This window comes from Pseudophryne corroboree, chromosome 7 (genome assembly GCF_028390025.1).
Source record: "Pseudophryne corroboree isolate aPseCor3 chromosome 7, aPseCor3.hap2, whole genome shotgun sequence".
NCBI classification, from domain to species: Eukaryota; Metazoa; Chordata; class Amphibia; order Anura; family Myobatrachidae; genus Pseudophryne; species Pseudophryne corroboree.
In genome coordinates this window covers 94,556,418-95,610,344 of record NC_086450.1, presented here as the reverse complement: position 1 = coordinate 95,610,344, position 1,053,927 = coordinate 94,556,418, and the positions used below count along the sequence as shown (strand labels likewise).

Genomic DNA, 1,053,927 nt, shown 5'->3' with positions numbered 1-1,053,927 from the left:
TATTTTTGGTATGTACAATATAATATTATGGATGCACATTCACCTAAATACAATAGTAGGCGCTGTTAAACCTCTTTATCATTACACATACACAGTATAACTAGAATGTCAAGGTTCATTTGCCTTTAGAGAAAAAGGATGTAGATGAAGATTACATACAAATATTTTCACACATAGCATTGAATGTGAAAAATTGGTTCCTCAACCTGTGTGGAATCGCTTTATTCAAGAGGATTCCTGGTGTTAAACTTTGGAGATCATTTTCTGGGTTTATTTTCATTGTGTGAAAGTACAGTATGGGAAGAATTGTGGATTTTTCTACTAAATATACCCAGATTTCACTATATGGGATGCAGTAAAAATCCCGGTAGACCCACAGCATAATCCCAACAGACAGAATCCCTTCAGATTAAGTAATGGGGCTAGGGGTTAAGCACTAAGGAAGGGTTAAGAGTAGGCTGCGGGGGGGGGGGTTAGGGTTAAGCTGTTGTGGGAGGGGTGGATAGGATTAGGCTGCGGGAGCTGTGGAAGAGGGAGTTTAGGGTTAAGGATAGGCATAGGCGTGCGCAGGACATTTTATTAGGGGGTGCACGATTAGAAGGGCGTGTTTAGCACCACCTAATGGGCGTGTCTAGTACCACCTATCAGGCGTGTCTACCACCACATATTGGCAGTCAATGCAAACTAAATAATATAGAGAATTGATGCACAGATTGAATTTGAACTTGTCCTCCTCCAAGAGTAACGATGTATTCTGTGGCGTTGGCACAGGATGAGGAGAGAGAAAGCGTGGGTGGGAGCATGAGCGGTCATGCACGCGGCATGACATCATCACGACACATCCCACAGGTTAGAGGAACTGGGAGTAGGATTACATCAGTGATACTGCATCATACAAATGAATGAAAGCCAGACTGAGCGGAGGGAGTGGCGGGCGCAATGGGCGGGAGGACAGAAATGAGCACACTCAGCGATCGCCGATACTGCAGCAGCAGGTGTGTTTGAGGGGGTTTCAGACATTAGGGGGTGCCTGTGCGCACCAGGCACCCCCCCCCCTGCGCACGCCTATGGGGATAGGTTACAATATTTACCGGGATCCATCAGCATTCTGTCTGTTGAGTTTCCAGTGCCTGTCTTCTGACTGTCGGGATCCCAAGTGCGGGAGGTTGGACCCAACCCCACAATATAATGCTCATAAAATATAAATACATTGAAAAAAATCACCCTATAGTACAAATCAATAAATTAAAAATTCCCATATTTTCTTTTAAACTGTATATTGCTGCCAGAGCCGGCCCTAGGCATAGGCAAACTAGGCAAATACATAGGGCATTTGGTATGCCTAGGGGCACAAGCAGCTTCTGCTGATTAAAATGATATGCGGCATGCCTATATTCAGTGTGTAGCATTTCGTATGCAGATAAAGCCACAGTCTCACACAGTATATAGGCATGCCGCATATCCTTTTAATCAGCAGAAACTGCTTGTGTATCCTAGCCACATAGCAATGCAAATAATACACATTTTCATCAAAAAAAGGTGCCTGACATTAGCAGAGCTGCCAGCTGACTCACAGCAGGCATCTCCTGCTGCATGACGCATTGAGGCAAGATGTATGAGGATACATCTGTATTCAAGCAGAGGCAGAGGTCACAGTGTCAGTGGCTGTGTGAGTGCTGTGTGTGAGTGGGTTGGCTGTGCAATAGTGTTCGGCATATATGTAAGGGGCATTATGCGTGTCATGTGTATAAATGCATTAATAATGTGCAGCAAATGTGTAAGGGACATTATGTGTGTCATTATGTGTATAAGGGCATTAATAATGTGTGGCATTATGTGTATAAGGTGTTTTACTGTGTGGCGTAACTTATAGAAAGGGCACTACTGTGTGGTCTAATATGACTAAAGAGCAATATGGTGTGGTGTAATGTGAATAAGGAGCAATTCAGCGGGATGTAAGGTGTATATAAGGGGCACTACTGTGAGGAGTAATGTATATAAGGTAAAGTGGTCCTACTATGTGATGTAACGTGAATTAGGGACACTATCGCATGCCAAAATGTGAATAAAGTTGCAGTACTATGTTGCATAATTTGAATTGGGGGTACTATTGTGTGGCCATGCCCCTTGCCAGCATAAACACGCCCCTTTTTGGGCTGTGTGCACTGTTCCTATTTAAAATGTAAGGGGTATGAACACCAAAATAAGGACTGCTATGGGTAAGGGTTGCTGGTGCTGGGAAAGGGGTGTAGGGCCAGAGGCGGAACTAGCGTGGTACTAGGGGGCACCAGCCAAAATCTTGCCTAGGGCATCATATTGGTTAGGGTCGGCTCTGGTTGCTGCATGTGAGCAGCCACAAGCCACAGCTTGCCTTACAGTTGCATCATACCACCTGGTCTCAGGTCACTTCACTGTGCACACTGGTCCTCCCATGGGCCTATACCAAACCCTAACATGCCGCCAAGGCTTTCACACCTTGCCTCTCCTACATCACTGAGCATATGCCAAACTTGCACATCACCATTCGGGTTATACCACCTCAAGGGGGTACGCTTGCCCACACATCACATTGGGGAACAGTGCTACGTACATGCATGCTTCAGTGTTGACATTACACAAAAATTATACTGATTCGCTATGGGCGTGGCCTGGCTGGTGACCTGACTGGACGTGCTGCTGGGGAGCTCCTGCCGATCCCGTTTATTATTTCAATTATGCCCCGTTGGTTTTAACTTTATGAGTCCCTGAACGCTACATCCAGCACCCTGCATTGAGGTGGACAGAGTCACGGAGCCGGGGGACACGTCTCCTTGTCCCTGCGGGTTGTGGCCTTCCAACCCTTCCAAGCCAGGACCTCGATTAGCTGACCCCTCCCTGCGACACCGGGGGCGTCTTGAGAGTCAGTGTGAGCCTTCCTACCTGGTGCTCATACTCTCCGGACTGTGCGGTCCCGTCCGTGTACCTTCCCTGTACCCACGGACCTCCGTGCAGCGCGCCGAGGGGTGCCGATCGGCCATGCTGTGACGGCGCCTTGCTGGTGCTGCGGGAGCCGGCAGCCATCTTTGGCGGACTGGGGAGCTGCGGCCTGATTACACGCTCCAGCCGGAGAACAACACTATTGGCCGGCCGCAAACTTCTCCCGCGTTCCGGACTCGGACACCCGGATTCTGCATCTGCCCCTTCCTACATAGCCTTCTGCCTTCGCCCCGCTGCTCCGTCCGGGTGAACCTGCCAGCCACTGGTTTAGCCTGGTGAAGTGCAGTGCCTGCAGGCCTCCTGGGAGTCCACCAGCAACAGCTCGGAGCGGAAGGCCATCATCGTTGTCTCTCAGGTACATCTGGCCCCTCCATACACTTTTACACACCCTATAAAGCTTGGACACATACTCTATCAAACGGTCTCCTCTGCTTCAATATCCCGCAGGGAGGTCAGAGGTTCGGGTGCCTGCCTGCCTGGCCCGGAAGACCCTGCACTACCACGGGTCTGTCCTTACTCTGCAGACAGGGAACAGCTGTCTGCTTCCACCCCACTGGTGCTACCTGAAATGTTTTTATTTTTTTTTATATTTTTTTTTAAACTATCCTATACACCTGTTTGGCGCCTACTGCTTGTATCTACTACCTTTTTGCTTATATGTGTGCCAACTACACCATATCTGTGAGTTGTTTTTGACCAGCACATCCTACACTAGCTGGGGCTCCCTCATCCTCCTCCTACAACGGTTGCTCCCTTGTTTAGCAGCTTGGCCGTGCTACTGTAATATTTCTCAGGAGCCCCCCCCGCAGCCACGTTAATCTGATGTGATTTCAGCCGCATATTGAAGTGGGGAGTCACCCCACGACATGGCCCTCTACCACCCAATTTCTTATGTGAGGTCCACATGATTGCTACGCCTTGCCACTGATGGGGGGATATGTTCCCCGATCCCTCCTATGAGTTTTGGTGATGAATAACGACATGAACCTACCCTCTACGCTGTTCTAATGGGAAGAGGCAGAAGGAGCTCGCAAGGGAAGAGTTCACGACCTAAACGAGTTGTTTCCTCCAGAGTTACCCTCCGCTCATTTCTCTCTGTTCCGCAACGCCCGGATTCTTCCCCTCCCTCCACTCAGAAGATTGACTCTCCTCCCTCGTCCAGAATGGCCCACTCTCCTCTTCCTGGTGACACTCTCCTCTTCCTGGTGATTTCCAAGCCCAAATGCCTCAACTACGCAGTGAAATTGGTGAAATTTTAACGCATGTTCGTTCCCTACCCACCAAACAAGATATGCAGGAGCTTGAATCTCGCTTGCAGGTCTCGATTCAGACCCAGATCGCCTCGGTACAATCAGAGATTAAGCACCTGGGGTCTAGAGTGGTGTTATTAGAAGAGGAGAACGAGTCCGGAGATGACCAAATAGCACATCTCCACGGAGTCATCTCTCAGCAGGCTTCAGATATGGTGGTCATCCAAAATAAACTGGAAGATTTAGACAACAGAGGAGGTCGTAAATAACATCAGGGGCTGCGGCCTCCCTGATACGATCCCCCAGACGGGCCTCATTGATGCGCTCAACAAAATATTTGGATAACTTTTGAGTCTTGATCCTAACGATCCTATCACTTTCAACCGTGCTCACAGATCGCTTCGGCCAAAAGGATCTACCTCTGACTTGCCAAGAGACGTCATCTGTAGACTTCACTACTTCTCGCAAAGGGAGGCGATCCTACGCAAGGTTCGGGAATTGGAGGGAGTCAAGTTCAATGGAGTCCGAATACAGATATTTCAAGACCTTTCGTGGAGAACTCTCCAACAGAGGAGGCTGGTGAAACCTCTAACGGAAGCATTACGCAAGGCAAATTTGAAGTATAGATGGGGCTTTCCATTCTCTGTTCAAGTCACTCATGCTGGCAAGTTCCTATCTCTCCAGTCCCCTGCTGACCTCCCCGCCTTTTGCTCAACGCTGGGACTGGAAGCCCTCGCCCTTCCTGATTGGCAAGCGTTCCACTTGCTCGACCTGGCCCCTCCTGCCTCTGCTGCTAATAAATCAAGATGGCAAAAAGTCCCGCGCTCTAAGAAGAAACCCAACACAGATGAATCCACGCGGGCCCGCGACCACACTTGAAAGACTTCGACTTGCCTCCACTATTCCCTTACTCTCCTACATGGGCTTAAGTGCCCTTTCCGGGACTTCACCGTATGTACTTTTACATTGCACACTTCGGCTAGGGTGTCATCTTTAGTCTTCTACGAATTGCCCCTACCTATGTACCTGTTTTTAGGTGTCCCTAATAATGCTTATTTTCTATATATTTCTCTATTAATTACTGTAGAGTATGCGTAGACGGCGACTCTATTTCTCATGGTTTTCTGCACAATGTTATTTCTGGTCTATAAAAAGTTATTTTGCCTAGTGGATTGGGTAGGTCCTCTCATGCACCCAACCGCTTACTAGGATTATTTTTCCCTTTTTTTCTTTCTTTTCTTAAGGGTTTGCTGGAACAGCGATTGTTTTTGAATGTTCATTGTCGTTATTCATAAATTGCATATGTTTATCTTTATTTTTTATTTTCTATGTTAACTGCATAACCACGATTTCTATGTTGGGGTCGGGGCTCATGTACCCCCTAGTGCGCCCCCTACCGGCCACCTTTTTTTCTTGATCTCCGAGACATGGGATTCTTCGTGATCCCTGTTTGGTCCGGAGGCGTTTTTTTCTTCGCATTACTTCCAAGGCTTAACTGTTACTTTCTTGGTTCTGATTTTCTGTGTTTCCTTTCTCTCTCTTGCTTATTTTCTATATGTTTCTCTCTTAATTACTGTAGAGTCTGCGTAGACGGCGACTCTATTTCTCATGGTTTTCTGCACAATGTTATTTCTGGTCTATAAAAAGATATTTTGCCTAGTGGATTGGGTAGGTCCTCTCATGCACCCAACCGCTTACTAGGATTTTTTTTCCCTTTTTTTCTTTCTTTTCTTAAGGGTTTGCTGGAACAGCGATTGTTTTTGAATGTTCATTGTCGTTATTCATAAATTGCATATGTTTATCTTTATTTTTTATTTTCTATGTTAACTGCATAACCACGATTTCTATGTTGGGGTCGGGGCTCATGTACCCCCTAGTGCGCCCCCTACCGCCCACCTTTTTTTCTTGATCTCCGAGACATGGGATTCTTCGTGATCCCTGTTTGGTCCGGAGGCGTTTTTTTCTTCGCCTTACTTCCAAGGCTTAACTGTTACTTTCTTGGTTCTGATTTTCTGTGTTTCCTTTCTCTCTCTTGCTGTCTTCTTCTCTTCTCTCTCTCGACCTCTTACTCCTCTTCTCCTCCCTGTCCCCCTGATCCGCTGCCTCTCTCTGCTTGAACTTACTAATACGTTGCCCTGATGGCCCCTACTCTTCGTTTAGTTTCACTTAATGCGAGGGGTCTCAACATCCCAGAAAAACGGTCCCAAGCCCTCCGTTCCTTTCGAGCCGACAAGGCTGATATAGTTCTCGTCCAAGAGACACACTTCCGCCACACTACCCACTCCCCTCAACTTAAGAATAGATTTTTCTCCTCCGCCTATTACAGTAACTACCCACTTTCAAAGTCTAAGGGGGTGGCGACTCTGTTCGCTACTCACTTACCCGTATCTGTTAGTGCAGTTCACCGTCTGGAGACAGGGAGGTGCCTGGTATTGATTTGTACCATATTTGACACTATTTTTACCATTGTCAACATATATGCCCCTAACCTGGGACAATTGCCGTTTCTGAAAAAAACTTTGATAAAATTGACTCGCTAAAACAGGGCGTTTTAATTGTGGGGGGAGATTTTAACTGGGCACTTGACCCTCAGCTTGACGTCTCCTCTGGTTCCTCCTCCATTTCGACTCGTATGTCGAGACGATTGAGGCGCCTGTTGCACACTCACCAGCTGTCTGATGTTTGGAGAATACTCCATCCCAGCGATCGTGATTTCACACACTACTCTGTCCCTCACCGTTCCTATTCGAGAATTGATTATATGCTTATTGACCATAGCTATCTTCAATTAGTGCATGACGCATCCATTGGCCCGACAACTTGGTCGGACCATGCCCCAGTCTGACTAGACCTGGCACTGGGCACCTTCTCTCCTACCTTTCGCTCTTGGCGATTCAACTAATCACTCCTCTATGACCCCTACTGCAAATCCCAATTAGACGACGCCTTAGATCTGTATATTGCAACCAACGTCTCCCCTGAGATGTCGAGCCTTACCACTTGGGAAGCCCATAAGTGCGTGATACATGGTAAATGTTTTCAACTAGGGTTTTATCTTAAGAAACAGAGACAGGGTCAGATCGATTAACTTTTACGGACAATCATATCTTTGGAATCCTCTCACAAAACTTCTATCTCATCTGATATATATGCTGATCTTGTTTCGGCCCGGTCGTCACTTAATAAATTACTTCTGGACAAAGTCAAATTCTCCTTTAGGAAGTGTCGCAACAGATATTACCATTGGGGGAACAAACCTGGTAAGATGCTGGCCAGGACTTTGCGCTCTCAGAGAGCACTTTCCTATATTTCATCCATTAAGAATGAACCGGGTTCGACCCTCCATAGTACTGCCGAGATAGCTGCGACGTTTTGTTCCTACTACTCTTCATTGTACAACCTGCCCTCCCCTGTAGACTTCACGGATGTTGACGAGAAAAAGAAGGCCATTCACTCCTACCTTACGAAAATCGGATTTCCCAAGCTTGATGCCGCTTCTAACGAAGAACTTGAGAAACTCTTTTCCTCTCTGGAACTTGAGGAGGCTCTCAAATCGACCCCCTCCAGGAAGAGTCCAGGCCCTGATGGCTTCACAATTACTTACTATAAAGCCTTTAGGCACAGGCTACTCCCCTTGTTTCTGGATGCCTGCAATTCTGTTTCGGATAATGTGCCTATTTTTCTGCAGTCTCTGGAAGCTCACATAACGGTTATCCCCAAACCCGGCAAGGACCCCTCCCTGTGCCCCAGCTACCGGCCTATCTCTCTCCTCAACACTGACATAAAGCTCTTTGCAAAACTCCTTGCGAACAGATTAAAACACCTTTTGCCGTCCCTCATACATACTGACCAAGTGGGCTTTGTCCCTGGCCGAGAGGTTAGGGACAACACCACCAAGATAATTGCTCTTATTCACTATCTTTCGACCTCAGACTCCCCCACTATCTTGCTCTCTACCGACGCCCCAAAAAGGCCTTTGATAGGGTTGATTGGGGTTTTATGGCTGGTTTGCTGGGTCACATGGGACTGGGTCCCTCATGCCTGCAACGTATCCTAGCTTTATACACTTCCCCAACGGCTAGAATTAAGATTAATGGCTCCTTATCGGGCTCTTTCGATATTCATAGTGGAACCCGGCAGGGATGCCCACTATCTTCCTTAATATTTGTTCTTTGTATGGAGGCTTTAGCGACGGCAATCCGACTTAATTCTAATATCACTGGGGTCAAGTTAGGAGGTGCCGAGTATAAACTCGCCCTCTTTGCCGATGATCTGTTAGCCTCTTTTACGAATCCCGTTACTTCCCTACCAAACTTGATGGAAGATTTTAAAACTTTCGGAGACCTCTAAAACTTCAAAATCAATTATTCTAAGTCAGTAGCCTTGAATAATACGACTCCTTCTAGGATGATGGCAGGGCTTCAAACAGCATTTTCTTTCTCCTGGGACAAGTCTCAACTTAAATATCTAGGGGTTACTCTTACCAGAGATCTTTCACGCCTTTTTGACTCCAATTTTGCCCCATTATTAGTTAAGTTACGGTCTGATCTTCAGACTTGGAAGTCGAAACCGTTCTCTTGGTTTGGGAGATTGGGCATACTTAAAATGAATTCCCTTCCTAAAATTCTCTAATTATTGCAAGCCCTTCCCATTAAAATCCCCCTGAATTGGATTCAAGATATCCAAATTTTATTTAGAGACTTTCTCTGTGGAGGTAAACACCCGCGCTTGAGGCTCAGTCTGATGTTCTGACGTAAAGATAGAGGCGGGATTGGCCTACCGAATGTCCAGGAGTACTACCAGGCATGCCACTTGAGCAGTATCATGGAATGGTCCAGGCCGGACTCATCTAAACAGTGGGCCCAGATGGAAAACTGTTCCCTGTCGATCCCTCTGGGTATAGCCCCATGGCTCCCTACCCTTCCCAGCCCCCCCCCCCATCCTACCGCTGGTCCAACTCTGTTATGCTGGAAGAAAGTCAGGAGACTGCCGTCAGACTTCCGGTGGGCGGAGCATCGTGATGGCCGCATTTTACTGAGATCTCCGTCTCCCTGGATAGAATCTGCTTCCATCACACAGCAAATTTCACACAATCAAAACAAAACCCAGTAAAGATTGTGTAGGAGGTTTAGAGCTGCCTAACGATCTGACTATTGGGGAGCTCGGAGCAAACATCCACTGGAAGTCTGCCTGCTAATCCTGAGGCCTCCCTGTTTCCCGGCGGCGTGGTCCGGCGCCTTTACTGCCCGGGTGCCTACCTGGAGCGGGGCTTGATTTCCCTTCCTGGACCCAACACTGAAAGCTCACCGAGAATCTCTGCCGAGGATCCTGTGTGCTGGGGAGAGACGTCGGGTGGACTGTGTCCCGTTTGTACTGCTCCGAGCGCTTTGACTAGACCTTGCGGGGCGCGTGACTGCGCCGGGTACGGAGCCCGCCGTATAGACTGTGACTCGCCCACACCACCCTGTCCGGACCTATACTACTGGCTGCCCCAGGTGCCGACTCATAGGGTCCCGTGGATCCAAGCGTGTGAGGCCTGTTGGGGCTGGCGCGCCAAGTGTGAAATACGGCGGAGCGGAGGAGCGGCGGAGCAGGGCGCGTGCTGAGAGGCGACATCGGTCCTGCTACAACCACCAGGGTTGCCCACCATCCCACCCAGCCAAACTGACGGAGATCCGGGACGGCCGAGAAGGTCACCGCACCTCCGAACATCCAGGCTGGTCTCCCGCGTAACTCAGACGTTTCAGCCTACTTAACCTGTACGTGCAGCGCAGTGCTGGGGGACCTGCTATCAAGGAGATCTAACCACAGAAGTGGAGTGGCCGGGACGGCGGAGATCGGTTCCATCAGAGAGTGTGAGAAAGAGGACTTTGCTACCCAGCACCTGTCAGACGGCATAATTGACTGGGACTCAATCCCATGCAGGTAGTGTCGGTGAACACACAGACGGAAAAGTCCCATTGTAGGAGCATCAAGACTCTCCTTATACTAGTCTTATATTACCTACATTGTTCCCACTTCTCTCTACATCTCTCCCTTTTTATTTGTTTTTCATTTTCTGAACACTACCATATTCCCTCGTACATCTAGCACCGGAATGCTTGAACCCTCCTGTTTCCTTTTCTCTACATAAGTTTGTCTGTCTGGTAATATGTTACATGCCTGCCATCTAGTGGCGCCCGAGGTATAGCACAACTAGCTTCAATACTGCTGATATACCCAAGTACCCAGGGCAGTTTTAAAATCAGCAAGGCCATAGCACAACTAGGGTCATTACTCCAGCTTTACTTTGTTACACCTAATTGCATTGTGCATTATAAGGTACCTGGTTAGACGTGCCTCTTCCCTTGCCCCGCTGCAACTCCCTGTGTCATAAATGTAGGATATCGGGCGCTGTAAATTCTAATAGGGAAAAGCAGCGGTGCCATTGGACGGTACAAGATTATAACAGCTCAATCCCCACAGGAAGGTATTGTCAACTACCGTATTTTTCATTTGACCTCAATTCTGCACGTAATAGTACTGTTGGGGGGCTGGGGGGAGGGAGGGGGTTGGCTCCCCTTTTTCGTTTTCTTTCCCTTTTTTTTTTTTTCTCCTCTTTCTTTTTCTTGCCTGATATCAGTGGTGTTACCAATCACAGAACATAGTTCTCTGAGAGACCTCCATCACGTTAGAATTTGCTGAATGCCTGACACGCCATTCAGCGCAATAATGTGATTCAAAAATTACATGGTTCGCTTGCCTAACCATTATATTATGTGATATTCTGTTTTCAGTTTTCCCTTATTAGGGGGCACACCCAATTTCTGGTCAAAGACAACCATCCATAGCATGGACAGATTTCTAGACAGGTCTCAATTGTCAAACATGAAAAATAGGAACAAGGGTAAGAATACCCAACCCTCGAGCTCCACCACACGTGGTTCGGTTAACTCTTCCCCATCCATCACACCTCCAGAAAGCCCCCCCTTGGGAGGCACAGATGGCCCCTCTAGTTTGCTGAATCCAACACAAACAACACAAATTGAACAAAAATTGGATGCCATTCAGGCCTCTATTAACACTATTCTAACACACTTGGAAACAAACACTAAACGCTTAGTAGAGGTAGAACAACGTACCAGTACCAATGAAGACGCCATTTCTGAACTCAAACAATTTGCTGAGGCACAAGTCCAACTCAACATCAAACTAGAATCTAAACTAGAAGATTTAGAAAACAGAACCAGACGGAGTAACCTGAGGTTCCTAGGCATCCCCGAATCCATTAAGGGATCAGACCTAATGGACCTCCTTAGCACTGACATCATATCCGTACTGAATATTCCCACCCCATCAGGTACAGTTATGATCGAAAGAGCACATCGCATAGGGCCCGAAAGAGAAAACCGAGATGCGCGGCCAAGGCCGGTCATAGCTAAATTCCTGAACTATAGGGATAAAGAAAACGTCTTAATGGCCTACCGCAGACGACGTACTCTCCTAGTCCGTGACTTCCAAATCCTGATATTTCAGGACTTTTCTAATGCGGTTACTCAGAAACGTAGAGAATTCACACCTATCTGTAAACATCTCTTTGAAAACAACATCAAATTTGCCCTACTATATCCTGCCAAACTCAGAGTAACCACTGATGGCAAAACCCACATGTTTGATGACCCTACTCAGGCCAGAAGTTGTCTTAAACTCACTACACCCACCTCAGCTACCAACCCGCCCCCGAATGGGTGATGGCTGGGACTATTACAAGTTAGCAAGGCTAGCGATACCATACTAATGTCGCATTCCTGGTATAACCCCAGGAACCTCGCCCATCAACAATGGGCGATAGACAGGAACCAAATGTACTACTGTTATTGTTGATGTTAATTTACTTGTTCTTTTCTCTTCTTTCTTTCCCCCCTGCTTTACCCCTCTTTCCCAGGCCATGCGCGTCCGAGTCTCATTCTCAATCTGGTAAGTCGTCCCACATGTGCTCTGCTAGCTGGGACAGGGCAGATGTACCGTATTCCTCAATTAACACACACACGAACCTGGTTAGAATTGGCATAGGATGACACAAACACAATCCCTTAAAACGCAGTTTCCGCAGGTCACCTCTAATTCTTTCAGATTTTTATCATGGAATGTAGCAGGCTTGAATTCAGCTATCAAACGACGTAGAGTGCTAACACACTTAAAACGAGCTCACCCAGACATAATATTCTTACAAGAAACCCACTGGCTGAAAAACTCAAACCCTACTTTAAGAAGCCCCTGGCTAGGGGATTGCATTTCGGCTTCTTATTGCAAGAAAAAAAGAGGGGTAGCAATCCTATTTGTCAGGAACCTCAATTATGAAGTGACCAAAACTATTGCTGATCCAGAAGGCAGATTCCTCATGTTAAATATAACACTACATGGCGAACAGTTTACACTTCTCAACATATACGCACCGAACTCACCTAATTTTTCATTCTTTCAGACAATATCTAACTTGCTAATGCAACATGCCACACCTAACTTAATCATCGGAGGTGACATGAACTCATTGCATGACACCACCCTAGATCATTCAAAATCTCCGGTGAACACGTCTCCTCACAATAAAGAAGGCATCTCCCTTTTGTGCTCTCAGCATTCTCTGTTGGATGTATGGAGGCTCCAAAATGGTTTCAGCAGAGAGTACACATATCACTCACGAGTACATGACACCTTTACAAGACTAGACTATATTCTCCTAGAAGAATCCCTGTTTACGCGAGTTATCCGCACATCCATAGATAACATCATAATTTCAGACCATGCTCCGATATTGTGTGATATAGAAAGGAGAAACCCCCTACACACCTCTAAACTGTGGCGCTTCCCGACATATCTATCACAAAATGAAGATTTCCAAAAATATCTCAAAACTAATTGGCAATCTTATGTAGATGACAACATACAACATTGGGATGATATAGTTCTATTTTGGGAAGCCTCCAAAGCAGTAATGCGAGGACACATAATATCATATGTAGCTAAACGTAATAAAGATAGGAGGGAACAATTAAATTCTTTAACTAATAGGCTACGACACTCGCACCAGCAATATATACTTTCTGCTACAGAGGAAAATAAATCCATATATCTACAGGAGAAGGGGTTATTGGAAGCCTTTCTCTTACAAGAAGCAAAACTTAAGACCGAATATTTGAAAAATCAATATCATAGATGGGGGGGCAAGTCTGGACGACTTCTGGCATTTATGGCAAAACAACAAAAGAAAAAATGCTATATCACGAAACTGCTAGATCAGGGCTCCGGAGTAACTGTCACCTCCCACCCAGATATTCTAAACTTACTGGAATCCTATTTCGCCGACATGTATAAATCCAGCGAACCCAATCAACAGACCATAGATGCCTTCTTAGAGAACGTGGGTTTGCCTAAACTAACATCAGATCAAATGGAGGGCCTTAATAGTCCAATCACAGAACAAGAAATCCTTGTAACCATTGAGTCTCTGAAATCAAACAAAGCACCAGGACCAGATGGCTTAAATGCCAATTACTACAAAATTATAAAGCCTGAAATAATCCCAACGCTTTCCACTTTGTTCCAGCAGATTTACAACAATAAGGTCCCATACCCGTCATTTAACGAAGCCGTAACATTACTACTACCTAAAGCAGGCAAAGATGCCTCTCTTATGGAATCTTACAGGCCAATTGCATTGTTAAATCAAGACTACAAAATCCTGGCCAGAATACTATCTACTAGACTACAAAACTTAATGCCATCTCTTCTTACTCCACATCAATTGGGCTTCACAACGGGGCGACACTCTGTCCTAGGGATCCGCTCTGCGATAGCGGTATTAGCTTCCTCGCCAGCAAACAAGGCCTCATCAAATGTAATACTGAGTTTGGACGCCGAGAAGGCCTTTGACAAGGTCTTATGGGAATATCTGTTCAAGGTGTTAGATCATAGGGGATTTGGAACCCTCTTCGTGGAGATGATCAAATATTTCTACTTAAAACCCAATACCAGGCTGTTGATCAATGGCCTCCTCGGCAAGCCATTTCAGATGCATCGAGGAACACGCCAGGGTTGTCCATTATCACCTCTATTGTTCAACCTGGCATTGGACCCCCTATTGCGCCATTTACAACAATGGCCGACCCTTCAAGGGGCAAAAATTGGAAACCAGGAATTAAAACTGCAAGCCTTTGCCGATGACTTAATGCTGTTTATCTCTAACCCCGAGGAGAGCTTGGACCCATTGTTCCATACCCTCAATCACTTTGGCTCGTTCTCGGGATTTCGGATTAACCTATCCAAGTCAAAGGCAATGGCTCTAGGCAATCGCCCCTACACTCCACATAATTCCTTTGGAGGATTGCAGTGGACCTCTTCCCAGATACAATATTTGGGGATCAATCTAACCAAAAATATCCACAATCTGTATTACACAAACATAACCCCACTTATTGAAAAAATGGAAACTGAACTTTAGGGCTGGCAACATCTACAATTGTCATATCTGGGAAGAGCCAACTTAATCAAACTTATCACCTTTCCAAAGTTGTTATATCCATTACAAGTTCTTCCACTCACACTTACTCTGTCTGACGAAAAAAAAATCGTAGAATCATTCCGAAAATTTATCTGGGCCAAGAAGAGACCAAGAATTAGTCTAAAGATACTACAAAAGACTAGAGAAGAGGGTGGGATAAATTTCCCTAACGTTAAACTGTACAACCAAGCAGCCACCTGTAGATATATTAAGGATTGGCTCCATGGCTTAGACCAGTATGCAAACTACACACTAGAAAAGCAATTTCTTTCTAACCTAGACTTGACCTGTTTCTTACACTTACCCAAACATGAGATTCCCCCACACATACTAGACAATCCCCTGCTCATGTCAACATGGTCAACATGGCACACAATACGCAACAAAGCTAAATTACACACACTCTATTCTTTACATCTCCCCTTTATGAGCAACATCAACTTCCAACATGGCTTGGCGAATCAACCATTCAGATCGTGGCATGAGCAGGGACTGCGCACAGTTAGACACCTTACAAACTTAGACACAAAAAACCCTCTTACCTATACACAAGCGTACTCTAGATACGACTTTTTGATAACGTGTAATCTGGCCTTCCTTCAGGCGCAACATTACACTAGTAAAGTACTAAAGTTTTTAAACGTAGATGACTGGCGCAATCCGCTAGATGACGCCTTTCTAGCTGTGAACTACTCGGCAAAGGCCATATCTTACTTTTACAAAATATTACGGTTGCCTTATCACAATGGCCAATATCAAACGGGCATCACAAAATGGCAAACACACTTTCCCAATTTGAGGGAAGAGGATATTTTGAAAGGTCTATTGTATTCTGTAAAAACAATTTCAGCCACTTCCTACAAGGACATGTTTTTCAAGATATTCTATAGAGGTTACCTATCCCCCCACCGGTGTAACTTAATTGGTATAAGTACCTCACCCGTGTGTCACAAATGCACCAGCCCTGTAGCAACCTTATACCATTGTTTGTGGGAATGTCCCATGATTCAGCGTTTCTGGTTGGCGGTGAGAGGATTTGCAATCAACCATCTGGTGAACTTTCTAATATTGACCCCGGCTTGGGCGGTCTTCGGACTCTTACCAAACTCTCCGAAAATTTCAGTCTGTTGCAAAAAATTGTTGCTGTTTGTCTCATCGGTAGCCAGAAAATGCATACTGCAGCATTGGATCTCTCCCACACCTCCGTCCCTTGCCATGTTCAAAGACAAGCTATTTCAATTGTTTAAACTGGAATGGACTGAAACCACACTTCATAAAGACTCTCAGATTGAGAACTTCTTTTCAGTTTGGGAAAGCTATATAGACACTTTAACCATTGAAACTAGAAGGCAAATACACAACTGCTTTCGTATGAACGTCTGGTATGAGACTAGATTGTTCGCACAGGACCCTCCAGTTGACTTGAGTTAAGATGGGTTGGATGATTCGGACGCGCATGGCTTCACACCCCCGCGCCCCCCCCCCCCCCCCCCTCCTCCGCTTCTTCCCCCTCTTCCTCTTTCTATGTTATCTCTAATTTCTCTTAATCAGATGTTAAACTACTTTTATCATATGTACAAAGAAAAGTCATGACAAAAAGCACTAAAGTGATTGCAATGGTAAATTTATTGAATACCAATGTCAGTAACGCAATCTTACAACGTGAATTTCACTATACATTTCCACATTGTTATATCAAGAGTCAGAAAATGTCAGAAAAAGTTTGCAATGCATAACATGACTACATTTGTTACTATGTCTGTTCAATCTGCAATAAAAACATTTTTGAAAGGAGACTGCCGTCAGTCTCTTCCTCGAAGTCCTCGTATCTTTCTTTCTTGCTCAACCCTCATTTCCCTCCGGGCTTGAATTTAGCGGCTTTCCACTCTTGGTACGTTAGAGGCCTTTTTTGCATTGGACAGCTGGTGAGTGGGGACAGCATTGTCTCCTTCTCAGACCTACAGACTAAATGGGGATTGTCACAGAGGGACTTTTGGCGCTATCTACAGGTTCGCCACTTTCTACAATCGTTCGGTCCATTACGGTCCTGGTATTCGGTTTTGACAACCTTCGAAAGAATTTGTGCTAGTTCGGAAAGTCCCACACATTCTATCTCTAAGATCTATAACATCCTACTCGCTGATTCGAGTGTGCCCCTCCCTCCCTTTATCCAAGTATGGAATAAAGAGATGGGAGTAGACCTAGATGATAACCAGTGGGATAACATTTTCAAATTAACCCATTCCTGTTCTGCGAGCACGCTAGTTGTCGAGACCCAATATAAACTAATTTCCAGATGGTATAGATGCCTCGATACCCTCTCCAAAATGGGGCTGGGTGTCCCCAACGTCTGCTGGCGATGCTCTACTGACGTAGGTAACCCATTCCACATTTGGTGGCTATGTCCCGCTATTCAACCATTCTGGAGGGAAGTCCTTTCCCTATCTGCTAAAATAACCGGAGGGGAAGTCCCTACTGACCCGCTGTTCTGGCTTTCCACTTCTCACCTAGTCCCCCCCATGTTATAAACAGTCATTGTTGTGCTATCTAAACAATGCAGCGAAGGCGATTATTCCTGTTTACTGGCGCTCACCCTCCCCTCCGATGGTGATGGACTGGTTCCGTAGGATTGATCATTACATGGAAATAGACGACATCATGTCCTCTGTAGATAATGGTTACACACGTTTCAGGGATACCTGGCTTAGCTGCATAACATTTAAAGATTCCTCTGTTTATCGGGAGATCCTCACTAATAACCATCACCAACCCCCTTAGGCTTCCCTGGCTGGGCACTTTATGTATTAGTTTTGCCTACATAGGGGGTCATTCCGAGTTGTTCGCTCGCTGCCGATTTTCACAACGGAGCGATTAAGGCAAAAATGCGCATGCGCATGGTTCGCAGTTGCGCATGCGCTAAGCATTTTAGCACAAAACTTAGTAGATTTACTCACGTCCAAACGAAGAATTTTCATCGTTGCAGTGATCGGAGTGTGATTGACAGGAAGTGGGTGTTTCTGGGCGGAAACTGACCGTTTTCTGGGAGTGTGCGGAAAAACGCAGGCGTGCCAGGATAAAACGCGGGAGTGTCTGGAGAAACGGGGGAGTGGCTGGCCGAACGCAGGGCGTGTTTGTGACGTCAAACCAGGAACGAAACGGGCTGAGCTGATCGCAGTGTAGGAGTAAGTCTCGAGCTACTCAGAAACTGCTAAGAAATTTTGTATTCGCAATTCTGCTAATCTTTCGTTCGCTATTCTGCTAAGCTAAGATACACTCCCAGAGGGCGGCGGCCTAGCGTGTGCAATGCTGGTAAAATCTGCTAGCGAGCTAACAACTCGGAATGACCCCCATGATTCTCACTCTTTCTCTTAATCTCAGGTTTCGTATCAGGCCCTTTTTTTTTTTTTTTCACTTCCCTCCTCTCCTCTGTATCTATTCTTCATCTCCCCTTGTTGTTCTGTCTGTACTTTGGTCTCTGCACTCTTCTTTTTTCTCTCTTTTTCTTTCTCCTGTTTTACAGATGTAGTTCAAAGTCTTAGGTTTTTATTACATTTTTCACAATCAGGCCTGTCTATATTACTGTTCTGACCATGGGTCAGGATTTTTTTTTTTTTTTTTTTTTTTACTGTTTAATTGATGGACCGTCCTAGTATGCTATCTGTTGGTACCCATAATATTAAGTATGACTTCGGCCTATTTGAGACTATTTACCGCTATTACTATGTCCTGCTGTTATATGTGTTCTTTTTTGTTCTGCAATAAAAACTTAATTTGCACTAAAAATTATACTGATTCTAATATGCTAAGTCATAGGTACTCAAACTCGGTCCTCAGGACCCCAAACAGTTTCTTGTTTTCCTGGTATCCTCACAAAATCACAAGTGAAATAATGAGCTCCACCTGTGGATCTTTTAAAATGTGTCAGTGAATAATGGTTACACAAGTGCACCTGTGAGGCGAGCTGGAAATCTTGAACTATGTGGGGTCCTAAGGACCAAGATTGAGAACCACTGTACTAAGAAATGAAATCCCAGTTTATACTTAATAAAATTAGATTGGGTACACTAAAGATAAAAAAAAAGACAAAAAAAAAAAAGACTGACATTCCAAATACTGTGTGTGAAAATGGTCCATGCAGAACAAATTAACTCAGATTAATAAGGAGTTAAAGCAGTGGTTCTCAAACTGTGTGCCCTGGCACCCTGGGGTGCCTCGGGGCACTTGCAGGGGGACCTTGGATTGGTGGTCGAGGACTGATTTAAATTATTTATGGTCAATATGATAGGCAAAATCAGCGCTGATGGCTGCCAATCATAAAATATATGGACAAACAGAAGCAAATCCTGTCCCTCACCACATAACTGTGCACCTATTTAAACAATTTACTTAATTTAATATTTCTTACAAAGTTTCTCAACAAAAAAACTTTTTGCATAGGGGTGCTATTAAAAAAAATTCTGATACTTAGGGCGCCGTAATTCAAAAAAGTTTGGAAACCACTGAGTTAAGGGCTCATTCAGACAATCGAGAGAGCTCAGGTGCTATGATCTACAATAACAAATCGGAAATACTGCAAGAACATATACATTTTTTGTATTTGGAAAGAAACTGATTGCTAATTGGCAGAACTCACCTGGACAAACCGCAACGTTGAGGTGTTTTTAAAGTATTTTCTATACTGATACAAATTCAAGAAAAACTGAAGATTAGACCAAAAGTCTCTGTCCTTGGCTGCACAACTAACTGAAACAAAATAGAGTTACAGTAGCTCAAGTTTAAAAACACCAGCACCAACTGAACCGAACAGTGTAGATAAGGGTGTCGGGTGAAAGTGGAAGGCATGACAGAATTGCATCTGTGAATACAACCTTAAAATACTTCGTTTGTATCTGATATAGAATATACTCAACATCATTCCAAATAGTCTTTCTCCAAACAACATTTTTGTCTCAAACTTTTTTTATATCAAATTCTAAAACTGAAGAAAGAGCTAAATGGTTATGTTTAAAATTTTCTAAAAATATGAGCAGGACTTTAATATATTCCAGAGAAAGACATGAAACACATTAGATGTAACAAGTACATTCATTACAAGACTTCAAATGGAAATAGCCTTATGCATTCCCCGCATACAATAAATAATGTCTTCTGCATCATATTTTGTGCTCTTCAGTTAAGATATACAACATAAACAATAGTAAGTGATTTGGTAATTATTTTTTTTTCTAACCGTTTGTATAATGCAGTAATTAAATTGAATATTTAAGCGTAAGGTACACTGCGCACTGGCTATGGTAAGAAATGTAGACATTCCACAATAATATATTAGCATCCTGTAGTGTAGAAGATGATTTATTTATCCTACTTATCCTTAAATATGGATGGATTAGGCTTTAGAATGTGCTGATGCATGCTGCCATATTACCGTGGAAATCTGACCCACCTTCAAAGTCTCTGCTAGCGTCAATCAATACATTGTCCTATTAACAGCAGTTTATGATATTGAAGGCACAAGATGGTTCTTTAAGGCATACATACCGCAAGAGTGTGTTTCTGTGACATGAGCAAATTGATCTGAAAATAATTAAGGCATTGGGATCACTTATCCTAGTTTATAATTACCTCTGCTGTAGGTGGTGGTGGTGATGGTGAGGAAGCAGTAATATAAACTGTAGAACAGCCCCAAATTCCAAGAAACCATGCATGCATAACTAAATGGTTTTTCCACTTTAAATAATTTCTAGTTAACCCTCTCCCTTTATATTATTCCTTGGATGAGGTCCCTCTCTTGCATATGATGACTCCATCATCCCACTGAAACTAGGTAGGTATGCAGGTGCTATTTGGCAGTGCACCTACCTCCTGCACCTGGTTCCCCTTGCCTAACTCAGGTTCTTCACACCTCTGTACTCTGTGAGAAGATAATATGAAAAGGGCTCTTTGAAAACCAGTGAAATATCTGTAACTCTCCGTAACATATCACGATTAAGCATTTGTGCTTTCCATTAAGAGCGGAAGAAGATAGGGGCAGATCATGTATTAACCTGGAGAAGGAATAAGGAAGTGATAAACCAGTGATAAGTGCAAGGTGATAAATGCATCAGCCAGTCAGCTCCTAACTGTTAATTTACATATTGGAGCACCTATCTTTGGGCAGTTTCGCTCTTTCCTCTTTGCAGCACCTCTCAAGCTCCATCAGGTTGGATGGGAAACGTCAGTGCACGGCCATTTTCAGATCTCTCCAGAGATGTTCAATCAGACTCAAGTCAGAGCTCTGGCTGGGCCACTGAAGGACATTCACAGAGCTGTCCTGAAGCCTCTGCTTTGATATCTTGGCTGTGTGCTTAGGGTCATTGTCCTGCTGAAAGATGAACCGTCGCCCCAGTCTGAGGTCAAGAGCGCTCTGGAGCAGGTTTTCATCCAGGATATCTCTGTACATTGCTGCATTAATCTTTCCTTCTATCCTGACTAGTCTCCCAGTTCCTGACGCTGAAAAACATCCCCACAGCATGATGCTGCCACCACCATGGTTCACTGTAAGGATAGTATTGGCCTGGTGATGAGCAGTGCCTGGTGTCCTCCAAACATGATGCCTGGCATTCATGCCAAAGAGTTCAATCTTTGTCTCATCAGACCAGAGAATTTTGTTTTTCATGGTCTGAGAGTCCTTCAGGTGCATTTTGGCAAACTCCAGACGGGCTGCCATGTGCTTTTTTACTAAGGAGTGGCTTCCGTCTGGCCACTTACCATACAGGCCTGATTGGTGGATTGCTGCAGAGATGGTTGTCCTTCTGGAAGGTTCTCCTCTCCCCACAGAGGAATGCTGTAGCTCTGACAGAGTGACCATCAGGTTCTTAGTCACCTACCTGACTAGGGTCCTTCTCCCCCTATTGCTCAGTTTAGACGGCCGGCCAGCTCTAGGAAGAGTCCTGATGGTTCCGAACTTCTTCCATTTATGAATGATGGAGGCCACTGTGCTCATTAGGACCTTCAAAGCAGCAAATATTATTCTGTACCCTTCCCCAGATTTGTACCTTGAGACAATCCTGTCTCAGAGGTCTACAGACAATTACTTTGACTTCATGCTTGGTTTGTGCTCAGACATGCACTGTCAATTGTGGGTCCTTATATAGACAGGTGTGTGCTTTTCCAAATCATGTCCAATCAACTGAATTTACCACAGGTGGACTCCAATTAAGCTGTAGGAACATCTCACGGATGATCAGTGGAACAGGATGCACCTGAGCTCAATTTTGAGCTTTATGGTAAAGGCTGCGAATACTTATGCACATGTGATTTCTTAGTTTTTTATGTTTAATAAATTAGCAAAAATCACAAAAAATTTTTTTTTCACATTGTCATTATGAGGTATTGTGTGTAGAATTTTGAGGGGGAAAATTAATTTAGGGAGCAGATCGATCATTCGATATCTGAGACTGGAAAGGGAATGATTCATGGCTACAAAATGACGTGCCACCGGCTGGTCGCTTAAGCCCATATTTAATGCACTGCATATTGCCTAGCAATGTGCTGTCATTCTTTCTTTAAACGTTTGTTCGATTGCCCCAATATAGGAAAGCCACCAGGGTACAAAATCTGATACACCACATAGCTCGCATTACAGTCCAATAAATGATGGATTTTAATTATTTTACCTGTCTGCGGATGAAGAAACTAATCCCCAGGAATCATGAATTGGCAGGTGACACAGGGACATCTAATGCACCCAATTTACTACTTTGTGTGAATACAGATCTAGGGGTTGCTGATTTTTTGTTATGTTGGTCTTGACTAAATAATCTCATAGATTTCGGCCTTGTAAGTAACAGGGCATCACATTGGTATCTGTCAAAAATAATTTGTCATCGGTCTTTATAAGTGGACAATGTTTTTTGGTGGTCTTATTTATAGAGGGTGATATGATATTATATTTATTTACCCAAGGGAATTTAAAGTATTAGATGGATCCGTCTGTTTTCTAGATAGAAGGGACTCTCTATTTAGTCCCAAAACCTTGACCTTAGAGTCAAGAAGTGACTTAAGTGAGTAGCCTCGATACATGACATACAATTCATCTATTTGTTCTGGGGTCACTATTGATCCTCCAGATTCTTACCAATTGAGAATAAGGTAACCCCCTAATAAGTTTCTTTGGATGACAACTTTGTGCCTGCAAAAGGTTGTTCCTATCGTTAGGTTTAGAATAAACTGTAGTTACCAACTGATTATTATTGGTAGAAACCTTCACATCCCAAAAATTAATTTCACGAGGACTACTTGCATAGGTGAATTTTATCGGGCCTTCCCGCTGATTATGTTCTTCAATGGTATTCCTGAAAGCAGTTTCCGTGCCTTTCTATATGACAAACAAGACATCAATGAAGCGGTGAATAATACGATATTCTCGCTTACTTGGGGATTGGAAAATAATAATTCCTCCTCTATGGCGTACATTACGATATTTGCAATGGCTGGAGCTGCGCTCAATACCATCATACAGTCCCTTGTTTGTAAAAAGAGCTGCCCATCATAGAGGAAGAAGTTTTGAACAAGGGTCAATGACACTATAATCTCCACTATGGTAGAAACATATCCGCTTTTAATCAGGAACTTTGTTACCAACGAAAAACCTAACTCATGAGGGATAGATGTATAGAGGCTGACCACATCAGTACTTGCTAAACAGCAATAATCAGAAACTCTACCAACAGCCCTAAGTTTGTTCAAAAAAGTTGTTGTGTCTTGCAAAAAGATGAGCTCCTTCTGAATTAGAGGTTGTAGTAGTGCACCCAAAAAGACTGCAGTAGGCTGGAGCAAAGAGCTTCGGACTGAAACTATTGGACGTGTTTGTTCACATGTGCTCTGATCTGAAACGGTTAAAAAGAACTGAAACGTTATTTGCCAAATCAGCGTCATGTACTTTTGTTGAACTAGTTATAGATAGATAGATAGATAGATAGATAGATAGATAGATAGATAGATAGATAGATTGATTAATGCTCTGGTGTCATTCCAAGGCACTACATATACCGGTACTGCCACATGTAAGCTCACCAGTAGCCACCAGCAGCTGGACAGAGGGGTCTGGGCATGGCATGTGCGGAGTACAGTTATCTGCCTCCTCTTTACCCGCATCAGGTGTCGCCCCAGCACAGACCCCTTTCTCTACACAGGGTCTCACCACTTCCTGCCAGATTGATTCACCTTCTCCCCCAACCGGTAAGTGGCCACACGTGTTCCCGGTGCCTCTGCTCTGAGCACTGCAGGACCATCACAGAGGTGAGGAGCAGGCGTAGACTTTTATATATAGAGATATTTAACCAATAATTTGATTATTGTAAAAAAGTAAGAATTCAAAACTTTATTCCATTGACCAGTGAATTCCCCATCATTCCAAACTGGTTACATCTTTGACCAATATATTTACGAATAGTTAACATATCCCACCAATTACACACACACATTGCCGTAGCAGGGCACAAGTGTGTCCTGTGCCGGCCCCACCCCCTGAACGCCTGATATCATGATGTCACACACATGATGTTATTATGTTGTTTCAACTGGCTAGACTGCAGGGTGCCTGCCTGGAGTGTCCAAAGGATGCTGTTCCATGTACCCTGCTAGACAGAAGCAAGGGCCACAGAGACAGCAACTGTGCCGCCTACAGGGCCCTGTGCTCTTGTGTTGCAGCACTAGTCGCACACCCCTAGTTAGGGATGGCCATCAGTCCATCGATGATCGGGACCTAGTGTCCGATGATTTAACATTGATGATGAACGTTGGTAAAGGGCTGTGGAGCCGCTGCCTGCGGTACAGATTACAGTTTTGTTCCTTCCTTCACTTTAGAGTCACGTCAGTGAGGAGCAGATGTATTAAGCCTGGAGAAGTGATAAAGCTGTAATAAAGCAGTGATAAGTACTAGGTGATAACGCACCAGCCAATCAGCTCCCAACTGCCAATTTACATATTGGAGCTGATTGGCTGATGTTTTATCACCTTGCACTTATCACTGCTTTATCACTTCTCCAGGCTTAATACATCTGCTCCTGAGTGTGTTAAGTGAGTGTCAGTTAAACTACTCACCTGCATGCTGACCAATCAGTGATGATGTGTGCCAGAATAGGTGGAGCATGGGCTGTTCCACTTCACTGACTGAGCAGCCTGAGCTCAGCTATCAGACAACACCCACTCAGCACAGTCCAGCCTCTGACTAAAGTGGAGTGAGTCTGAGCCATAATATACAGATAGCTACAGCTGCTGCAGCAACACAGAAAATTATCTGATGGTCTCTCCTTTCAGTAAAACAGGGGTAGATGGCCAGACAGACCTGCCCACAACATTTTGTGTTCTAGAATTCAGACATCTAGCCAATAGTGCTGAGACCTGTCGCTACACGCATGCGCAAGCAGTCACAGCTGCTGAAGGTGAGCCGAGGTCCTCGCTATGCAGAGGACAGCAGCAGTCAGCCGTCGGTGGTGCAATGATCCGCATAAGCAGAGGAAAATTTTGCTTGTTTACTTTCTACAGCAAAACCTCTTCTGCGCATGTGGCGGTTATTTGAGAGCGGGAACCATCAATGGTAGATGGATGCATAGTTTTTAACCATCGATGGTCCCAGATAAGCAAATCATTGATGGCAACCATCAATGGGAAGGGTACTGATAGCCATCCCTGCCCCTAGTTATGCCCCCCCCCCCCCCACACACACACACACACACACACACACACACACACACACACACACACACACACCATATCACACATTACATGGCTTTGATGTTACATTTTCTACAATAAGGATTTATAGTGTAGATCATTGACGCATACTAGCTATACACATTCTATATTAATATTATTATTATCCTTTATTTATATGGCACCACAAGGGTTCCCCAGCGCCCAATTACAGAGTACATAAACAAATAATCAAAACAGGAAAACTGCAACTTACAGTTGACGACAATATAGGACAAGTACGGGGTACATAAACATAGCTACATCAGCAGATGACACTGGAATAAGTATCAGGTGGCAGAAGACTGTTGGATTTGGTGCAGTTGAAGACTATTAAAGTAAGAAAAAGGATAAGCACATGAGGGAAGAGGGCCCTACTCATAAGAGCTTACATTCTAAAGGGGAGGGGTAGACAGACAGGGGTGACACAAACGGGGTACATAGAGAGTGTGGAACAGAGGGTTAGGATGAGATTTGGCTGGGTTTGGTGAAGAAGTGGGTCTTGAGAGCCCGTTTGAAGTTTTGTAAAGAGGTGGAGAGTCTGAGGGGGAGAGGTAGGGAATTCCAGAGAAATGGAGCAGCACGTGAAAAATCTTGGAGGTAGAAGTGGGAGGAAGTAATCCGTAGGCAGGAGAGTTGGCGTGCATTAGCAGAGCGAAGAGGATGGGTGGGAGAATAAAGGGAGATAAGGTCAGAGATGTAGATGGGAGAGGAGTGGGTGAGGACTTTGTAAGTGAGTGTGAGAAGCTTGAAATGGATTCTGAAAGGGAAGGGGAGCCAGTGAAGGTCTAGTAAGAGAAGAGAGGTGGACATAGTGCGTTTGGTGAGGAAAATGAGCAGGGCAGCAGCATTGAGGATAGATTGGAGTGGAGAGATATATTTGTCAGGAATGCCAGTCAGGAGGAGATTACAGTAGTCCAGTCTGGAGATGACCAGTGAGTGGATAAGAGTCTTATACCCCTTTCACACCAGAAATGCAGGGACAAAACCCAGGAATTCTGCCACGGGCTCATGCAGGGACATTCCCGGGTTGGCACCTTTCACACCAGCATTTTTTGCCGGGACATCCCGGGTCTGCACCTTTCATACTGAACCCGGGATGGCCCTGCATTTTCTGAAAATGGGCGTCTCAGAAAAGACACAAGACCAGGAAGTGCCCTGAATAGCCAATCAGCATCAGTATAGGTAACCCGGGAAGGTGGGACATGTCCCTGCACCATTCACACTGTCCAGGTTCCAGGGAACATCCCGGGACCAACCCTGGTCGATTGCAGGGTTGAAATGCGGGGACAGAAAACCCGGGTCTTTGTCCCTGTACCCTTTCATACCAAGAAATTTCCCGGGTTGATGCGCGTTCCTGTGTTTTAACCCGGGAAATTTATGGCTGTGTGAAAGGGGTATAAGAGGGGTATCCGGACTCCAGGTCGACAACAAAAAGGTCGACACACCGTAGGTCGACGCCAATTGGTCGACACACCTTAGGTCGACATGGACAAAAGGTCGACATGGAAAAATGTCGACATGAGTTTTTCACAATTTTTTTCTTTTTTGGTACTTTTTCATACTTAACGATCCATGTGGACTACGATTGGAACGGTAATCTGTGCCGAGCGAAGCGGAGCGGAGCGAAGGCACCATGCCCGAAGCATGGCAAGCGAAGCGAGCCATGCGAGGGGACGCGGTGCACTAATTGGGGTTCCCTGCCACTCTACAAAGAAAACGTCACAAAAAACCATAAAAAAACTCATGTCGACCTTTTCCCATGTCGACCTTGTTCCTGTCGACCTTTTGTCCATGTCTACCTAAGGTGTGTCGACCAATTGGCCTTCGACCTAAGGTGTGTCGACCTTTTTGTTGTCGACCTGGAGTCCCAGACCCATTAGAGGAGCGCCCATGTAATTCGGGCAGCTTGAAGCAGGGGAGTGAGACTATATTATCTGCAAACAGACCTGCCTCCACACAAGATGGATAACTATAGGCTACCAATATTGGTGTTCCCGGCACATCGGAGTACGGCTGCATCTCCAGGCAGGTTAGCACATGTTTATCAGCATGGGTCATGTGCCGAACACTATTTTTTATAACTTAGAATTGTATGATATATTTACTGAATACTACTTTAAAGCTGAAGGATTTATATCTCTGTCTTGACTTGTATTTCTTGTGCCTTTATCTTATCATGCTAGTTGGCAGCTGTGCATTATTGATTGAATAGTTAAGTGTCTCACAGAGAGTTCATTGTCATACAGAAGACTAATTATTGAGTCATTCTCCTCATGCGTTTGGAATATGAGTTAAGATGGGGACTGGAATATTTGTACATTTTTAATTGTTTTTGTTTTTAATCAGTGTTATTGGCTGGTAAGTTATCTCTCTCCACTTTATTTCTCTCCGAAGCTTAGTAAATAGACCCCTAAATCTAAACTGTAGCAACTTTAAGCCGTAGAGATACCACCCCATCTGTGTTGTAGTCAAAGGGTCAACAAATAACAATGTCGACACAACAATGTCGACAGTTATGATGTCAAGATGATACATGTCACATTGTCAAAATGTCGTCTGGTGAAATGTTGACATTGTCAGAATGTCGACAAAATGTTGACATTCTTTCATGTTGACATTTCAACACTGTCTACAACATGATGAACGTCGGCATTATGTGTTGACATTTTGCACCCAACCCCTCTCACCTGGTTACTCACATTCTTTCCATTGAAATATCAGTGAAGGCATGGTAACACTATTTAACAAATAACAGATTTTGGCAGATAGGCAAAGCAGTTTTAAAGTAACACTTGGAATACACCTCACTAATACCCCTTTCAGGCTGCCAGCATGTAATCCGGGTTATTGCACATGAGCGCGCAGTAATCCAGGTTGCTGTGCAGTCTGAAAGGGATCAGGGAAATTATCCAGAATCGAGCGACCCTGTATTTTAACCCTGGTAGCGACCAAGGTTGAAAACGGCTTCAACCCGGGTCGCTGTGCAGTGTGAACGGGTTACCGGGTTGATGCAACTTGTATCCCATTCACACTATATGGATGGGCGTCGCTTGTAGATCATCTGATCTCCAAGTGCCGCCTCCGCGCGTGTCACCGCTGACGTCACCAACCTGCCAATGTGCCGTGCTGGAGATGCCAGTGTGAAAGGGGCCTCAGCGGGTCGCACTCGTGAAGCACCTGTGTACGGCTCACCTGTGTGCGACCCGTGATATGCAATATGAAAGGGGTTTTAGAGGCAATGGGGCAGATGTATTAACCTTGAGACAGCATAAGGAAGTGATAAACCAGTGAGAAATGGCAGGTGATAAACACACCAGCCAATCAGCTCCAATATGTAAATTAACAGTTAGGAGCCCCATTGTTTCTTAATATTTGTTTCACTAAAGTAATGTGAAAATGGGGGTTCTACGCCTTTTTTCACATTATTTGAAATGTATGAATGGACTGTTGGTGGAAAATTCTGAAATATTCTCCTTCAAGCCCTTACATTTGCATTATTTATTTTAGCAGATTGCATTGCCCATATTTGTAATTGGAAATGTGATCTGCCCAAAATTACTAATGTTAAAATGTAAAAAAAACATTAAAATAATACTGGAGGTAGCCTTGCAATAATAACTCCATATTCAGAGAAAACAAAAAGTTACAAAACAAAATAAATAAAATAAATCTTACCTGATTCCAGGGATCAGTGGTCAATAAGCTCTTTCTCTGTGACCCGGTCAGCTGATCTGTGTGATCAGCTGAGGTGCCGGCCGGGACTTTCACTGCACCACAGCTGAATGGTATCCAGTCTCTAGGTGGACAATGTCTAGGTCGACCAATATAGGTCGACAGTAAGTAGGTCGACATGGTTTCTAGGTTGACAGGGACTCTAGGTTGACATGTTCTAAGTCAACATGACAAAAGGTCGACATGAGTTTTTCACTTTTTAAAATTTGGACTACAAAAACGTGGACTACAATTGGGAACGGTGACCTATGCCGCGCACAGCGGTAGTGGAGTTAGGCACCTTGCCCGAAGCATGGCAAGCGAAGCGAACCATGCGAGGAGACACGGTGCACTAATTGGGGTTCCTGGTCAATTTATGGAGAAAACGACACCCCCAAAAAGTGAAAAAACTCATGTCGACCTTCTGCCGTGTCGACTTAGTACATGTTGACCTAGAAACCATGTCGACCTACTTACTGTCAACCAATAGTGGTCGACCTAGACACTGTTGACCTAAGTGTGGTCGACACTACATACCACACCCGAGGAGGTAGGGAGCCAGGCAGCAGCATAGGGGATAACCAGGGGACCGGGACAGACTGGCATGGCAGGAGCAAAGCAGGAGCACCCCCTGTAGCCAGTGCATGCGAAGACAAATTCTCAGGGTATTTTTTGCAAAAAATACTTGAGAAGAGTGGGGAGATGATTCGCTGGGACAGAGCTGTCCTAGCATGCAAATTTTAATACATTCATGCAAAATTTTCAAATACAGGTCGAGTATCCCTTATCCAAAATGCTTGGGACCAGAGGTATTTTGGATATCTGATTTTTCCGTATTTTGGAATAATTGCATACCATAATGAGATTTCAAGGTGATGGGACCCAAGTCTAAGCACAGAATGCATTTATGTCTCATATACACCTTATACACACAGCCTGAAGGTCATTTTAGCCAATATTTTTAATAACTGTGCATTAAACAAAGTGTGTGTACATTCACACAATTCATGTATGTTTCATATACACCTTATACACACAGCCTGAAGGTCATTTAATACAATATTTTTAATAACTTTGTGTTTTAAACAAAGTTTGAGTACATTGAGCCACAGAAAACAAAGATTTCACTATGTCACTCTCACTCAAAAAAGTCCGTATTTCGGAATATTCCGTATTTCGGAATATTTGGATATGGGATACTCAACCTGTATAGCAATGTGAATGTAGGCAAATTTATCGCATCACAATGACTGAGATGCGGATTGCGATAAATATGCCCCTTAATATCCCACATGGAAGAAACTGAATCATATAAGAATTTGAAAAATAACTTTCCTTCTAAAAATAAATACGTTTAGAAAACAAAAGAAATAGAACTTGATATAATGGTTTCCTAAGTGTAATTTAAGTCCTAAAATATTGAACTTCTTGAATTGTCAGTTTTATAGACATACTAGAGTTTGTTTCTCTAAAGGGGCCTACACATTGCGCTATCCGCCGCCGAGCTGCCCGACGGCGGATACGGCAGACGGGTGACCCGGAGGCGTGGGGGCAGTGACGGGGGTAGTGAAGTTTCTTCACTCCCCCCGTCACCCGGCTTCATAGCACTGCAGGCAAATATGGATGAGATCGTCCATATTGGCCTGCATGCACAAGCGATGGGGCACCAGCGATGAACGAGCGCGGGGCCGCGCATCGTTCATCGCTGGTGCCTCCACACTCAAAGATATGAACGGTATCTCATTTATTAATGAACGAGATCGTTCATATCTTTGCGTATTATCGCCAAGTGTGTAGGGCCCATAACTTTCATCCTGTCACTCTCATTTCTCCTCCCTCTTTTCTTCACTCCTCCCTCTACTCCCTCGTCTGTCTATTTCTCTTATAATTACTTGTTTTTATTATTGTGATTATCCCTAACATTCTTTTCATCTTTACTATGTTTTGGGGACAACCTCACCTTTTCTACTCTACAGAGTGTTTTTTTTTCCGTTATGTATGTTTCCTGTGCCTCCCTCTCTGCCCTATCCATTCTTCTGTACTCATTTTTGATTGTGTATTCATTTTTGATTGTGTGATGTTGCTATTGCTTGAGTGTCTTTGTTATCATCATTAGGTGGCATGTGACGAGTAGGTATGAGAAATGAGAGTGTTTGGAGACTGTAGATCTGTGTAATGCCAGAACTCTCTGAAAATAACGTTGCTGACACTGGTTTGAGGGGTCAGAGTTCAGACCAACAGTTATTAAATACTAACATGATGACATCATTTTTATCACTACTTATGGTGGTAGATTACAGCAGGTGAAAACATTAGGTAGCCTCGGACTTAACAATTGTACTCCCGCCCCTATAGCCTAAACACCCATTAAAGTAGCTTGTTAATGGACGTTAACACACAGAATCCGTGAAAAGTTCACGGATGTGTGTGTTAACAAGGTCGTGGCATCCTTTAATCCCCGAGTTATCAGGCTAAGGACAGTGAACGATAGATAGATAGATAGATAGATAGATAGATAGATAGATAGATAGATAGATAGATAGATAGATAACCCAGGATGGCTGCTTTCCAACTTAATAGAAGAGTGAACACATTCCAATAATGTGGCTTTTAGTAACAAACATGGTCGATACAGGGGTAAAGATATAATACATATCTTTAATCCTATAACTAAATCTGAAATATAACTATGATTTTTTTTTATATAAAATCAGCAAAATAAAAGTATGTCTTTGGAACTTGGAAAATTTCCACAAATTTTGCCAGCAGCAATCACAGTGTCCATCCTCATTCCTATTGAAGGCATGGTCATGGTTATTCAGTCATTTAACGGTTTTAAACCTCTTGGACAAAATTGCTTTACTATTGAAGATCTTATAGAATCATATTGCAGAACACTTACAAGCTTATTTTAGTTATTTTTTAGATTCTTTAGACTCAAGAAGTTGCTGGATCACTTTAATCCAGCTTTTATAAAAGGTCACAAACATCAGGCTTATTAAAGGTTATTATTGCTATTAGCAGTTAAATATAAGATGCTTACAAATAAACTTGCTGAAAGGCTCAAATTAATTTTCAAATTCTATTATCAACAGGTATAAAAACAGGTTTATTTGGGGAACAAATTCAGTTTCAGATACCAGATATTCAGATAGAACCAGGTTTCTACATCATTTTAATAATACCATTACAGCAGACCTTAACACAATTTTATCCTCAGATGCAGAAAATGCCTTTTTTTTATAACATGGAATTAACTTTTTGATTCCATTTATAAATTTGGTTTCCAGATGAATTTGTATAAAATGTCAAATTTACACATGGACAAGAGAAGGATGAGCAACCACCCCAGTTCTTTTTGGTCTTACATTCGACTTGCTGGTGTCTGGTCTATGAGCTATTGATAGTTCTTAGAATATTAGAATAAGTTATCAAGAATGCAAATTAGGCGTATTTGCATAGGATATGTTATTTCACCAGAAAAATGTATCCCAGAAAGGTCTGATTACTAAATATGTTTAATTCATTTCTAGTTATGAATTCAACATTAATAATTTTAGAGGCTTCCTCACTTATCTGGGCATTACTGGCAAAACAAAAAACAAAAGACAAAACTGGAATTGCACTAACAAATTTAAATAATTAAACTGATGATTCGGAATGAATATCACATCAAGATATGACCATCTATATGAATGCAGTGGAATTGGTGCAATATTATGGCAATGTGTATGTGGAAAATATAGATGGGATAAACAAAAATTAAGACGTGAATCCAGAATTATATGTTTAAGATACAAATAGCACACAAGTAGTAAATACTGAGAATAATATTGAAAGTGAGGAGGTGGAAAAAATATTTCAATAGTGTGTAAAAAGAAAATAAAAAAGTATAAATATAACTAAATAACATATAAATAAACATGTAAAAAGGAGTAATCAAAATATGTTATACGTTAAACGCGTTTCACCACTGCTGTGTTGCTTACTTGTTTGCTTTTCTGTAAGAAACACTGAAAATCCTGGACTGAACGGAGGATCTATATATAGACTCTGCAGAACCAATTTTCCATCAGTTTTGTTCTAAAATTAAATTTTCATATGTTTATACTTTTAAATTTTTACAAGTCAGATATTTTTTTTTTTATTCTTTTTTATTTCAATTGAAGCATAACAAAGATTCACATCAAAGTACAGTGAAGTATACAATCAATAAGATCTATAGCATGAACACTGGTCTATCAAACAATAAAGACAAAGTAGCATTGTGATCCAATATGAGGATCAGTATACATATATAAGTCACGACAAAGTGTCTTTCAAGTATTGAAAACAAACAGAATGAGCCCGGATCCATACCCGCATCAATATCTACATCCATTCTCTCCCAGAGCAAGACATTATGTTCCCCCCTAAATTAAGCGTAGCAAGAAACTAACCAGCCACAAATGAAATTGGGGGGTCCTGTTCATAAACTCTAGTTTCGTACCACAAAGTGTTGTGGAAACATTTCCACACCTGTTCCTTCAATGGGTGGGACAGGGTTTCCATATAGCTTTCCTATGTTTTGAAAAATGTTATAGTAAACCTTTCCTTTTGTAAAGAGGCCTCCAGCCATTCCATTCTGAAAATATGAAAGATCTTCCCTAGGAAAAGTGATATTGGCGGGGCAGAGGGCTGTATCCACATCTGTAAAATACATTTTTTAGCAGCTGCAGAAATTATCATCAACAATTTTTTAACGCCCTGTGCCACCCTAGTACCTTCCGGCATCATACCAAAAATTGCCCATTCAGGGGTAAGCGGTAAATAATTAACTAGGTGTTGAGTAACATATCTCCATATCTGGACCCAGAATCTCCGGATTATAGGGCACCCTCATAGGCAGTGAAACAGCTCAGCCCATTGTATACCATATCTAGGGCATGAAGAGTCTTCTAACAAACCCATTAGGTGTCTACGGTGTGGCGACAGATATGTTCTATGCCACACGTTCAAAAAGAGTTCGGTGTAGGACGCAGCAGGTATCAGCTTAATGGATAATTCAAAATACTTCAACAATTTCGTCATAGTAAGGGACGGAAAATGGTCTTTCCATTGCGCCAATCCCGTCGTCATGTCAGCATATTGTAAGGGCGTGTGTAAGAATGAGTAATGAGTAGAGATTGCCTTGGAAGAGGGGTTCCCAGCCAGTAATAATTTATCTAACGGGTTGTCATAGTCCTGCGGGGACAATAATCTAGAAACAGCAGCCACGTAATGTTGAGCTTGTAGGTATGCTAAGGGGAACCTATTCAGTATTGGAAAGAGTGCCAGCGTGAGTGGTTTTCGCGACTCACTACTTGTAATTTGTCGTATAGAAGTAATGCCATACCTTTCCCAGAGAGTGAAAGGATGACTCGCGTTTCTGTCCTGAAAACGGTTATTGCAGACTAGGGGGAGGAAAAGGGACGCATGCGGGTTCAAGGAGCATTTACGTCGTAGGATGTGCCAGACTCTCCGAGTGGACATCAATAGCGGATTCGCGCGAACCGAAGTAGGTATCTCTTCCTCGTGTAAATGCAAGAAGGAGATAATACTACCACCACCTAAGAAGGCAGACTCTAAGACCGTATTGGAGTACATATTCCCCCCGTGTAGCCAATAGGCATGACTATATTCCAACACATTAGGAAGATTCACACCTCCATTGTGTCTACGTTGCTGCAATTTCACCAAACTAATTCGTGCCCGCCTACCATTCCAAATAAATGTACGTATTATTTTGTTAATTTCTGTCGTGGCATTCCTAGACAATAAAATAGGGAGGGATTGCAATGGGTATAAAAGCCTAGGAAATAGAATCATTTTCACCAAGTTCACTCTGCCTAAATATGATATTTTAAGATGTCTCCAACGTTCAGTATCTTCCCTTATACTACGCACGATTTGTTTCAGATTAAGACTGTACAAGTTGTTCAAATTTTTCGGGATCTGTACCCCTAGATAAGTAATCGCTTTAGTTGTCCATCCAACTGTGGCCTCCCGAAACCAAGCCGGGCGCACGTAGCCTGGCTTTAAATACAGGGCCGTGGATTTTTCAAAGTTGACCTCGAACCCCGATACCCGTCCAAATTCTCTAACACGTTCCATCAGCGGCCCCAGGGCCCTCCTTGGTTCCGACAGGAACAAGAGGACATCGTCGGCAAACGCCGATATCTTTACCTCCTCCACCCCAATACAAATGCCTCTGAATTGAGACCAATTCTGTAGTACCCGCAGCATAGGATCCAATGCCAAGTTGAAAAGCAGGGGCGAAAGGGGGCAACCCTGGTAAGCTCAATATTATCCCCCTTTGTCCCATTAATCAGTAATGAGGTGTATGGTTGGGTATAGAAAAATGTTATTAAGGATTGGAATGTTAGTCCAAAACCCCTCCTCTCTAGTATATCGTATAGATAGGGCCAAGAGACCATATCAAATGCTTTAGTCGCATCTAGGCTTAAAAGCATATTCGGAGTATCAGTCTGGAGATTCGCCGCCCTCACCGCAGCTATGGCAGTACGAATTCCTTTCACTGAGTGTCTGCCCTTGGTAAAGCCCAGTTGATGGTCCGTGAGCATGGACGCTAAAAAGGATTGGAGCCTGTCTGCCATTATCTTAGCTAAGATTTTGAAGTCAACATTCAGAAGTGTGATGGGCCGGTAAGAAGATAGTAGGGAATGATCTTTATTGGGTTTTGGTAGAAGAGTTGTAAAAGCCTGATTGAAAGTGGGGTATATAGGAGACTTTGATTGAATATGTCTATATAAGGCATGTATTGGTGGGATAGCATCATGATGCAGGAGTTTGTAATATTCTATAGAATAGCCATCCGGTCCCGGCGCTTTGTTTAGATGCATAGAGGAGATTGCTTTAGCAATCTCCTCCTCTGTAATCGCTCTCTCGAGGTCCTCCCTCTGTAAGGGTGTTATACAAGGGAGATTCACCTCATCTAGTAGTTTAGCCGACAAAACCGGATCATGTGGGGTCGGTGTGTAAAGCTGACGAAAATAGTCCTGGAATGTCCGTACGATGTCCGCAGTTTTAGTGTGTAACGTATCAGTGCGACTGTCAAGTATAATAGAAATGTGTCCACGCCGCTTAAAGCTTTTAGTCATGTTTGCCAGCAAAGTCCCCGTTTTGTTTCCCCAGCGAAAATATTTTTGTTTAGTGTAGTCCAATTTTTGCTGAGCTTGTGCTACCAAGAAACTATCATACAGTCGGCGGGACTCAACATAGGCATTGTGAGTAAGGGAATTAGGGTCTGAGATGTACGCTGCCAGGTGCGCCTGCATAGTATGTAGCTAGTCATCATGTTGTGCCTTGTTTACCCGATTTCTATTCGCTATATATGACATAATGTGCCCCCTCATCACCACCTTGGACGTTTCCCAAAATAAGACAGGGTTGTCCCAGTGTTCCAGATTATCATCCGAGAACTCCGCCCATTTCAACTTGAGAAACCTTTTGAACTGTTCTGAGTGGAAAAGGTAAGAGGGGAATCGCCAGAAGAGAGGGCGTGAACCCATGGAACGAGCACTGAGCGTAACTGACACCGGTGCGTGGTCGGAGAAAGCAATATCCCCTATCTGGGCATCCGTAGTGTCAGAGAGCAAAGGCGTGGACAGCAGTATATAATCTATGCGGGAGAAGGACCCATGGACCACCGAGTGAAACGTTTAAGACCTATCCGTGGGATTAAACATCCTCCACGGATCAATTAAAGAATGATCCACTAGCAATCGAGAAATCTGACACCATTGAGGGGCCATCCGGTTCATCGGGGTCGGGCATTTATCAACTGAAGGGTCCGAAATTGTGTTGAAATCACCGCCTATTATGACTTCGTGATTGCTTCTACTATGGAGGAGTTGCGAGATACATTGGTAAAAAGCTGGCTGATCAACGTTAGGAGCATACAGATTGAGCAGAGTGAACTTAGTATCATATATCTGAACATCCATAAGAATATAGCGACCCTCCGGATCTAGGTCCGTATTCAAGATAGTATAGGGAAGGTGTCGTGCCAAAACTATTGCTACTCCGCGTGATTTGGTACGGTAAGGCGCAGAGAAGCAATCACCTATCCACCCATCGCGTAGTGTAGAATCCTCCCCCCTCTTCCAATGCGTCTCTTGAATATAGACAATATCAGGCTTAAGTTTTTTAAGGGCGGAGGCCACTTTTTTGCGTTTTATTAGGGTGTTGAGACCCCCCACATTCCATGAGGTAATTTTGATGGAACAGGGCAGTCGTTGGAGAGAGTTGTGTGGCCTAGGACGAGGAGTCGTCATCCTATACCTGTCAAGGGATGCATGCAGATACGAGTACAACTATCGGACGTGAGGTCACCCCTGTCCCAGCAAGCAGGGTAAACCCCAAGGGTGCATAATAGGCATGGATCCGGGCCCAAAATAGAACATAAAACCATACACAATGGGTACAACCATAAAAAAGTCAGCTTCAAAAGAAAATTTTCAAACTTTTTCCCATCCAAACAAACACCACGCCAGCCCCTGAAGCGCATTTCAGTGGGTGGCAAGCATAGACATAAACAAAACCAAACATAGAAAATAAACATCATAACAGCTGAAAGCATAACATATAAGTGGTAAAACCAAAAGTATCGATTATCACAAAGTCAGGAGAGCGTATCATCTCAATTCCAGAAAGCCATAAAGGCTCATTAATGAGGGGAGGAACCTAAGTGCGATCGGGCAGGCGAGCCCCCAGATTGGCGAGTCGGTTGTAAGTGGGCCCGGGCTTCAGTTGGATTATCAAAAATAAATGTCTGCCCATTCTCGGTGATTTTTAATTTAGCCGGGTACAACAATGCGAAGCGCTTGTTGTTATCAACCAGGAACTTACAAAGCGGGGAGAACTCTTTACGTTTCTGGGCCACCGCGACGGAGAAGTCCTGGAAAATGAGGACACGATGATCCTCAACGACCAGGTCACGATTCCGTTTAAAAGCAGCTAAAATCCTCTCTTTGTCACGGTAGTCCAGAAATTTGGCAATTACTGGGCGGGGCCTCCTATCAGGACCATCACGCTCTGGGCCCAACCTATGGGCTCGCTCAATGCGAGGGGCGTCCATGTCACTACGGAGGTTGAGCGCCCTGACCAGCTGTATACCTATAAAATCTATCAGGGCCGACCCTCTAACCTGTTCGGGGATACCCACAAAGCGGAGGTTATTTCGCATGTGTCGATTTTCTAAGTCGTCCACCTTGTCGACAAGCGCTTGGTAGGAGGCCATAGTAGATGTGTTGGACGACTGTATGGCAAGTAAGTCATCCTCAACGTCACTAACCCTTTGTTCCAGTGCGCCCAGCCTATTAGTGTGGTCAGTCAAGGAGGTTAAAGCTGAATCTAAGGACATTTGTAATTTGTCTAACCTTTTATCAATTTTAGGCATAAGTTGATCAAATTTAGCCTCAAATCTGGGGAGGAAATTCTGAAGTTTTTCGTCTATCATAGGCATGAGTAGTTCAAATTTCTCCTCTATTTTTGACATTAACACATTAAGTAATGACGATGCCACGTCCGAAGACGGTGCATGAGGTCCTCCTCTCTCCCCCGCTGAATGTACGGGAGAGGAGCCACCTTTCGGTGAAGGTGGGGAGGGGCCAGGCTTCGCTTGCATTTTTTGGGGATTAACCATAGTACGAGTAGTTCTGGGCGGGAGTGAGGACAGGGACTTGTTAAGAAACTTGTCCATACACCAGGCTAAAAGACAATTAACCCAAACTCCAAAGTATCAATGGATAAAGCAGTTCCAACCCGGAATTGATATAACAAAATAGAAAAGAGACCGCTCCCCTGGGAGTCAGCGAGGTCACATCCCAAAAATCAAACAGTAAATACTAGAATAAAAATTACCCTAAGCGTAATGTAACAGTGAGTGTGCTTAGGTAGTTGTACAATATTCTGAGTAGTAGTTGAAGCACAAACATTGAGACCCAAAAAATATTACATACAATGGCAACAAGGAAGTCGCATATCAAGATAAATAGGTAAACAGCGTCGCAGAAGTTTTCCACTGCAAAAGATCTTAAATATTTCTCTCCAGTGGTATAACACAGCACTGTGGATCCTATAACAAGTATTTTCAAACCAGCCACCAGGTGGCAATATATTCACATGAAAGAACATCGATATCTCAGCGTGCAGATTGTACACATATATATATATACAGGCGGACAATCAGTGTTAAGGTGAGAGAAGAAGAGAAAGAAAGAAAAAAAAATAATAAAAAAAATAATAATAATAATTATAACAGTCCTGCATTTCAAGAGGACAGATATGTGTCCCTTCAGTATACAGGACAGTTCACACCTTCAGTTAAATGTGAGAAACAGTTGGAGCCTGGTTAAGAACAGTCCACAGAACGGCTAATATTAACACAGAAAAGCAGTTATTATATTGAAAAAAATACTAAAAAATAAATAAATAAATAAAAATAGAAATCCTCAACAGAATATATGAAAACAAACACTGGGAAGGCTAGTGAAATAATAGTTTCAGTTCCTGAGGAAGAAATATTAAATAGGGATTTTTACAGTCCTAGGAGAAATAGAACAGTCCAGCTCACAAGTGAGAGTTCAAAGTACAGTATGCCCCAAGTCCAGCAGCAAAATGAGGTGCACCAAAAGTCAAGGATGACAAGGAGCAGTTCTACTACAGAGGCTTACAATGGGCACTGGCAATGTGCGTTGACAGGCTGCTTTCAGAGGTGTGAGGAGCGGTATATGCAGCCACTGGCACCAGGGTCCACAGCACATGGACAGCCACAGGAGGACTCAAGGCCTAGGTGGCAAGCGCACCGATGACAGGCGATCATCCGCGCCAGTGCCCCGATGCAGAGAGCAAGCCAGTAGGGGGTCAGCGGGAGGGGGGGGGGGAGGGGTCCGATGATCAAGCTGCCAAGCGTACGGTGGAGACCGACGTCCGCTCTTCCCCGGCAGTCAACGGAGCAGAGACACGGGCATCCCCACAGTCTAGCAGAGGGTCAGGACAGCAACTGATCCGCCGGTAGTCCACAGAGGGTCCCCGACAGCAGCAGGTCTCACACACCCGGACAGCAGTTCCCAGCCATCAGGGGTTTCCAGCCATAGGTCTCTGGCCAGGAGTAGCAGGAGGAGGTGCAGGGTGATGGCCTCCGCAGCACTGGGGTTAAGGTAGCTGGAGGGGTGACAGCTTTCCAGGAACGGCCTCAAGAAGATCTCACCTCAGGAAAGACAGGCAGGCGAGAGGGCCTCGGCAGCGGCTGACATCCGAGAATGGTAAGAGATTAGGGAGAGGGTCCCTTGCAGCAGGAGAGGCTTCCAGATTCTCCTGATTTGTCGCGCCCAAGATGGTGGGCGGGCGGTCATACATGCACGTAAATATACATTTACCTTACAGAGTCTTTTTTAAAAGGTAAAACGGGAAAAAATGGCTGTCCACACTCCTCCTGTCGACGCGTTTCGGTCTATGTTTGGACCTTTATCAAGACTCTGTAAGGTAAAAAATCGTGTTTTTAATTTTTCATGTTTTTTATGTAGAAGAAAATTCCAACTTTTTTCTGCCTTCATACCTTTGTATGTACTGTACTGTTCTGGACATTGTTGTTTTTATCCACTCTCATATGGCGAGTGGCGTGGAATAAAATATAAGAATTTTTTTATCTTCACGTGGATTTTTAAATTTATGGAATTGCATGCGTTTGGCTGGAAGTTTTCCAGAAGAACTGTATGAGAGAGGATATAAAGAAACCCTGATGTGCATGGCAAGAACCAGCTAGACTGTGAGTGGGGTACGCTTGCTGGAACCTCTTCTCTTCCTCTATATAAAGAAACCGTTATATGTATATCACTTCCCCCACTTTGTGTAAGTGGGGTACGTTCACTATAAATTTATATCACTTGACACCATTGGGGTGTATTTTATAAAAAAATTATATACACTAGAAAGAAATAAGAATAATTTTTTGTGTGAGGATCACTATACTTTTAGATACACACATATATATACCTTTACATACAGGTATATTTTTTATGGTAGATTCCTCTTAAAATAGGAGAAATTTTTCTTTACACATTTTTTGCACTAATTCACTGGTTCAGTCTACACGTTGGTCTTTTAAATTTTTTTCCCACATACTTGACATCGAGAGAGACTGTGGAGAAGCATAAAGCTGCTGCCAGTGGAAAACCAAAGGGGAAAAGAAACCTTGATACGCTTGTGGTCATCTTTAAACCCTGTAAGTAGGGTACGCATCTGAAGACAAAGATACCTTTTTGTGTTTTCTAAACCATACAAACCTAGTGAGTGGGGTACGCCAATTTAGAAACACAGTAAAATTGGTGATCTGGTGGTGGAAAGAAGGAAAGAAAAGATACCTTTATACATACAGTTTTACGTTGAATAGTGTGAGTTGGGGCACGCCTAGACCACGCCTCTGATCATCTATTTAAAGGACTTGTTACACAGTGTGTTGTATGGAGATATAGACTGTTCTACACATGTACTATTTTTGTTTTTTACATATTACTCACATCATTGGAATATAATATTGGATGAATATAAGAAGAGGATAAGAGAAGAAAAATCCGGAGGATCTACTGAAAGGGACGTATTGTGTAATTGTTGATACATGTACACTTATACCCCTTTCACATAGTACTAAAAACCCGGTATCGACACGGCATATTGCCGTGTCGAAACGGGTCCGTGTGCGATGTGAAAGGTCCTTTGGTGAATTAGCGGGTCGCCTGACCCGGTAATTCAACCCGGTAAAAAAAAAAGGTTATTACCGGGTTGATTACCGGGTCAGGCGCAGTGTGAATGGGAGCCGTTCCGATGCGACACGGCTCCCATTCACAGCATAGGCAGAGGCGGCGCAGGAGAAGAGCTCATCTCCCGGCGCCGCCTCCACCCCCGCCCCTGCTGCTGCTGCGCCCTCCGTTGCTATGGCAACCGACCCAGTATATTGCCGGGTCGGAAAGCCAGCAACGGAGCGCAAATGCCGGATCCCACCCGGTAAGTACACGTTTCTCTTACCGGGTAGGATCCGGCATTTGCGATCTGAATGCAGCATTAGAGTGTTACAGTATAGCGCCAAGGATTGTATCCCTTCTATTTCTTGTATTTACCGTTTGTGTGGGAGTGTGGTGATACTCCAAGAGGGGACGCAGCTCAGGGCAGCTTGTAGGCGCCGTTTTGATAGGAGTTTCCATTTTTTATTTCTCACTGACTGACAGGGATGCGCAGCTCCTCCGGGGAGACTCCAGATTACCTCAGCGGTATCAGGGGGTCATAGCAGGGGGGAGGGATCGACTATTAGTGTACTAATTCCCCTATCAGGGTACTTAGTCTGCGACCCGGCTAAGCTTGGCATTAGCGATAAGGACGCGGTGGGGGCTGGCTCTAAATAACTCTGTGTCTCCCTGAAGGGCTCTTTGTGGGTTAATTGTGCTTAACCTTTGTGTGTGTGTGTGTGTGTGTGTGTGTGTGTGTGTGTGTGTGTGCTTTTACATTTACATTATGTCAGGCAAAGAGTGTGTTTCTTGTACAGCGGAGAGTTCCTCTTCACCAGGGGGCTCACTACTGGGTACTCAGGGCAGTGCACCTTCCCAGAATAGCGGGGCTGAACCGGAGTGGGTAAATTCCATTAAGGAAATTATCTCATATATTTCTACAAAGCTATCCCACAATGAGAACGAGACATAATACTTAAGACAGACTGTAGATGAGTTTATGAATAGAGACTCAGTCCCCAAACCAGCGTCTCAGTCCCCTCCCATTTGTCCGCAAAAGCGATCTCTGGCCTGCAGTCTGACTCTGACGCTGACAGGTCAAACATGGAGGAGGGTGAGGTGGATTTGGAGGGGGGGGGGGGGTGCTACTCTGTCACAGGGAATAAAGGCTCTTATAGAGGCTATCAGAGATGTTCTGCATATTCCTGATAAGGTGTCAGAGGAGTGTGAGGAATCTTATTTTAATGTAAAAAAGAAGTCCACAGTCACTTTTCCTGCGTCAAAGGAATTGAATACCCTATTTGAAGAACCGTGGTTTAATCCTGATAAGAAATTTCAAATCCCTAAAAGGTTGTTCTCATCTTTTCCTTTTCCTCTAGGGCAGGGGTGGGCAATTATTTCAGCTGGGGGGCCGCTTAACACTTCCAGTGAATAGTCGAGGGCCACACACCAAATATCTTGTAAAATCGGGTCTGTACTGTGCAGGCGCGTCGGTATGCAAAGTGCAGACGCGTCGGGCAGCGACGGGATGGTACGAACAAAGCGATCGCACAGTGATTGACAGGAAGAGGACATTTGTGGGTGGCAATTGGCCGTTTTAGAGGAGTGTCCGGAAAAATGAAGGAGGGACCAAGCGTTTGGAGGGAGGGTTTCTGACGTCAGCTCCGGTCCTGATCATCGCACTGGAAGAGTAAGTCCTGGGCTGTGCAGTTCTCTGCAGATGCGATCGCACCCCTGCACAGCGATTACCCCGTCCTCCTGTAGGCGGCGACTACCTGATCGCAGCAGTGCAAAAATTGCCTGCTAGCGATCAGGTCTGAATTAGGCCCATAGTTATGTATATAACTATAAAAACATAGTGTATATATATATATATATATATATATATATATATATATAAAACATACACCACAATATACATTACATACATAGTTTTTTAGGGTGTAGTACGGGGGACCGACTGTCTCCTGACCGCCGGCAGCATATCCCGGCAGGGAGGGGCGAGTGCAGCAAGCCCTTTGCGGGCTCGGTGACGACCTGTGGTCGCCACAGGTTCTATTCCCACTCTATGGGTGTCGTGGACACCCACGAGTGGAAATAGTCCCTGTTGGTCGGCATGCCGACCATCGGGATAGTGAGCCGTCGGGCTCACCGAGGAGGTCATGTGACTGTCGGTCAGCTGACCGGCGGTCACATGAAGACCACCCAGTTTTTTACAGGCAAATACAAAATGTCTAAAAAACACATATTAGAAATAAATAAATAAATAAATAAAAAACAGTGCTGAAAACAAACAGCATCCTGTGTAATGCTGGTATTCACAGCTCTGTCTCTCCCTGGGCACAGTTACTAGCTCCCCCCCCCCCAGACCCATGTAGCAGTCTCTACTCCCCCCCCCCCCGACCCATATAGAAGTCCGTCCCCTCTTCACCCCCCTCCCCTAAACCCGTATAGCAGTCCCTAATCTCCTCCCCCCCCCCCCCCCCCGAACCAATAAAGCAGTCTTTTAAATTTGGCCACAGATGGGATCCCTTTACCTTTTTTACACAGTGGCAGATCCGCTGCCGAGATGATCCGCTGCTCGCTGCCTGCTGCCAGATTCCCGCTGCCCGCACCGAGTCGCTGCAGATATGGATTCTGCCCACTCCCGCCATGGCCCCGCCCCCCGTGCCGCCCAGCGACTGACATCACAGTGGAAATCCCGGTCAGCAGACCCTGTGACGTGACCGGGATTTCCTCTGCGGCGCCGCGTCTGGGAGTTATGTAGCGCAATGACAAGCGGCTCATCCAGTCGGGCCGCTTGTCATTGCACACTGGTGTGAGACAGCGGGGCCAGGCAGAATCGGTTCGCGGGCCGCATCCGGCCCGCGGGCCGCACGTTGCCCACCCCTACTCTAGGGGATAGGAAAAAATGGGAAAATCCACTGATAGTGGACAAATCAGCCTCTAGGCTGTCACGTAAAATTGTATTGCCTGTCCCTTGTGCAGCCTCCCTAAAAGATACGGTTGATTGTAAAATTGAGACTACACTTAAATCATTGTACACAGCTGCTGGGGTAGCCCAAAGACCCACTACTGCATGTGCGTGGACCACTAAAGCCATTGCTAAATGGTCAGGAAACCTAATTGAGGTGTTAGATTCCTTGTTTAGAGGGGATGTTGTTTTACTCCTGCAGCATATACAGGACTCTGCAAACTTTATGGTGGAAGCCATAAAAGAGATTGGTTTGCTTAATGCACGCACCACTGCTACGGCAGTGTCATCACGCAGGGGCTTATGGCTACGCCAGTGGACTGCTGATGCGGACTCCAGGAAGGGCGTGGAAGGCCTGCTATTCACAGGAGAGGCCTTGTTTGGAGACAAACTAGACAAATGGATCTCCAAAGTTACTGCGAATAAGTCTATATATCTTCCTTCCGCTGCTCCCCAGCCAGGAAAGCTTACTCAGCTTCAAATGTACAGTCCTTTCGGACAGCCATGTTTAAAGGAAAATCCAGAGGTGCTTATACGTCTTCCAGAGGTGCATGAGGTAAACCAAGCAAACCAGCAACTACAGGTGCTCAGGAACAGAGCTCAGGCTCTGCTTCCTCAAAGCCTTCAGCATGACGGTGGACCGCGATGCCTGGATGGCTGTCAGGTGGTAGCCCAACTAAAACTCTTCAGTCACATCTGGTCAAGTTCATGTCGGGATCCCTGGGTCATAGATCTTATTTCCCCAGGGCTACAGACTGGAGTTCCAAGACCTCCCTCCTCACAGATTCTTCAAATCAGGCTTAACAGCTTCACAAGAGGCAAGTATAACTTTACAGCAGGCCATCCAAAAACTGGTACAGACTCAAGTCATTGTTCCAGTTCCATCTCATCTGCACAACAGGGGGTACTATTTCAACTTGTTTGTAGTACCGAAACCGGACGGATCGGTAAGACCAATTCTGAACCTCAAGTCCTTGAACCCATTCTTAAGAGTGTTCAAGTTCAAGATGGAGTCTCTGAGAGCGGTGATCTCAGGTCTGGAGGAAGGGGAATTCCTTGTGTCTCTGAATATCAAGGATGCGTACCTTCACATTCCGATTTGGCTGCCTCATCAGGCTTATCTACAGTTTGCACTGCAGGACTGTCACTATCAGTTCCAGGCCCTGCCATATGGTCTCTCCACGGCACCGAGGGTATTCATCAAAGTGATGGCAGAGATGATGTTTCTCCTTCGCAAGCAGGGAGTGAACATAATTCCGTACCTGGACGATCTTCTGATAAAGGCACCGTCCAGGGAGAGGTTGCTGGACAGCATTGACCTCTCAACCAAACTTCTCCAGGATCATGGGTGGATTCTGAACCTTCCGAAATCTCACCTAGAGCCAACACGGAGGCTCTCATTCCAGGGAATGATACTGGACATGGAGTCGCAGAAAGTGTTCCTTCCATTGGAAAAGGCATTGGTAATCCAGTCGATGGTTTGGGATGTCCTGAAGCCAACCCAGATATCGGTGCATCTATGCATTCGCCTTCTGGGGAAAATGGTGGCCTCTTACGAGTCGCTTCAATATTGAAGGTTTCACGCAAGACCCTTCCAACTCGATTTGTTGGACAAATGGTCCGGATCGCATCTTCACATGCACCAGAGGATCCGTCTGTCGCCAAAAGCCAGGCTCTCCCTTCTGTGGCGGCTACAGATTTCTCACCTCATCGAAGGTCGGAGGTTCGGAATTCAGAACTGGATCCTGTTAACCATGGACGCAAGCCTCAGAGGTTGGGGAGCAGTCACCCAGGGGGTGCAATTTTAATGAAGAGGGTCAAGTCAGGAAGTCACCCTTCCAATCAACATTCTGGAACTCAGGGCTATATACAGTGCCCTTCTGCAGGCTCTTCTTCACGATCGGGCCATTCAGGTCCAGTGTGACAATGTGACAGCAGTCACGGACATAAACCGACAGGGTGGAATGAAAAGCAAAGCAGCAATGTCAGAGGTGTCCAGAATTCTCCTCTGGGCAGAAAAAAACACTGTGGCATTGTCAGCGGCCTTCATTCCGGGAGTAGACAACTGCGAAGCAGACTTCCTCAGCAGACATGACCTGCACTCGGGGGAGTGGGGTCTTCACCCGGAAGTGTTCAGGTGCTTGACACGTCAGTGGGGATATCCACAGATCGACATGATGGCCTCTGGTCTCAACAAGAAGCCCAAGCGGTATTGTTCCAGGTCGAGAGACCCACAGGCAGTGGCGGTAGACGCTCTGACGACTCCATGGGTCTATCAGATGGTGTACATGTTTCCTCCACTTCCTCTGACCACAAGAATTCTCAAAAGAATAAAAAGGGAAAAGGTTCAAGCAATACTTATTGCTCCGGACTGGCCAAAAAGGGCCTGGTACGCGGACCTTCTGGAGATGCTCCCCGAAAATCCGTGGCCTCTACCTCTTCGCAAGGATCTTCTGCAACAGGGCCCATTCGTCTATTAGGACTTACCATGGCTACGTTTGACGGCATGGAAGTTGAATGGCTGATTCTAGCCAGAAGAGGGATCTCTAACAAAGTTATCCCGACTATGATCCAAGCCAGGAAGGGGGTAACGTCTGAACATTACCACCGTATTTGGAAGAAATACGTCTCTTGGTGTGAGAGCAGACAATATTCTGCGCTGGAATTTCACATGGGACATTTCCTGCTTTTTCTGCAGTCAGGTGTGGATATAGGCCTAAGTCTGGGCTCCATTAAAGTCCAAATTTCGTCCTTGTCCATTTTCTTTCAGAAACAATTGGCTTCTCTCCCTGAGGTCCAGATGTTCTTGAAAGGGGTTCTACGCATCCAACCTCTCTTTGTTTCTCCCACGGCACCTTGGGATCTCATTTTGGAACTGCAGTTCCTCCTATCGGACTGGTTTGAACCATCACACGAGGTGGACGTAAAATATCTTTTGTGGAAAACCGTCACACTGTTGGCCTTGGCTTCAGCAAGACGTGTGTCGGAACTGGGGGCTTTGTCTCACAAGAGACCCTATTTAATTTTCCATGAAGACAGAGCTGAACTCGCTGTTCATTCTATATGATCCCAATAACATTGGATGTCCTGCTTCAAAGCAGACAATTGCACGCTGGATCAGGCTCACTATCCAGCATGCTTATTCCACGGCAGGTTTGCCGGTTCCAAAATCTGTACAAGCCCACTCTACTAGGTCGGTGGGTTCTTCTTGGGCGGCTACCCGGGGTGTTTCGGCTTTACAGCTCTGCCGAGCAGCTACTTGGTCAGGTTCGAACACGTTTGCTAAGTTTTACAAGTTTGATACTTTGGTCTCTTAGGACCTTCAGTTTGGTCAATCAATTCTGCAGGAACCTCAGCATTCTCCCGTTTGGGAGCTTTGGTACATCCCTATGGTACTAAATGGAACTCCAGTATCCTCTAGGACGTAAGAGAAAATAGGATTTTAATTACCTACCGGTAAATCCTTTTCTCATAGTCCGTAGAGGATACTGGGTGCCCGCCCGGTGCTTCATTCTTCCTGCACTGTTACTTGGTTAAGTATTGTTGGTTCAGCTGTTGCTGTTTCTGTTTAAAGTTGGGTTAGCATATCTTTCCTCTGTTTTGTGTGTGCTTGTTCGGAATCTCACCACTATATTTATCTATCCTTCTCTCAAAGTATGTCCGTCTCCTCGGGCACAATTTCCTAGACTGAGTCTGGTAGGAGGGGCAGAGAGGGAGGAGTCAGCCCACACTATTAAATTCTTAAAGTGCCCATGGCTCCCAGTGGACCCGTCTATACCCATGGTACTAAATGGAACCCCAGTATCCTCTACGGACTACGAGAAAAGGATTTACCAGTAGGTAATTAAAAGGTAATTTAAAAGTTTTTTTAGTGCAGCAGTAAAACAATAGAAATATGCTGTTAATATGAAAGTATCTTTTAAACTAAAAATTAAAGTTGGTTTATAGCAATCAACTTTCTACACAATTTATAACACACTGATTTTTTTTTATGTAAAAAAAATAATAATTTAAAAGGTCAGTGCTCCTGTGATGCTGGTTTGTATTACTGTGCCAGTGCCACCATAGTCTTCTGTTTGCGCTCACGCCTCAGACAATCCCACCCTCACCTCTGGCCTGACATTCCCCAGATTCCCCTGTCAGACCTCTGGCCACAGATCTCTCAATCAGCCTGCGGGACTTTTGCTTTTCCCATCTGCTGAATCTTATCTACTGAAGGTCCCAAGACATATTGCTCTTGTTTGGTGGTTCATGAACTTCCAAAATTGCCACAGGGCAAAAGTACACTATTCATGGGCTACGAAAGAGTTCATCTGCACTGCAACTTTTCTCAAGCAACTTAACATTGTATAGATACAATAATGGTGCAGATTTATCAAAGCTTGAAGAGAGATAAAACGGAGAGAGATAAAGAGCCTGATTTCAATTTGTTAGCACATGATTACGCCACTGCAAATTTGCAGGCTTTGGACTTGCTAATCATCAGAAGTGAAGCAGCCGCCCAGGAAAGAATATAGACGCCCACTGGAACCATCGCAAAGACCTCAGCAACTGCGTACACACAGTAGCGGCTCTTGCCACGGGCAAGCAGGACTTTTGCCCGGGACGCCGCCTTCCGGAGGGCGCAGGGCGCCATCTGGAGGGCGCCGCACCAGGGCAAGATCCGCTGCTGCTGTGTGCCCCCCGCTGCCCGCTGCCCCCCTGCTGCCGCTGACCGCTGCCGCTGTGAAGGGAAACTAGACGCGTACGTGTCTAGTTTCCCTTCGTGGAGAGGTCTGTTACTGTGCGGTGCGCGATGACGTCATTGCGCACTGAACAGCAAAGGTCCTCTTCACGAAGGGAACTAGACGCTACGCGTCTAGTTTCCCTTCGTGGAGAGGACCTTTGCTGTGCGGTGCGCAATGACGTCATCGCGCACCGCACATCATTTCAGTCTGTACAGGGGGAGTAAATGACCACGCCCCCTGTACGAAGCCACGCCCCTATTGCCGCCCAGGGCGCACAGAGCGCCAGAACCGGCCCTGCGTACACATACACAGCACCAGCACAGAAATGAGGAACACAGACTGGCCGCTGCAGTAACGACGGTGGCGCCATGTTTCTCTACGAACATGATTGCAGCTGAAGGCAGATACACGGCTGAGTTTTTGCTGCCACACAACGTTATCTCCCCCAAACTGTCCCTTTCTGTCAATCACTCTGCAAATAAATCCTCACTGAGGTGCCAGTTTTTTTAGAACTGATGATGTTGCTCATAGCAACCAATCAGTTTCTACTTAACATTTATTTAGCTGCTTCTAGAAGATCATAGAATCTGATTGATTGCTATGGGCAACATTACCAGTTTAAAAAAAATCTCCCACCTTAGTAAATCTACCCCTGATGGCAGTGCGTTCATGGTGCATGCGCAGTCTACCGATAATCGCTCAATTGCCAACCAATCAGCTCCTGTCATTTTTCAAACACAGGGTTCTATGTATTAAGCCTTTGAGAGAGATAAAGTAGACTGAGAGAAAAGTACCAGCCAATCAGCTCCTGTCATGTTACAGGCTGTGTTTGAAATTGACAGAAACTGATTGGTTGGTACTTTTCTCTCTCTCCACTTTATTTCTCTTCAACCTTTAATAACTCTCCCCCAATATGGTAATGAGGTTTAGAGTCATACATTTTGTCATAACACCATACTTGCCTACTCTACTGGAACAGTCAGGCTCCACAAAATCAGGCGACTCTCCTGGTAGGGTGGGCAAGCCTCCTGTCTGGACACCCCCACCCACAATTTTCGAAAATGGACAACCCCGATGACACAATTAGCATACTACAGGACACTAGCGATATTGTCAGGTTTGATGATGCAGCACATCAAACATGATGACATCGCTAGTGACAGCTGACAACCGCATATTGGGTATTCACACTGGCCGATATGATCGGACAACATATCGCTCAGTGTGTACCCAGCTTAAGTCCCACCTCTTTAACAGATCAAGAATGAGTACAAGGAGTCGCACATAGGTCTGAATGAAAGGGGGCGTGTCCCCTCAGCGCTGCTATATAACTCTACGGGACTACAGAGTTGCTGAACCCGGGACAAAGCCCCTTTTTGGCAGTTACAGGTACAGACCATAAAAAAACGGTACTGTACCGACCAAAAAGGTATAGTTGGGGGGTATATGTATGCTCACTGTATATTTAGTAGTATGGTGTGTGTGTGTGTGTGTGTATGTGTATATATATATATATATATATATATATATACATACATACATACATATACTACTGTATATTCACACACAGGGAGGATGATGACCGCAGGGCTGTCTTAACAGCAGTGTAGGCCCCTGGGCACAGCAATGCACTGGGCCCCCTACCCATCCTCCAGTGGTAGGGGTGGGGGGTGCTATCAGTGGCAGCTTTGAAGTACCGCGGGTGGTAGGGGGTGTTCTATCTTCCGCTAAGCATGTAGGACCTGGAGCAGTCATTTCTGCTAATTACTCCTTTACTGTACAAATGGGGCTAAACTGTAGAAGGGGGCATTGGGCTGAATGAAGAAGCCCTGGTACATGACTTTTAGGGTGGTAAACTTGTGGTAGGGGGTGTTTAATACGTAGGGGAGGGGTGGATAGTGGAGTGGGCTTAATATTTATAATTTTCTGGTGGGAGGGCAGCTTGCTTGACTGCAGATATCTCAAGTTCCTGAAAATATATTTCTTAGATTTGAACGGGATAAAAAACTAGAGAGTCCCACTTTTCACAAGGTAATGGGGAATTAGGGCTCAGAGTTCAGGTGCCAGAGCAATTCACCAATGAAAACCTAAAACTGCATATTAGGCGTGTGGAGCTGAAGCAGGGACCAGCTGCTTGAAGGCTGATATTTCTGGTTCTGGGCATAGTAGAGACAAGCTGCCAGTGTCCACCAAAAGGAGAGAGTCGCAGCTTTTGGATTATACCCTCAGAAAACCTCTAAGTCAGACAGAACCCGAGATATCTGGCTGGGAACAGCAATTAACAGGCTTGGATGGGGACCACTACTTTGAGGTCGGATATCTCCGGTTCCCCATGGCCGATTTTAAAAAATCTGGTACCCCTGGAAAGAGGGGACCCTCAGCTATCAGCCTAGGGCCCTTATACTCCTGGGGCCCTTGGGCAAGAGCCCATTGAGCCCATACGGAAAGACGGCCCTGGATGACCGGCATTTACTGCTACATATGTGTGTATGTGTGTGTGTGTGTGTGTGTGTGTGTGTATATATATATATATATATATACGCACACACAAAAACACAGATCCCCTCTCCCCCTAAAACTCCTGCATTTGCCCCTGATCTGGATAACCTTATGATCACGCAGAATGTCCACGGGAACTGAGACAAGATCGCAGATAAAGGTTGGGGCATGCGAAAAGTCTGTGTTTTTGCACCTACTCCCTGTAACCGCCCCAAATGCTCTCTGACTGTCAGTCACTTTGCAAATAAATCCTCTCTGCGATTGATTTTGCAAAAGTACCTTAGCACATGTGCAGTGAGACCGCGACGCAAGCACAGGCGATTATAGCTCAACTCGGTAAATATCGGCACTGCATACATCTTTGAATCAGGTCTTAAATGTGAGTCAATGGGTGGAATTCAATTGTTTGAAAAGTCGGTTGGGTGTCTGTTTTTTCCTATTAGATAGGAAAAAACAGACACCCAACTGACTTTTCAAACAATTGAATACCCCCCCCCCCCCCCCCCCCCCCCAATGTGTTCATGAATTAGTATTTTCTCTAAACCTGACCATGAGAAAGTTGCCCATTTATCGCTGGGGATACAAATGTGGAAAATCTTAAAATCTTGAAAATGCTAAAAATGCAAATGACTTTGCATTGTGTATAATTTCTCTTTAAATCATAGAAATTGTGTTTGGTTTTAGAAAAAAAAAATTCTCACCCCTCTAAGTAATTTTAGGCGCGGATCATCAAGAAAGCATCTGCAAAGCCACAAAGAGGTTCTCTTGTAATATTTACTGTGCTTTTAAAAAAATGGTTTAGAAAATGTTCTCTCCCCCATGAATACATCATATTTCCCTAAACTTTTCTGTTGAGCATTTTGTAAAGAGGATAATGAAATACAAATTTAGTGCCAGTGTGTGCAACTTAATAACACTTTCTTGTGTGCTGTTGTATAGATCCACAATTACATCAAATTGTGCACAAATAAACAGCTGGCGGTTTGTATTTAGAAGGAACATCTTGCGCATTATCCCTGCTGCATGAGGTTGTCTATTAAGGAGAGCCTAGCTATTTCTTCATTAAAGCAGAATACAATTCCATCACAATTTTATTGTCTCTAAATAGAAACCTAAAAAGGTTCTTTGGGATTACTTATACATGCAGTTGAAATTAAGTGTTCTTCCATTGTTTGACGGTAACCACTAAATGATAAAATGGTGCCCTCTCTGCACATATTCATTTCCTATAATAACTAAAATAGCTGCAAAACGAATTCATGGTCCTATATCCATATGTCACTTATCAGGAACAAATGTTACATTTAAAAGACTTTGGGGGTCATTCCGAGTTGATCATAGCTGTGCTACAGCTACGATCAGGCACACTGACATGCGGGGGGACACCCAGCACAGGGATAGCCCGCCCCGCATGTAAGTCACTGCCCCGTTGCTGAAGTACAAAAGTATCGCACAGCGGCGATGCTTTTGTACTTCAGGAGTAGCTCCCGGCCAGTGTAGCTTTTGCGTGCTAGCCGGGAGCTACTCGTCGCTGCCCGGCTCGCAGCGGCTGCGTGTGATGTCAAGCAGCTGCTACGGCCCCCCCCCCTCGCACGGTCCAGCCACGCCTGCATTGACCGGACCGCACCCACAAAACGGCGGCCAGACACCGCCGTGCCGCCCCCTCCCGCCCAGCGACCGCCTCTGCCTGTCAATCAGGCAGAGGCGATCGCTAGCCAACGACAGCCGTTCTGACCTGAACGCTGCGCTGCGAATAACTGCAGCAAGCATTCAGGTCAGAGTGATCCCCTTTGTTCAATAGTTAATGCCCCGGCAGAATGTAAACATGCTCCTAAGCGGTACGTAGTCATTATGTTGCCATTCAGAATGTCAGCGTCCAGAATGGCGACATGCACGTTATGTCGACAATGATCGCATCAACATTTGCAACAAATCAGTGTGCAGTCAGACAGACCTCTGTGTATGCACACAACGTAGGACCTCATTCAGTAAGGATTGTCAGTTCTGCTAAACAGCAGAATGCACAATCCTTTTCTTTGCATGCTGGGGGCCGCCCATCGCAGGGCAAGGCCACCCAACATGCAGCCCACCTACTGCCATCATGGTGTAATTGCAATCGCGCCGCATTTACAGCATGATCGCAAAAATTATGGAAGCCTCCTGCCGGTGCAGCTTGGCTGCGATGGCAGGAGACCCGTCGCCATTTTTTTAGTTCAGAGCCCCTGCAATGCTCCGCCTCCGCCATGGAAACGGAGCATTTCTGCCCTGCGAACCCCTTTGCCTGTCAATTAAAAATTAAATGCGGGCGCATGCACAGGATGGGACCTGCGCATGCCCAGGGAGGGCCTATTGTAAAAAATGCACTTGCATCGTGATTGCGATGCGAGCTGAATAACCCCCATAGCCTGCAATTCATACCATTGGCTCCTGACATGCCTTCACAAACATTGATAGAAAGGGCCGGCACAATTCTCATTCTTACCTAGTCTGGAGCCATGTCCCCACTTTCCTCCAATCTGCCCCCCTGTTCTCTGTCTCTTCAGACTTTCCACTCCTTGCTTGCATCTAGCGGTCAGTGCAGGTAATTCAGACTGCACTGCTGCAGAGGCAGCGATCGCAGTCTGAATTACTATGCACAGTGCGCAGGCGCGGCGGGCGCACTGCGCATGTGCAGCCAGTGAGATGTGAAAACCTGATTGACAGGCAGGGGCGGGAGGGGCCATGCCAATGATGTTAGAACGCCGTTGGTGGGGCGCGGTCCGGACATTGGAGTCGTGTCTGGACCGTTAGGGTGGTGGGCCATGGTGGCTGTGTGAAGTCACATGCAGCCGCTGCGACCCGGGACGCGTGGGTTAGCCCCCTGCCAGCGCACAGGAGCTGCGCTAGCAGGGAGCTACTTGTCAGGTACAAAAACATCACCGCGGTGTGATGATTTTGTACCTGTGCGGGAGGTAGGGCCTGACATGCGTGGCGGACTAGCCCTGTACTGGGCATCCCCCCGCATGTCAGAGAAACTGGTCATAGATGTGCTAAATGTAGCACATCTACGATCAGGTCTGAGTCACCCCCTGTGTCCTCTCTCTCACTGCTCTATAGCAATGTGTGGTTGTCATCCTTGGAGTCTTGTAATTACGGACACTTCAGGCGTCGACAGTCAGTAGATCAACAGTCAATATGCTGATACCATATGGTCGGCACTCGGCAGGTTCAAAAGGCCGACTCAGTCGACATGAAAAAAGGTAGATAGTACAAAAGGTCGACAGGGTGAAAAAGTTTGTATTTTTGGGTGTAATTTTGTATGTTTACCCATATATGACCCAAATTAGTAGAAATGTGTACTCTCGTGGGCTCACTTTGTTCGCCACGCTTCGGCCAAAGTTGGCTTGCTCCACTTCGCTCGCCACAAGGTTACTAAAGGTAATAGATGGATAGTAAATTAAGCAAAACTTTAAAAAACATGTTTAAACCATATGTGTCGACCATTGTCATGTCAACCTTTTGAACCTATCGATCTATTGTACCTGTTGACCTTTTGTACTTTCTTTGTGTAATCATTATATTTTAATCATGATAATTACACACATGATAAGTCTGTATGATTAGACATGGTGTTTAATATATAATTCCTTATAAATTCATACACCATTGTCAGCAGACATTGGGACTCGTATATATACCAAAAGGATCTGTACACTAGACGTGATATATGTTTGTCTTCTTTGTAATTAATACCAACGTGAATTGTCAGCGAGATATTTAATAAGATACTTGATATCATTGTCAGCGGGTCATAAGGCCCATATAGACGGGCCGATGCGGGAGAGATGTGTGCTGAGTGAACCGCTCAGCACACATCTCTCCCGCCGCTCAGCACAGCGCAATCTGTGCTGAGCGTGCGGGGGGAGACGGGGGGGGGGGGGGGCTGCTCATTTCACCCAGCGGGTGAAATGAGCGACCCGCTAGATTGGCCTGCACGGTAGGCCAATCTAGCACCAGCAATAGCGATGCGCGGGGCTGCACATCGCTATAGCTGTAGGGGGTACACACGGAGCGATCATGCTCAAATTCTAAGCAATCTAGTGAGATTGCTTAGAATATCGCTCCGTGAGTACCCCCCTATACACAACAGAGTCCTAATAAGGACATAAAGCAGGACTATACTGTGGACTGTACATGAACATACCCTTAATAAAGGTACACAGGTAGTACCCACTACCTGCTATGTCCAAACATCATTTTTTGCAGATGACGGATTGTATAACTCGAACCTTTGTCTGAATAATAGACGTGGTATGGAGGAGTGATTAACACCATAGTTAGCAGACTTTATCCTCGTGTGGAATAAGATAATAATATTCTCTGCTTTTCCACAATTAATTCACCTACGTGATAAATCTAGCAGATATTGTGCGTATTTGGGATATCCAAAAGGATTATATACATAACTACAGACCCCTTGCATGGAATTTATTGATGACTCAGTAATCACATATATAGTTACCAATAATATAGGAATAACAACACAGTGACCCCGGAAGATATTTTAATTATCACCTTTATTAATTTTTCACGTATGTATGTTTATATTTCATCAAACAGGATATTTTAGTCAACATAATAAAAGTTAAGACCAAAACAAAATAGGATCAGTAATTTCATTAAGCGCATAAAGGAAAATTGTGAGAATATTCCATCACTTTCCTACTAAAAAATGGTACTCTTATGTTTTGCGTACCCCCACTCACGCTGTTAAGGGGTATGTGAAACACATCAAGGTATCTTTACTCTTCTAAACACAAAGTCTGGATATTCGCAGTCTCAATATCAGAAAGAAGAACCTGGGTATCGTACCCAACTCACACGGCTGTGTAGATATGAACTCCTATCAAGGTTTCTTTTCCCTGTTGTTTCGAGATGTAATTTCTGGTGTGTATTTCTAGCCCTGGATAACCTCATATGAATCGGAAAATAAAGAAGAAAAACAACCAATGTGTAGTATCCTCTTTACCTTATTGGAATTTTTGTCTATAAAAACTGTTTCTGTGTCTAAAAACGCACCCAGATCAGTTCTAACATGTGTTAGATCATTAATAGTGCACCATCACATAAAGACCCTCCACCGATCTTTAGAACAAGTATGCGTACCCCCAACTCACACAGTGATCAATGGGGTAACTCCCGTAAGGGTATCTTTAAAGTGACTCAACGTATCTTATGGGCATACCCCAACTCACAAGTAGGTCAGCAGCATAAATCCCATCAAGGTATCTTTACTGAATCCCTCCGTGAAACAAGTTTTCTAGCCGACAGCCAAAACCAAAGAGCTTGCAGTCTCCAGAAAAGTTATAGCAATTTATTAGTTCTCAAGAGAACATATAAACAATACCAGCAACATAAAAAATATATGCAGATATGGTGGTAAAAACAATTTCATAAAAATCAGATGTTTAAAAAATTTAAAAAATGATATCAAACACGAATGTTGGGGTACGATACCCATGTTGTTCTTTCTGATATTGAGACTGCGAATATCCAGACTTTGTGTTTAGAAGAGTAAAGATACCTTGATGTGTTTCACATACCCCTTAACAGCGTGAGTGGGGGTACGCAAAACATAAGAGTACCATTTTTTAATAGGAAAGTGATTGAATATTGTCACAATTTTCCTTTATGTGCTTAATGAAATTACTGATCCTATTCTGTTTTGGTCTTGTGTTTACATTTTGGATTAGGGGTGTTATACAATTGGATCAAGTTTTTCTAAAAGCAGCATTTCCTCTGCGCCAATTTGTGTGGTCTGCAAAAAACATTTTTTTCACATAATAAAAGTTGTCTTATAGAAAATGACCACTATATTAATACATAAATTTCTTCTCTAAGTGCGCCAACAAAAAGACAATTCTGTCCTTTCGTTTTTTTGTCTTCCATAGTTGAGATGTGGCTGAGCTATGTGCAACATTGCCAGTAGATGCATACACGGCCATGTAGAAGACGCCTTGCAAAAAATCGCAATATAGATCAACAAAATGGAATTACATGCAACTCTTAATCGACGAATAATGTTTAATCTAAAAGCAGCGTTTTCCTGACAAGGGGTCAAGCACCTGTAAAAGAAACTCTCTTTTAAGCACTTATCAATCTGTTTAGTTGTCTGGCTAAGTTGCATTTAGAAGAACATGCGTGTTGCACAGTGGTTTAAGAGAGAAGGGGGGCGTTTTCAGGCTCCATCCGCTCTCAAGTACAGGAGACTGGCATTGTCCCTGGCAGCCAGTTGGAGACTATTCAAATATAGGCTGCAAGTTGGAGAAGTGGCACAAAAAATAATTTTTGTTGATATATATACTAAGGGAAGGACCTGGCACACTGATGTTATTGATATGTGGATTACGGATAGCGAAAAACGTATGTCAGTGAATATAAGTTTGCTGTTAGAGACACCAACAAGAAAATCACATTTTTAGGATAAGAATCATCTGGCAACATGGCGGCACAGTGGTTAGCTTGTTGAGTAACAGCACAGAAGTCCTGGGGTGATCCTCCAACACAAATGGTATAGAGTAATTTAATTAATACATTATTTAATGTTTTTAAAGCTGGATTTTAAATGGTCTTTGGGGCACTCTGCCTGCGTCAGAGCCACACTCAGTGCCGGTGTTGACTGATCTGCTTTGCTACTGCGCATGTGTGAGAACCCCTAGCAATGTCGGACTGGGGCATGTAGGGCCCACCGGGAAAATGCAGTGGTAGGGGCCCATGTTAGGGGTGTGGCCAGTCTGCAGAGAGGGTGTGGCCTGCCACCTCATTGGTTTGACTAACCATTAGAGAGTGCAAAGTCTGGGCCCCTTCATAAATATATACAGTAAATTAAGCTGCTGCATGCATGATAATGTACCAGATTAATAACAGCAATGCACTGTAGAAAATACACCTTAGTCCAGTATAAGGTAACATATGTATAATGTATAATTCAAGTGCACAGACTGGAACCTGATCCTTGGAGCAGGAGGTGGGACCACTAGGCAGTGGGGCCCACCGGTGGTTTCGCCTGTACCCCTGTGGGTACATCGCGCACCGCATCGGTCATCGCGCACCGCACAGCAAAGGTCCTCTCCACGAAGGAAAACTAGATGCTAAGCGTCAAGTTCCCTTCGTGGAGAGGACCTTTACTGTGCGGTGCGCGATGACGTCAACGCGCACCGCACATCATTACAGTAAAGGTCCTCTCCACGAAGGGAAACTAGACGCATAGCATCTAGTTTCCCTTCACAACGGGCAGCCGACGAAGGGAAACTAGACGCGTAGCGTCTAGTTTCCCTTCACAGCGGACAGCGGGCAGCGGGGGGCACAGCAGCGGATCTTGCCATGGTGCGGCGCCCTCCGGATGGCGCCGGTGCCCTCCGGATGGCGCCGGTGCCCTCCGGAAGGCGGCGCCCCGGGCAAAAGTCCTGCTTGCCCGTGGCAAGATCCGCTACTGGGTCCATCATATGGACGTGGTATGGGAGTGTAGTGTTATGGGAGAACGCTTAATCGTTCACTTTGAAAGCCATACGCAGACGGAAAATCTGCACCTGCCATAGGATTGGCACATGCTTCCATGGTGCGACAGTGGCGTCTCAAGGTAATATTACAGCGTCTACAAATGCTGACAGCGGTCGCCCCAGTCCCTGCACATTCATACGCACGGATGTACACTGAGAAAGGGCCTTCCAGCAGCATTTGCATAAAGTTGTAGACGAACTACCACCAAAAGACACACACAGCCACGTCTGCTTCCACCACGGAATCATGCACATTGTGTTACACGGCACTAATCTGCCAACGTCACCGGCACCCCCTGTGACAGTCACCTTTGGGAGTTTCTCGTACATACAACCTGTGTAACAGGCTGATAATAGCGACCTGTGGAGTATTCCATTAAATCCATGTGAATATTGATCCGCATAATAATTCCCTGTTTACATAGTTCGTATTTCAATTGAGGGAACCAGAATTAGTATTTTACATGCTATAGGGGTGTTACCAGTCAAACATTGTGATGGTATTATAGTAACTGAATAACAAATAAAGCTCTACTGCTACTCCACCCCAATACCCCACAAAGAAAGGCATTGAAAGACTTGACAAGAAACAACAAAGAAAACCCTTTCTCCAATAGTGTTTCTAGGGAAATAACACTAGGATTAACATAACACACTGGGGGTGATTCCGAGTTGTTCGCTCGCTAGCTGCTTTTAGCAGCATTGCACACGCTAAGCCGCCGCCCTCTGGGAGTGAATCTTAGCTTAGCAGAAGTGCGAACAAAAGATTAGCAGAATTGCGAATAGAAATTTCTTAGCAGTTTCTGAGTAGCTCCAGACTTACTCTGCCATTGCGACCAGCTCAGTCCTTTTCGTTCCTGGTTTGACGTCACAAACACACCCAGCGTTTGCCCAACCACTCCCCCGTTTCTCCAGCCACTCCTGCGTTTTGCAACTCGAACGCCTGCGTTTTTCTGCACACTCCCACAAAACGGCCAGTTTCCGCCCAGAAACACCCACTTCCTGTCAGTCACACTACGATCAGCACAGCGATGAAAAAGCTTCGTTATGCCGTGAGTAAAATACCTAACTTTTGTGTAAAATAACTAAGCGCATGCGCTCTGCGAACCTTGCGCATGCGCAGTAAGCGACTAATCGCAGTATAGCGAAAATCGGCAACGAGCGAACAACTCGGAATGACCCCCACTGTGTGTACCTTTAATAAGTAATATTTTCTATCATTTAGTCTCTCTTGTAAGATTAAATACACTTGTAAAGCTGAACAACAGTAGGGTAAAATGGTCTTAGCATAAGTTTCAAGTACTGCAGACATTAAAAAGAAAGTATGTGAAAATGCATTATTGTATAACTCACTAATAGAAGTAAATACAAAACTCACTGTAAGTCGCTAGTTCCTTGTTTTGCTCATTTGTTTATGTAGTAGGGATGACCATCGACCATCGATGATTCAAAATCATTGATGATTTATGGCCGATGTAGAGTACTTTTGCCATCGATGGGGGAGAACCAGATGGTTTCCCTCCATTGATTGAAAGGTATAACCAAATATATATATATATATATATTTTTTAAATGTGGTGCCGGGACACGGAGCATAGCTCCGCCCTGATATACGCGAAGCCCTGCCCCTGTATTCTGATTGGCTCATGGGCCAGGCAGTGAAAAACCAGGGATGACCATCAATTGTGGGAACCATCGATGGTTATCCACGGAATACTTGACAGCCATTGATGGTTACTTACCATATCATCATCGATGGTAACCATCGATGGCAACCACACCGATGGCCATCACTATTATGTACTTTGTTAGGTGCTGCAGAACCATTTCAGCACCATATAAGAATAATAATACATTTCTTTAACTTACAATGACATTATATAAACATTTTGGGTGGTATTCAAATGATATATCACGCCCAATCTTCTATCTAAAGTGATCCCTGTTCTCGCGCATATTGCACCCATAGTATTCAGGTTTAGCAGTGTAAAAGGTTGGGAGTCCTCGCTACTCCGGGGCTAACGAGCTGAAATGATTATACCACGCCCGTCAGCAGAAACAGAACGGGTGTGGAAGGGGGTGAAAATAATTGAATACCGCCCTTTGTGTTGAAAATTCCAGTTTAAAAAGTTTTCTTTACTGATGGAAACAGCTCTGAAATTAACAAACGCAATGTGATCAGTTTGTATGACTTGCTTGGACTGCACATTCACAACAGATCTATAATTTCCTCTTTTATTATTCTTCTCTTTTACATGGTTCTCACAATATTAATGTAACTTATCATGAATGTAAATTCTTCATTTTTTGTGCATGCACAAACTTTCACAGTGAGATCACATCCCTGAAGGATGCAATCGCTCCCTGATTGACAGCGGCGGCTGGTGGTGATGCAGCATTATGGGAGAGTGGTCCAGACAACATTTTCGAGGCAGCTGTGTGACGTGCGGGAAAAAACATGACGGCGGTGCACCTGCCTTCGCAACCAGGCTGCGCAGGCAGGGGTCAACCCTAGTTGCTGCGATCGTGATCTAATTGCAATGTGACTGCAATTAGATTGCAATCGCAGCGCTGGGCGACGCTTCTCATGCTGGGTGGCCTTGCTCTGTGCTAGGTGGCCCCCAGTATGAGATTTTTTGTTGCAAAATCTGCTACTGATACTGAATTAGACCCTTAGCCCAGTTATATAGTGAAGTGGACGGTCCTGAAGCTTGATGAATTGATTTGCAACAAATTGCATTATCTTGGCCCCGCCCCCTGCTGTCCAATGGTGCAATGTAGTTTTTGGCACCATGATACCCGAATCTCCAGCTGGACCAGAAGAGAATAAAAAAATAAAAACAGGTATGGCATTAGTTTTGTTTTTTTCACATTGCAGGGGCTATGATCCAGCATTGCTAGGCCATCTTTAACTCCAGGCACTGGCCTATAGCACCAAAAGAAAAACGCGAGGAAGAGATGGCGCAACTCGTCACTTCTATAGACACACAAAGATGCTTACACAATATATTCTCATAAACGGAGAAAATAGGTGAATTGGAGTTCACCTTCCACAAATATGAATTCTAAGGATATAATAAAAGAACACAAAAACATAGTGTATTCCAAATTGATTGATTGATGGATCTTTATTACTTCTTGGTCTCACTCACATGATAGAATTGTTTAATTCGTATGTAGAAATCCATAAGCGTGATGAATCAACTTCATAAATATGCACAAAGCATAAAATCCAATTGGCACTTAGAAAAGAGAAATAAAAAATAGTGCAATCCTGTCTGTGTGTATTTAAAAGGATAATTTAATAAAAACCACTCACAAACACAGACTTGATAATAGCATAAAACAAGGAAGAAATTGCATGGACATCAGGGCAAGAGGAAAGCAGCCACCAGCAGCGAGGGATTATAGTCACCTCAAGTCCCGGTTCACTCGAGGTGTCCCCACGCTGTCAGGTCCGTTCTCCAAAGTTCCAGTCAGTCCAGCACACAAGAGTCCCCAGCTTAAACGCTTTCGGATGATATATCCTTCTTCAGAAACTATGTTTTTGTGTTCTTTTATTATATCCTTAGAATTCATATTTGTGGAAGGTGAACTCCAATTCACCTATTTTCTCCGTTTATGAGAATATATTGTGTAAGCATCTTTGTGTGTCTATAGAAGTGACGAGTTGCGCCATCTCTTCCTCACGTTTTTCTTTTGGTGTATATTCTTGAGGTGAAACCACGGTGAAGGTTTCTTTGTGTGGGACGAGAGGCTGACACTTGTTAAAAGCGCAAGAAAGATCTCTTTTCCTTTTCTACTGGCCTATAGCAGCCACCCATCACTGGGGGGCCATTCCGAGTTGATCGCTCGCTAGAAACTTTTTGCAGCGCTGCGATCAGATAGTCGCCGACTATAGGGGAGTGTATTTTCGCTTTGCAAGTGTGCCAACGCCTGTGCAGCCGAGCTCTGCAAAAACATTTTGTGCAGTTTCTGAGTAGGTCTGAACTTACTCATCCCTTGCGATCACTTCAGCCTGTCCGGTCCCGGAATTGACGTCAGACACCCGCCCTGCAAATGCTTGGACACGCCTGCGTTTTCCCAAACACTCCCAGAAAATGGTCAGTTGACCCCCATAAACGCCTTCTTCCTGTCAATCTCCTTGCGATCGGCTGTGCGAATGGATTCTTCCTTAAATCTATCGCTCAGCAACGATCCGCTTTGTACCCGTACGACGCGCTTTCGCATTGCGGTGCATACGCATGCGCAGTAGTGACCTGATCGCTGCGCTGCAAAAAACGGCAGCGTGCGAACAGGTCGGAATGACCCCCACTGTCCGTACAATTAGATTTTCTTGTGTGCACATACATAGTAGCATTCTTCAGAATTCTGCCTGTTCAGTTTCTTTAAATTTACACATCCAAACACATTGGAAAGCCTGCAGGTAATATAAACCCAAATCAAATGCATTTTTGACATTTACAGTACAAAGTTATATGTGCTTAAATACCAGGTTTCTGTTGCACTACTATGAACTCTGGTGGTGATTCAGAGCTGATCGTAGATGTGCTAAAAATGGCATATCTGCAATCACAATCTCTGACATGCGGGGGTGGGGGGGGGACACCTAGCACTGGGCTGGTCTGTACCACATGTCAGGCCTTACCCCCCATTCAGAGGTGCGACGTCACACAGCCGCTGGGGCCTGCCCCAGCAACGGTCCAGACACGCCTGCGTTGTCCAAACCACGCCCCCCCCAACAGCGTTCAAATGCCGCTGACATGCTCCCTCGACCGCCTTTGCCTATCAATCAGGCAGAAGCGATAGTACCAGAGAGATGCTTTCGCATTTCACTGTGTGCGCATGCGCAGTGCGGACGCTTTGCATGTGCACAACACAATGCACTTCAGGGTGTGATCGCTGCCGTTGAAGCGATCAGCTCTGAATTAGGCCCTTTGTCCTGTCTAAGCTTCCCATACATCATACACAAGCCAATGTTTTCCACACACACTGGTTGAACTGAGTAAGACTCTTGTGAAGGGCATAGTGGGATTGCTTCTAAGTTATGGAGCTCATTGCCACTGCCGCAGTAAAGGTAATCATATCTGTTTCTCATACGTCCTAGAGGATGCTGGGGACCACATCAAGACCATGGGGTATAGGCGGTTCCGCAGGAGCCATGGGCACTCTTAAGACATTTCAATGGGTGTGAACTGGCCCCTCCTCCCAGAGCCGGCCTTAGGCATAGGCAAACTAGGCAAATGCCTGGGGCATTTGGTATGCTTAGGGGCACCAGCAGCTTCTGCTGATTAAAATGATATGCGGCATGCCTATATTCTGTGTGTGACTGCGGCTGTATCTGCATACGAAATGCTACGTTGGAGTGTATTCCTGGATATCACTGTAATGTAGCATTTCGTATGCAGATACAGCCATAGTCACACACAGAATATAGGCATGCTGCATATCATTTTAATCAGCAGAAGCTGCTTGTGCATCCTAGCCACATAGTGATGCAAATAAGATGCATTTTCATAACCAAATGGCGCCCGACGTTAGCAGAGCTGCCAGCTGACTCATTCCAGGCATCTCCTGCAGAGGGTGCTAGGGGGCACCAGCCAAAATCTTGCCTAGGGCATCATATTGATTAGGGCCGGCTCTGCCTCCTCCTATGCCCCTCCTCAAGACCACAGTTTTAGAAATGTACCCAGGCAGACTGGATGCACTCTGAGGAGCTCTACTGAGTTTCTCTGAAAAGACTTATGTTAGGTTTTTTATTTTCAGGGAGATCTGCTGGCATCAGACTCCCTGCTTCGTGGGACTGAGGGGGCAGGAGCAGAACCAACTTCCTAAAGAGTTTCATGGCTCTGGTTCTGGCTGACAGGACACCATTAGCTCCTGAAGGGTACTGAACGCTAGCCGTGTCTAGATGCTCACTCCCACAGCACGCCGTCACCCCCCTCGCAGAGCCAGAAGTCAGAAGACAGGTGAGTATGAGAAGAATGAACTTCTATCAAGTAAGTGACGGCTGAGGTCCGGCGCGGCTGGCGGGAGCCCAGCGCGCCATTGCTGCCCACACACACAGGCACTGCAGGGTGCAGGGCACGGGGGGGGCGCCCTGGGCAGCAAAAATATACCTCAAAGCTGGCTAAAAGGGGGCATAAGGTGCCGCTGGCACAGCCCTACCCACGCCAGAATAAATATTACTGTGATTACTGAGTGTAAGGATGCGTCATTGCGGGGGCGGAGCTTCTTCCTCAGGCAGCCAGCACACTGCTCAGATCCATTTTCTCTCTCTCCTCAGGCTGCAGAGAACACGCTGGTCCTCTCCTCCACTTCTGACAAGTACAGGGTGATATTTGGGGGGGGGCACAGGGCGTTGTGGTGCAATTTTATAGTGTGATTAACTGTATAAAAGCGCTATTTGGCTGTGAGCATTCTGTGTTCACACTAATTACTGGCACTGGGATTGTGAACTGGCTGCTCCTATACTGTGTTCCTCTGACAGACTTTACTATGGGTCTGTCCCCAAATAAGTCCCAGTGTGTCTATGAGTGTGCTGTACACGTGTGAGGCATGTCTGAGGCAGGGATTTCCTCCCCGGAGGAAGCCATTTTAGGGACACAGACTTGTAATGTGGTGGTGCTGCCGGCACACCAAGAGCCTGCATGGGTGAAAGAGATACGTGACAGTATGCATCTGATTAACCAAAGATTAGATAAGTCTGAATCTAAGGCTGCATGCTGGAGAAAATCTGTGGAAGATGTGATTTTTCAGGATGCTGTTATTCCTTATGCAGGCGGCCCCTCTGGGTCACATAAGAAACCATTTGCGAATGTTGTAAACATTGATACCGACACGGACTCTGATTCTTGTGTCGACGATAGTGACTCCAGAGAGATAGATCATAAATTGGCGAAAAGTATACAATATATGATTGTGGCTATAAGGGACGTGTTGGAGGTTACAGAAACCACTTCTGTACCTCAGCAGTAGAAGGCTTATTTTTATAAGGAAAAGAAATCCAAAGTCACGTTCCCTCCTTCACACGAACTAAATGCTTTCTTTGAAGGGATGTGGGTGAATCCTGATAAGAAATTTCGTATTCCAAAAAGGATTCAGATAGCTTCCCGGCTGAGGACAGGAAAAAATGGGAATCACCCCCGGTGTTAGATAGTGCACTTTCCAGGTGGACAAAGAAGGTAATTCTCCCTGCACGGCTTCACTTAAGGAGCCGGCAGACCGTAAAATGGAAACAACATTGAAATTCATTTATGTAGCCAATGGTACACTGATCAGGCCCACTATTGCCTGCACGTGGGTGAGTCGCGCTATTGAAAAATGGTCAGAAAGCATGTCATCAGAAATTGACACACTTGATAAAGATGAGATACTCCTTAAGTTAGGGAATATCAAGGACGCTGCCGCCTACATGCTGGAAGCAATGAAAGATATTGGAGTCTTGTGTTCACAAGCCGCTACCATGGCAGTGTCGGCTAGGCGGGCGATGTGGATTCGCCAGTGGAACGCGGATGCAGATTCCAAAAGAAACATGGAGGCTCTCCCATATAAAGGTGAGGTCTTATTTGGCGATGGCCTGGATGTGTTAGTCTCAACGGCTACCGCAGGTAAGTCGACATTTTTGCCCTTTGCGCCTGCACCGGCAAAGAAGACCTATCACCCGCACATGCAGTCCTTTCGGCCCTATAAATACAGAAAGACGAGAGGTTCCCCCTTCTTTGCAGGCAGGGGGAGGGGAAAGGGAAAGAAGTCCGCAGCGGCTCCGGGTTCCCAAGGGCAGAAGTCTACCCCTACTCCTGCCAAATCCTCAGCATGACGCTGGAACTCCCTTGAGGGAGGCCGCTCGGGTGGGGGCATGTCTCAAACTGTTCAGCCAAGGTTGGATTCTGTCTGGCCTGGATCCCTGGGTGTTGCAAATAGTATCCCAGGGATACAAGCTGGCATTTCAAGACGTTCCCCCATGCCGATTTTTCAAATCGACCTTGCCAGTTTCTCCGCCAGAGAGAGAAGCAGTAACAGCGGCAATCCAAAAATTATGTCAGGACCAGGTCATAGTCCTGGTACCGTTGTCACAACATTATTATTACTATTCAAGCCTCTCTGTTGTTCCGAAGCCGTACGGCTCGGTCAGACCGATCCTAAACCTAAAAGATCTGAATTGCTACCTGAAAAAGTTCAAGTTCAAGATGGAATCACTTCGGGCGGTGATTTCCAGTCTGGGGGAGGGGGACTACTTGGTGTCGGTGGACATAAAGGATGCTTACCTGCATGTTCCCATTTATCCTCCTCACCAGGCGTAGCTGAGATTCGCGGTTCAGGATTGCCATTACCAATTCCAGACGTTACCTTTTGGCCTCTCCATAGCGCCAAGGGTATTCATCAAGGTGATGGCGGAGATGATGGTCCTCCTTCGTCAGAAAGGAGCCAATATAATTCCTTATCTGGACGATCTCCTGATAAAGGCGAGATCCAGGGAGCAGTTGTTACAAAACATCTCGCTCTCTCTATCGATACTCCAACAACACGGGTGGATCATAAATTATCCAAAGTCACAGTTGGAACCAACGACAAGGTTGTCTTTCCTCGGGATGATTCTAGACACAGAAGTTCAGAGGGTATTTTTGCCGTTAGAAAAGGCTGTGGAAATATAGAAAATGGTAAAACAGATACTGAAACCATCCTGTGTGTCGACACATCAGTGCATTCGGTTGTTGGGGAAGATGGTGGCGGCCTACGAGGCCATACAGTTTGGCAGGTTCCATGCCAGAGTATTCCAGTGGGACCTGTTGGACAAGTGGTCGGGGTCACACCTGCACATGCACTGAAAGATAATCCTGTCGTCAAAAACCAGGATTTCGCTCCTGTGGTGGTTACACAGCTCTCACCTACTAGAGGGACGCAGGTTCGGGATTCAGGACTGGGTCCTGGTAACCACGGATGCAAGTCTCCGAGACTGGGGAGCTGTCACTTAGGGAGAAAACTTCCAAGGACGTTGGTCACATCAGGAAGCCTGCCTTCACATAAACGTGCTGGAGCTGAGAGCCATTTATAACGGCCTTCAACAAGCGGTACATCTTCTTCAAGACCGTCCTGTGCAGATCCAGGCAGACAATGTAACAGCAGTCGCGTACATAAACAGGCATGGCGGAACGAAAAGCAGAGCGGCAATGGCAGAGGCGACAAAAATCCTCCGCTGGGCAGAAAAACATCTACAAGCTCTGTCGGCAATATTCATTCCGGGAGTAGACAACTGGGAAGCAGACTTCCTCAGCAGACACGATCTCCATCCTGGAGAGTGGGGCCTCCACCAAGAAGTCTTCGCAGAGGTGACAAGTCTTTGGGGAGTTCCTCATGTAGACATGATGGTATCTCGCCTCAACAAGAAGCTTCAGAGATATTGTTCCAGGTCGAGAGACCCTCAAGCAGTAGCAGTGGATGCACTAGTGATCCAGTGGGTTTTCCCGTCAGTGTATGTCTTCCCTCCACTTCCGCTGATCCCAAAGGTACTCAGGATCATAAGAAAAACAAGGGTTCAAGCAATCTTCATTGCCCCAGACTGGCCAAGGAGGGCTTGGTACCCAGATCTTCAGGATTTGCTCATAGAAGATCCTCTGCCTCTTCCTCTTCGCGAGGACCTGCTGCAGCAGGGGTCGTGCGTGTATCAAGACTTAACGCGGCTACGTTTGACGGCATGGCTGTTGAGTGCCGGATCCTAGCAAGGAAGGGTATTCCCAAGGAAGTCATCCCCACTCTTATTCAGGCCAGGAAAGGGGTAACGTCGAAACATTACCACCGTATTTGGAGAAAATATGTGTCTTGGTGTGAATCCAAGAAGGCTCCTACAGAAGAGTTTCACTTAGGATGTTTCCTCCATTTTCTACAGGCTGGTGTGGAAGCAGGCCACCGATTGGGATCAAGGTTCAGATTTCGGCCTTGTCAGTGTTCTTCCAAAAACACATGGCCTCTCTTCCAAAGGTTCAGACCTTCGTGAAAGGGGTTCTGCCCATCCAGCCTCCATTTGTGCCTCAGTGGCACCATGGGACCTTAACGTGGTGTTGCAGTTCCTTCAATCAGATTGGTTTGAGTCTCTACAAGAGATAGAGTTGAAGTTTCTCACTTGGAAAGTGGTGATGCTTTTGGCATTGGCATCCGCGCGGCGGGTGTCTGAATTGGGGGCCTTGTCTCACAAGAGCCCTTACCTGATCTTCCATGAAGATAGGGCAGAGTTAAGGACTCGTCAACATTTTCTTCCGAAGGTGGTTTCATCTTTCCACATAAACCAACCTATTGTAGTGCCACTAGTTACTTACACATTCACTGAATCAAAGTCTCTAGATGTGGTTAGAGCTTTGAAAATCTATGTGGCTAGAACGGCTCGTATACAGAAAACAGAGGCCTATTTGTCCTGTATGCTCACAACAAAATTGGGTATCCTGCTTCCAAGCAGACTATTGCACATTGGATCAGAAATACGATTCAGCAAGCTCATACTACGGCTGGATTGCCATTACCGACATCGGTAAAGGCCCACTCCACTGGAAAGGTGGGCTCATCCTGGGCGGCTGCCCGGGGGGTCTCGGCATTACAACTGTGCCGAGCAGCTACTTGGTCAGGGTCAAACACATTTGCAAAGTTCTACAAGTTTGACACCTTGGCCGATGAGGACCTAAAGTTTGGTCAATCGGTGCTGCAGGGTCATCCGCACTCTCCCGCCCGTACTGGAGCTTTGGTATAAACCCCATGGTCTTGATGTGGTCCCCAGCATCCTCTAGGACGTATGAGAAAACAGGATTTTGATACCTACCGGTAAATCCTTTTCTCCTAGTCCGTAGAGGATGCTGGGCGCCCGTCCCAGTGCGTACTTTACCTGCAGTTTTAGTTATTAGAGTTACACAAGTTGTGTTATATTAGTTCAGCATGTTGCTGCAATTAATTCATGCCTGTTGGCGTGTGTTATGTTAAATGCCATGTGTGCGGCATGGTTGAGGGTTTGAGTTGGTATGTATCTCACCACTAGTATTAAAGTAAGTCCTTCCCTCAAAATGTCTGTCTCCCTGGACACAGTTCCTATAACTGAGGTCTGGAGGAGGGGCATAGGGGGAGGAGCCAGTTCACACCCATTGAAAAGTCTTAAGAGTGCCCATGGCTCCTGCGGAACCGCCTATACCCCATGGTCTTGATGTGGCCCCTAGCATCCTCTACGGACTAGGAGAAAAGGATTTACCGGTAGGTATCAAAATCCTGTTTTTGTACATATGTGCTTAACAAGATCAAGTCATTTATTAGGCTGTCCGTAGTAATAGCATAATCTGACTGTATTTTTTATTGCAATACAGTAAGGGGCTTACACACGGTGCGATTCTGCCTAAACACCGATTTTGACTTTGCGAGTTCCCTTGAACTCCCTGGAGACCAGAACCACCGATATTGACTATATACATGGTGCAATTTTGGCTATGTACAATTTTGACTAGACTAGAAATTAGATTGTACACTTTCTAGTCAAAATTGACCTGTCTGCTCAGTCTTTTTTTCTTGCGATATTGACCCAGCGGGAGCGTGCATCGGCAATCTGTATACACACGGTGCGATATGTACTATGTTTTCTACCAATATTGACTAGGGCCTTAATTCCGAGTCGTTCGCTCTGTAATTTTCTTCGCATCGCAGCGTTTTTCTGCTTAGTACGCATGCGCAATGTTCGCACTGCGACTGCGCCAAGTAATTTTGCTATGAAGATAGTTTTTTTACTCACGGCTTTTTCTTCGCTCCGGCGATCGTAATGTGATTGACAGGAAATGGGTGTTACTGGGCGGAAACACGGCGTTTTATGGGCGTGTGGATAAAAACGCTACCGTTTCCGGAAAAAACGCGGGAGTGGCTGGAGAAACGGAGGAGTGTCTGGGCGAACGCTGGGTGTGTTTATGACGTCAAACCAGGAACGACAAGCAGTGAACTGATCGCAGATGCCGAGTAAGTCTGAAGCTACTCTGAAACTGCTAAGTAGTTTGTAATCGCAATATTGCGAATACATCGTTCGCAATTTTAAGAAGCTAAGATTCACTCCCAGTAGGCGGCGGCTTAGCGTGTGTAACTCTGCTAAAATCGCCTTGCAAGCGAACAACTCGGAATGAGGGCCTATATAATAGAGATGAGCGGGTTCGGTTCCTCGGAATCCGAACCCGCCCGAACTTCATGTTTTTTTTCACGGGTCCGAGCGACTCGGATCTTCCCGCCTTGCTCGGTTAACCCGAGCGCGCCCGAACGTCATCATGACGCTGTCGGATTCTCGCGAGGCTCGGATTCTATCGCGAGACTCGGATTCTATATAAGGAGCCGCGCGTCGCCGCCATTTTCACACGTGCATTGAGATTGATAGGGAGAGGACGTGGCTGGCGTCCTCTCCATTTAGATTAGAAGAGAGAGAGTGAGATTGATTTGAGACAGAGACACTTGATTTACTGGAGCTTAGGAGTACTGTAGAGAGTGCAGAGTTTAGTAGTGACTGACCACAGTGACCACCAGACAGTGCAGTTTTATTTAATATAATCCGTTCTCTGCCTGAAAAAAACGATACACAGTGACTCAGTCACATACCATATCTGTGTGCACTGCTCAGCCCAGTGTGCTGCATCATCTATGTATATATCTGACTGTGCTCACACAGCTTATAATTGTGGGGGAGACTGGGGAGCAGTGCCAGTTATAGGTTATAGCAGGAGCCAGGAGTACATATTATTAAAATTAAACAGTGCACACTTTTGCTGCAGGAGTGCCACTGCCAGTGTGACTGACCAGTGACCTGACCACACTGACCACCAGTATAGTTAGTAGTATACTATATTGTGATTGCCTGAAAAAGTTAAACACTCGTCGTGTGACTTGTGTGGTGTTTTTTTTTTTATTCTATAAAAAACTCATTCTGCTGACAGACAGTGTCCAGCAGGTCCGTCATTATATAATATATACCTGTCCGGCTGCAGTAGTGATATATATATATTTTTTATATCATTATTTATCATCCAGTTGCAGCAGACACTGTACGGTAGTTCACGGCTGTAGCTACCTCTGTGTCGGCACTCGGCAGTCCATCCATAATTGTATACCACCTACCCGTGGTTTTTTTTTCTTTCTTCTTTATACATACATACTACATCTCATTATCAACCAGTCTATATTAGCAGCAGACACAGTACAGTAGTCCACGGCTGTAGCTACCTCTGTGTCGGCACTCGGCAGTCCGTCCATAATTGTATACCACCTACCCGTGGTTTTTTTTTCTTTCTTCTTTATACATACATACTACATCTCTTTATCAACCAGTCTATATTAGCAGCAGACACAGTACAGTAGTCCACGGCTGTAGCTACCTCTGTGTCGGCACTCGGCAGTCCATCCATAATTGTATACCACCTACCCGTGGTTTTTTTTTCTTTCTTCTTTATACATACATACTACATCTCATTATCAACCAGTCTATATTAGCAGCAGACACAGTACAGTACGGTAGTCCACGGCTGTAGCTACCTCTGTGTCGGCACTCGGCAGTCCGTCCATAATTGTATACCACCTACCCGTGTTTTTTTTTTCTTTCTTCTTTATACATACATACTACATCTCTTTATCAACCAGTCTATATTAGCAGCAGACACAGTACAGTAGTCCACGGCTGTAGCTACCTCTGTGTCGGCACTCGGCAGTCCATCCATAATTGTATACCACCTACCCGTGGTTTTTTTTTCTTTCTTCTTTATACATACATACTACATCTCTTTATCAACCAGTCTATATTAGCAGCAGACACAGTACAGTAGTCCACGGCTGTAGCTACCTCTGTGTCGGCACTCGGCAGTCCATCCATAATTGTATACCACCTACCCGTGGTTTTTTTTTCTTTCTTCTTTATACATACATACTACATCTCTTTATCAACCAGTCTATATTAGCAGCAGACACAGTACAGTAGTCCACGGCTGTAGCTACCTCTGTGTCGGCACTCGGCAGTCCATCCATAATTGTATACCACCTACCCGTGGTTTTTTTTTCTTTCTTCTTTATACATACATACTACATCTCTTTATCAACCAGTCTATATTAGCAGCAGACACAGTACAGTACGGTAGTCCACGGCTGTAGCTACCTCTGTGTCGGCACTCGGCAGTCCGTCCATAATTGTATACCACCTACCCGTGGTTTTTTTTTCTTTCTTCTTTATACATACATACTACATCTCTTTATCAACCAGTCTATATTAGCAGCAGACACAGTACAGTAGTCCACGGCTGTAGCTACCTCTGTGTCGGCACTCGGCAGTCCATCCATAATTGTATACCACCTACCCGTGGTTTTTTTTCTTTCTTCTTTATACATACATACTACATCTCTTTATCAACCAGTCTATATTAGCAGCAGACACAGTACAGTACGGTAGTCCACGGCTGTAGCTACCTCTGTGTTGGCACTCGGCAGTTCGTCCATAATTGTATACCACCTACCCGTGGTTTTTTTTTCTTTCTTCTTTATACATACATACTACATCTCTTTATCAACCAGTCTATATTAGCAGCAGACACAGTACAGTACGGTAGTCCACGGCTGTAGCTACCTCTGTGTCGGCACTCGGCAGTCCGTCCATAATTGTATACCACCTACCCGTGGTTTTTTTTTCTTTCTTCTTTATACATACATACTACATCTCTTTATTAACCAGTCTATATTAGCAGCAGACACAGTACAGTAGTCCACGGCTGTAGCTACCTCTGTGTCGGCACTCGGCAGTCCATCCATAATTGTATACTAGTATCCATCCATCTCCATTGTTTACCTGAGGTGCCTTTTAGTTGTGCCTATTAAAATATGGAGAACAAAAATGTTGAGGTTCCAAAATTAGGGAAAGAGCAAGATCCACTTCCACCTCGTGCTGAAGCTGCTGCCACTAGTCATGGCCGAGACGATGAAATGCCAGCAACGTCGTCTGCCAAGGCCGATGCCCAATGTCATAGTACAGAGCATGTCAAATCCAAAACACCAAATATCAGTAAAAAAAGGACTCCAAAACCTAAAATAAAATTGTCGGAGGAGAAGCGTAAACTTGCCAATATGCCATTTACCACACGGAGTGGCAAGGAACGGCTGAGGCCCTGGCCTATGTTCATGGCTAGTGGTTCAGCTTCACATGAGGATGGAAGCACTCAGCCTCTCGCTAGAAAAATGAAAAGACTCAAGCTGGCAAAAGCAGTAGCACCGCAAAGAACTGTGCGTTCTTCGAAATCCCAAATCCACAAGGAGAGTCCGACTCCAATTGTGTCGGTTGCGATGCCTGACCTTCCCAACACTGGACGTGAAGAGCATGCGCCTTCCACCATTTGCACGCCCCCTGCAAGTGATGGAAGGAGCACCCGCAGTCCAGTTCCTGATAGTCAGATTGAAGATGTCAGTGTTGAAGTACACCAGGATGAGGAGGATATGGGTGTTGCTGGCGCTGGGGAGGAAATTGACCAGGAGGATTCTGATGGTGAGGTGGTTTGTTTAAGTCAGGCACCCGAGGAGACACCTGTTGTCCGTGGGAGGAATATGGCCGTTGACATGCCTGGTGAAAATACCAAAAAAATCAGCTCTTCGGTGTGGAAGTATTTCACCAGAAATGCGGACAACAGGTGTCAAGCCATGTGTTCCCTTTGTCAAGCTGTAATAAGTAGGGGTAAGGACGTTAACCACCTCGGAACATCCTCCCTTATACGTCACCTGCAGCGCATTCATAATAAGTCAGTGACAAGTTCAAAAACTTGGGCCGACAGCGGAAGCAGTCCACTGACCAGTAAATCCCTTCCTCTTGTAACCAAGCTCACGCAAACCACCCCACCAACTCCCTCAGTGTCAATTTCCTCCTTCCCCTGGAATGCCAATACTCCTGCAGGCCATGTCACTGGCAATTCTGATGATTCCTCTCCTGCCTGGGATTCCTCCGATGCATCCTTGCGTGTAACGCCTACTGCTGCTGGCGCTGCTGTTGTTGCTGCTGGGAGTCGATGGTCATCCCAGAGGGGAAGTCGTAAGACCACTTGTACTACTTCCACCAAGCAATTGACTGTCCAACAGTCCTTTGCGAGGAAGATGAAATATCACAGCAGTCATCCTACTGCAAAGCGGATAACTGAGGCCTTGACATCCTGGGTGGTGAGAAACGTGGTTCCGGTATCCATCATTACTGCAGAGCCAACTAGAGACTTGTTGGAGGTACTGTGTCCCCGGTACCAAATACCATCTAGGTTCCATTTCTCTAGGCAGGCGATACCGAAAATGTACACAGACCTCAGAAAAAGAGTCACCAGTGTCCTAAAAAATGCAGCTGTACCCAATGTCCACTTAACCACGGACATGTGGACAAGTGGAGCAGGGCAGGGTCAGGACTATATGACTGTGACAGCCCACTGGGTAGATGTATGGACTCCCGCCGCAACAACAGCAGCGGCGGCACCAGTAGCAGCATCTCGCAAATGCCAACTCTTTCCTAGGCAGGCTACGCTTTGTATCACCGGTTTCCAGAATACGCACACAGCTGAAAACCTCTTACGGCAACTGAGGAAGATCATCGCGGAATGGCTTACCCCAATTGGACTCTCCTGTGGATTTGTGGCATCGGACAACGCCAGCAATATTGTGTGTGCATTAAATCTGGGCAAATTCCAGCACGTCCCATGTTTTGCACATACCTTGAATTTGGTGGTGCAGAATTTTTAAAAAAACGACAGGGGCGTGCAAGAGATGCTGTCGGTGGCCAGAAGAATTGCGGGACACTTTCGGCGTACAGGCACCACGTACAGAAAACTGGAGCACCACCAAAAACTACTGAACCTGCCCTGCCATCATCTGAAGCAAGAAGTGGTAACGAGGTGGAATTCAACCCTCTATATGCTTCAGAGGTTGGAGGAGCAGCAAAAGGCCATTCAAGCCTATACAATTGAGCACGATATAGGAGGTGGAATGCACCTGTCTCAAGCGCAGTGGAGAATGATTTCAACGTTGTGCAAGGTTCTGATGCCCTTTGAACTTGCCACACGTGAAGTCAGTTCAGACACTGCCAGCCTGAGTCAGGTCATTCCCCTCATCAGGCTTTTGCAGAAGAAGCTGGAGACATTGAAGGAGGAGCTAACACGGAGCGATTCCGCTAGGCATGTGGGACTTGTGGATGGAGCCCTTAATTCGCTTAACAAGGATTCACGGGTGGTCAATCTGTTGAAATCAGAGCACTACATTTTGGCCACCGTGCTCGATCCTAGATTTAAAGCCTACCTTGGATCTCTCTTTCCGGCAGACACAAGTCTGCTGGGGTTGAAAGACCTGCTGGTGAGAAAATTGTCAAGTCAAGCGGAACGCGACCTGTCAACAACATCTCCTCCTTCACATTCTCCCACAACTGGGGGTGCGAGGAAAAGGCTCAGAATTCCGAGCCCACCCGCTGGCGGTGATGCAGGGCAGTCTGGAGCGACTGCTGATGCTGACATCTGGTCCGGACTGAAGGACCTGACAACGATTACGGACATGTCGTCTACTGTCACTGCATATGATTCTCTCACCATTGAAAGAATGGTGGAGGATTATATGAGTGACCGCATCCAAGTAGGCACGTCACACAGTCCGTACTTATACTGGCAGGAAAAAGAGGCAATTTGGAGGCCCTTGCACAAACTGGCTTTATTCTACCTAAGTTGCCCTCCCACAAGTGTGTACTCCGAAAGAGTGTTTAGTGCCGCCGCTCACCTTGTCAGCAATCGGCGTACGAGGTTACATCCAGAAAATGTGGAGAAGATGATGTTCATTAAAATGAATTATAATCAATTCCTCCGTGGAGACATTCACCAGCAGCAATTGCCTCCACAAAGTACACAGGGTGCTGAGATGGTGGATTCCAGTGGGGACGAATTGATAATCTGTGAGGAGGGGGATGTACACGGTGATATATCGGAGGATGATGATGAGGTGGACATCTTGCCTCTGTAGAGCCAGTTTGTGCAAGGAGAGATTAATTGCTTCTTTTTTGGGGGGGGTCCAAACCAACCCGTCATATCAGTCACAGTCGTGTGGCAGACCCTGTCACTGAAATGATGGGTTGGTTAAAGTGTGCATGTCCTGTTTAAACAACATAAGGGTGGGTGGGAGGGCCCAAGGACAATTCCATCTTGCACCTCTTTTTTCTTTTCTTTTTCTTTGCGTCATGTGCTGTTTGGGTAGGGTTTTTTGGAAGGGCCATCCTGCGTGACACTGCAGTGCCACTCCTAGATGGGCCCGGTGTTTGTGTCGGCCACTAGGGTCGCTTATCTTACTGACACAGTCAGCTACCTCATTGCGCCTCTTTTTTTCTTTGCGTCATGTGCTGTTTGGGGAGGGTTTTTTGGAAGGGACATCCTGCGTGACACTGCAGTGCCACTCCTAGATGGGCCCGGTGTTTGTGTCGGCCACTAGGGTCGCTTATCTTACTCACACAGTCAGCTACCTCATTGCGCCTCTTTTTTTCTTTGCGTCATGTGCTGTTTGGGGAGGGTTTTTTGGAAGGGACATCCTGCGTGACACTGCAGTGCCACTCCTAGATGGGCCCGGTGTTTGTGTCGGCCACTAGGGTCGCTTATCTTACTCACACAGTCAGCTACCTCATTGCGCCTCTTTTTTTCTTTGCGTCATGTGCTGTTTGGGGAGGGTTTTTTGGAAGGGACATCCTGCGTGACACTGCAGTGCCACTCCTAGATGGGCCCGGTGTTTGTGTCGGCCACTAGGGTCGCTTATCTTACTCACACAGCGACCTCGGTGCAAATTTTAGGACTAAAAATAATATTGTGAGGTGTGAGGTATTCAGAATAGACTGAAAATGAGTGTAAATTATGGTTTTTGAGGTTAATAATACTTTGGGATCAAAATGACCCCCAAATTCTATGATTTAAGCTGTTTTTTAGGGTTTTTTGAAAAAAAACACCCGAATCCAAAACACACCCGAATCCGACAAAAAAAATTCGGTGAGGTTTTGCCAAAACGCGGTCGAACCCAAAACACGGCCGCGGAACCGAACCCAAAACCAAAACACAAAACCCGAAAAATTTCAGGCGCTCATCTCTACTATATAATCCATATCAGTACGTAGTTCATATTGCACCGTGTGTATGCGGCTGTAGGCTTTTAAAGTATATTTCAAAATAATAATTCACTATTTGTCTGCAGATCTTTTTTTTAAAGAGAAAAATAGAAAAATGATTCTTGCATAAGTATTCAACCCCTGGGCTGTGGAAGTTTACACAAATAAACCATATTGCTCTAACAACTGGCTTTCAATTAGCCTTTACACGTGACTCATTTAAAAAAGGTCCCAGGTCTGACCCAGGATTTGTAACCCACTGTTCCAAACCAGGTCAGACCCCTTTCTATTGTATCAGCGCCTTTTACAAAGCACATGGGTACAGTCATGCCAGCGCTTGGTGATGACATCTCCTTGTGCTGGGAAAGCGGCTCTCCACATGCTGTGAATGGGTCCCGGCTCCACATTGAGAATAATGTAATCTGCAGAGCTACTTTGCATTTTGCAGATTTCTGTGACATATTGGACCTTATTCAAGTTAGATCGCTACTGAGACAGAATTAACGATTTTCTCTATCCTGCTAATGCTAAAAATTGCATGTGTAGAGCTGCCCAGAAAGGGAAAAGATGCCCACTGATGCATTCGCAAAATTGCATACGCAGTCGCAAAACTGCGACTGCATACGCAGAAATCGAGTACCATTGTAAGTTGAAGATGACCAAGGGCTAAAGAGAATGCAGTCACACTGGCGCCATGTTTTTAATAGCAGCTGACGTCAGACGCACACTCTGAAAACAGTAATGACACGTCTGCATTTTCCCAACTACTACCCACAAACACCATGCGTTTGGCCATGAACGCCCGCCGCCTGTCAATAAAAACGCAATCATATACCGGAAAGATTTGATTGTATAAGAATCACAAACCACAGATGGTGTATGCACAATGCGCTCGCAGCGCTTGCGCAGAAGTTCGATAATCAGGTGTTTTGCGGCTTAGCAATGTTTGCCACTGAAGCAGAATAAGCCTCATAGTTCCAAAAAATAAGATTTTAAACCTACCGGTAAATCTTTTTCTCCTAGTCCGTAGAGGATGCTGGGGACTCCATAAGGACCATGGGGTATAGACGGGCACCGCAAGAGACATGGGCACTCTAAAGACTTTAGAATGGGTGTGCACTGGCTCCTCTCTCTATGCCCCTCCTCCAGACCTCAGTTAGAGAAACTGTGCCCAGAGGAGACAGACAGTACGAGGAAAGGATTTTTGTTAATCCAAGGGCAAGATTCATACCAGCCCACACCATACACACCGTACAACATGGAATATACGAACCAGTTAACAGTATGAAACAAAACAGCATCAGCTCGAGACTGATCAAAACTGTAACATAACCCTTATGTAAGCAAAAACTATATACAAGTCTTGCAGAATTTAGTCCGCACAGGGATGGGTGCCCAGCATCCTCTACGGAGTAGGAGAAAAAGATTTACCGGTAGGTTTCAAATCTTATTTTCTCTTACGTCCTAGAGGATGCTGGGGACTCCGTAAGGACCATGGGGATTATACCAAAGCTCCAGACCGGGCGGGAGAGTGCGGATGACTCTGCAGCACCGATTGAGCAAACATGAAGTCCTCCTCAGCCAAGGTATCAAACTTGAAGAATTTAGCAAAAGTGTTTGAACCCGACCAAGTAGCCGCTCGGCAAAGTTGCAATGCCGAGACACCTCGGGCAGCCGCCCAAGAAGAGCCCACCTTCCTAGTGGAATGGGCCTTTACCGAATTTGGTACCGGCAATCCTGCCGTAGAATGAGCCTGCTGAATCGTGTTACAGATCCAGCGGGCAATAGTCTGTTTAGAAGCAGGGGCGCCAACCTTGTTGGCTGCATACAGGACAAACAGTGCCTCTGTTTTCCTAATCCGAGCCGTTCTGGCTACATAAACTTTTAAGGCCCTGACTACATCAAGAGACTTGGAATCCTCCAAGTCCCCCGTAGCCACAGGCACCACAATAGGTTGGTTCATATGAAACGATGAAACCACCTTAGGCAGAAATTGAGGACAAGTCCTCAACTCTGCTCTATATCACATGGAAAATCAGATAGGGGCTCTTGTGAGACAAAGTCGCCAATTCGGACACCCGCCTCGCAGATGCCAAGGCTAACAACATGACCACTTTCCAAGTGAGAAATTTCAACTCCACTGTTTGAAGAGGTTCAAACCAGTGTGACTTAAGGAACTGTAACACCACATTAAGGTCCCAAGGTGCCACTGGGGGCACAAAAGGAGGCTGGATGTGCAGCACTCCCTTTACAAAAGTCTGGACTTCTGGGAGAGAAGCCAATTCCTTCTGAAAGAATATAGATAGGGCCAAAATCTGTACCTTAATGGAGCCTAACTTCAGGCCCATATCCACTCCAGTCTGTAAAAAGTGGAGAAAGCGGCCCAGGTAGAAATCTTCCGTAGGAGCATTCTTGGCTTCACACCAAGAAACATACTTCCTCCAGATATGGTGATAATGTTTCGCCGTCACCTCCTTCCTAGCCCTTATCAGAGTAGGGATGACTTCTTCCGAAAAACCTTTTCCAGCTAAGATTCGGTGTTCAAACGCCATGCCGTCAAACATAACCGCGGTAAGTCTTGGAACACGCAGGGCCCCTGCTGCAACAGGTCCTCCCTGAGAGGAAGAGGCCATGGATCTTCTGTGAGCATCTCCTGAAGATCTGAATACCAGGTCCTTCGAGGCCAATCTGGAACAATGAGTATTGTCTGCACTCTTTTTCTTCTTATGATAATCAATATTTTGGAGATGAGAGGAAGAGGAGGGAATACATAGACCGACTGAAACACCCATGGTGTCACCAGGGCGTCTACCGCTACTGCCTGAGGGTCCATTGACCTGGCACAATACCTCCAAAGCTTCTTGTTGAGGCGTGACGCCATCATGTCTATTTGAGGAAGTCCCAAAAGACTTGTTAACTCTACAAAAACTTCTTGATGAAGTCCCCACTCTCCTGGATGGAGATCGTGTCTGCTGAGGAAGTCTGCTTCCCAGTTGTCCACTCCTGGAATGAAGACTGCTGACAGAGCGCTTACGTGATTTTCCGCCCAGCGCAGAATCCATGTGGCTTCCGCCATTGCCACTCTGCTCTTTGTCCCGCCTTGGCGGTTTACATGAGCCACGGCTGTGACGTTGTCTGATTGAATCAGAACCGGTAGTTCGCGAAGAAGATTCTCCGCTTGTCGTAGGCCGTTGTATATGGCCCTTAATTCCAGTATGTTGATGTGCAGACAAGCCTCCTGGTTTGACCATGTTCCCTGAAAATTTCTTCCTTGTGTGACTGCTCCCCATCCTCGGAGGCTCGCGTCCATGGTCACCAGAACCCAGTCTTGAATGCCGAACCTGCGACCCTCTAGAAGATGAGCTCTCTGCAGCCACCACAGGTGAGACACCCTGGCCCTGGGGGACAGGCTTATTTTCTGATGTATTTGTAGATGGGACCCCTACCACTTGTCCAGAAGGTCCCACTGAAATGTCCTTGCATGGAACCTGCCGAAGGGGATGGCCTCGTAGGCCGCCACCATCTTTCCCAGTACTCGAGTGCATTGATGAACTGACACTCTTTTTGGCTTTAACAGGTCTCTGACCATGTTCTGGAGTTTCTGGGCTTTTTCCATCAGGAGAAAAACCTTCTTTTGTTCCGTGTCCAGAATTATGCCTAAGAAAGATAGCCGAGTCGTTGGAACCAACTGCGACTTTCGTAGATTTAGAATCCAGCCATGGTGCTGCAGCACTCTCAGGGAGACCGACACGCTTTTCAGCAACTGATCTCTTGATCTCGCTTTTATCAGGAGATCGTCCAAGTATGGGATAATTGTGACTCCCTGCCTGCGCAGGAGCACCATCATTTCCGCCATTACCTTGGTGAAAATCCTCGGGGCCGTGGAAAGCACAAACGGCAACGTCTGAAACTGGTAATGACAGTCCTGTACAGCGAATCTCAGGTACGCCTGATGAGGGGGAAATATGGGGACATGAAGGTATGCATCCTTTATGTCTAGTGACACCATAAAATCCCCCCCTTCCAGGCTGGAGATAACTGCCCGGAGCGATTCCATCTTGAATTTGAACTTTTTCAAGTACAGGTTTAGGGATTTTAAATTTAGAATGGGTTTGATCGAGCCATCCGGTTTCGGAACCACAAATAGGGTTGAATAGTACCCCTTCCCCTGTTGAACTAGGGGAACCTCGACAACCACTTGTTGTTGACACAGTTTTTCGATTGCAGCTAAAACTATCTCCCTTTCTGGGGAAGAAGCTGGTAAAGCCGATTTGAAAAAACGGCGAGGACGCACGTCTTCGAATTCCAGCTTGTAGCCTTGGGATACAATTTCCATTGCCCAAGGATCCACGTCTGACTGAACCCAGACGTGGCTGAAGAGTCGAAGACATGCCCCCACCAGCGCGGACTCCCTCAGAGGAGCCCCAGCGTCATGCGGTGGATTTAGTAGAAGCCGGGGAGGACTTCTGCGCCTGGGAACTAGCCGTAGCAGGCATTCTCTTCCCTCTACCCTTACCTCTGGCGAGGAAGGAAGAGCCCCGACCTCTTTTAGACTTATGCGACCGAAAGGACTGCATCTGATATTGTGGTGTTTTCTTTTGCTGTGGGGGAACATAAGGTAAAAAAGTCGATTTACCCGCGGTAGCTGTGGAAACCAGGTCCGCGAGACCTTCCCCAAATAAAACCTCACCCTTGTAAGGCAAAACTTCCATATGCCTCTTTGAATCGGCATCACCCGTCCATTGGCGGGTCCACAGGGCTCGCCTAGCAGAAATCGCCATGGTGTTGGCTCTCGAACCCAGCAGCCCAACGTCTCTCTGAGCGTCTCTCATATATAAGACTGCGTCTCTAATGTGAGCTAAGGTCAATAAAATGGTATCCCTATCTAGGGTATAAATGTCAGCTGACAGGGTATCCACCCAAGCTACTACAGCGCTACAAACCCAAGCCGACGCTATTGCCGGTCTGAGCAAGGCACCCGTATGTGTATAAATTGATTTTAAGGTAGTCTCCTGCCTGCGATCAGCAGGATCCTTGAGGGCTGCCGTGTCTAGGGATGGTAACGCCACCTTTTTGGACAAGCGCGTTAAAGCCTTGTCCACCTTGGGTGACGATTCCCACCGTAACCTGTCCTGTGCCGGGAAAGGATACGCCATAAGAAGTCTCTTGGGAATCTGCAGTTTCTTGTCTGGAGTTTCCCAAGCTTTTTCAAATAACTAATTCAGCTCATGAGATGGGGGAAATGTTACCTCAGGTTTCATTTCCTTAAACATGCATACCCTCGTGTCAGGGACAGAGGGGTCTTCTGTGATATGCAAAACATCTTTTATTGCAATAATTATATAATGAATACTTTTGGCCACCCTTGGGTGTAACCTCGCATCATCGTAGTCGACACTGGAGTCAGAATCCATGTCGGTATCAGTGTCTGCTACTTGGGACAGTGGACGTTTCTGAGACCCAGAAGGGCCCTGTGACACAGTCAAAGCCATGGATTGACTCTCTGTTTCATCCCTGGACTCTGCTTTGTCCAATCTCTTATGTAATAAAGACACATTTGCATTTAAAACATTCCACATATCCAACCAATCAGGTGTCGGCGTTGCCGACGGAGACACCACAATCATCTGCTCCACCTCCTCCCTAGATGAGCCTTCCGCTTCAGACATGCCGACACACGCGTACCGACACCCCCACACACTCAGGGATATATCTATATGGAGACAGTCCCCCAATAAGGCCCTTTGGAGAGAGAGAGAGAGAGAGAGTATGCCAGCACACACCCAGCGCCACCAGACACTGGAATAAAATCCCAGCTAGTACAGCGCTTTTATAGAAATATATATACAATTACACTCACTGCGCCAATTAATGTGCCCCCCCCCCCCCCCCCTCTGTTTTGCCCTCTGTAACAGTGTTCAGCAGGGGAGAGTCCGGGGAGCCAGCTTCTCTGCCGTGTGCTGTGGAGAAAATGGCGCTGATTAGTGCTGGAGGATCAAGCCCCGCCCCCTCAGCGGCGGGCTTCGGTCCCGCTCAAATTATTTATACTGGCGGCTTTTTTTTAATATACCGCCTCCCAGTGCCGTAACTAGGCATTTTAGCGCTGTGTGCAAGAACTGACATTGGCGCCCCCCCGTACAAGAGAGGCGCAGTGCGCGCCGTAGGCGCGCGAAAAATATATAGGGGCGTGGCTTCACGGGAAGGGGCGTGGCAACAAAATAATAGCAATTCACACTACGGTGCACAGTAGTCTCCATTATTCAAATTACGCTGCACAGTAGCGCCACTACACCAGGTAGAGCCCCTTTTATACATTACAGCAGACAGCGTCCCCCTTTTTACACATTGCGGCAGCCAGTCCCCCTTTTTACACATTGCGGCAGCCAGTCCCCCTTTTTACACATTGCGGCAGCCAGGACCCCTTTTTACACATTACGGCAGCCAGTCCCCCTTTTTACACATTGCGGCAGCCAGTCCCACTTTTTACACATTGCGGCAGCCAGGACCCCTTTTTACACATTACGGCAGCCAGGCCCCCTTTTTACACATTGCGGCAGCCAGGCCCCCTTTTTACACATTGCGGCAGCCAGGACCCCTTTTTACACATTGCGGCAGCCAGACCCCTTTTTACACATTGCGGCAGCCAGGACCACTTTTTACACATTGCGGCAGCCAGGACCACTTTTTACACATTGCGGCAGCCAGGACCCCATTTTACACATTGCGGCAGCCAGGACCACTTTTTACACATTGCGGCAGCCGGGACCACTTTTTACACATTGCGGCAGCCAGGACCACTTTTTACACATTGCGGCAGACGGGACCCCTTTTTACACATTGCGGCAGATGGGACCCCTTTTTACACATTGCGGCAGACGGGACCCCTTTTTACACATTGCGGCAGATGGGACCCCTTTTTACACATTGCAGCAGATGGGACCCCTTTTTACACATTGCAGCAGATGGGACCCCTTTTTACACATTGCAGGAGAGAAAGAGAGAGAGAGAGACATACTTACCTTCTCCCCGCTGACAGGCTCCTCGTGCAGCTTCCTCTCCGTGCAGTGTGAAGTCAGTTGAGAAGGAGGAGGAGGGAGGGGGAGCAGAGAGCCGCAGCAGCGCTATTTGATTGGTAGTAAGCGCTGCTGCAGCATCCCCCTCTCCTTCTGTATTGGCTGCCTGGCGCTGCTGTGGATGCTGGGATGCATCCACAGCAGCGCCAGGCAGCCAATACAGAAGGAGAGGGGGATGCTGCAGCAGCGCTTACTACCAATCAAATAGCGCTGCTGCGGCTCTCTGCTCCCCCTCCCTCCTCCTCCGCTGCCCGGCGCTCCTGTCTTCTCTCCTCCAGCGCGGCGCACGGCGCAGTCACAGAGGCGGCATGTAATGAGTCAATTTGACTCATTACATGCCGCTGGCCGTGCGCCCCCAGGGCAACTGCGCTGTGTGCCAAGCCCCCTTTGCACACACGTAGTTACGGCCCTGCCGCCTCCGCAGTATATAATCCAAATGCCAGTGTCCCTTGAGGCTTATATTGCTGCCCAGGGCGCCCCCCCTGCGCCCTGCACCCTTACAGTGCCCGCTGTGTGTGTGTATGTGTGGGAGCAATGGCGCGCAGCGTTACCGCTGCGCGTTACCTCAGTGAAGATCTGATGTCTTCTGCCGCCTTTGAAAGTCTTCTTTTCTTCTCAATACTCACACGGCCTCAATCCTCTGGCTCTGTGAGGAGGACGGCGGCGCGGCTCCGGGACGAACGGCGAGGGTGAGACCTGCGTTCCGACCCTCTGGAGCTAATGGTGTCCAGTAGCCTAAGAAGCAGAGCCTATCATTTAAGTAGGTCTGCTTCTCTCCCCTCAGTCCCACGATGCAGGGAGCCTGTTGCCAGCAGTGCTCCCCGAAAATAAAAAACCTAACAAATAGTATTTTTCAGAGAAACTCAGTAGAGCTCCCCTGCAGTGCACCCAGTCTCCTCTGGGCACAGGATCTAACTGAGGTCTGGAGGAGGGGTATAGAGGGAGGAGCCAGTGCACACCCATTCTAAAGTGCCCATGTCTCCTGCAGAGCCCGTCTATACCCCATGGTCCTTACGGAGTCCCCAGCATCCTCTAGGACGTATGAGAAAACAGTTTGTGGTTTATATAGGAATATCTGCCTACAGACAGCTTTAGGGGTGGTCTTCAGTATGCCGACTGACGGGATCCCGGCGCACAGTATACCGGCGCCGTGATCCCGACAGCCGGCATACCGACACTTATTCTCCCTCGTGGGGGTCCACGACCCCCCTGGAGGGAGAATAAAATAGCGTGGCGAGCGTAACGCGCGTAGCGCCAGAGGCGGATTGACCATAGGGCTTACAGGGAAGATTCCCGGTGGGCCGACGCACCCGTGGGGCCTGTTTTGTTTGAGGACATGTGGTCCTTTTTATAGACATAATGAATAAGATGCAAAATAATTTGTATATATGAAAATGACTTTGCCACTTAGCCTGTGATTGCAGATGATCTAGTGCAGGGGTGTCAAACTCAAATTCATCGGGGGCCGCATCAGCAGTTTGGTCCCCATCAAAGGGCCGGTTGTATCTGTAGGTCTATCCAAAATTTACCGCTCCACCTGCCTTATATGTGCCCAGCCATCTGCCCCCTTTTAAAGTGCCCAGCCATGTGCCCCCTTTTATAGTGCCCAGCCATGTGCCCCCTTTTATAGTGCACAGGTCCCCATTTTACACATTGTGGCAGGCACAGGTCCCCATTTTACACATTGTGGCAGGCACAGGTCCCCATTTTACACATTGTGGCAGGCACAGGTCCCCATTTTACACATTGTGGCAGGCACAGGTCCCCATTTTACACATAGCGGCAGGTACAGGTCCCCATTTTACACATTGTGGCAGGCACAGGTCCCCATTTTACACATTGTGGCAGGCACAGGTCCCCATTTTACACATAGCGGCAGGTACAGGTCCCCATTTTACACATTGTGGCAGGCACAGGTCCCCATTTTACACATTGTGGCAGGCACAGGTCCCCATTTTACACATAGCGGCAGGTACAGGTCCCCATTTTACACATTGTGGCAGGCACAGGTCCCCATTTTACACATTGTGGCAGGCACAGGTCCCCATTTTACACATAGCGGCAGGTACAGGTCCCCATTTTACACATTGTGGCAGGCACAGGTCCCCATTTTACACATTGTGGCAGGCACAGGTCCCCATTTTACACATAGCGGCAGGTACAGGTCCCCATTTTACACATTGCGGCAGGTGGTGGAAGGAGGGAGAGAGAGAGAAAGAGAGGAAGGGAGAGGGGCTGACTTACATTTGAAGCGGTTCTCGCCGCTCTTCAGCCGCCTCTCCCTCCTCGTCTGCGCGGCTACCTTCTCCCTCCTCCGACGGGGTTTCGTTGAATGACGCGTTTGCGCCGTGACGTCACGACGCAATCGCGTCATTCCGCGAAACCCCGCCCCCCCCGAGCTGGGCACTCGGGAGAAGGGGGTTTCATGGCGGCGGCACCGCGGGCCATCAGACGAGGTCTGGCGGGCCGGATTTGGCCCGCGGGCCTTGTCTTTGACACCCCTGATCTAGTGTATGCTCTGTCTGCCTGCTTGGCTGACATATAAGATTGAGTGAATAGTGATTGGGATACGGTTGGTGTAATAAGCAAGAAAATATATCTTTCTAAAGAATGATATAGTTTCCTAAATTCTGAAGGTGTATCATATAATGTGCTCATAATATTTAATTTTATTTCTTTTTAACTTCCCCCTTGATGCTGGACATGCCCACTATCTGGAAAGTCTTGGGGGGAGGGTGCTGCTGCCATGGCTAGACCTTACACCTCTGGTGCTGCCCATGTGGGGCCACTAGTACAAATTTTTCCAGGGCCGCTTTTTGTTCCCAATCCGCCCCTGCGTAGCGCACCACCGTGCCAGTAGCGTGGCGAGTGCAGCGAGCCCGCAAAGGGCTCATTTGCGCTCGCCACGCTGTCGGTATGCCGGCGGTCGGGCTCCCGGCGCCGGTATTGCTGCTCGCCGGGAGCCCGACCGCCAGCATATCGTAGTGAACCCAGCTCTAGCTATAACATAAGTTTGTTGTTAGCTATCTGTAACCTCAGCCACAGCAGAGGGTACAGGCTGCAGCGCTTGGGGCAAAAAGCTCTGTCAGAAATACTGATTTTTATTATGTGCACCTGATACTATCATAGCATGTAACCAGGCACAGTGTAAGAGGCCGCAGCTGCTGCACCTGGCCGCTACATAAGAGGCGCTCAGCCACCACAGCGCGGATAAACCCAGCTATACACAGTGCATGTGCGCATTGTGCGGTAATGGCCGCTGTGTATACACACAGTATATGGGAGAGGCACAGTACAGAGTGACTGGGGTGGGTGTGCTATCAGCCAGGGCTGGGATGATGGGAGGGAGTTACATATCACACTGCTAAGGGGTAACCCGTGGAGTAGCAGCAGAAGCTCCGCCCCCCGCCCACTACAAACTTTTCGCGGTAAAACTTTCGCGGGAAATCATTGAGTCTGTGAGCGTCCCCGGAGCACGTGTGTGTGTTTGTGTGTGCAGCGTCTCAGCCCCAGCCCCAGCCCCAGCCAGCAGCATGGACCCTTTCAGGCTACAGGTGAGTGCTCAGGGCGGCAGTGGCGCCCTGTCTCCTGCCCGTGCAGTGTCCAGCACTCCGAGCCGAGTGTGACAGTGAGCGCCGGGCGGGACTCTGTGTGGTAGCGCCCGGGGCTTGTCCCAGTGTAATGTCTTGTTCCCCCATTTGGGAAGGTTGAGTGTCCTCCCGCTACGTGTCTCCGGGGGGTGAGGGGGGTGTAACATGTAAGCATGTGCCAGTGTCTTCAGAGGGGGTTGCATGCATGTGTATGCCACTGTGCCAGCGTCTTAGGTGGTTGCATGCATGTGTGTGTGCGCGCCAGGGTCTTAAGAGGGGGTTGCATGTGTGTGCGCCAGTGTCTTAGGTGGTTGCATGTGTGTGCGCCAGTGTCTTAGGGGGTTGCATGTGTGTGCGCCAGTGCCTTAGGGGGTTGCATGTGTGTGTGTGTGCCAGTGTCTTAGGGGGTTGCATGTGTGTGTGTGCCAGTGTCTTAGGGGGTTGCATGTGTGTGTGTGCCAGTGTCTTAGGGGGTTGCATGTGTGTGTGTGCCAGTGTCTTAGGGGGTTGCATGTGTGTGTGTGCCAGTGTCTTAGGGGGTTGCATGTGTGTGTGTGCCAGTGTCTTAGGGGGTTGCATGTGTGTGTGTGCCAGTGTCTTAGGGGGTTGCATGTGTGTGTGTGCCAGTGTCTTAGGGGGTTGCATGTGTGTGTGTGCCAGTGTCTTAGGGGGTTGCATGTGTGTGTGTGCCAGTGTCTTTGGGGGTTGCATGTGTGTGTGTGCCAGTGTCTTTGGGGGTTGCATGTGTGTGTGTGTGCCAGTGTCTTTGGGGGTTGCATGTGTGTGTGTGTGCCAGTGTCTTTGGGGGTTGCATGTGTGTGTGTGCCAGTGTCTTTGGGGGTTGCATGTGTGTGTGTGCCAGTGTCTTTGGGGGTTGCATGTGTGTGTGTGCCAGTGTCTTTGGGGGTTGCGTGTGTGTGCCAGTGTCTTTGGGGGTTGCATGTGTGTGCGTGCCAGTGTCTTTGGGGGTTGCATGTGTGTGCGTGCCAGTGTCTTTTGGGGTTGCATGTGTGTGCGCGCCAGTGTCTTTGGGGGTTGCATGTGTGTGCGCGCCAGTGTCTTTGGGGGTTGCATGTGTGTGCGCGCCAGTGTCTTTGGGGGTTGCATGTGTGTGCGCGCCAGTGTCTTTGGGGGTTGCATGTGTGTGTGCGCCAGTGTCTTAGGGGGTTGCATGTGTGTGTGCGCCAGTGTCTTAGGGGGTTGCATGTGTGTGTGCGCCAGTGTCTTAGGGGGTTGCATGTGTGTGTGCGCCAGTGTCTTAGGGGGTTGCATGTGTGTGTGCGCCAGTGTCTTAGGGGGTTGCATGTGTGTGTGCGCCAGTGTCTTAGGGGGTTGCATGTGTGTGTGCGCCAGTGTCTTAGGGGGTTGCATGTGTGTGTGCGCCAGTGTCTTAGGGGGTTGCATGTGTGCCAGCGTCTTGGGGGTTGTGTGTGTGTGTACCAGTGTCTGGGGGGGGGGGTTGCATGCTTGTGCCAGTGTCTTGGGGGGTGGGGGGGGGGGTTTGCATGTGTGGGTGCCAGTGTCTCCAGAGGGGGTTGCGTGTATGTGTACGTGTGTGCCAGTGTCTTCAGGGGGTTGCATGTGTGTGTGCCTGTGGTTTCAGAGGGGGTTGCATGTGTGCCAGTGTCATAAGAGGGGGTTTCATGCATGTGTGCCAGTGTCTTTAGATGGGGTTGCGTCTGTGCCAGTGTCTTCAGAGGCAGTTGCATGTATGTGTGCATGCATGCCAGTGTCTTTGGGTGAGGTTTTACATGGACGTGTGCCAGTATCTTGGGGGGTTGTTGCGTATGTGCCAGTGTCTAGAGTACTATTACTTGTGCCAGTGTCCACTTATATCATGGTGTATATATCTCAGCTTGTACACAAGTCGCTGTATGTCCATTTATCATGAATACATGTGTAAGACCTGTATACATAGTTAATGAGTGTATCCGCTTTGGGTCCCATGTGTTCTTGCCATGGGTGCTATCTGCTACATCAATGTCACCCTTGCAGCTCAGAGTCTGATGCGGTCATTGCTGACCTTTTTTACTCGTTGTTAAGGGCGTGGGTATAAATGTTTTAAAACAAAGGGAAGTAAGCAGCTATGTATCCTGTGGTGTTACAGCGGGTTCAGTTCGCTATAATTTGCGCTTCTAGAGTTGGGTGTAAAGCTGTTTAGTTTTTTTTGCACTTCTAAAACATAGTCTTGGTGGTAGTGTTACAATGGTAATGAGCTAATTGTTGCCTCCGCAGGGCTGCAACTGGGGGGGGGGGGGCGTTGGCTAAGGGAAATGTGCCCCAGGTGCAGGATTTGAGGGGGCGCAGAGGCTCTTGAAGCAGTGTCTTAGACCCACCTGTCTGCCCGCAGCTGGCTCCTACGCTGTGCGGGTGAGCTCCAGTACCTGGGATTTCTACTATGCCGGCTACTGTCTTAAAGTCTCTTCTTTGCCATGCAGTGCAGCGACTAGAGTGCTGTGCACATTACGAACTGTTGGTGCTGTATTTTTCAGCAGGCTATGATCCCGGCTGCCTGCCCAGCACCAACCGATAAGCTGCAGGCTACACACCATTGAGAGGACATGCTGCCACAGGCGCTTGCTTGTTAACTGGTGGTCACCAATGTTGCAGAAATACTGCCTTGCCCCGGGTGACTAAAATCCTATTTTCGGCCCTGGCCTCAGGCAGTAAGATTTGCCCTCGGCTCTGAATTCTTGCACCAGCATTCTCCTCTAATGCTGCAATGAATGACAGAAAATTATTGGGAGGGGGGAACATGTACTGTAGATGAATGGGAACACAAGCTAGGGATGGCCCATCAATGTGTAAAAACAAACAATGGTGAAGATTGTTTCCTGTTTATTTTATTTTCCCCTGTCATCGATGGTAGTTATGGGGTTGGGGTTTTTTTTTTTACACTCTTACCCTGCAGCACATAGCTACTAAGCTTTCATCCAGAAGCCCTGTGCACCCAGTGCCAGGAGCCGTTGTATGCCATGCTTAACACAAACCCACCTGAGAGACTGATCATGGTGCCGACATCTGCGTGCAGCTTTATAGTTGATGCCCTCCCAAAAGACACTGAAGGGGGGTACACAGCGATTTTTGCTTAATTTCTAAGCAATCTGGCTAGATTGCTTAGAAGTTATGAACACTTCGTGCGGGTTACGGTCGTTAAATCGGCACTCATTAGGTTGGCGTGAGTTTTTCAAATCTTTTTCATTTTTTGGATTTTTTCCATACTTAATGATCCACGTGGACTACGATTGGAACGGTAATCTGTGCCAAGCGAAGCGAGCCATGCGAGGGGACATGGTGCACTAATTTGGGTACCCCGTCACTTTATGGAGAAAACGACGCCAAAAAGTAAACCTCATGTCGACATTTTGACCTGACAACCTAACGTGCATGTCGACCTAATGGCAATGTCGACCATCAGTGGTCGACCTAATGAGTGTCGACCCAACGACCCATACCCCTTCGCGCTGAGCCCGAATCTCTTAAGAGCCACCACTTTGGTTATCGCCCTAGTCCTCCAGCAGAAAGTCAGCGCAGAACTTTGGCTTTGTTTTCCCACGTCAGCTGAAGAACATCATACATAATTGACTGTTGTGACTTCAGCAAAAAATATGGCATGCCATGCTGTTGTGCACACAGGTGAAGGAAAAGTGGAAGCTGAAGATTGCATCTCTGGAATTTTGCTCCACTGCTAAATGGCCTGTACCACCACAAAGATTCTACTTGTGCAAAATGTAATTAACTACACACAGACCTCATTACAGAACTAGAAGCCAATGTATTAACTTTTTTGTTTTACTAAAATCTGAGCAGGGAGAGTATACAAAGACAAGCAGCCCTTAAATCATCTGTCTCTGGATATGGGGATTATGAGCAACTAGGAAGGGGGTACACAGTGATGTTGGCAGCGCATGCACAATAAACATGAGAATACACAGAAAAGGTCGCGGAGCGGTATCGCAGGGACAGAGCTTTCTTGCAAACTCTGTGCCTGCATGCAATAATTGATACATCCATGCAATGTAATCAGTTATTGTATAGCGGATTGGGCTGACTTTGTCAGGACATTTGCATGCTCGGATGCAGTTTGAGCTAAATCAGCCCTTTAACCACATACTGTTAGGGCCCTGCTTTGGATGCACCACTGAGAGGTTAGTTTACCGTTGCTTTAATTCCTTTTGCTTGAAACAATCCCCCTTCCTCTCTGAACAAATTGTTATGCTTTTGCTGGCCGTCACTGTTTCTTAAGGCAAATAATGGTTATTTTAAACACCCCTACATAAATGAACTTGCTGTTCTGGTTTGATATCCGGTCCCTCTCCCAAACACACATTTATCCCCAAACCGAAAGACTTGTGACCAGAGAGGTTGCCTTGCCTGCCCAGTTCAAGCAATCTGGGTGCACTTCTGTTTCCTGCATGTTGGGCTGTTGTGTATAGGAAGTGCCTTCTACTTTACCTAATGGCAGGTCATAAATACTGGTCTGTATATCAAAATGGTACAGCGTTTTACAAATATGTGCCATGGAGCTTTTTTTATTGTCTTAATTTCAAAATGTGGAACGGTTTGACAGGCAGCGGTTTCTGGGCACCTATTAGGGGGTGGGGATATAATTGAGGACACCCATGCAGATGATATTCATCCTCTCTTACCATAAGAGTTCCTTTGAGACTTTTTACATTTCTTCTTATGGCTATGTTAAATGTGCTACTGCTTTATCCATTTCAGCAAACCGAAAAAAAAAAGAATTTCCAGAAATTTCGGAATGTGAACTTAATTCCCATGGAGACCTCGTCATCCTCCGATGACAGTTGTGACAGTTTTGGCTCTGATAATTTAGCAAACACAGTAAGTGTGGCAGAAGCATGCCTGGGAACTGTGCCTTTCCGTGCTGGAAATGCTAGTAATGTGTTGTGCTTGATTGGAACCTGCATGCATCTAATATTTCTATAGAGCGCTTATGAATATACGCAGTCTCCTGTAATTTCATTTTAGTTTTTTTGCTGGCGGTTCTAGGTGGTAATTGTTAGAAGTAGAGAGTTCTGCTTATTTTCCCCTTTGAAATGTCACCTGACCCTAAGATGCTTGATGATTGCCACAACGCCTCTGAAATGGTTATTAAACCTCGACCATTTTCTTAGTAACAAAAGCTATTATTCTATAGTGCACTTGTAAATGTGATTTGCGTTCTTGGCATTTTGTGGGAAGTGACGGCTAAAAATGTTTCTCCCTCCTTTTTTTTTCTTCAGAAAAACAAATTTAGAAAAGGTACAACTAAAGAACTAGCCAGAATATTTTCTGAGGATTCAGATACAGAATCGTTTTGTGGATTTTCAGATGACAAGGTTAATGCAATGGTGAGTTTGGGGGCTCCGTTATTTACCATAATCTTCTGACGAGGAATCTATTCAATGATCACATTGTAGTGATGTGGGAAGTCTTCTGCTGGGTACACTAGTGCGACCAGCAATCATGCCAATATGCAGGGCAATTATCCTTTCACTGAAGGGCAATTAATATTCACTGCATCGCATGCAAGGTCGTGTAAATCACACAACCTTGCATGCGACTCACGGGAGAGCGCAATTGGCTGTACATACGGCTTATTTGTCGTTCCGATTCGCCGGATCAAACAAATTGGCACGATATTGTGCTGGTGTGTACCCAGCTTAAGCACTGCAATGTATTAAAGTTCCTGGAATGATGCTACAGAAATACGCGCCTCCCGTCATCTTTACCTGCCTGTATAGCATCAGCATAGTGTGCAAGAGTGTGAACAGTAAAAAGCAGAATCTTGTTGCTGCCTAGTACATACAGTATACCACATAATGTCTGTGTTCTGTTTGTGTATCAGACACGAACTGAGTCTTGTTTTTATTTTGTAGAAAATTGAATCTGATTCTGAGGAAGTGGAGCCTGTAAGAACTAGAAGGTCCACAAGAGGTCAAGCCAAAAAGAATGAGTCTCTGAAAGTAGCTCTAAAGTTCCCACCAAAAAGGAGTCCAAGAATGAACTCCGCTAAGAAGGAAGTAAAGTCTGAAGGTTCTGATGTGTCGGATAGTGAGAGTGGCCCCGACTTCCTAAAGAAACGCGCCTTAAACATTAAACAGAACAAAGAGATGGTGCGTGAAATGCCCCTATTTCTTGGCAAAATGGCACCCTGTGCACGGTTATGAACTGTTTACATTAAAACAAAGTATTGTATAGAGAGATTCAAAGGATGGTTGTGTAAAGTAATATTTGGTACACCTGTATGCTTGGTAAGACGACTTTGAGTAATTAAGTAAAATGTGAATGAAAAAATATCATGGCTTTTTTTGTCATTGCAGCTTGCAAAGCTAATGGCAGAACTGAAAAACCTACCTGATTTCCTGTCAAGTAAAAGTCCGTTCTCTCCAACTCCGGTAAGTAACCTGCTCTGCATTTCCTGGCGATTTCTATATGTAAATCTGTTACTCTTCTATAGTCCAGATTTGGGGGTGTGGTGTTTATGTAATTTGGTTTGCGGTCCTGTTGCCCAAATGTATCTTCGTACAGTGAAAACATTGGCTAATCAAAGGTCATTATTTTTTAATTTTTTTGATATGCAGAAAATAAAGCGCACTCCTAGGACACCACAGTCTACAGGATACGTAAGGAGGAATCCAGAAAGAACCTCTCGCCCTCATACAAGGTCACGGTCGATGGTTGATTGCCCACCCAGCCCCTCTCTGGAGGATGAGGAAGATGATGACCGCTACTACTTGGTTAGGAAAAGAAAGATGATGGATGAATATGATGTAAGTTTGTCAGGTCTTCCAACATGACCTGTGTACAGAGACCATAAAACTGTTGAATGCAAATGGGGATTCACTCTACCATAATGAGTCTTAATATTACAATATTTAATATTCTCACACACTTATAGAACTGTATTTCCATGTGGCCTTTCTGTTTTGTTTTGTTTTATGCTCTTGCCAGCTTCCCCAATCTCTTTAGTGTATGAGGTTTTATTAAAAATAGGCTTTTTATATTTATCTCAAAGTGTTTTGGTGCATATGTAGTTATAAACATGTTATCAATTGCAGGAAGACTATTATGTGCCCAGAGTCCGTCGCCAGAGTTCCATGACTTTGCCCCATATCATCCGTCCAGTTGAAGACATTACAGAAGAAGAGCTGGATGCCATCTGTGTCATTGGTAGCGATAAAGTCTACAACAGAGCAACTGTAAGTGTCATGATGTGATACTTTCAGAAAGGTGTGCTATTACTAGCCACTCTTAGGGCAGTTGTAGGATATGGCCTTGTGCAGCTTTGGCCAAAAAGCCAGTTTAAAAATTAAAATCTACAAACGTCAATAAAATTAACTTTTCTCTGAACATTCCAGTGTAAGCAAAATATCTACAGCAGCTTAGTGTTCCCTGATTTTAAGTAAAAGCAGTCTTCACAAGCCTGGCAGCACTCCTAAAACTATTTCGATTTGCTTATTTTAAATACAGCAGTTTAAACCTCCCTTTTTTTCTTTTCTTTCAATTTAGGGTACAACCTGTCATCAGTGCCGTCAAAAGACTATTGACACAAAAACTAATTGCCGGAACCCTGAGTGTATGGGAGTGAGGGGCCAGTTCTGTGGTCCGTGCCTAAAGAACAGATATGGAGAGGAAGTGAGGACTGCACTACTTGATCCGGTAAGTCTGCTTTAGCTGCACAACACTAGTTCTCAAAGTCACATTCATTGGCTGCTACTGCCTGTTTAACATAGGTGGTCTTGAAAATGCATTAAAACAACGTGGGCTGCTCTTATTTTGAACGTATGTTCTAATGGACATTGTATGTTAATGCAGATTTTTCTTTCCAGGAGTGGCAGTGCCCCCCATGCAGAGGGATCTGTAACTGTAGTTTCTGTAGGCAGCGCAATGGCAGGTGTGCCACTGGTGTGCTGGTTTACCTGGCCAAGTACCATGGCTATGACAACGTTCATGCATATCTAAACAGGTACTGTATTAGTCTGGCATTACATCGGCCTCACAACTCACTCGCACTGCTTCATCTCTGGTTAAATTCTGTTCTTTCTTCACAGCTTGAAGAGGGAACTTGAAATGGAAGACTGAAAATGATACGCTATTACTTCACCGATGCTTTTGGTCGCTAGACTATAATCCTCACCGTTAATTTGATATTAACCATGCCATGTTAATGTTTTTTGAATAATTGGTGTGGAGTCAGAAATGATCCATTTTTTAGCTAGGCCAAGGGTGTTTATGGAAGAAGAAAATGCCAAACAATGTTAGCACATTGTGTTCTCTCTGCTGAATTGTTTCTAAACTCCGTTTTCTTAAATCTATATGCCTAACTGAATAGATTGAACTCTGAATTACAAAATCTAACAAAACATGACCTGTTTGGGGGGTTCTTGATAGCTATGGTTGGAAACACTGACACTGTAATTAGTAGCTAACACAAACAAACTTATTGCATGTGGTAGCGTTTTAGTTATTGTCTACCTTGCCTAGAGTTGATTTTGTTTTGTTCTAACTTTTTATAGTTTGAATCCATTCCTCTGGGATAACCCTTTTGTCTTCCAGGTCTCATCACTGAATCACAAGTAAGAGAATTAGTACACTTGTGGATCTTTTCAAATATGTCTGCAAATAACAAATACACATATCCCTGAGGGCTGTATTTGGTAAATGCTGCTTTATAGAACATTCCATAGTTGTATGTACAAGAAGCTTATAAATATATACTTTTGTCATATGCTTATAGCTAACAAAGTTCTCAGGCTTCACTAAAATAAGCAACCGTTCCAGTGAACCAACTTTTAGACACCTTTTGCAGGATAATGTGTCCAGGGATTGATTTTTTTCTTTTTTTTTTTCTTTAAGAAGTCTTGTCTGAAACTTTTGTGCAAGAGTGCATAGCTTGGTTTATAATAGACGTTGCACATCATTTTAAATTAACGTTCAGGTTAGTATAACTTTTAAAAGACATACTTAAATACTTTTAATGGCTAAAAATCCTATGTAAATTGTATATAGACCGTTCCATTTTTACTTTGTATAATCCTTCTGTACCCTATATGCACCACAGAATAGATAAAACGGAATTCTTTACATTAGACTATTTTGCACTGCAAATTGAAGCTCTATTCTGTAGTTGGATTACCTTTCAGAGAAATAAAAATGCCCATTTTGGGGAGTACTTGCCACAGCATGGATGTATATTAGGGCAGTTTGAAACTGTACAGTATATACTATGTCACTTGGTCCTGTGACACCCTGCATAAGCCCATACACTTACTGAGCATCTTATACAGGAGGGTGGATCTGATGGTGTAGGAGACAAAAGGATTATATCAGTTACTGTGTTAAAAGCTTGTTTATATAGATTTTAATTGATAGAATGACTGCTGGATCTGTCTGCGTGTGGCTCAAAAAATTGCTAAGCTAGTTATTGGAGTATGAATAGAATACTATGCTGTCTTAGATGCACTGTTGAATTGAACCTTTTAATTCAAGGTCCATTCTAAACATTTCACTGTGAAAATTTTTTATGAACCCACAGCCATATTATGAATGTAAATATTTGCAGTCCACTGCATTGCTTGTGCCTGCTACTGTAGGAAAATTATATTCTCTAAAGCACATTACTTTAAAATTAACATGTAGCAAATTGCAAATATAGGCTCTTTTCATGAAAAAAAACTAAAGGGGGAGTCAGTTTTTATTGCGGCTTTAATAGGCAATGAGGTTCTTTTTGGGTACCTGTTCGTTATTGTGTTTATTGCACCCAGAAGCACTAGGTGTAGCTGTATAAAGTGGCTAAATCGGTCTCAAGTCCTGTTTGGAGTGCCCAAACCACTATTCAGCGCATGGTGGTATTTTTTTTTTTTTTTCTGCTCGCAGCTTCAGGAGGCTGCAAGCAGAAATTTGGGCCCCCATGACATTCACACCCAATCAAAACAACTATTGAATTGCTCCAGTGGGCACCCATTAGTTAAAGCTGCAATAAAATGATTGAATTACCCCCAGAGCCTTCTAAATGGGAATCCTGGATACTAACTTTCCTTTTATGTTAATATGTAGAGAAAAGGTTTTGGACATGAACGCTGTAAGCTTGTCATCCAGCTTTTCAGTTCATTTTCAATAAAAGTTTCTTTTTTACTACTTCATATGACCGTCTCATTTATTGCACTGATCCTTTTTAAAGAGATTCCTTTTTGGTGAAGTACAGTGGTGCAAATATGCGGGTACTTGGGTACAGAGTACCCATAAGAATTTGGCAGAGGGTATGCAGTACCACCTGCCACACACTTTGCACCCGTGACTGCCATTACCATAATTATAATGTGCCACAAAGCAAAAAGGATGGTGCTTGGCAGCATGACGGCGCCTCCCACTTTGTCAGGGTTACTGGGAGCCAATGGGGACATAATGTACATCACGCTTCTTCCTCTGGTGGCTGTGGCTGGCGTGAAGAGGAGCCTGACTGCACTTTCGCCAAGGGTCCCTTGCTGGGAGCAGCAGTGTAAAGGTTTCCATTCACTCGGCTCATGTGACACATTGTCACTGAGCGGCTTTTGTTCTTCACAGGCTGGGCTGCTGGGTATGTCTCTGGCTTCACTGTGGGGGGTAATTTTATCAGGACTCCCCTACCAGTAGTCAAAAAGAGTGGTTTTTTTTTTTACGTATATTGAGGCAATAACAAGACAAATTGATCAGTCATCAGACAGTTATATAAGATGTCAACGAAAGGCCATCAAGCAGTTGTAATATGAGTGCACTGCAAGGGAGCTAAGGATTCCACCAGGGGCCCCAATTTCTTATAGAAGTGGGTTACTTTGGTACCTAAATCTGGCAAGGTGGATTGCCTCTCAAAGTATAAATTATCAGAGGATTTCAAAACTTCCAACCTTGGGGGAGACTCACAGATCCATTAAGTTTAAAATCAGTTTCTTCCCAACTGTAAGAATCACCCATAATAGGGGAATAAAATTTGAGTGACAGCGAGGTAAGTTCCAGGTCGAAACAAACATGCCCAGAAAGGAATCAGGAGGATGTTAATACCAAAAGTGTGGCTTATGTACCATTGTACCAAAACTTTGTTATCTTGGGGCATTGCCAGAAATTATGCTTAAAGGAGGCATCTGGTGCCTTACACTTGGGGCACCTGCCTGATTACGCAGGAACCATATGTTTCCGCCTTCCCGGCGATATATAGGCTTTGTAAAAACTTGTAATGAGTTTCCTGCAGTTGGGAAGAGTGTAACACTTTAAATACATTTGGTACAAGCTCCATCCCGGGAAAAATCGACACCACCTCAGTGACCAAGGTAACCACAGCTTTAACTTATTACCTGTAGGTAGTAGGTCCCAGTAAATCCATTGTCTTAAAACCTTGTTTGTTGGTCCTAGTGACCAAAGCTACCAGGGGATCAGGCCAATCCTCGGACTTCCACACAGGCGGTAAGGACTGGACATAGTGGCGAAGTTGGAGATACATAAAGTCTGAGTAATGAAGTCCAAACTTCTCCACTAGGTCCTGAGAGGAGTACAGAGCACCTCCTGGATCAAAAACATCTCACCGCTGCTATACCTTTTCTGTTTCCAATTTTGAAACCTGATTTTTTTCCAAAGCTGGTGTAAAACCAGGCTTGCCCAAAAGTGGAATAAATCTAGATTGCCCAGGATGTCTAAGGCAAAATATATGGTCCCCCAAGCTTGGTAAGTATCCCAAAATAGTAGATTGTTCTTGACACTTAAGGGTAACATATTTTTGGGGGTATGTATCAGTGCACGCAGATCATACGATGCCACAAGGGCTTGTTCAATATCTTAGTTGGCATAGGTGGAAGACTCTTAATAGCCAATCTGAAAGGTATCTAAAAGAAACTGCCCTGGAGAATGCTGCTAAATATGGTACCGCTAGACCCCCATTGGGTTTCTTAAGCTTGAGTTTGGATAGGGCTATGTGGGATCGTTTTCCACTCCATAAAATTTTTATGAATAGTCTCATAAGCAAGAAGAAAAGTCTTGTTAAGTTGAATAGGTAATAATTGAAGAGCATAAGAAATCTTAGGGAATATGATACTTTTTAGTACAGCTACTCTACCTAGTAAGGAGATAGGGAGTGTAGACCAAGAAAATAAAGATTGTGACACTTTAGTCAGGATAGGAGATAAATTAACTGAATAAAGATTTGAAAGCTCTATAGGGAAGTATTTAAGTGTGGAAGTGTTAAATAAATTGTGACAGGAGAGGAGGCCATGTGTAGCGGGGTGGGGGGGGGGGGGGGGGGGTTTAAGTGGTTAAAGTTTGGATTTAGACATGTTAATTCTATATCCAGCAAAGGAGCCAAACTTGAATAGCAAGGACATTATGGCTGGAATCGTTTAGTGGGAGTCTGTAATAAACAATAACATGTCGTCAGCAAAAAGGCTTAATTTAAATTCTTGATGACCGATAGAAATTCCAGAAAACTGCGGGAGTTCTCTCAAAGCTACAGCCAGAGGCTCTATAGCTAGGGCGAACAGTAATGGGGACGGGATAGCCCTGTCGGGTATCTCTATGCCATTGCACTGGTTCAGAGAGAGCGCCATTGCAGAGTATACGTGAGCTCGAGGAGGCGTACAGGGTCTGCAGCACACTGGAGAGGCCCAGCGGAAAACTACAACTGACTAAATCAAAAGCTTTCTCAGCATCTATAGACAATATAAAGTGTGGGTTCTGGTCGCCACTGAGCCCCACCCAGTGCGCTGCATCCAGCACTTTTCGAATATTGTTAGAGGAGTGCCGCCCAGTTATAAATCCAGTCTGGTCTATATGAACTAAAGAGCGTAAAAGGGGTTTCTCTGACGTCCTAGTGGATGCTGGGGGACTCCGTAAGGACCATGGGGAATAGCGGCTCCGCAGGAGACTGGGCACAGCTAAGAAAGATTTAGGACTACCTGGTGTGCACTGGCTCCTCCCACTATGACCCTCCTCCAGACTTCAGTTAGAATCCTGTGCCCGGCTGAGCTGGATGCACACTAGGGGCTCTCCTGAGCTCCTAGAGAGAAAGTATATTTTAGGTTTTTTATTTTACAGTGAGATCTGCTGGCAACAGACTCACTGCAGCGAGGGACTAAGGGGAGAAGAAGCGAACCTACCTAACTGGTGGTAGCTTGGGCTTCTTAGGCTACTGGACACCATTAGCTCCAGAGGGATCGACCGCATGGAACCGGCCATTGGTGTTCGGTCCCGGAGCCGCGCTGCCGGCCCCCTTACAGAGCCAGAAGCAAGAAGAATCCGGAAAATCGGCGGCAGAAGACATCAGTCTTCACCAAGTTTGCGCACAGCACTGCAGCTGTGCGCCATTGCTCCTCATACACACTTCACACTCTGGTCACTGAGGGTGCAGGGCGCTGGGGGGGCGCCCTGAGAAGCAATAAATACACCTTGGCTGGCAAATATATCACAATATATAGCCCCAGAGGCTATATATGTGATAAATACCCCTGCCAGAATCCATAAAAAAAGCGGGAGAAAAGTCTGCTGAAAAAGGGGCGGAGCTATCTCCCTCAGCACACTGGCGCCATTTCTCCCTCACAGCTCCGCTGGAAGGATGCTCCCTGGCTCTCCCCTGCAGTCTACACTACAGAAAAGGGTAAAAAAGAGAGGGGGGCACTAAATTTAGGCGCAATAAACATATAGCAGCTATAAGGGGATATAATTTAGTTAATCCCTGATTTATATAGCGCTCTGGTGTGTGCTGGCATACTCTCTGTCTCCCCAAAGGGCTTTGTGGGGTCCTGTCTTCTGTCAGAGCATTCCCTGTGTGTGTGCGGTGTGTCGGTACGGCTGTGTCGACATGTTTGATGAGGAGACTTATGTGGAGGAGGAGCAGGTGCCTATAAATGTGTTGTCACCCCCTGCGGGGCAGACACCGGAGTGGATGGACTTGTGGACGGAATTACGCGAAAGTGTCGACTCCTTACATAAAAAATTTGACGACATGCCAAATGCGGGGCAGCCGGCTTCTCAGCCCGTGCCTGCCCAGACGTCTCAAAAGTCATCAGGGGCTCTAAAACACCCGCTACCTCAGATGGCAGACACAGATGTCGACACGGATACTGATACCAGTGTCGACGACGAAGAGACTAATGTAATGTCCAATAGGGCCACTCGTTATATGATTGAGGCAATGAAAAATGTTTTACACATTTCTGAGGTGACCCCAGGTACCACAAAAAAGGGTATTATGTTTGGGGAGAAAAAACTACCAGTAGTTTTTCCCCCTTCTGAAGAATTGAATGAAGTGTGTGAACTAGCGTGGGCTTCCCCCAATAAAAAATTGGTAATTTCAAAAAAATTATTAACGGCGGACCCTTTCCCGCCAGAGGATAGGTCACGTTGGGAAACACCCCCTAGGGTGGATAAAGCACTTACGCGCTTATCAAAAAAAGGTGGCACTGCTGTCCCAGGATACGGCCGCCCTAAAGGAACCTGCTGACAGAAAGCAGGAGGCTCTCCAGAAAGCTATATATACACACACTGGTATTATACTGAGACCAGCTATTGCCTCAGCATGGATGTGCAGTGCTGCAGCTGCATGGTCAGACTCCCTGTCAGAAAACATTGACACCCTAGTCAGGGACACTATATTGCTAAACGTAGAGCATATTAAAGACGCTGTCTTTTACATAAGAGATGCACAGAGGGATATTTGCCGGCTGGCATCAAAAATAAGTGCACTGTCCATTTGTGCCAGGAGAGGGTTATGGACCCGGCAGTGGACAGGTGATGCAGATTCTAAAAGGCACATGGAAGTTTTGCCTTATAAGGGTGAGTTGTTGTTCGGGGATGGTCTTTCAGACTTAGTGTCCACAGCAACAGCTGGGAAGTCAGCATTTTTGCCACATGTCCCCTCACAACCAAAGAGAGCACCGTATTATCAGGTGCAGTCCTTTCGCCCCCAAAAGAGCAGACGGGGTAGAGGCGCGTCCTTTCTGCCCAGAGGCAGAGGAAAAAAAGCTGCAGCATACAGCCACTTCCCAGGAACAAAAGTCCTCCCCCGCTTCTTCTGCTAAGTCCGCCGCATGACGCTGGGGCTCAGCAGGCGGAGCCAGGTACGGTGGGGGGCCGTCTCAAAAACTTCAGCAATCAGTGGGCTCGCTCACAGGTAGATCCCTGGATCCTTCAAGTGGTATCTCGGGTACAGGCTGGAATTCGAGACATCCCCCCCGCCGTTTCCTCAAATCTGCCTTACCAACGACTCCTTCAGAAAGGGAGGCTGTGTTAGAGGCAATTCACAAGCTGTATTCCCAGCAGGTGATAGTCAAGGTGCCCCTACTTCAACAAGGACGGGGTTACTATTCCACAATGTTTGTGGTACCGAAACCGGATGGTTCGGTGAGACCCATTTTAAATTTGAAATCCTTGAACACATATTTAAGAAAATTCAAGTTCAAGATGGAATCGCTCAGGGCGGTTATTGCAAGCCTGGAAGAGGGGGATTACATGGTATCTCTGGACATCAAGGATGCTTACCTGCATGTACCCATTTACCATCCTCACCAGGAGTACCTCAGATTTGTGGTACAGGATTGTCATTACCAATTCCAGACGTTGCCGTTCGGCCTGTCCACGGGACCGAGGGTATTTACCAAGGTAATGGCCGAAATGATGATACTCCTTCGGAAAAAGGGAGTTTTAATTATCCCATACTTGGATGATCTCCTGATAAAGGCGTGGTCCAGAGAGCAGTTGTTGGTCGGCGTAGCATTATCTCAGGAGGTGCTACACCAGCACGGTTGGATTCTGAATATTCCAAAGTCACAGCTGGTTCCGGCGACACGTCTACTGTTCCTGGGGATGATTCTGGACACAGTCCAGAAAAAAGTGTTTCTCCCAGAGGAGAAAGCCAAGGAGCTGTCATCTCTAGTCGGAGGCCTCCTGAAACCAAAACAGGTGTCGGTGCATCATTGCACGCGAGTCCTGGGAAAGATGGTAGCTTCCTACGAAGCAATTCCATTCGGCAGGTTCCATGCCAGAACCTTTCAGTGGGACCTGTTGGACCAATGGTCCGGATCGCATCTTCAAATGCATCGGTTGATAACCCTGTCTCCAAGGACCAGGGTGTCTCTGCTGTGGTGGCTGCAGAGTGCTCATCTCAGAGAGGGCCGCAGTTTCGGCATACAGGACTGGGTCCTGGTGACCACGGATGCCAGCCTTCGGGGCTGGGGTGCAGTCACACGGGGAAGAAACCTCCAAGGACTTTGGTCAAGTCAGGAGACTTCCCTACACATAAATGTTCTGGAACTGAGGGCCATTTACAATGCCCTAAGTCAGGCATGTCCAAACTGCGGCCCTCCAGCTGTTGTGAAACTACATATCCCAGCATGCCCTGACACAGATTTGATGTCAGAGAATGCTAAAGCTGTGTCAGGGCATGCTGGGATGTGTAGTTTCTCAACAGCTGGAGGGCCGCAGTTTGGACATGCCTGCCCTAAGTCAAGCAAAGCCCCTGCTACAAAACCAGCCGGTTCTGATCCAGTCAGACAACAACACGGCAGTCACCCATGTAAATCGACAGGGCGGCACAAGAAGCAGGACGGCGATGGCAGAAGCCACAAGGATTCTCCGATGGGCGGAAAATCACGTGTTAGCACTGTCAGCAGTGTTCATTCCGGGAGTGGACAACTGGGAAGCAGACTTCCTCAGCAGGCACGACCTCCACCCGGGAGAGTGGGGACTTCATCCAGAAGTCTTCCAACTGATTGTAAACCGTTGGGAAAAGCCACAGGTGGACATGATGGTGTCCCGCTTAAACAAAAAGCTAGAAAAATATTGCGCCAGGTCAAGAGACCCTCAGGCGATAGCTGTGGACGCTCTAGTGACACCGTGGGTGTACCGGTCGGTTTATGTGTTCCCTCCTCTTCCTCTCATACCCAAGGTACTGAGGATAATAAAGAAAAGAGGAGTAAGAACTATTCTCATTGTTCCAGATTGGCCAAGAAGGTCTTGGTACCCGGAACTTCAAGAATTAATCTCAGAGGACCCATGGCCTCTGCCGCTCAGACAGGACCTGCTGCTGCAGGGGCCCTGTCTGTTCCAAGACTTACCGCGGCTGCGTTTAACGGCATGGCGGTTGAACACCGGATCCTAAAAGAAAAGGGTATTCCGGAGGAAGTCATTCCTACGCTTATTAAAGCTAGAAAAGATGTAACCGTACAACATTATCACCGCATATGGCGAAAATATGTTGCGTGGTGTGAGGCCAGGAAGGCCCCAACGGAGGAATTCCAGCTAGGTCGATTTCTGCACTTCCTACAGTCAGGGGTGACTATGGGCCTAAAACTGGGTTCCATTAAGGTCCAGATTTCGGCTCTGTCGATTTTCTTCCAAAAAGAACTGGCTTCACTGCCTGAAGTTCAGACATTTGTCAAGGGAGTGCTGCATATTCAGCCTCCTTTTGTGCCTCCAGTGGCACCGTGGGACCTCAACGTGGTGTTGGGTTTCCTAAAGTCACATTGGTTTGAGCCACTCAAAACCGTGGATTTGAAATATCTCACGTGGAAAGTGGTCATGCTTTTGGCCTTGGCTTCGGCAAGGCGTGTGTCAGAATTGGTGGCTTTGTCATGTAAAAGCCCCTATTTGATTTTCCATATGGATAGGGCAGAATTGAGGACTCGTCCCCAGTTTCTTCCTAAGGTGGTATCAGCTTTTCACTTGAACCAACCTATCGTGGTGCCTGCGGCTACTAGGGACTTGGAGGACTCCAAGTTACTGGACGTAGTCAGGGCATTGAAAATTTATGTTTCCAGGACGGCTGGAGTCGGGAAGACTGACTCGCTATTTATCCTGTATGCACCAAACAAGATGGGTGCTCCTGCTTCAAAGCAGACTATTGCTCGCTGGATTTGTAGCACAATTCAGCTTGCGCATTCGGTGGCTGGCCTGCCGCAGCCTAAATCTGTAAAAGCCCATTCCACGAGGAAAGTGGGCTCTTCTTGGGCGGCTGCCCGAGGGGTCTCGGCTTTACAACTTTGCCGAGCTGCTACTTGGTCAGGGGCAAACACGTTTGCAAAATTCTACAAATTTAATACCCTGGCTGAGGAGGACCTTGAGTTCTCTCATTCGATGCTGCAGAGTCATCCGCACTCTCCCGCCCGTTTGGGAGCTTTGGTATAATCCCCATGGTCCTTACGGAGTCCCCAGCATCCACTAGGACGTCAGAGAAAATAAGATTTTACTCACCGGTAAATCTATTTCTCGTAGTCCGTAGTGGATGCTGGGCGCCCGTCCCAAGTGCGGACTGTCTGCAATACTTGTATATAGTTATTGTTAACTACAAGGGTTATTGTTGAGCCATCCTTTGAGAGGCTCTGTTGTGTTCATACTGTTAACTGGGTATATTATCACGAGTTATACGGTGTGATTGGTGTGGCTGGTATGAGTCTTACCCGGGATTCAAAATCCTTCCTTATTGTGTCAGCTCTTCCGGGCACAGTATCCTAACTGAGGTCTGGAGGAGGGTCATAGTGGGAGGAGCCAGTGCACACCAGGTAGTCCTAAATCTTTTTTAGCTGTGCCCAGTCTCCTGCGGAGCCGCTATTCCCCATGGTCCTTATGGAGTCCCCAGCATCCACTACGGACTACGAGAAATAGATTTACCGGTGAGTAAAATCTTATTTTTAATCTGCTAAAATTTTTGTAAATAATTTGTCATCTACATTAAGTAGTGAGATGGACCTATAGGTGCCCGGGAGATTAAGGTCTTGCCCTGATTTAGGGAGAAGACGAATCATGCCATCATTAAAGTATCGTGGGATTTTATGGGAACACAAAATAACGTTGAACACGTCCGTCAGGATTGTCGCTATGCGAGAATGTAGGATTTTCTAAAATTCCCCTGAAAAACCATCGGGACCTGGAGTATTAACTTGCTTCAGAGACCTTATTACTTTCTCAACTTCTGGAAGAGTAATTGGAGCACAGCTGCCATTAGCCAGAGAAGAATCAAGAACCGGTAACTGCAGAGACTGCCAAAAAGAAGATTTAGAATCTAAATCAATCTGGGGGGTTGCATATATATCAGAGTAAAAACCGTAAAGCACAGCCGCTATATCTAGATTCTGTAGCAAGGGAGGCATCAGGGCATTTAAGCGAGTCTGGGGAAACTCCCTTTAATAAATTTGATAAGTCGTCGTGTTTTATTTCCAAAACGGTGAAACATCTGATTTTTATGGAAGGCATGTCTATCTCCTAAGGTTTTTAAAGTGGCCTCAAAGTAGGTCTTAGCTGCAAGGTAGAGACGTCAGGAGGATAAAATGTGGGTTTCGTCTTAAAAGTAGTATAAGTCTCAGTCAATGTCTGTTGGGCTAATTTAAAAGTGGCAGCAAACTGCTTTTTAAGGCGAGATACAAATTCTGTTATACGACCTCGAAGAATAGCTTTTGCAGCCTGCCAAAAAAGTTGAGGGTCAGTTTGAGCCATGTCAGCATTTTCCTTTTGAAAGTCCACCCAAAACACTATCAATTGTTCCCTAAAGGAAACAGAGGAGGCAAAATCAGTAGGAAATCGCCACCTCCTAAAAGCACCCACATCCAGAGAAGTAGAAAATTCAACCCAAACCAAAGAATGATCAGAGATGGCCATAGGTTCTATACTAGCCTGCACCGAACTGGGGATCAAAGAATCAGACAATAGGAGGAAGTCTATACGTGACCATGTATGATGAGCGGCAGAGAGGCATGTAAAGTCCTTGTCCGTAGGGTGAAAGAATCTCCACACATCAGTATTCTTCAATTGTTGCATTATATATGGAATACCAAGCCTTGGGGGGGGGGGGGGTGATGTCGAGTGTCTGGGAGAATTAGTATCCAGCATTTTCGAGGATATCATATTGAAATCTCCGCCTATAATTAACGGCATAGATGAATACGGGAGAAGTTTTAAAATGAGTAGGTGGATAAATTGTTTAGAGTACTTATTGGGGGCATAAACGGCACAGAAAACATATCTCATTATAAACATCAATTTCCAGTACTATAAACCGGCCTTCTGGGTCTGGGACAGATGTTATCTGGATCGGGAGTCGGGATCTGGCTAGAATCATAACACCTCTAGCTTTTGTGGAATAGGTGGCATCAGCAAGAACACGCCAGCCTAAAGTACCCAATTTTTGGGCTTCGGGGGAGAGGAGATGTGTTTCCTGCAAGAGTACAAAATCTAGCTTCAATTTATTCAGGTACATAAGACATTTTTTTCTTTTGATCCGTGAGTGTATACCACAGACGTTCCAGGTCGCTACTTTAAGAGTAGCCATAAATCCGTCTTATATTGAGAAAGACAGACAGACAATATATAAAACTGTGATAATAATATCAATTTGTTAACAGAAAAGTAAGGAAATCCTGGGGGGGGGGGGGGGATGGGGGGTGGACGTGGACAAGACAACCAGACATACCCAGCCACACCAAAACAACACAAACATATTAACAGTAAAACAAAAAACACAGTTTCAGAGAATTCCTTGCTTGGAAAACTCTGAATTCTCTCTTCAAGAGACTTCACAGCAGGCAAGGAAAGCCTTGCACTATGCAGCATGGAGGTACTCACTCCTAGCCGCCACCACCACCTATCATAATCTAAAGGAGTACTGGTTACCCAAACAAATATATGACCACACGAAAGGAGAGAACAGTACGGAGACTGCCCCTGTCCGAAGACATGTCCAAAGTCAGACAAGGTGTACATGACTGCAAGACCACATCCAAAACATTAGGGAAAAATAAAATGACAAGGGCACTGCAGAAACAATCGGCTATCACGTGTAAATTGGAAAATTACACATTATCCATGAAATTCCTGGGTCAACATAGTCAGCCTCATTCTTGGAACGATTTGCTTCGGAGATATATGCCTCTGCATCCTCAGGAACTGTGAAATCTTTAAACGAGGCACCTTCAAATACCCGCAAACTCACCGGGTATAGCAAGGCGAACTTACGCCCCGCTTGGGCCAATTTAGAACAGGTAGGAGAAAAAGCTTTACGCAGCCTGGTAAGCCCAGGGGAATAATCTTGGAACACTAAGAGCCGAGATTCTTCCCAAATAAGATCCTTCTTGCGTGATGCAGACCACAGGGCTTCTTTGTGTAAGAAGTTGAGTCATCGAAACAGCATCGGTCTAGCAGAGGCAGAGGAAGACATACGCGCAGGACCCGTCCTGTGGGCCCTTTCCACAACTAAATCGGAACAAATGTCAGGTATTCCCAATAAATCAGGCAGGGTATTATACAGAAAGTCATACAACGCGGGTCCTTTGATGGCTTCCGGAAGGCCAATCAGACTGAGGTTGTTTCACCTCGATCTGTTCTCGAGATCGTCCACCTTTGCCCTCACCATTGCATCAGAATCATGTAACTTGATCATTCCCTCCTTCAGGTAAGCTATAGCTTGGAAATTTTCCCCAGCAGTGTGTTCAACATGAGAGATACGTTTAGCAAGTTGTTTACACTGTCTCTTTATATCAGTAACTGCTTGTTGCAATGCTGCAGCATGTGTTTGTGCTTGTTCCTGGAGCAGGGGTTGCACTGTCTCTCTCGCTGCTTTAACTATATCTTGGTAGGACAGAGGGAGGTCAGGGGGCTGCTCAGCGTTGGGAGGCTGTTTACCTGACCTTTTTGAAGCAGGTCCGTCAGCCTGTGGTCCAGAGGCAGTGTCCCCGGCATCAGGCTGAGTGGCAGGCGCCATTTTGGATGCAGACCCGCGATCAGGATCGGGCCGCGAACGGGCTGATTTCCCCGGCATCCCGGCTAGGAAGCGATCCATACACAGGGGGGGCAACCTGAGGCAGGTATGGGGTGCTGTAAGGGGTGTTTAGATGCTTGGAAATGGCGTGTAGCAGGGTAGATAGGCGGCTGGCACTGGAGCTGGCTCAGGGAGCTGCTACTCCATGCAGCACTAAACAGGAAGTCCCCTTACTATATATTTCTATTATACTGGGGGTATCACTATATATTATACTGGAGGTAGTACTATATATTTTTAGCCTTGCCTCCAGAGTGCAAAGAAATGGGGCTGTCATGTAGCCACTTCCACTAGTGGCATTTGGCCATGCCCCCTCACAATACATGACCACACCATTTTGGGCACTCTGTACCACTAAGAAAATATTTCTACTTGCACCACTGGTGAAGTCCTTTATCTTGGGAGTATCTCTGGCAAAATCTACATGCAAACTGTGTTCTGTGGCTTTTTTTTTTATTTGTTCAGAATAAATCTGTAAAATGGAGGCTATTGTTAAAGCTGGTTATGATGTATTATAGTGTTCTATAAAATGTATAATATACAAGTGTAGATAATCACTGTTCCTGCAGTTACTGAATCTTGGCGGTTGATGCGTGTGTCTGATTTACATTTTTGTCTAAAATGTCTGGTATTATAGTAAACCCTATATATTTTACTGATTGCCTCTTCCCACCCAGTGATAGGAAGGTGTAAACCTTAATGCAGATCAACAAATATAAAGTTTATTTGAATTTGTATGTATTTCCTCTTACGTCCTAGAGGATGCTGGGGTCCACATTAGAACCATGGAGTATAGACTGGTTTACTAGGAGCCACTGGCACTTTAAAAGTTTAATAGTGTGGGCTGGCTCCTCCATCTATGCCCCTCCTACCAGACTCAGTTTAGAAAACATTATCATCCTTGGCCTATTTTATTTCATTAATAATATTGTAATATATAAATAAATAGCACCAATATAGTCAAACAGAATATATATATGTATGTATATATATATATATATATATATATACACAATAAGAACACTCATTAAATAATCCATTAAAATAAATTCACGATGTTATAAAACGTTGTGGATTATTTAATGAGTATTTTTAATGTGTGTGTATATATATATATATATATATATATATAGATATTTTTTCTTTGTGACTATATTGGTGCTATTTATTTATATATTACGATATTATTAATGAAATAAAATAGGCCAAGGATGATAATGTTATAATAAGAGATATATATAGACTTAAACTGATATGTATGAATTTGTGTTTCTTTGAGTCTTAGATAGAAGATAATAACTGAAATTGAGGTACTATTATAGGTTGCTATGACAACAAGAACACTATGTATAAGGAAGTATAAGATGTGTAATGTGTTCATCCTATTGGCTTAGGACTGATCACATGGGTTGCGGACTGACGATCACGTGATCGGAGATAAATAACATTTTCACAGGCTGCGTTTATGTAAGTGATTGACCTAACACTGATCACGTGAGCTGCGGACTCGCAAAACCACGTGATCGAGAGATAGATGCCATTATTGTATGGGGGGAATGTACGGGTCATGTGGTTGGTGACGCGCATATCACGTGACCGCGATTGCTGGCCCGGGTTGATGATGCGTACGTCACATGACCACGATTGTGCGGTCAGTATTAAATAACGTAATTAAGGAAGGCTGTAGACTACAGTTATATGTCTAAAAAGTCACATGACCGGATCACATTGGATTTGAAATGAATACCAATCATGTGACTCGTGATGAGTGTGTCACATGACCGGATTTTCTCTAGCCACTGGAGTGAGAAATGTTCTGAGGACAAAGAAGCCCATTGAATTTGGAGATATTATGCCATCTAGTGTTTGAGTGAAATATCATGTGACTACTAATTATTAGGAAGTCTTTTTAATCTTAAGTATTTTGCATACTCGTTTTTTAAGATAAATAATTTAGAAATAAATCGTTTTGCCTCATATAGCTATATTGGCTGAAAATATTGTATTTTAATGAAATTGTATATATATGAAATTTCTATGATTGCAGACAGGTGTGATGATTATGTGTAATTAACATCCCTATAAAAAGGGGAACTATGGAGCTAGGAGCTATACCTTTGATAAAGCTGCCCCTTGTGACAGCGAAACGCGTCAGGAATGATATCTAGGACCATTAAAAGGACTTCATTTGGGACATCCAGAACATCGGACAGTGGACCTCTTAGCCTGGGACTTATTTCATGGTGTGCCATCCTGCTGGTTATCCACTTCTTCAATCCCTTCACTTCTTGCGTTGGAGTCTGTGCCATCTGAACCACCGCTAAGGGAACAATCCATCTTTAAGAGTGGTAAATATTGTGGAAAATTCCATCCCACTTAAAAGGCTAAACACCTTCCAGGTCCACCTACCACTGGATAACATTATTTAGTCCTCATATGTCCTAATTTACCAGAGACTGGTTGTTATCTATTTCTATGAATAGCTCCATTTTTAATGTTTTAGTTGTTTTATTTAGAAATATTGAACATATATTTAAATAAATTTCTTTATATATCATCTACACCTGTCTGCTTATACCATTTATAGCGCTGTATACTTTTTGTATATCTATGTTTGTGGTTGGATTGACTATCCATTTGTTTATATAGCTGCTGAGAGAACCTACTCACATCAAGCGCGTGGCAACCCACTATGACAGTGAGGTTACTTTCTATTTTTCTAGGGAGTGAACATAATTCCATATCTGGACGATTTGCTGATAATGGCATCGTCCAGGGAGAAGTTGTTGCAGTCCATTGCTCTCACGACTCATCTGCTCAGGGAACATGGTTGGATCCTGAACCTTCCAAAGTCACATTTAGAGCCGACAAGGAGATTGTCTTTCCTGGGGATGATCCTAGACACGGAAGTACAGAGGGTGTTTCTACTGGTGGAAAAAGTGTTGGTGATACAATCAATGGTCCGGGATGTCTTAAAGCCTACCCAGGTATCTGTTCATCAGTGCATTCGCTTTCTGGGGAAGATGGTTGCCTCCTACGAGGCTATACAATTCGGAAGATTTCATGCTCTGTCTTTCCGACTGGATCTTCTAGACAAGTGGTCGGGATCTTGCCTACACATGCACCAGCGGATACGTCTGTCGCCGAAAGCAAGGATTTCACTCCTCTGGTGGCTGCAAATGCCTTACCTTCTGGAGGGCCGAAGGCTCGGGGTTCAGAACTGGATTCTTCTAACCGCAGATGCAAGTCTCAGGGGTTGGGGCGCAATCGCTCAAGGGGAAACCTTCCAAGGAAGGTGGTCAAGTCTGGAATCCACTCTTCAATTAAACATTCTGGAACTGAGAGCCGTATACAACGGTCTTCTCCAAGCAGCACATCTTCTGCAAAATCAGGCCATTCAAGTGCAGTCGGACAATGTGACGATGGTGGCCTACTTAAACAGACAGGGAGGAACAAAGAGCAGAACTGCTATGTCAGAAGTAACAATCCTCCTCTGGGCAGAAAAGCACGCAGTGGCGCTGTCAGCAATCTTCCTTCCAGGAGTGGACAACTGGGAAGCAGACTTCCTCAGCAGGCACGATCTCCGTACAGGAGAATGGGGCCTCTATCAGGAGGTGTTCACAGAGGTGACCAGTCTTTGGGGTGTACCTCAAATAGACATGATGGCCTCACGTCTCAACAAGATACTTCGGAGGTACTGTTCCAGGTCGAGTGACTCACAAGCAGTGGCGGTGGATGCCCTGGTTACACCGTGGGTGTTCAAGTCAGTGTATGTGTTCCCTCCACTTCCTCTCATTCCAAGAGTTCTAAAACTCATAAAGAGAACAAGGGTTCAGACAATTCTCATTGCTCCGGACTGGCCAAGGAGAGCTTGATACGCGGATCTTCTGGACTTTCTGCCGGAAGATCCGAGGCCTCTCCCTCATCGCGAGGAACTTCTGCAACAGGGGCCGTTCGCTTAGCAAGACTTACCGCGGCTAAGTTTGACGGCATGGAGGCTGAACGCCTGATCTTAACCCGGAAGGGTATTCCGAACAAGGTTATTCCTACCCTGATACAGGCTAGGAAAGGAGTAATGTCTAAACATTACCATCGCATTTGGAAAAAATGTGTCTTGGTGTGAATCCAGGAGGTTTTCTATGGTGGAGTTCCAACTGGGACTGTTTCTCCTCTTCCTGCAAGCAGGTGTGGATATGGGCCTGAGGTTGGGATCCGTAAAGGTCCAGATTTTGGCCTTATCCATTTTCTTCCAGAAACAGCTGGCTTCCCTCCCTGAGGTTCAGACTTTTTTGAAAAGGGTTCTGCTCATCCAGCCTCCCTTTGTGCCGCCTACGGCACCCTGGGATCTTAACGTGGTTCCTCCAATCGGATTGGTTCGAACCTCTACAGGAGGTAGAGGTCAAGTTTCTCACGTGGAAGGCTGTCACTCCGTTGGCCTTAGCTTCTGCTAGACGTGTGTCGGAATTGGGGGCTTTTTCCTGTAAAAGCCCCTACCTAATCTTCCATGAAGATAGAGCTGAGCTCAGGACACGTCAGCAGTTCCTTCCAAAGGTTGTGTCGGCTTTTCATATCAACCAACCTATTGTGCCAGTAGCTACTGACTCCTCAATTACCTGTCAAAGTCAGAAAAATATCACGATGCACACTGCCATATTTGCACCTCATATGTGTCCCTGCTGCGCATGCGTGCGCTCTCCCGTGCGTGCGCATACTCGCTGTTGCGGGCACCCACAGGCGCACGGTATGCGCATTTACGGTAGAGATTGTATGCGTCTAGCGGGCGACTCTTTTGTTACATATTTTCACCATATAATGTATTTTGTAGATTATGGTCCCTTTGATAGAATCTGAAAGTTTGGTTAATGTAGAATGTTCATGGACGGAGAAATCCCTCTTTGTTTGATACGAAGGGTCAGACAGGAGTAATACAGTGGTGTTTAGTATCCATCGGAAGAGTATTTAATTAGCAATATTCCGATGTTGGTTTGAAGCGAATTAATCGCTCGTGCGAATAGTTATGGACATAAGAAGTTTATGTCCATTTACTATTATTTGCACTTACTTATCCATGCGGCGGGAAACCTAGTTTCCCACCCACCTGAGCAGTTGGAAATTGTCACAGCCCACCTGTATGAATCAACCTATGACCTTTTGTTATAATGCAGGGAGGAATTCCTGTGTCCAATGAACAATGAGATTGTAGGGACCATTGAATTGTATTGTGTGTGGGGCATAAATAGACAAGCCGATCACATCCAGCTCTCACTCTTCAACGGTTCTCATTGCTGATAATCGGGAGCTGGATGTCCAGAGGCGCATGCGATCGTTCCCCTTTGTGCGTAAGTTTTCTCCGCAATCATACTGTATTTCTTGTTATTGTGGGCCATATCTCTCTCTCTCTCTTCTCTTTCTCTCTCGTTTCTCTTATATAGTTATTGTACTGATATTGTATTTCACGTGTAGTTTTCTGGTTAGGTAGTCTGTTATATTGTAGTGTATGACTTGTACTGTATTAATCATTTTCAAGTATAACATTCATATAAGGCGTTAGACCCTAAGCCCGGTAGTTGTGTATTTCTTATAGTGTTAAGTATTCTCAGAGCGTCGGTGACGCTCGAACAGCTTTAAAGTTAATAAGGTTACACTGTGTTGCATCGACACCCTATCTCTACACTAAGGTTTTACTGCATATTACATTGTTTATGGTTTAGATATAAAGGTTTAACATTGTGAGCGTCTGCGCCGCTGGTGATCTCCTCGTGGTCCCGAGCGTCCGCTACGCTATAGCGAACCATTACGTTAGTCAAAGCAGCCAATAGCGTGCCTGCCTGTGATCTCTTGGCCGTGAGCGAACGTGACGCTTGAGCGTCTCGACCACGGCTAAGCGATTGTTACGCAATGTGCGTACCCTTACGGTACTCCATACGTCAATAGCGTACAGTGTTCTTAGGCCTCTTAAAGGGTTTTAAATAAGATAAATATTTAGCTTTATCAATTGGCGGCTCGTCCGTCCTTCACATATCTCTGCTAGGTAATTTCAGCAGACATTATCCATCAGCAAAGGGCGGGAGATCATATTCTTCGCAGTGCTGACGGGATAAGCGTCTGCTTCGCTTAGTAAAGGGTGCTGAGGGAATCCGGAACTGGAGGTAAGAACAACACGCTAGTGTCTTTTAAAACTTTATTTCTGTCTTGCGTACGCACGCACATATCTGCATTTCTTTTTCATTCGTGTATTTTCATATATCACTCTCCTGTTTGCCATTTTATAATTGATAAAACGTGCTAAGAGAGATTTGTCGCTATTTCATAGTAAGTGTAAAAGTAATATATTAAGGGATAAAGTGTAAAGCACACACGCAGCTCTACCTAAAGGTACAAGGAGAGATTGGTGTGGGGTTCAGTAGATCAGGCCTGGCCAACCTGTGGCTCTCCAGATGTTGTGAAACTACACATCCCAGCATGCCCTGCCACAGTTTTAGCATTCCTTAATCACAAAACTGTGGCAAAGCATGATGGGACTTGTAGTTTTACAACAGCTGGAGAGCCACAGGTTGGCCAGGCCTGCAGTAGATGATCGAGGATCATCTACATTGATAAACGTGTTAGTTGTGTTACGGTGGACATAGGTTTTGTGTACACGTGTCTCTAACAAAGGGCTGAGACTCGCGTACGCAAAGGCCGACGCACGCAGAGTAAATTACGCAACGGAGCGTCTGGGTACGCCCACGTAACTCAAGTCACACGATAGTGTTGATTTTCAACAGGCGATAAATAGCGCAACAGGCGATAAATAGCGCAACAGGCGATAAATAGCGCAAGTTTATTTTAGTGTCCGAAATTTAGACTAACAGATCCTTCTCCAAATTTACAACACATCTGGTTTAAAGAAAATTTCTGCGCAGAAATAGAAATAGAAACAAAAGTGTACATGTGGTGAGTGAGTGTTTGCAATTATATAAGTTTTTACAATTTTGGGGATTGAACCACAGAAATCATCTCGTGAAGTACATACGTGTAAGTGACATACATGGTGGCTAGGGAGGCATCCCTTGTTAAACATATAAAGAGCATTAGAGTGTAGCAGACCAGGAGGTCATACTGTAACAGACCAGGAGGTCAGACCAGGAGGTCGCATAACAGACCAGGAGGTCCAGGTACATCAGACAAGGAAGTCCGCTAAAGAGTCAAGTAGCCCAACACCAAGAAGGGTTGGAGCAGAACCCATATAGGCCATAAAGCTCAGGCTGAAGGAATTCGCAGCTGCTGAATGTCGATTCCACTGGTCGCTCCGTACATAAGATTAGTTGCTTATGTACTGAACGATTGTACCGCACGTAATTGTGTGCATTAGTTAGTCTGACCAGTACCATTTGTGTACGAACCCGGTCATAAACACTATTTGTACATTCTGACGTGATTTGTGTAATTTTTTATTTTTAAAAGGGAAGTTCGCTGGTCACTCAGGAATTATCCAACAACCCCACAGTTACTGGAAAGGGTTAATGCTCTGCGGATCACACCCACATGTTCCAGTAAACAAAGGTTCATAGGGGCCCTAGGTCGAGTACGCCAGCGCTAAAGCAGTGTGTGGGCGTATTGGTCGGCGTGGGCGAGTAAGTGGGGTACTCGGTAAACCACCACCGTCAACCTATCTTTGAATATTTTGGTTTTTTGTAAGGGTTCGCTGAAGACCCTGATATAAAGGTCAGAGGTAGAGCAAGCAACACCTGCAAATTATGGGGGCCAGTTGTTCAGGAAGGGGGCGATCAACCTCGGTTCGGGTTGATTTAGTGAACCGACCAATCGGGTCGGCAAGGTACGTAATGTGTGAAAAATACGGCTCACACACAGAAGTTTTATGTGATGAATGGGAAAGAATGACAATGCATGACGGGGAGAAATTCCCAAGAGTAGGTAGCTTCAGCCCAGAAGTGTTAATGAATTTAAGGAAAAGGATATGTCTCATTAAATCAACAAAGAGACGAATCCAACATTATGATTATTTGCAGCTATGGCAACAGGAGGGTGAAATACAGAGAGGATTGGCTCTGGCGGCGGGATCTAATCCTATCAGGAAACTGGTAGCCACGGCCCCGCCGCCACCATACATATCAGGAGAGAAATTGGTTGCGGAGAATGACGCATCATGGGGTAACAAACAGGCACTTATTAACATTATCCTTAACATTTATACAGTTGCTAAGTTAACCAATGCAAGTATTAACCCGTGCAAGTTGTACCCTGTTTTGAACTTTCCCCAGGAGTGTGATCAAGAGGACGAATCGACAACAATATCGGCGCTCTCTCTAGCAGCCACTATATCAGAAACAACAGTAGGCACGGCCCAACCCATAAGATTAGTAACAAAGCCCCCTAGCGGAGGGACAGGTGAGGTCGTATCAACGGGTAAGTACGGCACCATACACTATGCTGAAACCATTTCACCACAGACTGTAGAATCTACACAGAATGATGTTGTTAAACTTGCTCCCGTGAGGGTAATAGCAGTCCCAAATGGGAAAACGGACACTACAGGAGTCACTCCTATCAGGAACATTGCCATGTACAGCCCGTTTTCCCGAATGGAATTAAGAACCATAGTGTCTGAATTCCCTGATCCTAGAAAAGACTTAGTTGCTAGCCAGAAATACATCAGAGACCTAGGGAACACTTTAGAACCCAATAACAAAGACTGGCAGGTATTGCTGAGGGCATGTTTGCCCTCCAATGTCGACGCAGCTCAATTTTTAGCTGACTGTGGACTGGATCAGGATGTACCTCTTACAGATGTGTACAACAAAGACAATGTAAAAAGAATAAATTTACAGTTAAAGGAGTATTTCCCAGCTGTAGCCAAATGGAATAGAATTTTTTCCATTAAACAAAAAGAGTCAGAAACAGCTGCTGATTATTTTCACCGGGCATTATTAGAAATGGCAAAATACACTGGCATAGAGGACATTAGGACCAATGCAAATCATCAAGAAGTAGCAGTATCTGTGCTAATGGATGGTTTAAAAGAAGCATTAAAGACAAGGGTACAGACCACGCAACCATGTTGGCGAGGTCTGTCGGTGGCTACTTTGAGAGAGGCTGCTATTGATCACGACCGGAATATCACCAGACACAGGGAGTCACAAGGTGATAAGTTAATGGCCGTAAGTATACAGGCCCTGACCACAAAGCAACCTTTGTATAGATCACCAAACCCTGTGGGTAAGTCAAATGTGGTAACATGTTATTTTTGTCATAAACAGGGACACATAGCACGAGACTGTAGAGCGAAAAATTCACAAAGATCATACCAACCCCCTAGACAACGACATGACACACGAGATTGGGATCAGGGTCCACAGAGACGGAGTTATGAGCCACATACAGGGGAAACAAAAAGATATCCCCCAAAAGGAGACTGGCAAACTTCTGGCAGTTCCCATTTAACCCCTTCACAAGTAGTTGCTGCCAGCGGGATTCAGGGAGGTCACCATACCCAATAGGGGTGTGGCCATACCTGTAATCTGCAGCCAGTAAAATTGATTGCAAATCTTGGAAGTGAACCCGAAATTGCAATAAATGTAGCTGGTAAATCATTAAACTTTCTTGTAGATACGGGGGCGGCCAAATCAGTGATAAATTCGACAGTGGGCATGAGAACCACTGGTAAGACAATTCCAGCCATAGGAGTAACAGGAGTAGTCCAGCACTACCCTGTTAGCAAACCAGCCGAGATTACAATAGGGCCTTTACATACCAAGCATTCCTTTTTGATGGCTGCATCGGCACCGACTAATCTCCTGGGAAGAGACTTATTGTGTAAAATGGGGTGCGTCATTTATTGTACTCCTGAAGGTGTATTCTTGGACATACCTGAGAATCACGCTCAGGAAGTGCGAGACATGTTAGACTCCCCATCAAAATTAATGTCACATACCATTATGACAAATAGGACTCCATCCCAAGTAGAAGAAATGACATCTCAGATACCAGAGTCACTTTGGACTAAAGATGGACAGGACACTGGATTAATGGCAAACGTAGCTCCGGTAGTTGTACAAGTAAAAGATGGTAGGATAGCTCCAAAAATCCCACAATACCCTCTGAAGCCAGAGGTGGAGTTAGGAGTGTATCCCGTAATAGAGCGCTTGCTACAACAGGGCATTCTGGTAAGAACGTCCAGCACTGCCAATAGTCCCATCTTCCCTGTGAAAAAGAGTGGGGGGAGGGGTTACCGGCTAGTGCAGGATCTAAGGGGGATTAACAAAATAGTTGAGTCAGTTCCCCGTAGTGCCAAATCCAGCTGTCATCCTTATGCAAATCCCTCCCACTGCGAAATTTTTCACTGTTATTGACCTCTGCTCCGCTTTCTTTTCGGTACCTCTGCACCCTGACAGCCAATACTTGTTTGCATTCACATACAGAGGAGTCCAATACACATGGACTCGATTACCACAAGGTTTCATAGACAGTCCAAGTATATTTTCCCAGGCTTTGCATGATTGTTTACAGTCTTTCCAACCAGAGAGTGGATCAGTATTAATACAGTACGTGGATGATCTACTACTGTGTTCTGATTCAGTGGAAGCATCCCTGAAGGATACGAAACAGCTCCTGTTTCATCTTTCAGACACAGGACACAAGGTTTCCAAAGACAAGTTACAATTATGCCAAACTAAAGTAAAATACTTGGGACACTGTCTAACACAAGGACTGAGACACCTGACCGCTGATAGAATTCAAGCAATTAGAGACATGACTCTGCCACAAACCCAGCAACAGATCAGAACATTTTTAGGAATGTGTGGATATTGCCGTAACTGGATCCCAGGGTTTTCCCTTCTAGCGTTACCTTTGCAGGAGATGGTCTCCTCAAACAAACCTGATCGGATTTCGCATACAGACGAGTCCGAGATGGCATTTGAGAGACTTAAACAGTGCCTAACGCAGGCACCAGCATTAGGTATGCCAGACTATGGGAAACCCTTTGAGCTGTACGGAACAGAAAGTGCTGGTTGCGCAGCAGGCGTCTTAACCCAAAAGCACGGTGATGCCAGCAGGCCAGTAGCATACTACAGCGCTCAGCTAGATACGGTAGCGCGATCCCTCCCCACATGCTTGCGAAGCGTTGCTGCGATAGCATTGCTAGTAACGAAAAGCGAAGATGTAGTGCTAGGTCACAACCTCACAATTCATACACCACATGCAGTGTCAGCCTTGCTAAATTCTGCCCAAACCAGGCACGTCTCATCAGCGCGGTTTACAAGATGGGAATTGGCACTAATGGCCCCCGTAAACATCACCATAAGGAGATGCAGTGCATTAAATCCTGCAACATATCTCCCAGGTGTGCCTGGACAGGCACAAAGGGTGGAGGATGAGAGTGGTGGGGAAGGAGAATTTAATACAAAGGAGGACACACATGATTGTATGGAATATTTGACCCAAAATTTTACCGCAAGGCCTGACATCAGTGACAACCTACTGGAAGATGTAGATCTAACTTTCTACACGGACGGTAGTTGTCACAGACAGTCAGACTCGGGAGACTTGTGTACTGGATACGCAGTCGTAGATGACCAAGGCACCATAGAAGCAGAACCGGTAGGCCCACCTCACTCAGCCCAGGTTGCTGAACTGGTCGCCCTAACCAGAGCATGTGAATTGGCTAAGGGCAAATCAGCCAATATCTACACCGACTCTAGATACGCATTCGGGGTAGTCCATGATTTCGGAGCCCTATGGCGCCTCAGAAATTTCATGACGGCAGCTGGTACACCGGTAGCGCATGCAGCTCACATCAAAAGGCTTCTAACAGCGATACAGGAACCCGACAGAGTGGCTGTTATCAAGTGTAAAGCACACACATATAGCCAAGACCCAGTATCACTTGGTAACAGCCGAGCAGACGAAGCAGCTAAGTTAGCAGCTGGTACCCCCAGACAGACAGACACCACACAATTGATGGTATTTAATACCATCAACACACAGAAGTTGTGTGAAATGCAAAATTTGTGTTCCACACAGGAAAAGGCAGTCTGGAAGGCAAAGGGATATGGCCAGGAGTCCTCAGGACTCAGGACGGATGGACAAGGTAAACCAGTGGCCCCCAGAGCATATCTTCCATGTTTAGCTGAGGCAGCTCACGGGCTGACTCATCTGGGCAAGGAGGGAATGTGCAAGTTGGTAAGAGCATATTGGTGCGCCCCAGGATTTTCATCTCATGCGAGTAAAAGAGCAATGTCATGCCTTACCTGTTTGAGAAAGAACATTGGAAAGGCAATACCAACAGAACCATCTCATATCCCACCTGCAGGCGGCCCTTTCCAGGTAATACAGATTGACTTCATTCAATTACCCCCTTGTCGAAATTTGAAATATGTACTTGTTTGTATAGATGTTTTTTCAAATTGGGTCGAAGCATTTCCTGCGGCCACAAATACCGCTATGTTTACTGCTAAGAAAATAGTGCAGGAATTTGTATGTAGATATGGTATCCCTAGAATAATTGAAAGTGATAGGGGTACCCATTTTACAGGTGATGTCTTCCAAGGAATGTGTAAGTTGATGGGAATTGATAGCAAGCTGCACACTCCATACCGTCCACAGGCGAGTGCGAAGGTGGAAAGAGTGAACAGCACTATTAAAAATAAACTGAGCAAAGTTATGGCAGAGACAGGATTGACATGGCCAGAAGCTTTACCCATTGTACTGTACAGCATCAGAACCACTCCCAGGTCCCCTCTTAATCTGTCTCCCTTTGAAATCTTGTTTGGTCGACAACCGCATGTTATGATTAACCCTCAGGATGATTTGAAGTGTAACAATGAAGTGACTGTAAAATACTTGATTAACATGAGTAAACAGTTAAGGAATCAAAATGATAATTTGAAGTTGGTGATTCCTGATTTACCAGATAGTAATTGTCATGACATTGAACCTGGGGATTATGTAATGATACGGAATTTTCTACGCTCAGGTTGCCTTATTGACAGATGGGAGGGACCATACCAAGTCTTATTGACTAGCACTACAGCATTGAAGGTTGCCGAGAGAGAGACTTGGGTTCATTCGTCCCACTGTAAGAAGGTTGCTGATCCAGAGAGGTCCCGTGATAAGGAACAGACGGTAGAGGAAGTTGTATCACTGGAGTGTCTGTTCCAGGAGGACTGAGGCGGCACCTGAGCATTGAAAATCACAAGATCAAAAGCAGTTGTCGATTCCCTGTTCCCTTTTATTGTTTTTCTCCACTTCCCATCCCCTCTCCCTCAAATTATTTTTTTCCCCCTTCTCATTCTTCTTCGTTTCCTCCTAAGATGGACTTGCCTCAAGAGACTGTGATCCGGATTTTCCTGTTGACCATGATGTTGACCAGAGCAGTCTGTTCCGGCGAGAGTACCATGGAGGTCGAGAGAGGTTCTGGAATGGGTTCTGATGACAGAGATGGAGGCGTAGTTTCCCAAGAACAACATAATCAACAAGCAAAGGCGAGTATCAGAAAACGATCCGATAGCATTGACCATAGAAGGAATTGTGAAGGATTGTTAGCTGAAGAAAACTGTATCTGTAGGCTCTGTGACAATGTGGTTGAGGATGGGTGCATCAAGAAATGCCAATCCAGTTTTAATATCCACATGGACCGGCATCCCTTGAGTGACTATCACTCCTTAGTGGGTAGTGTGTTAAATCAAACAGATTGTTGGGTATGCTCCCAAGTACCTCAAGGCCATAGTAAATCAGGCTTAGTACCATTTCCTTTAACGATAGGGGAGGTACTTGAGCTAAGTGGTGGGAGGCCGGTGGACAGGAGGTTTAAGATCTCCAGTCCTCCTAGTTTGAAGCTCCACCAATATCATGTGGATAGATCCCTAATATGTTTTCTCTATCGTCCTAAGTGGATGCTGGGGTTCCTGAAAGGACCATGGGGAATAGCGGCTCCGCAGGAGACAGGGCACAAAAGTAAAGCTTTTACAGGTCAGGTGGTGTGTACTGGCTCCTCCCCCCATGACCCTCCTCCAGACTCCAGTTAGATTTTTGTGCCCGGCCGAGAAGGGTGCAATTCTAGGTGGCTCTCATAAAGAGCTGCTTAGAGAGTTTAGCTTAGGTTTTTATTTTACAGTGATTCCTGCTGGCAACAGGATCACTGCAACGAGGGACAGAGGGGAGAAGAAGTGAACTCACCTGCGTGCAGGATGGATTGGCTTCTTGGCTACTGGACATGAAGCTCCAGAGGGACGATCACAGGTACAGCCTGGATGGTCACCGGAGCCACGCCGCCGGCCCCCTCACAGATGCTGAAGCAAGAAGAGGTCCAGAATCGGCGGCTGAAGACTCCTGCAGTCTTCTTAAGGTAGCGCACAGCACTGCAGCTGTGCGCCATTTTCCTCTCAGCACACTTCACACGGCAGTCACTGAGGGTGCAGGGCGCTGGGAGGGGGGCGCCCTGGGAGGCAAATGAAAACCTTTAAAAAGGCTAAAAATACCTCACATATAGCCCCAGAGGCTATATGGAGATATTTACCCCTGCCTAAATGTACTAAATAGCGGGAGACGAGCCCGCCGGAAAAGGGGCGGGGCCTATCTCCTCAGCACACGGCGCCATTTTCTGTCACAGCTCCGCTGGTCAGGAAGGCTCCCAGGTCTCTCCCCTGCACTGCACTACAGAAACAGGGTATAACAGAGAGGGGGGGCAAAATAAATGGCAATATATCAATATAAAAGCAGCTATAAGGGAGCACTTAATCATAAGGCTATCCCTGTCATATATAGCGCTTTTTGGTGTGTGCTGGCAGACTCTCCCTCTGTCTCCCCAAAGGGCTAGTGGGTCCTGTCTTCGTATAGAGCATTCCCTGTGTGTCTGCTGTGTGTCGGTACGTGTGTGTCGACATGTATGAGGACGTTATTGGTGTGGAGGCGGAGCAATTGCCAAATATGAGGATGTCACCTCCTAGGGGGTCGACACCAGAATGGATGCCTTTATTTGTGGAATTACGGGATAGCGTCAACTCGCTTAAGCAGTCGTTTGCCGACATGAGGCGGCCGGACACTCAATTAGTGCCTGTCCAGGCGCCTCAAACACCGTCAGGGGCTGTAAAACGCCCCTTGCCTCAGTCGGTCGACACAGACCCAGACACAGGCACTGATTCCGGTGGTGAAGGTGACGAATCAACCGTATTTTCCAGTAGGGCCACACGTTATATGATTTTGGCAATAAAGGAGATGTTACATTTAGCTGATACTACAGGTACCACTAAACAGGGTATTATGTGGGGTGTGAAAAAACTACCAGTAGTTTTTACCGAATCAGAAGAATTAAATGACGTGTGTGATGAAGCGTGGGGTGCCCCGATAAAAAACTGCTAATTTCAAAGAAGTTATTGGCTTTATACCCTTTCCCGCCAGAGGTTAGGGAGCGCTGGGAAACACCTCCTAGGGTGGACAAAGCGCTAACACGCTTATCAAAACAAGTGGCGTTACCCTCTCCTGAGACGGCCGCACTTAAAGATCCATCAGATAGGAGGATGGAAAATATCCAAAAAGGTATATACACACATGCAGGTGTTATACTACGACCAGCTATTGCGACTGCCTGGATGTGCAGTGCTGGGGTAGTTTGGTCAGAGTCCCTGATCAAAAATATTGATACCCTGGACGGGGACAATATTTTACTGTCGTTAGAACAAATAAAGGATGCATTTCTTTATATGCGTGATGCACAGAGAGATATCTGCACACTGGCATCACGGGTAAGTGCTATGTCCATTTCGGCCAGAAGAGCTTTATGGACACGACAGTGGACAGGCGATGCGTAGAGGAGTTATTTGGGGTCGGTCTATCGGATTTGGTGGCCACGGCTACGGCCGGGAAATCCACCTTTCTACCTCAAGTCACTCCCCAACAGAAAAAGGCACCGACTTTTCAACCGCAGCCTTTTCGTTCCTTTAAAAATAAGAGAGCAAAGGGCTATTCATATCTGCCACGAGGCAGAGGACGAGGGAAGAGACAGCAACAGGCAGCTCCTTCCCAGGAACAGAAGCCCTCCCCGGCTTCTACAAAAGCCTCAGCATGACGCTGGGGCTTCGCAAGCGGACTTGGGGGCGGTAGGCGGTCGTCTCAAAAATTACAGCGCGCAGTGGGCTCACTCGCAGGTAAATCCCTGGATCCTGCAGATAATATCTCAGGGGTACAGGTTGAAATTAGAGACAGAGCCACCTCGCCGTTTCCTGAAGTCGGCTTTACCAACGTCCCCCTCAGAAAGGGAGACGGTTTTGGAAGCCATTCACAAGCTGTATTCTCAGCAGGTGATAGTCAAGGTACCTCTTCTACAACAAGGGAAGGGGTATTATTCCACTCTTTTTGTGGTACCGAAGCCGGATGGCTCGGTAAGGCCTATTCTAAATCTGAAGTCCTTGAACCTGTACATAAAGAAGTTCAAGTTCAAGATGGAGTCACTCAGAGCAGTGATAGCGAACCTGGAAGAAGGGGACTTTATGGTATCCTTGGACATCAAGGATGCGTATCTCCACGTTCCAATTACCCCTCACACCAGGGGTACCTCAGGTTCGTTGTACAAAACTGTCACTATCAGTTTCAGACGCTGCCGTTTGGTTTGTCCACGGCACCTCGGGTCTTTACAAAGGTAATGGCCGAGATAATATTTCTTCTTCGAAGAAAAGGCGTATTAATTATCCCATATTTGGACGATCTCCTAATAAGGACAAGGTCCAGAGAACAGCTAGAGATGGGTTTAGCACTATCTCAAGAGGTGCTAAAGCAGCACGGATGGATTCTGAATATTCCAAAATCCCAATTAATGCCGACAACTCGTCTGCTGTTCCTGGGGATGATTCTGGACACAGTTCAGAAAAAGGTTTTTCTTCCCGAAGAAAAAGCCAAGGAGTTATCTGACCTGGTCAGGAACCTCCTAAAACCAGGAAAGGTGTCTGTACATCAATGCACAAGAGTCCTGGGAAAAAATGGTAGCTTCTTACGAAGCAATCCCTTTCGGCAGATTCCATGCAAAGGGATCTGTTGGACAAATGGTCAGGGTCGCATCTTCAGATGCACCTGCGGATAACCCTGTCGCCGAGGACAAGGGTATCCCTTCTGTGGTGGTTGCAGGAGGCTCATCTATTGGAGGGCCGCAGATTCGGCATGCAGGATTGGATCCTGGTGACCACGGATGCCAGCCTGAGAGGCTGGGGAGCAGTCACACAGGGAAGAAATTTCCAGGGAGTGTGGTCGAGCCTGAAAAAGTCTCTTCACATAAGCATTCTGGAACTAAGAGCAATCTACAATGCTCTAAGCCAGGCGGAACCTCTGCTTCAAGGAAGACCGGTGTTGATCCAGTCGGACAACATCACGGCAGTCGCCCATGTAAACAGACAGGGCGGCACAAGAAACAGAATGGCAGAAGCTGCCAGGATCCTTCGCTGGGCGGAGAATCACGTGATAGCACTGTCAGCAGTATTCATCCCGGGCGTGGACAACTGGGAAGCAGACTTCCTCAGCAGACACGACCTTCACCCGGGAGAGTGGGTACTTCATCCAGAAGTTTTCCACATGCTATTAAACCGTTGGGTAAAACCAATGGTGGACATGATGGCGTCTCGCCTCAACAAGACACTGGACAGTTATTGCGCCAGGTCAAGAGATCCGCAGGCAATAGCTGTGGACGCGTTGGTAACACCTTGGGTGTACCAGTCCGTATATGTGTTTCCTCCTCTGCCTCTCATACCAAAGGTATTGAGGATTATACGGCAAAGAGGAGTAAGACTAGTGGCTCCGGATTGGCCAAGAAGGACTTGGTACCCGGAACTTCAAGAGATGGTCACGGACGATCCGTGGCCTCTACTTCTGAGAAGGGACCTGCTTCAGCAGGGTCCTTGTCTTTTTCAAGACTTACCGCGGCTGCGTTTGACGGCATGGCGTTTGAATGCCAGATCCTAAAAGGAAAAGGCATTCCAGAAGAAGTCATTCCTACCTTGATAAAGGCAAGGAAGGAAGTCACCGCGAAGCATTATCGCCGTATTTGGCGAAAATATGTTGCGTGGTGCGAGCAGCGGAGTGCTCCGATGGAGGAAATTCAACTGGGTCGTTTTCCTACATTTCCTGCAATCAGGATTGTCTATGGGTCTCAAATTGGGATCTATTAAGGTTCAAATTTCGGCCCTATCAATATTCTTCCAAAAAGAATTGGCCTCAGTCCCTGAGGTCCAGATTTTTATCAAAGGAGTACTGCATATACAGCCTCCTGTGGTGCCTAAGGTGGCACCGTGGGATCTAAATTTTAGATTTCCTCAAATCCAATTGGTTTGAACCACTAAAGAATGTGGATTTGAAATATCTCACATGGAAAGTGACTATGTTACTGGCCCTGGCTTCGGCCGGGAGAGTATCTGAACTGGCGGCTTTGTTTTATAAAAGCCCTTATTTAATTTTCCATTCGACATAGGGCAGAGCTGCGGACGCGTCCGCATTTTCTCCCTAAGGTGGTATCAGCGTTTCACCTGAACCAGCCTATTGTAGTGCCTGCGGCTACAGACGACTTGAAGGACTCCAAGTTGTTGGACGTTGTCAGAGCCTTAAAAATATACATTTAAAGGACGGCTGGAGTCAGAAAATCTGACTCGCTGTTTATACTGTATGCACCCAACAAGTTGGGTGCACCTGCTTCTAAGCAGTCGATTGCTCGTTGGATTTGTAACAAAATTCAACTTGTACATTCTGTGGCAGGCCTGCCACAGCCTAAATCTGTTAAGGCCCATTCCGCAAGGAAGGTGGGCTCATCTTGGGCGGCTGCCCGAGGGGTCTCGGCATTACAACTGTGCCGAGCAGCTACGTGGTCAGGGGAGAACACGTTTGTAAATTTTTACAAATTTGATACCCTGGCAAAGGAGGACCTGGAGTTCTCTCATTCGGTGCTGCAGAGTCATCCGCACTCTCCCGCCCGTTTGGGAGCTTTGGTATAATCCCCATGGTCCTTTCAGGAACCCCAGCATCCACTTAGGACGATAGAGAAAATAAGAATTTACTTACCGATAATTCTATTTCTCGGAGTCCGTAGTGGATGCTGGGCGCCCATCCCAAGTGCGGATTATCTGCAATACTTGTACATAGTTATTGTTAACTAATTCGGGTTATTGTTTAGGAAGCCATCTTTCAGAGGCTCCTCTGTTATCATACTGTTAACTGGGTTTAGATCACAAGTTGTACGGTGTGATTGGTGTGGCTGGTATGAGTCTTACCCGGGATTCAAAATCCTCCCTTATTGTGTACGCTCGTCCGGGCACAGTACCTAACTGGAGTCTGGAGGAGGGTCATGGGGGGAGGAGCCAGTACACACCACCTGACCTGTAAAAGCTTTACTTTTGTGCCCTGTCTCCTGCGGAGCCGCTATTCCCCATGGTCCTTTCAGGAACCCCAGCATCCACTACGGACTCCGAGAAATAGAATTATCGGTAAGTAAATTCTTATTTTAACATTTCCAATCCCCGAAAGCCGGGAAATTGGGAAGTGTCATGGAGTAACCAAACCATGACCTTTTCATATAGAGCAGATAGAATGCCGACAGATACAGAGCTTATACGCCACATAGCCAGTAGAGGAAAATCTTTCCGATATAGGTATACCCTAGGAAATAGGATTACGAGAGTTGGAGAGGTATCACCAGGATACTGTGCACATATCATACAAGCGGATACGTGTACTAGACAGATGGGAGAATTAGGGTTAGGAGATTTCACATGGAAAATGTGTAATATGGTTATGTCCTACTCCGTCCCATATGTTCTCCCCGATGATGCATATTTCATATGCGGGAGGAAGGCGTATAAGTGGCTTGCCCCAAACTCTGAAGGATTGTGTTATATTGGAAAAGTACTGCCTGAAGTAATGACTGTATCACATGCCAAAATGAAAGATATACACCGTGTTGCCAAAGCTCCTTATACTCATACCCACTACGAGCACGTAGTTAAACGGCACCTGATAGAAAGAACAGAGCATCCGGCCTCTGACATGATCCATGAATCCACCGGGATTCAGTTTCTACTTGCGTTAGACATCACTCGCACCGCCAGAGGAGTGTTGAATTATAAATACATATCTGCGCTCGCAAATTTGTTAGACAATATCACAGAAATGTATGATGACACGTTTAGGTATACTGGAAGAGAACTTCAAGCTTATAAAACAGAACTGGTTCAGCATAGAATGGTTCTCAATTATCTCACGGCAGTAACAGGTGGATATTGTGTCACACTGGCAACGCAGTACGGCGTGAAATGCTGCACATATATAACGAATAGTACCGAGGACCCGGTCGAGGTCATAGACCAAAAGATGGACGATATTCTCCAATTGAAGTGGGAATTTCGCAGGAGACACAATCTCACCCTTGCTGCTGTGAGTAATGAGCTGACTAGTTGGGTGTCATGGTTGAACCCGCGAAATTGGTTCTCTGGTTTAGGAGAATGGGCTCAGGGAGTCATAATGGATGTAGGGAAGTTTCTCCTATGTATCTTAGGTGTTATCATAACGATTGGCTTGATATTTAGATGCGGTCAGGCTTTAACGAAGTGTAAACGAAGTACCAGGGTGATGAGTTTAAGGAGTGAGGAAACTGTAATTCCAATGGATTTGATTTATGACCCAACTGTAGAAACAATGATGTGATGAAAATGCGATTTCTACGGTCCGTTTCTTTCACCTGTTTTTCTGGTTTTTCCAAGGTAAAAAGACCCACTTTTGACGAGGAATTTGATGGTCCTGTATACAGACAACTGATGGATTAAAGAAGAAGTTTTGACAACCTAATACACAGATATTTGATGAACTATGCCATAGACCCCCAGTTTCCCTAGAAATTTTAAAATTACGCTAGCCCAACACTTTTGTAAGTCTATGGACATTGACCAAGCTTTTTGCCCACACGCCTTTTGGCAAAAGCACAAAGAAGACTGCATTCAACAGACACCGAACAAGACTTCAACCGACAAATGTTCATTAACCTGACATAGAATACCACTGCATTTACCGTAATTATGTCTTTTCTTCATCTCTACAACCTTCAGGTAATTACACACATAGTCGATAGGGAATACAGGCACAGATATCAGCAATCACATATTCCCCCATTCATGTATCATCAACTAAAATGTGCTCCCCATTTTGTTACAACCACAGCCGAAAAGAGCTCGGTAAAGTTTGACAGCCCATCCACAGACCCGTACCACGGGATAAGAAGGAATTCAAATGTATACTTCGCAATACCTCGAAGCTTGATTTAAAACACGTACGGCACGATGATACATGACCCCCCCAAACACGGATTCATACACACATGCTTCTGCTATCTCACTAGGTCATACCCTTTTTCCTACCTTCTCCTCTCCTCCCCTACCCAACCATGGAAATGTATTTACACTTGACATATATTTTTCTCTTTTTGAAATGTTTTAGGAAGTGGCAGTTATTGTTGACTGCCAAAGGGTGGACTGTCAAAGTCAGAAAAATATCACGATGCACACTGCCATATTTGCACCTCATATGTGTCCCTGCTGCGCATGCGTGCGCTCTCCTGTGCGTGCGCATACTCGCTGTTGCGGGCACCCGCAGGCGCACGGTATGCGCGTTTACGGTAGAGATTGTATGCGTCTAGCGGGCGACTCTTTTGTTACATATTTTCACCATATAATGTATTTTGTAGATTATGGTCCCTTTGATAGAATCTGAAAGTTTGGTTAATGTAGAATGTTCATGGACGGAGAAATCCCTCTTTGTTTGATACGAAGGGTCAGACAGGAGTAATACAGTGGTGTTTAGTATCCATCGGAAGAGTATTTAATTAGCAATATTCCGATGTTGGTTTGAAGCGAATTAATCGCTCGTGCGAATAGTTATGGACATAAGAAGTTTATGTCCATTTACTATTATTTGCACTTACTTATCCATGCGGCGGGAAACCTAGTTTCCCACCCACCTGAGCAGTTGGAAATTGTCACAGCCCACCTGTATGAATCAACCTATGACCTTTTGTTATAATGCAGGGAGGAATTCCTGTGTCCAATGAACAATGAGATTGTAGGGACCATTGAATTGTATTGTGTGTGGGGCATAAATAGACAAGCCGATCACATCCAGCTCTCACTCTTCAACGGTTCTCATTGCTGATAATCGGGAGCTGGATGTCCAGAGGCGCATGCGATCGTTCCCCTTTGTGCGTAAGTTTTCTCCGCAATCATACTGTATTTCTTGTTATTGTGGGCCATATCTCTCTCTCTCTCTTCTCTTTCTCTCTCGTTTCTCTTATATAGTTATTGTACTGATATTGTATTTCACGTGTAGTTTTCTGGTTAGGTAGTCTATGTTATATTGTAGTGTATGACTTGTACTGTATTAATCATTTTCAAGTATAACATTCATATAAGGCGTTAGACCCTAAGCCCGGTAGTTGTGTATTTCTTATAGTGTTAAGTATTCTCAGAGCGTCGGTGACGCTCGAACAGCTTTAAAGTTAATAAGGTTACACTGTGTTGCATCTACACCCTATCTCTACACTAAGGTTTTACTGCATATTACATTGTTTATGGTTTAGATATAAAGGTTTAACATTGTGAGCGTCTGCGCCGCTGGTGATCTCCTCGTGGTCCCGAGCGTCCGCTACGCTATAGCGAACCATTACGTTAGTCAAAGCAGCCAATAGCGTGCCTGCCTGTGATCTCTTGGCCGTGAGCGAACGTGACGCTTGAGCGTCTCGACCACGGCTAAGCGATTGTTACGCAATGTGCGTACCCTTACGGTACTCCATACGTCAATAGCGTACAGTGTTCTTAGGCCTCTTAAAGGGTTTTAAATAAGATAAATATTTAGCTTTATCATACCTCAAAGTCCTTATTGTGAGGGCTTTGTAGATCGATGTGAAGAGGACTGCTCGTCACAGAAAATCAGACTCTGTTTGTCCTGTATGATCGCAAGAAACTTTGGTGTCCTGCTTCTAAGCAGTCGATTTCTCGCTGGATCAGGTTCACTATTCAGCACGCATATTCTACAGCAGGATCGCCGTGCCCAAAATCTGTTAAGGCCCACTCTACTCGTAAGGTGGGTTCTTCCTGGGCAGCTGCCCAGGGTGTCTCGGCTTTACAACTTTGCCGAGCGGCTACTTGGTCTGGGTCGAACACGTTTGCTAAGTTCTACAAGTTTGATACTTTGACCAAACTTCAGGTCCTCAGAGGCCAATTAGTTCTGCAGGAGCCTCCGCGCTCTCCCTCCCGTTCTGGGAGCTTTGGTACATCCCCAGGGTACTAATGTGGACCCCAGCATCCTCTAGGACGTAGGAGTAAATAGGATTTTAATTACCTACCGGTAAATCCTTTTCTCGTAGTCCGTAGAGGATGGTGGGCGCCCGCCCAGCACTTCATGAACCTGCAGTGGTTACTTAGTTAAGGGCTACATAAGCGTGGGCTGCCTGATTTACTCTCAGATTTGGAGGGGGAGGAGTTAGATCCTACTATGAAGGATTCAACTTGGTTAAGTAATATTGTTCAGCCGTTGCTGAGTTTTCAAGCTGGTTAACTTGGTTTGCCTTGTATGTGTGAGCTGGTGTGAATCTTGCCACTATCTGTAAAATCCTTCTCTCGAAGTTGTCAGTCTCCTCGGGCACAGTTTCTAGACTGAGTCTGGTAGGAGGGGCATAGAGGGAGGAGCCAGCCCACACTCTCAAACTCTTAAAGTGCCAGTGGCTCCTAGTGGACCCGTTTATACCCCATGGTACTAATGTGGACCCCAGCATCCTCTATGGTCTACAAGAAAAGGATTTACCGGTAGGTAATTAAAATCCTATTTTTAGCTTTCCAAATTTTTAAAGGTAAAACCTTTTAGATATTACAAATGTGTGCTAGTTTTTAGTAGAGATGAGCGGGTTTGGTTTTACTCTGGTTTACTCGAATCTCCTTATTGGCTATCGGATGTCACGTGTTTTGGTTAGCCAATAAGAAAAATCCAGAAAATAAGAAATGGTGATAATTCTGTCGTAAAGAACCAAGTAAATCCAAACCCGCTCATCTCTAGGTGTTTAGCCAGCAGCATCGTGGCTGTAAAGCTACACCTTCTGACAATGACTCGATAGATGTAGAAAAGCAGATTAGAAAAAGCAATGTATGTTCACAATAACCTAACTTTCTGAGCAATGATTATGAATTATCTGTGCAGCCTGCCTTTTTTTTCTCTAAATATCCTGTAGGTATACAAGCCGGGTTACCTGCAGGTTGGTTTGACAAAGTGTGCTATACATGGTTAATATTTTTCTAATCTTGTAAGAGGCAAACAAAGTATTTTTTTTTCTCTAACATCCATAAGGGATGGGGCATAGATGCGGTCCAAAGGAGCTGGTGCACTTTAAATTTCTTCATTTGGGAGTGCTGGCTCCTCTCCTCTATGCCCCCTCCTACAGCCAGTTTAGAAAAATGTACCCTCAGGAGAGGATGCACACTCTGGAGCTTCTGAGGATTTTTCTATTCAGTTTATTTTAAACTTTATTTTCGGTATACTGTTTGGGCAACAGTATACCTGCACCGTGGGAGTTATAGGGGGGGGGGGGGGCAGTTATCAGTCTCTTAAAGCGTCAGAGCCGCTCCCCTGCTGCAAGGCCACCGTCCTGAGAGGTTGTTGGTTCCACAGGGCATTGCACCTTGGTGAATGCAATTGCAGCATGCCGCACACCCCTACCATAGCCTGGAGGTGAGAAGAGTGGTGAGTACAAACTGGGGGCCCTGCTAGGTTCTTGGTGCGGCGCAATTGCATTGGTGGCATACAGAACCCTCCCTGGGGGGAGCCACTATAGCCCCCCTGTGTACACTGGCAGTGGTGGTGAAAACTAGCATTTGTGTTGTTTTACACTAAATAGGAGACCTTACCAGTATAAATACCTACATAGCTCCGGTGCCATTACAGGGTGGTGGAGCTTCCTCAGAGCCAGAGCAGTGGCGTTTTGGCGCCTTCCTCTGCTTACAGCTGCAGCAGCAAGGACACAACTCCTCCAGACACTGAAGGATGAGGAGGAGAGGGGGAGGGTCAGGAGCCATCCTGGCTCGGTGCCATAAAAACTATGATGGTAGATATGTCATCACTGCTCATACTCAGAAGACACAACAGCTGCAGCAGGCTGTTGCAGACCTAGCTGCAAAGGCAGATGATAAACAACCCCCTCTCCCTAGTTCAGGGCCATATAAGCGTGGGCTGCCTGATTTACTCTCAGATTCGGAGGAAGAGGTACAGGAGGACGGGGAGGATTTAGATCCTACTACGGAGGATTCAACTTCTGCACACGATATTGAGCCCCTCATACTGGCTATCAGGGATATGTTAAAAATCCCTTAAGAAAACACTGCAGCACCGCAGTCGTTTTTCTTAGCACAGAAAAAACTCAGTGTCACTTTCCCATATTCTCTGGAACTAGATGACATGTTTAAGCAAGCCTGGAAAAATCCTGATGAAAAATATCAGGTGACAAAAAAGGTTTTTGCACACTTCCCAAGTTTTCCTACCTTCTGGGGCAAATTGGAAAGAACCCCCAGCCGTGGACGTATCAGTCTCCTGCCTATCTAAAAAGGTGGTGCTGCCAGCTCCGGGCTCCTTTACATTAAAGAACCCTGGGGATAGAAAAATAGAGTCTACACTAAAGTCTATTTACACAGCGGCTGGCGTATCACAAAGACCTGTGCTTGCGGGTTGCTGGATGACACATGCCATTCATACATGGGTGACTCAAATTCAAGAGGGTGTTGGGGGTGATGATATGCTACTACAGTGACCTTCATAAGACACATCCAAGACACAGCACGCGTCCTGTGTGATTCTCTCAAGGAAATAGGCGCTCTTAATGCTAGGACTACTGACAAGGAAAGCTCGGCACGCAGAGCCCTGTGGCTGTGTCAGTGGATAGCGGACGCAGATTCCAAGCGCAGTGTGGAGTCTCTTCCCTTCTCGGGGTTGAGTTGCATACGTGGACTTCTAAAGTTACTGCAGGGAAATCCACGTTTCTCTCCTCTGGGCCCCCCCATCTAGACGTTCCTTCCTACCCAGGGCCATCTACCCCGTCCTTTCGGACTACCAGATTTAGATCTAGGGCCAGAGGTGCCTCCAATGCAACGAGAGGCACCAGAGGTAAGACAAGAAAACCAGCAGCCGCGGGTTCTCAGGGACAGAGCACCAGTTCAGGTTCCACTAAGGCCTCAGTATAACGGTGCCCACTCACCCCGAGGGGATCTCGAGGTGAGAGCTCGACTGCGTCACTTCAGTCGCATCTAGGAAAGTTCCTGCCAGGATGCCTGGGTAAAGGACTTCATTTCTCAGGGCTACAAGCTGGAGTTTTGGAGGATACGCTGCAACAGGCCATCCTAAAGTTGGTCCAGTCCCAAGTCATTGTTCCAGTGCCACTACAACAACAACAACAGGGAAAGGGTTACTACTCCCACCTATTTGTGGTACCGAAACAGGACGGTTCGGTAAGGCCCATTCTGATTCTAAAATCCTTGAACCCTTACCTAAAGGTATTCAGGTTCAAGATGGAAACCTTGCGAGGAGTGATTGTGGGTCTGGAAGAACGGAAGTTCATGGTCTCGCTGGATATAAAGGACGCCTATCTCCATATCCCGATTTGGCCGCCTCACCAGGCTTACCTGCAGTTTGCCCTGCTGAACGAACGCTACCAATTCCAGGCGCTACGCTTCGGCCAGCTGTGAGGGTTTTCATGAAGGTGATGGCGGAGATGATGTTCCAGTTCAGGGGGTCAATATATATCTGGATGATCTCTTGATAAAAGTAAGATCCAGGGAGCTTTTATTGCTCCATATAGAGCACACTATTCAGCTTCTGTCACACCATGGGTGGATTCTCAATTTACAGAAGTCCCACCTGGAGCCTACTCTGCGGCTCCTGTTCCTGGGAATGTTTATGGATACGGTGGCTTTGAAGGTGTTCCTCCCAGAGGACAAAGCAAGAACACTCCAGGAGATGATCCAAATGGTTCTACGGCCTACTCTGTTATCCATCCATCTTTGCATAAGATTGTTGGGGAAAAATGGTGGCCTCATACGAGGCAATCCAGTACAGAAGGTTCCAGGCCAGAACATTTTAATTGGACCTTCTGAGCAAGTTCTCCGGCTCACATCTTCAGATGCACCGGATAATACGGCTGTCACCTCAGGCCAGGATTTCACTCCTGTGGTGGCTACAGTCCTCAAATCTACCGGATGGTCGAAGTTTCGTGATCCAGGATTGGATCCTCCTCACGCCAGATGTGAGTCTGAGAGGATGGGGAGCTGTCACCCAAGGGGCTCAGTTTCAGGGCAGGTGGTCAGCCCAAGAAACCCTGTTTCCAATCAACATTCTGGAACTTCGGGTGATCTACAATGCTCTGCTTCAGGCCTCTCCTCTGCTCAGGGATCATGCGATCCAGGTTCAGTCGGACAATGCCACGGCGGTGGCTTACATAAATCGGTAAGGAGGGACAAAAAGCTGAGCCTGCATGCGAGAAGTATCAAAGATACTCCTCTGGGAAGAAAGAAAGCAATATCCGCAATCTTCATTTCGGGAGTGGACAACGGGGAAGCGGACTGACTGAGTCGTCACGATCTCCACCCGGGAGAGTGGGGTCTCCAGCAACAGGTGTTTCAGCAGATCATCGACCTGTGAGGCTGCCCACAAATAGACATGATGGCTTCTCGACTCAACAAGAGGCTTCGCTGGTATTGCTCACGAACCAGGGACCCTCATGCGAGGGCAATAGATGCACTAACGTCGCCTTGGCCTTACCGGCTGGTCTACCTGTTTCCCCCGATTCCATTGCTCCCAAGGGTGCTAAAGGGAATCAGGAATCGGAGTCCAGGCAATTCTGATTGCCCCGGATTGGCCTCTGAGTGCGTGGTACGCGTATCTTCTGCACATGTCTGTCGAATACCCTTGGCCTCTGCCACTGAGAAGAGATCTTAAACAAGGACCGTTCGTCTACCAGGATTTACAGCGACTTTGTTTGACGGCATGGAGGTTGAGCGGGCCTTTCTACGAAGGTTATTGCTACCATGGTTCAGGCCAGGAAGCCTGTGATGTCAAAACACTATCATATCTGGAGATGATACATCTCTTGGTGCGAGGAACGCACGTATCCACCTGCAGAGTTCCACTTGGGACGTTTCTTAAGTTTCCTGGAGGCTGGTGTGGATAAGGGCTTACGTCTGGGTTCTATAAAAGTCCAGATTTCCACTATTTTCTTACAGAAGAAATTGACAGTGTTGCCTGAAGTTCAGACCTTCTTGCAAGGGGTACTTCACATACAACCTCCTTTTGTGCCGCCCACAGCACCTTGGGATTTGAATGTGGTGTTGGATTTTCTACAGTCCTCCTGGTTTGAACCTCTGATGACGGTAGAAGACAAGTACCTCATGTGGAAATGGTGATGTTACTGGCCCTAGCTTCTGCTAGACATGTTTCAGAATTGGGGGCCCTATCGTGTAAAAGTCCCTACTTGGTCTTTTACGAGGACAGAGTGGAGCTCTGGACTAGGCAGCAGTTCCTGCCGAAGGTTGCCTCTGCGTTCCACTTGAATCAACCAATTGTTGTCCCGTCAAGTTCTGGCACTTCTGCTCCTCCAGAGTCGTTGGATGCGGTGTGAGGCTTGAAGATTTATATCAAAAGGACGGCTCGGATAAGAAAGACGGATTCCTTGTTTGTGCTCTATAATGTGCAGAAAGAGGATTGCCCTGCTTCTAAGCAGTCCATTGCTCGTTGGCTTAGGCTTGTTGTATAGTCAACCTATGTGTCGGCAGCCTTACCTGTTCCACAGTCTCTGAAGGCCCACTCTACGAGATCAGTGGGGTCTTCCTGGGCGGCTGTCCGTGGAGTCTCTGCCTTGCAACTAAGCCGAACTGCTACCTGGTCGGGGAAGGACAACTTTGAAGTTCTACAGGTTTGATACCCTGGCCAAAGAGGATACCCAGTTTGGGCAGGCGGTGCTGCAGACGTCTCCGCACTTTCCCGCTCGTTCTGGAAGCTTTGGGACATCTCCATCGTATTAAGTGAACCCCAGTATCACTTATGGATGTTAGAGAAAATAGGATTTTAATGCCTACCAGTAAATCTTTTTCTCGTAGTCCATAAGGGCACCCGCCTCAGTGCATTGACGTGTCTGCAGGTTTTTTCTTTTCAAAAAGTTTACCTGTTCAGCTGTTGCGGTTTGTTGCCAGCCATTACTGGTCGTTTTATGATATTGGTGTGCTGGTGTATGAATCTCGCCACTCATTGTTTTGTTCCTTCCTCAAGTATGTCCATTCTCCTTCGGGCACAGTTTTACCTATACTGGCTGTAGAAGGGGGCATAAGGGAGGAGCCAGCACACCCAGCTGAAGAAATTTTAAGTGCACCGGCTCCTTTTGGACCCCATCTATACCCCATTGTATTAAGTGAACCCCAGTATCCCTTATGGACTACGAGAAAAGGATTTACCGGTAGGTATTTAAAATTCCTTTTCTTTTTTATTTATTTTTTATTTTTTTAAGATTTACAACTGGTGTTTCAGGTCCTCCTACACTTGTACAGTATACAAAAAAAAATCACTTACATTATGGCAAAATTTTGGTACATGATTGTTAAATATTTAATCTTAAGAAAATTAGATTTCTTCAGGGTCCATAATTCTCCACAGGGTTAACCTTGGGGTATGCTGGTGGAGACCAAGACATGCACCGAACAGCAAAGCTTTTCAAGCTCCCACGATGCACTGGACCCCTCATACCCTGCCCACAGCTCAGGCTCTTCAGTTTTTGTTTGGTACCAGCAGAAGCTGGTCACCGGATTACAGTGGGTCTGCATTTACAATACTTTTTACGAGTTTCTCTTTCACTGAGCAAGCAGCGCTAGGCAGTCCTTTGGATGCCAGCGCTGCTGCTCCATCAACCTCACAGTTGCCGCGATTTCTGTGGGATCCTGCAGCCTTCACTAGCAAGGGCACACAAGTGTATCGTGGACTGCAACCGGACACTGGGGAACATGTAAGGCGGGTTCCTGCTTGCAGGATTCGCGATCGCGGCAGTCCATACCTCCGGTCCTGGGAGATTGACTGGAGGTTGCTGATGTTGACCCAGACCCATTGTGAGCTTTGGGCTCACTAGACCACCAGGGCACATATATTACTGGCGCTGAGAGACATTTATAAGGCCAGGGAACCGGTGGTGGATGTCAGAGGAGGCAGCATTTACTCAGCGGACCCTCCCCTAACCCAGGGTGCTATTTTGCTGAGGTCTGTGCTGCTCCCTCTCCACCCTCCTGTAATGACCCTCCTTCCTCAGATGCGGGGCAGTCATTACAGGAGCTCTGCAGGTCTGTATACCGCTTTGAAGTCATGTTACACACTGCTCTAATTCGTATCAGCTCGAATAGCTGAGTAGTTGAATTTAGTGCCCACTACAGTTAAATTGTGATTTCTGCATTGTATGTAACTTAAGCGCCCTACAAACTGGGCGATGGTGACTGGCGATATGAACGATATCGCTCAGAAATTAACAGTATATTGTTCATATCGCTTGGTGGGTAGGCACCAACGATGAGTGTCCCCACGGTCGTTCATTGTTGGTTTCCTATCATTTTGCAATGCAAAACAATATGGACAATAACGATCATTTGGATCGTTCATCGTCCAAATTGCTGCCGTCGCCTAGTGTTTAGGGCGCTTTAGGGTTGGGGCTGTAATGCCGGTGGTCAGGACCCCGGGTGGTTAGCATCCCAGCAAATTGTGTGTGGGGGTGGGGGTGTTGGGCTGCAATGGAGTTGTGGACACCCATGAGTGAGAATAGACCCTTTTTGTTGGCTTTCCAGCTGCCGCTATTGTAAGCGATCGGGACTCCGACTGCTGGCAAAGCAGCTACATCTCGTAACTTATGCTAGATCTGCTGTCTGTTTTATAACTGTAAATTATATCCCTTTCCCTTCTTTAGTAATCCTTTAGATACTGGTGTGTACAGGGTTTACTGTTGCCCACATTACATTTTATTGTATTTGTGGAGGCTCATTGTCACATACTGTTTTCAGTTACATGCTGCACATTACCAAATTGTGTGAATACTCTCCATGCAGTTATGTCTAACAAGGCAAGGCAGCTAAATAGACTGGTGCCCCTAGTGTCATGTAGGACCTTTTCAGTGGAGTTATCACCTCCAGGATTTGTTAGACTGTCAATGCGCCTCTTGTTTTGTACCCCCGGGCTAGTCAGCGCTCCCTGTGCCAGCACAGGAGCCTCCTTGGGCCTCATTCTCTCATGTGCTGGCTAAAATTGATAACCATATTACAGACCCATCTGTGACTCCCGCTGTGGGTCTGCCTCAGCAATTTCAGCCTGTTTATCAGCCCATACGGGCCCCACCTGTCCCTCCCTGGTTGGACATGTTTTCTAACTCAGTACAGAGTCTTGCAGCTTCATCAGCTACATTCTATAATGTATTACAAGGCCAGGTACCAATACCCACACCTACTGCCACCAAGCATACTTTGCATCCTCAGTCTACACAACTCTCAGATTCTGAGGAATTTTCTGCTGCTGCAGATCTCTCTGATGTGGACTCTCTAGGGAGGAAGAGGTGCAATTTAAGATAAATGTGGCTGCTTTGGTTCTGGCAGTTAAATTCTCTCTCCAGCTCGATGGTGCTGAACCAGCGCCAAAATCAAAAGATACTTTGTGTAAACGCCAGAAAGTGGTAGTGGCGGAATTTCCACACCCAGACCACTTATCAGATGCCATGAGTGAGGCATGGAAAATTCCTAGCAAAAAATGTAATGTACCTAAAAGGCTCAGCTCCTTTTATCTGTTACCTTCTATTGATTGTGCAAAATGAAAAAATCCACTTACTGTGGATTCTCATGTGCCACGCTTGATAAAGAGTTCCACTCTCTCTATTCCTTCAGCGTTCTCACTTGACGTCTCTGATAGACAATTAGACATGTCTCAAGTCTTTATATTCACTGACAGGTGCCACTGCCAGACCTGCAATGGCTACAGCCTGGGTGGCTAAAGCTGTTGAAAACTGGGCTAATGCCCTTGAAAAGTTTTCCTTCTGAGGCTACCAAGGAACAACTGTCATTAATTGCAAACATCAGGGATGCCGCCTATTAAATTGGTGAGGCTGCTCTGGATACAGCCCTTCTGTCATCTACGGCTTCGGCTGCTTCCACATTGTTTGGCTAAGTTCCTGGAAGGCGGACTCTGACTCTAAGAACGCACTGGAAGCACTTCCGTATACAAGCAAATTTCTTTTTTGGACCAGAATTGGACAAAATAGTCACTAACCTGGCAGCCTCTAAAACAGCTGGTCTACCTTCGGGATCCTCTACGCGGCCTCGAACTTCGTACTTTCGCCTTCAAGCCAAGGCCAGAGGTCAGACCTTCCCTAGACTGTCCCATCCCACAAAGGCTTCTAAGCCCAAAACCAAACATGCCTGGGTGGATAGGCACCCAACTACCAAGTCAGAGTATAAACCCTCAGCCTGATGGGTGGGCCTGCCCCTGGGAAGCTGACTACTTCAGTTCGCCCATGCTTGACATCGGTTCACGAACGCCTGGGTTCACGAAGTGGTCTCCTATGGGTACGCTCTGTCCTTCCTGAAGCGTCATCCCAGACAATGTATTCCTACTAGTCCACCAGCAGACCTCAGCAAAGCCAAAGCCCTGAAGACTGTTATTCACGCCTTACTACAATCAGGTGTGATTATTACTGTTTCAGTGTCTCAACAGGGCCAGGGTTTCTATTCCACACTATTTTTGGTTCAGAAACCCAATGGGTCTCATCTACCCATTCTCAATCTAAAGTTACTGAACAACTATCTCTGGGTGCCCAGGTTTCATATGGAAACTCTGTTCTATTGTCCAGGTGATGCGACTTTGAGATTATATGGTCTCCCTGGATATACAAGATGTTTAACTACATGTCCATATAGCACCCTGTCATCAACAGTATCTCCTGGTTTGCTGTCTTATGTCAGCATTTCCAGTTTCAGGCGCTACCCTTCTGCCTTTTCACAGCCCCTCCAGGGTGTTCACCAAACTCATTGCAGTTATGGCTGCTAAGCTTCAGAGGCAGGGAATCCGGATACTCAATTACCTGGATGACTGCTTCCTTCTCAATAATCATCTCCAGGTGACCATGTTCTTCCTTCAGAATCACAGTTTGCTGATCAGTTGGGCCAAGTCCTTACTCATCCCGTTTCAGAGGATGCTCCATCTCGGGGCTCTTCTGAATGCTCAAGTACAACGCATCTTCCTTCCTCCGGACAAGATTACAAAACTACAAGTGCGCATCCACAACTTAATCTGCAGTCGCAGAGTCTCGATACGCTGCAATGCAGACCCTGGGTTCCATGGTATCCGCCTTCAACATGGTAAAATATGCTCAATTCCACTTCAAGTCTCTGCAATGCCTGATACTCACCAGCTAGAATGGTCTGCCCAAGCAAATCAAATCTCAGACAACATTTGCTGGAAGTTCGGACATCCCTCTCCTGGTGGCTCCATGTCTCCAACCTAGACAACGGTCGGCCATTCAGGATTCCACGCTGTGTACTTCTCACCATGGACACCAGCCTCCTGGAACTTTGGGCGGTTTACAGAGCCATACACTGGTTCAGGACCTTCTGCATGACTCTCCCGTTCAACTTCATGGCAGCGGCTTAGATCAATCGGCAAAGGGGGACTCGCAATGATGGAAGTAGCTCAGATTCTCTCATGGGCAGAACGTCATCTTCCAGCCATCTCTGCGGTCTTCATCCCGGGGGTGGTTAACTGGGAAGCAGACTTTCTTAGTCTCTAAGATGTGCGTGCCGGAAAGTGGTCCCTACACCCAGACGTTTTTCAGCTTCTGGTGAAAAAATGGAGTCTTCCGGAAGTCGACCTCCATGGCTTCCAGACACCACCACAAGGTGCCAGTGTACAGGTCCTTTATGAGGGATCCAGACTCAGCCTTCGTGGACGCCCTAAAGGTCCCATTGCCTTTCATCTGGCATATCGCTTTACTCAGTTATCTCCTTCCCAGAGTGCTACACAAATTTAAGGAAGTATGCGGCACGGTCATCCTCGTGGCTCCGGCCATTTCTACACGTATCTCCAGTGTCTTTCCATAGTCGTGCCGTTTCCACTTCCTCTTCGACCAGACCTCTTGTCACAAGGTGCTTGTCTTTGATGGCATGGCTCTTGAGTCTTCCATCCTGAGGGACAAAGGTTTCTCCAGTCCGGTTATTTAAACTATGCTTTGTGCTCGGAAAATAGCTTCAGCTCGCATCTATTGGCTCATATGGCATGCATACTTTCAGTGGTGTGCCCATCGACACTACGATCCTCTGGTGTTTCGGATTTCTGAGGCATTTCTGCAGGCTGGCCTCATCATGGGTCTCAGACTTGCTTCTCTTAAGGTTCAAGCCTCATCTCTGTCCGTCTGGTTCCAGAAAAGACTTGCTTCCTTACCAGATGTACGTGCCTTCCTACAGGGGGTACACTGGATTCAACTTCCCTTTGTCCATCCAGTGGCTCCTTGGTTCTTCCGGTCTTAACAACAGCATCCCTTTGACCCGTTAGATCTCAAATGGTTGACCGCAAAGACACTGTTCCTCATGGCCATCACCTCAGCCTGCAGAGTCTCAGACGTGTGCGCACTCTCAAGCCGGCCCCACTTTTTGATTTTTCATCATGACATGGCTGTCCTCCGGACTAAGCTGGGATACCTTCCCACGGTGGTATCTAGGTTCCATATCAATGAGGAATTGTGGTACTAGCCTTCCATACACCTGGCCTTTCACCTGAGGAAGCTTAGTTAGATGTGGCTCGTACCAGTTACATTACGAAAACAGATTCATTATCCTCTATGAATTCCACAAGCGTGGCTGGCCAGCTAATAAACAAACTTTGGCTCGCTGGCTTTGCTTCACCATCTCACAGGCCTACATGCAAGCTGATCTTCCAGTACCAGATACGGTCTTTGGTCACTCTACTTGCTCTGTGGGCCTTCGTGGGCAGCCCGCTGTGGCACATCAGCTGAACAACTATGCAAGGCCGCTGTGTGGTTTTCTGCCCACACTTTTCTTAGCTTCTATGCCTTCAATACATTTGCCTCTCAGGATACAACCTTTTGGCCGCAATGTTCTCCTTTCAACTTATCCCCAAGGTTAAGTTGAGACTATGGACACTGAAGAAGAAAATAAGAGTTATGGTAAAACGTACCTTTTGTTAACTCTTTTTCTTCGAGGTCCGTAGGATCTACAAGGCACCTACCCTGACACACACCTAGTTTCAATGGGTTATTCTTCTGTCACCTGTTCCCGTCTCCTGACTGTGAGAGTGTTTTCTATCTGTACCATTCTTCCTTCTCTCCTCTCCAGCTACTGCTTTGGGCTTGTTAACTAAGGGCCTAATTCAGAGCTGATCGCTCGCTAGCTATTTTTTTGCAGCGCTGCAATCAGTCGCCGCCTATAGGGGAGTGTATTTTCGCTTTGCAAGTGTGCGAACGCTTGTGCAGCCGCGTGGTACAAAAAAGTTTTGTGCAGTTTCTGAGTAGGCCAGAACTTACTCAGTCACTGCGATCACTTCAGCCTGTTCGTGCCCAAATTTGACGTTCGACACCTGCCCTGCAAACGCTTGGACATGCCTGCGTTTTTCCAACCACTCCAAGAAAACGGTCAGTTGCCACCCACAAACACCCTCTTCCTGTCAATCTCCTTGCGATCGGCTGTGCGAATGGATTCTTCATTAAATCAATCGCTCATTGCAGTGCATGCGCAGTTCTGACCTGATCGTAGTGTAGTGAAAAAAACCTAGCGTGCGATCAGGTCTGAATGACCCCCTAAAACTGAAGAGCCTGAGCTGTGGGCGGGTATGAGGGGAAAGGAGTTCAGTGCATCCTGGAAGCTTGAAAAGCTTTGCTGTTCGGTGCCTGGTCTCCACCAGCATACCCAAAGGTTAACCCTGTGGATCCTATGGACCTCGAAGAAAGAGTTAACAAAGGTAAGTTTTACCATAACTCTTATTTAAAGTAACTGAGTATTATGGTTTAAACATAGGTCTATCTAGATGGATAGCCTATTGCTGTAGGGTTTAGTTCAAAATAAAATTTGGGGGATGGTTAAAAATGAAGTACTAACAGCACCAGTACACAGGGCCGGTGCTAGGGTGTTCGGCGCCCCCCTGCAAACTATAAAATTGCGCCCTCCCATATTCCGTTGGCGTGCGCCGGGAAAAGGGGTGTGGTCTCACAAGTAAGGGGCATGGCCACACAATAGTACCCCCATTTAAAATTACGCCACAATGTAGCACAATTTTATTAATCTTATACGTAATGCCCCACCCGTAGTAGTAGCGTCCTTTTATGTAATGCACCCCAGTAGTAGTAGCACCCTTATACATAATGCACTCACAGTAGTAGTAGCATCCTTATACATAATGCCCCCAGTAGTAGTAGTAGCATCCGTATACGTAGTGCCCCCCCAGTAGTAGTAGCATCCTTATACATAACATAATGCACCCAGAGTAGTAGTAGCATCCTTATACGTAGTGCACCCCCAGTAGTAGATGCTTCCTTATATACGTAATGCCCCCCCCCCAGTAGTAGAAGCGTCCTTATACGTAGTGTACCCCCAGTAGTAGAAGCGTCCTTGTACGTAATTCCCCCCTAGTAGTAGTAGCGTCCTTATACGTAATGCCCCCCCACAGTACTAGTAGCGTCCTTATACGTAATGCCCCCCCCCCCAGTAGTAGCATCTTTAAATGTAATGCCCCCCCATAGTAGTAGCGTCCTTATGCATAATGCCCCCCCAGTAGTAGCATCCTTATACGTAATGCCCCCCCAGTAATAGTAGCGTCCTTATATATAATGCCCCCAAGTAGTAGTAGCGTTCTTATACATAATGCCCCCCCCAGCAGTAGTAGCGTCCTTATACGTAGTGCACCCCCAGTAGTAAAAGCGTCCTTATACGTAATTCCCCCTAATAGTAGTATCGTCCATATACGTAATGCCCCACAGTAGTAGTAGCGTCCTTATACATAATGCACCCCCAGTAGAAGCCTCCTTATATGTAATTCCCCCGTAGTAGTAGTAGCGTCCTTATAAGTAATGCCCCCCCCAGCAGTAGTAGCGTTGTTACGCGTAATGCCCCCCCTGTAGTAGCGTCCTTATACGTAATGCACCCTCCCAGTAGTAGTAGCGTCGTTACGCGTAAAGCCCCCCCTGTAGTAGTAGCAGCATCCTTATACGTAGTGCACCCACAGTAGTAGTAACATCCTTATACGTAATTCCCCCCTAGTAGTAGTATCGTCCTTATAAATAATGGCCACCCCAGTAGTAGCGTAGTTTCACGTAATGCCCCCCTGTAGTAGTAGCGTCCTTATACGTAATGCCCCCCCAGTAGTAGTATCGTCCTTGCATGTAATGGCCTCCCCCAGTAGTAGCGTCATTATACGTAATGCCCCCCCAATACTAGCAACCATAAAGTGCGCGTACGCAGACATACCTCACACACACAATTCACACATATATATACACACACATACACACCCACCCACCATATGCACACATACACACTCACCATATATATATATATATATATATATATATATATATATACACACACACACACACACACCACTTACCTAAGCCAGTCTCCCTCTGTACTGCAGCCTGGTCAGTGTAGCTCCGCCCCTTATGTCCCGTTTAGCCCCGCCCCCTTTCGGCCCGGTTAGCTCCGCCCCCTTCTGTCCCATACTCAGCCCGTCAGCCGCTGTCACACGGGGAGGGGAGGCAGGAGGTTTTTCATTCAGCAGGCGCTGCTGCCAGTGACTGTCATACCGTGACAGTCACAGCAGCAGCAGGGGGACAGGACGGCGCAGCAGTGAAGGGATTCAGAGCAGGGGGAGCGCCTCTCTGTCCCAGCGCCTCCCTGCACTGCATCCCTTCGCTGAGCGGGAAGCGCCGGGCCTGCCAGTACACTTTGTTTTTTTCATTTTGAATAGTTATGAATATTTTCAGATGTTACCAAATTAAGCCTTTTAGGACAGTAACAGGCTATTGAACTTTTTACCACCTCCGTTTTGATTTCTAGAATTGCTCCCAACAATCTTTCTACAAACTGTCTGCTGAAGTGTTAATACGGGGGAGATTCAAATGTTTGAAAAGTCAGTTGGGAGTTTGTTTTTTCCTATCTAATAGACAGGAAAAAACAGACACCCAACCGAGTTTTCAAACATTTGAATCTCCCCCTTTATCTTTGTATAATTTCAGGCAAATGGGTCATTGTTTTCAAACCAAATAAATTTGTTATAATGCTGAGTGGCACACTGCAGATAACGCATTTGTTATAAAATATTCCTTAACATTATTCCATTAAACAAATATTTTAGTAAAGATGTATGTATGTATGTATGTATGTATCTATCCAAAACCTGTTTTTCAAGTTTTTTTAAATCACCCCTATCCAGTTAGGTAGTGCAAAAAACACTTGTTTTTCATGAGAAAAGACAGGACCTCGGCTTTTCACGGGACCTATGTATTTTCGCGTCAAATATCACGGATTATGCTTTGCTTGCCTCCATAATCCCCAATTAGTGTCGGCATCAGGGATAAGCGCTGGCTTATTGGGGCTAATTGGATAGCCCCGGTGATACAATTACCTGTGGCAACTGACCGCGGGTAATTGGATACCACCCTAATACTTAGATATTCGATATATCTATCTCTGACTTTGCTGGAATCCAAACAGCCTAAATTAAACATACTTCGTGCCGATTTTACTAGGTACAGCTTTCCAGTCCTGGGTAAGGCCTTGGTATAGACTGCGTTCTGAATCCCCAATGGGCCGGGAACAGATCTGGGATTTTGGCCCATGATGACATCAGACAGCTGAGGTAGATTTGTTTGCTGTCAATCACATTTCACAAAATTATTGGATTGAGCTCGGGTGACTGGAGGCAGGGCCGGTTCTACACCTTGTGGCAGCCAGTGCGAAAGTTTCCACTGCCTCACCCCCCCCCCCCCCCCAAATAGTGCGCTGGGAAAAAATAGGATTTTAGTACCTACCAGTAAATCCTTTTCTCTTAGTCCGTAGAGGATGCTGGGGACTCCGTAAGGACCATGGGGTATAGACGGATCCGCAGCAGCTTGGGCACACTATAAAGACTTAAACTGGGTGTGAACTGGCTCCTCCCTCTATGCTCCTCCTCCAGACCTCAGTTAGAAAACTGTGCCCAGGAGAGATGGACAATTTCGAGGAAAGAATTTATTGTTATAAACACGGTAAGTGTCATACCAGCTCACACCTCAAACACACCGTAGAACGTGGCATTCAGTAGAATACCAGCTAACGGCATGAACAAAGCACAGCCACATGCTGAGAGAATATGTAACAACCTGTGTGTCCACATAAGCAAAAATAAGACCCCACATGCCATGCCATGAACAACGGTAGCAACCACCAGACAGAGAAGACACACCACCAGGGTGTAACCAAAAGCAATAACTGCAGACGCAGTACGCACTGGGACGGGCGCCCAGCATCCTCTACGGACCAAGAGAAAAGGATTTACCGGTAGGTACTAAAATCCTATTTTCTCATACGTCCTAGAGGATGCTGGGGACTCCGTAAGGACTATGGGGTTTATACCAAAACGGGCAGGAGAGTGCGGACGACTCTGCAGCACCGAATAAGCAAACATAAGATCCCCAATAAACAGGGTATCAAACTTGTAGAGCATAGCAAAAACGTTTCATCCCGACCAAGAATCCGCTCAGTTAAGTTGAACCGCCGAGACTCCTCGGGCATCCGCCCAAGAAAAGCCCATCTTCCCAAAAGAATGGACCTCCACCGACTTCGGTGACGGCAATTCAGCCGTAGAACGAACATGCCAAACCGCATCACAAATTCAGCGTGTAACAGACTGCATAACGCAGTCTCCCAAACCATGCTGGGAACCTACCAGACAAACAGAGCCTCTGTTTCTCCAAACTGAGCCAAATTGACGACCTACATACTCAAATCCCTGGCTAGATCGAGGGAATTTGAATCAGCTAACGCCTAAGTAACCACCAGCATCAAAATAGGCTGATTTCTGTGAAACCCAGAAACCACTCTTGGTAGAACTACCAACCTAATACTCAATTCCTCTCTATCCACCTGAAAGATCAAACAAGGCTCTTGTGAGACAAAACCACCACTTCTGACACCCGCCTTGCGGACGTCAAAGCCAATAGCATGACCACTTTCCAAGAGAGAAATTTTGTAAAGAAACTTATTAGGCTTGCCTCCACCCGGCTTGTAAAGTATGGATAAGCATGACCAAGTTGAAAGTCCTCCATAGGAGCCTTCCTGGATACCCACCGGGACACATAATTACTCCAACTACGGTGGTAACGCTTTGCCGTTAGTTCTTTCCTAGTCTGAAGAATTGAGGAAACGACTTCACTGGGAACACCCGTTCGGCTTAGGATATGGCATTCAACCGCCCCGCCGTCAGACGCAGCCGCGGTAAATCCTGATGCATGCCCTGATCTTGTTGTAACAGTACCTCTCGTAGAGGAAGACGGCAGTAATCTTCTATGAGTAAACCATGAAACTGGATAGCCAACCCTCGCTGGCTAGACCGGATTCAAGAGGATCACCGGAACCTTCAATTATCTTACGCTTACCACCGTCAGAAAAGTGAAAGCGGAGAGGCCACATAGACCGACTAAAAACACCCACGGAGTCACGAGGATGTCCACTGCTATATCTTGAGTGTCCCTTGACCTGGAACAATCTCCGTGAGGCCTCTCGTTGAGGCGAGACGCCAACATGTCCAATTGTGACAATCCTCAAGGACTTGTCACGTCTGGGAAAGCTTCTCGATGATGACTGAATTTTTCCCGGCTGGATATCGCGTCAGCAGAGGAAATCTATTTCTCCGTCGTTTACCTCCGGAACGAAGACTGCTGAAACAGCGTTTACTAGACTTCCCACTCAACTGCAAACTGTGCATCTTCTGCCATTGCCGCTTTGCTCCTTGTTCCACCATAGCGGCTTACTTACGCCACTGCTGACAAGTCGACTGGCAGAACTTAACACGGCAGAACACGAAGAATACGTTCGTCGAAAATAGCACTTAATTCCGGAAAGCTTACAGCAGACCAGTTTCCCAACTTGACCTTATCCTCTGGAAATACGTCCCTTTCAAAGGACTGCTCCCCAGCTTCGGAGATCTGTATGCACGGACACCAGGATCTAAATCTGGCTCCCGAACCTTCATTCCTCTAGAAGGAAAGAAGCGAGCAGACACCACAGGAGCGATGTCCTGGCCGTTTGGATTATATTCCGGTGCATGCGCCGGTGAGACCCGGACCACATTTCCAACTGGTCCCATGAAAACCACTCTGGTATTAGACCTGCTGACCGAAAAAAACCCTCTTAGGCCGCACCCCTCTGTCTTATTAACGGAACATAATGATGAGGTGTCACCTCAAAGCCGATTCAACTCTGGATCCATAGACCTCTTTCCACAGGAAAAACACCGAACCTTAACCGGTCAGTATCTACTCTGAAACACACTTTTGACATCTGCGTCGTTGGGAACAACAGCCAATCCCTGTGTCGAAGAACCGTCAGAGAGAATCAACGATTTGCACCTTTATACAGGGACAACCAGACAATGTCCTGAACCTGACGCACCTCTATATGGCGTTGCGTACTACCTCCCCTTCCAGACGGGAATGGCAAGATCTATTAGAAAAAACAGTAAGGGGAAACAACCGTAACTCAGAATGTCCCCCTTTGACTTCTATAAATAACTCACAGGTCCTAGTCTATTCCTGAACTAACTGAAAATTAGTAGATAAGTGGTCACCTGAGTGGGGACCAGCCAGATAGACTCAGCGACAAGTGGTGGATGTAGTGGAAACAGAAACGACATCCACTTCTGCGAACCTAACAAGGCTGCAGAACTCTTACCTTTACACCTTCCACTGTCTGCACAGAAAAAGGAAAAAAAGAACAGTATCGAAACAGTTAAAACGACTGCATCCCACAAAAGAATGCGTCACCAACCGTTGTGAAGGAGGCTAACTCACGCAGTTAGACTTACCAGTGGAATCCACCGAGATCGACTGAACAGAGGCCACACCAAACAGCTGTATACCTCCCACCAGCATCTCCCGGAGACATCCTCCGCATTTTCCGGTCACACCTCCTGCTGTCATGTGGCAGCCTGCTGTAATGTTATCATGTAGAATAAACATAGGCAAGCCTACCCACTCTGGGTAGGATAATTCTATCGGATGCCTACCCGAATACAACTCTCCCTCAAGTGCATACAGTGCAACTAAGGAGAAAGTATATAAATAAAATTTCACTTAGCTGCCTGTGTATGATCCTTTGCGACCGGGCTCTGCGTCGACCAGGAGTTGACTGTCATCATTTTCTCTCAGCGTTGTGAAGAGAATAATATTCGGACTCCTTGAGAGGATCGAAAACCAACTTGTCAGGGCCACTCTAGAGCTTAATCAACAGAGCGACCAGTACATGATAAGAATACCATTATTTCAGCATTCATGGATATACAGCATGTAATACACAATAGAACACCCATATCCTAACCATGCATATATAAGCCTATATCTACATATACACACATATAGATATAACCTATACGCAAGTGGATTGTCCAGACCTATCAGGTCCCTAGTGACAGTAATGTGTTGCGAATGTGTATGACCATGTACTGACGTGCCCCCGATGTGGATCTACCAGGAACGTTATGGTCGACAGAAACTGAGTAAATGTCGACAGCAAGGAATAGTAAGCGGGTAAAAAAAATCATAATAATCTTGAAACCCCGAGAGGTCTGAGGGAAGCATACATATACAATTTCAATAACACTCCCCCCACGTATACCTACAATTATATATATATACAAATACAGGTACAAGGCAATAACAGCCTGTTAATTCTTTTACCCCGGAAATACCGTTGATGCCGACAGGGCATCCACAAACAACTGTGTCTCCCCTAGCGTGATTACTTGTTTTTAAGTACACAAAACCAACCTGCTAATACTTAATTTTTTGAATCAAGTACCGCCATGTGTCGGCGAAGCCGACAGTTATCCCCACAGCAGCTTGTGACAAAGCCCTCACACCTGCCGACATATGTCGACTAACCGATAGTGGGTAAATAAGCAGGGAAACAGTGAATGTCTGTATCACAAGGATTATGCGTCCATTAGTAAACATAATGCTATATGACACCCATATAGCATGAAAAACACTGTGCCCCCCCTCCTTCTTACTATACAGTAAATCTTGGTGGAGACCTGAGGAAAAATAAGATTTTACTTACCGGTAAATCTATTTCTCGTAGTCCGTAGAGGATGCTGGGGACTCCGTAAGGACCATGGGGAGAGACGGGCTCCGCAGGAGACATGGGCACTTTAAGAAAGAATTTAGTTCCTGGTGTGCACTGGCTCCTCCCTCTCTGCCCCTCCTCCAGACCTCAGTTAGAGAACTGTGCCCAGAGGAGATGGACAGTACGAGGAAAGGATTTTTGTTAATCCAAGGGCAAGATTCATACCAGCCACACCAATCACACCGTATAACTTGTGATAACAATCCAGTAAACAGTATGACAATAACATAGCATTAGTTCACGCCCGATGCAACAATAACGTAACCCTTATTGAAGCAATAACTATATACAAGTATTGCAGAAGAAGTCCGCACTTGGGACGGGCGCCCAGCATCCTCTACAGACTACGAGAAATAGATTTACCGGTAAGTAAAATCTTATTTTCTGTAATGTCCTAGAGGATGCTGGGGACTCCGTAAGGACCATGGGGATTATACCAAAGCTCCCAAACGGGCGGGAGAGTGCGGATGACTCTGCAGCACCGATTGAGCAAACATGAGGTCCTCCTCAGCCAGGGTATCAAACTTATAGAATTTTGCAAAGGTGTTTGTACCCGACCAAGTAGCAGCTCGACACAGCTGTAGTGCCGAGACCCCTCGGGCAGCCGGCCAAGAAGAGCCCACTTTCCTAGTGGAATGGGCCTTGATCGATTTAGGTAACGGCAATCCTGCTGTAGAATGCGCCTGCTGAATCGTGATACAGATCCAGCGAGCAAGAGTCTGCTTTGAAGCAGGGCCGCCAAGCTTGTTGGCTGCATACAGAACAAACAGTGCTTCTGTTTTTCGGACTCTAACCGTCCTGGCTACATAAATTTTCAAAGCCCTGACCACATCAAGGGACTCGGAATCCTCTAAGTCCCTTGTAGCCACAGGCACCACAATAGGTTGGTTCATATGGAAGGATGAAACCACTTTTGGCAGGATCTGAGGACGTGTCCGCAATTCCGCTCTATCCATATGGAAAACCAGATAGGGGCTTTTATGTGATAAAGCCGCTAATTCCGACACTCGCCTAGCCGAAGCCAGGGCTAATAACATGACCACCTTCCAAGTGAGATATTTCAACTCCACCGTTTTCAGTGGTTCAAACCAGTGTGACTTTAGGAAGTCCAAGACCACATTAAGGTCCCAAGGCGCCACCGGAGGCACAAACGGAGGCTGAATATGCAGTACTCCCTTAACAAAAGTCTGAACTTCTGGGAGAGAAGCCAATTATTTTTGAAAGAAAATGGATAGGGCCGAAATCTGGACCTAAATGGAGCCTAATTTAAGGCCCAATTCCACTCCAGTTTGTAGGAAGTGAAGGAAACGGCCCAGATGGAATTTTTCCGTAGGAGCATTCCTGGCCTCACACCAAGAAACATATCTTCGCCATATACGGTGATAATGTTTTGCTGTTACTTCCTTCCTAGCCTTTATCAGCGTAGGAAAAACCTCAACCGGAATACCTTTTTCCGCTAGGATGTGGCGTTCAACCGCCATGCCGTCAAACGCTGCCGCGGTAAGTCTTGGAACAGACAGGGTCCCTGTTGCAACAGGTCCTGCCTTAGCGGAAGAGTCCACGGATCTTCCGTGAGCATTTCCTGCAGATCTGGATACCAGGTCCGTCGTGGCCAATCTGGAACAACGAGGATTGTTCTCACACCTTTTCTTCTTACTATTCTCAACACCTTGGGGTTTATTTACTAATATTCGTGTTTTGACCGTTTTGAAGGGTGTTTGAACTCGAATGGTATCGGGTGCATTTTACTGCAACTTTTTGAATCCTGATACGGTCATTCACTAAGCTGCCTAGTTTTGCAATATCGTTTTTTCCGATGACGATGTGATTCGTAACATCAGGCAGTGTTTTACGGGAGTGATGAGTAAAACACTGCTTGAAAAAACACAAGGAAACCCGGCCGGATCTGTGAGATCCGTGCTGGGCTTCATTGTGCACCTTTCGTAAAAAAAAAAACATTGTTAAAAATCCCCCCCAAAAAAAATGTGTGGGGTCCCTCCTCCTAAACAAAACCAGCCTCGGGCTCTTTGAGCCGGTCCTGGTTGAAAAAATATGGGTAAAAAAATGACAGGGGTTCCCCCATATTTAATCAACCAGCACCGGGCTCTGCGCCTGGTTCCAAAAATACGGGGGACAAAAAGCGTAGGTGTCCCCCGTGTTTTTTAAACCAGCACCGGGCTCCACTAGCCAGGTACATAATGCCACAGCCGGGGGACACTTTTATATTGGTCCCTGTGGCTCTGGCATTACATACCCAACTAGTCACCCCTGGCCGGGGTACCCTGGAGGAGTGGGAACCCCTTAAATCAAGGGGTCCCCCCCTCCAGCCACCCAAGGTCCAGGGGTGAAGCCCGAGGCTGTCCCCCCCCATCCAAGGGCGGCGGATGGGGGGCTGATAGCCTTTTTGTAAAAATGTGAATATTGTTTTTAGTAGCAATACTACAAGTCCCAGCAAGCCTCCCCCGCAAGCTGGTACTTGTAGAACCACAAGTACCAGCATGAGGTGGAAAACCGGGCCCGCTGGTACCTGTTGTACTACTACTAAAAAAATACCCCAATAAAAACAGGAGATACACACCTTGAAAGTATAAGTTTATTACATACATGCACACCTCCAAACATACATACTTACCTATGTTCACACGAGGGTCGGTCCTCTTCTCCATGTAGAATCCATGGGGTACCTGTGGCAAAAATTATACTCACATAATCCAGTGTAGATCGGTCCTCTTCTGTTCTTTGGATAATCCACGTACTTTGCAAAATAAAAAAACGGACACCCGACCACGCACTGAAAGGGGCCCCATGTTTTCAGATAGAACCCCTTTCCCGGACTGCCAGGACCCCCCCCCTGACTTCTGTCTAAGAGGGTTTCTTCAGCCAATCAGGGAGCGCCACGTCGTGGCACCCTCCTGATTGGCTGTGTGCTCCTGTAGTGTCTGTCAGGCAGCACACGGCAGAGATACAATGTAGCGCCTATGCGCTCCATTGTAACCAATGGTCGGAACTTTGCGGACAGCGGTTGACCGAAAGTAACCTCACCGCTGACCGCAGGTGACCAGGTCTGTCTCTTTGAGCATCTCTTATATAATGGACAGCGTCTTTAATATGCCCCAGGGTCAATAAAACAGTATCCCTATCTAGGGTATCAAACTCCTCTGATAAGGTATCAGTCCATGCCGCTATTGCACTACAGACCCAGGCCGACGCGATTGCCAGTCTGAGCAAGGTACCTGAATGTGTATAAATGGACTTCAGGGTACCCTCCTGTTTGCGATCAGCAGCATCCTTGAGGGTAGCCATATCCTGCGACGGCAGGGCTACCTTTTTGGATAAGCGTGTTAAAGCTTTGTCCACCCTAGGGGTGGATTCCCATCGTAACCTGTCCGTTGGCGCCATAAGAATCCGTTTGGAAATCTGCAGTTTTTTATCTGGAGATTCCCAAGCTTTTTCACATAACTCATTTAGCTCGTGTGAAGGGGGAAAGGTCACCACCTGCCTCTTTTCCCCATTCATATGAACCCTCTTGTCAGGGACTGGGGTTTCCTCTGTGATGTGCAAAACATCCTTAATTGCTATAATCATATATCAAAATGATTTAGCCAACTTTGGCTGTAACTTTGCATCATCGTAATCGACACTGGAGTCAGAATCCATGTCGGTATCTGTGTCAACAATTTGGGATAGTGGGCGCTTATGAGACCCCGACGGTCCCTGCGACATAGGATCAGGCACGGGTTGAGACCCTGCCTGTCCCAATGCATCAGCCTTGTCTAATCTTTTATGCAAGGAATTTACATTATCATTTAAAACCTTCCACATATCCATCCAATCAGGTGTCGGCGGAGACACCACATTCATTTGCTCCCGCTCCTCTCCCACATAGCCTTCCACATCAGACATGTCGACACAAGCGTACCGACACACCACACACACAGGGAATGTCCTTTCTGAAGACAGTTCCCCCACGAGGCCCTTTGGAGAGACAGAGAGAGAGTATGCCAGCACACCCCCCAGCGCTATAAACCCAGGAATAACACAGTAACTTAATGTTAACCCAGTAGCTGCTGTTTATATACTTTGTTGCGCCTAATTATGTGCCCCCCCTCTCTTTTCAACCCTCTTCTACCGTGTATCAGCAGGGGAGAGCCTGGGGAGCTTCCTCTCAGCGTGCTGTGGAGAAAAAATGGCGCTGGTGAGTGCTGAGGGAGAAGCCCCGCCCCCTCGTCCCGCTTAAATTTTATTTCTTTGGCGGGGGCTCCTACATATATACAGTGCCCAGCTGTATATATGTGTTCATTTGCCAGAATGAGGTCCCAAATGCTGTCCAGGGCGCCCCCCCCCTGCGCCCTGCACCCTAACAGTGACCGGAGTATGTGTAGGTGTGTGGAGCAATGGCGCACAGCTGCAGTGCTGTGCGTTACCTCCAGTGAAGATCACAAAGTCTTCTGCCGCCTGTGAAGTCTTCTTGCTTCTCATACTCACCCGGCTTCAGTCTTCCGTCTCTGCGAGGGGGACGGCGGCGCGGCTCTGGGACGGACGGCGAGGGTGAGATCCTGCGTACCGATCCCTCCGGAGCTAATGGTGTCTAGTAGCCTAAGAAGCAGGACCTAGCTTCAGAGAGTAGGGCTGCTTCTCTCCCCTCCCACGATGCAGGGAGTCTGTTGCCAGCAGAGCTCCCTGAAAATAAAAAACCTAACAAAAAACTTTCTATCAGCAAACTCAGGAGAGCTCACGGAAAAGCACCCAGCTCCTCTGGGCACAGAATCAAACTGAGGTCTGGAGGAGGGGCAGAGAGGGAGGAGCCAGTGCACACCAGGAACTAAATTCTTTCTTAAAGTGCCCATGTCTCCTACGGAGCCCGTCTCTCCCCATGGTCCTTACGGAGTCCCCAGCATCCTCTAGGACGTTAGAGAAATGGCGCTGACTCCTCTGTGAGGGCTAAGCTCCGCCCCTTCCCGGCGCGCTTAAGCCCGCTCAATTATATAAATATGTAATATACTAAAACCTTGCTGGGGACCCAATATACAGGGGGTAACCCCCTGTATAACTTGTTTAATGCCCCTACGCAGCCCAGGGCACCCCCCCTTGCGCCCTGCACCCACGGAAGCCGTTGGTGTGTAGGAGCTATGGACCGCAGGGTGCACGCTGCGGTCTCCCGGCGGGGCGTAGACACCTGGTGTCCGGGTATGTTCTCCAGCCCGGGATCCTTTCAGAAATGCCGCCCAGGGCGCTCCCCTCCAGCGCCCTGCCGGCTGATGGAGAGCGGGAGCAGAGAGCGCAGCGCTACCGCTGCTGCTCCCTCCCGTTCGCGGCGCACTGGCGGGGCGGGCACCGAAGCATGTCCCCCCGCCAGTGATTTCACCCGTTATACGCTGCCCAGGGCGCTCCCCCCCAGCGCCCTGCAGGCCCGGTGAAGTGCGGGAGCGCAGCGCTACCGCTGCTGCTCTCACCCGTTCTCGGCGCACTGGCGGGGGAGGGGGGCACCGAAGTATGTCCCCCCGCCAGTGATATTACAGATCTTATTATATGCTGCCCAGGGCGCTCCCCCTCCACAGCACCCTGCAGGTGATGGAAAGCACGGGAGCAGGGAGCGCAGCGCTACCGCTGTCTCTCCCCCCTGCGGCACCCTAGCGGGGTGAACAGACACTGTGCCCAGGCACCGAAATATGTCTCCCACCAGCCTTGTAGACCCTTTAGGAACATGCCCCCCAGGGCGCTCCCCCCCCAGCGCCCTGCACCCTGCCAGAAACGTTGGTGTGTGGGAGCCTGGAGCGCAGCACTACCGCTGCGGTTACCTCCGTTACTGAAGTCTTCTGCCATCACTGAAGTCTTCTTTTCTTCCAATACTCCGGCTTCTTTATTCTGGCTTCTGCGAGGGGGTGACGGCGCGGCTCCGGGAACAAGCAGCTAGGCGCACCAAGTGATCTAACCCTCTGGAGCTTATGGTGTCCAGTAGCCGAGAAGCAGAGCCTTTAAACTAAGAAGAAGTAGGTCCTGCTTCTCTCCCCTCAGTCCCACGATGCAGGGAGCCTGTAGCCAGCAGGTCTGCCTGAAAATAAAAAACCTAACATCAAGTCTTTCAGAGAAACTCTGTAGAGCTCCCCTAGTGTGTGACCCATCACTCCTGGGCACAAAGTCTAACTGAGGTCTGGAGGAGGGGCATAGAGGGAGGAGCCAGTTCACACCCAGTTTAAGTCTTTATAGTGTGCCCAAGCTCCTGTGGATCCGTCTATACCCCATGGTCCTTACGGAGTCCCCAGCATCCTCTAGGACGTATGAGAAATAGGGGCGTGGCTTCATAGGGGAGGGACGTGGCCACAGTTATGCTCCCAGTAGCTGTGCCCCCAGATTTGCCCCAAGTAGTTGTGCCCTCAGTAGATATGCCCCTGTAGCTGTGCCCCCAGTAGATATGCCCCCTGTAGCTATGCACCCTGTAGATATGCCCCCTGTAGCTGTGCACCCTGTAGATATGCCCCCTGTAGCTGTGCCCCCAGTAGATTTGCCCCAGTCATTGTGCCCCCTATAGCTATGCCCCAAGTATATCTGCCCCCAGTAGTTGTGCCCCGTTGCTGTGCCCCCAGTTGCTTTGCCCCCAGTAGTTGTGCCCCCTGTTGCTTTGCCCCCAGTAGTTGTGTCCCGTTGTTTTGCCCTCAGTAGTTGTGCCCCCTGTTGCTTTGCCCTCAGTAGTTGTGCCCCCTGTTGCTTTGCCCCCAGTAGTTGTGCCCCCTCTTTCTTTGCCCCCAGTAGTTGTGCCCCCTCTTTCTTTGCCCCCAGTAGTTGTGTCCCCTCTTTCTTTGCCCCCAGTAGTTGTGCCCCCTCTTTCTTTGCCCCCATTAGTTGTGCCCCCTCTTTCTTTGCCCCCAGTAGTTGTGCCCCCTCTTTCTTTGCCCCCAGTAGTTGTGCCACCTCTTTCATTGCCCCCAGTAGTTGTGTCCCCTCTTTCTTTGCCCCCAGTAGTTGTGCCCCCTCTTTCTTTGCCCCCAGTAGTTGTGCCCCCTCTTTCTTTGCCCCCAGTAGTTGTGCCCCCTCTTTTTTTGCCCCCAGTAGTTGTGCCCCCTCTTTCTTTGCCCAAGTAGTTGTGCCCAATTTCTTTGCCCCCAGTAGTTGTGCCCCCTCTTTCTTTGCCCCCAGTACTTGTGCCCCCTCTTTCTTTGCCCCCAGTAGTTGTGCCCCCTCTTTCTTTGCCCCCAGTAGTTGCGCCCCCAGTAGTTGCGCCCCCTCTTTCTTTGCCCCCAGTTGTGCCCCCTCTTTCTTTGCCCCCAGTAGTTGTGCCCCATTTCTTTGCCCCCAGTAGCTGTGCCCCCTCTTTCTTTGCCCCCAGTAGTTGTGCCCCCTGTCGCCGCTTACAAACACACACACACAAAAATAAATAAAAAAATACTTAACACTGCCCCGCTCCTGCTTCCCGACCGCTGCTGCTGCTGCTCCGTCTCTGGCCACCGGCTCCTCTCTATGGGAGAGACGTCATGACGTCTCTCTCATAGCAGCGCCGCACAGACACTAGAGGTCAATAATGACCTCTAGTGTCTGTCCCTGGAGCCGGCTGCAGCGGATGCCCACACAGCCCACGGCGTCTGCTGCAGCAGTGGAGCGGAGTGCGGGTAGGCGGCGGTAACCGCGGGGTGACTGTGGCCGCGACCCCAGACCGCAGCGCGCCGGGCGAAGGCCCTTCTTGCCCGCACCAAGAACCGCTCCTGACTGGAGGCCACAGGAGGACAATGAGCTGGTCATGCTTGTGGCGATGTGGTCTGCATGTTAGCCTGCTGAAGCTAGCCTGGACATAAAGGGATGCACATGGTCAGCAACAATTCTGTGGCATTAACTCCACTACCCCATTCCAAAAGGTAATAGGCTACATAATGAGTTTATTCATAGAGCACTTCTCCAATAGGACTTGATGCACTTTTCAATTGAGGTAGACTTACATACTACAATAAAGGTAACAAAGCCCACTGGGGTGGACTATAACAGTTATAGTGAGGAAATACAATATCTGCCCTATTTTATTCATAATGAGAGACCAAATCTAAACAATTTGTTTCCCAGTAATCTTCAGCGCACTATGGGTTATATTTAAAGTGTGGTTTTATGGAATTGGAGATGTTGCCCATAGCAACCCGATGCTAGCTATTCTAGAAGGCGTTAGATAAATGTTAAGTACAATCTGGTTTCTATAGGCAACATCTCCACTTCTACAAACCTCCACTTTAGCAAATATGGGCCTAATTCAGATGTGGTTGGAGTAGCTATCGCTGCTGCTTACATGGAAGCAGCAGTGATAGCACTAATATGGTAATGCAGCAAGGGGCGTCATGCCACCTGCTGCATTAGTGATTTTGTGTCTTAGGACGCGAGGGATGTGCAAAACCAGCTGCCGCAGAGCCAACAAAGAGGCCAGGAAATCTGTCTTCTAACTGAGATCCTGGCCTCATCACTCCCCCCACAATGGTGGAAACACGCCTCAGTTTTGGGAAACTGTAGCCATTGCCCCCAAACAGCAGCAGACTGTTAATCCTTGACAGTCTACTGCCAATCTGCATCCAGCGTCACAGACCTATACTGTACGTGTGCGGTGTTGGTCCGGCGCATGTGCTGAGTACCAAACATTTGTATTAATGTGGCATCTGCCGCACATCTGTACACCTCTGAATTAGGCCCAATGTGGTTCAAGCATCAGGATAAACAATACAAAACAGGATAAAAACAAAATCCACATCAAACAAACAGTAGCAATTGCTACTGAAGTGTTAAATTGAGAGGGAGGTGAAGCCAGAACTATAACAACTTTGCTCAAATTTGCACAATCTTTTTGTTTTACACACTTAACAGTAAAGCAACACCAGCAAGAATCCACTTTGAAGGCCTCTCCTTGGTCTTCAAGTGAAAAGCCCAAATATAAGTTGAACCTCTCAGTTTTGTTTTGTAAACTGGGCATTCGTACATGTTTCTTGTATCTTGTCTGTCATTGGGTATAGCTCGCACAAAGATGACCGGCATAATTGGATTTGGAGACTTCAGACGTGCTTCGGCAATGTGTCCTCCCTGTATATCCCACTGAGCTCCTGCAACACCATGATACACAACAGAGTGATACTAACTTCACAATGACAGTAGCAGGCAAACAAGCTGTTTTTTAGTTACCAACATAACTATAAGAATATCCCTGCATGACCATGTGGGTTTTGTTACTAATGTGCAAAACATCTATAATTTGAAATATATTTTAATAAACTATTTTGTGTGTGTGTGTGGGGGGGGGGGGGGAGTAAAAGACTTTAATTGAACAACACACATTAGTTCATGATAGGTTATGCACTAAAGGTATTAAGCGGTCTATTTAAAAAGCATAGTGAAGAGTGGTATATCAAAATTGCAGATTTTTGCTTTATAGTTATTTTATTTGTATTTTTGAAATGCGGGATTAGTGTTTGCAGCAAAGAGCTGTCCTGGCCAGGAAACTCTCATATTTCACATTTGCGAAAGGTACCTGCATGCACCAATCAGTGTTGGAGATATCAGACTGATGCTGATTGGAAGCTGGCTATGGGAAGTGTAAGCCAACTGGGGGAAATGTGAGTTGGGAAGAGAACAGGAGGAAGAGAATGACTCTCTCCTGCTTGTCTGCAGGTAAGACGACAGTGAGACTGCAGGACTAGAATGGAGAAATGAAAAGGTTGAGAAATCAGTGATTTACCAACAATTTTCACCTAAAAAGAGAATAAAAGTATGGCTTTCTCCAGCTAAAGTGCTGGAGAGCAGCCTTTTCTGTCATTTATTAAATAGAGCCCAGGTTTTAAGGATATCCATGCTTAAGTCCAGATGGTTACATCAAATTGACTGACCTGTGCTCAAACATGGATATTCTTAAAACTTGGACTGTACTGGGAAACTGCCTTAGAGTGAAGCTTGAAAACAGTTCCCACATTTCCTTTCACTACCATCATCTGCCTCGTTCTCAGTGTACATTTGGAAATGGATAAAACACAGACCATTGCACATTTCAGATTGCCTTAGGGAATGAGCAATAAAAAAAATCAACAACCACTAAGTGGAGTTTCTCCCCGATGCTGTCCCCTCTGTAGAAGTATGAGGGCACTCTATCCCTATCAGATGCTGCTTTCAAAGTTCAAACTGTTTGAGATTATTGCCTACAGCTCAGTAGGCAGTACGGGGCACACAGTGACTTCTAGGAGAAAGTGGCCCATGAATTGAACTCTTTCACACATCTGATGTGTCTGTCAGTTATTAACACAGAACACTGGACACAGAATTAGATAGGTTAGAGCAATGGTTTCCAAATGCGGGTACCGTAGCAGTACAGGTCTTAAGTACATCCATGCTTGGCCACACAGGAGGTGACTTAATTAGTACCTCAGTCTATTTGATTTAACCATCTGTGCTGAGTCATGGATATCTTTAAAAACTGGACCGTTACAGTGCCTTGACCAAGTTTGGGAGCCTCTGGGTCAGAGTGTCTTGCACTTGTCCTTACATCCCAGCACTACTGGAGGGTAATTTTCCTTGTTAGTGCGTATGCACATCTGTTAATTGGTGTCCTCTTTTTTTTTTTTTTTACTTGAAGTACCAATCACAAGTGTCATTAACAACATAATAGGTGCCCACCACCCCCTCACACTAAAGCTAGGTACACACTATACAATTATCTGGCAGATAAGCTGCCAGTTCTGGCTGGTTGGAATGAAGATCTGGTAATGGATGAGAGCAAATGACAATCGACCATCTGCTCCCAAACACTGGAAAACGAACATACCTGTAGTTCATACAAATTAGTTAAACACAAATTTAACCAACTTGGATGACTGACAGTTTTTGTCCGTTTTCCAGTGTTTGGGAGCAAATGGTCGATTGTCATTTGCTCTCATCCATTACCAGATCTTCATTCCAACCAGCTAGATCTGGCAGATTATCTGCCAGATAATTGTATAGTGCGTACCTATCTTAAGGGCCTAATTCAGACCTGATTGCAGCAGCAAATTTGTTAGCTAATGGGCAAAACCATTTGCAGTGTAGGGGAGGCAGATAAAGGATTTTAATTACCTACCGGCAAATCCTTTTCTCGTAGTCCGTAGGGGATAATGGGAATCGATTTAGTACCATAGGGTATAGACGGGTCCACTAGGAGCCATGGGCACTATAGAAGTTTGACTAGGTGTGCTGGCTCCTCCCTCTATGCCTTTCTTACCAGACTCAGTCTAGGAAACTGTGCCCGAGGAGACGGACATACTTTGAGAGAAAGATATAGAAAAAGGAAAGTGGTGAGATTTCGAGCCAGCACAACCAGAACAAGAGGAAAGCCATGCTAACCAAACATGTAAACAGGAACAGCAACAACTGAACCAAACAAGAATACTTAACCAAGTAACAGTGCAGGAAGAACGAAGCATCGGGTGGGCGCCCAGTATCCCCTACGGACTACGAGAAAAGGATTTACCGGTAGGTAATTAAAATCCTATTTTCTCTTACGTTCTAGGGGATACGGGGAATCCATTTTGTACCATGGGGAAGTACCAAAGCTCCCAAACCAGGTGGTAGAGTGCTGATGTTCCTGCAGAACCGATTGACCAAACTGAAGTTCCTCACAGGTCAAAGTTTCAAACTTGTAAAACTTAGCAAACGTGTTCGGACCTGACCAAGTAGCTGCTCGGCAGAGCTGTAAAGCCGAGACACCCCGGGCAGCTGCCCAAGAAGAACCCAAAGACATAGTAGAGTGGGCCTGTACAGATTTTGAAACCGACAAGCCTGCCATGGAATAAGCATGCTGGATAGTGAGCCTGATCCACATGCAATTGTCTGCTTTGAAGCAGGACACCCAATTTTATTGGGATCATAGAGAACGCACAGCGAGTCAGATTTCCTGTGACAAGCTATTCTCTTCACATAAATCTTCAAAGCTCTCACAACATCCAAATACTTTGAAGTAGCAGAGGTGTCCGGAACAACCAGAACCACAATAGGTTGGTTGATGTGAACCGTGGACACTACCTTAAGAAGATATTGCTGACGAGTCCTGAGTTCAGCTCTGTCCTCATAAAAAATTAAGTAGGGTCTCTTGTATGACAACGCCCCCAACTCCAACACATGTCTCACTGAAGCCAAGGCCAACAGTGTGACGGTCTTCCACGTAAGGTACTTTACATCTACCCCCTGTAACGATTCAAAGCAGTCCGATTGGAGGAACTGCAGCACCAAATTGAGATCCCAAGGTGCCGTGGGAGGCACAAAGGGAGGTTGAATGTGCAGAACACCTTTCAAGAATGTCTGGACCTCGGAGAGAAGCCTATTATTTCTGAAAGACTGAAATCGACCTTTATGGAGCCTAGACGTAGGGCAACATCCACACCGACTGAAGAAAAAGCATGAAACGTTCCATATGAAATTCCACGGCAGAATATTGTCTGCTCTCACACCAAGAGACATATTTCTTCCAGATACGGTGGTAATGTTTAGACGTTACCCCCTTCCTGGCTTGGATCATAGTCGGGATGACCTTGTCAGGAAACCCTCTCCTGGCTAGAATCATCCATTCAACTTCCATGCCGTTAAACGTAGTCGCGGTAAGTCTTGATAGACGAACGGTCCCTGTTGCAGAAGATCCTTGCGAAGAGGTAGAGGCCACGAATCTTTGAGCAGCATCTCGAGAAGATCCGCATACCAGGCCCTCCGTGGCCAGTCCGGAGCAATGAGGATTGCTTTAACCTTTTCCCTTTTTTATTCTTTTTAGAATTCTTGGGATCAGAGGAAGTGGAGGAAACACATACACCAGCTGGTAGACCCACGGGATTGTCAGGGCATCTACCGCCACTGCTTGGGGGTCTCTTGCCCTGGAACAATACCGCTTGAGCTTCTTGTTGAGTCGAGAGGCCATCTTGTCGATTTGTGGATATACCCACCGTCGCGTCAGCCACCGGAACACCTCTGGGTGAAGGCCCCATTCCCCCGGGTGCAGGTCATGTATGCTGAGGAAATCTGCTTCCCAGTTGTCTACTCCCAGAATGAAGACCGCCGACAATGCCACGGCGTGTTTTTCCACCCAGAGGAGAATTCTTGACACCACTGACATTGCGGCTCTGCTTTTCGTTCCGCCCTGCCGGTTTATGTATGTCACTGCCATCACATGGCCTGATTCTGAAGAAGAAATGAGGCCTGTCGAAGGGCGTTGTAGATAGCCCCGAGTTCCAGGATGTTTATTGGCAGGACAACTTGACCATCTTCCCTGAAACTGCACCCCCTGGGTGACTGCGCCCCAACCTCTGAGACTTGCGTTTCTGGTAAGCAAAATCCAATTCCGAACCCCGAACCTCGACTAGGTGAGAATTTTGTAACCACCACAGGAGGGAGCTCTGGCAATAGACGAATCCTCTGGTGCATGTGAAGATGCGATCTGGACCATTTGTCCAACAGATACAGCTGGAAGGGCCTCGCATGAAACCTTCCATACTGAATTGCCTCGTAAAGAGGCCACCATTTTCCCCAGAAGGTGTATGTAGAGATGCACCGAGATCCCGGCTGGCTTCAGGACAGCCCAAACCATCAATTGGATTACCATTGCCTTTTCCAAGGGAAGAAATACTGTCTAATACTCTGTGTCCAGTATCATTTCCAGGAAATGAAGCCTCTGCGTTGGTTCTAGGTGAGATTTTGGTAGGTTCAGAATCCACCCGTGATCCAGCAGTAGACTGGTTGAGAGACCAATGTTCTCCAACAACTGCTCCCTATAAGATCATCCAGGTACGGAATTATGTTCACTCCATGTTTGCAGAGAAGTAACATCTCTGCCATCACTTTGGTGAACACCCTCGGTGCCATGTAGAGACCAAATGACAGGGCCTGGAACTGGTAGTGACAGTCCTGCAGTGCAAACTGGAGAAAAGCCTGATGAGGCGGCCAGATCGGAATGTGAATGTACACAACCTTGATATCCAGAGATACTAGGAATTCCCCCTTCTCTAGACCTGAGATCACTGCTCTCAAAAGACTCCATCTTGAATTTGAACACTATTAAGTATGGGTTCAACAACCTGAGGTTCAGAATCGGTCTTACTGAACCGTCTGACTTCGGCACTACAAACAAGCTGGAATAGTACCCCTTGTTGACCTGGGTCTGTAACAGTTTCTGAATGGCGTCCTATAAGGTTATTCTTGACTTTTGTGAAACTGGTAAGCCTGATTTGAAGAATCTGTGAGGTAGGAGCTCCTGGAACTCCAGTCTGTAGCCCTGGGAGATAAGGTCTATGACCCAGGGATCCAGGCATGGTGTTGTCCAGATGTGTTGAAGAATTTTAGCCGGGCTCCCTCTTGCCAGTCCTCCAGGCATCGCAGTCCACTGTCATGCTGAAGGTTTTGAGGAAGCAGAGCCTGAGCCCTGTTCCTGTGAACCAGCAGTCGCTGGTTTGCGTGGTTTTCCTCTAGCATCTCTGGCGATGGTAGAAGAACCTCTGGCCTTGCCCCTAAACTTGGCAGTCCGAAAGGACTGTAAATTGGGTTCTGAGTAAGCCTTCCTAGCTGGGGGAGCTGCAGAAGGTAGGTATGTGGACTTACTCGCAGTAGCTTTGGAGATCCACTTGTCTAGTTCGTCTGTGAAAGGTAGGCCTTCCACACCTTTCCTGGAGTCCGCATCCGCAGTCCACTGGCATAGCCATAAGCCCCTGCACGCTGACATTGCCATAGCTCAGAGGTTCTCAAACTCGGTCCTCTGGGGCACACACAGTGCATGTTTTGCAGGTCTCCTCACAGAATCGCAAGTGAAATAATTAGCTCCACCTGTGGACCTTTTAAAATGTGTCAGTGAGTAATTAATACACCTGTGGATCTGCTGGGTTACCTGCAAAACATGCACTGTGTGTGCCCCCGAGGACCGAGTTTGAGAACCTCTGCCATAGCTGTAGTGTGTGCATTAAGCAAGCCTATCTCTTTTATGACTTCCACCATAAAGTGCTGTATGTGTTGCAGGGGCAAAACAATCTCCACTTGAGATAAAGTATCTATCCCCTCAGGTTACCTGACCATTTAGCAATGGCTTGCGTAATCCACCCAGATGCTATAGTGGGTCTTTGGGCCACCCCAGCAGCTGTATACAAAGATTTGAGCGTAGTCTCAATTTTGCGATCAGCCGCGTCTTTTAGGGATTTTACCAGGGTTTCACAACTGCGCCTGAATGATAATAGTGTTAATATTATGAAAATAAGGACAGTAAATGGGATATAAATGTTTAATCTACTATTATAAGTAATTCAAAGCCATAGTTTGCATACATGCAAACTGATGAAGAGAAATAAGTAAATAAAATAAAATAATAATACTACAGGTAAGTGCAAACAAAAAATAAATAATATATGATTATATGGTATAAGGTAGGTCAAATGAAAATTCTGAGTCCAAAGTCTAGTGCAAATAGAGTGTGGCGTCCCACCTCTTTGATTACACTTATGTAGTTCTGCACTAAGTGGAATAATACAACACAATCCCAATGGGAATGGAAGCTCTTATAATAAGTTGGAACTTGGGGTTAGGGAGTCCGTTATAGATGTTAAAAGTTCTCCTCTTTTTAGAGGCAGGTTCTGGTCCGGCCGCGGTAACAACACTAAGGGGTACCCCTGACTGGATAGCGGGGGGACAAGGTGACCAGGGGACAAGTTAACTATTTGCTCCGGAGTTACTGCTTGTCACCTCTGCCACGGTCGGCGGGAGGCGCCTGCATCCACAGACGTCCACCGCCCTCCGGGTCCGAGGGACGCAGTTGTGTCTCTGGGGGGAAGGTAGCGCTGGCTTAGGGACCCACAAAGAGACTGTCCGCCGCGCATATCCCCTCTTACGGAGCTTTTACCTTATCTCCTGTGCTTGAATCCCGACGTCCGCTTCCACTGCTTCGCTCGGTCTTCCTTGCGGCTGTTGATCGGTACTCTGCTCCCTGGTCTCGCACCTATCGGCCACATGACTTGATCTTCCTGCGTAGTACCTCCTATGTCTGTGGTGTGTTTCGTATAGAAGTTGTTATAGAGCTCCGCTGTCTTGTATATGTGGACACTGATTATAGAAGTGGAAGTTTTATGTTTTTCCTCCAACGCGTGTCGACCCGTCTGGGTCTTCCTCAGGGAGTCCTTGAATGACATCTTTGTTGAGGGCTATTTATGCCCATACTTGATTACATCATATAAGTGGGTGTGTACCATGGTTCTTCCCACGAACCACATGAATGGCTACACAATAAGTTAATAAAAAGGTTCTGGTCCGGCCGCTGTAACAACACTAAGGGGTACCCCTGACTGGATAGCGGGGGGACAAGGTAACCAGGGGACAAGTTAACTATTTGCTCCGGACTTACCGCTTGTCACCTCTGCCACGGATGGCGGGAGGCGCCTGCATCCACAGACGTCCACCGCCCGCCCGTTTCTTCAGACACTCCCGCGTTTTTCCCAGAAACGGCAGCGTTTTTTCACACACACCCATAAAACGGTCAGTTTCCGCCCAGAAACACCCACTTCCTGTCAATCACACTCCGATCACCAGAACAAAGAAAATTCCTCGTAATGCCGTGAGTAAAATACCTAACTGTTGAGTAAAATAACTAAGCGCATGCGCTCTGCGAACATTGCGCATGCGCAGTAAGCGACTAATCGCAAAATAGAGAAAATCGGCAACGAGCGAACAACTCGGAATGAGGGCCTTAGTGCAGAACTACATAAGTGTAATTAAAGAGGTGGGACGCCACACTCTATTTGCACTAGACTTTGGACTCAGAATTTTCATTTGACCTACCTTATACCATATAATCATATATTATTTATTTTTTGTTTGCACTTACCTGTAGTATTATTATTTTATTTTATTTACTTATTTCTCTTTCTTCATCAGTTTGCATGTATGCAAACTATGGCTTTGTATTACTTATAATAGTAGATCAAACATTTATATCCTATTTACTGTCCTTTTTTTCATAATATTAACACCATTATCATTCAGGCGCAGTTGTGAAACCCTGGTAACGTCATTTATTAATTTAACGTCAATTCACGTATTGCTGCCACCCTCCAAATATCTAGATAAGTAGAGCGCTGGTTACATTTGTATCTTACTAGCGTCTTTTAGGGAGGCTGCACCTGGGACAGGCAATACAATTTTTCCTGGAGACTGATGCATCCACTATCGGTGGATTCTCCCATTTTTTCCAACTGTTTTGGGATTTTAAATTTCATAAACTTCTGGATTAACCCACGGTTCTTCAAACTGGGTATTGAGTTCCTTTGACACAGGAAAAGAAGCAGAGGATTTCTTCTTTATATAAAAATAAGATTCCTCACTCTCCTCTGTCACCTTATCAGGGATATTCAGAACTTCTCTGATAGCATCTATGAGAGCCTCTATTCCATACTTGCCTACCTGACCCTCTCCATGAGGGAGAAAATGCTCTTTTCCTGGACTTTCCTGATAATGTATGATTGCCATCACCTGTGGTGAAACACTTTTCTTATCAATTAACTAGCTCACCACAGGTGATGGCAATCATACATTACCAGGAAAGTCCAGGAACAGAGCATTTTCTCCCTCATGGAGAGGGTAGGGTAGGCAAGTATGCTCTATTCCCTGCGACAGAGTACCCTCTCCCACCTCTGAGTCCACCTCACCCTCCTCCATTTCTGACCCCTCATCATCAGAGTCAGAGTGCAGGATATGTGCCAAAGTATGTTTTTGCGGAGAAATGGCAGGGGACTGAGACGCTGGTTTGGGTACTGAGTCTTTTTTCATAAACTCAGTTATAGATTGTCTTAATCACAGGTTCTCAATCTCGGTCCTCAGGACCCCACACAGTGCATGTTTTGCAGGTAGACTAGTAGGTGCAGAGGTGTATTAAATACTCACAGACACATTTTAAAAGGTCCACAGGTGGAGTCAATTATTTAACTTGTGATTCTGTGAGGAGACCTGCAAAACATGCACTGTGTGGGGTCCTGAGTACCGAGTTTGAGAACCTATGGTCTTAAGTATTGCGTCTCTTTCTCATTCCGAGATTCTGGCCCACTAGCCTGGGAAGGGATACTACACTGAGTACACACTAGTGAACCCCCCTGGGGAAGCGGAACACTGTCTTACATGAAACACACTTTTTGCCTGACATACTGTAACAGTGACAGCACACACACACAGAAAAAGGTTAAATGCACAATTAACCCACAAAGAACCCTTCCAGGGAAACACAGAGAGAATATGGAACCAGCACATGGCGCCCTTATCGCTAATGCCAAGCTTAGCCGGGTTGCAGACTAAGTACCTAGATTAGGGACTTAGTACACTACGAAAATCACTCCCCCCCTGCTATGACCCCCTGGTACCACTGAGGTAATCTGGAGTCTCTCCGGAGGAGCTGCGTTTCCCTGTTAGTCAGCATCTGTGTCTGCTGCAGTAGGGAATATGGCGCTTGTGAGCTGCTGGATCCGCTCATAGTGAAGGCCTGCCCCTTCAATGGCACGTGGTCTTCCCGCTCTTTTTTATACTGGCAGTATGAGTCTATGTGCATAAAATGTAGACAGACTCCTTTTATGGCTTTGGTGCCAGTCTGGGTACTGTGTACACTAATGTACACAGTCAGGAGACGCAGTCCACCCCGTTTAGAAGCCGTGCATCTCCGTACCCTAATGCTGCACTAATGGCCGGCGACTCGATAATCTTAGTACTAACCACTCTTCTTTCTTCTGGCTCTGTTTGGGGTGGGGGCGTGCTGTGGGAGTGTATGCTCGCCGTGGTGGGGCTTGCGAATAGTTCCCTCAGGAGCTAGTGTCCTGTCAGTGGGGAACGGGACCATTAACCCTGAGAGAGGTTGCTCCGTCCCCCCCCCCTAAGTCCCACGAAGCAGGCAGGCTGGTGCCATCCAGACCTGCCTGAAAATAACAAACGTATAAAATAAATGCAGAAAACTCTTCAGGAGCTTCCAGAGATGTGACCGGCTCATCCGGGCACATTTTCAAAACTGAATCTGGTAGGAGGGGCATAGAGAGAGGAGCCAGCACACCTAGTCAAACTTCTATAGTGCCCATGGTTCCTAGTGGACCCATCTATACCCCATGGTACTAAATGGATTTCCAGTATCCCTTATGATGTAAGAGAAATAACGTGCAGAGAGAGTTAGATTTGGGTGGGGTGTGTTCAAACTGAAATCTAAATTGCAGTGTAAAAATAAAGCAGCCAGTATTTACCCTGCACAGAAACAATATAATCCACCCAAATCTAACTCTCTCTGCATATGTTATATCTGCCCCTCCTGCAGTGCACAATGGCCCTCATTCCGTGTTGATCGCTCGCTAGCTACTTTTAACAGCATTGCAAACGCTAGGCCGCCGCCCTCTGGGAGTGTATCTTTGCTTAGCAGAATAGCGAACGAAAGATTAGCAGAATTGCTCGAAAAACTTTTCCTGCAGTTTCTGAGTAGCTCCAGACCTACTCCTAGATTGCGTTCACCTCAGTCCGTTTAGTTCCTGGTTTGACGTCACAAACACGCCCTGCGTTCAGCCAGCCACTCCTCCGTTTCTCCAGCCACTCCTCCGTTTCTCCAGCCACTCCTGCGTTTTTTCTTGGCACGCCTGCGTTTTTTAGCACACTCCCTGAAAACGCTGAGTTGCCGCCCAGAAACACCCACTTCCTGTCAATCACACTACAAACACTCGAGCGACTGAAAAGCGTCGCTCGAGCTTGTGTAAAAGTACAAAGTTTTGTGTGAAAGTACTTAGCGCATGCGCGCTAAGTACCATGCGCATGCGCAGAATTGCCGATTTTTCACCTGATCGCTGCGCTGCGAAAAACGGCAGCGAGTTATCAACTCGGAATGAGGGCCATGGTTTTGCCCATTAGCTAACAGATTTGCTGCTGCGATCAGGTCTGAATTAGGCCCTACGTCCAGGAGTGTGGACTATGGGGGTAATTCTGAGTTGATCGCAGCAGGAACTTTGTTAGCAGTTAGGCAAAACCATGTGCACTGCAGGGGAGGCAGATATAACATGTGCAGAGAGAGTAAGATTTGGGTGGGGTGTATTCAAACTGAAATCTAAATTGCAGTGTAAAAATAAAGCAGCCAGTATTTACAAGAGATGAGCGGGTTCGGTTTTACTCGGTTCTCAAAACGGCATCTTATTGGCTCACGGGTGTCACGTGTTTTGGATAGCCAATAGAAAAAATCCGGATAAAACCGAACTGGCGTACATTCTGGCGATAAATCCGAACCCGCTCATCTATAGTATTTACCCTGCACAAAAACAAAATAACCCACCCAAATCTAACTCTCTCTGCACATGTTATATCTGCCCCCCTGCAGTGCACATGGGGGGTCATTCCGAGTTGTTCGCTCGTTGCCGCAACGGAGCGATTAAGGCAAAAATTCACATGCGCATGGTTCGCAGTGCGCATGCGGTTAGTATTTTAACTCAAAACTTAGTAGATTTACTCACGCCCGCACGAAGATTTTTCATCGTTGAAGTGATCGGAGTGTGATTGACAGGAAGTGGGTGTTTCTGGGCGGAAACTGGCCGTTTTCTGGGAGTGTGCGGAAAAACGCAGGCGTGCCAGGGAAAAACGTGGGAGTGTCTGGAGAAACGGGGGAGTGGCTGGTCGGACGCTGGGCGTGTGTGTGACGTCAAACCAGGAACGAAACGGCCTGAGCTGATCGCTATTTGTGAGTAGGTCTGGAGCTACTCAGAAACTGCTAAGAAATTTCTTTTCGCTATTCTGCGAATCTTTCGTTCGCAATTCTGCTAAGCTAAGATACACTCCCAGAGGGCGGCGGCTTAGCGTGTGCAATGTTGCTAAAAGCAGCTAGCGAGCGAACAACTCGGAATCACCCCCCATGGTTTTGCCCAATTGCTAACAAACTTGCTGCTACGATCAACTCAGAATTACCCCCTATGTAGCTGTCCTTCTTTGCACCCATGTACCTGCTGTGTATTTATTTTGTATTTATTTTTTAACTCATTCCTTTTAGAAACCCATTGTAGTGGATAATGGAGAATTTGGAGAATGTATATAAAGCATTATAGCACTACAGGTATCGTAAAAAAATGTCTGTATGAGCATAGTGTAGTTTGTTTCTGTCAATATACACTTACAATACGTATTACCACCCCCTTTCCACTGCTCCGATCCCCGCTGCTCATCCCATCCCTTCACTCCAAATGGTCCATCCTGACCTGCCCACTCTGATCCATCCTGCCGCCCCCACTGTTCTGTTTCGCCCTTCCGCTACCATATTTATCCCATTCCTGGTGGCTGGCTGGACCCTCTTTTCCTGCGCAGCTAGGACTGTGCCATCTCCCTAGCAGTGGGAACCATCGGAGCACATGCATGTTGCAGACGGGACAGATTTTAGCAAACTATTATATAGATATAGAAGAGTATGTCTGCTTAGTGTATGTAAGAGTTTATCTCCTTAAAGGAATGAAAATAGTTAACTTAGCTCTGTAATTGGTGTTAACAGCAATGTATGTGAGCAAAAAAATAATAATGTTAGATTAGTTGGATAATAAAAGAATATATAATTTAATATTCTATCTGTTTTGTGTAATTGGAATAGGATGTACAGTATGAATGAATGTGTGTGAGTATAAAAGGTAATTACAAGACAAGGGGAAGCTAAACATTGGTTGTAGAGCCTTCTAAAGTGTGTTATGGAGCTGAGCAGGAGCAATGGGGTTTAGGGGGAAGTAAAAATGCTTTATGACTGACATGAGGTTACTCATTCCCCTCACTGAGGATTGGTGGCCATTGCCCAAATAAGGGACCTGCAAGTGGTTCTGTCACCTAGAGCGCAAGGCAACTGTTTCCACTCTGCGGGGATCCCCCACTATATAGAAAGGTACAAGTCACAGTCCTTAAAATGTGCCTGTGCCCATCTTCCTGCTCACAGTTCTTGTGTGATGTTATGGTGTCACCTGTGCCAGGGGCCAGGAGGCAGAGGTTGATGTTTACGACCAATGGTCACCACCATTGATGTTCTGGCATTGATACTGCACCATCTATGGTGGAACCCCACTTGCCATTGGTCATAAACCATCAAGTGTTGTGAACAATCGATAGTCGATGGGCATCCATACTTCTAGGGTTCCAATGGAAGGGAGAGCTTCTGGGACACTCCGTGGTCATGGGTCAGCCCTGGACTAAGTGATATCTAACTATACTTCGTGCAAACATAGGTGAACAGCACACTTCTCAACTGTCCCAATTTGTGGATCGTGATTTTACCCTTACCTTGGCAGGATGGAATGATAGGGATGGAATAAAAAGTGATGGACTAAGTAAGAAAAATCTCGCACACTCCTACCTTCCAAGTACAATCCGTAGATGTATGCTCCTTCCCTGGCTGGCTGTGAAAATTCCTCCTTGTATTTCTTCATTACATCAACAGTGAGATGCATCTTATCCAGGGGCCATTCATTTTTCCGAGCTAAACTTTGCATGACAGCTGCAAGAATTGTTTTTAGTTGAATAATATAATTCGCAAATTGGTTCTTTTTATAATCACTCAGCATCTGTAACCACCGAGCTAAACACCAGTTTGCAAGATATGATATTCCCATAAATGTATGTTTCATAGTTAGATAAATGGCATGAGTGAAATAAAGCAGTATAAGTAAGAGAGCTTATTTCCAACCGCCATACTCATTTCTCAGATCATTATGCAACTTCAATGTATTGGAAGCAGACAATTTCAATTTTATTCATTTACTTTGTTTCTTTTTATTTTTTACCAGGAGACAAAACATTTAAAGCGATAGTGGAACATACTGGGATTTGGAGATTGCCAAGTGTTACAAAGTGAGGTGGCCTCAGGGTTGGACTGGCCCACAGGGGTACAGGAGAAACCACCGGTGGGCCCTACTGCCTGGGGGCCCACCCATTCCTCTAGGGATCAGGTTTCAGACTGTACTGTTACTAATCTAGTACATTATCATGCATGCACTACAGTATTTACTGTATATACCCGGTGGGCCCTACATGCCCCAGTCCGACACTGGGTGGCCTGCTCCATAGAAAGCAGTAGCATCCAAAATACTTTCCAGCTGTTCTAGAACTACAATTCCCAGCATAGCCTCATCATCGACCCTATAGGGTGGTGCATTTTCTGAAAACTGTTCAAGTCTTCTTATAATATAAACATTTGAAATGTAAATATTTTAAGTAAGGCTGTTATGCTTATACCAAAGCTTGTCGTTGGGAAAATCATGTCGGACCAGCCATAACAATTACTAAAGGTGCATACACACTTGCCAAGAAAGTAAACGACGTCGCTCATTTTCATCCTTCCTGAGTGACGTCATTTTCTTTCTCAGCAAGTGTGTCTGCCGACGAGCGATGCGTGGCCACACGGGTCATTAACGACAATCACTGTCGCCCGTACATGCAGCTCAATTTGGACTGTCAACCAGAAGCTGCATGCACGGCTCGGCCGTGGCATGACGTCACTGAGCGAAATGGTCATCATATCGCTCAGTGTGTGCGCACTGCCACCGACCGCACCAGCCCGGGTGGGAAACACTAGGCGACGTCGCTCATCGAGCACATCGCCTAGTGTGTAACTGCCATAAGAGTGAGGTTATCCTGCTTGCTCTCACTGCTTATGCTTTCCTTTTCCCAGTGCATGGCTATGGGTATCATTTGGAAGCATGGATAAAACTTTAGTTTACTCCCGGAACTGCAAGTAGCTGAGCCAATGAACTTTAACTGTTTGTAGCATTCGCCATAAAAAAAAATCCAATATCCATAATTTCCTAAAATACAGTTAAAATTGTAATACTAGTTTACATGTTTGTAAAGCTTTTTGTATTTTTATTATTATTATTATTATTATTACTATTACTCAAGGCAACATTAGTTTCTGAAAGTCACATCGGGTGTGCATTAACTTACAGCATACACCACTATGCAGATTTTATATATGTGCATCAATTAATCAGTTCCATCACTTTAATGGACAAATCTAATACCCTGAAGTACAATAAAATATGTATACATCATTTAATAAAAATATTCTAAAATGGCAAACATGCATTGAATGATGATAAAGCATGGAGGAAAAAAATAATTGTTTATGGCACACAGTTAAGCAGTTCTGGTAATCATGTTGAAAAATACAATATTTATTCATTAGATCAAATTTAATGAGCCCTCCTGGCAGTAATTATAAAAATTACTGTAGCAGTAAATTACTAATGAGTTGTGATGTGCTCCCTACCTGTGAGGAAGGACTGGGGGTTGAAAAAGCCTGATATCCAGACGACACTTGGGAGACAAAGATCTTGAGTCCAGGAGTCTAGTTCCCGGCAGCGAAGGAGCAGGTCGCTATACCTAGAGAGCAAGGAAAAGGAAACCCTCAATTCAGCTGTAGTTCAGCAGCTGGAGACCTTCAGATTGTCTAGCCGTTCTTTTTTTTTAATAATGAAAATGACATAAAAAGAATAAAAAGCCTCTTACCCGGGTATCAATTAAATTCCTTTGTGAAGTTGAAATAATAATAATACTAATTACGTAAAGTATATTATTTGCACAAGTGCCATTATTATGGGTATATTTTAAATATATTATTCATTTATAAAGCATTTTAAAAGAAAGTAATACATTAAGAGCCGCCTCTCATTTTAACGTTTGTCCTCATCATTTACAAATTGTAACCTAGTATAGACAAAATACTGTACATTAAGCATTACACGTGTAACCAAGTTTATAGAACTTAGAAAAGTTTTGAAAGCTCTAGAACAAGTTAAGGGACTCATGGGGTGATTCAGACCTGATCGTAGCTGTGTTAAAAAATAAGAATTTACTCACCGGTAATTCTATTTCTCGTAGTCCGTAGTGGATGCTGGGAACTCCGTAAGGACCATGGGGAATAGCGGGCTCCGAAGGAGGCTGGGCACTGTAGAAAGATTTATGACTACCTGGTGTGCACTGGCTCCTCCCACTATGACCCTCCTCCAAGCCTCAGTTAGGACACTGTGCCCGGACGAGCAGACATAATAAGGAAGGATTTAGAATCCCGGGTAAGACTCTTACCAGCCACACCAATCACACCGTACAACTCGTGATACTATATCCAGTTTGACAGTATGAAAACAACTGAGCCTCTCAACAGATGGCTCAACAATAACCCTTTAGTTAACAATAACTATTTACAAGTATTGCAGACAATCCGCACTTGGGATGGGCGCCCAGCATCCACTACGGACTACGAGAAATAGAATTACCGGTGAGTAAATTCTTATTTTCTCTAACGTCCTAGTGGATGCTGGGAACTCCGTAAGGACCATGGGGATTATACCAAAGCTCCCAAACGGGCGGGAGAGTGCGGATGACTCTGTAGCACCGAATGAGAGAACTCCAGGTCCTCCTCAGCCAGGGTATCAAATTTGTAGAATTTTGCAAACGTGTTTGCCCCTGACCAAGTAGCTGCTCGGCAAAGTTGTAAAGCCGAGACCCCTCGGGCAGCCGCCCAAGATGAGCCCACCTTCCTTGTGGAATGGGCATTTACAGATTTTGGCTGTGGTATGCCTGCCACAGAATGTGCAAGCTGAATTGTACTACAAATCCAGCGAGCAATAGACTGCTTAGAAGCAGGAGCACCCAGCTTGTTGGGTGCATACAGGATAAACAGCGAGTCAGAGTTTCTGACTCCAGCCGTCCTGGAAACATATATTTTCAGGGCCCTGACAACGTCTAGCAACTTGGAGTCCTCCAATTCACTAGTAGCCGCCGGCACCACAATAGGCTGGTTCAGGTGAAACGCTGACACCACCTTAGGAAGAAATTGGGGACGAGTCCTCAATTCTGCCCTATCCATATGGAAAATCAGATAAGGGCTTTTACATGATAAAGCTGCCAATTCTGACACTCGCCTGGCTGAAGCCAAGGCCAATAACATGACCACTTTCCACGTGAGATATTTTAGATCCACGGTTTTTAGTGGCTCAAACCAATGTGATTTTAAGAAAACTCAACACCACGTTGAGATCCCAAGGTGCCACAGGGGGCACAAACGGGGGCTGAATATGCAGCACTCCTTTCACAATGCCTGAACTTCAGGTACTGAAGCTAATTCTTTTTGAAAGAAAATCGACAGAGCCGAAATCTGTACTTTAATGGAGCCTAGACTTAGGCCCATATTCACTCCTGCTTGCAGGAAATGTAGAAATCGACCTAGTGGAAATTCCTCTGTTGGGGCCTTTTTGGCCTCGCACCATGCAACATATTTCCGCCACATGCGGTGATAATGCTTTCCCGTAACATCTTTCCTGGCTTTAATAAGCGCAGGAATGACTTCTTCCGGAATACCCTTTTCCTTCAGGATCCGGTGCTCAATCGCCATGCCGTCAAACGCAGCCGCGGTAAGTCTTGGAACAGACAGGGCCCCTGCTGAAGCAGGTCCTGTCTGAGCGGCAGAGGCCATGGGTCCTCTGATATCATTTCCTGAAGTTCCGGGTACCAAGCCCTTCTTGGCCAATCCGGAACCACGAGTATCGTTCTTACTCCTCGCCATCTTATTATTCTCAGTACCTTTGGTATGAGAGGCAGAGTAGGGAACACATAAACCGACTGGTACACCCACGGTGTCACTAGAGCGTCCACAGCTATCGCCTGAGGGTCCCTTGACCTGGCGCAATATCTCTTTAGCTTTTTGTTGAGGCGGGACGCCATCATATCCACCTGTGGCCTTTCCCAACGGTTTACCAACAGCAGGAAGACTTCTGGATGAAGTCCCCACTCTCCCGGGTGTAGGTCGTGTCTGCTGAGGAAGTCTGCTGCCCAGTTGTCCACTCCCGGAATGAACACTGCTGACAGTGCTAGTACGTGATTTTCCGCCCATCGGAGAATCCTTGTGGCTTCTGCCATTGCCATCCTGCTTCTTGTGCCGCACTGTCGGGTCACATGGGCGACTGCCGTGATGTTGTCTGACTGTATCAGTACCGGCTGTTTTTGAAGCAGGGGTCTTGCCTGACTTAGGGCATTGTAAATGGCCCTCAGTTCCAGAATTTATATGTAGGGAAGTCTCCTGACTTGACCATAGGCCCTGGAAGTTTCTTCCCTGTGTGACTGCTCCCGAGCCTTGAAGGCTGGCATCCGTGGTCACCAGGACCCAGTCCTGTATGCCGAAACTGCGGTCCTCTAGAAGATGAGCACCCTGCATCCATCACAGTAGAGACACCCTGGTCCTTGGAGACAGGGTTATCATTTGATGCCTTTGAAGATGCGATCCCGACCACTTATCTAAGAGGTCTCACTGGAAGGTCCTCGCATGGAACCTGCCGAATGGAATTGCTTCGTATGAAGCCACCATTTTTCCCAGGACTCGTGTGCAACGATGCACCGATACCCTTTTTGGTTTTTGGAGGTCTCTGACTAGAGATGACAGCTCCTTGGCTTTCTCCTGCGGGAGAAACACTTTTTTCTGTTCTGTGTCCAAAATCATCCCCAGGAACAGTAAGCGAGTGGAAGGAACCAGCTGTGACTTTGGAATGTTCAGAATCCAGCCATGCTGTTGTAGCACCTTCTGAGATAGTGCTACTCCGACCAGTAACTGCTCCCTGGACCTTGCCTTTATAAGGAGATCGTCCAAGTATGGGATAAATAAAAACTCCCTTTTTTTTTTTTTTTTTTAAGGAGTATCATCATTTCTGCCAATTACCTTGGTAAACACCCTCGGTGCCGTGGACATTCCAAACGGTAGTGTCTGGAATTGGTAATGGCAATCCTGTACCACAATCTGAGGTACTCCTGGTGAGGAAGGTAAATAGGGACATGCAGGTAAGCATCCTTGATGTCCAGGGATACCATGTAATCCCCCTCGTCCAGGCTTGCAATAACCGCCCTGAGCGATTCCATCTTGAACTTTGTTATGTAAGTGTTCAAGGATTTCCATTTTAAAATGGGTCTCACCGAACCGGCTGGTTTCGGTACCACAAACAGTGTGGAATAGTAACCCCGTCCTTGTTGAAGTAGGGGCACCTTGACTATCACCTGCTGGGAATACAGCTTGTGAATTGCCTCTAGCACAGCCTCCCTGCCTGAGGGAGTTGTCGGCAGGGCAGATTTGAGTAAACGGCAGGGGGGAGACGCCTCGACTTCCAGCTTGTACCCCTGAGATACTACTTGAAGGATCCAGGGATCCACCTGTGAGCGAGCCCACTGATCGCTGAAATTTTTGAGGCGGCCCCCCACCGTACCTGGCTACGCCTGTGGAGCCCCCGCGTCATGCGGTGGACTCAGAGGAAGCAGGGGAAGAATTTTGATTCTGGGGACTGGCTGCTGGTGCAGCTTTTTCCCTCTTCCCTCGTTTGACCCGCCTGCTTTTTTTGAAGCCGAAAGGACTGTACCTGATAATACAGTGCGTTTCTTAGGCTGTGAGGAAACCTGAGGTAAAATATTTTCATCCCAGCTGTTGCTGTGGATACGAGGTCCCAGAGACCATCCCCAACCAATTCCTCACCCTTATAAGGCTCTATGTGCCTTTTAAAGTCAGCATCACCTGTCCAGTGTCGGGTCTCCAATACCCTCCTGACAGAATGGACATTGCAATAATTCAGGATGCCAGCCGGCAAAATATTCCTCTGTGCATCCCTCATATATAAGACGACGTCTTATGTTCGCAAAATAGTATCCCTGTTTGAAAGGGGTACAGACCACGCTGCAGCAGTCTGCAGGTCTCAGTCTAGTACCTGAGTGTGTAATTACAGACTTCAGGATAGCCTCCTGCTATTTATCAGCAGGTACCTTCAAAGTGGCCGTATCCTAAGACGGCAGTGCCACCTTGACAAACGTGTGAGCGCCTTATCCACCCTAGGGGATATCTCCCAGCGTAACTTATCCTCTGGCGGGAAAGGGTACGCCATCAGTAACTTGTTAGAAATGACCAGTTTCTTATCGGGGAAATCCACGCTTTTTCACACTTCATTCACTCATTTGATGGGGGAACAAAACACTGCCTGCTTTTTCTCCCCACACATAAAACCCTTTGTTTTTAGTGGTACTTGGGTTAATGTCAGAAATGTGTAACACATTTTATATTGCCGGGATCATGTAACGGATGTTCCTAGTGGATTGTGTATATGTCTCAACCTCGTCGACACTGGAGTCAGACTCCGTGTCGACATCTGTGTCTGCCATCCGAGGGAGCGTTGATGGCCTTTGAGACGTCTGGGCAGGCGCGGGCTGAGAAGCCGGCTGTCCCATAGCTGTTACGTCATCCAGCCTTTTATGTATGGAGTTGACACTGTCGGTTAATACCTTCCACCTATCCATCCACTCTGGTGTCGGCCCACAGGGGCGACATCTCATTTATCGGCATCTGCTCCGCCTCCACATAAGTCTCCTCATCAAACCTGTCGACACAGCCGTACCGACACACCGCACACACACAAGGAATGCTCCAATGAGGACAGGACCCACAAAAGCCCTTTGGGGGGACAGAGTGAGAGTATGCCAGCACACACCAGAGCACTATATAATGCAGGGACTAACTGAGTTATGTCCCCTATAGCTGCTTTTATATAATTTATACTGCGCCTAAATTTAGTGCCCCCCCTCTCTGTTTTAACCCTGTTCTGTAGTGTAGACTGCAGGGGAGAGCCAGGGAGCTTCCCTCCAACGGAGCTGTGAGGGAAAAATGGCGCCAGTGTGCTGAGGAGATAGGCTCCGCCCCTTTTTCGCAGCCTTTTCTCCCGCATTTTTATGGAATCTGGCAGGGGTTAATATACATCCATATAGCCCTGGGGGTTATATGTGAAGTATTTTTGCCAGCCAATGTGTTTATATTGCTGCTCAGGGCGCCCCCCCCCAGCGCCCTGCACCCTCAGTGACCGGAGTGTGTGGTGTGCATGAGGAGCAATGGCGCACAGCTGCAGTGCTGTGCGCTACCTTGGTGAAGACTGATGTCTTCTGCCGCCGTTTTTCCGGACCTCTTCTTGCTTCTGGCTCTGTAAGGGGGACGGCGGCGCGGCTCCGGGACCGAACACCAAGGACTGGGCCTGCGGTCGATCCCTCTGGAGCTAATGGTGTCCAGTAGCCTAAGAAGCCCAATCCGGCTGCAAGCAGGCGAGTTCGCTTCTTCTCCCCTTAGTCCCTCGCTGCAGTGAGCCTGTTGCCAGCAGGTCTCACTGAAAATAAAAAACCTAAATCTATACTTTCTTTCTAAGGGCTCAGGAGAGCCCCTAGTGTGCATCCAACCTCGGCCGGGCACAAGATCTAACTGAGGCTTGGAGGAGGGTCATAGTGGGAGGAGCCAGTGCACACCAGGTAGTCATAAATCTTTCTAGAGTGCCCAGCCTCCTTCGGAGCCCGCTATTCCCCATGGTCCTTACGGAGTTCCCAGCATCCACTAGGAAGTTAGAGAAAATGCACATCTACGATCATTTTCTCTGACATGCGGTGCAACGCCCGACACAGGGCAAGTCCGCCCCGCATGCCGGATACAGCCCCCACCGCAGACATGCGAAAGCATTGCACGGCAGCGATACTTTCGCATGGATCGAGTAGAACCCTGTCTACGCAGCCTGGCTGCGAAGGCAGGTGGCTACCCACCATGTTTTGGGTCGCAGTGGCGCAACTCGGCCCAACAATGGTCCGGCCATTTCTGCGTTGTCCGGACCGCAACCCCCCAACAATGCCATGCCGCCACCATGCCCCCTCCTGCCCTGCAACGCCTGTGCCTGTCAAATCAGGCAGAGGAGATAGCACAAGTGATATGCCGTCACATCTCACTGTGTGTGCACGCACAGTGCGGCTTCTGCACGTGCGCACACTTCACCGGGCATCAGACTGTGAGCCTGGCGTGTAAAGGCAGAGCACCTAGCATCTTTATTAGTACATAGGAACTACCAAAGCTTCTTTGAATAAAAGTGAGAGGATTAAGTCAAATTAATGTCTCAAGTAGAAATCCCTTTGTCACTTTCATAGGATCAATGGAAATGATCACTTAACTTGTGACTTTTTACGTTTTCACTGGTGCCGTACTACTGTACATGCCCTAACAGTTCTGATTCCGATAACAAAAAATTTAATCTTCTGGATTAGAGAAAGTGGTGTGGCAGATCGGGAGAGTTTTCTTCAAATTTTTTTCACCTGAAATATTAGAAAGTATTATGTGGCTCTACGACTATGGCTTGAGTCCCTGTTCTGCCCATCAGCAGACATCAATGATTGGCGATCCACCAGGGTATCCGCAAAAAACAACATGTAAAAATCCCAGACTCTCTGATCCTGATCATTTTTTGGTTGGGATCGGTATACCAAGGATTTCCAACATGTTCCCCGATCTAGGCATCGGCAGAATGTGCAATTGCACTAATAACTGCCTGATGTATGGTCCCCATTACTCTTCAGTACAAGTGTACAAACCAACATACTTTATGTAGAAGCTCAAAGGTCTAGTATCAGGAATATTGACCTTGTTTGTATAAAACACCTTGTGCTCTGAGCCCTTCTTATACCCAAATAAGGCATAAAGTGAATGAATTTCAGGTACCCTTAGTAGACTGTTGTGCATCCAATGGCAGGACAAGAACTGCCAACACTGGCTACATACATGATATATGCAGAGTTGTCAGTGTTTAATGTATGAAGATCTGGCATCTACGATAAGCCAATTACTGTACCTAAAAATAAGAGCTAAACAGCCAAAATAATGAATATTTATTAAGTTAAGGGTAGTTAGGAGACTTTTTTCCTCTACAAATGAAAACATCATCTCATTACAGAAAATCAATGATTCATTATATATCTACTGCTAGTGACCTCTGAAGCATGGTCACAGAGAGAGTGCTTGTTAATGGAATGTAAATGTCCGAGTGCTGCATATTCTAATAAAGAATTTTAAATAATTCCAAGAAATGTAGATGTTGCCAGAAGACATGAGTCAGTGCTCGGACAAGATCACGGCTTGCTATTACAGTGCTTTATTTGACGCACCAGAATGAGGTTGAACGTCTACTTTAAAATCCAAGCATAAAGACACAGAAGTGGCAGCCTCACAGCTGGCTGTTGGGAGCAAAGTTATCTTTGTATTTTCTTGTTTTTAAAAGAGTGCTTTATAAAAAAATAAAAAGACTGTTTTAGAGGTGGCCGTCTGCCAGAGGACACCTCATCAAAAAGTTCCTTGACAGTAGCAAAATATGCTGGATGCCAGATCAAGAAGATGTTTCACATTGATCTCTACTGTATGGAGAGCTGATGTTTTCAAATACACCACAAATTACAGATGTCAGGATTTTTTGTAAAAAAGTGATGGCAGAAATAATTTATCACAAGGGTAAACCAAAGGACTTTCATGGGTACTTTTTACAACAATATATATATATATATATATATGGAAGAGTATAACCAAATTGCGCTATTATAAACCGCCTTAGACACAGTAGTCCTTGGAGGAATCGGTCGCAAATCTCCAAAACAAGTCCTCTTGCCAGATGAGAACCGGTGGTTAAACAATGATAGTGGTAGTATGGAGAGCGCTCAAATAGATGTCTCTTTACAGTATCTCTAGGATGTTCCTTCAATTTTTGGATGTTCCTTCAATTTTTGGATTAACCACGGAGAGATGTAATTGTCTGAAAGAAACCCTCTCACCAAAAATCACCCAAACAATGGCGTCACTCGTTAATACGTAATTTCCAGATATTTATTAAAATAAAAATTTTAAAGATGTTAAAGATTTTTTTATAAATATCTGTAAATTACGGATTAACGAGTGACAACATTGTTTGGGTGACCCAACTAGGGGTAAAACTACCCTGGATCTAGTAATTACTAATAATGTGGACATTATATCAAACACTAAAGTTGGGGAGACTTTGGGTAACAGTGATCACAATATGATCACATTCAACATCAGTTTCAGGAAACATAGCTACAGGGGTTCCACCAAAACTTTTAACTTTAGGAAGGCTAATTTCAGTATGCTTAGATGTGCACTTAACGACATAGAGTGGGAGGTTCTGTTTAATAACAAGAACACTTCGGAAATGTGGGATTTTTAAATGGGTTGCTGGATAGCAATATTCATAACTTTGTTCCCATGGGCAGTAAACGCAGGAGTATTAAACTCAAACCGATGTAGCTTAACAAGAAGGTTAAGGCAGAAATGGATAAAAAAAAGCGGGCTTTCAAAGCATTTAAATCTAATGGAAAGGAGGAGTCTTTCAAGTATTACAAGGAGTGTAATAAAAATTGCAAAAAAGCTATAAGAGCAGCTAAAATGGAAAATGAAAAGCAAATCGCTATAGAGAGTAAAACCAGTCCTAAAAAGTTTTTTAAATACATAAACGGTAAAAGGTTAAAAAAGTTGAATATAGGTCCATTAAAAGATGAATTAGGAGAATTGATAAATGATGACGAAATAAAAGCGGAAATACTGAACAAATTATTTTCATCAGTATTCACCAGTGAAGAACTGATGGTGGGAGTAGAGCATAACAATTGTGACAGTAATGATTCATGGTTAGATACTTGTTTAAGCGAAGAACTAGTCCGGGAGAGACTAAGCAAAATTAGGATTAATAAATCTCCTGATGGATTTACCCGAGGGTTCTTATGGAGCTTAGTTCACAACTAGCACGACCCCTATACTTGATTTTCAATAGTTCAATTAGATCAGGCATGGTACCGAAGGATTGGCGTATAGCTGAGGTAGTTCCATTATTTAAAAAGGGATCCAAAAATCTTCCGGGAAACTACAGACCAGTTAGTTTAACATCTATAGTGGGTAAAATATTGAAAGGAATTCTAAGGGACATCATACAGGAGTATCTAAAGTCCACTAGGATTATTAGCAAGAACCAGCATGGGTTTGTGAGGGACAGGTCATGTCAGACTAACTTAATTAGCTTCTACGAGGAAGTGAGCAATAATCCTGATCAAGGAAAAGCAGTGGATGTGGTCTTCCTAGATTTTGCAAAAGCCTTCGATACAGTTCCTCACAGGAGACTGATGATCAAATTAAAGGAGACTGGCCTAGGAGAAGCTATTTGCACATGGATAAGCAGCTGGTTGGATAGCAGGGTACAGCGAGTAGTGGTCAACGGGAAGTCCTCAACCTGGCCCCAGTAGTCAGCGGAATACCACAAAGGTCCGTACTCAGACCACTACTGTTCAACATATTTATCAATGATCTAGAAATAGGCCTGGAAAGCAGTGTCAATCTTTGCTGATGATACTAAACTGTGTAAGGTAATTAATTCAGAATTGGATGTGGAGTCCTTGCAGAATGATCTATCTAAACTTGAACTCTGGGCGTCTAAATGGAAAATGAGTTTCAATACAGACAAATGCAAGGTTATGCATTTTGGGACTAAAAACAAACTTGCATCCTACATATTAAATGGGGAACGCCTAGGGGAAACAGAGTTGGAAAAAGATTTGGGGGTATTCATTGATAATAGGCTTAATAACCGTACACAATGTCAAAACGCAGTAAAGAAGGCAAGTAAGGTGCTAGCGTGCATAAAAAGGGGAATTGAGACAAGGGACTCAGATGTAATCATGCCGCTGTATAAGGCATTGGTACGTCCGCACCTGGAATATTGTGTTCAGTTTTGGGCATCATTGTATAAAAAAGACATCAGTGAACTCGAAAGTGTTCAAAGGCGAGCTACTAAATTGATTAAAGGCCAAGAAGGACTGGACTATAAGGAAAGACTTACTAGGCTGAATATGTATACACTAGAAAAGATGCGCCTAAGAGGAGATATTATTACATATCATATATGTAAAGGGACATCACAAAGAGTTATCAGAGGAATTATTTATTAAAAAAACTCAGTTTAGGACACGTGGGCACTCGCTGCGACTGGAGGAAAGTTCCGAAAGCAACGGAGGAAAGGGTTCTTCACTGTTAGGGCAATCAGGATGTGGAATTCCCTGCCAGGGAAGGTGGTAATGGCGGACTCTGTAATTGGATTTAAAAAAGGAATGGATAAATTTCTGAATGAAAAAGCTATCCAAGGTTATAATACTTAAAATATCAACGTGGTTAATCCGGGGGTAACATGAGTTATAGTAGCTAACTAGTCATAAAACATTATTTAGCAAGTATGTAGAATCATCACAACTTAAAACAGGTTGAACACGATGGGCAATTTGCCTCTATTCAACCTCAAATACTATGTTAATATGTTACTAAATAGCTACAAATTCGAAAAGGGGGCGTAGCCACTGGTAAAGTAGTATGGCCATGCCCCTTTTCCTATACTTTCAGTGGAACTTTGGAGAGCCAAAAATCGGTACAGACCATAAAAAAAAGGTCCTGTACCTGCCAAAAAGGTACAGTTGGAGGGTATGCCACTGCATCTGCAGCAAGTCTCTGCGCTGTAGATAGGGAAAACAAAAAATCATTTTACTGCAGCATCCTATGTCCTGCTGCCAGTCCGCCTGCCCCCTCTGGCATCAACAATCCCCACTCCCTAGCCACGGCACAGGTGGAACAAAAGCTGCTGCGGCCACTGGCATAGATGTGTATGAAAGCAGCGCAGCGGAAGGCTTTCATAGCCCTCACTGCGCCGCATACTCTCTGAGCCCTGGAGCCTCCTCTGCGCATTATGTCACAGAAGTGCCTCCCCGCCAGTCGCCCAGATCCCCAGAGGCCCTGACTCCGCAACATAGCACCTGGCCTGCCAGCCTGGAAATCCCGAGATGGATAATGTAACGGATAGAGTGGGTGATATCGCGGAGGGTAATGTCTGGACACTGAATCAATGGGGGTCATTCTGACCTGATCACACGCTGCCGTTCATCGCAGCACAGCGATCAGGTGAGAAGTGCGCATGCACTGGCGCCGCAGTGCGCCGGCGCATGGCTGACAGCCGATGGCTGTCGTTGCCTAGCGATCGCCTCTGCCTCACTGACACCCAGAGGCGTTCGCTGGGCGGGAGGCGGCGGCATGGCAGCGTTTGGCCACTGTTTTGTGGGCACGGTCTGGCCAACTCAGGCGTGTCTGGACCGTGCGGGGGGCGGGCCGCAGTGGCTTTGAGACATCACACACAGCCGCTGCGACCTGGGCAGTGACGAGCAGCTCCCGGCCAGCATGCAAAGCTGCACTGGCCGGGAGCTACTCCTGAAGTGCAAAAGCATCGCCGCTGTGCAACTAGCCCTGTGCTGGGCGTCCCTCCGCATGTCAGTGTGCCTGATCGTAGCCCTGCAAAATTTTGCAGGGCTACGATCAGGTCTGAATTAGGCCCAATGTAATAGGTGACAGTGCTGTGCAGTGCAGTGCCACTGACACTGCACAGCACTCTCACCTTTTACATTGATTCAGCAAGTCAGTCAGTTCTGCCAGCCAGTCACTATTGTTAGCGCCGATGTCCCAACGACCCGCATTAAAGGGAAGTAGATGCACTAAATAAACTACAGCTCCCAGCAGCCCTTAGCACCGAAGCATTCCGCCCCTTCGGGGTGCTGGGAGCTGTAGTTTTTCGAGTGCATCTTCTTCCCTGTAATGCGGCGCAATGGGACACTGGCGCTCACAATAGTGACTGACTGCTTGGCTGCTGTGCAAGTCTCCGGGAGAGCCAGTGCCAAAGGGCAGACAGTACATAAAGCCTCTGCTAGGTGATATATATATATATATATATATATATATATAAATAAAACAGGGGGGATAGGGATACCGGCGACTAATGTGGCTAAAAGGTCGTATTTAAAAAATGTGTTTGTTTGTTTTTTTAAAATTAAAACAAAAAAATATAAAAGCAAAAAGTTTTTAATACATGAGAGTAAAATCAGTTGTTTAAAAATGTTTGGAGTACAAGCAAAGATTTCATATAAAATAAAGTACAAAAATATATAAAAAGGATAAAGGATAGGAAATAAACTTAACTTGAAAACACTGGGTGGTCAGTACAGGTCCAACGCGTTTCGTCTCAACAGACTTCTTCAAGGGGTGACCCCTTGAAGAAGTCTGTTGAGACGAAACGCGTTGGTCCTGTACTGACCACCCAGTGTTTTCAAGTTAAGTTTATTTCCTATCCTTTATCCTTTTTATATATTTTTGTACTTTATTTTATATGAAATCTTTGCTTGTACTCCAAACATTTTTAAAAAACTGATTTTACTCTCATGTATTAAAAACTTTTTGCTTTTATATTTTTTGGTTTTCATTTTAAAAAAAACCCCATTTTTTAAATACGACCTTTTAGCCACATTAGTCGCCGGTATCCCTATCCCCCCTGTTTTATGCATTTTTAACAACACTATACCATTGTTGTATTTTTAGGGTTTGACTGACACCTTTTTATAAGTGAAAATGGGCTTTTAGTATTATTGTGTGGTGAAACCTTTTAACGTTTACATAGCCTTACTGAGTCTTTCATTTCACAAGTGGCGCTGTACTATCTTCTTGTACAAATATATATATATATATATATGTATGTGTGTGTGTAGTCAAATGGGCACTCTGCTATATATATGTAATAGTAATAAGCAGAACGCACTTCAATACATTGCTAGTCCATACTGTGATTACAGCAAATGTCTTCTAACGTTTCGGAATTTTATTCCTTAAGGTTTTCTGAAGAAGGAATAAGATGCAGAAATGTTAGAACACATTTGCTGTAATCACAGTATGGATTATTAATTTATTGAAGTCCGTTTAAATGCCGCCTCCCTACGAATTATCGCTGCTTCCAGGAGGAGAAGCAGGAGAAGCATTAACCGCCCCTCCCCCACTCACAGTACCTCCGGGCCCGCTCCCCCATCAATGGCACCCGACACCCGCCCCTCCCCCACCCCTGGCACCCACACACCTGCCCTCTTCCACCGACGCACCCGCCCCTCCCCCACCTGCAGCACCACCGCACCCGGCCCTCCCCCACCTGCAGCACCCCTGCAATCGCCCCTTCCCCACCCATGGCACCCCCGGACCCCCATCCGCGTCTCCCCTGCACCCGCCACTCAACTCAACCACAGCACCTACTATGTGATTCATCGGGCCCTGCGTGCGCTGTTCACCCCATCGCAAGGGGCTATGGCCCCTTAACCATCACACGCCCTTTGTCCGTGCAATATTTAACCACTCACATAATTATGATTGGAGGTGATACTCCATATAGTAAAAATATTGCACGTCAGAAGGGTGTGCAAGGGTTAAGGGGGCGTAGCCCCTTGCGACGGTGTGAAGAGAGCCCGTAGGGCGCGTTGAATCACCTAGTATATATATATATATATACACACACACACACACACACACACACACACACACACACACACACACACACAATACCCTTCCTCTGCGCTAAGTGAATTTATCTAATAAACTATAGAACATAGGCTGCCGTTCTCACTGAGTTCCCTGTTAGCCAGAGCCACACAAGAATTAACACACAACAATAGTGAGAAAGCGCCACCTTATTTGCAGGTATAGTTGATTTCCACCGCAATTTTATATTTCAAAGTTCAATAGAACTCCTTTACATATATTCAGATTGGAACATGTTTCTATTTCATACATTTATTAAAAGTCCATTTTTGCATGTTCTGATGACGGCAGGAGACACAGGAGGAACACGATCACCATTAGAAGGGGTGAAAAATCACTTTTTGGACTACTTTCTAACCAGTGTGATCTATGTTCTGGTATTTTTTCACTAATTAGTGGTCAGGATTCACTAATAGGAATAAGGAATCCCAGGTTTGACAGACCGGTCCTAAGTGCTTATAGCGCACATATGAGTTGATGTTATACCCCTGATGAAGTCTCACCGAGAGACGAAACGTGTTGGGTTTTTCTTATATGTGTGATCCCTGACCTTCCTAACAAGTTGGGAGAAGGAATTATCTGTCAAATTACGGACACTGTGATACCACATTTCCTATGTGTATGATTTTTTTTTAAAAATTGGACTTTTAATAAATGTATGAAATTGGAACATGTTTCTATCTGAATATATGTAAAGGAGTTACATTGAACTTTGAAATATAATATTGCGGTTGAAATCAAACTATACCCGCAATAAGGTGGCGCTGTCTCACTATTGTTTTGTATATATATATATATATATATACACTGCTCAAAAAAATAAAGGGAACACTAAAATAACACATCCTAGATCTGAATGAATTAAATATTCTTATTAAATACTTTGTTCTTTACATGGTTGAATGTGCTGACAACAAAATCACACAGAAATTATCAAGGGAAATCAAATTTATTAACCCATGGAGGTCTGGATTTGGAGTCTCACTCAAAATTAAAGTGGAAAAAACACACTACAGGCTGATGCAACTTTGATGTAATGTCCTTAAAACAAGTCAAAATGAGGCTCAGTAGTGTGTGTGGCCTCCACGTGCCTGTATGACCACCCTACAATGCCTGGGCATGCTCCTGATGAGGTGGCGGATGGTCTCCTGAGGGATCTCCTCCCAGAACTGGACTAAAGCATCCGCCAACTCCTGGACAGTCTGTATTGCAATGTGGCATTGGTGGATGGAGCGAGACATGATGTCCCAGATGTGCTCAATTGGATTCAGGTCTGGGGAATGGGCGGGCCAGTCCATAGCATCAATGCATTCGTCTTGCAGGAACTGCTGACACACTCCAGCCACATGAGGTCTAGCATTGAACCCAGGGCCAACCGCACCAGCATATGGTCTCACAAGGGGTCTGAGGATCTCATCTCAGTACCTAATGGCAGTCAGGCTACCTCTGTGCGGCCCCTCAAAGAAATGCCACCCCACACCATTACTGACCCACTGCCAAACCGGTCATGCTGGAGGATGTTGCAGGCAGCAGAACATTCTCCTTGGCGTCTCCAGAGTCTGTCACGTGCTCAGTGAGAACCTGCTTTCATCTGTGAAGAGCACAGGGCACCAGTGGCGAATTTGCCAATCTTGATGTTCTCCTGCACGGTGTTGGGCTGTAAGCACAACCCCCACCTGTGGACGTCGGGCCCTCATACCACCCTCATGGAGTCTGTTTCTGATCGTTTGAGTAGACACATGCACATTTGTGGCTTGCTGGAGGTCATTTTGTAGGGCTCTGGCAGTGCTCCTCCTGTTCCTCCTTGCACAAAGGCAGAGGTAGCGGTCCTGCTGCTGGGTTGTTGCCCTCCTACAGCCTCTTCCACGTCTCCTGATGTACTGGCCTGTCTCCTGTAGCACCTCCATGATCTGGACACTACGCTGACAGACACAGCAAACCTTCTTGCCACAGCTCGCATTGATGTGCCATCCTGGATGAGCTGCACTACCTGAGCCACTTGTGTGGGTTGTAGACTCCGTCTCATGCTACCACTAGAGTAAAAGCACCGCCAGCTTTCAAAAATGACCAAACCATCAGCCAGAAAGCATAGGAGCTGAGAAGTGGTCTGTGGTCACCACCTGCAGGTCAACTCCTTTATTGGGGTGTCTTGCTAATTGCCTATAATTCCCACCTGTTGTCTATTCCATTTGCACGTCAGCATGTGAAATTGATTGTCAATCAATGTTGCTTCCTAAGTGGACAGTTTGATATCACAGAAGTGTGATTGACTTGGAGTTACATTGTGTTGTTTAAGTGTTCCCTTTATTTTTTTGAGCAGTGTGAATATCTATCTATCAGTTATTCTGCTTCCATCTATGCTGTATGTTGGGTTCATGCTGACAAAGAAACACTCTGAAAACTGAATGTAAACCAGATAAACCCTGACTTTACTTCTGTGAAACAGATGCTTGATGTATTTTACTGTGTATTTTTATGATTAAATTATATTTAAACCGGATGTGAATTAGCGCCCTCAGATCTTTGTGGTTGTTATTTGTCTATTGAGCCTCGACTATCAGGAGGTGCTTCTGGAGGTTGCTGCTTTCTTCCTTCTCACTTAGCGCTGTTGGGTACTTTTTCCCTGTATGTATGTATGTATGTATGTATGTATGTATGTATGTATATATATATATATATATATATATATATATATACATACTGTACCAACAGCTGGCACTGCAACTCCCCTGTATATCAGCTCGCCGTGGTGCACAGCCCAAGTAATAAGTATAGATGCAGGAAACAGCGGCACTCATAAACGGACTTTCAATAAGGTGAGAATACCACATCTTAAAATCAAAGCACTGTCTATTATATATACTCTATCTATCTATCTATCTATCTATCTATCTATCTATCTATCTATCTATCTATCTATCTATCTATCTATCTATCTATCATTTCTGGAAGTGGTCGTATAGGGTACTATATATTTTTTATTCTTACAATTAAATGTTTTTAATAATCTATTTGAATGGTGCAATTCTTCCCACTTCAGCACACCAATGAGTTGTTCAACTGAGCACTTTAATAGCATGCTGGGAAAACTTAAAAGAGAAAAAGAAGTTAAGGATTGGAACTGTTGCTACTTTATACTGATCACTGTACAGTTGAATGGGGAGAGTGCATTGGAGTTATACAGTATGCGATTGCTTCTTTGATATTTTGTAGTGTTTTTGCATGTTTACGTCAATCTTTACTTACTGTTGCTTTGTTTTTGGTTATTCATTATTTGGGTGTCCTGTTAGTTAGCTGCAATATCGCCACTTTATTACAATAAAAATCTGTTTCGTCAGCTCACTGAGATGAGATACCAACTAGCTAATCACCGGCATTGTATTTTGCACTGGAGCTATGAATTCCTATTAACAAATACCCTACACCATAGACAACACTTACAGAAGTGCTGGGAGCACATCTAACCCTGTTCCGGCACTCTGATATGATGCCAAAGGGATTAGAAAACTACACTTTCCAAGCCCCAATCATGCTTTGATCAGTGACATCTTTGACCTGAAATATATTTTTTTAATATTTCCAGAAGTGGTGATAAGGCAGCACAGTACAACTGTGGCCTTCTTGCAAATAGGACCCGACCACCACAGCCTTTAAGCCCTGTCTCATAAGTTGCGAATCGTGCGGCGGCCCGGTAGTGCAGAGCAGCAGAAATCACGGGGCCATTTTCCCTGTGATTTCCACTTGCGCAGTAGAGAAGTCCCCAGTAGCAATACACTTGTGCCATGTTCCAGGAGATCTACACATGCGCAGAGTCTACTGCGCTGAGAGGTGGTGGCCCGATCAGCGCAGACTCTCTACTATGTTAAACCACACTTGACCAAGAGCATATGCAGATGGTGGGTCGCATCTCACATCCACCTCTCCATCAGCTCCAGAATTTGTATTTGTGCTGTGTGTATTCATGGATTGCAAACCAAAGCTATTGTTGGAAAACTCTCCAGATCTAGCGATCACAGCCGCTTACACACCACGCTGTGCAGGAATAGAGTCTTGAACTGAAATATTTACACCCAACCTTTGTTGACTTTTATGTACGTCTTATATCTTTCATATCTATAATACTGGTGGAAACACATAAAAAGTACAAATAACTGCTCATAAAGCAGATCTGACAAGCTAGTGCTGATTTTGCAAGACCATATTGTTCAATTGTTAATTCTCAACTTCAAAGCTTAAGAATAGAAAGGGCCTTATTGTTCTGCCACTGCACAGAACCGCTAACGGCTAGAGTACAGAGTACAAGTGTCAGGTGTGGGTGATAAGATCATAGACTGCGCAATCATATTGGTACTACTCTGTAACACCGCGCCCTGGCAGGCTGACACACAAGGTTGTTAGACTTTTTTTCCAGGGAGTGCAAGCAGTTGTGACAGGTTTTTCCCTTTAATGTGAAAGCAGAAGATGTGTGATGAATCAATAAGTCCAGGATGCCACTGGTTCTATTGGTTCTGATACAAGGAGACTCTTAATGCTGGCCCAACTGCCCGCATTCCGGCAGGGAAAGAAGACGCTGTAGGGATCCATACCAAACCCAAAAGTAAAAAAAACCAAAAACTATTTTATGAACGGTTTTGAAGGGAAAAATAGTTAACAAAATGTTGATCTAAATCTGAGAATAGAAGTTGCATTTCTGATTCTCGCCAGTACGATCACGTTGATCATGTAAATGCAGCTCTCTCTAGTTATTGGACTCCGCCGCCCTAGCCTAAGAGTTGGCGTATGCGCTTTTCTTCTAAACTTCTCTTTCTTTCAGGGGTGGATTCAGCTGCTCTAGCTCGAGAACTATGTGTGCGCATCTCTCCTAAGCGTCTTACTCTCTTTAAACTAGACTCAACAGTCCTAGACTGCGCCACTTGCCTAGCATATCTAGAAGTTTTTGTCAGGTTTGATTTTGCGTCAAAAAATAAGAATTTACTTACCGATAATTCTATTCCTCGTAGTCCGTAGTGGATGCTGGGGACTCCGTAAGGACCATGGGGAATAGCGGCTCCGCAGGAGACTGGGCACAAAAGTAAAGCTTTAGGACTACCTGGTGTGCACTGGCTCCTCCCCCTATGACCCCCCTCCAAGCCTCAGTTAGGATACTGTGCCCGGACGAGCGTACACAATAAGGAAGGATTTTGAATCCCGGGTAAGACTCATACCAGCCACACCAATCACACCGTATAACTTGTGATCTAAACCCAGTTAACAGCATGATAACAGAGGAGCCTCTAGAAAAGATGGCTCACTACAGCAATAACCCGATTTTTGGTAACAATAACTATGTACAAGTATTGCAGACAATCCGCACTTGGGATGGGCGCCCAGCATCCACTACGGACTACGAGAAATAGAATTATCGGTAAGTAAATTCTTATTTTCTCTGACGTCCTAGTGGATGCTGGGGACTCCGTAAGGACCATGGGGATTATACCAAAGCTCCCAAACGGGCGGGAGAGTGCGGATGACTCTGCAGCACCAAATGAGAGAACTCCAGGTCCTCCTCAGCCAGGGTATCAAATTTGTAGAATTTTACAAACGTATTTGCTCCTGACCAAGTATCTGCTCGGCAAAGTTGTAAAGCCGAGACCCCTCGGGCAGCCGCCCAAGATGAGCCCACCTTCCTTGTGGAGTGGGCATTTACAGATTTTTGGCTGTGGCAGGCCTGCCACAGAATGTGCAAGCTGAATTGTACTACAAATCCCACGAGCAATAGTCAGCTTAGAAGCAGGAGCACCCAGCTTGTTGGGTGCATACAGGATAAACAGCGAGTCAGATTTTCTGACTCCAGCCGTCCTGGAAATATATATTTTCAGGGCCCTGACAACGTCTAGCAACTTGGAGTCCTCCAAGTCCCTAGTAGCCGCAGGCACCACAATAGGTTGGTTCAGGTGAAACGCTGAAACCACCTTAGGGAGAAACTGAGGACGAGTCCTCAATTCCGCCCTGTCCGAATGGAAAATCAGATAAGGGCTTTTACAGGATAAAGCCGCCAATTCTGACACGCGCCTGGCCCAGGCCAGGGCCAACAGCATGACCACTTTCCATGTGAGATATTTTAACTCCACAGATTTAAGTGGTTCAAACCAATGTGACTTTTGGAACCCAAAAACTACATTGAGATCCCAAGGTGCCACTGGAGGCACAAAAGGAGGCTGTATATGCAGTACCCCTTTTACAAACGTCTGAACTTCAGGGACTGAAGCTAGTTCTTTTTGGAAGAAAATTGACAGGGCCGAAATTTGAACCTTAATGGACCCCAATTTCAGGCCCATAGACACTCCTGTTTGCAGGAAATGTAGGAATCGACCCAGTTGAATTTCCTCCGTCGGGCCTTACTGGCCTCGCACCACGCAACATATTTTCGCCAAATGCGGTGATAATGTTTTGCGGTTACATCCTTCCTGGCTTTGATCAGGATAGGGATGACTTCATCCGGAATGCCTTTTTCCTTCAGGATCCGGCGTTCAACCGCCATGCCGTCAAACGCAGCCGCGGTAAGTCTTGGAACAGACAGGGTCCTTGCTGGAGCAGGTCCCTTCTTAGAGGTAGAGGCCACGGATCCTCCGTGAGCATCTCTTGAAGTTCCGGTTACCAAGTCCTTCTTGGCCAATCCGGAGCCACGAATATAGTGCTTACTCCTCTCCATCTTATAATTCTCAGTACCTTGGGTATGAGAGGCAGAGGAGGGAACACATACACTGACTGGTACACCCACGGTGTTACCAGAGCGTCTACAGCTATTGCCTGAGGGTCCCTTGACCTGGCGCAATACCTGTTGAGTTTTTCCCAACGGTTTATAATCATGTGGAAGACTTCTGGGTGAAGTCCCCACTCTCCCGGGTGGAGGTCGTGTCTGCTGAGGAAGTCTGCTTCCCAGTTGTCCACTCCCGGAATGAATACTGCTGACAGTGCTATCACATGATTTTCCGCCCAGCGAAGAATCCTTGCAGCTTCTGCCATTGCCCTCCTGCTTCTTGTGCCACCCTGTCTGTTTACGTGGGTGACTGCCGTGATGTTGTCCGACTGGATCAACACCGGCTGACCTTGAAGCAGAGGCCTTGCTAAGCTTAGAGCATTGTAAATGGCCCTTAGCTTCAGGATATTTATGTGAAGTGATGTCTCCAGGCTTGACCATAAGCCCTGGAAATTCCTTCCCTGTGTGACTGCTCCCCAGCCTCGCAGGCTGGCATCCGTGGTCACCAGGACCCAGTCCTGAATGCCGAATCTGCGGCCCTCTAGAAGATGAGCACTCTGCAACCACCACAGGAGGGACACCCTTGTCCTTGGTGACAGGGTTATCCGCTGATGCATCTGAAGATGCGACCCGGACCATTTGTCCAGCAGGTCCCACTGGAAAGTTCTTGCGTGGAATCTGCCGAATGGGATTGCTTCGTAGGAAGCCACCATTTTTTCCCAGAACCCTTGTGCATTGATGCACTGAGACTTGGCTCGGTTTTAGGAGGTTCCTGACTAGCTCGGATAACTCCCTGGCTTTCTCCTCCGGGAGAAACACCTTTTTCTGGACTGTGTCCAGGATCATCCCTAGGAACAGAAGACGAGTCGTCGGAACCAGCTGCGATTTTGGAATATTGAGAATCCAACCGTGCTGCCGCAACACTACCTGAGATAGTGCTACACCGACCTCCAACTGTTCTCTGGATCTTACCCTTATCAGGAGATCGTCCAAGTAAGGGATAACTCAAACTCCCTTCCTTCGAAGGAGTATCATCATTTCGGCCATTACCTTGGTAAAGACCCGGGGTGCCGTGGACCATCCAAACGGCAGCGTCTGAACTGATAGTGACAGTTCTGTACCACAAACCTGAGGTACCCTTGGTGAGAAGGGTAAATTGGGACATGAAGGTAAGCATCCTTGATGTCCAGAGACACCATGTAGTCCCCTTCTTCCAGGTTCGCAATCACTGCTCTGAGTGACTCCATCTTGAATTTGAACTTCTGTATGTAAGTGTTCAAAGATTTTAGATTTAAAATCGGTCTCACCGAGCCGTCCGGCTTCGGTACCACAACAGTGTGGAATAATACCCCTTTCCCTGTTGCAGGAGGGGTACCTTGATTATCACCTGCTGGGAATACAGCTTGTGAATGGCTTCCAAAACTGCCTCCCTGTCGGAGGGAGACGTCGGTAAAGCCGACTTTAGGAAACGGCGAGGGGGAGACGTCTCGAATTCCAATTTGTACCCCTGAGATACCACCTGAAGGATCCAGGGGTCTACTTGCGAGTGAGCCCACTGCGCGCTGAAATTCTTGAGACGGGCCCCCACCGTGCCTGAGTCCGCTTGTAAAGCCCCAGCGTCATGCTGAGGGCTTGGCAGAGGCGGGAGAGGGCTTCTGTTCCTGGGAACTGGCTGATTTCTGCAGCCTTTTTCCTCTCCCTCTGTCACGGGGCAGAAATGAGGAACCTTTTGCCCGCTTGTCCTTATGGGAACGAAAGGACTGCGCCTGATAATACGGCGTCTTCTTATGTTGAGAGGCGACCTGGGGTAAAAACGTGGATTTTCCAGCTGTTGCAGTGGCCACCAGGTCTGAAAGACCGACCCCAAATAACTCCTCCCCTTTATAAGGCAATACTTCCATATGCCGTTTGGAATCCGCATCACCTGACCACTGTCGTGTCCATAACCCTCTTCTGGCAGAAATGGACAACGTACTTACTCTTGATGCCAGTCGGCAAATATTCCGCTGTGCATCACGCATATATAGAAATGCATCTTTTAAATGCTCTATAGGCAATAATATACTGTCCCTATCTAGGGTATCAATATTTTCAGTCAGGGAATCCGACCACGCCAACCCAGCACTGCACATCCAGGCTGAGGCGATTGCTGGTCGCAGTATAACACCAGTATGTGTGTAAATACATTTTAGGATACCCTCCTGCTTTCTATCAGCAGGATCCTTAAGGGCGGCCATCTCAGGAGAGGGTAGAGCCCTTGTTTTGACAAGCGTGTGAGCGCTTTATCCACCCTAGGGGGTGTTTCCCAACGCACCCTAACCTCTGGCGGGAAAGGATATAATGCCAATAACTTTTTAGAAATTATCAGTTTTTATCGGGGGAAACCCACGCTTCATCACACACCTCATTTAATGTCTCAGATTCAGGAAAACTACAGGTAGTTTTTCCTCACCGAACATAATACCCCTTTTGGTGGTACTCGTATTATCAGAAATGTGTAAAACATTTTTCATTGCCTCAATCATGTAACGTGTGGCCCTACTGGAAGTCACATTTGTCTCTTCACCGTCGACACTGGAGTTAGTATCCGTGTCGGCGTCTGTATCTGCCATCTGAGGTAACGGGCGCTGATGGTAACTGAGGTAACGGGCGCTGATGGCCTATGAGACGTCTGGACAGGCACAAGCTGAGTAGCCGGCTGTCTCATGTCAACCACTGTCTTTTGTAAAGAGCTGACACTGTTAATTCCTTCCAACAGTTCACCCACTCAGGTGTCGACCCCCTAGGGGGTGACATCCCTATTACAGGCAATTTGCTCCGCCTCCACATCATTTTCCTCCTCATACATGTCGACACAAATGTACCGACACACAGCACACACACAGGGAATGCTCTGATAGAGGACAGGACCCCACTAGCCCTTTGGGGAGACAGAGGGAGAGTTTGCCAGCACACACCAGAGCGCTATATATATACAGGGATAACCTTATATAAGTGTTTTTCCCCTTATAGCTGCTGTATTGTTAATACTGCGCCTAATTAGTGCCCCCCTCTCTTTTTTAACCCTTTCTGTAGTGTAGTGACTGCAAGGGAGAGCCAGGGGAGCTTCCCTCCAACGGAGCTGTGAGGGAAAATGGCGCCAGTGTGCTGAGGAGATAGGCTCCGCCCCTTTTTCGCTGACTTTTCTCCTGCTTTTTTATGGATTCTGGCAGGGGTTAAAATTCATCCATATAGCCCTGGGGGCTATATGTGATGTATTTTCGCCAGCCAAGGTGTTTTTATTGCTGCTCAGGGCGCCCCCCCCTAGCGCCCTGCACCCTCAGTGACCGAAGTGTGAAGTGTGCTGAGGAGCAATGGCGCACAGCTGCAATGCTGTGCGCTACATTGGTGAAGACAGGATGTCTTCTGCCGCTGATTTTCCGGACCTCTTCTTGCTTCTGGCTCTGTAAGGGGGCCGGCGGCGCGGCTCTGGGACCGGACTCCATGGCTGGGCCTGTGTTCGATCCCTCTGGAGCTAATGGTGTCCAGTAGCCTAAGAAGCCCAATCCACTCTGCACGCAGGTGAGTTCGCTTCTTCTCCCCTTAGTCCCTCGATGCAGTGAGCCTGTTGCCAGCAGGTCTCACTGAAAATAAAAAACCTAAAACTAAACTTTTCACTAAGCAGCTCAGGAGAGCCACCTTGTGTGCACCCTTCTCGTTCGGGCACAAAAATCTAACTGAGGCTTGGAGGGGGGTCATAGGGGGAGGAGCCAGTGCACACCAGGTAGTCCTAAAGCTTTACTTTTGTGCCCAGTCTCCTGCGGAGCCGCTATTCCCCATGGTCCTTACGGAGTCCCCAGCATCCACTAGGACGTCAGAGAAACTAAAGTATTATAACGCTCGCATGTACACGTACGATGCATAAGGATCCACCCCGCACAGTGCCCATGCGACTGAGAGTGCTATAGACGTGGACTTGAGTTTGTCTCACTTGCACATGTTTCGTCTTTATCAGGTGTCTGGTGGTAGCGATGTGGCAACAACGTACACATGCATAGGTGGATTCAGGGGGGGTGGGTGGTACCAAGGCCATACATGGGTAATGGGGGAGGGGGCAGAGGCACACATGGGTGGTGGGCCATACAATAATGGGGCGTCCCCTGTTATTTAGGACATTTTTTATTTTATTCAAGTACAGCAAAACAGTGTGCAAAGGCACGTGCCGGTTTGGCACCTGTCAGTGTCATGATGTGCAGTATGCTGTGAGGAACTAACACTATTTGGCATTGCATGCATGTCCCTGGCTGACAGGAGGCGGAGCCAGTCACAAACCTGAGCAGTCAGCCAGAAGCCAAAAGATGTCCGCTGCCCACCTGAGTTAGCAGCACTGCAGTCAGGGACATGCAGGGGACTGGCAAATGGTATTAGTTCTCTCAGCACACTGCACCCCACAACACTGACTGGTGCCCCCCCTCCTACTTCGTACCAATGTGCACTGTGTTGCTGCACTAAAATAAAATAAACATTTCCTTAATGACAGGAGGTGCCCCATTATTGTGCCCTACTACACAGGTGTGCCTCTCCCCCTCTGCCCCATTACCCATGTGTGGCTCTGACCCCAACACTACCTGCTCTGTGGCATAACAACAGAGGCGATTCGATGCCTTAATGATTTTGTTCACTAATAATTAGCCAATTAACATGATATCGAGATGATTCATAGCCTATGTTACTCGGAGGATCTCAGGAAACATTTCAGTGAAAACCTGATCAATATTGGTTCAGTAGTTCTTGAACATACTGTACATACAAATTAACAATTTTATTAATAGTATAGACAGATTGCAATATTATCTAAGCAAATGAACCGATTCACACACACACTTTAATACAAGCTTTTGTTTAGTCTTGCGGCAATTTCATAGTTACCTGCAAGAATATAGTAGAAGGTTTGTCTTCACTTTTACCCATACATATATACATCCATGGGCGGATAGGCTATAGGGCTCACCAGGAAGATTTCTGGTAGGCTGACATGTCTGTGGGGCCTGTTTTGTCAGGCAGCCCACCTCACTCATCACACTGCTTTGTCCCCATTCATTCTGTTATTCCATCTCTGCAGTACAGCAACTCAGCCATCCAGTGATGCTGCCATGGCTAAACGGTATATTATATTTCTTGTTCTGCCCATGTTGGGCCAATTCTACAAAATTTTACAGGGACACTTTAAATTCCCAATCCGCCCCTGGTCTCAGACACAACTGCAGCAAAAAACGCAAGGAAGGCCGCAATTGCCCTATGAGGAGGGATCCCACCCACTGATCAGACTGCACCCCCATGAGGGCTGCTTCCATAAATTTTCCGGCCTGTTTTTCCATCCCAATCCACCTCTGCACACATCTACCACAATGCCAAGGTTTAAATTTGCATCTATCACAATCTTTAACTAGGACTATTAATCCAGGCCATAATACTGTAAAACAGGGTTGTAAAATGTGATAAACCATTGCAAAGTATAACTAAAGGTGCCCTATCTCTGTGGGTAATGTGACTGCCCCTTGACAATGGGATAAAAGGAAATTGAAGCCTTTAAGGGAACAGTGCCACCTAGTGGCTAAATTATGATGAAAAATGGCATGGAAGACTGGTCTATCATAGAAACATATTTTCTGCAATATGGGATGAGAGCACATTTTTTCTACTCAGTGTGAAATATTGATTGATTATAAAAAAATGATTTTTTTTTTTTGCATAATGTCCCTTTAATCAGAGCGATCATCAAGCATGTGTTTGTGCATTCTTGTCTTCTTTCCTCCTCCTGCGTGATATCTTCCCTTTCTTTGAAGGATAGCGTGACAGGTGCCTGTTCATCTTAGTTAACCCACTATGTAAATGGATTCACGTTCAATTTATTATGAAGCGAAGCCATACTGAACACTATATAAAAACATGTAATTTGCTACCGCATACAGCTTTTCCCAGTGAGAACAACAAATTGGCACTTTTAAAATTTTCGGGCTGTACTTACATTTTCACTTCCACAAGAATTTGTTTTAAATCAGTATAATTTTCCACACAATTACAGTACAGATACTCTTTAATGCGTTTTAGTCAGATCCCTTTGAAGATATGGAATTCAATGAATCTCTTTTGAAAATATTGTATAAGACCAGAGTGCAGACAATGGGAAAGCAAGATAAATTCTGGATTATTTGAAAGTCATTATGTGCGATAAAAATAGTGCTAATTTAAAATCAATTTCAATAAAACATTAAGGACTGAAGTCTAAGTGTATGAAAAGAGGGAGAAACCAGCAAACAAATTGTAGGTAATGATTTTTTTGCAACTTATAAAGGGAAACGGCGCTTATTCAGTTGGCCACTGTGTCATACCACTTGACTAGCTGAAGATATATATACTGATTTCAATTACACTCACCCTCTTAGCTTCAGCAGACTCCACTTTTGATACAGTCATATCACTACTACACAAAAAATTACATTTCTGCACTCCTTTCTATTAGAAAATCAGCAGATATCAATATTTGTAAAATTAGAGAATATATTTTAGAATGCTAGAGAGACCAGGGGGTATATTTACTAAAATGGGAGTTCTATTTAAGATGGGATGTTGCCGATAGCAACCAATCAGATCCAGTTATTATCTTCTAGAAGGTGCTAAATAAATGATAAGCAAAATCTGGTGGGTTGCTATGGGCAACATCCATTTTAAATAGAACTCCCATCTTAGTAAATTTACCCCCAGGTGTCAACTGACTACAGGTTGAGTATCCCATATCCAAATATTCCAAAATACGGAATATTCCGAAATACGGACTTTTTTGAGTGAGAGTGAGATAGTGAAACCTTTGTTTTTTGATGGCTCAATGTACACAAACTTTGTTTAATACACAGAGTTATTAAAAATATTGTATTAAATTACCTTCAGGCTGTGTGTATAAGGTGTATATGAAACATAAATGAATTGTGTGAATGTAGATACACTTTGTTCAATGCACAAAGTTACAAAAAATATTGGCTAAAATTACCATCCGGCTGTGTGTATAAGGTGTATATGTAACATAAATGCATTCTGTGCTTAGACTTGGGTCCCATCACCATGATATCTCATTATGGTATGCAATTATTCCAAAATACGGAAAAATCCCATATCCAAAATACCTCTGATCCCAAGCATTTTGGATAAGGGATACTCAACCTGTATTACCCTCGTCCAATGATGCCTTATGGTGGAACACCATCCATTTGTGGAGCAGATGGCTGACAAATATTGATCAGCTTAAGGGGATATTACATCAATGATACTATCCCTATACTACTGCTAATAAATAAAACACTTCATTTATACACAGGGAGTTATACCGCTTTCATTTATGTACTTAGAAGTTGGAGTTGTACTGTAATAAATGACTCACATACCGCTGTACAAGTCTGGAGGTGTCTTAATAAAAATTGGAAAGCTATATTTATACGCTCGAACCCCCAAATCCCCCAACACATTAATGTCATTAAGGAAGAAAAATATAAAACTGCCCCTTAATTCTACTATATGGCAACTTCTGTATAATGCCACAATTTAGTGGCGCACACAGGGAGAGTCTTGTTCTCTGAGTACTTAGAAACCCCCACTGATGATCCGAATTGTTTTTTTTTTACAATTGTACAATGTATGGGGACATTGCAGTTGTGTTATATGTCAAGCGCTTGACTTAGATAACTAAAGATATCTACAGGCATTGTAACAAGCGACCTTCCACCAGACAAGACGCTGACACAGTTGTAGGGAAAAGCAATCCGTTTACTTTCACAGCACAGTAAACCGGTCTTTATCACAGAAAGTTTACCGGATATCTTAATCTGGCACTGGTCCACAAACAGCGTGTACACAAATCTCAGGCTCCCTGTCTCTAACCCACTGGCCCGCCCTCTATCGCCTGGCCACTTGTTGGCATCAGGAGCCCTGAGCCCTTGCCCTAACAAGTTTTATACAAGTGTGGCACAGGTGTGCCTGATCGCTGGGAGCGCTTGCTCCAATACCTGGACCGGACCTGCATGGATGGGATCTCATGTATGAAATTGCAGGGTATTTCTGTGTAGCAACAGCAATACAATACTATCATTTCCAACTGCCAGACAATCGTTGACACAATATTAAAGAGACAACCTGAATGTATCCAACACCCCACTGGGGCTTCCTCTTGGTCCAGTCCTAATCCCAGGTCGCTTTGGCCCAGGGCACCCAAACTATTGTGCCCTGACCTTCAAACACCTGGGGTGGCATCTGGACTGGACTGCCACACAGTGTTAACGTGCTCTACGGACGTCCAACAGTCATTGATCAACTACCAATGGTAGATGGCTTCTCCATCGATGGCGGACCCAATAGCTCTCAGCCATCGATGGTGAGTGATAAAGTAGGGATGACCATCATTGTGTGAAACCATCAATAGTTCTCCTGTCAATGGTACCATACCATCGGGGTTAGCCACCAATGGTACCATCAATGGTGACCATCAAGGGTTAACCGACTGATGGCCAACCCTACCATGCTCTTACCTATTGTTAGAGAGTCCGGAGTGCAAAGAGGAATCCATTGAGATCCCTCCATCATCTCCAGCAAGTGTTTGCCAAAAGCGGCCATTTTGTGGGAGGTAAAGGGGGGTGGCGGCAAAAAGGTGGGCATGTCAAGACTATTTCTGGGGCATGTATCAGCCGTCGACTGCAATCCTGTATGCAGGAATCACGTCTCCAGCGTGACTACTTGAGGAGTCAATGTATTCCGGATCTGCTTCAAAGCCGTGAAGATGTACGCAGTTGCGGGCAGCTGTGAAAGCTCCGGGGGGGCGTCTCTATAGAAATCCCGGCAGCTGTTCAATCAGCATATTTTTTCGCACATCCTCTGAGTCAAAAATCGTATCTGTGGCAGCATTAGTGGGCAGCTATGAATCAGGCCCGGTATTTGGGCATATGATGGCGTTTTAATAAACAGGCCTCATAACAAGACAAACCTCGATTTTCCCATGAGCTGGAGCAGCAGACTTACCACTGAGCCAGGCTGTATGTTGACGGATAAGCCAGCTTCATCCAAGTGTCAGGCACGTAATCATAAAAAAGGGCTGACTGCAGTTGCTCCATTTCGGAAGATATTGCCAACTCACCCTAACAAAAGAAAACATCAGTGAGCTATTTGCTTTTCACATCTCGGCTGTGATAAGATGACATGATAAATGGTAAAGAGCACGTCTTTCCCTCTCACAGGCTCACACAAGGTGCTGGAAGTTGATGCCTAAACAATGCAGAACGATCAGCATTCGCCAGACGAGTAACTAAATTTACTAAAAGGAATATTAAGTAGTGGCAATAACTAAAGTATCTCAGGTTAGGTGCCTCATGTGCTGGGGCTGCAAGAGTGCATAGACGTGTTTTCTGGCACAATTATGTCAGCAGAAAGTCTGCACTATGTAACCTCTAGGAAACAGACAATTATTAGAGATGAGTAAAGATCCTGAAGTGCAAGATCTTTGTAAAATAAGATGCTAGAAACATTTTGCATGACCTACAGAGGTAATTACAACGGGATGGTATCCCGGCTGACAGGATGTTGGCTGTCAGGATCCCAACCACGGCATCCTGCCAGCCATAATACCAGCAGCTGCGCTTTCCACACTTTGGGCCCGGTGGTGAGATTTGCTCGGCACGGGTTCTATTCTCCCGCAGCTGGTGGCGTGGACCCACCACCCAAGTGGGAATACTGGGGAGTGGTCAGTGTTCCAAAAGTGGGCATTTTACCGGCTGTCCGGATTCCGGCGTAAGGATCCTGAACACCAGGATCCTGAACACAGGGATCCCGACAGCCGGTATATTAACTACATCCCAATACAACAGCAGGTGCAAGGCACAATAAATAAATCCTAGGTTTTTCCTGAACTTTACAGTAGCATACTTGCCTACCTTTTACTTTATCCCTTTGGTACATCTCAGAGGGGAGAGGTCCAACTGGGAGGTGCAACGCATAATCACAACCCCATCCCCGCTGTACAATGACATAAGTCGTTCAGCAGTGGGGGCAGGGACATGACTACTCACTACTTCAGTAGTTTGTAAGGTTAGCCCCTCTCCTGGGTCTCCCAGGAGAGTTGCCTAAAATTTAGGAGTCTCCCTTTCATTCAGGGAGAATAGGAAACTATGATATGGACTTCAGCTGAGATCCATCCTCCCCACAGTTTCGGAAAAAAATCTTTTAGCCAGCTGCAGAACAGACGTCCCAGACTATATACTTCTGTTAGAATAAGTATAAATACAGGCCCTTGCCTGGATCAATGCCTTACATGTTATTTGCTTTGAGTGGAATATTGCAGAAATGTGCTTTTACGCAGCAATAGATTTTCCCAAGGGTAAGGTATTCTTGCTTTCTCTTATTCTCTCTATGTATTCTTGGAAAACACCAGTTCAAACAGCGGAGACGCAGCTTGAAGTGCAAGTCTCAACACTTGTCTATCAAAATGCCAGAAGAAGACACTGATCTTGCACGGACCACATCCCGAGCTGAGCGGCAAGTCTAGTCTCTATGGGACTCATTTAGGCATTGCTGGCTGTACAATCATTGCTGAGTATTTTCTCTCTGCAGAGTCAGGAACAGATAGCTTCACTTGGGAGCCAGTATCACATTCATTTAGAAATGATCCTGCATTGCGTAAAGCTGTGCCAAGTTTAACTATATCATGACTTGTAGAAATTTTGCTTTAATATTTCTCTCTGAAAGAAAGCGTCCTGCTATAACAGTAAACCATCGACACTTTGATATCTTTAAAGCCTTTAAAAAGGGTTGGGTACGAAATCCTGGCAGTTGGGATCAGAAGACTGGCAGTTGGGATCAGAAGACTGACGGCGGAATCCCAATGGACAGAATCCCGATGCATCCCAGTATACATTTTAACCTTATCCCTAAACCTAACCCAACCCTCCCGCAGCCGTGGGGCAGGGACCGCACGTCACTGCCGTGGGGGTAATTCAGAGTGCATCGCTGCAGCGACAGCGATCGCAGTCTGAATTACTATGCGCAGTGTGCCCGTGCGGCGGGTGCACTGCGCATGTGCTTCCAGTGAGATGCAAAAGCATCTCACTGGTGCGATCGCCTCTGCCTGATTGACAGGTCGCGGAGCGGGAGGGAGCATTAGAACACTGTTGGTGGGGCACGGTCCGGACAACGGAGGAATGTCTGGACCGTTTGGGGGGGGGGGGGGGGGGGGGGCGGCGGCGGCGGCTGCATGACGTCACACGCAGCCACTGCGACCCAGGACGTGGCTGTTAACCCCTTGCCAGCACGCAGTAGCTGTGCTGGCAGGGAGCTACTTGTCAGGTACAAAAGCATCGCCGCCGTAAGTAGCAGAGAGGGGTGTATACAAAGTACCAGGGCCTGTTTGGGTGCCTATAGGCCTGTCATAGAGGTGTCACCAATGTGATGTGGCTGTGCCTTCTTCAGTATCTACAGTGGAGGCTCAATATTCACAACATGGAGTGGGACATGGGGCCAATGTAATATCTTGTTATTGTGCCCACAAATGTTATTATGTATTAACCAATGCAATCATCAACACAATTGGGGTAGTGGTTAGCACTACTGCCTCACAGCACTGAGTTTATGAGCTCACTGAATTCCTGGTCATGGCCATTTTGTGTGCAGTTTGTATGTTCTCCATGTCTTTCTGTGGGTGTCCACTAGGGCTTCTGGTTTCCTCCCACACCCCAAAAAAACACTGGCAGGTTAGTTGACTTTTGAAAAAAAAATAAAAAAAAAATCTCTATTATGTATATGTGTGTACATGTAATAGGACATATAGGGATGAATTTACTTAGATGGGAGTTCTATTTAAGATTCCAGGTATTATCTTCTAGAAGGTGCTAGATAAATGAGAAGTAGAATCTGATTGGTTACTATGGGCAACATCCCATCTTAAATAGAACTCCCATCTTAGTAAATTTACCCCATAGATGGTAAGCTCCACTGGGTCAGGATTTTCTGTAAATGAATGAAGTATTCTCTGTAAAGTGCTGCCCTATATACATACAGATGGAGCCACGCTAATCGTGGCTCCGCCTCCACCGCAGCACGCCTACTGAGTCCCGCCTATTGCAGCGCCTGGGGCGCGTGTGCATGAGAGATCTGCACGTGCCTCTTTCACTGCAATGGGAGCATCTCTGTGCACTCCCGTAGTGTAGCTAGACGCCAGATCATCTAGCGGCGTCGGGAGTGCACGTTTACGATGGAGCCGCATTAGATGAGCGCGGCCCCATCTGTAACTGTTAATAAATAATAAATAAATAAACACTGACTATAAAAATAACACTTGAAATTAAGGCAATCTCGTGTGTCCCCTTATACATGAGTTATAATATATATATAAAAGACTGTCAAATAAGCAGCAGTTTGAGTGAAAAATAAAGAAAATGTCCAGTAGATGAAGTTGATGGGGACCAAGTATGTTAGTAGGCCGTATTTTCAGCTAGTGTCGTGACTTTGGAGAAATGAGCATTTCTGACATAGACCAAATATGTGCAAAGATTAACATAAAAAATTCCGGATTTAGAACATTAATGTAACAAAGTTAGTGCGTAGCACACAAGTAGATGCATAAGAGCATCCTAGGCAGCGTTCATACCTTAAGGCCAAGATCAAGCTCATTCAGCGAACGTCGGATTTCATGAATTAGTAGGTTCATCCTCTTACATTCCTGAAAGCAGACAAGGATGTATGGAGAGTGCTCGGCCGTCTTTGACGTTATATCTGACATGTTAAAGCCTTCGGGGAGCTTATCTAGAATGTCCTCCAAGAATGTTTTAACCTGAAAATAAAAACTGGGCTTCATTGTCTCATAGAATAATTTCACTACAGGAATCTAGAAGCTCTCACTGCAACTTTCTCATATTGGACCATATTCAGCTTGGATCGCTATTGAGAAAGAAAGTGTGGTTTTCTCAATCCTGCTTCTGCTACAAATCGCACGTGAAGAGCCGGCCAGAAAGGAAAAAGATGCCCACCGATGCAATCGCAAAATTATGTATGCAGTTGCAGAACTGTAATTGGATGCTGTGGAACCCTTGTGGTGCCATATAAATAAAGGATAATAATAATAATAATAACAAGTGATATGCACATGCAGAAATCGAGTACCATCGACAGTTGCAGATAACCCAGGGCTACTTAGAACATTGGGAATGCAGTCGCACTGGGCGCCATGTTTTAAGTCGAAGGAATCGCAGCTGACGTCAGATGCACGCCCTGAAAATGGCCACGACACGCATGCATTTTCCAAACCACTCCCCATGTTACCTCCCACTAACGGCCACTACCTAGTGATTGCATATTGCTTGGCGATCTCATATTGGGGGTGATTCAGACCTGAACGCAGATGTGCACAAAAACGCACATCTGCGATCAAAATCTTAGGCATGAGGGAGGACGCCCAGCACAGGGCTAGTCCGCCCCGCGTGCCAGGCCCTGCCCCGCCCCGCCCCCCGCAGATGTGTAAAAGCGTCGTACAGCGGCGATGCTTTCGCACCTGCCTAGTAGCTCCCTACAGATGGCTACACGCCGTGTTTTTGGCTGCAGCGGCTGCGTTTGACGTCACACAGCTGCCGTGGCCCACCCCGCACACAGGTCGGACACGTCTGCGTTGTCCGTACCACGCCCCCCCGTCCCTGCAACGCCGTCCCAATGCCGCTGACATGCCCCCGACCGCCCCGCGACCACCGCTGCCAGTCAATCAGGCAAAGGCAATCGCACAAGTGAGATGCCTTCGCATCTCACTGTGTGCTCACGTGCAGTGCGACTGGTGCGCGTGCGAACACCTCACTGGGCTTCAGCGTGCAAACACGCTGTAGCTGCAGCGTCCAGGTCTAAATTAGGCCCATTGCTGGGCCTGTGATCGCACTTGTGATGCAGACACAACACATGCGTAGTCAGCCGATAATCAGACAATTTGCGATTTGGCATTCCATGCTTAATAAGGCCCATAAACCAGAATCCAAGCTGTATTTCTAATGAGCGTTCTGGGATAAATGCTTCTAGTACATTAGAGCCACATTCCAGGCAGATCTGTTTTCTTGGCTAATAAAAATGACAATGGATTTTACTGGGTATGTAGCTTTGTATCCAATGAACCAATCTAACTTCACCCGAATTCTCTTCATCTTAAACTTGGCTGGTGGCAATTTCATTAAACTTAACTATAAGGTGAAGTTTAGCTTTGGGAGGAGTTCCATATGTTACACATTGATCAACAATATTACTAACCTAGAGCCCATCATTCTATCTGATGTACTGTGTCCCTCAATGTCTCTTGTGGTCCTCTAGCATTACAATTAAAAGATTCAAAGGAGAATCAAAACTGCATGTAGTCAGACATTACGGGACTACACTGATCAGGTGGAATGCTGGACTTCTTGTAAAGAAGATTTTCAGTCAATGATTAACATTGAATTCCACTTGAAACTGAAAATTGTAATTAGCCTTTAGACTGATTGTAGTATACTGTATTTATATTTCATTTCCTTAAAGGGGATTGATATCCCCATCTGAATTGCTCTATTTAATCAACTAGAGGCTCTGCAGCAGTGTAGCATACCAGGACAATTACTTAAAATAATCAGATCAGGCCGTGGGTATCCATCCTTTATAATACTGTACAGAGTACAGGAAGATGAAGCTCTGTTAACAATATCAGGGTTATTTAACAATGTGTCTTAAGTGCACATTTTATGCAAAGCTGTTTGCACCCACCGTTAAATTCCCATTTGATGTTTTTCAGGGGACCAGGATAAATTGGTGCGAAATTAGTGAAAGCTTTAAACAAAAAGCCAGATGTAATGTAAATTAAGGTAAAATACATTATACAAATTTCTGCTGACCCCTATATGCATAAGCATGTCAAATGTCAACACGAGGAATGTTACTGTATCTGTATCGTAAAATAAAATGTTAGCTTGAGAAAATAATATCCTTATATGGGCCAAAATACTGTATATTATATATCTATATACTACATGTAGGGGACAGGGGGCGCTAAATGAGGATCTATCTTGCCCCCCCCCCCCAGCCCATAAATGTTCTGACGCTCCAGGGGGAGAGTGTAGAGGAGAGTGGGTTAAGATGGGCAAAGTGGGGTAAGATGGGGACAGCAGGGTAAGATGAGCCAATTTGTACTTATGTTGTCCCCTAGGCAAGGAACATTGAGATAGAAGGAAAAGGAAAATATCTACCTTTATTTTAGGATGTCTCCTGTCAATCCAAATGATAAGAATGCATTTTCAGAAGAGCTGTCCTTTGCGATACTAATTGCATATGTTAGTACACATGCGATTAGTATCATTGCAGTGTTTGGCAGAATGTACTCCACACCCTTTCCCTCCACACATTCCGCACATGGGGGGTCATTCTGAGTTGATCGTAGCTATGCTAAATTTAGCACAGCTACGATCATCTTCCCTGACATGCGGGGGGACGCCCAGCACAGGGCTAGTCCACCCCGCATGTCAGTCCGGTCCCCCCCGCACAAATACAAAAGCGCCTTTGTATTTGAGGAGTTAATTGTCGCTGCCACTGGCCTCAGCGGCTGCGTAAGACGTCACGCAGACGCCGCGGCCCGCCCCCCACATCGGTCCAGCCACGCCTGCGTTGGCCGGACCGCTCCCACTAAACGGCGGCTTAATGTCTCAGAGGCGATCGCTAGGCAACGAAGGCTGCCATGCGTCAGCGCACTGCAGCGCCGGCGCATGCGCAGTTCCGACCCGATTGCTGCGCTGCGACAAACTGCAGCGATCGATCGGGTCGGAATGACCTCCATGATCTGTTCAGTATTTTATCAACTATTCAACATTCCACCCATCAACGCTACAGGGAAATATGCCTTTCCTCCAGCCTTTTGTGGTTGAGGTATCATCTTCAGCAAATCACTTTGGGGGAGACTTATCAAAACTTGGAGAGAAATAAAGTGGAGAGAGATAAAGTACTAACCAATGAGCTTCTGTCATTTTACATTCTGTGTATGAAAACTGACATGAGCTGATTGGTTGGTACTTTATCTCTCTCCATTTTCTCTCTCTCCAAGCTTTGATAACTCTCTCCCTTTGTGGGAAAAATGGCACTTAAGTTTCCATAAATGCAAAAATGGGTTTCTCTTTGCCTTTGCTCCCCCGTAATCTTCTGAGAAATCCTGCAGTCACTTTGTTGCCATAAATTTCAATCTTAAGCTAAATGGTCTTTATCTTTAGCTAAATGATTCACATGGTTTTGTACATTGGCAAATCACCAGCATGTATGATATATATTTTTAGACCTGGATAAATTTGCTTTGACATAACAGTTATTATAGCTGACATGCAGAAAATTTAATTTGACAAGCAAAAACCAGTTTCTTGTGAATAAAAAAAAATACCACTTTACCATGTGCATCTCTCCATCACAGCCAGATAGAATGACGGGGGCTTCCTGAATTTATACTCACATGACAACAAAAGTGTACAGTTGCCTAGATACAGGGGTGGGTCAGCTTACACACTGGCATATCGTACCCCACTCTCCCCTTTAGTATTTTCTGACTTCTGCAACATTATACATGCTTTCCATCAGGGAGTTAGGGATGGTATCCCGGCGGTCACATGACCAACACTGGCATTCCGACACTGAGAATACCGATGGCGGATGCGATAATTGTTTTATACTTTCCCTGTCCCCACCCTAACCTTCCTGACACAGGCGGTAGCAGCTAGGGTAAAGGCACAGGTGCGGCGGCTAGGGCTAGGGCTTGGGGGGGGGGGGGGGGGAAGCCCTAACGCTACAGTGACCCCGATACTTACCCTGGGGATGTCGGCGGTTGGTGTTGCATTGGCAGGATTCCGAGTGGGGTTGGGATTCCGGTGTCGGTCACATGACCGCCGGCATACGGACTGCCAGGATGCTAAACACATTCCGTATCAGGCACATGCAGAGCCGGATTAAGGGGGCCCCCGGGGGGTACGTACCCCGGGCCCCCTTTCCAAAAGGGCCCCCTGCCACACCACAGATCGGATCTCTCTTCCGATCCGATCTGCGGTGCTGTGCTCCCCGGCTCCCATCCTCACTGCAGCGGTGGCCGCACAGACAGGACAGCTGAGCTGAGCGACGGCTCAGCTGTCCAATAATATATGAATGAAGCAGCCCGCGTGGCCAGCCAATGACTGAGCGGCAGGCTGCTTCATTCATACATTATTGGACAGCTGAGCCGTCGCTCTGCTCAGCTGTCCTATCTATCTGGCCGCTGCTGCAGTGGAGACGGGAGTGCAGGGCAGGAAGTCCACCGTGTGATGCTTGGGGAGGCAAGTCTAATTAAACTGCTGCATATATATATATATATATATATATATATATTCATCTGCCTTCTCTTTATTAGGGGCCCCACTGTCTTAAGTGCCCCGGGTCCCCCATGGTCTTAATCCGGCTCTGGGCACATGTTTCCTGTGCAGGGAAAAGTAGTGTAAAATCAGGAGAATAGGTCCATGAATAGGTCTTATTGTGACCTAAATACACTAAAACATTAGGTGTTGTCTGAGCACAGTATAAAAGATAATACACACCACTGCTAATAACTAAAATAATAATAAAGTAAAATGTAGAAGAAGCAGGGCTCCTATACGTGCCCATGTACATTTTTTACATATTATATATGTGACTGGGTGAATGTATGTGTGGATGTAACTGCACGTCTCTCTCTTTCAGAATATATATTACTGTAGAGAATAGATAATGAGAGTCCTAGCAGTCTGGGGGTCATCCGGTGGTACAGAAAACGTTGACATATCAGGGAATTCTGGCGAAGTAATATGTGTATTAATGGATTCCCCAGTGGATGTCACACCCTCAGTGTTACACTGAACATTGAAAAAAGTGTATTTTTCATTTGGCTTACAAAGATTACACCCTTTATGGCCATATCAATAATAATCTGAAGCGTTAACGATGTTATCAACGCATGAGACACCACAAGTCAGTGGTAGCAGTGTCAATCAATAACATTAACTGGGAGCTCTACATTGAAAGCTAGCTAAAATAACCAGACACTTTCTAAACACTTTAATTAATCCCTCCACAGCAGTGACTCCTGCACAAGATCAGCCTCAGATCATGATGATGTTCTTCAATAAACTCTCCAGTCTAATGAGATCTCTTTCATAAGTCTGATATTGTTTTCCCTTGGGAGGCTAAATAAAAGGCTAAACTTCTTTCAATATCCAGCGTTTCTTCAAATGGCTGTAATAAGCAAACAGGAGACTAATAAAATATAGGGGTCAATTCAATTAGGCAAGACTTAGTTGTGAGCTTGTGACTGCAAGTAATTGCAGGTACTGTATATGCAGCACTTACGGTACAGTGGGACTCGCAGAGTTTTGATCGCAGCCCCGTAGCGCTGCATGCAAAGATCCACGAGTCCGTGGTACGATAGGGCTGCAAGGGTGGGGGGAGGGAGAAGGGCTTCACTCCAAATTGCATTAACCCCATAGTGTAATACCATCATGCACTCCAGTATAATAATACTTTAAAAAAAGTATAAATAGAAACATTGCAATTGATGGCAGGAAACAAACAAAAAAATTAATAATTGGTTATGTAATCATTATCTGCTAATTGTACTGCCCAGTACCATTATTCTATTTTGTCACTGTTACGTATTTGGATATATGATATTATTTATGTTTGATGTTTTTTATACAATAACATATAGGTGAAGGCTTTACAGGAATCAGCCAACAGTATGGTCTCCATTAAATCAGGTTCACCGTTACACACCATGGAGGCAGCCAATACTTGTCAACAATCCTGGAATGTCCATGAGACTCCCAAATATTTGAGGAGTTCCACAAACCGATGGAACAGTTGTCCAGCCTTCAGCATCCCATCCACTTCTTAGTAAAATGTGCTTGTCACGATTCTCTGCAAATTGCATTATCATAACCTCTGCCCCTGAATGTGATACTGCGATTTGCGACATAACAGTGCACGGGACAGGACCAAATGATGCAACTGGCTGACTCCTCCCCTCTCCCCAACTGCAGTGGCCACCTCCTCCTCCCCCCTGGAAAGTCTTCTGGAGGGGAATTTTGGAACATGAACAGATATATAACCATGAATATTGGTTCCGCTCATAAAATGGCCTCCTCCATTCATACCTACCTACTCTCCCAGAATGTCAGAGAGTCTCAAGAATTTTGGGAGGTTCTTCAGGACTCTGTGGAGAGTAGACCAGCCTTCCACAAACTATCTACTTCCCAAGTGAAGTAAGTGATCTGTGGGTTTGATGATGGGAGTCACATTAAATTGTGACATTATAGACTTGTCCCATACTTTAGAATGCTGCAAATTGTGGCTTTGTACAATGGGTGGGGACACCATGACATGATTAATGTGCCACACCCCGGCACATCTCACTTATCTGCACCTCACTAATAAGTGCAGTGTGTGCAGTGCACATAGGCCCCTGGGTCCAGAGGGGGCCCACACTGCACACACTGCACCTATTTTTTCTATACTAACCTTTCTGGATTTCCTCTGTGTCCGTGTGTGGGCCCCCTCCTCTCCCGTAGCCACCAGCGCCGCTGTTAGCGCTCTGAGCACTAGAGACTCCGGCACAGTGCCAGAGTCTACAGCGCATGCACAGGCCACCTAAAAAATGGTCGCCGCTCCATTTTTCCGAAGACCTGCGCATGCGCTGTAGACTCTGGCACTGTGCCAGAGTCTCTAGTGCTCAGAGCGCTAACAGCGGCGCTGCCGGTTATGGGAGAGGAGGAGGAGGCCCGCACATGGAGACTGCACACGGGTCCCCTTCTCTGTAGATACACCCCTGCTGAGTGGGGAGACGTATCAAAGCTTAGAGAGAGATAAAGCGGAGAAGATAAAGTAAAGTACCAACCAATCCATGTCTAAGAGGCATTTTTCAAACATAGCCTGTAACATAGCAGTTAAGAGCTGATTGATTGGTACTTTATCTCTCTTGAAGCTTTGATAAATCTCCCAATGAGAGTCAGCAAGTGTGCTATGTGTAGCAGATAGACACAATTACAATGATATATCTTGATTTTACTAGTTTCCTTTACATAAAACAGTCAAAACATGCTAATAACTATAATAAGCCATTACTGCTCAAACGTCTTGTACATAAGCAGAAACAAAATGTTATATTGCATATAAAGAAACCTGATATAGAATATTAGACTAACCTTTTCCTCCTCAGTCTGAGGGGCTCCTTCCCCGTTTATGCAGTCCCGTGACTGTAATTCTAACAACGTGCGGAACAGATTGTCTGAAGTCACGGTTAAGAATTCAATTTCGGCATTAGGGTGTAGGCCATAATGGACGGGGCTCTCGGGTGGCAACATCTCATCAATGTATCTGTGGTAGCCTTGGTAATCAAGGTTAGAGGGAATCATGAATCCAGGTGCTAAGGCGAGCTTCCTGTCAAACTGCAGCAAAAACAGAACAATGATTGTAATCATTATACCACATAAAAGTAATACTTTCCACTAAATCTATTCTGGATATTGGTAAAGAGCTCAAGACAATGACCATCGGTGACATTATGTGAAGGAAATAACCAAACTGGTATGGTAGAAACCTTAGAAAGTCATCATCTCTATAGGTTTAATTCTCCATGTTTTCTCCCCCCTTCAGATCACTAGGGACCCTCATATTTGTGTTTTAAAGGAGTTTCATTGAATATGACAGATAACAGAATTAATCCTTCTTGGCAGGGTGGCCCCAGATCCAAGTTTCCTGTGCTTTGAGCAGCGGGATCCCTGTCTTTAATTCTCTTGTCCCTACAATTCTTTACAGCCATTGTTACAAGAGATCAAGAGAATGTCTGGCTTCGAGCATGCTGGTTCCGCTGCTCTGTGCAGCAAGTCTGACTAACTTACAGCATGAATAATATTAAGGGTCAAGTATTTTAAGGCTTAAAATATGAGTCTGGAATCATATCATGCAACATAAGGGTGCAGTATACATGGCGTTCTAATCTCATCAAAGGAGAAAATAGGTCTGTAGGATGATCCTTGTTTTCAGTACAGATTAAATGAACTGAGAAGGGACACACATATGAGACTGCTTCATACTGTATAAAGACACACAGGCTGGTCATTTCTATTAAAGTACCCAGAGTACCTTCTGCTAGCCCCTGGTGCAGATCTAATTAACAGTAAGCAGTGCAAAACCAACTTTTGCAGCTCTATGATATGAAATAAAACTAGATCCAAATAAATACATCTCTCTCTCTCTCTCTCTCTCTCTCTCTCTCTCACTATATATATATATTTCTTTATTTTCTTCCCAGTGAATCAAGTATACTACACAAAATATATAATTGTACAATGTAGGTCTCCCTCGTGACGCCAAAACAGGTGTGACACATTGAGGCATGGACTCCACAAGACCTCTGAAGGTGTTCTGTAGTAATGTATTTGCCACCAAAACATTAGTAACAGACCCTTCAAGTCTTGTAAGTAGTGAGGAGGGGTCTCCGTGCTTGGGACTTGTTTTCCCAGCACATCTTACAGATGCTCAATCAGATTGAGATCTGGAGAATTTGTAGGCCAAGTCAACACCTTGAACTTTTTGTCATGTTATTCAAATAATTCCTGAACATTTTTTGCAGTTCGATGGAGTCCATTATCCTGCTAAAAGAGGGCACTGCCATTAGGGAATACCACTGCCATGAAGGGGAGTACTTGGTATGCAACAATGATTAGGTAGGTGGTGGATGTCACATGAATACCAGGGCCCAAGGTTTCCCAGCAGAACATTGCCCAGAGCATCACATTGCCTCCACAGGCTTGCCTTCTTATCCATAGTGTGTCCTGGTGCCATCTCTTCCAGGTAAATGATGCACACGGACCTGGCTCTCCACATGATTTCTCCATGGTCCAGTTCTGACACTCACGTACCCATTGTATACACTTTTGGCTGTGGACAGGAGTCAGCATGGGCACTCTGACTGGTCTGAAGCTACAGAACCCCATAAGCAGCAAACTGTGATGTACTGGAAGCTTTTTATCATAGCCAACATTAACCTAAGCAATTTGTGCTACAGTATCTCTTCTGTGGGATAGGACCAGGTGGTGTAGCCTTCGCTCCCCACATACATCAATGAGCCTTGGGTATCCATGATCCTGTCGCCGATTCACCAGTTATCCTTCCTTGGACCACTTTTGGCAGGTAGTGACCACTGCATACTGGAAACACCATACAAGACCTGCTGTTTTGGAGATGATCTGATGCAGTCACAATTTGGCCCTTGTCAAAGCCGCTCAGATCCTTACGATTGCCTATTTTTTTTGCTTCCAACACATCAACTTGCAGAACTGATTGTTCACGTACCACCAACACAGGGTTGCTATGTCATAGAGGGTGCTACTCACCACTTGGCAAGGTGAGTAGCCTATATCCCGGAGGGGGTTGGGGTACCATTGTGGCACCCCATGTGCCAGCTCCTGTGCATGCCTATGGGCACAGAACTACTGTACTTGTTTCTCTACTCATACTAAAGTAGGCGCATTTGTGGCACTACAGTGTGCGGGCATATGGGGCATTACAGTGTGTGGGTATATAAAATTTGAAGCACTGCTGTGGGGCATATTAACTCGGGAATTACTGAGGGGGCATATTATTCAGTAAGATACTATTGTGGGGGAATATTTTTAACAGGCAATACTGTGGGGTCATATAATTAACTGGAACTTCTATGTGGACATATTTTTAGCTGGGGTACTACTGTGGAGGCATATCACGAACAGGGACACTACGGTGGGGGCATTTTATTAGCTGTTGCACTACTTTAAAGGCATATCATTAACTGGGGCACTACTGTGGGGCGGGAGGGCATTTTATTACCTGTGGCATTACTGTATGGACATATTATTAACTGGCACTAGGGCACTACTGTGGGAGCATATAATTTCACTAGGGCACTACTGTGGGGGAAATTAATTAACGGAGGCAATACAGTGGGGAAATATTAACATGGAAACCAGGTCACTATTGTAGGGGAGTATTATACTATTAACGGGAGGGAGGGGGAACTCTAAAAACCTTTCACAGTTTACTAGAAGACCTAGAGCCAGCTTTTGAAAAGTGCCATTGTAACGAGATACTCATTGTTATTCACCTCAACTATCATAAGTTTTAGGGGCATATGTATCAAAGCTTGGTGAGAAATAAAGTGGAAAAAAGAAAGTGCTAACCAATCAGCTCCTAGCTGCCTGTAACATGGCAGTTAGTAGCTGATTGGCTGGTACTTTATCTCTACCCACTTTATGTCTCTCTCTCTCTCTCTGTGTATATATATATATATATATATATATTTATTAGAGATGAGCGGGTTTGGTTCCTCGGGATCCGAACCCCCCCGAACTTCACCCATTTTACACGGTTCCGAGGCAGCCTCGGATCTTCCCGCCTTGCTCGGTTAACCAGAACGCGCCCGAACGTCATCGTCCCGCTGTCAGATTCTCGCGAGATTCGTATTCTCTATAAGGAGCCGCGCGTCGCCGCCATTTTCACTTGTGCATTGGAGATTGAATGGAGAGGACGTGGCAGCGTTCTCTCCCTGAAAAGCTCCGTAATCTGTGCTCAGTGTGCTGCAAATATCTGTGCTCAGTGTGCTGCAAATAATCTGTGCTCAGTGTGCTTAAAATATCTACGTTCTCTGCCTGAAATGCTCCATATCTGTGCTCAGTGTGCTGCAAATATCTGATCAGTGTGCTGCATTGTGGGGACTGGGGACCACCAGTTTAAGTATATACATGATGTGGTAATTCACTGGTACCTGGTGACAGAATGTATACTGGATTCCCTCACAATGTAACTTTATATCTGTCACCTATATACATGATGTGGCCATTCACTGGTACCTGGTGACAGAACGTATACTGGATTCCCCCACAATGTAACTTTATACTGTATCTGTCACCTATATACATGATGTGGCCATTCACTGGTACCTGGTGACAGAACGTATACTGGATTCCACCACAATGTAACTTTTTATCTGTCACCTATATACATGATGTGGTCATTCACTGGTACCTGGTGACAGAACGTATACTGGATTCCCCCACAATGTAACTTTATATCTGTCACCTATATACATGATTTGGCCATTCACTGGTACCTGGTGACAGAACGTATACTGGATTCCCCCACAATGTAACTTTATATCTGTCATCTATATAATAATTATAGTAGTACAGTACAGTAGGCCATTGCTGTATCTTGCAGCTCTGTGTCACTGCAAGTATCCATTCCATATCTGTGCGGCATTTTTGTGAGCAGTATATATTGTATTACAGTGCAGCATTTTGGTGACTAACAGTATATAGTTGTACAGTAGGCCATTGCTGTATCTTGCAGCTCTGTGTCACTGCAAGTATCCATTCCATATCTGTGCGGCATTTTTGTGAGCAGTATATATAGTATTACAGTGCAGCATTTTGGTGACTAACAGTATATAGTTGTACAGTAGGCCATTGCTGTATCTTGCAGCTCTGTGTCACTGCAAGTATCCATTCCAAATCTGTGCGGCATTTTTGTGAGCAGTATATTATATAGTATTACAGTGCAGCATTTTGGTGACCCAACAGTATATAGTTGTGTACAGTAGGCCCAGGGGCGGAACTGTGGGAGGCAGTGGAGTCGGCTGCCGCCGGGCTCCTGGCCACAAGGGGGCGCATCTCCTCCACTGTCTCACGCAGCCTGAGGACTGCGCTGCTATTGCAGATGGAGGAGCTGTGTCAATGACACGGAAGCTGCCTCCTGTAGAGAGAGATGGCACTGGCTGCAGCTAGGGGGAGCTCCAGAGCACAGCTCCTCCCGGGCCCTTAGTAAGCCAGCCGAGGGAAGCTCAGAACTCTCTGCTCCTCCATGCTCTGGATGATAGCCAAAGGTAGGCACTGTGTGGGGGGTGGGGGAGAGGTGTATTTGGGGGGAAGTACTGTGTTTTGTGTGTGCTTGTTTTTAAGTGAGGTGTGTGTGTTTTTAAGGAAAGTTGTACATTCAAGTAAAAGAGGCATGTGTGTGTGTGATGTGTGTGAGAGTGGCATGTGTGTGAGAGGCATGTATGTGTATGTAAGTGGGAGGCATGTGTATGTAAGTGAGAGGCATGTGTGTGTGTGTGAGAGGCATGTGTATGTAAGGGGCCCTACACACTCGGCGATGCGCCGCCGAGGTGCCCGACGGCCGACGAGCGACCCAGCGGCGGGGGGGGCAGTGAAGGGGGGAGTGAAGTTTCTTCACTCCCCCCGTCACCCGGCTCCGTAGACTTGCAGGCAAATATGGACGATCTCGTCCATATTGGCCGGCATGCACAGCCGACATGGCCCCAGCGATGAACGAGCGCGGGGTCGCGCATCGTTCATCGCTGGGGACTCCACACTGCACGATATGAACGATATCTCGTTCATTAATGAACAAGATCGTTCATATCGTGCAGTGAAATCGCTATGTGTGTAGGGCCTATAAGTGAGAGGCATGTGTATGTAAGTGAGAGGCATGTGTATGTGAGAGGCATGTGTATGTGAGAGGCATGTGTATGTGAGAGGTGTGTGTAAGTGAGAGGCACGTGTGTGAGAGGTGTGTGTAAGTGAGAAGTGTATGTAAGTGAGAGGCGTGTGTGTTTAAGTGAGACGTGTGTTTAAGTGAATGAGGCGTTTGTCTTTTTTTTAATATATATCTAGTGTTCACGCTAGGTGTCTGCCCCTTTTTTAGACAGCTGAATCCCGCCCTGCCCGTTTTTGTGCGCCCTGCCGCCCCGCCGTTTGCTGCCTGCCGGACCCCGCCACGTCGCCGGATCCAGCCGTGCGCCGCCGGACCCGGTACGTACATGAGAGTCCCCCTGGGCTAAATTAACCTTGTAAGTATTTTGCAGCTGTAAACATTAATCTCAGTGCTTTCTACCTGGTGCAGTGTGCCTCAGTGCTCTCTACCTGGTGCAGTGTGCCTCAGTGCTCTACCTGGTGCAGTGTGCCTCAGTGCTCCCTACCTGGTGCAGTGTGCCATTAGTGCTCCCTACCTGGTGCAGTGTGCCATTAGTGCTCCCTACCTGGTGCAGTGTGCCTGAGTGCTCCCTACCTGGTGCAGTGTGCCTGAGTGCTCCCTACCTGGTGCAGTGTGCCTGAGTGCTCCCTACCTGGTGCAGTGTGCCTCAGTGCTCCCTACCTGGTGCAGTGTGCCTCAGTGCTCTCTACCTGGTGCAGTGTGCCTCAGTGCTCTCTAACTGGTGCAGTGTGCCTCAGTGCTCTCTACCTGGTGCAGTGTGCCTCAGTGCTCTCTACCTGGTGCAGTGTGCCTCAGTGCTCTCTACCTGGTGCAGTGTGCCTCAGTGCTCTCTACCTGGTGCAGTGTGCCTCAGTGCTCTCTACCTGGTGCAGTGTGCCTCAGTGCTCTCTACCTGGTGCAGTGTGCCTCAGTGCTCTCTACCTGGTGCAGTGTGCCTCAGTGCTCTCTACCTGGTGCAATGTGCCTCAGTGCTCCCTACCTGACGCAATGTGTATAATGTGCTCTATCTGGCGCAATGTGTATAATGTGCTCTATCTGGCGCAATGTGTATAATGTGCTCTATCTGGCGCAATGTGTATAATGTGCTCTATCTGGCGCAATGTGTATAATGTGCTCTATCTGGCGCAATATGTATAACGTGCTCTAGCCTCTACCTGGCGCAGTGTGTATAGGAGGTTCTAACTGGTGCAATGTGTATTAGGGGCACTACCGTGTGGTGTAATGTGAATTGACACTATTATGTGGCCACGCCCCTTCCCCACGAAACAACGCCCCTAGATTTTTGCTGCGCACCTTCGGTGCGCACTGTCCATGTTTTGCCCATAGGAATGGGAGCACCAAGCATTATAGTATGTACCTAAGTTTGCCCATTTAACTTAAAAATTTACCCTCACGAATGAAAAATGTGCCCTCCCCGTGATCAGCACCCTGCCCTAAAAAAAAAAATACTACAGTGAACACGAATTATATTGGCACACCGCTGCGCCAAAGCATCTCCATGGAGACCTGGTGGGTGAGGGAGCACTGTAGGTGTACTATAATGGTATGCTGGTGTCTGTTTTATTGTAATGACTGACTTGGAATGCGTCCACTTTCTATGTGTATCTATATTACTATTGGGAAAGGTACCTGAGCACCCTTCTACTGTTCACCCTGGGTGCGGGATAGCTACATATGGTATGTGTGTGTATGTGTAGGGGGGCACCAAAATGTATCATGCCTCCGGGCGACTGGGACGAACTTACGCCACTGAGTAGGCCATTGCTGTATCTTGCAGCTCTGTGTCACTGCAAGTATCCATCCATTTCATTTTCTTCCAGTGATTTGGACCAATAATACCATTGATTAGAACGAATAATTCCAGTGATTTTGTCATTTTCTTCCAGTGATTTGGACCAATAATACCATTGATTAGAACGAATAATTCCAGTGATTTTGTCATTTTCTTCCAGTGATTTGGACCAATAATACCATTGATTAGAACGAATAATTCCAGTAATTTTGTCATTTTCTTCCAGTGATTTGGACCAATAATACCATTGATTAGAACAAATAATTCCAGTGATTTTGTCATTTTCTTCCAGTGATTTGGACCAATAATACCATTGATTAGAACGAATAATTCCTGTGATATTGAGGTGTTTGTGTCGCTTAGCTTAGCTGTCCAGCGACCACAGTGCACCTCTTTTTCTCTTTTCTTTGCATCATGTGCTGTTTGGGGCCAATTTTTTTTAAGTGCCATCCTGTCTGACACTGCAGTGCCACTCCTAGATGGGTGTTTGTGCCGCCCTCTTGGGTCGCTTAGCTTAGTCATCCAGCGACCTCGGTGCCAATTTTAGGACTAAAAATAGTATTGTGAGGTGTTCAGAATAAACTGGAAATTAGTGGAAATTGTGGTTATTGAGGTTAATAATACTATAGGATCAAAATTACCCCCAAATTCTATGATTTAAGCTGTTTTTGAGGGGGTTTTGGAAAAAAAAACACCCGAATCCAAAACACACCCGAATCCGTCAAAAAATTTTCAGGGAGGTTTTGCCAAAACGCGTCCAAATCCACAACACGGCCTCGGAACCGAATCCAAAACCAAAACACAAAACCCGAAAAATGTCCGGTGCACATCTCTATATATATATACTGCGAATGGCACTCCTGGTTCAGGTAATACTGCATCAGACGCCGGGGTGCCCTCCTATTTTGAGCATACAACAACAGGGGTCCACATAGATGGACGAGGCGGCACTCTTCCAGACTTTAAATGCAGAGAGGAGGGGACCGTACAAAAAAGTTCTTACAGGCAGAAGCCAGGTGGATCTGTACCTTGGACACTGTACAGCCCAAGGGACTGAATGAGAAATTTTCCTGGCATGTGTTCCTGTAAGTGATGATAGGACCATCGTTCCTGTGTATTATAATTTGGACTCATAGAACAAGTAGGGATTTATAATCCAGACCATATATAGTTTAGGTGAATATCATTCTGTTATTTCTAAATATATATATATATGCTATACAGTAGCATATTTATTATTCATATATGCTCCAGCATACTATATTCATTGTATTTGTATTGCTACCACATTTTACATATTTTATATACCAGTGGTAGCCAAAGCATTGATCGCGATATACCGGCAGCTCATGGATGCCAGCCGCGACCTGCGATGTGAGGAGCCCGTGAGCCAGTTGGATCCATTTGGATCCAGTCAGTGGTGGCAGGAAGCGGGACTCAGGAGCAGGCACAGCGTGACAGCGGAGAGTCAGCCAGTCAGTGGGGAGCCAAAGTCTGAAGCAAGCAAGTCAGCGAGCCAGCGGGGAGCCTCTGATGAAAGCCAGTGAGCCAGCCAGAGGGGAGCCCCTGAAGCCGACCAGCGTTAGTTCTTCACAGGGGTCTGTTATCCACTGGGAGGGGAAGGGGAGTCTGCACCGGGGGGCATCTGCACAGGGGGGGTATGTTGCACAGAGGGCTGTTCTGCAATGAGAGTGGGAAGGGGGGTATTCTGCACATGGGTGTATCTGCACAAGGGAGGGGGGATGTTGCACGGCGAGCTGTTCTGCGCAGTGGGGGAGGGGGGGGGAGTATACTGCACAGGGGGAGGGTTACTGCACAGGGGGCTGTTCTGCAAACAATCATGATAAGATTGTGTTTATTAATATGAATATATTTTTTGTAATGGGCACACTACTATTGGTGCTGTTATTTAATGTTGTCATTACTAATGCTATTTTTAAACGTGCGCGTTCTTATTGGTGGTGTTATTTGATGGCGTCATTCTTAATGCTATTTTTTAATTTGTAATTATTGGTGTTATTTGATGGCGTCGTTATTAATGCTATTTTTAAATGTGTGCGTCAGTATTGGTGTTGTTATTAGGGGATACGGTCATTAGGTCGACAGCCATTAGGTCGACAACTATTGGTCGACATGCATTAGGTCGACATGGTCATTATGATGCCATGAACAAGGTCAACATAGAAAAAGGTCGACATGAGTTTTTCACATTTTTTTTAATTTATTTCACTTTTTCATACTTTACGATCGTGGATTACGATTGGGAATAGTAACCTGTGCCGAGCGCAGCGGTAGCGAAGTGAGGGGTCACGGTGCACTAACTGGGGCTCCCCGTCACTTTATGAAGAAAACGACACCAAAAAAAGTAAAAAACTCCGACCTTTTTCCATGTCGACCTAGTGACCATGTCGGCCACTTGCACGTCGACCAATAGTTGTCGACCTAATGACCCATACCCGTTATTTCAAGCTGGTAGATCACCGATAGGTAAGTGAACAAAGAGTAGATCGCAGATCCCAAAAGACCAGCCACCCCTGTTTTATATTTAAAACTGGGGCTCCCCGTCACTTTATGAAGAAAACGACACCAAAAAAAGTAAAAAACTCCGACCGTTTTCCATGTCGACCTAGTGACCATGTCGGCCACTTGCACGTCGACCAATCGTTGTCGACCTAATGACCCATACCCGTTATTTCAAGCCGGTAGATCACCGATAGGTAAGTAAACAAAGAGTAGATCGCAGATCCCAAAAGACCAGCCACCCCTGTTTTATGTTTGCAATGTATCATCCTGATTTTATGCATATTTTATGTATATTTTCACAGATTGTCACAACATCGTGTTGTCTCTCCTTCGGTCCCCACCTAGATGTCCATATCCTCCAACATGACCCATTCCATTAGGTACAAAATGCTCTGTTCCTGGATTTCCTTGCCAGTGGCAGTTACAGAGGTGAGGCTGCAGCACAGTCCAAAATTCAAATAGGGGAGCCACACCAACTGCTAAAAAGTCCCAGCAGGCAATGCTTAGCAGTTTGGGGTGGCAGTTGGTGTGGCTCCCCTGTCTGAATTTTGGACTATGCTGCAGCCCCACCTGTGGAGCCACCACTGGCAAGGAAATCCAAGAACAGAGCATTTGGTACCTAATGGAATGGATCATATTGGAGGGTATGGATGTCCGTTTTTTGTCCACACCATCGGTGACAGCGGTCGGTATGGTGACAGCGGTCGGCTGTTGTGCTTGGTCTTAATGGTGATGCATGGCCAGTGCGGCTCCTCTCAGTTTCCAGCACAGCCGGGCGTCTAGTGATGACGTCATTTGCCCGCGACTACAGGATGGCGGCGGGAGGCTGGAGGACATTGCACAGGGAGCGATCACTATTTATGTATGTTTGTATCACCATTTCTTATTCGTCACACCTTGATAAAACGGACGTTTGGGCCTTGAAACGTTGGTTTTAAGGAATAAATGTTCACCTGATTTAAAGTCTGGAAGAGTGCCGCCTCATCCATCTATGTGGACCCCTGGAACTTCTGTGGTGGTGCACCTCAACTGGGGTCCACTAGGCTACCTGTTGTTTGGTCTTGGGGTCGAAATCTCCCAGACATAGTTTGAACAACTGCCATCAAACTTGGCTTGCAGGTTGTGGCACCAAGTTACCCGAGCCCCCTTCTGCTCTCAGGTCAGCTGATGGGGCACCCAGCAGAAACATTGCTCAGGATAAGCTTTTCTGTGGAGTATCAAGTGGATGGATCCCGAAGAGATGCCTCCTTCTCTATCAGGGCCACGGTCACGCTGGCGTCCATCTCAACTATGGCCAGCACGGCAGCAACGTTGTCCTCAGTAATGGTGACACAGGTTGGCCGCAGTGCTCCTGGTCTTCCAGGAAACATCTCAAACTCCTGGGAATTCTGCAAACCACTCAAACACAGTGGTACGATGCTTCCTTTCCAAAAGCAGCTCGCAGTCGGTCAAAACTCTCCTACTGTTGCAGACCACTCTTGTAGTTGTAGAAGGTCATGGCTCTCTAGCGGCATCTGTTGAGCTCCATAACGAGTTCTTGAAGGAAGTGAACATGCTGACTTTGGTGTGCAGTGCTGCTTATATACAGTTCTGTGCCCTGACATTTCACAAGAACTTTATTCAGGAATTACAGCTCACAACCAGACAGTCAGATTGTGTCCACTCTACCTATGCACTGCACGTCTGGAAACTTATTGCTCACCCCTATATATATATATATATATATATATATATATATATACTGCTCAAAAAAATAAAGGGAACACTAAAATAACGCATCCTAGATCTGAATGAATGAAATATTCTTATTAAATGCTTTGTTCTTTACATAGTTGAATGTGCTGACAACAAAATCACACAAAAATTATCAATGGAAATCAAATTTATTAACCCATGGAGGTCTGGATTTGGAGTCACACTCAAAATTAAAGTGGAAAAACACACTACAGGCTGATCCAACTTTGATGTAATGTCCTTAAAATAAGTCAAAATGAGGCTCAGTAGTGTGTGTGGCCTCCACGTGCCTGTATGACCTCCCTACAACGCCTGGGCATGCTCCTGATGAGGTGGCGGAAGGTCTCCTGAGGGATCTCCTCCCTGACCTGGACTAAAGCATCCGCCAACTCCTGCAACGTGGCGTTGGTGGATGGAGCGAGACATGATGTCCCAGATGTGCTCAATTGGATTCAGGTCTGAGGAACGAGCGGGCCAGTCCATAGCATCAATGCCTTCGTCTTGCAGGAACTGCTGACACACTCCAGCCACATGAGGTCTAGCATTGTTTTGCATTAGGAGGAACCCAGGGCCAACCGCACCAGCATATGGTCTCACAAGGGGTCTGAGGATCTCATCTCGGTATCTAATGGCAGTATAGCTACCTCTGGCGAGCACATGGAGGGCTGGGCGGCCCCCCAAAGAAATGCCACCCCACACCATTACTGAACCACTGCCAAACTGGTCATGCTGGAGGATGTTGCAGGCAGCAGAACGTTCTCCTTGGCGTCTCCAGACTCTGTCACGTCTGTCACATGTGCTCAGTGAGAGCCTGCTTTCATCTGTGAAGAGCACAGGGCGCCAGTGGCGAATTTGCCAATCTTGGTGTTCTCTGGCAAATGCCAAACGTCCTGCACAGTGTTGGGCTGTAAGCACAGCCCCCACCTGTGGACGTCGGGCCCTCATACCACCCTCATGTGGCTTGCTAGAGGTCATTTTGCAGGGCTCTGGCAGTGCTCCTCCTGTTCCTCCTTGCACAAAGGTGGAGGCGGTCCTGCTGCTGGGTTGTTGCCCTCCTACGGCCTCCTTCACGTCTCCTGATGTACTGGCCTGTCTCCTGGTAGCGCCTCCATGCTCTACGCTGACAGACACAGCAAACCTTCTTGCCACAGCTCGCATTGATGTGCCATCCTGGATGAGCTGCACTACCTGAGCCACTTGTGTGGGTTGTAGACTACGTCTCATGCTACCACTAGAGTAAAAGCACCGCCAGCTTTCAAAAGTGACCAAAACATCAGCCAGAAAGCATAGGAGCTGAGAAGTGGTCTGTGGTCACCACCTGCAGAACAGCTCCTTTATTGGGGTGTCTTGCTAATTGCCTATAATTTCCACCTGTTGTCTATTCCATTTGCACAACAGCATGTGAAATTGATTGTCAATCAGTGTTGCTTCCTAAGTGGACAGTTTGATTTCACAGAAGTGTGATTGACTTGGAGTTACATTGTGTTGTTTAAGTGTTCCCTTTATTTTTTTGAGCAGTGTATATATATATATATTTATTATTATCTTTTATTTCTCCATTTCTGTTCATTGTTGGGTAATGGTACCCTGAAATGTTATCTTCACTTCTCAATTACACTATACCTGTCTATGGTGGAAGCACCTGCGTATGCGCACACTGCAGGAACTGTTTAACACAGTCGGTTAAGAAGAAACAACACTCACACAGCAACAGGTTTTGCAGGGAGGTTCCACAAGGAGAAACAGATTGTTAAATAGCGGCACAATGTAAATTTGTATTGCCATGAAACGTAGAGAAACAGATTTGCAGTTAGCACAGGCTATGCACATAGGGGGTCAGTCTGCAAATGTACTGGCCGCAGTGCGCATGTGCAACCCTTCGCCTTGCGGCTGCATCTTGGAAGGATGCAACCTCAAGGTGATTGACAGCGGTGGCCGTCGGGGGCGTCGACAATGCGTTTTGTGGACGAGGTCCGGATCATTTTCGGGGCGGCTGCAAGATGTCAGCTGCTCCGAGAAAAAGATGGCTGCGCAGGCAGGGATAGACCTTAAATTGATGAGTCGCAATTGAATTGTGGGGTGGCGCCACACACATTCCGGGTGGCCCTGCCCTGTGCTGGGCAGCCCCGGCATGTAAGTAGATCTGCGTCAATCTCTGAACACCCCCATAGACCCCTACACGTTCTGATGTTTCCCTGATATAGATTTGATTTTAATAACATGCCTTTACTTTTCTATTTATAATATAATATTAATAATGATAACTTCGGATTAGCCTTATAGCTGTTCTGTACTATTATAACAGTGTAAAAAGGTTCTGGTTGCGTTTGTGAAATGACTCTGACAATGTTTATTGCAATGAGAATCTCCTCTCCTGCGATGATTGCATGTGTACTGAGTGATTATCACTCCGAGATGTCACTGACACAACACTGAGCAGGAAGTGTCGGTAATGAGGGAGGTTAACACCACATCGTTTTTGCACCATCACGGATATATTTGCCTTACAATTAAACAAGCCACATAGAGCTATGATTGTCCCAGCAATATGATTGTCATTTAGTTTAATTGCTTTGTCGGCGCTGCTACAAGATCCTAAGTGAAATAGTTATTTACACTGTTCAGCTTTTCAACATCTCAGTTAAGTTTTACTCATTTCACAATAAACTTCCTTCAGTGCGCTGTAGTAGCAGGCCAGTCATCATTACAAGCTAGGGGGATTTTATATAAAAGGGTCTTGTTAATTTAGTTATTTTATTTGCAATGCCATACACACAGTTAATTAAATAAAAATAAGAATTTACTTACCGATAATTCTATTTCTCGGAGTCCGTAGTGGATGCTGGGGTTCCTGAAAGGACCATGGGGAATAGCGGCTCCGCAGGAGACAGGGCACAAAAGTAAAGCTTTTACAGGTCAGGTGGTGTGTACTGGCCCCTCCCCCTATGACCCTCCTCCAGACTCCAGTTAGGTACTGTGCCCGGACGAGCGTACACAATAAGGGAGGATTTTGAATCCCGGGTAAGACTCATACCAGCCACACCAATCACACCGTACAACTTGTGATCTAAACCCAGTTAACAGTATGATAACAGAGGAGCCTCTGAAAGATGGCTTCCTAAACAATAACCCGAATTAGTTAACAATAACTATGTACAAGTATTGCAGATAATCCGCACTTGGGATGGGCGCCCAGCATCCACTACGGACTCCGAGAAATAGAATTATCGGTAAGTAAATTCTTATTTTCTCTATCGTCCTAAGTGGATGCTGGGGTTCCTGAAAGGACCATGGGGATTATACCAAAGCTCCCAAACGGGCGGGAGAGTGCGGATGACTCTGCAGCACCGAATGAGAGAACTCCAGGTCCTCCTTTGCCAGGGTATCAAATTTATAAAAATTTACAAACGTGTTCTCCCCTGACCACGTAGCTGCTCGGCAGAGTTGTAATGCCGAGACCCCTCGGGCAGCCGCCCAAGATGAGCCCACCTTCCTTGCGGAATGGGCCTTAACAGATTTAGGCTGTGGCAGGCCTGCCACAGAATGTACAAGTTGAATTTTGTTACAAATCCAACGAGCAATCGACTGCTTAGAAGCAGGTGCACCCAACTTGTTGGGTGCATACAGTATAAACAGCGAGTCAGATTTTCTGACTCCAGCCGTCCTTTAAATGTATATTTTTAAGGCTCTGACAACGTCCAACAACTTGGAGTCCTTCAAGTCGTCTGTAGCCGCAGGCACTACAATAGGCTGGTTCAGGTGAAACGCTGATACCACCTTAGGGAGAAAATGCGGACGCGTCCGCAGCTCTGCCCTATGTCGAATGGAAAATTAAATAAGGGCTTTTATAAAACAAAGCCGCCAGTTCAGATACTCTCCCGGCCGAAGCCAGGGCCAGTAACATAGTCACTTTCCATGTGAGATATTTCAAATCCACATTCTTTAGTGGTTCAAACCAATTGGATTTGAGGAATCTAAAACTACATTTAGATCCCACGGTGCCACCTTAGGCACCACAGGAGGCTGTATATGCAGTACTCCTTTGATAAAAATCTGGACCTCAGGGACTGAGGCCAATTCTTTTTGGAAGAATATTGATAGGGCCGAAATTTGAACCTTAATAGATCCCAATTTGAGACCCATAGACAATCCTGATTGCAGGAAATGTAGGAAAACGACCCAGTTGAAATTCCTCCATCGGAGCACTCCGCTGCTCGCACCACGCAACATATTTTCGCCAAATACGGCGATAATGCTTCGCGGTGACTTCCTTCCTTGCCTTTATCAAGGTAGGAATGACTTCTTCTGGAATGCCTTTTCCTTTTAGGATCTGGCATTCAAACGCCATGCCGTCAAACGCAGCCGCGGTAATTCTTGAAAAAGACAAGTACCCTGCTGAAGCAGGTCCCTTCTCAGAAGTAGAGGCCACGGATCGTCCGTGACCATCTCTTGAAGTTCCGGGTACCAAGTCCTTCTTGGCCAATCCGGAGCCACTAGTCTTACTCCTCTTTGCCGTATAATCCTCAATACCTTTGGTATGAGAGGCAGAGGAGGAAACACATATACCGACTGGTACACCCAAGGTGTTACCAGCGCGTCCACAGCTATTGCCTGCGGATCTCTTGACCTGGCGCAATACCTGTCCAGTGTTTTGTTGAGGCGAGACGCCATCATGTCCACCATTGGTTTTACCCAACGGTTTAATAGCATGTGGAAAACTTCTGGATGAAGTCCCCACTCTCCCGGGTGAAGGTCGTGTCTGCTGAGGAAGTCTGCTTCCCAGTTGTCCACGCCCGGGATGAATACTGCTGACAGTGCTATCACGTGATTCTCCGCCCAGCGAAGGATCCTGGCAGCTTCTGCCATTGCCCTCCTGCTTCTTGTGCCGCCCTGTCTGTTTACATGGGCGACTGCCGTGATGTTGTCCGACTGGATCAACACCGGTCTTCCTTGAAGCAGAGGTTCCGCCTGGCTTAGAGCATTGTAGATTGCTCTTAGTTCCAGAATGCTTATGTGAAGAGACTTTTTCAGGCTCGACCACACTCCCTGGAAATTTCTTCCCTGTGTGACTGCTCCCCAGCCTCTCAGGCTGGCCTCCGTGGTCACCAGGATCCAATCCTGCATGCCGAATCTGCGGCCCTCCAATAGATGAGCCTCCTGCAACCACCACAGAAGGGATACCCTTGTCCTCGGCGACAGGGTTATCCGCAGGTGCATCTGAAGATGCGACCCTGACCCTTTGTCCAACAGATCCCTTTGCATGGAATCTGCCGAAAGGGATTGCTTCGTAAGAAGCTACCATTTTTTTTCCCAGGACTCTTGTGCATTGATGTACAGACACCTTTCCTGGTTTTAGGAGGTTCCTGACCAGGTCAGATAACTCCTTGGCTTTTTCTTCGGGAAGAAAAACCTTTTTCTGAACTGTGTCCAGAATCATCCCCAGGAACAGCAGACGAGTTGTCGGCATTAATTGGGATTTTGGAATATTCAGAATCCATCCGTGCTGCTTTAGCACCTCTTGAGATAGTGCTAAACCCATCTCTAGCTGTTCTCTGGACCTTGCCCTTATTAGGAGATCGTCCAAGTATGGGATAATTAATACGCCTTTTCTTCGAAGAAGAAATATTATCTCGGCCATTACCTTTGTAAAGACCCGAGGTGCCGTGGACAAACCAAACGGCAGCGTCTGAAACTGATAGTGACAGTTTTGTACAACGAACCTGAGGTACCCCTGGTGTGAGGGGTAATTGGAACGTGGAGATACGCATCCTTGATGTCCAAGGATACCATAAAGTCCCCTTCTTCCAGGTTCGCTATCACTGCTCTGAGTGACTCCATCTTGAACTTGGACTTCTTTATGTACAGGTTCAAGGACTTCAGATTTAGAATAGGCCTTACCGAGCCATCCGGCTTCGGTACCACAAAAAGAGTGGAATAATACCCCTTCCCTTGTTGTAGAAGAGGTACCTTGACTATCACCTGCTGAGAATACAGCTTGTGAATGGCTTCCAAAACCGTCTCCCTTTCTGAGGGGGACGTTGGTAAAGCAGACTTCAGGAAACGGCGAGGTGGCTCTGTCTCTAATTTCAACCTGTACCCCTGAGATATTATCTGCAGGATCCAGGGATTTACCTGCGAGTGAGCCCACTGCGCGCTGTAATTCTTGAGACGACCGCCTACCGCCCCCGAGTCCGCTTGCGAAGCCCCAGCGTCATGCTGAGGCTTTTGTAGAAGCCGGGGAGGGCTTCTGTTCCTGGGAAGGAGCTGCCTGTTGCTGTCTCTTCCCTCGTCCTCTGCCTCGTGGCAGATATGAATAGCCCTTTGCTCTCTTATTTTTAAAGGAACGAAAGGGCTGCGTTGAAAGGTCGGTGCCTTTTTCAGTTGGGGAGTGACTTGAGGTAGAAAAGTGGATTTCCCGGCCGTAGCCGTGGCCACCAAATCCGATAGACCGACCCCAAATAACTCCTCTACGCATCGCCTGTCCACTGTCGTGTCCATAAAGCTCTTCTGGCCGAAACGGACATAGCACTTACCCGTGATGCCAGTGTGCAGATATCTCTCTGTGCATCACGCATATAAAGAAATGCATCCTTTATTTGTTTTAACGACAGTAAAATATTGTCCCTGTCCAGGGTATCAATATTTTCGATCAGGGACTCTGACCAAACTACCCCAGCACTGCACATCCAGGCAGTCGCAATAGCTGGTCGTAGTATAACACCTGCATGTGTGTATATACCTTTTTGGATATTTTCCATCCTCCTATCTGATGGATCTTTAAGTGCGGCCGTCTCAGGAGAGGGTAACGCCACTTGTTTTGATGAGCGTGTTAGCGCTTTGTCCACCCTAGGAGGTGTTTCCCAGCGCTCCCTAACCTCTGGCGGGAAAGGGTATAAAGCCAATAACTTCTTTGAAATTAGCAGTTTTTTATCGGGGCACCCCACGCTTCATCACACACGTCATTTAATTCTTCTGATTCGGTAAAAACTACTGGTAGTTTTTTCACACCCCACATAATACCCTGTTTAGTGGTACCTGTAGTATCAGCTAAATGTAACATCTCCTTTATTGCCAAAATCATATAACGTGTGGCCCTAATGGAAAATACGGTTGATTCGTCACCTTCACCACCGGAATCAGTGCCTGTGTCTGGGTCTGTGTCGACCGACTGAGGCAAGGGGCGTTTTACAGCCCCTGACGGTGTTTGAGGCGCCTGGACAGGCACTAATTGAGTGTCCGGCCGCCTCATGTCGGCAAACGACTGCTTAAGCGAGTTGACGCTATCCCGTAATTCCACAAATAAAGGCATCCATTCTGGTGTCGACCCCCTAGAAGGTGACATCCTCATATTTGGCAATTGCTCCGCCTCCACACCAATAACGTCCTCATACATGTCGACACACACGTACCGACACACAGCAGACACACAGGGAATGCTCTATACGAAGACAGGACCCACTAGCCCTTTGGGGAGACAGAGGGAGAGTCTGCCAGCACACACCAAAAAGCGCTATATATGACAGGGATAGCCTTATGATTAAGTGCTCCCTTATAGCTGCTTTTATATTAATATATTGCCATTTATTTTGCCCCCCCTCTCTGTTATACCCTGTTTCTGTAGTGCAGTGCAGGGGAGAGACCTGGGAGCCTTCCTGACCAGCGGAGCTGTGACAGAAAATGGCGCCGTGTGCTGAGGAGATAGGCCCCGCCCCTTTTCCGGCGGGCTCGTCTCCCGCTATTTAGTACATTTAGGCAGGGGTAAATATCTCCATATAGCCTCTGGGGCTATATGTGAGGTATTTTTAGCCTTTTTAAAGGTTTTCATTTGCCTCCCAGGGCGCCCCCCCCCCAGCGCCCTGCACCCTCAGTGACTGCCGTGTGAAGTGTGCTGAGAGGAAAATGGCGCACAGCTGCAGTGCTGTGCGCTACCTTAAGAAGACTGCAGGAGTCTTCAGCCGCCGATTCTGGACCTCTTCTTGCTTCAGCATCTGTGAGGGGGCCGGCGGCGTGGCTCCGGTGACCATCCAGGCTGTACCTGTGATCGTCCCTCTGGAGCTTCATGTCCAGTAGCCAAGAAGCCAATCCATCCTGCACGCAGGTGAGTTCACTTCTTCTCCCCTCTGTCCCTCGTTGCAGTGATCCTGTTGCCAGCAGGAATCACTGTAAAACAAAAAACCTAAGCTAAACTCTCTAAGCAGCTCTTTATGAGAGCCACCTAGAATTGCACCCTTCTCGGCCGGGCACAAAAATCTAACTGGAGTCTGGAGGAGGGTCATAGGGGGAGGGGCCAGTACACACCACCTGACCTGTAAAAGCTTTACTTTTGTGCCCTGTCTCCTGCGGAGCCGCTATTCCCCATGGTCCTTTCAGGAACCCCAGCATCCACTTAGGACGATAGAGAAATGCAGATATCATGTGTGGAATAGCACAATGGTGGCAGCAAGATGTTTACTGTGATGACATAGGTTTCCTTGTAGATATTAGGCTGTATTTAGTATTTACTTGTATAGTCAATGCCTTAACATCAGTGGCGGATTTTACCTTTAGGCTGCAAACCCCCTTGGTAAAATCTGACACCCAGTTCGTGACTGCACTGGCTTCACTGTGCCTGGAAGTGACTTCCTATTGGACATCCTACCTGTCGTCACAGACACACAAGGCCGTCCCATTTGGAGGTGTTTCCTCCATCTGGGACTGCCAGACCGGGCTGCTATAGTCAGCTGGCTACCTGTAGGAAGCCACTCCCTGCTTTTCACACAGCCAAATCCGACTTCTATGGGCTCTATGTGCTCCGACTTCTTCCGGCAACTGCCGGGTCCATTGCGCAGGTGCCGGGACCTGGGGCTGGATGTCACCTCTCCTCTCTGGAGCCGCCACTGCTTAACATTGAATCTGAAGTGTTCTAAACTGAACATATCCCACTTTATTTCTGTATACCATTCTACCTGTTCAATGGTATTTAAACATATTCCCCAAAGTGGATCAAGTGGTTTTCAACAGTAGTTTGCCGAAATATATGACCTACAAATTTAGGGCGAGATTTACCAAAGCTTGGAAAGATAACGGGGAGAGAGATTATGGGATCTACTTACTAAGCCTTGGGTGCAGATAAAGTGGCAGCCAATCAGCTCTTAACTGCCATGTCACAGGCTGGGTTTGAAAAATGACAGTTAGGAGCTGATTGGCTGGTACTTTATATCTGTCCACTTTATCTCTGTCTGAGGCTTAGTAAATAGACCCCAAAATACCAACCAATCAGCTCCTACTGTAACTGTCATTTTTCAAAGACAAAATTACAGTAGCTACTTGATTGGTACTTTATCTCTCTCCAAGCTTTGATAAATCTTGCCCATAATTTGTCCAAGGGAATAAGGATTGGCACCTAGCAACAGCTGGTGGGCTTAGGCAACAAGCCTCCCAAATATCTGTAGATAGGGGTAAGTGAAAAAAAATGTTGGTCCCCTGCCTGCACCAACCGTGGGAGCTCAGAAGTGTCTTGTGTACACCCCAATAGATGGATTTTCCGCAGCTGACTAATTGTTAACAACATCAATAATTAAAAAAAAATTCAATCTCAAGGAGGAAATATAGATAATAAACCCTAAACCAGGGAACACAAATGATAAATGTGCTTTATAATCAATAGCAACTGTTTACATAGCTGTAAATAATGTACAGATGTCACTGGAAACAACTCTGACTGACGACTATTAAGACTATAAAGCAAACAATGTAACCGAGGAAACTAGTCAATAAATGTAAATCTCAGTATTGATGCTGAATTTGTAGTGTCAAATAAAGTTTACTTTGACTAATTAGGCCCAGTTGTCATTAGACCTCTTCTGGACCTTTACTTCTCCATGTGGGAATGACGACGAAGACAAATTATGATATCAGTCACCATGGGTGTAGGGTGCGCAGGGTGGGAGCTGTTGCTTCTATTCCCAAGAATAATTTATGTTTGCAATTCACTGTAGATCTCTGCAAACTACTATTTGTTCATGGGGAGGCTTGCTACCTAGCAACAGCTGTAGGGTAGACTACCACATACATGGTTGTTGCCGTGAGTAATCCATCTTTGTAGATTAGTTGGTCTTCAAAAGTTTTACCAGAGGTGCGAGTACGATACAAACATGCACACTTGCTAGTCAAATTATGCCTTCAGCTGCTACATTTGTGGTGGCTACAGATGGAGCCATGCTCATTGAGTCCCATTCGTTCCTGGAAGTGTGCCTCACCGAGTGCACTGAGTCACAGACGGAGCCACGATTAGTGGGGCTCCATTTGTACACTGTGCAATGAATGGCTCATTATCTATATCTGGATCTTTAGGATTAGGGGAAGAATACTCAATGGAACTGCCTCTCTTTCAGGTGTCTTTACCGGAACTGCTGCATACATGACCGCTAGCGCCGGGAGCAGGCAAGTCACAACCAGCAACCGTCAGCCGACATTCTATCAGCACTGTCTGCATGATTTAGTTTGACATGGTGAATGTCGCCCTTATATATCATGGCCCAGTGAGGTAATAATTATGATTCTAACGTATGGAATGCTCTCAACACAGGGGCATATTTATTAAAAACAGTATTTGCAGGGTGTTTTCAAGGGGTACCCAAAAACATAAAGGACACCCAGGATTTAACATGGAGGGACCGCAGCATCTCTGATATCTCTGATATCTGCCACGGTCTGTCCATTTCCGACCACAAAACTGAGGGCTGATATGCAGCAGGATTTACCAATCCCTGGAATGCTGACGGCTGCACATGCGCTCAGGGCCGGATTAACCCTTGGGGGTGCACGGGGCACTTAAGACGGCGGGGGGGGGGGGGGGGTCCAATAGACGGTGGGGGAAGTATATTAAATTGTGCATACCTCCCAACATGTCCCATTTCAGGAGGGACAAAATGCTCTCTGACTGGACTTCCCACTTAATATGGGATCCGGTCTGAAGATCGACACTGTCTAGGTCGACAATGTTTAGGTCGACCACTGTAGGTTGACAGTCACTAGGTCGACAGGGTTGGAAGGTCGACAGGGTTCTAGGTCGACAGGTGCTATGTCGACAGGTCAAAAGGTCGACATGAGTTTTTCACTTTTTTTCTTCTTTTTTTTTACTTTTTCATACTTAACAATCCACGCGGACTACGATTGGAATGGCGAAGCATGGTGCGCTTCCCGGTCACTGCATGCAGAAAACGACACCAAAAAACACACAACTCATGTCGAGCTTTTGACCTGTCGACCTAGCACATCAACCTTTTGACCTGTCAACCTTCCAATCCTGTCGACCTATAGTGGTCGACCTAAACATTATCGACCTAGACACAGTCGATCTAATGATCCACACCCCTTAATATATAATTGGCATCACCTGTGTTGAACTATATAATTGATATGAAAGGTACTTCAACATGGGTGATTGCAATCATATATTAAGAAGGAAGTCCAGGTAGAGAACATTTTGTCCCTCCTGGAATGGGTCATGGTGGGAGGTATAGATTTTATATATTAAATTTAAACCAATGGTGTATATTAGTTTTAACTTATAGTTTAATAATGTCTGGGTACTGTTTATAGCTCCACCTAATTTAAAGACAACTATTTTATAAACTTTTCTTGTAGTGGAACAAAGACAACTTAACCTTAAAATACACATAGAAAAATAAAATAATTTATCTTGTCACATGCAAAAATAGCAGCAGCCTCTGTACTACTTACATACTGGGACAGGACTCAGGAGGACTCTCTGTGTGTGTCTCTATCTCTAGACCCAAATGGTTTAGTTGCATAACAGTTTACACAGGACACAGACACCCAGGTGGGGAGGAGGAGAAGCTTGGATCCCTGTGTCACTTCCAGCTCTCTCCACCCTCCTATCTCTCCTCTGGTCAGAAAGCTCTGTCGGTAGCTCCTGAAACATGATATTCCTGTGTCTCTGTCTGCACTGCATACTGTCCTGCTCGCATTCTGGCTGCTCATTCTGCTGCTGCTTAAGATGACAGTGTGCTCTGGCTGATAGGAGCCCTGACAAAGGGGGGTCCGGGGTACAGTATGCCCTGCATCCCCCCCTTAACCTGGCTATGCATGCACTCACAGAAGATGTTCCAGGAAGCAGAGTGATAGCGTATGCCGGTGGTTCCCAAACTTTCTTGAATCACAGCACCCTAGAGCAGTGTTTTTCAACGGCTGTGCCGCAAGCAGTTGTCAGATATGCCGCCGCCCACCCACCCGTGATGCCTGCCACACCACTACCAACTGCAGCGGTAACTGCTATCAGGCTTGGGCAGCGCAGAGCTCCTCCACGGCCTGGCCTGTGACCTACTGTATAGTGACGCAGCATGACTCATAGGTCACCCGCGCCACGTGACATCGCCTGCCCGCCCAGCGCTTCTCTGTGGCGCTCTGCTCCTCACTGCTTCAATGCGATGCTGGGAGGGAATGCTTCGTGATGTTCCCCACTGCTACAATGCTGAGAGTTGAGCTTTATACTGAGGTTGGAGCTAGTTTTATTTATTTATTTATTTGATTGCTGTGGGGGGCCAATTTATAGAATTACTATGTGGGGACAGTGTGTGGAATTACTATGTGGGGACAGTGTGTGGAATTACTATGTGGGGACAGTGTGTGGAATTACTATGTGGGGACAATGTGTGGAATTACTATGTGGGGACAGTGTGTGGAATTACTATGTGGGGACAGTGTGTGGAATTACTATGTGGGGACAGTGTGTGGAATTACTATGTGGGGACAGTGTGTGGAATTACTATGTGGGGACAGTGTGTGCAATTACTATGTGGGGACAGTGTGTGCAATTACTATGTGGGGACAGTGTGTGCAATTACTATGTGGGGACAGTGTGTGGAATTACTATGTGGGGACAGTGTGTGGAATTACTATGTGGGGACAATGTGTGGAATTACTATGTGGGGACAGTGTGTGGAATTACTATGTGGGGACAGTGTCTGCTATTACTATGTGGGGACAGTGTGTACTATAACTGTGTTCAGACGGGTTCACTACGGCTGGCCGGCGGTCGGGCTCCCGGCGACCAGCATCCCGGCGCCGGGAGCCCGACCGCCGGCTTACCGACAGCTTGGCGAGCGCAAATGAGCCCCTTGCGGGCTCGCTGCGCTCGCCACGCTACGGGCACGGTGGCGCGCTACGCGCGCCACACTATTTTATTCTCCCTCTATGGGGGTCGTGGACCCCCACGAGGGAAAATAATTGTCGGTATTCCGGCTGTCGGGCTCCCGGCGCCGGTATACTGAGCGCCGGGAGCCCGACCGCCGGCAAACAGAAGACCACCCGTTCAGACAATGGGCCAAATGTAATAGAGTGACAGTTTCAGAAAGAGAGATTTGGTAAGGTTTTGCAATTTTTTTTTTTAAGTGGCAATCATTTACACAGCAAGATCAACCTGGTTTTGCAGTGTAAATGATTGCCACTTTAAAAAAAAACTGAAAAACCTTACCAAATCTCTCACTTTCTGAAACTCTCACTCTATTACATTTGGCCCAATGTGTGCTATTACTATGTGGGGACAGTGGAGATCATTCCGAGTTGTTCGCTCGCTGACGTTTTTCGCAGCATAGCGATCAGGCTAAAAATCGGCTGTTCTGCGCATGCGTATGGGCCGCAGGGCGCACGCGCCAAGTAATTTCACACAAAACTATGCAATTTTACACGGGCGAGCTGCGCTTTTCAGTCGCTCTGCTGATTGGTGAGTGATTGACAGGAAGTGGGTGTTTCTGGACAGAAACTGACCGATTTCCGGGAGTGTGCTAAAAAATGCAGGCGTGTCAGGCTAAAACGCAGGAGTGGCTGGAGAAATGGGGGAGTGGCTGGCCGAACGCAGGGCGTGTTTGTGACGTCAAACTAGGAACTAAACAGTCTGAGGTGATCGCAATCTAGGAGTAGGTCTGGAGCAACTCAGAAACTGCAGGTAAAAAGATTTTCGAACAATTCTGCTCATCTTTCGTTCGCACTTCTGCTAAGCTAATGTACACTCCTAGAGGGCGGCGGCTTAGCGTGTGCACTGCTGCTAAAAGCAGCTAGCGAGCGATCAACTTGGAATGAGGGCCAGTGTGTCTGATCAACTCGGAATGAGGGCCAGTGTGTGCAATTACTATGTGGGGACAGTATGTGGAATTACTATTACTATGTTTTATTTATACGGGAGTCAATGTATTGTATTACAGTGGGGATGAATGTATTTGTTTTATTACAGTGGGGGGCAAATTGTTTTATTACTGTTGATATTTGTTATATAATTACTGTATATTATATTTGATCAAAAAAGACAGACGATGTGCCTTGGCAATTTTAAAATGTTGTTTAGTGTGCCACGAGTTTAAAAAAGGTTGAAAATCACTGCCCTATAGCATAGGTTCTCAAACTCGGTCCTCAGGACCTCACACAGTGAATGTTTTGCAGGTCTCCTCACAAGTGAAATAATTAACTCCACCTGTGGACCTTTTAAAACGTGTCAGTGAGTAATTAATACACCTGTGTACCTGCTGGGTTACCTGCAAAACATGCACTGTGTGGGGTCCTGAGGACCGAGTTTGAGAACCTGTGCCCTAGAGCAGGCATTTTCAACCACGGCCCTCAAGGCACACCAACAATGCAGGTTTTAGTGATATCCAGGCTGCAGCACAGATGGTTAAATCAAAATAACTGAGCTACTAATTAAGTCCCCTGTGCTGGAGCCTGGATATCACTAAAACCTGCATTGTTGGTGTGCCTTGAGGACCGTGGTTGAGAATGCCTGCCCTAGAGTATCAGCATTTGTTCAAGGCACCTGTAAGACATACAGTAGTTGTGGTTCTAATTGTCCACATATGTTTTGATTGGCAGCCACCAGCACTGGTTTTGCCTATCACTTTGACCATAAATAATTTGTTTTGGCCCTGGACCACCAACCTGAGGCACCCCTGCAAGTGTCTCGTGGCACCTTAGGGAGCCACAGTACACAGTTTGAGAACCACTGGTGTATGCAATTGTGACTGCCGGTATGGGACGTAAGCTATCACTCCAGCTCTCTGCCGCTCTCCTGCTATTTTTGCATCCAGGGATCTTATCGGAGCCTATCTCCAGACAGGAGCTCAAAAATAATTTACAGTTTCCCGTTGCAAATTTAGGCAGAAAATATAGAAAAAATATTAAAGATTATCTCATAAAACCAGATCCCGAACTTATTAGAGGTAGATAAATTGGACATATTCTCCCTCCTTATATAGAACTAAAATCAGTGTAAGTTGTTGGGGGTATATATATACTAAAAGTCGATTTGGGTTGATTTTTTTGTAGATTTTTGATTGATTTTGTGTATCAGGGTCCAAATCACACATTTACTAAGAGGATTTTTGACGATGTTTAATAAAAAAAAATTTAAAAAATCATCTGCTAGTAAATGTGGAATTTAGACTCTGAAATACAAAATCGACCAAACATCGACTTTTAGTAAATATACCCTAAATCAAACATTTACTAACAGATGTTTTTTTGACATTTTTGTTAATAGAATGTCAAAAATCATCTGTTAGTAAAAGTGTGGTTTAGATCCTGAAACACAAAATCGATCAAAATCGACTTTTAGTAAATATACCCCATGGTGTACGAGTGTATTCTGTTGTAGGCTACACTGATTACATTAATGACATATAACACAATCCCCAATGCTACAGATGTACATTTTAACAAGAATAAACAATAATTGTTTTGCTGTCAATGTAAAAAAAAAAAGGGAAGAAAAAGAAAAAAGAAGAAGAAAAAAAAAAATAAAAAAAAAATGAGAATCTCTATGATTTAGAGCCCAGAAGAGGGAGCTCTAGCTCTGTATTTTAATGGGAATCACACAGTCACCTGATTGGGTTGCATGTACTCCTCTAAGTATGTTCGGCAGAGCCGTCTGTCCCAGTCGTCTGTGATGTGACCACCGTACATTATCTCTCCAAACAAGTAACGGAGATCTTCCCATGGGACCTGAGAACAAAACCTTTACATTTAGGGCATATCCAGGAGCTTGCTTCTGTCTTACAGACAGTCAGTGTGTACAGCTCATCAAAGAACATTTCTCTTTAATAAAATCATATATTTTATTATCAGTGTGCAATGTACATATGTAATGCATTTATTGCATGCTGGGAAGAGAATACTCATATCATGTACGGGGGTATAACACAGAATACAATACATTGCAACACAAATTCTTAATTGTAATCATCTGTACACTCCATTCTATCTGTATAATGGATTTATGGATACAATTGTGGCTGTTTAAATGAATAGTTTATCTTAAAGCTACCAAACATACATGCGTGTACAGTACACACACACAGTTGCACATATATGTATCTTTATATGCATACATGTATGTATGTATAGATCTTTATATGTATGTTTAAATTTTGTCTAGATATCTTTTTGATATTTAAATGATAAAAATAAATCAAATCAGTATATAAAATAAATTGCTAATATATAAATATATACTTCTATCCGTAGCAATTAAATGAAACATTATTAAAAGTATTTGCAAACAAATATATTGAAATCACTTTATAATTTCTACACCGTACTGTAAATAACTGCACACCGAATGACGTCTTTATTTATATGAGGAACTATACCTGTGAGTTAGCTTCCAGATAGTTGTACAGAACATTCACTGATATTGTGAGGTCTCCGATGTTAAAAGGATACTTTCTGTTCCACCCTTGGGGGCCAAATTTACGCCTCTCAGCAACGCAAGCGTGAAAATAGCACAACGAAAAAAAAATGCTTTTAAACTCTTGCTCACGGGTGCACTGGTCGAGGGTGTTCTGTAAAGAGAGCAATGAGCGCACGTTTTTACTAACCTGTCAATGACACATCAATTTTCACCTGCATAATATTGTCTGCATTCTACACAATCGTACATCTACCGTATCATTACGTGTTATTAACTGTTTGATTTTTCTGTGCGGTGATATCGCAGTGCCGTGCAGGTAAATCAATAACACAATCTCCTTGTGCTTACATAAAAGGTGGAAATCAATTTGCTAGCAACAAAGATTTAGATATTAATTGTAATGACAAGTAATATTATCAAGCACCCCAATTATGGAATAAGGCACACGTGCATACAATTTGAAGAGCACAAATCTTACAGCGAACAATCGGCTTCTCACAGAGGAAAGAAAGACAAAATATATTTTTAGTATGTATAGAAGATTACAATTTAAATGATCAAATTGCTTTCAAGACACTGGTATTCTCGGGTCACACATCCAGTCTTGGGGAAATCATTTAACTAGTGAATGTAAGGGGACATCGGAGAGCTCTTATTTTATACATTAAACTTTTTTAATTTCAGTCTGTTAAATACAATGGTTTGAGAGCAGAAATATACACGCTTTATAGTACACTTAGGTGGAGTAGCTGAAATCAGAGGAAAATAAATGGATAACACTACTTCTAAGATCCGTTAAAAAGTGGGTTCATTTGGGCAATTAAAATGCTTTTCTCCTGCTCAGAAACTGTGAATATCTTCCAACATGTTATCTCTACCCCATAAAGTATGTTTTTTGTATTTCTCTCACTGTATACTGGTACATACTTGCTAATATGTGCCTCAGGAAGAGATGGTCGCATATTGGGCTTCTAAAGAACAGCACGTAAACATAGTGCCTAAGACTTGTTTGTATATAAACCCGATGGTTTGCGTACAACTGCGATGTTTGGGGCTCTGCTCATGTCCAAAATGGGTCTTACATTGTTTCTTGCAGCATTTGGAGGGGGGGGGGGGGGGGGGCACCGTTCTTCAGTTTGTAGTCGTGACGGGTCCAGGGTCTGAGCCATTGGATGCACACTTCCTGTACCCTGGTGTCCAGATCCTATGGCCTACCTGAGTAAGTTTTAGAGGGCGTAGAGACCTATTCCGACCATATAGTCATCACCATGCTGCCATACTGATGGGACAATTGTTATGTAGAGTCCTGGAGCAGTAGTCCCATCCGTCCTATTGTTAATCTGGCCCTGCAGGCATATATGTGGTGCACCAATGTAGCAGGGGGTGTGCCGCCATGTCATATCCCAATGGCTTTTTTAGGTGTGTTGAACTGTCCCACCAGGTTCAAAAATGACACTGTTAATATTTTAGTGTTTAACAGTTCATAGATCATGTTTATATTTTTTTAATAACAGTTCTTGCTGGGCATTAATGGTATTATATACTATGACATACAGACACGATACAAAAGGTTAGATCCTGCGGCCCCTATATCTCATCAGTCTCACCCAATTGTAATACACTGGAAGTTGAGTAGGGTAACCATGAATGGTACAATTGCTGCATTACGTGTACAGTAAATGGTCATACCAATAGTCCTAACGCATAGTCCATCTGTATACACATAGACCTCTGCAGGATTATAAAGAGCGAGTTAGTGCAGGTTCCACGGACTCAGTGAATAGTGAGGTCACAGACCTGTAAAGGTGCATACACACTAGACAACGTGCTCTATGAGCGACGTCGTCTAGTGTTTCCCCCTCCTGGACCGGGCGGTCAGTGGTTGGGCATTCATGCCTACCAATATGACGACCATATCGCTCAGTGATGTTATGCTACAGCCGGGCCATGCAGGCAGCTCTTGGACGACAGTCCAGATTGAGCATGCATGCACGGCCAACAGCGAGGGTTGTTAACGATCTGCGGGGCCGCGCATCGGTCGTCGTCGCCAACATACACACTTGCCGAGAAAGTGAATGACATCGCTCAGGAAGGGTGAAGAGTGACGTTGTTCATTTTATCGGCAAGTGTGTATGCACCTTTAGTCAGCATTACAGTGTTTTAGTTTTGCAATTAACTTAAATTCCTCTTGCAATCAGTGGAGTAGATAAAGGTCTCAATTAAAGCCACGAGGAAAATAAATAACTGATTATAGACATTTTTGTATCTGCAGAAAAGAAAACGTTTAGGTGGAAACACTCTGTGATGTGTTTCTGAACAACGTAGCATTATCCTGACCTGATCAAAGTTATCCAAAGCAGCATGCAGATTTGCCAGCATTCCGGTTGGGGGTTCGTTTGTTATTTTGATAGCATTTTCCAGGATCCCTTGTGGGATAATGTGTTCCTTAAGTGTTGGGGCAGGTTCAGCACTCATAAATACACGGTAGTCCAGGTGGCTTCCATTGCTGTATTTTTCCAGTAATTTTTCTAGAGTGTTGAGCCACTTGGCTACTAGGTGAACATTCTGTGAACAGAAAAAAAATCATGGTTTCAACTTCACATGCATTTGGATATAGCGTAAATCTGTCAGGATGTCGGTGTTCACTGGGGAAACTTGTGCATTGCAAGGAATATTATGTCCCCCTGTGCAACCTGTTGTCGATATTAGAGTAGAGATGTGTGGGTTCGGATATACTCGGTTTTGAATGCCAAATTAGTGAAAGTTCGGATTTATCTGGATTTTTCTTATTGGCTATCCAAAACACGTGACAGCCGGGTAGCCAATAAGGTGCCGTTTTTAGATCTGAGTAAATCCGGGTAAATGTGAACCCGCACATCTAATTAAAAGTCACTATTGATCTTTGTGACCTGTATTACAGCACTATCTTGTAGACTCTTTCTGACTTTATAGGGTCATAGAGCTCCTCTGTCATTAATATAATTTACAATATGGAGTGCATACACCTGTGTATATGGCTACAAAGATTCCAGTTTCACAAAGCCTGTATTACCAATTATAACAAACAAATAAAACGGTTCCCAGTACAGTAATAATAAATATAACAATAATAATAATAATAATAATAATAATAATAATAATAAAAAAGGATACGAAGGCTAATAAATTACATTTTCTATGTAATCTATGTGTATAACGGACCATGTATAACTGAGTCACTGGAATCAGACTGAATGACTGAAGCTTAGTTTCTGCATTACTTTGCTGTTTTTATATTATTTATGCTTATCACCTGACTATTTTTAATTAGATGTTGAGTGATTATTTTTTTTTATAATTTCAGCATAACCAAGGTTGTTGTTTTGTGGTACCACTGTATATTTTATCAGTATATACATAATACATGTTAGCAGGGCCAGATTAACAATGGAGCGGATGGACCTACACTTCCTGGCTTCCGCATAAAAATAGGCCCATCATAATGGCAACATGATGATGACCAGAGCTGGCCACACAGTCAGCCATATATCATAAGTATTAAAATAGTTTTTCTAGTTTTCTCAGAAAATGATGCAGTTTTAATATTGTTATGTACTTAAGGTACAGTGAAGCTGATAGTGTAGGAGGTGTACACACCCACATGGCTGTCCACAGCTCCTCCGCAAATCACAGTAGGCCTTTGAACATTTTCAGCTCCAGGCCGAGGTGGCCCTTAATCAGGCTCTGCATGTTAGCATTTCTCTACAGTCTCCTAGCACATGTAATTCACCCTATATGCAATTATTCAAGGGGATCATTCCGAGTTGATCGCTAGCTGAGTTTGTTCACAGTGCAGTGATCAGGCTAAAAACCGGCAGTTCTACGCATGCGTATGCGGCGCAATGCGCAAGCGTGACGTACGGGCACAACGAACGATGTAGTTTTGCACAGGGTCTAGCGATGCATTTCAGTTGCACTGCTTGCCGCAGAGTGATTGACATGAAGAGGGCGTTTCTGGGTGGCAACCGACCGTTTTCAGGGAGTGTGCGGAAAAACGCAGGCGTACCAGGAAAAAACGCAGGCGTGGCTGGGCGAACGCTGGGCGGGTTTGTGACATCAAATCCGACACTGAATAGTCTGAAGTGATCGCAAGCGCTGAGTAGGTTTTGAGCTACTCTGAAACTACACAAATTTTGTTTGCAGGCGCTCTGCGGTACAACCGTGCGCCCTTCTGCTAAGCTAAAATACACTCCCAGTGGGCGGCGGCATAGCGTTTGCATGGCTGCTAAAACTAGCTAGCGAGCAATCAACTCGGAATGACCCCCCAAATACATAATTACTTTTATCAGTTTGCTCCAGTCTCTGCTCCCCAATCTGTATACTTTCTCATGGAGAATCGGAATAACTCCATAGATCGACCATGCTGCATTAAGTGCTGTCTAAGTATACCGAACACAGAACTGTTTCCTACTATACTACTTAATATTAATATTTATATATAACATATGAATCTTTTCTTGCTTATAGTTTGTAAGCAGACATAAGCACATACCATCTCAGATTGTCCTAAAACTCACCTAATTAGATAAACGCTGACAAAGCTAAGAATAATGCCAGTATTAAGGTGAATGCTATTTTACATATTGCAGCCAAACAGACATGATTGGAAGTCAGAGGATACATTTATCAATGCAGATCTGCAGTGCCAGATTACCAAGTACGCAGATTAGGCACTGGCCTATGGGCCCCGCGCCTTTTAAGGGCACTGCAACAACAGATCAAAATAATATTGATTTGATCTTGAAAGTAAATTACAATCAAGCTTTCTTCATTTGTTTTACAAAAGATAGAAAAATTGAATCAACTCAAAGAAATGAACACTTTACCTTATAGACTCTATAGAGAAAATCCTGTATTAATGTAATGTACCCATTAACAATTTAAAGCACTTAAACCATAGACATCAGATTCTCATTACAGCTTCCAGATCGTAGACTGTAGGTTGGTAAAAAAAAATAAAAAAAATAAGGAGATAATTTGGGAGGGGGCCCTGATATTTCGACTGTCTAGGGGTCTCCACAGGGTTAAATCTGGCACTCCAGATCTGTATATACCAGGGTAGGGCCACCAATGTATTTTTATATTGGTAAATATTCCGCCAAAAAGTGCAACTGGTACTTATTATACTATTCTCCTTCTAATCATAATAATAATAATAATAATAATAATAATAATAATAATAATAATAATATCCTTTGCTTATAGGTTGCCAGAAGGAGTCCACAGCACTGTACAAAGTATAAGATGAGACCCAATATTGAAAATTCAAAACCGGTGTAAAATTCCACTGTTTTTAAGGAGAGAAATTGGTTATGTGGTATTCAGTAAAGCAGTCCGTAATTCTACACCCCTTAGTTCTTTTTATCAGTCTCACACTGTATCTCATCAGATGCATGCACTGGTATACCTACTCTGTACTTAAAGCGCAACAGAATATGCTGCACTATATAAGAAACTGTTAATAAATAATAAATACTTAGCAAGGAAAGTTCTGTCTGTGGAAACAGGTTGGCAAAGTACTGGCTGAGCAAAACAGATTAACCGGGTCCGCAATGAGGGGTGAGTGACTGGTTCTGCCACCCATGGCAACAGGCCAATCAGTTGGCATGGTTGCCACCCTGACCACACCCCCACTATGAACTACTTTGTGGTTTGTCTGCAAGAAAAGCCCTCAGGGTGAGCCTAGGTGTATGATGTAATGACTCTGCAATGGTGCTGGTGGGGATGGGGGATGACACAGCAGGTTGCCTGTGTAGCCTGCTACAGCACTGAGATGAACGCTGTCTGTGTGACTCCATATGACTGTTACCATAACTATAGCATTGGCCCAAAGTGTTTGAATAACTTTTATCGTTTTTTATCTTAAAAAGGGCAGGATGGTCACACAATTTTCTGCAGGAATTGCTACCAATGTAGACACACAAATAAAGCATTTGTTTCCAGAAAGGATCCCTTGCTGTTGCCATCCAGACAATGCAACAGTGATAGGAGGACAGCTGGAACGTCTAGCACCTCAATGCTGGTTATGCTATGCGTGGAGAAGACTATACCAGAAGACTGAAAGCTGTCGCTGATACCACCTGGTGATAACTTTCACTAGTAGAAGAGCTTGATAGAGAAGTCCTAACGCTACCAAAAACACCCATTTCAACATATCTCCCTTGATAAATGCCACCATGATCTTATGGATACTTACATTACAGCTCTGCAGCAGGGCAATTCATATTACACAGAACAGCGCAGGACAACGGGGGTCATTCCGAGTTGATCGCTAGCTGTCGTTCGCAGCGCAGCGATCAGGCTAAAAATCGGCACTTCTGCGCATGCGGCGCAGTGCGCACGCGCGACGTACTTTCACAAAAGCCGTTGCAGTTTCCCACAAGGTCGAGCAACGCTCTTCAGTCGCACTGCTGATCGCTGAGTGATTGACAGGAATGGGGCGTTTCTGGGAGGTAACTGACCGTTTTCAGGGAGTGTGCTAAAAGCGCAGGCGTGTCAGATACAAACGCAGGCATGCCTGGGGAAACGCGGGCGTGGCTGGCCGAATGCAGGGCGTGTTTGTGACGTCAAAACAGGAACTAAATAGTCTGAAGTAATCGCAAGCTAGGAGTAGGTCTGGAGCTGCTCAGAACCTGCTCGAATTTTTTTTTGTAGCCGCGCTGCGATCCTTTTGTTCGCACTTCTGCTAAGCTAAGATACACTCCCAGAGGGCGGCGGCCTAGCCTTTGCACTGCTGCTAAAAGCAGCTAGCGAGCGATCAACTCGGAATGAGGGCCAACATGCAGTGCTGCAATTAGCATAGGCATAAATGAACACTGTGGAGCTGACCCAATACAACACTACATAACACCTAGTAGTAGCTATGGGCAGATTCCATGATGATTGTTCTGAAATGTTTTTGGCAAGATGCATTGATCACTGCTTTCATTGCAGACTACAGTATCCAAAGCGTTCATTACTCACGCTATCTATTTTGCCATTATGTTTACAAATGATAAATAGGTCACTGCACTGTGAGAATGTTTCAATTTCAAAGAAATACCAATGCACAATTTGTGATCAATTCTATCGTCTATGTAATAAATAAAAATCCTGTTTCCCATCAGCACAAAATAACTACAGTGTGTCATTTAAGGGAGAAAAAAAAAGCAGATTTGACCATCTATCCACTTTCATTCCACAAAAGCATTTTGCAGAGCAGATTATTTTTTGTAGAAGTGCAGTCTTACAGCTCAGCAATGAGCACTGCTATAACAGACTGAATCGGCTTACTTGAAGTATAACCCAGTGGCCTTCTTTTGATGCTTTTTCCATCGCTATTTCTGCAATCCCTTCCTGCCCTTGACCCAGAGAGATATTGTGAAGTTTTCCTGAGTCAATGGTAAATCCAAGTCTGTTACCTATGTGGAAATGGCAATAATATCATCCAGATAGAACAACAAAGATGTTTTAGCAAAGCATTAGAAGAGAAACACATACATCAGAAATCTTTGCAGGAAGACAATAAACAATATTAACTATAAAGCTGATTCATATGAGTTAGATGCATGCAGCATACAGGTGAAACTCAGAAAATTAGAATATCGTGCAAAAGTTCATTTATTTCAGTAATTCAACTTAATAGGTGAAACTAATATAATATATAGACTCATTACATGCAAAGTGAGATATTTCAAGCCTTTATTTGTTATAATTTTGATGATTGTGGCTTACAGCTTAAAATAACTCCAAATACAAAATCTCAGAAAATTAGAATATTACATAAAATCAATATAAAAAATGTTTTAAATATAGAAATGTCGGACCTCTGAAAAGTATAATCATGCATATGTATGTATGTATGTATGGATTCAGTACTTGGTTTGGGCCCCTTTTGCATGAATTACTGCCTCAATGCAGCATGGAATGGATTCTATCAGCCTGTGGCACTGAGGTGTTATGGAAGACCAGGATGCTTCAATAGCGGCCTTCAGCTCTTCTGCATTGTTCGGTCTCATGTCTCTCATCTTTTTCTTGATAATGCTCCATAGATTCTCTATGGGGTTCAGGTCAGGCGAGTTTGCTGGCCAATCCAGCACAGTAATCCCACGGTCATTGAACCAGGTTTTGGTACTTTTGGCAGTGTGGGCAGGTGCCAAGTCCTGCTGGAAAATGAAGTCAGCATCTCCATAAAGCTTGTCTGCTGAAGGAAGCATGAAGTGCTCTAAAATGTCCTGGTAGACGGCTGCGTTGACTCTGGACTTAATAAAGCACAGTGGACTAACACCAGCAGATGACATGGCTCCCCAAATCAACACAGACTGTGGAAACTTCACACTGGACTTCAAGCATCTTGGATTGTGTGTCTCTCCATTCTTCCTCCATACTCTGAGACCTTGGTTTCCAAATGAGATGCAAAATTTGCTCTCACCAGAAAAGAGGACTTTGGACCACTGAGCAACAGACCATTTCTTTTTCTCTTGTCAGGAAAAGGCCATTCAAAAGTGTAGGGGAGCTTCACAAGGAGTGGACTGAGGCTGGAGGTAGTGCATCAAGAGCCACCACACACAGACGGATCCTGGACATGAGCTTCAAAAGTCGTATTCCTCTTGTCAAGCCGCTCCTGAACAACAAACATGTCAGAAGTGTCTTACCTGGGCTAAAGAAAAAAGAGGGGCATTGCCAAGAGAAAGATGAGAGACATGAGACGGAACAATGCAGAAGAGCAGAAGCCGCTATTGAAGCATCCTGGTCTTCCATAACACCTCAGCAGTGCCGCAGGCTGATAGAATCCATGCCACGCCGCATTGAGGCAGTAATTCATGCAAAAGGGGCCCAAACCAAGTACTGGGTACATGCAGTATGCATGATTATACTTTTCAGAGGGCCGACATTTCTGTATTTAACATCCTTTTTGTTATTGATTATATGTAATAATCAAATTTTCTGAGATTTGAATTTGGGGTTTTCTTAAGCTGTAAGCCACAATCATCAAAATGATAACAAATAAAGGCTTGAAATATATCACTTTGCATGTAATGAGTCTAAATAATATATTAGTTTCACCTTTTAAGTTGAATTACTGAAATAAATGAACTTTTGCACGATATTCTAATTTTCTGAGTTTCACCTGTATGTAACATGGAATTACATGTGCACCAGACTGATAAATGGATAATGTGTACTGACATGTATAAGTGGGTTGGGACTGGGAGTCGGCATTTGGGATCCCGGAGGTCAGCATACGACCCTTGGATCCCGGCCGCTAGAATGCCGGCAGGGGATGAGAACAATGCAGACCCTTGCGGCTCGCTGCGCTTGCCATGCAGTTGGCTTGGTGGCTTGCTGCGAATAGAGCCTCGGGGTCGACATTCCGACTGCCGGCATTTTGAGCACTCGGAATTCCGGTGTCAGCATGGTAACTGCCGGGATCCCGAGCGCCGGTCACATGACCGCATCCTGTACAAGCTCTACAATACAAGTCTTTATTGGGAGACTCTAAAATTATATCGCACAGTATAAAGACAGTGATATAATGAACTAGTAACCACTTCTCCCAATAATCCCAATTTTAATATGACTGTCCCAATTTACAAAGCCCAGAAAGGTACAGCTTGCAGGGTCTGACTGGCTCACAGGAGTGTAAGGGAAAGCCCCGGTGCCCCTCCCCCCCCCCCAGGGATCAGGTTCCAGACTGTGTACTTGACTTGTACATTATATGCATGTTACATTATACTACACAGGACTATGGTGTATTTTCTACAGTGCATTGCTGTTATTAATTTGGTACATTATCATGCATGCACTAGCAGTATTTACTATATATATTTATCAAGGTGCCCAGACCATGCACTAATGGTTAGCCAAGCCTCTAAGCATGGGCCCCTACCACTGCATTCCCCCGCTAAGCCCTTCAAGCCTAAGTCCAACACTGACTGCTTGCCTGAAAGTGGGTGGGACATTGTTAAAATGTGTTTAGGGTTGTGTAAGTTGGAGGTTGGAATTTTGGAGGATCAGGGTATGTTTGGAGGTATGTAGGGCTATAGCACAGTTGTCATGTGCCCTGTCCTAGCCCTGCTCACAAACATGTGACATCATCATATCACAACGAGGGAGCCGGGCTGCTGGACCAGGGAGAAGTTTAAAGTGCCCTCAGCATCCTAAGAATACTCCAGGTGGCAGCTTTCTAGGCTGCAGGGTGCCGTTCCAGGACAGCAACACTGCCATAGGTGTGCGCAGGGGGGGTGCCTGGTGCGCACAGGCACCCCCTAATGTCTGTCACCTCCTCACACACACCTGCTGCTGCTGCAGTATCGGCGATCGCCGAGTGTGCTCATTTCTGTCCTCCCGCCCATTGCGCCCGCCATTCCCTCCGCTCAGTCTGGCTGTCATTCATTTGTATGGGTGTAGCATCACCGACGTAATCCTACTCCCAGTTCCTCTAACCTGTGGGATGTGTCGTGATGATATCATGCTGCGTGCATGCCCGCTCATGCTCCCACCCACACTCTCTCTCCTCATCATGTGCCAACGCCACAGAATACAGCGTTCCTCTTGGAGGAGGACAAGCTGAAATTCAATATCAATATATATCTCGAGAGATTAGGATATAATCTATGGTACACTGCCACCCCCTAGACCCTGCCCCTTGGGCAGCAGCACCCCTCACCCACCCCTAGTTACAGCCCTGGAGGTATACTATAACTAGCGGTGCCAAATGATGAATAAAGTACTTATGGCCTACAAAAATGATTCCACTGTATGTGGATGGAGGGTTTACTCTAAGGGGAAAGATTATTTATTTATTTTTATTTCATTTTTTTTTAAATCAATTCTCTTTCTCTTTTTGTGATTTATATGGCAATTTGCAATTCAGCTAAGCTACTAAAGGTATATTGCCGTGTAAACATCCACTTTAACCAAACTTCAAACAAAATAATACAGCAGGGTGAATGTAGTGCACAATTGCAATGGAAAGCTTCAAGAGGATCCTCACTGCTTCAGGCAGTCAAAACTGAAAAACAGGTTTCCCACTCATGTCAATGGAGTGGACAGTACCGGGGAAGGGTGTGTGTGTGTGTGTGTGTGTGTGGTGGGGTGTTATGGGGGCTTTAAAACGCAATATACAGTCCATTGTGCAAGGTTAACGGTGCTCTTTATTTTTGTTATATGACATATTTTTACATAGATGATTTTTACGGTCTCTTTCCTTTATTTGCATGTTAGCAGCAAACAGACATAGCAGTCATGGAAGAGAAATAAAAAGAATTAAGAAATGGAGAGCATTATGTATATATTGGTAGTTTCAAAGTTAGGGCCTAATTCAGACCTGATCGCTGTTGCGTGAATTCGCAAGGCGGCTGATTATCGATCAACTGTGCATGCGTACAGATCGTAGTGCGCACGCATGATGCCAAACTGCGAAAGAATTCAACATGTTTTTAGATCGCTAGGCGTATGCAAGTTGATTGACAGGAAGCGGATGTTTGTGGGTGGTAACTGGCCATTTTCTGAGAGGGTCAGGAAAGAAACAGGCGTTCCCAAGCGTTTTGAGGGAGGTAAAGAATATAGAGGTAATACCTCAAGTGCGCAAGCGTCAGCTAATTGAAAAGGTGGAAAAAGTGTCACCCACACTAGAAAGAGAGAGAACAAGCAAGAGAAATCCACCCCACAACAAGCGCACACAATACTTAGTATATAAAGTCCTTCACAGTCTTGAAGTACTCCAGCTGGATGGTGCGTCTCCCTGGTTCTGGGTATATTTGGACTCCTGACCCAGAACCAGGAAGACTGTTCCAGGGATGCCTGAGGTTTCTCCCGGTTCATGCTTTTTTGTCTACCTGCTGTAGACCATACCATCTGGTAGGAGCCCATTTACCTGCATTGCCATTGTGGATTTTGTTATTCCATGTGTTTATGTCTGTGTCTGACAGACCTATCTTATTGGTAGGAGTCTGTCCTGCTTCTGTATTTTAATAAATATCTGTATGGTGGTTTTCCGTTTTAGATTTGCATGGTCTTCTGAGTAATTATGGACTAAGGGAAGACAAGGAAGTGGCCTTCAGGCCCGGTGGAATAAAATGGCCTGACTCTGCTGCCATACTTACCTATTTTGTTTACCTAAACTGTAGACATAATCCTACGGTACGAATCCAACCTACTTAAGTCTGTGACTGTGATTTTTAATTATTGATAGTATTACAGTATGTCTATATTTTTATTATTTTTCATGGGGTTTTGAATACGCACCATCCAGCTGGAGTACTTCAAGACTGTGAAGGACTTTATATACTAAGTATCGTGTGCGCTTTTTGTGGGGTGGATTTCTCTTGCTTGTTTTGAGGCAGGGTGTATAACGTCAGCTCGGGCCCCGATCAGCCTGTTTCTATCGCATTGTTGGAGTAGCTCCTGGTGAGTCATACTTGCCTACCCTCCCGGAAAGGCCGGGAGACTCCGAAAATGTGGTTGCACTTCCGATCCCCCGGAAAGGTGGGCAAGTGTCCCGCTTTTTCTGGGATCCCCCGCACTCCCCCTCGGCTGCCCACAGCAGAGAACAAATGGGCAGTCCGAGGGAGATACAATGACGCGATTCGCGCTGTTTCGTGTCATCGTAACTCCACCCCCCACTGTACAGTGCCTGTTTTCTCCGCACTGTCTAGTGGGGGGTGGGGCCATGATGACGCAAATATGATGCCACGCCCCTGGACCGCTCACTTTCCCCATCGGCCACGCCCCCAGACCGCCCACATTGCCATTGGACATGCCCCCATTAGCCTACCACGCTGCAGCCTCCCGGAAGATGGTGCAGCAAGGTAGGCACCTATGTGGTGAGTGAGTTGCGAACAGATTTGCAGCTGATCTGCGTTTAAAAAGCTTCTTGCACACAGACTTGCACGGGGCGGGTATACACGGGTATTTGACTATCTGATTGCAAACCTCTGCAACCTCGCAGAGGAGTGACCAGGTCTGAATTAGGCCCCTAGTTACCATAAAATGAGAAAATCTAAGTGGCTTGTGTGGGAGCAAAGTTACTTTTTAATTTTTTTTTATTTTGTTTATTCCCAACCCGGCATCAGCTCTATAATGTCTAAGTTACGGCAGCAGAGTTGCTAGGACAGCGGATTTGTTTTGATGATTGTCGTCTGGATACCCTGCTGTTCATTCTTTATCCTTTGCATGGATTTAGGTCCTCAGTTTCAAGTGGGCAGGGATAGAACAACCTGTGGCTGATCACATCACCCAAAATGTTGACATCAGTACAGAGTATTTCAGGAGATTGGTGTGCTGATTTTGCTTTCCCATTGTGTGACAGTGTGAGGAGAGAACTGCATGTGACAGGGGGAGTGCTATGGTTTGAAATAGGGTGAAGTACATTATGGAGCTGTTGCTGTTTACAGTAACAAAAATAATGTTCTGGTTCTGTATTATAGGTCCAGCATGTCCTGGGGAAAGAAACAATCCTTACCCACACGCTCTAGTAAATGTATCAGCCTCGGGGCTCCAGCTGGCAGGGCATCCCCTGCACTATCATACTTTACTTTAGTGGGCGGCAGTGCCGCTTCAACAATTCTTATTCCAGTCGATGGCACAGAAGTTTTTAAATAAGCAACATTACTGCTTAGCTGTAGGCAGGGAAAACAGTGAACAGAATCAAAGCAGAGAATACACTTTTGCATCCTTTTTAAATAGGCCTTTATGTAGAATCTTATGGTGATGCATAGTGTCCTGCAGATAACAGCCGGTCACTGATTAGCTGCTCTCATGAACAATCCTAAGGGGATGCATTTAGCATCCCAGAAGTCAGGATGCCGGCCAGCGGCGTTACTTTCTAGAGAGGAGGGGACCCGTGTGCAGACTCTGTGTGCGGGCCCCCTCCTCTCCTGTAGCCATCACCGCCGCTGTTAGCGCTCTCAGCACTGAGACTCTGGCACAGTGCCAGAGTCTACAGCGCATGCGCAGGACTCCGAAAATGGCCACCGCGCCATCTTTTCGGAGTCCTGTGCATGCGCTGTAGACTCTGTCACTTTGCCAGAGTCTCTAGTGCTCAGTGCGCTAGCAGCGGCGGTGATGGCTACAGGGGAGGAGGGGGCCCGCACACAGTCTCCGATGGACGCCGGAAAGGTGAGTATAGAAGAAATGGGTGCAGTGTGTGCGGTGTGTGCCCCCTCTGGACTCAGGGGCCCGTGTGCACCGCACACACTGCACCCATTATAGATACGCCAGTGATGATGGCAGTCATTTGACTGATGTTGGAATCCTGACACTACTTGGAATATCGGCGCCGGAACACCGACCTCCGCCATACGGAAGGTAAGTATCAGGGTTACTGTTAGGGGAGGGATGGTGTTAGGTTTCGGCAGTAGATGGGGGGTGTTAGTTTAGCCAACTCCTGCTCATATGGCATTCCACTACTTCAGTCACGAAAATATATATTTTGAAAATGTATGTTATAAAAGCATTACATTTCCTACCAAGTGTCTCCACGTCTTTCAGCGGATCAACTCCCGGAGACAGGATAAAGAATATAGTGGTGGCCGGTCCACTCTCGTGAAAGGACTTGGCAAACTCTGTTTTACGTCTCTCCACGTACTTGGCTCCCAGTTTCTCTTCAACAAAGTTTCTGCATGTTCACAAATCATATTAAACATACAGTGAGTATATAAAGCGTATATTATAAGCAAATGTATATGTTTTCAAATTCAAAGTCACATAGATGCAATCATAGTTGTGCGCATGGGGCAGCCCCAAACTGCATCTAAAGCATCTTCTCCTCGCATTTCAGCCGGCTCCCAGGGAAGAGGCAGTCTCTTTATGAATCAAAGATGTCCAATATGAAAACACTATGGGGGTAATTCAGAGTTGATCGCAGCAGCAAATTTGTTAGCCATTGTCAAAAACCATGGTGGTCATTCCGAGTTGTTCGCTCGTTGACGATTTTTGCTATGCTGCGATTTGTTGCTAACTGCGCATGTGCATGGTACGCAGAGCGCATGTGCTAAGTTATTTAGCACTCAACTTAGTAGATTTGCTGGTGTTCGTGCAACGATTTTCAGTCGCACTGCTGATTGGTGAATGATTGACAGGAAAGGGGCGTTTCTGGGTAGTAACTGAACGTTTTCCGGGAGTGTGCTAAAAAACGCAGGCGTGTCAGGGAAAAACGTGGGAGTGTCTGGAGAAACGGGGAGTGGCTGGCCGAACGCAGTGCGTGTTTGTGACGTCAAACCAGGAACTAAACGGACCGAGCTGATCGCAATCTAGGAGTAGGTCTGGAGCTACTCAGAAACTGCAGCAAAATATTTAGTAGCAGTTCTGCTAATCTTTCGTTCGCTATTCTGCTAAGCTAAGATACACTCCCAGAGGGCGGCAGCCTAGCGTTTGCAATGCTGCTAAAAGCAGCTAGCGAGCGAACAACTCGGAATGAGGGCCCATGTGCACTGCAGGTGTGGCAGATATAACATGTGCAGAGAGAGTTAGATTTGGGTGGGTTATTTTGTTTCTGTGCAGGGTAAATACTGGCTGCTTTATTTTTACACTGCAATTTAGATTTCAGTTTTAACACACCCCACCCAAATCTAACTCTCTCTGCACATGTTATATCTGCCCCCCCCCCCCCCTGCAGTGCACATGGTTTTGCCCAACTGCTAACCAATTTGCTGCGTCGATCGACTCTGAATTAGGCCCTATATATGGATAGAGCAGTTTCATAATAGCCATCTTAGGTTCAAAACGAGGCTGCCTCTTCATTGGATGCCAGCTGAGATGTTTGATGGAGACATTAGCAGGGACTACAGCCGGGCTGCCCAGATGAATATTCTATGTCTCAGGGATGGGGCCCACCCCTTGCCTGGCTCCTGTGCATGCTCATGGCCACCATTCAAATAAAATATAAAACAAAAACAATTAATGACAGCTACCGCAAGGTGATAATTATCATAAAGACATCATAAACAAGGCTCAGGATGCACTCTATCCAGCAATATTTTCATGATGCCATAAAGTAGATATCTGCACCATTGCTTGTCTCCAATGGAGTTAGCAGAAAGGGTGCGGTTACTAGGATCAGCCACGGTAGCTGGTAGCTCAGTGATAACAGTGGCAGTAACCACTATGCAGTAAGAGGCCTTCTTCAGGCGAAGACCACTATCAAGTGACTTGGGAGGTCATTCAGATCTGATCGCTGCTGTGCGTTTTTGCACAGCGGGCGATCAGGTCCAAACAGGTGTATGCACCGCCATACGCAGGCGCGTTGGACAGCAAAAAAGGGCATCGCTGGTCAGCAACAGGATGGTGCGAAAAATCAGTTTGCATGTGCGTTCGCAAGGTGATTGACAGGAAGAGGCAGTTTGTGGGTGGTAACTGACCGTTTACTGGGAGGGTGTCTGATGTCAGTTCTGGCCCCGAACAGCCTGTTTCTATCACACTGGAAGAGTAAGGGGGTCATTCAGATCTGATTGCTGGGCTGCGTTTTTTTGCTGTCCTGCGATTAGATAGTCGCTGCCTACAGGGTAGTGTAAATTCACCATGCAAGTGTGCGATCGCATGTGTAGCTGAGCTGCAAAAATTCACTTCCAGTGCGATCAAATCAGGCTGATGGGGGCCGGAGCTGACGTCAGACTCCCTCCCTGAAAACGCTTGGGCACGCCTGCGTTTTGCCGAAAACACTCCCAGTAAACGGTCAGTTACCACCCACAAATGGCTTCCTCCTGTCAATCACCTTGCGAACGCCCGTGCAAACTGATTTTTCGCATCATCCCATCGCTGACCGGCTGGCGATGCCCTTTGTTGCTGTCCAATGCGCCTGTGCATTGCGGTGCATACGCATGCGCAGTTTGGACCTGATCGCCCGCTGTGCGAAAACGAACAGCAGTGATCAGATCTGAATTACCCCCTAAGTCCTGGGTTGCGCACAGACTGCACAAAGTGAATTTTTGCAGCTCTGCTACACATGCGATCGCACACTTGCACGGCGAATTTAGGTGGCGATTAGATCGCAGGACAGCAAAAAACGCAGCCCAGCGATCAGATCTGAATGACCCTCTTGGTAAATAACTCGTTTGATGATGGAAAGCAGCACACAAGCTGCCATATCACAGACATCTGCCTGACTCAGGCAGGATCCAGCTGGCTTTTATCAAGCAAACTTTACAAAGTGACTAGTTTGGGCTTTGCAGCACATCTCCCTTAGAAAGGATAAAATTGCTTTTGCTTATTTATTACAGCAGACTTGGCAGCCAGGAAAGGTTTTACTTTTACAAGGAAGGGGGCTTGGATGTATCACAGCTCACCCACGTGGGCACAATCTCAGGAAGAATCCTGGTCTACATGTCACCACTCGCACAGCTGCCCGATTAACGTCTACATTATGGGCTTGAAAGTCTTGCCTGCAAAGCAACAAAACTAACTCCAGTGCTAGCAATGAAGTTGCTTAACCTCAAATAAGATCAGTATAAAAATAAAAATCAGTATCTGTCCAAATCTCTATCCCCGAGTGACTTGTGCACTGAAATATATACGGTAGAACGCTCTACTATAGTCTATTAATTTTTTTACTTTAAACAATCACAAACTCTTATCTGCCCAATTCTACATTGCCAAAACTCATGGGCATTGATGTTGAGTTGAATATAAAGCTGTTTTTTGTTTTTACACAAATAGCTACTTCTCATGTCCACAAAAATAACCATATCCCATATGTGTATGCAGATTTGGTCAGATCTTAAACACTGGGAAACACGGCCTGGGCACAATACGGGCATCGTTACATAACTGTGGCTAATGCCGACTTGCACTGAGACGCAGATGCGCCTGTCAGTATCCCTGTCACTTGGAGCTATCTCTTAGTGCTGGTAAAAATACGTATTGATTATGAGGATGGTTGCAGCACTAGCTAGCCACTTCTGATTGGCTGATTGCGGATGACCTCTGGTGCTGATTGGTGCTCTATTTATTGTTCGTTCCCACATCATATAATTTTGCGGGTGTATTTTGCCATGAAATTCGTGCTACTTTCATTGTTATATAAGGGAGAAGATAATACATGTAATGATAATACATTAAACGTTAATACATTAAACGTTTGGTTTTTAGAACACACATAACAGCAAATGTGCTGTTATCAAAACAAAAGATATATATATATATATATATATATATATAGAAGAACATATGGTGGCACTCAGAAAAAACGACAGCAGAGGCAACGCTGATGCGGTCAACGTTTCAGGGATGGCTCCCTTTTATCGAGACACAACCAGCAACCTGTGATACAGGACATATATATACACAACACCGGTACCTTACAAGACTCCAATCGCGTGGCTCCGTCCGCCTCCCCCTGCCGCCGGGCGATGACGTCATCAGCGTAGGCCTGCGCCGAGATTCTACGTCGGGCGGGTAGGGGGCGCGGCTCCGCACACACGTCAGGGCATTGCTAGGCAACCGTAAACAACAGGAAGTTGTCTTCTAAGGCTGCTCGTATACTAGACCTGTGTAAGGCAATCCTCTCCTTGAACTGTCTGATACTTTTGCCGACCTATAGCAGCCCACAGGGGCATTTAATGTAATAAACAATAAATTTAAATTTACTGCTACATGTCAGTGTGTACTTAATGTTGAAGAGCTTGCCCGATCTAGGATGGTTAAAGGTGCTACCAGGTTCTAGACAACTACAGGTGGTGCACCCTGTACACCTATAGTTGCCCGGTTTGCGAGTCAAAAAATGTGGCAATCTTTCTTCATATAATTCTGTTTTCAGGATGGTTTTGCTGAAGCATAATTTATGTTGTGATGTATAGCTATTTATACACCAGCATATTAACTACATTGCCTGCCCTTACAATTATGTATTCTGCTGTATAAGAGCGCTGCCCGGTATTGACATACACATTTTCAGGTGGTTTTAATTGTTTGTTATTTTCATTTTTTGTATTAGTTATTCGTAGGAGCGATATCTCAGTGTGTCTGCACTTCCTGTTGTTTACGGTTGCCTAGCAATGCCCTGACGTGTGTGCGGAGCCGCGCCCCCTACCCGCCTGCCGTAGAATCTCGGCGCAGGCCTGCGCTGATGACGTCATCGCCCGGCGGCAGAGAGAGGCGGATGGAGCCACGCGATTGGAGTCTTGTAAGGTACCGGTGTTGTATATATATGTCTTGTATCACAGGTTGCTGGTTGTGTCTTGATAAAAGGGAGCCATCCCTGAAACGTTGACCGCATCAGCGTTGCCTCTGCTGTCGTTTTTTCTGAGTGCCACCATACGTTCTTCTACATGCTCATTCAGAGAGGTTAGGCACCGGACCCGTTGTTACTACTGCAAGCGTGAGTGCCGGACTTTTGTCTGTATATATATATATATATATATATATATATATATATATATATTTATTTTACAAATGGACCAGTCACAGTACTTTAGAGATGTGCGGCGGGCACTTTTCATGTTTTGTGTTTTGGTTCTGGTTCCATGCTCGTGTTTTGGATCTGGATTGGTTTTGCCAAAACCACCCTTTCGTGTTTTGGTTTTGGATCTGGAGGATTTTTGAAAAAAACATAAAAACAGCTAAAATCACAGAATTTGGGGGTAATTTTGATCCTACGGTATTATTAACCTCAATAACATTCATTTTGATCCTACGGTATTATTAACCACAATAACATTAATTTCCACTCTTTTCCAGTCTATTCTGAATACCTCACAATAGTGTTTTAGGCTATAAGGTTGCACCGAGGTGGCTGTATGACTAAGCTAAGCGACACAAGTGTGCGGCACAAACATTCGGCCCACCTAGGAGTGGCACTGCAGTTACAGACAGGATGGCACTTAAAAAACTAGGCCCCAAACAGCACATCATGCAAAGAAGTAAAAGAGGTGCAATGAGATAGCTGTATGACTAAGCTAAGCGACACAAGTGTGCGGCACAATCACCTGGCCCATCTAGGAGTGGCACTGCAGTTGCAGACAGGATGGCACTTAAAAAATTAGGCCCCAAACAGCACATCGTGCAAAGAAGTAAAAGAGGTGCAATTAGATAGCTGTATGACTAAGCTAAGCGACACAAGTGTGCGGCACAAATATTCGGCCCATCTAGGAGTGGCACTGCAGTTGCAGACAGGATGGCACTTAAAAAACTAGGCCCCAAACAGCACATCGTGCAAAGAAGTAAAAGAGGTGCAATTAGATAGCTGTATGACTAAGCTAAGCGACACAAGTGTGCGGCACAAACATTCGGCCCATCTAGGAGTGGCACTGCAGTTGCAGACAGGATGGCACTTAAAAAACTAGGCCCCAAACAGCACATCATGCAAAGAAGTAAAAGAGGTGCAATGAGATAGCTGTATGACTAAGCTAAGCGACACAAGTGTGCGGCACAATCACCTGGCCCATCTAGGAGTGGCACTGCAGTTGCAGACAGGATGGCACGTAAAAAACTAGGCCCCAAACAGCACATCGTACAAAGAAGTAAAAGAGGTGCAATTAGATAGCTGTATGACTAAGCTAAGCGACACAAGTGTGCGGCCCAATCACCTGGCCCATCTAGGAGTGGCACTGCAGTTGCAGACAGGATGGCACTTAAAAAACTAGGCCCCAAACAGCACATCATACAAAGAAGTAAAAGAGGTGCAATGAGATAGCTGTATGACTAAGCTAAGCGACACAAGTGTGCGGCACAAACATTCGGCCCATCTAGGAGTGGCACTGCAGTTGCAGACAGGATGGCACTTAAAAAAACTAGGCCTCAAACCTCAAATCATGCATAGAAGAAAAAAAGGGTGCAATGAGGTAGCTGTATGACTAAGCTAAGCGACACAAGTGTGTGGCACAAACAACTTGGGACGTGCTAGAATTTGCCCAGATGTAATACACACACAATATTGGTGGCACAGGAGAGCGCAGCGGCGTAACTAGGGCCCCGCAGCCACTGCGATCGCTTGGAGGCGCAGGGCTGCGGGGGCGCCGCCGCCACTGATTGTTTTGGGAAGGACACAGAGGGCACAGTGCGTGCCTCTCCTGTGTGTCCCTCCTGGGTCTCCGGCGGAAACGGCGTGTCTGTTAAATGAAGTGCTGGTTCGTGAGCTCTGATTGGCTCACGAACCGGCACTTCATTTGACTGACACGCCGCTGGAGACACAGGAGGGATACACAGGAGAGGTGCGCACTGTGTCCTCCGGCTCCTTCCAAAAGTGCACAGCAGAGGGGGGTGGGGGGGGATGGGGGTACCTGGCACTGGGGGGGGGGGCATATTTGGCACTGGGGGTATATGTATACCTGGCACTGGGGGGCAAATTTGGCACTGGGTGGGCATATTTGGGACTGGGGGGATATCTGTACCTGGCACTGGGGGGCATATTTGGCACTGGGGGCAGTATCACTGGACTTATACACCAGTACCCCTGGAATTATGTGGCAGTATCACTGGATTTATACGGCAGTACCGCTGGTCATATATGGCAGTATCACTGTACTGGATTTATACACCAGTGCCACTGGATTTATACGGCAGTACCACTGGACATATACGGCAGTATCACTGGAATTATATGGCAGTACCACTGGACATACACGGCAGTATCACTGGATTTATACGGCAGTACCACTGGACTGGATTTATATGCCAGTACCACTGGATTTATACCGCAGTACCACTGGACATATACGGCAGTATCACTGGATTTATATGGCAGTACCACTGGACATATACGGCAGTATCACTGGACTGGATTTATACACCAGTACCACTGGATTTATACGGCAGTACCACTGGACATATACGACAGTACCACTGGACATATACGGCAGTATCGCTGGATTTATACGGCAGTACTGCTGGACATATACGGCAGTATCACTGGATTTATACGCTAGTACCACTGGAATTATACGGCACTCTCACTGGAACTATACGGCAGTACCACTGGAATTATAAGGCAGTATCACTGGATTTATACGCCAGTACCACTGGAATTATACGGCAGTATCACTGGAATTATATGGCAGCACCACTGGACTGGATTTGTACAGTAGTATCACTGGAATTATACGGCAGTATCACTGGATTTTTACGGCAGTACCACTGGATTTATACGGCAGTTCAACTGGACTGGATTTATACGGCAGTATCACTGGATTTATACGCAAGTACCACTGGAATTATACGGCAGTACCACTGGACTGGATTTATACGGCAGTATCACTGGATATATATGCCAGTACCACTGGAATTATACGGCAGTATCACTGGAATTATACGGCAGTACCACTGGAATTCTACGGCAGTATCACTGGACTGGATTTATACGGCAGTATCACTGGATTTATATGGCAGTATCACTGGATTTATACGGCAGTACCGCTGGACATATACGCCAGTATCACTGGACTTATACGGCAGTACCACTGGACATATACGGCAGTACCACTGGACTGGATTTATACACCAGTGCCACTGGATTTATACGGCAGTACCGCTGGACATATACAGCAGTATCACTGGACTTATATGGAGTACCACTGGACTTATACAGCAGCACAGGGACACCACCACTGGAATGATGTAGGACAACAAAGCACCACTGCAATGGACTGGACAGCAACACTGGACCTATGGCAGCAGAGGACACCACCACTGTGACTGATGCAGCACAAGACACCACCACTGGACTGATGCAGCACAACACAGCACCACTGGACTGGACGTATACAGCAGCACTGGACATATGGCAGCAGAGGACACAGCCACTGTGACTGTACTGATGCAGCACAAGACACTACACTGGACTGAGCAGCACAAGACAGCACTGGAATCGCCACCCCACTTTCCCTCCCACACAGACACTAAGGACAGTGACACATCCTCTCTTTACACTCTCCCGGACTGGAGTGAAAATGGCGGCGACGCATCGCTCCTTATATGGAAACCAAAACCCGTGAGAATCCGACAGCAGGATGATGACGTTTTGCCTCATTTTGGTTTCCGAGTCAGGCAGGAAAACCCGAGCCGGGCTCGGATCCGGACTTAGGTGGTGAAGTTGGGGGGGATTCGGTTTTCAGGGAACCAAACCCGCTCATCTCTACTTTCAAGTGCACAAATGGACTGAGTTGTGTGTAAGGGTACCTTATGTACACATGACATAAACTAAGGGGGTCATTCCGAGTTGATCGCTCGCTAGCTACTTTTTGCAGCGCTGCGATCAGATAGTCGCCGACTATAGGGGAGTGTATTTTAGCTTTGCAAGTGTGCCAACGCATGTGCAGCCGAGCTCTGCAAAAACATTTTGTGCAGTTTCTGAGTAGGTCTGAACTTACTCAGCCCTTGCGATCACTTCAGCCTGTCCGGTCCCGGAATTGACGTCAGACACCCGCCCTGCAAACGCTTGGACACGCCTGCGTTTTTCCAAACACTACCAGAAAACGGGCAGTTGACACCCATAAACGCCTTCTTCCTGTCAATCTCCTTGCAATCGGCTGTGCGAATGGATTCTTCGTTAAATCCATCGCTCAGCAACAATACGCTTTGTAGCCGTACGACGCACCTGCGCATTGCGGTGCATACGCATGCGCAGAAGTGACCTGATCGCTGTGCTGCGAAAAACGTCAGCATGCGATCAGGTCGGAATGACCCCCTAGGTGCATATGCTACTAGTACTGTGATGGACATATGTTGCGATACTTCCTCTCTGATACAACATCAAATTATACTGTATTACTGATTAAGAATACCCCAAGAATACCCCAAATTTCCCTAAATGTAGCTCAAAGCAGTAACTTGACAACATGAACTAGTTACTAGTCTATAAATATACCTGATAGCGTAAGTCATCCGGTCAGGCCTCAGTGCGCGCATCATAATCATTTTCTGTAGGGAGCTCTTGTTCTTCCAATCTTGAGGAAGACGTTCTCTTTCTGGACATTCAGATTCAATCACCCTTTTCCAGCGCATAGGAGAACCTTCAATGTCTCTGTCTAGTCCTCGGAATTCATCCATAAAGCTCATTGTCTATACAATAAAAATAGAAAGGTTGGATATCTCCTGGATGTGATCTACAGTAGCAACATCTATTGGAGAGACTCTTTTATATATTCTATATCAGTGGTTCCCAAACTGAGTGCACCAAAGGTTGGTGGTCCAGGACCAAACTCTATTTTTTACAGTTCATGTGATAGGCAAATCCAGAGTTGGTGTCAGCCAATCATAAAACATATGGACAAACTGAAGCGCAACAATGTCCACACGAGATAACTGTATATAAGGATGACATATAGGTATAATTTACTAAATGTAATCATTTTTGATACGTTTCTCAATAAGAAACTTTTGGCACTAGCTAGGGGTGCTGCGAAAAAATGCTAATACTCTAAGGCGCCATGATTCAAGAAAGTTTGGGAACCATTGTTCTATATTATTAAAGAGTTTGCCAAGTTTTTCATTGGTATTACATTTCCTTGGGCATAAGCAGAAGAGGCAGCATTGTAAGGCCACAATCAGACTTGGAGACATTGGTTTAGTTTTATACACACGAATCTTCTCTTATATATTCTGTATTCTTATTATATAATATAGTCTGTGCCACATCTGCACTTGTCTATTCAGGGGCGTATCAAGAACTGGGGGAGCCATGTGCAGCGGGGTTCACCCAATATCAGAGAGCACCTCGATCTCCCCTGCCGATACCTGATGAGACATACCTCCCATGCGGTGCGCAGCTCCCTAGACTTCCCCCGTGATACCATCTGTCCGGTGATATATTCGGACAATGGGGCATGCATGGAACAGAGCAAAGACTTTGCTAGCCTCTGTGTGGCATCATCTTTTTTAATGCATCATTAAAAAAATGGGGCTGCAGGAGAAGCATAGGGAGCCGGAGCATGGGAGGCACAGTAGTTGGTCCTAGGTGCAGAGTGCGCAGTGCCGGGACTCCCAGTGCACAGGGCATCCGAGATGGGAGAAAGGTGTTTGTGAATACTACTTACCCAGGTCTGGCCCTGATGGAGGGGCAGGGCGGGGGGCCATGTCCACCGCCACTCCCTGGCCGTCCACACCCCCTCTACCTGGAGCTCTTTTACTCAGCCCAGCACATGTTTCTGTGAGCTAGGCTGCAGTGAGGAAAGAGAGGCTGCTGCTGGTGCCCGTGCAGGCAGGGCGCGGGGGAGAGTGGTGCAATCACACTGTCCCCCCCCCCCCCCTCCCCTTGATTTGCCCCTCACTGTGGAGCTTACAGCCCCTCTGCTCGTTTGGAACACTACAATAACTTTTTTTTCTTTCAATGGGGGCGTGGCCATGCCTCTCACGATTAGGCCATGCCCCAAATATGTTATCGGGGCCTGGTAGAACTGTCAGCAGCACTGGCAGTGCACTCACTGAACCCATTAAAGATACGCCCATGTGTCTATTGCCACCATAGCCGATACTCTCTCTTCATGTTGTGATGGTGTTGGGCACCAAAACACTTTAGTAAAATACCGCTCATCTGAATCATGTTAGAGGCATGTTTGTAACTAAATGATGGTTTATTAACCCTGCAATATTCCCATGAGAATCCCAGAATCTCTTTTCCACGGAACACTTGCATTGTGAGGACCTCCAGTGACCTTCAATGAACCTACCTTAATAGCGCTCCATGCTGAATTTGATAGAAAGTCCAATGGACTATTATAAATGTGGTCAATGTTAAAGCGAAGTAAAAAATCAAGTTCCTGAGCAGATATTTCTTTATTCATGATCAAAAGCTGAAAGAGTAAAATAAAGTATAGTTAGATATGTAACGTGTAAGGCCTGTCACATTACTGACGTGATTGAATGCATTAGAGAGCATCTCTTCTAAAATATGAGATCAGCTGGAGGGCGAGCAAAGAGTTTGTGAGCCAGGACAGTAGCGGTCACATAGATGAGATGTGAGGATGTAATGTATTCTCTATAGAAACTGCATACCTCCCAACATGACCCTCTCCAAGAGGGACACAATGCTCTGCTCCTGGACTTCCCTCTTAATGTATGATTGCCATCACCTGTGCTGTAACACCTTACTTATCCATTAACCTGCTCAAAACAGGTGATAGCAATAACAAATTAAGAGAAAAGTCCAGGAGCAGAGCATTTTGTCCCTCCTGGAGAGGGTCATGTGGGGAGATATGAAACTGCTTCAATACATGACACAAAACATTACTTTAGGTTGTAGCGTATGTTTAGATGGGGGTGGAATTAACCCACAAGCTTCATATTTAACAAGAGACATGCTATTCATCTAATCCTCACTTCCATCTAACTCTAAGAACTGCAAATCTTTTTCCAGCTTCTTTTGGGCTGAACTGAGAGAACTGATTACACACAAACCATAAATGCCAATGAGATGCCACCTTCTATGGCTCTCCGCTGTCTATAAACCTGTATCGCCAGTGTGTGTGCAACCTACAGTACTTGCTCACTGCTGCAACAATATTCAGCTACATTGAAGTCCTCTAAGATTACGTAGACTCAGACTTCAGCAGTAAGGGGGTGATTGTGAGTTGGTTGCATCTACAGCAGCTTTTCCGATCGGTCTTGGCAACCTTCTTACTACATTATGCTAACGTAAGTATATGCCCGTGTATGCTGAGGATCATTTTGCTTCCCTACGTGGAAGGTCGTGCCGCCCTCGGTTAGCAGCAGCCATTATTAGTATGCCCAAGACATTTCATGACACTCCAACAAGACGGATCAGTTCCATTAAATCTCACTGAAATAGTGATCAGTGATCCGTTGATGGATAGATGAAGCCAGCTACTCTTTCCATCTCAGTCAGCGTGCGTGAGCACAGTGCGGCACATGCACAGTCTGTGATCGCTTTCTGCAACGCAACCACAGTTCGCAGACTTCGGCAGCAACTGTCCGCATTTGTACTAGTCCAACTCCATGTTCCCGGAAATAGGGTTTAAAAAGTCAAGAAGGCCAATCACAATAATATTGAGGGTAATCACTGACCCGCGTTGTACATGTTTGGTTTTTGACAGATGCATGTCATACAGTGTTTATGTAGATCGGTATATATTTTACTAATAGGAACGAGAAATGAATGGAACACACATTAGAAATTAGTTATTGTTTCCATTTTAAATATGTCCGGTTGGTCGGCATTGAAAAATATGAACAGTTTCAGACTTAAGACGAATGTCAGTAGTGTTTGTGTATGGTAAAAAAGTCACCAGAATTGTTGTGTGTAGTATGTTGGCTGTCATGAATTCATAATACCGGAAGAAATTAAGTGTTTTGTTTCATATGGATAATAAAATGAGATTTTTTTGTTATGGCAACTTTGCTCATGCTGTCACGATTTCTGAGTCTTCCAATATCTCACAGTCAGGGTCGGATTGGTCTACAGGGGTGCGGGGAAGTCACCGGTGGAACCCAGTGCCCATGGAATCCACCCCATCCTCTAATGTCAAATTCCAGACTGTACACTCGTATTACACACACTAGGGCAGCTGTATTAAGCCTGGAGAAGGCATAAAGAAGTGATAAAGCGGTGATAAGTGCAAGGTGGTAACGCACCAGCCAATCAGCTCATAACTATCAATTTTAAGCCTGGAGAAGGCATAATGAAGTGACAAAGCAGTGATAATTACTAGAGATGAGCGGGTTCGGTTCCTCTGAATCCGAACCCGCCCGAACTTCAGGTTTTTTACACGGGTCCGAGCAGGCTCGGATCTTCCCGCCTTGCTCGGCTAACCCGAGCGCGCCCGAACGTCATCATCACGCTGTCGGATTCTCGCGAGGCTCGGATTCTATCGCGAGACTCGGATTCTATATAAGGAGCCGCGCGTCGCCGCCATTTTCACACGTGCATTGAGAGTCATAGGGAGAGGACGTGGCTGGCGTCCTCTCCGTTTAGAGAAGAGAGAGACACAGTATTTTGGGGAGCATTATTAGGAGGAGTACTACTATACTGTATACTACTATACTACTTGCTGAAGTGATATTTATACTAGATTAGATAATAGATAGTGTGACTGTAAGTGTATTATCTGACTTGTGGGGGAGACACTGACAGTGGGGAGCAGTTAGAGTCTGAGAGCAGGACTCAGGAGTACATATAACGTACAGTGCACACTTTTGCTGCCAGAGTCAGTGCCACACTGCCATTGTTGTGACCACACTGACCACCAGTATAATAATATATTTTGTGATTGTCTGCTTAGGCCTCGGAGTACTAGTTGCAAGATGCAACGTGACCTGAAGTGACCACCAGTTTTTTTTTTTAAAGTATAACATTTTTATTAAAACATTGCTTCACTGTTACAAATTCGATTGCATTGACATTGAGTAAATACATGTGAGTAGTGTCATAATATGATAAGAGAACATTAAAAGTTCATTAGCGGATCTTCTTTTATACATTACACAATCTCAAGAAGTTTTTTTTTTCTACAATCTCAAGAACATCATGTGAAAGAAATGCATATTAAGAGTTTGCGTTATAGACCTGCCATTCTAAACAAAGTAGAGATATGAGGAGGCTGAGGCCCCGCGACACCCCCAACCCCTAATCCATCAGTAATATGGGAGGGTCACCAACTGCCATTCTTGTTTCAAACCATTCAGTGTGTTTTAGTGAGGTTTGAATTCTGGTTTGGAAATCTATCGGAAGAGTAGCTACATAGCTTTCCCAGGATTCAAAAAATTGCTCTACTAGCTTGTCTTTTTGCAAAGATGTTTCTATCCAGTGCATCTGAAATATATGATGCAACTTTCCTTTGAATAATGACAGAGTAGGAGGATTCTTGTCTATCCAAGATTGTAGGATTGCTTTACGTGCCGCTGCACTAATTGCCAACAATAATCGTCTACCCCCCTTCGTCACTCTCTGCCCAGCCGGAATTATTCCAAACAGTGCCCACTCTGCTGTAAAAGGGATAAAGTTTACCAGGTGCTCCATAGCATATTGGCGTATTAGGAGCCAAAAGCGACGAAGAAGTGGGCACGACCAGAAACAATGCAATAGGTCTGCTTTGGGGGCACAACATTTCAGACAATTGTCCGAATCCGTCATACCCGCCTTATGTTGTTTATAAGGGCAGAAGTAAGCTCTGTGGGTTATATTATAAAACATCTCTTGGTATTGTGCTGAAGGCAAAAGTTTGCAGGAGTGTAGCAAGTTTTTTAGTAGTATGTCACATGTCAGGTTAGGAAAATCTAATATCCATTTGTGCATTCCCGAGCTCGAGTGAGAATAATCCAGCTGAGTGCTTAAACGTTTATAGTGAAGTGAGAGGGCTCTCTTCGTTGCTGGGGGTGTGCGCAGTAGGGCATCTAGTGTGTTATTCAAGTCCTCCTTTGACAGTGTCCTAAGAACCGAGCAGGTATAATGTTGCAACTGGAGAAAGGCCAATGGATAATCTCGTAGGAATGGGAACTTTTCCCGCGCTTGAGCAAACGTGAGAGGTTCTCCTGTGTCCGTGTTGACTAATTGTCCTATGTCTTGCAGACCCTCTTCGTGGAACATCCTAAAGGGGAACCCCGCCTCCCCATGCTGGAAATCAGGATTACCCAGAAACCGCAGAAACAAGGAGTTATGTCTCCCTAAGTTTCCGGATCTTCTCAAGGAGTGCCAAAGGCGATAAACCGACCATAGAAGGGGATTATCTTGTAGATCCCTATCACAATTCCCCTCCAGGCAATGGAGGAAGTTTGTTAAGTTTTTAGATTTTAGGAACTGTGTCTCAAGCTGTGTATTTGCATATGTGTCTGTGTCGTTTAACCAGTCTCTCAAAAACCTCAATAAAGATGCATGATTATAAAGTAAAATGTTGGGGAAGTTAATTCCGCCGTTAGATTTTGGTTGTTGTAACTTATGCATAGCAATACGAGCTCTTTTGCCTTTCCAAATAAACTGTCGGAACAATTTAGTTATGTGGGATAGGTCTGATCTACTAAGCAATATTGGGAGGGACTGTAAGATGTATAATAATCGTGGAAATGTACACATTTTTATCAAGGCAGCTCTCCCTAAATATGAAAGCATTAAATGGTTCCAACTTTCAAGTTCCTTCGTGATAAGAGTTATTGTCGTCTTAACATTCAGCCTATATAATTCCGAAGGATATTTCGGAAGGTTAATGCCTAGATATGTTATGGAGATGTTAGCCCATTTTATAGGGATCCGTTTTCCCCATCCCGGGCACCTTACCCCATTTTTCAAACATAGCCCTATGGATTTTGATAGATTAACCTGGTAGCCTGAAATTTGTCCAAAGTTGTCTAGTAAGGCTAAAATATTCTGTAAGGAATCCCTAGGGTTCCCAATATAAACCAATACATCATCCGCGAATGCCGACAGTTTAATTTCTTTATCCCCAATTGGAATACCTTGATAGGTCATAGAGTTCTGTAGTATTCGGAACAGGGGGTCTATTGATAAGTTAAATAAAAGGGGTGACAGGGGGCACCCCTGTCTTGTACCTCTTTGCATTGAAATCCTTGGACCCCGTTTGCCGTTAACCAGCAAAGAGGTCGTTGGAGCGGCATAGAGATATCTAATAATATTTACAAAATTCTCTGTAAACCCTCTGTAATGTAACACGGTAAACAGGTGATGCCATGACACAGTGTCGAAGGCCTTGTGTGTGTCCAGGCTTAAGAGCATGTAGTCCGAATCAGGGGCATTTCTAGATGCCACCGTCGCCGCAATGGCCGTACGAATTGCCTTGACTGATTGGCGGCCACGTACAAAACCATATTGGTGTTCTGTCAGCAAATCCGGTAGGATTATTTGCAATCTATTTGCTATGATCTTTGTGAAAATTTTGAAATCAGAGTTCAAAAGGGAAATGGGTCTATAGGAATCCGCTAACATTGGATCTTTGTCTGGTTTAAGAATAAGGGTAGTGTATGCCTGAGAGAATGTCGGATACACTGGGTGTTCCTTATAGATTTTGTTATATAGTTCCAATAGTGCCGGCATGAGTTCTTGCTGCAGTAGTTTGTAATAAGACCCAGTAAACCCATCTGGTCCCGGTGATTTGTTTGGTTGTAGTGTCTTTATAACCGTTTTAATTTCGTCTTCCCGAATGTCTCCCTCTAATGCTTCTTTCTGTTCTGAGCTAAGTGTCGGTAACTGTGCCTGAGCCAGCAAAGCCCTCTGCAGTTCCTCCCGTGGGGCGATAGGACTATATAATTCAGTGTAAAAGTCACTGAGGTGTGCCAGGATATCAGGAGTTTTAGTGTGGGTTACATTCCGAGTGTTATCTTTTAGGGCCGTAATAAAGGAGCGTTTCCTCCTAGCTTTTGACATAGTGGCCAGCAACTTTCCAGTTCTATTTCCCCATTTATAATAGTGAAACTTAGTAAAGTCTAGACGCTGTTGTGCCTGGGCTGTTAAGAAAGCATCCAATAATTTTCTATCCCGTAGATATATCTCTAAGAGAGTCTCAGAAGGGTTAGTTTTGTAGGTGGTAAAGCTGTGGGACATAGATGCATACAATGCATGATACTGTTTGGAACTTTCTTTCCTTTTTTTCGCCACGTAGCCTATTATATGACCTCGTAGCACCGCCTTTGACGTCTCCCAGAACAGCACAGAGTTGTCCCAGTGCTCTATATTATCATCCACAAAATTATTCCAAGAGTACAAGAGAAATTTCCTGAATTCATCTGAAGTGGACAAATAGTCGGGGAAACGCCAAATGCAGTCCACATCTGCTCGAGAACCAGCATACATTTCCAACCTCACCGGCGCATGATCCGAGATGACTATGTCATCCAAAGCAGTGCCTTTGATCTGATTTAAAAAATGGTCTGCCAGGTGAATATAGTCTATCCTTGACAGTGAACCGTGTACTCTGGATAAATGGCTATAGGATCTGTCTGTCTGATGTAACAGTCGCCACGGATCACTCAAGTGTAGAGCCTCCCTCATCTCCCGTATGTATTGCCAGCATGGGGAGGATGGTCTCGAGATGGGAGATGACTTATCCAACACAGGATCATCTACTGCATTAAAATCCCCACCCACCACTAGGGTAAAGTTAACCCTGCTAGCCAAGACCTGAGTGAGATGTCGTAGAAATTCTCCAGTTGCAACATTGGGTGCGTATAGGTTTACTAGTGTAAATTTGTTGCCCTCGATTAGTGTGTCTAGTATTAAGTAGCGGCCCTCAGGATCCTCTATGGAGTGTAGGATTTCATATCTTAGATGTTTGTGAAATACAATCGCCACCCCTCTGGATTTAGAAGAATAAGAGGCCTGTACACACTCCGCTATCCACGGGGCACGTAGCGTACATCCATCCCCCAATCTCCAATGTGTCTCCTGTAAGAAGGCTATAGAGGGGCGTTTCCTACAGAGGTGAGTAAGGATCTTTTTTCTTTTAATTGGGGTATTCAATCCTCCCACGTTCCAGGATAATATGGAACAATGAGAGCTATCCCTAGCATTAGGGATGTTAGATGTGTCATCCACCATTGGTAGCAAGTGGGGTAGAAAGATTGCTACGATCCAACCATCCTCCCGCTGTTGCAAGAAGAGGAAAAGAAAAACACCTCCCCACTCCCAAGGGGGGCATCGGGTAGCTCGAAGTGTCAGGGGGCACGGGTCCCAGCCTCCCCCCCTCCACCTCATATCTTTGAGTCATTAGTACAGAAAAAAAGACAGGTCAGCACAATTCTGCAATGAAAGTGAAGCAATGCATCAACTTTTTTTGTATAAACATCTGAAACTGGGTCAACCAACAGGCCCAGGTTAAACCACTGAGGATCCCCAACTCCATTGGAGGGGATGCTCCGGTTCGTCAATAACTTTAATACAAGTGAGAAAAACTGTGTCAACATATCTAGGACGTGACAAATAGCAACAAATTAGAGTGATAATGAAACGTAAAAACGAGTTAGAAAGCGTAAACATTCAAGGTCATATATTAAGATTTAGTTGTATGATAAGAATCAAGAATAGGGGTCTGAGGATTCATTAGGAAACCTCTCCGGGGCCCCTTTAGGGGGATATTAGGTCCCAATATACCCAGACCTCCATCAAGTAGTAACATATCCATATTATTATGGAAAGCCCATATAATCAGTTGTCCACACTAGCGTCAGAACGAGCTGGAGAGGGCGGGCCATCTCTGAAGAAGTGTGACTTCGCTTGTTGGGGGTCAGTGAACAGCCGAGTACGGCCGTCTTCAATAACCCTTAGTTTAGCTGGGTATAGTAAAGCGAATTTAATCTTTTTGTTCACTAAGAATTTGCAAACCTCCGAGAAGGCCTTGCGTTTTTGAGAGACCAGGGCTGAAAAGTCTTGGAACACTAAGATTTTTTTGCCTTCCACCCTAAGTTCAGAGGTCGCGCGATATGCCTGCAACAGTCGTTCCTTGTCCCTATAGTCGAGGAATTTAGCAATAGTCGGTCTGGGTTGTGTACCCCTGTCTCTGCGTTGTGCACCTAATCTGTGTGCTCTCTCCACCGGTATCGGAGGGTCCGTATCTGGAAACCCCAGCGCCACCGGGACGAGAGTGCTGATATAAGCCTGCAACTGTGCATCTGATACCGACTCAGGAATGCCTATAAAACGTAGGTTACATCTTCTATTTCTATTCTCTAAATCATCAAGCTTTTCCGTCAGAACGTATATAGCCTGAGATCTAGTGGCAAGTTCCTGTTGCAGAGCATGCATTGAGTCCTCTGTGTCACTGGTTCTCTGTTCCAGAGTGTCAATTCTAGCTGTGTTTGCTTCTATCTTAGCCAAAGAAGTGTCCAGTCTAGCATGTAAGTCTTCAAATTTTTTATCTATAAGGGGCATTAGCATATTAATAACCTCCTTAGCATTCTCAGCTGGTGATGGAAAGGTAATATTGTGGGGGTATGACTGAGAAATACTGTCCTCCCCCCCAGATACTGGAGAGGGAGGTGTAGGCATATGGGATGCATTTCCCTTCTGGGCATTTTGGCGTTTATAGGTTGATTTCGCATTAGACGCAGGCATGTCTGTTGATTTTTGATGTTTTTCTAGAAATTTGTCCATAACACTATGGGCCAAAACAAAGAAAAGTTGTAGGGCTATCCCACACTCACTGGTAGGCGGGGGAGCCCAGAGTAATGGGCTATAGTCTTATCAAAGTGTGCAGATTAGACCTTGTTAATTTACTCCACTACCTACATTTCACCTGAAGAAACAAATTAGCATTGAGCGGTATCTTCCTAGAAATGCATAGTAGAAAAGGAATCGCAACTTAATACATCAACAATTGTGGCACAATAAGATAAGAGTCATGTGAATACAAAACTGGAATATTGATAATTAGAAAGAAGAAATGAAAGGTGATATGTAAAATTCACAATCTGACCACAGGGTGGCAGCTGCAGTATCAATATAGAAAAATCTTATTTCCAAATAAGAAACACATGGACCTTTAGGTATAAATAAAATCACCCTGGGTAAAGGGCGTGCCGGGGTATGTGATTGAGAAAGCAGGAGTCCTCATATAAACAGTCTGTATAAAGTCCACGGACAGCTACAGTGCCGTTCTCTAAAAGCAGAGTGGAAATAGTTCAGGGGTAATTTCCTTAGTCTGGCTGCAACCAGCCAACCCACCTCCTCAAACCCCCTCAAACGTGACACACAGATATATGTAAATATGCGCAGACGTCCCGTTATATTCAAGTACAGTTGCCCAGAAAGGTGTTAGGAGGGAAGTAGCAGCAAAACAGAGGGGGAAATAAAATGGGTAGGGAGGAAGGGTGATGAGGGGGTAGGAGACACACTGGGGGAGAATGAATTTAAGAGAAAGGGATAGAATGGATATCAGAGACTGTTAGTAGAGGAAGAAGAAGGAGGGGGTTGACACACAGTGTTAGTACCTGGGGGAGAGAGTGTAAGCCGTCTTGTGCAGGCAAACAGCAGCTGTGTCGAAGTTACAGCAGAGGCTGCAGGACTCCCCGAATCAAGGTCACCGTCTCAGCAGCAGAGCCGATGTTATGAGAGTCAGCAGATTCCTCAAGGTCTACGGTATGCACCGCGAGGTGTATCAGGTTTGGAGAGCGAAGCGGTGCCGTAATGTATCGGGTCCTCCTCTCCGCGAACAGGCAGACGGGCGTTTAGGCAGTGCAGTGGCCGGAGAGTCCAGGCCAGGGTGTCCTCCCCCGCTGTAACCGCGCGTGGTCCGGCAGTAGCAGGTCTCCACAGCTGTGATTATAGTAGAGCGGGTAACTGGAGGTAGTTCGCACCCCGTCTCAGCAGTCCACAACGAGGGTCACAGGTAAGGACTGAAGCGTGTCCAAGCAGTCACACAGACACTGCGGGGGTCGTATCGTATCGGGTCCCCCGCTCAACATGTGGGCAGACGAGCGCCTAGGCAGCGCAGCAGCCGGGGAGGTGCAGCCCCGTCCCGCTCGACTCTCGGCCGTCACATACAGTCCGGGGTAGAGTGTCCTCCTTCGAGCCGGGGAGGTGGAACAGAGCGGGCGTCGAGCCGGGGTGTTGGAGTCCGTAGAAGCCTGGAGGCAGCCCGCACCCCGCTCCAGCAGCCCGCAGCAGGGGTCACAGGATAGGGCCGGTGATAATCCGAGTAGTCACAACCCCGCAGTGGTAAGGATCTCCGTAGCCCCACACCGATGGGAGCAGGCACAGGGTCCAGGAGCGATGAACTGCAAGTGAATGGCAGCGGCACCCCCCCAGCAGCAGCGGCCCACAGTGAGGGTTATAAGCAGAGACCAATTCGCGCCAACGCCATGTTGGCGGTCATGCTGACCATCAAATCCGATGGCCTGACTCCGGGGTAATCCACCACCTTCCTCCACAATATAGATATCCCTGCAGTCAGGGAAGTTCCAGCAGCAAGGGGATGCAGTTTTTATGGAAGTTGGATCCACCAAAAAGGAGGATTCAGAGGGATTCTCTCTGTAGTGTAGAGGAGCTATGTTAAAAAGCGGCCATACTAGCTGGCCACGCCCCCGGAAGTCAAGTGACCACCAGTTTAATAATCAATCACCACCAGTTTAATATATATATATATATAATTGTATATAATATATATATATATATAATATTGTATACCACCTACCCGTGGTTTTTTTTTTTTTCATTCTTCTTTATACATACTACTATAGTAGCTTACTGTAGCAGTCTGCGGTGCTGTGCTGACCTGACAGTGTCCAGCAGGTCCGTCATCAGTCATTACATAATAAATATATATAGTACCTGTCCGGCTGCAGTACTAGTGATATTATATTGATTTCATCTCATTATCAATAATTTATCATCCAGTCTAGACTCTATATTAGCAGCAGACACAGTACGTTAGTCCACGGCTGTAGCTACCTCTGTGTCGGCACTCGGCAGTCCATCCATAATTGTATACCACCTACCCGTGTTTTTTTTTTTTTTTTTCTTCTTTGTACATACTACTATAGAGTATAGTAGCTTACTGTAGCAGTCTGCGGTGCTGCTGAGCTGACAGTGTCCAGCAGGTCCGTCATCAGTCATCATTACCTAATAAATATATTATCTACCTGTCCGGCTGCAGTACTAGTGATATTATATATACATACATATATATATTGATTTCATCTCATTATCAATCATCCAGTCTATATTAGCAGCAGACACAGTACGTTAGTCCACGGCTGTAGCTACCTCTGTGTCGGCACTCGGCAGTCCATCCATAATTGTATACCACCTACCCGTGGTTTTTTTTTTCTTTCTTCTTTGTACATACTACTATAGTATAGTAGCTTACTGTAGCAGTCTGCGGTGCTGCTGAGCTGACAGTGTCCAGCAGGTCCGTCATCAGTCATCATTACCTAATAAATATATTATCTACCTGTCCGGCTGCAGTACTAGTGATATTATATATACATACATATATATATATTGATTTCATCTCATTATCAATCATCCAGTCTATATTAGCAGCAGACACAGTACGTTAGTCCACGGCTGTAGCTACCTCTGTGTCGGCACTCGGCAGTCCATCCATAATTGTATACCACCTACCCGTGGTTTTTTTTTTTCCTTTCTTCTTTGTACATACTACTATAGTATAGTAGCTTACTGTAGCAGTCTGCGGTGCTGCTGAGCTGACAGTGTCCAGCAGGTCCGTCATCAGTCATCATTACCTAATAAATATATTATCTACCTGTCCGGCTGCAGTACTAGTGATATTATATATACATACATATATATATATTGATTTAATCTCATTATCATCCAGTCTATATTAGCAGCAGACACAGTACGGTAGTCCACGGCTGTAGCTACCTCTGTGTCGGCACTCGGCAGTCCATCCATAATTGTATACCACCTACCCGTGGTTTTTTTTTCTTTCTTCTTTGTACATACTACTATAGAGTATAGTAGCTTACTGTAGCAGTCTGCGGTGCTGCTGAGCTGACAGTGTCCAGCAGGTCCGTCATCAGTCATCATTACCTAATAAATATATTATCTACCTGTCCGGCTGCAGTACTAGTGATATTATATATACATACATATATATATTGATTTCATCTCATTATCAATCATCCAGTCTATATTAGCAGCAGACACAGTACGTTAGTCCACGGCTGTAGCTACCTCTGTGTCGGCAGTCCATCCATAATTGTATACCACCTACCCGTGGTTTTTTTTTTTCTTTCTTCTTTGTACATACTACTATAGAGTATAGTAGCTTACTGTAGCAGTCTGCGGTGCTGCTGAGCTGACAGTGTCCAGCAGGTCCGTCATCAGTCATCATTACCTAATAAATATATTATCTACCTGTCCGGCTGCAGTACTAGTGATATTATATATACATACATATATATATATTGATTTCATCTCATTATCAATCATCCAGTCTATATTAGCAGCAGACACAGTACGTTAGTCCACGGCTGTAGCTACCTCTGTGTCGGCACTTGGCAGTCCATCCATAATTGTATACCACCTACCCGTGTTTTTTTTTTTCTTTCTTCTTTGTACATACTACTATAGTATAGTAGCTTACTGTAGCAGTCTGCGGTGCTGCTGAGCTGACAGTGTCCAGCAGGTCCGTCATCAGTCATCATTACCTAATAAATATATTATCTACCTGTCCGGCTGCAGTACTAGTGATATTATATATACATACATATATATATATATTGATTTCATCTCATTATCATCCAGTCTATATTAGCAGCAGACACAGTACGGTAGTCCACGGCTGTAGCTACCTCTGTGTCGGCACTCGGCAGTCCATCCATAAGTATACTAGTATCCATCCATCTCCATTGTTTACCTGAGGTGCCTTTTAGTTGTGCCTATTAAAATATGGAGAACAAAAATGTTGAGGTTCCAAAATTAGGGAAAGATCAAGATCCACTTCCACCTCGTGCTGAAGCTGCTGCCACTAGTCATGGCCGAGACGATGAAATGCCAGCAACGTCGTCTGCCAAGGCCGATGCCCAATGTCATAGTACAGAGCATGTCAAATCCAAAACACCAAATATCAGTAAAAAAAGGACTCCAAAACCTAAAATAAAATTGTCGTCGGAGAAGCGTAAACTTGCCAATATGCCATTTACCACACGGAGTGGCAAGGAACGGCTGAGGCCCTGGCCTATGTTCATGGCTAGTGGTTCAGCTTCACATGAGGATGGAAGCACTCAGCCTCTCACTAGAAAACTGAAAAGACTCAAGCTGGCAAAAGCACCGCAAAGAACTGTGCGTTCTTCGAAATCCCAAATCCACAAGGAGAGTCCAATTGTGTCGGTTGCGATGCCTGACCTTCCCAACACTGGACGTGAAGAGCATGCGCCTTCCACCATTTGCACGCCCCCTGCAAGTGCTGGAAGGAGCACCCGCAGTCCAGTTCCTGATAGTCAGATTGAAGATGTCAGTGTTGAAGTACACCAGGATGAGGAGGATATGGGTGTTGCTGGCGCTGGGGAGGAAATTGACCAGGAGGATTCTGATGGTGAGGTGGTTTGTTTAAGTCAGGCACCCGGGGAGACACCTGTTGTCCGTGGGAGGAATAGGGCCATTGACATGCCTGGTCAAAATACAAAAAAAATCAGCTCTTCGGTGTGGAAGTATTTCACCAGAAATGCGGACAACATTTGTCAAGCCGTGTGTTGCCTTTGTCAAGCTGTAATAAGTAGGGGTAAGGACGTTAACCACCTCGGAACATCCTCCCTTATACGTCACCTGCAGCGCATTCATAATAAGTCAGTGACAAGTTCAAAAACTTTGGGTGACAGCGGAAGCAGTCCACTGACCAGTAAATCCCTTCCTCTTGTAACCAAGCTCACGCAAACCACCCCACCAACTCCCTCAGTGTCAATTTCCTCCTTACCCAGGAATGCCAATAGTCCTGCAGGCCATGTCACTGGCAATTCTGACGAGTCCTCTCCTGCCTGGGATTCCTCCGATGCATCCTTGAGTGTAATGCCTACTGCTGCTGGCGCTGCTGTTGTTGCTGCTGGGAGTCGATCGTCATCCCAGAGGGGAAGTCGTAAGCCCACTTGTACTACTTCCAGTAAGCAATTGACTGTCCAACAGTCCTTTGCGAGGAAGATGAAATATCACAGCAGTCATCCTGCTGCAAAGCGGATAACTGAGGCCTTGACAACTATGTTGGTGTTAGACGTGCGTCCGGTATCCGCCGTTAGTTCACAGGGAACTAGACAATTTATTGAGGCAGTGTGCCCCCGTTACCAAATACCATCTAGGTTCCACTTCTCTAGACAGGCGATACCGAGAATGTACACGGACGTCAGAAAAAGACTCACCAGTGTCCTAAAAAATGCAGTTGTACCCAATGTCCACTTAACCACGGACATGTGGACAAGTGGAGCAGGGCAGGGTCAGGACTATATGACTGTGACAGCCCACTGGGTAGATGTATGGACTCCCGCCGCAAGAACAGCAGTGGCGGTACCAGTAGCAGCATCTCGCAAACGCCAACTCTTTCCTAGGCAGGCTACGCTTTGTATCACCGCTTTCCAGAATACGCACACAGCTGAAAACCTCTTACGGCAACTGAGGAAGATCATCGCGGAATGGCTTACCCCAATTGGACTCTACTGTGGATTTGTGGCATCGGACAACGCCAGCAATATTGTGTGTGCATTAAATATGGGCAAATTCCAGCACGTCCCATGTTTTGCACATACCTTGAATTTGGTGGTGCAGAATTTTTTAAAAAACGACAGGGGCGTGCAAGAGATGCTGTCGGTGGCCAGAAGAATTGCGGGACACTTTCGGCATACAGGCACCACGTACAGAAGACTGGAGCACCACCAAAAACTACTGAACCTGCCCTGCCATCATCTGAAGCAAGAAGTGGTAACGAGGTGGAATTCAACCCTCTATATGCTTCAGAGGTTGGAGGAGCAGCAAAAGGCCATTCAAGCCTATACAATTGAGCACGATATAGGAGGTGGAATGCACCTGTCTCAAGCGCAGTGGAGAATGATTTCAACGTTGTGCAAGGTTCTGATGCCCTTTGAACTTGCCACACGTGAAGTCAGTTCAGACACTGCCAGCCTGAGTCAGGTCATTCCCCTCATCAGGCTTTTGCAGAAGAAGCTGGAGACATTGAAGGAGGAGCTAACACGGAGCGATTCCGCTAGGCATGTGGGACTTGTGGATGGAGCCCTTAATTCGCTTAACAAGGATTCACGGGTGGTCAATCTGTTGAAATCAGAGCACTACATTTTGGCCACCGTGCTCGATCCTAGATTTAAAGCCTACCTTGGATCTCTCTTTCCGGCAGACACAAGTCTGCTGGGGTTCAAAGACCTGCTGGTGACAAAATTGTCAAGTCAAGCGGAACGCGACCTGTCAACATCTCCTCCTTCACATTCTCCCGCAACTGGGGGTGCGAGGAAAAGGCTCAGAATTCCGAGCCCACCCGCTGGCGGTGATGCAGGGCAGTCTGGAGCGACTGCTGATACTGACATCTGGTCCGGACTGAAGGACCTGACAACGATTACGGACATGTCGTCTACTGTCACTGCATATGATTCTCTCACCATTGAAAGAATGGTGGAGGATTATATGAGTGACCGCATCCAAGTAGGCACGTCACACAGTCCGTACTTATACTGGCAGGAAAAAGAGGCAATTTGGAGGCCCTTGCACAAACTGGCTTTATTCTACCTAAGTTGCCCTCCCACAAGTGTGTACTCCGAAAGAGTGTTTAGTGCCGCCGCTCACCTTGTCAGCAATCGGCGTACGAGGTTACATCCAGAAAATGTGGAGAAGATGATGTTCATTAAAATGAATTATAATCAATTCCTCCGTGGAGACATTGACCAGCAGCAATTGCCTCCACAAAGTACACAGGGAGCTGAGATGGTGGATTCCAGTGGGGACGAATTGATAATCTGTGAGGAGGGGGATGTACACGGTGATATATCGGAGGATGATGATGAGGTGGACATCTTGCCTCTGTAGAGCCAGTTTGTGCAAGGAGAGATTAATTGCTTCTTTTTTGGTGGGGGTCCAAACCAACCCGTCATTTCAGTCACAGTCGTGTGGCAGACCCTGTCACTGAAATGATGGGTTGGTTAAAGTGTGCATGTCCTGTTTATACAACATAAGGGTGGGTGGGAGGGCCCAAGGACAATTCCATCTTGCACCTCTTTTTTCTTTAATTTTTCTTTGCGTCATGTGCTGTTTGTGGAATGTTTTTTGGAAGGGCCATCCTGCGTGACACTGCAGTGCCACTCCTAGATGGGCCCGGTGTTTGTGTCGGCCACTAGGGTCGCTTATCTTACTCACACAGCTACCTCATTGCGCCTCTTTTTTTCTTTGCGTCATGTGCTGTTTGGGGAGGGTTTTTTGGAAGGGCCATCCTGCGTGACACTGCAATGCCACTCCTAGATGGGCCCGGTGTTTGTGTCGGCCACTAGGGTCGCTTATCTTACTCACACAGCTACCTCATTGCGCCTCTTTTTTTCTTTGCGTCATGTGCTGTTTGGGGAGGGTTTTTTGGAAGGGCCATCCTGCGTGACACTGCAGTGCCACTCCTAGATGGGCACGGTGTTTGTGTCGGCCACTAGGGTCGCTTATCTTACTCACACAGCTACCTCATTGCGCCTCTTTTTTTCTTTGCGTCATGTGCTGTTTGGGGAGGGTTTTTTGGAAGGGCCATCCTGCGTGACACTGCAGTGCCACTCCTAGATGGGCACGGTGTTTGTGTCGGCCACTAGGGTCGCTTATCTTACTCACACAGCTACCTCATTGCGCCTCTTTTTTTCTTTGCGTCATGTGCTGTTTGGGGAGGGTTTTTTGGAAGGGCCATCCTGCGTGACACTGCAGTGCCACTCCTAGATGGGCACGGTGTTTGTGTCGGCCACTAGGGTCGCTTATCTTACTCACACAGCTACCTCATTGCGCCTCTTTTTTTCTTTGCGTCATGTGCTGTTTGGGGAGGGTTTTTTGGAAGGGCCATCCTGCGTGACACTGCAGTGCCACTCCTAGATGGGCCCGGTGTTTGTGTCGGCCACTAGGGTCGCTTATCTTACTCACACAGCTACCTCATTGCGCCTCTTTTTTTCTTTGCGTCATGTGCTGTTTGGGGAGGGTTTTTTGGAAGGGCCATCCTGCGTGACACTGCAGTGCCACTCCTAGATGGGCACGGTGTTTGTGTCGGCCACTAGGGTCGCTTATCTTACTCACACAGCTACCTCATTGCGCCTCTTTTTTTCTTTGCGTCATGTGCTGTTTGGGGAGGGTTTTTTGGAAGGGCCATCCTGCGTGACACTGCAGTGCCACTCCTAGATGGGCCCGGTGTTTGTGTCGGCCACTAGGGTCGCTTATCTTACTCACACAGCTACCTCATTGCGCCTCTTTTTTTCTTTGCATCATGTGCTGTTTGGGGAGGGTTTTTTGGAAGGGCCATCCTGCGTGACACTGCAGTGCCACTCCTAGATGGGCACGGTGTTTGTGTCGGCCACTAGGGTCGCTTATCTTACTCACACAGCTACCTCATTGCGCCTCTTTTTTTCTTTGCGTCATGTGCTGTTTGGGGAGTGTTTTTTGGAAGGGCCATCCTGCGTGACACTGCAGTGCCACTCCTAGATGGGCCCGGTGTTTGTGTCGGCCACTAGGGTCGCTTATCTTACTCACACAGCTACCTCATTGCGCCTCTTTTTTTCTTTGCGTCATGTGCTGTTTGGGGAGGGTTTTTTGGAAGGGCCATCCTGCGTGACACTGCAGTGCCACTCCTAGATGGGCCCGGTGTTTGTGTCGGCCACTAGGGTCGCTTATCTTACTCACACAGCTACCTCATTGCGCCTCTTTTTTTCTTTGCGTCATGTGCTGTTTGGGGAGTGTTTTTTGGAAGGGCCATCCTGCGTGACACTGCAGTGCCACTCCTAGATGGGCACGGTGTTTGTGTCGGCCACTAGGGTCGCTTAGCTTAGTCATCCAGCGACCTAGGTGCAAATTTTAGGACTAAAAATAATATTGTGAGGTGTGAGGTATTCAGAATAGACTGAAAATGAGTGGAAATTATGGTTTTTGAGGTTAATAATACTTTGGGATCAAAATGACCCCCAAATTCTATGATTTAAGCAGTTTTTTAGTGTTTTTTAAAAAAAACACCCGAATCTAAAACACACCCGAATCCGACAAAAAAAATTCGGTGAGGTTTTGCCAAAACGCGGTCGAACCCAAAACACGGCCGCGGAACCGAACCCAAAACCAAAACACAAAACCCGAAAAATTTCAAGTGCACATCTCTAATAATTACAAGGTGATAACGCACCAGCCAATCAACTCATCAATATCAATTTACATATTGGAGCTGACTGGCTGGTGCGTTATCACCTTGCACTTATCACCGCTTTATCCTTTCTTTATGCCTTCTCCAGGCTTAATACATCTGCCCCAGAGTTACTTTATTAGAGGGTCAGTTACCAGGTGGAGCAGGAACACAGATGGACATGGGTGTCTAGTTTATTGCTATAGAAACGACAAGATTTGCTCTTCCGTCAATCAAAATTAGGGTTCTGTTTTTAGATCTAATATTTTTTTGTGTAAAAATATTTTTTTTTAATAGCATACTTCAAACTAAATAGACACCAACACATAAGTCATCCCAGTGGTAACCTAGATAACAGAACTGTTTATATTTTACAATGGCGTCTATTTTGCCTTCACTATACCTCATGCAGTCATTGGGCTCTAGTGCGATGTGTACGGGCATCCCCTATCATATGTAGAGTGCATAAATGTGGTATATAGACAGGATTACTATCATGTGCTGTATTATTATACATACAGATGTGTTCTTCCTCATCTAGCCTCCATACGTAATGTGTTGCGGCACACAGGGCGCATGAAAGCCGCCAGCACCAAGCATCTTTTTGTCCCAAAAAATGCATCTTCTTGACATTGCTATGCAAATAAGACACACAAGCATACTCTGCTGATTAAAATAATAAGTGGCATGACTACATTTTGTGGAAGAGATGCAAATAAGATGCATTTTTTGGGGAAAAATTCATAAAAAGACACTCAATGTTAGTAAACGCCCTCTCGACTAGGAAATGTGAGTCATGATTAATTTTAGTGCCGTTCTGCTTTCCAGCATGGCTGAGAGCATGTGACTAATCAACCAGAACAGCTGTGAAGACCTCCCTTTTAAAGGCAAGGTGGAAATGTCCTTTGCCTGTCAGTCAGGGAAGAAGGAGATGGCTTGTGACTAGGAAGTAGATCTCTGCTAGTCAGTGACAAGGACATAATGACATCCGACAACATAACGCCATAATGGAGAAGTCCAGAGTCAGTGTGTGCTTCTTTACACAACGTCTTTATCACATATATATATATATATATATATATACACACACATACATTGTAGTTATACTTGTAAATTCATTCCCATGGGCAGCAAATGAAGGAGTAATAATTCTAAACCAATGTGGCTTAACAAAAAGATTAAGGAACTAATGGCCAAAAAGAGGCGAGCTTTCAAAAAGTATAAATCAGACGGGAAGACGGAGTCATTCCAGTACCATAAGGATTGTAACAAAATCTGCAAAAAGGAAATCAGAGCATCTAAAATAGAAATGGAAAAGCTAATAGCAAAGGAAAGCAAATCAAACCCCAATTTTTTTTTTATATTTCAACAGCAAAAGATTAAAGAAATAAAGTATAGGCAATTGTCTGCAGCCACTGGGTGGGGAGGTTTTGCCATGCTGACCAATGAGCAATGATCGGCAGCACGGCAACACTGAGGGGAGGGTGCAGGGATGCCTCTGAGAGCAGCAGCAGAGGGAAATTTCTCTTTCCTGCCGCTGCTAACACTGTTTATTTGGCTGGTCGCATCCTGTGCGACCAGGTTGGATAAAACATTTGCTGGTGTGTTTGCATCTGATGCGACCATGCCAGGCAAGTGGTTAAGTGAGGAAGTAGTCTGTGACCAGTTAAAAAAAAAATAAGATTAATAAGTCACCTGCTCCGGACGGATTTCACCCAAGGGTTCTCATGGAGCTACGCTCCGAATTAGCAAGACCCCTATATTTGATTTTCAAAGACTCATTTACATCAGGCATGGTTCCCAAAGACTGGCGTATAGCGGAAGTAGTGCCGATATTTAAAAAGGGAAGTAAAATTGAACCGGGTAATTATAGACCAGTAAGTCTTACATCTATATTGGGGAAAGTACTGGAAGGTATTTTAAGGGATACAATATGGGAGCTCCTTGAAACTAATAATGCTATTAATAGGAACCAACATAGATTTGTGAAGCATAGATCATGTCAAACTAACTTAATAGGCTTTTATGAAACAGTGCGAACCTCGATCAGGGTAAAGAGGTGGATGTTATCTTTTTAGACTTTGCTAAAGCTTTCCATAGAGTACCTCACATGAGACGTATCTACAAATTAAGAGAACTTGGGATAGGGAGAACAATATGCACTTGGGTTAGAAATTTGTTGGATAAAAGGGAGCAGCGAGTGGTGGTAAATGGAACTTTTTCAAAATGGACTGAAGTACTAAGTGGTTTGCCACAAGGGTCTGTACTAATTCAGTAAGGATTGCAAATCCTGCTAATTAGCATAATTTGCAATCCTTTGGATCGCATGCCGGGGGCCGCCCAGCATGCTGACCGGTGCCTCCCCCAGTTTCACAAATTGCGAACGCATCAATATTTCTGCTTGTTATCAGAAACGAAGGATGGCAACTGCCGGTGCATCTTAGATGCACCCGCAGGAGTCACGCAGCCATGTTCTTGATCATGGCAGCTGCGTGTGACGTCATGCAGCAGACGTGATCACGCCCCCGTTTGGCCGCCCCACCCCCCATTTGCACCACACGGCCCCGCAGCGCTCTGTCTCCTCCCTGGAAACGGAGCGTTGCCCCCCTCCCCCTGCCCTGCGCCCGCCTCTGCCTGATTGACATTTTCAATATTTAAAGATTGTCATTTTTGAGAAAAAGATACGGGCGCATGTGCAGCACCCGCAATTTCTGCGGGAGGGCGCAGAAATTGCAGGCGCATGTGTTTTTGGTAAGATCATCAGAAAAAGTCACGTGGACACCAGCTTAGGTTAGAGGAGAGGAGATTTCACACACAGAGACGGAAAGGTTTCTTCACAGTAAGGACAACACGTATTTGGAATTCCCTGCCTGAGATAGTAGTAATGGCAGACTAGGTCATTACCTTTAAGAATGGGCTAGATAAATTCCTAATGGATAAGGATATACAGGGTTATGGTGGGTAAATCATTCACTATAGTAATAAAATAAAATAAATAAAAAGTAAAATAAAATAAAAAGCGTATTTGACATAACAGCTAAACATTCACCACAGTTAAAATTAGTCGTAAAAATATTACAGTGTCGGAGAGCACTAACAGCTTGAACTCAAAAGACAATTTTTTCAACTTCAGAAACTATGTTACTATGATATATATATATATATATATATATATATACACACACATACATACATACATACATACATACATACATACATACATTACATACATAACATAGTAACAGAAGGGGAATCACACACTACTCCATCCAATATACTGAGTGCTTGATCATTCACATTGCATATTCATAATTATCTTCAGCAGCAGTAAAGCCAGCAGGAAACAATAAGGATCCGCACATCCAATTCCATAAAGTTTAAACGTTTTACTCCATAAAGTGCATTATAACACCAAATGCTTAGGTTGCAGTATAGCAGCATACATTACATGCATGTGGTTTGGCATTCATAACAGCATGGGAGACATTCTTCCATATTCATTACCCTGACAGCCTGTTTTGGTGCTTTCGCACCTAGGGAGGCCAACCTTTTTTTCATGATCAATCCTGGAATTTCCGGGATACCCCCTTCGCGGACCCACCCAGCCCATAGAACTACACACCATCCTCAGAGTGCGGACGGGTTCACTTGCTGCAGGCTGTGGGCGGTGAGGTGCGGTCCGGGCAGCGCGGGTGGCTGGCGTCAGACTGTGCAGCATGACATCTGACTTCACGTCAGGCAGCGCAGTGCGCACAGCCGGTGGCAGGGGAAGCTGGGAGAAGGTAGCTGGGTATTGATTGTAAACTCCTCACATATTTCAATTGATGTGAGGAGTTTACAATCAGGTGATCACAATCAGAAACTTAAAGAGATATATCTCCAACCAGATGCTTGTGGTGAAGGCTTTATGAATCCGAAATCGCAAAACCCAACGCGTTTCGTCCGTTAGGACTTCATCAGGGGTTAACAATCCCTGATGAAGTCCTAACGGACGAAACGCGTTGTTTATATAAGATTGTTACATCATTTTACTGAAATTTTAGTAATTTGTACCTAAGACGAATGTTTAAGTTGTAAATGTCATATGTTTGTGTATTGTGACAAGAACACTGGGATAGTGTTTGAGGGCAGGTATATTTGTCCCAGGTTCTTGTCTTACATGTTTTAGAAAATGTTAACTTCTAGGAAAAATGCTTTTTGTTTTGTCTGAACCTTTTCAGTTTGCTGTAAAAGCTGGGAAAAGGCTCTGAGAGAGAGATAAGGCGAGTTCTAGACATTGGGCCCAGTTCGGGTCTTTGGCCTCACAGAGGGCTAATCAGGGTTTCAGCTGTGTAAGAGTGATATAGTGCTTCTAACCTGATTAGTAGGGGCAGACTGCCTGGGAAGGCTGCAGGATCAGTGTGTGAGAGACACGCTTTCTGATGCAAGTAAGCTATACAGTATGTACTGAAGAACTCTGTGTTTTGTTTAGTGACAGTTAGGAACATCTTATGTTTAGTTAGTGCCGGACAGGCAAGGTATTTTTATTTTGGGGTTTGTTTTATTTTCTGTTTCAATAAAACTGGCCGGGGTCAGTTGTACCAGAAACTGGACTTGTGTTGTTCCTCAGCTGCTGCGGGCTGCCATATTCCCCAGGAAAAGGCACCTTGCACCCCTACAGTGTTACAACTTGGTGGAGAATGCGAGCAGGCCGTTCTGCGCATAAGTGAAAGCAGCAGCTTTGTGAGGCCTGCAGAAAACGGTGGTTTATGCAGATACAGCCCAGTGTGAAGTTACTGAGACTCACCCCTGAGGGTTTGATATATGTCCTGGGTGAAAGCAGCTGCAAAGCCGCCTGGAAAATCTGTTGACATGGAGGATCTGCTTAAAGCCTTGCTGCAAGCTACAGCGGCTCAGCAGGAGGCCAACCGACAGCAGCAGGTGGCAATGGAGGAAAATTGGAGACTACAGCAGGTGGCAATGGAGGAAAATAAGAGACAACAGCAGGCAGTTGTTGATGAACTTTACAGGCAACAGCGTCAGGATAGAGAGGCCTTAACAGAAGTGGTGCAGAGACTTGCAGCTCGGGTTGGAGATGTGGCCGTCAGTGCTCCAACCAGCTCTAGTTCTATACGAGCCAGTCACTTCCTGCAGAAAATGACAGAGGCTGATGATGTGGAGGCCTATCTGACCACGTTTGAAAGGACTGCCGAGCGTGAGAACTGGCCGAAAGCACAGTGGGCCAGTCTGCTGGCACCTTTCCTGTCAGGTGAGCCCCAAAAAGCTTACTTTGATTTAAGCCCTGCTGAGGCTCGGGACTATGATTAACTAAAGACTGAGATCCTGACCCGCCTGGGAGTCACGCTGTCAGTACGAGCACAACGGGTGCACCGTTGGCTGTACGCCATGGAGAAGCCTCCGCGCTCCCAGATGCACGACCTTATTCAGCTAACAAAAAAATGGCTGCAGCCAGAGACATTAACTGGTCCCCAGATGGTGGAAAGAGTCGTCATGGACCGCTACTTGAGATCTTTGCCCATGGTCCTGCGCAAGTGGGTGAGCCATGGAAACCCGGGTACTGCTGACCAATTAGTGGACATGGTAGAGAGGTATTTGGCAGCAGAGGAACTACTGATGACCACCCAGCAACCCATAGGTCCTCGACAGCGCCCTTCAGTAAAGACTGGTAAGACTGTTCCGTGGGAAAACGTTGCTGGGCGGTTAAGAGAACGCAAGGCTGGAGAGACTGTAAACACTGGCCCTGGAAACAGGCCAATGGGGCTAGAACGGTCTATGCTGCCCAAATGGGTTGATAATCGTGTGGTTAAATGTTTTAGGTGTGGTATGCCAGGTCATGTTATTGCCAATTGCCCAGTCACGCAAGAACCCATGCAATGTGATGCTGCCTTTGAATGTCGCAGAATGTCTTTCTTTGCTAGGTTAGCCTGTACTGTGGTACCTTCACCTGAGCTGGAAAAACAAATGTGTGATGTGTTCTTAGAAGGTAACCGGGTAGAGGCCTTGCTAGATTCAGGAAGTTTAGTTACCCTCGTGAAAGCTGGGTTAGTGAACCCCTTAAAGGTCCAGCAAATACCTATTGGGGTAACTTGCATACATGGGGATACCCAATATTATGCCACTGCTGAGGTGAATATAGAAACTTGTTGTGGGTCAGCAAGGGTTAAAGTGGGACTGGTCCCTACCTTGGTGCATGAGGCCATAATAGGGAGGGATTTTCCTCATTTTTGGAAACTGTGGGAATCACGGTTATCAACAGATGTGGGAAGTAAAAAACCAGTTGATAATACCGGTGATTTTATGGATGTACGTGGGTCTTCGGAACTTTCTGTCCCTTTGCCTTTTGCTAGTTTGGCTGGGGAAGTGACAGATGGGGAGTCCAGTGAGGACCCTCTTGCCGGGAACAGAGACATAGTAGTTAGAACTGAAAGCGTGCCTGACCTGGAGGTAAAGAAGGATCTGTTTGCGTCTGAACAGTTAAAGGATCCTACCTTAATAAAGGCTAGAGAGAATGTTAAGATTGTTAATGGGGAACCTGTGGTACCAGGTGACAGGGTTACGTATCCCCACATGGCCATCTGTAATGAGCTCTTGTACCACATTGTCAAAAGGGGTGAGGATGTGGTGGAACAGCTGGTAGTTCCCCAGCCTTATCGGAGAACGGTACTAGATTTAGCTCATAGTCACGTTACCGCAGGACATTTAGGGGCAGAAAAAACCACTGAAAGAGTTTTACAAAGGTTCTTTTGGCCAGGGGTTTATAAAGAAGTGTCTGAATATTGTTCTTCCTGTCCTGAATGCCAGTATCATGCCCCTAGACCCCATTTCAGGAGCCCACTAGTTCCCATGCCTATTATAGAGGTCCCGTTTGACAGAATAGCCATGGATCTCGTGGGGCCCTTGTTAAAGTCTGCTCGGGGCCATCAGTATATCCTGGTAATTATGGACTATGCCACTCGATATCCTGAGGCTGTCCCTTTACGCACTATCACAACCAAGGCGATAGCTAGGGAGCTGGTGCAGGTATTTAGTAGAGTGGGAATACCAAAAGAAATTTTGACTGACCAAGGTACTCCATTTATGTCAAGGATCATGAAAGAATTGTGCAAGTTATTTAAGGTCACTCACCTCAGGACGTCCATCTACCATCCCCAAACTGACGGGTTGGTGGAAAGGTTTAATAAAACATTAAAAAGTATGTTAAAAAAGGTTGTTGAGAGAGATGGGAAAAACTGGGATTGTTTGTTGCCCTACTTGTTAATGGCCATCAGAGAAGTCCCTCAGTCCTCTACGGGGTTTTCTCCATTTGATTTGTTGTATGGTAGACACCCCAGAGGGCTGTTGGATATTGCCAAAGAGACGTGGGAAGGACAGCCCACTCCTTATAGAAGCGTTATTGAGCATGTAACACAAATGCAGGATAGGATTGCAGCCGTGGTACCTGTTGTCAGAGAGCACATGGAACAGGCCCAAAGTGCTCATCCCGAAGCCCGACGGTAGCATACGCTTCTGTAATGACTTTCGTAAGTTAAATGAGGTGTCCAAGTTTGACGCATACCCCATGCCCCGTGTGGATGAGCTTGTAGAAAGGCTGGGAACAGCCAGGTTTCTCACCACATTGGACCTGACCAAAGGTTACTGGCAAATACCTTTATCTGATAGCGCCAAAGAAAAAACAGCCTTTTCGGTTCCGGAGGGGCTGTACCAGTATAAGATGTTACCCTTTGGGTTGCATGGGGCTCCAGCAACCTTTCAACGGGCGATGGATAAAATTTTGAGGCCCCATAGAAAATATGCAGCTGCCTATTTGGATGATGTGGTAATTCACAGTACAGACTGGGGGTCCCATTTGGTTAAAGTACAAGCAGTACTGGACTCAATCAGAGAGGCAGGGTTAACTGCTAACCCAAAGAAGTGCTGCCTCGCAATGGAGGAGGTCAAATACTTGGGCTTCACCATAGGCAGAGGTCTGATTAGGCCCCAATTGAATAAAGTTGATGCTATTCAAAACTGGCCTCGTCCAGTGAATAAAAAACAGGTAAGGGCTTTTTTGGGAATTACTGGGTACTATAGACGGTTTATTCCTAATTTTGCGACCACAGCGGTGCCGTTGTCAGACCTTACCAAAGGGAAGCAGTCAAATGTGGTGAAATGGAACCCTGATGCAGAAAAGGCGTTCCAAGCATTAAAAGTGGCTTTGTGTTCACAACCGGTGTTGATAACACCAGATTTTTCAAAAGAATTTGTGGTACAGACAGATGCCTCAGAGGTAGGGATAGGTGCTGTGCTGTCCCAAACCAGAGATGGGGACGAACACCCTATCATTTATTTGAGTAGGAAACTCAATGAGCATGAAAAAAGGTATGCCATTGTGGAAAAGGAGGCTTTGGCCATTAAGTGGGCACTAGATACCTTGAGATATTACCTCTTGGGTAGACAATTCAGACTAGTGACAGACCATGCCCCTTTAAAATGGATGTATGTAAATAGAGGCAAGAATGCTCGTGTAACTAGATGGTTTCTAGCGTTGCAGGACTTTAAGTTTACTGTCGAACATAGACCGGGAACACAATTGGCCAACGCAGATGCATTGTCTCGCATCTTCTGTTTGGGGGCTACAAGTGTTCCGGCCCCTAGGTCGAAACAGGGGAGGGGGATATGTGACAAGAACACTGGGATAGTGTTTGAGGGCAGGTATATTTGTCCCAGGTTCTTGTCTTACATGTTTTAGAAAATGTTAACTTCTAGGAAAAATGCTTTTTGTTTTGTCTGAACCTTTTCAGTTTGCTGTAAAAGCTGGGAAAAGGCTCTGAGAGAGAGATAAGGCGAGTTCTAGACATTGGGCCCAGTTCGGGTCTTTGGCCTCACAGAGGGCTAATCAGGGTTTCAGCTGTGTAAGAGTGATATAGTGCTTCTAACCTGATTAGTAGGGGCAGACTGCCTGGGAAGGCTGCAGGATCTGTGTGTGAGAGACACGCTTTCTGATGCAAGTAAGCTATACAGTATGTACTGAAGAACTCTGTGTTTTGTTTAGTGACAGTTAGGAACATCTTATGTTTAGTTAGTGCCGGACAGGCAAGGTATTTTTATTTTGGGGTTTGTTTTATTTTCTGTTTCAATAAAACTGGCCGGGGTCAGTTGTACCAGAAACTGGACTTGTGTTGTTCCTCAGCTGCTGCGGGCTGCCATATTCCCCAGGAAAAGGCACCTTGCACCCCTACAGTGTTACAACTTGGTGGAGAATGCGAGCAGGCCGTTCTGCGCATAAGTGAAAGCAGCAGCTTTGTGAGGCCTGCAGAAAACGGTGGTTTATGCAGATACAGCCCAGTGTGAAGTTACTGAGACTCACCCCTGAGGGTTTGATATATGTCCTGGGTGAAAGCAGCTGCAAAGCCGCCTGGAAAATCTGTTGACATGGAGGATCTGCTTAAAGCCTTGCTGCAAGCTACAGCGGCTCAGCAGGAGGCCAACCGACAGCAGCAGGTGGCAATGGAGGAAAATTGGAGACTACAGCAGGTGGCAATGGAGGAAAATAAGAGACAACAGCAGGCAGTTGTTGATGAACTTTACAGGCAACAGCGTCAGGATAGAGAGGCCTTAACAGAAGTGGTGCAGAGACTTGCAGCTCGGGTTGGAGATGTGGCCGTCAGTGCTCCAACCAGCTCTAGTTCTATACGAGCCAGTCACTTCCTGCAGAAAATGACAGAGGCTGATGATGTGGAGGCCTATCTGACCACGTTTGAAAGGACTGCCGAGCGTGAGAACTGGCCGAAAGCACAGTGGGCCAGTCTGCTGGCACCTTTCCTGTCAGGTGAGCCCCAAAAAGCTTACTTTGATTTAAGCCCTGCTGAGGCTCGGGACTATGATTAACTAAAGACTGAGATCCTGACCCGCCTGGGAGTCACGCTGTCAGTACGAGCACAACGGGTGCACCGTTGGCTGTACGCCATGGAGAAGCCTCCGCGCTCCCAGATGCACGACCTTATTCAGCTAACAAAAAAATGGCTGCAGCCAGAGACATTAACTGGTCCCCAGATGGTGGAAAGAGTCGTCATGGACCGCTACTTGAGATCTTTGCCCATGGTCCTGCGCAAGTGGGTGAGCCATGGAAACCCGGGTACTGCTGACCAATTAGTGGACATGGTAGAGAGGTATTTGGCAGCAGAGGAACTACTGATGACCACCCAGCAACCCATAGGTCCTCGACAGCGCCCTTCAGTAAAGACTGGTAAGACTGTTCCGTGGGAAAACGTTGCTGGGCGGTTAAGAGAACGCAAGGCTGGAGAGACTGTAAACACTGGCCCTGGAAACAGGCCAATGGGGCTAGAACGGTCTATGCTGCCCAAATGGGTTGATAATCGTGTGGTTAAATGTTTTAGGTGTGGTATGCCAGGTCATGTTATTGCCAATTGCCCAGTCACGCAAGAACCCATGCAATGTGATGCTGCCTTTGAATGTCGCAGAATGTCTTTCTTTGCTAGGTTAGCCTGTACTGTGGTACCTTCACCTGAGCTGGAAAAACAAATGTGTGATGTGTTCTTAGAAGGTAACCGGGTAGAGGCCTTGCTAGATTCAGGAAGTTTAGTTACCCTCGTGAAAGCTGGGTTAGTGAACCCCTTAAAGGTCCAGCAAATACCTATTGGGGTAACTTGCATACATGGGGATACCCAATATTATGCCACTGCTGAGGTGAATATAGAAACTTGTTGTGGGTCAGCAAGGGTTAAAGTGGGACTGGTCCCTACCTTGGTGCATGAGGCCATAATAGGGAGGGATTTTCCTCATTTTTGGAAACTGTGGGAATCACGGTTATCAACAGATGTGGGAAGTAAAAAACCAGTTGATAATACCGGTGATTTTATGGATGTACGTGGGTCTTCGGAACTTTCTGTCCCTTTGCCTTTTGCTAGTTTGGCTGGGGAAGTGACAGATGGGGAGTCCAGTGAGGACCCTCTTGCCGGGAACAGAGACATAGTAGTTAGAACTGAAAGCGTGCCTGACCTGGAGGTAAAGAAGGATCTGTTTGCGTCTGAACAGTTAAAGGATCCTACCTTAATAAAGGCTAGAGAGAATGTTAAGATTGTTAATGGGGAACCTGTGGTACCAGGTGACAGGGTTACGTATCCCCACATGGCCATCTGTAATGAGCTCTTGTACCACATTGTCAAAAGGGGTGAGGATGTGGTGGAACAGCTGGTAGTTCCCCAGCCTTATCGGAGAACGGTACTAGATTTAGCTCATAGTCACGTTACCGCAGGACATTTAGGGGCAGAAAAAACCACTGAAAGAGTTTTACAAAGGTTCTTTTGGCCAGGGGTTTATAAAGAAGTGTCTGAATATTGTTCTTCCTGTCCTGAATGCCAGTATCATGCCCCTAGACCCCATTTCAGGAGCCCACTAGTTCCCATGCCTATTATAGAGGTCCCGTTTGACAGAATAGCCATGGATCTCGTGGGGCCCTTGTTAAAGTCTGCTCGGGGCCATCAGTATATCCTGGTAATTATGGACTATGCCACTCGATATCCTGAGGCTGTCCCTTTACGCACTATCACAACCAAGGCGATAGCTAGGGAGCTGGTGCAGGTATTTAGTAGAGTGGGAATACCAAAAGAAATTTTGACTGACCAAGGTACTCCATTTATGTCAAGGATCATGAAAGAATTGTGCAAGTTATTTAAGGTCACTCACCTCAGGACGTCCATCTACCATCCCCAAACTGACGGGTTGGTGGAAAGGTTTAATAAAACATTAAAAAGTATGTTAAAAAAGGTTGTTGAGAGAGATGGGAAAAACTGGGATTGTTTGTTGCCCTACTTGTTAATGGCCATCAGAGAAGTCCCTCAGTCCTCTACGGGGTTTTCTCCATTTGATTTGTTGTATGGTAGACACCCCAGAGGGCTGTTGGATATTGCCAAAGAGACGTGGGAAGGACAGCCCACTCCTTATAGAAGCGTTATTGAGCATGTAACACAAATGCAGGATAGGATTGCAGCCGTGGTACCTGTTGTCAGAGAGCACATGGAACAGGCCCAAAGTGCTCATCCCGAAGCCCGACGGTAGCATACGCTTCTGTAATGACTTTCGTAAGTTAAATGAGGTGTCCAAGTTTGACGCATACCCCATGCCCCGTGTGGATGAGCTTGTAGAAAGGCTGGGAACAGCCAGGTTTCTCACCACATTGGACCTGACCAAAGGTTACTGGCAAATACCTTTATCTGATAGCGCCAAAGAAAAAACAGCCTTTTCGGTTCCGGAGGGGCTGTACCAGTATAAGATGTTACCCTTTGGGTTGCATGGGGCTCCAGCAACCTTTCAACGGGCGATGGATAAAATTTTGAGGCCCCATAGAAAATATGCAGCTGCCTATTTGGATGATGTGGTAATTCACAGTACAGACTGGGGGTCCCATTTGGTTAAAGTACAAGCAGTACTGGACTCAATCAGAGAGGCAGGGTTAACTGCTAACCCAAAGAAGTGCTGCCTCGCAATGGAGGAGGTCAAATACTTGGGCTTCACCATAGGCAGAGGTCTGATTAGGCCCCAATTGAATAAAGTTGATGCTATTCAAAACTGGCCTCGTCCAGTGAATAAAAAACAGGTAAGGGCTTTTTTGGGAATTACTGGGTACTATAGACGGTTTATTCCTAATTTTGCGACCACAGCGGTGCCGTTGTCAGACCTTACCAAAGGGAAGCAGTCAAATGTGGTGAAATGGAACCCTGATGCAGAAAAGGCGTTCCAAGCATTAAAAGTGGCTTTGTGTTCACAACCGGTGTTGATAACACCAGATTTTTCAAAAGAATTTGTGGTACAGACAGATGCCTCAGAGGTAGGGATAGGTGCTGTGCTGTCCCAAACCAGAGATGGGGACGAACACCCTATCATTTATTTGAGTAGGAAACTCAATGAGCATGAAAAAAGGTATGCCATTGTGGAAAAGGAGGCTTTGGCCATTAAGTGGGCACTAGATACCTTGAGATATTACCTCTTGGGTAGACAATTCAGACTAGTGACAGACCATGCCCCTTTAAAATGGATGTATGTAAATAGAGGCAAGAATGCTCGTGTAACTAGATGGTTTCTAGCGTTGCAGGACTTTAAGTTTACTGTCGAACATAGACCGGGAACACAATTGGCCAACGCAGATGCATTGTCTCGCATCTTCTGTTTGGGGGCTACAAGTGTTCCGGCCCCTAGGTCGAAACAGGGGAGGGGGATATGTGACAAGAACACTGGGATAGTGTTTGAGGGCAGGTATATTTGTCCCAGGTTCTTGTCTTACATGTTTTAGAAAATGTTAACTTCTAGGAAAAATGCTTTTTGTTTTGTCTGAACCTTTTCAGTTTGCTGTAAAAGCTGGGAAAAGGCTCTGAGAGAGAGATAAGGCGAGTTCTAGACATTGGGCCCAGTTCGGGTCTTTGGCCTCACAGAGGGCTAATCAGGGTTTCAGCTGTGTAAGAGTGATATAGTGCTTCTAACCTGATTAGTAGGGGCAGACTGCCTGGGAAGGCTGCAGGATCTGTGTGTGAGAGACACGCTTTCTGATGCAAGTAAGCTATACAGTATGTACTGAAGAACTCTGTGTTTTGTTTAGTGACAGTTAGGAACATCTTATGTTTAGTTAGTGCCGGACAGGCAAGGTATTTTTATTTTGGGGTTTGTTTTATTTTCTGTTTCAATAAAACTGGCCGGGTCAGTTGTACCAGAAACTGGACTTGTGTTGTTCCTCAGCTGCTGCGGGCTGCCATATTCCCCAGGAAAAGGCACCTTGCACCCCTACAGTGTTACAGTATGAATAAAAGCTTTTAAACATAGTTATTCTAAAGGCGTATTGGCTCCCACTAGAACCTTTTTCCTTTTCATATCTACTCTTCATACCCCGTCTGATAGAGGGTATTTCTTAGTGGTTTGAGACTAGTGGTATAGCGCAGATAAAAGGTTATTTTTTGTTTTAAAATATATATATATATATATATATATATATATATAAAATGTGTAAAGGGACCCAGACATGCACTGTAGTATTCATGTTACCTGCAGTCCTCTCTCATAGTTGGCCAAGCCCCTGCGTTGGCTGGCCACCCCCCTTAGCATGGGCCCCTACCACTGCATTCCCCTGGTGGGCTTCTCATGCCACAGTCCCACACCATCATAAGGTCTTTTCTTATATGTATATGTTAAAAAAATGCCTGCTCACATTTAAATTTGTGCCATGTCCTTTGTCACTGTGGGGGGGTATCCAATTAGCCCCAATGCCGTTTTGCTCGATCAACAGCTGGATGGTCATTATCGCAGTATCCAATTAGAGGCCGTTTTGATCAGTCCAAAATTGGACCCACGATCACGTGAAAACACATGGAATTAGGGATAAATCCCCAATTCTATATATTATCGCAGCTCCGGCAGGCAACATATCGCCTGAGGCACCCGAAACATAACCCCTCCCATAAGTGCTGGCATTAGGGGAGCGCGCTGCATCAGGGCCAATTACATAGCCCCCAGCAATACAATTACCTGCTGTCATTGACCGCGCTTAATTGGATACCCCACTGTATGTAGAAGTACTTTACTATCTTATCTGGTTTTTATTTTTTAGGGAAGAAAGGCAGAGCGGTAAGAAGCTTCTGAGCTTCTAAGTGTAAACTACCTGCCTCCCACAGAAATTTACACAAAGAAAGAACATAAAGTCAGGCAAGATTTTCATATTTACATTTTTACAACCCAGAAAGAAGCATTTGAGGCTAATGTCCCTTTGAACCTTAGGTGCGTTTCATTAGAACTGGTACTGATAGAAATCCGGTGTTTAAGTCTGGAATATCCAACACTGATCTTTTTTTATATGTGGTAGTAAATGTAATGAGTCGTATTAAGATCATTGCATCCAGAGAACTGTAGAACGCTTTTTGGATGCATTTCGTGAGCTTTGATGTTTGAGAGAACCAGCATTGGAAAGTGTTCATCCAGAGTTTACAACAAGCCAAAAAACTTGTTTTAATCAAAAAAAATGATGTGTGACTTTGCATCAAAGACTGATGGACCAAGAATGGCTCCTGTCCATTTTTACTGCTATGCAAACGTTAATGGAAAGAAGATTTTGGATGTCTAACGTAACACAAGTTGGAGAACATTATTCTGCTAACTGGGTTCTGTTCTGGCCTGACATATGGATTTCACTATAAAGTTTTATTCAAATTGGCATTGGTCACCAATGCTATCTCGTTTGCAGTGAGTTTGCAGACTATTCTTTTTGAATGTCTTTTTAATACTTTGCCTAAAGTCTTAATCTAATAAAACAAAAATGAGGTATCGCTGGCAACAACAAAGAACAACAAATTAAAATCGAACAAACAAATATGCTGTCCTTTAATAGGAAACAGAAGATTGTAATTACATGGGTGGACATTCTGCGTCTGCTTTCATTAGATAGGTTGTTCTGTAGCCACAAAGCTTATTCTGAATAATTAGGAAAAGTGAGCTGAGTAAATGTATTTGATGTTAGATTTTCTTATTGATTTGAATGATTTCCCAGACTCACGTTGCTGAGACTGAATAGTTTTGCCAGAGGCTGTGCACGATCAGACTGATCTGCATAGGGCAGCAGAGGGCACACAGTTGTTGGCATTTTAAAATCATTTAAAAGGACATTTCGCTTCTGGGCAAGTGCTTCTCAATACATCATGGGCAGTTGTGTCTAGTGGGATCTCATTCATCATAATACCTCTATTGACAGATTAACTCAATGTGATTGTTAGGTAATGTTTTTGCCACTTCAATAAATATTGAAGTAGAATTCCCAGAGAAAATAGATTATGGAATGGTTAGAGAGAATCTATTATTATATAATGAGCTAAGGCTGTGTGCCTAATGCAGACTTAGCAATGATACAGTATATAGGGAGTCCCTGCCCCCTTCCTTCCCTCACAGCTCTCATTAGCTTCCCTGACACAGACTCTCCTCTCCCACAGCGGACTGGCAGTATGGGCGTGCGGCTTCTGTCTGCCACAGGGGAGTGTGTGGCTTCTGTCTGCCACAGGGAGTGTGTGGCTTCTGTCTGCCACAGGGGAGTGTGCGGCTTCTGCCTGCCACAGGGGAGTGTGCGGCTTCTGCCTGCCACAGGGGAGTGTGCGGCTTCTGCCTGCCACAGGGGAGTGTGCGGCTTCTGGCTGCCACAGGGGAGTGTGCGGCTTCTGGCTGCCACAGGGCAGTGTGCGGCTTCTGGCTGCCACGGGGCAATATGCGGCTTCTGGCTGCCACAGGGGAGTGTGCATCTTCTGGCTGCCACAGGGGAGTGTGCAGCTTCTGTCTGCCACAGTAGAGCATGTGGAATTTGTCTACCACAGAGGGGAGCGTGCGGATTCTGTCTGCCACAGGGGAGTGTGCAGCTTCTGTCTGCCACAGGGGAGTGTGCAGCTTCTGTCTGCCACAGAGGAGTGTGCAGCTTCTGTTTGCCACAGGGGAGTGTGCAGCTTCTGTTTGCCACAGGGGAGTGTGCAGCTTCTGTCTGCCACAGGGGAGTGTGCAGATTCTGTCTGCCACAGGGGAGTGTGTGGCTTATCTCTGACACAGGTGAGTTTGCAGCTTCCGTCTGCCACAGGGAAGTGTGCGGCTTCTGTCTGCCACAGTGGAGCATGCAACTTCTGTCTGCCACAGGAGAGTGTGCAGCTTCTCTCTGCCACAGATAAACAGTAAACATAAGCAGTACATTTTCCAAGACAGCCTTTCTGTGAATAAAATACAGCCACATGGGAACATAGATTGGCTGGTGTGTAGCTGGTGTGTGGGTGATGATAGACCCCACCGAACACATATGTGTAATATATATCTTATCTGTCCCTATGATCCTGCACCCGCCTAATGGTGAACCTGCACCAACACAATAATGTATTATACATGGTATCAACATGTTAAATGTCAACATTATGAACATGCTGACATTTTGACAATCTTTTTATTTTACATCTCAAGCTGACGTCCAAGTTGGCATTCTGTTGACATTCAGAGCCTGCTGACATTCTGCTGTCGACATTCTGAAGTCAATATTCTGACTGGAAACCCTTTCTTTTACATTATAGTAGTGTAGTTTCCTAGGGTGTACAAATTGCCATTTTATGTGAAGAACCTACTGTATGATATATCAGTTAGGCATATCCTCCCATTTCTGTGCTCTCAAAATTCAGTCACGCTTTTTCCAGTAAGTGGAACCATTTTAATTTAAAATAAGTCCAGATTTCTCTATCAACCCATTTGTCTATTGCCTACTATATTTATGGTGCGTTAGCGCTATGTATGAGACAAAAACGGACCTTAAAGGTGGAATGGGGCTTATTATGTTTGTGTCGGATTCTTCTTTACTGTTTATATTAAGATTAGCAAAAAAGTCTGCAATTGTAGTATTACAGATATTTTTGCAGACAAAAATGCCCCATTAGTTTGTGTAGAATAAAGGTTTGTTTTTTTCCCTCTAACAATTCTATTGACTTCAGAACTAATTAAAGAGAAGGCAATTTTAAAATCAATATTTTCTCTTGGTAAAATTTTTCATTTCAAATATTTTGATTTTTCAAATAATAATAAAGTTCGTAAAAACTAAATAGTACTGGTAAAAACATATTAGCTATTTTTAACTTGATTTTCCTGCGTTTTTGCACCTACTTCACTTTGGTAAGCCCCTTACCTTCTAGTGTTGGAGTCCATATAAACTAGTGTACAATTGAGCATACCTGGAAAGCTAACTGGGCTGTGAAGGTTATTTTATCTCTTTCAAACAGTCCTCTGCTGATGTATATAAACGTGGAGTATGTCACGCAGTCAATGAGGTAATTCACTCTCAATCGGACATCCTCAGATGGTTCTGCATGCTGCACAGCCTTGTGAAACACCATATTAAAAGCCTGCAAATGAGAAATGAATTCAGGTTAAGCCAATTAACAGTGAGGACCACATCAAGACAACTCTTAATTGTGCTACAATTAACTCTCCAGTGCCCACAGAAGTTCTCTGTAAGTACTTCTCAGCCCTCACGTTTTCCTAGTCACCAGGGATAATTACTGTAAATGTTGTGAAAGTGCAAAATGAGTGGAAAGCCAACTTACTCCCCAAATGTCAGAAGACATAAGATAAGAACACAATGGTATCTCCAGTAAAGACTGCGTAAGGAATATAATATGACAGCAGCAGCATAAACACACCGTCCGGGCTTGCGGAGCGCTGCTCGGTGCATCACTTTGGCCTGGAAGGGGTTAAGGTTTTTGCAGTGGGAGGAATGTAGATGGAGGAACCGGGAGGCTATTGGCTGGATGGTGGATAGGGGCTGTACTGCCATGGATATAGGTTGCTAATCCACCATTCCCTGCCTCTTTCAGTGTCTTCTCGTAAGGCTGCAAGTATTACCATTTCTTTCAGTAATTTACTGTTTCATTTTCCTTCTCTTTTTTGCATTTCTACCTTTCCTATATTCCTAATTCTACATCCTCTCTCCTATTCCTAACTCTTTTATTCCCTGCTGTGCCTCTCCTCTCCCCTGCGTATCCCCCTCAGCCCCCTCCCTCCCTGTATCATGACGGCCCGTTCCCGTCCTGCCCGCAGCGCTGGCCTCCCCGCCCGGCTTTTAGATACCTCTGATGTCCCACCGGGTCGGGGGAGCCCTGCTGCGGCTGCGGTAAGGGAGACGAGGGCTGTGCGCGGCTGTGCTCGGCCGCCCGCCCGCGCTCCCCCACGTGCGCCCTCTCCATCTCCTTCCCCGCTGCGACCAGCGGCGGTGGACGGAGCGCCGGGGAGCCAGGGATGTGTCAGGCGGCTTGCCAGTGACGGCGTTTTGCCGTCCCTGGCCCCGCCGCTTGTTACAGCGGATGGCCGCACAGAACAGGGTCACGTGGGGCGGGGGACGGAGCTCCCGCTCGGCGGCTCTCCCCAGTCCCCAGTGCTGGCCGCACGGGTCACGTGGGGCGGGGGACGGAGCTCCCGCCCGGCGGCTCTCCCCAGTCCCCAGTATAAATAAATCTTGCAGGGGGGCCAGTGGCCGGGTGGGGGGTCGCGCGGCTGCCAGACGCAGGCGGTCCGGCCAGCCAGCGCGTGCTGCAAATCTGCAACACAGCAGGGGGACCCAGATGAGGCATACCCCCTCTATGCCACTACCCCCTTACCCGTATCAATGCGGGCAGCGCCCGCCCGCGTTGGGGTGGGGCGTCGCCCCCGCTCCGCGCCAGCAAGGGGGACATTACCCGTTGCGGACAGTGCGCTGCCGGTCATACAGGGGCGGGCCGCGCCCGCACGCGGTGTGCCTGCCCACCCGACCTCACCTTCCGTGGTGGGGCCCGGGGCGTCTGGCCCTTCCAGGGCACCCGCCTTGGCGAGTAGTCCGACCGTCGCCCGTGGCCACGCGGCTCCTGGCGGACACCGGCCGGGGTCACGCCTGCCGGCAACTCACCCCACTAGGGGTCGACGTGCGCAGGCGGCTCACGAACCAGCACCTCCTCCCCGCATCCAATTGTCTCCTGCCGACGCTTCTGCGGTCAGCTCTCAGTCCGATGTCGCGCCCCCCCCCCCTTCTAGTGGTGACGACTCTCCGACTTCTCCTACTGTGGCCGACGCTCGGGTCGGTAGACGGACGAGGCGTCGGCGGTCTACCCGTGGTTTAGCGCAGCCAGACGGTTGTGCCATGATTCCTGAAAGTGAGGGATCCTCCGGGTCCTTGCTCCCGACAGGAAGTTTGCGTACCTCACGTCGGGCTCGTGACTCGTGGTGCGGGTCCTTTCTTACTTCGCCTGCCCCTGCAGCTGCACCCTTGGTGGACGCCACCGTCTTGTCCGCCATTTGTGCCGCTGTGGTGTCGGCGGTGGCTCCCTTGTTATCCTCCGTACTGAATCTTCCTCAGACCCCGACTGGTCCAAGGGGAGCGCGGTGACACCCCATAGCGGCTTGGGTACTCGCTCCAGCACCTCTAGCATAGGCAGCAGCGCGGGCAGGATTTCCGGCAAGCGTAGCAGGCGCAGGCGTCGGGGCAAAGATTCCTCCCTTGCCTCTACTTCCTCGGAGGGTCTGTCCTCCTTAGATGGTGGCTTGCACAGGGTCAAGCGTCGCAGACGACGTGACCGTCGGTATTCCGCCTCGTCCGCTTCCTAAGTATTGGTGGAATCGGACACCGTGCACTGCGCCAATACGGCGGTACTACGTGGACTCAGGCCCCGGGACCGTATCCGTAAGGGCCAAGGGTGGTCATTTCGAGTTGTTCGCTCTGTAATTTTCTTCGCATCGCAGCGATTTTCCGCTTAGTGCGCATGCGCAATGTTCGCACTGCGACTGCGCCAAGTAAATTTGCTATGCAGTTAGGTATTTTACTCACGGCTTTTTCTTCGCTCCGGCGAACGGAGTGTGATTGACAGGAAGTGGGTGTTTCTGGGCAGAAACAGGCGGTTTTATGGGCGTGTGGGAAAAAACGCTACCGTTTCTGGGACAAACGCGGGAGTGGCTGGAGAAACGGAGGAGTGTCTGGCCGAACGCTGGGTGTGTTTGTGACGTCAAACCAGGAACGACAAGCACTGAACTGATCGCACTGGCAGAGTAAGTCTCGAGCTACTCAGAAACTGCACAGAGATGTCTTTTCGCAATATTGCGAATCTTTCGTTCGCAATTTTACGATGCTAAGATTCACTCCCAGTAGGCGGCGGCTTATCGTGAGTAAATCTGCTAAAAGCGGCTAGCGAGCAACAACTCGGAATGAGGGCCAATATGTGAACATTTTTGCCCTTACCAGCGACGATCGCATAGCCTTGCTTTCGGCTACGAAAAAGGGGCAGGGTAGCGAGGACGCTTTGCGGTCCTATCAGAATTGGGTCCGCTGCATGTGGATCTTGGCGGCGTGTTACCTGGAGACGCGCCCGGATGAACACATGAACGTGGTGCGCTATCAATTTCTCATACACGTGTTGTACCATAAGTACAAAGGATCAGCCTGGCGGCGCTACGACGAGGATTTCCGACGCAAACAACGCGGGCGGCAGACCTTTAACTTTGGTAAAAAAGACGTGGAATTGTGCTCTGAACTGACACAGGGTTCGGCCGGCACGGCCAGACGATGGGCAAAAAGACCTGCCTCTCGTTCTGCCGGCTTTCGCAGAGGCGCAGGGCGCGCGGGGCATGGGAAATGCATCGCTTTTAATGAGGCACAATGCGACTTGGGGGGCCGGTGTCGTTTTTGCCACTCATGTATCAGATGTGGCGGGGGCCACAGGATTAAGGATTGCCCCAGTCCGGGGACCGGGAGTGCTTTTGGCTCGCAGCCCCGACAGAGTCGCGCTCCCGCGGCCACCGGCGCTGGTCACAGCTCCCACCCCGATTAGACTTCGGGTACTCATTCCCTGGCTGCGACGATACCCGCGGTCGGTGGACGTCCAGTTTTTACACTCGGGTTTCGTGTCGGGTTTCCCCTTGCCGATACATGGCCGGGTGGGTCCCGGGGCGGGTACGAACCTGCGTTCGGCTCGGGAGTTTCCGGACGTGCTCCGGCACAAGGTAGACACAGCGGTGGCGCTAGGGAGGATGATAGGCCCTTTCCGGGAAACCCCCTTGCCAGATTTGGTCTTGTCCCCCGTAGGCATAGTGCCCAAAAAGGCCGAGGGCAAATTTCGCCTCATCCAACACCTTTCCTGTCCTATGGGGTCCTCGGTTAATATGCTATCCCTGCTGACCAGTGTAGGGATACCTATCCTTTGATTCGGCCATAGACACCATACGGTCTTTTGGCCCTGGGGCAGTTATGTGTAAGTTGGACATCCAGTCTGCGTTTCGTCTCCTTCCGCTGCACCCTTCCGCCTTCAGGTTTATGGGTTTTAAGCTGGACGATGGCTACTACATAGATCGGTGCCTCCCTATGGGTTGTTCCATCTCTTGCGCCTACTTTGAGAGATTCAGTTCCTTCCTCCACTGGTGTCTCGTGCAGGCAACGGGCGAACGGGGAATTTCTCATTACTTGGACGATTTTCTTTTTATCGGCCCCTCAGACTCCCCTCGCTGCGTCAACTTGCTGCAAAGGGCTCTGGCCCTCTTTGCATGCTTTGGGGTTCCGGTTGCACCAGAAAAGACGGAGGGTCCCTCAGCCTCCTTGGTTTACCTCGGGATTCAGATCGATACGGTCGGTGGTCTCTGTAGGCTTCCTTCGGACAAGGTGTTGCGTTTACGTAACGGCATCCTATATGCGCTGTCCGCGGGCAAGCTCACTCTCAACCAGGCCCAATCCTTATTGGGCCTGTCTAACTTTGCTTGCAAAGTGATCCCCACGGGAAGGGTTTTCTGTAGAAAATTGGAACGGGCTACCGTGGGGGTTAGACGCCCGCATCATTTCCTCAGGTCGTCCCTCGAAATCCGTTGGGATTTAAGCATTTGGGACGTATTTCTCGTTCGTTTCAACGGCATCTGTATTTGGCAGGAGGCGGTCGTGTCTAGCCCGACCCTGGAGCTGTTCACGGACGCCTCCGGCGCTTTCGGGTTCGGCGCTTATTTCGCGGCCCGTTGGTGCACCTCTCCTTGGCCGCATGCCTGGCTTCGCAAGGGCCTCACTACGAACATGCTGTTGCTGGAAATTTTTCCTATTCTGGTCGCTTTGGAATTATGGCGCGATGCCCTGCGTAATAAACATGTTGTCTTCTGGTGCGACAATCTGGGCGTGGTTTTTGTCATCAACCGCCAAAAATCCACGTCCTTGCCGGTATTGCGGGTCATTGCGCAGATAGTCTTGTTATGTTTGGTGAACAACATTACGTTGCGAGCCAAGCATGTCCCTGGCGTGCGTAACGAAATTGCAGATGCCCTGTCACGCGGTGATTTGCAGCGATTTAGGCGCTTAGCTCCTGCAGCTCTCCGCCATGGGAAATTATGTCCTGCTTCTGTGTGGCGGGTCATCCACCCGGATTGGAGGCGTTAGCCCACAGGTCATTGGCCCCTGCAACTTTTGCGGCCTATCGTGCCGCCTGGGAGCGGTGGTGTCGCTTCCTCCTGGAGAGAGGCCAATGTGGTAAGACCTCTCATGTTTACTTTTAGACTACATCTGGGTTCTGTACTCCGACGGGATTTCGCGGGCGTCTGTGAACAGGGTTCTGGCAGGTATAACTGACTTTCTGCAGCTGCGGGGGGAAGCGGATTTTACGAAGTCCTTTTTCCTCCGGCGGGTGTTGAAAGGTTGGGCTCGGGCGACTCCGCCCCTCCCGTATACTCGCCAGCCGATCACCGGTGCTTTGCTGAGGCGGATTTTGGGATCCCTACAGAGCTTTTGCTTTTCGGGGATACGAGGTTCGCCTCTACCAGGCGGCCTTTACTATGGCCTTCCATGGTGCGTTCAGGGTGGGTGAGCTGGTGTTCGTCTTTCGGGCTTCTGTCTCGCCCATGCTGGAGGCCCACGTCGTCGTCCGCCCCGACGGTTTATGGTGCAGGATTCAGCGCTCCAAGACTGACGTAGCCGGCAGGGGGCAGTGGGATCGAATGGGTACGGCTCGCACACAGGGCATTTGTCCAGTTTCCGCGGCCCGGGCATATTCGTCCATACGGCCTCCAACACCCACCGGGTGGCTCGTCCATAGCGACGGCTCCCTGTTGACCAGATATCAATTCCGGTCGGTTTTGGGGCGTTGTATTTTGTACCTGGGTCTATCTCCGGCCGACTATGGGACTCACTCTTTCCGCATCGGCGCCGCTTCAGCTGCCGCTGCAGCGGGTTGGTCCGAGGTCGAAGTCCGGGCACTGGGTAGGTGGAGGTCTGGTGCAGTCAGACGCTATATCAGGCCTTTTCCTCCCAGTGCGCCCCTTTGAGGACTAGCCGCTCGTCGCAGTTGCACTTTGTGATTGCGGGGGCCTTGAGGAATTTTTGTTTTATCGTTGGTTTTAATTTCGGCTTTTGCCGGCCTACGAAGTTTTGTTTTCGCCTCAAGTCAAATTGGGCGGCCCCCCCCCAATCCCTCCCCGTTAGGGATGCAGTCAGGTTTCTCATTTACATACCTTATTTATTTCAATTTTAACCTTCGTCACGCCGGTCTGACAGGGTGCATTTGTCGCCGGCTGGCATGCTGATCTTCCTGGAAGACATTATTCACATTCGGTCCCTTTAGATAGTTTTTTCTTTTTTGATAGTCCATTGGGTTTTTCTTTCGTGCTTTCTTAGGTCTCTTTAGTTAGTTTTTCTGTTTTGTTGTGTGGGTTTTTTAGTTCGGTGGCGGTGGCAGGTTGGTAACCTGGCAGTTGGCCGGTTTTTCTGAACGGTTACTTAAATTTAATGATGAGTTCACAGTTAGTCAGTTTGGGTGTACTTAGAGGTAATTTTATATCTTTTAGAATTAGTTTACGGGCATCATTTTGACAAGTGGGTCCATATAATTAGTATAAAACATATGTGGATGGCGGGGCCGGTGGCCCAATTTTTTATCCCGTAGGGGCGGAGTGTACCTCCGTCCCTGCAACCGTTGGTGGACAGGGGTAGTGGCAGAAGGTCGACCCCTGTCCTTGGATTTTGATTTTCGATGTCTGGGATGGAGGCAGGAGGCCGATCCCGGAACATCTGGGGCAGGAGGCTCCCTCACACATATGTTTTTTATTGCTTGTTTTTATGTATTATAATGTTTATCACCCATGTTACGTTTATATTGCTTAACCGTTCTTCTCCCCGCCACCTTTAGTTAGAGAGGGAAGTCTGCATTTTAGTTTTAGTATTTAATAGGCCTCCCTCTCAGTCAGAAAATAAAAGCTGACCCCTTTCACGCCAACTACAGTTGTGGTGTCTTTATTTCATAAGATAAGTGTGCTTGAGTGGCGCGTGGAAGCATCTGACGTGTGAGGTTTAAGGAAAATGTCTACACACGGGGAACTTTCCATAGTGATGCAAAATGTAAACACATACTGTATGTGCAATATCTTGTACCTTTTCCATTACACAAATAGGAATCACTGTATTGACCTCTTGCAGGTAAACACCAACAATAGTACACCAGCAATATGACAGTACAAAAACTGTATCTGAGTAATTTTGTGGTTTAAAAAGTATTCAAATGCAGAGTAAAAGTGGGGGAAATGGCCCAATTAAATTATTATTCAACTGATAAAGCAGAAAGGAGGTGGATCCAGGGAAGTGAACACTGAAAAAGTAGATAAGTAGAATGAGAACCAGGATAGGACAGTGTACCATTTTTATGAGAAGAGAGTGGTCAGAGAGAGATCCAGGAGAATTAGAAGTGAGTAATGCCTTATAGACTTATTATGACTTGTTGTTAGGAATGAAAGACTGAAGCGAGTCCAGTGAGTTGTATGAGGCAAGAATGTGTGGGAGGCGGATATAGGCATGTCTATCAAGCAGCTTGGGGAGGGGCGAGGGAGCCGAGAGATGGGCCGGTAATCTGAGAGCAAGTGTGGGAATTAAGGGTGAGTACATAAAGCCAATATCTGCAAGATTTGCCGTATCGGAACAACAAATCATGCATATCATCTGATGTGTACTCTCAATTGCACGCTCCCGCAGGCAACATGTGATATCTTCTGGTTGGCCATGCTGGACGGCCAACCGGACATTATCGCATGCGGCTTTATGCAAATTAATACTGGATGAAACATTATATTATTCCATAATTTATTAAATGGTCTAATGTGTACAGCCAATCGAAGATGGGACGGGAGGACGAGGTGAAATCTTCCAAACCATTGGCGTGATTGGCCGTCATTCTGTACCAGCCCTACACTTCTGTGTAAAACTGAGAATGGATAATGTGGCTCTGACTGTAGATGTTAAACTGAATAAAAGCCTCAGATGCCTGAGCAGCTAAGCACACTTATACCCCTTTTCCACTACTGATGCGTGTCACAGCCGGGAGCCTGACATGGGAGCTACTCGGCTGCGACCCATATCAGAGCCCCCTTTCCCACTGCACTCACCCAACCCGACATATTGCCGGGTTGGTGACGCTTTGGTGACGTGGCAGGGGCGGCGCTGGGAGATCACATGATCTCCCAGAGCCGCCCTTCCATACAGTGTAAATGGGAGTCGTGTCACTTCCGTTTACACTACAACCCTACCCGGATCATTCCCGTGTCCTACCCAGGTAGCTACCCGGGTAGGATTCCCGGGTCACTTGATCCGGGTTTTTGCAGAGGGACCCTTTTCCACTAGCAAAAAACATGGGTAAATGCGCGCCCCCGTGCATTTACCCGTGTTTTTTTAGCTAGTGGAAAAGGGGTATTAGAAGTAGAAGACTTATGGGGAGATTTATCAAAGCTTTGAGAGAAGCACACCCTGTAAAATGACAGAAACAAATTGGTTGGTACTCCCTCTATTGTATCTCTTTCCAAGCTCTGATAAATATACCTCTTAACTTTTTTCTAAGTTCAAGGGGGAGATTTACCAAAGAGAGATAAGGTCATAGTGAATCTATCTGCCATGTTACATGTGTTTGAAAAATGAGGTATGAGCTGATTGAATAGTACTTTATCGCTCGCCAAACTTTGATAAATCTCCCCCCAAGTGTCGTACTCAGTGGTGCAGTGATAACTGACTGAGATCAGTACTGTTGGTTGTGGAATATATAAAGCCATAAATAATCTTGGTTACAACCTTAAGAGAGAACTGGTACATTGGGCTGATTTTCTTCAGGTCATTCATGATAAAGTAGAGGAGGGAGGCGCGGGATGCTACAGGGCGATAATGCTCCCTGGCCTCATTGGTCTTCACCTCATTGACTTTGGCTTCCAACACCTGCAGGCACAAAGAGATACATCCTCTTAAAAGAAGGTGAAGAAAGAAAAAACAAAACACAAAATCCATCATTTTGTGTGTAGATACAGGAGAATATGGTATAATGGTTAGGTCATGCATTCTGGGAAGTCTATTATATGCTAAGAGGAAGAGCCAATCAAACGCACACAGCTGCTGTATCATCACCAAAACAAAAACTAATCTTTTGCACCAAAAAATGACTACAGTAATAAAGCATGTAGAGTACTTTTACTATAAGAATACAGCACTAATATATCACCAAAGTCTCTTCTTACTAACAGGTGTTCCTACCTCTTCTTAATAAGTTGGAGAACTTATTGACCCTCATTTGCACTCACTGCACATCACACTCAGTGGTACTAGTCCAATCAGCACAGTGTAAGTAGATGTGTTCTCTGGCAGTGGTTTTATGGTGTATTGGGGCAGATGTATTAAGCCTGGAGAAGTGATAAAGCAGTGATAATTGGAAGGTGATAAAGCACCAGCCAATCAGCGTCTAACTGTCAATTTACATATTGGAGCTGATTGGCTGGTGCGTTATCACCTTGCACTTACCACTGCTTTATCACTTCTCCAGGCTTAATACATCTGCTCCATTGTAACGAGCTGAAGCGAGCAATCCTCTAATGGTGGAAACCCACTAGTGACCATCAGTAGACAGGGCAGTACACCATCCAGCCTCACCTCGAGATGGGGACAACTAAATGAAGAAACCCCTTACAGATCGTTTAAGTAATATAACGTTTTTCTATCAATAACGTTTTTGTGTATGTTTTAATATTTATTTACAGCTGATTTTCTGTATAGCTGGAGCTTACTAGTTTATGCTAATGCCTTTGTATAGTAAAAATCCATGCAGCTGTCATCATAAGAGCTGGGTGCAAAAGATCTGGCTGAAACAGACGTCCCATCTCCGCCCATCAGTATACTATGTTCGAGCAATAAAGTCGGCTTACTAGCCCACAAAACTGCCATGAGACAGAAGAGTTGCCACCCAGAAACACCTATTTCATGTAAAGTGCGGTCCGTCGGCGGATGGGAGATTTTGTACCCACCAGCGATCTGCATTCGTGGCAAACACCTGATCCGCCACATGAGCAGAAGCGGATTTTTTTCTTTGGTGAATGGGCAGTATGCTCAAATCTGTTGCACAATGCAACTTAGACTTAGGCTGAATTATGAGGAAAGACTAAAAAGGTTAGATTTGTTTACACTGGAAAAGAGGCGACTGAGTTATTAATATTTATAAATACATAAAGGGACAATTCAAGGATTTATCAGACGATCCGTTTATCAAAAACACGCTACACAGGACACGAGGACACCCCCTGAGGTTAGAAGAAAAAAAATGTCATACTCAATGGAGAAAAGGGTTCTTCACAGTAAAAGCAGTAAGGATTTGGAACTCTCTGCCAGAGAGGGTAGTAATGGTGGACTCAATCAATAAGTTTACAAATGGACTAGATAAATTTGAAATGAAATTGAAAGAAATATCCAAGGATACAACATTTAAATGATATAAAATTTTGTAATACAGGTTGACCTCGATGGACATTTGTTTTTTTTCAGCCTTCACAACTATGTAACTATGTGACTGTGGATTAGGGCTCATGGAGACTCCTAGACCAGTCTATATTGCTCCATGAACATGGCCACTCGCCTCGGCATCAGAGTGAATATACTAATGACTCATGAGAATTCTGGGAAACCTTATCAAAGCTGAAGATCTTCCAAGGGTTTCAGGGAAAGTGCAGTACCCCATGTGTTAGTGTACTATGGTTCTGATTCAGAGATGGACTCAAACTCGATTTTTTATGATTTTTTTTCACAGTTAAGTCGTTATCGTGATTCTGTGCAAGCGTACAAGTCGCACTGCGCATATGCCTCGTGTCCTGCAATGGTGGTCGCGGAGAGGTTTTATTTGCAAAGTGAGGGCATAGGCAAATGTGGGGTGAGGGGGGAGGGGGGGGGGAGTCCGGTAGCCCAGCTGCATCTTGGCAAGTGGCTCAAATTATGACAACAAAGTCAGTGGCAAATAAAACAATTACTAGAGCTGCCGCCACATCATGCAGTTTATGGAGCAGAGCAGAGCTGCTGCACATGCCCAGTGATAACAGCTTCTTCTACCAAGTTGGCTGTGTGTATGGAAATCTGATTCCTCAATCAGTGCACTGGACCAGAGAGTAGCTACCAGGAAGAAGAGAAAGGAGCCTTACCATGTGGTGGGAGAATGCTTAGAAAGTGCAGTACTGGTTCTATTATGTTTGTGTATTTATTTATTATTTATTTATTTATTACGGGATGTTTAACCTTTTGCTAATAATTTATTTAAATTATTTCAATGTTTGATACAGCCCATACTATAGACCATACACAGTATAGTGTAAAATATTAATATTGTATTCCTTAAAGTAAACAGTGTATAAAAAGACCAATGTTTAAATTAATACCCGGGTCATTACTGGGTTCTTCCACCACACCCCCAGACTCCTGCACTGGCTCCAATGTTCTGCAGAGTGGGAGATTGTGGACTGCATTTGGAAACCCCTCTCTAGAAATCCAGCGTTTGCCACTGGAGTGTCAGTCAGGGAAAGCTGGGGAGGAGAGGGGGGTTTTACGAGGAGTGGCGGCAAAAAGGCAGGCAAGTTGCAGCCATTTGGGGGCGTGTTTGAGACTGCAATTTTCAATAATTGACTGCTCTGCGACGAATGCTGCATCTTTGTATGTAACCACTGTAAAACGCAAAGTCGCCAGTGGGTGTCTCAATACAAATCCAGGTGGTTGCGGCATTAGCATATTTTCGCACAGTCGCTGCTTACAAATTCGCAGCTGCTAATGCATTACTTATAACTCTGAATCAAGCACTACAGTATATGTATGCTTTTTTTAAACTGTAAACCAGTGTCAAAACTTGTTTTCTTTTTTTTCTTTTTTTATTCTACTCTCTTGGGTCCACGGTACAGCATTTTCTCTGACAACAAACAGGCAGTCAGTTAGCATTCTCAGTTTCTTACCAGATTCAGGGTGAAGTCAGAAAAGTGTTTTGGTGGAAAAAGACAGAGGCCCTCATTCCGAGATGATCGCCCGCTAGCTACTTTTAGCAGCAGTGCAAACGCATAGTCACCGCCCACGGGGGAGTGTATTTTCGCTTTGCAAGTGTGCGAACGTCTTTGCAGCGGAGGTCTGCAAAAACATATTGTGCAGTTTCAGAGTAGGTCTGGAATTACTCAGCCCTTGAATTCACTTCAGTCTTTTTGTTCCCGGAATTGACGTCAGACACCCGCCCTGCAAACGCCCGGACACGCCTGCGTTTTGCCAAACACTCCCAGAAAACGGTCAGTTGACCCACACAAACGCCCTCTTTCTGTCAATCTCCTTGCGACCGGCTGTGCGAACGGAATCGTCGTATAAGCCATTGCTGGGTAACAAACCACTGTGTATTCGTACGACGCGCCTGCGCATTGCGGTGCATAGGCATGTGCAGATGAGCCCCGTTCTGCCATGATCGCTGTGCTGCGAAAATTCTTAGCGAGTGATCCACTCGGAATGACCCCCAGTGTTCTGTAGCTGGGACGGTAGCACAGATTAGCTTGCCTCTAAGTTTATGCTACCAATAAATTCACTTAAAGAGGAAATAAATCATTTTATAATGGAATGCTTTTTAGTGGAAAGTGAGTATCGATCCATGGCTCTATTTCCTCAAAAATAATTCAGAAGTTGCTCACAGCATGCACCCAGGGCAGTCGAGAGCCTGGCTGGGCCCAGGTACTTTTCAGGGGGTGTGGCCTAATCACAGGAGGTGTGGCCAGGCATCCTTAGAAAAATACAGAAAAAATAGTATTTTAACTGCCACTATTGCTACACTCCAGCCCAGCACACAGCAATGTGTGCTGGGCTGAGGAGAAAAGCAGCAGCTGCTGCTGCCAGGCAAGGGGAGGAAGCCCGGGGGCCCCCACTGGGCCCATCCATCAGACCTGGGCCCGTGTAATTTGTACTCTCCCCCCCCCTCTCTCGGCGCCACTGCATGCACCCATATTTTTTTTTTCAAAGTGTATCTCTCTTTTGTGCCCTAATCAATAAACTACTCTGCAGCATGTCCTGGAACAGAGCAAATTTACATTGTTTGTTTACATATTTAACTTCAAATAAAATAAATACAGTACAGCATAAAGGCCCATACAAACTAGGCGATTTCAGCCTTAAAAATACACGATAACGACATAAAAGTCTTTATCGTTTATTTTTAAGACTTATATAGTCCAGTGTGTACGGGGTATAATTGGTGACCGATGAACGATGTGCGTTCCCGCACACTGTCCAGTGATCACCAATATTGAGATGACATGCCGGCGGTGACGTCACTGAACATTATCGTTGAATGAAAACGTTCAGTGTGTATGCACTATATCGTTGAACACTATATTGTTCAACGATATAGGGTAGTGTGTACCCGTCTTACCCCTTGCCTTGTCATACAATTTCCTTTGCTTCCAGATTAAAAAGCAATATATTGCCCACTTTTAGGGTAAGAATTGTGACAGTCATCAGTCAGCTAAAGCTAATACTGCAGAATTTTATGTAAGCAGTATAAAATATGACTTTAATCACTGTCATACGTATCACTGAGTTTTTCAATTTCATTATTGTGTTTCTTGTTAGGAAACACTATAGGGAATGAGTGAGTCTTGTAAGCAATCTGAAATTAATGATGTCTGGAATGTCTTTAAACTGTACTGTGCAGGGTCTATATCTTGTTGAGCTGACCAGGACTCCATTCAATTCAATAGAGTACTCTTCAGCACATCAAAAATGCATGAGAAGAACTGTATTAATATTGACATCACTGATATATGTTTTTACTTTTTATGTGCTATTCTCACACTTAGGAGTTGTTGAGCAGGGCTCCAGTTATTAAAACAAATCTAATTCTGAAAGGGCTTTCCTCCATTTATAACCACACTCTTCCTTAATAGGCTTGTGTTTCATTCTTCTATATAATAAGGAACAACAAAGTATGTCCCCCGATTATCTAAGACAACTGTCTTGATTTGAGAACTCTATCCTGCCATCCTGCCCAGGCACATGCATGTCCCGCGGTGAGAAAGTCAGGAGGTATGTTCCATTTAGAGTAGCACAGTGGTGGTGCACCTACTACTGATGGCTAGGGAATAGTGTGGCCATTTAAGAAAGCTATACACATTCTGGAGGAATGGCCACACCCAGTATCAGACTAGGGCATGAAGGGCCCACCGGGGGAATGCACAGCAGTGGTAGGGACCCATGCTTAGGGGTGTGGTTAGCCATCACAGAGGTTTGGCTAGCCATTAGAGAGTGCACGGTCAGGGCCCCTTGATAAATATATATATATATATATATACTAGGTGCTTCATCGCACCCTACGGGCGCTCTTCACACCGTCGCACGGGGCTACACCTCCTTAACCCTCAATATTTGTATTATATGGAGTATTACCTGCATTCCTTTGTTAGTTATTAAATATTGCACGATGAAAGGGCGTGCGATGGTGAAGGAGGCGCAGCCCCTTGTGACGGTGTGAACAGCGCCTGCAGGGCACGATAAATGTAGCGGGTACGGGGGGGGGACTGTGAATGGGGGAGGGTGTCTGTAGATGCTGCGGGTGGAGGGGGCAGATGCGGGGGGGCCCCGGATGGGGAAGGGTCGGGAGGTGCTGCGGGTGGGGGAGGGGCAGAGGAGTGGGGGCTGCAGATGGAGGAGGGGTCCGGAGGCACTGCAAGTGGGGGAGGGGTGCCGTGGGTGGGGGAGGGGCAGGTGCAGGGATGTTGCGGATGGGTGAAGGGTTCCGGAGGTGCTGCGGGATGGGAAGGAACGGGGGTGCCGGGGATGGGGAAGGGAGTCCATAGGCGCTACAGGTGGTGGAGGGGCGGGTGGGGGGTCCCGTGGGTGGGGGAGGGGTGGGTGTGGGGTGGACCGCGGATGGGGGATGGTGTCTGCAGATGCTGCGGGTGGAGGGGGGGCAGGTGTGGGGGGAGACATATATGGGGGGGTGGATGATGGAGGGGGTCTGGAGGTGCTGTGGGTGGTGGAGGGGCAGGGGAGTGGGAGCCGTGGGTGGTGTAGGGGGTCTGGAGGCACAGGGTGTGGGGAGGGGTGCCACATGTGGTGGAGGGAAAGGTGCGGAGGTGTGGTGTATTGGGGAGGGGTCTGGAGGCGCTGCGGGTACTGTACCTGCCAAAAAGGTAGTTGAAGGGTATGCAGTAACAGGGACAGGACAGGGGTGACAGGGGTGACGGGGTCAGGACAGGGGCGACAGGGCCAGGACAGGGGCGACGGGGCCAGGACAGGGGCGATGGGGCCAGGACAGGGGCGATGGGGCCAGGACAGGGGCGACGGGGCCAGGACAGGGGCGACGGGGCCAGGACAGGGGCGACTGGGCCAGGACAGGGGCGACGGGGCCAGGACAGGGGTGACGGGGCCAGGACAGGGGTGACGGGGCCAGGACAGGGGTGACGGCCAGGATAAGGGTGACAGGGCCAGGATAAGGGTGAAAGGGCAAGGCCAGGGGTGACAGGGACATGACAGAACACAGGGCATGGGAGAGATTGGTATTAGGGACAAAACAGTGGTGACAGTGACAGACAGATGTGTCTTACCGGAGTCACTGCTGCTGGCTGCTGCTGTTCCACTCCAACCTGTTGGGATCTGCTGCTGGTGGAAACTTGGCATGGCTGACTCTTTCAGGCTGGAATCCTGCTTCCTCTGCCCGCCTGCATCCCTCCCCCACTCCTCAGTCACACACCGCGGACCACGCGCGGCTGTCGGGCACTGTGGTAAGGGGAGACTGGAAGTGACTGGTTAGCCCCCAGGAGATGCTGCAGCTAGAGGGAGGAGGGGGTCGGAACATGCACGCGGCGCGGACCTCGCGGCTGCCGGGCACTGTGGTAAGGGGAGACTGGGAGTCACTGGTTAGCCCCCAGGAGACGCTGCAGCTGGAGGGAGGAGGGGGTCGGAGCCTGCAAGCAGCGCGGACTTCTGCAGCGCTGTCCGCCGGCTAAAGTGTGAGAAGGAGCTGGGCGCACCTCACTGCGGGCGGCAACGCTGCAGCTAGTGGTGGGGTTGCCGGGGCTGGAGATAACAGGTGGTACGGAACCTGCACAGCGGCAGGTGCCCCACAAAACTGCAGCTAAGAAGCATGGAGTGTGCCAGAAAGTGATGCTACTCCGAGCAAGAGAGCCCCTGCTGAGTAAGCTGATGTGGGGGGTCAAGCACACAGTGAGCCGATGCCCGTCTGTCTGTACGGCATACCCCCTCACACCCCTGCCTGTGCCATGCCCGTACCATCTGCTTCTGCTCCTAGTCTTCTATAGATTTGCGCAGATCTGTGACTCATTTGACTAACTCCGCCCAGCGATGTGACTCCACCCAGCGTTAGCAAATGAGGCATAAAGTCACAGATCTGGGCTGATATATAGGATATATATATATATATATATATATATAAAATACTGCTAGAGCATGCATGATAATGTGTCAGATTAATAACAGCAATGCTGAGAGAATACACCTTATTCCTGTACAGTATATTGTAACATATGTATGATTCAAATGCACAGTCTGGAACCTGATCCCTAGAGAAGGGGGTGGGCCCTCAGGCAGTGGGGCCCACCAGGGGTTTCCTCTGTACAACTGTGGGCCAATCCAACCCTGGTCACACCAACATTATGGTGCACCCGTGTTCACTATCCTGATTCATGGGTCTGAAGTGTTGGGTGATATGATAATAAGGACACAAATCTTGTGTTGCCTTAAGGGCCCCATACACTTATGCGACCACATGTTGCAGGCGATCCGGCAGCCTCCCGGAGGGCAGGATCGCCCAAGATACATCGTATGCTGTCCTTTTGCATACAATGTATCTTGGGCGATCCTGGGCGATCCCAGCCATGCCCCCAGGTCGGACCTGACTGAATGTGCAGCACATTCAATCTGGACGTTCCGATCCGATGCTCACGCGCATCAGATCGGATCGGAAACACCTCCAAAATGCCCGATTTAATCCGATATATCGGGCCGAATACCTGTAATCGGATCATGAAATCGAGCATTATCGCTCTAGTGTATGGGGCCCTTTACAGTATAACACACAGGGGTGATGCAGAGTTGAATGCATGCCTATTTGGGAGGATATCTTGCGTGAATTTGTACTGTGCATGTTCCACAACTGGATGTACGCAAGTATAGGCGATAATATGCATATCAATCACATCTCCACTTGCAAGTTGCAACTAACGAGGTGTAATTGGTCTGAAATGGGGTGTTTTCACTAATGATGATAATGTAGCAAACCGAGCCTACAACTTGACATGCACACATTTATTTCCATACACACAATGCGTGAGAATCTTCATCAGGGCAATATTATATCCAGAAACAAAGGTGCATTAATAAGTGCAAGATTAAAATAAGTGTCACAAATCTGAGGCAAATGAGGGTCTCTGTGACAAAGAGCTTACAATCCAACACTACTCAGATAACTGAAATGATACAGAAATTATAATAAGGTTGTTGAACGATCACTTTCTCCAGCTAATTGCTGAAATACTGTATATTAAATGTAACACAACCGGACCACTCTTCACCCTTCCTATCCCTAGCCAGCGAGGGTGTGCTTTGTCTTCATCATTTTCTTTGAAGAACAAATATTTGAATATTGTGCCATGCTGTGCAGAACACTAACTTGTGTTCAAAAAGCCAGATAAAAATATTCATTGCAATGCTATGAATATTAGAAATCATATTTCATGCTCATAAGACTAGAGAAATGTGCATAATTGACTCCAGAAATATTCTGAAACAGTATAAATGGTGTTAATTTACCTCCTTCATCGCTCTGTAACCCCTGCAAATAAATGTGCTACGACTATTAACAGTGGAAGCAAGTGAAGGTCAAGCAGCAAATAGTAACTCTCAGAATAATAAAAAGCTTCCTTCAACCAACTTCAGGATGTTGTTAAATATGAAGATTCAAAGTGTACTGAGACAATAGTTGCCAACATTTGAAAATAATTTCCTGGACACTATGGGGGTGATTCAGATTTAATCGCTGCTGTGCATTTTTGCACAGCGGGCGAGCAGGTCAGAACTGCGCATGCGTATGCACCGCAATGTGCACACACGTCGGACAACAACAACGGGAATCGCTGGCCAGTGACGGGATGGTGCGATAAATCCAATCGCATGGGTGTTCGCAAGTTGATTGACAGGAAGAGGCCGATGGTGGGAGACAACTGAGCGTTTACAAGGAGTATCCGGAAAAAAAGAAAGGCGGGTCCAAGCGTTCTCAGGGAGGGTGTCTGACGTTAGCTTCGGCCCCGATCAGCAGGATTCAATCGCACTAGTAGAGGAAGAGCTGGGCTGCGCAGAGACTGAACAAACTGATTTTCAGCAGCTCTGCTAACACACAGGATCGCACACTTGCACGGCGAAAATACAGTAGGCGGCGACTATCTTATCACAGGACAGCAAAAAGCGCATCCCAGCGATCAGATCTGAATTACCCCCTATGTATGTTGTGCAATGCTATTTTAGATGGACCTTCCTGTACTACCCTGTACTACAAACCCAGTTATCACTGATCTTTGATATAATTCAGTTACTTTCAAGTTAAATATTTAACTTAATAAAAAAAAGCTTTATAAACCAGCAAAACTAAAAGACAAAAAAATTGCATCAAATATACAAAATAAGAATTTGACTGAGCATTTAGTCAATATAAAAATAGGCACAATTCCAGGGACAAATATTAAAACCCTGGGCTATGCCTAGCAATTATACATGTACACATTTGTTGCATTGTGCGGTTCACAAAGGCACTGGACGTAGTGCTACCCCATGTCTTGTACTGGGTAGGGGAAAGGTGGAGGGGCTTGGACTGCACACACTCATTTTAAATTTAATCATAATAAGAATTGGCACCACGCTGAGAATTGTAGTGCTAAGCATGAAAAAGAAGATGCTAAGCACTAAAAACACTTATGGTTAAAACAGATAGAATAAACTGCGAACAGTATGTAGTATAAGTGAGGTTTTTAGCGCATATTTGGCAAATGTAAGCCTAACCACCATGTCTTGTAAAAGTAAAGAAAGCAATGGACAATCAGAGAAAACTAAATGCGCTGGATATGGTAAAGACAGGTCTTCCTCTTGGGAGCTTGCTGTAGGGGAGTTGTCAATTTTGTGGGTTGGTAAAAGAAGAGTCCAAATTTTGGATTTTGTTAAGAGCAAAGCACTGCATAAAACAGATTAAAGCACAGCAGCGGTTTCCTTCTTTTCTTGTCCTTTATAAGATGTGATTCAGACTGAATGAACCATATTGTTATCTCTTCATACATGTAATGCATTGTACAGTAGTTATCTTTAATTCAAATAATAAACAAATTAAATGCCCCCACAAAGCTGTTTAATCAGTCATGCTTGCAGGTTGTTCCTCTGTACAACACAGCCTCATGCACAACTTGGTCAAATCCTCTTGGTCCCCAACTGCGTTATATATATCGACTCAGCAGTGTTCCAATACTAATATTAAGGCTGGACTATAGCTACAAGTAACATTGCCCCTCGAGTCTTAAGGCCCCCATACTCAGGTGGGATTTGGCCTGTTTTTATCCGATTCCGACGGATCGTTCCGATAAATCGGATGAAAACTGGCCAAATTGTGTTTGACATGAGGTCGGATCCGATACGCGTTCCCGAGCACATTGGATTGGACCCTAAAAATCCTATGTGCAGCACATAGGATAAATCGGATTTAGGGCCATCAGCGGCACATCACAGGTGCTTTTTAAGCACCTACGATATATCGGATGCGATTTATCACATGCATACTTGACTGGCATCCTGTGTGGGCCCACCCACGCAGGATCAGGAAGTGACGCTGCATCGGAGCCCGTCTGTGCAAAATTTTATTTCACTGTTTAGCCACCTCCACTAGCAATGAGGGCCAGCCCCAGTGTCGGACTGGGGCATGAAGGGCCCACCAGGGAAATGTAATCACAGGGGCCCACTAAAGGTGCTGCCATATGCTGGAAGGGGTGTGGCCACATGACCAGAGGAGACTGGCCAGCCATTAGAGGCGCCACCTAGCATAGTATATAAAGAAAAAGAGCTCTACCTCGCTGTCCACTTCAAGCTGCTGTGTATGTGCCTGGGTTACACTGGGAGAGAGCAGTAGTATACATGTGCCTGGGTTACACCGGGAGAGAGCAGTAGTATACATGTGCCTGGGTTACACCAGGAGAGAGCAGTAGTATACATGTGCCGGGTGGTCTTCAGGTTGCCGACTGTCGGGATCCCGGCGCACAGTATACAGGCGCCAGAATCCCGACAGCCGGCATACCGACTCTTTCTCCCTCATGGGGGTCCACGGCCCCCCCCTGGAGGGAGAATAAATAGCGTGGTGCACGTAGCGCGCCCCGTGCCCGCAGCGTGGCGAACCCGCAAGGGGCTCATTTGCACTCGCCGCGCTGTCCGTATGCCGGCGGTCGGGTTTCCGGCGCCGGTATGCTGGTCGCCGGGAGCCCAGCCGCCGGCATACCATACCACACCCCATGTGCCTGGGTTACACCGGGAGAGAGCAGTAGTATACATGTGCCTGGGTTACACCGGGAGAGAGCAGTAGTATACATGTGCCTGGGTTACACCGGGAGAGAGCAGTAGTATACATGTGCCTGGGTTACACCGGGAGAGAGCAGTAGTATACATGTGCCTGGGTTACACCGGGAGAGAGCAGTAGTATACATGTGCCTGGGTTACACCGGGAGAGAGCAGTAGTATACATGTGCCTGGGTTACACCGGGAGAGAGCAGTAGTATATGCACCTGAGTTAATCTGGGAGAGAACAGTAGATACACATAATGACTGGAGTATATTGCCAGATACACATACGCCCCCCGCAGTGCCAGATATACATACGCGCCCAGCAGTGCCAGTTACACATACGCCCCCAGCAGTGCCAGTTACACATACGCGCCCAGCAGTGCCAGTTACACATACGCGCCCACAGTGCCAGTTACACATATGCCCTGACGGTGCAGGATACACATATGTACCCCCAGTGCCAGTTACACAAATGCCCCCACACTACAGGATATACATATGTACCCCCAGTGCCAGTTACACAAATGCCCCCACAGTGCAGGATATACATATGTACCCACAGTGCCAGTTACACAAATGCCCCCACTGTGCAGTATATACACATGCCCCCCCTTCCCCCAGTGCCAGCTACACAAATGCCCCCCACAGTGCAGGATATACATATCCCCCCCACAGTGCCAGTTACACATACAGTGTCAATTTACGCGTTACTCACCACCGCCGCCCGGGCTCTGCTGCTGCTCCGTGTCTTTGGGCCGGGGAGGAGAGCGCAGCTTGCGCCTCTCCTGGCCCTCAGTCCTACTCTGCGTGGGATCTAATTTAACGCCGCCGCCCGGGCTCTGCTGCTGCTCCTGTGTCGGGGCGGGGAGGAGAGTGCAGCGTGCGCTTCTCCTTCCCCTCAACTGACTCTGCCGGCCAGTGTGTGCTACCGCTCTCTCTCCCAGGGCCACTGACGGCAGCATGTTACATGCACCACGCCGCTGCTCAACGTTATTACAGTAGGCCCCGCCCTCACATAAAAGAGGGTGTGGCCAAAAATCAGTGGGGCCTACCGCTGGTTTCACCGGCTCCCCGGCGGCCCAGTCCGACACTGGCCAGCCCATCAGATAAATCGCATGATGTGCCATTTTTTACATGCAATGTGCATCAGATAAATCACATCAGATTTATCACATCAGATAAATCTGATGAGATTTATCTGATGCAAATCGCATGTAAAAAAATGGCACATCAAGTGCCAAATCTGATGTAGCCCTCCAGGGCAGCTGCCGGGAAAATCAGGTCAGACTTGTTGCTCAGACAAGTCTGAGACAAGTCTGACCTGTGTATGGGGGTCTTTACATTTATACAGGGTCGGACTAGCCCACAGGGGTACAGAGGAAACCACCGGTGGGCCCCACTGCCTTGGGGCCCTCCTCCTCCTCTAGTGATCAGGTTCCAGACTGTGTTCTTGAATTATACATTATACATATGTTACCTTATACTGCACAAGACTATGATGTATTCTCTACAGTGCATTGCCAATATTTATGATACAAGAAGTTTCACAAGTGCGCCTGCTAAAAGTGTATGGTAAGTGACTGGTAATTGCTGCACTATGAACAAATGATGTTTTATAATGTGATGCTGGCAATATATAATCAATAACAATAAACAGTATATATTAGAAAAAATGCGTGTTTTATTTTCTGCAGTGATAAGGTCTTCATCTGCTGTATGCAGAGAGGGGGGGGAAAACTGGGAAGGGGATGGGAAATTTTTTTACTGCTTCGGATAAGACAGTAACCTTAAATTGTAAAAATTACACCCTCAGATGGGTGTACTAATGCTCCACTCCTATAGGTGGCGTCCCACCTAGGTAGTGGAATAATGTCCTAGATTGATATGTGGATAGTCCAGAGCCAATATAATGAAAATGTTGATAATTTGAAAGTCCTCTTAATGATGGAATCCAAGAGCTGAGGCGTGGGGTACCCCTAGGTGACCACTGGCAGTGCGGGGAGTGGGACAGAGTTAGTGCTCGAGGTAATAAGGACTCCGGACAAACCGTATCTCCTTTGTGTCCTGATCTGCCCCGATGTCGCTCTGGTGAGCGCACCGCGGTTCTCTAGACAACAGGGGATCGGTTATTTGTCTTGGAGAGAGAGAAGGGGAATGCTTCTAGCCCTAATAGGGCTATCCGCTTTGCCTTCTGCTCTCCTACAGAATCCCATACCTGCTCGCTTCTGTTCTGTCTTTTTTCCCCCTCCGCCAGCGGTCTTCTCCGATGTCTCTGCTTCAGCTGCGCCCGGCGTCCTCCCTCACTTCCGGGTTGTCCCGATCACGTGACCGCAGTGAGGTCTCGATGGTTCTCGGCTCTCTCCACGTACTTTCCACACTGGCCGATACGCGTTGGAGCATTACAATAAGCATCATAACAAGCCAAGAACTTTCATATCGTTTATATCAGAGCCAGATATCCAAGAATAAGAGGAGGAGGAAAGTACGTGGAGAGATCAGAGAACCATCGAGACCTCACTGCGGTCACATGATCGGGACAACCCGGAAGTGAGGGAGGACGCCGGGCGCAGCTGAAGCAGAGACATCGGAGAAGACCGCTGGCGGAGGGGGAAAAAAGACAGAACAGAAGCAAGCAGGTATGGGATTCTGTAGGAGAGCAGAAGGCAAAGCGGTTAGCCCTATTAGGGCTAGAAGCATTCCCCTTCTCTCTGTCCAAGACAAATAACCGATCCCCTGTTGTCTAGAGAACCGCGGTGCGCTCACCAGAGCGACATCGGGGCAGATCAGGACACAAAGGAGATACGGTTTGTCCGGAGTCCTTATTACCTCGAGCACTAACTCTGTCCCACTCCCCGCACTGCCAGTGGTCACCTAGGGGTACCCCACACCTCAGCTCTTGGATTCCATCATTAAGAGGACTTTCAAATTATTAACATTTTCATTATATTGGCTCTGGACTATCCACATATCAATCTAGGACATTATTCCACTACCTAGGTGGGACGCCACCTATAGGAGTGGAGCATTAGCACACCCATCTGACGGTGTCATTTTTACAATTTAAGGTTACTGCCTTATCCAAAGCAGTAAAAAAATTTCCCATCCCCTTCCCAGTTCCCCCCCCCCCCTCTCTGCATACAGCAGATGAAGACCTTATCACTGCAGAAAATAAAACACACATTTTTTCTAATATATACTGTTTATTGTTATTGATTATATATTGCCAGCATCACATTATAAAACATCATTTGTTCATAGTGCAGCAATTACCAGTCACTAACCATACACTTTTAGCAGGCGCACTTGTGAAACTTCTTGTATCATTGCTATTTATGTGGAGTCTCTAGAGGTACTCCGATAACAAGTTGCTGCCCAAACTTACCTGAATATCCATACGCACGAGCGCCAGATACTCCGATTGTCCATTGCCAATATTTATCTGGTACATTATCATGCACGCACTATCAGTATTAATATATCTGTCAAGGGGCCCAGCCCATGCACTCACTAATGGTTAGGCAATCCAATGCAGTGGCTGGCCACACCCCCTCTGGAGACTGACCCCACCCCTAAACATGGACCCCTCCCACTGTATTCCCCCGGTGGGCCCTTCATGCCCCACTCCGACACTGAATTTATATGTGTGACATAGAATGATGGTATATTCCTTATACTGTATAAAGTAGGGTGCACCAAGAACCTGGATCTTGAATACTGAACCACAGTGAGACAGGAGGCTGGCTACTTCTAGACTGTATTAATAAAGAGGTTTCAGGGAACCACATAAAAGTGCAAATTTTTGCTTTAGTTCCCATTAAAAGTTGAGTTCTCACACCAGAGGCCAAGATCTGAACTCTAGCGACAAACCTTGATCAGCTACGATTACATATCTGCTTTATAGCCAGCTGCTACATTCTACTTCCCTCTATATTCTCTAAGGCCTCCAAGCCTTTGTTCAGGCTACAAAGTAGAAAAAAGTAAAGCAAAAAAGGTAGAGAAGAATGTAAATAGCAGGAATATAAACAGTCTTTTTATATGTTCTGCAGCATAGTCGCTTTTGTGGGAAGGGCCTTTTTAAAGAGCAATTTCATATTTCATGTTGCAGATAAATACATCTCAACAGTTGTAGACATATAAAACCACATTTGTAGGTTAAATCAACATAATTATTGTAACTTGAAATTGTCAACAAGGTTTGTGGTGATTTAACATCATAACTAGGGGTACCCCAATGTATGATTTTAATCAGTGATGATTGTGCCTGTTTCTATGCCTCTTAATTTTTGATAATACATTTCTTTCAAGTTACATGTTACTTTTTCCTCGTGGTGAAGATTATTCTAATTAACCCGAGAATATAATTAGGCTCATGCATCAAAATTAGTCCTATTCGAGGTCCAAAAATAACGCTAATTTGTGTGTACGGTGCAGGATATGTGTCATCATGAGAAAAAAAATATCTTCTATATTTCCTGCAATGGATTAAGTGCACATGGGAAATGTGATACCTGTAATGCTAAATCTCAAATGCAAATGACTACTTTATAAAAGTTTGTGGGTACATGGATTACATATGGTTAGAAAGTCTTGCGTACTTTATAAAGAAAGTTCTGTTTCCATGTCAGATGTGTGCAAATGACTGGCAGATATATACAAGTTATTAAATGCACCCAGAGTCAAGTCATTTATTTTTCAGTCTATTGTTATATGATATTTATAACATTGTCATGTATATCGACTGACTAGGAGAACACAATTACCTGCCAGAGACCAGCCATCATAAGAATACTGGTCCTGTCATGGCTGGCTTCTTGCGTTATGTAAATGTGGGTGGAGGCAGCATGTGAGAGTATGGTTCTGGGATATTAAATGATAGCTTAGCGCCTCACTCCCATTCCATTGGGGTGGGAGTGGGGAAGTTGGCAGATTTACAGCTAAGAAGCTCACAGGTCCTGACCCTCCAAACCAGAGGTCAGTATGGAGCATTAGCCTGGAAACCTCTCCTCTGTCTTTGCAGGTGTAGGGGCCAAAGTACAAAATTTGTGGAAAATATTTCACTGTACAAAGCATATTGTTTCACTTCAGTGGCCCTTACATGGACAAATCCAGAAGGATATAAATACATTAGAGAGTGTACAAAGAAGGACAACTAAAATGGTGCATGGCCTATATCACAAAACTTACCCGGAAAGGCTAAAAGATCTTAACATGTATAGTTTGGAGGAGATAAGGGAAAGGGGGGACATGATAGAAACGTTCAAATATATCAAGGGTCTTAACAAAGTTCAGGAGGGAAACATTCTTCAAAGGAAGAGAAGTATTAGAACTCGAGGACATACACTGAGACTGGAGAGGGGGGGGGGGGGTTCAGGGGAAATTTAAGGAAAAATTACTTCACAGAAAGGGTAGTGGATAAGTGGAATAGCCTCCCATCAGAGGTGGTGGAGGCTAAGACTGTAGAGCAATTTAAACATGCTTGGGATAGGCATATGAATATCCTTACAAAGAAATAAAATTCAAAAAGGGTTGAGATTGCCTAAAGGATAAAAAAAAGGGGCAGACTAGATGGGCCAAGTGGTTCTTATCTGCCGTCAAATTCTGTGTTTCTATATTTCTAAATCTGTAATGGGTAAAGTGTGTACGGTACACATGGATCCAGAGGGCCTATACTGCTCATCCTCTACCCATAGACTATAATTTCCTCACTGCCGACACTGCAGTTATCACTGGGAAAATGGCCCCAGTGACATTTTCCTGGAGATATGCACATGTACGTAGAATCACACACTGCAGAGGGAAACTGCCAATGAGCCTCCTTCTTGCTTAAAACACTATTCAGCCCTTGGTGTGCAGGCAGAGCCGGCCTTAACCAATATGATGCCCTAGGCAAGATTTTGGCTGGTGCCCCCTTGCACAGATGCTAGTTCCGCCTCTGACCCTGTACCCCTTTCCCAGCACGATCACCCCTCACCCATAGCAGTCATCATTTTGGTGCTCCTACCCCCTATATTTTAAATAGGAACAGTGTGCACATTCGGTGCGCAGCGCAAAATGGGTTGTGTTCTTGCTGGGAAGGGGCATGGCCACACAATAATACCCCCAGTTGAAATTCCGCCACACAGTACTGCAACTTTATTCACATTATATCATGCAATAGTGTCTCTTATTCACGTTACATCACACAGTAGTACCACGTTACTTCTCACAGTAGTGCCCCTTATTCACATTACACCACACCATATTGCTCTTTATTCACATTAGACCACACAGTAGTGCCCTTTCTATATGTTATGCCACAAAGTACTGTAGTATACCTTATACACATAATGCCGTACATTAGTAATGCAGATAGAGCCGCAGTCACACACAGAATATAGGGGTACATTTACTAAGCAGTGATAAGAGTGGAGAAGTGGGCCAGTGGATACATTTCCCCATCAACCAATAAGCAGCTCTGTATCATTTTATAGTATGCAAATTATAGATGTTTCTTCAGTGCTGATTGGTTGATGGGGAAATTTCTCCACTGGCTCACTTCACCACTCTTATCACTGCTTAGTAAATGTACCCCATAGGCATGCTGCATATCATTTTAATCAGCAGTAGCTGCTTGTGTCCCTAGGCATTCCAAATGCCCTAGGCATTTGCCTAGTTTGCCTATGGCTAGGGCCGGCTCTGTGTGCAGGGTTTAGTAGAATGCTCCCATCGTTTGCATATTTTCTAAGAAAAAATGGAGATGTTTGCTTTAAGTATATAGCATAGCAATAGATATTGGTATTAATAGTCACATGCAACATATGGAACATGTGTTTACAGTTGTGGTGTGATACAGCTATGGCTCTGTGATGAGGTAAGGTGACAGTTGGAAGTAGTGCAGGTAAGTGGTTACACTGGGAAATAATGCACGGTCATGTCATGTGATCTAGTATGATCAATCATATTAGTGGGCTTTCTGTCATTATAACACACCTATGTGTGTGTGTATATATATATATATATATATATATATATATATATTTATTTATAGTTATTCCCTGCTCACAGCCGCTTGATGACTGATCGTGATGACACTTAGCCTAACACCTGTCTGGGAATTAGAGATGAGCGGGTTCGGTTTTACCCGGATTTACTCGGTTCTCAAAACGGCATCTTATTGGCTCACGGATGTCTCAGGGTTTCGAAGTTTAGCGCAATCAAACCAGCAACCAGACTTTATCATTTATAAAATGTACTAGCTGATGTACCAGGCTCCGCTCGGGTGCCCTTTTACCCACAGCATTGTCATGACCAAGTAAAGATTTTCTCTCAGACAGTGTGAAATCTTAACGAAAAAGAACAGAGGAGCAGCGCAGGGGACCCTCCCTTGCGGAGCTTTGACCACAGCCCCCTGAGGACTGATTGCGATATTTAGCCTAAAACCTGCCTAGGAAAAAAATACCCACAAAATGGTGAAAACCCCCATTGCAATCGGTTCAGTGGTTACGGAGTTTATCGCAATCAGACACACAATCAGAAGTTCTCATTTATAGGATATATATATATATATATATATATATATATATATATATATATATATATAAAATTGACAGCTCTGAAAAACTGCTGTTTCTGCTGAACAATACATTAACTTCCTCACAGCTTTGGTCAGTGACATCCTGTTATATATTTTCCAATAGACTATAGTCCATCACAATGCTTTACTTACCTTCATTTCTATTTCGGCTGCTGTGTGCTTTGTCGTTTCCAGTTTTTCCACAAGGAGCGTGTCCCCCAGGAAATGAGTTTCGGCTGCCGATAGGCGTGTCAGCAATTCATCCTCCAGCATTTTCAACTCAATTTTAAAATAATTCTGTTGCTTTGTGAGCTCAGACTGAAAAGAAAATGGTAAGTTTTAGACCTGTAATTCTATTTTAAACCTAAAATTGTAACAATGGGAATACACTTTGCAACCTTTTAATCTTTCTTATTATTCAAAATTTACAATACACTGTGGTTTTAAAACGTTCAAGGTCAGGGCTAATATCCAGAGAGGAAAAGGATTATAATTTGGGGCTTTTGCAGGCTCATTGAAATGACCATTTTGTTCCTTATTCGTTCCATTTACTCACAGAAAAATCACGGTAAATGTTCTTTTTGTTACTTCCTGTTTTTTTGTTTTTAAGTAAAGAAAAAGTGTACATCCTAGCTAAGGATACATTTAGAGACTGTTTCAGAGTCGCACCCGCAAGGCAGTGACATCTACGGGCACTTTCTGTGCATGAAACCAAATTCGCATCCCCGCCAGTGTTCCGCCCCTTCCTTCTAAAACCGCATCTGAGAGCAGACATTCGCACTGTCCCCTGTATTTGCATAGTATTGGACAGGGTAGGACATCGGGTCTGTAACCTATTACAGTAGATTGAGGCTGCTGAACCGAGTCAGTAGTCAAAACCTATACACAGAATAATGCGGAATGTCCTTGTGAAGGACAATGGATGTTAAATGTATTTATCCAGCAGGAAGACAGTACATTTGGATAGAGTGTGTAGGATGTTACGTGTGTTGCGCAGTTGTTTGTGCTGGTGGCTGTTATTCCACATGTGATACAGCTTAATTATGTCTTTAACGAGGTTGAACAACAAGTAGCATAAAGAGACAGGAATGAACAGGTATATTCACTATATAGTGCAGTCTGAAGTACAAGGGTATAGCTGGGTGTTTTAGTGCGCCAGGTGGTAAGATGACACATCCTGGTAGTTAGTGGCTTATAACCCCTTACTTAGTAAGTGGGAGTAGTAAATGGTACTAGCGGTGCCTGTATGGTTCTGTAGGGCTCTATGCAGGAATCTATTGCTCTTTCTTTGAACTTTTATATAATTTTTCTATCTTTGTATCTTTGTATTTTAGATAGCTTGTCGATCTGCCTGGAGCTGCAACATTATGTGTAGACTTACATTATAACTAATGTTAACAGGCCTAGTTAACAAGAGAAGATCTAAAATTCTATGGGCGGTATTCGATTCTTTTCACTCCCTCCCACACCCGTTCTGTTTCTTCTGACGGGCGTGGTATAATAATTTCAGTTTGCTACCCCCGGGGTAGCATGGGCACCCAACCCTTTATGCAGCTAAACCTGATTACTATGGGTGCATTATGAGCGATAACGGGGTTCCCTTTAGAAAGGAGATTGGGCATGATATATAATTTGAATATAGCCCTATATCTTTGATTTTTAAATAATCAAAGGGGATACACAGGTGAAGGGAAAGGGGATCAGGGAGGAAGGTGGCAACTCTTCATTATATCCAAGTGGCTAAAGTCCAGAGCTTCCAAACAGAACTATTGTTCTCCCTTACTTAAAATTGACTAAGACACAAGGAATATCATCATACAGAAATGTATTCTGAATAGTTAACATACTGGTGCCAACCAGTATGTTAACCATTCAGAAATGGAAGAAACGATTTTATTTGTAACAAGAAAGGGTTAGGGAAATAAATCTCTAGAAATTCAAGATAATTGTACCTTAAAATGTTCCAGATCGGGTCTCTCCAGATTCACCACATCAGCCAGGAGTTGATCTTCTAAACCATCTCGTGTAACGGTGAAATTGATTAAAGTTGTCTGAGCCTGTATTTCAGGTTTATAATGAGGATTGGCAAGTTTGGTGTGAAGAATAAGTCGAAATTTGGGATGGAATTTACATTCTTTATCCCCAATTCGGATGTATCTAACAAATCATGGAGATAAAAAAAAACCCATGAAACTCTGGCTTGGTCAGACTTCAAAAGGAAACTGAAAATAATAATTTGGGTCATTGTGACATTACAAATTAAAAGAGGTTACAGGTTGTGGTTGCCCATATACTTTGATACATTTTATTACCAACATCTAAAGTCATTATTAGACATGGCCAGGCATGAACCATATCTACCAGTAGTCCAAATAACTTGGTAAGTGTACTATTTGGCCACACTCACAGGCTACAGTGTTCCATACCGCAGGAGTACTCAGGTGACCACCCACACAGTCAAATAGTGGTTACTTTCCAATGGAATATTATTATTGGCAATGATATCTTTTCTACTGATAGTAATTAAATGTCACTAAAATTACTATAATATATGTATACAAGGAGTGAGGACGAGAAGGACCACAGTGAACATAAATTTTAAAAAAAAGGAGTCAAAACAACAAAATAATTTAGTGTCTTGAACTTTATTTTATAATCTGGTGAGTTTGAAACCACAATTGTTCCTCATCAGCTGGATAGAAGCCTCCATCACTCCTCTATTGTGGTGGTGACATTCTAAGGGGAAGATTTATCATAGCTAGTAGAGAGATTAACTAGAGACATAAAACAACAACAAATCAGCTCCTTTCTGTTATTTTCAAACACAGCCTGTAACATGACTGAAGCTGACCAGTTAGTATTTTATCTCTCTCTCCACTTTACCTCACTCCAAGCTTTTAAAAATCTCCACCTAATTCTCTCCTGATCATTCTTGTCATATGCATGGCCAGGTTTTAAATGTGAATGCAATAGGTACAAATATACTAAACACATCTAATAAGTCTTTCTTTTACACAGAATCTTCCTCAATCATACTTATTTCTTGTATAATATTAAGTAAAATATTAGTAATTCATTTTAACATTGTCATTTGCATTCAAATTTAAAATGACTTAATTAGGTCTAAAAAGAAATAAAAGGAAAAAAATGTATCACTATACTGTAAGTAATATTTCAAGTTTTTAAGATCTGTGCCCTCTCCATACTGGTCAAGTTTTCCTCTCACCTCTATCTACCAAAGTATTTGTTTTTAAGTCAACAGTCATTGAAATTCAGAATGACAACCAAAGTGATGTAAGTAGTAGTCATTTTCTGAGTCACAACACACTATGAAATCACTCCTTGAATCACATACCCCCAAGAGAGTGAGAAATTAAACATACCTTTCAGAGTAGTGCTGAACTGTGCAAGAGAGTTCAGCTGGATCAATACTCAGCATGGTGAGGACTCTGCTACAGTTATGAACCAGGGTTGTCTAATAGGGCATTTGTGCGCGGAAGCCAAATATTTTTGAAAGATTACAGACAACAACAAAAAAAGAAAAAATCTCAACAATACAAATCTGGTCCAGCTACTGGCACAAACATTCCCTGTATTAGCAGGTAATTGAGGGGATGGCTGCCTGGGATAGCTCTACTGTGCTTTCAAATATGAATGACTGTAATTGCAAAGTTTAATTAGAGATTGAAAATAATGAACTGACCCTAATCAACGATGGAATGCTAATTATTTGGAATAAAAATACCATGTATCTGTTAATAACTGTACCTAGGAAATATCAGATGATATCATTATTATTTAAAAAGGGCACATTTGCAATGATTGAGACAAAAAAAACTGCTGGTTAAGTGTATTAATGGGTGGTATTTTGTTTTATTATTATTATTATTAATAATAATAATAATAATAATAGTAGTATTATCATTATCATTGTTGTTATTGTATTATTACGGTTATATAGTGTTATGTTTTATTATTCTTATAATGTCAGTGCTGTATATCTACATATAATTATCTCTAAATACCAATACAACAGACATTGTACAATAAAATAAATAAATAAATAAAATAAGGGGAGATATGCTGATTAAATATTGTAGGAAAAATATTTGCATGATCTGTAGAAAGATATATATCTCAGAAGACAAATATTCTTATTAATCGTTAAGCTTAAATTTAGAAAATAGAAAAAAAGGAAAAAAGCTTACTTTATTTAAAATTTTGAATGATGAGAACTACACTGATTTGTGCACTTAATAATGATCTGTATAACAGAAAAAGGATTATTTAAAATTCATCTTGGAGGGGCCCTCTTGTGTCATGATATGTGTAATATAATTAATATAAAATATCACTTTTATTTACTTCGTTAAAAAAGCAAGCATTATAGAAATGAGTGAGTTGATAAATCATGTAAATCACACAGGATTAAAATAAGGGGGAACACAAAATATACATGGGAACAAAAAATATGATTTAGAACAAGACATCAGAGATCAGTTTCCCTTAACTCAGTGTTTCTCAAACTGTGTGCTGTGGCACTCTGGGGTACATCAGGACACTTGCAGGGGTGCCTTGGATTGGTGGTCCAGGGCCAATTCAAATTACTTATGGTCAATGTAATAGGCAAAACCAGTGCTGGTGGCTGCCAATCATAGAATATGTGGACAAACAGAAGTAAATACTGTCCCTCACCACATAACTGACCCTAAGGATGACATATAAACAAAATTTACTTAATTTAATATTTTTTTCTAAATTTCTCAATAAGAGACTTTTTGGCCTAGGGGTGCCGTGAAAAAAATTCTGATACTCTAGGGCGCCGTGATTCAAAAAAGTGTGGGAACTGTTTTGTTCATATGTTTGTAAATCCAGTCATCAGGACACAGAGACATGTGAGTTCACTGCTGTGCTGTTTTTATTCCATCACCAACTCCAGACACACTGCACACTGTACCACCCACTTCCCAGCATCCCCCTGGTCCCAGGGACCATCACTGAAGATTCAGGCTTACACATATTACTAAGGGAGTGTCTACAAATATTAAGCATTCTAATACACTAACATCACATCCTCTTTTCTTTAAAGATAAGCCCTGTACGCTTCAATGCAACAATTAACAACGTCATATTAAGAACATCATCTAACACGTTTCAATGAGTCTCTCAGGTCTGCGTATTTCCCTTTTGGGTCTTTCATACACAGTCTGTGTTTCATCGACCATGTTGGACCTTTCTAGAATCGTGGTTTGTTCACCATTATCAGGATCATCATGCATGTCAGATGAAGGGTATTCTTCAGTCATGTTGTCTTCATTATGGTTAGGTTGAGATCTTAAATCCACCCGATTTCTTCTTACTTCCGTTCCACGCTCTGTACGTATAGTATAAGATCTTGGTGCTACTTGTGCTTGCACAATACCTTTCTGCACCCAAATACCTTTCTCGTGATCTCCGAGACGGACTTGGTCACCCGATTTTAGATCAGATAAGCTTTTTGCTCGCCTGTCATGGAACAGTTTCTGTTTTGCCTGTTGACGTTCCTTACTCAGTCTGACCAATGCTGAGTTATGTGTATTAAGCAGTTCATCGTGTATCGGGAGATTTGCTCTAATCCTCCTTCCCATCAGCATTTGTGCAGGAGAAAGTCCATTATGTAAAGGTGTACTGCGGTAGATTAAAAGACTTTTGTAGAAATCTTCTTTACCTTCTTGAGCTTTATTCATGAGACTCTCTACAGTTTTTACTGAACTTTCCACCAACCCATTTGAGCGTGGATAGTGGGGACTTGACATAGTATGGACAAATTCCCACTCATCATCAAATTGTCTAAATTCAGCACTGGAAAACTGAGGACCATTGTCAGTGAACACTTCCATAGGAACACCATGCCTTGCAAAGATTGTCTTCATGCAATTGATTACGGCTATACTAGTAGTTGTATGTAGTGTCTTCACCTCATGGTAGTTAGAGTAATAATCAGTCACGACAATGTACGTTTTCCCATTACAATCAAACAAATCTGTGCCAACTTTCTGGTAGGTCTCCCTGGCACTGCGTGAGGACTCAGTGGCTCGACTTGTTGTTTCGGTCTAAACGTAAGACATAATTCACATGTAGCTGTAGTCTGTGCTATGTGTTGGTTCATTCTTGGCCAATACATAACTTCACGCGCTCTCCGCTTACATTTTTCTTCTCCTAAGTGGCCTTCATGTATCTTGCACAGCATAGTTTTTCTTAGTCGTGCAGGTATGACAAACCTATTGCCTTTGTAAATAAAACCATCGACAACTGTAAGGTCACTGCGGTACATCCAATAATCATGGATAGACAGCGGGCACGCATGTTTTTCTGCTGGCCAACCTTTCAGAATGATATCTTTCAACACTTTCATTGTGTCATCTGTCTCAGTTTATTTCCTAATCTGTTCTTGTCTTGCAAGAGACACTGGTAGAGAAGCTACGATCAAATTAACATAGGCTTCTATCTCTTCATCCATCAGACTTTTGGAACCTTCACTTTTGTCCACAGCACGAGAAAGTGTATCAGCAATGTACATGTATTTGCTGGGACAGTACAGCAAGTGTACATCATATTTCTGTAGTCTGATATGCATTCGTTGAATTCTCATGGGACAGTCATGTAATGATTTAGTCATGATAGCTACCAATAGCTTGCGGTCAGTTTCCACTGTAAATGTTTGACCATACACAAACTGATGAAATCGCTCACATGCATATGTGATCGCTAGAAGTTCTTTTTCTATCTGAGCATACCTTGTTTTAGCACTTGATGCATAGATTACTGGTTGCCATGTATCCTCATGTTCTTGTAACAGCACTGAGCCTAGGCCAAATTGCGAAGCATCTGCTGAAATTCTTATTCTTTTCGCAGGATCAAAGAATTTTAGCACTGGTTGCTCTGTAATGATCTGTTTCAAGTTTTGCCAACTTTCTTCTTGTTCATGTGACCACATCCACTCGTTATCTTTGTTCAACAACCATCTAAGAGAGGCTGTTCATTCAGAGAGTTGAGAAATAAACTTTCCTAAGTAAGTAATCATTCCTAGGAATCGTCTGACGTCGTCTTTGTTGTTAGGACGTTCCATGTTCACTATGGCTGATATTTTCATTGGGTCTGGTTTTACACCTTGATCCGATACCACGTCGCCCATAAAGGTAAGTGTATTCACGCCAAACTCACATTTGTACTTGTTTAGCTTTAGATTCACTTTCTTGACAAGTTCCATTACTTGTCTCAATCTAGAATCATGTTCTTCCTTTGTAGATCCCCAGACAATAATGTCATCCATCATTGTTTCAACACCTGGAATATGTTCAAAAATCATGTGTATCTTTTTGTGATATACTTCTGGAGCAGACAATATTCCATATGGTAGTTGAAGAAATCTGTATCGACCTTCTGGTGTAGTAAATGTACAAAGCTTTGAGCTGGCCTCATCTAGCTTCATTTGCCAGAATCCTGAAGATGCGTCCAATTTACTGAACCATTTTGCTCCCGCAAATTGCGACATGATTTCATCAATGGTTGGTAGTTTGAAATGTTCTCGTCTAATAGCTTTGTTTAAATCTCTGGGGTCTAGACATATTCTGAGTTGTCCATTTTTCTTTTCAACAATTACTAAGGAGCTTACCCATTCAGTAGGCTCATCAACTTTCTGTATCACACCCAAGGCTTCCATGTGATTTAACTCTTGTTTCAGTTTTTCTCTCAGCGCAAACTGCACTTTTCTACAGGGGTGTATCACTGAAGAAACTTGCATGTCTATATTTAGTTTATGCTCTCCAGGCAAACAACCTAGACCTTCAAACAAGTCACTGTATTATGTAAACATTGATTTGCAGTCATCTTCTACTTGTGATGTCACCATAAAAACTTTCTTTAGCAAGCTTAGTGTCTCACAGGAACTTAATCCTAGAGTCGGTTGCACATTTTTATCCACAATCAGTAGAGATGTTTTAAACTGTTGTCCCTTATATTTCAGTGTCACTAAGCATGTACCTTTCACAGGAATTTCCTCCCCAGTGTACCCTGTAACTTTCACTTTGGCTGGATGAATTTTAGGTTTTACTCTAAAAGTCGTATAGTCTTGAAACGATATTAAATTCACCTGCGCGCCAGTATCAAGCTTAAAGGGAATGACAATCTCGTTCACAGTTAAAGGGACAATCCATTCTTTCTTATCTGCACTGCAAAGTTCAATGCAATCCACAAAGAATTCCTCTGTTTGTTTAACAGCATGCACATTGGTTGTTTCACCTTTCATTTTACAGCATTTGGCAAAGTGATTAAGTCTACCACATTTCATGCAGGTTTTACCATAAGCCGGGCACATTTTAGGATTGTGAGCATTTCCACATCTACTACACATTTCCTTATTAGACTGTGGCTTAGACTGCTTCATTCTTAGAATGGAGGTTTGCTTGGCTCTGTTTTCTGCACTACATGTACATCAGCTTCCTTGTGTAACGTTTTCGCTTGAAATCTAGTTATTTCTGCAGATCTACACATAGTCACTGCCTTGTCTAGTGTTAGGTCTTGCTCTCTCAGCAGTCTCTCTCTGAGTCCATTATCAGGTATTCCACAGACAATACGATCTCTAATCAGTGAATCCTTTAAATCACCAAACTCACAGGTTTTACTGAGTGATTGCAGCTCTGTAACATACTGATCAAATCCATCTACAGACTTCTGATCACATGTGAAAAACGTATATCTTTCATATGTCACATTTTTCCTTGGCACAAAGTAATCTTCAAACTTTTGCATTATAAAGGTAGCACCATATTCTGGCCCTCAGCAAACTGAAAACTATTATAAATGTCCCAGTTTTCAGACAAGTTACCAGACATCAGCATGCCGGTTGGAGGAGCTAGTTTATCCATGGTTACTCACTGTTTGAAGAGAGGAGCACACGGCAGGCTTTGCAGACACTGAGTATCACAGCCTTACAGACTTCTGCAAGATTCTTTCACACTTTGAGAGCACTAGCAGTCCAAGTTAAACTTCTTCTGACACCATGTTTTGTTCATATGTTTGTAAATCCAGTCATCCGGACACAGAGACATGTGAGTTCACTGCTGTGCTGTTTTTATTCCATCACCAACTCCAGACACACTGCACACTGGACCACCCACTTCCCAGCATCCCCCTGGTCCCAGGGACCATCACTGAAGATTCAGGCTTACACATATTACTAAGGAAGTGTCTACAAATATTAAGCATTCTAATACACTAACATCACAGGAACCACTGCCTCAACTAAATAAGTCAGTTACCTCTGTAATAGTCAAAAAGAAAATAATTAAAGGATCTTTTTAATAATAATAATAGTAATATTAATCATAATAATAATAATAATAATAATAATTATTATTATTATTATTATTAGAGGTGACAAGCTGGATACAAAAATTTCAGCGGATAGGAGTAAAGAAAGTGGGTACAAGGTCACACTGTCTAAAGCTTGCAGGACATTGTGTACTCCTGCTACTCCTCCTTTTTTTCTCACTTATGTCCTCTCTTTGTGTGCTTTGGAGAATGTAGTAAGCACTCAAGTGTACCCAGAGTCTATCTGTATCTACAATAAGCAGGGGATTTCATTAATTCCAGTACGTTTAACTAAACAGTATGGGGGGTATTCAAGTAGATGCAGTAGAACATCAGGTGCGCAAAAACGGTATCCGGTCTTTAGGTCGACACTCATTAGGTCGACCACTATTGATCAACATGCATGTGGTCGACATGGTCACTAGGTCGACATGGCAAAGGTCAACACATGAAAAGGTCGACATTCGGTTTTCAATTTTTTTTCAATTTTTTAAACTTTTCATACTTTACAATCCACGTGGACTAAGACTGGGAATAGTAACCTGTGCTGAGCGCAGCGGTAGCAGAGCGAGGCACCTTGCTCGAAGCATGACGAGCAAAGAGAGCTATGTGAAGGGACACGGTGCACTACTTGTGGTTCCCGGTCACTTTACGAAGAAAACGACACCATTTAAAAAAAAACAAGAAACCTCATGTCGACCTAATGACTGTGTCGAACTATTTCAAGTGTCGACCTAGTCACTGTCGACCAATAGCGGTCGACCTAATGACTGTCGACCTAGCTACTGTCGATCCAGTGATCCACACTCGTGAAAAACATCCATTATTCGCACTTTTACACTGATATTTTTTTGCAGGCTTATCGATTAGATCACCCATAAAAAAATAAAAAATTGCTCATGCTAACACACAGGTTTAGTGAAACCTATGTGTTTTTCGCCAGCTGCAGACCTGTTTTCGCATGAAAACGGGGTTGCTTTTGGGGATTTGGTTTCGCCTGCCTGAGGTAGGTGAAACGAAATCCCAGATAAGCCGCTTCTCGCTCCAGCTTATCAGGGCTAATTTTATAGCCCCCGGCGAGACAATTACTGCAGTCAGTGACCACGGGTAATTGGATATTGCCCTATGTCTTTTGGTAGCTCTTGTATTTATATTGGTATGTATGATACATAAAAGTAATATGCTTTGCAATTCATTACATAGTTTTTAATTTGATATGTTATATATTAATATATGTGTAATTATAATTATATGTACATTTGATTAAATATGGGGTACCTGTGTATGTTATATTTTTAACAATGTATTAGCTGCATTTTTTAGTAAATATGGATATAGCTGCCCGTGTTAGCTGCAGATTGTATGAACTATAGATGTGTTTCCACTCGCTGCACTTTAGTCGCTGCTTACTGCTGTTTGGCACATAATTAGTGTTTCTATTTTCCCAGTGAAGAGTTTTATGTTTTTAAATGCTGTCTTTATTTTATATTTAAAAGAAAAATATTTGAATACTAGTATTTGCATTTTTGCAGAGAGGAGGGGGCCCGTGCGCTGGATCCATACACCCCCTCCCCCCCTCCCTCTCCCCCGCACCATACTCACTGATGCAATTGCAGAGTACACTGTGGATCTGTGCCAGAATCTACTGCTCATGCACAGGTTTCCGGAAACAGGGCGTCTGCACCATTTTCCTAGTGATGTCTGCAACGCCGGTGCTTTACAATGTATAGGTGAAGCGAGTGCAGTGTGGGTCCCACTAGACACTGCACATCCTGCACCCATTACAGATACACCACTGGACTTTTTATCTCCTGTTTCACACATCCTTCTTCAGGTAATGTTTATTGGGGAATTTTTTTTTTCTGTTTATATCTGTATATTATAGTTGTTGTGTTTGATGAGGTAACTATAATAATATTCTATGTTACGACTTGTGGAGCTGGGCATCAGGGTCGGACCGGCCCGCTGGGGTACAGTGTACTGTCCCCCCACCTCTCCCTCCAATGTGTCAGTGTACTGCCCCCCCCTCCAATGTCTCAGTGTACTGTTCCTCCCCCATCCCCCTCCCATGTGTCTTGCTGCTTTCTAGGTCCGGGAGCTGCGATGCGGCCCTCGCCACCTCCCAGCGCTCATCAGCCCCGACATCGCCTGCACACTTCCACCCGCTGGTCTCATCCTCTTGGTGTCCTTGTTCCGGCGACTGACTTTTGACCCGCAGTGTGCTGAGCTGCCGCTATGCTACCGGATGCTTGCTGGCCTGGAGACCCTGCGCTGCGGCCTAGCTCGATCCTCTGAGCTTCCGGAGACCCCTGCACTGCTGAGGAGATCTTTGGCACCATGGCCCATGCCACTGAGCGAGGACCAGAGGACCTGCCCATCAGGGTGAGTGGTACTGTGAGGGCGGAGATTGCAGGGACCACATGGCAGCTTCAATCTTGCTGCATGCACGCTTACCAGCTGTACCTCTGGGGGGTGGTTAGGGTCAGACACTAAGGGGTGATGTTAGATTTATCTTGCGGGGCTGGATCCGGGAACGGCTCCTGGATGCTGAGCAGGATTGAATAGCTTTAGAACAAGGTACCCCACAGAGGATACCACCCTGCCCTTCCTGTCTGATCTCATTCAATTCCTTCTATCAACTGTCACCCACTGTCTCCCTAGTCACCCACTGCAAGTCACCCACAGTACTGCCCCAGCTCCTGTCTGCTCTTACCCCTCACTACCCCCAGCACTGCCTGCCCTTACCCATAGCTCTTCCAACTTCTCCCTGACTCTCCCCCCATAATATGTGTCGGGACCCAGACTCAGTGGACTAGGACCCCAATTTTTTAAAGTAATGGGTCCCTGGGACCCACATTTTTTTTCCGCTCAGCGCCATCACTGTATATATACACACATACAGTACACACACACACACACACACATACATACATACATACATATTTACATATATATTTTGGATGAGACATACTGTTTCCTTTGACATAGTGAGTTGAATCCAATTGTTTCTTGCATGCCCATAAGTAATGGCAGCTCGACAGAGCTATTCAATTGTAATGCAAATGGAAGTGAGTTCCGCAGGCGCCTATTGCTTATCACTCAAAAGCACTTGGTTAAACTGTGTAAAGTGGCTAAACCAGTCTAAACTATTGGCCATGCTGCCAAAACAGCAGTTTGGGCGCTCCAACAGCCAATTGTTCACAGATTTCTGCTCACCACCTCAAGAGACTGCGAGCAGAAATCATGCAGTCATGGCAAAACAATTGAATAGTTCCGTTGGGCGCCCATTACTTATGGGCACCCCGAAAAATAAATTCCCCCTGTGACTCTCTCCTTTCTCTCTCTCTTGCTGGATAGATAAATAGATATATAGAGAAAGATATGTAGATAGAGTTTTGTATTTTTCAAACACGCATACACCCACGCATATATATATTTAAATACAGCACTGGTCACGCACCCATATCCATAGCCCCCATCACAGCCCCACATCCCCTGCGGAAGCACACAACAGGCCCTTCAAAAATTTCAGCTCCAGGCCCATTAAGACCTTAATCTGGCACTGGGTACAGGGCCCACCCGTTCCTCTAGGAGTCAGGTTCCAGACATGCACATGAATTATACAGTGGTACTCTATTAGAGGGTCAGTGGCCTGGTGGAGCAGGATCACTGATGAACACGGGTGCTTGGTTCGATAGAAAATACTCCCTCCTGCCAATCAGAGTGAGTGGTCACAACACAACCCTGTCCCTTCCTCTTGTTGTTTTTTTGTTTTTTACAATGGCATGTATTTTGCCATGACTATGCCTAATGCAGTTATCACTGAGTTTTATAAACTGGCTAGTCAGTACTGGGGTCCCCTATCACATGTACAGTGCATTAATTCTGTATATGCAGCAAGAATAACCATCACGTGACTAAGTATTATACATACGTCACATTACACTGCATTCACAGGCAGAGCCGTTACAAGGCTCAAATCCACCCTATATGGCAACGCCCACTGAGCGCGCAACATCATGACACTGCAAAAAGGGGGTGGAGCCAGCAGCATCGGTAAGTGCAGGGCTGTAAAGAGGCGTTATGAGGACATTCTGTTTGGCTGTACAGACTGCAGGGTGCTCGTTTGGAAGGTCTGCAGGTGGCATTACAGCAGTGATCCTGGCTGCAGGGTGCTGGCACCCTGCTAGCCAGAAGTAAGGGCTGCGGGGTGGTGACTGTGCCACTCACAGGGGGGAATTCAAATGTTTGCAAATTCGGTTGGGTATCTGTTTTTTCCTGTCTATTAGATAGGAAAAAACAGACACCCAATTGACTTTTCAAACAATTGAATATCCCCCACAGTGTATTGTAGTGTATTGTTGTTATAGACAATCTGGTACATTATCATGTATGCACTATCAATATATACTATAGAGATGCACTTGGCATCCCGGTTGTCGGGATGCCGGCGGTCATGTGACTGAAGCCGGAATCCCAACACTCCTCAGAAGACCAGTGTCGGGACACTGACAGTCAACATCCCGAAGGTGAGTATCGGGGTTGGAGTTAGGGCTCGCGGGGGGAGGGTTAATATTAGGCACTAGGGGAGATTAGGGTTAGGCACTGTGGGGAAGGGGGGGGTGAGGTGGAGTAGCCGTACCTGACATCCCCACAGGGTTAGCATAGCCAAGACCCCTGGAGCGTTAGGGGGGGTATCGGCATTCTCACTGTCGGGATGCTGCGGTCGGTCATGTGACTGCCGGCATCCCGACCACCAGCATACCCAACTGCTGCTATGGCTGACCACACCACTAAATCATGGGCTCAGTCTGACAATGCTGGACATTAATTTAATAAGAGGTACAAATTAAACTCCACATAAGCGCTGCACCGAGCATCATGGAACAGAAGAGGTAACACTTGAACACTGAGGGGGAGGATGTTTTTACACTATATCCAATTCATAATGTTTGTGCCTGATATCCAAACAAGGGTAGCTATAGCAAAGAAGAAACATTTTGTGCCCAAGCCTCTGGACCTTATCACGTGTATTAGCAATAAAGTACTACAGGTTGAGTATCCCATATATCCAAATGGGTGGTATTCATGTGACCGGCGGTCTGCTGACCGACAGTCACATGACCTCCTCCACCATCCCGCCGGCTCAGTATCCCGATGGTCGGCATGCCGACCAACAGGGACTATTTCCACTCGTGGGTGTCCACGACACCCACAGAGTGGGAATAGAACCAGTGGCGACCGCAGGTCGCCACCGAGCCCACAGCGTGGCGAGCGCAGCGAGCCCGCAAGGGGCTTGCTGCACACGCCCCTCCCCGCCGGGATCCCGGCGTCGGTATGCTGCCGGGATCCCGGCGTCGGTAAGCTGACCGGCGGTCAGGAGACCGCCGGTCATCCATACTACACCCATCCAAATATTCCGAAATACAGATTTTTTTGAGTGAGAGTGCGATAGTGAAACCTTTGTTTTCTGATGGCTCAAATTACACAAACTTTGTTTAATACATAAAGTTATTAAAAAATATTTTATTAAATGACCTTCAGGCTGTGTGTGTATAAGGTGTATATGAAACATAAATGCATTCTGTACTTAGACTTGGGTCCCATGGCCATGATATCTTATTATGGTATGCAATTAATCCAAAATACTTCTAGTCCCAAGCATTTTGGATATGGGATACTCAACCTGTAATACTGTCATGTGTAAAATTACATTTAAGGTAATACAAGTAATTTTTATTAGGTTTAAAAAAAAATTATATTTAAATGTGTTTTTTTAAATAAAGGTTTAACTGATTTAACCAGTAAGCTTTAGGGTGCTCTGGGCTGGAGTAACTTGCACTACACTGAAATAAAGAGTTCTACACTAAGGTCCGACCACACCTGGAGGTAAATTTACTATGCCATTCTTTTAAAAAACCGCCACCTCTTCGCAGTTTCAGCCATTGGGCTTAAAGGGACAAAAATATGAAATAAAAAACCAAGTGTGTTTCATATTTAAAATGATCAGTCCTTTAACTCCAGTGGGCAAAACCACCAAAGACGCTGCAGTTTTGATAAGCACCACATAGTGAGTATGACCCCTGGAGTAGACATTTGAGTCTCCTTTTAAACTGATACAGGAAGATTGTGGGCCTTCATGTATCCAAATCTTTGTACATTCCATTTGATAAGGTTGTATTCAGCCTCTTAAACACAGATATAATATCTACCTTCCTCTTTTAAGCGTATGCCTTCCAAGCAAGGGATCAAGAACAGGGTCAATAGATTCTTCTAAATTTTCTATTAGAACTGGATCTCCAGCAACAACGGCGTGCTCTATGACATCTACGTACCTGAATAACAAATGAAACAAACTTATTGTAATACAATCATTATTGCAATAAGATTAGATTGTTAAGAATCTTACAGTACCAATAACAATAACATAATAATGATTAGTGCTACACTGAACGTAGCCTTGAAAACACAGTGTCGTCGTTTTCTGATTCTGTATAAAGCGGAATTCCACAACTTATTATTATTCATTATACCGAACGATTCCTTACCCCTTCTGACCCAAGTGAATAACTTTTAATCTGGATCCATATCTACTTTTAATCCATTTGATTCCTTGAAGTTGGGGGTCAATCATGAGAGGCCATCGTTCGCAGTTTGATAGTATGGTGCCATTTTCAATAGACATTCTATCACTGGGTAATCCCTCGTTATTCCATTTTGCAATAGTTGCATCATCGGTCAGCATACATATAGGATCAAGCCCTTCTGTCATTGGAATAGGAAACTAAACAGACAAGTAAGCAATAATTAGTCAGTAACGCTCATTTACAACCCATAAAAGCACAGCCAAACAATTTGTTTCTATGTGCACAAGTTCTCCTACATTTCTATCTAGGGCATTTCAAGGTGCTCTCTGGTGCCTTAGAAACAACCCTGTAAACTTTAAAGCCAATCTGCTTAAAGATTTGTGGTTTGGCATATGCAAAATGCAGATGGTGAAGTCCGTGGTGTGGTCAGAATGTGGGACAGGGACAGTCGAAGACTCAGGTGTTCCATTGCATCTCAGGCTGTTTAGACTCTTTATTGTGTTTGCCCTGACTCATTCACTGACTTCATTGGTACTCATGTCTTAGACTTTGCTCATTATTGTTTTGAGGATTGGACTGAATGACTGATTAATTACTGGTGGGATTATAAGGCTATCAGTGACATATATACCTTGCCTAGGCATTTGTGCCCTGTTATCTGAAATGTGGCTTTTTATTTACACTGCTCCTTTTGACTACTTTTGCCTGTTGTGCACCTCGACCTCTGTCTGTTGTCGACTTTTCCTGTCTAGTCATTTCTACCAGTTACTGGCCGTTCTTGTATGTACCACCCATCTTGACCTCAGATTGTGACCTCACTATTCTGCTATCAACCTGTCTTGATGTAGGACTGTTCCTTGACATTTTGTATGCCTGTTGTTATTACATATAATATACTGTACACCGTTTTTCACCATTGTTAACTGCTCAGGGCATTTACTCTTCTATATATCTTTGGGGGTGATTCAGACCTGATCTCACACAGGCTATTTTTTGCACTGCAGTGATCAGGTAGTCGCCGCCTACAGAGGAGGGGGTAATCGCTGTGCAAAGATACGAACGCTTGTGTAGAGACCTGTGCTACAAATATATACCTGGCGCAGTCATTAATCCAAGTAAGAGCAGCTGTTCTCGAAGATTTGATCCCAAATACCTCAAAGAGCAAAAACTATACAAAAGTAATTAGACAGCGCTTTTTACCTTGATCTCAATTTTATCCAATGAACATTAAAACATATAAACATACACTCCAATATTGATACCGGCCAGTATCCCATATATTAGTTACATAAAACATTACAATCAAATGTTAAGATATAACTGTCACAATTGAGCCCTTTTTTCAAATATTTGCAGCCAGGTTACCACATAACTAAATCACATTTATTCCTGCATCTCTGAAAAAGTTGTGATAATCAATAACAGTCCCAATTAAAACTTTCCCACAAAGGGTATTTTGTCTTGGGTTAATCAAGTGAGTTAATTCAGCATGCAGCTTATTCCAAACAATAAGCAAAAAGCAATTTGTATTCACTTATTTTGCAAACTTGCAAAGCAGCATGGATGAGTCCAATAAGCACTCCAGAAAGGCACCTTTCATTAAGCAAATATATGCAGAAGCCCTTTATATTCACTTTGCCATCAACAGCACTATAGTTGCCTAATCTCCTCCACTCTCTTGGTGTTTTTCTTGACTCACCCCTTCCAATTACTCCCCACTTTCAAGCTTGTTTCCACCTTTGATATATTGCTAAAATGTGTTTTTTTCTTATACAAGATGCAACCAAAACTTGCAACTATAATCTGTTACCATGGCTACTGCAACCTCCTCCTACTCCTATATGTTCACCTTGCTATAAATTTCATTAAGAGACAGATGTTTATACAACTCAATCTGCTCTTCCCACATAGCTCCCCAATACTTCAATTCAGCGCTGATTAGGGTTCTCCCCAAACCGGGACGGGACTCACTGTTGCCTTCCTCCTATAGACCCATAGCGTTGCTTAACGTAGATTACAAAATCTTTACGAAACTTTTGTCGGAGAGAATGAAAAAATTACTCCCGGGTCTGATTCATGAAGACCAAACTGGCTATGGAGAAGGCACTCGGTGACCAACATCAAAAAGATTCTAACGGTTATGCAGGCCTTGGAGTCGTGTCGGACAGGTGGTCCTGCTTTCCTGTTGTCTTTAGATGCTGAGAAAGCCTTTGATCTGGTTACGTGGGACCACCTGTTCGAGACTCTCCGGAAATTTGGCTTTCCCTCACAGTTTATTTCCACGATACAGGCGTTATACCATAACCCCCTCACCCAAATCTTCACCAATAAATTCCTTTCGACCCCATTCCCTACTCAGAGAGGCACCCGACAGGGATGCCCACTCTCCCCTCTCTTGTTCGCGGTGGCCCTGGAACCTCTGGCTGTGGCTCTCCGACGACTTCCGACCTTCACGGGCATTGCTGTAGGTGGTATACAGCCTAAATTAAGCTTATTCGCAGATGACATGCTTTTGTTTGTGAGCAACCCACTGACTTCTAATCCGGCCATTTTTGACACCATAGCTAAATTTGGTTCATTTGCTGGGTATCGAGTGAATGCCACTAAATCAGATCTTCTCCCTATTGGACCCCAACTAGCTCCCACCGTCCTCTCGGGCCTTGTACCCCAACTTAAACTTAACACAAACACGCTAAAATATCTGGGAATACATATTCCATCGCAGACTTCTCAAGTTAACTTAGCTAATTACACTCCAATCCTTAAGAAACTAAAACTCCAGTTGGACAACTGGATGGATCTACCGCTTTCCATGCTTGGTAGGACTGTAGTCATAAAATCAGTGTCTTTCCCCAAACTGGCATACCTGCTTCAGATGCTTCCTGTAGTGATAACCAGGACTGACGCTTTATCTTGCTCTAGAATGTTCTCCAAATTTATATGGAAAAATGGAAAACCTCGAATGCCCAAGGCCCGCACATATCTTAGTAAACAGAAGGGGGGATTGAGTGTCCCAAATGTTCAATTATTCGCTAGGACGCCCTTATTCCGATACACCTCGGATTGGCTCTTGAACCAAGACTCTTACACTAACCCTTCCCTGGAAGAGGCGCTTTTCTATCCATACTCTCCGGCTACTCTCTTGCACATGCCTTTGAGAGATATCCCTAGGGATATCAGAACCAACATCTTATTTAACAACACCTACAACGCCTGGGTGGCGATCCATAAAAACTTTCATAGTAATCCCTATTTTACTATATTTCTATCTGGGGTAACCCTGGTTTCCAACCATCGTTGCACAAAAAAACGTTCTATACATGGAAACTGCAGGGAATTAATGCTATTGAGGACGTTTTCGACCCAGGTGGCCAACTACTTTCTTTCTCCCAATTACATGATAAATACTCCTTACCGCAGAAACAGTTTTTCATGTATCTTCAGCTTAGACACTACATCAATGCACTGGATGATCCCATGGGTTCGTCTTCTTTATCTAAAGTTTTGCATACTGTTTTAAAATTTTGCCGTACCCGCTCGTTTAGAATTAAACTCCTGTATACTAAACTGATAGATGCTAACATCCCTTCTTGGGACTCACTTTCTTCAGCCTGGAGGAAAGAGATCTCGAACCTCCCTGACATCTCAGATATCTTAACCAACACGAAACATGCTCTCCAACATTTGAAACCAGCCAAGTTACAGAAAATACATATTAGAACCATTAACAGAATGTATGTGTTCCCCTCACAGAAGAGACACTTTAACACCTCTGAATTGGGTTTGTGTGTTAAATGTTCTATATTGAATGCCACCCTCACCCATAACTTCTGGGCCTGTTGCAAAGTTAAACAATTTTGGCATAAACTTCATAATTATATTAATAAGATGTTTAATATGACACTACCATTAACTATTAGACCAATGTTATTCGCAGATTTCTCAGAATGGGTGGAGGCTCTGGATATAGGTTCCCTGATTCCAGCACTCACTGTCATGGTGACCATAGCAAAACAAATTATTCTATCTCACTGGATATATCCAACAGCCCCAACGATACAGGAGTGGGAAAATGCTCTGATTGAGGTCATTTATCATGAACGCCGCATGGCAACTTTGAATACAATTAATGGGGTTACTCTTTTTTATAAGAAATGGGGTACATCCCTACTCAATATGTCCCAGTTCACGCGGGAACGCATGCAGGAGGTGTTTGACCCGGTATCAGGTCGGAGGCGGTCCCCTCTCCGTCCCTCATAGATATTGTTAATTAAGGGATAACTATTGTTTAAGTGTGTCGTTTATCCACGTGGTGTTTCTACCAATGACAAAGTAGAATATTTGAACTCTATTACACGGTATCAATCAGGCTACTTCTCTGAGTAACTGTTCTTGCTGGGACACTGGTGGCAGCTGCTCAATTAAATGGGTTATTGGTGTCCCAAACTTAACACTGCTGGCCACTGTAATGTTTCTCCAAGCCACAATGAAAGACTAATTGAGGTGGACTCTGTTGGACCCCTGCTGGACTTAGACCCGTATCACGAACTGGCTGCAGCATTCTTCTGCCTGGAATTTGATTTCGAACAAAGAGGAGCCGCTGACCGGTGCCTGCAAACGGCACGTAGAGGTGGATACTCGTGGAGCATCGCGACTGAGCAGGTTAAATCACAGCGGGCGCCATTGCAGGTGCCGTTTTCCCCGCAGCCACAAGCCACTGCGGTGGTCGTCGGGATGCATTTGTGCTGATACCACTTGCTCACATCTCACGTAAAGATTCCGGTTACAAAAAGCTCCTATCCATTCCATTGTTATATGTTGGATCTTCACATCATAAAGATCTTTGATATAAAGTGACTATCCATTGGGAACAATTAACATATGGGTCTTACCAGCAGCCACACTTGATTCAAAACGTTTTTTGACCTCATTAAGCCATATAGCTATAGAGCTTGTTTTTTTACACGTCTGTGCACAGAGCATGCTTAAGTCCACCTCCATGTATTAGAAAGTATACACATTTGTTATTATTTTTTTAATGTTTTAAGACCGGTCTTGTTTTATTATATGATAATTTATATAATAGTAAATATATTTTGAATTTATCAGGAGTTTGTTATTCTTGTCAGCCATATCTTGTAATTATATAACTATAGCGCAAGAGTTTTTTCAAATTGGAGTTTTGTGGTTAATTGCACTTGGGTGGTCCAGTGTAATTTATTTGACCTGTTAACCCCAGGTCATTAACTTTTTGCAGCTGAGTTTTACTATATTCAAAATGTTTTTTAACAGAGAATACTATTAGCGCCCGATATAAAGAGGTTTTAATTGAGGGTGGAACCTTGCAAAAAAAAGAAACAATGTAAGGACTTCAGTTTGATAAAATTACCTTTAGGGTCTATGTAATTTCACTTGCCAAGGTAAAACAGTTTTGCATTCTTCAAGCGAGCACTGAATTTCACAGGCACAGTCTTCTGTTATGCCTAGCGGTTGCATGTGGCAGGGGCGGACAAAGGGGACATCAGTACTGGGCCCCGAGATTCCAAGGGGCCCCAGACCCTCAGGAATCTTGGGAGTTCAGTGTCCCCCCACCTTTGTTGCGCTGTGGTAATCAGAGAGGGAGCCTGTCCACCAGTAGACTCCAAAATAAAGTTTGTTTTTGTCTAATGCAGGAGCGTGACGTCATGATGCCATGACGCTGAATAATGGATGAGCTGAGTCTCCTGGGAAGACAGAGCAGGAATGTATACTACAGGAGGTAAATGTTGGCTGGGTAGACATGGGCTGAGGAAGCCTGAGAGACACAAGGGGAAGGACGGGAGACACAAGGGGAAGACTAGGAGACAAAGGGAAAGGCTGAGAGGCACAAATGGAAGGCTAAGATGCACAAGGGGAAGTCTGAAAGGCACATGGGGAAGTCTGAGAGACATGTGGAGAGGAAAAGAGGCACAAGGGGAAACCTAAGAGGCACAAGGGGAAGGCTTAGAGACCAGGGGGATTGGGAGACTGAGAGACACTGGGAGATGGGGAGGCTTAGAGACACTGGGGAATGAGAAGGCTGAGAGACACACTCTGAGAGGCACAATGAAGATGGGTGGATGACTAAAGATGGAGAGACATGGAGGATGAGACTGGTGACATGGTAGGTGCTGGGTAGACACAGACGAGGATGAGGCTGGAGCAATACAGATGATTAGTGAGGCCGGAGAGAGATGGGAGGATGGTGAGCCAATGGCCGACCAGCCTATACCTACTTGGTAGGGATAGTGGGCCACAAAAATATGAGTGTACCAAGTCCCAAGATTTCTGTTGGCGGGTCTGAGTGGTTGTCAAAGTTATTATAATACCATAGCACACTTGGCCACTCAATAAAAGTGTTTCCACCACTTGATTTATTTAGCAGTGAACGATTGGCTTTACAATATTCTTAATAGCTACTGTAGGTTAGTATCTTCACAGATACACATATTCTTCAGTGCATTAACAATTTTATTTTTCCTTATAACAAGCCTTACCTTCTGTGTTCTTAAGTATGGCATCCACAATTGTTCTACAAGTTCATGTCGATACTTTTTGGAGAATGAGCCAGCATAGGAGATAAATGAAGCTGTGAGCAGGACATCTCCACAAAGGGTTTGCTCTTGTTTACGGTACAATGCTACAGACTGAGCCCATCGGACATTCTCTGACTGCGATGTAAATAAAGAAAAAGATTTTAATTGTTCATGATATAACAACATCCCTGACAAAATTCCGTAAGTCAGTGTATTTACAGTGAAACGGGGACATTGCAGCATCATTGCCTCAATCTGCGGGAGCCTTGAGTTCAGATCTATCTGCAGTATGTTTGTGAGTTTCCTCTGGGATTTTTGCCCCACAGCCCAATGACATACTGTACTACTAGGTTTATAGGCTTCTGACTCAACTGCCACCATCATACAATATAGAATTAGGAATTAACATTGTAAATTCAGCTGGCTCAAGAATAAAGTTTTCAGCCAGTCCATAAAAACCATTTACCTTTGGTGCTAATTATAGTTAAACTGATTAAAAAAAATATATCCTGCCCACTACTAACATTTTTCTTGGTGTCTCACAAGTTTAAATCCTAGGAAAAGACCATTTTAAGTGACAAATACATGGGTATACTTTGATACAGCCAAAATTACTGATATTGTGTTCCAGATTTAGGGGGGAATCAACTGCCCGTGGTAATTTACAGCGGACTACTTGATCCTCTGGGGACTATCCAATTAGCCCCGAAGGTAGCCCAACGCCAGCACCCGCTGAGGTCCCCAAAAAAATCCCTGACAAGGGCCCTGTTTTCGCAATTGTGGCCGTGAAAACACATCAGGTGTACATTTTTTAAATAATTTTTTTACACCACAATAACAATTTACAATAACAATAACAATTTACAATAACAATTGTTGTTTTCAGTGCACAATACAGTAAATTAGTTATGATTCACGCACAAAGTCATCTGAGTAAGATGCAACTCTGCAATCAGAAAATCTGCCGATGAGGCCTAATATCTGAAAATATAGTTTTGACAACACTGAGCCTCACAAGCCCGGCTATGACTAATGAAAAGGTGGTCACAGCGACATAGGGGGTCATTCAGACCTGATTGCACGCTAGTTTTTTTTTTTCTGCGCTGCGTTCAGGTCAGAACTGCACATGCATGTGCACCGCAATGTGCAGGCGCGTCATACGGGTGAAAAGCGGATCGTTGCTGAGTGATGGATTTAACGAAGAATCCATTCGCACAGCCGATTGCAAGGAGATTGATAGGAAGAGGGCGTTTGTGGGTGTCAACTGACCATTTTCTGGGAGTGTCTGGAAAAACGCAGGTGTGTCCAAGCGTTTGCAGGGCGGGTGTCTGACGTCAATTCCGGGCAAGAACAGGCTGAGGTGATCGCAGCGGCTGAGTAAGTTCTGAGCTACTCAGAAACTGCACAAAACTTTTTTGTACCGCTCGGCTGCACATGCGTTCGCACACTTGCAAAGCAAACATACTTTCCCCTAAAGGCGGCGATTATCTGTTTGCAGCGCTGCAAAAAATAGCTAGCGAGCGATCAACTCAGAATGACCCCCACAGGCTTCTGCCGAGAGTGATGTATGCTAGGCCAGTGTACTATTCTAAAAAGCTCCCCTCTCCCAGGGTTAACCACCCTTCTTAGCACAGGACTCATCACCATTTTGGGTGCAGTCCACAGTGGCCTTGGATATGACAATGCTCAGATAGCCGGAGACTCCCATAGGCAGTGAACCATTGCAGCTTGCTGCCCACAGAACAATCAATGTTCCAAACAACCTTCTGGAGCAAAAGTGGGATTTCTTTGCCAGTTCCATAGATGCAGATATATTGAGTCTTGTAGCAGACTGGCTACAATGGAGGCCACAAATAAAAATAGAACATTTCATATTATCATAATATTGTATGATAACTCCCTGAGGGAGTTGTGATAAACCATCAGCAAATTACTCTAATTCCAATATTCTGGCCACTATAAATTATACTGCAAATTCTTATTGTACTTTATGTAGCATCAAGACACTACAGGGCCAAAATTAGTCAGTAGGCATGTATGAAAGCACCATATTATGGGCCTAATTCAGACTTGATCGCTGTGCTGCAAATCTGCAGAGGGCTGCAATCAGATAGTCGCTGCTCAGGGAGAGTGAAAACTGGCCCCGTGCAAGTGTGCGGGTGCATGTGTACGCCGTGCGAAAATTCCGCCAAACAGCGGACAGCTGCATATCCGTTCGCAACTTACTCACCATCAAATGATTTTCCAGTCTGTGCGTAGTCCAAGACCTACTCCTACAGTGCGATACAAACAGGCTGTTCGGGGCCGGAGCTGACATCACACACCCTCCCTGAAAATGCTTGGGAACGCCCATAAATGTCCTCTTCCTGTCAATCACTTTGCAAACGCCTTGTGATCAAAATTTTCGCACCATCCTATCGCTGTTTGGGGACACGCCTGCGCATTGCGGTGCATATCCATGCGCAGTCACTCGATAATCGCCCACTGTGCGAATTCGCACAACAGCGATTAGGTCTGTATCGGGCCTTATATACTGTATAAGGTGTAACACTGTAGGGGTGCAAGGTGCCTTTTCCTGGGGAATATGGCAGCACGCAGCAGCTGAGGGACAACACAAGTCCAGTTTCTGGTACAACTGACCCCGGCCAGTTTTATTGAAACAGAAAATAAAACAAACCCCAAAATAAAAATACCTTGCCTGTCCGGCACTAACTAAACATAAGATGTTCCTAACTGTCACTAAACAAAACACAGAGTTCTTCAGTACATACTGTATAGCTTACTTGCATCAGAAAGCGTGTCTCTCACACACAGATCCTGCAGCCTTCCCAGGCAGTCTGCCCATACTAATCAGGTTAGAAGCACTATATCACTCTTACACAGCTGAAACCCTGATTAGCCCTCTGTGAGGCCAAAGACCCGAACTGGGCCCAATGTCTAGAACTCGCCTTATCTCTCTCTCAGAGCCTTTACCCAGCTTTTACAGCAAACTGAAAAGGTTCAGACAAAACAAAAAGCATTTTTCCTAGAAGTTAACATTTTCTAAAACATGTAAGACAAGAACCTGGGACAAATATACCTGCCCTCAAACACTATCCCAGTGTTCTTGTCACATATCCCCCTCCCCTGTTTCGACCTAGGGGCCGGAACACTTGTAGCCCCCAAACAGAAGATGCGAGACAATGCATCTGCGTTGGCCAATTGTGTTCCCGGTCTATGTTCGACAGTAAACTTAAAGTCCTGCAACGCTAGAAACCATCTAGTTACACGAGCATTCTTGCCTCTATTTACATACATCCATTTTAAAGGGGCATGGTCTGTCACTAGTCTGAATTGTCTACCCAAGAGGTAATATCTCAAGGTATCTAGTGCCCACTTAATGGCCAAAGCCTCCTTTTCCACAATGGCATACCTTTTTTCATGCTCATTGAGTTTCCTACTCAAATAAATGATAGGGTGTTCGTCCCCATCTCTGGTTTGGGACAGCACAGCACCTATCCCTACCTCTGAGGCATCTGTCTGTACCACAAATTCTTTTGAAAAATCTGGTGTTATCAACACCGGTTGTGAACACAAAGCCACTTTTAACGCTTGGAACGCCTTTTCTGCATCAGGGTTCCATTTCACCACATTTGACTGCTTCCCTTTGGTAAGGTCTGACAACGGCACCGCTGTGGTCGCAAAATTAGGAATAAACCGTCTATAGTACCCAGTAATTCCCAAAAAAGCCCTTACCTGTTTTTTATTCACTGGACGAGGCCAGTTTTGAATAGCATCAACTTTATTCAATTGGGGCCTAATCAGACCTCTGCCTATGGTGAAGCCCAAGTATTTGACCTCCTCCATTGCGAGGCAGCACTTCTTTGGGTTAGCAGTTAACCCTGCCTCTCTGATTGAGTCCAGTACTGCTTGTACTTTAACCAAATGTGACCCCCAGTCTGTACTGTGAATTACCACATCATCCAAATAGGCAGCTGCATATTTTCTATGGGGCCTCAAAATTTTATCCATCGCCCGTTGAAAGGTTGCTGGAGCCCCATGCAACCCAAAGGGTAACATCTTATACTGGTACAGCCCCTCCGGAACCGAAAAGGCTGTTTTTTCTTTGGCGCTATCAGATAAAGGTATTTGCCAGTAACCTTTGGTCAGGTCCAATGTGGTGAGAAACCTGGCTGTTCCCAGCCTTTCTACAAGCTCATCCACACGGGGCATGGGGTATGCGTCAAACTTGGACACCTCATTTAACTTACGAAAGTCATTACAGAAGCGTATGCTACCGTCGGGCTTCGGGATGAGCACTATGGGACTGGACCACTCACTGTTAGACTCCTCTATGACTCCAAGTTCTAACATGGTTTTAACTTCCTTAGAAATAGCTTCTCGCTGAGCTTCAGGAATCCTATATGGCTTTAAATGAACCCTGACCCCTGGTTCTGTGACAATGTCATGTTTTATTATGGTCGTTCGGCCAGGCAGCTCTGAAAATACCTCCCTATTTTGGATGAGAAATTCTTTAACCTGATTGTTCTGATCAGCTGATAATGTCTCTGACACCTTCACTGCGGGAAGCAACCGGGGTGAAGACACCGAAGGGCAAGGCTCCGCTGACAGAGACAACCTATCTTTCCAGGGTTTGATTAAGTTAACATGGTAGATCTGTTCGGGTTTTCTCTTTCCCGGCTGGTATACTTTGTAATTAACCTCATTCACTTTTTCCCTAATCTCAAATGGACCCTGCCATTTAGCTAGGAATTTGCTTTCCACAGTGGGTACCAAAACAAGAACTCTATCTCCAGGAGCAAATTCCCGTATCTTGGCACTCCGGTTATAGACCCTCTGTTGAGCACTTTGGGCCTGTTCCATGTGCTCTCTGACAACAGGTACCACGGCTGCAATCCTATCCTGCATTTGTGTTACATGCTCAATAACGCTTCTATAAGGAGTGGGCTGTCCTTCCCACGTCTCTTTGGCAACATCCAACAGCCCTCTGGGGTGTCTACCATACAACAAATCAAATGGAGAAAACCCCGTAGAGGACTGAGGAACTTCTCTGATGGCCATTAACAAGTAGGGCAACAAACAATCCCAGTTTTTCCCATCTCTCTCAACAACCTTTTTTAACATACTTTTTAATGTTTTATTAAACCTTTCCACCAACCCGTCAGTTTGGGGATGGTAGATGGACGTCCTGAGGTAAGTGACCTTAAATAACTTGCACAATTCTTTCATGATCCTTGACATAAATGGAGTACCTTGGTCAGTCAAAATTTCTTTTGGTATTCCCACTCTACTAAATACCTGCACCAGCTCCCTAGCTATCGCCTTGGTTGTGATAGTGCGTAAAGGGACAGCCTCAGGATATCGAGTGGCATAGTCCATAATTACCAGGATATACTGATGGCCCCGAGCAGACTTTAACAAGGGCCCCACGAGATCCATGGCTATTCTGTCAAACGGGACCTCTATAATAGGCATGGGAACTAGTGGGCTCCTGAAATGGGGTCTAGGGGCATGATACTGGCATTCAGGACAGGAAGAACAATATTCAGACACTTCTTTATAAACCCCTGGCCAAAAGAACCTTTGTAAAACTCTTTCAGTGGTTTTTTCTGCCCCTAAATGTCCTGCGGTAACGTGACTATGAGCTAAATCTAGTACCGTTCTCCGATAAGGCTGGGGAACTACCAGCTGTTCCACCACATCCTCACCCCTTTTGACAATGTGGTACAAGAGCTCATTACAGATGGCCATGTGGGGATACGTAACCCTGTCACCTGGTACCACAGGTTCCCCATTAACAATCTTAACATTCTCTCTAGCCTTTATTAAGGTAGGATCCTTTAACTGTTCAGACGCAAACAGATCCTTCTTTACCTCCAGGTCAGGCACGCTTTCAGTTCTAACTACTATGTCTCTGTTCCCGGCAAGAGGGTCCTCACTGGACTCCCCATCTGTCACTTCCCCAGCCAAACTAGCAAAAGGCAAAGGGCCAGAAAGTTCCGAAGACCCACGTACATCCAAAAAATCACCGGTATTATCAACTGGCTTTTTACTTCTCACATCTGTTGATAACCGTGATTCCCACAGTTTCCAAAAATGAGGAAAATCCCTCCCTATTATGGCCTCATGCACCAGGGTAGGGACCAGTCCCACTTTAACCATTGCTGACCCACAACAAGTTTCTATATTCACCTCAGCAGTGGCATAATATTGGGTATCCCCATGTATGCAAGTTACCCCAATAGGTATTTGCTGGACCTTCAAGGGGTTCACTAACCCAGCTTTCACGAGGGTAACTAAACTTCCTGAATCTAGCAAGGCCTCTACCCGGTTACCTTCTAAGAACACATCACACATTTGTTTTTCCAGCTCAGGTGAAGGTACCACAGTACAGGCTAACCTAGCAAAGAAAGACATTCTGCGACATTCAAAGGCAGCATCACATTGCATGGGTTCTTGCGTGACTGGGCAATTGGCAATAACATGACCTGGCATACCACACCTAAAACATTTAACCACACGATTATCAACCCATTTGGGCAGCATAGACCGTTCTAGCCCCATTGGCCTGTTTCCAGGGCCAGTGTTTACAGTCTCTCCAGCCTTGCGTTCTCTTAACCGCCCAGCAACGTTTTCCCACGGAACAGTCTTACCAGTCTTTACTGAAGGGCGCTGTCGAGGATCTATGGGTTGCTGGGTGGTCATCAGTAGTTCCTCTGCTGCCAAATACCTCTCTACCATGTCCACTAATTGGTCAGCAGTACCCGGGTTTCCATGGCTCACCCACTTGCGCAGGACCATGGGCAAAGATCTCAAGTAGCGGTCCATGACGACTCTTTCCACCATCTGGGGACCAGTTAATGTCTCTGGCTGCAGCCATTTTTTTGTTAGCTGAATAAGGTCGTGCATCTGGGAGCGCGGAGGCTTCTCCATGGCGTACAGCCAACGGTGCACCCGTTGCGCTCGTACTGACAGCGTGACTCCCAGGCGGGTCAGGATCTCAGTCTTTAGTTTATCATAGTCCCGAGCCTCAGCAGGGCTTAAATCAAAGTAAGCTTTTTGGGGCTCACCTGACAGGAAAGGTGCCAGCAGACTGGCCCACTGTGCTTTCGGCCAGTTCTCACGCTCGGCAGTCCTTTCAAACGTGGTCAGATAGGCCTCCACATCATCAGCCTCTGTCATTTTCTGCAGGAAGTGACTGGCTCGTATAGAACTAGGGCTGGTTGGAGCACTGACGGCCACATCTCCAACCCGAGCTGCAAGTCTCTGCACCACTTCTGCTAAGGCCTCTCTATCCTGACGCTGTAGTCTCCAATTTTCCTCCATTGCCACCTGCTGCTGTCGGTTGGCCTCCTGCTGAGCCGCTGTAGCTTGCAGCAAGGCTTTAAGCAGATCCTCCATGTCAACAGATTTTTCAGGCGGCTTTGCAGCTGCTTTCACCCAGGACATATATCAAACCCTCAGGGGTGAGTCTCAGTAACTTCACACTGGGCTGTATCTGCATAAACCACCGTTTTCTGCAGGCCTCACAAAGCTGCTGCTTTCACTTATGCGCAGAACGGCCTGCTCGCATTCTCCACCAAGTTGTAACACTGTAGGGGTGCAAGGTGCCTTTTCCTGGGGAATATGGCAGCACGCAGCAGCTGAGGGACAACACAAGTCCAGTTTCTGGTACAACTGACCCCGGCCAGTTTTATTGAAACAGAAAATAAAACAAACCCCAAAATAAAAATACCTTGCCTGTCCGGCACTAACTAAACATAAGATGTTCCTAACTGTCACTAAACAAAACACAGAGTTCTTCAGTACATACTGTATAGCTTACTTGCATCAGAAAGCGTGTCTCTCACACACAGATCCTGCAGCCTTCCCAGGCAGTCTGCCCATACTAATCAGGTTAGAAGCACTATATCACTCTTACACAGCTGAAACCCTGATTAGCCCTCTGTGAGGCCAAAGACCCGAACTGGGCCCAATGTCTAGAACTCGCCTTATCTCTCTCTCAGAGCCTTTACCCAGCTTTTACAGCAAACTGAAAAGGTTCAGACAAAACAAAAAGCATTTTTCCTAGAAGTTAACATTTTCTAAAACATGTAAGACAAGAACCTGGGACAAATATACCTGCCCTCAAACACTATCCCAGTGTTCTTGTCACAAAGGTAATTGTATAATTACAAGTTAAGACTGTGTCACAACATTTTCTAATCAATGTGCTGGATTTATATTGAAAAGATACAAATAAAAACGTGAATATTAACATTAAATTAAGGAAACCTTGAAGCTGTTACATAGAATGCTACGAGAGTAATTCCTAATGCCATTTTCATCTGTACAGGAATAGAACCAATATTAGCTGCTTGGCTGTTGCCATTATATGTTGTCTGTTATTTTTTGTAAGGAGAGAGAACATATAGCACATCATTTTAGCATAACGAGGGAGCAATGAGCCAACAAATAACTAGTAGAATGTAACAGTGCTTCCTACCTGACACATCTATTATCAGGTTACTATGATCTATGGCCTGACAGTGATCACCTAGAAGGAACAGATTTGCCTTTGGAGGATGAAGTGTGACCTAGAGGTAACAACACATTTTGTACAGTATTCAAGTGTCGTACAGAGGTTTTAGAGTCGCTGACAATCAGTTTTTCATAGACAATAGAATCCTCATAGCAAAATCCTATTTTAAAATGGATTTTTATCAGTATAGAGACTGTGGAAGATACAAAATTAACTAGAAAAAACAGGATTTTAACATCTACCGGTAAATCCTTTTCTCCTAGTCCGTAGAGGATGCTGGGGTCCATTTCATGACCATGGGGTTTAGACGGTTCCGCGGTAGCCATGGCCACTTTAAGACTTTTCATTGGGTGTGAACTAGCTCCTCCCTCTATGCCCCTCCCCCAGAGTTATAGGAACTGTGCCCAGGGAGACGGACATTTCGAGGAAAGGATTTACATTTATACTAATGGTGAGATTCATACCAGCTCACACCTTAACCATGCCGCACAACATGGCATTCAACTTAACACACGCCAACAGGCATGAACCATTTACAGCAACATGCTGAAAACAAACGTAACTTGTGTAACTAACTGAACAAAACTGCAGGTAAAGTACACACTGGGTCGGGCGCCCATCATCCTCTACAGACTAGGAGAAAAGGATTTACCGGTAGGTATTAAAATCCTGTTTTCTCATACGTTCTAGAGGATGCTGGGGTCCATTTCATGACCATGGAGTTTATACCAAAGCTTCAGAACGGGCGGGAGAGTGCGGATGACCCTGCAGCACCGATTGACCAAACTTGAGGTCCTCATCGGCCAAAGTGTCAAATTTATCAAATTTAGCAAGTGTTTGACCCTGACCAAGTAGCTGCTCGGCAAAGTTGCAATGCCGAGACCCCCCGGGCAGCCGCCCAGGACGATCCCACCTTCCTAGTAGAATGGGCCTTCACCGACGTAGGTAATGGCAATCCAGCCGTAGAAAGAGCGTGCTGAATCGTACCTCTGATCCAGCGCGCAATAGTCTGCTTAGAAGCAGGACACCCAATCTTGCTGGGAGCATACAGGACAAACAGAGCCTCTGTTTTCCGTAACCAAGCTGTTCTTGCGACATAAATCTTCGAAGCTCTAACCACATCTAGAGACTGTGACTCAGTGAAAGTGTCAGTAGCTACTGGCACCACAATAGGTTGGTTTATGTGGAAGGACGAAACCACCTTTGGAAGAAATTGTTGACGAGTTCTTAACTCTGCCCTATCTTCATGGAAGATCAGGTAAGGGCTCTTGTGAGACAAGGCCCCCAACTCAGACACCCGCCTTGCGGATGCCAAGGCCAAAAGCATCACCACTTTCCAAGTGAGAAAACTTCAATTCTATCTCCTGCAGAGGTTCAACCAATTTGATTGAAGGATCTGCAACACCACATTAAGGTCCCATGGTGCCACTGGAGGCACAAATGGAGGCTGGATGTGCAGAACCCCTTTCACAAACGTCTGAACTTCTGGAAAGGAGGCCAATTGTTTTTGAAAGAAAACTGATAAGGCCGAAATCTGGACCTTGATTGACCCCAATCTAAGGCCGCATCCACACCAGCCTGCAGAAAATGGAGAAAACGTCCCAACTCAAACTCTTCCGTAGGAGCCTTCTTGGATTTACACCAAGACACATATTTTCTCCAAATACGGTGGTGATGTTTAGACGTTACTCCTTTCCTGGCCTGAATAAAAATGGGGATGACTTCCTTGGGAATACCCTTTCGGGCTAGGATCCGGTGCTCAACAGCAATGCCGTCAAACGTAGCCGCGGTAAGTCCTGATACACACACGGCCCCTGCTGTAGCAGGTCCTCTCGAGGAGGAAGAGGCCGAGGATCTTCTATGAGCAACTCCTGAAGATCTGGATACCAAGCCCTCCTTGGCCAGTCTGGGGCAATGAAGATTGCTCGAACTCTTGTTCTTCTTATTATTTTGAGAACTTTTGGAATCAGTGGAAGTGGAGGGAAAACATATATTCCGACCGAAACACCCACTGGGTCACCATTGCTTCCACTGCTATTGCTTGAGGGTCTCTCGACCTGGAACAATATCTCTGAAGCTTCTTGTTTAATCGAGATGCCATCATGTCTACTTGAGGAACTCTCCAAAGACTTGTCACATCTGCAAAGACTTCTTGGTGGAGGCCCCACTCTCCTGTATGGAGATCGTGTCTGCTGAGGAAGCCTGCTTCCCAGTTGTTCACTCCCGGAATGAAAATTGCTGACAGAGCTCTTACATGTCTTTCTGCCCAGAGGAGAATCCTTGTCACCTCTGCCATTGCCGCTCTGCTTTTCGTTCCGCCTTGCCTGTTTATGTACGCGACTGCTGTTACATTGTCCGACTGGATCTGCACGGGATGATCTTGAAGAAGATGTACCGCTTGTAGAAGGCCGTTGTAAATGGCTCTCAATTCCAGAACGTTTATGTGAAGGCAGGCTTCCTGACTTGACCATTTTCCTTGGAAGCTTTCCCCCTGTGTGACAGCTCCCCAGCCTCGGAGACTTGCATCCGTGGTTATTAGGACCCAGTCGTGAATCCCAAACCTGCGTCCCTCTAGTAGGTGAGAACTGTGTAGCCACCACAGGAGTGAAATCCTGGCTTTGGGGGACAGGATTATTCCTGTGCATGTGTAGGTGGGATCCAGACCACTTGTCCAACGGGTCTCACTGGAATACTCTGGCATGAAATCGTCCAAACTGTATGGCCTCGTAGGCCGCTACCATTTTCCCCAACAACCGAATACATTGATGGATCGACACGCTTGTTGGTTTCAATATTTGTTTGACCATTTTCTGGATTTCCAGAGCCTTTTCCACTGGAAGAAATACTCTCTGTACTTCTGTGTCCAGAATCATCCCTAAAAAGGACAATCTTGTCGTCGGTTCCAACTGCGACTTTGGAAAATTCATGATCCAACCATGTTGTTGGCGTATTGACAGGGAGAGTGCGATGTTCTGCACCAACTGTTCCCTGGATCTCGCTTTTATCAGGAGATCGTCCAGATAAGGATTACATTGACTCCTTTTTGACGAAGGAGGACCATCATCTCCTCCATCACCTTGGTGAATACCCTCGGTGCCGTGGAGAGTCCGAACGGTAACATCTGGAACTGGTAACGGCAATCCTGTACTGCGAATCTCAGATAAGCTTGGTGAGGAGGATAAATGGGAACATGCAAGTAAGCATCCTTTATGTCTACTGACACCATGAAGTCCCCCCCCCCCTCCAGACTGGAAATCACTACCCTCAGGGATTCCATCTTGAACTTGAACCTTTTCAGGTAGAGATTCAGATTTTTCAGGTTTAAAATCGGTCTGACCGTGCTGTCTGGCTTCAGAACTACGATGAGGCTTGAATAAAAACCTTCTCCTTGCTGTGACAAGGGTACCAGGACAATGACCTGATCCTGACATAATTTTTGAATTGCCGTTGTTACTGCCTCTCTTTCTGGAAGAGAAGCTGGCAAGGTCGATTTGAAAAATCGGCAAGGGGGGATGTCTTGAAACTCTAGTTTGTACCCATGGGACACTATTTGTAAGACCCATGGGTCCAAGCCAGATTGAATCCAGATTTGACTGAAAAGTTTCAGACGTGCTCCCACCCGAGCGGACTCCCGCAAGGGAGCCGTAGCGTCAGGCTGCAGATTTGACAGAAGCAGGGGTGGACTTCTGCTCCTGCGATCCGGGAGACGCTGCGGATTTCTTTCCTTTCCCCATTCCCCTACCTGCAAAAAAGGGGGAACCTTTGGCCTTTTTGTATTTGTTGGCCGAAAGGACTGCATGTGGGAGTAATGTGTCTTTTTCGCCGGTGTAGGAGCATAAGGCAAGAATGTTGACTTACCTGCGGTAGCCACCGAGACTAACGCATCCAGCCCATCACCTTTATACGGGAGAGCCTCCATATTTCTTTTGGAATCTGCATTAGCATTCCATTGGCGAATCCACAACGCCGTCCAAACCGATACTGCCATGGTAGCGGTTCTTGATCCCAAGAGACCAATATATTTCATGGTTTCTAGTACGTACGCAGCAGCATCTTTGATATGACCTAACGTTAGGAGTATCCCGTCTCCATCTATTGTGTCAATGTCTAATGACACGTTTTCTGACCACTTCTCAATAGCACTACTCACCCATGCACAGACAATGTTAGGCCTGAGTAGTGTCCCATTGGCCACATCAATAGATCACCTCACTCACTTGCGCCTGTCGGTTTCTTAAGTGAAGCCATTCCAGGCGCAGGGAGAAACACCTTTTCTCTTTAATGACAGGGCCCTGTCTAAAATGCGGGGTGACTCCCACCTTTTGGAAAAAGGTAAGCTGCCTGAATTCCTTTTGGGAATCTGAAATTTCTTTTCAGGTTAAATCAGACTCCCTCCAAGAGCCTGTTCCTGAGGTGGAAGGAAAATTACATTACTTCTTTACTAAAGTAAACCCTCTCCTTGTGGTAAAAGAGGGGCTTCATAACTTCTAACACCACCTTTATACCTAAAACATGTTTTGAATGCTTTTTTGCTAATTTAGGACCTATTTCCCTGGAATAACTAGTGTCGACACAGGAAACAGAGTCTGTGTCGGTATCAGTTCGTACTACTTGCAAATTTGTATGTGACCCAGAGGGGTCCCTGTGGATTAAAGGCAGAACTATTAAAAATCACATCTTCAACAGATTATATTCAGTTTTCAGTATGAGATTCCGTAGTGATTCACACTATCATGTAACCTTTCACCCAGTCAGGCTCTTGGTGTCATATTACACCTCTGTGTCTCTAACATGTCTTCCACAGAGGAAGAGATTCCCTGCCACAGACCCGTGCTCAACCACACCACAGACACTCCAGGACTTATAGGGGACAGACCCACAGTAAAATCTGTCAGAGGGACACAGATAGGATTTGCCAGTTCACAACCCAGCGCCAGTAACACAATGTCTGTGAACACAAAATGCCCACTGACCTGCAGCGCTTTTATAATGCTAATCACACAATTATATAGCACCAAATTCACTGTGCCTCCCCCTGTTTTGCACCCTGATACTTGTTCAGTAGTGAAGGAGGACCAGCGTTGTCTCTGCAGCCTGAGGAGAGAGAGAAAATGGCGCTGAGCAGTGTGCTGGCTGACTGAGGAGGAAGCTCCACTCTTCAATGGTGTGTTTCTCCTCAGCTTTTATGAGGAAATTTTTTATACTGGCGGGGGTAGGACTGTGCCTCAGCAACTTTTGCCTCTTATTTATGCCAGTTTCAATAGGTTTCATGCTGCCCAGGGTGCCCCCGCGCTCTGCACCCTGCAGTGCCTGTGTATGTGTGGGCAACATGGCGTGCTGCGCTCCCACTAGCCGCGCGGTACCTTTAGCTATCACGTTGATTGAAGATCCTTTCTTCTAACACTCACCTGTCTTCTGACTTCTGGCTCTGCAAGGGGGGTGACGGCGTGCTGTGGGAGTGAGCACATAGCCACAGCTAGCATTCAGTACCCTTTAGGAGCTAATGTTGTCCTGTCAGCCAGAAGCAGAGCCATGAAACTTTTCAGGAAGTTGGTTCCTACTTCTGCCCCCTAAGTCCCACGAAGCAGGGAGACTGTTGCCAGCAGTTCTCCCTGAAATAAAAAACCTAACATAAGTCTTTTCAGAAAAACTCAGTAGAGCTCCTCTGGAGTGCATCCAGTCCGCCTGGGCACATTTCTAAAACTGAGGTCTGGAGGAGGGGCATAGAGGGAGGAGCCAGTTCACACCCTTGAAAAGTCTTAAAGTGTCCATGGCTCCTGCTGAACCGTCTATACCCCATGGTCATGAAATGGACCCCAGCATCCTCTAGGACGTATGAGAAATATAGAAGTGCAATGCATATGTATGTGGTGCATATATGGCTGTTATATGCATACAGGGGTGGACTGGAACCCAGGTCAGATTGGCAATAGACAGTCTCACCCTCAGCATGTGACAGCCTTCCCCTCTCCCCTCCGTCAGTTTGGAAAACCTCCCTGTCCCTCCACTCAGTGTGACAGCCTACCCCTCCATCCCCTCTGTGTGACAGCCACCCCATTCCACCCGTCAGTGAGCGACAGCGTCCCCTCTCTTCTCTCAGTGTGTGACAGCCTACATCTCCCTCCCTTCTGTGTGTGACAGAATACCCCTCCCTCCCTCTGTGTGTCAGCCTACCCCTCCCACCCCTTTGTGTGACAGCTTCCCCTCTCTCTCAGTGTGTAACAGCCTATCCCTCCTTTCTGTGTGTGACAGCCTACCCCTCCCTCCCTTCTGTGTGTGACAGCCTACCCCTCCCTCCCTGTGTGTGACAGGCTACACCTCCATCCCTCCGCTCTGTGTGACAGCTTCCTCTCTTTCAGCCTACCTCTCCATAGCACAGTCGATGCATTGCAGCCTCTGCCTGTGTTAAATACACACTATTATACATACAGTACATCACTTACAATATAGCGCTCTCTTTTTAATATTTAAATCCTCCACTTATGTCACCCTCTCTCTGCATAGCACAGACTCCACTATCTCAGCAGTGCAAAGATTGCTTCATCATTGTACATGTGCAGAAAGCAAGTAATGTGGACAGATATGCCTGATTCTTTCAGCATACAGCCCAGGAGCCAGGAACGAAGAAGGTGAGTATATGATCTTAGTATAATGTGAATGGTTCTGGTGTGTCAGGGGTGGGCTATTAATTTAATGTTAATTTACTTGTGGTGGACATGCAATACATGGTGGCATGATTATGGTGATGAAGGATATTTATTTAATAGTTGGGTTGTAGGACTATTCGTTTACTTATGGGGTTCTTTGGAGGCTATTAACAGAAAGTGGAGTTGAGCTGGGAAGAAGAATGACTGCTTATTAATTGTGATTGCTACTGATTTAATGTTGGGGCTATTTGGGGAAATAGCCCTCTCTACTGAATGTGAATTCTATTAACAGAATTGCAAGGATAGTTGAGGCATAGTTAAATGTTATTGATTTTTGGGGGACTGATTGGGAAGGGGGTCTATATTTGAAATATGGGTGTAATTGATTTCCAAACAGAGCAAATCATTACGGGATTGGTCAAGCAGTGATTAAGTGTAAAGTACCAGCAGCAGTCAAGCCTGAGATTGTCATCAGAGTGCCCTCCACTGATGGCTGTCATCGATAGAAAATAATGGTGGAACCATTGATAGCATGAAATTATGCAATGGTGTACCAAGACTATGCAATGATGTGCCACTGATGATTCACTGGCGGTTCTGCAGTGCAGGGCTACTGGTAGACAGTCTAGCAGCTTTGCACTGCAGTCATCATCGATGGTTGATGGCCATTCCTAGTAAAAGCTGCAACACCACATAGGAGAAAACATCGAGGTCTGTCCCAATTCTGGCAGGACAGTCCTGATTTTAGACACCTTTGATTTTACAGGGATAGGGGTCGAAAAAACGTAACTTTCCGCCTGTTTGTAGGTCGAATTCACATTCACCCTATTCAAAGCCCGTTCCGCTTTTTCGACTTGTCGAAAAATCCGCCCGGGCGAAAACCACGTGGATCGGCAAATTCGCCACAGATTCACATGTTTTGTTGAATTTGCTGGCGTTTTTGACAGGTTTTTGGTCCGGTTTTTTGTCAATGCCGGTTTAACAAAAAAAAAAAAGGCATGGCGAAAACGGAGCAAAAACCTGTTGAAAACACCCACTCTTGCATACCCAACGGTCGAATTAGTGCCAGTTTTCAGACTGTCGGAAAACTCAGCACTAATTGAATATCCCCCATAGTCGGAATGTACAGCTAGGGAATATACCAGTGCCATGTTAATACCATAGTAACAGAAAGTAAATGTAAGGCAATATTTCAGTAACTGTGTATTACTCACAGCATCCACCAACAGTGCACTTTATTCCTAGTAAGAAATCAGGCCCATAGAAGAGCTTTCCTATAGCAATTGTGCCAATATAACAGAAAAGGCATAGTATTGAAAGCAATCTGATGACTGACAAATCACAGGACTAAACGGCAAAGCTCGGCTGCACACAAGTGTTCCTGTGTATGTCTCTGGAGTGCGAGGAGAAGCTAGCTATTAAAACTGGCAGAAACCAGTAAGGAAATCACAACTGCATCATACATTCAGCTGCCACCTGCTAAAATGTTTCTGCAGTGACATCATCAGCAGTACCCGCAGATTTATAAAGCTGGCACGCTGGCACTTGCTTCTGAGTCATTTTTATTTTTTCTGATCTTTGCTTACAGTTAATATTTTAAAACAAGACCAGAAAACTGTGCATCTTATGACCCAATATAGTAGGGAACAAGAATGTGTTCTAGTTTCTCTCCAGCAACGTAAAAGAACCTACACCTGTGAATATCAGCCTTGCAGTGTTGCTAATACTTGACAATAACTCTGCTACGGATTGTCTTTAACCAAACCCAAGGCCATAAATAAATCTCAGATAAATCTTATGGCACGGCGTTTATCTACCTTTGCCTTCCCATTTATTTGGCTATGCAATTGAAATTCAATCACATCCCGTTACAAAGGAATAACACGTTGAACGGCAGTCAAGCATAGAGGAAAATTCGCCAAATTAATCTTTAAATGGACATTGCTAGAATCTGAGTGATTTAGTGACTAGATTAGAATTGATGATGGAAACTGAATGAGACTGGCTGATCATCCCTTTTCGCAGCTACAAAGCACATACTTTCCCCCAGGAGCCATAGAATTAACCAGAACCGGTTACATAAATTTGTATTTATTTAACTCACCTGTTGCAAGAGCAGTTGACAACGCATTTCACAGAGACGTGTTTGGAGGGTAACTGACACATAAAGGGTTAAGTAACTGGCCCAGAGACAATATATTCACGGACAAACTAGCCCTTAAAAGCATCATTAACATTGTTTTATTGTTATTAGCACTCCATGCATTTTAATTAATCACATTTATGGTGGATACATAATACTTAATATTCCAAAATGTATCGCTCTTGATTTAAGTTCCTCTACAAAGAAGTGCTGGAAATGTACAAAGGTCATAAATGCATTTCTCCCATGAAAATAAATGCATGATAATGATATAATTCCTTTCAGCTCATCAGTTTCCCAGCTAAGTGCCTCTAGTATTGCCAGATCAGTAGTGTATAACAAAGAAGTACTTTCTGTAGGTTGCTTCATTAGCCTGCCCTGTAGGACCTCACCTCCAGACCTTTCACTAATCTGTTGGCCAGCTGAATAGTCTTGTTAGTTCTGTTCACTTCCTCTTGACAGCGGATTTTCTCCATGGTAGCTCGTTGGAATGACGCTGTTAACGCAGCCAGGTTGGTGTCTAATTCCTTTAAATGATAAAGAAGCAGTAATTTCTGATTTCAGAAAGTTTATAGACAAAAGAACTGAAAACAGTTTGCAATGTTGAATGCTAGCACAATCTAACATAAAATCTATACAAATCCGCCTAAATCAAGAAACAACAATTATACTAGATAAACAGCATTGTTTTACAGACTTGTCCTCAAAGCCAGCTGACAGACCTGGTTTTAAGGAGAGCCATGTACGAGCACGGGTGACTTAATTAGCACCTAAAACATTTCTATTTAACCATGTGTACACATTATATACAGTATATTTATTATATACTATGTAGACAAAAGTGATTGAACACCCCCGCACAAGCGAAATAGTGTGCTCCTGCAGCATTGCACACGAGTTCCAAATGGCCTGTAATCTGCCGATTTCAACAAGAACACCTTATAAGGAGGCCCATGCACTTGGATATTTTGGGCGAGCAACTGTTCTTTATCAGGATGACAATGCCACTTCTCAAGTTTCTAGCGGACGCTGGACTGGTATACTCAGAATTAGGTAACCCGGATGGACTGGTCAGCTCAGAGTCCAGATCTTAACCCCACTGTGAACCTCTGGAACGAATTGGTGCAAAGTGTGCATTCTAGGCCAACCTTCTTCAGTGTTGCAGTTGGCCACTGTACTTAATGTGGAATGGTAAAACATACCGCCTGCTGTTGTCCAGGAACTTGTGGCCAGTTTGCCAAGAAGGGTATCTGCAGTAATTACTGCACTTGGTTAACCTACAAAGTACTGACGTCAATAAAATTTGGTGGTCTATTTGCTGTCAGTGTCCAATTACTTTTGGCTACGGGATGCAATCACAAGACCACAATGCTGACGCCGGAATCCCAACAGACGGTGAAATGCCGCCATCGGAATACCAGCGCCACAGGCTTTTCTCCCCTTATGGGTGTCCACGACACCCATATAGGGAGAGTATAATCTGTGGCAAGTGTAGCAAGCCACCGTACCCGCAGCGTGGCACTAATGGAGTATTCAGCATATACAAGTTTACAACATAGTGCTGAGATCGGGTGTGAGGTACATGTCTTTTTGCAGATGTCCCATTAGGTTGTACACCTATAATTAACCCTCAGTGTATAACAATAACAGTTACAGTGTATGTTAGGTTTGGTGGGACTTTAAATGAGGAGTAAGAGGGAGAATGTGGGGAGACTGATTGACCGCTTGCAGACACACAAGTTACGGAAAAGAAGAGTGTGTAAATGACATGTATGCGTGAATAGAGGAGAATATACTGTATCACTCTTGGACATACGGTGACTCCAAATCAATCAAACATGATTTTATGGTTAGCATTGCTACCGATTCCCACCGTGACCCTAACTGTGTGGAGTTTGTATATTCTCCCCATGCTTGCATGGATTTCGTCTGGGTACTCCGGTTTCCTCCCACAATCTAAAAATATACGGGTAGGTTAATTGGCTTCCAACTAAATTACCTCTAGCATGTATGTGTCTGCGTGTACATGTGATAGGGAACATAGATTGTAAGCTCCACTTGGGCATGGACTGATGTGATGATTGGCTGTGGAATATGTGTGGGATATATATATATATATATATGTATGTATATATATATATATATATATATATATACTGTATATACTTTTACAATTGCTTGGAGTAATCCTTTATACAGTAGTAAGTAAATAGCAGCTAAAGAAATTGCAATTAGCATTGAGCAGTTTCTGACAAAGGAGAACAACTTTCAAGGGGTTTTTTTTATCTTAAATTTTTCCCTTACACTTTTTGCATATTAATGTGATTAAATTGCAGCAAACAATAAAGGAACTGTGCACAAATGTCTGTCATATTAATTTATTATTTTAAACTTTCCCCTTTCCTAAACAAGGGTAGGGCAACTCTCTGTTTTTTTCAGCTACTATGATCAAACAATGTCACATCGCTTTGGCAATTGCTGTCCATATCTGGAATACAGAACAACGTTAATTGTGCGACGTAGCATTGCTTGTGCATGTCAATCATACGCTCTGAATTGAGAAAAATTTGCTCGGTTCATTCTGTTAAATGATGTACCCAATTAAACCTGTTAGAATTCATGATCTTCAGTCAAGGTTAAATGAAAGTAGTTACTCCTGTCAGCTAGGTGATTAAATGCTGCCTACATCAGGCACATTTATGTGCAAAATTAAAATTTTGGTATAAAGCATGAATCTTTATGCATGCCCGTTAATTATCTCGCCGTTGTTCTAGTTATTAAATACCCACTACATATTTTTTATTCTTCATCGTGAGCTTTCTTTCAAAACTTATTTTGTACTTGTAAAACTGAAATTCAATATTTAAATAAATGGTAAATTGGGGGATTTGCCTTCTAATGTGTTTCTGAATTTCATAGTTCTTCAATAACTACTGAAATGCTAAATGTTAGGCAACATTTTTTCCTATGTGTTGTTATGTCTGTACCTTCATTTTTTAGATGCAGTTATTTTTTATCTTAATGGATTTGAAATTATAGGCTGCAAGTCAGGGGTTCCCAACCAAAAGGGCGCACTTCAAGGAACATTCAATGGTATTTAAAGGCATCCCGTGATTAAATCTGCCAGTAATTTTGCAGAATAGCAGATAAAGCAGAAAAGGAACAGGGTAGGAACAGTATAATCTGATAAGGGCACATTGGTTCCTACAGGGAGGCTGCATTCCCTAACCAAGATGGCCTCTGTACTTCTATGCATGTGCAATTCCATCTTGTCACTGTGATAGAGTGCCACAGTGAAAGACGGATGTCTTCCACTTAGCACAGGGAAGGCCCTGCGTCAACTGCTACTGAGACGCTGTAAATATCGCTATACAGAGCTTGGTACTGCTTGCATCTGCACCACTACCAGACACGGTCACTAGCAGGTGAGCAGTATGACACCCTGCTCCGCTCAAGCTTCGCTCCACATGGCCAGTGTGTACAATTGTAAGTAGAGCTATACTACATCTACCTTCAATAAACCCTCCACTGAATAAGCAATTGGACTGTTTGTAGGTTCAAGGCATCTGCAGGTGTGTACACTAACTCTACCACCATCACCTGCAGACACAGTCCAAGCAAAATCAACGTCCAGACTCATAGCACTTTTGGACCACTCGCTTTATTTGCGAAGTTGTTCTTTTAAATAATGTTCCAGTTACCATAATATATGTCATAAATGAATCTAGAGAAAGAAGGGACATCAGTATTATATAGGATATCTGTGCACGTTTGAATATTTTTTAATAAGAGCATCCAAAAATATGTCTCCCTGCAGAGGTGCACATATTAGAAGGTACATCCCATTGTGTGTGGACAATATAGCTGTGTGCCCTCCCACAAAGCAAGGAATGGTCCTGCAAATGCACCTTCACCTCAAGTTTATCATGTTTAAGTAACTATTAGGAGAGATGTATCAAACCTTCAAAACAGGACAGGTGGGCCACCTGGGTTACATCGCTGAAACAGCGGGTGGCCAGCCTGAACCCACAATTGGAGTCCCTCAGACATGTGCGTGGCCATGGCAGAGTTTGGTTGCTGTTCTACACTGTTTCTATCAACTAGAGGATATGCTACTGTGTATACCTACATATTGTGTGATGAGACCTTTCCAAACCATATAATACTATTTGCCTTTGGAGCTGTAACTATCCATCTTATTTTTCATTATTGCTCCATCCTGGACCACTTAGAGGGTCACTGAAATATACACTGCGGTGCCTGAGCTATAAGGCATTTAATGGGGCTGACCGCCGGGATCCGGACTGGATAGCAAAGAGAAGATGTACAGTGTGTGTAGTTATTCAGCAATATATTTTTGTTTTTTATGTCAGTAGAGGCCCTTAAAATAATACTTTTAAAAATCTCTGATCCTTTTACAATGGTCAGATCTGTCTACTTTCAATATATACCCAATAAATATGACACACTGCATTCCCTATTCTAATACTTAAGTAACTGACACCTAATTACTGCTACATATACAAACAACTTAATGTGCTATATTAAATCATTAAATCATTAGAACATTTGATATTGATGACACATACCTCAAGCTTCTTCCTAATGACATCAAGTTTCTCGGCTGCATAGATCAAGTCTGTAGTGGCTTGTGATAGTGATTGGCGCTTGTAATCCACTTCACAGAAAACCTAAAGTGATGGTATAGTTACCAAATGTCTTCATTTTAAAAGCTCACAATATCAACAAACAAAGCCGAGACATGAGCTTTATTCCTTTAGTCCTGTTGTTTTGTCACTAAATTGTGGAGTTAATGCACTTTTTGTCGCTAAAGTTGAACCATACTTGTCTATATTTGACTTGTTAGATATACAGTTAAAAGGTCGACATTCTATAGTACCATAGGGTAGACAGTCAAAAAAGTCAAAAGGTTGATAGGTACAAAAGGTCTAAATATAAAAAGTCGACAGTCAAAAGGTCGACATGAAAAAGGTCGGCAAAAAAAAAAAAGTCAACTTTTTTTTGTGGTTTTAAACATTTCACCCAAATTGGTTAAAATGCGCCCCCCATGCGCTCCCTGCACTCGCCAACTTTCGGGCTCGGAGGCTCGCTTCGCTTGGCTCGCCAAAAGGTTACTAAAGGTAATAGTTTGTGACATGGATAGTAAATGCAGCAAAAGTTATAAAAACATGAAAATCCCTAAAAAAAAATGTGTTGACCATATGTGTTGACCTTTTTCATGTCAAGCTTTTGACCCTGTCAACCTTTTGACCTTGTTGACCTTTTAACTGCCGACACATTGACTGTCGACTTTTTAACTGTCTATCTAACAATGACCTCCCATTTAACTCCGCTCCTCCAGTAGATGAGCAAGGGGAGGTCCTGGTGGGAGATGTAGGGGGGAAGGGGGGGGGGGGGTTCAAATCACATCATCACTGACCCCTCCCAGTTGATTGTAGCGATTTTCGCCATTAAGCAGAAGGCAACAGGGTCACAATGACCCAATTCACCATAAATCACGCCATCAAGCACCCATACTGCCCATTTATAAATATAATGCCCAAGTTTATGTTAAGCCACAAAATACTCAAGAGCCATTAAACTAATTTTACCCTGTTCTATCCACATGAATATGAATTTCGCAAGCCAGTAGGAATCTTGCCAGATTGATCACAATGCGAATATTATACATGTATTTAAACACAGCGATTTCATTAGAACTAATTCCAAGTTCATGTTATGTTATTGCATACTGTAATACTGTTTTACATGCTCCCCACTCCTGTCCCTATGGAATTCCTCTCTGGCTCTCATAGGAATAAATCATCATTAGTAAAGCAGTTGTCCATTTGCTGCTCAGATAATTAATTATTTGACAGCGGAATCACACATGTGAATGAACCCTCACATTCACCAAATCCTCGGCCCTTTATATAATCCTCAATATTTACTCTTTTCTCGCTATTTTTGTGATTTGGGCCATAGTAACGGGTAAGCCTTGGCTGAGAATATTACACATTCTGTATCACACAGTTTATGAGTTCCAAATCAGTAGCTGAGAATGAGGGAGAGCGGTAAGGCGAGATGAAGGATGAACGTGTCTCTCCACGGTTCTTCAGGTAACTTCACACAGGAATTTAATTGATTAGAATAAAATATGACTTTCACACTTCCTTTAAAAGTTCTTGCAGTTAACGAACAAAGTACTCTTATACAATAACGGTTCAGAAAATTCTCACGACTAATTGCGATTTGGAAATTAAATGTTTGTGATGGCAAGCACAAATGCTGGAGAGCGCATAACCCAGGATTGTTTGCGCGCTGGTAGTACACTTGTAAGCGCGATTATTGTACGGCTGGCACGCTTCAAGTGGCAATTCACAGTGTTGACCTAATGGTGCCTGCAATATGGGGTACATATTTTGCTTATTGGCAAGATGTATGTATCCCCAATATGTATATGAGGGTGTGGATCATAGGGTCGACAGTCATTAGGTTGACCACTATTGGTCGACAGTGACTAGGTTGACACCTGAAATAGGTCAACACGGTCATTAGGTCGACATGAGCTTCTAATATTTGTTGGGTGTCGTTTTCTTCGTAAAGTGACCGGGAACCCCAATTAGTGACCGTATCCTCTCGCATGGCTCGCTAAGCTCGCCATGCTTCGGGCAAGGTGCCTCGCTCTGCTACCGCTGTGCTTGGAACAGGATACTATTTCCAATCGTAATCCACGTGGATCGTACAGTGTGTGAAAACGTAAACAAAAATGGGATTTGTTAAAAAAAAACTCATGTCGACCTTTGCCATGTCGACGTAGTGACCATGTCAACCTAGTGATCATGGCGACCTAATGCATGTTGACCAATAGTGGTCGACCTTATGAGTGTCGACCTAAGTGCTATCGACCTAAAGATAGGATACCGTATATAAAAGGAATCAAACAGACAATGCAGGAGCAAAAAAGCAAACAGAGAAGTAAAACCAATAGAGCATTAGCACTGTCATAAAACAGAATCATTAATGAAGCACATCACAGAGTCATTAATGAAGCACATCACAAAGTCATTAATGAAGCACATCACAGAGTCATTAATGAAGCACATCACCTTGATAATTAAATTGAATAATGAAGGTCACACGAGCAGAGGGAGGGTTGCGGTAAAAACATGCAGTACTTAGGTTATCCACATATGCAACATTTATCTCATCATGCAATCAGATTGCTTACAATTGTCTCAGTTTGTGTGGTGCTCTTGTGAAAATAATTGTATCCCTGAGTGTGTGGGCATATTGTCTGAGCATGCTCATCAGTTTACCACATTTAAAACTTTTTGCATCTGCACAAACTATTTAGTGAAAATATTGTTTGTGAAAAAATCTTTCAGTGTAAAATCATGGAACTGCTGCGTGAGAGCCAATGTACTGGGCCTCAGGGCGCCTTCTAGGGTTACCATGGCCAGTGTCACTGTAGTCTCTGGTCAGGGATAATCCCCATTCTGGCTGCTCCATTTCCTCCCTCCCCACAACCCTTCTCCGCCTGCCTTCTGGGCCCACCTCCACTCCTGCACCATGCTCCGACCCCTACAGTGTGTGGCTAGTCCTTCCTGTGGGACCAGCCCTGCACCCCTCTTACCTCCCACTTTATATATTTCTTCCTCCCCTCAGCTCCCTCTTCGTTCCTTCTCTCTACCCACCTTGGAGCCAACCCCCCTCCCTTGTGGCACCCCTCGACCCCCACGTTGCACCTCCCACTCCCCGCCCCTTCACCCCCACCATTTTTCACCAGGTTCAGCTGAAAATATACCCTGTAAGTGGTAAGAGTCTCATTACCCACCATCGACATCCTCAGACATGGAGCTATGAATGGATACTCTAGATCCCTCCCAATAACAGCACACTACCTGTTGTGACCACTTAACTTTATACATCGCAGGGGTGGGTGCCTATCCCAAGATGTGACTTTTAAAATATATCCGGACAGAAATGTGTGTGGTTATCTAAAAGAACTATAATCAAATACAACACAAACCAGCCCCATATGGCTACAATTCAACGTAGAAACTATTCTCAAAAATTCTGTACAATTCAAAGAGCATTCTAATGGCCAATAAATGGCCAATAAACAATTCAGAATGATTTCCAGAAACATACTGTGTGTATAATAAAGAAATCTCCCTGTTGACCTATATGCAATACAAACAGCATTATGGGAACCACTATAAAGTACAGACCACATTCTTGTGACTGATATATAATACAAAGACTATCCTAGAAACCTATATACAATTCAGTGAGCACCCTAGTGACCAATACAGGGAGACAAATATTGACATATACAACATAAAGAGCCTTCTAGTGACCAATATACATAACCTGGGGCATCCTAGTGACCATTATACAATACACAGAGTAACCCAGTGACCAATAAACAATACAGGAGAGCAACTTAGTGACTGACATACAATATTGAGTGCATTCTAGTGATCACATTTCAATACAGAGAGCATTCTAGTGACTGACATACAAAAGAGAGCAATTCTAAAGGCCTCTATATAATACAGCGAGCATTCTAATGACTATAAACAAAACACAATGCATGCTATTGCTACTATGCAATGCCAACCCTGCTCTGGAAGCTATTAGAAAATGCAGTCCCCTAAATGGTAGTTTCACAATGCAGGCCCCCTATATATCTCCTGTTTTGTTTTTTTTGTTTTTTTACAGGTCTCCCATACAGTATCTTTGATGGTTCCACATTGCAGATACGTAAAATCTCCATATCACAAATGTAACCCATCCAATGTATCCTTTAAGAAAAATTCTGAAAAACTAAATATATAAGTTGAAATTCTGCAAAGAAATGCATATTATAGGCAAATACAATGTGAAACGCTAACATTCTCACACTTCATGCAATAATTTCCTGCACAAAACTCCAGTACTTACATACATCTTTTTGAAATATCCAGGAGGTGTGAGAGCAGATTGATAAATAACACAGGGAAAACAAAATATTCATCATGACAAATAGTGAAAAATTAAGGATTTCAAGCAGCATTAATTACGCTCCAATAAGATGAATAGGGCCTTTCACAATTAATGAGAACATACACCTTTGTCTAAGTTTTACTTCCACCTGTGATGAATGCTCTAGCGCTGACAAAATACATCATGCCAACCTTTGAATTAACAGCATGTTAATAGATTGAAATACGAGAGTTAAAAAAGCCTTTAATCATACACATTGTATCACTCCCAAGTTTGCTTTCCCACAATCAGGGAAAGTGGAATAGCTCATAGAAAGAGAATAACTTGTAACACTAGAAAAGAAAGAATATGTCCCAGCTTTGCCCTAGATCAGTGGCAGAATTCACACCACCGCAGTGGGTGGCTGTGTTCCACATAGATCCCAACACTGTTCGGAACCCCGGCGCCAGAACCCCCGACCACCTGCACCCAAAAGGTAAGTATTGGGATGAGGGTCAGGGTTAGGGCCCGAGGGGTGGGTTAGGGTTAGCCACTAGAGGGGGGAAGGGTTAGCTATAGCCACCCCCCTCTGAGTCTTAGCCCTAGCTGCCGCCCCCTGTGATTAGCTGTAGCCGACACCCACAATTTTATCCCTACCCCAGGCAGGTTAGGTTTAGGGTAGGGGTGGGTTTAATTAATAACCCCGTCCCCTGTCGGTATCCTAAAAATCGGGATCCCGTGGTCGGTCATGTGATCGCAGGCACAAGGATTGCCGGGATTTTACATAGACGGGGCTTGTACCCTCTTAGAACAGATATGGCATTGTGTATTATATGCAAAAATGATTGACATGAGCACTGCACTGTCACAATATATTATAAAATGTGCTCCCCTGCCTCCTGTGGTTCTTCAGCAGATGTGGCAGGTAATATAGGATGGGGGATCAGATTCCATCTTGACTCAAGGTCTATGGGCCAAAAAGTTTTTCACTATAGGCAGCGGACTATAGTTCTCACCATTAGCTCACCGATGAGTTACATTATGCAGTGGTAAATGTAACAGAGAACTGGGAGGAATACTGTTCCTGTAGGGAGTTGTGTGCCGCAATGGGGGAGGGGGCCACACCCAAGTGGATGCTTCTATAGGCACTCCGTGTGTTTCAGTATTCTTAGTACAATCTCCATAATGAATAATATACACTCACAATGTTTATGTTTCTATAATTCAGATGCCCGACACACCCAATCCAAAAGGATAATAGGGGATATCATCATATAACCTTACAATTTTATTTGCCCAAAGTAAGGTCACATGTGTGTCCTGCTTTTTTCTTTTCTTTCTTTCTTCATTGTCAAAATTACTGTGGTCTCAGGCTTATAATAAATAGAGATGTGCAGTTCGGATTTTCTAGGTTCTTAACTCCAAAATTAACGTGAGTTTGGATTTATCCATATTTTTTTTATTGGTTATCCAAAACATGTGACATCTGAGAGCCAATAAGATGCCGTGTTGAGATCTGGGTAAATCTGGGTGAATCCGAACCCGCACATCTCTAATAATAAATGGGTTATGGTAGTTATGGTAGTTGCTTTGCCCAGTCCTTTCCCAATCAAATTCACTTGTGCAATTAGCTTGACAAGAGATAGGATTGAGCTAGGAAGATTTTTCAGATATTTTTTGAAAAATACTTGGAGCACTAGCTTGCAGTATATCATACACTGCTGTGGGGGCTTATTCCCACCAAAACTGACATTAAAGAATTATCAGTGCCAGAATGGATCATGCATATAAAAAATACATGAAGGTGAGACCCCACGAGTTAAGCATTGCTCAGGATTTATGTGGGTTTTGATTTCCACCCATTTGTTTTGAACCATGTCCCCTAATTGACTAAATAATTTGTACACCAATGTTACTCATTTATCTGCTTACTTATGGTGGAAGTAAAGGACATTCGTAAATTGTTTTAACACACTTGTCTGGCAGAGAAGCTAATCTAGCATTTAGCCATCAGTGCTGTCCAGCAACAGGGCATATAGATTGCTGACATAGGAACGTCTTGTGCTGCAGAGACAGCAATACACATAGGTGTTTTGCAGCCATAAAAGCACAGAAATGAATATGTTTTGCAAATCATCTTAATATCAGTAGAAGGGCATGAATTAAAAAAAAAAATGGAGTAGTGATCCCTATTATGAAATTGACACCATTTTCCAAATCAAAAGCACATTCTTAACTGTAATTGGCCAATGGTTCAGCAATTCATGGCGCATACCTGACTGAAGAGGGCGCCACATGAGTGGATGTGAGCACACATTATTCTACCAAGTCACCTAACCTATTGTGCTAAACCACAGGTTCTCAAACTCGGTCCTCAGGACCCCACACGGTGCATGTTTTGCAGGTCTCCTCACAGAATCACAAGTGACATAATTAGCTCCACCTGTGGACCTTTTAAAATGTGTCCGTGAGTAATTAATACACCTGTGCACCTGCTGGGTTACCTGCAAAACATTCACTGTGTGGGGTCCTGAGGACCGAGTTTGAGAACCACTGTGCTAAACAATTCCAAACACCAAGGGATACACATCCCCTTTAAGGAAAAAGTCAAGATAAATGCAATTGTGAGGCTATCACTCATTTTATAACAGGAGATGCACAACATATTAATATGTATCTGTCAGTGAGAATGGAATACTGCTAAGTAGTTCTCTAGAGAGGTTAGTAGATAATTAGCTAGCAAATTATTAGCACAAAGTAAACATGACAGAAACTACGATGTTCATAATTGCTAGAGTAAATGGTATTATCTACTTGCTTGTCTATAATAACATTTTACCTCATGGAATTTAATGATATTGATAACCCAAGCACACAGGCCTGCCGCTGCGGACGACTTTGTGCGCACAAATTCTGGGTTAAACTCAGGATCCTTCAGATAGTCATCATTTAATGCCTTGACTGTTGCCTCTGGAATATGCTCTTTGTCAAAATTAATCAAATTCTGTAAAAATTCATCCACCTACAGGAAAATTAGCACATTATCAGTTTTAGACGATGTTTGTAATGTAAAATTCATAGAGTTGGTTTCTCCAATATCAGTAAATGGCAAAATGCCTTTATTTCTACATGCATTCTGAGATGGTGCAATCAGGCATTCACTTACCTTTACCACAGGACTACAATCGTTGTACTGGCTTATATATAACATGATGGTAGATGCTAGAAGCGAGGGTACTTTTCGGGTACCCTGTTCGCCCGTAGCTCCTCCCCCTGGTGACGTAGCTCCTCCCCTCACAACGTCACAAGGTCCCTTCAGCCCCTCCGATATAGAACCAACCATAACATGATGCCTATTGCACCGCCCTAGTCCATGGTGTAGAGCAGTTATTTCTTATACATTTTTATCTCTATAATTATGTCTTTGCTGACCATTAGAAAGAATCAAAGGAAAATATGTGAGTTTGTGTTCTAAAACATCTATCCATCTATCTATCTATCTATCTATCTATCTATCTATCTATCTATCTATCTATCTATCTATCTATCTATCTATCTATCTATTATATTTACTAAGGTGTGAGGTTTTTTTAAAGTGGAGATGTTGCCCACAGCAACCAAACAGAGTCCAGTTATTATCTTCTAGAAGCAGCTAGATATATGTTAAGTGGAATCTCATTGGTTGCTACGGGCAACATCTCCACTTCTAAAAAACTCACACCTTAGTAAATATACCCCTATCTATCTATCTATCTATCTATCTATCTATCTATCTATCTATCTATCTATCTATCTATCTATCTATTTACACAACAGCATACAGTATATATAGTTCCATTTTAACTGTCTTGTCTCATTTACGTAGTGTAGAGTACGCATGAAAGCTGACAAGAATATGTCTTATTAAATTGGCCTTAAAAGATAGGTAAATATGAATTGCAATTACCTGACCTTTACTGCAGGTGCACCCGTCATATAACACACTGTGCACCTAATGTATGGAGATAATTGTGGCATTAGATGTGGGGGAAGAGGCATTTCCATCTTATGCCATGTTACCACTGACTTCAATACACAATGCGTAGTATATGCTTCTCATCCGCTCACAATGTGACAAGTAGCAGCACCGGAAGTGTAGGAAGATTTGAGTAATGTTCAGAATTTATTTCTTCTATAAAAATAAATATCTCCAGACTAGGGAGATCAGGTTTCTTCACAAACAGGTAAACTGGTGTGATATACAGTATGTATATATATATATATATATATATATATATATATATATATACACGTTTTAAAAGCCATAAGTGTGGCAAGTAAGCTTTAAACCAGGTAAGCACATTTTTTCCTATGAAGCAGCAGTTGCCAGGTCTCTTTAAAATCTATGTGAAAGTCTATGGGATAGAGTAGGACTTGCAGTGAAATGGGGTCCTGTGGAGTGGGCTGCAAGCTTACATGCATTGTACAATTCATAAACCAAAACCCCATTATTTATCTAGATGTATATTAAAGCATTAAACTGCTAAGGAGAGTGCAGGGTTCTTTGTATACAGTATGTATATTTGAGTTAGGTGGTCACGGCCCACCGCACCCTAAACTAGGGGTGGGGGGTACAATAGTGCACCCCCCTCCTGGGAATGGCGAGTACAGTGGATTCCCGTGTGTGTATATATATATATATATATATATATATATATATACTAGAGATGAGCGGGTTCGGTTTCTCTGAATCCGAACCCGCACGAACTTCATGTTTTTTTTCACGGGTCCGAGCGACTCGGATCTTCCCGCCTTGCTCGGTTAACCCGAGCGCGCCCGAACGTCATCATGACGCTGTCGGATTCTCGCGAGACTCGGATTCTATATAAGGAGCCGCGCGTCGCCGCCATTTTCACACGTGCATTGAGATTGATAGGGAGAGGACGTGGCTGGCGTCCTCTCCATTTAGATTAGGAGAGAGAGAGAGAGATTGACCTGAGGCTGATACTGTAGAAGAGAGTGCAGAGTTTAGTGACTGACCACAGTGACCACCAGCAGTGCAGTTGTTTTATTTAATATATCCGTTCTCTGCCTGAAAAAAACGGTACACACAGTGACTCAGTCACATACCATATCTGTGTGCACTGCTCAGCCCAGTGTGCTGCATGCCTGCATCATCTATGTATATATTATATATCTGACTGTGCTCAGCTCACACAGCTTATAATTGTGGGGGAGACTGGGGAGCACTGCAGTGCCAGTTATAGGTTATAGCAGGAGCCAGGAGTACAAGACAGTCACATACCATATCTGTGTGCACTGCTCAGCCCAGTGTGCTGCATCATCTATGTATATATTATATATCTGACTGTGCTCAGCTCACACAGCTTATAATTGTGGGGGAGACTGGGGAGCACTGCAGTGCCAGTTATAGGTTATAGCAGGAGCCAGGAGTACATATTATATTAAAATTAAACAGTGCACACTTTTGCTGCAGGAGTGCCACTGCCAGTGTGACTGACCAGTGACCTGACCACACTGACCACCAGTATAGTTAGTAGTATACTATATTGTGATTGCCTGAAAAAGTTAAACACTCGTCGTGTGACTTCACTTGTGTGGTGTTTTTTTTTTTATTCTATAAAAAACTCATTCTGCTGACAGACAGTGTCCAGCAGGTCCGTCATTATATAATATATATACCTGTCCGGCTGCAGTAGTGATATATATATATTTTTTATATCATTATTTATCATCCAGTCGCAGCAGACACAGTACGGTAGTTCATGGCTGTAGCTACCTCTGTGTCGGCACTCGGCAGTCCATCCATAATTGTATACCACCTACCCGTGGTTTTTTTTTCTTTCTTCTTTATACATACATACTACTACATCTCTTTATCAACCAGTCTATATTAGCAGCAGACACAGTACAGTACGGTAGTTCACGGCTGTGGCTACCTCTGTGTCGGCACTCGGCAGTCCGTCCATAATTGTATACCACCTAACCGTGGTTTTTTTTTCTTTCTTCTTTATACATACATACTACGACATCTCTTTATCAACCAGTCTATATTAGCAGCAGACACAGTACAGTACGGTAGTTCACGGCTGTGGCTACCTCTGTGTCGGCACTCGGCAGTCCGTCCATAATTGTATACCACCTAACCGTGGTTTTTTTTTCTTTCTTCTTCATACATACATACTACGACATCTCTTTATCAACCAGTCTATATTAGCAGCAGACACAGTACAGTACGGTAGTTCACGGCTGTGGCTACCTCTGTGTCGGCACTCGGCAGTCCGTCCATAATTGTATACCACCTAACCGTGGTTTATTTTTCTTTCTTCTTTATACATACATACTACGACATCTCTTTATCAACCAGTCTATATTAGCAGCAGACACAGTACAGTACGGTAGTTCACGGCTGTGGCTACCTCTGTGTCGGCACTCGGCAGTCCGTCCATAATTGTATACCACCTAACCGTGGTTTTTTTTTCTTTCTTCTTCATACATACATACTACGACATCTCTTTATCAACCAGTCTATATTAGCAGCAGACACAGTACAGTACGGTAGTTCACGGCTGTGGCTACCTCTGTGTCGGCACTCGGCAGTCCGTCCATAATTGTATACCACCTACCCGTGGGTTTTTTTTCTTTCTTCTTTATACATACATACTACGACATCTCTTTATCAACCAGTCTATATTAGCAGCAGACACAGTACAGTACGGTAGTTCACGGCTGTGGCTACCTATGTGTCGGCACTCGGCAGTCCGTCCATAATTGTATACCACCTACCCGTGGTTTTTTTTTCTTTCTTCTTCATACATACATACTACGACATCTCTTTATCAACCAGTCTATATTAGCAGCAGACACAGTACAGTACGGTAGTTTACGGCTGTGGCTACCTCTGTGTCGGCACTCGGCAGTCCGTCCATAATTGTATACCACCTACCCGTGGTTTTTTTTTTCTTTCTTCTTCATACATACATACTACGACATCTCTTTATCAAGCAGTCTATATTAGCAGCAGACACAGTACGGTAGTTCACGGCTGTAGCTACCTCTGTGTCGGCACTCGGCAGTCCGTCCATAATTGTATACTAGTATCCATCCATCTCCATTGTTTACCTGAGGTGCCTTTTAGTTGTGCCTATTAAAATATGGAGAACAAAAATGTTGAGGTTCCAAAATTAGGGAAAGATCAAGATCCACTTCCACCTCGTGCTGAAGCTGCTGCCACTAGTCATGGCCGAGACGATGAAATGCCAGCAACGTCGTCTGCCAAGGCCGATGCCCAATGTCATAGTACAGAGCATGTCAAATCCAAAACACCAAATATCAGTAAAAAAAGGACTCCAAAACCTAAAATAAAATTGTCGGAGGAGAAGCGTAAACTTGCCAATATGCCATTTACCACACGGAGTGGCAAGGAACGGCTGAGGCCCTGGCCTATGTTCATGGCTAGTGGTTCAGCTTCACATGAGGATGGAGGCACTCAGCCTCTCGCTAGAAAAATGAAAAGACTCAAGCTGGCAAAAGCAGTAGCACCGCAAAGAACTGTGCGTTCTTCGAAATCCCAAATCCACAAGGAGAGTCCAATTGTGTCGGTTGCGATGCCTGACCTTCCCAACACTGGACGTGAAGAGCATGCGCCTTCCACCATTTGCACGCCCCCTGCAAGTGCTGGAAGGAGCACCCGCAGTCCAGTTCCTGATAGTCAGATTGAAGATGTCAGTGTTGAAGTACACCAGGATGAGGAGGATATGGGTGTTGCTGGCGCTGGGGAGGAAATTGACCAGGAGGATTCTGATGGTGAGGTGGTTTGTTTAAGTCAGGCACCCGGGGAGACACCTGTTGTCCGTGGGAGGAATATGGCCGTTGACATGCCTGGTGAAAATACCAAAAAAATCAGCTCTTCGGTGTGGAACTATTTCAACAGAAATGCGGACAACAGGTGTCAAGCCGTGTGTTCCCTTTGTCAAGCTGTAATAAGTAGGGGTAAGGACGTTAACCACCTCGGAACATCCTCCCTTATACGTCACCTGCAGCGCATTCATAATAAGTCAGTGACAAGTTCAAAAACTTTGGGTGACAGCGGAAGCAGTCCACTGACCAGTAAATCCCTTCCTCTTGTAACCAAGCTCACGCAAACCACCCCACCAACTCCCTCAGTGTCAATTTCCTCCTTCCCCAGGAATGCCAATAGTCCTGCAGGCAATGTCACTGGCAATTCTGACGAGTCCTCTCCTGCCTGGGATTCCTCCGATGCATCCTTGCGTGTAACGCCTACTGCTGCTGGCGCTGCTGTTGTTGCTGCTGGGAGTCGATGGTCATCCCAGAGGGGAAGTCGTAAGACCACTTTTACTACTTCCACCAAGCAATTGACTGTCCAACAGTCCTTTGCGAGGAAGATGAAATATCACAGCAGTCATCCTACTGCAAAGCGGATAACTGAGGCCTTGGCATCCTGGGTGGTGAGAACCGTGGTTCCGGTATCCATCATTACTGCAGAGCCAACTAGAGACTTGTTGGAGGTACTGTGTCCCCGGTACCAAATACCATCTAGGTTCCATTTCTCTAGGCAGGCGATACCGAAAATTTACACAGACCTCAGAAAAAGAGTCACCAGTGTCCTAAAAAATGCAGCTGTACCCAATGTCCACTTAACCACGGACATGTGGACAAGTGGAGCAGGGCAGGGTCAGGACTATATGACTGTGACAGCCCACTGGGTAGATGTATGGACTCCCGCCGCAAGAACAGCAGCGGCGGCACCAGTAGCAGCATCTCGCAAACGCCAACTCTTTCCTAGGCAGGCTACGCTTTGTATCACCGGTTTCCAGAATACGCACACAGCTGAAAACCTCTTACGGCAACTGAGGAAGATCATCGCGGAATGGCTTACCCCAATTGGACTCTCCTGTGGATTTGTGGCATCGGACAACGCCAGCAATATTGTGTGTGCATTAAATATGGGCAAATTCCAGCACGTCCCATGTTTTGCACATACCTTGAATTTGGTGGTGCAGAATTATTTAAAAAACGACAGGGGCGTGCAAGAGATGCTGTCGGTGGCCAGAAAAATTGCGGGACACTTTCGGCGTACAGGCACCACGTACAGAAGACTGGAGCACCACCAAAAACTACTGAACCTGCCCTGCCATCATCTGAAGCAAGAAGTGGTAACGAGGTGGAATTCAACCCTCTATATGCTTCAGAGGTTGGAGGAGCAGCAAAAGGCCATTCAAGCCTATACAATTGAGCACGATATAGGAGGTGGAATGCACCTGTCTCAAGCGCAGTGGAGAATGATTTCAACGTTGTGCAAGGTTCTGATGCCCTTTGAATTTGCCACACGTGAAGTCAGTTCAGACACTGCCAGCCTGAGTCAGGTCATTCCCCTCATCAGGCTTTTGCAGAAGAAGCTGGAGACATTGAAGGAGGAGCTAACACGGAGCGATTCCGCTAGGCATGTGGGACTTGTGGATGGAGCCCTTAATTCGCTTAACAAGGATTCACGGGTGGTCAATCTGTTGAAATCAGAGCACTACATTTTGGCCACCGTGCTCGATCCTAGATTTAAAGCCTACCTTGGATCTCTCTTTCCGGCAGACACAAGTCTGCTGGGGTTGAAAGACCTGCTGGTGAGAAAATTGTCAAGTCAAGCGGAACGCGACCTGTCAACATCTCCTCCTTCACATTCTCCCGCAACTGGGGGTGCGAGGAAAAGGCTCAGAATTCCGAGCCCACCCGCTGGCGGTGATGCAGGGCAGTCTGGAGCGACTGCTGATGCTGACATCTGGTCCGGACTGAAGGACCTGACAACGATTACGGACATGTCGTCTACTGTCACTGCATATGATTCTCTCACCATTGAAAGAATGGTGGAGGATTATATGAGTGACCGCATCCAAGTAGGCACGTCACACAGTCCATACTTATACTGGCAGGAAAAAGAGGCAATTTGGAGGCCATTGCACAAACTGGCTTTATTCTACCTAAGTTGCCCTCCCACAAGTGTGTACTCCGAAAGAGTGTTTAGTGCCGCCGCTCACCTTGTCAGCAATCGGCGTACGAGGTTACATCCAGAAAATGTGGAGAAGATGATGTTCATTAAAATGAATTATAATCAATTCCTCCGCGGAGACATTGACCAGCAGCAATTGCCTCCACAAAGTACACAGGGAGCTGAGATGGTGGATTCCAGTGGGGACGAATTGATAATCTGTGAGGAGGGGGATGTACACGGTGATATATCGGAGGGTGATGATGAGGTGGACATCTTGCCTCTGTAGAGCCAGTTTGTGCAAGGAGAGATTAATTGCTTCTTTTTTGGGGGGGGTCCAAACCAACCCGTCATATCAGTCACAGTCGTGTGGCAGACCCTGTCACTGAAATGATGGGTTGGTTAAAGTGTGCATGTCCTGTTTTGTTTATACAACATAAGGGTGGGTGGGAGGGCCCAATGACAATTCCATCTTGCACCTCTTTTTTCTTTTCTTTTTCTTTGCGTCATGTGCTGTTTGGGGAGGGTTTTTTGGAAGGGACATCCTGCGTGACACTGCAGTGCCACTCCTAAATGGGCCCGGTGTTTGTGTCGGCCACTAGGGTCGCTAATCTTACTCACACAGTCAGCTACCTCATTGCGCCTCTTTTTTTCTTTGCGTCATGTGCTGATTGGGGAGGGTTTTTTGGAAGGGACATCCTGCGTGACACTGCAGTGCCACTCCTAAATGGGCCCGGTGTTTGTGTCGGCCACTAGGGTCGCTAATCTTACTCACACAGTCAGCTACCTCATTGCGCCTCTTTTTTTCTTTGCGTCATGTGCTGATTGGGGAGGGTTTTTTGGAAGGGACATCCTGCGTGACACTGCAGTGCCACTCCTAAATGGGCCCGGTGTTTGTGTCGGCCACTAGGGTCGCTTATCTTACTCACACAGTCAGCTACCTCATTGCGCCTCTTTTTTTCTTTGCGTCATGTGCTGATTGGGGAGGGTTTTTTGGAAGGGACATCCTGCGTGACACTGCAGTGCCACTCCTAGATGGGCCAGGTGTTTGTGTCGGCCACTAGTGTCGCTTAGCTTAGTCATCCAGCGACCTTGGTGCAAATTTTAGGACTAAAAATAATATTGTGAGGTGTGAGGTATTCAGAATAGACTGAAAATGAGTGGAAATTATGGTTTTTGAGGTTAATAATAATATGGGATCAAAATGACCCCCAAATTCTATGATTTAAGCTGTTTTTTAGTGTTTTTAAAAAAAAACACCCGAATCCAAAACACACCCGAATCCGACAAAAAAAATTCGGTGAGGTTTTGCCAAAACGCGGTCGAACCCAAAACACGGCCGCGGAACCGAACCCAAAACCAAAACACAAAACCCGAAAAATTTCAGGCGCTCATCTCTATATATACACACACATATACCAACTCCTGGCACAAACCCTACTTGAGAGTGCAACCTAACATAGTACTTACTAAACACTGGCTTGGTTTGTACCCTTCTGCTAATGGTACTTCTCCTTTTGTAGTGAGTACATTTCGTCCAACTAACCTATGCTCTGCCCCTTTCTACCTTGTCTTACCCTTCCCCTAACAACCCCCGTCAACATCTTCATTATTCAAATTTTATGTGCATTTGATTCTATGTGCTGAATACTGTACAAACTATGTTACCTTATTTTGTAAAATTAATGTATTCCTGTTATACGTTCTATTAAAGCTTTTTCAACAGAAATTGATTGAATTAAAAAAAACACATATACAATTTCAGTTTGTGTTAGCAGGTAAGAACTGCATATATGTTTTTGTTACTTTGGGTAAAAAGTAGAGATGAGCGGGTTCGGATTTACTCGGTTCTTAACGCCAGAATTAACGCAAGTTCATATTTTCCAGATTTTTCTTATTGGCTAACCAAAACATGTGACATACGAGAGCCAATAAGGAGATCCGGGTAAATCCAAGTAAATCCGAACCCGCTCGTCTCTAGTAAAAAGTCTGCCTTTTTTATTGGTTCTCATTGGTTCTCATAGCAGCTCTGTTTATTTAGGAAATCCTGTGATCATTTGATGATTAATTGTCCATCACTATTTGTATCTGTTCTGTCATATCCATCCTAAATAAGTAGAGATGTACAGTTCGGTTCTGCAGAAGTCTTAATCCACCCAAATCTTCTGTATCCGAACCGCACCCGTGGAGATCCGAACAGAACCAAGTCTCAGTTCGAATCTTCCCACGGTTCGGTTTTAGATTGCAAAATTACACGATTTCAGATATTTTTATAGATTTATTTGTAGATTTGCATGAATTATTATACATATTTGTCATTTTGAATCCAAACAAAGTCCGAATCCGAACCAAAACACTTGAGGGTGGTTTTGCCAAAACCAAAACACGGTAGTCGCACACATCTTTAGAAATAAGCTCCTGACTTCTAATTAATATACAATGGTTATTTCCAAGACTTAAAGCTTCATTATCTGCTAATAAGTCTTGTTTATTTCTAGCACAATTTCAGACTCCCAGTTGTTTGTAAATAGCTTAAAATGCAACAGGAAATGTCTTTACTCCAAGCGTTTCGTATTTTTTTTTAGTCCTTTCCTCTAACCTAAAAACCTCATAATGGCAGCTCCCATTGGTCTAACCAATGACAGTAATTCTAGTAGCTACCGCTTAAAAAAATAATATGAACAGGAATGTCGCTTGTAGGAATTCTCACCACTAGAGGCTTACTGTTTCCAACGCTATTTCTTTCAGCTATCATTTTGCGTTTTGTTTTGGCTGGTGCACTTTGTGATTGCCGCCAAAAAAGTAACGAAAATCAAGGAGAGAGATCTTGGAAGATGTAAATATTTTATTCTGAACTACACGGAAATATAGTCGTTGACCTAAATGTTTCAATCAAAGCTATCTTCAGTTAGTTACCTGTCTGATCCAAGTGCCCTCTGAGCTAAGAATTAGAATGTCTGTCACTCTTTTTCTATAAACAGATCCATCTCACATCCTAGACATTCTCCAATGCTGGAGACAGGTGTGCAGCAACTGTTGCCTGTCACCCTGGGCCGCAGTGTCCTTGCTGTCACACTCTTTATAATTGGGAAGACTCAAACAAAGCAGTTTCCACTACCACCGGCATTAACCACATGTCGTAGCATATCTACCTTCCTCTGAGTACATTTCTAGGAGACGTAGTACATTGTAGGCCATTATTCATACATCCTTCAACATGCTGTGACCATAATACATTTCTGTAGTATTTCAGATAATCACATTGAATACATTTTAAATCATATAGTATACATAATAAGATCATATATTTCTAATTAAATCCATCACAATGGGCAAAAGAATTGGCACCGTGAGCAGGTAAAGTATGTCCATTTATATATAGAATATCAGAGGAGACATTGTATTACTGCTATTGTAACCTTTTCTTCCCCCATCCTGTTTCCCTCCGTAGACTGCTAGCTCAACTTTTTCTCATTCCTTCTTCATTCAAATATTAATAATTTCCCAGTTTTTAATTCCCATTTCTTATAACCAATGTATCTACATTTTTTAAAAGTAGAATATAAAGCCCTGTTTAGATTGGCTGCTGTTATTATTTAAAGACCTAAATCAATTTTAAAATAAACTAGTAACACGATGTTAACACAAGACATGAACAATAGTAGCTACTTCTGGAACGTATTCATAAATATTTTTAAGAATTCTTCAAACAGTAAGGGGGAATTCAATTAGCTGCGGTAACCCGTTTCCTTGTGGTAAAGATAGGGATTTGATAGGAACCCGCAATAAGGCCTTCATTCCGAGTTGTTCGCTGGTTAGCTGCTATTAGCAGCATTGCACACGCTAAGCCGCCGCCTACTGGGAGTGAATCTTAGCATAGCAGAATTGCGAACGCAAGATTAGCAGAATTGCAATTAGAAATCTCTTTGCAGTTTCTGAGTAGCTCCACACTTACTCGGCATCTGCGATCAGTTCAGTCAGTTTCGTTCCTGGTTTGACGTCACAAACACACCCAGCGTTCGCCCAGACACTCCCCCGTTTCTCCAGACACTCCCGCGTTTTTCCCAGAAACGGCTGCGTTTTTCCGCACACACCCATAAAACGGCTAGTTTCCGCCCAGAAACACTCACTTCCTGTCAATCACACTCCGATGACCAGCACGAAGAAATTTCTTTGTTAAGCCGTGACTAAAATACCACACTTTTTAGCAAATTTACTTGGTGCAGGCGCACTGCGAATAATCGCACCGATGCAAAGAAAAATAACGAGCGAACAACTCGGAATGAGGGCCTAAGTTCCTATTCAATTGTTCATAATAAATTACAGGCAATAAGTCTACATAGGCTTTACTGCGAATTTCACTTCACCACTTCTGAGCAGGTGATAAGCTTGAGGAGAATCCCTATTTTAAGGTACAAATGTCGGGATTTGGTTCAGAACCCCTGGGACAGCCCCTTGAATTACTAATTAGGCACCTAGATGTTTTTAATAATTTTTCATTGGCCAAGAATGACGTCATTGTTGGGGTAAAAAAATGCAAAGTGACAGAAATTGGAGTACAAGGTATGGGACAGGTTTATTGGGGAACTTTATGAGTGGGACAAGTGTTTTAGGCTTGCAGGTGGAGTAATCAGTTTTATTATTTTTTTTTTTAAAGTGGCATAAAATAACCCAAACATATACTTATTCCCATTTTTATGTACCCCCAATTTAATTTAAGCACTTTTGCTGAAAAACACTTGCTTTCTATAATTTTTCCACTTTTTAAAAAAAATGCGTATAACAGCCATTTGACCCAATTTAAGTACTCAAAATCTTTAAATTATTATTAACAGTTTCTTATATAGCGCAGCAAATTCCATTGCGCTTTACAACTGGACACAAGTAGAAGACAAAAGTGGGTAAAAAAACAAACAGTCACAGAGGTAGGAGGGCCCTGCTCGCAAGCTTACAATCTATGGGAAAATTATGATCAACAGTGGATTTTTCCATATGAGCTGCGGGACTACAGTCCCCCCAGGTAACAACCGCCACCCAGCTCAGTGTCAGTGAAGCAAGATGCAGTCCGTGACTGCACTGGCTTCACTGTTACTGGCAGTGACTTCCTATTGGAATTCCTACTTGTCAGTCACAGACACAAAAGGCAGTCCCATTGGGTGGTGTTTCGTTCCTCTGGGAGTGGCAGACTGGGCTGCGATAAGCAGAGAGCTGGCTTACTGTAGGAAGCCACTCCCTGCCTTTTGCACAGCCCAATCCGGCTTCTATGGGCTGCAGTCGGTGCAGTTCATTGAAGCTAGGGGTTTGTGCACATGCACCGGTTCTGGCACCTGTCGCAGGTGCCGGGACCCGAGGACTGGTTGTCTCCTCTCCTCTCCGGGCACAGGGGTAGCCGCAGCCGCCAAACTAAATGTAAGCAGGAGCCGCTGCTGATGACCACTAATAGACTTCTATACTGTTTTCCTATCTTTGTTTGGATTTATTGGAGCTACAGGCAGATGTCTCTATTTTCTCCTACACTTTTATCTGGTTTTGATGGCAAGAATTATCGCAAGAATCCAATTTTTGCAATAAGATGGGTCAAATCGAGGGAGCGCAAACCCATGATAAACCGCTTTTCACTGTAATTTTTGGTGATGTCTGCGAAAAGTCTGATCGCGGTACATTACTGCATTATCGCAGCTAACTGAGTCCCCCCCCAATAAGTGTTACAGAAGGATCATGCATAAATATGCGCTTATGGACATCATGTTATTAAGATAGGCTATAGCTACATTACTGCCATCAACCACTAAGCAACCCAGGATCTTTTCCAATAGATCCTCATGAGCGCTGTTTAAACAAAGTGATTTTTATGTTTTTTTATGTTCTCTGACCAATAGAGCAGAATGGGCCCAAATAAGTACCTTGTCAATGGCGCTTTGAGGGGGGAATTTAATTATCCGCAGTAATAAATGATTCCTGGGGGCTTATTCAATTAGCCTCGCTATCTGGCAGCATCAGGATTTTTTTCACCAGCCTGGAGGCAGGAGAAAATACCCTGTTAATTGACCCGTTTTCACGGGCGCGAAAAAATCTGTATCCCGTGTTTTTCGAGCAAAAATGGATTTGTTTTTGTGCAAAAAAATAAAAGGGCCATAACTGAATTGCCCGATAATACCATTAGGCAATATTTTGCTATACAGTCCTGTTTTGTAGCACAATTTATGAGTAATTGAATTCCTCCCTTGATGAGGCTCTAGTCTAGTCCATGCCCTAAATTCCATATCAAATCTACCCCAGGTCATTTGTCAGTTCATAGTATACCCTCAAATAGGTACCCCATTGATTACAATAAAGGGTCAATTAAATTATGAGTAAGCACAGCGAATTGGCGTTGCAATGGCGTGGAAACGCTGGTAACAGCCATTCAGCTTGCCCCATCTCATCTTGAACTAATGGAATTTAGTACCCAGCCCAATATTGCTGATTTCGGAGATAAAGTAAGTGCCACATACGGCTGCAGTTACTCGTGGGACAAGCCAGCTCGCTCCTAATTTAATTCACCCCAAAGTGAAGAGACGTCTCCTTGAGGATCTGACGGTATACTGTAACCACTATACTGTACATACAAAAGTCCAGGAAATTATTATTCCAAACGTGTGGTGGATTTCCAGTTCCTACTGATAGAAGTCTATTCCATAATAGATTAAATACAGGGGGGTATATTTACTAAGGTCCCGATTTTGTCCGAGATGGTGTTTTTTCTTCAAAGTGTCATCTCGGGAATTTACTAAACTCAAATCACGGCAGTTATAAGGGCATTCGTATTTTTTTGGAAGTCCAAGAAAAAAAAATACGAATGAATACACCATCGGTCAAATACGCCTGTAATTTGGTAGAACTCGGTCATTTACTAAAAAGTGCAATTCACAAACACTGCCGACAATAGCCCAACACTGCTGTGAAAAAATACAAATCGTAAAAAAGTGCTAAAATAAAACAGACCTGCTTTTTTTTACCGTGTTCTGATAGGCATGCACGGATCCATGAGATCCGTGCATGTTTATCAGTGGGAAGGGGTGGGAAAGTGTTAAATTTTTTAAAAAAAATCCGTAGGGTCCCCCCTCCTAAGCAAAACCAGCCTCGGGCTCTTTGAGCCGGTCCTGGTTGAAAAAATATGGGGAAAAAAGTGACCGGGGTTCCCCCATATTTAATCAACCAGCACCGGGCTCTGCGCCTGGTTCCAAAAATACGGGGGACAAAAAGCGTAGGGGTCCCCCGTATTTCTGAAACCAGCACCAGGCTCCACTAGCCAGATACATAATGCCACAGCCGGGGGACACTTTTATATTGGTCCCTGCGGCCCTGGCATTACATACCCAACTAGTCACCCCTGGCCGGGGTACCCTGGAGGAGTGGGGACCCCTTCAATCAGGGGGTCCCCCCCCTCCAGCCACCCAAGGGCCAGGGGTGAAGCCCGAGGCTGTCCCCCCCATCCAAGGGCGGCGGATGGGGGGCTGATAGCCTTTTTGACAAAATTTGAATATTGTTTTTAGTAGCAGTACTACAAGTCCCAGCAAGCCTCCCCGCAAGCTGGTACTTGGAGAACCACAAGTACCGCCAAAAAAGGGGCGTGGTTTTGTTGGAGTGGGCGTGGTTTTGCATAAAGGGGCGTGACATTGCAGGAAAAGACTACCTTATGCCCCAGTTTTGCAACCTGCACGCCCATACGTTGGCCACCACAGGAAAGAAAAATAATCCTGATTCATGCCCCTTACATTATTTGTCATTTTTCCTCCTTATAGTAATGCCCAGTATACATCATGCCACATACTGCAATGGCCCTTAGACATTATGCCGCACACAATAATGCACGACACAATATGCACACACTGTAATGCCCCCGACACATTATGCCACACACCGTAATGTCTGTGACACATTATGCCACACACCGTAATGCCTGTGACACATTATGACAGGAATCGCAATGCCCGTTATACATTATGCTACACACTGCAATGCCCCTGATACATTATAGCACATACAATGTCTGTGACACATTATGACACACACCGCAATGTCCGTGATACATTATGCCACACACTGCAATGCCCGATACATTATAGCACATACAATGCCTGTGACACATTATGCCACACACTGCAATGACCTTGAGACATTATACCACAATGCCCGTGATATAGTATACCATACACCGTAATGCCTGTGACACATACCGCAATGCCCTGCCCGTTATACCCTATGCCACACATCGCAATGCCCGTTATGTATTATGCCACACTGCAATGACCCTGAGACATTATACCACATACCACAATGCCCGTGATATAGTATACCACACACCGTAATGCCTGACACATTATGACACACACCGCAATGTCCGTGATACATTATGCCACACACTGCAATGACCCTGAGACATTATACCACATATCACAATGCCCGCGATATAGTATACCATACACCGTAATGCCTGTGACACATTATGACACACACCGCAATGTCCGTGATACATTATGCCACACACCGTAATGCCCATTACACATTAAGTCCTACAGTAAGGCTTCTAATTACTTTTCAATTACCTGCTCGTTGTCAGGGGTTTCATGCACTGGGTGTCATGCTCGTTGCCAGGGGTTTCATGCTCTTGGTTCCATGCACGGTGCCAGGGGTTTTCATGTTCAGGGTGTCATGCTCGTTGCCAGGGGTTTCATGCATTGGGTGTCATGCTCGTTGCCAGGTGTTTCATGCACTGGGTGTCATGCTCGTTGCCAGGTGTTTCATGCACTGGGTGTCATGCTCGTTGCTAGGAGGTAGTCCTTGTTGCTAGGGCTGTGCTCCCAGTGCCACATATGTCCCCAGTGCCAGATATTCCCCCACGGTGCCAGGTACTTACATGCCCCAGTGCCAAATATAGTCGTCGTCCCCATGTGCCAGGTACACATATACCCCCCCAGTGCCACATATGCCCCCAGTGCCAGATATTCCCCCCCAGTGCCACATATGCCCCCAGTGCCATATATTCCCCCCCAGTGCCAAATATGCCCCCAGTGCCATATATGCCCCCAGTGCCAGATATTCCCCCCCAGTGCCAGATATTCCCCCCGTGCCAGATATTCCCCCCCAGTGCCAGATATTCCCCCCGTGCCATATATGCCCCCAGTGCCAGATATCCCCCCCAGTGCCATATATGCCCCCAGTGCCAGATATTCCCCCCCAGTGGCATATATGCCCCCAGTGCCAGATATTCCCCCCCAGTGCCATATATGCCCCAGTGCCAGATATCCCCCCCCCAGTGCCAGATATTCCCCCCAGTGCCACATATGCCCCAGTGCCAGATATCCCCCCCCCAGTGCCAGATATTCCCCCCAGAGCCATATATGCCCCAGTGCCAGATATCCCCCCCCCAGTGCCATATATGCCCCCAGTGCCAGATATTCCCCCCAGTGCCATATATGCCCCCCGTGCCATATATGCCCCCAGTGCCAGATATCCCCCCCCCCAGTGCCATATATGCCCCCAGTGCCAGATATTCCCCCCCAGTGCCATATATGCCCCAGTGCCAGATATCCCCCCCCCCAGTGCCAGATATGCCCCCAGTGCCAGATATTCCCCCCAGTGCCAGAAATGCCCCAGTGCCAGATATTCCTCCCTCCCCCCCGTGCCATATATGCCCCCAGTGCCAGATATTTACCCCCCCCCCCCGTCGCTTTTTGGAGGGACACGGAGGGCACAGCTCGTCTCTCCTGTGTCCCTCCTGCTGCATCATCTCCGGCGGCCGCGGGTCCAATAGGGGGAAGTGCCGGTTCGTGAGCCAATTAGAGCTCACGGACGGCACTTCCCCCTATTAGACCCGCGGCCGCCGGAGATGATGCAGCAGGAGGGACACAGAGAGGCGCGCTGTGTGCCCTCCGTGTCCCTCCAAAAAGCGGCGGAGGGAAGGAGACTGCAGACTGACATGCGGACGCTCGTCCGCATGTCAGTCTGCTGTAAATCAGTGGCGCCCCCGCAGTCACTCGCCCCCAAGCCACCGCGAGGACTGCGGGGGCAGTAGTTACGCCACTGTGGTCGGGTGTCCGTTTTTTTTATTTTGCAAAGTACGTGGATTACAAATAGAACAGAAGAGGACCGATCTACACTGGATTATGTGAGTATAATTTTTCCAACAGGTACCCCATGGATTCTACATGGAGAAGAGGACCGACCCTCGTGTGAACATAGGTAAGTATGTATGTTTGGAGGTGTGGATGTATGAATTAAACTTTTACTTTCAAGGTGTGTGTCTTCTGTTTTTATTGGGGTATTTTTTTAGTAGTAGTACTACAGGTACCAGCGGGCCCGGTTTTCCACCGCATGCTGGTACTTGTGGTTCTCCAAGTACCAGCTTGCGGGGGAGGCTTGCTGGGACTTGTAGTACTGCTACTAAATACAATATTAAAATTTTGTCAAAAAGGCTATCAGCCCCCCATCCGCCGCCCTTGGATGGGGGGGACAGCCTCGGGCTTCACCCCTGGCCCTTGGGTGGCTGGAGGGGGGGGACCCCTTGATTGAAGGGGTCCCCACTCCTCCAGGGTACCCCGGCCAGGGGTGACTAGTTGGGTATGTAATGCCAGGGCCGCAGGGACCAATATAAAAGTGTCCCCCGGCTGTGGCATCATGTATCTGGCTAGTGGAGCCTGGTGCTGGTTTCAGAAATACGGGGGACCCCTACGCTTTTTGTCCCCCGTATTTTTGGAACCAGGACCAGGCGCAGAGCCCGGTGCTGGTTGATTAAATATGGGGGAACCCCGGTCACTTTTCCCCCCATATTTTTTCATCCAGGACCGGCTCAAAGAGCCCGAGGCTGGTTTTGCTTAGGAGGGGGGATCCCACGCAATTTTTTTTTAAATTTTAACAATGTTTTATTTTTTACGAAAGGTGCACAATGAAGCCCAGCACGGATCTCACAGATCCGGCCGAGATTCATTGTGTTAAAGTCGGCAGTGTTTTACAATTCACTCCCGTAAAACACTGCCAAAAAATACGAATGACATCGACATCGGTAAATACGAAAATGCAGAATACGACAGCTTAGTAAATTAGTCGTAATAAATTCAAAAAGTTGCAATTTTACACTTTCGATGTCATTCGTGATTGAACTTTAACCTCATTCGGAAAAATACGAATTTTAGTAAATATACCCCAGGGTGTCTGTAATTAAAATTAATCTATTCCAAACAGTCTACAGCAAAAACTACTTATCAGAATGTTGCCAAATTTTTAGTACATCTTAATGAGGCCATGGGAAGGAAATTCAGGGCAAAAAATTAAAAGTAAAAAAAAAAATGCCACTTGTAACGTATCAGATATGCAAATTTTCTTTAGCGCGTCATTCCTCTTATTACTATTTGCAGTAAACAACATCCTCACAACCTTTTTCGTTCTCATTTTGTCTTAAATTCAATATGACACTAAATTTACGAGAATGTGCGTTACTGGTGAAATTGTTTTACCAAAATGCAGATACATACCAGAAACTTTATGGAGATTTAGGTCCTTAGAATAACTAATATTTTTGCCATGAATTTCCTTCCCATGGCCTCATTAAGACATACTAAAAATTTGGCGACATTCTGTTTTTGCTGTAGACTGGTTGGAATAGATAAATTTTAATTATAGACACCATGTACATGATAACACTTACTGGCAGCGACGTCACAAGCCAAGTGCGGGGGGTGTGGCCCGCACCCGGGTGTCCCCCTCGGAAGGGGAGACACCAATGTGCCAGCTCTTCTGCAGTGACAGGAGCCGAGTGCTGCAGTGTGATATTCTCTTGCAGCACTTGGCTCCTGTCACACATGAGGAGCCGGCACTGCACTCAGCCCAGTCTCCAGGGGTAGCCAGCATTTCTGGGGATGCTGGACACACCCCTGGAGTAAAGAAACTGAAACCCTGTGAGGCCACACCTCCTTTGCTAGGCCACACCCCATTTTTGGACGCCCGCGGGGTAAATAGTGGAGAGTGTGCACCGGGTATTACCACACCTGGTGACGCCTCTGCTTACTGGTGCAAGGACAACGGCACAATTCCCTGCTGTTGTTTGGTGCAGTTACCTCACCTGTCAACACTTCTCTGCATTATTGCCCTGTTTCTGGGCCTTTACTTCATGACATAAAAAAAGTTACACAGCGGAAGTGAAAGAATTAATCTTTTGCATTTAAGTAAAATGAAAGAATTTTTTGTTTCAATAAAAGGGGACTTGACTATGATGCCTTGAATCTTGTGAACTGTCAACTGTATACTATATATACTGCTGCCTCCTAGTGCTTAACTACTGACAGATGCATATTTCTCTTCCATTAAATGTATATCACATTTTAAAACATTATGCCTAGATGTAAATACATTGTTCCAGGCAACATACCAATGCAGCTCTGGTAACCATTAATACACCCACCCAACAGATGGCTGCAGATCATCACACATGTTTAGAAGAGTGCCCTGGTGGGATCTTGCAATGTTAACTGTTGGTTTTACTTGTTTTTTTTTTTACAAACACAGGGGGAGATGTGTCAAAGATTGGAGAGAGATAAAGTAGAGAGAGATAAAGTACTACCCAATACGCTCCTGTCATTTTATAGGCTGTGTTCGAAAAATGAGTTAGGAGCTAATTGGTTGGTACTTTCTCTCTCTCTCCAAGCTTTGCTAAATCTTCCCCATAATATCATTTGATTTATTTACTTCTGCTTTACAACAGAATGTTGGTACCACCCTGGGCACAGGGATCTTACCTTGCTCATTACCACTTTTGCAGTCTTCCAGCTCCTGTCTTTAGGTATTTTGCCATTTGGAGATAAAAGAACAAGTACAGCAGCGGCTACATTGGTTACAGCAGCTGGTGGATTGGGAAATGTTCTTAGCTCTGTAAGGTTTAACTGGACATTGGAAGAACAAGTTACTTAAATCCTCTGTGCCACAATGAAACAAAAATGATAAAGAGCTTAGAAGGGGGGTATTTACCCGGTTTAGGGTGTTTAGAGCTGCATTTGCTGCTTGGAGAGCGGGTTCTGCCTTGGCCAAGTCATTTGCAGATTCTTGTTGTTGGCTGGTTATCTCTGCTTGGAGACCAGCTACCTATACATACAGAAACCCAAAAACACAGGAATGACAACTTATCTGGTAGAATAAACATAGGTAAACTGTAAGGGGGTACGGGGATGCAGTTACCTGCAGGCGCTGGCCAGCGGCAGAAATCATGATCACAATAGCAGCATTAATAATAGAATTTTGCTAGATATGCGGCCACGACATGCAGCATAAGGGACGGAAATGAGCTGCTGTGTATACCCAGTGGCAGCAGCTTCTTCTTCCAAGTCTGCTGTGTGCGTGGACCTAGCACCGGACCAGAGATCAGCTGCCTGCTAGAAGAGTCAGGTGCCTATGGGGCTTATTCATTAGCCTTAAAAAGGTAGGTGAAAATATTAATTTTCACCTAGTTTTGTAAAACCTAAGTACTGGCTCCATTCATTAAGCAGCTTACCTGTCATCCCCGAAGCGGAACGTTGTCCCCATACAATAATATGGGGATTTCCTTTTTTTCCCAATTCATCAAACTCCAAATATACATAATTTTCAGAATGTGATTGCGTTCCACTCTAGATGCCCTCCTCCTTATGGGAAAAAGTCTTGGGTTGAGAAGAGGGATCTGTTTGGATCCCTCCACCCCTATTCGACTCCCTCCGCTGCACATGGGGCTCTCTGTGCACATATATGAAGTTACGTTCCCGCATGTGCACTAGCGCTGTTGAGTCAGACTCGGACGTCCTAAATTTCACCTCTACAGAAGTAGCAGTGATAGGGATTGCTGGGACAACTCATCGTCAGCTCAGCTGTCCCCACCCCGGTTGCAATGTTGAATGTTTTAGTCTTCACTGCTACTACTCGCAGTAAATAGTGCCCCGTAACGTGAGGCGAGAGAATGTGCGGCTAAAAAGCTCAGGTCTGTCTCCTACTGGTTATATTACGCATTTATATTTATTATGGGATGTTTAACATTTTTCTGAGCGCTTATATTATTTATGAGATAAATATGTTTGATTCAGAAAGTTAGTTTTTACTATATCACAGACTATATGGGAGAGGAATCCTCCATATCCCACTCCGTCATCCGGATCCCACTCTGTCTGTCCACACTGATGCATGTACAGGCCGACAGCAGGACACGCGCAATACACATACCAGCGCCAAACACAGAAGTAGCATAAGTAGCCCATATTTGTATGTGCTTCTGTTTTATTTAGTGATTGTATAACAGATTGCTGTGACATCACCAGCTACAAGTCACGCAATCTTCTCCCTACCTGTTCTGTGTTCTTGAATGGAGGGGATACATACAGTATATCCAAAACTAAAGGCAAAGTAAATTTAGATTTATTCTGTACATTGCTACCATATCCTGCAGAGGTGTACAGTAGGGAAATATAGGCAATACACATATCAATAGACAAACATATACTGAGCTTAAGGTCAGAGGCCTGCGCTTGTCAGAGCATATCATCTATCAGAGAAGGAAGAAGAATGGTGCAATAGGCACAAATGCATGTTTTCAGTAAAGGACTGATGATCATTATAAAGGTTTAGAAGTCAATGTTAGGATGTACTCACTGAAGCCGCCACTCAGCTGGGATAAATGAATGACACACTGTCCGCTGACAGCTCCGGTTCCACAGGCTACACATTTAAAGGAGGAAAAACAATTTCCTCATGATAGATTTCCTGGCAATTCACACTACAAATGAGGATACTCTCCAGGGATTACTATTCACAACACCCTAAAGGCTTCAATTTAACAGGACGCTTGAAGTATGTCTAACTAAGCTTCTCTATTAAACAATTATCTCCAGGGATATGAGCTGTTAGACAAAACCACCAAAATATTCAACATCCCCCAAGCTGGTTGAGCATATTGAATCAAGAGTTCAATGCTATATAATAGGCTACACAATTGTTTTGCGTGAATAATACCAGTGTGGATAATAAATCACTATAACCATAGCGATGTAGCTAGTTGGCACAGTGGAAAGCAAGCAGAGAAATATGGTCTACACAGTACAGAATGCAGGGATCTTGTCGTTCAGGTGCTGCATTATGGACCTTGTTCAGTAAGTTTTGCAGATTCTGCTTTTTAGCAGAATCTGCAATCCTTTCCATCGTATGCTGGGGGCCACCCATCGCAGGGCAAGGCTGCCCAGCATGCTACCCAGCGCCCACCCACAGCGATCATGCTGTAATTGCGATCGCAACACAATTAGAGCATGGTTGCAGAAACTATGGTTGCCTCTTGCAGGTGCAGGAGTCCCGTCACCATATTTTCAATCGGACCGGCTGCGTGTGATGACATGCAGCTGCTCCGAAAATGCTGCCTGTTTTCCTGATACCGCGCCCCCCCCCCCCCCCCCCCCGAAAATGCTCGGTCGCCGCCCGCGAACGCCTCTGCCGGTCAGCCCGCATATTAACTGCGTGCACAGGATGGAACCTGCGCGTGCATGCTGGCCCCTGATCTCAAAAAATGCGGTTGCATCTCATTTCCAAGCGACCCGAATCAGGCCCTAAATGCCCACATTGCAGAACAACTCATGCCCGACTGCCCCTGCCCGCATCTCCAAAATGAATGTTAGCCCCCTATGTATGATGATCTGGGTTTGAGTGAATCTTTATAATACAGTTTCCGACATACTGTAGATTGTCTGAATGGTTTTCTCCAAAAGTGCATCTACTATTGCAGCCTTTCCATTTTCGAGCAACCAGTGACATCACCAAGGTACACTGTCTAGGTGGCAAGTGCGCTTTCAGCAGTTTCTACTATATATTATTAGACTATTTATGTTTTTATGCTTCCCACAATAATTTCTTCTTGGTCATTTTGACTGAGGTGATTGATGACATGTCAATCCAGGGTATGACTGTTTCCTTTGTACATATTCTTAACATATTCCTTAGCTCATAGACCCATATGCAGGGGAGGATTGGCCACAGGGCTCACAGGGAAGATTCCCGGTGGGCCGACGCACCCGTGGGGCCTGTTTTGTTTGAGGACATGTGGTCCTTTTTATAGACATAATGAATAAGATACAAATAATTTGCATATATGAAAATGACTTTGCCACTTAGCCTGTGATTGCAGATGATCTAGTGTATGCTCTGTCTGCCTGCGTGGCTGACATATAAGATTGAGTGAATAGTGATTGGGATACGGTTGGTGTAATAAGCAAGAAAATATATCTTTCTAAAGAATGATATAGTTTCCTAAATTCTGAAGGTGTATCATATAATGTGCTCATAATATTTAATTTTATTTCCTTTTAACTTCCCCCTTGATGCTGGACATGCCCACTATCTGGAAAGTCTTGGGGGGAGGGTGCTGCTGCCATGGCCCATGGCTAGACCTTAAACCTCTGGTGCTGCCCATGTGGGGCCACTAGTACAAATTTTTCCAGGGCCGCTTTTTGTTCCCAGTCTGCATCTGCCCATATGGAGCACATAATATCTTTCCTCCTCATGGTCAATGTACTCATATTTTCACAGTTCATCCTTCTCTAGCCTGACGTAGGGTCCATACTACTATGAGGCAGACCTAGGTTCTTACTTAGGATGCCAATAAGTAAGAGCTGCCTAAAAAACAGATTAAATGACATCATGTAATGTTACTCATCCAGTGTTTTAAATGCCCACATAGTCAGTTACTTCCAGTAACAGGAGGCGAGAATACTACTCTCACCTCCTGTTTGTTAAGGTAAGCAACAGGGGTGAGTAATGGGCAGGAAGATGCTGCCTTGGGTGTCAGCGGGGCTAGGTAGGTCCACCCTGCTCTGACTTCTCCTTAGGCCGGGTACACACCACGTCCCGGACCTTCGGAGATTGCCGGTACACACTGAGCAATTTAATAAATGACTGAGTGGTCACTCATTCTGTCCTTCATTGAACTGCACAAGGTCGCATATGATAACTGTGCAACCAGCAAATATCGCATGGGACCCGCGGGAGCGCGCAATCGTGCGTACACACTAAACGATACTCCCAATTTGGCGGTCCAATATGACAAATTGTTCCGATATCGTTTAGGTGTGTAACGGCCTGAGACCGTCCTTTGAGACCAATCAACTTCAGGCACAGGGCCAGATGTACTAAGCTTTGAAAAGTGATAAAATGCACGGTGATAAAGTGCCAACCAATTGACTCCTGTCATTTTTCAAATGCAGCCTGTAGCGTGGCAGTTAGGGACTGATTGGCTGGTACTTTATCTCCGTGAAATGTATCACTTTTCAAGACTTAGTACATCTCCCCCACAGTGTCATCTTTCCCAAAAGCCCATGCACACACATTGCGATATTCCCATATTCTGATAAATAATTAAAATTGAATTAAGGCTTATAAAGTATATATTGTCCTGGATTCTCTTTATATTGTACCTTGCGTTCCTCTGCATCTGCCACTGATTTCTCCTGGTTTAGTTTATCGGTTTCCTGCCTGATTTTATCTATAAGGGCTTCTGTGTCTCTGTTCCGCTGGTGAAGTTCTACCTCCTGGATGGCAAGTTTAGACTTCAGATCTTCAACCTGCATCATTACAACAGAGACTTGGTTAATTAAGTTTTAAAACAATATTTTCAATCATATTACGATCAATTTGCTTAAACAATAAACGTGGCCCCAGGCTTCATCATACACATGTATAATTACTTTGTTCCTCTAGAGGTTGTCTAATTATGTTTCTGTATTTAGCAAAATACTGGCTTGGAGGCAGTACAAATGATAGACTTTTTCCTAATGATTTCAGTAGTGTCATTCTTTTATTGTGACAATTCTTTAAAAGTAAAATAAATCTGCAAATATACCTACAGCGGTTAACTAACATTGTATTGCAATATCAATAGACAACATATAATTGGTTCCAAAAAATATATATAATGCACATTGAATGAAACATGAAATTATTCCAGGCAATGATTTTTTTTTCTTTTAGAAAAGACAGTTCTTTATATGAGTGGGTATAAAATGGTATAAAAATATTGTAATTCCAGTTATGTTTGTATGCATTGGTTGCTAAAGTGGACAGACTATGGGGTAAATTTTCTAAGATGGAAGTTCTATATAAGATGGGAAGTTGCCCACTGCAACCAATCAGATTCTACTTCTCATTTATCTTGCACCTTCTAGAAGATAATACCTGGAATCTGATTGGTTGCTATGGGCAACATCCCATCTTAAATAGAACTCCCATCTTAGTAAATTTACCCCTATGATTCAGAGATGTTTGTAAACTCGATGGTTTACAAACATCTCCAATGGTGTGGCACCTGTGCATGACTTGGACCCTTTCTGTGCACGTGCAGAACGGGTCCTGCGTGGTCGCACACAGTGTACCCTGAGCGGCATCCTGATTGACAGGCTGCAGCATTTGGGGGCAGGGAGTGGGTGGAGCTGGACAGAGTTCCCAAAAATGGGGACATGCCACCTCTGTTTTGTGGGAGTGGCAAGGCCAGGGTCTGCATCTTCAGACGCAGATTTCCTGGCTCCAGCAGTGCGTACAGCCCAGCCATTCTGTGTAAACTGAGGGTTACTTAGGTGGATGATGTTCATGCATGTGACCTGCATCTTCAGACGCAGCAGTGGATCACACAAGCTTGCAGGAGGCAACTCCCCTCCTGTTGCTTTTAACGAAAATTAAAAGCATGCAACCACACATCGGTGGATAGGGATATAATGCTTACATCATGGGTCACTAGTTACCCTCCCAGGTGTAATGGGGTCAGGAAAAAGCTGAAAGTCCCGGACACTTCCAAAACCAAGGTAGACGATGTCACCAGCAAGATACCAGCAAAGTCCCAGTAATCGTCACTTGCTTTTCATTTTATTGTGAGTGTTCTATGTAAATAAATCCTTCTTCTGTGTGAAAATATTGCACTATGGGGGATATCCAATTAGCCCTGGTAATTTACCAGGGCTAATTGTCCCACCGGGGGCTATCCTATTACCTCTTATAAGGCAGCACGAGCAGTGGCTTACTGGGGATTAACTGAAGCTGCACGGGGTGCCAACTCCTGACAGCTCCCGGTGCAGTGCTGCTCCTCCGGCTCCCTCGGTCACAAGGCTGCTCCCCCGTCATCTACCACTGCAGGGGGCGGAGGAGAAGGGGGATGCGGTCACAGCGCTTCCCCGGCTTCTCTACCGGGGGTCACTGCCCCGAGGACAGCTTCCTGGATTCCTGGATGCCTGCAGTCCCAGCCTGCTGCTTCTGCAAAGGGCGTGGGACGCTTCAGGTTGTCCCGGTCATCTGGGATTTTGTTTCGCCTGCCTCAGGCAGGTGAAACCAAATCCTCAGAATCAGCCCCGTTTCCGTGTGAAAACGGGGCTGTTTCTATCGAAAAACACACAGGATTCACTGAACCTGTGTGTTATCGGGAGAAAGGTCATTTTTTTTTTACAGGCGATCAATCTGGATAGCCTGTAAAACAAAAATCGGTGAAACATCGGGAAAAATCACAAAAAAACATACGTTTTTCACACCTGATGTTTTACCGGGCCTAACAGGATATCCCCCTATGATCCTTTTTCTTGATCAGAGATAAGAATTTCCTTGGATGGAATGCAAGAGTGGAAAAGGACACAGATATAAAGAATTGGGGACTCACAAATACCATTTTTTTTGTGTAAGGACTATTATTGCCTCTTTCTATGTCACACCAGTAATATCGCCTCTTTCTGGTTGTATAAATTTGCGCCACATTAGTAATATTTCTATCCTCATATACTCATAGTACAGTGTGCAGATAATACACACGGGGTGGCTGCTACGCCAGTGTCACCTGGAAGGCTGTCGTTTGCAGCTTCTGTAATCCATTTTCCAGTCTTTCCATTTTCTGAACCAGCTCATTTCTCTTCTTCTCCAGGAGATTCCAGTACAATTTAATAAGCTCCAGGAAGCTCTTTGGAGTCACGTAGTTGTAATGCTTCTCGTTCTGCTGATATTTTACGCTGACTTCATTGACACTTGTATGTGCAAATGTTATGAACTGACTGATGGATTTGTTTATATCAGGCTGTAATAATAATGGAGAAGTTACTTACTGTGCTACTATGCCTAGCTACAATCATAACAATGAGATTCATTTCACAATATGAATTATTAAGAGAACATTTTGAAAGCGCCATTAAAGTTGTTTAGTAGTTTTGATCCAAGTTATTGGACTAGATCTGACTATAGCCAGACCACATGGGGAGCCTATTATTATGGTAGGTAATGGTATATATCACTACATACGGACCTAAGGCTATAACACATATCTTCTAAAACATTATCCAACATACACAGCAATAATCTTTGAATTGTGCTCTGATTATTGCCAGGCTTTGCATTTCTTGTGGGGGGGGGGGACACACTGTGATGTCAGACTCTTTAGCTGATACTGTCCATGTGTAGCCAGCTTTACAGGACAATGGGCCTAATTCTGAGTTGATCGCAGCAGAAAATTTGTTAGCAGTTGGGCAAAACCATGTGCACTGCAGGGGGGACAAATATAACATGTGCAGAGAGAGTTATATTTGGGTAGGGTGTATTCAAACTGAAATCTAAATTGCAGTGTAAAAATAAAGCAGCCAGTATTTACCCTGCACAGAAACAAAATAACGCACCCAAATCTAACTCTCTCTACACATGTTATATCTCCCCCCACTGCAGTGCACATGGTTTTGCCCAATTGCTAACAAACTTGCTGCTGCGATCAACTCAGAATTACCCCCCTGGTTTTGCCCAATTGCTAACAAACTTGCTGCTGCGATCAACTCAGAATTACCCCCCTGGTTTTGCCCAATTGCTAACAAACTTGCTGCTGCAATCAACCCAGAATTACCCCCAATATGCATGACTTTCAATGTCTCATGTGAAAGCTGCAGGTTACAATCGCAGTCATCACTGTAGTACACTGCAAGTCGCCAGTGGGAGCCTAAAACAGCAGATAACACTAATGTTGTTTTTCTAAAACCTCCGTATATGAGTTCATTTTTCACCAAAGAAAGGCAATTGCAGACATTTTGGGGTTGATTTAATTGCGGGCAATGCTCACGATGTGCCATTGAAATGGCGTTGGAGCGCCAGTAACGACACACCAAATAATCACCAATTCACTACAAAATCACAGACATTTGGGGCTGCATTCAAAAATATGCAATCCCGGAGCTAATGTAAGTGCAGTAAGTGCACACTAGGCTATTATATAGCGCACACATATTCAGTAGCATTTTACAGAGAATATTTAGCCATTCACATCAGTCCCTGCCATAGGGGAGCTTACAATCTATGTTCCCTACCACATGCACACCCACCCATATACACACTAGGGTACATTTTTTTGTACTAACAGTATATTTTTGGATTGTGGGGGACACAGGAGTACCTGGAGAAAACCAATACAGGCAAGGGAAGAACATACAAACTCCACAGAGTTAGGGTCATGGTTCAAATCAAACCCAAGACCTCGGTGCTGTGAGGCGGTAATACCAACTATTACACCATACATGCTGCCCAGACTAGATCATGGGCATCGCCTGCAACTGAATCGACCCGTTCATCTTTCATATTGAGAAGTTTCATTTAACTTGAAATAAGTGCAAATCACTATAATAGCCCCCAAAAAGGTCAGTGGAGAAACGTTACAGGAATTTCCACTGTTAAGTGAGAATGGGCATCACTATCACACCCGTTAATAATCTATAGCAGTGGTTGCCAAACGCGTTCCTCAAGGCACCCCTACTATCTAGGTTTTAAGGCTATCCATGCTTAGGCACAGGTGACTTAATTAGTACCTCAGTCAGTTTAAATATACCATCTATGCACAAGCAGGGATGTCCCTAAAACCTGGACATTTGGGGGTTGACTTGAGGACCATGTTTGGGAACCACTGATCTATTGGCAAAAAAAAATAAAAAATGCTTGTACTGTACATTATAAAATAATAATATGATAACAAACTGGTTAAAAATGGATTTCTGTTTGGACGACAACATTTTGTGGGAAAACATAACAATAACTTTATCTAATAAATGTTTACCCAAGTCTGCCCTTATTGTCTTGTACCATTTGTATGTAATGATGAGTTCTAGATGTTCTCTAAGTTCAAACCTATTAATACAGTAGTACCGATTTTTATACAATCAGGACCAGAAATGTTTGAAAGCTGCCACATGCGCGCCATGTAAAACACCTCCTCTTAGATATTTATAACCAAATATTTTCTTTGCCCGCATTCCCCGTCGCTACTTGCGCAAGAGATGACAGATTTCTTGCATGTGGGCTTAATTCCGTCGTCGGCATTCCGGCCTGCTCCCCTGCTCTGCGTGGCGAATGTATTTTCACACTTGTCAGGATGATGGACAGGGAGAGAATGAGTGCAGGGATGATCTCTGCTTGTCGTTACATACAATAGCCCAGTAGAAACCATGATCTGTTGGGGAGACAAACAGTATCCGACCCTGGAACATATTAAGTTTGTCTCCAGGACACGCATGGCTACACTAGGGTGTCTAACCTCATTGATAATAGATGCTAATCTTCTCAGGGCTGAATGATGACAACACTTCCTGCCCTTCACGGAATCAGAGCTGGGTTTTATCAAAGGACTCAAACAGCCTGCTAATTAGACTAATTCCTTTTGTCATGAATTATTTATTTCCATTGGTAACTGATTACTGTGACATTAATGGGTTCTGCTCAACTTGGTTCTTCTGGTATAGCTAAAAGCATAATGTTTTATAAAAAAAAATAGAAAGTGTAGGTTATTTTGCTCCAGGTCACAGATATCTACATGGACCATTAGGGAAATTTATCATTGATCAGATAACCTTTCTTCTGCCGATTCATGGCAATAGTGAAACACTGTAATAACAGAAAGAACTGTGCGTAGGATTCAGCTGAAGGTTCCTCTCTGTAAATGCAGCACCTGGTAACTTGTTATACTGCGTATTTTATTTTTATTGCCGTGCTGTAAAGCAGCTGCGACCAGCTGGTACATTGTTCCTTTATACGTCTGAGTTTAGCAGCCGTTGGTGACAGTGGCATCTCGCTGCATTTCAATCTACTGCAATCAGCTATACAGGCAGCAGTGAGCCCAGTGTATAATAAAGACAAAGTAGATAGTGTGCCCACTAGCGGATATCTCGGGAACTCAATTCAGGTCTCCTGGCATTTTTCTGTATGTGCACCAATTCTCTCTGGCTAGCTGGTAGATGCTTCTACATTTGCTGGAACACATTCTCTCCTACCTGCCAGGACTATTAGATCCAGGTATAGGGGGACATGTAATAGGGTCCGAGTTTCACAGAGGTCTGGGATGCCGGACGTCTTGGACGTTTTTTTTGTTTAAAGACATGGTTTTGCCTTGTAAAGAATTGCCGCTTTAAAAACCCCTCAGAGATCAGATGGCATACTGCACCTCTGGCAAACTTGAACCATATTGCGGGCCCAATTCAAGGTTGAACGCAAATGCAAACGTATTTGCAGTTGCCAACAATTGATACACCACGCATGCGCAAAATTCGCACAGTGCATGTCAGCCGCTATATTTGCATTTGGAATAGAGGAAAAATTGCCTGCGCTGCAAACTTGCAAAGAAAAATAACCCCTCCACTAAACAATGTAAAAAAAGCGTGACGGAGGAGTGTCTGTGGGCAGTCTCCGCAAGTTTACAAATCTGGGCGTGTAACAGGGGCGCGTAGTGGGAGTATGTACCTGGGTCCTGGGCGGTGCATACGCATTTCTGCAGATAGACAAGCAAAATAAAGTACAGAAAAAGTCAATGCAGATTTTGGGCAGGTATAGAGCTACGCACACACTGCAAGTCACTATAATAGCAGCAATAACATCGATGGTTGGTGCGGTTGCTGCACAATTAGCGAATATTCGCACACAGCTGAAGTTATTTAGTAAAATCACACACAGCTTGTGTGCTGCCTCACTATTTTAGCTGCAGGTTTTTGACCCTTATGCATTTTGAATTTTAGGTTTATTCCTTTGTTTAGCTTATTTTGGTAAGTTCATCATTCCAACTGTGAATGCTTTACAATTTATGACATTAGTAACATATGCACATTACCCTATGTTTGTAGTTTAATTTACTGGAAACACTAAGGGAGAGGTTCTCTTAGTGCAAATGAACGCTAATCTGCAAAGAAACGGCAGTAGAGTTGCTTCTAACGCTAGTTTGCTTAGCTTTCAGAGTGACTCCTCTTTTGTGTATTTGGATTTTGTTTGTTAGTTTGCACTGTGGGCGTTTTTTGTATGTAGATTTGCGTTCACTTTGCAAATGTTTGCAAATTTGCTTTTGCATTTGAATTAGGCCCTACATACAGTATGCCCCAAAACATTAGTTTCAATTAAACTGAATCTGTGTGTTGGCAAAAAAGAGTGGAATCCCATTAAATGTATCAGTCACCTCTGGTTAAAATAAGGATTAAAATATATAATGGAAGCTGTTCAATCAAATTAGTAATACCCCTCAGGTGCTGAAAGGGATGGGTTCTTCTAAACTAGAAAGTTACACAAACAAATCTTGCCCGGCACACCAAGGGGCATTAGCAATAAAATTTAAAAAAACTACATGATAGTAGAAAATTCAGAGATCTTTGTTACATATATTTGCAAAAATATGGATAAGCCACCAGGCCAACGTCAAGGCTTCTCTTATACTGGAGGCCCCTAACACTGCATGATAACAGTACCCACTCTGGGCCATATAATTGCCTACTGTAGGGCTACATGATAATAGCACATACAAAAATATATCTAAATTGAGAGACAGCTTACCAGGAGTCACCCCTAGGTCCTCCAAATGGCACTACAGGAACCAGCATGCTCTCCAAAATAAAATGAAACAAAACAATTTTTCTTATTTTTTTTTGGGGGGGTGGGGGGGGGGTTAAATAAATAAACTGAAGCATAAAAATTAAAAACAACTCTGTGTGTAATACCACTTTCACACAGAAATGTCTAAAAATCCCAGCTTTTACCCAGCATTTCAGTGCCGGGTCATTTCGCTGTCCCTACCTGTCCCCCCTTTCACACAGACAAGTAAATTAACGGGTGTAGAATTTCTACCCGGATCAACTTAGGTATTTCGTCTATGTGAAAGGTTTAGCTCGGGTTGAAATTCCCGGGTCTCCGACCCTGATAAATTCTTGGATCGAAATCCTGGGAATTGCAACGCGGGTTGACCGTTTCACACAGAAAAAGGACCCGTGTTTATCGGCAAATTACCACCTAGAACGTCTTCAACCGGTAATTTCACTTTCTGTGTGAAAGGGTATTAGTGAATGGAGTTATATTTACTAAGCAATAAGTAAAATTTGGAAATTGTCTTTTTTTCCCCCTTAAATCTTTAGATCTTGTGGAAAAATATGTTAACTAAAAAATGTACTTTTATGCAGTAAATATATCTGTGCCTTGAAAAAAAAATACTATTTGCTTTGCTACACTTAAAAATAAAATAATAATAATAATAATAATAATAATAAAAAAAAATAATATAATAAAACTCAAATGGGGGGAGATCTGAAAATGCTGTAAAACTCTCCAGTAATGATATAGTTACAACCAGTAAATTGATGTTATATCTGTAAATATTCAGACATTTGAAGCATTTGAAAATATTTGACTTGATTTCTGAGCTATGAGTGTTTGTACAGGCTAGCAGAGAGAGAGAGAGGTTTTCAGCACTGGAGTTATTAAATCACATAATCTTCAGATTGATTCAAATGGATTGATTTGTCTAGGTTTTATTCAAGAAGTGGTTGAACTATCAGACACTTACAAAGGAACAGCACGCATGATTTTATTCACATTAATAACCCTTGATTGATTTAAAGCTTAAAACTCAAATATGCGCAAGCTCTCTCAGAGCAGATGGTGCACAGACAGTAAAGAAAAATGTATAGCAATGTATAATATCTAAACTGTCAAATTACGTGCAAAAATGTTGGGCTAACTGCTTTTCTATTCCTTGATTCAAATCGGTGCTGAAAATGTGTGCCTGACTTTCATGGAAAAATGGCAGCACTCAGCATCACACATTGAGCAAATTATGAATACGTTTTTGAATTAGGAGATTGTACTCTTCTTTACAACCTCTCAAATATTTATTGGACTTCCGTTCTGGCAATTTCAGTTGACATGTTCAAGTGACTTTTCATAGCAGTCTGAGAATCCTTTGCATAAGAATTTTAATTCTTTACAGTGTTTTAAAAACCAAAAAGTTGGTTTTATCTATCTACAAAAAGTATTCACCAGCTGCGTGACAGAACTAGTATGTTCCGTGACAGAAGGTAAAACAGATTTTTAGAACAAAATACACATATGTGTGGGTATAAGTTGTTACAGTAACTTGTTCTTGTACAGTAACGTACAGTGCTTCTTAGACAGTAAAAAACAGTATGTCCAAATGAAAATATGTAAAGTTTAAGACTAAAACTCTAGCGAGATTTGCCAAGCAAAGAAAGTACAAGAACTTAGAAGAAGTAAGTGCACTTTATGTTCAGGAAATGTTTGCAATTACTGTAAATATATTTGGCAGTAGGGGGGGGTTTCACAAAAAATAGGAATCAGAGTATATATTATACCAGCATGGTGTATGTTGAACCACAGGCAGCCTACAACTTGGAAAAAATACCCAGGAGGATTCTGTTCAGATTTGACTCCTAAATAACCATATAAAAGCTTGAATGAACTGAACACAAATAACACATTGAGCAGTAGCAGAAGTTATTCCTAAAGTAGCACATAATTGATGCCATTATTCAAAAGTAATTGGTAAAAAAAAAATCCTGTCTTAAATTTGGCAGTCAATAGAAAGTACGCAATGAAATGTTAATACAATACAAATATATTTTTAAAAGTGTCTTTAACGTAGCGGCCGTACGTTTAGTGCTATAGACAATTCTGAATTCATTTGAGCAGATGTTATTTAGCTGGAAAATGTACCGAACAGTTTAGATTTAAAATAAACACCCTATTTATTCCCTGGCGGTTTAGACACTGAATTGTGAATCGTTAATTTTGTAGACTTCGCTACATCAGGTGGAAGCACCAAGAACCTAGACAAAAATAAGATCTGTGATTTAAAATCTTAAATAAATAGTTCAATGGCACAAAAAAGGTGCATTTAACGTATGCATCCTGCTATCATCCGACAATATTCAACACTTTCGTAAATGTTCCATAAATTCCAGTTCTAGCTGCAAGCATAATTGTTTATAGGATTAATCATTACAATACGAGGATGGGATTTCTGCAATCTGCGAGCTGTGGTTATTTGAAGGCTGGCTCCAATTAACAGTATGAGGGTAGGAGCTTCAAGGATAAGTGGTGTGAAGGCTTCAGAGAAAATATAACTGAGAGTCCCTGGGAAAGGTATTTATTTTGGAAACATAAACAAAGAGACCTCAGTCCATTATACAGTGACCACTAGAGTGAAAACGTTCTACCTGCACGGGCATCAACCTTGTTACGGAGTCTCACAAGCTAAGGGAACAGCACATTTCAGACCAGCACTTGTAAGTTTTATACAGATATGGGGGCCCCTCTCCATGGAGGAACCTTTCCCTCTATATAGAGACTTCTTCCTTGTGATTAACATATTGGGGCTTGTTTTCATTATAGGATGAAGGCTCACGCTTGTGATCTCCCCCTTTTTAATGGAAGTTAGCCCATGTGGTTAGCTATGGGACTGAAAGGAAGGATTAAGATTTGCCATTAATGGTAAACAGTGAAGATTGCACTGCAAAGGCTACGTGATGCCAACAGAATCATGTTATAATATACTGTGATGCTTTGTGGTCTTTGTAGCTCAGCTCTATTCTAGACTTTCCTGAGTCTTGAAGCTGACATTACAGTATTTTAGCTAAATTATAGGAATAGAGCAGGGGAAAACGCAGGGTTTCTAAAGGGGGGGGCTTCCAAATGTAATCCACAATGCCAGAGTCTACTGCTCCACCGGAGAGGAAGGGGCACAGTCAATATCTTAGGTTCTTTGGTAACTCAAAAACACAGTACAGACTTGTGCATATACAGAAAGGGTATGGGAGTTAGGGTCGACACCAATTAGGTCAACGCCCATTAGTCGACAGTGGATAGGTCGACAGTCATTAGGTCGGCATGAAAAAAGGTTGACATGAGTTATTTATGTTTTTTTGGTGTCGTTTTCACCGTCAAGTGACCGGGAACCCCAATTAGTGCACCGTGCACCGTGTCCCCTCACATGGCTCGCTGCGCTCGGCACAGGTTACCTTCCCAATTGTAGTCCATGTGGATCGTAAAGTATGAAAAAGTCCCTAAAAATTGTGAAAAACTAATGTCGACTTTTTTCATGTCGACATAATGGCCATGTCAACCTATTTCTAGTGTCAACCTACCCACTGTTGACCAATGGGTGTCGACCTAATGGGTGTTGACCTAATTGGTGTCGACCCAGAGTCCGGATACCATATAGAAATTAGATACTTATAGAAGCATGTAAACCAGTGGTTCCCAAACTTTTTTGAATCATGGCGCCGTAGAGTATCAGAATCTTTTTCACAGCACCCCTAGGCCAAATGTTTCTTATTGAGAGATGTAGAAAGAAATATTACATTCATTTAAATTATGTTTTATATGTCATCCTTAGGTTCAGTTGTGTGGTGAGATACAAGATTTGCTTCTGTTTGTCCACATATTTTTTGTCTGGTAGCCACCACCACCACTGGTTTTGCCTATTACATTGACCATACATAATTTGAATTGGTCCTGGACCACCAATCCAAGGCACCCTTGCAAATGTCCCGAAGTACCCCAGGGTGCCACGGCACACAGTTTGAGAACCAGTGATGTAAACATGTCCTGCACCTGGAGTCTAGAAAGGCAGACCTTTAAGTTTGGTCTATGATATGTGCTCAGTTATGTGATGTTATTGAGGGGTGTATGTACTAAGCAGTGATAAAAGTGGAGAAGTGAGCCAGTTGAGAAATTTACCATGGCAACCAATCAGCTGCTCCGTACAATTGTATAGTATGCAAATTAGAAATGTTAAGTCAATGCTGATTGGTTGCCATGGGCTACTTCTCCACTGGCTCACTTCTCCACTTTTATCACTGCTTAGTACATGTCCCCCTTAGACTGTTTAGTCATGCACAATAACACACGTAGCAATTAACAGTGTCATACTGGGACATGAAGGGCCCATTGGGGGAATGCAGAGGTAGGGGCCCATGTTCAGGTGTGTGGCCCGTCTCCAGAGGGGTTGTGGCCATCCACCACATTGGTTTGCTTAACAATTAGAGATTGCATGCGCTGGGCCCTTTGATAAACTGCGCTGTAGAAAACAAGTGTATAATGTATAATTCAAGTGCACAGTCTGACCCTGATCCCTAGAGGAGGAGGTGGGGCCCAAGGCAGTGGGGCCCACCGGGGGTTTCCCCTGGCCCAGTACAATACTGGCAATTAACCATTTAACTACATATCAACAATCTACTTATATGTCATGGATACAGGCATCTATAGAACAAAATTGGTATAGTGCATAAAGCATCATCTTACTTACATCAGGTCCATCCAGCTTCTGAATGAAGCTGCTGCTCACTGACTGCAGGGCAACCGGCGGCCACGAGTGGAACCAGTCTATTGCGGTACAGTTCACCAAGGCTGGGAATTTCCGTGCTCTGGTTCTTAATGTGAAGCCCACAGGTGAAAAACACAATACAACCTGAAATTCATGATTATAAAAAATATTAAAGGTGAATTGATCTTGAATATACAGCTTCTAAACCCCAAAGTGCGAAATGTGCACGCCTAAAACATGATGACATGTAAACTGAGTTTGTACCAGAACACAAGAGAAATTGTATATGCAAAATAACCTATTGCTAAATAAGTCCATAGGAATTGCAGGATTTGGGGGCACAATGGTTCCATCTCCAGGCTGTGTTTCCAAGTGGAAGCTGAAAAAGTGTAATATCTTTGTACTACTGTATATTTCTACACAGCATGAATTCATTAAATGAACAGTTTCAGATACTGCATAAGCACATGATAATAGATTGATGTTTTACACCCCTCTGTTCTCTAAATGTAAAATTAGATATATTATGATCTTTACAGATTATTTTCTGAGCTGTAATATTGTTTTAGGTATTTTTCAGGCAGCTCTTAAATATTGAGTCTGTCTGTACCTGTATTACTATGTCCAAAACAATATACATTTTAATCTGCAAAAATGTAAACCTACAGCTACATATTATCATTATAAAACAGATGCTATATCCACATATTTTAACATAATTTTGAACAAAACTATATAAAGGGGATCTTTGAAATGTCTGTATATATATATATATATATATATATATATATATACATATATAACATAGAAAAGGTACACACTTCCAGTATGATGTTTTCTGGTCCCTATGAGCTAATGCTTTGTACAACATTTAGAGAACAGATGCTTATGGTGAGCAAAAGAAAACAAAACGTCATGCAAAATATCACATTTCAACTTCACCATTCAATACCAGCAAATCTCCAGTCGAACAAACTTACATCATGTTCCAATAAGAGTTAAACACGGTGAGACAGTAATCAGCTAATTGATGTGACATCACTTGCTGCGCATGAGTCCCGATTGTTGCCGCACGAGACGCAGAACAAATTTTGGTGCAGGGAGTGTGGGTTTTAGTGAAAGTACCTGGGAGGTAACAGGGGTTGGTTAGGCAGACGCAGGTGTGTCGCTGACAGTGGCTGCATCCAAAGCCGCAAAGCCGCCCACACAGGAGTCCATGTTCAGAGGGAGAAACTGCACCTGCTATAGAGTTGCTGCAAGTTCCGATGGTGCATCCGATGGTGTGTCCAATGGTGCATCTAAAGACGCACCAAGACGTATTTCCACAGACACAGGGTAGCTCGGTTTTACAAAACTGGTTGCAGCATTGGCATAAAACACAGCAAAAGACACAGCAACAGGATTCAGAATCAGGTCCTGTCTGCTCAGTTAGGGGCAGATTTAACATAATCCACACCTCAGATGTGGATGGGATGTGATAGAATCATCCCAATCCACAATGAGATAACTGAATACATTGCAGGGATGTATCAATTATTGCATGCATCACTTCACTGCACCGTGCATCACAGCAAGAGCACAGCGATCCAATGACCAGCTGCCCTCACCAGATCACCGATTACCAGTCCTGGCTGTATTTTTTTTGCAGTGATCAGCCAGTGTGTCCATCAGACACATATGGCTGATCACAGGGCCAGGTTCCAAGCACAGCTTTCACTGCCAGCATGCAGAGTAAGCTGTGCAGGAGTTGGGGAACCAGAGAGAAGTCCAGATAGCGCTATCTCAAGATAGCATTATTATCACAGGACTCCCTATTTTTCACAATTTTCTTTTAGGAAATTTTGGGCAGATCGCATTTTTTATTCTAAGTATGGGAAATGTGATCTGGAATGGGAATTAAGGGATTGGAGCAGAATTTTGCTAATTCTCCTCCAATTGCCCTTTAGTACTGTACATTCCAGTGATACTAAAATAATGTGAAAAGGGTGTTAAAACACTGTTTTTAACATTATTTTAATAAAAATAATATTGATAAATATACCCGTTAGAGAAGCACCATACTGCATCACTGGCAACCTTCTGCAGAGTGCTGAAAGACAACATGATGAACCTATTTACTATGTATTAATGTTTGATCATTTCCTATTTATCTGGCTTGTTTTGCCATCGTTTATACATTATACAAATCAATACTGTTAGATTACGTTTGTTCGTTCATTAAGGGTAATTTACAATCTACAAGATCCGCCACTGCGCATGGAAACTACTTTTTGTGTAAATCAGCGGACCTGTCTGCTACTTTAGGAATTGTTAAAATGTTCTGCACAAGATTTAGCTGGCTTGCTGGCCCAAGACAAATATCACTGCAGTAACCTGCATATTATAACTTTAGGACAATCTGATTAACGCATTTCCTTTTTTACTTAAAATATTGTCTTAATTATAAATTAAATCATAACAGAGACTGCCTTTATTATTATCATCAACCCCCCCCCCCTCCCACACACACTTCCCGCACACATACAAATGATGCTTTCCATTATTTGAACCTCATGTAAATGATCTCATCCTGAAAAATGAAATGAAATGTAAATCAAGAAACACAAATGTGCCAAGCTGACATTAGGCAAAGAATGCACTGAGTCGCCTAGCTGCACCCTTCAGATAATTCACAGTGTTGGACCCCCACAGATAACTCCATCTGGACATGCAGATATGTGACTTTCCTTAAAACGTAGGTGTATTTAACTATTTATACAAAAATCCAGGAAAGGCAATCAGCAATGCAGACTCAAATCTTTAGAACTTTTGCAAATGACCTGTGCTTGTTTATTGTGCATTATTGTTCCCTCTTTTAGAAATGGTGTATCATCCAAGATACTATCTGTAGCATTTACAGCCACCTTCATTTTGGTATAGCAATGTGCCCTTATTGCACATCTGCACTAGCTCTGTAAGCCTCTATACCTTCAGGGAACATTTCTATAGTTCTATAGTCCTCTAAAGTGTTCAGACCTACATTACGACATTATGTTAATAGTATTACATTGTGCACGTAACTAGGTATATTATTGCGGATGTCCTGTAGTCCACAAGTAAATCCTCAATCTTCCTATGACTGGTAAGGTAACAGGTCAACCCAACTGCTCATGCCATAGTGCAATCAGCACCTATTTACTTCAATAAGCCCTATTCCACTCTACAACCAGCACAATGGCACAAACATAAGACGTAAACTGTTTTTAAGGGATCCGGTCAGGATCCCGGCATTCGGGAATCCCGACGTCGGAATACCAACACTGCTCGGAATCCCAATGGCGGCATGCTGAGATGAATCGCAATACCGGCTCTGGAATCCCAAAAGCCGGGATCCCGAATTTAATTATTCTGGGCTGCTTAGGGTCAGGCTGCACGGGGGGGATAGGTTTAGGATGCAGTGGGGGGAGGGGGGGGGGGGGTGAGGTGGCTAGGGTTAGGCCCCACTTTGTAGGGTTAGGCTGTGGGGATGGGAGGTTTAGGTTTAGGCTGCGGGGAGGGGGGTTAGCTTTAGTCACCACCAGGGAGGGTTAGGGTTACCATCCCATAATAAACCATGCATTATTGTGCTGATGGTATATCACTGTTGTTTTTTATTTGCCTCTTGATATACCCTGGCCCTAGGCACACCTGCCTCCCACTTTGTTTTCTTTTACATGTGTGTGTTTTTTTCTTTTCTCTGTGTTTATTCTACTGTTTTATGTCTGTATATGTTTTGAGATGTGCATAACCTGCAATATAAGTCATTACAAATTAAATATTCATAATAAGAATGTAATATTGAGGGGAAAAAAGCATATGCACAAAAGAATGTCTAGAGTTTTGAGAAAATAAAAAATAAACAATATGAGTTGGATCCACTACAATAATGTTACTTTGCCCAGCAAATATAAAAATATTATATAGCAGAAACAGTGTACTATGGCCCTCATTCCGAGTTGTTCGCTCGCTAGCTGCTTTTAGCAGCATTGCACACGCTAAGCCGCCGCCTACTGGGAGTGAATCTTAGCTTAGCAGAATTGCGAACGAAAGATTCGCATAATTGCGAATAGAAATTTCGTTGCAGTTTCTGAGTAGCTCGGGACTTACTCTGCCACTGCGATCAGTTCAGTCAGTTTCGTTCCTGGTTTGACGTCACAAACACACCCAGCGTTCGCCCAGACAACACTCCCCCGTTTCTTCAGACACTCCCGCGTTTTTCCCAGAAACGCCAGCGTTTTTCCGCACACACCTATAAAACGGCCAGTTTCCGCCCAGAAACACCCACTTCCTGTCAATCACACTCAGATCACCAGACCGATGAAAAATCCTCGTTATGCCGTGAGTAAAATACCTAACTTTTGAGTAAAATAACTAACCGCATGCGCTCTGCGAACCTTGCGCATGCGCAGTAAGCGACTAATCGCAATATAGCGAAACTCGGCAACGAGCGAACAACTCGGAATGAGGGCCTACATACAGTAATTATGATTGTAATTACCACGACTCAGAACATCTTTGAAGTACAGCACTAAATATCCAGCACAACAGTGATACTGAAAAAGACAAAATTACAGATGCAAACAATGGCTCAGCGATTAGGAGCACAGACTAAGCAACAAGGACCCATGAATTTGATGGATACAACTATTTGTATCCAGTTCTTGTGACCTTAGACCAGTTGCTGTTTCCCCAGATTGTTAGTATGACTTAATAAATAAAAATGTGGTGTAAAATAATGTGTATAGTTTTCCATGAAACATTACAGTAAATATTATTAGGGTTATCGCAGCACCTCTGTTTTATATTCCGTTCACTTTCACAACATGATAGCTGTAATAGATTACCCACAGACTGCCCAGCAGAGGATGTGCCTACTTCTAAAAGACCTCAATCACTCGTTTTTCCTTATGTGATCAGCGGACTCTGTAAGCTGCACTTAAAAGCAGCCACAAGATAAAAACGCTGAAGGCAAGACTTGGGGAGGCTATTATGCTCGCGTCCCCTCCCCCAGATTTCACACACTTTCATGGCTGCATGTGAACTCTGCTCACTGAGAATGGATCAAGCTTCAATCCACAACTTATCAGTGGGGAAAAAAGTGCTAATAGGTGCCCAAGCCGCAAAAATAGGGTGCCCTGATTCTCTGTTACAAGAATGGAGACGGGGAATACAAGCTAACCGGACACTATAATAACAAACCACAGTATAGAGACTATGAACAGGAGCTAACTGGACACTATTTCTAATAACAAACCACAGCATACTGTAAAATAAATATTCAAATGACGCTCACCAGCTCTACGAATAGTGGTAGTTTATCAGTTTACGATATATACAGGTTGAGTATCCCTTATCCAAAATTTTAAATCCCACATTTGTGGGTCCCCTATTGAGATGACATATACTGTATTTTATATATATATGTATTATATTATATATATTATATGTAATATATTATATATTATATAGATCTATGCAGTGGCGGAACTAGTGAGCGGTGGGCCTAGGTGCGACAAAATGCTTTGCCCCCCCCCCCCCCATCCCACCCAAGTCCACCCCCTCACCGCTGGAGAGGATCTGGTGATGGGGACCTGCTCAGGGCCAGGGAAATGGATACCTAGCAACAGTGCCGTAATTAGACATTTTATCGCTGTTGGCATCGGAGCTCCCCCTCTATGTAAAACAGGGGCAGTGCACGCAGTAGGTGCGCACAAAAAATATAGGGGCGTGGCCACAAAATAATACCAATTCATATAACAGTGCACGGTAGTCTCCATTGTTCAAATTACGCTGCACAGTAGCACCACTACACCAGGTAGAGCCCCTTTTACACATTACGGCGGACAGATTCCCCTTTTTACACATTACGGCAGACAGCATCCCCTTTTTTACACATAACGGCAGAAAGCGTCCCCTTTTTACACATTACAACAGACAGTGTCCCCTTTTTACACATATCGGCAGACAGCATCCCCTTTTTATACATTACGACAGACAGCGTCCCCTTTTTACACATTACGACAGAAAGTGTCCCCTTTTTACACATTATGACAAACTGCGTCCCCTTTTTACACATAACGGCAGACAGCGTCCCCTTTTTACACATAACAGCAGACAGCGTCCCCTTTTTTACACATAATGGCAGACAGCATCTCCTTTTTACACATTTCGGCAGACAGCGTCCCCTTTTTACATATAATGGCAGACAGTGTCCCCTTTTTACAAATAATGGCAGACAGCGTCCCCTTTTTACACATTACGGCAGACAGCGTTCCCCTTTTTACACATTACGGCAGACAGATTCCCCTTTTTACACATTACGGCAGACAGCGTCCCCTTTTTACACATTACGGCAGACAGCATCCCCTTTTTACACATTATGACAGACAGCGTCCCCTTTTTACACATAATGGCAGACAGCGTCCCTTTTTACACATCATGACAGACAGCGTCCCCTTTTTATACATAACAGCAGACAGCGTCCCTTTTTACACATAACGGCAGACAGATTCCCCTTTTTACACATCGCGGCAGACAGCATCCCCTTTTTACACATTACGACAGACAGCATCCCCTTTTTACACATTATGACAGACTGCATCCCCTTTTTACACATAACGGCAGACAGCGTCCTCTTTTTACACATAACGGCAGACTGCGTCCCCTTTTTTACACATAATGGCAGACTGCGTCCCCTTTTTACACAGTAAGGCAGACAGCGTCCCCTTTTTACACATTACGACAAACAGCGTCCCCTTTTTACACATAACAGCAGACGGCGTCCTTTTTTACACATAACGGCAGACAGATTCCCCTTTTTACACATTGCGGCAGACAGCATCCCCTTTTTACACATAACGGCAGACAGGGTCCCTCTTTTTACACATAACAGCAGACAGCATCCCCCTTTTTACACATAATGGCAGACAGCATCCCCCTTTTTACACATAATGGCAGACAGCGTCCCTTTTTACACATTACGGCAGACAGCGTCCCTTTTTACACATTACGACAGACAGAGTCCCCTCTTTACACATTATTGCAGACAGCGCCCTCTTTTTTCAACATAACGGCAGACAGCGTCTCCTTTTTACACATTATGACAGCGTCCCCTTTTTACACATAATGGTAGACAGCTTCCCCTTTTTACACATTACAACAATGTCCCCTTTTTACACATAACGGCTGACAGCATCCCTTTTTACACATTACAGCAGAGAGATTCCCCTTTTTAAACATTACGGCAGATAGCGTCCCCTTTTTACACATTACGACAGACAGCGTCCCTTTTTACACATAACGGCAGACAGCGTCCCTTTTCACTCATTACGGCAGACAGCGTCCCCTTTTTACACATAACAGCAGACAGCGTCCCTTTTTACACATAATGGCAGACAGCATCTTCTTTTTACACATTTCGGCAGACAGCGTCCCCTTTTTACATATAATGGCAGACAGTGTCCCCTTTTTACACATCGCGGCAGACAGCATCCCCTTTTTACACATAACGGCAGACAGCGTCCCCTTTTTACACATAACGGCAGACAGCATCCCCCTTTTTACACATAATGGCAGACAGCGTCCCCTTTTTACACATTACGGCAGACAGCATCCCCTTTTTACACATTATGGCAGACAGCGCTCTCTTTTTTACACATAACGGCAGACAGCGTCTCCTTTTTACACATTATGACAGACAGCGTCCCCTTTTTACACATAATGGCAGACAGCATCCCCTTTTTACACATTACAACAGTGTCCCCTTTTTACACATAACGGCAGACAGCGTCCTCTTTTTACACATAACGGCAGACTGCGTCCCCTTTTTTACACATAATGGCAGACTGCGTCCCCTTTTTACACAGTAAGGCAGACAGCGTCCCCTTTTTACACATTACGACAAACAGCGTCCCCTTTTTACACATAACAGCAGACGGCGTCCTTTTTTACACATAACGGCAGACAGATTCCCCTTTTTACACATTGCGGCAGACAGCATCCCCTTTTTACACATAACGGCAGACAGGGTCCCTCTTTTTACACATAACAGCAGACAGCATCCCCCTTTTTACACATAATGGCAGACAGCATCCCCCTTTTTACACATAATGGCAGACAGCGTCCCTTTTTACACATTACGGCAGACAGCGTCCCTTTTTACACATTACGACAGACAGAGTCCCCTCTTTACACATTATTGCAGACAGCGCCCTCTTTTTTCAACATAACAGCAGACAGCGTCTCCTTTTTACACATTATGACAGCGTCCCCTTTTTACACATAATGGTAGACAGCTTCCCCTTTTTACACATTACAACAATGTCCCCTTTTTACACATAACGGCTGACAGCATCCCTTTTTACACATTACAGCAGAGAGATTCCCCTTTTTAAACATTACGGCAGATAGCGTCCCCTTTTTACACATTACGACAGACAGCGTCCCTTTTTACACATAACGGCAGACAGCGTCCCTTTTCACTCATTACGGCAGACAGCGTCCCCTTTTTACACATAACAGCAGACAGCGTCCCTTTTTACACATAATGGCAGACAGCATCTTCTTTTTACACATTTCGGCAGACAGCGTCCCCTTTTTACATATAATGGCAGACAGTGTCCCCTTTTTACACATCGCGGCAGACAGCATCCCCTTTTTACACATAACGGCAGACAGCGTCCCCTTTTTACACATAACGGCAGACAGCATCCCCCTTTTTACACATAATGGCAGACAGCGTCCCCTTTTTACACATTACGGCAGACAGCATCCCCTTTTTACACATTATGGCAGACAGCGCTCTCTTTTTTACACATAACGGCAGACAGCGTCTCCTTTTTACACATTATGACAGACAGCGTCCCCTTTTTACACATAATGGCAGACAGCATCCCCTTTTTACACATTACAACAGTGTCCCCTTTTTACACATAACGGCAGACAGCATCCCTTTTTACACATTACAGCAGAGAGATTCCCCTTTTTAAACATTACGGCAGATAGCGTCCCCTTTTTACACATAACGGCAGACAGCGTCCCCCTTTTTACACAGTACAGCAGACAGCGTCCCCCTTTTTACACATAATGGCAGAGAGCATCCCCTTTTTACACATTACGGCAGACAGTGTCCCTTTTTACACATTACGGCAGAGCATCCCCTTTTCACACATTACGCCAGACAGCGTCCCTTTTTACACATTACGGCAGATAGCTCCCCCTTTTTTTACACATAACGACAGACAGCGTCCCCTTTTTACACATAACGGCAGACAGTGTCCCCTTTTTACACATTACGACAGACAGCGACCCTTTTTACACATAACGGCAGACAGCGCAGCCCCTTTTTACACATTACGGCAGACAGCGCCCCCTTTTTTACACATAACGCCAGACAACGTCCCTTTTTACACATTATGACAGACAGCGTCCCCTTTTTACCAATTACGGCAGACAGCATCCCCCTTTTTACACATAATGGCAGACAGCATCCCCTTTTTACACATTACGCCATACAGCGTCCACTTTTTACACATTACGGCAGACAGCGTCCCCTTTTTACACATTACGGCACACAGCGTCCCCTTTTTACATATTACGGCAGACAGTGCCCCCTTTTTTACACATAACGGCAGACAGCGTCCACTTTTCCACATTATGACAGACAGCATCCCTTTTTACACATAACAGCAGACAGCGTCCCCTTTTTACACATTACGACAGACAGCGTCCCCTTTTTACACATTATGACAGACTGCGTCCCCTTTTTACACATAACGGCAGACAGCGTCCCCTTTTTTACACATAATGGCAGACAGCATTTCCTTTTTACACATTTCGGCAGACAGCGTCCCCTTTTTACATATAATGGCAGACAGTGTCCCCTTTTTACACATAATGCAGACAGCGTCCCCTTTTTACACATTACGGCAGACAGCGTTCCCCTTTTTACACATTACGGCAGACAGCGTCCCCCTTTTTACACATTACGGCAGACAGATTCCCCTTTTTACACATTACGGCAGACAGCGTCCCCTTTTTACACATTACGACAGACAGCGTCCCCTATTTACACATAACAGCAGACAGCTTCCCTTTTTACACATAACGGCAGACAGATTCCCCTTTTTACACATCGCGGCAGACAGCATCCCCTTTTTACACATAATGGCAGACAGCGTCCCTCTTTTTACACATAACGGCAGACAGCGTCCCTCTTTTTACACATAACGGCAGACAGCGTCCCCTTTTTACACATAACGGCAGACAGCATCCCCCTTTTTACATATAATGGCAGACAGCGTCCGCTTTTTACACATTACGGCAGACAGCGTCCCTTTTTACACATTACGGCAGACAGCGTCCCCTTTTTACACATTATGGCAGACAGCGCCCTCTTTTTTACACATAACGGCAGACAGCGTCTCCTTTTTACACATTATGATAGACAGCGTCCCCTTTTCACACATAATGGCAGACAGCGTCCCCTTTTCACACATAATGGCAGACAGCGTCCCCTTTTTACACATTATGACAGACAGCGTCCCCTTTTCACACATAATGGCAGACAGCGTCCCCTTTTTACACATTACAACAGTGTCCCCTTTTTACACATAACGGCAGACGGTTGATAGTCATGTGACCGCCGGTCGGCTGACCGACAGTCACATGACCTCCTCCGTGAGCCCGACGGCTCACTATCCCGATGGTCGGCATGCTGACCAACAGGGACTATTTTCACTCGTGGGTGTCCACGACACCCATAGAGAGGGAATAGAACCCGTGGCGACCGCAGGTCGCCACCGAGCCCTCTGCGTGGCAAGCGCAGCGAGCCCACAAGGGGCTTGCTGCACTCGCCCTTCCCCGCCGGGATCCCGGCGTCGGTATGCTGCCGGGATCCCGGCGTCGGTAAGGTGACCGGCGGTCAGGAGACCGCCGGTCACCCGTACTACACCCCGGCAGACAGCATCCCTTTTTACACATTACAGCAGAGATTCCCCTTTTTAAACATTACGGCAGATAGCGTCCCCTTTTTACACATAACGGCAGACAGCGTCCCCCTTTTTACACATTACAGCAGACAGCATCCCCCTTTTTACACATAATGGCAGAGAGCGTCCCATTTTTACACATTACGGCAGACAGTGTCCCTTTTAACACATTACGGCAGACAGCGTCCCCTTTTTACACATTACGGAAGATAGCGCCCCCTTTTTTTACACATAACGACAGACAGCATCCCCTTTTTACACATAACGGCAGACAGTGTCCCCTTTTTACACATTACGACAGACAGCGTCCCTTTTTACACATAACGGCAGACAGCGTCCCTTTTCACTCATTATGGCAGACAGCGCCCCCTTTTTACACATAACAGCAGACAGCGTCCCTTTATACACATAACGGCAGACAGCGTCCCCCTTTTGACACATAACGGCAGACAGCGTCCCTTTTTACATATTACGACAGACAGCGTCCCCTTTTTACACATAACGGCAGATAGCATCCACTTTTACACATTACGGCAGACAGCGTCCCCTTTTTACACATTACGGCAGATAGCGCCCCCTTTTTTACACATTACGACAGAAAGCGTCCCCTTTTTACACATAACGGCAGACAGTGTCCCCTTTTTACACATTACGACAGACAGCGTCCCTTTTTACACATTACGGCAGACAGCAGCCCCTTTTTACACATTATGACAGACAGCGTCCCCTTTTTACACATTACGGCAGACAGCAGCCCCTTTTTACACATTATGACAGACAGCATCCCCTTTTTACACATTACGGCAGACAGCATCCCCCTTTTTACACATAATGGCAGACAGCGTCCCCTTTTTACACATTACGGCATACAGCGTCCACTTTTTACACATTACGGCAGACAGCGTCCCCTTTTTACACATTACGGCAGACATCGTCCCCTTTTTACATATTACGGCAGACAGCGCCCCCTTTTTTTACACATAACGGCAGACAGCGCCCCCTTTTTTTACACATAACGGCAGACAGCGCCCCCTTTTTTTACACATAACGGCAGACAGCGTCAACTTTTACACATTATGACAGACAGCATCCCTTTTTACACATAACGGCAGATAGCGTCCCCTTTTTACACATTACGACAGACAGCGTCCCCTTTTTACACATAACGGCAGACAGATTCCCCTTTTTACACATTACAGCAGACAGCGTCCCCTTTTTACACATAACGGCAGACAGCATCCCCCTTTTTACACATAACGGCAGACAGCATCCCCCTTTTTACACATAACGGCAGACAGCATCCCCCTTTTTACACATTACGGCAGACAGCATCCCCCTTTTTATACATAATGGCAGACAGCGTCCCCCTTTTTACACATTACGGCAGATAGTGTCCCCTTTTTACACATTACAGCAGACAGCGTCCCCTTTTTACACATTACGGCAGACAGCGCCCCCTTTTTTACACATAACGACAGACAGCGTCCCCTTTTTACACATAACGGCAGACAGCGTCCACTTTTTACACATTACGACAGACAGCGTCCCCTTTTTACACATTACGGCAGACAGCGTCCCTTTTTACACATTACGGCAGACAGATTCCCCTTTTTACACATTACGGCAGACAGCGTCCCCTTTTTACACATTACGGCAGACGGGTTCACTACGATCTGCCGGCGGCCGGCCTCCCGGCAACCAGCATACCGGCGCCGGGAGGCCGGCCGCCGGCTTACCGACAGTGTGGCGAGCGCAAATGAGCCCCTTGCGGGCTTGCTGCGCTCGCCACGCTACTGGCACGGTGGCGCGATACGCGCGCCACACTATTTTATTCTCCCTCCAGGGGGCTCGTGGACCCCCACAGGGAGAATAAGTGTCGGTATGCTGGCTGTCGGGCTCTCGGCGCCGGTATGCTGGTCGCCAGGTGCCCAACCGCCGGCATACTGAAGACCACCCCGGCAGACAGCGTCCCCTTTTTACACATTACGGCAGACAGCGTCCACTTTTTACATATTACGACAGACAGCGTCCCCTTTTTACACATTACGGCAGACAGCGTCCCTTTTTACACATTACGGCAGACAGATTCCCCATTTTACACATTACGGCAGACAGCGTCCCCTATTTATACATTACGGCAGACAGCTTCCCCTTTTTTCCACATAACGGCAGACAGCGTCCCCTTTTTACACATTACAACAGACAGCATCCACTTTTTACACATAACGGAAGACAGCGTCCCCTTTTCACAGATTACGGCAGACAGATTCCCCTTTTTACACATTACGGCAGACAGCGTCCCCTTTTTACACATAACGGCAGAGAGCATCCCCTTTTTACACATTTCAGCAGACTGCGTCCCCTTTTTACACATAATGGCATACAGCGTCCCCCTTTTTACACATTACGGCAAACAGCGTCCCCTTTTTACACATTACGGCAGACAGCGTCCCCTTTTTACACATTCTAGCAGACAGACAGAATATATACATAGATAGATAGACAGACATAATGAATATATTATACTTACTGTCTCCACTGGCAGTCAGGCTCCTCATGCAGCATGATGGTGGATGATGATCCCGGGCAGGGGAGAAGCAGGAGGAGGGAGGTGGAGGAGGGAGCCGCAGCAGCGCAATGTAATTGGTGGAGGCGCTGCTGCAGCTGTCCCTCTTCTTCACCATAGGCTGCCCTCCGCCGCTGTAAATGCTGGGATGCGCTTCCCAGCATTCACATCGGCGGAGGGCAGCCTATGGTGAAGGAGAGGGACAGCAGCAGCAGCAACTCCACAAATTACACTGGAGTTTATATATATATAAACTCCAATTCAGGCATGACGACGGTTGAATAAACCGAAACGTTACTATACACATGTTGGAGTTTGTTTATATAAATGGAAGTTTATGGTTAAAGGCACCCGGAGAGCTGATACACTACCTGACCGTGGAGTGCTGAGCTGATGCTATTATTGTTTTATATGTATATATATATATATATATATATAGTACAGGCTTCCGCCACTAGGTGAATGTTTGCGGAACCCTTCTGAGCCAGTATTCCTGCTGATGTTGCGGGTGAGGGTAGTGTTTGACTGCAGTGATTTTTTTTTTCCTTTTACAATTAATTACTCACTCTTTGCCTATTTTTAGTGAAGTCAAATGTGAAAACAATGCTCATTTGTTTCTTTGATGTGAGAGGGATTGTGCACTCAGAATTTGTACCCCAGGGTCAGACTGTCAACCAAAGTTTTTATTTGGAAGTTTTGAAACGTCACAATTTGTGGCGAACAGGTGACTTGTTCTTCCATCATGACAACGCACCTACCCACACAGTGCTGAGTGTTAAGCAATTTTTAACCAAAAATTACATGACACCCATAGCCAGATTAAGGGGGGATGCAGGGCAGACAGAGCACACGGACATCACTTGCTTTCCCTCTTATGCAGCAGCAGAACCAGGCAGCAAGAATGCAAGCAGGACAGTACTGAGTACCGGCAGAGATAGAGCTAGGGGAGAGATAGGAGGGTGAAGAGAGCTGTAAGTGACACAGGGATCACATCTTTTCCCCCACCCACTGGGGTGTCTGGGTCCTGTGTAACCTGTTATCTAATAAGGGTCAAGAGCAAAGGTTCTCAATCCCGGTCCTCAAGGCACCCCAACAGGCAAGATTTTATGTATATCCATATCTCAGCACAAATGGTTAATTCAAATTGATTGAGGTGCTAATTAAGTCACCTGTGACCAAGCATGGATATACTTAAAACCTGGAATGGAATATTGTTGCCTTGAGGAGCAGTGGAAACATGTTCTGTTTATAGTGACGAATCACACTTCTCTGTTTGGCAGTAAGATGGGCGATTCTGGGTTTGGCGGATGCCGGGAGAACTTTACCTACCTGAGTGCATTATGCCAACTGTGAAGCCGGCCTTAGGCATAGGCAAATTAGGCAATTGCCTAGGGCATCTGGTATGCCTAGGGGCACAAGCTTCTTCTGCTGATTAAAATGATATGTGGCATGCCTATATTCTGTGTGTAGCATTTCACATGCAGATACAGCCACAGTCGCACACAGTATATAGGCATGCCGCATATCATTTTAATCAGCAGAAGCTGCTTGTGCATCCTAGCCACATAGCAATGCAAATAAGATGCATTTTAATAATAAATAGGCACCCGACTTTAGCAGAGCTGCCAGTTGACTCACGCCAGGAACTATATGTGTCATTATGTGTATAAGGGCATTAATAATGTTATTATGTGTATAAGGGCACAAAAAAATGTGCGGCATATATGTAAGGGACATTATGTGTGTCATTATGTGTATAAGGGCATTAACAATGTGCGCATATGTGTTAGGGAATTTATATGTATAAGGGCATTAATAAGGGTTGGCATAATGTGTTGGCGCATTATGTTTATAAGGACATTAATAATGGGTGTCATATGTGTAAGGGGCATTACTTTGTGGTATTATGTGTATAAATGTATTACCAATGTGTGGCATTATGTGTGGCATATAAGGTGCTATACTGTGTGGCATAATGTATAGAAAGGGCACTACTGTGTGGTCTAATGTGAATAAAGAGCAATATGGTGTGGTATAATGAAAATAAAGAGCAATATGGTGTGGTGTAATGTGAATAAGGAGCAATTCAGTATGATGTTATGTGAATAAGGGGCACTACTGTGAGGCGTAACGTATATAAGGTAAAGTGGTACTACTGTGTGATGTAATGTGAATAAGGGACACTATCGAATGATTAATTGTGAATAAAGTTGCACTACTGTGAGGCATAATTTGAATTGAGGGTACTATTGTGTGGGCATGCCCCTTGCCAGCAAAAACACATGCCTTTTTGGGCTGTGCGCCGAATGTGCACACTGTTCTTATTTAAATTACAGGGGGTAGGAAAAAAAATAAAAGGACTGCTATGGGTGGTGGGTGATGGTGCTGGGAAAGGGGTGCAGTCAGAGGCGGAACTAGCGTTGGTGCTAGGGGGCACCAGCCAAAATCTTGCCTAGGGCATCATAATGGTTAGGGCCAGCTCTGTTGGTGGAGGAGGGATAACGGTATAGAGCTGTTTTTCATGGTTTGGGCTAGGCCCCTTATCCCCAGTGAAGGGCATTTTTAATGTTTCAGCATATAAAGGCATTTTGAACAATGCTATGCTTCCAACTTTGTGGCAACAGTTTGGGGTAGGTCCTTTTCTCCAAGTTAAACTCTAGAGTTTATTACAATTGTTTTGATTATCAATATTCTTGGTGCTTAGAGTGTGCACCTGGATTTTCTTTCTTCCTGCCTGAAACCATAACCCTAATCGTTAGCCTAACATTAAATCTATTGTCAACATTCACCATGCTGACATTATGCCTTTGTAGACATTCAGAATGTATACCCATGAGACAAGGGCCAAATTTTACCAATATTCGTGTTTTAGCCGTTTTTAAGGGTGTTTGAACTCGAATGGTATCGGGTGCATTTTACTGCAACTTTTTGAATCCTGATACGGTCATTTACTAAGCTGCCGAGATTTCCTCATTCGTTTTTTCCGATGTCGATGTGATTCGTAATGTCAGGCAGTGTTTTACGGGAGTGATGAGTAAAACACTGCCTGACAAAACACAAGGAATCCCGGCCGGATCTGTGAGATCCGTGCAGGGCTTCATTGTGTACCTTAAAAAAAGAGTTTAAAGAGTTAAAAAACAGAATAAAATTGCGTGGGGTCCCCCCTCCTAAGCAAAACCAGCCTCGGGCTCTTTGAGCCGGTCCTGGTTGCAAAAATATGGGGGGGGGGGGGGAAATTACAGTGGTCCCCCCATATTTTAACAACTAGCACCGGGCTCTGCGCCTGGTCCTGGTGCCAAAAATACGGGGGACAAAAAGCGTAGGGGTCCCCCGTATTTTTGGAACCAGCACCGGGCTCCACTAGTCAAAGAGATAATGCCACAGCCGGGGGACACTTTTATATAGGTCCCTGCGGCCCTGGCATTAAATCACTAACTAGTCACCCCTGGCCGGGGTACCCCGGAGGAGTGGGAACCCCTTAAATCAAGGGGTCCCCCCCCTCCAGCCACCCAAGGGCCAGGGGTGAAGCCCGAGGCTGTCCCCCCCGTCCAAGGGCTGCGGATGGGGGGCTGATAGCCTTGTGAAAAAATGTGAATATTGTTTTTAGTAGCAGTACTACAAGTCCCAGCAAGCCTCCCCCGCAAGCTGGTACTTGGAGAACCACAAGTACCAGCATGCGGTGGAAGACCGGGCCCGCTGGTACCTGTAGTACTACTACTAAAAAAATACCCCCCAAAAAACAGGACACACACACAGTGAAAGTATAATTTTATTACATACATGCACACCTCCATACATACATACATACATACATACATACTTACCTATGTTCCCACGAGGCTCGGTCCTCTTCTCCATGTAGAATCCTTGGGGTACCTGTGAAAAAAATTATACTCACATAATCCAGTGTAGAATCAGACCTTTGTATAATCCACGTACTTGGCAAAATAATAAAACGGAAAACCCGACCACGCACTGAAAGGGGCCCCATGTTTACACATGGGACCCCTTTCCCCGACTGCCAGGACCCCCCCTGACTCCTGTCAAAGAGGGTCCCTTCAGCCAATCAGGGAGCGCCACGTCGTGGCACTCTCCTGATTGGCTGTGTGCTCCTGTAGTGTCTGTCAGGCAGCACACGGCACAGATACAATGTAGCGCCTATGCGCTCCATTGTAGCCAATGGTGGGAACTTTGCGGTCAGCGGTGAGGTTACTTTCGGTCAACCGCTGACCGCAAAGTTCCCACCATTGGCTACAATGGAGCGCATAGGCGCTACATTGTATCTGTGCCGTGTGCTGCCTGACAGACACTACAGGAGCACACAGCCAATCAGGAGAGTGCCACGACGTGGCGCTCCCTGATTGGCTGAAGGGACCCTCTTTGACAGGAGTCAGGGGGGGTCCTGGCAGTTGGGGAAAGGGGTCCCATGTGTAAACATGGGGCCCCTTTCAGTGCGTGGTCGGGTTTTCCGTTTTATTATTTTGCCAAGTACGTGGATTATACAAAGGTCTGATTCTACACTGGATTATGTGAGTATAATTTTTTTCACAGGTACCCCAAGGATTCTACATGGAGAAGAGGACCGAGCCTCGTGGGAACATAGGTAAGTATGTATGTATGTATGTATGGAGGTGTGCATGTATGTAATAAACTTATACTTTCACGGTGTGTGTGTCCTGTTTTTTTGGGGGGTATTTTTTTAGTAGTAGTACTACAGGTACCAGCGGGCCCGGTTTTCCACCGCATGCTGGTACTTGTGGTTCTCCAAGTACCAGCTTGCGGGGGAGGCTTGCTGGGACTTGTAGTACTGCTACTAAAAACAATATTCAAATTTTTTCACAAGGCTATCAGCCCCCCATCCGCCGCCCTTGGATGGGGGGGACAGCCTCGGGCTTCACCCCTGGCCCTTGGGTGGCTGGAGGGGGGGGACCCCTTGATTTAAGGGGTTCCCACTCCTCCAGGGTACCCCGGCCAGGGGTGACTAGTTGGGTATGTAATGCCAGGGCCGCAGGGACCAGTATAAAAGTGTCCCCCGGCTGTGGCATTATGTACCTGGCTAGTGGAGCCCGGTGCTGGTTTCAAAAATACGGGGGACCCCTACGGTTTTTGTCCCCCGTATTTTTGGAAACAGGACCAGGCGCAGAGCCCGGTGCTAGTTGATTAAATATGGGGGAACCCCTGTCATTTTTCTCCCCATATTTTTTCAACCAGGACCGGCTCAAAGAGCCCGAGGCTGGTTGTGCTTAGGAGGGGGGACCCCACGCAATTTTTTTTCCCAGTTTTTACACTAAACAGACCCTTTCCCATAGATAACCATGCACAGATCTCACTGATCCGTGCATGGTTATCCAAACTCGACTGGAAAAAGCAGGTCTATTTTTTTGCTGCTTTTTTTAACGAATCAAAAAAAAACAGACCCGCACTTGAGCACTCAGAAACTAACACCCAAATACAAATGAATAGTGAATGCCCGTATTCTATGAAATAACAGCCGCGTTTGACCGATGGTCTATTCATTCGTATTTGTGAACGTTGTCATTCAAACCATTACGAATAGTCCAAACACTGCCGAGATTGGTGCTTAGTGAATTCCCGGATTTGGACTTAGAAAAAAAAACACAAATCGGACAAACTCGGATTTTTAGTAAATACTGGCCAAGGTGTTGTGTGTGCTGTATAATACAAAAAATTGTTTTTTGTAGTTTAATTGATGCCTAAGCAGCCTATTAATCATTGAATATTTATGGGTGTTTCCAGGGGATACCCACAAATATTAAGCATCTCCCGATATCTTTGGTGGTCTCTCCATTTCTATGGGGACTGCAAAGCTGTCATATTTACCAAGTTTGCATTTCAGAGTCTGGCAACTAAACATCATCTGCAGATGGCAATGTTCCGCTGTAGTCTATGGGCTGCAGAATGTAGAAAACAAAGCTGAACATGTCCGGTCACCATACCTCACGTACGCAGAACAGCTCTCCAGCAAGCTAAAAAAGATACCTTGATAGTGCCAGCTATAATTTCTTATTGGGTAGCCCACCACGGCTAATTGAATTCCCTCTTAGAGTTTTCAGCTTTCCATTAAGTAGCATTTCACATTGATCTCTGCTAACAAAATAAAATGCGAAAACTACCAAAGAGGGTGAATATTTCTTACAGCCGCCACAAACCTCATGACAAATTCACTTTACCTCTGAATGTAAGCAAATTGCAAATAAGCAGACAGGAGAGTGACTGGGTACTTTGGACAAACACCGTGAGGACTGCATGTTTCGGGTACGCCTGGCTTTCCATTCTAATGCGCTAATTGTCTACTTATTTAGTAGACCGATTGAGCCGGTGAGAGTCCAATTTACCCTGTCTTGTTCATGTTTTATGTATATTATTTATTAAAACTTTTTTACACTATTTGGAGCCGTTTCCTATTTATTGGAGGTTATTGGTGAAAGAACAAGGAGAGAATGTCACAGTTCCGACTATACCCTGAGGAGATATATTGCTTTATTGTCTACTTACCTTTGTAGACCAACCTATCTGGTACGAATTTTGGTTGGAAGAGTAAACATTGTTAAAGTATTAGACTCATCACACAGTTTATGCTATGATGTTCTTTTTGAAAAAATGTTGAGGTTAAACACTATGGATGTTGAATAATCCCATTCCGAGAAACCTGCGCAAAGGGATTTGGTGATATATTTCTATTTCTAAATTGCAACTAAGGCTCAAGAAGATACATAGACAAAAAAATGTCAATTTAAAAAGGCAAGTTTTGTCTCAAAACTAATTTTGGAATTTTTTATCATGCCACAAAAAAATCCCACTAAACAATTCTCACTCTTACAAGGCTTGCAGTGGTTACATCCTAGGAGGACAAATATGTATAAATAATGACAGCATTATTGCTTAGATGCATATATGCAAACAGACGGATGGCCAGATATTTTTGTAGGGAACATTGTAACTTCTCAACACACAATACACATCTTCTTATCATTCAATAACAGCAGTCAAACCGACACAACATCAATAAATTCTGAAGCACAATGTGTCGTGTTTTTCTATAGAAAGCAAAAAAATAGCACACGTGGAAGGACATTCTTTTTTAGCCTGTGATAATGTTTCAAGTATAGTAAAAAAAAGTAATACAATTTATCATTAGGATATCAGAGTGAAGTGGATTACGGTGGGGACAATTTGTTTCCAGAAAGGTTGTGTGTTTTTCTTGAATTCTCATTTTGATTTCATTATTTTATACTCACCTTTAACTGTCGACGGATTCTGTCAATAAAGAACTGCCAGCAGTTTTCTCTGGAGTCCGGGAGGCCAAGAGCTCGGAGCTCCATCCGAGCAGAAGAGACAATACTGTCCATCTCCTCTTCACTAAAAAGATCGGGGATATCGCCTGCATGTAACCAAAACAGACAGCATGGGTGGGAAGTTATATATAAGGGAGTTAATATGCTTTCACTTTAACTTTTTTATAATTCTTATTCTTAATACCAAATATTACAAGCAACAAAAACAAGTAATGGGGCCCATGCATCGGCAATCACAAACATTTTATTCACCAATGCTGCTTATTTACCCCAGATTTAACGATTAAACAATCCACCAATATGCTCCCATACATATGTGTAACCTTATCTTATCTCTTGATATAAATCACCAGTGCCTCCACCCAAGCTAATTGTTATTTTGGCTTGCCTGGGAAAGCCCTGCTATTTAAATATGTGTGTTAATTAACCTATACACATTTACAAAACTAATCACCTTAGTATAATAACATGTATAATACCTGTACTTCTTTTCTTCTTTCTTAGGATCAGACAATCACCACAATAACTTTATGGTAAGTATAATTTTATATAAGATATATATATTTTTAGGTATACTCAAATTACATACATATATAATTACTAATTGACAATATTCCTCTATCTAAACAACAATGCATATAATACTCAATGACAAATATTTTGTTCTCTAATTGAGTTACCCGGGTACTCTTAGTCTTTAATTGCGCAGTTGGGGCCCAATGAGTGTAATTTATCCTGTTGGATAAGTGTCAGTAATTAATCCTCCTGCATTGCAAAGGATTGAAGATTACCAATACTTTGTATCCTGAAGCTTAAACTTGTTATTTAGTTATTTATAGTGGTCTATACAGTCTCCTCACTATAATAAATTCTTTCTGTAGAATATAATGCCTCTAATATCCTTGCTTTCCTTTTCTTGTATTCCCAGTGATGAATCTCTCTCTACTATGTAGCTAACAGATGGTAAGTATATTATTGTATACTTAATTGTTTATTATTGCTCGTCTGTAGATGAAGTCTCTTTACCAGTGTGAATATAAATATATACTATCAATATCTCCATTTCCAAAGTATGTTGTGTTTTAGTTAACTGGAACAAATAGTCTATTCTCTCCTGCAATTTCCTTTATCTGCTGTAGAGCTTATAACTCAACTGTAGTTAACTGTAAGTCGAACTAAGATTCCTTTACAATAAATACTTTGTTTTTCTTGCAGTAGTGTGTCTCCCTTTGCTGCTACTTTGTTTGTATTGCCACATATTTTGTAATTGTATCCATTCTGACTAGACTAGCTGGTTGCTTTTGAATGAATTATAAATCCTGTGCTGTCTGCAGTTAAATCATCTTCAGCAGCGTTATACAGTATGTCTCTAGGGCTAGTCAGTTATAGATTTGAGCTGAATACACTGAGATATATATATATTATACCGCTGTATGATTGTTAGAGTTCCTACTGGAAAGTGACTAAACTAGGCAGTATGCAAAGCTGATGGTAAATACATAGTCATTATAGCTGCCTGAACTGAAATATGTTCATATAGTAGTGTAACTGGTGAATAGGTGCACAGCAGGTATAATTTTTACAGACCTTAGATGCCTTCCGTAAGTGCCTCCTGACACTTACTATTATTCAGGTAGATAGCCTCACCCCAATGGCTTCTCATTGGTGGGCAGTGGATTCAGCTATCTTATCTTCACGGCTCTGACTAGCCGCACGTCTCCGCTTCTTCACGGCTCCTGATAGCCGCGCCGGTATCCGCTCCCCCGGCTCTCCTTGTCTTCACGGCTCTTGCTAGCCGCGCCGGTCTCTGCTCTCACCGGCTCTCCTTGTATTCACGGCTCTGGCTAGCCGCACGTCACCGCTTCTTCACGGCTCCTGATAGCCGCGCCGGTATCCGCTCCCCCGGCTCTCCTTGTCTTCACGGCTCTTGCTAGCCGCGCCGGTCTCTGCTCTCACCGGCTCTCCTTGTCTTCACGGCTCTGGCTAGCCGCACGTCACCGCTTCTTCACGGCTCCTGATAGCCGCGCCGGTATCCGCTCCCCCGGCTCTCCTATCTTCACAGCTCTTGCTAGCCGCGCCGGTCCCTGCTCTCACCGGCTCTCCTTGTCTGGCTGCGCTACCCTGACTTCCCGGCCGCCGCTGTAATGTTTACAGCTTGTTACAGCTCTTAGCGGCCACCGGAGAGACCTAGGTACCAGCACGGCAAGGGGGATCTGCAGACTGACTGACCGCCGGCGGGGAGCACCTTTATACACTACTTCTAGCAGCGCGTGGGGACCATTCCTTTGCACACGGCCTCCCTTACCTGCGCGAGGTGGCCACCACCTCTTTGCACACGGCCTCCTTTTTACCTGCGCGAGGTGACCCTTCTGCACACGGTACCATCTACCTGCACGAGGTGGGGAAACAAACCCCTCATACTTGACAGCTATATTATTTACCCTGCGCATCATTAGTGCTCAGCCCTGCAACTACAGCACACACAACAGTCTCCACTGTCTTTTATATTATATTGCTACACCTCTCACTCCCTTTAGTATACCCCGCACAATAAATATACTTGAGAAACCCCTTACTTTATATAAATTTATATATATATATACACATACTTCATTATGGTCAACATTAAATATATTTTATATTTCTTAAATAATGTTATACATATTACATATACATACATATATCCATACAAATGAAAATTAATTATAACCCTGTTACATTCTCCCCCTGGTAATCCATTAATTTTAATATAACCGGATTACCACCCTTAACTTTAGTTTTAATCTTAACAAGGATAGTAATATGCACAATATGGCCACACATCAATCATATTATGGTGCACTACCCTTGGTACAATACTAGGTACTCCCAGTTCATTATAAGTGAGCATGGATGGAGGTTGACATATTCTCCTAGGCCGTTCCATAACTTGCTCCCCTATGCTTTCATTATATACAGCAGAACTGTAATCAGATCCTTCTGATGGCATATTTAATTCCAATGCTCCCAGAGTATCATTACTATCTTGCCCAAATTGTCCAATATTATCTTCAAAGTTTTCTCCAGAGAGGAATCCAATGGGATCATTGGTATTCTGCTCCTGAATAAACTCCTTAGGGTCAACATCTCTAATACCTTCATCTTTAAAATAGCATCCTTGCCCTGTAAATTCATCCTCTGACCCTTCTGTATCATGAGCCTCAATATTTTGCTCATATCCATTCTCTATGGTCCCCATATCGGAACTTGTCTTAAGATCAATTCTATACTTATTTAAACGAACTTCACGTCCTATTGGGAGTAAGTGTTGTCTATGGAAAGTTAATACAATTTCATCTCCATTTTCTGGCTTAATCTTATATACAGGTAGCCCAGGAAACTTTTCTATTATTATGAAGGGATCTTCTCTCCATCTGTTACTTATTTTAAATTTTCTAGGAGTCCCAAGTTGTTTCAATAATACTCTATCCCCAGGAGCCAAGACCTGATCGCGTACTTTCCTATCATAATGACTTTTATTTTTTATTTCTAGTTTAGTAGTAGTTTCATTAGCTAAGTCATACGCTTCTTTTAAGTCTTTTCTTAGTTTCTTAATATATTTAAGATGAGAAATAGCGGGTTTGTCACTATAAGATATTCCCATACACACGTCTATGGGAAGTCTAGCCTCTCGCCCAAACATCAAAGCATATGGAGAATATCCTGTAGCCTCATTTCGTGTGCAGTTATAAGCATGTATTAAACGATCAATATGCCTTTTCCAATGGTTTTTATCAAATGGGTTTAGGGTCCCTAACATATTCAACAAGGTTCTGTTAAACCTTTCAGGCTGAGGATTTCCCTGAGGATGATAAGGGGTGGTTCGTGATTTAGTGATCCCACAAATCATACAGAGTTCCTTAATCAGCTTACTCTCAAACTCTCTCCCTTGATCAGAATGTAATCGGTTAGGTAAACCATAATGAACAAAATATTTGTCCCATAGAGTATTGGCTACAGTATAAGCTTTCTGATTTGGTGTAACGTATGCTTGGGCGTATCTGGTAAAGTGATCTGTAATTATTAATATGTGGCATTTCTTTCCGGGTTCTACTTCTAATGTTAAAAAATCCATACAGACTAAATCCATAGGACCATTACTCTTAAAGTTTACTAACGGGGCAGATTGACTACTTACAGTTTTTCGTACTATACAATTTCCACAATTTTGGCAATATTCTTCTACCTCTCTCCTCATGCCAGGCCAATAAAACCTATCATATATTAGATTTAAGGTCTTATCATTTCCTAAATGGCCATGGTCATCATGTAATGCTTTCATTACCACAGATCGATATATCTTTGGTAATACTAGTTGGTATTTTTTTTTTTTACTCCTTTCAATTACCCGGTATAACAATCCATTGATTATCAATAGATGTTTCCTTTGTTTTTCCAATAACCGTACTCCCTCAGAAGCATTAGACACTACAGGGTCACCATTTTTGTTACTTTTATTTCTTGTTATTTCAGATATGATAAATCCAATGTCTGGATCTTTCCTCTGATCTGCCTGTATCTGGGTCTTCCTAAGTTTTGGCAACCCTTCTAATTCTAAATGACTCAACCAACAGTATGATAAAGGCAGAGCTTTTTCAGTGGCACCCAATGAACTTAATGATTCTCCTGGGGTCATTTCTTTAATCTGAATATGATGGCACATCCCCCTCACTTCCCCAGCAGGTACTTCAATCCATTCATTAATAGCAACACAATTATTTTGATTAGGTATTCGGGATAATGAGTCAGCATCGATATTATTGACTCCGGGCCTATATCTTAAAGAAAAGTTATATAGAGCCAAAGCGGCAAGCCATCTGTGTCCTGTTGCATCTAATTTTGCAGTTGTAAGGATATATGTTAAAGGATTGTTATCTGTGTGAATCTCAAATGTTACTCCATATAAATATTCATGAAATTTTTCCACCACACACCACTTTAAAGCTAAAAATTCCAATTTGTGTGTGGGGTAATTTCTCTCACTAACAGATAACCCCCTACTAGTAAAGGACACAGGCCTTAACTCTTCTTGATGTTTTTGATACAGTACTCCCCCAATACCTTCTTGTGAAGCATCTATATGAAGTACATATGGGAGTGAAGGGTTTGCATAAGCTAAAACTGGAGCCCTAGTTAGCTTTGTTTTTAAAGTCTGAAATGCCATTTCACATTCCTGAGTCCACCGATTTCCAAAAGGTTCATTAGGTTTAAACCAACACTTAGGGGTTATTTTGGTTTCTTTTCCCCGATTATTAGGTGGATATCCTTTTGTCAAATCTGTAAGAGGTTTTGAAATCTTTGAATAATTTGGAATGAATCTGCGGTAGTACCCGCAAAAGCCTAAAAAAGATCTGAGTTCTTTTAACTTATTAGGCTTAGGCCAATTTACTACAGCTTCAACCTTTGCAGGGTCAGTGGCAATTCCCTCTCTATTTACAATGTGTCCTAAATATTTCACTGAGGATTGGCATAACTGACATTTGTCAATAGACAACTTCAATCCCCCTTCAATTAATCTATCTAAAACTTTAATAAGACGGGTATTATGCTCTTGAAGGGAACTCCCAAAAATAATGATGTCGTCTAAATAGACAATGACCTCTCTATAGTTCATATCCCCAATTACTTTATCCATTGTCCTCTGGAATGTAGCTGGGGCTCCCTTAATTCCCTGGGGCATTTTTAGGAATTCGAAAAAACCCAAAGGGCAAATAAATGCGGTTTTATCTCTATCTTCAGGGCGCATGGGGATCTGGTAGAATCCATTCCGTAAGTCTAATACCGAAAACCATACACTTCCTTGCAAGCAGTCAAATGCTTCTTCAATTTTAGGAACTGTGTACTGGTCTGGAATAGTTCTTGCATTAAGGGTCCTGTAATCTACGCACATACGAATTTTCCCATTTTTCTTTTTAGCAATTACAATTGGAGAAGCATAAGGACTACGGGATTCTATTATAATTTGATTCTCTAATAATCCTTTTAAATGTAATCGGACATCTTCAAAATCTGCAGGAGCTATCCTGCGAGATCTTTCACGAAAAGGACTGGTATCTGTGAGTTCTATTATATGTTCTACTCCTTTTGCCTCTCCTAAATCCCATTCATCAGATGAAAAAGCCTTCCTCCTAATACCCATACATTTTTTTAAGTTTGTTCCTCTCTGTATACACCAATTGTATAACTCTTCTTCTGAAATCCTCTCCATTATAGTGTCCTGAATATTCGTCCAGCAGTGCCTCCAAAATGTAACCTTATCTTATCTCTTGATATAAATCACCAGTGCCTCCACCCAAGCTAATTGTTATTTTGGCTTGCCTGGGAAAGCCCTGCTATTTAAATATGTGTGTTAATTAACCTATACACATTTACAAAACTAATCACCTTAGTATAATAACATGTATAATACCTGTACTTCTTTTCTTCTTTCTTAGGATCAGACAATCACCACAATAACTTTATGGTAAGTATAATTTTATATAAGATATATATATTTTTAGGTATACTCAAATTACATACATATATAATTACTAATTGACAATATTCCTCTATCTAAACAACAATGCATATAATACTCAATGACAAATATTTTGTTCTCTAATTGAGTTACCCGGGTACTCTTAGTCTTTAATTGCGCAGTTGGGGCCCAATGAGTGTAATTTATCCTGTTGGATAAGTGTCAGTAATTAATCCTCCTGCATTGCAAAGGATTGAAGATTACCAATACTTTGTATCCTGAAGCTTAAACTTGTTATTTAGTTATTTATAGTGGTCTATACAGTCTCCTCACTATAATAAATTCTTTCTGTAGAATATAATGCCTCTAATATCCTTGCTTTCCTTTTCTTGTATTCCCAGTGATGAATCTCTCTCTACTATGTAGCTAACAGATGGTAAGTATATTATTGTATACTTAATTGTTTATTATTGCTCGTCTGTAGATGAAGTCTCTTTACCAGTGTGAATATAAATATATACTATCAATATCTCCATTTCCAAAGTATGTTGTGTTTTAGTTAACTGGAACAAATAGTCTATTCTCTCCTGCAATTTCCTTTATCTGCTGTAGAGCTTATAACTCAACTGTAGTTAACTGTAAGTCGAACTAAGATTCCTTTACAATAAATACTTTGTTTTTCTTGCAGTAGTGTGTCTCCCTTTGCTGCTACTTTGTTTGTATTGCCACATATTTTGTAATTGTATCCATTCTGACTAGACTAGCTGGTTGCTTTTGAATGAATTATAAATCCTGTGCTGTCTGCAGTTAAATCATCTTCAGCAGCGTTATACAGTATGTCTCTAGGGCTAGTCAGTTATAGATTTGAGCTGAATACACTGAGATATATATATATTATACCGCTGTATGATTGTTAGAGTTCCTACTGGAAAGTGACTAAACTAGGCAGTATGCAAAGCTGATGGTAAATACATAGTCATTATAGCTGCCTGAACTGAAATATGTTCATATAGTAGTGTAACTGGTGAATAGGTGCACAGCAGGTATAATTTTTACAGACCTTAGATGCCTTCCGTAAGTGCCTCCTGACACTTACTATTATTCAGGTAGATAGCCTCACCCCAATGGCTTCTCATTGGTGGGCAGTGGATTCAGCTATCTTATCTTCACGGCTCTGACTAGCCGCACGTCTCCGCTTCTTCACGGCTCCTGATAGCCGCGCCGGTATCCGCTCCCCCGGCTCTCCTTGTCTTCACGGCTCTTGCTAGCCGCGCCGGTCTCTGCTCTCACCGGCTCTCCTTGTATTCACGGCTCTGGCTAGCCGCACGTCACCGCTTCTTCACGGCTCCTGATAGCCGCGCCGGTATCCGCTCCCCCGGCTCTCCTTGTCTTCACGGCTCTTGCTAGCCGCGCCGGTCTCTGCTCTCACCGGCTCTCCTTGTCTTCACGGCTCTGGCTAGCCGCACGTCACCGCTTCTTCACGGCTCCTGATAGCCGCGCCGGTATCCGCTCCCCCGGCTCTCCTATCTTCACAGCTCTTGCTAGCCGCGCCGGTCCCTGCTCTCACCGGCTCTCCTTGTCTGGCTGCGCTACCCTGACTTCCCGGCCGCCGCTGTAATGTTTACAGCTTGTTACAGCTCTTAGCGGCCACCGGAGAGACCTAGGTACCAGCACGGCAAGGGGGATCTGCAGACTGACTGACCGCCGGCGGGGAGCACCTTTATACACTACTTCTAGCAGCGCGTGGGGACCATTCCTTTGCACACGGCCTCCCTTACCTGCGCGAGGTGGCCACCACCTCTTTGCACACGGCCTCCTTTTTACCTGCGCGAGGTGACCCTTCTGCACACGGTACCATCTACCTGCACGAGGTGGGGAAACAAACCCCTCATACTTGACAGCTATATTATTTACCCTGCGCATCATTAGTGCTCAGCCCTGCAACTACAGCACACACAACAGTCTCCACTGTCTTTTATATTATATTGCTACACCTCTCACTCCCTTTAGTATACCCCGCACAATAAATATACTTGAGAAACCCCTTACTTTATATAAATTTATATATATATATACACATACTTCATTATGGTCAACATTAAATATATTTTATATTTCTTAAATAATGTTATACATATTACATATACATACATATATCCATACAAATGAAAATTAATTATAACCCTGTTACATATGTATATGTTTTGGATCCTGCTGTATATGGAATAAATACTTTTTGACATCCAGTGGACTCTAGTAGTTTCTCCCTTATATACAAGCATGGGACCCTATCCAGGTGGAATTTTGTGGCCTGCTAGAAAGATACCTTTATGTGAACGTTTAAACCTGAGTTCAAGTGAGCTCTTGTCTTTAAAGGTATAACACAGATCAAGGTTCTCTTTTCCGTCTGAGGGGTGTATCAGTATAAAAGGAGGGAGTCTAAAAAGAAAATAAGAATTTACTTACCGATAATTCTATTTCTCGTAGTCCGTAGTGGATGCTGGGGACTCCGTAAGGACCATGGGGAATAGCGGCTCCGCAGGAGACTGGGCACAAAAGTAAAGCTTTAGAACTACCTGGTGTGCACTGGCTCCTCCCCCTATGACCCTCCTCCAAGCCTCAGTTAGGATACTGTGCCCGGACGAGCGTACACAATAAGGAAGGATTTTGAATCCCGGGTAAGACTCATACCAGCCACACCAATCACACCATATAACTTGTGATCTAAACCCAGTTAACAGCATGATAACAGAGGAGCCTCTAGAAAAGATGGCTCACTACAGCAATAACCCGATTTTTTGGTAACAATAACTATGTACCAGTATTGCAGACAATCCGCACTTGGGATGGGCGCCCAGCATCCACTACGGACTCCGAGAAATAGAATTATCGGTAAGTAAATTCTTATTTTCTCTAACGTCCTAAGTGGATGCTGGGGACTCCGTAAGGACCATGGGGATTATACCAAAGCTCCCAAACGGGCGGGAGAGTGCGGATGACTCTGCAGCACCAAATGAGAGAACTCCCGGTCCTCCTCAGCCAGGGTATCAAATTTGTAGAATTTTACAAATGTATTTGCTCCTGACCAAGTAGCTGCTCGGCAAATTTGTAAAGCCGAGACCCCTCGGGCAGCCGCCCAAGATGAGCCCACCTTCCTTGTGGAATGGGCTTTTACAGATTTTGGCTGTGGCAGGCCTGCCACAGAATGTGCAAGCTGAATTGTACTACAAATCCAACGAGCAATAGTCTGCTTAGAAGCAGGAGCACCCAGCTTGTTGGGTGCATACAGAATAAACAACGAGTCAGATTTTCTGACTCCAGCCGTCCTGGAAACCTATATTTCCAGGGCTCTGACAACGTCTAGCAACTTGGAGTCCTCCAAGTCCCTAGTAGCCGCAGGCACCACAATAGGTTGATTCAGGTGAAATGCTGAAAACCACCTTAGGGAGAAACTGAGGACAAGTCCTCAATTCCGCCCTGTCCGAATGGAAAATCAGATGAGGGCTTTTACAGGATAAAGCCGCCAATTCTGACACGCACCTGGCCCAGGCCAGGGCCAACAGCATGACCACTTTCCATGTGAGATATTTTAACTCCACATATTTAAGTGGTTCAAACCAATGTGACTTTTGGAACCCAAAAATTACATTTAGATCCCAAGGTGCCACTGGAGGCACAAAAGGAGGCTGTATATACAGTACCCCTTTCACAAACGTCTGAACTTCAGGGACTGAAGCTAGTTCTTTTTGGAAGAAAATTGACAGGGCCGAAATTTTAACCTTAATGGACCCCCATTTCAGGCCCATAGACACTCCTGTTTGCAGGAAATGTAGGAATCGACCTAGTTGAAAATTCCTCCGTCGGGGCCTTACTGGCCTCGCACCACGCAACATATTTTCGCCAAATGCGGTGATAATGTTTTGCGGTTATATCTTTCCTGGCTTTGATCAGGATAGGGATGACTTCATCCGGAATGCCTTTTTCCTTCAGGATCCGGCGTTCAACCGCCCTGCCGTTAAACGCAGCCGCGGTAAGTCTTGGAACAGACAGGGTCCTTGCTGGAGCAGGTCCCTTCTTAGAGGTAGAGGCCACGGATCCTCCGTGAGCATCTCTTGAAGTTCCGGTTACCAAGTCCTTCTTGGCCAATCCGGAGCCACGAATATAGTGCTTACTCCTCTCCATCTTATAATTCTCAGTACCTTGGTTATGAGAGGCAGAGGAGGGAACACATACACTGACTGGTACACCCACTGTGTTACCAGAGCGTCTACAGCTATTGCCTGAGGGTCCCTTGACCTGGCGCAATACTTGTCGAGTTTTATAAACATGTGGAAGACTTCTGGGTGAAGTCCCCACTCTCCCGGGTGGAGGTCGTGTCTGCTGAGGAAGTCTGCTTCCCAGTTGTCCACTCCCGGAATGAATACTGCTGACAGTGCTATCACATGATTTTCCGCCCAGCGAAGAATCCTTGCAGCTTCTGCCATTGCCCTTCTGCTTCTTGTGTCACCCTGTCTGTTTACGTGGGTGACTGCCGTGATGTTGTCCGAATGGATCAACTCCGGGTGACCTTGAAGCAGAGGTCTTGCTGAGCTTAGAGCATTGTAAATGGCCCTTAGCTTCAGGATATTTATGTGAAGTGATGTCTCCAGGCTTGACCATAAGCTCTGGAAATTCCTTCCCTGTGTGACTGCTCCCCAGCCTCGCAGGCTGGCATCCGTGGTCACCAGGACCCAGTCCTGAATGTGCGGCCCTCTAGAAGATGAGCACTCTGCAACCACCACAGGAAAGACACCCTTGTGCTTGGTGACAGGGTTATCCGCTGATGCATCTGAAGATGCGACCCAGACCATTTGTCCAGCAGGTCCCACTGGAAAGTTCTTGCGTGGAATCTGCCGCATGGGATTGCTTCATAGGAAGCCACCATTTTTTCCAGAACCATCTCATTGATGTACTGAGACTTGGCTCGGTTATAGGAGGTTCCCGACTAGCTCGGATAACTCCCTGACTTTCTCCTCCGGGATAAACACCTTTTTCTGAACTGTGTCCAGGATCATCCCTAAGAACAGAAGACGAGTCGTCGGAATCAGCTGCGATTTTGGAATATTGAGAATCCAATCGTGCTGCCGCAACACTACCTGAGATAGTGCTACACCGACCTCCAACTGTTCCCTGGATCTTACCCTTATCAGGGAATCGTCCAAGTAAGGGATAACTAAAATTCCCTTCCTTCGAAGGAGTATCATCATTTCGGCCATTACCTTGGTAAAGACCCGGGGTGCCGTGGACCATCCATACGGCAGCGTCTGAAACTGATAGTGACAGTTCTGTACCATAAACCTGAGGTACCCTTGGTGAGAAGGGTAAATTGGGACATGAAGGTAAGCATCCTTGACGTACCGAGACATCATGTAGTCCTCTTCTTCCAGGTTCGCAATCACTGCTCTGAGTGACTCAATCTTGAATTTGAACCTCTGTATGTAAGTGTTCAAAGATTTTAGATTTAGAATCGGTCTCACCGAGCCGTCCGGCTTCGGTACCACAACAGTGTGGAATAATACCCCGTTCCCTGTTGCAGGAGGGGTACCTTGATTATCACCTGCTGGGAATACAGCTTGTGAATGGCTTCCAAAACTGTCTCCCTGTCAGAAGGAGACATCGGTAAAGCCGACTTTAGGAAACGGCGAGGGGGAGACGTCTCGAATTCCAATTTGTACCCCTGAGATATCACCTGAAGGATCCAGGGGTCTACTTGCGAGTGAGCCCACTGCGCGCTGAAATTCATTGAGACGGGCCCCCACCGTGCCTGATTCTGCTTGTAAAGCCCCAGCGTCATACTGAGGGCTTGACAGAGGCGGGAGAGGGTTTCTGTTCCTGGGAACTGGCTGATTTCTGCAGCCTTTTTCCTCTCCCTCTGTCACGGGGCAGAAATGAGGAACCTTTTGCCCGCGTGCCCACGAAAAGACTGCGCCTGATAATACAGCGTCTTCTCATGTTGAGAGGCGACCTGGGGTACAAACGTGGATTTCCCAGCTGTTGCCGTGGCCACCAGGTCTGAAAGACCGACCCCAAATAACTCCTCCCCTTAATAAGGCAATACTTCCAAATGCCGTTTGGAATCCGCATCACCTGACCACTGTCGTGTCCATAACCCTCTACTGGTAGAAATGGACAACGCACTTAGACTTGATGCCAGTCGGCAAATATTCCGCTGTGCATCACGCATATATAGAAATGCATCTTTTAAATGCTCTATAGGCAATAATATACTGTCCCTATCTAGGGTATCAATATTTTTAGTCAGGGAATCCGACCACGCCAACCCAGCACTGCACATCCAGGCTGAGGCGATTGCTGGTCGCAGTATAACACCAGTATGTGTGTTAAAACCTTTTAGGATGCCCTCCTGCTTTCTATCAGCAGGATCCTTAAGGGCGGCCATCTCAGGAGAGGGTAGAGCCCTTGTTCTTACAAGCGTGTGAGCGCTTTATCCACCCTAGGGGGTGTTTCCCAACGCACCCTAACCTCTGGCGGGAAAGGATATAATGCCAATAACATTTTAGAAATTATCAGTTGTTATCGGGGGAAAACCACGCATCATCACACACCTCATTTAATTTCTCAGATTCAGGAAAACTACAGGTAGTTTTTCCTCACCGAACATAATACCCCTTTTTGGTGGTACTCGTATTATCAGAAATGTGTAAAACATTTTTCATTGCCTCAATCATGTAACGTGTGGCCCTACTGGAAGTCACATTTGTCTCTTCACCGTCGACACTGGAGTCAGTATCCGTGTCGGCGTCTATATCTGCCATCTGAGGTAACGGGCGCTTTAGAGCCCCTGACGGCCTATGAGACGTCTGGACAGGCACAAGCTGAGTAGCCGGCTGTCTCATGTCAACCACTGTCTTTTATACAGAGCTGACACTGTTACGTAATTCCTTCCAACAGTTCATCCACTCAGGTGTCGACCCCCTAGGGGGTGACATCACTATTACAGGCAATCTGCTCCGTCTCCACATCATTTTTCTCCTCATACATGTCGACACAAACGTACCGACATACAGCACACACACAGGGAATGCTCTGATAGAGGACAGGACCCCACTAGCCCTTTGGGGAGACAGAGGGAGAGTTTGCCAGCACACACCAGAGCGCTATATATATACAGGGATAACCTTATATAAGTGTTTTTCCCCTTATAGCTGCTGTATCTTTAATACTGCGCGTAATTAGTGCCCCCCTTCTCTTTTTTAACCCTTTCTGTAGTGTAGTGACTGCAGGGGAGAGCCAGGGAGCTTCCCTCCAACGGAGCTGTGAGGGAAAATGGCGCCAGTGTGCTGAGGAGATAGGCTCCGCCCCCTTATCGGCGGCCTTATCTCCCGTTTTTCTATGTATTCTGGCAGGGGTTAAATTCATTCATATAGCCCAGGAGCTATATTTGATGCATTTTTTGCCATCCAAGGTGTTTTTATTGCGTCTCAGGGCGCCCCCCCCCAGCGCCCTGCACCCTCAGTGACCGGAGTGTGAAGTGTGCTGAGAGCAATGGCGCACAGCTGCAGTGCTGTGCGCTACCTTGTTGAAGACAGGACGTCTTCTGCCGCCGATTTTCCGGACCTCTTCTGTCTTCTGGCTCTGTAAGGGGGCCGGCGGCGCGGCTCTGGGACCCATCCATAGCTGGGCCTGTGATCGTCCCTCTGGAGCTAATGTCCAGTAGCCTAAGAAGCCCAATCCACTCTGCACGCAGGTGAGTTCGCTTCTTCTCCCCTTAGTCCCTCGATGCAGTGAGCCTGTTGCCAGCAGGTCTCACTGAAAATAAAAAACCTAAAACTAAACTTTTCACTAAGCAGCTCAGGAGAGCCACCTAGTGTGCACCCTTCTCGTTCGGGCACAAAAATCTAACTGAGGCTTGGAGGAGGGTCATAGGGGGAGGAGCCAGTGCACACCAGGTAGTTCTAAAGCTTTACTTTTGTGCCCAGTCTCCTGCGGAGCCGCTATTCCCCATGGTCCTTACGGAGTCCCCAGCATCCACTTAGGACGTTAGAGAAACCTTGATAGCATTATCTAAAGATTGCATTAAAGAGCAGGTGATCTTGTGTGTGACTGGAGGGATCTGCCCACACAGAGAAAAAAAATGGTGTGTGAACACATCTAGGGGCTGCCCTTTGTATATAGCCCAGGTGGGGCTGAGGCAGTGAAACAGGCCGGATGGCCAGGGTTCAGACCTGAAGGAAGAAACCTAAACCTCTGACACTGCACTTGTCAAGTTGTAGCAGCCAGCCAAGCCAAGCCCGAGCCTGTGATATTCTTACAAGTAGCAGGCAACACTGTGTGACTTTGTAATACTTTGCTGCAACTAGCTGCCCATATAGAGAGGGGTGAAGCAGTGAGGTAGTGCCCTACACAGGGTCTAGGCTGTTTATTATTTTCTGTCCTATTTATGCTGACAGTAAACCATTACTTAATTTACTCACTGGAAAAACGTATTGGATTCTACACTAATGTACTCATCTAACGAGTTAATTACCCCAGATCATCCATCACAATATATACAAGCAGATACTAATGGGTGGGCTTTTTGTGATAGCTATTCAAAGCTCCAGCACAGTACAAGATGTTAGTTGGAGAACGCCCAGGTTAGGAAGAAGTGGGTGGCTCCACTGCAACCTAAAATCTAAGAATATACATTTTTGTCTATTTGGAGGAATCCGTATTTTTAACATTCACAAATTAGCAAACTCTGCAAATTTGGAAGGCTACTTTAAAAGCAGGCTAAACATAGGTTTTGTTAATGTCAGCCAGATGTTGTATGTATATCATACTTTATTCAATCTATTATGCACTAAGATTCTATTTTGTTACTTTTATGTTTTTAGTTATGTTCCCCTTTGAGGGTAAGTACTTTCATCAGGTTAGAGGACCCTCTGGTAACCTTACCTCTAGTCCCACTTGTACATTTCCTGCTACTGCTCGTGCTCATATAGTCTATTTAGCCTGCTTGGGCTGTTGTCTTATTACAAGGAAAATAGAAGACGTCTGTATAATAACTTAAGGTACAATTGTTTATTCTTTTAGTTAAGGAGGAATATGCAATTAGAAAACGTGTATGTATACAGGAGAGCAGCAAATAAATCATAAATGTACATTATAGGGAAAAACAGGCATAAACATGATGAAATATACACTTTTGTTTACAAAACTAAAGAAATAAACCAATCTGCGTATCCCTAGAAATGGACCACAACATTTAATCACAAAGTTTTTCCAAATATCTGGAAACCAAATATGTGTACATTACTCAATAATTTACAGTTATATGGTCCTGAAACAAAGGTATACTTTATTTGACAATTTATTTTTACCATTTTGTATATGGCTCCACCCAAAAATGAAAAAATAAAATAAAAATGTAATAATAATAATAATAATAATTAAAAAAAAAATCTATCTATCTATATATCTATCTATCTGTGTGTAAAAATAAAAAATAAATGTTTATCCTGTAAGTGATGTTTGTCAGACTCACGGTGTACTGGTCCTATGCTCTGTTTTACAATCCTCATTAGTCTGATTCAATATTCATGTATCTCCCCAGTGAAGTTCTGATTAGAGTGGAATGGTGCACATGTACTGCTAGAGTGATGGGTTCAATGGGGGTAATTCCAAGTTGATAACAGCAGGAATTTTTTTAGCAGTTGGGCAAAACCATGGGGGTCATTCCGAGTTGTTCGCTCGCAAGCTGCTTTTAGCAGATTTACTCACGCTAAGCCGCTGCCTACTGGGAGTGAATCTTAGCATCTTAAAATTGCGAACGACGTATTCGCAATATTGCGATTACACCTCTCTTAGCAGTTTCTGAGTAGCTCCAGACTTACTCGGCATCTGCGATCAGTTCAGTGCTTGTCGTTCCTGGTTTGACGTCATAAACACACCCAGCGTTCGCCCAGACACTCCTCCGTTTCTCCAGCCACTCCCGCGTTTTTCCCAGAAACGGTAGCGTTTTTTCACACACTCCCATAAAACGGGCAGTTTCCGCCCAGAAACACCCACTTCCTGTCAATCACATTACGATCGCCTGAACGATGAAAAAGCCGTGAGTAAAATTCCTAACTTCATAGCAAATTTACTTGGCGCAGTCGCAGTGCGAACATTGCGCATGCGCACTAAGCGGAAAATCGCTGCGATGCGAAGAAATTTACCGAGCGAACAACTCGAAATGACCCCCCATGTGCACTGCAGGGGGAGCAGATATAACATTTGCTGAGAGAGTTACATTTGGGTGGGTTATTTTGTTTCTGTGCAGGGTAAATACTGGCTGCTTTATTTTTACACTGCAATTTAGATTGCAGATTGAACACACCACACCCAAATCTAACTCTCTCTGCCAGAGCTGGCCATAGGCATAGGCAAACTAGGCAATTGCCTAGGGCATTTGATATGCCTAGGGGCATCATCAGCTTCTGCTGATTAAAATGATATGCGGCATGCCTATATTCTGTATGTAGCATTTCATATGCAGATACAGCCACAGTCTCACACAGTATATAGGCATGCTGCATATCAGTTTAATCAGCAGAAGCTGCTTGTGCATCCTAGCCACATATCAATGCAAATAAGATGCATTTTCATTAAAAAAAGGTGCCCGACGTTAGCATTGATGAAAGATTTGTGAGGACACATCTGTATCCAAGCAGAGGCAGAGGTCACAGTGTTAGTGAGTGCTGTGTGCATGTGAGTGGGTTGGTTGTGCAGTAGTGTTCAGAATATGTGTAAGGAGCATTATGTGTGTCATGTAAAAATGCATTAATAATGTGCAACATATGTGTAAAGGTCCACTATGTGTGTCATTATGTGTATAAGGGCATTAATAATGTGCAGCAAATGTGTAACAGGGTACTACTGTATGTGTGTCATTATGTGTATAGGGGCACTAATAATGTGCAGCAAATGTGTAGGGGCACTATGTGTGTCATTATGTGTATAAGGGCATTAATAATGTGCGGCATATGTGTAAGGGACATTATGTGTAAAAGGGCATTAATAAAGGTTGTCATAATGTGTAAGGTGCATTATGTTTATAAGGACATTAATGTGTCTCGTATGTGTAAGGGGTATTACTGTGTGGAATTGTGTATAAATGCATTACTAATGTGTGGCATTATGTGTATAAGGTGCTCTACTATGTGGCGTTGCATATAGAAAGGGCACTACTGTGTCGTCTAATGTGAATAAAGAGCAATAAGGTGTGGTGTAATGTGAATAAGAAGCAATTCAGTGTGATGTAATGTGAATAAGGGGCTCTACTGTGAGGAGTAGCATTTATAAGGTAAAGTAATACTACTGTGGGATGTAATATGAATTATGGACACTATCGCAAGATAAAATGTGAATAAAGTTGCAGTACTGTGTGGCGTAATTGGAATTGGGGTTACTATTGTGTGGTCATGCCCCTTCCCAGCAAGAAGATGCCCCTTTTTGGGCTGTGCGTCAAATGTGAGAACTGTTCCTATTTAAAATATAGGGGGTACAAGGACTGCTATGGGTGAGGGGTGATGGTGCTGGGAAAGAGGTGCAAGGTCAGAGGCAGAACCAGCGGTGGTGCTAGGGGGCACCAGTCAAAATCTTGCCTAGGGCATCATATTGGTAAAGGCCGGCTCTGCTCTCTGCACATGTTAAATCTGCCTCCCCTGCAGTGCACATGGTTTTGCCCAACTGCTAAAAAATTTCCTGCTGCGATCAACTCAGAATTACCCCCAATATCCGCTGTATACAATTTGAATGGATTTTGTTTGTTTTCCTTGTGTTAGACTTGGGTTTCTCTGTGAGATTTTGCTTCCTCCCATGGCCCTAACACATCCTGGAAGGATAACTGACTACTGATTAAATTGCCATTGGATAGGGAAATTAGACTGCATGTTCCACTAATGTGAATAAATAAATATTCATTGCACAATATTGTGTAACATGTTTGTACTATATAAAATAGGATTTGAATACTTACCAGTAAATCCTTTTCTCATAGTCCATAAGGGATATTGGGGAAACGAGTACGATGGGGTATAGACGGGGTCCAATGGAGCCAGTGCACTTTAAATTTCTTCAACTGGGTGTGCTGGCTCCTCCTCTCTATGCCCCCTCCCACAGGCAGTTATAGGTAAAAATGTGCCCGAAGGAGAAAGGACATATATGAGAGAAGGAACATGATAACAGAAAGGGTGGTGAGATTTACACACCAGCACACCACTAACATACAACAACCAGCAACGGCTGGTAACAACAAAAGCAACAGCTGAACAGGTAACTATAGAACAAGAACCTGCAGAAAAGTCCACGCACTGAGGCGGGCGCCCAATATCCCTTATGGACTACGAGAAAAGGATTTACCGGTAGGTATTAAAATCCTATTTTCTCTAGTATCCATAAGGGATATTGGGGGAGACTAGTATGATGGGGACGTCCCAAAGCTTCCAGAACGGGCGGAGGCGGCTGCAGCACCGCCTGCCCAAACTGGGTATCCTCTTTGGTCAGGGTATCAAATTTGTAGAACTTCATAAAAGTGTTCTTCCCCGACCAGGTAGCTGCTCGGCATAGTTGCAAGGCCGAGACTCCACAGGCAGCCGCCCAGGAAGAGCCCACTGATCTTGTAGAGTGGGCCTTTAGAGACTTAGCAACAGGTAAGGCTGCCGACACATAGGCCTGTTGGATAGTAAGCCAGTAACATCACCGTCTTCCACGTGAGGTACTTGTCTTCTACCGTCATCAGAGGTTCACACCAGGAGGACTGTAGAAATTTCAACACTACATCCAAATCCCAGGGTGCCGTAGGCGGCACAAATGGTGGTTGTATGTGGAGTACCCCTTGCAGGAAGGTCTGAACTTCAGGCAACACTGCCAATTTCTTTTGGAAGAAAATGGAGAGGGCTGAGATCTGGACCTTAATGGAACCCAGACGTAAGCCCTTATCCACTCAGCCTGCAGGAAACGTAGGAAATGTCCCAAGTGAAACACTGCAGATTGATATGTGCGTTCTTTGCACCAAGAGACATATCTCCTCCAGATATGATGATAGTGTTTTGATGTCACAGGTTTCCTAGCCTGAACCATGGTAGCAATAACCTTTTTGGAAAGGCCCTTGTGAGCTAGGATGTTCCGCTCAACCTCCATGCCGTCAAACGAAGACGCCGTAAGTCCGGGTAGATGAACGGTCCTTGTTGAAGAAGATCTCTTCTTAGTGGTAGAGGCCAAGGGTCTTCAACTGACATGTCCAGAAGATCCGCGTACCATGCCCTCCGAGGCCAATCCGGGGCAATCAGAAATGCCTGGACACCCTGATGCCTCATTCGCTTGAGCACCCTTGGGAGCAATGGAATCGGAGGAAACAGGTAGACCAGCCGGTACGGCCAAGGCGACGCCTGTGCATCCACTGCCCTCGCCTGAGGGTCCCTGGTCCGTGAGCAGTACCAGGGAAGCTTCTTGTTGAGCCGAGAAGCCATCATGTCTATTTGTGAGCAACCCCACCAGTCAATGATCTGTTGGAACACCAGATGGTGGAGCCCCCAGGGTGGAGATCGTGATGACTCAGGAAGTCCGCCTCCCAGTTGTCCACACCTGGGATGAAGATTGCTGACATTGTTCTTGCATTTCTTTCCGCCCAGAGGAGTATTTTTGACCCTCTCGCATGCAGGCTCTGCTTTTTGTCCCTCCTTGACGATTGATATACGACACGGCTGTGGCGTTGTCCGATTGTACCTGGATCGCATGATCCCTGAGCAGAGGAGATACCTGAAGCAGAGCATTGTAGATCGCCCTGAGTTCCAGCATGTTGATCGGAAGAAGGGCCTCGTGGACTGACCACCTGACCTGGAACTGCGCCCCTTGGGTGACAGCTCCCCATCCCCATAGACTTGTATCCATCATGAGGAGGGTCCAATCCTGAATCCCGAAATTCCAGCCCTCCAGGAGATTGGAGGACTGTAGCCACCACAGGAGGGAATTCCTGACCTGAGGTGACAGCTGAATCATCCGGAGCATCTGGAGATGCGATCCGGACCACTTGCTCAGGAGATCCAATTGAAATGTTCTGGCATGGAACCTCCTGTACTGGATCGCCTCGTATGAGGCAACCATTTTTTCCCAGCAATCTTATGCAAAGATGGATGGATACTCGAATAGGCCGGAGCACCATGCGGACCATCTCCTGAAGTGTTTTCGCCTTGTACTTTGGCAGAAACACCTTCTGGGCCACAGTATCCAGCAACATCCCCAGGAACAGGAGCCTCTGAGTTGGCTCCAGGTGGGACTTGTGCACGTTGAGGATCCACCCACGGTCCAAAAGAAGATGGATGGTGCAGTCGATATGGAGCAATAAAAGCTCCCTGGATCATGCCTTTATCAGAAGATCGTCCAGATAAGGGACCACATTGACCCCCTGGACCTGGAGTTAGAACATCATCTCTGCCATCACCTTTGTGAATACCCTCGGGGCTGTGGACAGGCCGAAGGGTAGTGCCTGTAATTGGAAGTGATTGTTCAGGAGGGCAAACCGCAGGTACGCCTGATGAGGCGGCCAAATCGGAATATGGAGATAGGCATCCTTGATATCCAAGGAGACCATAAATTCCTGTTCCTCCAGGCACACAATCACTGCTCGCTGGGACTCCATCTTGAACTTGAACACGTTCAAGTAAGGATTCAAGGATTTGAGATTCAAAATGGGTCTTTCCGAACTGTCCAGTTTCGGCAACACAAAGAGGTTTGAATAAAATCCCCGTGCCGCGTTGTGGTAGTGGTACTGGAACAATGACATGGGACTGAACCAACTTTTGGATTGCCTGTTGCAACATAACTTGCATATCCTCCAAAGCTAGTAAGCTTGATTTGAAAAATCGTTGTGGGGGAGTACTGTTGAACTCCATCCTGTAGCCCTGAGAAACGAGATCTCTGACCCAGGCATCCTGGCAGGAGGTCTCCCAGACACAGCTGAAGTGGCGCAGTCGAGCTCCCACCTCAAGATCCCCTCGAGGTGGGTGGGCACTGTCATGCTGAGGCCTTAGTGGTAGCAGAACCGGTGGACTGTTCCTGAGAACTGGTGCTTGCAGGTTTTCTGGACTTACCTCTGGTGCCTCTAGCTGCATTGGAGGCACTTCTGGCCCTAGATAGAAATTTGTATGACCAAAGTACTGGAAGGACGGCCACGGATAGGAGCGTCTCGCCGGTGGGGCCCCAGAGGAGAGAAATGTGGATTTCCCAGCCGTAACTTTGGAAATCCAGGTATCCAATTCGACCCCAAAAAGCCATTCCTCCGAAAAGGGGAGGGATTCCACACTACGTTCCCCATCTCCTTGAGCGAATCACAGAGGACACGGGTAGTGTCCTGAATGTGCTTCAGGAGGGTTACCATAGTAACTAAGGGCATATCTCCCGAGAGGCCCCCCTGAATTGAGTGGCCCAAGAATGAATAGCATGGGTCATCCAGCAACCCGCAATGACCGGTCTTTGCGATATACCGGCTGCTGTCTATATAGATTTTAGGGTAGTCTTAATCTTCCTGTCCCCTGGATCCTTCATGGTAAAGGAGCCCGGGGCGGGTAGCACCACCTTTTTAGACAAGCGAGATACTGAGACATCCACCCCAGAGGGTTCCTCCCAAAATATTCTACCTTCAGGAACAAATGGGAAAGTGCGCAAAAACTTTTTGGACACTTGGAATTTTTTGTCTGGATTTTTCCAGGCCTGTTTGTATAAGTCATCTAACTCTGTAGAATCAGGGAAAGTGACAGCAGGCTTGTTTTGTACAAAGAAAAACGACTACTGTGATGCAACGTCCTCTATAGGGAACTGTAACACATCCCTTATAGCCAAAATGAGGGGTTCAATACCCTGAGCAGCATCGGGTCCAGGTCATCCCCATCATCCTGTACATCATCATCTGTATCAGATAGAATAGCAGGTAAACCACGCTTCTGGAGACCTGCATGAGAGAGGGGGGGGGGGGGGCTGTGCATCTGCCCTAGCAGCTAAATCTGCAACAGCTTGTTGTAGTAGCTGAGTTTTCTGCACATTAGCATTCAGCTGGGATGACATATCTGACATCATAGTTTTTATAGACCCTAGCCAGTGGGGCTCTGTACTCTCTCCCCCAGCCCCTTCACTGATTTGTGAAGACTGGCTGCATTGTTCACAGGAAACAGAGTCATTATATAAGGGAGAGAATCTAGTGTGACATACTGCACAGCTTGTGTTTACCCATCTTCACAGTAAGCACAACAACACAGTAATACACATACAGATAGTTATAATGCAAGCCTGCCCTACTGTATAAGAGAGGAGACACAGAGAAGAGAGGACACCAGCACACCCTGAGCTGCACAGCCCCAGTGAGACTGTCAGCTCTCTATTACACAGTAAATACTAACAATTATTGTCCTAAATAGGATCAGGATAGTGTACACAAGCGGCTCTCCCCCTTTGCTACACCCTGTACCACATTTCCAGCGTGTCTGAGGATCAGGAAGCGCTGTGTGTGCTGTCTGTGTTGCAGTAAGCAGAGGAAGGTGCCAAAACGACTCAGGTCCCGCTCTGAGGTAGCTCCGCCCCCTCCTATGGCGCAGGAGTTACATACATAGATTATACTGGCAAAAGTCTTCTTTTCAGCTTAAAACATCACACCAGTGCTAGTCAAGCCCTTTTGTGCCAATTCTACATGGGAGATCTTAGCGGGATCCCCCGGGAGGGTCCTGTACGCTGCGCCCGTGTCAGCCACACTTTGGACCGGGGACCCCTCTAGCAGAGCCCCCGGTTTGTACTCACCACCGATGTCACCTTCAGGCAGCACTAAGGGGGGGCGGCGTGTTGTGGCTGTGACAGCTAATTTGCAGTGCCCCGCTGAACAATAACCCCTCAGGACGGTGGTCCTGCAGCAGGGAAGTGGCTCTGCACCTCGTAAAGGCCGGTGACTGCCTTCCCCCCCTAACTCCCACAATGTATGTATGCTGTTGGCCAGACAGCATACTGAAAATAATAAAAGATTTAAAAGAAATTGAAGAAAATTCTCTGGAGCTGCAGAGTGTGCATCCTCCCCTGAGGGCACTTTTTTCTAAACTGCTTGTGCTAGGGGGCATAGAGGGGAGGAGCCAGCACATCCAGTTGAAGAAATTTAAAGTGCTCCGGCTCCTTTGGACCCCGTCTATACCCCATCGTACTAGTTTCCGCCAATATCCCTAATGGATGCTAGAGAAATAAAGGGTACTATTAATATTGACACTCATCAGTGCACATATACACCCTGGACCTAATATGCATTGTGCATGTCCTGATGAATTTGAATAAGAAAAAAAAGCCTATGCACACTCTACAACTCTACAACTACCCACTACACTCCCCTCCCCCTTCCAAAACAAGTACCTAATAACTACACTAGCATTCTGCAGATTTGCAAAACAAATTGGGCCTTATTCAGGTTTCTTAGCAAACCAAAAAGCAAGCAACTAGACAAAACCATGTTGCACTGCAGGTGGGGCAAATGTAAAATGTGCACAGAGATTTAGATTTGGGTGAGGTGTAGTCAAAATGAAATCAAAATTGCAGTGTAAAAATATAGCAGCCAGTATTTACCTTGCACAGAAACAATATAACCCACCCAAATCTAACTCTCTCTGTACATGTTGTATCTGCCGAACCTGTAGTGCAACATGGTTTTGCCCAGTTGCTTGTTTTTTGGGTTTGCTAATAAACCTGAAGAACCCCCATTGTACGTTAGGTCCTGTGTGCATGTGCACATCAATGTGGTTACATGCCATTGCCAATGTCTGGTCGGTATGACAACTGGATGAAGATAGGCCCGTCTAGGAGCAGTAACTGTGTAGTCTAAAAATAAGAGAGACAGAGGGGAAAAAGAGCAAGAAACAGAGGGGCAGGAGAGAAAAAAGGGAATAGAAAAACAGAAAATGGGTAGACAAAAAGGGGGAAATAGAGAAGGCAGGAGGGAAAGGTCAGGAATAGACAGAACATGAAGAGAGAGCTGGAGTGAGAGGAGGAGAGAGAGGAGAAGAAAAAGATGAGGTGGGAGCCCTGAAGAGAGAAACAGGAGGAGAGAAAAAAACAACACAGGCAGAGGCTATAATAGCTACTACAAGATAAGATGGCATTTGGGGAGAAGTTGCCCATAGCAATCAGTTTCTCTTATTTTATAGACTGTAGATAGATTTATATATAAATGATAGCTGGAAGCTGATTGGTTTTTATGGACAACTTCTCCACTTGATCTCTCCTGAAGGTTTGATACAGCTGTCCTTTTATATTTTTATTTTTTTCAGTTTAACTTCTTGAATGTCGCACAGCACTACTTTTTAGATATTATTGTATTTCAGTGAAAATCCTATTAAATTATAGGAAATTCTGATATATCTCTTAAAGTTTTTCAAACTATTTGATCAAGTGTTATATGGCTCTAAATGTGCTAGTAAACAATTATAATGTGACCTGTGTCTCCATTGCACTTAGGGGTATAATTACAGTGGAGATGTTGCCCATAGCAACCAATCAGATTCTACTTACCATTCATTTAACACATTCTAGAAGATAATAGATAAAATCTGATTGGTTGCTATGGGCAACATCTCTACTTTTAAAAAACTGCGCTTTAGTAAATATGCCCCTTAGTCTCATGAGATCACCATCTGAATTTCCCCCAGTCAATGTGGAAGACACCAGTAAACGGTCAGGAAGCACACTTCCCCAACTTTTTTATTCAAGAACTTTATTTATATTTACAACAAAACAATGTAATAACAACTGGCAGAGGCAAAGCAGATGGTGCCGTAATTATACAAATAGATAAACACGCCATGAAATTAACAAAGAAATGTTGGCTAGGACACCCATCAAGACGACATTCAGTAAATGGCAAAGGTGGAAGGGGGAGGGGGGGGGGGGAAGAACTATCGGTTGCACCTGTATTTTTAAGCATTAAAGGGAATCAGTTATAGGGGTTACTGTTCTGCTCCTGCAGCTGTTGTTCATTTGCTGTGTGTGTTGTAATGTTGTATATCGTATATCTTGCAGTAAGATGTATTATGCGCAGTAAATGGCAGAATCTTCCTGACATTATAAAATCTTTATGTAGTTTGTGTTAATCAGAGATTCCAGCACTCAGAGAAAATCCAAACACTACAGAAAGTACATCTGGTCTTCCATAAGCTCTGTCCAATGTGATTGTTAATGTTGTTGTTTCATTTGACATACATGAAACGTAAAGGCTGGGCAGTAAATTGTCTCTGCCACCTTCTATTCCTTGAGTATAATAGGAAACAGGGTAAGGAGAACATGGTTTCACCAGGGTCAGCTCTAACATTAGCAGCTTTAGGCAGCTGCCTAGGGTGCCGGGATCTGGGTGGGCACCACTGAGTCTGCCTATCACAAAAGTAAGTATGTCTATGAAGACACCACCTCCAAACGTTCACTTGATGGGCTGGAAAGTGGGTATTGGTGGCAGTTTTGGGGTTGGGAGGTGGGGCAGTACAGTAGGTTGAAGTTTTACCTTCAGTGCCGAGTAGCCTTACACTGGCCTTGGGTTTCTCAAGTTACTAAAATAAAAATGAACAGCCTATTAACCACTATGAAGTATTGCCTAAAGAAATGTTTCACAGAAATATATTGGCCTTATTGAATGGTTGGATATAAATGTGGATATTTGAGGTGGTCCCCTCTGTGCAAGATGCATGTGCAGTTGCCAGAAATAACAAGATCTGTCCACAGAGTGGAGTTGTGTGCAACTCTGAATCAGACCCATTGTGTGATACCCAGCAGCTGCTGCCAGGCTTCAGGGCCCTGCGGACATCGCCTGGTACTGCAGGGAAGAATGTTGGAGGCAGAAGGACCCAGCTGAGAGGGGGCATGCTGCTGCTACCGCTGCTGTGGGCCACGTGTGGAGCCAAAGCCACCCTTGAGAGTTGTGGACAGTGTTTGCAGGCCATGTGGAGCAAGGCTGCTGAGAGAGAACCATGTGTGCGGGGGCAGCTGAAAGAGAGAAAGCTGGGATGCTGAGAGCTAGTGATGTGACAGCAGGGACACGGAGATGCTAGGAGAGTCAGGCTGCAGTGGAGGAGACGCTAAGTAGAGCTGGGCAGAGCAGAGCAGCATCAAGCAATGTGTAAGAAGACATCTGCAGTGCATATTTACGCTTAGCTGACAAGCAGAAAGGGATTGTTGCTGCTATAGTTGAAAAGGACTATGTTTTTCTTAAGAGTGATTTACAAATAATAAATAATACCCTGGCATTTAACATAATTTCTACATCTTTTTGGCATAATACATGCAGTGCTAAGGCGCAAACAGCACACAAGTCAGTGATCTACAGTACTTCATTGTAGCAGAGACTCTCAGTCAACACTGAGCATCCTCAAATCGAATTACATTAATCCACTTTAATGTGCACCAACACAAGAGCTGGCCAGTGAAGAGTAATAGGTTAACCCATAGGTCTGCAAACTCGGTCCTCATTACCCCACACAGTGCATGTTTTGCAGGTAACACAGCAGGTGCACAGGTGTATTAATTACTCACAGACACATTTTTAAAAGGTCCGCAGGTGGAGTTAATTATTTCACTTGCGATTCTGTGAGGAGACCTGCAAAACATGCACTGTGTGGGGTAATGAGGACCGAGTTTGCAGACCTATGGGTTAACCCATTCTTTACCGGAACTTATTGTGCAAAGTTATGTAGCCTTGTGGGATTTATTACACTTATAGAATTATTGAGTGATTTGTTTGCCTTTCATTACCTCATTTATACTGAATGTTATTTATGCTGTTTATTGAATACACTTGAATTACTGCATTATCAGGCCTTTTATGTAATTGCCCATATTATAGTCTTAAGTATATTATGGCCACACTGTGTGTTGCTGTAGGGACTTACAGTCACATGAGAAGCATTCCAAGTGTACAGTATAAAAGATATTTACTGCAAACTAAGAGTATTTTTCTTTTAGTATTTTGCTTATTGCACTATTGATAGTGTATAGTATAATCAGAGTAAGGCCCAACAATGTTGCCCATAGCAACAGCCAAGATCTAAAGTTTTATGGCATTATGGTAATTGTGGATTTTGATGGTTTTCATAACTGAAAGATTGTTCATTTAGTACATGTGTTGATGACTCCTTTACACTAGAACAGCTTACAGTGACGAGGTGTTGCTGTCCAATAAATCTAAGCATCACTTTACTACCTTGGTGTCTGCCTTGTATTAGGGATTTGGGGGTTCTCTGTTACTCTGCCGTGCCATAATACTAAGGAGACAAAGAAGAGCCTTCTGAGATGAATTACAATCCGCACTATACACGTAACACCCACCACTAGGGCTGTCACAATAGTACAATGCTCTTCTGGATGTAAAACTATTTTCTCTGACGTCCTAGTGGATGCTGGGAACTCCGTAAGGACCATGGGGAATAGCGGCTCCGCAGGAGACTGGGCACAAAAGTAAAAGCTTTAGGACTACCTGGTGTGCACTGGCTCCTCCCCCTATGACCCTCCTCCAAGCCTCAGTTAGATTTTTGTGCCCGAACGAGAAGGGTGCACACTAGGGGCTCTCCTGAGCTGCTTAGTGAAAAGTTTAGTTTTAGGTTTTTTATTTTCAGTGAGACCTGCTGGCAACAGGCTCACTGCATCGAGGGACTAAGGGGAGAAGAAGCGAACTCACCTGCGTGCAGAGTGGATTGGGCTTCTTAGGCTACTGGACACCATTAGCTCCAGAGGGATCGAACACAGGCCCAGCCATGGAGTCCGGTCCCAGAGCCGCGCCGCCGGCCCCCTTACAGAGCCAGAAGCAAGAAGAGGTCCGGAAAATCGGCGGCAGAAGACATCCTGTCTTCACCAAGGTAGCGCACAGCACTGCAGCTGTGCGCCATTGCTCCTCAGCACACTTCACACTTCGGTCACTGAGGGTGCAGGGCGCTAGGGGGGGGCGCCCTGAGCAGCAATAAAAACACCTTGGCTGGCGAAAATACATCACATATAGCCCCCAGGGCTATATGGATGAATTTTAACCCCTGCCAGATTACACTGAAAAACGGGAGAAAAGGCCGCCGAGAAAGGGGCGGAGCCTATCTCCTCAGCACACTGGCGCCATTTTCCCTCACAGCTCCGTTTGAGGGAGGCTCCCTGGCTCTCCCCTGCAGTCACTACACTACAGAAAGGGTTAAAAAAGAGAGGGGGGCACTAATTAGGCGCAGTATAAACAATACAGCAGCTATAAGGGGAAAAACACTTATATAAGGTTATCCCTGTATATATATAGCGCTCTGGTGTGTGCTGGCAAACTCTCCCTCTGTCTCCCCAAAGGGCTAGTGGGGTCCTGTCCTCTATCAGAGCATTCCCTGTGTGTGTGCTGTGTGTCGGTACGTTTGTGTCGACATGTATGAGGAGGAAAATGATGTGGAGGCGGAGCAAATTGCCTGTAATAGGGATGTCACCTGAGGAGACACCTGAGTGGATGAACTGCTGGAAGGAATTACATGACAGTGTCAGCTCTTTACAAAAGACAGTGATTGACATGAGACAGCCGGCTACTCAGCTTGTGCCTATCCAGACGTCTCATAGGCCGTCAGGGGCTCTAAAGCGCCCGTTACCTCAGATGGCAAATACAGACGCCGACACGGATACTGACTCCAGTGTCGACGGTGAAGAGACAAATATGACTTCCAGTAGGGCCACACGTTACATGATTGAGGCAATGAAAAATGTTTTACACATTTCTGATAATACGAGTACCACCAATAGGGGTATTATGTTCGGTGAGGAAAAACTACCTGTAGTTTTCCTGAATCTGAGAAATTAAATGAGGTGTGTGATGAAGCGTGGGTTTCCCCCGATAAAAAACTGATAATTTCTAAAAAGTTATTGGCATTATATCCTTTCCCGCCAGAGGTTAGGGTGCGTTGGGAAACACCCCCTAGGGTGGATAAAGCGCTCACACGCTTGTCAAAACAAGGGCTCTACCCTCTCCTGAGATGGCCGCCCTTAAGGATCCTGCTGATAGAAAGCAGGAGGGTATCCTAAAATGTATTTACACACATACTGGTGTTATACTGCGACCAGCAATCGCCTCAGCCTGGATGTGCAGTGCTAGGTTGGCGTGGTCGGATTCCCTGACTGAAAATATTGATACCCTAGATAGGGACAGTATATTATTGCCTGTAGAGCATTTAAAAGATGCATTTCTATATATGTGTTATGCACAGCGTGATATTTGCCGACTGGCATCAAGAGTAAGTGCGCTGTCCATTTCTGCCAGAAGAGGGTTGTGGACACGACAGTGGTCAGGTGATGCGGATTCCAAATGGCATATGGAAGTATTGCCTTATAAAGGGGAGGAGTTATTTGGGGTCGGTCTTTCAGACCTGGTGGCCACGGCAACAGCTGGGAAATCCACGTTTTTACCCCAGGTCGCCTCTCAACATAAGAAGACGCCGTATTATCAGGCGCAGTCCTTTCGTTCCCATAAGGGCACGTGGGCAAAAGGTTCCTCATTTCTGCCCCGTGACAGAGGGAGAGGGAAACGGCTGCAGAAATCAGCCAGTTCCCAGGAACAGAAGCCCTCTCCCGCCTCTGCCAAGCCCTCAGCATGACGCTGGGGCTTTACAAGCAGACAGGGAGGCAGTTTTGGAAGCCATTCACAAGCTGTATTCCCAGCAGGTGATAATCAAGGTACCCCTCCTGCAACAGGGAAAGGGGTATTACTCCACACTGTTGTGGTACCGAAGCCGGACGGCTCGGTGAGACCGATTTTAAATCTAAAATCTTTGAACACTTACATACAGAGGTTCAAATTCAAGAGAAGGGGACTACATGGTGTCTCTGGACATCAAGGATGCTCACCTTCATGTCCAAATTTACCCTTCTCACCAAGGGTACCTCAGGTTTGTGGTACAGAACTGTCACTATCAGTTTCAGACGCTGCCGTTTGGATGGTCCACGGCACCCCGGGTCTTTACCAAGGTAATGGCCGAAATGATGAAACTCCTTCGATGGAAGGGAGTTTTAGTTATCCCTTACTTGGACGATTTCCTGATAAGGGTAAGATCCTGGGAACAGTTGGAGGTTGGTGTAGCACTATCTCAGGTAGTGTTGCGATAGCACGGTTGGATTCTCAATATTCCAAAATCGCAGCTGGTTCCGACGACTCGTCTTCTGTTCCTAGGGATGATTCTGGACACAGTTCAGAAAAAGGTGTTTCTCCCGGAGGAGAGAGCCAGGGAGTTATCCGAGCTAGTCAGGAACCTCCTAAAACCGAGCCAAGTCTCAGTGCATCAATGCACAAGGGTTCTGGGAAAAATGGTAGCTTCCTACGAAGCAAAGCCATTCGGCAGATTCCACGCAAGAACTTTCCAGTGGGACCTGCTGGACAAATGGTTCGGGTCGCATCTTAAGATGCATCAGCGGATAACCCGGTCACCAAGGACAAGGGTGTCCCTCCTGTGGTGGTTGCAGAGTGCTCATCTTCTAGAGGGCCACAGATTCGGCATTCAGGACTGGGTCCTGGTGACCACGGATGCCAGCCTGCGAGGCTGGGGAGCAGTCACACAGGGAAGAAATTTCCAGGGCTTATGGTCAAGCCTGGAGACATCATTTCACATAAATATTCTGGAGCTAAGGGCCATTTACAATGCTCTCAGCTTAGCAAGACCTCTGCTTCAAGGTCAGCCGGTGTTGATCCAGTCGGACAACATCACGGCAGTCACCCACGTAGACAGACAGGGTGGCACAAGAAGCAGTCAATGGCAGAAGCTGCAAGGATTCTTCGCTGGGCGGAAAATCATGTGATAGCACTGTCAGCAGTATTCATTCCGGGAGTGGACAACTGGGAAGCAGACTTCCTCAGCAGGCACGGCCTCCACCCGGGAGAGTGGGGACTTCACCCAGAAGTCTTCCACATGCTTGTAAACCATTGGAAAAAACCAAAGGTGGACATGTTGGCGTCCCGCCTAACCAAAAAAATTGGACAGGTATTGCGCCAGGTCAAGGGACCCTCAGGCAATAGCTGTGGACGCTCTGGTAACACCGTGGGTGTACCAGTCAGTGTATGTGTTCCCTCCTCTTCCTCTCATACCAAAAGTACTGAGAATTATAAGACGGAGGGGAGTAAGAACTATACTCGTGGCTCCGGATTGGCCAAGAAGGACTTGGTACCCGGAACTTCAAGAGATGCTCACGGAGGACCCGTGGCCTCTACCTCTAAGAAGGGACCTGCTCCAGCAAGGACCCTGTCTATTCCAAGACTTACCGCGGCTGCGTTTAACGGCAGGGCGGTTGAACGTCGGATCCTGAAGGAAAAAGGCATTCCGGATGAAGTCATCCCTACCCTGATCAAGCCAGGAAGGATGTAACCGCAAAGCATTATCACCGCATTTGGCGAAAATATGTTGCGGGGTGTGAGGCCAGTAAGGCCCAGATGGAGGAATTTTCAACTAGGTCGATTCCTGCATTTCCTGTAAACAGGAGTGTCTATGTGCCTAAAATTGGGGTCCATTAAGGTTCAAATTTCGGCCCTGTCAATTTTCTTCCAGAAAGAACCAGCTTCAGTTCCTGAAGTTAAGACGTTTGTAAAAGGGGTACTGCATATACAGCCTCCTTTTGTGCCTCCAGTGGCACCTTGGGATCTCAATGTAGTTTTGGGGTTCCTAAAGTCACATTGGTTTGAACCACTTGAATCTGTGGAGTTAAAATATCTCACATGGAAAGTGGTCATGTTGTTGGCCCTGGCCTCGGCCAGGCGCGTGTCAGAATTGGCGGGCTTTATCCTGTAAAGGCCCTTATCTGATCTTCCATTCAGACAGGGCGGAATTGAGGACTCATCCTCAATTTCTCCCTAAGGTGGTTTCAGCGTTTCACTTGAACCAGCCTATTGTGGTACCTGCGGCTACTAGGGACTTGGAGGACTCCAAGTTGCTGGACGTAGTCAGGGCCCTGAAAGTATATGTTTCCAGGACGGCTGGAGTCAGAAAATCTGACTCGCTGTTTATCCTGTATGCACCCAACAAGCTGGGTGCTCCTGCTTCTAAGCAGACTATTGCTCGTTGGATTTGTAGCACAATTCAGCTTGCACATTCTGTGGCAGGCCTGCCACAGCCAAAATCTGTAAAAGCCCATTCCACACGGAAAGTGGGCTCATCTTGGGCGGCTGCCCGAGGGGTCTCGGCTTTACAACTTTGCCGAGCAGCTACTTGGTCAGGGGCAAACACGTTTGCTAAATTCTACAAATTTGATACCCTGGCTGAGGAGGACCTGGAGTCTCTCATTCGGTGCTGCAGAGTCATCCGCACTTTCCCGCCCGTTTGGGAGCTTTGGTATAATCCCCATGGTCCTTACGGAGTTCCCAGCATCCACTAGGACGTCAGAGAAAATAAGAATTTACTTACCGATAATTCTATTTCTCATAGTCCGTAGTGGATGCTGGGCGCCCATCCCAAGTGCGGATTGTCTGCAATACTTGTACATAGTTATTGTTACAAAAATCGGGTTATTGTGGTTGTGAGCCATCTTTCGAGAGGCTCCTCTGTTATCATGCTGTTAACTGGGTTCAGATCACAGGTTGTACGGTGTGATTGGTGTGGCTGGTATGAGTCTTACCCGGGATTCAATATCCTTCCTTATTGTGTACGCTCGTCCGGGCACAGTATCCTAACTGAGGCTTGGAGGAGGGTCATAGGGGGAGGAGCCAGTGCACACCAGGTAGTCCTAAAGCTTTTACTTTTGTGCCCAGTCTCCTGCGGAGCCGCTATTCCCCATGGTCCTTACGGAGTTCCCAGCATCCACTACGGACTATGAGAAATAGAATTATCGGTAAGTAAATTCTTATTTTTCTAACATATATAATATAAATGTACAAAAGAAATGGTCTATAGAACCTTAAAGTAAAACTTTATACAGCGCACTGTAGCTGTATTACAGTGATAAGCAACAGGTAGCCTACCGAGCCTTCATTTGCAGTCCTCAGCTGTCTTGTTGCCTTGTTGTCATATTTATTTGTTATATCTTGTAAAGGTTGTTTAAAATACCTGCTGATATGTTATTACAGACAGGTGTCTCTTTACTTGATTAAACATATTGACCTAAGGGCCTGATTCAGTGATGTAAACGATGTCGATGTTGTACATAGTGGAGCAATTTTTTCGCTATGTTCTTGCAATGGTGGTCGCAGAGAGGATTTATTTCCTAAAGTGATCGACAGTAAGGGATTATTTGGGGGAGGTAACGGGGACAGTGGGTGCATCACAAACGTTTGCAGATGCGTCACAACCGTTTCAGATGATTGATGTTTGCCTGATGTACGTCCGATGGTTGCGTCTTTGTATGTAAGCTTTGGATCAGAGACAAAATAACTTTCTGAAGTTTAGAGTGGTACCCAATGTGGCCACTGAGGTATATCAAGTAGTGATGAGCGGATTCGGTTTTACTCGGTTTTACTCGGTTCTCAAAACAGCATCTTATTGGCTCTCGGATGTCACGTGTTTTGGATAGCCAATAAGATGCCGTTTTGAGAACCGAGTAAAACCGAATCCGCTCATCACTAATTATCAAGTTTAGGACTGTCTCCAAAAAGTGCTGTTTTTTTTCCTTTAGGAATATTATGTTCAGAATTACTAATGTTTAGTGTCCAGTCTCCTAATTAACTTGGATTAAAATATTGACTATAGGCGATAAATTATCAAGCAATAAAAAGTATACGTGTTTCTATTTTATGGCTTTGTGTAAGACTTCAATGAGATGAAAATGTTTGTTCTGCATAGCATGCAGCCTGTGGCATTCATAATTGTGCGGCAGGTGCCGCACAAATATTGCATTTTTTATATTTACTGTTTGAAAGAGAGAAGGAATTTTTATATGGCTGAATTTAACCTACTAGGCTGTGGCAGATAACATTTAGGAGCAAAGATTAAAAATTTGATGGGTGTCCCCATTTTAAGGTATCGTTTGTGTTTTCCTAATACAGTTAGGGCTGGAGTTTTGGGGCTGAGTTGCTGATTTAGAACATTGATTTCCTGGTTAGAAGGTTTCTTGCCTCTTTGGAAGTTCTCCCTTCTCCTCCTGCTTATTGTGATTATTGGCATTATTATTTTGCAGCAAAAAAAAACAGCAACAGAGGCTGACCTGCTGTAGGTTTTGAAGTGCTCTCCAACAAATATACAGTTTTAGGCTGATTCTACCTTACTTGGGTCAGTGATACCACTGGTACTGGTAGGCCTTTTTGTGCGTCGCTGGCATGGAAGTTAGGATACCTTAAATTGTTAGTTATGGGCTGGCAGTTGGCCACAATCTAGGCATTCAGCTGTTGACGATTGGTTAGCAGTTGGCCCCCATCTATACCTTGAGTTGTTGATGATGGATTGGCAGTTAGCCACATCTAAAGGACCCCATACATTACAGATATACTGGGACAATGTCCCGACCCCTCAGACAGGCAGGTCAGGAAATCGGGAATATAAAACATGTTTAAAAATCCCAATTCCCAAATCCCAACCTTAAATGGTCGAATTAGCAAATTGGGCATTTTGTAATATGTTTAATTTCCTCAATTCCCCAACAGATTGCTGATCATCGCTAGCCGCCGATTGGCAGATCATCTGTGCCGGTGCATTGGAGAATCGAGGCCTCTGATGGATGGGGGCCTTTAGCCATCGGTTGTTGACAATGGTCTGGCAGTTGGCCTCCATCTACACATTTCTGTTGGATTATTTGGACAAAACTTTGTTCGGGATAATTCTTTCTTCACCACCATACATTTCCCTCCTTTCAAATAAAATTAAATTAAAGTTGACCCTTTTCCTGCCAGCAGCTAAAGTCTCTGTATATTAATTGTACATAACTTTTTTACTGTATTTACCTGATGTTAAAATATAGGCTTAGGTTAACTAATTTAATAGTTTATGCAAATGAGTTAGGGGCCCATGTGCACCAAACACACTGCACTTATTATAAATATGCCAGTGTGTCTATTGCTACAAGAGACCCATCGCATGATGTACACTAAAGTCTGCTCCACGCGTATGAATGCTTACTGTTTTACTTAGGACTGTTCAGCTATAATTTTCTTAAGAAAACAGTCAACAAATGAACATATACAACTCAAACTTTGAAAGCAGTGTGTCTATGGGAGGGTGGGTCTGGGAACCTTCTTAAGAATACAATCAACAAATTAACATATACAACTTAAACTTCGAAAGCACTGTGTCTATGGACAGGCGGGTTGGGGAATCGGGAATATAAAACATATTTTAAAAAAACAATTCCCCATTCCTGACCGTAAATGGTCGAATTGGCAAATTGGTAATTTTTTAACATGTTTAATTTCCTCAAACTTCGAAAGCAGTGTGTCTATGAACACAACATGCTCTTCTATACAATACCGAAATGCTGTTTAAGCCTTTGCTTGATGAATTTTGCTAGCTGTTCCTTTAATTGTATATTTTTTTTAAATAATATAGGAGGAAAGTGATCACAGACTTCTTGTGGAACAAGTGAAGATAAAACCCAATTTAAAAAAAAATTCATAATAAACCGAATTATTGCTGATTGCAACTCATTATATTAAGCAGCTTGTTTGTCTTGTGTCATGGAGGTGACTCAACAGCCCCCTATTACAAATATGCACAAGTGACCTTTCACACTTGCTGATGAAGCCTATTCAAGCCCCAATGCCCTGTACTCATTTAAAATGTGTTATTCCTGAACTGTTTTGATCATTAATGTATTTATACAATTTTTTTTTTCTCTTCCTATTTCCTCATTCCTGGTCTCTATTATTTAAAGGCGCAGATAATCTGGGAGATTATCATTAGCCTCTATTAATAACTGTAAAAAATTCAGTTTCATGAATAATATGACAAAAATTATGCCCCCTCCCAATCCCCTCACACAAAAATAAAATAATTAAGATGTATGATTTTTTTTTTCACTTGAATATTTAAACCAATCAAAAATATACTGTATATTTTTGCTATTACAGTGACAATTTATTTTTGATCATTTAGTATAATTGCAATTTCCAAAACCTTTAAAAGGACAGTAGGCCAATATTTTGAATTACTGTATATATGAATATGTTTTAAGAATTTTAGGTAACAAATGTACATCCTCATCCAGGCTGTGTGTTCCCATTGGTAATAGAATCTTTATTAAGCAAGAGATTATGGGTCAATAAAGTGGGTTCCAGTCAAAATCACGGCACTCTGGATCCTGACAGTTGGAATACCGATGGCAGAATCCCGGCACTGCTCATAATACCAAAGCCGGCATCCCGACATGGATTGAAATGCCAGAGCTGGAACCCTAAACTCTGGAATCTCAAACATAGACCTGCCGGGACTCCACACTAGTAAGCCGCCGGGGTGGGTAAAGGGGGGGGGGGGGGGTAAATTTAGGCTGTGGGGGGAAGGTTAGGGTCGGGCTGCATGGAGGGAGGGTTTGGGTTAGGAACCCCTGAGGAGGGATAGGGTTAGGCTGCGAGGGATGGAGGGTTGGGGTCAGGCTGCAGGAAAGGCGGGTTAGGGAGGTTAGGGGTAGTATACTTACCAACCAGGTGTCGGGATCCTGAGCATCGGGATTCCACTGTCAGTATTCTAACTGTCGGCATCCCAAGTGCCGGGATCCCTATAGCATCCCAATAAAGTGAGGTCTACATTTAAGGTGACAAGAAAGTTGGATAGAAATTCCAAATGTGCACAAGGGGCCTGGTTCAGTTGTGGTTGGAGTAGCTATCATTGTGGCTTACATGGAAGTAGCATTGATATCACTAATATGTTAATGAAGCAGAAGGTGTCGATAGAAGGGGGGAGAGGGTACAAACCTGGGCCCAGGTCTGATAGAGGGGCCCAGTGGTGGCCCGGGTCCATGCCTCCTGTGATTAGGCTATGCCCCCTGAAAAGTATCTGGGCCCAGCCAGGCTCTCTACTGACCTGGCTGGGAGGCATCCTCTGAGTGGGTGCTTCTCATGTGATAGACACGCCCCCAAAGAGGAGTGGCCATGCCCTCAGCATGCTGTGGTCCCACCACCTCCAGTCGGTGCAGGCTGGCCCAGGAAGTTGTTGTACCGGGGCCCAGAATTTCTCTTGGCTGCCCTGAATGCAGCAGGAGGCATCACACCTCTTGCTTCCATTAGTTCTATGAGCTGCGTCATGGGATCATCTGCGACAGCATCAGCCATCTGCGTGACCCATAGGGGCACACAAGCCAGAGATGCAGATCCAACAACTAGGTCAGGAAATCTTCGTCATCAGACGGAGATCCTGGCCTCGTCACTCCCCCACAACAGTGGTGACACCCCATTGTTTTGCGAAACGGAGGCCATCGCTGTTCCCTCCCAAAACACAAATGGCAGCAGTGTCAATCGCTGGCAGTCTGCTGCCAATCTGCATGCAAAGTTGCAGACACATGCGCAGTATGTTGTGGTGCAAAGTACTGAACATTGCTAATCCTGATTTAGGCCCAAAGTTGCAAGGAGCACATAATATACTGGGCACTTTGCAGCTCATTAAATACACTGCAGCCACTATAGTTATGGCTTTTGTGTAATAGAACACAATTATTTTCATTCCTAGTGTGGTATTTATTTATTGACAGTTTTTTTATATAGCATATTCTGTTGCGCTTTACAATTGGAAACAATAGAGATAGAACAAAACTGGGTAATAACTTACAGACATAGAGGTAGGAAGGCCCTGCTCGCAAGCTTATAATCTATAGGATTGTATACTCAGTGGATCAAAAATATCATTCCTGTTAAAATTACCTAATAACAAGAATCATCTTTTTGATAACTAAAATTCTCTTGACTTACAAAATTCTAATATTAATCAAGATTACTAACAATTAAGAAAAAAGCCTCCAGGTCTCTACCCATAGTCAGACCTGTGACTTACGCAGATTTCATCATTTGTGCTGAAACCCAGGCAATAGGAACCTTGCATTATACTGAGAACATAAAGCACCTTAAACTGATAGGCGATTTCCCAACATCAGGGGCAAATTACCAATGGAACAGATGGGACTACAGCACCCAGGCCACCACATAAAAATAGGCCCATCATAATGACAGCCAGCTGCCTAAATTACCACATGGTCTGTCATAAATCTTAAGTATTAAAATTGTATTCAGAGTTTTCTCACACTATTTTGTAACCTTTCACCTTTGACATACAGTATTTAAGGGCATATCTATTCAAAAATATTTGCAGGATATCCTCCAATAACACCAGTTTTTGAGACCTACCCGCAATTACTGAGGAATGTGAAAGTATTCCGGAGCTTGGCACAGATAGCTTTTGCCATCTTCAGGTGGCATTAGCCATTGTAGCTTGTGGGTTACACTTTGCAGAGTCTTGCTCCTATCGGGACCCCTGTCTGTGCATGTTTTATTTTAAACATCTTGGCAACCCATAAAGGTCTATTTACTAAGCTTTGGATGAAGATAAAGTCAATGAAGATAAAGTTCCAACCAATCGGCTCCTAACTGACATGCGACAGGCTGGGTTTGGCAGTTAGGAGCTGATTGGCTGGTACTTTATCTCCATCTGCTTTATCTCCATCCGAGGCTTAGTAAATAGACCCCATAGTTTTTTTTATTGCCGTGATACATGGTGATAAGAAATTATATCAATCAGAATCAAGTTCCACTAATTAATAAGTATGTCCCCTAGGGAGACTGGAGCTAGTAGTTTAGGGTTTGTACCTGCCCCATGACACTGGCCACACCCACACAGCACTGGCCACACCTACTCTGCTTTTCACAATAGGGCCTATATAATTTTTAGCCTCAGGTCCATGTGTCCCTGTCTAATAAGGCAAGGCACGTGCTTTGTGAAACCATTTTAATAAATCACATAACACAAAACTCCTGGTTATTCCACCAGGTAGACCATATGATGCAACCCTACAATTTCAGTAACATTAGTGACAATGTATTTTCATCAGAATAATTAGTACTGTAGAATCTTATATAAAGATATTTACTGTACCTGATGCCAGCATGTCATTGACTAGAACAAGGAATCGTTCATCAGGAATCTGAGCATCCGTGTGTAGGAACACTGTCGCAATATTCTTTACACCCACTTTAAAGTACAATGTAGCAATGTCACTCTGCAGAAAGAGGCCAAATATAAACAGTATAATAAATGATATCAAAAAACATCAATTTTGTTAATTTTTTTTTAAACAGAAACCAATTTATGGCCTATATCTATGGCTGCTGCATACAGGCCATACATTTACACTTGCAAAGAGGATGTGGTCACAAGTCCCTCCCCCATTTCATGTCACGCTGGGGGCATGCACATTGTTTCCCCAGCTGCTGGGCTGCCTCTAGCCTTTCATGCACATCAGGTGATAGAGTTCCCTCGATACCTTTTCTCCAGCCCATAGGTGGGGCAGTCCCTGAAAAGCAGGACTGTCTCAACAAAATCATGATGGCTGGGTGGTAGTCATACATACATAGTCAGACAAATATACACATCAATATATACAGTTACACACATATACAAACAGTCACACACACACATTTAAATTTCAACAGCTCGCAGTGAAGTCTTGCTCTGCACTGCAGCTGTAATCAAGGACTGGGGGGTTCCCTGAGAGAGATGGGCCTGGGGCATCTAACCCCTGAACTCCCCTTAATCCATCTATGCTCATAAATGTCTCGATTTAAGTGAGGCAGTTCCCATCTAAATTCAGACAGTGGGACTGGGCTGCTGTCCCTACCAAGATAGCTTTCTTCTGGAGATGACTCATGGAGCAGCAGAGTTTCGATGCTGCATGCACCTGCCACTGGTGCGCAAAGCACTGGATAAGTGTTAGAAAAGGAAGGCGAGTGGCTAAGGAGCAGCCTAATAATTCAAAGGCACCAGCAGGGCTGGACTTGCCATCTGACACTTCTGGCAAATGACAGAAGGGCTGATGGCCTGATGAGCCAAACAGCTCTGCCTACTTGCGCTATGCTGGTCTGGCATGCAAAGGCAGGATGTGCCAAGAGGCCATGGCCCTTTTACTTGCAACACGTCCCTGTGATGAGTGGCCACACACACACTTTTTAGTGGCACGCACACAGAGGTTGTGGCCAGAGGCCAGAGTCGAATTACAGCTCCAGTCTGTCCCTGGGCACAAGGCCCAGCCCCAGGAGTATGGCCAGACTTACATCATGACATAGTCATGTCCCCTGTCATGATTCCCAACACTTCATAGTTGGGAGGTATGCAATCATATAGACACACTAACTTCTTCCTGCTATCTCTTTTTGTTAGAGAACTCCAGCACTATGTATGTGAGACCCCTAGAGCCAATGAGAGGGTCTTCTGCCAATAACAGCAGCTTCTGTTCCCACAGAGTTGTATGCTCACCAGCACTTGAGATGCCACCTGGTCTTAAACCTCTTGAAGTAGGGGCTCACACAATAGGCTACAGACCACAAAATAATAAACCCGGAGTCTAGCAGCTGGCAAGGCAAGAGTTAATTGCAGGCAGACTGGATACAGGAATGGTAACTGCAGACAGGCTGGACAAGATATGGTGACTGAAGACTGCAGGACTGATATGCACTGGTAACTGAACAACGATAATTGAAATAACAAAGTGTTTGTTGAAGGTTAACACAACCAGGGGATAGTTAACTACTGGGAAGCAAGCAGGTGCTGGGTGTGTACTGTGATTGAAAGCAGAGTGCTGGCAGCATGAACCTATTTGCAGGGAGACTTGCTGGATGAATAGTGACTAGGCCACAGTCTGTCATAATATACAGTGGCTAAGCTGTGACTTGGGTACAGGTTCAGGTGTAGTGGAAATACTGTAGACTTGCAACTACTGGAACATCTGGAGGGAATGTAATTTGCTGCAATTGTAAACATGGACAAACAGGCTAGATGTACACAAAACCAGAGCTGGCAGGATATAGTCACAGGAGCCTCGACATGGATCAGGTCCAGACATGAAAGTAACTGGAGTGCTTTGTATAGACAAGGACATGGAGCAGGTATGGACACAGGATGGCAGGTACAAGGTAGGATCAAACAGGGCACATGTGCAGGACTGGCAGGGACAACACACAGAGGACTGAGGCAGGATACAGAAATGCAGGTACACAGAGGCACGGAACCAGGACTCAGGAACAGACAGACTGGGAACTGTACAGGGTACAGTGACTGTGTGACGAGCTCACTAGATGCAGGAAGTAGGGAATATCACTGGCAACAGGAACTGTTTAAAATCCCTAATGAAAGGGAGAGAGACCAATCACATGAGTTATCAGGCTGGAGTCAGGTAACAAGGTATTCCAAACAGATGTGCTGCTGCACGTAGCAGCCAGCATCCTTGTTGCTAGGAGACAGTCAGAATACATACAGGAATTAGCCGCAGTGGAGACTCGTAACACTTTTCCATACCATGATCATTATTTGGACTTTTTCCACCCTACTATTTTTCTTTTAAAGAAAAACAGACTTGTCACTGCTGAGCATCATAATACTCTTTATTATTCAGAACAAGGTGTAAACTTCATCAGATACATAAATAAGTAAAACAAAACTGAAACAACCTACAGTATTAAACATGATATTTTATTAAACTTCAAAATGTTATTTTATGAAGGACTACCATTTGCCCGTGGCTTTGCTCACATGGATGCCTGTAATTGCTCAATGGAACTAATTTTACAAAGACAGAAGTACCACCTAATATTGTAATGGATATTTATATTGTACACATTGATCATAAAATTTCTTTGTAAACAATGGGGAAGATGTATTAAGTCTGGAGAAGGGATAAAGAAGTGATAAAGCAGTGATTAGTGCAAGGTGATAATGCACCAGCCAGTCAACTCCTAACTGTCATTTTTCAAATTCGTAATGATTGGCTGGTGTGTTAACACCTTGCGCTTATCACTGCTTTATCAATTATTTATCCCTTCTCCAGGTTAATAGATCTGCCCCAATATTTGCAGTTTTTACGTCATGGATTAATGCAAAAAGATGCTTGAGGCTACTAACTTGTGAGCAAGCCACAGAAAGCTGCCATGGGGAGATGCAGCTGGTCCTGAGATCTATACCTGCAGCCTTGACTGTTTGCCCCTGCAACTTGTTGATCGTCATAGCGAATCAAAAGCTTACAGGAAACTGTAAGCACTTGAATTGAAAGGAATATTGTTGGGGATAAGAGGTATACATGGTATAAACACGGTCTCACCTGCGCCACATCCCATTAGAAACTCTGCCTCAATTAGATTCCTCTGCAGAGCAGTCAATTTAAGTTAGGTTCTGTAACACCAAAAGGTTGCAAGCAGGGATGGACTGGGGCCTCTTTCCGGCCCTGGCATCCGTGTGCGTGCACGCGTCAAAGGCGCGAGCATGCACGTGAAAGGGGCCACGTGCAACAAGAAAGGGGGCGGGCTGTGGGTCAGGCGGCATGGACTCACGGCACGCTATCATATAGCTTAGCAACAGGGCACTATGGGCGGCAGCAGCAGGGGACAAACGAGAGAGCCAGGAGCTGCACTGCGCATGGACTTTTCGGCTCTCTGTGGACCGGACCGGCCCACCAGCCCATTGGCCCTTCTGGCATTTGCCAGAAGTGCCAGATGAGCAGTCCAGTCCTGGTTGCAAGTAACATGACCAGTGACTCTATATATCAACTCGCATCATGCGTAACCATAGCATGTGTGTCATCTACTGGATTGATGTGTAAACTTAAACTTCATGAGTCAAGATAACCTGCCCGATCAGTGATTGATATATAGTCAGATTTTAATGCGAAAAAGATCTTGTAAATGTTTATATATATCTATGTATTTATATATGCATTTATTTATATATGCATACATACATACATATGAAACTAAATTTGAATAATTATGAATGTAATTTAACTATCCAGGATTTATAATATATAATACTCTGCAGTACATTGAGAAATAAGTATTAGATCTTGATTAGAGCTTGATTTTGCAATAAGGCATGTTAGGCGTTGTCCTGACTTATAAAGGCTGTTTAAGTGGTCATTACCCAACATTGGAAGTTGATATAACATAAATATTGGAGAATGGGGTATGACATAATTTGGGATTAATAATAACCATATGTTAGGGTATATACAAAAATATAATTTTTGATCAGCTATTGAGTTCAACATGGTCCCTTATAAATAGTGCAATTGTACTGTATATATAAGAACTATTTGGGTTTATCCCATTTGTAAAATAAATATTGCATATGGTTAAACTTTAATATATGTAATGTAAGTGAGAATTTGCTGTTTATGATTAATGCTGTTAAAGAGTGGTCATTTTCAGTGTATATATGTTTTGTTTAATATCTCCAATCTATAGGTCACTGTCACAGCAATTGTTCTTTTTATATACATTGATGAACTTTATATGATAGACACGAATATTGGAATGTGAGTAGTTCTGTTTGATTACCTATGATATAATGGAATATACTTATTCACCATTATCTCTGTATTGGATAATAATGCAATATATTGTTGCACCCAACGGTGATCAATTAAGTGATTATTATGGCCATTGGTAGAGAGTTTATTACATCTATTCCTCCATCACCTGACTATGATTTGTTCCTCCTTCATTGATTTTGTTTCTAATTCCTGTTGTATATGTTATGGTCACTCTAATCTAATATCAATTCTGATGGTGACATTTTTAGATCTTCTATCTTTGAGAATATTGTACACGCCCACGGCAAAAGCTGGATGGGATTTTGAATCTTACAAACTTTGACCATATTGGTATGTAAGTAGATAATTCAAATCTAGTAAGATCATGATAAATGTAATTATCATATAGTTTATTTTCCTCTTTCTAACAACCACTCAGATTACGACCCCTGATGAAGTCCTGTATGGACGAAACGCGTTGGGTATTCACGCATTTATGAATTTGAACATACATCTGAACGCTTTATTGGAAGAATTGATATTCGATCCAATTGTGGATAATAAGAATTTACTTACCGATAATTCTATTTCTCGTAGTCCGTAGTGGATGCTGGGGACTCCGTCAGGACCATGGGGTTTAGCGGCTCCGCAGGAGACAGGGCACAATAATAAAAGCTTTAGGATCAGGTGGTGTGCACTGGCTCCTCCCCCTATGACCCTCCTCCAAGCCTCAGTTAGGATACTGTGCCCGGACGAGCGTGCATAATAAGGAAGGATATTGAATCCCGGGTAAGACTCATACCAGCCACACCAATCACACCGTACAACCTGTGATCTGAACCCAGTTAACAGTATGATAACAACGAAGGAGCCTCTGAAAAGATGGCTCACAACAAGAATAACCCGATTTTTGTAACAATAACTATGTACAAGTATTGCAGACAATCCGCACTTGGGATGGGCGCCCAGCATCCACTATGGACTACGAGAAATAGAATTATCGGTAAGTAAATTCTTATTTTCTCTAACGTCCTAAGTGGATGCTGGGGACTCCGTCAGGACCATGGGGATTATACCAAAGCTCCCAAACAGGCGGGAGAGTGCGGATGACTCTGCAGCACCGAATGAGAGAACTCCAGGTCCTCCTCAGTCAGGGTGTGCCCCTGACCAAGTAGCAGCTCGGCAAAGTTGTAAAGCCGAGACCCCTCGGGCAGCCGCCCAAGATGAGCCCACTTCCTTGTGGAATGGGCTTTTACTGATTTTGGCTGTGGCAAGCCTGCCACAGAATGTGCAAGCTGAATTGTACTACAAATCCAGCGAGCAATCGTCTGCTTAGAAGCAGGAACACCCATCTTGTTGGGTGCATACAGGCTAAACAGCGAGTCAGATTTTCTGACTCCAGTCGTCCTGGAAACATATATTTTCAGGGCCCTGACAACGTCAAGTAACTTGGAGTCCTCCAAGTCCCTAGTAGCCGCAGGTACCACAATAGGTTGGTTCATGTGAAAAACAGAAAACACCTTAAGGAGAAATTGAGGACGAGTCCTCAATTCTGCCCTGTCAGAATGAAAAATTAAGTAAGGGCTTTTATATGATAAAGCCGCCCATTCTGACACACGCCTGGCCGAAGCCAGGGCTAATAGAATCTTCACCTTCCATGTGAAATATTTTAATTCCACAGTGGTGAGTGGATCAAACCAATGTGACTTTAGGAAACTCAAAACAACATTGAGATCCCAAGGTGCCACTGGGGGCACAAAAGGAGGCTGTATATGCAGTACCCCTTTTACAAACGTCTGAACTTCAAGCACTGAAGTCAGTTCTTTCTGGAAGAAATTCGACAGGGTCGAAATTTGAACCTTAATGGACCCTAATTTTAGGCCCATAGACAGTCCTGTTTTCAGGAAATGTAGGAAACGACCCAGTTGGAATTCCTCTGTAGGGACCTTCTTGGCCTCACACCACGCAACATATTTTCGCCAAATGCGGTGAAAATGTTTTGCGGTTACATCCTTCCTGGCTTCGACCAGGGTAGGGATGACTTCATCTGGAATGCCCTTTCAGGATCCGGCGTTCAACTGCCATGCCGTCAAACGCAGCCGCGGTAAGTCTTGGAACAGACAAGGCCCCTGCTGGAGCAGGTCCTCTCTTAAGGTAGAGGCCCCGGTTCTTCCGTGAGCATCTCTTGAAGTTCCGGGTACCAAGTCCTTCTTGACCCATCCGGAACCACGAGTATCGTTCTTACTCATCTCCTTCTTATGATTCTCAGTACTTTTGGTATGAGATGCATAGGAGGGAACACATACCCTGACTGGTACACCCACAGTGTTACCAGAGCGTCCACCGCTATTGCCTGAGGGTCCCTTGACCTGGCGCAATATCTGTCTAGTTTTTTGTTCAGGCGGGACGCCATCATGTCCACCTTTGGTTTTTCCCAACGGTTTACAATCATGTGGAAGACTTCCCACTGAAGTCCCCACTCTCCCGGGTGGAGGTTATGCCTGCTGAGGAAGTCTGCTTCCCAGTTTTCCACTCCCGGAATTAACACTGCTGAGAGTGTTATCACATGATTTTTCGCCCAGCGAAGAATCCTTGCAGTTTCTGCCATTTCCCTCCTGCTTCATGTGCCGCCCTGTCTGTTTACGTGGGCGACTGCCGTGATGTTGTCCCACTGGATCAATACCGGCTGACCTTGAAGCAGAGGTCTTGCTAAGCTTAGAGCCTTGTAAATTGCCCTTAGCTCCAGTATATTTATGTGGAGAGAAGTCTCCAGACTTGATCACACTCCCTGGAAATTTTTTCCTTGTGTGACTGCTCCCCAGCCACTCAGGCTGGCATCCGTGGTCACCAGGACCCAGTCCTGAATGTCGAATCTGCGGCCCTTTCATAGATGAGCACTCTGCAGCCACCGCAGAAGAAAACACCCTTGTCCTTGGAGACAGGGTTATCCGCTGATGCATCTGAAGATGCGATCCGGACCATTTTCCCAGCAGATTCCACTGAAAGGTTCTTGCGTGAAATCTACCGAATGGGATCGCTTTGTAAGAAACCACCATTTTTCACAGGACCCTTGTGCAATGATGCACTGATACTTTTCCTGGTTTTAGGAGGTTCCTGACTAGCTCGGATAACTCCCTGGCCTTCTTTTCCGGGAGAAAACATCCTTTTCTGGACTGTGTCCAGAATCATTCCTAGGAACATTAGACGTGTCGTCGGAAAAAGCTGCGATTTTGGAATATTTAGAATCCACTCGTGCTGTCGTAGAACTACTTGAGATAGTGCTACTCCGACCGCCAACTGTTCTCTGGACCTTGCCCTTATCAGGAAAGCGTCCATATTTCTTTTAGGAAGAATCATCATTTCGGCCATTACCATGGTAAAGACCCGGGGTGCCGTGGACAATCCAAACGGCAGCGTCTGAACTGATAGTGACAGTTCTGTACCACGAACCTGAGATACCCTTGGTGAGAAGGGCAAAATTTGGACATGTAGGTAAGCGTCCCTGATATCCAGTGACACCATATCGTCCTGGTTCGCTATCACTGCTCTGAGTGACTCCATCTTGATTTGAACCCTTGTATGTAATTGTTCAAATCTTTTAGATCTCACCGAGCCGTTTGGCTTCAGTACCACAATATAGTGTGGAATAATACCCCTTCCCTTGTTGTAGGAGGGGTACTTTGATTATCACCTGCTGGGAATACAGCCTGTGAATTTTTTCCCAATACTGCCTCCCTGTCGGAGGGAGACGTTGGTAAAGCAGACTTCAGGAACTTGTGAGGGGAAGACGTCTCGAATTTCCAATGTACACCTGGGATACTACGTGTAGGATCCAGGAGTCCACTTGCGAGTGAGCCCACTGCGTGCTGAAACTCTTGAGATGACCCCCCACCGCACCTGAGTCCGCTTGTATGGCCCCAGCGTCATGCTGCGGACTTGGCAGAAGCTGTGGAGGACTTCTGTTCCTGGGAATGGGCTGCCTGCTGCAGTCTTCTTCCCTTTCCTCTAACCCTGGGCAGATATGACTGGCCTTTTGCCCGCCTGCCTTTATGGGTACGAAAGGACTGAGACTGAAAAGACTGTGTCCTTTTCTGCTGAGATGTGACTTGGGGTAACAAAAGTGGATTTTCCAGCTGTTGCCATGGCCACCAGGTCCGATGGACCGCCCCTTTATACGGCAATACTTCCCTGTGCCGTCTGGAATCTGCATCACCTGACCACTGTCGTGTCTATAAACATCGTCTGGCAGATATGGACATCACATCTACTCTTGATGCCAGAATGCAAATATCCCTCTGCGCATCTCGCATATATAGAAATGCATCCTTAAAATGCTCTATAGTCAATAAAATATTGTTCCTGTCAAGGGTATCAATATTTTCAGTCAGGAAATCCGACCAAGCCCCCCCAGCGCTGCACATCCAGGCTGAGGCGATTGCTGGTCGTAGTATAACACCAGTATGTGTGTATATACTTTTTAGGATATTTTTCAGCTTCCTATCAGCTGGCTCCTTGAGGGCGGCCGTATCTGGAGACGGTAACGCCACTTGTTTTTATAAGCGTGTGAGCGCCTTATCCACCCTAAGGTGTGTTTCCCAACTCGCCCTCACTTCTGGCGGGAAAGGGTATACCTCCAATAATTTTCTATCGGAGGAAACCCACGTATCATCACACACTTTAATTTATCTGATTCAGGAAAAACTACAAGTAGATTATTCCCACCCTACATAATACCCTTATTTGTGGTACTTGTAGTATCAGAAATATGTAACACCTCCTTCATTGCCCTTAACATGTAACGTGTGGCCCTAAAGGAAAATACATTTGTTTCTTCACCGTCGACACTGAAGTCAGTGTCCGTGTCTGTGTCTGTGTCGACCAACTGAGGTAAATGGGCGTTTTTACAAGCCCCTGACGGTGTCTGAGACGCCTGGACAGGTACTAATTTGTTTGCCGGCCGTCTCATGTCGTCAACCGACCTTGCATCGTGTTGACATTATCACGTAATTCCTAAATAAGCCATCCATTCCGGTGTCGACTCCCTAGAGAGTGACATCACCAATACAGGCAATTTGCTCCGCCTCCTCACCAACATCGTCCTCCTACATGTCGACACACACGTACCGACACACAGCACACACACAGGGAATGCTCTGATAGAGGACAGGACCCCACTAGCCCTTTGGGGAGACAGAGGGAGAGTTTGCCAGCACACACCAAAAACGCTATAATTATACAGGGACAACCCCTTATACAAGTGTTTTCCCTTATAGCATTTTCACATATGTAATCATATCGCCAAATAAGTGCCCCCCCTCTCTGTTTTAACCCTGTTTCTGTAGTGCAGTGCAGGGGAGAGCCTGGGAGCCTTCCTCACAGCAGAGCTGAGCAGGAAAATGGCGCCGTGTGCTGAGGAGAATAGGCCCCGCCCCCTAAAACGGCGGGCTCTTCTCCCGGAGTTTGTGAGATCTGGCAGGGGTTAAATACATCCATATAGCCTCAAGGGCTATATGTGATGTATTTTAGCCATAAAAAAGGTATAATACATTGCTGCCCAGGGCGCCCCCCCCAGCGCCCTGCACCCTCAGTGACCGCTGGTATGAAGTGTGCTGACAACAATGGCGCACAGCTGCAGTGCTGTGCGCTACCTTATGAAGACTGAAAGTCTTCTGCCGCCTGTTTCTGGACCTCTGGACCTCTTCAACTTCGGCATCTGCAAGGGGGGTCGGCGGCACGGCTCCGGTACGAACCCCAGGGTGAGACCTGTGTTCCGACTCCCTCTGGAGCTAATGGTGTCCAGTAGCCTAAGAAGCAAATCCATCCTGCACGCAGGTGAGTTTACTTCTCTCCCCTAAATCCCTCGTAGCAGTGAGCCTGTTGCCAGCAGGACTCACTGAAAATAAAAAACCTAACTTAAACTTTTATTCTAAGCAGCTCAGGAGAGCCACCTAGATTGCACCCTTCTCGGCCGGGCACAAAAATCTAACTGAGGCTTGGAGGAGGGTCATAGGGGGAGGAGCCAGTGCACACCACCTGATCCTAAAGCTTTTATTATTGTGCCCTGTCTCCTGCGGAGCCGCTAAACCCCATGGTCCTGACGGAGTCCCCAGCATCCACTTAGGACGTTAGAGAAATTACCAATACAAAATTCGTCAGATAACTATTAGTCTGTATTGTTCATTTATGGTACAAAGCTATTTGCATGTTTTATTGATGTTTTTATATAATGCTACAGTTTTTACTGTTTAAATTTTAAAAATAAATACATCGTTTCGTGACATCTGAGGTGGTTTAGCTCCCATGAGAATCTCTTTTTTCTATACATACATACATATATAACTCTTTGTGTTTGGGCTGTGCAATATATATATATATATATATATATATATATATATACACTGTATTTATATACATATGGGGGGTAATTCAGAGTTGATCACAGCAGCAAATTTGTTAGTAGTTGGGCAAAACCATGGCCCTCATTCCGAGTTGGTCGGTCGCAAGGCGAATTTAGCAGAGTTGCTCACGCTAAGCCGCCGCCTACTGGGAGTGAATCTTAGCTTCTTAAAATTGCGACCGATGTATTCGCAATATTGCGATTACAAACTACTTCGCAGTTTCAGAGTAGCTCCAGACTTACTCTGCCTGTGCGATCAGTTCAGTGCTTGTCGTTCCTGGTTGACGTCACAAACACACCCAGCGTTCGCCCAGGCACTCCCACCGTTTCTCCAGCCACTCCTGCGTTTTTTCCGGAAACGGTAGCGTTTTCAGCCACACGCCCCTAAAACGCCGTGTTTCCGCCCAGTAACACCCATTTCCTGTCAATCACATTACGATCGCCGGAGCGAAGAAAAAGCCGTGAGTAAAAATACTTTCTTCATAGTAAAGTTACTTGGCGCAGTCGCAGTGCGAACTTTGCGCATGCGTACTAAGCGGATTTTCACTGCGATGCGATGAAAAAGAACGAGCGAACAACTCGGAATGAGGGCCCATGTGCACTGCAGGTGTGGCAGATATAACATTTGCAGAGAGTGTTAGCCTTGGGTGGGATATTTTGTTTCTGTGCAGGGTAAATAGTGGCTGCTTTATTTTTACACTGCAATTTAGATTTCAGTTTGAACACACCCCACCCAAATCTAACTCTCTCTGCACATGTTATATTTGCCCCCCCTACAGTGTACATGGTTTTGCCCAGCTGCTAACAAATTTGCTGCTGCGATCAACTCTGAATTAGGCCCACAGGGCCTAATTTAGATCTGTCCGATCGCTAGCTATTTTTTGGAGCGCTGCGATCAGATAGTCGCCGCCTATAGGGGAGTGTATTTTAGTATGCGATCGCATGTGCAGCCACCCTATACAAAAACAGTTTGTGCAGTTTCTGAGTAGGTCTGAACTTACTCAGCCGCTGCGATCACTTCAGCCTGTTCGAGGCCGGAATTGACGTCAGACAGACACCCGCCCTGCAAACGCTTGAACACGCCTGTATTCTTCCAGACACTCCCGAAAATGGTCAATTGACACCCACAAATGCCTTCTTCCTGTCAATCTCCTTGCGATCGGCTGTGCGAATGGATTCTTGGTTAAATCCACCGCACAGAGATGATCCGCTTTGTACCCGTACGTCGCGCCTGCACATTGCAGTGCATACGCATGCGCAGTAGTGCCCTGATCGCTGTGCAGCGAAAACCGCTAGCGAGAGAACAGATCTGAATTAGGCCCATAGTCATTTTGGACTTGAGGAGCCTGCACGCTGCACACGCCAAGGGTCAAGCATCTGGTTTTTCCTCAATTGCTCCTTTACCTGATTTTGCATCGAGATCATACATACTGACCTAAGTTTCTTTCTAGGTCACTAAGCTATACAATAGTGAGAACGCGATCCAAATTCATTCAGTAGTTCTTGCATGGTGCCGGAATGAACAGACAAACAGAGAGAAGACAGAAATTCAGAAAAAAATATTTTTTCATCTCATAAACAGTAACTAGAAGTATATATCTAAACAAAAATAAATAAATAGGATTTTAATTACCTACTGGTAAATCCTTTTCTCGTAGCCCATAGAGGATACTGGGGTCCACATTAGTAACATGGGTTATATAGATTAGTGATGAGCGGGTTTGGTTCCTCGGAATCCGAACCCCCCCGAACTTCACCCATTTGACACGGTTCCGATGCAGACTCGGATCCTCCCGCCTTGCTCGGTTAACCCAAGCGCGCCCGAACGTCATCATCCCGCTGTCGGATTCTCGTGAGATTCGTATTCTATATAAGGAGCCACGCGTCGCCGCCATTTTCACTCGCGCATTTGAGATGATAGGGAGAGGACGTGCAGCGTTCTCTCAGTTTCTGTGTTCAGTGTGCTGCAAATATCTGTGCTCAGTGTGCTTGCAAATATCTGTACTCAGTGTGCTGAAAATATCTACGTTCTCTGCCTGAAAAACGCTCCATATCTGTGCTGCATTGTAGTATATAGTAGGAGGACAGTGCAGAATTTTTCTGACCAGTGACCACCAGTATTATATAGCAGTACGGTACAGTAGTCCACTGCTCTACCTACCTCTGTGTCGTCAAGTATACTATCCATCCATACCTGTGGTGCATTTTAGTTGTGCGCAGTATATATAGTAGGAGGATAGTGCAGAATTTTTCTGACCACCAGTATATAATATATAGCAGTACGGTACAGTAGGCCACTGCTCTACCTACCTCTGTGTCGTCAAGTATACTATCCATCCATACCTGTGGTGCATTTTAGTTGTGCGCAGTATATATAGTAGGAGGACAGTGCAGAATTTTGCTAACCACCAGTATATAATATATAGCAGTACGGTACAGTAGGCCACTGCTCTACCTACCTCTGTGTCATCAAGTATACTATCCATCCATACCTGTGGTTCATTTTAGTTGTTGTGCGCAGTATATATAGTAGGAGGACAGTGCAGAATTTTGCTGACCACCAGTATATAATATATAGCAGTACTGTACAGTAGGCCACTGCTCTACCTACCTCTGTGTCGTCAAGTATACTATCCATCCATACCTGTGGTGCATTTTAGTTGTGCGCAGTATATATAGTAGGAGGACAGTGCAGAATTTTGCTGACCACCAGTATATAATATATAGCAGTACTGTACAGTAGGCCACTGCTCTACCTACCTCTGTGTCGTCAAGTATACTATCCATCCATACCTGTGCTGCATTTTAGTTGTGCGCAGTATATAGTAGGAGGGGACAGTGCAGAATGTTGCAGTGACCACCAGTATATATATAGCGGTACGGAACAGTAGTCCACTGCTCTACCTCTGTGTCGTCAAGTATACTACAAAAGTTCAGTAAAATGACCCAAAATCAAAATTAAAAGCGTCTGAGGAGAAGCGTAAACTTGCCAAAATACCATTTACGACACGGAGTGGCAAGGAACAGCTGAGGCCCTGGCCTATGTTCATGGCTAGTGGTTCAGATTCACATGAAGATGGAAGCACTCATCCTCTCACTAGAAAACTGCAGTGCCACTCCTAGATGGGCCAGGTATTTGTGTCGGCCACTTGGGTCGCTTACCTTAGCCATCCAGCGACCTTGGTGCACCTCTTTTTTTCTTTGCATCGTGTGCTGTTTGGGGACTATTTTTTAAATCTGCCATCCTGTCTGACACTGCAGTGCCACTCCTAGATGGGCCAGGTGTTTGTGTCGGCCACTTGGGTCGCTTAGCTTAGCCATCCAGCGACCTTGGTGCACCTCTTTTTTTCTTTGCATCATGTGCTGTTTGGGGACTATTTTTTTAAGTGCCATCCTTTCTGACACTGCAGTGCTACTCCTAGATGGGCCAGGTGTTTGTGTCGGCCACTTGGGTCGCTTAGCTTAGCCATCCAGCGACCTTGGTGCACCTCTTTTTTTCTTTGCATCATGTGCTGTTTGGGGACTATTTTTTAAATCTGCCATCCTGTCTGACACTGCAGTGCCACTCCTAGATGGGACTAAGTAACAGTGCAGGAAGAAACGAAGCACTGGGCGGGCGCCCAGTTTCCTGACTACGAGAAAAGAATTTACTGGTAGGTAATTAAAATCCTATTTTCTCTTACATCATAGAGGATACTGGGGTCCACATTAAGTACAATGGGGATGTACCAAAGCTCTCAAACTGGGGGGGGAATGTGCTGAGGTTCCTGCAGAACTGAGGTCCTCAGAGGCCAAAGTATCGAACTTGTAGAACTTAGCAAACGTGTTCAAACCTGACCAAGTAGCTGCTCGGCAGAGCTGTAAAGCCGAGACACCGTGGGCAGCCGCCCAGGAAGAACCCACCGACCTTGTAGAGTGGGCCTGTACAGATTTTGGACATGGCAAACCTGCCGTGGAATAAGCCTGCTGGATAGTAAGCCTGATCCAGTGTGCAATTGTCTGCTTTGAAGCAGGACACCCAATTTTATTGGGAACATAGAGAACAAACAGCTAGTCAGATTTTATGTGACGAGCTGTCTGTTTGACATAGATCTTCAAAGCTCTCACAACATTCAAGGACTTTGAAGTAGCAGAGGTGTCAGTAACCACCTGAACCACAATAGGTTGGTTGATATGAAATGCAGACACCACCTTTGGAAGAAATTGCTGACGAGCTCTGAGTTCAGCCTTATCTTCATGAAAAATCAAATAGGGGCTCTTGTGAGACAACGCCCCCAGCTCCGACACACGCCTCGCAGAAGCCAATGCCAACAGCGTGATGGCCTTCCACGTAAGAAACTTGACTTCTACGTCCTGTAAAGGCTCAAACCATTCCGATTGCAGGAACTGCAACTCCACGTTGAGATCCCAAGGCACTGTAGGAGGCACAAAGGGCTGTTGGATGTGCAGAACCCCCTTCAAAAATGTCTGAACCTCAGGGAGAGAAGCCAATTGTTTCTGGAAGAAAATGGATAAGGCCGAAATCTGGACATTTATGGAGCCCAAATGTAGCCCACATCCACACCTGACTGCAGAAAAAGGAGAAAACGTCCCAGTTGAAATTCTACCACAGGAAATTTCCTGTTCTCACACCAAGAGACATATTTTTTCCAAACACGGTGGTAATGTTTAGAGGTTACCCCCTTTCTGGCTTGTATCAGGGTTGGAAAAACCCTATCCGGGATCCCTTTTCAGGCTAGAATTTGATGCTCAACCTCCATGCTGTCAAAAGTAGCCAAGATAAGTCTTGATAGACGAATGGCCCCTGTTGGAGGAGGTCCTCGCTAAGAGGTAAAGGCCACGGGTCCTCTAGGAGCATCTCCAGTAGATCCGCGTACCAGGCCCTTCTTGGCCAGTCCGGAGCAATGAGAATTGCTTGAACCTTTTCCCTTTTTATTCTTTTGAGAATCTTTGGGATCAATGGGATTGGTGGAAACAAATACATCATCTGGTAGACCCATTATTATTATTATTATTATCCTTTATTTATATGGCGCCACAAGGGTTCCGCAGCGCCCAATTACAGAGTACATAAACAAATAATCAAACAGGAAAACAGCAACTTACAGTTGATGACAGTATAGGACAAGTACAGGGTAAATAAACATAGTTACATCAGCAGATGACACTGGAATAAGTATCAGGTGGCAGAAGACTGATGGATTTGGTGCAGTTGAAGATTATTAAAGTAAGAAAGGATAAGCACATGAGGGAAGAGGGTCCTGCTCGTGAGAGCTTACATTCTAAAGGGGAGGGGTAGACAGACAGGGGTGACACAGATGGGGTACATAGAGAACGTAGAACAGAGGGTTAGGATGAGATTTGGCTGGGTTTGGTGAAGAAGTGGGTCTTGAGAGCCCGTTTGAAGTTTTGTAGAGAGGTGGAGAGTCTGAGGGGGAGAGGTAGGGAATTCCAAAGAAGTGGTGCAGCACGTGAAAAATCTTGGAGGTAGGAGTGGGAGGAAGTAATCCGTAGGCAGGAGAGTCGGCGTGCATTAGCAGAGCGAAGAGGACGGGTGGGAGTGTAAAGGGAGATAAGGTCAGAGATGTAGATGGGAGAGGAGTGGGTGAGGGCTTTGTAAGCGAGTGTGAGAAGCTTGAAATGGATTCTGAAAGGGAAGGAGAGCCAGTGAAGGTCTAGTAAGAGAGGAGAAGTGGACGTAGTGCGTTTGGTGAGGAAGATGAGCCGGGCAGCAGCATTGAGGATAGATTGGAGTGGAGAGAGGTATTTGTCAGGAATGCCAGTCAGGAGGAGATTACAGTAGTCCAGTCTGGAGATGACCAGTGAGTGGATAAGAGTCTTAGTAGCATCCTGGGTCAGAAAGGGTCTGATCCTGGAAAGATTTTTTAGATGAAAATGGCAGGTTTGTGAGAGGTGCTGAATGTGTGGTTTGAAGGAGAGGGAGGAGTCAAGGATTACTCCAAGACAGTGCATTCGGGGGCTAGAGGAGATAGTAGTGCCATCAATAGATAATGAGATTGTAGGAGGTGAGGTTATGCGGGAGGGAGGGAAGATGATCAGCTCGGTCTTAGACATGTTAAGTTTAAGAAAGCGCTGGGACATCCAGGAAGAGGTAGCAGAGAGACAGTTGGAGATATGAGTGAGGAGAGCAGGGGTGAGGTCTGGAGAGGAAAGATAGATTTGGGTGTCATCAGCATAGAGATGATATTGGAAACCAAAAGAACTAATGAGCTTACCTAGTGAGGACGTATAGAGAGAGAAGAGACGAGGACCAAGGACAGAACCTTGGGGTACCCCTACAGTTAGTGGAAGTGAGGGGGAGGTGGAGTCATGAGAGGAGACAGAGAAAGAACGGTCAGAAAGGTAGGAGGACAGCCAAGAGAGGGCAGTGTCACGCAGACCAATGGAGTGAAGAATTTGCAGTAGGAGAGGATGGTCCACAGTGTCAAAAGCAGCAGAGAGATCAAGTAGAATAAGTATAGAGTAGTGTCCGTTAGATTTAGCAGCATGGAGGTCATTGCATACTTTTGTAAGGGCAGTTTCAGTGGAGTGGAGAGGACGGAAGCCAGACTGGAATGGGTCAAGCAGTGAGTGTGAGGAAAGAAAGGAAGTAATGCGGTTGTAGACAATACACTCAAGGAGTTTGGAGGCAAAAGGGAGGAGAGAGATGGGTCGGTAGTTGGAGAAAGTGTTTGGATCAAGTGTAGGTTTTTTAAGAATAAGAGAGATGAGTGCATGCTTGTAGGCAGAGGGGACAGTGCCTGATGAGAGGGATAGATTGAGAAGGTGGGAAAGATGGGAACAAGCAGAAGGAGAGAGGTAGCGGAGGAGGCGGGAGGGGATAGGGTCAAGTGGGGAGGTGGTGAGGGGACAGGAACGAATGAGGGCCATGACTTCCTCTCCAGATGCATGGGAGAAAGATGTCAGAGTAGGTGCGAGGGATGGGGAGGGTTGGTAAGGGATGTGAGAAAGCTGGTTACTGATGGACTGGTGTGATGTGATGTCCTGACGTATGGAGTCAATTTTTGATGTGAAGTAAGTGGCAAAGTGAAGAGCAGAGAGTGAGAAAGGGAGACGAGGTGGAGGTGGGCAGAGGAGTGAGTTGAGAGTGGCAAAGAGGCGCCGGGGGTTGGAAGACTGGGAGGAGATGAGGTTCTTGAAGTATGACTGTTTTGCAAGAGAAAGGGCAGCACTGAAGGATAAGAGCATAAGTTTGAAATGGAGGAAGTCTGCCTTAGAGCGTGATTTCCTCCAGTGTCGTTCAGCAGTACGTGAGCATTTTTGCAGATATCTGGTGCATTTGGTGTGCCAGGGTTGAGGTGTTAATTTGCGAGGGTGAATAGTGGTTGGTGGAGCAACAGAGTCAAGAGCAGAAGTAAGGGATGCATTGTATGTGGAAGTGGCTTGTTCAGGGCATGAGAGAGAGAGAGAGAATAGGAGAGAGAAGTGAGTCAAACAGGGAGGAAAGGAATGTGGTGTCAATAGCTTCAATGTTACGCTTAGTGATGGTAGCCTTAGGAGGTAGAGATGGGGAAGTCGAGAGAGATAGGTTAAAGGAGAGCAGGTGGTGGTCAGAGAGGGGAAATGGGGAGTTTAAAAAAATCAGAAATATCACAGCGGTGAGTGAAGACCAGATCCAGTGAGCTCCCATTAGCATGGGAGGGTGAGGAGGTCCACTGGGAGAGACCAAGTGAAGAGGTGAGGTTAAGGAGTTTAGAGGCAGGGGATTGTGTGGGGATGTCAATAGGGATGTTGAAATCGCCTATGATAATGGAGGGAATGTCAGAAGAGAGGAAGTGAGGAAGCCAGGAAGCAAAGTTGTCGATGAATTTGGAAGCAGTGCCAGGGGGGCGGTAAATGACAGCTACTCTAAAATGGTTGGAAGTAGCGTATGGCATGGACCTCAAATGTAGAGAATGCAAGGGATGGTTCTGGTGGTATGAGTTGGTAGGAGTAACTAGAAGGTAAAAAGTCCCCAACACCACCCCCATGGCGACCCCCAGGTCGGGGTGTGTGTGTGAATGTGAGGCCCCCAGCAGAGAGAGCAGCAGGAGAAGTAGTGTCAGAGGGCGTAATCCAAGTTTCAGTAATGGCTAGTAGGTGTAGGGAGTTGGAAATGAAAAGGTCATGAGTGGGGACCAGTTTGTTACAAACAGATCTGGCAATCCAGAGTGCACAGGATAGGGGGTATGAGTTTGTGGGAGAGATGTGAATGAGATTATCAGGGTTGCTGTAGCGATGAGGTGAGATTAACTTTGAGGGCAGGGATGATGAGAGAGTAGTGATGGTACGGGTGCCTGAGCTAGGAGGGGAAACTGCAGGAGGTGGGCAGGGAGGGAGGTCAGTGTGATGTGGATGGGGATATGGGGAGGTGACAGGGAATGGAGAGAGGGAGCAGGGCTGAGTTGTGGGGTAGCAGGACCATGGGGCAGAGGTAAATGAAAGTGGGGTAACAGGAAAGGAGGGGGAAGGAAACAGAGGGATGGAGGGGAGACAGAGGAGGAGGTGTAGGAGACTAGGGGGGAAGGATAAAGATACATTATTAGGTAGACACTGAGTGATGTGGGGAGTATACGAAAGCCTTGACATAGTGTTAAGTAGATAAATAGGTTGAGGGAAAGTGGAAGTAGGAGAGGAGACTGTAAGGAAATCAGAGCAGAAGAATTGCAGAAATGCAGGTGAGAAAAGCAGTGTAGTCTCAATGGGTGTAGATTTAGTATGAAATGAGTCAAAAGCGTAGATAAAGTGGGTGCAGAAATGTATTTGGGCTGTAAGAAATGAAAGGATTGTGAGAGGGTTAAGAAGCAATGGTAATTCTGTTAGATTTTTCAAGTGTAGATGAGAAGATGAACTCACAATTGTCCCACAGAAGATCTTTGTGATCCTGATTATGGATGGAAACCAGATCTTACATATGTTCTTTTCTGCAAATGGGTTGCATAGTGTTCACAGAGTGAAAGTTGGAGGGTGATAAATTTGCATATGCAGTTGATATTGATAAGTAGTTCATCTGTTGTTGTTTGAGGTTTTCTTTCAGTTTTTCGTCCAGTTTTCATCCAGGCTAAGTCCAGGCTTTGATATTAAAATTATATATCTGCTCCCTTTGAGCCTCCTCCCTTCGAGTCCTACACCCTGGATCAATCAGCCAGGCTTAATCAGCCAAGTATACTCTAATATGAACTAACATTAACATGTGTGAAGTCACCAGAGCATCCACCGCCACCGCGTGGGTCCCTCAACCTGGAACAATACCGCATCAGCTTCTTGTTGAGACGAAAGGCCATCATGTCGATTAGTGGAATTCCTCACCGACGTTTCACACACCCGAACACCTCCGGGTGAAGGCCCCACTCTCCTGGGTGGAGGTCATGTGTCTGCTTCCCAGTTGTCTACTCCCAGAATTAAGATCGCGGACAATGCCACAGCGTGTCTTTCTACCCAGAGGAGAATTCTTGTTACCTCTGACATTGCTGCCCTGCTCTTTGTTCCACCTTGTCAGTTTATGTACTTTACTGCCATCACGTTGTCCGACTGAACTTGATTGGCTTGATCTTGAAGAAGAAGTGATGCCTGTAGAAGGGTGTTGTATATGACCCTTAGTTCCAGAATGTTGATCCGAAGAATGGCTTCCTGACTTGACCATTTTCCTTGGAACTGTTCCCCTTGGGTGACTGCTCCCCAACCTCTGAGGCTTGCGTATGTGGTTAGCAGAATTCAATTTTGAATCCCGAACCTTCGGCCCTCGGTCAGGTGAGAAGTCTGAAGCCACCACAAAAGAGAAATCCTGGCTTTTGGGGACAGACGGACCATCTGGTGCATGTGTAGATGCGATCCGGACCATTTGTCCAACAGATCCAGTTGGAAGGGCCTTGCATGGAACCTTCCATACTGTAGTGCCTCGTAAGCGAATGCATAGATGAACCGATATCCGGGTTGGTTTCAGAACATCCCGTACCATTGACTGGATCACCAATGCCTTTTCCAATGGAAGGAATACCTTCTGTGCCTCCGTATCCAGTATCATCCCCAGGAACAGAAGCCTCCGTGTTCGTTCCAGATGAGATTTTGGTAGGTTCAGAATCCACCCGTGATCCTGGAGTAGTCGGGTTGAGAGGGCAATGTTGTCTAACAACCTCTCCCTGGATGGTGCTTTTATCAGCAGATCGTTCAGGTACGGAATTATGTTCACTCCCTGTTTGCGGAGGACAAACATCATCTCTGCCATTACCTTGGTGAACACCCTCGGTGCCGTAGAGAGGCCAAATGGCAGGGCCTAGAACTGGTAGTGACAGTCCTGTAAGGCAAACCTCAGATAAGCCTGATGAGGCCGCCAAATTGGAATATGAAGGTACGCATCCTTGATATCCAGAGACACCAAGAATTCCCCCTCCTCCAGACCTGAAATCACCGCTCTCAGAGACTTCATCTTGAACTTGAACACCTGTAAGTACGGGTTCAATGACTTGAGATTTAAAATGCGCCTTACCGAACCATCCGGTTTCGGTACTACAAACAGGTTGGAATAATAACCCTGGTTTTGCAGCTGAAGCGGAACTGGAACAATAACCTGAGTCTGTACCAGTTTTTGAATGCTTCCTGTAAAGTCATACTTGCTTCTTGAGAAGCTGGATCGCCTAATTTGAAGAATCTGAGAGGTGGGAGTTCCTGAAACTCCAGTCAGTAGCCCTGGGCTATAAGATCTTTGACCCAGGGATCCTGGCATGACGTTTCCCATATGTGACTGAAGAATCTTAAACGGGCTCCCACCTGCCTGTCTTCCAGGCAGTGCGGTCCATTGTCATGCTGAAAGCTTACAGGAAGCAGAACTGGGGTTCTGTTCCTGTGAACCTGCAGTTGCTGTTTTTCTGGGTTTACCTCTATTGCCTTTGAAGGCCGTAGAAGAACCTTTGGTTTTGGTTTTAAATTTCGCTGTCCGAAAGGACTGCAGAGTTGGAGCAATGTAGGATTTTCTAGCTGGGGAAGCTGCGGAAGGAAGGTATGTAGACTTACCCGCCGTAGCCTTGGATATCCATGTATCCAGTTCATCTCCAAAAAGGGCTTCACCTGTGAAAGGTAGGCTTTCCATGCCTTTCCTGGAATCTACGTCCACAGTCCACTGGCGTAGCCACAAGCCCCTGCATGCTGACACTGCCATGGCAGTGGTGCATGCATTGAGTAAACCAATTTCCTTTATGGCCTCCACCATAAAGTTAGCAGAATCCTGTATATGCTGTAGGAGTAAAATTATCTCCACCTTGAATAAGGAATCTAACCCATCAATTAAATTATCTGACCATTTTGCAATGGCCCTAGAGAGCCATGCACAAGCTATAGTGGGTCTCTGGGCCACCCCCACAGCTGTGTACAGAGATTTGAGAGTGGTCTCAATCTTGCAGTCTGCAGCATCCTTCAAGGAAGCTGCCCCAGGAACATGTAGAACTATCTTACGTGACAGCCTAGAAACCGATGCATCAACTATCGGTGGGTTTTCCCATTTTTTCCTATCATCCTGAGGAATTGGGAAGGATGTGAGTAACCATTCTGGGACCTGAAACTTCTTGTCAGGATTTACCCAAGTTGCTTCAAATAGGGAATATGGGGGCAGCTGTATTAACCTGGAGATGGCATAAGGAAGTGATAAACCAGTGATATGTGCAAGGTGATAAAGGCACCAGCCAATCAGCTACAATATGTAAATTAACAGTTAGGTTCTGATTGGCTGCTGCCTTTATCACCTTGCACATATCACTGGTTTATCACTTCCTTATGCATTCTCCAGGTTAATACATCTGCACCTTAATTCCTTAGATGCAGGGAAAGTAGCTGAGGATTTCTTTTTCACATTAAAATAAGATTCCTCCTCATCCTCTGACACCTTACCAGGAATGTGCAGGACATCTCTAATAGCTTCTATCAGGGCCTGTATACCCTGTGACAAAGCCGAGTCCACCTCACCCTCCTCTGGGTCTGATACATCATCATCATCATCATCATCATCATCATCATCAATATCAGCCTGCATGATTTGGGCCAGAGTACGCTTCTGTGGACAAATGGCAGGGGTCTGAGATGCTGGAATGACCACTGAATCTCTATTCATGAGGTCATCAACAGATTGCCTTAAGTATTGCGTCTCCTTCTCATTTTGGGATAAATTATTAGAAATATTTTAAATCATCCCTTTTAATGAATCTTACCATACTGGTTCAGATCCATTAGCCTGAGAATGTGTACCATCCTGAGTACATGGCAGTGAGCCCCCAGATTGAGAAAAACACTCTGCTGTGCATGATACACACTCATTTGACATAGTAAATGTGAAAGAACACACACACACACACACACACACACACACACACACACACACACACACACACACACACACACATAGGAAATAGGTTAAAAGCACAGTTAACCCACACAGAGCCCTTCTAGGGAGACACAGAGTATAATGGAGCCAGCCACACAGCGCCCATGTAGCTAAAGAACAAGTTTAGCTGGGTCACAAACTAAGTATCCTTAATAGGGCTTAATAAACCAAATATTGCTCCCCCCTTGCTATGACCCTCTGGTACCGCTGAAGTGTTCTGGAGTCCTTGTGGAGGAGCTGTGCTTACCTGTCAATCTGCCTGTGTATAGCTGCAGAGGGAAAATGGCGCTGGTGAGCTGCTGGATCCTCTCATAGTGAAGCCCCGCCCCCTTAATGGCACGCGGTCTTCCCAGGGTTTTTTATACTGGCCGAGGTAAATATTCTGTTCTACAGTTAACCCCTGTAGTGTACTGCCAGTGTGTGTATCATTAGTGGATTCAGCTCGCCCCTCACAGCGGTCACACAGTGTCTCTGAAGCCTGGAGCGCAGCCTGCATGTCAGCGCTGCGCTCCTACCCTTGTGCCGCTATTACAGCCAGCGACCCGCTAACCGGGACGCCGGCCACCTACTCACCACTCTTCTGGCTTCTAGTTCTGTTAGGGGAGGTGGCGTGCTCGCCGTGGTGGTGCTTGCGAATAGGACCCTCAGGAGCTGAGTGTCCTGTCAGCGGGGAACTGGACCATTAAACCTAGGGAGATTGGGCCGTCCCCCCCCCCTCCCCCTAAGTCACACGTAGCAGGCAGTCTGGTGCCAACCAGACCTGCCTGAAAATAAAATATAGAAAATAAATGCATTGTTTCCCCCTCCTGTGTATATGCAAAGTGGCGTCACGGGAATGACTCTTGTTACCTTGCAGCAAGAACATAACAAGAAATGTGTAGCCTCAGGCATTACATAACACATACCAGAACACTTGAATATAAATCAAAACATTTGTCTATAAATCAAAACATACATTAAGTACATATTGTGGGAAAACCACTTTGATTTCCATATCAACAAATGGGTGACAACAGTTTGTCAATTTTCAGAAGAGAAAATCGTTGTCAACCACAATTTTCAAATTAATCAAAGTTACCATTTAAAATGTTAAGTTGGGAAGTGGTAACCGTGGCAACAGTTGCATCCCTTCCGTCAGCTAAAGGAGACCTTTGCGGCAATTAAAGATGAGTTAAGAAATTTGTTTATTTGTTTTCTGTAATTGTGGCACTGCTTATTCCGCAATGACCTGCAAGCTGTTTTGAAAGGCAATATTTCCAAATGGATAATTAAACAAACAATTACTTTGAGACATTATTTACACAGGAGAAGACTCGTTGCCACCATTTTAATTGTGTTGAATTGCTGGTAATGGCATTGCTTGTATTGTAGATAATGACGAGAAAGCGTGGTCGCCTGTTTATTGCTGGGAAAGCCTGCAAAACATAGGCTGCATCATAGGCGGATCTAGGAAGGGTGGGGGGGGGGGGGGGGGGCACTCGGGCCCGTGCCCCCCCCTGTCGTTTCTGACTACTTTGTTTTTCAAAATGAGAACAGCAGCAGCAGTACTGCTTTTTCCGTCAGTCAGATTTGATAAAAGAGCCGGCAGGCACTAGGACCCGCCGCGGCTCTAACAGCAAGTCCGTGTGGTAACCAATGGGGATGCTGGAGCTGCAGCTCCAGCCTCCCCATGCTCACACAGCAACCTACTTCCCCCACTGACAGCTGGCCAGAGTCTTATGCTGCTTGTTGGAGATCCAGCTGGCTGCTTCTGCTAATCAAAGATGGGCAGTTCGTGTCCTGCAGTCTGAGTCTCAGTGCAGTACCCAAAACAAGGTATGCTGCACCTGCCATCACCAACTAAAAACTTTAATAGTTATATTGTGCTGGGGTGCCTTCCAGGCACCTAATGGAATAGGTGACCAACATTTCAAGGCCCAATCAGCCTTTTCATCAGGGTGAAACATTGTCAATAAACCAGGATGCGCTCCCACAACCAATCATTACCTGAGGCGTATTCTGTGAGGCCACGCCCCTTGTGATAACACACCCCTTATCTGGGAGTATACGTGCCTTAGGTGCATGTAAATATAACTATTACCGTTCCCCTATCATGGTGCCCTCCCTTTTATTTTCTTCTAGAGCTGCCCCTGGGCTGCATCAATGTATATATTAATATATACGTCATTAGTCTGCATTTTTTATGGAAACTAGTTATGAAATATGTAGGTGGACCGCAAAAATAAGAAATGTGAATTGGCTAGGGTTAGGTCCATAGCCCCAGATTTTTGTATAACCCAAACCTTTGAATATAACCTCTGGACTTCTATCTGTTCTGTGTGCAAGTTCCAGCTAGCTCACTCTGCAGCACTACTAGTCCTAGCCAGTAAACTCCAGTTACAGCTCCAGCCTGGTTACTCTGCAGCATAGCTAGTCCCATCCGGTATCCTGTATAGCTGGTTCCAGCACGGTTTCCTGTATAGCCGGTTACAGTATGAATGGTCGACCATGTTATGGTTGACAGTCATTAGGTCGACCACTAATGGTTGACATTGGCATGGTCGACATGGACAAATGCTCGGCACATGAAAAGGTCGACATGGTTTTTTTGAAACTTTTTTTTTGGTGTAGTTTTCTGCGTAAAGTGACGGGGAACACCAATTAGTGCACCGCGTCCCCTCGCTTCGCTCGCCATGCTTTTGACAAGGTGCCTCGCTCCGCTACCGCTGCGCTCGGCACAGATTACCGTTCCCAATCGTAGTCCACGTGGATCGTAAAGTATGGAAAAGTTCCCCAAAAGAAGAAAATGTGAAAAACTTATGTCGACCTTTTCAGGCATCGGCCATTTTCATGTGTCGACCATGTGTCCATGTTGACCACGTCAATGTCGACCAATAGTGGTCGACCTAATGACTGTCAACCATAACATGGTCGACCATCCAAACGGATACCGTGTAGCCGGTCCCAATCCAGTATTCTGTATAGCCGGTCCCAGCCCAGTATCCTGAGTAGCCAGTCCAAATCCAGTACTCTGTGTAGTAGGTCCCAGCCCGGTTTCCTGAGTAGCAGAGGTGGGTTGGTTCGGGAGTTAGGGTGGAATCTGCCCCCTAGCCTATACAATTCTAGTGGTCTAGGGTCGCTGGCCCAGCATCAATGTTCTGCTTGTATTGGCTGGCTGCAGGAGGCCGGCAGAGGATGCTCTCCGGCCAGTGTGTGCTGTAACACAATTGTAGCAGCCAGACAGGGATCAGTAAGAAAAACCAGCGTCCGGGATCCCTATGTCTCCTCTCTTCTCTCAGTGCTGCCTTCTCTTCAAAGGGGTCACCTAGAAGTGAGGGCAATTTGGGACAGAGAAGTTGTCAGTTAGAAGGTCCTATCCTAGAAGAGAGGTTAGTACAAGTGGGGTTAGGAAGAGAGTACAGTATGGGGAAGTAGCTATAGGTGGAGGAGACAAAAAGGGTGAACACAGTGAGACAGTTAGGGAAAGTGGAGGAAACAGAGAGGCCATTAGGAAGGGGGAGCAGACAAATGGAGAGAGAAATCACAAGGGACTTGGATAAGGGATAAAAACGGTTGATGGAAAGAGAGACAGGTCAGAATAGGAGATAGAAATTATCACACAGGGCTGACAGGGCAGAATGGGGAAGAGAGTTTTGTCACCAGGGGCAAAATTGTCAGGCAGGGAGAGCGTGTGGTGGAGATGTCACAAAATAAGAGAGAAGTCCTTAGCAAGTTGATGTAACATTTACTAATTTCAGAAGGAAGAGTGTAAACAACAAAGGATGTATGATTAGATAAAATATATCCATGTGGTTCGCTAATGTGACTGTGACAAGTGCTTTATTTTGACTTGTATTTTATTCTTATATTATCATGTATTTTTTTATTTATGTTGCGCAATAAGGGGGCCGCAGTGCCTACAACATATATAAACAGTCACTAGGATAGTCTCTGTTTGTCAGACAGGGCTGGTAGGCAATGTATTTGATTTTTCAACTATTTCATTACACATTTAAGCAACATCCACATTAGACATACTACGCCTGTAGTTATTGTGCATGTCCATTTAATCGTTGCCATGCGCTGGTAGAAAAGCTGGGGCCACTTGACTTCATTTGCCTCCCAGACTAAAAGTTGCCAGCCGGCCCCTGCTGAGTAGCCAGTCCTGGCCCGACATCCAGCTAGTCGGTCCTAGCCCAACATCCAATCCGTTATCTGGTTATCTGATTCCAGTCCGGTCTCCAGTCTGCTTCTGCCTTGCCTCGGTCCTAGAGTTTTCTCCTGTAGTCATTAAAGTTCTTAACTATCTCATTAGCCCTTCATCTACATACAGTGCATCCGGAAAGTATTCACAGCGCTTCACTTTTTCCACATTTTGTTATGTTACAGCCTTATTCCAAAATGGAATAAATTAAATTTTCCCTCACAATTCTACACACAATACCCCATAATGACAACGTGAAAAAAGTTTTTTTTTTTAGATTTTTGCAAATTTATTAAAAATAAAAAACTAAGAAATCACATATACATAAGTATTCACAGCCTTTGCCATGAAGCTCAAAATTGAGCTCAGGTGCATCCAGTTCCCACTGGTCATCCTTAGGATGTTCCTACAGCTTAATTGGAGTTCACCTGTGGTAAATTCAGTTTATTGGACATGATTTGAAAAGGCACACACCTGTCTATATAAGGCCCCACACTTGACAGTGCATGTCTGAGCACAAACCAAGCATGAAGTCAAAGTAATTGTCTGTACACATCTGAGACAGGATTGACTCGAGGCCCAAATCTGGGGAAGGGTACAGAAAAATATCTGCTACTTTGAAGGTCCCAATGAGCAGAGTGGGCTCCATCATCCATAAATGGAAGAAGTTCGGAACCACCAGGACTCTTCCTAGAGTTGGCCGGCCGTCTAAACTGAGCGATCAGGTGAGAAGGGCCCTAGTCAGGGAGGTGACCAAGAACCCGATGGTCTCTCTGTCAGAGCTACAGCCTTACTCTGTGGAGAGAGGAGAACCTTCCAGAAGGACAACCATCTCTGCAGCAATCTACCAATAAGGCCTGCATTGCAGAGTGGCCAGGTGGAAGCCACTCCTTAGTAAAAAGCACATGGTAGCCCGCCTGGAGTTTGTTAAAATGCACCTGAAGGACTCTCAGACCATAAGAAACAAAATTCTCTGCTCTGATGAAACAAAGATTGAACTCTTTAGCGTGAAGCTGTTTGGCCGATCCACCGTCCTAACGATTAGTGAGTGCATATACACTTACCAATTGTCAGCCTGATTTGTCATGTCTGTTGATCTATCGGCCATCGGCTGTGTTGCAGAGCCGACGTGATATGTCTGTGAGCATCATCGTTCACAGACATATCAGGGTTACACACCCGCCGATGGGCAATATATTGGCCATTTGATTGAACAGACGATATATCGCTCAGTGTGTGTCCAGCTTTATGGGTGTGCTATGGGAGTGTTAGGGGGAGGGGTGGTGTCCACAAATTCATAATCACTCGCATAGGAGGCCGCATTCAGATGGAAAATCTGCTGATGCAAGTTCCATTGGTGCAACCAATGGTAGCGCCCAAAGACGACCCATGCAGTAACACAGCATCTAAAGACGCTGAAAGTGGGTGCCCCAGTCTTTGCACATTCAGACGCACAAGTAGCCCCCACGGTATGCATGAAACCTCTTTTAAAAAAACACATCTTACCCGGAGATCGTTAATGCTGTACCCTTTACGGAGAGTGATTTGGAAAACTTCAAGTGAACTGAGAAAAGCTGCCAAGCGACATAAGCTTTGTTTGCCGCTACCTCCAACTCCAATCAGCAGTGCATTTCCGTAGGGGAACTCCAGGATTCTACTAATGCGGCAGCTGGAAAAGTGAGAAGGGAGAGGGAGGAGTCAATGATCCTTTTAAATAATCATTCCAGTAAAACATCATTCAGACTCACTGTGATCTTGCCGATGCCGGCAGGTCACAGGCTATTACATTTACACCCAGGAGGTATATATACTACAATTCAATTTTTATCGATTTTAAATCGATGGCAATTGATCTAAATTAATATTGTGTTTCGGGGACTAAACCACACATTTATACCCTTTTCAGACAGAAAACCCAGCAATTACCCGGCATTTCGGTACCAGGTCAATTTACCGGTCTGTGCCTGACCCCTCCTTTCACATAGAGAAGCAAATTATTGGGTCAAGAATTTCTACCCGGTAATTTGTTCATCTGTGTGAAAGGGTCAACCCAGGTTGAAATACCCATGTCTCCAACCCTGGCAAAATCTTGGATCGAAGTCCTGTGAATTTCAATCCGGGTTGACCCCTTCACTGAGAAAAAGGGCCCATGTTTTTCGGCAAATTACCGTGTAGAACTTCTTCACCCCGGAGTTTGCCTTTCTGTCTGAAAAGCATATTACTAACAGACATTTTCTTAGATTCATTTTTAAATGTTAGTAAATGTGTGATTTAGACCCTGAAACACAATATCGATTTAGATCAATATCCATCGATTAAAATTAAATAAATTAAAAAACACTAATAAAAATTGAGCTAAAGTAAATATACTCCTTGGTCTCTTACAAAAAGAGAAGTGATTAGTAGTAACCAAAATAATCACATTTGCTGAGAATCTTTCATAAAAATGCTTTTTTTCATGTAGGAAATGAAGCTAGAAATAACATACATGTCATTCATATAACTTATTTTTCAAACTTTAAAAATTAGGAATTTTCAAAGAGAATTCTATTTATTCTAAAATTAACTGAAAAATAGGAATTGTAACTGCATTTTAAGACTGAAAAAAACAACTTTTGTTAATTGTGCCTATGTATCTATTTCTCTATAATATATATTTCTGTAAGTTTATAGGTAATAAAGATAATGGATGTAATGAAGTCTAAGTCTGGCGGCCTTGCGGGATGCCGACCAATCTCAGACTTTTTTTAACGGGCAATCAGTACAAGCCATGGTTTAGCCTTGTAAATGATTGGCCCTTTAAAAAAATGTCTGAGTTCGTCTGGCCTCCCGCATGGTCGCCGAACTCGGACTTCATTACATTCCGCTCCAATATATCAGCATTACAGTAGTGTATCAAAAAATTGTATAATCATTTGCCATAATAATAATGGTCTATAGTCAGTTTTGAGGTGTTGATATGAAATATGTCTATGTAGATTTATGATGTGTTCCCTGTCTGCCTGCACATTGCTGAATGGTATTCAGGCCCACCACCAGGGGGGTGTTGCAGGCACAGCTGTCCCGGGTCCGGCCTCTCTAACAGAGAGGAGAAGGCCCGGGGTGCTCATGGCACCGTCTGCCCGCTGCCGTTGGTCCCCACCTTCCACCGCCACCGCCATCCTCCCGCAGCTCCCTAATGAAAATGTCCCTCTTAAAATGGCCATTTTAAGAGGAGGCTCTAGTATCTTTAATAACTGTCTCCTCTGAGGCCACGGCAATTTTGAGAGAGACATTTTCAATAGTTCCAACTATTGAAAGGAAGTAGGCAGGCGTGAACAGATGGCAGCGGCGGCCGGGCAGGAACCTCTGACAATGAGCCAATGAGCAAAACCCCTTGACAATAAGCAGGACAGCTTCACGAGCAAAACCCCTTGACAACGATCAGAACCCTCTGACAACGAGCAGGTATTGCATAGTTATTGTGTGGTCTTATTATGGTGACAAGGGCATTAATGTGGGGGCATAATATGTTGTCAGGGGCATTACTGTGTGGGGCATAATATGGTGACAGGGGCATAATTGTGGGGGCATAATATGGTGTCAGGGGCATTACTGTGGGGACTTAATATGGTGCATGGGGCATAATATGGTGTTGCTCTGTATGTGTATAGGATTTTTTTTTAAAGATATGTTTATTTTACTATATGTCTATTTAGTCATTCCCAGTCTCCAGTCTGATCCGATCCGATGCGCGTTCCCATGAGCATTGGATCGGATCCTCCAGATTGAATATGCTTGCACTTTTCATCAGGTCCGACCTGGGGGCATGGCTGGGATCGCTCAGGATACATCGGATGCAAAAGGGCAGCATACAATGTATCTTGGTCGATCCTGCCTACCGGGATGCTGCTGGGGTGATCGCCTGCGATCGCCTCCGACATGCGGTCAGATAAGTATATGGGTCCCTTTAGTGGAGTCAGGCTTTTTTTGTCACAAGAACAATGCAGCATGATGGTTAAAAACTGTAAGGCAATTGTTACTTAATTTTCCCCCAATGCATTTCTATTTGTCCTGTTGATTTTCACACAGGTTTCATTCGCAGTCTTGCATGACATTGTATCACCCTAGATTACAAGCAGACACTGGAAACTGTACAAACCATGAAAGGCTTATTTCACAGAGCTGTACGTAGCTAATATTGTCACACAAATGATCCTAATTCAACAACAAATCTATTTTCTCAGGGTGGTTATGTCTGTTTAGTCATAAAATAGCTGATCGTTACCAGGGCGTTCATCATTGATTATCTATGCTTGAGCTGTAACACAGTTGCAAAGTCATATCACAAATGTATTTGCTGCACGCACACATGCATTATATTGGAGCTTGTAGATAAAACAATATATTGATGTTACTTATTGCCTATATTGTAGTGACATATATTGTATATACAGTATATGTAGATATTATGTTGTCCTCTTACTAAACTGAATGACACCATAGTGTAATAAGAAATTAAACAAAATAAACTGAATGACACCATAAGTGCAATAAGAAATTAAATAAAAGAAACTGAATGACACCATAGTGTAATAAGAAATTAAATAAAATAAACTGAATGACACCATAGCGTAATAAGAAATTAAATAAAAGAAACTGAATGACACCATAGCGTAATAAGAAATTAAATAAAAGAAACTGAATGATACCATAGTGTAATAAGAAATTAAATAAAAGAAACTGAATGACACCATAGTGTAATAAGAAATTAAATAAAAGAAACTGAATGACACCATAGCGTAATAAGAAATTAAATAAAAGAAACTGAATGACACCATAGTGTAATAAGAAATTAAATAAAATAATCTGAATGACACCATAGTGTAATAAGAAATTAAATAAAATCAACTGAATGACACTACAGTGTAATAAGAAAATAAATAAAATGAAGAGTGAGGTTGCATTTATTGCAGAAGGTAGACCTTGTATTGCATCACTGTAGTGTTACTAGGCTGGGGTATATTTTTTCCCACTGGCTCACTGGTAGGAATGCTCAAAAATTTGGAACCTGATGAAATTTAGTATCATTTCTCCGCTACCATGGGCACAAACATGTACATGATACATTCATCAATAGGATTCAAATCTGCTGCTTCCATTTGCTATTTGCAGTTCACAGAATGCATTCAAGTTCCCTTTTTGGGGTACATTTACTAAGGTGGGAGTTTTTTTTGGAACTGGAAATGTTGCCCATAGCAACCAATCAAATTCTATATATTATCTTCTAGAAGCAGCTAGATAAATGTTTAAATGTTAAGCAGAATCTGATTGGTTGCTATGAGCAAGATCACCAGTTCTACAGAAACTCCAACCTTAGTAAATTTACCCCTTTGAGTTTTGCTGTTTATGGTTTGGGTTCACAGCTCATATTAAAATTACTGTTTTCAAACATTTTTATTAATTTTAAAAATAAAAAAATAAAAATATTTTGGAACTGCTAACACTAATGTAATCAAAAAGTTTGCCTTTTGGAAAAAAACAACCCTTAAAGCTCTATCAATGCAGATTTAATATGGGCTCTTAAATACATTAAACCCTCTAGAAAAAATATGACTACATAACATTAGACACGCTGAAAGTGTGTGACAGCATTGTGGGTCTTAAGCTGGAGCGCTGGGCATACGTTCCGACATATGTACACACAGCCCAGAATGCGTGTACATACTGAAACAATGTTAATGAATGATGGAACAATCATGTTCCATCCTTCATTAGTATACTACAGGACGCTAGCGTTGTGCAGCACAGCAAACGTGACGACATCGCTAGTGACCACGGCAGCACACATATTGGGCGTATACACTGAGCGGTATGCCCGATATGTCATTCCGATTCCGCATATTGGCCTGATATCGCTCCAGTATGTACCAGTTTAAACATGGAGATTACGGGGTATATTAAAGTGCACATTTATAGAAGTGGAAATGTTGCTCATAGCAACCAAATCAGATCCTACTTATCATGTATCTATCACCTTCTAGAAGATATTAGTTAAAATCTGATTGGTTGCTAGGGGCAACATCTCCACTTCTATAAACCCGCACTTTAGTAAATATACCACTTCCACTCCAAAACTTCAAAGAGCATTAGCTAAACTGATTCCAGATCTCTGCCTGTCTCTCTGGCACGTGAAAGGTATTATATCCTTAATTAACGTATTTAACATAGAGGGCTTTTACCCACCTGCAACAGCAATTCTGGCCCGGAGAGCAGCCGTCACTACTAGTACTGGCGCACCTACCCCATACTTGGCGCCGGTTCTGCATAGTAAATGATGCAGTCATCGGCCGCCAGCATGAGTCATGAGTGCGGAAACCGGGAGGGGAGGGGTGAGCGCTGATATTTTATAATGAAATATGCCTTTCATATATGAGTGAGCAGAGTGGACCCTGTCTGTCTATATGGGTGGTGGTGGTGGGGGGAATGTGATCATGATTCCTGTGTGTGCTGCCTGCTGTCTGTATAGGTGTGGGGAGGGGGGGTTGGTGGTGGTGCCTATGCTGCAGCATGGAGGGGGGAGGGGGGGATGATCATGGTGCCTGCATGCTGATATATTCGGGGAAGAGGGGGGGGGGGATTGTGGTGCATCAGTCTATGTGGGGGAGGGGAGGTTGTGGTGCATCAGTCTATGTGGGGGAGGGGTGGTTGTAGTGCATCAGTCTATGTGGGGGAGGGGGGGGTTGTGGTGCATCAGTCTATGTGGGGAAGGGGGGGGTTGTGGTGCATCAGTCTATGTGGGGGAGGGGGGGTTGTGGTGCATCAGTCTATGTGGGGGAGGGGAGGTTGTGGTGCATCAGTCTATGTGGGGGAGGGGTGGTTGTAGTGCATCAGTCTATGTGGGGGAGGGGGGGTTGTGGTGCATCAGTCTATGTGGGGGAGGGGGGGGTTGTGGTGCATCAGTCTATGTGGGGGAGGGGGGGTTGTGGTGCATCAGTCTATGTGAGGGAGGGGGGGTTGTGGTGCATCAGTCTATGTGGGGGAGGGGTGGCTGTAGTGCATCAGTCTATGTGGGGGAGGGGGGGTTGTGGTGCATCAGTCTATGTGAGGGAGGGGGGGTTGTGGTGCATCAGTCTATGTGGGGGAGGGGGGGTTGTGGTGCATCAGTCTATGTGGGGGAGGGGAGGTGGTCGTGCCTGTGCTGTCAGTCTATGCAGGCACGACATCTATGCAGGGGTGGTGCTGGGGAAGGGGAGATGACTCATTGCAGGAATAATCAGGCAGGAGATGAGGAGTTCGCCAACACAGAATAATGACGTCACACACCGGGGTGCCAGACCACCTAATATGGAATTGAATAACACTGAAACGTTGGTGAACCATTCGTGTTTTGCCTGATTATTCCTGCAATGAGTGCTGCCTGCTAATCAATTGTATATTCTGGAGTTTCCTTATATATGAAGGCACCTTCACTCACATTATGTTACATATTGAGAGGAGTGCTATGTCATAAGAATATATATATGTATATATATATATATATATATATATATATATATACATACATACACACATTACTGCATATATATAGCAACGTGGATGTGTCGGCGACACTCGTGGGTACAAATTACGAGTAGCATTATTGCATAGCGTCTACGTTTCTGTGTTATTAATCAAAATCGTCTTCAGGAATGTAGACGCTATGCAATAAAGTATATGTTGCAGGCTTAAACTGATTAGACTTTTTTTCATTGGTCTATACCCAATTATTTGGAAACCCCCCTTTCAAAATCCTGCGTTTGCCACTGTAAACAGACCATATTGCGGGGGCGTGGTTAGCTAGAGAGGCACTTACTATCAGCCTTGCAGCCAGCTGGTGCCTGACAAGTAATTATCATTTCCTCCGTCATCCTCTTGGGTGTTTGTGCATATGCGCACACTGCAGTCCCCCCACCAAATTCAGTAGGAGTCACCATGGAAAATAATGGAAACAAACTGAACCTCATGATTGCTTCCAACCCTGGCACCAGGAGTGATAATAGTTCTTTCATGTCATTAGTAAGAGGACACCTATATATAATCTCTACATTTGTAAAACATGGGCTGTCAAACTAGCAGGATGTTATTTCTGACATCCTCCATAAACTCTACATAAACTCTACTGGGCCACCTTGTATCACATTTCTAATAGCATCTAACCAGCAAGAATATTCTTCTATAGTCTTCTTTGTGTAACCCTTTTAAAGCAAATACTTGGACAGCACTGGATGAGACAGATATAAAGCAATTAAAGCTGCTAGATACATAGCTTTGCCAATGTAGGGTATCCACAATAACGTTCCATTCCATACAACTCACATATGCTGAATAGCTTCCTCAAACAGAACCAGATTCATCGCAGCATGAATCTCATTGTAGTGTTCAAGAGCATCTGATAGGATTCTCGTCAGCTTTTCCAAATCAGATACCGGGAAGTAACGTGGTTCTCCAACCCCATGTGCATAGTGGCAATAGATTAAAGGCTTATTGATAAATATTTGCTCATCTATACCCTGCAAAAGAGAGAGAACATGACATGAATATTTTAGTGAATACTTAGACACTTGCAATATGTGTTACATTTTCATATGCAGGCATTTTTGTATGTTTTGTTAACCATTTTTTTTTATTGGAAAAGAACTAAAGAACTATCAAAGTATGGTACAGAAAAGCAAGGCTATAGTTAACACTGAATATAAAGTATCAGTTAACCCTCCCTCACCCATGCAATAGTTGCAGTTACAGACAAAGAAAAAACATGGATGGATTACATTTTGGATGCAACTACGCAGAGGTTCCAGCAAAAGTGCCCAAGTGCTAGTAAAATAGTAACGTAGTTTAGGGAATATTTATTAATTATCTGGTTCTAGACCGATATTTTAAAAATTTTATATTGCTCTTAGTCTTTATCATAGTAATAAGAAATGATCACATGCTGAGACTGGGGCTCTGAAAGGCGCTGGTTCCTGAGGTGTGTAAGAGGGTAAGTGATCACAATCTCTTCTTCAGAACCCAACGCGCTACTGCACCGATGTCTGCTAATCTCACATGTGTGAGAGCGGTCATTGGCCGGAGAAGGATACCTCTACCGCTAAATGGCATGGAGTGTAGCCTGTATCCCCCTAATGCTCCCCTAACTCCTGACCCTCTGCTCTCGCAGCCTAAAGGTGGGTACACGCTAGAAAGATATATCTGCAGATCAATTGATCTGCAGATATATCGATGGACGGATCGGGCAGTGTGCTGTGCATACACACTGCCCGATCCGTCAGGGACTGATGTCATGAACTGGGCGGGCGTGTACACACGCCCACCCAGTTCAGCTGTCAATTACCAGCCGTCCGCCGCAGCATGTGTACGGGAAATCGGCCGACCGCCGTACACACACAGCGACGCGCCAATATATCGGTAGATATATTGGCCGTCAGCTGTGCTGCAGGGCCGACGCGATACGTCTGTGAACGACGGAGTTCACAGACGTATTGGCCGTACACAATGGCCGACGGACCCGCGATATATCGGCCGTTCAAGAATGTCGGCCTTCTGCAGAATGTTGAAAATGTCACATGTTGACATTTCAGATATCGACATTGTAAACATGTTAACATTCTGCAGATTCTGCATTATAACTGTCAACAATGTGGTGATGACATTTTGACTGTTGCCATTATAACTCTATACCTATTTAGCTGGGTCGGTAATTATCCCACTGTTTCCACAGACAGAAATCCTGAAAACATGATGTGCTGAGGCCCACTGAGATTCATACAGCCTACATTTTGTTTATGCCATTAACACAATATATCTACAATAGGAGCTTATTTTGGTTATGATCAGACATATTTTATTTTAGAAAGGTCATATTTAAGTTTCATGTTGAATAAGTACAATATACATAGCCACGCTCATCTCCCGCTTTCTGTAGTCACGTTGAGCCAAGCACGGCAAGTGTGCCCGTGACTAGGATGTGTATATGTATCTAAGTAGGTGTACTCATAGGAATACATGGGCAGTGTATTAATGCGTGGCTCGGCGTACTAAGTCGCACCGTGCCTTGGCGAAGTGCGGGTGTCCATGCGGCCGTGCCACAGGTTGGATGAGCGTGGCTACAGCTGTATGTATGGTTCACTTTGCTTATTTTTGCTTAATGTCCTAATTTATGTCTTGTTATGAAATTGTGTTGTTATTATTAGATGCACATTCAGATGCACTAGCGTCACTGTAACTATCCAGCAATGTTTCAATTTTTTTATATATATTTTGCTATGTTCCTATGCATTTCCAGAGCTAATTTTCTGCCCATTATTAACTGTCAGCTTCAGTCTTTGATAACCTGATTTTCCTTTTACACATTTTGTTACTTTATTTGTATTTCCATAGTTCATTTTTACTTCATTTTAGTCAACTCTAAGAATTGAAATGTTCTTATCTCCATTATTACCTCCAGTACTTTCTATGATTAAACGCAGTGGCTGACTTTTATTCAAAGAAATTGTGTTGCTATATTGTATGTAGTTGCAACAGTAATCTATCTATTTCTGTCTGTCTGTCTGTCTGTCTATCTATACACACACACACACTATTTGGTCTTTTGTATAACAGTGCACTTTTCAGTTGATGAGCTTCAATATTTAAGTTCTCCAAGATAAATAAAGCTTGTGCTTCATCATGTTGCCATCAGGGCTGCAACAGGAAAATAATACGCCCTGAGCTGCCTACCCCTGCGTGATATCATTACACCATGAAGAGGAGATCAAGCTGCCACCGAGTCCCTGGTGCATCCTAACATTGGTTTTCCAGCAGATCTGCATTCTGCAGTGTTGTACTAGGCACCCTGTAAGTCATAAACAGGTGTCAAAGTACATTGACAGCTCCACAACCGCTTGCACACCCTTAAGGGCCCCATACACTAGAACGATAATGCCCAATTTCATCCAATTTCGGGCATTCGGGGAAATATATCGGGTGAAATCGGGCATTTTGGATGTGTTTCCGATCCGATCCGATTCACGTTCCCGTGAGGGTCAGATCGGCTCCCCTAGATCGTTAATGCTGCACTCGTGATATGTTGGTTCCCACAGGCATGGCTGGGATCGCATACGATATATCGCATGCAAAATGTACCAAATCGTATGGAATCATATGGAACCACTCCCGGGAAGCTGCCGGGAGAGTTCAAGGGAAATCGCCTCCGACTTCAGCCTCAGACATATCGTTCTAGTGAATGGAGCCTTTCAGTTACAGCCCTGGTTACCTTTTTATGATTACTGTTCGCTAAATGCATCCTCAATTGTATATCAGACAATTCGTTCTGTGAGCGATATCGCCGACAGGGTGCATACACACTGTGCGATACACTAGCGATATCGAACGGTGATGTCATGCCATGGTCGGGCTGTACATGCAGCTTCTGGACGATGATCCAAATTGAGCTGCATGCACAGATGAGACAGGGGAATGATAACGATGCGGGGGGCCGCGCATCGCTCATCGTCCGCAGCATACACACTGGGCGGTATTGTAAACAATATCGCACAAGAGGGTAAAAATTTGTGATATTGTTGACAATATCATCTAGTGTGTACGGGGCCTTTAGTCTCTTTTTATTTTTTTTACAAAGTAGAACATTTGTGAAACAAATATGAAAAAAAAAGTCCAAAACATAGTTTCATGTTTTCTTACAGAACATGTAGAGGTCATCAGACGTCCTACCTCAAAAAATCTCTTTGCCGTATCGATGATCACCTTCTTAAAATGTTCTATATCCTTCTCTTCCATCAGCTTATCTGAGTACACTCTGCATGACTCATGTAACCACAAGTGGACTAAATCGCTAGAGAAGCGGATACACTCAGGAGATGCAAAAAGTATTCCCTGGAGAACATAAAAGTACAGTTATGGAAATGCCGGGGGCATTAATGAGAACAAACATATCTAGGGGGTATCTGGATGATACAGGAGATCGACAGTGTATTGGTAGACAGTCAGTAGGTTGACACCATATAGTCAATATGCATTAGCTCTACAGGTACAAAAAGTCAACAGATGAAAGGTCGACGGGTACAAAAGTTCAACATGACAATTGCCAATACACAAATGGTCGACACATTTTTTTGGGGGGTTTCACATGTTTTCCCAACATTTGCTTGATTTCCTATTCACATGGACATCTATTGGGAATACAAAGACAAAGGTTGCAGGTGCACAATTCAAACACTACCAACTTATTAATAATAATCATTGCAATAAATTGTAATAAAATAGCACTCACGCCCACCTGTCCTATATATTGGTTTTAATTAGGTTCCTGACATTTCTTAGACTGCATGCAGAGCAAGGTGAGTCCTGCACAAATGTATATCGGATTATCAGATGGGCGTGGATTTCTGGGATGTGGGTCCACCTGGACTGCTGTGGCTGTTTGGCATCAGGAGCAACACAGATTAACACGTATTTTTTTATATTTATTTTCATCTCTATCGTGTGTTTTGTTTCAATGTAACTCGTTTCCCACCTTCACTTCTTACTACTTTACCTCTTGCTACTTTATTTCTCACCTCGTTACCTCTCACTAATTTACCCCTGCTGTTTTCAGCAGCCTCTCTCACTAACCTATCTTTTTCACTATATATTTTTATTTTTCACTTTAGTGTTGCCCTGGGGTCACTCAGCTGCTTCATTTTGGGGTGTCCCGCGCCCTAGACTTCTACCCCCCAAAAAATGTTAGGGACTTGCCCGACTAATAAGGTCATCTGGATGCGGTGGGCAAGCCGTTACTTGTGGCCATAACTATGCGAAGAACCTCGCTCAAAATGCAAAATTGTATTGCAATGATTATTATTAATAAATTGGTAATGTTTGAATTGTGCACCTGCAACCTTGTCTTTGTATGCAGCAGTGACGTGCGGTGGGGTGAGGCAGGTGAGGCAGAGCCTTTCCTGTCATACTTAGGTTTAAACCAGAGTTATGACTGCATAAAATATATGAAAAATACTGATAATTTGTTTGAAATATCTTCTTTGCATTATTCTAAATAATTTTTGTAGCCCAAACTCTGGAGTAAAAAGTCTATGGCAGGTGAGGCAGTGCCACACATCTCTAATCAAAATGCACCAGATTTCCAGGAGTTTATAATGCTGCACCTGTGTATAATGCCCAGATGTACCCTTTGGCTAATATATTGCATGTAAATCTGGCTCTGGGGTTAGCCAGTGCCTCCTGAGCCATTTAGCTCACCGCACGTCCCTGGTATGCAGTACTACTGAAAGGTCTCCGCAGGGTCGCACCTCTCATTACGGGTCTGCACCCCAGGACCCGCCCCTGTATATCTATTGTGAATAGTAAACTGTGGCGAGCGAAGTGGAATGAGCTACCTTGCCCGAAGCATGGTGAGCGAAGCGAGAACGCGAGGGTACCCGTTTGTTCTGATGGTGGTCACATAACATGGAATATACAAGATTAGCTTTAACAAAAATTGTTTCAATCATTTTTGTGTGTACAATTGTCATGTCGACCTTTTCACCCTGATTACCTTTTTCTACTTGTCGACCTTTTGTACCTGTTGACCTAATGCATGTCGACCATATGTTGTCAACCTATTGACTGTCCACCCAGATATTGTAGATCTATTATACCGCACTCATCCAGGGAGCCATAGATTTTGGCATTATACATTTTTCCATATTACATTGATCTCTACTCTTGAGAATCAATATTTTATTTAATTGACAGCTTTGGCTCGTTACTATGGGGTCTGACATAAAATTAGATTTGGAAATTACAATAATATGTCAGAAAATAATATATATATATTATGATAATAATAATAATAATAATAATAATAAATAAAAAAATTATATGAATGAATAAAGGTACTAAACAATTTATGTAAAGAAGTATAGAAATAAAGAATATGAGGTACTTTCCAAAACCATGAATTACGAAATTCCACATCCCACTGTCAGTGCTGGTACTTTATAACTTGTTCATATTTTGTGCTATAACCAGTGGTTCTCAAACTGTGTGCCGTGGTACTCTGGGGTGCCTCAAGGTACTTCATAGTTGCCTACCCTCCTCATTCTGCAGGAGACACCCTGAAATAGTAGCAATCTCCCTCACTCCCTGAATGGTACCTCAATCTCCCTGAAAAAATCATAGATACATACATTTAAATGGTATCATCAGTGCCATTTCCCTGTATTGTTTATAAGGCACAATGGGCCAGATGTATGAAAGTGTGCTGTGGTTCCCGCTGACCACAGCGCACCTTAAGGCAGCATTTTGCGCTGCACCCATATGTATGAACGGCGTGTTAACGCCGTATGCACTGGCCGCCGCGCGCCCCCGCCACTTACCACTTCCCCGCAGTACTCAATGGGAGACGAAGAGCAGAGGCAATGTATGATTGCCTCTGCTGTCCCTTTTCGTCTCCTGAAGCCGCCGGTCCGGAACGCCTCCCCCGGGCAGGCGATGTGTTCAAAATGTGCAGTGGCTTATTTTATTTTTTTGGTTTTGAATAAACTTTATTTAACGTGGACATTCTTCTGCTGGTCCACACAGCTCTACTGCGCATGCGCCGGGGGCCTCTGGCGGTGCACACAGGAAGAAGGGTGCATGCGCACACATTGCGGCGCCGAGCCGATGTGGAAGGTGCGCTACCGCGGGAAAGGTAGGATAACGCACTCCCACATCGGCGGGGGCCTTAATCATACATTGTGGCGGCAGCTGCGGGCGTATCACCACGATAATGTGGTGATACGCCCCTGGACACATAACGTCCGTTAGGACGTTTTTTCATACATCACCCCCAAAGATCCCTATGGCTACATGCATTTTAAAGGTTTCTTGTGGCCACTTACAGTATATGGAACCTCTTGTAAAACACAATACACAAACAAATCCTGCAAAATATAAGAGTCTTTTCCTAGATGTTACTAACTTTGGGGATCATTTACATTTGTATGTAAGTAATTTTCATGACACGCCTCTCAGATGTAGCAGTACGCTCCCGCACTGATAGGTGTTACTTTCACAATCTCCCTGAAATGCTTTTCAAAAGTAGGCAAGTATGAGGTACTTTCAGGGGTGCCTTGGATTGGTAGTCCAGGACCAATTGAAATTATTTGTGGTCAGTGTAATAGGCAAAACCAGTGCTGGTGACTGTCAATCTTATTAATATGTGGACAAACAGAAGCAAATCCTGATTCCTGTCCCTCATCACGCAACTGAACCAAAGAATGGCCTATAAACACAATTTACTTAATTTAATATATCTTTCTAAATTTATCAGTAAGAAACTTTTGGCCTAGGGTGCCGTGAAAAAATTCTGATGCTTTAGGGCGCCGTGACTCAAAATAGTTTGGGAACCACTATCCTATACAATAGAAATATTTTGGATTATGTATAATGGGTATGTGTTGCTGGCGGCTATATGGATTATCTGAATCACAAGAAACTAAATGAATATAATAAATGATCAATATTACCTGAAATATATGGGTCAGATCTCTCAGATTAAAAATATAATGGAATCTAATCGCAGTGGGCAAAAAATTCTGGGTCATTTTGTGATGTAGACAAATAGCCGCTTGTATCAGTGTAGGTAGAGTTCTGACCACACTGTAACTGAAGCCGCCATGCTGGAAGTGAGCACCTATTATCTTGCTGTAGATGGTAGTTATTGCTTCTGACCCCGGAAAGTGCACAGCGAATACCGAAAAGTGTCTCTAAAAAGATAAACACAAGACGTGATAATAAACCTGCAAACTTGTTACACAGTTGTTATTAAAGTCACAGCACTGTTATTAACAGATATGAACCATGCAGGTAATACACACTGGTCTGCATTTGATTAACATTCCCTGTAGCTCTATCACAATGTAAAGTTTTACATCTCTACAAGTCATTTATCTCCATCAAACATAATATAAGATAAGCTTTATTGAACATAATATAAGATAAGCGTTATTGAACAGTGCTTGGTGTCCATGTATCTGATGTCTGAATATATAACTATTACTGCACCTCTAATGCTATGCTTGGAATAGGTTATTTGCTTGCTTGTTACTCAGCTGGAGATGGAGGCTGATTCTTAAGTTTAATGGGCTGATTCAATTATCCGCAAGTTGGACCAAAATTGCTTAATGTGGTGCACAAGGGCGGATTGGGAACAAAAAGCGGCCCTGGAAAAATTTGTACTAGTGGCCCCACTTGGGCAGCACCAGAGGTGTAAGGTCTAGCCAAGGACCATGGCGGCAGCAGCCCCCCCCCCTTCCAAGACTTTCCAGATAGTGGGGAGCTCCAGCATCAAGGGGAAGTTAAAAGGAAATAAAATTAAATATTATGAGCACATTATATGATACACCTTCAGAATTTAGGAAACTATATAATTCTTTAGAAAGATATATTTTCTTGCTTATTACAACAACCGTATCCCAATCACTATTCACTCAATCTTATATGTCAGAAAAGCAGGCAGACAGAGCATACACAAGATCATCTGCAATCACAGGCTAAGTGGCAAAGTCATTTTCATATATGCAAATAGTTTGGCATCTTACTCATTATGTCTATAAATAGGACCACATGTCCTCAAACAAAACAGGCCCCGCAGGTACACCGGCCCACCGGGAATCTTCCCTGTAGATCCTATGGCCAATCCGCTTCTGGTGGTGCATGTGACTTAAGCTAGGTACACACTATACAATCAGGGTTAATATTTGTGTGACCGTCCTGTTTTTTTTTTTTTTGTGTAATGCACAGGCCGAAACAGAAAAAATGTACCAAAAACACTTGGCTTTGATTATCGATCACACTTGCCAGAAGATATCGGCCAAAAAGTCAAGATATCGTGCAGGTTGTGGGCATTCTGTATAATCTACCCATATTTCCATGTGGGCAGACATATGCAAATTATTGATCCATGTGCCTGGAATTTGGCATATTTTTCACAAAAATTGTAGTGTGTATTGCTGATACTGGGAAAAGTGAAAGAAAGTGAAAAAACACCACTCTAGTGTGTAACTAGCTTTGTTGTAATTCAGTTAGAAATCCATGGGGGTCATTCCGAGTTGTTCGCTCTGTAATTTTTTTCGCATCGCAGTGCGACTGCGCCAAGTAAATTTGCTATGCAGTTAGGTTTTTTACTCACGGTTTTTTCTTCGTTCTGGTGATCGTAATGTGATTGACAGGAAGTGGGTGTTTCTGGGCGGAAACTGGCCATTTTATGGGTGTGAGCGAAAAAACGCTACCGTTTCTGGGAAAAACGCGGGAGTGGCTGGAGAAACGGAGGAGTGTCTGGGCGAACGCTGGGTGTGTTTGTGACGTCAAACCAGGAACGACAAGCACTGAACTGATCGCAGATGCCGAGTAAGTCTCAAGCTACTCAGAAACTGCACAGAGATGTCTTTTCGCTATATTGCGAATCTTTCGTTCGCAATTTTAAGAAGCTAAGATTCACTCCCAGTAGGTGGCGGCTTAGCGTGTGTAAAGCTGCTAAAAGCAGCTTGCGAGCGAACAACTCGGAATGACCCCCCATGTTAATGTGGTTCTCAATGGGAGTTAGTGCAGATTTTAGTTTTTAATCTATGTAATTTTCTCTAAAAAGCAGACAAATGGGTCAAATGATGAGGCTATTGGGGTGTAGATGATGTAGAACAGTAACAGGGAGGAACTGCATCCTGTGCTGGCAGCACTGGGAAGTATGGCACTGCCCAGAGCGTCCTCAGGCTACAGGGTGCGTGCCTGGAGAGAGACAGGCTGCAAGGTGCCTTTGCAGGCTTTAGGGCTTAATTCAGACCTGATCGCTGTTGTGCGAAATTGCAAAGTGGACAAAATTTGAACGACTGCGCATGCAAGGACAAACTGCAAAAAAATCCTGCATATATTTTGATTGCTAGGCAAACGCAGATTGATTGACAGGAAGCGAATGTTTGGGGGTAGTAATTGGCCGCTTTCTGGGAGTGTCAGGAAAAACACAAGCGTTCCCAAGAGTTTTCAGTGAGGGTATGTGGCGTCAGCTCCGCCCCGATCTGCCTGTTTTTTTCGCACTGTAGGATTAAGCCCTGGGCTACGCACAGACTGCACAGACTGGAAAAATCATTTGATGGTGAGTGAGTTGCAAACGGATTGGCAGCTGACTGGAATTTGTAAAGCTTTTCACACAGCTGGGCGGCAACTATCCGATCGCAAACCTCTGTAAATTCGCTGAGGTGCAATCAGGTCTGAATTAGGCCCTTAGTACTGCATTTTCTATGCACTATTTATACATACTGTAGGACGTGCTGCATTCTAACAATAGTGTGAACGATCCCTTAAGAAGCCAATCTTCCTATTAGTGTATATTGCTTTCATATGTTAGTGGGAGAAAAGCAAATTAAGAGTAGACAGGTGTGACGGAGCCCCTAATGCATAGCCAGATTAAGGGGGGGTATGGTGGGCATACTGTACCCCGGGCCCCCCTTTGTCAGGGGCCACCCCAGCCAGAGCACACTGACATCACTAGTATCCCTCTTAAGCAGCAGCAGAACCAGCAGCCAGAATGCAAGGAGGACAGTGTGCAGTGCAGGAAGAGACACAGGAGTAGCATGTTTCATGAGCTACTGACAGAGCTTTCTGACCAGAGGAAAGATAGGAGGGTGGAGAGAACTGGGACAAACAGATCCCAGCTTCTCCTCCTACCTGCTTGGGTGTCTGAGTCCTGTGTCAACTGTTATGCAACTAAGCCATTTGGGTCTAGAGATAGAGACACACACAGAGAGTCCTCCTGAGTCCTGTCCCAGTGTGTAAGTAGTACAGAGGCTGATAGAATCTTATTGGTTGCTATAGGAAACATCACCAGTTCTAAAAAAAACTCCCACATTAGTAAATTTACCCCACTATCTGCATGGTACATCACTGTGGGTGGGAAACTTAACCACTAGGCTATGGAGCCTGCCAATGTTTCAGCACAGCAGAAAGACTTTTCTCATGTGTATTCTGCGTATTTAGTGTTGATGTTCAACTTTAATAAAATCAATAATAATAACAAACACACAACAACATCCACAAGCCTAGGGTTGTCCATGCCATCAGGAGGCATTCTCAAGGTACTCACTGAGCCACCACTTGGCCAAGCATGTTCTGAGACTGTACTAATATCAATATCAGGTGGAAATGACCAATACTACAAACACAGGTCAAACCCAGGATTTGAACCAATGCCCCTAACATCACTGTGGGCAGGAAACGTAACCACTAGGCTACAGAGCCTGTCCATCTTTTTGCACAGCAGACAGACTTTTCTCAATGTGTATTCCGTGTATTTAGTGTTAATGTTGAACTTTAACAAAATCAATAATAATAATAATAATAATAATAACAACTAACACAGTACAACATCCAACTGAGGATACAAACATCATCCACAAGCCCAGGGTACCCTAAGCCACGTGGAAGCATTTCAGAGGTACTCACTAAGCCACCACATGCCCAAGCATATTCTGTGACTGTTACCAATATCAATATCTGGCGGAAAATGACCAATACTATAAACAAAGGTCGAACCCAGGATTTGAACCAGTGTCCCGGACTTCACTGTCTGTATGGTACATCACTGTGGGCAGGAAAATAAACCACTAGGCTACGGAGCCTGCCTATGTGCTTGCACAGCAGAGAGACTTTTCTCAATGTGTATTCTGTGTATTTAGTGTTGATGTTGATCTTTACTAAAATCAATAATAATACAACCATCATCCACAAGCCCAGGGTTCTCTATGCCATGTGGAAGAATTCTCAAGGTAATCACTGAGCCACCACATAGCCAAGCATGGGTGTAATTCAGAGTTGATCACAGCAGCAAATTTGTTAACAGTTGAGCAAAACCATGTGCTCTGCAGGTGTGGCAGATATAACATTTACAGAGAGAGTTAGATTTGGGTGGGTTATTTTGTTTCTGTGCAGGGTAAATACTGGTTGCTTTATTTTTACACTGTTATTTAGATTTCAGTTCGAACACACCCCACCCAAATCTAACTCTCTCTGCACATGTTATATCTGTCCCCCCTGCAGTGCACATGGTTTTGCCCAACTGCTAACAAAATTGCTGCTGCAATCAACTCTGAATTAGGCCCCCATGTTCTGAGGCTGTTACCAATATCAATATCAGGTGGAAAATGACAAACACTATAATTACAAGACGAACCTGGGATTTGAACCAGTCATCACTGTCTGCATGATACATCATTGTGGGCAGGAAACTTAACCACTAGGCTATGGAGTCTACCCATGTTTTCACACAGCAGAGAGACTTTTCTCAATGTGTATTCTATGTATTTCGTGTTGATTTAGAACTTTAATAAAATCAATAATAATAACAAACACAACTAAGGATACAACCATCATCCACAAGCCCAGGGTACTCTATTCCATGTGGAAGCATTCTCAATGAATTCACTGAGCCACCACATGGCCAAGCATGTTCTGAGACTGTTACCAATATTGATTTCAGGTGGAAAATGGCCAATACTATAAACACAGAACGAACCCAGAATTCGAACTAGTGACCCTGACATCACTGTGTGTAGAGTACATTACTGTGGGCAAGGAACGTAACCAATAGGCTATGGAGTCTGCACAGCAGAGAGACTTTTCTCAATGTGTATTCTGTGTATTTAGTGTTGATGTTGATCTTTACTATGGCCAAGCATGTTCTGAGACTGTTACCAATATTGACATCAGGTAGAAAATGACCAATGCTATAAACACAGGTCGAACCAGGGACCCGGACATCACTGTCTGTATGGTACATAACTGTGGACAGGAAACTTAACCACTAGGCTATGGAGCCTGTCCATGTTTTTTCACAGCAGAGAGACTTTTCTCAATGTGTACTCTGTGTATTTAGTGTTGCTGTTGATCTTTAATAAAATCAATAATAATACAACCATCATCCACAAGCCCAGGGTTCTCTATGCCATGTGGAAGCATTCTCAAGGTAATCACTGAGCCACCACATAGCCAAACTTGTTCTGAGACTGTTACCAATATCAGGTGTAAAATGACAAACACTATATTTACAGGACGAACCTGGGATTCGAACCAGTGAACCTGACATCAATGTCCGCATGGTACATCATTGTGGGTAGGAAATGTGGCCAAGCATGGTCTGAGACTGTTAACAATATCAATATCAGGCAGAAAATTACCAATATTTATAAACACAGGTCAACCCGGGATTTTGAACCAATGACCCTGACATCACTGTTTGCATGATACGTCACTGAGGGTAGGTAACTTAACCACTAGGCTATGGAGCCTGCCCATGCTTTTGCACAGCAGAGAGACTTTTCTCAATGTGTATTCTGTATATTTAGTGTTGATGTTGAACTTTAATAAAATCAATAATAATACAACCATCACCCACAAGCCCAGGGTACTCTATGCCATGTGGAAGTATTCTCAAGATACTCACTGAACCACCACATTGGCCAAGCATATTCTGTGACTGTTACCAATATCAATATCAGGCAGAAAATGACCAATACTCTAAATACACGTCAAACCTGGGATTCTAACCAGTGATCCGGACATCACTGTCTGCATGGTACATCACTGTGGGCAGGAAACTTAACCACTAGGCTACAGAGCCAGCCCATGTTTTTGCAAAGCAGAGATACTTTTCTTAATGTGTATTCTGTGTATTTAGTGTTGATGTTGTACTTTAATAAAATCAATAATAATAACAAACACAACTGAGGATACAACCATCATCCACAAGCTCAGGGTACTCTATGCCATGTGGAAGCATTCTCAAGGAGCTCACTGAGCCACCACATGGCCAAGCATGTTCTGAGACTGTTACCAAGATCAATATCAGGTGGAAAATGACAAATACTATAGTCACAGAACAAACGCGGGATTTGAACCAGTGAACCCGACATCACTGTCTGTATGGTACACTACTGTAGGCAGAAAACTAAACCACTAGGCTACGGAGCCTGCCCGAGTTTCCGCACAGCAGAGAGACTTTTCTCAATGTGTATTCTGTGTATTTAGTGTTGATGTTGAACTTTAATAAAATCAATAATAATACAACCATCATGCACAAGCCCAGGGTACTCTATGCCACGGGGAAGCATTCTCAAGATACTCACTGAGCCACCACATGGCCAAGCATGTTCTGAGACTGTTACCAATACCTTTCTGATCAATTGAATAGTTCAACACAGGTGACGCCAATCATATATTAAGTGGGAAGTCCAGGTAGAGAGCATTTTGTCCCTCTTGGAATGGAACATGTTGGGAGGTGTGCACAATCCAATATACACCCCCCCCCCCCCCACACACACACACACACACACTTTCCACTGGGTTCCTCCTGTCTTAAGTGCCCTGGGCACCCCCAAGGCTTAATCTGGCCCTGCCCTAATGTTGCAGTGTCATATTGCTGTCTGTCATTATATGCACATACTGTACATAGTCTGATATGGTAATAGACCTATTGGTTTAGGGTACAAAGGATATATGTGTACAGCATGAATACACTATATTATATTATATAATATACAGTATATCCCAGCCCCACATGCTCATTGTTCTACATTGGAGAGCTCTGTTCATCATTTCCATTGTAGGATAATTTTGGCATTAGGAGCAGTCTTTACTTAAGAAACATCACTAACATCTGCAAAAATTACAAAAAAAGATGCGGGCACATGCGCAGCACCTGTCCTTCGCATGCGCCTGCATTTTCTGCAGGGGGTCGCCAGGGTGGAGAAGGAGCGTTGCAGTGGCGGTGGCCGGCAAACTGGGGCCAGTGCGGTGCAAACGGGGCATGGCGGGGGCGTGATCGCAGCGGCTGCGTGATGTCACACACAGCCGCCACGGTCGGAAACATGGCAGTGGTTCTTCTGCCGACGCAGCTAAGATGCGCAGGCAGGAGGCATCCTTAATTTCTTCTAACAAGCAGAAAATAAGAATTTACTTACCGATAATTCTATTTCTCGTAGTCCGTAGTGGATGCTGGGAACTCCGTAAGGACCATGGGGAATAGCGGCTCCGCAGGAGACAGGGCACATCTAAAGAAAGCTTTAGGATCACCTGGTGTGCACTGGCTCCTCCCCCTATGACCCTCCTCCAAGCCTCAGTTAGGATACTGTGCCCGGACGAGCGTACACAATAAGGAAGGATTTTGAATCCCGGGTAAGACTCATACCAGCCACACCAATCACACTGTACAACTTGTGATCTGAACCCAGTTAACAGCATGATAATAGAGAAGCCTCTATAAAAGATGGCTCACTACAACAATAACCCGAATTTTTGGTAACAATAATTATGTACCAGTATTGCAGACAATCCGCACTTGGGATGGGCGCCCAGCATCCACTACGGACTACGAGAAATAGAATTATCGGTAAGTAAATTCTTATTTTCTCTGACGTCCTAGTGGATGCTGGGAACTCCGTAAGGACCATGGGGATTATACCAAAGCTCCCAAACGGGCGGGAGAGTGCGGATGACTCTGCAGCACCGAATGAGAGAACTCCAGGTCCTCCTCAGCCAGGGTATCAAATTTGTAGAATTTTACAAACGTATTTGCTCCTGACCAAGTAACTGCTCGGCAAAGTTGTAAAGCCGAGACCCCTCGGGCAGCTGCCCAAGATGAGCCCACCTTCCTTGTGGAGTGGGCATTTTAAGATTTTTGGCTGTGGCAGGCCTGCCACAGAATGTGCAAGCTGAATTGTACTACAAATCCAACGAGCAATCGTCTGCTTAGAAGCAGGAGCACCCAGTTTGTTGGGTGCATACAGGATAAACAGCGAGTCAGATTTTCTGACTCCAGCCGTCCTGGAAACATATATTTACAGGGCCCTGACCACGTCAAGCAACTTGGAATCCTCCAAGTCCTTAGTAGCCGCAGGTACCACAATAGGTTGCTTCATGTGAAATGCAGAAACCACCTTAGGTAGAAATTGAGGATAAGTCCTCAATTCTGCCCTGTCAGAATGAAATATTAAATAAGGGCTTTTATATGATAAAGCCGCCAATTCTGACACACGCCTGGCTGAAGCCAGGGCTAACAGCATCGTCACCTTCCATGTGAGATATTTTAAGTCCACAGTGGTGAGTGGTTCAAACCAATGTGACTTTAGGAAACTCAACACAACATTGAGATCCCAAGGTGCCACTGGAGGCACAAAAGGAGGCTGTATATGCAGTACCCCTTTTACAAATGTCTGAACTTCAGGCACTGAAGCCAGTTCCTTTTGGAAGAAAATCGACAGGGCCGAAAATTGAACCTTAATGGACCCTAATTTTAGGCCCATAGACAGTCCTGTTTGCAGGAAATGGAGGAAACGACCCAGTTGAAATTCCTCTGTAGGGGCCTTCTTGGCCTCCCACCACGCAACATATTTTCGCCAAATGCGGTGATAATGTTTTGCGGTTACGTCCTTCCTGGCCTTGACCAGGGTAGGGATGACTTCATCTGGAATGCCTTTTTCCTTCAGGATCCGGCGTTCAACCACCAAGCCGTCAAACGCAGCCGCGGTAAGTCTTGGAACAAACAAGGCCCCTGCTGGAGCAGGTCCTTTCTTAGAGGTAGAGGCCACGGTTCGTCCGTGAGCATCTCTTGAAGTTCCGGATACCAAGTTCTTCTTGGCCAATCCGGAGCCACGAGTATCGTTCTTACTCCCCTTTGCCGTATAATTCTCAGTACTTTTGGTATGAGAGGCAGAGGAGGGAACACATACACTGACTGGAACACCCACGGTGTTACCAGAGCGTCCACAGCTATTGCCTGAGGGTCTCTTGACCTGGCGCAATACCTGTCCAGTTTTTTGTTGAGGCGGGACGCCATCATATCCACCTTTGGTTTTTCCCAACGGTTCACAATCATGTGGAAGACTTCTGGATGAAGTCCCCACTCTCCCGGGTGTAGATCGTGTCTGCTGAGGAAGTCTGCTTCCCAGTTGTCCACTCCCGGAATGAACACTGCTGACAGCGCTATCACATGATCTTCCGCCCAGCGAAGAATCCTTGCAGCTTCTGCCATTGCCCCCCTGCTTCCCGTGCCGCCCTGTCTGTTTACGTGGGCGACTGACGTGATGTTGTCCGATTGGATCAATACCGCCTGACCCTGAAGCAGGGGTTTCGCTTGACTTAGGGCATTGTAAATGGCCCTTAGTTCCAGAATGTTTTTATGAAGAGATGTCTCCAGGCTTGACCATAAGCCCTGGAAATTCCTTCCGTGTGTGACTGCTCCCCAGCCTCGCAGGCTGGCATCCGTGGCCACCAGGACCCAGTCCCGAATGCCGAATCTGCGGCCCTCTAGAAGATGAGCACTCTGCAACCACCACAGGAGGGATACCCTTGTCCCCGGTGACAGGGTTATCCGCTGAAGCATCTGAAGATGCGACCCGGACCATTTGTCCAGTAGGTTCCACTGGAAAGTCTTGCGTGGAATCTGCCGAATGGGATTGCTTCGTAGGAAGCCACCATTTTTACCCAGAACCCTTGTGCATTGATGCACTGAGACTTGGTTCGGTTTTAGGAGGTTCCTGACTAGCTCGGATAACTCCCTGGCTTTCTCCTCCGGGAGAAACACCTTCTTTCTGGACTGTGTCCAGGATCATCCCTAGGAACAGAAGACAAGTCGTCGGAACCAGCTGCGATTTTGGAATATTGAGAATCCAATCGTGCTGCCGCAACACTACCTGAGATAGTGCTACACCGACTTCCAAGTGTTCCCTGGATCTTACCCTTATCAGGGAATCGTCCAAGTAAGGGATAACTAAAATTTCCTTCCTTCGAAGGGATATCATTTCGGCCATTACCTTGGTAAAGACCCGGGGTGCCGTGGACCATCCCTACGGCAGCGTCCGAACTGATAGTGACAGTTCTGTACCATAACCTGAAATACCCTTGGTGAGAAGGGTAAATTTTGACATGAAGGTAAGCATCCTTGATGTCCCGAGACATCATGTAGTCCCCTTCTTCCAGGTTTGCAATCACTGCTCTGAGTGACTCAATTTTGAATTTGAACCTCTGTATGCAAGTGTTCAAAGATTTTAGATTTTAGATTTTAAAATCGGTCTCACCGAGCCGTCTGGCTTCGGTACCACAATAGTGTGGAATAATACCCCGTTCCCTGTTGCAGGAGGGGTATCTTGATTATCACCTGCTGGGAATACAGCTTGTGAATGGTTTCCAAAACTGCCTCCCTGTCAGCGGGAGACGTCGGTAAAACAGACCTTTGGAAACGGCGAGGGGGATACGTCTCGAATTCCAATTTGTACCCCTGAAATATTACCTGAAGGATCCAGGGGTCTACTTGTGAGTGAGCCCACTGCGCACTGAAATTCATTGAGAACAAGACCCCCCCGTGCCTGAACTTGTAAAGCCCTAGCGTCATACTGAGGGCTTGGCAGAGGCGGAAAAGAGTTTCTGTTCCTTGGAACTGGCTGATCTCTGCAGCCATTTTCCTCTCCCTCTGTCACGAGCAGAAAAGAGGAACCCTTTTGTCCGCTTGCCAACCAGGACTGCGCCTGATAATACGGCGTCTTATTTTGAGAGGCGACCTGGGGTACATCCCCTTTTTTGTTAAGGCAATACTTCCAAATGCCGTTTGGAATCCGCATCACCTGACCACTTTACTGGTATAATTGGACAACGCACTTATACTTGATGCCAGTCGGCAAATATTCCGCTGTGCATCATGCATATATAGAAATGCATCTTTTAATTGCTCTATAGGCAATAATATACTGTCCTTATCTAGGATATCAAATTTCCAGTCAGGGAATCCGACCACGCCAACCCAGCACTGCACATCCAGGCTGAGGCGATTGCTGGTCGCAGTATAACACCAGTATGTGTGTAAATACATTTTAGGATACCCTCCTGCTTTCTATCAGCAGGATCCCTAAGGGCGGCCATCTCCAGAGAGGGTAGAGCCCTTGTTCTTACAAGCGTGTGAGCGCCTTATCCCCCCTAGGGGGTGTTTCCCAACGCACCCTAACCTCTGGCGGGAAAAGGTATACTGCCAATAACTTTTTAGAAATTATCAATTGTTATCGGGGGGAAACCCACGCATCATCACACACCTCATTTTATTTCTCAGATTCAGGAAAACTACAGAAAGTTTTTCCTCACCAAACATAATACCCCTTTTTTTGGTGGTATTTATATTATCAGAAGAGTGTAAACTTTTTCCATTGCCTCAATCATGCAATGTGTGGCCCTATTGGAAATCACGGTTGTCTCTTCACCGTCGACACAGGAGTCAGTATCCGTGTCGGCGTCTGTATCTGAGGTAACGGGCGCTTTAGAGCCCCTGTATGAGACGTCTGGACATGCACAAGCTGAGTAGCCGGCTGTCTCATGTCAACCACTGTCTTTTATACAAAGCTGACACTGTCACGCAATTTCAACAGTACATCCACTCAGGTGTCGACCCCCCAGGGGGTGACAACACTATTACAGACACTCTACTCCGTCTCCTCATCATTTTTCTCCTCATACATGTCGACACAAACGTACCGACACACAGCACACACACAGGGAATGCTCTGATAGAGGACAGGACCCCACTAGCCCTTTGGGGAGACAGAGGGAGAGTTTGCCAGCACACACCAGAGCGCTATATATATACAGGGATAACCTTATATAAGTGTTTTTCCCTTTATAGCTGCTGTATTGTTTTTACTGCACCTAATTTGTGCCCCCCTCTCTTTTTTAACCCCTTTCTGTAGTGTAGTGACTGCAGGGGAGAGCCAGGGAGCTTCCCTCCAACTGAACTGTGAGGGAAAATGGCGCCAGTGTGCTGAGGAGATAGGCTCCGCCCCTTTCTCGGCGTCCTTATCATCCGTTTTCTTGTATGTTTTGGCAGGGGTTAAATGCATCCATATAGCCCAGGAGTTATATGTGATGCATTTATTTTAGCCATAAAAGGTTTTCTATCGATTTATTGCGTCTCAGGGCGCTGCCCCCCCAGCGCCCTGCACCCTCAGTGACCGGAGTGTGAAGTGTGCTGAGAGCAATGGCGCACAGCTGCGGTGCTGTGCGCCTACCTTTATCTGAAGACAGGAAAGTCTTCTGCCGCCGATTTTTCCGGACCTCTTCGCTCTTCTGGCTCTGTAAGGGGGCCGGCGGCGCGGCTCCGGTGACCCATCCAGGCTGAACCTGTGATCGTCCCTCTGGAGCTAATGTCCAGTAGCCTAAGAAGCCCAATCCACTCTGCACGCAGGTGAGTTCGCTTCTTCTCCCCTTAGTCCCTCGATGCAGTGAGCCTGTTGCCAGCAGGTCTCACTGAAAATAATAAACCTAAACTAAAACTTTCACAAAGAGCTCAGGAGAGCCCCTAGTGTGCACCATTCTCGTCGGGCACAGAAAATCTAACTGAGGCTTGGAGGAGGGTCATAGGGGGAGGAGCCAGTGCACACCAGGTGATCCTAAAGCTTTCTTTAGATGTGCCCTGTCTCCTGCGGAGCCGCTATTCCCCATGGTCCTTACGGAGTTCCCAGCATCCACTAGGACGTCAGAGAAATTATGATGCGATCGCAATTTCTGCTTGTTGAAGGGGGGAAGGCGGCAGTCAGCATGCTGGGTGGCCTTGCCCTGCGATGGGCAGCCCCCAGCATGCGAACAGAAGGATTGCATATTATGCAAATAAGCGGAATTTGCAATCATTACTGAATTAGGCCCATAAGTCTGATTCTGAGTTGTACATAATGCAAATGAAAATCCAGACACCCTCTGCGTACGGAACCCAGTTAAAATACAAACTTGTAATGCGACTACCCGCAAGCTCTGAAGCATACACATCTATGGGACTGCCCTAGTCTTCTGTACATGAGAGTAGCTGTCATCATTACCACTGATGGTTACACCTACATCATGTTATGTGCAGAAGATCCATCTGAATTTAGTGTCCTCTTTGCAGACGCATGACTCAGGATAGCAAGTCATTTGGTCTAAAGGCCCATAATCCCCCCTCCCCGATGATCTCACCAAACGGTTGGTTTGTGCGCTTTCACATTGCCACCCAAAACCGCCCGTAGAGAAATGGCTGAGATGTGTACAACTTGGAATCGCATGTAAGTCCATGAAGATGTGTAAGAATCCCACAACACATTGCACAGTATGTGAAAGATCCAAGACATGGCCGCATCTAAAGTTGCATAAATCTCAGAATCAGGATTATTATCCTTAGCCAGGTGACACACACAGGCTACACAGCTCAAGTATAACAGAAATAAGACAGCGCTGACTGAGATGGATTGTCAATCAAATTACAATAATATTTAATGAATTAAAATTGCAATAAAATATTGAATAAAATAGGTCTCACTGCACTAATGAGCTTATAGTCACCATACATATAGAGATTGATCACTTGCCGCTTGATCCAATGTCCCCATGGGACCCGCACAATTGGAATGTCCCTTATCCTGGGGTTGTTGCACAATCCCCGGGCCGAATGCTTGTAGTAACAACGCTGGAGGAATAACTGTCCCAATAGTGTAGTAATACAACAGGAAAGTCCTCACCAGTAGTGCGTAGTTGTGATGATGTTCGGTCCTTGTTATATGGATGTGGGTACAAATAGCGTTTTCACAGCTGGCTGCTGCTTTATCAAAGGTCAGCAGCCAGCTGTGAAACGCGTCAGGTGTGAGCCTGTGTCACCTTTTCACTGAATACTTATCACCGCTTGGACCTCTGTGGACTCTGCCAAAATAGCGCTATTTGTACCCACATCCATATAACAAGGACCGAACATCATCACAACTACGCACTACTGGTGAGGACTTTCCTGTTGTATTACTACACTATTGGGACAGTTATTCCTCCAGCGTTGTTACTACAAGCATTCGGCCCGGGGATTGTGCAACAACCCCAGGATAAGGGACATTCCAATTGTGCGGGTCCCATGGGGACATTGGATCAAGCGGCAAGTGATCAATCTCTATATGTATGGTGACTTGAAGCTCATTAGTGCAGTGAGACCTATTTTATTCAATATATTATTGCAATTTTAATTCATTAAATATTATTGTAATTTGATTGACAATCCATCTCAGTCAGCGCTGTCTTATTTCTGTTATTCTTGTTTGTATGTATGATGTCATAGGTGTGACTAGCCTATCCAGACAGCTGCTAAATATACACTAATTGGAGCCACAGCTTGAGCGCCCCTTCCAACTTGGTTGGTTATTTCTGTTTTTGCACATACACAGCTCAAGTGCAGTTATTCACATAAACACTGTGCATGCATAGAAAAACAGTGCAACCAAGCGTGCATGCAAACCATTTACAGTGCAGCTTTCCACATGTATATGTCATGTGTGCAGTGCTTAAAGTGGTCCTAGAGAGGTGGTGGAATTCACCCCCCCTCCCCCTGGCGCCCATGCAATAAAGGTATTGCGCACGCAGTAGGCCCCAAAACAGGGGCGTGGTCTCAAAAACAAATGGGCGTGGTCACACAATAGTAATAATGGCCACAATAGTAGCACCCCATAATACACAATGCCCACAGCAGTAGCGCCCCTTTTACAATGCCCACAGTAGTAGTGCTCCTTATGAAATGTCCACTGTACTGGTAGTGCCCACAGTGGTAGTGCCCCTTATATAGAGCCCATAGTAGTGGTGCCCCTTATGCACTGCCCCCAGTAGTAGTGCCACTTATGTCACCAGGAGTGATGCCCCTTATTAAGTGCCCCCTTTACAATGCCCTCATTAGTAGTGCCCCCATTAGTAATGCCCTTAATGGTAATGCCCCGGTGTGGTATTGCCCCCAGTAGTAATGTCGCCTGTAATGCCCCCAGTCGTTTAGCCCCTGTAGTTTAGCCCCATGTAGTAATGCCCCCAGTAGTTTAGCCCCTGTAGTTATGCTCCCAGTAGTAATGCGCCCCTGTAGTTATGCCCCAGTAGTAATGTGCCCCTGTAGTTTAGCCCCATGTAGTTTGCCCCCAGTAGTTTGCCCCAAGTAGTAATGCCCCCAGTAGTTTAGCCCCTGTAGTTATGCCCCCAGTAGTAATGCCCCTGTAGTTATGCCCCAAGTAGTAATGCGCCCCTGTAGTAATGCGCTCCACTATGGGGGTCATTCTGAGTTGATCGCACCAAGCATCTTTTTGCTGCTGGTGCGATCAACTAATCTCCGCCTATGGGGGAGTGTATTTTAGCATAGCAGGGCTGCGTTCGCTTGTGCAGCCCTGCTATGCTAAAAAAGTTTCACTCAAAACAAGACTAGCCCTGCAGCTACTTACCCTGTGCGACGGATCCAGCAATGAAGGTCCCGGCTGTGAAGTCAGACATCCACCCTCCGTTCTCCCGGACACGCCTGCGTTTCTCTTACCACTCCCAGAAAACGGCTGGAAACGATGAGTAGCCACCTCGGAACGCCTCCCGCCTGTCCATCTTCTTACGATCGCCGCTGCGATCACATTTGTCGTTGGCGTCGTCGTTGCCCAGCGACGATTACCGCCAGGCAATGACGCGCGTGTGCAAAGAAACCGCCGCGCATGCGCATTTCCGTCCTGTTTGCCCCGCAGCGAAGAACCGCTGTGTGCGAACGGGTCGGAATGACCCCCTATGAGAGAGACGTCATGACGTCTCTCCCATAGAGTGCACTGACAGAGCCGGAAGCCGGAGCTCAGTAGTGAGCTCCTGCCGCCGGCTTCCGCTGTGCAGGGACAGCCAGGCGCCGCTGGTAACACTATCTCAGCAGGCGCCCGGCATCTCCCTGCGGCGCCGGCACACATTGGGTGAGGTGAGCCAGAGGAGGCGGAACTGCGTTCCGTCTCCAAGTGGAACTGACGTAAAGCAGTTCCACCCCGTTTCGGCTCACTTTACCCCCTGCATGTATGTCAGAATTTACATGGCTGTTCTGGTACACTCAGTAATGGAACATTTAGATTATTACATAATTTGTCAATTCCTGGCACAAATGAATCTTCTTCTTATACAGTGTCTGTTAGAAAGTGGCGAGAAAACTACTTGTGCTATAGAAATACAATTTATTATACAAAGATGTACTGACCTTTTCCCCAGTCGCTATGGTTACTACAGATTATATATCTGACAGGTCAACTCATGCATCAAATGTAATGCCTCGTACAGTAAAGACAAGTGACATGCTGAATGACACATTACCTGGAGCCGAGGATTAATGGAAAAACTTCCAGCAGTGGGATTCATGCACGTTATGTACTGGCAGTTGTGTATTTCTTTAGCTACCAATTTCTGTCTGTCATACCTGTAGTAATCACATAAACACAAATACTAACTCATGTGGTGCCAGGTTCAATGATAGCATCCAACTTACAGCTCTGTTATTATCTAGAAACAGGCAGCTCATGATATCAGATTGCGAACTGTATGAAGAAAATAAACGAACATATATTGAATTATTCACTGGTTTTAATTCTTGTGTAATTTGGAAATATTAAATACGTCATTCACATTTATGGAATTATTATATTACTTCCTAGCAACTCATCTACAGATCTCATACACCAGCATGGCAAGTGCCTTTGGATGTGATACAAGAGTCCGGCGGTCACATGACCTATGGTATGTGATGCCTTAGCTGAGGTTATTAGTATGCAGATTGTGTAGAGCAGGGATTATTGATCCATATGGAAAACTAAACACAAGGTTCATTGTTAACTCAGGTCAGGGAATTTCTGTAGGGGGGGGGGGGGTCCAAATGTTTGATTTTAGAACAATTGTCGCCAGCCCATGAGGGATGCATAGTTAGTATGTAACAAGCTATAGTCTGCTCCAAACAAAGTGCAGTGTATGTAATACAATACTTCAGGCCCAATGATCACAGTAAGCCACTTACCAGATTCTCTCTCTGGTGCGATGATTGAGCACTGAGATCCACAGACACACACAGCAGACTTGGGAGGAATGTGCAGCATCTCCATTCCGTCCTTTATGCTGCATGTAGTGGTCAATGGTCAGGCTGTGGGGAAGTGTGTGGGGGGGGGGAGTTCCAGGTAACTGGAACCCCCCCTCCTCCCCCCTGCAATTGCCTATGTACGTAGCTGTCATGGTCATTTTAATAAGAAATGAATATAGGGAGGTTACGTATACTCACCAATGACTGTAATCTAGGTGTTGTCTAATTAAGGTATGAGGCTGCACTGTACTATACGCATCCACTTCTGGCATGTTGAGATCATCTATGAAGTAAATCAGTTTTTTGGTGCCTGGTGGGGAATAGTTCCGTCCAGCTCTCTTTTCCAAGGGCTTCTCTAGTATGCCTGTTTAAAATAAAATAATCTTGATAATATTTATTTCTAATATTACTATGAAAGCTACATTCCAGGTGACATGAATCATAATTGAAGACAATCAATAGATTAAATTCACAAATAGGTACAGTAGAAATGACAGAAAGATTAAAAAGTGTTCTATGAATTATTTACATTATTTGGCATTTGGCTGCAACATTTTTCACACTTAGAATCACCACTATAATTCGGTCTTAAGTGTCAAGCCCTAGAGTAATATGTCATAAAAATATTCAATTTAGAGTGGCCAGCTCACCCCCTCTTCAAATCCTCAATGAGCCATAGCATAAGACCACCTGGTCTGATGTCAACCACAGGAGACCAAGAGTGCGGTGGGGTCACCCTGCTATAGAAAGAAACAGCCCCGGGTACCCCTACATTCCAAGCTCCCTCGGCTATTAACTTGATTGAGACCTCCATCCATTGTATCAAACATGTACAAACCATTAACACAAAACTTTATTCAAATAAAAAAAATCCTAAAACCATAAAACCATAATTAATACGGTAACTTTTTTGCCTGCACACTGTGGGGTAAATTTGCTAAGATGGGAGTTCTATTTAAGATGGGATGTTGCCCATAGCAACCAATCAGATTCCAGGTATTATCTTCTAGAAGGTGCTAGATAATGGAGAAGTAGAATCAGATTGGTTGCCATGGGCAACATGCCATCTTAAATAGAACTCTCATCTTAGTAAATTTACCCCTGTATGTCTGCTGCTGAATATCAAAGCAGGAATTTTCAGCCAATCACAAGTACTTTTCCTAACTGGCAGCTTGTAATAGGCTGGTAGTGAAGTGGAGTCCCGATTGCTGCTGATTCTAGAAAAAAAATTTGGACAATGGTGGATGAAGAAAAAGAAGAGATTATTCATCATGGTGTTGATTAAATGCATAAAGTAAATCATAACTCAATAAACTCATAAATGATTTATAGTTGATTTGAGAGACACTTTATGCAACTTTTGCATGACAGCAATGTACAATTAACTCTAATTGTCCTGTGTGCACTTCAATGACATCTCCTTTGGAGGTCAATAATTTCTGCGTGAGCTGCTGGCCCTCCTATATTCACCTGTGGACAATGGAACAGATAGGTTTAAATAACGACTGTGCACCATCAATCTACCACTGTTTTATGCGCAATTATTGATCCATTTTCTTCTGGACTGACCAAAAGTCACCCCATGAAGGGAAGGGGGCCCTAATTTGCACACCATAATTTAGTAATGAGGTGCTACTCTACTTGAGGCTTAATACAGTATACAAGGGAAAAGAGGTGCAGGTGCACTATCTCACATTAGCTCAACCTGTAATAACCAGAGGCATTTAGCATAATCCTGGCCATTGGGTAAGTCCCTAACACTAACTATAGGGGTTCAGGTCTGGGGGGCAGGACACGCCAGAGCCACCCAGCCAGACAACCCCAGTGCACCGCAAGAGTGATACAAATAAAGGGTTAAAGAAGTAGGAGCAGCTAATGCTGAGGGTGTGAGTGATGTGAGGAGTGAAAGAAAATGATGTGAAAGTGTTACATATATATAAAACAAACTATAAGTGCCATAGTGTATTGAAATAATGTTAGGTTGCGATGCTCCGGGAATGCCCAGCCATGGCAGGTACAGTGACCCCGCGCCCCAGAGATTCCCCCCAATATTGACTACTATAGTAAACAAATGTAGAAGTCTTACCTCAGTGTGCTCACTCCACTTATGTAGGTCAGAGTGCTGGGCTAGCTATTTAAAATCAGTAAGGGGTGGGTGGGGCAGGGTGCAAGGTGTCTCATGCCTTCAGATGTATGTATAAATACATAAAATCAGTTATGAAGGGAAGGGGGCCCTAGTTTGCACACCATAATTAAGTAATGAGGTGCTACTCTGCTTGAGACGTAATACAGTATACAAGTATACACTCCTCACATCACTCACACATGCAGTTTACCTGCTCCTACTTCTTTAACCCTTTATTTGTATCACTCTTGCGGTGCCCTGGGGTTGTCTGGCTGAGTGGCTCTGGCGTGTACTGCCCCCCGGGCCTGAACCCATATAGTGTTAGGGACTTACCCAATGAGAGGCTACCTTGGCGCTGTGGGTAAGCTCATAGCCCTGGCCAGGATTATGCTAAATGCCTCTGGTTATGACAGGTTGAGCTAATGTGAGATAGTGCACCTGCACCTCTTTTCCCTTGCATACAAAAGTCACTCCACCAAGGACCATAACAACCACTCAGGTTGTATACAAATCTGGCTTTTTTGGCAAAAGACTCTACAGACTCTGCTGCATTGAGAATGTCTCCAATTAAGCCTGTGATGTTAATTCAAATGACTTATACTTATTGAAAATAAAATTTTGTCTTTCCACTGTACTACAAGTAATAAATTGCATATAAGGCCTGATTCAGTTGTGGTTGGAGAAGGCATTGCTGCTGCTTACCGCCGTAGCTCCTTCCCAAGGCCAGGAAATCTCTGTTGGAAGATTGGAAGATGGAGGTACTGGCTTTGGCACATGCCTCCATTTTGTGAAAGGCTGCCGTCGCTGCCCCTCCCCGCCCCCAAATGGCTGCAGATGGTCAATCTCTTGACGTCAGCAACCGTACTGCGCCGACGATGCAGGACCCATACTGCAGATGCACAGTACGGGTCCGATGCATGTACAAAGTACCGGTCATCGGTATGTATCGGATGTGAATCAGGCCCATTAAATTGATTTAATAATAGGAAGGCACTGAATCCAGGTTTCATCAAAACTTTTAATAGAATTCTAGTTTTCCCAATCCTCAAGATGTGCTAATTCTCTCATACTGTGCAGGGCAACAAATATAAACTTGGGGGGGGGGGGTATAGTTACTAAAGTGCAGGTTTTCAAAAGTGGAGATGTTGCCCATAGCAACCAATCAGTTTCTACCTATCATTTATCTAACACCTTCAAGAAGATAATAGCCAGAATCTGACTGGTTGCTATGGGCAACATCTCCACCTTTGTAAACCCGCATTTTAGTAAATATACCCCTGAGACATGAAATAAAGAAAAGATTTTGGGGCAAATTCAGAATGAATCGCAAGTAGTGATTCGTACGGAATTTTTGCTGAGGAGCCGCGGGTGCATGCGCAGCAGGCCCTACTGCGCATGCGCCCGCAATTTCTGCGGGGGGCAGCAGAAATGACGATCGCCTCTGCCTGTCAATTAGGCAGAGGAGGTCGTGGGGCGGGAGGGGGGCGGCAACGCTCCGTTTTCTGGGTGGAAACGGAAAGTTGCGGCGGCGTGCCAGCCCAAATGGTGGGCTAGTACGTGCGGACGGGGGCGTGTGCCGCTGCGACAACAAAAATGGCACCGGGACTCCTGCGGCCGCAGCTAAGCTGCGCCGGCAGGAGTCATCCTTAATTTCTGCTAACAAGCAGAAATTGCGTGCTGTTTGCAATTTCTGCTTGAAGCAGGGGGGGAGGCGCCGGTCAGCATGCTGGGCTGCCTTGCCCAGCGCTGGGCGGCGCCCAGCATGCGTGCTAATGGTTAGCAAATTCTGCTGATTAGCAGAATTTGCTAACCTTACTGAATTGGCCCCTTTATCATTTTGGCTTCTCATTATTAGTTTGTAATATGTAAAATAGGATGGAGAATTGGTTCATGTTTTGCCGTAATGTGTTGTAGAAAGGATTATGTAGATTCAGAGAAATCTTGAAATATGGGTTTAAAATGTAGACATCTCCTTTGTGGAGGAAAAAACATTCATTTATAATAAAAACTGACCATACGGAATGTTGTCTGGACTAATCTGGTGGAAAAGATTTGTGCAAGCTTATTCAATAAAGGAGACCACATCACCACCTGCATATTCTACTACTACTTGCTATACGTGCAACAATTTAAAATAGCACCAAATACATTTCTGTTATTAATCCTTGAAATGTGTTTAACACTATTCTGTTTACTAAAGCGCTCTTTATATTTGTACTTAAAAAGCCGCCTTCCTTTAATTTCAAGTAGTTGTTCACAGATCAGCCGCATAAAGTTTTACACCCAAAATGGGGTCTATTCATGAAGCAGTGAAGAGTGGAGAAGTGAGCCTGTGGAGAAGTTGCCATGGGCAACCAATCAGCTGCTCTCTGCAGTTGTATAGTATGCAAATTATAAATGTTACTTCATTGGTGACTGGTTGCCAACGGCAACTTCTCCACTGGCTCCCTTCTCCACACTTTTCACTGCTTCATGAATAGACCCCAACGTTGGTTACAGATTCCAAAGTTTGAGTTTTCCCCACCAGCGGTGTGACTTACGTTGGAGCATTGCAGATGTGGTATAGTAGTTAAAGGGCACCCTGGCCACCATGTGTTCTTCTGGCAATTTGGATAATTTATCAGACACCAGGACAGTTTTACCGACACCAGCATTGCCAACGAGCATTATCGGCTTCCCCTTCTCCAGCAGCAGATCCAGGAAGTACCTCAGGCATACAGTTTCAGCAGTATGCACTAAAACTGTCTGGATGTATGAAGACAGAAACAATACATAAGCTGTTGTATACTCCATTCGAACACTAAGCGTTTAGTGAAACTTTTTAGATCAGCTATACACACGTATGAGTCACGTATGACACGTATGAGTACACGTATGAGTCCAAACATAACTTCAGGAGATGACAATAAATGAGCTAATTCTGAGATGAGAGCAGGTAACTGTGGGGGTAATTCAGATCTGATCTCTGGACAGTGATTTTTGCAGCCCTACAGGAGGAGTGGGTTTTCGCTGTGCAGGTGTGCGTTCGCATGTGTAGCAGAGCTGCACAAACTGATTTTGTGCAGTCTTTGCGCAGCCCAGGACTTACTCAGCCACTGCCATCATATCAGGTTGATCGGGACCGGAATTGACGTCAGACAGCCTCCCTAAAAACGCTTGATCCCGCCTGCGTTTTCCTTGACACCCCCAGAAAACGGTCAGTTGCCACCCACAAACGGCCTCTTCCTGTCAATCTCCTTGCGATCGCCCGTCCAAATGGATTTTTCGCACCATCCCGTCGCAGGGCGCTGATTCCCGTTGAAGCAGTGCAATGCGCCGGCGCAGTGCGGTGCATATGCATGTGCAGTTTGGACCTGATTGCCCGCTGTGCGAAAACGCACAGCAGCGATCAGATCTGAATTAACCCCTGTGTACCTGGACAAACCACGGTTGCAATGCAAGGTGCATTATTTTGGCATGCAGGGTAAATTCTGGCTGCTTTTGCATGTGGCCTGTATATACTGTGAAGTTTTATTGTTACACAGTAATTTAGATTTGAGTTTGGACATGCCCCTCCCAATTCTAAATCTCTGCACATTTTACATCTCCCCACTTACAGTGTAGCATGATTTTGCCAACGTAAAACGTTACTTGCTCATTTTGTTTTGCTCTCAACTCATTTCCAGCCCCAATGGCTGCTAAAATACCAATCAAATTTATATTTTATAGATACACTAGTTACCAGCCATCAAAATAACAGAACAACAGTAATGTGAGCGCCGGCAGCTATGCGCACCCGAATGGAGCAGCACTTGAATTGCTCCATCGGGCGCCATCTAGTGGCCGACAGCACACAAAACACTTAAATTCCCCCCCATAGAGGTGAGGAGCAGCATCAGCCTTTCATTATATAAAGACAATACAATTTTCAATGTCAACCCAATACCCTTAAACTTAAAAGCTTTTACCTTTTAAAGATAGATTACATTTTTCCATGTCAAGTAATATATAACCCTCGTTACAGTATGCAGAGATTGGATAATACTGCAGAGATAAGATGTACATATGTAGCACATACTTAGTCTGCGTCTGCATTCTCTCCTGTGGGAGATGCCCGGAGGAGACATGCAGCTAACTGGTGGTGGGTGGGAGCTGGAGACTTTGTATCCTTAGGCCCCATGAACTCACGACATCATGTTGCAAATAATAGCAGGTCGATCATGTGGGGAAAGGGCCAAAATAACACGTGTCTCATAGAAAGACGTCATATTGGCCTTGCTTCCTCCCCAAGGACCCACAAATCCTGGCAGTGCCGCTTCGGTAGGAATTAAGCAGGATGCAAGAGGGATGCCTACTCTATCGAGGGTCAGGGGAAGTCCTCACAAATTCGGAAATCTTTCGGACATTTCAGGAGAGTAGGCAAGTATGATGTACATTGCTTTAAAATAAACACATTATTTGAACAAATAATATAGGGGTCTATTTACTAAGCCTTTGATGGAGATAAAGTGGATGGAGATAACATACCAGCCAATCAGCTCCTAACTGCCATGTTACAGGCTATGTTTGAAAAATGACAGTTAGGAGCTGATTGGCCTTTTGCTTGATCTCCGTCCACTTTATCTCCATCCAAGGCTTAGTAAATAGACACCATAATCACTGAAATCCACTACGGGCATAGTGGCAGAAATCACCATACAGTAGCTTTGATTTAAACGACCACTTGTTTACACTAGGAGAACATTCCAAATCCTGTTTATGTCTGTACTGAACGTGAGCCGCTTTTGTGAAGATATTTAACATTGTATCAACACAAATATACTGCAGAGCCTATAACAAAATAACAGAGCTCTGATCTGTAAAGGGGGATAATTGTGGTGGGCGCCACAAATGAAATGTAAGCAGTGAACCCAACCATGCCTAAGGCTGAAACCTGGAACTTAAAGGGTTTTTATGCCATAAACATTCCTCCCAGACTATTGAATACTGCTGTGAAGACCACAAATTGTAGTTCAAATGTGTCTTCACTTTAAGTGCACTGGATCATTTACTTTAACAATGTGAACACGTTCTCATTATCACGTTCAACTTGATTACGACAGGGCCTAATACTTAAAAGCACTCTTGAAGTGGAAGAAGGCATGAACGCATGATCAATTCCTAATAAACTGAGCAGCGAGCTAATGTGTGTTGAGTGATTTAGACAAGGAATATCAGATGAAAGATGTACAGGAGATAGACAAAATGTGGCTGATAAGGATAGGCGCGGACAGAAGGGTGTGCTCGTTCAAACACTTAATTGCACGTGCCATGAAAAGAGTTCATGAATTCTGAAGTTTTAGGCGGCGGTGATTGTAAAACTATGGAAATAGAAGAGAACATATCAGTATAAACATTCAAGGTCTATTACAAGATGGATTTATATTTTATGCTATATCAGAGAGTAATGGCACAGAATACTGTAGATAGTTATATCCAGGGCTGTAACTAGGTGTGTGCCGATGGTGCCTTGCCCACAGCGCAACTGCACTGAAGGCGCACCATCTGGCATCACACCCCGCACGTACGGCCGTTGTATGTAACGAGGGAGTGTTGAACTTGAACTGTCTGCTGTCCACCGGCGCCTGTGTTCAGTCGCCACCTCTGCCAGGGACTGGAGTGGTGGCGCAGGCGCCAAGTGTTACATGCCGCCGGGCGGTAATTCCGCCTGTCAGCCCCACCACCATCTCTGACAAGGAGAGGTCAGGCTGGGTCAGGCGCCTGCTGCCGCATATGAGCCGCTGCTGCGAGGGAGACCCGGCACCTCAGCGCTGTTGGGGGTTCATGAGCGCCTGGACTGTGTGTGAGTGCCTGCTGCTGCTGCTCCTCTATGCCGCATCACAGTAACAGGTGGACGGGGGACAGACACACACACACACACCACAAACACACACACACACACACACACACACACACCTCTCTCTGCTGCCTCATGTGTAAAAAGGGGGACGCTGTCTGCCGTAATGTGTAAAAAGGGGGATGCTGTCTGCCGTAATGTGTAAAAAGGGGGACGCTGTCTGCCGTAATGTGTAAAAAGGGGATGCTGTCTGCCGTTATGTGTAAAAAGGGGGACGCTGTCTGCCGTAATGTGTAAAAAGGGGGACGCTGTCTGCCGTAATGTGTAAAAAGGGGGACGCTGTCTGCCGTAATGTGTAGAAAGGGGGACGCTGTCTGCCGTAATGTGTAAAAAGGGGACTCTGCCATAATGTGTAAAAAAGGGGGAGCTGACTGCTGTAATGTGTAAAATAGGGGATTCTGTCTGCCATAATGTGTAAAAAGGGAGACTGTCTGCCGTAATGTGTAAAAAGGGGACTTTGCCATAATGTGTAAAAAAGGGGGCGCTGACTGCCGTAATGTGTAAAAAGGGGATGCTGTCTGCCGTTGTGTGTAAAAAGGGGGACGCTGTCTGCCGTAATGTGTAAAAAGGGGGACGCTGTCTGCCGTAATGTGTAAAAAGGGGGACGCTGTCTGCCATAATGTGTAAAAAGGGAGACTGTCTGCCGTAATGTGTAAAAAGGGGACTTTGCCATAATGTGTAAAAAAGGGGGCGCTGACTGCCGTTATGTGTAAAAAGGGGGACTGTCTGCCGCAATGTGTAAAAGGGGCTCTACCTGGTGTAGTGGCGTTACTGTGCAGCGTAATTTGAATAATGGAGACTACTGTTCACCGTAGTAATAATTGGTATTATTTTGTGGCCACGCCCCTTCCCCATGAATCCATGGGGGTAAGTTGGGCAAAACCATGTGCACTGCAGGGGAGGCAGATATAACATGTGCAGAAAGAGTTAGATTTGGGTGGGTTATTTTATTTCTGTGCAGGGTAAACACTGGCTGCTTTATTTTTACACTGCAAATTAGATTGCAGATTGGATACACCACACCCAAATCTGACTCTCTCTGCACATGTTAAATCTGCCTCCCCTGCAGTGCACATGGGCCCTCATTCCTCTGTAGGGGCCTTCCTGGCCTCGCACCACGCAACATATTTACGCCAAATACGGTGATAATGCTGCACGGTTACATCCTTCCTGGCTTTGATCAGGGTAGGGATGACTTCATCCGGAATGCCTTTTTCCTTCAGGATCCGGCGTTCAACCGCCATGCCGTCAAACGCAGCCGCGGTAAGTCTTGGAACAGACAGGGTCCCTGCTGGAGCAGATCCCTTCATAGAGGTAGAGGCCACGGGTCCTCCGTGAGCATCTCTTGAAGTTCCGGGTACCAAGTCCTTCTTGGCCAATCCGAAGCCACGAGTATAGTCCTTACTCCTTTCCTTCTTATGATTCTTAGTACCTTGGGTATGAGAGGCAGAGGAGGGAATACATACACTGACTGGTACACCCACGGTGTTACCAGAGCGTCCACAGCTATTGCCTGAGGGTCCCGTGACCTGGCGAAATACCTGTCTAGTTTTTTGTTGAGGCGTGACGCCATCATGTCCACCTTTGGTTTTTCCCAACGGTTCACAATCATGTGGAAGACTTCTGGGTGAAGTCCCCACTCTCCCGGGTGGAGGTCGTGCCTGCTGAGGAAGTCTGCTTCCCAGTTGTCCACTCCCGGAAAGAACACTGCTGACAGTGCTATCACATGATTTTCCGCCCAGCGAAGAATCCTTGCAACTTCTGCCATTGCCCTTCTGCTTCTTGTGCCACCCTGTCTGTTTACGTGGGCGACTGCCGTGATGTTGTCTGACTGAATCAGCACCGGCTGACCTTGAAGCAGAGGTCGTGCTAGGCTTAGAGCATTGTAGATGGCCCTTAGCTCCAGGATATTTATGTGAAGTGATGTCTCCAGGCTTGACCACAAGCCCTGGAAATTTCTTCCTTGTGTGACTGCTCCCCAGCCTCTCAGGCTGGCATCCGTGGTCACCAGGACCCAGTCCTGAATGCCGAATCTGCGGCCCTCTAGAAGATGAGCCCTCTGCAACCACCACAGAAGAGACACCCTTGTCCTTAGAGACAGGGTTATCCGCTGATGCATCTGAAGATGCGATCCGGACCATTTGTCCAGCAGATCCCACTGGAACGTTCTTGCGTGGAATCTGCCGAATGGAATCGCTTCGTAGGAAGCTACCATCTTTCCCAAGACTCTTGTGCATTGATGCACTGAGACTTGCCCCGGTTTCAGGAGGTTTCTGACCAGTTCGGATAACTCCCTGGCTTTCTCCTCCGGAAGGAACACCTTTTTCTGGACTGTGTCCAGAATCATCCCTAGGAACAGAAGACGTGTTGTCGGAACCAGCTGCGACTTTGGAATATTTAGAATCCAGCCGTGCTGTCGTAGCACTACCTGAGATAGGGCTACACCGACTTCCAACTGTTCTCTGGTTCTTGCTCTTATCAGGAGATCGTCCAAGTAAGGGATAATTAAAACGCCTTTTCTTCGAAGAAGAATCATCATTTCGGCCTTTACCTTGGTAAAGACCCGAGGTGCCGTGGATAATCCAAACGGCAGCGTCTGAAACTGATAGTGACAGTTTTGTATTACAAACCTGAGGTACCCTTGATGAGAAGGGTAAATGGGGACATGGAGGTAGGCATCTTTGATGTCCAGAGACACCATATAGTCCCCCTCTTCCAGGTTCGCGATCACTGCTCTGAGTGACTCCATCTTGAATTTGAACCTCTGTATGTAAGTGTTCAAAGACTTCAGATTTAAAATTGGTCTCACCGAGCCGTCCGGCTTCGGTACCACAAACAGCGTGGAATAATACCCCTTCCCTTGTTGCAGGAGGGGTACTTTGATTATCACCTGCTGGGAATACAGCTTGTGAACTGCCTCCAATACTGCCTCCCTGTCGGAGGGAGACGTTGGTAAAGCAGACTTCAGGAACCGGCGAGGGGGAGACGTCTCGAACTCCAATTTGTACCCCTGGGATACTACTTGCAGGATCCAGGGGTCCACTTGCGAGTGAGCCCACTGCGCGCTGAAATTCTTGAGACGGGCCCCCACCGTGCCTGAGTCCGCTTGTAAGGCCCCAGCGTCATGCTGAGGACTTGGCAGAAGCGGGGGAGGGCTTTTGTTCCTGGGAAGTGGCTGCTTGTTGCAGTCTTTTTCCCCTTCCTCTGCCCCGGTGCAGAAAAGAGGAACCTTTTGCCCGTTTGCCCTTATGGGGACGAAAGGACTGAGCCGGATAAGACGGCTTCTTATGTTGAGAGGTTACCTGGGGTAAAAATGTGGATTTCCCAGCAGTTGCCGTGGCCACCAGGTCCGATAGACCGACCCCAAATAACTCCTCCCCTTTATAAGGCAATATTTCCATATGCCGTTTAGAGTCCGCATCACCTGACCACTGTCGCGTCCATAATCCTCTTCTGGCAGAAATGGACAGCGCACTCACTCTTGATGCCAGCGTGGAAATATCCCTCTGTGCATCTCGCATATATAGAAATGCATCTTTTAAATGCTCTATAGTCAACAATATACTGTCCCTATCCAGGGTATCAATATTTTCAGTCAGGGAATCCGACCAAGCCACCCCAGCGCTGCACATCCAGGCTGAGGCGATTGCTGGTCGCAGTATAACACCAGTATGTGTGTATATACTTTTAAGGATATTCTCCAGTTTTCTGTCACCTGGTTCCTTGAGGGCGGCCGTATCAGGAGACGGTAACGCCACTTGTTTTGATAAGCGTGTGAGCGCTTTATCCACTCTAGGGGGTGTTTCCCAACGCGCCCTAACCTCTGGCGGGAAAGGGTATAATGCCAATAACTTTTTTGAAATTATCAGTTTTTTATCGGGGGAAACCCACGCTTCATCACACACCTCATTTAATTCGTCTGATTCAGGAAAAACTACAGGTAGTTTTTTCACACCCCACATAATACCCTTTTTAGTGGTACTTGCAGTATCAGAAATGTTTAACACCTCTCTCATTGCCGTGATCATGTAACGTGTGGCCCTACTGGAAGTCACGTTTGTCTCCTCACCGTCGACACTGGAGTCAGTATCCGTGTCGACGTCAGTATCCACCATCTGAGGTAATGGCCTTTTTAGAGACCCTGATGGTTTTTGAGACGCCTGGACAGGGACCAGCTGATTAGTCGGCTGTCTCATGTCATCAACCGTCTTTTCTAAGGAGCTGACACTGTCACGTAAATCCTTCCATAAAGCCATCCACTCAGGTGTCGACTCCTTAGGGGGTGACATCTCTATTATAGGCAATTGCCCCGCCTCCACATCATTTTCCTCCTCATACATGTCGACACAAACGTACCGACACACAGCACACGCACAGGGAATGCTCTGATAGAGGACAGGACCCCACTAGCCCTTTGGGGAGACAGAGGGAGAGTATGCCAGCACACACCAGAGCGCTATATATAGATATAGGGACAACCTTATATAAGTGTTTCTCCCTTATAGCTGCTGTATTGTTTATCACCCGCCAATCAGTGCCCCCCTCTCTTTTTTACCCTGTTTCTGTAGTGCAGGACTGCAGGGGAGAGTCAGGGAGACGTCCTTCCAGCGGAGCTGTGAGGGAAAATGGCGCCTGTGTGCTGAGGAGATAGGCTCCGCCCCCTTCTCGGCGGCCTTTCTCCCGCTTTTTTGTGAAAATCTGGCAGGGGTTAAAATTCATCCATATAGCCCAGGAGCTATATGTGATGTATTTTTAGCCAGCCAAGGTGTTTCTATTGCTGCTCAGGGCGCCCCCCCCTAGCGCCCTGCACCCTCAGTGACCGGAGTGTGAAGTGTGCTGAGAAGCAATGGCGCACAGCTGCAGTGCTGTGCGCTACCTTGTGGAAGACAGGATGTCTTCTGCCGCCGATTTGCCGGACTCTTCTTGCTTCTGGCTCTGTAAGGGGGCCGGCGGCGCGGCTCCGGGACCGAGCTCCAGAGCTGGGCCTGTGAGCTGTCCCTCTGGAGCTAATGGTGTCCAGTAGCCAAGAAGCCCAATCCACTCTGCACGCAGGTGAGTTCGCTTCTTCTCCCCTTAGTCCCTCGATGCAGTGAGCCTGTTGCCAGCAGGTCTCACTGAAAATAAAAAAACCTAAACTAAAACTTTCACTAAGAAGCTCAGGAGAGCCCCTAGTGTGCACCCTTCTCGTTCGGGCACAAAAATCTAACTGAGGCTTGGAGGAGGGTCATGGGGGGAGGAGCCAGTGCACACCAGGTAGTACTAAAGCTTTCTATTTGTGCCCAGTCTCCTGCGGAGCCGCTGTTCCCCATGGTCCTTACGGAGTTCCCAGCATCCACTAGGACGTCAGAGAAATAGATAGTAAGAGACCAGTAAGTATGCAAAATGCAATAAATGATGATAGTGTCAGTAGTTAGGGTGATCTTCCGACTGCCATCCAGTGTGTAGATGAGGCATACCACTTGCAGGAGACTTGCAACTGTCAGGCAGGGAGCATGTCAGCTCTATTTGAGCAGCACGTCAAGGACCTGAAGCGCTCCAAGGACATGAAGCACCTTGAAATAGCAGCCCCCACTGAGGTAGAAGCAAACCTTCTTGGCCTTCCTGCAAGGTATGGGTGAGGCTCCAGCTGGCCAGTTAGGATCCAGCACGACCTACACGCCTGTCTGTATCCCCTTGTGCATAGTCTGGCCCTGCCCCTATCCCTTCTCAACAATGCATGCACTGAGTAGACCCTTGCACACATAGGCGTGCGCAGCACATTTTATTAGGGGGTGCACTGTTGGAGGGGTGTGTCTAGCACCGCCTTTTGGGCGTGTCTAGCACCATCTATTGATGGTCAACGTAATATAAAATATCCACCCTTGTACCAATACTAATAATGCATATACATTGTCAGATGTTGTGGTGTGCACGAAACAAACACCCCTGATGGCACTCACTGCAAATACACTGCTCCTCCTCAGCCTGGTCTGGCTCCCCCTCTCTTTCCCCTGCAAGCTGCAGCAGCTTACTTACAAGTCAGTCACTCACTGACACTGACAGTCGCAGACTAGTTACTGCTGCTGATAGAAAAACGCGTTACGGTCAATGCTGCTGCTGACCGCCTGCCAGTATTGAATTTGTCTTCCTAAGAGGAACGCTGGCTGCATGCTGCTCCTCATCAGTGGCTGTCGTTGGCATAGAATAGAAGGAGAGAGGAGGGCGTGTGACGGGTGGGCGTGCGAGCAGCACGATGTCATCACGTCACATCACGCTGTTTTTGTACATTGAGGTGTAGCCGGGAGTGTGAAAGCCAGTGGCAGTGGCACCCTCGATTAACCCAGGCGTCCAGTAAGTAATGCAGTCCTGACAGGGTGCAACTCAGAGCGGACAGTAATCAGCCTGCTCAGCGATCGCTGCATCAGGCATGTGAGATCGGATTGCCGGACATTAGGGGGTGCCTGTGCGCACCAGGCACCCCCCCTGCGCATGCCTATGCTTGCACCATGACAGAGTCTACTACACATCTGCAAAACTTTTGCAAAAAATAGGATTTTAAATACCTACCGGTAAATCCTTTTCTCGTAGTCCATAAGGGATATTGGGGACACATTAGTACGATGGGGTATAGACGGGTCCAAAGGAGCCAGGGCACTTTAAATTTCTTTAGCTGGGTGGGCTAGCTCCTCCCCTTTATGCCTCCTCCTACAGGTCAGTTATAGTTAAAACAGTGCCCGAAGGAGAATGACATACTTGAGAGAAGGAATATAACAACAATAAGTGTGGTGAGATTTACACACCAGCACACCATAACATAACTGGGCCAGCAATGGCTGGAAACATTAACAGCAACAGCTGAACAGGTAACACCTAACAGATTACCTGCAGAAAGTCACTGCACAGAGGCACCCATTATCCCTTATGGACTACGAGAAAAATAAGAATTTACTTACTGATAATTCTATTTCTCGTAGTCCGTAGTGGATGCTGGGGACTCCGTAAGGACCATGGGGAATAGCGGCTCCGCAGGAGACTGGGCACAAAAGTAAAGCTTTAGAACTACCTGGTGTGCACTGGCTCCTCCCCCTATGACCCTCCTCCAAGCCTCAGTTAGGATACTGTGCCCGGACGAGCGTACACAATAAGGAAGGATTTTGAATCCCGGGTAAGACTCATACCAGCCACACCAATCACACCATATAACTTGTGATCTAAACCCAGTTAACAGCATGATAACAGAGGAGCCTCTAGAAAAGATGGCTCACTACAGCAATAACCCGATTTTTTGGTAACAATAACTATGTACCAGTATTGCAGACAATCCGCACTTGGGATGGGCGCCCAGCATCCACTACGGACTACGAGAAATAGAATTATCGGTAAGTAAATTCTTATTTTCTCTAACGTCCTAAGTGGATGCTGGGGACTCCGTAAGGACCATGGGGATTATACCAAAGCTCCCAAACGGGCGGGTGAGTGCGGATTACTCTGCAGCACCAAATGAGAGAACTCCAGGTCCTCCTCAGCCAGGGTATCAAATTTGTAGAATTTTACAAACGTATTTTCTCCTGACCAAGTAGCTGCTCGGCAAAGTTGTAAAGCCGAGACCCCTCGGGCAGCCGCCCAAGATGAGCCCACCTTCCTTGTGGAATGGGCTTTTACAGATTTTGGCTGTGGCAGGCCTGCCACAGAATGTGCAAGCTGATTTGTACTACAAATCCAACGAGCAATAGTCTGCTTAGAAGCAGGAGCACCCAGCTTGTTGGGTGCATACAGAATAGACAACGAGTCAGATTTTCTGACTCCAGCCGTCCTGGAAACCTATATTTCCAGGGCTCTGACAACGTCTAGCAACTTGGAGTCCTCCAAGTCCCTAGTAGCCGCAGGCACCACAATAGGTTGATTCAGGTGAAACGCTGAAAACCACCTTAGGGAGAAACTGAGGACAAGTCCTCAATTCCGCCCTGTCCGAATGGAAAATCAGATGAGGGCTTTTACAGGATAAAGCCGCCAATTCTGACACGCACCTGGCCCAGGCCAGGGCCAACAGCATGACCACTTTCCATGTGAGATATTTTAACTCCACATATTTAAGTGGTTCAAACCAATGTGACTTTTGGAACCCAAAAACTACATTTAGATCCCAAGGTGCCACTGGAGGCACAAAAGGAGGCTGTATATACAGTACCCCTTTCACAAACGTCTGAACTTCAGGGACTGAAGCTAGTTCTTTTTGGAAGAAAATTGACAGGGCCGAAATTTGAACCTTAATGGACCCCCATTTCAGGCCCATAGACACTCCTGTTTGCAGGAAATGTAGGAATCGACCTAGTTGAAAATTCCTCAGTCGGGGCCTTACTGGCCTCGCACCACGCAACATATTTTCGCCAAATGCGGTGATAATGTTTTGCGGTTATATCTTTCTTGGCTTTGATCAGGATAGGAATGACTTCATTCGGAATGCCTTTCTCCTTCAGGATCCGGCGTTCAACCGCCATGCCGTCAAACGCAGCCGCGGTAAGTCTTGGAACAGACAGGGTCCTTGCTGGAGCAGGTCCCTTCTTAGAGGTAGAGGCCACGGATCCTCCGTGAGCATCTCTTGAAGTTCCGGTTACCAAGTCCTTCTTGGCCAATCCGGAGCCACGAATATAGTGCTTACTCCTCTCCATCTTATAATTCTCAGTACCTTGGGTATGAGAGGCAGAGGAGGGAACACATACACTGACTGGTACACCCACTGTGTTACCAGAGCGTCTACAGCTATTGCCTGAGGGTCCCTTGACCTGGCGCAATACTTGTCGAGTTTTATAAACATGTGGAAGACTTCTGGGTGAAGTCCCCACTCTCCCGGGTGGAGGTCGTGTCTGCTGAGGAAGTCTGCTTCCCAGTTGTCCACTCCCGGAATGAATACTGCTGACAGTGCTATCACATGATTTTCTGCCCAGCGAAGAATCCTTGCAGCTTCTGCCATTGCCCTCCTGCTTCTTGTGTCACCCTGTCTGTTTACGTGGGTGACTGCCGTGATGTTGTCCGAATGGATCAACTCCGGGTGACCTTGAAGCAGAGGTCTTGCTGAGCTTAGAGCATTGTAAATGGCCCTTAGCTTCAGGATATTTATGTGAAGTGATGTCTCCAGGCTTGACCATAAGCTCTGGAAATTCCTTCCCTGTGTGACTGCTCCCCAGCCTCGCAGGCTGGCATCCGTGGTCACCAGGACCCAGTCCTGAATGTGCGGCCCTCTAGAAGATGAGCACTCTGCAACCACCACAGGAGAGACACCCTTGTGCTTGGTGACAGGGTTATCCGCTGATGCATCTGAAGATGCGACCCGGACCATTTGTCCAGCAGGTCCCACTGGAAAGTTCTTGCGTGTAATCTGCCGAATGGGATTGCTTCGTAGGAAGCCACCATTTTTCCCAGAACCATTTCATTGATGTACTGAGACTTGGCTCGGTTATAGGAGGTTCCTGACTAGCTCGGATAACTCCCTGACTTTCTCCTCTGGGAGAAACACCTTTTTCTGGACTGTGTCCAGGATCATCCCTAAGAACAGAAGACGAGTCGTCGGAATCAGCTGCGATTTTGGAATATTGAGAATCCAATCGTGCTGCCGCAACACTACCTGAGATAGTGCTACACCGACCTCCAACTGTTCCCTGGATCTTACCCTTATCAGGGAATCGTCCAAGTAAGGGATAACTAAAATTCCCTTCCTTCGAAGGAGTATCATCATTTCGGCCATTACCTTGGTAAAGACCCGGGGTGCCGTGGACCATCCATACGGCAGCGTCTGAAACTGATAGTGACAGTTCTGTACCATAAACCTGAGGTACCCTTGGTGAGAAGGGTAAATTGGGACATGAAGGTAAGCATCCTTGATGTCCCGAGACATCATGTAGTCCCCTTCTTCCAGGTTCGCAATCACTGCTCTGAGTGACTCAATCTTGAATTTGAACCTCTGTATGTAAGTGTTCAAGATTTTAGATTTAGAATCGGTCTCACCGAACCGTCCGGCTTCGGTACCACAACAGTGTGGAATAATACCCCGTTCCCTGTTGCAGGAGGGGTACCTTGATTATCACCTGCTGGGAATACAGCTTGTGAATGGCTTCCAAAACTGTCTCCCTGTCAGAAGGAGACATCGGTAAAGCCGACTTTAGGAAACGGCGAGGGGGAGACGTCTCGAATTCCAATTTGTACCCCTGAGATATCACCTGAAGGATCCAGGGGTCTACTTGCGAGTGAGCCCACTGCGCGCTGAAATTCATTGAGACGGGCCCCCCACCGTGCCTGATTCTGCTTGTAAAGCCCCAGCGTCATACTGAGGGCTTGGCAGAGGCGGGAGAGGGTTTCTGTTCCTGGGAACTGGCTGATTTCTGCAGCCTTTTTCCTCTCCCTCTGTCACGGGGCAGAAATGAGGAACCTTTTGCCCGCTTGCCCACGAAAAGACTGCGCCTGATAATACGGCGTCTTCTTATGTTGAGAGGCGACCTGGGGTACACACGTGGATTTCCCAGCTGTTGCCGTGGCCACCAGGTCTGAAAGACCGACCCCAAAAAACTCCTCCCCTTAATAAGGCAATACTTCCAAATGCCGTTTGGAATCCGCATCACCTGACCACTGTCGTGTCCATAACCCTCTACTGGCAGAAATGGACAACGCACTTAGACTTGATGCCAGTCGGCAAATATTCCGCTGTGCATCACGCATATATAGAAATGTATCTTTTAAATGCTCTATAGGCAATAATATACTGTCCCTATCTAGGGTATCAATATTTTTAGTCAGGGAATCCGACCATGCCAACCCAGCACTGCACATCCAGGCTGAGGCGATTGCTGGTCGCAGTATAACACCAGTATGTGTGTAAATACATTTTAGGATACCCTCCTGCTTTCTATCAGCAGGATCCTTAAGGGCGGCCATCTCAGGAGAGGGTAGAGCCCTTGTTCTTACAAGCGTGTGAGCGCTTTATCCACCCTAGGGGGTGTTTCCCAACGCACCCTAACCTCTTGCGGGAAAGGATATAATGCCAATAACATTTTAGAAATTATCAGTTGTTATCGGGGGAAACCCACGCATCATCACACACCTCATTTAATTTCTCAGATTCAGGAAAACTACAGGTAGTTTTTCCTCACCGAACATAATACCCCTTTTTGGTGGTACTCGTATTATCAGAAATGTGTAAAACATTTTTCATTGCCTCAATCATGTAACGTGTGGCCCTACTGGAAGTCACATTTGTCTCTTCACCGTCGACACTGGAGTCAGTATCCGTGTCGGCGTCTATATCTGCCATCTGAGGTAACGGGCGCTTTAGAGCCCCTGACGGCCTATGAGACGTCTGGACAGGCACAAGCTGAGTAGCCGGCTGTCTCATGTCAACCACTGTCTTTTATACAGAGCTGACACTGTTACGTAATGCCTTCCAACAGTTCATCCACTCAGGTGTCGACCCCCTAGGGGGTGACATCACTATTACAGGCAATCTGCTCCGTCTCCACATCATTTTTCTCCTCATACATGTCGACACAACGTACCGACACACAGCACACACACAGGGAATGCTCTGATAGAGGACAGGACCCCACTAGCCCTTTGGGGAGACAGAGGGAGAGTTTGCCAGCACACACCAGAGCGCTATATATATACAGGGATAACCTTATATAAGTGTTTTTCCCCTTATAGCTGCTGTATTTTTAATACTGCGCGTAATTAGTGCCCCCCTCTCTTTTTTAACCCTTTCTGTAGTGTAGTGACTGCAGGGGAGAGCCAGGGAGCTTCCCTCCAACGGAGCTGTGAGGGAAAATGGCGCCAGTGTGCTGAGGAGATAGGCTCCGCCCCCTTCTCGGCGGCCTTATCTCCCGTCTTTCTGTGTATTCTGGCAGGGGTTAAATTCATCCATATAGCCCAGGAGCTATATGTGATGCATTTTTTTTGCCATCCAAGGTGTTTTTATTGCGTCTCAGGGCGCCCCCCCCCAGCGCCCTGCATCCTCAGTGACCGGAGTGTGAAGTGTGCTGAGAGCAATGGCGCACAGCTGCAGTGCTGTGCGCTACCTTGTTGAAGACAGGACGTCTTCTGCCGCCGATTTTCCGGACCTCTTCTGTCTTCTGGCTCTGTAAGGGGGCCGGCGGCGCGGCTCTGGGACCTATCCATGGCTGGGCCTGTGATCGGTCCCTCTGGAGCTAATGTCCAGTAGCCTAAGAAGCCCAATCCACTCTGCACGCAGGTGAGTTCGCTTCTTCTCCCCTTAGTCCCTCGATGCAGTGAGCCTGTTGCCAGCAGGTCTCACTGAACATAAAAAACCTAAAACTAAACTTTTCACTAAGCAGCTCAGGAGAGCCACCTAGTGTGCACCCTTCTCGTTCGGGCACAAAAATCTAACTGAGGCTTGGAGGAGGGTCATAGGGGGAGGAGCCAGTGCACACGAGGTAGTTCTAAAGCTTTACTTTTGTGCCCAGTCTCCTGCGGAGCCGCTATTCCCCATGGTCCTTACGGAGTCCCCAGCATCCACTTAGGACGTTAGAGAAAGGATTTACCGGTAGGTATTTAAAATCCTATTTTCTCTAGCATCCATATGGGATATTGAGGACAGATTAGTACGATGGGGATGTCCCAAAGCTTCCAGAACGTGCGGAAACATGCGGAGACTGCTGTAGCACCGCCTACCCAAACTGGGTATCCTGTTTGGCCAGGGTATCAAATTTGTGCAACTTCACAAAGGAGTTCTTCCACGACCAGGTAGCCACTCGGCACAGTGGGAGGGCCGAGACTCCTCGGGCAGCCGCCCAGGAAGACCCCACCGATCTCGTAGAGTGGGCCTTCAGAGACCGTGGAACAGGTAAGGCTGCAGACACATAGGCCTGTTGGATAGTAAGCCGAATATAACGAGCAATATACTGCTTTGAAGAAGGACAACACTTCTGTGCATCATACAGCATGAACAAGGAATCCGTCTTTCTGATCCGAGCCGTCCTCTTGACATAGATTTTTAAGGCTCGCACTGCATCCAATGCCTCTGGAGGGGCAGAAGTGCCAGAACTGGACGGAATCACAATAGTTTGATTCAAGTGAAACGTGGAGACTACCTTTGGCAGGAACTGCTGTCTAGTCCTGAGCTCCGCTCTGTTCTCGTAAAGACCAAGTAGGGACTTTTACATGATAAGGCCCATAATTCTGAGACACGTCTAGCAGAAGCCAGGGCCAGTAACATCACCGTCTTCCACGTGAGGTACTTGTCTTCTACCGTCATCAGAGGTTCAAACCAGGAGGACTGTAGAAAGCGTATCACCACATCCAAATCACAAGGTGCCGTAGGCGGCACAAATGGAGGTTGTATGTAAAGCACCCCTTGCAAGAAGGTCTGAACTTATGGCAGGAGAGCCAACTTCTTCTGGAAGAAGACGGAAAGAGCTGATATCTGGACCTTAATGTATCCAAGACGTAAACCTTTATCCACTCCCGTCTGCAGGAAACAAAGGAATCTCCCCAAGTGGAATTCCGCAGATGGATATATGCTTTCCTCGCACCAAGAGACATTTCTCTGCCAGATATGATGATAGTGTTTTAATGTCACAGGTTTTCTGGCTTGCACAATAGTGGCAATGACCTTTTCAGAAAGACCTTTGTGAGCTAGGATGTTCCACTCAACTTCCATGCCATCAAACGAAGCCACCGTAAGGCCGGGTAGACGAACTGTCCTTGCTGAAGAAGATCTTTTCTAAGCGGCAGAGGCCAAGGGTCCTCTACGGACATGTCCAGAAGAGCCACGTACCACGCTCTTCGGGGCCAATCTGGGGCAATCAAGATTGCCTGCACTCCTTGATGCCTGATCCTCTTGTGTACCCTGGGGATCAATGGAATTGGAGGAAATAGTTAGACCAGTTGGTAAGGCCAAGGCGTTGTCAGCGCATCCACTGCGCTCGCCTGAGGGTCTCTGGTTCGCAAGCAATAGCAACAAAGTTTCTTGTTGAGGCGAGAGGCCATCATGTCGATCTTTGGGCAGCCCCACCTGTCGATGATCTGTTGAAACACCTGAGGGTGTAGTCCCCACTCCCCTGGGTGGAGATCATGGCGACTGAAGAAGTCCGCTTCCCAGTTGTCCACCCCCACGATGAAGATTGTGGACAGTGCTCTTGCATTTCTTTCTGCCCAGAAGAGTTTTCTTGACACTTCTCACATGCAGGCTCTCCTTTATGTCCCTCCTTGTCGATTGATGTACGCCACAGCCATGGCGTTGTCCGACTGAACCTGGATCGCCCGATCCCTGAGTAGAGGGGAGGCCTGAATTTAGAGCATTGTAAATGGTCCAAAGTTCCAGGATGTCGATCGTAAGGAGGGCCTCTTGGGCAGACCACCTGCCCTGGAACTGCACATCCTGAGTGACAGCTCCCAATCCTCTCAGACTCACATCCGTCGTAAGGCGGATCCAATCCTGAATCCCAAAGCGTCGACCTTCCTGCAGGTTGGAGGACTGTAGCCACAACAGGAGTGAAATCCTGGCCTGGGGTGACAGCCGAATCATCCGGTGCATCTGAAGATGGGAGCTGGACCACTTGTTCAGGCTATCCAATTGGAACGGTCTGGCAGGAAACCTTTCGAACTGTATCGCCTCGTACAAGGCCACCATCTTTCCCAACAATTTTATGCAAAGGTGAATGGATACTCGAACAGGTCAGAGCACCATGCGAACCGTTTCTTAAAGTGTTCTCACTTTTTCCTCTGGGAGGAACACTTTCTGTGCTACCGTATCCAGGAGCATCCCCAGAAACAGGAGCCGCTAAGACGGTTCCAGTTGGGACGTCTGCAGATTGAGGATCCACCCGTGGTAAGACAGAAGTTAGATAATGCAATCTATATGGAGCAATAGAAGCTCCCTGGAACTTGCTTTTATCATGAGATCGTCCAGGTATGAAATTACGTTGACCCCCTGGACCCTGAGCTGAAACATCATTTCCGCCATCACCTTCGTGAACACCCTCAGAGCTGTAAACAGGCCGAAGGGTAATGCCTGAAACTGGCAGTGATCTTCAGTAGGGCAAACCGCATTTCTGATGAAGCCGCTGAACCCGGAGGGAGGCGGGGAAACGCGTTAAGGACTCATACACTTTTACCTTATACCACTGACCATTATACTGCCCACCGCCAGCAATATTTATTGGATCTACACGGATGACCTCCTCCAGAGATGACTGCTTGAAAGGGTTTTAAGCACCAGCAGCCGGGAGGAAGCCACGGAGATTCTAATGCTGGAAGAGAGCGGTGAGCATTTATATTTTGTCTGGCCAGACATTGTAAAGAATTAAGCTCTAAAACTTTTACCGGATTCAAATCATTGAACGGACATTGGCACGCTGTTCTGATTGAAATCTTCTATATACAGCTACCAGCGATTCTGCTGGTTGGAAGGATCAGCGTGCAGTGTGCTACTTTGCCATTTTTTTACATTATCTCTACAGCGATACAAGTGTTTCTAAATATCCTGAAGAACTGCTATATTATCTAAGTGGACTGATCTAGGAAAGCAGTCAAAGTATACACCATAGAGGATATTGCTGGATGAGTTTTTGTTTAATCTATTGACCAGACAAAAAAGAGCATATTTTATGTTTTTAAAGTGTTTAAATTACCGGCCGGTGGTGATATCTATATGATGTATTAAATTTTATTGTTGTTTTTTGAAATGAAGCAATACATTTTGTTGCCCAACCTGTATGCGCCACAAATACTTTTGCAAACCGCAGATAGGCCTGATGAGGAGGCCAATTTGGGATACGGAGGTAAGCGTCTTTGATATCAAGGGACACTAGGAATTCCTGTTGATCCAGGCATGCGATCACTGCTCTCAAAGATTCCATCTTGAATTTAAAAACCTTCAGGTAAGGATTCAAGGACTTCAGATTCAGAATGGGTCTCACAGACCCGTCTGGCTTTGGTACTACGAACAGACTGTAGCAGTAACCCTGTCCTACTTGTTGTAGGGTTACTGGAACAATGACCTGGGATTGGACCAACTTGTCGATGGCCAGTAGTAGCGTACCATGCATATTTTCTGAAGCTGGTAAGCCTCATTTGAAAAATTGTTGGGGAGGAGCACTGTCGAACTCCAGCTTGTAACCCTGAGAGATAAGGTCCGTTACCCAATCATCTTGGCAGGAAACGTCCCAGATGTGGCTGTAGTGATGTAAGCGAGCTCCTACCACGAGATCCCCTCAGGGTGGGTGGGCACCATTATGATGACTAGGGAGGCCAATCCCGGGCATTTTTTCAATCCCGGGATTCGCGATTGAAAAATGCTCAATCCCGGGATTCCCGGGATTGCAGTAGGGATCAGTGTAGGGAGCAGGGAGAGTATATGTGGAGGCCAGCGAGGGGTGGAAGGCAGCGAGGGAGGGAGGGTGGGTGTAGGGAGCAAGGGAGGGTGGGTGTGGGGAGCATGTAAGGAGCAGGAAGGGAGGGTGGGAGTAGGGAGCAGCGAAACAGTGGGTGTGTAGGGAGCATGTAAGGCGCGGGAAGGGAAGGTGGGTGTTGCGTGCAGGGAGGATGTCTGGAGCAGTGGCTGTTTGGACACATCAAAGAGACTGTTTATAGCTTTGTGCTTCTCTCAGATGTCTAATTGCTGTGCGCAGTACATGAGTACACTGCTAACTGTAGTATATAAGCACCTGCTACTCCATGTTTTTCTATTCTTCCCCCCAACAATAATGAGTCACTCACTTTGCCTGGCACAGATTAAACTGGAACGAGGGAGAAAGCAAATCAATGTGCAGTTTAATAGGGCATATACAAAGGTCCTCTGGCTGCGAGTACAAAGAAGAGTTTAGTAGTAGCATAAAGCCTAATGCCAGACAAGCAAAGTGACATCAGCTAATCATAGTACACAACGGTAGTGATACCACTTACTAGTTGGGCGGGCCGCGGGCAGCAGCCATGGACACACACACACACTGACCGCGCTGGCCGCATTTCAAATGTAGCGCTGGCCACCAGCCAGTCAGAACTGGCAGTCCGGCAGCCAATCAGGAGCCGCGCCCGCTGCCGCTTCCCTGATTGGCTGCCGGTCTGCCAGCTCTGATTGGCTGGCGGCCGGCGCTACATTTGAAATGCCGCCAGCACGGTCAGTGTGTGTGTGGACTGTGCAACTACCTCGCTGACAGCCGGGCAGCGCTGTGCTATAGTGCTCAGCGCTGTCCGGTAAAAACTGCGCATGCGCACTCTAATCCTGTGAATCCCGGGATTGGAGGCTCCAATCCCGGGATTCAAATCCCGGCATTTTTAAGCCCAAATCCCGGGATCCAGCCGATCCCGGGATTGGCCTCCCTAATGCTGACGTCTTTGCGGAAGCAGAACTGGTGCTTTTCCTCTGGAACCTCTAGCTGCGTTGGAGGCCCCCTGGCCCTAGATCAAAATCTGGAGGACCGAAAGGACTGAGTAGACGGTCCTGGGTAGGTACATCTAGCAGGCGGAGTCCCCGAAGGGAGAAACGTGGATTTCCCAGCAGTTGCATTGGTAATACATGCGTCCAATTCACCTCCAAAAAGCCATTCACCTGTGAAGGGAAGAGATTCCACATTACGCTTGGAGTCAGCATCAACAATCCACTGACGCAACCATATATCTCTGCGCGCAGACAAAGCAATAGCCGTGGTCCTAGCATGGTGGTCCTAGCATTAATATTGCCAATCTCTTTAAGGGAGTCACAGAGGATTCTTGCCGTGTCCTGAATGTGTTTTAGGAAAGTTACAGTAGTAACTAGGGTCATATCACCCGAGAGGCCTTCCTGAATTTGAGTAGCCCAGGAATTTTGCATGTGTCATCCAGCAACCAGCAATGACCGGTCTTTGAGCTACACCTGAAGCAGTGTAGATAGATTTCAGAGTGGTCTCAATTTTCCTATCTGTAGGGTCCTTTACCGTAAAGCAGGAAGTACCGCCTTTTTAGAAAGTCGAGAGACTGAGACATTTACTGCTGGCGATTCTTCCCAGAATTTCCTGCCTTCAGGGGCAAAGGGGAAGGTATGCAAAAACCGCTTGGATACCTGATATTTTTTATCTGGATTTTTCCAGGCTATTTCAAATAAATCATCCAATTCCTTGGAGTCAGGAAATGTGACTGTCATTTTGTCTTGTGGGAGGAAAAATTACTGCTGATTATTAGCATCCTCCAGGGGGAGCTTTAACACATCCCGAATAGCCAATATGAATGGTTCAATACCCTGTGTAGGTGTGGCATCCCCACTTATGAGATCCACATAATCCCCATCATATTGTATATCATCATCAGTATCTTGCAGTAGTGCAGGTAAAGCACGTTTTTGTGCACCTGCAGTAGACCGGGGGGGATGTTTAGCAGCTAGATTTGCCACTGCTTGTTGCAGTTCCTGAGTTTTATTGGCATTTGCAGTGAGTTGAGATGACATATCAGACACCATAGTTTTAATAGACCCAGGCCCCAGCCAGGAGGGCTCTTGACTCTGTCCCACATCGTTATCAGCATTTTGTGATGATTGGCTACATTGCTCACATGATATTGAGCCAGATGAGATAGGGGAGAATCTAGCATTACATACACTGCATAACTTCTGTTTTACCATTGTGAAGAAGAAAAAAAAGGTACAATACACATACAACACAGCCTGAAAAACAATACAAGCCTGCCCTATTGCATGTGAGAGGAGACACAGGAGAGAGGACACCAGCGCACCCAATGCTGCACAGTGCCAGTGAGGCTGGCAGCGTTTTACATATACAGAACTAACAGTGAGACTGTCTTATGAAAATTCCCTCAGAGGAATGATATTTGTGCACAATATAGCGGCTCTCCCCATCTACACCTGGTACCAGTGATCCAGCGTGTGACCGTTACGGAGGAGTTGTATGATGCTGCTGCTGCTGCTTATGCATAGGAATACGCCAAAATGCCGCTGAGCCCGCTCTGATGTAGCTCCGCCCCCGTAATGGCGCCAGAGCTACTGTGTAATATTTATACTGGCCATGTCTCCCTATGTGTTTGTAGCCTCACATAAATGCTTGGTACAAGAATATTTAGCCAGTCTCACACAGGGGCTACAGCAGGTCCCCCCAGGAGGGGCCAGTACGCCTCACCCACGCTTCTGCTGCACAGTGAACCGGGGGACCCCCCTAGTGGGGTCCCCGGTCTGTACTCACAATCGATGATCACCTTCAGGCAGCGTTAGGGGTGTGCAGCATACTGCGGTTGCGACAGCCAAGGCGCCATGCCCCACTGAACAAACAGCCCCTCAGGATGGTGGTCCTGCAGCGGGGAAGCAGCTCTGCACCTCAAGAGGCTGGTGACCATCTATCACATACACACAATGAGAGCAGCCCTATTGTGTGCTAAAGTGTTATTGATAAAGCAGCCAAACAATTTACAAGGAGCTAATGACAAATATGAGCATTGGTGCTGTACATACACATCACAATATTTGGGAGTTCAGCATCAGGATGAGGGTGTCCATATCACACTGGGGGTGTGTCTGCATCATAGGGACCAGTGCCAGATTTTACCTAGGGGATGTCCCTGTAAAATCTGCAACCCGCTGAGACTGCCTAGCTGGGGCAATGACTTCCCTGCTAACCACAGCCAGACAGGTAGTCCTAGGGTGGAATTTTCTCCCCCTGGTACTGCTAGTTCAGACTGCGATGGGAAGCCACTCCCCTACTATTACTGAAGCCCTATCTGGCTTTTAGGGCCTGCATCTGATGCAGTCCCTAGAAGTCAGCCTGTTTGCTAGCAGCATTGGACTAAATACCCAAACCTGGTCTTAAGTCCTGCCTCCCGCTGCTGCCTGACTTAAGCCCCACCTCCCGGTGATGTCAGCCATAAATCAGCAGGAAGACAAGGAGGAGGTCATCAGCCAGACACATGCACAGTGCAGACCACCAGGCGAGACAGGTAAGAAGCCATTACTAGTGCAAGAAAGAGACACAAAAAAAGAAACACCATTTGCAGGATAATACCTCCCAACCCCCAGCTAATTGGGATAGAGGTCCTGATTTCAGGACAGTCCCCTCTAATCTGGACTGACCTGCTAAAGTTGGTTGAGAGGTAAATGATGTCAGTGAATCCTAGAAAATTAACAGACTTATGACATCACAACCAAACTCCCACACTCCCAACCCATTACTAACATGGAGGGGCAGCAGCTACAAGAAGATGCCGCTATTGCCTTTCCAAGTTAGCAGGGTTCTGGTATGAATGGTCAACTATGTTAAGGTCGACAGTCATTAGGTTGAAAATTATTGGTTGACAGTGACATGGTCGACATGGACAAATAGTCAACACACGAAAATTGTCGACACAGGACAAGTTGACGCATGAAAAGGTCGACATTGATTTCTGAACTGTTTTTGGTGTAATTTTTTCTGTAACATGACCAGTAACCCCAATTAGTGTACCGCGTCCCCTTGCATGGGGCTGCGGGCAAGGTGCCTCACTCCACTACCGCTGCTCTCGGCACAGCTTACTATTCCCAATCGTAGTCCACGTGGATGGTAAAGTATGAAAAAGTAAAAAATCTAGTTTTTAAAACAAAAAGCCATTTCGACCTTTTCATGTGTCGACCTGTCCTGTGTTGACCATTTTCATGTGTTGATTATTTGTACATGTCGACCAAGTCAATGTCGACCAATTGTGGTTGACCTAGTGACTGTCGACCTAAGTAGGGTCGACCTGCTAAACGGATACCAGTTAGCAGCGGGCACTCAATGTGGGCCACTGGGGTGATGACGAAGAATAAATGAGTGACTTTATGCCAGTTTTAGGCACTCCCTGGACCCTGTTGTCCTAAGTGACATCATAGTGTCACCTAGCGGAAGCCCCAACCCCGGCTGTCTAGACTGTGTGTTGGTACACTCTAATGAATCTATACAGTGGCCAGTAAAAGTCATTTGCTCCTATTAAAATACTGCCAGCCAGCCCTTGGTTGTATTGCTAAGCAATGACACAGTTCAGCCAAAGGGTTAATAAGCAGAAAGAGTGTCTTCCAGTCATATGTTATATTAGTGTGATTTCAGTCAGTACCCATTTAACTCTCTGTATTTCCTCTTCAGTAAGCTTTGCATAAAACTAACCCAAACCCACATGGGTTTCTATAATACCCTCACAGAATGACAATGAATGATAGGACGTAGGTGGAAGCTGCCTGAAGAAAGCTCAATTGTAACAAGGAAAAAAATTTGACATTTTAGACTTTAAATGTTACACAGTTTTTATAAAGCTTCAGTCAATTTATTTTATTTATTCTAATGAGGAGCATTACAACTGCTTTGCTGCACTGAAGCAAGAATCGATCACATCATTAATCACACCTCGTGAATAGTCACAAATCAGGTCCTAACAGCAAGCACTGAATCAGGAGCAACGAAGCATAAACTCCTTCACAATTTATGATCTCTTCAATTGCATCTTTTCAACCATTAAATTGCAAGATACCATAAATTTTTATCTTTTTCACTTCAGTCACATTATTGATTCTGCCTTGTGAAATATAGAATCGCTGTAAATCTGGGCTATTGAATTAATTTTAAGTCTTGACTTCAAATCGGGAACCCAACATACTAGTAAGGTTGTTAATTCACACTGAGGAACAAATGAGAGAAACATTAAAATTTAAATGGACAACAGGGACTTGAAAGAGCCATAGTGCTGTCAGCTGTAGTCCCCATCAACCTTCAAGGCATTTTCTGCCATTTTCTTCAGCATATAAAAGAAACAAAGCAATAAATACAAATGATATGTAAACTACCAACAACACAAAAAAAACATCCTACATACTTAAAAGTAAATATGCAAAATCAAAACAAATAATGAATTATTTCCCTTTAAAATAAAAAAAGTAAGTTTTGTGCAAGTAAAATTTACATTATTGCATTTTCCTATTTTAAAAGTAATTACATTTTTTTTACAATGATTCTCTATGGCAATGAGCATGCGAAGTATGAAAAAAAGCTATAGTTACTATCCAGTATGTAATATTTTATTTATATTATTCATCATTTTCTCAGCCAAGGGAAAGTTTATTCGGTAATTTTGTTTTCGCCTTAGCAAAAGATGTGAAGGGAATATTATTTAATATTAAGTGAAATGTGAGAATAAAACGTTTTAAATGGATCATATAATGTTTGTGTTCCTAGGGTTTAAAGGCCCAATTCCGACCCGATCGCTGCAACGCCAGCGAACGCAGTCTGAAGTCCTTTGGAGAGTGCGCACACAAGGTCAAGATACCTGCTAATGACGTAATGTACCGCAAGCCACAATAGCCTGTAAGAACTAAGAATGAATAACCACATAACTAAGCTACAATAACATCCCCGAACTAATGGAACCCTGAAACAAAAGTAAAAATCTACAGAAAAATGTAATAGCCCACAAAATGAGTATTTCATCATTCAAGTTGAATGCAAGTTTCATATTAATATAAACCCTATTAATATTATGACAATTTGTGCATATTATTTGTGCATATTAATGCAAATTAATTAATATATATCAATGCAAATGTTTAACATGAATATAACACTCTAGATTAATAAGAGTCCTAAATATATGCTAAACATTTAAAACAATCCAGAGTTTTTTTGCTAGCATTTACTAATAACCTGCACATCTGAGCTAAGGGTTCTAAAAGTAATTTATAAAGTACACAATGTACACCCTGTGTAGGGCTTATGCAATCTGCCCATATATTGGCATGAATGAACCCTATTTTTGTCATCAAGCTCTAGGAAGATTTAGGCCAAGATGGTAAGCATCTGTGGCGGTGGTGCCAGGGCTGGATTAAGCCTTGGGGGTGCACAGAGCACTTAGACGGGGGTGCCTGGTGTAGGGTGTACATTAAATTGTACATACCCCCCAACATGACCCATTCCAGGAGGGACAAAATGCTTTCTTCCTGGACTTCCCTCTTAATATATGCTTGGCATCACCTGTGTTAACTAGTTAATTGATAAGAAAGGTATTTCAACACAGGTGATGGCAATGATAAATTAAGAGGGAAGTCCAGGTAGAGAGCATTTGTCCCTCCTGGAATGGGTCATGTTGGAAGGTAAGGATTGTGAATTTTAACCAATGGTGTATATTAGATTTTGAATAATAATTTAATAATACCTGGGTACTGTTTATAGCTCCACCTAATTGAGAGACAACTATTTTATAATGTTTTCTTGAAGTGGAACAGAGGCAACTTAAACAACCTTAAAATACACATAGAAAAATAAAATCTATAATCTAGCATTCAAAATGCAATAGCAGCAGCCACTGTGATATTTACACACTGGGTCTGGACTCAGGAGGACTCTCTGTGTTTCTCTCTTTCTAGACCTGAATGCTCTAATTAAATAACAGGTTACACAGGACCCAGACATCCTGGTGAGGAGGAGGAGAAGCTGGGATACCTGGGTCACTTGCAGCTTTCTCCCCCCTCCAATCTCTCCTCTGGTCGGGAAGCTCCATTGACAGCTCATGGAACCTGATACTCCTGTGTGTCTGCATGCACTGCATACTGTCCTGCTCACATTCTGGTTGACTGGTTCTGCTGCTGCACAAGAGGGAGAGCTAGTGATGTCAGTGTGCTGTGGCCAGCGGTCCCCCTAACAAAGAGGTGCTGGGGTACAGTATCCCACTTTAATCTGGTTATGGGTGATGCAAGACATTCTGATGCCAGGTGCTGGGCGAATAAGGTATTTGTTAATGAGTTTGGGCTAAGAACATAAATATGTCTTGCCATAAACTTTCATAAATAATAAAAAAATATTTCAAATAGCAAAAACGACACAAGCAAAAAAAAAGTCTGAATATTTCCTCCTGGCCATGATGAATTTAAGATATACTGTAAGTGAAGAAAACTTTATTGTAGCACTCTGGTAGGAGACTGAAAGGACTGAAAGTGGCCACATGAAATAGAACCCTATAAATCAGATTATATTATGTGGAATACGCAACACTGGGAAGTCTGTGTCACTGTCACTGTTTTACTGGAATGGGTTTGTTGGGTCAATGCAGAAAATATATATAACAAGTATATATATTCAGGCGCTGTGACGTTTGTTGGGTCAACACTGTTTAGGTCAACACTCATTAGGTCGACAGGCAGTAGGTTGACACATGGAAAATGTCGACATGGTCGACAGGTGGACATGGAAAAGGTCGACGTGGAAAAAGGTCGACAAAAGGTTTTTAAAGTTTTTTTAGTATTGTTTTCTTCGTAAAGTAACCCGAAACCCCAATCAGTGCACCATGTCCCCTCGCATGGCTCGCTTCGCTCGCTGTGCTTCGGGCAAGGTGCCTCGCACAGGTTACTATTTCTAATCGTAGTCCACCTGGATCGTAGAGTATGAAAAAATAAGATTTTACTCACCGGTAAATCTATTTCTCGTAGTCCGTAGTGGATGCTGGGGACTCCGTAAGGACCATGGGGATTAGCGGCTCCGCAGGAGACTGGGCACAACTAAAGAAAGCTTTAGGACTACCTGGTGTGCACTGGCTCCTCCCACTAAGACCCTCCTCCAGACCTCAGTTAGGATACTGTGCCCGGAAGAGCTGACACAATAAGGAAGGATTTTGAATCCCGGGTAAGACTCATACCAGCCACACCAATCACACCGTATAACTCGTGATACTATACCCAGTTAACAGTATGATAACAACTGAGCCTCTCAACAGATGGCTCAACAATAACCCTTTAGTTAGGCAATAACTATATACAAGTATTGCAGACAATACGCACTTGGGATGGGCGCCCAGCATCCACTACGGACTACGAGAAATAGATTTACCGGTGAGTAAAATCTTATTTTCTCTAACGTCCTAAGTGGATGCTGGGGACTCCGTAAGGACCATGGGGATTATACCAAAGCTCCCAAACGGGCAGGAGAGTGCGGGTGACTCTGCAGCACCGAATGAGCAAACTCAAGGTCCTCCTCAGCCAGGGTATCAAACTTGTAGACTCTTGCAAGAGTGTTTTAACCCGACCAAATAACAGCTCGGCAAATTTGTAAAGCCGAGACCCCTCGGGCAGCCGCCCAAGAAGAGCCCACTTTCCTCGTGGAATGGGCTTTCACAGATTTAGGGTGCGGCGGTCCAGCCGCAGAATGTGCAAGTTGAATCGTGCTACAGATCCAGCGAGCCATAGTCTGCTTAGAAGCAGGAGCACCCAGCTTGTTGGGTGCATACAGGATAAATAGCGAGTCAGTTTTCCTGACTCCAGCCGCCCTGGAAACATATACTTTTCAGGGCCCTGACTACGTCCAGAAAATTGGAATCCTCCAAGTCCCAAGTAGCCGCAGGCACCACAATAGGTTGGTTCACATGAAAAACTGCTACCACCTTTGGAAGGAATTGGGAACGAGTCCTCAATTCCGCCTTATCCATATAAAATACAGATAAGGGCTTTTGACAAAGCCGTCAATTCTGATACACGCCTGGCCGATGCCAAGGCCCACAGCATGACCACTTTCCACGTGAGGTATTGTAGCTCCACGGATTTAAGTGGCTCAACTCAATGCGACTTCAGGAAATCCAACACTACGTTGAGATCCCACGGTGCCACTGGAGGCACAAACGGGGGCTGACTATGCAGCACTCCCTTAACAAAAGTCTGAACTTCAGGCAGTGAAGCCAGTTCTATTTTGGAAGAAAATCGATAGAGCCGAAATCTGGGCCTTAATGGAACCCAATTTTAGGCCCATAGTCACCTCTGACTTGTAGGAAGTGCAGAAAGCGACCTAGCTGAAATTCCTCCTTTGGGGCCTTACTGGCCTCACAGCACGCAATCTATTTCCGTCATATGCGGTGATAATGGTTTGCGTTCACTTCTTTCCTAGCTTTAAATAGCGTAGGAATAACTTCCTCCGGAATGCCCTTTTCCTTCAGGATCCGGCGTTCAACCGCCATGCCGTCAAACGCAGCCGCGGTACGTCTTGGAACAGACAGGCCCCCTGCTGCAGCAGGTCCTGTCTGAGCAGCAGAGGCCATGGGTCCTCTGAGATCATTTCTTGGAGTTCTGGGTACCAAGCTCTTCTTGGTCACCCGGAACTTCTTACTCCTCTCCTTCTTATTATTCGCATTACCCTGGGTATGAGAGGCAGAGAAGGGAACACATACACCGACTGGTACACCCACGGTGTTACCAGAGCGTCCACAGCTATCGCCTGAGGGTCCCTTGACCTGGCGCAATATCTTTGTAGCTTTTTGTTGAGGCGGGACGCCATCCTGTCCACCTGTGGCCTTTCCCCACGGTGTACAATCATTTGGAAGACTTCTGGATGAAGTCCCCACTCTCTCGGGTGGAGGTCGTGTCTGCTGAGAAAGTCTGCTTCTCAGTTGTCCACTCCGGGAATGAACACTGCTGACAGTGCTAACACATGATTTTCCGCCCATCGGAGAATCCTTGTGGCTTCTGCCATCACCATCCTGCTTCTTGTGCCGCCCTGTCGGTTTACATGAGCGACCGCCGTGATGTTGTCTGACTGGATCAGCACCGGCCGGTGTTGAAGCAGGGGTCTAGCCTGACTTAGGGCATTGTAAATGGCCCATAGTTCCAGAACATTTATGTGTAGGGAAGTCTCCTGACTTTTCCATAGGCCTTGGAAGTTTCTTCCCTGTGTGACTGCCCTCCAGCCTTGAAGGCTGGCATCCGTGGTCACCAGGACCCAGTCCTGTATGCCGAATCTGCGGCCCCCTAGAAGATGAGCACTCTGCAGTCACCACCACAGCGACACCCTGGCCCTTGGAGACAGGGTTATCCGCCGATGCATCTGAGGATGCGACCCGGACCACTTGTCCAACAGATCCCACTGGAAGATCCTTGCATGGGACTTGGCGAATGGAAATTCTTCGTAAGAAGCTACCATCTTTCCCAAGGCTCGCGTGCATAGATGCACTGATACCTGTATTTGTAGTAGGAGGTCTCCGTCTAGAGACGCCAACTCCTTTGACTTCTCCTCCGGGAGAAACCCTTTTTATCCTGTTCTGTGTACAGAACCATACCCAGGAACAGTAGACGCATCGTAGGAACCAGCTGCGACTTTGGAATATTCAGAATCCAGCCGTGCTGTTGTATCACTTCTCGAGATAGTGCTACTCCGACGAACAACTGCTCCCTGGACCTCGCCTTTATAAGGAGATCGTCCAAGTACGGGATAAGTACTTCGGCCATTACCTTGGTAAATACCCTCGGTGCCGGGGACAGACCCACGGCAACGTCTGGAATTGGTAATGACAATCCTGTACCACAATTTTGAGGTACACCTGGTGACGAGGGTAAATAGGGACATGCAGGTAAGTATCCTTGATGTCCAGTGATACCCTGAAATTTTCCAGGCTTGCAATAATCGCCCTGAGCGATTCCATTTTGAACTTGAACCTTCGTATATAAGTGTTCAAGGATTTCAATTTTAGAATGGGTCTCACCGAACCGTCTGGTTTCGGTACCACAACATTTTGGAATAGTAACCCCGGCCTTGTTGAAGGAGGGGTACCTTGATTTCACCTGCTGGAAGTACAGCTTGTGAATTGCCGCCAGTACTACCTTTCTCCGAGGGCAGCAGGCAAGGCTGATGTGAGGCAACGGCGAGGGGGAGTCGTCTCGAACTCCAGCCTGTATCCCTGTGATACTACTTGCAGAACCTAGGGATCCACCTGTGGGCAAGCCCACTGATCCCTGCAGTTCCCGAGACGCGCCCCCACACCACCTGTCTCCACCTGTGGAGCCCCAGCGTCATGCGGTGGATTTAGAGGAAGCGAGGGAAGATATTTGATCCTGGAACTGGCTGACTGGTGCAGCTTTTTCCTTCTTCCCTTGTCTCTGTGCAGAAAGAAAGCGCCTTTGACCCGCTTGCTTTTCTGAAGCCGAAAGGACTGTACCTGAAAATACGGTGCTTTCTTTAGGCTTTTGTGAGGAAACCTGAGGTAAAAAATTTTCTTCCCAGCTGTTGCTGTGGATACGAGGTCCCAGAGACCATCCCCAAACAATTCCTCACCCTTATAAGGCAGAATCTCCATGTGCCTTTTAAATGCAGTATCACCTGTCCACTGCCGGGTTTCTACTACCCTCCTGGCAGAATGGACATTGCATTAATTCTGGATGCCAGCCGGCAAATATCCCTCTGTGCATCCTTTATATATAAGACAACGTCTTAAATATGCTCAATGTTAGCAAAATATTATCCCTGTCTTAGCGTATTAATATTATCTGACAGGGTGTCAGACCACGCTGCAGCAGCACTATTTATGCTGAGGCAATTGCAGGTTTCAGTATATAACCTGAGTGTGTAAATACAGACTTCAGGATCGCCTCCTGCTTTTTATCAGCAGGTTCCTTCAAGGTGGCCGTATCCTAAGACGGCAGTGCCACCTTTTGACAAACGTGTGAGCGCCTTATCCACCCTAAGGGATATCTCCCAACGTGACCTATCCTCTGGCGGGAAAGGGTACGCCATCAGTAACTTTTTAGAAATTACCAGTTTCTTATCGGGGGAAACCACGCTTCTTTACACACTTCATTCATTCATCTGATGGGGGAACAAAACACTGGCTGTTTTTACTCCCCAAAATAAAACCCCTTTTATGTGGTACTTGGGTTCATGTCAGAAAATGCGTAACACATTTTTTTCATTGCCGAGATCATGTAACGGATGTTCCTAGTGGATTGTGTATATGTCTCAACCTCGTCGACACTGGAGTCAGACTCCGTGTCGACATCTGTGTCTGCCATCTGAGGTAACGGGCGTTGTTTGAGCCCCTGATGGCCTTTGAGACGCCTGGGCAGACGCGGGCTGAGAAGCCGGCTGTCCCACAGCTGTTACGTCATCCAGCCTTTTATGTAAGGAGTTGACACTGTCGGTTAATACCTTCCACCTATCCATCCACTCTGGTGTCGGCCCCACAGGGGGCGACATCCCATTTATCGGCCTCTGCTCCGCCTCCACGTAACCTTCCTCATCCAACATGTCGACACAGCCGTACCGACACACCGCACACACACAGGGAATGCTCTGACTGAGGACAGGACCCCACAAAGTCCTTTGGGGAGACCGAGAGAGAGTATGCCAGCACACACCAGAGAGCTATATGATGCAGGGATTAACACTATAACTGAGTGATTTTTTCCCCAAATAGCTGCTTGTATACATATATTGCGCCTAAATTTAGTGCCCCCCCCTCTCTTTTTAACCCTTTGAGCCTAAAAACTACAGGGGAGAGTCTGGGGAGCTGTCTTCCAGCTGCACTGTGAAGAGAAAATGGCGCCAGTGTGCTGAGGGAGAAGCCCCGCCCCCTTTTCGGCGGACTTTCTCCCGCTTTTTCTGTAATACTGGCAGGGGTAATTTTACATCTATATAGCCTCTGGGACTATATATGATGTATATTTTGCCAGCCAAGGTGTTATTTATTGCCCTCAGGGCGCCCCCCCCCAGCGCCCTGCACCCATCAGTGACCGAAGTGTGAGGTGTACATGAGGAGCAATGGCGCACAGCTGCAGTGCTGTGCGCTACCTTGGTGAAGACCGAAGTCTTCTGCCGCCGATTTTCCGGACCTTCTTCGTGCTTCTGGCTCTGTAAGGGGGACGGCGGCGCGGCTCCGGGAACGAACACCAAGGTCGGGTCCTGCGGTCGATCCCTCTGGAGCTAATGGTGTCCAGTAGCCTAAGAAGCCCAAACTACCACCTGTTAGGTAGGTTCGCTTCTTCTCCCCTTAGTCCCTCGCTGCAGTGAGTCTGTTGCCAGCAGATCTCACTGAAAATAAAAAACCTAAATATACTTTCTTTCTAGATGCTCAGGAGAGCCCCTAGTGTGCATCCAGCTCGGCCGGGCACAAGAATCTAACTGAGGTCTGGAGGAGGGTCTTAGTGGGAGGAGCCAGTGCACACCAGGTAGTCCTAAAGCTTTCTTTAGTTGTGCCCAGTCTCCTGCGGAGCCGCTAATCCCCATGGTCCTTACGGAGTCCCCAGCATCCACTTAGGACATTAGAGAAAGTTCAAATAATGATTAAAAAAAAAAAAAAAAAAATAAGAATTTACTTACCGATAATTCTATTTCTCGTAGTCCGTAGTGGATGCTGGGGACTCCGTAAGGACCATGGGGAATAGCGGCTCCGCAGGAGACTGGGCACAAAAGTAAAGCTTTAGAACTACCTGGTGTGCACTGGCTCCTCCCCCTATGACCCTCCTCCAAGCCTCAGTTAGGATACTGTGCCCGGACGAGCGTACACAATAAGGAAGGATTTTGAATCCCGGGTAAGACTCATACCAGCCACACCAATCACACCGTATAACTCGTGAACAGAGGAGCCTCTAGAAAAGATGGCTCACTACAGCAATAACCCGATTTTTTGGTAACAATAACTATGTAACAGTATTGCAGACAATCCGCACTTGGGATGGGCGCCCAGCATCCACTACGGACTACGAGAAATAGAATTATCGGTAAGTAAATTCTTATTTTCTCTAACGTCCTAAGTGGATGCTGGGGACTCCGTAAGGACCATGGGGATTATACCAAAGCTCCCAAACGGGCGGGAGAGTGCGGATGACTCTGCAGCACCAAATGAGAGAACTCCAGGTCCTCCTCAGCCAGGGTATCAATTTTGTAGAATTTTACAAACGTATTTGCTCCTGACCAAGTAGCTGCTCGGCAAAGTTGTAAAGCCGAGACCCCTCGGGCAGCCGCCCAAGATGAGCCCACCTTCCTTGTGGAGTGGGCATTTACAGATTTTTGGCTGTGGCAGGCCTGCCACAGAATGTGCAAGCTGAATTGTACTACAAATCCAACGAGCAATAGTCTGCTTAGAAGCAGGAGCACCCAGCTTGTTGGGTGCATACAGGATAAACAGCGAGTCAGATTTTCTGACTCCAGCCGTCCTGGAAACATATATTTTCAGGGCCCTGACAACGTCTAGCAACTTGGAGTCCTCCAAGTCCCTAGTAGCCGCAGGCACCACAATAGGTTGGTTCAGGTGAAACGCTGAAACCACCTTAGGGAGAAACTGAGGACGAGTCCTCAATTCCGCCCTGTCCGAATGGAAAATCAGATAAGGGCTTTTACAGGATAAATCCGCCAATTCTGACACGCGCCTGGCCCAGGCCAGGGCCAACAGCATGACCACTTTCCATGTGAGATATTTTAACTCCACAGATTTAAGTGGTTCAAACCAATGTGACTTTTGGAACCCAAAAACTACATTGAGATCCCAAAGTGCCACTGGAGGCACAAAAGGAGGCTGTATATGCAGTACCCCTTTTACAAACGTCTGAACTTCAGGGACTGAAGCTAGTTCTTTTTGGAAGAAAATTGACAGGGCCGAAATTTGAACCTTAATGGACCCCAATTTCAGGCCCATAGACACTCCTGTTTGCAGGAAATGTAGGAATCGACCCAGTTGAATTTCCTCCGTCGGGCCTTACTGGCCTCGCACCACGCAACATATTTTCGCCAAATGCGGTGATAATGTTTTGCGGTTACATCCTTCCTGGCTTTGATCAGGATAGGGATGACTTCATCCGGAATGCCTTTTTTCCTTCAGGATCCGGCGTTCAACCGCCATGCCGTCAAACGCAGCCGCGGTAAGTCTTGGAACAGACAGGGTCCTTGCTGGAGCAGGTCCCTTCTTAGAGGTAGAGGCCACGGATCCTCCGTGAGCATCTCTTGAAGTTCCGGTTACCAAGTCCTTCTTGGCCAATCCGGAGCCACGAATATAGTGCTTACTCCTCTCCATCTTATCAATCTCAGTACCTTGGGTATGAGAGGCAGAGGAGGGAACACAAACACTGACTGGTACACCCATGGTGTTACCAGAGCGTCTACAGCTATTGCCTGAGGGTCCCTTGACCTGGCGCAATACCTGTCGAGTTTTTCCCAACGGTTTATAATCATGTGGAAGACTTCTGGGTGAAGTCTCCACTCTCCCGGGTGGAGGTCGTGTCTGCTGAGGAAGTCTGCTTCCCAGTTGTCCACTCCCGGAATGAATACTGCTGACAGTGCTATCACATGATTTTCCGCCCAGCGAAGAATCCTTGCAGCTTCTGCCATTGCCCTCCTGCTTCTTGTGCCACCCTGTCTGTTTACGTGGGTGACTGCCGTGATGTTGTCCGACTGGATCAACACCGGCTGACCTTGAAGCAGAGGTCTTGCTAAGCTTAGAGCATTGTAAATGGCCCTTAGCTTCAGGATATTTATGTGAAGTGATGTCTCCAGGCTTGACCATAAGCCCTGGAAATTCCTTCCCTGTGTGACTGCTCCCCAGCCTCGCAGGCTGGCATCCGTGGTCACCAGGACCCAGTCCTGAATGCCGAATCTGCGGCCCTCTAGAAGATGAGCACTCTGCAACCACCACAGGAGGGACACCCTTGTCCTTGGTGACAGGGTTATCCGCTGATGCATCTGAAGATGCGACCCGGACCATTTGTCCAGCAGGTCCCACTGGAAAGTTCTTGCGTGGAATCTGCCGAATGGGATTGCTTCGTAGGAAGCCACCATTTTACCCAGAACCCCTGTGCATTGATGCACTGAGAGTTGGCTCGGTTTTAGGAGGTTCCTGACTAGCTCGGATAACTCCCTGGCTTTCTTCTCCGGGAGAAAAGCCTTTTTCTGGACTGTGTCCAGGATCATCCCTAGGAACAGAAGACGAGTCGTCGGAACCAGCTACGATTTTGGAATATTGAGAATCCAATCGTGCTGCCGCAACACTACCTGAGATAGTGCTACACCGACCTCCAACTGTTCCCTGGATCTTACCCTTATTAGGGAATCGTCCAAGTAAGGGATAACTAAAATTCCCTTCCTTCGAAGGAATATCATCATTTCGGCCATTACCTTGGTAAAGACCCGGGGTGCCGTGGACCATCCATACGGCAGCGTCTGAACTGATAGTGACAGTTCTGTACCATAAACCTGAGGTACCCTTGGTGAGAAGGGTAAATTGGGACATGAAGGTAAGCATCCTTGATGTCCCGAGACATCATGTAGTCCCCTTCTTCCAGGTTCGCAATCACTGCTCTAAATGACTCAATCTTGAATTTGAACCTCTGTATGTAAGTGTTCAAAGATTTTAGATTTAGAATCGGTCTCACCGAGCCGTCCGGCTTCGGTACCACAACAGTGTGGAATAATACCCCGTTCCCTGTTGCAGGAGGGGTACCTTGATTATCACCTGCTGGGAATACAGCTTGTGAATGGCTTCCAAAACTGTCTCCCTGTCAGAAGGAGACATCGGTAAAGCCGACTTTAGGAAACGGCGAGGGGGAGACGTCTCGAATTCCAATTTGTACCCCAGAGATATCACCTGAAGGATCCAGGGGTCTACTTGCGAGTGAGCCCACTGCGCGCTGAAATTCATTGAGACGGGCCCCCCACCGTGCCTGATTCTGCTTGTAAAGCCCCAGCGTCATACTGAGGGCTTGGCAGAGGCGGGAGAGGGTTTCTGTTCCTGGGAACTGGCTGATTTCTGCAGCCTTTTTCCTCTCCCTCTGTCACGGGGCAGAAATGAGGAACCTTTTGCCCGCTTGTCCACGAAAAGAATGCGCCTGATAATACGGCGTCTTCTCATGTTGAGAGGCGACCTGGGGTACACACGTGGATTTCCCAGCTGTTGCCGTGGCCACCAGGTCTGAAAGACCGACCCCAAATAACTCCTCCCCTTAATAAGGCAATACTTCCAAATGCCGTTTGGAATCCGCATCACCTGACCACTGTCGTGTCCATAACCCTCTACTGGTAGAAATGGACAACGCACTTAGACTTGATGCCAGTCGGCAAATATTCCGCTGTGCATCACGCATATATAGAAATGCATCTTTCAAATGCTCTATAGGCAATAATATACTGTCCCTATCTAGGGTATCAATATTTTCAGTCAGGGAATCCGACCACGCCAACCCAGCACTGCACATCCAGGCTGAGGCGATTGCTGGTCGCAGTATAACACCAGTATGTGTGTAAATACATTTTAGGATACCCTCCTGCTTTCTATCAGCAGGATCCTTAAGGGCGGCCATCTCAGGAGAGGGTAGAGCCCTTGTTCTTACAAGCGTGTGAGCGCTTTATCCACCCTAGGGGGTGTTTCCCAACGCACCCTAACCTCTGGCGGGAAAGGATATAATGCCAATAACATTTTAGAAATTATCAGTTGTTATCGGGGGAAACCCACACATCATCACACACCTCATTTAATTTCTCAGATTCAGGAAAACTACAGGTAGTTTTTCCTCACCGAACATAATACCCCTTTTTGGTGGTACTCGTATTATCAGAAATGTGTAAAACATTTTTCATTGCCTCAATCATGTAACGTGTGGCCCTACTGGAAGTCACATTTGTCTCTTCACCGTCGACACTGGAGTCAGTATCCGTGTCGGCGTCTATATCTGCCATCTGAGGTAACGGGCGCTTTAGAGCCCCTGACGGCCTATGAGACGTCTGGACAGGCACAAGCTGAGTAGCCGGCTGTCTCATGTCAACCACTGTCTTTTATACAGAGCTGACACTGTCACGTAATTCCTTCCAACAGTTCATCCACTCAGGTGTCGACCCCCTAGGGGGTGACATCACTATTACAGGCAATCTGCTCCGTCTCCACATCATTTTTCTCCTCATACATGTCGACACAAATGTACCGACACACAGCACACACACAGGGAATGCTCTGATAGAGGACAGGACCCCACTAGCCCTTTGGGGAGACAGAGGGAGAGTTTGCCAGCACACACCAGAGCGCTATATATATACAGGGATAACCTTATATAAGTGTTTTTCCCCTTATAGCTGCTGTATTGTTAATACTGCGCCTAATTAGTGCCCCCCTCTCTTTTTTAACCCTTTCTGTAGTGTAGTGACTGCAGGGGAGAGCCAGGGGAGCTTCCCTCCAACTGAGCTGTGAGGGAAAATGGCGCCAGTGTGCTGAGGAGATAGGCTCCGCCCCTTTTTCGCGGACTTTTCTCCTGCTTTTTTATGGATTCTGGCAGGGGTTAAAATTCATCCATATAGCCCTGGGGGCTATATGTGATGTATTTTCGCCAGCCAAGGTGTTTTTATTGCTGCTCAGGGCACCCCCCCCCTAGCGCCCTGCACCCTCAGTGACCGAAGTGTGAAGTGTGCTGAGGAGCAATGGCGCACAGCTGCAGTGCTGTGCGCTACCTTGGTGAAGACAGGACGTCTTCTGCCGCCGATTTTCCGGACCTCTTCTGTCTTCTGGCTCTGTAAGGGTGCCGGCGGCGCGGCTCTGGGACCCATCCATGGCTGGGCCTGTGATCGTCCCTCTGGAGCTAATGTCCAGTAGCCTAAGAAGCCCAATCCACTCTGCATGCAGGTGAGTTCGCTTCTTCTCCCCTTAGTCCCTCGATGCAGTGAGCCTGTTGCCAGCAGGTCTCACTGAAAATAAAAAACCTAAAACTAAACTTTTCACTAAGCAGCTCAGGAGAGCCACCTAGTGTGCACCCTTCTCGTTCGGGCACAAAAATCTAACTGAGGCTTGGAGGAGGGTCATAGGGGGAGGAGCCAGTGCACACCAGGTAGTTCTAAAGCTTTACTTTTGTGCCCAGTCTCCTGCGGAGCCGCTATTCCCCATGGTCCTTACGGAGTCCCCAGCATCCACTTAGGACGTTAGAGAAAAACTCATGTCGACATTTTCATGTGACGACATTTGACATGCCAACCTATTGCTCATGTCGACCTTTTGCAGGTATCAACCTAATGCATGTCGACCAATAGTGGTCGACCTATTGAGTGTCGACCTAAGTAAGGTCGACCTAAGGACTGTATCCCATTTTAGTACCCAAAAGGAAGAAATGAATGATAATTTTAAGTTACCCACACAAGCTGGGCACTGGTCATCCGACATAACTGCAGAAACACTGCAGTTATAGCCTTCTGGTCTTACATGTTGTACAATAACCCAACACGTGTGGCGACTGATCAAATACAAACGCAATCCAATCTGGTCAAATACATTCCAAGAATTCCAAACTGGCCCTGTGAAAATCACCTGTGGACATAGGTCTAAGATGCTACCAGGTTTAGGTCCCATATCACAGGGGTGTCCTGTTTTACTGTTAAGAAATTAGATCCCTATTGCGGAGGTCATTATTGGGTTGGTATATGTGCAATTTATGTATTTGTTATGCCAGAAATGTAGATCTACCTGTAAAGGAACATCTGGGGTCATATCGAATTCTGGAATTCTCTCTGTCCAAGGAGTGAATTTCTTTGTGTCAGGGTCAATAAAATAATCAAACACTGTACCATGTGATGGGAACTTAATGGTTCTCATTTCCTTGTTCCACCATCGGCTGAATACCAAACGGTAATCGATTAGCTGGAACAACATTTTACAACAAGTAAATAAACAAACTGCTGGTGAATATTTTATCCCATCTGTATGAAAGAGTACCTACCTGATCCTGAAAGAGCGCACCCCCAAAAGACCAGACGCAAGCAAAAACAAAATACATTTCATAAAGCTCACGAGGGGAATCTGGCGGGGTATTGTCAGCAGTCAGAAGACAATCCAGTAAGGAGCACAATGTCTGGGTGAAATATAAAATAACAATTATAAACTACAATTCAGTAATACAAATATCTAGAAATCCCTGGTTAGTTATACAGTAATCCCTCTAGATGCTGACCTTCAGTTTCTGACATCCATGAAATATACATTTCCCTGTTTAGTCAATTAATTAAATTTTAATACTCTTGGCTATATAAAAAAAGTATATTTATATATTGTAAAATATATCTTATTTTTATGCTGTTGTGTAAAAAAAAAATCCCAATTTTTAATACTTAATCTTAATGATCCATTACAAAAGCTAACTATTATACTTTAGGGAAATAGTAAGTTCGAATGTCATTGTTGGTGAATACTGGTTTAAGGACCTTAGGAAAACATATTAATATATAATAACACATAATGGGGATAACGTGAATGTATGCCCGTTTGTGAGGTATCTTGCATACTGTATACAAGATTATTGGAATATCAATACATATATTGTATGTATTACTATCTGCAACTGTGAGAAATGTTCTTTGACAATTTTTTGTACTTGGATTTTCAAGTGAAGGCTCGAAAATCCCTCAAACTACAATTGAATTGTGTCAAATATTATTGGTCACTGTACACTGTATGGACAGTAATATATATTTCTGTGTAGCTCACATTCTGTGACTAAAGGCCACCATACATCAGCAATCAATTGGGGCAATTTTGGAGTTTTGCAGCTGATTGTGTAAAAAAAAATCTGCAATGTATGGGTTTCACAGATCCAACCAAAAAGTCAATGGGATTGGTAAATCAGGTTTTCACAGATCAAGTGGATTGCTACTGTATGGTAACAATCAGCAGATCTGCAGACCGTTTCTAGTAAACTGATGAGCCTTTCAAGATTGCTAAGTATTTGCTGAAAATGATCTGCAAATCCCTTAAACATACCTGTAATGTATGGGGGCAGATTGGTGGATTGGGCAATCTTTAAATATGGGAAATATCTCAGAATCTGCTAATTGTTTTTTTTTTGTGATTGCTGATATATGGGGGCCTTATGTCAGAAGTTCCCAAACTTGGTCCTCAAGCACCCTAACTGTCCAGGTTTTAAAGTATAATCATGCTTGGCCACAGGTGACTTAATTAGTACCTCTGTCAATTTGGTTTAACCATCTGTGCTCAGCCATGGTTATCCTTAAAACCTGGACCGCTAGGGTGCCTTGAGGATTGAGTTTGGGAACCTCTGACCTAAGTTTTAATACAACTTTTAAGGACAGTGTCTATATCAGCAGCAAAGAGCTTGTTGCGTATTTTTGTTTGTTCCTGGGCCATATTGGGAAACCCTATATCTCACTGCAACCCCTGGGTCCTGACCTGACCTTTTTTTGTGAAATTGCACCTAGTATAGGGAAGCAGCAAGTGCTGAAGGATTTTGATGACCTACTGTAGACTTAGGCGTACCATACTATTTCTTTAAACTGGGACACTTATGAATTACACAGGTTCTGTGGCTGGCTTAATTCAAGCCTGCATTTCACCTAGTTTTAATCAGCCATAGAACTTGTGCAAGTCATGAGTGTCCCGCTGTAGAGGGATAAGGGGTCTATTCATGAAGCAGTGAAAAGTGTGGAGAAGTAAGCCAATGGAGAAGTAACCCATGGCAACCAATCAGCTGCTACGTATACTTTTATAGAATGAACACTGTTTGGTTGCCATGGGCAACTTCTCCACTGGCTCACTTCTCCCCTCTTTACACTGCTTCATGAATAGAGTTATAGTTAACCTGACACATCTACTACCCACAATATGTGCCCAAGCTCTGCATATATGTTCTGTGCACCTTTCTTTTTATGCCCCATTTACTTCCTACTCTCCATTAGCCCCAATGTGTTTTAAGTAATGCTCCTTATACTGAAAATTAAAAAAGGATATTTGACATCACCTTGGATTCCCAATACTTGTATAATAGACAGACCACTTAATAAGCTCTCAGAACTCCTCCTTGACTTCTAATATCCATATAATTTATAGTAGGGGTACATTATAACATATATCCATATCTAATTATCTAATTATCAAACTTATTTGGAACTATGGCCAAACAGGCATAGGCAAAGAGTTCATTATATAGGGTCATTGTAAATTGATGCAGATAGATTAATACATATCTGTATATTCCTCAACCAAGTCACTGATAAAAGTAGTTGAATGCATTCACTGATTCTCTTTCTGACATACTGTAAAAGAGAATTATTATCTGTACACAATACAATCAAAGGACTATTATAAAATACCAATAGGTTACGGTCATATAAATTAGAAAGCAGCCTATTTTTTCTTTTCTTCCTAGGTTGGATACACCTGAGCAAGGGTTAACGTTTTGTGCATTAAATGTATTCTAATGGGATCTTTCTTCAATAACACTAATGTTTTTTGTTGGGCAAAATGTGGAATGCAGAGATCACACATTGCATAAATAAGAGAATGACAATAAAATGCATTGCCTTTACCTGCACCATGCTGTTTTCGGGGATTGGAGTTATAGTTTTTAAATTACATCGCACTTGCTCCAAGCAGTACGGAACGTACTTATCAAACAATATGGTCAGATTTGCCTTTTCTGACTGAGCTTGACGAGTCTCGATCCAGCTGGTAACGTAACTGAAATCAGACACAGAGCAAAGCAATAATGTGCGGCGGGATTTGCATTTCATTTAGATGCCCTCGCCATTGTGACGGTAAATAAGAAACACAATTGCAGTACAAAAACAGCCCAGCACACGTTTCAATAACCCTTCTAATGCTGGCAGTTACATGCTGGCAGTATTAAAGGAGCACTATTAGCATTATAAGATATGGATTTAAAATTTTGAGAACATGTTGCTCTGCATGAATATTTTTTACAGCCAGCTGCTTAAAAGGAAATGATCATAAAGATATATTAGGAAACGGATAATGTCTTACATTGTTACTGTGCATTTTTTGTGGCGCTGATTACTGTGCAAGCCAGCCTGCTAACGAAAATACAAGGTTGGGTAAATGGTGTATTACTGTTAATCTATCTGTGCTGCTTGTCTCCAGATTTCTTGGATCTGATATAAAGCCCGCAATGGTTTATTAAGGCTATTTTGGCTATAATTCAGCCCACCATGGAACACATTAGGGCTTATTCTCTAGTATTGAATTTAATTGCAACATTTGCACTGAATCACAGGAACCAATCAGAAATTAGATTTCATATTAAAGTGAATGTCTGGATAATCACTATAGTTCTGAACAAATTTTGTATCTAAAGGCATTTTTTTTGTGTGAGTTCTATTGTTTAGCAATAAGGAAGGAATAGATGAGATCCATTAGGACCAAATAAAAAATGTAGAAACCTCAATTCATCGGAGAGTTTGTGCAAACAAGACTGTAGCTAGGTACACATCTGAAGGATCAGAGGAACGATTTTTATTTCTGACAGTGGAAACTGTACAGAGAACCTCCGATTTCCTGTTTGCACACTATACAATTATCATTCCTATATTATATGGCCAGGTACACACTAGAACAATGTAATGAAGGACAGAATGATCCCTCATTCAGTCCTTTATTATATTGCACAGCGCCACATGCGATATCGGGGGTCATTCAGACCTGATGGCACGCAGGCTATTTTTTGCACTACAGCGATCAGGTAGTTGCCGCCTACAGGGGAGGGGGTAAGCGCTGTGCAGAGGTACGAACGCTTGTGCAGAGTGCTGCACAAACTAAAGTTTGTGTAGTCTCTGCACAGCTCAGGACTTACTCAGCCGCTGTGATGATCCTGGACGGAGCTGACGTCAGGAACCCTCCCTAGAAACGGCCGGGCACGCCAGCGTTTTCCTGGACACTCCCTGAAAACAGTGAGTTGACACCCCCAGACGGCCTCCTCCTGTCTATTTTCTTGCGAACACTTTCTTTGTACAATCCATCGCTGACCGGTGACGGCAGTCGCCGGCGGCCGACGCGCCTGCGCATTGCGGACCACACGCATACGCTGCTCAGACCCAATCGCACGGCTGCGAAAAAAGGCAGCGTGCGATCGGGTCTGAATGACCCCCATCATCTGGTTGGCTGTGCAGCACAGCCGACCGGAAGATATCGCTAATGACTGCGGGAGCACACAGATTGGCAATACGCACTGAGCGATCCAGCCGATAAGTCATTTTGATCAGGGCAGAAATGACATATTGGGTCGAAAATTGCTCCAGTGTGTACCCGGCCTATGAACGCTAAAAGTCCCTAAAGATCATTGAGGTGATAATTTTACATTTAGCTTATCGAACCACTGCATTTGCTGTGCAGTATGGGCTCAAGACCAATCAACTCCTGATGCCGGGAGCCAATCAGACTGGCTTTTCAAAAAACCATTAGCCCCAATTTTTGTGTACACACTGTGCAATAAATTCAGACTGACAAGCCAAGAACTGGCTGATCGATGTGGTTATTGTACACTCTGTCTAGTAAAACCCTTGTGCGCCATTGGGAGATAAATCCCTTCTCTACTTAACTGGCATGGTCAGATCACATACGAACGCCCCGTCCCACTGTGTTCCCCAATTTTTGATAAGGAGATTCGCTCCGCAGTGCAAAATATAATAATGAAACATTTTGAAAATACTTTTGAAACTATATTAAAGTAAAAAAAAAAGTAAAAAACTATTTTTTTAACGGTTTTGAAGGGCAAAAAAAATCGTCATTTAAGTGGTTAATGTCAGTTGGGCTATATTGATTGGACTATACTAATTGTGTTAAAGGATTTGAATTACCTCCCTAAAAAAACAGCCATTTGTTATATATAATGTTGTTGGCGGTGTTATAGGGTAAGCGGTCAATTTACCTACAACCAAAATCCTGACAACCATTGACTGACGGTCAAAATCCTGACAAGGTCAAAATCCTGATATGGTCAAAATACAGACATTTAAAATGTAGACAGGTCAAAAAGTCGACATAAGTTTTTCATGAATTTTTTTTCATTATACCCGACTTATTCATACTTTATCATTCCAGTGGACCTGGTGGGGGGATATAATAGTGTGCCTGAAGCATGGCAAGCGCAACGAGCCATGCGAGGGGACGCGGTACACTTATACGGTGTCCATGTTGACCTGTGCCGTCATACACACCAAAAAGAAAAAGAAAAAACCTGTGTCGACTTTTTGACCCGTCGACATTTGAAATGTCTGTATTTTGACCTTGCCGGTATTTTAAATGTCGGTATTTTGACTGTTCAATTGTTGACGGAATTTTGACCGCTGGGATTTTGATTGTAGGTATTTCATACTAAACCCTGTTATAGGGCTGTGTGGAGGGGGAGTCGGTGAGATATGATATGAGGACGATCACCCTATTTTTATTCTAATATTTGAACACAAGAGATCCACACTATTTGTATAGATGTTATTCTAATAATAAATGGTGCATAGCATGAAATTTAAAATGACAATTGGACATGCCAGAGATGTATAGAACACTACCAAAGACAGAAGGCTTTACTCACGGGCTCCAGCCTAGGTCCTGTTTATTAACATAGAGGATCCCAGCTCTTGATACAGTCGCCGGGGTCGCTGCTCGAAGGTGACTAATTTCAAACAACAGCCGCATGGATGGCATCAGCGAGATACGCTCATTACTAGCTAAGGTTAGAACCTAAGCAAGATAAGACGGCAATCAAACATGATTCTAAAATGACCACAACCATTAACATCTAGGAACAAATTAATATACCGTATAATTAAAAGTTTTTCTCATTTTTTATTCCTTATAAGTTGTTCTTGTCTGAGAGTAAGACAGAGAAAAACAAGGACGGTAACTAATGACCAAGAGATACAAATTCTATGACTTGCAATAAGGAACCATGTCATGAACCTAAGAATAATTATATACAGAACATGGAACCCCAGATTAAAGCTTTGTGACTTCAGTCATTATTCTGAGCAGTAGCCAGACCAATGAAAGACTTTATTTTCAGGCAGATGTCCACGCAAGTGACAAGCACAATTTCAGTGTAACATGTAATAACAGTGGGGGTCATTCCGAGTTGATCGCTCGCTAGCAGTTTTTAGCAGCCGTGCAAACACATAGTCGCCGCCCATGGGGGAGTGTATTTTCGCTTTGCAGGAGTGCGAACGCCTGTGCAGCAGAGCGCCTGCAAAAACGTTTTGTGCAAAACAAAAGCAGCCCTGTAGTTACTTATCCTGTGCGATGATTGCTGCGACGAGTGACACGGTAATGACGTCAGACACCCGCCCAGCAAACGCCCGGCCACGCCTGCGTTTTTCCAAACGCTCCCAGAAAACGGTCAGTTGACACCAAGAAATGCCCTCTTCCTGTCAATCTCCTTGCGATCGGCTGTGCGACTGAATGCGTCGCTAGAACCTGTGCAAAACCACTATGCTCTTTGTACCCATATGTCGCGCGTGCACATTGCGGTGCATACGCATGCGCAGATTAGCCGATTTTTTCACTGATCGCAACGCAGCGAACAACGGCAGCTAGCGATCAACTAGGAATGACCCCCAGTATGTTAAGTAACGAAGACTTGAATTAATATTCAATACAATAGGCACAATCTGTACAATTACAAAAAATGTTACAGTATACTGTAGGCAGCCTATGCAAGTGACCCTTTTGGGGGTATATTCATGGAGGGAAAAGCATACGGGAATAATACAAAAATGCAATCGGATATTAAATAATGTTTATCAAAGGATTTTGTCAAAGGATCTAGCATAGCTCATAAACGCCCCCATTTATCAAGCCTTGGAGAGTGATACATTGCACTGTGATAACGTACCAGCCAATCAGCTCCTAACTGTCATGTTACAGGCTGTGTTTGAAAAAATAAGAATTTACTTACCGATAATTCTATTTCTCGTAGTCCGTAGTGGATGCTGGGGACTCCGTCAGGACCATGGGGAATAGCGACTCCGCAGGAGACAGGGCACAAAAATAAAGCTTTAGGATTAGGTGGTGTGTACTGGCTCCTCCCCCTATGACCCTCCTCCAAGCCTCAGTTAGGATACTGTGCCCGGACGAGCGTACACAATAAGGAAGGATATTGAATCCCGGGTAAGACTCATACCAGCCACACCAATCACACCGTATAACTTGTGATCTGAACCCAGTTAACAGTATGACAAACGTAGGAGCCTCTGAACAGACGGCTCACAACAATAACAACCCGAATTTGTTTGTAACAATAACTATGTACAAGTATTGCAGACAATCCGCACTTGGGATGGGCGCCCAGCATCCACTACGGACTACGAGAAATAGAATATCGGTAAGTAAATTCTTATTTTCTCTAGCGTCCTAAGTGGATGCTGGGGACTCCGTCAGGACCATGGGGATTATACCAAAGCTCCCAAACAGGCGGGAGAGTGCGGATGACTCTGCAGCACCGAATGAGAGAACTCAAGGTCCTCCTCAGCCAGGGTATCAAATTTGTAGAATTTTGCAAACGTGTTTGCCCCTGACCAAGTAGCAGCTCGGCAGAGTTGTAATGCCGAGACCCCCCGGGCAGCCGCCCAGGATGAGCCCACTTTCCTTGTGGAATGGGCCTTGACAGATTTAGGTTGTGGCAAGCCTGCCACAGAATGTGCAAGTTGAATTGTGCTACAAATCCAACGAGCAATCGTCTGCTTAGAAGCAGGAGCACCCATCTTGTTGGGTGCATACAATATAAACAGTGAGTCAGACTTTCTGACTCCCGCCGTTCTTGAAATATATATTTTCAATGCCCGGACCACGTCCAACAACTTGGAATCCTCCAAATCGTTAGTAGCCGCAGGCACCACAATAGGCTGGTTCAGGTGAAAAGCCGACACCACCTTAGGCAGAAAATGAGGACGCGTCCGCAGTTCTGCCCTGTCCGTATGGAAAATCAGATATGGGCTCTTATATGATAAAGCCGCCAATTCTGATACTCTCCTGGCTGAAGCCAGGGCCAGTAGCATGGTTACTTTCCATGTAAGATACTTCAACTCCACCGATTTGAGCGGCTCAAACCAATGGGATTTGAGAAAATCCAAGACTACATTAAGATCCCACGGTGCCACTGGGGGCACAACCGGGGGCTGTATATGTAGTACTCCTTTTACAAAAGTCTGGACTTCAGGAACTGAAGCCAATTCTTTCTGGAAGAAAATCGACAGGGCCGAAATTTGAACCTTAATGGACCCCAATTTGAGGCCCATAGACAATCCTGTTTGCAGGAAATGTAGGAATCGACCCAGTTGAAATCCCTCCGTGGGGGCCTTCCTGGCCTCACACCACGCAACATATTTTCTCCAAATGCGGTGATAATGTTGTGCAGTCACCTCCTTCCTGGCTTTTACCAGTGTAGGAATGACCTCTTCCGGAATGCCTTTTTCCCTTAGAATTCGGCGTTCAACCGCCATGCCGTCAAACGCAGCCGCGGAAAGTCTTGGAATAGACATGGTCCCTGCTGAAGCAGGTCCCGTCTTAGAGGTAGAGGCCACGGATCCTCCGTGAGCATCTCTTGAAGTTCCGGGTACCAAGTTCTTCTTGGCCAATCCGGAGCCACTAGTATCGTTCTTACTCCCTTTTGCCGTATAATTCTCAGTACTTTTGGTATGAGAGGCAGAGGAGGGAACACATACACTGACTGGAACACCCACGGTGTTACCAGAGCGTCCACAGCTATTGCCTGAGGGTCTCTTGACCTGGCGCAATACCTGTCCAGTTTTTTGTTGAGGCGGGACGCCATCATATCCACCATTGGTTTTTCCCAACGGTTCACAATCATGTGGAAGACTTCTGGATGAAGTCCCCACTCTCCCGGGTGTAGATCGTGTCTGCTGAGGAAGTCTGCTTCCCAGTTGTCCACTCCCGGAATGAATACTGCTGACAGTGCTATCACATGATCTTCCGCCCAGCGAAGAATCCTTGCAGCTTCTGCCATTGCTGTCCTGCTTCTTGTGCCGCCCTGTCTGTTTACGTGGGCGACTGCCGTGATGTTGTCCGACTGGATCAACACCGGCTGACCCTGAAGCAGGGGTTTTGCCAGACTTAGAGCATTGTAAATCGCTCTTAACTCCAGTATATTTATGTGAAGAGACATCTCCAGGCTTGACCATACTCCCTGGAAGTTTCTTCCCTGTGTGACCGTTCCCCAGCCTCTCAGACTGGCATCCGTGGTCACCAGGACCCAGTCCTTTATGCCGAATCTGCGGCCCTCTAACAGATGAGCACTCTGCAACCACCACAGAAGAGACACCCTTGTCCGTGGCGATAAGGTTATCCGCTGATGCATCTGCAGATGTGATCCGGACCATTTGTCCAGCAGATCCCACTGAAAAGTTCGTGCGTGGAATCTGCCGAATGGAATCGCTTCGTAAGAAGCCACCATCTTTCCCAGGACTCTTGTGCATTGATGCACAGACACTTTCCCTGGTTTTAGGAGGTTCCTGACAAGTTCGGATAACTCCCTGGCTTTCTCCTCCGGAAGAAACACCTTTTTCTGAACCGTGTCCAGAATCATTCCCAGGAACAGCAGACGTGTCGTCGGGGACAACTGAGATTTTGGAAAATTTAGAATCCACCCGTGTTGTTGCAGCACTAGTTGGGTTAGTGCTACTCCGTCCTCCAGCTGTTCTCTGGACCTTGCCCTTATCAGGAGATCGTCCAAGTAAGGGATAATTAATACGCCTCTTCTTCGCAGAAGAATCATCATTTCGGCCATTACCTTGGTAAAGACCCGAGGTGCCGTGGACAATCCAAACGGCAGCGTCTGAAACTGATAATGACAGTTTTGCATCACGAACCTGAGGTACCCTTGATGTGAAGGGCAAATTGGGACATGCAGGTAAGCATCCTTTATGTCCAGGGACACCATAAAGTCCCCTTCTTCCAGATTCGCTATCACTGCTCTGAGTGACTCCATCGTGAACTTGAATTTTTGTATGTACAGGTTCAAAGATTTCAGATTTAGAATAGGTCTTACCGAGCCGTCCGGCTTCGGTACCACAAATAGCGTGGAGTAATACCCCTTTCCCTGTTGTAGGAGGGGTACCTTGACTATCACCTGCTGAGAAAACAGCTTGTGAATGGCTTCCAATACCGTCGCCCTGTCTGAGGGAGACGTTGGCAAAGCAGACTTTAGGAACCGGCGAGGGGGAGACTTCTCGAATTCCAACCTGTAACCCTGAGATACTACCTGCAGAATCCAGGGGTCCACCTGTGAGCAAGCCCACTGTGCGCTGAAATTCTTGAGTCGACCCCCCACCGCTCCTGAGTCCGCTTGTAAGGCCCCAGCGTCATGCTGAGGGCTTTGCAGAACCCTGGGAGGGCTTCTGTTCCTGGGCAGGGGCTGCTTGCTGCCCTCTCTTACCCCTTCCTCTGCCCCGAGGCAGATATGACTGTCCTTTTGTCCGCTTGTTCTTATAGGACTGAAAGGACTGCGGCTGAAAAGACGGTGTCTTTTTCTGTTGGGAGGGGGTCTGAAGTAAAAAGGTGGATTTTCCGGCAGTTGCCGTGGCCACCAGATCCGATAGACCGATGCCAAATAATTCCTCCCCTTTATACGGCAATACTTCCATATGTCGTTTGGAATCCGCATCACCTGACCACTGTCGCGTCCATAAACTCCTTCTGGCAGATATGGACATCGCATTTACTCTCGATGCCAGAGTGCAAATATCTCTCTGAGCATCTCGCATATAAAGGAAAGCATCCTTTAATTGCTCTATAGTCAATAAAATACTGTCCCTATCCAGGGTATCAATATTTTCAGTCAGGGAATCCAACCAGACGACCCCAGCACTGCACATCCAGGCTGAGGCGATGGCTGGTCGCAGTATAACACCAGTATGTGTGTATATACTTTTTAGGGTAGTTTCCAGTCTCCTATCAGCTGGATCCCTGAGGGCGGCCGTATCAGGAGACGGTAACGCCACTTGTTTTGATAAGCGTGTGAGCGCCTTATCCACCCTAGGGGGTGTTTCCCAGCGCGCCCTAACCTCTGGCGGGAAAGGGTATAATGCTAATAACTTTTTTGAAATTAGCATTTTTCTATCTGGGTTAACCCACGCTTCATCACATACATCATTTAATTCCTCTGATTCAGGAAAAACTACAGGTAGTTTTTTCACCCCCCACATAATACCCCTTTTTGTGGTACTTGCAGTATCAGAGATATGCAAAGCCTCCTTCATTGCCGTGATCATATAACGTGTGGCCCTACTTGAAAATACGTTTGTTTCATCACCGTCGACACTAGATTCAGTGTCTGTGTCTGGGTCTGTGTCGACCGACTGAGGTAAAGGGCGCTTTACAGCCCCTGACGGTGTCTGAGACGCCTGGGCAGGTACTAACTGGTTTGCCGGCCGTCTCATGTCGTCAACTGATTTTTGTAATGTGCTGACATTATCACGTAATTCCATAAACAAAGCCATCCATTCCGGTGTCGACTCCCTGGGGGGTGACATCACCATTATCGGCAATTGCTCTGCCTCCACACCAACATCGTCCTCATACATGTCGACACACACGTACCGACACACAGCAGACACACAGGGAATGCTCTTATCGAAGACAGGACCCCACTAGCCCTTTGGGGAGACAGAGGGAGAGTTTGCCAGCACACACCCAAGCGCTATAATGTATATGGGAACAACCTTATATAAGTGTTGTTCCTTATAGCAGCTTAAATATATCAAAATATCGCCAAAAAAATGCCCCCCCTCTCTGTTTTACCCTGTTTCTGTAGTGCAGTGCAGGGGAGAGTCCTGGGAGCCTTCCTCACAGCGGAGCTGAGCAGGAAAATGGCGCTGTGTGCTGAGGAGAATAAGCCCCGCCCCCTATTTCGGCGGGCTTTTCTCCCGGAGTTTTAGATATCTGGCATGGGTTAAATACATACATATAGCCTCAATGGCTATATGTGATGTATTCTTTTGCCATAAAGGTATTAAATATTGCTGCCCAGGGCGCCCCCAGCAGCGCCCTGCACCCTCCGTGACCGCTTGGTGTGAAGTGTGTGACAACAATGGCGCACAGCTGCAGTGCTGTGCGCTACCTTTATGAAGACTGAAGAGCCTTCTGCCGCCTGTTTCCGGACCTTCAATCTTCAGCATCTGTAAGGGGGGTCGGCGGCGCGGCTCCGGGACGAACCCCAGGGTGAGACCTGTGTTCCGACTCCCTCTGGAGCTAATGGTGTCCAGTAGCCTAAGAATCCAATCCATCCTGCACGCAGGTGAGTTGAAATTCTCTCCCCTAAGTCCCTCGATGCAGTGAGCCTGTTGCCAGCAGGACTCACTGAAAATAAAAAACCTAAAAACTTTTTCTAAGCAGCTCTTTAGGAGAGCCACCTAGATTGCACCCTGCTCGGACGGGCACAAAAACCTAACTGAGGCTTGGAGGAGGGTCATAGGGGGAGGAGCCAGTACACACCACCTAATCCTAAAGCTTTATTTTTGTGCCCTGTCTCCTGCGGAGCCGCTATTCCCCATGGTCCTGACGGAGTCCCCAGCATCCACTTAGGACGTTAGAGAAATGACAGTTAGGAGCTGATTGGATGGTACTTTATCACCGTGAAATTTATCACTCTCCAAGGCTTCATAAATCTGGGCCAATGTATTCATGTGCTTCATGCATTTGATATACAAATCGCTGTTAATAACAGATTAAATTGAGGGAGTGTTGGGAGTTCTCCATTCGGCTGCAAGTGGCCAAAGAGAGTATGTGGCTACTTGGTTTGTTTTAGTTATGGAGAAAGAACTTGGAAGCCATTATGAAAGGAAGGATTGAAAATATTAAATTGATAATGTCCTGTCGGAAGCTGTGCAGCCAGAAAGGCACGACCCCCCACCCCCAACACCTACCTGATGAGTCTGGGTGTATATTTCTGAGCCTAGTCGGCGCATGATACCATTCATGTAACAATTTAGAAATGTGTTTTTTAATCTTGACACAAATCAAGCATGAGTCTGTGTTCTTTGGGATTTTTGACCACTCCCCACCAAGCTCAGTCTTACAGGTTATCATGTTGGTATCATTAGATGAGGAAATTGGAGTCCCCATATCCAAATATAAGGTGCAAACCAGACCGTTAACAGATTACTGTCGAAGACAGAGCAATTCAAGTAGAGGTATGTTAACACCTGAGGAGGCGGGTGTGCAATGCTTAGGCTTACCATACTACCCCTTTGAACTGGGACACTCATCAATTACACAAGTTCTGAGACTGTCTTAATTCAAGTCAGCATTTCACCTGGTTTTAATCAGCCACAGAACCTGCGTAATTCATGAGTGTCCCAGATTAAAGGGGTAGTATCAGGGCCGGCGCTACCATTAGGCAGCTTTAGGCAGCTGCCTATGGGCGGCAGCCACTAGAGGGCGGCACACTCCTGCTGAATAAGATTTACTTTAAAACATTTATTTATGCTAGCCTAGCAGTGGTCGCGGCGCAGGTCTGGCCAGCCGCAACCACCATTATCAGTCATCTTCACCCCCAGCCAGGGGTGCAAAAGTAAAGGGTTTGCTGCGCCCCCTCCCCCAGCACCCCCCCCCCCCCCTTGCTCCCGGAAACAACCGCCCGGCCCAGCAGCAAGCAGAAACAGCTGCGGCTCCCCTTCACTACTGCAGCTACACGGGCATTATCTCAGCCAGGCAGGCTGCAGTGAGGGAGTGTATTTCATCACCACAGGACAGCTGACGGGCCTCCGGAATGCCAGCACAATACGAAGGAGGAGGGAGCCTGGCAGCCTGCACACTGGTGATAGGAGACTGCTGAAAAGAACAGTAATCACATTGGAAGGTATGAGGCGCTGCACCAAGAGATTTACAGCCTTACATGCCAGCTACTTTAACCCTTAAAAGCTGCCCTGCACTGTGGGGGGAGTCTCTTTTGGGACACAATTTTCCCGGAAGCAACATGACCTCTTGACCTAAAATAGCACTTTCTTGCTTTCTATCTTATACACTGGCAGACATATATATATATATATATATATATATATATATATATATCTATCCAGTGGTCGAAGTGGGGTGGTATACGGCGGTATGGTATACCGCCACTTCTTCCACTGACCCAGAAATGCAGAACTGAAAGTGCAGCAGGAGGCGAGGGAAGTGGCCATCCTGCTGCACATTGTGCTCCCCGTCCCTGCGCGGCGGCCGGCGGCTGTGTAGAGCGCTGTATTAGCTCACAGCCACTCACCGCCAGCCGCCCGACACAGCCGCTCACCGCCAGCCACCAGTCGCCCGCCAGCAGCCCACCGCTCACCGCTGCCAGCCACCAGCAACAAATTAGGTAATGTTCCCCTGTCGTCACTCTCTCTCCCTGTCGTCACTCTCTCTCTCTCCGTCGTCACTCTCTCTCCGTCGTCACTGTTGTCACTCTCCCTGTCGTCACTCTCTCTCCCTGTCATCCCTGTCGTCACTCTCTGTCCCTGTCGTCACTCTCTCTCCCCGTCGTCACTCTCTCTCCCCGTCGTCACTCTCTCTCCCTGTCGTCACTGTCGTCACTCTCTCTCCCTGTCGTCACTCTCTCTCCCTGTCTTCCCTGTCGCCACTCTCTCTCACTGTCGCCACTATGTCACTCTCTCCGTCATCACTGTTGTCACTCTCTCTCCGTCATCACTGTTGTCACTCTCTCTCCGTCGTCACTCTCTCTCCCTGTCGTCACTCTCTCTCTCCCTGTCGTCACTCTGGCTGTCCCTGTTGTCACAATTTCGGCTCATTCAGTGTGCTACAATGTGAATTTCGGCTCATTCAGTGTGCTACAATGTGAATTTCGGCTCATTCAGTGTCTTACAATGTGAATTTCGGCTAATTCAGTGTGTTACAAGGTGAATTTCGGCTCATTCAGTGTGCTACAATGTGAATTAGGGCTCATTCAGTGTGCTATAATGTGAATTTGGGCTCATTCAGTGTGCTACAAGGTGAATTTCTGCTCATTCAGTGTGCTATAATGTGAATTTGGGCTCATTCAGTGTGCTACAAGGTGAATTTCGGCTCATTCAGTGTGCTATGATGTGAATTTCGGCTCATTCACTGTGCTATAATGTGAATTTCGGCTCATTCAGTGTCTTACAATGTGAATTTCGGCTAATTCAGTGTGTTACAAGGTGAATTTCGGCTCATTCAGTGTGCTACAATGTGAATTAGGGCTCATTCAGTGTGCTATAATGTGAATTTGGGCTCATTCAGTGTGCTACAAGGTGAATTTCTGCTCATTCAGCGTGCTATAATGTGAATTTGGGCTCATTCAGTGTGCTACAATGTGAATTTCGGCTCATTCAGTGTGCTACAATGTGAATTTCGGCTCATTCAGTGTGCTACAAGGTGAATTTCGGCTCATTCTGTGTGCTATAATGTGAATTTCGGCTCATTCTGTGTGCTAGAATGTGAATTTCGGCTCATTCAGTGTGCTACAATGTGAATTTCGGCTCATTCAGTGTGTTACAATGTGAATTACGGCTCATTCAGTGTGCTACAAGGTGAATTTCTGCTCATTCAGTGTGCTACAATGTGAATTTCGGCTCATTCAATGTGCTACAATGTGAATTTCGGCTCATTCAGTGTGCTACAATGTGAATTTCGGCTCGTACCGTGTGCTACAATGTGAATTTTGGCTCGTACCGTGTGCTATAATGTGAATTTTGGCTCATACCGTGTGCTATAAGGTGAATTTCAGCTCGTACTGTGTGCTATAGGGTGAAAGGGGCACCAGTACTAGATAGTATAAGGGGTTCTACTACACTGGACATGCCCCATTTTGGGTGTCCACACCCCCTTTTTGGGTGACCACGCCCCCTTTTCTGGAGCGCCGTCCTTGACTTTTGCATACCCCCACTTCAAAATTTCCACTTCGACCAATGTATATATCCATTTTGTAATAAGGCAGCACTCTGGAGACTTGAAAATATGTGAAATGATGGTGTATTTATATATAGTACAAGTTCGCACCCACTTAGGGTGAATGAATCCTGGGTGCTCAGTCAAATACATCCAGTAATCTACAGAAGTCCGCAATGGACAAACAGCAGTAGACCAGCACACCACCTCTTATGGACCCTACACACTGGGCGATATTACTGAAAGATATGAACGATCTCGTTCATTAAAGAACGAGATACCGTTCATATCTTTCAGCGTGGAGGCACCAGCGATGAACGGTGCGCGGCCCCGCGCTCGTTCATCGCTGGTGCCCTGTCGCTTGTGCATGCAGGCCAATATGGAGGATCTCGTCCATATTTGCCTGCACTGCTATGGAGCCGGGTGACGCGGGGAGTGAAGAAACTTCACTCCCCCCATCACTGCCCCCCCCGCCGCCGGGTCGCCTGTCGGCCGTATCCACTGTCGGGCAGCTCGGTGGTGGATCACGCAGTGTGTAGGACCCATTAGAAAAGTAGAAAAAAAATAGCATTCTTTAATTTGTTAATAGCTTCAGGCCTTCAACAAAACATAGCAGCATTTATACTCATCTGAATATCATGGATGCAGTCAGCATATTGGCAGATGGCTATCCCTACAGCCCGTTTCAGTTATTGCACCGTTGCAAATTAAAGAATGCTCTGTTTTTCTACTTCTCTAAGAGGTGGTGTGCTGATCTACTGCTGTTTGTCCATTGCGGACTTCTGTAGAGATGATTACAGCTGGCACACGTCCTCTCAGCCATGTGATAGACAGTGACTTCTTAATTTTGAATTTGGAGCCATCCGCGGGCCAATCGGAGTTCACAGACCGCCAGCCAATTTTGATGTGGCATAATGGGGTCGATTCTATTCGGCAACTTCAGAATAGCGCCGGGAATTAGCTCCCGACGCTATTCAATTCAGCTGCTAGTGACCCGCAATTGTCGGGAATTCTTCTCTCATCCCCGGGGGATGAGAGAAGAAACCCGACAAAAGTGCTGCCTCGCAGCCGGCGCGAGGCTGATTCTGTCGGGAATCAGCATCGCCGCGGGTAGTTAAGTCGGAGAATGCCCGTTCTCCCGACAAAACTACCTGTTAAGTCGGCGAGAACGGGATATCGCCGACTTAACTGGAGCTGAATTGAATAGCGTCGGGAGCTAATTCCCGGCGCTATTCTTAAGTTGCCGAATAGAATCGACCCCAATGTGTAAGGGCATTACTATTGTGTGGCAAAATGTTATAAGGGCATTACTGTACGACATATAATGTTATAAGGGGCAGTCCTACTGTGTGCCAAGACATGAATGGGCTCTGCCAGAATGTGAATGGGCTCTACTGTGTGGTTTAGCGTTAGTGGTCTCTACTGTGAATAAGGGGCACTACTGTGTGACACAACCTGAATTGAGGGAGGGGGGGGGGGTAGGTTTAAGATTTGCCTAGGGTGCCGAGAAACCTTGCACCGGCCCTGGGTAGTATGCAGTGTGCGACAGGGACCACGGCCCCGTGTGCTTTCCTCAGTGTGGCACAGGCAGCAGTGAATCAGAAATAATGTGCAGCTGTCTGTTAATTAGAGGCAGTATGTGGCTGTGGTCATCAGCGATGGTAGGTGGCAGGACTCCTCTATCAGTCCGGCACACACAGGGTCAACAGCCCTGCCGACTTAATGTCAGGGACAGGTCCCTCAGGCAGTGGGGCCCACCCTGCTCTATACACTAGGTCCATTTATCCATCATTACTCAGAATGGTCTGCAGGGGGGTCAGGGGATAGCTCATTGCTGGTCTGGACAGTGGTGGGCCCCATATAGGCCCTACACATTACGCGATGTGCCGCCGAGGTGCCCGACGGCCGACCCGGCAGCGGGGGGGGGCAGTGACGGGGGGAGTGAAGTTTCTTCACTCCCCCCGTCACCCGGCGCCGTAGACGTGCAGGCAAATATGGACGATCTTGTCCATATTGGCCTGCATGCACAGCCGACAGCACATTAAGGCCCCCATTTATCAAGCCTTGGAGAGTGATAAATAGCATGGTGATAAAGTACCAACCAATCAGCACCTATCACAATCACAGGCTGAGTTTGAAAAATGACAGCTAGGAGCTGATTGGCTGGTACTTTATAGCCATGCTATGTATCACTCTCCAAGGCTTGATAAATCTGGGCCTAAATATGGGAGTATACACTACTACAGACTATCTATTTGGGTGCAGGGTGTGCGGGGCGAGGCCCGATTGACCCATGGGGCAAGTGTGCACTGCATGTATGCCACTGGATTCAAAGTGGTCTGCAGGAGAGGCATTTTTTATTTGATTATAAAAGTGTTGTAGTAATTTTAAAAAGTTTTGGGAGGAGATTTATCAAAGCTTGGAGAGAGATAAAGTGGAGAGAGATAGAGTAACAACGGCTTCTTATTGGCATTTTTTTAAACACACCCTGGAAAGTGACAGAGCTAATTGATTGGTACTTTAACTTTTTCCAAGGTTTGATACATCTCCTCCTGTGTGAGGGACGCCACGTTTAGTCTGAATATCTTATAATAGTATAATAATATATAATAGTATCATGTGAATAGCTCTACACTTCTTACATTTTATGATTGCTGAAGCATTACAGTTTTGATAATTGTCCTTTTCTTGCTACTCTCCATGTCATACATGTCAAAGTCAAAAATATTACATAGAGAGAACATACAAACCACACACACATTTAAGTCGCTATACTTGCAAATATGCGCAGCGAGCACAGCAATATATGGAAACACACGCATTTGCTCGGACATGGCACGGAGATGGATTCGGCGCTTGTTTCATACAGTACATGGTTATAATAATGTCAAGCACCAGACATCATGGAGATTTAGAATTGGCTGATGAATTGATGTCATGAATATGTATTATCTGAACAGAACCAGATGCGCCCATCATGTTTGGTATTGAAGCAAGCAGAATGATGTGTGGGTTAGTTTGATGCTGGTTGTGAAGTTGTGGGACATTGCAGCGGATAGATATGATTATATGTATAAAAGCTAAGATCACTTTGTTGAGAACAATGGATGATCAAGCCAACCTTTTACTAAGATTTTCAGGGCTGAACCTGATTAACATATACAAAGGAGAGAGAGAGACCCCTCCCCTAGGAACAGACACACAGGAGGATAGTTCCTGTCTGGGGGGGTTGGGGGTCAGTTTTTGCTGGTGGCCTCAGAGAACAGATGTAATGAAGCGACACTCAGAACAAAGCTCCCAGAAGCATGGCTGGATCATCACCAGGCACCAAAGGCTAAGTATTGAATTCACATGGCTAGATAAGGAAATATAGACAGATTGCTTTCTGGTTTAAATAGGATATTGTAACTTGGTTGTGTGATTGTTGGGTGTTTGTGTGATAGATCTGGGAATCTGTGATGGTAGCTGGGACATTAGACAACCTGTAGCATAGCATTTGTGGTATTTGTTTGCCTATGGTGATTTAAAATAGATTGTACTGGTTAGTTATAATATATATCTTGTTAATCATAAATACCACCATGCAGTTGCGTTTGGGCATGTGCTTGTGGCAGTGGCGGGCTGAGATGTGTGGTTACATTGTGATCTGGTCTTGTGATGAATATGCTCTGGTTATTGAGATACTGAAGTTGTTTGGAATGTGAAAGTGAATAAGATGGTTCTAGGAAGTTGGATTGAAATTGTGAAAGGTGATTTAGATGGTTTGGAATTGTAAAATCAGAACATATGCATTGTTCTGAGGCTTGGACATTTTGGAATAAAATGGAGTCTTGTGTCTTCTGCTATGTGATTGTGGTGTAGTAGAGAGTGCCATGTGTTTGGACCTGCAAATCTAAAATGGCTGCTGCCGGGTGTTTTCCCCTCCCCCTTTCAACCATGTGTTGCAGTCTTCATGGGAGTTTTCTCAAAATGGAGTCTAGCTTCTGTCCCATGCGGTATTGTAGGGTTGTGTATATAGGGACAGCCAGTATGGGTAAGGTCAAGTATTTTCTCCACAAAGATTATCAGCATTGAATAACTGCGCAGCGATTGTTCCTCACATGTGTAGTTTTATCTGCAACCATATTGTCTCTTATTTAATGTTATAAGTCATTCTCTCTCTCCTTCCCCTTTTAAAAGTAATTGTGTCTTTATTGTATTTTATGTGTAGTAACTTGGTTAGATATTCTATGTTATTTTGGTAGTGTATAGCTTGTATTGTATTATTCTTTTTGAACGTTCATTCTCTCACTAAAGGCGTTAGAACCTTAGACCGATATTTGATTGGTTATTATAAATGCATAAAGGTTTCTCAGAGCATCATAGTCGCACATACAGCTTTTAAGCTAACAAGGTTACACTGCATTACATCTACACATTGTCACTGCACAAATGTTTACAGTATAAGTACATTCCTTAAGGTATAGTTAAGGGAGTACCCTTGCGGTACTTTTTGCGCCAATTGCGTACTGTGTTCTTTAACCTTTAACGTGTTTTTAATAGGACAAATATTATAGACATTGTCAATTGGGGAGCTCCTCCGGTCTTCACATATCTGCACTAGGTAACTTCAGCAGACATTATCGGTCAGCAAAGAGTGGAAGGTAGTATCCCTCGTTAAACCGTTTGGAGGTCGGGGATACTGCAGTGCTGACCAGATAAGCGCCTGCTTCACTTGGTAAGGGAGTGCTGAGGGAATTCGGGAACTGGAAGGTAAGAACAGTACGTTATTGTCTTTGTAAATCTGGTTTTTATTTCTATTTGGTGCCAACTGCACACGCAGATTGGATGGTTTGTCTGTTTAAATAGGTTTAAAATTATTTTTAATCGCTCTGCATAGCGTGATAACTAAAAGGGGCTGGCATGATGATTTTTCTTTGTGACAAAAGGTCTGTCCCCCATTTTGTGTAAACCTCATGGATGGGGGAGGAGCAGCGGCCATTTTGGGAAGGTCAAAAAAAATATTTTTTTTTTGAACGGCTGATTTTCAGTTGACTCAGGAAATAATCAGCCATCCACTGTCAAAAAGAAATCATCATTTAATGAGTTTTTTTTTATGCATTTGTTTAGTCCATATCATAGTCAATCATAAGTAGTTCAGATAGAGTTTAATAACAGTTAATAATTAAATATTTGATTTAAGAAATACACAAGTAGTTTTTTTTTTTTTTTGTAACTGTCTCTCTTCAAGAACCTGTTTTAACGCTGCTATTTGTAGGATGGCCATTGAAATGCAAATGACCTGTGGGACTGGTTTGTTGTTTTTTTTTTTTTTTTTCTCTCCCAGCAGTGAAAGAAATTGCACATTCATATGCAAAGTAGAAGCACTAATAGGGTCTCATATATGTAATATCTATATGCGTGTGCTTACATCAATATATGTTATTAGATTAATTTAGAATTGCATGTTCATTTGTGTAAGTTTCACATCTCACCTTCCTGTTTGCCATTTGCATTGATAACGTGCTAAGAAAGATTTGTTGCTATTAGTAGTTAAAAAGATAAAAAGTAATATTTAAGGGTATAATTGAAAAAAGCCCACACGCAACTCTACCTAAGGTATAAGGAGAGATTGGTGTGGTGCGCGGTAGATGATCGAGGATCATCTACATTGATAAAAGTGTACATTGTGTTACGGTGGATATTTGCTTTGCGTGCACGTGTCTCTAACAAAGGGCTGAGACTCGCGTACGCAACTCAAAGGCCGACGCACGCAGCGTATATTACGCAACGGAGCGTCCGGGTACGCCCACGTAACTCAAATCACACGATAGTGTTATTGCAACAGGCGGAAAGGTGGCAACGTGGTAAGTAGCGCAAGTCTATTTTAGTGTCCGAAATTTAGATTAACAGATCCTTCTCCAAATTCACAACACATCTGGTCTAAAGAAAATTTCTGCGCAGAAATAGAAATAGAAACAAAAGTGTATATGTGGTGAGTGAGTGTTTGTTTTTACAATTTTTGAGGTTGAACCACAAGAAAAGTCGAGTTCTCGTGAGGTACATACGTGTAAGTGACGTACATGGTGGCTAGGGAGGCATCCCTGGTTAAAACATACAATTTGAGCATTAGAGTGTAGCAGACCAGGAGGTCATACTGTAACAGACCAGGAGGTCATAGCAGACCAGCAGGTTCAGGTACAGCAGACAAGGAAGTCCACTATACAGTCCACAGGCACAACACCTAAAAGGGTTGGTGCAACACCCATATAGGCCATACAAGCTCTGGCTGAAGGAATTCGCAGCCGTAATTTTCGATTCCGTTGGTCGCTCAGTACATAAGATTAGTTGCTTATGTGCTGAACGATTGTACCGCACGTAATTGTGTGCATTAGTAAACCTGACCGGTACTATTTGTGTACGAAGGTCATAAACGCTATTTGTACATTCTAACGTGATTTGTGTAATTTTTTTTTATTTTAAGGGAAGTTCGCTGGTCACTCAGGAACTATCCAACAACCGATACTTGCTGGGGAACGCGCCCCAGTAAATAAAGGTTCACAGGGGCCCTAGGTTGGGTACAACAGCTCTGGATACAGTGATTGTGTTACTGGCCAACGTGGGCGAGGAGTGAGTGGGGTACTCGGTAAACTTCACTGCCAGCCTGCCCCGGACATCTTGGTTTTTGTAAGGGTTCGCTGAAGAAAAGCAACACCTGCAAGTTATGGGGGCCAGTTGTTCAGGCAGGGGGCGATCAACCTCGGTTCGGGTTGATTTAGTAAACCGACCAGTCGGGTCGGCAAGGTACGTGATGTGTGAAAAATACGGTTCACACACAGAGGTTTTATGTGATGAATGGGAGAGAATGACGGTACATGACGGGGAGAAATTCCCAAGAGTAGGTAGCTTCAGCCCAGAAGTGTTGCAAAATTTAAGGAGGAGGATATGTCTCATCAAATCAGCAAAGAGACGGAGCAAACATTATGATTGTTTAAACCTGTGGCAACAGGAAAGTGAATTTCAAAGAGAGGTAACTGACATATCTGACTTTCATCTTGGGAGGAGAGACATGGCAATGGAGAGAATTGTGGTTGCGGAGAAAGGCACAAGGTTGTACGATAAAAACGCACTTAGTAACTGTCTTAAGAATGAAAGTGTAAAATGTAACAATGTTTATGAAAATGAAAGTGTGAAAATTACAAATGTTAACCTGTGCAAGTCGCACCCCATGTTAAACTTCCCTCAGGATTACCAACAAGAAAGTGAGCCCAGAACGATGTCGGCACCTCTTCCAGAAGCCATCCTACAAGACATCCAGGTGGACGCGACCAAATTGGTAAAGGCAATAATCAAACCCCCTAACGGAGGGTCAGGTAAGGTCGTGTCCACAGGTACGTACAATGTTTTATATCACGCACAAACAAATGTACCCCATATTGTAAGACCAAAACAAGGTGATGGAATTGAGTTTAGTCCTGTCAGGGTGATCACAGTCCCCAATGGGAAGACTGACGATCAGGGAACCATTCCCGTCAAGGACAGTGCAATGCGCCATCCCTGGTCCCGGACAGAATTGAGATCAATCATGTCTGATTTCCCAGATCCTAGGAAAGATCTAAGTGTATGATCAAAGATTCACAGAAGGTATATCAACGCCCTAGACAACGACATAACCATGATATCCAAGGAAGCAGGGAAGCACAGGGAAAGCGGTTGATGGCGATGAGCATCCGAGCGTTTGAGGAGGCATCAAATCAACCAAAACCTCAGGTCATTGACACTTGGAGGAAACCCAGGGTTTGTTATCTTTGTAAAAGAGAAGGGCATTATGCCAGCAACTGTAATAGCACACATAAAGTCAGACCCCCTAGACAGAGAAATGAGCAAAATTAAAACACACACAATTATAAACAGGGACCATATAGGAAGAATTTTGAGCCACACCCATAATGTGCAATCAGGAAAGGTGATCATTAGGACTGATGGTAAGCCTGAGGTAATAGTTAATGAATTGGGAGGTCATTCCCTGAAGACACAGGAATGACCGGGTGAAACGTTGTAAATGTATCTGTGAAATGTTTCTTTTTCTCTCTCCCCATCTCTGACGAATATTGGTAGGATTCAAACATTGCATATATACTTGGTCTTTGCAGAAGTCTACCAAACCCCAGCATGACCAATCCGCATCAATGTATTCTGGCCAGATACAGACAATGGAATATGGAAGTGCTGGGGGGGAGGGACTGCGCAAGGAAACCATTAGACATGTAGATATGATCGCCTGATGATCTGACAATGTTTTAAAATGTTTGAAAAATGTTTTTTCTCTCTTTTCCTATTGATGGCTATTGTTGATTTAAGTAATATACACATGCATATAAATTGTTCTCTCTCTTTGTTTTTTTTTTGCTGTTGTTGTTTTCTCTCTCTTCTCACTCATGCTTTCATGTTTTAAAGATGGTATGTCACCCATCAGTTAGACAAATGGTAATGCAAGATTTTTGCTCCTTACAGAAAGATCGCTGGTTTGGAGGGAATATTGCATCACCAGAATGTTCGTTTGGAAGACTGAGAGACAGCACCTTTGAGAAGACAGCAGAACAAGAAGAACAACAAGACGAGAGAACTAATTATCGTAACAAGTTTCTCTCCCCCTCAAACTGATTTTCTGTACCCCATTACAAATTTCTTCTTTTCTCCTCCTGTAAGATGGACTTGCCCCGGGAGACTGTGATATGGATTTTCCTGTTGACCATGACGTTGACCCGAGCAGTCTGTTTCGGTGAGAGTACCAGTGAGGTCGAGAAAGGATCCAGAAAGGTTCCAATGACTAAGACGGAGGTGTAAATTTCCAATAGCAACACAAGCACCGAGCAAAGGCGAGTACCGGAAACGATCTAACAGCCATGTTATTTGTAAACATTGTTAGCTGAAAAGAAAACTGTATCTGTAGGCTCTGTAACAATGTAGTTGAGGATGGGTGCATTAAGAAATGCCAATCCAGTTTTAATATCCATATGGACCGGCATCCATTGAGTGACTATCACTCCTTAGTGGGTAGCGTGTTAAATAAAACAGATTGTTGGGTATGCTCTCAAGTACCTCAAGGTCATAGCAAATCAGGACTAGTACCATTTCCTTTAACGATAGGGGAGGTACTTGAGCTAAAGGGTGGGAGACCGGTGGACAGGAGGTTTAATATCTCCAGCCCTCCTAGTTTGAAGCTCCACCAATACCATGTGGATAGGTCCCTATTATGTTTTAACATCTCCAATCCCCGAAAGCCGGGAAATTGGGAAGTGTCATGGAGTAACCAAACCATGACTTTTTCATATAGAGCAGATAGAATGCCGACAGATACAGAGCTTGTACGCCACATAGCCAGTAGAGGAAAATCTTTCCGGTATAGGTATACCTTAGGAAATAGGATTACGAGAGTTGGAGAGGTATCACCAGGATACTGTGCACATATCGTACAACCTGATACGTGTACTAAGCAGATGGAAGAATTAGGGTTAGGAGATTTCACATGGAAGGTGTGTAATATGGTTATGTCCTACTCCGTCCCATATGTTCTCCCCGATGATGCATATTTCATATGCGGGAGAAAGGCGTATGAGCGGCTTGCCCCAAACTCTGAAGGATTGTGTTATATTGGAAAAGTACTACCTGAGGTAATGAGTCTAAGGAGTGAGGAAACTGTAATTCCAATGGACTTGATTTATGACCCAACGGTAGAAACAATGATGTGATGAAAATGCGATTTCTACGGTCCGTTTCCTTCACCTGTTTTTCCGGTTTCTCCTAGGTAAAAAGACCCACTTTTGACGAGGAGTTTGATGATCCTGTATACAGACAACGGATGGATTAAAGAAGAAGTTTTGACAACCTTATACCCAGAGATTTGATGAACTTTGCCATAGATCCCCAGTTTCCCTAGAAATTTTAAAATTACGCTAGCCCAACATTTTTGTAAATCTATGGACATTGACAAAGCTTTTTGCTCGCACCTAATGGGCAAAAGCACAAAGAAGACTGCATTCAACAGACACCGAACAAGACCTCAATCGACGAATGTTCATTAACCTGACATAGAATACCACTGCATTTACCGTAATTATGTCTTATCTTCATCTCTACAACCCTCAGGTAATTATACACATAGTCGATAGGGAATACAGGCACAGATATCAGCAAGCACATATTCCCCCATTCATGTATCATCAACTAAAATGTGCTTCCCCATTTTGTTACAACCACAGCCGAAAAGAGCTCGGTAAAGTTTGACAGCCCATCCACAGACCCGTACCACGGGATAAGAAGGAATTCAAATGTATACTTCGCAATACCTCGAAGCTTGATTTAAAACACGTACGGCACGATGATACATGACCCCCCAAACACGGATTCATACACACATGCTTCTGCTATCTCACTAGGTCATACCCTCTTCACACCTTCTCCTCTCTCCTCCCTTACCCAACCATGGAAATGTATTAACCCCTGACATATATTTTTCTCTTTTTGAAATGTTTTAGGAAGTGGCAGTTATTGGTGACTGCCAAAGGGTGGACTGTCAAAGTCAAAAATATTACATAGAGAGAACATACAAACCACACACACATTTAAGTCGCTATACTTGCAAATATGCGCAGCGAGCACAGCAATATATGGAAACACACGCATTTGCTCGGACATGGCACGGAGATGGATTCGGCGCTTGTTTCATACAGTACATGGTTATAATAATGTCAAGCACCAGACATCATGGAGATTTAGAATTGGCTGATGAATTGATGTCATGAATATGTATTATCTGAACAGAACCAGATGCGCCCATCATGTTTGGTATTGAAGCAAGCAGAATGATGTGTGGGTTAGTTTGATGCTGGTTGTGAAGTTGTGGGACATTGCAGCGGATAGATATGATTATATGTATAAAAGCTAAGATCACTTTGTTGAGAACAATGGATGATCAAGCCAACCTTTTACTAAGATTTTCAGGGCTGAACCTGATTAACATATACAAAGGAGAGAGAGAGACCCCTCCCCTAGGAACAGACACACAGGAGGATAGTTCCTGTCTGGGGGGGTTGGGGGTCAGTTTTTGCTGGTGGCCTCAGAGAACAGATGTAATGAAGCGACACTCAGAACAAAGCTCCCAGAAGCATGGCTGGATCATCACCAGGCACCAAAGGCTAAGTATTGAATTCACATGGCTAGATAAGGAAATATAGACAGATTGCTTTCTGGTTTAAATAGGATATTGTAACTTGGTTGTGTGATTGTTGGGTGTTTGTGTGATAGATCTGGGAATCTGTGATGGTAGCTGGGACATTAGACAACCTGTAGCATAGCATTTGTGGTATTTGTTTGCCTATGGTGATTTAAAATAGATTGTACTGGTTAGTTATAATATATATCTTGTTAATCATAAATACCACCATGCAGTTGCGTTTGGGCATGTGCTTGTGGCAGTGGCGGGCTGAGATGTGTGGTTACATTGTGATCTGGTCTTGTGATGAATATGCTCTGGTTATTGAGATACTGAAGTTGTTTGGAATGTGAAAGTGAATAAGATGGTTCTAGGAAGTTGGATTGAAATTGTGAAAGGTGATTTAGATGGTTTGGAATTGTAAAATCAGAACATATGCATTGTTCTGAGGCTTGGACATTTTGGAATAAAATGGAGTCTTGTGTCTTCTGCTATGTGATTGTGGTGTAGTAGAGAGTGCCATGTGTTTGGACCTGCAAATCTAAAATGGCTGCTGCCGGGTGTTTTCCCCTCCCCCTTTCAACCATGTGTTGCAGTCTTCATGGGAGTTTTCTCAAAATGGAGTCTAGCTTCTGTCCCATGCGGTATTGTAGGGTTGTGTATATAGGGACAGCCAGTATGGGTAAGGTCAAGTATTTTCTCCACAAAGATTATCAGCATTGAATAACTGCGCAGCGATTGTTCCTCACATGTGTAGTTTTATCTGCAACCATATTGTCTCTTATTTAATGTTATAAGTCATTCTCTCTCTCCTTTCCCTTTTAAAAGTAATTGTGTCTTTATTGTATTTTATGTGTAGTAACTTGGTTAGATATTCTATGTTATTTTGGTAGTGTATAGCTTGTATTGTATTATTCTTTTTGAACGTTCATTCTCTCACTAAAGGCGTTAGAACCTTAGACCGATATTTGATTGGTTATTATAAATGCATAAAGGTTTCTCAGAGCGTCATAGTCGCACATACAGCTTTTAAGCTAACAAGGTTACACTGCATTACATCTACACATTGTCACTGCACAAATGTTTACAGTATAAGTACATTCCTTAAGGTATAGTTAAGGGAGTACCCTTGCGGTACTTTTTGCGCCAATTGCGTACTGTGTTCTTTAACCTTTAACGTGTTTTTAATAGGACAAATATTATAGACATTGTCACACATAACCATTCACTTCCCACGCTAGAAAGAACAATAGTTCTATAGATATATCTCTTTATTAACGGAAATACTTTACAGCTCTGCCCAGTGCAGTGTTGTCTCCTAGTCACATGTTTCAGAACCTTTATAGGATCATTCAGGTCTATGCATTAGCTTCAAGTTTACTTTTAGTTTATTTTATCCTAGATATCAACTAAAATCTGGATATATCGGCCATTAAGTGTTATTCCCTCGTCTGACAGACATTATTACTGCATGACCTTAATGAGAGTGCAATTTGTAGGCAAATCTGCCACAGGCTGTAGCCATATGAATTAACTGTATTTTGTTTACGAATGAATTACTACATTTTCGAGCAATAACATCAAAGCATAATTTAGAAACGTTGCCATCTGATTGTTTTTAATTTGATAATTTCAGATTTTTTTTGTTGGGTTAAATCTTATTGTTTTTTAGGTTAATTTTTTAGGTGACAGCAGGTTACAAACAAACATCAGCAATAGGCAGTGGCACAGAGAGTGGGTGGGTGGGGAGGGGTTACTAATTACCCAGGCCCGGCTGGGGCCCGGTTCCATACTCCACCATACCTCACAACTTTGTTGTGAACTTGTGAGTGGAGGAGGGACAGCATCGCGCGCCAAAGGAGCGCGTCCGAATTTTAGGGGGCGTGACCTAACGGAAAGGGGGCGTGGCCTCGCGGCAAGTGCCGCGATCGCAAGCCACGACCCCGTTTTCGTCCTTATGGGGGCATGAACAGCGCTGTGAGAGCTGCTGGTCATGCCCCCTGTTCCTCTCTGCCGTGAATAGACGCTGTGCGCATGCGCACAGCATATATTCACGACATGGGGGGATCTCCCAACTGCCCCCCCACTCGCGGGACACTGCCACCCGCGGGTGGGACAGCGGGACAGACCGTGAGAAACGGGTCTGTCCCGCCAAAATCAGGACAGTTGGGAGGTATGCTCCACTCCCTTTCCTCTTACCTGTCAGCAAGCTGCAACCTTTGTCCTCAGCTCATGCTGCTGTGTACTGCGCTGTGGTGAGTCCAGGGAGACTGTTGCCGCTGAGTGCAAAAGTTTCCTCCACCCGCAAGGAGGGTTAGTGATCACTTTGATTGCGCCCCCCCCCCTTAGATCTGTGTCCTCATACACCTTTGCTGTAGGCTTGCCAAACAGCCCCGCTTGGCATGCCGCAGACTTTGGGGGTGATTCAGAGTTGATTGTAGCTGTGCTAAATTTAGCACAGCTACGATCAGGCACACTGACGTGCGGGGGGACACCCAGCACAGGGCTAGCCCGCCCCGCATGTCAGTCCCTGCCCCGTCGCAGAAGTACAAAAGCATCGCACAGAGGCGATGCTTTTGTACTACAGGAGTAGCTCCCGGCCAGCGCAGCTCCTGCGCGCTAGCCAGGAGCTACTCGTCGCTAACTGGGTCGCAGCGGCTGCATGTGATATCACGCAGCCACCGTGGCCCACCCCTGGCACGGTCCGGCCATGCCTACGTTGGCCGGACCGCGCCCCTTAAACGGCGGCTTGACGCCACTGTCCTGCCCAGTGACTGCCTCGGTCTGTCAATCAGGCAGAGGCAATCGCTAGATAAAGACAGCTGTCGGCTGTCTGGTATGCGCCGGAGCACTGTGGCACCAGTGCATGCGCATTTCAGGCCTGATCGCTGCTGTGCGAACACGCACAGCACCGATCGGGTCTGAATTAGCCCCTTTGAAACTTAGCTGTGCAAAGTGTCTCTTTTTCTTAAAATTTGTGTCTTTTTCTTACCGTTAAAATAACACAAAGTGACAAAACTGGATTGCAAGTGTACACTAAACACAAGGGTTTGTGGTACTTATACTTCTGTGTGTGACTAAGGGCCTCATTCAGAGATGTACACAAATGCTGCTGCAACTGCGACTTTGTAAGCAGCGGCTGATGAAAATATGCAAATGTATGGAGAATGGAGATGCCCACTGGAAGCGCATCAGATCCACCTCTTGTGAAAAGACACTACCATCAGACGCACATAGGTCAATAATTGACCTTCTGGGTAACCCTATGTGTGCGCAGACTGGCCGATGAAACAGAGATGCCAGAGCCCTTTGACTGAGGATGCAGTTGCAGGCATTTACATGCCACCAAAACAGTTATGACACAAATACGTTTTAGTAGCCACCCCCCGCTGTCACCCACAAATGGTGCCTGACTGTCAATCACTTTGCGAATAAAACCTCACTGTGACACATGTCACAAATGCGCAGTGCGACATAGATGTGGCAAAAAAACGCTCCAGGGCGTAAAACATCGACACTGCCTTCATCATCAATGTTGCCGCCATCTTTATGCAGGCCCTAAGTTGCATATCTGTGTAAGAAAAGTTCGGTTATCAGTGCCCGCTGCTATTTCTTCCAGCTACATTGCACTATGTTTATCTGCGACTTTGTACATACAGTGTGTTATACCGCTTCCTTTGCCACAAAATTGGCAAACTAGCGTCCTCTGGTACACTGTAAGCGGCTTTGTATGTGGCCACGATGTAACAAAGATGGAATAATTAGGAAAAAGTATGCTGTGCTACCCATGGCGGAGAATCCAAGTCATGCCACGCACCTCATGCAATGATGAAATAGACGCTAGGCGGAGGAGAACATATCTGTATAATGTACAAGGGACTGATTCCGATTTGTACGCAAAAGCATACGCAGCTGCGATATTTCATGCTAAGCATCACAAGTGAGACAGCCATCTGGAAATGAATAGAGACACCCACGGAAGCCATCACAAAGTCCTCAGCTGCACACTCATAGTGTATGCAGCACCGACGAAGAAATGAGGAGATCGACTCCCCCCGAGTGAGTCTCTGGCCACGCAGACTGGATGCAGGAACTGAGAGGCTGGCGCTAGGTTTTCTGCATATGAGATCGCAGATGTAGGCAGAGACACACCAAAAATGGTAACGGCACGCCTACATTTTTTCCACCACTCTCCATTACAGCCTCTAAACAGTCCCTTTCTATCAATAACTCTGTGAATGAGTACTCACTGTGAGAGGCTTTGCAAAGGTGCCTTGGCGCGTGAGCAGTCTGCCGACAATCGCTCAGTTGTGTGGACATCGGCACTGCGTACAAATCAGAATCGGGCCCTAAAGGGGAATTCAATTAGCTGCAGACTTTACACCACAACTAATTGATGCGCTGAACCTATTCAATTAGCGGGATTTACCTGCGCATGAGTCTCTGCAGCCCCGCACGCGAGTCCCCAAGGTCAGACTGAACCTCACAGCTCCTGGAAAAGTCCACATAATTTATTTATTTTTTAAATCGGTAACGCGTGGGTAAAAAACACACTGATGCCGCAGTTTACACGGAATCAGTGTATTTTCACACATGAATCCTGATTTTTCACACGCAGAAAAAAGGCTATTTTATTCAATAGCCTTTCACCGTTGCAGGGATTTTTGCAGACAATTAGTTGTGTGGTAAACCTTTTGGCTAATTGAATTCCCCCCTTAGTCATTGATAGGAATTATTAGAAAAACATTAATACAAGAACAACTATTTACTAACACACACACCACAAACAATAACAGACCGAGGGTTTAATTTACTATTCAATGGTTTGTCAAAGCTGCCGATAATTGGCCACTTTTAACGATAGTTTTGAAGAGAGAACAGAAATAAATGATAAAGACTGGTTTAGCATTTATTTTATGTTACTGCTTTAAATACATCGGTTGACTCTGACTGATTAGTAAATATAGCCCGTGGAGTAAAACAAAACAGGAAAAAATAAGAGATGAGGAGGGGTTAGAAACAGTGGAGAAAGTAGTCACAGGATTAGGAGAAAAGTCAAGTAAATGATTCTAAATAGAACAATGGTTTGACAGACAGAGCGGGGACAGCTTTAGTGAGGAGAGGTCATCCAGGGATACAAAACAGTTGTGAACTGATCATTTGAGTCTTTAATTTTTTGTGTGAGGGAACAACATTTGAAAACCAGGCACTTATGTTGTCCTGGTGACCAGAAACCTCTGAAATATGAATGGAGCAAGGCAAGGGAACAAAAAGGGGGTCAGGTGTAACTTCTCAACAACCCAAGAAACAGTTAAAATCCACCGATTAGGAGAACATATAGGAGAGGTTTATTTGCAAGCACTCTCCTCATTGGTAATACTAAATGTGCTGGACGTAGCTCCTGGTTCAAATCCTCCTCTCACATAGTCTAGTACCTGTACTTGTAATCAACAGGACTACAAGCCCAGGGGGTTCAGGGCAAGCCTCACAACAGGATTTGTACAGGTCCTGAGAGGGGGCATGTTGATTTACAGTATCTATCTATAAAACATAGCTGCATACTGATATCATGGATTTGGAACTAACCATATAATATCAGATTGTTGAGGGATTGTTGCATAATCTGTAACGGCGACAACAGTCAGAATGTAACTTCAAAGGTCTGCCTGGTTTTCTTTTAGGACTACCCTCATTCACATGATTATTTAGGTCATGATGAGATTCCATTGATCAAAGTAGGACTGTGATCACATACCAGTGTACACTGACTTATATCCCAAGGCAAACAGTAAAAATATATAAAAGAGGAGTGTAGAGGCTGCATATGGTTGGCTTTTTTCCTCATGTCTTCTTTCTTTACAAAATGCAGTAATGCATGCTGCCACTTGCAAGAGTCAGATTTAATGGTGGCCTTGATTTAAAAGCTCTGACCATAACACTGGTTATTTGACACAATCAGTGCAGTTTGTAAACTGGACCTTTGTGTCATTGTGCTCATTATCACTTCTCAGCCTTTTGCCTAATATCAAGTCTAGTCTCTTCTAAGCCTAGTTTTACCCTCTTCATGAGGCATTCTTGCCATTGTCAATGCCAGAAGGCCAGTTGCTTGAACCCGAGGTGCCAGTACCCTTAGAATAGCCACTGAGAACTTGGTCGGACTTCAGTACTGGAAACGAGAGTGACCATGCCCACTTGGGTGCGCTTTGTAAAAGATATGTGCTGAGGAATGAGGCCCAGGTACTTTATAACCACTTCTCACCCTCTTTGCCCCCCTGACCCCCAGAGAAAAGTGCTGGGAGTGCTTGAAGATGCATGCTAGATGGGTCAGGGACCTACACTTAGAATATAGTAAGTTACAATAGCATTATGCACTAAACACATTTTATTTCTTTGTTCTAACCTCATGACTTGAGCACATTTAATTTTTTATTTATTTAACTTGTTTACACTTACACTAGTGCCCCTGGGGAAGCATCGGCTGACCTTGAAGAGAAAGAGGCCCATACGAGTCTCTCATCTGACTTCAGGTGTCAGGTGTTTGAAAGGATCATAACTAGCCTCGATAAAGGGGTAATTGAAGATTCCTTTTTCTCCTGCTTTTGGAGTGGGTCCACAGACCAAATCTCCCAGTACACTCAAGCACTGCACTGGGTGATGGAGCATGCACCTTTGTGTCACTGGGTAATTACTTTTTGTGCAATCTTATTGCTTCTAATCTTATTTAACATGGAATTTGCTCAGTAATCAGCTGTCTCAAAATTACTCTCCAGCTAATGCCCGATACTTCGCCGTAAGATATTACTTGTTTTCCCAGGATATTCTGTGAAGTTACATTCACTTTATCACTTCTCTGACACCATTATTAGGTGATTTCCTGCTCTAGGACAATAGTAGAATTTTAAAACATTTATCTGTTTGGATTACCCAGTTCATTATTCTAGTATAAATCCTTTACTGTCTGAGTACTGATTAGAGAGCATCTGAGTACTGATTTGAGAGTGTCTGAGTACTGATTAGAGAGAGACACTTTATTAACAGCCCTCCTTACAACTTATCACTCATCTTTTCTACTCCTCCACCTTGCAACCTTCAAAGTTCACCTATCAACTGTCTACTCTTTCACCTTAGCATGTAAGTGCTTACCAAAAGACCTTCCTCCCTCTTTTTCTTCCCCTAGCACTAATAATATCACCATTCTCCACCCCTTTGTCACCAACTCCCCATCATTATCTCTAACGTTGTTTACTTGCTCTTACATTGGGAACAGGATCATGGAGTGCTGAACTGACCTTGTGGTAAGAGTAAGGCGAGTACAGTAAGGGCACAATCAGAGGTGGTAACATCCAGAGATATGCCTGACAGGATCCTTAAAAAAGTGATCCAACCACTATCACTCCTAGTTAGTCTGACTTGGTTGCACCAGTTGTGGGAGAACATTTAATACGGGGTCCCCTTTGCAAAAGCCCCAACTAGCACCAGGCAAGGACATGTTGTACTGGTCACATTATAAAATGGAAAAACACAGCGTTGAGTTGCCTGTCATAATCTGGCACAGCCCCATTCTGTTCAACATGGACAGAATTCCCTAGGGTAATTGGACCCTCTGGAAAAAAAAGAAGAAAGACTGAACTTGAAAGACCCTCTCAATAATGACACTGTATCTACTTACTATATATGTCTGTGTTTGTAGTTTCCAAATACATCTTTAAAAACTTTACTGGCGCAAAACCAATACATTTTTTGGTGAACATCAAGAGCTCTTTATAAATGCTTCCCAGTGTGTTGATTTAGGACCCCAAGATACTGTACTTGCCAAATGCAGAGCTTGTTAAAAAAAGGCAAGGGTTTCATAAATGTACATTAGACTTGTCACAGCCCAGCGCAAAGACCTCAAACTCTGGTACTTACCACTCTGGACGGTGACATGTCTCCTACAGAGATTCCCAAGGGTTTGCTCTCTATTGCATGATGCTGCTTCCTCTTGCATTGCTCAGTGCCACCCCCCCCATGTTAGGATGACAGGCCGCTCTGCAGCTCTCGCCGGGCCCCGCCATGGGGTGGTGCCGCCATGTTGGTCCATGTCAGGTGACCACTGCACCACCAATGCAATCCACACTACAAGTCACCTGACTCCAGAAGCCTATTCGCAGTCAGCAGTCACCATAAGAAGACTTCTTGGAGGGCTGGCAGGTTGCCAGTGCAACATCTCTCAGTCATCTCTATGGCTTGACCCGCTGTGCTTCTCAGAGTACATTCTCTGAGACTTCCATAGTGAAAACAAGTTCCTATCTTGTGCCCAGCAGCAATTTTGGTTCCAGGCCATTTCCCAGCAATTCTGGTTCCAGCCCGGTTGTCAGCAATTCTGGTTCCAGACTGGTTATCAGCAATTCCGGTTCCAGCCTGGTTCCCAGCAATTCCGGTTCCAGCCTAGTTCCAGCAATTCCATTTCCAACCTAGTTGCAGCAATTCCGTTTCCATCCCGGTACCCAACCATTTTCAGTTCCAGCCTGGATCCCAGCAATTCTGTTTTCAGTTGAGTTCCTAGGAATTCCGGTTCCAGTCCCGTTCTCTGTAATACTGGTTTCAGGAAGAAACTAAGTAATACCAATTCCAGACCAGTCTCCAGCAATTCTGGTTCCTGTCTAGTTCCTAGCAATTCTGGATCCAGCCCGGCTCTCTGTAAAACCAGTTCCATCCAGAACCTAAGCAATGCCAATTACAGGCCAGTCTCCAGCAATTCCGGGTTCAGCCCATGGTACAAATCCGTTTCCAAGTAATGCTAGTCTCAGCCCCGGGTTTGGCTCTGTTGATCCCAATCCAAATTCAGATTCAGACCCAGAGACCATTCTGCTGAACGCCTCTCAATGGACCCAGTACACACCAAACTACAAAATTTTGCTAGTTGAGTGTTCTATTGGTCCCAGACTTCTCATCGGTCCAAGACCAGCTGGTCCTAGCTGGTACTCCAAAGTTGCTCTTTGACTAACTTGCAGTCATACCAGAGCCATAGGTTTACTCCTCCACTATATTCCTCGGGTCCTAGTCCCTGCGTAAGAACTTTATCAAGCCACCAAGCTTACTTCACATACTCTCACACTACTCCTACCACAGATTGCAGTCCGGGAACACAAATTCATACAGACGTGACAAGACTTATGTTCATATCAGCAGAGATACACCAATGTATGCACCAATTTGTAATGTATAATTATATGTCACTATCATCTATTCATTGTACCAACTGTACGGCACGTACAGGAAAAAATCATGAAAATGAAAAATGAGCAGTTACCTCCACTTATACTGACAGTAATTGAAAAAAATGTTGGTTTAACTAAGTTATTGACAGCTAGTAAAATAACCCTCAGTCTGCCCCCAGCCTCACTGTCAGTGTCTGGCCCTATTCCTCCTTTTCTACTGCTCCACCCCCTCGCTGTGACTACTTTCTGCACCGCTCTTCACTACTCCACTCAATCCCATATGCCCCCTGCTCCTATACTTACACATACCTCCCAACTGTCCCGAATACAGTGGGACAGTCCTGCTGTCCCTCAGGCAGGTCGCAGTGTCCCGTGGGGGGGAGGGGTACATTGGGAGAGCCAGTAATCACTGCTGCTCTGCAAAGCAGCCAGTGATCAGTGAATAGATTCCGTTGTTATGCGCACAGCATCTATCAGTGCAGGGAGGGTTAGCCAGGGGCTGCCCAGCTGCTATGGGAACGCTGGGCACATTCCCAAAATGATGAAAACGGGGGGGTTGCGGTGCTAAGCTACTCCCCTACGACCTTCCTGCGCTTTCGGCATTTTGCACTGATAGATGCTGTGCGCATGCGCACGGCATCTATTCACTGATCACCGGCTGCATTGCAACTCCTCTCGAGGCCAGGCCCCCTTTTCGACCGCACCTGATCCTCCAGCCAGGTCCTCCTCTTCTGTGCCACTACGGCTGTCCTGTCTCTCACTGCGCATGCATGTTTCAGACAGGATAGATCATAGCAAATTATTATATAGATATCGTATTAATAGCTCTATTATCATTTGATCACGTTTTGATTTGGATTGAGCTACCTAGTAATTTAAAAAGAAATTGTGTAAATTAAAAAAGAAAACATTCATATTATTACTGTGTAGTTATTATTGTTGTTGTTATTTCATATATTTTTCTGTGGCATTTGTGTATGTCTGTTGTCTATTTTCTATGGCATCGAGTAAGTTCCAGTTTTTCAATTCAAGTTTTTTGAGACCCCAAAAAAACAGAAAAAGTTATTAAGAAAATATATAGTGTAAAAGGTTAAGGGGCATATTCATTATGAAAAAAATGTGCAATGAGAATTTTTAGTTTTCAATTCTCATTTTATTCTCTGACAATTTTTTCAGTATTTTATTTTGAGAAGACAGTTTTTAAGAAAGTGATAATTTTCCCCTCTGGCTGCCCAACACTGGCTGCAAAAAGGGTCAATGCAACCGCGCCCCCATTCCCCTAACCCTTCCCCCCTCCATGGCACTGTCACTGCAGCCCCCGCCCTGACGGATCCGAATTGCGGAGGCAGCCCGGCTGCACAAAGAACAAGGATCCCCGCAGCTGCAGACACCCCCCCCCCCCACATCGTATTGCCAAGCCTGTTCTCTTTCAATCTTCGATAATAAAGCATTTTCGGAATTGATGAATGGCACAATTTCTACATCCCCTGGGGAGTGTAGAAATTGTGACAGTTAAAGGATGATGAATATGCCCCTAAGAAATATAGGGGGACATTTACTAAGCAGTGATAAGAGCGGAGAAGTGAGCCAGTGGAGAAGTGCCCATGGCAACCAATCAGCACTGAAGTAACATCTATAATTTGCATACTGTAAAATTATACAGAGCTGCTGATTGGTTGATGGAGCAACTTCTCCACTGGCTCACTTCTCCGCTTTTATCACTGCTTAGTAAATGTCCCCCATAAAGAGATAACTTCACTTCTAAAGGCAAATGGGGATTTTCTATAATAACTCAATATAATATTTTAGCAACAGAAAAAAACAAACCTTGTTATCATCCATGACCGTGTTTAACGATTCAATCCACATTGGATCAATATCTCCATCAAGGACAATCCACTTTGGGCCATTATGAGGGTTGATAAAAAGCTCCCTCATCGTGAAAGAGAACAGCCCTAAAAATTCAGTTGATTTATTATAAATGTATAGATACAGAGTAATACAGCAACCAGGCCAGCAGTGCTATAATTACCGTCCTTCCACTCCCTTGTTGCAGGGTGAAGAAAGCCAAATAGTTCATCAGTAGTCACAGCTTTCGGATTGATGTCATGCCATATAGGCTTTAACATCATATTGAAATATGTTCGATGTAAAGTCTTCAGGATCTGTAGAACATATAAACCAACTAGCATTAGTCAGAAATACATAATTTCTGATATTTATTTCACCTTGGTCTCTAAAGCTCCTCCAAATAAGCCCTTTTAGGAGATTTGGGATAGGGACCTGGAGGAGGAGGTGGACAGCTTACGATGGTCACGCATTCAAATTCTGGGATCTAAAGCTAATTAATGTAGGCATCTGGGAAAATGTTTTAAAACTTTATACCCAATGGTACATGGTCATAGTACAAGAGTAACTGGCTAACTCCTCTTTCATCCAACCAGTGTTGGAGGAACTATGGCAATGTCTGCACTTTAATCATGGCTGTGTCCATGACAGAATCTTTATCTTTATCTAATCAACATAAAGCTAATTAAAATGTCTGTTAATTAAAATACTATTATGCAATGCTGAAAATTAAATGAAAATTGAATGTATTAAAAAGGTATAATTCTATTCATTTCAATTACTGAAAACATAATACAGAGCAATAATATAAAACTAAGTGCGAGAGATTTATAACATTACACAATTACCATGCTTTTGCCTGTCCCAGCATTGCCCACAACAAAAACAGAGTGACGGACCGCAAGCAGCTCTTCTAACTGGGTCACCTGAGGCAAAAACAATGGAGAAAAGGTAGAAAATGAGCCACAGGTCACGGTTATGCTCAGTCACAATCTATTCTTATGTCCAGTAATTGTCTAGATCTATTTTTAACTAAACCACACTCCATTCAACTATAGCTCACCCATCATTCTGAAACTTCATTATAAAGATCTGTTCTCTAGGTTTCAGGGACTCTTCCTACCTGGTATTACTGTGTATAGCACACAAGTGTGTCCCACCACACCGATCAGGAAACCACACCGATCAGTATGACTCTAATTAATTTAACTCATGCTCATTTACAAACCTAAAAGAAAAATTTAGGCTCGAGCTGCTTTTTCTGCTCATGATCGTCCTCCAACAACTTCCAAGATGTAAACCCATTTTTAGACCCATGGAAACATCACACTTAGGAGCTTATTCTGAGTGGCACAAAAAGTGGCTGTAGTTGTGGGCAGCTATGGAAGCCAATTTTAGGGGGACATGTACTAAGCAGTGATAAAAGTGGAGAAATGAGCCAGTGGAGAAGTTGCCTATGGCAACCAATCAGCTGCTCTGTATACATTTGTAGTATGAAAATTATAAATGTTAAGTCAATGCTGATTGGTTACCATGGGCAACTTCTCCATTGACTCACTTCTCCACCTTTATCACTGCTTAGTACATCTCCCCCCTTAATACCTTATGCTAATTGGAGATTCCTTACAGCTAATACCCCATGCTAGAAGCAAGAGACCCATCAGACACAGGCTTCCATACCCCATACGCACAACCAAGAATCACACAGAGCTTTTGATACAAGTCCACAACACTCCCATCACACTACTGCAAGTCAAGGTAGTTACAAGCGATCGCATTGTCACCGCCAGGGACAGTAGAGAGCGTGGTCAGAGTTTATGGGAGCATGGTCTTGTGGCATGGATTTGTATCAATGTATGCTATGTGGCTGAGCAGAGCACCGGGAGGCTGCGCTGCTCAGCCAGCCCGTTTCTCTCTGTGGCCGACCATCGGCCCATCTTGTATTTGTCAGAATTGCCAGATGGGCAGTCCGGCCCTGGTTACTGGCCCCAAAATAAAGATCAGGGCAAGTTCTATCCAACTCAGAATAGGACGACGCATGCATCTGTGCATGAGCTGAATGAAAAACTTGCTGATTGTGTCCATGCTAAGAGATCCGTCCAACTCCTTAACATCAGGCTATGACTAGGTTTGTGGGTGGTAGGATGATCTGGAAAATGTGTTTGGTTGGAGAACGAGCAGTAAAAAAAATCACTATATGGTCTATATGGCATGCCAAGTATGGTATGCATGACCGGCGGATGGGATGCTGGCGGTCACAATACTGACGCCGCCATCCTGATCTTTAAAATCCCATCAGGGGTGAGGTAAGTATGCTACAGTGTATTTCCTCTTCCCTAACCCCTCCTCCCTGCAGCCTAAGCCTAACCCGCCCCCTTAGTGCCTAAACCTAAACTTCCCCCAGTGGTATCTAACCCTAGCCCCCCCCCCCCCCCCGCAGTCTAACCCTCAATGCCCTCCCCCCACAGCATTACCCTAACTCCCCCTCCCGGGTGGCGCCTAAACCTATACCCCCCCCCCTCCCCCCAGCTATAACCCTAACCCGTACTTTGGGCAAAGTGGTTACTATTTCCAATCGTAGGCGGTAACGTATAAAAAAGTTGGATTTTCCTTTGTCGACCATTGTCATGTTGACCTTTTGAGCCTGTCCACCTTGGTTGAAGATTTTGCCAGTAAAGAGATCACAGATCGCATTAGCCAAATGGGTATTCTAAATATAATACATACTTAATATACTGTATATACAGTATATATCATACAAAACAGTATTCAGATTTTATGAAGCTGTTATAAATAAGCAATTTCATTTCACCATATTTACATCTACTTGTTTTTATTTTATAGTTGTCAATCATATATTGCATTTGTGGTCAGTTGAAAGGTATGTGCGGATAGTTGGTTTATTTAATAATTTACATCAGTCCCTGCACCATTTTTATCCTCCCTATCCAATTATTTCCCATTTTTTGCTCCCAAAAGATTTTCAGTTTTCAGGCGAAAAAAACACAATCTGTGATAAGTTCACGCACCTATATGTTTTTGTGAAAAACAGGGCTGATTAGAGCTGGTTATGGGGGATTTTTTTTCCCCCTGCCTCATTTGGGCTAATTGAATAGCACCGGGCAGGTCAATAAGCTGTGGAAAATCATTGCTAACAATTGAAAATCGTCCTAAATTCTTGACCCCACACATACACACACACACTAGAGTCTGAGAGAAAACCAGAGAAAACTCATACAAACATGGGGGGATATATAAACTCCACACAGAAAGTGCTTGTATCTCAAAGACTCTGCTAAACACTGTACCACTATGCTGCAGACCAGGGGCATCTAAAGAGAGGAGGGGACACGTGTGCAGCCTCCGTCGCGGGCCCCCTACTCTCTGGCAGCAGTATACTCTGGCATAATGCACAAATCGCTTGGAAATGGCCGCTGTGGCCATTTTCTAAGTGATTTCTGTCCGCAGTGCAGGGTCGCCATCGTGGGACTCCAGAGGGGTAAGTATAATATATGGGTGCAGTGTGTGCGTTTTGGGTCCAAATGGGTCCAGGGGCCCGTGTGCACCATTTATAGAAATGCCTGTTCTGCAGACACTAGGATCTGTAATAATAATTTTTGCAGCAATCTATTGTTGCAATAATTAATACTGAATACCTAAAGTAAATCACAGAGGCAAAGAAAATATATGATGTTTTTTTACTGTGATGTCATTAATATCCCAGCTGTCAGGATTCTGGCTGGCGAAATACTGACGCCAGAATCCCGTCACCCGTCAAAATCCTGACAACGGGATTCCGTCAGGGTCTAGATACAGATGCCGGAACTACGACAACCGGGATCCCGACCATTGTAAGTATACACGTCAAGCTCTCCTTAGTGCCGGGGGGGGGGTTAGGTTTAGTCGACATGGGGGGGTTAGGGTTAGGCTGCTGGGTGTGCGAGATTAGGGTTAGGCTGTGGACAGGGGGGGACAGGGTTAGGCACCACCGGGGGGAAGTTAGGTTTAGGCACTGGGGGCTAGAGTTAGGCTGCAGGCCAGGGGGTGTTAGGTTTAAGCAACACAGTGGAGAGGTTAGGGTTAGGCACTAAGGTAGAAGGTTAGGGTTATACTGCGAGAAGGAAGGGCTAGGGTTAGAAGGTATGGGACAGAGGTTAGAATAGTGAAATCACTCCTGTCGAGATTTCAAAACAGCAGGATGTGCTGTCGGTATTTTGACCGTCGTCATCCTGTACAGTGGTCATTCATAACGAACCCTATTTCACCCTCCCGTTTTTGTTATATACATGAAATAAGGTGGTGTCTGAGAAAATTAATATCTGAACTGGAAATAAAATGAAAGTTAAATAACCATTCCAGAAAAGAGTAATAAAACAACAATGTATGTCATGTTTCTAATTAGCTCTTATTTATGCTCTGCCTTGCATTTCAATCAGAAACCTGGAATCAAAGCCTGCTCCCCGATGCAATGTATTAGATTAACATTTAATCTTCTTGAAACACAAAAAAAAAAAAAAAGAAGAGGCGTGAAGACTTTGTTTATTGCTCCGGCGATTAAAAGCATTAGCCAGATGCTGAATACCATGGGCATCAAACAACAGTGATCATTATTGCCTTCAATCACCCCATTTACAATGTACAATACACTAAGCAGAAAGCCATTATTTCCACCTTTAGAATAAAGTTTTCCTCCGGCTGGAGACACAGCTCGGCAATAGACTGGCGCACCATCTGTTCTAACTTCACGTCTCTCTTCCTGGGCACTTCCAGCAGGGGAAACAAGTCACTGATGAGACCCAGAAATATCGTAACATCATTGGTTACTATCTTAGGAAGATTGAAGTCCCTCAAGGCTCTCATCAAAACCTAAGAAAAAGGAACAACACTATAATTATATGCAATAATAACACGCCATAACATAAGGCATAAAATGAACAAACGTTATGAGAAAGTCATCCTCGGACGATTAGGACACATATGGCTTGTTAGCCTCAATCTGTTTCTTACACAATGGATTACCTTACTGTTATTTTATTTTGTGAAATGAAATATGATTTCTTAAAAGGTGGTCATCATGATAGAGGAAGATAGGAAGGTTTTCAGATCAATACACAGAACAGAAAATGTGAATATAAATAACATGTTTTCCTACATTCCCTCCAATATTTATAGTATTTACAATAACAAATAATAATCATCATCATCATAATAATAATTAGAGATGTGCGGCGGACACTTTTCGGGTTTTGTGTTTTGGTTTTAGATCTGGATCTCCGCTCGTGTTTTGGATCTAAATTGGTTTTGCCAAAACTACCCTTTTGGGTTTTGGTTTTCGATCTGGATGATTTAAAAAACAAACAAACATAAAAACACTAAAATCACAAAATTTGGGGGTAATTTTGATCCTACGGTATTATTAACCTCAATAACATTCATTTCCACTCATTTCCAGTCTATTCTGAACACCTCACTCATCATAATATTGTTTTTAGGTCAAAAGGTTGGACCAAGGTAGCTGGAAGACTAAGCTAAGCGACACAAGTGGGTGGCACAAACACCTGGCCCATCTAGGAGTGGCACTGCAGTTTTAAAAACTAGGCCCCAAACAGCACATAATGCAACGAAAAAAAGAGGTGCAAGATTGAATTGTCTTGGGCCCTCCCACTAACCCTTATGTTGTTTAAACAGGACATGCAAAGTTTAATAAACCCGTCATTTCAGCGACAGGTGGTCCCCCTGGAAAAAGCTTGCCAAGTTCTCCGAATCATAGCTAGCTACAAACATACCACCTCCTTCTTTGATGACTTTTCACTAGAGATGAGCGGGTTTGGTTCTCAGAGAACCGAACCCTACCGAACTTTGCCTTCCGAGTCCAGATCCGAGCCAGGCTTGGATTATCCCTCTTGACTCGGAAACCCGAACGCGGCAAAACGTCATCATCTCGCTGTCGGATTCTCGCGGGATTTGGATTCCATATAAGGAGCCGCGCGTCCCCACCATTTTCACTCCAGTCTTGGAGAGTATATAGAGAGGATGTGTCCTCAGTGTTCAGTGTCTGTGTGTTGGGGCGGGAAAGTGGGGTGGCAAGTGTTGTGCTGCTCAGTCCAGTCCAGTGTAGTCACTCAGTGTATTGTGCTGCATCTGTCCAGTCAGTCACAGTGTTGGTGTTCTCTGCTACCATATATCCAGTGTAGCTGTAAAGTGGTGCTGTGTTGTGCAGACCAGTCCAGTGTAGTCAGTGTATTGTGCTGTGCAGACCAGTCCAGTGTAGTCAGTGTATTGTGCTGTATCAGTCCAGCCATTCACAGTGTTGGTGTTCTCTGCTGCCATATATCCAGTGTAGCTGTATAAAGTGGTGCTGTGTTGTGCAGACCAGTGGTAGTGTCCTGTGTCATCAGTAATTCCAGTGACAATATACGCTGTTGCTATATGTCCACTGCTGCAGTATAACAATTATAACAACCTGTTGGGCTGCATAAGACCAATGGTAGTGTCCTGTGTCATCAGTAATTCCAGTGACGATATACGCTGCTGCTATATGTCCACTGCTGCCGTATAATAATAATAACAACAACAACAACAACAACCACAAGTCCCTTACAGTATTGTTGTGTTGTGCTGCATCAGACCAGTGGTAGTGTCTAGGCCATCAGCCATCAGTCATTCCTGTGCCGCATATTGTGTTAAAATAATGGAGAACAAAAATTTGGAGGATAAAATAGGGAAAGATCAAGAACCACTTCCTCCTAGTGCTGAAGCTGCTGCCACTAGCCATGACATAGATGAGGAAATGCCATCAACGTCGTCTGCCAAGGCCGATGCCCAATGTGATAGTAGAGGGCATGTAAAATCCAAAAAGCCAAAGTTCAGTAAAAAGACCCAAAACAGAAATTTAAATGGTCTGAGGAGAAACGTAAACTTGCCAATATGCCATTTACGAAAACGGAGCAGCAAGGAACAGCTGAGGCCCTGGCCTATGTTCATGACTAGTTGTTCAGCTTCACATGACGATGGAAGCCCTCATAACTGAGGCCTTGACACTTATGTTGGTGTTAGACGTGCGCCCGGTATCCGCCATTAGTGCAGTGGGATTTAGACAATTGATGGAGGTATTATGTCCCTGGTACCAAATCCCATCTAGATTCCACTTCACTAGGTAGGCGATAGCGAGATTTTGCCATTTAATTCCAGTGATTTGGACGTATAATTACAATGATTTTGCCAATTAATTTCAGTGATTTATAATTATTAATTACAGTGATCTTGCCAATTAATTCCAGTGATTTATAATTATTAATTACAGTGATCGTGCCATTTAATTCCAGTGATTTGGATGTATAATTACAGTGATTTTGCCAATTAATTTCAGTGATTTATAATTATTAATTACAGTGATCTTGCCAATTAATTACAATGATTTGGACCTAAAATTCCAGTGATTTGGACGTATAATTCCAGTGGGAATTGTTTGTGTCGCTTGGCTTAGTCATACTGCTACCTCATTGCACCTCTTCGACATCTTTGCATGAGGTGCTGTTTGGTGCCTAGTTTTTGAAAAGTGCCATCCTGTGTGACACTGCCGTATGAGTCCAGGGGTACTGCTGTATTAGTCCTGGGGTACTGCCGTATAAGTCCACCAATTGCAGAATTCTTTTAAAAGTGATTGGAGCGTGCTGGAGATGCTGTCAGTGGACCGAACAATTGCGGGCCACTCTCGACATTCAGCCACTGCGTGACACTACTAGATGGGCCTGGTGGTTGTGTCGCTTAGCTTAGTCATACAGCAACCTCGGTGCAACTTTTTTCCTTCTTTGCATCATGTGCTGTTAGGGGCCTTTTTTGATATCTGCCCTCCTGTCTGCCACTGCAGTGCCACTCCTAGATGGGCAAATTGTTTGTGTTGCTTGGCTTTGTCATACAACTACCTCATTGCAATTATTTTTCTTCTTTGCATGATGTGCTGTTTGGGGCCTTTTTTTTTTTATATCTGCCCTCCTGTCTGCCACTACAGTGCCACGCCTAACTGGGCCTAATTGTTTGTGTCGCTTGGCTTAGTCATACAACTACCTCATTGCAATTATTTTCTTCTTTGCATTATGTGCTGTTTGGGGACTAGTTTTTGAATAGTGCCATCCTGTCTGTAACTGCAGTGCCACTTCTAGATGGGCCAAGTGTTTGTGCCGCACACTTGTGTCGCTTAGCTTAGTCATACAGCCACCTCGGTGCAACTTTTAGGCCTAAAAACAATACTGTGAGGTGTGAGGTGTTCAGAATAGACTGGAAATGAGTGGAAATGATTGTTATTGAGGTTAATAATACTGCGTAGGAGCAAAATTACCCCCAAATTCTGTGATTTTAGCTGTTTTTATGTTTTGTTTTTTTAAATCATCCAGATCCAAAACCAAAACACGAAAGGGTGGTTTTGGCAAAACAAAGCCAAAACCAAAACACGAAAATGGAATCAGAACCAAAACCAAAACACAAAACACAAAACGTGCCCACCGCACATCTCTACTTTTCACATTATGAGAAGAGGCAAGAGGAAGTGTCAAGAAAGTGATTAAAAATTAGAGAGGCATGCGCAATAAGGAACAACACACAGGCTTTAATCTCCACTCCTATATTGGTGTGGAACAGAAAGGACTAAAACCAAGCAAATATATAATTACTAGGGGCCAAAGCCTCCAAATTTGTACCCCCTTCTCCATGCTAACCTCTGTGCCACAGCATGCCTCAGTCTGGCAAGCCAGACATCTTCCTGGCTGTAAGCCATCATGATATTCCATACTGGGCCTTATTCAGCAACTGTGCCTCACAGGAGCTCCTGGCCCATCTAGTGTTGCAGTGCAATGGAAAGCTGATGCAATGCAAGACCCCTGAAACTTTGTTCTTCTAACACCGTGAGGTCTTGCGATAACCCTACGCAACCCTTAGGAAAAGAACCCTGTACAACAAATGCGCATCTTCTAAATAAATAATCCCAAAATGTGGAACATCAATAATAAATCAAAATCAAGGTTGACTAATTGGAGCCATTTATTTCAGTGAGTCCCTAACATGAAATAATTGAGAAGAACCTCTCTCTAATGCTCCGACAGAAAATCTCACTTTTACGTCTCCGGCAGTTGCGCTGGATTATGATTCAGTCTCTTCTGAGTCACACAGACTTTTGGCCACAAATGTGGTCTCTCCCCACTTTATTAAAAAACACTTAATCAAAATAGCAATTTCCATTTCCACCTTTGCGGCTATGTTTTCACAAATCTGTTTGTGATGTTGAAGCTTGTTTCATATCTGCTCTAGGCTTTCATTTAAACATAGGATCAAGTACAGCAGCACCCCTGGAATTATACGGCCGCACTCCTGGACATATACATCATAGGCAGCACCCCTGGAGAATTACACAGCACAGCAGATAGGCAACAGCACCCCTGGACTTAAATGGCAGAGGGGCAGCACCCCTTGACTGATAGGGCAGAGGGGCAGCACCCCAAATAGGGCAGCACCCCTGGAATGATATGGCAAAGAAAAGACATGCAAGATGGAATTGTCCTTGTTGTATAAACAGAACATGCACACTTTAACAAACCAATCATTTCAGCGACAGGGTCTGCCACACGACTGTGGCTGAAATGATTGGTTTGTTTGGGTCCCCACCAAAAGAGAAGCAATTAATCTTTCCTTGCACAAATTGGCTCTACAGAGGCAAGATGTCACCCTTATCCTCAGATTTCCGCCACCCCCTTCAGTGTTTAATAATAATATTCAAACAAAGCACATAATTTAGGTGTCAGTGGATTGCTTACACTATTACCCAACTGAACTTGACAATGACTTATGATAAATGCGCTGCAGGTGACGTATAAGGGAGGATGTTCCTAGGTGGCTAACGCTCTTACCCCTACTTATTATGGATTGACAAAGGCAACAGGTGGCTTGACACCTGTTGTCCGGATTTGTGGAGAAATAATTCCACACCAAAGAGGTGGCTTTTTTGGTATTTTGCCCAGGCATGACAATGGGCTTTTTCATCCCATGGCCAACAACTTTCTCCACTGGTGCCTTATTCAAACAAAACACATCACCATCAGAATCCTCATGGGCAACTTCATCCTCAGCGCCAGCTACACCAATTTCCTCCTCATTCTGGTGTACTTCTAAAGTGACATTCTTAATCTGAATATCAGCAACTGGACTGGCAGTGCTCCTCCCAGCATTTGCAGAGGGCGTGCAAATGGTGGTAGGAGCCTCCTCTTCCCATACAGTGTTGTGAAGGTCAGGCCTAGACGTCGCAACCGCGGACAGTGCATGCACCCCAGTATTTTCACAACACCCCTGTAATTTTACAGCATACAAGACAGGGCCAGTGTACATTTATTTTCACTGCACCCCTGTAATTTACAGCATACAGGGTCAGTGTACTTTTATTTTAACAACACCCCTGTATTTTTACAGCATACAGGACATGTGCACTTTTATTTTAACAAAAGCACCCCTGTATTTTTATGGCATACAGGACCAGTGTACTTCTATTTTAACAGCAGCACCCCTGTATTTTTACAGCATACAAGTCCAGTGTACTTTTATTTTAAAAACAGCACCTCTGTATTTTTATAGCATACAGGACCAGTACACTTTTATTTTAACAAAATCACCCCTGTATTTTTATGGCATACGGGACCAGTGTACTCCTATTTTAACAGCAGCACCCCTGTATTTTTACAGCATACGGGACCATTGTACTTTTATTTTAACAGCAGCACCCCTGTATTTTTACAGCACACAGGACCAGTGTACTTATATTTTAACAACAGCATCCCTGTTTTTATACAGCATGCAGGACCAGTGTACTTTTATTTTAACAACAGCACCCCTGTATTTTTACAGCATACAGGACTAGTGTACTTCTATTTTAACAGCAGCACCCCTGTATTTTTACAGCATACAGGACCATTGTACTTTTATTTTAACAGCAGCACCCCTGTATTTTTACAGCATACATGACCAGTGTCCTTTTATTTTAACAACAGCACTCCTGTATTTTTACAGCATGCAGGACAAGTGCACTTTTATTTTAACAAAAGCACCCCTGTATTTTTATGGCATACAGGACCAGTGTACTTCTATTTTAACAGCAGCACCCCTGTATTTTTACAGCATACAAGTCCAGTGTACTTTTATTTTAAAAACAGCACCTCTGTATTTTTATAGCATACAGGACCAGTGCACTTTTATTTTAACAAAATCACCCCTGTATTTTTATGGCATACGGGACCAGTGTACTCCTATTTTAACAGCAGCACCCCTGTATTTTTACAGCATACATGACCATTGTACTTTTATTTTAACAGCAGCACCCCTGTATTTTTACAGCATACAGGACCAGTGTACTTATATTTTAACAGCAGCACCCCTGTATTTTTACAGCATACAGGACCAGTGTACTTATATTTTAACAGCAGCACCCCTGTATTTTTACAGCATACAGGACCAGTGTACTTCTATTTTAACAGCAGCACCCCTGTATTTTTACAGCAAACAGGACCATTGTACTTTTATTTTAACAGCAGCACCCCTGTATTTTTACAGCATACATGACCAGTGTCCTTTTATTTTAACAACAGCACCCCTGTGTTTATACAGCATGCAGGACCAGTGTCCTTTTATTTTAACAACAGCACCCCTGTGTTTATACAGCATGCAGGACCAGTGTACTTTTATTTTAACAACAGCACCCCTGTATTTTTACAGCATACAGGACCAGTGTACATGTATTTGAACAGCAGCACCCCTGAATTTTTACAGCATAAAAGACAGGGCCAGTGTACATTTATTTTTCACTGGACCCCAGAATTTTTACAGCATACAAGACAGGGCCAGTGTATATTTATTTTAACAGCAACACCCCATAATTTTTACAGCATAAAAGACAGGGCCAGTGTACATTTATTTTCACTGCACCCCAGAATTTTTACAGCATACAAGACAAGGCCAGTGTACATTTATTTTCACTGCACCCCAGATTTTTTTTACAGCATACAAGACAGGGCCAGCGTACATTTATATTCACTGCAGCACACCAGAATTTTTACAGCATAAAAGACAGGGCCAGTGTATGTTTATTTTCACTGCACCCCAGATTTTTTACAGCATACAAGACAGGGCCAGTGTACATTTATTTTCACTGCACCCTAGATTTTTTACAGCCAGCACCCCTGTATTTTCACAATATACAGGAGAACAGTGCCCCTGCCCCCTGTACAACACAGTGACAGCCAGGACAGCAACACCCATGTACTGCTGCAGCACCCCTAACAGCACATGAAACACCACAGTGACAGGAACAGCACCCCTACAGAGCACACACTGACCCCACCCGACGCCACCACCCACAGAGAGACCGAGGTTTGTCTACCTCACTCTCCAGAGTGAAAATGGCGGCGACGTGCTGCTGTGTATATGGAATCCAAAACCCGCAAGAATCCGACAGTGGGATGATGACGTTTTGCCTCGTTCTGGTTTCCGAGTCTGGCGGGAAGTCCCAAGCCAGACTCGGATTCTGGCTTGGAACGGGATGTTTGGGGAGGTTCAGTTCTCTGAGAACCGAACCCGCTCATCTCTAGTGTATATATATATATATATATATATATATAAACAGAAGACACATCTGGCACTCCCCCATGGGCAAAAATGAGCTAAGCTCCTGCTCCGGTGCCCTCAACAGACACAGCGGTCTGCTTGTATAGAACGGGGAAACAATGGCGGCACTCTGGATTGTTGCCCTCCTACGGCCTCCTCCACGTCTCCTGATGTACTGGCCTGTCTCCTGGTAGCGCCTCCATGCTCTGGACACTACGCTGACAGACACAGCAAACCTTCTTGCCACAGCTCGCAATGATGTGCCATCCTGGATGAGCTGCACTACCTGAGCCACTTGTGTTGGTTGTAGTGAGGTCATACAGGCACGAGGAGGCCACAGACACTACTGAGCCTCATTTTGACTTGTTTTAAGGACATTACATCAAAGTTGGATCAGCCTGTAGTGTGTTTTTCCACTTTAATTTTGAGGGTGACTCCAAATCCAGACCTCCATGGGTTAATAAATTTGATTTCCATTGATCATTTTTGTGTGATTTTGTTGTCAGCACATTCAACTATGTAAAGAACAAAGTATTTAATAAGAATATTTCACTCATTCAGTTATTTTAGTGTTCCCTTTATTTTTTTGAGCAGTGTATATTGAGTGCCATGGACTAGATCCAAATGTATGTATATATATATATATATATATATATATATATATATATATATAGAATTGAAGACTACGGCGCTCGGGTGCAGTTTTGTGATAATTATACCCAAAGTATGAATTAAAGATTCTTAAAATATGGTAAAAAAAATATTAATATATAGTGAATATAGTAAAGTAAACACCCCTATTTCATATATAAACACTTCTCAATAGGTTATCTGAGTGGCAGCTTGTAATACATATACATATGCTTGGCATGCATATAAAATCTGTTACAAGAATTGGTGAAAACAAGCGCCCAAGAGTGTGGTGATTAAATTTAGGGGGAATGAAGGTGTAGAGGAACGGATGATAAGGATCAGTTTAAAACACTTATCTGGTAGATAGGAACTCGGCTCAAGCAGCACTCTTTTTGTGGCTTAAAAACATGCGGATAAAACAGAAAAAAACTAACATAGTGTATACCATTTATGTTACGTATTATGTTACTGCTTAATTTCACAGGCCTGGTTAGGGAACTAGCTTATTCCCAAAGAGGATAAATGTACAGCCTGGGCAGTGTATATATTAAAAATACAAAGAATTTAATAACATAATCACATAAAAATACACATAAAATAGCTGTATAGCATGCGTACAGAATAAAAAATTATATCAGGCTTATCTGTCCATAATAATGACTGGAATGCATGCGTACAGAATTTAAAATTGTTTGAGGCTTATCTGTCCATAAAAGGAGATGTCTGCAGGTACTCCCAACGCGTTTCGTCCGTCAGCAACAGGACTTCATCAAGGGGAAGTCCTGTTGCTGACGGACGAAACGCGTTGGGAGTACCTGCAGACATCTCCTTTTATGGACAGATAAGCCTCAAACAATTTTAAATTCTGTACGCATGCATTCCAGTCATTATTATGGACAGATAAGCCTGATATAATTTTTTATTCTGTACGCATGCTATACAGCTATTTTATGTGTATTTTTATGTGATTATGTTATTAAATTCTTTGTATTTTTAATATATACACTGCCCAGGCTGTACATTTATCCTCTTTGGGAATAAGCTAGTTCCCTAACCAGGCCTGTGAAATTAAGCAGTAACATAATACGTAACATAAATGGTATACACTATGTTAGTTTTCTTCTGTTTTATCTGCATGTTTTTAAGCCACAAAAAGAGTGCTGCTTGAGCCGAGTTCCTATCTACCAGATAAGTGTTTTAAACTGATCCTTATCATCCGTTCCTCTACACCTTCATTCCCCCTAAATTTAACCACCACACTCTTGGGCGCTTGTTTTCACCAATTCTTGGAATATATATATATATATATATATATATATATATACACACACACACACACACACACACACACACACACACTCACACACACACACAAAAATATCGCCCCTCACTCTTTTTATACAGTCATATAGGCACAAAAACTGACATCTGTAAAAAGGTATATTAAACTTGTTAGCTGTGAAAACATAATTAATGATCTTCATTATAATAATTATACCAGGACAACATATATAGTGGCAAAGCTATAGTTTACAAAAACATGAAGAAACTACTGTTTCCACATGATTTTCTGTACTTTTAATATTGGGGCAATGTATACTAGCTGTAATATATGCATTAATTAAGGCAAAATACTCCCATTCCCAGAGACCTCTATTAGCTTAGCTTTTTGGAGCTTGGTCCCAATAGTTGACACCATTTATAGATGGTACTAGCCATTGCAGCTGCCTATTTACTGGAGAGGGATCCATGGATCCCACGCCGGCCAGATTCCTGCACATGTGCAACAGATAAGGTACTGACCATAAAGTTATAGCGCAAGCTATCACCGCCTCTTCTCTCTTCGTCAGGGCAGGCGCTTATTGGAGCTAGTGATCTAACCAAAGTGGGAATGGGTATGGTAACTACAATGGCGGCATGTGTTATAATGTCAACAGCTTTTTGATAACGAGTAGCGTGGGATCTTCCATGTGAGATGCATGCATCTTTCAACCAGATTCCATATATTGCATAGGAGCAGGGTCGGTGCAAGGTTCCTTGGCACAATAGGCAAGACTTCAGCATACTGTTCCCTCTGCCCCCTAACCCACACACCAAGATGCCCCTCAGGCATTGGCATATCTATAATGGGTGCAGGGTATGATGTGCACACAGGCCCCTGGGTCCTGGAGTCCCATGCCGCTTACCCTACACAGATATAATTATACTTACCCCTCCGGAGTCCTGCAGTGGCTGGCACTGGTGTCATAAATCACTGGGAAAATGGGGTGGTGGCCATTTTCCTGGTGATTCATGCATACACAGTAGATATGTCCCCGGGAACAAGATGCAGGTGCCATTTTCCCTGAGTTCTGCACATGCACTGTAGACTCTGTCACAAAGCCAGAGTCTACAGTGCTTCAGCCACTGACAGAGAGAAGGGGTCCACAATAAGCCTGCACACGGCACCCCTGCTCTCTTTATCAGCCCCTGCCCTGAGGTGAAAGTGTGAAGGTGGCATCTTAAAAGTTTAACAACCACTGCCTGCATTAAGCTCAACAAAGATGCCTCTCTCAGAGACATCCTTAATTTCATGATAGGCAGACTCAGCGGCGCCCCTCAGATCACAGTGTCCTAGGCGGAAGCCTAAATCTGCCTAATGGTAGAGCCGGCCCAGCAAAGGAGAAATTAATTTATCCAATAATATTATTTACTGTGAATGAAAAATAGCTGTCAATAGCTTGACGCAAAAGACATTATCTCCTGACCACAATAGGTTATTTTGCCATAGCAACCAATCACCTAGTTCACTGTAACACAATGCCAATCTCTACATTTACTGTCTGAAACCACTAATAACTGGAATACTGATCCCGTTTCTCATTACACTCTCACATATCTATAAAACTGGCAAAACTATTACTATACATTATTAAATGTTATAGTAAATGATGATTTGAGGGGTAAATGGTCAAATGAGGGGTATGTATTCCTAGTAATTCACAGTAAGTATAATAGCAGATACACTTTCTATACCATAAAGACAACTGTAAACCATTAAGCTTAAACCATAAAATGGTGTAATTGTATCAACATGATCTTGCATATTCAAACCAATCAGTCAGATATACTCTGCAGTCCTGTTATGAGCCGTAAACGATCCAGGGGGTGGCACAGTTGTTGCCTAGTGGCACCCTTTCTTTAGGATGTGCCAAAGCTCCCACCTTCCTGCTCCCCTATCACTTGTTCTGTGACGTTATAATATCACATGGATTGGAGGAAGGAGGCAAAGGGTGTTGACCCAGGGAGCTTTTACGCTCTGTTACTGTATGCCTCTGGACCACTGTCTAGCTTGTACTAGGCTAATTACAGGTAAAAATCTATGTGGTTGCATTGCCCATTTTTTTTTTACTAAATAAACCATTTATCTGATTAACATTAGGTTGTATGGATAAAATTGGTCCTGTCTTTGCAAAAATTGTTCAATGCTCTTTTGCAGACAGGCATTTTTCCTGGACCCCTAAAGGAAGCAATTGTTAGACCTCTTATTAAAAAACCTAATTTAGATCCCGACTGCATGACCAACTACAGACCGGTATCAAACCTTGCTTTTCTAGGAAAGGTTATTGAGAAAGTGGTTGCAAATCAACTGGAAACCCGCCTGACAACCCATGATATCTATGATCCATTCCAATCAGGATTCAGGAGAAGACATAGCACTGAAAATAAGAATTTACTTACCGATAATTCTATTTCTCGTAGTCCGTAGTGGATGCTGGGAACTCCGTAAGGACCATGGGGAATAGCGGCACCGCAGGAGACTGGGCACAAAAGTAAAGCTTTAGGACTACCTGGTGTGCACTGGCTCCTCCCCCTATGACCCTCCTCCAAGCCTCAGTTAGGATACTGTGCCCGGACGAGCGTACACAATAAGGAAGGATTTTGAATCCCGGGTAAGACTCATACCAGCCACACCAATCACACCGTACAACCTGTGATCTGAACCCAGTTAACAGCATGATAACAGAGGAGCCTCTGAAAAGATGGCTCACAACAATAATAACCCGATTTTTGTAACAATAACTATGTACAAGTATTGCAGACAATCCGCACTTGGGATGGGCGCCCAGCATCCACTACGGACTATGAGAAATAGAATTATCGGTAAGTAAATTCTTATTTTCTCTGACGTCCTAGTGGATGCTGGGAACTCCGTAAGGACCATGGGGATTATACCAAAGCTCCCAAACGGGCGGGAGAGTGCGGATGACTCTGCAGCACCGAATGAGAGAACTCCAGGTCCTCCTCAGCCAGGGTATCAAATTTGTAGAATTTAGCAAACGTGTTTGCCCCTGACCAAGTAGCTGCTCGGCAAAGTTGTAAAGCCGAGATCCCTCGGGCAGCCGCCCAAGATGAGCCCACCTTCCTTGTGGAATGGGCTTTTACAGATTTTGGCTGTGGCAGGCCTACCACAGAATGTGCAAGCTGAATTGTACTACAAATCCAACGAGCAATAGTCTGCTTAGAAGCAGGAGCACCCAGCTTGTTGGGTGCATACAGGATAAACAGCGAGTCAGATTTTCTGACTCCAGCTGTCCTGGAAACATATATTTTCAGGGCCCTGACTACGTCCAGCAACTTGGAGTCCTCCAAGTCCCTAGTAGCCGCAGGTACCACAATAGGCTGGTTCAATTGAAACGCTGAAACCACCTTAGGGAGAAATTGAGGACGAGTCCTCAATTCTGCCCTGTCCGTATGAAAAATTAGGTAAGGGCTTTTATAGGATAAAGCCGCCAATTCTGAGACACGCCTGGCTGAAGCCAGGGCCAACAGCATTACCACTTTCTATGTGAGATATTTTAAGTCCACAGTGGTGAGTGGTTCAAACCAATGTGATTTTAGGAACCCCAAAACTACATTGAGATCCCAAGGTGCCACTGGAGGCACAAAAGGAGGCTGTATATGCAGTACCCCCTTGACAAACGTCTGAACTTCAGGAACTGAAGCCAGTTCTTTCTGGAAGAAAATCGACAGGGCCGAAATTTGATCCTTAATGGACCCTAATTTTAGGCCCATAGACAGTCCTGTTTGCAGGAAATGCAGGAAACGACCCAGTTGAAATTCCTCTGTAGGGGCCTTCCTGGCCTCGCACCACGCAACATATTTACGCCAAATACGGTGATAATGCTGTACGGTTACATCCTTCCTGGCTTTGATCAGGGTAGGGATGACTTCATCCGGAATGCCTTTTTCCTTCAGGATCCGGCGTTCAACCGCCATGCCGTCAAACGCAGCCGCGGTAAGTCTTGGAACAGACAGGGTCCCTGCTGGAGCAGGTCCTTTCTTAGAGGTAGAGGCCACGGGTCCTCCGTGAGCATCTCTTGAAGTTCCGGGTACCAAGTCCTTCTTGGCCAATCCGGAGCCACGAGTATAGTCCTTACTCCTCTCCTTCTTATGATTCTCAGTACCTTGGGTATGAGAGGCAGAGGAGGGAACACATACACTGACTGGTACACCCACGGTGTTACCAGAGCGTCCACAGCTATTGCCTGAGGGTCCCTTGACCTGGCGCAATACCTGTCTAGTTTTTTGTTGAGGCGGGACGCCATCATGTCCACCTTTGGTTTTTCCCAACGGTTCACAATCATGTGGAAGACTTCTGGGTGAAGTCCCCACTCTCCCGGGTGGAGGTCGTGTCTGCTGAGGAAGTCTGCTTCCCAGTTGTCCACTCCCGGAATGAACACTGCTGACAGTGCTATCACATGATTTTCCGCCCAGCGAAGAATCCTTGCAACTTCTGCCATTGCCCTCCTGCTTCTTGTGCCGCCCTGTCTGTTTACGTGGGCGACTGCCGTGATGTTGTCTGATTGGATCAGCACCGGCTGACCTTGAAGCAGAGGTCTTGCTAGGCTTAGAGCATTGTAGATGGCCCTTAGCTCCAGGATATTTATGTGAAGTGATGTCTCCAGGCTTGACCACAAGCCCTGGAAATTTCTTCCCTGTGTGACTGCTCCCCAGCCTCTCAGGCTGGCATCCGTGGTCACCAGGACCCAGTCCTGAATGCCGAATCTGCGGCCCTCTAGAAGATGAGCACTCTGCAACCACCACAGGAGAGACACCCTTGTCCTTGGTGACAAGATTATCCGCTGATGCATCTGAAGATGCGACCCGGACCATTTGTCTAGCAGATCCCACTGGAAGGTTCTTGCGTGGAATCTGCCGAATGGGATTGCTTCGTAAGAAGCCACCATCTTTCCCAGGACCCTTGTGCATTGATGCACTGAGACTTGGCCTGGTTTTAGGAGATTTCTGACTAGTTCGGATAACTCCCTGGCTTTCTCCTCCGGGAGAAACACCTTTTTCTGGACTGTGTCCAGGATCATCCCTAGGAATAGAAGTCGTGTCGTCGGGATCAGCTGCGATTTTGGAATATTGAGAATCCAACCGTGCTGGCGCAGCACTATCTGAGATAGTGCTACTCCGACTTCCAACTGTTCCCTGGATCTCGCCCTTATCAAGAGATCGTCCAAGTAAGGGATAACTAAAACTCCCTTCCTTCGAAGGAGTATCATCATTTCGGCCATTACCTTGGTAAAGACCCGGGGTGCCGTGGACAATCCAAACGGCAGCGTCTGAAACTGATAGTGACAGTTCTGTACCACAAACCTGAGGTACCCTTGGTGAGAAGGGTAAATTGGGACATGTAGGTAAGCATCTTTGATGTTAGAAAACGGCGAGGGGGAGACGTCTCGAATTCCAATTTGTACCCCTGAGATACCACCTGAAGGATCCAGGGGTCCACTTGCGAGTGGGCCCACTGCGCACTGAACTTCTTGAGACGGGCCCCCACCGTGCCTGAGTCCGCTTGTAAAGCCCCAGCGTCATGCTGAGGACTTTGCGGAGGCGGGAGAGGGCTTTTGTTCCTGGGAACTGGCTGTTTGTTGCAGCCTTTTTCCTCTCCCTCTGCCACGGGCAGAAATGAGGCGCCTTTTGCCCGCTTGCCCTTATGGGGCCGAAAGGACTGCGCCTGATAATACGGCGTCTTCTTAGGTTGAGAAGCTACCTGGGGTAAAAATGTGGATTTTCCAGCAGTTGCCGTGGCTACCAGGTCTGATAGACCTACCCCAAATAACTCCTCCCCCTTATAAGGCAATACTTCCATGTGCCTTTTAGAATCCGCATCACCTGACCACTGCCGCGTCCATAAACCTCTTCTTGCAGAAATGGACAGCGCGCTAACTCTTGATGCCAGTCGGCAAATATCCCTCTGTGCATCACGCATATATAGAAATGCATCCTTCAAATGCTCTATAGTCAGTAATATACTGTCCCTATCTAGGGTATCAATATTTTCAGTCAGGGAATCCAACCACGCCAGGCCCGCACTGCACATCCAGGCTGAGGCGATTGCTGGTCGCAGTATAACACCCGTGTGAGTGTATATACATTTAAGGATATTCTCCAGCTTTCTATCGGCAGGTTCCTTTAGGGCGGCCGTATCAGGAAAGGGTAGTGCTACCTGTTTAGACAAGCGTGTGAGCGCTTTATCCACCCTAGGGGGTGTTTCCCAACGTGCCCTATCCTCTGGCGGGAAAGGGTACGATGCCAATAACCTTTTAGGAATTATCAGTTTTTTATCGGGGGAAACCCACGCCTCATCACACACTTCATTTAATTCCTCGGATACAGGAAAAACTACAGGCAGTTTTTTCTCACCAAACATAATACCCTTTTTAGTGGTACTTGTATTATCAGAGATATGCAATACATTTTTCATTGCTTCAATCATGTAACGTGTGGCCCTAGTGGAAGTCACGTTTGTCTCCTCATCATCGACACTGGAGTCAGTATCCGTGTCTGTGTCTGCCATTTGAGGTAACGGGCGTTTTAAAGCCCCTGATGGCGTTTGAGACCCCTGGACAGGCACAAGCTGAGTAGCCGGCTGTCTCATGTCGTCAACTGTCTGTCGTAAAGAGCTGACACTGTCACGCAATTCCTTCCATAAGCTCATCCACTCAGGTGTCGATTCCCTATGGGGTGACAACTCTATAATAGGCAATTGCTCCGCCTCCATCTCATTTTCCTCCTCAAACATGTCGACACAATCGTACCGACACACCGCACACACACAGGGAATGCTCTGATAGAGGACAGGACCCCACTAGCCCTTTGGGGAGACAGAGGGAGAGTATGCCAGCACACACCAGAGCGCTATATATAGACAGGAATACCACTATAAAATGTGCTTTTCCCTTTATAGCTGCTGTTAGTATCAAAACTGCGCCAAATTAGTGCCCCCCTCTCTTTTTTACCCTTTTCTGTAGTGCAGGACTGCAGGGGAGAGTCAGGGAGACGTCCTTCCAGCGGAGCTGTGATGGAAAATGGCGCCCGTGTGCTGAGGAGATAGGCTCCGCCCCCTTCTCGGCGGCCTTTTCTCCCGCTTTTTGGTGAGTTCTGGCAGGGGTTAAAATACATCCATATAGCCCTGGGGGTTATATGTGGTGTATTTATGCCAGCCAAGGTGTTTACATTGCTGCTCAGGGCGCCCCCCCCTAGCGCCCTGCACCCTCAGTGACCGAAGTGTGAAGTGTGCCTGAGTAACAATGGCGCACAGCTGCAGTGCTGTGCGCTACCTTGTTGAAGACTGATGTCTTCTGCCGCCGATTTTTCCGGACCTCTTCTTGCTTCTGGCTCTGTAAGGGGGCCGGCGGCGCGGCTCTGGGACCGAGCTCCGAGGCTGGGCCTGTGTTCGGTCCCTCTGGAGCTAATGGTGTCCAGTAGCCTAAGAAGCCCAATCCACTCTGCACGCAGGTGAGTTCGCTTCTTCTCCCCTTAGTCCCTCGATGCAGTGAGCCTGTTGCCAGCAGGTCTCACTGAAAATAAAAAACCTAAAACTAAACTTTCACTAAGAAGCTCAGGAGAGCCCCTAGTGTGCACCCTTCTCGGCCGGGCACAATAATCTAACTGAGGCTTGGAGGAGGGTCATAGGGGGAGGAGCCAGTGCACACCAGGTAGTCCTAAAGCTTTACTTTTGTGCCCAGTCTCCTGCGGAGCCGCTATTCCCCATGGTCCTTACGGAGTTCCCAGCATCCACTAGGACGTCAGAGAAACAGCCCTGGTGTGTGTGTGTGTTAAATGATCTTCTGATGGAAAGAGACAGAGGTGACTGTTCAATATTAATCCTTCTGGATCTCTCTGCAGCATTTGATACTGTGGACCATGGGCTTCTTATTGAGCGACTGATACATTTTTATGAACTGGATGGCACAATCCTAAACTGGTTCAAATAATTTCTCACAGGCAGGTAGCAGAGAGTATCATCTGGAGTATACTCATCACCATCAATGCCACTGCCATGTGGTGTCCCACAAGGTTTTATACTATCCCCCATGCTTTTTGCAGTATACATGCTCCTGCTGGGTGAAATAATCAGGCGCCATGGGCTGGTCTACCACTGCTATGCAGATGATACGCAACTGTACTTGTCCTTTGCTCCGAGCATTGATAACCCAATAGCAACCCTAAATGGCTGTCTAGCTGAACTCCAAGAGTGGGTGAGTGCCAGTTGGCTGCGACTGAACCCGGATAAAACAGAGGTCCTTATGATAGGACCGCAACATCAAAGGACAAGACTGCAGCATAGCCAACCAACTGGACTTACACTCGGGGATTCAGAATTACAAACCACTGATCGTGTGCGGAATCTTGGCATTGTCCTGGATGGTGGCTTGACACTTAAACATCAGATATCAGCCACAATCAATCCTCATTCTTTCACCTGAGGAACATAGCTAGAATCAAGCACTTAATTCCCTCAGATGATCTGCCAAAAGTCATCTATGCATTTGTATCATCTCGATTAGACTACTGTAATGGCCTCTACCTCCCAGCAAAATTATTGCAGCGCTTACAGCTGGTGCAAAACACAGCTGCCAGGCTGTTAACCGACCAGCTCCGTTCTAGGCTAGCCACATAACACCCATACTCTACTCCCTTCACTGGCTGCCTGTAAGATGGCGAATCATCTTCAAGATTGGCTTACTGAGTTTCAAAGCACTACATGACCTGGGCCCAAGGTACCTGATGCAGCTTCTGACCCCATACTGCCCCACTCGATTACTGCGATCTGTAGATGAAGGACTTTTAGCAGTACCTAGAATCTCCCGTAATTCATCTGAGGGTCGAGCTTTTAGTCATGTGGCTCCGACTATAGTACTCCCTTCCCCGCACAGTGCGAGTGGCCCCAACTATAGATTCCTTCAAAAGTTGACTCAAGACTTTCCTGTTTACTCAAGCATTTCCATAATGTCCCTTTAGTATCTACATGCTTCTGTATTTTATGAAAAGCTTTTCTGTACTTCATTATTTTCTGTACTATATTATGCTCTGTATCTGTTAAGCTCCTTGAGTTCTATTGTAGAAAGAGTGCTATATAAATAAAATTATTATTATTATTATTATTATTATAGATAAGAATATATTCAAGAAATAATCAACTAGCTTTACTATGAAGTGACTGAATGTTTTAAATTATGCTAATGCTGGGACATATACAGGGAGTTCAAGAAGTCCCTCCGCAGTGAGCGCTGTCTTTGGCTGCAGATCTCCTTTACAGCTATGGGAGGCCAGACAGAGACAACACTTTAAACATTAATATAGAAAAGTATATAACAAATTATCTTGCGGAGGGACTTTTTAAACTTCCTGTACTTATAAAACTAGGACAGACAGATAATTTAAGCTTAATGACCATAAGGTGGGTACATTGCCTAAATATGTCGGAAACAGCTGTTTTGTGAGTTCAAACAATCACTATTCGGGGGGCTAGTCACATCAGTGTTGCATCAGGCACAGAATATACAGATCCCCGAATGAGATATACACTTTAAATAATAAACTACTTTGGGTCGCTGTCATACAGGTGAGGACTCCTCACAATTTTGGCTGCAGTTTTTCTGTCCGTAAAGACAACATTGGAAAAATGAATAGCATTGCCATAAATGTACACACCTGGTCTTCAGGTCTGCTCCTGTCCTCCCGTTTTAGCGATCCAGCCACAACTAAAACAGATTTTATGGCTCTGAGACCCCAATCATAATGATCCTGCACAATGTAGTGAGTAACATGAAGATAATTACGTTCAGTAGTGTGGTTGAAAAGAGAGCAGAAGAAAGAGAGACACAAGAAGAATAGAGGAAAATACAGGCAATGCCGAGAACAATATATTGCATTATTTAACTATTTGGCGCTCCATGTAAGAGGGAACCATAACCACATTAGCAGTTACTAAAGAGGTTATGAGATCCGTTTGGTATTTATCATACAGCAGTAAGCATTTGGGATAAAGCAATGATAAGTAGAAGGTGATAACGCGCCAACCAATCAGCTCCTAACTGTCAATTTACATATTGGAGCTGATTGGCTGGTGCATTATCACCTTGCACTTATCACTGCTTTATCACTTCTCCAGGCTTAATACATCTGCCCTGGTGTTAGCAGTACAGAGGGGACCCTGCAACTGCCTTTCTGGCTTTAGTAACGTTTTCCACACTTTGTTGAGTCCAAACTGGGAGAAACTGCAATGTGCATGCACAGACGGACATTGCACACGCACAATGGGGGTCATTCTGACCCGATCGCTCGCTGCAGTTTGTCGCAGTGCAGCGATCGGGTCAGAACTGCTCCTGCGCCGCAGTGCGCCAGCGCATGCCAGCCGTCGTTGCCTAGCGATCGTCTCTGAGGCAGAGGCGGTCGCTGGGCGGGAGGGGGATGAACGGCGGCGTTAAGCCACCGCTTAGGTGGCGCGGTCCGGTCAACGCAGGCGTGGCCGGACCGTTGGGGGGGCGGGCCGCGGCGGCTGCGTGACGTCACCCCGGGGCAGCGAAGAGGTTCTCCCTCCCAGCCACAGGAGCTGCGCAGGCCGGGAGTAACTCCTGAGATGCAAAAGCATCGCCGCTGTGCGATGCATTTGCATTACTGTATGTGTGTGTGTGTGGGGGGGGCACTGACATGCGGGGCGGACTAGCCCTGTGCTGGGCGTGCCCCCGCATGTCTGAGTGCCTGATCGTAGCTGTGCTAAATTTAGCACAGCTACGATCAACTCGGAATGACCCCCAATACTCATTAGCCCGAGGATAGCAGCGTTGGGCTGCCAGCAACACAGAAAGGCACAGAGAAAGGTGACACCGCTAGACTTCAGCAGGAGAGGTAAATTGTGTCAAATACTGGGGGCATATTCATTAGTACAGTATCATGTCATACTAGATGCAAAATGCCACCGACAATTAAGATTGTTGTTAAATGGAGCCTTTACAGTTAAACATCAATTACCTAATTTCCCCTGTAGGGGTTTAGCATTGTCAATACCTGTTTGGAAAGGAGCTGACGGCACAAAGTGTACAGACTGATGAATTTCCTTGAGAGCATCCTTGCATCTATAAAGCCTTCTGCTACCAACATGATTTCACATATAAGTTCAAAATCTGGAATGACCATGGCACATGGACTACAAGGAAAAGGATGTAAGAGAAATAAAAAAAAACATAAACTGTAGCACATTTCCAAACACATAGTGTAATAATACACAAGGGATGCAGATAAGTCGATGATCACTTAGTTATGAGATCGACAGAAGAATGGCGGCGGTGTCCCAACACAACAATAATAATGCTACTTACAGCATTTTTGCAATGCAGTCATTATAATGCAGATGTACACGTGACTGAAGGGCTGGTGGGCAGAGGGGATTGTGAGGGAAAGCTGGTGGTACATCTAAAATTGGTGGGCAGCATGACATGTATGGCTAAAGTTTGTGGGCAGGGGTAGCATGTGAAACATTGGTCAGCAGAGGAGCATGTGAGGGAAAAGCTAATGGGCGGGGGTGGCATGTGAGATAAAAGCTAGCTGGCAGAGGGCATGTGAGGGAAAAACTGGTAGGCAGATTTTCATGTTTTCATTATTTATTTAGAATAGACACTTTGGGGTATATTCAATTAGCGTCGGATCCATTCCGACATGTATTTGTCGGACTGGATTCGACAACCCCTATTCAAATCTCATCTCAATTCGACTTTTTCAAGTCGAATTGAGATGAGGGACCCAGAGGAGGAGAGGGGTGGGGGAGCCGCAGGGACAGCCGCCGGCAGACGGAGGAGATCAGCGCTACAGAAGCTCTGCAGGAGGATGTCACACAGTCGCCCAACCTCACAGCAGTGTCCACTCGGCTCCAGCAAGCGTAACCTTGCTGGAGCTGGGTGGAAGCTGCCGTGAGCGGCACGGCTGTGTGACATCCTGTTGCAACGCTGTGCTGTAGCGCTGATCTCCCCTATATGCCCGCAGCTGTCCCCCGTCTCCCCGCAGCTCTCCCCCCTCTCCTCCTCTGGGTCCCACATCTCAGTCCGTTATTCTTTTATGTCGGACTGAGATGGTCGAAAAGGCACGTGGATCGGCAGCTATTCCACTGATCCACGTGCTTTTCGACAAGTCGAATACCTCAACTTGTCGAAAATACTGAATAGGTTGGAACCCCTTCCGACCTAAAAAAAGTCGAAAACTGACGTCTTTTCGACAGACGGCAGCTTTCGACGTCAATTGAATATACCCCTTTATGTTTCATGCAGGTATACAGGAATATCACATTGTCTTTGAACGTACATAATACATAGAAAAGAGACTCAAACAAATCATCAAAAAAGTGTCTGTTGCCAGATGATTGCAAGTTTTTGTTCTGCGTTTTTTTAAAATCTGCTATTTGGAAAACCCATGTTTGTCCCTGGGCAGCAATGGAGTCTGCAGAGTGTTCTAATGAGACATCAGTCTATCTGGACTGCAGTCTTGAAAGCCAGGAAGGAACAGGTAAGAGTTATTCATTGTTTTACACACATGTCAAATGAATGAGGTGCTGCTGGGAAGTGGGTCTTGGGGGAAGGGGGATTAGGGTGTCAAGAAACCTTGTACCTGCCCTTATTGGGCTATCATCAGCCATTAATGCTCCAGTAACCTCTTCTGGAAGCCAGCTGTCCTTAACTGCTGAAAAACCAACCAGAGCACTTTCAACTTACGTTAGCACAGCTTGTTAGAATTTGAAGTTGTTGTACAAAGAAGGAATACTCTTTTTCAATGGCACCCTCAGGGGGGGGGGTGTATAGTAAATTATGCTCACCATGGGCTCTGTTTTGTATGCCTGAAACAATAATGTACTTTACTTATCATACTAGCCACCAGAATGGTCACAATACACTATGGAACCAGAATGGTCTTTGCTAGTATGATCAGCGACAGAATGTGCAGACCTTCATATACTGTACTGACGACTAGAAGGCAATCTTCTTTGCATATTGACCATCAGAATGTGCTCTGCTTTTCATAGTGGCAACAAGAATGGGCTCTGTTTTGTATAGCTCCCTCTAGAGTGGGGTTTAATTTCTACAGAATACAGTACTTGCCTTTTACTTTGGCTCAGCTTTGCTTTATTATTAATCAATATTTTAAAAAGGTGAACAATTTCCATAGGGCCGTACTATTTGTAGGAGTTACACAGAAGCTATATTCTAAGAACAAGCTGGTTACAAAATTAAGAAGATGATGCAATAAGACTTTGCCGCACTTTGTACTTTGTACTTTCCACCCAGGATGGTGTCTGCACTGTACATAGGGTTTTTCTGCAGTAAATGATGGTCGTAGCAGAAGTCTATTTTAAATGAACTCCAAGGCCCAGATTTATCAAACCTTGGAGGGTAATAAATAGTACGGTGATAAAGTACCAGCCAATCAGCTCATAACTGTCATTTTTCAAACACAACCTCTGACATGTCAGTTAGGAGCTGATTGGCTGGTACTTGGGCCTATATATCACAAGCTAATCACAGCTAACAACAAATAACATGGATTAGCCGCTTACTCCTTAGATATGATGCACCATTAATTTCCATACAGAATGCAGTATCATATAGATCATTAGATAGGACGATGGATTGTATGGTAGTTATCAGATATGGCTCTACAGTGTATGCTGGCGATTACATATGTCTGTAATAAACACTACTCAGATAGAACTGCACATTTTGTTTAACAATTAACATAACGTAGCAGAGTTTGGGTTTATTTTATATCGGCCATTTTTAATTTTTAATTGTATTTTCAAGGCAAACTGAGTAGTTTTTGATTTAATATATTGGTCATTGCTGGCAAAACCGTATGGGTATGGGTCATTAGGTCGACCACACTTAGGTCGACAGTCATCAGGTCGACATGCATTAGGTCGACATGACCACTAGGTGGACATGGCCATTAGGTCGACATGAACAAGGTCGACATGAGTTTTTACTTTTTTGGGTGTCATTTTCTTCGTAAAGTGACGGGGAACCCAAATTAGTGCACCGTGTCCCCTCGCATGGCTCACCATGCTTCGGTCAAGGCGCCCGCTATGCTACTGCTGCGCTCGCCACAGGTTACCGTTCCCAATCGTGGTCCACGTGGATAGTAAAGTATGAAAAAGTAAAAAAAAAAAAAAAAAAAATGTGAAAAACTCATGTCGACCTTTTTCCATGTCAACCTTGTTCATGTCGAACTAATGACCATGTTGACCTAGTGACCCTGTTGACCTAATGCACATCGACCAATAGTGGGCATGCTAATGACTGTCGACCTAAGTGTGGTCGACCTAATGACCGTATCCCAACCATACTGATCATTGGTAAATAATACGATATGCTGGGTACTACAGGTTATATAATGTGCTGGACATTTGTGGCTGCAATATGCTGGGATAGGTGAACTGGGTATTGCTCTGTAAGGTAAACCTCATCTAAATTTTGCCTAAAGGCCTCAAATCATTGAGCCAGCTGTAGTCTTATTCTGTATGAGTGCCAGTCCTCCTGTTTTTTTTATATATATATATATATATATATATATACAGAAAATCCTGCACTCTCATCGGCAGCTCCATTCACCTTAATGCTTTAGTTAATTAGTATACATCTGAATACACAATGGGGTTTTGGTTTATGAAGCTGCCAAAGAGAGTGCAGGGTTTTCTGTATATGTATATCTGAGTTCAGTGGTAACAGCCCACCGCACCCCAACCTAGGGGTGGGGAGTACATGAGAGCACCCCACTCCTGGGATTGGCGAGAGCAGTGGATCCGTGTGTGTGTGTGTGTGTGTATATATATATATATATATATATATATATTGAGATACTATCCACATTTTCTGATTCTAAATGAAAGTTATATATACTATGAATATTTTCTACAGCACCTGTGCATAGCCTGACCCTGAAATAAGTCAAATACACTATTTTGCATGACAGCATTTGTTAATTTGCTTCCAATTGTCAATGTTATAGCACTGATAATGTTCACAGGACTGCACTATTGCACAAGCCTGTGCTTATTTATGGCCTGTACAGTGAGATAACATAACCCTATATCTAATGTATGCCTTCCGTTATTTTATGCACAATTAAGCAAATGCATGTTTGGAGACCAGAAAGGCATGAAGGTGGAATGAACTGGGGGTCTTGATGAACTGATTAATATATAGACCATGCTGTAAATGGATTGGAGAGGACAGTGTGCTAGTTCTGTCAGGATGGATTATGTAGAAGGAGGAAGAACAGAGTGTAAAGGAGAAGCGATGGATGACAAATTAACATAAGGAAAATGCAGAGATTCTAGTGTGATATACTCGGGATCCACAGCTGATAGCTACACTCTGCTACTGTACTGCATTGGAGAGAAACAGTAGAAGGTTTAACAGCCCCATATTTGCAATATAGTAAGGGGTTTGCGGGTTTAATAGTAAAGAACATTCAGTATCATGACAAGCTGGTTGTTGAAAAAAGAAACCCCTCGGACTGACCCAGAGGGAGATATATACTCCAGTTTACACATCTTTAAAAAAACAAATCACTCTTTTTAGGAAGCACTGTCCTTTGCAATTTTAATCACCGCTATACATGCGATCAGTGGTGGGATGTATCACATTTAAAATGCGACGCTTGATACATTTTGCCATGAAGATGCTGTGGGTCTCCAGTATTAGCGAATCACCTCTAGGCGGTAAATTTACTAAAGGTTCTAAAAATGAAAATGGGAGATGTTGCCATAGCAACCAATCAGATTCTGCCTATCATTTGCTAGGATGCAATAGATAAATGATACACAGTATTTGATTGGTTGCTATAGGCAACATCACTTTTCATTTTTAGAACCTTTAGTACATTTCCCCCTAATTTTCTGATTGTGAATGCACCAATGACTCTGACAGGTGCTGCACTCTATGGCTCACACATATATTACCTTTTTCTGTTTGTATTTTAGACATTTTTTGTTTTTGCATTTGAGATTTTCTACGGTTTATTGAGGCCAGACAGTGAATGCGTATGTAGCAAAGAAACAACACATGGTTGTATGTGATGTATGTCTGTCCTATTCCTGGCGCCTCTGCAACTGGTGCTGATCCGCATACATCTTGCAAACACTGTAACTTTGCCTATGGTGGCAACTGCAGCATTTTTTTGGCTAATGCATTTTATGGCTTCAATTTTGGGCACCATTGTGGACAACCAGGCCAGCCAAGACAAACTGCGGGCGCAAGAGACAGGGGACATGGCCACACTTCCTCAAGAAAAAAAAGCACTGATAAATACAATTCAGTGGGGCGTAAATACAGGAGACAATGGAGGCACTTGGCTTCCGGGCACCAGACCTGAAGGGGGCGCACTGATATCTTCCATTGTTCCAGTTTCCGCATTATGTGCCACAGAGTAGGAATAAGGAAGGCTCCCAGGGGGCATGTGGTGCCTTCCTCCCTCTTCCAGGGCCTTCACCCCGGAGTCTGGTCCCAGCCTATAGACAGAACTTGAAACAATGAAACAGCACCATTGTACATATAAAGGGATGGCAGAAGCCAGAGTGCCTGACCCTTCCCTCCTTTGTTGGCTCTTGCCCCACACACACACACACACACACACACACACACAGACACACACACACACACACACACACACACACACACACACACACACACACACACACACACACACGGGACCGCCTCTGCTGTTGCTGTGGGAGCAGCAAATAGCAAAAACGGAAGACCATGATCAGCAACAGGAAGTGTTTGCGTGCTGGGGTGTTGCTTGTTACTTGGCGGAGGGTGTGGGTCTGGGTGCTGTTGGGGTGTTGGGAGCAGTGGTATCACTACGGGGACACCGGGGGAACGGGCCGCACCCAGGTGTCACCTGCTGAGGGGTGACACCAAAGTGCTGGCTCTTTCTCAGTGACAGGAGCCACGTGCTGCACTGTAACATTATGCGCAGCACTCGGCTGATGCCACAGTATAGGAGCTGACACTGCAGACAGTTGCCATGTGCAGCCCAGAATCTCTAGATCCCCCAGAGTGACAAAAGTTTTTACATGAGATTAAAAGGGGGTTACCATGAGGCCACATCACTATTTTGTCAGTGCGCACACAGAGTATTTCCACTGCACCGGGTGTCCCAGAACACAGTGATGCCCCTGATTTGGATTAAAGGGGAAGGGGATGTATGTATGGATGATACTGGAGTGTTAGTAGTGAATGTGGGGGTGGGGGTGACTGGGTGCTGCAGGGCTGTTGGTAGTGAATGTGGGTTGACGGAGTGTGTGTCTGAGTGTTACTGGGTGTTGATAGTAAATGCGAGAGGAAGGGGAACAAACAACTATCTGCCCTCCAGGCTCCTGGCATGAACTTACACCCCTGCTATGCACACCTCCGCAGCTCGCCGGACTGCTTAGACAATACGGGGCCTGGGTAACTAGTACCCACCCCTCTAAAACCCTCAGCACTGTAGACGACAACGCAGCCGTAGGATTCTGAAATAAAAGAACAACGACTGTTACATTTACCGGAAAAGAGCTTTAACATTTTCTGGAAGTTCCGCTCTACCAGCATATCCTGGGTTCAGAGTGATGAAGATCCCAACTGTACTTATAAGCTCAATTGTCTCTCCTAGAAAGTGAAATCTATAAAACATGAATATGAAATATTGGGATTTATATCACATAGTAAGGATAATTATTTATAAACACATACCACTTTTATCAATCTTTAAATATATTCATTAAACATAGAAAACACAACAAAACACTTTTTTTATTTTGTTAATAAAAATTATTCTTCATCAGTGTGAGTTATTTTTATTTGCATTCTATAACAGGGGTGGTCTTCAAGTTGCCGGCGGTCGGCGTCCCGGCGACCACCTTGGGGCCGGAATCCCGACCGCCGGCATACCGACATCTTTTCTCCCTCTTGGGGGTCCACAACCCCCCTGGAGGGAGAATAGATAGTGTGGTGTGCGCAGCGCGCCACCGTGCCTGCAGCGCGGCGAGCGCAGCGAGCCCGCAAAGGGCTCATTTGCGCTCACCCAGCTGTCGGTATGCCGACGGTCAGGATTCCGGCGCCGGCATGCTGGTCACCGGGAGCCCTACCGCCGGCATACCATACTACACCCCTATTACAGTATTGTATACACAAAACATTAGTAAACTTTCATACAATTAACTATGGGAGTGGTAAGTTATTTTATATACCTTTTCTTGTTGTGTCGAATGGCATCTTGAATTGTCTTGACTTGTACAGCAATTACAGACAACACTTCTACTGATATACGGTTGAATTCATCAAAGCAACCCCAGACTCCTGTCTGACATAAGCCTTTATAGATGTTGCCTAGGGACTAGCAAATAATAAAACAAATAATATTATATATGGATAGATATTTTGTAGAAGCTACAGTACAAATACAAAGTTCACTTTGACACTGTATCCAGATGGTAGGTCGACAGTCAATAGGCCGACCACTATTGGTCGACATGAGAAAAAGGTTGACTTTTTTTTTTGTAAACTGTTTTTTAACTTTTTCATACTTTACCATCCATGTAGACTATGATTGGGAATAGTAACCGAGCGAAGCGGGCTATATAAGGAGACACTGTGCACTAATTGGGGTTTCTGCTCAAATTACTGAAAAAACTACACCAAAAACATAAAAAGAACCTCAACTCGACCTTTATATTTGTCGACATGTGACGTGTTGTCATGTTCGCTGTGTCAACCCTTTTCCCATGTTGACCATGTCCATGTCGACCAATAGTGGTCGACCTATTGACTGTTGACCTGAACTAGGTCAACCCTTTGATCCATAACCCTTTGACACACCTTGTAGTCCATTTGCTCTGAACAGTTGAAGACATAAACCATAATTCCCAAGGACCGGCCAAGATCTTTGGTGGTCTCTGTCTTTCCAGTTCCTGCAGGACCTGAAAGGGCACCACTCATGGCTAGGTGAAGAGACTGAGTCAAGGTTATGTAGCATCTGAAATGGTAGAAATATGGTGAAATAAATATGATCCTTACAATGTATTACCGATATGTTATATCTAAAGGTATATTTGTACGGATTTTATTTTATATAGGGATATGTTCATTTTCTATACCCTATTTTCTATAGCTTACCCATTATTTTGCCAGTCCCAGCCTCTATACATTAATAGCAACCCCACGGTAACACCAATATAACCACATTAGATTGATGCATCTGTCAAATTGTTGTGGTGAGATTGTGGTGTCAAAATAACATCTACAGTATAGCAAACACTTTCATTACTAGGTTTATGTCTTTTTTGTTTCAGCTCCGTGATTTCTTGCCCCTTACAGATTTACCTACTGTAAATTACACAGTGACAGTCTTTGAATTGCTTTAATGCGTTGTTTTTTTCTTTTCAACTTATTTAATTAGCATTTGAAGTGTGAAAGAAAAGCTGCACAGAAAAGCTAAAGCAAAAAAAAAAAACATCCCATCCTAAAACAGTGAGTAGTTCTTTATTATACATTGTAGTATCAATCTTTTCATATTGGTTAGTATATATATTAAAAGAACTGTAATTGGGGTTATTGCATGATTTTATAGTTATCAATAAATATACTGCAGCTTTCCACTTGTATTTTTAAACTTGGGCCACAATTTATTTACTCTACCTATTTAGAAAATCTTTTCTTTTTCTTTTTTAGCAGAACACTTAGGACATATACTGTACACCAGGGGTGGGGAACCTTTTTTCTACAGAGGGCCATTTGGATATTTATAAAATCCTTCGGGGCCATACAAAAATTGTCAACTTAAAAAATGACCCTGCCCCCCAGTAGGTCTGCCCCTTAGAGGTACTGTGTGTGCGCGCCGGAGGCGCGCACGCGCCAAAAAAATGGGTGTGGCCAGTTAAAATGGGACGTGATACACATATGCCCCCAATAGTGCGGTGCCAGATCCACAATTGCCCCCACAGTGCCAGGTATAAAAATGCCCCCACAGTGCCAGGTTTACAAATGCCCCTCACAGTGCCAGGTATACAGATGTCCCCACAGTGCCAGGTATACAGATGCCCCCACAGTGCCAGGTATACAAATGCCCCTCACAGTGCCAGGTATACAGATGTCCCCACAGTGCCAGGTATACAGATGCCCCTCACAGTGCCAGGTATACAGATGCCCCCACAGTGCCAGGCATACAGATGTCCCCACAGTGCCAGGTATACAGATGCCCCCACAGTGCCAGGTATATAAATGCCCCTCACAGTGCCAGTTATACAGATGCCCCCACAGTGCCAGGTATACAAATGCCCCCCACAGTGCCAGGTATACAAATGCCCCCCACAGTGCCAGGTATACAAATGCCCCTCACAGTGCCAGGTATACAGATGTCCCCATAGTGCCAGGTATACAGATGCCCCCACAGTGCCAGGTATACAGATGCCCCCACAGTGCCAGGTATACAAATGCCCCTCACAGTGCCAGTTATACAGATGCCCCCACAGTGCCAGGTATACAAATTCCCCCACAGTGCCAGGTATACAGATGCCCTCCCACCTCCCCTCTCCCCTCCGTGCTGCTTACCGTGCTCCTTTCGGCGGGACACGGAGGAGAGCACGGCTGTCGGGTGGGAGCAGCGGCGTGTAGTACTTCAAACCAGCCGCCTGTTCGAGAGCCAATCAGAGCTCGCAGACCGGCAGCCGCGGAACCTGATTGGCTGCCGGTCCGCGAGCTCTGATTGGCTCACGGACCGGCGGCTGGTTTGAAGTACTACACGCCGCCGCTCCCACCCGCCAGCCGCGCTCTCCTCCCTGTTCTGACAGCTGAGACACGCTGCCGCCGGACTGAGCGGCAGCGTGTCTCACTGACACAAGCTGGTGGGCCGGACCAAACGGCTTTGCGGGCCATATACGGCCCGCGGGCTAAAGTTCCCCACCCCTGCTGTACACATTGGTTATTTCTTCCCTATGCCCCTATCCCGTTATACAGAGTTGCATTACTGGCCTATGCTATCTTCGAGTATAACAAGCAAAGGACATATTTCTTTGTTGGGAAACTTTTGTGGCAGATAAATTAATACATGCTATTAATGGAGGTATGTACAGTGAATGCAGTATTTGATTGGACGACTGCCTGTCAAATCAGGAGTCACAGTGCACACACCTCCCATTCCTAGGTGTTTGTGTAGGACCTTCAACATTGAACTCTTAAGGGGAGTACACACGGAGAGATCTGACTAGATTGCTTAGATCTTAAGCACAGATCTCTCCGTGTGTATGCCCCCCAGCGATAGCAATGTACGGCCCTGCATATCGCTATCGCCGGTGCTAGATCTAGCAGGTCGCTCACTTCAGCGCTGTGTGAAGTGAACGGCCTCCCGTTCCCCTCCCCTAAGCTCAGCACACATCGCGCTGTGCTGAGCGGGGGGAGAGATGTGTGCTGAGCGGTCTGTGATAGATCACTCAGCACACATCTCTCTAGTGTGTACCCCTCTTTAGGGATCTATTCATGAAGCAGTGAAAAAAGTGGAGAAGTGAGCCAGTAGAGAATTTGCCCATGGAAACCATGAATCAGCTGCTATATATAATTTTATAGAATTCACTTGATAAATGTTACATCAATGCTGATTGGTTGCTGTAGGAAAATTTCCACTGGCTCACTTCTCCTCTCTTTTCACTGCTTCATAAATAGACCCTTTAGGCTCTCGCTAAACCGCCAGAATGGTATAGACCTGCCTTGATTTTTAGGTAATACAACACTGCCACTGAACTGCTAAAGTAAGGGCAACTAGCAGACAAGGTAGAAGTAAAGAGGTTCCTTAAATTTAACACACGCTTTATCACTGCTTCATTTTGTGGTTATAACTGATCAGCCAACAATTCTGTACGCACCTGTCAGTAAGTGGTGTTATCACAAGGCGAGGGGTATTGCCAAGATATTCATAGGAATAATGAAACTGAGCATCGCAGATATTAACAAAACACTCCTTTATGTCTTCGTCCCATCGGTGGCGCAGCTGTGACAGCCATGTAAATGCCTGCCCATTGGAGATCTAAAATTGTCAACAAAATTTAAAATTTAAATATCAGATACAAATAAGAAATTCTTAGCACCCAAACAGCATGTTTTAAGAAGGAGCTTTGGGGTACATTTACTAAGCAGTGATAAGAGTGGAGAAGTGAGACAGTGGAGAAGTTGCCCCATCAACCAATCAGCAGCTCTGTAAAATTTTGTAGTATGCAAATTATAGATGTTACTTTAGTGCTGATTGGTTGCAATGGGCACTTCTCCACTGGCTCACTTCTCCGCTCTTATCACAGCTTAGTAAATGTCGCCTTGTGTTCTTAGTAGGATATTTCAAAGAGAATATAGTAAAATCAGCGATGCTGTAGATAAAATATAAGAGGTGTTTGGAAATAATAACTGACCATTGGTTTTCCAACTACAGTAGATCAGACACAGGAGTGAAAGGAACTATGGAGACACTAATCTTTATATTAGGTGACCCGGTGTCCTGCTCTCTCTGAACTGACAAGACCAATCCATGTAGCCACACAGGAACTTGGAATGGAGCTCCAGGTCAGATATACAGAAACCCCACTGGTGAAATCTTCCATTGCATAAACCAAATCATTCATCACACATTCCTTATATGATGGCTTTAGAGAGTTCTACTTAGATTACGGGAGTTTATAAGTTACACCAATTGCCTATACACACTCAAAGTAGACATCTTGTAGCTGAGCCAATATTCATGAGAATTCAGCCTATCAATTTTATCAAACGCAGGCATCACTGATCATGCAGCTCTAAAGGTGCATACATACGGTGTGATGTGTGCTTACGATTCTGACTGTATAGTCAAAATCGTAATAAAAGTGAGCACATATCGCACCGTGTGTATACAGCTTGCAATACCAATGCGCGCTCCCACTGGGTCGGTATTGCAAGAAAAGAATAGACTGTGCAGGTATGGCAATTTTGACTATATTGTGTACAATCTAGTTTCTAGTATAATCAAAATTGTATATAGTCAAAATTGTACACAGCCAAAATTTCACTGTGTGTATAGTCAATATCTGTGGTTCTGGGCTCTGGGGAATTCAAGAGAAATCACAAAGTTAAAATCGTTATTTAACCAGAATTGCACCGTGAGTATGCACTTAAGGTTACTTGAGTGCATAGATTTCGAAAATGTAAAGTATTGTGTAGGTTTTGATAATGTAAAGTATTGTGTAGTGATGTAATATTCATGAGAATTTCACCAGAAGGTTACTTCAGCCTATCACCAATGCAGAGGACCAGCAGACAGCATCAACACTACACTGATAGCCAGGGACGTGCAGTCAGGGGAGGCAGTGCCTCCCCTGTCATTTATGATGAAAATAATACAAGGAAGATACATATGACACATATTATGTGTCATATGTATCTTCGTTATAATACTCTATTAATTTTGTGACATTAACCTATTATAGGAGGCACTGCTAGCAGTGCCTCCCGTTGTCAGTGTTAATGGGCATAAAGTGGGGGGCGGGGCCAAGGACTGGGCTGCAAAAGCCCATTGAAAAAACGACCATACAGCGGCACTAGTAGAAGTGCCTCTGGGACAGGGCCTGATGTGATTGGACAGCGGATCCAGGGCTGGATCCGCTGGTCCAATCACCCACACGCTACAGCGTCACTCACCTCCCTCTCCTCCTGTCCTGTCATCGCGGCACCGCCGGTGCGTTGACCTCCGTGACCCCGCCGGAATGTGCCGCTTGCTGCTGATCCACACATGGTGGAGGGACGGAGCCTTCCACCTCCCTCCCCCGTGTAGTTGTCTCCCCTGCAGCGGCCTGAAGATTACAGAAGCCACCTGCTGCTTCCGCCGGCAAGAGAGGACCTGGAATCACCCTGGAGTCCGGAAGCTGCACGCCTGATCCGAGGTTCGTCTCTCCCTCTCACACTCACACACTCTCACTCACTCACACACTCTCTCTCCCCCCCTCCCTCCTTCCCTCCCTCCATGGTAAATGTATTTTTATTGTCTTTGTTCTTAAGTAGCTCATGTCTGTACTCCTTCCTCCCACTTCTCTTTCTCATCTCTTTCCCATTCCCTGTGTCTTTTTTTGGGGTGGTAGTCATGTGACTGCCGGTGACCGTCAGTCACATGACCTCCTCCGTGAGCCCGATGGCTCACTATCCCGATGGTCGGCATGCCGACCAACAGGGACTATTTCCACTCGTGGGTGTCCACAACACCCATAGAGTGGGAATAGAACCCGTGGCGACCGCAGGTCGCCACCGAGCCCGCAGCGTGGCGAGCGCAGCGAGCCCGCAAGGGGCTTGCTGCACTCGCCCCTCCCCGCCGGGATCCCGGCGTCGGTATGCTGCCGGGATCCCGGCGTCGGTAAGGTGACCGGCGGTCAGGAGACCGCCGGTCACCCGTACTACACCCCTTTTTTTGGGTGGGATGTAATAACCTCCCCCACAGCGTTAAATGCCTTTCTCTACTCTCCCCAGACATCTCGGTAACCTGGCTCCTCCCCGTCCTGGCGCTGCTATTCGCTCCTGTTTCTACGTCACAGCTACCTCTCCGGATGCTGTGATATGAGCACATGCGTCACCAGTGACTACCAAGGCTCAGCGCGGCATCCGCAATGCTGAGTCCTGAGTTGTTGTGGTGGTGAGGAGGTGGTGCATGTGAACAACAAGAAGCGAATAAAAGCGCTGGGACGGGGAGGAGCCAGGTTACCGAGATGTCAGGGGAGCGCAAAGAAAGGCAGTTAACGCTGCCGGAGAGGTTAGCACACCCCGCCCTTTCTCACCTGTTTTCTCTCTCTCTCTCTCTCTCTCTCTCCTCTCTTGTTTTTTATTTCTTTCTACTTTTTTCTCCCCTACAGGTCCCCCTATTGGATTCTACTGGACAAGTGGACGTGATTATCAGCGTGGGATGTAGGTAAGTAATCTCTAATTTTTACAGGTCCCACTATTGGATTCTATTGGATAAGTGGACGTGATTCTCGGCGTGGGATTCTACTGGACAAGTGGACGTGATTATCGGCGTGGGATGTAGGTAAGTAATCTCTCATTTTTACAGGTCCCACTATTGGATTCTACTGGACAAGTGGACGTGATTCTCGGCGTGGGATTCTACTGGACAAGTGGACGTGATTATCGGCGTGGGATGTAGGTAAGTAATCTCTCATTTTTACAGGTCCCACTATTGGATTCTACTGGACAAGTGGACGTGATTCTCGGCGTGGGATTCTACTGGACAAGTGGACGTGATTATCGGCGTGGGATGTAGGTAAGTAATCTCTCATTTTTACAGGTCCCACTATTGGATTCTACTGGACAAGTGGACGTGATTCTCGGCGTGGGATGTAGGTAAGTAATCTCTCATTTTTACAGGTCCCACTATTGGATTCTACTGGACAAGTGGACGTGATTCTCGGCGTGGGATTCTACTGGACAAGTGGACGTGATTATCGGCGTGGGATGTAGGTAAGTAATCTCTCATTTTTACAGGTCCCACTATTGGATTCTACTGGACAAGTGGACGTGATTCTCGGCGTGGGATTCTACTGGACAAGTGGACGTGATTACCGGCGTGGGATGTAGGTAAGTAATCTCTCATTTTTACAGGTCCCACTATTGGATTCTACTGGACAAGTGGACGTGATTCTCGGCGTGGGATGTAGGTAAGTATGTGTGAGTGCGTAAGTGTGTTTTAATAAATTTTTACTTTCACGGTGTGTGTGTTGTGTTTTTGTTTGGGTATTTTTTTTGTTGTGGAACTACAGGTACCGGCGGACCCGTTATTTCCCTGCATGCTGGTACTTGTGGTTCTCCAAGTACCAGCAAGTGGGGGAGGCTTACTGGGCCTTGTAGTTCCACAACAAAAAACAATATCCTTTTTTATTTACACACTTATGGCTATCAGCCCGGCACCCACCACCCAGGGGTGCTGGGGACAGCCTCGGGCTTCACCCCTGGCCCTTGGGTGCCTGGAGGGGGGACCCCTTGATTTAAGCGGTCCCCATTCCTCCAGGGAACCCCGGCCAGGGGTGACTAGTTGGGGGGGGTAATGCCACGGCCGCAGGGACCAATATAAAAGTGTCCCCCGGCTGTGGCATTATCTCTCTGGCTAGTGGAGCCCGGTGCTGGTTTTAAAAATACGGGGGACCCCTACATCTTTTGCCCCCCGTATTTTTGGAACCAGGACCGGACTAAGAGCCCGGTGCTGGTTGTCTAAATATGGGGAACCCCTGTCCAATTTTTTTCCCAGTATTTAAACAACCAGGACCAGCTCAAAGAGCCCGAGGCTGGTTATACTTAGGAGGGGGGATCCCACGCATTTCTTTTTACATTTTAACCCATTCACACCCTTTTTCACAGATAAGCATGCACGGATCTCACTGATCCATGCATGACTATCACAACAAGCAAAAAGCTAAATATTATTACGAATTCATGGTTTCCCGGAAGTGTTTGGCTATTGTCGACAGTGATTGAGAATGCAGTGATGCAAATTAGTGGCAGAGGGCTGGGTCAGTTGATGGTGGGTGAGTTTGTAAGCCATTGGCTGTGGGAGCGGGCATCGGCTCAGGGGCAGTAGCGGGCATTGGCTCGGCGGCGGTAGGGGTCATCGGCAGGATTCAGCGGACATTATGGCTGCAGTGCCTCACCAGCCACTGACCTCACCGCACGCCACTGCTGATAGCTCTCTGTTTGTCTCTAAAATACTGCTAGATTCAGCCTCATTCATTGCTTAAGTCAGGAAAGTGAGGGAACGTGATAACCATCTTTCATACATGTGGCTATTTTTTTTACATTGCTTGGGATGAGCCTGCAAATGCGCATATTTGACAATGTTCAACATGGAGGAGCAAACAGGTTCCATTAAAAGTATAGGAGTACATACAAAAACCATGTGCTCAATGGGGTAACTATAGGGAGTGCAGAAGGTGCCATTGCTATGGGAACCATACACTTATCGGGCTGGCTCCCGGCACACCTCCACTACACCAAGCATTAGTGTTAAAAGGATCAGTAAGAATAGGTGACATTGAACACAGAAAAGGACAGTCTACAAACTACTACACATAATACTAATGTATTCAATACAGTTTATTGAATACATTAAATCATGGTGATTAGTGTAGTTTGTAGACTGTCCCATCCTACCAACGCCTTGCCTCGCAATGGATCACGTGCGACAGCTTCAGCACACAGAGCACAAGGGGAAGAAGAAAGTGGCCAAGGTCAAGGAGTTTAGTAAGCAGGAGCATGCTAACGTGAAGTGGAAGCACTGTGGCATTATTTGAAAAGGGGGCATTGCATGACATAATGTGAACAGTATGGCACTATGTGAACTGGGGTGGGCACTGTGGTATAATGTGAACCGGGGTGACGATACTGCATAGCATAGTGTGAACAAGAGCACTGTGTGTCATAAAATAAACTGGGGCACCGAGTGGTATAATGTTAGCTGATGCACTATTATGGGCATAATGTGAACTGGGGTTAATGTGTGAGATAAGATGAACTTAGGGCACAACAATGTGAGATAATGTGAACTGGGGCACTGCGTGGCATAATGTTAATTACTATGGGGCATAAAATGAACAAACACGGTGTAGAGAGTTTTCTCTGTAGAAACATTGGGGACCACTTTAAAAATGTAGCTATGGAAGCCACAAAGTTCTAGTTACGCGCCTGCATGTGTTGGTGAAAATTCACAAATTCAAGTCCTTTGGTGGAGTGAAAATAACTGTGCACTCCTCAAGACTGCAAAGGATGCCCTTAAAAATGCACCATATTAATGGGATGCATTTGGCATTCTGGCAATCTGGGTACCGACAGTCATGTGACCGACGCCGGAATCCCGACAACACTCAGAATACCAGCGCCAGAACAGCAAGCGCTGACATACCGAAAATAAACAGTGTTATGGATAGGGCCCGGGAGAGGGGGGTAGGGTTAGGCACTTGAGGGGAGGGTTAGCCACAGCTGCCCTCCCCATCCCCGAGTCTTAGCCCTAGCCGCCACCACCGCAGTCTTAGCCCTAACCGCCACCCCAGGCGGGTTAGGGATAAGGGAGGGGTAAAATAGTTACCCCATCCCCTGTCGGCATTCTCAATGTCTGGATGCCAGTGTCGGTCATGTAGCCGCCGGCATCCCGACAGCCAGGATCCCATAATTAATCCATATTAATTTTAATAATCATGGTTAGCAGAAAACAGCCTAATTTCTGCACTTCTCATCAAAAACAAATGCAGTTGCCCTATTCCATTCTGTGCTAGGAAAGCCATCACTCCACTCAACTGCTTCCTCCTGCTTGTGCAAACTTGTGTTCCTCCACGATCTTATTCCATAACTCTATACAGCTAAATGAGACTCTGTCTGCCTATGCACACATTTAGGTACAGAGCCAGTAGGAAGCTGGTTAGTATAGTGCAGTGGCCATTTTGTCCTCCACTATTATTTATATGAGATGGGTAGACTAGGCAGTTTTCTTACAGAATCAGAAGTCATGGGAAGACAGCTTGTATATAATATGGCATCTGACAAAATCCTTATTTGAACGAGTTTTATTTTATCTATAGCATCCATTTAAAATGTCAGCACATTCACACTATGGCATCACTTAGCATGGTTCAGTAGCAGACATTAGGACATAATGTTGATATTCTACATCTCATTACAGTGCTGTCTCAGGCTTGGCCCTTTTGCCATGGCAGCTGAAATATGACGGCATTTGAAAGCTGCCAAGAAAAGATGGAGGCATTTGTACATTGCCAGCTCAATCCCGTATTGTCATAAATGAAGATAAACCTTGATATTTGAAAATAAAAGGGCAAATCCTATCTTTCATTTACATCCAGCATTTTGAATGTTTAAAACTGTGACACATCAATCTTCTCCATTGTTTGTTGGGTTGATATAGCTTAGTAGTGCATAAACTTCTGTAACTTAGCCAAAAAGTCAAGGGGTATGGAAAATAAATGATAACGAGTTATTTGAGGAGAAGAATAAACCATGATGTCAACCAAGAGAAAGGGTTGATCTGAGGGAGATGATGACTTACTATGTGGAACAACCGAAAGAAGTTGCTGTGTAACGTTTTGTATTGATTGTGTATAAAAAAGTACTGTTTTTATATACATGATGTTTATATGACAATAAAGTTTATTTAAAAACCACAAATAAGCACAGAGGATTATATTTTACACAAATGCTCTTAAGAACAAGGGTTTTCCTGTAAATATGTCATCTTTAATCCTTGAACCTAACTTATGTATCTTGCCCCCAAAAAACACCATTTTATTTGCTACCACACTCTCCCTACCTGTGTACTTGTCTGTGATTGCACCAGCTCAATAAATGGTGCAAGAGATCCGACAGATTTCAACGTAGCCTGCAATACCTACGACAGGCCTTCAGAACACTTAGCCTATGTACCATCCAGTTGCAGCCATTTAGCCGGAAGTGGAAATGCAACTAAGGGGCAGATGTACTAAGCCTTAGAGCAGAGGTTCTCAAACTCGGTCCTCGGGGGCACACACAGTGCATGTTTTGCAGGTCTCCTCACAGAATCGCGAGTGAAATAATTAGCTCCACCTGTGAACCTTTTAAAATGTGTCAGTGAGTAATTAATACACCTGTGCACCTGCTGGGTTACCTGCAAAACATGCACTGTGTATGCCCCCGAGGACCGAGTTTGAGAACCTCTGCCTTAGAGAGTGATAAGGTGGAGAGAGAGATTAACTACCAGCCAATCAGCTCCTAACTGCCATGTTGCAGGTTGTGTTTGAAAAATTACAGTTTGGAGCTGATTGGCTGGTAGTTTATCTCTCTCTCCACTTTGTCACTCTCTGAGGCTTAGAACACCTGCCCCTAAATTGTGTCAGTCATTTGTAGAAGCTTAGCTCGCCCAAGGAGCATGTGCAGTGCTAAAAGTCGCCCGTCCGCAAAATGGAGTAGCAAGAAACTCTGAAGCAGGCCCTTGATGGGAATTTATTTTTTGTTAAACATTCCTATAATATGCCCCCAAATGGACAGTGCTACAAACATACTGAAATGTCCTCTGATGAACTGAAATAGGAAGATCAACATTTTACCAAGCATTCCGAGTCTTAGGGCTGTATCCAGAAGACGGAAGAACTCCAGGATCATTTCTGCCATGTTTAAAATGTTTATATAGTACTTCAAGTATATTGAAGTCAAATTATCCTGTATTAACAGCACACAATCAACCACCAATCCATACTATTGTCGCTGGAGATTAAAAAGTGTTTTCCTAATTTGGAATTGTTTATAAGGTAAGAACCTGAAATCATCGGAGAATAAAGCTGTCACGTAAAAAAATGCAAGTTCAATTATCAGCATAATCCTTAAACATTTAGACAATCTTTTTTTCCCATGAAAATTTGCCAATTCTTTAAGTCATAAGTATAATTGTCTAAATGGGAATGTAAGATCGTAACAAAAAAAAATAAAAAATTACTACATCAAAACAATCTGTCACTTTTACACATAGGCAGGGGCGAGCTTTTCAACAAATGAAATGATTCTTTATTTCATGCTTTTAAAAATGCATTAGGGTAATTGCTCTGCATTAAATTACCTTCTGTGCAATAAGCTTGGCTGCCACATCTCTGGCATGAACATCAATTGTGCATATTGTCATGATCTTCTGACGCACTCCGGGGGTAAGTTCCACTAACAGCATGCTTATAAGGGCATTCAGCTGAGCAATCTGCAAAATAATTACATTCATATGAGATATTAAACTCTGTAAAATGAAATCTGTCATGCATAAAGTGCTAAATGCATCTGTGGAATTTATAGCGCCTTCGGCGAGGGTTGCATTGTTGTGCCTGGCAAAACAAACAAACTGTTCCATTATCTGATACTTTCCACTTTAAGGAGACGTCACTCGGTGTTGTAAATAATTATACATATTTTGGGGGTTTTCGACCCGAGAACTTTTCTCTTAAGGCATTCTTTTAAGGTCAAAGGGACTAATTTTGATCCATTTTCGCATGTTAAGGTGTAAAGTGAACGTTCTTAAAAATGGCTGGTATTTAAAAGTGATGTAGGATGTGGGATAATGCGATTGCCATTACCCATAATCCCTTGCTGTGATATGCAAATATATATTATTTTAATCCATTAGTCAGAATACAGAAAAGGAGCTGAACCGATCTACAATATTAGGAAATGGGTCTGCAGCCCACTCAACGGCACTCATATGAGGGATGTCACCTGTATTACAGCTACATAAGTTTTGGGTAAAAAAAAAAATTGTTTTATTTAACCCGTACATGGTACAAAATGCAGTAGTCAGATTATGCAGATTCTAGGATGGCAAAAATAAACTAAGCATTAAATGTTAATATAACTAATAATACTTCAAGGGTTTTTTTTTAAATGTATATGTATATATATATATATATATATATATATATATATATATATATATAAATTGCAAAGGTGCGGCACTCATACCAAATAATGAACGCTTGAAACCGTGGTCAGGTGTCAGATGATGCAAACCTGACCACGGTTTCAAGTGTTCGTTATTTGGTATGAGTGCCGCACCTTTGCAATTTATATCCCATCTCTGTGAGGACACCGCCGCAGCTATAACCTGAAGCATGGAGTGCCGGACCTGCGATTCCTATATGTATATATATATATATATACAGGAAAATGTGATTGACCTGTGTTAACTTGAATTGCAGTGACTTTGACCCTCATTCAGCTTCGATCGCTATATTCCAAAAACGCAAATCATCCGATTATTGGAAGACTGCGCGCGCGGAAGCCTCAATGCGATCTCCACGAGATTGCAGCTTCAGTGAAATGCGATTGCAGAGTGATTGGCAGGAAGTGTCCCTTTGTGGGTGTTAAAGTGGTGCTTGTGGGGAGTGGTTGGGAAAACACAGGCGTGTCACGGCCATTTTCACGGCATGTATCTGACGTGGTCGCTTGTGATTAAAAACATGTCGCCGGTGCGACTACATCTGTATTATTCTGAGTAGGTATGGGTCAACAGCTACTGTCGATAGTACTCGGTTTCTGTGTATGGATTGCAACTCTGCGCATGCATATGCATATGAACCATCCTGAAAACGCTCCCAACATGCACCCGTTTTGCCTGACATGCTCCCGCAACGCCACGTTGCTGCCCCACCCTGATCACCTTGCGGTTGCGGCAAGCTGTGTGATGGATAAGGTATGTGAGGGAAGAACTGTGTGAGGGATAAGATGTGCATAAGGGGCACTGCATAAGGGGACCACTACTACAGGGACCACTATTATGGGCTTTGCATTAGGGGCACTACCACTGTGGGCATTGCATAAGGGGCACTACCACTATAGTGGGCACTGAATAAGGGGCACTACTGCTGTGGGCATTGTATAAAGGGCACTACTGCTGTGGACAATTATGTGTATGAGAGACACTACTGCCATGGGCATTGTGTAAACGGGGCACTACTGTGTCATAACACAAATAAGGGACACTACTATGTGGTGTAATGTGAATAAGATTGTGCTACTGAGCAGCATAATTTGAATTGGGGATACGATTGTGTGACCACTCCTCTTTATTTTTGTGACCACCCCCCATTTTTTGCGGTGCACTTACAGCGTGCGCAGTCTCTTTATTAATTAAACCCTGGCGGGGGGGGGGGGGGCGGTAAGTTCCACCACTTCTCTAGGACCACTTTAAGCTCTGGTTATAACACCCAGTATCCAACAGTCTGTGATTATCACGGAGGTCTGTCTAGCCTATCTCGTGAAAGCCACAAGACTTCTTGCCTAATCAGGACCGTAGAGTAAAGGTATTTGCAACTGAGATTTTTTTCCTGTATGAAAAACAACGATCATGTTGGCTCCACATCAACTCTCCCCAACCAATCAGGGGAGGAGCTGTCTGGTACATATGCTGTTACCACTATTCCCCTGCTTCCATTGGTAAATGTATTCACTCATAATACTTAAAGCTTAATGAAAGGTGTCTTGCAAGTAAAAATCACACTGTACAGACTGTCAGAGTTCAGTAGGTAATGTCTATGGATGGGATGCCGATGGTCAGAGTACCAACATCGGCATCCTGGCCTTTAAAGTATCGATAGTCCTGCAAGTAAGACCATAAACTTCCCCTGTCCCCTACCCTAACCCTCCCTTGTGGGAGTCTAACCCTAACCCTTGCCATGGGTGCCTAACCCTAACCCTCCCCGGGGGTACTTAACCCTCCCTGGGGGTGCATAGCCCTAATCCTCCTCGGGGTTGCCTAACCCTAATCCTCCCTTCTTCACTGCCTAAACCTAACCCCCCTCCCTGCAGAAGGTCGCGAGCGCATGCCGCTGAGAGTCCTTTTGGGATTCCAGGCATTGATATTTTGATATCTGTTGGCACTCTGATGTCGGGATTGTGGCCGCCAGGCGGGATTCCGGCGTTGGAATTATGTCTGCCGGGATCCAGCCCAGCAGCATTTTAACTGCGTCCCGAAAGTCACAGATATTTAGGAAGCACAAATCTGAAATTGTGAATTTAGCCATTTTAAATGTAAAAACTACGGATCATTGCATTGATGAAACATGCATGATAATCAGATGGCTAGAATTTTTCAAAAATGGCACTAAAGCAAACACAGCAGATGATTAAAGTATGTATTTCAGCTCTCACTGATTTTCACTGTGTAGTGCATTGAGGAAGTATTCAGTTGAGTTAATTGTAAAGCACATCTTAATAACATTATAAAATGGTGACAGGTCGAGTGACAGTTAAACCAATAATTCATTCTAGGGAAAGTTATTTTTCATAACAAACAATATAAGAGTACAAAAAATCATATGATATTATTTGAAAAGAACTACAATGATTCTTACAATGCGTTCTTTGGAATTATGAAATAAAGACGTGATCTACAGTAGAAACCCATATTTGTTACACATTGTGGCAGTGTGCGTGGCAGTTACATTACCTGCTTGCGGTTGTAATCTTTTAATGCATTTTCAAAGCCTTCTTCGACCCTCTGAAAGACGATTTCCACATCTGTTGCCCACCAAATCTGACTGGCGGTAAGGGCAACCTGCGCAGGAAAATCAAACAGCCACTGATCCCGCAGTTTATCCTCATATCCTGCCACAGCGTCCATGATTTCTTGCTTAACTGTTGACCTCATGGTCTCTTCTAAGAGCCCCAGCCAACTTTCAGCCTTTAATAAACCAAGAAATTCACATCAGGCAAAGTAGGTGTTTGTAATTATGTTGCAAATGCCCACTAGGTGTTGTCTTCAAGACCCGTGGTTCGCAAACTCGGTCCTCAAGGACCCCTAATGGTTCACGTTTTCCAGATCACCTGTGGATTTTTAAAATGTGACAGTTGGTCATACACAGTGCACCTGCCGGGAGAAATGTGGACCGTTAAAGGTCCTGGAGGACCAAGTTTGGGCACCACTGTTCTAGACTCTGGAGGAGATTTATCAAGTCGTGTAGAAGTTGCTCATGGTAACCAATCACCTTTCTTTTTTCTAGCACAGCCTGTACAATGACAGAAGCAGATTTGTTGGTATGCAGTGATGGTTGTACTGCCGAGGCTGCAGCACATACCAAATGTACCAGAGGCAGCCGCATGCAGAATAACAGAAACACATTAACTGTACCCACAAACACCTTGTTGCAGGGAGGCTAAAAGCCGCGTCTGACAGCCACATCCCCTGGCACAGGGAAATCAGCTGCCTTCCTGCCCGCCCCCCAGACTCCCATTGTCTAGTTCACACAGGAATCTGGGGGGTGGGTAGATACAGCAGGGAGGCCAGTGATTAGCCTTTGCTGGCAGACGAGGCTGTTATACACGGTGCTGATTGCTAGTGACTGTACATACTCCTGGCAAGAAGGTTTTTGTAGGTACATTTATCCTGCATCTGGCTCCCCAGTGGTACATTTGGTTGGCGCTGCAGTTCTGGTGGTGCATCTGCCACTGTTTGTTTGAGCAACTTCTCCCCTTTACCTCTGTGCAAAATTTAATAAATCTCCCCCTCTCTGTGTTTCTCTGCATGGTATAACTAAAACAAGTGGGTATGCAGATGGATTCATGCACATGCTCGCTTTGAGTGTGCTCAAAAGGCGTCTTTTATGCATTACGACGCATTATTCCTTTTAATGTAGTCAACAAAACCCTCCCCCTGTGATTTGGACTGTGGATCACATGCCAGAGAGCCAGGGCAGTAGAGAGACCAGATGGGCCCGGGTACTTTTCAGGAGGTGTGGCATAATCACAGCAATAAAATTGTTATTTAAGCACCACCCTGGCCATACTGCAGCCCAGCGTGTGCTGGGCTGAGGAGAAAAGCTGCAGCTGCTGCTGCCAGGTAAGGTGGCGGTGGAGGAGGAGGGGAGGGGACCTAGGCCCCCACTGGGCCCCTCTATCAGACTTGGGTTTGGGTAATTAGTACCCTCTCCCCACCTCTCTTGGCGCAACTCCAGAGAGCACCACAGTCACTGAAAGAAAAAACTAATATTGAGTAACATCATCTGCTGCACTGCACTCCCACAAGTGGAACACGCCTTAAGTTACATTCATTCATTCACATTCTGTGTAGTGTGGATAATAATTGATGACTATTGATCCAGACAAATGGACGTTCAATCTTTCTCTATTTAAATTACAGGGCTGAAATTAATTATTGCCTGAATGGAATATAGGTTTCCTATAGAATATTATGTATATGCATCTGGTGGGTTTCTGGTTTCACCTGTTGTATTACTGATCAACTCTTCCTGCTAGTTTATATGACCTCTGGCTGTGTGGTCTCGCTTTTGTCTGTTGAATTATCTCATGTGTCCCATACTTGTAGTCTCATATATTCCTGCTTACCCTTTTGGATACTGTCGAGTTATACTGCCTGAACTCTGGTTCTTGCTCTGTAAGCTTTTTGTACCTTTCTTCATCTGTTTTGCCAAAGTGCAGTCCAAGGACTTTATACTCAGTTCTGGGAGGATTCTCTCAGAGGAAAACGTTGCCTATTATTTATTTATTATTTATTAGCAGTTTCTTATATAGCGCAACATATTCCGTTGCACTTTACAATTAGAACAACAGTTATAGAACAAAACAGGGCAAAGACAGACATAGCGGTAGGAATTATAGGTGACGATACATGCCTAGGTTGGTGCCCTGTTATTCCCTGGGTGGGACATCTTACAAACTACTGTTTTTTGTCTAAATATTTACTCAGTAAAGTGACAAGTTTATGACTTACAAAACATATCACATCAGTCTTACCTGGCCCTCGCACACACATGGTTTGGTAAAGTACACAAACTCCCCTTCTCTACTGTACATTCCTACAGCAGTCTTGCACTCATATTCTTCACCTTCAAATCTCAGATCAGCCATGTTGTCAAACAATTTCAGAAAATGCCTAATTACCTGTTTAAATATAGTCAGAACAACATCATTAATGTACATATTATCTTCTATCTATCTATCTACACTATCTATCCATATTAGTAAATTAGACCCACCATCTGCCCAACCCTCCTTGACCCATCCCAACCCTCTGCTGTCCCGTCACTCCCTTGCCACTAATGTCCCGTCCCTCCCTTGCTGCTGCTGTCCCATCTTTTTCCTGTGCTGCATTACTTACCTAAGACCATTCCTCGAGCAGTGGTTCTCAGTGTCCTCTTTGGCAGGTATCTGGTTTGTCCCCGTGCTGCAGTGAGAGCCATGGGGGCACACGTAGCACGCCCTGGCTCCCACTATGCATAAAATAGATGGGACTGCTTGGAGCATTATTATATATATATATATATATATATATATATATATACAGTTTATATATATATATATATATATATATATATATATACAGTATATATATATATATATATATATATATATATATATAAAATATAGCATATATCATATAGCCCTGGCCAACATTATTGGTCCCCTTGAATTTAAAGGACATCATGTGCAAAATACCCTGAAAACAGAGATGTAGTGAAACAGCTTTGGTATATAAACACTCATGTCTGGCACAGAACAGCTAAGGATGAAACTATAACTGTTTGAATAAGCAATAGAAGGAAAATCTATAAGAATGTAAAGATTTCCATGACACAACTATTGGCACCTTTGAGCAATTCAAATCAATAAAACAAAAAAAACAAAAAAGAGCTATATTAAATTCAAGAGTGATACATTACAAATTACAGTTCCCTGTGATAACTTGTCAGAGTTCACATGACTTGAAATTGCCAATGAGTGACAGCGCTAATGTTTAAAAAGGACACTTTCTATTCCCTTTTTATTTTGTCACAATGGCGAAGACAAGAGAGCTGTCTGAGAGCAGCGCATGTGCTATTATCACCAAACATAAGATCTCTAAAGAGTACACGGCCATCTCCAGAGACCTCAGCTTCACTGTTTTAACAGTGCTCACTGTTATAAGAAGTTTGCTATTCATAGATCTGTGAAGAACCTCCCTGGACTTGGAGAAAAGAGGAAAATCGATTACAGAATTCTTCGATGGTTGGGACAACACGTAAAACATCCAAAGAGCTGAGGGCAGACCTGGAATAATCTGGAGTGATGGTTTCAATCCGTATTATATGCGGCACACTAAACCAAGAAGGGCTTTACTTTGGAGAAGGCCAATGAGGAACTGACTGCTGTAAATAAGAAAAAATAAAAAGGAACAACAAATCTATGCCAAAACATACCTAGACAAACTTGTAATCCCTCTGGGCAAATGTTCTGTGGTCTGGCCAAACCAAAATAGAACTTTTTGCAATGCAGACCAGTGATATGTTTATAGATGACAAAATAAAGCTTTTAAGGAGAAGAACACCCTACCTATGGTAAAACATGGTGGAGTGTCCATAATGTTGTGGGGCTGCCTTGCTGCTTCTGGTACTGGAGGCCTTCATTGTTGCCAAACGGTGAGCAATTAAATATAAAAGAAAGGTGCATTTAATAATGTCCAGGTCATATATTTTTATACTGACTTTGACATTACTAAATGTAACTTGAACAAATTTTAGTTCATAACTTTGGGCATCTAATCAAAATATTCTGATGATACCAAGATGTACTTAAAATTCAAGGGAGCCAATAATATATTCTGTAGTCTGCTAACTATTTTGTAAATTGGAAATCACTATCTATGACAACCACCGTACAGTGCACTGTATGATGTCATTTGTTTGTAAGATCAGTCCATGCAACCACAGCTGTAACATATATTCTATGGGGGTGATTCCGAGTTGTTCGCTCGCTAGCTGCTTTTAGCAGCATTGCACATGCTAAGCCGCCGCCCTCTGGCAGTGTATCTTAGCTTAGCAGAAGTGCGAACGAAAGATTCTCAGAATAGCGAAAATAAGTTTCTTAACAGTTTCTGAGTAGCTCCAGACTTACTCACAAATAGCGATCAGTTCAGTCAGTTTCGTTCCTGGTTTGACGTCACACACACGCCCAGCGTCCGGCCAGCCACTCCCCCGTTTCTCCAGACACTCCCACGTTTTTCCCTGGCACGCCTGCATTTATCCGCACACTCCCAGAAAACGGCCAGTTTCCGCCCAGAAACACCCACTTCCAGGCAATCACACTACGATCACTTCAACGAGGAAAAATCTTCGTTCGGGCGTGAGTAAATCTACTAAGTTTTGTGTTAAAATACTAACCACATGTGCACTGCGTACCATGCGCATGCGCATTTTTTCCTTAATCGCTCCGTTGCAAAAATCGGCAACGAGCGAACAACTCGGAATGACCCCCTAAATACGCTATCCTCTTTATGTAAATAGTTGGACAGCAGTGAACTCGAACATCTAAAAAAGTAGTAAAAAAAATATTATTATTACCAATGAGTCTATTCTGGTAGATATAATGCACCAGCTGAGATGTAGTCAAAAGATCAACACTACAATGTCAACAGTTACAATGTCACCATTGTTAAAATATCAATAGGCAACATGTCGACATTATCAGAATTTCAACAGGTGAAATGTCGCGGGAAGGGGGGGGGGGAGGATAGGGTTAGGCACTAGGAGAGGATTAGGGTTAGGGATAGCAATGAAATACCAGAACACTGGAGGCTGGAGGATTGGAGGTCTGACTCAGACATGGCCACCGGGACCCAGAAGATGCCGCTGGAGCAGATGCAGCCGCCAAGAGCAGGTAATTCACCACTAGCCCACCAGGATGAAATGTTGACATTCTAACATGTCAACATTTCGTCGGTCTACATGATGAATGCTGACATAGGTGGTCATTCCGAGTTGATCGCTCGCTAGCAGTTTTCAGCAGCCGTGCAAATGTTATGCCGCCTCCCACTGGGAGTATATTTTAGCTTAGCAGAAGTGCGAATGAAAGGATCGCAGAGCGGCTACAAAGTTTTTTTGTGTAGTTTCAGAGTAGCTCAAAACCTACTCAGCGCTTGCGATCACTTCAGACTATTCAGTTCCTGTTTTGACGTCACAAACATGCCCTGCGTTCGCCCAGCCACGCCATGCGTTTTTTTTGAACACTCCCTGAAAACGGTCAGTTGACACCCAGAAATGCCCTCTTCATGTCAATCACTCTGCGGCAAGCAGTGCGACTGAAAAGCTTTGCTAGACCCTGTGTGAAACTACATTGTTCATTGTAATAATACGTCATACGTGCTCATTGCGCCGCATACGTATGTGCAAAAGTGACTTTTTTTGCCTCATCGCTGCACAGCGAACGAATGCAGCTAGCGATCAACTTGGAATGACCACCATAGTCAACATCTACATTATGACCATGCAAGCATTCTCATGTTGACATGTTGACATGATGACATGATGAGTGTTGACATTTCGTATCCAACCCCAGCTGCTAATGCTGCCCACACATGTACAGATTTGGGTGGCAAAATTAGTTGCCTCTACTAAATTTGAGATTAAGCTCTCCTGGCTGTCAATCACCAAAGTCTGTTCTTAATATGATTTACGTATACAGCAAGTAGAGATGGTGAAAAATTCACAGTCCAGTCACAGTCCAGTTATACAGTATAGATTTCCATTTAGTTAGCAAACCCACCTACAGGAAATCAGCAATTTCTCCCCTGTACATTGCTGGCGGGATCAGTACTAAATGCCGCCGGCCGGAATCCCGACGGTCGAAATACCGACGCCAGAATCCCGACCACACAATCCCGACAGGGGTGGCGAGCGGAACGTAGCCCCTTGCGGGCTCGCTACGCTCGCCACGCTGCGGGCACGGTGCCTCGCTACGCTCGGCACACTATTATATTCTCCCTCTATGGGTGTCGTGGACACTCACGGAGGGAGAATATGTCGGGATTGTGGCGGTCGGGATTCCGGCGTCGGGATTGTGGCGGTCGGGATTCCGGCGTCGGTATTTCGACCGCCGGGATTCCGGCTGGCGGCATCTTGACCGCATCCCTTGCTGGCGTACCTGCTTTGGCTGAGTTCCTTTGGAAATGATCTCCAATAAATCCACTGAAGAAACAAAATAAAACCTTGGGAAATTCAGACGTTTGGACTCCAAGTAGTCTGCAAGTGACTTTTCACATAATGTAAGCCTATGAAAGAAGTACATAAAAACTATCTGTCTGGGGAACAATGATATGGCAGTCTGCAAGCAATTAAAACAATCTATAGATATAGCCAAACATAAACAGTCAGATGGTTGCCTACTAACACAAATTACATTGGATCTAACAAACCAAAGCTCAGTTTTTTAAAAGTGCTTGAATACAGCTTTATCAAAAGGAGAATGAACAAGAACATGTGGTAATTTGCTTGGCAAAACATAGAATTATGTAGTCTATAATGTATCACTAGGGATGAGTAGTATGAGTTGCTTTGTGGGAGAGTTTGACACATTTTGTATTTGAGACATATAATAAAACATTTAATGTGATTTGTTTAGTAATAACAGAACATTTTTGTTTAAGATTCCACTATTTAGTTGCAGTGAATTGCCTACAGCGCTTCTCCCACTTTCCTATTTTATATATTATGAATATTTTATACCTTTTATTCTTCTTATGTAACACAACACCATCTGTGGATCTTGTACTCTTTTGTGAGACAGATCTTGCTCAATTTGATTTCTGCAGGCAATATATTTTGGGGTTCTAGGTGATGGGGAACAGGGGGGATATTTGTGTTTGTCAAGATTTTTTCTTGCAAAATGAATAATAATAATAATAAAAATAAAAATAAAGATTTATGTAACATAAATAATTGTGCATAGATCGAATTGCGTCTTAAAATGACAGTGGATTTAATTTTCCTTTGCAAATCTATTTGGACTGTTGGAATGAGCAATATTGACATGACTTTCATAGAAAATAGATTACAAGAAAAGCAATAAAATAAGAATACAGATGCCATTCGGAATTGTAGGATGTTGAGGAAAGGAGGTCACCAACTTCTCCTTGAAGAAAAAAAAAAAGTACACCCACATATTTTATGGAGATCAGACAATAACCAGCGTTTCATTGGGTACTAATTTGTCTCTTTAAAGCAGATTAAAACCTTAACTAATTTGCCTTTAATATCAGGCCGAAAAGGTAATGACTCATAAAATCTGAGCACTGCGTGAAAATTGGTTGCACAAGTCTCTTTGGTACAAGATAAATTGCAATCATTTGTTATTTAATGAAACATTTATTTATACATGTATTTATAACTACATGGATTTTTGGTATTTATAAATATTGCGGCCAAGACATGGCATTTCATAAGAATATATATATATGGGAGGCAATCACGAGACCGCCTGTCATGATGCCAACGCCGGAATCCAGACAGACGGTGAAATGCCACTGCAGGGATACCGGCGCCACAGGCTTTTCTCCCTCTGTGGGTGTCCACGACATCCATAGAGGGAGAATAGATCCTGTAGCAAGTGCAGCTAGCCACTATTATTATTATTGCTATTACATTTTATTTATAGGGCGCCACAAGTGTTTCGCAGCGCCGTACAAAGGACAGTACAGGGAGACAAAACTTAGCATAACAGTAAATAAATAACAAAAATGGAGTGCAGGTAACAAAGAGCACCACAATTCTCAAAACATAATACAGCTTAGATGTAAGTAGCGAGGGAATAATCATTGTACTACTTGGGGCTGGCGGCTATAGATAGAGAGGAGCCTTTACCAGTAGGAGAAAAAGCAGCTAAAGATGGTCGCTGAGTGAAATGTGTCGAGAAGAGGGCTTAGACAAGTGGAAAGAGGGCCCTGCTCTGAAGAGCTAACAATCTAGTGGGGAGGGGCGACAGACAGATGACATGAGGTGCAAGCAAGCAGGTAGAAGCCTGATGGTGGTATGCGAGCAAAGCAGAGATGTCCAAGGCATGGGGCAGGGGGATGGAGGAGCAGTCTAAGGACTAGGTTATGCATTGGAGGGGTACGCTTTGATAAATAGGTGGGTTTTCAGTGCCCGTTTGAAGCTTTGCAAGGTCGGGGAGAGTCTAATGGAGCGGGGAAGCGCATTCCACTGAAGGGGTGCAGCACGGGCAAAATCCTGAAGTCGTGCATGGGAAGCAGTGACCAAGGCAGAGGCGAGGCGACGGTCATCAGCCGACCGTAGTGGGCGGGAGGGAGTATGAAGGGAGAGGAGGTTGGAGATGTAGGGAGCAGTGGAGTTAGAGATGGCCTTGTATGTGAGGGTGAGGAATTTGAAGATTATTCTGTAGGGGAATTGGAGTCAGTGTAGATTTTGTAGAAGGGGAGTGGCAGAAGTGGAGCGGCGGGAGAGGAAGATGAGCCCAGCTGTGGAGTTGAGGACAGATTGGAGGGAAGCGATGTGGGAGCAAGTGAGGCCAGTGAGGAGCACATTGCAGTAGTCGAGTCGTGAGATGACCAGTGAGTGGATGATAAGTTTAGTTGCACTCTGGGAGAGAAATGGCCTGATGTGAGCAATGTTGTGTAGTTGGAACCGACAAGATTGCGCCAGAGCTTGGATGTAGGGTGCAAAGGAGAGGGGAGTCAAGAATGATGCCCAGGCAGCGGAGTTGGGGAACGGGGGAGATGATAGTGTTGTCAACAGTGATAGAGATATTTGTAGGGGGTGTTGCTCTGGCTGGGGGAAAGATAATAAGTTCAGTTTTGTCCATGTTGAGCTTCAGAGAGTGCTCAGACATCCAGGAGGAGATGGCAGAGAGGCAGCTGGAGACCTGAGAGAGGACAGAGGGAGACAGATCAGGAGAAGAAGGTAGAGTTGTGTGTCATCAGCATAGAGGTGGTATTGAAGGCCAAAGGAGTTAATGAGCACACCCAGGGAAGAGGTGTACAGGGGGAACAGAAGGGGGCCTAGGACAGAACCCTGAGGGATCACTAGCGCTTGTTCCACCGCTTGTTCCACCAGTAAAAGGGTATGTACAGTATTTATTTTTATATATATATATATATATATATATATATTATATGTATATATATAAGTCTGGAGAGCTGCCTGGATGCTCAGGGCAGCTCTACACACTACAGGGTGCATGCCTGGAGCATCCTTTGCAGCTTACCCTTGATTTTTCTGAAGAAAGATTCTCTCCTATCTTTTGACTTTCTAATGCTTTCTGCAGTGTAGTAGTTATACTCCAGTGATCACAAAGATCACCAGAGATTATCTTCTGAAGGATCACATCACTTGAAAGAGAAGACACATATCTTTCAAATAAGTGTAACCTAGAGTCTGTGGGTGCCAGGAATGGAAATACGAGGTGGTTTTAGTGCCCTTCCCCATTCCCTAGCTCTTTACTGCTGCCTTTAGTGTAGTGGTTGGGAAGGAGCAGACCTCAATTACATAAACGCTGCCTGAACATTTAAAGTTATCAAAACTTTCAACCGTCCTGAATTCCACCAGCAGCATCTAGCAATGGAGGTAAGTTTTTGTAGGCATTTGGTCATGTGACCAGCGCTCGGGATCCTGGCTGTCACAGTGCCGACGCCGGAATCCCACCCGCTTAGCAGCCCCGACAGTCGGCATGCCGACTGACAGGGACTATTCCCACGTTTGGTATGCTGGATCCCCAGCGCCGGTCTCCCAGCCCCAACCCGTTTTCTAGGCTTTGAACTCCTACAATGCTGAGGATTATTATTATTATTACCAGTTATTTATATAGCGCACACATATTCCGCAGCGCTTTACAGAGAACATTTAGCCATTCACATCAGTCCCTGCCCCAGTGGAGCTTACAATCTATATTCCCTACCACATGTACGTGCACACACATTCATACTAGGGTTAATTTTTGTTGGGGTCCAATTGACCTACCAGTATATTTTTGGATTGTGGGAGGAAACCGGAGTACCCGGAGGAAACCCACGCAAGTACGGGGAGAATATACAAACTCCGCACAGGTAGAGCCATGGTGGGAATCGAACCCATGACCTCAGCGCTGTGAGGCAGTAATGCTAACCATTACACCATCCGTACTGCCCATGAGTGGGGCTTTTCCTTAGTACTTTTGAGGTTTATACTGAAGACCGGTCCAACTGAAGTGGCAAAGTATCACTGCTGATTATTTGGATGGTGCTCTCTCTTCCCATTGCTGACCTATACTAGGGGGACTAAAAGAAGCAGAGCACTGCTAAATAATTAATGTAATTAACATGCTGGTCTTCTAATATGCTGGACCTTCTCCTGTACAAATCCTGGGGACAGGGATTTTGCTTTTAGTTCCTGCATGTTTTGAGAAATGGCATTTCATTGTAAATACAAAATGTTAAACATGAAATCAAGTTTGGGGTTTATATCTCATTGTCATGTATGAGATACTCATATTTATTATGTTTTACAAACTAAATTCATATTGAGTTCAGACCTTTGCTGAAGAGCCTCCAACTTTTCAAGTAGTCCTGGATCATTTGTGACTTCGATGACTATACTCGTGTTAATAATTTTCTTCATTAGACCCTAAAAAAAACCAAAATATATTTATATATGTATATCATAAGAATAATAAAATAATAATAATAATAATAATAATAATAATTATATATATATATATATATACATACACACACACACACACACACACACACACACACACACACACACACACACTCATATTATTTATATATGTGTGTATGTATATGTATATATATATATATAATGAGAGAGAGAGAGCGAGAGAGAGAGCGAGAGAGAGAGAGAGAGAGAGAGAGAGAGAGAGAGAGAGGGGGAGAGAGAGAGAGAGAGAGAGAGAGAGAGAGGGAGAGAGAGAGAGATATGTTGCAAGGGTCATACCTTGAAATCAAAATCTATTTCTTCAAATCTTCTGGCATCCTCTGGAAGTTGATTTCTAATATCTTCTGAGTTAGCAAATATACTTTGCAGATGAGCCCATGTTTTCTGTACTTCCAACCAGACAGAAATAACCAGGTCAGCTACCATTAATTTCTTCTGCCACCTGCTCACCTCCACCAAGAAGAAATCCACATATTTGCTCATCAATATGTTCTGTAGATGTACCTGGGAAGGTAAGTCACAATGTGTGTGAGGTGGAAGTGCTTGCCCAGTGCATCATGTACAGAAAATAAATAGCTGTGATCAGAATTATATATATATATATATATATATATATATATATATATATATACATACAACCATACTATATAACTCTAAGATTTCTAAGTCTGCAATAAATATTTCTGTATAAACTTCTTTACCCTGACAAAACATAAGACACTATAAACCAGCATTTTTCAACCGCTCTGCCACGAGACACTAGTGTCTTGTTTGTGGTTCTCAAGTGTTCTCCTGAACCAAAGATGCCTGCGCCAGTGTGTAGCCACAGCCGCCACTATTATTTTTGCCGCCAGTTCAACTATTATTTTTGGGCAGCACCTGTCTCTTCCTGGTGGCCCTGACCTATGCATATGCAGCAGCATCATACAGTAGGTCACACAAGCTGCATTGCTGGCCCACAAAGTGCTGTGGCTGAGACTCAGGGTGGGATGTACTAAAGGAAAAATGCGGTAAACCCCCCGAAAACTGGGGGTTTTAGCATTTTCAAATTTACCAAGATCCTACCGCCGTGTTTTCGCCGTCCAGGGTATCGCCATCTTTGGATGGCGATACCCTATAGAAGCCTATGGGCTTCTTATCGCCGACCGTCGCAGACACCTCCACCCCGGCACACCTTCCTCCAGGCTGCCCTGGACCTGGAAGGTAATCTCCTCCTCTCCTAGCAACACAGCCGGAGGTCATCCGGCTGCAGGGGGGAGGAGGAGGCGCCGAGGGCAGCCTGCTGCTGCTTCCCGGCGTCTAGGCAGTCTGGAGAGCCGAGGGAGATGACCACCTTAGTACATATGCGATCAACATCGCTGCGGTAAGCGGCGAGGAGCGGCGATGTATCTTAATACATCCCGCCCTCAGAGTCTTGCTGTTGCTGCTGCTACTCTAGGGGCTGCAATAAGTCCCACCACTGAGGAGGAGTGTTTTCATATTTTATTTTCATCTGAGGGCCAACGTGAATTTTTTTTCTCATCTGGGGGACAATGTGCTTTATTTTTGTTTTCTATTGAGGACAGTGTTTTGTTCTGTTTTCTGTGGTTGCCAATGTGTGTGTATTTTCCCCATGGGAGACTAATGGTGTGCCTTGGCAATTTTAAAATCTTGTATGGTGTGTCGCGAGTTGAAAAAGAATGAAAATCAGTGCTTTAAACTGTACCTATTGCAAAAACACTGACATTTTATATGCTGTACCAACATGCATGAGAATGGCACGGATCAATTCACTATGGCTAGTGATATACTGGTACTTTATTCTGGTTATTATTATTTATTTATATTGCGCCACCAATTTACGCAGTGCCAGGGGCATAGCCAGAACTATGTGGGCCCATAGCAACATTTTGAAGGGGCCCCGTCCCAATGCTTCTAGAGAGACACTTCTCTGCTCAGTTGTTAATTTTCTGCCCTATAATAGTGCCCTAGTTCATTTTTCATAGTAGAGCCTTATTTAATGTTATGCCCCATACTAGTGCCCTAGTTTCTTTTATGAATCGCAGTAGTGCTTAATTTTACCCTATGTCACATGTCAGAGCTGCCAGTACACATTATGCCGCACAGTATCCCTAATTCACATTATGATATATAGTGCTCCCTGTTCATATTGTGATACATTACAGTGCCCGGTTCATATTCCATAACATTAAAATGCCCTCCAGTTAATTTTATACCACACTACAATGAGCAGTTCCAGGGGCATACCTAGATATATTGCAGGCCCCAAAGTCTGAAAGGACCCCTACGTACCACTCAATGTCAAAAAATTTATATTACACATGTAACTTTGACAGCTCTGGGCCCAATAGCAGCTGTACTGCCTGCACCTATGGTAGCTACGCCCTTGTGCAGTGCTGTACAAAGAATATAATGTATGTTAATCATTTCAGTTCCTGTCCCATTGGAGCTCACAGTCTAAATTCTTCATAATCCACTTAACCTACCAGTATGTTTTGGGAGATTGGCAGGAAACTGACGCACCAAGAGGAGATCCATGCACGGGGTGGACGTACAAACGCCACACCAATAGGTCATGACTGGGAATTGAACTCAATACCTCAGTTCTGTCAGGTACAGAGATGTGCAGTGAAGTAAATGTCTGAAGAGGCACTGGCTAGTACCAGAGCTAGATTTACACACAATATATGAGCCCAAGAGTCTATGTGGTCATTATAGAAAGATGCAGCAGTATATGCTGCTGGAAATTTGGTGAATATTGATCAGAGATGTGCAGAAAAGGGAGACAGGTGAGCCAGGGCATAGCCAGAACTTTATGGGCCCTGTCTCATTGCTTCTAGAGAGACACCTATCCGCAGACGGTGTTACTTTTATTCCCCCTAAAAGTGCCCTAGTTCATTTTCCGAATCATAGTTGTGCAATAGTTCACATTATGGCACATTGTAGGGCTGCCAGTACACATTATGCAACACAGTACCCCCAATTCACATTATGACATACAGTGTCCCCAGTTCATATTATGCCACATTGCAGTGCTGCCCCAGTTCATATTATGCCACACTATAGTGTCTCTACTTCATATTGTGCTACATTACAGAGCCCTAGTTCATATTATGAAACGTTATAATGCCCAGTTTATATTATGCCACATTACAGTGCCCGAAGATCATATTATGTAACATTATAATGCCCTCAAGTTCATTTTATACCAAATTACAATAAGCAGTTCCAGGAGTATTGCAAGATATATTGTAGGCCCCAAGGCAAAAGTTTGTAAGGGCCCCTATGTGCCACCCAATGGTGAAAAATGTATATAACACATGTAATTTTGACATGAATGGTGGGCCAATCCCAGCTCTGGGCCCCATAGCAGCTGCACTTCCTGCACCTATGATAGCTACAGCCTTACAGGTGAGGCACTGCCTGTCATGAGTCACCAGCGCGGCTCATCACTTCAGCAGGTTCCGGCTGTTGCTAGGCAGCCAGCACGCCACATCACTCTGCCGCATGGGCCGCTGGTCCCGCCAGTTGCTGAGTGACCAAAACACCAGGTGGCCGCAGGGCACTCTGGGCCTAGATTAACTTGACAGCCAGAGCTTGGCTGTACGTGCTTTTGTGCAGCTGATGTGTGTATCTCTTAGAGAGGCTGGTCCTCTCCACAGCTGCCGACTGGTTCTTGTCTTTGTTATTACTGGGGACATTCTGTGTATCTGGCACTATACTGGGGGCATTATGTATACCTAACACTATACTGGGGGCATTATATGTACCTGGCACTATACTGGAATGTTATATGTAGCTGGCACTATACTGGGACATTATGTGTAACTGACACTATACTGTGGACATTATGTGTAAGGAGCACTACTGTGTTTATTATGTGTAAGGCTATTAAGTGTGTGTGTGTGTGTGTGTGTGTGTGTGTGTGTGTGTGTGTGTGTGTGTGTGTGTGTGTGTGTGTGTGTGTGTGTGTAGAGGGGTATATTATATATATATATATATATATATATATCTATCAAAACAATACTCTGCCTCTGCGCTGATAAGTGTAGTATACTTAATACAAATTACTGCACTGGATGTAGGAATGCAGCCTTATTCTTTTAAATTCCCTTTTAGAAGGAATTGAAAATAAGAATATATAACACAATAGAAGAATTGGCGCCCACAATACGTATCAATACTTAATAATGTAAACAAACCCTTTTAAAAATCTTTACTCCTAAAACATAATGGTGACATGTTCCATCTAAAAACTTTTATTATTGTAAAAACATACAATCAATATTTGTACATAGAAAAAGTGGTAACTCACTTCACCCTTTTTACAGATCAATGACCACAGTAGCATTTTACAGGTGATATTCTGTAATATCCACTTTTTCTTTAACATGAGCTTCATAAGAAGACAACCCGACGCGTTTCATCTTTTCTCCAAGACTTCATCAGGGGTGGATCTCAACTAAATGGTAAGTATGAATAGTATATAGATCCACAATCTCAACGGCTCATTCGTGAATGCTTGATGACAAGACCCTATAGGTCCCTAGGACTTCAAATTGGCCACTCAGTCAAGCCTTGTAGTGACAATTTGCACATGGAAAATCAGATGATCAGGTTCAGAGACAAATCACTTAGTAGGCGAACCTTATAGTGAGACAATTTGCACATGGAAAATCAGATGCTCAGGTTCAGAGACAAATCACTTAGTAGGCGAACCCTCAATAGATCTGCAAAGGTGGCTCAGCATCTGACACAGATGCTGAGTCACCTGACCTTAAGTCCAGTTGACTGCCTAAGTACCGGGGAGTGTATAAAACTCCTTGGGAACGGGTTGTTGCTATTGGCAGAAGATCTCAGTAGGAGGCTCATTCATATGCAGGGGCGTTTCCTAACACTATCATAGACTTTTTACTATAAAAAAAAATACTAGAATAATACAAAGAAGATATTTATAATATTTTCTTTGTATTTTTATATAATTTTTATAGACAAAACTCTAGAGTATACTGGGATATGACAGGAAAAGCACTGCCTCACCTCACCGCATGTCACTGGCTGAGGTAGTAATGCTTGTTAGTATTCTATAGCCTGCCAATCAAGACAAGGAGGCAGAAGAAGCATCCCTCTTCAGTCTCCAGTTGCCAGGTTGCCATGGCAACTAAGTTTTACAAGAGCAAAGTACTACTAAAGCTAGTAGTTAAAGAAAAAAAAGCACTCCGGGGGTGGTTGTAGCCTGAGTGGGCACAACTGAGGAGTGCATGCCCACCCCATTCAATCATTGTGGCTCAGCCTCCTCTGTTCTGCCTGAAGGATGGCGCCAAGTTGGTTGCTAGCTAGTGTCCAGACCTTCTCCCTGCCACTGCAGCACTGCCAGCGCAATGAACGAAGAGTGAGATCCACGGGGGAGCTGGATGCTGCCAGTTGGAAGCAGGTAGCAGCTTATTGATCAAATCAGGAGGGTCATCATAATGTCAAGATGCACTATAATAATGTTTGTCTGCTGAAGGATCCTAATGTGTGGCATAATGTATATTTGGGCCCTACAATATGGCATAATGTGCATTTTGACCCTACGATGTGGCATAATTGTATTTGGGCACTACTGTGTGGCATAATGTGTATTTGGGCACTACTATGTGGCATAGTGTGTATTTGGGCCCTACTGTGTGGCATAATGTGTATTTTGGGCCCTACTATGTGGTATAGTGTGTATTTGGGCCCTACTATGTGGCATAGTGTGCATTTGGGCCCTACTGTGTGGCATAATGTGTATTTTGGGCCCTACTATGTGGCATAGTTTGTATTTGGACCACACTGTGTGGAATAATTTAAATTTGAGACCTACTGTGTGGCATAATGTGTATTTGCACCCTATTGTGTGGCATAATGTGTGCTTGGGCCCTACGGTGTAGCATAATGTGCATTTGGGCCCTACTGGGTGGCATAATGTGTATTTGGGCCCTACTATGTGGCATAGTGTGTATTTGGGCCCTACTGTGTGGCATAATGTGTATTTTAGGCCCTACTATGTGGCATAGTGTGTACTTGGGCCCTACTATGTGGCATAATTTGTATTTGGACCATACTGTGTGGAATAATTTAAATTTGAGACCTGCTGTGTTGAATAATGTGTATTTGCACCCTATTGTGTGGCATAATGTGTGTTTGGGTCCTACGGTGTAGCATAATGTGCATTTGGGCCCTACTGTGTGGCATAATGTGTATTTGGGCCCTACTATGTGGCATAGTGTGTATTTTGGGCCCTACTGTGTGGCATAATGTGTATTTTGGGCCCTACTATGTGGCATAGTGTGTACTTGGGCCCTACTATGTGGCATAATTTGTATTTGGACCATACTGTGTGAAATAATTTAAATGTGAGACCTGCTGTGTTGAATAATGTGTATTTGCACCCTATTGTGTGGCATAATGTGTGTTTGGGTCCTACGGTGTAGCATAATGTGCATTTGGGCCCTACTGTGTGACATAATGTGTATTTGGGCCCTACGGTGTAGCATAATGTGCATTTGGGCCCTACTGTGTGGCATAATGTGTATTTTGGACCCTACTATGTGGCATAGTGTGTATTTGGGCCCTACTATGTGGCATCATTTGTATTTGGACCATACTGTGTGGAATAATTTAAATTTGAGACCTACTGTTTGGCATTATGTGTATTTGCACCCTATTGTGTGGCATAATGTGTGTTTGGGCCCTACGGTGTAGCATAATATGCATTTGGGCCCTACTGTGTGGCATAATGTGTATTTGCACCCTATTGTGTGGCATAATGTGTGTTTGGGCACTACGGTGTAGCATAATGTGCATTTGGACCCTACTGTGTGACATAATGTGTATTTGGGCCCTACTATGTGGCATAGTGTGTGTTTGGACCCTACTGTGTGGCATAATGTGTATTTTGGGCCCTACTATGTGGCATAGTGTGTATTTGGGCCCTACTATGTGGCATAATTTGTATTTGGACCATACTGTGTGGAATAATTTAAATTTGAGACCTACTGTGTTGCATAATGTGTATTTGCACCCTATTGTGTGGCATAATGTGTGTTTGGGCCCTACGGTGTAGCATAATGTGCATTTGGGCCCTACTGTGTTGCATAATGTGTATTTGGGCCCTACTATGTGGCATAGTGTGTATTTGGGCCCTACTGTGTGGCATAATGTGTATTTTGGGCCCTACTATGTGGCATAGTGTGTATTTGGGCCCTACTATGTGGCATAATTTGTATTTGGACCATACTGTGTGGAATAATTTAAATTTTAGACCTACTGTGTTGCATAATGTGTATTTGCACCCTATTGTGTGGCATAATGTGTGTTTGGGCCCTACGGTGTAGCATAATGTGCATTTGGGCCCTACTGTGTTGCATAATGTGTATTTTGGCCCTACTATGTGGCATAGTGTGTATTTGGGCCCTACTGTGTAGCATAATGTGTATTTGGGCCCTACTATGTGGCATAATTTGTATTTTGACCATACTGTGTGGAATGTGTGTTTGGGCCTAACGGTGTAGCATAATGTGCATTTGGGCCCTACTGTTTGGCATAATTTGTATTTGGGTGCTACGGGGTGGAAACATGTGTATTTGGGCCCTACGGTGTGGCATAATGTGTATTTGGAATCTTTGTGTGGCATAATGTTAATTTGGGCTCTAATGTGTGGCATCATCTGAATTTGGGCAATTCTTAGTGGCATCATGTGAATTTGGTCCTTACTGTGTGACATCATGTGTATTTGGGCCTTACTGTGTGACATCATGTGTATTTGGGCCTTATTGTGTGGCCTCATGTGTATTTGGGCCTTACTGTGTGGCATCATGTGTATTAGGGCCTTAACGTGTAGCATCATGTGTATTTTCGCATTACACTGTGGCATCATGTAAATTTGTGACAAACTGTGTAGCATAGTGCTGGAACTGGGAATACCCATTACCAGATGTCTAGATCCGCCTATGGGTACAGGTACATCATATGTATTAAACAGATGAAGTAAATGCCTAGATATGGGCATTAACCGCTAGCTGACTTATTAGTTGGTACAAATAAAAGGACAGTTTATCTGCAGCCAACTTATGTCCCTGAAGAGCATTGTCCATTAAATACCAGTGACTTCTTCATGGAAAGCATAGACAATTATGCTCATTTGTACCTTGTCATAATGAACTATGGCCCTCATTCCGAGTTGATCGCTCGCTGCCGTTTTTTGCAGCATATCGATCAGGCTAAAAATCGGCTGTCCTGCGCATGCGTATGAGCCGCAGGGCGCATGCGCCAAGTAATTTCACACAAAACTATGCAATTTTACACAGGGGCGAGCGACGCTTTTCAGTCGCTCTGCTGATCGGTGAGTGATTAACAGGAAGTGGGTGTTTCTGGGCGGAAACTGACCGTTTTCCGGGAGTGTGCTAAAAAACGCAGGCGTGTCAGGCTAAAACGCAGGCGTGTCTGGAGAAACGGGGGAGTGGCTGGCCGAACGCAGGGCGTGTTTGTGACGTCAAACCAGGAACTAAACAGTCTGCAGTGATCGCAATCTAGGAGTAGGTCTAGAGCTACTCAGAAACTGCAGGAAAAGGTTTTCGAGCAATTCTGCTCATCTTTCGTTTGCACTTCTGCTAAGCTAAAGTACACTCCCAGAGGGCGGCGGCTTAGCGTGTGCACTGCTGCTAAAAGCAGCTAGCGAACGATCAACTCGGAATGAGGGCCTATGTGACAGTCCACTAAGATAAAATAAGAATTGATGCCATTCTTTCCTCCACAAAACTACTAAAGTTTTCTTTAAAGCATCTAAGTCTGGACTTTGCCAAAGTCAACAAAATATTCCCTACTGATGTAAAAGAAACTGAAATTAGGACTGAATTGAATTGCTGATCACAGAGGTCCATTTTCTGTGTTCTGGCTCTAAGAATAGTGTGGCTCTCAAGAGACAAATTGTACACTAAAAAAAGAAAACTGCAAAACAAGTGAAAAAATGTTAAATGCTTAAAAAACACACTCATTTGTTCAAAGCAGCCACTCACAATGGAACTGATGGCTGTATTCAGCTCCAAGCCATCACCCGAGCAACTTTGCTCTGATTCTTGATTCTTTATTCAAACCAAACAGGAGCAGAAGCAGTTGGGCATACTTAAGCAATAAGGAACCGCAGGCAAGCACTTTCCTATAAGTGTCCCTGCACTTTGTGCGTGTTGTCAAGCGTCACAGCTGGGTCCAAGCGCCTTCAGAAAATTATAATATTTTTAAGAAAGCTCTAGATCCAGCTACTGCTTTACTTTAAAAAAAAAAAACACAAAAAAAAACATCTTTGCCGTCTTATAAATCCATCAATAGTCTCAAATATGCAACCGGAGCAATTGCATGTTCATTTAGTTCAGATGAGAACAAACTTTAGTTGACATAATGCGTATTGCTGACAAGTTTTCACAACAAATTAATTATGGTTTATAAGTTCACAATCTTAACAGAAGGTTGTTTCAGCAGCGGACACCATGCGTGACAGCTTCTATACAGACTTTATATAATATATGGGAGGGCGTGGCTTGGCTGGCTGAGGGAGAAGCTGCATTTTACATGGGCTCCAGCCTGCAAGCTTGCAGATAGCCCGATATATCTCACATCCGTGCCCTGTTCCCCACACTTTCATACCCCTGCCTCTCACCTAGCGTTCCTGACCCGGGGGGGAGCGTGCTGCGGAGTCGGGAGGCAGCTCCGGCTGTCTCTGCGGATTGCGGCCCTCCCCCGCATGTGAAGCCGGGACCTCGATTTTGGAGCTGCTCCGGGACCGCAGTTGGAGCTGCACACAGGCGCCGGACGTCACCCCTTGCTCCCGCCGGAGCACCTGCTGGAGCCTGCCGCCCTGTCCCTCCGCGCTGCCCATCACCTTGCCTGGCGGCTGGAAGCTGCGGACACCGCACTCCGATCCTCCACTGACGGTGAGTGGCAGACGCTGGCGGCCATCTTCCCTCCCCACGCTGCTTTACCAACAACGCGCCCGGGCAGCACTCTGCAAATGGCCCCTTGCGGGACACTTGGGGTCACCCATCCACCACCTTTTATCACCCCCACTGCTGATCAACTGGCTTAAATACCCTGGGGAGGTGCCGCGGAATCGGGGAGTACTTCTAAGCGCTCCCGCAGGTTGCGGCCCTCTCCCCAGACTGAAGCCGGGGCCTAAAGTGACAACGGAGCCAGGCCTGGACTCCTAGAGCCGTGCCGGCACCCAGATCCGCCTGTAGAGGCCTCCGGATCCCGCCGCAGGGTAGGTGAAGCACTCGCCACCGTCAAGCAGCCCCCTTACACATACACACCCAGCGGCCCAGGAGACTGCCCCCGGAATCCCGAGTAACGAGGTCCCGCGAGGAGGGCGGCTACCATCTGGCCGCAGCTCTCCCTGAGGCCCCAGACGAGTGGCCCGGAACACCTGCTAACGGCCCGCGGCACCCGAAGCTGACACCCTCTCCCCTGCAGCCGCGACACCCAGTATCTGATCACCAGCAGCGACTTACTGACGAGACGGGACGGGGACTGGCCATACTTCCTGGGGCTGAGGGGCTGTGAGTGCGCTGCACTCCAGACCGCGGCGCCCAGGCTTTCCTGCAGTCCTCCCTCATATCATATCATATCATATCTTATGGGAATGCCTTTCTACCCCTCTGAGATAACCCAGCGGCTAAGTGTTATAGCTTTGCGCCATGCCGGACCACCGTTGCCACTGATGCCGCAATGATTTGCTGATGCCAACCCATAGGGAGGTACACCGCTGAAGGCATCCTCTTGTGAGCTATGCAACCTTCTTTCACCTTGTTACCTTGACTTTAAGGAATCTAAACTCCTCGATGCTGATTGAGTGATGCCCAGGAACAAGAAATCTTCCCAGAAGTCCGGTACATCAACTCCGCGGGGGAACATGTCGCAGTCCGCTATGAGATCATTTCTACAATCCGCCTCGCCCGCTTTAACAGAAAACCCTTCTGCTACAAACCCCCCCTCTCCCCGCATACCTCCCATCCACCCTCTCCAAAGCGTGGACGCTCCACAAGCCTGCCCCCCAGGGGGTAGGGACCTACAAGACATCTTAACCTACATGAAAAACCTACCCACTAAACAGGATCTGCAGGACACGGTGAGACGTGAACTGGCCACCATGAGACAAGACATCGCCAACATCTCTGACCGGGTGACGAGCGTGGAAGATTACCAGGTCTCCTCCAACACATTTCTGAAGTCATTGACGAACGTCATTGAAGCCCAGTCGGCAGAGATCCGCTCCCTCCAAACACGGTTAACGGATTTGGACAACAGAGGGAGGAGAAACAACATCCGTGTGCGGGGATTGCCGGAAGACGTCCCTCAAACAGGCCTGATTGACGCTCTCATGAAAATCTTCAACGAAATATTAGGTAACGACCCCAACGATACTATAACCTTTGACAGGGCCCATCGTGCCCTGAAACCAAGAGGTCTCTCCGCAGACAGACCACGCGATGTCATCTGCAGATTGCATTATTTCACCCAGAAGGATGACATCATGCGCAAGGTACGCCAACTCAATGGAGTCGATTTCAACGGCTCACTGCTTCATATTTACCAAGACTTGTCCTGGCACACCCTCCATCAACGGTAGGCCCTCAAGCCCCTAACGGACGAGCTCCGTAAACGCCAATTGAAATGCCGCTGGGGCTTTCCCTTCAACCTCCAAGTCTCCTCATCGGGGAAAACCCACACCCTCAACTCCTACTCAGACCTCCCTGTGTTCTGTAAAGTTCTTGGCATACCGAAACTTGACCTACGCGACTGGGACTTCCCTACTCCAACGTTGCCACCTCTCCAACTCCCGAATACAGGAACCCCCTGGCGGGAGGTGCGGAGGGCCGGGAGGAAGGGCACCAACGAATCCCCCTCTGACAAAGACTCAAATGCTACCGGATTGATAACCTGAGATCTTTTGCTTGTCCTTGTTCTCCCTAACTTATCTCTTTAGGTTACAGCGTGACACCATTTCTCACCACTGATGAACCTTCATCCGATATCTCGCTGTCACTGGGGCTATGCCCCCCCCCCCACTATGTCTTGGGCCGTTGATTGTTAACTCCTGTTTCCTGACTATGAGATTTCTTGCATCCTACCACTCGAAGATTTCTCCATGTTAACAAGGTTTACAGTTTACAGTTTACAGTTTACAATTAGTTAAAACTATGCATGTATAATGATTACTGCACTATTTTTTCTCATTTTTAATATGCCTTTGGCGGTGGCTCCCTCATCCGCCCCACACCCGCTCCTGGCTGTTTTGCCTCTTGGGTTCCCAATCCTCAGATGGATCGGCTACCCCACTGCGGGTTTTTTGATTGTTATTGTTGTTTTTTCTCCATGCTCTGTCCCTTTCTTTTTCCCTCCTATTCCTTCCTCTTTCCTTTCGTTGACCACCCTGGGCTCACCGCCCTCCATCATGACCTATGTCTCCTATGACATCCCCTGGTAGAGTTAAAGTAACATCGATCAACGCGAAGGGCCTTAACGTGCCGGAGAAAAGAGCATCCCTTTTACGGTCTCTTTGGGCTGATAGAGTAGATGTTGCGCTGGTCCAAGAGTCGCATTTTAAAATCTCAGCTAAGAACCCCTCCTTGACTAACCACCATTACCCCCAGGCCTTTTATAATAATAACCCAGATTCTAAATCAAAAGGTGTAGCGATATTATTCTCTAGGACCAACTGTCAGACATATCAGTTCACAAGGCGATCCCGGGTCGTCTCCTGATAGTGCGTTGCAAAATATGCATGTGCCCATACACATTTGTTGCACTTTATGCCCCAAATAAGGACCAGGTCCCATTTTTCCGCTCCGCCCTTTCCCAAATGGAACCACTCCTTTCAGGGGTTGTTGTTCTGGGGGGTGACCTGAATTGGATAATGGATCCATCCTTAGACTCATCTTCTAACGCCCCCCCGGACCTCCCAATGTCAATACTGACAGGTTAGACGACTGTTCCATGACCTCCAGCTGGCTGACTCCTGGAGGGTTCTTCATCCCTCTGAAAGAGATTACTCCTTTTACTCACCCCCACACAAAGCTTACTCCCGTCTCGATTATTTATTTCTGAGTCACAGACATCTTTACTAATAGACTCCTCCATAGGCTCGACCTGGTCTGACCATGCCCCAGTACATATGACTCTTTCAACCCCCCAGACTACCCCGGGTCAATGGACCTGGCGTCTTAATGAGTCATTGCTACAGGACTAATATTGCAGGAGTGAAATAGAAAAGGCTTTGACTGAATTCTTCTCCATGAATGATACCGACGATGTCTCAAAGATTATCCTGTGGGAAGTGCATAAATGCACCATAAGGGGTAAGCTTATACAGTTGGGAACATTTATGAAGAAACAGAGGTCAGCACTAATCACCAAACTATTACAACGACTCCAACATCTTGAGTCCTCGCACAAAATGTCTTTATCAGAGACTGACTACCTAGAACTACTTGACACGCGGGCTCAACTAAAGAAAACCCTTACTGATAGTATCCAGCTTTCAGTCCGTAAATGCAACTCCAAATACTACCAGTGGGGTAATAAACCTGGTCGCCTCCTGGCCCAGGCTCTCAAGGCCCAACGCTCCTCTTTGTATATTAATAACGTAAAGAACCCTGGGGATGCTCTCCGATTCAAAACCCCTGAAATTGCTGTATGCTTCAAACAGTATTACTCCCTTTTATATAACTTGGAGAACCGACCCGATGGCACCGCCTCCCCTTACGACTTTCTACAGGCGAAGGCATATTTAGAAAAGGTGTCCTACCCCGTCCTATCACCTTCAGATAGGGAAGCATTGGAACTACCTTTTACCCAGCAAGAACTGGAAAACGCTCTGACCTCGACACCCTCTGGCAAGAGTCCAGGGCCGGATGGCTTCACGCTTACCTACTATAAACAATTTAAAGATCTCCTCTCCTCCTATCTTCTCCAGGCCTTTAATTCTATCTCCGCAGATACCCATTTCTCAAACCAGTCCTTAGAGGCCCACATTTCCGTTCTACCTAAACCCGGTAAAGACCCCTCGATGTGCTCCAGTTATAGGCCCATATCTCTTCTAAATGTCGATGTCAAGCTTTTCGCAAAACTAATGGCAAACAGACTAAATGTATTCCTGCCTTCTCTAATCCACAACGACCAGGTGGGCTTTGTCCCGAAACGCGAGGCTAAGGACAATACCACTAAGGTACTGAGCCTAATTCATATAGCATCCCAGGGTAGCTCTCCCACTGTGCTGCTATCCACCGATGCCGAAAAGGCTTTTGATAGAGTCAGTTGGGGTTTTATGAGGTCTGTACTGGGGCACATCGGATTGGGCCCCCTAGCGCTTGGCATAATTATGGGACTTTATAGATCACCCACAGCTCGGGTTCGAGTCAACAGATCCTTATCCGACCCCTTTTCCATAAGTAATGGGATACGACAGAGCTGCCCACTATCCCCTTTACTCTTTGTCCTCTGTATCGAAGCTTTTGCGAGAGCTATTAGGGCCAATGATTGCATTACTGGCCTGAAGGTTGGTGATACAGAGCACAAACTTTTCCTGTTTGCTGATGATTTATTAGCTACAATAACACACCCGGTTTCCTCCCTCCCTCATCTCATGCAGGAGCTGTCCCACTTCGGGTCACTTTCCAACTTTAAGATCAACATGTCCAAATCCTGCGCCCTGAACATCTCCACCCCCCCCCCCCCCCAACACAGTGGCTAAACTTAAACAATCCTTCCCCTTTACTTGGAATACCTCCCACCTATCCTACTCGGGAATACAACTGCCGAGTGATCTGTCCTGTTTGTTCACATTGAATTTTGCGCCCCTTCTCCGAACACTCAGGGCTGATTATAGCAGATGGTACCTCAAACCACTCTCTTGGCTGGGGAAGGTGAATGTTGTGAAGATGAATACTCTCCCTAAGCTACTCTACAAACTACAGGCTCTCCCCATACGGATCCCAGACTCCTGGTTCAAGTCCATCCAACTCTTGATACAACAATTTATCTGGTCTCGGAAGCGGCCTAGAATTAGCCTGTCCACTATGATTCGCTCCACCCGAGGTGGTGGTTTCCAGTTACCTGATATCAGAGGATATTATTGGGCAATTTTGCTTAATAGGGTTCTGGATTGGACGAGGAGTCGGGACACAAAGCAGTGGGTGGCTCTGGAGGGGCTTTATATGCAACAATTCCCAGAGATCTTCCCTTGGCTCCCTTTCCTCCCCAAGCCTCCCTCCCCTCACCCAACTATCACTGCGACCCTCTCCTTCTGCAAAAAAGCGCGCCGCTGGCCTTTCCTCTCTTCCGATTTCGGCCCGTTGACCTCTTTTCTAGCCAACCCCGACTTTCTACCCGGCTTAACACCCTCCCACTTTCGTGATTGGGCCCTTGAAGGTCCCTTTAGGGTAGGCCAGCTGGCGACCTCCTCAGGAGTTAGACAGTTTTCGGAAGTACGATCTAAATGGGAAATCCCACAACGTGACTTCTGGAAATATCTACAGCTTAGACATTTTCTGCACTCCAAACACAGATATCTCCAAGCCTCACGGGAACTAACACAGTTTGAGAGGTTGTGCGTCTCTACATGCACCCCCCAGCACACTGTTTCCGCACTTTACAAATTATTACAGAGCCCTGGTGCTCAGACCCCCACACCCTTCCAGTTAGCCTGGGAGAGGGATCTCGGGATTCAGCTAACAGACAAAGACTGGCGGATGATATTCCTCAAATCCCATAAAAGTTCAGTTTGTATACAAGTTAGGGAAACCCAATATAAACTTTTAATGAGATGGTACAGGCACCCCTCTCTCCTTCACTTAATGTATCCTGGAGTGACAGACAGATGTTGGAGATGTCTTAACGCCACTGGCTCCCTAATGCACATCTGGTGGAACTGTCCCCTACTCCGACCATTCTGGGTTGATGTCATCTCCATTTCTCTAGACATACTCCATACCCCTATCCCTACTGACCCGGCCTTTGGGTTGCTTTCCCACTCCTCAATATCACTGGCTCAGCACAAAACATCATTACTCCGCCACCTGTCTAATGCAGCACGGCAGTTATCCCCACTCTATGGAGATCTTCATCTCCGCCCACAAGGAAACTATGGTTCACTAGAATTAATTATTATATGAATATGGAGAACATCCTCCTGGTTTCCAGAGATAAACTCCTAGAGTTCATGACCACTTGGTTACCTTGGATAGAATATACGTCCTCCAAAGACTACAAAGACTACATCTGTGCCACCAAATGACTTAGCTCCGCAGTTGATCGATTAAAGAGACTGCATCACACCTCCCCCTCAGTTCAAGGGCCCCCAGACTTGGTCACACTATGTTCTTCTTCTTTCCTTTCCTTCATTGCATACTTCGCTCTTTTTTATAACTTTTCTACTATGTTACCTATGTTATCACGATTACACTCACTGTATAGACAGATAGCGAGTGGGTACCACATTGACACTATAGAACAACCTACTATTGCCTGTACTTACACCGACCCCCAGTGTCTAGGGTGGTACGCTACTCTGCTCCTTATGGCTATATTGCAATTGACCTTAATTATATGTTCTGATGCTCTTTTGTCTAAATGTGATGTGATCTTCATATTTTCCTGAATAAAAACAGATTATACAAAAAAATATAATATATGCATGCAACGTGAAAGTGGACAAGAAAGCAGCAAAGCATAACATTTGTCACATTGCAGTAAAATGGTAATAATCCTTTTATTGTATATTTGCTATAGCTTTCACGGTGAGTATGCTTCTGGGTATCATGTTAAAGAAATCACAAGCATACAAAAATATCAAAAACATTAGGCCAGTTCCAATAGACCAGCGCTTTTGGGGACTGATTAAGAGATTAACACAGTAAGCACAGTAGCTGCATTTTAGGATTTACCTGCTGTGCAAAAATACGCTAACTGCTGCAGGAAACGTCTTGTGTAAGTAGACTCCTCCTACATCCTTGTGTGACCCGCTGCTGCTTCCAAAAGGCAGCATGAGATCATCTGCCTGAATATCGATCATCTGACTAACCCTCAGGTTACTTAGGATGGCTGGAGAATTCACGCTGCAGTGGCCGGAGAACGCAGACCCTGGCACTCCCACATCTCAGATCTGGGAAATGCTTCCCGTCACCCCCCTTCCCTGCTCCTAAAAGGTACCTGCTCATACGCAGTTTGACTAACATTGGAGATGTACATAAGCCATAAGTTTACTTATATCTCTAAATTAAGCCCTTGGACACTATTCACGTACAGCACATTACTAAGTGTATCTGTTTAGCAAGGATGTGGTCAAAATCCTGTCAGTTGGGATTCCGACGGTCAGAAGACCAACAAATTCCAGGGGTAAGCACTGGGGTTGGGGTTGGTCATGAGGGTGAAGGTTAGAGTTGGGCTGTGGGGTGGGGGAGGTTAGGCTGCAGGGGGAGAGTTAGAGTTAGGCTGTGAGAGAGGACGGTTAGGGTTAGGCTGTGGGAGGTGGAGGTTAGGGTTAGGCTGTGGGAGGGGTGGGTTAAGTTAAGGGAAGGATTAGCGGTAGGGCAAAAATACTTACATGATCCATCTGGTTCTCGCTGTTGGTATTCTGACTGTCAGGATCCTGTCTGCCAGGATTTCATATCCTACCTGTTTAGCATCTCTATAATTTATTGCTAGGATTGCCCTGATTCAACCAAATTAAATAAGCCATAATTTCCTATAGCAGTATACAGGGAGGAAGCAAGACATTTCAAGTAACATAGTAACATAGTGAGGTTGAAAAATGACAAGTTGTCCATCGAGTTCAACCTTTGTTTTGATCCTATACTGTTATGAATGTAACCAAAGTATACCCGTAGTAACTCAATACACTGCAGTCTTTTTAAATGTTATATCCCTGGATATCTTTATCAGTTAGAAATGTATCCAACCAATTTTTAAACTCAATTAATGAGTCATTACTACCTTCTCTGGCAAGGTATTTGTCACACGTCGCAGGCAGCGGCGCCCGCGATTGCCCCTGCGTGTGTCTTGGATTACCCGGCGCCTCTCTCCCCCGGCGGTCTCCGGGTTCCGGCGTCGGGTCGGTGTGTCTCCTTGGCGGCTTCCCGGAGCGAGGGCGCCGCCATCATGAGTGTGGTCATGGAGGCGGAGCAGGACTGACGTCACCTGCCCGCTCCGCCAATCAGGCAAGGGCGGGAGATTCAAAGTCAGACGCCGGGCAGAGACCCGGCGCCTGAGTATCATCATTCTGCTGTCAGAAACTGTGATCTCCAGAACTCTCCTGTTCCTGCTAAATCCTGTGTTCTCAAGCATCTCCTTGTTTCCAAGCATCACCGTGTCTCCAAGCGTCCGAGTGCCTCCACGCACCTCCGTGCCTCCCAGCATTACTGTGCCTCCAAGCACCTCCACGCACCTCCGTGCCTCCAAGCGCCTCCACGCACCTCCGTGCCTCCAAGCACCTCCACGCACCTCCAAGCGCCCGAGCGCCTCCACGCACCTCCGTGCCTCCAAGCACCTCAGTGCCTCCAATCATCTCAGTGTCTCCAAACACCTCAGTGTCTCCCAGCACCCAGAGCACTTTAGCGCAGTTTGTGCCTCCAGCATCGGATATTCTTCACTGATTTATCAACGCCTTTCAAGCTTTGTCTTTCAGGAGACCTTCAGCGTCCACACGTGCCTCCTGTTTGCCGATCTAATCCTGCATGAGAAAAACTTACATTCGACCATCCCTGCTGCGGCCCAGTTGCGGTTCCTCTTCCCGGACACCGGAAGAAACCCCGAGTCCACAACACTCTCAACTCAGGTCAGTGATAGTATACTCAGGCCACATGGACCCGGGGAATCGGAACCCAGAGACGAGTGCCATTCAGGACCTGGCTTCCCGCGTTCAGAGTCAAGAGGCGGCGCAAAGCCAGGTGATGCGATATCTCCAGGAACTATCCGGCCGGCTGGATCAAATTTAGGCAGTAGTTCCGGCTCCAGCTCCGGCGCCCGATAATGTTCACGCCGTGTCCGGAACCAGGTCACGTCTTCAGCTCCCCACTCCCTCTCGCTACAGCGGCAATCCGAAAAATTGCCGTGGTTTTCTTAACCAGTGCGAGGTACAGTTTGAACTCCTCGCACACAACTTCCCCACGGATTGGTCCAAAGTAGCATACATTATTTCCTTGCTTGAGGGCTCAGCGCTGGAATGGGTGTCTCCGTTATGGGAGCGATCTGATCCTTTGGTTTCCAGCTACACCGATTTCATCGCATCTTTCCGCAGGATCTTTGATGAGCCTGGCAGAACGACCGCTGCCTCTTCAGATTTACTCCGAGTCCGACAAGGCTCCCGTTCAGTAGGACAGTATGTGATTCATTCTCAGACCATAGCCTCCGAACTGCGCTGGAATAATGACGCCCTACGGGCCGCTTTCTGGAACGGGCTGTCCGACCGTCTTAAGGACGAACTGATTACAAGGGATTTGCCAGATTCTTTGGAACAGTTGATCTCACTCTGTGTGAAAGTGGATCTCCGCATGCAGGAACGAGGCGGCGAACGTACTCGGTCTGATCGATCCAGATTCCGGGCTCTTCCGTCTAAACAAATGGTTACTTCAAATCCAGACGAACCCATGCAGATTAATCGGTCTCGGCTATCTCCAGAAGAGCGTCAGCGTCGGCGTGAGGGTAGACTTTGCCTCTACTGTGGAGCCGTGGATCACTTCCTCAAGTTTTGCAAGTCTCGCCCGGGAAACGGGCAATCCTAGCCTGTTCCAGGGAAGTCAAGCTGGGTGTGGTTTCTCAATCTTCTCCAGTAGTGGACTGTTTACTCTCAGTATCTTTGTTTACAGAAACAGAAGTCAAAACTGTTAAGGCTCTATTGGATTCAGGAGCTGCGGGGAATTTTATTTCTCTCTCCTGCGCCCAGAGTTTGGGCTTGAAGTTACAGTTGGTCGAACGACCTATTACGATAACAGCTATTAACGGTGTCCAAATTCCTAACGCCTTGATTACAAGTCAGTCTGAGTCAATTAAGCTACAAGTGGGAGCTTTGCACCGAGAACAACTAGAGTTCCTTGTAATTCAGGAGATGTCTCATGATCTCGTTTTGGGTCTTCCCTGGCTCAGGCTTCACAACCCTCATGTCGACTGGAGGTCGACACAAATAATTTCTTGGAGTCCTTTCTGTCAATTGAATTGTCTTACTCCTGTCTTTCCACTCTGTGCATCGGCCAAGTCGGACGTGGAGTCTATTCCAGAGGCTTATCGAGAATTTTCAGATGTCTTTTCGGAACAGGCGGCAGATAAATTACCTCCACATAGGCCCTGGGACTGTCCTATTGAGCTTATTCCGGGAAAAATGCCACCCCGAGGTCGCACTTATCCTTTGTCGGTTCCGGAGACACAAGCTATGACAGAGTACATTAAGTCTAATTTGCAGAAGTGATTCATCCGTCCCTCCACTTCTCCAGCGGGAGCTGGGTTTTTTTTCGTTAAGAAAAAAGATGGAGGCCTGAGACCATGTATAGACTATCGTGGTCTGAATGAAGTCACCATTAAGAACAAGTATCCTCTGCCGCTCATCACAGAGCTTTTTGATAGAGTGCGGGGAGCTCGAGTATTTACTAAGCTTGACTTAAGAGGAGCATATAACCTGATACGTATCCGACAAGGGGATGAATGGAAGACAGCCTTCAATACTAGAGATGGGCATTACGAGTACCTGGTAATGCCGTTTGGCCTCAGCAACGCCCCCGCCGTCTTCCAGGGATTCATTAATGAAGTCTTTCGGGACATGTTGTACCTGAATGTAGTAGTATATTTGGATGACATTCTGATATTTTCAAAGAATCTTTCTTTTCGTTCAAACAGCTGAAGGTAGCCTTTATGTCCGCTCCAGTACTACAGCAGCCAGATTTCCTAAAACCATTTTTTCTGGAGGTTGATGCTTCCACGATAGGCATAGGTGCCGTACTTTCACAGTACGCCTCAGATGGGAAATTGCATCCGTGTGGTTTCCATTCCCGCAAGTTCTCCCCTGCCGAATTAAATTACACCATTGGAGACAAAGAACTGCTGGCAATTAAATCTGCTTTAGAAGAATGGAGATATCTTCTGGAAGGTGCTAAACACTTAATTACAATTTTTATGGATCACAAGAATTTACTGTACCTCAAGACGGCCCAATGTTTGAATCCCCGTCAGGCAACATGGGCGCTCTTCTTTGCTAGATTTTCCTTTATCATTAAGTATCGGGCTGGAACTCTTAACACCAAGGCGGATGCCCTATCCCGTTCAGTAATGGCTTCGGATGAGGAGAATACAGTCGAGAAAGCATTAATCCTCAGTCCCGTCTCTATTTCTGCAGCTTCCACTGGGTTGGGCCCTCCTCCTGGAAGAATGTCGGTGCCAGCTAGATTTCGACCAAGACTGTTGCAGTGGGCTCACACTTCTAAGTTTTCTGGTCATCCGGGAGTCCAGAAAATGTGGGAATTCTTGCGAAGATCGTACTGGTGGGACACTATGAAAAAGGATGTCCAAGAGTATGTCAATTCGTGTCCTCAATGTGCTCAGCACAAAATTCCACGTCTGCAGGGTTGTTGCATCCATTGTCCATTCCTAAAAGACCTTGGACTCATATCTCTATGGACTTTGTTACTGAACTACCTCTCTCTAAGGGTCATAACACCATTTGGGTGATTATTGACCGATTCTCTAAGATGGCACATTTTGTTCCGTTGACCGGATTACCATCCGCGTCCAAGTTGGCTCTGTTATTTGTCCGGGAGCACTTCCGCCTGCACGGGTTACCTCTAGAAATAGTCTCGGATCGAGGGGTACAGTTTACAGCAAGGTTCTGGAGAGCCCTCTGTTCAGCTCTACAAATTAAACTCAAGTTTTCATCTGCTTACCATCCGCAGACCTATGGGCAAACTGAACGCGTCAATCAAGATCTAGAGACCTTTCTCCGTGTTTACCTTTCTCCTTCTCAAGATAACTGGGTGGAGTTGCTGCCTTGGGCCGAGTTCGCCCACAACCATCTATATCACTCGTCGTCTGGTGAATCTCCTTTCTTTATTAATTACGGATTTCATCCCCAAGTTCCGGAGTTACCCATTTGTCCTCCAGAAGAAGTTCCTGCTGCAGCCTCTACTCTCCGACACTTTAACCAAATCTGGAGTCGAGTTCATGCCAATCTCAAGAGAGTTTCCGGTCGCTATAAATTCGGATAGGAAGCGACGAGCAGCTCCTCAATATAAGGTTGGCGACAAGGTATGGATCTCTACCCGCAATCTTCGTTTGAGAGTGCCTACTATGAAATTTGCCCCAAGGTTCATTGGTCCTTTCCCAGTGTTGCAAGTCTTGAACCCGGTCGTCTGCAAATTAGGATTGCCTTCCCACCTTCGAATACCTAACGCCTTTCATGTCTCTCTCCTCCGTCCCCTCATTCTGAATCGGTTCCACTCAGCATCCCCTAGGCCAACTTCTGTAGTGACTGAAGCTGGAACGGAGTTTGAAATCAAAGCTATTCTTGACTCTCGTTATCTTCATAAAAAACTACAGTACTTGGTAGAGTGGAAAGGTTATGGTCCTGAGGAGAGAAGTTGGATCAATGCTACTGAAGTAACGGCTCCCCGACTGGTTCGGGTCTTCCACTCCAGACATCCAACTAAGCCCGGAAAGTGTCCAGGGGCCACTCCTGGAGGAGGGGGTACTGTCACACGTCGCAGGCAGCGGCGCCCGCGCTTGCCCCTGCGTGTGTCTTGGATTACCCGGTGCCTCTCTCCCCCGGCGGTCTCCGGGTTCCGGCGTCGGGTCGGTGTGTCTCCTTGGCAGGTTCCCGGAGCGAGGGCGCCGCCATCATGAGTGTGGTCATGGAGGCGGAGCAGGACTGACATCACCTGCCCGCTCCGCCAATCAAGCAAGGGCGGGAGATTCAAAGTCAGACGCCGGGCAGAGACCCGGCGCCTGAGTATCATCATTCTGCTGTCAGAAACTGTGATCTCCAGAGCTCTCCTGTTCCTGCTAAATCCTGTGTTCTCAAGCATCTCCTTGTTTCCAAGCATCACCGTGCCTCCAAGCGTCCGAGTGCCTCCACGCACCTCCGTGCCTCCCAGCATTACTGTGCCTCCAAGCACCCAAGTGCCTCCACGCACCTCCGTGCCTCCCAGCATTACTGTGCCTCCAAGCACCCAAGTGCCTCCATGCACCTCCGTGCCTCCCAGCATTACTGTGCCTCCAAGCACCCAAGTGCCTCCACGCACCTCCGTGCCTCCCAGCATTACTGTGCCTCCAAGCACCTCCACGCACCTCCATGCCTCCAAGCGCCTCCACGCACCTCCGTGCCTCCAAGCACCTCCACGCAGCTCCAAGCGCCCGAGCGCCTCCACGCACCTCCGTGCCTCCAAGCACCTCAGTGCCTCCAATCATCTCAGTGTCTCCAAACACCTCAGTGTCTCCCAGCACCCAGAGCACTTTAGCGCAGTTTGTGCCTCCAGCATCGGATATTCTTCACTGATTTATCAACGCCTTTCAAGCTTTGTCTTTCAGGAGACCTTCAGCGTCCACACGTGCCTCCTGTTTGCCGATCTAATCCTGCATGAGAAAAACTTACATTCGACCATCCCTGCTGCGGCCCAGTTGCAGTTCCTCTTCCCGGACACCGGAAGAAACCCCGAGTCCACAACACTCTCAACTCAGGTCAGTGATAGTATTCCAGATCCTTACTGGCCTTATTGTGAAGAACCCCCTCCTTCGTTGGGAATTAAATTTTTTCTCTTCTAACCTTAGAGAATGTCCGCATGTCCTTTGTATAGGCCTTCTAATTAACAAATCGCCTGATAGCTCCATGTATTGTCCCTTTATGTATTTATATATATTAATAATAATAATAATAATAATAATAATTTTATTTATATAGCGCTCTTTCTCCAGTAGGACTCAAGGCGCTTAACAGATACATAGCATAATATAGTACAGAAAATAATGAAGTACATTTTCATAAAATACAGAAGCATGAAGATACTAAAAGGGACATTATGGAAATGCTTGAGTAAACAGAAAAGTCTTGAGTCTACTTTTGAAGGATTCTATAGTTGGGGCCTCTCGCACTGTGCGGGGAAGTGAGTTCCATAGAGTCGGAGCCGCATGACTAAAAGCTCGACCCCCAGATGAATTACGGTAGATTCTAGGTACTGCTAAAAGTCCTTCATCTACAGATCGCAGTAATCGAGTGGGGCAGTATGGGGTCAGTAGCTGTTTCAGGTACCTTGGGCCTTGGTCATGTAATGCTTTGAAACTCAGTAAGCCAATCTTGAAGATGATTCGCCATCATACAGGCAGCCAGTGAAGGGAGTAGAGGATGGGTGTTATGTGGCTAGAACGGGGCTGGTTGGTTAATAGCCTGGCAGCTGTGTTTTGCACCAGCTGTAAGCGCTGCAATTCTTTTGCTGGTAGACCAAGGTAGAGGGCATTACAGTAGTCTAAACGAGATGATACAAATGCATGTATGACTTTTGGCATATCATCTGAGGGAATTAAGTGCTTGATTATGGCTATGTTCCTCAGGTGAAAGAATGAGGATTTGATTGTGGCTGATATCTGATGTTTAAGTGTCAAGCCACCATCCAGGACGACGCCAAGATTCCGCACACGATTACTGGTCTGTAATTCTGAATCCCCGAGTGTAAGTCCAGTTGGTTGGCTATGCTGCAGTCTTGTCCTTTGATGTTGTGGTAGTATCATAAGGACCTCTGTTTTATCCGGGTTCAGTCGCAGCCAACTGGCGCTCATCCACTCCTGTAGTTCAGCTAGACAGCCATTTAGGGTTGCTATTGGGTTATCAGTGCCCGGAGCAAAGGACAAGTACAGTTGTGTATCATCTGCATAGCAGTGGTAGACCAGGCCATGGTGCCTGATTATTTCGCCCAATGGGAGCATGTATACTGCAAAAAGCATGGGGGATAGTATAGAACCTTGTGGGACACCACATGGCAATGGCACTGGTGGGGATGAGTATAATCCAGATGATACTCTCTGTGACCTGCCTGTGAGAAATGATTTGAAATGAAATGATTTGAAATGTGCCTTATGGAATGCACGCTCTGTTTGTAACAAATTAACATCCATCCATGACCTCTTCATATCTAACAACATCAATCTGCTGGCTATAACAGAAACCTCGCTCACACAATCTGACACAGCCTCCCCTGCAGCACTGGCACATGGTGGTCTCCACTTTACACACACCTCCAGACCCGATAACCATAAAGGAGGAGGAGTTGGACTTTTACTTTCCCAATCTTTTGCATATACTGTTCTACCACAGGTTCCATCACTCACATTTACATCATTTGAAGTACATTCCATTAGGGTTTACTCTCCTTTCTCTCTGCGTGTTGCAGCTATCTACCGCCCACCTGGGCATCCAAAACAATTTTTGGAAGATTTTTCTGCCTGGCTCCCTCACTTCCTATCCTCTGACATCTCCACCATTATCATGGGTGATTTCAATATTGCTATTGATTGTCCAAAATCTGCTGCGCATGCCTCCAAACTACTCTCTCTAACCTCCTCTCTTGGCCTCTCCCAATGGACTGACTCCTCTACTCATCAGGCGGGCCACTGCCTTGATCTAGTATTCACCAGACTATGCTCCATCGCTGAACTCACTAACACTCCTTTCCCCCTCTCAGATCACAACCTTATCACCTGCATGCTTTCCTCTGTTAATTCAAACCCTGTGTTGCGGAAGTTCTCCAATCTTCCTCAAACTCGCAGAAATATTAACACAATTAATCTTCAAGAACTTTCCACTTCACTCCAACAACTGCTTTCACCTATTTCTGCATTCACCTCTCCTGAGATGGCTGTATCACACCTTAATGAGACTCTAGAACTAGCCCTTGATGAAGTGGCTCCAGCTACCCATCACACTCCACGTAGGCCTAGATGTCAACCATGGCACTCCAAATTAACAAGACAACTACAAAAACTCACACGAAAACTTGAACGTCAGTGGCGTAAATCTCGTATTTCAAGTGACTTCCTCACATATAAGACAGTCTACCATTCTTATAAAAATGCCCTGGACACTGCCAAACAAACATATTTCCAAACTCTTATCTCTGCTCAAGCCTCTAACCCCAAACGACTCTTTAATACATTTAAATCACTTCTGAATCCTCCCGCACCTACCCCACCAGCCACTATCAAGGCACAGGATCTTGCTTCCTACTTCAAGGAGAAGATTGCTAAGATCCGAGATGAAATGGTATGCTCTTCGGCAGCCAGTGACCTGCTCCGTTCTTTACCTGAACCCTCTGGCACTCTTTCTTCATTTGATCCCACAAATGAAGATGAAGTATCATCACTCTTCTCATCCTGCTTCTCTACTACCTCTCCTCTTGATCCTTTACCCTCACAAATAAGTAAAGCTCTGTCTCTGGTGCTCATCCCTACCTTAACTAACATCTGTAATCTCTCTCTCTCTACTGGTTCTTTTCCTTCACTCTTCAAGCATGCAGTGATTAGTCCCATTTTAAAAAAACAAAATTCTGACCCTAATGCTCTCTCAAACTACCGCCCTATCTCTCAGCTCCCTTGTCTCTCTAAGCTACTTGAGAGACTTGCCTACACTCGACTCACACACTTTCTTAACTCATACACTTTGTTGGACCCACTTCAGTCAGGCTTCCGTTCCCAACATTCCACAGAGACGGCACTGACTAAAGTGGTTAATGATTTGGTCACTACGAAGTCTAAAGGCCACTACTCACTACTTATTCTTCTAGACCTATCTGCTGCATTTGACACTGTAGACCACTCTCTTCTCATACAGACACTACAATCCCTAGGTCTTAAAGACACAGCCCTTTCTTGGTTCCTATCGTACCTATCTAATCGCTCCTTCAGTGTTCGCTTCTCTGAATCTACCTCCTCTTCGCTACCTCTTTCAGTTGGAGTACCGCAAGGCTCAGTCTTGGGTCCTCTGCTTTTCTCTATCTATACCTCATCTCTTGGTAAACTAATCAGCTCTTTTGGTTTTCAGTATCATCTGTACGCAGATGATACTCAAATCTACCTATCCTCCCCCGACTTGTCCCTATCTGTACTGGACCGTGTCACTGAATGTCTTTCTGCCATCTCATCCTGGATGACATCTCGCCACCTCAAACTTAATATTTCAAAGACAGAGTTAATTATATTTCCACCGGCCAATAGTAGGTACCAACCTGATATCTCTATCACTGTTGAAAACTCGACTATCTACCCTACCCCACAAGCTCGCTGCCTAGGTGTCATCCTTGACTCTGATCTGTCCTTTGTTCCCCACATTCAATCTGTCTCAAGATCATGTTACATGCATCTAAAAAACATATCCAAAATACGACCATACCTTACACAAGACACTGCTAAAACTCTAATCCACGCTCTCATTATCTCCCGCATTGATTATTGCAATAGTCTCCTAACTGGTCTTCCCAAAACGAGACTCTCACCACTACAATCCATTCTGAATGCAGCGGCGAGGCTTATCTTCCTCGCTAGACGTTCATCGTCTGCAGATCCACTCTGTCAGTCCCTCCATTGGTTACCTGTACTCTACCGCATTCAATATAAAATACTTTTACTCACAAACAAGGCCATTAACCAAACTACACCAACGTACATCACTTCGCTTATCACAAAATATCTCCCAACCCGACCTCTTCGCTCTTCACAAGACCTGCGTCTCTCATCCACACTCATTACTCGCTCCCACTCACGACTGCAGGACTTTCATCGGGCTGCACCCACTCTGTGGAATGCCCTACCACGCACAATAAAACTCTCCTCTAGTCTCCAAACCTTCAAGCGTTCCCTCAAAACTCACCTCTTTAGGCAAGCGTATCAAATTCCTGAACCGCCCACATAACTTTCATAAACCTTCCTATCAAATTACATCCACTCTGTACAGTCCACACATATCCTCACATGTCTTTTCATTCTATGCAATAGATAGCACCTTTCCTTATGTACATATGCCTATTTCCCTATAGATTGTAAGCTTGCGAGCAGGGCCTTCCTACCTCTATGATTGTTATCACCCAGTTTGTTATTGTTATTTCAAATTGTAAAGCGCAACGGAATTTGCTGCGCTATATAAGAAACTGTTAATAAATAAATAAATAATTGAACCAGCTTAGGACTGTGCCATCCAGATTACAGAAATGTATCAGTCGCTCAATCAGAAGCCCATGGTCCACGGTATCAAATGCTGCCGAGAGATCCAGAAGGATTAATATTGAACAGTCACCTCTGTCTTTTGCCATCAGGAGATATTGATGATCTCTTAGACGCCTTTTTTCAAGTGAGAACATATTTAACCTGGTAAGCCTTTCCTCGTATTCCAGCATCTCTAACCCCCTTATCAATTTAGTTGCTCATCTCTGAACCCTTTCAGGCTCTAAGATATCTTTTTTAGATTGTGGTGCCCAAAACTGTACACAATATTCAAGATGTGGCCGTACCAGTGTTTTATATAATGGTACAATTACACTTTCATCCCTTGTCTCAATACTACATTTTATGCAGGCCTAATTCAGTGAGGATAGCACATTAGCAGAATTTGCTATCCTTTGGATCGCATGCTGGGGGCCGCCTATTGCTGGGCAAGGCCACCCAGCATGCTGCCAGCCGCCTCCACACTTCAACAAGCAGAAATTGCGATCGCATTGCAATTTCTGCTTGTTAGCAGAAATAGAGGAAGCCTCCTGCCAGCTTAGCTGCACCCGCAGGAGACCTGCCGCCATCTTACCGATCGCGGCGGCTGCATGTAGACTCACACAGGTACCACAATCACGCCCCCGACATGCCCCCGTTACCGCCGCACCGCCCCCCGTTCGTCCGACTTTGCCCCTGAAATGTTCTGTCTCAACCCACCCCACAACCGCGATCGAACTTTCTGCGCCCCCCCCCCCTTCCACAGAAAGTGCGGAAGCATGCGCAGGATGAGCGCTGTGCATGTGCCTGCATCTTTTTCTCAAAAATTGCGGTTGGATCGCTTACTGCGGTCTAACCTGAATTAGACCCTAGAACCTTATTTGCCTTTGTTGCTGCAATCTGACATTGTTGACTGTTGTTAAATTTATTATCAATGAGCACCCCCACATCTTTTTCTAAAACAGTTTCTCCTAAAATCTCTCCATTTAATTTATAGGATGCATGGTTATTAACTTATTTTCAGTTCCGAGGTGCGTGACTTTACATTTATCTATATTAAATCTCAGTCTCCATTTAGACGCCCAAAGTTCCAGTTTAAATAAGTAATTCTGTAGGGACTCTGAATCCTTGTCTGAGTTACAGTGCATCCGTAAAGTATTCACAGCGCTTCACTTTTTCCACATTTTGTTATGTTACAGCCTTATTCCAAAATGGAATAAATTATTTTTTCCCCTCAAAATTCTACACACAATGGGGGTCATTCCGAGTTGTTCGCTCGCTAGCAGATTTTAGCAGCATTGCACACGCTAGGACGCCGCCCTCTGGGAGTGTATCTTAGCTTAACAGAATAGCGAACGAAAGATTCGCAGAATTGCGAATAGAAAATTCTTAGCAGTTTCTGAGTAGCTCCAGACCTACTCACAGATTGCGATCAGCTCAGGCCGTTTCGTTCCTGGTTTGACGTCACAAACACGCCCTGCGTTCGGCCAGCCACTCCCCCGTTTCTCCAGACACTCCCGCGTTTTTCCGCACGCTCCCAGAAAACGGCCAGTTTCCGCCCAGAAACACCCACTTCCTGTCAAAAACACTCCGAACACTTCAACGATGAAAATTCTTCGTTCGGACGTGAGTAAATCTACTAAGTTTTGTGCTAAAATACTAACCGCATGCGCACTGCTTACCATGCGCATGCACATTTTTGCCTTAATCGCTCCGTTGCGAAAATCGGCAACGAGCGAACAACTCAGAATGACCCCCAATACCCCATAATGACAACATGAAAAAAAAAATTTTTTTAGATTTTTGCAAATTTATTAAAAATAAAAAACTAAGAAATCACAAGTATTCACAGCCTTTGCCATGAAGCTCAAAATTGAGCTCAGGTGCATCATGTTTCCACTGATCATTCTTGAGACGTTCCTACAGCGTAATTGGAGTCCACCTGTGGTAAATTCAGTTAAGTGGACATGATTTGGAAAGGCACACACCTGTCTATATAAGGTCCCACACTTGACAGTGCATGTCTGAGCACAAACCAATCATGAAGTCAAATGAATTGTCTGTAGACCTCCAAGACAGGATTGTCTCGATTCACAAATCTGGGGAAGGGTACAGAAAAATATCTGCTGCTTTGAAGGTCCCAATGAGCACAGTGGCCTCTATCATCCGTAAATGGAAGAAGTTCAGAACGACCAGGACTCTTCCTAGAACTGGGCTGCCGTCTAAACTGTGCGATCGGCGAAGAAGGGCCCTAGTCAGGGAGGTGACCAGGAACCTGATGGTCACTCTGTCAGAGCTACAGCATTCCTCTGTGGAGAGAGGAAAACCTTCCAGAAGGACAACCATCTCTGCAGCAATCCACCAATCAGGCCTGTATGGTAGAACGCCAGACGGAAGCCACTCCTTAGTAAAAAGCACATGGCAGCCCGACTGGAGTTTGCCAAAATGCACCTGAAGGACTCTCAGACCATGAGAAAAAAAATTCTCTGGTCTGATGAGACAAAGATCGAACTCTTTGGCGTGAATGCCAGGTGTCATGTTTGGAGGAAACCAGGCACTGCTCATCACCAGGCCAATACCATCCTTACAGTGAAGCATGGTGGTGGCAGCATCCCACTGTGTGGATGTTTTTCAGTGGCAGGAACTGCGAGACTAGTCAGAATAGAGGGAAAGATGAATGCAGCAATATACAGAGACATCCTGGATGAAAACCTGCTCCAGAGCGCTCTTGACCTCAGACTGGGGTGACGATTCATCTTTCATCAGGACAACGTCCCTAAGCACACAGCCAAGATATCAAAGTAGTGGCTTCAGGACAACTCTGTGAGTGTCTTTGAGTGGCCCAGCCATAGCCCAGACTTGAATCCGATTAAACATCTCTGGAGAGATCTGAAGATGTCTGTGCACCGACGCTTCCCACCCCACCTAATGGAGCTTGAGAGGTGCTGCAAAGAGGAATGGGCGAAACTGCCCAAAGATAGGTTTGCCAAGCTTGTGGCAGCATATTTAAAAAGACTTGACGCTGCAATTGCTGCCAAAGGTGCATCAACAAAGTATTGAGCAAAGCCTGTGAATACTTATGTACATGTGATTTCTTAGTTTTTTTATTTTTAACAAATGTGCAAAAATCCTAAAAACACTTTTTTCACATTGTCATTATGGGGTATTGCAGAGCTGGATTAAGAGGGGGGTCCCGGGAATAAGTACCCCGGGCCCCCTTTTTTCAAAGGGCCCCCCGTCGCTGCTGCAGATTGGAACAGAGATCCGATCTGCCGTATTGCGCTGCACTCCCGGGAGCCGGCGCCACACGCAGCGGCAGTGACTTCACTCCCTGTGATGGAAGGACAGCTGAGCGACGGCTCAGCTGTCCAATAACGTGAAGAGCAGCAGCCTGCGGCTCAGTCATTGGCTGCCGCTGGGCGCGCAGGCTGCAGGGAAGGAGGAGGGAGGACAGCCGCGCGTGGACTCCGTGGAGGCAGCAGCCAGCCCAGCACCCATTCTCAGCCAGCTCTCAGACTCCTACAACACTGGCGCCGCTGAGATCCCCGCAACACTGCCTGTCTCGGCTCCCCACCGGTGCTGCACACAGGACAGCTGAGTGACAGCTGTCCAAAGAAAGTAAGTGTGGCTATAGTTAAGGTTTAGGTTCTGGGAATATATATAATATATATGTGTATGTATATATATGTGTATATATATATATATATTGTCAAAGTCAGAAAAATATCACGCTGCACGTTGCCATATATTCACCTCATGCGCTTGCCCGCTGCACATGCACTTTCACTGGCGTGCGTGCACATACTCGCAAATGCGTGACGGCGCCTCTACATATCCTATATTTGCAGTTCATTATCCATGCGGCGGGAATCCGGAGATTCCCTCCCACCTGAGCTGTTTGAAATAGTCACAGCCCACCTGTTCAAATCCACCTATGACCTTTTGTTATAGTGCAGAGAGACATTCCTGTGTCCAATGAACAATAAGGTTGTAGGGCCCTTTGAAGTACACTGTATGTTGTGTATATAAGGGTCACTGATCCCAGACCGGCCAGTACTCTCTCTTCAACAGTTATCGCTGATAATTGGAGGACTGGATTCCGGTTGCGCCTGCGAGTGTTCCCCGTATGGTATGTTTCTCTGTGGCCACTTTGTTACCCGTGTAATGTTAGCCATTCATTCTTAGTCTATGTATTTGTATTAGCGATTGTTTACTATTGCATATGTTTCTGTCTAGATATCTTGTTAGAATTATATGTTAGTTTGTAGTGTATGACTTGTTAACTGTTTCTCTTTTCGATATAACTAAAAGCTTGTTAGTAAAGGTGTTGGAACCTTAGCAAGGTTTTGTGTGTTTGTTACATTTGCAGAGGGTAATAGGAGCGTCCCGATCGCTCAAACAGCTTTGGTATTATTAAGGTTAAGCAGCGTTATATCGCTACAGTGTTTCACTACAAGGTTTACAGCATAAGAGTATCTTTTCTGTGTGTTACATTCAAGGTTTACTGATTGTCATCTTGTGAGCGTCTGCGCCGCTCGTGATCTCCTCGTGGTCTCGAGCGTCCGCTACGCTGGTAGCGCATCATTACGGTAGTCGGCAGCCTATAGCGTGCTTGACTCTACGCATTAAGCCGTGAGCGAACGTGCCGCTCGTGCGTCTCGACCACAGCTAAGCGTCTGCTACGCTAAGTGCGTACCCTTACGGTACCTCATACGCCAATTGCGTACTTAGTCTCTTACCCATATATAGTGAATATTATAAGGTAATCAAATCGACATTATCAATTGGGGCCTCGTCCGTCCTCCACATATCCTCACTACTGTAATCAGACTTTATCTGTCAGCAAAGGGCGGGAAAGCAGTATCCCTTCGTATCCGTATTGGTGGTGAGGGATACAGTGGTGCTGACTAGATAAGGGTCTGTTACGCTACGCTGTAGGAGTGCTGGGGTGGAATCCGGAACCGGAGGTAAGAACAATACACTATTATCTTTTAAAACTGTTTATTTCTGTTTTTGCACACACGCACGCACACATCTACATTGTTGCAGCTCACTTTCTTGTTGCCATTAGAATTGATTATTAGACACGTGCTGAAGAAATCTGGTGCTATTTAGTTGAGATTAAATAGGATAATTTTTAAGGGAATAATTGTAAAGGACACGCACACAGCATAGCAAATACTGTGTGGTGTACGGTAAGCGATTATAGTTGAATATCGTTTACATTGATAGAAGCGTGTTGATTGTGTCGCTGTGGGCATATCTGCACTTTGTGCATACGTGTCTCGGACAACGTGCGAGATCACGTACGTGACGCAAAGGCATACGCACGTGGCGTGTTTTACGCAACGGAGCGTACGGATACGCCCACTGAGACTCAAATCACACAATAACCTTGTTTAGGGTCGGCGGTATAGTACAGCCACCTGATAATAGCACACGGTTGTTCAGTTTTTCCAAAAAGTATTAGTTAAAAGAAAACCTTTTTCTACTGCAAAACCCAGGGATTAGACCCCTACCTGTATGAAAGGAATTTCTGTACAGAAAAAGATCAGTGTGTATATGAGTGAGTAGGAGTGAGTGTGGAACTTAAGGTATTAGTTTTGTGAACCCACAAATCGGGATCCCGTCGGAGACCACATCAGGTGAGTGGACACTTGGTGGCGTGGACTGGCTTGCCCGCGTTAACATTGTAGAAGGTAAAAGGAGCAAGTAGTTTCCACAGACAAAAGGACTGCGAGGTATTTAAGCGCAGCCCGAGGGGTTTTGCGTAGCACCTATATAGTCAAGTTAAGCTCCGGCTGAAGGTTTCGCAGCCTAAACAACCGATTCCATTGGTCGTAAAGCGTATAAATATTTAGTTATTTATGCGCTGTGCGACTGGACCGCACGTAATTGTGTGCATTAGTTTGTTACCTTGATACCCATTAAAAATTTACTGTGGGATCATAAACGCTATTTGTACATTCTAACGTGATTTGTGTAGGTTTTTGTTATTTTAAGGGAGTTTCACTGCTCACTCAGGAAATCTCCAACGACCAATACTTGCTGGGGAGGGATCGCATACTCCCACACGCCCCAGTAAATAGAGGTTACAAAAGATCCCACGGATTGGAATGGCCAATTGGGGCGCAGAGTGAGTGAAGGCACTAGTTGAACTTTCACCGTCGCCTTACCGCGGGCAATCTGGTCTGTTTGTGAGAATTAGCTAAGACAGCAATATCTACAAACGATGGGGGCCAGTTGTTCAAAGAAGGGACGTCCAACAAGGGTTCACGTTGGTAGTTGCTGGCCCAAAGGGTCCGCAAGGTATATAATGTGTGAAAAATACGGATCACACACACAGGTATTATGCAAAGAATGGGAACGTATGACAGAGGATGATGGGGAACAGTTTCCCCGGGTAGGCAGTCTGAACCCTGATGTATTGCAGAATCTAAGAAAAAGGATAGGTCTAATAAAATCTGCAAAGCAGAGGATTAGACATTATGATTGTTTACAGATATGGCAACAGGAAAGTGAAATACAACAGGAATTAGCTCAGAAAGCAATTCCAAATCCTGGTAGAAATCTAATAGCAACGGCACCACCACCATATATAGTAGGGGACAAAGTGGCTACAGAGAATGACATGCGGGTGTACGATAAGAGCGCACTTAATCAATGTAGTAGTGATAAGATTAAGATAAAAGTTAATGCAAATGTTGATACTAACGCTAACCCATGCAAGTTGTATCCTATGTTAAACTTCCCCCAGGAATACGACCAAGAAGATGAGCCCACTACGATTTCAGCTCTCTCTCTAGCGGCCACCATAAGCGATACTTCAGTGGGCACCGCCCAACCAGTAAGATTGGCATCTAAAGCCCATAGCTCAGGGACAGGTGAGGTTGTGTCTACAGGTAAGTACGGCACTGTACAATATGCTGAAACTATTGCACCACACGCTGAAGAATCAAACCAGAGTGAAGTAATTAATCTTAACCCTGTTAGAGTAATAGCGGTCCCCAATGGTAAGACTGACACAAATGGAGCCACACCCATTAGGAATATTGCTATGCACTGTCCCTGGTCCCGAGCAGAATTAAGAACAATTTTGTCTGAATTTCCTGATCCCAGAAAAGATTTAGCCGCATGTCAGAGGTTCATTAAGGACCTAGGTAACTCCACTGAACCTAACAACAAAGATTGGCGGACACTACTGCGGGCATGTCTGCCCTCTAGTATTGACCCTGTAAAGTTTATAGCCGACTGTAAATTAGATGAGGAGGTACCCCTTACGGATGAATATAATCAAGACAATGTAACCAGAATCAATCTGCAGTTGGGAATATACTTCTCAGCTGTAGTAAAATGGAACAAAATATTCTCCATTAAACAAATGGAAGGGGAAACTGCCCCTGACTATTTCCACAGGGCATTAGAGGAAATGGCTAAATATACTGGGATCGTGGACATTGAGGCAAATATACACCATAGAGAGGTAGCGGTGTCCGTCTTGATGGACGGTTTAAAGGAGGTATTAAGGAGTAGAGTACAAACTACTCAACCTAACTGGAGAGGTATGTCGGTGGCCGCCTTAAGAGAGACTGCTGTTGGGCACGACAGGAACATCACAAGACGCAGGGAGTCACAGAGTGATAGACTGATGGCAATAAGTATCCAGGCCCTTACAACAAGGCCGCCTCAGTCCCGATCACAGACCCCTGGTGGTAAGCCGCATGTGGTAAAATGTTACAATTGTAACAGGGAAGGACATTTTGCACGTAACTGTACAAATAACTCACATAATGCACATAAAAACCCTAGACAACGACATGACATACGAAATTGGGATCAAGGACCGCAGAGACGGAGTTATGAGCCACACGCAGGGGAAACAAGAAGGTATCCCCCAAAAAGAGACTGGCAAGTCTCTGATAATACCCATTTACCCCCTTCACAGGTAATAGCTGCCACTGCAATGCAGGGAGGTCACCACGCACCATAGGGGTGTGGTCACACCTGTAATCTGCAGCCAGTGAAATTGATTGCGAGCCTTGGAAGTGAACCCGAGGTTACAATTGATGTAGCTGGTAAATCTCTAAATTTCCTTGTAGATACGGGGGCGGCCAAGTCAGTGATAAATTCGACCGTGGGCATGAGAACCACTGGTAAAACAATTCCAGCCATGGGAGTAACAGGAGTAGTACGACAATACCCTTTAAGCAAACCAACAGAGGTTACGATAGGGCCATTGCATACCAAGCATTCTTTTCTGCTGGCTGCATCGGCTCCGACTAATCTCTTAGGGAGAGATTTACTGTGCAAAATGGGATGCGTCATATATTGTACTCCTGAAGGTGTGTTCTTGGACATACCCGAAAACCACGCTCAGGAAGCGCAAGATATGTTAGACTCCCCAACAAGATTAATGTCACACACTGTTGTTGTAAATAGGTGTCCGTCCAGGGTAGAAGAAATGATTTCCCAGATACCGGAGTCACTTTGGACCAAGGACGGACAAGACACTGGATTGATGGCAAATGTAGCCCCAGTAGTTGTGCAAGTAAAAGATGGTAGGATAGCTCCAAAAATCCCACAGTACCCTCTGAAGCCAGAGGTGGAGTTAGGAGTTTACCCTGTAATAGAGCGCTTGCTACAACAGGGCATTCTAGTAAGGACTTCCAGCACTGCCAATAGCCCCATCTTCCCTGTTAAAAAGAGTGGGGGGAGGGGTTACAGATTAGTACAGGATCTAAGAGGGGTCAACAAAATAGTTGAGAGTCAATTCCCCGTTGTGCCAAATCCAGCTGTTATCCTAATGCAAATCCCTCCCACTGCCAAATTTTTCACTGTGATTGACCTCTGCTCCGCTTTCTTCTCGGTACCTCTGCACCCTGACAGTCAATACTTATTTGCATTCACATACAGAGGAGTTCAATACACATGGACTCGATTACCACAAGGTTTCATAGACAGTCCAAGTATTTTCTCACAGGCCTTGCATGATTGTTTACAGTCTTTCCAACCAGAGAGTGGATCAGTATTGATACAGTATGTGGACGATTTACTACTGTGTTCAGATTCATTGGAAGCATCCCTGAGAGATACGAAACAGCTCCTGTTTCATCTTTCAGACACAGGACACAAGGTTTCCAAGGACAAATTACAATTATGCCAGGCCCGGGTGAAGTATTTGGGACACTGTCTGACACAAGGACTGAGACACCTCACCGCTGATAGAATTCAAGCAATTCGTGACATGACCTTGCCACAAACCCAGCAACAGATTAGAACGTTTTTAGGAATGTGTGAGTATTGCCGTAACTGGATCCCAGGTTTTTCCATACTGGCCTTGCCATTGCAGGAGATGGTTTCATCAAATAAACCTGATCGGATTTCGCACACAGACGAATCTGAGATGGCATTTGAGAGACTTAAACAGTGCCTAACGCAGGCACCGGCATTGGGTATGCCAGACTATGGGAAACCCTTTGAGCTGTACGGAACAGAGAGTGCTGGGTGCGCAGCAGGTGTCCTAACCCAGAAGCATGGTGATGCCAGCAGGCCGGTAGCTTACTACAGCGCTCAGCTTGACACGGTAGCGCGATCCCTCCCCACATGCTTGCGAAGTGTTGCAGCGATAGCATTGCTAGTTACAAAAAGCGAAGATGTGGTGCTAGGACACAAACTCACAATTCATACGCCCCATGCAGTGTCAGCTTTGCTGAATTCTGCCCAAACCAGACACGTCTAATCAGCGCGGTTTACAAGATGGGAATTGGCATTGATGGCCCCCGTAAACATTACCATAAAGAGATGCAGCGCATTAAATCCTGCAACGTATCTCCCAGGTGTGCCTGGACAGGCACAAAGGGTGGAGGATGAGAGTGATGGTAAAGGAGGATTTAATACAGGGGATGACATGTATGATTGTATGGAATATTTGACCCAAAATTTCACGGCAAGGCCTGACATCAGTGACAACCCACTGGAAGATGTAGATTTTACCTTCTACACTGACGGTAGTTGTCACAGACAGACGGACTCGGGAGACTTGTGTACTGGATACGCAGTCGTAGATGACCAAGGTACCATAGAAGCAGAACCGCTAGGCCCACCTCACTCAGCACAAGTTGCTGAACTGGTTGCCCTAACCAGAGCATGTGAATTGGCTAAGGGCAAGTCAGCCAATATTTACATAGATTCTAGGTACGCCTTCGGAGTAGTCCATGATTTCGGAGCCCTATGGCGCCTCGGAAATTTCATGACGGCAGCTGGCACACCAGTAGCGCATGCAGCCCACATCAAAAGACTTCTAACAGCGATACAGGAACCCGACAGAGTGGCTGTTATCAAGTGTAAAGCTCACACGTATAGCCAAGACCCGGTATCACTTGGTAACAGCCGAGCAGACGAAGCTGCTAAATCAGCAGCCGGTACCCCCAGACAGACAGACATCACACAACTGATGGTATTTAATACTGTAAACACACAGAAATTGTGTGAAATGCAAAATTTGTGTTCCCCACAGGAAAAGGCAGTTTGGAGGTCAAAAGGATATGGCCAGGAGTCCTCAGGACTCTGGACAGATGGACAAGGTAAACCAGTGGCACCCAGAGCATACCTTCCAAGTCTAGCGGAAGCAGCACACGGGCTGACTCATTTAGGCAAAGAAGGGATGTGTAAGCTAGTAAGAGCTTATTGGTGCGCCCCAGGATTTTCTTCCCATGCGGGTAAAAGAGCGATGACATGCCTTACCTGCTTGAGGAAGAATATCGGAAAGGCAATACCGGCAGAGCCATCTCATATCCCTCCAACAGATGGCCTTTTCCGGGTAATACAAATTGATTTCATACAATTGCCACCTTGTAGAAATTTAAAATATGTTTTGGTCTGTATTGATGTGTTCTCAAATTGGGTCGAAGCATTTCCCGCGGCCACAAATACCGCTGTATTTACTGCAAAGAAAATTGTGCAGGAATTTGTGTGTAGGTACGGTATCCCTAGAATAATTGAAAGTGATAGGGGTACCGACTTTACAGGTGAAGTCTTTCAAACAATGTGTAAGTTGATGGGAATTAATAGTAAGCTGCATACTCCGTATCGCCCCCAGGCGAGTGCAAAGGTGGAAAGAGTTAACAGCACTATTAAAAACAAATTAAGCAAGGTAATGACTGAAACAGGACTGTTGTGGCCTGAAGCTTTGCCAATTGTATTATACAGCATCAGAACCACTCCCAGGTCCCCTCTTAATCTGTCTCCTTTTGAAATTCTGTTTGGTCGACAACCCCATGTTATGATTAACCCCCAGGATGATTTCAAATGTAACAATGAAGTAACCGTAAAGTACTTGGTTAAGATGAGTAAGCAATTGAGGAATCAGAATGATAATCTAAAGTTGGTGATTCCTGATTTGCCAGACAGTAATTGTCATGACATTGAACCTGGGGATTATGTAATGATACGGAATTTTGTACGCTCAGGTTGCCTTATTGACAGATGGGAAGGACCATATCAAGTCTTATTGACCAGCACAACTGCTTTGAAGGTTGCCGAGAGAGAGACTTGGGTCCATACGTCTCATTGTAAAAAGGTTGCGGATCCAGAGAGGTCCCGTGACAAAGAACAGACGGTAGAGGTTGTATCACTAGAGTGTCTGTTCAGGGAGGATTGAGACGACACCTGAGCGCTGAGAATAACAAGACCGGAAGCTTGTCGAGCCAGATTTCTTTTTCCCATTTGTTATTTTCTCCAGTTCCCACCTCCCTCCTATTTCCTTTCCCCCTTCTTATTTTTCTCCTTTTACTCCTCTAAGATGGACTTGCCCCAAGAGACTGTGATCCGGATTTTCCTGTTGACCAGAGCAGTCGGTTTCGGTGAGAGTACCATGGAGGTCGAGAAAGGATCGGGAATGGGTTCTGATGACCAGGATGCAGGCGTAGATTTCCAAGAACAACATAATCTCCGAGTAAAGGCGAGTATCGGAAAACGATCTGGTAGCATTGACAATAGAAGGAATTGTGAAGGATTGTTAGCTGAAGAGAACTGCATCTGTAGACATTGTGACAATATAGTTGAGGATGGGTGCATAAAGAAATGTCAGTCCAGTTTTAATATCCATATGGATCGGCATCCATTGAGTGACTATCACTCCTTAGTGGGTAAAGTATTAAATCAGACAGATTGTTGGGTATGCTCTCAAGTACCTCAAGGCCATAGCAAATCAGGACTAGTACCATTCCCTTTAACGGTAGGAGAGGTACTTGAGCTAAGTGGTGGGAGGCCGGTGGACAAGAGGTTTAATATCTCTAGTCCTCCTAGTTTGAAGCTCCACCAATATCATGTGGATAGGTCCTTAGTGTGCTTTAACATTTCCAATCCCCGAAAGCCGGGAAATTGGGAAGTGTCATGGAGTAACCAAACCATGACATTTTCACACAGAGCCGACAGAATGCCCATAGACACAGAACTTATACGCCAGATAGCAGACCATAGGAAATTCTTTCGGTATAGGTACACCTTAGGAAGTAGGATCATGCGAGTTGGAGAAGTATCACCAGGATACTGTGCACAGATCGTACAAACTGATACGTGTACTAAACAGATGGAAAAATTAGGGTTAGGAGATTTCATATGGAAAATTTGTAATATGGTTATGTCACACTCCGTCCCATATGTTCTCCCCGATGATGCATATTTCATATGCGGGAGGAAGGCGTATAAGTGGCTTGCCCCAAACTCAGAAGGGTTATGTTATATTGGAAAAGTACTGCCTGAGGTAATGACTGTATCCCACACTAAAATGAAAGATATTCACCGTGGTGCCCAAGCTCCTTATACTCACACTCATTACGAGCACATCGTTAAACGGCACCTGATAGAAAGAACAGAGCATCCGGCCTCTGACCTGATCCATGAATCCACCGGGATTCAAGTCCTACTCGCGTTAGATATCACTCGTACTGCCAGAGGAGTGTTGAATTATAGATATATATCTGCGCTTGCAAATTTATTAGACAATATCACTGAAATGTATGACGACACATTCAGGTATACGGGGAGAGAGTTACAAGCCTACAAAACAGAACTGGTTCAGCATAGGATGATTCTCAATTATCTCACAGCTGTGACAGGCGGGTATTGTGTTACCCTAGCGACTCAATATGGAATAAAGTGTTGCACGTATATTACAAACAGCACTGAGGACCCGGTTGAGGTCATAGACCAAAAGATGGATGACATCTTGCAATTAAAATGGGAGTTCCGAAGGAAACACAATCTCACCCTTGCTGCTGTGGGTAATGAGCTGACCAGTTGGGTGTCATGGTTGAACCCACGAAATTGGTTCTCTGGTTTAGGAGAATGGGCCCAAGGTATTATCATGGATGTAGGGAAATTTCTTTTGTGTATTTTGGGTGTCATCATATTGGTCGGTCTGATATTTAGATACGTTCGGGTTTTAACGAAGTGTAAACGTAGTGCCCGAGTGATGAGTTTAAGAAGTGAAGATACTGCAATAACAACGACTAATTATATTTATGACCCAACGATAGAAACAATGTTGTGATGAAAATGTGATTCCACGGTCCGTTTCTTTCACCCGTTTCTCCTTTGTTTCCCTCCAAGGTACAAAGACATCCGCTTGGAAGAAGAATTTGACAACCTTATATACAGAACACTGATGGACAATGCCATAGACCCCCAATATCCCTAGTGACTTTAAATTTTACGATAGCCCAACACTTTAAAGATTGTAAGTCTATGGACATTGAGAAAGCTTTTTGCTCAAGCAATTATAGCAAAAGCATCGGGAGACTACAGTCAACATGTACATCGAGACAAGACACAAGACAAGACCTCAATCAACAAATGTATATTAAACTCACATAGTTTATGACTGCATTTACCATAATTGCTTCTTATCTTCATTTCTACAACCTTCAGGTAATGACACACATAGTCGATAGGGAATATAGGCACAGATATCAGCACTCGCATATTCCCCCCATTCATGTATCATCAACTAAAATGTGCTCCCCCATTTTGTTAAAACCAAAAGCCGAAAAGAGCTCGGTAAAGTTTGACAGCCCATCCACAGACCCGTAATACGGGATAAGAAGGAATTCAAATGTATACTTCACAATACCTCGAAGCTTGATTTAAAACACGTACGGCACGATGATACATGACCCCTCAAACATGGACTCATACACACATGCTTCTACTATCTCACTAGGTCATACTTTTTTTTCCCACCTTCTTTTCTTCTCCCTTACCCAATCATAGAAATGTATTTACATATGACATATATTTTTCTCTTTTTGAACTGTTTTAGGAAGTGGCAGTTATTGGTGACTGCCAAAGGGTGGACTGTCAAAGTCAGAAAAATATCACGCTGCACGTTGCCATATATTCACCTCATGCGCTTGCCCGCTGCACATGCACTTTCACTGGCGTGCGTGCACATACTCGCAAATGCGTGACGGCGCCTCTACGGGCGTGCGCTCGAGCGCATGGTATGTGCACTTACGGTAGAGTTTGTGCGCGTCTAGCGAGCGACTCAATCGCTCCTTAATAAATCCACATAGCAGGTTTTATAGGTAATGTTCCCCTTAGTAATAACTGTAAGTTTGGTTAAAGTGACTTGCTCATGGACATGGGAATCCCTCTTTTCGTGATACAAAGGGTCTGTCTAAGGTTGAACAGTGGTGTCTGGTACCTAACCGAAGAGTATTTTAATAGCAACAATCCGGTGTTGGTTAGGTATAGATTAAACACTCCTGCGTATAGTTATGGCCATTAGTAATTTCTGGACATATCCTATATTTGCAGTTCATTATCCATGCGGCGGGAATCCGGAGATTCCCTCCCACCTGAGCTGTTTGAAATAGTCACAGCCCACCTGTTCAAATCCACCTATGACCTTTTGTTATAGGTCAGAGAGACATTCCTGTGTCCAATGAACAATAAGGTTGTAGGGCCCTTTGAAGTACACTGTATGTTGTGTATATAAGGGTCACTGATCCCAGACCGGCCAGTACTCTCTCTTCAACAGTTATCGCTGATAATTGGAGGACTGGATTCCGGTTGCGCCTGCGAGTGTTCCCCGTATGGTATGTTTCTCTGTGGCCACTTTGTTACCCGTGTAATGTTAGCCATTCATTCTTAGTCTATGTATTTGTATTAGCGATTGTTTACTATTGCATATGTTTCTGTCTAGATATCTTGTTAGAATTATATGTTAGTTTGTAGTGTATGACTTGTTAACTGTTTCTCTTTTCGATATAACTAAAAGCTTGTTAGTAAAGGTGTTGGAACCTTAGCAAGGTTTCGTGTGTTTGTTACATTTGCAGAGGGTAATAGGAGCATCCCGATCGCTCAAACAGCTTTGGTATTATTAAGCAGCGTTATATCGCTACAGTGTTTCAGTACAAGGTTTACAGCATAAGAGTATCTTTTCTGTGTGTTACATTCAAGGTTTACTGATTGTCATCTTGTGAGCGTCTGCGCCGCTCGTGATCTCCTCGTGGTCTCGAGCGTCCGCTACGCTGGTAGCGTATCATTACGGTAGTCGGCAGCCTATAGCGTGCTTGACTCTACGCATTAAGCCGTGAGCGAACGTGCCGCTCGTGCGTCTCGACCACGGCTAAGCGTCTGCTACGCTAAGTGCGTACCCTTACGGTACCTCATACGCCAATTGCGTACTTAGTCTCTTACCCATATATAGTGAATATTATAAGGTAATCAAATCGACATTATCAATATATATAAAATATATTATATATATAATACATATATAATATATATGTATATATGTGCGTGTGTGTCACTCTATGTGTATGTATATATATATATATATATATATATATATACACATACACACACATATATATGTGTGTGTGTATTTATATTATACTTTGTAGTGATCACGATTTTAATATTACATTTTAGGGCCCCCCTGTCTTAAGTACCCCAGGTCCCCCAAAGCCTTAATCCAGCTCTGGGGTATTGTGTTTAGAATTTTGAGGGGAAAAATGTTGGAATAAGGCTGTAACATAACAAAATGTGGAAAAAGTGAAGCGCTGTGAATACTTTCCGGATGCACTGTGATTACCCTACATACAATAGTTTAGTATCATCTGCAAAAATTGATACAGTGTTTTCCAGACCTATTCCACCTAGGTCATTGATAAATAGGATTTTGTTTACCTACTGGTAAATCCTTTTCTCGTAGTCCGTAGAGGATGCTGCGGACCACATTAGTACCATGGGGTATAGATGGGTCCACCAGGAGCCACTGGCACTTTGAGAGTTTGAGAGTGTGGGCTGGCTCCTCCCTCTATGCCCCTCCTACCAGACTCAGTCTAGAAACTGTGCCCAAGGAGACGGACATCTTCAAGAGAAGGATTTAACACAGATAGTGGCGAGATTCATACCAGCTTACACATACAAGGCACCTCAAGATAAATAGCTTGAAAAACTCAGCAACTGCTGAAACATTACTTACCAAGTAACAATGCAGTACATAACTAAACAAAGTTGTACTGAACCAGATAACGGTTGCAGGAAAACGAAGCGCTGGGCGGGCGCCCAGCATCCTCTACGGACTACGAGAAAAGGATTTACCGGTAGGTAACCAAAATCCTATTTTCTCTTACGTCCTAGAGGATGCTGGGGTCCACATTAGTACCATGGGGATGTACCAAAGCTCCTAGAACGGGAGGGAGAGCGCAGAGGCTCCTGCAAAACTGATTGACTGAACTTCATATCATCAGAGGCCAAAGTATCGAACTTGTAGAACTTAGCAAACGTTTTCGACCCAGACCAAGTTGCCGCTCGGCAAAGTTGTAACGCCGAGACACCCCGGGCAGCCGCCCAGGAAGACCCCACCTTACAAGTAGAGTGGGCCTTAACAGATTTTGGACACGGCAATCCTGCCGTAGAATAAGCATGCTGGATAGTGAACATAATCCAGCGAGATATAGTCTGCTTTGAAGCAGGACACCCAATTTTCTTGGGATCATACAGGACAAACATAGAGTCTGATTTCCTGTGACGAGCAGTCCTCTTCACAGATTTTCAAAGCCCTCACAACATCCAAGGACTTTGACGAAATTGAGGAGTCAGTAGCCACTGGCACCACAATAGGTTGGTTGATATGAAATGCCGACACAACCTTTGGAAGAAACTGCTGACATGTCCGGAGCTCAGCTGTATCTTCGTGGAAGAGCAAATAAGGGCATTTACAGGACAAAGCCCCCAATTCTGACACACGTCTAGCAGAAGCTAAGGCCAACAACGTGACCGCCTTCCATGTAAGAAATTTGACCTCAACCTCCTGTAGAGGCTCAAACCAGTCCAACTGGAGGAACTGCAAGACCACGTTAAGGTCCCAAGGTGCCGTAGGCGGTACAAAGGGAGGTTGAATGTGCAGAAGTCCCTTCAAAAAGGTCTGAACCTCAGGGAGGGCAGCCAATTGTTTCTGGAAGGAAATGGATAGGGCCGAAATCTGGACCTTCACAGATCCCAGCCTCAGGCCCATATCCACACCTGCTTGCAAGAAGAGGAGGAAACGTCCCAGTTGAAACTCCACCGTAGGAAACTTCTTGGACTCACACCAAGAGACATATTTCTTCCAAATACGATGGTAATGCTTAGATGTTACCCCTTTCCTATCCTGTATCAGGGTAGGAATGACCTTCTTCGGAATGCCCTTCCGAGCAAGTATCAGGCGCTCAACTTCCATGCCATCAAACGTAGCCGCGGTAAGATTGGTGAACGGCCCCTGCTGCAGCAGGTCCTCCCGAAGAGGAAGACGACTTGGCTCTTCCTGCAAGAGATTCAAAAGGTCCGTATACCAAGCCCGCCTTGGCCAATCTGTAGCAATGAGGATCGCTTGAACTCTTGTTCTCCTTACGAGCTTTAGAACTCTTGGAATGAGTGGAAGTGGTGGAAACATGTACACCGACTGGAACACCCACGGTGACACCAGGGCATCCATTGCCACTGCTTGTGGGTCCCTCGACCTGGAACAATAGCGGTGAAGCTTCTTGTTGAGACGAGAGTACATCATATCTATTTGGTAACCCCCAAAGGTCTGTTATTTCCTTGAACACCTCCGAATGGAGACCCCACTATCCTGGATGGAGATTGTGTCTGCTGAGGAAGTCTGCTTCCCAGTTGTCCACTCCCAGAATGAAGATTGCCGAGTGCACCAGTGCATGTCTTTCTGCCCAGAGGATGATTCTCGTCACATTGCAGCTTTGCTCTTTGTTCCGCCCTGTCGGTTTATGTAAGCTATCATCGTTACATTGTCCGACTGTACTTGAATGGCCCAATCTCTTAGAAGATGGGCCACCTGAAGTAGACCGTTGTAGACGGCTCTTAGTTCCAGGAGGTTGATCGGCAGGCCGGCTTCCAGTCTTGACCACCTTCCTTGGAAGGTTTCCCCTTGAGTGACTGTGCCCCAGCCACGAAGGCTCGCATCCATGGTTAGAAGGACCCAGTCCTGAATCCCGAACCTGCAGCCCTCCAGAAGGTGAGGCAATTGGAGCCACCAAAGGAGTGAAATCCTGTCCTTTGGTAACAGACGAGTTCTCTGGTGCATGTGGAAATGAGATCCTGACCACTTGTCCAGGAGATCCAGTTGGAAGGCCCGAGCATGGAACCTCCCATGCTGGAGAGCCTCGTAAGAGGCCACCATCTTTCCCAAAAGGCGAATGCATTGATGAACCAACACCCGGGCTGGCTTCAGGACATCCCGGATCATTGTTTGTATCACCAACGCCTTTTCCTGCGGAAGAAACACCCTCTGCACTTCTGTGTCGAGGATCATCCCCAGAAAAGACAACCTCTGGGTTGGTTCCAAATGTGATTTTGGAAGGTTCAGAATCCAACCGTGTAGTCTGAGTAGGTGGGTTGTGAGAACAATGGACTGCAACAGTTTCTCCTAGGATGATGCCTTTATCAGCAGATCGTCCAGATATGGAATGATGTTCACCCCTTGTTTGCGGAGGAGAATCATCATCTCGGCCATCACCTTGCTGAACACCCTCAGTGCTGTTGAGAGGCCGAATGGCAGGGCCTGGAACAGGAAATGACAGTCCAGTAATGCGAAATGGAGATAAGCCTGATGTGGCAGCCAAATCAGAATGTGGAGGTACGCATCCTTGATATCCAGGGATACCAGGAATTCTAAAGGAGTTCAGTGATTTTAGGTTCAGAATGGGCCTGACCGAACCGTCCGGTTTTGGTACCACGAAAAGGTTCGAATAGTAACCTGTGGTTTGCAAATGAGGAGGAACTGGCACAATGACCTGTGCCTCCACCAACTTCTGGACAGCCTCTTGTAGGACAGTTCTGTCTGCCAGTAGAACTGGCAAGCCTGATTTGAAAAATCGGTGAGGAGGGAGATTCTGAAATTTCAGCCTGTATCCCTGAGACACAATATCTATCACCCAGGGATCCAGGCCGGACGATACCCAGACGTGACTGAACTGTCTGAGTCTCGCTCCCACTGGCCCCACCTCCAGGCCGCACGGTCCACCGTCATGCGGAGGACTTTGATGTACCTGAAACAGGCTTTTGTTCCTGGGAACCTGCAGCAGCAGGTTTCTTGGATTTAACTCGACCTCTCCTAAAGAAGGTATTGGACGGTTTGGCCTTTCTAGGCTTGTTAGGCCAAAAGTACTGTGATGCTGATGAAGAGAAGGATTTCTTCAGAACAGGTGCAGCTGAGGTAAGGAACGGAGACTTACCCGCTGTAGCCGTGGATATCCAAGCATCCAAAGCTTCCCTAAAGAGAGCCTGACCTGTATAGGGTAGGGACTCCACACTTTTCCTAGATTCCGCGTCGGCTGACCACTGGCGCAGTCACAGTCCCCGATGAGCTGAAACAGACATGGAAGGGATTCCCGCAGCCATGGAACCCAGGTCTTTCATGGATTTTACCATAAAACCTGCTGAATCGTGAATGTTATGCAAAAACAATTCAACATCACCCTTATCCATCGTATCCAAATCCTCAAGTAAGGTGCCTGACCACTTTACTATAGCCTTTGCAATCCATGCAATAGCAATAGTGGGACGTAATATGGCCCCCGATGCGGTGTACATTGATTTAAGTGTATTAACAATTTTACGATCAGCCGGCTCCTTTAAGGCGGTAGATCCCGGGAACAGGTAAAACCACCTCTTTTGAGAGTCTGGACACAGATGCGCCAACAATTGGCGGGTTTTCCCATTTTTTTCTATCCTCCATAGGAAAAGGGAACGCCACCTGGACCCTTTTAGGGATCTGGAATTTTTTCTCAGGGTTTTCCCATGCTTTCTCATATATAGCATTTAATTCCTTTGACGCGTGGAAGGTTAGCGAGGCTTTCTTATTTTCAGTGAAAAAAGCCTCCTCAACCTGCTCAGGTGTGGTATCATTAATATTCAACACATCCCTGATAACCTCTATCATCAATTGCACCCCCTTAGCAAGAGAGGCAGACCCCCGCAACACATCCCCATTACCGTCTGTGGTGTCAGAATCATTATCCGTGTCATCTTACATGACCTGAACAAGCGCACGTTTGTGGGGGTATATATCGGAGCGTCCTGAGGTACCAGAATCGGGCATATTCATTACTTGCAACCCTGTCTGAAATCTGAGATTTCCAAGATTTGATAGAGGAAAACCACTCAGGTTCCCTTGCTGGAATCTGTGCTAAACCAGTGCTATCCTGATGGAATGGGATCATCCTGGGAGGACATATCCTCCGCAGCATATGACACAGTGTCCCTGGACATAGCTAAAGGAGACCACCAAACACTCCACACACACATAGGGAAGGGCAGACAGAGTTCCCCCCCCAATAATGGCAAGAGAGACACAGAGATTGGATCCAACCCACACACAGCACTTCCAACCAAAGGGAGACCCCTTGTCAGCGCTGACTGTGCACCTTAATAGGATACACAGTCGTATTGCAGCCTCCCCCCCTTCTACAACCACCGGGTACCGTTTACTGATAGCTGGAGTTGCTGTGGAGGGACCTGTTTCTCCTGATCAGCGCTGTGCAGGCAGAAAAATGGCGCTGAACGCAGCTGAATCCGCTCTCAGGAGAAGCTCCGCCCCCAAAATAGCGCTGTCTTCCCGCTCTTCCACTGATTATACTGGCCTGAGGATTGAGTGTTGGCTGAGATCCGAGAACAGTGTAGGGTGTAGCGCTGGCTCAGGGCGCCCCTCACAGTGATGCACCATGTACCGCTGAGCCTTCCGGAGCGCAGTTAATACTGTGCTCCTACCCTGCTGCCGCCATCTTCACACTGACCCCCCGCTTGCTAGGGGGTGTTGTTGTCTCACTCGCCACCGATTCTTCAGCTCTGTAAGGGGGTGGCGGCATGCCGCTGGGTCGAGCGATCCCCTGCGGTGGGGAGCTCAGTGTCCTGTTAGCAGAGTAAGTGGCTCAGACCCCGCAGGGCGGACACTACTCCCCCCCTTAGTCCCACGAAGCAGGGAGGCTGTTGCCTGCAGCCTCCCTGTAAAATAATAAACTCTAAATAAAACTTTTCTAGGGAAACTCAGGAGAGCTCCCCTAGCTGTGACCGGCTCCTCTGGGCACATTTTCTAAACTGAGTCTGGTAGAAGGGGCATAGAGGGAGGAGCCAGCCCGCACTCTCAAACTCTTAAAGTGCCAATGGCTCCTGGTGAACCTGTCTATACCCCAGTGTAATAATGTGGACCCAAGCATCCTCTAGGACGTAAGAGAAAATATATTGAACAGTAGGGGCCCGAGTACTGACCCTTGCGGTGTTCCCCTGAATACAGTGACCCAGTTGGAGAACATCCCATTAACCATAATTCGCTGTTACCTATTATCCAGCCAATTACTTACCCAAGTACAAATGGTGTTTCCTATGCCTGTTACCTATTATCCAGCCAAATACTTACCCAAGTACAAATGGTGTTTCCTATGCCAAGCTCTTTTAGTTTGATAATGAGTCTCTTGTGAGGCACTTGTATCGAAGGCTTTGGCAAAGTCTAAATATACCACTTCTACTGCGCTGCCCCGGTCAAGATTATCGCTCACTTTTTCGTAGAAGTTAAGTTAGTTTGGCATGACCTGTCCCTCACAAAACCATGCTGGTTCCTAGGTATCCAAATACTCCTGTATGCTATCCTTTGATATTCCCTCCCTAATTTTTCACACTACTGATGTTAAACTAATCGGTATTCAGGGGTAGATTTATTAAAATGCCGTTTTTGTTCGTTATATGCAGGGACCCGCTACACCATATTATCGTGGTGAAGTGGGTCCTCTTTTCCGGTGCATTTACTAAGCCTGCTGTCTTCTTAATGGGAGTCCGTTATCTCACCCTTCTGGGATACGCGTCCTCCCATAACGTCCGTCTCCCTCGGCCGCAGTTGTCACTTCCGCGCCTGCACCGTACATTCACTCCCAGCGTACCTTGCGGGAGTAATGCTGATGCATGTGCGGTTTGTTTTGCTGGACACTGGAGCCCTTGTATGTTATACTTTATAACAATAAAGTTTATTGAAAGACACACAAAAAAAAGGAACTGCTTGGAGACCCGCAGCGCCGGTTCTGTGAGGCGAAGAGGAACAGGGTAGGAGTGACTAACGTTCGGGCACAGCTAACAAAGTTAGGGAGCTGATCTAACAGATAGAGGCTCCGAACAGGCAGCGGCAGCATACCACCCCAGCCTTCAATAGCGCTTCGCCAGGTTCATACATCAGGGGATGCGCTATCTGCGGCATATAACGTGTGCAGATAGCGCATTAGCCCAAAAAAAAGGATCATAAATCTACCTCATAGTTACCGGGATGAGTTTTGCTTCCCTTTTTAAATATAGGCATTACCTCTGCTATACGCCGGTCCTTTGGTATCATGTCTGTTTTAATTGAATCATTAAAAATCAAATACAGAGGCCTTGCTAATTCTGAGTGAAGCTTCTAAGAACCGTTGGGTGAAGTCCACCTGGACCCGGTGATTTATTAATCTTTATTTTGTTTAGTCACTCACGCACTACTCCCTCACTCAAACAAGTGCTAAGCAACGGTACGTTATCATTACTTATGTTAGTCGTTTCTTTTAACATCAGTTCCTCTCTAGTAAACACTGATGAATTTATTTTTTTTATATTTCTGCTTTTAGTTTGTCATCATTTGTCAATACTCCTAATTCTCCTCTATTTTAGCTGCTCTGAATTCTTTTTTGCGTTTCTTGTTACATTCCTTGTAGTTGTGGAGTGACCCTGCCTTCCCATTTGATTTAAAAGCTTTGAAAGCACATCTCTTTTTATCCATTTCTTCCTTAACTTTCTTATTAAGCCACATTGGTTGTATTTTGAACTTTTGTGTTTGCTGCTCATGGGAATGAATTTACGAGTATAATTATCGAGCAACCGTTTAGAAGCATCCCACATTTCAGCGGTGTTCTTACCATTGAACAAAGTATCCCAGTCAATTTCCTTCAGTGCTTGTTTGAGACTGTTGAAATTTGCTTTTCTAAAGTTAAAAGTCTTTGTTGAACCCTTATAGTGGTTTTGTTGAAAACCAATGTCGATTGTGACCATATTGTGATCGCTGTTTCTCAATGTCTACCCTACTTTAGTATTTGATATTATCTCCACATTATTAGTTAGTACTAGGTCTAGTATTGTACTGTTTCTAGTAGGCACCTTGATTAATTGAGGCAAATAGTGGTCTTTTACCATATTTAAGAACCTTTTTCCCTTAGCTGTAACACATGATACATTGTTCCAATTTATGTCAGGGTAGTTAAAATCCCCTATAATTATGACTCCCCCCCCCCCAATCCTGCTGCTTTTTCAGTTTGCTGCAATAGTTGAATCTCCTCAGTCAAACTAATGTCAGGTGGTTTGTAGCATGTGCCTAATATTAGCTTTTTAGTTCTTGATCCCCCACATGATATTTGCACCCACCGTGCCTCCATGTTACCTTCTGTTCCCTCATAGATCACCTCCTTTAGGTATGGTTTTAAGAATGGTTTAATGTAAAGGCATACTCCTCCTCCTTTTTTGTTAGCCCTGTCTCTCCTGAACAGAGTTTATCCCTCCAAACTTGCTTCCCAGTTATGTGAGTCATCCCACTATGTCTCCGTAATACCTATAATATCATATTAGTCTTTTAAAGCAATAATTTCTAATTCCCCCATTTTACCTGATAGACTTCTTGCATTTGTTAGCATACACTTTAGTTTAGTTATTCCCTTTTCTTTACGCTTTTTTGCTGAAATCGTATTCTTGTTTAAATGACTATATCTTGTTTTACCCTTGTTGCCTGATTTTCCCTTCCCCCATTCTCCACCCCCATTATACTTAATACATACCTCATTACTGCTCTCGCTGATCGTCCCATTAAATCTTCCTATTCCCTCCCCCCAGACACCTACTGTAGTTTAAAATCTCCTCTAACCATCCTTCCCCTCTCCTCGTTCAGGTGCAATCCATCGCGGCAAAAGAGATGGCGCCTGACCAAGAAGTCTGCGCAGTGTTCCAGTAATGTGTAACAAAAAAATTACAACGTTTATGGGTCTAATTATTAAAGGGAGAATTTCCATAAATCTTGCAAAAAATTGGTATTTTCTTCAATTTCAGGAATCCCCGATTTGGGATAATGCAGGAGGCAATGGCCATCACATTGCATCACTGATAGGGGCTATTATAGGTACTCTCCTGTAATAGCTGCCCCGTGCAAGGCATGGAGAAGCTACAGTAGTTGAAGCATATTTAATACGGACAGCCAGCAGTACTTGTTCCACTGGCTTTACCCCTATGCTGTTTCCATCTCAGAGGCCTGTTGCCCTGAAAGAGGGCTAGGTAATGGCACTCGAGGATATTTGTGAGTAGCAGCCCTGGGATCAGTCCCTCTCCTACTAGACAAGCTGTGCTGCTCCATCTCCTCCTTCTCCAACTCCTTCTCACACAGAGGAACGTATGACCCTCTACACCAGAGGTTCTCAAACTCGGTCCTCGGGGGCCCACACAGTGCATGTTTTGCAGGTCTCCTCACAGAATCGCAAGTGAAATAATTAGCTCCACCTGTGGACCTTTTAAAATGAGTCAGTGAGTAATTAATACACCTGTGCACCTGCTGGGTTACCTGCAAAACATGCACTGTGTGGGCTCCCGAGGACCGAGTTTGAGAACCTCTGCTCTACACACTGAAGAACCCATTTTGGCCTGCATACAAGGTGATTACTTTAGCAAATGTTTGTAATGGTGGTGGCACTCTGGACACTTTTGTTGAGTGGTAATGTTGAATGTCTGACATCCAGAGAGATAAACGTTGCCTAACCCTTTCCTAAGTAATTGGGACTTAGGGTTTTACACATAAATATTTTTGTCCTTAAAACTTGGAGCCATACAGTATGCTTAAAATACACAACATTATATATAAAAATTATCCACACTGCCTTTATCATTCCCCTCCTTGTACAGCTGTACCCTGTTCGGCAGTGCTCCTGCTATTTTGAATGTACTATAGCAGTTGGCATTGGATACAATGCAGGAAATTGCTCTCTGCATACGCAGTAAAGGGCTGATTCTGCCACATACACAAGCTTGAGCCTGGATAGTTGGTGGGGTGTGGTACATTTTGTCAACATTCATCATGTGGACATCAATGACGTTGACATGTGATTGTCATGGTCATAATGTCAGCGTGCTTGGCATGTCGACACTAACCACTTCAACATCCATTGTGTTGACACAGATAAAATGGTGACATGATTAGAATGCTGATAAAATATCCCTGGTGGTCTAGCTGTAACTTGCTTGGTGCGGCAGCTCCAACTGGGAGAAATGATGTTTAACTGGCACTATACTGGGAGACATTAAGCGTAACTGGCACTATACTGGGTGATGTGTAACTGGCACTATACTGGGGGCATTATGTGTAACTGGCACTATACTGTGAGACATTATGTGTAACTGGCACTATACTGGTGGCATTATCTGTAACTGGCACTATACTGGGGGCATTATATGTAACTGGCACTATTCTGGGAGAAATTATGTATAACTGGCACTATACTGGGAGAAATTATGTGGGGGCATTATGTGTAACTGGCACTATACTGGGAGACGTGTGTCTGGAACTATACTGGGTGACATTATGTGTAACTGGCACTATACTGGTGGCATTATGTGTAACAGGCACTATACTGGGAGACATTATGTGTAACTGGCACAATACTGAGAGAAATTATGTTTAATTGGCACTATACTGGGTGACATTATGTGTAACTGGCACTATACTGGTGGCATTATGTGTAACAGGCACTATACGGGGAGACATTATGTGTAACTGGCACAATACTGAGAGACATTATGTTTAACTGGCACTATACTGGGGGACAGTATGTGTAACTGGCACTATACTGGTGGCATTATGTGTAACAGGCACTATACTGAGAGACATTATGTGTAACTGGCACTGTACTGGGAGACATTATGTTTAACTGGCACTATACTGGGGGACAGTATGTGTATCTGGCACTATACTGGGGGCATTACTTGTATCTGGGACTATACTGGGGGCATTATGCGTAACTGGCACTATACCGGGGGACATTATGTGTAACTGGTACTATACTGGGGGACATTATGTATAACTGGCACTATACTGGGGGCATTGCTTGTATTTGTCACTATAGTGGGGGCATAAAATTAAAAATATTCTGAAATACGGAATATTCCGTTATCCAAAATGCTTCTGGTCCCAAGCATTTTGGATTAGGGGTACTCCACCTGTAAGGCCCACACAAGACTTAGGGGGTGATTCAGGGTTGATCGTAGCTGTGCTAAATTTAGCACAGCTACGATCATCCACACTGACATGCGGGGGGACGCCCAGCACAGGGCTAGCCCGCCCCGCATGGCAGTCCCTTCCCCGTCGCTGAAGTATAAAAGCATCGCACAGCGGCGATGCTTTTGCACTTCAGGAGTAGCTCCCGGCCAGCACAGCTTTTGCGTGCTGGCCGGGAGCTACTTGTCGCTGCTCAGCTCGCAGCGGCTGCGTATGACGTCACGCAACCGCTGTGGCCCGCCCCCGGCACAGTCGGGCTATGCCTGTGTTGGCTGGACCGCGCCCATAAAACTGCGGGCAAATGCCACCGCGCCGCCCCCCTCCCGCCCAGTGACCGACTTTGCCTGTCAGTCAGGCAGAGGCGATCGCTAGGCAACGACAGCCGTCACATGCGCACTTCTGACCTGATTGCTGCACTTCGATGAATGGCAGCGAGCGATCAGGTCAGAATGACCCCCTTAGACCTTGATAATTCGTCCCAGTTAGGATTTTGAGTTTGACATGCCTAGCCTAAACCGAACCCTCCCCTCCCGTAGCCTAAACCCCCCTAGTGCCTAACCCTCCCCTTCTGTAGCCTAACCCCCCAGTTCCTAACCTTCCCATCCCATAGCCTAACCCTTCCCTCCAGCAGCATATCCCCCTAGGCCTCTGCTGCTGGTCAGTGCATAATATTGATATTTCACATGTCCACATTGTGCAGGTGCAGACAAGTTCAGTGCAGACATTTCAACAACATGATATCAACATTTCTGACTACATTCCACTTGGGGGTGTTCTAAAGCAGGCCGAGGAGGGTAAGGGCGTGTACATGCAATTGTGAGAATATGCACAGCAGGACAATGACACGTATATGACTAAGAAAGGAATATTATATGTTGAAGATCTGGGACAGGCGCAAATAATAGATGAGGATGTCCCCAGCACTAGTGAACTGCTTGTGACTGGTGATTTCTTTAGCCCTCGTGCATATTATTATAATACTGTGTGCGTGATTAAGCAGAACACAAGAAGAGGAGTTATTTCTAATGTACTACGGAGGGTTTAGTGATGCAGAAAATTCAATGCATCTGTTGTAAACAAAATAAATGGTTAAAACATAGGTAGAAAAAGAGATTGTTACCTGATTATCTTCAAGCGTCTCTATCAGGTCCTCATCTGATTTTAGCAATGGTGTTCCGGTGGCAGAATGCTTCTCGTAAGAGAACTGCATAGTGCTCCAAGTATGGTTCATCTCCACAAGGACCTGAGTCAATAAGTTAGTAGGAATGATTTATATCATTTTTTATGGAGTTGATTATTTTGTTGTCACTACAGGTTTTCTACTAATGGTTATGACTATAAGGGGCATTTACAAATTATGCAGTGCAGTTTATCATAAGCTGTTTTTTTGGGTTCACTACGATCTGCCGGCGGCCGGGCTCCCGGCAACCAGCATACCGGCGCCAGGAGCCCGGCCGCCGGCTTGCCGACAGTGTGGCGAGCGCAAATGAGCCCCTTGCGGGCTCGCTGCGCTCGCCATGCTACGGGCACGGTGGCGCGCTACGCGCGCCACACTATTTTATTCTCCCTCCAGGGGGGTCGTGGACCCCCACGAGGGAGAATAAGTGTCGGTATGCCGGCTGTCGCGATCCCGGCGCCGGTATACTGTGCGCCGGGATCCCGTCAGTCGGCATACTGAAGACCACCCGTTTTTTTAGGGTTTTTTTTTTACATTCATGTGACATCATACCCTGACCCACCTGGGTACTTCTTCAGCTACACTGTGTTAGTACAAGCAATGCTTATACTGAGCTCAGCACTCATGTGACAGGAACTTGTGACGTCATGATGTAATGCACCCAGGGGGTGGAGCAGCAGGGTACTGCCACCCTGGTACGGCACAATGTGGAACTGCCTTTTTTTCCCTAGGCTAAAATAAGCAGGGCTCTTTTAGTATCTATGTTGCTCCAACCTTCACCTTCTCCAATCATTCCTACTTTTAATAAGTAGATTAATATATAATCAGACTAGCTGTTTTACCCGTTCTAAGCACAAGAGTTTCTGATTTTCACGGTTGTAAATATAAATGAGTGTTAAAAATTTGGTAACTCTATAGAGATGTAAATTTGAGACGTCTTAATGTAAGTAAATATTAATCCTTGGTTCTTGGCGTTACCCGAGCAGCACCCGTAGCAGATACGGTAAAAAGTGACAGGACCATTTTTGTAGTTTATGCAATTCTACCCACTGGAGGTGCAATCCACATTTTGATCCAATTGTCCATTTGGGCGTTATCGTTCATGCAATGCATTGGTAATGTTATCATTATGTCAACCCCCTTTTCATCCCCTTAGGGGAGGTTTATTAAAATTCTAATTGCGTAGTTTTCCTATTTCCCACCTGATGAATACCTATGTTAAATTTCAGCTTCCTAACATATCGGGAAGTAAGTGAATTAGCGATGAGTGAGTGAGTGTGTGTGTGTGTGAGTGAGTGAGTGAGTGAGTGAGTGAGTGAGCGAGTAAGTGAGTGAGAGTGAGTGAGAGTGAGTGAGTGAGTGAGTGAGTGAGCGAGTAAGTGAGTGAGAGTGAGTGAGTGAGTGAGTGAGTGAGTGAAGGCTTTCACATTTATATACATATATAGATGAATGTAGTTTAAGCATTTACTGTTTACTTTAGACGTGCAGGAATCACTTTTATCCCATTACTGTGTTTTCACTGTCAGCAAAGTATCAGTGACTGTTACACGAGTCTGTTTCATCAGTGACAACCTACTTTTTCTATTGCCATTTCCTTCACAGCCTTGTCCACTATGTTCTTCACCTCATCCTCCACCCTATGTAACTGCAGGGCCAAGAGATCCCCAAGGACAGTGTCTTCATTCATTACAAATCTTACCTTGGGGATAAAACACAGCGTCAGTCACTGGAGAGAGGCTGTAAGGATGTGACACAGGAACAGTGAGACAGTGCTGAAATAAATGTACAGTACCCCGGTTTTGCTCATTAGCTGTAACCAGTGTCTCATCCGGACAGCAGGGTTCTGCAGCTCATTCACTGCTCTAAGTGAAGTTATCAGATTTTTAACAGTGGACTCCAGACCCAAGTAGACGTCCCAGGTTCTTATCTCTTTATCTAATGTCTTCATTTCCTAAGAATGGGAAAGCAAGTAACTCAATATAAATACCATTTGGAACGTAAGATACACTGCACTCCAATACTCTATATAAGTTACACTCTAGTATCCCTGCTAATTTGACGTGTTACAATATAATTCTTTACATGCACCATGTTTTCCTTACTTTTATTAAATCCCGGAAGGAAAAGATGCAGGTGGTCAGCGATAGGGGCAGGGCTGGGGTGGTCACATCATTAGACTCCACCCCCTCATGGGAAAATTGCTGCAATTTGCATATATTTGCATACGGGCGGGGCCAAAATTACACATTCATAGAAATGTGTCACTAGACCTCGCCCTGCCTTGAGGACCATGAGATTCCATATATTAATCTCCCCATTCTCCCTACATCATTAGGAAGTGGGTGGGAAGAGGAGGGGTGCCCCTTTTTCTGGGGCTGTGGGGGACTACCCGCAAATCGTGTGTCTTCTGGGAGAATAGGCAAGTATGACTTGTACTGGTAATATGTTAAGCAATGTAGTAACTGATGGTCTTGCCAAATCTAGATAAAAAATCAGAAAATTACTTATATTCCACTTTAAAATGCAGCAGTATTGTCAACACAGTGGGGTTAGGTCTGTCAGAGGCTGAATCAGTGTAAATGCAGTTTATCAATTCACTAGGTAGGGTAAATTTACGAAGCGACAGCTTATGGATGCAGCCGCTTTTCGGCATGTCTAACCGTGAAATTTTAAAATGGCAATCATGTTTAAAGCAAGACACGGCATGCTGGATGCAAGAGAACCACCAGCAACAGTATTCTCTTCTCCGTACGTGCCCGTAATAGCACGGAACTCTAGCTACATGCCCACCAAACAGATCTCTTGCAAGCAGCAGAAACATGGGCCCTCATTCCGAGTTGTTCGCTCGGTAAAAATCTTCGCATCGCAGCGATTTTCCGCTTAATGCGCATGCGCAATGTCCGCACTGCGACTGCGCCAAGTAAATTTGCTATGCACTTAGTAATTTTACTCACGGCTTTTTCATCGTTCTGGCGATTGTAATGTGATTGACAGGAAATGGGTGTTACTGGGCGGAAACAGGCCGTTTTATGGGCGTGTGGGAAAAAACGCTACCGTTTCCGGAAAAAATGCAGGAGTGGCCGGAGAAACGGAGGAGTGTCTCGGCGAACGCTGGGTGTGTTTGTGACGTCAAACCAGGAACGACAAGCACTGAACTGATCGCAGATGCCGAGTAAGTCTGAAGCTACTCAGAAACTGCTACGAGGTGTGTAATCGCAATATTGCGATTACTTCGTTCGCAATTTTAAGATGCTAAGATTCACTCCCAGTAGGCGGCGGCTTAGCGTGAGCAACTCTGCTAAAATCGCCTTGCGAGCGAACAACTCGGAATGACCTCCATGGTTGATCAGAAAATCCATTTTCACAAAGAGAGGTCCGGCCAACATCAGCCCGAATTGCCTGGATATATGAAAAATTAATACATTTGCTTCTGCACATGCACAGCTTGCTAAAACGTGCTATTTGTGGCCATATATGGATCTGAATCTGAGACTGTAGCGGCCCCATGCCTCTACAATGTATGTGACAGGTGCCATTGCTCATCCCCAAGTGTTTTGCAAACCTCCTATGTTTATATTCCAATTCTTTGTTTCTTCCTTTCTTTCTGAAACCCTTTAGGGTTGATTTGAGTTGGGATAGAAGCAAAAATAAAGCCAGTTACTTGTGTGAGCTCCAGCTCGCAGCTCCTCCCAGGCCCTTCCAATTGAGCTGGCCGGGTGAATAAAATAACCCACCCAAATCTAACTCTTTCTGCACATGTAATATCTGCCTCCCCTGCAGTGCACATGGTTTTGCCCAATTTCTAAAAAAAAATCCTGCTGCGATCAACTTGGAATTACCCCCCATGTGCACTGCAGGGGAGGCAGATATAACATGTGCAGAGAGAGTTAGATTTGGGTGGGTTATTTTGTTTCTGTGCAGGGTAAATACTGGCTGCTTTATTTTTACACTGCAATTTAGATTGCAGATTGAACACACCACACCCAAATCTAACTCTCTCTGCACATGTTATATCTGTCTCCCCTGCAGTGCACATGGTTTTGCCCAACTGCTAACCAAATTCCTGCTGCGATCAACTTGGAATTACCCCCCATGTGCACTGCAGGGGAGGCAGATATAACATGTGCAGAGAGAGTTAGATTTGGGTGGGTTATTTTGTTTCTGTGCAGGGTAAATACTGGCTGCTTTATTTTTACACTGCAATTTAGATTGCAGATTGAACACACCACACCCAAATCTAACTCTCTCTGCACATGTTATATCTGCCTCCCCTGCAGTGCACATGGTTTTGCCCAACTGCTAACCAAATTCCTGCTGCAATCAACTTGGAGTTACCCCCTATGTCACTGGGGCGAGAACCCCTGAATTTCTCTATTCTGTCAGACATCTGGTTAATAAACAGGTCACCTCAATAATGCTTTTGCACTTATAACAAACACAACACTTTCAGTACAGTGGTCTCATCAACAGTGAGTTACTTTATCTATAGCTTATATAACATATCACAACAGTGCGATTAATACTAGTATGTCCCAATCACTATTTTAGACTAGCAATGGTATACCTTTTATTACTAACACTTGCAAGTGTGTGGTAAACAAAACCCGACCTGTGCACAGGGATTTAAGTCTCTATTTCTATAAATAGGGTTTACACCCACAGTCACTGTCCCATTCACTGTTGCTGGGCAGCAGAATCTGCCTTTGGGCAGGTACCGTATATACTCGAGTATAAGTCGACCCGAATATAAGCCGAGGCACCTAATTCTACCACAAAAACCTGGGAAAACTTATTGACTCGAGTATAAGCCTAGGGTGGGAAATGCAGCTCTAGCCGTACACAGCCCTCAGTGCCAGATATGCCCTTATACTGCCAGATATGCCCTCATTACTGACAGATATGCCCCCACAGTGCCAGATATGCCCCCACACTGCCAGATATGCCCCCACACTGCCAGATATGCCCCCACACTGCCAGATATGCCCACAGTGCCAGATATGCCCCACAGTGCCTGATGTGCCAGATATGCCCTCATGCTGCCACATATGACCCTCATGCTGCCACATATGCCCCTCATGCTGCCACATATGCCCCTCATGCTGCCACATATGCCCCCTCATGCTGCCAGATATGTCCCCTCATGCTGCCAGATATGTCCCCTCATGCTGCCACATATGCCCCCTCATGCTGCCAGATATGCCCCCTCATGCTGCCAGATATGTCCCCTCATGCTGCCAGATATGTCCCCTCATGCTGCCACATATGCCCCCTCATGCTGCCAGATATGCCCCCTCATGCTGCCAGATATGTCCCCTCATGCTGCCAGATATGTCCCCTCATGCTGCCAGATATGCCCCCTCATGCTGCCACATATACCCCCTCATGCTGCCAGATATGCCCCCTCATGCTGCCAGATATGTCCCCTCATGCTGCCAGATATGTCCCCTCATGCTGCCAGATATGCCCCCTCATGCTGCCAGATATGTCCCCTCATGCTGCCAGATATGTCCCCTCATGCTGCCAGATACGTCCCCTCATGCTGCCACATATACCCCCTCATGCTGCCAGATATGCTCCCTCCCCAAGTGCCAGGTATGCCCCACAGTGTTGTTACTTACCCCTCCGTCGATCCCGTGCTGTCTTCTGGAGGGACACAAAGCGCGCAGCACGCGCCTCTCCTGTGTCCCTCCTGCATCTTCGGCGGCCGCGGCAGGTCTATTAAAGGAAGTGCCGGTTCGTGATCAGAGGTCACGAACGGGTACTTCCTGTAATAGAACCGCCGCTGCTGCCGCCGGAGATGCAGGAGGGACACAGGAGAGCCGCGCGCTGTGCGCTTCGTGTCCCTCCTTCACACTGCTCTGCCTCTGCCTGTCACTGACTCGAGTATAAGCCGAGGTGGCTTTTTCAGCACAAAAAAAAGTGCTGAAAAAGTCGGCTTATACTCGAGTATATACGGTAACCCAATGTTAATATGAGATATGGAAGGGGAGAGGGGAGACATGTATCTTTGTAATAGCCCTGGCTCAGTTCTGTGGTGACAATGCTGATGCCCAGTGTCCCTGGCTCAGTTCTGTGGTGACAGTGCTAATGCCCAGTACCTTCCCGAGTTGCCAGCTCCAGCTGGATGTCGTGATCCCTGACACACAGTATCTCTTGGTCACTGTAGTCTCGCCCGCTCGGCAGCTGCCTGTGCGTAGTAGGCCTCTGTGGAAGCGATCGCTGCCTGGCTGTCTTTAAACCTGGGTCACGCTAGTGTGGGCGCTATCAGTAGCGGCTCTTTCCACGGGCAAGCAGGCTTTTTGCCCGGGGCGCCGCTACCCTGAGGGCGCCGCCGTGGCAAGAGCCGCTACTATTATCCTCCCTCCCTGGCTCCCGGCCCCCGGCTGCAGCGAGCGCCGTGTGCGCCCGCTGCAGCCGGCATCGCTGACTCTGGCTAGAGGTCAATATTGACCTCTAGTGTCAGTGCGGCACTGCTATGGGAGAGACGTCATGACGTCTCTCCCATAGAGAGGAGCCGGCGCCCGGAGACAGCAGAAGCAGCAGAAGCATCAGTCCGGAAGCAGGAGCGAGGCTGGTAAGTATTGTGATTTTTCTTTTAGGTTTCAAAGTGGCTACAGGGGGCACATACTGGGGGCACATCTACAGGGGGCACAACTACTGGGGGCACATACTGGGGGCACTGCTACAAGGGGCACATACTGGGGGCAAATCAATTGGGGGCACAGCTACTGGGGGCACTACTACAGGGGGCACTACTACAGGGGCACTGCTACGAGGGGCACAACTACAGGGGGCACAACTACTAGGGGAATAACTACAGGGGCACTGCTACAGAGGAAAGAACTACTGGGGGCAAGTTTACTGGGGGCACAGCTGTTGGGGGCACAACTACTGGGGGAAAATCTACAGGGGGCACAGCTACAGAGGGCAAATAAACTGGGGGCACAGCTACTGGGGGCACTACTACAGGGGCACTGCTACAAGGGGCACAACTACTAGGGGAACAACTACAGGGGGCACTGCTACAGGGGAACAGCTACTGGGGGCAAATTAACGGGGGGCACAGCTGCTGGGGGCACAACTACTGGGGGCAAATCTACAGGGGGCACAACTACTCTCGACCCTCCCCTATGAAGCCACGCCTCTGTTTTGCCACGGGGGGGGTGCCAGTGGAAACTTTCGCACTGGGCGCCGCAAGGTGTAGAACCGGCCCTGGGTGCTATGCGTTGCCGCACTCAGCTCTGCCCCTTGCCCTGCTCTGGGAACAACGCTTCTGCGTCACTCCTGCTCCGCGCCACGTGTGTCCGCACACTGGCCCTCCTGCACGCTCTCCACACTGCAGCTCCTGTTTCCTCCTCTGCACACGTGATGTTGCAACTCCTCAGCTCACTCCTCACACAGGTCAGGGGTTTATCAAAATAGTGGGCTTTTCCCTTGCTGCTTCAGAGCTGAGTCTGCCTTCCCTGGGTCCTAGTGCCCCTCTTTTTCCATTAACCCTGTGTTGTCAGGATCTTGAAAAGTCTGAGGGAATCTCTGATGTCTCTAGGGCAGAGGTTCTCAAACTCGGTCCTCAGGACCCCACACAGTGCATGTTTTGCAGGTAACCCAGCAGGTGCACAGGTGTATTAATTACTCACTGACACATTTTAAAAGGTCCACAGGTGGAGCTAATTATTTAACTTGCGATTCTGTGAGGAGACCTGCAAAACATGCACTGTGTGGGGTCCTGAGGACCGAGTTTGAGAACCTCTGCTCTAGGGCAATCTTGCAGGGATCACTGCTGGGACAGGGATACCACATTTTACCGCACTTGAAACATGCGTGTCCCTACGCATGTGATCCTTTCGGAAAGTCTCTCCCGGAACAAGTCTTTGTGAAAACTAACTACACATCTGTGGAATATCTTTTGACATCAGGATGTTGCGAACGAACACATACTCAGAGCCGGCCCTAACCAATATGATGCCCTAGGCAAGATTTTGTCTGGTGCCCCCTAGCACCACCGCTGGTTCTGCCTCTGACCTTGCACCTCTTTCCCAGCACCATCACCCCTCACCCATAGCAGTCCTTGTACCCCCTATATTTTAAATAGGAACAGTTCGCACATTTGACGTACAGCCCAAAAAGGGGCATCTTCTTGCTGGGAAGGGACATGGCCACACAATAGTAACCCCAATTCCAATTACGCCACACAGTACTGCAACTTTATTCACATTTTATCTTGCGATAGTGTCCATAATTCATATTACATCCGACAGTAGTATCACTTTACCTTATAAATGTTACTCCTCACAGTAGAGCCCCTTATTCACATTACATCACACTGAATTGCTCCTTATTCACATTACACCACACCTTATTGCTCTTTATTCACATTAGACGACACAGTAGTGCCCTTTCTATTTGCAACGCCACATAGTAGAGCACCTTATACACATAATGCCACACATTAGTAATGCATTTATACACAATTCCATACAGTAATGCCCCTTATACATATGAGACACATTAATGTCCTTATAAACATAATGCACCTTACACATTATGACAACCTTTATTAATGCCCTTTTACACATAATGTCCCTTACACATATGCCGCACATTATTAATGCCCTTATACACATAATGACACACATAGTGCCCCCTACACATTTGCTGCACATTATTAGTGCCATGACACACATACAGTAGTACCCTGTTACACATATGCCGCACATTATTAATGCCCTTATATACATAATGACACACATAGTGGCCCTTTACACATATGTTGCACATTATTAATGCATTTTTACATGACACACATAATGCTCCTTACACATATTCTGAACACTACTGCACAACCAACCCACTCACATGCACACAGCACTCACACTTCCACTAACACTGTGACCTCTGCCTCTGCTTGGATACAGATGTGTCCTCACAAATCTTGCATCAATGCTAACTTCGGGCACCTTTTTTTTAATGAAAATGCATCTTATTTGCATTGCTATGTGGCTAGGATGCACAAGCAGCTTCTGCTGATTAAACTGATATGCAGCATGCCAATATACTGTGTGAGACTGTGGCTGTATCTGCATATGAAATGCTACATACAGAATATAGGCATGTCACATATCATTTTAATCAGCAGAAGCTGATGATGCCCCTAGGCATATTAAATGCCCTAGGCAATTGCCTAGTTTGCCTATGCCTATGGCCGGCTCTGCACATACTATTGGACAAGGTAAATAGTATAAACAGTGAACATATCAACATAACGTATTTAATATATACAAAAGAAAAGGCAACCTATCTAGAAACAGGAGGTCTAACGGGCCGAAATCCCTTTGCATCTCCTTTCTGACTGTCTACATGCCTGCTGCACTAGTAAGGTGAAATCGGCACCGCTCATCGTGGCATACTCTTCGTCTGGCTGGTGCCCAGTGGTTAAAGTGGGCCGGAACGGGGCGGAACTGCGTTCCGTCACCTCTAATTGCAGGCAGAACCAGTTCCGCCTCCGTCCGGCCACAGCATCAGGTCCCGGCTGCATTGTAAAGTTTGCAGCGTCCGCCAGCCAATCCCGGCTCGCGGACCAGCTGCAGATCCAATTAAAAGAAGGGGCGGCTATTTCAAAAGCTGGCGTGAGCCAATCACGGCTCGCGGACCGCCAGCCAATGAGAAGCTGCCTAGTGGCAGTTTCTCATTGGCTAACAGTCCGCGATACGTGATTGGTGCGCCATCGGCGCATGATTCAAAAGCGCTGCCCCTTCCCCTATACGGACACTGGGACCGGCAAATCTGTCTCCCCGCAGCACAGCGTAATGGGACCGCCGGAGCCCGTGACAGTGGGTCCCCCCGCACACATGCATAGGATCATAGGTGTGCACACCCCCCACACGTGCCCTACATTTATTGCTGCACATTCCTGTGCCCTTCTCCTGCTGCGCCCGCCGTCAGGTCATGTGAGTGAGTGTGCTTTCTTTCCTCGTCGGCGGCCGCGCACTTGAATCACCCTCCTGGACTCGTCCCACGATGTTACATGATGACGTCACGCCGCGTGTCCTCCCTCTCCACCTGCCTGCACTCTCTCCTCGTGTGCCGACATGCGCCATGCCAATGCTACAGCCTCCCGTACCGCAGGCCTGCAGTTGAGGTCAGTTTCTGCAGGGGAAAGAGAGGGGGCCTTCCAGTGTGTGTTCCCCAAGACAGCACTCCTCATAAAATCAATATGATCATTATTTAGGCATACATGTTTCTCCAGCGGCACAGAATAAGGACAAGAGTTGGCTTTAGTCACTAAAGCCGACTCTTGTCCTTATTGAGTTCTGCTGGAGAAACATGAGATATATATATATATATATATATATATTTGTTTACTTATTTAATGGTGAGCACTACTGGGGGCATTCTGTAAGCATGTGGGGCGGGCAATGTGAATAAGATTGTGCTACAGTGAGGCATTATTTTGAATTTGGGGTACTTTTGTGTGGCCACGCCCCTTCCTTATGAAACCACACCATTTTTTGCGGCACGCGCGCCGAAGGCGCGCGCTAAGGGGGAGGGGTTGTGGGGGAGATGAGTTCCCCCACCTCTCCAGGACCACTTTAAGCCCTGCTGGTGCCATTCTGGGTAAAGCAATTTCACGTCCTTTGTAGCTTCACTCAGGGACTTCACAGGATCTAGAGGTTCAGACATCGACATAACTGATCCTGATCCATCCAGTTGAGGAGGGACTCTCAAACTTCCTGCTGCAACCATGTGGAACACTTCCTGGGTGTCCTTTTTCTGATCAACTGCACTTGAACTTGAACTTGCCTGATTACGGTAGGTACTATCCACTGTAGGTTCACTCTGAGGCGATAGCTCCTGAGAAAGTGGTGGTCTGACGATTTCTTGCCGGTGCTGTCGCCACGTATATCCACTCAGTTTCTCTAGCTCTGCTGTTCTTTTCAACAACTCATCCAACATTTGGGTATCAGAATACAGATGATCGCATCCATCAGACCTCTGATTAGCGCTTTCGGTCACATCTCCCCTTTCCTTGGGGTTTATTCTGATTTCACAGTATTGGCTATTTTCCTGGTAGTGATCCCTGCAAGATTGCCCTCTTCGTTGCGGCCTGCGCCAATAATGCCTGTGACCTGCTGCATGTCGGCTGCCCTTAACTGGAGCACCACTAGGACCAGTGACATTTGCTGCCTGTAGACCTCTTGCTCCTTTGATAACATCAAATTCCACGGTCTCCCCATCCTCCAAGCTTCAATAGGATTTTCTGGGGTTGTCTTTCTTGATGGCCGTATAGTGAACAAACACTTCTTCCTTGGTGTCATCACAGTTGATGAATCCATATCCACGGCGCACATGAAACCAGACAACCTTCCCATAAATTTTCCTTGCGCAAACTGGAATGTCAGTGTTTACTCTGGGGGTTAACCCGTTTGCCTTTGTTTGGCATTGTCTACCATAGTAGGGTCGCCATTCTTCAGTGCTTGACCTTACTCTTGTTGTCTTCCCCGAGGCTCGGTCTCCATCCTCGGGGCATTGGAGTTTAAAGGCTCCGAGCGGTAACAATCTCTCTCGACATGACTGGCCTCTTGGCACCGCCTACAAATAGGACGTCCCTGTCCATCGAACTGGTCGGTGAGTCGCCTGCCGGACTGTCTCGGAGGGTCCCATCGGTTCACAGTTGGCCTACGCCGTTCTGTCCTCCGGTGTTGTGCGTTGGTTGCCTTGCCATCTGACGCATCTCTCTTTGTATGTCTGCCAGTCCGACTGTTAGTTCTTCCATTTGTTTCCGCAACATTTGCAACTGGTCCCCGGAAGGGTTCTGACCACCTTGTATCGCTGTATCCTTGTTCCTCCTCATCCTATCAGGACTGGTAGCTGTAGCTCCCGGTGGGTTTTGATGTTCACGGAAACCCAGCAATTCTGGGTATTCTTCTTCGTGTTCTATTTGCATGCCAATTACTGCGATAGCGGCTTCTTTGAAGTCCAGGACTGGTTTCCCTGTCATCTGTCTGTGCAATAATCTCAGTTGTCCTCACACGCTCTCTCTCAATGCCCCTTCTGTCAATTGGACCGTCAACGCTTCGTCCGAGTTTTTTGCTTCTTCTGGATCCATGGCCTGGATTGCCCTCAGGGTCTCTTGTAAACTGAGAGCATAATCTCGCAGTGTCTGCCCTGATTGTTGCTTTCTTGCATAAAGCTTCATTTTTAATTCTGGGTGGGACTTTGGCCCTCATTCCGAGTTGTTCACTCGCTAGCTGCTTTAAGCAGCATTGCACACGCTAGGCCGCCGCCCTCTGGGAGTGTATCTTAGCTTAGCAGAATAGCGAACGAAAGATTAGCAGAACTGCTACTAAATAATTCCTTGCAGTTTCTGAGTAGCTCCAGACCTACTCCTAGATTGCGATCACCCCAGTCCGTTTAGTTCCTGGTTTGACGTCACAAACACGCCCTGCGTTCGGCCAGCCACTCCCCCGTTTCTCCAGCCACTCCTGCGTTTTTACCTGGAACGCCTGCGTTTTTTAGCACACTCCCTGAAAACTGCCAGTTTCCGCCCAGAAACACCCACTTTTTGTCAATCACACTACGATCACTCGACCGAGGAAAAAACGTCGCTCCAGCTTGTGTAAATCTACTAAGTTTTTAGTTAAATAACTAAGCGCATGCGTGCTGCGTACCATGCGCATGTGCATTTAGCAGCAAATTGCAGCATAGCAAAAATCGGCAACGAGCGAACAACTCGCAATGACCACCCTTGTCTCAAAGGTGGTAGATAGTCTTTTCAATATTTGTTTCACGTCCTTCTTATTGTCTGGGGCCAGGCCCGGCGCTACCCGCTCAGCAAAGGGATGCAGTGCAGGTAGGCGCCGGGCAGGAGAGGCGCCTTCACTGCTCTGCATCCCTGCTGAAGCGCCGTCCTGTCCCACCTGCTGCTGGCTGCTGCGCCTGCCCTGTCACACTGACAGGCAGCCGCAGCAGTGCCGGCAGCATGACTCCTTCTCCTCTGTCCCCTGTGACAGTGAGAGGAGTGTCAGTTTTCGTGCTGACAAAAGGGGGCGGAGCTACACGGACCAAGGGGGAGGAGCTACATGGACCAAGGGGGCGGAGCTACACGGACCAGGCTAGCAGACTGTGGAAGATCTGGCCAGCAAGATTGTGGCAAGGGGATGTAAAAAGAGTGTGAGAGATAAAGTGTGTGTGTGTGTGTGTGTGTGTGTGTGTGTGTGTGTGTGTGTGTGTGTGTATATATGTATGTGTGTGTTTGTATTTAAAAAGTGGACGCTATCTGCCGTAATGTGTAAAAAGGGGGACGCTATCTGTCGTAATGTGTAAAAAGGGGGACGCTGGCTGCTGTAATGTGTAAAAAGGGGGCGCTGTCCGCCATTATGTGTAAAAAGGGGACTCTGTCCGCCGTAATGTGTAAAAAGGGGACGCTGGCTGCCGTAATGTGTAAAAAGGGGGGCGCTGGCTGCCATAATGTGTAAAAAGGGGGACGCTGTCCGCCATAATGTGTAAAAAGGGGACGCTGTCTGCCATAATGTGTTAAAAGGGGACGCTGTCTGCCGTAATGTGTAAAAAGGGGGATGCTGTCTGCCGTAATGTGTAAAAAGGGGATGCTGTCCGCCGTAATGTGTAAAAAAGGGACGTTGTCTGCCGTAATGTGTACAAAGGGGACTCTGTCCGCCGTAATGTGTAAAGAGGGGACGCTGTCTGCCATAATGTGTAAAAAGGGGGACATTGTCTGCCGTAATGTGTAAAAAGGGGAATCTGTCGGCCGTAATGTGTAAAAGGGGCTCTACCTGGTGTAGGGGCGCTACTGTGCGGCGTAGTTTGAATAATGGAGACTACTATAATATGTAATATGAATTGGTATTATCTTGTGGCCACACCCCTTCCCCATGAAGCCACGCCCCTATATTTTTTGCACGCTCCTGCGGCACGCACTGCCCCTATTTTACATACGGGGGGGGGCGATACCCTCTCTTGAACACAGCGGTAAAATGTCTAGTTACAGCACTGTCTGTCTGCAGAGCCGTAACTAGCGCTGCACAGAGTGTGTGGGCAGAGAGTTCACATCCATAGGCTTGCACGGATCTTCAGCAGCTCAGAGGCCCAAGAGGCCATGGTAACCCCCCGGCCCTGCATGTAAAGTATGGGAGGGCACAAATTTATATTTTGCAGGATGGCGCCGAACACCCTAGCACCCGCCCTGTCTGGGGCCATGATATCACTTCGCGGAAGGCAGACCCCGTTAGCTGACCTATCAGGATCTCCACTTTCTGCTGTTCCTGTAATGAGTATAACCGGAACATCGACTTCAGTTTAGTTTTGAATTCGACGAATGTGGTTCCTTGTGGCATGTTAGTATCTCCGCTGTAGGTAGGTAGCCATGGCGCTCCAAAGTAGTATGGGAGCGTGATCGACATGGCTGCTGCCATAGCAGGTGGCTCTTGTTGTTCTCCCCTCTGTTCTATTGGTGCTCCACCTATTGGTGCTCCATCCCCGGCCTGTGGTTGTTGTTGTTGTTCCATTACTGTTTTCCTGGGTTACTTCTTTGAACTGGGCTCCGGATCCCGTTCGTAAACGCCAAAAGAGATGTGACACACCCGGCCTGAGTGTGAGTGCGATTACCTTATCAGTGCGGGGAATACCCCAGTTCTTGTTATCCGGCAGTTCAGAGACACCTGCTGGGGACTCAAGGAGCAAGTAACAATAGGGCTATGCAATCAGGGTCTTTTATTATTCCACAATTGTTACAATTTGCATGTGTACTATGTCACTGGGGCGAGAACCCCTGAATTTCTCTATGCTGTCAGACATCTGGTTAATAAACAGGTCACCTCAATAATGCTTCTGCGCTTATAACAAACACAACACTTTCAGTACAGTGGTCTCATCAACAGTGAGTTACTTTATCTATAGCTTATATAACATATCACAACAGTGCGATTAATACTGGTATGTCCCAATCACTATTTTAGACTAGCAATGGTATACCTTTTATTACTAACACTTGCAAGTGTGTGGTAAACAAAACCCAACCTGTGCACAGGGATTTTAGTCTCTATTTCTGTGAATAGGGTTTACACCCACAGTCACTGTCCCATTCACCGTTGCTGGGTAGCAGAATTTGCCTTTGGGCAGGTAACCCAGTGTTAATATGAGATATGGAAGGGCAGAAGGGGAGACATGTGTCTTTGTAATAGCCCTGGCTCAGTTCTGTGGTGACAATGCTGATGCCCAGTGTCCCTGGCTCAGTTCTGTGGTGACAGTGCTAATGCCCAGTACCTTCCCGAGTTGCCAGCTCCAGCTGGATGTTGTGATCCCTGACACACAGTTCCCTTGGTCACTGTAATCTCGCCCGCTCGGCAGCTGCCTGTGCGTAGTAGGCCTCTGTGGAAGCTATCGCTGCCCGGCTGTCTCTAAACCTGGGTCACACTAGTGTGGGCGCTATGCGTTTCCGCACTCAGCTCTGACCCCTTGTCATGCTCTGGGAACACCGCCTCTGCGTCACTCCTGCTCCGCGCCACATGTGTCCACACACTGGCCCTCCTACATGCTCTCCACACTGCAGCTCCTGTTTCCTCCTCTGCACTCATGTGATGTTGCAACTCCTCAGCTCACTTCTCACACAGGTCAGGGGTTTATCAAAATAGCGGGCTTTTCCCTTCCCGCTTCAGAGCTGAGTCTGCCTTCCCTGTGTCCTAGTGCCCCTCTTGTTCCATTAACCCTGTGTTGTCAGGATCTTGAATAGTCTGAGGGAATCTCTGATGTCTCTAGGGCAATCTTGCAGGGATCCCTGCTGGGACAGGGATACCACAATGACGTCATCTCAAAGCGCCGGCACTGCATCCGTGTGCAATGTGAACAGCGTCGATCTGGGAATAACCAGTATCAGCGCCACTGTGGACATGGAGCTTCTAGGGTATGACCCAGTTTGGCACTGTGGGGTAGATATATGAAACTGCATTATGGGGACTAAGGGGGACATTTATTAAGCAGTGATAAGAGCGGAGAAGTGAGCCAGTGGAGACGTTGCCCATGGCAACCAATCAGCACTGAAGTAACATCTATAATTAGCATACTATAAAATGATACAGAGCTGCTGATTGGTTGATGGGGCAATTTCTCCACTGGCTCACTTCTCCGCTCTTATCACTGCTTAGTAAATGTCCCCCTAAGTGGTATCAGTGCACATTATGTGCGTTGATACCGCTTCCCCCATAAATTAGTGCCTGGTGACGGGCGTTATGTGCCCCTGTCATTAACGGCGCTGCTATCTTTTGCTATCTATTGATTTCGACAGCTGCAGGTACTGATGGCCTATCTCCACAGCGGGGACATCCCTGTCCCTGGCTGTGGTTGCTGCCGGGTCGGGGCTGCATGTGAGATCTCGCGTGAGTAGTGAGATCACACACATGCGCACTGGAGCTGGCCGGGCAGGGAGACAAAAGGCATCAGCACTAAGCTGATGCGCTGTGCTCTTTAGTGGGGATTGCCGGAGGTGGGAGGTTTCACTCCTCTGCTTCGGCAGACAAGATGTTTAAGGATGTTCCTTCCTGCTTTACCTTGGTAATGAGGTGAATCCGGAAGTGCTATAGCAGCACGATCTGTGCCGTTATAATACATCTCCCCCTGTGTTCCAAATCTCGGGTCAGACCTGTGACTGCTGTGGAAAAGCGGTATAAGTCATCCGTGCAGTGCTTCTGTTTGGATGGGTTTGCCATAATTTTGACTTTCTATTTGCCGTAACTTTTGAACTGAAAGATCAAAAGTGACGGCATTTAGAGCTGCAAAAAAATGACTGACTTTTCAGCTTCAATTGAAACCCGGCGGATGATAAATAGCCATTTTTTAGACACAAAAACAACAACGATATCCGTCTTTGACAGACGGTTTTGAATTAGAACCAAAACCAACCTTTAGCAAATTAACCCGATAGTATGGAAAACTGCTATAAGCTATGTGGAAAAATTACCAATCAACAATTATCGAAAGGTTTTTTTTTTTATCAGTGTACGCAGCAATGACATCTATTGATATTTTCTAAATAATTGTTAATGTAATCATTGAACAACAGCAATAGCAAATTAATGTGCGTTAACTATCATGTGAACAGCCTACTACAATTGGAGGAATCAATGGGGGTAATTCCAAGTTGATCGCAGCAGGAAATTTTTTAGCAGTTGGGCAAAACTATGTGCACTGCAGGGGAGATAGAGTTAGATTTGGGTGGGTTATTTTATTTCTGTGCAGGGTAAATACTGGCTGCTCTATTTTTACACTGCAAATTAGATTGCAGATTGAACACACCACACCCAAATGTAACTCTCTCTGCACATGTTAAATCTGCCTCCCCTGCAGTGCACATGGTTTTGCCCAACTGCTAAAAAATTTCCTGCTGCGATCAACTTGGAATTACCCCCAATGTTCTCAGGTTACACAATACATGTTAACACTAACCGCACATTCTTTCCATTTTGTCACCTGAACTTAAAAAGCTGCAAATAATTACCAAGCAATTAGCAGAAGGATTATATAAGTGGATCCTTTCACATAATTCTTAAGTGGTACTTCTTTGAATCACTTTTTAAAAAGAGCGAAGTGTCATTATGACAGAGCATTGATTTAAAGAGAAAATATTCTGGATTCTTTATATTAAAATATGTTTTGCCATAATAAGATTAATAACTAGCCTGCAGCACATCTCTTTTCCTTCACCAAAGTAGTGCTACAATAGTGGAGCAATGAGAGAGGAAGATACAGTGGCATTTATGATGAATTGAAGCAAGCAAGGGCGGACTTGAATGGAAAAGCATCCTGGGAAAATGATGGAAGCAGCCCTAATGGGGGTGCTGTCTGATTAGGGGGTTGGGTCTGTTGAGGGGGCTGGGATCACGCCTCATAGGACCTGATTGTACGCAATTGCAGCCTTCATTGCATCTTTTCCTGCAGTTGTGTCTGAGACCAGGGGCGGATTGGGCACTAAAAGTGTCCCTGTAAAATTTTGTAGAAGTGGCCTGATATGGGCAGCATAAGAGGTATAACGTACTGAGTAGCCATGTTGGCCTACCAGGAATCTCCGTGGTGAGCCCTATGGTTAATCCGCCCCTGGAAGCACGGATAGGTGGGTGAATGGAATGCTGGATAATATTGTTTTAGGAGAGAAGGAGGCCCGTATGCAGCCTCCTTTATCCAGGCCTCCTCCTCTTTAGCCAGATGCGCATTAAAGTCTGCGCACTAGGGGCTGAGATTGTAATGCACGCACAGATCTCCAGAAAAATGGTGGAACAGCCATTTTCCTGATGATTTCTCTAGTGCACATACGCAAAACGCCGGGGAAATGGCCACCATACCATTTTTCCAGTGACTCCGGAGAGGTGAGTATTAAAGAAATGGGTGCCGTGTGTGGTGTGGGCCCCTCTGTACTCAGCGTCACATGTGCACCGCACACACCGTTCCCATTATAGAAACGCTAGTAAGGGGATTAAGAGAGGAGAGAGCGCGTGTGCAGGCTCTGTGCGAGCCCCCTTCTCTCTTGCAATGGCCGCAGCGATGTAGACTCTGGCTGTAGAACATGGTGCTTGGTGCTTGTACCTAATTCCCTGGGACATCTCTACTGCACATGCAAGTATAATTAAATGGGTGCAGGGTGTGTGGTGTGGGCCCCTTGGACCCGGGGGGCCTTTACACCGCACACCTTGCACCCATTATAGATACGCCAATGACCCTGGGAGAAGGGAAGATAACAGGCTTTGCGTTGGAAATGTTGACATTATGTAACATTAGAATATTCATATGGCAATAGCAGAGAGACAATAGTTAAACAACAATTGTATTGAAGGAAAGAGGTCATCAGAGAAGAGGCAGATTTAGGTGCCATCAGCAAAGAAGTGGAGGCCAAATGAGGAATTTAGAGAAGAGGTGTAGAGTGAGAAAAACAGAAGGCAGAGAATAGAACCTTATGGGGGCCAACAGATAGGTAAATGTGCCAGAAGTAGGGACACTGAAGGAACAGTTCAATATATAGGAAGTGAAAAGAAAAGAACAGTGTCACAAAGTCCATTTGGAGGGTAGAGTGTGCAGAAGAGGGTGATCATCAGTGTTGAAAACATCAGGGAGGTCCAGGAGGATAAGTATGGGAAAGTGATGATTAGACTTTGCTGTAAAAAGATTATACGTCCTTTTGTGATTGCAGCCTTTGTGCAATGTTGGGAATCCAGAGTTGAGAATGGAGAGAACGTGAGATAAGTGTATATAAATCACTCAAGTATTTTGGAGGCAAGAGGAAGGATCGAAGTTGGGTGGTAGTAGAAGAGTGAGACTGGGTTGAAAGATGGTTATTTAGGATCATTGGGATGAACATGTTTAAAGGAGCATGGGAATGTGCCATGGATAAATAGGAAGATGATGGTGATGATGATGATGATGATGTGATGAGTAGGCATGCAGTGTGTTAGAGGATCGGAGAAATTGGCATGTTGTAAGGTTAGATGATGAGATAAGTGCAGAGAATTTGAATACTGGAAGGATTAAACTGAGGCTGAATTGCAGAGTGCTTGAAAAGGTGGGTGGGGCATTAGAATGATATTTGTGCATATATGAATGTGTATGTGTTTCCTGTAGGGAGGACAATCCCGGGATTTAGGCCCCAAAACGGCCGGGATTCAATCCCAGGATTGAAAGCTCCAATCCTGGGGATTGAGGGATCAGCACTGAGAATCCTCAGGATCCTCAGGATGCTCAGATGCTGTCTGGCTTCCTCCTCCCGGCTCCCCAGCGCAGCGTGATGTGCAGTAAGAGGTCACACTGCAACGTCACTTGCCGCTGACCGCCGCCAGGGGAGAGAAGATGATGTTTCCCACCTGTGAGATATGGGAAGTTATGTGTGCGGGGCGGCCGGCGCGGCCACATAGGGAAAAGCCAATCCTGGGTATCCGGGTAATTCCGGGATTGACCATTTTTCAATCCCAATACTCGGGATTGAAAAAATGGGCCGGGATTGGCCTCCCTAGTTTCCTGCATCAAATGTGTCCCAATTGTAGCATAAGTGGGCTTATAAAAAAATGCAGTGATAAAAAGGTTCTGCAACCAAATGATAAGCAGATACCCCTTCCGTAAATGCTTTTAACCACTTGCCTGGCATAATAGTATGTGAGACATCTGCAGCCAGTAGTGCGTTATCTAGTTTGGTCTTATCACATACGATGGTGCTGCCCTGCTGTATCCCCCTCTGTATGGAGGAAATACTTACTGTACAAGTGCAGAGTAGACTTCCTCCTGCTGCAGTGGCCTCCTCGCCGACATCACTCCCTACCGCCGACATCACTCCCGAAATTGCGTCCAAGAATGCCTTGCAAGCGGGATTCCGGGGCGCATGTGCTGGAACCAAATGTGCTAGGAGGAGAACATAGTTTTTTCCCCAGCACATCTATGCTGATCTCTACGTATGTATCAGCTGCAGCAGGGGGAAGTGATGATCAGATTAGTCCCCCTGTCACCAATACTCCTCTGTGCTCTGCAATAAGGTGAGGGGAGGGGCTACCACAAAGGTGTGGAGGGGGGGCTAATATGGGGCATCTTCTGGCGCTGGGGGTGGATGATGCCCCACAGTTTATTTGACTGGAGGAGGCGGGGGGGGCGGAATATATATGTAAAGCAAATGTATACTGTATATATATATATATATACTGTGTGTATATATATATATATATATATATGTATATATATCAAAATATGTAGAAAATCCACATAGACCAGCACACCTCAAGTAGCAGCAAAGTTCAATTTAATTTAATCCATTTGCTTTTCTTCAAAAAAGTGCATCGTGCAAACGTTGGCATAAGCAGCAATGAAGATGTGAAGTGATACTTAACAGTTCAATGCATCATGACAAGTGGCATCTCCTACAGCTGTTTCGGTGCAGCAGCACCTTCGTCAGGGGAAAAGCCATCAGGATATATATATATATATATATATATATATATAAATAAAATAACTACAGTATATAGTGGCAGGATCTATATCCAGTAGGTGCAGGGGGTGGTAATGCTGGGGATTATTCTGCCGATGTGGGGAGGGGCTATTTCTACTGGGGGGGGGGGGAGTATTTTACAATAGGGCCTATAGGGGTGGGGTGCACTCCCTATGTAGGTATTTTTTTTTAAATAAAATATTTAAATACACTATATCTTTCAAAATACATTTTAAACTTTATTAAATAAATTTAAAAAAATTACCTGACAATTTCTGACCAGTTTTTAGGGAAAAAAATTGTCAGTCAAGTAGTTAAGAAACCCCTAGAATCTGATTTAATTTTCCATCTTGTACTGAAGAAATCAGTAGTCAGTGAAGAATCACACTGCGTAGAAGGTGACAGAAGGGTGTGAATTTACTGTAAGCTCATTGATACAATTTGTTGGTAAAAGTCACTGCATTTTGAAACTGTAACCTCTGCTGTCCACGAAGCATTCCCTTTGAACCTGTGCTTATTGTTCTCACAGGGATCCCTTATAGAAAAGTGCCCCTATGGAGGCTTTTACTTTTTCTAGGATCTAACCGCATACCGTAAGGGATCATTGAGCCAGTGCTCTGGTTGTAATTTTTGGAACGGCTTACTATCTGTTTAATTCATTAATTACTTTATTTAGTGATACGCAAATATAATATTTCTTCAGGAAAAATGTAATTTCAGTGCTAAGTCATAGATACTGGATGAACTTTGTTGCTTTATAATCATTTGGGGTGCATGGCTAAAATATCTATTTATGTCAACTTAAACTAATTGGTAATATTTATAATGAATGTATAATTGGCCTTGTATTTGTAATTTTGGGATCTCTTGTTATAGTTGGGGCCTGTGATGATGAAGAGGCCGGCAGCCGGATGACCTTGGATGGTCTGTTGACAGCTGTACCACATGTAGTGGTCCTCCTAATGTCTTTGAGATATTATTTTCACTTCAAACAACTGAAGCAAATGACCTAGCCAGGGGACCAAACGTATCGGGGCCATCTCACATTGATTGCTCCACAGTGGCTGGCCTCTCCCCAGAAATCAGCCAACCTACCACTGGGCTCAGAGTGGGCTGCATGTATCAGTCTTCCCTTTCCTGCTCCTCACCGGGGGGTGCAATCAGTGTGATCCTCCCCCCATCCTCCAGACTTCATGTAGGTGCAGGAAGAGAAGAATGTTGCTCCAGTCAGCAGCAGCAGCCTCCCTGGAGACCTACCTCCATGCAGCTGACAGGTAAGTTGAGAAGGGGAGCAGTCCCAGACCCCTCCAACAAGCCCGGGTAATTAGTACCTCACCCCGACCCACGGCACCCTGTCCCCACTGGAGACCTGTTCTCGGTAATTGGTTGGTCGGACATCTGTATGTGGGGGCCCATTGTGCATAGGGGCCCCAGGGAGCCTACCCCAAACATTATGCCATTAATCCAGCACTGGTCCCACCATTTCCCCACCCCCATAGTTTCCATATTCCTTGCAGGCCAGTGGGTCCTCCTCTCTGGTTAGGCTAGGGGTGAGAGCTGTACGAGGGGTGAAGCGCGCCAAGACTCCACCTGCACATTCATGTTAGAGATGGTACCGACCTTAGACGATTATTATACAGAGTCCATTAAAACCTAGAGAGACATACCTGTAAAAAAAAATTTCTACAAACGGTTCTGTTTTCAACATAACATCCACTGAGTCTTCAACACAAGTTGTACTCAGCAGGTCACACTCATTCTTATAAACCTCGCTGCAGGTAATGTAGATAATGGTAAATCTTTCTTTACCTTTGCAAATCTTCTCAGTTCCATGTCCATTTGCTCTACATTAATCTGTTTCCATGGTGTTTTCATCCAGTCTCTGATGCTCGTCTAATAAAAAAAAAACACAAATCACTTTATAAGCCAACTGGTAAATGTCATAGTGCCATGAAATGCACTATACTCACTGATTACCTAAAATCAAGCTGTGTTAAAGCATTCATTTAACCATATCGATACATTTCTATTCTCTTTGAAGTCTTCCAGTCAATCAGTAGTTGGTACCTCAGACATTTTAGTTTCAAAATACATTTTTTAACATAACAACTTAACATATGTGATACATTTAAAGACTGCACTTCTGCCAGTTGCATATATCTCTGTGCGCTTACAGCACCAATATTCTGTATAATATCGGGTAATAGGCATTTTTTAAATTATTTATTACTGTAGTTTATATTATTTAGTACATCAACCAAAATTAAAACAAAAATGATAAATTACAATCTAATTTTGAAGCAAATTAAAAAAAAACACATCACAGAGCGATTACAAATATTTGATTCATCTAGAACACAAAAAGACAAGGTACTTTTTTATTGGGGCACTCAATCTATCAAGGTCATTAAAACTTTTATAAGTAGAAATTAAAATGAGTAACCAAGTCAGTTTCAAGCCAAGACACATCCAAACAACATATACGGAAAACAAAAAACAAATATAGTGTACACACTGATGCAGGTTTGACCCAACAAGGTTTAGGTCAAAGTTATTGGTGTACAGGTAATGCATCTCAAATAGATTACCAGGTGATAGTAGTTAATAAGGTTGAAAAAAGACAAAATGTCCATCGAGTTCAACCTGTATTATAATTATTACTAATCTGTATGTAAATATAGTTTAACCATAGTGACCCAGTGTTATGAACTGAGTACCTGGAACTCAGGGGAGTGGGTGGCAATTGGGGAGTTCCAGTACTCACGAGTGAAGCTGCGGCTAGTATGAATGACCGTAGCAACTCCTACTCTACCCCTGACTCCATTACTCGTCCCAGTGGTCGGTTGGTGCATGCAGAGCTAGTCTTCCCCTATAGCAGCTGCGTTTGAATGAGCAAATTAGGTCCGCCCAGACTCCGATGCCCCCAGGTCTTATGAGGTAACAAGGCACCAACTGAGACTGCGAGTGAGTAAGGGGAAAGCTAACTAAGACCTGCGAGACTACTAATGGGAGAAACTACAGAAGGACAATGAACAGGTTATGTGCGGCGCGGCTGCCGAAATCCCAACATAGGAACAAATGCACAGAATGAGGAGAGAGCTCAAAACACAAATAAATTACACATATCAAATTGCACAGAGTGTTAAAAGCAATGACACTAAATACACGAGTGATTGTGAAAGCAACAATGCTCTAAGATGTTATAAGCAACTAAACTGTGAGAGCAACAATGCTGAAAGATGTTAAATACAGAAATGCAGGCAAAGCATAAATACAGAAATGCAGGCAAAGCAATGTTTGTGTGAAAACTCCACAAAAACCTGAACACAAGGCTGGCTGGATCTGGTCAGGTAAGAAATCAAACAAGGTCTCCAGGTCACGGGCACAACACAGGCTGACAGGATATCCTATGAGCACACAGGTTCACACTGAAGAAGGAATTATCACAATGATTTGGGAGAGGTCAGGAAGGGAACAGAAAATGGTGCTGCACAAATCAGAACCCAGTAATAGATATTAATGAAGGACGTGCAGTTGTGCTGCTGCTGCTTGTCCACAAGACACGACCCGACTAGTTACCCAGCAACCGAGAACGCTGCCTGCCTCTAGCTTCCCGGTTGCTAGGCCCTTTGTTGGCTACCAGTCCCCCCTATGGCAGCATTGCTAGGCGCAAGGCAGGACCTGGAAGCACCGGCTGACGGAGGAAGTGCAGCATCCCTGCCGCTTGGCAATGACCGGGACCTTACCCCCTCCACGACCCGCGCTGCGGCTGATAACACCCAGATGAAGTTATGTTTTTAAGACTAAATAACAACTGTAATTCATGCTCTTTCTAAAATTCTCTTCCTTTGAATGCTATATCCTTGGATATTTCTTTCAGCTAGGAATTTATCTAATCCATTTTAAACATATTTACTGAGTCCACCATTACTACCCTCTCTGGAAGAGAATTCCAAATTTTTACTGCCCTTACTGCTTGGCCGTAACTAGGGGGGGGGGGAGGGGGGCGCTAGGGGGTCACGTGCCCCGGGTTCTGGGACATAGGGGGTGCTAGGGAGGCAGGTTTTGTTGCTGCACATAGCTGCCATTGCTCCCACTGGCGTCTGCTGGCTCCCGCTGACAGCCTGTGACCTGCTGTCGGGTGCCGGCAGCAGAGGATCTCAGCGCTTTTGGGTTGCGGCTGGAGCATTGCGCGTGTGACATCACACGCAACCATTGAGAGGCTTGGAGAGAGGACGGAGGCGGGAGTCCAGCGACCAGAAAGGAACCCCAGCGCACACAACAATAAAAGTCGGTTAGTGCTTGGGCAGCACTGGGGCAACACTAGACTAAGCCTGTACACTGCACTGATAGAATAGAAGGAGGAGGAGGGGGGAGTGAATGCTGCTCTGCCTTTTGGCCAAAAAATGTGGACTCACAATTTTGGAAACAGTATATGTATATATATATATATATATATATATATTTTTTTTGTTTTTTGTTTCCAAAGAGGTTGATTATATGGTAAAGTCCTAAGAGTGCAGTCTGTCCCTCTATCTATATCCAGCATTACAATGCTTTGAATGGCAACGGGCACCTTTATACTGCATGTCAAACCTGGACTGCTGAACGCCTTCCTAAATATATATATATATATATACACACACACATACATATATACACATATATATATTTCTAAAATGTATTTATTTATTTTGTGTTTGTGTCTGCGGGGGGGGGGGCTGATTTACCGCTTTGCCCCGGGTGTCAGAAATCCTAGTTTTGGCCCTGCTTACTGTGAAGTACCCTTTCCTTCGTTGTATATGAAATTTTCTCTCTTCTAATCTCAGAGGGTGTCCACGTGTCCTGTGTAGCGATTTTTAGATAAACAAATTGCCTGATAGATCCTTGTATTGACCGTTTATGTATTTGTAAATATTAATAATGTCCCCTCTCAGCAGCCTCTTTTCGAGTGTAAACATATCTTCCTAGTAAGCCTTTCTTCATAATCCAGTGCCTTAAACCCCTTGATCAGTTTGGTGGCTCGCCTCTAAACTCTTTCAAGTTCCAGGATATCTTTTTTTATAGTGCGGTGCCCAGAACTGTACACAATATTCCAGGTGTGGCCGTACCCAGAGCCGGCCTTAGCTATAGGCAGGATAGGCATTTGCCTAGGGCATTCAAGCATGTCTAGGGGCATCCAAGCATGTCCCTGCAGCATCTCATGCTGAGAGGGACAGTCCGCAAACTAACTGTTACTTTCCAAATGTATTCAATCAGTACTTGTATACACTGCTGTTTACATTTGTCAAAAAAAATGCACACTGTGCCTTAAACTTCCTCTGACATGCTTGAATGCCCCTGACTTGTGAGACCTCAGACAGACAGCAGAAGCCCAGTAAATGCAATTCCTGGACCTGTGACATTTTTACTGACTATATAAGGTTATTACTGGATGGCTTCTTATGATAACACATGTGTATTTTGGAAGACTGCTTCACAGAAACCTGACATCACCTATACTGCTTGTGCACATGGGGGAGGGGGACCCTGCCATCCTGTGTGTGTCCCTTATCCCTGTGCAAACCCCAGGTGTCTGCAGGGACATAACATGGGCAGTGTTCTCCCCACACTTTATTTCCTAGTCAGTCCATACCGTAAAAATTCCCCTGCCACCCAGCACTGTAACGTGGTCAGTAAGTTGCGTTGTGCTTTTCTATATGAAGCATCAGTGCAGCGTGACTTTCGGACACATCAGACTGGAGGGCAGAGCATTTAGCTCCCACAGTATAAAGTAAAGGGCATGCAGTTAACGGGAGTAACAGACACCAGCAAACACACTGAATAGTGAAGAGAATGGACAGTTTCTACATGTTTGATACTGATCTTTTTGTATAACCAGCAAGTGTGGCAGTATCTGTGGCAGTATATGTGTATTATGGGCATTACTAATGTGGGGCATATGTGTAAGGTGCATTACTGTGTGGCATTATGTGTATTATGGGCATTACTAATGTGGGGCATATGTGTAAGGTTCCTTTACTGTGTGGAATTATATGTATTATGGTCATTACTGTGTGGCATTGTGCAGAGTTGAACTGGCCCACAGGGTAACCCCCCGGTGGGCCCCACTACATGAGCGTTGCAGGTACAGATGCAGAACTAGCGGCGGAGCTAGGGGGCACCAGACAAAATTTTGCCTAGGGCATCAAATTGGCTAGGGCCGGCTCTGGCCGCACCAATGATTTGTACAGTGGCAGGATTACACTCTCATCCCTTGTCTCAATTCCCTGTTTTATGCATGCCAACACCTTATTTGCTTTTGTTGCTGCACTTTGACAATGAGAACTGCTACTAAGTCTATTATCAATGAGCACCCCCAAATCTTTATCAACTACCGATTCCCCTACATTTTCCCCATTTAATTTATAGGCTGCCTGATTGTTCTTAGTACCAAGGAGCATAACATAGTAACATAGTTTCTAAGGTTGAAAAAAGACACTTTGTCCATCGAGTTCAACCTGCTAATGATGTCCTACACTATAATATTTTTAAGACTAATTTAACTGTGGTAAATGTTTAGCCTTTTTATCCATTTCTTTTTTTCTTTATTTATTTTATATATTTTTATTTTCATACTATAATGCATGATTTACCCACCATAACCCTGTATATCCTTATCCATTAGGAATTTATCTAGCCCATTCTTAAAAGTAATGACCGAGTCCGCCATTACTACTCTCTCAGGCAGGGAATTCCAAATATGTATTGTCCTTACTGTGAAGAAACCTTTCAGTCTCTGTGTGCGAAATCTCCTCTCCTCTAACCTAAGAGGGTGTCCACGTGTCCTTTGTGATGATCTTACCAAAAACAATTCCCCCGCTAGCTCTGTGTATTGACCCCTTATATATTTGTAAATGTTAATCATGTCCCCTCTTAATCTCCTTTTTACCAGTGTAAACATGCCTAGCCTAGCAAGCCTTTCCTCATATTCTAGCGTCTCCATCCCCTTAATCAATTTGGTAGCACGTCTCTGAAGTTAGTTTGATATGACCTGTCCCTCACAAAACCATGCTGATTCCTATTAATAACCTTGGAAGTACTCTTGTATGCTATCCCTTATTATACCTTCCAATATTTTCCACACTATAGATGTCAAACTTACCAGTCTATAGTTACCGGGATTAGTTTTAATTCCCGTTTTAAATATTGGGACTACCTCTGCTATATGCCAGTTCTTCGGTATAATGCCTGATATAATTGAATCATAGAAAATCAAATATAAAGGTCTTGCTAGCTCTGAGATAAGCTCCATAAGAACTCTTGGGTGAAGTCCATTTTGATGCATATCAAATAAAATAATACAATAAGTCTATGACAGTGGTGTAACTACCATAGGTGCAGGGGGTGCAGCTGCTATGGACCTACCTCCTACTGCACTTTGTCACACTGCTGAACAGAGAGCAGCAGACTGCTGGGTCCAGGGCTGCCATGGGGGGGGGGGTGAACTGCCAGGACTGGAGTCTCGGCCTGGCAGCACAGAGGGCCCATCACTTGGCTCCTACCAGGGCACCACCTATATATGATGGCAGCCTCTGGCAGCACTTGCTTTGCTGGAACCTGTGGGATGCAGGCCTCTGGCCGTGTTGCGGGCAAGCTTTATCGTGCTCATGTTGGCAGTGAGGTTATGCCCTGAAGTCTACGGCTGCGGGAGATGGACAGGCGCAGCGATCAGAGCAGGAGGACGACATCAAACTTGTAGCCTGTAACATAGGGCAGTCAGAGCAGTAGGATGCCATTGGACTCATAACCTGCGGCACAATGGCATGACTGTTGGTGGTGGAGAATTGGGTTAATTTGCAGTGGCTCTCAGGAGCTTGCTGTATATGGGGGTGAGCGTATCTGGGCAGGATGCTACTTGTGTGCCATTTTATTTGATTTTGCAGTTTTAAGCCTATGGGGTATATTCACTAAAGATTAATTTTTAGATCGATTTATGGTCTAAAGTGTCATGTTTTAGTGTCTAAATTGGTTATTTACTAACAGTAGATCTTAAGAAAGATTTTAAAATCAATGTTGGTCAATATTTAGTAGTAAAAAGTCTGTCATTTTTGTCAGTCCCATTCAAATTGGACTGCAAATAGACCGAAAAAGGTAGGTAGACAGTCAGTAAGTTGACATGCATTAGTTCGACAGGAACAAAAGGTCAGCATAACAATGGGTTGACACATGTTTTTTGTGTTTTTTACATGTTTTCCCAAAATAGACTACGATTGGGAATATTAACCTGTAACGAGCACAGCCGTCGCAGAGCATGCCACCTTGACCGAAGTGTGGCGAACAAAGTAAACTCGCAAGGGTCTACGCTTCTAATGATGGTGGTCACAGAACATGAAATATGCAAGATTTGGATAAAAAGTGCGTTGACCATGTTTTTGTGTCGACCATTCTCATGTCGACCTATGTACCTGTCGACCTTAACCACTGTCAACCTTTCATCTGTCGACCTTTTGTACCTGATGACCTAATGCATGTTGACCATATGTGGTCGACCTATTGACTGTCCATCTAGACACTGTAGATCTATTATACCACAGCCAAAAAAATCGCCAAGGCAATCGACCAAAAAATAGTCTACCACTTCTTACTGATTTTCTACCACATGCAAGAAGCTGCTGTGATTCCTTTATTTCTGCCTCCTGGGTCTCTTCAGTCAGGTGGTGATTTGCATACAGCAGGAAAGTGCCCAGCATTGCATAACCTTGAACTGTCATAGGGCCTCACTCAGAGATGTATGCAGACCGAATAGTTCGCGTACATCTCCAATGCTGGGATGCCTGCATATGTACATGATCCCTTTTGCGCATGTGCAGAATGGGTCCTACATTGATGCTTGCACTGCCCCCTGAGTGTAGAGCCAATTGGGAAGGGGAGTAGGTGGAGTTAGTTTAGCATTCCCAAAAACGGGGGCATGTCAACGCTACGGAGCTGCGAGGGACAAAGTGAGTAATCTCAGGGTTACATAGATGGCCAAAGGTCTCGCAGATGATCCGATGCTGCATCTTAGGACCCTCAAGTGTTTTGGGTTTTGATCTGGATTTTTTAAACATTTATTTAAAAAAAGCTCAATTCATTTAATTTGATACCGGATCTTATTCCTACAGTATAATTAACATCTGGCCTGAGTCACTGACGGTCGATTGTGCAAACTGAGGATGTGCAAAATGATACAAAAACCCAGCATCCCTGAAAAGTACAGAGATGCCTACTGGAGCCATCGCACAGGCACAGCAACTGTGTACCAATTCCCCAGCGCACACGCAGATCCTTCGATAATAGGCAGCTGGAGTAAGTCAATAGGCACACAGCATTGCAGCCTGAACTGAGGCTCCGGAGATACGATGTTTGTGCATAAATTCGTAGGCGCAGCTAGCGACCCGTCCCAAACATAGCCGCGACAGGCCTGCGTTTTTGCTACCACTCCCCCGTCAACACCCCCAAATGTTGTCTGACTGTCAATCACTCTGTGTGAAGGCAAGCGCTGTGAGCAGCATCTCTATTAGACTTTGGCGCAGTGCAAAGCATACGCATGCACAGTTTACTGATAATTGCTCAATTACAAATCATTGGCATAGCTCAATGAATCAGCCCCATCAATAAACATTCATTTCCAGTCATTGCATCTGCAGTCACGAGGGAGGGACTTACATGCAATCTAAAACACGAAATCCAAACTTGGTGTGATGACCAGAGCGGTACTCAGTTCGACTAGGAACCCAATGTTCTACTTTTTAATTTTATAGGCATCATAATGAAGATTTAGGCAATAGAATGTGTTTTAGAAGTGAAAAACGTCTGTCACTTCTGTTGTTTGGTTGATTTTGTGGTATATATTTTTTTGGGGGGTGACGATTTTGGTTGATTTTCAAACCAACTTTAGGTAGTTTATTATTTTTGTTGCCAGTTATTTCTGTAGCACACACATAATTTGCAGCGCTCTTACAAAGACTATTTGTCCATTCACAGGGTCTTAGGATCAGGCACTAGGGTGGGTTAGGCACTGGGAGGGTTAGCCGTAGCCGCCGAGGGTTAGGGTAGAGGTGGGTAAAAATATTCCCCTATAACTTTATTGATTTATGGAATCATATTTATGAATATTAATATTTAATATATCATATATGGTATTTAATATATGGATATATTTTAATTAATATGCATTTATCATATATATCTGCAAAATATATTATGTCAGGCTTACAAACTAAGCGGCTGATAAATATATGCAGTCCTTATTCTGTACATATGACTTATGAAATTATGAAGTTAAGATTCCTTAAAGAGAGTTCAAACTTGAATATTACTGCTCCTTTTATATGATTATTTATTTACAGGCAGATCAAATCGTACAGAATAAGATATACACAGTAGTGATATACAGTATATATACTAATGACCCTGTGAAGAAGTCTCATCAGACGAAACGCGTTGGGTGACCTGTACCTACCTCTCTCTAAGATAAGGATAATTTTATATACTCTTTTATATACTCTTTTATTTGGTGCTTTTAGTTCAGTTGTGTTTTAAATTGTCCCATATTTTTTATGTATCTCTTTTATGTTTGAAATTTTATGTGAATAAATAGCCTTTTAACATTTATAAACCTACTGCCAGTTTTTACCTTTACTGACACCGAGGTCGCTACTAACCCTCATCCCCTCCTATTCATATATATACTAATATTTAGCTATGCTTCCTTAGTTATATAACATAAAACAACATGACATAAGTTTCACAAACAGTTTCAATTACTAACATAAAGTGTATATTTGCAAGTTACAGATCCTTTCCTTCTGCATCTCTCCTTCTCCTCTTCATGACTTCTTCTCTTCCTGACTACTCTACCACTGACTGACTCAAGTATATATGCCTATACTGTTAACCATCTGCTGGTATATTCTCATATTGTTCTCAGTGTAAAAGATAATTATAAGTTTGCCAGATTCCAAGGTGTCGTAAAACAAACATTGATCTGAGCTGTCGTGTTCTGTTCACGGAGGCATGGTGTCATAAAATGTTACTTCCTTCCTTCATCATCAAAGATCTTACAGTACTATTTCCCTGTAAATATTATCACTTGGTTTGGGGGTTACAGTTTCAATAGATCTTCTGTTGTCATTGTCACTGGCCTGCAATATAACTAGACAATACAATAGGCCAGCTAGTTTATAATTGCCAATGGCAATTTGAGCTTTGATTCCAATCTACTGTAAGCACATCTGTGAATTCCAGTGTCCAAGTGACCAAAAGAGCTCTCAGCCACATATCTATGATCATTTATGGCCTGAAACCTATTTAGACCATAATGATTCTTAATATTGCAGTAAAACACAAATATATACAGTATACACACAATGTAGTTTTGTAAATTACTTAAACATTTAACTTATACATATACAAACCTAATTCAGCTATCTCTTACTATATATATCCACTATACTATTCACTATGGTTACATCAACTATTTATAATGAATTATATTTTAATTCAGACAATATCTATTGCCCTAATATTATGTTAACTGCGGACAATTACCTATATGGCAACAACTTCGACAGTGCATTCCTCCCTGTTGCAGATCTTCTGAAGGCAAACGTCATGAAATGGTAACAAGCTGGCCATCTAACTACTTTACTCGAGTGTCAGGCGACCAGATCACTATGCACAATACATATTGTAGTGTGTCCGGCCAACTAGTTGAACAAGTGGTTGTAAATGTTCAAATATTTGAATGTAGTAGGTTAGATTGAGACCATTTGCAGCCTTCCAAGGCTTCACTTGTAGCCCCCAGCTCAATCTTACTTTCATGTCACACTTGTTTTCTATTACTTGTACAGGCTGATTCTGAGTCGGACACAGTGGAGCGTTGTAATGGGAGTGGCGTGGCCAAGGACTGCGTCGTGGATGCAGTTTCCTTGGCCATCCCCACCCCCGTCCCTTCCTCCGCATACCTCTGCCTGTCAATCTGGCAGAGGTGTTCACATTACTGTGATCGCATCCCAGTACCCGTTCATCACATGTGCCATTTCCCCACCACACCATTGTGAAACTGCACAGAGGATTGCTTTTGAGATTCTCAGTGAATCACCTCCAATATACAGTATATAATTTTGTGTTCTTTACTATACGTAACATTTAGGTATTAATATACATACATTACCTGCAATTGTATAATAAGGTGAATAGGCAGCCATTCTATTTCAGTGCTGCTACCACACAGTTATGTTCTATTTTCCAATGACCCACAAACAGGTCACTCAATTAGCTCATGTCTAATCTACACCAATTAATAAACTACATGGAAATAGTTGCTCCTTAGACTCTGCTAAATTAGTTGACATCAACATGCTCTGGCCAATTAAACACGGACGTTGATAAGTTTGGCTATTTGCTTTTCATCATTACTATAATTGCAAAGTCATTACCTTGGTGTGAAATTGCATGGCTGGCGAGAATTATATTTAGATAGAGGAGACCCAGCTACACATGGTCACAAAATCAATAGGAACACTTCTGATTAAACAAAAATCAGGAGGGCAAATCCTGTATACAGTATGTTATATAGATAATTTCACACACGTGGATATTGTCTGAGATTAGCCAAGCATTCACGGATAATGGGCCTAATTTAGCATGGACCGTAGTTGTGCGAAAATGTGCACATCTATAATCCATTACACTGACATGGGGGGGGGGGGTGACGCCCAGCACAGGGCAAGTCCGCCCCGCATTCCGGGTCTTGCCCCCTTCCCCCGCAAACATGTGAAAGCATCGCCCGGCGCACCGCGTGTGTGCACCGCTCATAACCACAGCCGCTGCGACCAGGGACGCGGCATGTAGCCCCCTGCCAGCGCGCAGGAGCTTTGCTCTGTTGCACCCCAAACAGGGACGGATTGGCCATAGGTTCCACAGGGAAGCTGTCTGGTGGGCCGACGTGCAGTGGTGCCTGTTTTGTTTGATGACATGTGGCCCCATTTATAGTCATAATGAATAAGTGCAAAATAATTAGCATATATGATATTATAAAGTTTCCATAATTCTAAAAATGCATAATATAATGTGCCCCTAATGTTTACTTTTATTTCCTTTTAACTTCTTCCTTGATGCTAGACATGCCCATTCTATGGCAAGTTTTAAGGGAGGGGAGGGGAGTGCTGTTGCCATAGCCATGGCTACACGCCACACCTTACACCCCGTTACTGCCCATGTAAAGCCACTTCTACACATTTTTTTCAGGGCCACTTTTCGTTCCCAATCTGCCCTTGACCCCAAATGCAGGAATAGGTGCGTGCCGTGGATTAGTCCTATATATATATATATATAGAAGAGCGCCAAAGTGGTGTGGATGCACCCTCCAATAACTAATCAACCCACGATCGTGATAGGGGACAGTTTTTTTGCAATGTCAAAAAAATATACAATGTTCCAATCAAACAGATTTATTAAAAGAGTCCTTTTTTTATAAAAACAAAAAACATTTTTCATATATTTGATCAACCAAATAGAACAGCGTCCATATTATGACAGTAAGGCTTTCTCCCAACCTCTTGCTAGGAAGATCTTGGAGTCACAAAAGAATGAAAATATATATTAGAGATGTGCGGCGGGCACTTTTCGTGTTTTGCGTATTGGTTTTGGATCTGGATCCTCGCTCGTGTTTTGGATCTGGATTGGTAATGCCAAAACCACCCTTTCGGGTTTTGGTTTTGGATCTGGATGATTTTTTTAAAAACACAAAAACAGCTAAAATCCCCAAACAGCATGAGGTAGCTGGATGGCTAAGCTAAGCGACACAAGTGTGCGGCACAAAGACCTGGCCCATCTAGGAGTGGCACTGCAGTGGCAGACAGGATGGCAGATTTAAAAAATAGGCCCCAAACAGCACATCATGCAAAGAAAAAAAAGAGGTGCAATGAGGTAGCTGTATGACTAAGCTAAGTGACACAAGTGTGTGGCACAAAGACCTGGCACATCTAGGAGTGGCACTGCAGTGGCAGACAGGATGGCCGATTTAAAAAAACTAGGCCCCAAACAGCACATCATGCAAAGAAAAAAAAAAGAGGTGCAATGAGGTAGCTGGATGGCTAAGCTAAGCGACACAAGTGTGCGGCACAAACACCTGGCCCATCTAGGAGTGGCACTGCAGTGTCAGACAGGATGGCAGATTTAAAAAATAGGCCCAAACAGCACATCATGCAAAGAAGAAAAAGAAGTGCAATGAGGTAGCTGGATAGCTAAGCTAAGCGACACAAGTGTGCGGCACAAACACCTGGCCCATCTAGGAGTGGCACTGCAGTGGCAGACAGAATGGCACTTTTAAAAACTAGGCCCAAACAGCACATCATGCAAAGAAGAAAAAGAGGTGCAAGGAGGTAGCTGTATGACTAAGCTAAGAGACACAAGTGTGCGGCACAAACACCTGGCCCATCTAGGAGTGGTACTGCAGTGGCAGACAGGATGGCAGAGTTAAAAAATAGCCCCAAACAGCACATAATGCTAAGAAAAAAAAGAGGTGCAATGAGGTAGCTGTATGACTAAGCTAAGCGACACAAGTGTGCGGCACAAATACCTGGACCATCTAGGAGTGGCACGTAGTGGCTGAATGTCGAAAGTGGGCCGCAATTTTTCGGGCCCCGACAGCATCTCCTGCACGCCCTTGTCATTTCTCAAAAAATTCTGCACCACCAAATTAATTGTATGTGTAAAACATGGGACGTGCTGGAATTTGCCCAGATGTAATACACGCAGTAGCGGCTCTTGCCACGGGTAAGCAGGCTTTTTGCGCCGGGTGCCACTGCCCCAAGTGTGCCAACGCCGCCGTGGCAAGACCCACTACTCCTGATCCCCGCTCTCCCCGGCTGCAGCAGGCGCCATGGGCTGTGTGGGCGCCCGATGTAGCCGGCTCCAGTGACAAACACTAGAGGTCATAATTGACCTCTAGTGTCAGTGCGGCGCTGCTAGGGGAGAGACGTCATGACATCTCTCCCATAGAGAGGAGCCGGCGGCCGGAGACGGAGGGCAGTGCAGCAGCGGTCTAGAAGCAGGAGCGGGGCTGGTAAGTATTGTTTTTTTTGTTTTGTTTTTGTTTTTTTGGGTGTTTGCAATCGGCGCTACTACAGTGGTCACAACTACTGGGGGCACTACTACAGGGAGCACTGCTACAGGGGGCACAGCTACTGGGGGCAAATCAACTGGGGGCACAGCTACTGGGGGCAAATCAACTGGGGGCACAGCTACAAGGGGCACAGCTACAGGTGGCACAACTACTGGGGGCACTGCTACAGGTGGCAAAGCTACTGGGGGCAAATCTACTGGGGGCACAGCTAGGGGGCACGGCTACAGGGGGCACAGCTACAAGGGGCACAGCTACTGGGGGCAAATCTACTGGGGCACAGCTACAGGGAGCACAGCTGCTAGGGGCACAGCCATGGGGCACTGCTTCAGGGGGCACAGCTGCTGGGGCAAATCTACTGGGGGCACAGCTACAGGGTGCACAGCTACTGGGGGCACAAGTACAGGGGGATAACTGTGGCCATACCCCTTCCCTATGAAGAAGCCACGCCCCTATTTTTGGCACGCACCAACTCTATTTAACCTAGGTGGGGGGGGGGGGCGCGCCACAGGAAACTTTCGCCCTGGGAACCACAAGGTCTAGAACCAGCCCTGAATACATGCACAGTATTGGTGGCACAGGAGAGCGTACTCCTAAACCACACACACAAATGGCAAAACCTGTAAAAATAATTTGGGTAATAACCCTTTTATTTGGAGCTATTATAATAATATGTAGAACAGGCACCCGTACCCCTACACCACACACTGCAAAGCCTGTAAAAATAATTTGGATAATAATAACCCTTTTATTTGGAGCTATTATAATAATGGGGGTAATTCCAAGTTGATCGCAGCAGGAATTCTGTTAGCAGTTGGGCAAAACCATGTGCACTGCAGGGGAGGCAGATATAACATGTGCAGAGAGAGTTAGATTTGGGTGGGGTGTGTTCAATCTGCAATCTAATTTGCAGTGTAAAAATAAAGCAGCCAGTATTTACCCTGCACAGAAATAAAATAACCCACCCAAATCTAACTCTTTCTGCACATGTTATATCTGCCTCCTCTGCAGTGCACATGGTTTTGCCCAATTGCTATCAAAAATCCTGCTGCGATCAACTTGGAATTACCCCCAATATGCAGCACAGGCGAGCGTACCTCTACACCACACACGGCAAAGCCTGTAAAAATAATATGAAGAATAATAACCCTTTTATTTGGAGCTATTATAATAATATGCAGCACAGGCAAGCGTACTCCTACACCACACAGGGCAAACCCTGTAAAAATAATCTGGATAATAATAACCCTTTTATTTGGAGCTATTATAAAAATATGCAGCAAAGACGAGCGTACCCCTACACCACACAGGGCAAACCCTGTAAAAATGATTTGGATAATAATATAAGTATATAACCCTTTTATTTGAAGTAAATAATATAAAGCACAGGACACCACCACTGGACTAATTGCAGCACAAGGCACCACCACTGGACTGGACTTACATGGCAGTACCCCTGGACTTATGGCAGCACAGGACACCACCACTGGACTTATGGCAGCACAGGACACCACCACTGGACTTATGGCAGCACAGGACACCACCACTGGACTGATGCAGCACAACACAGCACCACTGCACTGGAGTTATACAGCAGCAGCACTGAACTTACGGCAGCACAGGACACCACCACTGGACTTATGGCAGCACAGGACACCACCACTGGACTTATGGCAGCACAGGACACCACTGCACTGGACGTATACAGCAGCAACACTGGACTTACGGCAGCACAGGACACCACCACTGGACTTATGGCAGCACAGGACACCACCACTGGACTTATGGCAGCCCCAGACACCACTGCACTGGACGTATACAGCAGCAGCACAGGACTTATGGCAGCACAGGACACCACTACTGTGACTGGACTGATGCAGCACAAGACACCAACACTGGACTGATGCAGCACAAGACAGCACTGGAATGACACATAAGAGAGCAGGTCGTCACACCACTTTCCCGCACAGACACTGTGGAGACACGTCCTCTCGCTACACTCTGCAGGACTAGAGTGAAAATAGCAGCGACGCGTGGCTCCTTATATGGAATCCAAAACACGCGAGAATATGACAGCGGGATGATGACGTTTTGCCTCGTTCTGGTTTCCGGGTCTGGTGGGAAATCCCGAGCTGGACTCGGATCCGGGCTCGGGACGTGATGTTCAGGGGGGTTCGGTTCTCAGGTAGATATATATATATATACAAATACACTGTATATATAAACAAATAAGACAAAGAGAGAGAATTTGATGGTTTCTAAGAACCATATGGCCCATCCAGTCTGCAGCTCATGCGCAGGATTCTGGGGAAACGGTGCAGTGGCCACTTTCCTGGTGATTTCCCTACTGTGCATGCATGAAACGCTGGTGAACTACAGCTGGCAACTCTGAACTCCAGAGATCACATTACTAGATATTTCTAACAGTGCTTGTGGACCACTTATTTTTTTGTATTCCGTGCTGATTGAGGAGTGGCGCTCCTGACTGTCTGGACTGAGCTGCAGTTCGAGGACGCAAGTTACTCCATCTTTGTGTGCTTATCTATTGTATTTAACTAAATTTTCTGCATGTGAAAAAGCCTCCTTTCTCATAATCCATGAATAATGTATTTAGCAATTTGTTATAGAAGTAGATCCATGTATGACCTGGGCCTGGTGCTGAAAATATTCAAGGACCTATACTTAGAAGGGGAGTTGTGACCAGTAAAGCTGTGGGTGTGGACAGTGATGTGTGGGTGTGGCCAGAGCCATGTGGGTTTGTACACCCTACCCCCCTGTGCACAACCCACTGTCCGCCAACTGTCTTCCTAAGTAGATGAAAAATAGAAAAACAGCACAATTTTGTGAAAAAAGTAGAAAACTATTTTAATATTTATGACTGACTGTGTGGCCCAGGGCCGGATTAAGCCTTGGGGGGGGGGGGGGGGGTTTGCCCAGGGGACGGGGGAGTGTATATTAGATTGTGCATACCTCCCAACATGACCCATTTCAGGAGTGACAATATGCTCTGTACCTGGACTTCCATGATTGGCGTCACCTCTGTTGAACTATTTAATTGATAAGAAAGTTATTTCAACAGAGATGATTGCAATCAAAAATTAAACGGGAAGTCCAAACAGAGTGCATTTTGGAGGATATTCAGACCCCGTCGCAATAGTGGCCCGCAGTGCAGTTTGCCGGTAGCAGCTAAATGTGCATGTGCAGCGGCTGCAAAGTGACGGTGCAACCATACACATTGCGGTCGCATGATTGACAGGCGATGGCATTGTGGGATTGGGGTTAGGGCATTGAAAGGGCGGCAACAGAAAAACAGGGGTGGGGCAGGACCGTTTTTAGGGTGGCTGCGTGACGTCACACGCAGACACTTCAAAATAAATGGCCGCAGACAGCGCAGTCAGGCTGTGCTGCCAGGGGTCAACCTTAGATCCGATGTGTTCGCAATCTAATTGGGGTGGCAGCCTCACACATGCTGGGCGGCCTTGTCCTGTGCTGGGCGGCCCCCAGCATGTGCAGAGATGAACGCAGATCTGGCTGTGTATGCAGCCATCTGCATTTATCTATGAAAACTCCCTTTGTCCCACCTGGAATGGGTCATGTTGGGAGGTATGGATTGTGTATATTAAATTTAAACCAATGATGTAAACTAATAGTTTACTAATGTCTGAGTACTGTTTATAGCTCCACCTATTTGAGAGACAACTATTTTATAATGATTTCTTGTAGTGGAACAAAGAAAATCTAAAAACCTTAAAATACACATAGAAAAATAAAATTTATAATTGATATTGCAAAATGCAATAGCAGCAGCATTTGTACTACTTACACACTGGGACAGGACTCATGAGGACCCTCTGTGGGCGTCTCTATAAACCCGAATGCTCTCATTAGATAACAGGTTACACATGATCTAGACACCAAGGCGGGGAGGAGAAGCTGGGATCCCTGGGACACTTGCAGCTCTCTCCCCTTCAGAGAAGGACTGGCCCTCAGGGGTACAGGGGAAACCCCCGGTGAGCCCTACTGCTGAGTGCCTACCCCCTCCTAGGGATCAGATTTCAGACTGTGCGCTTAAATTATACATTATACATGTTACATTATACTGCCTAGGACTACGGTGTATTTTCTACAGTGCATAGCTGTTATTAATCTGATACATTTTCATGCATGCACTAGCAATATTTACTGTATATATTTATCAAGAGGCCCAGACCATGCACTCTCTAATGGATAGGAAACCTCTGTAGTGACAGGCCACACCCCTAAACATGTGCCCCTACAACTGTATTCCCCTGATGGGCCCTTCATGCTCCAGTCCAACACTGCTCCCATTCCTATCTCTCCTCTAGTTGGGAAATTCCGTTGGTACAGTAGCTCATAAAACCTGACACTCCTGTGTCTCTGCCTGCACTGCATACTGTCCTGCTCATATTCTGGCTGCCTAGTTTTGCTGCTGCACAAGAGGGAGACCTAGTGATGTCAGTGTGCTCTGGCAAGGGGCCCCCTAAAAGAGGGGGGGGGGGCTGGGGTACATTATGCCCTGAGCCCCACCTTAATATGGCTATGGTGTGGCCAGCAGGTTAACTGGTCATCAATATGCTGCCATATTTTTATGTGTAGGCCTGGAGCTATAGGTCCATCCTCCCCATTCATAATCTAGCTCTGGATCCAAAAAAACTGATCCTGCTACGTTTTATGCATTAGGGGACATATTCTGACATGGAGGCAAAGTGACCATTTACATGTAAAGCCGCAGTAGCCCAACTTATACTACCTTATGCACCCGCTTCCACAGGTTCCGGTATGAATGGTCGACAATGTTATGGTCGACACATGAAACGGTCGACATGAGGTTTTTTACTTTTTTTGTGTCGTTTTCTGTGTAAAGTGATGGGGAACCCCAATTAGTGCACAGCGTCCCCTCGCATGGCTTGCTTCGCTCGCCATGCTTTGGGCAAGGTGCCTCGTGCCGCTACCGCGGCGCTCGGCACAGGTTACCGTTCCCAATCGTAGTCCACGTGGATTGTAAAGTATGAAAAAGTTCCAAAAAAGATGTGAAAAACTCATGTCTGTGCCGACTATTTTCATGTGTCGACCATTTGCCCTTGTCAACCATATCAATGTCGGCCAATAGGGGTCGACCTAATGAGTGTCGACCTTAACATTGTCGACCATCTGAATGGATACCCTTCCACAATGATCATTAATAGTATGTGCGCTTGCACAAGCTCCATGCTAGGTGCAATAGATCCGCCAGAGTCAGGCTTCCCTTCTTCATGCATGTGACTCGGAATTGCACAGAGCTTTAGCTATTCAACCATGAGACACCGATCCGTCCGACTCAAAAATGCATCTGGATATGGTAAAAGTCGCTACTTGCAAACATAACAGAAGATTTGCCCAACTTAGAATTAATCCTTAGATGTTTTACTATATATTATATGGATAAAGGGGCTAATTCAGACCTGATCGTAGATGTGCTAAATTTAGCACATTATGATCAGTCACACAGACATGCAGGGAGATTCCCAGCTAGTCCACCCCGCATGTCAGTCCCTGCCCCGTCGCACAAGTACAAAAACATCGCACAGCGGCAATGCTTTTGTACTTCAGGAGTAGCTCCTAGCCAGCGCAGCTCCTGCGTGTTGGCAGGTAGCTACTCATCGCTGCCCGGGTCGCATCGGCTGTGTGTGACATCACGCATCCGCCGCCGCGGTCTGACCCCCCCCCCCAACGCCAGCCCAACCCCTCATGACCAGCGACCGCCTCTGCCTGTCAATCAGGCAGAGGCGATTGCACGGCTACGACAGCTGTCGGCTATCTGCCATGTGCCGGCGCACTACGGCTATGGCGCATGTGCAGTTCAGACCTGATCACTGATGTGCGAAAATGCACAACACCGATCTGGTCTGAATCAGCCCCAAAGGTATGTCCTGACAAACAGTGGTCAAAGTAGGCTTGTATTTGACAGTATGGCACGCTGCAACTCAGCGCCGCAACAGGGCCTTCTTACAGCACCCAGTGTCTGTTACGCCCCCAGAGTGCATGATGTCATAACATCATGCTGAGGCCAAGAAGAACATCACTGTGCGGAACAGGATGCTCCGGGGGACTGTACAATCTGCAGTGGATGATACTGGCTGCAGGGTTCCAAGCACTATAGTGTTAAGGTGTGTACACACGGTGAGACCCCTGCTATGTTCGATTTTGTCTATGAGATTTCCATTGAACTCCCCCAGAGCCCAGATAGCACAAATAGTACAGATTTTGACTATCTGTGCTTGAGATTTAGTCTGTGTACGATTTTGACTAAGAGCCAATTTTGACTATACTTTGTACTAGGTAGTACACTAGATAGTCAAGATTGACTTGCCTGCACAATCTATCTAGCCTTACGATACCGACCCCACGGGAGCGCGCACCGGGATCGAATCTGCATCTCAAGCTGCCTAAGGGTGTGTATACACTGTGAGATATTTTCTTTCGATTTTGACTATATAGTCAAAATCGCAAGAAAAGTTAGTGCAGATCGCAAGGTGAAAGTCACCTTGCGATCCCGATTCGATCCCGATTCGATCCCGATGCGCGGTCCTGCCAGGTCGGCATCGCAAGAACAGATAGACTGTGCAGTAGTGATGAGCGGGTTCGGTTTCTCGGAAACCGAACCCCCCCGAACTTCACGCTTTTTACACGGGTCCGAGGCAGACTCGGATCTTCCCGCCTTGCTCGGTTAATTCGAGCGCGCCCGAACGTCATCATCCCGCTGTCGGATTCTCGCGAGGCTCGGATTCTATCGCGAGACTCGGATTCTATATAAGGAGCCGCGCGTCGCCGCCATTTTCACACGTGCATTGAGATTGATAGGGAGAGGACGTGGCTGGTGTCCTCTCCGTTTAGATAGAGAGTGAGACACTTGATTTACTGGAGCATTAGGAGTACTCAGAGAGTGCAGAGTTTTGCTGATAGTTATACTAGTGACCACCAGTTTTATTTATTATTTAATATAATCCGTTCTCTGCCTGAAAAAAAACGATACACAGTCACATACCATATCTGTGCTCAGCCTCAGTGTGCTGCATGATAATATCATCTATGTATATCTGACTGTGCTGAGTAGTGCTCACTGCTCACACAGCTTAATTGTGGGGGAGACTGGGGAGCAGTTATAGCAGGAGTACATATTTAACAGTGCACACTTTTGCTGCCAGAGTGCCAGTGTGACTGACCAGCAGTGACCACCAGTATATTGTCTGCCTGAAAAAGTTAAACACTCGTGTGGTGTTTTTTTTTTTAATTCTATAAACGCATTCTGCTGACAGTGTCCAGCAGGTCCGTCATTCATTATATTTCTATCTTCTTCATACTAGTAGTTTAGGAGTCTGCAGTGCTGACAGTGTCCAGCAGGTCCGTCATTATACAATATATACCTGTCCTGCAGTAGTGATATATATATATTTTTTATATCATTATCATCCAGTCTATACTAGCAGACGCAGTACGGTAGTCCACGGCTGTAGCTACCTCTGTGTCGACAGTCGCTCGTCCATAATTGTATACCTACCTGTGGTGGTTTTTTTTTTTCTATCTTCTTCATACTAGTAGTTTAGGAGTCTGCAGTGCTGACAGTGTCCAGCAGGTCCGTCATTATACAACATATACCTGTCCTGCAGTAGTGATATATATATATTTTTTATATCATTATCATCCAGTCTATACTAGCAGACGCAGTACGGTAGTCCACGGCTGTAGCTACCTCTGTGTCGGCAGTCGCTCGTCCATAATTGTATACCTACCTGTAGTGGTTTTTTATTTTTCTATCTTCTTCATACTAGTAGTTTAGGAGTCTGCAGTGCTGACAGTGTCCAGCAGGTCCGTCATTATACAATATATACCTGTCCTGCAGTAGTGATATATATATTTTTTTTATATCATTATCATCCAGTCTATACTAGCAGACGCAGTACGGTAGTCCACGGCTGTAGCTACCTCTGTGTCGGCAGTCGCTCGTCCATAATTGTATACCTACCTGTGGTGGTTTTTTTTTTTTCTATATTCTTCATACTAGTAGTTTAGGAGTCTGCAGTGCTGACAGTGCCCAGCAGGTCCATCATTATACAATATATACCTGTCCTGCAGTAGTGATATATATATATATTTTTTATATCATTATCATCCAGTCTATACTAGCAGACGCAGTACGGTAGTCCACGGCTGTAGCTACCTCTGTGTCGGCAGTCGCTCGTCCATAATTGTATACCTACCTGTGGTGGGTTTTTTTTTTCTATCTTCTTCATACTAGTAGTTTAGGAGTCTGCAGTGCTGACAGTGTCCAGCAGGTCCGTCATTATACAATATATACCTGTCCTGCAGTAGTGATATATATATATTTTTTATATCATTATCATCCAGTCTATACTAGCAGACGCAGTACGGTAGTCCACGGCTGTAGCTACCTCTGTGTCGGCAGTCGCTCGTCCATAATTGTATACCTATCTGTGGTGGGGTTTTTTTTTCTATCTTCTTCATACTAGTAGTTTAGGAGTCTGCAGTGCTGACAGTGTCCAGCAGGTCCGTCATTATACAATATATACCTGTCCTGCAGTAGTGATATATATATATTTTTTATATCATTATCATCCAGTCTATACTAGCAGACGCAGTACGGTAGTCCACGGCTGTAGCTACCTCTGTGTCGGCAGTCGCTCGTCCATAATTGTATACCTACCTGTGGTGGTTTTTTTTTTTTCTATCTTCTTCATACTAGTAGTTTAGGAGTCTGCAGTGCTGACAGTGTCCAGCAGGTCCGTCATTATACAATATATACCTGTCCTGCAGTAGTGATATATATATATTTTTTATATCATTATCATCCAGTCTATACTAGCAGACGCAGTACGGTAGTCCACGGCTGTAGCTACCTCTGTGTCGGCAGTCGCTCGTCATCCATAAGTATACTAGTATCCATCCATCTCCATTGTTTACCTGAGGTGCCTTTTAGTTGTGCCTATTAAAATATGGAGAACAAAAATGTTGAGGTTCCAAAAATAGGGAAAGATCAAGATCCACTTCCACCTCGTGCTGAAGCTGCTGCCACTAGTCATGGCCGAGACGATGAAATGCCATCAACTTCGTCTGCCAAGGCCGATGCCCAATGTCATAGTACAGAGCATGTAAATTCCAAAACACCAAATATCAGTAAAAAAAGGACTCAAAAATCTAAAATAAAATCGTTGGAGGAGAAGCGTAAACTTGCCAATATGCCATTTACCACACGGAGTGGCAAGGAACGGCTGAGGCCCTGGCCTATGTTCATGGCTAGTGGTTCAGCTTCACATGAGGATGGAAGCACTCAGCCTCTCGCTAGAAAAATGAAAAGACTTAAGCTGGCAAAAGCACAGCAAAGAACTGTGCGTTCTTCGAAATCACAAATCCACAAGGAGAGTCCAATTGTGTCGGTTGCGATGCCTGACCTTCCCAACACTGGACGTGAAGAGCATGCGCCTTCCACCATTTGCACGCCCCCTGCAAGTGCTGGAAGGAGCACCTGCAGTCCAGTTCCTGATAGTCAGATTGAAGATGTCAGTGTTGAAGTACACCAGGATGAGGAGGATATGGGTGTTGCTGGCGCTGGGGAGGAAATTGACCAGGAGGATTCTGATGGTGAGGTGGTTTGTTTAAGTCAGGCACCCGGGGAGACACCTGTTGTCCGTGGGAGGAATATGGCCATTGACATGCCTGGTGAAAATACCAAAAAAATCAGCTCTTCAGTGTGGAAGTATTTCAACAGAAATGCGGACAACATTTGTCAAGCCGTGTGTTGCCTTTGTCAAGCTGTAATAAGTAGGGGTAAGGACGTTAACCACCTCGGAACATCCTCCCTTATACGTCACCTGCTGCGCATTCATCATAAGTCAGTGACAAGTTCAAAAACTTTGGGCGACAGCGGAAGCAGTCCACTGACCAGTAAATCCCTTCCTCTTGTAACCAAGCTCACGCAAACCACCCCACCAACTCCCTCAGTGTCAATTTCCTCCTTCCCCAGGAATGCCAATAGTCCTGCAGGCCATGTCACTGGCAATTCTGACGAGTCCTCTCCTGCCTGGGATTCCTCCGATGCATCCTTGCGTGTAACGCCTACTGCTGCTGGCGCTGCTGTTGTTGCTGCTGGGAGTCGATGGTCATCCCAGAGGGGAAGTCGTAAGACCACTTTTACTACTTCCACCAAGCAATTGACTGTCCAACAGTCCTTTGCGAGGAAGATGAAATATCACAGCAGTCATCCTGCTGCAAAGCGGATAACTGAGGCCTTGGCATCCTGGGCGGTGAGAAACGTGGTTCCGGTATCCATCATTACTGCAGAGCCAACTAGAGACTTGTTGGAGGTACTGTGTCCCCGGTACCAAATACCATCTAGGTTCCATTTCTCTAGGCAGGCGATACAGAAAATGTACACAGACCTCAGAAAAAGACTCCCCAGTGTCCTAAAAAATGCAGTTGTACCCAATGTCCACTTAACCACGGACATGTGGACAAGTGGAGCAGGGCAGACTCAGGACTATATGACTGTGACAGCCCACTGGGTAGATGTATTGACTCCCGCCGCAAGAACAGCAGCGGCGGCACCAGTAGCAGCATCTCGCAAACGCCAACTCTTTCCTAGGCAGGCTACGCTTTGTATCACCGCTTTCCAGAATACGCACACAGCTGAAAACCTCTTACGGCAACTGAGGAAGATCATCGCAGAATGGCTTACCCCAATTGGACTCTCCTGTGGATTTGTGGCATCGGACAACGCCAGCAATATTGTGTGTGCATTAAATCTGGGCAAATTCCAGCACGTCCCATGTTTTGCACATACCTTGAATTTGATGGTGCAGAATTATTTAAAAAACGACAGGGGCGTGCAAGAGATGCTGTCGGTGGCCAGAAGAATTGCGGCACACTTTCGGCGTACAGGCACCACGTACAGAAGACTGGAGCACCACCAAAAACGCCTGAACCTGCCCTGCCATCATCTGAAGCAAGAAGTGGTAATGAGGTGGAATTCAACCCTCTATATGCTTCAGAGGTTGGAGGAGCAGCAAAAGGCCATTCAAGCCTATACAACTGAGCACGATATAGGAGGTGGAATGCACCTGTCTCAAGCGCAGTGGAGAATGATTTCAACGTTGTGCAAGGTTCTGCAACCTTTTGAACTTGCCACACGTGAAGTCAGTTCAGACACTGCCAGCCTGAGTCAGGTCATTCCCCTCATCAGGCTTTTGGAGAAGAAGCTGGAGACATTGAAGGAGGAGCTAACACAGAGCGATTCCGCTAGGCATGTGGGACTTGTGGATGGAGCCCTTAATTCGCTTAACAAGGATTCACGGGTGGTCAATCTGTTGAAATCAGAGCACTACATTTTGGCCACCGTGCTCGATCCTAGATTTAAAACCTACCTTGGATCTCTCTTTCCGGCAGACACAAGTCTGCTGGGGTTCAAAGAACTGCTGGTGAGAAAATTGTCAAGTCAAGCGGAACGCGACCTGTCAACATCTCCTCCTTCACATTCTCCCGCAACTGGGGGTGCGAGGAAAAGGCTCAGAATTCCGAGCCCACCCGCTGGCGGTGATGCAGGGCAGTCTGGAGCGACTGCTGATGCTGACATCTGGTCCGGACTGAAGGACCTGACAACGATTACGGACATGTCGTCTACTGTCACTGCATATGATTCTCTCCCCATTGAAAGAATGGTGGAGGATTATATGAGTGACCGCATCCAAGTAGGCACGTCAGACAGTCCGTACTTATACTGGCAGGAAAAAGAGGCAATTTGGAGGCCCTTGCACAAACTGGCTTTATTTTACCTAAGTTGCCCTCCCACAAGTGTGTACTCCGAAAGAGTGTTTAGTGCCGCCGCTCACCTTGTCAGCAATCGGCGTACGAGGTTACATCCAGAAAATGTGGAGAAGATGATGTTCATTAAAATGAATTATAATCAATTCCTCCGTGGAGACATTCACCAGCAGCAATTGCCTCCACAAAGTACACAGGGAGCTGAGATGGTGGATTCCAGTGGGGACGAATTGATAATCTGTGAGGAGGGGGATGTACACGGTGATATATCGGAGGATGATGATGAGGTGGACATCTTGCCTCTGTAGAGCCAGTTTGTGCAAGGAGAGATTAATTGCTTCTTTTTTGGTGGGGGTCCAAACCAACCCGTCATTTCAGTCACAGTCGTGTGGCAGACCCTGTCACTGAAATGATGGGTTGGTTAAAGTGTGCATGTCCTGTTTATACAACATAAGGGTGGGTGGGAGGGCCCAAGGACAATTCCATCTTGCACCTCTTTTTTCTTTCATTTTTCTTTGCGTCATGTGCTGTTTGGGGAGTAGTTTTTGGAAGGGCCATCCTGCGTGACACTGCAGTGCCACTCCTAGATGGGCCAGGTGTTTGTGTCGGCCACTTGGGTCGCTTATCTTAGTCACACAGCTACCTCATTGCGCCTCTTTTTTTCTTTGCGTCATGTGCTGTTTGGGGGGTGTTTTTTGGAAGGGCCATCCTGCGTGACACTGCAGTGCCACTCCTAGATGGGCCAGGTGTTTGTGTCGGCCACTAGGGTCGCTTAGCTTACTCACACAGCTACCTCATTGCGCCTCTTTTTTTTCTTCTTTGCGTCATGTGCTGTTTGGGGGGTGTTTTTTGGAAGGGCCATCCTGCGTGACACTGCAGTGCCACTCCTAGATGGGCCAGGTGTTTGTGTCGGCCACTTGGGTCGCTGAGCTTAGTCATCCAGCGACCTCGGTGCAAATTTTAGGACTAAAAATAATATTGTGAGGTGTGAGGTGTTCAGAATAGACTGAAAATGAGTGGAAATTATGGTTATTGAGGTTAATAATACTTTGGGATCAAAATGACCCCCAAATTCTATGATTTAAGCTGTTTTTTAGGGTTTTTTGAAAAAAACACCCGAATCCAAAACACACCTGAATCCGACAAAAAAAATTCGTGAGGTTTTGCCAAAACACGTTCGAACCCAAAACACGGCCGCGGAACCGAACCCAAAACCAAAACACAAAACCCGAAAAATTTCCGGTGCTCATCACTACTGTGCAGGCAAGTCAATCCTTGCTAGATCGGTGTACTATCTAGTTCATCTCACATGTCAATGACATCTCACATAAGCCAAATCTCACATAAGCCAAAATCGTAAGCACACATAGTCCATATCTCAAGAAAAGTTAGTCAAAATCTGTGCTATCTGGGCTCCGGGGAGTTCAAGGGAAATCTCAAGTGAAAATCGGGCATAGCAAGAATCTCACCGTGTGTACACACCCTAACACCTTGAGATATGCACTAACTTTTTATAAGATTTAGACACCTTGTACAGAGCCATGTGCAATGGCATCGGCCGTACACACCTAGTTACGACCCTGCTGCAACTTCTTGTACTGTTTTAATTGTAAATCTATCAAATTCCATTCACTTATATTCTTCATACCACCACTTCTAGAAGTTCCACTTCAGTCACTGCCGATAACCTTCTTTATGGACTTATACAAACTGCACTATACTAGAAGCTGGCTTATTTCAGTTTAGTATCCTTTTAATCATAGAGTACTTTTGTTTGCAGGAATACTTAGGTTCTGCAGTGGTGTCTTACCCGTACAAATATCACCATATCCCATACGGACTTCAGCAAGGTGATGGCAGTGCGACACTGATGTAGCTGTTTATATTCTGGGACACTCATTTCAAACAGGTCTGCCGTATCCTGCAGTTTTCTCATCTCATCCTCCAGTCTAGAAATATTCCTGTGGGTCTGCAGAGAGGAATACAGTCATTTCGTCAGAAAGATGCTGCATCTCAGTTGTGACAGTTTAGTTTCCAAGAAGTGTGAATTATCTGCTGTTACACTTGACTACGTCTTAGAGAGTGCTTGTACTGTATTTACAGGGGATGAATTGTTGCAAGGCTTGCTGAAGTCCTACTTAACACTACAGTTACAACAACACTGTCAAACGGTGGCTGAGAATTTCATAGACAGGTTCCGGACGAGTGGAAGTAATTCATATCTCACTTTTTCCAGCTCTGTACATAATATGCATTTGTATGGTATTAATAAAAACATAAGCTATAGCTTCAATGCTCTACAGTGTGTGCCTACAATTGTAGTGTGTGTGTGTGTGTGTGTGTGTGTGTGTGTGTGTGTGTGTGTGTGTGTGTGTGTGTGTGTGTGTGTATATATATATATATATCTCTACTATATATAAAATCTGTCATTCTGTCCTTCTGTCTGTTTTTCTATACAAATCCACAGTTTACAAGCGAAGATTGTGACATTTCACATACAAGCGTATTAAAACATGGCGGACGCAACTAAAACAATTTGAAATCCCTAGCACCCCTAGGGGGGCAGACAGCAGCACAGAGTATATCAGGAGACAGCATAACTCCGGAATTGCTGGACCCATGTACTCAAAAATTGGTACACATATGCCTTACAATCTGGGAACAAACACTGTGGGAGGAAGACACCCCTAGTACTAGAGGTGAGGCAGAAGCACAGAGTATTTCAGGAGACAGCAAAACTATGGAAGGCCTGGAGCAATTTACACCAAACTTGGTACACATCTCACTTACAATCTGGGAACAAACTCTGTGGGGTTAGACAACCCTAGCGCCCCTAGGGATGGCACAGCGGCACAGAGTATTTCAGGAGACAACATAAATCGCGAATGGGTAGACCAATTTACAATAAACTGGATACACATATGACTTACACTAGGGAAAAAAACAATGTGGGGGTCAAACACCGCTAGCACCCCTAGGGGTGGGACAGCAGCACAGAGTATGTCAGCAGACAGCATAACTGTGGAAGGCCTGGAGCAATTTTCACCAAACTTGGTACACATTTGACTTACAATCTCGAAAAACACCCCTACCACCCCTAGGGGTGGGACAGTGGCACAGAGCATTTAAGGAGACAGCATAACTCCCGAATGGCTAGACTAATTTACAACAAACTGGGTACACATATGACTTACACTCTAGTCACCCCTAGCACCCCTAGGGGTGGGACAGCAGCACAGAGTACATCAGCAGACAGCATTACTGTAGAAGGCCTGCAGCAATTTACACCAAACTTGGTACACATCTGACTTACAATCTGGGAACAAACTCTGTGGGGGTTATACACCCCTACCACCCTAGGGGTGGGACAGCAGCACAGAGAATTTCAGGAGACAGCATAACTCCAGAATGCCTAGACCAATTTACAACAAACTTGCTACACATATGACTTACAAGCTGGGAACAAACACTGTGGGGGTAAGACACCCCTAGGGTTGAGGCAGCATCACAGAGTTTTTTAGCAGACAGCATAACTCTGGAATGCAAGGACCAATTTATCCCAAACTTACTACACATATTACTTACACACTGGGAACAAACACTGAGGGGGTAACACACTACTAGCACCCCTAGGGGTGGGCCAGCAGCACAGAGTATATCAGGACATGCATGATATGTCAGTGACGACAGGGCTGCATGGGACAAGGGCAGTGACATGATGTGAGGAGGGGAATGGAGGTAGCACAAACCCACACACTGAGAGTTATATAGTGGAAGTAGCATGGTCCCCCAGCAGCACATTGGGTTTTCATTGCATGTTTAAGGTTGCCCTCTGCCTAGGCAGCGTAGCTGCTAAGGCAGATTGCAACACACCATCTTTTGGGTTGCAGCGGCTGCGTGTTGTCCGGGCCGCGCCCCCCGCAATGCCGTCCCCAAAACACTGATGCGATGCCCCGCCCCGCAAATGCTTCTGCCTGTCAATGAGGCAGAGGCGTTCGCACATGATATGTGGTCACATCTCACTGTGTGCGGACGCACAATGCGGCTTCTACGCGTACGCACACTGCACAGGGCTTCAGCATGCAAACGCTATCGGAGCAACGTTCCATGTTGAATTAGGCCCTTTTATTGGATTTTTCTGAAGTGGTTAATTTGTATAAGTTTGATGTTTATTGGGCTCCATATATACAGTATATATTTGTATAAATTAACTGAAACTCAAGATCCTTCATCTCCCATTTAACATCATAATCTGACCCAAATCTGCAACCACTAATTAAAAACCTTACACCAAATCTTAACTGCACGCTGCCTCTCTCTTTTAAAAATGTTTACCTTCACCTCCCAAAATTGAAGCCGACTTCCAGTTCATATAGTCTGGGACCCAGTCGGAAAGGATCCAACATCAATTGAATAGACCCTAAAATCCCTTACCATGTTCATTGGTGCTGTCTCCCTGTGATCCGTGTATTCCCTGGCTGCCTGCAATATGCCTGATCAGAAGTAAAAAAGCAGTCTGGCTGCATGGGCATGGCCATATTAGTTTCTGATCACATGACTAGCCTATGGCCTCTGACAGCACGGTAGCGGCTAGTTCCTCTTCAGTAAACTGAGGTGAACCATGGAACATACCATTTGACCAGTGACGGCCAGGGAATGAGCAAATTCGGTCTGCTAGCACTTTCAATATCCACGTGAACATCTATTCCCTTTAGCAACCTGGTGGCAAGTGAAGCGAGCTGAAGTGAAGTGAGCCGATGAGGGTATAATTTGTGTCCCATGTTCTGTACCTTGCACCTCCCCCTCTTCTCTCAGGGCAGGTGGTATTTCCCTTGGATGATCACAGTTTACAGAAGGGGTTATAGACACAACCCTGACAGCACCCTATTTAAGCCTGCCTCTGTCAATTCCTCATTGCTAGAACAACTCACTTCCTAGTAGAGGTTCACCCTGGCATCTGCATGTGTTAGTTCTCCAGTCCCTGACCTAAGGATCAACCCCGCACCTAGTGTTAATCCGGTGTTGGTGATTGCACTACAAATGTCCAGTCTCAGTTCACTTCAACCTCAAGTTGACCATAGGGTTCTGGCTCAGATCAACTTGAAAAACCCGAAGCGTGTCAGGTGAATGTTTATAAATCATGGAAACATAATTGGGAGGATATTTGGGACCAGAGAAAATCTCTACAAAGAGGTGTCAGAATATTTAGCTTCTTGTTTAAAGTATCAATAAAGGGTCACATTTTTTGAATCATTTGGTTGCATTAACCATAGAATAGCTATAGAATCTGTCCAGGTTCATAAGTATATAATTTCATAATGGACAGCACTACCCAGCGCCTAAAAATTATCCTATTAAATAACACCTTGACTAAGATCATAGCTACAGTAATAAAACGGGTTCACTACGGTATGCCGGCGGTCGGGCTCCCGGTGACCAGCATACCGGCGCCGGGAGCCCGACCGCCGGCTTACCGACAGTGTGGCGAGCGTAAATGAGCCCCTTGCGGTCTCACTGCGCTCGCCACGCTACGCGCGCCACGCTATTTTATTCTCCCTCCAGGGGGGGTCGTGGACCCCCACGAGGGAGAATAAGTGTCGGTATGCCGGCTGTCAGGATCCCGGCGCCGGTATACTGTGCGCCGGGATCCCGTCAGTCGGCATACTGAAGGCCACCCTAATAAAACATGTGTTACATGCTTATCCCAAAGAGACCCTGACCAACCAAGGCTACCCATTTACTTGAAATCATGAAGGGAATGTGCTAGTTACTTAAGGTGACTTGCCTCAGAACATTTATATATTACCCCCAGACTAATGGTTTGGGAGAGAGATTTAATAGGACTCTAAACATTATGGGGGAGATTTATGAAATATTGGAAAGAGATAAAATGGAGAAAGATAAAGCACCAACTGATCAGCTTCTAACTGTCCTTTTTCTAACACAGCCTGTAACATGACAGAAGCTGATTGGTCGGTACTTTATCTCTCTCCAAGATTTGAAAAGTCTCCCCCTTTGCTGTAATTTATTTTTGAGGAGTTCCCCAGCTGTCTAGTGGGGGTGTGGATCATTGGGTCGACAGTAACTAGGTCGACAGTCATTAGGTTGACCACTATAGGTCGACAGTAACTAGGTCAACACCTGAAATAGGTCGACATGGTCATTAGGTCAACATGGAAAATGTCGGCATGGAAAAGGTCGACATGAGTTTTTTTAAATTGTGTTGTTTTCTTCATAAAGTGACCGGGAAACCCCAATTAGTGCACCATGTCCCCTCGCATGGCGAGCGGGCAATATGCCTTGCTCCGCTACCGCTGCACTCGGTAAAGGTTACAATTCCCAATCATAGTCCACGTGGATCGCAAAGTACGAAAAAGTTCAAAAAATCTAAAAAAAAACAAAAAACAAGTGACCATGTTGACCTAATGACCATGTTGACGTAATGCATGTCGACCAATAGTGGTCAACCTAATGAGTGTCAACCTAAGTGTTGTCGACCTAAAGACTGGATACCCTCTAGTGGATTCCCACTGTTTGATTTTGTAGATGGCAGATGTGCAGTTAAAAGAAAAAAAAATATGTCCAATGGGTAAAGGCCACTAGATATATATGTAAGACAAAATAAATTAAAAAGTCTGTTAACCAGGGAACAGAATAACTGAAGGGTAGACTAGCACTTTGGGTTGCACCATCCTCTCCAGCAACCTTGGTGTCCTTACTTCCCAAAGCAAAAACATTGAAAGCTTAGTCTAAGGTTTATCTGAAGCCAAAGAGCTTGTTATGAGGACTAGGAAGACATTTTCAGAGGTACCTAATGAATTATCAGTGAAACAACATGACATAATTAATGAGCCAGAGATGAAAGATAATTTCAGACCCCATAGGATAATTTAGGCTAGAAGAAAAGGAATAAAAAATATACCAAAGTCAGGAGTAATAGAAGACAGGGTGAGAAAAGGACTATCTTCTCTATGCTGGGACTGTTTCACTATAAGGTGTTACATGAGGCTCCTGCAACTCTCAATAGAATGATGGACAAAATGAAAATATCCTATATAGCAGAGTGGTCGACGGGCACATGCAAGGAAGGGGATAATCTCCTGCGATTTGGGAGCTAGTTCCACCACATCCTCATATGGAGCTGAGTTTGGACCTATAAAGGGACTCCAGGTAAGTCTCTTGTTGGCTAGTGTTTGGAGTGGATGTTATGACCCACACATCTGCACTGAAGAGCCTGTTGTCTACAGCAGTTCTGTACATACCCTTTTACTCCTGTACCTGTGTGCTGTGCCATGCTCTGCTGTTGTTTATTTCTTATTGGACTTGAATATAAACTCCTGCTTGGAGATTTAAAGCTAGCCCACTACAACCCATGGACAGAATGCTGATGTCTATGTACATAATGTAATTATCCATAGAATGAACTGGCATTCACTATCACTGAGGGCACAGGAGGTATTACATTCTATCCTATAGGCAGGGTTTACAGCCAACCCAATTGTTATGTAGGAAGATGTAAAGTACCTGGGTTACAAATTTGGAAGAATTAAAAAAAACCTCAAATTAATAAGATGAATTCCAAACTAGCCCATGCCTATGAAGAAGAGACTTCCCTGGTGTCATGGACTACGCTTATACAGAATATATTCACAAGAAAAGGAGATAGTCACGAGTCATCCATGATAAAACAGAATCCAAATGCAGAAAATGTTTTTCAGTCTTTATAAATGGCTTTATTCTTAGCCAGTGATAGATACTAAAAAACAAACAAAAAAAACAACCGAATTGAACATCAGCGATAGGATCCCCACCCTACGCTCCCAGAAATATTTAAAAAATAGGAGCAATTGGATGAAAAGCATCAGATGATATGGGTAAGCCAACTTCCTAATTTATAGGCCAACATAGGCCGTATATAGTGGAGGTTGGCGGTGCTCCCCTGAGCCAGGCAAACAGAGAAGATACATATAGAGAAAGAAGACTTTTTGGGAGGGGGCACGCTTTAACATTTACTATCAGCAGAGTTGTGTGTGCACAGATGGGATTAGTTAAAACTTAACTTTTATTCTTTCATAAGCATAAAAACTGTATGCATATGTATCTTCCCAGTAATAGATACACCAGATTCCAGTGAGTTTATAGTGCTAACTGCTACCTCAGATGTACAGTAGGTAGAGCAGCAATTCTGTCCCAGGACAAATTTGGGGAAGAACATCCAGAAAACTCTCTGAATTTAAAACGTAATGCACATGAGATTTAATATGCCATTGTAGAAAAAGAGGAATTGGAAATGACGCATCATTAGATATGACCTGTTATACCTCTTTCACACAGAGCCGAGAACCTAGGTCATTGTTGGGGCAAGCTGGTGCAAGGTGGGTACCAGCTCTTTGTCAGAGGGTAAATCCGGGTCTTGCATCCCGGGTCCATCCCGGGTCATGACCAGTGTTATTTCCAGGGCTGACTGCAGTGTGAAAGGCAGACCCGGTCATGCCTAAATGGCTGCCAATTGGCTGGCTCAGGAGCGCTTGGGGATGATGTCATCTCCAAGCGTCCTGTGTGAGCACCAAGCATCAACGACCTGGGTCCCGGGGCGGTGTGAAAGGAGTAAGTATAGCTGAAGCCCCAACTCCAACTCGTGTTCAGTATCCCGGGTCAGACATGGGTCAGAGTTGGGGCTTCAGTGTGAGAAGGGTATGAGAGACACTTTACTGACCATGCCCCATAGAGGTACATGGATCGTATGTGCGAAAATAAGAAAAAGTGGGTTTGTTAAGTGGTAGTTTCTGCCAATACAAAATGCTAATTTACAGAAGATCACGGGCCTGAAGGCAGCTAGTGAATGCAGATGCTCTGTGATGAGTGCATTATTCTGACCCTAAGGCCAAAACAAGAGGGGGAACATGGGGCAGATGTACTAAGCCTTGGAGAATGATAAAGTGGAGAGAGATTAAGTACCAACCAATCAGCTATTGTCATTTTTTAAGCACAGCCTGTAACATGGCAGTTCGGAGCTGATTGGTTGATACATTATCTTTCTCCACTTTATCACTCTTGAAGGCTTAGTACATCTCCCCTCATAAGACATAAGTACCATAAGTGACTGTATATACAGTATATGCGTGTCCCATATTTCTGTCTTATGTGTTGCAAAACTTCACAGAATTTTTATATGTATTGGAAAGCTGTCTTTGCACTTTGTTCAAATCAAGAAAGAGCTGGTTTCAGGCTTCCTGCGGTGCATGGAGGAGAGTAAGCATTCCTCCATTCCTATTAGGCAGGTTGTGGTCTTTTGTCCAATCACTGACCTGATGGGCTGAGTTACAGACCGCAGCTGTTGTGTTGAAATAAGAGCGAGAAAACAGAGGCAGAGAGAGAGAGAGAGAGAGAGAGACTCTGATCTGTAAGCTGACAAAGTTTACTCATGTGATTATTGTTTTTTGTTACTGGATATTGGGTACTACAGCAGAATAGGGAAACATTTCATTATTATTATTATCCTTTATTTATATGGCGCCACAAGGGTTCCGCAGCACCCAATTACAGAGTACATAAACAAATAATCAAACAGGAAAACAGCAACTTACAGTTGATGACAGTATAGGACAAGTACAGGGTAAATAAACATAGTTACATCAGCAGATGACACTGGAATAAGTATCAGGTGGCAGAAGACTGCTGGATTTGGTGCAGTTGAAGATTATTAAAGTAAGAAAGGATAAGCACGAGGGAAGAGGGCCCTGCTCGTGAGAGCTTACATTCTAAAGGGGAGGGGTAGACAGACAGGGGTGACACAGTTGGGGTACATTTCATGGTTTAGTTAGAGTCACACAGGCTAAGGATTTACTTTTTTCTGGGTTTTTTTTTCTTCCTTTTTTTGCAGCAAGCAGTGTGTAGTATCTATGAAGATAGTTTATGTGCATTAGCTAGATGAGGTAGCGTACCTTTAAAAATCTGGCTGCACAGATGAACACTGATCAGGTAGTAGAAGGAGATAGAAGGACAAGGAGAAGGAGAAGGAAAAGAGCCATGTGGATTTGATGTCTGTCTGTAACCATGCAAGTATTACTTACCAATAACTAATAAAATACATAATCTTCATACTGTATGATTCATTGAAATAAAGAGACGTACATCAAGATATAACACAGTGCACAATAATACTACCCGCAGGCAGAGCCGGATTAAGGGGGGGGGTCACAGGGGGTACATTACCCTGGGCCCCCCTGCTGCCAGGGGCCCCACAGTTCAGTGTGCAGCTGCAGTGCAAAGTGCACCACAAGCTGCATAAATTCCAAAAAAAGAAGAGGGAGAGGGCAAAGGGGTGGAATCCGAGCCGGGGGGCGGGGCTACACAGCACTGCTTTCAGTTTCACTGCAGGCAGCATGTGAGAGTCGTGAGGAGGGAGGAGAGAAGGCAGTAGGAGCAGCTATAAACATGTGTCCACAGCCACCCAGTCAGTGTGTGATAGTGAGGTAAGAGGGAGGAGAGGAGCACTCTAGAGTATATGTATAATATGTGTATAAGTGTGTGATTGTTTGTGGTAGGTGTATATGTTTCTGACTGTGTGTGACAAATGTATATATGTGTATAAGTGTGTGACTATGTTTGTGAATGTATGTGTCTGTGTGAATGTATGTGTATAAGTGTGTAACTGTCAGTGTGTAACAGTATATATGCATGTGTATACGTGTGAGACTGTATGTATGCTTATGTGTGTTTATATATATATATATACATATACTGTATATATATATATGTGTGTGTGTGTATATATATATACACATTTATTTCTTTAGTGTGTGTGTGTGTGCGTGTGTGTGTGTGTGTGTGTGTGTGTGTGTGTGTGTGTGTGTGTATAGTATACGAGTATGAACGCATGCATTTCCTGCCAACCATCACGTTTTAGTGGGACCGTCCTGCTTTTCGGGTACTGTCCCACGTGTGGGCTGGAGAAAAGGTGCGGATGGAATGCTCCCACCTGCTGTATGAATGATGCTGGGGGCAGCACAGCAGCTGGGGAAGTGATATGCATGCCCCCTGCGTGAAGTGAAATTTTTGCGTGACGTGTGTCCATGCTCCCTGTTTATGTACACACAGAAGGCTTGCGCACCATGGCTCTTATTGAGATGTGGATGAGTAGCGGCTCATGCAGCAAAGTACCGATGTTCAGTACTTTGTGCATGGACCAGACCCGTACTGCATGTGCGCAGTACGGGTCTGTGGGGACAGACATAAAGCAGCATCAGACTGTCAGTGATTGACAGTCTGATGCCATTTGGGGGCAGCGACGGCCTCCATTTCTCCAAACAGGTGTGTCTCCGGGGACACAGTAGGCCAGGCTCTCTGTCAGAGGACCGATATTTCCTGGCCTCTTGGTAGGTATTGTGTTGGCCGGCTTGCGCAACCCCTTGGGTCATGCAGCCAGCCAATGCTTGTCGGGATTTAGGGGGTTCGGGATGTAGCCGTCGGTGACCAACTAAATCCCCATCCTTGGACATAGTTTGTATCAGTAATGCAGCTGGGGGGCATGACGCCTACTGCTGCATTACCACATTAGTGCTGTCGCTGCTGCTTTTATGTAAGCAGCAGCGATAGCTACTCCGTCCATATCTGAATGAGGGCCCCCCAGTCTTAAATGCCCCGGGCCCCCCAAAGCCTTAATCCAGCTCTGCCCGCAGGACAATTGCACCCTACTTTATGGAGGAAATTTAATAAATGTTGGGTTGATTGGCGACTAGAAACAGATGGGCATGTGCATGTGCACTAGAGAGCTAAAAGCTTTCAATGTGTGACGACATCTTCCTGAAGATGTCACTGGAAATGTGCTGGAGAGACTCGTTTCCTGGATGAAAGGGGGGCAGCGCACACGGACCCCTGCCAGGTCCCTCCAGCAAGCCCAGGACCAGGTAATCGGTACATGCCCCCACTCTTGGCGCCAGTGCAGACAGACAGTGGTGAATATCCCATTAGGTACATGCCTAAGGCCACCACTTTTTTGGGGGGCGGCACTTGGATGCTTGTGTCAGCCCAAATTGTTCACGTAATGGCAAAATATTTCCACGGTACTGTACCATATTCCATCTTGAATGGAGTGTAAATGGAAATACATAAACATACAGCCCATATAAGCTGTCCTACTTAGTAAATATGTATACATTATTAAAAGGGAAAAAAAATCATAGTAAGTGGCTGTTTTCTATTATTCTGTTAAATTGGCTATCACCAAATGAGGGCTTATAAACATTGAATGAAAAAAATAAAATTAGGCAGGCGGGGAGGGGGGGGGGGGGGGTGCAGCCATTACTGTTGTGTCTTGGGGCGCCTCTCCTCTAAATCCACCCTTGCTGACACTTGGTAAATCCACGTTTGTTTCTATTACTGCCTGCCGTATGCTGATGTCACAATGTCTGTCTATCTATCTACACAAAAAATTATAATATATGTAAAAAGAATTGTAACTAAAACTGTATAAGAAGAATTTTATCATAACTTGGACAACATATATAATTGCCTCTAGTTTTAATCTTCCAAAAGAATTATATCCACAAAATGTGTTTTCTAACATAATATACTGTAATAATAAATATCCTATGTAGGCAGAGCATCATCTGTATTTAAAATATATGGAGTGCATGCAAGTTAAGTGAACACCGATGTTATCAGTGAAACAATAAAAAATAAATAATAAGAAAATATTACTTTGTCCAGGTGTTTGTAAGGATCTTCTGCATCAAATTTAAAGATTATTTCATTTTTAAAACGATTTCGAAATTCTTGCTGTTTAACCTAGAGGAGTAAAAAAAAGGGATGATGGAAAAGAAAAGATGATCTATCGATAATCACAATATAACACAGGTTTTTTTTATTTGTGCTATTTATTACTTATATTGCAGCTTCTAAATTATTTTTCTCTCTTGACACAGTTTCAAAATAAATAAATGTGAAATGATATTTAAATTGCGCTGATCTCGCAGGTAATGCTCACATGCCGAATGAAAACATTTAAAATCTATATTTTGATCTGACGAGAGTTTTTACAGTGTTTGAATTGGAAAGAGATTAGACATAATTGAAAATAAAAGACACACGAGCCTCACTAACATTTTACTGAAGTGGGCTTCAAATTATCAGATCCATCCAGAGTGCATTACCAAGAAACATTGAATTGTTATCTAAGACACTCTTTTTTCTAAGAGTTTACAATTTCTCAGTTCAGTGAAGCTCAGCTCCAGCCTGTTATCGGGACAAAAAGAGAAAAATCATTTGCTTCAGAGCACAGAACTGATCTCACCTCAAAGAGGACACATTTCCTCCTGATAACAGATACTTCATTTGCCTGCAGAGGAGACACTTCATGCTTTACTATAAATGCAATCTTCTTCAGGTTTTTCCACCTCTCTGGCAATTCCTACAAATGGAATGGAGCAGATATAGTTTACCTCCGTGCATTCTAAGCTTGGAATCAATAATGTGAACAGAACATTTTATTCATACACACCATGGCCCTGGAAAATAAAATATCTTGACAAAACAATGGTTAAGAGCATCTTCTACGTGAATTACGGTTATGATCTCTTGTTACTAATTCTGGCTGAATCCCTGCTTCTAAATGTGAAATGTAATAATTCCTCAGCATCTGAGCATACACCTACAATAGGGTAACTTTCAAGATCCTGGCTGTCGGGATCCCGGCAGCCGAATTTCCAACGCCGGAATCCCGACACCCGGCAGAACACTGACGCCGGAATCCAAAAATGTCAGGATCCCAACGACTGAATCCCGACACCCGGAATTCCGAAAGTAAGTATAACCAGGAGGATTAGGGTTAAACTGCAGGAGAGGGAGGGGGTGTGCTTTAGCCCCAGAAGTGCCAATGGGCTGGTGGTCCGGTCCGGTACACAGAGAGCCGTGAAAGCCGCGCACAGCTCCCAGCTCTCTGGTTTGTCCCCCGCTGCCGCTGCCCATTGTGCCCCGTTGCTAAGCAATATGGACTCGCGGCACGCCCCCATTTGCAGTGTCCACGCGCCCCTTTATAGTTGCGCGCACGCATGCACGCGGATGCCAGAGCGGGAAAGAGGGCCTAGTCCATCCCTGCTAGGACGTTAGGGTTAGACTGTGGTAAGGGAAGGTTAAGGGTGTAGGGGGAAGAGTTTGAATGCTTAACTCACCCCTGTCATGATCTTCAGCATTTGGATGCCGGCGACAGTATTCTGACTGCTGCCATCCCATCCGCCGGGATCTGATACCCAACCATCCCTAGCAGGCGATGAACAATAACAGCACTTGATTGTGAGTGCACCCTTACCATTTGCGCCACTATTGCGTAGTTAAAGCATGTGCAGTTTTGGTAAATATCCTCATTCTGGACACATATCTGTACAGACAGATAAGGCCACCAGTGGATATTGGACAAGCAGGATGATTCAGTTTAGAAAAATTGATTTTGGATATGAATAGGTTTTTTCGCATATACACACAAACAAAGGAGTGAGCAATTAAGAATAAAAACATTCACCAAGCTCATTTGCATCTATACACCTTGTCATACATAGGGACTTATGTGGAGTGGGACGCAATTTGCATTTAATTCCAGATGTTAAATGTGTTCCGGAAAATACAAAAAAGCATTTCTCTAACGTCCTAGAGGATGCTGGGACTCCGTAAGGACCATGGGGATAGACGGGCTCCGCAGGAGACATGGGCACTTTAAGAAAGACTTTGACTCTGGGTGTGCACTGGCTCCTCCCTCTATGCCCCTCCTCCAGACCTCAGTTTGATACTGTGCCCAGTGGAGACTGGGTGCATTTCAGGAGCTCTCCTGAGTTTCCTGTAAGAAAGCATTTTTGTTAGGTTTTTTATTTTCAGGGAGCCTGCTGGCAACAGACTCCCTGCATCGAGGGACTGAGGAGAGAGAAACAGACCCACTTCTCTGAGTTCAGGGCTCTGTTTCTTAGGCTACTGGACACCATTAGCTCCAGAGGGATCGGTAAGCAGGTCTCACCCTCGCCGTCCGTCCCAGAGCCGCGCCGCCGTCCTCCTCGCAGAGCCGGAAGAAAGAAGCCGGGTGAGTATGTGAGGAAAAGACCCATCTGAGGCGGCAGAAGACACTTGAATCTTCACTGAGGTAACGCACAGCACTGCAGCTGTGCGCCAGTGCTCCCCTTCACCTCACACACTCCGGTCACTGTAAGGGTGCAGGGCACAGGGGGGGGGGGGGGGGGGGGCGCCCTGGGCAGCAATATGAACCTCTCTTATGGCACAGATATGTATATACATGTACAGCTGGGCACTGTACATGTATACAAAGAGCCCCCGCCATGTATTAAAAAAATTGAGCGGGACAGAAGCCCGCCGCCGAGGGGGCGGGGCTTCTCCCTCAGCACTCACCAGCGCCATTTTTTCTCCACAGCACCGCTGAGAGGAAGCTCCCCGGACTCTCCCCTGCTTGACACACGGTGACAGAGGGTTTTAAAGTAGAGGGGGGGCACATAATTGGCGCAGATACATAAACAGCGCTGCTGGGTAAACATTAATTTACTGTGTTTTTCCTGGGTCATATAGCGCTGGGGTGTGTGCTGGCATACTCTCTATCTGTCTCTCCAAAGGGCCTTGTGGGAACCTGTCTTCAGAAAAGAGCTTCCCTGTGTATGTGTGGTGTGTCGGTACGTGTGTGTCGACATGTCTGAGGTTGAGGGCTCACCTAAGGAGGAGGGGGAGTTTATGAATGTTAGGTCTTCGTCCGCTGTGCCGACGCCGGACTGGATGGAGATGTGGAATGTTTTAAGTGCAAATGTTAATTTATTGCACAAAAGGCTAGACAAAGCCGAAGCTGGGGCACAGTCAGGGAGTCAACCCATGCCTGTCCCTATGTCGCCGGGACCTTCGGGGTCTCAGAAGCGCCCACTATCCCAAATAGTTGACACGGATTCAGACTCCAGTGTCGATTATGATGATACAAAATTACAGCCAAAGGTGGCTAAAGGTATTCGATATATGATTATCGCAATAAAAGATGTGTTGCATATCACTGAGGAACCCCCTGTCCCTGACACGAGGGTACACATGTATAAAGGAAAGAAACCTGAGGTCTCCTTTCCCTCCTCACATGAGCTGAACGAAGTATGTGAAAAAGCGTGGGAAACTCCAGACGGAAAAAAAAAACCTACAGATTCCCAAAAGGATCCCAACAGCGTATCCTGTCCCGTCGCAGGACAAGATACGGTGGGAATCCTCCCCTAGGGTGGACAAGGCCTTGACGCGCTTATCAAAAAAGATAGCGCTTCCATCCCAAGATGCGGCTACCCTCAATGATCCTGCTGACCGCAAGCAGGAGGTTACCCTGAAGTCCATTTACACACATTCTGGTACATTACTCAGACCGGCTATTGCGTCGGCCTGGGTTTGTAGTGCTGTAGCAGCTTGGACAGATTCCTTATCAACGGATATTGAGACTCTTGATAAGGATACCATTTTATTGACCCTGGGGCATATAAAAGATGCGGTCTTGTATATGAGGGATGCTCAAAGAGACATTAGTTTACTGGGTTCCAGGATAAACGCTCTGTCTATTTCTGCTAGGCGTGTCTTATGGACCCGACAGTGGACTGGTGATGCCGACTCCAAGAGACATATGGAGTTGTTGCCTTACAAGGGTGAGGAATTGTTTGGAGAGGGACTCTCGGACCTCGTCTCCACGGCTACGGCAGGTAAATCAAATCTTTTGCCATATTTCTCTATCGTCCTAAGTGGATGCTGGGGTTCCTGAAAGGACCATGGGGAATAGCGGCTCCGCAGGAGACAGGGCACAAAAAAGTAAAGCTTTTACCAGATCAGGTGGTGTGCACTGGCTCCTCCCCCTATGACCCTCCTCCAGACTCCAGTTAGATTTTGTGCCCGAACGAGAAGGGTGCAATCTAGGTGGCTCTCCTAAAGAGCTGCTTAGAGAAAGTTTAGCTTAGGTTTTTTACTTTACAGTGAGTCCTGCTGGCAACAGGATCACTGCAACGAGGGACTTAGGGGAGAAGTAGTGAACTCACCTGCGTGCAGAGTGGATTTGCTGCTTGGCTACTGGACACTAGCTCCAGAGGGACGATCACAGGTACAGCCTGGATGGTCACCGGAGCCGCGCCGCCGGCCCCCTTGCAGACGCTGAAGAGAGAAGAGGTCCAAAATCGGCGGCTGAAGACTCCTGAGTCTTCATAAAGGTAGCGCACAGCACTGCAGCTGTGCGCCATTTTCCTCTCAGCACACTTCACACAACAGTCACTGAGGGTGCAGAGCGCTGGGGGGGGCGCTCTGAGAGGCAAATAAAAACCTTATTAGAGGCAAAAAATACCTCACATATAGCCCACAGAGGCTATATGGAGATATTTAACCCCTGCCTAACTTCAAAAATAGCGGGAGACGAGCCCGCCGAAAAAGGGGCGGGGCCTATCTCCTCAGCACACAGCGCCATTTTCTCTCACAGAAAAGCTGGAGAGAAGGCTCCCAGGCTCTCCCCTGCACTGCACTACAGAAACAGGGTTAAAACAGAGAGGGGGGGCACTGATTTTGGCGATATTGTATATATATAAAAGATGCTATAAGGGAGAAACACTTATATAAGGTTGTCCCTATAAAATTATAGCGTTTTTGGTGTGTGCTGGCAGACTCTCCCTCTGTCTCCCCAAAGGGCTAGTGGGTCCTGTCCTCTGTCAGAGCATTCCCGGTGTGTGTGCTGTGTGTCGGTACGTGTGTGTCGACATGTATGAGGACGATGTTGGTGAGGAGGCGGAGAAATTGCCTGTAATGGTGATGTCACTCTCTAGGGAGTCGACACCGGAATGGATGGCTTATTTAGAGAATTACGTGAGAATGTCAACACGCTGCAAGGTCGGTTGACGACATGAGACGGCCGACAATCTATTAGGACCGGTCCAGGCGTCTCAGAAACACCGTCAGGGGTTTTAAAAAACGCCCATTTACCTCAGTCGGTCGACACAGACACAGACACGGACACTGAATACAGTGTCGACGGTGAATAAACAAACGTATTTCTCATTAGGGCCACACGTTAAGGGCAATGAAGGAGGTGTTACGTGTTTCTGATACTACAAGTACCACAAGAAAGGGTATTATGTGGGAGTGAAAAAACTACCTGTAGTTTTTCCTGAATCAGATAAAATAAAATGAAGTGTGTGATGATGCGTAGGGTTACCCCGATAGCAAATATTGGCGTTATACCCTTTCCCGCCAGAAATTAGGGTACGTTGGGAAACACCCCTTAGGGTGATAAGGCGCTCACACGCTTATCAAGTGGCGTTACCGTCTCCAGATACGGCCGCCCTCAAGGAGCCAGCTGATAGGAAGCTGGAAAAATATCCTAAAAAGTATATACACACATACGGTGGTTATACTGCGACCAGCGATCGCCATCAGCCTGGAGATGCAGTGCTGGGTTGGCTTGGTCGGATTCCCTGACTGAAAATATTTTATTCATGTAGAGCATTTAATAGGATGCATTCTATATATATGTATGTGAGATGCACAGAGGGATATTTGCTCTCTGGCATCAAGATAAGTGCGTTGTCCATATCTCCCAGAACATGTCAGGGACACGACAGTGGTCAGGTGATACAGATCCCATACGGCAGATGGAAGTATTGCTGTATAAAGGGAAGGAGTTATTTGGGGGTCGGTCCATCGGACCTGGGGACCACAGCAACAGCTGGGAAATCCAACCTTTTTTACCCCAAGTTACATCTCAGCTAAAAAAGACACCGTCTTTTCAGCCTCAATCTTTCCTTTCCCATGAGGGCATGCAGGCAAAAGGCCAGTCATATCTGCCCAGACATAGAGGTAAGGGAAGTAGACTGCAGCAGGCAGCCCTTTCCCAGGAAAAGAAGCCCTCCACCGCGTCTGCCAAGTCCTCAGCATGACGCTGGGGCCGTGCAAGCGGACTCAAGGTGGGGGGGTAGTCTCAAGAGTCTCAGGGCGCAGTGGGATCACTCGCAAGTTGACCCCTAGATCGTACGAGTATTATCCCAGGGGTAAAGATTGGAGAGTCGAGACATCTTCTCCTCGCAGGTTCCTGAAGTCTGCTTTACCAACGGCTCCCTCCGACAGGGAGGCAGCATTGGAAACAATTCACAAGCTGTATATCCAGCAGGTGATAATCAAAGTACCCCTCCTACGACAAGGAAAAGGGTATTATTTTTCCACACTATATTGTGGTACTGAAGCCAGACGGCTTGGTGACACATAGTCTAAATCTAAAATGTTTTGAACACTTACATAAAAGGTTCAAATCGAGATAAAGTCACTCAGAGCAGTGATAGCGAACCGGAAAAAAGGGGACTATATGGTGTCCCTGGACATCAAGGATTACCTCCATGTCCAAATTTTGTCCTTCTCATCAAGGGTACCTCTGGTTCGTGGTACAGAACTGTCAATATCAGTTTCAGACGATGCCGTTTGAATTATCCACGGCACCCCGGGCCTTTTTACCAAGGTAATGGCCGAAAAGATGTTTCTTCAAAGAAAAAAGGCATCTAAATTATCCCTTACTTGCACGACCTAAAAAGGGCAAGTTCAAGAGAACAGTTGGAGGTCGGAAGAGCACTATCTAAAGTAGTTCTTCGACGGCACGACTGGATTCTAAATATTCCAAGAATCGCAGCTGTTTTCCGACGATACGTCTGCTGTTCCTAGGGATGATTCTGGACACGGTTCAGAAAAAGGTTTTTCTTCCCGAGGAAAAAGCCAAGGAGTTATCCGACCTGTCAGGAACCTCCTAAAACCAGGAAAGGTGTCTGTACATCAATGCACAAGAGTCCTGGGAAAAATGGTGGCTTTTTACGAAGCAATTCCATTCGGCAGATTCCATGCAAGAATTTTCCAAAGGGATCTGTTGGACAAATGGTCAGGGTCGCATCCTCAGATGCACCTGCGAATAACCCTGTCGCCAAGGACAAGGGTATATCTTCTGTGGTGGTTGCAAAAGGCTCATCTATTGGAGGGCCGCAGATTCGGCATACAGGATTTGATCCTGGTGACCACGGACGCCAGCCTGAGAGGTTGGGGAGCAGTCACACAAGGAAGAAACTTCCAGGGGGTATGGACGAACCTGGAAAAGTCTCTTCACATAAACATTCTGGTACTAAGAGCAATCTAAAATGCTCTAAGCCAGGCGGAACCACTCCTGCAAGGAAAACCGGTGTTGATTCAGTCGGACAACATCACGGCGGTCGCCCATGTAAACAGACAGGGCGGCACAAGAAGCAGGAGTGCAATGGCAGAAGCTGCCAAGATTCTTCGCTGGGCGGAGAATCACGTAATAGCACTGTCAGCAGTGTTCTTCCCGGGCGTGGACAACTGGGAAGCAGACTTCCTCAGCAGACACGATATTCACCCGGGAGAGGGGGGTCTTCATCCAGAAGTCTTCCACATGCTAATAAACTGTTGGGAAAGACCAATGGTAGACATGATGGCGTCTCGCCTCAACAAGAAACTGGATCCACAGGCAATAGCTGTGGACGCACTGGTAACACCTTGGGTGTACAAATCAGTATATGTGTTTCCTCCTCTGCCTCTCATACCAAAGGTATTGAAGATTATACGGTGAGGAGGAGTAAGAACAATACTAGTGGCTCCGGATTGGCCAAGAAGGACTTGGTACCCGGAACTTCAAGAGTTGGTCACGGACGACCCGTGCCCTCTACTTCTGAGAAGGGACCTGCTACAACAGGGTCCCTGTCTCTTTCAAGACTTACCGCGGCTGCGTTTGACGGCATGGCGGTTGAACGCCAGATCCTAAAAGGGAAAGGCATTCCAGAAGAAGTCATTCCTACCTTGATTAAGGCAAGGAAGGAAGTCACCGCGAAACATTATCACCGCATTTGGCGAAAATATGTCGCGTGGTGCGAGGATCGGAGTGTTCCGACGGAGGAATTTCAACTGGGTCGTTTCCTACATTTCCTACAATCAGGATTGTCTATGGGTCTCAAATTGAGATCTATTAAGGTTCAAATTTCGGCCCTGTCAATATTCTTCCAAAAAGAATTGGCCTCAGTTCCTGAGGTACAGACTTTTGTTAAAGGAGTACTGCATATACAGCCTCCTGTGGTGCCTCCGGTGGCACCGTGGGATCTAAATGTAGTTTTAGATTTCCTCAAATCCCATTGGTTTGAACCATTGAAAAAGGTGGATTTTAAATATCTCACATGGAAAGTGACTATGTTACTGGCCCTGGCTTCCGCCAGGAGAGTATCTGAATTGGCGGCTTTATCTTATAAAAGCCCTTATCTAATCTTCCATTCGGATAGGGCAGAACTGAGGACTCGTCCGCATTTTCTCCCTAAGGTGGTATCAGCGTTTCACCTGAACCAACCTATTGTGGTGCCTGCGGCCACTGGCGACTTGGAGGACTCCAAGTTGTTGGACGTTGTCAGAGCCTTAAAAATATACATTTCAAGGACGGCTGAAGTCAGAAAATCTGACTCGCTGTTGATACTATATGCACCCAACAAGTTGGGTGCCCCTGCTTCTAAGCAGACGATTGCTCGTTGGATTTGTAACACAATTCAACTTGCTCATTCTGTGGCAGGCCTGCCACAGCCTAAATCTGTTAAGGCCCATTCCACAAGGAAGGTGGGCTCATCTTGGGCGGCTGCCCGAGGGGTCTCGGCATTACAATTCTGCCGAGCAGCTACGTGGTCGGGGGAAAACACGTTTGTAAAATTCTACAAATTTGATACCCTGGCAAAAGAGGACTTGGAATTCTCTCATTCGGTGCTGCAGAGTCATCCGCACTCTCCCGCCCGTTTGGGAGCTTTGGTATAATCCCCATGGTCCTTTCAGGAACCCCAGCATCCACTTAGGACGATAGAGAAAATAAGAATTTACTTACCGATAATTCTATTTCTCGGAGTCCGTAGTGGATGCTGGGCGCCCATCCCAAGTGCGGATTATCTGCAATACTGTACATAGTTATTGTTAACAAATTCGGGTTATATTGTTAAGGAGCCATCTTTAAGAGGCTCTTTCTGTTATCATACTGTTAACTGGGTTTAGATCACAAGTTGTACGGTGTGATTGGTGTGGCTGGTATGAGTCTTACCCGGGATTCAAATTGCCTCCCTTATTGTGTACGCTCGTCCGGGCACAGTACCTAACTGGAGTCTGGAGGAGGGTCATAGGGGGAGGAGCCAGTGCACACCACCTGATCTGGTAAAAGCTTTACTTTTTTGTGCCCTGTCTCCTGCGGAGCCGCTATTCCCCATGGTCCTTTCAGGAACCCCAGCATCCACTACGGACTCCGAGAAATAGAATTATCGGTAAGTAAATTCTTATTATTCCCTCACAATCTAAGAAAGCGCCTCATTATCAAATGCAGTCCTTTCGTTCCAATAAAAGCAAGAGAGCACGTGGATCGTCCTTTCTTGCCAGAGGTAAGGGCAGAGGGAAAAAGCTGCATACCACAGCTAGTTCCCAGGAACAGAAGTCCTCCCCGACCTCTGCAAAATCCACCGCATGACGCTGGGGCTCCCCTGAGGGAGTCAGCTCCTGTGGGGGCACGTCTTCGACTGTTCAGCCACGTCTGGGTCCACTCACAGGTGGATCCATGGGCAATAGAAATAGTTTTCCAGGGTTACAAGCTGGAATTCGAAGAAGTGCCTCATCGCCGGTTTTTCAAATCGGCAATACCGAAACAACCCCTGGAAAGGGAGATAGTGTTACATGCGATTCACAAATTGTGTCTTCAACAAGTGGTGGTAGAGGTTCCCCTGCTTCAAAGAGGGCAGGGGTACTACTCAACTCTGTTTGTGGTTCCGAAACCGGACGGTTCGGTCAGACCCATTTTAAATTTAAAATCCCTGAACCTTTACTTAAAACGGTTCAAGTTCAAGATGGAATCACTCAGGGCAGTCATCGCCAGCCTAGAAGGGGGAGATTTTTTGGTATCTCTGGAGATAAAGGATGCATACCTGCATGTCCCCATATTTCCTCCTCATCAGGCGTACCTGAGATTTGCGGTACAGGATTGTCATTACCAATTTCAGACGTTGCCGTTTGGGCTTTCCACGGCCCCGAGAATTTTCACCAAGGTAATGGCGGAAATGATGGTGCTCCTGCGCAAGCAGGGTGTCACAATTATCCCGTACTTGGACGATCTCCTCATAAAAGCGAGATCACGGGAGAAGTTGCTGAACAGCGTATCACTTTCACTGAATGTGTTACAGCGACACGGCTGGATTCTCAATATTCCAAAGTCGCAGCTGAATCCTACAACTCATCTGTCCTTCTTGGGCATGATTCTGGACACAGACCAGAAAAGGGTTTTTCTTCCGACGGAAAAAGCGCAGGAACTCATGACTCTAGTCATGAACCTGTTGAAACCAAAACAAGTGTCAGTACATCATTGCACTCAAGTTCTGGGAAAGATGGTGGCAACATACGAAGCCATTCCATATGGCAGATTCCATACAAGGACCTTCCAATGGGACCTATTGGACAAATGGTCCGGGTCGCATCTGCAATTGCATCAGCGGATCACCCTGTCCCCCAGGGCCAGAGTATCTCTCCTGTGGTGGCTAAACAGTGCTCACCTTCTAGAGGGCCGCAGGTTTGGCATTCAGGATTGGATCCTGGTGACCACGAACGCGAGCCTCCGAGGTTGGGGAGCAGTCACACAGGGAAGAAATTTCCAAGGACTTTGGTCAAGTCAAGAGACTTGTCTTCACATCAACATCCTGGAACTAAGGGCCATATACAACGCCCTACGTCAAGCGGAGATCTTACTTCGCAATTGACCAGTTCTGATCCAGTCAGACAACATCACCGCAGTAGCTCATGTAAACCGCCAAGGCGGCACAAGGAGCAGAGTGGCAATGGCAGAAGCCACCAGAATTCTTCACTGGGCGGAGAATCATGTAAGCGCTCTGTCAGCAGTGTTCATTCCGGGAGTGGACAACTGGGAAGCAGACTTCCTCAGCAGACACGATCTGCATCCGGGAGAGTGGGGACTTCATCAGGAAGTCTTCGCTCAGATTGTAAGTCGGTGGGGACTGCCCCAAATAGACATGATGGCATCCCGTCTCAACAAAAAGCTACACAGGTATTGCGCCAGGTCAAGAGACCCTCAGGTGCTAACTGTGGACACCCTAGTGACACCGCGGGTGTTCCAGTCGGTATATGTGTTTCCTCCTCTTCCTCTCATACCCAAGGTGTTGAGGATAATAAGAAAAAGAGGAGTGAGAACAATTCTCATTGTTCCAGATTGGCCACGAAGGACCTGGTATCTGGATCTGCAAGAAATGCTCACAGAAGATCCGTGGCCTCTTCCTCTAAGGCAGGACCTGTTACAACAAGGTCCCTGTCTGTTCCAAGACTTACCGCGGCTGCGTTTGACGGCATGGCGGTTGAACGCCGGATCCTAGCGGAAAAAGGTATTCCGGATGAGGTCATTCCTACGCTAATAAAGGCTAGGATGGACGTGATGTCTAAACATTATCACCGAATATGGCGAAAATATGTTTCTTGGTGTGAGGCCAGGAATGCTCCTACGGAAGAATTCCATCTAGGCCGGTTTCTTCACTTCCTACAAACTGGAGTGAATTTGGGCCTAAAATTAGGCTCCATTAAGGTTCAGATTTCAGCCTTATCCATTTTCTTTCAAAAGGAATTGGCCTCTTTACCTGAAGTACAGACTTTTGTGAAGGGAGTACTGCATATTCAGCCTCCTTTTGTACCTCCGGTGGCGCCTTGGGACCTTAACGTGGTGTTAAGTTTCCTTAAGTCACATTGGTTTGAACCACTTAAAACAGTGGAGTTGAAATATCTCACTTGGAAGGTGGTCATGTTGTTAGCCTTGGCTTCGGCTAGGCGAGTTTCGGAATTGGCGTCTTTATCACATAAAAGCCCCTATCTGGTTTTCCATATGGATAGAGCGGAGTTGCGGACCCGTCCTCAATTCCTACCTAAGGTGGTCTCATCCTTTCATATGAACCAACCTATTGTCGTGCCTGTGGCTACACGTGACTTGGAGGATTCCGAGTCCCTTGATGTGGTCAGGGCTTTGAAAATTTACGTGGCCAGAACGGCTGGGATCAGAAAAACAGAAGCACTGTTTGTCCTGTATGCAGCCAACAAGGTTGGCGGCCCTGCTTCAAAGCAGACTATTGCTCGCTGGATCTGTAACACGATTCAGCAGGCGCATTCTACGTCAGGATTGCCGTTACCGAAATCGGTTAAGGCCCATTCCACTAGGAAGGTGGGCTCGTCTTGGGCGGCTGCCCGAGGGGTCTCGGCACTACAGCTGTGCCGAGCTGCTACTTGGTCGGGGTCAAACACCTTTGCAAAGTTCTATAAGTTTGATACCCTGGCTGAGGAGGGCCTCCTGTTTGCTCAATCGGTGCTGCAGTGTCATATGCACTCTCCCGCCCGTTTGGGAGCTTTGGTATAATCCCCATGGTCCTTACGGAGTCCCAGCATCCTCTAAGACGTTAGAGAAAATAAGATTTTAAACCTACCGGTAAATCTTTTTCTCGTAGTCCGTAGAGGATGCTGGGCGCCCGTCCCAAGTGCGGACTACTTCTGCAAGACTTGTATATAGTTATTTTCTTACATAAGGGTTATGTTATAGTTTCATCGGGTTTGGGCCGATGATATGTTGTTCTTCATACTGTTAACTAGATAGTATATCACAAGTTATACGGTGTGATTGGTGTGGCTGGTATGAATCTTGTCCTTGGATTACAAAAATCCTTTCCTTGTACTGTCCGTCTCCTCTGGGCACAGTTTCTCTAACTGAGGTCTGGAGGAGGGGCATAGAGGGAGGAGCCAGAGCACACCCAGAGTCAAAGTCTTTCTTAAAGTGCCCATGTCTCCTGCGGAGCCCGTCTATCCCCATGGTCCTTACGGAGTCCCAGCATCCTCTACGGACTACGAGAAAAAGATTTACCGGTAGGTTTAAAATCTTACTTACGCTACCACACTTGAGTAAATATACTCGCAGGAGTAAATGTAACCAGAACACAACAGGAGTTGTGGTTTCACAGGATAGTATGAAATACTCAAAAATCAGTACACAATCCCTACCCATTAAAGTACATGGTTGGGAGATGTAAATAACAAATAGTAAAGACCCTGTGAGCATGAAAAATACAAATTGAGCAAAACACAAACCTAAAAATGTTGTGTTTCTTAGAGTAAATAATAACAAACATATCAGTTGCTTTCACCATTACAAGCTGGCTAGGAAACACACTTCATTAATGCAGTGATTGCTTATTTCACTGTGATCCTGCAAACAGAACGCAGAAGCTATTTTAAAGGAATATTAGCACGATCAGGGGTAATTAGATGTATTCAGCCAATCAGATGAGGTTGTCGGTTGTTGTCATCATCATCATCATCATCATCAGTTCACAACATGCGTCAGCGGTCGAGCATCTGCAAGTGGTCCGCCTATAGACAGCTGATACAATACGTCTGTTTTGTAACCATGGGTGATCCCCCTTACTGTACTTTGGCCATGTCTAAACAAACCTTACATCCCTGCCCCCTAGAGGTTATACGTGGTACTCCAAGGCAAAGTTGTGTATGGCCCATGCAGTGTGTGGAACAACACATGTTGTTGTTAAAAACATCTGCAGAATGTATTAAATCCAAATCACGGTCAGCCCCATACTGAAGAGACATTCCAAAGATTGTCCACTCTCAGAAATGCACCCTCATCAATAGAAATTTGCTGACATGCATCATAGGGCCCCTTATTGATACATAAGTTCTCAGAAAGGGCTGACATGAGGTCCTATAAGAAAGTGTCATTGGGTGAGCAATGTGCTTGTGGCTTTCATCTGGTGCCTGGCTGGTGATTTGTTGTATATAGTAATTCTTCTGATCGATATAATAATTTGCTATGAGTTGACACATCTGTTATGCCTATGGAGATAGAGCCTCCTAATGGCTCTTGCAGCAAGGTTTTGAGTGATGGGAAGGGTAAGAGGCAAGAAGTAGTGAGGCCGGGAGCCAGGTATTGTACAAAGATGATATGGCACATTAGTGCACAATGGAGGGAGAGAGAGAGAGACAGACACACACACCATGATGAGTCCAATATGCTAGTATAGGTTTTTGTGTTTTTTATGAGTCTGGAATGCAAATCACATCCCTGTGGAATCTAGTCTTAGAAATGATGATGGTAATCCACCAGGTAAAGGCTGTATTTTAACTAGATATGGATAAACAAACAGATTACTTGAATCTCCAAGTATAGCAATTGAAAATGGTAGCTGCTCATTAATTTAGTAATACTTTTCAGGTGCGTGAAAGGGAGGGGTCATTCTAAACAAGAAAAATACATTATTAGTATCGTCACTTATACCTACCTCATGCTGGGTGCAAAAGATGCATTAGAAACAGGTATCCCTTCTCCAGAGACACGCCTCACACCAGCACAGGAGTATGGCAACATGGTCACCACACTTCCGTGACACTGCCATGAGATGACACTTTCCCATGATAGTCTCCTAATTGCTGCCAAGAAATGTTAATTTCACTGATGGTAAGATCCATGCACACACAAAGTGAGCGCGATGGTCTCATAGCCTCCATGGTGTGGCACATGCGCAGTCTGCAAACATTTGCTGGATGCAATCGACCTAGAGTCAGGACTAATATGAGCATAGGCAGAGACAATATGATCAGTAAATGTAGCTACAAGGGCGTAGCTACCATCCATAGGTGCAGGGAGTGCAGTTGCTATGGGGCCCAGAACCTTAGAGGCCCAGAACCTTAGAGGCCCACCTTCCCTGTCACAGTTACATATGTTAGATACATTTTTTTACCATTGGGAGGCACCATGGGGCCTAATATATATCTAGTTATGCTCCTGGTTCTGGCTACACCCCTGCGTATCTATACTGATGTTTTAAGGAAAGTTATAAAGTCTATGGAGTCAAATTAGTTCACAAAAAAAAAAAATTTGGCGCAATGAGTTATGCTCGTTGTAATGTGATATACAATTAACTGGAGGGCATTATAATTGTACATAATATGAACTGGGGGCACTGTAATGAGGCACGATATGAAGTGGAGGCACTATAGTGTGGCATAATATGAACTGGGGCACTATAATTTGGCACAGTATGAAGTGGAGGTATTATAATTTTACATAATATGAACTGGACCACTGTAATGAGGCACAAAATAAAGTGAAGGCACTCTAGTGTGGCATAATATGAACTGGGGCACTGTAATGAGGAATACTATGATGTGGAGACATTATAGTGTGGCATAATATAAACTGGGGTACTATCATTTGGTACAATATGAAGTGGAGGCATTATAATGTTACATAATATGAACTGGGACACTATAATGAGGCACACTATGAAGTGGAGTTACTATAGTGTGGCATAGTATGACATGGGCCTCTGTAATGAGGCACAATATGAAGTGGAGGCACTACAGTGTGGCACAATATGAACTGGGGCACAATAAAGTGACACAATATGAAATGGAGGCACTATAGTGTGACATAATAAGAACTGGGCCACTGTAAGGAGGCACAATATGAAGTGGAGGCACTATATTGTGGCATAATATGTACTGGGGATACTGTATGTCATAATGTAAATTTCAGCGGGACTGTTCCATTTCTTTGGGAATGTCCCACCCACGGCCTGCAAGGTCCCCATGGTGAGGGCAGCTGGGGAAGCAGCCACGCAGAAGGGGGAAAATATGGCATCTCTTCACAGTACAGGGAGAGCCTAGGGGCAGCCCAGCAACTCAGAGAGTGCTTGGCACGCCCCCTACAGTGATACGAACAGAGGTTCTGCTAGGCCCCTCCCCCTTTGTCAGGGCCCACCCCTTTTCTGTGCAGGGTAAATACTGGCTGCGTTTGCATGTAGCCCACAAGTGCTGTCCAACTCTATTTTTGCACTGCAATTTAGATCTGAGTTTGGACAGACCCCTCTCACATTTAACTCTCTGCACATGTTACATCTGCCCCAGCTGCAGTGCAGCATGCTTTTGCCCAGCTACTTGCTTTTTTGCTTTACTTACAAACATGAATCAGGCCCCTAATGTAAACTGCGGCACTACTATGGTTCATAAATGAAACTAGGGAACTACTATGGGGCATAAAATTAACCAAGGCACTGCTATGGTTCAGAAAATGAACTAGAGCACTATTATGAGGCATAAAATGAACAACTGCTGTGGTATTCGGATACAGGTCCCTTCAAAATTATATAAAATTAACTGGAGGGCATTATAATTTTACATTATATGAACTGGGGGCACTGTAATGAGGCACAATGTGAAGTGGAGGCACTATAGTGTGGCATAACATGAACTGGGGCACTATAATTTGGCACAGTATGAAGTGGAGGCATTATAATTTTACATAATATGAACTGGGCCACTGTAATGAGGCACAAAATTAAGTGGAGGCACTATAGTGTGGCATATTATGAACTGGGGCACTGTAATGAGGCACAATATGAAGTGGAGGTACTATAGTGTGGCATAATATAAACTGGGGCACTATAATTTGGCACAGTATGAAGTGGAGGCATTATAATTTTACATAATATGAACTGGGCCACTGTAATGAGGCACAAAATTAAGTGGAGGCACTATAGTGTGGCATAATATGAACTGGGGCACTGTAATGAGGCACAATATGAAGTGGAGGTACTATAGTGTGGCATAATATAAACTGGGGCACTATAATTTAGCACAGTATGAAGTGGAGGCATTATAGTGTGACATAATAAAAACTGGGGCACTATGATGTGGCACAATATGAAATGGAAGCACTATAGTGTGGCATAATAAGTACTAGGGCACTGTAATGAGGCACAATATGAACTGGGGCACTATAATGTGGCACAATATGAAGTGGAGGCACTATAGTGTGACATAATAAAAACTGGGGCACTATGATGGGGCACAATATGAAATGGAAGCACTATAGTGTGACATAATGAGAACTGGGGCACTATAATGTGGCACAATATGAAGTGGAGGCACCATAGTGTGGCATAATAAGAACTGGGGCACTATAATGTGGCACAATATGAAGTGGAGGCACTATAGTGTGGCATAATAAGAAATGGGGCACTATAATTTGGCACAATATGAAGTGGAGGCATTGTAATGTTACATAATATGAACTGGGACACTAATGTGTCACAATATGAAGTGGAGGCGCTATAGTGTGGCATAATAAGAACTGGGGCACTATAATGTGGCACAATATGAGGTGGAGGCACTATAGTGTGGCATAATAAGAACTGGGGCACTATAATGTGGCACAATATTCGTCCGTTTTGAAGGCATTTTCGCACTTTTATAAAGTGAAAAGGCATTGGCGAAAAATCCCTCAAAATCAGCGAAAATGGCCAGTGTTTTTGACTGAAAACACGTGGATTCGCAAATCCATGTGTTTTCCGACCCTGCCACATTTTTTACCTAGGCGAAAATCTACTATTGCATAGAACGATTCCCCATTCGCCCTAAAAATAGCAAAAAGCTCAGTTTTTTCATCTAGGCAAAAAAACAGAGCTAATTGCATAACCCCCCCGTCCCCATAGAATCCAGGAAAAGTTCCCAGGCCTATGTGTTTTCGCATTCGCGATCGCAAATGTGGGCACTTATTGGGAATTTCTTTTCAGAAATTGCAGAGGTCCCGAAAACAAATCCTCAATTAGCCTGCGATAAATTACAGCAAGCAATTGAAGCCAGGGGCTTAATGTTTGGCATAGTTTATGCACTGTAAATAACTTTCATATACTTAGGAATTTATTTTTTAATAATTATATTAATAAAAAACAATATATTTCTTAACAAAACAAAAAAGTATGCTAAAACAATTGTGGATTCATTTAAAAAAATTGTATGCTAAAACAATGAAACAAATATCAGTTCCCGGTAATAGTATAACTTTATCTGTCTATACGTTAATTAATCTAAAACCAAATGTATGCAAATTGCTATAACACTGGGGCATGTATACTAAAACTGTTCTTTCATGCACAGCTATATGAGGTCCTTATTAAATAGCCCATTGTGCAAAAAAAATATGTATTTTATCATTTCTCTATGTTCTTCTGTATAATAAGTGCATTATCCAAATAATATTGTAAGACAAGCTGAACTTTAGTGCCCCCTTGTACCTTTTTTACTTGAATTTGGCTTCTGTGAATAGATTTAAGGTGCATATAAATGAGACTATGGAATTGTGCATGGAGAAGGCAGGGAAGCACAATCTTGAAAATTCAGGCTTTGAAAGGATATTACCATACTGAAACATGTTGACGGGGAGGCATTTAGCGGGTATGAGGGAGATCTGAATTTAAAAGCAAGTAATCAGTTTCAATGGTCAGTGGCTAAGTTAGCTGCACAGCGTAGGTCTGTACATTTACTAAGAAATTAAACATCAAAAGCCGTTCTCATTTTCTCCCCCCCAAAAAATAAAAGCTTTACACAAGGCTTAACTCAGTAGTAAAATTGAGCCCGTACAATTTAAAGCAAATTGATATAATTAGTAAAATAACCTCAGCTCCTAACGAGGTATTCTTTTCCTCTCCAGGGCTAGATGGTGTCTGTGCCCATTGACTGAGATATTAAGGCGAGGGGAATTTTAATGCTTGCGTGTTGTTATTTTATTTTTATGCTTTTTTCTCCGATTAGCTGGTTACTGTAACGTCTGGAATTTGTCGATCATGTTTTGCGATGGACAAAAAAATAATGCAGAATGTATTGTCTTCAACTTAATATACCAGTAAAACATGTGAGATGAGTATGATATTAAAAGAGAAGGATATTTTAAATAAATGGACTATGGATCATACTGAGTACAAGAAAATGAATAAGTTCAGTGTTTTACATTTTAACTGTATATTGCAACATTTCATTTTTATTGGCAGGAATACCTGACACATTGTCTGCCACTATGAGAAGAATTATTTGGTATTTGGGTATTTTTTAAGTACAGTGTATATAAAAACTTACGAGTTTCTGTGATCGCTACGGGCAATGACCATACGATCATGTTTCTTTCCGATATTATATTGCACCGAATCTAACACAGGAAATGTTATTGTGATTACCATGACTGTAGAATCTAGCGTGTGCACCAGATTCTCATACAGGGCCTGATTACCAGGTGGATGCAAATGTCGCTGCCGCTGTGTACTATAGGAAAATATGCAACTTCTGCAGGATGTGTCTCGTGTGAAAACTAAAGGTGCCCACTGTCGGATTCTCTAATCCACAGTCAGCGCCCGTAGACGCAGAATCGGATCAACATCGTGACCATCGATCGCAGGGTCAGACCTCTGAGTAACCCTCAGGTTTGCCAAACAGGATTGGTAGATAGATAGATAGATAGATAGATAGATAGATAGATAGATAGATAGATAGATATAAATATATATATATATATATGTGTGCAAAAGAAGCTGGCAGCGCCACAAATACAGTATCTAAGTTTATAGACAACAGTATAGGAATAATAAATAAGCTCTGTGATAAATAACAGAACAACACCTGTTGGACACTCCCTTATGCAATTTAGGGCGTCAGCTCAGGTACCTCAAAGAAATTGTAAGCACTGGTATATATGCCTACTAGTTCCTAAAATGGTGGAGGGGGGGGGATGAGGTAATTCAAGCGACCAAGGTGTCTAATCAATAATTGAGAAAAACAGGTACTATATAAAAAAAGTGAGATTTAATAATGGGAATACAAAGCACTAAAAAAAGGGGGGGTAACATGCAATACAATATAATAAAAATGTAGCTGGGTTGGTATAAAAAGAAGTAAAAGGGGAGGAGGTTTAGACTAAAAAATACAGCAAGAGTAAATGTATCAAAAATTCATAAAAGTACATAATAACATTAAAAAAATCTTTAAAAAAGCAAAAATGCATAGGATAAAATGCAGGAAAAGGTGAGGAGAAGTAGCTTATCTTAGCAGGGTTTAAGATGAGATCAGAATGTCACCCATTCTGATCTCATCTTAAACCCTGCTAAGATAAGCTACTTCTCCTCACCTTTTCCTGCATTTTATCCTATGCATTTTTGCTTTTTTAAAGATTTTTTTAATGTTATTATGTACTTTTATGAATTTTTGATACATTTACTCTTGCTGTATTTTTTAGTCTAAACCTCCTCCCCTTTTACTTCTTTTTATACCAACCCAGCTACATTTTTATTATATTGTATTGCATGTTACCCCCCCTTTTTTTAGTGCTTTGTATTCCCATTATTAAATCTCACTTTTTTTATATAGTACCTGTTTTTCTCAATTATTGATTAGACACCTTGGTCGCTTGAATTACCTCATCCCCCCCCCTCCACCATATATATATATATATATATATTCTGGGTGTGGTTTATTAACATACTATCTGCATCACATTAGGGCCGCTAGAGCCACCAGAGCCAATAACCAATTGAACCTTGGTCCTGTTTTATACCCCCCCTCCATACACTCCTGAACAGGGCAGACATACACCCCTGAACAGGGCAGGCATACATTTCCCAACAGAGCAGACATACACACTTGGACAGGGCAAACATACTTTACACACTTGAACAGTGCAACCATGCAAACCTGGACATGGCAGACATACACACCTGGACATGGCAGACATACACACCTGTACATGGCAGACATACACACCTGGACAGAGCAGACATACACACCTGCACAGGGCAGACATACACACCTGGACAGGGCAGACATACACACCTGGACAGGGCAGACATACACACCTGGACAGGGCAGACATACTGTACACACCTGGACAGAGCAGACATACACACTGGATAGGGCAGACATACACACCTGGACATGGCAGACATACACACCTGGATTGAGCAGACATACTATACATACTTGAACAGTGCAGACATAAACACCTGGACAGGGCAGACATACACGCCTGGACGGGGCAGACATACACGCCTGGATGGGGCAGACATACACGCCTGGACGGGGCAGACATACACACCTGGACGGGGCAGACATACACGCCTGGACGGGGCAGACATACACACCTGGATGGGGCAGTACACGCCTGGATGGGGCAGACATACACACCTGGACGGGGCAGACATACATAGCTGGACGGGGTAGACATACACACCTGGATGGGGCAGACATACACGCCTGGATGGGGCAGACATACACGCCTGGACGGGGCAGACATACACGCCTGGAAGGGGTAGACATACGCACCTGGACGGTGCAGACATACACGCCTGGACGGGGCAGACATACACGCCTGGACAGAGCAGACAAAAATGGATGCAAATACCTTTGTCTCATTTGGAGAGGGAAGTAGAATACCTATTGAAATGCTTATTGCAATACATCTATCAGGTTAATGTATTAAGGAAACGGAAAAGCTAAGTGCAAACATTTCAGCTTGGCTATTAGCAGCTCACTCCACACAGCAACAGGTTTAGAAGCTGCGCGCATTTTCTAAATATCCTCAGCACTTATTGTGCTTAGGAATAATGGCTAGTTGACTTGGCATTTCCAGTATGGCATTTTCAGCGGTTCTTTTTAAATTGCCTATAATGTTAATCGCATCACTGATTGCGACTATTTTGCGACTATTTTCAAAAATGTTAACAACTACATTCGCAAAGTATTTTCTTTATCACCTGCAAGTGTGTAACATCTATAAAAGTGGGATATTTTCTCATCATCTCGGTACCATTTACCCTCTAAAGACTCCTGAAGTACAAACCTTTCTTTGCAACATAGTTCTAGTTTGTATGTTTAACACTTAGTTGCTTTCCAAAAGATTTTTCTGTTCTTGCACTATTGCTCTGTTTGTGATTCCTGCTATGCGCAATCAAAGATGCTACAGGTTGAGTATCCCTTATCCAAAATTCCGGTATAAGGTTGTAGTTTTATCTACATCATCTGCTTTTTCCTGGACACCCATGGGCCAGTCCTGCTGAGTGACATGATGATAGTCAGATCTAAGGATCAATGACTAACTTATCCTGGCTCATTTGAACAAGTTCCAACTGTTCAGTCCATGGGTTGGGAAGCTGGAACTATTCCGGCATTAATGGGCCCTGCTGTGCAGTCAGAAGATTATGGCAAGCTGGCTAAAGGTGGACATCTTTCTATCACATTTACCATTATAGCCAGTAATAATCTGATCAATTTTATTTGATTGTTGACCTTTAGGCTCATTTTGCGCTTACATATGATGAGATATGGGGGGTTATATACAGAGATGTACGTGGATCATTGCATCCGCAGCAAGATCTGCGTCCATCTCCTCACATGCTGGGGGCTGCCCAGCACAGGGCAAGGCTGCCCAGCATGTTTGGCGCCGCATCATGATGCATCCACAATTTAATTGCTGATGCATCGATTAGGGATTGACCCCTGCCAGCGCAGCCTGCCACTATGTTTTTTATTGGAGTGGCTGTGTGTGCAGTCACGCAGCCGCCGTGAAATCGCTCCCGACATGACCCCCATTTTGGCCTCCAGGCCCCCACAATGCCGAAACACAACTCACCAAACACCCGCCGTTGTCAATCACCTTGCGGTTGCATCCTTTCAGGATGGGTAGCATATGTGCACTGCGCTCTGTGCGCATGTGTATACCAGATGGACTTGGCTGATGCGTACAGACGCGCGGCTGCGTCCATCTCTGAATCACCCCCATGGTGTCCATTGCTTCCCATCCTTGCTGACAGATTTATGCATTATTTGATTGCCCCTATAAACTGAATCACTCTGCAATTAAATCTTCAATGCAATTGTAGTTGTAAAGGCACCTTTACACATGTGCAGTCTGCCGATAATCGCTCAATTGCAAAAACATCGGCATAGCGTACAACTCTGATTCAGACCAATTATTAATATTATTAATATATTTTATTTAGAAGGCACCACATCGAGCTCGTAGCACCATACCTGAGGGCAGGGGCGGAACTCTGGGAGGCAGTGGAGTCGGCTGCCGCCGGGCTCCTGGCCTCAAGGGGGCACATCTCCTCCACTGTCTCCCACTGCCGCTCACTGCGCTGCTGCTGCTGTCTGTGAGGGGAGGAGAGCGCAGCGTGCGCCTCCCCTGCCCCTCACTCTCCGGCGGCGGCGCGCTTCAATTCAGCACCGATCCGTGAGCCAATCAGAGCTTGCGGACCGGCAGCTAAGGCTGCCGGTCCGCGAGCTTTGATTGGCTCATGGACCGGCGCATAATTGAAGAGGGACACAGCCGCCGGAGAGTGAGGGGCAGGAGAGGTGCACGCTGCGCTCTCCTCCCCTCACAGACTGCAGCAGCGCGGTGAGCAGCACAAGGGATGGGGGGGGGGCATGTATATCTGGCACTGGGGGCATTGCTGGCACTGTGGGGACATGTATACCTGGCACTGGGGGTCATATCTGGCACTGTGGGGACACTGGCATTGGGGGCATAGCTGGCACTGTGGGGACATATATATCTGGCACTGGGGGGCATATCTGGCACTGTGGGGACACTGGCATTGGGGGCATAGCTGGCACTGTGGGGACATATATATCTGGCACTGGGGGGCATATCTGGCACTGGGAACACTGGATTGGGGGCATAGCTGGCACTGTGGGGACATATATATCTGGCACTGGGGGTATATCTGGCACTGGGGGCATAGCTGGCACTTTGGGGGCATATATATCTGGCACTAGGGGCATAGCTGGCACTGTGGGGACATATATATCTGGCACTGGAGGCATATCTGGCACAGGGGCATAGCTGGCACTGGGGGGACACGTATATCTGGCACTGGTGCATATCTGGCACTGTGGGGACACTGCATTGGGGGCATAGCTGGCACTTTGGGGACATATATATCTGGCACTAGGGGCATAGCTGGCACTGTGGGGACATATATATCTGGCACTGGGGGCATATCTGGCACTGGGGGGACATGTATATCTGGCACTGGGGGGTCATATGTATCTGGCACTGTGAGGCATATATGTATCTGGCACTGTGAGGCATATATGTATCTGGCACTGTGGGGCATATATGTATCTGGCACTTTGGAGCATATATGTATCTGGCACTGTGGGGACATATGTTTCTAGCAGTGTGGAGGCACCCATTTTTTGACATTTTTATATGTATGTGGCACTGTACAGGGGCATTATAGGTGGTCGTCAGGTTGCCAACTGTCGGGATCCCGGCGCACAGTATACCGGCGCCGGAATCCTGACAGCCGGCATACCGACAGTTTTTCTCCGTCGTGGGGGTCCACGACCCCCCTGGAGGGAGAATAAATAGCGTGGCGCGCGTAGCGAGCCCGGAAGGGGCTCATTTGCGCTCGCCACGCTGTCGGTATGCCGGCGGTCGGGCTTCCGGCGCCGGTATGCTGGTCGCCTGCAGCCCGGTCGCCGGCATACCATACCTCACCCGGGCATTATATGTATTTGGCACTGTACAACATGACTAAAAACGGAGTTATGACACAAGGTCATACTCCTACAAACGTCATAACGAAAGGTGTGCGCACAAAATGGGGTGTGGCTTTGTGAAAACTAGACCATGCCCCCATTTTTGCACATGCGCCTTCGGCGCGCGCATGATACTGGCTCTTGCAGAGAGCTGGCTGTGGCTACAGCTAGGGGGAGCTCCAGAATGCAGCTCCTGCCAGGCCCTTTCAGATGAGCTGGCCAAGCGATGCTCTCTGTTCTTCCGTTGGGCTGATAGCAGCAGGTAGGCACTGGCAGCACTTGCCTCAAGCTGCACTGTGGGGGGGGGGTGTAGTTGGAAAGGGGAGGGGTGCTGGGGGGTCTTTAATGAATGTTGGCAGCACTGTGTTTTATGTGTGCATGCTTAAGCGAGGTGTGTGTGTGTATGTGTGTGTGTGTGTGTGTGTGTGTGTGTGTGTGTGTGTAAGTGAAGGAAGCATGTGTTTGTTTTTGTGTGTGTGTGTGTGTGTGTGTGTGTGTGTGTGTGTGTGTGTGTTTTTAAGTGAAAGAGGCATGTGTACGTGTAAGGGAGATGTGTGTGTATGTGTGAGAGAGGCGTGTGTGTGTGTGTGTGTGTGTGTGTGTAAGTGAAAGAAGCATGTTTGTGTGTTTAAGTGAAGGAAGTGTGTGTGTGTGTGTGTGTGTGTGTGTGTGTGTGTGTGTGAGTTTAAATGAAGGAGGCATGTGTGTGTGTGATTTTAAGTGAAGGAAGCATGTGTAAGTGAGAGGCGTTTGTGTAAGTGAGAGGCGTGTGTGTGAGAGGTGTGTGTGTAAGTGAGAGGCGTGTGTGTAAGTGAGGATTGTGTGTGTTTAAGCGAAGGAGGCATGTGTGTTTAAGCTAAGGAGGCGTGTGTACGTAATAGGTGTGTGTGTAAGTGAGAGGTGTGTGTGTTTAAGTGAAAGGCGTTTGTGTGTTGTTTATATATATATTTTTATATATATATATATATATATATACTGTATATCGGCACACCACTGCGCCAAAGCATCTACATTGTGACACACTGTTGGGTGAGGGAGTACTGTAGGTGTGCTATAAAGTTATGCTGGTGTCTATTTTATTGTGATGACTGACTTGGAGTGCCGTCCACTTTGTATGTGTATCTATATTACTATTTGGAAAGGCACCTGAGCACGCTACTACTGTTCAACATGAGTGCCGGATAGCTACATATGAAGGGTGTGTATGTATACAGTATGTAGGGGAGGCACCAACATTTATCATGCCTCCGGGCGACTGGGGCGAACTTATGCCACTGCATTACACTACACTGTAAGGGTGTGTGTGTGGGGGGGGGAGTGGTGGTGTAAGGGGCTCTACCTGGCGTAATGTGCATAGTGGGCTCTGCCTGGCATAATGTGTACAAAGGGCTCTACCTGAAGTAATGTGTATAAGGGCTTTACCTGGCATAATGTGTATAAGGGCTCTACCCAGTGTAATGTGTATAGCATGCTCTACCTGACATTATGTGTGTATTGGACTCTACCTGGTGTAATGTGTGTAAAGTGCTCTACCTGGCATAATGTGTGTAAGGGACTCTACCTGGTGTAATGTGTGTAAGGGGCTCTACCTGGTGTAATGTGTGTAAAATATGCTCTACCTGGTATAATGTGTGTAAGGGGCTCTACCTGGTGTAATGTGTGCAAGGGGCTCAACCTGGCATAATGTGCACAAGGGGCTCTACCTGGCATAATGTGCACAAGGGGCTCTACCTGGCATAATGTGCATAAGGGGTTCTACCTAGCATAACATGTATAAGCGGCTCTACATGGTGTAATGTGTATAATGTGCTCTACCTGGCATAATGTGTGTAAGGGGCTCTACCTGGCATAATGTGTAAAATGTATTCTACCTGGTGTAATGTGTGTAAAATGTGCTCTACCTGGTGTAATGTGTGTAAGGGGCTCTACCTGGTGTAATGTGTGCAAGGGGCTCAACCTGGCATAATGTGCACAAGGGGCTCTACCTGGCGTAATGTGTATAAGGGGCTCTACCTGGCATAACATGTATAAGGGGCTCTTTCTGCCATAACATTTATAAGCGGCTCTACCTGGTATAACATGTATAATGGGCTCCACCATGGCATAATATGTGTAATGGGCTCTACCTGGCGTAATGTGTGTAATGGGCTCTACCTGGCATAATGTGTGTAAGGTACTCTACCTGGCATTATGTGTGTAAGTGGCTGTTCTGTGGTGTAATATGTATAAGTGGCACTACTTTATGGTGTGATTTGAATAATGGACACTAATGTGCGATGTAATGTGAATTGGTACTATTCTGTGGCCACACTCCTTCCCCATGAAGCCATGCCCCTATATTTTTGATGCGCACCTTCCCTATTTAACATATGGGGAAGGGGGGTGTCTCCAATTATCTTTTTGGCACAGGCCACCACAGGCTTGGACTGGCCCACAGGGGTACAGGGGAAACCACCGGTGGGCCCCAATGCCTGGGGGTCCACCTCCTGCTCTAAGGATCAGGTTCCAGACTGTGCACTTGAATTATACATTATACATATGTTACCTTATAGTGGACTATGGTGTATTTTCTACAGTGCATTGCTGTTAATAATCTGGTACATTATCATGCATGCAGCAGCTGGATTTACTGAATTTAATCAAGGGGCCCAGATGTTGCACTCTCTAATGGTTAGTTAAACCAATGTGGTGGCAGGCCACATCCCCTCTGCAGACTGGCCACACCCCTAAACATGGGCCCCTACCACTGCATCCCCCCAGTGGGCCCCACATGCCCCAGTCTGACACTGGGCCACCAAAATGTCTAGTTACAGCTCTGGCTGTACATACATGTATGTCCCCTAATCCCGGGGAACTGCTTGCATATCATTTTAAGATACAACAAGGCCAGTTCTGTTATTTTTTAGAATGTAGACTCATTGTAACAGTGACTTCAATAATTTTTTTTTCAGTGTATGTAATTTCCTGTATGCTGTTAGTATTATATACTCCCACAATGTACAGCACTGCATTAAATGTTGCCCATTTTTAAATACTTCAAGTTCAAATGAATAATGCTCATTAGTTCTCTTTTTGAACTACAAAAAAATTATTTTGCATATAGGTTGGCTGAAAAACGTTTAGATTTGAATTCACTTGACATTATCGAGCGATAATGGCTTCACATTTATTGAAATTACAGGGTTTAGAGTCATCAATGTAAAAAAAGTTTTTTTTCTATTTTGTTTTTTTTACAGAAGTGGGAAAATGGTTCAATTGAATCCAATGCTCAATTATTTTAAATGTTACTAACTCCAACAAAGTAGGAAACATTCAAAGACTATTGTAATAGTACTGTTCAGAATGAAATAACAGTAATCTAATTTCTTTCTGTGATATTTAAAAAGGTTTGTGCCAAGAAGAAGTGCTTTCTTGCAGTCCTATAACTGGTTCTAAAGTAATCAAAGGATTTGGAATGGCAATGGAAAGATTTAAACATAATACAGCAAGAGATGAGTACGGTCTAATGGGCCCTACACACTAGCCGATTACACTGAAAGATATGAACAATTTAGTTCATTAATGAACGAGATATCGTTCATATCTTTCAGTGTGTAGGCACCAACGATGAACGATGTGTGGTCCCGCGCTCGTTCATCTTTGGTGCCGGCTCGTTTAAACATGCAAGCCAATATGGACAATCTTGTCCATATTAGCATGCAGGGCTATGGGGCCGGGTGACGGAGGGAGTGAAGAAACGTCACGCCCCCCCGTCACCCCCCTTCAGTTACCCCCCTTCCTCTCGTATCGGCCGTCGGGTGCCTTGCACAGCAATCGGCCAGTGTGTAGGGGCTATAACTTTCCTTTTGTAGGCTCATATTTTGTTATTGATATTTAATTTGAATGTCATCTAGTGCCACGTGGGCATTTTACTAGTGGTGAATGGCAGTCATTAGGGGACCAGTGCTCAACCATCAAGGTATTTTACCAATAAGGTATAAAACAGTGAACAGTATTTTTAAGTCTGCCGCTGACATTGTTGATCAGAATGGCTGAAAGATGATGAATGATACAACTTTGCGTGAAGGGGATTGATGGCAAACACTGCAGGAGACTTACAGAAGTGGGGTATTGTGTTAAAGGTAATGACTGGAGGAAGAAAAACATCTTACCTAGCTAGTTAATATATTTACTCTGGGTGCACTGCCAACCCAAATGAAAATTTAGGTCCCAATTTAGGGACTTATTACCCAATTATTATTGGTCTTCCTCATAAAACCAAACTCATTCACACGGATCTAGTGTTAGACTCTCCCTTCCTTGTCCTAGCTAATAAGCTCTACACTTATTATTGAATCACCTTAGACAAAGAAAATAATCAGTCCTTGTATCTTACTTCAATTTGAGTGTAGATATGATCAGGCAGTTGCTGTCCGTAGGTGCGAAGCAGCTCAGCAGTTGATTTGAGATATCTGAAGTGCTCCTCGGTGGATGGTCTATCCCGTATTGCCATCAAATGACCCATAGTTTCCACCAGGACATCACAGTCTTCTCCCTTCCCTTTCTTGGTTAGGCCTTTCTCCGTATGTCGAATAAATTCAGCAAGTTCATTAACACTAAAAATAAGCAGTGGCCTTCTTTAAGCAAACATATGATATTCAAAAATTACCACGTATTTTACATATTTTTCAAGACAAAAATTTAAAAATAGCAAAGCAGAAGAACTAATAAACAAGAGCACTTTCCATTCAAAAAATTAAATGAAAACAGCCTTAGGCTATCTCAAATTCAAACACATAGCAAACAAATGAAATCGACTTATTTTTTAATGTACTTATTTTTGGAAAACCTAACATTCTGTACCACTGCGGACAAGAGGTCCTCATCAGGAGAAAAGTCTCCATGTACAAATATCCATGTCCAAACTGAATGGTTACCTATATGTTTTGACAATTTACTCTGCACTACCTTTGGCGTTCACTTCGGTTGGTGTCACCCAGTGGCTCCCGAGTGAAAAAAGGCATGGCCTCATGTCTGCAATGCCACATCCTCAAGTGTATGATGTTTTAGGGGTGCTACTACATGTCACACCTACATTCTCATCACGCTAAGGGATTACCCAACCTACTATATCTCCAGACACAGATTTAATGACGTGCACAGGTGCAAATCATCCATCACCACTGCACTGCTATTTTGGTGTCACCCCCTCAAATGTTGTTACCCAGTGTGGTCCACACCTAGTGACGTTATTGTGCGCTACTCCTGGAAATGTTAACAGCTATGTATTGCATTATTTACAATTCTATTGAGCAAGTTATATTGATTGTAAAAAGAAAATGTAAAAAGCAATAGAATACACATTAAGTTTATAAATGTTGTTTTTGATTCTCTGGAACTAAACAGGGGTTTCCACTGTTTGTATTTTCATCACCCACATGTACGTTACCTGCATGTAACATGGTTCACCAAATGATCTTTAAACATTAGACTCCATCTCTTGATAGTATTCATCAGAGAGATTTTGAAAGGTTTCACATCTATGAGGAGCCAGCCATCAAAAGTCCTTTCATTGTCAAACTCTCCAACTTCATGGTAAAGTGACTCATAAATATTGATCTACAAACAGATGACAGGTCAACAGTTAGTAATATAAATTAATCTACAATTCAGAGATTTCCACTTCCTTTTTTAAATTGTCCCTTACCACAATGAGATAAGGAATATTTTAAATTCCAAAAGTCCAAATGAGTTTTACTACCTAGAAATCCGATCTGGAAACCTTACCTCTAGAAGCTGTGCAGCGACTTCAACCTCTTAACATCTTCACTATGGGCATATTTCATCTACGCTCACTGACCTCATCCCGTTTTCTTTACTTTAGTACCCTAAGTATGCTTGAAGGGGTTGGGTATGATTTGCCTGCGTTTGGGATGCCGGCGGTCAGAATACCGACCGCGGCATCCCGATGACTAGAATTCCGACAAGGGAAGGTAAGTATACTTACCTTCACCCCTGGACCCCTAACCCTACCCTTCCCTTTCTGTAGACTGAACCTAACCCATCCCCCCCCTTCCCCCGCCCCCAGAGCCTAACCCTAACCCTCCCTGGGGGGTGGCTAAACCTACCCCCGCCCCCGGCAGCCTGAATCTAAACCCCCAACACCCTCGGGCAGGGCCAGATTAACAATGGGGCAGATGCAGCTACAGCTCCAAGCCTCCACATAAAAATAGGCCCATCAAGATGACAGCATGAAGCTGACCAGCCACCAGCTGGCCACACGGTCAGCCATAAATCATAAGTAATAAATTGTATTTCTATTTGCCACACAAAATTATGCCATTTTTATACTTTGACATATGTAGGGAAAATAGTGTACGGGGTCTACATAGCACTGGACACACCCACACAGCACTGGTCACACCCCCTCTGCATCTCATAATAGGCCCTTGAATATTTTGAGCACCAGGCCCACGAGGCCCTTAATCCAGACCTGCCCCCCGGGGCGCAGCCTAACCCTATCCCTCCCCCCATAGCCTAAACCTAACCTTCTCCCCCCTCCATGGCTTACCTCTCCAGCGTGGCGGTGGCTGGTTGTTCAGGATCCTGGCTGCCGGGATTCCGACACTGGACTGGAGACTCTTTTCGGGATGCCGGTATCGGCCTTCCGAATAGTGTCGGGATTCCGGCTTCAGTATACTGACTACCAGGATCCCAACCACCAGGATCCTAACTAGATCCCGCTTGAAACACCTGGATTGGGAAAGGGCCACCTTCAGGCTATCAAATCAGCTTCTGATCCAGACATGCCCAGGGTTGATTTAAAAAAGAGCCATGTGGTAGCCCAAGCTGAGTTACTGGAATCAATGCCAAAGAGGCTGAAATTGCCATGGTAATATTGTGAAAATACAACCATGGTGCAAATACAGACGGGCTCTTAAGCATTACATGCCAGAGATCTGAGACTGCCTGGGAAGGATCTATTCTCTCAGTATTAACTATCATTATCTTTCAAGTATATGGTGCCGCAAGGGTTCTGTAGCAATAAACAATTGGTTAAAAATACAACAAATTTATATAAGTATATTAGACATTCACAAGCAAATTTACGTATCTATAAATCTACACACACACACATATATATATATATATATATATATATATATATAGTTCCAAAGAGATCAGTGCACTCCTCCTAGGGGTCCACAAGGTAAAGCAAAAAACAAGATGGGCTTTGTAGTCCCACTTTCACACACTCCACTTCTTTGGGCGGCTGCTCAGTTCCTCAAAGTGCTACAAAGTATATAGCCAAGAAATCTGTGAACAAGAGAGAGAAACAAGCGCCTATGGTGTAGTGTTTCTTTCCAGGGTGTATGATCAACCCGCCAGTAATAAAATTGCGTACCAGATAGTGGCTTGTCCTATAGCGTATCAATCCACTGCTTCAAAGTCAATATCAGTATCTCAATGCAGTGTTCAGGGTCTAAATACTGTAGATACATAAATACAACACACAATGGGGGTCATTCCGAGTTGATCGTAGCTGTGCTAAATTTAGCACAGCTATGATCTTCTTCCCTGACATGTAGGGGGACGCCCAGCACAGGGCTAGTCCGCCCCGCATGTCAGTCCAGCCCCCCCCCCTCGCAGAAGTGCAAAGGCATCGCACAGCGGCGATGCCTTTGCACTACAAGAGTAGCTCCCGGCCAGCGCAGCTCCTGCGGCTGGCCGGGAGTTACTCATCGCTCCCCGGCCCGCAGCGGCTGCATGTGACATCACGCAGCCGCTGTGGCCCGCCCCCCGTTCGGTCCAGCCACGCGTTGGCCGGACCAAACCCACAAAACGGCGGCCAAACGCCGCCATTCCGTCCCCTCCCGCCCAGCGATCGCCTCTGCCTGTCAATCAGGCAGAGGCGATCGTATCCCTGCTACGGCCTTTGTTACGGCCTGCGTTAAAACGCAGTGAGGGAACGGGTCAGAATGACCCCCAATATACATATGGAGGAGACAATAGGAGAGAAAACCCTGATTGTGAGAGTTTACATTCAACAGGGGATAGTTGATGAATTTAGAGGCTGGAGAGTTAGAAGAAGAGGGGTAGCAGGCAGGTCCAGATTAAGCCTTGGGGTGCCCGGGGCACTTTAGACAGGGGGGCCCCGGTGAAGGGGGGGAGGGGGCTGGGCTGTATATAAAATTGTGCATACCTCCCAACACGACTCATTCCAGGAGGGACAAAATGCTCTTTACATGGACTACCCTCTTAATATATGATTGTAGTCACCTGTGTTCAACTAATTAAATTGATAAGAAAGGTGTTTCAACACATAATTGCAATCATAACTTAAGAAGGAAGTCCAGTTAGAGAGCATTTTGTCCCTCCTGTAATGGGTCATGTTGGGATGTATGGATTGTATATATTAAATGTAGCCCACTGGTGTATATTAGATTTAAACTAATAGTTTAATAATGCCTGGGTACTTATTATCACTCTACCTATTTGAAAGACAACTCTTTTATAACATGTTCTTGTAGTGGAAGATAGACAACTTAAACAACCTTAAAATACACATAGAAAAATAAAATCTATAATTTATCTTGTCACATGCAAAAACAACAGCAGCCTCTGTACTACTTACACACTGGGACAGGACTCAGGAGGACTGTGTGTGTGTGTGTGTGTGTGTGTGTGTGTGTGTGTGTGTGTGTGTGTGTGTGTGTGTGTGTGTGTGTGTGTGTGTGTGTGTCTCTAGACCCTCATTAGATAACAAGTTACACAGGACTCAGACACCAAGGTGTGGAGAGAGCTGTAAGTGACACAGGTATTCCACCCTGTGTCACTTACAGCTCTCTCCACCCTCCTATCTCTCCTCTGGTCAGAAAGCTCCGTCAATAGTTCATAAAACCTGATACTTCTGTGTCTCTGCCTGCACTGCATACTGTCCTGTTCGCATTCTGGCTGTCTGGTTCTGTTGCTGCATAAGAGGGAAAGCTAGTGATGTTAGTATGCTTTGGCAGTACATCACCCCCTTAACCTGGCTATGCACTACTGCTAGTGTTGTTTGTACATATACAGCTGTGTACTCCCTTCTACACAGAGCCAGATTAAGGCTTTGGGGGGACCGGGGTACTTAAAACAAGGGGGCCCTAAGGTCTAAAATTAAATTCAATTTATATATATATATATATATATATATTCAACGTTTCAATGTGTTACATTTTTCTTCAGGATATACTGAAGAAAATGTAACGCATTGAAACGTTGATATATTACAAACTGGTGTAGAGTGATTTATTGAGCTGTGAGTGCCACACTAGTGGCTTAATTCAGATCTACTAGCAGCAGCAAATTTGTTAGCTGATGGGCAAAACCATGTACACTGCAGGGGGGGGGGGGGGGGGGGCAGATATAACATGTGCAGAGAAAGTTAGATTTGGGTGGGGTGTGTTCAAACTGAAATCTAAATTGCAGTGTAAAAATAAAGCAGCCAGTATTTACCCTGCACAGAAACAAAATAACTTACCCAAACCTAACTATCTCTGCACATGTTATATCTGCCCCCCAATGCAGTGCACATGGGGGGTAATTCCGAGTTGATCGCAGCAGGAACTTTGTTAGCAGTTGGGCAAAACCATGTGCACTGCAGGGGGGCAGATTTAACATGTGCAGAGAGAGTTAGATTTGGTTTTGCCCAACAGCTAAAAAAGTTCCTGCTGCGATCAACTCAGAATTACCCCCATGGTTTTGCCCCTTTGCTAACAAATTTGCTGCTGCGATCAGATATGAATTAAGCCCTAGGTCAGTGTGTGTGTGTATATATATATATATATATATATATATATATATACACACACACATATAAAACAAAGACCACTGAGACTGGCACTCCACTTGATCATATGGGTGCTCCGGTGCCCTCAATATAGGGTGTATATAATTAGCGGATCCCCCGTTGCTGGGGGAGACACAGCGGCGCTCTGGAGACTTGTAAAAGGCAGGTTTATAATCAATGCATGTAAAAATGCACCGACGTTTCTGGGCTCACATGCCCCTTTTTCTAGGTGACAACATTTTAAAATTGGCATGTGCATATATATTTACTCCCTGTGCATTGAAGCACCTCAAAAGTTCTTGTGCAACCAATTACCTTCAGAAGTCACATAATTAGTGAAATGAAGTCCACCTGTGTGCAATCTAAATGTCACATGATCTGTCAGTATAAACACACCTTTTCTGAAAGGCCCCAGAGGCTGTAACACCACTAAGTAAGAGGAATCACACCATGAAGACCAAGGAGCTCTCCAAACAAGTCAGGGACAAAGTTGTTGAGAAGTACAAGTCAGGTTTGGGTTATAAAAAAATATACAAATCTTTGATGATCCCCCGGAGCACCATCAAATCCATCATCTTCAAATGGAAAGAACATGGTACCACAACAAACCTGCCAAGAGAGGGCCAGCCACCAAAACTCACAGACCAGGCAAGGAGGTCATTAATCAGAGAGGCAGCACAGAGACTAAAGGTAACCCTGAAGGAGCTGCGGAGTTCCACAGCAGAGACTGGTGTATCTGCGCATGTGACCACAATAAGCCGTACACTCCATAGAGCTGATCTTTATGGTAGAGTGGGCAGAAAAAAGCCATTAGTGTAAAAAATAAGAAGGCACGTTTTGAGTTTGCCAAAAGGCATGTGGACGACTCCCCAAATGTATGGAGGAAGGTGCTCCAGTCAGATGAGACTAAAATTTAACTTTTCTGCCACCAAGGAAAACGCTATGTCTGGTGCAAACACAACACATCCCATCACCCCAAGAACACCATCCCGACAGTGAAACATGGTGGTGGCAGCATCATGGTGTGAGGATGTTTTTCAGCAGCAGGGACTGGGAAACTGTTCTGAGTCGAGGGAAAGATGGATGGTGCTAAATACAGGGATATTCTTGAGCAAAACCTGTTTCAGTCTGCCTGTGATTGTGAGTCTGGGACGTAGGTTCACCTTCCAGCAGGACAATGACCCAAAGCATACTGCTAAAGCAACACTCAAGTGGTCTAAGGGGAAACATTTAAATGTGTTGGAATGGCCTAGTCAAAGCCCAGATCTCAATCCAATTGAGAATCTGTAGTCAGGCTTGAAGATTGCTGGAGCAGTTTTGCCTTGAGGAATGGGCAAAAATCCCAGTGGCAAGATATGGCAAGCTCATAGAGACTTATGCAAAGCGACTTGCAGCTGTAATTGCCGCAAAAGGTGGCTCTACAAAGTACTGACTTTAGGGGGGTGAATAGTTATGCACGCTGAAGTGTTCTGTTATTTTGTCCTATTTGTTGTTTGCTTCACAATAAAAAGAATTCTTCAAAGTTGTAGCTGTGAATGGAATAATGCAAACCTTCAAACAGTCCATTTTAATTCCAGATTGTGAGGCAACAAAACATGAAAAATGCAAAGGGGGTGAATACTTTAGCAAGGCACTGTATGTACACACACATGTATATATATATATATATATATATATACTGTTGAAGTCGGAAAAATAACACATACACACTACACACAAAGTGGCGTTTGTTGGTGGTGGCGTAGATACGCAATTGATGTATAGAGATGCACCATGCGTCTTTACCGCACGCTGTGCATAGAATTGCACGACGTGCATGTTGCCGCATGGTGAGTGTATATATACGGTAAAGACGCAATCACTGAGAAATGCCATAAAGACGCACACAAACACATATTTATACGACACATAATTTACACATAGTCAAAACACATCCCACACAAGATTTGTAGAATATTGTAAATATATTAAAGAGTAGAAAACCAGTCATGTATGCAATAAGGGGATGAAACTAAGTATTAACATCATGTTTAGGTTCATAATTTTCAGGATCACGTCAGCGATACTCCAGTGGTTGCGAATAGATTGTCGCACATTGCTGAAACAAGTTATGAGTATTGCCAGATTAAAAGGTATTATTGAAAGAGACAAAGGACAGTGTGAAATAGCTTTTCGGAGGGAACCCAGTGGCAAATATCTGTACCTGCACCCTGAAACTAAACATCACCCATGTTTGAACTGACCAATAACCCACTGTGAACAAAGCAATGTTCCAACCTTGGACCAATAGAAGAAGATGAAACCTACAGTGTATACACATCAATGTACTGTATAAATGTGGCTCCCCTGGTCTAGAGAGACAGTTGCTGATTTTATCGGTCATCTGGTGACAACTGTCCCCTGGGCCCAGGGAGCACTTGCAAACGTATGTATACTGGCTGTGACTCTGATTCTGATGTATTGATTGTATAACTGTATACTTGTTATATTGTTGTTATACCTTTTAATCAAATATATATATAACTGAGCGTTGGACCTCAGCAAACTGTGTGCGCGACTACTTGCTTTCTCTAAGGGACATAGTGCTGTGACATTTAGCGCACTATTATTGTATAAACTATAAAGATGCAAACATCACTCTGTGTGTAGTTTGTATGTGTTATTTTTCCGACTTCAACAGTCCACCCTTTGATAGTGAACAAAAACTATCACACTTTACTAATATTAATACATACAAATACAATTGGCAACGTAGATATATGTATACATCATTTACTTTTGCAATGGTATGCGCAATTATACTGAGGGAAAACTGCCTTTATCGCAATCAACAAGCCCAGGATTTACTGTGACATGTGGGAGTTATGTCCCATAAAGGTCGTTTGGGAAAGTATGCATGAATATATATAACATGTATGCATGGTATTGTTATCTGACTGTAGTTTCAATCACTGGATCACACACTAGGTCATTTTGTCATGAGCAAGGGTTATTATTTCAGGTAGTACCTTCCTAGATAACATAAACCTTCAGAGTTTGGAGAGAGCCACTTGTACGCTTTTCTTCTACATATAAAATACACATCATCTGGGAGAATATAGGGAACAGAATGCATCATTATCATAGCATATAGAATTCTAACAAAAACACCTGTACCCATTTTCCCCACCTGACTAAAACACGTTTTCTGGCTGTATGATATTTGCACAGTATCCCAGTGACACTCTACCAGCCATTATCTTGCTGTTCCTTCTCCTGTATCTATACCGGTAGTGCTTCCCATTTATAACAATCCCTTGTGCAGTCACAGTATCAATCGGCTCTCTATCCATTCTGTGTGAGCAGGCCATTGTCTGATTGTTCCAGATTACCTCACAATTTCCTGGTTTCCTGAAATTGGTGAGATTTAAACCAAACAGGGATTTATCTACATGGTACTGGTGTATCTTAAGACTAGGGAGTCTGGTTATATTATATTTCTTGTCCACCGGTCTCCCCCCCCCCCCCATGTAATTCAAGTACCTCAGCTAATTTTAATGGGTATGGCACTAATCCCGCATTATTTTGTACTTGAGGTACCTTCCGTTTGGTTTAAGACCTTACCCACTAATGAACGATAATCGCTCAAAGGATGTTTGTCAAAATCGGCATTATTATTCGACTGACATCTCCGGATGCACTCATCTTCAATTATGGGGTCGCAGTAATTACAAATACAGTATTCCTCAGACAATAACCTATCGCATTGCCTCCGAACTCCGTAACTACTAAACCTCTTGTTTACTCTGGCTTTGACCAAAGTGATAGGCTGATCCTGGGATCCTATGAGGTCATCACTCTTTTCTCCAGAACCAGTTCCAGTCTCACGCTCGACTCCTCAGGAAACCTAAAAAAAAAAAATGATTGTGCAAAGAGAAAAATAGAATCAAACAAGTCTTGATTGTAGTAAATCCATCTTAGTGCAACTGGACTTTTACTGGTTCTTTGATATGCTCAGGTAATGTCCAACAGTGCTGCCTTTCAGTCTTCACGGAACAGATTCTCAAGTGATATTTCTGCAGTCTCACCCTCTTTACGCATTTATTCCGGATTAGCGACTTTCTTGCAATGGGAAGAATGGACCCAAGTCTCTCTCTTGGCTACCTTCAATGAAGTCATGCTGGTCAACAAAACTTGGTACGGTCCTTTCCACCTGTCTGTCAGGCAACCTGAGCGTAAGAATCATCACAGTCTCCTGGTTCAAGATCATGACAGTTAGTAATTGGCACATCAGGAATCAACAGTTTCAAGTTCTTTTGCTGATTTCTCAAATGCTGGTTCATGCTGATAAGATATTGTACCGTCACTTTGTTGATGCATTTCAAATCATCCTGCGGATCTATCATAACATGCGGTTGTCTTCCAACAAGGATTTCAAAGGGTGATAAGTTAAGCAGGGATCTGGGAGTGGTTCTGATGCTATATAACAATAGTGATAGTGTCTATGGCCACAATAGTCCAGTTTCAGCCATCACTTTGCTCCTAATCTTAGGGATACAGTATCAACAAACAAATTCCTGCATGATTTTCTTTGCAGTGAAAACAGCAGTGTTAGTGGCAGCTGGAAATGTCTCTACCAAATTTGAAAATACATCAGTGCATACCAATACATCTTTTAAATTCCTACAGGGTGGTGACTGTATGAAGTCAATTTGTATTACCTGGAAAGGTCCATCTGCAGGAGGAATATGGGATGGCTCTGTTGGTACTGCCTTGCCAATGTTCTTCCTCAAGCAAGAAAGACAGGACATTGCTTTCCTGCTTGCCTGAGAAGAGAGCCCTGGCGCACTCCAGTAAGCTCTTACCTATTTGCACATAACTGCCTTACCCAGGTGAGTCAGACCATGTGCCGCCTCATCTAAGCTTGGGAGGTATGCTCCGGGGGCTACTGGTTTACCTTGTCCATCTCTCCAGAGCCCGGAGGACTATTGGCCATATCCTTTCACCTTCCAGACCACCTTTTCCTATAGGGAACACAAATCTTGCATCTCAATTGATTTTTTGTGTTTATGATATTGAATGTCATCAGTGGTGTGTTGGTTTGTGTGGTGGTGATTGTTGACCACATTGCAGCTTTGTCCACTCGGCTGTTACCAAGTGAAATTGGATCTTGGCTGTAAGGGTGGGCTTTACTCTTGATAACAGCCACTCTGTCTTGTTACTGTATGGCTGTTAATGAAACCTTGGGGGAGACGGGTCCAGGTATATTGTACTCCCCTTTACGTGAAAGCAAAGAGGTATTGACTGTCGGGGTGAAGAGGAACAGTGAAGAAGGCAGAACAGAGGTCAGTTACAGTAAAGTGAGTAGAAGTGGAAGGGACTTGAATTAGGATGACAGCTGGATTAGGCACTATGGTGAATTGACTCTCAACTACTTTGTTTACCCCTCTTAAATCCTGCACCAATCTGAAGCCCCTCCTACCGCTCTTCTTTACTGGGAAAATGGGACTGTTGACCATACTGGATGTCCTGATTAAAATCCCCTGATGCAACAGTCTTTCGATTACAGGATACACTCCTAATTCTACCTCTGGCTTCAGAGAATACTGAAGTATTTTTGGAGCTATCCTGCCATCTTATAACTGTCTCACTGTAAGAGGTGCGGCGGTGCGTGTGGTGGTGCCTGCTGCCGTGCAGGTGTAGCTTCGGTACTCACCAGGCGCCGCTCTCTCTCACCTTCAGGTACCGGAACCTTCAATGGACCTGGCAATCTTCAGTCGGATCCAGACACGTTGACCTAGGAGGAAGGAGATTGCCAGGTCCGTTGAAAGGTTCCGGTACCTAAAGGTGAGAGAGAGCGGCGCCTGGTGAGTACCGAAGCTACACCTGCACGGCAGCAGGCACTACCACATGCACCGCCGCACCTCTTACATTTTGGCATAGTCGGCAGGATCAAGGATACAGGATCACGGACACGATGTGGAACGCCACCAAGAAGACCTCCCTGCGGACGGCTCCGGAACAGACTCACCCCCGGACGCGTGCGGACCAGAGCGACTGGGTGACGTGTCTGGGGCAGACCTCCTGAAGATGGTGCAGCGGTCGGTCCAGCGTGAAAAGGAAGAGCGCCGGGAGAAGGGGTGCAAGAAGGCCGCTGTGACGCCCTGCAAGAAATGTCGGCAAACGGAGCACTTTGCAGACGAGTGTACTTGGCGAGAGACGTCCCCAAAGAAGGTGGTCCAGGAAGCGGACCGAAGACGTCAGAAGGGCCAAGCGAAGAAGGAGTCCTGGTGTATGCTCTGCGGAAACTATGGGCATGAGCATAACCGTTGTCCCTGGGATGAAGAGTGGAGCCAAGACGAGGTTGATTTCCAGTGTGAAAGCTGTGGAGATCCCAGACATCGGCTCCTGGAATGTCCATGGACTGAAGACAGGACAGACTACGAGGCCACGGTGAAGCAGCTGACGGAATCTCGTCAGCAGTTTTGGGACCGGGTGGCTGCAGAGCCCGTGTGTGCGCTCTGCGAGGCGAGAGGACATGCGCTTCCCAATTGTCCGTGGAATGAAGACCGGATGATTGCGGATGGTCGTGCCCAGAGATGGGAGGAGGAAACAGGGGAAATGGAGCAGAAGACCCTGCTTGAAGGTAGTTCGCAGGTGCCCATTTCCTCTGAGCCGGAACCAACGGGTGAAGATCCCTCAGTGAAGGAGGTGGCCAAGGAACCCGTCTTGGAGAAGGTGGCAGTGGCCCTCCCTTGTTGGAAGTGTCGGCGACCAGGACATGCGGCCAGTGAGTGCCCCTGGGAAGATGCCGCGGACCTACTCTGTCCCAAGAAAGTGACCCCAGTAAGGCAGAATCCTTTCCCGCATAAGGCGATGGTGGACGACTGTGAGGTGAAGAGACCACGCTGCGAAGAAAGCATGAAGACCCAGTGACGGAGACGTCCGGAATCTCCCCGCGATGGAACCGTCCACGACCAGGACGTGCGGAACAGGTGTGTCCTGGGTACCTAGAGATGCCAGCAAAAGAGGAGTACGCTGAGGAAGTAAAGATGCCAGCGGAAACAAAGGAGTACGCTGAGGAAGTAAAGATGCCAGCGGAAGCGAAGGAGTACGCTGAGGAAGCAGAGATGCCAGCGGAAGAGACTAAGTATGAAGAGAAGGTTGCAGTAATCAAGGCAAGCGACAATAAGGTTGTGAATGAGAGTTTTAGTAGCTTGAGAAAGAGCCTAATCCTTAAAATGTTATGGAGGTGGAAGTGGCAAGATAAAGACATGGATTGATTGTACAGGTTGAAAGAAAGAGCAGAGTTTAGGATGACAATAAGAGGGAAAAGGGTGGAGAATGGACCTTTGTGGGTGGAAACATAATGACTTTTGATTCAGAGATATTTAGTTTAGTGGGTCATCCAAAAGAAGTTGGACAATACAAAGCTGGTGACAATGTAGAGGGCAGAAGGGGAAAGGTCAGGGAAAGAAGTACATTTGGGTATCATCGACAAACAAGTCGAAAGCTGAAGGTACACTAAGGGAAGATGTATTAATAGAGAAGAGAAGGGTGTAGAGACAGAGAAGGAGTGGCTGGACAATGAGAAGATAAACCACAAGAGGGCTATGTCATGGAGGCCAACGGAACAAGGAATTTGCAGTAGGAGGCAGTTAATGGTATCAAATGCCACAGTGAGGTCATAGAAAATTAGTTTTAAGAGCCATTTGGGTATAGATGTATGGGTGAGGCATTGGAACCTATAGGAAACTGCAACTGGAGACCTGGTTTTGGTGGAGTAAATCCAAATTTTAATTGTTGCAAGGGGGTTGAGGGAGTTAAAGATGAAGAAGTTGTGAGTGGTGGTCAGTTTGTTGCAAACTGTACTAGCAGCTCATAGGGCACATGAGAGAGGAAGGGCTGAGGAGAGCTATTAATGAGTTTAGAGAGGTTGCTGGGGATGATTGGGATTGGTGGTTCAAAGGAGTCAAATTGAAGTGAGAGAGGATGAGATAAGTGCAGGGGATGGGATGAGTGAAGGCAGGGGATTAGATTAGAGAGGAAAAAAGGACAAATCATGACTGAGTAGTGTAGGTAGTAAAGTGGAGATGGTGAGGGTGAGGGATGGTAGGGAAAGAATGACAAATGACGGGCAGAAGGAGATATGAGGGAGGGAATACTGGTAGATATGGATGTTTTCAGCAGTGAGGGAGAAAGGTGGGGTAAGATAATGACAATGAAGGCAGACATTAGAGAACTTAGGTATAGAATAGAGACGATAGCGAGTAAGAAGTAACAGTGGGGCATATTTACTAATTATTGGGTATTTATAGCCGCTATTTCTTATTGCCATTTAATGCGGATGTGAATTTTTTTTTTGTCAATTTACAAAGTGAAAATGTTTATTTTCACGTGTGTCACATCTACATACAGAAAGGAGGATCACAAATTATATGTGATCTAAGGTGTGGTGATTACCTGCAGGAATAATCCCCAATAATGTTTTCAAGTGACTGTATATATATTATTTTGTATTATTTCAGCCTAGCTGTAACAAAATGGCTGACATGCAATGTCCTTGCACTTAACCTCAATCCAACATGCGACGTACGGGGTCACTTTTGACACACGGGATTACTTAAATACTTTCAGCTGCCACCAGCAAAGACTTTTCAACGTATTACCGACGTTGCAGGCGTCTTTAGCTTTACCTGTCACACACACACTGCAATACTTAGAAAAATAGGTAAGCGTGAGCCACACAGGCGTTGAGTTCATAAGAACAACAGAAATCAGAACTAAAATTAGGATTTTAATTTCAAGAATACTTCAGAGCTTTGGTTACAAATAGGTTACAAAGATTATTAAGAATATTTTAAAAACACACACAGAATACAGCAATCTCAATAAATGAGAAGGAAATAAAACTTACAGAAACCCTACTCACTTACGCAAGCGAATTTTAGATTTCTGCCGTGGGGGCTTCACAGAATAATTCAGGTCATCTCCAGCATACTAGCTGTCCCCAAGAGATCACAACTTCTATTTTCATGAGAGAGACAGATATAGTCTCCAGCTTCATCAGGCCTTAGGATTTTTAACCACTTTCCTGCTGGACAAAATACCTACACCAGGATTCCATTTTGTTGGTGATAGAAAGAAGCACAGGAGAAGGGGAGGGGGTGAAGCCCAAAGGCATTGAAATCTCTTTCAAAGAGAGTGAGGTCTGGGAGGATTTGTACCTTGTCACCCCTGGACAGCTTTATGACTAGCCAGGAAGTTTCGGCTCCGTTATCTAAACATGTGGACTCCTTTTACTTCCATCAGGTAATTGATCTGGCCATCTCCCTCTTATCAGTATTTATAACCTCCTTGCACATGTCATCTCAAACTTTATGGTCTGCAGATCTCCCCCAGCCTGGATGGATTGAGGTTAAGTGCAGGACATTGCATGTCAGCCATTTTGTTACAGCTAGGCTGAAATAATACAAAATAATATATATATACAGTCACTTGAAAACATTATTGGTGATTATTCCTGCAGGTAATCACCACACCTTAGATCACATTTAATTTGTGATCCTCCTTTCTGTATGTAGACATGACAATAAGTAATGCCATTGGGAGATGACGTTATCCTATTGGGGAAAAGCTCCAGAATGCAAAGGTAAATTCAGCAGCTTTGCAGCCCCGATGGGGCTGTGGATGCTGTCTTAAAAGTAGGAAACCTTACATAGTACATTTGGGAATACTAAAGGGGGAATTCAATTGATGATGGGGAACTTGACAAATTCTAATTCTATTCAATTAGCTTAAGTGGTCTGTAATTACTCACCTTCCGAAGCGGTGTCTTCTCCTCGCTCCTAATTAATTACAACCTTAATATTTTTGGTACCCTCCAAAAATGGCTGTTTTCTGGAGATACCTTGCAAATATTTTATTTGAATCAGCCCCTATCATGTCGGTTACGGTACAGATAACAGGGCTGATTCTTAGTCAGGCGCAAAGTGGCTTGCATGATGCCGCGGAAACCAGACTTACGACCTTATGCTGATATGAGTTTCCGTAGGGCTAATGCAAGGATCTGTGCAGCATCAAGCGGGAAGCTACTACTGCCACTGCTTACCGTCCAACAGTTATCATTAGCATCGGCATTTGTGCCTGATCACTTCAAGGTCCAAGAGATCCATCAGAAACAGGCTTCTCTTCTACATACTCAGAATAGCATGGAACTCCGGCTAGACAGATCTATTCTGTGTGTTCCCATGGATGCCACCCAGTTGCCTCCCGGTAAACCGTAACACCCATTTCATGCAGAGAGAGATCTGGCAAGAATCTGGACAGTGGGCCTAATTCAGATCTGATCGCTGGGCTGCTAATTTTGCTGTCTTGCGATCAGATAGTCGCCGCCTACAGGGGAAAGTGTAAATTCACCGTGCAAGTGTGCGATCCCATGTGTATACTGAGCTGGGAAAATCCACTTTGTGCAGTCTGTGTGCGACCCAGGACATACTAATACACTGCGATCACATCAGGCTGATCGGGGCCAGAGCTGACGTCAGACACCCTGCGCGTGCGTTTTTCCGGACACTCCCTGTAAATGCTCAGTTGCCACCCACAAATGGCCTCTTCCTGTCCATCACTTTGCGAACGCCCGTGCGATCAGATTTTTTGCACCATCCCGTTGCTGACCGACTATTCTCGTTGTTGTTGTATGAGGCGCATGCGCATTGCGGTGCATACGCATGCGCAGTTAGGATCTGATCGCCCACTGCGCGCACAGCAGCGATCAGATCTGAATTACCCCCAGAATCAGCCGCAGATACTGTAAAATGCGTACATTCACCTCTGCGTTCTCTGTATGCTAAAGCTCACCATTTCAGTCTGTGATAAAGAGATGCGCCCCAAAGCAAGTATACTTGTGACAAACAGTGTAATTTGCCAAATGACAGAGTGTAGAAAGTGCACCACCCACTCACATACAGACCCTCACATGAATTGACGCAGTGGCCCATATGTTATTGTCTGCTTTTTGCGATCACCAGCATGATGCCGACAAGATAGCTGATAGATTTGGCAAAACTAACCTGGGTGCTTTAAATCTAGTGGCTATGGGCTAATTCTGAGTTGATCGCCGCAGCAAATTTGTTAGCAGTTGGGCAAAACCATGTGCACTGCAGGGGGAACAGATATAACATGTGCAGAGAGAGTTAGATTTGGGTGGGGTGTATTCAAACTGAAATCTAAATTGCAGTGTAAAAATAAAGCAGCCTGTATTTACCCTGCACAGAAACAAAATAACCCACCCAAATCTAACTCTCTCTGCAAATGTTATATCTGCCCCCCCCTGCAGTGCACATGGGCCCTCATTCCGAGTTGTTCGCTCTGTAATTTTCTTCGCATCGCAGCGATTTTCCGCTAATTGCGCATGCGCAATGTTCGCACTGCGACTGCGCCAAGTAAATTTGCTATGCAGTTTGGTATTTTACTCACGGCATTACAAGGTTTTTTCTTCGTTCTGGTGATCGGAATGTGATTGACAGGAAGTGGGTGTTTCTGGGCGGAAACTGGCCGTTTTATGGGAGTGTGTGAAAAAACGCTGCCGCTTCTGGTAAAAACGCGGGAGTGGCTGGAGAAACGGGGGAGTGTCTGGGCGAACGCTGGATGTGTTTGTGACGTCAAACCAGGGCCCTCATTCCGAGTTGTTCGCTCGCAAGCTGCTTTTAGCAGCATTGCACACGCTAAGCCGCCGCCTACTAGGAGTGAATCTTAGCTTAACAAAATTGCGAACGAAAGATTCTCTAAATTGCGATTAGAAATTTCTTTGCAGTTTCTGAGTAGCTCGAGACTTACTCTGCCACTGCGATCAGTTCAGTCAGTTTCGTTCCTGTTTTGACGTCACAAACACACCCAGCGTTCGCCCAGACACTCCCCCGTTTCTCCAGCCACTCCCGCGTTTTTACCAGAAACGGCAGCGTTTTTTCACACACTCCCATAAAACGGCCAGTTTCCGCCCAGAAACACCCACTTCCTGTCAATCACATTACGATCACCAGAACGAAGAAAAAAACTCGTAATGCCGTGATTAAAATACCAAACTTCTTAGCAAATTTACTTGGCGCAGTCACAGTGCGAACATTGCGCATGCGCAATTAGCGGAAAATCACTGCGATGCGAAGAAAATTACAGAGCGAACAACTCGGATTGAGGGCCCAGGAACGAAACTAACTGAACTGATCGCAGTGGCAGAGTAAGTCTCGAGCTACTCAGAAACTGCAAAGAAATTTCTAATCGCAATTTAGAGAATCTTTCGTTCGCAATTTTGCTAAGCTAAGATTCACTCCCAGTAGGCGGCGGCTTAGCGTGTGCAATGCTGCTAAAAGCAGCTTGCGAGCGAACAACTCGGAATGAGGGCCATGGTTTTGTCCAACTGCTAACAAACTTGTTGCTGCAATCAACTCAGAATTACCCCTATATCATCAAAATTGTGCAGCTGCCTGCAAATCACAGACTATCACATTTGGGCTGAATGTGATGCTACTAGTGTATTCTAAGTAGACTCCCTATATCAGTGGTTCTCAAACAGTGTGCCGTGGCACCCTGGGGTGCCTCATGGCACTTGCAGGGGTGCCCTGGTTAGTGGTCCATGACCAATTCAAATTATTTATGGTCAATGTAATAGCCAAAATTAATGCTGGTGGCTGCCAATCATAAAATATGTGGACAAACAGAAGCTAATCCTGTCCTTCACCACACAACTGACCCTAAAGCCCCATACACACTAGATGAGAAAATGAAAGATATCGCTCAGAAGGGCCGATCTGAGTGAGATCTTTCACAATCTCGTCCAGTGTGCACACTAAATGTCGTTAACGATGCATGCTCCCGTGCATCGTTAACGACCCCCTCCCTCATCTGAACATGTACAGACAAGGGAGGTCCTCGTTAACGACAGCCATGCTGCATCCGTCGTTCCCCCCACCGTCGCTGCCTGTCCCGGCCGTATCGACAAGTGTGTATGCCGGGTCCCAGCCACTGCCAATATTGGCGTCGCCAGGGATCGGGTAATGTGTATGGGGCTTAAGGATGACATATAAACACAGTTTACTTAATTTAATATTTCTTTCTAAATGTCTCAATAAGAAACATTTGGCCTAGGGGTGCCGTGAAACAAAATCTGATACTATAGGGTGCCGTGATTCAAAAAAGTTTGGGACCCACTGCCCTAAATCCATATAGTATAACCCTATAACTAATCACATTGTGGAGATACAGACTGATAGCAAACAGCTGTCATCTAACAGAGGTTACAATTGCTTCTGCAACATCAATCCTACTATCTTTCACTACGTTCTTCTTCATTTAATACCAATTACTCAGAAGAACAGGGGTTATATACATTTTGCTATACGATGGTTTTCCAGTTAAAACAGAGAGCTGACGATCAGCTTCAGGGCGGCGGTTACCGGTGTATATCCGACCGGAGCCATAATATTTTCCACTGGATGACAATTCAAATTGAGTCATTTTGTTTCAGTAGCGCTTTACCTGTTTCCTGAAGTGTTGTAACTGTGGTGAACATTCCTGCAGTTCATAATCTGCATACATTTCCATCTCTTCGGCGCTGAGAAAGCGGCCGTACTGGAGGAACTGCTTCATGAATTCTGTTTTATCATCCGTCCACAAATAGCTGTACTTTTTAAAGTGTCTCTGATACTCTTTTACATTAACAATGGTCGAGTGCACCCTTCTCAGAATTTCTCCATGCATTTCTTTCAGCTCCTCCATCTCATCAACATCCAGCTACATGCGAGACATAAAAATGAGTTGTATGTGAAGGACTGTGATTATTTTTCCCAATAAAGAAAGAAATGTAGAAATACTTCTACAAGGAAAGTGCGGGGGGAGACAACTACTATTCAATTTGCAGAGTGCTGGAATGTTCAGTCACAGCTGAGACAGAATGCAGTGGCCGTACTGTAAGCTGAAATGGACTACTTCGAATTAATTAACATTCACAGCTTTACAATGAGCTGTCTGGTGAATACCCGGCACTGATTTATAACAAACGTGCTGAAAATAGGTACACTTCAATATTCCTGACCTACTCCTGTGAAATATATAGTAACTCGTCCTATTGTGGGTACACCGAGAGAGACCAGGGGGCCAATTCAGACCTGAGTGCTGCTGTGCAGTTTCGCACAGCGGGCGATCAGCTCTGAACTGCGCATGCATATGCACCGCAATGTGCAGACGTGACGGTCTGCAGCGACAGGGAGTGCTGGGCAGCGACGGGATGGTACGAAAAATCCCATTGCACCGGCGAACACAAGGTGACTGACAGGAAGAGGGCGTTTGTGGGTGGCAACTGACCGTTTTTGAGGAGTATCAGGAAAAACGCAGGAGGGACCAGGCGTTTGGAAGGAGGGTTTCTGACGTCAGCTCAGGCCCCGATCATCACAGTTGCTGATTAAGTCCTGGGCTGTGCAGAGACTGCACAAACTTCTGTTTGTGCAGCTCTCCTGCACATGCGATCGCACCCCTGGACAGCAAAAACCCCTCCCCCTGTAGGCGGCTACTACCTGATCGCAGGGATGCAAAAAACGCACCCTAGCAATCAGGTCTGAATTGCCCCCTAGAGGCAGGCAATCTGGAGGCAGCTAACTAGAACTGTATCCTCTGTATTTCGCAGTGCAGCCCATACAGCATAGACATAGTAAAGTCCTGCACTGTTCACTGCCTTCTGTTACTTACTACATGCACAGAGCTCCTCCAATCAGAACTCAACAATAGCTCCCTTAAAAGTCTTATGGGGCCCGCAATAAAAAACATTAAAAAAAAACATTTTTTCCCCTATATTAATGATTCACCAATCCACCAATATGCACCCCTACATTGCTGATACTGTATGTACCCGCAATTCACAGATCGTTTTCAGCAAACTAATCTGCCAATTTCGTAGTAACGGTTGGCAAATTGACTGAGTGTCACCATACTGGGTTTTGTGATCCTGCCAACTGAGCAAAAGGAGCAGCATTTTATTATTTAGAATCATATTCAGAAATACGTATCTATTATGGATGTGCCTGCTCTCCGCCCACTTAATGGCTACAGCCAATCCCCTGCATTCTGTGGATATATAAGGCTGTGACTACAACCCCATTGCCTGTCTGGTTACTATGTTTATCCTCTAATCTACTGTAGATGTTCCAGGTTTCCAGGCTCTACAGGCTGAACTTACAGACTTTGAACCTTTGCTTTGTCTGACCTCCCCTCCATGCTCTGATTTCCCTGTCTTTGTCCTTGATCCATGCCCTTTGGCTACAAGCAACAGATTCCTGACTGCTTACCTGTGCCCCAAACATTTGGCTTGTTTCTGATTCCAGCTCTGATTAACCCCTTAGCTCACAGGGGTCCAATCTCTGAATTTACAGCTTTGCAGCCCTGAGCTACAGATCATGTGACAGCCTCTCAGGGCCAACTAGCCCCTAGGAAGGAGCCTAGTATGCCTAATGGGTGTTCTGGTTCTATGCAAGACTGTAGTTTCAAATATTGAGGGTCCACTGCTGGCTGGATTCACAGCACTATGCGGCCACCAATGCATTTAGGGTGGTTCTTAAAGACACATAAAAATTTGACTTTATAGTTCTTTGTTGTATCTAATCATTGAAAGCTGCATTATTTAGATAGACACAAGGAAATGTGCTGAAGGGGAGGGAGGAGGTTGGATGAGCACAGGTACACAATACACATATTGCACAGAAGGGTATTATTATGAAATACCTGATATGTTGCTTTCCCAAGGTGTGCGGCAACACGCGGTATAAAAGATGCAATCCGATATGTGTCCCGGATTAAACTCTCTATGATGTTATAGAAATTCCCACTAATGTTCAGGTCCAAGGAAGGCACAAAGCTCATTTCACTTCCATTAAGGAAGAGTTCCACTTTAAACAATGGAGGATTTTTAAGTGATGGCTCTGTGTTATCAATCAAGTATTGAAGTGAACACTTCACCGCTTGGAGCAATCCGTCTAAAATCATGTGGTCTATGTACCCTGTGTAGGACTTCCATTTATCACAGTGCGGCTCTGCTTGAAACAACTGCTGATTGTGCTGCAAAAAAAATAAAAAAAATTGCAGTTATTGGGGGGAATTCAAATGTTTGAAAAGTCGGTTTGGTGTCTCGTTTTTCCTGTCTATTAGATAGGAAAAAACAGACTCCCAACTGACTTTTCAAACATTTGACTTCCCCGCATTAATGTTCATAGGCTAACAAAACCACTCTGCAAACTGTAGGATTTAACCTTGCCTGGGCTTAGACATACAGGGGGAGATTTATCAAAGCTTGGAGAGAGATAAAGTACCAACCAATCAGCTTCGGATACCCCTTTCCACTGACATAAAAATCCCGGGGATATGAGCATTAACGCGCATCAACCCAGGATTTTTGGCAGTGAAACACAAACTACCAGTGGCGGATTCAGCAGGGGGGCACCAAGGCACGTGCCCCCCCTGTCGTTTAGGAGAAGATAATTAAAATAATGCTCCCTCGGCCGCATCTACCCCAGTGGTTTGTGTGGCTGGCTGCTGCCGCGGCTGCGCTCTGACATTCACTGTCAGGACAGCCGCGGGTATGGCCCGCCCTTCCTTTGGTGACACAGCGCCGCCGCGGGCACCCTCATGGAGCAGTGAGAGGCACTTCTGGAATCTCAGGCATCTGAGCGGCCACCAGTCTCTCCCGTGCCCGGAGATCACTGCCGTCGCCACCATAACTGTAATCATAGTCCAGGTGAGGTGACCGGGGTGCGGGTGCTGCTGCACTGGGGGTGTGCAGTGCACCGGACCAGGGGATGGCAGGGGAGGCCATGTGTTTCTCCAATCTAACTGCTGCTCACTCCCCCTCAGTGTGACAGAATATATATATATATATATATATATATATATATAAAATGAAATTGTTTGTTTATTTTTTTAGCTGCAGCACCTGAAAGGGGGCACATTCCCTCCTTTACTGGGTTGGGGGTATGTGCTCACTGTGGTGCTCTGGGTGCGAACATACTTATTGGTCCACTAGTGAGGGGTATGTGCTTGCTGCACTCCTTGAAGGGGGGGAGGGGGCAACGTACTGGGGATAGTAATGTGCTCGCTGCATCGGGCAGTACAGATGGTGTAGTGGTTAGCATTACTGCCTCTGAGCACTTGGGTTCCATTCCCTGTGTGGAGTTTGTATATTCTCCCCGAACTTGCGTGGGTATCCTCCGGTTATTCCGGTTTTCTCCCACAATCCAAAAATATACTGGTTAATAAATTGGCTCGTGACAAAAATGAACTCTAGTATATAATAGTGCATGTAAAGGACAGAATAGATGGGCCAAGGGGTTCTTATCTATCCACTGCCTCTATGTCTCTCACTGTCTCTCCTCGTACCCTCACCCTCTGCTTCTCCCCTGAGTCACTATATCCCTGTCTGCCTCTCCTGTCATTGTCTGACTCTGCAAGGCATCACCCTCTCCCCGTCACCCTCTGCTTTACCTTGGTACCCACTGCCTTTCCCTGTCACCCTCTCCCTGTCACTTACTGCTTCTCCCCATCACCCACTGTCTTTTGCCGTCACCCTTTCCTATCAACCGCTGCCTCTCCGTCTCCCACTATTTCTCCCTGTCACCTTTCTCTTCTGCCACCCTCTTCCTGTCACCCACTGCCTCTCTCCATCATACTCTAAGTCGCCCACTGCCTCTCCGTGTATACAGAAAAGCAGTCTGAGATTGAGGTGAGTAGCTGAGCAGTGGTGGGTGCGGGAAAAGGGGTCAGGAGGTGGAAGAGAGGGCGGTTACTCGGAGTCTAGAGGCTGGGAAGGGGAGCCTGGCTGTGACTGGTGAGGGGACTGGGTGAGGACTGAGGAGGAAAAGGTAGGCATGAGCTTAGGAATGGATGAGAAAGGGTTAGAAGGTGTGATGAAAATGAGGGCATGGCTTGTGGATAGGGCATTGCTTTTGAGGCCATGACCCTTGTTGCGGATCCACACCCACTTTTCCAGGAGTGCGCGTGCCTTTGGAGCACATAAAAGAATACCCCAACCCCCTCTTTCCCTGTAATGGTGCCCCCCCCCCTGTCATTTTGTTCTGGATCCGCCCCTGCAAACTACCCAGCACTAAGAGGGTTATTCAGTACGGATTGTAGATTCTGCTAAAAAGCAGAATCTGCAATCCGTTCTTTCGCATGCTGGAGGCTGCCCATCGCAGGGCAAGGCCACCCAGCATGCAGAATGGCCTGTCCAGCAGTTGTGACTGCAATTTAATTGCGTTGGCAGCAACTGTGGATGACCCCCTGCAGCCACAGCTGGGCTGCGTATGCAGGAAGTCCGCATTCATTTTTTAGTATGGAGCGGCTGCGTGTGACATCACTCAGCCACCCTGAAAACGCCGCTGACCCACCCCCGCTTTCCCTGAGCTGCCCCCCCACAACGCTCTGTCGCTGCCTGCACCCCACCCATTTCGCAAACACCACTGCCTGTCAATCCGCCAGAGGCGTTCACACCCACTGTGACCCGAACGCATTCGGCGGCCACACACGCGCACTGCCGCCACCAGGATTACAGCAGTAGCGATGGGACTTACTACTTACTACCTGGGTTGGGGCTGAGACCTGTGAATTTGCCGGGTTTATAGAGTAGGAATTTCCCGGGTCGCAGTGGAAACGGGGTACCACTGTAATTTTTCATACGCAGCGTGTCATATGGCAGTTAGGAGCTGATTGGCTGGTACAGATGGGTCCACGGTTATCTTGACTAGTTTTCTGCGCCTAGGCACAACATGATTTATTAGCATAAACCCTTCATCTATTGTTCTCAACTGCAATACAATAGAGAGAACAATACAGCAGGGGATTAAGTCATTATAGCAGGGGATTAAGTCCGACTGGCCAGTCGCAGTTAATCCTATTAAAGGTCAAGATAAATGTGGACCCATCTGTACATTATCTCTCTCCAAGCTTTGATAAATCTCCCTTAATGTAGGCCTAATGCCATCTTAGAAAAACAATAATTTGTGCAGATGTTTTACTTAAACAATTAAGCAATGCATTGTAGATGAAATACTAACAACCATTGTTGATTAAGTGTGACTACAGACAATGAAGTGATCATCTTGGTTAATGCTCAAATGCTCATGTCTCTTCACGATGAAACTGGTCTAGCTGCTGGATAATATGAGCACACTTCATTAAATGATTTATTAACATCAGTAATTGACAGATTTTCTATCATTCTTAAATTGTCTCAAGTTCATATAGGCTTTCATTACAGCTATGATTTATACAGGTTCTGTGGCAGACTAAATTCAAGCCTGCATTTCCCCAGGCTTTTATCAGCCACAAAATGTGCGTAAGTTTATACCTTAAGAAGTCCTTGAATCTTTTGTCCCACGTCTTCAGCAATACTGTAGTGTTTGGCTATTCTGTCTTTGTCCCTTTCATTTTTGTTTACAATAAAATTTGTTTTGCTAAGTTTGCTCATTAAGTTCTGCATCATTTCCTCATTCTGTTTAGCTTTTTGAACTCTGTTATCCACACTGTAGACCAGTTCTCGTGCTTCTTTAATGTACTCATCCAAATCTGGCATGTGCCACGTCAGATGAGTAAGGGCCGGATCCAACTTCTCATGTATCTGTGTGAGCTCATCATGTACAAGTTCCCTCTCTACTGGCAAGATTGTCTTCTGAAGCCTGTTGAGCCATTGTGCTATGAGGTCCAGGTTTCCGATATACTGTTGAGGAAAGAAAAGTCTGAAATGGGTGCATCACCAAGTTGTTTTGATATACGGTATTGTAGTGGTGGAAGGAGCTAGTACACAGTTTATAAATGTTTTTTTCTAAGATGGCATTTAGATCTGTGCTATATGCTCATTAGAAGAGCACTCCCACTCCCATAGACCATAAATTCACACATGCAGGACCCTCCTCCCTTTTGATTCTAACCTTGCATTGCCCTTTATGGCCTAGGAGTCCAAATGTGCATGCGCAGTTATAAAAAGCCCATAAGGCTTTCTGATGTTTACTGCATATGGGCGTATCACAGCCTCATAGAGTTCTATGGAGAGTGCTGCGCTTCTGCTGTGGACCTTTAATACATATGGTATTCCTTATGTATTGTGGACCTTGCGATAAACCTCTGAAAACTGCAGTTACATACCTAGACACTGCACCAATACACCCCTCTACCAAGCTAATTACCCCAGATTATCAATGTGCAATAATAATGATAATAATAATAATAATTACTAATATTATTATTATTATTAGTATACAAAAAAATTATACATATTATTAATAATAGTAAAAAATAAAATACTGTTACTGTATAACCCCCATTAAACTACTCAAGGTGGGTACACACTGGCCGATATATCGGCCGTTCTCTTGAACGGCCGATATATATCGCGGGTCTGTCGGCCAGTATGTACGGGCGATATGTCTGTGAACTCCGTCATTCACAGACATATCGCGTCAGCCTCGCAGCACAGCCGACGGCCAATATATGTACCAATATATTGGCGCTTCGCTGTGTGTGTACGGGCGGTCGGCAGCCAGCGGTGATTCACAGCTGAATTGGGCGGGCGTGTGTACACGCCCACCCAGTTCATGACGTCAGTCCCCGATGGATCGGCCAGTGTGTATGCTCAACACACTGTCCGATCCGTCCATAGATATAACTGCCGATCAGTTGATCGGCAGATATATCTATCAGTGTGTACCCACCGTTAGACATCTTTTCACATGACTATCCTTTCAGAAACATTTACTTACCTTAACCGGTATTTACTGGCCAATGGCATAATGCAGCACTTATTGTTAAGCATAAGGATATTAGAAATCACCAAGCAGGTATGTGAGCCAATAAAAGTAAAAGGCCACAGACTTAGCTATTGCAAGGACGACAAGGTTACTCCCAGTGTCGGCAATAAACTACAGTATCAAGCAGATTATCCTTTAACTACACAATTACGCATCCACCTCTATGTACTTTCCTAAAGCCCAAGAACTAGGTAAGTAGTAGGAAAAGCTGAGAGTGAGATGCAACATTTTAAATAAGATGCCTAATGAATAAACACTTTCCTGTAAGTCATAATGTGGATGAACAATAATATGTTCTCATTGCTTATAATAATGCACCATGATCATTACGTATGCTGTTACTGTACCTTTTGAAGTGTCTTTCTTTTCACATACAAATCTTTTGCCACATCTGGAACGTTAAACATTTTCAGGAGCTGGAGATATTTTACCTCTAGCAGAACAGCTGCTAACTAAGAGCATTTAAAACATGGATTTTTGGAGTTAGTAGAAAAGAATAAAAATGCAAATGTTACTTTTTTAGTTACAAGACTACAGTACATCACTGACCAGTGTGACCACCTCTTTAGCCTGATGCCTTACATAGAATTGGCAAATCTCTGCAGTAAAAACCTGCAGCCAGCCACCTCCCAGTCACCGCCCAAGAACACCCATCACTTTTCCGCTACCGTACTGATACAATATAAATAAATCCCAATGGGGATCATTCCAAGTCGATCGTTCGCTGACGATTTTCGCAGTGCAGCAATCAGGTAAAAAAACAGCAAAACTGTGCATGCGTATGCACCCTTTCAGCGGAACGCTCTCCCTCGCTCCATTAGACTCTCCCCGACCTTGTAAAAGCTTCAAACGGGCACTGAAAACCCACCTATTCATCAAAGCGTACCCCTCCGATGCATAACCTAGTCCTTAGGCTGCTCCTCCATCCCCCTGCCCCATGCCTTGAACATCCCTGCTTTGCCTGCATACTGCCATCAGGCTTCCTCCTGCTTGCTTGCACCTCATGTCATCTGTCTGTCTCCCCTCCCCACTAGATTGTTAGCTCTTCAGAGCAGGGCCCTCTTTCCTCTTGTTGTCTAAGCCCTCTTCTTGACACATTTCACTCAGCGACCATCTTTACCTGCTTTTTCTCCTGCTGGTAAAGGCTCCTCTCTATCTATGGCCGCCAGCCCCAAGTAGTACAATGATTACTCCCTCGCTACTTACATCTTAGCTGTATTATGTTTTGAGAATTGTGGTGCTCTTTGTTACCTGCACTCTATTTTTGTTATTTATTTACTGTAATGCTAAGTTTTGTCTCCCTGTACTGTCCTTTGTACGGCGCTGCGAAACACTTGTGGCGCCCTATAAATAAAATGTAATAATAATAATGCACCAGGGCGTTGTACGAGCGCAAAGAGCATCGCTGCTGTGCACTGGATCTAGCGAAGATTCCATTCGCACAGCCGATCGCAGGAGATTGACAGGAAGAGGGCATTTATGGGTGTCAACTGACCATTTTCTGGGAGTGTTTGGGAAAACGCAGGTGTGTCCAGGCGTTTGCAGGGCGGGTGTCTGACGTCAATTCCGGGACCTTCGTCGCTGCAATCATTGCACAGAATAAGTAACTACAGGGCTGGTCTTGTTTTGCACAAAATGTTTTTGTACCACTCAGCTGCACAGGCATTCGCACACTTGCAAAGCGAAAATACACTCCCCCGTGGGTGGCGACTATGCGTTTGCACGGCTGCTAAAAGTAGCTAGCGAGCGATTCACTCGGAATGACCCCCTATAGCTCCTTTGTTCATACACTGTGTGTAACACATGCTTCGTAGGAGTTTTTTTTTACACATGTGCAGTTGCAAATAATCACTTAACTACAGGAACATCGAAACTGTGTGCGCATTGCGCTTGTTTTTGAATCAGATCCTAAATGTAATCTAGACTCAGTCCTCCTGCAGTCACAAGAGTGGGCAGAATTTCTGTCATGCTCCATTGGATATCCATAAACCAATACACAATCCATCATGACTAAAACTAAACAATTCATTTACATTGATAATGTTTCCTGTGCTAGTTCCATCCCATTATACCTTTAACAATGTGATGTAAATAAAATACCTTTGGGTTAAAGTTGGTTTTGTATTTGCCATCTTCATCGTACTTTAGTATTGGTTGACCTAGATTCGATTCACAAAGACCGCATAGGTCTTGAGTCCAGCTGTTAAATGTTTCCTGATCATGAGCATCTAAAAGTTCCATAAACTTATCATATTTCTTAAAAATGCTAGTTGCTTCATCAGTCTGCAGGGCCCTGTAAAATGAAGATACAATATTCCACATTTTATGGGAAAGAGATTGCTAAAACTATCCCCAAAAATTCTCCCTAATGAAAAAAAAGTCCCAGGATGACAATTGTAAATGGCCGCTAGTTACAATAACCAGGTATTTCCTGTTTCATTCACTGCTCTTTTCTACTGTCTGCAAGGTCATTTTAAGAAAAATAAAGGTTGTTTGCCCTAGGCCCCTATTGCAAATCAACGATAATTATGCTATATAGCATTGATACCATGTTCACACTGTCAAATAGCGGGTTGCACCCGGGACTCGTGCACGAGACCTTCCCAGGTGCGACCCGCTTGAGACCCCGTTCAGACTGGCGGCCCCGACACGGCATATTGCCGTGTCGATGACGTCACCGGGTCACATGCGGGGGCGGCGTTTGGAGCTCAGATGATCTACAAGCACCGCCTGCTCCTATAGTGTGGTAGGGTCCCGGATCGCATCGACCTGGGTACACTGTTCCCACTGCGCCTGACCCGGTATTTACCCGGGAATAACCCTTCTTTATTCCCGGGTTGAAATACCGGGTCAGGCGACCCGGGAATTTGTCCTGGACCCCGTTCACACTGCACATAAACCCGGATTACTGCGCGTTCACGTGCAATAACCCGGAGTTTTGATGGCAGTGTGAATGAGGTATTACAGTACCTAATCTAGACATATTAAAAGAGCTCTAAATCCCACAGACTTATTCCTTGTTTCCACAATCCTTAATCTTACTGTAAATATGGGCAGTAAGCATAAATGTCATAATTCAGAATTTGCTCTGTCCTTTGTGTGTAAATGATCCTTCTTGGATATAGAGAGGTGTGTAATAGTCTCTGTACACATGAGATGTAGTTATTATCCTGACACCCGGGATCCCGGCCAGTGGCGTATCTATAATGGATGGCCCACACCGCACACACTGCACCCATTTCGTCTATACTTACCTTTCTGGCGTCCATCAGCGTCTCTGCGTGTGGGCCCCCTCCTCCTCCATAGCCGGCAGCTCAGTTAGTGCTCTGAGCACTAGAGAGACTGTGGCACAGTGCCAGAGTCTAAAGCGCTTGTGCAGGTCTCTGGAAAAATGGCCACCGTGCCATTTTCCCGGACACCTGTGCAAGCGCTGTTGTCTCTGGCACCGTGCCAGAGTCTCTCTAGTGCTCAGAGCACTAATTGCTCTGCTGGCTACGGAGACTGCACACGGGTTCCCTCCTATGTAGATGCGACCCTGATCCTGGCGGTCAACATACTGATGCCGGGATCCCGGCCACCAGAATGCCGGCAATGGGCCAAGGGCTATTCCCACTTGTGGGTGTCTACGACACCAATAGAATGGGAATAGAACCTGGGTATCAAGTGAGGAGGTCGCCGCTATCTTCTACTATATAGTGGTGTGATACCGAGCGCAGTCTCGGATTATGCGTATGACCTAACAACCTCACTTCACTGCTGATTTCCCAGCCACAGGAATACAGAGATAAAGCCTCTGTACAGGCCTGGCGCTAGCTGCTCAGCAAAGGGATGCAGTGCAGGTAGGCGTCAGCCTGGAGAGGCGCTCTGCCTGCTCTGCTTCCCTGTGTTGAGATCCCTTGCTGTTGCTGCTGCGCCTATCATACTGCAGTGGCGCCGGCAGCATGAACAAGCCTCCTCTCTCCCCCGCGCCCACCCTCACCACAGCGTCAGGCATTTGGAAAGGGTCCAGAGCTAAATGTATTCAGGGGGCGGAGCTAAACAGACTCAGGGGCGGAGCTAAATCATACCTCCCAACATGACCCTCTCCAGGAGGGACACAATGCTCTGCTTCCTGGACTTTTCTCTCAATTTATGATTGCTGGCACCCGTTTTGAACAGGTTAATGGATGAGAAAGGTGTTTCACCACAAGTGATGGCAATCATACATTAAGAGGGAAGTCCAGGAGCAGAGCGTTCTGTCCCTCCTGGAGAGGGTCATGTTGGGAGTTATAGCTAAATGGACTTATGGGGCGGAGCTAAACGGGACCACAAGACTGCTGTAGAGGAGGACATGATGCTCCAGATCCAGCCATCCAGATTGTGACAGGTAAGTGAGGGGAGAGTGCATGAGAAAGTGTGTGTGTGTATGTTTTTCTGAGCGAGTATGCATATGTGTGTGTATGTGTGGGGGGGTGCGGGCTCGTGGGGCATAATAATATATTGCTGGGTGCGCTCTGTATCAGCGTCACTACTACTGGGGGCGTCATGTATCAGCGCCGCTACTACTGGGGGCGTTCTGTATCAGTGGTGCTACTACTGGGGGCGTCATGTATTAGCGCCGCTACTACTGGGGGCGTTCTGTATCAGCGACGCTACTACTGGGGGCGTTCTGTATCAGTGGTGCTACTACTGGGGGCGTTCTGTATCAGTGGTGCTACTACTGGGGGCGTCATGTATTAGCGCCGCTACTACTGGGGGCATTCTGTATCAGCGACGCTACTACTGGGGGCTTCATGTATCAGTGGTGCTACTACTGGGGGCGTTCTGTATCAGCGACGCTACTACTGGGGGCGTCATGTATCAGTGGTGCTACTACTGGGGGCGTCATGTATCAGTGGTGCTACTACTGGGGGCGTCATGTATCAGTGGTGCTACTACTGGGGGCGTTCTGTATCAGCGACGCTACTACTGGGGGCGTCATGTATCAGTGGTGCTACTACTGGGGGCGTTCTGTATCAGTGGTGCTACTACTGGGGGCGTCATGTATTAGCGCCGCTACTACTGGGGGCGTTCTGTATCAGCGACGCTACTACTGGGGGCTTCATGTATCAGTGGTGCTACTACTGGGGGCGTTCTGTATCAGCGACCCTACTGTTGGGGGCGTCATGTATCAGTGGTGCTACTACTGGGGGCGTTCTGTATCAGCGACGCTACTACTGGGGCGTCATGTATCAGCGCCGCTACTACTGGGGGCGTTCTGTATCAGCGATGCTACTACTGGGGGCGTCATGTATCAGTGGTGCTACTACTGGTGGCGTTCTGTATCAGCGACGCTACTACTGGGGGCGTCATGTATCAGTGGTGCTACTACTGGGGGCGTCATGTATCAGTGGTGCTACTACTGGGGGCGTTCTGTATCAGCGCCGCTACTACTGGGGGCATCATGCATCAGCGCCACTACTACTGGGGGCGTCATGTATCAGTGGTGCTACTACTGGGGGCGTCATGTATCAGCATCGCTACTGCTGGGGGCATTCTGTATCAGCGGCACTACTACTGGGGGCGTTCTGTATCAGTGGTGCAACTACTGGGGGCGTTGTGTATCAGTGGTGCAACTACTGGGGGCGTTGTGTATCAGCGCTGCAACTGCTGGGGGCATTCTGTAGCAGCACCGCTACTGCTGGGGGCATTCTGTATCAGCAGTGCTACTGCTGGGGTCGTTATGTATAAGCGCCGCTACTGCTGGAGGCGTTATGTATAAGCGGCGCTACTGCTGAAGGCGTTATGTATCAGCGGCGCTACTGATGGAGGTGTTATGTATAAGCGGCGCTACTGCTGGAGGTGTTATGTATAAGCGGTGCTACTGCTGGGGGCATTATGTATAAGCGGCGCTACTGCTGGAGGTGTTACATATAAGCGGCGCTACTGCTGGAGGTGTTATGTATTAGCGGCGCTACTACTGGGGGTGTTATATATAAGCGGCACTACTGCTGGGAGCGTTATGTATCAGCGGTGCTACTGCTGGGGCATTATGTATAAGCAGCGCTACTGCTGGGAGCGTTATGTATCAGCGGTGCTACTGCTGGGGGCGTTATGTATAAGCGGCACTACTGCTGGGAGTGTTATGTATCAGTGCTGCTACTACTAGGGGCATTATGTATAAGCGGCGCTACTGCTGGAAGCATTATCTGTATAAGGGGCACTGCTAGTGTGGGCATTATGTGTATAAGCAGCACTACTACTGGGGACATTATGTGTACAGGTTGAGTATCCCTTATCCAAAATGCTTGGGACCAGAGGTATTTTGGATATGGGATTTTTCCGTATTTTGGAATAATTGCATACCATAATTAGTTATCATGGTGATGGGAGCTAAGTCTAAGCACAGAATGCATTTATGTTTCATATACACCTTATACACACAGCCTGAAGGTAATTTTAGCCAATATTTTCTATAACTTTGTGCATTAAACAAAGTGTGTGTACATTAACACAATTCATTTATGTTTCATATACACCTTATACACACAGCCTGAAGGTCATTTAATACAATATTTTTAATAACTTTGTGTATTAAACAAAGTTTGTGTACATTGAGCCATCAAAAAACAAAGGTTTCACTATCTCACTCTCACTCAAAAAAGTCCGTATTTCGGAATATTCCGTATTTCGGAATATTTGGATATGGGATACTCAACCTGTATTATCGACTCTACTACTGTGAGTTTTATGTATAATAGAGGTGCTACTACTTGCGGAGTAATGTGAACAAAATTGTGCTACTCTGTGGTGTAATTTGAAATGGGGGTACTATTGTGTGGCTACAACCCTTCCTTGTGACCGCACACCTTTTTAAATGCACGCTGTCCCTTTGTAAATTATGGGAGGGTGCAAATTTATAGTTTGCAGGGGGGCGCTGAACACCCTAGCACCGGCCCTGCCTCTGCATACTTATACGAATATATATTCATGTTGCAGTGGCGCCACTATAGTGTATATACTGTATCTGTTTCAGGAATATTTTTTTCAATTATCATCTATAATGGTCCCATTATAAATACCTGTGATCCACAAAACAGATTACATATTTGAAAAGGGACACCCCACATTTGCCATTATAATTGTGCAAAGTATATTAGTAGATTGTTTTTTTATGTATGTGTTTTTATACATGTGATACTCTTGCTTATATATATGAAATAGATTTTTTTTATAAGAAATATGTCACCAGTTATAAAGAAAAATTATTTTTATTGATTGATAGAAAATAAAAAGCTAATTTATTGCAAAACTTTTCTGGTGGTTTTTGATACCTATCAGACTGGGGTTAATGAAATTAGCGCACACTCTTGTCAGAAAAATTATCTTGTTCCACATCCATGGATATGGTGTGGAGTTTGTACGTGTTCACAAGCATGTATTGCAGCTTATGATTAAACAATATTTAAATATTATACTTTTATTAGCGCCTGGTGTTGTGAGGTTCTTTATTTAAATTTAGAGGCCTATTTATCAAGCCTTTCTGCCACTGTAATCACGAAGAAACAGTAGTTTCCACATGATTATCACTAAATTTGTTAAATGGCGGTGATATATGCACACTGGCTCTATACATGTAGCGGTAGTGCGGTGGTAGCGCAGTGGAACTAACAGGGGTCACTGGCCTCTGTAATGTGGTCTCATACGTGTAATGCTGGGGACATTCAAAGGCATGTCCTTCTAACATGGGGGGTGGACAGAGTGAAAGATGGGTGGTATGGTCAGAGGTTGCTCTTCCAGCAATCTGGGGTCTAGTGTCAGAAAGAGACAGCTCAGGGTGCTCTCTTTTTATCGTGACATGGAAGGACTTTAAGGAAGGACCATTTCTGACCACAAAAGGCTGCTAAACTGGCAGAATGACATAGCTCTGCTATCTGAAGATACTGTTAACCCACATTAGCCTTTGGCTCCTCTATCGCATTTGTTTTCAGTGAGTGATCCTCCATGTGCAGTATGGAGAAACCTGACACCCACTTTTTCCAGCAATGTCCCAGCGCCCAAACAATAATAAAGGCATGTGGTCATTTTCATTACTGCATTGCAAGTTGGGGAGTAATTATCATGGCCCAACCGCACTAAAAATGTGGTCGGTGATAATTAAGTTCCCTGATGAGAGATCTCAGCCTAAAGTCTGCAGGATGGGATAGCCAGGCACGTGCTGCGTATCTGGTGGATGAGATGGACGAGTAAACCAGCTCTGCTGACTGCAGCGAGTGGATGACTGAATGCAAGCAAAGTATTGACATGCTATTTTTAAAATGACACCAAACGCCAAAAGCTGTGATAGAAGAGAACTGAACACAGCGGCTCTGGCAGGATGTGAGCTGAGCGGGGAAATGTTTTCTCCACAAGCTGGCAGTACATGGCAAGTTTTTACACTCACTTAACCCCTTAGGAATCATTTGTACCACAAGGACCAACATTTGTCTCTGTGATGTGTCGGGTTCTCTGAGATACTTTTGTACATTTATTACTCTACTCAAGCAAATTTGGATTTATTGTACTCAAGGCACATGGCCTTCTTTTAGGAACATATATTTATTTTTATATTTTTTGATGTTAATGGTAATTAACAAGGGAAACATGAGCAGTATGAAAAAAAAAACATGCTTTCACAATCTCGCCAATGATTTTAGGACTTATTCAGGGATGGACGTAATGCCGTTATTTGCGCAGTATGGTAATCTTCATATGAGTCAAGTTTTATTTATGCTGTCGGTCGCAGTGAGGATTTATTTACTAAATTAGTGACAGGCAGGGACCGCTTGTGGGCTGCAACTGGGACTGGAGACACAAACGCAGACACGTCACAGCCCGTTGTCTCAGCCTGCGACTGCAATCCCGTACGCAGTAAACATGGTTGTGGAGTCTCAGTTTCCGCAGGCCATAGGATTTACACAGAGGGCTATTTACCATATGGAGGGCCTGGCGGACAGGGCCAGTTCTAAACCTTGTGGCGCCCAGGGCGAAAGTCAGCCCCCCCCCCAGAGGTGAAATAGGGTTATTGCACGTGGCAAAAATAGGGACATGGCTTCATAGGGAAGGGGCGTGGTCAGTTTTGCTCCCTGTAATTTTGCCCCTTGTAGAGTTGTGCCCCCAGTAGCTGTTGTGCCCCCTGCAGCTGTGCCCCAGTAGTTTTGCCCCCAGTACTGTGGCCTCAGTAGTCGTGTCCCCATTAGTTTTGCCCCCAGTAGTTGTGGCCCCATTAGTTTTGCCCCAAGTAGTTGTGCCCCCACTACTGTGCCCACCAGTAGCTGTGCCCCTAGTAAAAAAATAAAGAATACTCACCAGCCCTGTTCCTGTTTCCCGACCGCTGCTGCCCTTCATCTCCGGCCGCCGGCACCGCTCCTCGGATCTATGGGAGAGACGTCATGACGTCTCTCTCATAGGAGCGCACAGACACTAGAGGTCAATTATGACCTCTAGTGTCTATGGCTGTTCTAAACTACTGTGCGGTGCGCAATGACGTCAGGCGTACTGCACGGCAGGCACCAGTAGCAGGAAAAGATCCTCTCCGCAAAGGGAAACTAGATGCTACCTCATTGAGCATCTAGTTTCCCTTCGCGGAGAGGACCTTTTCCTAACCACTGCCGCCACCCCAGTTAGTAGCGGCTCTTGCCACGGCGGCGATGCCCTCAGGACAGCGGCGCCCCGGGCAAAAGTCCTGCTTGCCTGTGGCAAGAGCCGCTACTGCTGGCGGGGACCAGTGAGCAGTGTGGACCCCCCTACACCCAGGGGCCCGAGTGCACCACACATCTTGCACCTCTTATAAATACACTCATGCAGGGGCACCGACAGCTCTGCTGGGCACCGATACTTGGAGGGGGAGTGGCCAATGGGGGAGATGTGGCCATACTCCCGTCTCAGAAAACTTAAAAAAAAAACTTGTTTGCGGCTGTAAAGCGTGTGCCGCACAGGGGGAGTCGGTGTCAGATCCGGTGGGAGGAGGAGTAGGGGGCGATCACTCCCCCCCTCCCACACGCACATCACTCAGAGCGAGAGAAGACCGACTGCATCTGCAGCTGCCTCTCTTCCCAGTCCAGGACACAGCAGCGTGTTTTAGTACATGCGGACAGCAAATGACTGAGAAAAGGCACTTTCAAGCATTCGTGGAAGCAACCAAAATACAAGACAGGGGACTGCATTATCTTACTTATGATTAATGTGCTTGAACGATGATCTGTGTTTCTGCAATCTCTCTCTTAATTCATGAGACCACTTTAAATTCCCGGAGGTAAGAGGCATATTTTTATGCAGCACGTTATTGCCATTTTGCCACTGTATGATAAAAATACATGAGAATTAATATTATAAACATGTCCACAATGTTAAGTACAAGATTCTCAAGTGATCATCAATATTGTTTCACTAATTCTTTTCTTAAATCTAGTATTGATATGTATTGACAGAAATGTTAATATATGTATTGACATATAGGTAACGAGCGGATGTGGAATAAAAGATAGACAGCGTCTAGTTAGACAGTCAATAGATAGACACCACATGTTAGACAATCAAAAGGTCGACAGGGTCAAAAGCATAAAAGTAGACAGTACAAAAGGTTGACAGGGTCACAAGGTCGACATGGAAATGGTCGACATTTAAAAGGTAGACACCTTTTTTTTTATTGCATTCTTGGGGTTTGTGTGAATAGTTTTGCCATCTGGGACCCGTAGAAGGTGATTCACTCGCCACGCTTCTGGCTCGGTGGCTCGCTGCGCTCGCCACAAGGTTTGTAACCGAGTCTATGCCGACATGGATAGAGAAGGTATGAAAAAGTCCAAAAACATGTTAAATTAAATAAAACCTTTGTCAACCTTTTTTATGTCTACCATTTTCATGTCGACCTTTTGACCCTGTCAACCTTTTGTAATGTCTACCTTTTTCATGTCGACCTTTAGACCCTGTCGACCTTTTGACCATGTCAACCTAATGTCTTTCTAACATGTGGTGTCTATTCACTGTCTAACTAGACACTGTCTATCTGTCATCTGGATACCGTAACGTGCAATGGGCATAGATGGCGGATGGGTAATAAACAGGATATAAATAAATTATAGTTGAGTTACACCTGTTTACAAGGGAAACCTGAATGCAGTCTGGAAGTTATGGGGCGGATTCAGCAGTTGGAGCAAAGCAAATACAAATGAGTCAATTTGCATCATGGCCAAACCATTTTGAGCTGCAAGTGGGGGAGATTTAAAATGTACACAGATATTTAAATTGTGTGTGTGTGTGTGTGTGTGGGGGGGGGGGGGGTCCTGTCTTAAGTCTGCAGCGTAAATATAAATATCCAGCAATTGTGGGCTACATACAAAGTCAGGCAGTGTTTACCCTGCATGCAAAAAACAATCCATATATTTGCACCCCTTGCACTGCATCTTGGTTTGTCCCAGGTACGAAGCCGCATTTTTTTTTTTTTTTGTTTTGCTTTACTTCCTATTCTGAATCAGCCCTTCTATCTATCTATCTATCTATCTATCTATCTATCTATCTATCTATCTATCTATCTATCTATCTATCTATCTCTCTCTCTCTATCTATCTATCTATCTATATAGAGTGTGTACTGTGTCATACTTACTTACTATCCTGGAAGTCGCAGGAGACTTCTGATTTTTCAGGTAGTCACTCGCTTCCTAGTTATTGAAAATCGTGGTCCTTATGGAGGGGGTGAGGCTACAATGACACTAATCAGTGTTTTTTTTAGCCCTTCCCCTTCCTTTTAATGATGCACCCCGAAGTGCCAAGAAAAAGTTGTCAGCTATGCACTGTGTACCTCCTACCTTGAGCTGTAATAGCTGTAGCAGCATCTAAGTATTGTGTATACTCATACTGCACTCTTTCTGATGTGTTTGCTATGTATGGAGTTTTTCCGCACAGTTACTCAACCACACAGAACAAGGGCACAAAATCATGCTTACTGTTTTCTTTTGGTTGAGATATATTTTCTTGCAACAGTTGATTTCTATTTCAAACATTGTAAGGAGTTTTTCATAATTTGGGGAAACAAGGGAATTAATCACAGGCCGTTCTAGCAGGGGGCCAAAGATTTGCAAAACCTGCAACATACAAGAAGTGAAAAAAATTATTTTTATGCATTTATCTGCAGTGGAATATGAACAGGAAAAAAATATCTTTTAAATGTTTGTTATGCTTCTAGTATTAGTACTGTACATATAGAACCAACATATACCAAGTTACAGTACATAAGAGCGGAAGACAGAGAATGTAATGAAAAAACAAACAAACAGAAAAAGACCCATATTGATGCTCCTATATGTAAAACTCACATGCATGTTATACAGTACAACAGAATGCAAGTTGCTCATATCAATTTGACAATATACTTTAGGTGCTTGAAGGGAGAGGTAATTCTAAGCAAGAGACAGAATTTGTATTAAGCCCTGGTGCCCTCCAGCACACCAAACTATACTGGTAACATGACTTAAAAAACAATAGAAATAATAGAAATCCAGAGGTCTTAGTTACATATACAGTGCATCCGAAAAGTATTCACAGCGCTTCACTTTTTCCACATTTTGTTGTGTTACAGCCTTACTCCAAAATGGAATAAATTAAAAATTTCCCTCAAAATTCTACACAAAATACCCTATAATGACAACATGAAAAAAGTTTTTTGAGATTTTAGCTAATTTTTTAAAAATAAAAAACTAAGAAATCACATGTACACAAAGTTTTCAAAGCCTTTGCCATGAAGCTCAAAATTGAGCTCAGGTCATCCTGTTTCCACTGATCGTCCTTGAGATGTTCCTACAGCTTAATTGGAGTCCACCTGTGGTAAATTCAGTTGACTGGACATGATTTGGAAAGGCACACACCTGTCCATATTAGGTCCCACACTTGACTGTGCATTTCTGAGCACAAACCAAGCATAAAGTCAAAGGAATTGTCTGTAGACCTCCGAGACAGGATTGTCTCGAGGCATAAATCTGGGGAAAGGTACAGAAAAATATCTGCTGCTTTGAAGGTCCCAATGAGCACAGTGGCCTCCATCATCAGTAAATGGAAGACATTCAGAACCACCAGGACTCTTCCTAGAGTTGGTCGGCCATCTAAACTGAGCAATCGGAGGAGAAGGGCCCTAGTCAGGGAGGTGACCAAGAACCTGATGACGACTCTGTCAGAGCTACAGCATTCCTCAGTGGAGAGAGGAGAATGCTCCAGAAGGACTACCAGAAGCAATCCACTAATCAGGCCTGTAGGTAGAGTGGCCAGACGGAAGCACACCTTAGTGAAAAGCACTTGGCAGCCTGTCTGGAGTTTGCCAAAATGCACCTGAAGGACTCTCAGACCATGAGAAACAAAATTCTGATAAGACAAAGACTACAGAGTCCCCTTTTTACACAGTACGCAGGCAGAGTCTCCTTCTTATACAGTACACACAGTGCCAGATACACATTGCCCCACAGTGCCAGATACACATTACCCCACAGTGTCAGATACACATTGCCCCACAGTGCCAGATAAATATTACCCCACAGTGCCAGATACACATTGCCCCACAGTGCCAGATACATATTACCTTACAGTGCCAGATACACATTAACCCCACAGTGCCACATACACATTGCCCCACAGTGCCAGATACATATTACCCCACAGTGCCAGATACACATTAACCCCACAGTGCCAGATACACATTGCCCCGCAGTGCCAGATACACATTGCCCCACAGTGCCAGATACACATTGCCCCACAGTGCCAGATACATATTGCCCCACACATTGCCAGATACACATTGTCCCACACAGTGCCAGATACACATTGTCCCACACAGTGACAGATACACATTGCCCCACACAGTGACAGTCAGATACACATTGCCCCACACAGTGACATACACATTGCCCCACACAGTGACAGCTACACATTGCCCCCACACAGTGACAGCTATACATTGCTCCCACACAGTGACAGCTACACCTTGCCCCCTCACCCGCTCACTGGTTCAGTCACCACTGCCTCTGCTATGTGAGGGGAGGAGAGTGCAGTGCAGTGCCTCTCCTGCCCCTCAATGCTGCTTATGAAGTCCAACTCCGAACTCCAGCGGCGGGTATCTTGGCGCCGGTTTGTTAGCCAATCAGAGCTTGCGTATTGGCAGCCAATCAGGAGCCTGTTCGCGAGCTCTGATTGTCTAACAAACCTAATGGAGACCAGACACAGCATATTGAGGGGCAGAAGAGGTGCTGCGCTCTCCTCCCCTCACATAGAAACGGGATGAAGGACGGCCCAGGGGCAGGCAGAGCAATAGCGGGGGCGATTGGGCATGATGCCTGGACATTGGCGGCGTCCCCCTCTGTTGGGTCTGCCAAGGTGCCCAGGGCACGTGTCATGCTCGACCCCCCTTAGTTATGCCTCTGCATGCCACACGGGGCTTTGGTTCATAAGAAGCACAGAAAATCAGAACTAGAAATTTAAGTTTAATTCCAACAATACTTCAGAGCTTTAGTTACAAAAAGTGTTACAAAGATTATTAAGAATATTTTAAAAATACACACAGATTATGGCACAATCTCCAACAAATGAAAGAAATAAAAAAACAGAAACCCTAACTCACTTACTCAAACAAACTTAGGTGGATCTGTTGTGGGGGAATTTCACAGAATATGCAATGGTCATCTCCAGTGTGTAGCTGCTATATTCCCCAAGAGATGCACACTCAGTCCCAGTGAGAGGGACAGATATATCCCTCAGCTGCAGCAGCCCCCACCCTTGGGATTTTTAACCACCTCCCTGCTGGACACTAAATATACACCATTTTTACATACTGTAGGTGCCTGGCAACAAGCAGGGGGAGGGGGTTTAGCCCAGAGGGCACAGGAATATCTTTCAAAGAAAGTAGGGTCTGTGAGGATCTGTACCTTGTAACCCCTGAAAGGTTTTATGACTAGCCAGGAAGTTTAGTGGCTTAGTGATCTAAACATATAGAATTCCTTTATTTTCCATCAAGTGTGATTGATCCGGACATCTCCCCCTTATCAGGATTTATAACCTCTGGTCTGGTCATCGCACATGGAGCTTTGCTTTCATCCCCAACTTTAGGGTCTGTACATAAGAGCTGGTTTCAGGGAGACAGAATCTGCTCTCTCTCTCCCCCAGCCTGGATACATGTAGGTCAAACACAGGACATAGCCTGTCAGCCATTTTGTCACAGAAACTTAGGTCACATCTAAGATGAAAGAATACAAGATTATATATATACAGTCACTTGAAATCATTATTAGTGATTATTTCTGCAGGTAATCACCACACCTTAGATCACATATAATATGTGATTCTCCTTTCTACATTTAAACATGACAGGCTGTAACATAACAAAATGTGGAAAAAGTGAAGTGCTGTGAATACTTTCCGGATGCACTGTATCTGCAGAAATATGGCAAAGCCACCAGGCCTCGGCAAGGCTCCTCTTATGCTGGTGGTTCTTAATACTATATCTGAGCCCGAGGTGCAGAACCCCGCAAACCGAAAGAGGCCAGCCACCCCAGGGCAGCACATATGTGAGAGGGTAAAGTGTTAGTATGTGTTAATTAAAGGGAAAGCAAAATCTAAATACAAAAAGTGATACACTAGGGACGGTGTAATTAAAAGACCTATAGGATTAATAAAAGTGTTAAAGGGGGTGCTAAATAAATATTATAGTGTGCTACCCCATAGCAGCCCACCACTCCAGTCCAGGGGGAAATGCAACCCAGACCCATCCTCAGTACTAATAATAATAATAATAATTATTATTATTATTATTATTATTATTATTATAACAGCCCTACCCGGTCATATAATATAATGCCACATGATAATGGCACCTAACAAATATGTCCAAATTGAGAGCTAACTTACCTAGAGCCACCCCTATGATCTCCATATGGCACTGTAAGAACCAGCATGCCCTCCCTTTCAAGGACCTAAAGTATATTGTCAAATTGATATGAGCAACTTGCACTGTGTTTTGCTAGTATGAGAGACATAGATGGGACCAGTGTTTGGAGGGCATGCTGGTTTAACATCAGTCCAAGTCAGTTGCTAACATTGTCTCTCTTTGCAGCAAGCTAAGAGGGACAAATATCCCCCCCTGTGCGACTGCTGGAGCCGCTTTGCAGGATAATACATTTTTTGGAGGGGATGTGGCCACAACTCCCCGCATCTGCCTCTCCCCCTCAGCACCCAGTCCTGTGGCCACACTTGGCAGCCCTACCCACACCCACTACCAGTCTAGGAGGAAATGACTAGTACTGGTCATGAATTTGGGGGCGCCACACATTGTTATTCATTTTCCATTTATTTTTTTAGCAACTAACATAGACAGGGCTGCAGAGGTCCTAAAGATTACTGCAGCACTTTAAGCAAAACAAATCTCAGAGGCAACTACTCGTTTTTGGGGCGCATTTTCTGCGGCTGTTTGTGGTGGGTTACAAACCCGCGCTTGGTAAATCTGGGGGTTTGCATCCTTCAAATGGCGAAAAATCAGGATAGAGATTCTATACTAAATTGTGGTTACTCAGTATTTTTGCTGAATTTGTGAGGTTAGTAAATACCTGCAATCCCACCAGGATTTAAAACCTGACGTTTAGTAAATGTCACCCAAGGTGTGAGAGGACAGAAACATATTACCTGGCTAGTACAGATAGATAAATAAATAAAACAGAAACAAAAACCCACAAGTGAAGACATTATTAATTAACAATAGCCTAACAAAACTATGTTTGACCCACAGAATATAGAGTTCCAAATATCAGAATGAACGAAAAACAGATTTGCTGCGGCTCTGTAACAATGACATATACACAGATATGACTACTGATTGCCTCATCCTAAAGTCACTTTTACCCCTTTTCCACTGCTGCTAAAACTCGGTTATTGGGCTTAATTCAGAGTTGATCGCAGCAGCAAATTTGTTAGCAGTTGGGCAAAACCATGGGCCTAATTTAGACCTGGTCGCACGCAGGCTATTTTTTGCACTGCTGTGACCAGGTAATTGCCGCCTACAGGGGGAGGGGGTAAGGGCTTTGCAGGGATGTGATCGGCTGTGCAGTGAGCTGCACACACAAAAGTTTGTGCAGTTTCTGCACAGCCCAGGACTAACTCAGCCGCTGCAATGATCCTGGAAGAAGGAACCCTCAGGAACCCTCCCTGGAAACGGCCGGGCATGCCTGCGTTTTCCTGGACACTCCCTGAAAACAGTGAGTTGACACCCCCGGACGGCCTCCTCCTGTCAATCTTCTTGCGTTCGCCGCTGCAAATGCTTTCTTTGTTAGCTCCGTCGCTCCGTGGCAACGACCGTTGCCGGCAACCGATGCGCCTGCGCAATGCGGCCCACGCGCATGCACTGTTCAGACCCAATTGCACGGCTGTGAAAAAAGGCAGCGTGCGATCAGGTCTGAATGACCCCCCATGTGCACTGCAGGGGGGCAAATATAACATTTGCAGAGAGAGTTACATTTGGGTGGGTTATTTTGTTTCTGTGCAGGGTAAATACTGGCTGATTTATTTTTACACTGCAATTTAGATTTCAGTTTGAACACACCCCACCCAGATCTAAATCTCTTTGCACATGTTATATCTGCCCCACCTGCAGTGCACATGGTTTTGCCCAACTGCTAACAAATTTGCTGCTGCGATCAACTCTGAATTAGGCCCACTGCCATGATAATCCAGGATGTGGTTCAGTGGAAACGGCTCCCTAAAGAAAAGCCTGGGTGAATTTACTTGGGAATCCACCCCTTTGTAGCGACCAGGGTTGGACCCATGAAGGACCCGGGTGAGCTGCAGTGTAAACTGGAGACGCGGGTCATCAGAACCAAATCCCATTTACAGTATGGGGAGAGCTGGATTTCTCAGTACTTGGAGGTGATGTTATCTCCAAGCACCGGGAGAAGAGAGACTGCATCCGTGTGTAGTGTAAACAGCGGCGGCGATCCGGGAATAACACGAGTCAGAGCCGCAGTGGGAACAGGGACTGGCCAGGGTCTGACCCGGATTGGAACAGTGTTCTAAAGCCGGGTCAGACCCGGGACTTTGTTGGCTAACTGCATTTTCGAAGACGTAATATACTTTCATTCAAGTTACTTTACAACAACAGAAACAAACAAATGGTTTATTTATCCAGGCCAAAACCAATGAGGAAGCTCAATTACAATGTGGTATATCTGGGTTCAAGAAAAAGAGAGTCTAATGCATAGCAGTAGAGTTGCAGACCCTCCAACATGGACCCTTCCATCAGGTACAAAATGCTCTGCTCCTGGATTTCCTACTTAATTTACAAATTCCGTCACTTGTGTGGGACAAATTATTGATGAGTAATCAAGGTGAAAGTAATCATAAATTAAGCAGTAAGTCCATGAATAGAGCATTTTGTACCTGATGGAAGGGGTCATATTGGAGGGTATGGTTTAGCAAGACATTACATACCAGTAATACCAAACATAGCAACAAGCATGGTTTAGCAGTCCTGCAAAGTAAAGGTATTATAGTCTAGAAAGCAGGCTAGTTAAAGTGGATTGTACAAATCAATGTAGTTAAAGGACACAAAGATATCAGAGGAGACAAATGCGTGCAGAGAGCTTGGGGGGTCTGTAACTGGGGAAATACAATTTAATTCAGAGTTTTCTAAACTACGTGCTTGAGCACAGGTGACTTAATTAGCACCTCAGTCATTTTGATTTAACCATCTGGGCTTAAACATATCCTTAAAAAAACAGACTGTAATGGTCAGGGGTGCTTCTAGAGAGGAGCAGGTCCATGCACGTGCAGAGTCCATCTGGGCCCCCTTCTGTCTAGCCGGCAGCGATGTACACTCTGGGCACTAGGGGACCCTAGCTCTGTCCCAGAGTCTACAGCGCATGCACAGGTCTCTGGGAAAAATGGCATGGCAGCCATTTTCCCAGTGATTTTCTTACAGCTCATGTGCGTAACGCCAGGAAAAAGGCCACTACACCATTTTCCTGGTAATCTCTGCAGCACTGCTGCTGCCTACGCAGGATTCCGGAGGGTAAGTATTTAAAAAAAATGGGTGCTGGGTGTGATCCCATTATGAATACGCCAGTGGTAATGGAGTTCGGGAACCTCTGATTTAAGTGAAGGGACTAGACTTTGTATAAAAGCAGGACTGGAGCTAATATTAGGCAAACCTAAATGGGGGCCTATAATGCCAAAGGCCTAATATACTGAAATCAGCTGACATGGAGGAGACTCTTGTCTGTAATGGGCTGGGCTAGGTTTGTGACAATTTTTATATTATATATATATTCTTGCGAATTATGTGTGTGCATCTGTTGTTGTTTGCAGTTACATACTATAGGCACACACCAGCGGATGTCACAAATTGTGAACAGCGCAGCTACTTAACCATTTATTGAAGTATAACAGGTACAGCTGTACTCACTGTTGTATACACATGGGTTCACATGGATTGAAGCTTCAGCATAGTGGAGCGCTATACAACTCACCAACCGATGAGTATGTGCTGCTTGCAGGTAGTGGTGCATGGTTGTTGGAACTGCTTTACATCAGGTACTCCCTGGTCTTTCTGGTCTAATTGGGAGGCTTGTGTCTCCACCATGTCAGTTCCCACCCAGTACTGAATAAGGATCTACAAGAAAGCTGCGGCAGATGGGCAGTAATACATCTTATTGGAGGACAGACTTGCCTGGCTCCTAGTGGGCAGCAGATATGCACATTCGGCAGATAGTGCAGGAGCGCACTGCTTTCTAACAGATATCACAGGCATGCATATATTCCTACTGAGGAGAATGCCCTCTGCTTCCTCCCATTCGCAATAGCATGCTGATAGCCATTCACTGTCCGGCTGCAGGCTGGGAGGCAGGACACAATGCTGCCTGGCTTCTCTGATTGCGTGACCACCACTCGTCGCTGCTCGAAGGCCTAGTGTGTGCCTATACATAAAGATGGCCCTGCATAGGGATCAGACTGCAATCTTCATTGAAAATCATGAGGACTGCGATCTGCAGCGCTAATTTGCCTTCTGCAGGCTATTTCTGTGAAGTTTCCTGAATTATGCTATTGGCACATAGCGGTGATACATAATATTATCCAGAAACTGCAGTTTCTACATAATTTTCAGAAAAAGATGCTTGATAAATATGTTCCATAAGGCTACGCTTACACTCTTGTAGTCAGAACCGTGAGTGATGGCACTGCAATAGCAGTGAACCTGATCCTTGATTAATCAATTAAAGTACAGGTAATAATTGCCTAAAAACTTCCCGGTGCTGGCGACGTGACTATAATACTGCAATGTGTTTTTTAATCTTCCGTCTCAGTAATCAGTTCAAAAACATTCAGGCGAAAATGATATGCTAATACCCTCTAAAATGTAAAAAAGGGGATTAATTTCCAACAGTAATAACACTCAAAATATTTATTTTCATGTGCGCAATGTGAAGGGGCTCTGCCAGGAATGCGCTATCTGCCAAAGAGTAGGCGCTTCTTCTTTTTTTCTGAACAAACACACTCGGTGGCTTTCAATGGAACATGAAACCAAGCACTTCACTCAGATGTGTGTCAGCTTTCATCAGAGCTCAATACAAACGCTTGACTCTTGTGTAGATAAGGTTTCAAGCACTTTTCAGAGAGCCTCTTTATCCAGTAAAAATGAAGACACATTATGGCTGTTATTAAACTATTGTGCCGGCATAATATACTGATAACGTGCAGTCAATGAGCAGGCAGCTATTTCATAACGCTTATTCTGATTGCGTTTCCTTTGTCGCAGGACGAGATGTTGCAGATTGCCGATGGCTTTGAATACGGATACAGGAGGTCACAGATTCGAGAAGCACTCTGCACTAAAACACTTTGTGACACTCTCTTTGTCCGTCTGTGACCATCAAAACAAAAACGTTTTTTTTGGAGTGGGCTTGGGTATGCAATGGTAATTTAGAGAGATGCTCTTAAAACGCTGCCCATTCGAAGCCAGACATTCGAGAAAAATATTTGAAACACTTTTGATCTAGAAACAGCAATTAGGAATAGAAAGTGGATTGAACTGCATAAAAGGCTAAAGAAAAATCAGAAAGTCCTAATGTGAAAATGTGTCTTGCAAAAAATTAATAAAAACATGATATTTAAATTTTGTTCAACGGAAATTAACGTTCTGAAAGTGCATGTAAGCTGTAAGCTCACTATCTTACTAACTAACTAACTAACTAACTAACTGGGTGCAAAGAATTGCATCTGTAATCAGCAGTGTGCATGAGGTGCATTTACAATTTACTAGAGATGAGCGGGTTCGGTTTCTCTGAATCCGAACCCGCCAGAACTTCATGTTTTTTTTCACGGGTCCGAGCGACTCGGATCTTCCCGCCTTGCTCGGTTAACCCGAGCGCGCCCGAACGTCATCATGACGCTGTCGGATTCTCGCGAGGCTCGGATTCTATCGCGAGACTCGGATTCTATATAAGGAGCCGCGCGTCGCCGCCATTTTCACACGTGCATTGAGATTGATAGGGAGAGGACGTGGCTGGCGTCCTCTCCGTTTAGAATTAGAATAGATTAGAGAGACACTTGATTTACTAATTTTGGGGAGCATTAGGAGTACTCAGTAGTGTACAGTGCAGAGTTTTGCTGATAGTGACCAGTGACCACCACTTTTATTTATAATCCGTTCTCTGCCTGAAAAAAGCGATACACAGCACACAGTGACTCAGTCACATACCATATCTGTGTGCACTGCTCAGGCTCAGGCCAGTGTGCTGCATCATCTATATATATTATATATCTGTCTGACTGCTCAGCTCACACAGCTTATAATTGTGGGGGAGACTGGGGAGCACTACTGCAGTGCCAGTTATAGGTTATAGCAGGAGCCAGGAGTACATAATATTATATTAAAATTAAACAGTGCACACTTTTGCTGCAGGAGTGCCACTGCCAGTGTGACTAGTGACCAGTGACCTGACCACCAGTATATAATATTAGTAGTATACTATCTCTTTATCAACCAGTCTATATTAGCAGCAGACACAGTACAGTGCGGTAGTTCACGGCTGTGGCTACCTCTGTGTCGGCACTCGGCAGCCCGTCCATAATTGTATATACCACCTAACCGTGGTTTTTTTTTCTTTCTTTATACATACATACTAGTTACGAGTATACTATCTCTTTATCAACCAGTCTATATATTAGCAGCAGACACAGTACAGTGCGGTAGTTCACGGCTGTGGCTACCTCTGTGTCGGCACTCGGCAGCCCGTCCATAATTGTATATACCAGTGACCTAACCGTGGTTTTTTTTTCTTTCTTTATACATACATACTAGTTACGAGTATACTATCTCTTTATCAACCAGTCTATATATTAGCAGCAGACACAGTACAGTGCGGTAGTTCACGGCTGTGGCTACCTCTGTGTCGGCACTCGGCAGCCCGTCCATAATTGTATATACCACCTAACCGTGGTTTTTTTTTCTTTCTTTATACATACATACTAGTTACGAGTATACTATCTCTTTATCAACCAGTCTATATATTAGCAGCAGACACAGTACAGTGCGGTAGTTCACGGCTGTGGCTACCTCTGTGTCGGCACTCGGCAGCCCGTCCATAATTGTATATACCAGTGACCTAACCGTGGTTTTTTTTTCTTTCTTTATACATACATACTAGTTACGAGTATACTATCTCTTTATCAACCAGTCTATATATTAGCAGCAGACACAGTACAGTGCGGTAGTTCACGGCTGTGGCTACCTCTGTGTCGGCACTCGGCAGCCCGTCCATAATTGTATATACCACCTAACCGTGGTTTTTTTTTCTTTCTTTATACATACATACTAGTTACGAGTATACTATCTCTTTATCAACCAGTCTATATATTAGCAGCAGACACAGTACAGTGCGGTAGTTCACGGCTGTGGCTACCTCTGTGTCGGCACTCGGCAGCCCGTCCATAATTGTATATACCAGTGACCTAACCGTGGTTTTTTTTTCTTTCTTTATACATACATACTAGTTACGAGTATACTATCTCTTTATCAACCAGTCTATATATTAGCAGCAGACACAGTACAGTGCGGTAGTTCACGGCTGTGGCTACCTCTGTGTCGGCACTCGGCAGCCCGTCCATAATTGTATATACCACCTAACCGTGGTTTTTTTTTCTTTCTTTATACATACATACTAGTTACGAGTATACTATCTCTTTATCAACCAGTCTATATATTAGCAGCAGACACAGTACAGTGCGGTAGTTCACGGCTGTGGCTACCTCTGTGTCGGCACTCGGCAGCCCGTCCATAATTGTATATACCAGTGACCTAACCGTGGTTTTTTTTTCTTTCTTTATACATACATACTAGTTACGAGTATACTATCTCTTTATCAACCAGTCTATATATTAGCAGCAGACACAGTACAGTGCGGTAGTTCACGGCTGTGGCTACCTCTGTGTCGGCACTCGGCAGCCCGTCCATAATTGTATATACCACCTAACCGTGGTTTTTTTTTCTTTCTTTATACATACATACTAGTTACGAGTATACTATCTCTTTATCAACCAGTCTATATATTAGCAGCAGACACAGTACAGTGCGGTAGTTCACGGCTGTGGCTACCTCTGTGTCGGCACTCGGCAGCCCGTCCATAATTGTATATACCAGTGACCTAACCGTGGTTTTTTTTTCTTTCTTTATACATACATACTAGTTACGAGTATACTATCTCTTTATCAACCAGTCTATATATTAGCAGCAGACACAGTACAGTGCGGTAGTTCACGGCTGTGGCTACCTCTGTGTCGGCACTCGGCAGCCCGTCCATAATTGTATATACCACCTAACCGTGGTTTTTTTTTCTTTCTTTATACATACATACTAGTTACTTACGAGTATACTATCTCTTTATCAACCAGTCTATATATTAGCAGCAGACACAGTACAGTGCGGTAGTTCACGGCTGTGGCTACCTCTGTGTCGGCACTCGGCAGCCCGTCCATAATTGTATATACCACCTAACCGTGGTTTTTTTTTCTTTCTTTATACATACATACTAGTTACGAGTATACTATCTCTTTATCAACCAGTCTATATATTAGCAGCAGACACAGTACAGTGCGGTAGTTCACGGCTGTGGCTACCTCTGTGTCGGCACTCGGCAGCCCGTCCATAATTGTATATACCAGTGACCTAACCGTGGTTTTTTTTTCTTTCTTTATACATACATACTAGTTACGAGTATACTATCTCTTTATCAACCAGTCTATATATTAGCAGCAGACACAGTACAGTGCGGTAGTTCACGGCTGTGGCTACCTCTGTGTCGGCACTCGGCAGCCCGTCCATAATTGTATATACCACCTAACCGTGGTTTTTTTTTCTTTCTTTATACATACATACTAGTTACGAGTATACTATCTCTTTATCAACCAGTCTATATATTAGCAGCAGACACAGTACAGTGCGGTAGTTCATGGCTGTGGCTACCTCTGTGTCGGCACTCGGCAGCCCGTCCATAATTGTATACTAGTATCCAATCCATCCATCTCCATTGTTTACCTGAGGTGCCTTTTAGTTGTGCCTATTAAAATATGGAGAACAAAAATGTTGAGGTTCCAAAATTAGGGAAAGATCAAGATCCACTTCCACCTCGTGCTGAAGCTGCTGCCACTAGTCATGGCCGAGACGATGAAATGCCAGCAACGTCGTCTGCCAAGGCCGATGCCCAATGGCATAGTACAGAGCATGTCAAAACCAAAACACCAAATATCAGTAAAAAAAGGACTCCAAAACCTAAAATAAAATTGTCGGAGGAGAAGCGTAAACTTGCCAATATGCCATTTACCACACGGAGTGGCAAGGAACGGCTGAGGCCCTGGCCTATGTTCATGGCTAGTGGTTCAGCTTCACATGAGGATGGAAGCACTCAGCCTCTCGCTAGAAAACTGAAAAGACTCAAGCTGGCAAAAGCACCGCAAAGAACTGTGCGTTCTTTGAAATCCCAAATCCACAAGGAGAGTCCAATTGTGTCGGTTGCGATGCCTGACCTTCCCAACACTGGACGTGAAGAGCATGCGCCTTCCACCATTTGCACGCCCCCTGCAAGTGCTGGAAGGAGCACCCGCAGTCCAGTTCCTGATAGTCAGATTGAAGATGTCAGTGTTGAAGTACACCAGGATGAGGAGGATATGGGTGTTGCTGGCGCTGGGGAGGAAATTGACCAGGAGGATTCTGATGGTGAGGTGGTTTGTTTAAGTCAGGCACCCGGGGAGACACCTGTTGTCCGTGGGAGGAATATGGCCGTTGACATGCCAGGTGAAAATACCAAAAAAATCAGCTCTTCGGTGTGGAGGTATTTCACCAGAAATGCGGACAACAGGTGTCAAGCCGTGTGTTCCCTTTGTCAAGCTGTAATAAGTAGGGGTAAGGACGTTAACCACCTCGGAACATCCTCCCTTATACGTCACCTGCAGCGCATTCATAATAAGTCAGTGACAAGTTCAAAAACTTTGGGTGACAGCGGAAGCAGTCCACTGACCAGTAAATCCCTTCCTCTTGTAACCAAGCTCACGCAAACCACCCCACCAACTCCCTCAGTGTCAATTTCCTCCTTCCCCAGGAATGCCAATAGTCCTGCAGGCCATGTCACTGGCAAGTCTGACGAGTCCTCTCCTGCCTGGGATTCCTCCGATGCATCCTTGCGTGTAACGCCTACTGCTGCTGGCGCTGCTGTTGTTGCCGCTGGGAGTCGATGGTCATCCCAGAGGGGAAGTCGTAAGCCCACTTGTACTACTTCCAGTAAGCAATTGACTGTTCAACAGTCCTTTGCGAGGAAGATGAAATATCACAGCAGTCATCCTACTGCAAAGCGGATAACTGAGTCCTTGACAACTATGTTGGTGTTAGACGTGCGTCCGGTATCCGCCGTTAGTTCACAGGGAACTAGACAATTTATTGAGGCAGTGTGCCCCCGTTACCAAATACCATCTAGGTTCCACTTCTCTAGGCAGGCGATACCGAGAATGTACACGGACGTCAGAAAAAGACTCACCAGTCTCCTAAAAAATGCAGTTGTACCCAATGTCCACTTAACCACGGACATGTGGACAAGTGGAGCAGGGCAGGGTCAGGACTATATGACTGTGACAGCCCACTGGGTAGATGTATGGACTCCCGCCGCAAGAACAGCAGCGGCGGCACCAGTAGCAGCATCTAGGCATGTGGGACTTGTGGATGCAGCCCTTAATTCGCTTAACAAGGATTCACGGGTGGTCAATCTGTTGAAATCAGAGCACTACATTTTGGCCACCGTGCTCGATCCTAGATTTAAAGCCTACCTTGGATCTCTCTTTCCGGCAGACACAGGTCTGCTGGGGTTGAAAGACCTGCTGGTGACAAAATTGTCAAGTCAAGCGGAACGCGACCTGTCAACATCTCCTCCTTCACATTCTCCCGCAACTGGGGGTGCTAGGAAAAGGCTCAGAATTCCGAGCCCACCCGCTGGCGGTGATGCAGGGCAGTCTGGAGCGACTGCTGATGCTGACATCTGGTCCGGACTGAAGGACCTGACAACGATTACGGACATGTCGTCTACTGTCACTGCATATGATTCTCTCAACATTGATAGAATGGTGGAGGATTATATGAGTGACCGCATCCAAGTAGGCACGTCACACAGTCCGTACTTATACTGGCAGGAAAAAGAGGCAATTTGGAGGCCCTTGCACAAACTGGCTTTATTCTACCTAAGTTGCCCTCCCACAAGTGTGTACTCCGAAAGAGTGTTTAGTGCCGCCGCTCACCTTGTCAGCAATCGGCGTACGAGGTTACATCCAGAAAATGTGGAGAAGATGATGTTCATTAAAATGAATTATAATCAATTCCTCCGCGGAGACATTGACCAGCAGCAATTGCCTCCACAAAGTACACAGGGAGCTGAGATGGTGGTATCCAGTGGGGACGAATTGATAATCTGTGAGGAGGGGGATGTACACGGTGATATATCGGAGGGTGAAGATGAGGTGGACATCTTGCCTCTGTAGAGCCAGTTTGTGCAAGGAGAGATTAATTGCTTCTTTTTTGGGGGGGGTCCAAACCAACCCGTCATATCAGTCACAGTCGTGTGGCAGACCCTGTCACTGAAATGATGGGTTGGTTAAAGTGTGCATGTCCTGTTTTGTTTATACAACATAAGGGTGGGTGGGAGGGCCCAAGGACAATTCCATCTTGCACCTCTTTTTTCTTTTCTTTTTCTTTGCATCATGTGCTGATTGGGGAGGGTTTTTTTGGAAGGGACATCCTGCGTGACACTGCAGTGCCACTCCTAGATGGGCCCGGTGTTTGTGACGGCCACTAGGGTCGCTAATCTTACTCACACAGTCAGCTACCTCATTGCGCCTCTTTTTTTCTTTGCGTCATGTGCTGTTTGGGGAGGGTTTTTTGGAAGGGACATCCTGCGTGACACTGCAGTGCCACTCCTAGATGGGCCCGGTGTTTGTGTCGGCCACTAGGGTCGCTAATCTTACTCACACAGCTACCTCATTGCGCCTCTTTTTTTCTTTGCGTCATGTGCTGTTTGGGGAGGGTTTTTTGGAAGGGCCATCCTGCGTGACACTGCAGTGCCACTCCTAGATGGGCCCGGTGTTTGTGTCGGCCACTAGGGTCGCTAATCTTACTCACACAGCTACCTCATTGCGCCTCTTTTTTTCTTTGCGTCATGTGCTGTTTGGGGAGGGTTTTTTGGAAGGGACATCCTGCGTGACACTGCAGTGCCACTCCTAGATGGGCCCGGTGTTTGTGTCGGCCACTAGGGTCGCTTATCTTACTCACACAGCGACCTCGGTGCAAATTTTAGGACTAAAAATAATATTGTGAGGTGTGAGGTATTCAGAATAGACTGAAAATGAGTGTAAATTATGGTTTTTGAGGTTAATAATACTTTGGGATCAAAATGACCCCCAAATTCTATGATTTAAGCTGTTTTTTAGTGTTTTTGGAAAAAAACACCCGAATCCAAAACACACCCGAATCCGACAAAAAAAATTCGGTGAGGTTTTGCCAAAACGCGTTCGAACCCAAAACACGGCCGCGGAACCGAACCCAAAACCAAAACACAAAACCCGAAAAATTTCAGGCGCTCATCTCTACAATTTACACTCTGGGGATTGTGCGTGAATACTCCCTAGAATAATAATTGTGTGATCCACATGTCCAACACTAACTCCTCCAGTATTTCATTGGGAAAAGAAGTTGATGATAAAGTCCAGGCATCAAAAAAAGAAGATACAAAAAGTAAAAATAAATAACATAAAAGCATTTCAATATTGTACAGAACACTGCGGTCTTAGGGCCTAATTCAGACCTGATTGCTAGGCTGCGATTTTGAACAGCCTGCGATCAGGTCTAAACTGCGCATGCGTATGCACCGCAATGTACAGGCGCGCCGCACGGGTACAAAACTGATCGCCGCTCAGTGATGGGTTTGTGCGAAGAATCCACTTGCACGGGCATTCGCAAGGAGATTGACAGGAAGAAGTCGTTTGTGGGTGTCAACTGACCGTTTTCTGGGAGTGGTTGGAAAAATGCAGGAGTGTCCATGTGTTCGCACACTTGCAAAGTGAAAATACACTCCTCTATGGACGGCGACTATGCGAACGCAGGACTGCAAAAAAAACCTAGCGAGCGAACAGGTCTGAATTAGGCCCATAGTCATGTGCCTAGTTTGCCTGGTTGGAAAAAGCAGTTTTGACACATTGCCTAAAAAATCAGCCAATTTTTTGCTAACTTTATGGTAAATAGGTGCCGGGGGTGGGGGTGGGGGACTAATTATCTGGAACCCAAGCTTTTCAGAGGGGCCCCTACAGGGGTGTGGCCCCGGCCTGTGCTAGCTGCTAAGGGGAACATTGTCCTCCTTTGCAGTGCAACCGATGACCCCAAACAGCTGGTGCCTCCTGTGTGTGGCCATGTCCCCCCCCCCCCTTAGTACCCAAGTGTGCGAATGCATGTGTATGCCGTGCAAAAACTTCACCACACAGCGGACATCTGCAAATCCGTTCGCAACTCACTCACCTTCAAATTATTTTTCCAGTCTGGGCAGTCTGTGTGTAGCCCAGGACTTACTCCTACAGTGCGATACAAACAGGCTGATCGGGTCCGGAGCTGACGTCACATGGTGCATAAGCATACGCAGTCATTAGATAATCGGCCGCTGTGCGGTTTCGCACAGCAGCGATCGGGTCTGAATTAGGCCTTAGATGTGGTCAAATTGGAGCAAAGTTGTAACAACACTTTCCTAACTACAACTAAGTTTGTTGGTTGTTACGTCATTTTTAATAGGTTCTCTGCATTCAGATTAGACAAATGTGATCCAGTTTTATGCATTTTTGACACAGAAAAATTTGATGTAAGTGAAGTTCAAACCTGTAGTTTGCAATAGGCTATGGCGTTTACTGATGAATAGGCCCCAAGATCTTATGAGTTTAGAGATAACAAATTTGAGGTCTCTGGGAGATACAGAAGCAGAAACACTGAAGCTGGCTATACACTTATGCAACTTCTCGGAGGGGAGAAGTCAGATACGATCACCCGTAAACCACCCGGCAGCTTCCCAGCAGCAGGATCGCAAATGATACATCGTATGCAGTCATTTTGCATAAGATGTATCGTATGCAATGCCAGCCAAGGCTGCCAGTACGATATAGATATAGATATATTGATATATGTATATTGCAGTTCTTCCAATCTAGGGGCTCCGACCCGATGCTCGCGGGATTGCCAGTTTTCATCCGATTTATCAACCCAAAACATCGGAATCGGATTAAATCGGGCAAAATCGCACCAGTTTATGGACACCTTTACATTTCTGTCTTGCACAAATATTTATATTTGAATGCTGTTTACCTAGATCACAATATGAGAAACTGACAGGTTTTCAGATTTGAAATTTAACCCACAATGATGAACTCAGACAGTCAATTGCATCGCTGAATTAGGGATGGCCCCTGTCTGCGCAACGTGGCTGAAAAAGGGCCAGCCCAGTCCCCATTTTTGCTGCACCGCCCCCCCCCCGCAACAACGCATCGCCACCCTGGTACACCCTGCGAACGCATCTGCTTGTCAATCAGGCAGAGTCGTTCACATTAAGGCAATGCGATCCCAGCTGTAGTTACAGTAATCTTCCTAACCTATATTTAAAATGGAATGTAGTTATGTGACCGGCGGTCTCACAATACTGAGGCCAGGACCCTGCCCCTTCACAATCCTGAGAGTCGGCATGCCGACTGTCAGGGGCTATTCCACAACACTCATAGAGTGGGACTAGAACCTGTGGCGAGGGGCTTCGTTACGCTCACAACTGCCGGTCACACATACCCAGCCCATTTAAAATATTGTGATGCTTTATTGGCCAGCAAGTAAATAAGACTGATTGTTCTTTGTGTACAGAATCATTTGATGTTTGTCACTTTCATATCTTGAAATGAATAAATTGGAACTTACTAAATAAAAAAAATGCTACAAATTTATAGTTATGTTTAGCAAAGAAAATTCGAGAACAATGAAAAGGAATCAAAGGAGTTTCATCAGAGGGGGGAAGAAAAAGTTTTAGCAACAGGATGTTATAAAGTTGATTACATAACCACAGAGCTAGTCTATAACTATTGCCAGTTGGTGACGGTTTCTTTAAAATGCTCATAATAATACTGGCAGTAGAATTAGTGGGTGCTGCCGCATAATTCTCCTGCGATTGCTGCATTTGAAAGACAATCATTTTTTCCATTTTGTTTCGGATGCCCCCACACCAGGCAAAAGGTTACTTAACTTTATCATTCTGTATGTCTGGTAGCGTATAAAGCACGGAACCCCAGTCTTCATTATAAATATACCTAGCTCTGTGGTCATACCGCCTGGACAGCCACTGTCCCGTCTACAATTTAATGATGATTTTAAAATGTCTCTGCTACTTTTTCAGCTGAATTCTTACAGCGTCGCTGGTAAAACTGTTTTTCACACAGTGGGATATTGTCCCTGCCAGCAATTTTCCCTGCTGTCTTCCTCTTTATTTTCCTTGTACTCCTCTTTTTACCCCTAGTGAGTACCTTTTATTATGTTGACATTGTATTTTTTACTATGTCCTCTGCATCTTTTTTGGAGTTTTATGAAACTATTCAACTCTTTTAAAATGTTTAGACAATGAGCAGCAATCCTGCTTTCTATTCCGCACAAGGAGCCCGACTGGACCGTCCTGTCTGCTGTATAATTTATTTACCTTCTACTTCCAGACACTCAGGTGGGGACAGACTGATTTGTACCTTTTTAGTATTTCACTTACCTTAAATGCAGATTCCAGTCCATTTGACTCATTGAATGCCAAGTTCAAAATCCGGCCTAAATGATGGTCAAAGCCGTTTATTTGTTGGCGGTATCTCATGTAATCAGTCAGGAAGCCCTGGAGAATATAGTTACATTGCTTTCAAATTACTAGATTATCACATTTTCAATATATCAACCTTTCCATAGGGCAGTGTTTCTCAACCTGGGTACTCAATGCACACGAACAGTTCAGGTTTTACTGATATACAGGCTTGAGCACAGATGTTTAAATCAAAATAACTGAGGTAATAATTAAGTCACCTGTGCTCAAGTATGATATATCTAATCTGATTGGTTGTAACATTGGGCCTGATTCTGATTTGTAAGGAATTGCACAGCTGCAGGGAAGCAGCCGTACAATGGGGGTCATTCCGAGTTGATCGCACGTAGCAACTTTTTTCAACCTGACGCCGCCTATCCCCCCATTGTATATTTTCATGCAGCCCTGCTATGCTAAAAAAGTTTCACGTAAAATAAGACTAGGCCTGCAGCTACTTACCCAGTGCGACGGATCCAGCGATGAAGGTCCCGGCTGTGACGTCAGACATCCGCACTCCAAATGCCTGGATCTGCCTGCATTGGACTCACCATGCCTGGAAAACAGTGAGTATCCGCCCCGGAACGCCTCCCGCCTGTCCGTCTTCTTGGGATCGCCGCTGCGATCACTTTTCTCGCTGGTGGCGTCGCGGGCCGGTGACGATCATTGCCGGGCAATGACGCACGCGTGCAATGCGTCGGCCATGCATGCGCATTTCCGAACCGTTCGCACCGCAGCGAAGAACCGCTGCATGCGAACGGGTCGGAATGACCCCCTATATTGTATAAACAAAATGCAATGCAGCAGGAGGTGTATGTAGGAGACACCTCCTGCGCTCATCCGAGGACACAGCAAATCATCATTGCGACTCACCATGGTAGGAGACCTTGGTCAGTCTGCACAAGCTTGCTCAGACTGGATGTAGGATCTGGAAAGCCGGATCCAACAAGTCTGCATCCGACTATACAGACCCTGTTTCTAGCATGCTTTCGAAATGAGAACGAGACTAATATCGGTTTCAGACCGCAATTGCCGGGTTGCAACTGAGTTTTGTACATGGGTACATCCAAACTTAGACCTCTTACAGATTGGCAGTCCCGACCTGGCAATGCGAAGATGTCACCACGTCATGGATCCCAGAGCATGAAACCCCTGGCAACGAGCAAGACAGCCAGCCCATGAAACCCCTGGCAACAAGCATGACACCCAGTGCATGAAACCCCTGGCAACAAGCATGAAACCCAGCGCCTGAAACCATTTGGCAATGAGCAGGTAATTTAAAAGTAATTAGAAGCTTTACTGTAGGGCATAATGTATCACGGGCATTGCGGTGTGTAGCATAATATGGTGCAGGGGGCATAATGTGGCCCTGGCCTTTGTGTTTGCGTACAAATCCAAATAAGGCCCATTGTTGTATGGTGCTTATCAAAGTCAGTTTTTCAGACTGAAACATAAGTTAAGGGGTGCAATTACATGACTGTGGCCATATTGCATGTGTTATATAGAGACATTGGGGTAGATTCAAATGTTTGAAAAGTCAGTTGGGTGTCTGTTTTTTCCTATCTAATAGACAGGAAAAAACAGACACCCAACCGATGTTTCAAACATTTGAATCTCCCCCATTGTGTTGTTTGGAAATTAATTAAATCTGTACATTTCTAGCAAGGTGCAGTAAGTTGCAGGTCTGTATAAATTCTCCTCCCACATAACAAGTTAAAATGCAAACTCCATAGGCGGGATATAATAGCGTCAGAGGTGCGGGATGCCAGCTGAACTCTTTTTTTTTTTTTAAACGGCGATCATTTACAAGGCAAAATCATGCCTTGTAAATGACTGCTACTTTAAAAAAACATCGGAGTTTGGTCAGCATCCTGCACCTCCGGTAAACTCGGACGCTCAGACCTTATTACATCCCACCTCATGTCAGTTTTCTATGTTACTTGAGCCATGTATTATTTGGCCATTTAAAGCCAATTTGTCTTTGTACGTTTTATGTGATAGTGAATATAAGGGCTAATTCAAAGGTGGACGTTAATTCGATGTTCACGCAATTGTCCAATGATATTTAATCTGCACATGTGAAGGAACCACACTACGCATGTGCAAATCTGGTCCTGTGACGACGTTTGTAGCTCCTCGAGAGCCAAGGCATGATTGACATGCTGCCGGAGTTTGGGAACACTGAAAAAAACGGGTAAGTGCCATCCCCGTTTTATGGGTGTGCCAGAGCCAGTTTCACTGGCCCTGGCAGCATAATTTTGCTGGACCTCCTCAGTAACCTAAGGATTACTCAGATGTCTGGTGGGCCAGCAAAGTTCAAGCAGTCAATCTGATGCTACGTCTTCGGACGCAGGCAGCGGATTACAGAAGCTGGCAGTGGGCATCTTTTTACACAAGACACCTCCTATGGCTTATGCGACAGTGCTATTTGCATCCACTCCTGAATCAGCCTCGTAGACTATAGGGGCCACTGGGGCATGGACTGATGTAAGTGACTGAAATATCTATAAAGTGTAATAATAAATAAATAAATACACTTAACTAATCCCTAGGATTCCGCTAGCCATGATGTGATTGGTTGGCAGATAGAGGAGTCCTAACGACTCAATGCTTTGATGTCGCATCAATAGAGATTAAGTGACTCTCTTGATGTTGGAAAAACAATTCCCAGTGCTATGTAGCTAAATTGATGTATATTGGCCATTCATTTATGTGGTCTTTTAACTGTCTTTATACATATAGTGCACAAATCTGTTGAAATGAACGGGATATAGAAAAGAATTGGATGGAGAAATCAATGGGAAAATGACAGAACAATGCTTTTTAAACTGCTTTTGTAGACATCGTGCTCCCATAGAGATCTATTGACTTTTTCAACTGTAGTAACATGCTTTGGATGCACTGAAATGTAATGAGCAGAATCTCTATAATTGTGCTACTTTTAAAATGTACCTAGAGGCACGTATGGAGACAAGCTGAGATGGACACACAGAATAGAATAGGTTGAGTTTTACGTCAGCATGCTTTGCAAAAAAAACAAGACAGACTAGTGTTTCAATGAGATGGGACTGAAGAGCCAATGACTTTGATGATGCTAGATTTAAGGCTTCTTCCGAACCTGCCCTATATAAGCACCACTTGAAATCAGAAATAGAAGTCCACCAGTTCTTCATAATGGGAATAAAATAGTGTTTGGCATAATTATTACACAAACATACTTACCGTGTCTCCATAATCTAGAGGATCATATTTGCCTTCCTGCAGCAATCGCCATATTTCATTAGTCTCTTCGCTTATGAGATGAACCTCTTCACTGAGAATTTTACCTCTAAATCCACCAATTTCAACTTTTTCTAACTTCAAAAAGTCGATGGCTGCTGTGAACATGTCCTTAAACAATGGGAAAAATGGGTTTACAATGATTACATGGTTAAGTATGCCTGGCATCTTTTCACTTTCTAAGCAAGGATGTTGATGTTGCATTTTATATACTGAGAAGAGAACCTCTAATCTACACTGATGAGTTTGAATAATGGGGAAACAGCCTGCCTAACCCTAACCCACTCCTCCCGCAGCCTAACCCTAACCATCCCATTCACAGCCTAACCCTAACACTCCCCCTAGTGAGTAATCCAAAAACTAACCCTAATACTTACCTTGGGCATCCATTGTCATTGTGAGCGTTGAGATTCAGTTGTGACTACATCCCGGTGTGAATCTGTCTCAGCCCTTGCCCATTTCACGCTCATGGCATCTAAAATTTGTCTCAAAGAAATTTGACCTCAAGTGAAAATTCTGCAACGGGCACATTTATTTGTACCCAAAAAATTAGCACCTAACCACTTATCCCATATAATAAAAGGCTAATGCTGCTCCTCACTTCTATGGGGGGAATTCAGGGGTTTTGGGCGCCAGCTGCCACTAGATGGCACCCAACGAAGCAATTCAATTCAAGTATTGCCCCATTCCATTACTGTTATGCTATTCCATCATTTTGATGGGCTTGTAACTAGTCTATTATAAGTAGCAAGGTGCTCAATTAATGATTATCATAGTCCAAAATACATGTAAAGAAAAATGTTCCTCTGTAATATACAGTATATGGTATATGGAGAAAGAGAGCATGAGAGAGAGAGAGAGAGAGAGAGAGTTACAGTTTGGATAGCCTGCACTGGTATCTGGACTATAGATCTACATTAAAAAAGGTCTACAGTCAATAGGTCTACCCCTAATGGTAGACTTGCATTAGGTCGACAGGGTCAAAAGGTCGACATGTAAAAAGAAGACTGTTCAAAGGGTCGACAGGGTCAAAAGGTCAACAGGGTCAAAAGGTCGACATGACAATGGTTGACACACTTAAGGTAGACACAAGTATTTTCAACTTTTTCATACTTTACCATCCACGTGGACTACGATTGGGAATAGTGACCTACCCAAAGCATGGCGAGCGCCGAAAAGTGACAAAACGCCCCCCCCAACAAAAATAAATAAAATGGTGTCTTCCTTTTTTGTCCCGACCATTTAGATGTCGACCTTTTGACCATATTGACCTTTTGACCCTGTCAACCTTTCGTACCGTCTAACTATTCTATGTCGACCTTTTGACCCTGTCAACCTAATGCATGTCTGCCTCTAGTGGTAGACCTATTGACTGTAGGCCTTTTTAGTGTAGATCTAATAATCCACACCCACCTGCACCCACTACATACAGGTTCAAGGGTGCATCCGCAGTATAATTGGGGGCACTCACCATTTTCATCAGTTGAAAAAAAGCATAGTTTTTTATTAATTACATACCACCAGTGTTAAAACAATAGTGAACATTTCTGTCCCATTCTGGACCTTAGTCAAGGTTAGCAGCATCACAAGTACCACACACGTGGAGAAATCAGAAAGCTTGCTTGACAAAGGTTCGGAATGGACTGAAACGTTGGACTATATTTTTTCTAATATATACATGTCTCAAAGCGTTGACTATTGTAGCTGGGCAGACGCCTACAATCGAATGAAACATAACATATTGGGCAGATAATGGCACAGATCATAGATGCTGGAAATTAGTCCCATTGACCTGGGCAACAGAAAATCAGCAGACATTGGACATTGGACATTAGACCAGCCGACAAACTCCATATAACTCATGCAGGCATGAAAATCAGCCACAATTCCAATAATTACAATAATGTCCTCCAGCTCCATCATCTCTGGCTGCTGTCTCTGGCTTAATAGACGTGCTAAGCATCATTAGCACAGTCAGAAATGCCTCCATTTTCATAAATGAATATTCAATGGGTGTGAACGCCTCCATATGAATATGCAGCAGATGCGCAATGTCAGCCTGGGATTTAGAGATAGCTTTCTGATAGCCATGTTAATAAATGTTACCAGCTCAGGCAGGGGCCTCTGAAAATATATTAATATATGTACAACTGCTTGCAAAAACACTAACGATTAGACACTGGCATTACTGAAATGTTTTTAATATAATGGTAGAATTATTGTGATGTCCTACAAAACTGGAATTTACATTTGCAATCACATTATAAATTGCCCACCCATGCCGTAAATGCATTTCCCACAGACTTTAGGTATAGTGTAATGATACCATGGCCACTATAGGTACAGGTGAGGTTCATTTCAGTTCTCTGAATTTTTTATTTCATTTTATAAATATGAGGCATCTTTCCTATTAAAACAGTAAACAAGAAGCTAAAAGACAATGCAACTGCAACTGGCAATCTACTTTCCAAGGGGTGTACTACGATATCCCGGCTGGCGGGATCCTGGCGCCCAGCATACCGACGCTTGGATCCCGACCACCGGAATGCTGGCAGTGGGTCGAGTGCAAAAGAGCCCCTTGCAGGCTCACTGCGCTCACCACGCTGCGGACACGGTGGCACGCTACGTGCGCCACGCTATTTATTTTCCCTCCATGGGTGTCGTGGATACCACGAGAGAGAGAATAGTTGTCGGTATCCTGGCGGTTGGTATACCGGCGGTTGGTATACCGGCGGTTAATATTAAGGCTGTCGGTATCCTGGCGGTCGCGATCCTGGCGACCCCTTTCCAAGTCCTCGCCTAATTAGGATCAGTGGACATTCTTCCCCCTTGGTGCATACAGCGACACAACAGGGAAGAACCAGGGGCTCCGACATGTCTGCCGGGCCCTGGTACAAGGAGTGGGCATGGTCAGAGCCGGCCCTATGCATAGGCAAACTAGGCACATGCCTAGGGGCACAAGTAGCTTCTGCTGATTAAAATGATATGCGGCATGCCTATATTCTGTGTGTAGCATTTCATATGTAGATACAGCTACAGTCACACAGTATATAGGCATGCCGCATATGATTTTAATCAGCAGAAGCTGCTTGTGCACCCTAGACACATAGCAATGCAAATAAGATGCATTTTGATCAAGAATAGGCACCCAACATTAGCAAAGCTGCCAGCTGACTCATGCCATGCATCTCCTGCTGCATGGCGCATTGAGGCAAGATGTATGAGGACACATCTGTATCCAAGCAGAGGCAGAGCTCACAGTGTTAGCGTTCATGTGAATGCTCTGTGCGGGTGGGTTGGTTGTGCAACAGTGTTTGGCATATCTGCAAGGGGCATTATGTGTATAAGGGCATTAATAATGTGCACCATATGTGTAAGGGACATTATGTGTATAAGGGCATTAATAAAGGTTGGCATAATGTGTAAAGCGCATTGTGTTTATAAGGACATTAATAAAGTGTGTCATACAGTATGCGTAAGGGGCATTACTGTGTGGTATTATGTGTATAAAGGCATTACTAATGTATTGCATTATGTGTATAAGATGCTCTACTGTGTGGTGTAACATATAGAAAGAGCACTACTGTGTGGTATAATGGGAATAAAGAGAAATATGGGCCCTCATTCCGAGTTGTTCGCTCGGTAAAAATCTTCGCATCGCAGCGATTTTCCGCTTAATGCGCATGCGCAATGTTCGCACTGCGACTGCGCCAAGTAAATTTGCTATGCACTTAGGAATTTTACTCACGGCTTTTTCATCGTTCTGGCGATCGTAATGTGATTGACAGGAAATGGGTGTTACTGGGCGGAAACAGGCCGTTTTATGGGCGTGTGGGAAAAAACGCTACCGTTTCCGGAAAAAACGCAGGAGTGGCCGGAGAAACGGAGGAGTGTCTGGGCGAACACTGGGTGTGTTTGTGACGTCAAACCAGGAACGACAAGCACTGAACTGATCGCAGATGCCGAGTAAGTCTGAAGCTACTCAGAAACTGCTACGAGGTGTGTAATCGCAATATTGCGAATACATCGTTCGCAATTTTAAGATGCTAAGATTCACTCCCAGTAGGCGGCGGCTTAGCATGAGCAAATCTGCTAAAATCCGCTTGCGAGCGAACAACTCGGAATGACCCCCATGGTATGGTGTAATGTGAATAAAGAGCAAGTCAGTGTAATGTGAATAAGGGGCAGTACTGTGAAGAGTTACATTTATAAGGTAATGTGGTATTGCTCTGTGATGTAACATGAATTAGGGATACTATCGCATGATATAATGTGAATAAAGTTGAACTATTGTGTGGTGTAATTTGAATTGGGGGTACTATTGTGTGGCCATGCCCCTTGCAGAAAAAATGGGTAAAGAGGCCTCCCCCATCTCGGGACCACTGGGCAGAAGTACGTACAGTCTGTTCCACGGCTTGGCCCCCTGAGCACATTATGTCATGAAATCGGACAGTGGGGGTGGTGCTACCAGCAACGGAAAGTGCAGTATTGCTCAGATGCAAGAAAGGGGCATCCAAAGGATGCTCCAGGTGACACTGCAAAAGCGATACTTGCTGCAGGCTGCCATTCCAGACACCACTCGCACACCGCTGGTTATTGCCCTGGGTGCACATTCCAGTAGGTTTGCCACTTCTGTTCTGACAAAATACAGGAACGTGTTGAAGGGTGTGGCTAAATGCAGGAGGCATGGCTAAATACAGGGGGATGGTTATGCTGGATGCAAATATTTTTAATAGAAATGAGCTCCGAACATTGGGGATCCGAATCCTTCCAGATTCAGATCTCATGTCAAGGCCAAAAGTCATCCTTCCAGTGTCGGATTCTCATGGGATTTGGATTCTAAATAAGGCACCACCCATACAGGGTTAAACATTCATTCATTGCTGCATTCAGACCTCCTTTCAGTCTTACTCAGTGTTCACCTGTTCACCTGGCTGCTCACCTGGTCTGCAGCACCAATGAGCTGACACCACTCCTCATATAAACCAGCCTCAGGATTCAGCTCATTGCCTGAACAACTGTGTTCTTCCAAGAATCGATCTAGGCTCCAGTGTATACTGTGATTGTTTTCTGTACACTCAACTCTTCCCTAATTACATAAGACTCAGATTCCTGATTTGGACTCTAGTTCCATTTTGCCAGTACTATGCTTCTCGGAATTCCAGGGGTCCTTGCTTATGGAGTCTGTCTCTGGCTTGGTTGGTTTTAATTGATCATCAGGTGAGGGGTCGTCCGGTGACCGGTGTTTTCCCTAGTTCCATTTCAGTATCCTTTCATATCACCAGTCCGTGGTTCCTATGTGTCACTATTGTGCCTAATCTCCTGTAAAACCTACATTATGAGTCAAAGTAACATCAGGCCTTCTCATTTCCTGTATGTCTCAGCTCATACCCAGGGTCCCAAACCAGATCTAAAGAATTCCAGAACCACGACACAGGCATGCACTTTGGAAAATACACACTAGTCCTGTGCAGTATAAGGTAATGAATAATTCAAGTGCATAGTCTGGAACCTGATACCTAGAGGAGGAGGTGGGGCCACAGGCAGTGGGCCCACTGGGGGTTTCCACTGTACACCTGTGGGCCAGTCTAACTCTAAGTGTACTTTGGAAGATAGCAAGGAGGAAGACACTACTATCCAAGAAGAAGCTAAAGGCTATCTTGATGAGCCAGAAGACTACTACAAGAATATTCTGTGGGCGAATGATACCAAAATAATTGTTAGCTTAAATGAGAAATGTTATGGTTGAAATAAACCAAACACTGCAGTCCAACAAAAGAACTTCTTCCCAACTGTGAAACACGTTGGTGGTATTATCATGGTTTGGGGATGATATGCTGCCACGGAACCAGAACACCTTGCAATTACTAATAAAACTATAAATCACTGGAGGTGCGGGTTACTGGCCGATCTCAGACTTTTTATTTAAAGGGGCAATCACTACAAACACAAAACCATGCTTTGTAAGTGATTGCCCCTTTAAAAAAAAGTTTGAGATCCTCCGGCATCCCGCACTTCCGGTGATCTCAGATGCCATTATATCCCGGCCTAACTGCCCAGATTTCAGTGAAATCCGTGCTTCCGCACAGATGGTTTAATTAAAATAACTAATTAAGTCACCTGTGCTCAAGTATGGGTATCTTCAATACCTGGACTGTTATTGTACCTTGAGGATTGTGGTTGGGAACCCCTGTGTTAGACACAAAACAAAAGACATATCTCACCTCAATGTACAGTAGTCGTTCCAATACACTGTCAAACCTGAAGAACACAAGGTTGGATGGGAAGTCCCATTCTTTGATTCTATCAGAATTTGCAGAACTCTGGTCTACTTTCTCCACGTAAAATGCATATGTTTTCTTGAAACACCGAAACATCGCAACAGTCATCTGAACTCTTTCCAAGCCTTCTTCTAGCTCCATTTTGAAGATCTCCTCAGGAATTAGGAAGTTCTCAGACTTTTATTCATTTCCATTGAAAATTTCAAATAGGAAGAAAATAAATGTAAAAATAGTAAGTATAAAATACACTTACGTATACAAGTAAATAAATGCATGGGAAAGAATTTCCAGTGATACAGTACTACAACTTATTACAGGGAATCTAGATTTCTGATCTAATCATATCACTATCCAAAGGCATAATGGGCCTGATTCAGATGTGATTGTAGTGTAATCACTGCAATGCAGCAGGAGGTGTCTGATATAAGTAGACGCTTCGTGATTGCATTAGTAATCCATGCTATGACCTTGGCTGCAGCACTGGATCCCCTGAGACACCATCGGCCGGCTGCGTGACCCATGGAGTTGCACAAGCAGGACGCCACAGTTCCTGCAAAGATGCCAGGAAATATTTGTCTTCCGTTGGAGACCCTGGCTATGCAGCCCCCTACTGGAACCCAAATGGCAGTACACTGTCAATCACTGACAGTCTCAGCCATAGTGCGTCCAACAGCGCAGTACCCGTACCGAACATCATTAGCATGCGCTATATGCTGCAGATCCAACCACATCTGAATGAGACTCAATGGTTGACCATGTTTTTACTTTTTCAATAAGCTTCTTAAAAGCCTGTTATTCACCAACAATAGGTGGTTACAACCACTCAGAGGAATAACTGACCAATCTTTTTTGGAAGATGTACACCATGTTGTCCACTTTCTCACTCCTCTCCTGAGCCTCTGAGAGTCTGCATCACAAACATCTGGACAAGCTGAGGAAACACTGTTGCACCAGCGACCAGCGTAGGCAGAGCCGGCCCTAACCAATATGATGCCCTACGCAAGATTTTGGCTAGCACCGCTGCTTGTTCTGCCTCTGACACAGCACCATCACCCCTCACCCATAGCAGTCCTCATTTTGGTGTTCCTACCCCCTATATTTTAAATAGGAACAGTGCGCACATTCGGCATACAGCCCAAAAAGGGGTGTGTTCTTACTGGGATAGGGCATGGCCACACAAAAGTACCCCCAATTCAAATTACGCCACACAGTAGTGCAACTTTATTCACATTTTCTCATGCGATAGTGTCCCTAATTCTCGTTACAGATGGAACCACGCTCATCTGAGGTGGCTCCATCGCAAACAGGCACTCCCGCCGTGACTAGGCGATACGTCCACCTAGTCATGACGGGAGTGCACAGAGACGTTCCCATTCAAAGCATCTCTGTCCGTCCGCGTCTCCAAATGGGGCGCGTCTCCATCATGGGTGCACACGCCCAGGTGGATGGGGACGCTCTCTGCGATAGGCACACCCGGGTGGACACACCTTGTCACAGACGGAGCCACAACTAGCGTGGCTCCATCTGTACATCACACAGTAGTATCACTTTACCTTATGTACGTTACTCCTCAAAGTAGTGCTCCTTATTCACATTATATCACGCTGAATTGCTCCTTATTCACATTTTACCACACCATATTGCTCTTTATTCACATTAGACCACACAGAAGTGCCATTTCTATACATTACGTCACACAGTAGAGCACCTTATACACATAATGCCACACATTAGCATTGCATTTACTACCACAAAGTAATGCCCCTACACATTATTAATGTCCTTATAAACATAATGCACCTTACACAGTATGCTAACCTTTATTAATGCCCTTATACACGTAATGACACACATAATGTCCCTTTCACTTATGCCGCACATTATTAGTGCACGTATACACATAATGACACACGTAGTGCACCTTACACATATGCTTCTGTCTCTGCTTGGATACAGATGTGTCCTCATACATCTTGCCTTAATACAGCATGCAGCAGGAGTTGCCTGGCGTGAGTCAGCTGGCAGCTCTGCGTTGGGCGCCTTTTTTGACGAAAATGCATCTTATTTGCATTACTATGTGACTAGGATGCACAAGCAGCTTCCGCTGATTAAAATGATATGTGACATGCCTATATTCTGTGTGTGACTGCAGCCGTATCCGCATACGAAATGCTACATTACAGTGATTTCCGGGAATACACTGTAACGTAGCATTTCGTATGCAGATACAGACGTATTCACACACAGAATATAGGCATGCCGCATATCATTTTAATCAGCAGAAGCTGTTTGTGCCCCTAAGCATACAAAATGCCCTAGGCATTTGCCTAGTTTGCCTGTGCCTAGGGCCGGCTCTGACTGTAGGACAATGGTGTTTGTCCAAAGCCTACCTGAGTGTACTGGATGAGTATATCTCCCATTTATATTCTCTCCACAAATTTGCAAAGGATCCTTTTTCCGGTAAAAATTGTGAAAGATCAGACTATAGGCTACTTCTGTAGGTGGCTTGTGTGATCAAAAACTGGGGACCTCAGCTGATATCTCCAATATCTGCTGTGGTCCCAACCTAGATACAACCATGTCACTTGAAAACTGTGTTTATGGGGGATATCCAGCAAATTTTGTTTTGATACATATTACCCTAAATGCCTTTGACTCTGTGGGATAATGCTGGACGCTATAATTAGCCCTTTTGTCTTAACATGTAGTTACTAGTTTTTAATTTATTTTTCATTATTTCTGTTTGATTGATGTGAGTGATTCAATTATATTTTTTCATACCTCAAATTAATTTAAAATGATATTAAGAGTCCATCTATAAATAAGTTTTAGCTATTTAAAACTCGCTGCAGATGAGAAATAGTGCTCCAGCCAATCAGCTCCCAACTGTCATATTTCAAACACATAACAGGAGCTGATTGGCTGGAGCACCATTTATCATAAACATCGAGTTTTAAAAAGCTAAAACTTGTTGATAAATGGGCCCATAAAATACTTTATGATAAACTCAATGGAAGCATATTGAATAATGTTTTCTTACTCGGTCGATGAGGAGATTGCAGAACTCTTGCAAGAGCACAATGATACGCTGAGGGCAGCAGTAACAACAGGAGTTGGTCCATATGAGAAATATGGTGTGGAAGAGAGGCCTGAAGAAGCCTTCTATGTCTGCGAAGTTTGATTCCTCCAAATGAGCAATGTAAAATTTTAAAGACCGAAGATGCAATTCAATTTCTTGTGCTTCAGACAGAGCTACAGGAATAAAGTCAGAATTACTTAACTTGTTTAAAAACAAAACATTGAAAAAACATCATGAGGCTAATTCTGAGTCGCACCCCGCTGCAGTCGTGTCAGCCTTCCCTGGTGTACAAGCATCCGTCTGTTTGTGCAAGGGCTGGGACGCCAACTTTGTGTGCCTGCGGTCGCATCTATCCCACTTTGTGCGGCTATAGATACAAACCAGCGGCAGCTGATGCCCGCATATAGTGGGGGGGAGGGTTAAAAGCATGAGTTTTAAAGAACCTTTAATGTTTTATCATGTAATATGTGCCATGCAGGGGCGTATCTAGAGAGGAGGTGACCCGTGTGCAGTCTCGGTGTGCGGGCCTCCTCCTCCTCTCCTGTAGCCGGCAGCGTCGCTGTTAGCACTCTGAGCACTAGAGACTCTGGCACAGAGTCTACAGCGCATGCGCAGGTCCCAGAAACATGGCGCAGTGATATGCAAGTTGCTAGATCTGAAGTTAACAGAATCTTTGGCTCTAAAAGATAAACTGTCAACTAAAGAAAGTATTTTGCCAATGTATTGTATGGATTGAAAAGACAATTTCAAAGTTTTAATACTTTTAAAACTATGTATTAAATAAATTCATTGAATGGTCTGTGGTTGTATGAGAAACCATTTGTATTAAGGTTCATCGGTTATCAACAAAGATTATGGGGGTAATTCCAAGTTGATCGCAGCAGGATTTTTGATAGCAATTGGGCAAAACCATGTGCACTGCAGGGGAGGCAGATATAACATGTGCAGAGAGAGTTAGATTTGGGTGGGGTGTGTTCAATCTGCAATCTAATTTGCAGTGCAAAAATAAAGCAGCCAGTATTTACCCTGCACAGAAATAAAATAACCCACCCAAATCTAACTCTCTCTGCACATGTTATATCTGCCTCCCCTGCAGTGCACATGGTATTGCCCAATTGCTATCAAAAATCCTGCTGCGATCAACTTGGAATGACCCCCTATATTCACAATAGGCGCCCCTGCAGATAATTTTACCATATTTCTACTATCATAGGGTCCTTATCTGGCAGAGAACCATCTTCAGGGATTTAGCGGACAAATTTATTTAACAATCCTCTGGAAAAATTTATAGTAAGAAGTTATAAGCACAGTATCTGTAAACACACACACACACACACACACACACACACACATATATGCATTGAAGCAGATCAATGCAATGATCGCTACCCCCTCCCCATGCGCCACAGCGAACTGGAATATGATGGACCCAAAAAGCTAGTATTTTTATTTATTTCTAATTGCAGCCCTATAATCTATGACGCACACTGTATCATCACTGCGAGATGTCACGGAGAATATCTTTAGTCAGCAAAGAAAGAGAGAAAACCCTTAAGTAGGTAAATAACGTAGTTCAGAACAAAAGAAAAACAAAGAAAAACAAAATTTGTAAAGTACAACAAAGATAAGATTATTTTTCCTACCTTCATCCACTTTAGTAATCAGTTCCATGAAACTAGTGTAATAACTGCTCCTTTTATACTGCAGTTTCTCAATAACTTTTTGGAACTCTGGAGACTGGAGCTATGGACAAATAAGGGTCAATATCAATTTGTGAATATTTCACAACTGTGACTTATGCTGACGTGGTACACGGCACAAAGTGAAAAGTTCTTGCAGACGCAAATAGTTCAAAACAGACAAATACTGTAGTCCATTTTTTGCCAGCTGCTCTACTACACACACCACCACGGTCGGAACTTCCTGAGGGAATGAAGCAGAATATATTCTTCATGGATACTTATAAGGCATGGTCTGCCATACATAAACGTCTAGGTTCTAATACACATGTCAGCAAATTTCCCTTCCTTACTAACTATATCCCATTATATGTCCTAAAAACACATACGAATCACATCTATCAGAAACATTTTCGATCCTGGTGAAGCTTTATACTCTTTCCAACTTAACTTCCAGTTCTTCCTATGATTGCAAGTTAGATACTACAAGTATATCAACAGTAAAGTGACCTCTGGCTCATCTGACTCATTACTGGATAGTGGATACTTCCTCCCCTTCTCCTGTTAGCTCACTTTTTAATTTGGTTTCCAGCATTAAATATAAACTTAGATATTTGTACAATGACCTTCTTCCTCCTGATGTTTTAGGTGTCTGGAGGAGGGTTTGGTTATCTTGGGCTCAGGGCTTTCCAGATTGTACTTCCCCCGCCCGAGTTATGAAGTTAATTCCATCTGTACTGAAGTGGCGCAGGAAACACTTATACATTTTCTAAATAGGGCATTTTATATCTACTGCTAACTTTGTTCAGTGTCTGGCAATGTGTTAAATCAAAAGGTTTTGAGGGTAAAGTGAGGGTTGGACTGGCCCATAGGGGTACAGAGGAAACCCCCAGTGTGCCCCACTGCCTGAGGGCAAAAACCTTCCTCTAGGGATCAGGTTTTACTCTGTCCACTTGAATTATACATAAACTAGATTATACTGCACAGGACTATGGTGTATTCACTAGAGTGCATTTCTGTTATTAATCTGTTACATTATCGTACATGCACTCAGAGTGTTTACTATATTTATTTATAAAGGGTCCCAAATCATACAGGGGCAGATTTATTAAACTCGGTGAAGTGATAAAGTGGAAGGTGATTAAGGACCAGCCAATCAGCTCCAAACTGTCATTTTACAAACCCAGCCTGTGACATGGAAGTTAGGAGCTGATTGTCTGGTCCTTTATCACCTTCCACTTTATCACTTCACCCATCTTAATAAATCTTCCCCACAATCTCTAATTGTTAGCCAAGCCTCTGTAGTGGATGGCCACACCCCTAAACATGGGCTCCTATCAATGCATTCCCCTGGAGGACCCTTCATGCCCCAGTCTGACACTGGATAAAGTACATATAATTTTATTCAACAAATTGTTGGGCTCCGCTTTTTCTTTTTCTTGGGAACCATTCCTCTTAGCTGATTTTACACCCTAGTCACCCTCTGTCATGTTCTGTGTTGCCCTCATTGATAGTACTAGTCACTGTGGCTAGGAAACTTATCCTACTGAAATGGTTATCTCAGGCAGCTCCATTAAGTATACTGTGTACCTGTTGCTAAAAATGCATATACTGACTACGATAGGCGTACTGCAATGATTGATATAGAAAATGGAGTTAGTAAATTCCATGATAAATGGGAACTATATCTTGCTTATCAGCAGGAAAAAACTTCCACCCATATTATGAAGGTGCTTGAGAATACTACTTGGACTTTATTGAGAAATATCACCTAGTTATATTTTCCTATTATTATCTCTTGATTGACATGACAATTTGACAATTTCACATACACCCCTCCAAACCCCCTCCCCCTCTTTACCCCTTTTACTATCACCCAAAAAAAATGAATTGACTTAAGTATATCAGGGCCGAAACTAGGATTTTCATCTCCCGGGGCAAGGCAGTCAGAGACATTGCCTCAGGAGCTGTCTGCTGTCTCACTGGAGCAGCACAACACTTCCGGTAAAAAAACAAAACAAAAACCCTGCTCCTCTGTCACTCCTTTGCGCCCCCTCAAATCCTGCACCCGGGGCGCATGCCCCCTTAGGGCCCCCCCCCCCCTAGTTACGGCCCTGAGTATATTTGCAATGCAAGATCAGAGTCATTTATTGTACATCTAAAACGTTAACATTGCTACAATGGATATTTTTATTTGTGCGTAGACACTAGAGAGGAGCATACAAGTATTCCAAGCATTTCCTTAAGGATGTATATAAGGAATTCACTGTCCGCTGCAACAGTCATCATTAGTTTCTTTGCTTGCACCAGCACCATACTAGAGGCAAGACAACTGTTAGAAACAGGTTTTCCCGCCACCCAAACGCACAGAGCTTTAGATACCCGTCCACGACTCTCCCATGACACCACCACAAGACAGCGAGGTTCCATATCTTGCATTGTAACTGCCCAGTTGCAACCCTGAAATGCCCAATTTCACGGAAAGACACATCCAGCCAAGTTCCATACGACTCAGGGATGCACATATGCAAAGATGCATCAATTCGCATCTGCATAATCTATATAAGCAAAAACTTGCCATTTGCATCTGTGAACAGAGATCAATCAGACTCAGAATCAGCCCCTATGTGGCTATTAAAGATATGTTATTTACATGGGAACTGTCAAAAGGGATCGGTATGAAATACCTCCAATCAAAATCCCGACAGTCGAAATCCCGACAGCAATTGACCGACGGTCAAAATCCCGACAAGGTCAAAATCTCGACATGGACAAAATGCCGACATTTAAAATACCGACATGTAAACTGCCGACAGATCAAAATACCGACATGCGGTTTTCATTGTTTTTGTGTGTGTATGTCGGCATAGGTCGACATGGACACCATATAAGTGTACCGCGTCCCCTCGCATAGCTCGCCATGCTGCGCTCGGCACACTATTATATTACCCCTCCAGTTCCACTGGGATGATAAAGTATGAACAAGTCGGTTTCAATGAAAAAATCATGAAAAACTCATATCGGCATTTTGACCTGTCAGCATTTTACATGTCGATATTTTGACCTTGTCGGTATTTTAAATGTCGGTTTTTTGACCATGTCGGGATTTTGACCTTGTTGGCATTTTGACTGTTGGTCAATTGCTGTCGGGATTTCAACCGTCGGGATTTTGATTGGAGGTAAATTGACTGCATCCCTGTCAAAATACCAATAGCGAAATCCCTACGTTCAAAATGCCAAAGGATCCCGACGGTAAATGGTAGGGTTAGGGTTAGGGTGAGACACTAGGGAGAGAGTTAGGAGTAGGCAGTAGCGAGAGAGTTAGGATTAAAGCTAGGGTTAGGAATAGGCACTAGGTAGAGAGAGTTAGGGTTAGAGCTAGTGTTAGGAATAGGCACTAGGTAGAGAGAGTTAGGGTTAGAGCTAGTGTTAGGAATAGGCACTAGGTAGAGAGAGTTAGGGTTAGAGCTAGTGTTAGGAATAGGCACTAGGTAGAGAGAGTTAGGGTTAGAGCTAGTGTTAGGAATAGGCACTAGGTAGAGAGTTAGGGTTATAGAGCTAGTGTTAGGAATAGGCACTAGGTAGAGAGTTAGGGTTATAGAGCTAGGGTTAGGAATAGGTGCTAGGTAGAGAGTTAGGGTTAGAGCTAGTGTTAGAAATAGGCACTAGGTAGAAAGAGGTAGGGTTAGAGCTAGGGTTAGAAATAGGCACTAGGTAGAGAGAGTTAGGGTTAGAGCTAGGGTTAGGAATAGGCACTAGGTAGAGAGAGTTAGGGTTAAAGCTAGGGTTAGGAATAGGCACTAGGTAGAGAGAGTTAGGGTTAGAGCTAGGGTTAGGAATAGGCACTAGGTAGAGAGAGTTAGGGTTAAAGCTAGGGTTAGGAATAGGCACTAGGTAGAAAGAGTTAGGGTTAGAGCTAAGGTTAGAAATAGGCACTAGGTAGAAAAAGTTAGGGTTAGAGCTAGGGTTAGGAATAGGCACTAGGTAGAGAGAGTTAGGGTTAGAGCTAGGGTTAGGAATAGGCACTAGGTAGAGAGAGTTAGGGTTAGAGCTAAGGTTAGAAATAGGCACTAGGTAGAAAGAGTTAGGGTTAGAGCTAGGGTTAGGAATAGGCACTAGGTAGAGAGAGTTAGGGTTAGAGCTAGGGTTAGGAATAGGCACTAGGTAGAGAGAGTTAGGGTTAGAGCTAAGGTTAGGAATAGGCACTAGGTAGAAAGAGTTAGGGTTAGAGCTAGGGTTAGGAATAGGCACTAGGTAGAAAGAGTTAGGGTTAGAGCTAGGGTTAGAAATAGGCACTAGGTAGAAAGAGTTAGGGTTAGAGCTAGGGTTAGGAATAGGCACTAGGTAGAGAGAGTTAGGGTTAGAGCTAAGGTTAGGAATAGGCACTAGGTAGAAACAGTTAGGGTTAGAGCTAGGGTTAGGAATAGGCACTAGGTAGAGAGAGTTAGGGTTAGAGCTAGGGTTAGGAATAGGCACTAGGTAGAAAGAGTTAGGGTTAGAGCTAGGGTTAGGAATAGGCACTAGGTAGAGAGAGTTAGGGTTAGAGCTAAGGTTAGAAATAGGCACTAGGTAGAAAGAGTTAGGGTTAGAGCTAGGGTTAGGAATAGGCACTAGGTAGAGAGAGTTAGGGTTAGAGCTAGGGTTAGGAATAGGCACTAGGTAGAGAGAGTTAGGGTTAGAGCTAGGGTTAGGAATAGGCACTAGGTAGAGAGTTAGGGTTAGAGCTAGGGTTAGGGACAGGCACTAGGTAGAGAGAGTTAGGGTTAGAGCTAGGGTTAGAAATAGGCACTAGGTAGAGAGTTAGGGTTAGAGCTAAGGTTAGGAATAGGCACTAGGTAGAGAGAGTTAGGGTTAGAGCTAAGGTTAGAAATAGGCACTAGGTAGAAAGAGTTAGGGTTAGAGCTAAGGTTAGAAATAGGCACTAGGTAGAAAGAGTTAGGGTTAGAGCTAGGGTTAGGGATAGGCACTAGGTAGAAAGAGTTAGGGTTAGAGCTAGGGTTAGGGATAGGCACTAGGTAGAGAGAGTTAGGGTTAGAGCTAGTGTTAAGAATAGGCACTAGGTAGAGAGAGTTAGGGTTAGAGCTAGGGTTATAAATAGGCACTAGGTAGAGAGAGTTAGGGTTAGAGCTAGGGTTAGGAATAGGCACTAGGTAGAAAGAGTTAGGGTTAGAGCTAGTGTTAGGAATAGGCACTAGGTAGAGAGTTAGGGTTAGAGCTAAGGTTAGAAATAGGCACTAGGTAGAAAGAGTTAGGGTTAGAGCTAGGGTTAGGAATAGGCACTAGGTAGAGAGAGTTAGGGTTAGAGCTAAGGTTAGAAATAGGCACTAGGTAGAGAGAGTTAGGGTTAGAGCTAGGGTTAGAAATAGGCACTAGGTAGTGAGAGTTAGGGTTAGAGCTAGGATTAGGAATAGGCACTAGGTAGAGAGAGTTAGGGTTAGAGCTAGGTTTAGGGTTAGAATACTCACCGGGATCCATCAGCATTCTGAACGTTGTGATTCCGCTGTTGGTATTTTGACCATCGAGCTTTTGAACGCTGGCATTTCATACCCAATTAATTTTCGTTAATAGCATTTGTGATGTTTGCATAATTTGTAGTGCTGTATCGCTACCAGGGCCGGCTTTAGAGACGTTCAACAGGAGCGGTCGAACGGGGCATTGGGTTTTTAAGAGTGTGCAGCAATGTGGAGACGGCTGTCAGCCAATCAGAGCATGCAGACCAGCACTATATTGGAAGCATTATGTGTATCTGGCACTATACTGGAACATTATGTGTAAATGGCACTATACTGGTGGCATTATGTGTAACTGGCACTATAGTGGGGCATTATGTGCATCTGGCACTATACTGGACATTGGGCCTAATTCTGAGTTGATCGCAGCATCAAATTTGTTAGCAGTTGGGCAAAACCATGTGCATTGCAGGGGGGGCAGATATAACATGGGGCATGATACATGATTTTTACCTGGTAACGAACACTGAGTAAATTTTCTTTCTGCATCGTCCAAAATTCCAGTTCAGTAGATGGTCCAGGATGCTCACCCTGTAAAATCTTCTGTGCCGAGTCCCTATTTAGAATCTCGGTTATTTGATGGGTCCATTGGATTATCATAGTCTCTATGTAGTGCAGAGTGATCCTCTGATTGCTGCTCACACTAAGATGCAGGTAAATTACGAAAAACACTTTTGTTAATAAAAAATAAAAATTAAAATGTAAACCTGAAATCTAAAATAAGAAACTTTGCTTCTAAAGTTGGTGAAGATCTTAATGATTTCCACCCTCAAACATTTTCTTAATTACTTACAGCCCAAGGATTTTCTGAAGATATCTTTAATATTATTATTATTATTACCCTTTATTTATATGGCACCACAAGGGTTCCGCAGCGCCCAATTACAGAGTACATAAACAAATAATCAAACAGGAAAACAGCAACTTACAGTTGACGACAATATAGGACAAGTACAGGGTAAATAAACATAGCTACATCAGCAGATGACACTGGAATAAGTATCAGGTGGCAGAAGACTGCTGGATTTGGTGCAGCTGAAGATTATTAAAGTAAGAAAAGGGTAAGCACATGAGGGTAGAGGGCCCTGCTCGTGAGAGCTTACATTCTAAAGGGGAGGGGTAGACAGACAGGGAGACAGATGGGGTACATAGAGATCATGGAACAGCGGTTTAGGATGAGATTTGGCTGGGTTTGGTGAAGAGGTGGGTCTTGAGAGCCCGTTTGAAGTTTTGTAGAGAGGTGGAGAGTCTGAGGGGGAGAGGTAGGGAATTCCAGAGAAGTGGTGCAGCACGTGAAAAATCTTGGAGGTAGGAGTGGGAGGAAGTAATCCGTAGGCAGGAGAGTCGGCGTGCATTAACAGAGCGAAGAGGACGGGTGGGAGTGTAAAGCGAGATAAGGCCAGAGATGTAGATGGGAGAGGAGTGGGTGAGGGCTTTGTAAGCAAGTGTGAGAAGCTTGAAATGGATTCTGAAAGGGAAGGGGAGCCAGTGAAGGTCTAGTAAGAGAGGAGAGGTGGACGTAGTGCGTTTGGTGAGGAAAATGAGCCGGGCACCAGCATTGAGGATAGTTTGGAGTGGAGAGAGGTATTTGTCAGGAATGCCAGTCAGGAGGAGATTACAGTAGTCCAGTCTGGAGATGACCAGTGAGTGGATAATAAGAATTTACTCACCGGTAATTCTATTTCTCGTAGTCCGTAGTGGATGCTGGGGACTCCGTCAGGACCATGGGGAATAGCGGCTCCGCAGGAGACAGGGCACAAAATTTAAAAGTTTGACCACTAGGTGGTGTGTACTGGCTCCTCCCCCTATGACCCTCCTCCAAGCCTCAGTTAGGATACTGTGCCCGGACGAGCGTACACAATAAGGAAGGATTTTGAATCCCGGGTAAGACTCATACCAGCCACACCAATCACACCGTACAACTTGTGATCTGAACCCAGTTAACAGTATGATAACGTAGGAGCCTCTGAAAAGATGGCTCACAACAATAAACAACCCGATTTTTTTGTAACAATAACTATGTACAAGTATTGTAGACAATCCGCACTTGGGATGGGCGCCCAGCATCCACTACGGACTACGAGAAATAGAATTACCGGTGAGTAAATTCTTATTTTCTCTGACGTCCTAGTGGATGCTGGGGACTCCGTCAGGACCATGGGGATTATACCAAAGCTCCCAAACGGGCGGGAGAGTGCGGATGACTCTGCAGCACCGAATGAGAGAACTCCAGGTCCTCCTTAGCCAGGGTATCAAATTTGTAGAATTTTACAAACGTGTTCTCCCCTGACCACGTAGCTGCTCGGCAGAGTTGTAATGCCGAGACCCCTCGGGCAGCCGCCCAAGATGAGCCCACCTTCCTTGTGGAGTGGGCATTGACAGATTTAGGCTGTGGCAGGCCTGCCACAGAATGTGCCAGTTGAATTGTGCTACAAATCCAACGAGCAATCGTCTGCTTAGAAGCAGGAGCACCCAGCTTGTTGGGTGCATACAGTATAAACAGCGAGTCAGATTTTCTGACTCCAGCCGTCCTTGAAATATATATTTTCAATGCTCTGACAACGTCCAGCAACTTGGAATCCTCCAAATCGCTAGTAGCCGCAGGCACCACAATAGGCTGGTTCAGGTGAAACGCTGATACCACCTTAGGCAGAAAATGAGGACGCGTCCTCAATTCTGCCCTGTCCGAATGGAAAATCAGATATGGGCTTTTATACGATAAAGCCGCCAATTCCGACACTCTCCTGGCTGAAGCCAGGGCCAGTAGCATGGTTACTTTCCATGTAAGATATTTCAAATCTACAGATTTGAGTGGCTCAAACCAATGGGATTTGAGAAAATCCAAAACTACATTGAGATCCCACGGTGCCACTGGGGGCACAACCGGGGGCTGTATATGTAGTACTCCTTTTACAAAAGTCTGGACTTCAGGAACTGAAGCCAATTCTTTCTGGAAGAAAATCGACAGGGCCGAAATTTGAACCTTAATGGACCCTAATTTGAGGCCCATAGATAATCCTGTTTGCAGGAAATGTAGGAATCGACCCAGTTGAAATTCCTCTGTCGGGGCCTTCCTGGCCTCACACCATGCAACATATTTTCTCCAAATGCGGTGATAATGTTGTGCAGTCACCTCCTTCCTGGCTTTGACCAGGGTAGGGATGACCTCTTCCGGAATGCCTTTTTCCCTTAGGATCCGGCGTTCAACCGCCATGCCGTCAAACGCAGCCGCGGTAAGTCTTGGAATAGACACGGTCCCTGCTGAAGCAGATCCCTTCTTAGAGGTAGAGGCCACGGATCTTCCGTGAGCATCTCCTGAAGTTCCGGGTACCAAGTCCTTCTTGGCCAGTCCGGAGCCACTAGTATCGTTCTTACTCCCCTTTGCCGTATAATTCTCAGTACCTTGGGTATGAGAGGCAGAGGAGGGAACACATACACTGACTGGTACACCCATGGTGTTACCAGAGCGTCCACAGCTATTGCCTGAGGGTCTCTTGACCTGGCGCAATACCTGTCCAGTTTTTTGTTGAGGCGGGACGCCATCATGTCCACCATTGGTCTTTCCCAATGGACTACAATCATGTGGAAGACTTCTGGATGAAGTCCCCACTCTCCCGGGTGAAGATCGTGTCTGCTGAGGAAGTCTGCTTCCCAGTTGTCCACTCCCGGGATGAACACTGCTGACAGTGCTATCACATGATTTTCCGCCCAGCGAAGAATCCTTGCAGCTTCTGCCATTGCCCTCCTGCTTCTTGTGCCGCCCTGTCTGTTTACGTGGGCGACTGCCGTGATGTTGTCCGACTGGATCAACACCGGCTGACCCTGAAGCAGAGGTTTTGCCAGGCTTAGAGCATTGTAGATTGCTCTTAGTTCCAGTATATTTATGTGAGAGACGTTTCCAGGCTTGACCACACGCCCTGGAAGTTTCTTCCTTGTGTGACCGCTCCCCAGCCTCTCAGGCTGGCATCCGTGGTCACTAGGACCCAGTTCTGTATGCCGAATCTGCGGCCCTCTAACAGATGAGCACTCTGCAACCACCATAGCAGAGAGACCCTTGTCCTTGTCGACAATTTTATCCGCTGATGCATCTGGAGATGCAATCCGGACCATTTGTCTAGCAGATCCCACTGAAAAATTTGTGCATGGAATCTGCCGAATGGAATCGCTTCATAAGAAGCCACCATTTTCCCCAGGACTCTTGTCCATTGATGCACAGACACTGTCCCTGGTTTTAGGAGGTTCCTGACGAGTTCGGATAACTCCCTGGCTTTCTCCTCCGGAAGAAATACCTTTTTCTGAACAGTGTCCAGAATCATCCCTAGGAACAGCAGACGTGTCGTCGGGATCAGTTGGGATTTTGGAAAATTCAGAATCCACCCGTGCTGTTGGAGCACTACTTGAGTTAGTGCTACTCCGACCTCCAGCTGTTCTCTGGATCTTGCCCTTATCAGGAGATCGTCCAAGTAAGGGATAATTAATACGCCTTCTCTTCGAAGAAGGATCATCATTTCGGCCATTACCTTGGTAAAGACCCTGGGTGCCGTGGACAATCCAAACGGCAGCGTCTGAAACTGATAATGACAGTTTTGTACCACGAACCTGAGGTACCCTTGGTGTGAAGGGCAAATTGGGACATGAAGGTAAGCATCCTTGATGTCCAAGGACACCATAAAATCCCCTTCTTCCAGATTCGCTATCACTGCTCTGAGTGACTCCATCTTGAACTTGAATTTTTGTATGTACAGGTTCAGAGATTTCAGATTTAGAATAGGTCTTACCGAGCCGTCCGGCTTCGGTACCACAAATAGCGTGGAGTAATACCCCTTTCCCTGTTGTAGAAGGGGTACCTTGATTATCACCTGCTGAGAATACAGCTTGTGAATGGCTTCCAATACCGTCGCCCTGTCTGAGGGAGACGTTGGCAAAGCAGATTTTAGGAACCGGCGAGGGGGGGACTTCTCGAATTCCAACCTGTAACCCTGAGATACTACCTGCAGGATCCAGGGGTCCACCTGCGAGTGAGCCCACTGTGCGCTGAAATTCTTGAGGCGACCCCCCACCGCCCCTGAGTCCGCTTGTAAGGTCCCAGCGTCATGCTGAGGCCTTTGCAGAAGCCGGGGAGGACTTCTGCTCCTGGGAAGGGGCTGCTTGCTGCAGTCTCTTACCCTTTCCTTTGCCTCGGGGCAAATATTGGAATCCGCATCGCCTGACCACTGTCGTGTCCATAGACTTCTTCTGGCAGATATGGACATCGCACTTACTCTTGATACCAGAGTGCAGATATCCCTCTGTGCATCTCGCATATAAAGGAATGCATCCTTTAATTGCTCTATAGTCAATAAAATACTGTCCCTATCCAGGGTATCAATATTTTCAGTCAGGGAATCCGACCAAGCCACCCCAGCACTGCACATCCAGGCTGAGGCGATTGCTGGTCGCAGTATAACACCAGTATGTGTGTATATACTTTTTAGAGTATTTTCCAGCCTCCTATCAGCTGGATCCTTGAGGGCGGCCGTATCAGGAGACGGTAACGCCACTTGTTTGGATAAACGTGTGAGCGCCTTGTCCACCCTAGGGGGTGTTTCCCAGCGCGCCCTAACCTCTGGCGGGAAAGGGTATAACGCCAATAACTTCTTTGAAATTAGCAGTTTTTTATCAGGGGTAACCCATGCTTCATCACACACGTCATTCAATTCCTCTGATTCAGGAAAAACTACAGGTAGTTTTTTCAGACCCCACATAATACCCCTTTTTGTGGTACTTGCAGTATCAGAGATATGCAAAGCCTCCTTCATTGCCGTGATCATATAACGTGTGGCCCTACTGGAAAATATGTTCGTTTCTTCACCGTCGACACTAGATTCGGTGTCCGTGTCTGGGTCTGTGTCGACCGACTGAGGCAAAGGGCGTTTTACAGCCCCTGACGGTGTTTGAGACGCCTGTACAGGTACTAACTGGTTTGCCGGTCGTCTCATGTCGTCAACCGACTTTTGCAGCGTGCTGACATTATCACGTAATTCCATAAACAAAGCCATCCATTCCGGTGTCGACTCCCTAGGGGGTGACATCACCATTACCGGCAATTGCTCCGCCTCCACACCAACATCGTCCTCATACATGTCGACACACACGTACCGACACACAGCAGACACACAGGGAATGCTCTGATAGAAGACAGGACCCCACTAGCCCTTTGGGGAGACAGAGGGAGAGTTTGCCAGCACACACCAAAGCGCTATAATTATATAGGAACAACCTTATATAAGTGTTGTTTCCTTATAGCTGCTTAAATATATATAATATCGCCAAAAAATGCCCCCCCTCTCTGTTTTTTACCCTGTTTCTGTAGTGCAGTGCAGGGGAGAGCCTGGGAGCCTTCCTAGCAGCGGAGCTGTGTAGGAAAATGGTGCTGTGTGCTGAGGAGATAGGCCCCGCCCCCTATTCCGGCAGGCTCTTCTCCCGGTTTTTCTGAGACCTGGCAGGGGTGAAATACATCCATATAGCCTCATGGACTATATGTGATGTATTCTTTTTAGCCAGAAAGGTATTAACATTGCTGCCCAGGGCGCCCCCCCCAGCGCCCTGCACCCTCAGTGACCGCCGGTGTGAAGTGTGCCTGAGCGCAATGGCGCACAGCTGCAGTGCTGTGCGCTACCTCATGAAGACTGAAAAGCCTTCAGCCGCCGGTTTCTGGACCTCTTCTTACTTCGGCATCTGCAAGGGGGTCGGCGGCGCGGCTCCGGTGACCCATCCAGGCTGTACCTGTGATCGTCCCTCTGGAGCTAGTGTCCAGTAGCCTAAGAAGCAAATCCATCCTGCACGCAGGTGAGTTCACTTCTTCTCCCCTAGGTCCCTCGTTGCAGTGAGCCTGTTGCCAGCAGGACTCACTGAAAATAATAAAACTATCAAAACTTTTACTCTAAGCAGCTCTTTATGAGAGCCACCTAGATTGCACCCTGCTCGGACGGGCACAAAAACCTAACTGAGGCTTGGAGGAGGGTCATAGGGGGAGGAGCCAGTACACACCACCTAGTGGTCAAACTTTTAAATTTTGTGCCCTGTCTCCTGCGGAGCCGCTATTCCCCATGGTCCTGACGGAGTCCCCAGCATCCACTAGGACGTCAGAGAAAAGAGTCTTATAGTAGCATCCTGGGTCAGAAAGGGTCTGATCCTGGAAATATTTTTTAGATGAGAACGGCAGGTTTGTGAGAGGTGCTGAATGTGTGGTTTGAAGGAGAGGGAGGAGTCAAGGATTACTCCAAGACAGCGCACTTGGGGGGTAGAGGAGATAGTAGTGCCATCAATAGATAATGAGATTGTAGGAGGTGAGGTTATGTGGGAGGGAGGGAAGATGATCAGCTCGGTCTTAGACATGTTAAGTTTAAGAAAGCGCTGGGACAACCAGGAAGAGGTAGCAGAGAGACAGTTGGAGATACGAGTGAGGAGAGCAGGGGAGAGGTCTGGAGAGGAAAGATAGATTTGAGTGTCATCAGCATAGAGATGATACTGGAAACCAAAAGAACTAATGAGCTTACCTAGTGAGGACGTATAGAGAGAGAAGAGACGAGGACCAAGGACAGAACCTTGGGGTACCCCTACAGTTAGTGGAAGTGAGGGGGAGGTGGAGTCATAAGAGGAAACAGAGAATGAACGGTCAGAAAGGTAGGAAGACAACCAAGAGAGGGCAGTGTCACGCAGACCAATGGAGTGAAGGATTTGCAGTAGGAGAGGATGGTCCACAGTGTCAAAAGCAGCAGAGAGATCAAGTAGAATAAGTAAAGAATAGTGTCCCTTAGATTTAGCAGCATGGAGGTCATTGCATACTTTTGTAAGGGCAGTTTCAGTGGAGTGGAGAGGACGGAAGCCAGACTGGAAAGGGTCATGCAGTGAGTGTGAGGAAAGAAAGGAAGTAAGGCGGTTGTAGACAATGGGCTCAAGGAGTTTGGAGGCAAAAGGGAGGAGAGAGATGGGTCGGTAGTTGGAGAGAGTGTTTGGATCAAGGGTAGGTTTTTTAAGAATAGGAGAGATGAGTGCATGCTTGAAGGCAGAGGGGACAGTGCCTGATGAGAGGGAGAGATTGAGAAGGTTGGAAAGATGGGAACAAGCAGAAGGAGAGAGGTAGCAGAGGAGGCGGGAGGGGATAGGGTCAAGTGGGGAGGTGGTGAGGGGACAAGAACGAATGAGGGCCATGACTTCTTCTCTAGATGCATGGGAGAAAGAAGACAGAGTTGGTGCGAGGGATGGGGAGGGTTGGTAAGGGAAGGCTGGTTACTGATGGTCTGGTGTGATGTGATGTCCTGACGTATGGAGTAAATTTTGGATGTGAAGTAAGTGGCAAAGTCAAGAGCAGAGAGTGAGGAAGGGAGACGAGGTGGAGGTGGGCAGAGGAGTGAGTTGAGAGTGGCAAAGAGGCGTCGGGGGTTGGAAGACTGGGAGGAGATGAGGTTCTTGAAGTATGACTATTTAGCAAGAGAAAGGGCAGCACTGAAGGATGAGAGAATAAGTTAGAAATTGAGGAAGTCTGCCTTAGAGCAATGTTATCATTGATAATGGCATATGGATGAGTCATTCAAACATTGACATAGCAAAACAGGGGTGGAACAGTGAATTGGGCCCAACAGCAAAATATAAGCAGGTACTTTTGGCCCCTCATCTTGCTCTGAAAAGAAAGGTGGCGTTTTCTGAATATGCACTGTACTTTGTAAGTATTTGTCGCTCGGAGAAGGACCTGAGTGGCAGTAGTGTGGGTTGTGAGGGCCTTGCAAGAGGAGTGGCCAGGCACTCAAGGGTCTCTCTATCCTCTGGACTCATACTAGCTCCCATGCACCCACAGTATTCCCTCCTGTTAGTAGTGCCCTATGCCACAAAGAGCATTGGTGTCCCCCCATATTTTAAATAGAGACCACGCCCCAAAAGCATATGGTCTCTTGGGGAAGACACAATACCCAAATCAAATTATGATACACAGTAGTGCAACCTTATTCACAGTAGTGTCCCGTATTCACATTATGCCTCACAGTAGAGCACCTTATTCACATTACACCACACAGTAATACCCCTTATACACATTACACAACACAGAAGTGCCCCTTATTCAGGTTATGACACAGTGGTGCCCATTATTCATATTTAGTCACACAGTAGTGCCCCTTATTCACATTATGCCACACAACACCACCACTTATACACATTATGCCACATTATGCCACATAGTAGTAGTGCCCCTTATAACACATTATGACACACATTAGTACCCCTTACTCACATTACGCTACACAGTCCCGCTTTATGCACAGTATGCTGCACAATAGTGCCCCTTACATATTATGCCATACAGTAATGCCCCCTGAAAATGGCTGCCAATTATTGTTATTATGTCCTGAATGAATGTCAGCATCAAAATGGCTGCCAAGCTTTAGCATATCTGGCACACTTCTGCCTTTCTGAAATGGACTGAAACCACCTTGCTTACATGTATCGAAATGGCTCCTCACTAGATGATTGGCACTGTGGGAGTCTGGAGAGATGTCATGACGTCTCTTCTTGCAGACACTGTGGGAGCCAGGGGAGGTGGAACTCAGTGTCAGGACAGTCACTGCGCACTGCAATGTGGGGTTCACTTTTCAACGAGTGATAAAACTCATTGTGAATAATAAAATTGAAATGATAAATGGTTCTTCCTCAAATCAGCTCCCAACTGTCATGACACTTAAGAGCTGATTGGCTGGAGCACCATTTATCATACGCAACGAGTTTTATCATTCACAATGAGTTTTATCACACGTTGATAAATGAGCCTTTATATATTTAATGGTGTGCCCGGCAGTGATGGAGCGGTGCACCGCTACAGTACTAACGTACATTTGCGGCAGTGCTGGTTCCGCCCACAGGGCATTGTGCTCCGGCCTAATTAAGGCCCTGCCTCCTGTTAGCACAGCTACCATATGACATCAGCTATTACAACTGGATAAAATACTCCCCTTAATAAAATATCATTCAACAAAAGACAGCATATTCATTTTCAGCACTGATGCAGAATATTGAAAAGGAAATTAAAGATTCCACATACTCACATGTTCACTTCTTCATCTTCTGGAAATGTGGGCAGTGTTAAGAAGGTTCTCCCTGATATGAGCCCTTGCAAGTTCACTATTTTACATTTCAGCTTATCAACATGGCTCTTTATGTCTTTTAGATAGTCTTTCGGCCAGTCCTTGTACATCAGTGGGTTTGAAAGAATTCCAAGCAGCACCTGGTAAACATGTCGCAGATTCAGATCAGACACCAAACTGTACTAATGTGATGAAGAGTGAAAAATAGAGCAGTTACTCCGTCCCCCTTAGCTAGTAACCCATGTAGCTTCCTGTCCAAGTTTCCCCTGCATTTCTGGTGTACTGTAGTTTGGAGAGGAGGGGTCGAGGTTCAGCCAAGCACAGATAGTCATAACCTTTCATGTCAACACACAGATCAATCATATGGTTCCAACATGGAAAATGGCAATAATCTGGGGTGAAAGACTTGAACCATAGTAGGTTGGCCACTAAAACTCACCCTGATAATGCTTATTTTACCATAGTTTAGACTAATGAGGCTCCCAAAGGTAACAGCATCAGCAGAAATAGATTTACTTTATGTGGAACCTCTGGTCACATCTGTCCCTATCAGACGTATGATGGCACAGCTTCTACTCCCCAAACATGTCAGGGATAGGGTCTGTCTCTGGGTTGTCCATGGGTGGACAGCATATTGCTACTGCCCCTATCTCTCTGGTGACATGGGTTTTAAGTCATCAGCCATTGCACCCTGCCTCATAACCTTGCTAAATACTTTAGCAATGAAACCTCTGGTTCATGGAATAACACTTTCCAGCTTTCCCAAATGAAGTCCAAGGGTCCATGTACCCTCTGTCCACACAGTAACTCAAAGGGGAAGTTTCTGGTGAAGCACTGTGGAATTTCAGGATATGAGAATAACAGCTGCTGAAAGGACTTCATCCAGGCTCCCTTCTCCAAGTTAATGTACGCTCTCAAAAACTGCTTAAGGGTACCACTGAATCGCTCACAAACTTTGTTTGTCTGGGGATAGTATGGAGTAGTGTAGATGGGATGACTGGAAAACTTGTTCTTGGAACTGTGTTCCTTGACCGGTTATAGGCTACCCAACTAAAACTATCTGTAAGAGCCCAGGGCACATGCTCAGCATCTATGGATGCCCCTAACACAGTCTCCAGATATCTAGTTGAGTATTAAACCACAGTGAGGAATAACCTCTTACCAGACCTGCTTGGCTTACTCAGTGGGCCAATGATGTCTGAAATGGCTTGTCTATAATTGGCATGAGCTGGTGGGCACACATCACATGAAGCTTGGTAGTGCTTCACATTCTGGTTGATTCCAGGCAAGTAAAAGTTACGCACTAACCAGGCAAAAGTTTTGTACACTCCTGCACTGCCCTGACACAGGGTTGTCATGGACTAACTCTAACAACTTTAACATATACAGGCTGAGGGGAAAACTAGGCTGTTTCATAGCTAGATCCAGTTCAGATGGGTCTGTGCCTGTCTTTACCCTATCTAACACACTTCCTCCCACAAGTAACTTTCCCCAGAAGAGTGTTCCTTGACTGTGTCCATTGCACCCACAAAATAGCTGCTTAAATATTGTCCTAGGTCATTACCTAAAAGCACATGTGTTGAAATATTCTTCAACAGCCCAACTTCCACCTCTCCACCCCACACCCCCAACTGAGATGTACCCGTGCCATGGGAATATCAATTAAATGTTCTCCAGTTGTAGCAATATGTAATTTCCTAATATTTAGAATTTGCTGTTGTGGTACTAAAGTGGGGCGAACCAGTGTGTTAGATGCAGTCCTTGGCGGGGTATCCCATTTGATTGTACTGGCTGTATATGACCCTTCATGTTCAGGTGTAACCTTCCCTAAAGCCCTTCTGCCTGATAGAATACTTCCTCTACTCCTGTGACTTAGAGTCGGTGTCCATTCCCGCCTTCCCCAATATCTAACTCTTTTGTGGCAGACCTACAAACTATCTGGGAAACTGGGACTCTGGCACCCAGAAACTTTCATTGATGACTATGACATTCCCAATGAATTTGCCCCGTTTGATGGAAGTTATAGAATTGGAAGTTGCTCAGGATAGTGACTCTTCTCCATTGCCTTGATGTGTATGCAGAGCTATTTTTCTGCAGGAAGCAGCAGGAACTCAGTCCCTGAACCTCTCATTAAATTTGACATAATCAGGAACTGGGTTCCGGAACCTGTCCTGGGCCAAGATGTATTTTCCATAAGATAACTTTTATTTTCAAGTCCATTTTGAGTGCCTTCTTTTCTAAAAACTCTCATCTATCTATAACTTTTTTAATAGCGCCACCCCCAGACCCGTAGTTCAAGAACCTATTTTCCCAGAAAAATAGTACTGTGTGTATATATACACATAAATAGTCTGCAGATTTACCTCCCTGACTTACTTCCAGAACTTGTGTCCCTAGGGACTAATGCCACCTCTAAATTCCAGCAGGATTTGAACCAAATCACGGGCACTGAGAGGAGGAGGTGGGTCCTAGGGTTGTCTAGTGGGCCCGGCATTGGCAAAGACCAGTGGCAACAAGCACAATATTTACACAGTATTCAGAGCATCTGTATCCACGTCCCCATGGTAGGTCGTTTCATCTTCTGCAACGCCTGTGAGATGTCACAGCAGTGCTTACTGTAATCACCAAGAGGCAACATTCATTGGGTGGAATTCAAATGTTTGAAAAGTCGGTTGGGTGTCTGTATTTTCCTGTTTATTAGATAGGAAAAAAACAGACTCCCAACTGGCTTTTCAGACATTTGAATCTCCCCCATTGAGTTCCAAGTTCATTAGAACCTTCCAAAAATAGATCCTTACAATGGTAGATTTACTGCAAAACTGCATAATACCCGTCTCCTTCATTTTGTATATAATGCTTACATGTTATTGATGTAATATAGTGCATAATCTGTGAGGGGGGGACGGACCTATACAATGTAACATTACATTTCATATTATCTACAGTGACTTGTTAAAACAAGCAGAAATATTTAATCTCGTTATAGACCAGTCCTTACCTCACTGATGAGTACAGAAGCTTGTTCTAGCACCAAGCAGGATACTTCACTCATGACAATATCATGCTTAAAGTCACTTGTCAGAATCTTCTTTGGTGTTTTCTTCAACAAGCAGAAAAGTTTGGTTTTCCATGTGACAGATAACTGTGTGGTATAAGAATCAAAAACAGTTGCTACATTGTCATATATATATATGACATGGGATAGATGTCAAATATAGCTGTGTCAAGGAAGAGCATTATAATACATATTTAATGACAGGTTATTATGCTGAAATCCTATGTATTATTAATATTGCTGTAGCTAATCTGTATTTACAGTGTGTACTATCCTCAAAAGAACCTAAGTGATGTGTAGAAAGGAAAAAAAAACTGTTCAGTTACTTAAATGGTTTTATAGTGAAGTGACTCTAGATTAAGTATTAATCAGTAAATTAAGGTTAAGAGCCAGTCACTTCACTATAAAAAATATTTAAATATATTTAAATATATATATTTAAATATATTGGTGTTTTTCTCCTTTGAGGATAGTATGCACTGTAAATAGCTTAGCTACAAAATATACATTTAGTTATCTCAACATGAGACCACTATTATACATATATTATAATGGTATATACCAGAGGTACTCAAACGCAGTCCTCAAGGAACCCCAACGGTCCAGGTTTTAGGTATATCTATGGCTCAGCACAGATGGTTAATGAAGTCACCTGTGGGCAAGCATGGATAAACTTAAAACCTGAACAGTTGGGGTGCCTTGAGGACAATTTTTGAAAACCTCTGGTATATACCATATTCACCTCTCTGCTGGATGATTCAATTCAGCGCCAAGTGTTGTGCGTACCATAAGATAATATGACACTATAGCATGAATGGGATTAGTTAATTCTAAAACTAAAATAACACTTTGTTTCATAGCTCACCACCAGCTTTTGAGAAAGAGAAATCATTTATTGAAACGCTTAAGCAGAGATTGGAGCAGCACACCTGAAGGACCCACCAGACATATTGGGAGAAACTACATTGTAGCTAAACACCTGACTAACGGAAATTATCTCACTTATATCTGATATGATTCTGCAAGGCTTTTATGATTGTCTATGTTATCTTGTTACATTTTAATGCTTTTGTATGTGTACTCAACAATATCTGCATTTGGTGGTACACTATATTTTGAATTTTTGCCTCTTCTATAGTATTACACCAGAGTCCTATCTGTAAAATTTAAAAGGTGGAGGAACAAAATTCTTGAGATATGCCTGTTTCACAAAGGAAGCTAGTAAGAGTATTGGACCCGTCTGAAGGATTGGTGGTGGAAACATAAAAGGACACTATTTATATTTTTAGTAATATTGTGTTGTTATTGCACTATTGTATTTTTCTTATTCTTTTTATAGTCATGTTTTCATGGATGATTTATCTATTAAGAAGTAATCAATTTACTTAAACGTTTCACTTGTGTGCAGTGTTATAGAAGTGTCACCGTTTTATTATTTTTTGGGGATGACAGTGCTTTGTAGCGCGGAAAGTAATTTATTGAGTATAATTTCTCTTCTTTGTCTTTATGTCTTATATTATATATTACAATTTTTATATACAGGTTGAGTATCCCATATCCAAATATTCCAAAATACGGAATATTCCGAAATACGGACTTTTTTGAGAGATAGTGAGATAGTGAAACCTTTGTTTTCTGATGGCTCAATGTACACAAACTTTGTTTAATACACAAAGTTATTAAAAATATTGTATTAAATGACCTTCAGGCTGTGTGTATAAGGTGTATATGAAACATAAATGAATTGTGTGAATGTAGACACACTTTGTTTAATGCACAAAGTTATAAAAAATATTGGCTAAAATTATCTTCAGGCTCTGTGTATAAGGTGTATATGAAACATAAATGCATTCTGTGCTTAGATTTAGGTCCCATTACCATGATATCTCATTATGGTGTGCAATTATTCCAAAATACGGAAAAATCCGATATCCAAAATACCTCTGGTCCCAAGCATTTTGGATAAGGGATACTCAACCTGTATTAAAAATGTGTATTTGTCCCATAGCTTGTAATCCTGCGAGCAGGGCCCTTTTACCTCTTTGTTTATCTGTTTTTACCCAGTCTTGTTTCATTACGGTTTTGTTCCCAATGGTAAAGCTCCTGCTAGCGCTATATAAGTAAATGTAAATAATGAAATAAATAAATTTTACACTATGTGGATGTTCTCTAGCAGTATGTCTCTGCAAGCTGGTAAGATGATAGACACTGGGAAGCTAATGAGGACCACAAGAAATATCAGATAAGTTACAAAATAGATTGCATATAGAAAACAGAATTGTTCCTGCACTAAAAAATACTATACCATTGTTTTCTTTTGGTCTAAATGTTTAAAATATACCCCCCTCTTCCCTCCTATTCCAAAGAACCGAGGGAACTTTTCATTTATAGCCTCTGGAAGACCCAAGGAATGATTCTAAAGCGATTTAGGCACAGGTATGACCATGTAAACATTGTATGCAAGGATGCCTGATCTTTACATATTGGCATTTGCCATTTTTCATGTAGTTTCAGGATGAGAATTTTTGCATTTTTTTAATTCAACTACCGATTAAAGGTTGGTGTTTAAGGAGAGATGGGAAACATGTCTCAGTATTTGCTCTAACCCTTTACTGGGGATCTTAGCTGACTAAGATCAGTTAAGTAAATCCAAAAATAAGGGTTCAAGTGACCAATGGTGTCTATACTAAAACCAGTGTGTACTTAAAAATTACTAAGAAATACTTATAATCAGGGGTAAAAATGAACAATGAGGTTTATTTAAATAATATATATAAAACAATGACAATATAAATATCCGTACTAAAATAACTTAGATCAGGGATATGTACTTTTAGAATTATAAATGAGAGAGCACAACGCGTTTCATCTTTAGACTTCTTCTCCTTGAAGAAGTCTAAAGATGAAACATGTTAGACTCTCCGTCTGTGGCCTCATGAATACTGAGTTAAGATTTTCCTTAGCTTATCTCACTTTTATGATTATTTATTAATTTATAATTCTGAAAGTACATGTCCCTGATCTAAGTTATTTTAGTACGGGTATTTATATTGTCATTGTTATTTTATATATTATTTAAATAGTAATTTTTATATTACACACTGGTTTTAGTATAGACACCATTGGTCGCTTGAACCCTTATTTTTGGATTTACACATTGTTTGCTGTAGTAACTTACCATTACTGCTTATTTAAGGGACAGCTGACGCCCACAAAGATTGGGAGTGTCTTAGTAAGTTGAGTCTGGAGTAACAATCTTCACAAGTGGCGCTGCACTTTCTTTTTGATAAGATCAATTAAGTATTTAAAAAAGTTGCTAAACAAATGATTTAACTAGAGATTAATTTTATATTCCTGGGTAGCGATGAAGTCCAAAACGCCGGGTAGACCATACCTCATCATGACAGTCTATTGAAAACCCCTCATGGGCAAAGCTACGCTCTCAGAAGCCACATCTATTGCTGGGGCCCAACAGATTTGTCGGCAGCTAGTCAGTTAACAGTTATCAATTTAAGCCTTAGCCCAAACTCCTACTCAGGGTCAGATTAACAATAGGGTGCATGGGACTATATGTCCAGGCTTCCACATAAAAATAGTCCCATCAAAATGACATCCACACGATCAGCCAAAAAGTATAAGTTTTAAAATTGTATTTCTAATTTACTTACAAAATGATGCATTTTCTTTACTTTTAAGTGTAAGTAAACATTGTGTCTGATAGTGTAGGTTTGCACACACCCACATGGCACAGGCCAGACTCACACAGCACTGGACGCACTCACATGGCACTAGCCACACCCACACAGACACTGGTCACAGCTCGTCCTCTTCTCACAATAGGCCTCGGATCATTTTCAGCCCCATGCCCATGTGGTCCTTAATTTAGCCCTTCTCTGACTATTAAACACTATAAGGCATAGAGAAGAGATGCCAAAATTACTTTGACAAATCAGATACACATATTTAAAATACAGAATGATCCGTTTCTATTTTGCCATCGCACATACTAAAAAAATTAATTATTGATGAATAAAATAAATTCTTTTGATCAGTTTTAACATTACCCAGCCAGTAGACGTTTATCCAGCTTTGGTGATCTTTTAAATGCATCTCACACAACCTAATCCTAAACTTACATCCAAGCATTAAAAAATACATTAGAAGATATTAGTTTGTAGGATGATGTTGTGGTGACACTATCAAACAATAGGTGGCAGTGTGGTTATCTTGCCATGTAAAGAACCTCCTAGACAGCTTACAGACTTCTCATGTTACAAAAGATTGTGGTCCAGAAATTCTCTATGAACATAATATTATCAGCAACAAATCATTTCAGGGACATCAAATTTCTGAAAATTAGCTAAACTATTTTACTGTGCAGGAATACATGGTAGCCACCTTCTGTTTGCGCAAGGGGCGGATTCTTGTTGTAGGCAAAGTGGCTGTAGCAAAACACTGAATGTTAGACAATACAGAGAACATCCCAGTGACCACCATACAATAAAGAGAGCATCCAGTTGACCGCATCATGTCAACATCCAAAATGTCGACACTAGAATATAGACGTGTCTCTAGAAGGAGCAGGTTACACAATTACAAGAGAACCACAGCCCAGTCTGGCATAGTCTGGTACTTATTGTACATTTTGCAGGGAACCCAATGCTGTTTACCCCTGCAACCCTTGTAAAGGCACATACCAATGATGTTCTTATAGCGGGGCATAAGTATCTGCCTTTTAACAAGCGTTTCTGGATAAGTGGCCTGCTTTATCTGCATGTCGTACTTAGTTATTATTATTATTATTATTATTATTATTAACATTTATTTATGTAGCACCAGCATATTCCTTTGCACTTTGCCATTGATAACAAAACAGTAGTAAAACAGGGGTAAGAGGGCCCTGCTGGCAACCTTACACTTGACTCTATTGGGAGAAACGGGAGGCAATCAATTTGCCGGCTTTCGGGATCCCGACGGTCAGGATACCGACGCCAGAATCCGATAGGCGAGAATGCAGACAGCCGGAATACCGGCTCACAGGGGCTATTCCCACTCGTGGGTGTCCACGACACCCATAGAATGGGAATAGATCCTGTGGTTAGAACAGCGAGCCCGCAAGGGGACTGGTAGCGGTCGACCTGTTGCCGGCATTCAGGCGGGCGGGATGCCGCTGTCGGGATACTGACAGCCGGGAATGCATATGTATTCCGGAGAAACTAGTTTCATACATGAGGACAAGCGCTATAAATTTCTAATTAGTTCAGCTAGCTTGCAGAGGATTCTGGCAGACTCCATGATCCAGTCACACAGCAGTGTTGGTCTCTGGGGTCAGCGCAATGTGTCAGTGTTGAAAGAGTATAGAAAAATATGTAAAGTTATGTGTATATGAGGGGAGGTAATTTGAGTAGAATACTGCAGCTAATGTGGGTGGCTCTGGAATTTGATAAGCTTGCCGTAAGAGAGTTTTCCGGGAATGATTGTAGGTTTATAGGCTAGAGGAAAACCTTGTTTTGTGAGATAAGAGAAGAGATGTATGTTGGTGTCGTTCGGTTGATAGCCTTGTGTGTAAACAGAAGTATTTTATAATGAATTTGGTAAAATACAAGTAACCAATGTAAGGACTGATTGCAGCAGCAGAACGTTATGCGAGGAAGATCAGTCTGGCCTCTGCATTTAAAATATACTGTAGTGGTGAAAGTCTGGTAAGAAGACCATTGCAATAGTCAACGCAGGAGATAATCACTGCTAGAATTAAAGTTTTGCAGTGTTTTGTGTGAATTACAGGGGAAATAAATCTGACATGTATGTAACATGAATTGGATACAGATTGAGGGTCTGAGTCGGGTCTGCCTTGGGCGCAGCTGTGTCCATGCCTGATTTGTGGTCGCCCATCTGTTACTGTATGTAAATGATGCTACACAGCCCTTCCCTGGTGTACTTCCCTGTGTTCAAATGTGCAAGAACTGAGACGCCCACAGTCAGCTTACATAGATGAAGAAATATCGATTAGATGCACCATTCAAATTTGTACCTGTGACAGGTGCCGTGTCTCCATACCTGTGGCAGGAGCACTTTCTCCGTACCTGTGGCAGGTGCAGTTTCTCTGTACCTGTGGCAGGTGCAGTTTCTCCGTACCTATGTCAGGTACCATGTCTCCGTACCTGTGGCAGGTGCAGTTTCTCCATACCTGTGGCAGGTGCAGTTTCTCCGTACCTATGTCAGGTACCATGTCTCCGTACCTGTGGCAGGTGCAGTTTCTCCATACCTGTGGCAGGTGCAGTTTCTCCATACCTGTGGCAGGTGCAGTTTCTCCATACCTGTGGCAGGTGCAGTTTCTCCATACCTGTGGCAGGTGCAGTTTCTCCGTACCCGTGGCAGGTGCAGTTTCTCTGTACCTGTTGCAGGTGCCATGTCCCTGTACCTGTGGCAGGTGCAGTTTCTCCATACCTGTGGCAGGTGCAGTTTCTCCGTACCCATGGCAGGTGCAGTTTCTCTGTACCTGTTGCAGGTGCCATGTCCCTGTACCTGTGGCAGGTGCAGTTTCTCCATACCTGTGGCAGGTGCAGTTTCTCCATACCTGTGGCAGGTGCAGTTTCTCCATACCTGTGACAGGTGCAGTTTCTCCATACCTGTGACAGGTGCAGTTTCTCCATACCTGTGGCAGGTGCAGTTTCTCCATACCTGTGGCAGGTGCAGTTTCTCCATACCTGTGACAGGTGCAGTTTCTCCGTACCTGTGGCAGGTGCACTTTCTCCATACCTGTGGCAGGTGCACTTACTCCATACCTGTGGCAGGTGCCATTTCTCCATACCTGTGGCAGGTGTATTTTCTCCATACTTGTGGCAGGTGCAGTTTCTCCATACCTGTGACAGGTGCAGTTTCTCCGTACCTGTGGCAGGTGCACTTTCTCCATACCCATGGCAGGTGCACTTACTCCATACCTGTGGCAGGTGCCATTTCTCCATACCTGTGGCAGGTGTATTTTCTCCATACTTGTGGCAGGTGCCGTTTCTCCATACCCATGGCAGGTGCACTTACTCCATACCTGTGGCAGGTGCCATTTCTCCATACCTGTGGCAGGTGTATTTTCTCCATACCTGTGGCAGGTGCACTTTCTCCATACCTGTGGCAGGTGCACTTTCTCCATACCTGTGGCAGGTGCCATTTCTCCATACCTGTGGCACGTGCACTTTCTCCATACCTGTGGCAGGTGTATTTTCTCCATATTACTGTGGCAGGTGCCATTTCTCCATACCCATGGCAGGTGCACTTACTCCATACCTGTGGCAGGTGCACTTACTCCATACCCATGGCAGGTGCACTTACTCCATACCTGTGGCAGGTGCACTTACTCCATACCTGTGGCAGGTGCACTTACTCCATACCTGTGGTAGGTGCCGTTTCTCCATACCTGTGGCAGGTGTATTTTCTCCATACCTGTGGCAGGTGCACTTTCTCCATACCTGTGGCAGGTGCACTTTCTCCATACCTGTGGCAGGTGCCATTTCTGCATACCTGTGGCAGGTACTGTGCGCACGCTTCCTGGACACATGTGCAATGCGACATATACACATGCACAGTATATAATCTGTCCGCTGCGTTGTTCATCAGCAGTGTATGCGAGTCAGATTCAGGCTCTGGACCGTTCAACGTCAAATATGACATCTAGGTGGCTGGCTTGAGCCTTGAGGGGTAGGGTTTATTATCATGTTGTCAACAGGAATAGAGATGTAAGGTCGGTAGCTAATATTGTAGGGTGGGAATATTCTTAAATCTATTATTGAAAGACTGCATTTAAGTTGGCAAGGTAACACAAAAGATGGAACGGCAGACCAACACAGCATGTCAACCCCCATAATAGGGGGCACAATTTTCGGATAACGGGGTTGCACTTTCACACTACTGACTACTGGGGCCAGTCACGGGTTCAACCTCAGTCACGACATGGATCGAATTCCAAGGGCACCTTACCTGGATAGTCCCTATTACACCAAGCCAGAACCCGTCTCACCCCGGCATTATCCTGGATCAGAGGCTCGATGTGAAAGGAGTAATACATTTATGAATCAGTACCTCTAAACTACCACCAATGGCACTGCTGCATTCATACATGTGCACTATGTGAAGCTGATTGTACTAAATTTTCATGAGTCATTCTCCTGGCATATTAGTTCAATAGTTTGTTTAGTTCACAAGTCACATGATACATTCATCCTGAGTCAGTACCTCTAAACTACCATGGGTGGCACTGCTGCACTCATACACGTAATATGTTGAGATTACTGAACTAGCTTGTCATGAGTAGGGTGGCCAATCCCGGGAATGGGATTGGCGGGATCCCAGGATTTGGGCCAAAAATCGGCTGCGATTCAATCACGGGATTGAAAACTCTAATCCCAGTATTGGAAGCTCCAATCCCGGGAATGAGAGATCATGTGACCTATGTGTTTTTAAAGCCGGGTAGGGTTGAGCATTCTCAGGACGCTCAGACACTGCCCGGCTCCCCCTGCACATTCTGATGTGCAGTCACAGGTCACGCTGTGCAGTCAGCCACCCGCCGCCGAGCCCAAAGGATGTGCTCCATCCTCCGGCCCACATCGCATGGTGAGTTATGTGTGCGGGGCAGGAGGGGCAGGGCAGGGTGAGAGGGGCAGACACATAGGAAAAAGACAATCTCGGGTATCCCGGGATTGACCATTTTTTCAATCCCGATGCCCGGGATTGAAAAAATGGCCCGGGATTGGCCACCCTAGTCATGAGTCATTCTTCTAGCTGCATATTAGTTCTAGCGTTCAGTTAGTTCAGTTGGTACATGATGCACTCCCTATCAGCCTCCACAAGACACAGTGCTAAATACTGCTTACTATATACTGTAGTGCTGTTTATTCCTCAAATATCTTATGCTAGTTCTTTTTTAAATATTTTGCATTGGCAAACTAAAATGTTTATCTCTAGCATTTTATTTACTGTATATTTTTAAAGCAAAAAAAAATTAAATAAATGCCATTTTAATAATACTCTGAATTTGGGTCTTCCTCATTTGCATATTATGAAAGCAAAAAATAGTGAATACAATGGAATTCATTTTGCAGTAGTGTGACAGTAGTGTGACACTACTAGTTTGTTGCATAAGTGATTGCCCTTTTAAAATATTTAAAATGATCAGGCATATTAAGCAACATACTGTATCTGATCATTTTCTCTGGGCTATAACTCATCCAATGAGCTAATAGTAGTAGTGTCTAAACTATATTCACTAGACTGGGGGGGATTTGAAAAATAAGAATTTACTTACCGATAATTCTATTTCTCGTAGTCCGTAGTGGATGCTGGGGACTCCGTCAGGACCATGGGGAATAGCGGCTCCGCAGGAGACAGGGCACAAAAGTAAAAGCTTTAGGATCAGGTGGTGTGCACTGGCTCCTCCCCCTATGACCCTCCTCCAAGCCTCAGTTAGGATACTGTGCCCGGACGAGCGTACACAATAAGGAAGGATTTTGAATCCCGGGTAAGACTCATACCAGCCACACCAATCACACTGTACAACCTGTGATCTGAACCCAGTTAACAGCATGATAACAGCGGAGCCTCTGAAAAGATGGCTCACAACAATAATAACCCGATTTTTGTAACAATAACTATGTACAAATATTGCAGACAATCCGCACTTGGGATGGGCGCCCAGCATCCACTACGGACTACGAGAAATAGAATTATCGGTAAGTAAATTCTTATTTTCTCTAACGTCCTAAGTGGATGCTGGGGACTCCGTCAGGACCATGGGGATTATACCAAAGCTCCCAAACGGGCGGGAGAGTGCGGATGACTCTGCAGCACCGAATGAGAGAACTCCAGGTCCTCCTCAGTCAGGGTGTGCCCCTGACCAAGTATCAGCTCGGCAAAGTTGTAAAGCCGAGACCCCTCGGGCAGCCGCCCAAGATGAGCCCACCTTCCTTGTGGAATGGGCATTTACATATTTTGGCTGTGGCAGGCCTGCCACAGAATGTGCAAGCTGAATTGTACTACACATCCAACTAGCAATCGTCTGCTTAGAAGCAAGAGCATCCAGTTTGTTGGGTGCATACAGGATAACAGCAAGTCAGTTTTCCTGACTCCAGCCGTCCTGGAAACTATATTTTCAGGGCCCTGACAACATCTAGCAACTTGGAGTCCTCCAAGTCCCTAGTAGCCGCAGGTACCAGAAGAAGCTGGTTCAGGTGAAACACTGACACCACCTTAGGGAGAAACTGGGGATGAGTCCGCAGCTCTGCCCTGTCCGAATGGACAATCAGATATGGGCTTTTTTTGAGACAAACGCCGCCAATTCTGACACTCGCCTGGCCGAGGCCAGGGCCAACAGCATGGTCACTTTCCCTGTGAGATATTTCAAATCCACAGATTTGAGCGGTTTAAACCAATGTGATTTTAGGAATCCCAGAACTACGTTGAGATCCCACAGTGCCACTGGAGGCACAAAAGGGGGTTGTATATGCAGTACTCCCTTGACAAACTTCTGGACTTCAGGAACTGAAGCCAATTCTTTCTGGAAGAAAATCGACAGGGCCGAAATTTGAACCTTAATGGACCCCAATTTGAGGCCCATAGACACTCCTGTTTGCAGGAAATGCAGGAAACGACCGAGTTGAAATTTCTTCATGGGGCCTTCCTGGCCTCACACCACGCAACATATTTTCGCCACATGTGGTGATAATGTTGTGTGGTCACCTCCTTCCTGGCTTTGACCAGGGTAGGAATGACCTCTTCCGGAATGCCTTTTTCCCTTAGGATCCGGCGTTCAACCGCCATGCCGTCAAACGCAGCCGCGGTAAGTCTTGGAACAGACATGGTACTTGCTGAAGCAAGTCCCTTCTTAGCGGCAGAGGCCATGAGTCCTCTGTGAGCATCTCTTGAAGTTCCGGGTACCAAGTCCTTCTTGGCCAATCCGGAGCCACGAGTATAGTTCTTACTCCTCTACGTCTTATAATTCTCAATACCTTGGGTATGAGAAGCAGAGGAGGGAAGACATACACCGACTGGTACACCCACGGTGTTACCAGAAACGTCCACAGCTATTGCCTGAGGGTCTTTTGACCTGGCGCAATACTTGTCCAGTTTTTTGTTCAGGCGGGACGCCATCATGTCCACCTTTGGTCTTTTCCAACGGTTCACAATCATGTGGAAGACTTCCCGATGAAGTCCCCACTCTCCCGGGTGGAGGTTGTGCCTGCTGAGGAAGTCTGCTTCCCAGTTGTCCACTCCCGGAATGAACACTGCTGACAGTGCTATCACATAATTTTCCGCCAAGCGAAAAATCCTTGCAGTTTCTGCCATTGCCCTCCTGCTTCTTGTGCCGCCCTGTCTGTTTACGTGGGCGACTGCCGTGATGTTGTCCCACTGGATCAATACCGGCTGACCTTGAAGCAGAGGTCTTGCTAAGCTTAGAGCATTGTAAATTGCCCTTAGCTCCAGTATATTTATGTGGAGAAAAATCTCCAGACTTGATCACACTCCCTGGAAATTTTTTCCCTGTGTGACTGCTCCCCAGCCTCTCAGGCTGGCCTCCGTGGTCACCAGCATCCAATCCTGAATGCCGAATCTGCGGCCCTCTAGAAGATGAGCACTCTGTAACCACCACAGGAGAGACACCCTTGTCCTTGGAGATAGGGTTATCCGCTGATGCATCTGAAAATGCGATCCGGACCATTTGTCCAGCAGATCCCACTGAAAAGTTCTTGCGCGGAATCTGACGAATGGAATCGCTTCGTAATAAGCCACCATTTTTCCCAGGACTCTTGTGCAATGATGCACTGACACTTTTCCTGGTTTTAGGAGGTTCCTGACTAGCTCGGATAACTCCCTGGCTTTCTCCTCCGGGAGAAACACCTTTTTCTGGACTGTGTCCAGAACCATCCCTAGGAACAGCAGACGTGTCGTCGGAAACGGCTGTGATTTTGGATATTTAGAATCCACCCGTGCTGTCGTAGAACTACTTGAGATAGTGCTACTCCGACTTCCAACTGTTCTCTGGACCTTGCCCTTATCAGGAGATCGTCCAAGTAAGGGATAATTAAGACGCCTTTTCTTTGAAGAAGAATCATCATTTTGGCCATTACTTTGGTAAAGACCCGGGGTGCCGTGGACAATCCAAACGGCAGCGTCTGAAACTGATAGTGACAGTTCCGTACCACGAACCTGAGGTACCCTTGGTGAGAAGGGCAATTTGGGACATGGAGGTAAGCATCCTTGATGTCCAGGGACACCATATAGTCCCCTTCTTCCTGGTTCGCTATCACTGCTCTGAGTGACTCCATCTTGATTTGAACCTTTGTATGTAAGTGTTCAAAGATTTCCCATTTAGAATAGGTCTCACCGAGCCGTCTGGCTTCAGTACCACAATATAGTGTGGAATAATACCCCTTTCCTTGTTGTAGGAGGGGTACTTTGATTATCACCTGCTGGGAATACAGCTTGTGAATTGTTTCCAATACTGCCTCCCTGTCGGAGGAAGACGTTGGTAAAGCAGACATCAGGAGCCTGCGAGGGGGAGACGTCTCGAATTTCCAGTCTGTACCCCTGGGATACTACTTGTAGGATCCAGGGGTCCACTTGCGAGTGAGCCCACTACGCGCTGAAACTCTTGAGATGACCCCCCACCGCACTTGAGTCCGCTTGTACGGCCCCAGCGTCATGCTGAGGACTTGGCAGAAGCTGTGGAGGGCTTCTGTTCCTGGGAATTGGCTGCCTGCTGCAGTCTTCTTCCCTTTCCTCTATCCCTGGGCAGATATGACTGGCCTTTTGCCCGCTTGCCCTTATGGGGACGAAAGGACTGAGGCTGAAAAGACGGTGTCTTTTTCTGCTGAGATGTGATTTGGGGTAAAAAAGGTGGATTTTCCAGCTGTTGCCGAGGCCACCAGGTCCGATGGACCGACCCCAAATAACTCCTCCCCTTTATACGGCAATACTTCCATGTGCCGTTTGGAATCTGCATCACCTGACCACTGTCGTGTCCATAAACATCTTCTGGCAGATATGGACATCGCACTTACTCTTGATGCCAGAGTGCAAATATCCCTCTGTGCATCTCGCATATATAGAAATGCATTCTTTAAATGCTCTATAGTCAATAAAATACTGTCCCTGTCAAGGGTATCAATATTTTCAGTCAGGGAATCCGACCAAGCCACCCCAGCGCTGCACATCCAGGCTGAGGCGATCGCTGGTCGCAGTATAACACCAGTATGTGTGTATATACCTTTTTAGGATATTTTCCAGCCTCTCAGCTGGCTCCTTGAGGGCGGCCCTATCTGGAGACGGTACCGCCACTTGTTTTGATAAGCGTGTGAGCGCCTTATCCACCCTAAAGGGTGTTTCCCAACGCGCCCTAACTTCTGGCGGGAAAGGGTATACCGCCAATAATTTTCTATCGGGGGAAACCCACGCATCATCACACACTTCATTTAATTTATCTGATTCAGGAAAAACTACAGGTAGTTTTTTCACACCCCACATAATACCCTTCTTGTGGTACTTGTAGTATCAGAAATATGTAACACCTCCTTCATTGCCCTTAACATGTAACGTGTGGCCCTAAAGGAAAATACGTTTGTTTCTTCACCGTCGACACTGGAGTCAGTGTCCGTGTCTGTGTCGACCGACTGAGGTAAATGAGCGTTTTACAGCCCCTGACGGTGTTTGAGACGCCTGGACAGGTACTAATTTGTTTGCCGGCCGTCTCATGTCGTCAACCGACCTTGCAGCGTGTTGACATTATCACGTAATTCCTTAAATAAGCCATCCATTCCGGTGTCGACTCCCTAGAGAGTGACATCACCATTTCAGGCAATTGCTCCGCCTCCTCACCAACATCGTCCTCATACATGTCGACACACACGTACCGACACACAGCACACACACAGGGAATGCTCTGATAGAGGACAGGACCCCACTAGCCCTTTGGGGAGACAGAGGGAGAGTTTGCCAGCACACACCAAAAACGCTATAATTATACAGGGACAACCTTTATATAAGTGTTTTTCCCTTATAGCATTTTAATATATATATACATATCGCCAAATAAGTGCCCCCCTCTCTGTTTTAACCCTGTTTCTGTAGTGCAGTGCAGGGGAGAGCCTGGGAGCCTTCCCACCAGCATTTCTGTGAGGGAAAATGGCGCTGTGTGCTGAGGAGAATAGGCCCCGCCCCCTTTTCAGCGGGCTTCTTCTCCCGTTTTTCTGAGACCTGGCAGGGGTTAAATACATCCATATAGCCCCCAGGGGCTATATGTGATGTATTTTTAGCCAGAATAAGGTACTATCATTGCTGCCCAGGGCGCCCCCCCCCCCCCAGCGCCCTGCACCCTCAGTGACCGCTGCTATGAAGTGTGCTGACAACAATGGCGCACAGCTGCAGTGCTGTGCGCTACCTTATGAAGACTGAAGAGTCTTCTGCCGCCGTTTCTGGACCTCTTCACTTTTCGGCATCTGCAAGGGGGTCGGCGGCGCGGCTCCGGGACGAACCCCAGGGTGAGACCTGTGTTCGATCCCTCTGGAGCTAGTGTCCAGTAGCCTAAGAAGCCAATCCATCCTGCACGCAGGTGAGTTCACTTCTCTCCCCTAAGTCCCTCGATGCAGTGAGCCTGTTGCCAGCAGGACTCACTGAAAATAAAGAACCTAACAAAACTTTTACTCTAAGCAGCTCTTTAGGAGAGCCACCTAGATTGCACCCTTCTCGGCCGGGCACAAAAATCTAACTGAGGCTTGGAGGAGGGTCATAGGGGGAGGAGCCAGTGCACACCACCTGATCCTAAAGCTTTTACTTTTGTGCCCTGTCTCCTGCGGAGCCGCTATTCCCCATGGTCCTGACAGGGTCCCCAGCATCCACTTAGGACGTTAGAGAAAAGGAGGGCAGCCACCAGCTTTAACGTGGCTAATTTAATTCCCCCTAGGTGGCATATGTATCAAATCTCAGAGAGAAATGAAGTGGAAAAAGATGAAGTACCAGCCAATCAGCTTCTGTCGTTTTTGAAACACAGCCCGCAGCATGGCAGTTAGGAGCTGATTAGCTTTGATACATATGCCCCTAGATCAGGCATGTCAAACTCGTGGCCCTCCATATGTTGTGAAACTACAAGTCCCAGCATGCTTTGCCAGCATACCTTCCACTGATCAGCTGGTAAAGCATGCTGGGACTTATATTTCACAACAGCTGGATGACCATGAGTTTGACATGCCTGCCCTAGATCCATGGTTCCAATTGCTTCTCTCAGTGGGGTTCCGGAGCCAGTGATATAAATCACTTAGAGGTCTATTTACTAAGCCTTGGATGGAGATAAAGTGGATGGAGATAAAGTACCAGCCAATCAGCTCCTAACTGTTATTTTTCAAACCAGGCTGTGATATGGCAGTTAGGAGCCGATTGGCTGGTACTTTATCTCCGTCGGATTTATCTCCATCCAAGGCTTAGTAAATAGACCCCTAAATGAACTAATGTTTTTAGTGAACTAGATCATAATGAACTAATCCCAAAAACAAGCTACATTTCCCATGACTAGAATAGGGATGGCCCTCAGCAACCGATGGCTGGCATGGTTGTCTCCATCGGTTGCTTCTTTCTCATGTGTGTTCTCCAGATGTATGGTAATTCACCACAAGGAGAAACACTGTCTCAGAGGCATAGCTTCCTTGCGTATGTGCAAACCAGCTCTCTTTTTTGAGTTTGTGCATGATTGTACCATCGATGGGTCAAACCATTCAATGGTTTAGAAATGATGGTCGCGTTTCATCATTAGACAGGTAATATTGGCAATGAAAATTTAACCTTTCTATGCAATTCTACAGCCCTGGTCTAGAATCAACGCTGGTGACAACTGAAATGTATCAACTCCTGCTCTCCAAGGCCAGTATTTACTAAAAATCCGAGTTTGGCCGATTAGTGTTTTTTTTACTTAGTCCCAACACGGGAATTCACTAAGCACAAATCTCGGCAGTGTTTAGGATATTCGTAATGGTTTGAACGGCAAAGTACACAAATACGAATGAATAGACCATCGGTCAAACACGGCTGTTATTTCATACAATACGGGCATTCACTATTCATTCGTATTTGGGTGTTAGTCTCTGAGTGCTCAAGTGCGGGTCTGTTTTTTTTTCGATTCGTTAAAAAAAGCAGCCAAAAAATAGACCTGCTTTTTCCAGTCGAGTTTGGATAACCGTGCACGGATCAGTATTTTTGGAACCAGGACCAGGCGCAGAGCCCGGTGCTGGTTGATGAAATATGGGGAACCCCTGTCATTTTTCTCTCCATATTTTGTCAACCAGGACCGGCTCAAAGAGCCCGAGGCTGGTTGTGCTTAGGAGGGGGGACCCTACGCAATTTTTTGGGGATTTTTTACTACTTAAAACACCTTTTTAAGGTACACAATGAAGCCCTGCACGGATCTCACAGATCCGGCCGGGATTCCTTGTGTTTTGTCAGGCAGTGTTTTACTCATCACTTCCGTAAAACACTGCCTAACATTACGAATCACATCGACATCGGAAAATACGAATTGGGAAAAGTTGGCAGCTTAGTGAATGATCGTATCAGGATTCAAAAAGTTGCAGTAAAATGCACCCGATACCGAGTTCAAACACCCTTCAAAACGGCAAAAACACGAATCTTTGTAAATATACCCCCAAGAAGGCCTTTCACTGAGGTAAACGTTGTGCAGTAAGTGTACAAAACTTGCTATGAGGCAGGGACTACACAGTACACTCACCAGCACATCAGTAGCATGCAGGCTGCCCCCTGGCCCAGTAAATAACAGCAGCCTCTGATGCTCCGCAGTCTCCAGGAAGGTCAGTAACAGCCTCTGGTTATCTTCTGATGACACAAATCGGTTCCACTTTTCAGCTTTGAGTTTCAGGGACTTAAAGGCAAGTTCCTTGATGAAATCTATGCGTTCATCCCCAGCCAGGCAGATGAGAGGTGATTCATGCGGGATGGTACCATTGGGTTCAGTTCCATGTTCACTCCCTGGGCTGGGAGAGACTTTGTTAAGCTGGCTGCATCTCCCACACCCCACCATCAACAAGTCACCCCCTCCCCATATTCTACCTACCTCTCCCTGCGCTGCGATGACCCAGCCATCATATTTCTCCCTGTGTCCGCTGCAGATGCTCTAGCACTGCTGCTTCAGCCACAAGCTGTGTAATTAATTACAGATGAATTATATAAGAAGCACCCAGAGCCTAGCTCCTGAGGTAACTGAATTCTCACAAGCTTGCTGCAGCCCTGCTACTGTAACACAATCTCTTCCCGGAGACACAATCCTGCCCTCTCATCTCTAGACCTAATCACAATATCACAGATCCAGCGTAATATGCCACGGTTCTAAATGTGTATATTGCTGCAAAGCTCAGTTGAGATGTTCGGGAAATTGTTGAAGAAATTGGTGCTGATATTCTTCTGTTGTATATTTTAATACTCTGATTATGAATACTAATAGAAAACAATTTATGAAAAGGTACCACGGTAATTGTTAGAAGGAAGGCACAGGCTTGGGGGCCAAGTCACTTGAATTTTAAGTCTGAATAAAAAACTGTTTCTTTCAGCAAAACAGCTGATGCTCTTTCTCCTGGTAATTTGCCAATCTCCGCTAATAATCACTGTTTTGTGCCGGCATGATCTGTGTGTAGTATGTATTTACTCAGGGAATAGGTCTGCTTACTTGTGTCACTCAGCCTGTAGGTTTTTCTTGCTTGAATGCAAAACAGTAGCTGAGGGTCTCCCTGAGGGCGGGAGAGCTGCACAAACAGTAGTTTGTGCAGTCTCTGCACAGACCAGGACTTGCTCTTCCAGTGCGATGATCGGAGCCGGAACTGACGTCAGAAACCCTCCATCCAAACGCCTGGTCCCTCCTGTGTTTCTCCGGACACTCCTTAAAAACGGTCAGTTGCCACCCACAAACGGCCTCTTCCTGTCAGTCACCTTGCGATCGCCCGTGCAATCGCTTTTCTCACACCATCCGTCGGTGCCCGGCGGTCCCCATCGCTGTGGACCGATGCGCCATGCGCAGTTCAGACCTGATCGCAGGCTGTACGAAAAACGCAGCCTAGCGATCAGGTCTGAATTAGGCCCATAGTCCGTTATGAGATGGTGGGGTCTATTTAGCAATAATGGTGATATTCAATATTTTCGTCAATATCGTTGGGATTATTACCATTTTTCACTTACTTTACTCTGCTATGCAGTTGTGTTAACACACTGTTAGTTGAAAGACCATACATCTGGAACAAGTTTGGCACAAGGACCTTTTTATTGTTTTACCATTTGATTCTACAAGTTTGCGGTGACTTTCTATATATTGTGTTTATGCTGCCGTTCTAAATCAGCGCCCAGGTTTTTGGTACATCCAATTATATCGGTTAACATGCAGTCCCGTTGAAGTCCCCAGCAGCTTTGATTACGGGTGTCCGAAAAGACAGACTCCTGTTTCTTGTATAGTGCATGCTCCGACATCAGGTTGGGCATGAACATCCTGATGGCCCAGCTCTTCAGCAGTCTGCCGTAATGTGTAAAAAGGGGACGCTGTCTGCCGTAATGTGTAAAAAGGGGGATGCTGTCTGCCGTAATGTGTAAAAAGGGGACGCTGTCTGCCGTAATGTGTAAAAAGGGGGATGCTGTCTGCCGTAATGTGTAAAAAGGGGACGCTGTCTGCCGTAATGTGTAAAAAGGGGGATGCTGTCTGCCGTAATGTGTAAAAAGGGGGACGCTGTTTGCCGTAATGTGTAAAAAGGGGAAGCTGTCTGCCGTAATGTGTAAAAGGGGGACTGGCTGCCGTACTGTGTAAAAGGGGACGCTGTCTGCCGTAATGTTTAAAAAGGGGACGCTGTCTGCCGTAATGTGTAAAACGGGGAATCTGCCATAATGAGTAAGAGGGGCAGTACCTGGTTTAGTGGCGCTACTGTGCGGCGTAATTTGAATAATGGAGACTACTATAATATGTAATGTGAATTGGTATTATTTTGTTGCCACACCCCTTCCCCATGAAGTCACGCCCCTATATCTTTTGCGCACGCCTACGGCGCGCACTGCCCCTTTTTTACATAGAAGGGGGTGCTGATGCCCTATCTTGCACACAGCGCTAAAATGTCTAGTTACGGCACTGCTGGTAATAGTGCTCACCCTATCGCTGCTGCCTCCACTTCCCCTGTCTGAGTCTGCCTGAGGGGAGGAGTGCACAGTGCGTGTCTTTCCTTCCCCTTGCTGTATCCCATCTCCGGGGGCAATTTGAAATATCGCTCCGCCGAAGACGGGACATAGCGCACTGTTTTCCTCCCCTCAGGCAGACTCAGACAGGAGAAGCAGAGGCAGCAGCGACAGCAGGGAAGTGCCAGGCTGTGCCACAGACGTTCATTTTAGTGAATCAATGAAGGATTCACTGCTTCAACTGGAGGAGACCCATGCCCCATACTGGTTCATAATTGTATCTATGATTTTAACCTTTGAGGGTGCAGAGACATATCCTCCAAAATTGCATTTCCTGAACATCTTGACCCTAATTGGTCTATTTTTTTACTCTCATTTCTACCACTCCTGGAGAATTTTAATCATTTGGATAAAGTATCCCATTAGTCCTAACTACTTTGAGTTTTATCTTATTACCCCACACTGAATAGGATTGGTGATCAGAATCACAATAAAGTTCACACCTGATGTGAGAACTAAACAATACCTAAACATTGTTTCCTTCATCTACCCCTGAGGACGTCCATTCAAACAGAATGTGTAGGGTTGAGTACGCAGTGTCAGGAATCGGCGTTCAGTGGCATCTCACTTACCAGCGCGCTGGTGTGCAGGCCTCCGGAGGTCGCGGCCCCAGTCTGCAGCTGCATGAATGCTCTGTCATTGTGTACCCCTGAAGTCCATCTAGTGTGTACCCACCATCTGTGCAGCATGGGCGCCGTCATGACACTTGCGGTCAGCTGACCTGCAAATACCCAATCCTGCGCTGTGTCTGCACACATGATTCAAGCATCCAAGGGGTATAAATCCAGACCATTGGCTCAGTCTCATCGCCTTGAACAACGCCTCACATCCAGTGCACAGCATCTTCTGGCTCCAGTCTCCAGTGATTTCCTTGCTCCAGTGTCTCTGTGGAACTACAGGCTCCAGCCATCCTGCTCTGCTACATCTCCTTCCACAGTCAGCTTCCACCACTGCATGCAGTAAGAGACTCTCTCCAGGTGCTACTTCCCATTCTCACCTGTGTGTTGTTTATCTGCGTTCAGCACTGTGCTGTTTCATCTGGCACTTAAAACAACCAGCCTGCAATTTACAAACTCCTGCTTTGGCCTTGCTTGGCTTTGTGGACTTGTGCATATATACAGACTGTGTGAAACTATTGCTGTTGGTTTCCAGACCAATCTCCGGAGTAACTATTGCCTGTGTTCACTGTTATCAGCTGCATTACTATCGTCTGCATATTGGATCCTGTTACCATCAACTTCAAAGTCAACCATCGATGTTTGCCATCGGCTTCCAGGGTGGTCATCACTGTTATTAATTTCACTGGTTTAAAGATCATCACCTGTGACTGTTGTTATACCTCTGTCAGCTTCTCTGCTCAAACCATCAGTATTGTTATTGTGCTTCAGTGACTGTTCATACCTCTGTGTGCTAGATAAATATCATTGCGTACATGTGCAGGAATCTTCCACAGCCTCCTTGTTTCCTCCACCGCACCACCACTGACCCACTAGTGCCCCATCCGGGTACAGACACAGTTATAGATATGGCAGTTTGTTCAAGGCCCATGGACCCGGGCCGGTGGTCAGAGTGTGGGGGCAGGTGCCCTTCAAAGTTTAGTGTCACGACTCGATGGTCAAGAGGCTGCACAACAGCAGATTATACAGTTCCCAACTGGATACTTTACAACAGTCTCTTCCAAGTTCTGTTACTCCAGCTTCAGCTCCACCAGTTTCCAGTTCCACAGCTTCAGGTCCTCCAGTTGCTACCTCTCCAGGGTCTCGTCTCCATCTTCCTACGCCTAATAAGTTCGATGGCAATCCCAAAATGTGTCGTGGATTCCTGAATCAGTGTGAAGTCCACTTTGAATTGCTGCCGCACAACTTCCCGACACCTAGGACAAAGGTCGCATACATTGTGTCCCTCCTGACTGGTTCTGCCTTGAATTGGGTCTCCCTGTTATGGAAGCGAGCAGATTCTCTTCTAAACAACTATACAGAATTTGTTACTGCATTCCGACGCATCTTTGATGAACCTGGGCGTACAACATCTGCTTCTTCCGACATCTTCCAGTTTCGCCAGGGAACATGCACCGTGGGACAATATGTCATCCAGTTCCAGACATTGGCATCAGAGGTTAAATGGAATAATCAAGCGTTGGTTGCTGCATTCTGGCATGAACTGTCTGATCGTATAAAAGATAAGTTGGCTATCCGAGATCTCCCAGAGCAACTGGAAGCTTTAATCTCCCTATGTGTGAAACTGGACCTGCGTTTACGTGAAAGAACCAGTGAACGTTCTCAAAGTGACCCTCGCAAGCATTGGGCTATGCCTCAAGTACAGTCCCTACCCACTACTTCTGATGAGCCTATGCAAGTGAATAGGTCCTTTTAAACCCCCGAGGAGCAGTCAACAAGGTTTTGGGAGAAACTGTGTCTATGTTATGCTGCTGCTGGTCACATGATTGGTTCGGTCCTTCTCGTTCGGGAAATGCCAGATCCTAACTTGCAAAGGAGGAGACAAATTAGGAATTTCAGCCAAAGCTCCTTCTTCTTGAGACCTCATCCTCCCTGTAACATTGGAAACACAGAGTGGATTACATACCTTTTCTGCTTTAGTAGATTGTGGTGCTGCTGGGAACTTTATTACACAATCTGCAGTTGATAAGATCCATCTAGTGATGTGCACCGGAATTTTTTGGGGTTTTGTGTTTTGGTTTTGGATTCGGACGCATTTTTGCAAAACCTCCCTGAAATTTTTTTGTCGGATTCGGGTGTGTTTTGGATTCGGGTGTTTTTTTTACAAAAAACCCTCAAAAACAGCTTAAATCATAGAATTTGGGAGTCATTTTGATCCCATAGTATTATTAACCTCAATAACCATAATTTACACTCATTTCCAGTCTATTCTGAACACCTCACACTATTATTTTTAGTCCTAAAATTTGCACCGAGGTCGCTGGATGACTAAGCTAAGTGACCCAAGTGGCCGACACAAACACCTGGCCCATCTAGGAGTGTAGAGAGAAATTAATAGAGGCGCTCATGACATTTTAACACCATGGCCAATATTTACTAATATTCGTGTTTGAGTCGGTTTGTGTAGTGTTTAAACTCGTTTTGTATCGGGTGCATTTTCATGCAACTTTTTGAATCCATATACGCAAAGTTACTAAGCATTCGAGTTTATTGTTTTCGTGTTTTCCGATGTCGATGCCAGTCGTTTTTTTTTGGTACATTTACGGCCGTCATTGTCGTTTGCGTACGTGTTTGTGATGTATTTGCTGTTTTTTTTCCTAAGTTAAACGCGGCAGGGTTTTTTTTTCTTCGCGGCCGCATTTTCACTTTCAGTTTCGATTTTCATCCCCGTTCCTGATTGGTTGTGTTTCAGATGGTAGGAGTGTCTGTACGCAACCATATAAATACTAGTGATGTGCACCGGACATTTTTCGGGTTTTGTGTTTTGGTTTTGGATTCGGTTCCGCGGCCGTGTTTTGGATTCGGACGCGTTTTGGCAAAACCTCACCGAAAATTTTTTGTCGGATTCGGGTGTGTTTTGGATTCGGTGTTTTTTACAAAAAACCCTAAAAAACAGCTTAAATCATAGAATTTGGGGGTCATTTGGATCCCATAGTTTTATTAACCTCAATAACCATAATTTCCACTCATTTCCAGTCTATTCTGAACACCTCACACCTCACAATATTATTTTTAGTCCTAAAATTTGCACCGAGGTCGCTGGATGGCTAAGCTAAGCGACACAAGTGGCCGACACAAACACCTGGCCCATCTAGGAGTGGCACTGCAGTGTCAGGCAGGATGGCACTTCAAAAAAATAGTCCCCAAACAGCACATGATGCAAAGAAAAAAGAGGCGCACCAAGGTCGCTGTGTGACTAAGCTAAGCGACACAAGTGGCCGACACAAACACCTGGCCCATCTAGGAGTGGCACTGCAGTGTCAGGCAGGATGGCACTTCAAAAAAATTGTCCCCAAACAGCACGTGATGCAAAGAAAAAAAGAGGCGCACCAAGGTCGCTGTGTGACTAAGCTAAGCGACACAAGTGGCCGACACAAACACCTGGCCCATCTAGGAGTGGCACTGCAGTGTCAGGCAGGATGGCACTTCAAAAAAATTGTCCCCAAACAGCACATGATGCAAAGAAAAAAAGAGGAGCACCAATGTCGCTGTGTGATTAAGCTAAGCGACACAAGTGGCCGACACAAACACCTGGCCAATCTAGGAGTGGCACTGCAGTGTCAGGCAGGATGGCACTTCAAAAAAATTGTCCCCAAACAGCACATGATGCAAAGAAAAAAAGAGGCGCACCAAGGTCGCTGTGTGACTAAGCTAAACGACACAAGTGGCCGACACAAACACTTGGCCCATCTAGGAGTGGCACTGCAGTGTCAGGCAGGATGGCACTTCAAAAAAATTGTCTCCAAACAGCACATGATGCAAAGAAAAATGAAAGAAAAAGAGGTGCAAGATGGAATTGTCCTTGGGCCCTCCCACCCACCCTTATGTTGTATAAACAGGACATGCACACTTTAACGAACCCATCATTTCAGCGACAGGGTCTGCCACACGACTGTGACTGAAATGACTGGTTGGTTTGGGCCCCCACCAAAAAAAGAAGCAATCAATCTCTCCTTGCACAAACTGGCTCTACAGAGGCAAGATGTCCACCTCATCATCATCCTCTGATTTCTCACCCCTTTCACTGTGTACATCCCCCTCCTCACAGATTATTAATTCGTCCCCACTGGAATCCACCATCTCAGGTCCCTGTGTACTTTGTGGAGGCAATTGCTGCTGGTGAATGTCTCCACGGAGGAATTGATTATAATTCATTTTGATGAACATCATCTTCTCCACATTTTCTGGAAGTAACCTCGTACGCCGATTGCTGACAAGGTGAGCGGCTGCACTAAACACTCTTTCGGAGTACACACTGGAGGGAGGGCAACTTAGGTAGAATAAAGCCAGTTTGTGCAAGGGCCTCCAAATTGCCTCTTTTTCCTGCCAGTATACGTACGGACTGTCTGACGTGCCTACTTGGATGCGGCACTCATATAATCCTCCACCATTCTTTCAATGGTGAGAGAATCATATGAAGTGACAGTAAACGACATGTCAGTAATCGTTGGCAGTTCCTTCAGTCCAGACCAGATGTCAGCACTCGCTCCAGACTGCCCTGCATCACCGCCATTGGGTGGGCTCGGAATTCTTAGCCTTTCTCTAACGTCCTAGTGGATGCTGGGAACTCCGAAAGGACCATGGGGAATAGCGGCTCAGCAGGAGTCTGGGCACAACTAAAAGAAAGCTTTTAGACTACCTGGTGTGCACTGGCTCCTCCCACTATGACCCTCCTCCAAGCCTCAGTTAGATTTTTGTGCCCGGCCGAGCTGGATGCACACTAGGGGCTCTCCTGAGCTCTTAGAAGAAAGTATATTTTAGGTTTTTTATTTTACAGTGAGACCTGCTGGCAACAGGCTCACTGCAACGAGGGACTAAGGGGAGAAGAAGCGAACCTACCTGCTTGCAGCTAGCTTGGGCTTCTTAGGCTACTGGACACCATTAGCTCCAGAGGGACCGACCGCATGGAACTGGCCTTGGTGTTCGGTCCCGGAGCCGCGCCGCCGCCCCCCTTACAGAGCCAGAAGCAAGAAGAAGTCCGGAAAATCGGCGGCATGAAGACTTCTGTCTTCTCCAAGGTAGCGCACAGCACTGCAGCTGTGCGCCATTGCTTCTCATACACACTTTACACTCCGGTCACTGAGGGTGCAGGGCGCTGGGGGGGGGGGCGCCCTGAGCAGCAATAAAAACACCTTGGCTGGCAAAACAATCACAATATATAGCCCCAGAGGCTATATATGTGATAATTACCCCTGCCAGAATCCTTAAAAAAGCGGGAGAATAGTCCGCGAAAAAGGGGCGGAGCTATCCCCCTCAGCACACTGGCGCCATTTTTCCCTCACAGTTCCGCTGGAAGGAAGCTCCCTGGCTCTCCCCTGCAGTCTACACTACAGAAAAAGGGTAAAAAAGAGAGGGGGGGCACTAAATTTAGGCGCAGTAAATATTATAGCAGCTATAGGGGACATAATTCAGTTAGTCCCTGCAGTATATAGCGCTCTGGTGTGTGCTGGCATACTCTCTCTCTGTCTCCCCAAAGGGCTTCTGTGGGGTCCTGTCCTCTGTTTAGAGCATTCCCGGTGTGTGTGCGGTGTGTCGGTACGGCTGTGCCGACATGTTTGAGGAGGAAAATTATGTGGAGGCGGAGCAGATGCCTGTAGAAGTGATGTCACCCCCTGCGGTGCAGACACCTGAGTGGATGGTTTTATGGAAGGAATTACGTGCAAGTGTCGACTCCTTACACAAAAAATTTGACGACATGCCAAATGCGGGACAGCCGGCTTCTCAGCTTGTGCCTGCCCAGGTGTCTCAAAGGCCATCAGGGGCTCTAAAACGCCCGCTACCTCAGATGGCAGACCCAGACGTCGACACGGATACTGATACCAGTGTCGACGACGATGAGTCTAATCTAATGTCCACTAAGGCCATTCGCTGCATGATTGAGGCAATGAAAGAGGTGTTACACATTTCAGATTTAAACCCAGGTACCACAAAAAAGGGTATTATGTTTGGGGAGAAAAAACTGCCCGTAGTTTTTCCCCCATCTGAAGAATTAAATGAAGTGTGTGAAGAAGCGTGGGCTTTCCCTGATAAAAGATTGATAATCTCAAAAAAATTACTAATGGCGTTCCCTTTCCCGCCAGAGGATAGGGCACGTTGGGAAACACCTCCTAGGGTGGATAAAGCGCTCACACGTTTGTCTAAAAAGGTGGCACTTCCGTCTCCGGATACGGCCGCCCTGAAGGAGCCTGCGGATAGAAAACAGGAGGCGATCCTGAAGTCTATATATACACACACACAGGCATTATACTTAGGCCAGCTATTGCGTCAGCATGGATGTGCAGTGCTGCCGCTGCGTGGTCAGATTCCCTGTCAGAAAATATTGACACCCTAGACAGGGACACTATTCTGCTAACCATAGAGCATATAAAAGACTCAGTTTTATACATGAGAGATGCACAGAGGGAGATCTGCCGGCTGGCATATAAAATAAGTGCATTGTCCATTTCTGCTAGGAGAGGCTTATGGACCCGGCAGTGGACAGGGGATGCAGATTCCAAAAGGCACATGGAAGTTTTGCCTTATAAAGGTGAGGAGTTATTCGGGGATGGTCTCTCGGACCTAGTTTCCACAGCGACAGCTGGGAAGTCAGCATTTTTACCCCATGTTCCCTCACAGCCTAAAAAAGCGCCGTTTTATCAGGTATAGTCCTTTCGGACCCAGAAAAACAGGCGAGGAAAAGGCGGGTCCTTTCTGTCCAGAGGCAGAGGTAGGGGAAAAAGGCTGCAACAAACAGCTAGTTCCCAGGAGCAAAAGTCCTCCCCCGCTTCTTCCAAGTCCGCCGCATGACGGTGGGGCTCCACAGGCGGAGCCAGGTACGGTGGGGGGCCGCCTCCAAAATTTCAGCGATCAGTGGGCTCGCTCACAGGTGGATCCCTGGATCTTTCAAGTAGTATCTCAGGGGTACAAGCTGGAATTCGAGGCGTCTCCCCCCCGCCGTTTCCTCAAATCAGCCTTGCCAGCAACTCCCTCGGACAGGGAGGCTGTGCTAGAGGCTATTCACAAGCTGTATTCCCAGCGCGTGATAGTCAAGGTGCCCCTACTTCAACAAGGACGGGGTTACTATTCCACACTGTTTGTGGTACCGAAACCGGACGGTTCGGTGAGACCCATTTTAAATTTGAAATCCTTGAACACATACATAAAAAAATTCAAGTTCAAGATGGAATCGCTCAGGGCGGTTATTGCAAGTCTAGACGAGGGGGATTACATGGTATCCCTGGACATCAAGGATGCTTACCTGCATGTCCCCATTTACCATCCTCACCAGGAGTACCTCAGATTTGCGGTACAGAATTGCCATTACCAATTCCAGACGCTGCCGTTTGGTCTGTCCACGGCATCGAGGGTGATTACCAAGGTAATGGCGGAAATGATGATACTCCTTCGAAAAAAGGGAGTTTTAATTATCCCATACTTGGACGATCTCCTAATAAAGGCGAGATCCAAGGAGCAGTTGTTGGTAGGAGTAGCACTATCTCAGGAGGTGCTACACCAGCACGGTTGGATTCTAAATATTCCAAAGTCACAGCTGGTTCCGACGACACGTCTACTGTTCCTGGGAATGATTCTGGACACAGTCCAGAAAAACGTGTTTCTCCCAGAGGAAAAAGCCATGGAGCTGTCGTCTCTAGTCAGAAACCTCCTGAAACCAAAACAGGTGTCGGTGCATCACTGCACGCGAGTCCTGGGAAAGATGGTGGCTTCTTACGAAGCAATTCCTTTCGGCAGGTTCCATGCCAGAATCTTTCAGTGGGACCTGTTGGACCAATGGTCCGGATCGCATCTTCAGATGCATCTGCTAATAACCCTGTCTCCAAGAACCAGGGTGTCTCTGCTGTGGTGGCTGCAGAGTGCTCATCTTCTAGAGGGCCACAGATTCGGCATACAGGACTGGGTCCTGGTGACCACGGATGCCAGCCTTCGAGGCTGGGGGGCAGTCACACAGGGAAGAAACTTCCAAGGACTATGGTCGAGTCAGGAGACTTCCCTACACATAAATATTCTAGAACTGAGGGCCATTTACAATGCCCTAAGTCAGGCAAAACCCCTGCTTCTACACCAGCCGGTACTGATCCAGTCAGACAACATCACGGCGGTCGCCCATGTAAACCGACAGGGCGGCACAAGAAGCAGGACGGCAATGGCAGAAGCCACAAGGATTCTCCGATGGGCGGAAAATCATGTGCTAGCACTGTCAGCAGTGTTCATTCCGGGAGTGGACAACTGGGAAGCAGACTTCCTCAGTAGGCACGACCTCCACCCGGGAGAGTGGGGACTTCATCCAGAAGTCTTTCAAATGATTGTAAACCAGTGGGAAAAACCACAGGTGGACATGATGGCGTCCCGCCTAAACAAAAAACTAGAGAGATATTGCGCCAGGTCAAGGGACCCTCAGGCGATAGCGGTGGACGCTCTAGTGACACCGTGGGTGTACCAGTCGGTTTATGTGTTCCCTCCTCTGCCTCTCATACCAAAGGTACTGAGAATAATAAGAAAACGAGGAGTAAGGACAATACTCGTGGTTCTGGATTGGCCAAGAAGAGCGTGGTACCCGGAACTTCAAGAGATGATCTCAGAGGACCCATGGCCTCTGCCGCTCAGACAGGACCTGCTGCAGCAGGGGCCCTGTCTGTTCCAAGACTTACCGCGGCTGCGTTTGACGGCATGGCGGTTGAACACCGGATCCTAAAGGAAAAGGGCATTCCGGAGGATGTCATTCCTACGCTGATTAAAGCCAGGAAAGATGTAGCATTATCACCGCATATGGCGGAAATATGTTGCTTGGTGTGAGGCCAATAAGGCCCCAACAGAGGAATTTCAGCTGGGTCGATTTCTGCACTTCCTACAGGCAGGAGTGACTATGGGCCTAAAATTAGGCTCCATTAAGCTGCAGATATCGGCTCTGTCGATTTTCTTCCAAAAAGAACTAGCTTCACTACCTGAAGTTCAGACATTTGTAAAAGGAGTGCTGCATATTCAGCCCCCTTTTGTGCCTCCAGTGGCACCCTGGGATCTCAACGTGGTGTTGAATTTCCTAAAATCACATTGGTTTGAGCCACTAAAGACCGTGGATCTAAAATATCTCACGTGGAAAGTGGTCATGTTATTGGCCTTGGCTTCGGCCAGGCGTGTATCAGAATTGGCGGCTTTGTCATTTAAAAGCCCTTATCTGATTTTCCATATGGATAGGGCAGAATTGAGGACTCGTCCCCAGTTTCTCCCTAAGGTGGTATCAGCTTTTCACTTGAACCAACCTATTGTAGTGCCTGCGGCTACTAGCTGGACGTAGTCAGGGCCTTGAAAATTTATGTTTCCAGGACGGCTGGAGTCAGGAAAACTGACTCGCTATTTATCCTGTATGCACCCAACAAACTGGGTGCTCCTGCTTCTAAGCAGACTATTGCTCGCTGGATTTGTAGCACAATTCAGCTGGCGCATTCTGCGGATGGACTGCCGCATCCTAAATCAGTTAAAGCCCATTCTACAAGGAAGGTGGGCTCATCTTGGGCGGCTGCCCGAGGGGTCTCGGCTTTACAACTTTGCCGAGCTGCTACTTGGTCAGGGGCAAACACGTTTGCAAAATTCTACAAATTTGATACCCTGGCTGAGGAGGACCTTGGGTTCTCTCATTCGGTGCTGCAGAGTCATCCGCACTCTCCCGCCCGTTTGGGAGCTTTGGTATAATCCCCATGGTCCTTTCGGAGTTCCCAGCATCCACTAGGACGTTAGAGAAAATAAGATTTTACTCACCGGTAAATCTATTTCTCGTAGTCCGTAGTGGATGCTGGGCGCCCGTCCCAAGTGCGGATTGTCTGCAATAATTGTACATAGTTATTGTTCACTAACGGGTTATTGTTATGAGCCATCTGTTGAGAGGCTCAGTTATGTTTCATACTGTTAACTGGATATGGTATCACGTGTTATACGGTGTGATTGGTGTGGCTGGTATGAGTCTTACCCGGGATTCAAAATCCTTCCTTATTGTGTCAGCTCTTCCGGGCACAGTATCCTAACTGAGGCTTGGAGGAGGGTCATAGTGGGAGGAGCCAGTGCACACCAGGTAGTCTAAAAGCTTTCTTTTAGTTGTGCCCAGACTCCTGCGGAGCCGCTATTCCCCATGGTCCTTTCGGAGTTCCCAGCATCCACTACGGACTACGAGAAATAGATTTACCGGTGAGTAAAATCTTATTTTTCCTCGCACCCCCAGTTGCGGGAGAATGTGAAGGAGGAGATGTTGATGGGTCACGTTCCGCTTGACTTGACAATTTTCTCACCAGCAGGTCTTTTGAACCTCTGCAGACTTGTGTCTGCCGGAAAGAGAGATACAACGTAGGTTTTAAATCTAGGATCGAGCACGGTGGCCAAAATGTAGTGCTCTGATTTCAACAGATTGACCACCCGTGAATCCTGGTTAAGCGAATTAAGGGCTCCATCCTCAAGTCCCACATGCCTAGCGGAAACGCTCTGTTTTAGCTCCTCCTTCAATGTCTCCAGCTTCTTCTGCAAAAGCCTGATGAGGGGAATGACCTGACTCAGGCTGGCAGTGTCTGAACTGACTTCACGTGTGGCAAGTTCAAAGGGTTGCAGAACCTTGCACAACGTTGAAATCATTCTCCACTGCACTTGAGTCAGGTGCATTCCCCCTCCTTTGCCTATATCGTGGGCAGATGTATAGGCTTGAATGGCCTTTTGCTGCTCCTCCATCCTCTGAAGCATATAGAGGGTTGAATTCCACCTCGTTACCACCTCTTGCTTCAGATGATGGCAGGGCAGGTTCAGGAATGTTTGGTGGTGCTCCAGTCTTCTGTACGCGGTGGCTGAATGCCGAAAGTGGCCCGCAATTCTTCGGGCCACCGACAGCATCTCTTGCACGCCCCTGTTGTTTTTTAAATAATTCTGCACCACCAAATTCAATGTATGTGCAAAACATGGGACGTGCTGGAATTTGCCCAGATGTAATGCACGCACAATATTGCTGGCGTTGTCCGATGTCACAAATCCCCAGGAGAGTCCAATTGGGGTAAGCCATTCTGCGATGATCTTCCTCAGTTTCCGTAAGAGGTTGTCAGCTGTGTGCCTATTCTGGAAAGCGGTGATACAAAGCGTAGCCTGCCTAGGAACGAGTTGGCGTTTGCGAGATGCTGCTACTGGTGCCGCCGCTGCTGTTCTTGCTGCGGGAGGCAATACATCTACCCATTGGGCTGTCACAGTCATATAGTCCTGAGTCTTCCCTGCTCCACTTGTCCACATGTCCGTGGTTAAGTGGACATTGGGTACAACTGCATTTTTTAGGACACTGGTGAGTCTTTTTCTGAGGTCTGTGTACATTTTCGGTATCGCCTGCCTAGAGAAATGGAACCTAGATGGTATTTGGTACCAGGGACACAGTACCTCAATCAAGTCTCTAGTTGGCTCTGAATTAACGGTGGATACCGGAGCCACGTTTCTCACCGCCCAGGCTGCCAAGGCCTGAGTTATCTGCTTTGCAGCAGGATGACTGCTGTGATATTTCATCTTCCTCGCAAAGGACTGTTGGACAGTCAATTGCTTACTGGAAGTAGTACAAGTGGTCTTCCGACTTCCCCTCTGGGATGACGATCGACTCCCAGCAGCTACAACAGCAGCGCCAGCAGCAGTAGGTGTTACACTCAAGGATGCATCGGAGGAATCCCAGGCAGGAGAGGACTCGTCAGACTTGCCAGTGACATAGCCTGCAGGACTATTGGCTTTCCTGGGTAAGGAGGAAATTGACACTGAGGGAGTTGGTGGTGTGGTTTGCAGGAGCTTGGTTACAAGAGGAAGGGATTTAGTGGTCAGTGGACTGCTTCCGCTGTCACCCAAAGTTTTTGAACTTGTCACTGACTTATGATGAATGCGCTGCAGGTGACGTATAAGGGAGGATGTTCTGAGGTGGTTAACGTTCTTACCCCTACTTATTACAGCTTGACAAAGGCAACACACGGCTTGACACCTGTTGTCCGCATTTGTGTTGAAATAATTCCACACCGAAGAGAAGATTTTTTTTGTATTTTGACCAGGCATGTCAATGGCCATATTCGTCCCACGGACAACAGGTGTCTCCAGGGGCGGAAGTCCCGGAGGCAGCGGAGTCGGCTGCCGCCGGGCTCCTAACCTGAAGAGGGCGCCTCGCAGCGCCCACTGACTTTACACAGATTGACATGCGGACGAGCGTCCGCATGTCAATCTGCGGTCTCCCTCCCTGCTGTGTTGGAGGGACACGGAGCGCATAGAGCGTCTCTCCTGTGTCCCTCCCTGGCTCTCTCCCCCGGCGGTCTAATACAGGAAGTGCCGTTCGTGAGCTCTGATTGGCTCACGAACCGGCACTTCCTGTATTAGACCAGCCGGGGGAGAGAGCCAGGGAGGGACACAGGAGAGACGCTCTATGCGCTCCGTGTCCCTCCAACACAAGGGGGGGGGGAGCAGGCACTGGGGGCATATACCTGGCACTGGGGGGCATATACCTGGCACGAGGGGGGGGGGGGAGACCTGGCACTGGGGGGCATATACCTGGCACTGGGGGGCATATACCTGGCACTGGGGGGCATATACCTGGCACTGGGGGGCATATGCATGGCACTGTGGGGGAAGACCTGGCACTGGGGGGCATATACCTGGCACTGGGGGTGAAGACCTGGCACTGGGGGGCATACACCTGGCACTGGGGGGCATATACCTGGCACTGTGGGGGAAGACCTGGCACTGGGGGGCATATACCTGGCACTGGGGGGAAAGACCTGGCACTGGGGGGCATATACCTGGCACTGGGGGGCATATACATGGCACTGTGGGGGAAGACCTGGCACTGGGGGGCATATACCTGGCACTGGGGGTGAAGACCTGGCACTGGGGGGCATACACCTGGCACTGGGGGGCATATACCTGGCACTGTGGGGGAAGACCTGGCACTGGGGGGCATATACCTGGCACTGGGGGGCATATACCTGGCACTGGGGCGGGGGGCATATGTGGCACTGGGGAGAGGGATATATTTGGCACTGGGGGCATATACCTGGCACTGTGGGGGAAGATCTGGCACTGGGGGCATATACCTGGCCCTGTGGGGGAATATCTGGCACTGGGGGCATATACCTGGCACTGGGTGCATATACCTGGCCCTGTGGGGGAATATCTGGCACTGGGGGCATATACCTGGCACTGTGGGGGGAAGATCTGGCACTGGGGGCATATACCTGGCCCTGTGGGGGAATATCTGGCACTGGGGGCATACACCTGGCACTGTGGGGGAAGATCTGGCACTGGGGGCATATACCTGGCCCTGTGGGGGGAATATCTGGCACTGGGGGCATATGCCTGGCACTGTGGAGGAATATCAGGCACTGGGGGCATATAGCTGGCACTGTGGGGGAGTAGGCACTGAGGGGGCATATGTGGCACTGTGGTGGAATATTTGGCACTGGGGGGAGCAGGCACTGAGGGGGCATATGTGGCACTGGGGGGGGGGTATATTTGGCACTGGGGGCATGTACCTGGCACTGGAGGCATATACCTGACACTGTGGGGGAATATCTGGCACTGGGGGCATATGTGGCACTGGGAGCACGGCCCTAGCAACAAGCACTACCCCCTAGCAACGAGCATGACACCCAGTGCATGAACCCCCTGGCAACGAGCATGACACCCTGAGCATGAAATCCCCTGGCACCGTGCATGGAACCGCTGGCAACGAGCATGACACCCAGTGCATGAAACCCCTGGCAACGAGCATGACACCCTGAGCATGAAAACCCCTGGCACCGTGCATGGAACCAAGAGCATGAAACCCCTGGCAACGAGCAGGTAATTTAAAAGTAATTAGAAGCCTTACTGTAGAACTTAATGTGTAATGGGCATTACGGTGTGTGGCATAATGTATCACGGACATTGCGGTGTGTGTCATAATGTGTCGGGCATTACGGTGTATGGTATACTATATCGCGGGCATTGTGATATGTGGTATAATGTCTCAGGCTCATTGTGGTGTGTGTTATACTGTGTCAAAGACATTGTATGTGCTATAATGTATCAAGGGCATTGCAGTGTGTAGCATAATGTATAATGGGCATTGTGATTCCTGTCATAATGTGTCACAGGCATTACGGTGTGTGGTATAATGTATCAGGGGCATTGCAGTGTGTAGCATAATGTATAACGGGCATTGCGATTCCTGTCATAATGTGTCGGGGGCATTACGGTGTGTGGCATAATGTGTCGTGGGCATTACGGTGTGTGCATATTATGTCATGTGCATTATTGTGTGTGGCATAATGTCTAAGGGCCACTGCAGTATGTGGCATAATGTATACTGGGCATTACTATAAGGAGGAAAAATTACAAATAATGTAAGGGGCATGAATCAGGATTATTTTTCTTTCCCGTCTGGGCGTGCAGGTTGGAAAACTGGGGTATAACGCAGTCTTTTCCTGCAATGTCACGCCCCTTTATGGTAAGCCATCCCAACGAAGCCACACACTCTATACTGCCAATTATGGAGGGGGGGGGGGGGCAAATAATTTTTTGGCTTGGGGGAGAAAAATTTCTAGTTACGTCACTGAACTGACTCATTCCTGTAAGCCGCCACCACAGCGCAAACCCCAGGAGAGTACGCTGGAGAGCGCCTGCTGTGGGAGGTAGGAGAGGAGCTGCTGCTACCGTTTCCCCGCTGCTGTGGGGAAGGGGGGGACGGGATGGATGGACACACGTGCGAGGCGGAGTTTAAGAGCTGGTACCACGCTTGCCTTGTATTCCACTTCCTAATTGCGCTCTGCCTCCGGTAATTGGGGAGGAGAGTAGAGCCTTCTTTCACTACACAAGGTATCCATCTATGCTCCCTTTCTCCCTGTATAAGTGCACTGCCAGTATACTGTATGTATGTTTGTGTATATATAGATAGAGGTAGGGGTCTGGCACAGCCACATAATAGACTAATACATTGGGTGCCCTCACAGCAAAGTAGTTTAGCAAAATAGAGGTGGTGCGGCACTCCAATGATTTGCACACTGACACCAATTGAAGTAGTGCAACGTTTCAATGCCCGTTTAATGAATCTGCATTTTTGTCATATATACAATGACCCCCATTCTGCCTCATCCCGCCTCATATATACAATGACCCCTCATTCTGCCTATATATATATAGCCTGCAGGATCAATATTGGTGTGGTGTGGTGTGTGTGTATGTGTATATATATATATATATATAATTTTATTTTTTTGCCTCTATATAGGGGGGCACCTGTATTTATATTGCCTCCGGGCGTCTAGGACGAACTTACGCCACTGGGTGTCTCCCCGGGTGCCTGACTTAAACAAACCACCTCACCATCAGAATCCTCCTTGTCAATTTCCTCCCCAGCGCCAGCAACACCCATATCCTCATCCTGGTGTACTTCAACAGTGACATCTTCAATTTAACTATCAGGAACTGGACTGCGGGTGCTCCTTCCAGCACTTGCAGGGGGGCGTGCAAATGGTGGAAGGCGCAAGCTCTTCTCGTCCAGTGTTGGGAAGGTCAGGCATCGCTACCGACACAATTGGACTCTCCTTGGGTATTTGTGATTTAGAAGAACGCACAGTTCTTTGCTGTGCTTTTGCCAGCTTAAGTCTTTTCATTTTTCTAGCGAGAGGATGAGTGCTTCCATCCTCATGTGAAGCTGAACCACTAGCCATGAACATAGGCCAGGGCCTCAGCCGTTCCTTCCTTGCCACTCCGTGTCGTAAATGGCATATTGGCAAGTTTACGCTTCTCCTCAGACGCTTTTAATTTTGATTTTTGGGTCATTTTACTGAACTTTTGTTTTTTGGATTTTACATGCTCTCTACTATGACATTGGGCATCGGCCTTGGCAGACGACGTTGATGGCATTTCATCGTCTCGGCCATGACAGCAGCTTCAGCACGAGGTGGAAGTGGATCTTGATCTTTCCCTATTTTAACCTCCACATTTTTGTTCTCCATTTTTTAATGTGTGGAATTATATGCCAGTATCAATAGCAATGGCCTACTACTATATATACTGCTGCGCACAACTGAAATGCACCACAGGTATGGATGGATAGTATACTTGACGACACAGAGGTAGGTAGAGCAGTGGCCTTCCGTACCGTACTGCTATATATACTGGTGGTCACTGTGTCAGCAAACTGCAAAACTAAAATGCACCACAGGTATAGAATGTAGATGGATAGTATACTTAATGACGACACAGAGGTAGGTACAGCAGTGGCCTTCCGTACCGTACTGCTATATATAGTATACTGGTGGTCACTGTGTCAGCAAACTGCAAAACTAAAATGCACCACAGGTATAGAATGTAGATGGATAGTATACTTAATAACGACACAGAGGTCGGTACAGCAGTGGCCTTCCGTACTGCTATATATAGTATACTGGTGGTCACTGTGTCAGCAAACTGCAAAACTAAAATGCACCACAGGTATAGAATGTAGATGGATAGTATACTTAATGACAACACAGAGGTAGGTACAGCAGTGGCCTTCCGTACTGCTATATATAGTATACTGGTGGTCACTGTGTCAGCAAACTGCAAAACTAAAATGCACCACAGGTATAGAATGTAGATGGATAGTATACTTAATGACGACACAGAGGTAGGTACAGCAGTGGCCTTCCGTACTGCTATATATAGTATACTGGTGGTCACTGTGTCAGCAAACTGCTAAACTAAAATGCACCACAGGTATAGAATGTAGAGATAAGCGGGTTCGGTTTTACTCGGTTTTACTCGGATTTACTCGGTTCTCAAAATGGCATCTTATTGGCTCACGGATGTCACGTGTTTTGGATAGCCAATAGAAAAAATCCGGATAAAACCGAACTGGTGTTAATTCTGGCGTTAAATCCGAACCCGCTCATCTCTAATAGAATGTAGATGGATAGTATACTTAATGACGACACAGAGGTAGGTACAGCAGTGGCCTTCCGAACTGCTATATATAGTATACTGGTGGTCACTGTGTCAGCAAACTGCAAAACTAAAATGCACCACAGGTATAGAATGTAGATGGATAGTATACTTAATGACGACACAGAGGTAGGTACAGCAGTGGCCTTCCGTACTGCTATATATAGTATACTGGTGGTCACTGTGTCAGCAAACTGCAAAACTAAAATGCACCACAGGTATAGAATGTAGATGGATAGTATACTTAATGACGACACAGAGGTAGGTAGAGCAGTGGCCTACCGTACTGCTATATATAGTATACTGGTGGTCACTGTGTCAGCAAACTGCAAAACTAAAATGCACCACAGGTATAGAATGTAGATGGATAGCATACTTAATGACGACACAGAGGTCGGTACAGCAGTGGCCTTCCGTACTGCTATATATAGTATACTGGTGGTCACTGTGTCAGCAAACTGCAAAACTAAAATGCACCACAGGTATAGAATGTAGATGGATAGTATACTTAATGACGACACAGAGGTAGGTACAGCAGTGGCCTTCCGTACTGCTATATATAGTATACTGGTGGTCACTGTGTCAGCAAACTGCAAAACTAAAATGCACCACAGGTATAGAATGTAGATGGATAGTATACTTAATGATGACACAGAGGTAGGTACAGCAGTGGCCTTCCGTACTGCTATATATAGTATACTGGTGGTCACTGTGTCAGCAAACTGCAAAACTAAAATGCACCACAGGTATAGAATGTAGATGGATAGTATACTTAATGACGACACAGAGGTAGGTACAGCAGTGGCCTTCCGTACTGCTAAATATAGTATACTGGTGGTCACTGTGTCAGCAAACTGCAAAACTAAAATGCACCACAGGTATAGAATGTAGATGGATAGTATACTTAATGACGACACAGAGGTAGGTACAGCAGTGGCCTTCCGTACTGCTATATATAGTATACTGGTGGTCACTGTGTCAGCAAACTGCAAAACTAAAATGCACCACAGGTATAGAATGTAGATGGATAGTATACTTAATGACGACACAGAGGTAGGTACAGCAGTGGCCTTCCGTACTGCTATATATAGTATACTGGTGGTCACTGTGTCAGCAAACTGCAAAACTAAAATGCACCACAGGTATAGAATGTAGATGGATAGTATACTTAATGACGACACAGAGGTAGGTACAGCAGTGGCCTTCCGTAGTGCTATATATAGTATACTGGTGGTCACTGTGTCAGCAAACTGCAAAACTAAAATGCACCACAGGTATAGAATGTAGATGGATAGTATACTTAATGACGACACAGAGGTAGGTACAGCAGTGGCCTTCCGTACTGCTATATATAGTATACTGGTGGTCACTGTGTCAGCAAACTGCAAAACTAAAATGCACCACAGGTATAGAATGTAGATGGATAGTATACTTAATGACGACACAGAGGTAGGTACAGCAGTGGCCTACTGTACCGTAATGCTATATATTATATACTGGTGGTCACTGGTCAGCAAAACTCTGCAATGTACTCCTCCTATATAATATTATACTGGTGGTCCCCAGTCCCCACAATAAAGCAGCACACTGAGCACAGATATGGAGTGTTTTTCAGGCAGACAACGTATACTGGTGGTCACTGTCAGCAAAACTCTGCACTGTACTCCTGCTACAGCTGCTCCCCAGTCCCCACAATTAAGCAGTGTGAGCACAGATATATGCAGCACACTGTGAGCACAGATATGGAGCGTTTTTTTCAGGCAGAGAACGGATAACTGGTGGTCACTGATCAGCAAAACTCTGCACTGTACTCCTCCTATATTATACAGCTGCTCCCCAGCCCTCCCCACAATTAAGCAATAGTGCACAGCACAATCAAGTTCAACAATAACGAAGAGGACGCCAGCCACGTCCTCTCCCTAACATTTCCAATGCACGAGTGAAAATGGCGGCGACGCGCGGCTGCTTATATAGAATCCGAATCTCGCGAGAATCCGACAGCGGGATGATGACGTTCGGGCGCGCTCGGGTTACCCGAGCCATACGGGAGAATCCGAGTATGGCTCGGACCCGTGTAAAAAGGGTGAAGTTCGGGGGGGTTCGGTTTCCGAGAAACCGAACCCGCTCATCACTAATAAATACGCCCCAAACCGTCCGCACCTCGTGGGTTTAGTTAGTGGTGAGGAGGAGGGAGGTTGTGCTGTGGAGGTAGGTGAATTTGTGGTTTGAAGAGGAGTAGTGGTAGCGATTTCTGAGTGTGGTATTGTGTTTGAAAGTTGTCTTGTCATTCTTGTTGTCTTGTATTTTGTGGTTTTGTCTCATTTTTAGTCCAAGTTATTTTTCTTTATAGTCCCTTGTCAGTGTGTGTGTGTGTGTGTGTGTGTGTGTGTGTGTGTGTGTGTGCGTGTGTGTGTTGTGTAGTGGTAGTGGAGGAGTGTTGTTTGTCTTTTTTTTCCCTGTGTTAACTGTTTACACACACAATTATGTGTGACTCAGAGGTGGAGGGTGTGAGTGAGGGGGAGGAGGTTGGTCAGGTGGAGGAGGTGAGTGTTAGTGAGGTTAGTGAGGTGGAGGAGGTGGGTGAGGTTGCTGCAGCAGCCTCAAGTGATAGTGACAGTCAGAGTGCTCCGCAGCCACGCACCACTACTAAGACTGGGCGGAATGTTAAGTTTAGTTTTGCTGAAAATGTGGCATTGGTGCGTGAGCTGATGAAGTATCAGAGGCAGCTATTTGGGCCGGAGTGCGCCAAGGTGCCAACACGGAGGAAGACGGTGTTGTGGGCGAAAGTAGTTGCTGCTGTCAATAGTGAGGGGGTGGTCAAGCGGACTGAGGACACGTGCCGCAAACGGTACTATGACATAAAGCGACGTGTCAAGTCCAAAATGGCCAAGGAGGCCAAGGAGGCTCGGAAAACCGGTGGTGGGCAGCCCTATATTGCAAGTTATCTGGAATATGAGGAGCCCATGCGGAGTGTAATCCCCCCAGAAGTTGTCTCTGCAACCCATGTCCGGGATTTAGATAGGCCCAGGAAGCATGGTGAGCATGTTTTTTTTTTATTTTTTATTTTTTATTTTATTTTTTTTATTTTTTTTGGGAATGTGACGTTGCATATTACTCCCATCTTCTAGTGTGTACATTGTTTTGGTTAATGTTTTATATAAAAGTCAATGTAACCTCTTACTTTATTGTATGTCATGTGTTTTGCTGGCAGTTTTTTTGCATGTGTAGTTTGGACTTGGTGTGTCTCTTAATTGTCCTGCAATAATGTTTTCCTGTTGTTTTTTTGGAATTTGAAATTGTGACTATGTTTTATATTTAAGTGATCTATGTGGTTTTGTTTAAAAAAAAGTGGTTGTGATGTTAGAGGCTGGAGTACTGGAAAGTGGTTTGTGAACCACTTACATGTGTAATGTCATCTTTAGATAATGTTATGGTTTTTTTTTTAAATATTTGTAAAAAAAAATTGTTGTTTGCTTGTATTTGTACCGTGACACCACACTGCAGTGTTTTTTATTAACCAAATTGCTGCATTTTGTTTTTGCTCATATAGTGGTAATGTGTCTTTGGAGTGCCACATCACAGAGCAAATTAGATATTGCATCTGTAATATTTTTCCTATCAATACAAAATGAAGTTGTGTTTTTTTTTATTTTATAAAAACCTTTCCTTGAACTTGTGGCCTATGTCAGTGTCCTGTACATGTTTTCCTGTGTTGATGTTGCCATAGTGCACATGTGTTTTGGTCATTGTTTTTTTATTAAATTTTTTTTTGTTTTTGTTTTTTTATAAAAAAAAGCCAAGCATTTCTAAAAGAATAAATGTTTATAAGCATAATGGGTGGATGTATACACAATAGCATGATTTTTTATTAAAATTCATTTTATACAGTGTCTGAAAAAAGCAGCACTCCTTGTCGGCCAGTAACTCCTATCATATCTGATGATGATGACGCTGCGGAAGCAGGTAAAGTGTCCATTGTAGTATAGGGTATGCTTGTAAAGGAATGGCCATAACCAAATTGCACTTTCATTAAAAGGTCCATCAAAAGAAGTATGGAGCAGCAGAAGTGGCACTTCTGAAAGACATCACCACAAAGAACTTGTGGCCGAAAAGAAAGCAAGGTCGTTTGTCCCGGCACAAACACAGCAGGCTACCCCGCCACGAAGATTATCGTCCGTATGTTCTGTCCCCCCACTCCAAATTTTGGACACACCTCCAAGGCATCATCCACACTCCCCTCATCTTGATTGTGAGTATCAAACTGAAAAAAATTTGGAAAAATTCAGTACGTAATCTAAAAATTACATAACCGCATTAAGTCAAAACACATCAAAAAAGTAAATACTTACCGCAGTAAGTAAAAGCTGAAATTTAATCCAATCTAAATGTCCTTGTCCACATCCAGTAAAGATATGTATGTCCACTTGAGCCATACAGTATGACATTGTGTGTAAGATGCTGCAACAAAAAAGCATGTTTGTTGTTTTGTAAAAAGTATGGGTTTTTTCCAACATTTCACATGTGTGTTTGAGGTAATATTGCAAAATACATATAAAAACATTACTATGTTTGTTTGAACAAAGCTATAAGGTAACACATTATGTATTCCAATGTTTTTTTTATGGTGGAGTATGTGTGAGCTACAAAAAAAAAAGTGTTTGCTTTCACAATTAAGTAACCAGACACATTTGCCACAAACAGGCATATGTACGTATTTAAGCTATGAGTGATGATGTTGCTAGCCAGAAGAGTTGAAAGCAACAGTGAATCACATGTGTTCCATGTGGTAAATTTACTAAGATGGGCATTCTATTGAAGATGGGATGTTGCCCATAGCAACCAATCAGATTCCAGGTATTATCTTCTAGAAGGTGCTAGATAAATGAGAAGTAGAAGCTGATTGTTTGCTATGGGCAACATCCCATCTTAAATAGAACTCCCATCTTAGTAAATTGCCCCCCATGTGTAGTGATTTGTTTACATTTCTCAAACATATGGATAGCTAACGGAGATTTAATTAACATTTCAGCTTCGAGTCCTGGGAACAGCATCCCTCCACAACAACAGCAACACAGTGACATGGAGGAGACAAACATCTTAGAAATGCAGCCATTAATGCAAGGAATGAGCCCCCCAGCACCTGTGAGTACACCACCACAGCAAAGCACACCACCACTACAACACCGCCCAACAACACCAGGAACACAAGGCCCTGATCAGGTGTTTTGGACCATTTGGGCTAGACAGCAGGACACTAATGAAGATTGCCTACGTAAGCAGACACAAATGTTTGCAAGCCTACCATCTCACCTCAGAAGAATATCAAGAAATCTGAGTAGACAAAATGAGCAAACAACCAGAATAGGCAATACCATGGAACTCATGCGTACAGACATTACACAGGTCATGGGCAACTTACAGCGCATAATGGAAGAACAGCACAGACAGCAGCAAAGTTACATGAGCATTTTTCAAAACAATCAAAAGATTAATGAAAGTTTATTCAGAATAGTAGACAATCAAAATGCTGCTACACGTGAACTCAATGCCACCCTCACTACCCTGAATGAAACACTCAGATGCATGCACCAACCGCAAACAAGCAGCAGTTCTGGTACGACTACTCCAAATGTCACGCCAGGCTCATCACCACCAAGACGCTCCACCAGAGCACGACAACATGACAGTGCTAAAGGCAAAGGGCAGGACAAGCAGCCACCAAAAAAAAAGTGGAAAAAAAACAAGTTAGACATTTGTGATAAGTAACTCAAAAAAGTTAGCAAGTGTTTTTGTTGCTAAAATAATATAACACTTAGGTCCTTGACCCTTTTTTCAACATCATTAATTATAAGTGGCAAAAAAATGATTATAAATTTTGGACGAACATTTATTCTAAACCATTTTTATTTGGTATTGGAGGCGGGAAATGTTGATGTAGCTACATATACATGTTAGCAGGAAGTAAACTGACCCCTTGATTTTTTTCTAATCATTACTCTTTCTAGATTCCAATCATTCTCTTTGCCTGCAGATACAATAATTGCCAGCCAGGCAGAATGTCTTTAGCAGGAATTAAACTGACCCCTTGATTTTTTTCTAATCATTACTCTTTCTAGATTCCAATCATTCTTTGCCTGCAGTTACAGTAATTGCCAGCCAGGCAGAATGTCTTTAGCAGGAAGTAAACTGACCACTTGATTTTTTTCTAATCATTACTCTTTCTAGATTCCAATCATTCTCTTTGCCTGCAGACAATCCAAAATACAATGTTAGTGATACATATCTTAGCTATCTTATCTATACAACATTACAAGAAGAACACAATTGAGTTGCGTAAAAAGCTTGTAATATGTTGCCTTTGTTTTGTTTGAAAAACATTGTCCAAATGAATGTCAGTATTGTTGGGACATGTTTGTGTGTGCTTAAAATTATTAAGAATGTTCTGACACGTGATGCAGAAACAAACAAATATGTAATTTTTTTTTTAAAAACACAAACTGTGTATAATAATGTATATGTGTGGCAAACTGTGTATTTACTTACACATCATCAAGTTTACAGCATCAAACATTAGGAAATAAAATTTTCCTGATTACAGTAAGTTTGTGTGTCTTAAATATGATGGTGCATCACACATAGGGACACATGTATTCCTCAAGGCTAACATATTATATGTTGAGGAGTGTTTTTTGGGAACACAGGTTCGCAAACTCGGCCCTCAGGAACCCACACAGTGCATGTTTTGCAGGTCTCCTCACAGAATCACAAGTGACATAATTAGCTCCACCTGTGAACCTTTTAACATATGTGTGTGAGTAATTCATACACTTGTGCTTCTACTGGGTTTCGTGAAAAACATGCACTGTGTGTGGTCCTGAGGGCCGAGTTTGTGAACCTGTGCATTAGGACGTTACACACAATGATAAAGTGAAAAACTAAATGGATGATGTGGGCTTGTAAGAAATTAGCACTGCAAGTCTACGATCACTTATACAGACTTAATGCATGCCACTCATAATCTGTTGTTTGGAGATTTAAAATACACACAATACACATGCGACATTTGTTTTTCATATAGCGAGGGTATGTTTGTATGTGTCAAGGAGACAGACACATTCTGAGTAATGGTTTTGGAGAAAAAAAACTAAAGATCTATTTATGATTACACAAAAAAGAAATAAGCAAACCAAGCTTACCTTAGAAATAGCGATTGATGATCTGTTGCCTAACCTTCCTCCCTACATCAGTACTCCAAGTATCACCAGATGTCTCTAATTCCTCTGCTTGCTGGCTGCTTTCTTCCTCCTCCTCCTCCTCCTCCTCAACATGTGGCAGATGTTGTTGCAAACACATGTTATGAAGAAAGCAGCAGCAGAACACAATTTGAGTCACCTTGCAGGGACTATACAACAAAAGGCCACCAGACTTATCCAGACACCGAAACCTAGATTTCAGCACACCAAAACATCTTTCTATCACATTCCGCGTGGACTTATGTGCATGATTGTAATTGTGTTCAGCAGGGGTATCAGGTCGGGACAATGGAGTTAGAAGCCAAGACAAACAGCCATATCCTCCATCACCTAAAAGACAGATATAGTAAGGTGATTCATGTTAAGATACAGCAACACATAAGTAACACACTGTGGGGCAGATGTATTAACCTGAAGAAGGCATAAGGAAGTGAAAAACCAGTGATATGTGCAAGGTAATAAAGGCAGCAGACAATCTGTTCCTAAATGTTAATTTACTTATTGGAGGTGATTGGCTGGTGCCTTTATCACCTAGCACAGATCACTGGTTTCACACTTCCTTATGCCTTCTACAGGTTAATACATCTGCACCTGTATTTGGACAAAGTATACGCAGGCCTACACATATCAAATTACATACCCAGCAGCCATCCATCTGGCATTTGTCCGTCCTCAAACTTGTCAAAGAGGGATGACTGACTGAGGATGAAGGAGTCATGGCAGCCCCCAGGGTAACCAGCAACAACACTCATTATTCTGAGATTTGCATCACAAACCACCTGCACATTTGTGGAGTGTTCGAAATGGTGGTTTGTATATATGTGCTGCCTGCCCCTAGGTGGTCTCAGCTGATTGTGTGTGCAATCTATGGCTCCAAGCACATTGGGCATGCCAGCCAACTCATAGAAATCTACCCTGACGGCATGCCACTGAGACTCCTGGGTAGGGAAGCAGATTGAGGCCTCGATGTGGGGCTGCAAAACAGCCAACACCTGTGTGTACATTTTAAAGAACAATAAACATGAGATTTTAGGACAGAACTGGCCACCGAGAAATTAAAACAAACACAAAACAGAAGAGGTAGTTAGGTATACATCACCTGGGTTAAGATTCTGGAAAATGAGGGCTGTGAGATTCCTATGACATCCCCAGACACAGCCTGAAAGCTGCCAGTAGCCAGAAAGTGCAACACAGCCAGGAGTTTGTGCAGGCCTGAGACAGAGCGAGAGCGTGCTGTCTCAGGGTCTAGGCCCAGTTTGACAAGGTCATATAGACGGAAAATGTTGTTACGATTTAGACGGAACATCTGTATGACCTTATCATCGGACAATGCGTTCAAGTTTAAACGCCCCCTAAAAAATGAGGCCTGCGCAGCCTCCGTGGAACCTGTACAACCTGCTGACCATGTTCAGTTTCTTGGCCCTGGTTACTTACAGGCTGATGTCTGAGTCTGAGGAATCCCACAGCACACAAAATATCACTGGTCCACAGTCCTGCTGCCATTTCTGAGTGTAGGTGTATTGAAATGGCCCTAACATGATTTTATAGGCATCCTAATTCAGGTGTGAGTGATTGTTTATTTGCAACACATGTAAACACGACTGAAAAAAGCAGGTCTATTTTTTTGCCGCTTTTTGCCATCTTTGAAAAAGTCACGGGTCACGTGACGAAATGCGTCAGGACTCCTCCCCTTTCTTACTGAGCACTTGCATAATCAGGGACACAGCCATCTCTGCCTGAAATTAACCAGCCGTAGCAGCAAGCAATCAGCACTTTATACGGATCCAAGCTGGCGTGTGAGCTCCGTGCGGCAACTGTGGCCAGACTTATCATCCTCACTTCCGCTGACCACCGGCGGACGGTGCACGTCCAGGGAGTCTTGGAAGAGGTATATATATATAGCCGGATCCGTTGGCGGCTATCCTTCAATCAGCCGCACACTTGCTTTCTCTACAAACCCTTGCAGCACTAATTGGGTGAAGCACCCTCAAGGGAATTGAGCTCATATCAGTGTGGTTCCAGACATTCACACACACACACACACACACGCTACGAACCCTCCAGCTCTACACCATACTGGGCAAGTTCTGGACTCACCCGGGGACGCTCGGGTTCACCAGCCCTTATGGAGAGGTAATCTTCTGCATAATTGCTATTTACATGCCGGCTATCGATTCTGAAGTCACCTATTTCAACTGTTTAAATATCACAGAGCCTACTGTGGCTACACGTTCAGTAACTGTGTCTCATTCATGAACTTTATATTTAGCAGTTTTGGCAACAGTGTTCCCTAAGGAGTGTAACAGATTGTTACATTCGAACTTTCCATTAGTCATTTCAGTGAGTTTTATTGATACAGTATTCATCGCAGCAGTTTATACAATTCATGTGTTTTTATGTGCATACATGTGGTAAATCAGTAAGATACGAATAATATTACCTATGAATTTGTTTTAATTAAGTGGTATTTTTATTGAATTATTGTGATCATTAAATATTTATTTTATAAATCCACTCGACTCTTTGGTTGTAATAGAACGTAGGAAGTTATGGTGTTTAAATGTCATGAGCGCCTCTATTAATTTCTCTCTCTGGTTATGTAGGTAGGTGTACCACACAACTCCTTATAGAGGAGAACGTGCTTTTTACACCATTAATTCCAGGTTCATGTCATTAAGATCGACCCATTGAATAATTGTTAGACAAAGGCGCAGCAAAAAAAAATTTCTGTTCCATCTAGGAGTGGCATTGCAGTGTCAGACAGGATGGCAGATTAAAAAAATTATCCCCAAACAGCACATGATGCAAAGAAAAAAAGAGGCGTAATGAGGTAGCTTTGTGACTAAGCTAAGCGACCCAAGTGGCCGACACAAACACCTGGCCCATCTAGGAGTGGCACTGCAGTGTCAGACAGGATGGCACTTCAAAAAAATAGTCCCCAAACAGCACATGATGCAAAAAAAAAAAAAAAAAAGGCGCAACGAGGTAGCTGTGTGACTAAGCTAAGCGACCTAAGTGGCCAACACAAACACCTGGCCCATCTAGGAGTGGCACTGCAGTGTCAGACAGGATGGCAGATTAAAAAAATAGTCCCCAAACAGCACATGATGCAAAGAAAAAAAGAGGCGCAATGAGGTAGCTGTATGACTAAGCTAAGTGACCCAAGTGGCCGACACAAACACCTGGCCCATCTAGGAGTGGCACTGCAGTGTCAGACAGGATGGCACTTCAAAAAAATAGTCCCCAAACAGCACATGATGCAAAGAAAGAAAGAAAGAGGTGCAATGAGGTAGCTGTGTGACTAAGCTAAGCGACCCAAGTGGCCGACACAAACACCTGGCCCATCTAGGAGTGGCACTGCAGTGTCAGACAGGATGGCAGATTAAAAAAATTGTTCCCAAACAGCACATGATGCAAAGAAAAAAAGAGGCGCAATGAGGTAGCTGTGTGACTAAGCTAAGCGACCCAAGTGGCCGACACAAACACCTGGCCCATCTAGGAGTGGCACTGCAGTGTCAGACAGGATGGCACTTCAAAAAATAGTCCCCAAACAGCACATGATGCAAAGAAAAATGAAAGAAAAATGAACTGTAAGATGGAATTGTCCTTGGCCCCTCCCACCCACCCTTATGTTGTATAAACAGGACATGCACACTTTAACAAACCCATCATTTCAGCGACAGGGTTTGCCACACAACTGTGACTGAAATGACTGGTTGGTTTGGGCCCCCACCAAAAAAGAAGCAATCAATCTCTCCTTGCACAAACTGGCTCTACAGAGGCAAGATGTCCACCTCCTCCTCATCGTCCGATTCCTCACCCCTTTCACTGTGTACATCCCCCTCCTCACAGATTATTAATTCGTCCCCACTGGAATCCACCATATCAGGTCCCTGTGTACTTTCTGGAGGCAATTGCTGGTGAATGAGGAATTGATTATAATTCATTTTGATGAACATCATCTTCTCCACATTTTCTGGAAGTATCCTCGTACGCCGATTGCTGACAAGGTGAGCGGCTGCACTAAACACTCTTTCGGAGTACACACTGGAGGGGGGGGGGGGCATCTTAGGTAAAATAAAGCCAGTTTATGCAAGGGCCTCCAAATTGCCTCTTTTTCCTGCCAGTATACGTACGGACTGTCTGACGTGCCTACTTGGATGCGGTCACTCCTTAAATCCTCATATAATCCTCCACCATTCTTTCAATGGTGACAGAATCATATGCAGTGACAGTAAACGACATGTCAGTAATCGTTGGCAGGTCCTTCAGTCCGGACCAGATGTCAGCACTCGCTCCAGACTGCCCTGCATCACCGCCAGCGGGTGGGCTCGGAATTCTTAGCCTTTTCCTCGCAGCCCCAGTAGCGGGAGAATGTGAAGGAGGAGCTGTTGACGGGTCACGTTCCGGGTCACCAGCAGGTCTTTGAACCTCTGCAGACTTGTGTCTGCCGGAAAGAGAGATACAACGTAGGTTTTAAATCTAGGATCGAGCACGGTGGCCAAAATGTAGTGCTCTGATTTCAACAGATTGACCACCCGTGAATCCTGGTTAAGCGAATTAAGGGCTCCATCCACAAGTCCCTCATGCCTAGCGGAATCGCTCTGTTTTAGCTCCTCCTTCAATCTCTCCAGCTTCTTCTGCAAAAGCCTGATGAGGGGAATGACCTGACTAAGGCTGGCAGTGTCTGAACTGACTTCACGTGTGGCAAGTTCAAAGGGTTGCAGAACCTTGCACAACGTTGAAATCATTCTCCACTGCGCTTGAGTCAGGTGTGTTCCCCCTCCTTTGCCTATATCGTAGGTAGCTGTATAGGCTTGAATGGCCTTTTGCTGCTCCTCCATCCTCTGAAGCATATAGAGGGTTGAATTCCACCTCGTTACCACCTCTTGCTTCAGATGATGGCAGGGCAGATTCAGGAGTTTTTGCTGGTGCTCCAGTCTTCGGCACGCGGTGGCTGAATGCCGAAAGTGGACCGCAATTCTTCGGGCCACCGACAGCATCTCTCGCACGCCCCTGGCATTTTTTAAATAATTCTGCACCACCAAATTCAATGTATGTGCAAAACATGGGACGTGTTGGAATTTGCCCACATGTAATGCCCGCACAATATTGGTGGCGTTGTCCGATGTCACAAATCCCCAGGAGAGTCCAATTGGGGTAAGCCATTCTGCGATGATGTTCCTCAGTTTCCGTAAGAGGTTGTCAGCTGTGTGCCTCTTATGGAAAGCGGTGATACAAAGCGTAGCCTGCCTAGGAACGAGTTGGCGTTTACGAGATGCTGCTACTGGTGCCGCCGCTGCTGTTCTTGCTGCGGGAGGCAATACATCTACCCAGTGGGCTGTCGCAGTCATATAGTCCTGAGTCTGCCCTGGTCCACTTGTCCACATGTCCGTGGTTAAGTGGACATTGGGTACAACTGCATTTTTTAGGACACTGGTGACTCTTTTTCTGACGTCTGTGTACATTTTCGGTATCGCCTGCCTAGAGAAATGGAACCTAGATGGTATTTGGTACCGGGGACACAGTACCTCAATCAATTCTCTAGTTCCCTGTGAATTAACGGTGGATACCGGAAACACGTTTCTCACCACCAAGGCTGCCAAGGCCTGAGTTATCCGCTTTGCAGCAGGATGACTGCTGTGATATTTCATCTTCCTTGCAAAGGACTGTTGGACAGTCAATTGCTTACTGGAAGTAGTAAAAGTGGTCTTCCAACTTCCCCTCTGGGATGACGATCGACTCCCAGCAGCAACAACAGCAGCGCCATTTGACACTGAGGGAGTTGGTGGTGTGGTTTGCAGGAGCTTGGTTACAAGAGGAAGGGATTTAGTTGGCAGTGGACTGCTTCTGCTGTCACCCAAAGTTTTTGAACTTGTCAATGACTTCTGATGAATGCACTCCAGGTGACGTATAAGGGAGGATGTTCCTAGGTGGTTAACGTACTTACCCCTACTTATTACAGCTTGACACCAGTTGTCCGCATTTCTGTTGAAATAATTCCACACCGAAGAGGTGATTTTTTTTTGTATTTTGACCAGGCATGTCAATGGCCATATTCGTCCCACGGACAACAGGTGTCTCCCCGGGTGCCTGACTTAAACAAACCACCTCACCATCAGAATCCTCCTTGTCAATTTCCTCCCCAGCGCCAGCAACACCCATATCCTCATCCTGGTGTACTTCAACAGTGACATCTTCAATTTGACTATCAGGAACTGGACTGCGGGTGCTCCTTCAAGCACTTGCAGGGGGCATGCAAATGGTGGAAGGCGCCACCTCTTTCCGTCCAGTGTTGGGAAGGTCAGGCATCGCTACCGACACAATTGGACTCTCCTTGGGGATTTGTGATTTAGAAGAACGCACAGTTCTTTGCTGTGCTTTTGCCATCTTAACTCTTTTAAGTTTTCTAGCAGGAGGATGAGTGCTTCCATCCTCATGTGAAGCTGAACCACTAGCCATGAACATAGGCCAGGCCCTCAGCCGTTCCTTGCCACTCTGTGTCGTAAATGGCACATTGGCAAGTTTATGCTTCTCCTCAGACGATTTTGATTTAGATTTTTGGGTCATTTTACTGAGCTTTATTTTTTGGGATTTTACATGCTCTCTACTATGACATTGGGCATCGGCCTTGGCAGACGACGTTGATGGCATTTCATCGTCTCGGCCATGACTAGTGGCAGCAGCTTCAGCGCGAGGTGGAAGTGGATCTTGATCTTTCCCTATTTTACCCTCCACATTTTTGTTCTCCATTTTTTAATGTGTGGAATTATATGCCAGTAATATATCAATAGCAATGGCCTACTACTATATATACTGCGCACAACTGAAATGCACCACAGGTATGGATGGATAGTATACTTGACGACACAGAGGTAGGTAGAGCAGTGGCCTAATGTACCGTACTGCTATATATTATATACTGGTGGTCAGCAAAATTATGCACTGTCCTCCTACTATATATATAGTTATATACTGTGCAAAACTTAAATGCACCACAGGTATGGATGGATAGTATACTTGACGACACAGAGGTAGGTAGAGCAGTGGACTACTGTACCATACTGCTATATATTATATACTGGTGGTCAGCAAAATTATGCACTGTCCTCCTACTATATATATACTGTGTAAAACTTAAATGCACCACAGGTATGGATGGGGTAGTATACTTGACGACACAGAGGTAGGTAGAGCAGTGGCCTACTGTACCGTACTGCTATATATTATATACTGGTGGTCAGCAAAATTATGCACTGTCCTCCTACTATATATATATATTGTGCAAAACTTAAATGCACCACAGGTATGGATGGATAGTATACTTGACGACACAGAGGTAGGTAGAGCAGTGGCCTACTGTATCGTACTGCTATATATTATATACTGGTGGTCAGCTAAATAATGCACTGTCCTCCTACTATATATATATATATATTGTGCAAAACTTAAATGCACCACAGGTATGGATGGATAGTATACTTGACGACACAGAGGTAGGTAGAGCAGTGGACTACTGTACCGTACTGCTATATATTATATACTGGAGGTCAGCAAAATTATGCACTGTCCTCCTACTATATATATACTGTGCAAAACTTAAATGCACCACTGGTATGGATGGGATAGTATACTTGACGACACAGAGGTAGGTAGAGCAGTGGCCTACTCTACTGTACTGCTATATATTATATACTGGTGGTCAGCAAAATTATGCACTGTCCTCCTACTATATATATACTGTGCAAAACTTAAATGCACCACAGGTATGGATGGAATAGTATACTTGACGACACAGAGGTAGGTAGAGCAGTGGCCTACTGTACCGTACTGCTATATATTATATACTGGTGGTCAGCAAAATTATGCACTGTCCTCCTACTATATATATATATATATTGTGCAAAACTTAAATGCACCACAGGTATGGATGGATAGTATACTTGACGACACAGAGGTAGATAGAGCAGTGGACTACTGTACCATACTGCTATATATTATATACTGTGCAAAACTTAAATGCACCACAGGTATGGATGGGATAGTATACTTGACGACACAGAGGTAGGTAGAGTAGTGGACTACTGTACCATACTGCTATATATTATATACTGGTGGTCAGTAAAATTATGCACTGTCCTCCTACTATATATATACTGTGCAAAACTTAAATGCACCACTGGTATGGATGGGATAGTATACTTGACGACACAGAGGTAGGTAGAGCAGTGGCCTACTCTACTGTACTGCTATATATTATATACTGGTGGTCAGCAAAATTATGCACTGTCCTCCTACTATATATATACTGTGCAAAACTTAAATGCACCACAGGTATGGATGGGATAGTATACTTGACGACACAGAGGTAGGTAGAGCAGTGGCCTACTGTACCGTACTGCTATATATTATATACTGGTGGTCAGCAAAATTATGCACTGTCCTCCTACTATATATATATATATTGTGCAAAACTTAAATGCACCACAGGTATGGATGGATAGTATACTTGACGACACAGAGGTAGATAGAGCAGTGGACTACTGTACCATACTCCTATATATTATATACTGTGCAAAACTTAAATGCACCACAGGTATGGATGGGATAGTATACTTGACGACACAGAGGTCGGTAGAGCAGTGGCCTACTGTACCGTACTGCTATATATTATATACTGGTGGTCAGCAAAATTATGCACTGTCCTCCTACTATATATATATATACTGTGCAAAACTTAAATGCACCACAGGTATGGATGGGATAGTATACTTGACGACACAGAGGTAGGTAGAGCAGTGGACTACTGTACCGTACTGCTATATATTATATACTGGAGGTCAGCAAAATTATGCACTGTCCTCCTAGCTCCTATTATATATATATATATATACTGTGCAAAACTTAAATGCACCACAGGTATGGATGGATAGTATACTTGACGACACAGAGGTAGGTAGAGCAGTGGACTACTGTACCGTACTGCTATATATTATATACTGGTGGTCAGCAAAATTATGCACTGTGCTCCTACTATATATATATATACTGTGTCGTCAAGTATGGATAGTATACTTGACGACACAGAGGTAGGTAGAGCAGTGGACTACTGTACCGTACTGCTATATATTATATACTGGTGGTCAGCAAAATTATGCACTGTCCTCCTACTATATATATACTGTGCAAAACTTAAATGCACCACAGGTATGGATGGGATAGTATACTTGACGACACAGAGGTAGGTAGAGCAGTGGCCTACTGTACCGTACTGCTATATATTATATACTGGTGGTCAGCAAAATTATGCACTGTCCTCCTACTATATATATACTGTGCAAAACTTAAATGCACCACAGGTATGGATGGATAGTATACTTGACGACACAGAGGTAGGTAGAGCAGTGGCCTACTGTACCATACTGCTATATATTATATACTGGTGGTCAGCAAAATTATGCACTGTCCTACTATATATATACTGTGCAAAACTTAAATACACCACAGGTATGGATGGATAGTATACTTGATGACACAGAGGTAGGTAGAGCAGTGGCCTACTGTACTGTACTGCTATATATTATATACTGGTGGTCAGCAAAATTATGCACTGTCCTCCTACTATATATATACTGTGCAAAACTTAAATGCACCACAGGTATGGATGGATAGTATACTTGACGACACAGAGGTAGGTAGAGCAGTGGCCTACTGTACCATACCGCTATATATTATATACTGGTGGTCAGCAAAATTATGCACTGTCCTACTATATATATATAGGTGCAAAACTTAAATACACCACAGGTATGGATGGATAGTATACTTGATGACACAGAGGTAGGTAGAGCAGTGGCCTACTGTACTGTACTGCTATATATTATATACTGGTGGTCAGCAAAATTATGCACTGTCCTCCTACTATATATATACTGTGCAAAACTTAAATGCACCACAGGTATGGATGGGATAGTATACTTGACGACACAGAGGTAGGTAGAGCAGTGGCCTACTGTACCGTACTGCTATATATTATATTCTGGTAGTCAGCAAAATTATGCACTGTCCTCCTACTATATATATATATATATATATATATATACTGTGCAAAACTTAAATGCACCACAGGTATAGATGGATAGTATACTTGACGACACAGAGGTAGGTAGAGCAGTGGACTACTGTACTGTACTGCTATATATTATATACTGGTGGTCAGCACAATTATGCACTGTCCTCCTACTATATATATATATATATACTGTGCAAAACTTAAATGCACCACAGGTATGGATGGGATAGTATACTTGACGACACAGAGGTAGGTAGAGCAGTGGCCTACTGTACCGTACTGCTATATATTATATACTGGTGTTCAGCAAAATTATGCACTGTCCTCCTACTATATATATATATATACTGTGCAAAACTTAAATGCACCACAGGTATAGATGGATAGTATACTTGACGACACAGAGGTAGGTAGAGCAGTGGACTACTGTACTGTACTGCTATATATTATATACTGGTGGTCAGCACAATTATGCACTGTCCTCCTACTATATATATATATATATATATATATATATATACTGTGCAAAACTTAAATGCACCACAGGTATGGATGGGATAGTATACTTGACGACACAGAGGTAGGTAGAGCAGTGGACTACTGTACCGTACTGCTATATATTATATACTGGTGGTCAGCAAAATTATGCACTGTCCTCCTACTATATATATACTGTGCAAAACTTAAATGCACCACAGGTATGGATGGTATAGTATACTTGACGACACAGAGGTAGAGCAGTGGACTATACTGTACCCTACTGCTATATATATACTGGTGGTCAGCAAAATTCTGCACTGTCCTCCTACTATATACTACAATGCAGCACAGATATGGAGCGTTTTTCAGGCAGAGAACGTATAATACTGGTGGCCACTGGTCAGTAAAACTCTGCACTGTCCTCCTACTATATAATACTGCTGGTCCCCAGTCCCCACAATAAAGCAATTAGCACACTAAGCACAGATATTTGCAGCACACTGAGCACAGATATTTGCAGCACACTGAGCACAAATATTTGCAGCACACTGAGCACAGATATTTGCAGCACACTGAACATAGAAACTGAGAGGACGCCAGCCACGTCCTCTCACGATCATCTCCAATGCATGAGTGAAAACTGGTGGCGACGCGCGTCTCCTTATATAGAATACGAATCTCACAAGAATCCGACCGCGGGATGATGACGTTCGGGCGCGCTCGGGTTAACCGAGCAAGGCGGGAGGATCCGAGTCTGCTCGTACCCGTGCAAAAAAGGGTGAAGTTCAGGGGGTGTTCGGATCCCGAGGAACCGAACCCACTCATCACTACCATCTACCTGTTTTAAAGTTGTCTTGCCCAGTCTACCTCACTGCCGTGGATGGTAGTCGTATTGCCAAGGGTTCCATCAACCAGCAGACTAAGCCAGTGGTACTTGGAGTGGGCTTCCTCCATTCCGAGTTCATTGAACTGTTGGTCATCCCTAAAGCCACCCATGAGATCATACTGGGCATGCCCTGGCTTCAAATACACAACCCACAAATCAACTGGTCCACATTACAGCTCACAACATGGAGTCCTTCTTGTTTCCATTCCTGTTTGGCTCAAATCTGTCCCGTGAGATCTTCAGGGTTAAAACCCCAGTCTGGACTTCCAGAGGCCTACAAGGATTTTGCTGAAGTCTTCAGTGAAAAGGCCGCTGACGTTCTGCCTCCCCATCGAGAATGGGATTGTCCCATTGATCTCCTCCCGGGGAAAAACCCACCCAAAGGACGCACATATCCTCTCTCCGTTACTGAGACCCTCGCTATGAGTGAGTACATAAGAGAAAATATGCAGAAAGGGTTCATCCGTCCTTCCACATCTCCAGCAGGAGCGGGGGTTTTCTTTGTCAAGAAAAAAGACAGAGGATTACGCCCCTGCATCGATTACTGAGGTTTAAATGATATTACTATTAAGAACAGCTACCCTCTGCCATTAATCATGGAAATCTATAGATTGTTAGCTTGCGAGCAGGGCCTTCCTACCTCTATGACTCTTTGTTATTAGCCAGTTTTGTTATATCATTGTTATTTCCAATTGTAAAGCGCAACGGAATTTGCTGCGCTATATAAAAAATTGTTAATAAATAATAATAAACTATTCGACACAGTCAAAGGTGCCAGTATCTTCCCCAAGCTAGATCTCCGTGGGGCTTATAACTCATCAGGATCCGAAGTGGCGATAAGTGGAAACCTGCCTTCAACACTCGCGATGGCCACTACGAATATCTAGTGATGCCCTTCGGCCTAAGTAATGCCCCGGCGATATTCCAGAACTTTGTCAATGAAATATTCCGAGACATATTGGTGGTCATTCCGAGTTGATCGCTAGCTGCATTTGTTCGCTGTGCAGCGATGAGGCAAAAAATCGGCACTTCTGCGCATGCATATGTGGCGCAATGCGCACACGCAACGTACTATTACAACGAACAATGTAGTTTCACACAGGGTCTAGCGAAGCTTTTCAGTCGCACTGCTGGCTGCAGAGTGATTGACATGAAGTGGGCGTTTCTGGGTGTCAACTGACCGTTTTCAGGGAGTGTTGAAAAAACCACAGGCGTGCCAGGAAAAACGCAGGCGTAGCTGGGCGAACGCAGGGCATGTTTGTGATGTCAAAACAGGAACTGAACAATCTGAAGTGATCGCAAGAGCTGAATAGGTTCTGAGCTACTTTAAAACTGCACATAAAAACTTTGTAGCCGCTCTGCGATCCTTCGTTCACACTTCTGCTAATCTAAAATACACTCCCAGTGGGAGGCGGCATAACGTTTGCACGGCTGCTAAAAACAGCTAGCGAGCGATCAACTCGGAATGACCACCATTGTACAAGTATGTGGTAGTCTACCTCGATGACATCCTGAACTTCTCCCATGACTTGGCCTCCCATCGCCAACAAGTGAAAGAGGTTCTTCGACGTCTTCGACAGAATCATCTTTATGGGAAACTGTCCAAGTATACTTTTGAAAGTTCTTCAATGCCCTTCCTAGGTTACATAATTTCTGGTTCCGATCTTCAAATGGATCCAGCCAAGTTGGAAGCCATAGAGAACTGGTCTCTTCCCACTACACATAAGTCAATTCAGCATTTCATTGGCTTCGCCAACTATTATAGAAAATGTATCAAAGGATTTTCCACATTGATAGCTCCCATTACTTGCCTCATTCGGAAAGGGGCGAGTCCTTCCCAGTGGTCTGAAGAAGCACTGTCCGCCTTTCAAATAATTAAACAAACTTTTATTTCAGCTCCTGTGTTACAGCAGCCAGATGTCAACAGGGCTTTCATTTTAGAGGTGGACGCCTCAACGGTTGGCATTGGCGCAGTCTTGTCCCAAGCAGGCGCCGATGGTAAGACTCACCCTTGTGGGTTCTTCTCCCATAGATTCTCACCCGCCGAGATGAACTACTCCATCAGAGACCAGGAGCTGCTAGCAATTAAACTGGCCCTCGAAGAATGGAGGTATCTGTTAGAGGGCGCCAAGTTTCCCATCACCATCTATACTGTCCACAAAAACCTCCTTTACCTGAAGGCAGCACAGTGTCTGAATCCTCGACAAGCAAGGTGGACCTTATTCTTTTCCCATTTTCATTTCAAGTTGCAGTTTCGTCCTGGCTCTCAGAATCTCAAAGCGGACTCCTTATCATGCTCCATGAGCGTTAATGAAGAATCTTCAGAACAAGTTTGTCGACCAGTTCTCAATCCTGTGGTTTTTGCTTCCACTAATGTGTCTCCAGCTCCGCCTCCTGACAAGATGTTCATTTCACCTGAGTTACGTCCATATCTTCTGTCTTGGGCTCACACTTCCAAGTTCACTGGTCATCCTGGAATCCTCAAAACTTCTAAGTTCTTGCTGCAATCCTATTGGTGGCCACATATGAAAGCCTATATCCAAGAATTTGTAGCTTCATGTCCCAAATGCGTCCAGTATAAATTCCTCGTCAAGCTCCTGCTGGTCAACTGTTGCCAAATTCCATACCAAGTTGTCCCTGGTTTCATCTGTCAATGGATTTTATTTCAGATCTACCTACCTCCAAGGGGTACAATACCATCTGGGTAGTGGTCAACAGGTTCTCTAAGATGGCCCACTTCGTTCCTCTCATTGGCTTGCCCTCTGCTCCAAAACTTGCGCAATTATTTTTACGTGAAATCTTTAGATTACATGGACTTCTAACCGAGATTATTTCCGACCGTGGAGCTTAATTTGTGGCAAGATTCTGGAGGGCCTTACGTTCTGCCTTGCAAGTCAAACTCAAGTTTTCCACAGTATAACATATGCAAACGAATGGGCAGACAGAGAGAGTAACCCAGGAGCTTGAGACCTTTCTAAGACTCTACATCTATTCTTCGCAAGACGACTGGGCGAATTTGTTGCCCTGGGCCGAATTTGCTCACAACTTCCATTATTATTCAGCCACCGATACTACTCCTATCTTTGCAATTTATGGTCAACATCCCAGAGTTACAGATTTTCAAGATCTTACTGTTGTTGATGTACCTGCTGCTTCTTCAGTTCTTCAGCAGTTCTCTCAGATTTGGAAAAAGATTCACCTTTCTCTCAAGAAAGCATCTAACCAGTACAAAGTCTTTGCAGATCGGAAAAGGTGAGCAGTTCCAAGTTTAAAGCCAGGTGGTAAAGTCTGGCTATCCACCCGCAATCTCCATCTCAGAGTTCCTTCTATGATGTTTGCTCCACAGTTCATTGGTCCATTTCCTGTTGAATGTGTCATCAATCCAGTGGCATACAAGCTGAAGTTACCTCCTTATTTAAAAATCCAGAACTCATTTCATATTTCTCTCCTCAGACCTTTGATTCTTAACCGTTTCCAGAAACCTCTTCCAGCGGCTTCAAAACTTCAAACTCATCAGGGCGTAGAGTACGAGGTTGAGAAGATCTTCGATTCCCGACATCGGTATGGTCGTCTACAGTATCTGATTGACTGGTCCGGGTATGGTCCTGAGGAGAGGAGTTGGATTAACGCCACTGATGTACATGCTCCACGGTTAGTTCAAGCTTTTCATAGACTTTTTCTTTCCAAGCCTCGTGGGTGTTCGCTGCCCACCGATAAAGGGGGGGGGGGTGTACTGTCAGGAATCGGCATTCAGTGGCATCTCACTTACCAGCACGCTGGTGTGCAGGCCTCCGGAGGTCACAGCCCCATTCTGCGGCTGCATAAATGCTCTGTCTGCGGGCACGGTGCCCATTGTCATTGTGTACCCATGAAGTCCATCTAGTGTGTACCCACCATCTGTGTAGCATGAGCACTGCCATAACACTTGCGGTCAGCTGACCTGAAAGCACCCAATCCTGCGCTGTGTCTGCACACATGATTCAAGCATCCAATGCCTGCTGACCAGAGGGTATAAATCCAGAACATCGACTTAGTCTCGTCACCTTGAACAACGCGTCACATCCAGTGTACAGTTTCTTCTGGCTCCAGTCTCCAGTGATTTCCTTGCTCCAGTGTCTCCATGGAACTACAGGCTCCAGCCATCCTGCTCTGCTACAACTCCTTCCACAGTCAGCTTCCACCTCTGCATGCAGTAAGAGACTCTCTCCAGGTGCTACTTCCCATTCTCACCTGTGTGCTGTTTATCTGCGTTTTAGCACTGTGCTATTTACAAACTGTCTCCTGCTTTGGCCTTGCTTGGCTTTGTGGACTTGTGCATATATACAGACTGTTGGAATCTATTGCTGTTGGTTTCCAGACCAATCTCCGGAGTAACTATTGCCTGTGTTCACTGTTATCAGCTGCATTACTATCGTCTGCATATTGGATCCTGTTACCATCGACTTCCAAGTCGACCATCGATGTTTGCCATCGGCTTCCAGGCCGGTCATCACTGTTATTAATTTCACTGGTTTACAGATCATCACCTGTGACTGTTGTTATACCTCTGTCAGCTTCTCTGCTCAAACCATCAGTATTGTTATTGTGCTTCAGTGACTGTTCATACCTCTGTGTGCTAAATAAATATAATTGCGCACATGTGCAGGAATCTTCTACAGCCTCCTTGTTTCCTCCACCGCACCACCACTGACCCACTAGTGCCCCCTCCGGGTACAGACATAGTTACAGACCTGACACGCAGTACCTACAAAACCAGGAGACTCTCACTCACCTGTATAAGACTCTAATAATTTCAATGTCATCGGTGTAAACGTGATATTATTGTCATCTGTTGGATTACTGTTACCTTTTGTGCACTAAATGTTTTTTAATATTGTATTAACTGTATGAAGAATAAATGAAAAATATTCTTTTGTATTTCTGATTCTCTAACTGGATGGTCGACTGGGTGGACACTAATTCAGGTTTATGTATATTGAAAAGGGAATAGGTTAATCCCATTTCTGCTAGCGCCCTCTAAAAACACAATTTCTGTATGTATGTGTATATATATATATGTATATATATATATATATATATATACACACACACACACACACACACACACACACACACACACACACACACATATATATGTATATATACAGGTTGAGTATCCCATATCCAAATATTCCAAATTACGGAATATTCCGACATATGGAATTTTTGTAGTGAGAGTGAGATAGTGAAACCTTTTTTTTCTGATGCCTCAATGTACACAAACTTTGTTTAATACACACAGTTATTAAAAATATTGTATTAAATGACCTTCAGGCAGTGTGTATAACGTGTATATGAAACATAAATGAATTGTGTGAATGTACACACACTTTGTTTAATGCACAAAGTAATAAAAAATATTGGCTAAAATTACCTTCAGGCTGTATATACAAGGTGTATATGAAACATAAATGTATTCTGTGCTTCGACTTAGGTCCCATCACCATGATATCTCATTATGGTATGCAGTTATTCCAAAATACGGAAAAATCCGATATCCAAAATACTTCTGGTCACAAGCATTTTGGATAAGGGATACTCAACCTGTGTGTGTGTGTGTGTATATATATATATATATATATATATATATATACACATATATATAAAAATAATGTTCTTCTAGAGAGGGGTGTTCCTCAACCCACTCTCAATACTGAAAGAACAGGCGGCACTCCAAGGACTTGGTGAAATCAAGTGTATTAGGCAAAAAAATCAAACAAGTGGCATAACTGCGCCAACGTTTCAGTGCCGCGCAGGACGCTTTTTTCAAAGCTGTATGCAAGTGACACAAAGCAAAGTTTTGCCTAATACACTTGATTTCACCAAGTCCTTGGAGTGCCACCTGTTCTTTCAGTATTGAGAGCGGGTTGAGGAACACCCCTCTCTAGAAGAACATTATTTCTATACATCTCACAATAGGAAGGCACCGGGGCAGCTGTCTACATATTGGGAGTGCCGACCATACCAGTCTTGTGTGTATATATATATATATATATTGTAACACTGTAAGGGTACAAGGTGCCGTTTCCTGGGGTAACTGGCAGCACGCAGCAGCTGAGGAACCACACAAGTCCAGTTTCTGGTACAACTGGCCCCAGCCAGTTTTATTATACAGAAAATAAAACAAACACCAAAAGAAAATACCTTGCCTGTCCGGCACTAACTAAACACAAGATGTTCCTAACTATCACTAAACAAAAAACACAGAGTTTTCCAGTAAACACTGTATAGCTCACTTGTATCAGGAAGTGTGTTTCTCTCACAGAGATCCTGCAGTCTTCCCAGGCAGTCTGCACACATTAATCAGGCTAGAAGCCCTATAAGGCTCTTGCACAGCTGAAAGCCCTGATTAGCCCTCTGTGAGGCCAAAGATCCAAACTGGGCCCAATGTCTGGAACTCGCCTTATCTCTCTCTCAGGGCCCTTATCCAGCTTTTCCAGCAAACTGAAAAGGTTCTAACAAAACAAAAGCATTTTCCTAGAAGTTTTCATTTTCTAAAACATGTAAGACAAGAACCTGGGACAAACATACCTGCCCTCAAACACTATCCCAGTGTTCTTGTCACATATATATATATATATATATATATATATACATTCAGGTTTACATGTGGGAGTTTTAACAGTATGCAGGGACTGATGGGAAATTTTCCATCTGTCCCTGTAGTTTTTTGTGTAAGAACAGGATTTCCTTCATATAACTCCATTCTCAGGCAGCGTTATATAAGGAAAGCCTTTAAGGAGTTTCTTAATAGTTTTCTGCAACCTGAATAGGTAAGTGCTCTCTACAATGTAATACTGTGGGGTTGGGCACAAGATAATTGTGTCACCTTCTCCGTTAACCCTTTCCTACATAGCGGTGATACTTAAATAATGGGGAAATCTTTGCTTCCGCATGAGTTAAGTGAATGTTGGCATGTTACATAGATCCCATTGTGCATTTTTTTGGGTCATGACCAGAATTAATTTCAAGTGTTGTTATTTTACATTTTTAATTTTACATTACACTGGATTATGTTCACCATCTATTGTGCTTCCTCTACAAATGCCTAGACTGAGAATAAAAGGAACCCATTGAAAGTTTTGGGTGAGTTCCAATAATACTGTATATTGCCACCTCCGAGATGGATACAAATGTTTAAATCTAAAAAGCTTTAAAGCCTCTGATTAAATTGTCTGATACCTACATATACAGAAAAACTGCCACCTGCCTTCATCCTGCATACAAAATTCAAACACATTTTCTGCACAAGTATGCGTAATTTATGATATTACAACTATCCTGCATTCTGTGAGGAAGAGGTCTTGACATCTCCCTGACCGAGAATTTATATATCCAGACAAAGAAGGGCCAGATTAACAATGGGATGAATGGAGCTACAGCTCCAGGCCTCCACATAAAAATGGGCCCATCTCCATGGCTGCATGATATGGTAATATTTCTATTCTATTTACAGGGAGTTCAAAAAGTTAATGCGCAGTGAGCACTGTCTCTAGCTGCAGATCTCCACTGTACCCGTGGGTGGCCTGAGAGAAGGGCACCACTTTCAACACTTAATGCAAATAAGTACGTAATGAATTCTCTTTTATTTCATGTATATAAAGAGTTTAAAAAGAATGATGTTGTCATATTACTTAGCACCCATTCTCTGCTGGGACACTTGCTTAGCACACAGTCACTGCGGAGGGACTTTTTGAACTCCATGAATTTAGGTGGATTGTGGGGCTGACAGTGTAGGGGGTGTACATACCCAGTTACCCCACACTACACTTGTCACAGCTTTTCAGTATACACCCTTGAACATGTTCAGTTCCAGGCCCTTAATCCGGGATCAGTATGATATGCCGATGGACAGGATGCCGGCTGTCAGTATACCGACAGTGGTATCCCGTACATCAGAATACCAACAGCTCTCCAGTAAGCCCCCTAGCCCTCACCTTTACCCTACCCTAGCCCTCCCTTCCTTGCTGCCTAAGCCTAAATCTAACCATCCCCGCTAGGTGCCTAACCTACCCTGCTAAGTGCCTAACCCTAACCTTCCCTGCCCGGTAACTAACCCTATCTTTCCCATCCCTGAACCCTAACCACCCTTCTGACGACTAAACCTACCCCCCCTCCTTCCGCGGTGGGACACGATCACGCCCCGCTGAAAGAAGGACCAGGATTTCGTGTGTCGGTATTAAGATGCTGGGATCCCGAGGCCTGTCTGGATGTCGGCGTCGGTGTTCCAGCTGCGGATTGGATTCTAACGTCTGTATTTTGAGTGCCGGGATCCCGTCCATCGGTATTCTCACTGCATCCCCTTATTCTATCCCTGAGCCAAAGATGGCAGTTTACAGCACAAATCTAAGAGCATAAGAACATTCTGTACAAACATGCATCATCACATAAAACAATATATATAAAGGGCACAAAAGTAAAGCATTCTGGATAACAGTCACAAATACAAGACCACTATGGATAACAGGCACAAATGTAAGAGCACTCTCGATAATGGGTACAAGAAAAGCAAAAAAATATTCTCAGCTTGTGCAGTAAAGTCACATTTCACAGGTCAAAGAAGAATACCCCAGAAAGGAATAAACAATTCTCTTACATTCAGACCTAAAAAAATACACTACATCCTACGGTCTGCCCCAAGAGCTTTCTGAGTCATCGGGCACACTTAGTACCTCTAAGGCTCTTCAAAACAAAAGACACATGTATAATTGACGAGGTAGGTTTATGGCTGTGGAAACACAATATGTTTGTGTGTAGCACCATACCTTACAGTCAGGATCACTTCACACCTGCCTGCAGAAAGCCGATACTGACATAGAATGAGAAGCCGGCCTTTTGATTGTGTGTAAAAGGGAAAAAAAAGATTCAGATCATGTACAAAATAAAACCCACGTTCGTTAGTAACGTAACGTTTACCGAGCAGCTAAAGGCACAATCAGTAGAGTAATTACAAATAAAGTATTAATAGCATAAACCCAGACTATGGTCAGAAAATAACAGACTGACAGGAGAAGAGGCTACCACTGTTCCTTCATAGTTAACATAGTTAAACTGGTATCAGGTTCTACCTAGAATTCAATGGAGGGAGTGGGTGGATTAATTCTGACGACAGATTAGTGTATGGTGGAATTAATATTATGTGTTTTATTGAAATGTTAACACGATATTCATAACTAGACTTGTGTCTTTAAGAAGTGAAGTCTACAAATTGTTTTGAATATATCCCACTATCGATGATAAGTCAGTTTGTAAATTACTGGTACTAACTCTTTTGTTGTCTTCAGGTGTAGATTTACATGTTCCACCCGCCAAGCCATACTGTACTTTGTGTTGTCTCATATATCCCTTCGCCACACACAAATGTACCTTTGTAATTCTGCGCTGCATCTGTGTATAATCAATACATGGAACTAAATCAGACTCCTAATTGAGATTATGGTTATGGACCTGAGTTGCCTGCAATGCCGATATTTGCACAACTGGTTTATGTTTCTTAAGTATGCATACATCTAAGTCGCTAAAAAGTCATACAGAGCATGCCTCCCATAGTGTGTAGACACAGAGGCCCAGTAGCAATTAAGATGTGCACTCTCAGAAATTTTTGGGCACTTCTAGGCGGTGCAAGTTTTGATGGTGGGTCTGAAGGTAGCATCTAAAGACAAACCAAGACGGATAACTGCATCTAAAGATGCAAACAGTAAGCATCCCAGACCTTGCACATTTTGAGGCACAGTTATACATCAGGGAAGGGTTTAGATTAGCATAAGGTCGCTTTAAAGCAGACCTGCAACTCCGTATCAGTCCATAGGCCAGATGTAATTACATCCGAGTTGGCCAGAGGGGATGCAGTTCATTTGGTGGCTGTCGGAATCCCAATAGCTGGCAACGCTGACAGCCAGAATCCGAGAGCTCAGGGTCTATTCCCACTCATGGGTGTCCACAACACACATAGAGTGGGAATAGAACCTTTGGCGCACGCAGCGAGCTACCGAGCCCGCAAGGGGACTCTTTGAGCTAGCCCTGCTGCCGGCATACTGGCAGCCGGGATGTCGTCGGTATACTGACATCCGGCATCCGGGAAATCATACTGAACCCGGCAGGAGGTGCGGGTCTCCGGTTGACCTTGGACATTTTTGTTAAAGTTACAACCATTTACAAGGCAAAACCATGTCTTGTAAATTATTGCCACTTTAAAAAAAATAACGTCAGAGTTCATTTGGAAACCTGCACCTTCGACGTCATTACATCCGACCCCATTTATATCTGTTTTTGGTAAATAATAAGATTTTAAATCTACCGGTAAATCTTTTTCTCGTAGTCCGTAGAGGATGCTGGGGACTCCGTAAGGACCATGGGGGATAGACGGGCTCTGCAGGAGACATGGGCACTTTAAGAAAGACTTTAGGTCTGGGTGTGCACTGGCTCCTCCCTCTATGCCCCTCCTCTAGACCTCAGTTAGAGAAACTGTGCCCAGAGGAGATGGACAGTACGAGGAAAGAATTTTTGTTAATCCAAGGGCAAGATTCATACCAGCCACACCAATCACACCGTATAACTTGTGTATCAAGTAAACAGTTAACAGTATGAAAAAATAACGTAGCATCAGTCCAACCTGATGGAACTATAACATAACCCTTATGTAAGCAAAACTATATACAAGTCTCGCAGAAGTAGTCCGCACTTGGGACGGGCGCCCAGCATCCTCTATGGACTACGAGAAAAAGATTTACCGGTAGGTTTAAAATCTTATTTTCTCTAACGTCCTAGAGGATAATGGGGACTCCGTAAGGACCATGGGGATTATACCAAAGCTCCCAAACGGGCGGGAGAGTGCGGATGACTCTGCAGCACCGATTGAGCAAACCTTAGGTCCTCCTCAGCCAGGGTATCAAAGTTATAGAATTTTTCAAAGGTGTTTGAACCCGACCAAGTAGCAGCTCGGCACAGTTGTAGTGCCGAGACCCCTCGGGCAGCTGCCCAAGATGAGCCCACCTTCCTAGTGGAATGGGCCTTGACTGATTTTGGTAACGGCAATCCAGCCGTAGAATGCGCCTGCTGGATGGTATTACAGATCCAGCGAGCAATAGTCTGTTTCGAAGCAGGGGCGCCAACCTTTTTGGCTGCATATAGGACAAACAGTGCTTCCGTTTTCCTGACTCTAGCCGTTCTGGCCACATAAATTTTCAAAGCCCTGACTACATCAAGGGACTCAGAATCCTCCAAATCTCGTGTAGCCACAGGCACCACAATAGGTTGGTTCATATGAAAAGATGACACCACCTTAGGCAAGAATTGAGGACGGGTCCGCAATTCCGCCCTATCCATATGGAAAACCAGATAGGGGCTTTTATGAGACAAAGCCGCCAATTCCAACACTCGCCTAGCCGAAGCCAAGGCTAATAACACGACCACCTTCCAAGTGAGATATTTTAACTCCACCGTTTGAAGTGGTTCAAACCAGTGCGACTTAAGGAAACTCAACACCACGTTAAGGTGCCAAGGCGCCACCGGAGGTATAAAAGGAGGCTGAATATGCAGCACTCCCTTTACAAAAGTCTGTACTTCTGGGAGAGAAGCCAATTCTTTTTGAAAGAAAATGGATAAGGCCGAAATCTGAACCTTAATGGATCCTAACTTTAGGCCCAAATTCACTCCAGTTTGTAGGAAGTGCAGGAAACGGCCCAGATGGAATTCTTCCGCAGGAGCATTCCTGGCCTCACACCAAGAAACATATTTTCGCCATATACGGTGATAATGTTTAGCTGTCACGTCCTTCCTAGCCTTTATCAGCGTAGGAATGACCTCATCGGGAATTCCTTTTTCCGCTAGGATCCGGCGTTCAACCGCCATGCCGTCAAATGCAGCCGCGGTAAGTCTTGGAACAGACAGGGCCCCTGTTGTAACAGGTCCTGTCGTAGAGGAAGAGGCCACGGATCTTCTGTGAGTATTTCCAGCAGATCCGGATACCAGGTCCTTCTTGGCCAATCTGGAACAATGAGAATTGTTCTCACTCCTCTTTTTCTTATCATTCTCAATACCTTGGGTATGAGAGGAAGAGGAGGAAACACATACACCGACTGGAACACCCACGGTGTCACTAGGGCGTCTACTGCTACCGCCTGAGGATCTTTTGATCTGGCGCAATACCTCTGTAGATTTTTGTTGAGACGGGATGCCATCATGTCTATCTGGGGCAGTCCCCACTGACTTGCAATATGTGCGAAGACTTCCCGATGAAGTCCCCACTCCCCTGGATGCAGGTCATGTCTGCTGAGGAAGTCTGCTTCCCAGTTGTCCACTCCCGGAATGAACACAGCTGACAGTGCGCTTACATGGTTGTCCACCCAGTGAAGAATCTTGGTGGCTTCCGCCATTGCCACCCTGCTCCTTGTGCCGCCTTGGCGGTTTACATGAGCCACTGCGGTGATGTTGTCTGACTGGATCAGAACTGGTTGGTCGCGAAGTAAGTTCTCCGCCTGATGTAGGGCGTTGTATATGGCCCTCAGTTCCAGGATGTTGATGTGAAGACAAGTCTCTTGACTTGTCCAGAGTCCTTGGAAGTTTCTTCCCCTTGTGACTGCTCCCCACCCTCTGAGGCTCACGTCCGTGGTCACCAGGATCCAATCCTGAATGCTGAACTTGCGTCCTTCCAAAAGGTGAGCACTCTGCAGCCACCACAGGAGAGATACCCTGGCCCTGGGGGACAGGGTGATCCGCTGATGAATTTGTAGATGTGATCCGGACCACTTGTCCAATAGGACCCATTGGAAAGTCCTTGCATGGAACCTGCCGAAGGGAATGGCCTCGTATGTTGCCACCATTTTTCCCAGGACTTGAGTGCAATGATGCACAGACACTTGTTTTGGCTTCAATAGGTTCTTGACTAGAGTCATGAGTTCCTGAGCCGTTTCTATCGGGAGAAAAACCTTTTTCTGGTCTGTGTCCAGAACCATGCCCAAGAAGCTCAGACGAGTCGTAGGAACCAGCTGCGACTTTGGGATATTGAGAATCCAGCCGTATTGCTGTAACACCTTCACTGAAAGTGACACACTGTTCAGTAACTTCTCTCGTGATCTCGCTTTTATGAGGAGATCGTCCAGCTACGGGATAATTGTGACACCCTGCTTGCGCAGGAGTACCATCATTTCCGCCATTACCTTTGTGAAAATCCTCGGGGCCGTGGAAAGCCCAAACGGCAACGTCTGAAATTGGTAATGACAATTCTGTACCACAAATCTCAGGTACGCCTGATGAGGTGGATATATGGGAACATGAAGGCAGAGCCGGCCATAGGCATAGGCAAACTAGGCAATTGTCTAGGGCATTTGATATGCCTATGTGCATCAGCAGCTTCTGCTGATTAAAATGATATGCGGCATGCCAATATTCTGTGTGTACCATTTCATATGCAGATACAGCCACAGTCTCACACAGTATATAGGCATGCTGCATATCATTTTAATCAGTAGAAGCTGCTTGTGCATCCTAGCCACATAGCAATGCAAATAAGATGCATTTTCATTAGAAAAAGGTGCCAGATGTTAGCATTGAGGCAAGATTTATGAGGACACATCTGTATCCAAGCAGAGGCAGAGGTTACAGTGTTAGTGGCAGTGTGATTGCTGTGTGCAGGTGGATTGGTTGTGCAGTAGTGTTCGGAATATGTGTAAGGAGCATTATGTGTGTCATGTAAAAATCCATTAATAATGTGCAGCATATGTGTAAGGGGCACTATGCGTGTCATTATGTGTATAAGGGCATTAATAATGTGCGGCATATGTGTAAACGGTTACTACTGTATGTGTGTCATGTGTATAGGGGCACTAATAATGTGCAGCAAATGTGTAGGGGGCATTATGTGTAAAAGGGCATTAATAAAGGTTGTCATAATGTGTAAGGCGCATTATGTTTATAAGGACATTAATAATGTGTCCCATATGTGTAAGGGGCATTACTGTGTGGAATTATGTGTATAAATGCATTACTAATGTGTGGCATTATGTGTATAAGGTGCTCTACTATGTGGTGTTGCATATAGAAAGGGCACTACTGTGTCGTCTAATGTGAATAAAGAGCAATAGGGTGTGGTGTAATGTGAATAAGGAGCAATTCAGTGTGATGTAATGTGAATAAGGGGCTCTACTGTGAGGAGTAATGTTTATAAGGTAAAGTGATACTACTGTGGGATGTAATATGAATTATGAACTCTATCACATGCTCAAAAGTGAATGAAGTTGCAGTACTGTGTGGCGTAATTGGAATTGGGGTTTACTATTGTGTGGCCATGCCCCTTGCCAGCAAAAAAAAACAACCCTTTTTGGGCTGTGCGTCAAATGTGCAAACTGTTCCTATTTCAAATATAGGGGGTACAAACACCAAAATAAGGACTGCTATGGGTGAGGGGTGATGGTGCAGGGAAAGAGGTGCAAGGTCAGAGGCGGAACCAGCGGTGGTGCTAGGGGGCACCAGCCAAAATCTTGCCTAGGGCATCATATTGGTTAGGGCCAGCTCTGCATGAAGGTATGCATCCTCTATGTCCAGGGATACCATAAAATCCCCCCCTTCCAGGCTGGCGATGACCGCTCTGAGCGATTCCATTTTGAACTTGAACCGTTTTAAGTATAGGTTCAGGGATTTTAAATTCAATATGGGTCTGACCGAACCGTCCGGTTTCGGAACTACAAACAGGGTGGAGTAGTATCCCTTTCCTCTCTGAAGTAGGGGAACTTCGACCACCACTTGTTGAAGACACAATTTGCGAATAGCATTTAACACTATCTCCCTTTCCAGGGGAGAAGTCGGTAGAGCCGATTTGAAAAACCGGCGAGGAGGCACCTCTTTGAATTCCAGCCTTTATCCCTGAGAAACAATTTCTATTGCCCAGGGATACACCTGTGAGTGAACCCAGATGTGGCTGAAAAGTCGAAGACGTGCCCCCACTGGGGCGGACTCCCCCAGCGGAGCCCCAGCGTCATGCGGTTGATTTTGCAGAGGCCGGGGAGGATTTCTGTTCCTGGGAACAAGCTGTGCTGTGCAGCTTTTTACCTCTGCCCTTACCTCTGGCAAGAAAGGACGATCCACGCACTCTTTTGCTTTTATTGGAACGAAAGGACTGCATTTGATAATGAGGCGCTTTCTTAGGTTGTGAGGGAACATAAGGCAAAAAATTCGATTGACCTGTCGTAGCTGTGGAGACCAGGTCCGAGAGACCTTCCCCAAACAATTCCTCCCCCTTGTAAGGTAAAACCTCAATATGTCTTTTTGAGTCGGCATCACCTGTCCACTGCCGGGTCCAGAGCACTCGTCTAGCAGAGATTGACATAGCGTTTATTCTGGAACCCAGTAAACTAATGTCTCTTTGAGCATCCCTCATATATAAGACAGCATCCTTTATATGGCCTAGGGTCAATAAAATGGTATCCTTATCTAGGGTCTCAATCTCCGCCGATAAGGAATCTGTCCATGCTGCTACCGCGGTACAAACCCAGGCCGACGCAATTGCCGGTCTGAGTAATGTACCAGAATGTGTGTAAATGGATTTCAAGGTAATCTCCTGCTTGCGGTCTGCAGGATCCTTGAGGGTAGCCGTATCTTGTGATGGCAGCGCTATCTTTTTTGACAAGCGTGTCAACGCTTTGTCCACCTTAGGGGATGATTCCCACCGTACCCTGTCCGTTGGCGGGAAAGGATACGCCATAAGAATCCTTTTGGGAATCTGCAGTTTTTTGTCTGGAGATTCCCAAGCTTTTTCACATAATTCGTTCAACTCATGTGAGGAGGGAAAAGTTACCTCAGGCTTTTTTCCCTTATACATGTGTACCCTCGTGTCAGGGACAGGGGGTTCCTCTGTGATATGCAACACTTCTTTTATTGCAATAATCATATATCGAATACATTTAGCCACTTTTGGCTGTAACTTTACATCATCGTAGTCGACACTGGAGTCCGAATCCGTGTCGGTATCAGTGTCTGCTATTTGGGATAGTGGGCGCTTCTGAGACCCTGAAGGTCCCGGGGATCATAGGGACAGACACGGGTTCACTCCCTGACTGTTCCGTAGCCTCAGCTTTGTCTAATCTCTTGTGCAATAAGTTCACACTAGCACTTAAAACATTCCACATATCCACGCAGTCAGGTGTCGGCACCGCCGACGGAGACCGCACATTCATACGCTCCCCCTCCTCTCTAGGTGAGCCTTCTACCTCAGACATGTCGACACACGCGTACCGACACACCACACACACAGGGAACCTCTTATCTGAAGACAGTTTCCCCACCAGGCCCTTTGGAGAGACAGAGAGAGAGTATGCCAGCACACACCCCAGCGCTGTATGACCCAGGACATAAACACAATAATATTATGTTTACCCAGATAGCGCTGTTTACATATACAATATGCGCCAATTTTGTGCCCCCCCTCCTCTTTAAAACCCTCTGTCTACCGTGGTATAAGCAGGGGAGAGTCTGGGGAGCTTCCTCTCAGCGGTGCTGTGGAGAAAAAATGGCGCTGTGAGTGCTGAGGGAGAAGCCCCGCCCCCTCGGCGGCGGGCTTCTGTACCGCTGAAAATCTCAAAATTTGGTGGGGGCTCTTATATATGTACAGTGCCCAGCTGTACATATACTTATTTTTGCCAAAAGAGGTCTATATGCTGCCCTGGGCGCCCCCCCTGCGCCCTGCACCCTTACAGTGACTGCCGTGTGTGAGGTGTATGGGAGCAATGGCGCACAGCTGCAGTGCTGTCTTCTGCCGCCTCTGAAGTCTTCTTTTCCTCTCATACTCACCCGGCTTCTATCTTCCGGCTCTGCGAGGGGGACGGCGGCGCGGCTCTGGGACGGACGGCGAGGGTGAGACCTGCGTACCAATCCCTCTGGAGCTAATGGTGTCCAGTAGCCTACGAAGCAGAGCCTTGAAACTCACAGAAGTAGGTCTGCTTTTCTCCCCTCAGTCCCTCGATGCAGGGAGTCTGTTGCCAGCAGGCTCCCTGAAAATAAAAAACCTAACAAATATACTTTCTGTCAGGAAGCTCAGGAGAGCTCCCTGAAGTGCACCCTTCTCCTCTGGGCACAGTATCAAACTGAGGTCTAGAGGAGGGGCATAGAGGGAGGAGCCAGTGCACACCCAGACCTAAAGTCTTTCTTAAAGTGCCCATGTCTCCTGCGGAGCCCGTCTATCCCCCATGGTCCTTACGGAGTCCCCAGCATCCTCTAGGACGTTAGAGAAAATATATTACACTACTCAACAGCCATTTAGCATCTGGCATGATTTACATCAATTTCCATGTAATTTTGTACACCATTTACTATCAGAAATTTTATATCACGTAAGGTTTTTGAGATATTTTTAAAAACTGAACTTGTAAACGATTAAACCCAGTAAATGCTCGGCAAGACCCCCTTCTGCCTGTGCTATCCAGATGATGCACTACGATGGGGAATATTAAACTTGATGGAAGAGAGCCCACAAGGGTAGTTTGTATGGATGGCAGTCATTGAACATGAAACATACAAGATGTGGGCAAACAAAACCCCAATGTCTCAATCATTGTCATGTCGACCATTTGGTGTCAACCTATTGACTACCTATCTAGGCAGTTCAGATCTTCTATACCACGCCCACATTCTGCCCAGACTCCTCACTCTCTATGTCATCAGAATCCCCCTCCTCATCTTCATCATTCTCATGCTGTTTCTGGAGCAGAACTCTCCTCTTAGCATTGGATGCCATATTGCCTTCTGGTTTCTGTCCCAACTCCAGTAACCGGGTAGTGTTCTCGCAGTGGGCTGCTTCGTGATGGAGTCTCCGTCTCTTGTGTCCCAGCACTCAGGCTGATTACCATAAGGAGATATGTGGCCCTCTCACAATTGGCAGGGACCAGTGCAAGTGGTGATTTTACCTTTGTTTTCATTTCACCATTTCAAATTAGTGGTATTCTTTTCTTGTGTTTGAGAGTTCGTATCTTGTGCGTACAGTTTTTGCGCTGTTTGTAAGTACATATATGGAAAAAATGGCAGCCCTTAACTGATAACATTTGATATGTATGCAGTAAGTTCATACCAAAAAGTCAAGGAAAGCCTATTAGCACCTTGATAAAAGGAGATTTATGGTAAGACTTACCATTGTTAAATCTCTTTCTGCGAGGTACACTGGTTTCCACAGGGAATAACATCGGGGTGTAGAGTTGGATCTTGATCCGAGGCACCAACAGGCTAAAGCTTTGACTGTTCCCAGGATGCACCACCTCCTCTATAGCCCCGCCTCCAGGCACTGGAGCTCAGTTTTGTTAACCAGTCCAATGCAGTAGCAGGTAAAAGAGACGGTAGATGTTAGCCACATAGAACCACATTCTCACGACAGGAGAAGGGACTAGCGGCTAATGCCATACAAACCCAAAGAAGCTAAGTGCGTCAGGGTGGGCGCCCTGTGGAAACCAGTGTACATCGCAGAAAGAGATTAAACAATGGTTAGTCTTACCATAAATCTCCTTTTCTGCAGCAGGGTACACTGGTATTCCACAGAGAATAACATCGGGGATGTCCTAAAGCAGTCCCTCATGGGAGGGGATACACTGTAGTGGTGTCCAAAGGAAGCATCCTGTGAGGCGGAAGTATCTAAGACATAGAACCTGATAAACGTGTTCACTGAGGACCACGCAGCCCCCTTGCACAATTGTTCAGTGGACGCGCCACGTTGGGTCGCCCAAGAAGGTCCAACAGACCAAGTAGAATGGGTCTTGATAGCAGCAGGAGCTGGGAGTCCAGCCTACGTATAAGCTTGTGCAATCACCATTCTAATCCATCTGGCCAAGTTCTGCTTATTTGCAGGCCAGCCACGTTTGTGAAAACCAAAAAGTACAAAAAGAGAATCTGATCTCCTGATAGAGGTAGTCCTTTCTACATATATACGGAGAGACCATACCACATCTAAAGATCACTCTTTGGAAGACAAACCAGGAGAGATAAAGGCCGGAACCACAATCTCTTGGTTAAGGTGGAAAGATGACACCACCTTAGGTAGATAACCAGGGCGAGTTCTAAAAACTGCCCGGTCACGGTGAAAAATCAATATATAATATATAATGGCAAACTGCTCTAATCAAACTGGTAACATTCCTCAGGTGCTGTGGGAGGGGGTTATTTCTAGACAAGAAAAACAAAATGATTTTTCTCACGCACTCTGTGGGCTGTTAGTAACAAGAACTGTATACTATATAATAATAGAACATTTAGAGCTCTTCATTACATATATTTTGCAAAAAATATGATAAGCCTCCAGGCCACTTCACGGCGGCTCTATTGCTGGAGGTCCCTAATACTAAGTATAAGTCCAGGGCGTGGACCCCACAAAGTCGGCTCAGAAAGTGTGGAGGACAGGACAAAGCGCCTAAGTCTGACACCCTCCTAGCAGAGGCAATAGCCAACAGAAATATGACCTTAAGCGTAAGGCATTTAAGGTCCACAGACTCAAGAGGTTCAAATGGAGACTCTTGAAGGGCATTCAGGACAACAGCCAGATCCCATGGAGCCACAGGAGGGACATAGGGAGGCTGAATCCGTAGTATGCCCTGAGTGAATGTATGAACATCAGGAATAGATACAATTTTTTGCTGAAACCACACCGACAGGGCAGAAATGTGAACCTTGAGGGAGACCAGGCGAAGTCCTAAATCCAGGCCTTGTTGCAATAAAGCCAGAAGACTGGAAGTACTAAACTTGTATGCATCGTAATTCTTAGCAGCACACCAGGTGAAGTAAGAATTCCAGACCCTATAATAAATCTGTGCAGAAGCCGGTTTGTGGACCTTCAGCATAGTTTGAATAACCGCCTCAGAAAATCTTTTGTCCCTCAGGAGTGAAGCTTCAAGAGCCACGCCGTCAAAGCCAGTCTTGCCAGGTCCTGGTAAACACAAGGGCCCTGAACGAGGAGTTCTGGGCGTTGAGGAAGTAGAAGAGGACGCTCGATCGAGAGACCCTGAAGATCTGAGAACCAATGCCATCTGGGCCATGCTGGAGCGACTAGAAGCAGTATTCCTCCTTCTTGCTTGAACTTCCTTAGTACCCTTGGAGTGACACTGGAGGGAACATGTATGGAAACAAAAGTTCCATGGAATTGCCAGTGTGTCCACGAACGCTGCTTGAGGATACCTTGTCCTTGCTACGAACACCGGAACCTTGTGATTGTGTCGAGACACCATCAGGTCTACGTCTGGTAGACCCCAATTGTCCACAAGTAGTTTGAAGACCTCCAGATGAAGACCCCACTCCCCGGCGTGTATGTCTCGACGACTGAGGAAGTCCACTTCCCAGTTGAAGACCCCCAGAATGAACGCTGCCGATATTGCTAGCAGATGGCGTTCCGCCCATCGAAGAATTTTTGACACTTCCATCATTGCCATGCGGCTTCGAATGCCGCCCTGATGATTTATGTACGCCACCGTGGTGGCGTTGTCTGATTCTACTTGAACAGGCCTGTTCTGTACGAAAGGCAGGGCCAGTGTCAACGCATTGAACACTGCCCGCAATTCCAGAATGTTTATCGGGAGGAGAGATTCCTCCCTGGTCCACCGACCCTGGAGGGAGTGTTGCTCCAACACCGGGCCCCAACCCCGCAGACTGGCATCCGTCGTTAGGAGGACCCAATTGGAGATCCAGAAGGGACAACCCCTGCTCAATTGTTGGTCCTGTAGCCACCAACTCAGTGATAGACGAATCTCCGGAGTCAAGGAGATCATTTGAGACTTGATCCGGTGAGGCAGGCCGTCCCACATGGAAAGGATTAACCTCTGCAGAGGGCGGGAATGAAATTGAGCGTACTCTACCATGTCGAAAGCCGACACCATGAGGCCTAGTACTTACATCGCCAAGTGTATCGACACTCTCTGGCGAGAGAGGAAGCATCTGATTCTGTCCTGAAGCTTCAGGACCTTCTCTGGATACAAGAACAAATGTTGGTTGTGTGTGTCCAGTAATGCCCCCAGGTGCACCATGCTCTGAGCAGGGACCAGTGAGGATTTCTTCCAGTTGATGAGCCACCCGTTGTATTGTAGTCAGTTCCAGGTGATGGAGGAGGACCTCTGGGGAGTTCGCCAGGATCAACAAGTCGTCCAGATATGGCAGGATCCTGATACCCTGATGGCGGAGAAGGGCCATCATGACCACCATGACCTTGGTGAAGATTCAAGGGGCCATGGTCAGTCCGAAAGGCAATGCTTGGAACTGATAATGAAGGTTGCCAATAGCAAACCGTAGATATTGCTGATGCGACATGGCAATAGGTACTGTATGTGTAAATAAGCATCCTGTATATCCAGGGATACCATATAGTCCTTGGGTTCCAAAGCCAGTACAATAGAGCACAGAGTTTCCATACGGAATTTGGACACCCTCGCCAATTTGTTCAAAGATTTGAGGTTGAGTTTAGGCCGGGAGGATCCATATGGCTTCGGAACTAGAAACAACGTTGAATAGTCTCCCCTGCCTCTCTGAGACAGAGGCACCGGCACTATCACTCCTGTATCCAGGAGGGATTGGACAACCAAATGTAGAGTTTGTGCTTTTAACGGATCCGAAGGGATAACCGTTGAGCAAAACTGTCGAGCGGACGTCTCTTGAAAGACATTGCGTACCCATGAGAGACCACTTCCTGCACCCAGGCGTCCGAAGTGTTCTTTAACCATACCTGGGCGAACTGCAGAAGTCGGCCTCCCACCCTGGGGTCTCCCAGGAGGAGGCCCGCCCCGTCATGCAGCAGGCTTGTTCGGTTTGGAAGCAGGCTGACGGGTGGCCCAAGAACGTTTAAGTTTGGGCTTAGAGGACTTGGAAGTGAGATCCTGTCTCGGGTACGCCTGACGCTTTGCTTTACCGAAGGATTAGTACTTGGGAGAAATGCAGTCTTGGCCGACGCCAAGTCGGTCACAATCTTGTTCAGATCATCTCCTAATACAGGTTGAGTATCCCATATCCAAATATTCCGAAATACGGAATATTCCGAAATACGGACTTTTTTGAGTGAGAGTGAGATAGTGAAACCTTTGTTTTTTGATGGCTCAATGTACACAAACTTTGTTTAATACACAAAGTTATTAAAAATATTGTATTAAATGACCTTCAGGCTGTGTGTATATGAAACATAAATTAATTGTGTGAATGTAGACACACTTTGTTTAATGCACAAAGTTATAAAAAATATTTGCTAAAATTTACTTCAGGCTGTGTGTATAAGGTGTATATTAAACATAAATGCATTCTGTGCTTATACTAGGGTTCCATCGCCATGATATCTCATTATGGTAAGCAATTATTCCAAAATACGGAAAAATACGATATCCAAAATACCTCTGGTCCCAAGCATTTTGGATAAGGGATACCCAACCTGTAGTATATCTCCCTTAAAAGAGAGTACCTCCAAGGTCTTCTTAGAGTCCAGGTCCACCGACCAGGGCCGTAACCACAGAATCCAGTGAGCCAGGATAGACGTAGTAGATGCCTTGGCCGCCATAATGCCAGTATCAGAGGCTGCCTCCTGAATATATTGTGAGGCTGTGGTAATATAGGAAAGATATTGTCTGGCAGTGTCAGAAAAATTCAGAGGTAGCTCTTCCTCAATTGCTTGAAATCATGCTTCAATGCCTTTTGCAGCCCAAGAGGCTGCCATAGTGGGTCTATGTACAGCACCTGTAAGAGTGTAAATAGACTTCAAGCAACCCTCTACATGCTTATACGTTGGTTCCTTCAAAGAGGTGACGGTGGTGACAGGCAGAGTAGATGACACCACGAGACGGGCTACAAATAAGTCCACTTGTGGCGGGGTTTCCCACTTGTTACTCAACTCCGCAGAGATAGGATAACGAGCTAGCATCTTTTTAGACAGGGAAAATGTATTTCCTGGAGAAGACCAGGATTCCTGACGTATGTCAATTAAATGGTCAGAATGTGGTAAGACTAATTTAGTAACTTTCTGAGGTTTGAACTTATCAGGTTTCTTAGACATATCAGGAGGGTCAATCTCATCATCAATCTGAAGAATCAGCTTGATAGCCTCCACTAGGTCAGGAACATCAACCTGTGTTGTAGAATCATCATCAGAAGCAGCAGTATCAGCATCTGATCAATATATTCCCCATCCGAATCGGAAGAATCATCCGAAATATTAGTGGATTGTGAGGAAGAAATGGCACGCTTAGATGACCCTTTGGTCCCAGTAGGGCGAGGGTTAGGTTTTTCTTTAACCAAGGACTGATTTAATAGCTGTAACTGGGTTGACAGAGTATCCGTCCATAGTGGATTAACTACAGGGACTATATGTCACTTTATTTGGACAGGAGGTCTCACAGGGGGTGTAAGTCTTGTTACAAGTGTAGTCAGCATGTTTGAAAATGCAGCCCAAGATGGATCTGCTACAGGTGCTGCGGGCTGACTAGAGGGTGCAGAACACCCAGTACCTGAATCCTCAGCAGAAATCATTTCCTCAGATAAATCCGTAGCGCCAGCACTGCATGATGCAGGAGCGTCTGCGAATTTCCGCCCTATGTAGAAGACATTATTGGGAATGTAGCCTTAGGGCGTATCAGTACAATATAGCCAAACACAATACCTGACAAAAAAAAATAAGATTTTACTCACCGGTAAATCTATTTCTCGTAGTCCGTAGTGGATGCTGGGGACTCCGTAAGGACCATGGGGAATAGACGGGCTCCGCAGGAGACAGGGCACTTTAAGAAAGAATTAGGATACTGGTGTGCACTGGCTCCTCCCTCTATGTCCCTCCTCCAGACCTCAGTTAAGGAAACTGTGCCCGGAAGAGATGACAGTACAAGGAAAGGATTTTGGAATCCAGGGTAAGACTCATACCAGCCACACCAATCACACCGTATAACTCGTGATAAACTTACCCAGTTAACAGTATGAACAACAACAGAGCATCAGATAACCCTGATGCAACCATAACATAACCCTTATTGAAGCAATAACTATATACAAGTATTGCAGAAGAAGTCCGCACTTGGGACGGGCGCCCAGCATCCACTACGGACTACGAGAAATAGATTTACCGGTAAGTAAAATCTTATTTTCTCTAACGTCCTAGTGGATGCTGGGGACTCCGTAAGGACCATGGGGATTATACCAAAGCTCCCAAACGGGCGGGAGAGTGCGGATGACTCTGCAGCACCGAATGAGCAAACACAAGGTCCTCCTCAGCCAGGATATCAAACTTGCAGAACTTTGCAAAAGTGTTTGAACCTGACCAAGTAGCCGCTCGGCATAGCTGTAATGCCGAGACCCCTCGGGCAGCCGCCCAAAAAGAGCCCACCTTCCTTGTGGAGTGGGATTTAACTGATTTTGGAAGCGGCAATCCAGCCGCAGAATGAGCCTGCTGAATCGTGTTACAGATCCAGCAAGCAATAGTTTGCTTTGAAGCAGGAGCACCCAGCTTGTTGGATGCATACAGGATAAACAGCGAATCAGTTTTCCTGACTCTAGCCGTTCTGGCTACATAAACCTTCAAAGCCCTGACTACATCTAGTAACTCGGAATCCTCCAAGTCACGAGTAGCCACAGGCACCACAATAGGTTGGTTCATATGAAAAGATGACACCACTTTTGGCAGAAATTGCGGACGAGTCCGCAATTCTGCCCTGTCCATATGGAAAACCAGATAGGGGCTTTTATGTGACAAAGCCGCCAATTCTGACACACGCCTAGCCGAAGCCAAGGCTAATAGCATGACCACCTTCCACGTGAGATATTTTAACTCCACGGTTTTAAGTGGCTCAAACCAGTGTGATTTCAGGAAACTCAACACCACGTTAAGATCCCAAGGTGCCACTGGAGGCACAAACGGGGGCTGAATATGCAGCACTCCCTTTACAAACGTCTGAACTTCAGGAAGAGAAGCCAGTTCTTTTTGAAAGAAAATGGATAGGGCCGAAATCTGGACCTTAATGGACTCCAATTTTAGGCCCAAAGTCACTCCCGACTGTAGGAAGTGAAGGAAACGGCCCAGCTGGAATTCCTCTGTAGGGGCATTCCTGGCCTCACACCAAGCAACATATTTTCGCCATATACGGTGATAATGTTTAGCCGTCATGTCCTTCCTAGCCTTTATCAGCGTAGGAATAACCTCATCCGGAATGCCTTTTTCTGCTAAGATCCGGCGTTCAACCGCCATGCCGTCAAACGCAGCCGCGGTAAGTCTTCGAACAGACAGGGCCCCTGTTGCAACAGATCCTGTCTTAGAGGCAGAGGCCATGGGTCCTCTGTGAGCATTTCTTGCAGCTCTGGATTCAAGTCCTTCTTGGCCAATCCGGAACAATAAGTATTGTTCTCACTCCTCTTTTTCTTATGATTCTCAGCACCTTGGGTATGAGAGGAAGAGGAGGAAACACATAAACCGACTGGAACACCCACGGTGTCACTAGTGCGTCTACAGCTATCGCCTGAGGGTCTCTTGACCTGGCGCAATACCTCTGTAGCTTTTTGTTGAGGCGGGATGCCATCATGTCCACCTGTGGCAGTTCCCATCGCCTTGCAATCTGCGTGAAGACTTCCTGGTGAAGTCCCCACTCTCCCGGGTGGAGGTCGTGCCGCTGAGGAAGTCTGCTTCCCAGTTGTCCACTCCCGGAATGAACACTGCTGACAGTGCTCGTACGCGATTCTCCGCCCATCGAAGAATTCTGGTGGCTTCCGCCATCGCCACCCTGCTCCTTGTGCCGCCTTGGCGGTTTACATGAGCCACTGCGGTGATGTTGTCTGATTGAATCAGCACCGATTGGTTGCGAAGCAGGGTCTCCGCTTGACTTAGGGCGTTGCATATGGCCCTTAGTTCCAGGATATTGATGTGAAGGCAAGTCTCCTGACTTGACCACAGATCCTGGAAATTTCTTCCCTGTGTGACTGCCCCCCACCCTCGGAGGCTTGCATCCGTGGTCACCAGGACCCAGTCCTGAATGCCGAATCTGCGGCCCTCGAGAAGGTGAGCACTCTGCAGCCACCACAGAAGAGACACCCTGGCCCTGGGGGATAGGGTGATCAGCCGATGCACCTGTAGATGCGATCCGGACCACTTGTCCAACAGATCCCATTGAAAGGTCCTTGCATGGAACCTGCCGAAGGGAATGGCCTCGTATGATGCCACCATCTTTCCCAGGACTCGCGTGCAGTGATGCACCGACACCTGTTTTGGTTTTAAGAGGTCTCTGACCAGTGTCATGAGTTCCTGAGCCTTCTCCGTCGGGAGAAAAACCTTCTTCTGGTCTGTGTCCAGAATCATGCCCAGGAAGGGCAGACGCGTCGTAGGAATCAGCTGCGACTTTGGAATATTCAGAATCCAGCCGTGCTGTTGTAACACTTCCTGAGAGCGTGCTACGCTGATCAGTAACTGCTCTCTGGACCTCGCCTTTATGAGGAGATCGTCCAAGTATGGGATAATTGTGACTCCTTGCTTTCGCAGGAGCACCATCATTTCTGCCATTACCTTGGTAAATATTCTCGGTGCCATGGACAGACCAAACGGCAACGTCTGGAATTGGTAATGACAATCCTGTACCACAAATCTGAGGTACTCCTGATGAGGTGGATAAATGGGGACATGAAGGTAAGCATCCTTTATGTCCAGAGACACCATAAAATCCCCCTCCTCCAGGCTTGCGATGACTGCTCTGAGCGATTCCATCTTGAACTTGAACCTATTCAGGTATATGTTCAGGGATTTTAAATTCAATATGGGTCTGACCGAATCGTCCGGTTTCGGTACCACAAACATTGTCGAATAGTAACCCCTTCCCTGTTGAAGGAGGGGAACCTTTACCACCACCTGCTGGAGATACAATTTGTGAATTGCAGCTAACACTATTTCCCTCTCTATGGGGGAAGCTGGCAGGGCCGATTTGAGGTAACGGTGAGGGGGCATCACTTCGAATTCCAGCTTGTATCCCTGAGACACAATCTCTATAGCCCAGGGATCCACCTGTGAGTGAACCCACTTGTGGCTGAAATTTCGGAGACGCGCCCCCACCGGGCCTGGCTCCGCCTGTGGAGCCCCAGCGTCATGCGGTGGATTTAGAGGAAGCCGGGGAGGACTTCTGTTCCTGGGAACTAGCTGTATTGTGCAGCTTCTTTCCTCTACCCCTGCCTCTGGCAAGAAAGGACGCACCTCAGACTTTCTTGCCTTTTTGTGATCGAAAGGACTGCATTTGGCAATACGGTACTTTCTTAGGTTGTGAGGGAATATATGGCAAAAAATTTGACTTTCCAGCCGTAGCTGTGGAGACCAGGTCCGAGAGACCGTCCCCAAACAATTCCTCACCCTTGTAAGGTAAAACCTCCATGTGCCTTTTTGAGTCGGCATCGCCTGTCCATTGCCGAGTCCACAGGACCCTTCTGGCAGAAATCGACATTGCATTTATTCTAGAGCCCAGTAGGCTAATGTCTCTTTGGGCATCTCTCATATATAGGACAGCGTCTTTTATATGCCCCAGGGTCAGTACTATAGTATCCTTGTCCAAGGTATCAAGTTCCTCAGATAAGGTATCTGTCCATGCTGCTACAGCACTACACATCCAGGCCGACGCAATTGCCGGCCTTAGTAGGGTACCTGAATGTGTATAAATGGACTTCAGGATACCCTCCTGCTTTCTATCCGCAGCATCTTTTAGGGTGGCCGTATCCTGTGACGGCAGGGCTACCCTCTTGGATAAGCGTGTTAAAGCTTTGTCTACCCTAGGGGAGGATTCCCAGCGTAACCTGTCCGTTGTCGGGAAAGGATACGCCATAAGCATCCGTTTGGAAATCTGCAGTTTTCTATCTGGAGATTCCCAAGCCTTTTCACATAACTCACTTAACTCATGTGAAGGGGGAAAGGTCACCTCTTGCCTTTTTTCCCCATACATATAAACCCTCTTGTCAGGGACTGGGATTTCCTCTGTGATGTGTAACACATCTTTCATTGCTATAATCATGTAGCGGATGGCTTTAGCCATTTTAGGCTGCAACTTTGCATCATCGCCATCGACACTGGAGTCAGAATCCGTGTCGATATCTGTGTCAACAATTTGGGATAGTGGGCGCTTCTGAGACCCTGACGGCCTCTGCGCTGTAGGATCAGGCATGGGTTGAGACCCTGACTGTCCCAGGGCTTCAGCTTTATCCAACCTTTTATGTAAGGAATTAACATTATCAACTAAAACCTTCCACATATCCATCCAATCGGGTGTCGGCGCCGTCGGCGGCGACCCCACATTCATTTGTACCCGCTCTGTTTCCACATAGCCTTCCTCGTCAAACATGCCGACACAAGCGTACCGACACACCACACACACAGGGGATGCTCTATTTGAAGACAGTTCCCCCACAAGGCCTTTTGGAGAGACAGAGAGAGAGTATGCCAGCACACACCCCAGCGCTATATGACCCAGGAATCACACAGTAACTTAGTGTTAACCCAGTAGCTGCTGTATATACTGTTTTTGCGCCAAATTTATGTGCCCCCCCCCTCTCTTTTTACCCTCTTTCTACCATGATTCTGCAGGGGAGAGCCTGGGGAGCTTCCTCTCAGCGGAGCTGTGGAGAGAAAATGGCGCTGGTGAGTGCTGAGGAAGAAGCCCCGCCCCCTCAGCGGCGGGCTTCTGTCCCGCGTTTTGTGTGTAAAATAATGGCGGGGGCTCATGCATATATACAGTGCCCAACTGTATATATGCTGCTTTTTGCCAAGAGGTTCCCAATTGCTGCCCAGGGCGCCCCCCCCCTGCGCCCTGCAGTGACCGGAGTGTGTGGGTTTAGTGTGGGAGCAATGGCGCACAGCTGCAGTGCTGTGCGCTACCTCATATGAAGACTGGAGTCTTCTGCCGCCGATTTCGAAGTCTTCTTGCTTCTCACGCCGGCTTCTGTCTTCTGGCTCTGCGAGGGGGACGGCGGCGCGGCTCCGGGATCGGACGATCGAGGGTGCGTTCCTGTGTACGATCCCTCTGGAGCTAATGGTGTCCAGTAGCCTAAGAAGCGGGACCTATCTTCTAGTGAGTAGGGCTGCTTCTCTCCCCTCAGTCCCACGTAGCAGAGAGTCTGTTGCCAGCAGATCTCTCTGAAAATAAAAAATCCTAACAAAATACTTTCATTTTTAGCAAGCTCAGGAGAGCTCACTAAGGTGCACCCAGCTCGTCCGGGCACAGATTCAAACTGAGGTCTGGAGGAGGGACATAGAGGGAGGAGCCAGTGCACACCAGTATCCTAATTCTTTCTTAAAGTGCCCTGTCTCCTGCGGAGCCCGTCTATTCCCCATGGTCCTTACGGAGTCCCCAGCATCCACTAGGACGTTAGAGGAAAACCCTAAGATATGTGATCGTAATTGCAGAGCACAAAAAGAGGATTTAAGTGGTATGAGGTGACTGAAACACAGTGGAAAATACAAAACAGTATATCCTGTGGAACACTATATTGTGTATGAGACCCTGATGCACTTAGACCCCCAGGAGAATATAGTGCTAGCAATATGTGTGATACACAGAATAGAATCCACACAGCAGCTATAAGCACACACAGTCACAGGTACAATGCAGAAATTATTACATATAACAAATAAAACTGCACTGGACTAGTAATACTACATATAGAAATGTATATATACAGATATAACAATGCACAGTAAACACTGGATGTATATCACAGAATACTTGTACTAAATATTCAGATAGCAGTACACTTGTTCTTAACTAACACTGTGTAAACGACATGTAGAATACTTAAGTGTCCTGTAAATGCACAGCGCTGATGAGGCAGGCGGCTTTACAGAGGAGACAGTGCCCAGCAGTCCCAGGATCAGCGCAGCTCTGTGAAATGGCGCCCAAACGTTGACAGGGAGTGAGGGAGAGAGATGCCGCTCCAGGGCAGAAACACCTGCAGTAGAGGGTGCCTGGAGCTGGGGGAGGGGCTACAGGTCAGCGCCTTATTCCCTCTGCTGGACTTCACCATCGGGTACTATGGAGCCTATAATAAACGGATCTTAGTAAATCCGACCTGTGCTCCCTGCCCTGGTGGATATAGTGGGGTACCTGCATGCCCACAGTGTCCACGGTAGTGGCGCGGTCCGTCTCCTGAGACCGCAAGCGGACCGCAATTTTGGCGGGTCCGACCTGGGGGACCCTCTTACCTCCTCCCTGAAGTGCGGCCACGCGATCCAGGACAGCAGCAGCGGTGATGTGTGCCTGATGACCAGGGCACCTCCGCTGCAAGTACCCGGCAACCAGGGCACGGGAGTAAGCAGAACCGCTGGGGGAGGTGATGGAGCCGCAGCACAGAATGTCAGCATGACATATACAGCATCTAGTGCCTGTGCTGCGGCCCTTGAAGTCTTCTTTCTTCTTTAAAATAAGAATTTACTTACCGATAATTCTATTTCTCGTAGTCCGTAGTGGATGCTGGGAACTCCGTAAGGACCATGGGGAATAGCGGCTCCGCAGGAGACTGGGCACAAAAAAGAAAGCTTTAGGACTACCTGGTGTGCACTGGCTCCTCCCCCTATGACCCTCCTCCAAGCCTCAGTTAGGATACTGTGCCCGGACGAGCGTACACAATAAGGAAGGATTTTGAATCCCGGGTAAGACTCATACCAGCCACACCAATCACACCGTACAACTTGTGATATGAAACCCAGTTAACAGCATGATAACAGAGGAGCCTCTGAATAGATGGCTCACAACAAGAACCCGATTAGTTAACAATAACTATGTACAAGTATTGCAGACAATCCGCACTTGGGATGGGCGCCCAGCATCCACTACGGACTACGAGAAATAGAATTATCGGTAAGTAAATTCTTATTTTCTCTGACGTCCTAGTGGATGCTGGGAACTCCGTAAGGACCATGGGGATTATACCAAAGCTCCCAAACGGGCGGGAGAGTGCGGATGACTCTGCAGCACCGAATGAGAGAACTCCAGGTCCTCCTCAGCCAGGGTATCAAATTCATAGAATTTAGCAAACGTGTTTGCCCCTGACCAAGTAGCTGCTCGGCAAAGTTGTAAAGCCGAGACCCCTCGGGCAGCCGCCCAAAATGAGCCCACCGTCCTTGTGGAATGGGCTTTTATTGATTTAGGCTGCGGTAATCCTACCGCAGAATGCGCCAGCTGAATAGTGCTACAAATCCAGCGCGCAATAGACTGCTTAGAAGCAGGAGCACCCAGCTTGTTGGGTGCCATCAGGATAAACAGCGAGTCAGTTTTCCTGACTCCAGCCGTCCTGGAAAAATAAAATTTTCAGGGCCCTGACTACGTCCAGCAACTTGGAATCCTCCAAGTCCCCAGTAGCCGCAGGCACCACAATAGGTTGGTTCAAGTGAAAACCTGAGACCACCTTTGGGAGAAACTGAGGACGAGTCCTCAACTCTGCCCTATTCATATAGAAAATCAGATAAGGCCTTTTACATGACAAAGCCGCCAATTCTGACACACGCCTGGCCAAGGCCAACAGCATGACCACTTTCCACGGGAGATACTTTAGCTCCATGGTTTTAAGTGGCTCTACCCATGCGACTTTAGGAAATCCAACACCACGTTGAGATCCAAAAAGTGCCACAGGAGGCACAAAAAGGAGGCTGAATATGTAGTACTCCTTTAACCAAAGTCTGAACTTCAGGCAGTGAAGCCAGTTCTTTCTGGAAGAAATTCGACAGAGCCGAAATCTGGACCTTGATGGACCCCAATTTGAGGCCCAAACGTCACCCCTGCTTGCAGGAAGTGCAGGAATCAACATAGTTGAAATTCCTCCGTCGGGGCCTTCATGGCCTCCCACCAAGCAACAAATCTTCGCCAAACGCGGCGATAATGTCTTGCGGTGACATCCTTCCTGGCTATGATCAGGGTAGGGATGACTTCCTTCGCAATACCCTTCTCCTTTAGGATCCGGTGTTCTACCGCCATGCCGTCAAACGCAGCCGCGGTAAGTCTTGGAACAGACAGGGTCCCTGCTGCAGCAGGTCTTGTCTGAGCGGCAGAGGCCAAGGGTCCTCTGCCAGCATCTCTTGAAGTTCCGGGTACCAAGCTCTTCATGGCCAATCCGGAACCCCGAGTATGGTTTTCACTCCTCGCCTTCTTATTATTCTCAGTACCTTGGGTATGAGAGGTAGAGGAGGAGACACATAAACCGACTGGTACACCCATGGTGTCACTAGAGCGTCCCCAGCGATCGCCTGAGGGTTCCTTGACCTGGCGCCATATCTTTTCAACTTCTTGTTGAGGCGGGACGCCATCATGTCCACCCGTGGTCATTCCCAACGGTTTACCCGCATTTGGAAAACTTCTGGATGAAGTCCCCATTCTCCTGGGTGTAGGTCGCCCATCGGAGAATCATTGTGGCTTCTGCCATCGCCATCCTGCTTCTTGTGCCGCCCTGTCTGTTTACATGGGCGACCGCCGTGATGTCGTCTGATTGGATCAGTACCGGCTGGTTCTGAAGCAGGGGCCTTGCTTGGCTTAGGGTATTGTAAATGGCCCTTAGCTGCAGAATATTTATGTGAAGCGAAATCTCCTTGGAAATTTCTTCCCTGTGTGACTGCACCCCAGCCCCGAAGGCTGGCATCCATGGTCACCAGGACCCAGTCCTGTATTCCGAATCTGCGGCCCTCTAGTAGATGAGCCCTCTGCAGCCACCACAGCAGCGACACCCTGTTTCTTGCTGACAGGGTTATCCGCTGTTGTATCTGTAGATGGGACCCGGACCATTAGTCCCACAGGTCCCACTGGAACGTCCTTGCGTGGAGTCTTCCGAATGGAATTATGCTTCGTACGAAGCTACCATTTTTCCCAGGACTCGTGTGCATTGATGTACCGACACCTGTCCTGGTTTTAGGATGTCTCTGACTAGAGATCACAACTCCTCGGCTTTTTCCACTGGAAGAAACACTCTTTTCTGGTCTGCGTTCAGAAACATTCCCAGGAACAGAAGACGTGTCGTCGGGACCAGCTGTGACTTTGGAATATTGAGAATCCAGTCGTGCTGTTGTAGCACTTCTGCTACCCCCACTACCAACTGTTCTTTGGACCTCGCCTTTATCAGGAGATCGTCCAAGTACGGGATAATAAAAACTTTCTTCTTGCGAAGGAGTATCGTCACTTCGGCCATTACCTAGGTAAAGACCTTCGGTGCCGTGGACAACTCCAACGGCCGCGTCTGGAACTGATAGTGACAGTCCTGTACCACATATCTGAGGTACTCCTGGTGAGGGGGGTAAATGGGGACATGCAGGTACGCATCCTTGATGTCCAGGGAGACCCTGTAATCCCCCTCGCCCAGGCTCGTAATAACCGCCCTGAGCGATTCCATCTTGAACTTGAATCTTCTGATATAAAAGTTTAAGTATTTTAATTTCAAGATGGGTCTCACCGAACCGTTTCGGTACCACAACCACTGTGGAATATTAACCCCTTCCTTGCTGAAGGAGGGGTACCTTGACAATCACTTGTTGTGATTATAGTGTTGAATATCCACCAACACCGTCTCCCTGGCAGAGGGAGGTGCCGGTAAGGCAGATTTTAGGAAACGGCGGGGGGAAGAACGTCTCGAACTCCAGCCTGTACCCCTGAGATCCTGCTTGAAGGACCCAGAGATCCATGTGAGAGAGCCCACTGTCCGCTGAAATATCTGAGACGGGCCCCCACCGTACCCGGGTCCGCCTGAGCAGCCCCAGCACCATGCTGTGGACCTACCGGACGCAGGGAGGACTTCTGCTCTTGGGAACTAGCTGTGTGTTGCAGCTTTTTTCCTCTACCTTTGCCTCTCGGCAGAAAGGATGAGCCTCTAGCCCTCTTGCTTTTCTGGGGCCGAAAGGACTGTACATGATGATACGGTGCTTTCCTTTGTTGTGGGGTAGCCTGTGGCTAAAAAATCGATATCCCAGCAGTAGCCGTGGAAACGAGGTCTGAAAAACTATCCCCAAACAGTTTTACCCCCTTAAAGGGCAACTTCCATGTGCCGATTCGAGTCGGCATCGCCTGACCATTGTCAATTCCATAACCCCCGTCTGGCGGCAATGGACCTAGCGCTTATTTTTGATGCCAGCCGGCAAATATCCCTCTGAGCATCACGCATGTATAAGACCACGTCTTTTATATGCTCTATTTTCAGCAAAATATTGTCCCTATCCATAGTTATTTTCCGACAGGGAATCTGACCACGCAGCGGGAGCACTGCACATCCATGCCGAAGCAACGGCTGGTCGCAATATAATGCCCTAGTGTGTGACCATATCTTATAGGGTAACCTCCTGCTTTCTATCAGCAGGTTCCTTCAGGGCGGCCGTATCCGGAGACGGTAGTGCCACCTTTTCTGATAAGCGTGTAAGCGCTGTATCTACCCTATGGGGTGTTTCCCCGCGTGACCTATCCTCTGGCGGGAAAGGGTACGCTGCCAATAACCGTTGTAGAAATTATCAATTTCTTACCGGGGAAGACCACTCTTCCTCACACACCTCATTTAATTTCTCAGATGCAGGAAAAACTACTAATAGTTTTCTCTCACAAAACACAATACCCTTTTATGTGGTACCTGGGGTATAATCATAAATGTGTAATACATTTTTCATTGCCTCAATCCTGTAACGGGTGGACCTATTTGGAGGGTACACCAGTCTCATCGATGTCGACACTGGAGTCAGTATCCGTGTCGACATCTGTGTCTGTTATCTGAGGTAGCGGGCGATTTTAAAGCCCCCCATGACATTTGAGACGCTGGAACAGGCACAAGCTGAGTAGCCGGCTGTTCCGTGTCGTCGACCTTTTATGTAAGGAGTTGACACTTTCACGTAATCCTTCCATAAGTTCAACCACCCCGGTGTCGACCCCGCAGGGGGTGACAACATATTTACAGGCATTCGCTCCGCCTCCACCTCATTATCCTCCACATACTTGTCGACACAGCCGTACCGACACACAGCACACACACAGGGAATGCTCTGATAGAGGACAGGACCCCACAAAGCCCTTTGGGGAGACAGAGGGAGAGTATGCCAGCACACACCAGGGCGCTATATATCACAGGGATAGCACCTATAAAAAAGTGTTTTCCCTTATAGCTGCATATATTTGTATACTGCGCCTAAATTGTGCCCCCCCTCTCTTTTTAACCCTTTCTGTAGTGTATTAACTGCAGGGGAGAGCCAGGGAGCTTCCCTCCAACGGAGCTGTGAGGGAAAATGGCGCCAGTGTGCTGAGGAGATAGGCTCCGCCCCCTTCTCGGCGGACTTCTCTCCCGCTTTTTTCTGGAATCTGGCAGGGGTTAATATACATCCATATAGCCCTGGGGGTTATATGTGATGTATTTTTGCCAGCCAAGGTGTTTATATTGCTGCTCAGGGCGCCCCCCCCCAGCGCCCTGCACCCATCAGTGACCGGAGTGTGTGGTGTGCATGAGGAGCAATGGCGCACAGCTGCAGTGCTGTGCGCTACCTTGGTGAAGACTGATGTCTTCTGCCGCCGATTTTCCGGACCTCTTCTTGCTTCTGGCTCTGTAAGGGGGCCGGCGGCGCGGCTCTGGGACCGGACTCCGAGGCTGGGCCTGTGTTCGGTCCCTCTGGAGCTAATGGTGTCCAGTAGCCTAAGAAGCCCAAGCTGGCTGCAAGCAGGCAGGTTCGCTTCTTCTCCCCTTAGTCCCTCGATGCAGTGAGCCTGTTGCCAGCAGGTCTCACTGAAAATAAAAAACCTAAAACTAACTTTTTCTAAGAAGCTCAGGAGAGCCCCCTATATTGCACCCAGCTCGGTCGGGCACAAAAATCTAACTGAGGCTTGGAGGAGGGTCATAGGGGGAGGAGCCAGTGCACACCAGGTAGTCCTAAAGCTTTCTTTTTTGTGCCCAGTCTCCTGCGGAGCCGCTATTCCCCATGGTCCTTACAGAGTTCCCAGCATCCACTAGGACGTCAGAGAAAAGCTCTTATTAGTGCTGCCTAGCACAGCCCCACCTGTTAGCTGCCTGCACTGCAGGCACCAACTTACAAACTGAGCTCCAGTGCCTGGAGGTGGGGCTATAGAGGAGGCGGTGCAGTGCATCCTGGGAACAGTCAAAGCTTTAGCCTGTTGGTGCCTCGGATCAAGATCCAATTCTACACCCTGATGTTATTCCCTATGGAATACCAGTGTACCCCGCTGCAGAAAGTATGCTTATAAATGTACTTTGAATGTGCTCTTGGTGTCCAAGATATAATCTGGAGACCCCATATTTCTTGCATATCCTGCCGTATGATGCCGTTCGCTGTCCCAATGTTATGGTGTGAGCCTAAGGACCACTGTACTGACTGTTATTTTTGTCTAACTAGTATTGCTGGGCATTCGATTAGCACTAAGGGGGTGCTTCAGACCTGATCGCTGCTGTGCATTTTCACACAGCAGGCGATCAGTAATAGACTGTGCACGCAATGCGCACGCACGGCAGCCAATAACAACGGGTATCACTGGTCAGCGACAGGATGGTGCAAAAATTTCATTCGCACAGGCATTCTCAAGCTGTTTGACAGGAAGAGGCAGTTTGTGGGTGGTAACCAGGAGCGGATCTTGGTGCGGGCAAGCAGTGCCTTCGCCCGGGGCGCTGCGGCCTGGGGGAGCGGCCGCAGTCACCCCGCAGACGCCGCAGACGCCGTGGGCTGTGTGGGCGTCCGCTGCAGCCGGCTCCAGGGACAGACACTAGAGGTCAGTATTGACCTCTAGTGTCTGTGCGGCGCTGCTACGTCATGGCGTCTCTCCCATAGAGAGGACAGAGGAGCCAGCGGCCAGACGGAGCAGCAGCAGCGATCGGGAAGCAGGAGCGGGGCAGTGGTAAGTATTGTTTTTTTTATTTGTGTGTGTGTGTGTGTGCACAACTACTGGGGGCAAAGAAACGGGGCACAACTACTGGGGGCAAAGAAAGAGGGGGCACAACTGCTGGGGGCAAAGAAATGGGGCACAACTACTGGGGGCAAAGAAAGAGGGGGCACAACTGCTGGGGGCAAAGAAATGGGGCACAACTACTGGGGGCAAAGAAAGAGGGGGCACAACTACTGGGGGCAAAGAAACGGGGCACAACTACTGGGGGCAAAGAAAGAGGGGGCACAACTGCTGGGGGCAAAGAAATGGGGCACAACTACTGGGGGCAAAGAAATGGGGCACAACTACTGGGGGCAAAGAAAGAGGGGGCACAACTACTGGGGGCAAAGAAACGGGGAACAACTACAGGGGGCAAAGGAAGAGGGGGCACAACTACTGGGTGCAAAGCAACTACTGGGGGTACAACTACTGGGGGCACAGCGACAGGGGGTACAACTACTGGGGGCAAATCAACTGGGGGGCACAACTACTTGGGGCAAATCTGGGGGCACAGCTACTGGGAGCATAACTGTGGCCACGCCCCACCCCTATGAGGCCACAGCCCTATTTTTTTGCGCGCACAAACTGTTTTGCCGGGGGGGGGGGGGGGGAGGGGGGCAGTGGAAACGTTTGCACTGGGCGCCACAAGGTGTAGAACCAACCCTGGCGGTAACTGACCGTTTACTGAGTGTCTGGAAAAACATTGGCGTTCCCAGAGCTGGTCCTAGGTATAGGCAAACTAGGCAATTGCCTAGGGCATCTGGTATTCTGTGTGTAGCATTTCGTATGCAGATACAGCCACAGTCGCACACAGTATATAGGGGGTCATTCTGAGTTGATCGCTAGCTGCCGTTGTTCACTGCGTAGCGATCAGTGAAAAAAATGGCTAATCTGCGCATGCGTATGCACCGCAATGCGCACGGGCGTCGTACGGGTACGAAGTCCTTCGTGGTTTTGCACTGGTTCTAGTAACGATTCCATTCGCACAGCCGAACGCAAGGAGATTGACAAAAAAGTGGGAGTTTCTGGATGACAACTGACCGTTTTCTGGGAGTGTTTGGAAAAATGCAGGCGTGGCCGGGCATTTGCTGGGCGGGTATCTGACATCATTACCATGTCACTCGTCGCAGCAATCATCGCACATAATAAGTAACTACAGGGCTGGTCTTGTTCTGCACAAAATGTGTTTGCTGCCGCGCGGCTGCACAGAGGTTTGCACTTCTGCAAAGCGAAAATACACTCCCCCGTGGGCGGCGACTATGCATTTGCACGGCTGCTAAAAATAGCTAGCGAGCAATCAACTCGGAATTTCATAAGAAATAGGCACCCGACGTTAGCAGAGCTGCATTAATCATGTGTAACATATGTGTAAGGGGCACTATGTGTGTCATTATGTGTATAAGGGCACTAATACTGTGTGGCATATGTGTAAGGGACATTATGTGTGTCATTATGTGTATAAGGGCATTAGCAATGTGCGGCATATGTGTAAGGGAAATTATGTGTACAAGGGCATTAATAAGGGTTGGCATAATGTGTAAGGTGCATTATGTTTATAAGGACATTAATAATGTGTGTCATATGTGTAAGCATTACTGTGTGATATTATGTGTATAAATGCATTACCAATGTGTGGCATTATGTGTTTGCAAAGATGTGTAAACTAATTCTCTGATTTTCTATTACCAGATAGGTTCAGGTATGGTTACAGGTAATTTTTAGTGTGCTGAAGGGGAATGTAGGGGTGGGATTTGCAACCCCCCCCCCCCCTCTCTGTCTGTTGGTCTGTCTGTGACCCCTCCCCCTTTCCAGCACCTGATACATAATTATCTCCAGGAATGACCGAGCAACTACCATTGTTTGTCTACTTGTGTGCGAGAGGCATTGAATGGGAGCAGTATTTGGAAGGCATGCTGTTCCTTGTAGTGCCAATGGGAGATCCTGGGGGTGGCTCCTGGGTAAGTTAGCTCTGTCTGGGTGTGTTATAGTAATAGCCTTTTTCATGAGGCCTACTGTGACAAATTACATGGCCCTATGTGGGCACTGCTAGTATGTAGTGTTAGGACTGCTGACATCGGAGAAGCCTTGAAGTGGCTCAGCAGCTTAAACATGTGTTTGCAAACATGTGTAAACTAATTCTCTGATTTTCTATTACCAGATAGGTTCAGGTATGGTTACAGGTAATTTTTAGTGTGCTGAAGGGAAATGTAGGGGTGGGATTTGCAAACCCCCCCCCCCCCCCCTCTCTGTGTTTGTCTGTGACCCCTCCCCCTTTCCAGCACCTGATACATAATTATCTCCAGGAATGACCGAGCAACTACCATTGTTTGTCTGTGTGTATAAGTTGCCCTACTGTGTGGCGTAATATATAGAAAGGGCACTACTGTGTGGTCTAATGTGAATAAAGAGCAATATGGTGTGGTGTAATGTGAATAAGGAGCAATATGGTGTGGTGTAATGTGAATAAGGAGCAATTCAGTATGATATGTGAATGAGGGGCACTACTGTGAGGAGTAACGTATATAAGGTAAAGTGGTACTACTGTGTGATGTAATGTGAATAAGGAACACTATTGCATGATAAATTGTGAATAAAGTTGCACTACTGTGGGACATAATTTGAATTGGGGGTACTATTGTGTGGGCATGCCCCTTGCCAGCAAAAACACATACCTTTTTGGGCTGTGCGCCGAATGTGCACACTGTTCTTATTTAAATTACAGGGGGTAGGAAAACAAAAAATAAGAATTTACTCACCGGTAATTCTATTTCTCGTAGTCCGTAGTGGATGCTGGGAACTCCGTAAGGACCATGGGGAATAGCGGGCTCCGAAGGAGACTGGGCACATCTAAGAAAGAATTAGGACTACCTGGTGTGCACCGGCTCCTCCCTCTATGCCCCTCCTCCAGACCTCAGTTAGGAAACTGTGCCCGGAAGAGCTGACACAATAAGGAAAGGATTTGGAATCCCGGGTAAGACTCATACCAGCCACACCATACAACTCGTGATACTATACCCAGTTAACAGTATGAATAACAACTGAGCCTCTCAACAGATGGCTCCAAACAATAACCCTTTAGTTATTTACAGGTATTGCAGACAATCCGCACTTGGGATGGGCGCCCAGCATCCACTACGGACTACGAGAAATAGAATTACCGGTGAGTAAATTCTTATTTTCTCTGACGTCCTAGTGGATGCTGGGAACTCCGTAAGGACCATGGGGATTATACCAAAGCTCCCAAAACGGGCGGGAGAGTGCGGATGACTCTGCAGCACCGAATGAGCAAACTCAAGGTCCCCCTCAGCCAGGGTATCAAACTTGTAGAATTTTGCAAATGTGTTTGAACCCGACCAAGTAGCAGCTCGGCAAAGTTGTAAAGCCGAGACCCCTCGGGCAGCCGCCCAAGAAGAGCCCACTTTCCTCGTGGAATGGGCTTTTACAGATTTAGGATGCGGCAGTCCAGCCGCAGAATGTGCAAGTTGAATCGTGCTACAGATCCAGCGAGCAATAGTCTGCTTTGAAGCAGGAGCACCCAGCTTGTTGGGTGCATACAGGATAAATAGCGAGTCAGTCTTCCTGACTCTAGCCGTCCTGGAAACCTAGATTTTCAGGGCCCTGACTACATCTAGCAACTTGGAATCCTCCAAGTCCCGAGTAGCCGCAGGCACCACAATAGAGTGGTTCAAATGAAACGCTGATACCACCTTAGGAAGAAATTGGGGACGAGTCCTCAATTCCGCCCTATCCATATGGAAAATCAGATAAGGGCTTTTACAAGACAAAGCCGCCAATTCTGACACACGCCTGGCCGAAGCCAAGGCCAACAGCATGACCACTTTCCACGTGAGATATTTTAGCTCCACGGTTTTAAGTGGCTCAAACCAATACGACTTTAGGAATCCAACACCACGTTGAGATCCCAAGGTGCCACTGGAGGCACAAAAGGGGGCTGAATATGCAGCACTCCCTTAACAAAAGTCTGAACTTCAGGCCGTGAAGCCAGTTCTTTTTGGAAGAAAATCGACAGAGCCGAAATCTGGACCTTAATGGAACCCAATTTGAGGCCCATAGTCACCCCTGACTGTAGGAAGTGCAGAAAACGACCAAGCTGAAATTCCTCAGTTGGGGCCTTCCTGGCCTCACACCACGCAACATATTTTCGCCATATGCGGTGATAATGTATTGCGGTCACATCCTTCCTAGCTTTAATCAGCGTAGGGATGACTTCCTCCGGAATGCCCTTTTCCTTCAGGATCCGGTGTTCAACCGCCATGCCGTCAAACGTAGTCGCGGTAAGTCTTGGAACAGACAGGGCCTCTGCTGCAGCAGGTCCTGTCTGAGCGGCAGAGGCCATGGGTCCTCTGAGATCATTTCTTGAAGTTCTGGGTACCAAGCTCTTCTTGGCCAATCCGGAACAATGATTATAGTTATTACTCTTCTCCTTCTTATTCTCCTCAGTACCTTGGGTATGAGAGGCAGAGGAGGGAACACATAAACCGACTGGTACACCCACGGTGTCACTAGAGCGTCCACAGCTATCGCCTGAGGGTCCCTTGACCTGGCGCAATATCTTTTTAGCTTTTTATTGAGGCGGGACGCCATCATGTCCACCTGTGGTCGTTCCCACCGGTGTACAATCAGCTTGAAGACTTCTGGATGAAGTCCCCACTCTCCCGGGTGGAGGTTGTGTCTGCTGAGGAAGTCTGCTTCCCAGTTTTCCACTCCCGGAATGAACACTGCTGACAGTGCTATCACGTGATTCTCCGCCCATCGAAGAATCCTTGTGGCTTCTGCCATTGCTATCCTGCTTCTTGTGCCGCCCTGTCGATTTACATGGGCGACAGCCGTGATGTTGTCTGACTGAATCAGCACCGGTTGTTTTTGAAGCAGGGATTCTGTTTTACTCAGGGCATTGTAAATGACCCGTAGTTCCAGAATATTTATATGCAAGGAAGTTTTTGTCCTTGGACGTTTTCTTCCCTGAGTGACTGCCCCCCACCCTCGGAGGCTTGCATTCGTGGTCACCAGGACCCAGTCCTGTATGCCGAATCTGCGGCCTTCACTAAGATGAGCACTCTGCAGCCACCACAGCAGAGACACCCTGGCCCTTGGTGACAGGGTGATCCACCGATGCATCTGAAGATGCGATTCGGACCACTTGTCCAAGAGATCCCACTGGAAGATCCTCGCATGGAACCTGCCAAAGGGAAACGCTTCGTAAGAGCTACCATCTTTCCCAGGATTCGCGTACAGTGATGCACCGACACCTGTTTTGGTTGCAGGAGGTCCCTGACCAGAGATGATAATTCCTGGGCCTTCTCCTCCGGGAGAAAAACCTTCTTCTGTTCTGTGTCCAGAATCATACCCAGGAACAGCAGACGCGTCGCGGGAATCAGCTGTGACTTTGGGATATTCAGGATCCAGCCGTGCTGATGCAGCACTTCCTGAGATAGTGCTACGCTGACTAGCAACTGCTCCTTGGACCTCGCCTTTTCAGGAGATCGTCCAAGTACGGGATAATTATAACTCCCTTCTTTCTAAGGAGTATCATCATTTTGGCCATTACCTTGGTAAATACCCTCGGTGCCGTGGACAGACCAAACGGCAACGTCTGGCATTGGTAATGACAGTCCTGTACCACAAACCTGAGGTACTCCTGGTGAGGTGGGTACATGGGGACACCCTCTTCCAGGCTTGTATAACCGCCCTGAGCGATTCCATCTTGAACTTGAACTTCCTTATATAAGTGTTCAAGAATTTTAAATTTAGGATGGGTCTCACCGAACCATCTGGTTTCGGTACCACAACATTGTGGAATAGTAACCCCGCCCCTGTTGAAGGGGGGGGGGTACCTTGATTATCACCTGCTGGAAGTACAGCTTGTGAATAGCGTCCAGTACTACCTCCCTTTCTTTGGGAGCAGCCGGCACGGCAGATTTGAGGTAACGGCGAGGGGGAGTGGCCTCTAACTCCAGCTTGTATCCCTGAGATACCACTTGTAGAACCCAGGGATCTACCTGTGAGCGAACCCACTGGTCGCTGAAGTTCCGGAGACGCACCCCCACCGCACCTGGCTCCGCCTGTGGAGCCCCAGCGTCATGCGGTGGACTTTAGAGGAAGCGGGGGAGGATTTTGGTTCCAGGGAACTGGCTGTCTGGTGCAGCTTTTTCCCTCTTCCCCTGCCTCTGGGCAGAAAGGAAGCGCCTCTGACCCGCTTGCCTATTTGTGGCCGAAAGGACTGTACCTGATAATACGGTGCTTTCTTCGGCTGTGAGGAAACCTGAGGTAAAAATGTCGACTTCCCAGCTGTTGCTGTGGATACTAGGTCCGAGAGACCCTCCCCAAACAATTCCTCACTCTTATAAGGCAAAACCTCCATGTGCCTTAGAATCAGCATCACCTGTCCACTGCCGAGTCCATTATACTCTTCTGGCAGAAATAGACATTGCATTAATTTTAGATGCCAGCCGGCAAATATCCCTCTGTGCATCTCTCATATATAAGACCACGTCTTTAAAATGCTCTATGGTTAGCAAAATAGTATCCCTGTCTAGTATCCATATTATTACTAGTATCCATAGTATCGGACCAAGCTGCTGCAGCACTACACACTGAAGCAATTGCAGGTCTCAGTATAATACCTGAGTGTGTATATACAGACTTCAGGATAGCTTCCTGCTTTTTATCAGCAGGCTCCTTTAAGGCGGCCGTATCCTGAGACGGCAGTGCCACCTTTTTTTTGCCAAGCGTGTGAGCGCCTTCTCCACCCTAGGGGACGTCTCCCAACGTAACCTGTCCTTTGGCGGGACAGGGTACGCCATCAGTAACGTTTTAGAAAATAAGATTTTACTCACCGGTAAATCTATTTCTCGTAGTCCGTAGTGGATGCTGGGGACTCCGTAAGGACCATGGGGATTAGCGGCTCCGCAGGAGACTGGGCACAACTAAAGAAAGCTTTAGGACTACCTGGTGTGCACTGGCTCTTCCCACTAAGACCCTCCTCCAGACCTCAGTTAGGATACTGTGCCCGGAAGAGCTGACACAATAAGGAAGGATTTTGAATCCCGGGTAAGACTCATACCAGCCACACCAATCACACCGTATAACTCGTGATACTATACCCAGTTAACAGTATGATAACAACTGAGCCTCTCAACAGATGGCTCAACAGTAACCCTTTAGTTAGGCAATAACTATATACAAGTATTGCAGACAATCCGCACTTGGGATGGGCGCCCAGCATCCACTACGGACTACGAGAAATAGATTTACCGGTGAGTAAAATCTTATTTTCTCTAACGTCCTAAGTGGATGCTGGGGACTCCGTAAGGACCATGGGGATTATACCAAAGCTCCCAAACGGGCTGGAGAGTGCGGATGACTCTGCAGCACCGAATGAGCAAACTCTAGGTCCTCCTCAGCCAGGGTATCAAACTTGTAGACTCTTGCAAGAGTGTTTGAACCCGACCAAGTAACAGCTCGGCAAATTTGTAAAGCCGAGACCCCTCGGGCAGCCGCCCAAGAAGAGCCCACTTTCCTCGTGGAATGGGCTTTCACAGATTTAGGGTGCGGCAGTCCAGCCGCAAAATGTGCAAGTTGAATCGTGCTACAGATCCAGCGAGCAATAGTCTGCTTAGAAGCAGGAGCACCCAGCTTGTTGGGTGCATACAGGATAAATAGCGAGTCAGTTTTCCTGACTCCAGCCGTCCTGGAAACATATACTTTTCAGGGCCCTGACTACGTCCAGAAACTTGGAATCCTCCAAGACCCAAGTAGCCGCAGGCACCACAATAGGTTGGTTCACATGAAAAACTGCTACCACCTTAGGAAGGAATTGGGAACGAGTCCTCAATTCCGCCTTATCCATATAAAATACAGATAAGGGCTTTTGCATGACAAAGCCGACAATTCTGATACACGCCTGGCCGACGCCAAGGCCCACAGCATGACCACTTTCCACGTGAGGTATTGTAGCTCCACGGATTTAAGTGGCTCAACTCAATGCGACTTCAGGAAATCCAACACTACGTTGAGATCCCACGGTGCCACTGGAGGCACAAACGGGGGCTGACTATGCAGCACTCCCTTAACAAAAGTCTGAACTTCAGGCAGTGAAGCCAGTTCTATTTTGGAAGAAAATCGATAGAGCCGAAATCTGGACCTTAATGGAACCCAATTTAGGCCCATAGTCACCTCTGACTTGTAGGAAGTGCAGAAATCGACCTAGCTAAAATTCCTCCTTTGGGGCCTTACTGGCCTCACAGCACGCAACATATTTCCGCCATATGCGGTGATAATGGTTTGCGTTAACTTCTTTCCTAGCTTTAAATAGCGTAGGAATAACTTCCTCCGGAATGCCCTTTTCCTTCAGGATCCGGCGTTCAACCGCCATGCCGTCAAACGCAGCCGCGGTACGTCTTGGAACAGACAGGCTTCCTGCTGCAGCAGGTCCTGTCTGAGCGGCAGAGGCCATGGGTCCTCTGTGATCATTTCTTGGAGTTATGGGTACCAAGCTCTTCTTGGCCACCCGGAACAATGAGTATAGTTCTTACTCCTCTCCTTCTTATTATTCTCGTTACCCTGGGTATGAGAGGCAGAGAAGGGAACACATACACCGACTGGTACACCCACGGTGTTACCAGAGCGTCCACAGCTATCGCCTGAGGGTCCCTTGACCTGGCGCAATATCTTTGTAGCTTTTTGTTGAGGCGGGACGCCATCCTGTCCACCTGTGGCCTTTCCCAACGGTGTACAATCATTTGGAAGACTTCTGGATGAAGTCCCCACTCTCCCGGGTGGAGGTCGTGTCTGCTGAGAAAGTCTGCTTCTCAGTTGTCCACTCCGGGAATGAACACTGCTGACAGTGCTAACACATGATTTTCCGCCCATCGGAGAATCCTTGTGGCTTCTGCCATCGCCATCCTGCTTCTTGTGCCGCCCTGTCGGTTTACATGAGCGACCGCCGTGATGTTGTCTGACTGGATCAGCACCGGCCGGTGTTGAAGCAGGGGTCTAGCCTGACTTAGGGCATTGTAAATGGCCCATAGTTCCAGAACATTTATGTGTAGGGAAGTCTCCTGACTTTTCCATAGGCCTTGGAAGTTTCTTCCCTGTGTGACTGCCCCCCAGCCTTGAAGGCTGGCATCCGTGGTCACCAGGACCCAGTCCTGTATGCCGAATCTGCGGCCCCCTAGAAGATGAGCACTCTGCAGTCACCACCACAGCGACACCCTGGCCCTTGGAGACAGGGTTATCCACCAATGCATCTGAGGATGCGATCCGGACCACTTGTCCAACAGATCCCACTGGAAGATCCTTGCATGGGACCTGGCGAATGGAAATTCTTCGTAAGAAGCTACCATCTTTCCCAAGGCTCGCGTGCATTGATGCACCGACACCTGTATTTGTATTAGGAGGTCTCCGTCTAGAGACGCCAACTCCTTGGACTTCTCCTCCGGGAGAAACCCTTTTTATCCTGTTCTGTGTCCAGAACCATACCCAGGAACAGTAGACGAGTCGTAGGAACTAGCTGCGACTTTGGAATATTCAGAATCCAGCCGTGCTGTTGTAGCACTTCCCGAGATAGTGCTACTCCGACGACCAACTGCTCCCTGGACCTCGCCTTTATAAGGAGATCGTCCAAGTACGGGATAAGTACTTCGGCCATTACCTTGGTAAATACCCTCGGTGCCGGGGACAGACCAACGGCAACGTCTGGAATTGGTAATGACAATCCTGTACCACAATTTTGAGGTACACCTGTGAAGAGGGTAAATAGGGACATGCAGGTAAGCATCCTTGATGTCCAGTGATACCCTGAAATTTTCCAGGCTTGCAATAATCGCCCTGAGCGATTCCATTTTGAACTTGAACCTTCGTATATAAGTGTTCAAGGATTTCAATTTTAGAATGGGTCTCACCGAACCGTCTGGTTTCGGTACCACAACATTTTGGAATAGTAACCCCGGCCTTGTTGAAGGAGGGGTACCTTGATTTCACCTGCTGGAAGTACAGCTTGTGAATTGCCGCCAGTACTACCTTTCTCCGAGGGCAGCAGGCAAGGCTGATGTGAGGTAGCGGCGAGGGGGAGTCGCCTCGAACTCCAGCCTGTATCCCTGTGATACTACTTGCAGAACCTAGGGATCCACCTGTGGGCAAGCCCACTGGTTCCTGCAGTTCCCGAGACGCGCCCCCACCGCACCTGTCTCCACCTGTGGAGCCCCAGCGTCATGCGGTGGACTCAGAGGAAGCGAGGGAAGATATTTGATCCTGGGAACTGGCTGACTGGTGCAGCTTTTTCCTTCTTCCCTTGTCTCTGTGCAGAAAGGAAGCACCTTTGACCCGCTTGCTTTTCTGAAAGCCGAAAGGACTGTACCTGAAAATATGGTGCTTTCTTAGGCTTTTGTGAGGAAACCTGAGGTAAAAAATTTTCTTCCCAGCTGTTGCTGTGGATACGAGGTCCCAGAGACCATCCCCAAACAATTCCTCACCCTTATAAGGCAGAATCTCCATGTGCCTTTTACAGGCAGTATCACCTGTCCACTGCCGGGTTTCTAATACCCTCCTGGCAGAATGGACATTGCATTAATTCTGGATGCCAGCCAGCAAATATCCCTCTGTGCATCCTTTATATATAAGACGTCTTAAATATGCTCAATGTTAGCAAAATATTATCCCTGTCTTAGCGTATTAATATTATCTGACAGGGTATCAGACCACGCTGCAGCAGCACTATTTATGCTGAGGCAATTGCAGGTTTCAGTATATAACCTGAGTGTGTAAATACAGACTTCAGGATCGCCTCCTGCTTTTTATCAGCAGGTTCCTTCAAGGTGGCCGTATCCTAAGACGGCAGTGCCACCTTTTGACAAACGTGTGAGCGCCTTATCCACCCTAAGGGATATCTCCCAACGTGACCTATTCTCTGGCGGGAAAGGGTACGCCATCAGTAACTTTTTAGAAATTACCAGTTTCTTATCGGGGGAAACCACGCTTCTTTACACACTTCATTCATTCATCTGATGGGGGAAAAAAACACAGGCTGCTTTTTCTCCCCAAAAATAAAACCCCTTTTATGTGGTACTTGGGTTCATGTCAGAAAATGCGTAACACATTTTTCATTGCCGAGATCATGTAACGGATGTTCCTAGTGGATTGTGTATATGTCTCAACCTCGTCGACACTGGAGTCAGACTCCGCGTCGACATCTGTGTCTGCCATCTGAGGTAACGGGCGTTTTTTGAGCCCCTGATGGCCTTTGAGACGCCTGGACAGGCGCGGGCTGAGAAGCCGGCTGTCCCACAGCTGTTACGTCATCCAGCCTTTTATGTAAGAAGTTGACACTGTCGGTTAATACCTTCCACCTATCCATCCACTCTGGTGTCGGCCCCACAGGGGGCGACATCCCATTTATCAGCCTCTGCTCGGCCTCTACGTAACCTTCCTCATCCAACATGTCGACACAGCCGTACCGACACACCGCACACACACAGGGAATGCTCTGACTGAGGACAGGACCCCACAAAATCCTTTGGGGAGACCGAGAGAGAGTATGCCAGCACACACCAGAGCGCTATATAATGCAGGGATTAACACTATAACTGAGTGATTTTTCCCCAAATAGCTGCTTGCATACATATATTGCGCCTAAATTTTAACCCTTTGAGCCTGAAAACTACAGGGGAGAGCCTGGGGAGCTGTCTTCCAGCTGAACTGTGAAGAGAAAATGGCGCCAGTGTGCTGAGGGAGAAGCCCCGCCCCTTTTTCGGCGGACTTTCTCCCGCTTTTTCTGGAATACTGGCAGGGGTAATTTTACATCTATATAGCCTCTAGGACTATATATGATGTAGATTTGCCAGCCAATGTGTCATATATTGCCCTCAGGGCGCCCCCCCCCAGCGCCCTGCACCCATCAGTGACCGGAGTGTGAGGTGTACATGAGGAGCAATGGCGCACAGCTGCAGTGCTGTGCGCTACCTTGGTGAAGACAGAAGTCTTCTGCCGCCGATTTTCCGGACTCTTCATGCTTCTGGCTCTGTAAGGGGGACGGCGGCGCGGCTCCGGGAACGAACACCAAGGTCGGGTCCTGCGGTCGATCCCTCTGGAGCTAATGGTGTCCAGTAGCCTAAGAAGCCCAAACTACCACCTGTTAGGTAGGTTCGCTTCTTCTCCCCTTAGTCCCTCGCTGCAGTGAGTCTGTTGCCAGCAGATCTCACTGTAAAATAAATAAAAAACCTAAATATACTTTCTTTCTAGGAGCTCAGGAGAGCCCCTAGTGTGCATCCAGCTCAGCCGGGCACAAGAATCTAACTGAGGTCTGGAGGAGGGTCTTAGTGGGAGGAGCCAGTGCACACCAGGTAGTGCTAAAGCTTTCTTTAGTTGTGCCCAGTCTCCTGCGGAGCCGCTAATCCCCATGGTCCTTACGGAGTCCCCAGCATCCACTTAGGACGTTAGAGAAATTACTATTTTCTTATCGGGGGAACCCCACTTCACACACTTTATTCAATTCATCTGATGGGGGAAGAACCACTGGATGCTTTTTCTCCCCAACTATAATATCCTTTTTTGTGGTAACTGGGTTAATGTCAGAAATGTGCAACACATTTTTCATTGCCGTAATCATACAACGGATGGCCCTTGTGGATTTTACATTTGTCTCATCGTCGTCTACACTGGAGTCAGACTCCGTGTCGACATCTGTGTCTGCCATCTGAGGTAGCGGGCGTTTTTGAGCCCCTGGTGGCTTTTGAGACGCCTGGGCAGGCACGGGCTGAGAAGCCACCTGTCCCACTGCTGTACGTCATCTAGCCTTTTATGTAAAGGAGTTGACACTGTCGGTTAATACCTTCCACATATCCACCCACTCTGGTGTCAACCCCGCAGGGGGTGACATCACACTTATCGGCACCTGCTCCGCCTCCATATAATCTTCCTCATCAATCATGTCGACACAGCCGTACCGACACACGCACACACAGGGAATGCTCTGACTGAGGACAGGACCCCACAAAGTCCTTTGGGGAGACAGAGAGAGAGTATGCCAGCACACACCAGAGCGCTATATAATGCAGGGATTCACACTACACACAGTGATTTTTCCCCTATAGCTGCTATAAATATACAGTTTGCGCCTATATTTAGTGCCCCCCTTCTCTCTTTTTCACCCTATTGAGCCTGGAAACTGCAGGGGAGAGCCTGGGGAGCGTCCCTCCAGCGGAGCTGTGAGAGGAAATGGCGCCAGTGTGCTGAGGGAGATAGCTCCGCCCCCTTCTCGGCGGACTTCTCCCACTTATTTAAGGATATTTTTGGCAGGGGATTTTACACATATATAGTCTTACTGACTATATTATGTGTTTTATGCCAATATAAGGTACTCTTATTGCAGCCCAGGGCGCCCCCCCCCCCCCCCCCCAGCGCCCTGCACCCTGCACCCATCAGTGACCGGAGTGTGTGGTGTGCATGGGGAGCAATGGCGCACAGCTGCAGTGCTGTGCGCTACCTTAATGAAGACCGGAGTCTTCAGCCGCCGATTTCCTGGACGTTCTTCTTGCTTCTGGCTCTGCAAGGGGGACGGCGGCGCGGCTCCGGGACCGGACGACCGAGGCTGGGCCTGTGTTCTTATCCCTCTGGAGCTAATGGTGTCCAGTGGCCTAGAAGCCCCAGCTAGCTGCAAGCAGGTAGGTTCGCTTCTCTCCCCTAAGTCCCTCGTAGCAGTGAGTCTGTTGCCAGCAGATCTCACTGAAAATAAAAAAAACTAAATATATACTTTCTTTTCTAGGAGCTCAGGAGAGCCCCTAGTGTGCAACCAGCTCGGCCGGGCACATAATTCTAACTGAGGTCTGGAGGAGGGGCATAGAGGGAGGAGCCAGTGCACACCAGGTAGTCCTAATTCTTTCTTCGATGTGCCCAGTCTCCTTCGGAGCCCGCTATTCCCCATGGTCCTTACGGAGTTCCCAGCATCCACTAGGACGTCAGAGAAATAAGGAATGCTATGGGTGAGGGGTGATGGTACTGGGAAAGGGGTGCAGTCAGAGGCGGAACTAGCGGTGGTGCTAGGGGGCACCAGCCAAAATCTTGCCTAGGGCATCATATTGGTTAGGGCCGGCTCTGGGCGTTCCCAAGCGTTTTGAGGGCAGGTGTCTGACGTCAGCTCCGGCCCCGATCAGCCTGTTCTCATCGCACTGTAGGAGCAAGTCCTGGGCTGCGCACAGACTGCACACACTGGATTTTTGCAGCTCAGCATACACATGCAATCGCAAACTTGCACAGCAAATTTACACTCCCCCTGGGGGCGGCGACTATCTGAACCCAGGACAGCAAAGTTAGCAGCCCAGCGATCAGGTCTGAACCACCCCCTAAGCACACTATCAAATATCCCAAAGTGTCTCCAGTGAGAAAACCTGTGCCTCATAGAGGATTGTCTGTTCCTGTACCATGCGTGTACCAGTAAATCAGGGACATCAGAGGAGAGCAAGTCATAAAACACAGAAATTAGAGGAGCATAACCCCCAAATCTCAAGACAAATCCCCTCTCATCAGAAAGGAAGAATTAAATTATCTGGTTTGTAACCTGAAACGGTTAAAACAAGAAGCCAAATTTATGGGTTCTAGGCTACAACAGTGGAACCTTCTGGCTCAAGGTACGACAATTTAAAGTTTTAGAACAATGATTTATTTATTTTTTTGGGAAAAAAATAAAATGTGTGTGTGTGCGTACTGTTTAATGACTGAGGGCCAAATTCAGACCTGATTGCTGTGCTGCGATTAGATAGTCGCTGCCCAGGGAGAGTGAAAACCCGCCCCGTGCAAGTGTGCGAATGCATGTGTACGGCGTGCGAAAATTCCACCAGACAGTGCACATCTGCAACTCACCCTCTAATGATTTTTCCAGTCTGTGCGTAGTCAAATACAAACAGGCTGTTCGGGTCCGGATCTGATGTCACACACACGCCCTGAAAACGCTTGGGAACGCCTGCGTTTTTCCTGACACTCCCAGAAAACGGTCAGTTACCACCCACAAACGTCCACTTCCTGTGAATCACCTTGCGAACACCTGTGCAATCGAAATTTTCGCACCATCCTGTCGCTGTTTGGCGACATACATGCGCATTGCAGTGCATACACAGTCATTATATAATCGCCTGCTGTGCGATCAAGTCTGAATCGAGACCTGAGTTTGGTGTTCTGCATAATACTAGGGAGTGGCGACTATTTATTGATTATTCTTAACAGTAGTCTGAAAGCAGTGTTGAACCATAATGGGAACAACCTCCCTTCAGGGCTTTCGGCCTATGCAGTGGACATGAAAGAAACATACGAAAGTATGGCTGTGTTATTGGAGGGAATCAAGCATAAGGATCATGGGGGTAAATTTACTAAGATGGGAGTTCTATTTAAGATGGGATGTTGCCCATAACAACCAATTAGATACTACTCATTTATCTAGCACCTTCTAGAAGATAATACATGGAATCTGATTGGTTGCTACAGGCAACATCTCAACTTAAATGAAACTCCCATATTAGTAAATTTACCCCATGGATGGAATCTTTGTTGTGACTTAAAATAAGATTTTACTCACCGGTAAATCTATTTCTCGTAGTCCGTAGTGGATGCTGGGGACTCCGTAAGGACCATGGGGAATAGCGGCTCCGCAGGAGACTGGGCACAGCTAAGAAAGATTTAGGACTACCTGGTGTGCACTGGCTCCTCCCACTATGACCCTCCTCCAGACCTCAGTTAGGATACTGTGCCCGGAAGAGCTGACACAATAAGGAAGGATTTTGAATCCCGGGTAAGACTCATACCAGCCACACCAATCACACCGTATAACTCGTGATATGATACCCAGTTAACAGTATGAACATAACAGAGCCTCTCAACAGATGGCTCAACAATAACCCTTTTAGTTAACGATAACTATATACAAGTATTGCAGACAGTCCGCACTTGGGACGGGCGCCCAGCATCCACTACGGACTACGAGAAATAGATTTACCGGTGAGTAAAATCTTATTTTCTCTGACGTCCTAGTGGATGCTGGGGACTCCGTAAGGAGCATGGGGATTATACCAAAGCTCCTAAACGGGCGGGAGAGTGCGGATGACTCTGCAGCACCGAATGAGAACTCAAGGTCCTCCTCAGCCAGGGTATCAAATTTGTAGAATTTTGCAAACGTGTTTGCCCCTGACCAAGTAGCAGCTCGGCAAAGTTGTAAAGCCGAGACCCCTCGGGCAGCCGCCCAAGAAGAGCCCACTTTCCTCGTGGAATGGGCTTTTACAGATTTAGGGTGCGGCAGTCCAGCCGCAGAATGTGCAAGTTGAATCGTGCTACAGATCCAGCGAGCAATCGTCTGCTTAGAAGCAGGAGCACCCAGCTTGTTGGGTGCATACAGGATAAATAGCGAGTCAGTCTTCCTGACTCCAGCTGTCCTGGAAACATATACTTTTCAGGGCCCTGACTAAGTCCAGTAACTTGGAATCCTCCAAGTCCCAAGTAGCCGCAGGCACCACAATAGGTTGGTTCACATGAAAAACTGATACCACCTTAGGAAGGAATTGGGAACGAGTCCTCAATTTCGCCTTTCCCATATAAAATACAGATAACGGCTTTTGTCAAGTCTGATACACGCCTGGCCGACGCCAAGGCCCACAGAATGACCACTCTCCACGTGAGGTATTATAGCTCCACGGATTTAAGTGGCTCAACCCAATGCGACTTCAGGAAATCCAACACCACGTTGAGATCCCACGGTGCCACTGGAGGCACAAACGGGGGCTGACTATGCAGCCCTCCCTTAACAAAAGTCTGAACTTCAGGCAGTGAAGCCAGTTCCATTTTGGAAGAAAATCGATAGATCCGAAATCTGGACCTTAATGGAACCCAATTGTAGGCCAAAGTCACCTCTGACTGTAGGAAGTGCAGAAATCGACCTAGCTGAATTTTCTCCTTTGGGGCCTTCCTGGCCTCACAGTACGCTACATATTTCCGCCATATGCGGTGATAATGGTTAGCGTTCACTTCTTTCCTAGCTTTAAATAGCGTAGGGATAACTTCCTCCGGAATTCCCTTTTCCTTCAGGATCCGGCGTTCAACCGCCATGCCGTCCAACGCAGCCGCGGTACGTCTTGGAACAGACAGGCCCCCTGCTGCAGCAGGTCCTGTCTGAGCGGCAGAGGCCATGGGTCCTCTGAGATCATTTCTTGGAGTTCTGGTTACCAAGCTCTTCTTGGCCCACCCGGAACAATGAGTATAGTTCTTACTCCTCTCCTTCTTATTATTCTCATTACCCTGGGTAAGAGATGCAGAGAAGGGAACACATACACCGACTGGTACACCCACGGTGTTACCAGAGCGTCCACAGCTATCGCCTGAGGGTCCTTGACCTGGCGCAATATCTTTGTAACTTTTAGTTGAGGCGGGACGCCATCATGTCCACCTGTGGCCTTTCCCAACGGTGTACAATCATTTGGAAGACTTCTGGATGAAGTCCCCACTCTCCCAGGTGGAGGTCGTGTCTTCTGAGAAAGTCTGCTTCTCAGTTGTCCACTCCGGGAATGAACACTGCTGACAGTGCTAACACATGATTTTCCGCCCATCGGAGAAGTCTTGTGGCTTCTGCCATCGCCATCCTGCTTCTTGTGCCGCCCTGTCGTTTACATGAGCGACCGCCGTGATGTTGTCTGACTGGATCAGCACCGGCCGGTGTTGAAGCAGGGGTCTAGCCTGACTTAGGGCATAGTAAATGGCCCTTAGTTCCAGAATATTTACGTGTAGGGAAGTCTCCTGACTTTTCCATAGCCTTGGAAGTTTCTTCCCTGTGTGACTGCCCCCCAGCCTCGAAAGCTGGCATCCGTGGTCACCAGGACCCAGTCCTGTATGCCGAATCTGCGGCCCCCTAGAAGATGAGCACTCTGCAGCCACCACAACAGCGACACCCTGGCCCTTGGAGACAGGGTTATCCGCCGATGCATCTGAAGATGCGACCCGGACCACATGTCCAACAGATCCCACTGGAAAATCCTTGTATGGGACCTGGCGAATGGAATTTCTTCGTAAGAAGCTACCATCCTTCCCAGGGCTCGCGTGCATTGATACACCGACACCTGTATACGTATTAGGAGGTCTCTGTCTAGAGACGACAACTCCTTGGACTTCTCCTCCGGGAGAAACCCTTTTTATCCTGTTCTGTGTCCAGAACCATACTCAGGAACAGTAGACGCGTCGTAGGAACCAGCTGCGACTTTGGAATATTCAGAATCCAGCCGTGCTGTTGTAGCACTTCCCGAGATAGTGCTACTCCGCCGAACAACTGCTCCCTGGACCTCGCCTTTATAAGGAGATCGTCCAAGTACGGGATAATTATTTCGGCCATTACCTTGGTAAATACCTCGGTGCCGGGGACAGACCAACGGCAACGTCTGGAATTGGTAATGACAATCCTGTACCACAATTTTGAGGTACTCCTGGTGAAGAGTTTAAATAGGGACATGCAGGTAAGCATCCTTGATGTCCAGTGATACCATGAAATTCTCCAGGCTTGCAATAATCGCCCTGAGCGATTCCATTTCGAACTTGAACCTTCGTATATAAGTGTTCAAGGCTTTCAATTTTAGAATGGGTCTCACCGAACCGTCTGGTTTCGGTACCACAACATTTTGGAATAGTAACCCCGGCCTTGTTGAAGGAGGGGTACCTTGATTTCACCTGCTGGAAGTGCAGCTTGTGAATTGCCGCCAGTACTACCTTTCTCCGAGGGCAGCAGGCAAGGCTGAGGTGAGGTAACGGCGAGGGGGAGTCGCCTCGAACTCCAGCCTGTATCCCTGTGCTACTATTTGCAGAACCTAGGAATCCACCTGTGGGCAAACCCACTGGTCCCTGAAGTTCCCGAGACGCGCCCCTACCGCACCTGTCTCCACCTGTGGAGTTCCAACGTCAAGCGGTGGACTCAGAGGAAGCGGGGGAAGATTTTTGATCCTGGGAACTGGCTGCTGGTGCAGCTTTTTCCTTCTTCCCTTGTCTCTGTGCAGAAAGTAAGCGCCTTTGACCCACTTGCTTTTCTGAAGCCGAAAGGACTGTACCTGAAAATACGGTGCTTTCTTAGGCTTTTGTGAGGAAACCTGAGGTAAAAAAAATTTCTTCCCAGCTGTTGCTGTGGATACGAGGTCCCAGAGACCATCCCCAAACAATTCCTCACCCTTATAAGGCAGAATCTCCATGTGCCTTTTATAGGCAGCATCACCTGTCCACTGCCGGGTTTCTAATACCCTCCTGGCAGAATGGACATTGCATTTATTCTGGATGCCAGCCGGCAAATATCCCTCTGTGCATCCTTTATATATAAGACGACGTCTTTAATATGCTCTATGTTAGCAAACTATTATCCCTGTCTTAGAGTATTAATATTATCTGACAGGGTATCAGACCACGCTGCAGCAGCACTATTTATGCTGAGGCAATTGCAGGTCTCAGTATATAACCTGAGTGTGTATATACAGACTTCAGGATAGCCTCCTGTTTTTTTATCAGCAGGCTCCTTCAAGGTGGCCGTATCCTAAGACGGCAGTGCCACCTTTTTTGACAAACGTGTGAGCGCCTTATCCACCCTAAGGGATATCTCCCAACGTGACCTATCCTCTGGCGGGAAAGGGTACGCCATCAGTAACTTTTTAGAAATTACCAGTTTCTTATTGGGGGAACCCACGCTACTTTACACACTTCATTCATTCATCTGATGGGGGAACAAAACACTGGCTGCTTTTTCTCCCCAAAAATAAAACTCCTTTTATGTGGTACTTGGGTTCATGTCAGAAATGCGTAACACATTTTTCATTGCCGAGGTCATGTAACGGATGTTCCTAGTGGATTGTGTATGTCTCAACCTCGTCGACACTGGAGTCAGACTCCGTGACGACATCTGTGTCTGCCATCTGAGGTAACGGGCGCTTTTTTGAGCCCCTGATGGCCTTTGAGACGCCTGGGCAGGCGCGGGCTGAGAAGCCGGCTGTCCCACAGCTGTTTTACGTCATCCAGCCTTGTAAGGAGTTGACATTGTCGGTTAATACCTTCCACCTATCCATCCACTCTGGTGTCGGCCCCACAGGGGACGACATCCCATTTATCGGCCTCTGCTCCACCTCCACGTAACCTTCCTCATCCCACATGTCGACACAGCCGTACCGACACACAGCACACACACAGGGAATGCTCTGACTGAGGACAGGACCCCACAAAGTCCTTTGGGGAGACAGAGAGAGAGTATGCCAGCACACACCAGAGCGCTATATAATGCAGGGATTAACACTATAACTGAGTGATTTTTCCCCCAATAGCTGCTTGTATAAACAATATTGCGCCTAAATTTAGTGCCCCCCCCCCCTCTCTTTTAACCCTTTGAGCCTGAAAACTACAGGGGAGAGCCTGGGGAGCTGTCTTCCAGCTGCACTGTGAAGAGAAAATGGCGCCAGTGTGCTGAGGGAGATAGCTCCGCCCCTTTTTCGCAGACTTTTCTCCCGCTTTTTTATAGATTCTGGCAGGGGTATTTATCACATATATAGCCTCTGGGGCTATATATTGTGATATATTTGCCAGCCAAGGTGTTTTTATTGCTGCTCAGGGCGCCCCCCCCCCAGCGCCCTGCACCCTCAGTGACCGGAGTGTGAAGTGTGTATGAGGAGCAATGGCGCACAGCTGCAGTGCTGTGCGCTACCTTGGTGAAGACTGATGTCTTCTGCCGCCGATTTTCCGGACTCTTCTTGCTTCTGGCTCTGTAAGGGGGCCGGCGGCGCGGCTCTGGGACCGAACATCAATGGCCGGTTCCATGCGGTCGATCCCTCTGGAGCTAATGGTGTCCAGTAGCCTAAGAAGCCCAAGCTACCACCAGTTAGGTAGGTTCGCTTCTTCTCCCCTTAGTCCCTCGCTGCAGTGAGTCTGTTGCCAGCAGATCTCACTGTAAAATAAAAAAACCTAAAATATACTTTCTCTCTAGGAGCTCAGGAGAGCCCCTAATGTGCATCCAGCTCAGCCGGGCACAGGATTCTAACTGAGGTCTGGAGGAGGGTCATAGTGGGAGGAGCCAGTGCACACCAGGTAGTCCTAAATCTTTCTTAGCTGTGCCCAGTCTCCTGCGGAGCCGCTATTCCCCATGGTCCTTACAGAGTCCCCAGCATCCACTAGGACGTCAGAGAAAGGTAGTTGCACTGCTGTTAAGTTTGCAAGGTGGATCCACATCATACTGCTGTTTTTTGTGTTTATGGCACAGCAGACACTAAAAATCACTATATCACAAAGAAGTTGCCAGAGAGGGTAGCCTATGTTGCTGGAGAGAAAAACATCAAGTAGACACCATTGGTTGAGTCATATAAAATCGTTTTGCTTCTGCTTCACACTAAGGGGCTATAATTCAGAGTTGATCGCAGCAGCAAATTTGTTAGCAGTTGGGCAAAACCATGGGGGTCATTCCGAGTTGATCGTAGCTGTGTGTGACAGCGGTTGCTGTGTGTGACATCACGCAACCGCTGCGGCCCGCCCGTTTGGTCCGGCCACGCCTGCGTTGGCCGGACCAAACCCACGAAACGACGGCCAAACACCGCCGTTCCGCCCAGCGATCGCCTCTGCCTGTCAATCAGGCAGAGGCGATCGCATCCCTGCTATGGCCTTCGGCCGTCTGGCATGCGCCGGTGCACTACGGCGCCAGCGCAGTAGGGACCCGTATGCTCTGCTGCGTTAAAAAGCAGCGAGCGAACGGGTCAGAATGACCACCCATGTGCACTGCAGGGGGGGGGGGGGGGATGGCAGATATAACGTGCAGAGAAAGTTAGATTTGGGTGGGTTATTTTGTTTCTGTGCAGGGTAAATACTGGCTGCTTTATTTTTACACTTCAATTTAGATTTCAGTTTGAACACACCCCACCCAAATCTAACTCTCTGCACGTTATATCGGGTGGTCTTCAGTATGCCAGCTGTCGGGATCCCGGCGCACAGTATACCGGCGCCGGAATCCCGACAGCCGGCATGCCGACACTTTTTCTCCCTCTTGGGGGTCCACGACCCCCCTGGAAGGAGAATACATAGCGTAGTAGCGCGCCACCGCAAGCGCAGCAATCCCGCAACGGGCTCATTTGCGCTAGCCACGCTGTCGGTATGCCGGCGGTCGGGATCCCGGCACCGATATATTGGTCACCGGGAGCCCGGCCGCCGGCATACCATACTACACCCGTTATATCTGCCCCCCCTGCAGTGCACATGGTTTTGCCCAACTGCTAACAAATTTTCTGCTGCGATCAACTCTGAATTAGGCCCGTAGTTGGGCCTAATAAAGAATTTCATAAATGTTCTGGATAAAGAAAGCCAGGCTTTCTGTCATCTGAAGGAAAAGTTTCAGGTGTGGGAAGACATATGGGGGGGGGGGAGAGAGAGACAGAAGACGGCTGGCTGAATCTATTTATAAATAACATAATAAAAAAGCTCTAACATCTCCCTTCAAACGTCACACAGATTTCACAATTTCTCAGTCTCCCAAACCTACTGCCGTGGTAGTACATCTGATGCCACGCTCTGCTGTATTCCTCATGTCTAGTTTCTCTCCCAGCCCGGTTACCTCCACATTAAAAATAGTGCTTTAAATATGTAAACTCCGCCCCCCTCACCCCCCCCCCCCCCCCCGCAAAAAAAAAAAAAAAAAGGGCTTCTGCCTCAACTACAGCCTCCTCCTATTTCCACTTTAATGACTTAAATGCAGCAGCAAGACAAATCTTCCTTGCAGGCCTCTACAAATACATTCAGAATGGCAGAGTCTTTTAAACTTTGCAGATTCTGTTTAGGGAGTTTCTTCAACTTAGTGGGGATAAGATACACGGTGTATAAACCATAATGTACTCACTGAGGCAGTGCCAGGCATCCAGTCTTTACGTCACTGGTCATTCTACAGCCTAGCCCTAAGCTTCTACTCTGTTCTGTTAAGATTCTAGTGTGATATTGTGAGTGGAACGATACATCACCAGAACTCCAGCAATCATGAAAAATATGATTTAATTACCTACTGGTAAATCCTTTTCTCGTAGTCCATAAGGGATATTGGGGAGACTTGGTATGCAGGGGTATAGACGGGGTCCAAAGGAGCCAGTGCACTTCAAATTTCTTCACTGGGTGTGCTGGCTCCTCCCCTTATGCCCCTTCCCACAGACGGTTATAGGTAAAATAGTGCCTGAAGGAGAAATGTTCCTTCTGTCGAGTATGTCCTAACAGTAGTGGGGGTTATTCCGAGTTGATTGCACGTAGCAACTTTTTGCTGCCTGTGCGATCAACTCGACGCCGCCTATGGGGGGGGGGGGGGGGGGGAGGGCTTTTTTGCATAGCAAGGCTGCGACCGCTTGTGCAGCCCAGCTATGCAAAAAAAAAGTTCAGTGTATAACTAGACCAGGGTAACAGATACTTCCTGTGCGATCGATCCAGCAATGCAGGTCCCGGAATTGACGTCAGACATCCGCCCTCCAAACGCCTGAACACGCCTGCGTTGGACTCACCACTCCCAGAAAACGGTGAGTTGCCTCCCCGGAACACCTTCCTGCTGTCAATCTTCTTCTCATTGCAGCCGCCACGCAGGCACAGACCCGACCCATTCGCACCTCTGCGACAACCAGCAGCATGTGAACGGGTCGGAATGACCCCAATGAGTGGTGAGATTTACACACCACTAACATAAAACAACCAGCAACTGCTGGTAACAGCAAAAAGCAACAGCTGAACAGGTAACCATATAAAGAGAACCTCCAGAAAAGTCAATGCACGGAGGCGGGCGCCCAATATCCCTTGGTATCCGGACTCCAGGTCGACAACAAAAAGGTCGACACACCTTAGGTCGACGTCAATTGGTCGACATGGACAAAAGGTCGACAGGAACAAGGTCGACATGGAAAGGGTCAACATGAGTTCTTCACAATTTTTTTCTTTTTTGGAACTTTTTCATACTTAACGATCCATGTGGACTACGATTGGAACGGTAATCTGTGCCGAGCGAAGGCACCATGCCCGAAGCATGGCGAGCGGACGCGGTGCACTAATTGGGGTTCCCGGTCACTCTACGAAGAAAACGACACAAAAAAACATTAAAAACTCATGTCGACCCTTTTCCATGTCGACCTTGTTCCTGTCGACATTTTGTTCATGTCGACCTAAGGTGTGTCGACCAATTGGCGTCGACCTAAGGTGTGTCGACCTTTTTGTTGTCGACCTGGAGTCCCAGACCCTATCCCTTATGGACCACGAAAAAATAGGATTTTGGTACCTACCGGTAAATCCTTTTCTCGTAGTCTATAGACGGGTCCACCAGGAGCCATTGGCACTTTAAGAGTTTGAAAGTGCGGGCTGGCTCCTCCCTCTATGCCCCTCCTACCAGACTCAGTCTAGAAACTGTGCCGAGGAGACAACATACTTAGAGAGAAGGACTTAACACAGATAGCGGTGAGATCATACCAGCTCACACAAACAAGGCACGTCAAGACAACTAGCTTGAACTATTCAGCAACGGCTGAAACGTTACTTACCAAGTAACAATGCAGTAATAATAATAATAATAATAATTTTATTTATATAGCGCTCTTTCTCCCATAGGACTCAAGGCGCTTAACAGATACATAGCATAATATAGTACAGGAAATAATGAAGTACATTTTCATAAAATACAGAAGCATGAAGATACTAAAAGGGACAATTATGGGAATGCTTGAGTAAACATAAAAGTCTTGAGTCTACTTTTGAAGGATTCTATAGTTGGGGCCTCTCGCACTGTGCGGGGAAGTGAGTTCCATAGAGTCGGAGCCGCATGACTAAAAGCTCGACCCCCAGATGAATTACGGTAGATTCTAGGTACTGCTAAAAGTCCTTCATCTACAGATCGCAGTAATCGAGTGGGGCAGTATGGGGTCAGAAGCTGTTTGAGGTACCTTGGGCCTTGGTCATGTAATGCTTTGAAACTCAGTAAGCCAATCTTGAAGATGATTCGCCATCGTACAGGCAGCCAGTGAAGGGAGTAGAGGATGGGTGTTATGTGGCTAGAACGGGGCTGGTTGGTTAATAGCCTGGCAGCTGTGTTTTGCACCAGCTGTAAGCGCTGCAATTCTTTTGCTGGGAGACCAAGGTAGAGGGCATTACAGTAGTCTAAACGAGATGATACAAATGCATGTATGACTTTTGGCATATCATCTGAGGGAATTAAGTGCTTGATTCTGGCTATGTTCCTCAGGTGAAAGAATGAGGATTTGATTGTGGCTGATATCTGATGTTTAAGTGTCAAGCCACCATCCAGGACAACACCAAGATTCCGCACACGATCACTGGTCTGTAATTCTGAATCCCCGAGTGTAAGTCCAGTTGGTTGGCTATGCTGCAGTCTTGTCCTTTGATGTTGCGGTCGTATCATAAGGACCTCTGTTTTATCTGGGTTCAGTCGCAGCCAGCTAGCGCTCATCCACTCCTGTAGTTCAGCTAGACAGCCATTAAGGGTTGCTATTGGGTTATCAGTGCCCGGAGCAAAGGACAAGTACAGTTGTGTATCATCTGCATAGCAGTGGTAGACCAGGCCATGGCGCCTGATTATTTCGCCCAATGGGAGCATGTATACTGCAAAAAGCATGGGGGAAAGTATAGAACCTTGTGGGACACCACATGGCAATGACACTGGTGGTGATGAGTATAATCCAGATGATACTCTCTGTGACCTGCCTGTGAGAAATGATTTGAACCATCTTAGGACTGTGCCATCCAGACCACAGAAATGTATCAGTCGCTCAATCAGAAGCCCATGGTCCACGGTATCAAATGCTGCCGAGAGATCCAGAAGGATTAATATTGAACAGTCACCTCTGTCTTTTGCCATCAGAAGATCATTTAACACACACACCAGGGCTGTTTCAGTGCTATGTCTTCTCCTGAATCCTGATTGAAATGGATCATAAATATCATGGGTTGTCAGGCGGGTTTCCAGTTGATTTGCAACGACTTTCTCAATAACCTTTCCTAGGAAAGGAAGGTTTGATACCGGTCTGTAGTTGGTCATGCAGTCGGGATCTAAATTAGGTTTTTTAAGAAGCGGTCTAACAATTGCTTCCTTTAGGGGTCCAGGAAAAATGCCTGTCTGCAAAGAGCATTGAACAATTTTTGTAAAGACAGGACCAATTATATCCATACAACCTATTAGAAGCTTGGTTGAGGCTGGGTCCAGATCACAGGTGGTGGGACGCAAAATCCGAGCAATTTCAGCAGTGTCCTTTACATCCACTGGATCAAAGCTGGTCCATGAAGGCAGGTAGCTTATATTGGCGGGCTTTGTAGTTTGGCACTCCTTTGATGGCACTGTGGAGATTCCAGCCCGGATGGTGGATATTTTATCTGCAAAGAAGTTTGCAAACTCGTTGCATCTTGCCTGGGAGAGGGTCTCATCAGTCTGCAGGCATGCTGGCTTGCAAAGCATCTCCACTGTGCGGAAAAGTTGAGCTGGCCTATTGTTTGCTGCTGTGATCTCATTTGACAGGAACTGTGCTTTCTTACGAGTGATTGTCGATTGATATTCTTCGTTATGCTTTATTAGTTTTATTTTGTCATCCACTAGGTTAGTCTTCCTCCATCGTCTTTCCAGTCTACGCCCCCTTTTCTTGAGCTCACTAACACTGCTGTCGAACCATGGAGCTTGACGTTGTGGTTTACGAGGTCTTAAACGCACAGGGGCGATAATATCAATTGCAGCCATAACATCCCTATTATAATAACGGACTAGGGAACAGGGATCTTCACAGGCACCCTGTATAGCAGAGAGATCCAGATTTGCTGCAAGAGCCTGGGGAGTCATACCCCTCCTTGGACGATACCTGGTCAACTCCACGGGCAGAGATCTTATTTGAGGGGTTGCAACTGAGAACCAGAGGGAGTAGTGGTCTGACCAGATGACTGGGTTTATTTTTAGGTCAGTGACCTCTAATCCAATCTGAAAGACGAGGTCGAGAGTGTGACCACTTTTATGTGTGGCAGAGGGAATGACCTGTGTGAAGCCCAGACCATTCATTGTGCACAGGAGGTCTTGGCCAAGGCGTGAGAGCTCATCATCCACCCATGCATTGAAATCCCCGAGGATGAGCCATCTTTGATGTTCCAGAACCAGGCCAGCAACAGTGTCTGCAATTTCTTGTAGAAATATCTTTCCATCTCCAGGTGGCCGGTAAATAAGAAGTAGTCTGAAACCTAATCCTGTCGAACTCCGGGCAGCAATGCACTCAAATGAGCGAGTAGTTTCAATAGGGTGGACCCTAAGTTTAAGTTCTTTTTTGAAGCAGATAGCCACCCCGCCACCCCTGCGGTCCAGTCTTGGGTTGTGGATGACAGAGTAGTTTGTTGGTACTGCAGCCTCCAATATAGGTGCTGCATTTTCATCTAGCCAGGTCTCTGTAATACAGGCTAGATCTGCAGATTCAATAAGGTCAGCAATTGTTGCAGTCTTGTTTCTTATAGATCTGGCATTACAAAGGACTGACCTGATTGGGCATACCAGAGGGCCTTCAGTTTTCTTTATGTTAAGTGCAGGAGCTCTGGGTATGAGGGTCACAAAGTGAGAGTAGACAGTTCTGTCCTTCCAAACACAGGGCCGTCTTTTGGGTATCACTTCTATTTGATTGTTCTTTGAGTATGGGGGTGAGCAGGTGGTCAAAGGACTTAGATGGTTACCGGGGGAAATACATTTCGGGCCTGCTCGCTTCCCACGAATGCGCCTGTGTTTTCTTTTTAAAATGCCAAGGGATTGGAGAATAGAAGCCTGTGATGGTGTGATAGGAACTGCAGAGCGTGGTGGGCGGAGTGAAAGAATGAAGCTGGAGCAATACGTATACATTTGGTCATCAATGACAGATTACTATAAATTTGAACTGCATATGATGATGAGAGAGGGAGAGAAAGCAGTGTTTGTTTTTTGTTTTTCCTTTTTGTGTTTTGTTTTCCCCCAATTCGGTATGTGATCCAAAATTATAATGGGATTATGAACAAAGTTATTGCTATAACCTATTGTGTATATTTGAAGCAAGTAATAAATAAAATAACTGCTGATTTAGTCAATTATCCTAGGATAGGCAGCCTTTTGAAAAGGTGTTAGAATCCAATTCCTACTGTGTAGGTGTGAAAAGTCTCAGTGTGAGAGGCCTTTGAAGTAGATTTTTTTTTTTTGTGGGGGTAGAAGTGATAACATGTCCTGGAAATGGATCCTGATTTTAAACAGTGAGCCTTCAGCAATTCAGAGCCTGAATATACTGATATTAGTAGATTAATGCAATAAGTCAGTTATTTGTAGCTCAGAGAACAGAGGTGGATGATGTCTAAGTGAGGGGCTGGATGTAGCCAAAGTTAGGTTGTAATCCACAGTACCTTATCTGGGTAATGTCCAATGCAGAGTACAGCAGCTGCTAAACTGAAGGATTTCTCAGTGGAGATATGCAGAGGATTCAGTCCAGGATTCAATCCAGTGTGTATCTCAGCGCAGGAATGCAATCCGTTGGTTTTGATGAAATGTCCACGTAGAGTAGTACAAGTTCAAGATAAGTCCTTGGTACTCAACTAAACGAAGTGGTACTGAACCAATTAACAACAGCAGGAAAACGAAGCCCTGGGCGGGCGCCCAGCAACCTCTACGGACTACGAGAAAAGGATTTACGGTAGTTACCAAAATCCTATTTTCTCTTACGTCCTAGAGGATGCTGGGGTCCACATTAGTACCATGGGGATGTACCAAAGCTCCCAGAACGGGAGGGAGAGCGCGGAGGCTCCTGCAGAACTGATTGGCTTTTGATGATCTGAAGTTCGGTCAAAGTATCAAAGTATCGAACTTGTAGAACCTTGCAAACGTGTTCGACCCCGACCAAGTTGCCGCTCTGCAAAGTTGTACTGCGAGACACCGCGGGCAGCCGCCCAGGAAGACCCCACCTTACGAGTAGAGTGGGCCTTAACAGATTTTGGACACAGCAGTCCTGCCGTAGAATAGGCATGCTGGATAGTGAACCTAAACCAGCGAGAAATAGACTGCTTAGTAGCAGGATACCCAATCTTCTTGGGATCGTATAGGACAAACAGAGTCTCCGTTTTCCTGTGACGAGAGGTCTCTTCACATAAATCTTCAGAGCCCTCACGACATCGAAGGACTTTGAAGTAATTGAGGAGTCAGTAGCCACTGGCACCACAACAGGTTGGTTGATATGAAATGCCAACACAACCTTTGGAAGGAACTGCTGACGAGTTCGGAGTTTAGCTCTATCCTCATGGTAGATCAAGTAAGGGCTTTTGCATGACAAAGTCCCCAGCTCAGTAACACGCCTAGCAGAAGCTAAGGCCAGCAAAGTGACCGCTTTCCATGTAAGAAATTTGAGCTCCATCTCCTGTAGAGGCTCAAACCAATACGACTGGAGAAAACACCACGTTAAGATCCCATGGCGCAGTAGGCGGTACAAAGGGAGGTTAGATATGCAGAACTCCCTTCAAAAAGGTCTGAACCTCAAGGAGGGCAGCTAACTGCTTCTGAAAGAAAATGGACAGGGCTGAAATCTGGACCTTTACAGATCCCAATCTCAGCCCCATATCCACACCTGCCTGCAGGAAGAGGAGGAAACGTCCAAGTTGAAATTCCACCGCAGGAAACTTCTTGGACTCACACCAAGAGACATATTTCTTCCAAATACGATGGTAATGTTTAGACGTTACCCCTTTCCTAGCCTGTATGAGGGTAGGAATCACTTCTTTCAGAATACCCTTTCGAGCAAGAATCAGGCGCTCAACTTCCATGCCATCAAACGTAGCCGCAGTAAGTCTTGATAGGCGAACGGCCCCTGCTGCAACAGGTCCTCTCGAAGTGGAAGAGGCCTCTGCTTTTCTTGCAGCAGATTCAGAAGGTCCACGTATCAAGCCCTTCTTGGCCAGTCTGGGGCAATGAGAATCGCTTGAACCCTTGTTCTCCTTATGAGCTTTAGGATTCTTGGGATCAGTGGGAGAGGTGGAAACACGTACACTGACTGGAACACCCACGGAGACACCAGGGTGTCCACTGCCACTGCCTGTGGGTCCCTCGACCTGGAACAATAACGTCGAAGCTTCTTGTTGAGATGAGAGGCCATCATGTCTATTTGGGGTAGGCCCCAAAGATCTGTTACCTCCTTGAACACCTCCGGATGGAGACCCCACTCTCCCGGATGGAGATCGTGTCTGCTGAGGAAGTCTGCTTCCCAGTTGTCTACTCCCAGAATGAAGATGGCCGACAGTGCCAGCACGTGCTTTTCCGTCCAGAGGAGTATTCTTGTGACCTCTGACATTGCCGCTCTGCTCTTCGTTCCGCCCTGGTGGTTTATGTAAGCCACTGTTGTTACGTTGTCCGACTGCACTTGAATGGCCCGGTTTTTTAGAAGAGGGCCCACCTTAAGAAGACCGTTGTAGACAGCTTAGTTCCAGAATGTTGATGAGCAGGCCGGCTTCCAGGCTTGACCACCGTCCTTGGAAGGTCATCCCTTGAGTGACTGCTCCCCAGCCCCGGAGGCTCGCATCCGTTGTCAGTAGGACCCAGTCCTGAATCCCGAACCTGCGGCATTCCAGGAGGCGAGGCAATTGGAGCCACCAGAGAAGTGAAATCCTTGGCTTTGGCGACAGACAAATTCTCTGATGCATGTGGAGGTGGGATCCCGACCACTTGTCCAGGAGGTCCAGTTGGAAGGTCCGAGCATGAAACCTCCCGTACTGGAGAGTCCCTTAAGAGGCCACCGTCTTTCCCAATAGGCGAATGCATTGATGTACCGACACCCAGGGTGGCATCAAGACATCCCGGACCATGGATTGGATCACCAACGCCTTGTCCCACGGAAGAAACACTCGCTGCACTTCCGTATCCAGGATCATTCCCAGAAATGACAATCTCTGGGTGGGTTCCAAATGTGACTTCGGAAAAATCAGAATCCACCAGTGACTGAAGCAGCCGCGTTGTGAGAACTATGGACTGCAGCAGCTTTTCCCTGTACAATGCCTTTATCAGGAGATTGTCCATATAAGGAATGATGTTCACACCCTTCTTGCGGAGTAGCATCATCATTTCCGCCATCACCTTGGTAAACACCCTCTGTGCTGTTGAGAGCCCAAATGGCAGGGCCTGGAACTGAAAATGACAGTCCAGCAATGCTAAGCGGAGATAAGCCTGATGAGGCAGATATCCAGTGATACCACGAATTCCCTCTTCCAGACCTGATATCACCGCCCTGAGAGACTCCATCTTGAACTTGAACTCCGTGAGAAAGGGGTTCAATGATTTTAGGTTCAGAATGGGCCTGACCGAACCATCCGGTTTTGGTATAACGAAAAGGTTAGAATAATATCACTTTGTCAGCATGTGCGGTGGTACCGGCACAATGACTTGTGCCTCCACCAGCTTTTGGACAGTGTCTAGAAGCACTGTGCTGTCCTCCAATAGAGTCGGTAAGCCTGACTTGAAAAAACGATGAGGAGGGAGACTTTGAAATGCCAGCCTGTGTCCCTGAGATACAATAGCTACCATCCAGGCCGGACGATACCCAGACATGACTGAACTGTCTTTTTGAGTCTCGCTCCCACAGGGCCTACCCGTCCACTGTCATGCAGAGGACTTTGGGGTACCTGAAGCAGGCTTTTGTTCTTGGGAACCTGCGGCGGCAGGCTTCTTGGATTTAACCTTACCTCCCCTGAAGGTGTTGGATGATTTGGCCTTTCTGGTCTTGTTGGGCCGAAAGGACTGCTGCGTAGCTGAGAAGGATCTCTTCGGAGCAGGAGCTGCTGAGGGAAGATACGGAGACTTACTCGCTGAAGCGGTAGATATCCACACGTCTAGGGCTTCCCCAAAGAGAGCCTGGCCTGTATAGGGCAGCGACTCCACACTTCTTCTGGATTCCACTTCGGCCGACCACTGGCGGAGCCACAGTCCCCGACGAGCTGAAACAGACATGGAAGAAATTCCTGCAGCCATGGAACCCAGGTCTTTCATGGATTCTAACATAAACCTGCAGAATCATGAATGTTGCGTAAATACAGTGCAACGTCATCCCTATCCATCGTATCCAAATCCCCCATTAAGGCAGCCGACCATTTCACTATTGCCTTTGCAATCCATGCACTAACAATAGTGGGACACAACATGGACCCTGAAGCAGTTTACACGGATTTCAGAGTATTATCAATTGTCCTATGTACCGGCTCCTTTAAGCCGGTAGCTCCTGGCACCAGTAAAACCACCTTCTTTGAGAGTCTGGATACAGATGCGTCAACAATCGACGGGTTTTCCCACTTTTTCCTATCCTCCTCAGGGAAAGGAAAAGCTACCAGAATCCTCTTAGGGATCTGAAACTTCTTTTAAGGATTCATCCAGGCCTTTTCAAATATAGCATTCAGCTCTTTTGACGCAGGGAAGGTTAGCGAGGCTTTCTTGTTTTCAGTGAAAAAAGCCTCCTCAACCTGCTGAGGTGTGGTATCATTAACATTTAACACATCCCTGATAGCCTCTTATCAACAATTGCACCCCCCTTGCAAGAGATGCGGACCCCCGCAATACATCCCCATCTGTAGTGTCAGAATCGGTATCTGTGTCGTCTTGTGTTACCTGCACAAGCGCACGTTTGTGGGGGTATATAGCGGGGTGTCCCGAGGTACCAGACAAGGGCCATAGAGGTCTGCAATACCTGAGTTGCAGATTCAGTACTGGCAACCCTGTCAGAAATCTGATAAATCAAAGTCTTGATAGAGGAAAACCATTCTGGTTCCCTTGCTGGAATCTGTGCTAAACCAGTGCTAACCTGATTACATGGAATGGGATCATCCTGGGAAGATAAATCCTCTGCAGCATATGACACTGTATCCCTGGACATTGCTGCTGCTGGTGAGCACCAAACACACCACACACACGATGGGGTAAGACAGAGTCCCCCCCCCCCCCCCCCAAGAATGGCGAGAGAGACAGATTGGAGCCATTTTCAGCGCTGTCTTGTGCTCCTTAATAGGACACGCAGTCAAACAATCAGCCTCCCCTCCCTTCTACAACCCCGTTACCATATTTCAGTAATCTGGAGCTGCTGTGGAGGGACCAGGATCTTCCTTCAGCTATCAGCATGCAGGAAAATGGCGCTGGAACTCTGCAGGGTCCGCTCTGAGAAGCTCCGCCCCCTTCATGGCGCTGTCTTCCCGCTCTTCTGCATTTGAAAACTGGTTTGAGGAGTTGTGCGCTGGGATCCCTGGGGCCCAACAGGCTTGCTGACCAGTGTGAGGGGTAAGCACTGGCCCAGGGCGCCCCTCACAGCATGGCACAGTGTGCCTCTGGCACCGTCCAGGAGCGCGGTTTATACCGTGCTCCAACCCCTGTTGCCGCCATCTTCACACAGGCCCCCCCGCTTGCTAGGGGGGTCGGTGACTAACTCACCACTGCTTCAGCTCTGTAAGGGGTCGGCGGCATGCTGCTGGGGTGAGCGGTTCCCCTGCGGCGGAGACCGATCAGCCCCTATGGAGCTCAGTGTCCAGTCAGTGGCTCAGGGTGGACACTGCACCCCCCCCCCCCCCACTAGTCCCACGCTGCAGGGAGGCTGTTCCCAGCAGCCTCCCTGTAAAATAAAAAAAGCTCTAAACTAAACTTCTTTAGGAAAGCTCAGGAGAGCTCCCCTAGCTGTGACCGGCTCCTCCGGGCACATTTTCTAAACTGAGTCTGGTAGGAGGGGCATAGAGGGAGGAGCTGCCCACACTCTTAAACTGCCAATGGCTCCTGGTGGACCCGTCTATACCCCATGGTACTAATGTGGACCCCAGCATCCTCTAGGACGTAAGAGAAAAGGATTTACCGATAGGTAATTAAAATCCTATTTTCTCTAGCATCCATAAGTGATATTGGGGAGACTTAGAACGATGGACACATCCCAAAGCTTCCAGAACGGGCGGGAATGTGCGGAGACTTCTGCAGCACCGCCTGCCCAAACTGGATATCCTCTTTGGCCAGGGTATCAAACTTGTAGAACTTTATAAAAGTGTTCTTCTCCGACCAGGTAGCAGCTCGGCATAGTTGTAAGGCCGAGACTCCACGGGCAGCTGCCCAGGAAGAGCCCACCGATCTTGTAGAGTGGGCCTTCAGAGACTTAGGAACAGGTAAGTCTGCCGACACATAGGCCAGTTGTATAGTAAGTCTAAGCCAACGAGCAATGGACTGCTTCGAAGCAGGAAAACCCTTTTTCTGAGCATCATAGAGCACGAACAAGGAATCCGTCTTTCTGATCTGAGCCTTTCGCTTGACATAGATCTTCAAGGCTCACAGCATCCAATGCCTCCGAAGGAGCAGAAGTGTCAGAACTTGACGGAACCACAATAGGTTGATTCAAGTGGAACGCAGAGACAACCTTACGCAGGAACTGCTGCCTAGTCCTGAGCTCCTCTCTGTCCTCGTAAAAGACCAAGTAGGAACTTTTACACGATAAGGCTCCCAATTCTGAGACACACCTAGCAGAAGCCAGGGCCAGTAACATCACCATCTTCCACGTGAGGTACTTGTCTTCTACCGTCATCAGAGGTTCAAACCAGGAGGACTGTAGAAATTCTAACACTCCATTCAAATACCAGGGTGTTGTGGGCGGCACAAAAGGAGGTTGAACGTGAAGTACTCCTTTCTGGGAGAAAATTGAGAGGGCTGAAATCTGGACCTTAATGGAACCCATACGTAAGCCCTTACCCACACCAGCCTGCAGGAAACGTCCCAAGTGGAACTCCGCAGGCGGATATGAGCATTCCTCACACCAAGAGACATATCGTCTCCAGATATGATAATAGTGTTTTGACGCCACAGGTTTCCTGGCCTGAACCATGGTAGCAATGACTCTTTTGGAAAGGCCCTTGTGAGCTAGGATGTTCCTCTCAACCTCCATGCTGTCAAACAAAGTCGCCGTAAGTCTGGGTAGATGAACAGTCCTTGTTGAAGATCTCTTCTTAGTGGTAGAAGCCAAGGGTCTTCAACAGACATGTCCAGAAGATTACGCCCTCCGAGGACAATCCGGGGCAATCAGAATTGCCTGGAATCCCTGATTTCTGATTCGCTTGAGCACCCTTGGGAGCAACGGAATCGGAGGAAACAGGTAGACCAGCCGGTAAGGCTAAGGCGACGTCAGTGCATCCACTGCCCTTGTCTGAGGATCCCTGGCTCAGGAGCAATACCAATGAAACTTCTTCTTGAGTCGAGAAGCCATCATGTCTTTGTGGGCAGCCCCCACCGGTCGATGATCTGCTGAAACAACTGATGGTGGAGTCCCCCCTCTCCCGGGTGGAGATCGTGACGACTCAGGAAGTTCGCTTCCCAGTTGTCCACTCCTGGAATGAAGATTGCTGACATTGCTCTTGCATTTCTTTCTGCCCAGAGGAGTATCTTTGACACCTCTCGCATGCAGGCTCTTTTTGCCCCTACCTGCCCATTGATGTATGAACTGCTGTGGCGTTGTCCGACTATACTTGGATCACGTGATCCTTGAGTAGAGAGGCCTGAAGCAGAGCATTGTAGATCGCCCAAAGTTCCAGATGTTGATCAGGAGGGCTTCGTGGGCTGACCACCTGCCCTGGTACTGAACCCCTTGGGTGACAGCTCCCCATCCTCTCAGACTAGCATCCGTCGTGAGGAGGATCCAATCCTGAAACTCCGGCCATCCAGGAGATTAGAGGACTGCAGCCACCACAGGAAGGAAATCCTGGCCTGAGGTGACAGCCGTCTCATCCGGTGCATCTGTAGATGTGATCCCGACCACTTGCTCAGGAGATCCAATTGAAATGTTCTGGCATGGAACCTCCCATATTGTATCATCGCGTATGAGGCAACCATCTTCCCCAACAATCTTATGCAAAGATGGATAGATACTCGAGCAGGTCGGAGAACCATGCGGACCATCTCCTTAAGTGTTCTCCCCTTGTCCTCCCTCCCGGACACCTTCTTGGTCAGAGTATCCAGTAACATACCCAGGAACGGGAGCCGCTGAATTGTCTCAAGGTGGGACTTCTGTAAATTGAGAATCC

At 45.5% G+C, this 1,053,927-nt stretch overlaps 2 protein-coding genes and 1 long non-coding RNA gene across 8 annotated transcripts; 2 read left to right on the top strand and 1 right to left on the bottom strand.

Annotated features, from left to right (window-relative positions):
* The first annotated feature begins 89,135 nt into the window (after nucleotides 1–89,135).
* Nucleotides 89,136–99,650, top strand: CDCA7 (cell division cycle associated 7). 2 transcript variants are annotated; one of them, XM_063933445.1, is made up of 10 exons: nucleotides 89,136–89,220; nucleotides 94,228–94,347; nucleotides 94,749–94,856; nucleotides 95,385–95,621; nucleotides 95,829–95,903; nucleotides 96,090–96,278; nucleotides 96,567–96,707; nucleotides 97,018–97,167; nucleotides 97,338–97,474; nucleotides 97,560–99,650. In XM_063933445.1, exons 1-10 carry the CDS (start codon nucleotides 89,146–89,148, stop codon nucleotides 97,588–97,590), a joined length of 1,263 nt encoding a protein of 420 aa, XP_063789515.1. In that variant the 5' UTR covers nucleotides 89,136–89,145; the 3' UTR covers nucleotides 97,591–99,650. The 2 variants fall into 2 exon arrangements, with proteins under 2 accessions (XP_063789515.1, XP_063789516.1); XM_063933446.1 differs by lacking the exon at nucleotides 89,136–89,220 and adding an exon at nucleotides 89,261–89,466.
* Nucleotides 99,651–162,561: 62,911 nt separating this feature from the next.
* LOC134944673 (dynein axonemal heavy chain 11-like) lies at nucleotides 162,562–859,919 on the bottom strand. 5 transcript variants are annotated; one of them, XM_063933444.1, is made up of 69 exons: nucleotides 859,607–859,919; nucleotides 855,994–856,326; nucleotides 853,759–854,013; nucleotides 835,867–836,036; nucleotides 834,814–835,033; nucleotides 806,275–806,391; nucleotides 805,683–805,769; nucleotides 794,791–794,949; nucleotides 767,810–767,893; nucleotides 746,828–746,986; nucleotides 746,612–746,734; nucleotides 744,979–745,101; nucleotides 689,084–689,308; nucleotides 688,659–688,750; nucleotides 684,282–684,408; nucleotides 680,121–680,267; nucleotides 677,818–678,051; nucleotides 674,449–674,580; nucleotides 665,723–665,883; nucleotides 662,685–662,841; nucleotides 662,057–662,202; nucleotides 661,373–661,489; nucleotides 654,850–654,988; nucleotides 653,494–653,586; nucleotides 633,904–634,098; nucleotides 630,081–630,158; nucleotides 629,417–629,549; nucleotides 629,212–629,339; nucleotides 596,669–596,817; nucleotides 593,652–593,802; nucleotides 591,053–591,184; nucleotides 590,800–590,973; nucleotides 551,333–551,537; nucleotides 546,866–547,031; nucleotides 545,914–546,016; nucleotides 529,269–529,508; nucleotides 525,496–525,657; nucleotides 522,103–522,296; nucleotides 515,272–515,434; nucleotides 486,396–486,519; nucleotides 446,829–446,971; nucleotides 425,980–426,141; nucleotides 416,227–416,460; nucleotides 413,831–413,977; nucleotides 409,383–409,496; nucleotides 409,154–409,297; nucleotides 389,220–389,402; nucleotides 382,000–382,101; nucleotides 377,803–377,937; nucleotides 360,061–360,234; nucleotides 353,507–353,742; nucleotides 353,171–353,293; nucleotides 339,560–339,764; nucleotides 337,761–337,925; nucleotides 318,260–318,400; nucleotides 309,399–309,569; nucleotides 273,595–273,717; nucleotides 271,794–271,987; nucleotides 262,468–262,616; nucleotides 255,290–255,417; nucleotides 250,316–250,543; nucleotides 247,938–248,129; nucleotides 247,171–247,290; nucleotides 219,926–220,168; nucleotides 212,338–212,520; nucleotides 208,722–208,837; nucleotides 178,946–179,058; nucleotides 177,035–177,175; nucleotides 162,562–163,778 (listed from the first exon to the last, which is right to left on the bottom strand). In XM_063933444.1, the coding sequence occupies exons 1-69, from the start codon at nucleotides 859,829–859,831 to the stop codon at nucleotides 163,531–163,533; spliced, it is 11,079 nt and encodes a 3,692-aa protein (XP_063789514.1). In that variant the 5' UTR covers nucleotides 859,832–859,919; the 3' UTR covers nucleotides 162,562–163,530. The 5 variants fall into 5 exon arrangements, with proteins under 5 accessions (XP_063789514.1, XP_063789510.1, XP_063789511.1 ...); XM_063933440.1 differs by lacking the exons at nucleotides 805,683–805,769; nucleotides 806,275–806,391; nucleotides 834,814–835,033; ... (2 more) ...; nucleotides 855,994–856,326; nucleotides 859,607–859,919 and adding an exon at nucleotides 797,415–797,551; XM_063933441.1 differs by lacking the exons at nucleotides 767,810–767,893; nucleotides 794,791–794,949; nucleotides 805,683–805,769; ... (4 more) ...; nucleotides 855,994–856,326; nucleotides 859,607–859,919 and adding an exon at nucleotides 750,654–750,730.
* On the top strand, nucleotides 224,431–241,819 carry LOC134943424 (uncharacterized). The gene is made up of 3 exons (XR_010181524.1): nucleotides 224,431–224,640; nucleotides 225,462–225,568; nucleotides 241,674–241,819. It is a non-coding gene; the product is annotated as an uncharacterized LOC134943424 (long non-coding RNA).
* Nucleotides 859,920–1,053,927: the final 194,008 nt, after the last annotated feature.

Bases quoted from the DNA above. Each gene is read 5' to 3' on its own strand.
- CDCA7 (XM_063933445.1), top strand. From the start codon at position 89,146: ATGTGCGCATTGTGCGGTAATGGCCGCTGTGTATACACACAGTATATG. The intron at 89,221-94,227 runs GTGGGTGTGCTA...TATCCATTTCAG, and splicing joins CACAGTACAGAGTGACTGGG to CAAACCGAAAAAAAAAAGAA. The intron at 96,708-97,017 runs GTAAGTGTCATG...CTTTCAATTTAG, and splicing joins AAGTCTACAACAGAGCAACT to GGTACAACCTGTCATCAGTG.
- LOC134944673 (XM_063933444.1), bottom strand. From the start codon at position 859,831: ATGCCAGATTTGGATGAGTACATTAAAGAAGCACGAGAACTGGTCTAC. The intron at 661,490-662,056 runs GTATATAAAATA...CATGTTTTATAG, and splicing joins ATTCGACACAACAAGAAAAG to ATTTCACTTTCTAGGAGAGA. The intron at 309,570-318,259 runs GTTGTAACCAAG...TCTCATTTGCAG, and splicing joins TGTACCAGTTCTCTCTTAAG to GCTTTTAATATGGTGTTTCA.